This window comes from Jaculus jaculus, chromosome 9, assembly GCF_020740685.1.
Source record: "Jaculus jaculus isolate mJacJac1 chromosome 9, mJacJac1.mat.Y.cur, whole genome shotgun sequence".
In the NCBI taxonomy this organism is placed as follows: domain Eukaryota; kingdom Metazoa; phylum Chordata; class Mammalia; order Rodentia; family Dipodidae; genus Jaculus; species Jaculus jaculus.
The window spans coordinates 66,011,177-67,164,609 of record NC_059110.1 but is presented as its reverse complement, the minus strand read 5'-3'; the positions used below and the strand labels follow the sequence as shown (position 1 = coordinate 67,164,609).

At 38.7% G+C, this 1,153,433-nt stretch overlaps 4 pseudogenes; 3 read left to right on the top strand and 1 right to left on the bottom strand.

The window, feature by feature from the left end:
- Positions 1 to 360,111: 360,111 nt before the first annotated feature.
- LOC101615465 lies at positions 360,112 to 360,503 on the bottom strand (annotated as a pseudogene).
- A 17,985-nt stretch (positions 360,504 to 378,488) lies between these two features.
- On the top strand, positions 378,489 to 379,089 carry LOC101615179 (annotated as a pseudogene).
- Positions 379,090 to 510,798: 131,709 nt separating this feature from the next.
- On the top strand, positions 510,799 to 511,322 carry LOC101602426 (annotated as a pseudogene).
- A 608,165-nt stretch (positions 511,323 to 1,119,487) lies between these two features.
- Positions 1,119,488 to 1,127,826, top strand: LOC101614893 (annotated as a pseudogene).
- The last annotated feature ends 25,607 nt before the right edge of the window (positions 1,127,827 to 1,153,433 follow it).

Here is a 1,153,433-nt window from a genome sequence, read left to right as displayed (position 1 = left end):
CAGTGGAAACCAACTGTCCTCTAATTAGACTGGAGGCCCACTTCATGGGAGGGAATACATGCCGGTTCCAAAAACCTAAAACAGGGGTAGTCATGAGCCTTAGGATTGTAATGTCTGCTGTGGTCTGGATCAATGTATATACAATGCTCATCAAAGTGCCCAGTAAGCACTTCTCTTAATGCTTATACCCATATATTAATACTACTCTCACTTTTGGTTAGAGAACCTACTCTATTCAGATGGCAGTGACCTTGGGATGACTCAGAAGGCACCACGTTGCCAGAAGAAGTGACAGAGGCGTACTCAGCACTGAAATATCTCTATCACACCTTCCAAGGTTCAGGGTCCATTGAGGAAGAGATTGCAGAAGGAATGTGAGAGGCAAAGGAAGGATAGGCCTCTTTCCAACGTGCTCTTCCAGACACAAGATGATCTGGATATCCATGACCTCTCAGTGTCTGATACTTCCTACACAAGACCATCATAATGAGGAAAAAAAAGTAAGACTGGTTGAGAGGGGGAGGAGATATGATGGAGAGTGGAGTTTCAAGGGGGAGGTAGGGGAAGGGAGGGAATTACCATGGGTTATTTCTTACAATCATGGAAGTTGTAAATGAAAATAAATAAATAAATAAATAAACAAACAAACAAAAAAGAAAGGATGTGGGATAAATAAAGGTGGATGGGAGAATAGGCACCAAAACACAGTTAAATGGGAGAAACAAGTTCTGGTGTTCTTCAACATTAAGAAATGACTATAGTTATAATAGCCTATGACATAGCTTATTAATATCTAAGAGAAAAGAGCTGGAAGGCTCCAAACATAATGAAATGAAGAGAGGGCAATACTAATTGCTCTAATTTGATCAGTGCATGCTTTGTGCATTTGCTGAGATATCACACTGAACCCCATTATTATATGTAGTTACATGTTAGTGGAAATTAAAAATGGACAAGGAAAGATATTTAGGTGAACACCAAATCTGACATTTAATTTATAAAATTGTTTGAAACTGTAGCAACACATATAATCATTGCAGCAGTTTTCAACTTCTTTAAAAATAGGCCATTTTCACACAGCACATTACACATCAAACATGTTGCTCAAATATTTGATATGATTCAGCTATTTCATTTCCACTTTTTGAAAGAAACTGCAAATAGTCTAGTGAATACAGTCATTTATGTTAGTTATTTTCTCACACAATAAAATAGTATATGTATGTAAAATGCATGGACATATAAATGTTTGAACAGCACAAACTGTGTATTGTTTATTTATTTATTTATTTTTTGAGGCCAGGTCTCATTCTAACTCAGGCGGACCTGGAACTCAATCTGTAGCCCCAAGCTGGCCTCAAACTCTCAACAACATTTTACCTCTATCTCTCAAATTCTGGGATTAAAGGCATGTGACTCAAGGTCTGGTACCAGTGTAGTTTAAAAAAATAAAAATAATGTTCTCCTAATCACTATCATGCAACTTAAACACCAAGCCTTATTTGAAGAATTCTCTTTTCAGCATTGCACATTTGTCTAAAACCTCAGTTATAAATTAGCCTAAGGCAGTATCCCATAGTTGGAGAGAAGCAAGTGCTAGGTAGAACTCATATACAGACCCATTATTCCCTCCCACATTTTGGAGGACTTTCCTTTAAATTTTCTAGTTCTTTCGACCTCTCCTCCTTCCAGATGCCAGGGCAGCAATACTTCCATACAGGATACAGAAATCTAAAGTCTTTCTCCATCTATAATCCTCTACCAGGTGAGCCAGGTGTCTGAGAAGCACCAGAAATCCAGCAACTATGTCAATTCCAAAGGGTGGTCTGGACAGCCCATCATTCTGTCTAAATAAAGTGACTCAGGATGTTTATATAGGCAGAGCCCAGGAAAAACACAACAGAAATGAACCCAACATGGCTCAGGGAAATTTGCGGAAGAGTGGGTGGAAAGAATGTCAGAGCCACATGTTGGGTCATGCTACACAGAGACATTTCCTCCTACCCATAACTGAGGGCTAACCCCACAATACATTACCCATATACCCCAACAAGGAGGGGCCATGGGAAGGGGGTGGGACAGGGAGGAGGCTAACAATAATACTACCTTGACTGTATTCACAGAGTACAAAACTAATAAATAAGTAAATAATAATAATAATAAAAAAAAACAGAACAAAATTTCCAACATACCCATGCTTAGTGGTAATGTGCACCAAAGATACGTAGTAAAAACAGGATCACCCTTGTGACACTATCTGTGGTGTGGCTTTACCTGGAGATAGGGCACTGAAGATGGTCCATTAAAACAATTCCACCATCATCTAGTTTAGTGAATCAGGGAGTTGACTGTGGTTCCTATAGGACAAATGGTTGAGAGATTGTGGATAGGAGAATGGATGGGAGCATGGAGGGCTGAGAACAGCTACATTGCTGAAAACTCCATCCTAGTCTGAAAAACTCAGGCAAGATGCATACCTGGAGATCTCGGAAACACTTCTCTTTCCCAAACAACTATTACTACTTGTATAATCGTGAGAAGGGACTAACTGTTCCTATAATCCTGAGGAGGGGCTGCCTGTTCCTATAATCCTGAGGAGGGGCTGGCTGTTCCTATAATCCTGAGGAGGGGCTGACTGTTTATATAATCATGAGGAGGGCTTTTTGAATCATATACATCATATAAATCCCTGCGCCTTTTGAGTTTTATTACTTCCTGAGTCTGAATAAGCTTACCTGTAGGTGGGAATGTTTTAATTCTTAAGAAATCCTTATCAAACACCATCTGCTTATCCTTTTCATGACAGTAAGGTCCAGTAGGATTGCTAAGAGATGAGAAATCTCAGGGGAGCCACAATAGCCTCCCTCCTGCCTTTTAGCAGGCAGTGCTCACTGTTGCAGCTTTGTGATATGATGAGGAAGTCAGGCACTGCAGCCCACCTGCAGGATCACAAGCTCTCTATGGAAAGGGTACGGAGCTCCATGACAATCTGTACCTTTTCCTCTTCTAGGAGCCTAGATAGGAAAATATGACAAGAGAGAGGCATTGCTGTTGATTTCTGGCCCATACAGAAATACTGGAAATCTCCCGAGAAGCAACTCTAGGGAAATTTATAGTTTAATTTTGCTGACCCAGGAGGTTTAGACAAGAATCCACATGTCTTATTGTTCTGTGGAAGATTTCTTTCTTTTGGGGTACATTTGACAAATTTTGAAGGTTGCTATGAAAAATATATCAAAATCTGTGTGCAATGGTGCTATGCACAGGAAAACATCTGAGAAACAAAGGCATTCAGAGAAAAACATCTATTTTTTTCTTTGCTTTTCCTACTCTCCTTTGAGGCTGAAAAGCAAATAGAAAAACAGCAATTTGAGTACAATAGCAGGAGATACAAATCAATTCTTATCTAGTTTTTCTTTATTATAAGTGAATCTTTCAAGATATTAATTCACTATTCACAACCTACATAAATAGAGAATAATGATAGAGGCATGCATTTAATTATCTAGATTTTGTCTGGGGAATAAAGGAGTGTCCACGATGGTGTTATTACAGAGTCACCTCACAGGCCTCCAAGGAAATGACAGAAGCAAAAGATGGTGACCTGGGGCTTTACTGTCTTACACTGTATTGAATAGGGAGATGCCTGGAACAGGATCCAAGGGATCCAAGAAGCCTCTTTCTACAGCCCAAATGACTCAAGTAGAGAGTTGGAATCAGATTCTGGTTCCTTCTTCCCTCTGCTAACCACATTTTTGTATTCTACATGCAAGGCCTTGAGAAGAATGACAGCAAGGTGAGGAACTGACCAGCTGTATAGGGGACACTGGGGCTGATTTCTCCTGAAGCAAATTGCCAAAATCCTGTTGAAGTAGAAAGAACCTTGGAGAGTAAACTGCAAAAGTTAAAGACAGTGGGAGGAAAAGGAAGGAAGGAATGATAAATGAATTATTTCAAACTTCTTTGTTAACATTCATGAACACTATGCCGTCATCATAAATTAATAGAAGAAACTCAAAACAACAGAGATAAGAGCACAAAAATGTAGAAGCAAACCAAGCATTATTCCATTTTAACTAACATTCTACAATTAGTGAAGTCCATTTCTCTACATTGTTTGCCTTATTCCAAACCTCCAAAGCACTGTCACGCTAGAATAAAGGCAAATAAACATGTGAACAAGACATACAAGCCTTCTATTAGATTTCTAGGACTGCCATGACATGGTAGCACAAACTGGGTGTGGTAAGGTCAGTAGTTTATGATCTCACAGTTCTGGAGGCTAGAAGTCTAAGACCAAGGACTTAGTAAGATCCTTCTATCCCATGCCTGTTCCTTAGCTTCAGTGTTTGCTGACTCACAGAGCTTTCCCCATTTTTCTCCTTTCATCCTCATTTGGCTGTCTGTCTTGGACCAGTCATTAAAACTATGCTCCACACTACTCTCATAACATGATCCAAATGTTGCAAACACAAACAAGATGGCCAGTGTGGTAGTTTAAATAGATGCTCCCCCACAATATAAAAAGTGTTTTAATATTATTACAGTTTTTAATTTAGAGCTGCAGCCACTTAGCTAGAAAAGGTGTCACTGGGAACCTAAGGTATTGTAGGTTTGAAATTACAAGTTAAAGATATACAAAATATCTAGTTCAACCTAGAGTTCCTGAAGTATGCTGTGTGGCTTCTGGGATTTGACGTTTGGCCTCCCTCCCCCACCCCCCTTCCTTGGGCCTGTGAAAGCAGGCCAGCTTCTTCTGCCATTACAGAACTTCCAATGGATCTGTAAGCTTCAATAAATATCCCTTCCACCATAACTGTGCCTGGTTTGAAAGATCATCTCAGCAAACCTGAAGCTGTCTGCTACAGAAATTAGTACCAGGAGTGGGGGTGAGATAATCTAACTAACTGGATTATGGTCTTTTAGAATTTTTGTGTTGGAGGAACAGACATGGACTTAGTGCTTACAACTAAAGATGCCTTTTGGAGCAGAAAGACAAGTTTTATGTACTATTATGATGAGAGTTTGATAATGCTAAGTATAGAAAGAATTAAACTTGGAGGCTTGGCTTACGAATTTTCTAAGAAAAAAAAAAAACTACAAAAGACTTTGCTAGAACTGGGCTACTGACATAAGAGCTGGCTGAGTTCTGCTGCCCAGGTCCAAAGACTTTAATTAAGGTTAAATTTGTAATAGACTGATGTGCTTGGCTAAAGACATTGGACTGAGAGATTTAAGATTGTAAGTCAAAAAACCTCAAACAAGTTACAAATGCAAACACGAAGACTGTTTTTGTTTACTGAAACTGTTATTGCCAAACAAATTAACAATCTTAAGAAAGATGGCCCAACCGCTTAACATTAAAACAATGGAGAGGTTGTCTGAAAAAAGACTATGATACACATACAAACTCTTTTTGAAAAGAGTTGACTGGAAAAGAAACCTGCTCTTCAAGGTCATGATTTATTGAGACCCTAAGTTAAAAATATGGCCATGTTCTACATACCTGTTATTGGTTTTAGAAACATGAAAACTACACAGAATGATCATTAAATGCACATAGTTCCAGGAGCCACTGCTAAGATACAACAGATGGACAGGACATGACGATCCTCATAAATAGGGCAAAAAGACTTTAAAATATGGACTGTGGTTTACATAGTCAAAGATGTTTTAGATATATCAGGACTATAAAAGGGATACCATAGACGCTGTTGGCTAAAGATAAAAGTTTTCTCTGGCTACACAGCCAAGCTAGAGAGGTGGAATTAAAAATCCAAGAGATTGTCAATTACTGGTTATGATTAAACTTAAACTACATTGATGTTTGTTTGGTGGTTGTTGAGTTTACATTATTGTAGTATGCCTCTGTTATGCCTTATACCCATTAAAAATGTTTACTCTGTGCCCTTATATGTTAAGAATATATAACTTGTTTGATTTTACAAGACTCACAGCTAAGAGACAATTTCAAATCTCAGAGGAAACTTGAAACTTTGTAACTATCTTAAATTGGTCAAGAATATGGAGACCTTTAAAGATGGACTAAATACAATATATAATGTGTGATGATTTTAAGTCTACGGGGGGGGGGTCATGTGTGGAATGTGGTAGTATAAATAGATGTCCCCCAAAATATTCAGTGTTTTATTACAGTTTGTAAGTTAGATCTGTAGCCACTTGTCTGAAAAAGGTGTCACTGGAACCCTACAGTGTGGTGATGGGTTTAAAATTCCAATCTAAAGATAAATAAAATACCTAGTTCCACCTAGAGTTCCTGAAGTGTGCTGTTTTGCTTTAAGGATTTGGCTTATGGCCTCTTTCTCTCTGCTTGGACCTGTGAAAGCAGAACCAGCTTCTTCTGCCATTATAGAACTTCCCCTGGATGTGTAAGTTTCAATAAATACCCTTCCACTATTAATGTGCCTGGTTTGGAAGTCCAACTCAACAAACTGTCTGCTATAGCCAGTTTCAATATAAACATGTTTCACCTTTATGACACAGAACCTACATTATGACCTAACATGTCTATGTGGTCTTTCTGTCAAAAATTTCCCTACAATGGGTTCACAATCATGTTGGATTACTGTCCACTTTATTGAATTCATTTTAAATATAGTATCTCAGAATAATGTATTTTCAGATAATATATTCACAGGATTTGGATTAGGGCTTTCAATTGTGAATTTTAGGGAAAATTCAGTTAAATTCATAGCAGTCATAAATATAGCAAGTGATGTAAACATAGACTTTATTTATATAGAACAAAATGGAGTCATATATCTTGCATTTGAATTTAGAAAACTAAATTGTAATGATTTATTTGCCATAATTTAGAGTGTTCTAGTTGTATTATACTAGTCATCTCCTTACCATCAGCAGTATTTAGGACATCATAAAAGTGAGTACTTCTGAGAATGCTGCCTCTAAAAAGTCTCACAGGCCAAAAAGTTGTCTCAGGGCTAGAGAGATGGCTTAGCAGTTAAGGGGCTTGCTTGTGAAACCTAAGGATCCATGTTCAACTCCCCACATCCCATGTAAGCCAGATGCACAAGGTGAAGCATATGCAAGGTTGCACATACACACAAGGTGGTGCACACATTATGAGTTCAATTACAGTGGCTGGAGGCCCTGGCATTCCAATTCTCACCCCCCCCCCCTGTCTTTCTCTTAAAAAGAAGGCCAGTCTGCTGGGCTTGCCTCAAAAAAAAGTGATGGAAGAAATGATAGAACATAATTTTGTCATATAAACATCTTTTGAACACAAAGCAACATGATATAGGTTTTTCTAGAACTAAATAATGCTTTTGGTTTTTTCCTAGGTAGGTTCTCACTCTAGCTCAGGCTGACCTGGAATTTACTCTGTATTCTCAGGGTGGCCTCAAACTCACAATGATCTTCCTACCTCTGCCTCCCACGTGCTGAGATTAAAGGAGCGCACCACCACACCTGGCTTAGAACTAAACAATGACTTTTTATTTTATTTTTATCTTTTTTTTTTAAATTATTTATTTATTTATTTGAGAGCGACAGACACAGAGAGAAAGACAGATTGAGGGAGAGAGAGAGAGTGGGCGCGCCAGGGCTTCCAGCCTCTGCAAACGAACTCTAGACGCGTGCGCCCCCTTGTGCATCTGGCTAACGTGGGACCTGGGGAACCGAGCCTCGAACCGGGGTCCTTAGGCTTCACAGGCAAGCGCTTAACCGCTAAGCCATCTCTCCAGCCCACAATGACTTTTTAAATGCCAAACTATTTGCTAACTTTTTCTACATTTATTAAACCAAGTTTGGCTTATTCTTCTCTCTGGCACCACTCCTTTGCTGATTTTACCCCTAATTGCTTTACACCTGAAATTTTTGTCTGAGACATAATTGGCACAGGCTTATTTTGGAAAAATTGTTTTAGTCAGGAATACAGAATAAACAGATCCCTTTGGGCATAATTTGGTTAGGAAGCAGGTGAAGGTACCTCTAGAATGATGCAGAGAGACAAACAGCTCTGATCTTAAATTATCCTTTGAATTCACCCATGTTTATCACACACTGAATATGTTAGGAAATGAATCACCATCGCATGATTAAAATAATCTCTGTATTTTATTTCTTAGAATTCTAGTGAAAATAAAATGAACCACTTCTGAGTGTTGCAGGAAGGTTTGAAGAGCATAGAAATAGTAAAAACTGTTTCAGACCTAGTTTAAAAGCCTATGGTAGAAAGGTAATAAGCCCTGGGTGAAAGTTACTGCTGTTGCTTGGATAAATGGATATATTTTTGCCCACAAAATCTCCTTCTAAGTAAGTATGTTTATGGCCATGTATTAGTGCTGCTCTCACTTTTGGTTAGAGAAGCTTCTGTTTTCCAATGTGAAGGCTTAACATTTATCAAGTGCTGAAAAGAATCATCAGTTAAATGTTGAGCACTAAATAAGCCAACTCTGTCACACCCTCCAAGGCTCAGGGACCATTGTGGAATAGGTGGCAGATAGAATGAGAGCCAAAGGATGGGGAGGAGTGCTTTGCAACTGTATCTACTAGTCACAAAGTGGCAGTGCATTCATGTCAAAGAGGCTATTGTCACCTACATAGGACCTATATAATACTGGACCTATCAACATGTTGTTAGGGATGATGGAGTAGGGCAAAAGACTAAGTGATATCAAATAGAAGAGAAAAACTAGTTAAGAAAGAAGAGGGGGCTAAAAAGATTCTCAGTGATTAAGGCAGTTGCCTGCAAAGCTTAAGGACCTAAGCTTGATTCTCCAATACACACATAAAGCCAGATATACAAAGTGGCACATGCATATGGAGTTCATTTCCAGTGGCTAGAGGCCAGGTGTACCCACTCTTTTTCTGTCTTTCTGGACATGGTGGCACATAACTTTAATCCCAGCACTTGGGAGGTTAATGTAGGAGAATCACTGTGAGTTTGAGGCCTGTCTAAAAGTACATGGTGAATTCCAGGTTAGCCTGGGCTAGAGTGACACCATACTTCTGCACCCCCCAAAGAAAAGAAGGGAGATGTCAATAAAAATGTACTGGTGGTTTCAGAATATCACCTGTCTCCCCACACACACTCTTGGTGATGCACCCGTATCAGGATTCTAAGATTAGATAACACCAACCTGCCTCATAGTGTCATTAAAAGGAACTATCTGGACAATGACATATTCACAGGCTCCAGACTGACTTACACGGAGATCCGCATTTGCTGAGCATTGGTTCATTCTGTGTCATTCCTGTCGTAATATAGACTTATGGGAAGTTAGAGTTGGTAAAATCCTAGAGTCCTAGTCCTCTCCCTCTGGATGTGAGGACACAGGGAAAGTGACTTGTTCATGTTCCCTTGTGGTTTTAGAAAGACCTTGGTCTAAACTCTAGAAGGGCTATTCATTTTTTGTTTTCGTTATATCAGAATTGGCACTGTAACTTTAAGAGGTGAGTTTAAGCAAATTCCCAAATTCCATTTCAAATGCTTCCAATATCTGTGCAGTCAGTTATACTGTTTCAAATTTTGAGACTATGGGTGTTAAAAAGAAGCTAGAGAGGGATTTTCCTGATGAGGTACATTGCCAGTCAGTTAGCTGAGAGAAGGAATACAAGGAGGAGTAAGAATCTTCCAAGAGTTTGTTTATAATATGTACTTACATGATCTGGCAGTCTCTCTCTCCAAAATTGAATTAATAAATCATCTGTAGTCTTGCTCAAATAATAATACCTTTTCTGTGCCCCAGCAGAGAGGAAAATAGCCCTGCTTTCCTTAGCTTCATGACACATTAAGCCTAAATAGAATTAATGATTGACTTTTGAATCATATTTACTGTTGAGAGCTGTATGTAAAGGACAAGTAAGCTACAGAAAGGCACAGAAAACCTCTTCGATTATTTACAATAGCATTTTACTGGGTCAAAGAACCTTTCCTAGTTGTGATAGCATGAGTTGATGACAGAAATTGCCCATGCATCTGGGTCTTTGTGAATTTCCTCTTTTTCAGGCACCATAACTCAGGACAAAACAAATGTGTTCTATGACTGTGCTATATTATCATATCATTTAATATCTTGCATCTTCCAAGGTCATACATGTGTATGTGGAGAGGGGTAAGGGAGAGGGAAGGAAGGAAGCTGAGAGGACAGTGAAAAGAGCCACAAATAGGATGAAGGAGAATGAATAGAGATGCAGCTCTCACTGTCCTTCAAGGGACCACAGAAAGGGAAGCAGAGTTACTCTGCACCTCAGACTCAGCTCTCAGGAGATCTTAAAGGGCACAAGCAAGCAAGTCAGACTTTCTCTCCTGTTGCTAGGACTGTTAAATGTTGAAATGTTAAGTGCATTATACCTACTGGATGATTTAATCATAACTTTTGTGAATATCTGTTAGTATTTGAAAGTTAAGCAAGCATGTTAATTTCATTACAACCATGTTGGAATTTTCCTTTATTCCCTTTGGTAAGTATTCTACTTCAAAAACAACACCACCAACAGCAACAACAACAAAAACACCCATTTCTGTGTTGCAAAAATATTGTCTTTTGTCTTAGAATCTAGTACAGGAAGTCTGATTACAAAGTTATTTCATTCACTCATCTGGTATTATAATTAAGTACATTCAGAGTGGACTTTTAAAGGACCACCCATGGCACCCACTTGTTTTATATCTCCTTCATGATACATATTTGCAAAGATCTATGCTTATATTCTTTAAAGCTAGCATACTTCTCCAGTAAAGATGGATGAAATTTTTTTGTCTAAAACAATGAAGCTCCGTGACAGTATGAATATCTCAGTAATGAGCCTTCCACTAAATATTTACATTTTAGAAGTGTCTAGATTTTATTTTGTTCTATTTTTTATATTTTATTTATTTATTATCTATCTATCTATTTATTTATGAGAGAGAAAGAGAGAAAGAGGCAGAGAGAGAGAGAGAGAATAGGCCCACTAGGGCTTCAAACTATTACAAATTAATTCCAGATGAATGTGCTACCTTGTACATCTGGCTTACGTGGGTCCTGGGGAATTGAGCATCGAACAGGTGTCCTTAGGCTTCACAGTCAAGCACTTAACTACTACCCCATCTCTCCAGCCATTCTAATTTTTTTTTAGATTTAGTTTTTAATTTATTTATTAGAGGCAGAGAGAGAGAGAGAGAGAGAGAGAAAGAGAGTGAGACAGAGAGAGAGAAAGAATGGGTGTGCCAGGGCCTCCAGCTACTGCAAACTAACTCCAGATTCATGGAGAATCAAACTTGGGTCCTTTGGCTTCTCAGGCATGTGCCTTAACTACTAAGCATCTCTCCAGCCCCAGTCCTTCTGTTTTTTTATGTTAGTATTGTGTAGCTTGTTGAAATTAAAATATACTTGAGGGAAGAATTAGGTAGGGAAATAAAGTAAAATATTTTACCATTTATTAAATGATGAGTAACTACAAGAACCTTTTTATAAAAGAAAACAGGCATGAAGAGATAAGCGAAGAGGAAGAAATGGCCTTTATACAGGCAACTTTATTGATATTCTTTTCCCTAGACTACTAGTGATGTCCCATAATGTCCTGATAAGATCTTTTGTGGAATCTTGATTCCAGCTTCTGGTGCTGTTTCTGGTAGCAATGGAATAAGGAGGTGAGGCCTAGATGGATGAAACAGGTCACTGGTGGTGTGACTTTACAGGCTATGCCTCTCTTCCTTTGTTACCTTGAAGTAAGGAACTTCCTCCCCCACACACTGTTGCCATCATTATCCTCTTTCCCAAAGGTGTGGGGCCAAGCAACCATGGATGGCACCTTGGCTATATTTCCCCCTTTAAACTGTCCTCACAGACATTTTGGTCACAGCTACACAAAAGTAGCGAATACATTATGTGCCTTTTCTTTGTGTGTGTGTGTGTGTGTGACAGAGAGAGAGAGACAGAGACAGAGACAGAGAGAGAGAGAGAGAGAGAGAGAGAGAGAGAGAGAGAGAGAGAGAGAGAGAAAGTGGTATGTGTGGCACATGAGATATGTGGTACATGAATTATTGTATAGATACATCTGCCTCATGCACATGAATGTGTAAGCCAGAAGAGACATGGGATGTCTTTCTCTATTGCTCATCTGCATATTTATTTTAAAAAGTTGTCTATCTCAACCTGGAGCTGTTGGCTGTCAGTGATTCTGGTCTAGAAAGGGAGTTACATATGCATATGACCATGCCCAGTGTTGCAGTGAGGTTTGTATTGCTGGTATACATACCCTGACCAACAGCAGCTTGTGAGGAAAAACTAGGTTTATTTTGGCTTACAGACTCAAGGGGGAAGCTACATGATGGCATGAGCAGAAGGTGAAAATCACCCACTGGCCAACATAACGTGGACCATCACAATAGGAAAGTGTGCCAAACACTAGCAAGGGGAAACTGGCTATAACACCCATAAGTCCATTCCTAATAATACACTCCTTCCAGGAGACATTAATTCCAAAATATCCATCATCTGGGAACCTAGCATTCAAACACCTACGTGAATCAACTGCCACACCCAGGTTTTTTTAAAATTTAATTTATTAGTTTTCCTTTCAGCAAGTACAGGCAGTTTGGTACCAATGTTAAGGCTCATCCATGACCTACCCCCTCCCAATGGCCCCTCCTGTTGATATAAATGGGACATGCAATGTGGAGTTAGCCCACAGTTATTGGTACAATAAATGTCTCTGCATATCATGACCCAACATGTGACTCTGACCTTCTTTCCTCCCCCTCTTCTGCAAAATTTCCCTGAGCCATGTTGGGTTCATTTTTGGTCTGATACAGTGCTGAGATGTTGGGGGCCTCTGAGGCTCTGGCTCTTTGATTTGGTAGGAGTTGATTTTTCTCTGTGTTGGTCTCCTTCCCCTTTGTGCTGGTATCTGGTTCATCAGGAAAACAGCACCCTTGTTTGTTTTGCCAATTTTCCTTAGTTTCAGTCGGGCACCTTTTGAGGTATGATGGGGCAGCTCTCTCCTAAGGATCTGCATCTATCTGAAAAAGAGAAGCAGATTCTCCAACGGAGAGTAAGTTAGCACCCTGAAAATTGAGATAACACATACTTTTTTGATAGAGAGTTTAATAGATATAGACCCTCTTGTACCCAATGATTGATGGTAGCTTGATATTGGAGAGTGGGCTTATGTTTGGATATGATTCTGACTTGTTTCCCAGCTCCAGCTATGGGTCCCATACCACTGAGGGGATCATTTAGCCAAATCAAGAGCAGTTGGTTCCCCACCATGGTTGTGTGCCACAATTGAACTTGTGTGGGCATCACAACAGGTTATTTGTTGCTAAGTAGGTTAGACCATGAGGTGCTTGGACAGATATTGGTCATTTCCCCCAGTCGCCCATGAAGCACCTTCTGGCACTAGACATGCTGACTGTCTGGGGACTGACTCTCTCCTGGCTTCCAGCCAAGCCATTCCATTTTACGTGTCAGCTGCGTATGGAGTCTGCAGCAATAGGGTCTTACCACTGACCTTTGGTGGGTTATCAAGTACTCTGACAGAAGTCTGTCATTCATTTAGAAAACTCTGTAGGTTTCTCTGATCAAAAGCTCATTGTGGATGATAGCCCCATGCTGGTAGTGAGGGTTACAGGTCAGTGCCCACTAAGAAAATGAGGAAAAAAAATAACTAATATACAAGAGTTAGAGATAAGAGAGAGAGAGGGGGGAGGGGGAGAGAGAAGGAGGGAAGATGTAGAAGCTTTAGGTTAGACTTGATTCTACCCTCTCCAGTGTCTTGTGGTTCAGGTGTTTCCTGTAAGGGTCTAGTGAAGGATCAGCTACTTAATCTGTCTTCTAGGAAGTAGAAATTTATGGTACCATTGCCGTTTGGGTCCAGATTAGTGTTTCCCACCTCTTCGATCCCTTCCCCTCCTGCCCCATCCATCCTAGTGTCTAATCCATGAGGTGCTTGCTGGGTATGTAAAGTATCTTCGGTGGATTCAGGTTAGGTATTGTAGATGAGTGAGACTATGTATATTTTTTTCTGTGATTGGGTAAGTTCACTGAGAATGATCTATTCCACGTTCAACCATTTTTCCTCAAATTTCCTTGTGTCATTTTTTTTAACTGCTGTATAGAATTCCATTGTGTAGATATACCACATCTTTGTTATCCATTCTTCTAGTGATGGACATCTGGGTTGATTCCAGCTTTTAGCTATTACGAATTGAGTCACTACAAACATGGTTGAGCAAATCTCTCTGGCCTGTGGTTTGAAGGTTTTAGGGTAGATGCTCAGTGAAGGTGTAACTGGGTCTGTTGGTGTCTATATAGTCAGCTTTTTCAAGAGTCTCCATATTGCTTTCCAAAGTGGTTGTACCATCCTACATTCCCACCAACAGTGAATGAGTGTTCCTTCTTCTCCACATCCTCGCCAGCATTTATTTTCATTTGATTTTTTGATGTTTGCTATCCTTATTGGGGTAAGGTAGAATCTCATAGTTGTTTTAATTTGCATTTCTCTGATGATTAAGGATGATGAACATTTTCTTAAGTGTGTGTTTGCCATTTGTATATCTTCCTCTGTGAACTGCCTGTGCATTTCTTTGCCCCATTTTGTGAGTGGGGTGTTTGTCTTCTTATTGTTTAGATTTTTGAGTTCTTTGTAGATTCTAGAGATTAGGCATCTATCAGTTGGATAACCGCAAATATTTTCTCCCATTCTGTGGGTAATCTATTGGCTTTGCTTATTATATGCTTGTCTGTAAAGAAACTCTTCAGCTTCATATGATCCCATTGGTTGAGTGACTGTTTAAGATCGTGAGCCACTGAAGGTTTTGTTCAGGAAGTCTTTTTCTTTTTCTTTTTTCTCTTTTTTTAATTATTATAAACATTTTCCATGATTATAAAATATATCCCATGGTAATTCCCTCCTTCCCCATGCCCACGCTTTCCCGTTTGAAATTCAATTCTCCACCATATTACCTCCCCATTACAATCATTGTAATTACATATATACAATATCAACCTAATAAGTATCCTCCTTCCTTCCTTTCTCTCCCCTTTATGTCTCCTTTTTAACTTACTGGCCCCTGCTACTAAGTATTTTCATTCTCACTCAGAAGCCCAATCATCTGTAGCTAGGATCCACATATGAGAGAGAACATGTGGCGCTTGGCTTTCTGGGCCTGGGTTACCTCACTTAGTATAATACTTTCCAGGTCCATCCATTTTTTTGCAAATTTCATAACTTCATTTTTCTTTACCGCTGAGTAGAACTCCATTGTATAAATATGCCACATCGTCATTATCCACTTATCATTTGAGGCACATCTAGGCTGGTTCCATTTCCCAGCTATTATAAATTGAGCAGCAATAAACATGGTTAAGCACATACTTCTAAGGAAATGAGATGAGTCCTTCGGATGTATGCCTTGGAGTGCTATAGCTGGGTCATATGGTAGATCAATCTTTAGCTGTTTAAGCAACCTCCACACTGTTTTCCACAATGGCTGGACCAGATTGCATTCCCAACAGCAGTGTAGAAGGGTTCCTTTTTTTCCACATCCCTGCCAACATTTAAGGTCATTAGTTTTCATGATGGTGGCCAATCTGATAGGAGTGAAATGGAATCTCAATGTAGTTTTAATGTGCATTTCCCTGATGACTACTGATGTAGAACATTTTTTTAGTTGCTTATATGCCATTCATATTTCTTCCTTTGAGAACTCTCTATTTAGCTCCATAGTCCATTTTTTGATTGGCTTGTTTGATTCCTTATTATTTAACTTTTTGAGTTCTTTGTATATCCTAGATATTAATCCTCTATCAGATATATAGCTGGTGAAGATTTTTTCCCATTCTGTAGGTTGCCTCTTTGCGTTTTTCACTGTGTCCTTTGCAGTGCAAAATCTTTGTAATTTCATGAGGTCCCAGTGATTAATCTGTGGTTTTATTGCCTGAACAATTGGGGTTGTATTCAGAAAGTCTTTGCCAAGACCAATATGTTGAAGGATTTCCCCTACTTTTTCCTCTAGCAGGTTCAGAGTTTCAGGTCTGATGTTAAGGTTTTTAATCCATTTGGGCTTAATTCTTGTGCATGGTGAGAGAGAAGAATCTATTTTCATCCTTCTGCAGATATATATCCAGTTTTCACAACACTATTTGCTGAAGAGGCTGTCTCTTCTCCAATGAGTATTTTTGGCATTTTTATCAAATATCACGCGGCTATAGCTACTTGGGCTTACATCTGCATTCTCTATTCTGATCCACTGATCTACATGTCTGTTTTTGTGCCAGTACCATGCTGTTTTTGTTACTATGGCTCTGTAGTATACGTTAAAATCAGGTATGGTGATACCACCAGCCTCATTTTTGTTGCTCAGTATTATTTTAGATATTCGAGGTTTTTTGTGATTCACAATGAATTTTTGGATTGTTTTTACTATTTCCATGAAGAAAGCCTTTGGAATTTTGATAGGGATTGCATTAAATGTGCAGATTGCTTTAGGTAAGATTGCCATTTTCACAATATTGATTCTTCCAATCCAGGAACAAGGGATGTTTCTCCACTTTCTAGTGTCTTCTGCAATTTCCTGCTGGAGTGTTTTAAAGTTCTCGTTGTAGAGATTCTTTACTTCCTTGGTTAGGTTTATTCCAAGGTACTTTATTTTTCTTGATGCAATTGTGAATGTGAGTGATTCTCTGATTTCATCCTCTGTGTGTTTGTTGTTAGCATATATGAAGGCTACTGATTTCTGAGTATTTATTTTGTGTCCTGCTACATTGCTGTAGGTTTTGATCAGCTCTAACAGTGTGCTAGTAGAGTCTTTAGGGTCCTTTATGTATACAATCATGTCATCTGCAAATAATGATAACTTGATTTCTTCCTTTCCAATTTGTATCCCTTTTATGTGTGTCTCTTGCCTTATTGCTATGGCTAAGACTCCCAAAACAATATTAAATAAAAGTGGGGACAGTGGACACCCTTGTCTTGTTCCTGATTGTAGTGGAAAAGCTTCCAATTTTTCCCTGTTTAGCAATATGTTGGCTGTAGGGTTGTCATAAATAGCCTTTATTATATTGAGATATGTTCCTTCTATTCCCAGTCTCTGTAGGACTTTTATCATGAAGGGATGTTGGATTTTGTCAAATGCTTTCTCTGCGTCTAATGAGATGATCATGTGATTTTTGTCCTTCAACCCGTTTATGTAATGTATTACATTTATAGATTTGCGTATGTTGAACCATCCCTGCGTCTCTGGGATAAAGCCTACTTGGTCAGGGTGAATGATCTTTTTGATATATTCTTGTATTCTGTTTGCCAATATTTTGTTGAGAATTTTTGCATCTATGTTCATGAGGGAGATGGTCTGTAATTTTCTTTCTCTGTTCTATCTTTGCCTGGTTTTGGTATCAGGGTGATGCTGGCCTCATAGAAGGAGTTTGGTAGAATTCCTTCTTTTTCTATTTCCTGGAAAAGCTTAAGAAGCAATGGTGTTAGCTCTTCCTTAAAAGTCTGGTGAAATTCAGCAGTGAATCCATCTGGGCCTGGGCTTTTTTTAGTTGGGAGATTATTGATAACTGTTCAGATCTCCATGTTTGTTATAGGTCTATTTAAGTGATTAATCTCATTTCGATTTAATTTAGGTAGGTCATATAGATCAAAGAAATCATCCATTTCTTTCAGATTATCATACTTTGTGGAGTATATGCTTTTATAATATGTCCCTATGATTTTTTGAATTTTTCTGTAATCTGTTGTGATGTTACCTTGTTCATCTGTGATTTTATTATTTTATGTCTCTTCTCTCTTTCTTTTGCTCAGATTTGCTAAGGGTTTATCAATCATGTTTTTCCTTTCAAAGAACCAACTCTTTGTTTCATTAATTCTTCGGATTGTTCTTTTTGTTTCTATTTCATTAATTTTTGCCCTAATCTTTATTATTTCTTCCCATCTACTGATTTTTGGTTTGCCTTGTTCTTCTTTTTCCAAGGCTTTAAGGCGAAGCATTAGGTTGTTTACTTGCGACCTTTCTAATTTCTTAATATAGGCACTTAAGGGTATAAATTTACCTCTTAGAACTGTCTTCATTGTGTCCCAGAGATTTTGGTATGTTGTGTTCTCATTATCATTTGACTTTATAAATTGTTTGATTTCCTTCTTGATTTCTTCATTGACCTATTCATCATTTATTAGTGTATTGTTTAGTTTCCATGATTTTGTGTATGCTCTATAGCCTTTCTTGCTACTGATTTGTAGTTTAATTCCATTGTGGTCAGATAGAATGCAAGGAATGATTTCAATTTTCCTGAATTTGTTAAGATTTGCTTTGTGTCCTAATATATGGTCTATTTTAGAGAATGTTCCATGTGCTGTTGAAAAGAATGTATATTCTGCAGCATTTGGATGAAATGTCCTGTATATATCTGTTAGGTCCATTCCTTCTATGACCTCATTTAGTCCAGTTGCCTCTCTTTATTTTTTCCCAGGATTACCTGTCAATTGATGAGAGTGGGGTGTTAAAGTCACCCACCACCACTTTGTTTGGTATTATCTGTGACCTTAGTTCTAATAGTGTTTGTTTGACGAATTTGGGAGCCCCCATGTTAGGTGCATATATGTTTAGGATTGTAATGTCCTCCTGTTGGAGTGTGTCCTTAATCAATACAAAGTGACCTACCTTATCTTTCTTGACTAACATTTGACTAACATCTACCTTGTCTGATATTAGGATAGCAACCCCTGCTTGTTTTCTAGGCCCATTTGCTTGAAACACAGTCTTCCAACCTTTCATCCTAAGATAATGTCTATCCTTTGTAGAAAGGTGAGTTTCTTGGAGACAACAAATTGTAGTATCCTTCTTTTTAACCAGTCTGCAAACCTATGTCTTTTTGTTGGGGCATTGAGGCTGTTGATATTAAGATATATTATTGAAAGGTGTGTATTTATGTTTGCCTTTTTTGTTGTTGTTGTTGTTGTTCCGGTTCTACCTGTGCTCTCTTCTGTTAACTAGTATCTGAGTATTGCTTGTTTTTTCTGGGTTCCTTATATGTGTGCTTTTCCTTTTCTTCAGCATGGAGGATTCTATCAAGTATTTTCTGTAGAGCTGGTTTTGTCTTCAAATACTCCTTTAACCTGCTTTTGTCATGGAATGTCTTTATTTCTCCATCTATTTGAATGGATAACTTTGCAGGATAAAGTAACCTTGGTTGACAGTTGCTATCTTTCAGAACTTGGAATATATCACTCTAAGCCCTTCTGGCTTTAAAAGTTTGTGTTGAATAATCTGCTGTAATCCTGATGGGCTTGCTTTTGTAGGTAATTTGATTTTTCTCTCTAACTGCTTTCAATATTTTTTCTTTGGTGTGTGTGTTTGGAAGTTTGATTATAATATGGCGAGGAGAGGTTCTTTCTGGGTTTTGTCTGGCTGGGGTTCTAAAGGCTTCCTGTATCTGTATTGGCACCTCTTTCCCAATTTGGGGGAAATTTTCCTCTATGATATTGTTGAAGATGCCTACTATGCCTCTGGAGTGGAGTTCTTCTCCTTCTACTATGCCCTGAATTCTTATAGTGGATCTTTTCATAGTGTCCCGAATGTCTTGAAATTCCCACTCATACTTTTCTATAAGTTTGTCTTTCTCTTTGTTGGCCTGTATTAGATCTGCCACCTGGTCTTCTAGCTTAGATATTCTGTCCTCTCCCTCATCCATCCTACTGGTGAGATTTTCTACAGCGTTTTTTATTTCATTAACTGTGTTCTTCATTGCTAGTAATTCTGACTGGTTTTTCTTTATTATTTCTATTTCCTTATTTATGTCTTGTATTGCCTTCTTTATTTCATTAAATTGGCATCCTGCATCTTCTTTGATTCCTTTGATTTCATCTTCGAGTTCTTTGATTCTTTTGATTTGTTCTTGACCTCTTTGAACATATTTATAATCATTCTTTTGAACTCTTTCTCAGGCATTTCCTCTAACTCTTTCTCACTGGAGGACATTTCTGATGCATTGATACTTTTAGGTGGATTTATATAATCTTGCTTTTTAGTGTTTCTTGTGTTATAATGTATATATTTTTGCATCTTGGATTAAGTTAATGCTTGAATTTTCTAGTTAGCTGGATATTCTTAGCTGTATCGACTGATTTGATGTAATATATTTTCAGGGTAGGAGCTTAAGGTGTTAGGTATTGCTCTTAAGACTCTCAGAGTATCTACACAGATGTTCTTAGGGGTTGAGTTTCCCTGCTGTAGGAGTATTCAAGCAGGCTTAGTGCAATAAAATACAGGTAGATTCTAAAATTTAACTAAACACTGTACACATTCAATGAAAAACAGCCCCGAGTATGTATGCAAGAGTAGTTATTATAATGACCAGATCCTCTATCAACAAAGAGGTTAAGATTTCTGGTCTGTTGAGGGATCCAAGTCAGCTTGCGACACAGTGAGACCCTTCCCTAGTGCAATCCCAGTTACCTTGGATGATTTTGGTCTCAGTCAAGTTGCTGCCTGGGTCGTCAGGTTGCTGTTCTGATTTCTGGAGCTGGGCACTGGCTTTTCCTGCAGGGCTAACCAAGGATGGCAAGTGTGGTCCTGCAGATCAGCACCACTGCTGTTGGAACTGCTGCTGTTCAAGCTGCCGCTGCTGGGTCTGTAGCCGCTGCTACTGAAGGTGCTGCTGCTGGACCCACCACTGCTGCTGCCTCTGCTTTTGCTGTAGCTGCCACTGCTGGAGCCACCACTGATGCTGAAGCTGCTGCTGCTGTGTCCACTGCTGCTCCCACTGAAGCTGCTGCTGCTGGGTCTGCCACTGCTGCTCCTCCTGGGTCTGCTGCTGCTGGGTCTGCTGCTGCTGCTACAACTGGAGCTGCTACTGCTGGGGCCACTGTTACTGGTGCTGGAGCCACTGATGTTGCTGCCGAACTCTGCTCCTGCTTGGGTCCCGCTGTTGGGTCAAGTAGGCATGGCCAGGCCCGGGGCCGCTGCTCTGTTCGCCGGAGCTGGGCTCAGGCAGTGGGGGAGGGGAGGGAGCCGTAGCTGCTCTAGTTCTCTTGCTGCTCCATGTGTTCTTCTACCTCGCAGTCTGCTCCTCCGTTGCTCACTGCCACTCTCCCTTCATGTTTCCTGAGTTGCGGTGAGCACCGGTGTGAGCGGAAGCTCCCACACCTGGCTTTTCCTGTGGCTGGATCTGAGCCTGGCCGCTTTCTGGTGTGCCCCTGCCACGGCAGTTGGCTAAGCTGCTGGAGCCGCTTTTGCCAGCCTGTGCGGGCTCTGGATCTCTTCTACTTCTCTGCTGCTGCTTCAATTTCCTATACACCTCACTTTTTAGTAAAAGTTTGTATTTTGCTGAGTTTTTTTGGTCTTTTTTCCCCCCTAGGCTGCTTTGGCATGGTATCTACACCAACATCTTAACCAGAAGTCTATTTCATGAAATCTTTTTCCATTCCTATATCATGGAAAGTACTTCCTAAATTTTCTTCCAGTAGTATTCGAGTTTCTGGTCTTATGTTGAGGTCTTTGATCCATTTGGATTTCAGTGTAGTGCATGGTGAAATGTGTGGATCAAGTTTCAGTTTCATGCATGTGGTTATACAGTTTGTCCAGCACCATTTGTTGAAGATGCTATCTTTTGTCCAGCCTATATTGTTTGGGCCTTTGTCAAATATCAAGTAGCTATAGTTGCTTGATCCAAAATTCGGGCCCTCAAGTCTATTCCTTTAGTCTATACTCCTGTTTTTATGCCAGCACCATGCTGTTTTTATTACTATGGCTTTGTACTATAGCTTTACATCAGTGATGCCAGCAGAGGTATTTATTTTGCTGAGGATATGTTTGGATATGTGAGGCCTCCTGCTTTTCCATATGAAATTTGAGGTCATTTTTTTCTATCTCTGTGAAGAACACTGTAGAGATTTTAATTGGAATTGCCTTAAATCTATATATTGCCTTTGGTAGGATTGTCATCTTCACAATTTGAATTCTGCCTATCCAGGAGCATGGGAGGTCTTTCCATCTTCTCAAGTCCTCTTCAATTTCTTTTTTGAATGTTTTGATATTTTCATTGTATATATCTTTTACTTCCTTGGTTAATGTTATTCCAAGGTATTTTATTTTATTTTTGTTTCTATTGAAAATGGGGCTATGTCCCCTATTTCTTTTTCTGTATCTTTGTCATTTGCATACAGAAATGCTACCGATTTTTGTGCATTGATTTTTTATCCTGCTACTTTTCTATAGGAGTTAATCACCTTCAGGAATTTTGGGATGGATTCTCTCGGGCCTCTTACATATATAATCATGTCATCAATGAATAGAGCTAACTTAACTTCTTCCTTTCCAAATTGTATCCCTTTTATTTCCTTCTCCTGTCTTATTGCTTGAGCTAGGACTTTCAGAACTATATTGAAAAGCAGAGGTGAGAGAGGACACCCCTGTCTTATTCCTGATCTTAATAGGAATTCCTCCAGTCTCTCTCCATTTTTTCAAAGAACCAGCTCTTTGTTTCGTCAATTGCCTTAATTGTTTCCTTGGTTTCCAATTCATTAATTTCTGCTCTGATTTTAATTATTTCTTTCCTTCTGGAGCTCTTTGGGGTTAGATTTTTCTTGTTTATCCAGTGCCTTTAGGTGGATGGTTAGGCTATTGATTTCGGATCTCTCTGTCTTTTTTATGAAGGCATTGAGTGCTATGAATTTTCCCCTGAGGACTGCCTTCATTGTGTCCCATAAGTTTTGGTATGATGTGTTCTCATTGTCATTCAATTCCAGGAATTTTGCTATTTCATTTTTTATTTCATCCACTATCCATTTATTGTTTAAGAGTGTGCTGTTCACTTTCCAGGTGCTGTAGGGATTCTTGGTGGGTCTTATGTTGTTGATTTCTAGCAATGAATCATTGTGATCTGATATCATGCAGGGACTTGTGTTGATTTTCCAAAATATGTGGAGGCAGTGTTTGTGATCCAGTATATGGTATATTTTAAAGAATGTTTCATGGGCTGCTGAGAAGAATGTGTAGTCTGTGGATTTGGATGGAAAGTTCTGTAGATGTTCATTAGGTCTAAGTTTTCTATGGTTTTGTTGAGCTCTCTTACTTCCCTGTTGAGTTTCTGTTTGGATGATCTATTACTGATAATTGTGTGTTGAAGTCCCCAGCTACGATGGTGTTGGTGGTTATTTCTGTTTCATTGTCAAGCAGGCTTTGTTTTATGAACTGTAGTGCCCCTGTATTTGGTGCATACAGATTTATGATTGTAATATCCTCTTGATGGATTGTTTCCTTGATAAGTGGGAAGTAGCCTTTTTTGTTATTTTTTTACTATTTTTGGTTATAAGCCTAGTTTATCAGATATTAATATAGCTACACCTGCTTGTTTCTTATTCCCATTTGCTTGGAATATTGTTTTCCACCCTTTCACCCTGAGGAGGTTTCTGTCTTTAGTGGTAAGGTGTGTTTCTTGAAGGCAGCAGATTGAGGGATCTAATTTTTTGATTTACCCTGTTAGCTTGTGTCTGTTGATGGGTGAATTAAGTCCCTTAATATTTACGGTAATGACTGTGAGATTTGATTTGATCCCTGCCATGTTGTGGTGGTAGATGTATGTTGGTGTTTTCATGGAATTTGAAATTTTTTGTGTCTACTCTGGATTTGGTTGTTGTGATCTGCTTCTTGTAGGCATTTGTGCATGGTTATTTGTTTCTTTTCTGTGGAGAATTTCCTGGAACACTTTCTATATGTTTGGTTTTGTGTTCATATAATTGTAAAGCTGAGTTTTGTCATGGAAAGTTTTTCTTTCACCATCTATTTTGAGGGAGACTTTTGCCGGGTTGGAAGCCATAGTTTCTTAGAGTTTGGAGAGTTTCATTCCAGGCCCTTCTAGCTTTCAGGCTTTCCATTGAGAAGTCTGAAGTAATTCTGATGGGGTTTCCTTTGAAAGTGGTGTGCTGTTTTTCCCTAGCTGCTTTTAGTATTTTCTCTTTGGTGTCAATGTTTAGAGTCTTAATGATAATATGTCTTGGGGAGTTTCTCCTTTGGTCCAGTCTGTTTGGAGTTCTGTTGGCTTCTTCTATCTTGATGGGCCTTTCCTTTAAGAGACTGGGGAAGTTTTCTTCAATTATTGTGTTAAATAAGTTCTCCATGCCTTTGGTCTGAAATTCGTCTCCTTCTGGTATTCCAATGATTCTGATATTAGGACGATTAAGTGTATCACACAATTCCCTCATGTTCTGATCACAGGAACTTTTGAACTTACTGAAATTTTTGAACTCTCAAACTGTTTCTTCCATCCTGTCTTCCAGATCAGAGTTTCTATCTTCCACTTTGCTGACTCTATTCTTGAGAGCCTCTAGAGAGTTTTGGACTTGTTCAAGTAAGTTTGCATTTTCTACTACTTTCCTATGTATCACTTCCATTGCTCTTTCCAGCTCCCTTTTCACCTCATTTTCTGATTTTCTTGATGATTCTTGGAATTCATTCTTGCATTTCTTTATGTTTTCATTTAGTGTGGCCAGCTGATTTTTAAGGTCCTCTTCTTTTTCACTCCCCCTCAATTCTCTTAGCTCTATTTGAATTCCTTCCAATGTCTTATCATATTGTTCTAGCTTATTGATGGTAGCATCCATGTGATTATCAGTCCTTGGTTGCTTTCCTGCAAGTTCTAGCAGTAGGTTGGTCAGGGTTTCATTGCTCCTAGCTTCCAGTTGATGTTCTGATCCTAAAAACTCTTCTGTTTTGGTTAGATGTAATGCTTGTTTGACTGGATGATCTATCTGGATTTTCTTGCATTTCATTTTTCATGTTTTTTCTTTTGCACTGTGGTCTACCCATGACAGTGTATGGGCAGGTAGGTGGGTGGACCAGCCTGGGCTGTAGCTCAATGGGAATCCAAGGCAGCCTGGGGCAGTTGCCAAGCAGCCTGGGTTTTTGCTCTCTCTTGCCAAAACTGCCGATCTACTGCCTGATAGGGGTGCCAAAGTTGCCTGAATTCTCACCCAGTATTGCAGCAATGATGCCTGCCTTTGAGCTTGGAGGGGGACTGAAGTAGCAAGTCTTGAATCTGCCCAAACTCTGGCTGGGAACAGTGTGACCTGAAAACAGTCTGATCTCTCCTGCTACAGGGGAGTGCGGGATGGGTGGCAATGGACAGTTGGGGGATGGCACCTGAGCTGGTGCTAGTGACTCAGTCTGGGTGTGTGTGGCTCTTGCTGTGGGACTGGGCCCGCTGCATGTGCAATTGTAGTGCAGAGGCAGCTGCGTGGGCACGGGATTGGGACACAGGGGAGGCTGGCTGGCAAGCATGCAATCAGAGCACAGCAGTGGGGGTGGGTGGGGGGTCTGGCTGCCGCCAGATCAGATCACAGCGGTTGTCCCCGCAGGTGTGCAAATGGAGCACAACATGGCGGGCTGCCATGTGGTCAGAGCACAAAGGCAGAGGTCCCTGCCGGTGTGGAGATCCCCACAGGTGTGCATTCGGAGCACAGTGCAGAGGGCCAGGGGGTGCGGGATTGGAGCACAGCCGCTTGGGGCACGAGGCACAGCGGCTGTATGAGGGGTAGACTACCCACCTGTGAGGTGATCCGCGATTCCCTGTTTTCCCCCACTCTGTGTCCTCCCACGGGCAAGACCCTGATAACACTTAATTTCTTGTCTTTCTTTCCCCGGTATTTGCAGTGCAGCTAGGCGGTTTCCATCTTGGCCGGAAGTCCACACCCAGGTTTTTACTCAGGTTCTGGAGAGTCAAACTTGATGGTTTCTAGCTGAGACCTTCTTACTTAAGCAGCAAGCACTCTTTAAAAATCTTCCCAGCCCCTGTAATTTGCCTTTTCTTATAACAAATTTCTTCTATTTCCTTCTGAATATTAACTACATAGGCCCAGACATTTAGAGGTGCATGACATCTGGGGAGAATGTTCATGACCAGGGATAGATGATCTGAGTAAATTGATACATAGCCTGCTTTGAGACAGGTTATCCAAGAAAATACTGTATTCCCTATATACCAGAAGCTAGATGTGCAATACATGGGCAAGTTTTGAAATTTCTACAAATCCAGCAAATGTGAGTAGAATCAATGAATATTTTCTTCAAGCCCTGAGCCTAGTATGGAGAATATGTTACTTATTGAGTATTTCTTAGATATTACCTGTTTGTGCATAAACAAGAAACAAAACAACAAAATAACATACCAAACATAAAATTTTATTTTTTTCCTTCTAAGCTCTATTGCATGAGCTAGATTAATTGTGGTTTCCAGCCAGTGGAACAAAGGGAGTAAACTTTACCTTCAGTCCATCACTCAGCCTTTACCCAGGGCTGGAAATGCCATGGCTGAGTTAATTAATCCCACAGAAATTTCTCTCCAAATCAGGTTTTTGTCTCTTATTTCTAAGAACTCGAATTGATAGTAACATGCAAAGCTCTTTGAACCCTTACCTTATCACTTAGAAGCAATGATAGATGGCAAATTAACCAATTTTGAACACCATAATCAAGTAGAAACATGACACAGAAAAAAGACACAAACTTATGATTTATAAGATTTTAATGATATACTTTTTACCACCTGGATCTCAAGAGAGCATTTGAGTATGCTTTCCTATCTTGTAAGTATAAAATACTAGGATTGCAAACTTTGGCCAAAAGGAGGATGAATGTTCTGTATGACATTAGTTTGTGGTTATAGAGGATGGGGTGGAATTAGTGAAGCAGGAAGCCATTGAGAAGAGAGTAGAGGAGAGAACTGAGGAGAGGTGCTTTTTCTTTCTTTTAAAGACTCACACACTATGGATCACAGCTGTTTATGCAAAAATTATAACACAAATGGGCAAAGGGAAAGCTATGCCAGGTGAGTTCTGGTAATGTTTCTAATAGTAGGAAATAATCATTCAGGGATATACTAAGCCTTCCCAGAAGAGTTGGCTCTATTTCTCCAGAGACAGTAAAACAAGGGGGCAGGGGAATAAAAAGTGAGAGAGATTTCTTGATAGATTGAGTTAAGAGATTGTCGCACATAAGTGTAGGATACAGCACGTTTGAAGTCAGACCAGTAGGCTGGAAACTCAGGGAAGAGGTGACTGGACATCTTGAGTCTAAAAGGAGTTTGAAGGCAGAATTTTTCCTTCCTTGGAGAATCTCAAACAGGGAGGGTATCTCTAACCTGCAATGTGGGTGTTATTATTATTATACTTATATTTTAAACATACAAACTTGAGTTAGTTAAAGATAAAAAAGATTTTAAAGATTTATGGAGAGAAGCCAGGCATATTGGAACATGACTTTAATTCCAGCACTTGGGAAGCAGAGGTAGGAGGTTGGCCACAAATTCGAGGCCACCCTGAGATTACATAGTGAATTCCAGGTCCACCTGGGCTAGAGTGAGACCCTACCTAGAAAAAAAAAGATTTATGAAGATAGAGACAAAGAGTAATAATATATTTTAAAAGATTTTAATATATACGTATATATAATATATAAAATATATGAGACACAGAGAGAAAGACAGAGTATATGAATGGGTACCAGATCCTCTTGCCACTGAAATGTTCCAAATGCATGTGCCACCTTGTATATCTTGATTTACATAAGTACTGGGGAATTTAAGCCGGGCTGACAGGCTTTACAAGAAACACCTTTAATCACTGAAGCATCTCCATAGCCTAAGACATACAAATGAGTTTAAACTTGGATCTTGATATTTTAAGTAACTTCCCCAGTTACTCATCAAAGGACTGCAATTTTTTTCTGAAAAACTATAAATAGATCTATCATATGACCCAATTACAGAATTCCTGGATATTTACCTGAAGGACTCTAAGTCAACATACAGTGAGATACTTGCATGTTGATATTTATTGCAGATCATTCACAATAGCTAATGTGTGAAACCAACCTAGGTGTCCATCAACAGATAATTGAACAAATAAATAATCCAAACTATGATATTCTTTTAGACTAATAGATTGGTTCTCACTTAGAATATTATTTGGTAATGAAGACAAAGAGAAGGTTCAAGCAAAATAGAAATGGATCTTGAGAATACAAACCTTTTTTTCCAAGCAAAGGGATCAAAGGGGGATTTGGAACAAGTGTGTTATTTTTTACACAAATGCACTTAACTGGACTGCTACAGTAGAAAAGTCCTTGCCAATACCACATCTCATCCTATGCTAGCTTCATGCAGCTTAAACCAAACAATATATCCCACTAATAAAATTTAAGGCAATAAGAACTGGGAACTGTAACCTGAGTCATTCTTCCCCAGGTAAATAGGAATGTGTTTTTCTATAAGTTGCTTTGAGATGCTCTGAGTTATCTTTAATCTAATTATAAGAAATTTGATGAGCCACATTGGTGTATCTTCTCTCTTCTTCCATTATATTTTCTCCCCAGATAATAAGATTTCATAGGCATTAAAAAGCACATGATTGCTATCACAAAGTGAGGGAGATTATTGTTTGTTATCTGTGATCTTTCATGGCCCAATAAGAGATAGTAGTTTGTTGTTGGCTGGACATGCTAATGGTTTGAAGATAAAAGTATCAACTGACTTTGATTCTGGTAGGTTCTATCTCTTGATCAGACTGGACATCTCAAGGGTCTTTAAATATTTTAGAGCACTATTTCTGCATGCTCTTAACCAGTTAACCATGAATAGTGCACATGGATGTCCTGAAAGCTGCTCAGCATTGCTTACAACACTTTTTCCAGACTCCATTTAGATCTAGAGTGTTGTCTTGTATATACTATAATTGTATTGCCATCTTCCACCCAGTTGTACATGGAAGATACATATTCTTTATAAATCCTTGACTAGCACATAGACATCAAAGCTTTCATAATTTTATTTTTCAGGATTAGCTATTTATGATCCCTATTAGTTCTTAATAATGCATAAGCACAGAGTCTTTGGGCTCCTTTAGATTGTTTATTTCTTTATTCTCCTTGTTTCTTCAGCATGAAAAATTATCAAAGCTACCTCTCTAATCTATTGTTCCTTGCCTTGAATGCTCCTTGTCAGATGCTTATCTTTGAGGTTTTTAAGCCTTTAAAAACATTCTTTTAATCTGCTTTTATCACTTTGCACTGTGTCTGACTACAATCGCTCCTAATATCATCCTCTCCTTCTGGTTTACATCTGGGTCTGAATGTGCAGATAAAAGGTGGATGAAACACAGTGAATGTCTTTTCAGCAGCTCTGTGGGGCATGCCTTGGGAAGAGACATGGTCCATCAGCTTCTCAGACATTTTTTAGAGGACTGATTTTCTAGTCCTAACCTCATAGCTGCCAAATCTGATTTTCTGGTCCTGTGTTTACCCTGTAGCCCTCCATGTGTTTCATCTCCAAAAGAGCATGTCTGATTTCCACTAAATTCAGCCATTCTCCACCACAAACCTCAACTTCTGGGTTTCCAAATGGACAAGAGTGTTTTTCTGTCATCACATAGGCAGAGGAGACATCATGGCTCTTTCTATCACATTCCCTCTGACATCCCCCTTCTTTGAAGCCAGGGCCAATGTAGAAATAACCTCCAGATTTTGCACCAATATTTGACTGCTATATACTAATTTTCTGCTTGAGTTTTTCTTATACTCCATTTCTGAGTTTATGTCAAATCTTAGCCATGTCATGTTACATCTTTCCCATCTGACATTTATTCACTTACACTTGAGCATTCAACAACCAGTAGCCCTCAAAATTGGCTGCACTTTGGAATACTTAGGGAACGTTAAAATATTTTCTACACCTGGTTGCCCATACCAGACCAATTAAACAAAGATCCCAGGGGTATCTCATTGATACCGGGAGGTTATAGTCACTTCCCTTAAAGAAGAAATTGAGAGAGTGAGCAACAGAAGTGAAGCAATTTTCCATCCTACAGTGTTGGGTTCAGCCCAGATTAAACAAAACAAAACAAAACAAAACAAAACAAACAAAAAAAAACAACAACTGGTGGCACATTGAGCATAGAAAGTAACTTGTAAGCAGCAGGTCCATCTTCCCTCTTCCCCACTGGCTGGTTACTTGGGGAGGTACACTCTTCCCTGTGTTCTAACATAGCTCCTCTACCCTGAGTTTCTTTAGAGTCTTTGTTTAGCTGACCTTGAATCTGATTCTACTAATTAAAGACATGGAGTTTTAATCTATGTCTTGGGGCTTTGATAGTCATAGATCAGGTTTGTACTGAGTCACTTATCCATTTGAAAATTTCCACTCTGGACAAAGGAATCTAAATGAAAACTGTTCACTACTTCTGGCTTGTTAAGCCTGGAAGCCCATTTTTGTTGTTGTTGTTGTTGTTGGTTTAAGAACTTTAATATATGAACATATTGCATTTTGCTCATATTTCCATTGGGTTATACTCTTATTTCTTTCTCTCCAACTCCCCCTTCCTCTGAGGTCCTCCTCAGTTGGGTTATCACTAGTCACTGTGAGCTCCTGGATGCACCAGTCCAGTTTACATGTGTGTGGGGGACAAATGGAGTACAATGTAACACTGTGACTTTTACATTTTTCCTGACCCCTCTTCTGCAATTCTCTGAGCCTTGGAAGGTGTCTCCTTTAGTGTGAGAACTCAGCCTTATGTATATATAAATATTGTTTATATTATAATAGTGCATATATTAAAAATGGACCATCATCATTTTTTTACACTGTGAGAGTTCTGCCTAATGTAATATTAAGCAATATTGCAAAAGCCACTTCACTTTCTGTCAGTTCAGCTCAGATGCTCATACACTTCCTATAAGGCTTAAAACAGTTTGATTATCTAACTGAATGCACCTGCATATCCAGTTCTTGCAGGGATCACTACACACTGTTACTATCCTCTTGCAACCCAGAAGTCATGCAAACTAACTCAATAATGTCCTTCTAATCTTATTAAGGGAGAAAATTTGAGAGGGTGTGGAAGAAAAAGAACAAAAACCATCTCCCTACCCAAGGTATGATAATATAATGGTAATATTAGATTGGCCAGCAGCTGACAAGCCACATTCTGACTGCCCCTGACAATCCAGCACCTCTGCCTTGCAGGCATGTTGCCCTGCACGAATGGTGTCAGGCTGCTCTCTGCCTTCTGCACTAGAATAACTCATCTAGAGGAGGCTTGACTGCAGTCGCCCTCATTTTGTGAGACCAGATGGTTTCAGGATGTGCTTCTCCCTGTGCACATTATATCCATTTAGACCCTTACTTGGAATGAAAATTAAAGCATCACTCCACAATAAACTATATGTGCTTGGTGATCAATACTGAACTCTAATTTTCTCAAGTCTAATGCCTTTTAATGACAGGTTCCCAATGCTAGCTGTAGACAGTTACATGCAAGAATATAAATCATGCAGATGTTTTAGCTGTGAATTATTAATCCTTGATCCTCCTGCATTACATAATTGATAATGAGTGTATTGACAGTTTCAAGAGGGCTCTTGAGATGGAAAAGTGTCTCCACTGTGGAGTGTAGAAACAGTGCAGAGCAGCATGCTGTGTGTTCCAGACAGCAAATTCTATCACCTATCCTCATGTCCTTGAGTGTCCCAGGTCTGTCTTTTTCCTGAAAGTGACTGGATAATATGCTAACTTCTAAGTGTGGAAATTTATATTTTTGTAAGTATTCAAGCCATTTTATGACTTTCACTGATGAAAAAGCACATTTTGTGGCCCACAGATCTATGAAAGCAAGATGAATGAGGGCAGTGGAATATTCCTCTTTGTAGATCTGTTGTTTATGGTGTATTACACTGTTTGGAAACAGAAGACAGAAATAAAAGGCAAACTAGATAACTTAAGGCAGAATGGCTGCCCAGAGGCTCATGCATGCCTTAGAATGAGAAGTAAGGTCATTTTTACACAACGTCTTTTCTTCTGACAAAGAGGATAAATGAAAATGATTTCGGTTTTCCTTACAAACATCTGATACAGAGGGAGGATCTGCATACATGACTACCCGAGAAGCACAGCACAGTACATGATCACTCCAAGAAGAACAGCCACAATGCATTTTTCTCTGCACAGTTGGATCATTTCCTACATGGAAACTGGCTTTTCATATTCTCATTATAAATATACCCAAGTTTTTTGAAACCCACATTGACCATTATGTCATCAGTTTTCCTTTCCTTTTGTACATGGAGGGGCTCCCTCCACTGCACATAGAGAAGGGCCCTACCTCCAAAAGAAGCATGCTATTAGAAATGGATCATTTCTCTGAAGTAGAACCCCATAGCAAAGTGGTCATATTGTACTTTCTCCTCCTACCATCCTTGAAAAAAAACCAGAACATCTGATGGGTCATTGCCTTTTTTTAAAAAATATTCTTTATTGACAACTCCTTTAATTATAAAAAATATTCCATGGTGATTCCCTCCCCACTTTCCCCTTTGAAACTCCACTCTCCATCATATCCCCTCACCTTCTCAATCAGTCTCTCTTTTATTTTGATATCATGATCTTATCTTCCTATTTTGATGGCCTTGTGTTCTTCTACTTACATATATGCAATACCATTCTACTAGGTCCCCCTTCCTCCCTTTCTATTCCCTTTATATCACCTTTCTGGCTTACTGGCCTATGCTATTGAGTTTTCTTCCTACTTGCACAGAAGTGTCAGGCACTATGAGGTCATGGATATCCAGGCCATTTTGTGTGTAGAGGAGCACGTGGTAAGGAGTCCTACCCTTCCTTTGGCTCTTACAATCTTTCTTCCCATGCAGTGGGCCTCCAGTCACTAGAGGGTGGTTGTTTTCCCCCATAACAGATGTGCCACTATTGTACCCATTAGCTCATTTGGCCTGGCTGGCCAAATATAAGGCTTGCAGTGTGCACTGTTGGGTATTTTCACTGGTGATTTCTCTCTCTCCCATTAAATTGTGTGCAGCATGGTTTTTTCCAACATTCTTTCAGCTGGTCTACATGGAGGAGGTCTTCAGCTCAGCTCTAGCAGTGTTTCTCAGTGACCTTGCTGCCCAAGTATGTGCAGTCTTCAGCAATAGGGTCTTACCATCTATTCCTGTGGGAAACCAAGGGCCTCAGCAATGGTCTGTAATGTTAAGGGCCATCAGGGACCTCCCTGGGCAACAACTCCCTGGCACTGAAAAATTTCTAGCAACAATCTATGGCTCCTGTGTGTTCCATTTTACAAAAAGGTAGGTTTCTATATGACTTATTTATATCCTCTTAGATTTTGATTAGCTCTCCCTCCACCTTCCCTTACTCAATATCTTCCCCTGACCTCACTTAGACCTTTTCACCCCATTAATCTGTTCTTCTACTTACATATATGCAATACCATTCTACTAGGTCCCCCTTCCTCCCTTTCTATTCCCTTTATATCACCTTTCTCTCTTACTGGGCTATGCTGTTGAGTTTTCTTTCTACTTACACAGAAGTCCAGTAGCTAGGATCCACATATGAGAGAGAATATGCCACATTTGGTTTTCTGGGCCTGGGTTACCTCAGTTAGTATAATTCCTTCCAGATCCATTCATTTTCCTAACTTCTTTTTTTTTTTTTTTTTTTTTTTTTTACTGCTGAGTAGAACCTCATTGTATAAATGTGCCACATCGTCATTATTCACTCATTAGTTGAGGGACATCTAGGCTGGGTCCATTTCCTAGCTATTGTGAATACAGCACCAATAAACATGGTTGAGCAAGTATTGCTAAGGTAGTGAGATGAGTCCTTCGGATATATGCCTAGGAGTGCTATAGCTGGGTCATATGGTAGATCTATTTTTAACTGTCTCAGGAACCTCCACACTGATTTCCATAATGGCTGGACCAGATTGCATTCCACCAGCAGTGTAGAAGATTTCCTCTTTTTCTGCATCCTCTCCAGCAGTTAGGTTCATTTGTTTTCATGATGGTAGCCAATCTGACAAGAGTGAGATGGAATCTCAACGTAGTTTTAATCTGCATTCTCTTGATGACTGGGGATGTCAAAACATTTTTTAGATGTTTATATGCCATATTTGTTTCTTCTTTTGAGAACTTTCTATTTAGTTCCATAGCCCATTTTTAATCAGGTTGTTTGATTTCTTATTATTTAATTTTTTTGAGTTCTTTGTATATTCTAGATATTAATCCTCTAGCAAATGTATAGCTGGCGAAGATTTTCTCCCATTCTGCATGTTGCCTCTTTCCTCTATTCAGTGTCTTTTGCCTTACAAAGGGCTTGTGATTTCATTAGGTCCCAGCAATTAATCTGTGGTTTTATTGCCTGAGCAATTCAGAAAGTCCTTGCCAAGACCAATATGTTGAAGGGTTTATGCTACTTTTTCCTCTAGCAGCTTCAGAGTTTTAGATCTGATATTAAGGTCTTTGATCCACTTGGACTTAATTTTTGTGAATGGAGAGAGATAAGATCTATTTTCATCCTTCTACAGATACATACCCAGTTTTCCCAGCACCATTTTCTGAAGAGGATGTCTTTTCTGCAATGAACATTTTTGGTATTTTTGTAGAAGATCAGGTGGCTATAGTTATCCCAACTTATATCTATTCCTTTATCTAGTCCTCTATTCTGTTCCATTGTTCTACATATCTGGCTTTTGTGCCAGTAACATGCTGTTTTTATTATTATGGGTGTATAGTATAGGTTAAAATCAGGTATAGTGATATCACCAGCCTTATTTTTGTTGCTCAAAAGTGTTTCAAATATTCGAGGTTTTTTATGAATTCAAATGAATTTTTGGATTGTTTTTTTTTTTTAATTTGTGTGAAGAATGCCATTGGAATTTTGATGGGATTGCATTAAATGTGTATATTGCTTCTAGTAAGATTGCCATTTTCACAACATTGATTTTTCTGATCCAAGAATAAGGGATGCCTTTCCATTTAATAGTGTCTTCTGCAATTTCTCACTTGAGTGTTTTAAAGTTTTCATTGTAGAGATCCTTCACTTCCTTGGTTAAGTTTATTCCAAGGTACTTTATTTATTTATTTATTTTTGATGCAATTGTGAATGGGAGTGATTCTTTGATTCCATTCTCTGTGTGTTTGTTGTTAGCATGTAGGAAGGCTACTGATTTCTATGTGTCTATTTTGTATCCTGCTACATGACTATAAGTGTTTATGTGATGGGTAATTTCTGTATAGATTTAACCATTGTCCCATGAGTTCACTTGACACGTTGATGCTATGTAATCACCCTCTGTATTGTTTTCTGCCTTTTTTTGTTGTTGTTTTTTTTCAAGGTAGGGTCTTGTTCTAGCCTAGCATGACTTGGAATTCATTATAAAATCTCAGGGTGGCCTGAAGACCTTGGTGATCCTCCTACTTCTGCCTCCTGAGTTCTGGGATTAGAGTGTGCCACCACAGCTGGGTGCTTTCTGCCTTTTGTTTGGATGCACATGGCCTATCATTAGGTCACACAGGCCAGTGTGGTTGGGCCACTGGAGTCTTTGCACTTTGGCTTTGGAATAGTATTCCAAATGTTTCCTAATGTTCCTGAGTCTTGTTCCTGTCTATGGACAGTAGTGATGATAATACACATTTGGACTCATTAGCAATTTCTGAAGAACTTTGAAAGATAAGTCATAACACAACTTTATGTTTCCATTAATGTTTGCTGAGGATTGAACTCAGAATAAACTCACAGCCCCAATATTTTTGAAATCCACATCATCTTATATTAATACACAAAAGTTGGATTTTCTCAACAATGTTCTAGAGCATTAAAACTCTTACCTCTCTATTCTCTAAATCATTTTATTTTTTGTGCTTTGCTTTTATTTTATTGATTAAATTATGTATCCTAGAATGTTATTCTTGGCATGAACTTTACATACAAATTTCAATCTATTTCTTTTGTCTATGACATTAAATAAAAAACTTGAGTTAAAAAAATCTACATAACCATTTACAAGGTTATCCCATTTTAAAGTAGAAACATCTTACTATAGCTATCTTCATAAATGATTTATAAAATCTTCCCATATTTGTAATATCTCAGCATAGTTTATAAAATTTGCAATGGATATGCCTTTTATTTTTATTTATGTAGTATTTTTATTTATTAGTTGGTACATAGAAATTTAGGTGTTTTTTTTGGCATTTTCAAATATTATTTGATGTCGCTGATTCTCATTATATATTGCCTATGCCTAAGTCTTGATGCATATTTCCTATGATTTCCTGTCATAGTTTTAGTGTTTCATATTTCAGGTTTAAGTTTCTGATCTACTTTGAATTAATATTTGAACAAAGTGAAAGATATGGAGCTCATTTCATTTTCCTGCAGGTGGATATGCAGTTTTGTCTACAGCATGTTGAACAGGCTATCTTTTTGGCTCTGAATATGTTTTGTTTGTTTGTCAAAGATCAGGAGAGAGATGTGTGTATTTGTTTCTGGTCCTCTACCCTGTTCCATTGTTTATGTGTTTGTTGTGATGCTAGCACCATGCTATCCTTGTCACTATTGCTCTGGAGTATGATTTGTGATACCACCCGTGATCTTTCTTCTTAGCATTGCTTTAGCTATTGGTATTTTTTTTGTGCTGCTGTATTCATTCTTAGTTTACATTTTTCCAACTCAGTAGGGAATATCATGGGAATTTTGATGGGGATTACATTGAATATATAGATTTCTTTTGATGATATAGCAATTTTTACAGTATTAATATTGCCAATCCAGCATAGATGGTATTTTTCCCACCTGTTATCTTCTCTCATGTTTTTTTGAGTCTTGAAGTTTTTATAATAGAAGTCTTTCACAGTTTTGGTTAGCTTTATTAAAAAAATATTTATTTATTTGAGAGATAAAGAGGGAGCTGAGAAAAAGAGAGAGAGAGAAAGAGAGAGAAATAGTGTGGGCACATCAGGGACCTCCTGATGCCAGAAACAAACTCCAGTTACGTGTACTATTTTGTGCATCAGGCTTTAAGTGGGTACTGGAGAGTTGAATCCAGGCCATTAAGCTTTGCAAGCAAGTTCCTTTAACCACTTAGCAATCTTCCCTGATGTTTAAGTTTTTAAAGCTATTCTGAATGGGATGTTATTCATAATTTCTTTCTCTGCAAGATCAATATTGGTATATGTAAAAGCTATTGACTTTTGTGTGTTGATTTATGAGTCCTTCACCTTTACTGAAAGTCTTTCTAAGAGCTTTCTTGTGGATTCTATTGAGTCATTTAAGATGAAGATCATGTTATATGAAAATAGGGATATGGTGGCACACAGCACTCTGGAGGCAGAGGTAGGAGGAGCACCATGAGTTTGAGGCCACTAGTTAATTCCAGGTCAGCCTGGGCCAGAGTAAGACCCTACCTAAAAACAACAACAACAAAAAGTTAGGGATAGCTTGGCACTTTCCTGTTCTTATTGTTTTTATGCTTTCTTTTCTTATTGCTCTAGCCAGGACTAACAGCATGATAATGACTACAGGTGGTGAGAGTGGCACTCTTGGCTGGTTCCTTATTTTACAGGAGATTGTCTCAGTTTGTCTTCATTTAATATAGTACCTGTATGTTTTTTATATATATCCTTCTAACTATCTCTAGGAATTTCATCATGAAGACATGTTGGACTTTGTTGAAAGCCTTTTCTGCATATATTGATATGAACATGTAATTTTTTATATTTAAGTTTATTTATATGGTGAATTTTATATATATATATATATATATATATATATTGATAGATACATGTTGAACCAACCTTGCATTCCTGGTATGAAATATACTTGGTCATGATTAATAATTTTAATGTGTTCTCTAACTCATTTTAAATGCTTTGTTTTTACTATTTGGTTGGTAACATATTGGGTGATTTCTTGTTATTAATTTCCAGCATATACTACTTCAAACAGTATTCTATCATATGTCATTTATTTACATATTTTATTTATTTGTTGTACTGAAGAGTGAACCTAGTGGCTATACACATTAAGTTCTCTACCAATAATGTATCTCCCTCATGAGATAAATCAATCTTGTCAGAAATTGTCTAATTAAGTTGCTGAGTTGACCCTGAACTAACTTGTGATCCTCTATCCTTAGCCTCATAAGTAACTAGAATTAGAGGCCTACATCATTAGGCCCAGCCAACATTTGCCATGTACTCTTGAGTTATTTTATGAGAATTCAGAGAATCTTTTTGACCAATGGTGCCCTTTCAAACATGTGGAACCATGGTGTCTTCTTGACCATGTGGCATGTATCCACGTTGTGTTTTGACTATCTGGCACCTACAGGGGTCAGGGGAAATTCCATCAATGGTGGAAAAACTGGATCCCATTCACAGATGCAAGCAGAGAAATACCACTAACAGCCAGTGCCTTTTTTATCTGTCATGCACAAGGTACTTACTAATAGGACTGACAGCTACATGTATTAACTTTTTTTATAAAACCTCAGAGAAAGAATGGTTGTGCTGATACAACACAAATTAGTTATATTTGGGCTGGAAAGATGGCTTAGTGGTTAAGGTGCCTTCAAAGCCTAAGGACCCAGATTCAATTCTGCAGTATCCACATAAGCCAGATGCACAAGATGGCACAGCATCTGCAGTCTATTTGCAGGGTATAGAGACCATGGCTCACCCTTTTCTCTCTCTCTATTTGCCTCTTTCTCTCTCTCTTAAGTAATTAGATAATGTTGCGACCACCTCGACCAGCAAGAATGACGCGACCCGAGAGCTCTTCTTTAAGCAGTTTATTCAGGAATCTTGAACAATCTTCTGACCCTGGGAAGAGCCGACCCACAAGCTAAGTAGTCCTGCACTAGCCAACCCTAGTGAGCCACGTGGCTCATGCAGATAGGTCCAGGATTAAGGAAGCATAATTAGTTAAGCAGCCTCAGCCAAATAAGGACTTGTTTATCCCAGAAAGCGCTCGCTATCGGGCTAGCAGAAGGCGGAAGCCGACGCCATGTTTAGGGTGCGGCACATCGCAGCTCTCCACAAGATAAAATAATGAAAAAAAATAATTAGCTATGTTCTTACCAGACATGGTTTGCATGAATTCCAGTGATAAAATGAGTATCTGCTAAAGAATAGGTATTTTATGATTCCATTAAAGAAAATAAATAATTATGTAATCTGAATAGTTTCAGCTCATCTCCATTTATATGATATAAATAAATGCTAAGAAATAAATGTTTCTATGGATATATGTGGTGGCTTGAATGTAAAATGTCCCTTATAGCCTCATGTGCTTCGATACTTAATCCCAAATTAGTGGTTGTGGTTGTTTAAATGGGAATATATGCCTGCACCCAAAAAGCCTCAGTTATTTTTCTTTAAGATTAAGCTTTCTGCATAAGTCTAGCAGTCTGCTAAAGATGGTCACTGGGGGCAGAACTTGGGCTCCAGCCATAAGGTGTGTTTGGGGCAGATCTTGATTCTAGCCCATGGGTATGTGGAGAATAGTTTGAGCTCTGCCAGTTTGTGCTTGCTTACTGGCTATTAGTGGTGTTTCTCTGCTTGCATCTGTGAATGGGATTGAGTTTTTCCACCATTGATGGAACTTCCCCTGTCTCTGTAAGCCTGAAGTAAATCCCTTCCTTCCATAAACTATGTTTAATTGGATGGTCATCCCAGCAACATGAAGCTAACTCTATTTATTGGTACCAGAAGAGTGGAGTTATTGCTGAAATGAGTCTGACCATGTGGATTTTAGTCTTTTGGAAGTTATATGGTGGAGAAATGTGGGTAGACTTGGTACTTGGGACTGCAGAAGCCTTAGAGAGTAGCAAGCCAGATTTTATGGGCTATTCTTGTGAAAGTCTGAACATACTGAATGCAGAGAGAATTATAGACTGTGAAGGCTTGACTTATTAACCTTCAAAGGGGAAGGAGGCAGAGCAGAGAACTTTGTTGGGATTGAGCTATTGGCATAAGAATTTATAATTCTGCCCAAGACCTAAGAGTTTTATCAAGGTTGAATTTAAAAATAATGGAGTGATATACATGGTGGCAGGTATAGAAATAAAAGATGTAGGGATTAAAATTGTAAAAAAATCAAGCAAATTTAAAGTTACAGACACAGAGACTGGTTTTAGGTTGCTACAGCTGCTATTGTCAAACAGATAGTTTGTAAGGGAAAGTCCTAAAGACAGAATGCTGAAGGTGGTCTTTGTTACCCAATTTCTGCATATGAAGGTTGTTACAACTGATCTGTAAGGCCAGGTTTCTGCCTGATTTGACAGCTGAAATAGTCCATCTCTTCCATGTGGTGCTGGGTTTGGAAGAATGAAAAAAGATTCAAGATGGAGGTCCATTCTTTCCTTACTATGTCTCTATTCCTGTTTTAGGAATGGGAATGTTCAATATTTTTCATTATGTATTGGAAGTATGTAACTTGTGTTTTGGTTTTACAGGGCTTATAGGAAACTGCCTTACGTCTAAGATGAGACTGAACTTTGGACTTCTAATTTAAGAGTATTGGCTCACAGTAACATGGATACCCCTTTGCCTACCCTGGCTCATCTGAGATGGCTGAAAACAACCTCCTAATCTCTCCTCAGCCACACTAATAGCTTCCTGTTTCTTTCTCAGTTTCACAGGCTCGGCCCCCATGGATGGGCCCTTCCTGAATCAGTGTTCCTCTGGAATCCACCAGCCAATAAGGTCCCTCCCTACACACCTGAACTTGGTGATGAGACTCAATTTAATAAGATGTGTGATTCACATATATGGGCCTGAAACAAGTGTGTGAGTCCCTTCTCTTCTTTCCTTCTCCCATTCTGTTCCAGGAACAAGATGTTTCCCTATGTGAGGGTGATTTTCTTCCCCTCCTCTCCCATTTCCTAGACTTCCTCCTCCTGACTTGGGTGCTTTCCTGCTTTGCTTTTGTTCTTAATTCTCCATAAAATAAATTTCATAATCTACCTTCCTCTGAGTCCACATTTTCAATTCTTTGTTAATGTGGACAAGAGCTCAAGACTGGAGAGCTGCTGGTGTGAGAGTTCTAACCCTATCCAGAGCTCATGTCAATGAAATTGTGACTGGTAAACAATGAAGGAATTTCTAAAGCTGTACTAAATGCATTATACATCATGGCATGTCCATGAGCCTATGTAGGCCAGGGCCAAAAAGGGGTTTGAATGTAAAATATCCTCCTAGCTCTCACACATTCATGTGCTTGAATCCCTAATTCCCAGTAGGTGGCACTGTATGAAAGATTATGGGACATTTAGGAGGTGGAGCTTTGATAGAAGTGTATAACTGGGGGTGGGCCTTCATGTACTAAAGCCCAGCCCAGCCCTGCTCACCATGGTTCCACCTTCTACTTCCTCCTTCTTGTTGTGATTATATGAGCCAACTTCCCACTCCAGCTTTGCTTTCCTCACTATGATGAGATTTTCCCTAAATCCAAAAGCTGCTAATGTTTGGGTATTTTGTCCTATAAATGAGAAACTAACTGATAGTATATTTGTGTGTAGACTATTTGCAATGAGGGGTGAAATATGATGTGTGTAGACAGATGTATACATCATGTGTGTACCAGTGTGGAGGCCAGAGGAGAAATTTGGTGTCCTCCTCTATTGCTCATGCTTGCATTTTCTTGAGATGAAGTTTTTCCCTCGGTCTAGGTCTGCTGTTTTTGGTCAGTGAGCCCCAGTGGTTCTCTGGTCTCTGATGCCATAGGACTTGGGTTATAGCAAGTTTGGCCTGGCCATGCCCATCTTCTCATGTAGGTACTTTGGAATTGAAGTTGGGAGGTCTCAGGCCTGTTCAGGTCCTTATGTTTAAGTGACAAGTGCTCTTGCCCATCAAGCCATTTCCCTAACCCCCAATTAATGCTTTTCACTTTAATGAATATATCAATCTCCTATGCTTTAAGCATACTACCTACTGGAATAGATTTTATCCATGGTGTGTTCACTACTAAATCATTTCCAGCTGCATATAATCAATTTATGAAAAAAAAAACTGACGAGGTTACTTGAAGAAAAATATCTCTGTACTTTATAGATGGATGGAAACACATAGGCTAATAGTGAAAAAAAAAAAACAAAACACCCACTAATTTGACATCAACTATTAAAGAGTGAGTTCAGGCTGGGTGTGGTGGTTCATGCCTTTAATCCCAGCACTCAGGAGGCAGAGGTTGGAGGATCGCTGTGAGTTCGATACATAGTTCATTCCTGGTCAGCCTGAACCAGAGTGAGACCCTACCTCGAAAATCCAACCCCCCCTCCAAAAGGGTTCAGTTCCATGCTCTTTTACTATGCATATCTATATGTGTATGTATATGTATATATGGAATACTTGACTTTATTATTCTGTTTTACTCTCTAAGTATTTTGATTAATATTAATTTGGCAGGTATTATGATCTTTCTACTATTTTCTCATTGTTTTAAAAGGGGATATGGTGGTGCATACCCTTATCCCCAGCACTTAGAAGGTAGAGATAGGTGGATTACTGTGAGTTTGAGGTCAGCCTGAGACTATAAAGTGGATACTAGGACAGCCTGGGCTAGGGTGAGACCCTATCTAAAGAGAACAAAACAAAAATAAATAAACAAAACAATAAAAGACATGCTAGTAGGTAATTACATGGAGAGGTGGCTAAGTGGTTAAGGTGTTTGCTTGCAAAGCCTGATTGTCTGGATTTGAGTCCTCAGTACCTTTGTAAAGCCAGATGCACAAAGTGTTACATGCATTTGAGTTCATTTATAGTGACAGGAGGGCTTAGCATGCCCATATTTCCTTTCTCCCTCTTTCTTTCTCTCTCCTTGAAAATAAAAAGAATAAAATAAAAAAGAAGCAATTTAAAATCTCTTACAAAGTACAATTGCATGTAGATATCAATTTCTAAACAGAAGCTAGATGGTTTGTGCTTCTTTATGTTGACACAACTTGCTTGTTTGTTCCCTCTGCTTCTTGCCTTACTCCCTTGCTCCATCTCTTCCTAGACACTAGCTGCAACCCTCTGTTCTAAGGGTCCAGCCATGTTCAGGCTGCTGGTTAATCCAGGTCCAGTTTTCAGCTATTTGTTTCCTTGCCAAGAATACTTTTCTACTCTTCTTCTTTTTCCTACTCTGCTTTCCTGCACTTGGATAGACAGAATGACTCACCTCCAGTCTCCTTTGGCATGTTATTATTGACCCAGCTGCTTCTTTTTCACAGTCATAGAGCAAATGTTTTCAGTTCATAGACACTACCGAGTATAGCTCTACCTCCACCATCTTGTTCATGATGAATAGCCAACCCACTGATACTTCTCAGTTCACCAAAATCAGTCTAGTTGGCACTATATCCAGGTTGATATGGACAACAGTAGTTTAGATTTTTCTGCCATAATATGGTTAGAAGCTTTCAAAAATAAATCTATTTTATATGTAGTTAAAACCCACATACATATACACTTTATATATTGTAGCAGACAGTTTTAGGTTGCTGAGATGAAGTTTTAGACTAGACATAATTATAGAGGAAGGGATTTATTGAAGTTTACAGATCCAAGGGACATTTCATGATGGTCAAAAAAGCTGGCCTGGTTTTTAAAGTCCAAGTCAAGAGAGAGAGAAAGAAAGGGGGGGGGGGAGGGAGGGAAGGAGAGAGAGAGAGAGGGAGAGGCCAAGCCAAAAGCCACACCACAAAGCACACCTTAGGAACGCCAAGCAATTTGCATGCCTTCAGATTTGAACTTCAAATCTATCACCACACCTTAGAGCTGGATCCTAAAATCCATCCCAGTGACACCTCTTTCAGCCAAGTGGCTGCAGATCTAAATTACAAACTGTAATAAAACACCGAGAGGATCAAACTTGCTCCAGTTTACAGCTAGGCCTAAATTTCAGTTTCCCAGAGAGGCGGGCAAGACTTCTGGGAAAAAACACAAAGGGCTATTAATCAGCAGTAACCCTGACATGTGGCCTGGGAAGATAGCTGCCCAGGGGCCTGAGTCAGTTTCTGCAATACCTCTGGACTATGACCAATAAAGGGACTTTCCCGAGATAGCGGGTTCTAGGGTTGACTTAGTTCCTGTAAAGTCTCTAAAACATGTCTAAACATGTCTAAGGATGGTGAAATCTGGGCCATAGTCAATCAAAGTTGAACAAATGTAACTGCTGCTTGCTTAGCCAATCACATTAGAAGATGACCTAACTCTACTAAAGTTCCCATAGCTGTGCTTAAAATGGGCCTGCATGCTCCCTTCAGGGTCACCATTTTGTATGAATGGTTAACCCCCACATGCTGGCTGATTCTGCAGAATAAACACTCTTTGCTTTTACTTACTATTCTTTTACTTACTATTTGGGTCTGGGATCTTTCTTCAGTGATTCTTATACTCTTACAACTGATATATTTGGAGTCATCTATTCACACTACCACATTTTGCCCCTGGCCCTCAATAGATTCATAACCATCTCACATTGTATGTTGTATTCAGTCTATTTTTAAGTGTCCCCACAGTCTTTACCAACTTAAGATAATTCAAAGTCCTAAGTCTTATCTGAGTTTTAAGATTGTCTTTTAACTATGAGTCCTGTAAAATAAATCAACTTTTTACCTATAAACACGCAGAATAAACGTCTTCAACTGGTATAAGGCATAAAAAGGAGAGACTAGAACAATGCAAACTCAACAACCACAAAACAAACATCAAACTTCTGCAGTTTAAGTCTGATATAACCAATGACTGACAGTCTTTGGATTTTCCAATTCCTCCCCTCCAGCTGGGTAGTCAGGGAAAACTTTCAACAGTGTACTTCATGGGAGCCATTGCACAGTGCTGGTATATTCAAAACCTCTTTGGGTCTTCATGTAAACCACAATCCATCTTCTAATGGCTTGGCCAGCCTATCAGGCTCATCATGCCCTTCCTCATTCCACATCTCAACAGCAGCAGCTTCTAGAGCTGTGTGTAATTTATCATCATTCCATGCATTTTTAATGCTTTCAAAACTAATACCAGGAGTGCAAGACACAGTCATATTTTTAATTTAGGGACGAAATAAATCCTTTTCCAGTCAATTCTTTCCAAAAATGTTTTGCATTACAATTGTAGTCTTTCTTCAGACATCTTCTCCATTGTTTTAATGTAAAGCAGTTGGGCCATCTTCTCTATGATTGCTAATGTGTTTCACAATAGCACCTTCAGCAGCCTATAAACAATCTCAATGTCTCTAATTTTAACTTGTTTGAGATTTTCCAATTTAGAATTTTAAATCTCTCAGTCTAATATCTTTATCTAATTACATCAGTCCACTACAAATTTAACCTTGATCAAACTCTCTGGGCCTGGGTAGCAGAATGCAGCCAGCCCTAATGTCAGTAGCCAAGTTCCATCAAAGTCCTCTATAGTCTTCCCTTCTTAGGAAGTTCATAAGCCAATCCTCCAAGTTCAATTTTCTCTGCACACACACACACACACACACACACACACACACACACACGGACACACACACTATATGTACATACATATGTATGCATATATACACATGTACATATATATGCACATATATATATACACACATATATTTACACTTTGAACATATTCTTTCTTTCACACACACATACCTCTCTCCCTCTCTCTCTCTCTTACACTCATTCTTTTGATTTTGTTTTTTAAGGTGGATTCTCACTTTAGCCCAGGCTGACCTTGATCTCACTTTGTAGTCCCAGGCTGGCCATGAACTCATGGTGATCCTCTTTCCGCTGCCTCCTGAGTGCTGGGATAAAAGGCATGAACCACCATGACCAGCTTTTTCATGTTTTTTTGTTTTTGTTTTTGTTTTTTAATATGGGATTGTCTAAAGCTGCAGTAATTCCTACTACTTGGCTATTAGCATCTTCTAACATTTTCCTTCTAAATTTGTTTAGCTATTACTTACTGAATATTTATTTTAAATTTGGTATTATTCAAAGTATTATGGGAATAATTATGTCCTTTATTCCAACAACTTTACTTCAATAATAATACATTCTTCTTGAGTCTTGAAGAATACAAGAGCAATACCAACATGTAAGATGTACCCAAGACTTGGTGATCTGAGGTAAAATTTTAGATGGTGCTGATACAAATAACTACCTGGAATTCTTTAGTGACATAATCCGCTCCATTTAAGAAATATAACAAAGCCATTGTCAATAGAATATATGTGCAGAATGTAATGATTAATTATAAACCCAACCTTTGCTCAGGCCCAATTCTCCATAACTGTGCTGTTCTTTGGCAAGCTATTTCTTTCCCACTTCTCATGAGTTCCTCCACTTCTCATGAGTTCTCTGGTAAAGTTGGCTTAACCAACATTTAAGCTTCATCTCATCATGACTAATTATATATATATATACATATATATATATGTATGTATATAATTAAAAGTGCCATTCTGCATGCAGTTCAATGGGAGAGAGAGAGAAATCACCAGTTAAGATACTCAACAGTGGACACTGCAAGCCTTATATTTTGCCAGCCAGGCCAAATGAACCAACAAGTGCAATAGTGGCAAGTCTGTCATTGTGGAAACCAATTTCCCTCTAATTGGAATGAAAGCCCATGCCATGGGAGGGAATAAATCCCTGATAATAAAAACCTAAAACAGGCGTAGTCATGAGCCCTAGGGGTGTAACATCTGCTGTGGTCTGGATAAATGTACATATTATGCTCATCAAACTGCCCAGTAACCACTTCTCTTAATGATCATACCTATATATTAATGCTACTCTCACTTTGGGTAGAGAACCATCTCTTTTCAGATGGCAGTGACCGTGGGTTGACTCAGAAGGCATCATGGTGTGGAAGGAAGTGATAGGAGTGCTCAGCACTACAATATCTCTATCATACCTTCCAAGGCTCAGGGCCCATTGCAAAAGAGGTGTAAGAAAGAATGTAAGTGCCAAAGGAAGGGTAGGACTCCTTACAATATGCACCTCCAGACACAAATGACCTGGATATCCATGACCTCACATTGCCTGACACTACCTACACAAGATCATCATAATAGGAGGACAAGATCATGACATGAAAATAAAAGAAAGACTGATTGAGAGGGGGAGGGGATATTATGGAGAATGGAGTTTCAAAGGGGAAAGTGGGGGTGGGAGGGCATTACCATGGGATATTGTTTACAATCATGGAAGTTGTTAAAAAATAATAAAAAATGAAAAAAAGTTTAAAAAGTGTTATATTCTAATTACATTTCCTTTTCATGTTTCCCAATAGAATTATAGCCTCTCCCTAAACACTGAGCTCTTCAGGTTTTGTAGAAGTTCCATCATTTTTCTGGTGAGCTTTCCCTTCTCTGTGCTGGACCCATGTCTAAGTGTGATTGTCACTTGGGTCTGGCGTTTTCCTCTTTCTTTTGCTGGGTCCCACTTACTAAATCCATCATGGCACTTTTCCTTATTTGCTATCTTATTATAGAACAACCCATAATAGTAGCTTCTTGGAAAAAGGAGAAAGGGATATAAGTTTTAAACCTAGCATATATGAAATTGTATCATCTTGCTTTCAAATTTACTTCAAAATTTGGCTACATTTATAATTATGGTCTGAAAGCTATTAACCTCAAAACTTTGAAGGAATTGCTCTCTCATCTAGCTGTGAGTAGTGCTGCTGAGTAGTCCAAGGTCATTATTTTTCTTGTTGCTTTTTATGTTATCCAGTTCCCTTCTTTTTTGGAAGGCTTTTGGTTCTTTTCTTTTGAAATTGCATTTTGATGTGATTTGTGTCATTTATCATTCATTATTCTGGGAATTTAGCTGGCTCTTTTGATCTGTAAAATATATCTTAAAATTTATTTATTTATTTATTTTTAGTTATTGTATGAAGAATTAGCTTTCCTGAAAAATGCACCAGGAAATGGAGATTAACATGCAGTAGGCATGTGTCTTATAGCTTTACTTTCTGGGTTTCTGTGGGTAGGTCTTAGGGACCATGGGAGTTCAATGTACAAAGACCGAATTAAGAACCCAGCACTTTCATAGAGGGATCTAATATTTTTGTCTTCTGGGTTCCTTTAAATTTTCTGGAGAAGTCTATCCAGACTCTCCCTTGGGGATATTGACTTATCAGTAGGTTTTCCTGCAGTGGAGTAAAATTTAGACTGCTAAGGGCATTTCATGAATTGATGCCCATACTCTGTGTGTCTTCTGTGCTAAGTATGCTAATGTCCACACACTTAGATTCAAATATTCCAGAAAATGAGCTGCAGATTTCTGGGAAGGTGCCAAGCATCTGAACACTTTCCACAGAGATTTTGTTTTAGTCTCATGTCTTACGAGCTGCTAAATCAGGATGGGTTCCCAAAATGGGGTCACCAACGACAGTAGAATGGGAACAGGCATAAGGAAGTGGATTATCCACATTCCTCAAGAAACCACCAAGCCATTTTCCCTTCCTTGCCTAACAATGCTTCAGGAAATGATTTCCTGCCCCCTTATCTCATAAGTCACCTGGTCACTGTTCTGGTGTCACACCCTGGCTGTCTTAGATCTCCCCTAAAGGAACCTTTTGTCCTTTTCTCACCTTTCCCCAAGTGAAGCCCTATAAAGCCCACTATCTGAAATCTCAGGTTGACTGTGCACCTCTCTTGTGCGTGAGCCCTGGCAGCTCATGTTTTTCCCAAATCAAAGTTTTCATCATTACCTCAGAGTGGTTTTTGTGGTCTTGGTCATTCCCAAACCTTATGTCAACCTTCTGTTATATCAAGTATCAAAATATATCAGCTTTTGAAGCTCCTACTACAGAATTCAGTTTATTTTTCATTGGTATCATTTACATTGTCATAATTTGTTGGCATCCCTACATCTTCTGACAGCTCTGTCTTTTTCTCCTTGTATTTGTGGGACTATCATTTTTTAATACAAGTTTTAAAGGGACTTCTGGAAAAAAAGATGCTCATATATTTAAACCTTCATGCTTTTTCAGAAATTCTTTCTTTCAATCTGAAATTCTAAATCAGAAGGAGGTTGTGGGGAAGGGATAATTTATGGTGTAGAGAGATGAACGTATCAAGGAGGCTTTAATTTAAATAATTAAGATATTTCTTTTCAGAGCATAGAAGAGACTGGGCATATAAGGATTTTTTAAATGTTATCAATTTAGATAGTCTAATATACAGCACTCTAATAATCTATAACAGTACTGAAGGTAGTGTCCTTTTTTTTTTTTTTTTTTGGAAAGACTACTGATTTTTTTTTCTAGTTATTGTCCAAAATAGGTCTTTCTTTTATCTTTTTTTCTTTTTCTTTTGGTTGTATCTTCATTCTCATTGAATTTTAAAAATGGAAATAGAAAAGAAAAATTATTGTGACCAAAGTTAGGTCTTTCATATTATATCCACTTTTTCTGTCCGAAGCAGAATTAAAGTACTGAGGGGGAAAGTGCTTAACAAATAGTATTTGCTCTTGCCATTGATGTTATCATTAATCTAATAGGACTGCTCAAAGTTCTGTGGTGCTCCATTTAGTAATGTCAAAATAACCTTGTTAAAGAAGAATGCTTAACTTGACCTTCAGAACCCATGTCCTCTTCTTCCTTACTTATTGTTAAATTTGTCTTTTAGGATCAGGTAAATGAAAGCTAACTTTAAGAAACTCTATAGTGGTTATTTACTTATTCTACTTTTTAGAGAAACTTTTCAAGGTATCAACTCGAGTAGCCTGTATGTCAGAAAATAAGAGTATCTATATTTACAATTGCATATTAATTGCAAGGGATTTCTATGCATGAAAGGAGGGGGAAGTTACACATTATCTTCTAAATGCCTTTGGTGAGGGGGCTGGTAAGATAGCCTAGTGGCTAAGGTACTTGCCTACAAAGCCTAAGGACCTAAGTTCTATTACTCAGAATCCATATAAACCAGATGCACAAAATAGCACATGTGTCTAGAGTTCCTTTGCAATGGCTGGAGGCCCTGGCACACCTATTCTCTCTCTCTCTCTTAAAAAATTAATGAAATATTTTTAAAAAAGAAAAGAAAAAAATTAAAATGTGAAATCTGATGATACAGTGATTACAAATGTGACCTAGTCATTTATTTTCAGTAATTGTAACATAACTTTTTTTTTAATTTATGTTTTCATCTTTTTTTTTTTTTTTAATTTGAGAGCCACAGACAGAGAGAGAAAGAGGCAGAGAGAGAGAGAATGAGAGCACCAGGGCTTCCAGCCACTGCAAACAAACTCCAGATGCCTGCGCCCTGGCTAATGTGGGTCCTGGGGAACTAAGCCTCAAATCAGAGTCCTTAGGCTTCATAGGCAAGTGCTTAACCGCTAAGCCATCTCTCCAGCCCTGTAACATAACTTTTAACCCTAGTTATTTTTAGTGTGCTTCATTCTGACTTTTTTATAAATATGTATCACACGCATGCTAACAAAGCCATAACTTGGCACTACCTCCAGTGCTTTGCTGGATTCTCCCCTGCAAATATTGACAGAATTCTAACTGAAAGTGTGGTGGAGTATTTTGATAGTTTTTGATAGTCGTGGTATTCTATGGAGTCTGCATTAGTAAATGATTGTGGGAGGTCTTGAAAAGTTGTGCTTTCCTTGAACTACTTTATGTTAGATGCCCTTTGATCAAATTAGCCATCTCTAGGTGTGAGTGAATATGTGTGGTTGATTTGGCTGACACAGTGTTCTCTCTCTCTCTAACTCTGTTCTCTCTTTCTCTCTCTCTCTATGTATATGTATGTACACATATACATACACACATACTATATATATATATATATATATATATATATATATATATATATATATATATGGTGTATATATCTATATTTATGACATCATAATATATATATTATGGGCCTTTTTCAAATCCCACCCCTCTACTTGCTGTTTGTCTGTCATTATTATTACTTGTCATTTAGTCTTGGCCCTTCATTCATCTTTGGCTTGTCTCCCAGCAAACCATTCACTCTCTCTGTCATTTTATTTTATTTTATTTTTTACCATTTCTATTGTCTCTACTATTGTTCATCATCCCTTCTTTCTTTCTTTTTTTCCTAGCCATGTATTCAGCATTTATTTTTCTTGACCTTGGGCACTTAACCATTCTACAAACTAACCCATCAGTCACTCAGTCAACACGTCTTTGCACTCCCATAGAGAGGCTACCACTGAATTGAGAAAACAGGCAAATCATTTTCTTTTCCACCTCATAAACTATCAATAACTCCATTTTCCTTTGGGGAAATCAAGGCTTTATTGGAAGCATAATCCAAGGTGGAACGTGCTCTATAGTATGGCTTCAGTTCGTCTCTCTGCTCTTCTGTACATGTAAGTCCTTCCACACAGAACCTGTGCTGAAATTCATGCAGCACATGCCTGCCTTGGGGTCCTACCCCTGAGGTTCTGCCCTGGATGCAACACCTTTCCCTGAAGTGACACACTTCTATCAGCTAACATAAACACAAAACGGAAGCCTGCTTTCTCCAAGAAGTCTCCTCCTTTGCATGAGTTTCCATGCAGAGCTTTATCTGAGTTCTTTGGGTTTCAGTTCATGTAATTCCTCAGGAGGAGTTTCAGTTGCTCCAAGTCCAGTCCTCTTTCTACACACTGATGTCCACATTTTCCTGCTTTTATCACAGCATTTGCTATTCTCTAATGTGCCCTTGCTAATATGCATTTTCCCAGACCCTAGTGGAGGATATAATTTGCATGAATGGAGATTGTTAGTTATGTCTACATAGCCAGCATAAATTGATACTTGGTACTTATTTCCTGAATAAATAAATGAATGATAACAGTAAATGAGTAAATCTTTACAGGCATCAATTTTATCACTTTAAGTAATTTTAGGAAGTTAATATTCACAAAAACCTCTACTAGTAATACCATTTCCAGCTATAGCAATTATGTCATAAACCACAGTCCATCAAGCCTATAAACTTGAGTGGGAAGTTGGAGCATATAAACTACACTTTTAGTTACTTTTATCCAAAGTCCCAAATAAGTGGTAAAATAATGTCATATGCTTTTTATTTACCTCTTGAGTGAGTCGCGTCAACATAGGAAATGGAGTCTTATAATTCTTTTCTGTTTTCTATAGCATTTAAAAATTGTCTTGGTTGGACAAGATTTAACAAGTATGATGTCACAAATTGAAGTCAACAACACCCTGCAGAACTGCCCAAATGGAATTTAACATACTAAGAAAGAGGAGGGGAGTTCAAGACATGAAAATTATAGTTAAGAAAAATATGGAGTCAGAATTTTCTCCTAATGTGTCTCTTTCTGCATGCCTAAACACACACACACACACACACACACACACACACACACACACACACACACGCAGACACACACACACATGAATCAAAACTAAACAACAGTCATATTGTATACCTTTCCATAGAACTGGGATCTACTTATATCACTGACATGGAAGTGCTGACATCCTAGGAAGTGGGACTCTGCTGTGATGTCTTTTCCTGCCCCTAGGTTTTCTTAAACTATTTAGATGTTTCTGTTTATGTTCCAAATCAGGTAAAACAGTAGTTCTGATGAACGACATTGCTGACCAGATCAGACACCTCATTTCTTGCCTTGAAAAATTTGGATTATCACCAAAACTTTCCCTAGAGGTGAAAAAAAAAAATACAATGACTCACCAAATCAAGGCTATTTTGAACTGTGATTGTAACATGTAAAAATATCCTATATTGATTATGAAATTTGAGCTGATACTACAATGTGAAGTTTCCCAATTTTAAACTAGTCAAATCAGTATTTCAGAATTTGTGAATTTAGGTTTAAATAAATTAATCTGTTCAACAGACAGTCACTCTGTGTAACTCAACAATAACAAATCAATGAAGTCTGAGGGTAATTTTAGAATGGATTTTTGTGAAAACCATTACAAACCTGTTGTAAACAACACTAATCTCACTGTAGCAGTTGCTTCAGTGGATCCCACTGGCATCAGCAGACAGGACACATGCCACACACTACCTGATGGTTCATGGGTGTGAGTTAGAATGGAGCAAAGCACAGCTGGGTCCACGGCCCTGCTGTAAAATCCCATCTTTCCTCTCTGCAGCAGTATGTCCATGTTCACTCTTGCACTACTTGACAACATCCCGGCTTGTTCCATTAAATGCCCCCTACCTCATGCTGCAGACAGTTTTTGCCAGAGTACCCATCCTTTCTTTCCTGTCTCTATGTTCAGGAAGCCTATATCAATAAGATGTTGTTCTATAGCTGTCACTTCTGCCCTACAACAAATCTCATGTCACAGAGTATCCTGTGGCTGCAGATGCCATTAGTGCTTTCCTTGCTCTGCCAATTGATTTCAGGCTGCCTCCCCATCAAACCGTGTCCTCGCTCAAAAGGCGCATAAGCCAGACTGATGGAAAGATCATAAAAGTGTCTGACAGTCGCACATCATCTCAATACAACTTGTCACTGTGGGATAAATTCCTTCCCACTTGGATCTTTTTTGTAAAAAATTTCCCAACTCTCTAGTTAGCTCTCTTCTTTCTTTTCCTTTCTTGAAGGGTTTTAAATGACTTAAGTAACCACTGGGAAATCTTGCAGTCACCAGGTGCCATGTTCTTATTTTAAGATTTAAGTATCATTAACACCTATAGCTGTACATTTTATTGAGTGTCATGTGATTATATATATATATATATATGGTGTGTGTGTGTGCGTTATCTAATGTATAAATGTATATATATAGTGTACATGTATACATATATATATACACACACAATATGTATACATATACATATATTGTGTGTGTTATCTAATGTATAAATTATAGCAAACTTACATAACTCCTCAAAATATTCTCCTCAGTATCTGACAGCTACCATTCATGTCTAACATCTATGAGATCAACTATGCTGTTTCTCATATACTAGAGAAATCTTGTAATATTGTCTTTCTGTACATAATTTAATTATGTCTAATAATCTCCAGGCCCACCACATTTTTCATCCTTTAGTGGCTGGATATATTGCATTATGCATATACTTCACCTTTCCTTTATTTATTCACTATTTCACTGTGAAGCAGTAACAGAGCACCTTGGAACTTTTTAAATGAAGGAAAGCTACCTGCGGCTGACTGCTTAACCCTACCCATCATTCCAGCACCTTCTTGGCTCCATCTCCTTTGCCTAACATGCTGCTGCTCTAGCAGGGCTTACTGAAAGACCTTGAAAGGGGATGGCATTTCTCACAGAGTGAACTAAGCGAAAAGAAACTAATTAGGATATCAGGCATTATGGAACTCCTCTTCCAGACCACTTTGACTCTCTGACACGGGAATATTTGGTCTTTTTATTTACCCTTTGACTGTATTTATGCATACATATAATCATAATTCCCCCAATTACATTCTCTCACCTCCTTCCCCCTCCTTCCTGCTTAATCTCTTTTTCTTCCCAACTAGCTCTTCTTCTACTTTGATGTCTCTCTTCTTTATTTCTTGTGAATAGGTGTGATTCACTGAATTTAATTAGAATTGCCTACATGGATAATGTTGGGGGTTAGTTACCAGATGCATGGGTCCTACCTGTGGCTGCCCCACCATATAAAATGTTTCCCATTCCTGCAGTCTCTATTAACTCCTCAGTAGCGGGTGGGGGGCATGAAAGCTTCATGCTTTGTCTTGTGGAGGGATAGGCAGTTGTGTGATACTGAACCTTGCCCATCAACATAGACCTGAGGTCACAATTTGGAATGCAAGTGTTTTTATTCCAAACAAGCCATGCACATTGGCTAGGAAAGCTCTGAGCCCTGGCTTCAGCAGACCAGTGCTGCTGTCAGGGCAGCTCCCATCTCTTCCCACCCAGAGTGCTTTGGTCCTTCTTCTCCAGACCTGCATTTGCGCACTCCAACTCTGAACTCACACACAACTGGCCCCTTGCCTGGAGTAGCGTCCATTCTTACTATGATGCCATTCACTCTTTCATTTCTCACTTACTCTAAAACTTTCTTGCACTTGTACTAAGAATAATGATCACAACTACTCTGAATTTCACAGGTTTGTCCTCCACTAACCTGTGAGATACTCTAAGTAAAAAGTGCTCATATGCCCACTGGGCGAGTCTATCATGTTTGACAAGGTGTTCCAGGTAAGAGGTCTAACTGAAACCAAAAACTGGAGAGAAGAAAATACTTCCTATGTGAAGTATCATATAAGTGATGTCTACTTGCCTCTTGCTCTGCCTCCTCATACTCATCATTCTTATCTTGCTGTCAAGATAGATTCTGAGTCTCCCTTTATATGGAAATCACTTACATGAGGAAGAAGCTGACTACGAAGCAAAGTAGGAGTGGAGACCACCATTTAGGGATCAAGCTGCTATTTGGAAATCAGAAAGAAATATAGAGCCTTAAAAAAGTATAATTTATTAGGGAAGTTCAGTTCTGGCATAGATAGCAGGTGCTGTGTTCCTCCTTCCCTAGGGCCAAATGTACCACATTTCTTGCTCCAATAAACGTTGCTGGTTTTACCTTGAACTTTTGCTAAGAACGAAAACAGCATCACTCTTAGGCAGCGCCAATGGCAAAAACGCTTTGGGGGAAAATAAAATTCTGCAGGCTATACCAAGTAGCTCTTGACCCTCAAGGTTGTCCCTGCTGCCGGCTTTGTTCTTACCGCATCACCCCACTTTTCCTTCATGTTATGCTCTGCAGAGTGTGTGCTCTTGAAGAAGGGGAACTGAGAAGGTGACGCACATGAGGATGTGAATTCAGGAGACAACTTCTTTCTCTGGCAGTAGCAGAGGATTGGGAGAATAGTACATATGACAGAGAGGAGGGATGAGGAAGCCTCTCTATTGCACTAGTTTCATCATAGTGATCCTGTTGCCACCACAGTGTAGACAGAATCCACAGTCTAGACAGACCCAGAGGATAAAATGACTCCCCTCTTCCCCCCTCCATAGGAATCCAAATGGACCACCATATGCGTACTGGATGGCAGTTGTTATAGACCCTACACTGGGAGGATTGCTGTTTCATTCCTTGTTATCTAAAATAACGATGTGTGAGCCGAGCGTGGTGGCTCATGCTTTTAATCCCAGCACTCAGGAGGCAGAGGTAGAAGGATCACTATGAGTTCGAGGCCAGCCTGAAACTCCATAGTGAATTCCAGGTCAGCCTGGGCTACAGTGAGACCCTACCTCAAAAACCCAGATAAAATTAAATTAAATTAAATTAAATACCAATGTGTGGTGGGCCCACTGGCATCAAATGAAAAGCCACTGTGAAGGGCATGAAGAGATATACGGACAGGAATAAACCAGAGCTATGGGAACTGGTAGAAAATACGGCTCTCTTATCTTTCCCTTCCCCTCTAACGCACCTGGGAGATAGCAGCACATGTACATTCAAGGTGAACTACTGAGTGGACTTGGTGCAGTTCTCTGCCTCTTTTTACTAATTCTGGTAAGACTTTCAATGTTATCTCTGTACTACTTGACCCTGGTGAACTTGTCAAATAAGTCCACTCTCAATGCATATTAATCTGAGACATTTGGTTGGAAGAAAAAGCTGATCAGTCTATCTTCAAGATGTGATAAATACAAAGCCTTTCTAATGAACAGGCATTGTGTTAAACATTGGCTGAATCACCAAACTGAGGGACATTTAATTAAATACTTACACACAAGATAATGACAGGGGAGGGAAATCTGGATATGTGGGTTTCTGGTCCCTGAAGGTGAACTATCTTGTGCTGTATTGCTGCTAATTAAATATTGCATCAAACATCTTGCGGTGATCTTGAAACAAAAGATGCACTTAACACCTTTGTTAATTATATTTGATCTCTCTTTGTGTCTCTGTCTCTGTGTAGTACATGTAAATAGTTTAGGATAAAGCAATCCTAAATACACCATTGGAGCTGGTTGAGTTTCTTGTAATGTGATGTTGTATTAGGGAAAAAATTATTTTAGGATGAAAAGAAAGTTCATGGCAATTAAGTAGCTTTTAAAAAACTGTGTACTGAAGCTAAAACTGGGAAAACTAAATAATGATTTCTGAACAAAGGGAACTACATCATCAGATGCTATGAGGTCTGAATACTCACTTAGAAGAATTCTTAATGTGTATTTCTGCAAGGAGCACAGCAGAAAGAGAACAAGTTTTCTTCCCCCCACTGTAGGCTGTAATTTATATTTTGACAGCTTTTTTCCTTTCCTTCCTCTGCCACAGGTTTCCAGCTTGAGTTGTTTTAGAAGAGCAATGATTTGGTGCACTGGGGAGAAGGGATGAACCTTGAGAAATTTTTGTATCCTTGGGCTTCATAGAGACTACAGTGCCTTCTATCTGTTTTCTATTAGCTAAGGCTAAAAACTCCTTTTGCTCTTTTCAAAGGTCAGGATCAGTGGATATTTTGTAAGAGATGTGTTTGAAGTAAAGCCATGAACAAGAGCCCTGATAGCAAGAAGTTTCTGAGAGAGAGGTGATAAAAAAGACAAGTAAGGTCATAGTGCCGGAATGCTTCCTGGAGCAAAAGGACTCAGACTAAGGGTGTGACAAAAAGGTTGTGACTCTAGAATTGGGATGTTTAACTTACTTGAGTGTTGTCAGGGGCGGGGGGAATCTCCAATAGATGGGAGATGATGAAAAGGGTGCATGCCGGGCTTGGTTATCTCTTCTCCCTCTGCAGTCACAGTTAGTTCATTTTCTTGCTCTTTGGTGCTCCAAATTCCCCATTCAAAGCTGGTATTAAATGTGTGCAGTGGAAAAAAATGATGACACCTAAGTTCTTCTTAAAGCATGAAAACTTTGAGACACTCTAGAAAAGTCTGGATGCAGTTTGTAGTGCTCACCTCTGCAAACATGCCTTCTATTTCAAACTTACAATATCACAGCCTTCACTATCCTCTGCTCACTTTACCTAAAACTCAAGCACAATGCTGCCAAGTTAACAATATCTTCATTTTCCTTGTAAAATGTAGTCATACAGCATACAGTTATGGTTTTCTCCTTTTTCTTCTACCCTTTATTCTCCTATTGCTCTCACAATCTTGCTGCCTCCTGTTTCACAAAATTCCCTGAGTCTTAGTGGGTAAGTTTTAAATCTTCTTCAGTGATGAGCTTTAAGGAGCCCCTGGATCTCTGCTTTGGTAGGTGTTGAATATCCTCAGGGTTTTCTCCTACACCCTGGTGCTGATTAACAGGTTCAGCATAAGCACCACTCATGTTTGTCTTCCCAATTCCTCTGTGGTTTCAGCTGTGGCTTGCTTGGTTGAATTGTGAGGGATAGTTTATCTCCTTGGATCTCACTACATTCTGAAAAAGAAGAATAGATTCTCCAATGGAGAGTGAGTCAGCATAATTTAAATGGCATAAGCATTCGGGAGAATTCGATGCCTTTAACTCCTCTGTTAGCCAAAGACTAGTGAGAGATTGACACTGGAGAGCCTAATCTTTGTTTCCATAGGTTCTGATGTGGCTCCCAATTCCAGATATGGGTTCCTTTACACTCAGGGGATCTCTTAGCCAATGAGAAAGCCATTATTGTACTGGCTTGTGCATCCTGTCAGAGTGTTTGCTTATGAGTAGTTTAGACCTCTGGTTGCTCAGACTGTTGTTGGCCACTTTGTCCCAGTAGCTCAAGTAGCACTTCCTAGCAATAGATTGGCTAACTGTCTGGAACTGGCTTAATCCCAGATTCTCGCCAGGTCTCTTCATGCTCTGTGTTGACATTATATGGTATCTTCAGCAATTGGGTCTTACATTTTGCCTCAGGTGTGTGGGTAATCAAGTACTTTGACAGAAGCTTCTTTATTTGGGGACTTTGAGTGTCTCTTCAATGTGGGTATCAACCAATTTCTGGTACTGGGAGTAACAGGCCAGAGACAAACAAATCTCTCTGGGGCTCTGCTTTTTAGGTGCTCTACTCTTATTCCTTTTGAGGGTTATAACTTTTAGTCTTTCTCCAAGGATAAATGTTTTTATGGTACCAGTTCATTTTGGATTTAGTTTTGTGCTTGTTTTAACCCCCTACCATTCCTATCCCCCCAAACCCTTACATCCTTATTGTCTGGACTTTGAGTTGCCTATCAAGTATGTTAGCAACTTGAGCAAGTCCAAATTAGGAACTGCATATAAGTGAGACCATGCAGCAATTGCATGCTTGTGATTGTGTGAGTTTGATGGATATGATCCGTTGCAAGATTCCCCCTCCTCTTCCCCTGACCCAAACCCTTCCATGCCTATTGTCTGGGCTTTGAGTTGCCTATTAGCGATAACAGCAATGTGAGCAGTTCCAGGTTAGGAACTGCAGATAAGTGACACCATGCAGCAGTTTTCTTTCTGTGATTGTGTGAGTGTGCTAAGTATCTGTTCCAAGTCTCTTAATTTTCTACAAATTTCACTGTATCATTTTTCCTTACAGTTGAATAGAATTCCATTGTGTCAACGTACCACCACTCCATTATCCATTCATCCAATGATGGGGACCTAAGATGATTCCAAATGTTAGATACAATGAATTGAGCAAATATAAGCATGGTTGAGGAAATCTCTGTAGTGATGCATGGAGCATTTAGGATAAATTCCTAGTAAAGGAACAACTGAGTTTGTTGGTAGTTCTAGGTTCAATCTTTTCAGGAATCTCCACATTGATTTTCTATATAGTGGTTGTACAAGTTTACATTCCCACCAAAAGTAGATGAGGGTTCCTCTTTCCCCATTTATTTGCCAACACTTGTTGTCATTTGATTTTTGAGTCAGGTAGAATCTCATGGTTGTTTTAATTTGCATTTCACCAGTGGTTAATGGTCTTGAACATTTTCTTGTGTTAGCCATTTGTATTTCTTCTCTGAGAATTCCCTATTTAGTCCTCTGTATCATTTTTGGAATGGGTTGCTTGATTTTTTTTTTTTTTTGTTGTTGTTGTTGTTGTTTAGCCTTTTGAGTTCTTTGTAGATTCTAGATTTTAGGCTTCTGTCAGTGGTATAGGTGGTGAAGATTTTGTCCCATTCAGAGGGTAATTTATTGGCTATGCTTATGGTATGTTTGTCTGTGTAAAACCTTTTTAGTTTCATGAGATCCCATTGGTTGAGTGATTGTTTAATTTCCTGGGCTACTGGGGTTTTGATCAAGAAGTATTTCCCCACTCCTATATCATTCACAGTTCCTTCTAATTCTTCTTCCAGTAGGTGAAGAGTTCCAGATCTTATATTGAGGTCTTTAAGCCATTTGGACTTGATTGTTGTGGATGGTGAGATGAGTGTGTCTCATTTAATTTTTCTATGTGTGGTTATCTAATATGTCCAGCACCACTTGTTGAAGATACTGTCTATTTACCAATCTAGGTTGTTGGTGCCTTTGTCAAAGTTCGAGTAGCTGTTGTTATCTGGGCTAATGTCCAGGGCTTCAATTCTATTCCATTAATTGATGTTTCTGTTTTGATGCCAGTATGATGCTGTTTTTGTTGCTGACTTTGTAATATAGCTTTAGACCAGGTATGGTGATCCCTCCCCAGGTTTTTCTTTTGATGAAGATATATTTGGATGTCTGAGGTCTGCTGCTATTCCATATGAATTCTGAGATCATTATTTCTGTCTGTGAAGAATGATGATGGAATTTTTATTGGTGTTGCATTAAATCTGTATATTGATTTTGGTAGAATTGCCATTTCCAAATATTAGCTGTACATATACAGGAGCATGGGAGATCTTTCCATCTTTTCAAATCTTCCTAGATTTCTTTCTTGATTTTTTTAATGTTTTTGTTGTATAGGTATTTCACATCCTTGGTTAGTATTATTCCAAGGTATTTTTTGTTGTTGTTGCTATTGAAAATGGCACAGCCTTGCTGTTTTCTTTCTCTGTGTATTTGCCCTTTCCATATAGAAAGGCTACTGATTTTTATTTGTTGTTTTTGTGTCCTGCCACTTGGTGGGAGGAATTATTCACCTTTAGAAGTTTTGAGATGGAGACTTTTGAGCCACTTATGCATGGAATCATATCATCTGAAAATAGGGTTAACTTTATTTCTTCCTTTCAAATTTGTGTTCCTTTTATTTCTTTCTCCTCTCTTATTGCTTGGGCTAGTACTTCTAGTACTATGTTGAAGAGCAGTGGTGAGAGTGGGCACCCTGTCTTGTTCCCAATCTCAATGGGAACTCCTTGAGTCTTGCCCCATTAAGTGTTATTTGGGCTTTGTAATGCTTTATGGATAGCCTTTGTTGTGTTGAGATATAATCCTTGCATGCCTATTCTTTCTAGTGTTTTGATCATGAAGTGGTATTGTATTTTGTCAAAGCCTTCGCTGCATCATTGAGATGATAATGTGGTTCTTATGGTTAAGTTTATTTATGTGTTGACTGATTTCTGTATATTGAACCATTCCTCCATTGCTAGAATGAAGCCTACTTGATTGTGGTGGATAATGCTTTTGATAAGTTGTTGAATTTAGTTTGTGAGGATTTTGTTTAGAATCTTTACATCTAAATTCATCAGGGATATAGGGCTATAGTTTTCTTTTCATGTTGTATCTCTGCCTAGTTTTGATATTAGCTTCATAAAAGGAGTTGGGGTGGATTCCCTGCTCTCCAATTATGGTAAACAGTTTGGGAAAATTGATTTCTATTTTTCAATGAAACTTTGATAGAATTTGGCTGAGAAGCCATCTGGTCTTGGACTTTTCTTTTGTGGGATATTTTTGATTACCTTTTCAATCTTGATGGGAGTGACAGGTTTGCTTAGGAGATTATTCTGCCCTGAGTTTAATTTTGGTAGGTAATATGTATCCAAGAATTTATCAATTTCTTTCAGATTTTCCAAATTTGTGGAGTAGAGGTTTTAGAAGTAAGTCCTGATGATTCATCCAATTTCACTTATATCTGTTGTGACTAATACTTTTTCACTTCTAATTTTGTTAATCTGAAGATCTTTTTTTTTTTTTTTTTGCTTAATCAAATTGTCCAGGGTTTTATTAATCTTGTTTACTTTTACAAAGAGCCAGCTCTTCATTTCATTTATTTTTAAAATCATTTTCTTATTTCTTAATTTATTAATTTCTGCTCTGATCTTGATTATTTCTTTCCCTTTGGGTGGGTGGCTTGGGTGTTTTAATTTTTTTTTAAAATTTGTTTATTTTGATTTATTTGACAGCGACATACACAGAGAGAAAGAGGCAGAGAAACAGAGAGCATGGGTGCACCAGGGCCTCTAGCCAATGCAAACGAACTTTAGATGCATGCACCAACTTGTGCACCTGGCTTACATGGATACTGGGGAGTCAAGCCTTGAACCAGGGTCCTTAGACTTCACAAGCAAGTGCTTAACTGCTAAGCCATCTCTCCATTCCCTTAATTTTTAAAAATAATTTATTTGAGATTGAGAAAAAGAAACATAGGGAAAGAGAGATAGAGAATGGGTACATCAGGTCCTCCAGCCCCTGAAAAGACCAAACTCCAGATGCATGCACTACCATGTGGCATCTGACTTAAGTGGGTCCTGAGGAATCGAACCTGAGTCTTTAGGCTTCACAGGCAAGTGCCTTAACCACTAAGCTATCTCTTCAGCCCCAAATATTTCTTTTATTGAGACAGGATCTCATATAGCTGACTGGCCTCAAACTCAATATGTAGCCAAGGATGACTTTGCATTTCTTTCTTTTTTGTTCAAATTTTTATTAACAACTTTCATGCTTATAAAAAATATCCCATGGTAGTAATCTCCCTTCCCCCCACTTCCCCCTTTGAAACTCCATTCTCCATCATATCCCCTCCCCATCTCAATCAGTCTCTCTTTTATTTTGATGTCATGATCTTTTCCTCCTATTATTATGGTCTTGTGTAGGTACTGTCGGGTACTGTGAAGTCATGGATATCCAGGCCATTTTGTGTCTAGGGGGAGCATGTTGTAAGGAGTCCTACCCCTACTTTGGCTCTTACTTTTTTTCCGCCACCTCTTCCACATTAGACCCTGAGCCTTGGAAAGTGTGATAGAGATATTACAGTACTGAGCACTCCAGACACTTCTTTCCAGCATCACGATGCCTTCCGAGTCATCCCAAGGTCACTGCCATCTGAAAAGAGAAGATTCTCTACCCAAAGTGAGAGTAGCATTAATATAAGGGTATGAATATTAAGAGAAGTGATTACTGGGCAGTTTGATAAGCATAGTATATACATTTTTCCAGACATCAGCAGATGTTACACCCCTAGGGCTCATGACTACCCCTGTTTTAGGTTTTAAGTATCAGGGATGTATTCCCTCCCATGGAACAAGCCTTCATTCCAATTAGAGGGCAGTTGGTTTCCACCATGACACATGTGCTGCTGTTGCACCCGTTGGCTCATTTGGCCTGGCTGGCCAAATATAAAGCTTGTAGTGCCCACTGTTGAGTATCTTCACTGGTGATTTCTCTCTCCCATTGAACTGCATGCAGAATGGCTTCTTCCACCTTTCTGTCAGCTGGTCTACATGGAGGAGGTTATCAGCTCAGTTCCAGCAGGATTTCTCAATGGGCTTGCAGCCCAAGTATGTAGAATCTTTAGCAATAGGGTCCTACCATCTATTCCTGGTGGGAAACCAAGGGCCTTGGCAATGGCCTATAATGTTTTGGGGGCATCAGGGACCTCCCTGGCCAATAGCTCACTGGAAGGTATCCCATCCCTGACACTGAAAATTTTCTAGCAACAATCTATGGCTCCTGAGTGTTCCATTGTCCAAAAAAGTAGGATTTCATATGATTTATTTATATCCCCTTAGATTTTGATCAGCCCTCCCTCAAGGGTGGCTCAGTTTTTAATTTGGTATCTCTCTGTCTTTGTTATGAAAATATTTAACTATAAATTTTCCCCTTAGGACTGCCTTCATGTGTTCCATAACTTTTGGTAAGTTGTGTTTCATTAATATTCAATTCTAATAATTTTATAATTCTTTTTTGCTTTTTTCCACAATCCATTCATGGTTTTAAAGTGTGATGTTTAGTCTTAACGGTTGCAGGCAACCCCAATCCAGCAGCAAGGGAACCAACTGATACCAGGGAATCTGCGCACACACTCTCCAGAGAAGGGGATCTGGGAATCAGGGGCCTAGGGGCACTTCAATCAAGAAAGTGGATCAAGATGATTGCTTCTGCAGCAAGCTAGCAGGGTCCAGGCAGCTCCAAGCTAGAAGCAGGGGAGCCAACTGGGCCAACGAGGAGCTATTGCCTACTCACTCTGTGTTTACCCTCCAGGGTGGGGGAACCAAGAGATAAGTATACAGGGGCCATTCCATCAGGAAGGTGGAGCAAGGGACCTGCTTTTGCAGCAAGCTCACAGGGTCCAGGCAGCCCCAAGCCAGCAGAGATGGGTAACTGACAGGAACCAGGGAACTGGGAGGAGGGTTGGGGAACAGGGGGATCTGGCCTACTCCCTCTGTGTGTGCACCTTCAGGAGCAGGGGCCCAGGAACTGGGGAAGCAGGGCCATTCAATCCTCATTTGGTTTTAAATAGTAGAGAAATAGAAATGATATGTAGATTGCAAATAAGCATATTAAGTGAAAAGGTGGCCCACTTTATATATAATCAGAGAATGCAAAAGAAGCTTATTATGCATTTCTACATAATTTATTTTCATGCTGAAAGTTCATGAGACTATAACCATGAACCAATTTCTTATTCTACAGTAGAATTTTTTAAACTTAAAAAAATTTTATCCAAGAGAGAGAGAGAGAGAAAGAGAGAGAGAGCCAGATAGAGAGAGAATGGGAATATTAGGAACTCCAGCCACTGCAAATGAATTCCAAATGCATACATTTGGCTTACGTGGTTCCTGGGGCATGGAACCTGGGTCCTTTGGCTTTGCAGGCAAGTGCTTCAAACCATCTTTTCAGCTCTCCAATAGGATTTCTAAAATGAAATTTATTTTAGATTCTTCAAAAATGCTTCTATATTTTATTTTTGCTTATAACAGTTTATGAAAAATAAATTCATGGAATTTTCTTCAAAGAGTCAAGGGGTGACTATACTTGAATTAAAATGATAAATCAGACATGGAATTTTGTGGAAGAGGGAGTCGAAAGATTTTTTAAGAAGCACAGGTTGAGACATCATGCTCAGAGATATTCCTTCTCCACAAAAATAACTGACTGCTGCTCCCACAAGGCATAACCCACAACCCCATAGGGTATTCTGCAGCCCCACTGAGGAAGGTCCCCAGGGAAATGGGGACAGGGATGAGGAAAAAGAGAGTACCAACACATGATGTATCCATAGACCTTATGTTAATAATAATAATGATGATTATGAAAAAACTGAAAGAAAAAATAAAATGATAAATAAGAAACATGGCTTCTTACATAGTTGGGAGGCACTTGACAGTAATTTTCTACAGATTTGTATGAACTTATTTATTATCATCGTTATTATTTTAAAAATTATTATTGACAACTTCCATAGTTATAGACAATAAACCATGATAATTCTCTCCCCCACTACCCCTTTCACAACTTTACTCTCTATCATTTGTATGAACTTAAAGATGTTTTATTAAGGACTCTAAACATACAAGAAATAATCCTAAAAATTAAAAGTAGAGGGCTGGAGAGATGGCTTAGCGGTTAAGCGCTTGCCTGTGAAGCCTAAGGACCCAGGTTCCAGGCTCAATTCCCCAGGACCCACTTTAGCCAGATGCGCCAGGGGGCGCATGCGTCTGGAGTTCGTTTGCAGTGGCTGGAAGCCCTGACGTGCCCATTCTCTCTCTATCTGTCTCTCTCTCCCTCTCTCTCTGTCACTCTCAAATAAGTAAATAAAAATGAATAAAATATATTTTAAAAAAAGTTGTTTTCTTCTTTTAGGAAGACTGGGAAAGGAGCATTTAGATTTCATATGTGAAGTCTCTATATTTTTTATATTTACATTGTTTACATTAATGTTTTCTTTCACATAGAACAGACTCCTTTAGTTATTGCTGCTTCTCTGTTTAGTGGTTATGCTGATTTCATTTTACTACCAGGTAAATAAATATCTCACAACAGACTCTTCTTCTCCTCATCCTTCTTCCTTTTATTGATGCTTCCTTTAATGGGAATTTGTCCTTATAAATTACTTTCTCTTTTCCAATAAACAAAGTATTTGCAACCTTGCCTAAAAAGAAAGAAAAATCACCACACACACAAAAAAACTATCAGCATGAAAACAATGAGCAAAACCAAAGGTGTTTTCTACTACCTTAAGCCAGGGAACCTTAATTTTAGAAAATGTTAGAGATCCATTAATCAAAATTAGATTTGCAAGACCTTTTTTTAAAATGTTATTAATCCAGTCATTAGGTAAAGTTGCTTTTATCTATTTCTTTATCACACAAAATTGTTAATCACATATTTATACACTAATAAATATTGGTAACCATCTGGCTGATAGAGAGAAAGTCTGTGGTTGGCGGTTTACAATTTCTTGGTTTGCATTTTAAGTGGTTCCCATGAATGTTTATTTATATTTGCTATAAATCCTTCCTTATTAACTACATAATGTTAGTTATCTAGGGATAATCAATTTCTAACACTTGAAACCCTGGATCAGGATCCCTGAATTACCATTTTACTTCCTCAGCTCTGATGGAGTCCACTAATTTCCACATCATTTAAGCATCAAGATGATCAAAGTCCATTTATAAGCACTGCAGCTAGGAATGAAGAGTGTTACGTAAATGGAGAATGATTATTTTATTCTAAACTAAAGGGCATCCCAAATCAATGCTATGATATATTGTGGAATTTATTGTTCTCGTCCTAATGACACACACATTATATTGTCAATTTCAAGTTATTGGGCAACTTGTTCTAAACTGCTTCCATTCATCATATTGACAGTGATGTTAATCAAATTGACTATCCTTAACAAAAAGCTCTGCTTCATTTGAGTTATATTGCTTTTCTGCCTATGGGGACCATTTACACAATTAAACAAAACAGATTGACTGCTAATAAAGAAAACAAATGAAGATTTATTCATAATCCTCAAAAGAATTGTAATAATTTAATTAATGTATATGGTTCTTTGAGAAGGAATGTGATAAGATGAGAGAAATCCTTTGTGAGAAGTGAGCAGTGGGGCAAAGTAGCTGTTGGCTTTTGTAATTTTCATTGATTCAATCTCAAAGAACAATAGACAGAAATCCATTGAAGACAGAAGTTAGCACTGGGGGAGAAGAAGAAAAAGAGTGATCAATCAAAATCTCCAGCTTGACAAATATTTGAAAGACACAGAGACAGCCAGGAGGGAGAACAACGGTGTGAGGTGGTCTGGGGGAATAAAAGAAATGCTTAATGGGATGAAAACCAAAGGAAAAAAGAAAATTCAAGCTGATAATCAAGTAATGTTTCTTGGCAGCCACAGATTATTCATTCCCAAGCAACACTAGACATCCAATGGAGATGCTTGTCTTTAAAGTTTTGTTTCAGCCATATGGGGAGAAACAAAGCTTCCTAAACTGTGATGTGAAAGAAGCATCAATGTTTATGGAGATGGTTGGCTCAGCTAAATGTAGTGAAGATTTTGTATGAAGAATACTAATGAAATAACAGCATCCAGGCCTTGAAAACACTTTGAGGTGCATTGCCTAATGAATAAGCTTTGAGATACATTACTTAATTAATAAACCAGGCACTGGAAGTATTTTAGAGTAATTTAGGGTGTCACAGTAATCCTTTAAAGTTGCTAAAGAACCAATTCTTCCCTTCAAATTTATATAATTGAGAAAGAGTTATGCCTGGTGTCACACCAGAAAAATAAAACACTGTTATGGACTCATTCCCTTTCTCAGTGGATTTTACCCACAATCTCTTTTGGAGTCCTAAGACTGCTCTTTTGCAATATGGAAATATCACTATGAACTGAAGCATGAGAAAAGGAAGTCAGGATGGATTCTTCAGAGAAGCATTCATGGAGTTGGATTTAGAACCAGTGACATACCTGCATTTGTGAAAAAAGGTTTTAAAGCACACACAAAGGATCTCTATAGGATCACTAAGGAAACGTTCAAGAACATCCTAATGATGTGAAAACTTCAAAATCACTATGTTGGGCTTCCTAAATCAAGTAGATTGCTCATGGAAAGGGACTTTGTCCCAAGAAGACCATTGAACATTGTTTTTTCTTGGAATTCAAATGTCAGGAAGCTATATTATACTAAGGCAGAAAACTAAGTAACACTTATATGTAGATGTGCAAACATAACAGTGTATGCTGAAGAGGACTATGGAACTGAAGTGTTTCAGGCACAGATGCTAAGTGGTGCACTATTTCTTAGCATCAAATGTTCGGTATGGAACTTTACTTTGCTTGACCTGTGTTTCCATCAGTACGGGGTGAATAGATTAACTGAAACAAGTAAACATATAATAACATTCCCAGTCCTACTGTGCTACTTTCCCATTCTACATTTCTTAAATCCTTTCTGAAATGACTAGAAGGAATAAAGTAGAACAATGCAGGGACTGATGACTTTGAATGCAGGAAAGCTCACCAAAGTCTAAGATTGACCTGGGAAGAACTTGAAATCAGCTCATGGAAAGGAGAAAGAAATTTATTTTCCTTTTGTGACTTGTCTTTCACTTGTCTGTCTTTTTTTCAGTGATATAATAGGCTAAGCCCAGCCAAATACCCTGAAGATATCAGAATCCTTAGTAATACATTCTCTGATGGTTTGGGTCTCAGGTTTGGAGACAGAAGGTTATAATTTAGTTGATTTCATCCCTGAGCTAAGCAGTTTTTCCATCAACCTGTAGTACATCATTCTAGTAGGGAATAACCTATCACCTACACTTGCACAGACTTGAAGAACCCAATTTGATGAGAGAAATTTATTAATGAGATAAATTTGAAAATGGATAGAATGAGGAGATGTATAAGTCAAACAAAATATCTCCAACCTTTCAACATGCACACATTATTCAGGGACCATTGTTACTAACTTATGTTCTGTTAGGGATAAAAGAAATAAAACATATTTATGTATGACATTTTATTACATTTGTTTTGGAAGTGAAGAAGATAATCTGGTTGCTAGGTGCCTTTGTTTGTGAGTGTTTTGAAGCAAGGAGAGGCTAGAGATGGTATGAAATGAAATTATTTATATGTGAAACAATATATTGCTTTGTTTTAAAATATAAAGTAAGTATTGTGCAGTTAGTAAAGACAGGAATAAGAGCAAATCCATGTTAAGCAAGACTTAAGAAATACAGCTCTAACAAGGCATGTTTGTCTTGCTTTGCATAGTGCTTCCAACATCAGTATTCATTGCTCTAGACTGGACACACTGATTAATGGTCAGACAGATGAATATATCTTGTAAAATGTTCTTTACAAACTAAAGTGATAACTGAATAGATTTCATGTCAAAATAGGAATTCTGACCAGGAACTATATTTGAATTATTGGACTAAGACCTATGACGCTGAATAGCACTTACAAAACAATAGAGTAAGTATAGGATATCATTAGCTGGTCTTGAGAAAAAAAAACAAAACTTAATGACAGAAAGTGAGAAATTCAGTTGTTGAATCCCACGCTCATTCTCTTAAGTATCATAATTAAGTTATCTATGATTGTTCATAAATTATTTAAGAGATAAATATTTTCTTTTCTGTTTTAAAGATAGAAAATTGCTTCTGAGAATAGTAAAGGGGTTTATTGAAACTTAGATGATAAATCAGATACATGAGATTAAGTGAGCTTTTCCTGGTATAATAGTTTTAAATTCAATACCTGTTCCATTGTACTAGAATCATACTAAAAAAACAGCATGGTATCGTAGAAGTAGCTCTAAGTTTAATATATTTTTCAAATATGTGTTTTGGTTTGCATGAGAATTTAGAAGAAAGTATATGAAGTTTACATGTTTCTCAGGACTCATTTCAAATATCACTTAGTTTTGAAGCATTAGTTAAGCTCTGTTGCAGTCAGGTTCGCATTGCAGGTAGAAATCACCCAACTAAGAGCAACTTCTGGGGAAAAGAGGTTTATTTTGGCTTACAGGCTCAAGTGGAAGCTCCACAAAAGCAGGGGAAAATGATGGCATGAGCAGAGGGTAGATATCACCTTCTGGCTAACATAAGGTGGACAATAGCAACAGGAGAGTGTGCCAAACACTGGCATGGGGAAACTGGCTATAACACCAATAAGCTCGCCCCCAACAATACACTCCTCCAGGAGTCATTAATTTCCAAATATCCATCAGTTGGGAGCCTAGCATTCAGAATGCCTAAGGTAATCGGGGACACCTGATCAAACCATCACAAGCTCCTTATCAGTACTACTTGATAATTACATGCATGAGTATGACTTCAGCATTTTTACTGTAGTCTTTATATTTTTGTAGGCTTAGAATTTCCTATGACCAGAGCTATTTCACTATACTAATTATCAGCAAAGTTTGGTTATTTAAATTCATTTGATTAAAATGAAATAGAATTAAAAGCTGATTCCTTGGCATTGTGCTAGCAACACCACAGATCAAGAGTTCAGTAGCTACCTTCTGCTTATGGGAAACTGTGTCTGCAGCAGAGTCTGCATGCTTCTCTAGCATAGGAAGTCTGTTGAACAGAGCTGTTCTGGTCAGTCCAAGGAAAGAAACTATGACTAATGGGTCTGATCTCTGCTTTTGTATGTTGTTTAATTGGGTGACAGTTATATCCACTTCTTTTGTATTTTCCTTGGCTAGCTTTGTACTACAATGGAAGAATTGAATGGTTCTGACATAAAACAAATGATCCATTATGTCTAGAATAATTAGTACCTGGGTCTATTTTTAAAGCATTTGCAGACACCCTATCTAGATTATACACTTTTAGCAGTTTAAAGCTTCAAGCAACTTTCTTTTATGTTGTCCTATTGTATTAGATTATTTAAGATTATTATTATCAAAAGATAATGACAAGATAGTAAATGTGCTAATTTGTTCAGCTCTAGTAACCATTTCACTATGTATAAATAAGTCAAAAGATCATGTTGGACCTGTTAAATATATATAATTTGAAAAAGAGGCTGGACTACATGTAGCTCAGTAGGAAAATACAATGTGTGACTAATATGTGCAAGGCCCTGTGTATAGTCCCAGAAACAAAATCAAACAAATAAATAAAAATGAGAAATAAAGAAGAGGGAAGAAAGACAGAAAATTGACCCAAATATCATGTCTAATAAATAATGCAGCCAGAATTAACAATAGTCATATCTGATATCAAAAGGCATGCACACTTTATATTATCATTTTGCCTCTTGATCTTCCACTAGTATAGTTTCATCCCACCCACTTTGGTGAGGCTTTGGTGTCAAAACATGGCTTCTCTCTATGTAGCTCTTATTGAGAGCAAACACCATGGAGACCAGGAAGGAAATAGACTCATGTAGAGTCCCTCTCATCCTCTTCACCTGCTGTATGCTTTGCTCTCTGTGCTGTAGCTACAATGCTCCCTCCCCACTGTCTCATGAATCTGCTAGAGTCATATTGATGCAGGATTTTGTGGTTTAGGGGGACCCTCAAACCTGTGAACCACACTTTTGGGTTTTATCTGATATTAGCAAAGACGATAAAAATAAACTTAGAGAAGAATTTATGATGTATTGTGAGGTTAATTGCAGGGAGAATTAAGATCCTGGGAGGAGGCTAGCTGAAAGATAACCTAAGTAGCAACAATTAACCGGATGTGATACCCATACAAGTGCAATAGTGGTACACAGCCATGGTGAGGAATCAATTGCTCTTGATTTGGCTAACTGATCCACTCAGTGGTACTAGACCCTTAGCTGGAGCTGGGAAACAAGTCAGAACCATACCCAAATACAAGCCCACTCTACAATATCAAGCTACCATCAATCACGGGGTATAAGAGGGCCTACACCTATCAAACTGTCTATCAAAAAAGTAAGTGTTATCTCAATTTTCTGGGTGCTAACTCACTCTCCGTTGGAGAATCTGCTTCTCTTTTCCAGATAGATGCAGATCCTAAGAAGAGAGCTGCCCCAACATACCTCAGAAGGGGCCCAACTGAAACTAAGGACAACTGGCGAAATAAGCAAGGGTGATGTTTTCCTGTGAACTGGATACCAGCACAAAGGGGAAGGAGATCAATTCAGAGAAAAATCAACTCCTACCAAATAAGAGAGCCAGAGCCTCAGAGGCCCCCAACACCTCAGCACTGAAGCAGACCAAAAATGAACCCAACATGGCTCAGGGAAATCTTGCGGAAGAGGGGGAGGAAAGAATGTCAGAGTTACATGTTGGGTCATGATTTTCAGAGACATTTATCATACTAATAACTGGGGGCTAACTCCACAATGCACGACCCATTTTCAATAATAAGGAGGGTCTAATGGGAGGGGGTAGATCACAGATGAGCCTAAATAATGGTACCAAACTGCCTGTATTTACTGAAAAGAAAACTAATAAATTAAATTAAAAAAAAAAAAAAAGAAAAAAAAGAAAATTTTCCTCCTTGTCTGACTGGAAAGGTAGAGTGGGAAATGTAGACAGAGAAGGAAATCTCAAGGGGAGAGGCCTATGGAAAAGGCACATACCGTTGGCAAAACATGAGAGCCCCCCCCCCCCCACACACTGGAAGTAAGTTATGAAAATGCAAGCCCTTAACCTTCACATAGAAGAAAGGTAAGGAACAGAATGGATAGTTAAGGGCTCAGAGATCAGAGAAAAATAATACCTGTAACAAAGTGATAGGGCCTCTGTAAATAAGACTAGAAAGTACCTGGACAAAAAGACATCTGCACACCTCACCCCCCTTGCTGCCCCATCCAGGCTCAGAAGGGGAAAGAGCTTACCTGAGCAGGGAGCAGTAGATTTGGTCAGAGACATCCAATTAGGGTGAGCTTTGTCATCAGACTCAAGTGTGTAAGAGAGAAATCTGATTGGTTGACCCAAGGGGCTGACTCAGGACAGGCCACCTCACAGGTGTGGGAGTGTTTCTTGCAGTCACCTTGGAAGAGACTGGATCAGACATAGGTTCTAGTTATGTCAGAGGCAGGGTAGGTAGAATCTCTTTGTACAACTTGGGTCTCTTTCCCTGTCTGACTGCCTATCAAAAGCTATCTTGCACCTGTTTTTTTTTTTTTGTTTTTTTTTTTTTTTTTTTTAATCATGAGCCTGAGCCTTTGTGGTGGCTGTCCTTTCTGCATGGCAGAAATTCTAGTATTTAAAATTTAACATAGGTTAATGTGATTTATTTACTATATTCATTTATTCCCATCTTTCCCCATTAAAAACTAGTTCTATAAATGAAAGGTTAGTCCCTCCTTTTTTCCCCCTCACCTCATCCCTCCTTTCTTTCTTTATGAGGAGAGAGAGAAAGAGAGCGAGAGTAGTATATATGGTGGTGTAGTGAGACCCAGATAAGAAATAAACAGAAGACCACTCAAATAAAATTTAAAAGGAGAGTGTTTATTAAGCTGGCTGGTGACTGTCCATTCACAGCAAGGAGGAGAGCAGCCCCATCCTAGTTTTACAGTGAGATTTTAAAGGCAGAATCCACACTACAATGACATGAAAAACCCCAGCCACCTCCCCCGCTCCACACCCAATTGTCTTTAGCAAGAGCAAGCAAGCAAACATGATTACAAAAGCAGAGTTTTTGTAGTTAGCACCAGGTATGAGGCAAATGCCAAATATCAGGACATGTTAACTTCAGGGTGAGATCAAACAGCAGATGCCTTTCTGGAACCACATCCTCATTCTTGTATTTAATACTCAGTGCTAATCTTTAATCTCTTATGGCTCCTTTAGAATGTATGGCTGAGTGGCCTAAGATGGTTTCCCTTAGGCCTGTTCACCAGAGGTTGTTTCATCCCCCACTGGCTTTTGTAGCTGAGTCAAATCTTAGACTCATCAGTTACCATAGGCTCATAGTTGGACCTGAGAACCATTAATTTTACTAAGGAAATTCACTGTTGGAAAAACTTGATTAGAGCACTTAAAAAGCAGGGGTATGACCAATTCTAAAAGTAACAGAATTATGGGTCCAGAGATGGCAGTAATTGGTGTGGTGAGCCAGAGAGACAAAGAAAACACATTTTTTTAAAAAAATTATTTATTTATTTGGGAGCAACAGACACAGAAAGACAGATAGAGGGAGAGAGAGAGAGAATGGGCGCTCCAGGGCTTCCAACCTTTGCAAACGAACTCCAGACGCGTGCGCCCCCTTGTGCATCTGGCTAACGTGGGACCTTGGGAACCGAGCCTCGAACCGGGGTCCTTAGGCTTCACAGGCAAGCGCTTAACCACTTAGCCAGCTCTCCAGCCCAAGAAAACACATTTTTCTACAAGGAAATGGGCAGTTGGTTTATAGAAGCAGGATGTGACAGTTAGCTTGTGCAGTCTATATGATTTAAAACAAATTTTCATAGCATACCTATGAACCAACATGCATATGAATCATGCAGTTGGATCACCATAACTATGAGCTCTATTTTATTCTAGTGTAGTCTAAACTATCCTTCCCTCTTATCTTCCCTCTGGGTCCCTCTCAAACAGTTCTCTCTTTGGGATTCCTTCAGCTACTGACAGAGATAAGTTCAAATCCTTAGCAGTTAACTCTTAGAGTGACAGTACGTCAGTCCAGCTTTCAGCTTTTCCATTACATTTTACTCATATTCCTAGTCATAATTCCTTATGTTCTAATATGCAAATTTTCCAACCTGGAATACTCATTTTTCTTTTGATATCTCATGTTGAATTCCTCAAGTTTCTGCCATGTGTAGACTAGTCAGCTTCTGGAGTGGCAAGAGCAGGGCTATAGTCTCCTTGGCAGGGGCAGGTGTCCTCCAGAGCTTAACTTAGATGGGACCCTCTGGGTTCCTGGTAGTTTGTTAGCTACTACAATTAGCTGAGGACATTGTCTCCTTGACTCTGGTGTGATGAATCTATACCCAGTGGCTGATGGATATGACCCCAATTCCCAGAGAGTATGTGGGTCCACTTATTTTACAAACTTTAAAGGAGCACCATTGTTGCAGCCAGGTTTGCATTTCTGGCAGAAATCACCCAACTAAGAACAGCTTTTGCGGGGGGGAAGGATTTATTATAGCTTACAGACTCGAGGGGAAGCTCCATGATGGCAGAAGAAAATGATGGCATGAGCAGAGGGTGAGCATCACCCCTGGCCAACATCAGGTGGACAATAGAAAGAGGAGAGTAAGCCAAACACTGGCATGGAGAAACTGGCCATAGTACTCATAAGACCATCCCCAACAATATAGTGCCTCCAGGAGGCTTTAATTTCCAATTGCTGTCAGTTGGGGAGACTGGCCTTCAAAATATGTAAATTTATGGGGGAAACCACCACATTCTACCCCCATGGTATAAATCCATGATTACATCCATGATGTAAAATTCAATGCATTTAGTCCACCTTTAAAAGTCCTCATATATTTTTTTATTAATCCTAATGATGTTCAAACATCTCCATAATCCAAGGACTTTAACTGAGCCATAATTCCAAAAAATCCCCCCCAACCCATAATAATACAGAATACACAGAATAACCACTCACACTGAAAAAGATGGCATTGGGCATAGCAAAGAAATATTCAACAAATACAAGATTTACACAGGGCAAACATCAAACTCTGGAACTCCAAGTCCAATGACTCCAGTCAGTGACATGTCTCAAAGTTCAATAATTCTAACCAGCAACAAGTCTCTGGAGGTCCAATTCCACCCCTCTAGCTAGGCTACTCACAGTCCTTGAAAACTTCATCTGAGGCCTGCAGATTGCCTTAGCAATCTTGTGATCCTGGCATCTCCACTTAGTCTCCACTGCAATCCATGGTTCATCCTCATGGCTCCATTGGGTCTCCATGCAGGCATCCAGAAAACCAACTTCACACTGCCCATGGCTGTTTCAAAAAACAATACTATGCTGCAAATTCAATGATCCTCTCTTTCTTGCATTTCTATACTCCATTATACCAGGTGGAGTGCCAATCTTTAATTTTTTTTATTTGTATTTATTTGAGAGAGATATATAAAAAAATAGACAGGGAGAGAGAGAGAGAGGGAGGGAGGGAGAGAGAATGGGTGCACCAGGGTCTACAGCCATTGCAAATGCACTAAGATGTGTGTGCCCCCTTGTACATCTTGCTTATGAGGGTCCTGAGGATCCAAACATGGGTCCTTTGACTTTGCAGGCAAGTACCTTAACCACTAGGCAATCTCTTCATCCCAGGTGCCAATTTTTAATCCAGTGGTGGGGGGGGGAGCAGACTTTGGTAAACAGTACACTCCTTCAACATTCAGTCCCCTTCAAAAGACTATATTATTTATTTTTGTTTATTTTTATTTATTTATTTGAGAGTGACAGACAGAGAAAGAGGGAGAGAGAGAGAATGGGCGTGCCAGAGCTTCCAGCCACTGCAAACGAACTCCAGACGCGTATTCCCCCTTGTGCATCTGGCTAATGTGGGTCCTGGGGAATCACGCCTCAAACCAGGGTCCTTAGCTTCACAGGCAAGCCACATAACTGCTAAGCCATCTTTCCAGCCCAAGACTATATTCTTTATGTTGTCATAATGCAGATCAGCTGGCCCAATCTTAATGGTTGTAATCTCTCATACAATTGCAGTTGAACAGGCAGTTTTGGCACAAAGATATCTTTCTGTGCCATATCCCTCTGCTCATATCAGTCTATTTTCTGTGCAAAGCAACCCTGCCTGTTAACTCTTACAAGAATAGTCCATCAAGCTATACTTACAGCACTGCAAGGCATCTCTTAGGCAAAGGTTTTAATTCCTTCTACATTCCTCTTGAAAATCAGCTCCAAAAGGCCAAAGCCACACAGTCAGGTGTGTAGCAGCAACCCCACACTCAGTGCTAACATTACTGTTACAGTCAGGTTTGCATTGCTGGCAGAAATCACCTGGCCAAGAGCAGCTTTTGAGGAAAAAGTATTTATTTTGGCATACAGACTCAAGGGGAAACTCCATGATGGCAAGAGAAAATGATAGCATGAGTAGAGGGTGGACATCACCACCTGGCCAACATCAGGTGGACAATAGGAATAGGACAGTGTGCCAAATACTGGCATGGGGAAACTGGCTATAATACCTATAAGCCTGCCCCCAACAATACAATGCTTCCAGGAGGCTTTAATTTCCAATTGCTATCAGCTGGGGAGACTAGCATTCAGAATATGTAAGTTTATGGTGGACACCTGAATCAAACCACCACAACCATCAATGATGGGAAAATCTGGATTACCTCTATAAATCTAGCAGACACCTTCGAACAACCAGCACCCCTTCCCTCAATGTCAGCAAGTACAAACATCTGAAGGATAAATTGTTTTTACATGTTAAGATGAGGGTTTGAGATCTCTTTTTAGTGATATTCCTTTTCAATTTGATATATCAAGAACTGATTAAACAAATACAAAACGACTATCAGGTAAACATCACCAGTAAGGACAATTTTTGAATATTCTGATATTGACAAAAAGCATAGTTCGCATATTTAAGGTACATGAAGCTACACAGAGTAAACTGGGCAAAAGATCTGCTAACAGAATTGAAAATAAGGCCTCTTCCTCTCCGTCCCATATTGAACTCGAGTTGGAAGAGGCGAGTTCCGTCTCAAAATGGAGGCAGACGCCGCCGGGGGGAGGAGGCCATGACCCAAAAGAACCAGCAGTTGAGGAAGCTGTTTATTGGGGGTCCTCTTCCTATGGTGGTGGTTATGGATCTCGTGGTGGAAGTGGTGGATATGGTAGCAGAAGGTTTTAAAAACAGCAGAAAAGGGCTACAGTTCTTAGCAGGAGAGAGAGCGAGGAGTTGTCAGGAAAGCACAGGTTACTTTGAGACAGTCGTCCCAAATGTATTAGAGGAACTGTAAAAATCTGCCACAGAAGGAGTGATGATCTATAGTCAGAAAAGTTGCTGCACCTTAAACAGGAAACCTTCTTGTTCAGGACTGTCATAGCCACAGTTTGCAAAAAGTGCAGCTATTGATAACATGCAATGCAGTGTCAATTAGATGTACATTCCTGAGGTCTTTCATCTGTCTTTCTTTTTCTTTCATTACACCAGGTATATTGCCCTAAACTGTGGTAGTGATACCAGGAATAAAAAATTAAGGAATTTTTAACTTTTCAATATTTGTGTAGTTCAGTTTTTCTACATTTTAGTACAGAAATTTAACAAAATGCAGTTTTGAAGGTGTTTCCTTGTGAGTTAATGAGTAAAGATCATTGTTAATTACTATTTTGTATGAATTTTGCTAAAGTTAACTGTGAAGAAACACCTACTGACTTGCAGCTTAAGGGGAATTTATTTTTTCTTCCCTACTTCCAAACCATGCTATGAATGGGCGCTGACATGTGGAGAGAGTAGATACCTGTATGCTTGCAATGTGTGTTTTAGAATATTTAGGATTGGGTATTTAATAAATTAGCATATTTGTGAACTTAATAGCATTAAGATTACCTCCAAATGAAAAATCTCGAAATTTCGATTTGGTTTTTGTGCATTTTCTTTCAAAATGTAATCATGATTTTAGTGTGTAGACTTACTGAGTCCTAGCTGTTATAACATCTCCATTCTCCATTCACATTGGTCACATTTAAAGTGCTGCCATGGTTTTTGGATGTAAAGCATGGGCTGCCCTCTTTAAATTCTGGAAAGGGGTAGTGGATGTTTTCCATTCCCACTTTTAACCTTGATGCAGGACCACTAAGTCTGCTGAGTGTAAGTAAACTAGTAGGTACCTGATTTTGTTGTTAATTCTTAAAACCCAGAGGTTCACAAATCCTGAGTCACTCTCCTTGGTGTAGCTTTTCCCAAGTTTTTAGAGCAAAAGAATAAAAATCACCCATTGAACCCTTAACTGGCTGGCATGCTTTCCTGTTTGTGCCCTATACATATTTAGATGTATGAAACTAAGGCTAGTTTAGATATCATTGTCTAAAATAATGCAGCCGAAACACAGCACAGTTGCTGATTACAAGCTTCACACTTCCCAAAGATCTGAAATTAAATTTGGATAATCGTGAGTTTCCAAAGAACATGGTTTTCTCTGTATATATTTCAACCTAAACCATGTTGGTGTGAGTACACTTTGTTTGGAAAACCCTGGTTGAGAAGGTTTTAGAAATGAGGTTTTATATATATGAAAAGCAATGTCTACTGTCTTGCACCAGTCTAGTGTTTTAACAATTTCATTCAAGCCCTGAGTATGTGCCCTACTGTTACTCTTTCTTTGGCAGTTGAACGTTTGAATACAAATTTTTACTTGGTTTTTAAAGTACTGAGTAAAATAAGCAATAAAAAGGGGATGGGGCGTGCTAGTGTTTGACAGTGCTCCCTGTTGCTCTAATTCTGTGCCTCTGTGCAGCATTAATATTTGGATGCATGCAATGCCAGCATGGAACTTGGTCTTCACATAATGCTGCAGTTTTTCTAGAAAACACTCTCCAATAAATGTAACAGAAAACATTCCATTGTTAATGGGCATATGTGAATAAGAAGTATAGAAAATAGGCTATAGAAAATGGTTAAGTCCCTAAATAACAAGTGTGGTTATTCACTGGACACTGTCAATGTTCATAATTTAAAGCTGGGTACCTAGTCAAAATGCTAGGGGAAGATTTCATTAAAATTGAGCTAAATTGTCAAAAAAAAGAATTGAAAATAAACAAGAAATCTGTAATTTGTGGTAATGTTTTGTCTTAAATATGAAAACATGAAAAGCATTACAATTTTTAAAGCTCATCAGAATTGGAATACCTTTATACAATGTTTTCTTATTTTTTTTATTTTTTTTTAAATTTATTTATTTGAGAGCGACAGACACAGAGAGAAAGACAGATAGAGGGAGAGGGAGAGAATGGGCGTGCCAGGGCTTCCAGCCTCTGCAAACGAACTCCAGACGCGTGCGCCCCCTTGTGCATCTGGCTAACGTGGGACCTGGAGAACCGAGCCTCGAACCGGGGTCCTTAAGCTTCACAGGCAAGCGCTTAACTGCTAAGCCATCTCTCCAGCCCGTTTTCTTATTTTTTTAATGAGGAGATTTAGCACTTTTAAAAGCTAAATAAGATGCCCACCCAATCTATAAGTCATTTTCTTAAATTAATTCAACTATATCTAACATACCCAAGGAATAGACGATCTGGATTAAACTGCCATGATCTAATGAAAAAGGAGATAAGCCTTATGCAAAAGAGAGGGAATGAGTATGCCAGGGTCACTTGCCACTGCAAACAATCTCCCAATGCATGCTGCAATGTGTGCATCTTGCATGGGCACAGGGGATTCAAACCCAGGCCTTCTGGATTTGGAAACAAGCACCTTTAACTGCTGAAACAGAAAGAAATATTTTCAACCTCCTCCAAATCAATTTTATAGACTACAGTGAATACAAACATACACAAAATTTCATGATACATTCTATAACTACTCAAATCTCAACCAACTCTATAATTCTGCCTGTGGTACTTTGGTAAACTTGCTCAGTAATGACATAAGTTAAATCTAAAGTATTAAGACTGTGATTACTGGAGGAATTGAGGGATTACATCTTAAATCACAACATGACTTTGTTTAGAATTTTCTTTTACTGTTCACCTTGAAATAAGTAATTTTCAAGTGTAGTACAGATAAATTCTGTTCTCCAAATGTGGTCTATTCCCCTTATAAAATGGGAAAAGAGAGTAAATAATTCCTCTGTGAGATTTGAGGCAGGGTTTTAGATGTAATAAATTTATAAGTGAATTAAATACTAATGAGCCAATTTTAACTTTAATATTTAGTTAAAAGTTTGAAAAATAGCAAACAAGACTCTAAAGTCAGTCTTTCACAACCACTATCATGACCAGATTAATATCAGTGAGTTAAAATTTTAAGTTTGCAACTTGAATACCATAGGAAACTGTCACCAGCAAGGGCTCTCCTTTGTTAGTCTGATGTAAGCCCTAGGCTAACTGTCATGTTGTATCTCAAGGGCTCTGTAACCTGATCAAGTACTTTAAGATTTACTTAATCAACTTTGTCTTTAACCTTCTGTTTAAGCTTATTATACCCTCATCCACATACTTTACTTATACCTTTATGTACATACTTTTACCTTACCACTGTGGAACAATTTTTTTCATCAAACATTTAACAAAGTTTCCTCTCCAGTTTATCTTCCTGTGTCAGCTCATCTCATTACTACCAACAAAAACTTTCATTGGCCTTACCATAACACTTTTTTTTGTTGCTTTTTGGTTTTTAGTTTTTGTTTTTACAAGGTAGGGTCTCACTCTAGCTCAGGCTGACCTGGAATTCACTATGGAGTCTCATGGTGGCTTCGAATTCACAACGATCCTACTACCTCTGCTTCCCAAGTGCTGGGATTAAAGGTGTGTGCCACCATGCCCGGTTTACCATAACACTTTTACTATGACCATTTAAGATTTATTTTCCTCAAGATGATTTTTGATATAAACATTTTATAAAAGAGTAGGCCAGACTTGACATACTATTTACCCAAAATATACATGTAGATTTTATCATTTGTTGCTTTTGGAACTTCTTTTCTTACAACTTTCCTGAAACACATTTTTTAAAAATATGAAAGCAGAGTTGAACATTATTATAAATTTTAGAAAATTTCTGACAAACTCAGTATTGAGTACTTCTAAATTTAAACATAAACCTTGAGGCTGTTGTCTGTTAGTAGTTTCACAGAAGCACAAAGATGTAAAGTGAATTTGAAAACAGCTACAAATTTATTATAAGAAGTCCCCATATATTTGAAGCAACTTGGAGCTCACCCATCATCATGCTGGGGCCAGGACCCTGAGATTCCTGGTGCCTGCAGCCCCTTGGCTCTGAAAGGCAAGAAAGAGTCAGGGATTCTCCTGGGGGCAGCATAAACCCCAGAAAGGTCTGTGTCTTGTCTCTCTGGCCTACAATGTGACTTGTGTGTTAGGCTCCCCCTCTTACTCCCAGGGCCACCTAGCCATCTGCACATCAAGCCCTTCAGGACAAAGCACTAAGTAATACATTGTAGGTGCCTGTTCATGTGTAGTCCCCCACTTTTGTCCTTGTTATGGAGAGCTTCCTTGGCCACAGCATGTGAGCATATGACGGTTTTTCCTAGGTTTTAGCATCTGCCTGGTACGGGCCCAGAACTTAACTATTCCTGATCTACTTCTTGCCCCTGGGGACCACAGCAGGACAGCATACCCCACCACCACTTTTTCTTTTTCTTCCTAAATTCCAGGGAGAGTTTGGACTACCCTCAGGGCTATAGTCAGCTTTCTGATCCTGTCATTTTACATCTTTTTAAGTATAGGAGAACCTTGCATTTCCCTTGCCTATGATCTTAATTACTTTCAATATTCCTTGTGGAGGACATCCACCAGTAAAAGTTGGACATGCAGTCTAGAACAGTGGGCTTGGAGGAGAACATCCCTCACAATGAATTTCCCAAAGAAAAGCCTTCCTGAGCATGCCCTGCTCAGAATAGTAATCACTCCACAGCCTTAGGGCTGTGAGCCACATATATACTCATACACACACATTAATTTCAAGTGCACTTTTCAAACAGAATTCAGACAATTCCCCCCTCACATATTTATTCATTCACTCAGAAGCTGTGCATTTCCATTTTAAATTTATTTATTTATTTATTTATTTATTTATTTATTTATTTATTTATTTATATATTTATTTGAGAGCGACAGACACAGAGAGAAAGACAGATAGAGGGAGAGAGAGAGAATGGGCACGCCAGGGCTTCCAGCCTCTGCAAACGAACTCCAGATGCGTGCGCCCCCTTGTGCATCTGGCTAACGTGGGACCTGGGGAACCGAGCCTTGAACCGGGGTCCTTAGTCTTCACAGGCAAGCGCTTAACTGCTAAGCCATCTCTCCAGCCCGCATTTCCATTTTATATGCCTATTCTATTTACAACTCCAGAGACTAAAACCAAACCTTGAAATTATTTCAAGTATAATTTCAGACCTCACATTGAGGATTTTCCAAACCAAAATTTGACTAGTCTCAATTCCAATTTTCAATTTTCATTCTCCAATTTCCCCTAGCATGTTCAGGGTGTCTAGTTCACCGAAGGAAAACCTGTTTGACTCGTTTTGCAGTTGGGAGGTCGAAGGTTCCCTCTGGTAGCTATCCTACATCAGTATAATAATTCACAGAACTTACTCAAAGAAAAGGCATCTCACATGGCACCTAAGCCAGATGCCCAATTGGAAGAATGAGGTTAGTGAGGACTCATTGCAATGGGTAGATGCGCTAGATGTGGAGCTTGTCTGCCCCATGGTGGAGTTTCAATTCCATAACTGGATTCCTAGGATGATCCAAAAATGTTAAGCACAAAAGGACAAAACAAAGACTAAACAGAAAGATGATGCCGTGTGGCCACACAGAACTGAAACAGACAGACTAGGAGTTGGGGTTACGTCTGGGATTTTGGAAGTAGCCTTCCACTGAGTCCCCCTTACCTCCAGAGGTTTTCAGACCAGATTATTCTCTGCTCACAGTGTTGATGTCTTCTGACAGCCACTCCATCCTGTTGGGTCCTGGAACAAGTCCCTGGAGCTGAGAAACATCTCTCAGCAGCCTCCCCCTATGGTCTCACAACCCACAGACAGAGTAGAGTTCCAAGAAATCAAGACTGTTGGATCAGATTCAGGGGTCTGTTTAGCAAGAAAAATATAATATTTCTCTGAGGCCTCCAAATGTGGCAAGTCCAAGACCAGAAATGAATAGAAGAACACCCAAATAAAAATAAAAATAGAGAGCCTTATTAAGCTGGCTGGTGACTGTACCCTCAAAGCAAGGTGGAGAGCAGCCCCATCCTACTTTTACAGTGAATTTTTAAAGGCACAACCACATTCCTTTACAATGATCTGAAAACCCCTCAGGTGCCCCCCCCCTCCCCGCACACACACACACTTGTCTTTAGCAAGACCAGGGTAAGTAAGCGTGGTTACAAAAGCAAATTTCTTGCAGTTAGCATCAGGCATGAAGCAGATACCAAATGTCAGGACATCTTGACCTCAGGGTGAGGGCAAACACCAGATGCCTTTCTCAACCACATCCTCATTCTTTTATTTAATGCTCTGTGCTAATCTTATTCTCTTATGGCTCCTTGAGAATGACAAGATGGCTGAATGGCCTAAGGTGACTTCCCTTAGTCTGTTCAGTAGAGACTTTTTTCGTTGTGTGCATATTGATGTGAAGATACACTTGCCCATGCACATGCTCAAAGGCCTGAGGAGGATTTCAGTTGTCCTCTTCAGTTGTTTTTCTACTTTGAAACAGGGTTTCTCACTGAATCAGGATCTTGTATGAGTTATTTTGGTTAGACTAACTAACCAGCATTCTCCAGTGATCCTCCTGACTCTGCCTTCCTCAGTGCTGGGGTTACAGGCATATGTCATGCCCTGCTGATTTATGTGATATTAGAGACAGAACTCTGATTGTCATGCTTGTGTAGCTAGTGCTCTTACACACTTAGCTATCTCCCCAGTCCCTGAAGTTTCAGCTGTTCATTAGAACTCCCTAGCAATTTGGAACTAAATTTTATAATATCTTGATCTACATGTTTGCACTGCCAATTTTTCATATCTTAAGAGGTCAGAAGAGAAGTAAATGATTAAATTAACACTATGAATAGAAGTACCACGTTAAAAGCAGAATGTCTCCATTTGTTGAACTTTGAGCTCCATTTATAATGTGTGAGCTTCAGATTCCCAGAAGTGGTGGAGGTCGAAGTTCACCCATCTCAATTGCAAATGAATTGTCATTTCCCTGAAATGGCCCCAATCACCTGTCTAATTATCATTTCTCTGTCATAGCCCAGCCAACTGGCAGACAGAATGCTTTGCAACAGAACGATTCTAATGACCCCACTCCCCTGATAAGAACCCCTAATTTGTAAAAGAAGTTCCTCCTGACATGCCTGGCCAGATCCTTTCTCCAGCATTCCAGCATAAACCCTTTCTCAGGTGCTGAGACAAGTCTTTCTTCTCTTTTCATTTTCCCACTTCTTCTTGGCATTTGTCCTCAGTATCACAACCTTACCCATGACTGTAGGTTAGTTCTTCCTTTTTCTTGAATTGTCAGGGACCTCCACTGTGGTTTGAAAATCTGAGTACATATATTTGTGTGCATGTGTGTGTGTGTGTGTTTATGTATGTATAGTATACATATGTTTAATTAGTTCAAGGAATCAACACTATGGCTGAACATGTAGCATAATGTATGTATATATGAATACCGTGAATGTGAATGAATATATGATTGTGCATAATAAAGGATGGCAGTGTTAATTGGAAATGGTATGATGTGTTGGAATTAGCCAAAGGCTGATGAAGGCTGTGTTTACTGGACATAGCCAAACACATAGTGGCAAATATGCTCTGAGCAAATAAATGTCTGCCACATCACCAAGCAAGCAGTCTAACTATGGGTGCTCTGTTAACTGTGGGAAGATTCATTAGTCTCACAGACATTCTGCTTGTTCTTTCTTATAAGATTTCTTTTTATTTTCACCAGAGAAACATGGATGATTGTCCATAAGTCAAATTGAAAGGCAGTACGAAGTAGAATGAGGGATTCTGTTACCCCTCTGAATCTCCATTTTCACTCTCTACATATATTGAAAGATCACTACTATTTCTCTGAACCATTTTTCTTAACTGAAGGAAATAATACCTCACTGGGATTCAGAAAGTAGAGTAATTTTTCATAATCTGGACAGATAGGAAAATGAGAAAATCAGGTTCAGTGCTGAGGAGCATGAAAGAGTTTCATGCAAAGGTCCTCACTCTGTAATTGTGTGTTGGTGTCACTGCAGTACATTTAGAGAGTATGATGACAAAGCTGATGGAGCTGCAAACCTCCAACTTCCTGCTTGTGAAACTCAATGACTGGTCTAGGAACTTGAATTATGTGGAAGACAGGGGTAGAGAAAAACAAATCAAAAAATAACCCAAAAAAACAAAGAGAGAGAGAGGACCCCATTCTTGGCAATACAAGCTAATAACTTAATCCATAGCAACTGATGAGTTCCTGGGTGCTCAGCAATGAGCAGCTGTTGTTATGCAAAGGTGGCAGGACCTGAGATAGCAGGAAACACAGGTGACAAACAAGAAAGATGCATCTATCTAATAGAAGACAGCCTTCTTTGAAAGACAGGAGAAAAATGAACAGACAAAAAGTAAAGCATCTTATTTTCATTTAGTATTAACTTTATGATGTCTTTATCCACATTTCCCCTTTAATTCTTTTAATGGCTTTATATGTAAGTCTAAAAGATATGACAGATAAAATAAAACAAAAACCCTGTACCTATTTATTGCCTGTCTTTTTCTTTGCTTTGTGTTCCTGCATACTTCTGGTAAATTATGGAAACATAGGCAAGGTCAAATTCATGCTATAGATGTAAAATGGTGAATTGAAAGTTTGTATTTGATACTTTTTAGGCCTTTCTTCTTCCCACCATCTTTGGTACTTTATTCATCCTGGCTTTACTAGCTTGACTTTTTGTCTGCATGAAAGGCATGAAAGTGTGTATTTTGTTGTGGTGGTGTGCATGTGTGGCATGTGCATGTGAGTGCAGATTCATATGCCTGGTGTATGCACATGTGGAGGTCAAAGGTGAAAGTCAGGTACCTTCCTCATCCCGGTATTACTTGACAGAGAGTGACATGGAGCCTCTCCCTCAAGCTGAAACTGCTGTCTCTTAAGTCACTCAGTCCCAGTGATTCTCTGGTCTCAGCTGCTTACTACAGGACTGGCATCCATGGCCATGCCCAGCTTTTTATGTGGCTACTAGGGTAATCAGACAGGTAGTCTCAGGTACTCTCAGGACTTCATACTTAAGCAAAAAGTACTCTTACCCAAGGAGCCATAACCCTAGCCCCTACTTTAGTCTTCAAAATACATTTATTATATTTTTAATTGACAATATGAATAATATTTATGAGACATTTTATTTTATTTTTATCTTTTTCAAATTTTTTGCTCATTTTTATTTATTTATTTGAGAGTGACAGAGACAGAAAGAGGCAGATAGATAGATAGATAGATAGATAGATAGATAGATAGATAGGTAGAGAGAGAGAGAGAATGGGCGCACGCCAGAGCTTCCAGCCACTGCAAACGAACTCCAGATTCATGTGCCCCCTTGTGCACCTGGCAAATGTGGGTCCTGAAGAATAGAGCCTCGAACCCAGGTCCTTAGGCTTCATAGGCAAGTGCTTAACCACTAATCCATCTCTCCAGCCCCTTATGAGACATTTTAATCCATGTAAAAATGTAATATAATGTGATCAGCACACTTGCATTTGGCATATCTATCACTGTACATGTACCTGTCCTCTTTGGTGGCTAATAAGAAACATTCAGCTAAATATTTTCAGCTATACTTAACTTACTTGCTCAAGGCAGTGGGCAACTGCTCCCTGTACCTATTCTTCCTGTCCCATCTCCTCTTCCTTCCCAGCCACCCAGAAGCACTATTTTGCTGCCTCCATTTGTTAGCAACTTTGAAAACTTCTTATAGATAAGAATTGTGGTACTTGTTTTTCTGGGCCTGACTTAGTTATCTGACTATGATTTTCCCATTCCTCCTATGTTTCACAAATTACAGAATTTTATTTGTTATCAGTGTTTGAATATCCCATTATGTATATATAACCACATCTTCTTTACTTGTTAACTCATCAGTGACCACACAGCTATTGTGAGTCAAGCTACAATGAATATGGGAATGTGGCTATCAATTTAACATAGTAACATTCCATTCTTCTTGCTATCTACCGAGCAGTAGGACAGCAGAGTACTTCAATTTCTAGATTTTTGAAGGCACATCATGCTGTCTTCCATGATTGCTATACAAAATTACATTCCCTCTGATAATGTGTGAGCACTTCTCTTTCTAAGCATCTTTGCCATCTTGTCCATTGATAGCCATTCCTATTGAGGTAAAGTGCTGGATCACTGGTTTTGATTGACATATCCTGTATGATTACTGATTATAGCAGACAGATTCAGTTGCTGGGGTGGACTTCCAAACCAGGCACATTTATGGAGGAAGGAAACTTATTTGAAGCTTACAGATCTAGGGAAAGTTCCATAATAGCAGAAGAAGCTGGCCTGCTTTCTCAGGTCCAAGCAGAGAGAAAGAGAGAGAGAGAGAAAGAAAAGCTATCACCAGCATACCAACATAAGCAAGTACACTGCAGAAATTCAAGGCTAAGCTCAGGCACTGTGCATATCTTTACTAGAGTTCCAAATCTACCACCATACCTTAGGGCTGCACCTTAGCATTAGCTCAGTGACACCTCCTCTAGCCACGTACTTGGGAATCTAAGAAGCCTTAATAAAACTCTTGATTCAATTGGGGGACATCTATTCAGTTTACCAGAGTGATGCTGATAATTTTTTAATGTATTTTTCAGCCATTAGTATGGCTTCTTTGAGGGTTGTCTGTGTAGATCATTTGCCCATTTTTATGTGAAAAGTGTTTCTTATTACAACACAAGACTTCATTTAAAAAGTGACATAACAGCTTAAACATAGTTTTTATTATGAATGACAGACAGTGCCATCTTTTCAAAAAACTGGACCTAAAATTTGCAAACATGTATATACAGAGAAGTATTATTGCATAATGGAGAGAAGGACAAAAATAATGAAAAAGTATTACCTTCAAAGCCTCATGCAAAATTTCCCCTATGAAGTCAGTGAGGCTGTTCAACATCACTGCTTACAGAATACTAAGATGGCCAACAGTGAGGAGAACACTGAAGGTTTGCTCAGCATGGGAACCATATTTTTATAAATTATTTAAAGTAGTTTGTCACCTTCTGGCTATATTTTGTGGTTACTACTAAGCTGGTAATTGCATTAAGTCAATGCTGTGAGCAACAACACAGCCTTTGATAGGAACACCAAGTCCATTTGTGTGCAGACTGGTGCTGAGAACTATAATCAAATATATTTTTTTTGCACTGAGTAATATGTGACAAAGTAGTCATTTAAATAGACTGTGGTCCAATTTTTGGAATATTTATTCAATATATTCCATTCAGTATATATTTCAGTAAGTAACAGAAAAAAGTTTTCTTACATAATTCATTAGCATATAGACACATAGTCATAGTTTTAAAATTAGATTTTCTATTTTCAATAATAGTCGATGATACTTACACCAGGACTATTGATCCCCTGTTATTTTTAAACCAATGAGTAGTTGTATTAGGATTTAGATTAATTTTGAAAGTTATGACACTGTAAAGTATATGGAGAAAATGAAACAACACAAGAACCAAGCTGAACTAGAATACCTTACCTCAAATCTGGCTGCACACTAAAATGCCATGTGGTGGATGCATCCACTCCAACATTCTTATTAAATGTGGAGGGAAGAGTAAGTATGAAGATTCATTTAATTATTCAGAGAGCTTTCATATGTTGTAAAATTAACAGAGAACTATCTGATAATACACTCTTATGTGAAAGGGGAACATGAACACAAAGGACATCCACTTATACTAGCTGTAGTTAACAGAAGTTATACTTGGGTATTCTTCTATTTTATTCTTTCTATTCTTCTCTTCTCTTTTCTTCTTCCATTCCATCCCATCTGCTTTTATGCTAGTAGCATGCAGTTATTGTTACTATAGCTTTGTAGTATATTTTGAAATCAGGTATCGTAGTACCATCAGTAGTAATGTTTTTCTGAGGATATTTTTTAGCTATCTGTGACCTTTTGTGTTTCAATATGAGTCTGAAGAGTATTTTTCTGTTTCTGTGAAAAATGGAGCCAGAATTTTGATTGGAATTGCACTTAATCACATTGCTTTTGGTAGGATGGCCATTTTCATGAGATCAATTCTTCCAACTTATGATCATGCAGGGCATTTCCATCTTTTTGTGTCTTCCTCAATTTGTTTCTTTAGTGTTTTAATGTTTTCCTTATAGAGGTCTTTACTACTTTAGCTAGGGATATTCCAAGATATTTAATTTTGTGGCTATTGTAAAAGGACTATTCCCAATTACTTCTTTATATGTTTGCCATTGGCATATATAAAGGCCACTGATTTTTGTGTGTGGATTTTATATTCTGCTACTTTGTTGATAGAGTTTATATGCTGTCACTTTTTTGGTTTAGATTTTAGGGTCACCTACATAAAGAAAATCATCTGCAAGTAACATTAGTTTGACTTATTTTTCCATTTGTGTCCCATCTGTTTCTTTCTCTTGTCTTATTGCTCAAGCTAAGATGTCAAGTACTATGTTATAGCAGTGGTGAGAGTAAGTATCTCTGCTCTGTTCCATATCTTAATGGGAATGTTTTAAGGGTTCCCATTTAGTATGATATGGGCATTAGTTCTCTAGTAAATAGTCTTTATCATTTTGAGACATTATCCCTCTATCTCTAGTCTTTAAATATGGAAAGGTATTGTATTTTGTGAAATGTCTTTCTGCATTTATTAGGATGATCATTTGATTTCTGTCATTTAGTTTATTTATGTGCTGCATCACATTCATTAATACCTTTATGTTGAACCATCCTTGTACTTGAATGATGGGCATACAAGACGGGGAAGAACAGTCCAATGACATAAAGAATATCTTCAACAAAAATATAGAAGAAAATTTTCTTAAAATTTTAAAAAAGAAGGCCAGCTAAATATAAGAGGCACATAGACACCAAATAGACCAGAGATAAAATTCCCTACATTACATTATAGTTAAAATAATAAACACAGAAAACAGAGAGTTCTTAATGGTAAAATAGAACAATAGCTCATTGCTTACAATGGTAAGCACATCCAAATTACATCAATTTATTTTTTAAATTTTTTATTAACATTTTCCATGATTATAAAATATATCCCATGGTAATTCCCTCCCTCCCCACCCCAACACTTTCCCATTTGAAATTTCATTCTTCATCATATTACCTCCTCATTACAATCATTGTAATTACATATATACAATATCAACCTATTAAGTATCCTCCTCCCTTCCTTTCTCTACCCTTTATGTCTCCTTTTTACCTTACTGGCCTCTGCTACTAAGTATTTTCATTCTCATGCAGATGCCCAATCATCTGTAGGTAGGATCCACATATGAGAGAGAACATGTGGTGCTTGGCTTTCTGGACCTGGGTTACCTCACTTAGTATAATACTTTCCAGGTCCATCCATTTTTCTGCAAATTTCATAACTTCATTTGTCTTTACCGCTGAGTAGAACTCCATTGTATAAATGTGCCACATCTTCACTATCCACTCATCTGTTCAGGGACATCTAGGCTGGTTCCATTTCCTAGCTATTATAAATTGAGCAGCAATAAACATGGTTGAGCATGTACTTCTAAGGAAATGAGATGAGTCCTTTGGCTATATGCCTAGGAGTGCTATAGCTGGGTCATATGGTAGATCAATCTTTAGCTGTTTTAGGAACCTCCACACTGTTTTCCACAAGACATCAAATTTTTTTAATGAAACTCTAAGAACTCATAAGGTCATGGAATGAAGTATTTCAAAATTTGAAAGACTATGGATTACAACTCAATATGCTCCATTCAGCAAAATTATCCTTTATAATAGAGGGTAAGTGAAGAACTTTCCATGACAAAACCTGACTTATGAGTATGCCAGCACCAAGTCAGCCAAACAGTAAATAGTCGATGGGATATTTTGCAGTGAGGAGGAGAAGAAACATACTCAAGAGGCTTCAGGAGGAGAAAAAATATCAAAACTAGAACAGACATTAAAGTAAATGAAGATCAAGGAAACACCAAAGTGTACAAAGTCTTCAGCCTGACAGTGATTAATTCATACTGATCAATTGGACTCAATTGCAAAATCAAAAGACATGGGTTAACAAACTATAACAGAAAATTGGATCCATCTATTAGCTTTATTCAAGAAATCCACATCTTCTCAAGCTATTTGACAAAATTGAAAAAGAGGGAAGGCTCCCTGACTACTTCTACTAAGCCAGCATTACACTAATACCAAAATCAAACAGAGTCCAATGTCGCAAATAAACTTGGACACAACAATTCTGAATTAAACTCTTGCAAATAACATCTGAGAATGCATAAAAAAGTATCACCCAACTTATGAAAGTAGGTTTCATCCCAAGGTGTTCCATATTTCCCTCATGTTTTATTTATATAAATTTTTTGAACTTGTCATTCATTTGACTGTCCATTGAGTTCTTTTTTGTTTTTGTTGTTGCTACTCATCCATTTCATTCACCCATGTATGGAGTTCTTTTTCATTTCCTTTTCCATTTTATCCAACCATCCCTTGAGTTATTCTTCTTTGTTTCTGTTTGTTTGTTTCACTTCAGCTTTATCTAGCCATCTGTTCATGGCCTTGTTGTTTGTTGGATACATTTATCATAATTGCATTTGGAATTCTATGTCTGGGGTTTTCTCTAAGTAGTTTTATTGGAGGTTTCTACATGGTACTAGGCATTATTGGATGGGATATTTTACCTTGGTTTCTTGTACCATTTGTTTTAATTTGTGTGTTTGCTCATCAAGAGACAAACCTTTCATCTTGCTGAGAATGAAGTAACAGCAGCTAATGTGGAGCCTGTGATAAGTGGCATAGTCACCCTTGATACACATGGGCATGTGATGGTAGTCTATGCACAGGTTTGGGCTGGGGACACTAGAAGATGAGAAATCTCTTCCTTGTATGTGCCTCCTCTGTGTGAGTCTGGGTTGGACCCTATGTACCCTGACCTATATTTCTATTCTGCTTTGGGCAGTGTGGACATTTGACAGTGTTAATTATTACTACAAACTTAAGCTGCTTTCCCATTTTTTGGTGTCTCCTCCTTTAATTTATTTTACCAGTATTTTAAAATTTTTAATTTTTCATTTTAATGTTATCAAATTTAGTTTCCTAGGGTTTTGCTAATAATTTTTTAAAAAAATTTTGCTTATTCTTTGTTTATTTTAATTTATTTATTTGAGAGTGATAGAGAGAGAGAGAGGGAGAAAGAGGCAGATAGAGAGAGAAAATGGGCAGGCCAGGGCTTCCAGCCGCTGCAAATGAACTGTGTCCCCCCTTGTGCATCTGGCTAACGTGGGTCCTGGGGAATGAGCTCCAACTGGGGTCCTTAGGCTTCACAGGCAAGTGATTAACTGCTAAGCCATCTCTCCAGCCCTTAATAATTTTTTTGTATCAATGTTCCTCAAAAATATACTATAATTATGTGGCATGTGTGTTGCTATCTTATTTTGATATCAGAGTTATTCTGGTTTCCTGCAATGACTTTGGGGATATTAATTACTTTAAATTTTCTGTGGAATAATCAGAGAATTTCTATTCTTCCTTCCTTAAATTTTCAGTAGGAGATATCTGAGAAGTGATTCAAAAATGCCATTGCTGGGCTGGAGAGATGGTTTGGCGGTTAAGCGCTTGCCGGTGAAGCCTAAGCACCCCAGTTCCAGGCTGGATTCACCAGGACCCACGTTAGCCAGATGCACAGTTAGCCAGATGCACAAGGGGGCGCAGGCTTCTGGAGTTCGTTTGCCGTGGCTGTAGGCCCTGGTGCGCCCATTCTCTCTCTCTCTCTCTCTCTGCCTTTCTCTCTGTGTCTGTCATTCTCAAATAAATAAATAAATAAACACAAACAAACAAACAACAAAAAAGAATAGGCTAACTTCAAAAAAGAAAAAAAAAATGATGATGGAGAATGGAATTTCAAAGGGGAAAGTTTGGGGAGGGAGGGAGGGAATTACCATGGGATATTTTTTTATAATCATGGAAAATGCTAATAAAAATTTTAAAAAAAGAACATATACTCCACTAAGTTTGAAAATCTGAAAGAAATGATGACTTCCTTGATTGAAGGGGGGAGGAATATGATGGAGAGCGGAGTTTCAAAGGGGAAAGTAGGGGGAGGGAGGGAATTACCATGGGATATTGTTTACAATTATGGAAGTTGCCAATAAAAAATTTAAAAGTAAAAAAAAAAAAAAATGCCATTGCTCTGGCCGTGGTGGCGCACACACCTTTAATCCCAGCACTTGGGAGGCAGAGGTAGGAGGATTGCTGGGAGTTCAAGTCCACCCTGAGACTCCAAAGTGAATTCCAGATCAGCCTGGGCTAGAGTGAGACCCTACCTCAAAAAACGAAAAGAAAAAAAAAATACCATTGCTTGTTATTGGTCTACTTAGGTATTTTAATTTTATGGCTCAATTTTGGTACTTCATAAATCTTTGGAAAAAAGTCCATTTCTTTTAGGTTTTCTGAGATATTGATACGTAGTTGTTCAAAATAGTAACTAACAATTCCTTAGGCTTTACTATATTAGTTATAATGTCTTCTTTTCTTCTCTGTAATTTTGTTGTTTGATCAAAGGCTCTTTTTCAATGTTTATTGTAGTTAAAATCTGTCAATTCTATTTATCATCTTACACAAAACCACTTTTTCTTTCACTAGGTCTTTTAAGTTTTAGCATATATTTTGTTCATGCCTGCTTTGATTTTTGTTATTTTTACCTTTAACATTGTTTTTTGTTTATTCTTGCTTTCCTAGTTCTTGGAGTTGTATCTTTAGATCTATTTGAATCACCCCTTTTTATTTTAGGAATTTCTTGCTATAAATTTCTGTCTTAACATTCTTTGTTACATCTCAGAAATTTTGATATGTTGTATTTATTTGTATTTAAGAAATTTTTAATTTTTTAAAAAACATATGTTTTGGACCCATTTCTTTGTATCCATTAAAGAGGGTGTTGCTTCATTTCAGTGTGTTTGTACAATTTCCACAGTTTCTTTAGCTGTTAATTTCTAGTTTTATTCTACTGTGACCAGAATGAAAACATGTCTGTCCTGCAGACTTTTCTCTATGATTGGGAAGTTGTATGTGATAGCTATTATAATGGATGTTTTATGAATGCTTTTTAGGTTATCTAGTGTGTAGCGTAATTTAATATAAATTACTTTGTTTGGTTTCTATGTGAACAGTTTGTTCATTGATGAAGTGGGTTTGAAGCCCCCAACTATTTTTGTATTTAGGGTTGCTTCTCCTTTTGATATGATGATATTTTCTTTTTATATATGTACTGAGGCAATCTGGTGTTGGATGGATAAATGCTTATCACTGTTATGTTCTCTTGCTAAATAAATAGTTTTTCATTATGCAAATACCCTTGCATCTTTGAATATATATATATATATATATATATATATATATATATATATATATATATATATATATATATAAACTTAAAGGTTGTTTCACCATCTATTGATGCTGCGGTGGTTTGAATTAAGTTTCCCCATAAACTCTACTGTTTTGAATACTTTTGATTCTCAGCTGATGGCAATTTGGTAGGTGGACCTTGCCTAGAAGAAGTATTTAAAAATACAGGGGTATTACAGCCAGCTCTTTCTTGCTAGAGGTCAGCTCATTGTCTTGCTGCTGTTTTGACCTGCTGGGGCAGAGGTGATATCCAGTCTGTGCTCTTGCTATTCTTTCCCCTGCCATCATGGAGCTTCCTTTGGAGACTGTAAGCCAAAATGAACCCTTTTTTCCTATAAGCTGCTTCTATTCATATCTTTGTCATAGCAACAAGACACACTGTCCTTACTTGTTTGTGTGGAAGATCCTTTCTGCCTATATGCTTTAGTACCATACAGATGAGTTTCTTTTATTACTTGATATTCATAGCTTTTCTTCTAGAATGTTACAGAGGTGTGTATTCTATAAGTTTTATGTTGTTAGGCTTAAAGGTTAAGGAAACATCATAGCACCCAAAACATTCCATCATAGAACTATTGTATGTGTCCATATGTGTTCATGGCTGTGTGTGAGCATGCACAGTGTGCAAGTGGAGGTCAAAAGACAACTTTAGTTGTTAGTCCTTGTCTTCCATCTATTTAAGGCAGGGTAACTCCTTGTTGTTCACTTTACATCTCCCATACTACCTGACCCATAAGCTCTGGGTGATCCCTTTGATTCTGCCTCTTTCTAGCCATACACAAGCTAGTATTATAGATGCCCTCTGCAGTGCCCAGGTTTAGGTAAGATTGCCATTTTCACGATATTGATTCGTCCAATCCAGGAACAAGGGATGTTTCTCCACTTTCTAGTGTCTTCTGCAATTTCTCGCTTGAGTGTTTTAAAGTTCTCATTGTATAGATTCTTTACTTCCTTGGTTAGGTTTATTCCAAGGTATTTTATTTTTTTTGATGCAATTGTGAATGGGAGTGATTCTCTGATTTCATCCTCTGTGTGTTTGTTGTTAGCATATATGAAGGCTACTGATTTCTGTGTATTTATTTTGTATCCTGCTACATTGCTGTAGGTTTTGATCAGCTCTAACAGCTTGCTAGTAGAGTCTTTAGGGTCCTTTATGTATAGAATCATGTCATCTGCAAATAATGATAACTTGATTTCTTCCTTTCCAATTTGTATCCCTTTTATGTGTGTCTCTTGCCTTATTGCTATGGCTAAGACTTCCAAAACTATATTAAATAGAAGTGGGGACAGTGGACACCCTTGTCTTGTTCCTGATTTTAGTGGAAAAGCTTCCAGTTTTTCCCCATTTAGTAATATGTTGGCTGTAGGCTTGTCATAAATAGCCTTTATTATATTGAGATATGTTCCTTATATTCCCAGTCTCTGTAGGACTTTTATCATGACGGGATGTTGGATTTTGTCAAATGCTTTCTCTGCATCTAATGAGATGATCATGTGATTTTTGTCCTTCAACCCGTTTATGTAATGTATTACATTTATAGATTTGCGTATGTTGAACCATCCCTGCCTCTCTGGGATAAAGCCTACTTGGTCAGGGTGAATGATCTTTTTGATATACTCTTGTATTCTGTTTGCCAATATTTTGTTGAGAATTTTTGCATCTATGTTCATGAGGGAGATTGGTCTGTAATTTTCTTTTTTTGTTCTATCTTTGCCTGGTTTTGGTATCAGGGTGATGCTGGCCGCATAGAAGGAGTTTGGTAGAATTCCTTCTTTTTCTATTTCCTGGATGTGATAGTTAAGGTGTTGTCAACTTGATCTGTTTAGTAATCCACAGGCTGCTTCTAGGGAGGATCAACTAAAGGAGGAGGTCTTTCTCCCAGGGTGAGCCCTTCCCCCAGAGTGGGCGGTCCTGTTCAGAGAGGGACTTGATATAAGGAAGCTCTGGGTAGAAGAGTTCCCTTTTTTTTTCCCTTCCTTCCTTCCACTTGGCTGCCGGAGCTGCTCCCTACCTTCTAGCATGGATTGAAGACCAGTGCGGACTAAAGACCAACATCAACTGAAGACCCACGTAGATCGAAACCCAGCGGCTCCTCAGGAAACCTCCAGGCTTTCTGGCTCCTCAGGAGGCCTCCAGGTTTTCCGGCACCATCTGCAGTGCCGGTCGGGACTGCTGAGGCATCTGGCCACGTGGACTGAGCAGCTACCAGGTTCGGTGATTCTCAGGCCTGCAACTGCTATTGGACTACTGTAAGCTAATCCAATAAATTCCCTTTATAAAATAATTCATTCTAGTAATTCTGTTCCTCTAGAGAACCCTGACTAATACAGATTTTTGGTACCAGGAGTGGTTCTAGAGAAACAGAATTGTAAGGATGGATTTCTCTAATGGGCTTAGTGCTATCTGGGGTTGGTTCTCCAATTTCAGTGCTACCAAAGGCCCTACTGGTGATAAGGAGAGTGCCTGTACTGGAAATAAAGAGGGCACTAATAATCCATGGTGTGAACTTTTTAAAGAACTCCATGAGATAGATGCATTTGGTGACCCTGACTCATGTCTTGTGAGGAGCAAGGAATTTAGTGACTCTGTATTTAAAACATTTGAATATTTGTGGAAAAGTAAGACCAATGATGAGGCTGGTTGGTTGCTTTTAGCATCTCTAGACAAACTACTGAGGGAACAGCAGAAGCTCAAAAAGGAAAATTCCAAGCTTAAGACCCACATACATGATCTCAAGGTTTCTAAAGGTGCCCTGGAGGAGAGTCTCCTCTCTAGCCAGAACAGGGCTCAAATTGCAGAAAACCAAACCCAAGCTCTCATTGTGAGATTAGCTAACTTGCAACGTAAGCTTAAATCCCAGCCTCACCAACTATCAGAAGTTAAAGTGAGGGCACTGATTGGAAAAGAGTGGGATCCTGTGACTTGGGATGGTGATGTGTGGGAAGACCCTGAAGAACCTGGGGACATTGAAGTATTAGATTCTGAAGAAGATGTTTTGGATGAAAATATGACCTGCCCTCCCTTAGCACCAGTTGTATCCCAACCCCCACATCCTGAAGGATTATCCTCCCCACCCTTGCCTGGGGGAATTCATCCCTCTTTTTCTGAGGAATCAGCAGTAAATGCTTGTGATTCTCAGTTCCCACCCATCTTTGCCTCTAGGCCTATAACCAGACGAAAGGCTAGGCAGGCTCCTAAAGGTGAGATAGAAAGTGTGACACAGGAGGAGGTGAGGTACACTCCTAAAGAACTTCAGGAGTTTTCTAACTTGTACAGGCAGAAGCATGGGGAATATGTGTGGGAATGGATTTTAAGGGTGTGGGATGATGGAGGAAGGAACATAAGATTAGATCAGGCTGAATTTACTGAAATGGGCCCATTGAGCAGAGATTTTAGATTTAACAATGCAGCTCGTGCAGTTGGAAGAGGTGCCAAGAGTTTATTTGATTGGTTGACTGAAGTATGGCTCCAAAGATGGCCTACTGTGAATGAGCTTGAGCTGCCTGATATCCCTTGGCTTAATGTCGATGAAGGGATTAAAAAGCTCAGAGAACTTGGAATGCTAGAGTGGATTTGCCATGTAAACTCATCTTTGCCCCCACAATGGGAGCGACCAGAAGATGTGCCCTTCACTAAGACCATAAGAAACAGATTTGTGAGGGGAGCGCCAGCATACTTAAAGTCCTCTATCATTGCTCTTTTATGTAAAGAAGACCTCACAGTGGGAGCTGCAGTTGCTGCATTAGGTGATTTAGATGCAATGGGCATAACTGGATCTCGGGTTAACAAGGGCCAAGTGGCAGCGCTGAATCGCCAAAGGCGGAGTGAACGTGTTTTTCATAATAGACAGCATAGGCAAAATTATGCACATAAAGGTATGACTCGTATGGACCTTTGGCGTTGGCTGATTAATCATGGTGTTCCCAGAAGTCAAATAGATAAGAAGCCTACTGAGTTTCTTCTTGATCTGTATAAGCAGAAAAGTTCCACAGCAAGGGGACATAAAGCCACTTTGAATTATAGCAACAGAGAATCAAGGCCTCTTAATCAGTTTCCAGACTTGAGCCAGTTTACAGATCCTGAGCCCCTTGATTGAAGGGTTGGCCGGGTTCCCTCGGGGAAGGACCCCCCTACAATTGCCAAAAGTTTCAATATTAAACTTACACCTATCCTTCCTCAGAGGGACCTGAGGCCTTTTGCTAGGGTAACTGTACACTGGGGGAAAGGAAATAATCAGACCTTTCGAGGCTTACTGGACACTGGCTCTGAATTGACATTGATTCCAGGAGACCCCAAAAAGCACCATGGCCCTTCAGTTAAGGTAGGTGCTTACGGAGGTCAGGTGATCAATGGAGTTTTGGTGAATGTTAGACTGACAGTGGGTCCACTGGGTCCCCGAACGCATCCTGTGGTTATTTCCCCTGTCCCAGAATGCATAATTGGGATAGATATACTTAGCAGTTGGCAGAACCCCCACATTGGTTCCCTGACTTGTGGAGTAAGGGCTATTATTGTTGGAAAGGCCAAATGGAAGCCATTGAGGCTCCCACCACCAGGGAAAATAGTGAATCAAAAACAATATCGCATCCCTGGAGGGATTTCAGAAATTAGTGCCACTATAAAGGACTTGAAGGATGCAGGGGTGGTGGTTCCCACCACATCTCCCTTTAACTCTCCTATTTGGCCTGTTCAGAAGACAGATGGATCCTGGAGAATGACAGTGGATTATTGGAAACTTAATCAGGTGGTGACTCCAATTGCAGCTGCTGTACCAGATGTGGTTTCTTTACTTGAGCAGATTAACACATCTCCTGGTACCTGGTATGCAGCTATTGATCTTGCAAATGCTTTCTTCTCCATACCTGTCCATAAGGACCACCAGAAGCAATTTGCCTTCAGCTGGCAAGGTCAGCAGTACACCTTTACTGTTTTACCTCAAGGTTATATTAACTCTCCAGCCCTGTGTCATAGCTTAGTTCGCAGGGACCTTGATCGCCTGTCCCTTCCACAGGGTGTCACATTGGTCCATTATATTGATGACATAATGCTAATTGGATCAAATGAGCCGGAGGTGGCAACCACTCTGGGGTTGCTGGTACAGCATATGCACATCAGGGGATGGGAAATAAATCCATCCATAATTCAAGGACCTTCCACCTCAGTGAAATTTCTAGGAGTTCAGTGGTGTGGGGCATGCAGGGATATTCCTTCTAAGGTGAAGGGCAAGTTGTTGCATTTGGCCCCTCCTACCACTAAGAAAGAAGCACAACGTCTAGTGGGCCTATTTGGATTTTGGAGACAGCACATTCCTCACTTGGGTGTCTTACTCCATCCCATATACCAAGTGACTCAGAAAGCTTCTAGTTTTCATTGGGGCCCAGAACAAGAGAAGGCTCTTCAACAGGTGCAGGCTGCTGTGAAGGCTGCTCTACCCCTTGGGTCATATGATCCAGCAGATCCGATGGTACTTGAGCTTTCAGTGGCAGACAGGGACGCTGTTTGGAGCCTTTGGCAGGCCCCCATAGGTGAATCACAGCGGAGGCCCTTGGGATTTTGGAGCAAGGCTCTGCCATCATCTGCAGACAATTATTCTCCCTTTGAGAGACAGCTCTTGGCCTACTATTGGGCCTTAGTGGAAACTGAACGTTTGACAATGGGCCATCAAGTTACTATGCGACCCGAGCTGCCCATTATGAGCTGGGTATTGTCTGACCCACCAGGCCATAAAGTTGGACGTGCACAGCAGCAGTCCATCATCAAGTGGAAGTGGTATATACGTGATCGGGCTCGAGCAGGTCCTGAAGGTACGAGTAAGTTACATGAGGAAGTTGCCCAAATGCCTATGGTTGCTACTCCTGTTGCAATGCCTTCAGTCCCCAAGCATGCACCTATGGCATCATGGGGCGTGCCCTATGATCAACTGACTGAGGAGGAGAGATCTAGGGCATGGTTTACAGATGGTTCAGCACGTTATGTCGGCACTGCCCAGAAGTGGACAGCTGCAGCATTACAGCCCCTTTCTGGGACAACTCTGAAGGACTGTGGTGAAGGGAAGTCTTCACAATGGGCAGAACTTCGGGCAGTGCATATGGTTGTGCATTTTGCTTGGAAGAAAAAATGGCCAGATGTGCGGTTATACACTGACTCATGGGCTGTGGCCAATGGTTTGGCTGGATGGTCTGGGACTTGGAAGGAGCACAGTTGGAAAATTGGTGAAAAGGACATTTGGGGAAGGTGTATGTGGATAGACCTCTCTGAATGGGCAAAGGATATAAGGATACTTGTGTCCCATGTCAGTGCTCATCAGAAGGTGACCTCACTGGAAGATGACTTTAATAATCAAGTAGACAAGCTGACCTGTTCTGTGGATAGTGGTCAACCTCCTTCCTCAGCCACCCCTGTCATTGCCCAATGGGCCCATGAACAAAGTGGCCATGGTGGCAGAGATGCAGGCTATGCATGGGCAAAACAACATGGACTTCCACTAACTAAGGCTGACCTGGCTACGGCTACTGCTGAGTGCCAAATTTGCCAACAGCAGAGGCCGACTCTGAGCCCCCGATATGGTAGTATTCCTCGGGGTGACCAGCCAGCAACCTGGTGGCAGGTTGACTACATTGGACCTCTTCCATCATGGAAAGGGCAGCGTTTTGTCCTTACTGGAATAGACACTTATTCTGGGTATGCATTTGCCTTTCTTGCACGTAGCGCTTCTGCCAAAACTACCATCCGTGGGCTTACAGAATGCCTTATCCACCGTCATGGCATTCCACACAGCATTGCTTCTGACCAAGGAACTCACTTCACCGCCAAGGAGGTACGGCAGTGGGCTCACGATCATGGAATTCACTGGTCTTACCATGTGCCCCACCATCCTGAAGCAGCTGGCTTGATAGAACGGTGGAACGGCCTTTTGAAGAAACAGCTACAGCGCCAACTGGGTGGCAACAGCTTGGAGGGCTGGGGGAGTGTCCTCCAGCAGGCTGTATATGCTCTGAATCAGCGTCCTATATATGGTACTGTTTCTCCTATAGCCCGGATTCACGGGTCCAGGAATCAAGGGGTGGAAATGGGAATGGTCCCACTTGCCATCACCCCAAGTGACCCGTTAGCTAGATTTTTGCTTCCTGTTCCCGCAACCTTGCGCTCTGCTGGACTACAAGTCTTGGTCCCAGAGGGGGGAGTGCTTTTGCCAGGAGACACAAAGAACATTCTATTGAACTGGAAGCTAAGACTTCCCCCTGGTCACTTTGGGCTCCTAATGCCCTTGATTGAACAGGCTGAGAAAGGAGTTACAGTGATTGCAGGGGTGATTGATCCAGATTACCACGGGGAAATTGGGCTGCTCCTCCACAATGGTGGTAAGGAAGAGTATGCCTGGAGTGCAGGAGATCCTTTAGGGCGTCTGTTAGTATTACCATGTCCTGTTGTCAAAGTCAATGGACGACTGCAACAACCCAATAGAAGTAGTGTGATAAATGGCCCAGATCCTTCAGGAATGAAGGTATGGGTTACCCCTCCAGGTAAAGAACCAAGACCTGCCGAGGTGCTTGCTGAAGGTGGAGGGAATACAGAATGGGTAGTAGAAGAAGGCAGTTACAAATATCAGCTAAGGCCACGTGATCAGTTACAGAAACGAGGACTGTGATTGCAATGTTTCTGTCCTGCCTTGATAACAGAGTGTTATATCTACACCAATATTAAGATAGTATCATTAGCTAAACTGTTGAATTTATATTAGACCCATTGTATTAGAGACTAAGCTTGTGTTGGGGGAAGATTTTGCGGTTCCGGTTGTACGTGTGATAGTTATGCGATGTTAGGCGGAATTATGAGCTTGTTACTGTTTTCATTTGGAAATTAAGTATGATGTAAGGAGACATGATTTGATGCCAAGTTGACAAGGGGTGGACTTGTGATAGTTAAGGTGTTGTCAACTTGATCTGTTTAGTAATCCACAGGCTGCTTCTAGGAAGGATCAACTAAAGGAGGAGGTCTTTCTCCCAGGGTGAGCCCTTCCCCCAGAGTGGGCAGTCCCGTTCAGAGAGGGACTTGATATAAGGAAGCTCTGGGTAGAAGAGTTCCCTTTTTTTTTCCCTTCCTTCCTTCCACTTGGCTGCCGGAGCTGCTCCCTACCTTCTAGCGTGGATTGAAGACCAGTGCGGACTAAAGACCAACATCAACTGAAGACCCACGTGGATCGAAACCCAGCAGCTCCTCAGGAAGCCTCCAGGCTTTCCGGCTCCTCAGGAGGCCTCCAGGTTTTCTGGCACCATCTGCAGTGCTGGTCGGGACTGCTGAGGCATCTGGCCACGTGGACTGAGCAGCTACCAGGTTCGGTGATTCTCAGGCCTGCAACTGCTATTGGACTACTGTAAGATAATCCAATAAATTCCCTTTATAAAATAATTCATTCTAGTAATTCTGTTCCTCTAGAGAACCCTGACTAATACACTGGAAAAGCTTAAGAAGCAATGGTGTTAGCTCTTCCTTAAAAGTCTGGTAAAATTCAGCAGTGAATCTATCCGGCCTGGACTTTTTTTAGTTGGGAGATTATTGATAACTGTTCGGATCTCCATGTTTGTTATAGGTCTATTTAAGTGATTAATCTCATTTTGATTTAATTTAGGTAGGTCATATAGATCAAGGAAATCATCCATTTCTTTCAGATTTTCATACTTTGTGGAGTATATGCTTTTATAGTATGTCCCTATGATTTTTTGAATTTCTCTGGAATCTGTTGTGATGTTACCTTGTTCATCTCTGATTTTATTAATTTGTGTCTCCTCTCTTTCTTTTGCTCAGATTTGCTAAGGGTTTATCAATCTTGTTTATCCTTTCAAAGAACCAATCTTTGTTTCATTAATTCTTTGGATTGTTCTTTTTGTTTCTATTTCATTAATTTCTGCCCTAATCTTTATTATTTCTTCCCGTCTACTAATTTTTGGTTTGCCTTGTTCTTCTTTTTCCAAGGCTTTAAGGCGAAGCATTCGGTCGTTTACTTGCAACCTTTCTAATTTCTTAATATAGGCACTTAAGGCTATAAATTTACCTCTTAGAACTGCCTTCATTGTATCCCAGAGATTTTGGTATGTTGTGTTCTCGTTATCATTTGACTCTATAAATTTTATGATATCCTTTTCGATTTCTTCATTGACCCACTCATCATTTAGTAGTGTATTGTTTAGTTTCCATGATTTTGTGTATGCTCTATAGCCTTTCTTGCTACTGATTTGTAGTTTAATTCCATTGTGGTCAGATAGAATGCAAGGAATTATTTCAATTTTCCTGAATTTGTTAAGATTTGCTTTGTGTCCTAATATATGGTCTATTTTAGAGAATGTTCCATGTGCTGCTGAAAAGAATGTATATTCTGCAGCCTTTGGATGAAATGTCCTGTATATATCTGTTAGGTCCATTCCTTCTATGACCTCATTTAGTCCAGATGCCTCTCTGTTTATTCTTTCCCGGGATGACCTGTCAATTGATGAGAGTGGGGTGTTAAAGTCACCCACCACCACTGTGTTTGGTGTTATCTGTGACCTTAGTTCTAATAGTGTTTGTTTGACGAATTTGGGAGCCCCCATGTTAGATGCATATATGTTTAGGATTGTAATGTCCTCCTGTTGGAGTGTGCCCTTAATCAATATAAAGTGACCTTCCTTATCTTTCTTGACTAACGTCGGACTAAAGTCTACTCTGTCTGATATTAGGATAGCAACCCCTGCTTGTTTTCTAGGCCCATTTGCTTGAAACACCGTCTTCCAACCTTTCACCCTAAGATAATGTCTATCCTTTGTAGAAAGGTGAGTTTCTTGGAGACAACAAATTGTAGGATCCTGCTTTTTAACCCAGTCTGCAAATCTATGTCTTTTCGTTGGGGCATTGAGACCGTTGATATTAAGAGATATTATTGAAAGGTGTGTATTTATGTTTGCCATTTTTGTGTGTGTGTGTGTGTGTTACTGGTTCTACCTGTGCTCTCTTCTGTTAACTGGTATTTGAGTATAGCTTGTTTTTTCTAGGTTCCTTATATGTGTGCTTTTCCTTTTGTTCAGCATGGAGGATTCTATCAAGTATTTTCTGTAGAGCTGGTTTTGTCTTCAAATACTCCTTTAACCTGCTTTTGTCATGAAATGTCTTTATTTCTCCATCTATTTGAATGGATAACTTTGCAGGATAAAGTAACCTTGGTTGACAGTTGTTATCTTTCAGAACTTGGAATATATCACTCTAAGCCCTTCTGGCTTTAAAAGTTTGTGTTGAATATTCTGCTGTAATCCTGATGGGCTTGCTTTTGTAGGTAACTTGATTTTTCTCTCTAACTGCTTTCAATATTTTTTCTTTGGTGTGTGTGTTTGGAAGTTTGATTATAATATGGCGAGGAGAGGTTCTTTCTGGGTTTTGTCTGGCTGGGGTTCTAAAGGCTTCCTGTATCTGTATTGGCACCTCTTTCCCAATTTGGGGGAAATTTTCCTCTATGATATTGTTGGGGATGCCTACTATGCCTCTGGAGTGGAGTTCTTCTCCTTCTACTATGCCCTGAATTCTTATATTGGATCTTTTCATAGTGTCCCGAATATCTTGAAATTCCCACTCATACTTTTCTATAAGTTTGTCTTTCTCTTTGTTGGACTGCATTAGGTCTGCCACCTGGTCTTCTAGCTTAGATATTCTGTCCTCTCCCTCATCCATCCTACTGGTGAGATTTTCTACAGAGTTTTTTATTTCATTAACCGTGTTCTTCATTGCTAGTAATTCTGACTGGTTTTTCTTTATTATTTCTATTTCCTTATTTATGTCTTGTATTGCCTTCTTTATTTCATTAAATTGGTATCCTGCATCTTCTTTGATTCCTTTGATTTCCTCTTTGATTTCTTCTTTGATTGTTTTGATGTGTTCTTTGACCTCTTTGAACATATTTATAATCATTCTTTTGAACTCTTTCTCAGGCATTTCCTCTAACTCTTTCTCACTGGAGGACATTTCTGATGCATTAATAGTTTTAGGTGGATTTATATCGTCTTGCTTTTAGTGTTTCTTGTGTTATAATGTATATATTTTTGCATCTTGGATTAAGTTAATGCTTGGATTTTCTAGCTAGCTGTGTATTCTTAGCTGTATCAATTGATTTGATGTAATATATTTTCAGGGTAGGACCTTAAGGTATTAGGTGTGGCTCTTAAGACTCTCAGAGTATCTACAAAGATGTTCTTAGGGGTTGAGTTTCCCTGCTATAGGAGTATTCAAGCAGGCTGAGTGGAATAAAATACAGGTAGATTCTAAAATTTAACTAAACACTGTACACATTCAATCAAAAACAGCCCCGAGTATGTATGCAAGAGTAGTTATTATAATGACCAGATCTTCTATCAACAAAGAGGTTTAGATTTCTGGTCTGTTGAGGGATCCAAGTCAGCTTGTGACCAAGTTTGACCCTTCCCTGGTGCAATCCCAGTTACCTTGGGTGATTTTGGTCTCAGTCAAGTTGCTGCCTGGGTCGTCGGGCTGCTGTTCTGATTTCTGGAGCTGGGCACTTGCTTTTCCTACGGGGCAAACCGAGCTGCTGCTGCTGCCTCTGCTGCTGCCGTAGCTGCCACCGCCAGAGCCACCACCGCTGCTGAAGCCTCTGCTGCCGTGTCCACCGCCGCTGCTCCCCCCGAAGCCGCTGCTGCGGGATCTGCCGCTGCTGCCGCTCCTGGGTCCACTGCTGCTGGGGCCGCTGGTACCGGTGCTGGGGCCGCTCATGTTGCTGCCGAACTCTGCTCCTGCTTGGGTCCTGCTGTCAGCCCAAGTTGGCGTGGCCAGGTCCCGGGCCGCTGCTGCGTTTGCTGGAGCTGGGTTCAGGCGTTGGAGGAGGGGAGGGAGCCGCGGCTGCTCTGGTTGTCTCGCTGCTCCACGTGTTCTTCTACCTCGCAGTCTTCTCCTCCGCTGCTCGCTGCCGCTCTCCCCTCACGTTTCCCGAGTTGTGGAGAGCGTGGTGTGAGGGGAAAATCCCGCACCTGGCTTTTCCCGTGGCTCGAGCCGAGAGTCTGGCGGCTTTCTGCTGCGCCGCGGCTGCGGTGGTTGGCCGAGCTGCCGGAGCCACTTTTCCCGCCTATGCAGGCTCTGGATGCTCTATAACTCTTCTACTTCTCCGCTGCCGCCTCAATTTCCTATACACCTCACTTTTTAGTAAAAGTGTGTATTTTGCTGAGTTTTTTTGGTCTTTTTCCCCCCTAGGCTGCTTTGGTGTGGTACCTATGCCGCCATCTTAACCAGAAGCCTTCCTGGTTCTTTTCTATTAGGTCTAATTTAATCTAGTGAGGACAGCATTCATATGATTATCTGCCTTTTTATTTTTTATTATTTATTTATTTGCTTTTCTGCAAGTTCTGCTATTTGCTTGGTCAGAGTTGCATAGCTTGTATCTTCTTTTTTGTCTTTTCTATGTTTTGGTTAGAGATATACATTGTGGGACTGGGCAATCTTGTAGAATTTACTTGTCTTTGATTTTTTTCATGTTATTCCTTTTGCACTATACTCTGCCCATCACAGTGTAGGAGTCTTATTTAATTTAGGAGGAAGCTATAGTCTACCCTTGAAGTGTCTTCAGTGATTATTCCCTTGTATGTTTGCTTCTGATGGCAATGGGACCTGCCTGCTCAGAGGGAAGGAGCCCATGAGGCTCTGGTGGGGCCCTGGGACCTGATTAAGGGGCTTGTTTTTTCATGATTTGGGATATGGAACTGTGTGGTCAGGTGATCGAGGGGGCAGGGAGTAGGGAGGAATGGGACAAAGCAGACTAATGTTGTGGCTGGGCTGAGGAGGGTTGGAGGAGGGGAATGTGTGGTGGTTCCATGATGTTGAAGGGTGAAGGGATGGGACATCAGGTCCCTTGGTACCCTGTATCAGGGGGTGGATGAGACTGCTGGGACCTATGACAGGGCAGGGCAGAGATATAGAACTGCTGTGGGTCAAGTGACAATGAGGTGGGGGGAAGTTGGAGGTTCCCCTGTGGTGGGAGAGCCTAGGGAAGGGAGAAAACTAGCCTGCTGGCCTGGGTACATGCACAGAGGGGCAGTGACATGTGGAGGTCCCTGGTGGTGGCAAGGGGGAGCTCTAGTCTACTGACATGGGTCCATGTATGGAGGTGCGAGGTGGCAGTGAGTGGGATGGCTTTTTCACATAAAGGTCCCCTGGGGGATGCTAGCCTGCTGGCCTAGGTCATCACATTGGGGTGAAGGTCAGTGGCTAGTGGGATGGTGTTCCTGTGTGGAGGTCCCCTGGGGGAATGCCATCATGCTGGCCTGGGTCTGCAGACCGAGGTAGCAGTGGCTGTGAAGTTCTCCTGTGGAGCTCTGCTGTGGCAGGAAAGCCTCTGGGGGATGCTAACCTGCTGTAGTGGTTGCAGCACAGGGTAGGGAACAGCAATGAGTAGAACAGCATTCTGGGAGGTCCCCTGGGGGAATGCTAGCCTGCTGGCCTGGGTCCAAGCATGGGGGTAGGGGGCAGTAACCAATGGGATGGCAATCATGTGTGGAGGTTCTCTGGAGGAATGCTAGCCTGCTGGACTAAGCCTGTGCACAGGGGTGGGGGAATGGCAGCGAGTTGGGTGGTGTTTTTGCCTGGAGGTCCCTTGGGGGATTCTAGCCTGCTGGCCTGGATGGCAAACACACACTTAACAAAATGTTCATCATCCCTATAATCAGCAGGGAAATTTAAATGAAAATAGCCATGAGATTCCACCTTACCCCAGTAAGGATAGAAAACATTAAAAAATCAAATGAAAACAAATGCTGGCAAGGATGTGTTGAAATGGGAACCCTCATTCAGTGTTGGTGGGAATATAAAATGGTACAACCACTATGGAAAGCAATATGGAAACTCCTCAAAAGTTTTACTATAGAATTACCAACAGATCCAGTTATTCACTTACTGGGCATTTCAAAGCTCCACGCCTGAGTTCAGAGAGATTTGCTCAAAATGTTTATAGCTGCTTAATTCATAATAGCTAAGAGCTGTAATCAATCCAGATGACCATCATTGGGCAAATGGATAACCAAGATGTGGTATATCTACACAATGGAATTATACACAGCAGTAAGGAAAAATGACAATGAAATTTGAAGAAAAATGGTTGAATTTGGAATAAATCATTCTCAATGAACTCACCCAATCACAAAAAGATTATTTTCATATGTTCTCACTCATCTGTGGCTCCTAACCTGAGTCTGACCAAAATGCTGACAAACCTAACAAGCATCTCGAGGACTAGACAAGAGGGAAGGAGGGAGGGGAGGGGAGGTTAAAGGTGAGCTGGGGTATACAAAACTGGACCCAAATGGCACTGGTACCATAAAATTATACATCCTAAAAGAGAGACAAAGTGGTTGAACCTTCTTTAGGTCCTTAGGGTGAACACCTGAATTACAGAGCCCTGGAGAATGTATGATGAAGACTGACCTTAATCTTCTCCTGCTTCTCTCTTTCTGTGTCCCCCTCTTCTCTCTATCTTTTTATTTATTCTTTTGCTTGGCACTCGCCTATAATTCCCATTATCAGCATGTGTATAGCATCCACAATGAACTGTTTATAAGAGAGAACTACAAGTTTTCCCCTCCAAAAAACAGATTTTTGTCAGAGTACCTTATGACCCACCAAAAATTTGTGGTAATACACTACTGCCAAAGACACCATATGCTGTTGGTAAAAAACATGGAATGACCTGGATGGAATCTGGAAGAGAGTCAGTCCCCAGACAGTTAACTCTTCTAGTGCCAGAAGGTGCTACATGAGTGACTGGGGGAAAATGACCAACATCTGTTCAAGCAACTAGGGGTCTAAGCTATTCAGTAGCAAACAACCTGACATGATATTCACACAAGTGCAATAGTGGCACACATCCATGGTGGGAAACCAGCTGATCTTCATTTGGCTAACTGATCCACTCAGTGGAACAGAACCCATAGCTGGAACTAGGAAACAAGTCAGAACCATATCCAAAAAGGAGCCTGCTCTCCATTATCAAGCTACCACCAATCATGGGCTACTGGAGGTTCTACACCTATTAAATTCTCTCTAAAATAATAATAGTTATCCCATTTATCTGGTGCTGACTTCACTCTCTGTTGGAGAATTTACTCCTCTTTTTCAGTTGGACACAGATCCTGAGGAGAGAATCAGCCCATTGTACCTCACCAGGGCCCCAAAGGAAACCAAGAGTAATTGGGGAAATGAGCAAGAGTGCTGCTTTCTTGGTGAACCTGGTACCAGCACAAGGGTGAAGGAGATAGGCACAGAGTGCACTCAACTCCTACCAAACCAGCTATCCAGAGACACAAGGCTCCCAAGACCTCACCACTGAAGTAGACCTAAAATGAACCCATCATGGCTCAGGGAAATTTGCTGAATAGGGGCAGAAACATTGTTAGAGCCACATGTTGGGACATTATGCACAGAGACATTGCCTCTTACCCATGACTGATGGCTAACCCCACAATGCACGAGCCACATTTCCCAATGAGTAAGGTCCCTGTGGAGGGGAGAGGACAGAGAGGAGGCTAATAATGGTACCAACATGGCTGTATATACACTGTGTATATAACTGGTAAAAAAAAAAATGGATTAAGATAAAAAACAAAAGATAAATAGCTTTTTCTACATAATTTACATACAACATCTTTATTATTTATTATTAAAGCTTAAAATGAAAGGTAACATGTCACACTTGGTCTGCTTGGAATGGTGTGGGCATCACTGTGATGAGACTTTGTTTAAATGATCTTTTAATTAGAACATAGCATTGCATGTGGAACCAGTTATATAAAAGAATTCTTGATAACCCTGATATGAGAAAGGAAATCATGTATGATATAAAAGATTTCCAAGGGAGATTAACAGCTTGAGAAGTAAAATTAAATGATAGCAAATCTTCCTAAAAAGACTAGATTGCTTCTTTTTGAAATTACCAAAACATAAGCCTATGCAAATTTTAAATATTTTTCCCTTGAAATTCTCTATTATTGGAATTGTTTTCAGTAAGTGAGCACATTTTCCCCTTATTTCAACCTTATCATGCTAACCTTTCATTGTTTGAGCCATGAATTTGATTTTCACAAATATCTAAACCCAATTTCACCACACAATAATGTTTTAATTGATTAGGCTATAATAGTTTGTAATAAAAATAATTAGTGAATATTTAATAATGAATTTCTTTAGTAATATACATACTGTCTATGAAGGCAAATTTAAAACAATTTTTGAGCTATGTTAGATTAAAGAATATTTGTAAATATATTTTCAACCTATTCCATCCTCCACTCTTTGAATTTCTTTTTTATTTAGCTGAAAGCTGCCAGAGCAAAGATAATATTTTAGAATTTACCTTAATTGTTAATATTCTACAGAATCCCCTTGGTGGGTGACCTTATATGAGTGGGTGTGGGCTACATAAGCCATCAGGCTTTCAGTCCATGTGGCTTATTCCCATTGTGTTTTATCATGTTTGAGATAAGATGACTCACTCCGATTAAGAATGATGATTTGATGTTGAATCTTTAGGGCAAGTATAAATAAAACAGGAGAAAAGATTTAGATTTTACTTGTTGCATTTTCTAGACTATATATTGCTCTGAGGTAGCACTTTCCTCCTCTGGATAAGAAAGTGAAGATGTCTTCATAAACAGTAACTTTTGGCCTTACTACTGATTTACAGGGCGAAGTGTAGTCTTTTCCCCAAAATGATGTCTTCTTATATAGGTTTGCTTAGATGTTAATATAATAAAATGATACATAATGAAATATACAATAATAACATCATTTGCCATAAGGTTGTTCTTTCTAGGTGGAGGCTCTCATTTTGGAGCTTACAAAATATTCCCTTGACCTTTTTAAAAACATTTAATTGCCATTCACCCAGGTACTTTCTGGGCTTAATCCAGCAGTGAAATATCACAAGAAAGGTTATTCTTGTTATTTCAAAACCTACATGAACCAAAGGTATTATATGTCCTTGGAAAAATTCCAACAAAAATCATTGTGGTCCTCTTTTAATTTATTAACTAAGTAAGTAATGTTTTGTTTTTCAAGTGTTTTGGAAATGCTAAATGGAATGCATATACTAATTAGTATTATTTATTTAAAGCAAATAAGGAATTCACACAGGTCTATTTTAGCTTGACAATTTTATGAACTTGAGAAATTGATCCCTCTTCATAGTGTATTAAAATGCACAACACAAAGAAAATGATGCATAATTCAACTGCACAGTGGGTAAGAACTAGATCACCTATTTTCTCTATCTTTTTCTTTAGCTAATATTCTCTAATTTTATCAATGATAAGATACCCCTATGGAATAAAATAGAAGTGTTATATAACGTCTACAAGTGTTTTACAGATCTTTGCATTATTTAAGTAAACTTTGGAATTGTATAAGAGCCTTGAATTTCTGCATTAACTTAAAAGTATATTTAAGGCAGATAGGAATTGTTCTCCCATAATACTTTTCACTGAAAATTCTTAATAGAATATCTGTTTCACCCTATCTTCCATTTTCACACTATTAAAGATAAAAGGCAAGTTCAGTCTGTTTGAGGTCAATTATATTCTTGATATCACTGACATATAGTGCTCATGAATACAGAATCAAAGGAAAACCTTGGCCAGAAGTTGCAAAGTGCACTCTTACAGCAGTGTAGGAAATGAAGAGTAAATGACAGGTAACAACTTCCTGGGTTTTCCACAGTCTATGTCCTCTATTCATTGTCAGATAGTTCAGCCCTAAGAGACATCAGAATATGGCAGAAGAACATCTTAGCAGCAATTTTAGAGACTTGGAAACATGTAACTGTTGTTATCAAACCTAGTGTAGCGGCAAATCATGTTTTAAAAAAAATTGCAGAGGTTTTGCAACCTTTAAATCTTTTCTTGTCATTTTATGTTTTTGGTGTTAAATTTTGCTGTGTTAATGTCATCTTCACTTGGTGATATTTACAGCACCTAAATCAGCATTGAGGACAGACGGAATATTGAAGGATCAACTCCCCTTATTCCAAATGCACTTTAATATTTTGACTGCCTGACCAGAGTAGGAAAAATAACTGCAGTCGAATGATAATGAGAAGTTTAACAGTTTTATGATGGCTGAAGCTGACTTTATGAAAGTTGATAAATTTCATCTTGTAGGTTTCATTTTCTCATTCCTTACCCAGAGATGGGAAAATACATTGATACTGCATTTCAAATTGGCCAGATCAGAAGGAACAGCAGCTAAAATCCATTACAACCCAATTACACCCATCAGCTGAAGCTGTGTGCATTCACTCGTGAACATCAGCATTTAATCCATAAAGAGGAACTAATGAGAAATTTGAAAATGGAATGCACGCTTCAGTAAGTTTGGAGAGATTTTTCTGGGATTAATGATCTGCCAGAGAATCTTCAGTGTGCTGGAAAGTTATTCTCTCTGGGTTTGTTTACTGACCATGAGAGAAAAAGAGATTTCTTTCTGTCTACTCATCAAATATTTGAAAGACTTTACTCATCTCGGTCATTGAAAATACTATGGTGATAGATTTCAAGGTACATGTTGGTGGACAGCACTATCACTGAGTGGGAAAACTGTATCAGGTGGGAATCCCACCCTGAGTTTAATAGCAAGTTCGATGCACATCCATTTAGCTGTGTTGATACTCCAGTAGTGGCATCTTCTTCATTTGTGACCTGGAAGTATGTCTCCAGTTGCATATTGTTGCAAAAATTCAGCGTTGCAGAAATTTGAAAATAGATTGTTGTTTGTGATCACATAGGTAGAAATAAACATTCCCCTTGTTGAATGGAAATTACTTAAAGACGAACAAGGCATCTGATAGATGGTCACAAAAATCTATTCACGATTACATACTTGAGCATGTACAGTTTCTGACATAAACATGTTGTTTAAGAATGCACAGTGCTTCATCAAGCTCGAGTATGACTAGGAATTCATTTTAGTTGGTGAGAATGATTTACATCAATACACAGTTTTGGAAGTATAGTCATCAGCTGAAAGATATGTACATGTGTGATGTGTAAGAACTGACCTGCCATAACAAAAGAAGATTCTGTGTATTTTGTAGTACTCCAAACATAGTGTAAATGAGTAGATTCCATCTCCAGACTCACCCGCAAGGTTGGCTAATGTTTCCTGCAGTTGCTGGGGTGCTTTTCCTAGCAGCTGTGTGACCAGTCTTGCTGGTGACGTTAGTGGAAGTTAAAATGGTATGAAGTTAAAGTTCTTAATTTTCTGCTTTGAAATTTCAGGGGAACTTTATCTTCTTTCTATCTTTTGGGAAATAAATTATGCAAAAGAATTTGAATTTTGACATTCTGCCTAAAAGAGGCTGCAGAGGGTTTCCAAAGAAAGGCACACATTTTAGATTTCCTGTGGCTGAGGAGAGCCAACGTCAGCATTAGGCAGTGATGGAGGCCATGGGGAGATTTACTGTTTTGTTAAGTACATGTTTATTGTCATAGAAACAATTTTTGAAGAAGAAACATATAGGGGTACATACCAGAACCATAACTGGAAAATTTTGTTGATTGAAGTACCAGAGTTTTATCTTGGGCAGTACCAGGGAAGGAGGAAGCTTGTGGTTCTTTGCTCATAAGGATCTTTTCTGAGCAGAGGTGCCTGGATGAATGGTTTTGTGTCACCCTGTCCCCTGCCTCATGGTAACTCAGGACTAGCTGACTAGATATTACGTCCTGGTTTTCTTTTACACATGAGAAAGAAATCAAGTGATAGAATTTTAATGAAGAAAAATCTGTGGATATAATAACATGCTTTGGGGCTGGAGCATGGCTTAGTGGTTTAGTGTTTGCCTGTGAAGCATAATGACCCTGGTTCGAGGCTCAATTCCTCAGGACCCATGTAAGCCACATGCACAAGGGGGTGCATACATCTGGAGTTCGTTTGTAGTGGCTGGAGGCCCTGGCATGCCCATTCTTTCTCTCTATATATCTGCCTCTTTCTCTCTCTGTCACTCTCAAGTAAACAAATAAAAATAAAAACAAAAAAATTTAAAAACATGCCTTTATGCATTTTGAGTAAAATTTGAATTTTCTTCATTTATATGTGTGTAAAGATTAACCTCTGCCTGAGAAAGGACTTTGAAAATTCAGACCATTTCGAAGTTAAATTAGGTCATCCTGATACAGGGAGAAAGTTATCATTAGTAATTTCCTTGCTTGAAGATTTCTGTGGTATTTCAAATAGTATGTACACAAACTCATTTTTTAAAAAAATCTTTTACTTGGGTGTTTCTCTGACTTCATTTCCTCAAAGGTTAAGAAGCTAAAGTTTGTATTTCTGTGATAGTACATGGTATAAGGTAATGAAAAATATTTTTAAATTATCCGTAATTTTTATAAGTGGAGGAAGCAGATCTGAGCAGATTTATCAGTTAACTACTTATGTTTTAAAACTTATTATAATTTTCAAGGAAATAAAGCAGTGAAAACATATTGTGATGATTTATAATACCTAAAAGCAGTAACTGTAGAAAACTTTTAGATAGGAAGCCATATATTCCTGTGAAAAACACACTGGGAAAATCTTTACATTTGTAATGGAAGAAAGCTAATGTAATGGTAAAATAATGAATGGCTTACAAATCCTTTGTTACACCTTGTTAAGTTTATATTTTCTGTTTTCTATTGCTTATCCCTTAATTAAATATACTTTATAATGAAAACAAGCAACAGATACTAAGTTCACTAACAGAAATTGCTATAGAGCTCCATCAGTACTTTAAAGAAGAGGGATATTTTGTTTTTTACCTGAAGTTATTTTTCTTTCCTATTTTTTACATTCCTGCAGCATGCACATTTATATCTAGCAATGCAACAATGTAGAAAATGTGGATAATGAATTGTGGTAACATAGGTTAAGGTATATTCTATTAAATATAAATAGACTTAGATTTTCATTTTTATGCTCTTAATTTTGAATGCTTTACATTATAGATTTTAATTGAATTGGATTATACATTACAATTTATAGGAATTTGCAAACACATTTTAGAGGAGTAGCCAGCAAGTTTCCTTAAACACCCATGTCTTGTATTTTCATCATAAAATGTTGCACCAAAATGTGCATGTGTGCTTTTATGTCGCCTTATCATTTGTGTGCAGTCAAGTAACCACCATAGCAATTAGGATACAGATAGATCCACTGCTGGCAACCTGTTATAGACCTGAGTGCAATATAACAGTTTGTCATTCCTTGAATTCCTTCACCATCCCCTGTGTGTAATATAACTATCAAGTATTCCCTCTGCATATGTTAACAACCACAGCACATGATACCAGGTGTTTTGATTCAATAATCAACCAAATATAGGGTACCCAGAAAAAGAGAGACCCTTGAGCTAACTATTGTTTATTGTCCTTTCTATTGTTTTTTCTTTCTGTTTTCATAAGTTTTTACATCTGACAGACTAAGTCTATAAATATCTTTTATTTGAGAATGTTTTGATTTCCTTTTCAATAACCTTTTATTGAGTGTAAGCTTTGCAAAACATCATACTATTTTCTTCTTGCCTTTCTCACTTCCTATGAGAAACTTGCTGCTATGAGGTCTGTTTTCCTCTTCAGGTTAAGGAATCATTTTTCCTATGGTAAGGTCAAGGTTTTGTTTTGTTCTGGTTAGTTTACTAAAGATTTTAATGGGAACTTTCTCTCATTTGGGGGTGTGTTAAACTTCTTAAATCTAGTAGGTTTATATCTTTTAGCAAATGCAGGAAACTATCAGTGACTATATCCTTACCTCATCTTCTTTCTCCTTCCTCTTTGCGGCCCTAAAATCAAATCTTTTTTTAGATCTTTTGATTTTTTTGTTATATTCTTTTTTTGTTTGTTTGTTTCTTGAGGTAGGGTTTCACTCTAGCCCAGGTTGACCTGAAACTCACTACGTAGTCTCAGGGTGGCCTTGAACTCAGGGTAATCCTCCTACCTCTGCCTCCCAAGTGCTAGGATTAAAGGCTTGTGCCACCAAGCCCAGCATTGTTATATTCTTTATGAGTTACTTTTCTCATTGTTGTGCAAAATACATGACAAAAGGAAGAAAGCAAGAGTTTATTTCATTTTACAACCCAAGGTTACAGTAGGGAAAAAATGATTCATTTCAGTTTATAATCCAAGGTTATCATCCATCATGGCAGGGAAAGCATGGTAGAAGGAGCATGAACCACAGCTGATCTATTGTGTTTCTAACAGGAAGCAGAGAGAGGTGATTGCTTTTGCTAAGCTCTGTCTCCTTTTTATTCATTCAGTCTGGGACCCCAACCAGTGGAATAGTGTTACTCACATTTACCATGGATCCTTCCATCTCAATTAAATTTAACTAGATAATCTCTCACAGACATGCCAGACATTTGTTTCCACTGTGATTCTGTCACCTTGACAACCAGAGGTTAACTATAACATATTCTCACAAGTGCTCCAGGTTTTTCCATTTTTTTCCTAGTCTGTTGTCTCTCTGTTTAAACTGAATAAATTCCAATGTTATGACTTCAAGTTACTGATTCTTTGCTCCTTCTTTCTGCTATTCAATCCTCCCACTGACTTAAAATTTTGTTACTGATTTTTCTAAAAAAAAGAAATTTGATTCTTTTTTGTTTGTTTTTTTTTTTTTTTTGAGGTAGTTTTTCTCTGTTGGTCAGGCTGACCTGGAATTCACTCTGTAGTCTCAGAGTGGCCTCAAACTCATGACGATCCTCCTACCTCTGCCTCAGGAGAGCTGGGATTAAAGGTGTGCCCCACCATGCCCACCTTAATCAATTTTGTTTATTTACTTCCTGGGGCATTTTATTTTTATCTTATCTGTATGAAGAATGTTTGTTATTAATTTACTGTTGGAATATTTTTATTTGTTTGTTTGTTTTTGGTTTTTCGGTTTTTCTTTTTCCTTTTTTTTTTTTTTTTTTTCCGAGGTAGGGTCTCACTCTAGCTCAGGCTGACCTGGAACTCACTATGTAGTTCCAGGGTGGCCTCAAACTCACTGTGATCCTCCTACCTCTGCCTCCCAAGTGCTGGGATTAAAGGCATGCGCCACCACACCCAGTTCTGTTGGGATATTTTTATGGTGGCTACTTTAAAATTCTTACCAGATAATTACAACTTCTGTGTCACCTTGGTCTTGTCAGTTGTTGATTTCTTTTTTTTTTTTAATTAAGTTGAGAGTAGCCTGGTTCTTAGAAGAACTGGAGATTTTGCTATGTTACGTTTTGACATTTTAAATGTCACAAGATCCTGTACATTCAATCTTTTGTTTTAGTAGAGCTGCTGAGATACCATGTCAGTAGAGCAAAGCAAAGTGCTCATTTATCAGTGTCAATAGAGATGAAAGTCTAAATTCCAGGGTTTACCCCTCACATGCAGGAGATAAGAGGGTCCCTCTTAACTGTTGGGAGATACAGGATTTGAGGTATCCACTATCTTGGTGCTTCTCTGAGTAGGAAGGGAAGATGTTTCATTACTCTTCCTTGTGTGGACCCACTGACACTGCATGTTGGGAAGCATCTCTAGAAAATGATGAGAGCTCTAGGTACCATCTGGTCTCTTCTGACACCACCATAGTGAGGAGTGAACATTGTTTTGTTACTGCTGGGTCTGTTAATCAGCATTCTGTCAACATAGAGAAAAAATATCTGAGTCAGATTAGCTTTCCAAAAAGGGATTTATTTTGACTCCTGGCTCTGGAGATTTCAGTCCATGAACAATTTGCCCTGTTTCTTTTAGCATATGATGAGGGAACATATTATGGCAAGAGTAAATGGTGGAGCCACACTGCTGCCAGCATGGCCAGTGGGCCAAAGAAATGAAGGGGGATGAGGATCCTAACATTCTTCTGAAAGGACAAACATCCAGTGAGCTATGGACATCCCACTAAGCCCTATTTTTTTTTTTTTTCTTTTTGTCCTTGAACACATTCTTTACCTGGCTTATTCTTCCAAGTCCTGGAACTATAACATGTGCTACCATTCCTGACAAGGGAATAGGATTTAAAAATTTTTTTTTAAAGACAGTGTCCAAATTAGTCAATGTCATTATAGCATTTTCATCCATATTTGTTATTATATGCCCTACCCTCACAGTGCTTCCCTGCCTCCTTGTCCTCTCCATTTTGCTAGTTCACTTTCTTCCTACCAATGATTCCCTTCCCTTTTCATGTCACATGTATTCCATTTGCCTCCCCCAATCCAGGTTCCTCCATTAAGATCTCTTCTACCATTTTCATGGTTCCCTTTCTAGTTTATTTGCCATGGGACCTAGACTCTAAGGGGGTGCATTTATGTTGCATTTGACAAAGGCTGGTCTCTTCACAGCCAGATTTGGGCTTTTGTTTTTTATGTTCACAGATGTCCCATCAGTCTTAATGGAGAATCACATACCCATTGGTGAGACTGTGCCAAGCTCAGCATACTTCTCTTGTTCCTATATTGCCACGTTCCCAGGCAGGACCATCAGTGTTTCTTTCTCAAGCTAATGTTGCTGAGGTGCTCTTGGAGAGGTTCTTAACTTCAGGCCCCCATGCTGTACTTCCACCACAGTCTCCATGGGCCTGACGAACTCTCCATGCTTGGTGTTATCTAGTTCCTGGTTACCACTGAAAGCCTGGTTCATTTCTTTCTGGCTCACTAGTCTTACAGTGCCTGTGCCCAGGAGGAAACAGCACCTCCCTGGAGGCTACCACTCAGCCCATGCTGGAATTCTTTGTGGTGTACTGCCTACAAGTTGGTATTTGCTTCTGGTGCCCTCAATACAAGGAATTTTGTAGATCTCACTTCTGGTTATTTTTCTTTCAGCTCTTTCTCTCATAGGAAGAGAATCCATTATTATTTTGTCCTAACTCTCCTTCACACCGAGGTTACTTCTAATCTTCTAGGCCCTAACTATTTCTTAAATGTGATACCATTTCATACTAAGGCCACCCTGGAGACCAAGCTTCTACCACACAGGGTTTTTGGGGGGCATTTAAGAATTCCCTTATTCTTACATAGGATAACAATGAATTGTGACAACATCTAAATTTGGCTAGTGTTTTATTGAAATACCAACACATATTAGGCGGAAATGTTATATAAATTTAGCATAAAGTAGAATAGATGAACAAGCATGAAAGTAACCTGGATTCATTTCATAAAGTCCAAATCAAGGGAAAAAAAACCTGTGCTAGAAATATCGTTTATTAAATATACTTTTAATTATAATTTAAAAGTAGTTCTAAAGATATTTGTTGTAAATATAAAATATTTGAGTATGTATACACTCATAAATAATGTAAGTTTCTGAGGGAGAAAATATGTATTATGAAAGCTTTGTATTTTTTTTAGTGAGAAAGGTGGAATGCTTTAGGGTGAGTTGGTGACTCAACTTCATGAAGTGCATCTGGCTTTTTTTGAGTACTAGAGAATAAGTCATCAGGTTTTGCAATACAAACAAGTGCCTCTAATGACTGAGCTATCTTCCCAGCCTTCTATAAAGTTTTAGGGTCACTTTTCTTTTGCATTGCTTCACCAGTTCCAAGAGTGTGGCTCTCTTTTGCAAGGTCAGGTTCAGCCTATTATTATTACCATCTGGTGCTTCAGCCTGTAGAAATGGAGTAAAACAGAAAGTAGATAAAATCAAATACTTTCATATAAATCACACAGAATAGCAAAAATGATTTCTACGTACAGACCATTGAATGAAATTTTCTTCTCCTCATATACTTCCCTTTCCTTTTCCCCAAGGATAGTGCTTCAACCCCTTTTGGCTGTAGTATGATTCTGGCCCAGGATCTCTGACTGATAGCAATCCTTTCCTTATTCAGATTTGCTTCTAGTAAATGGTTAAGTGTGAGCTAATAATTTTACTACCTGTCCTCTTACCTATGTGCATTCATTATGCAATAGGATAGCTGCATTAAAATCTCCCAAATAAACAAAGGTTCAAGGCCCACAATATGCTGCTTTATGATAATAAAGAAGAAATGGTAGAAAACTCCTTCCTTTGCCCTAGTCCATTTTGTTCAAATGTTGCTTCTGCTTTCTGAGAAGAATCCCTTTGTCCAGTGATCCCCATTCACTCCTGAACTTCCTCAATAGGAAAACCTTATTCCTTCATTGTTACCTGTGACTATGTCTAAAGTAGCAACTGTAAAACTCTATTCTTCTTGGGTACCACCCAGTATTCATAGCTCACTGTGGGTACATTTTCCTTTGTAAGTGGAGCAATGGTTTTGTAGGTAGTGTGGTGGTTTCATTCAGGTGTCCCCCATAAACTTAGGTGTTCTGAATGATAAGTTCCCAGCTGGTGGATATTTGGGAATTAATGCCTCCTGGAGGGAGTGTATTGTTGGGGGCAAGATCATGGGTGTTATAGCCAATTTCCCCATGCCAGTGTTTGGCACAATCTCCTGTTGCTATTATCCACCTTATGTTAGCCAGGGGGTGATGTCCACTCTCTGCTCATGCCACCATTTTTCCTGCCATTGTGGAGCTTCCCCTTGGGCCTGTAAGCCAAAATAAATGTCTTTTTCCCAGAAGTTGCTCTTGGTTGGGTGATTTCTATCAGCAATGTGAACCAGACGGCAACAGTCAGGCTTATAATTTTGTCAATAAGGAATTTCCTGAAAATTTAGTAGTGTTCTGTACACTTGCTTCCAGAGCCTTTCATACATACCTCAAAATAGTATCTTAATTTTATTAATTCCTGTTGAATTTCCTAACTGTTCTTCAAGTCACAGCTCTTCATCAGTTTATGGTGATAAACTGATAAAATGAGCTAAATGAATAGACTCAGGTGGGAGGGCTATGTAATTTCCAGCAATCTTGAAATCTTAGGGGTACAATCAGCATTTCCTTCATCCATTTGCTACCAACTGAGGTTAGCCTATCTGGGCTATGTTCAACTGGGTGACTCACCTATAAACTATAGATTGAACCCATTCACCTCATCTTCTTTGGACATGTCAAGTGGGTTCTTGTGGTAACTGAAGGCAAAGTAAAATCTCTGCAATACTTGGAATTTGAAATATATGTCATGATTTGTGGTCAGGTCTAGCTACAATAACTTTTGTTCAAACATCATTCACTAAAATAGTAACATGGCCAAGCCCAAAAGCAAATGATGGGAGAATTATATTACCTTTAGCAACAAAGATCCAAGCCATGTGACAAAGGGTGTGGATACTGGGAGAGTAAAAACATGGGGCCAATAGATCCATCTACCAGACACTTGGACTTTGAGAACACTTTCAGAGAGCATTCTCCTAAACATTCTAACCTCTGAACGTCTGGCCTTCAATCCCTTTCAGTTATAAGAATCTCCTTTAATGAGCCACACTTCTTCCATTAGTCCTTTTACAGTTCTGATTTCCTGCCCTCCCCTTCCTTCCCCTCTCTCCCTCCCACATACTTTGTTCAAAGTAGCAAGGCAAAAGTATCACATGTCATCATTACAAATACTTACTAAGCCATTTTCACATGTTTTGTTTTGACCCATTCAACTGTCATCACTTCTGGAAGCAAATCCTCTTGTGCAGGGAAGAGAAGGAAAACGGCAACTGGTTTCTTATCTATTACTGGTCAATCTGTCTGTCTGTCTGTCTATATGTCTATAATCTATCTATCTATTATGTATGTATGTATGTATGTATGTATGTATGTATGTATCTATCTATCTATCTATCTATCTATCTATCTATCTATCTATCTATCTACATACTGAATCTGTTATCTATCTCTATCTACCTATTTATCTATTTATCATTTATCTATCTATTCAATATATCTCTCTTTTCTATCAACTCTCCAGCTATCTCTCTATTATCTATCTATCTACCTCTCTATCCATTGTTCTATCATGTCTCTGTCATCTATCTATCTATCTATCTATCTATCTATCTATCTATCTATCTACCTGCCCCGGCCAGCAGGGAGTTAAACAAGGACCTGAGGGGAAGTTAACCTGAATGGGAGAAGGCAAACCGACAAAGCTAGGTATTTGTCAAGGTCTCAAGATTTTATTTTTACACATAGATTTATATAGGGTTGTAGGGGGAAGGAGTCATGTTCAGGCCAGAGATCACAGGGTTACTGGCTAAATGCAATTTCTTTGTTTCTTCATCAATTACCAGCAGCACCAAGAGAGGCTATCACCCAGGCATAACGGCTTCTTCATTTCTGGCAATAGGTCATTAGATGAGGAAAGAGAAACTTAACTTGCTACATGGCGGTTTCTGTCAACATGGCCGAGGGTTGGTTCATAGCTCCCAACATCTCCTCTCTTCCTTTATACAAAAAGAGGGGAAGGCCTGCTTTGCAGTGGTGGGCATTAACCAACTGGGGGAGTAGGGACCCAACTCCTCCCATGGGATGTCTTTTTCCCACAATCTTTGGCCCTTGGTACCTTTTGGGGAGGGGAGGCAGGGCCTATGTGGCCAGAGAGTGAGGCACAGCCTTAGTAATAACAGTTATGGTACCAACCTCCATGTAAGTCAGGTTTTTTTCTCAGGGAATTCAGAAGCGGTCAGAAAGGGACCTTCCCTTGCGGTGCTTTGCCTCTCACCCATGTTGGTGCCCGTATTGCACTCAACTTATTATGAGCCAATATGCATAGGTCTAAATTCTATGCAGCTCTCATAGGAGGGGTAGCAATTTGGCCATGACAGGTAGACTGCAGCAATAGTAGAGGTGTAGAGGACAGCAGTATAGTAAATGAGTAAAAAAATGTATATAGTATAGGAAATGAGTACAGAATGTAAGATCAAGGGAGAGTAACAGCTGCAGGTGGTAAGTCTTCAGTGTCAACACCTTGATCTGCCAGTTCCAGTCTGTGATTATGGACCTGTAAAGGCTGCATCTTAATGGCATCAATCTGTTGACATACAAAAGACATGATTTTATTTATAATAATGGGTCTGATTGTGAGTAAAAGGATTAAGATAAGTAGAGGTCCTAGTACTGATGGCAATCAGGAGAGGAAGGGGGAATTGGCCCAAAATTGAGAGGAGGAGGGACCATATCGAGAATGCAACTCTCGACTAAGTTTTTGAAAATTTTTTATGTTTTCCTCAATGATTCCAGATTCATTGACATAGAAACAGCACTCCTCTTGGAGAGCCATACATGTTCCTCCTTTTTCTGCTATAGGGAGGTCGAGAGCACGTCAATTTTGTAGGGTGACTTTGGCTAGGGAGGTGATCTGTGTCTGGAGGTATTCAAGACTATTAGTGGTGGAATCAATTATCTGTTGTAGTTTTTCAGAAAATTCACTGGCAGAATACAAGGAGTGCCCCAATGCCCCGCCTGCCACCCCTGCAGAAATAATTGATGTGGTCAGGCTTACACCTACCACTAATGGAAGGAAGGTTACTCTCTTATGAGCAGTGTGGAAGAGCCAGGAAAATTCATCGGGGCTATACATGGTGATTTGGGGGACCACAGCTACCAGAATACAGGGTCCCAGGGTGGTGCTATTAATGTAAGTAAGCAGTGTTTCATTGCACCAGAAATAAATCAGTGTGTGGGGGGGATATAAGTTCCGTAGTTACAGAGGTGTTTTGTGTGCAAGGTAAGTCAGTAGGTAGTGATTCATTAGTAAGGAAGCAGCACAACATGAAAATATTATTTAGATGGTGAGAGAGTAGTGGGACTGGGGAGACAGGAGGAGTGGCCTTATAGTGAGATTGGTTAAAGGAAAGGTTGAGGGTAGAGGAGGCATTTAGGGGAGTTGCAGCAAGGATTGGATGTGAAAGGGAGGCACAAAGCAAGCAAGAAGAGGCATTTACCTGGGAGGCATTAAGTAGATTGACAGCATATTGGAGATATATTGGCCAAGAGTCCCATTTTGCCTTGTCATTATTTTGAAGGACAGAGTTGAGGTTTTGTTCATTTTCTAAAATTATTAGATTCACTTGATCCTTGGAGTCTGCAGGGACTAATTGGCTGGGTATATATATATATATATTTCCCGTAAGGTAGGAGGACCAGCCATCATTATAGTTTGCCTGTGACTCCCTTTTCCAAGTGCTCATGCCAAGGGTCAGAGATAACAAGGATGAACTCTTTTCCTTGGAGGCAGAGTATACCATTTTTACCATAGACTTTATGCATTCTGAAGCTCCAATATCTACAACCTCCATAGGGGATTCATAATCTAAACAACTGCCCTTATTGTCATAAGAAAAGCAGGTGTAAGGACTATATGTAGCAGTAATTGCTTTGGGAGTGATTTTAAAGGTGAGGGCTGACCGACATCCTATAAGAGGGCAGCACCCTGAACCAATAAGGGTGGTGGAATCCTGTTTGATGGGGCCCTCTTTTACTTGAAATTTCCATTGAAAGATGGTAGCAGTAGTTAAGGAGACTATGGGCAACAAGGAGCAGAGGAACAATAGATGTTTGGGGTCGGCTGTTTTCATCTTGAATCTTGAGTATTGGAAACCTGGATGAGAAAAGAGGAAGTTGCCTCAGGAACAGGGTGTTCTTGGGCGAGTTTTACTGAGAATTTATAGGTTCGTTGACTTGTTTGACTAAACGTTCTGGTAGCCATCTTGCGGTGTCATTTTGAGTATTGAACACACAAACTGACCCGCGGCCCCAAATGAGGACAGGGTCTGGGACATTCCATTTTAAGGTTAAAGGATCTTTCTACATAGCTTTGGTGAAGGTATTTTTTGTGTTTGTGTGCTAAAAGCAATCAGCAGCTGACTTTCCTTAAGCGTCAAGGGTTAAAAAGTTTAGGACAAACAGAGCATGATGAAGAATGTTTTGGGGGGAGTCTTTTATGGGATATAAATCCCCCATTTTCAATTTTTGGAGGGCATGTTTAATAGTTTGATGGGTTCGCTCAACAATTCCTTGACCCTGGGGATTGTATGGTATGCCTGTAATATGTTTAATTTGTAATTGATGACAGAAATTTTGGAATTTTTTCCAGTATACCCAGGACCATTATCAGTTTTAATAATTTTGTGCTTTCCCATGATACCAAGGCAATGGAGTACATGAGCAATGACATTTTTTGAAGCTTCTCCAGCATGGAGGCTGGCAAAAATGAATCTAATAAAGGTATCCACAGTAACATGGAGGTACTTAAGATTACCAAATGAGGGAACATGTGTTACATCCATTTGCCAGATCTAATTGGGAATTAAACCTCTAGGATTTATGCCTAAGTGGAGAATGGGTAGGAGGGTGACACAGTTTGTGCATTGTTTGACTATCTGGCAAGCTTGTTCCCTAGTGATTTGAAAAAGAAGATGCAAGGTTTGAGCATTAAAGTGATGTACAGACTGAGCTGCTTTGGCCTGGGCCACAGGATCGAGCTTAACAAGGAAAGCAAACTGGGTGGCTTTGTCAGTCATGGCATTGCCTGTGGCTAGAGGCCCAGGATGTCCAGAATGAGCATGAATATGGCCTATATAAAAGGGATGTTGCCTACAATGTATACATTGCTGAATGGAGAAAAACAGAGGGGTAGTGTTTGTGGTGGGTTTTATGTATGGCACAGTTTCTAAAAGGGGGATGGACTGAGCAATATAAGCACTATCAGTATACATATTGAAGGAAGTATTTGGAAGTTGTTGAAAAACCTATAAAACAGCGAAAAGCTCCACCAGTTGAGCAGGGTGGAATGGGGATTGTCGGGAAGTGGTTTGATTGTTTACAGTGAAGGCTGCCACTCCATTAGAGGAGCCATCAGTGAAAATTAGGGAGACATTGGGAAGAGGTCAGGGAGAGGTTACTGTAGGAAAACCAAATGGCTAAATTCTCAGAAAGTGGAGAAGTTTGTTAGCAGGGTAGTGATTATCAAGGGATCCCTGAAAAGAGGTGCAAGATATTGCCCATTCGTCATCATTTTGTATTAACCATTGTATTTGGGAAGTGGAGTAGGGTAGAATGATTTTATCAGGGTCCTTACCAAATATTTTTCTGATTTGATCATGTCCAATTTTTATTAACTCTGCCACCCATGAGGTGTAAGGGGTAAGGACTCTGGGTGGTGAAGCGGGTAAATGGACCCAGAAAAGGGGCCCCTCCTGCCAGAACACCCCAGTGGGTGTAAAGTCAGTGGCACAAATGACCAGGAGAAGAGGCTTTTCATAAGAGATAAAAGTAACCCTTTGGGTCAGAATTACAGTCTCCACCATCTTCAGGGCCTCTAGAGTGGGGGCTGTTAATGAGCAGCCTGAGGCATGGTCTGGGTCTCCTCTGAGGATGTCAAACAAGGGTTTAAACTCTCCAGTAGTTAACTTAAGATAAGGCCTGAGCCAATTGATATCTCCTATGAGTTTTTGAAAATCACTTAAAGTTTTTAGATGATTACTTGTAAGTTGAATCTTTTGTGAAAAAATTTGTTATGAAAAAGTTCAAAGCCTAAGAATAAGTAAGGAGGTTTGAATTGAATTTTTCAGGAGCTATCTGAAGACCAGCTCTGGTAAGGGCCCTAGAAAGTTCTTGAGAGCAAGTAAGGAGTTCAGTGGGATCAGGACCAGCCAAGAGGATGTCATCCATATTACGAATGATATACAAAGAAGGCCATCTATGTCTCAATGGAGCTATAATTTGGGCCACAATTTTTTGACACAGCATAGGGCTATTGGCCACCCCTTGGGGCAAGACTTTCCATTGGAATCTTGACATAGGGCCTCTAAAATTTACCACAGGTAAACTAAATGCAAAATACTGAAGACCCTCAGGGTTTAAGGGAATTGTAAAAAAGCAATCCTTTAGGTCAATAATGATTTTACAATATCCTGAAGGAATTGCTACTGGAGTGGGGAGCCCTGGTTGTAGGGCCCCCACAGGTATCATGGCCTTATTAATTTCTCTAAGGTTCTGCAGAAATCTCCATATTCCAGACTTTTTCTTTTTTTTCTTTTTTTTTAAATTTAATTTATTAGTTTTCTTCTCAGTAAATACAGGCAGTTTGGTACCATTATTTAGGCTCATCTGTGATCTAGCCCCTCCCATTAGACCCTCCTTGTTAATGAAAATGGGTCGAGCATTGTGGAGTTAGCCCACAGTTATTGGTATGATAAATGTCTCTGCAAATCATAACCCAACATGTGACTCTGACATTCTTTCCACCCCTTCTTCCGCAAAATTTCCCTGAGCCATGTTGGGTTCATTTTTGGTCTGCTTCAGTGCTGAGGTGTTGGGGGCAGACTTTTTCTTTATAACAAATATAGGAGTATTCCAAGGAGAGGTGGTGAATGGGTTAAAGAATTTGCTCCTGCTTTCATGTGGGCTTGTGTTATTGGAAACACATGAATAATCTTAGGTTGTTTGATTTTAGCTTTGATGTGTTGTACAGGGGCAAGGGAGGGAGAGTGGATTTCTAAGTGTAAATCATGGAGTTGTTTAAGCAAGGTGGCCTTTTCTTTTTTAACTGCAAGGAGAGTTTTTAGTGATTGGGCTTCCCGGGAAAGTTGGCAGGTCGCCTGTCAAGTGATTGTTTCTAAATCACAATTGAGAGTTACAGGGGCACAGAAATGACGTGACTTAGGTATGTGAAGATAAGGTGGAGGGTCTGCTATGGGGGCTGTGGGAGGTGGCCAGTCAGTGTTGTGATACCTGGCAGCCTCACCCTGTAGCTCTGATTTCTCATCTAGGGAAAGAGGGGTATTAGGGGGAGGGTAAGTGCAGATTTGGAGAAAATAGGATAAATGGATTTAAGGGCAGGTGCGTCATCCTTGGACATAGGAATAATGACAGAGGAGCACTGCGACGGGCGATCATTTTTCTTGCCTAGTGCCTTTGCCTGGGAGCCACCACCATGGTGCCTGCCTGGAGGGCAGGGCGGCTCGGGGAAGGGAACTGCTGCAGTAGCAGTAGTAGCCATGCGAGGATCCTGATGGCTGGAAGTTAGTTCATGAATGGGAGGGCTTTGGCTAGGTTTAAGGTTATTTTTAAGAAAGAATTCTCCATCCCTAACAACTTTTGAAACATCTGGTTGGCATTGAGGAACCTGAAGTACATCATTTATTAAGATCCAATAGGAGAAGATCTGAACCAGGAATTTTTCAGGGCCAAAAGTCCTATAATAATCTTTTAAACAATCTCCCACTCTCCCCCATCTTTTTTCATCTATGGTACATTCCTGAGGAAACCATGGACATAAATCTTCTAAGAAGAGGAAAAGCAAACAAGATCTTTTTTCTTAACTGTTGCCCCATGAGTCTTGAGGGAGTTTTTAAGTCCCTGGATGAAAAGTTCCTGTTTACTTAGGGTCTGTCCCATGACAGAAAAGGAAAGAGGAGAAATGGCAAGACCAAAGGCCAATGTTCCCATTTGGAGAACCGGCAAGGGGGATTCCCCAGTGAGCTTGAGGCAAGCCTGTCCACAAATTTAAGAATCTGGCAGCTGCCCTAAGGGCATTTACTGGCTATTGCGTAACTAGTTTCATTGATAGGAAGAGAGGCTAGATAGGAGGTCTTTGCCAATGCCCAAATGGGCTGTCGGGATTTGCACAGGGAACTAGGGGCCTTCAGCCAATGCCAGAGGGTAGCCCTAGCCAAGAGGCTTCAGTTGCCCTGTCCCTATGTTGCATTTCCACATGATGGCACCAACCAAAAGTAAAAGAAGAAAAAGAATTTTACAAAAAGCAACAAAGAAATACCACAATTCTTGTGTCTTGCAAATCTGACTGAATAGTCTAAATATTTTGCCTTAGAATTCATCACTTGTCTTACCTTAGTGGATCTGTATCACAGGCAGGCTTTCTGTGGTGATCACAGTTCAGGTCTGTATTACAGGTGCGGACTGCCTGCAGTGACCTCTATACAGATCTTCACTCACCCCCCAGTGGGGTGGCGATCCAATGGCGGAGATGGCCATCCACTCGAGCAATGTTCAGGATTTTTCTTTGTACCTCGGACCCCACGTTCAGGTGCCACTTGCCCCAGCCAGTGGGGAGTTGAACAAGGACCCAAGGGGAAGTTAACCTGAATGGGGGAAGGCAAACAGATACAAGAAGGAGACCAAGCTAGGTATTTGTCAAGGTCTTGAGATTTTATTTTTACACATAGGTTTATATAGGGTTGTAGGGGGAAGGAATCATATTCAGGCCAGAGATCACAGGGTTACTGGCTAAATACAATTTCTTTGTTTCTTCATCAATTGCCGGCAGTGGCTTCTTCATTTCTGGTAATCGGTTATTAGATGAGGAAATAGAAACTTGCTATGTGTCGGTTTCTTTCAACATGGCCGAGGTTTGGTTCATAGCTCCCAACATCTATCATCTATCTATCTATCTATCTATCTATCTATCTACCTACCTACCTACCTACTTACCTACCTATCTATCTCCCTCAGTATCAATCATGCATATATCTAAGCTGAAGTAGATTTAATACAGGAAATTATATGTTTATACAGGACATAGAAGAATATGAGCCAGGGCTCTCTACAGCCTCAGAGAGCTCAAGTCCAGAGGTCATAGACACCACCTGGGAGTCAGGAGGCAGCAGCTGCTGCACTCTTCACGAATGCTGAGGTGAGGAAAAGCTGCAGCTCCAAGCATACTGCAAGTCAAGACCAATAACCCCTGCACCTGGCTCATTTGAAGAAATATGTAACAGGAAATACCTTTTGCCTTCATCTTCTTACCCTATACAGTATCAACATTGGCTGAAACCAAAGCACATCTCAAATCCTAGCTAAAGCTCAATTTTGAAACATAGTTTTCTTTATATTTTACGAAGCATGGTTTGAAAGGGCAAGGACTAATATCTTTTGCTGATTGATAATACAAAGCATATCACTTTATTACTCAAATCTCAAAAATGGTCATATCATTTTGTATTTGTATAATAAATATATATAAGATTTCTCTTCTTGAATCAGCTTATTGTCAGTTCATTTGCTTGAATCTTCAGAGGAGAAAGACAAAGCCTTTTCGTTTGCTCTGACATGACACCAAGCATTGCCAATCTCATAAAATAACTAACAAAGTTATTACCATGTAGGGTTTATTTTGACTGAGGTTGTATATTTTTCATATTTATATTATTATTCTCACCCTTATTCTGGAAATTAACTGTGTTATAATTTATCATTTGGATTTAGGATTTTAACTTCTTACTAATTCCTTAAAACTATTTGGTGTGTGTGCACATACTGTCAAGATAGAATGGTTTTCTTATTACATTTCCTTTTCATGTAGACATTTAAATATTCCTGTCCTCTCATATTTCCACATGTTATGCTTAAAGCATTCTACTTGTAACAACAATTACAGATAAAACTTGTTTAATTCAAGCCCCTGAGCACAATGAATTTTAAACAACTCTTTCCAGGTATAACTTACATATAATAAAATGCATTCTTTAAACATGAAGTTCAATGAGTTTTCTCATACACCTATGTATACTAACATTCTACTCATAATAGAGATATTTTCCATCATTCAGATACCTAGGAGTCTGACAGTTACTCAAAAATTCAACCCAGACAACTTTTGAGTAGATTGTTAATTACTTGGTAATATTCTTTGATTCACACACACACACAAATGATGGAGTCTATGTTATTATTTTTTTTTTTTTTGACTTATGCCTGGTTTTCATATATAAAACTACAAAGGCAACAGAGGAAAAGCTTCATGAATCCACAAAAGAAGAGGAAAAAAGGCTGGAAAAGAGCTGATACTAAGACTTGTGATCCAGAGGAGCTATCTGAACGTAGTCTTGTCCAGGCAGCTCCCAAACTACTGGTCTCTGAAGTCTCTTCTAAAAGTTCAGCCAGGAAGATAAGCACATATCTCCTACAAACTCATATCAACTTGCAAGTTTTGGTGAGACAATGATTCTGCCCATTAAGCGTAAGCAGTAGAAATAAATTCCATTCAGTCACACTGTGTATGACTTGGAGGGTAGTGAGTGGGTGCCATCTTGAAAGAGGTTCTATTGTTAAAAACAGTTTCTCCAGTAAAACAAGATCAAAGATCACTGACAAGGTAGGGAGTCTCAATTTGGCCTGACATAGTCCCTGGATTAGGGAAGACCCAGCGGGAGCCTTTGTGCAGAGTAATAAAACCAGACACAGCCAGGGCAAAGGTGACAATGGGCTAGATTTAGGCTGGGAAGTACATGGGGAGAGATACTGCTGTCCTCGGTGGTCAACATCAAAGCTCATCAACTTAGAACTTTTCTGAATTTTAATGGCCATGTGCCTGAGTGAACAGGTCAAATTCTGAAGCCATTTATCAGTCATTTGATATTGTAAAGTCTGGCAACTCTAAAGTTCCATGTTTATGGGTGATACCTACAGGGGCATCCTTCTAGCAGGGTGATTAAGACTGAGGAAGTTTAGGAGGTGTGAAAGCACTCTTCCCTTTCTTTGGCTTTTACATGCCTTCCACCAACTCTTTTTCCATAGTCCCTGAGTCTTATGGGGTATGATAAAGATGTCTCAGTGTTGAATTCTCCAGTGTCCCTTCTTCCCAGCACTATGGTAAAATTTGAGTCACTCCAGTAGTCTCCAGTGTGTGAAAATAGGAGCTGTTCTAATCAAAAGTGAGTGTAGCAATAATATATGGACATAAGTATTTAGAGACAGTTTGGTGGAGATACTATGTCCATTTAGCCAGACAGCAGTAGTAGTTTCCCAGCTATGGCTTATGACCTCCCAGTCATAGGTTTTGATTTGGTTTTCAGGAACGGGCAGGAATTCCCTCTCATGGAGTATACCTCAAGTCAAGTGAGAGAGCAGTTGTTTTCTCCATAAAATACATGCCACCATTGCACCAGTTGGTAATTTGGCCTAGATGGCCAGCTGTCCACTGCTGGTCAAGAAAATCAATGGCTTTTCTCCCCCAACAAGCTGCATAGCTCATTCTAGCATCATCTCAACAGGGAGGAGGCTTCCAGCTAGATTCCAGCTTGATTTCTCAGTGACCTACAGTCCATGCATGTGGAGCTTTTTAGCAATAGGGCTTACCATATAGTTCTGATGGTCAACAAAGAGCCTTGGAAGCAGCCTGTAATGTTTAGGGGAACCAGGAGCCTGACCAACAATTTGTTGGAAGGTATCCTATCGCTGGCACTGAAATTTTCTTATAACAATCTGTGACTTCTAGGCACACTATTACTCCCACACGGTACTTCTACCCCACTCTCTCTCTTTTAAACATATATATGATTTAGCTACTAATAAAGTTGGTTTCAAGATGGATTATTTATAGCATCTTTAACTTCCATTTATTCTTCCTACTCCCTCCTCTCCTCCAAATTGTTTACCTTTTATAATTCCTTACAACTTTCTGTCTTAAATGTTAACCTACTAGATTAAATTTTACTTCACCAAACTATACCAACTTGTTAGTCCCTCATTTCTCCTCTACATTGTTTCTTTTGAAATAGCTTCTATTATCTTTCATATCTCCAAACCATATACCTTTCATATTATATAACACTCTTTTCCTTTGCACATTTAGTCCTCATTTCATGCTTAAATACTTACACATTTTGCTCTGAAAACTCTGAATTACTAAACCAGTAACTGAACACTACTTCTTTTGAAACATATCCTGGTCACAAGTGTAATATAAGTGTTATATTAGTGTAATATAAGTGTGTTCTGGGGCTAGGCAAACCAACACATAGGGGGCTGATAATGTGACTCCACCTACATAGCTGAAAGCAATGCAACTACTAATGAATCAGTCTGTAAAAGGTCACACATATGAAACAAACAAACAACTATAGTTGGAAAGAAAAACAGGAAGTTACATGCAAGGTACATCCATTCCAACAGATACAAAAGCCACAACATTCACAAAGAATATGGACATGCAGAAACAACAACAACAACAACAACAATAACAAAAACCCATCATGACTCATTCCTAGCCATACAACTCCTTCATAATGGAAACCAAAACCACCAGTATGGGGGGAATAGCAGAGAAGAAATTCAGAATACTGCTTTTAAAATGGCTCAGTGACCATATAGTAGACTCAAGTAAGCAGATGAAAGCAACAAGGAAATCCATTCAAGACTGCCACATTTATCTTCTTGCTGGGATAGAAGACCTGACTAGAATCAGCTTATGGAAGAAAGAGTTTGTTTTCAGCTCATGGTTTCAAGGGAAAACTTCACTATGGTGGAGAAAGCATGGCAGGAATAGGAGGCTATCTCATATCATCACCTATCAGCAGAGAGGAAGAAGAGAGAGCAAGCTAGCTATGAATGCTTACTGGGGCTGGACTTAAAAAGCTTCAAGGCCTGCTCCCAATGACAGATGTGTTCAAATAAGGCTCCATCCTCCTTCCAAAGTCTCTAGCAGCTGCAGATTGAGTATGAGGTTTAGTCTCTGTGGGACATTTCTATTCCAACTATCACAAAGACCTTTAAACATAGTCTTCAAACTAAATTAAACTGCTAGCAAATTGTAAGAAAAAAAAATGGAGGATAAATTCAACAAAGACATCAAAATACTGAAAAAGAATAAAATAAGAATTCTAAAAATGAAAGAAACAATCAAATGAAAACCACAGAAAACAGCAACACCAACAGACAAAACATTAAAAAATGAATTTTATTGATGAAAAGCAAAGATAAGATAAAAATTCTCAAAACATATATAAAGTGAAAAACTTCAACACAAACAGTAATTTCAGTAAGTATGAAATATATTCACAAGACCAAGCTTCAGAATGCACTGCGTAGAAAAAAGAATTGAGGTTAAATAAAAAGGAATAGACAATTTATTTAATAAAATCATAGCAATAAACTTCCTAAACCTAGAAAAAGGAGTTGGCATTCAAACACAACAGGCACATAGAAACACATATATCCACAACCATGGAAGAAAATCTCAATGACATATTGTGGTGGTTTGATTCAGGTGTCCCCCATAAACTTAGGTGTTCTGAATGCTAGGTTCCCAGCTGATGGAGATTTGGGAGTTACTGCCTCCTGGAGGGAGTGTATTGTTGGGGGCGGGCTTATGGGCTTTATAGCCAGTTTCCCCATGCCAGTCTTTGGCACACCCTCCTGTTGCTGTGGTCCACCTTCTGTTGGCCAGGGGGTGATGTCCACCCTCTGCTCATGCCATCATTTTACCCTGCCATCGTGGAGCTTCCCCTCGAGCCTGTGAGCCAAAATAAATCTCTTTTTCCCAGAAGCTGCTTTTGGTTGGGTGATTTCTACCAGCAATGCGAACCGGACTGCAACACATATCATAACCAAGATGTCTAAAATCAAGGCATAGGAATAATATTAGAAGATATAAAGGAAAAGCTGACCACCCAAATACATAGAAAGAATATCACAATAACACACAGTTTTTGGTCATATAGATGCCCTATTTCCCTCTCTTAGTCCCCTCATACTGAACCAATCCTTATCCCCACTCACTAGTGAATATAGCATTGAAGACAATGACTCCTCTTCTCCAGCAACCGTTAACTGTCAGTAGCTCTTCAAGCCCAGTCAGAATGGCTGTAATGAAGAGAAAAAGTGACAACAAATGTTGACAAGGATATAGGGAAAGAGAAACCTTTATTTACTGTTGGTGGTAGTATATACTGGTGCAACCTTTATGGAAATCAGTATGCAGTCTGTTCAACAAGCTAACCTTAGGGACCCAAACCTGACTTTAAAGAATATTATTTATTTATTATTTATTTTGCAAATGGAGAAAGAGAAGAGTAACGGGCAGAAAGAATGGGCATGCCAGGGACTCCAGCCACCACAAATGAACTCCAGATGCATGTGCTTTATGTAGTTCTGGGAATTGCACCTGGGGCACTGGGCTTTGTAAACAAGTGCCTTAACTACTGAGTTATCTTCCCAGCCCAAACTTGAGTTTTTAAATTAACTCTTTCCCCTCTTCAGGAGAAAATATTTCAATTTGGATGTGTTTGCTATATAACAAAAGGCACCAGAGTGATGAGACTACAGAATGAAATAAAAATCTTTGTCAACTGTGCAATACATAAGAGGTTAACATCTAGAGTACATAAAGAACTACATAAAGTAAACACTAGAAAACAAACCTTCCTATCAATAAATGAAATAAGGAACTGAAAGATAGTTATCAAAAGAAGATATACAAGAGCAGGGTGTGATGGTGCACACTTTTAATCCCAGTACTTGGGAGGTAGAGGTAGGAGGATCACTGTGATTTCAAGGTCAGCCTGAGACTACATTGTGAATTTCAGGTTAGCCTGGGATAGAGACCCTACCTCAAGAAATAAAACAAAAACGAGAGAGAGAGAGAGAATACTCATATGCCTGATCTTAAAAATGTATCCAACATCTTTACCCAATGGGGAAATGTAAATTAAAGATGACTTATATTCCATCTTATTCTAGTCTGAATAACTAACATCAAGAAAACAAATGATAGCACATGCTGGTAAGAGTATAGGCAAAGAGTTACCCTTATTCATTACTCATGGCAATGTAGATTTGGTATCAATATAGACTTTCCTCAAAAAATCAAAATAGAACTACCATTTGACCTAGCTCTACCAATCCTGTGTAAGTATCTAAAGGACTCTAAGTCAACTTGCACATCCATGTTTACAGCTGCTGTATTCACAATAGCCACAAAATGGAACCAGCCTAGGTGACCATCAGATGAATGGATAAAGAAAATGTAATACATATGCACACTAGAATTTTAGACATTCATAAAGAAAAATGAAATGACAGTATTTGTAGGAAAACTGATACGATGGAAGTCATAATATTCTAAATGTTTTCCCATTGATTTAGATGCTTACATTTATGCCAATATAAATTTCGTTCTTTCTTTCTTTTTTTTTTTTCTGAGATAGAGTGTCACACAAGCTCAGGCTGACTTGGAAGTCACTATGTAATCTCAGGGTGGCCTCAAACTCTTGGCAATCCTCCCATCTCTTCCTCCCATGGGATTTAAGGTGTGCACCACCAAGCCCAGATAAAATTTTTATTTTTAAATAAGTTTGCTTGAGTCTTGAAATTAGGTAATTAGTGAAAATACTTTGTTCATTTCTTCAAATTGCTTTCTTTGGCTACTCTGTGATTTTTATCAGCTTGTTAATATTTAATGGAAGTCTTGATTGAAACTGGGTAGTTATTGTATTTAGAACATAAGTCAGTTTTGAGAAAATAAACATCTTCAAAATAATTACTTATAATTCATGATAATGGCATTGGTTCCATTTAAGTACTCATTATTTTCTCTTTCTAGAGCTTTGTGCTTTTCAGTATACAGTTATACAATTTTATTAAATTTACTCATCAGAACCACTTTCTTTTTGAGGGCTTTTGTAAATAGAGTTAAAAATTTCATTTCCAATGGTTTGTTGCTAATATGGCATTGCTAAATTCATTTATTTCTAGTAAATATTTCTAATAAACTATTCTTGGAAACATTGTTTCAATCACTTTATACTTTCTTCTCTTCTTTACTTTCTTCTTTCCTGAAATCTCATGATGTAGTTTGTTTTGTTTGTCATATTGTCATATGTAAGACCTGTAACACAAATCTTGAATAAAAATAGAGGGACTAATATCTCATTTCTATTATTGCAATTCATTCTCCAGCTATGGATATTTTGTACATGTTACTCAGAATGCCAAGGATTTTGCTTCTTTTCTTAGTGGTCATTTTGTTTGTTTAAAAATTATTGGAATTGTCCAAGTAAATCTTTTGTACTTTACTACCTTTTTTGTATTTTGTTATGAAATAAGAAAAAAATATTATTTTGAGTTCTTTTCATTCAATTGTATTTCTATTAAGTTTCTATTATACCTTTTTATATGGTTAAATGTGATAGTATGTAATACAAAATTAATTCTAAAATTAATATCATTATTGTGGAATATAGTCTTTCTCAATGTAATATGATCTTATCAATTTCATTTATTTATTTTTGTATATAACTACATCTTCTTTATTTTGCATACTTTAATTTCATAACAAAATAAATAACAAAATCACAATACACAACACCCAATTTTGCTGTCTGGTGGGGAAGGGACTTCCTGCCTAGATAAGGTCAGGAGAGAAGACCACAGAATTTCAGCAGAGGGAGCCAGGTGAGGTAGAGCCAGTCAAGGTTACTGCTGGAGCCTGGGAAACTACAGAGGGCAGCATTCCTAGTGGACACTCTAGTCTGCTTCTTCCATGCGGGATGCATCCTCATCACCCTCCAGTGGAGGGATCTCATGAGGAACAGCAGCACTCCTCTGAGGCCACCTCATCTTCATCAATGCCTAACCCTAGCTTGATCATGCTTTAGATGCAGTTGGAGTGCACCTGGGGATCCTCCAGTGAGAAGCCAGAAAAGAGCAGAGCTGTTTCAAACAGTAGCACCACCCATTTATTTTTAAATTTAATTCTAACATTTACTATGGATATTATTATGCACATTGTATCTACTAAATCTTTATAATTTGTTTTAAAATGAATGAATACTCAAAGATAGTACAAATTTTTATTTAACCTGAGGATTTTTCTTTTAAACATGCTTTAGTTTGATGTTAACTGCATGCACACAATAAATATAATACAGTGAAAGAAGAAAATTGGCACTTGAGAGAGAGAAACAGCTTTTTCAAGAATAAATAGGGCATATAAAACTAGACCAAGAATATATGTCTTAAGAAAAATTTCAGTTAATTTCTAAAAAAGATACTATGGTCCACAGACCCTGAATATCATGAATTAAAATAATAACTTTAAAATATGACATCAAAAATGTTTTAATTAGTGAATAAAGGCAATTCTGAACTGAAATTAGCAATTAATTGGATGGTGTAGTAGTTTAAATACATGGCCCGTAACATATTCCATGTTTTATTGGTTTTTATTTTGGATCTGCAGCCACCTGGCTGGAGGAAGTGTGGTGGTGGGTTTGAAATTCCAATCCAAAAATATACAAAGTTCTGCCTGGAGTTCCTGACGTGTGTTGGGAGGTTTTTGACTTTTTGCTTGTGGCTTCTCTCTCTCTCTGCTCATCCCTGCAAAAACAGGTCAGCTTCTTCTGCCATTATAGAATTTCCCTTGGATCTGTAAGCTTCAATAAATATCCCTCTCTCCATAATTGTTCCTGGTTTGGAAGTGCATCTCAGCAAACCTAAAGCTGTCTACTACTAATGGTTAATATGCACTAAGGGAAGCTCATGCTAGAAACTATATCTAACCAAAGAAGCAGTAAGATGAAAATTTATAATATAAAAATGTGAGGAATACAGGGACTTCCAGTTAAGATGGTGGTGTAGGAACCAACACAGCCTAGGGGAGAAAAAGCCAAAAAACAAACAAACAAACAAACAAAAACACTCTTCTACTAAAACGTAATGTATATAAGAAATTACCAACAGCAGCAGAGAACTAGGAGAGATCCAGAGCATCTAGAGCTCACATAGGCAGGCAGAAGTGGCTCCAGCAGCAGTGGGACCGGGTCCACCACAGCAGCAGGTCTGCAGGGCCACAGCTGCAAGGCTTGGCTTGAACCACAAGAAAAGCCAGGTGAGGGGATTTTCCTTTCATTAGAGCTCTTTGCAAACTCAAGAAACATGAAGGGAGAACCACAGCAAACAACCGAGGAGAGATCATGAGGTAGAGGATCACATGGACCAGCAGGAGAACTAAAGCCACCATCGACAGCCTCCCCTCCCATACTGCCAGCACAAGTGCCAGCAAATACCAGAGACCAGGGAAAGGGAGTTCACAAAACCCAGCACCGGCAACCAGAGCAGTGATCCATAGATGCAGCCAGCCAGCCTACTTGAACCCACAGTGCACCAAAGAGGGACCCAAGCAGGAGTGCAGCATTACTGAGACCAAAATCATCCTAAAAGCTAACTGGGATTACACCAGATCAGTACCTGCCAAATAAGCCTGTTATATAGGCCTGAACTGGAAGTGTTAATTGCATCTTCCATATCAGGATAAATCATATGTGAAATCTGATGGATGGCTGGATTTGCCATTCTTAAAAAAGCTCTATTTTGGGCTGGTTATTTGTTGCTTCTGGGTTTATAGTGGCTTTGTTTCCTCTTCTGTTGTACATTAGGGAATGGTCTCACTTGGTCACAAGCTGAATTGGGACCCTCAACAGATAGAAATCTTAACCTCCTAGTTGACAGGATTAAGGGTGTGGGGTACCACACACCCTAAGGGACAGTGATTTTGTTAGAGGATCTGGTTGTCATAATACCTACTCTTGCATAAATACTCTGTGCTGCTTTTCATTGAATGTGTACATTGTTTAGTTAAAATTTAAAATCTGCCTGTATTTTGTTCCAATCAGCCTACTTGAATACTCTCATAGCAGGCAAACCCAACACCCAGTGTCACTTTTGTAGATACTCCTAGAGTCTTAAGAGCCACACCTAGCATCTTAAGCAAGTACCCTGAAGATATATAACATCAGGTTGATTTATATATCTAATAATACTGCAGCTAACTAGAAAATCCAAGCATTAATTTAATCCTAGATGCAAAATCATATACATTATAACACAAGAAACACCAAAAATAAAGACAATATAAATCCACTAAAAAGTATTAATGTATCAGAAATGACCTCCAGTGAGAATTAGTTAGATGAAATGCATGAGAAAGATTTCAAAAGAATGATTAAAAATATGCTCAAAGAAGTCAAAGAGGAAACTAATGGAATCAAAGAAGACCCAGGAAACCAATTTAATGAAATCAAGAGGTCAATACAAGACATACATAAGGAAATAGAGATAATAAAGAAAAAACCAGTCAGAATTACTATCATTGAAGAACACAGTTAATGAAATAAAAATCTCTGTAGAAAATCTCACCAATAGAATGGATGAAGGAGAGGACAGAATATCTAAGCTAGAAGATCAGGTGGCAGATCTAATACAGCACAACAAAGAGAAAGACAAAGTAATAAGAAAGTATAAATGGGAATTTTACAATATATGGGACACTATGGAAAGATCAAACATAAGAATTTAGGGCATAGTAGAAGGAGAAGAATTTCACTCCAAAGGCATTGTAGGTATTTTCAACAAAATCATAGAATAAAACTTCACCCAAATTGGAAAAGAGGTGTCAATGCAGATAGAGGAATCCTTTAGAACAACAACCAGACAAAACCTGAAAAGAATCTCTCCTCACCATATTATAATTAAACTACTAAATATACAAACCAAAGAAAATATATTGAAAGCAGTTAGAGAGAAAAATCATGTTACCTACAAAGGCAAGCCCATCAGGATCACAGCAGATAACTCACCACAAACCTTAAAAGCCAGAAGGGCGTGAAGTGATGTATTCCAAGTTCTGAAAGATAACAACTGTCAACCAAGGTTACTTTATCCTGCAAAGCTATCCGTTTAAATAGACAGAGAAATAAGGATATTCCACAACAAAAGCAGGCTAAAGGAATATTTGAAGACAAAACCAGCTCTACAGAAAATACTTGAAAGAATCCTCCATGCTGAAGAGAAATAAAAAAACACATATAAGGAACCTGGAAAAAAATAAACAATACTCAAATACTAGTTAATATAAGAGAAAAGGTAAAACCAGAAGAACTACAAAAACTGGCAAAAATTAATACACACCTTTCAATAATATCTCTTAATATCAACGGCTTCACTGCCTCAACCAAAAGACATAGGTTTGCAAAGTGGGTTAAAAAGCAGGATCCTTTCTACAATGGATGGACACTATCTAAGAGTGAAAGTGTACAAAATGGTGTTTCAAGAAAATGGGCCTAGAAAACAAGCAGGGGTTGCTATCCTAATATCTGACAAGGTAGGCTTCAGTCCAACATTAGTTAGGAAAGATAAGGAAAGTGACTTTATATTTATTAATGGCACACTTCCAACTGGAGGACATTACAATCCTAAACATATATGAGCCTAATATGGGGGCTCCCGATCTCTTCAAACAAATGCTATTAGAAATAAGGTCACAGATAACACAAAACACTGTGGTAGTGGGTGACTTTAACATACATTCTTTTCATCAGCACATGGGACATTCTCTAAAATAGACCATATATTAGGATGCAAACAAACCTTAACAAATCCAGGAAAATTGAAATGATTCTTTGCAATTCTATCTGATCACAATGGGATCAAATTACAAATAAATAGCAAGAAAAGCTATAGAGCATACACAAAATCATAGAAACTAAACAATTCATTACTAAATAATGAATGGGTCAGTGAAGAAATCAAGAAGGAAATCAAAAAATTCCTAGAGTCAAATGATAATGAGAACACAACATACCAAAACCTTTAGGACACAATGAAGGCAGTCCTAAGAGAGCAATTTATAGCTTTAAGTGCCTATCATTACAAATTAGAAAGGGTGCAAGTAAACAACCTAATTCTTCACCTTAAAGCCTTGGTAAAAGAAGAACAAGGCAAACCAAAAATCAATACACAGGAAGAAATAATAAAGATTATGGCAGAAATTATTGAAATAGAAACAAATAAAAAATAATCCAAAAATCAATGAAACAAAGAGTTGGTTCTTTGAAAGGATAAACAAGATTGATAATCCCTTAGGAAATCTGACCAAAAGAAAGAAAGAAGAGACACAAATTAATAAAATTAGAGATGAAGATGGCAATAACACAACAGATACCAGAGAAATTCAGAAAATCATAGGGGCATAGTATAAAAACATATACTCCTCTAAATACAAAAATCTGAAAGATATGGATGATTTCCTTGATATATATGACCTACCTAAATTAAATCAAGATGAGATTAATCACTAAAACAGACCTATGACAAGTATAGAGATCCAAGCAATAATCAAACTTCTAACTAAAAAAAGTACAGGCCCAGATGGATTCACTGGCGAATTTTATCAGACCATCAGAGAAGAACTAACACCATTTCTTCTTAAGGTTTTCCATAAAATAGAAAGCGAAGGAATCCTACCAAACTCCTTCTACAAAGCCATTATCACTCTGATATGAAAACCAGGCAAAGATAGAACAAAAGAAAGAAAATTACAGACCAATCCCACTCATGAACATAAATGCAAAAATTCTCAACCAAAAATCTCAAATATCTAAAACAATACTGAGCAACACAAATAAGGCTATTGGTATCATCATACCTGATTTTAACCTATATTACAGAGACATAGTAACAAAAACAGCATGGTACTGACAAAAACGCAGGTATGTAAATCAATGGAATAGAATAGAGGACCTATATGTAATCCAGGTAGCTATAGCCATTTGGTATTCGATAAAAATGCCAGAAATACTCACTGGAGAAAAGAAAGCCTCTTCAGCAAATGGTTCTGGGAAAACTGGATATGTATTTGTAGAAGGATGAAAACAGATTGTTCTCTCTCTCCATGCACAAGTGTTAAGTCCAAACAGATTAAAGACCTAAACATCAGACCTGAAACTCTGAAACTGCTAGAGAAAAAAGTAGGGGAAACCCTTCAACATTCTGGTGTTGGCAAAGACTTTTTGAATATAATTCCAATTGTTCAGGCAATAAAACCACCGATTAACCACTGGGACCTCATGAAATTACAAACATTTTGTATGGCACAGGACATTGTGAATAAAGCAAAGAGGCAACCTACCAAATGGGAAAAAAATCTTTGCCAGATATACATCTGATAGAGGATTAATATCTAGGATTCAAAAAGAACTCAAAAAATTAAATAATATGAAATCAAACAAGGCAATTATTCAATAGGCTATGGAACTAAATAGAGTTCTCAAGAGAAGAAATACAGATGGCATATAAGAACCTAAAAAATGTTCTACATCCCTAGTCCTCAGGGAAAGACAGATTGAAACTATGTTGAGATTCCATCTCACTCTTGTCAGATTGGCACCATTATGAAAACAAATGACCATAAATGCTGGCAAGGATATGGAAAAAGAGGAACCCTTCTACACTGTTGGTGGGAATGGAATCTGGTCCAGCCATTGTGGAAATCAGTGTGGAGTTTCCAAAGAAGGCTAAAAATAAATCTGCCATATGACCCAACTATAGCCACTCCTAGGCATATTTCCTAAGGACTCATCACATTACCTTAGAGATAAAAATGCATATATTTTCAGTATAATTTTAAAGTAACAAATTATTCACACAAAGTAATAATGTAGTAATTTTCTATACAATAGACAGAAAAGAAAACCACAAAAGAGACAAAAGGAATGAATAGAGGTAAGGGTGGGGAACCAGGGCCAGAATTGTCATTCAGTAGGAGAAGGCATGATCAGCATGAAGGAGGGTCAGTGATGTCATTTAATAGGGGAATGTATGTTTAGCATAAGCCTGAATGAGTGCCAGAGATGTTATTCAGTTAGAGAAGATGTGTGTAACATAGGCATGTTATAGGTCAAGGAGTGTCATTCAAAAGGACAAGGAATGTTTAGCATGAGCATGAACTAGTGCCAGTCATGTCATTAAGTAGGAGAATGCATGCTTAGCATGAGCATTATGCCATGTTCTGGGTTTAATCTTCAGAAAAAAAAAAGAGTGAAGAAATTACCAATGAACTTAAAAACAGGTTCATTGAAATTATCAAAAAGGGACAAACGTAGTATTGTACAAAGAACAGGAGAAATTAACACATAAAACCTAAGTATATAAGCAATTTAAATATAGTTTATGTGAAAAATTGAAAATTATAGTAAGAATAAGAATAATTTTCTAATGATACAAATGAACAATGGCCACCTAAGCAATGATGGAAAATGTTGATACAATTTTGAAAATATTTAAACTTTATCAGCCATAGTAATGGAAAATCAGGCTCTGAGCATTTTATAGGTTAGGGTAACTGTACCTCTAAAATGATAACTTCTTTGTCATATAATATTTTTAATAGAAATAAAGAAATTAAATCTTTTTCAAAGGATTTTATAGATTTAATATAACTCTGGTAGCAAAATTAAACAAAGATACCACATTAAAGAAAACTCATAAACACAAACATGGAAATTATAAAAAATACAATTTGCAAATTAATTTTAGAAATGTGTGAGTAGACTAGTACATTATGCCCAAAAGACATATACTGAAAATGCAAATACCATTGTAGATTATGATACAGGTACATTAATTTAATTATACAGAAACAAATTAAAGGAGAAAGTAAATAAACATCTCAATATGGGTGAATAAATCATTTTCTTCATTACAATATTTGTTACTGACAAAAAGCATAACTCTTACTGAGCTAAATATGTAATAAGTAATGAAAATAAATATATACATATAATAAATAAATAATAAATATGTAAAAATAATGAAAATTTAGAACTTGGTTTAACAATTCACCACTTATGCAATTTGTGGTGATGGGGGAAGGAGACCCTTTTTCTTCAGTGCTGTAGCTGCCAGTATGGTGCCCATGCTCAGATAAGTGAAAAGTCCTTACTCAGGCCCCATTAGAAACCATAACAAAACTCAGTGGGTCATCCCCTGAAAGTAGAAGGGGAAAGAAAGGTGTATGAGGGGTAGTGGGAAGAGACAAGAAAGGGTGAATAAATATGACCAAAGATGTTATGTATATGTATAAAAATGTCATTAGGAAACCATTATTGTAAATAATGAAAATATACTAATAAAAACAAAAAAAATTCTTACCAGTAGATCCCAGAAACAACAGCATCAAAATACCAAATACAATTCAAAACACCAAGAAACTTTCCTAAGAATTGTGAAATATTTTAAGTATGAATGGTTAAATGAAGTTCCCTCCACTATAGATGTCAAAGTCTCTGCAAATTGTGGTAAAAGGATCTTTGCAAATGCAATTAATCCAAGGATCATGAGATGGGGAGATTATCCTAGATTATGTAGTTCACAGAAATTTATATAGTGATGAAGACAATGTAATGATGAGAGCAAAGTGTGGAGGGCTGTGAAGGACGTGAGAGCACGTGGCAGCATGAGCAGCTCACTATGCAGCTCCTGGAGAGGCTGCTGTGCTGGCACTCGTAGCCCTAGAAGACAATTTGTAATCTGACCCCAGCAGTGTAAGACAAAACATCTGTGGTGTTTTACATCTATCCTGTTTGTAGTAGTTTATTAAAGTGGCACTAGGAAGCCTCAGAATAAATAATCTTAGCTTTTATATTAATATTGATATTTGTTGGAGATGCCACACTATGTGTGAAGGTATAGGCCTATAGAAATGCATAGGCAAAGATAAACTGATAGTCTACAGAAAAAAAAGAAAACTCAACAAAAATCAGTGGGATAAATATCAGAACTACCAGGAGCCCAGGAAAATAGCCAGATTTTTAAAAAAATCAATATCAAAAGATCAATAGCTTTCTTATACATAAGAAATGAACAATTTAAAGAGTAAATAGAAAAATGGGACTCATTTAGAATAGCCATAAGGTCATTAAATACTTATGATCAGTTGCAACAACCAAGTTGTAAAACCTATTTAAAAAATTATAGGGCTTATTGAAGGTCACAAAGCAAGAATTAAAAGAGGGGGTAAGGTATAGAATGTTCCTAGCAAAGAAATATTCAGTATTTCCAAAAATTCTCCCCAAATTACACTACAAATTAAGACTCAGTTGAAAATTAAAATTGTAATAACTTAAAATTTTATGAGAGTGCTCCATTCCAGGCCCTTCTGCCTTTCATGGTAATTCTGATGGGATTACCTTTAAATGTGATGTGCTGTTTTTCCCTACCTGCTTTTAGGATTTTCTTTTTAAAAGTTAATATGAAAATGTTTATAACCAAATTAGGAAATATTTGAAAGTAAAACCAGAGAGAAGCACTAGCAAATATCAAAAACAGAATTTCAGCAGTTTTAACAATTTTCTTACTGCAGAAAATAGGAACAAAACTAAAAGCACAGTCATAGAGCTCACAGTGCGTTTTCGTCAGGATTCAGCCTTCTGACTTATAATAGGGATGAACTATGGACTGTATCACAATAATACTTTGTCATAAAATTCTCTATTTGGAAATTAAAAAAAAAATGGCCAAGCTTTTGAAAGACTGTAGAAGAATTTATAATGGAGCTAGAAGAGCCCTATAATGCTGTGAAAAGAGCTTAGTTCACTATTTTGTTGGGAGCTTGGAAGATCCTGGTGCCAAGAGAAACACAGACAGCAGAGGGCTGAATCATGAGATTTCAAAGGAGAATAAGAATTTTAACTAGAGATAGTTCTTGTGATATTCTGTAAATGAATCTGTCTTCATTCTGCCCATGTCCTAAGAACCTGAATAATAATAGACTAATGTTTGTGGTAGAGGAGATTTCAAAACAAAACAGCATTCATAATGTGGTGTAGTTACTGCTCAATGTTCCAACATAGATCTACAGTACAAAAAGATATGAACAACGTGAAGTTTGATGAGGAAAAGTATGTATACAAGTATAAAGTTTTAAGTTTCAAACAAGAAGAGTACAGAAATATGGATGATAACTCATCTGTAATCTGTAATTGTCAGAGACTTGTCCCATTAAAGAGAAACTTCTTTTTTTTTTTTTGGCTTAAGAAAAGGCCTTCTCATTGAAAATGAGACTAAACTGAGACTGCTCCTGTATGAATTCTCTGCTGGAAACCAACTTCATAGGGAAATGTCTTCCAACGGTCAGAACACAGATGTTAATGAAACTGTGGTCCAAGTTGACCTGGTCCCATCTCAAGCTAGCAGTAGAACTTGGCATCATTGTTCTTGTGGGACTGTCTTTACAGACATGAAAGAAAGAAGATTAAAGGTGCTATGGATTCTTGCTCCAGGATTCTAGAGAGCCACTAAGGCTAGGAAACACATGGGGTAGAGTCCCTGCAGGGAGTCCCAAGTGACCATTGCATGAAGCTATGAATGTGAATCCTAAATTTTAGTGGAGACCGTAGGATGTTGGAGATACCAGAATCATTGGATATATGTTAAAGAAATCTGTGTACAACAAGTAAAGCTACCCTAAGAGAGAAGATATATGTACTACAGGCATCAGATAAGAAGGGGCAGGGCTACCTTTAGAGCCCAAATGATTCCAGAAATGGAGTTGCAGGTTTGGCTGCTTTAGCACTAGCCTTTATGACTTTCATGATCACATCTGGATAAATCGTATATAACTTCACAAAAATATTTAATTGGAAAATGATTATTTTCAGTCTCAAATGCAACTCAGGATGAAGCTAATCAATTGCTAATAGCTTAGTTCTTGGTTTTTTGGACTGCTGTTTTGAGTTGCTTCTAGTTTTCCTTTCTCAGCATAGTGACTCTCCCTCTGCCTTAAAAACTGCGTGGTTTAGGACCATGTCAGGATCCAAGTCAAAGAACAAGGGGAGGTAACTGAGGTGTGAATTAAAAAAAAAAAAGTTTTTATTGACAACTTCCATAATTATAGACAGTAAACCATGGTAATTATCTCCTTCCCCCACTTTCCCTTTGCAACTCCACTCTCCATCATATGCCCCTCTCCTTCTTAATCAGTCTCTATTTATTTTGATTTAATTATCTTTTCCTTCTATTATGATGGTCTTGTGTAGATAGTATCATGCACTTTGAGGTCATGGATATCCAGGCCATTTTATGTCTGGAAGAGGGCATTGTAAGTAGTCCTACCCTTCCTTTGTCTCATAATTCTTTCTTCCATCTTTTCCACAATGGATCTTGTGTCTTGGAAGGGAAGGTGTGATAGAGATGTTTCAGTGTTGAGCATTCCTGTGTTACTTCTTCTCAACACTGTGATACAATCTGAGTTATCACAAGGTCACTGCCATCTGAAAAGAGAAGTTTCTCTAACCAAAAATAAGAGTAGCATTAATACATGGGTATAAACATTAAGAGAAGTGCTCACCAGATAGTTTGGTGAGCATAGTATATACATTTAGCCAGGCACCAGTAGACATTACACGTAGGTTTTAATTACCAGGCATGTATTTCCTTGAGTGGAGTGGGCCTCTAGTACAATTAGAGAGCAGTTTATTTCTACCCTAATAGACATGCCACTATTGTACTCATTGGCTCATTTGACCTGGCTGGCCATATTTAAGGCTTGCAGTGTACACTGTTATTTATCTCCCCTGGTGATTTCTCTTTTTCCCATGGAACAGCATTCAGCATAGCTTATTTTTTTTTAGCTTTCTGTCAGCTGGTCTACATGGTGGAAGTTTTCAGCTCAGTTGCAGCTGGATTTCTCAGTACAAGTTACTCAGCACTCAGTACCATTATTGCAGCACAAGTATGTGGAGTCTTCAGCAATAGTGCCTTACCATTTATTCCTGGTGGGAAACCAAGGGCCTTGGCAATGGCCTGTAATGTTTGGGGGACATCAGGAACCTTCCTGGCCAACAACTCACTGGAAGGTATTCAGTTCCTGACACTGAAAATTTTCTAGTAACAATCTATGGCTCCTGGGTGTGCCATTGTCCAAAAAAGTAGGTTTACATATGACTTATTCATAACCTCTTAGATTTTGATTAGCCATCTCATTTTACTTTACTCATTCCCTTCCACTGACATCACTTATACCTTTCCACCCCCATTAATCTATTCTTCTACTTACATATATGCAATGCCAACCTCTTATTAAATCCTGCCTTCCTCCTTTTGTATTCTCTTTCTCCCCTTTCTAGCTTACTGGCCTCTGATACTAAGCTTTATTCCAACTCACATAGAAATGTAATCATTTGTAGTTAGGACCCACATATGAGAGAGAACATGTGGCATTTGGCTTTCTGGTCCTGAGTTACCTCATTAAGTAATTTTTTTTTTTATTCTGTTATATGGTTGGACAATTTGTTTCTCTAGCTGGGTCATGCATTTAGATTTAATTCTTCATGGTTGGTCTCATAGGGGTTTCAGAGGCTCTTCTGAGAAAGAAGAAACTTAGGATATGACTGTATTCTCTTCCTACTGCTTAGCCACTGAGATATTTTCCTTTCCTCCTTCTTTTCCAATTTTTTCCCTCTTCTCTCCCCTTTCTTTTCACTTCATTTTCTTTGTTCCCCCTTCCCTCCCCCACTCTTTTTTATTTACATATTTGAGAGAGACAAGAAAGAATGAGGCACATAGCAAGAGAGAATGGGGGCACCAGGGCCTACTAGACACTGGTTAAGATGGCAGTGTAGGAACCATGCCAAAGCAGCTTAGAGGAGAAAAAGCACAAAAAAAAAAAAAACAAAACAAAAAAACCCAGCAAAATATATACATTTTTACTAAAAAGTGAGGTGTATGAGAAATTAAAATGGCAGCAGAGAAGTAGGAGAGATTTAGAGCATCCAGAGCTCACACAGGCAGGCCGAAGCAGCTCCGGCAGCAGCAGCAGCAGTGGCAGCTCTGGCAGTGGCAGCAGTGGCTCCCGCAGCAGTGGCTCCAGCAGCTGTGGCTCCAGCAGCAGCGGTGGTGGCTCCAGCAGTGGCAATGGTGGCTCCTGCAATGGCAACTTCAGCAGCGGTCGTGCAAGGTCTGTGGGGCCACAGCTGCCAGGCTCGGCTTGAGCAGCAGGAAAAGCCAGTGCCCGGCTCCGGTAAACAGAACAGCAGTCCAGTGACCCAGCCAGCCTACTTGACCCCAAAGTGCAACAGAGAGGGAATCAAGCAGGAGTGCAGCATAACTGAGACCAAAATCATCCCAAAACGTAACTGAGATTACATCAGGTCAGTACCCACTTAATAAACTTGGTATATAGCCCTGAACTGGAAACGCTAATTGCACCTTCCATATCAGGATAAATTATATGTTAAGTCTGGTGGATGGTCAGATTTGTCATTCTTAAATAAGCTATATTTGGGGCTTATTGTTTGTTGATTCTTGATTTATAGTGGCTTTGTCTCCTCTTTATTTAATGTTATACATTAGGGAAGGAACCCTCAACAGAACAGAATTTTTAACCCCCTTGTTGATAGAGGATCTAGTAGTCATAATACCTACTCTTGCATAAATACTCTGTGCTGTTTTTTATTGAATGTATACACTGTTCAATTAAATTTTAGAATCTATCTGTATTTTGTTCCATTCAGCCTACTTGAATACTCCCATAGAAGGCAAACCCAACACCTAGGGTCATTATTGTAGATACTCTGAGAGTCTTAAGAGCCACACCTAGTACCTTAAGCTCCTGCCCTGAAGATATATAACATCAGATTGATTGATACATCTAATAATACCCAGTTAACTAGAAAAACCAAGCATTAATTTAATCCAAGATGTGAAAATATATACATTATAACACAAGAAACACCAAAAAATCAAGACAATATAAATCCACTAAAAAGGATTAATGCATCAGAAATGACCTCCAGTGAGAACAAGTTAGAGGAAATGCCTGAGAAAGATTTCAAAAGAATGATTGCAAATACGTTCAAAGAAGTTAAAGAATTCAAAGGAATCAAAGAGTTAATCAAAGGATTCAAAGAAGACACCAATTTAAAGAAATAAAGAAGTCAATACAAGACATAAATAAGAAAATAGAAATAATAAAGAAAAACCAGTCAGAATTACTAGCAATGAAGAGCACAGTTAATGATATAACAAACTGTAGAAAATCTCACCAGTAGAATGGATGAAGGAGAGGACAGAATATCTAAGCTAGAAGACCATGTGGCAGATCTAATACAGTCCAACAAAAAGAAAGGCAAACTGATAGAAAAGTATGAATAGGAATTTCAAGATATTTGAGACAGTATGAAAATATCAAACATAAGAATTCAGGGTCTACAGAAAATACTTGAAAGAATCCTCCATGCTGAAGAGAAAGAAAAACACACATTTAAGGAACTTGGAAAACACAAACAATACTCAAATACATGTTGACACAAGAGAGCAAAGGTAGTACCAGAAGAACTACAAAAAAAAAAAAAAAAAAAGGAAACCATACATACACACCTTTCAATAATATATCTTAATATCAATGGCCTCAATGCCCCAACCAAAATTCATAGGTTTGCAGACTGGGTTAAAAAGCAGGATCCTACATTTTGTTGCCTCCAAGAAACCCACCTTGCTACAAAGGATGGATGTTCTCTGAGGGTGCAAGTTTGGAAAACGCTGTTTCAAGCAAATGAGCCTAGAAAACAAGGATGGGTTGTTATCCTAATACCTGACAAGGTAGACTTCAGTGCAACATAACTTAAGAGAGATAAGGAAGGTCACTTTATGTTGATTAAGGGCACCCTCCAAAAGGAGGACATTATAATCCTAAACATATATGCATATAACATGGGGCTCCCAAATTCATCAAATAAATGCTGTTACAACTAAGGTCACAGATAACATCAAACACAGTGGTCATGAGCGACTTCAACATCCTACTTTCATCAATTGACAGGTCATCCCAGGAAAAAATAAACAGAGAGGCATCTGGACTAAATGAAGTCATAAAAGGAATGTACCTAACACATATACACAGGATATTTCATCCAAATGCTGCAGAATATACATTATTTTCAGTAGCACATGGAACATTCTCTAAAATAGACCATATATTAGGACACAAAGCAAATCCTAACAAATATAAGAAAATTGAAATAATTCCTTGCATTCTATCTGACTATAATGGAGTCAAACTACAAATCAATAGCAAGAAATGCTATAGAGAATACTCAAAATCATGGAAACTACACAATACACTACTAAATGATGAATGGGTCAAGGAAGAAATCAAAAAACTTCATAGAGTCACATGACAATAAGAACACAACATACCAAAATCTCTGGGACACAATGAAGGCAGTTCTAAGAGGCAAATTTATAGCTTTAAGTGCCTATATTAAGAAATTAGAAAGATTGCAAGTAAATGACCTAATGCATTACCTTAAAGCCTTGGGAAAAGAAGAACAAGACAAACCAAAAATCTGTAGATGGGAAGAAATAATAAAGATAAGGGCAGAAATTAATGAAATGGAAACCAAAAAACAATCCAAAGACTCAATGAAACAAAGAGTTGGTTCTTTGAAAGGATAAACTAGATTGATAAACCCTGAGAAATTCTGACCAAAAGAAAGAGAGAAGAGACACAAATTAATAAAATTATAGATGCAACAGGTACCAGAGAAATTCAAAAAATCATAGGGGCATACTATAAAAACATATGCTCCACTAAGTATGAAAATTGGAAAGAAATGGATTATTTCCTTGATTTATATAACCTACCTAAGTTAAAGAAAGATGAGTTTAATCATTTAAATAGACCAATAACAAGTATGGAGATCCAAGCAGTTAACAAAAATCTCACAACTAAAAAAAGTCTAGGCCCAGATGGATTCACTGCTGAATTTTACCAGACCTTCAGGGAAGAACTAACACTATTGCTTCTTAAGCTTTTCCACAGAATAGAACAAGAAGGAATCCTACCAAATTCGTTCTATGAAGCCAGCATCACCCTTATACCAAAACCAGGCAAAGATAAAACAAAAAAGAAAATTACAGACCAATCTCCCTCATAAATATAGATGCAAAAATTCTCAACAAAATATTGGCAAACAGAATATAAGAATATACCAGAAAGATCATTCACCCTAACCAAGTAGGTTTCATCCCAGAGGTGCAGGAATGGTTCAACACATGCAAATTGATAAGTGTAATACATTATATAAATGGCCTGAAGGACAAAAATCATATGATCATCTCATTAGATGCAGAAAAAGCATTTGACAAAGTCCAACATCCATTCTTGATAAAAGTCCTACAGAGACTAGGAATAGAAGGAACATATCTCAATATAATAAAGGCTATTTATGACAAGCCTACAGCCAACATATTGCTAAATGGGGAAAAACTGGAAGCTTTTCCACTAAAATCAGGAAGAAGACAAGGCTGTCCATTATCCTCAATTTTATTTAAGTACTGGAAGTCTTAGCCATAGCAAGAAGGCAAGAGATGCACATAAATGGGATACAAATTGGGAAAGGAAGAGATCAAGTTATCATTATTTGCAGAGGACATGATTCTATATATAAATGACCCTAAAGACTCTATTAGCAAACTGTTATAACTGATAAATACCTACAATCCATGTAGCAGGATGCAAAATAAATACACAGAAATCAGTAGCCTTCCTATATGCTAACAACAAACACCCAGAGGATGAAATCAGAGAATCACTCCCATTCATAATTGCATCAAAGAAAATAAAGTACCTTGGAATAAGCCTAACCAAGGAAGTAAAGGACCTCTACAATGAAAACTATAAAATGCTCAAATGATAAATTGCAGAAGACACTAGGAAATGGGAAAACATCCCTTGTTCCTGGATCAGAAGAGTCAATATTGTGAAAATGGACATCTTACCAAAAGCAATCTACACATTTAATACAATCCCCAACAAAATTCCAATGGCATTCCTCACACAAACAGAAAAAAACAATCCAAAAATTAATTTGGAATCACAAAAAACTTCAAATATCTAAAATAATACTGAGCAACAAAAATAAGGCTGGTGGTATCACCATACCTGATTTTAACCTATACTACAGAGCCACAGTAACAAAAATAGCATGGCACTGGAAAAAATGCAGTCATGTAGGTCAATGGAACAGCATAGAGGACCCAGATGCAAGTCCAGGTAGCTATAGCCACCTGATATTCGATAAAAATGCCAAAAATACTCATTGGAGAAAAGACAGTGCATCCTAGCTACAGATGATTGGGCTTCTGTGTGAGAAGGAAAAATCTCAGTAGCAGAGACCAGTAAGCTAGAAAAGAGATATAAAGGGAAGAGAAAGGAAGGGAGGGGAGTACTTAATAGGATGGTATTATATGTATGTAAGTAGAAGAATAAATTAATGGGTGTGAAAAGTCCAAAGTGAGGTCAGGGGAAGAGATTGAGTAAAGGAAAGGTGGAGGGAGGGCTAATCAAAATATAAGAGGATATAAATAAATCATATGGAGTCCTAATTTTTTGGACAATGGAGCACTCAGGAGCTATAGATTGTTGCTAGAAAATTTTCAGTGCCATGGATAGGATACCTTCCAGTTAGTTGTTGGCCAGGGAGGTCCCTGATGCCCCAAAAACATTATAGGCCATTGCCGAGGCCCTTGGTTTCTCACAAAGAATCGATGGTATGACCCTATTTTAAAAGATTCCACATACTTGGGCTGCAAGGCCACTGAGAAATCCTGCTTGAACTGAGCTGATAACCTCCTCCATGTAGACCAGCTGACAGAAAGCTGGAAGAAGCCTTTCTGCATGCAGTTCAATGGGAGAAAGAGAAATCACCAGTAAAGCTACTCAGCAGCGGAGATTGTGAGACTTATATTTGACCAGCCAGTCCAAATGAACCAACGCGTGAAATAGTGGCACATCTGTTATGTGGGAACCCAACTGCCCTCTAATTGGACTGGAAGCCTGCTCCATGGGAGGGAATACATCCCTGATATTGAAAACTTAATACAAGCGTAGTCTTGAGTCCTAGGTGTGTAACGTCTGCTGTTGTCTGGCTAAATGCATATATTATACTTATCAAACTGCCCAATAAGCACTTCTGTTAATGTTCATACCCTTATATTAATGCTACTCTCACTTTGGGTAGAGAATCTTCTCTTTTCAGATGGCAGTGACCTTGGGACGACTCAGAAGGCATCACAGTGATGGAAAGAAATGACAGCAGTGCTCAGTACTACAATATCTCTATCACACCTTCCAAGGCTCAGGGTCCAATGTGGAAGAGGGGGCAGAAAGAATGTAAGAGCCAAAGTAGGGGTAGGACTCCTTACAACATGCTCCCTCCAGGCACAAAATGGCCTGGATATCCATGGCCTCACAGTGCCTGACACTACCTGCACAAGACCATTATAAGAGGAGGAAAAGATCATGACATCAAAATAAAAGAGAGACTGTTTGAGATGCAGAGAGGGTATGATCGAGAATGGGGAAAGTGGGGACAGGGTATTACCATGGGGTATTTTTTTATAATTATGGAAGTTGTTAATAAAAAATTGGAAGAAAAAACAATTTCCATTGCACACATGCTCCCAAAGGCCCTTCCTTTGAAACATATATAATTTCTTTGCATTTGTCAGGTTTATACACAGCTCATTGTAACCCACCCCAACATTGGAGAATTTATCACAATTCCTTTGTAAAATATTTTTGTAGTTCTCTTTTGACTTCAATAAAGTGCTAGCCCTGCTCACTTTCTAATGGAAATAGGAAACAACATTGTTGACAAAATTCCACCCAAAAGTCCTTCTTCAGAATGCCTATAATTTTCAATACCTTTTATTCATTTGATGTTCTTGAGTATCCCTGTTGGTACCTCCTTCAGATTCTTACATTATTTATGCATTCAAAATGTGTTTCATTTTGTCAGTCATTTATATTCTGGATCATGAATTGAAGTTTTAAACAGCGTTTTATTCATTTACATATTCACATGTTCATTAATGCATGTATGCCTTCAGTAATTCTTAAATAGTGTAACATATACAACATACTATCTTTGACATTGTGGTTAGAGGAAAGAAAAAGATAAATAAGAAAACTATACATAGGTTATAGTGAGCCCAAGAAGGAATGAGAGAACAAAAATCAATAAAGCAGAGAAAAGAAATAAAGGTCAAGTGAGGATACAAAGGCCATGTTAATTGTAGCACTTAAGGAAGGGCTCACCAAATGGTGGGACTTGACCTGCTTGCAGAAAGACTCACTGAACTGTGTGAACTGAGAGAAAACCCATGTGCAGAAAGAACTCACTGAATGGTGTGACCTGAGAGAAGAATTGTGTGCAGAGAGAATGGCTCACAAAATAATGTGACCTGAGAGAAGAACTGCATCAAGCAAGAAAGACTCACTGAATGGTGTGACCTGAGAGAACAAGTGTGTGCAGAAAGAAGGGCTCATTGAATGGTGTGACCTGAGAAAAGAACTGTATCTAGAGAGAAAGACTCACTGAATGGTGTGACCTGAGAGAAGACCTGTGTGTGTAGAGAAAGAGTCATTGAATGTGTGACCTGAGAGAAGAACTGTGTGCAGAGAGAAGGACTCACTGAATGGTGTGACCTGAGAGAAGAACTGTGTGCAGAGAGAAGGACTCACTAAATGGTGTGACCTGAGAGAACAAGTGTGTGCAGAAAGAAGGGCTCATTGAATGGTGTGACCTGAGAGAAGAACTGTATCTAGAGAGAAAGACTCACTGAATGGCGTGATCTGAGAGAAGACCTGTGTGTGTAGAGAAAGACTCATTGAATGTGTGACCTGAGAGAAGAATTGTGTGCAGAGAGAAGGACTCACTGAATGGTGTGACCTGAGAGAAGATCTGTGTGTACAGAGAAAGTCTCACTGAATGGTGTGACCAGAGAAAAGAACTGTGTGCAGAGAGATGGGCTCACAGAATGGTGTGACCTGAGATAAGAACTGTGTGCAGAGAGAAGGACTTACTGAATGGTTTGACCTGGTAAAAGATCTGTATGTACAGAGAAGAACTCTGAATGGTGTGACGTCGATGAAGACCTGGTTGCAAGTATAAGAACTCAGTGAATAGTGTGACCTGAGAGAAGACCTACATGCAAGACACCTTCAGAGAGTCAAACAGCAATTAGAGTAACTATGATGTGGACCTCCTTGGCTTGCTTCCAGAATATTAGGAGGCCAATGGGTACAACAATGTGACATGTATAGTAGCAGGAAGTGAAAGCTTTAAACTTACTGAGGAACTGGAGTCCTGAGCTATGGACCATTGTCCTCCCTTCCTGGATCCACAATGACCAACAACATTGGAGGATTAGCCCAGAGTCATGACTACTAACTGCAGTTTTAAAACAACCATTCTTCCTTTGTTGTAAATATAGTGATGAAATGCACAGCAGAGACTGCCCAGAAAACTAAGGCAATATTACAGGCTAGAGATAATGGAAGATTTGATCATGGAAGTAAAAGGCAAGGTAGTTAAATATAAAGGTAAGTTTAGGGATACGTTTGGAAAGTAAATTCAAGGGGATTTTCTGACAGACTGCAGTTGAGGTGGGAGAGAAAGGAGATAAACAAAGCTAAGGTGTTTTTGTTTGTTTTAACAATTGCCTATCTTTACGCTTCTTCTATTAGGCATACTACAGCTTTAACACTACTTATCTATCACAGCTCGATAAGACAGGCTCTTAGCTTTTGTAATTTTTATTTTATTTATTTGAGAGAGGGGAAGAGAGAGAGCGAGAGAGAGAGAGAGAGAAAGAGAGAGAGAGAGAGAGAGAGAAAGAGAGAGAGAGAGAGAGAGAGAGAGAGAAAGAGAAAGAGAGAGAGAGAGAGAGAGAATAGGCATACCAGGGCCTTCAGCCCTGCAGTCAAACTACAGGTGCATGTGCCATCTTGTGCATCTGGCTTACATGGGTCCTGGGGAGTTGAACCTGTGTCCATCGGCTTTGCAGGCAAGTGCCTTAACCACTAAGCCATTTCTCCAGCCCAGTGATAAAATTTTTGGTTTGAGAAGCTGCAAGTATTAATTGAAATTAAGATATATTATGGGAGAAGCCAGTGGAAAGGGACTGGGAAAAGCTAGTAAACATGGCTAGGAGTTTGTTTCAATTTTTTTACATGTCTAAATTAATTTACTTAATATATATCCTATGTAGGTGTTGAGTAACTGTTACCAACAGGGATCTGAAGTTCATATTCCTCAGAGATGTAGACACTGATTAGGGAATAATCCGAGCAAGTGTAGCAGCATTGGATTACCAAGAGGAAATACCATGAAGAGAAAAGAAGTTTATGAACTGGGACAAGGTCATATGGAAGGTAAGACCATGGAAGAGTCAAAAAAGTCACCACAGGCAACACCAAGAAGGGGAAACCAAAAAAAATGTAGCTAACAAATATTATAATACATGCATCTGATCAAAATTAAAATTTTATCACTGAATTTAACTTGGAAACCCCTGAGGACCGTGACAAGAATACTTTCATCAAAGGAATTAAAGTCTGATTGGTCCAAATCATAGAAAAAACAGAAAAAGTTATACGCTTTGAGTATATGTTACTCAATTAAAGCTTTTATAGAGGTAAGAGCAGAGAAGTGAGAATAGCAAATGGAAAGAGAACTGGAATCAGTGGTGGAGGTTTACTTTAGAAAGCTCAAAGTTTACATGTGTAGTAGGAGGAGAATTCTAATTACTGAAGACTGGCTGGTATTTATGTAAAAAAGACAGTTTGTAGTTGGCTTCCTCACAGTTTTGAAACGCTGTCTGAAGGCAAAAAACTCCAGAAAAAAAAATTAAGAATCTATGAATCTATTTAAGTGAACACAGAACTTCTTAGAAAACAGAAGTGATGCAGTTGTTAGATAGCACAACACTTAAACCATGATGCATGGCCCAACAAGAAAGAGAAAGGGCCTCTAATCATTTGGCAAGGCTGGCTCAGGAGAAGCAGCACCCTTGGGGGAGAAGCAGTCTTCTCTCAGTGCAAGGAGAGGGAAGGAACATTCAGAGAATTAAAGGATTCTGTTTTCCTATTAGGTAGTCATGAGTTCTAGAAGGCACTGTGGAAAAGTAGCAGGAGTGAGAAAGACTGGAGTGCAGAAAGCATGTGCAGGATGTGAAGAACTAGATGGGTGAGGCCAGAGGAGATGAGGGAGACAAGATTCTTGGGCTTTGTGTGCTCCCTGCAATAAAGACTACGGAACTAACTAACAGCCAAAGAATATAGAGAAGAAGAAATTTATGGTGAAGGCTGGATAAGTACCCCTGCATAAGTTTCATGCTGAACTCAGAACTTTCTCATGACCCATGATCCTTGAAGGGTAGGAGTATCATGAATGTCTCTCTCATGTAGAATATTCCTGCATTTTAAAATGTTCTGTTGATATACAGACTATTTTTTCAATGTATACACTAGGAACAATGCACATTAGTGTACTTTTGTTCAGTATGGTTATTTTGATTATTTATTCAGTTGATAATTGTAGCCATAGAAAGTCTGTTTTGTAATTCTACTAAATAATGGAGAATGAGTTTATAAAGTTTAACTCTTGCCACAAGTTTGGCTCATATTGTGGGTAGTTTTAAATACTGGGTGTCCTGAGTAATCAGGAGGAGTTTATAATAATGGTGAAATCATTTAGTCACACTCTTAACACTCAACATTTGCATAAACAAACATTCCTTTACCTATTCTCCTCCTCCTCCTGACCTAACCCCTAAGCAGCTTACCTGAGAGGACACTTGGTTCACTAGGGGAGTTCTACCACGAATGGTACTGATCTCCTGGGGTTCTACCAGCTTCTCAGGATCCCTGTGATGGGTATCAACACTGAAGCCATCAGTTTGCTGTGTGACAGTTGGCATCTGGAACTCCTGGCTTTTTATTTGGTCATGGTCCTAGTTCTATTCTGTGCCTCCGATAACCATATTAAGGTTGGCTGCTTTGCATATGGTGGCTTCCTTGGGGCTGGCTGCCTCAGCATTACTTTCACTATCCCCTCTGTACTCCTAACACTGGGAGAAATGCTTTCTATCTCTTGTACTGTTGATTTTGGTTATAATGACATGAGTAAGGCAGGATTTGATAAAGACAGGTGGTTTGAGCTCAAGATGAGAGAAGTTCCAAGGAGGACTGCAATGGTCATCCAAGCATTATGTGAGGTCTAGATAACCTTCTGACAATATTTTTAAAGATATCAATGAATCAGGATCCCACATTTGATTTTAAAGATAACTCATGTACCACAGCTTTGATTTAACTTTGAGACTGAGTGAATTCAACATTCTCTTAGCACATTGTTAGAAATTTTTTTCAGCTTTTGCTTTCAGACTTTAGCAAGATATCCAAAGGGACTTCTATGACAGGTGCTATGTAAAGGGTCCTCTTCACTGCATGCCCTCTGCAGTAGATGTGACACTCATACAAGGCATAGATAAATGCCACCAAGCACCAGGAATGGAAGATGTGAGACTGAAGAGGAAAGTCCAGAGATCATCTGAGATGTGGTGGGAGGCATGTGAGCAATCTGCTTTGTGGTCCTCTCTCCTCTGTGATACTCAACCATAGCAGGTTCTGGACAGCAAACATTCATGGTTACATGCTGGTTACCAATTATTAAAGAATAAACTCTGATATGGAAACCAGTTGTGACTGAAACTTGTCTCCCTTGTTCCTTTCCTTATGTAACTTTAAACACACACACACACACACACACACACACACACACACACACACACACACTAGTTACTGATCTCTTACTTTTCAATCACTGCCAACAAGCAGTACAAGCTGATACATATGTGTTCCAATCACAAACTTTTTTTTTAACTTTTATTAACATTTTCCATGATTATAAAATATATCCCATGGTAATTCCCTCCCTCCCCACCCCCACACTTTCCCATTTGAAATTCCATTCTCCATCATATTACCTCCACATTACAATCATTGTAATTACATATATACAATATCAACCTATTAAGTATCGTCCTCCCTTCCTTTCTCTACCATTTATGTCTCTTTTTACCTTACTGGCCTCTGGTACTAAGTATTTTCATTCTCACGCAGAAGCCCAATCATCTGTAGGTAGGATCCACATGTGAAAGAGAACATGTGGCACTTGGCTTTCTGGGCCTGGGTTACCTCACTTAGTATAATACTTTCCAGGTCCATCCATTTTTCTGCAAAGTTCATAACTTCATTTGTCTTTACCGCTGAGTAGAACTCCATTGTATAAATGTGCCACATCTTCATTATCCATTCATCAGTTGAGGGACATCTAGGCTGGTTCCATTTCCCAGCTATTATAAATTGAGCAGCAATAAACATGGTTGAGCATGTACTTCTAAGGAAATGAGATGAGTCCTTTGGATATATGCCTAGGAGTGCTATAGCTGGGTCATATGGTAGATCAATCTTTAGCTGTTTTAGGAACCTCCACACTGTTTTCCACAATGGCTGGACCAGATTGCATTCCCACCAGCAGTGTAGAAGGGTTCCTTTTTTTCCACATTCCCGCCAACATTTATGATCATTTGTTTTCATGATGGTGGCCAATCTGACAGGAGTGAGATGGAATCGCAATGTAGTTTTAATCTACATTTCCCTGATGACTAGTGACTTAGAACATTTTTTTAGATGCTTATATGCCATTCATATTTCTTCCTTTGAGACCTCTCTATTTAGCTCCATAGCCAATTTTTTGATTGGCTTGTTTGATTCCTTATTATTTAACTTTTTGAGTTCTTTGTGTATCCTAGATATTAATCCTCTATCAGATATATAGCTGGCAAAGATTTCTTCCCATTCTGTAGGTTGCCTCTTTGCTTTTTTCACTGTGTCCTTTGCGGTGCAAAATCTTTGTAATTTCATTAGGTCCCAGTGGTTAATCTGTGGTTTTATTGCCTGAGCAATTGGGGTTGTATTCAGAAAGTCTTTGCCAAGACCAATATGTTTCCCCTACTTTTTCCTCTAGCAGTTTCAGAGTTTCAGGTCTGATGTTAAGGTCTTTAATCCATTTGGACTTAATTCTTGTGCATGGCGAGAGAGAAGAATCTATTTTCATCCTTCTGCAGATATATATCCAGTTTTCAAAACACCATTTGCTGAAGAGGCTGTCTCTTCTCCAATGAGTATTTTTGGCATTTTTATCGAATATCAGGTGTCTATAGCTACTTGGGCTTATATCTGGGTCCTCTATTCTGTTCCACTGATGTACACGTCGGTTTTTATGCCAGTACCATGCTGTTTTTGTTACTATGGCTCTGTAGTATAGGTTAAAATCGGGTATGGTGATACCACCAGCCTCATTTTTGTTGCTCAGTATTATTTTAGATATTCGAGGTTTTTTGTGATTCCAAATGAATTTTTGGATTGTTTTTTCTATTTCCATGAGGAAAGCCTTTGGAATTTTGATAGGGATTGCATTAAATGTATAGACTGCTTTAGGTAAGATTGCCATTTTCACAATATTGATTCTTCCAATCCAAAAACAAGGGATGTTTCACCACTTTCTAGTGTCTTCTGCAATTTCTCGCTTGAGTGTTTTAAAGTTCTCATTGTAGAGATTCTTTACTTCCTTGGCTAGGTTTATTCCAAGGTACTATTTTTATTTTTTTTTTGATGCAATTTTGGATGGGAGTGATTCTCTGATTTCATCCTCTGTGTGTTTGTTGTTAGCATATATGAAGGCTACTGATTTCTGTGTATTTATTTTTTATCCTGCTACATTGCTGTAGGTTTTGATCAGCTCTAACAGCTTGCTAGTAGAGTCTTTAGGGTCCTTTATGTATAGAATCATGTCATCTGCAAATAATGATAACTTGATCTCTTCCTTTCCAATTTGTATCCCTTTTATGTGTGTCTCTTGCCTTATTGCTATGGCTAAGACTTTCAAAACTATATTAAGTAAAAGTGGGGACAGTGGACACCTTTGTCTTGTTCCTAATTTTAGTGGAAAAGCTTCCACATTTTCCCCATTTAGTAATATGTTGGCTGTTGGCTTGTCATAAATAGCCTTTATTATATTGAGATATGTTCCTTCTATTCCCAGTCTCTGTAGGACTTTTATCATGAATGGATGTTGGATTTTGTCAAATGCTTTCTCTGCATCTAATGAGATGATCATGTGATTTATCTCCTTCAAGCCATTTATGTAATGTATTACATTTATAGATTTGCATATGTTGAACCATCCCTGCATCTCTGGGGTAAAGCCTACTTGGTCAGGGTGAATGATCTTTTTGAAATATTCTTGTATTCTGTTTGCCAATATTTTGTTGAGAATTTTTGCATCTATGTTCATGAGGGAGATTGGTCTGTAATTTTCTTTTTTTGTTCTATCTTTGCCTGGTTTTGGTATCAGGGTGATGCTGGCCTCATAGAAGGAGTTTGGTAGAATTCCTTCTTTTTCTATTTCCTGGAAAAGCTTAAGAAGCAATGGTGTTAGCTCTTCCTTAAAAGTTGTAAAATTCAGCAGTGAATCCATCCGGGCCTGGGTTTTTTTAGTTGGGAGATTATTGATATCTGTTCAGATCTCTATGTTTGTTATAGGTCTATTTAAGTGATTAATCTCATTTTGATTTAATTTAGGGAGGTCATATAGATCAAGGAAATCATCAATTTCTTTCAGATTTTCATACTATGTGGAGTATATGCTTTTATAGTATGTCCCTATTATTTTTTGAATTTCTCTGGAATCTGTTGTGATGTTACCTTGTTCATCTCTGATTTTATTAATTTTTGTCTCTTCTCTCTTTCTTTTTTTATTTTTTATTTTTTTAATTTTTATTAACATTTTCCATGATTATAAAATATATCCCATGGTAATTCCCTCCCTCCCCACCCCCACACTTTCCCATTTGAAATTCCATTCTCCATCATATTACCTCCCCATTACAATCATTGTAATTACATATATACAATATCAACCTATTAAGTATCCTCCTCCCTTCCTTTCTCCACCCTTTATGTCTCCTTTTCAACTTACTGGCCTCTGCTACTAAGTATTTTCATTCTCACACAGAAGCCCAGTCATCTGTAGCTAGGATACACATATGAGAGAGAACATGTGGCGCTTGGCTTTCTGGGCCTGGGTTACCTCACTTAGTATAATACTTTCCAGGTCCATCCATTTTTCTACAAATTTCATAATTTCATTTTTCTTTTCCGCTGAGTAGATGTACCACATCTTCATTATCCACTCATCTGTTGAGGGACATCTAGGCTGGTTCCATTTCCCAGCTATTATAAATTGAGCAGCAATAAACATGGTTGAGCATGTACTTCTAAGGAAATGAGATGAGTCCTTTGGATATATGCCTAGGAGTGCTATAGCTGGGTCATATGGTAGATCAATCTTTAGCTGTTTTAGGAACCTCCACACTGTTTTCCACAATGGCTGGACCAGATTGCATTCCCACCAGCAGTGTAGAAGGGTTCCTTTTTTCCACATCCCCGCCAACATTTATGATCATTTGTTTTCATGATGGTGGCCAATCTGACAGGAGTGAGATGGAATCTCAATGTAGTTTTAATCTGCATTTCCCTGATGACTAGTGACGTAGAACATATTTTTAGATGCTTATATGCCATTTGTATTTCTTCCTTTGAGAACTCTCTATTTAGCTCCATAGCCAATTTTTTGATTGGCTTGTTTGATTCCTTATTATTTAACTTTTTGAGTTCTTTGTGTATCCTAGATATTAATCCTCTATCAGATATATAGCTGGCAAAGATTTCTTCCCATTCTGTAGGTTGCCTCTTTGCTTTTTTCACTGTGTCCTTTGCGGTGCAAAATCTTTGTAATTTCATTAGGTCCCAGTGGTTAATCTGTGGTTTTATTGCCTGAGCAATTGGGGTTGTATTCAGAAAGTCTTTGCCAAGACCAATATGTTGAAGGGTTTCCCCTACTTTTTCCTCTAGCAGTTTCAAAGTTTCTGGTCTGATGTTAAGGTCTTTAATCCATTTGGACTTAATTCTTGTACATGGTGAGAGAGAAGAATCTATTTTCATCCTTCTGCAGATATTTATCCAGTTTTCAAAACACCATTTGCTGAAGAGGCTGTCTCTTCTCCAATGAGTATTTTTGGCATTTTTATCGAATATCAGGTGGCTATAGCTATTTGGGCTTACATCTGGGTCCTCTATTCTGTTCCACTGATCTACATGTCTGTTTTTGTGCCAGTACCATGCTGTTTTTGTTACTATGGCTCTGTAGTATAGGTTAAAATCAGGTATGGTGATACCACCAGCCTCTTTTTTGTTGCTCAGTATTATTTTAGATATTCGAGGTTTTTTGTGATTCCAAATGAATTTTTGGATTGTTTTTTCTATTTCCATGAAGAAAGCCTTTGGAATTTTGATAGGGATTGCATTAAATGTGTAGATTGCTTTAGGTAAAATTGCCATTTTCACGATATTGATTCTTCCAATCCAGGAAGAAGGGATGTTTCTCCACATTCTAGTGTCTTCTGCAATTTCTCGCTTGAGTGTTTTAAAGTTCTCATTGTATAGATTCTTTACTTCCTTTGTTAGGTTTATTCCAAGGTTTTTTTTTTTTTTTTTTTTTTTGATGCAATTTTGGATGGGAGTGATTCTCTGATTTCATCCTCAGTGTGTTTTTTGTTAGCATATATGTAGGCTACTGAATTCTGTGTATTTATTTTGTATCCTGCTACATTGCTGTAGGTTTTGATCAGCTCTTACAGCTTACTAGTAGAGTCTTTAGGGTCCTTTATGCATAGATTCATGTCATCTGTAAATAATGATAAATTGATTTCTTCCTTTCCAATTTGTATCCCTTTTATGTGTGTCTCTTGCCTTATTGCTATGGCTAAGACTTCCAAAACTATATTAAATAGAAGTGGGGACAGTGGACACCCTTGTCTTGTTCCTGATTTTAGTGGAAAAGCTTCCAGTTTTTCCCCATTTAGTAATATGTTGGCTGTAGGCTTGTCATAAATAGCCTTTATTATATTGAGATATGTTCCTTCTATTCCCAGTCTCTGTAGGACTTTTATCATGAAAGGATGTTGGATTTTGTCAAATGCTTTCTTTGCATCTAATGAGATGATCATGTGATTTTTCTCCTTCAACCCGTTTATGTAATATATTACATTTATAGATTTGCGTATGTTGAACCATCCCTGCATCTCTGGGATAAAGCCTACTAGGTCAGGGTGAATGATCTTTTTGATATACTCTTGTATTCTGTTTGCCAATATTTTGTTGAGAATTTTTGCATCTATGTTCATGAGGGAGATTGGTCTGTAATTTTCTTTTTTTGTTCTATCTTTGCCTGGTTTTGGTATCAGGGTGATGCTGGCCTCATAGAAGGTGTTTGGTAGAAGTCCTTCTTTTTCTATTTCCTGGAAAAGCTTAAGAAGCAATGGTGTTAGTTCTTCCTTAAAAGTCTGGTAAAATTCAGCAGTGAATCCATCCGGGCCTGGGCTTTTTTTAGTTGGGAGATCATTGATAACTGTTCAGATCTCCATGTTTGTTATAGGTCTATTTAAGTGATTAATCTCATTTTGTCTCATTTTGTTTTAATTTAGGTAGGTCATATAGATCAAGGAAATCATCAATTTCTTTCAGATTTTCATACTATGTGGAGTATATGCTTTTATAGTATGTCCCTATGATTTTTTGAATTTCTCTGGAATCTGTTGTGATGTTACATTGTTCATCTCTGATTTTATTAATTTTTGTCTCTTCTCTCTTTCTTTTGCTCAGATTTGCTAAGGGTTTATCAATCTTGTTTATCCTTTCAAAGAACCAACTCTTTGTTTCATTAATTCTTTGGATTGTTCTTTTTGTTTCTATTTCATTAATTTCTGCCCTAATCTTGATTATTTCTTCCCATCTAATGATTTTTGGTTTGCCTTGTTCTTCTTTTTCCAAGGCATTAAGGCAAAGCATTAGGTCGTTTACTTGCGACCTTTCTAGTTTCTTAATATAGGCACTCAAGGCTACAAATTAACCTCTTAGAATTGCCTTCACTGTGTCCCAGAGATTTTGGAATGTTGTGTTTTCATTATCATTTGACTCTATAAATTTTTTGATATCCTTTTTGATTTCTTCATTGACCCATTCATCATTTAGTAGTGTATTGTTTAGTTTCCATGATTTTGTGTATGCTCTATAGCCTTTCTTGCTACTGATTTGTAGTTTAATTCCATTGTGGTCAGATAGAATGCAAGGAATTATTTCAATTTTCCTGAATTGGTTAAGATTTGCTTTGTGTCCTAATATATGGTCTATTTTAGAGAATGTTCCATGTGCTGCTGAAAAGAATGTATATTCTGCAGCCTTTGGATGACATGTCCTGTATATATCTGTTAATTCCATTCCTTCTATGACCTCATTTAGTCCAGAAGCCTCTCTGTTTATGTTTTCCTGGGATGACCTTTCAATTGATGAGATTGGGGTGTTAAAGTCACCCACCTCCACTGTGTTTGGTGTTATATGTGACCTTGGTTCTAATAGTGTTTGTTTGACCAATTTGGGAGCCCCCATGTTAGGTGCATATATGTTTAGGATTGTAATGTCCTCCTGTTGGAGTGTGCCCTTAATCAATATAAAGTGACCTTCCTTATCTTTCTTAACTAACGTAGGAGTAAATCTACCCTGTCCGATATTAGGATAGCAACCCCTGCTTGTTTTCTAGGCCCATTTTCTTGAAACACCGTCTTCCAACCTTTCACCCTAAGGTAATATCTATCCTTTGTAGAAAGGTGACTTTCTTGGAGATAACAAATTGTAGGATCCTGCTTTTTAAACCAGTTTGTGAATCTATGTCTTTTCGTTGGGGCATTGAGGCCATTGATATTAAGAGATATTATTGAAAGGTGTGTATTTATGTTCGGCATTTTTTTTTTTTTTTGTGGTTCTGGTTCTACCTGTGCTCTCTTTGTTAACTAGTATTTGAGTATTGCTTGTTTTTTCTTGGTTCCTTATATGTGTGCTTTTCCTTTTCTTCAGCATGGACGATTCTATCAAGTATTTTCTGTAGAGCTGGTTTTGTCTTCAAATACTCCTTTAACCTGCTTTTGTCGTGCAATGTCCCTATTTATCCGTCTATTTGAATGGATAACTTTGAAGGATAAAGTAACCTTGGTTGACAGTTGTTATCTTTCAGAACCTGGAATATATCACCCCAAGCCCTTCTGGCTTTAAAAGTTTGTGTTGAATAATCTGCTGTAATCCTGATGGGCTTGCTTTTGTAGGTAACTTGATTTTTCTCTCTAACTGCTTTCAATATTTTTTTCCTTGGTGTGTGTGTTTGGAAGTTTGATTATAATATGGCGAGGAGAGGTTCTTTCTGGGTTTTGTCTGGCTGGGGTTCTAAAGGCTTCCTGTATCTGTATTGGCACCTCTTTCCCAATTTGGGGGAAATTTTCTTCTATGATTTTGTTGAAGACACCTACTATGCCTTTTGAGTGAAATTCTTCTCCTTCTACTATGCCCTGAATTCTAATATTTGATCTTTTCATAGTGTCCCGAATATCTTGAAATTCCCACTCATACTTTTCTATAAGTTTGTCTTTCTCTTTGTTGGCCTGTATTAGATCTGCCACCTGGTCTTCCAGCTTAGATATTCTGTTCTCTCCTTCATCCATTCTACTGGTGAGATTTTCTACAGAGTTTTTTATTTCATTAACTCTGTTCATCATTGCTAGTAATTCTGACTTTTTTTTTTTATTATTTCTATTTCCTTATTTATGTCTTGTATTGCCTTCTTTATTTCATGAAATTGGTGTCCTGCATCTTCTTTGATTCCTTTGATTTCCTCTTTAAGTTCCTCTTTGACTCCTTTGATTTGTTCTCTGACTTCTTTGAACATATTTACAATCATTCTTTTGAAATCTTTTTCAGGCATTTCCTCTAACTCGTTCTCACTGGAGGTCATTTCTGATGCATTAATACTTTTAGGTGGATTTATATTGCCTTGCTTTTTAGTGTTTCTTGTGTTATAATGTATATATTTTTGCATCTTCGATTAAGTTAATGCTTGGATTTTCTAGCAGGCTGGGTATTCTTAGCTGTATCAATTGATTTGATGTTATATATTTTCAGTGTAGGAGCTTAAGGTGTTAGATGTGGCTCTTAAGACTCTGAGAGTATCTACAAAGGTGATCCTAGGGGTTGAGTTTCCCTGCTAAGGGAGTAGTCATGTAGGCTGAGTGGAATAAAACACAGGTAGATTCTAAAAGTTAACTAAACACTGTACCCATTAAGTAAAATCAGCCCCAATTATGTATGCCAGAGTAGTTATTATAACATCCAGATCCTCTATCAACATAGAGGTTAAGATTTCTGATCTGTTGAGGGATCCAAGTCAGCTTGTGACCAAGTGAGACCCTTCCCTGGTGCAAACCTTGGATGAGTTTGGTCTCAGTCAAGTTGCTGCCTGGGTTGTTGGGCTGCTGTTCTGATTTCTGGAACTGGGAACTCGCTTTTCCTGTGGGGCAAACCAAGCCTGGCAACTGTGGCCCTGCAGATCAGCACCCCCGCTGCTGGAACTGCTGTTGCTTCTGGGTCTGCTGTTGTTGCCACTCCTGGGTCTGCTGCTGCTGGGGCTGCTGGTACTGGTTCTGGAGCTGGTGATGTTGGTGCCGAACTCTCCTCCTGCTTGGGTCCTGCTGTCGGCTCAAGTTGGCATGGCCAGGTCCCGGGACGCTGCTCTGTTCGCTGGAGCTGGGCTCAGGTGGTGGGGGAGGGGAGGGCGCCGCAGCTGTTCTGGTTCGCTTGCTGCTCCACGTGTTCTTCTACCTCATGGTCTGCTCCTCTGTTGCTCACTGCCGCTCTCCCTTCACGTTTTCTGAGTTGCGGAGAGCGCAGTGTGATGGGAAGCTCCTGCACCTGGCTTTTCCTGAGGCTGGAGCCAAGTCTGGTGGCTTTCTGGTGCGCCGCCACTGCGGCAGGTGGCGGAGCTGCTGGAGCCACTTTTGCCGGCCTGTGCGGGCTATGGATGCTCTGGATCTCTCCTACTTTTCTGCTGCTGCCTCAGTTTCCTATACACCTCTCTTTTTAGTAAAAGTGTTTATTTTGCTGAGGTTTCTTGGTCTTTTTTCCCCCTAGGCTGCTTTGGCATGGTACCTACGCCGCCATCTTAACCGGAAATCTCCGAATCACCAACTTTTTACTAATATATACAAGAAATATTTTCAGAGTATTCATATGCTCTGTATTCTATTCTAAGCACTAGCTATCAGTAAATGAGATGGCTAAAATTTATGATTGTTTTAAATCACATGGAATCTTTTTATTTTAAAATAACTACACAAAATATTGGGCTTATTGTGATATATTCACCTATGTATATCATGTACTTCTCATATTTGCCCTTCTATTACCATTTATTTGTACCTACTTTCCCTTCTACTTTCATGTGTTGTGTATATATGTGTGCATGTTAAAAGTCATCATCTTATGGATGCACCATGTAGTAGACTGCTTCTGTTTCACTGAGATGAACTTCTGGACAAGGCACAATTATGGAGGAAGGGATTTATTAAAGCTTACAGATCCAGGGGTAGTTCCATAATGGCAGAAGAAATTGGTGTACTTTCACAGGTCCAAGCAGAGAGAGAAAATCCATGAGCCAAGCCAAAAGCCACAAGCCATACTGCAGGAACTCCAGGTGGAACTCAGACACTTTGCATATCTGCAGATTGGAATCTAAAATCCACCACCACCACCTTAGTGCTGGACACTAAGATCCACCTCCTCCAGCCAGTTGGCTATAGATCTAAAGTACAAACTGCAATAAAATTGAACATACTGGGCATCATCTATTCAAACTACCACACACCAATTCTAGTTTGTGATAGGGGAGGTAAAAACAATGACTAAATAAGCAAAAAATTTGCAGACTTGGCATGTTTTAAATAGGAAATGCAAATTTTAATACTTCTCTTTGTGAATCACATAGACCCATGTACCTGTACTGAAGATGTATTTGATCATATAGTTAGGAGGATCCTTGAATTTATGTGACATAAATTATTGCCCTCATTTCATTACAAAGAAATTTGTGACAGCAATGGTGATGATAACTTGTATTAAGTCAAATATAAGTAGTAAATTTATTAACTAGTATTGAGTCAAATCAATGTTTAATTTCAATATAAAGAGTATTTTATTTTTCACTAACAGTAAAAACCTGGGCAAAATTCTCCAATTATTGAACTGACTAAATCCATGTAATGTCACTAATTAGATATATCAACATTATTTCTTTTTTATTTTTAATTTTTTAATATATATATTTTTATTGACAACCTCTATACATACAGACAACAAACCATGTTATTTCCCTTCCCTCCCCCGCTTTCCCCTTCATAACTTTGCTCTCCATCATGTCCCTTCCCTCTCTCCATTAGTCCCTATTTAAATTTGATGTCAACATCTTTACTCTTATTATGACAGTCTTGTGTTAGATATTTCTAGACAATGTGAGGTCTTGGATATTGAGGCCAAATTCTATATGGACAGTTGTATTTAATGAGTGGTTCCCTTCCTTTGGCTCTTACATTCTTTCTGCTACCTCTTCCACAATGGAACCTGAGCCTTGGAAGGTATAAGATGTTTCAGTGCTGGACACTCCTCCATCCCCTCTTCTCAAGATTATTGTTGTCTTTTGGGTCATTCTAGTGGTCATTGCCATCTGAAAAGAGAAGCTTCTCTAGCCAGAGTAGCATTAATATATGTGCATGAACATTAAGTGTAGTGCTTTCAAAGCAATTTGGTTAGAGTAATATATGCATTTATCCAGACAAGAGCAGGCTTTATAACCCTAAGGCTCATGACCTCCCCTGCCATAGGCTTTTGATTAGATTTTCAGTACCAGGCATGTATTCCCTCCCATAGAGTGGGTCTTCCATCCAATTAGAGAGCAGTTGGTTTCCCCCAGAGCAGACATGCCACTATTGCACTTGTTCAGTCATTTGGCCTGTCTGGACAAAATTGAAGCTTCCAGTGTCCACTCTTTTTACTGCTGATGACTTCTGTCTCCAATAAGGCTTCATTCAGTGCAGGTTTACCCCGATTACAGTTGTTGTGCTACAGGTTTTCTGCTCAGCACCAGCTTGATTTCACAGTGACTCTGCCACTCAAGAATGGGAAGTCTTCAGCAGTAGGGTCTTACCATCTCTTTGTCATGGGAAACCAAGGGCCTTGGAAATATCCTATAATGGTTTGGAGGGAAGAGGGAACTCTTGGGCCAATAACTCACTGGAAGGTATCCCATCTCTGGCACTGAAAATTTTCTAGTAATAATCTATGGCTTCTGGAAGTGCTGTTATTCAAGAAAGTAGATTTTCAAAAGTCTTATTCAGAATATCTTGAACTTTGATTTACACTTACACTCCCCCGACCTCTCTTTTATACAATCTCTTCCCTTGACCTTGCTTAGGCCTTTCCATTCCCTGTAATATGTTCTTCTACTTACATGTATACAATACCATCCTCTTAAGACCTTTCCTCTCCTCCCTCCCTTATAGTCGTTTTCTCGCTTATGGGCCTCTGCTACTGATTTTTGGTCCCAGAACACACACAAGCCTATATATTTGTAGTTAGGATCCATATATAATGGAGAACATATGATGTTTGGCTTTCTGGGCCTGGGTTACCTCACTAAGTATAATCCTTTCCAGATCCACCCATTTCCCTGCAATTTTCATAATTTCATTTTTCTTTAGTGCTGAAAAGAACTCCATTATGTAGATGAACCACATCTTTATTATCCATTCATTTGTGGATGGACACCTATGTTGTTTCCATTTCCTAGCTATTGTGAATAGAGCAGCAACAAACATGGTTGTGCAAGTATCTCTAAGGTAGTGAGAAGAGTCATTAGGCTATGTGCCTAGGAGTGCAAAAGCTGGATCATATGGCAAATCTATATTTAGCTGCCTCAAGAACCTCCACACTGATTTACACTATGGCCATGCAAGATTACATTCCCACAAACAGTGCAGAAGGGTGCCCCCTTTACTACATCCTTACATTTACTGTCATTTGTTTTCTTGATGGTAACCATTCTGATGGGAGAGAGATGGAATCTCAAGGTAATTTTAATTTGAAGTTCCTTGATGGCTAAGGATGTAGAACACTTTTGTAGATGGTTATATGCCATCTGTATTTCTTCTTATGAGAACTCTCTATTTAGTTACATAGCCCATTTATGATTGGGTTGTTTGATTTATTGTTCTGCTTTTTTGAGTTCTTTGCTGGAAAGATTTTCTCCCACTCTGTAAGTTGTTGCTTTGTTTTATTCACAGTGTCATTTACTGTATAAAAGCTTTGTAATTTCATGAGATCCCAGCAGGTGATTAGTGGTTTTATTTTCTGAGCAGTTTGCATTATATTCAGAAAGTCATTCCTATGCCCATATGTTGAAGGGTTTCCATGACTTTTTTTTTTTTTTTTTGAGGTGGGGTCTCACTATAGCTCAGGCTGACCTGAAATTCAGTCTGTAGTCTCAGGATGGCCTTGAATTAATGGCAATCCTCCTACCTCTGCCTCCCAAGTGCTGGGATTAAATGCGTGCACCACCACACCTGGTTTCTTCTATCTTTTCCTCTAGCAGTTTCAGTTTCAGCTCTGATATTATGGTCCATGATCTACTTGGATTTGGTTTTCATGCATATGGATCTTCTATTCTGTTCCATTGATCAGCATGTCTGTCTCTGTGCCAACACCATGCTGTTTTTGTTACTATGTCTTTGTAATATTGCTTAAAATCAGGTATGGTGATACCATAAGTCTTATTTTTGTTCCTCAAAATCATTTTGGCTATTCAAGGTTTTATGTGCTTCCAAATGAATTTTGGTATTGTTTTTTTCTATTCCTGTGAAGAATTCCATTAGAATTTTAATGGGGATTGCATTAAATTTGTAAATTGCTATTGGTAAGATTGAAACTTTTACAATATTGATTCTTCCAACCGTAGAACATGGGATGTCTTTCCATTTCCTTGTATCTTCTTCAATTTCTTGCTTGAGTAAAATTAAAATTTAAAAATCTCATTTTAGAGATCCTTCACTTCCTTGGTTAAGTTTACCCCAAGGAACTTTATTTATTTATTTATTTCTGAGGCAATTGTGAATGGGAGAGATCACCTGATTTCATCCTCTGCATGTTTGTTGTTAGTATATAGGAAAACTACTGATTTCTGTGTACTCATTTTGTATCCTGCTACATTTCTAAAAGTGTTTATCAGCTTTAACAGTTTGCTGGTAGAGTTTTTAGGGTCTTTTATGTATAGAATCATATCATCTACAAATAGTGATAGTTTTATCTCTTCCTTTCCAATTTGTATCCCTTTTATGAGTGTCTCTTGTCTTACTGCTATAGCCAAGACTTCCAGTACTATTTTAAATAGTGAAGACAGTGGACACCCTTGTTTTGTTTCTGAATTTAGTTTAAAAGCTTCAAGTTTTTCAGCATTTAGTATTATGTTGCCTATAGATTTGTCATAAATAGCGTTTATTATGTTGAGATATGTTCTTTATATCTCCAGTGTAGCAGACAGCTTCAGGTTCACTGAGATGAACTTTCAGACCAGACACACCTCATGACCACTCCTTGCATTTTTCATGCTTCTGAAACCAATACCAGGTGTACAGGACACAGCCATATTCTTAATGCAGAGACAAAATAAATCCTAACCTTAAAGGCAGGTTCCTTCTCCAGTCAACTCTTTCCAAAAGAGTTTGCATTTCTATGATAGTCTTTCCTCAGGTATCCTTTCCATCATAAAGCAATTGGAACATTTTCCTTAAGACTGCTAATGTGTTTGACAATAGCAGACTCAGTAACCTAAAACCAGTCTCAGTGCCTGTAATTTTAACTTGCTTGAGGTTTTCCAGCACAAAATCTTAAATCTCTCAGTCTAATATCTTTAGCCAAGCACATCAGTCCATTACAAATTTAACCTTGATCAAACTCTCTGGGCCTGGGCAGAAGGACACAGCCAGCCCTTATGCCAGTAGCCCAGTTCCAAAAAAGTCTTCTGCAGTCTTTCCTTCCCCTTAGAAAGCTCATAAGCCAAGACTCAAAGTCCAATATTGTCTGCACTTAGAATTCTCAAACTCTCATCAGAATAGTACATAAAACTTAGCTTACCACTCCAGGAGGCAACTTCATTTGCAAACATCAAGTCCATGCCTATTCCTTCAAAACAAAGGTTCCAAAAGATCAACATCCACATGGTCAGGTTCATCTAAGTCCACTCCTCGTTACCAAGTTCTATAGTAGACAGCTTCAGGTTCACTGAGATGAACTTCCAGACCAAGCACAGTTATGGGGGAAGGGATATTTATTGAAGCTTACAGATCCAGGGGATGTTCCATAAATGGCAGAAGAAGCTGGCCTGCCTTCACAGGACAAAGCAGAGAGAGAGAAGCACAAGCCAAAAAGCCAAAAGCCATACAGCACACTTCATGAACTCCAGCTAGGCACACTTTGCATATCTTTAGATTGAAATTTGAAACCCACCACCACACCTTAAGATCCACCCAGTGACACTGCCTCCGTCCAGGTGTCTGCAGATGCAAACTACAAACAATAAAAAACTGAATATATTGGGGGCCACCTATTGAAACTATCACAACTTCTTTATTTCATTAACCTGGTTTCCTCTGTTCTCTTTCAGAATTTTTTTTTCTTTTTAATTTCTTTGTTTTCTTCTTTGATTCCCTTTATTTCTTCTCTGATTTCTTTGAGCCCAGATCCCATCATTTTCTTTAAATCTTTGTTAGGCATTTCATCTAAAACAGTCTCATTGGTGATCATTTATGATGGATTTGATGCTTGGGTTTTCTACTTATCTGCAGTGTTCCCAGATATGGAAATCCTCCTCTATATACCCTCAAGATATGAGTTCAAGGTGTCATGTATAGCTCTTATCCCCCAATCAAGCCACAGAAGTAATCCTAGGTGTCGAGTTTGCTTGCTAATCCAGTATTCTAGTGGACTGGGTGGAATAATTTACTGGAAAATTCTAAACTTCACCTGAGTAACATACATAATCAATAAAAACCAGCACAAAGTATGCAATTGTGGGGATTAAAACAAACAGATAGTTTTATAAAGCCAAAATCCCTAAGGGTGTGTGTTGTTCTACACCCCTAGTCTTGTCAGCTGGAAGGTAGAGATTTCTGTTCTGAGTTGGATTCCAGGTCAACCTAGATCTGGATCAGGCCCTGCCCCCAATAATGACAGAAGCAAAAAAACAAAGGCCCTATAAATATGAAAGTATCAAAGGTAACAATATTCAACCACCAAATGCATCACCATATGACCAGTGTCTACAATAGGAGGCACCACTCCATATACTATTATTCATGTCCAGAGCACCTCAGCAAAGCTGCCCTGAACTCTGGTCCCTCCTGCACACTGGGGTATACTCTGTAGTTGCCCTGCCTTTCCTACTGTAGTATTTACTCCTAATTCCTTGAAGTTACTTCTATGTTTTGATTCATATGTTTTTCAAGTAAAATGCTTTTCTTCTCTGAGTTTTATCTTTCCCTGGCCTGTGTCAAGGCAAATTTAGACTCTAGCCCATTCCCTGCTGTACTGACCTTTTACTAACATCTTGGGCTGCAAACTCTGAAATCAATTCTTTTTGTTTAAAGCCACTGGAAGCTCAACCACAATGGCTAAGTTTTAACTTGTGTTATCATGTGTGCATGTTCTGAGGGGCTGGTATTGAAAACAAAGGAGGTTGAAGTCAGGGATCCCCTCCCTGTTCTTATACTATAGACACAGAAAAATTTTCCATTACACTTTATTTTTCCTTTAACCCATTTAGAATTGATTTACTTCCTTGGCTATGGAGCTGCTCAGCAGTTATAATAATTATTGTTTTATATGCCCAAAACAAAGAAATGGGAAACAACATCCAAGCACACTTAAAAATACCCATACACCCACACATACACACATTTACACACATGTTTACACACACAAGTCTGGACTCAATTTCAGAAGACTATTTCTACTTCCCATATTATGTATTTTTCTAAAATCAAACCACTAGAAATACAGGACTAAATTCTATAAGTTTAAAATCATTACTCAGCACCACTAAATATCTAAGACTAGGTAGAAACCTGATACATTATACATTTTTTCTGAAATTTAACCATAGGAAATACAGGCCTAAATTCTAAAGTTTAAATTCATCACTCAGTGTCACTAAATATCTAAGACTAGGTAAAAGCCAACTATGAACAAAATGGTATGATAAAAGGTAGTCCATGAAAAAGGAAAATAAATGAACAAAAATAATGTCTAAGGATCAGACCAGAGTCCTCTGCATTAAGGGAATACAAATTTGTTTGGCTCTCAGTTTTTTTAAACAATCCTACATAAAGAGAAATATTTTCTTGCAATATTGTTTATAAAGGTAAACCACAAAAGTAAACCACAGAAATAACAATTATAAATACTTAAATATAAACTTTTTTATTTTAGTCTTCAAAAGTATGACAGTGGTAATATAACTAGAAGTTCCTTCAGCATCTTTAATGTAATTGCAATAGTAGACCCAACAGCTGTTTTTTGAAAAGACCTACAGTTTGGGAAGTTACATTTGCATGCAGCTCTGTAGAGCCCAAGAACAGTACTTCTCAACCTTTAGTGAGTGTAAGAATCACCTAAATAGGTCTGTAATGTACAGATCTATAGGCCTCACTTTCTTGGGAGGTACTTATTCAACAGTCTTGGAATGGGACCCTGGAGTTGGTCATTTCAACAGGCACATTAGGTACTTACAAAAATGAAACATTTAAAAGATCACAAGTGAGACTTCTGGTTTGCTGAAACACAACACAGCAGATAACTACTACAGATAAATGCGAGGCAGTCTTCAGGAATGCCTGGGCTTTCTCTTCCTTGTGAGGGATAAAAAAAAAATTTCAAAATATAGGTTAGCTACACGCACACACACACAAACACAGCTTTAAAAAGCAAAGCAAAAACATAAAAGTAGAATTGATGATAAAAAAGTTATGCCAGAGATCAGAGATTGTCAGAGCAACAATGTAAACATAAATATACTGGCAAGGAGAACAGAATGACCTCCACAGGGACTGACTAGAACCTTACAGAGAACAGGCACTGTTAAAAATGACCCCAAGCAGTCCCATGGACTCAGTCAACTCCATGTGGGCTACAGAGCTCTGGCTATCATGTTATATTATTGGATTTGGTGAAACATTGTATACCTCCAAAAAATATAAAATCAGTGTTTACAGTGACATGGAATAATTTCAGTCTAATTTTCTTTACTTAGTTCTCACAATAAATAAAAACATCCTGGTACAATGAACAAATGAGATAAAGATCTGAAAAATACATAATATACATTTCATATATATATTAAGACATATCAGTAATCAGAGTATCTGAGTTGCTTGTTCCTATGACTCCCAAGTCAAATACTGACTCGGTAATAGTACATCATTTAATTTTCCTACTGAACCATTTCACCAAGTAGACTGGTATTCTACCTGTAGAAGACAACACATTTTTCAGTGTAAGCATTCCAATAGTGAGTGGCTGCTGCTTTATGCTCACTTCCTTGTAAGAAATGGTATCAATTTTTGTAGATAATGGCATGCATTTTAACCTGAGTGGCCAATAGTAAATGTTCTTTCTGTTATTGTCCAGTTATAAGAAAATCTATCATATCATTGGCCAGTTCTATAATGAGTTATTTAATAGCTAGTAATGCAGACTATTCAGTATAGTTTTATACATGCAATAATTTTTGTGAAATAATTCTCTTGGATGAATTCCTTTCTCTTAAATTCCATTTAAGTAGTGGGTCTCATTATTGGATACTATTATTATTTCCCTTGTACAGTTGGAAAAATCCTGAAAAATTCTGCATGGCTTGCTCCCTTGTATCTCTCAAGTTCTCTTTGAAGTCACAAGAGTAATCTTTACCTTTAGTGAATGAACTTTGGGTTAGCCAAAGTTCATCATGATGTTTGCTGGCAAGCAAAGCTTTTGCTCATAAAACTAAAGAGCAATCAATTGAGGTTTGGTTTTCTTTGGATTCCATGGACTATTTGGTACACTGTTTGGCTGAAAGCTTTTAAAATCTCAAGATGTATAAATTTTGTCCACAATTTTATCATAAAAGAATCAATGACAAGTCAAAGACATTTTTAATGTTTTCACTACAGAGAAAAACAAAAAAGCCTGATTAAAACGAGTCTATGGGGCTTAGCAGTTAAGGCATTTGCCTGCAAAGGTGAAGGATCCTGGTTTGACTCTCCAGGACCCACATAAGCCAGGTGGACAAGGGGGCACATGTGTCTGGAGTTTGTTTGCTATGGCTGGAGGCCCTGACACGCCCATTCTCTCTCTCAAATAAATAAATAAATAAATAAATATTTAAAATACGAGTCTATGTTGATAACATAGTTACTGTATTGAAGGCATAAAAACAGTGTCACGTTGAGTCCATAAAGGGAACATTCTAGAAAGTATAAGCCATTCAACCTTCACAAATCAGCCACCCTACAAGCCCCTGCATATGGGATGCTAAACTCATTCTCACATGTTTGTAACTTAATTTGGTCTTCAGAAGTAGTTTCCTAAGGCCAGAGACTAACAGTATTCCAGCCTCAGAATTGCTTTATCCACATTACTGAAGAGCATTCAGTCTTTCAGGAGTAAAAGTTTCATTAAATCAAGCAAATTCCAGGGAAAACCAGTAGGGTTGTGAAGAATTTACATCCTTCTTTTTATAAATAATCCTCCAGTCTCTCTCTTTTTTAATCTTAAAGTTGTTTAGTTTTTTTAATCTTCTTAAAACTGTCCCTTCCCTTCTCCCATTTGTGCCCAAGCATAGTCATCTTGATATACTTGCAGCAGCCAAGAGCCCATTTCTGGAGACGTATGTTCTAAGTATTTTCATCAGATTTCATGCAGCTACGTAATATGCAGCAACATTTTTCAGTGGGGCTGGGTTCTGCCTTGAGGATTCAAAAGTACCCCTTGAGGCACAAAATCCTTAGTGTGAAACCTAAAATAGTAATGTTCATTTCAATCATCTAGATTATAGCTGTTGAAATGTCCTATGAGGTAGACTTTATCACCAACAACACCTTAATATCCATGCTTGCTTGAGGTTTGTGCCTTCTTGATGTGTTTTTTTCTTAGCAAGCAACCAGCCTAACTCACCTGCTGTTTCTAGTAAATAAAGCAAAAACTGTGGTTTGATGAAACTTGATAGCTGATCCTTGTTTAGATATAATCTTCTCCATCAAATTACTCCAGGGCTGCACCTGGTTTGGGATATAACTGGAGTGGGCGGGAACAGGAACAGCACAGCAGGAGCAGGGCCCAGTCAGAGATTTAGGCTGCATCAAGGTAGCTCCAAGTGGAAACTTTGTCTTTTCTGGTGCCCAAAGTACCACATAAATCCTTTAACACTGTAACTCATCCCCAAATTGGTTTACCTTGCTGATTACGCAAATGGGATCTCAAAGAGAAAAACAGAACACAAAGGGAAAATATTTGAAAATGAAAGTGTGATATAGTTGTAAACAATTACCACAGAAAGCAAATACTTTACAAATTACACATTTATGTGGATATTGCCTCCTTAATGACTCTAATTAATTGTCATGTTAAATATATTCTGGTAGGAATCTTGTGGGCTGTAACTCTAAATCCTTGCTTTCTCTTGTGAGTTCATATTTTAAACAGTTTTATGAGACATTTTATCTTTAATATATGAATTGTTTTATGACTACACTTAGTAAAATAACTGGGTGCTTTTCTAGAGGGCATAGCTTGAGGCTGATAAATTGATGCCCTTATGAAATATAAATGAAGGGTCACCTGTGGGTCAGGTGACATATAAAATGGGGCACACAAAAAGTTTATTCTGTAAGAATATGCCTTGGGGCTGCCTCTATATCATACTGGTATTTTCCTTTGACTATTTATTCTCAAGGATGCTTTAGCTCTATGAAGAGCATCTACTGGTCAAAAGCAACTTATTTATTGAAACACCGATGTAGTTGAGTTTTGTGAAATGTGTACTGTGTTCTCATCAAAACCAGGGTCTTGTCATGAAAACCTTCATAAATCACACCCTCAGAACGGTTCCTAACTGCTTACTGTTTTCTTTTCAAATACCTGCTGTTAATCTTCCCGACAGCTCTGACAGGCGTGCGCCTGCAGCTTTGAATTCCACATGCTGTAAGCAACTAGAAACTTCAAGCCAAAGGAAAAGGATGTACATCCATAGTGGAGACACTGTATTTCTATGCCCATTGCCATCAGAACAGGAGGGTTTGGTAAGGATGTGGAATTTCTTCTTTACTTTTTAGATACTAGCAATTACTAATGTTCATTACTGATAATATTAATAATATAATCTACATTTGTTTAAAACCTACTATTCATGGATATGTTTATTTTAACATGTAAATACACATATAAGCTAAATATTATTTATGGTATAGCAAATGATGTGCATAATGTCTGGGAGGTTGTAATGCTGAAGATATAGCCAGGGAATAAGAGAAGAAGGAGTACAGCCCAGATGTTAATAAATTTTATCCCATTTCTGTTTTGCTGAGCAAGCCTGTAAGCAGCTTTGCCCTTTCTAAGGCAGAAGGTAGCATACCCCTTAGCATCTCTTTTTGGGTAGGGGATGATTCAGTCCATATGTCTAACTAGGAAGTAAAGAATTCATAAGTTCTCATCAAAGCCCCTGGCATGGGCTCAAGCCTAGAAGAGAGTCCTTACAATGACTTCAATGCCTGGAGAGTCTTCATAATTTGTCCACTATTTAATGGAGACAGTCATAGAGGTTCTTTCCAAATAATAGCTGAGGCCAGCTCACCCACAGAAGTGGGCTGCCAGGTAACTCCTATCTTCATATTTTCTGCGGACTCTTATGAATCCAGTTGTCATGGCCGGGCTGTGTGGCAAGTCGATCTTGCCTCTTCACACCTAGAATGTAGTGTGAGTTCAGATAACACTCTGTTCTTACACACCTTGCAATCAGTAACAGACTAAGAGGAAAGAGACACCTGAGTCTCTGCTTGGAGCCACAGTAGACAAACCTCAAAGACTCTTGAAGTGTTGGAGCCATTGTCCTGTCCCCTTCTAGGTCTATGGCCAAAGCAGGGACTTTGAAGGAATGTGATGTTAGTATCATGAAGGATCTTGTGAATTGACTACTGCCTTATATTACATGTGACTGAATCCCTGCTCCCACCACAACAGTGATAGATTACTAGGTCCAAGCCCTTATATGGACAACATCTTTAGCTGGCCCTGTGGAGCCTTGGCTACTCTCCTCAAACACCTCACTCTGTTGGAAACCCATCATCTCCTTTCTGCTTTCTACAGACACCTTGCAATTTCACCTCTGCCTTTACAACTTTTCCCAGGTACTCCACTCAATATCTAGGGTAAATGTTCCTACCTGTGAGATGTTTCTTTCACAGGACTCTCTATAATAGCACTTTCCATGGTCCCCCATTTTGTTCTTACTTTTATTTCTGGCATTTGTCCCCTTCTTACTTCATATATATTTTGTGATAAATAGGGGAATAAGGGAATGGGATGGATAAGGAAATGTTATAAATGTTATAAATAAATGTTACCATTGGCATACAGGATGTAGTGCCTTGTAAATGTTACCTGTGGCATGCAGGATGTGGTTACCTTGGCATGCAGAACACCAGGCCATCTGCTTGAATGAGATAACTGCTAACCATTTTTAATTTTCTCTTAGCTTTTGTAACTAGGCCCATTACTGTTGTCACATGGCCTTGTTTAGCAATTTGTCCTTATAAACCCTGACCAGATGTAACTGGGGGCTTCACTCTTGAGTTCCTGGCTTGAAGTATAGTCCTGGCCAGAAATAAATGCCTTTATTTATTAATATCATATTCCTGTCAGACTTGTGAATCTCTGAGTGATTCCAGGCCCATTACATTTTTATTAATGTCTGTCTTTCTCAATGAGCTTCACTGGGACAAGGACCTGTTTTAATTTTTATTTTTATTTGATTGGCATAGTATTTCTACACATTTACAATTGATGTTTTAATTTTTGAATGTATTGGGTAATGATCTACTGTTGGTAATTTCCATACCCATCACCTTTAAAATCATTTCATTTCCTTCTCTCTGTCCCTCTTTTTCTCCTCCCATCACTCCTTTCTTTTCCTTTTCTCTCATTCTTCTATTTGAGTTTTTGGGATAAAGTCTAGATACTCAGCAGAGGCTGACTTTACTGCTCAACCCTTCCTCCTTCAGTCCAAGGATGCTCTGTTTACAAGCCTGTGCCATTACATCCAGCTCTTAACCACTTTTTTTTATTGTGATTATGTTTTGGTTCTGTTTGTTATTTGTTATTTGTTGATGATGGAGCCCTAGCAAGCATGTCATCCAAGAAATAACTACAGGAAGGAGAGAGTGATTGGATCCTCATGTGTTACATTTTATTCTGGGATGCTCATTTTGTTCTACTTGGAAGACAAAAAAGGACTGATATTTATCATTTAGACATTACCTTTCTAGAAAACTTCTTTGTCTTTACTTAGTCAAATACCATTCCCTGTTTGTTTCCATATGACCTCTATCCCAGCACTACCAAAATATATTACTTCTTACCATGCATCTTGGCGTGGCTTCCTAGAAATGTAGAGAAAAGACCAGGTACCTTTTTTGGTAGACAGAGGGAGGAATGAGCAATGAGGAATGAGTGCAAAATAAGGACACTATCAGGGTATAAGTTACCACTTGCTGTTAGTGTGGACAATGTGAGGCTCTCTGAATATATTCCTGAACATGTTAGCTGCTGAGGGATGTCTCAGACCTGGGATGCCTATGGACTTTGCAGTTTCACATGAATAGAACAGAACTTGCTCCTGGTAATGTCCATTGTCTGAAAAGATGTGACACATGCTTGAAGGAGAATCAGTGGGCAAGAACACAGTATATCAGGGATCAGACCCACATGAAACTCTGTGCCCACATATGGCTGGAGTCAGAAGTGAGGCTATACATACAAACATGGGCCCTGTGGGTATGATAAAGCATATCTATTCACCATCTTACCTTTAGAGCCCTGAAGCAAACAAATATCTGGCAAAGAGTAGAAATTCAAATAGCATACTTTAAATTGACACCTGAAAGGAAAAAGATGAACATGGGCTCTAGAAACAAACTTATACTGAAATACTCATTCAAACATTTGTTACTATTAGGTTTCAGTACTTTCACTTGAGAAATGCGATAATATTAGTGGCCATTTTAAATGAGGAAGTTAGTATAGTATTCATAGTGCTTTGGCAAATATAGAAAGCTAATAATATTTATTACTATATTTAATGAGGTTAACTTATTTTTTGAAACTTTTTTTTGACAATTGAGGCTAACATATTTTAGCTCACTCTAACTAGCAGGCTGTGAGAACTTGTGACTACTGTTGTCATCAACAGGATTGTATGTATGTTCTAACTTTCCCCATTCCCAGGGTGGAATGTTTCTATCTCTCTGAATTTCTTTATTTTGTTGTTGTTCATTTTTATTTATTTGAGGGTGACAGAGAGAGAAAGAGGCAGAGAGAGAGAGATCGAGAGAGAGAGAGAGAGAGAAAATGGGTGCACCAGGGCTTCCAGCCACTGTAAACAAACTCCAGACGTGTGCGCCCCCTGGTGCATCTGGCTAATGTGGGTCCTGGGGAATCGAGCTTCAAACTGGTGTCCTTAGGCTTCACAGGCAAGCACTTAATGCTAAGCCATCTCTCCAGCCCTGAATTTCTTCTAATACAACTTAAGTAGCCTTCTCCTGGTTTCTGTGTGGCATAATACCTAGTCTCTTTCTGGTTCTTATGCATGCATAGCTTCCACAAAGATATCAGGTCATTTCTGTGAGATATTGTTGATAGATTTGTTATAAATTTAACTCTTTTCTTTCCTCAGAGTTCCTTAAAACCATACTGGTCAATATATGTAATAGCAATGGTAGATAAGAAAATAACATATTTCTGTCAGAGTACTTGATGACCCACCAAAGGTTAGTGGTAAGACTCTATTGCCAAAGACCCCATATGCTGTTGGTAGGGAGCATAGAGTGACTTAGCTTGAATCTGGAAGAGAGTCAGTGCCCAGATAGTTAGCTCATCTAGTGCCAGAAGGTACTACATGAGCAACTCATAGAAAATGACCAACATCTGTCCAAGAAACTCATGCTACTCAGCAGCAAACAACCTGAACCATAGGATCTCCATGCATCTGGTGGTCAGCAGTATACAGGGTGAAGATTATCTTGAAATAAAATTGCAGAATGTCAAAAAGGCATCTGTAATACTGGTTGATATGTCTTGGGAATCTGACTGTTATCAAACAGCTAGGAGTCATCAAACCTAACTGAGGAGGAAAGAGCTTCTCTAAAGATTTAATAAATATTTGTGGAATTAAGGATCCAATGAACCATATTGGTTTTTATAAATTTTCCCTTTTGTTAAGTCAGAAAAATATCATTTTTGTCAAAGAATTTTCTACATGGGACTATATTTTCTTTGATCAAATTAGATCAACAGATCGATCAGTACAACAGGAGGTTTATTTACTCAAATCAATATAGAGTAATTATTATATTCACATCATGCTTGAGAGCTGGCTGAAACGTATTGATTGGTTAACCTTGTTCCTTGAGTAAGTAGGTGTTTGAAAGAAGCAGATATACCAGCTCAGGTGTCTGCACTGCAGTTCAGCTAGGTGGGCATAGTGATGGGGAGGAGGAGACAGAGAAGGTCAGAGCAGGGAGAGAGTGCTGTTTACAAACAACAGCAGAAAGCCCTGCTGTGTTCCCCACCCCAAAACCCAACCCAAAAAGGGCTGTGCTATGGCTGCCCGGTCATTCCATTCATGAAATTTGACAATACCATTGTTTACTTCTTGACTTATTCATCCTGCAACTTCTGCTTGGAGGAGGGGTGGGGGGTTATGGATTAAAAATGCATATTTAAAAGGTTCTATTATATTGAATCTTCTCTGATTTATATCTCTCAAAAACCTATTATTATCGTCATTGCCTTCAAAATGCACGTGCACTGTTTGCCTCACAAACATTTTGGATAAACATAACCAAACCACCAGAAGGCTGAAGCTCCCATTGCATGAAAAATTTGGCTTTCTCCCAGTTCCATCTGCTAAGGGCTCCTGCAGTTGTGCCACTCCACTGTGAAACCTGTAATCTGCTTTCACTGAGACCAGGAACCTAGTAGGTTTTCGAAGCTCACTGCTGGGAATAGCATCCCTTTATTTTCTCCTCCCTGCTCTCAGCCTGTCAAATGTCATTGATTTAAGCTGGCAGTGAATAAAAAAATGAAAATTCTATTCCATATTCCAGACATTGTTGTATATATGTGGTATTGGCATTTTGCATGCTAATATCTGACACTGTTTTTTAATTTGTTCTAAACTGCCAGCTCATTTGTATCATCACTGTGATCTCCCACCTGTGTAAAAATTTAAGGGTAAAACAGTCATTTGGGTCCCTACTAAAACTTAACATAGGAGCAGTGCCTGATCCAAGTAGAGTTCACTTATTTTCTTTTTCTTTTTCACTTATTTTCTAAACATTCTGTTCTTCCCTTGAGTTTGAGCTGCATTTTGTTGTTGTTGTTGTTTTGTTTTTGGTTTTTTGAGGTAGGGTCTCATTCTGGCTCAGGCTGACCTGGAATTCAGTATGTAGTCTCAGGGTGGCCTTGAGCTCACCATGATCTTCCTACCTCTACCTCCCTAGTGCTGGGATTAAAGGAAGTGTGCCACCATGTCCCGTTCTCAGTTTACGTATTGGAAAGGAATAGGAATGTACTTTTTCAAGATTTAGTTTCTTGTATGTATGTATTTAGTTTCTATGTATTTCTCTGTAGTGATTTTACAAAAGAAAAAATGTCTGTGCATTCTGTAATCAATCTTTTATTTCCTGCTTTTCATGTTTTTGTTTATGAGACAAAATAACTGGGAAAAGCAACAGTAGGTGGGAAAGATTAATTTCAGCTCACAGTTTCAGGAAATTATTTCCATAATGGTGGGGAGGGCACAGTAGAGCAAACAACTTGTCCCCACAGCCAGGAAGCAGGGAGAGATGCCAGGATGAGTAAAGTTCTTCTTTGTCCTTTGTTTTGCACCCAGGCCCCAGCCTACAGGGCTGCACCTGAACCTTTAAGAACATGCCTCCCACTTTAAATAATCCTTCTTCAAAACACAGAAATCAGCAGAGTTGGGATTTTCTAGCATGGGTATTCAAGCCAATCAAATTGACAATCAAAATTAACTATTACATTTCCCTTACCAATATAAATGGAAAAAAAAATTGGTGTAAAATTTAAAAATACTGATATCCTTTCCCACATTTTTGGAGACAAAGGATAGAGAGAAAAGTTACTGGTAGACATGTGGTAGGAAGACCCACCAGGGTTGCTAGAAGACTAAGTGTCAGTGGAGCACTTAACTGAGCCTAATCGATGCAGCTCTGGGGGTTATAAAGAATTTGTCCTGATATCCCGTGAAATACTATCATGGAAACACACATGAGTTAGGGTTCCAGTAGAAAATGCCATTTCTTAATTTTAATTTTTACTTAAATCTATAATTTGAAAAGATAGTTATATTGCAGTATACTTATACTATTGCTTTTCTTTTAGATCCAGTGTTAATATTCATCCACCAATGACAAAAGTACAATGTCACTTAATTACTGAAGAACTTCAAAGTGGAACAAACCCATGCCACACCTTACTTGCTGACCAGATAGTCCATGGATGTCAACACCACTCATATTTTCAAGGATTAGGGCACTTGGCTGAGGTTTCTCCGAAAGAGTTGCTGATGAAGAAATATCTAGAAAGTTTGATCCCTTTCTGCCTCTTGTTTCCTTTGTTCTTTTAAGCAGTGTCCAAATACTGTGTAAATCATCCCTGAGTTTTAAAAACAAAACATCTAAACACATTTTTTGCTTTCCCACATTATTTGTCTTTTTAATTAATTCCACAGTCTGAAATAAATTATTGACTTACCAGACTCTCATGTTTTCTGTGACAGCTTCAGTAGTAAACAGTCATTAACAATTCATGATGAGCAGGACATTTTTGCTTTTCCATGTGCTAATTTGCTTCCCTATTGGAGGTTGACTTGACTCTTCCTTTGCCTAGAAACTCTTTTCAGAAAAGAGTCATAGACAGTTAGGCACTATACATCAGAATAAAGATCCATTTAAAACAAATAATAAAGTTTTATTTTGCAGCTACAGAACAGCAGAAAGACAAAGTAGAGAGGAAAGAAACGAAAGGAATATTTGAAATAATAATGACTGAGAGGTTTCCCAAATTAATTAAATCCAGTAAGCACAGACAACACCAACAGTAAAAATTTCAAACCATACCTCAGCATGTCAATTTCAAACTATAGAAATGACAAGTAAAGATACTGAAATAAGCCAGAGGGCAAACAGTACCTTATCTATAAGAGAACACAGAATTAGATCTGACTTCTCAGAAACCATGCAAGCAAGAAGCAGTTTTCGATTGTTTGAATGTTAAAATGTTGATTCTAGATATTAGGCCTTTGTGAGAGGCCTCAGCAGAATGGGGGAAGGGAGGAGGGAAAAAATGGTAACAACAAGTGATGTATCCATACCAAGCAAGTTCTTCATACAAAAAGAAAGAAATAATAAGTCCCCCCATAGCGTTATTTATGATTTAGTCTTGTACTTAATGCACAGCTGATGGAGACTTTGGAGGTGGAGCCTACTGGAGGTTGCTGGGAGTGGACCTTGAGATTTTGTAGTCTACCCCATGTGCCAGAGCTAGTCAGATATTCTTCCTGTGATGCAACAAGATATGAAGTCGAGCTGTCTGCTTGGCCATACTTTCCCTGCCACGATAAAGTTTCTCTTAAAATCAGTAAGCTGAAATAAATCCTTTCCTTCCATATGCTCCTTCTGGTCTGGTGGTTTGTCCGAGAAATGAGAAGGTAACTGCAACTCAAATGAAATGAAGTATTTAAAGTGTTGAAAGAAAATAAAAACAGAGTAAGAACAAAGACTAACCTAGAATTGTGTACTCTGTGAAACTATTCTTTAAAAAATGAGAAGAAATAAGAACTTCCTCAAGTGAAAGAAACTAAAAGGAAAAAAATAAAAATTTACTCTTTTAAGAGTAAGAGAAATTACATCTCTAAATATACGTGTATGTCTATATGTGCATATATATGCAACATAGAACTATGAATGAAACAAATATCATTAGAAAATGAATAAAAATATTTACTTTTTTTCAAAAGTTATTTAGTAAACAATAGGTTAAATGCCAATAGGATATAGATGTTTATGCAAAACAGCAGTTATGAGCAATGATATAAGGAATAAGAAGGAGGGCTGGAGAGATAGTTTAGTGGTTAAGCACTTGTCTGGGAAGCCTAAGGACCCCAGTTGGAGGCTCGATTCGCCAGGACCCATGTTAGCCAGATGCACAAGGGGGCACACATGTCTGGAGTTCGTTTGCAGTGGCTGGAGGCCCTGTCACACCCATTCTCTCTCTATCTCTCTCTGTTGCTCTCAAATGAATAAATTTAAAAAAAGTAACAGCAACAACAAAAAAAAGGTTTTTAAAAAAGAAGGAATTAAGGTTATACCATTTCAAAGTACTGTCATTACTCATGAAGCAGTATATTTTGCTTAAAACTGGGCTTGGATTAGATGCAAGTGTATATTGCAAACTAGAGCAACCACAAAAGGAAGAAGAATAAGAACAAAAGGGGACAATTAAAATACTGAAGAGGGACAGTAAAACAATATCAAAAGTTCGATATAAGCCACAAATGTTTATATGTACTCTTTCACACATAAAACAAGAACAAGAATAGAAGACAATGGGAGTAAAGAACAGATTCTACACATGCACAATAGTAACAAATATAGTAGATATTAATCTATCTGTTAATAGTTTCTTTGAATTTCAATGGTCTAAATGCAGCATATAAAATATGTTATTAGAGTGGCTGGGCATGGTGGCACATCCCTTTAATCCCAGCACTTGGGAGGCAGAGGTAGGAGGATCACTATGAGTTTGAGGCCACCCTGAGACTCCGTAGTGAATTCCAGGCCAGCCTGGGATAGAGCGAGACCCTATTTCAAAAAACAAAGACAGAAGAAAAAAATATATATATATATATTATTAGAGTATATAAAAACTAAGACTAGGTTAGGAACCACATATGGGAGAGAGCTTTCATCATATGTCTGTGTGACCAAGTCCATACATTTTCCTGAAAAATTTATTATTTTGATAATTTATCACTGAGTAGAATTCCATGCTACCCTGGGATAGATTGAGATGAGTGTAAGAGGTAGCAAACATCAAGAGTATTGACTTGGAACTAGATGAAGCTAGCGATAAGGACAAATAGGGAAGAATGGGAGGAAAGGCTACTCACAAGCAAGCAGAGAGACATAGAAGAAAGAAAGGGAGACTTCCGGCCAAGATGGCAACTGCCTAGCTGCGCTGCAGATACCAGGGAAAGAAAGGCAAGAAATTAAGGGTTATCAGGGTCTTCTTGCCAGTGGGAAGGCACAGAGTAGGGAAAAACAGGGAAGCATGGATCCCCCCTGGGGTGGGTAGTGGACCCCCACACATACAGCTGCTGCGCACTGCGCCCCACACTGTGTGGCTGTGCTCCGATCGCGCACCCACCAGCCCGCTGCGCTGACGCGGGGTCCTCCACCATTGTGCTCTGATCACACGCATGGCCTGCCATGCTGTGCTTGGATCACATGCCTGTGGGGGCCACCTCTGCTGTGATTAGGCAGCTGCCAGACCCCCACAGCTGTTCTCCGATTGCTTGTCTGCCGGCCAGCTTCTCCTGTGTCCTGATCCCGTGCCCGCATCAGCTGCCTCTGCACTACAATTGCACATGCAGCAGACCCAGTCCCACAGCAAGGTCCACAGAAGTCCACACTGAGTCACTAGTGCCAGCACAGGTGCCATCCCCTACCTGTCCATCGCCACCCATTCCCCACTCCTCTGAGGCTGGGAGAGCGCAGAATATTTGCAGGTCCCAGTGTTCCCAGCCAGAGTTGGGGCAGCTTCAGGGCTTGCTACCTCAGTCCCCCTCCAAGCTCAAAGGCAGGCACCTTTGGTGCATTACTGGGTGAGAATTCAGGCAACTTTGGCGCCCCTGTCAGGCAGTAGATAGGCGGCTTTGGCAAGAGAGAACAAAAACACACTGCCCCAGGCTGCCTTGGATTCTCATTGAGCTAGATCCCAGGCTGCTCCACCCACCTATCTGCCCATACACTGACATGGGTAGACCACAGTGCAAAAGAAATAACATGAAAAATAAAATGCATGAAAATCCAGACAGATTACCCAGTCCAACAAGGATTACATCTAACCAAAACATAGAAGAGTGTTTAGGATCAGAACATCAACTGGAAGCTATGAGCAATGCAACCCTGAACAACCTACTGCTAGAACTTTCAGGAAAGCTACAAAGGACAGATAATCGTATGGATGCTACCATCACTAAGCTAGAGCAATATGATAAGACACCGGAAGGAATTCAAAGAGAGCTAAGAGAGTTGAGGGACAGTTTAAAAAGAGAGGACTTGAACAATCAGCTGGCCACACTAAAGGAAAACAAAAAGAAATGCAAGGATGATTTCCAAGAATCATCAAGAAAATGAGAAAATGAGGTGAAAAGGGAGCTGCACAGAGCGATGGACGTGAAACATAGGAAAGTAGTAGAAAATGCAAACTTAATTGAACAAGTCCAAAACTTGTTAGAGGCTCTCAAGAATAGAGTCAGCAAAGTGGAAGATAGAAACTCTGATCTGGAAGACAGGATGGAAGAAACATTTCAACAGTCCAAAAATTTCAGTAAGTTCAAAAGTTCCTGTGAACAGAACATGAGGGAATAGTGGGATACACTTAAATGTCCTAATATCAGAATCATTGGAATACCAGAGGAGAACAATTTCAGACCAAAGTCATGGAGAACTCATTTAACACAATAATTGAAGAAAACTTCCCCCATCTCTTAAAAGAAAGGCCCATCATGATACAAGAAGCAAACAGAACCCCTAACTGACTAGACCAAAGGAGAAACTCCCCAAGACATATTATCATTAAGACTCTAAACATTGACACCAAGGAAAAAAATCCTAAAAGCAGCTAGGGAAAAGCAGCACACCACTTTCAAAGGAAACCCCATCAGAATTACTTCAGACTTCTCAATGGAAAGCCTGAAAGCTAGAAGGGCATGGAATGAAACTCTCCAAACTCTAAGAAACAATGGCTTCCAAACCAAACTACTGTACCTGGCAAAAGTCTTCTTATAATAGATGGTGAAAGGACAACTTTCCATGACAAAACTAAGCTTTCCAATTATTTGAACACAAAACCAAACCTACAGAAAGTATTCCAGGAAATTCTCCACAGAGAAGAAACAAATAACCAAACACAAATGCCTACAAGAAGTAGATCACAACAACCAAACCCAGAGTAGACATAAAAGATTTCAAATTCCATGGAAACACCAACACACCTCTACCACCACAACATGGCAGGGATCAAATCAAATCTCACAGTCATCACCCTAAATATTAATGGCCTTAATTCACCCATCAAGAGACACAAGCTAATAGGGTGGATCAAAAAATTAGACCCCTCAATCTGCTGCCTTCAAGAAACCCACCTTACCAATAAAGACAGAAACCTCCTCAGGGTGAAAGGGTGGAAGACAATATTCCAAGCAAATTGGAATAAGAAACAAGCAGGTATAGCTGTATTAATATCAGATAAAATTGGCTTCAAACCAAAAACAATCAAAAAAGACAAAGAAGGATAATTCCTACTTATAAAGGGAACAATCCATCAAGAGGATATTACAATCATAAATCTGTATGCACCAAACACACGGGCACCACAGTTCATAAAACAAAACCTACTTGATAATAAAACAGAAATAACCACCAACACCATCATAGCTGGGGACTTTAACACACCATTATCAGTAATAGATCATCCAAAGAGAAGCTCAACAGGGAAGTAAGAGAGCTCAACAAAACCATAGAGCATTTAGACCTAATGGACATCTACAGAACTTTCCATCCCAAGTCCACAGACTACACATTCTTTTCAGCAGCCTATGGAACATTCTCTAAAATAGACCATATACTGGGTCACAAAGACTGCCTCCACATATTTAGGAAAATCAACATAATTCCCCGCATGATATCAGATCATAATGCTATATTCTTAGAAATCAACAACAAAAAAACAACCAAGAATCCTAACGGCAACTGGAAACTGAATAGCACACTCTTAAACAATAAATGGATAGTGGATGAAATAAAAAATGAAATTTCAAAATTCCTGGAATTGAATGACAAAGAGAACACATCATACCAAAACTTATGGGACACAATGAAGGCAGTCCTCAGGGGAAAATTCATAGCACTCAATGCCTTCATAAAAAAGACAGAAAGATCCCAAATCAATAACCTAACTATCCACCTACAGGCATTGGAAAAACAAGAAAAATCCAACCCAAAGAACTCCAGAAGGAAAGAAATAATTAAAATCAGAGCAGAAATTAATGAATTGGAAACTAAGGAAACAATTAAGGCAATTGACAAAACAAAGAGCTGGTTCTTTGAAAAAATAAACAAGATTGAAAAACCTCTGGCCAAATTGATAAAGCAAAAAAAGTAGAGACTCCAAATTAACAAAATTCAAAATGAAAAAGTAGAGATCACAACAGACATAAGTGAAATTGGCAAAATCATCAGGACTTATTTCAAAAACCTCTACTCCACAAAACTGGAAAATGTGGAGGAGATGGATAAATTCCTGGATGCATATCATCTACCAAAGCTAAACTCAGAGCAGATTAATCACCTCAATGAACCCATCACACTCATGGAGATTGAAAAAGTAATAAAAAATCTCCCAAAAAAGAAGAGTACAGTACCAGATGGATTCCCATCTGAATTTTATCAAACCTTCATGGAAGAACTCAAACCAATTTTTCTAAAACTGTGCCACACAATTGAAGAACAGGGAAAGCTACCCAACTCCTTCTATGAAGCTAGTATCACCCTAATCCCAAAACCAGGCAGAGATGCCACAAGAAAAGAAAACTACCGGCCTATTTCCCTAATGAACATGGATACAAAGATCCTGAACAAAATACTCGCAAACCGAATCCAACAACACATCAAAAGCATTATCCACCTTGACCAAGTGGGATTTATCCCAGGAACACAAGGGTGGTTCAACATAGGAAAATCTGTCAATGTAATACACCACATAAACAAGCTTAAACATAAAAACCACATGATCATTTTGATAGATGCAGAAAAGGCCTTTGACAAGATACAACATCACTTCAAGATCAAAACATTGGAGAGAATTGGCATGGCCAGTTCACATCTTAACATAATAAAGGCAATATACAAAGCTCCAAAGGCCCAAATAATCCTTAATGGAGAGAGACTGGAGGAATTCCCATTGAGATCAGGAACAAGACAGGGATGTCCTCTCTCACCTCTGCTTTTCAATATACTTCTGGAAGTACTAGCTCAAGCAATAAGACAGGAGAAGGAAATAAAAGGGATACAATTTGGAAAGGAAGAAGTTAAGTTAGCTCTATTCGCTGACAACATGATAGTATATGTAAGAGACCTGAGAGACTCCATGCCAAAACTCCTGAAGGTGATTAACTACCATAGCAAAGTAGCAAGATACAAAATCAAGGCACAAAAATCAGTAGCAATTCTGTATGTAAATGACAAAGATACAGAAAAAGAAATAAAGGACATAGTCCCATTTTGTATAGCAACAAAAAAAATAAAATAAAATACCTTGGAATAATGTTAACCAAGGAAGTAAAAGATCTATACAACGAAAATATAAAAACTCTCAAAACAGAACTTGAGGACTTCAGAAGATGGAAAAACCTCCCACGCACCTGGATAGTCAGAATTAACATTGTGAAGATGACAATTCTACCAAAGGCAATATATAGATTTAACACAATTCCAATTAAAATCCTTACAGTGTTCTTCATAGAGATAGAAAAAATGATCTCAAATTTCATATGGAAAGGGAGAAGGCCTCGCATATCCAAACATATCCTCAGCAAAAGAAATACCTTTGGTGGCATCACCATACCTGATCTAAAGCTATACTACAAAGCCATAGTAATAAAAACAGCATGGTACTGGCATAAAAACAGGAGTATAGACCAATGGAATAGACTTGAGGACCAGGATTTTGGGTCAAGCAACTATAGCTACTTGATATTCGACAAAGGCCCGAACAATATAGGCTGGAAAAAAGATAGCATCTTCAACAAATGGTGCTGGACAAACTGGATAACCACATGTAGGAAACTAAAACTTGATCCACACATTTCACCATGCACTACACTCAAATCCAAATGGATAAAAGACCTCAACATAAGACCAGACACTCGAATACTACTGGAAGAAAATTAGGAAGTACTTTCCATGATATAGGTATGGAAAAAGACTTCCTGATCAAAACCCCAGTGGCTCAAGTTCTTAAACAGTCACTCAACCAATGGAATCATATGAAGCGGAAGAGTTTCTTTACAGTCAAGCATATAATAAGCAAAGCCAATAGAATACCCACAGAATGGGAGAAAATATTTGCAGGTTATCCAACTGATAGAGGCCTTGTCTCTAGAATATACAAAGAACCCAAAAGTCTAAACTATAAGAAGACAAATCCCAGTCACAAAATGGGGCACAGAGTTGAACAGTCAATTCACAGACAAAAATATACAAATGCAAACATACACTTAAGAAAATGTTCATCATCCCTAATCATCAGAGAAATGCAAATTAAAACAACTATGAGATTCCACCTTACCCCAATAAGGATAGCCAACATCAAAAAATCAAATGAAAATAAATGCTGGCAGGGATGTGGAGAAGCAGGGACACTCATTCACTGTTGGTGGGAATGCAAGATGGTACAACCACTTTGGAAAGCAATATGGAGACTCCTGAAAATGCTGACTATAGAAATACCAACAGATCCAGTTATACCCTCACTGAGCATCTACCCTAAAACCTTCAAACCACAGGCCAGAGAGATTTGCTCAACCATGTTTGTAGCGGCTCAATTCGTAATTGCTGAAAGCTGGAATCAACCCAGATGTCCATCATTAGAAGAATGGATAACAAAGATGTGGTATATCTACACAATGGAATTTATACAGCAGTAAGAAAAAATGACACAAAGAAATTTGAGGAAAAATCATTGAACCTAGAACAGATCATTCTCAGTGAACTTACCCAATCACAGAAAAAAAAAAATTGACACATAGTCTCACTCATCTACAACACCTAACCTGAATCTACCCAAGATACCTTACATACCCAGCAAGCACCTCATGGCTAGACAATAGGATGGATGGGGAGGGCGGGGAGGGCATCAAAGGATGGAAAAGAGTAATCTGGACCCAAACGGCAATGGTACCATAAAATTCTACTCCCTAAAAGACAGACCAAATGGCTGAACCTTCACTAGACCCTTAAAGGAAACACCTGAACCACAAGACACTGGAGAGGGTAGGATCAAGACTAACCTAAATCTTCTACATCTTCCCTCCCTCCCTCTCCCCCTTTCCCCTCTATCTCTCTCCTCTCTAACTCTTGTATATTAGTTATGTTTTTCCTCAATTTCTTAGTGGGCACTGTCCTTTAACCCCCACTTCCAGTTAGGGCTACCATCCACAATGAGCTTTTGATCAGAGAAACCTACAAGGTTTCCCAAAACAATGAGAGACTTCTGTCAGAGTACCTGATGACCCAGCAAATTCCAGTGGTAAGACCCTATTGATGAAGACTCCATGTGCAGCCAATATGTAAAATGGAATGGCATGGCTGGAAGCCAGGAGAGACTCAGTCCCCAAACAGTCAGCATGTCTAGTGCCAGAAGGTGCTACATGGGCGACTGGGGGAAATGACCATTATCTGTCCAAGCAACACATTGTCTAACCTAATTAGCAACAAATAACCTGGTGTGATGCCCACACAAGTGCAATAATGGCACATCGTCATGGTAGGGAACCAACTGCTCTTGATTTGGCTAACGGATCCCCTCAGTGGTATGGACCCATAGCTGGAGCTGCGAAACAAGTCAGAACCATACTCAAACATAAGCCCACTTTCCAATATCAAGCTACCATCAATCATGGGCTACAAGAAGGCCTACACCTATCAAACTCTCTCTCAAAAAAGTTAGTGTCATCTCAATTTTCTGGGTGCTAACTTATTCTCCGTTGGATAATCTGCTTCTCTTTTTCAGATAGATGCAGATTCTAAGGAGAGAGCTGCCCCAACGTACCTCAAAAGTGGCCTGACTGAAACTAAGGACAATTGGCAAAACAAACAAGGGTGATGTTTTCCTGTGAACCAGATACCAGCACAAAGGGGAAGGAGACCAACACAGAGAAAAATCAACTCCTACCAAATCAGAGAGCCAGAGCCTCAGAGACCCTCAACACCTCAGCACAGAAGCAGACCAAAATGAACCCAACATGGCTCAGGGAAATTTTGTGGAAGAGGGGTCGGAAAGAATGTCAGAGTCACATGTTGGGTCATGATATGCAGAGACATTTATCGTACCAATAACTGTGGGCTAACTCCACAATGCACGACCCATTTACATCAACAAGAAGGCTTCAATGGGAGGGGGTAAATCATAGATGAGCCTAAACAATGGTACCAAACTGCCTGTATTTGATGAAAAGAAAACTAATAAATTAAATTAAAAAAGAAAGAAAGAACACAGGGGTGGAAGAGTGTTTGGGGGTGGAGGAAAGAAGAGTATGTTGTGGTTGAAATTCCATAAAACCAATGACAACATGAATTAGTACCATAGAAACCTTTCTCCTGGACAGCATTCTACAAGCTATAACCCTCTGTAAGAGGAAGGGGAGACCAAAACAGAAGAGCTCCATAGAAGGTGCAGAAAGCTTAACTCTAAAACCATGCCCTTTGGCTGGTAAATCTCAGGGACAGAAGTGGGTTACCATCCACAGTGATATATTGATCATGGAGACCCATGAAGTCCCCAAGACAATGATGGCCATTGCCAAAGTTACCTGCCAGAGCTAAAATAACAATTCAATTCTATTGCAGGATACACCACAGCCTGTGGTCACAGGACATTGAGATACCATGTTAGAATTGAGAGGGAAACTACTTTACTCCTGACTAGACCACGTAACACTGGAAGGTGCTAAGGGAGCTATTAGGAGATAATGGTCACAAATAACACAAATAAGCAAGCTAAGAAGTCAGTCAGCTGGGCAAGAGGTACACACACCTGTGAAATAGTAGGCACACAGTCTATGTGGGAAAGCAACTGTTGTTGGATGGGATATAAGACCTGCTCAGTAGAGGAGAACTCATACTTGTACTGGGAGTCAAGTCAAAATCATAGAGATAGGAAACTCATAGACTCCAGAGAGAACCTCCACTGCTCTCTGGCTAAGAAGATTGGACATATACATAAAATGTCTCAAATAACTATGCCAAGTGTCTCTCACTGTTGGTTGGAGAATCTCTTTTATATTACAGATGGCAGAGGATACTGGGGAGATCCAGGATCCATCAGTACACTAAAATCAATGGCTTACCCCTACTACATCTGCTGGAGCCAAGGAGTGATTATAGAGGATGCAGTGACATGAGTCCTGCTCTCATTGCTAGCCTAAAAACCATAGCAACAGACTTTGTATTCATTTAAATCTCACCAAAACAGAAATCTATAGGCTACACAGAATTCAACACTAAGTCAGACTTCTAACATGCCCATCAAGGCTCAGCGAATTGTGGAAGAAAGGGTTGAAAAATTGTAGGAGCCTCAGGGTGGGAGGGATTAGCCTGAGACACTGCCCCTCCACCATGAATAACTAATAAAACTACACACAGAAATGGGTGAATCTATTTTATTGGAGACCTCAATGCCCTCCCATCAGAAATGGACCAACCTGACAGTTAATTGCTAAGGGCATAGCTAAACTCAACAGCAACAGCAGCACCATCAATCAGCTGGATACTCTAGACCATGCAACATACCTCAGCACAGTGAAATTGAACTACAAACCCATAGAAGGAAGATAGTTGGACCCCCCTCCCCAATATCCCAAGTACCTGAAGATTAAGCAACATGCTTTTAACTTTGGCTAATTTCATTAAGAAATAGAAACTGTATATAGGCTCTCTGTAAGGACATAAATTGAGAAAATTATAATTTTATAAAACAGGTACCTACTGGTCTAAATGTGCTCACTGGTGAAGTACACTGAACATTCATGGAAAAAAAAATATATACTGATTCCTACAATACAATGTTTTTCAAAAAATAAAACCTGAAGATTTTTCCAAACTTTTTCTGTGAAGCCAGGATTACCATACTACCAAAACTGATAAAAAGTTCCAAGAAAAGAAAACTGAACTATATTTAGAACATAAATGCAAAAATACTCAAAAAATAATGGCAGCTTTAATATTTAGTAAGAAGAGCCATATACCACAGAGTGGGATGTATAGTAGGTATAAGTGTAGGTTAACCTTCACCAGTCAACAAGGCTGAAGATGGTGATAAGTGGTAGAGTTATTGCCTGGCATGTGTAATGTGTTATGCTCAATCTCTGCCTCTACAAAACAAACAAAAACAAGGAGTTCCTTTAATTCATTCCATGAGCAGGCTAAAGAGGAGTCTTATTGCCATATGAATAGATTTAGCAACACCATTTTAAAGTATACAATATGCATTAGTCATGAGAAGTGCTTTAAATTATGAATAAAGGGAAACTTCAACTAGATTATCTACAAAAAACCTTCATCTGATATCATAATAATGAGAAATATGAAACATTTTCACTACCATAAGTAAAAAGCAAGGATTTCCCTTCTTATGCTGCTTTTAAGTATTATGTCATCAATCATAGCCAATGTGTTAAGATAAAATCGATGTAACATTGATAAAGGACAAACAACACTCTTGTCATATAGAACATCTGAGAGAATTATTGAAAAACATCTTGGAACTAATAGGCCATTACCCCCTATTTTCAGGGTACAGATTAATAGGGACTGGAGAGATGGCTTAGCAATTAATGTGCTTGCTTGTGAAGCCTAAGGACCCATGTTTGACTCTCCAGATCCCATGTGAGCCAGATGCACAAACGTGAGACAAGTGCCAGGTTGCACATGCCCACTAGGTGGAGTTCAATTTTAGTGGTTGAGGTCTTGGCATGCTAATTCTCTCTCTCTCTCTTTCTCTGTGATGGTTAAGTTTGTGTCAAATTGATCTGTTTAAGAATCCACAGATATTCCTTATAAGTGGATCTCTGAGGTTGCTTCCAGGAAGGATTAGCTAAAGGAGGAATCCTTCCACCATGGTACCCTTCCCCCAGAGTGGGTGGCCCCTCTCTGAGGGGAGGCTTTATCAAAAGAAGTTCTGGGAAGAAAGGTATTCTTTCCCCCCACCCCCAACCTGACTGCCAGTGCTGGTTGCTGCTTGCTGTTTGCTGTTTTGCTGCATTTCAGTGTGGACCAAAGAACAGCATGAACAGCAGCCTCTCTCCAGGACACCTCCAGACCTTCAGTGCTGGATTGGGATGGCTGAGGCATCCAGCCTCATGGACTGAGCAGCTACCAGGTTCCTTGACTCTCACACCTGTAATCTGCTATTGTTGGACTGTCGTAAACTAATCCAATAAATTCCCTTTTAATACAATTCATTCTATCAGTTCTGTTCCTCTAGAGAACCCGACTAATACAAATTGTGGTACCAGAAGTGGTTCTAGAGGAACAGAAATGTAAGGATGAATTTTCCTAGTGGGCCAGGTTCTCTTAAATTGGTTCTCCAACTTTGGTGCCACTACAGACTCTACGGATAATAAGGAAAGTGCTTTTACTGGAAATAAGGAGAACACTTTTACTGGTAATAAGGAGGCCACTAATAATCCATGGTGTGAATTATAAAGAACTCCATGAGATAGATGTATTTGGTGATCCTGAGCCATATCTTGTGAAGAGCAAGGAATTTAGTGACTCTGTATGGAGAACTTTTGAACGTTTGTGGAAAAGTTAGACAAATGATGATGCTGGATGATTCCTCCTAGCATCTCTGGATAAAATATTGAAAGAAAAGCAGAAGCTCAGAAAGGAAATTTCCAAGCTTAAGACTCACATACATGATCTGAAGGTTTCTAAAGGAGGCCTGGAGGGAGCTTCCTAACTAGCTAGAACAGGGCTCAAGTTGCAGAAAACCAAACCAAGCTCTCATTGAAAGATTGGCTACCTTGAAACATAAGCTCAATTCCCAGCTTCACAGTCTATCAAAAGTTAAAGTGAGGGAACTGATTGGAAAAGAGTGGGACTCTATGATTTAGGATTGGAATGTTTGGAAAGACCCTGAAGAATCTGGGAATTGCCAGATTCCGAAGTTGTTTTGCCTTAGAATATGGCCTTCCCTCTTTTAGAAGCAGTTGCATCCCCACCCCCACATCCTGAAGTCTTTCCCTCTCCACCCTTGCCTGGGAGAATTAATCTTTTGGAATTACCCTCCCTGCAGTAGGTGCTGATGCTTCTCAGTGCCCTCCCATCTTTGCCTCTAGGCCTATAACAAGGCAAAAGGCTAGGCATGTCCTTAAAGGTGAGCTCAAAAGCATGACTGAAGAGTAGGTGAGGTACAACCCTAAAGAACTTCAGGAGCTTTTTAACTTTCTAACAGGCAGAAGCATAGGGAATATGTGTGGGAATGGATTCTAAGGGTGTGGGCTGATGGTGGAAGGAATATAAGATTAGATCAGGCTGAATTTATTGAAATGGGCTCACTGAGCAGATATTTTAGATTTAACACTGCAGTTCCTGCATTTGGAAGAAGTGCCAAGAGTTTATTTGACTGGTTGTCTGAAATATGGATCCAAAGATGGCCTACTGTGGGCTGGAAAGATGGCTTAGCGCTTGCTTGCCTGTGAAGCCTAAGGACCCCAGTTTGAAGCTCGATTCCCCAGGTCCCACATTAGCCAGATGCACAAGGGGGTGCACGTGTCTGGAGTTCGTTTGCAGTGGCTGGAGATGGCCTACTGTGCATGACCTTGAGCTGCCTGATATCTCTTGGTTTAATGTTGATGAAGAAATTAAAAGGGGCAGAGAACTTGGAATACTGGAGTGGATTTGCCATGTAAACTCATCTTTGCCCCCACAATGGGACCTTCTAGAAGATGTGCCCTTCACTAAGAATATAAGAAACAGATTTGTGAGGAGAATATCAGCATACTTAAAGTCTTCCATCATTGCTCTTTTATGTGGGAGCCATAGTTGCTGCATTAGGTGATTTAGATGCAATGGGTCTCACTGGATCTCAGAGTAACAAGGGCCAAGTGGCAGTGCTGAATTGCCAAAGGCAAGGTGAGCATATTTATCATAATGGACAACATAGGCAAAACAATGCTCATAAGAGTATGACTTGTGTAGACATTTGCTACTGGCTAATTAATCATGGTGTTCCCCCAAAGTGAAATAGATAAAAAGACTTCTTAGTTCTTGCTTGATCTGTATAAGCAGAAAAGTTCTAGAGCAAAGGAACAAAAGGCAACTTTGAATTATAGCAACAGAGAATCAAGGCAACTTAAACAGTCTTCAGCAAATCTTCCAGTCTTGAGCCCCTTGATTGAAAGGGTGACCAGGTACCCTTGAGGAAGGGTCCTCCCACAACCCCACCCCCCAGATTTCAGTATTAAGCTTAGTCCTATCCTTCCTCAGAGGGACCTGCGGCCTATTGCTAGGGTAGCTGTACACTGGGGAGAAAGAAATAATCAGACCTTTCAAGGCTTACTGGACACTGGCTCTGAACTGACATTGATTCCATGGGACCCCAAACAGCACCGTGACCCTTCGGTTAAAGTAGTTATTTATGAAGGTCAGGTGATCAGTGGAGTTTTGGCAAATGTTAGACTGACAGTGGGTCCATTGGGCTCCAGAACTCACCCTGTGGTAATTTCCCCAGTCTCAGAATGCATAATTGGGATAGATATACTTAGGAGTTGGCAGAACCCCACATTGGTTCCCTGACTTGTGGATTGAGGGCTATTATGGTTGGAAAGGCTAAATGGAAGCCATTGGAGCTCCCTCCACCAGGGAAAAGATTAAACCAAAAACAGTATCGCATTCCTGGAGGGATTGCAGAAATTAATGCCACTATAAAGGACTTGAAGGATGCAGGGGTGGTGGTTCCCACCACATCTCCCTTTACCTCTCCTATTTGGCCTGTTCAGAAGACAGATGGATCCTGAAGAATGATGGTGGACTATCAGAAATTTAATCAGGTGGTGACTCCAATTCCAGCTGCTGTACCAGATGTGGGTTCTTTGCTTGAGCAGATTAACACATCTCTTGGTACCTGGTATGCAGCTATTGATTTGCGAATGCTTTCTTCTCCATACCTGTCCATAAGGACCACCAGAAGCAATTTTCTTTCAGATGGCAAGGTCAGCAGTACACCTTTACTGTTTAACCTCAAGGCTTCAGCCCTGTGTCATAGTTTAGTTCCCAGGGATTTTGATTGCCTGTCCCTTGCACAAGGTTTTGCATTGGCCCATTATAGTGATGACATTATGCTGATTGGATCAAATGAGCAGGAGGTGGCAGCCACTCTGGAGTTGCTGGCACAGCATATGTGCATCAGTGGTTGGAAAATAAATCCATTCAAAATTCAAGATCCTTCCATCTTGGTGAAATTTCTAGGAATTCAGTGGTGTGGGGCATGCAGGGACATTCCCTCTAAGGTGAAGGATAAGTTGTTCCATTTGGCCCCTCCTACCACTGAGAAAGAAGCACAATATCTAGTAGGCCTGTTTGGATTTTGGAGACAGCACATTCCTCACTTGGGTATGTTACTCCATCCCATATACCAAGTGACTCAGAAAGCTACAAGTTTGCAGTGGGGCCTAGAATAAAAGAAGGCTCTTCAAAAGGTGTGCTCTGCCCCTTGGGCCATATGATCCAGCAGATCAGATGGCATTTCAGGTGTCTGTGGTGGACAGGGATGCCATTTGGAGACTTTGGCAGACCCCTGTAGTTGAATCACAGCAGAGGCCCTTGGGATTCTGGAGCAAGTCCCAGCCATCATCTGCAGACAGTTATTCTCCCTTTGAGAGACAGCTCTTGGCCTGCTATTGGGCCTTTGCAGAAACTGAATGTTTGAAAATGGACTACCAAGTTACTATGCAACCCAAGCTCCCCACTATGAGCTGGGTGTTATCTGACCTGCCAAGCCATAGAGTTGGACGTGCACAGCAGCATTCCATCATCAAGTGGAAGTGATATATCCGTGATCAGGCTTGAGCAGGCTCTGAAGGTATAAGTAAATTACATGAGGAAGTTGCCCAAATGCCTATGGTTGCTACTTCTGTTACAATGCCTTCTGCCACTAAGCATGGCATTATGTGGTGTGCCTTATGATCAACTAACTGAAGAACAGAATACTAGGGCATGGTTTGATGGTTCAGCACATTATGCGGGCACCTCCAAGAAGTGAACAGCTGCAGCATTATAGCTACTTTCTGCGACAACTCTCAAGGACTGTGGTGAAAATAAATCTTCACAATGGGCAGAACTATGAGCATTTCACATGGTTGTACATTTTGCTTGGAAGGAAAAATGGCCAGATGTGCAGTTACACACTGATTTATGGGCAGTGGCTCCTGGTTTGACTAGATGGTTTGGAACTTGGAAGGGGCACAATTGGAAAATTGGTGAGAAGGACATTTGGAGAAGGTGTATGTGGATAGAACTCTCTGAATGGGCAAAGGATATAAAGATACTGTGTCCCACGTTAATGCTCATCAGAAGGTGACCTCATCAGAGGATGATGTTAATAATAATCTGTTTTGTGGATAGTGTTCAACCTTTTTCCTCAGCCACCCCTGTCATTGCCCAATGGGTCCATGAACAAAGTGACCATGGTGGCAGAGATGCAGGCTATGCATGGGCCCAACAACATGGGTTTCCACTAACTAAGGTTGACCTGGCTATGGCTGATGCTGAGTGCCAAATCTTCCAGCAGAAGAGACCAATTCTGAGCCCCTGATATGGTAGCATTCCTCAGGGTGAGCCAGCAACTTGGTGGCAAGTTGACTACATTGGACCTCTTCCAGCATGGAAAGGATAGCATTTTGTCTGTACTGGAATAGACACTTATTCTGGGTATACATTTGCTTTTCCTGCATGTAAGGATTCTACCAAAACTACAATACATGGGCTTGCAGAATGCCTTACCACCATCATGGTATTCCATACAGCATTGCCTCTGACCAAGGAGCTCACTTCAGAACCAAAGAAGTATGGCAATGGGCTCATGACCTTGGAATTCACTTGTCTTACCATGTGTCCCATCACCCTGAAGCAGTTGGCTTGATAGAAATGGCCTTTTAAATAAACAGATACTGTGCCAACTAGGTGGCAATAGCTTGGAGGGCTGGGGGAGTGTCCTCCAATAGGCTGTATATGCTCTGAATCAGCATCCTACATATGGTGCTGTTTCTCCTATAGCCCGGATTCACGGGTTCAGGAATCAAGGGGTGGAAATGGGAATAGTCCCACTTACCATCATCCCAAGTGACCCAATAGCCCAGTTTTTGCTTCCTGTTTCTGCAACCTTATGCTCTGCTGGCTTGGAGGTCTTGGTTCCAGAGGGGGGAGTGCTTTTGCCAGGAGGCACAAAGAATATTCCATTGAACTGTAAGTTAGACTTACCCCTGACCACTCTGGGTTCCTGAGGCCCTTGAGTGAACAGGCTAAGAAAGGAGTTACAGTGGCAGCAGGGGTGTTTGATCCAGACTGCCGGGGGGTGGGGGTAGGAATTCCTTACCACAATGGAGGTAAGGAAGAGTATGTCTGGAATGAATGGAATCCTTTAGTGCATCTCTTGGTGTTATCATGCCCTTTTATCAAAGTCAATGGACAACTGCAACCACTTAATCAAGGCAGTGTGATAAATGGCCCATATCCTTCAGGAACGAAGGTATGCATTTATGCTTGTGGGGTGGTTAGAGCTTCAATGCTATGATCACTCCAAAGTCATGCTTTAATTTGATAGTATGTTTTGGGGTTATAGCTGAGAAGCACATCTGACTGTGTGGTCTTGACTCAAGAAAGGTTGCTCTATTGTCAGGGTCATCTTCAGTCAATAGCACTGTGAGGAGAGAAGCATATGGAGCAGGGAAGGAAGAAGGGGACACCTTTGTAGCCTGTCAGATCAGCTGGATCAATCCTGGTAACCAATGAGGTGCATGTATCTCAGCTAAATGGCCCTGATATTCTACAATAACTTAATCCCCACCATAATGGTGTTAATTGGCAAAACTAGAGAAAGTATATGTTCCAGAAGAGGCTTCATGAATGGTTTGGTGCTTCCAAAGCTCTGGAGGGAATTTGCTGAGGTTTATCCTGTCATCATTTAATGCCCATTCACCTCTTCTCTGTACTTCACGAGGACACTAAGCATGGTACCACAAACTTGGAAACAAAGAGTGGTTCTTAGAATACACCAAATCTGCTGGTACCTTGACTTTGGAGTCTTAGCTTCAAAAAAAGAAAGAAAAGCCTTTCAGACAATTATAAATTACCCATTTCTCAATATTCTTGTTGTAGCAGTATAAAAAGGATAAAGCAGGTATTGTAAGGTTTGAAAGTGACCAAGGACAATGGAGAGCAGTTTTATTCAGGAAAAACACGAGCTGCTGGTACTGACTCAGGAGTGTGAGCAGTCGTCTAGGCTACACACAGTGGGCTTTGGAGGTTTTTACAATTGGGGAAAGGTGGAAAAGGGGAAGGAATTTTCTTGTTAAGGCAGTAAATTTCTGTTCTTTTACATTAGCCATATGGAGAGACCAGGAGTGACCCGGTGAGAGATAGGGGTACAGTAAATCTCTGATCTCAGGGTGAGACCAGAAGTGACCTGGTGAGAGACAAGGAAGGGTGGTAAATCCTGTTCTTGGGCATCTTTCCTGAGGAATGGGAATGTGGATGATCCATTTCTTATATCTCCCTATAGCCATCCTGTTTTTCTTTTGGTGACTCCATTTTGGGAAGCCCATTTCAACCTAACAGCTATCATGGCACTTTACATGCTGAATACTTGAAAAGTAAATGGTTACTTTTTTGAAACACTGAAAATAGCTCATAGCCAAATTTTGCAGTTTGAAAGATTATTTGGGACTGTTGGTAAGAAAATCCCTGTGATGATCCTTATATTAGCAGGGCATGCAAGCCTATACAGACAGTGCACTGCCAAGGCTCCAGTGTCAGAGTATGTAGACAGTGCACAGCAAAGGCTCCATTATAAGCCTATGCAGGCTGTGCACTGTAGAGGCCCCAGTACATAATGCTAGGCTTTCCAGGAAGAGCTGTATGGGGATCAGTGATTGTTCTCTGAAGAAAAGAGCATGGAAGAACAAGATCTGCATGCCTATGTTAGACTTCTAAAGCTGGACATGGTGTCACACAGCTGGAATTCCAGTGCTGGTCAGCTGAGGCAGGAGGATCATGAGTTTGAGGCCAACTGAGGATATATAGGGAACAAAACTATCTCAAAAAAAAATAGTTCACAATAACTAGAAAAATACCTGAATGCTTGAGACATCTATCTTCCCCAATGAGTGGCGTGTGTGTGTGTGTGGGGGGGGGGGGGTTTGAGGTAGGAAGAATATGAATATGCAGCTATAAGTAGAGGAATTTCTAGATTTGGTATAAGGATATATGATCATTATTTTAGCAGTTTTTAAAAAGTTCTAACCATTCTAAAGAATATACCTAATTAGTCTATAAATGCTTTTAGTCTACCTGATGGTCATCTTCATGCCTAATAGTTTCCCCAGATTTTCGTTTGAGAAGCTTTCTACAATGGGATTATTGGTTAGAGGTTATTAACATAGATACAGCTGAATGAACTTTGTGGGGCCTAGTTCTTAAAAAATAAATAGATGGCTAGGTTTTACATACCTATCCTCTAACTGCCCTCATTTTAGTCCCCAGGTCCTCCTTCCAAAAGATAAAGGATGCTTCTGCTGATGCAGAAATGGAGGAGGTCTATCTGATCCCCATCACCAAAACAATCCCACTGAGAGTTAAATCATTTCCCTTAAATAGAAGTAGAACCAAATTAACACCTAAAGCCACACTTGTTCTGAACTTTATTTCCCTGTATTCCAGAGGTAAGGAGCATAAATTTACCTTCTGTATGAGACTAACCCTGTCTTAGCAGTTTGACATAGATTGGTGCCAGGGACAGTTGGGAATTGCAATCAACTCGCTATTTCTAGAGCTGAGAAGAGAGGTCCACATTGAAGCAAAGGCATGCAGGGAAAAAAGTGGATGAAATACTAAGCAGCTAACTCCTGTCATTTTGGTCTTAGTAGGTTAAAAAATACATAAATAAGAATTAAAAAAAAAAGAAACAGTCTAAAAATAAAATCACATGAAATGAATGAAACTGAAACTTTGAATACAAATACAATGATCTATCTTTGGATGAAAACTGTAACTGGTTTTCAACAATACCCACCTGACTTGTTCATTGAATTGCAAAATGAGAGAATATAAATCAGAGTCGACAACAAGGTCTCATTTCCCTCTTTAGAGGTTCTAGCTGAATAATAAATCACACAACCCAGCATAGTGTACCTCTTAGGAAGCAGCTCCATCCTCTTCACTGGTGCATACAATCACTCCTACTATGTGATACATGCAGAGAGCAAGCCTCCCCCTTCTTGCGTCCCTCCTGTTCTAATTAAGCAGATCAGCGAAGATGGAGGAGATTTGCTTTCTGCCCAGCAGAAAGTTGGCTACACTTCTAAAAAGTAGCCAGCCTCTATTCACTATTCAATCAATTCTTAAAATATAATTTTCTTACTTTAAATATTTCAAGAATAAATTTTAAGCATTCTGATAGATACTAATTAGAGTTCTTTCATATCATCTGTTGCAATCAGCCCAACTATTACCTTCCTTAGTATAATATAAATATTAAACATCTATTTTTTCATACTTTACCTGTATGTTTGTATATACTTATATGTATATGGGTATAGTGAATCCTTATATATGCACACAAGCACATATATGTGCAGCTTAGGGTTGTTGTAAATAATATTATACTATGTACATTATATGCATTGCTTTCTGACAACATGATTTTGACTACTTCTCCATTCTTACACATGTGTGCACACACACATACACACACAATTCTGTTTAAATCCTATGCTGCATTCTTTCTATACTTTATAGTTACTGATAAAGAAAATTTTGATATACTTAGATTTTTCTCTTAATATTTTATTTTCTTTATTTGAGAGAGAGTGAGAGAGAGAAAGATTTATTTTAGTTATTTGCGTGAGAAGAAGGAGAAAGAATGGGCATGTGAGGGCCTCTAGCCACTGCAAACAAAACTCCAGATGCATGTGTCACCTTGTGCGTCTGGCTTTAAGTGGGTACTGGGGAATCAAACTTGGGTCTTTTGGCTTTACAAGGAAGCACCTTAACCACTAAGCCATATCACCAGCCCATTTTTTTTTTTAATTTTAGAAAGTAATGCTTTAGTAAAAATTGTATATGTATATTTGTAAGTATACAACATTGCAGTTTGCATGCAAATGTCTCCCTATGCTTATGTAGTTCAATACTAAGTCCTCAGCTAGTGACACAGAGAAGGCTGTAGAACCTTGAGGATATAGAACCTTGCTGTAGGAAGTATGTCACTGGAAGGGGCCATGAGGTGTTATAGTCCACTCCCAATTTCTGTGTTCTCACTCTACATCTTCTCTGCTGATGTGATACCAGTTTCTGGCATCTGCCGTGCTCTCCCTGGCCCTGTGGACTCTGCCCTCTGGAAATGTAAGACAGATTAAACACTTTCCCTTCCATAAATTGCTTGTTATCTGGTGTGTTGTCCCATCAGTGAGAAACTAACATACATGCAGTGTTCACTAAATTTCATGAAATAAAATATCATAGCAATTAAATTTAAATGTTTAAACTTTTGATAAAACTTTGATAAAACTTGTAAATTATCCTTTCATAGTAGAGTAGAATAGGATAGTGATTTTTTTCTACACATTTCCCAATTGTGTATATAATGTTATCTTTTCATGTTTCATGCCCCAACAGTCATGAAATGAAATAGCTTTTGAAATTACACATACATTTTATATATATATATATATATATATATATATATATATATATATATATATATATAATGTATGTATCTTTGTGAACTTGTATTCATACCATTTGTTCAGGTTTTTTGAGTTTTTTTATCTTTTATTTTAGTTATTTGTCCTTTTATTCATTTGGGAGAAAGTAATTTTGCGATTTTTTTCTACTTTTCGGTAAAAAAAAAAAAAGTATCTAAGTGCTTTGTTATTACCAGTGTTCTGCAGTCTTTCTCAAAGCACAGAAAACATGTTACATTCTATGGTATTCAAGAAAGACTGTGGAATCTAAGTTGTAATAATTACATAAGTGCATATGTAAAACCACTGACATCTGTTATAGTTCTCCCTTATTGCTATATTTTCATAGTATTGTGTTCCAGAATTTATATGTACATTTATGGTAAAACTATGATTTTCTAAGCTTAAACTGCTCTTGTAACCTGATGCCCAGTTTCAGAATAGATCTTATTGGTTCAATTCTTGTCAATATAAAAACATCATAGACACAACCAACTGCATTCTGCCCCTGCATTTTTCACTTGTTTTCTATTAATATGAATTGTTTGGGCCATGCTATTCCCTTAAGATAGAGGAGTTACAACAGTATACTATAAGATGGCCCCTTGTAACTCCCACCATTATAGAAATGCTTGTAAATCCCTCCAGGTATGTCTTGGACAAGGTTTGATATGGTCCCTGAAAGGCTCATGAGTTAGGACTTTAGTCCCTGGTGTGGCAGTGTAAGAGGTGATGGAAGTTTTAAGAGAAGTGGGCTGGTGGGAGGTCACTGGGGACATCACACTTGTTAGGGATGGGTATAGCTATTATGGAAACCTGATTGGTTCTTGCACTAGCTGCTATAGAAGAACAACCCTGGAACAGCAGCTATGATGGGAGGGATGTTCCACGGGTATTTGTAGCAAGTCAAGGTATCTCCTGGCAGCATGGTGAGTGACTTCCCCAATAGCAGCATTGCTGTGTACAACAGGATGGTGTTGCAGCAGCTATTTCCAACACTGATGGGCCTTCTAAGAACATTCCCTGCTCAGTCCTCACCCAGAGGACCACACTTATCCCAGCTATTAACACTGTGACTAAGGCTGATGTGGCCATTGCAGTGACTCTGATGGAATTAGTTTTTTCACCACAATGACATTTAAGAGTTCTAGGCCAAGGAATGAAGGAATAGCAAATGGTTTAAACAGGGATTTATCGTGCATGAAGCACTGATAAACCCTTCACACACTGTTGGTGACATTCTGGAGGTCAAGATTTTGCATGGCTTCTAACATCCACATCACTGCACCAGACACCATGAGGATCAAACTAATGAAAATAATTCTCTGCTGAAATGGAAATGTGCTGGGAAGAACCACATCTCCCTCCTCAGTAAAGCAAGGGTAGTGGACTGAGCTGATGGTGGCTCCAGCCCATATGGCACTGTAGAGGCAAAGTGATTCAGTAACAGAGCAAGAATGGGAAGCTGTTTGTTGTTAATGATCACTAGTAGCAGCTGACCATTATTGCCTTCATGAATTGGAAGAACCCAGACTATCCTCTGGCCTCCAAGAACTCTCACAAATATGGCAGTGGTGGTCAACCAAGGGGATACCAAATTCTGCCTGGATGTGCTCCCTCGGGGCAAAGATGATGCCATGGTGCTAGGCTCATCACAAAGGAACTTTGTACTAGATGTAAGAGTCCCACATTCAGGTGGGGCGGTGTGGGGATGGCAGCTCAAGTTAAGCACCTGATTGATATTGCTGTGGATGGGCTGCATAAGGACGTGTGCTGAAGCACCACATGTTTCCTCCAGAAAGTAATGGTTTATGGCTGGTCCCATGGCCCTATCATATAAAAGATGGCCAAGTATGCCTGCTTCTTGCTGTGAATTCATGGCTGGTAGTAGTATTCTTGTAGTCACTGTAAGCAAGGGGCCTCAATAGTGATGAAAGCCTCCCAATGGGCCATTACCATGGAAGCCTCTCTGAGGAGGGGTAATGTTCAAGAAGTACTGGACAGTGGCTCACTAGAAGCAATGGAGAAGAGCAGCAGCATCCAGCAAAGATAATTCATAGAGGGAAGAGAAAATGAAGGTCATATAGGACATTGCCAGTGCCATCCAGCCAAGAAACATCACAGAGGGAGGAAAAGATGAAGGTCACCATTGCAGTCAGGTTTGCATTGCTGGTAGAAATCACCCAACCAAGAGCAGCTTGTAGGAAAAGAGGTTTATTTTGGCTTATAGGCTCAAAGGGCAGGGAAAACTATGACATGAACAGAGGGTGTACATCACCCCCTGGCCACCATAAGGTGGGCAACAGCACCAGGAGAGTGTGCCAAACACTGGCATGCAGAAACTGGCTATAATACCTATAATCCTGTCCTCAACAACACACTCCCTGCAGAAGGCATTAATTCCCAAATCTCCATCAGCTAAGAACCTAGCATTCAGAACACCTAAGTTTATGGGGGACACCTGAATCAAACCACCACAGTCACATAGTACATCTCTAGCTTCATCCCAAAGAAACATCATAGAGGCAGGAGAAGTTGAAGGTCAGCCAGGCCATCACTAGGTCCATCCAGCAAAGATATATCATCGAGAGAGGAGAAGGTGATGGTCTCACAGGACATCATCAGCTCTGTCCAGGACAAAGGATCCATTCAGCAGTGCATACCTTGCATTGCAATACTGATCTAGCATGGCTGCCAGAGCCTATCCCTGTTGTTGCCCATGATGCGCTCAGGCAAGTACAAGTTTGAAAACTCAGTCCACATCAAGGGCATTGCATATAGCCTGCACCCTTACAAAAAGTGATTGTGCTGAAGGCAGAAGTGGAGGCTAAGGATGTGGAAGCGGTGCCCCCCATGTTCGCCCTTCAGGCACAGCATCTGATGGCAACTGAGAAGTCCACTGATTTACCTGCTCTCCAGAGATAGAAGAAAGAAGGTCCTGAAGTGGCTGCAGCAACAACCTGGGCCTCCCTTGCCGTCATGACGCTCCCTGGATCACACTGCTGTAGGAACTCCTAGGGTTCTGCAGCTGTAAGCCCAGCTCTCCCAACTCTCAGACCCTGTTCTTGACTCATGGTTCTTGTTGAAGCCTGTGGCATCTGGGTTCCTGCCCTTGGGACAAGTTGCCCTTCCTGGCTTCTGTTGTAGCATACCTATATTCCTTGTCCCTTACCCAGGAAGTGGTTCTCTTCTTTACCCCTTTTCCTTGGCCTTGCTCCTCAGGCCACTCCCCTATCCCTGAACCTGAGGAGCTGCCCTGAAGATGGCCACCTGCATGTCATTTTTGACTCAATACTGACTCCAGTTGTTTAATTCGTGCTCTTTTCTTTCAGCTGCAATTTAAAGCTTTAACTATGCACACTGTGGAGTTAGTGTCACATCGTTTTATGTTATATAATTTGAATAAATTAAACATACTTGGAAACAAAAAGAAACACAAATAAACAAGTAAGCAGTGATGATAACAACAAAGTCCTTGGTCCTCCTCAGATATTCTGGCTTTTTCCTGTACACAAATGATGAGGTACAGCTAAGTCACTCACCAAATAAGCAATGTGTTGTTTAGGGTCTCAGCCTCCAAAGTTGTGAGCTAAGTGAGTAAGTATTTCATGATAGTATTAGAGAAAAGGCTAATTTGAGTATGACCCAAACCAATGATATTTTTTCTAACAACACACAGTGATAGTTATGTATGTAAGCTTAGTGATCAGGTAACATAAGGGTAGAATTTCAGTCTTGTCAGTATGCTATCTCTACTGGCTTGGCTGACTTTCATGAAGCATTTGTTATCTGTAGAAACCCACAAAATAAAGGAGTGGGCTGCCTTCTAACCAGCAGCCACAAAGAAGCCCAGGCCTCCAGACAAGCAAATCTCTAGGAACTGCATCTTGCTTCATTCATGCAACCTGAGAAACAGATCCATTCCTTGCCAAACTTGAAATGAAACCCTATAATAACTGAACCTGATTTACAACCTTGGGAACGAACCAGAAGCCAAGGGCTTAGCTAAACTGTGCCTCAATTTTAAGTCACAGAAAGAGTGGGATAACCACTCTGCTATTTTAAGATAATAGATTTGTTTTTGGTTTGCGGTACAGTAATAGAAATGACATGAACTTTGATTACAAGCTAATGCTATGATTGTCTCTTTGAAGCTTGTAAAAAATAAAAATTAAAGGTTTGCAAGACAGATGCAGGAACATTTTATTGAAAGCTTTGTAACAGAGTCTAGCATGAAATGTAGAGGCATCAATCTGAAGATTCTGGAATAAAAACACAAAAACCCACAATACTCTTAGGGTTCAAGAGATGGTATATTGATTCTATTGCCCTCCACTTGGAGAGTGTAATTGAGGCCTCACTCTGCTACTGTTCTAAGGGTCACTGACTTTGCTCTGTTCCCACTTCAATGACTACTTCTACCTTCTCTGAGAAGACCTTGGGCTCTCATTCCTGAATTGTATTTGTTCTCTGCAGTCTTTCATCTCCATACAACTCAAGTCAAGATTTCTCCATATGAGATTCACTCAGTTTCCATTTTTGTATCAGCATCTCCATTATCGCCATGTAATCTTGTTTTGCCTTGTTACTTTTCTACAATATGACTTGCTTCATGTCCTATGCTATCCCCTCCTTTCCAGCGTGCCTTCCCATCAGACAACTGTCATTCTCTGGAAAACTGAGGCATTCATATTACAAATATCCCCTCTAACAAGTAAGTGGTACTTAGTCCTGTCTTCAAAAGCAAATACTAAACTATTCTACCTGCAAGCCACAATAATACAAATAAATAAGCATCAATAGAATAAGGAAATGAGGGCTGGAGAGATGGCTTAGCGGTGAAGTGCTTGCCTGTGAAGCCTAAGGACCCCGGTTCGAGGCTCGGTTCCCCAGGTCCCACGTTAGCCAGATGCACAAGGGGGCGCACGCGTCTGGAGTTCGTTTGCAGTGGCTGGAGGCCCTGGCATGCCCATTCTCTCTCTCTCTCTCTCTCTCTCTCTCTCTCTCTCTCTCTCTCTCTCTGTCTTTTTCTCTGTGTCTGTCACTCTCAAATAAATAAATTTAAAAAAAATTTAAAAAAAAAAGAATAAGGAAATGAATTTACCACATATTGGAGCTATTCAGGAAAAATATCTCTAGTTAGGGCCACAAAAAGGAACTAAAATTGGCACGGAAATTATGGAGGACTTAATAATAGGTTTTGTAACAACATGCAAATATAAATAAATGTCTTCTACTTCTTTAATATCCACTGCTTGCCAAGAGACTTGGGTGACATTAAAACCACACCCTGAACAGACCTTTCTGCTTTGGTCCATTTTCTGAACTGATATCTAGCATAAAAGCATGTCTTCTTTTCCTCTTTATTCCTACTTCTACTTATTCCTTTTTCTCTTACCTTGAACATCTCCACAAAGATATTTAGTGTGTGAAGAGCTATTTTTTCTTTCTGTAACATTTCCCTAAGGAACAGTGTTGCAGTCTGGTTCACATTGCTGGTAGAAAGCACCCAACCAAGAGCAGCTTCTGGGAAAAAGAGATTTATTTTGGCTTACAGGCTCGAGGGGAAGCTCCAAAATGGCAGGGGAAAACAGTGGCAAGAGCAGAGGGTGTACATCACCCCTTGGCCAACATAAGTTGGACCACAGCAACAGGAGGGTGTGCCAAACACTGGCATGGGGAAACTGGCTATAATACCCATAAGCCCGCCCCTAACAATACACTCCCTCCAAGAGGCATTAATTTCCAAATCTCCATCAGCTGGGAACCTAGCTTCAGAACACCTAAGTTTATGGGGGACACCTGAATCAAACCACCACATTTCACCCCAGCCCCCATAAACTGATATCCATACATGATGTAAAATGCAGTGCATTCTTCTAACTTTAAAAGTCCCCATAGTTTTTATCAATTCCAATGATGTTCATACATCTCCATAGTTCAAGATCTTTAAACTGTGACATAATACCAAAAAATAACCTCAAAAAACCCATAACAGCACAGTATTCACACTGCACAAGACAGCATTGGGCTAGCAAGGAAACATTCAACCAATGCAAGATTTAAACAACCAGGGCAAATATCAAACTCTGTAGCTTCAAGTCCAACAACTCTAGCCAGTGACAAATCTTCAAGTCTGATAATTCTAACCAGCAACAAGTCTCTGGCATTCCAATTCTGCCCCTCCAGCTAGGCTACTCACAGTCCTGGGAAACTTCATTGGGGCCAGCAGCTCTCCTTGGCAGCCATCTCATAGTCCTGGCATCTCCACTGGGTCTCCACTACAGCCCATGGTTCATCCTCATGGCCCCATGGGGTCTCTATGCAGGCAACCAGCAAACCCGCTTCACACTGCCTATGGCCATTTCCAAAACACAAGACCATGTTGCAAACTCAATGTCCCTCTTTCCAGCATTTCTTATACTCCACGATACCAGGTAGGGTGCCAATTTGTTAATCCAGGGGGGAATAAAGCAGACTTTGAAGAACAGGACACTTCTTGAGCACTCAGGCTTCTTCAAAAGAGTCTATATTCTTCCTGTTACCCCAGCGCAGGTCAGCTAGTCCAGTCTCAAAGGTCGTAATCTGTCAGTTGCAGCTGAATGGGCAACAGTTCACCCAAAGATTTTTCTTTCTGTGCCATATCCCTCTGCTCACACCAGTTCATTTCTATGCAAAGCAACCCTGCACAACTTCTCAGGACATGGGCATAAGAGCAAGCTTCTCATACAAACTGCTAGCCCAGTCCAGACAAAGTTCTTTCTCACCCTCATAAGCCAAACCTCACAGTCCATAGTTCTGACCAGAATAGTCCATCGAGCTGTACTTACAGCACTGCAAGGCATTTCATAGGCCAAGGTTTCAACTCCTTCCACATTCCTCTTGAAAATTAGCTCCAAAAGGCAGAAGCCACATAGTTAGGTGTCTAGCAGCAATCCCACTCCTCGGTACCACTTTACTGTTGCAGTCCGGTTGACATTGCTGGTAGAAATCACCCAACCAAGAACAGCTTCTGGGAAAAAGAGATTTATTTTGGCTTACAGGCTCGAGGGGAAGCTCCATGATGGCAGTGGGAAACAATGGCATGAGCAGAAGGTGGACATCACCCCATGGCCAACATAAGGTGGACCATAGCAACAGGAGGATGTGCCAAACATGGCATGGGGAAACTGGCTATAAAGCCCATAAGGCCACCCTCAACAATACACTCCCTTCAGGAGGCACTAATTCCCAAATCTCCATCCGCTGGGAACCTAGCACTCAGAACACCTAAGTTTATGGGGGACACCTGAATCAAACCACCACAGTTAGTTAAAAACCATTGCTTCTCCCACTGCAACTTTCAGCCCTTGTGCTCTGTCGCCCACTTGTCCTGCTAAAAGTACCCAAAGGTCATTGGTGGCCTTCCACTCACTAAATTAAATTTTTTCTTTGGTCAGTATTTATATAGCTGACTTTTTATATGCTGGAAATGTGTTCATCCTTTGCTTTACTCTCACCTGCTATCTTTTGAGAATTCTTGGAGTTTGTGTCCATGATTGTATTCATTCTCTCCATGGATTCTGTCTTCAGCTTATCTTTCCAAAGATGTCACATTAGGGAATAGTTCTATTTTTGCTCAGAATTTTCCATATAAAGTCTTCGATCAATTTCCTTCTTTGAAGTTCCACTCTCACTACTCTAATTCTTTAGAGGCCCTCCCAGGACTTTTCCTCTGTACATACTAAACATTGAACCTGGCTCACCACTTCTTGACTACTGATATCTGTTTGCATATTGTGACTAGATAATTATCATTTTCTTGTCCCAAACCCTTTAGTCTTCCATGTCCTTTCCCTGAACTGGTTTCTGTCTTGTGTTTTTTATTCATAGTGAAAATTTCTCTAGTGTACTTTAGGTGTTTCCAGATATGTTTCTCCATTATTTACTAGCACCTTGATGCAAAAAAAGTTTTTAAACCTCTATGTCTTTCTTTATTGCCTAAAATATTTTTTTGAAATATAACAATTTTCTCCCAAAAGATTTGTGTTGTATCATTCATGATTGGATAGTATTTTTGTGCTCACCAAGGTAAGTTACAATAACTTTATTTTAATTGTGTATCTATACACAATAGTTATTATTCCAGGTACCATCAAGTCTCCAAACTTGCCATGTGTTGGAAACCACCACAACACCATGGGCACTTCAACGTGCATATAGCAAACTCTTTTCTGCTTCCTTGCCCTAAAAGGATGTGGCACAATGGAAGGAATATTATCTAGGCCTCTGAATATGTCAATCTCTCCCTACTTTACAGTTCAACTAAAAGATACTATCATACTATTTCTAATATGAAAAATGTATATATATATATAAATGTAGTAATATATATATGTGTGTGTGTGTGTGTGTGTGTGTGTGTGTGTGTGTGTGTGTGTGTATATATATATATATATATATATATATATATTAGAGCAACCAGTGATCTGTCCATCTAGCAATGTCACAGCAGCAATGCAAGTTATAAAAGGAAACTTAATGGCAACTGGAGGAAGAATGGAAAAATAATCGAACAGGCCTTTGTTCCTCTTGGGAAAGGTGACTATTAAAACCACTGCTCTGCTTCTTGCTTTGACTTTTCAAAGCTATGAGAGAAGTGGTATAATTATCTCCAGAGCTTAGCACCTCAGTTTTGTTTGTTTAAAACAAATATATCTGTCTGTCTGCCTGCCTGTTAGTTTATTACCCTTGGAAATACTGGCATTTAAGAGAATCTTATTTGAGTTATGTAAAAATGTGGACTTCCTCCTAGAGCATGTGCTGTCACTGCTCTTTTGTGTGTCATTTTAGAGGGTGGCAGGCTCTACTTTCTCACTTTTTTGTTGTAGTGCTCCCAGAATTGTATAATTTGCTTCACTCACAGTACACTGTGTAAAAAAATAGTTTTCACATCAGAGATAAATGAACATGTATTTATTGTTCTTACCTTCCTTAGTCCTTGAGGTCTTTCCAGACATCAGTTTACCTCTGAAAGGAATAACCCTAGTGCCATACCATATACAATAATCATACAAAAATAATTGCAGAATACGAAATTGCAAGTTTGCATTGTGTGATTAAAATATGGATGAATTCTAATTTTATGATCATAATGCAAAATTATGCAAATTCCTGGAATTGAATTTTTTTCAAGAATCACAGAATTTCAGAGTTGGCAGACTGAAAGAGCTCTGTTGATGCTGGCTGCCACATGACAGTGCCTCTTTAGCTGATAAACAGACATATCTGTCACCATTCAACAGGGTTAAATTTCATAAGAGCATATTTCAAATTAACTGTTGCCTTCAAGATTATATGCCTGAGTTTAGGCTGGAGAGATGGCTCAGCTGTTAAGGCTCTTACTTAAAATGCCTAAAGGCCAGAGTTTAATACCCAGTACTTACATTAAGTCAGATTCACAGAGTGGTGCATGCATCTGAAGTTCATTTGTAGTGGCAAAAGGCCCTGGTGTACCCTTCTCATTCTCTTCCTCTCCTTTTCCTTGAAAATAAATAAATAAAAGTATAGAGTAAAAAAATGATGGCTTTACATATAAATGATACATAATTCTATAAGCCGTTTGTGCAATATTGTTAATCTGTAAAAATCAAAGACATTATGGATGTTGTTGTGATTTGAATATAAAATGTTCCCCATAGGCTGTCAAGCTTGAATACTTGGTCCTCAGCTTGTGGGATTATGTGGGAAGGTTGTGACAACTTTAGGAGATGCCTGGCTGGAAGACTTGTGTGATTGGGAGCATGACTTGAGCACTGCCCACTTCCTGTTCACTCTGTTTCCTGACTCTGGCTTTAAAGTGGGGAGCCAGCCTTCCATGCCATGAGTCCTCTGCTGTAATTAACCTGATCCCCTTCAAATAGAAGATGAAATAAACCCTCTCCTTCTTTAGTTGTTTCTTGTCAGGATTTGTTCATAATAAAGAGAAAGTAACTAAAACACATGAATAGGAAAAATGACTAGAAAAAAATTCAGAATGCAGGAATCCATCAGAGATAGAAGGATGAAGACATTAAGAGAAGAATGATCAGGAAACAGTAGTTGCAGAGCCCTTCTCAATGCAAGTGTTTATGTGTGAGGGGCACAAGATGCTTCAGGGTGGCCCCAGTGACCTAAAACCCAGGGCAAATAGGCTTTTGAATTTTTTTTTTTTTTTTTTCCTATTTGGCCCATGTAACTCCCAAATGGAGCTGGGAGACTTAATAGAGCAGGAACAGTGGTTCTACTCAGGATTTCAGCTCTCTGTCACCACACCCCAGGAATTCTTTGAGCCAGGCTACCTATAGCTTCTGTTTTCACTGAGCATTTCTTGGCTCTGGTTTCAGCTTCTCTGCTATTGTTTACTAGTTCTTTTCATCCCACACAGTGTTGCTAGCCATGACTGCAGATTGCAAGGACTCACTGAGGAACTGATTATAGGGTGCTCTCCAACCATGGGGACTCAAGTCTCTCATGATAAATATGTTAAATGGCTTAATATTTGCATTTTACCAGTATGCTTTTAATAACTTCTAGATTACTTGCATTACCTAATACAATGCAAACATTATGTAAATAGCTGATTTACTATATTGTTTAGGGAATTATGGCAATAAAACAAGTCTGTACATGTTCAGTACAGATCCAACCTTTTTAATGAATATTTTCCTCAAAATGATTCAAACACTTTCACCCATAATATAAAACACTCATGTATTGTCTCATTCAAAGAAATATCGACCCCATTGTCCATAGGTACACACCATGAGATGGCTACATTGAGTTTTGCTAGGGGAATAAGCACTTTTGCTTGTGAATGGGGTAGCACCTACTAAGTGTAGCTTCTCTCAGGTACTTGAAGGCTTTCCCTATCTTCTTTTGTTGTTTAATTCTAAACATAGTTTGATATGTAGCAGTTTAATTATTGTGTTCTTGCAACCCAAAATCTTGCATGGAAATTTAATGTTTAATCTAACAATATACTGTGACATTATGCAAAAAAAATCGCGTCTGGACATCATAGCTTCCTTGACACATTAATTTTCACAGCCTATAACATGGCAAGTGTAGCTGTCCCCAAGTTCCTGGTGGGTTAAGGCATTTCATAAATTTTATTAGTATAATAATAAATTATAGTTAATTGAAATATGTAATTATAAATGCATGCTATCAATATTCCCAGCTTGATTCTTGGGCTTAGGTTTACATTGATTGAAACACTGCAGTTTTAAAATTAATTACAAGGAGAGTTAATGATTACTTATGTTTTCCCATATGAGAGAAATTGGAATAAAGTAGTGAAAGACAATATAAAAATATTGTAATTGCTTTAATAGATGTGTGGTGGGGACAGGATTTATTAACATGAGGACAATATCTTGAAAATTTCTGTTTGCAGTACTTCTGTACTACATTTAAATTATTGGGAAAATTTAGAAGACAGAATGTAGAAAAACAAAATGTTGATAAAAAAGAGGAAGAGCAATGTGGTCTGAGCAGTGAGATTTTTATTTTTATTTTCTTGATTGGGGAATTGAATGAATAGCCTTGCTTCAGCTTTGGCAACAAGGAGGATTAGTCTAGAGTTTGGACATAGACTTCAGAGAACTGTGAATTATTAATTAAATCTACTTTTCTGTTCTATACAAATCACACCAAAAGTAGTTTGTTTTAAATTAATTTTGGTTGCTGTACTATACTGATTATTATTATTTAATTAGTTTCATTTACTTATTTCTAAGAAGAGAGAGAGAATGGGCATGGCTGGGTCTCCTGCCACTGCAAACGTACTCCTTATATATGCATCACTTTGTGGATCTGGTTTTATGTGAGAACTTGGGAATTGAACCTTGACCAGCAGGCTTTGCAAGCCAGTACATTTAACCACTGAGACATCTCTCTAGCCTATTACTATTATCTTTTATAATAGTGCAGAGATTGAATCAGGTGGGTTCCTGGGTCAAATTCCCATTACATACACAGTGTGGTCGGAAGGGTGATGGTCTGGCTATATCTTCCAAATTTCATATGTAGAAAGTTAATCCCTAATGCAACAGTTTGAAAAGTGGGACTTAGGGGAGATATGTTTAAGTTGTGGGGGCTTTGCCCTCATAAGTAGACTGATACTATACAAGAAAGTATGACAGAGAAAGTTTAGCCCAATTTTCATCATTCCATTGCTCCTACTGTGTGAGGATGGATATTCTTTCACTCCGGAAGGTGAACCTATGGCTTCCCAGCTTCCAGAGCTATAAGAAATAAAACTTTATTATTTATAAATTACCCAGTCTCTGATCTTTTGTTATAGTAGCACAAAACAGATTAAAACAAGGAGCATATGTTAGAGGTACACACATGCCTGAAGTGGAGAAAGGGGAAGCAGAAAACTTGGTGTTGAAGAAAGTATTATTTCAAAGGGACTACTAAGCTGAATCTTGAAGAATGAACATGATTGCTTTCTTTGAAGGAACTCTTCCCCAGCCCTCTTCCTCCATCATGGGCCACCTACCACAGTTTTAAGAGTAAGACTTATAATTTGTCATGATACTCATCTTACCCTAGCTATGTACTTCCCATATATCTAGGTTCTTAACTTCCTACTGTGCAGACAGTAAATGAAATTAACTCTCTTAATGTGTTATCCAAAATAGGTAATGTATTAACATGTGCCTGACATATAGCAGAATACTATACATGCCAGTTCTCATCATTTGTAGCACTGTAAAACAAGAGAAGAGTATAAAGCATGTGATAGTTCTTGATCAATATGTTCTGTTGTTTGTTCCCCATGGTAAACTGCAGTCAGAAGATACTGACTAGAAAGTTCCCTAAATAAAATTTTGGCATGTGAATCATCCCAATGTTTACAGCATGCACATTGCACACACTGCCACCCATTCGGCATGTAGGAGAACCTGAGACCACAGATATTACTGTGGTTGTGCTTGTGTTCAAGTCACCCATTTTACTCAATGTCTCCCTAGTTGAAGAGGAGAGAGGCCCACAACTCAGATATGCTAGAGGAAGACTACAAAGTTTGTCTTTTACGTGCAAAAGTAAAAGTTATTGACTTACTAAAGAAAGATGAGGATGTGTATTGAGATTGCTAAGTCCTACAGAGAAACTGATGGGACCTGGTATTGTCCTGACTTTAGTTTCAGAATGTTCCCTATGGATGAAGGGGGTCTAGTAGATAGAGACATTGCAGACAGTTTTGTGTAATTGGATTTAAAGTGTTTCTGAGAGATGAGGTTGGAGAGACAGATAACCCAACATTTTGACAAGGGAATTTGGATTTTATCTTAAATGCAGTAGAGAACATTGAAGCATTTTGGCTGGGAAGAGTTAATGAACTGTGATCATCAAAACTTCTTTAAAAATTCTGACCTATGGTTACACATAATGTGATCTTATTTGGATCCATGTCATTGTGGACAGACTTGGGTATGATGGGACCATATTCCAGTAGGATGGGTCTCTACCTCAGTATGTTTAATGTGTGTGAAGACATAGAGAGGTTCATAGTCCAAATACATATGGAAACAGATATAAATAAAACACCTATATACCAAGAATACTAAAGATTTCCAGTTGTTAGTAAAAACTGCAGAGAGGCATGAAATAGGTCCTCTATCATCACCTTCAGAAGAAACCAATCTCATGGGCATCTTATTTTCAGAATCTAGTTTCCATAATTGTAAAGCAGTATTTCGGGTTGTTTTAAGCCATCCTCCCTGTGCTTCATTGTTGGAGAAGCTCTAGAAAGCAACTATGGTGCTGGGGGATAAGGAAGTGGGTCCCTTTTTTTGAGGGTAACTTGTTTTCATACAGAAAATGGAAAAGTGGAACCAAGCTTTAGGTTGGTTAGGAGCAAGTTAGCTTTACTTGGCAGTTGACCCTTTCTTTGCCTCCTGTTTCTCTGTTGGTTTTCATGATTGTGTCAAGGGTAGATCTCCTTGGACATGCTTCCACTACCTTTCTTGGGTCTGAGAATTGCTTTTTCCACCTGCAGCTACAAAATAACTCTGGAATTTGTTCTCAAGAGTCCATACTACCTCAGGTTAGGAAAATAAAAATTCATGAACCTTATGACTGAGGAGTGTATAAAATAAAATGACCCTTTTTTGTTTTTTTCAAGGTAGGGTCTCACTCTAGCTCAGGCTGACCTGGAATTCACTATGTAGTCTCAAGGTGGCCTTGAACTCATAGCTATCCTCCTACCTCTGCCTCCCTACATATACATTTTGATCATAGGTACCCACATTACCCTACTTTATCCTCCCTCAGTCTCACTGTACTATTTCACATCACTTACCATTGGCTATGCCACAGAAGAGAATGTCTCTCCCAAGAAGCCTTAAACTGTTATTATCTTATTAGAAAGTGTGGTGGTTTTAGAAGCCACTGGCCTCATCATTCATCATGTGCAGGTCTATTGAAGAGAACTACATCTTCTCAGAGTTCATGAATGCAATGTTCTTGTCTAGACTACAGAGTTCCAACAGCAGTCTTATCCATCCTCTAGCCCTTAAATTATTTCTCTCCCATTTTCTGTCATGCTTCTTGAGCCTTCGAGGAGATGGTGTACATTTCAAAATGATTCCATTTTAAGATTCATTAGGCATAAGAAAGCAAATAAATCAAATTCATCTGTAGGAATAATTAAGGTAAATTTAAAAGAAATCAAAGTGGCCAGAAAGTCATCTTGCTGAGTGTGATGCACACAGGTAAGGCTACAGCTCTGTGAAGCCTATGTTCTCCCTTCATACAGGACTCTTTCATGATTAGGTGGACTGTACCTCCACAAAGATGTGGAAGAACCGACATGCCCTCCTTGTGAAGGCGAAGCTTTTGAAGGAGGCTAATCCTGCAGTACACCAGGCTCTTGGAGCTTGTAGTCATTGGACTAAGGTTAAGGACAAAGTTCCTTTCTAGGTTGGAGCAGGTCTTTAGTATTTAGAGTCATCAAGATTTGGGCTCAGTATTTAGTTGCCTTTGTGTAGATAATATGATTCTACAGCAAACTATGAGTTAAATCAAAAGTTTGCAAAAAGTACAAGAAGTCCTTTTTGAAGTTAATGTTGTTGGGATATAGCATAATTTTTATTATAAGTTTTCCTTACCTATGCACTATTAATTTTCAAATATAGCATAAATAGAAATAATTTCCTGAAAGCTAATTGCTTATGGAGAATACCTGTAAGTGCCTTACAGTATACAAATATTGTATTAAGTATAGCTTGAAATATATGATATTAAATCATAAATCATAGTCTTAGAACTTAATTCTAGCTTATTTTTCTTCTCATTTTTTGATATAGAGTCTTGTTATGTATTCTAGTAAGGTATCAAACTCACTATTCTCCTGCCTCTACTTTCTGAGTTATAAACATGCACTACCACAACTAGCCCCTTTTGATTCCTGAATGACAATGTATAAGTAATTTCAAAATTAGAGCAATGTTCCAATGTCCAAAAGGCCTTTCAAGGAGGCAAGTTATTGTAGATAGTTTCCTTTCAGTCTCAGAGGACTCCTTAATACAAAGGCTTCTTTAGTCCCTGAAGTTAATAAGAGTCAAATGCCTGCCACAGGGAAATATCATTTTGTCTTTCTTTTTATTTGGGGAGAGAAGAGAGAAAGAGAGAGAGAATATGGTCATTTCAAGACCTCTAGGCACTGCAAACAAACTCCTCATGGGTATTGGGGAATCCAACCTGGTTCTTTAAGCTTTGCATTTAAGTGACTTTAACAACTGAGCTATCTCTCCAGCCCAGAGGGAATATCATTTCTGAGAGCCAATAGAGCCTAGACTGCCAAACATTTGTGTTTGTCATACAGAACCATGTTTGGAAAGAAGGCTCTGTTGAAGTTCAGCCAAGACTTGCAAAAAATATCCATGAATCCCAAAGTTTAGCCCCATTTGAAGCATTTTGACCTTGTATGGCACACAGGAGAACTCAAGGTAAAGGACATAAAGCTATGATCACAGTACACTTTCCAGGTCAGCAGAGCTTTGAAAGTTCCCAAGCATGCTCTGAACCTCCCAGAGGCTTGTCCTAGGCATCAGGTCTCTGTAGGGTGGGAGTGAATTACTGGCAACAGCAGCAGAGATGATAATGAGGGGATGCCCTCAACAAAATTCTGAGTGAACTGTCCTGCCCCAAACAGGACCTATTAAGACCTCTAAATCTCAGAGGACAAGAGTCATATCAAATATCCTCTGCAATGAGTCCCTCCAGGTGGGATTTTCAACTTCGAGGACTCTCTCTCTTTTGTCTGGCCACACACTGCAGCTTCTAACTTGGCACCAGGATTTCATAAAGCTCAGAATTTCATCTTTCGATGCTAGGATACTTGACAGACATTCTCTGTTATTCCCCTCCATGTCTCCTTTTGTATTTTCAGCTCCAACAGGTGCAGATTTGCCAAAGTGAATGTTAATTGCCTATTTACTGTCTCCCTGCTTGTTCAATTTACTCACAGATCATTTCCTATTCAGAGCCAGCAGCCATTTGCCTCTCATTTACTCCTCTAATTGGTTCAGGTTCTGAGAAAACTACATAAAGAGAAAAATCTAGCCTTCAGTAAAGTCACCTTATCCATTCAAGACACCGTCACACACAGAGCTGAATTTGCCTCAATGAGGCACACAAGATTGCAACGGAGAAGGGACCCCTGGCCCAAGTTTATCTCACAGTGCTTCATGAAGAAATCAGGGAGCAACGAATCTGTAATAGCGTATCTCAGTAAGCTCCATTTGGTCTTCTTGGTTCCCCATCAATTCCGAAGTTGTCTTGAACTTCATCTCTTCTGCTCAGCAGTTCATAAGTACATTCCAGTGTCATCTCACTGATTTCATCACACAGAATCTTTTATTTTATTTGTTCTGATAGTGAAGCAAAGAAGTAAAGAGGAGTAAATACAGGGCTCATCATGAGCAATCTGGTCGACTGGAGCTGAGAGATTGAGGAGAAAGTGGGAATCCTCATAATGTTTATTTCCACAGCACCATGTGTTTGGTATCAATTGAAACCTGATTTAAGCCTTTTCCCCCATTTTTAGTCATAAAACTCATTCACGTCTATCTTATCCTTGAATATGTCTTTCATTAGTCATATGGGAAAATGATTAGGGGCCAAGCAACTTGGCAACATGTGTAGTGTTATTATACCAACATGGAAGACTGAAGAAAGTATTATAATTCTGAGAATCTATTTTCAAATACAAATCCTGTATGCAAAACTGACTCACACCTAAGTCCTGACCTTATGAAGTCTACTAAAATGGGCAGGGGAGATGACTCAGGGTATTGCTTGCCTCCCAAATGTGAATACCTGAGTCAGTCTCATAGAACCTATGTATGCCAGACATAGGACAAGCACATGCAATCCCAGCAGGCCAGGAAGAGTAGGAAGCTGAAGACAGCAGAATATTCCAAACCTTGTGGGCTGCTAGCCTGGCAAAGCTGCAACAAATGAGAAGTCCTGTCCCAAGCAAGGTGGAAGGTGAGGGCCAACTCCCAAAAGTTGCTCTTTGACATCCACACACATATGGAATGAACACACCAGAGAGATGAGGGGAGAGAGAGAGAGAGAGAGAGAGAGAGAGAGAGAGAGAGAGAGAGAGAGAGAAGGAGGGAGGGAAAATGAAGAAGAAGATGAGGAGACATAGGAGGAGCAGAAGGGAGAAGACAGCTGAATCAGACTTTCCATACGAGCAAGTGCTCAAGGACAATGGAGCAAGGCCATTGCTATGGAATCCATTTTGATTGGAGCAGTGCATCTGTAACCACTGTGGCTTAGAGCACAGGAGGCTGCAGTGTAATTCATATCTTCTTGCACTTTTTCCACTTGTGACCTCGGTTCACCTGAGAGGTTTTATGCGACCCTCAGTATGTAGATATGTAAAGCAGACATAAAATCTGTAAATCAAGAATGTACTGATAATAAATCATAAACATTTATTTTAAAAAATTCTTTGTTATACACATAATTTTACCCTTCATTAGAGACAAATGCAAACTTGCACTGAGGTGGTATGCTCAATTTTTATTTCATTTCTATTTACATAAAGAATTACATCTTAGCTAGATATTTGATTCTGCAGGACATAGACCACCCTTAGCATTTTTCAGACTTGATCAAGATTTAACTTTTATATCATCATTACTAAGAATATGACTTCATATAAACATATACTACATATAAATACAAAATATCTTTAGAACCATTTCAGAAATTGTTGTATATTCATCTTGATCTCTACCCAAACTTTATTCAATGATTTTTTGTAATGAAACTTAAATCAGCAACTCAGGCAGCATTTTTTAAAATCATTCTAACAGAATACAATTCAAATATACCTAAACTTGATACTTGCACACTGAGAAATAACAGTAGAAAAACATTACATTTTTTTTTGTTTTCTACAATTAAACTATTATACTTGCATGAGAACAGAAAACCGGTATGTACATTGAAAACATTAGAATTTATATTATACAAAAGTATTGACTCACGGTGGAGATACTTCAGGCAGCATTCATGGGCACTTCAAGTATGGTGGCATACATACTATAAAGTGTTCATGTTGTGAATTTAAAGCCAGGGCTCCCCAGAAGTAGCATAATACAACATGGGAGAGTACTGCCAGAAACGCCTCAGACTTATTGCAAGATTTTGAATTAATTTTGGTTGTTATATGTTCAGAAACTTTTATTGTTGCCATTGTTTTTTTTCTTGTAAGTGGGGGTGGGGAGGGTCATGCATGCATATGGACTGTTTACTCATGTGGTTCTTTGTATACTGGCTGGTGGCAGGATTCATTTGCCTGTAGTGGCAGGAGCAGAATACCAGTTGTCTACCTCCATCACTCTTCTGCTCATTCCTACTTGAGCCTGAGTCCCTTTCTGATCCCACATTTGGCCATTTTCTCATGAGCTCTGATGATTTTTGGCTCTCCTACAGGGCTAGACACACAAGGCCTTGCTTAGCTGTTTATGTTTGTCCGGGAGGTGGGTCTCCTAGGTGAGGCTCTCATGCTTGCAACTGAAGTGCTCTTAATCACTGAGTATCTCTACAGCCCTACTGTTGGCAGTTTTTGTAGTTCCACGCATTCAGTTATGCAATCCCATATGGAGGTGTGCCCTTAGTTGAAGAAGCTTGGTGCAAGTAATAAACTTAAAAGTATGGCTTTCTATGGTATTGACAAACACAGCAGCTTTTGGACAAAAGTGGTTGGTTAATCTTAATTTTTACATTTTTAAAAATTAAGTAAATTTCTTGAATATTTAGCATACTCCATATTTATAAGTTACTGTAGGTTATTGTATTGGGCAGTGTAGGAATAGACTCATTCCTTGATTGCAAATGTTTATTGAGCATACTGGAGGACATTCAGAATACCTAAGTTACCTCTGTCCTCAAATTGCATATTGAGGTCTTACAACCTAAATGTCATATCATGAGAAATAACAGAATTCACCAAGTGGAAATGTCCTTTGTATCCTCATCTTCCCATTGAGTTTAAGTTATTATAATGAGAGGGATGATTCCTATTATTCCCAGGCCTAAAGAAAAGAGGAAGTCACAAAGGGGTTTTTAAGGACAAGAAGTTATCTCTTTGCCACTATGAGCTTTCATCTCAATCAGGGCAAGGCTATAGCCAACATCATTATGTACTATTACTATATGTTTATAAAGAATCACATTTGGTTGTGTTTTCTTGAGATATACCACCTGGGGCTATTGTGTGTTTTTTAATGTCATTATTAGTATTATTATTATTATCTTAACAAGATGTTTTGTATGGTTACATCATATGTTGTTACCCTCTTTTCCCTTATCCTTGCCCCCATTCTGTTGGGGATGCTCTTCAGTAGGGTTGCAGCTATTCCCCTTAGGGTTATGGTTCATGGGTTGTGGGAACAGTAGTCAGTTATTTTGGGGGGAGGAATGCCTCTGGGCATGAGGTCTCAACCTGTGCTTCTTACAATATTCACACCCTGTATTATACAAAATTCCCTGAGTCATGGTGAGTGAGTTTTAAGTCTACTTCAGTGATGAGCTCTTAGGAACCTCTGGATCTCTGCTTTGATATGTATTACATATCCTTAGCATCTGTCTCCTTCACCCTGGTGCTGATTGTCAGGAACAGAATGGAAGCAGCATTCTTGCTCATATCCCCAGTACTCTGTGGATTCAGCTGTGGCTTGGCTGAAATACAAGGGGTAGTTTATCTTCTCTGGTCTGGAACAACCTTCTGCAAAAGAAAAAAAAAAGAACAGATTCTACAATCAAGAGTGAAGTCAGTATAGTTTAAATGGTTCAAACAGGGCTAGATGGTGTATGAGAACCAACTTTAGCAATGTTAGTTATTTATTGTCTGAGAAATTTGATGAGGCTGGGGGGTCACAAGTAACAGGAATTCTATAAGCCAAGAGGGTCCATGGAAGCGGAGGAGCCAAGTGACTAAGGGGTTAGAGAACCAGGTGGTAAATACCTCCTTGTGGTGTTTTTGAGAGTTTTTACATTTTCTTCAACATATGACTCCTTGACAATAAAACAATATTCTTCTCCCAGGACCACACATGTCCCCCCATGTTCAGCAGTGATGAAGTTTAAGGCTCTATGATTTTGGTGAACCACACCCATGAGAGAGTTGAATTGCCTCTGTAGAGATTTGAGGCTGGTGGTGGTGGATATCATGGCCTGGTCAACCTTGTCTTGGAAGTCCCCCATGAAGTGGGTAGTCTGGACAAGAGTGGCTCCTGAAGGACCAGAGGCACCCAGGGACAGCATCAGGCCAAGGCCTACCAGTAGATGGATGAAAAATCTCTCTCAGTTGACATGGTCAGAGTTCGTAGGCTGCTTCTTCTTCCTCATAGAGATACACCTGTGGAACAATGGAGAGTAGGGAACAATAAGTGGGAAAGGAAACATTTATGCATGGGGTAGTGAGCCCCTTTGCACTATAGGAGAGTGGGTATCTTGACACAAGTGGTCCTGGTTATGGAAATCTTGAGGAGGCATTCAGCTTTGGTTGGCTTACAGCTGGACAGGCAAAGGGGCATACTTTGACTGGCACCAAAGAGGGGAATATTTTTGGGTTTAATATAAAGTCAGAGAGGGTTTCCTCAGGCTTTGACTTCCCTCCCAGGAGGGGTCCTGACTGTTTGTAGAAAACAGTTCTTTGGAACTGGGCAAGTGATAAGAAAAAACTTTCTTGCACTTTTTACCCTAAATCTACCCTCCTTCATTTCTCCCTTTCATAAGAAGACACTCTAACTGCTATTAGAGGACAAGGGGGCAATAAGTCAGATTGTTAACAATTTCCTGCTGAATGGGGCATGAAGTTTGGCAGTTAGAGTCTCCCAGAGAGGGGAACTACTTTAAAGGGCCCTGTAAGTGTACTGGTGGAGTACAGGAAGATAGTCTTGGAAGAGAACATTGGAGAGAAAGAATAAAAGCAAGGAGTTAATGAGGAATGAGTACACAGCAAACTGGTAGCCTTCAGGGCTATCTGTCTTGTGGAATTCTAGGCCTTAAGGAGTATTCAAGGGAACCCAGGTAGATTGAGTTGGATTGTCTCAGGACCATCTGAGCATGAGCTGGCTGAGATTTTCTTCCAGAACTGTTCATTGAAAGGCATAGTAGTGTTTTATATGGCCTGAATCTGTTTCCATATGACTTATAAAACAGATGTTAGCAGAGTTATCAGAAACATATACACAACATTTAACCTTGATACTAGCCTTCCAAAGTGTACCTTTGAAAATTCATCCTGGAGCTAGCCAGGGCTAAAGGTTTGTACCATAGAGCCATTGGGTACCATTAAAGTCTGTACAAATATATATATATATATTTTTTTAATTTATTTATTTGAGAGCGACAGACACAGAAAGAAAGACAGATAGAGGGAGAGAGAGAGAATGGGCGCGCCAGGGCTTCCAGCTTCTGCAAACGAACTCCAGACGCATGCACCCCCTTGTGCATCTGGCTAACGTGGGACCTGGGGAACCGAGCCTCGAACCGGGGTCCTTAGGCTTCACAGGCAAGCGTTTAACCGCTAAGCCATCTCTCCAGCCCCAAATATATTTTTGGTCTCATAACTCAATTAAGGATGTCCTGGAACAAGTTAGAAGAGATTCACCATTGTTCCCAGTATAAAGAAGTCTTTTGAATTAAGTGACCTCTAGTCAGAGTCATCCATATATACTCTACATTTGATAATAACCATTTTGACATCTATAGCTGTTTGCCCTTATTATAGAATTACAACTACTAGAGATGTGGACATGTCTTAAGGTCTTGTTTGTTTCCCATCTTGGAAAGTTCTTGCTATATTACTTAATAGGCCTTTAGTATATTTGAGGTATCTTTTTATCTTTTGTTATACATTTCTCTCTGAGTGTTTAAGACCAAGAAGATAGCTGAAATTTAATCAAGGATTAATTTTGAAGGTCATTAATGGTTCTCTGAAGGAGAATTTAGGGACCCAGGAGTAGCCTTATAGCTTACTGGTGTTTTTTGTCTGTTAGGAGGAGTCAGGACCATGCTGACCAAGTAGTTTTCCCTTCTTTAGGAAGCCAAGAGGACTGAATGTTTCACAGTTGTGACTCTCTTCTTTCAGACTGTACACCAATTTTTTTTAAAAAATATGTATGTATTTTTAATTGAAAACTCCTATACTTACAAACAACAAACCATGGTATTTCCCTAACCTCCTACACTTTCTCCTTGATAACTCTGCTCTCTGTCATATCCCCTCCCTCTCTCCATTAGTCTCTCTTTTAATTTGATGTCATCATCTTTTTTCTCCTATTATGAGGGTCTTGTGTAGGTATTGCTAGGCATTGCGAGGTCTTGGATATTGAAGCCAATTTCTACCTGGACAGTTTTCAGTAAGCAGTGGTGTGCTTCCACTGGCTCTTACATTCTTTCAGCCACCTCTTCCACAATAAACCCTGAGCCTTGGAGGGTGTGAGATGTTTCTGTGACAGACCCTCACCATTCCTTCTTCTCAGCACTATGTTGCCTTTGGGTCATCCCAGTGGTCATTGTCATCTGTAAAGAGAAGATTTTCTAACCAGAAGTGAGATGAGCATTAATATATGAATATGAACATTAAGTGTAGTACTTTCAGGCCAATTTGGTGAGTGTAATACATGTATTTATCCAGATAAGAGCAGGCTTTATATCCTTCAGGCTCATGACCTCCCCTGCCATAGGCTTTTGATTAGGTTTTCAGTACCAGGCATATATTCCCTCCCATAGAGCAGGCCTTCAATCCAATTAGAGAAAAGTTGGTTTTCCCCAGAGTAGACATGTCACTATTGCACTCATTCAGTCATTTAGCCTGTCTGGCCAAACTTGAGGCTTCCAGTGGCCACTGTTTTCCCTGCTGATGACTTATGCCACCTGTAAGTCTGCATACAGTACAGCTTTTTTTCAGCTTACAGTTGGCTGGGCTACAGGGAGGATTTTTGCTCAGCACTAACTTGATTTCTCAGTGATTTTGCCACTCAGACATGTGAAGTCTTCAGCAATAGGATCTTACTTTCTCTTTCTCATGGGAATCCAAGGGCCTTGGCAATATTCTACAAGGTTCTGGAGGCAACAGGGACCTCCCTGGCCAACAACGTACTGGAAGGTATACCATCTCTGGCACTGAAATGGATGGATCTGGAAAGGATTATACTTAGTGAAGTAACCCAGGCCCAGAAAGCCAAGCATTGCATGTTCTTTCTCATATGTCGTCCTAGCTACAATTGTATAGACTTGTGTGTGAGATAGAACCAAAAATCAGTAGCAGAGGCCCATAAACTAGAAAAAGGCTATAAGGGAGGGAGGAGAGGGAAGGACTTTATGAGATACTATTGTACATATGTAAGTAAAATTAGAGATTACATGGAGGGGAAAGACCTAATCTAGGTCAGGGGAAGAGATTATATAAAAGAAGGGTGGGGGAGAGGGTCAATAAAAATTCAAGATAGGAATAAGACATATGAAAATCTATTTTCTTGAGTAATGGTACTACCAGAAGCCATAGATTGTTACTAGAAAATTTTCAGTGCCAGAGACGGGACACCAGTTTTTGGTTTGGGTCTCCATATCCTCCCATATCAAGAGGATAGGCAACTTAGCAGGAAGGCAGTGTATAAGCGTCCCATCATTTTCAGTGGCTTCATGACCTGGGAGCACAGGCCTAAATATTGGCCTTTTTGCTCCCATGATATCAATTGCCTTTGGCTTCTACACAAGTTATTAGTACACTTAGAAAGGAAGTTACACCAGCCTGGAGATAGATATATATATATATATATATATATATATATATATATATATATATGGCACATTTGATACATTTGATTACTGAAATAGATTTAGTTAAAGAATGGCACAAGAGCTTCTTAAAATCATTTTGTCCAACCTTTTAAAATTTTGTTGTCATGTGGCAGCACAAGCCATATATGAGGAATAGAAAGTAGGCATATATCCTTTAAATATCTAATAGTTATAAATACAGGAAGAACCCGTTATCAGTCTTGAAAATAATACAAATTTAACCAATTAATTTAACCTGGAAATTGTCAGAAAAGGACAAGTAAGAGTATTAAGTCTTAGCACCTGTGTTTGGAAACATCTTTGGTTAGTTCAGATACCTGTGTGGGTGGGTATTAATTATCCAAGAAAAATTGGAAACAGAACCACAGAGCTTAAAATTATGTCTGTCAGATGAGGACCATTGTTTGAACATGAGGCTATATACCCTAAAGTAGGGAATATTCATTGAGTTAATTTTGTTTTAAGCACTGAACTTGAGATGGCAGAAATGAGTTACTTGATGTCTTTTTATCATGTTTTTACCTACACTTCAGGTTTGCCTGATGCTTTAAAACAATTTTTTTGTTCACTTTTATTTATTTGAGAGTGGGGGGGGGGGGAATGGCCACTCCAGGGCTTCCAGCCACTGCAAACGAACTCCAGATGTGTGCACCCCCTTGTGCATCTGGCTAACATGGGTCCTGGGGAATCAAGCCTCAAACCAGGGTCCTTAGGCTTCACAGGCAAGTGCTTAACCACCAAGCCATCTCTCCAGCCCAGCCTGATGCTTTTTTATGTAAGAAGGCAGTAACCTGATTAAATACCTTGACTCAGTTTACCTATTTGACCTCTTTAGTGAAAAGTTTCATATAACAGATGTGACTTTAGGTGTTCAAAAGATAAGAACTATAAAGAGAACCAGAGTCACGCTTTTGTAAATTCCCTTTCCCTTGTCAAAGACAATTGGTCATTTTGTCTCTGGACAGGTTCTGGAGGAAACAGGCTTAAACTTGCATTGGATCTGAGATAACAGGGGTGCCATCCCTTTCTCCAGAGTCCTACTTGCCATGACTTTAAATAGCACAAAACAGTAAGCAAGAGCAAAAGGAAATAACAGATAAGAGAGCTAAGCATCCTGGCATTCTTTGTCTTACACTGAAGTTGTTTGTTTTTTACCTAGGAAATTTATTTTACTCTTATGTTATACACAAGGTGATAGATTCTTATCTATGTCTAATATGGTTAAACCTCCAAAGAATGTGAATTAAAGCAATGCTTATAATTTTGTGGCATATCTAGCATAGAAAATCACCTGTGTCCAATGTAAGCTGAAATTAAATTAAGTCTACATCCCTATATAAAATTTTTAGAACATTCCTTAGTCTATAAACAGTAGAAAAACATTTAGGCACGATGTTTAGGCTTAGCCTGAAAATTCGCTTCCTGTTACTTATAAAGAGACATTAATTTTAGGGAATTTGTTTTAGATCTCCCATATCTTTGCTATACACACACACCTTCATCCACATACTTTAACATTCTGATCTAAGTACCATTCAAACAGTATTTTTAATGATTATTCTATGTCTAACCTGGAAAAATTCCTTCCCAGTTCCTTCAATCAACTCATCTCACCCCATAATTAACCATCTTTCTTGTAAGACTAAGAGAAATGACACCAAATTGATTAATCCTGTTACTCAGTGAGAGGCAGTAGTCTAGGGTAAAACAATTTTATGTCATCAAAAATTTCTACCTAACAACCAGATTTGTTTTATAATACCAGTATTTGTTTTAAAATACAGAATTTGTTTTATAATACCAGTATATATACCAACAGACTTTATATAACCCATAGATTTGAGATATCTCCTATTAATAAACTCCATGAAATATACTTTTTTTAAGTCTATGAATACACACAACACCCATTTTGTGGATATTCTTTATCAATACCTCTAACACCCTTGGAAATGCTTTTATTAGGAATAACTAAGGCAATGGACACTGGGCTTTGGAAGGTGTGATAGAGATATTTCAGTGCCGATCTGTCCTCTGTCACTTCTCAGCACCATGGTGCCTTGTGAGTCATCCCAAGGTTACTGAAATCTGAAAAGAGAAGGTTCTCTAACCAAAAATGTTAATAGCATTAATATATGGATATGAACATTAAGAGAAGTGCTTACTGGGCAGTTTGATGCGCATAGGATATACATTTAGCCAGATACCAGCAGATGTTACACCCCTAGGGCTTATGACAACTACTATTATAGGTTTTCAGTATCAGGGATGTATTCCCTCCCATGGAGTGGTCTTCTAGTCAAATTAGAGGGCAGTAGGTTTCCACCATAACAGACTACTGCACCTGTTGGCTCCTTTGGCCTGGCTGGCCAAATATAAAGCTTACAGTGTCCACTGTTGAGTATCTTCACTGGTGATTTCTCTTTCCCCCATTGAACTGCATGCACTGTGGCTTTTTCCAGCTTTCTGTCAGTTGGTCTACATGGAGGAGGTTTTCAGCTCAGCTCCAGCAGGATTTCTCAGTGGCCTTGTAGCCCAAGTATGTGGAGTCTTCAGCAAAAGGATCTTACCATCTTTTCCTGGTTGGAAACCAAGGGCCTTGGCAATGGCCTGTAATGTTTGGGGGGCATCAGGGAACTTCCTGGCCAACATCTCACTGGAAGGTATCCCATCTGTGGCAGTTTGAATATATGATTCCCTCCCCCCCACCCCTGCAATATATTCAATGTTTTGTTAGCTTGTGGTTTGGATACATAGCCACCTGGCTGGAGGCAGTGTCACTAGGGAAATCTTAAGGTGTGGTGGTGGGTTTGAGTTATCAATCTAAAGATATGCAAAGTGTGCCTAGCTGGAGGTCCTGAAGTGGCTGTGTAACGTGGCTTTTGGTCTTGTGTTTTTTTGTTTGTTTGTTTGTTTTTCTATCTCTGCCTGGTCCTGAAAGAGCAGGCCAGCTTCTTTTGCCATTATGGAATTTCCCCTGGATTTGTATGCTTCAATAAATATCCCTTCCTCCATAACTGTGTCTGGTCTGGAAGTTCATCTCAGTGAACCTGAATCTGTTTGCTACACTGGAAGGTAGCCCATCTCTGGCACTGAAAATTGTCTAGTAACAATCTATGGCTTCTGAATGACCAAAAAAAGTAGGTTTCCATATGATTTAGTTGTGTCCTCCTAGATATTTATTAGCCCTCCCTCCACCTTTCCTTTACTCAATCTCTTTATCTGACCTCAGTTAGGCCTTTTAACTCCCATTTTTATGCTTCCTAGAATTCATTCTTATATTTGATCAATCCTTTGAAGATTAAGCTTAATCAATTCGTTATTGAGTGCTTCCTTTTCTTGACTCACCTTCAATTCATTCATATCTCTTTTGAGGGTTCTAATGTTTCCTTCAATCAAGCCAATTGTCAAAAGCTGAATGCTCTAAGACATGATTCTCTACAATTTCATTGATGTGATTGCTGTATTTTTTTTTTTAATGGTTTGCTTCCAGTTCACAATTCTTTCTATAAGGGTCTCATTGGTAGTTGTGTTTTCATTTTCAGATTGAATTCCCAGATACCAGGAAACTGGGCAGAGCCCATGGGACAGGTATCTGGTGTACTCACAGTATATCTGCCACACGCACCCTCTGGGTATCTGGGAATGGGGACCTTGGATATTGTATGTTTTAATGGTTTTATTGAAGTGATAAATTGATATTTAATGTGTAATTTTATGGGTTTTGATATGTTTACACCCTTTAAAATCATCATCTCTCTATACCTATCCCATCTAAAATCTCACTTGTTTCCCCTATTATTTTTATAGTATGCATACTTAACATGAGATGTATTCTCTTTCATAGAACTTGAATATACAATACAGTATTTTTGACAATAGACACTTAGACCTACAACAGATTTCAAGACTTAGTTCAATTGCATAAGTGAAACTATGACTGAGTGCTTAACAGGCACTTATCTCCCATCTCTACTGCTAGAACCCCTCCTCCCCCTTTTAGCCTTGCTTCAATGACTCATTCAATGTTTCACTATTTTAGGGACCTCAGAAAGTTGGAGAATGCTATACCTGCTTGTCTCTGGCTGGATTTATCTTCAAAGTCCATGTATGTTTTCATAAATGTCAAGATTTCTTCCTTTTTGGGGCTAAGATTCTATGATATCTTTATGTTACATATTCTTTAAGAAAAATTCCAAATTTATTTTATTAGTATAGCATTATTCTCATTCCATCCTCAGGTAGTCATTGTTGGAAAACAAAAGGTCATTCCCCTTTGCATCTGTCTAAATACAGATACAAACCATCTCAGCAAAATATTAGCCAATCAAAATCTACACTGTTATAAAACAATCCTACACCATGACGAAATGGAATTTCTCTCTGAAATGTAGGGATGCCTCAATATACAAAAATCAATGTGATACCTAACTTCAGCAAATGAAGGGAAAAGGCCAAATATCTCAGTGAATTCAGAGGAAGCTTTGCATAAAATCCTTATGCTTTCATAATTGAACTCTCCACAAATCAGGTATAGAGAGAAATTAGATCAATTGAAAATATGCCAGTGAAAAACCCACAGTGAACATGAGACTCAGCAGTGCAAAGCAGAGAGCTTTTCTAGTATCAGGAACAAGCCACAAACCCCTCTCTTGTTACTTTTCTGCAACACCCTTTGGAAGCCACAGCCTCATTTACTTGGTAAGAAAAAGAAACAACATGGGATGAAAGTCGACAGCAGTTAAGACACTTTCTTGAAAAGTCTAAAGACACAAGTTTGATTCCACAATACCTACATAAGCCAGATACACACAGTGGTACATGCATCTAGAGTTCATTTGTAGTGGGTAGAGGCCCTGGTGCACCCATTCTGTCTCTGTCTTCCACTTTCTCTCTCTTTATCTCTATCAAATAAATATTTTAAAAACATTAGAAAAAAAAATTTCAAGACTTCAAAAGTAAGTTTCTTATTAGAAGCCTGACATTTTCTATAAAAACAGAAATAAACATCCTAAAATTAACACAGAACACAAAAAGTTCCAAAATATCTACAGAAATCTTGAGAAAGAATGAGAAAGCTTGGGGGAGGGCATGATAGTTTCTGGTTTCTAAATGTACAACAAATCCACAATAAGTAAAATAGCATGTCAGTGTCAAAAAGACAGACATGTAGATCAATGCACCAGAAAAGACAGTCCAGGATTATACTCCCATGAAAACATAGTTAACTGACCTTTAAAGTGGTGCTAAGAGTATGTAATTAAATATGATAGTTGCTCCACAGAGTTGAGAAGACATGATATCTAGACACAAATGAATGTAACTGGAACTTTTTCTTATACTATACACAAAAATCAACCTCAAATGAATAAAAGAAATAAACACAAGAATGGAGACTGTAAACCTCCTAGAAGAATATATCAGGGGATTTTCTTTGACACTTGTCTTTGCAATGATTGCATGAATATGGCATCAATAGCTTAAGCAACAAAACAGAAAAACAGACAAGTGGGATAGCATTAAACTAAGAAACTTCTCCAATCCACATAGCAAAATTGAAACAAACCAATTAAAAGGACTAAAAGATATATTTCTCAAAAGTAGATATACAAATAGTTGATGTTGACATGAAAAGATGCTCACCACCACTGAAATTAAAGTAAAACTACCACACAACCCAGCAACCCACCCCCCAGATGTCCATTCAGAAAAACTGTAACGATGTCTTAGAGATGTATTTGCATCTCACATTCTTCTCAGCAGCGTTTATAATATTTGTGTTATGGAAATAACACCAATGTAATAGTGCATGTTATACTAGTGATCTGGAGAAATTAACATGAGTGCATTTTATGAATATTTCTTACCAAGGTCAAGTGAGCTGATGCAGCACTCTGTGCATGACTGACAAGTGCTGAAACCTCAGTCTTATTTTCCGCTCAGTTACTTTATCTCGCTCATTCCACCCATGAGTGTCAGATACACAAGCATTGGCAATTCACCTGTAATAGTAAAAAAACAAAACAAAACAAAACAAAAAAAAAAAAAACCCAAGAACTTCAAAGCAGACCAAATAAAACAAATCAAGGTTGGAAAGTTGTGTTCACTACTTCCATGAGCAAGATCCTCTTCTTGTCTTGTTTTCTTGTTTAGAGTGTCAAAGTTTAGGTATATGAGACTATGTGGACTAGTAACAAAGCATAAAGGGATAACTTAAAATGAAAGTTTGCAGCAAAGGATGTTACAAATGTTATCAGGAAAGTATAGGGGGAGGGAGGGAATTACCATGGGATATTTTTTTATAATCATGGAAAATGATAATAAAAATTTTAAAAAATGTTACCAATATAATGATCTCATTATATTTTTTAAAAAGGGCATAAAAGTGTTTAAACAATAGATCACAATACATATAATGCTAACCACTTGGAAGAAAATTTGTAGAACATATGAATTATCTTCTTTATACCATTCTGTATTAAAGTAAGAATTATGTAAAAATATTTGAAATGATATTCATAAAGCTCTGACTATGTTGCAGAATGCTTTTCATCTATGTCCTTCTAATATTTATTAACATGCTTATAGACTTTTAATTATATCTGCAGACTACAGAAAATTATGATTGCTAGTTTTTGAAAACAGATGAGTGCATTTTTAAGAGAAAATAATAATCTGAATGACAAAAATCAATAAAAGAAAAGCATACATTGAGACATGGAGACCGCTAAGTCTACTGCAGAATTGTGTCTAAAATGTTAAACCTAACTCACCTTGAAAAATATTAGACTAAAACAGCAAAGTTTTATAACAACATAGAGTTGAGAAAAACTGGATTATATATAAAAGTCTGAACAAATGACATGTAGCTTGGCTTAGGGTTCCCTGTGCTCCCGTTGGTTAGGTTTAACCAGCTTCATTATCTTATTGAATAGTCTACCAGATTTCCACTAGTCTAACTTTCCAGTTAAGACTACAGTAATGTTCATGCTTTTACTGTCTGAGCTAGTGGTGCTATGGTCAACCTGAATTCTTACTTCTAGAAAGCTACCTAAAGGAATAGCTTAAATAGAGAGAAAATAAACTATATGTACATAAGTTATATTTTTATGAGCATTGGTAAATGTTACTGTAGTGGATGGCTTTGGGTTCCTGGGATGAACTTCTAGGCTAGGCACAGTTATGGGAGGAAGGGATTTATTGAAGCAGGGGAAGTTTCATAATAGCAGAAGAAATGCCAGCTTTCACAGATCCAACTAGGGAGAAAAGCTCCCACCAGAAAGCAAGCCAGTACACTTAGGAAATCCAGACAAAGCTCGAGTACTGTGCTATCTGGAATAGCGACTGGAATTCCAAATCCACCCAGACACCTTAGAGCTGGACACTAGGATCCTTTAACAGTGATACTTCTTCCTCCAGCCAGGTGGCTACAGATCTAAGTTATAAATTTTAATAAACTCCTGTATTTAATGTGGGGCATCCATTAAAATGACCCCAGTTGCTAAATTATGATTATTATCATTCTTACTTCTCCTACAACTACAACTCTGTGCATTGACTTTCTGTCTTCTCTGTCGTCCATTTTATTCTTTCACCATCTTGGACCTTAGTCTTTGTACTTCCTTTTTTCTTTGGATCTATCAAGTGCAATGCTTTTCCTCTGAAATGATTGGATAGCTTGAACTTCATAAGTCAGAGAAAACTACTTTTTTGTAGTCAAGTCCATCATAAAATTAAGAATCAAATGACTTTTTAAAATATCATCATTGGGTAAGAAAAACAGTAATAGCTGTAACATATGAGCACTCCACCAGCTATTATATGAAAATGATAGATAACGCTAGGTAAAATGGCCTGTAAATATGTTATAAAAGAAGAAATTTAATCAAATAATAAGCAGAGGGGAAAACTGTATGAAATCAGAAAAATATGGAATAAAAGTGTAGGGTACCATTTTTCTCCCGTGAAAGATAGCAGTTTAAAAATGACTGCTCTGTACTAGAGCTAAGATTGTGGAAGCAAAGAGGATCAACAATGCAGGTGAACACGTACTGATTTCCCATGCAATTTGGTAGTAATGATAAAAATGTTCACATACATAGTACACGCAGAAGCTGGCAAAAACCTATGCTATATTCTTGTATCTAGAAACTCACAAACTTCAGTCATTTATAACCACAGAGGGTCATTCCTTGCTTTGTCTCTGGTACATTACATTTCCATCATGGGTCTGCTGGCTCCAGGCTGATGAGGCAGCCTCTCTGAAGGTCATCTCTGAAGGAGAAAGGAAATCAAATACCATCTTTCTTCAAAGGTGCCTAAAATATAAGGCAAAAAATTATAAAACTGCTAAAGAAAGTATAGGGAGATGTTCCTTGACATTGATCTCTGCAGGGATTTTCTTGGATATGCACAGGCAAAGAAACAAATAAATACTAATGGGAGGAAAAGGAAATGCAAGGAGTGTAATATAAAGGGGATGAACGTACAGAATATACAAGGAACACCTGTAACTGAATTATATTAAAAATAAAACCAGTTTAGCTGGGTGTGGCAGTGTTCATCTTTTGTTCCAGAGCTCCAGAAGCTGAGGTAAAAGGATCCTGTGAATTGTAGGCTAGGCTGGGGCTACAGAGTAAATTTTATGTCAGTCAACCTGAGCTAGTGTGAGGTGCTGCCTCGATCTCCCCCCCCCCCAAAAAAAGGACAACCAATTTGGGCTGGAGAGGCAGCTCAGCAGTTAAGAATCCTTCCTATTCAAACATGAGCGCCCGAGGAGACCTGAGAGACTTCTTGAGTTAGATACCCATGACCCATAGAAAGTTGGGAATGGCCCAACTTCTCTATAAGACCAATCTCTGGGTCTCAAAAAAGATGACAAACTTTGAGATCAATAAAAGTCTCTGACTCAAGTAAGAACAAACGGCAGACCTGGCAGTCCCCTTCTGCTACAAGCAAGCACACCCCAGTGCAGGAGAGCATGTGGGGCACTGTGTGGGCACATATACATGCATACACTTGATACACACGCATACACACACACACACACACACACACACACACACACACACACACGCGCGCGCGCGCGCGCGCGGAGCTTTACAAAAAGCATTGCACTGGCAAAGGGCCAAAAGACATTTGGAAGAAGACATAGAGATAGTGTGTGAAAACATGGTCAGTATCATGAGGGAAATTTAAATAAACAAAGAATAGAGTATTGACATGATGTCTATTATTTATTATTATTATTATTATTTTCTTTTTGAGGTAGGGTCTCCCTCCAGTCCAGGCTGACCTGGAATTCACTACGTAGTCTCGGGGTGGCCTTGAACTCATGGTGATCCTCCTACCTCTGCCTCCCAAGTGCTTGGATTAAAAGCATGCACCACCACACCTAGCTTTTTTATTTATTTATTTATTTATTTATTTATTTATTTATTTATTTATTTATTTATTTATTTGAGAGCGACAGACACACAGAGAAAGACAGAGAGAGGGAGAGAGAATGGGCACGCCAGGGCTTCCAGCCTCTGCAAACAAACTCCAGATGAGTGCGCCCCCTTGTACATCTGGCTAACGTGGGACCTGGGGAACCGAGCCTCAAACCGAGTCCTTAGGCTTCACAGGCAAGCGCTTAACCGCTAAGCCATCTCTCCAGCCCCCCACCTGGTTTTTAATTTATTTTTTGAATGCATTTTCAATATGTGAAGTAAAAGGAACCCTTCTCTATGATGTGTAGGCTATAAACTGGTACAAACATTATGGGAAGGAGTATAGAGTGTCCTCAAGAAATTTAAAATAGAATTATCACAATTGACAATTTCACTTTTGGCTAAATTCCAAAAATAAATAAAACTTGAAGCTGTATTTTCACTCCTATGTTCATTGTGATAGTACTGACAGTAGCCAATATGTGGAGACAATGTATATGTCTAATAGAAAATGGGTAAATAAATTGTGGTGTATACATATATGAAATAATTTGCATTGAAGAAGAAGGAAACCCTGCCATTTGTGACATAAATGGATCTAGAGGGTGTTATGCAAAGTGTAGTAAGTCAGGAATAAAAAGATAAACACCATATTATGTCAACTGTGGATTCACAAGCAGAGAGTTGAGTCATAGCTGTCAAGGCTGTAGAGAAAGCTAACATAAGAAAATATAAAAAAGAGGGCACAAAGTTTCTCAAAATAAATAATTTCTGGGTTATACTATGCAGCATAGCAACTGTGTTTAATATACTGTTATTCCAGGGAAATGGGTTCTACTTAGCAAGAAATCCAAGCATCCATTACTCAGAGAGGTGGACAATTCATTTATGTACATAGGTGGACTGAAGCAATCTTCATGCTCTCAAATGTCTTCAGCCTGAATTATAAGTCCATGTCTTTTATGGGCTGTTTGGCATGCAGTTCAACATCACCTTGAGGCCTTTACATTATTGGTGGGCTAAACATCTTGGTGAAATGACTGTGGACACTACACTGGCATGAAGCTTTCTTTGGCAGCAAACAAGCTTGCAGAAATGGGGAGGGAACACAGCTGTATACTTAGATAAACATTGTAAGCAGGGCATAGCTACCTAGGGAGGAAGCCAGAAGAGGCCTACAGAATCAAAACAATAAGCTGTCAGTTTAAAAGGGAAGTTCCTTGTGGTGACTGCTATAATTCAAACTTCTCAATAGTTCATGGCCTGTTGTCCTTGTAGCTTCAGCCTGTCTGGGCTATCTGGACTGCTATCTTATCATCTGCAGTTAACTCTATAGTTTCCAGGAGCAGGGGAGTTTTTAAGGCTTCCTGGACATTGAACCTCTGTTTCTCCTGATTGCACAGTACTTTAGGGAGAGGGTCTTAGAGAAGATATTTTGATTGAGCCTTCCTCTACTCAAAATAGGAAGGCTTTTATATTGTCCTACAACAACAACAACAAAAATAGCAATTGAGTAAGAGGAAATGTTGGAGAGGTGAAATGTTTATGATAGTAGTGATGGTTTTGTATGTTATGATTATCCCAAGTGTGCTCTCTGTGTGTCTGTATCTCTCTTTCTCTCTCTGTCATACACACACATGCATACATACACACACACACACACAAATGTAAATATATATGGGTATATGTATGCATATATATGTTTATATATACATATATAAACACATACATGTATATGTATCTTAGTATGATCAGCTTTTGTATATCTTAACTTCCACAAAGTATTTCTAAAGAAAATACAATTCATTAAAAAGTTTCTTTTCTTTTTTTTTTTGTTTTTTAAATTTTTATTTTTTTATTTGAGAGCAACAGACAGAAAGAGAAGAGGCAGAAAGAGAGAGAGAGGAGAGAGGGCGCACCAGGGCTTCTAGTCACTGCAAACGAACTCCAGACGTGTGCACCCCCCTTGTGCATCTGGCTAACGTGGGTCCTGGGGAATCGAGCCTTGAACCAGGGTCCTTGGGCTTCACAAGCAAGCACTTAACCACTAAGCCATTTCTCCAGCCCTAAAATGTTTATTTTCTTAATCACACTTACCATACTTAACTAAATGCAGTCATGGGCCACTAGTTTAGACAATATAAACACAGAATTTCCCATCCCTTCAGAATTTTCTACCAGACAGCTTTCTGCTGCCTATATGGCCCTAGGCCTCAAAGAGAATGAAGATAAAGTTCAGATTAAATTATTCTAAATAATAAATTATTTAGGAAGAAGTAATATTCTTAGCTGCAGGCACTATCATATAAGTTATTTTTTATTCCCTAAAACATCTATGCAAGGATGATATTATCTTCATTTTACAAATAAAGGCACCAAGTCATGGGCAGGTTCAGTTCCTGGTAACTGGGTAATTTCCTGTGCTTCAAACTTTGCCCTTCTCCAGGATGCCTTTCCTATTTTAATGCTTTAGGCTCCCACACCTCTATTCAATATAGTTCATTTATTATTTTTATGGGGTAATTTTTCTGACTCATATGATCATGTTTATATCTATAGTAACAGAACACCTTGCCTAAAGATATTTAATGCAGGACCACTGTAAAGCTTATTCCTATGAAATAGAGTGAGTCCTAGATGATGTATGTCTCTCACTCTACCTGCCATCCATACATCATTGCATCACCCCCTTATCCATGCCATTGTTTAGGATTTGAAATGATACTGCAGTGAATGCTTCAGGGGGAAATTTGTAACAAACCTCCAAATATAATTACCAGCTCATACAAAAAGCTATAAAATATTGACTATGCTTGGAATTACTCTAAAAGTGAGATTTTTGGTAAGATCTAGCATAACTGAGCTAGGATAGCTCAGAAGTGGAGTTTGGGCCTAGGATATCTTAGGCCCTGAGTATAATCCCCAGTACTACAAGGGCACAGCCTTGCTAAACAACAAAGAAAAGCTTAAATTCAAGTTTATTTCTATTTTTTTGAAAATTTAGAACAGCAATATGTAAGTAAGGCTTACATGTGTAGTCATGCAAAGTTTCAGTAATCAAGGCCATAACCCAAGGCCCAGCAGAGGTCCTACCTACCCTTGGCCATTGTTCAGCAGCACATATCTGAGGTCTAGATTTGCTGCCTTACAATCTGTATGATGGGCTGGGGCAAGTTTCATGGGTAAAGTACTTGATTTTAGCATGTATGATGAACCAAATTTCAATGCTAAGACAGTATTAATTAGCCAGAGTGGTGCATACCTGTAATCCTAGCAGTGGGGAGGTGGTCAGGAGGGTCAGAAGTTCAAGGTCATCCTCAGCTACATAGTAAGTTTGAGTTCAGCCTGAGTTATATGAGACCCTGTCTCAAAACAAATCTTCATGAAGATGCTATTGGTTTGCCAGGCTATGATCATGGATCATTGCCAGCTGGGAGTCCTCCACACAGAGAAAGGCTTTCTGATTTGCTTGATGGTATCCTGCATATAAACATAGGAGAATTCCTTTCAATGATACTTTACTAACTCAAAGTACATAAAGTTTAAAGATATAAGCTTGCCACAAAACTTAAATGGCATGGTAAATAGTGTTCATGTTAGAGAAAAGAAGGTTTTGAATGCTGATGCCCCAAAGAACTGATACAAAGTGAAATAAATTAAATGAAGGAAAGTCTCCAGATCATTCATCTGTTTATTCAATAATTCACTTTGAAGAAAAGCCACTGTAGAATAAAACAGTACTTCCAAGCCATAGTCTGAATTGCTCTTTAGGAGTCACCGGGGCAATTTTAAGTGCCCTACCCCACTGTAAACTTAGCGGCTTAGAGTGAATTCACTTTGTTCCTACCTTGGAACAAATTTTGATGGTTGTTGCAGTCAGGTTTGAATGGCTGGTAGAAATCACCTAACCAAGAACAGCTTGTATTAAAAAAAAAAAAAAAAAGAGGTTTACTTTGGATTACAGGCTCAAGGGGGAAGCTCCATGATGGCATGAAAGAGGGTGGACATCACCCCCTGGCCAACATTACATGGATAACAGGAACAGGAGAATGTGCCAATCACTAGCAAGGGGGAAGCTAGCTATAACACCCATAAGCTCACCCCCAACAATACACTGCCTCCTGGAGGTGTTAATTCCCAAATCTCCATCAGCTGGGAACCTAGCATTCAGAACACCTAAGTTTATGGGGGACGCCTGAATCAAACCACCTCATTCCACACCTGGCCCCCATACATGATGTATTCATCCAACTTTAAACGTCCCCATAGTTTTTATCAATTCCAATGATGTCCATACATCCCCATAGTCTAAAATCTTTTAACTGAGCCATAATACCAAAAACTACCTCCAAACCCATAATTGCACAGAATAAACATTTGCACTGTCAAAGACGGCATTGGGCATAACAAAGAAATATTCAACCAATACAAGATTTAAAACAACTAGGGCAAATATTAAATTCTGTAGTTCCAAGACCAACAACTCTAGCCAGTGACAAGTCTCTAAATACTATTATCCTAACCAGCAACAAGTCTCTGGAGTTCCATTTCCTCCCCTCCAGCTAGGCTACTCACAGTCCTGTAAAACTTCATCCAGGGCCAACAGCCATCTTAGTAGCCATCTTGTGGTCCCCGCATCTCCAACGGGTCTCAACTGTAGTCCATGGTTCATCCTCATGGTTCCATCAGGTCCCTATGCAGACATCCAGCAAACGTGTTTCATACTATCCATGGCCATTTCCAAAACACAAGACCACATTGCAAATTCAATGACCCTCTCTTTCCTGCATTTCTTATACTCCACAATGCCAAGTAGGGTGCCAATTTGTTAATCCAGGGGGGGATAAAGCAGTCTTTGAAGAACAGGACACTCCTTAAGCACTCAGGCCTCTTCAAGAGTCTACATTCTTCCTGTTGCCCCAGTACAGATCAGCTAACACAATCTCAAATTTTGTAATATTTCATACAATTGCAGCTTAACAGGCAGAAGTTTTGGTATCAAGATTTCTTCCTATGCCATATCCCTCTGCACACACTAGTCTATTTCTACACACCGCAACCCTACACAAGTTCTCAGGACACAGGCATAACAGCAAGCCTCTCACACAAACTGCTTCAAGCCCAGTCCAAGCAAAGCTTTTTCTCATCCTCATAAGCCAAACCTCACAGTTCAGAATTCTTACTGTATTCAGGTCTTTCAACTCTGACCAGAATAGTCCATCAAGCTGTACTTACATCACTGCAAGGTGTCTCTTAGGCTAAGGTTTCAAATCTTTCCACATTCCTCATGAAAATTAGTTCCAAAAGGCCAAATGCACATACAGTCAGGTGTCTCACAGTAACGCCACTCTTTTAGTACCAACATAATGTCTAAACTATATTTGTAAACAGCTATCTCTGAAGCTTCATTATGGTAATACATATTAAGTCTTCATCATATAACAGCTATATTTTACTAATTTAATCTGCCCAATGGCTACAAGTGTTGGGCTCCTTCCCACTCAGGTAGTGCCAAGGGAAGAACCAGGCCTGCTGGCTCCTCCCTAGGGGTTGAGGGGATGATGAGCGTCCTACGACCCAGAAACCTCTCCTGGCCACCGGAGAAAAACCACACTGAGTCGGGAGTCCTTTCGAAGCAGGAACTCACTTTATTGTTACAGGCGGGTGTTTATATAATGTTGAGAAGGAAGGCAGAGACTTTAGGGTGGGGTGAGATGTAAGGGCTAATAACATACCAAGACCTCTGAGATGATTGGTTCTAAGCACTCACAAGTGTGTGGGGGGGACTCTAACTTCCTGTGTGGAAGTGGTAGGCCAGAGGCCATTTGGCCTCCTGCTGAGTTCTAAGCACATGGGCAGGAACTCTAATTTCCTGTGTGGAAATAGCAGGCCAGAGGCCATTTGGCCCCCTGCTGAGTCATAGCTGGGCGGAGGCAGTTAGGCTCAGAAAGTTCCACTAGGCCTCAGTCTGGGCCTCTCAAGGCCCAACATCTCTCCCTTTTGTTTTTGTAAGAGCATTAGTCACCATGGCCCTTGTCTTAGGTTGTCCACCTCTGGGGATCTTACCGGTCAGTGGGTACCATGTGTTTAGCTCGTTGAGAACCCACTCCATGACCTGTCTTAGGTTGTCCCCCTCTGGGGATCTTACCCGTCATTGGTCACATGGAGGGCAAAGGAGGTGGCAGTGGGTCATCTGAGGAACTTAATTCCTGAGTTGCCAGCCCATGATAATGTATTTTAGCCTGATGGTTTTATTGTCTCCAGCCACTGGTGAATAAATTGTGTAATTTTGTTAATTACAAAAGGCCCAACAGTGAGGAGAAGGAGAAGGAGAAGGATGGGGAGGGGTCCAGGTAGAGGGAGGAGGTAGGGTAAGAAGTCATGTAAGCCCGTCCACAGCAGGTTGCCCTGGGGGTCCCACTGCCTCCTCTCCAAGTCTTCCTGGAGCTTCTTAATCTTGTCCTGGATGACTCCCGATTTATTGCCACTAAAGCAGCATTTTTCCTGTAAAAACAAACATACACCTCCCTTTTTGGATGTTAGTAGGTCTAGTCCTTTCCTGTTTTGTAGGACTACCTTAGCCAGGGAACCTAGCTTCCAGGAATGATATCTACATCTGGGATTAAGGTGGCTGGAGCACAAAGGCCCGTCCAATTGGTGGGCAGAAAGTCATAGGCCATCCAGCCTCCACAAATATAAGCCATTTTAGAAGGCGGGCAGTGTTGAGCATTGGACTCAGTTGTGAAGGAAGGATGAATGTATCCTGCATCTATACCAGAATTATTAAGGGAAGGTGGGGCCCAAATGCCCAGAGGAAACATTGGGAAAAGCTGTATGGGGATGGAGAAGGTGGCTGAGTAGTTTTTTTTAAGGTCGTATGGACAACTGTACTGTAAGTAGCCGGAGAGGCCCAGATCAGAGGCAAAGCCAGCAATCCTCCGCAAGGGAGGGAGTTATTCAATTTAGCAGGGTTAAGGACCATTTTAGGAACAGTCCTCAGGGGCGGGCACTCCCTAGAGAAGTGATTGTCATTGTCCCCTTGTTGGGACAAATAGTTTAGGTCTCTCGCTGGTACCCAAATGGGTCTTTTTTCATCTTGAGGGAAGACACATCCAAACCCTCTCCCTGCTGTGAAGAGTGGATCAGGCCCTCTCCAGGCCCCAGTCAATGGGTCCTTCCATCTTACCCAGATAGAATCAGTTATCTTAAAGGGAGGGACAATAAGGTGAGGTTCTGTGCCAAACAACCAGACAGAGGTGTCTCTGCCCTTGATAATGCAATCAGCAACCTGGTTGGTTATAGAATAAACTCTGGGGCTCCCACCGATTGAGAGGTGGATCCATTGGATGGGCTCACCTTCCTGGGCCAATAGTGTGGCGCATAATGTTTCCCCAGGGAATATGTAGAGGGAGATGGGCAAATTAGGATTGAACCTCTTTAAGGTCACAGTATTTATAGCCTGTTGTACCTTATAAAAAATTTGTTGATGACAAGGGGACAAAATTACCTGAGAGGAGAAGTTAAAATCCTTTAGGAGGTCAAACAAAGGGGACAGCTCTTCAGTAGTTATGGGTATCCAAGGCCTCATCCAGTTAATTTCTCCCAAGAGCTTCTGGAGTTGAGGCAAGGTGTAAGAATTCTGAATATGACATTGTGGTTTAACAGGTGAAACTGTATCTAGGGTAAGGGTCGAGCCCAAGATCTTAAAGGGAAGCATGGTTTGAACTTTCTCAGGAGCTACTTTAAAGCTGTGAGTATGAAGGATAGTTAGACATTGGTGGGTAAGGTCTTGGAGTGTGGAGGAATATAGGCATCCAAGAATAATATCATCCATGTAGATATAAAACAGGGTATTGAGGAGATTGATAAGAGAAGAGAAAATGGATGACAGGTAATATTGACAAATGGGTGGGCTATTAGCCATGCCCTGAGATAAGACAGTCCATTCAAATCTCCTCTCTGGGCCACGAAAATTAATAGCGGGTACAGAGAATGCAAATTTTTCCATGTCTCCTGGATGGAGAGGGATAGAGAAGAAGCAATCTTTAATGTCAAGATAGTAATATGGTATATATTGGGAATAGCTGGGATCCATGGGAGTCCCCTCTGGGGGGTTCTGAAGGGGATCGTGCATTTATTAATCTTTTTAAAACATGTAAAAATCTCCAGGACCCATTAATTTTTTTATGACAAAGACAGGAGAGTTCCAGGGACTAGTGGAGCGACGGATATGTATGGCCTCCAACTGCTGATCAATAAGTATGTGGAGTTGGTGTAACTTAGAAGAAGGGAGAGGCCACTGCTCAACCCATATAGGGTCCCCTGGTCTCCACTAGATTTTAAATGGGGGGGGGGAATGGGCAGTGACCCTTAGAATTGGGGGTGTTCATTGGAGTAATTGGGATGACATTCCCTCTCTTCCTCAAACTGCTGTTGATATATATATTTTTTTTTATTTAACAAATCATTATAAAAGGCCTTATGGTCAGTAGTGATGAAAGCCTCGGCATATCCAAGGATGTCTTGTCCTACTAAGTTAGCAGTGAGCCCAGTCACCACTAGAGGGCAGATATTTCCCTTGTCTCCACCTGGGTCAGTCCAAGGGAGACACGTGGCAGTCTCCCAGGAGGTGGATTGCCCGTCAACTCCCAGTAGGGGAGGGCTGGGCACAAGCTGCCAGGTGGGGGGCACTTCCTCCTTTCTCAGGACCATTAGGTCCACTCCAGTGTTGATGAAAAGTTTGAATTTTTTATTGCCAATATTTAAAATAATTTTGGGTCTAAGGCCGGGAACCAGGGGGATGGTCCAATGGGCTTTGATAGATTCTTTCTCCTTATTTAACAGGGCTGGAGGGGAGCCCCAGGAGGAGTTTAAAGGCTTTCCCTGTATGTTAAACTTCAATTGGCAGTCCCTAGCCCAATGAAACTCCTTATTGCATTTAGGTCAGCGGGAATGAGGGGCATTGGTCATCCCCCCCCAGAGGGCAGGGGAGGCTTTGTCTTGTTGGGGCACTCCTTTTTAAAGTGGCCCACATCCCCACACCCAAAACATGTTGAGTTTTTAGGATTTAACTGTAATGCACAGGTCTTATCAGCTAAATCTCCCTGTTTATTTTCCTGAAGGGCAACAGCCATGGCCCTAGGCTGATGGGAGATAGTGTCCACATCCTTGGTGGCTACAATCCATCTACTCATGGAGTTGTCCTTGAGACCTGCACAGGCAAGGCAGTGATCAGCCATCATCCCTTCCCAGACCAACATTTTAGTAAATTGACCTTTTAATGCCCCTGGGGGAAATCTTCTTTGGAGACTTTTTTCCACCCTATCCATAAATGTGGCCAAGTCCTCAGATGGTTTTTGAGTAATACTCATAAGGGGGTTTTCAGAGGGTCCCTCGTCAAGCTTTTTCCATGCCGCTAAGCCCAGTGCCCTGACCTGATCCCTATATGAGTCAGGTATAGCCGCCTGTTGAGTGCCTGTAGCATGTTGATCAGAGATAACAGAGAGCATCCCAAAAGTTATTGGCACAGGGAGGTTGTTGATTTTGGTTTCGTTCTGCCTGTGCATGGTACTCATCTCTAAAATAGGCACACCACATAAGGTATAGGGGACCCAACAAGATAGCCCTGACTAGATTTTTCCAATCTTGGGTTGTACAAGGTTGATGGGCAAGTCCCTGTAATAGGGTCTCAGCCCAAGGAGAGTTGGGTCCATCCTCCGAGATTGCCTTTTTAAGCAACTTAAGGTCCTGAGCTTCCCATGGATACCAAGCAGCAGGGCGATTGCCCACAGGATTTAGATTGACAGGAAATAAAAAAAAGTAGATTTATTTTCTGGTGGCTTGGCAGCAGAATATGAAAGAGCGGCCGAGGGGGTCCAGAAAGGGTTAGTCAATGGAGAGGGTCCCCCAGAAGGCCAGGGAGCACTCTCAAAGGGATCAAGTGAGGAGTATAAAGATATATCCTCTTTCAGGATTTTTATAGCTGTATCTCCAGGAGGAGTAGCCAGATCAGCCTGTATATTACCTCTTCCTTCTGTCTTTTGTTTATGTTTGGTTAGTCTTGGAGAGAAGCAGTCCTTGAGGGCTGAGATCATAGGGAGGACCCCTGAGGGGAGTATTTGACCCTTTTCCACATGTGCCTGACAAACAAGGGCCTCTACCTTATCCCACGTGTCCCAGTCAAAGAGATTTCCTTCTGGCAGCCATGGCGCCAGCTTGAAAAGGCAATCCCAGGTCTGTTGAGCCTGATTATCAGTCAAATTAAGTCCTCTACTCTTTAGGAGTGCCCTGAGAGATTCTAAGGCAGGATTGGATTTAGAGGTAGACTGTGAAAGGCCCAAGAATTCAGAAGCTCAGAAATACTATCACGCTCCAAAGGGAGCTTAAGCGGGCCCCCTGCATACCTCAAACTCCAGGCTTTACTCTCTGTTAGAAGCAAGTAAAGAATCCCTCTTCTCATTATATCAGAGCCCACTCCTAATATAAAACTAGGTAAAAAGGGCATGAGATAGCCCTCAAGGATGGGAAATGAGTAATAAAGTGAACCACTTATTTGTTTTCTGTAAATAGCCTGCACCATAAGCCTTAATAGCCCACACTGTAAGCCTAAGTAGCTCACACCATAAGCTGTAGCAGCCTGCCTCAGACCACCGAGATAATAGGAGGCTGATACCATACTCTGCTACCCACCCCCAAGGAGCTGCGCAAATGCTGACCACCAAGGTCATAAACTAATTGGCCTAGAAACTATGGGGTGGCACAAACTGACTGGCTAACACCCTGCAGGGGTTTTTTCCTACATTGGGGGCTTGCCCGGGATGTGAAGGGCCCCCCCACACACCCGAGAACCAACTTGGAGGTAAGGGGGCCCCTTCTGGAGTGAGTGTGTCCCGGCCAGTGTTTGTGTTCTGAGTATCTGGTTTCTGGGACGCGCGCTTTTGGCTTGGTTTGATTTGCAGCCATCCTCTAGGGCCATAAAGGACCAGAGGACCATGATCAGCAGATGTGCTAGGAGGATCACAGGCTGCCACCCTGGGGGACGCCCTGGGAGGTGAGGCGAGCCAGGGACACCTGGCAGTCTCCTACTGTCGGTCAGAGGACCGGGTACTGTTGTTAGAGTGGAAGCTTCCTCCTTCACGGCCGCCGTCCGATTCTTTTGCCTGCTTGTGGAAGACGCGGACGGGTCACTGGTGTCTGGATTTGTTAGTCTCAGTTGTGTGTGTTGTTGTTCTTTGTGTCTTTGTCTATAGTTCTAAAATGGGACAGACGGTGATGACGCCCCTTAGCTTGACTCTTGACCACTGGGCTGAAGTTAAATCTAGGGCCCATAATTTGTCAGTTGAGGTTAGAAGGAGACCCTGGCAAACGTTTTGTGCTTCTGAGTGGCCAACTTATGAGGTTGGATGGCCATCAGAAGGAACCTTTAATTCTGAGACTATTCTGGCCTTTAAAGATATTATTTTTCAGAATGGACTAGGCTCCTGTCCCAACCAAGAGGCTTATATCCTCACCTGGAAGAATTTGATGGACAACCCCCCGCCGTGGGTCAGGCCATGGCTGAATAAACCCAGGAACTCAAGCTCCAGAGTCCTGACTCTTGAGAATGCAAAAAAAACCCTCTCCTCCCCCTCGCATCTATCCTGAGATCGAGGAACCTCTGGCTTGGCCGGAGACTCAGCCTGCCCCTCCCCCCCCCTTACCTAGTCCTGGGAGCTAAGGGAGGGCCTCTCGCCCCTCCTGAAGTTCCGCCCTCCACCCTTCCCATGCCTCCGCCCCTTGCCCCTCCCGAAACTCCGCCCTCCACCCTTCCCAAGCCTCCGCCCCCCTTCCTCCCTGAGCCTCCTCCTCCAGGCTTGCCTGGGCTCTTCCTCTGCCCCTCCCGAGCTCCTGGAAATGGGAGGGCCGGCCACAAGGATGCGGAGCCGGAGAGATGCTACCCCGGAGGAAGCAAATGAAATTGTAACACTGCCGCTACGCGAGGCAGGTCCTCCCATGCTGAGGGACCAACTACAACCCCTCCAATATTGGCCTTTTTCCTCTGTAGATCTTTATAACTGGAAAGCTAACCATCCCCCTTTTTCAGAAGAACCTCAATGCCTCACGAGGCTGATGGAATTTCTTATGTTTTCTCATCTGCCCACCTGGGATGATTGCCAACAGCTGTTACAGACACTCTTCACAACCGAGGAATGAGAGAGAATTTTAAGAGGCCAGAAAAAAATGTCCCTGGGGCCGATGGGCGGCCCACGCAGCTACAGCATGAGATAGACATGGGGTTCCCTCTGACTCGCCCTGTTTGGGACCACAATACAGCTGAAGGTAGGGAGAGCTTAAAAATCTATAGCCAGCCTCTGGTGGCGGGTCTCCAAGGTGCCTCCAGAAGGCCCACCAATTGGCCAAGGTAAGAGAGGTGATGCAGGGGCCAACGGAGTCTCCCTCAGTGTTTCTTGAGAGGCTCATGGAAGCATTTAGGAGGTTCACACCCTTTGACCCCACCTCTCAGATTCAAAAAGGCTCAGTAACATTAGCTTTCATAGGACAGTCAGCTCCTGATATCAGAAGGAAACTTCAGAGATTGGAGGGATTACAGGAAGTTGAGCTGCGTGATTTAGTAAAAGAGACAGAAAAGGTATATTACAAAAGGGAGACAGAAGAGGAAAAGGAGCAAAGGAGAGAAAGAGAGAGAGAAGAACGTGAAGAGAGACATGAGAAAGAGAGAGAAAAAAGGGAGGATAGGCGCAATAGACGACAAGAGAAAAATCTGACCAGGATCCTGGCCACAGTGGTAGAAAAAAAAGGAGAAAGGGAGAGAAATTTTCAAAAGTTTAGGACAGGCCCTAGGCAGATAGGGAACCTGGGCAACAGGACCCAACTTCATAGAGATCAATGTGCCTGTTGCAAGGAGAAAGGACACTGGGCAAGAGACTGCCCTAAAAAGAACAGCACCAGACCTAGGGTCCTAACCCTTGGAGAATAAAGACTAGAGAGGACAGGGCTCGGAGCCCCTCCCCGAGCCCAGGATAACTCTGAAGGTGGAGGGGCAGGTTTTGCAACCCTAGCAGCCCCCCTCTATCCACTAACTAAAGAGAAAGGAAAATTCACTTGGACCTCTAAACACCAGGGGGCATTTAATGTCATCAAGAAGGCACTATTAAGTGCGCCTGCCCTAGCCCTCCCTGATGTGACCAAACCATTCACCCTTTAAGTAGATGAGCGTAAGGGGATAACCTGGGGAGTCCTAACCCAATCCTTAGGGCCATGGAGAAGACCCGTTGCCTACCTATCAAAGAAACTTGACCCCGTGGCTAATGGATGACCTATATGTCTAAAAGCCATAGCGGCGGTGTCCACATTGATCAAAGATACTGATAAACTAACTCTAGGGCAGAGGATAACTGTCATTGCCCCCCATGCCCTGGAGAGCATTATCTGGCAGCGCCCAGACCGATGGATGACTAACGCCCGTATGACTCACTACCAGAGCCTGCTCCTCACCGACAGGATAATGTTTGCCCCTCCTGCCACCCTCAACCCCGCTACTCTTCTGCCTGAAGAAACTGATGAGACAGTGACTCATGACTGTCATCAGCTGCTGGTTAAGGAAACTGGGATCCAAAAGGATCTCACAGATGTCCCACTGACTGGAGGAACATTAACCCGGTTCACAGATGGGAGCAGTTACATTGTAGAAGGTAAGAGGATGGCTGGGGCGGCGATAGTAGACGGGACACAAACAGTCTGGGCCAGCAGTCTTCCAGAAGGAACTTCAGCACAAAAGGCTGAGCTCATGGCCCTCACACAGGCCTTACGACTAGCTGAAAAAAAGTCTGTAAATATCTACACGGACAGCAGGTACGCTTTTGCTACTGCACAAGTACACGGGGCCATCTACAAACAGAGAGGGCCACTTAACCTCAGCAGGAAAAAAAATTAAAAAAAAAAAAAAATTCTGAATTTGCTAGGAGCCCTACATCTACCCAAAAGACTGGCCATTTTACTTTGCCCTGGCCACCAAAAAGCCAAAGATTTTATCTCAAAAGGAAACCGGATGGCTGACCAAGTGGCCAAGCAGGCTGCCCAGGGGGTCAACCTTCTGCCCATAATTGAGAAGCCAAAGAACCAAAAAAGTAAACAACAATATACCCCAAGTGACTGACAAGAAGTTAGAAAGTTAGGCCAGTTCTCCAAAACTCCAGAGGGGGCCTGTTGTACCTCAGAGGGAAAAGAGATTCTACCTCAAGCAAAGGGGCTACAGTACGTTCAACGAATACACCGCCTAACCCATCTGGGAGCCAAACATCTACAAAACCTGCTGCAGACGTCTCCTTACCATATTCTGAGGTTGCCATAGATAGCTGGCTTAGTAGTCAAGCATTGTGTACCTTGCCAGATGGTCAATGCTAATCCCTCAAGAATGCCTCCTGGGAAGAGGCTAAGGAGAGACAGCCCAGGTGCTCACTGGGAAGTGGACTTCACTGAGGTAAAACCAGCTAAGTATGGTAATAAGTATTTACTAGTTTTTGTTGACACTTTTTCAGGATGGGTAGAGGCTTATCCTACCAAGAAAAAAAACCTCAACCGTGGTGGCTAAGAAAATACTAAAAGAAATTTTCCCAAGATTTGGGATACCCAAGGTAATAGAATCAGACAACGGTCCAGCCTTTGTTGCCCAGGTAAGTCAGGGACTGGCCAAAGTATTGGGGATTGATTGGAAATTACATTGTGCATACAGACCCCAAAGCTCAGGACAGATAAAAAGAATAAATAGAACCATTAAAGAGACCCTCACCAAATTGACCGCAGAGACTGGTGCTAATGATTGGGTACCTCTCCTACCCTTTGTGCTCTTTAGGGTTAGAAACACACCCGGAGAATTTGGACTGACCCCCTATAAATTACTATACGGGGGGCTTCCTCCACTGGTAGAAATAACCTCTATACATAGTCCTGATGAGCCGCTTTCCCAGCCTCTGTTCTGTAGGCTCAAGGCACTCAAGTGGGTGAGACAACGAGCATGGAAGCGACTCCGCGAGGCTTACTCAGGAGAAGGAGACTTACAGGTCCCACATCGCTTCCAGGTGGGAGATTCGGTCTATGTCAGACGCCACCGCACAGGAAACCTTGAGACTCGGTGGAAGGGCCCCTACCTCGTCCTACTGACCATTCCAACCGCCATGAAAGTTAAAAGGAATACCCGCCTGGATCCATGCATCTCACGTCAAGCCTGCTCCGCAACCGGGCCCCGAATAGCAAGCTGAGAGGACAATCCCCTTAAACTCAGGCTTCGCCGTATGGCTTCTCCTTCTCCAGCTAGGTGATGCCTCCAATCCCCATGCCCCCCAAAAGTTGACTTGGCAAGTGCTTTCTCAAACAGGGGATATAATATGGACTACAACTAGGGAAGCGCCCCCCTGGACTTGATGGCCTGTCCTGACCCCAGACATCTGTGCCCTGGTAGCTGGGATAGAATTTTGGGATATCCCAGAGCTCACCCCAGAGGAGGTCTCTAGAGAAGTCCACTCTCATGTGACAAAGCGGGCACTCACACAAGGGGTCATCTCCCAAGGTCAATATATGGCAGACCACCCGGGGTGCAGCTCTGGGCCAGCCCAACGTAAGATGCAGCATACTCCATTTTATGTCTGCCCCCAAACTTCTTAACGAAGTTGTGGAGGGACAAAAGAGTTCTACTGTAAACACTGGGGTTGTGAAACTACAGGTAATACCTACTGACACCCAGCTTCCTCCTGGGACCTGATTACTGTGCAGGAAGGATTAGATGAAAAAAAGCAGTTCCTCTCAGCATCTCTTTCACCTCCCAAGGTCGAGAGTCCCGAGACTGGATAAAAGAAAAAACTTGGGGACTCAGGTTTTATATGACAAGATGGGATGAGGGCCTAACCTTTACTATACGACTTAAGATAGAGCCTCCCACACCAAGACCAATAGGACCTAATAAAGTTCTAGTAGAACAGGGACCCCCTAAAGTGACATTACCCAAGCTCCCACCCACAGTGGCAGCCAAGACCCATCACATAACGACTGCTAGAACCCCTCTGACTAGCCCACTCTCGGAAGCCCCACATGGGACAGGACAGAGGCTCTTTAACCTAATCCAAGGGGCCTTCCTCGCCATAAACGCCACCAACCCCAACATTACCTCTGCCTGCTGGCTTTGTTTATCCTCAGGACCACCCTACTATGAGGGGATAACGACTATGGGAGAATTTAATATAACTAAAAAACATAATAGCCGGTGTTCATGGGGGACCAAAAACAAGTTGACTATCCCCGAGGTCTCAGGAAGGGGGGCATGTATAGGAAAGGCCCCCCCATCCCACCAACATCTTTGTAATGTTACTCTGACCTATAGTCAGACTTCAGACAACCAATATCTAGTGCCAGGGTATAACAGGTGGTGGGCATATGATACTGGGCTGACTCCCTGTGTTTCTACTTCAGTTTTTAACCCATCCAAAAATTTCTGTATTATGGTCCAGCTTGTCCCCTGAGTTTACTACCATCCTGAGAAAGTAGTCATCGATAAATATGACTATCATCCCACCCGATCCAAAAGGGAGCCTGTAACCCTTACCCTAGCAGTCATACTTGGCTTAGGGATAACCACTGGTGTGGGGACGAGGACCACAGCCCTGGTCACGGGACCACAACAATTAGAAAAAGGGCTTGATAAACTACATACTGTCATAAATGAGGATCTCCAAGCTTTAGAGAAATCTGTTAGTAATCTAGAGGAGTCCCTGACCTCCTTATCCAAAGTGGTCCTACAAAACTGTAGAGGATTAGACTTACTGTTCCTAAAAGAAGATAGATTATGTACAGCCTTAAAGGAAAAATGTTGCTTTTATGTAGATCACTCAGGAGCTATCAGAGACTCCATGAGCAAACTCAGGGAAAGACTAGAAAAGCATCAAAGGGAGAGGGAAACTGACCAAGGATGATTTGAGGGATGGTTTAACAAGTCCTCCCGGATGACTACTCTGCTTTCCACCCTGATGGGACCCCTAATGGTTTTGCTCCTGATGCTTTCAGTTGGGCCTTGCATACTTAATAAGATTTTCACTTTTGTTAGAGAATGAGTGAGTGTGGTCCAGATCATGGTACTTAGACAACAATATAAGGGCCTTCAGGGCAGAGAGGAAGATTATGTTTAGTCTTTCCAAGTTCTAGGATTAGAACTATTGACAAGAGAAAAAGTGGGAAATGAAAGGCCCAAGAATTCAGAAGCTCAGAAATACTATCACGCTCCAAAGGGAGCTTAAGCCGGCCCCCTGCATACCTCAAACTCCAGGCTTTACTCTCTGGTAGAAGCAAGTAAAGAATCCCTCTTCTCATTATATCAGAGCCTGCTCCTAATATAAAACTAGGTAAAAAGGGCATGAGATAGCCCTCAAGGGTGGGAAATGAGTAATAAAGTGAACCACTTATTTGGTTTCTGTAAATAGCCTGCACCATAAGCCTTAATAGCCCACACTGTAAGCCTTAGTAGCTCACACCATAAGCTGTAGCAGCCTGCCTCAGACCACCAAGGTCATAGGAGGCTGATACCATATTCTGCTACCCCCACCCAAGGACCTGCGCAAATGCTGACCACCAAGGTCATAAACTAATTGGCTTAGAAACTATGGGGTGGCACAAACTGACTGGCTAACACCCTGCGGGGGTTTTTTCCTACAACTGTCCCTTATTATAAAGTTGGGAGAGAGATGTCCATAAAACTAGGGCAATAGCAACCCACATACACATGAGTATAATACAACCACAAGGATCCAAAAGATAGGTAAACATGTTGTACAAAAACCGCAGATGCAGCTTGTCTGCGAGATGAAAGAGAAAGGGAAGAGAAAGAGAATGAAGAGATGTCAACAAGTAACTATAGGTTGTAGAAGCAAAGTTTAGTGTAGTAAATATGAAGACTACCTCATAACTTATGAGGGTATGGTCACCCGCATACACCAATTACCTCCTCAACGGCTGCCTCTCATGGAGTGCACTAGTCTGTCGGGGGTCCCAGAGCCCCTCGTTGGGTGCCAGATGTTGGGCTCCTTCCTGCTCAGGTAGTGCTGAGGGAAGAACCTGGCCTGCTGGTTCCTCCCTAGGGGTTGAGGAGATGATGAGCATTGGACAACCCAGAAACCTCTCCTGGCCACCAGAGAAAAACCACACTGAGTCAGGAGTCCTTTCAAAGCAGGAACTCACTTTATTGTTACAGGTGGGTGTTTGTATAATGTTGAGAAGGAAGGCAGAGACTTTAGGGTGGGGTGAGATGTAAGGGCCAATAGCATACTGCGACCTTTGTGATGATTGGTTGTAAGCACGCATGAGCAGAGGACTCTAACTTCCTGTGTGGAAGTGGCAGGCCAGAGGCCATTTGCCCCCCTGCTGAGTTCTAAGTTCCTGTGTGGAAATAGCAGGCCAGAGGCCATTTGGCCCCTTGCTAAGTCATAGCTGGGCAGAGGCAGTTAGGCTCAGGAAGTTCCACTAGGACTCATGTCTGGGCCTCTCAAGACCCAACATACAAGTACTCTATCCTCCATCGAAACATGAAATATGTCTAGAAATATTAAGGCACTTGCATAACATTATCACCTGGTAAATAACAAGACTGAAATTTCAATGAGTTCCAATTTCCTTCAAAAGTAATGCTATCAACTAATTCTTCATATTACATAAGCTTGTTTATAATTCAATGTGATAAATATATATTGAGTATTTACTTACAACAATATAAGTAAAACAGTTACTTAAAACAGTAACCACAATTTGAGAGTAGTGTCTCTCATCTAAAGTGCTTATTTAGCCTTAGTAACCAAATTTCCTTCCCTTTCTTTATCCCTTCATTTTCCATTCTTCTCTGTTAATTTTGCATTCTCTTTTAAGCTTTGAATTAAAAACAGTCATTATCTTGTTATCTATAAAAATTAATTAATTGCAACTTATATCTTGTGGGTGTTAGAAATCAGTCTGGGGTCTAAGAATCCAAAGTATCTTCCAAGGCAACACTTACTTTGCAGATGGGTCACTGCTACAGTGTTCTATCAGGTTCATTAAAATCTATTGGGCAGTTCACTGGGTTTTCATCCTAATGCAGCATTTTGGGCTTTACTCTGTTTAGTCAGATCTAAGCTTTGTTTTCAAGGTGTGCTGTGTCAAGAAGTGCTTTCCATATTAAATGATATTTCCTAGAGGCAACTTTCCAGATGTTCCCTAGCTCTTTGAGAGAAAAGGCAGTGTCTTGTTTGTGTCTCACAGGAGGAAGATACAGTCTTTCTGGCAGTGTAGTTTAAGCCCCACCTAGAGCTTTTTAACTTCTGTCCTCAGTTTCTTTCTTTAGCTGACCTTAGTTCTGATTCTGGTTTTCATTTTTAAGTTTCTCTCTCTCTCTCTCTCTCTCTCTCTTTTTTTTTCTTGTGAGGTAGGGTCTTTCTCTAGCTCAGGCTGACCTAGAATTCACTTAGTCTCAGGTGGCCTCAAAATCATGGCAATCCTCCTACCTCTGCCTCCCAAGTGCTGGGTTTAAAGGTGTACACCATGACACCTGGCAAGACATGAAGTTTTAATCTGTGTCTTGGTGCCTTGATATCTAAAACTAAGTATTCATGGAGTCATTTCACAATCACAAATTTCCACTATGGACAAAGGAATCTAAATATCTAAAGGACAAATGTTCAGTATGCCTGGTTTGCTAAGCCTATAAAGTCAAGTTGAAAGGCCCAAGAATTCAAAAGCCCAGAAATACTATCATGCTCCAAAGGGAGCTTAAGTGGGCTCCTGCCTGCATACCTCAAACTCCAGGCTTTAAAGTAAAGAATCCCTCTTCTCATTATATCAGCGCCCGCTCCTAATATAAAACTAAGTAAAAAGGGCATGAGATAGCCCTCAAGGATGGGAAATGAATAATAAAGTAAACCACTTATTTGGTTTCTGTAAATAGCCCGCACCATAAGCCGTAGCAGCCTGCCTCAGACCATCAAGGTCATAGGAGACTGATACCACACTCTGCTACTCCCACCCAAGGACCTGCGCAAATGCTGACCACCAAGGTCATAGGAGACTGATTGGTCCATGAGGGGCTTGAACAAATTAAACTAATTGGCTTAGAAACTATGGAGTGGCACAAACTGACTGGCTCGCACCCCGCAGGCTCCTGATGTTAAAAAAAAAAAAAAATGATTGGTCTAATGCACAGGCTTTGTTAGAAACCCTATAAAAACTGTCCCATTCCTGCATTCAGGGCTCTGCAGTCCTCTACCCCTGTGCGGTGTACGACTGTGGGCCCCAGCACGCCTGGAATAAAATCCTCTTGCAGTTTGCATCAAGACCTATTCTCGTGAGTGATTTGGGGTGTCACCATATCTGAGCAGAGCGTGGGGTCCTCGTTTTGGGGGTCTTACATTTGGGGACTTGTCTGCCATTTGTGACCACCCCTCACACCCAAGAACCGACTTGGAGGTGATGGGGACTCCCCCTGGAATGAATGTGTGCCGGCCAGTGTTTCTGCTCTGAGTCTGTTTTCTGGGATGTCTGAATATGTTTTCTGGGATGCATGCTTTCAGTTTTCGGTTTGCAGCCATCCTCTTGGGCCGTAAGGAACAGAGGACTATGATCAGCAGATGTGCTAGGAGGATCACAGGCTGCCACCCTGGGGGACGCCCCAGGAGGTAAGGAGAACCAGGGATGCCTGGTGGTCTCCTATTGTTGGTCAGAGGACCGAATTCTGTTGTTAAGGTGGAGGGAGCCTCCGCAGCCATCAGATCCTTTTGCCCGCTTGTGGAGGATGCGGACGGGCCGCTGATGTCTGAATCTGTTAGTCTCAGTTGTGTGCGTTGTTGTCCTTCGTGTCTTTGTTTATAGTTTTTGTCATGTGACAGACGATGATAAATGCCCTTAACTTGACTCTTGACCATTGCACTGAAGTTAAGTCTAGGGTCCATAATTTAAAAAGAGACCCTGACAAACGTTTTGTGCCTCTGAGTGGCCAGCTTATAAGGTCGGATGGCCATCAGAAGGAACCTTTAATTCCAAGACTATTCTGGCTATTAAAGATATTATTTTTCAGAATGGACCAGGCTCCCGTCACAACCAGGAGGCTTATATCCTCACCTGGAAGGATTTAATGGACAACCCCCTGCCATGGGTCAGGCCGTGGCTGAATAAGCCAAGGAACTCAAGCTCCAGAGTCCTGACTCTCGAAAATGCAAAAAAGCCCTCTCCTGAGGGAGCCAGACCTCCCCCTCACATCTATCCTGAGATTAAAGAATCTCCGGCTTGGCCAGAGACTCAGCCTGCCCCTCCCCCCCTTACCTAGTCCCGGGAGCTGAGAGAGGGCCCCTCGTCCTTCCCGAAACTCCGCCCCCTGCCCTCCCCAAGCCTCCGCCTCCTGGCTTGCCCAAGCTTCCTCCCTCCACCCCTCCCGAGCCCCTGGAAATTGGAGGGCCAGCTGCAAAGACACGGAGCCAGAGAGATGCTACCCCAGAAGGAGCAAATAAAATTATAACACTGCCGCTACACGAGGCAGGTCCTCCCATGCTGGGGGGCCAACTACAACCCCTCCAATATTGACCTTTTTCCTCTGCAGATGTTTATAACTGAAAAGCTAACCACCCCCCCCCTTTTTCAGAGGAACCCCAACGCCTCACGAGGCTGATTGAGTCTCTTATGTTTTCTCATCAGCCTACTTGGGACGATTGCCAACAGCTGTTGCAGACACTCTTCACAACTGAGGAACGAGAGAAAATTTTAATAGAGGCCAAAAAAAAAAAATTGTCCCTGGGGCTGACAGGTGGCCCACACAGCTGCAGCATGAGATAAACATGGGGTTCCCTCTGACTCGCCCTGTTTGGGACCACAATATGGCTGAAGGTAGGGAGAACTTAAAAGTCTATCGCCAGGCTCTGGTGGCAGGTGTCCGAGGTGCCTCCAGAAGGCCCACCAATTTGGCCAAGGTGAGAGAGGTGATGCAGGGGCCAACAGAGTCTCCTTCAATGTTTCTCGAGAGGCTCATGAAAGCATTTAGGAGGTTCACACCCTTTGACCCCACCTCTAAGATTCAAAAAGGCTCAATAACATTAGCTTTCATAGGACAGTCAGCTCCTGATATCAGAAAGAAACTTCAGAGATTGGAGGGATTACAGAAAGCTGAGCTACATGATTTAGTAAAAGAGGCAGAAAAGGTATATTACAAAAGGAAGACAAAAGAGGAAAGGAGGATAGGCGCAATAGACAACAAGAGAAAAATCTGACCAGGATCCTGGCCACAATGGTAAAAAAAAAAAAAAAAAGAAAGAAAAAAAAAATATTCTAAAAATTTAGGACAGGCCCTAGGCAGATAGGGAACCTGGGCAACAGGACCCAACTTCATAGAGATCAATGTGCCTATTACAAGGAAAAAGGGCACTAAACAAGAGACTGCCCTAAGAAGAACAGCAAAGGACCTAGGGTCCTAACCCTTACAAAAAATAAAGACTAGAGAGGATGGGGCTCAGAGCCCCTCCCCGAGCCCAAGGATTCAAGAACTCCCCAACCATCTTTGATGAAGCCCTACACAGGGACCTAACCAATTTTAGAGTTCAACACCCCCAGGTAACCCTCCTTCAATATGTTGATGACTTACTCCTGGCAGGAGCTAACCAACAGGACTGTCTAAAAGGTACAAAAGCGTTACTACTGGAGCTGACTGACCTTGGTTACCGAGCCTCGGCTAAGAAGGCCCAAATATACAAAAGAGAGGTAACATATTTGGAGTACTCCTTGCAGGATGGACAAAGATGGCTGACAGAAGCATGAAAGAGGACTGTAGTACAAATACCGGTTCCAGCTATGGCCAGACAAATTAGAGAGTTCCTGGGGACAGCTGGGTTCTGCAGACTATGGATCCCAGGGTTTGCAACCCTAGCAGCCCCCCTCTATCCACTAACTAAAGAGAAAGGAAAATTCACTTGAAACTCTGAACACCAGGGGCATTTGATGCCATCAAGAAGGCACTATTAAGTGCGCCTGCCCTAGCTCTCCCTGATGTGACTAAACCATTCACCCTTTACGTAGATGAGCATAAGGGGATAGCCCGGGGAGTCCTAACCCAATCCTTAGGGCCATGGAGAAGACCCATTGCCTGCCTATCAAAGAAACTTGACCCTGTGGCTAATGGATAGCCTATATGTCTAAAAGCCATAGCGGCAGTGTCCTCGTTGATCAAAGATGCTAATTAACTAACTCTAAGGCAGAGGATAACTGTCACTGCTCCCCATGCCCTGGAGAGCATTGTCCGGCAGCCCCCAGACCGATGGAACTCCCATATGACTCACTACCAGAGCCTGCTCCTCACCGACAGGATAACATTTGCCCCACCTGCCATCCTCCACCCCGCTACTCTTCTGCCTGAAAAAACTGATGAGCCAGTGACTCAGGACTGTCATCAACTGCTGGTTGAGGAAACTGGAATCCGAAAGGATCTTACATATGTCCCACTGACCGGAGAAACATTAACCTGGTTCACAGATGGGAACAATTACATTGTAGAAGGTAAGAGGATGGCTGGGGCGATGATAGTAGATGGAACGCAAACAGTCTGGGCCAGCAGTCTGCCAGATGGAACTTCAGCACAAAAGGCTAAACTCATGGCCCTCACACAGGCCTTACGACTAGCTAAAGGAAAGTCTGTGAATATCTACATGGACAGCAGGTACGCTTTTGCTACTGCACTCGTACACGGGGCCATCTACAAACAGAGAGGGCTACTTACTTCAGCAGGGAAAGAAATTAAAAACAAAGAAAAAAATTCTAAGTCTACTAAAAGCTCTACATCTACCTAAAAGACTGGACATTATACATTGCCCTGGCCACCAAAAAGCCAAAGAACCAAAAAAGTGAGCAACGATATACCCCAGGTGATTGACAAAAAGTTAAAAAGTTAGGCCAGTTCTCCAAAACTCCGGAGGGATCCTGTTTTACTTCAGAGGGAAAAAAGATTCTACCTCAAGCGAAGGGACTAAAGTACGTTCAACAAATATGCCACCTAACCCATCTGGGGGCCAAACATCTACAAAAACTGCTGCCGACGTCTCCTTACCATATTCTGAGGTTGCCAGAGATAGCTGGCTCAGTAATCAAGCATTGTGTACCTTGCCAGATGGTCAATGCTAATCCCTCAAGAATGCCTCCTGGGAAGAGGCTAAAAGAAGACAGCCCAGGTGCTCACTGGGAAGTGGACTTCACTGAGGTAAAACCAGCTAAATATGATAATAAGTATTTACTAGTTTTTGTAGACACTTTTTCAGGATGGATAGAGGCTTATCCTATCAAGAAAAAACCTCAACTGTGGTGGCTAAAAAAATACTAAAAAAAATTTTCCCAAGGTTTGGGATACCCAAGGTAATAAAAACAGACAATGGTCCAGCCTTTGTTGCCCAGGTAAGTCAAGGACTGACCAAAATATTGGGGATTGATTGGAAATTACATTGTGCATACAGACCCCAAAGTTCAGGACAAGTAGAAAATAAATAAAACCATTAAAAAGACCCTCACCAAATTGACCGCAGAGACTGGCGCTAATGATTGGATAGCTCTCCTACCCCTTGTGCTCTTTAGGGTTAGAAACACACCCGGACAATTTGGACTGACCCCTCTATAAATTACTATACGGGGGGCCTCCTCCACTGGTAGAAATAACCTCTATACATAGTACTGATATGCCGTTTTCCCAGCCTCTGTTCTCTAGGCTCAAGGCACTTGTGTGGGTGAGACAACGTGGAAGTGACTCCGGGAGGCTTACTCAGGAGAAGGAGACTTACAGGTCCCACATCGCTTCCAGGTGGGAGATTCGGTCTATGTCAGACACTACCGCACAGGAAACCTTGAGACTTGGTGGAAGGACCCCTACCTCATCCTACTGACCAAGAATGGTTTGAGGGATGGTTCAACAAGTCCCCCTGGATGACTAATCTGTTTTCCACCCCAATGGGACCCTTAATGGTTTTGCTCCTGATGCTTTCAGTTGGGCCTTACATACTTAATAAGATTTTTACTTTTGTTAGAGAACAAGTGAGCGCAGTCCAGATCATAATACTTAGACAACAATACAAGGGCCTTCAGGGCAAATAAAAAGCTTACATTTAGTCCTTCCAAGTTCTAGGATTAGAACTATTAACAAGAGAAAAAGTGGGAAATGAAAGGCCCAAGAATTCAAAAGCCCAGAAATACTATCACGCTCCAAAGGGAGCTTAAGCAGGCCCCTGCATACCTCAAACTCCAGGCTTTAAAGTAAAGAATCCCTCTTCTCATTATATCAGAGCCCGCTCCTAATATAAAACTAAGTAAAAAGGGCATGAGATAGCCCTCAAGGATGGGAAATGAATAATAAAGTAAACCACTTATTTGGTTTCTGTAAATAGCCCGCACCATAAGCCGTAGCAGCCCGCCTCTGACCACCAAGGTCATAGGATACTGATACCACACCCTGCTACTCCCACCCAAGGACCTGCGCAAATGCTGACCACCAAGGTCATAGGAGACTGATTGGTCCACGAGGGGCTTGAACAAATTAAACTAATTGGCTTAGAAACTATGGAGTGGCACAAACTGACTGGCTCGCACCCCGCGGGCTCCTGATGTTAAAAAAAAAAAAAATGATTGGTCTAATGCACAGGCTTTGTTAGAAACCCTATAAAAACTGTCCCATTCCTGCATTCAGGGCTCTGCAGTCCTCTACCCCTGTGCGGTGTACGACTGTGGGCCCCAGCACGCCTGGAATAAAATCCTCTTGCAGTTTACATCAAGACCTATTTTCGTGAGTGATTTGGGGTGTCACCATATCCGGGCAGAGCATGGGGTCCTCGTTTTGGGGGTCTTACAAAGTCATACACACGCACACACAGAGAGAGAGAGAGAGAGAGAGAGAGAAAGAGAGAGAGAGAGAGAGGGAGAGAGAACTATCATAACATCACTAATTTTTTGTTTCTTATGTGAGGCAGAGATTATATATGGTTTACATATATATACTTCAAAATATGGTAAAATAGTCTTTTCATTGGGCCCGTTCTTCTGTTCTATTCACTTATAAACAGATATAACTCCCCAATCCTCTCCATCTGATCCATTCTATAGCAAGAATACTCTCCCAATCTTCAGGTCTTAGCATCCTGAAATTTTTGCCCTTTGATTCTTACAATGACTTTGAACTGTACAATGGAGTTCACTCCCTCACAGCTACAGTGGGAATACTTCCTCAAGGGAAACTTTTCAAGTTTTTTTTAAGAGATTCTGTATTTCTTTCATTTACCAATGGATTCAGTCCCTTATAATACTTATATGTGCTTGACTTTTGTGCCTAACCTATCATTTATTAATCATTTGGGGCTGAAGATAAATATGACTTTTTCCTTATTTCCTTTTATTGTTAGTTCTCACTACCACATTGTATTCTGCTCAAAGGCTATCCCTGTAGCATACATATCTATATGTAAAATGTAATATGAAATGCCAATTTGTTGCAATCCCTATGGTATGTCCCTTAGAACAGTGTAAGGAATAATTTAGAGTCAATGCTTTTAATAATTTTCTTCAAGCCAACAAAGAGTTATTTTTTTTTTTTAACTTTTCACCAGGCCCTTTATCACTTGAAGGACTTCTCGCACTGGCAGCCTCATTAGAAATAAAGGGTCACAAGTCATTTTTTTGCACTTAAGGGATCTTCAGTCATGAAATACTATCACTTATAATTGTGGATTGCTTTTAATATGGATGATTAAAGTGGATGAGGGGTCTAGGGTTGGATAGTTGTATAAGTTATCTATAAGGTGTTATGGCCCAAGAATTCTAACCAACTGCATTGCTCTTTATTGGATAGTGATTACTTAATTCTAGTAACTAGCTTTAATTGTGAAGTTTTCCATGTTAGGTGACACAAACAGACAAAAAAAAACCACAAAATATTTAAAAAACAGTCTTAGCAACACTAGGGAAGTGGATAAATATCAGAACAAAGTCAGTAGCAGAGAAAAGGAGAGCCAATTGACTGACAAGAAAGGAAGGCTATGTGAATAAGTGAGGCCACAGGATGGAATGAGCTCAGCCTTTAGAGCTGTCACTGGATTCTACTTGGCAATGACACCACCCATTTCTCACAGGGACAGCACGAGCTGCTCTCATCATAATCTGCTTCTTTCCTGCTTCCATGGTCTAGGTGTACACTTCCTCTGATGTTACCTACATGTCTCAAGCTCTTTCAGGGTTTCTTTGTGAAACATGAGTCTGTCGAGCTTTTAGCATACAAATTCATGCATGAAGGGTGTATGAGTTGGAGTTTGTTTGCAGTGCCAGGAGGCTCTGCCATGCTCACACTCACTTTCTGTCTGCCTCTTTCTCTCTCTCAAATAAATTAATAATTTTATAAAATAAAATAAAGTAGATATAAAGTAATTTTAATATTACAAAGGCATGTATATATTTATATTTACATACATGCATACATGAATTGTTGTTACTTCAAAACTCAGGCATTAAGTGGTGATAAAGCACTAAACTAGTCTTGATTAAATTGTTATGAAGATTGTACATCTTGTGATTTTTTTTTTTTACTCCTTTTAAATATTTTAATTCATTTGAAAGCAGAAGGAGGAAAGAGACAGACAGAGTATGTGTGTGTATGGACATGCTAAGGCTTCCTACCACTGCAAATGAACTCCAGATGCATGTGCCACTTTGTGCATCTGGCTTGACATGGGTACTGGGAAATCAAACCCAGGTTGTCAGGGGTTGCAAGCAAGAGCCTAGCCTTAACTGATGAACCATCTCACCAGTCTGCCTTTTAACTTTAAACATTGGAATGATAACCATAAACTTGATGGATTGAGTATGAAAATATTTAGGATAGTAGTCTGGATAAAATTAGTTTTCGGAGATCTACTTCAAGGATATAATTTGATGATTATTTATATATTTTTCATAGCATATTAGAATGTATGCCTTGAACAATGAAGAATTAAAACATGATGTGATCAGTGGCTCTGGTTTTGCAGAGCATAGTGAGCACTGGGGAAAACTGGCACATAACATGGGGCCCTGGAGAAGTAAAGCAGGCAGAGAGGCCATGGAAACGCCCTGCATCCTGGTTTATACTGATGCTTTTACTTGGTTGTTAGTGCTGGAAGAGTTCTCAGTTCTGATGCTTCATTGCCACCACAGCTGCTCCAAGTCCTCTGAAACAGGAAACAGGATCAAAGTCAGCCTAAAGAAGGGTACAAGCATAGACATTGAGAGCAAAAACACATTGGTGGAGTCATCATATTCCCTACATGCAATCAACAATTTCTCAAGGTTATTTGAGAGTCATCACATTTGGAAAAAGCCATTATAGATGTAAATGTATCATTACATCTGAGGTTTTGGAATAGCAAAGACTTCATACCTCAATTTCCTAAAGCACAGGAGGCATATATCTGCACCTCATCAGTGACCACACCCTTCACCTATTTATACAGTTCCTTTGTTCATCCAGTACTTCAGGCACTGAACCCAGCACAGGACCACCTAGAACTAGAGAAACCATTTAAAAGAAGAATACATTATCTTCTGTAGAGAATCGCAAAGAATTAATATGTGGCCATAAATCATCACTGAAGACAAAATTAAAAACAAACTCTTAATGGGTAGATAACTAAGAATCTAAGGTAAATTTTCAAAGAATTTTTGTTGTTTATAAATGTTTATGAAGTACCTAAACCTACAGAATGTTGAATATTCTGAGAAAATTGAGCCTGGGGCGCTAGGATCAGAAAACTGGCCAGCATAACTAGGATTCTGATAGAGGTGCCACATAGCATCTGTGGGAGCTGATAACACACCAGCCAAGTTTAAGTTTAGAAGGAAACATTCTGGGGATTTTTTCTGTATTTGTTCCTCTGTGAAATAGTCCCGTGGGATAAGTGTATATTATTACTAGTGAATTTTTTCTACTGGCTTCATATTATGGATTGTTGGTATCCACACCTCTAAAAGCCACTTCCTCTACACTTGTTTTCCATTAATAGCTCCCCGGTTTGTAGTTGTCATTCTGGCCACAGGCTCTAACCGCCACTGCTGAATCAAGAGCTGCCAGATAGGAGAAAGGAAAAACAAATGCTAAAGCCTAATCTAGAGGAAAAACAGCTTCCCTGAGTCATTAGAACAAAGTAATAGTTCACACCAACAATAAACAATGCTTATTAAAAACAAAATCTATACAAGGCTTGCTGGTGAACACTCTTCATACATTATTTCACTAAATGTTTCTCTTACCCATAAGGAAGAAATTATTTCTCATTCACACAGGAGACAAAGGCTTAAACTGAGGAGCATATTTCATTCATACATTTTAGTAACTGGATTATAATGGAGATTTATTTGATCCCAAACTTGAATCTTTACTGCCTCACCTGAGACTAAACTCCTGCTGGAGGCCAGGCACTTGTCCCCATATGTGAGACTACACATTGTGGTGAGGGGCTCTGTGTACTCCTGTGGAACTAGTCAAAGCCCTGGCCACAGCACCTGAAATTGAATATCTTTCTAGGCTGTAGCTCCTCATTAGTAAACTGATCTTCAGTTGTATTATACATATATAGAGACAGATCAGGATCGGAATTCCTTCTTTTCCATGTAACATAACATATCCAGATTCCAACCATTAGTTTGTAGACATAAAAATAAATATCTTATAGTTTCAAATAACACAATATAGAATTTTGATGCAATGATTAATAAATGGTAATCTATTGATGAAATGTACTTATGAAGAGCCCAACTCAAACACACATTTTACATATGTGTATATTTGTAGTTATACACATGTACATACATATGTATACATATACACATATAAGCCTATGAATTTATCAGTGATTTTAGCATTTTTTCCAGAGGTTTAAAACTCCATTTTGAGCATATAAATATACTTTCATATATATTTTTAACTAACATGACATCATACCATATATTGTTTCATAAAATACTTATCAAACCATTTTTTATTTCAATAAGGGAATTTCTACCACTTCCTTACTTCTTGATATATTATAGTGGTGGTATGCTATAAGTTATTATCGCATTTCCTTCATGGTCAATTTTAATATTTGTATTTATTTTGTTACTGTAGATAGTGCTACAATAACTATTTTTATGCAATCTTGTAAGTGGTGTCTCTAAGAGTAGAACTAATTGCTGCTTAGAAATATACACATTCTTTTTTTTAAATTATTTATTTATTTATTTGAGAGCGACAGACACAGAGAGAAAGACAGGTAGAGGGAGAGAGAGAATGGGCGCGCCAGGGCTTCCAGCCTCTGCAAACGAACTCCAGACGCGTGCGCCCCCTTGTGCATCTGGCTAACGTGGGACCTGGGGAACCGAGCCTCGAACCGGGGTCCTTAGGCTTCACAGGCAAGCGCTTAACTGCTACGCCATCTCTCCAGCCCACATTCTTTAAAATTTTATATATATATATATATATATATATATATATATATATATATATATATATATATATATATGTTCCATAAATGTGTACAATCAAATCTTTTGCTACTTATCCTCTCTGCTCTGCCCATGTTCCACTCACCTACCCATCCATCACCATTCTAGCACCAAGGTTGGGTAGGAGGTTCCACTTCTAGCTGGCTTCCATGCCAATATGTTTAGAATACAAAATATCATGGGCAAGGAAACACATGTGCAAGTAGGAGCAATTTGTCACTATAATAAAAACAATATTTATTCTTATTGGCTGCTTACACTCGATTCTTGATACAGTATTCATATTTCTTGCTCTTTATTCCATTGGGTTGGCTGACATTTTTTAAAAAATGTTTTTATATTAATTTATTTATTTGAGAAGCAAAGAGAGAAAGAGGCAGATAGAGAGAGAGAGAATGGGAGCACCAAAGCCTCCAGCCACTGCAAACAAATTCCATGCATGTGCTACCTTGTGCATCTGGCTTACATGGATACTAGAGATTTGAACCTGTATCATTAGGCTCCAAAGGCAAATGTCTTGACCACTAAGCCATCTCGCCAGCCTTGGGTTGGTTGACTTTATCATTGCATACATATTAACCTGGGATCATCAGTGTTACATAAATATTCTTTCAACCTATTAATTTTCCATTGACTTAATTTATGATGAATATTGCAATACTTTTTTTTTTTCATTTTCTATAGTCAGCCAGGTTTTGCCTCTCCTGTGGAGATTCTGGCTTCTTGTCTTTATTAGGAGCGTCTCCTGTACACATAAATGGCTTTTACTGTTTTCTAGTAACTCAGACAATTTAGATATGATTTAGTTTGCAGTTTTTAGCAATTTTGTTGTGGATTCATTTTGCACAGGACACTACGTAAAGATCCACATATGTTTCTGCCTGACTGGATAGCCAGTTGCACAAATACTATTTAATAAGCTTGCTATCTGCAAGCTTCAAGATGAAGCTACTATTTTGTCATATATTAACTTATAAAACATTCTGAGACCTATGTTTAGATTTTCCATTCTGTGATACTGTCTATACCTCTATCAGGACAATAGTTTTATTTTAATGACTACATAATATGTTCTACTGAAGACAAAATGATTTCTCTGTTACTCTCGTTTATTTTATGATTCTTTCTTCAGCTAAGTTTGAACATTCATCTTTCCATAAAATCTTTCAAATATATTTTTTACAATTCAAAATAAACAAAACACAACAAAAAGGCCTCATGCATACACAGCCTCCTTTTGGGTGTTCATGTGCAAATGCACTAAATTAATACATTCATTAGAGAGACACTTTGCCTTCCCCTCTATCACACACATCAACACAGCTCTGATATCTGAGCTGGGTATTGGCTACTAAGAAAAAAGTCTGCATTTAAGAGCCTCCTTGGAACATGTGTGGGCTGCGTGCTTATACTGGTCAAGTTTTCATTTCCATTTGCTAGCATCCTTATTACAAATGATAAAATTGATGGTAAAAAATAATTACAAGCCGGGCGTGGTGGCGCACACCTTTAATCCCAGCACTCGGGAGGCAGAGGTAGGAGGATCGCCGTGAGTTCGAGGTCACCCTGAGACTACATAGTGAATTCCAGGTCAGCCTGAGCCCGAGTGAGACCCTACCTCGAAAAACCAAAAATAATAATAATAATAATAATTACAATTATTAACTTAAGCCCTGTGACTGTCTTTGTAAATACAGCCCTTTAGACCTGTGTTCATCAATTGTTTCTATCTTCTTTTACTTATTCCTTTAAAGAACACATGACTGCAATTGGTATAAGTTGACATTTTTCTATGATGACACAGAACTCCCTGGGACTTTATCCCACATGTAATGGATCCACCTTTGCCACCTACAGAGAGATCACAGATGCTTGGGTGCATACATTGTGGGGCATGTGTGTGTATGTGTGTGTGAGCACACATGTGTGGAGTGGCAGGGGAAGAGCTGACCAGCTGACAAGCATGTGATATGCCAGTATACCAATTTCTAATCTTTGACTTCTTGTTTGGATCATTCTCTGATAGGCACTATCAGGAGTTAAAGGGAGAGAGAATATGTTTATGTTGATGTTTATAGTCATCACCTTCTGTTAATGGTAGCTTTAAATTCCCTACATATCTGGACATACTCCCATTAGCCATTTCTTTTCACACTGTCAGTGTCAGAGTTTCCCGGTTTTCTTCCTGCCCGTGCACCTTCAGTGGTACAAAGCTGTTTTCCTCACCATTTTATTAAACTATTTTTAATTGTTCAGTTCAAATATGTTCTTATTTTTATAGTCAGTTCTCCCAACATACACCTATCCTATCACATTAGACATACTTCTCTGTTGACCTTAATCCTTCTAAGTATAGGTCCTTGCAACTACCTCCATCTCTCCTGGAAGTTCTGCTTTGGTTAATGCATTAGTTTTCTATAACTAATGGATTGACACAATTATTGTGGGGCAGTTTTTACATAGCCTGGAATTGACTATGTTCTCCTTTTCCATACTTTTAGTTCTCAGGCATACCTGTAGAGTGTGCTGGGAATGTAGTGTCTTGAGGTAAGTACAACCTGGTCAGAACAGCATGGGTTGCTTTTCCCATCCCTCCCAAAACAAATGCTCACAAAACAATAGTCTAGACTGTCTTGTGGTGGAGTATCTTCCCACACTGTATCAATGGACTTTTGGCATCCTTAGCTAGAACCATTGGAGAAGTTTTCTAAGTACCACACATTACGACCCCACTCAGCTTGAAGAAACCAGACCAATCATCACCCAAATTCCCTTACAGTTGTTACAGTTACTTCAGAAGATGAATTGAGCCTGAAAGTTGAAATGATGAATATCATTTCACCTGCTCTTGTAGTTTCTGTTATGCAGGAAGTCAGATAACAGATCTGGGAGTTCTATAAGGAACCTGAGTTCCTCCCGGAGAAGTAGTTCCCCTTTTCTAGAATTAAGATTTCTGGAAAGAATAAACCTAAACTTGGCATTGTGGTTGGTTAGCCCAGTGCCAAAATTTGGTATCAGCTCAGTGCCAAAATTTGGTATCAGGGCTGAATAGCTCATTCCACACTCAAAACTTGCAAATGACCTCAATTTGTATTGCTAGGTGGGTTTTATACCCTCCTGCCTTCGCATGAGCAGGAATTTTTTATACTGTCTCTTTTTCCTTCTATTTTAATATATATACCAAAGGGAGAAAGAAAGAATGAATGGGTGTTCCCAGGCCTCTAGCTGCTGCAAATAGATTTAGATGCCTTTATCACTTTGTGTCTCCAGCTTTATGTGGGTACTGGAGAACTGAACTCAGGTCATTAGCTTTGCAGGCAAGTACCCTAATGACTGATCAATCTCTCCAGCCCTCTTTTATTCTCTTTTAATTCTTTTTTATTTTAATTTTTTTATTAAGTAGTTTTGTACTTGGTGAATACAGTCAAGTTGGTACCATTGTTAGGTTCATCCATGCCCTACACCCTCCCCCTGGCCCATCCTTGTTGATGTATATTGGTTATGCATTGTGGAGTTAGCCCTCAGTTATGGATAGGAGAAATGTCTCTGTATATCATGATCCAACATGTGGCTCTGACATTCTTTCCACCACCTCTTCAGCAAAATTTCCCTTAGCCATGTTGGGTTCATTTTGGGTCTGCTTCAGTGATGAGGTGTTGGGGGCCTCTCGGTCTCTGGATATCTGATTTGGTAGGAGTTGATTGTTTTCTGTGTCGATCTCCTTCACCCTTATGCTGGCAACAGGTTCACCAAGAAAATAGCACCCTTGCTTGTTATGCCAATTATTCTCAGTTTCCGTGGGGCCCTTTTGAGGTATGATGGGATGGTTCTCTCCTTAGGATTGGCATCTATCTGAAAAAGAGAAGCAGATTCTCTAACAGAGAGTAAAGTTAGCACCAGACAAATGGGATAATCCTTTTTTTTTCTCTTAAAATGTATTATAATTTTTAATCCATGATAAAAAAATCTTTTTATTTTATTTTTTTATTAGTTTTCTATTCTGCAAGTACAGGCAGTTTGGTACCATTATTAGGCTCATCCATGACCTACCCCCTCCCCATTAGCCCCTCCTTGTTGAGGTATATGGGTCGTGCATTGTGGGGTTAGCACACAGTTATTGGTATGATAAATGTCTCTGTATATAATGACCCAATATGTGACTCTGACATTCTTTCCGACCCCTCTTCCACAAAATTGGGTTCATTTTTGGTCTGATTCAATGATGAAGTGTTGGGGGGCCTCTGGGGCTCTGGCTCTCTGATTTAGTAGGCATTGATTTTTCTCTGTGTTGGTCTCCTTCCCCCTTGTGCTGGTATCTGGTTCATCAGGAAAACAGCACCCTTGCTTGTTTTGCCAATTTTCCTTAGTTTCAATCAGTGCCCTTTTAAAGTATGGTGGGGTGGCTCTCTCCTTAGGATCTCCATATATCTGAAAAAGAGAAGCAGATTCTCCAAGGGAAAGTAAGTTAGCACCAGGTCAAATGAGATAACCCTTACTTTTTTATAGAGAGTTTAATAGGTGTAGGCCCTCTTGTACCCAATGATTGATGGTAACTTGATATTGGAGAGTGGGCTTATGTTTGGATATGGTTCATCTATGGGTCTCATACCACTGAGGGAATCAGTTAGCCAAATCAAGAGCAGTTGGTTCCCCACCATGGCTGTGTGCCATTATTGCACTTGTGTGGGCATCACAACATGTTATTTGCTGCTATGTAGGTTGGACCATGAGTTGCTTGGACAGATATTGGTCGTTTCCCCCAGTCACCCATGTAGCACCTTCTGGCACCAGACATGCTGACTGTCTGGGGACTGACTCTTCCCTGGCCTCCAGCCATGCCATTCCATTTTATGTGTCAGCTACATATGGTGTCTTCAGCAATAGGGTCTTACCACTAACCTTTGGTGGGTCATCAAGTACTCTGACAGAAATCTATCATTGTTTTAGAAATCCTTGTAGGTTTCTCTGATCTAAAGCTCATTGTGGGTGATAGCCCCTTGCTGGTATTGGGAGTTACAGGTCAGTGCCCCCAAGAATATGAGGGAAAAAGGTAACTAATATACAGGAGTTAGAGAAGACAGAGGGAGAGGGAGAGGGAGAGGGAGAGGGAGGGAGGAAAGATGTAGAGGATTTAGTTTAGACTTAATCCTACACTCTCCAGTGTCTTGTGGTTCAGGTGATTCCTGGAAGGGCCTGTTGAAGGTTCAGCCATTTGGTCTACTTTTAGGAGGTAGAGTTTGATGGTACCATTGCTGATTGGGTCTAGATTAGTGTTTCCCACTCCTTTAATGCCCCCCCTCCCTTCCCCTCCATCCTAGTGTGTAGTCCATGAAATGCTTTCTGGGTATGTAAGGTATCTTGGGAAGATTCAGGTTAGGTGCTGTAGATGAGTGAGACTAAGTGGCAGTTTTTTTTTGTGTGTGTGATTGGGTAAGTTCACTGAGAATGATCTGTTCCAGGTTCAACCATTTTTCCTCAAAATTCTTTCTCTCATTTTTTCTTACTGCTGTATAGAATTCCACTGTGTAGATAGACCACATCTTAGTTATCCTTCCTTCTAGTGATAGACATCTGGGTTGATCTGGCTCTTAGCTATTACGAATTGAGCCACTACAAACATGGTTGAGCAAATCTCTCTGACCAGTGGTTTGAAGGTTTTAGGGTAAATACCCAGAAAGGGAATAAATGGATCTGTTGGTATCTCTATAGTCAGTTTTCCAGAGTCTCCATATTGCTTTACAAAGTGGTTGTACCATCCTACATTCCTACCAACAGTGGATGAGTGTTCCTGCTTCTCCACATCCTCACCAGCATTTATTTTCATTCGATTTTTTGATGATTGCTATTCTTATTGGGGTAAGGTGGAATCTCATAGTTGTTTTAATTTGCATTTCTCTGATTATTAGGGATGATGAACATTTTCTTAAGTGTGTGTTTGCCATTTGTATTTCCTCTGTGAACTGACTGTCCATCTCTCTGCCCCATTTTGTGAGTGGGGTGTTTGACTTCTTACAGCTTAGATTTTTGAGTTCTTTGTAGATTCTGGAGATTACACATCTATCATTTGGATAACCCACAAATATTTTCTCCTATTCTGTGGGAAATCTATTGGCTTTGCTTATTATATGCTTGTCTGTAAAGAACTCTTCAGCTTCATATGATCCCATTGGTTGAGTGACTGCTTAAGATCATGAACCACTGGGGTTTTGTTCAGGAACTCTTTTTCCATTCCTATATCATGGAAAGTACTTCCTAAATTTTCTTCCAGTAGTATTCAAGTTTCTGGTATTATATTGAGGTCTTTGATCCATTTGGATTTGAGTGTAGTGCATGGTGAAATGTGTGGATCAAGTTTCAGTTACCTGCATGTGGTTATCCAGTTTGTCCAGCACCATTTGTTGAAGATGCTGTCTTTTTTCCAGCCTATATTGTTCGGGCCTTTGTCGAATATCAAGTAGCTATAGTTGCTTGACCCAAAGTCCGGGTCCTCAAGTCTATTCCAATAGTCTATACTCCTGTGTTTATGCCAGAACCATGCTGTTTTTATGACTATGGCTTTGTAATATAGCTGTAGATGGTGATGCCACCTGAGGTATTTCTTTTGCTGAGGATATGTTTGGATATGTGAGGCTTTCTGCCTTTCCATATGAAATTTGAGAACATTTATTCTATGTCTGTGAAAAACACTGTAGGGATCTTAATTGGAATTGCATTAACTCTATATATTGCCTTTGGTAGGATTGTCATCTTCAAAATGTTAATTCTACCTATCCAGGAGCATGGGAGGTCTTTCATTTTCTCATGTCCTCCTCAATTCCTTTTTTGAGTGTTTTTATGTTTTCATTGTACAGATCTTTCACTTCCTTGGTTTATGATATTCCAATGTATTTTATTATTTTTGTTGCTATTGAAAATGGGACTATGTCCCTTATTTCTTTCTCTGTATCTTTGTCATTTGCATATAGAAATGTTACTGGTTTTTGTGCATTGATTTTTGTATCCTGCTACTTTGCTATAGGAGTTAATCACCTTCAGGAGTTTTAGGATGGAGTCTCTCAGGTCACTTACATATGCAATCATGTCATCAGCAAATAGAGCAACCTTAATTTCTTCTTTTTTTTTAATTTTTTTTAAATTTTTATTTATTTATTTATTTGAGAGCGACAGACACAGAGAGAAAGACAGATAGAGGGAGAGAGAGAGGGCGCGCCAGGGCTTCCAGCCTCTGCAAACAAACTCCAGATGCGTGCGCCCCCTTGTGCATCTGGCCAACGTGGGACCTGGGGAACCGAGCCTCGAACCGGGGTCCTTAGGCTTCACAGGCAAGCGCTTAACTGCTAAGCCATCTCTCCAGCCCGAAACTTAACTTCTTTTTTTCCAAATTGTATCCCTTTTATTTCCTTCTCCTGTCTTATTGCTTGAGGTAGGACTTCCAGTACTATATTGAAAAGCAGAGCTGAGAGAGGACACCCCTGTCTTGTTCCTGATCTTAATGGGAATGCCTCCAGTCTCTCTCCATTAAATATTATTTGGGCCTTCAGAGCTTTGTATATTGCCTTTATTATGTTACGATATGAACCAACCATGCCAGTTCTCTTCAATGTTTTGATCATGAAGTGATGTTGTATCTTGGCAAAAGCCTTTTCTGCATCTATTGAAATGATCATGTGGTTTTTATGTTTAAGCTTGTTTATGTGGTGTATTACATGGACAGATTTCCGTATGTTGAACCACCCTTGTGTTCCTGGGATGAATCCCACTTGGTCCACGTGGAAGATGCTTTTGATGTGTTTTTGGATTCGGTTTGTGAGGATTTTGTTCAGGATCTTTCATCTAAGTTCATTAGAGAAATAGGCCGGTAGTTTTCTTTTCTTGTGGCATCTCTGGTGGAATTAGGGTGATACAAGCTTCATAAAAGGAGCTGGGTAGCTTTCCCTGTTCTTCAATTGTGTGGCACAGTTTATGGAAGATTGATTTGAGTTCTTCCATGAAGGTTTGATAGACTTCACATGAGAAACCATGTGGTCCTGGACTCTTCTTTTTGTGGAAGATTTTTTATTATTATTACTTTTTTAATCTCCATGAGTGTGATGGGTTAATTGAGGTGATTAATCTGCTCTGAGTTTAGTTTTGATAGAAGGTATGCATCCAGGAATTTATCCATCTCCTCCACATTATCCAGTTTTGTAGAGTAGAGGTTTTTGAAATAAGTCTTGATGATTTTCCGGATTTCACTTATGTCTGTTGTGATCTCTCCTTTTTCATTTTGAATTTTGAATTTGAAGCCTCTCCTTTTTTGCTTGATCAAATTCACCAGGCATTTGTCAATCTTGTTTATTTTTTCAAAGAACCAGCTCGTTGTTTTGTCAATTGTCTTAATTGTTTTCTTGGTTTCCAATTCATTAATTTCTGCTCTGATTTTAATTATTTCTTTCCTTCTGGAGCTCTTTGGGTTGGATTTTTCTTGTTTTTCCAGTGCCTTTAGGTGGATGGTTAGGCTGTTGATCTGGGATCTTTCTGTCTTTTTTATGAAGACATTGAGTGCTATGAATTTTCCCCTGATAACAGACTTCATTGTGTCCCATAAGTTTTGGTACAATGTGTTCTCATTGTCATTCAATTCCAGGAATTTTGCAATTTCATTTTTTATTTCATCCACTATCCATTTAATGTTTGAAAGTGTGCTTTTCAGTTTCCAGGTGCCGTTGGGATTCTTGGTGGATCTTTTGTTGTTAATTTCTAGCAATATAACATTGTGATCTGATATTATGCGGGGAATTATGTCAATTTTCCTAAATATGTGGAGGCAATCTTTGTGACCCAGTATGTGGTCTATTTTAGAGAATGTTCTATGGGCTGCTGAGAAGAATGTGTAGTGTGTGGATTTCGGGTGGAAAGTTCTGTAGATGTCCATTAGGTCTAAGTGATCTATGGTTTTGTTGAGCTCTCTTGCTTCCCTGTTGAGTTTCTGTTTGGATGAACTGTCTATTACTGATAATGGTGTATTGAAGTCCCCAAATATGATGGTGTTGGTGGTTATTTCTGTTTTATTGTCAGGTAGGCTTTGTTTTATGAACTGTGGTGTCCCTGTGTTTGGTGCTTACAGAACTATTATTGTAATATCCTCTTGATGGATTGTTCCCTTGATAAGTAGGAAGTGGCCTTCTTTTTTTCTTTTTTGATTATTTTGGGTTTGAACTCTATTTTATCCGATATTAATATAGCTACACCTGCTTGTTTCTTATTCCCATATGCTTGGAATATTGTCTTCCACTCCTTTGCCTTGAGGAGGTATCTTTCTGTAGTGGTGAGGTGGGTTTCTTGAAGGCAACAGATTGAGTGGTCAAATTTTTTGATCCATCCTGTTAGCTTGTGTCTCTTGATGCATGAATTAAGGCCACTAATATTTAGGGTAATGACTGTGAGATTTGATTTGATCCCTGCCATATTGTGGTGGTAGATGTGTTTTGGTCTTTTCATGGGCTTTGAAATGTTTTGTGCCCACTCTGGGTTTGGTTGTTGTGATCTGCTTCTTGTAGGCTTTGAGCGTGTTTATTTGTTTCTTCTTTGTGGAGAATTTCCTGAAATACTCTCTGTAGGTTTGGTTTTGTGTTTACATAATTGTAAAGCTGAGTTTTGTCCCAGAGGGGAGCAGCAGCAGGGTGCAGGACAGGGCACAAGGTGGTGCAAGGGACTTTGGTGGGGTGCAGGAAAGGGTGCAAGACCATGCACGGGATGGCATCGTGGCACAGAACAGGATGGGCATGGGACAGAGGTGCGGTGCAGGTCAAGGCGGATGTGGGATGGCAGCAGGACACCGTGGGACAGTGCACGGGACAGTGATGGGGCATGGGTTAGGGTGTGGGACGGTGGGAGGGCACAACAGCTATTTGGTGAAACGGGTGGTCTACCATCCTGTGAGGGGATCTGCAATTCCCTGATTTCTCCCCTTCTGAGTCCCCCACTGACAAGAAGACCCAAAAAACCCTTAATTTCTTTCCTTTTCTTCCCAGGCATTTGCAGAGCAGCTAGGTGGTCACCATCTTTGCCACTGCCCTTATTTTTTTATAGAGAATTTAATAGGTGTAGGCCCTCTTATAGCCCATGATTGGCAGTAGCTTAATAATGGAGACTGGGCTCATGCTTTGATATGGTTCTGACTTGTTTCCCAGTTCCAGCTATGGGCCCCATTCCACTGAGGGTATCAGTTAGCCAAATTAAGAGCAGCTGGTTTCCCGCCATGGCTGTGCACCACTATTGCAATTTTGTGGGCATCACGACAGGTTATTTGCTGCTAAGTAGGTTAGACCATGAGTTTCTTACACAGATATTGGTCATTTTCCCCCAGTTGCAAATGTAGTACCTTCTGGCACTAGACACACTGTGTAGGGACTGACTCTCTTCCAGCTTCCAGTCATGTCATTCCATTTTAAGTGTGAACCACATATGGTGTCTTCAGCAGTAGGGTCCTACCACTAACCTTTGGCGGGTCATCAAGTACTCTGACAGAAATCTGTGTTTCTTTTAGGAAACCTTGTAGGTCTCTCTGGTCAAAAGCTCACTGTGGATGATAGCCACCTGCTGGTTCTGGGAGTTATAGGTCAGTGCCCACTAAGAAAAAGAAGAAAAAGATAACTAATATAAAAGAGTTAGAGAGAAGGGAGAGAGAGAGAGGAAGTTTTAGGGATTAAGGTCAGTCTTCATCATATCCTTTCCAGTATCTTGTGGCTCAGGTGTTCTCTCAAGGGCTTGGTGAAGATTCAACCATTTGGTCTGCCTTTTAGGATGTAGAATTTTATGGTACTACTGCCATTTGGGTATAGATTTGTGTCTCTAACCCTCTCCCTTGCCAAGTTTAGGTTGGAAGCCATAGATTCTTAGACCTTGTAGTGTTTCATTCCTGGCCCTTCTGGCTTCCAGGGTTTCCATTGAGAAATCTGAAGTAATTCTGATTGGGTTATCTTTAAAAGTGATGTGCTGTTTTTCCCTAGCTGCTTTTAGGATTTCCTCTTTGTTGTCAATGCTTAGAGTCTTAATGACTATATGTCTTGGAGAGTTTCTCCTCAGTTAGCTTCCTGTATCTTGATGAGCCTTTCTTTTGAGAGAGTAGGGAAGTTTTCTTCAATTATTTTGTTAAACAAGTTCTCCATGCCTTTGGTCTGAATTTCTTTTCCTTCTGGTATTCCAGTGATCCTGATATTAGGACATTTAAGGATATCCCACAATTTCCTCATGTTCTGTTCACAGAAAATTTTGAACTTATTGGAACTTTTGAACTCCTGAACTGTTTCTTTCATCTTGTCTTCCAGATTGGAGTTTCTATCCTCCACATGGCTGACTGTAAAGAGCTTCTAGAGAGTTTTGGACTTGTTCAATTAGGTTTTCATTTTCTACTACTTTTCTATGTATAGTTTCCATCCCTCTGTCAAGCTCCCTTTTCACATCATTTTCTGATTTTCTTGATGCTTCTTGGATTCATCCTTGCATGTCTTTGTGTCTTCATTTAGCATTGCCAGCTGATTATTGATGTCCTCTTTTTTTTTTTCTCTCACTTTCCTTCATGTCTGTTAACTGTCTTTGAACTCCTTCCATTTTCTTATCTATGGGTCTAATCTAGTGATGGCAGCATCCACATGACTATTGGTCCTTTGTTGCTTTTCTGCAAGTTCTACCGGTAGCTTGGTCAGGGTTGCATTGCTCATTACTTCATTTTGGGGTTCTGATCCTAATGACTTTTCTATGATTTGATTAGATATGTTCATTGTAGGGCTGGGTGATCTAGATGGAATTTCTTGCATTTGATTTTTCATTCGTTTATTTTGGGCTGTGGTCTTCCCATCACAGTGTATGGACAGGGAGAGTAGGACTGTGGTCTCGATGGGTGGGGGAGGTGGTGCCTCTTGGGGGAGCTGGCCTGGACTAGCTGGTAGTTAAGCAGATGGGCTGAGTCGTCATGAGCTAACACATAGGTGGGTGGATCAGCCTGAGCTCAAGCACAGTGGGAAACAGAAACAGCCTGAGGAGGCTGCGAAGCTGTCTGAGCTCTCTTGGCACAATGCCAAAGCAGCCTGAGATCCTGCATGGCAGGGGCACGAAAGTCGCCTGAGCTCTCATGTGGTGATGTGCCAAAGCTGCCTGTGCTGGTGTTCGGAGGGACGCTGAATCACCAAGCACCAAAGCAGCCTAAACTCGTGCATGGCAGAACACTTGGACCCAGAAGCAGTCTGAGCTCGCCTGTAACAGGACACTGGTGGTCAGCTGGAGCAGCAGACAGGGAGGAGCTGGCACCTGAGCTGGCACACTGGACAGGCAGAGTGAGCCTGTGCTCACATGGGCAGGTGGAATGGGCCTGAGCTCACATGTGATTGAGCAGTGCCCAGAGCAGTAAGTGGGAAAATGGACAGAGAGAGCAGGATAAGCTTGCACAAGCAGGAATCAGCTGTATGCATGTGGCAGGCAAATGGAGCCTGAGCTCCAGTGGGCCAGCCGGTGGAGACTGCCCAAGATCACGCCTGGACAGGGGTAGCAGGGCGATCTCTCCTGTGCAGTGAGGCAAGTAGAACTATGTTGACCTGGTTCCCCTTTCCTATGGTAAGTGCAGGAGTATCCTGAAGCTGGGACTGTGGGTACGGCTGCTGCTTGTGAGTATTGGGGGACTGGTGATCTACCCACAAGTGAGGGAATCAGTGATTCCCTCTTTTTTCCCCTCTGTGCCCTCCCACTAGTAATCTACTAGAGATTGCTCTCCTCTAAGAGACCCAGTGAACCCTTAATTCCTTGCCTGTTTTTTTCCTGGGGATGTGCAGCGCAGTTAGGTGGTTGCCATCTTAGCCAGAAGTCTCTCTCTTTTTCTCTTAATCTAATAAAATCTCTCTAAACTTTAAAAGAAAGTCCTGTGATGTTAGGGCTCAAACTCAACTGTACTGATTATCAAAATCCCTCTCTGTTGTACAAGTGCAGAACACTACAGATGATATTCCTTGCACCTTAATGAACCTTCCTGACTTCAGACACATCTGAGCTTTGGCATCTGTTGTGCTTACCTGTAAGTAATAAACCTGTTCAACAGAAATTATATGTGGATTTTTCTTTCTCAGAAGATTCAGATAAGTTATTAGAGGATGGGCAGTGAACTTGTTTTACAATTCTAGTGACTTAAAATCTCTGCATTTGCGGCAATAAGTTTCGGTGAGTCATAATGGTCTTCTGTGGAGCATTTTGAAACCTTGTTGAAATCAAGGACATTAAGGTGTCAACTGTCTGTGATTTCTTTTGTTATTGGCTTTTGTTGTTTTCACTTCTAGAAATCAATCCCAAGGATTTGTGCTTAATTTTGACCTTGGTCTAGGCATGGCTGTGTTCTTATCTGAAGTGTGGGATTCTCTTTGAACTTCATTTAAATTGTTGGGAGGATTTCCTTCCTTATTAAAAGCTGAAATCCCTGTTTTCTTGTTGGTTATTGTTTGGTCCTGTTACTCTGACAGCATGGCATCTACTTCCTCAAAGTCCATAGGAGAATCTCTTCTGGATTTATTTTCATCACTGAGCCATCTCTCCAGCCCCTCACTTGAATTTCTTAAAGGCATCAGTGTAATAAAAATAGGAATGATTATGAAGGAGAAACAAGAGAAAGATAAGTTTTTATAGTCAGTTAGCCAGGGACAATGTCGATGACAAGGAAATACCACCTTGCACATCCTGGTAAAATTAAAACTCATATCTGATCCAGTCCTATCCAAGATGGCTACAAGCTGCAGTCTCCAGCATGAATGCCCTGCTTCTCTAAGGTCAGCCCCTTGAGTCCATGAGTCTTGGCTCCTCCTGAGTCAGCTCCTACAGTCTGTAAATTAATCAGGTCTCTCTTTACACTTTATCTGAGTTTGACAAGTAATAAGCCTCACCCTAATTGGATTTTAATCCATACAAAAGAGGCTGATGATGTAGACAAGCCCTTCCCTGTATTTTTAATTTTTTTCTGTCTATTTATTTTCTATCTTATTATTATTTTTTTTATTGACAACTTCCATGATTGTAAAAAATATTCCATGGTAATTCCCTCCCCCCTACTTTCCTCTTCGAAACTCTATTCTCCATCACATCCCTTCCCCCACTCAATCAGTCTCTCTTTTATTTTTATGTCATAATCATTTCCTCCTATTATGATGGTCTTATGTAGGTAGTGCCAGGCACTGTGAGGTCATGGATATCCAGGCCATTTTGTGTCTGGAGGAGCATAAGGAGTACTACTCTTCCTTTGATTCTTCCATCCTTAACGCCACCTCTTCTGCAATGGATGGAATGTGTAAAAGAGATATTTCAGTGCTAAGCCCTCCTCTATCACTTCTTCTCAGCACCATGGTGCCTTGTGAATCCTCCCAAGGTCACTGACATCTGAAAAGAGAAGGTTCTATAACCAAAAGTGAAAGAAGTATTAATATATGTATATGAACCTTAAGAGAAGTGCTCACTAGGCAGTTTTATGAGCATAGTATATACATTTATCCAGAGGCCAGCAGATGTTACACTCCTAGGGCTCATGACTACTCATGTTGTAGATTTTTAGTATCAAGGATGTATTCCCTCCCATGAAGTGGGCCTCCAGGAAAATTGGAAGGTGGTTGGCTTCCTCCATAACAGACGTTCCTCTATTGCACCTGTTGGCTCATTTGGCCTGATTGTCCTAATATAAGGCTTGCAGTGTCCACTGTTGAGTATCTTCCCTGGTGATTTCTCTCTCTCCCATTGAACTGCATGCAGTGTGGCTTTTTCAAGCTTTCTGTCAGCTGGTCTATATGGAGGAGGTTTTCAGCTCAGCTCCAGCAGGATTTCTCAGTGACCTTGCAGCTCAAGTATGTGGAGTCTTCAGCAATAGGGTCTTCCTGTCTATTCCAGGTGGGAAATCCAGGGCCTCAGCAATGGCCTGTAATTGGGCACCAGAGACCTCCCTGGTTGACAACTCACTGGAAGGTATCCCATCCCTGGCACTGAAAGTTTTCTAGTAACAATCTATGGCTCCTGAGTGTTCCATTCTCCAAAAAAAAGTAGGTTTCCATATGAATTATTTATTTCCTCTTAGATTTTGATTAGCCCTCTGTCCAACTTTCCTTTATTCAATCTCTTCCCCTGACCTCACTTAGGCCTTTTTACCCCAATTTATCTGTAGTTTTACTTACATATGTACAATACCATCCTATTAAGTCCCCCTCCCTATTCCCTTTATATCTCCTTTCTAGTTTTTTAAAAAATATTTCATTTATTTATTTTTATTTTGAGGGAGAAAGAAAGAGAGAGAGAGAATGGGAACTTGAGGGCCTCTAGCCACTGCAAATGAATTCCAGATGCATGCATCACCTTGTGCATCTGGCTTATGTGGGTAATGGAGAATCAAACCTTGGTCTTTAGGCTTTACAAGTAAATGCCTTAACTGCTACATCATCTCTCCAGCCTCTCTGTCTCTCTTTTTATGCCCACTGATTTCACCTGAATTCCAGTGTACATCTATCTCTGCCCTTGTGTGCATGGCTGGGAAGAGGAGAGCACGTCTTTCAGCCTGGGCATTTTCCTGCTTCTTCTACATGTGTCTTGCTTTGAGGTGCTTTCTTACTTTGTTACATGTATGATTGTTCTTTTATCTCTGAATACCACACTATTTCCTAGTCTTCTCTGGTCTTTTTTGTGAAGGGGATCTTTTTTGTTCCTATACTTTGCTTTTATACATGTGGGTTTACCCATGTTTGCCCCTGAAATTCCTCTATGGTGGAGATTCTCTGTCTTCCGTCTCACTTTTCCAGCCAGGCAAAGAGGAGAATTCTTCTCTGTAACTCTTTCAGCTAGCCTTCTCCCTAGATCTTAATTCCCTCTGCAATAAACCTCATAATTCCTAGTTTTCCCTAAAGAATCTCAATAATTCATAATTTTCCTTTCTCAGAGTATATATTCTCAATTATTTGTTAAGATGGAAAAGAACCAAAATCCTGTATCCGTAGCTTCACCTTTGACATATAAGGAGACTTGATCATAGAAGTAATAGTTAATTATATCTACAAATCCTTTCTAAACTCAAAGGAAAGAAATAAACAGGATATATATACCAGGAATGAGAATTTTGGTGGTCAGGTAGAATTTGCCTATAATGAGAATAGAGAGGGTTTGGGGGTATCTAACAACTTCGGGTATTTCCACTGACTTTGATCTTTTCTTCATTAATATATGTTCACTTTATGAGCTGCCCATCCTCCCAGCCTTACTGGAGGTGTTCAGTGTCAGGTGACCTGATGATAATGTTCCTCAACTGTTGCCTTAGAATCATTTTAATTGAGTATTACATGGATTAGTGTTTTTTGTTTGTTTGTTTGTTTTGTTTTGTTTTGTTGGAGCTAGGGTCTCTGTCTAGCTCAGGCTGACCTACGCTTCACTATGTAGTCTCCGGGTAGCCTCAAACTCAGGGAGATCCTCCTACCTCTGCATCCTGAGTGCGGGATTAAAGGTGTGTGCCATTACATCTGGCTGGATTAGTGTTTTAATTTCTCCAGAGATAAACTCCTGAGATAAACTAATCTTCTGCTTGAAGGTTAGACTTTGATGTAAGAAGAGGGCCATGGTTCTTGTAGAGCTATCTGGCGAGTGAGAACTGGAAATCATACCATTAAGGAATAGGCTTTTACTGAGTTATTTTGTCTTCAAGACAACCCACATTTCAGCTGTCCAAATCTGGAGTCCTTCTGGTCTATTTTATTTTCTAACAAATTAATGTTTGTGTCCTATGAATGTTCTTCTAGGTTTCCTGTCTATCCCTAGTATACTGGGATATTGGTTATAGCCTATTTCCCTGGAGTATTTTAAAGCAGACCTACCTTTGTGATGGTCCCTCCAGTGATGCCAGCTTTGCTCTATTCTCTGAGGAAAAGTTGCTTGCTATCCTTCAAGTTACAACTACTTGCAAAGATAACTCATGTACTATACTTAACAATATTTCATTTTCACTCATATTGTGGAGGCTTCAAGGCCTCCTTCTTATTGCTGGGACAAAATACTCAACAAAAATCAGTCTAAAGGGGAAGAGTTTATTTCAGTTTAGAGGTCCAGGTCCTGGTCCATCACAACAGGAACTTGAAGCAGCTGGTTATATTCATCTCACAGTGAGGAGGAAGACAGAGACTAATTCTGGTGCTCAGCCAGTGATCCTCTTTTCAAAGTTTAGGACCCCACCATAGTTAAGGTGGGTATTCCTACCTCACTTAACCACATCAAGATAATCCTTCACAGATGATCCAGGGATTGCCTAGTCAACAGTGATTATAATCCATCACACCCTAGTTCTATGAACACATTGTTCTTGCTTCTTTGTGTCTACTGTTACTGTTTGAAGAGTCAATGATTTCCAAATAGAAAAGGGAACATGTCTTTATAGCACTATGTAAACCAAAGGTCAGTGTTATGATAATTATTACTACCATTTTTAATAATAAAGTCTATTAGTATGGCATCTGCTTACTGATGTTGACTTTTTTTTTATTAAAAATGCTTAAAGTCATTGTCTCTGAGGGAACGGACGGCCTCTAAGGATAAATAAAACAAAATTTTCATTTATCACCAGTGTCAATCTGAGAGTCACTTATACTCTGCATTGCATAAAATCTCCTGATAAGTCTATGATGGCTCTTGGAATAAAGATAAAAAGGATCCTGGGGAATTGAACCTGGGTCCTTTGGCTTTGTAGGCAAGTACCTTAACTGCTTAGTCATCTCTTCAGCACAATGTTAAATATTCTTTGTGTTTTATTTATATTTGTGTGTACATGTGTGCGTAGGATGTGTGTGTGTCTGTGTGAATGTGAATGTGGTTGTCATGTGCCATGGAATACTCATGGAGGTCAGAGGAAAACCTCAGTGTCAGTCTGTTTAAAATTCTTGTTTGAGGCAGGGTCTCATTGTTTTTCACTGCATGTGGGTTTGTGGGTTCAGGTCCTTACACTTTCATGTCAAGCACTTTATACACCTAGCCCACTTCCATGCCCTACATTAGATATGTTTGTGAAGCACTTAAGGAATGAAAAAAAAAACAAAAGTACTTCACCTAATGTCATACGTAATTGACTAAGAGATTTAATGATTTACTTGAAAATAAACTCAAATTCAATTCTACAAAAAATTTTAAAAAGACTTTCTGTCTCCAGGGATTTCATATCAATAACAGATCTTCTGGTAGAAGTTGTTTCATCAAGGCCACTTTTTTCTTTAAAATTCAAGTAATAAACAAAGGACCAATCATTTGGATAGCAAACCTAAGTGATATAATAACTTTGGGAGACAAAATCACATTAAAATGTCCAAAATAGGATAGACATTTTTGATAGCTTAATATGAATCCACTATTACGTAGATAGTTGGTTTACTGAAAAGATGATGAAATATTTGTAATTACTGAAAAGATTAAATTTATGGCTGTAGCATTGTGGAAGATACTTGATCTAACAGAAACAGCAGACCTCAAAGAGCTCACAGGAGGCAACATTAACCCAAATACACAGTAGAGCTTTGACTTTTAGTATAAAGATGGATAAAATCATATTGAAGGCTTAAACTAACCCTACTGTATCTCACTGAACTGGTTGTGTACTACAAATAAGTAAGTAAGTAAGTAAGTAAGTAAGTAAGTAAGTAAATAAATAAGTAAATAAATAAAACAAATAGTGATCTCATCCATATGTACATATATTATGTATATCATCCCAAGGCAATTTGAAGATGCAAATTCATGGAGCTTGGGCTCTGGAATTTTACAGTGCTTCTCAGTTGTGTAACTAGTAACAGGAATTATGGAACCAAGTTTACAGGAAACTTTGGAGGAAGATGTAAATTATAGGAAAAGATCCTTTTTTTCTCTTTGAGTTGATGACTAATTTATAATACTATAAATTGTAAGAAAGCCATATGATGAAAACTTAAGACTTTCTGCTCTCTTTCTAGGATGGAAAATAAAAGCAATTGGTTGTCAATCTCAGTATCTGACAAAGAAAACAAAGTTGGGAAATATAAGGTCAAAGGCATAGTCAATTAACACTAAAGAAAGATTTTCTGTTTCCAAAGGTAGAGTTTCCACTTGTCTTCTGACTTTAATCAGACCACCAATCACCATCTATCCATTTAATCACAGACTTTCCTTGGAAGGGTCAGCTGAAGAAAAATTAGTTTCCAGGGTCATTGAACCCCTGTGAACATCTCACCTCAAAGGCCACGAAAAGTGCTCATCTTAATTCAAAGGCTTATCTGCTCAGAACTTTGTTGCAAACACCAGGATGGGGAAAGGAGGTTATGAAAGATCAACTGGTCCCTATGAAGGTATTGACTTCAGCTCTTATTTTTAAATTATGTTTAAAGATGGGATCTCATTTTATTATTCTATATAATAAAAAGTCTATCATTCTTAAAGACAAGCCAAAGCAAAAACAAAAGTGTCATCGATTGTATTCACAGATTGCATGTAATTTACACATATTTCAGTAGTGTGGACATAAAAACAAAATGATCCCAAGGAAAAATCCCTCTGTTATTAACAGAGATAAGAAAGTTAGTCTAAATGATTTTTCCCAGTCAGAAGTGGCTTCTCTATCTTTTTTTTTTTTCTGACATAAGCAGGTTTTAATGTTTGTTACAACCTCTAAAGACTCCCTTAGTTGGACATAGACTGATATACTTCCATTTGATTTCGCAAACCAGTGAACAGAGCCATCCTCCTGAAAAATTATTGCAAACTCTTCATTACCTATGACAATGGAAGAACTAGAAGGGCCAGATGGAGTTCTGAATCCCAAGTGGTATTTTCAGCACCAGAATAGGAGTAGAGAATGAGAATAGTTGTGTTTGACTTGCAAATTTGTTAATGAGATAGATATAGGATGTTGGTTAAACCAACACATATTTTCTGAAATAATATTCTAATTATATTTAGTGTGTTTGCTCCTTGGAAATTGTATAAATTCTGGGTGTAGATGTCCTCCAGAAACAGAGAATGGACATAGCACAAAGGGACAGTAAGATGGTTAGTTCTTTGGTGAGGCTGTCTGCAATGAGGACAATGATCACAGGTCCTCCTCCACTGCACTGTTTAGGCAATTTCCCAGGTTTCATAGTTTAATAATAGACACTGAACTATGTGCCATCAAATAATTATGACTATTTCCAAGCTTTTTTATTAAAATAAGGGGAGGGGGAGAAAAAAATTTAAAATACCATTAAATAATGATTATTAATTAAAGTTTTCCAATCTGATAAAGGAGTTTAATACACTTTTTAATATTACAAGAAAGTTGGACAGATGAGTGAAAAGAGTAGGCGAATTCATTGCCATATTTGCCAAGAGAAAAAGCTACCTGTTTGCTTTGCTCTTTTATTCGTTAGGAAATTAAGGGAACAATGTACCTTTCTTTTTCATAGTCTTTGTTGATAGAAGTATATACACATCAGTCTTTGAGGTTTAGGATTGAGTCTGTGAGTTCCTCTGGTTGGGTTTAAGAGAACTTTTCTATAATAATTGAACTAGATCTCCTTTGCTGAACTTAAAAAAGGCTTTGGTTTAAGTTCTCAGATCCTTCTCATCTCTAGCTGCCTTAAAATACTCTAGATATAATTTTGGTAGCACCACTTACTGTTGTACTCTTGACAGAATGGAGTTCAGGCTGCAAGTTATTCAACTCTTATGTTTTTTATAGCTTTGTTGTGTGTGCTTATTTTTACCAGGCAAAATGTCTCCTAGCATAACTATTCTAAGATAATTTCAATTTCCTTTTCTAAAAGATTTATTGATGTAGTTATTTGGACAGAGATAGATAGAAAGTAGAGGAGAAAGAGAGAGCACATGGGTATGGCCTCTTGCTGCTGCAAATAAACCCTAGATGCCTATGCCACTCTGCATCTGGCTTTATGTTGACAGGTGTTCAGGGTTTGCAAGAAAGTACTTTCAACTGCTAAGCCATTTCTTCAGCCAGTAATTTTAATTTTCTGGTAAATGTAACCAGCTTTTGTTTAGAAGATATGGTCTATACACATGAATCTCTTTCTTGCAGAAATTCCCACTCATTCCTTTATGCTTGAAAGTCCATATCTGGTGAAATAGAGGTTTAATTTAAACAAATTCACTATACGTGGATGTACATTTATCTCAAAATAGTCAGCCTCTGAAATCTTATCATTCTTTTATACCTCAGTGTGATTTATTTTAGTAATATATTTTACTCAAAATTTAAAGTAAAAGTAGAGGAAAGAAATAACATTTTCCAGTTTTAATTACATTATTTCAAATAACCTAATAACTTAGTGAATTATGCATCACTACTGAAAAGAATTGTGGAAAATAAAGAGCTGAATACATTTTTATGTTATTATCTCAGTCCCTGCTAAGTGATATTTGAAACAAGAGAACACTTGTTCCAGGGAGTGTGAAGATAACTTGGCTGGGTGACTTTTACATTTAGCTCAAAGTTAGCAAATAGCAACACTTAGATATTACAAACTGGTCAGATAGAGCTATTTAGAAGATCTTCTTAAAGATAAAGCTTGGAGAACAGTTTAGAAATATATTGTCAACTTATGTCAGAATGGTGGGAATAGCAAAGCATTTTCTTATTTTTTATATATACATAACACTGGGACCTAAGAAATTATGTTGTATTGACATAAAGGCCATGAGACAGGACTTCTCAGAAAGTTCTGAGTGTTCTTGGTGGTACACCTGATTACTTTTGGCACTGTCATATATGCATGTATAATAAAATTTAGGAGTTCATTATTTTAATAAATAATAATATTCCTTTGACTTAAAAATAAAATGTCATAAGGTGAGGTTAATTTAAATGTTGAAGGTCTGTGACATTATAAAACTATTAAGTTAATAGTGTATAGGTAATATTCAAATGTTACAAAAATTCTAAATGGCAGTTATAAACTTTTGAAGGCAACAAATATGTTAGGCAATGAGCTATAGAATGTAAGGACACAGGAATTTTTATATTGTGTGAAGTTTGTATATCCTTGTGTGATCCCCAAGACATGTTAGATGCTCAACAAACTTTGAATAAACTAATACAAGATTATTTTAAGTCAAATATTTGGCTATCAAAAGTTTAGAATAACTGTTTATTCCATCTAAATGGATAAAATTAATCTGCAAAAATAAAATGATAGCACAGTTTTCCAATCCAATAGGAATTTATTGAAATATAATATAAATTAAAATGCCTTATAAACTGTTTAGTCTGGAAAGTCAAGAAAACATATATTATTTTTTATTGACAGGTCGTAGATTGGCATCCTTGGGAAAGGAATTATAAATTATCCTAAAATCATATCTCCATATGTCATGAAGAGTTTCACTAGTCCTAGGGTATGTTGGGTATTTTCATCTAATTACTGGAAGAAGCAGAAATATGTGAAGCATCTTTGGTGCCCTGTGCTGCTCACTCATGTTTCATCAAAACCATGAGTCACTTTACAGGTTTAGAGGTAAATGACTTGCCTATGTGTATTATACAAGCTATAATATGTAAGTTAAAAGGATTATAGAGAAGTTTTAAAATGTTAGTAAGGACTGGTGGTAAAATTAAAATTGTTAGTTCTCTCTACATAACTAGAATGGGCCCACCAGTCAGTCTTATATTAAAAATGAACACAAATATTGCATCACTCTTTTGATTTAATGTGAGTTCAGTTCTTTTACCTGGCCTTGCCATCTGGAGTGCTTTGTCACTTCCTCAACATTCTGGTGATCAGTCTGCAAGTTTCTAGGTATAGAGACCAATGACATCCAATCCTATGTCTAAGAACTTTGTCTGGAAGACCTGAACCACTCACAGAGCAGTATGCTGCTGTCCCTGTCCCTGCACTTGCCATTCTGGAGAAGCCATGGAGAGACACATCAATGGAATCAGCTAAGCCCAGCTTTCCAGTGTTTCCAGCAAGATGCTGTACATAACAATCAAGTTGTCTTAGACCCAGGATCTCTGTCAGCCAGTGCTGAGGGATATCATTAACAACTCATGCTACTGAAGAGTTCCCCAGGTCTTCCTAGTGATTGACCCACAAAGCTGTGAAATAGAATGAAGAAGTTGCTTTATGAAGTACTGGTGATTATTTTTAATGCAGTAGTGGACAACTGTACCTCTCAGCCAAAGTCTATGTGATTTTCTTTATCTCAACCAAGACCATAGTATATCATTAGTGCTATTGTATCAATCAATGGAATGTGGATATATAGATATAGTAAAATAGTAAATTTGATAGAAGCATTATATTTTTAAACATATCATATAGAGGTAAATTGAGGAAAATTCTAGTGCAGACATAGAAATATTTGTTTTGTACTAAGTAAGATAAATAGGTCTGTATGATATATTCTGTATGATATATTCTAGGAAAACAGGTGGAATTGAAATTAGAAAAGCAAATATTTAGAGACTCAGACTGGTATATATGTTGTTAAGAAATTTTGTCAAATGATAGCTTAACATTTGCCAAATCTTTAATGTTACTTAACATGTGGCTTCTTTAGAAATCTAAGCAATTTTTCTTTAGCAGTTAGAAAACACTGTTTTTCAAAAAAAAAAAAATGATTTCCCTTTGGCTTCATTCATGATTGTTTTCCCTAACTAAATGAACCTTTATACACACTGAAACAAGTAAACTTATATTATTAGCTAAAAGAGATACCTACAAATATGCCATTCAACCTAATCCCAGTATAACATTTCAAGTGACTGTAGTGGATACTGTATAATGCATGGCCTAGTGGTATAGAAGTCCAATTGCTGATGTGTGTATCCCTGCCAATAAAATAGATGAGTTTGCTGCAATAGTTTGAGTAATACATATATAAAAGAGAGATGTCTAACAACTTTGCTCTTTTTAATCACTGGTAGCGTAAGCTACAAGAGAAATTATTTTTGGTTTACTTTATGATGATTTGTGGGACATGCTGCACAATACTATGTACTCATGAAGCCCAGCCTTACTGTGCAGGTTGGAAATCTAATGTTGTATGTGTTGAATAGACATGGCTTAACTTACCAAGAAATCTAGGAACCACTGGTATACTTACTGAGGTTTATTCAGTGTGGATGCAAACACCAAACATTGGGGACATGACTGATTGATGGCCATTAAGACTTTTGAATTATAATGTGGATAATGAAGCATTGCACAGTTTTACCACAGTGATCATTTCCACAATGGTGATTACATGTGAAATTAAAAACTAAAAAAAGGCTGGAGAGATGGCTTAGTGATTAAGGCAAGATCCGGGTTCAGTTCCCCAAGACCCAAGCAAGCCAGATACATAACGTGAAGCATGCATCTAGAGTTTGTTTGCAGCCACTGGAGGCCCTTGTGTGCCCATTTTCTTTCTCTTTTTCTCTCTCTCTTTACTTTTCTCTCTCTCAATTAAAGAAAATATTTAAAAAACTAAAAAACTAAAAATACTTATTAATTTTTTATTTATTTATTTATTTATTTATTTATTTATTTATTTATTTATTTTGAGAGCGACAGACACAGAGAGAAAGACAGATAGAGGGAGAGAGAGAGAATGGGCGCTCCAGGGCTTCCAGCCTCTGCAAACGAACTCCAGACGCATGCGCCCCCTTGTGCATCTGGCTAACGTGGGACCTGGGGAACCGAGCCTCGAACCGGGGTCCTTAGCTTCACAGGCAAGCGCTTAACCGCTAAGCCATCTCTCCAGCCCCAATACTTATTAATTTTGATAAATTAATTTATTAGTTACATTTTCTGTAACTGTGATAAGATACTTGGAAAAAGCAACTTAAAGAGTTTACTTTGGTTTATGATTAGAGAGTGTACTCCTGAGTGGTGTGGATGGGGGGGGGGCATGGCTGTAAGAGTATAAAGAGGCTGTCCACAGTGGGTCCTTAGTCAGGGGGCAAAGAAAGACGAGTGCTGGTGTTGAGATGTATTCTTTCTTCTTCCCTTTACACTCAATCCAGGACCTAGGCCATGGGTTGGTGCCACCACATTCACATCTACCTTCCCACCTCTGGAAACTCCCTGGAAGACACACCCCAGGTATGTATCCTAGGTGCTCCCAAATCTAGTCAAGTTGAAAATAAAGATGAAGCATTGCAATTAACCAAGCATGATTTTATTATTTCTGCAGCTTTGTCACATAACCATATTCTCATATATTTAATTATCATTGATATAATGGTGCTAATTAAGAAAACAAAGCACAATCTTGACATTGAGGCAATGTAAGGATTTAAGACTGAATGAATCACTATGGCAACAACTGATACTTTCTTTTTGATTACACATGATATAGTAGTGATATCTGTTTACAACTTACTCTTGAATCATTCAAAATTCTGCCCTTTGCAAGCAAATACTTATCATTTAGTCATAGGGCATGGAGCATAGACTTCATGGACAAAGACTTCAAAATTCAAAAGATCTTTCAAACAGAATATTCAAGATAATAGGTTAAAACACTGAAAGCTCATTTCCATTTCAATGTCTTAAACACATGTGGACTTTCTGTCTTTATTGAGTGTTCCTATGATAAACAAAGGAACAAGATATGGTATTTGGTCTGTTCCTTTATTCATTATTGATTCTGATATATTATAGATCCATTGTTAAATTTTTGTAAGTATAATTAAAATTTTAATAATTTAAAACACTGTATTTTTTTAAAGATTAAAATAATCATATTTATTTGGGAGAGAGAGAATGAGTGTGTCAGGGCCTCCAGCCACTGCAAACAAACTTCAGATACATATGACACCTTTGTGTATCTGGCTTACATGGGACATGGGTACTGAGGAACTGAACCTGTGTCCTTAGGCCTGGCACACATGTGCCTTAATTGCTAAGCCATCTCTTCAGCCCAATACTGTATTTTTTTAAATGATTAATTTTTTTTTTTTGTAAAAAGCAATATGGCAAGAGAGAGCAAACCAGTGGTTTCATAGGGTGAAGCACTTGGGGAAGGTCCTTTGAATATAGAATAAATGAGGAATGTAGGGGAGCTGGAGATGCTGCACATCTTATCTTTGGTGCTGTTTCAAAAATCAACACTATGTAAAACCTGCAAGTGTATAGAAACTCATAGAGTGATATGGCAAAATAGTTAATCTTGCTGTTGGTAAATTTTAAAAGTTCAGACTAATATCCTATAAAGTGATACAAATCTATCTGTTCAGATTTACATTCAACTATCATTAATATATTTGAAATATTAAGAAATATTTTTCCCTTTTGTATAATAGATTTAAAATGTATGTGTCTTCCCATATTTATACTACCATGAAGCTTAGGTTGGGAAGAGATGAGAAAAAATATTACAAGTAATAAAACCAGGAGAGAAGTCATCTAACACATGAGGGAGTTGGATGAAACATCTGCTCTACTCAGTCTAAATCCAGCAAAGTTCTCAGCATTCCTGCTTCAGGTGCAAATGAGCACATCTGGATTTAACAGCAGTGAGCTCCCAGGGAGGCACAAGATACAATGGAAAAAATTTCTGTCATTCTGCACATGGCCGTGCATTAAAATTGTCTAAGATTTCTACCTGAATATTGCATTTTTTATAGTGCTATGTGTTTAAATGTATTTAACTTCCTTGGATAAAAACTAGGAGACTAACTGATTAAAGCCTCTTTGCCCCATATTCTTTCCTCAATACTCTTCTCATAAAGGAATATTTACTTTAAAGTAGTTTAGGTCCTAAAACAATTGGTCAGGTCTTTGCATTTCTTCTCTCACAACTGAATTTAAGCCAGTCTTTATTATCAACTTTACGATCTTGAGTGAGGAGCAAGCTCTGGAGAGATCATGAGAGGGTAGTTAAGAATCCAAATCTAGTTCTGTCCTTATTGGGTAATCTTGGGTAACTCTGATGCTAACAAAGATCAAAGCATCTTCTTGCCAAGTCTCTTCAGTTCATTACCTGAGTTATTGAAGATTATGATATTTTGAATGTAAAATATCCCCCATAGCCTCAGGTGCTTGTGATTAAGTCTCATATATTAGTCCAAGATATTGGGGTTCTTAAAAGGTGGATCCTTGCTGAAGGAATGTATAACTGGGGGAAGACCTTGAGGTTTATTAATCTAGCCTACTGGGGGTTCATAAATAGCTCAGCTTAGTGGTGGTCTCCCATTGATACGTGACAGTGAGATAATCTGTAAGAAGATGTGATACCCTGGCTGTCTGCTTTGCTCTGTTTTCTCCATCATAATGAAATTTTCCCTCAAATCTATAAGCTGAAACAAACCCTTTCCTTCCATAAACTGGTTCTGGTTGAGTGGTTTGTCTCAGCAATGTGAAGGTGATTGCTACAAGCATCAAAATTGCATGGACTCTGGAAATGGATAGTGATGATCATTACAAAATTTGTGAGTAAATTTAATGATAATAAATCATACACTTTAAACCTGCCAACAGGCATGGTGGAGTTTGCCTATAATCCCAGCACTTGGTAGACTGAAGTAAGAGGGTCACTGTGAGTTTGATGTCAGCCTGAAACTACACAGTGAATTCCAGTTCAGCCTGGACTACAGAGAGACACTACCTAAAAAATAAAAAATGAAAATAAAAAAACAGGAAAAGAACTGGACAAAATGGTAAATTTTGCTATGTATATTTTACTACAAAAATTTTAAGAAAACATGAGAATTGCATAGACAACGTCCTAATGTCAACAAGCCTGTATCTGACTGGTACCTTTCTATGTATAAAGAAAACTTACTGATACCTCATGACTGAAGGGATAAATGAGGCACACAGCACTAAGTTTTGTATGCATTCTTTCCGCTCTCAAATAGCTTTGTCCGTGTGGATCATTCATTATCTGTTTAGCATCTTCATATTTTGCTGATATGAAGCATGCAGAGATTTCATTCTTGTACTCTACTGTCTCTTCCTTCACTTACTTTATTTCTTGGCTGGTTTAGAGTTAAGAAAATAAACAAGATGCCATGATTGTGTCTGAAAAGACTCCCGGCTTCTCTCTGCTTGGCTTGCTAAGTTTGAAAGGGACAATGCAAAATATGTGGAGGTTGATAATATATGAGAAGTCAGTAAGAATACAAGAAAAGTGATTGAGACTTCTTGTGTGCTTAGGACAAGAAAGTTGATCTTTGAAGATACTTCACTAAGCTAAGGTTAGGGTTGGGGCCAGAATTCAGCAGGTGATGAATGGGGCTTGTTATTGAACACAGGTTTCAGAAAAACCACCAATCTAAGTTAGGATGATGGTCTTAGCAAAGATTTGGGGCATATGGAGCAACACATGTATCTGTCAGGTTTTATTATAGAAACAGACCCAAGGTAGTCTACTCATATGGCAAAAAAAACCTTATTTAGCTCACAGATTTTAAGGTTCAACGTTCAAGTCTGGCTAGCTACACTGGTTTGATCTCCAGTAAAGGTAGGGAACATGACAACATCATGTAGCAGTGCATGTAGGAGCAAGCTTTTACAGCACCAAGGGCCAGAGAATATTAAATTAACTTTTTTATTTTTATTTTTTGTATGTGTGACCTGTTACTTGACTCTACAAGTTAAACACAATCAAAGTAAGAAAATGGCTGTTCTTCAGCAATGTTTAAATTTCCCTCTGGATAGAGTATAACCTCACTAAGGCATGAGCTTTCAAAGATATAGTGCTGTGGTAAGAAATTGAAAGTTACATTTGATGAATGGAAAAAAGAAAGACATCTAAGATAACACCTCATCTTTTCATGGGTTTAATATATTGACAAAATTGGAGATTGTAAATAAAACAGGGATTCAATTTTCAGGTTTGAGTATGGGGATAATTTTAAAATGTATTTTGGTGACCAACATATTTTATGTATCAGTCTTTGCAAAAATCCAGGAGAATATTGCTGATTTGTTAATTCATTGCAAGAGGAGGTCCGTGCTAATAAAATTCCAATCTCTTTAGAAAGGAACAGCCATTGGCTGAGGAGATGGTTCAGTGGTTAAAGGCACTTGATTTCAAAGCCTGATGGTCTATGTTTGATTCCCCAGTGCCCACATAAAGCCAGATGCACAAAATTGATTTGCAGTGGTAGGAGGCCCCGGCAGGCCAGGTCCATACTTACACTCTCTCTGTCTCTCATTCACACACCCACACATAGCACACACACACACACACACACACACACACACACACACACACACACGGAGAGAGATAAAGAGAGAGAGAGGGAGGGAGGGAGAGAGAGAGAGACAACAACCACATCATCTCTCATCAATTATGTATGGTGGTTTGTTTGGGTGTTGACTTGACTGCATTAATGGGCACTCTGATAGCTGTCAAAACATTTTTTTTTCTTGGTGCTTCAGCAGGCACTAAGCTCATTCTTCTTTCACTAAGAGACAAATTCTGGTGGTTCTGCTTTTGATAAGAGTGACTGTGCTACCCCAGTGTGTCTGGGAGGATGTTGCCTGAAGAGATGATTGGAAATTGGTGAACTGAGTGGAGAAGAATGAATGATTAAGTGGGGATATACTGTCTAGTTGGCTAGGGGGCACAGAAGAGCCACAAAGGAGAGCACTCCTTTTTCTTCCTGGTCCTGTGCATCAGATCGCCAGTACTTCTGGCTTGAACACTGGAACTCCTACCAGCCACCTACAAACTCTCAGGGTATAAGGCCTGGAATTAGACTTTTGATTATCATGAGTCTGTGGCCATGGGGATGGGAATAAAAAAGACTATCAATTTTCTTCATTTGATAGCTTATACCCAGGTGATGTAGACTTCTCAAACTCCTTAATCAAGGGACCAATTTCCATAAAAATGCTTCTGCATTGATTTCACTACACATCCTATCACTTCAATCTCTGTAGAGAATATGTAGAAAAGCACCAAAAGGATTGACTTCTGGCCAAGATGGCGACTGCCTAGCTGCGCTGCAGATACCGGGGAAAGAAAGGCAAGAAATTAAGGGTTATCAGGGTATTCTTGACAGTGGGAGGGCACAGAGTGGGGAAAAACAGGGAAGCATGCATCTCCCCTTGGGTGGATAGTCTACCCCCACACATACAGCCTCCACACCCTGCATCCCGCGCCCCCTGCCCCACACCCCATGCCCCACAACTGTTCTGCGAGGCTGTGCCCCGATCGCGTGCCTGCCAGCCCACTGCACTGACGCAGAGACCTCCACCTTTGTGCTGTGATCGTGTGCATTGTCCAGCAATGCTGTGCTTGGTTCGCATGCCCACAGGGGCCACCTCTGCCATGATTAGGTGGCTGCCAGACACCCTATTGCTGTGCTCCGATTGCTTGCCCGCCGGCCAGCCTCTACTGTGTCCTGATCCTGTGCCCGCATCAGATGCCTCTGCACTACAATTGCACGTGCAGCAGGCCCAGGCCCACAGCAAGGGCCACACAAGTCCACACTCAGTCACTAGCACCAGCTCAGGTGCCGTCCCCTACCTGTCCATTGCCATCCATCCCCCACTCCCCTGAGGCAGAAAGCGCAGACTGTTTGCAGGTCCCAGTGTTCCCAGCCAGAGTTTGGGCAGCTTCAGGGCTTGCTACCTCAGTCCCCTTTCAAACTCGAAGGCAGGCAGCTTTGGTGCATTACTGGGTGAGAATTCAGGCAACTTTGGTGCCCCTGTCAGGCTATAGATAGGCAGGTTTTGCAAGAGAGAGCAAAAACCCAGGCTGCTTGCAACTGCCCCAGGCTGCCTTGGATTCTCATTAAGCTAGATCCCAGGCTGCTCCACCCACCTACCTGCCCATACACTGACATGGGTAGACCTCAGCGAAAAAGAAATAACATGAAAAATAAAATGCAAGAAAACCCAGAAAGATCACCCAGTCCAACAAGGATTACGTCTAACCAAAACATAGAAGAGCGTTGAGGATAAGAACATCAAGTGGAACCTATGAGCAATGCAACCCTGACCAACCTACTACTAGAAATTGCAGGAAAGCTACAAAGGACACATAATCGTGTGGATGCTACCATCACTAAGCTAGAGCAATATGATAAGACACTGGAAGGAATTCAAAGAGAGCTAACAGAGTTGAGGGAGAGTTAAAAAAAAAAAAAAGAGGACTTTAAAAATCAGCTAGCCACTCTAAAGGAAAACAAAAAGAAATGTAAGGATGATTTCCACGAATCATCAAGAAAATGAGAAAATGAGGTGAAAAGGGAACTGGACAGAGTGATGGAAGTGATACATAGGAAAGTAGTAGAAAATGCAAACTTAATTGAACAAGTCCAAAACTCGCTAGATGCTCTCAAGAATAGAGTCAGCGATGAGGAATATAGAAACTCTGATATGGAAGACAGGATGGAAAAAACAGTTCGAGAGTGCAAAAATTTCACTAAGTTCAAAAGTTCCTGTGAACAGAACATGAGGGAATACACTTAAACGTCCTAATATCAGAATCATTGGAATACCCAGAAGGAGAAGAATTTCAGACCAAAGGCATGGAGAACTTATTTAACACAATAATTGAAGAAAACTTCCCCCATCTCTTAAAAGAAAGGCGCATCAAGATACAAGAAGCAAACAGAATGCCTAACCAACTAGACCAAAGAAGAAACTCCCAAGACATATTATCATTAAGACCCTAAACATTGACACCAAAGAGAAAATCCTAAAAGCAGCTAGGGAAAAACAGCACACCACTGTCAAAGGAAACCACATCAGTATTACTTCAGACTTCTCAATGGAAACCCTAGAAGTGCCTGGAATGAACCTCTCCAAACTCTAAGAAACTATGGCTTCCAAACCAAACTACTCTACCCAGCAAAAGTCTCCCTTATAATAGATGGTGAAAGGAAAACATTCCATGACAAAACTCAGCTTTACAATTACATGAACACAAAACTAAACCTACAGAAAGTATTCCAGGAAATTCTCCACAAAGAAGAAACAAATAACCTATCACAAATGCCTACAAGAAGCAGATCACAGCAACCAAACCCAGAGTAGACAGAAAAAATTTAAAATTCCATGGAAATGCCAACACACCTCTACCACCACAACATGGCAGGGATCAAATCAAATCTCACAGTAATCACTCTAAACATTAATGGCCTAAATTCACTCATCAAGAGACACAAGCTAATAGGGTGGATCAAAAAAATAGACCCACCCCTAATCTGCTGCCTTCAAGAAACCCACCTTACCAAAAGAAAGAAACCTCCTCAGGGTGAAAGTGTGGAAAACAATATTCCAAGCAAATGGGAATAAGAAACAAGCAGGTGTAGCTATATTAATATCAGATAAAATTGACTTCAAACCAAAACCAATCAAAAAAGACAAAGAAGGCTACATGCTACTTATAAAGGGAACAATCCATCAAGAGGATATTACAATCATAAATCATAAATAATTAAAGCTGGGGACTTTAACACACCATTATCAGTAATAGACAGATCATCCAAACAGAAGCTCAACATGGAAGTATGAGAGCTCAACAAAACCATAGAGCACTTATGCCTAATGGACATCTACAGAACTTTCCATCCCAAATCCACAGATTACACATTTTTCTCAGCAGCCCATGGAACATTCTCTAAAATAGACCATATATTGGGTCACAAAGACTACCTCCACATATTTAGGAAAATCGACATAATTCCCTACATGATATCAGAACATAATGCTATATTCCTAGAAATCAACAATAGAAAAACCAACAAGAACCCTAACGGCAACTGGAAACTGAATAGCACACTTTTAATAATAAATGGTAGTGGATGAAATAAAAAATGAAATTTTAAAATTCCTGGAATTGAATGACCATGAGAACACACCATACCAAAACTTATGGGGCACAATGAAGGCAGTCCACAGGGGAAAATTCATAGCACTCAATGCCTTCATAAAAAAGACAGAAAGATCCCAAATCAATAGCCTAACCATCCACCTAAAGGCAAAATCCAACCCAAAGAGCTCCAGAAGAAAGGAAATCATTAAAATCAGAGCAGAAACTAATGAATTGGAAAACAAGGAAATGATTAAGGCAATTGACAAAACAAAGGGCTGGTTCTTTGAAAATATAAACAAGATTGACAAACCTCTGGCCAATTTCATCAAGCAAAAAAAGGAGAGACTCCAAATAAACAAAATTCAAAATGAAAAAGGAGAGATCACAACAGACATAAGTGAAATCAGCAGAATCATAAGGACTTATTTCAAAAACTTCTACTCCAAAAAACTGGAAAATGTGGAGGGGATGGATAAATTCCTGGACACATATCATATACCAAACCTAATCTCAGAGCAGATTAATCACCTCAATGAACCCATCACACTCATGGAGACTCAAAAAGTAATAAAAAAGCGCCTAAAAAAAGAGGAGTCCAGGACCAGAGGGATTCCCAGCCAAATTTTATCGAACCTTCATGAAAGAACTCAAACCAATCTTTCTAAAACTGTGCCACACAATTGAAGAACAGGGAAAGCTACCCAACTCCTTCTATGAAGCTAGTATCACCCTAATCCCAAAACCAGGCAGAGATGCCACAAGAAAAGAAAACTACCGGCCTATTTCCCTAATGAACATGGATACAAAGATCCTGAACAAAATACTCGCAAACCGAATCCAACAACACATCAAAAGCATTATCCACCTTGACCAAGTGGGATTTATCCTAGGAACACAAGGGTGGTTCAACATAGGAAAATCTGTCAATGTAATACAACACATAAACATGTTTAAACATAAAAACCACATGATCATTTTGATAGATGCAGAAAAGGCCTTTGACAAGATACAACATCAGTTCATGATCAAAACATTGGAAAGAATTGGCATGGCCGGTTCACATCTTAACATAATAAAGGCAATATACAAAGTTCCAAAGGCCCAAATAATATTTAATGGAGAGAGAGTGGAGGAATTCCCATTGAGATCAGGAACAAGACAGGGATGTCCTCTGTCACCTCTCCTTTTCAATATAGTTCTGGAAGTCCTAGCCCAAGCAATAAGATAGGAGAAGGAAATAAAAGGGATACAATTTGGAAAAGAAGAAGTTAAGTTTGCTCTATTTGCTGATGACATGATTGTGTATCTAATGACCTGAGAGACTCCATCCTAAAACTCCTGAAGCTGCTTAACTCCTATAGCAAAGTAGCAGGATACAAAATCAATGCACAAAGATCAGTAGCATTTCTATATGCAAATGACAAAGATACAGAGAAAGAAATAAAGGCAACAGTCCCATTTTCAGTGGCAAAAACAACAACAACAAAATACCTTGGAATAACATTAACCAAGGAAGTAAAAGATCTATACAACGAAAATATCAAAACTCTCAAAACAGAAATTGAGGAGGACTTGAGATGATGGAAAGACCTGCCATGCTCCCGGATAGGCAGAATTAACATTGTGAAGATGACAATTCTACCAAAGGCAATATATAGATTTAGCGCAATTCCAATTAAAATCCCTACAGTGTTCTTCACAGAGATATAAAAAATGATCGCAAATTTCATATGGAAAGGCAGAAGGCCTTGCATATCCAAACATATCCTCAGCAAAAGAAATACCTCTGGTGGCATTACCATACCTGATCTAAAGTTATACTACAAAGCCATAGTAATAAAAACAGCATTGTGGTGGCATAAAAACAGGAGCATAGACCAATGGAATAGACTTGAGGACCCGGATTTTGGGTCAAGCAACTATAGCTACTTGATATTCAACAAAGGCCTGAACAATATAGGCTGGAAAAAAGACAGCATCTTCAACAAATGGTGCTGGAAAAACTGGATAACCACATGCAGGAAACTAAAACTTCATCCACACATTTCACCATACACTACACTCAAGTCCAAATGGATCAAAGACCTCAACATAAGACCAGAAACTCAAAAACTACTGAAAGAAAATTTAGGAAGTACTTTCCATGATATAGGAATGGAAAAAGATTTCCTGAACAAAATCCCAGTGGCTCAAGTTCTTTAACAGTCACTCAACCAATGGGATCATATGAAGGTGAAGAGTTTCTTTACAGACAAGCATATAATAAGCAAAGCCAATAGAATACCCACAGAATAGGAGAAAATATTTGCAGGTTATCCAACTGAGAGAGGCCTTATCTCTAGAATTTACAAAGAACTCAAAAGTCTAAACAATAAGAAGACAAACACCTCACTCACAAAATGGGACGCAGAGTTGAACAGGCAATTCACAGAGGAAGATATACAAATGGCAAACACACACTTAAGAAAATGTTCATCATCCCTAATCATCAGAGAAATGCAAATTAAAACAACTATGAGATTCCACCTTACCCCGATAAGGATAGCCAACATCAAAAAGTCAAATGAAAATAAATGCTGGCAAGGATGTGGAGAAGCAGGACACTCATTCACTGTTGGGGGGAATGCAAGATGGTACAACCACTTTGGAAAGCAATATGGAGACTCCTGAAAAAGCTGACTATAGAAATACCAACCGACCCAGGTATACCCTTACTGGGCATCTACCCTAAAACCTTCAAACCAAAAGCCAGAGAGATTTGCTCAACCATGTTTGTAGCGGCTCAATTCGTAATAGCTAAAAGCTGGAATCAACCCAGATGTCCATCATTAGAAGAATGGATAACAAAGATGTGGTATATCTACACAATGGAATTCTATACAGCAGTAAGAAAAAGTTACAAAATGATATTTGAGCAAAAATGGTTGAACCTGGAACAGATCATTCTCAGTGAACTTACTCAATCACAGAAAAAAAAAAATCAACACATGGTCTCACTCATCTACAACACCTAACCTGAATCTACCCAAGATACCTTACATACCCAGCAAGCACTTCATGGACTAGACAATAGGATGGATGGGGAGGGCGGGGATGGCATTGAAGGGTGGAAAACAGTAATCTGGACCCAGACAACAATGGTACCATAAAATTCTACTTCCTAAAAGACAGATCAAATGTCTGAACCTTCACTAGACCCTTACAGGAAACACCTGAACCATAAGACACTGGAGAGGGTAGGATCAAGACTAACCTAAATCATCTACCTCTTCCCCCCCTCCCTCTCCCCCTCTCCCCTCTATCTCTCTCCTATCTAACTGTTGTATATTAGTTATGATTTTCCTCAATTTCTTGGTGGCACTGACCTGTAACCCCCACTTCTAGCTTGGAGCTACCAACCACAATGTGCTTTTGATCAGAGAAACCTAAAAGGTTTCCCAAAACAATGACAGACTTCTGTCAGAGTATTTTATGACCCACCAAAGGTCAGTGGTAAGACTCTATTGCTGAAGACTCCATACGCAGCTGACAGTAAAATGGAATGGCATGGCTGGAAGACAGGAGAGAGTCAGTTCCCAGACAGTCAGTGTGCCTAGTGCCAGAGGTGCTACATGGGCGACTGGGGGAAATGACCAATGTCTGTCCAAGCAACTCATTGTCTAAGCTAATTAGCAACAAATAACCTGATGTGATACCCACAGAAGTGCAATAGTAGCACAAAGCCATGGTGAGGAACCAACTGCTCTTGATTTGGCTAACTGATCCCCTCAGTGGTACTAGACCCATAGCTGGAGCTGGGAAACAAGTCAGAACCATACCCAAAATAAGCCCACTCTCCAATATCAAGCTACCATCAATCATGGGGTACAAGAGGGCCTACATCTATCAAACTCTCTATCAAAAATGTAAGTGTTATCTCAATTTTCCAGGTGCTAACTTACTCTCAGTTGGAGAATCTGCTTCTCTTTTTCAGATACATGCAGATCCTAAGGAGAGAGCTGCCCCAACATACCTCAAAAGGGGCCCAACTGAAACTAAGGACAATTGGCAAAACAAGCAAGAGTGATGTTTTCCTGTGAACCAGATGCCAGCACAAAGGGGAAGGAGACCAACACAGAGAAAAATCAACTCCTACCAAATCAGAGAGCCAGAGTCTCAGAGGCCCCCAACACCTCAGCACTGAAGCAGACCAAAAATGAACCCAACATGGCTAGGAAATTTTGTGGAAGAGGGGGTGGAAAGAATGTCAGAGTCACATGTTGGGTCATGATTTGCAGAGACATTTATCATACCAATAACGGTGGGCTAACTCCACAATGCACGACCCATTTACATCAACAAGGAGGGTCCAATGGGAGGGGATACATCATAGATGAGCCTTAACAATGGTACCAAACTGCCTGTATTTGCTGGAAAGAAAACTAATAAATTAAATTAAAAAAAATAAAAATAAAGGTTTATTGAAGCACAAAAGAAAAAAGAAAAGAAAAGCACCAAAAGTTTAGTGGTAACAATGGTTGGATAAAAGAACAAATAATTGACTAATTTAATGGGGATCATTAGTTCTTTCCTATTCCAGGTGTAGAGCCCCTCTTATGTAAAGCTACCCACTAGTAAAACAGCCCACACCTTCATCTCTTCCTTCCCAGGGAACAGAAACATAATGCTGTCTAACAATTCAAGAGCCAGAGGGCAAGGATCTAGGGGGTTATTATTTTGTCTTATGAGGTATGTAACAGGATTATATCCTCTTCTCAAATGACATTTGATCCCTGCCCTAAGGACTAGATAGGCCTACTGAAGCAGCATGGACCATTTAATGGGAAGCTGTTGAGTGCAAACTTTGATGGAAAGGAATATGAGGCCCTGTGTTTGGACAGGGGTGGTTTGATAATTGTAGTGTAGCAAATCTTCACAAATATTGGAAGCTGTTCCTAGAAATTGGATGCTTTCATAACAATGAACATTGCCTAGTTTAAAGTATTGTATACTTTATGGCATTGTCCTAAAGGCCAGGAAATGGAGAGTATAGAAACTAATGCTGCAGCCTGGAAATAGGACAAACCATGTTATTCAGGGGCACAAACTTTGGCAGAAAGCCTGTGTGATAATGTCAGTCCAGACAACATGTCCACAGAGGTCCTAGTGAAGAGTTCACAAAATAAAAGAACAGAACATGTGTGTTTGTCAATGTTTGCTGCATTTTCAAGGTGTGAAATCTCAGAAAATACTGCTTCACAAAAGAAAAAAGAGCCAATGTAAAAGGGACTTGGAATATGAAGAAAAAATTAGTTCTCCCTTCAAAAGACAAAACATACATCACAAGTTCCCTAAGTGACAAGCACTACGAGGCTGATAGAATTCACTTTGCAGGTGAGGTTAAAGTCAAAGATGTTAGATATTATAAGTATTGTTAAAACCTAAAACACTAGGTTAATGTAGTGTCCAGTAATTGTTTTCAGTCAGATAATAATGGTTAGAGATTTGAGATTAAATGCATGGTTTTCACCATAGGACTTGATCAGCTCAAAATACTAAGTCTAGAGGACAAGACAAACCTTTATAGAGGAATGTAGCCTTGACTACCAGTATGTGGATGTGACTAGAACCATCTACTTACTAATTTGATTTTCTGAGAGTTGTACAATCAAATAAGGTATTCAACAATACTGAAAAGCCTTTGAAACATTGGAACTTAACAAAGACAACATCATCAACAACAAACAATAAGAGTTTTGGCCACTTTATCCTTCAAAGAGCAGAAAGTGAGTGAAAGAGTTGTTTGATGCTCCAAGAAGGAATGATCTCAAATGTCCTCTAGATATGATCAAGATAGAAAATAGAGAGGGTCTTTCCAAAAGTTAGGGCCTAATTACCATAGAGATAATGGACCATGGAGTATTTGTAAGCATTTGAATCAAGTTTCTTCCAGAAAAAGTGATACCATAATGTTCTGTGAAATTTAGAAGTACTACAAAGTAATGAATGCCTCCTATCCCTAAATCTGCATCTTATAAATGAGAGTGTCAACATTTGCACTTTGTAACTTTATATTGTTTGCATGATGGTGGAGAAAATCAAATGCATGAGAAAATGATTGTACCAATTCATAGATGTCTGTAACAAGAAGAGTCATACAAACTGATAAAACGTTTTTATATTATCTTGGGCTGGAGAGGTGGCTTAGTGGTTAAATGCTTGCCTGTGAAGCCTAAGGACCCCGGTTCGAGGCTCGGTTCCCCAGGCCCCACGTTAGCCAGATGCACAAGGGGGTGCACACATCTGGAGTTCGTTTGCAGAGGCTGGAAGCCCTGGCATGCCCATTCTCTCTCTCTCCCTCTATCTGTCTTTCTCTCTGTGTCTGTCACTCTCAAATAAAAAAAAAAAAAAGAAAAAAAGTTTTTATATTATCTCAAGATAAAGAACTACCTATCACTGAAGGAAACATATTTTTGAATATCTACCTCCCACTCCATGAAACATCCTGATAAAGAACTACCTACCACTGCATGAAGCATCCTGGTGAAGAACTACCTCCCACTGCTTGAAACATCCTTGTGAACAAACACTGCAATAAACATCTTGATAAAGAACTACCTCCCTATGCAGGAAACATGCTGAGCAAGAACTACATCCCACTGCAGGAAACAAGGTGGTGAAGAACTACCTCTCAGTGCATGAAACACCCTGGGAAAGAACTACCTACCACTGCAGGAAACATCCTGATGAAGAATTACCTACCACTGCATGAAACATTCTGGTGAAGTACTACCTACCACTGCAGGAAACATCCTGGTGAAGAACTACCTCCCACTGCAGGAAACATCCTGGTGAAGAATTATGTATCACTGCATGAAGCATGCTGGTAGGGAACTACCTGCCACGGCATGAAACATCTTGGTGAAGAAGTACCCACAAATGCATGAAACGTCCTGGTGAAGAACTCCCTTCCAGTCCATAAAACATCCTGTTGAAGAACTACTACCCACTAAATGAAACATCCTGATGAAGAACTATGTACCACTGCATGAAACATCCTGATAAAACACTACCTGCCACTGCATGAAAAATCCTGGTGAAGAACTACCTTCCTCTGCAGGCAATATCCTGGTGAAGAACTATGTACCACTGCATGAAACATCCTGTTGAAAAACTATCTAATATGGGAGGAAATAACCTGATGACGAACTAACTCCCACTGTATGAAACATCCAGGTGAATAATTACCTACCACTGCATGAAACATCCTGGTGAAAAAGTACCTACCACTTCATGAATCATCCTGGTAAAGAACTACCTCCCACTACTTGAAACATCATGATAAAGAACTACCTTCCACTGCATGAAACATCTTGGTGAAGAACTGCCTCCCAGTGTATGAAACACACTGTTGAAGAACTACATCCAAGTGTATGAAACATCATGGAGAAGAACTACTTACCACTGCATAAAACAACATGAGGAAGAACTACCTAACATTGCATGAAACATCCTAATGAAGAACTACCTCCAAATGTATGAAACATTCTACTTAAGTACTACCTCCCAGTGCATGAAACATACTGGTGAACTACTATCTCCCACTGCTTGAAACACCCTGATCAAAAACTACTGACCACTGCAGGAAACATCCTGGTGAAGAACTCCTTTCCAGTGCAAGAAACATCCTGGTAGAGCCCTACCTACCTCTGAAGGAAACATCCTGATGAAGAAATACCTCACCCTGCATGAAACATCATGATGAAGAACTACCTGTCCTTGAATGAAACATCCTGATAAAGAAGTACATACTACTGCATGATTCATCCCAGTAAAGAACTACCTCCCATTACTTGAAACATCCTGATGAAGAACTACCTTCCACTGCATGAAACACACTGGTGAAGAACTACCTATCACTGCATGAAATTTCATGATGAAGAACAACTTCCCCTCCAGGAAACATCCTGATGAAGAAATACCTGCCACTGAAGGAAACATCTTAATGAAGAACTACCTGCCACTGCATGAAACATCATGATGAAGAATGACCTCTGTCTGCATGAAATATTCTGATGAAGAACTACCTCCAAATGCAGGAAACATCCTAGTGAAGAACTATCTCCCAGTGCATGAAACATCCTGGTGAACAACTATCTCCCACTGCTTGAAACATCCGGATTAAAAACTATCGAAAACTGCAGGAAACATCCTGGTGAAGAACTCTCTTGGAGTGCATTAAACATCCTGTTGAAGAACTACCACTCACTACATGAAACATCCTGGTGAAGAACCACCTACCACTGCAGGAAACATTCTGATGAGGAACTACCCCAAAGTGCATTAAACATCCTGGTGAAGAACTACCTACCATTCAATGAAATATCCTGATGAAGAAATACATACCAGTGCACAAAACATCCTGATGAAGAACTACCTAGCACTGCATGTAACATCCTCATGAAGAACTACTACCACTGCAATGAACATCCTTGTGAAGAACTACCTCCAAGTCCATGAATCATCCCAATGTAGAACTATCTGGCACTGCAGGAAACAGCCTTATGAAAAATTACCTGTCACTGCATAAAACATCCTGATGAAGAACTACTTCCAATTGCATGAAATATCCTGGTGAAGAGATACCTTCCACTGCAGGAAACAACCTGGTAAAAAGTCCCTTCCAGTGCATGAAACATCCTGTTGAAAAAGTACATAACATTGGAGGAAATATCCCTATAAAGAACTAACTCCTACTGCATGAAACATCCAGGTGAATAATTACATATCACTTCATGAAACATCCTGGTGAAGAACTAGCTACCACTGTATGAAACATCCTGGTAAAACACTACCTCCCACTGCAGGAAACATCCTGGTGAATAGTTACCAGCCACTGCATGAAACATACTGGTGAAGAACCACCAACCACTGCAGGAAACATCCTGATGAAGAACTACCTCCCACTGCATGAAACTTCCTGGTGAAGAACTACTTACCACTGCAGGAAACATCCTGGTAAAGAACTACCTACCACTGCAAGAAACGTCCTAATGAAGAACTACCTACCACTGCATGACACATACTGGTGTAGAACTACCTTGCAGTGCATGAAACCCCTGATGAAGAACTACGTAGCACTGTATGAAAAAGCCTGATGAAAAAATATCTGCCACTGCATAAAACATCCTGATGAAGAACTACCTCCCATTGCATGAAATATCCTGCTGCAGAACTACCTCCCAGTGCATGAAACATCCTGAAGAGAACTACCTACTACTGCATGAAACATCCTGAAGAGAACTAACTCCCATTGCATGAAATATCCTGTTGAAGAACTACCAACCAGTGCATGAAACATCCTGATGAACAACTACCACCCACTGCATGAAACATCCTGGTGAAAAACCTCCCAGTGTATGAAACATCCTGATGAAGAACTACCTGCCACTACATGAATCATCATGGTGAAGAACTACCACCCAGTGCATGAAACAAACTGGGAAGAGCTACCAACTACTGCACAAAACATCCTGATGAAGAATTATCTCCCACTGCATGAAGCATCCTGGTGAAGAATTATGTACCACTGCATGACACATCCTGGTTAAGAACTACCTCCCAGTGCATGAAATATCCTGATGAAGAATTATCTCCCACTGCATGAAACATCTTTGTGAATAAATACCTACCACTGCAGGAAACATCCTGGTGAAGAACTACATACCACTGCATGAAACATCCTGATGATGAACTACCAGCCACTGCATGAAATATCCTGTTGTAGAACTACCTAACATTGCATGAAATATCCCGATGAAGAGCTACTTACCACTGCAGGAAGCATCCTGATAAAGAACTACCGCCCACTGCATGAAACCTCTTGCTGAAGAGCTGCCTAACACTGCAGGAAACATCCTGATGAAGAACTACCTGCCTTTGAAGGAAACGTACTGATGAAGATCTACCTGCCACTGAATGAAACATATTTGTGAAGAACTACCTATCACTGCATGAAACATCCTGATGAAGAACGACCTCTCACTGACCGAATCATCCTGATGAAGAACTACCTATCACTGCCAGAAACATGCAGGTGAAGAACTATCTCCCACTGCATGAAACATACTGGTGAAGAACTATGTCCCACTGCAGGAAACATCCTGCTGAGGAACTACATACCACCGCATGAAACATCCTGATGAAGAACTACCTACCTATCACATCTTTATAGCTGCCCAATTAGCTGGAATCAACCCAGATGTCCATCATTAGACAAATGGATAACTAAGCTGTGGTATATCTACATGATATAATTCTACAAAGCAATAAGGAAAAACAGCACAAGGAAATTTGATAAATATTCAAGCCCGGAACAGCTTATTCTCAGGGAACTCACCCAATCACAGAAAGATAATCAGTGCATAGTCTCACTCATCTATAGCTCCTAACGTGAATCTACCCAATTTGCTGACATTCCTAACAAGCTTCTCATAACTGGGCAATACAGAGGGTAGGGAGGGAAAGAAGGGTAAAGGAAGGAGTTGGGGGACACAAACCTGCACCCAAAAGGCAATGGTAACATAAAACTCTATCCTGAAAGACAGAACACGTGGTTAAACCTCCATCAGGCCCTTAGAGGGAACACCAAATTCACAAGTCCCTGGAGAGGGTACAACAGAAACTGATCATTATCTCCTCCTTTTTCTGCCTCTCTCTCTCTCCCCCCTCTCTTCTCTCTCATCTCTCTATCTGTTTTATATCACTTATTCTTTTCTTTCTTCTCTTCTTGTGTCCTGACCTATAACTCCTAGTACCAGCAGGTACTGTATATATAAAATAGATATGTTGCTTTGCTGGGTAACATAGATGAGCTTTATTTTTCATTTCCAACAATGAAGAGAAGAAGAGTAATCCAGAATTTCTGACTCTGCCCTTCAGTGTACTGAAATTTTTTGCACATTTGCTCAGCAACAACAACAGACCCAGTTCCAAATCATCTTCTCTTTATTACAAAACCACACAACTTAAAAATGTTTGTCTTGAAAAGAATTGTATACTGAAGTACTCTATTCCACTCTTAAATTATAGTTATTCTCTTGTATGTTCATAGTAAGCTATTTTGAATGCAAGTACTATATTGGCTTTGTCAATTTTTGCTGCTATGTAAGAATATCACAGACCATGTGACTTAAACAATAGACGTTCATTTCTCACAGTTCCAAAGGTGTAAAAGACCAAGAAGGAGGTGGTGGTGGCTCTGTGCCCGGTATGAGCATTTTCCCTTATTTAAATTTTTTTTTCTCAATTTTATTAAACATTTTCCATGATTATAAAAAATATCCCATGGTAATAACCTTCCTTAGCCACCCCTTTTCCCTTTGAAATTCCATTCTCCATCACATCCACTTCACATCTCAATAAGTCTCTCCTCTATTTGGATGCCATGATCCTTCTCTCCTCTTATGATGGTCTTGTGTAGGTGGTGTCAGGCACTATGAGGTCATGGATATTGAGGCCATTTTTTGTCTGGAGGGAGCACGTTGTAAGGAGTCCAAACCTTCCTTTGGCTCTTAGATTCTTACTGCCACCTCTTCCACGTTAGACCCTGAGCCTTGGAAGGTGTGATCGAGATATTACTCGGTACTCTAGTTACTTCTTTCCAGCACCATGATACCTTCTGAGTGGTCCCAAGGTCACTGACATCTGAAAAGAGAAGATTCTCTATCCAAAGTGAAAGTAGCATTAATATAAGGGTATGAATATTAAGAGAAGTTCTTACTGGGCAGTTTGATAAGCATAGAATATACACTTATCCAGACATCAGCAGATGTTACAACCCTAGAGCTCATGACTACCCCTGTTTTAAATTTTCAGCATCAGGGATGCATTCCCCCCCTTGGAGTGGGCCTCCAGTCCAACTGGAGGGCAGTTGGTTTCCAGCATGACAGAGGTGCCACTATTGCACCCATTAGCTCATTTGGCCTGGCTGGCCAATTATAAGGCTTGCAGTGTCCACTGTTGAGTATCTTCCCTGGTGATGTATCTTTCTCCCTTTGAACTGCTTGCAGAATGGCTACTTCCAGCTTTCTGTCAGCTGGTCTACATGGAAGAGGGTATCAGCTCAGTTCCAGCAGGATTTCTCAGTAGCCTTGCAGCCCAAGTATGTGGAATCTTCTACAATAGGGTCTTACCATCTATTCCTGGTGGGAAACCAAGGGCCTTGGGAATGGCCTATAATGTTTTGGGGGCATCAGGGACCTCCCTGGCCAACAACTCACTGGAAGGTATCCCATCCCTGACACTGAAAATTTTCTAGTAACAATCTTGATTCTTCCAATTCAGGAACAATGGATGTTTTTCCACTTCCTAGTGTCTTCTGCAATATCTTGCTTGAGTGTTTTAAAGTTTTCATTGTAGAGATCATTTACGTCCTTGGTAAGGTTTATTTCAAGATACTTTATTTTCTTTGATGCAATTGTGAATGGGAGTAATTCTCTGATTTCATCCTCTGTGTGTCTGTTGTTAGCATATAGGAAGGCTACTGATTTCTGTGTATTTATTTTGTATCCTGCTACATGGCTGTAGGTTTTTATCAGCTCTAACAGTTTGCTAGTAGAGTCTTTAGAGTCCTTTATATATAGGATCATGTCCTCTGCAAATAATGATAACTTGATCTCTTCTTTTCCAATTTGTATCCATTTTATGTGTGTCTATTGCCTTATTGCTATGGCTAAGACTTCCAGTACTATATGAAATAAAAGTGGGCACAGTGGACACCCTTGTCTTGTTCCTGATTTTAGTGGAAAAGCTTCCAGTTTTTCCCCATTTAGTAACATGTTGGCTGTATGCTTGCCATAAATAGCCTTTATTTTTATTTTGAGATATGTTCCTTCTATTCACAGTCTCTGTAGGACTTTTATCACGAAGGGATGTTGGATTTTGTCAAATGCTTTCTCTGTGTCTAATGAGATGATCATGTGATTTTTTGCCCTTCAATCCATTTATATAATGTATTACATTTATACATTTGTACATATTGAACCATCCCTGCATCTCTGGGATAAAGCCTACTTGGCCAGGGTGAATGATCTTTCTGATATATTCTTGTATTCTGTTTGCTAATATTTCATTGAGAATTTTTGCATCTATGTTCATGAGGGAGACTGGTCTATAATTTTCTTTTTTTATTCTATATTTGCCTAGTTTTGGTATCAGGGTGATTTTGGCTTCATAGAAGGAGTTGGGTAGAATTCCTTCTTTTTCTATTTTATGGAAAAGCTTAAGAAGCAATGATGTTAACTATTCCTTGAAAGTCTGGTAAAATTCAGTAGTGAATCCATCTTGGCCTGGGCTTTTTTTAGTTGGGAGATTATTGATAACTGTTCAGATCTCCATACTTGTTATAGGTCTATTTAAGTGATTAATCTCATCTTGGTTTAATTTAGGTTGGTCATATAAATCAAGGAAATAATCCATTTCTTCCATATTTTCATACTTTGTGGAGTATTTATTTTTATAATATATCCCTATGATTTCTTGAATTTCTCTGGCATCTGTTGTGATGTTACCTTTTTCATCTCTAATTTTATTAATTTGTGTCTCTTCTCTTTTTCTTTTGTTCAGATTTGCTAAGGGGTTATCAATCTTGTTTATACTTTCAAAGAAGCAACTTTTGTTTCATTGAATTTTTGGATTTTTTTTTAGTTTCTATTTCATTAATTTCTGCATTAATCTTTGTTGTTTCTTCCCATCTGCTAATTTTTGATTTGCCTTATTCTTTTTCCAAGGCTTTAAGTTGAAGCATTAGGCATTTACTTGCGACCTTTCTAATTCCTTAATATAGGCACTTAAAGCTATAAATTTACCTCTTAGGACTGCCTTCACTGTGTCTCCGAGATTTTGGTATGTTGTGTTGTGATTATCATTTGACTCTATAAATTTTTTGATTTCTTCATTGACCCATTCATCATTTAATAATTTGTTGTTTAATTTCCAAGATTTTGTGTATACTCTATGGCATGTCTTGCTATTGGTTTGCAGTTTGATCCCATTGTGGTCAGAAAGCATGCAAGGAATTATTTTACTTTTCCTGTTTGTTAAGATTTGCTTGGTGTCCTAATATATGGTCTATTTTAGAGAATGTTCCATGTGCTGCTGAAAAGAATGTATATTCTGCAGCCTTTGGATGAAATGTTCTGTGGATATCTGTTAGGTCCATTCCTTCTATTACCTCATTTAGTCCAGATGCCTCTCTGTTTATTTTTTCCTGGGATGACCTGTCAATTGATGAGAGTGGGTTGTTGAAGTCATCTACTACCACTGTGTTTGGTGTAATCTGTGAACTTACTTCTAATAGCATTTGTTTGACGAATTTGGGGGCCCCCATGTTAGGTGCATATATGTTTATGACTGTAATGTCCTCCTGTTGGAGTGTGCCTTTAATCAATATAAAGTGGCCTTCCTTATATTTCTTAACTAATGTTGGACTGAAGTCTAACTTGTTAGATATTAGGATAGAAACCCCTGCTTGTTTTCTAGGTCCATTTGCTTGAAACACCGTTTTCCAACCTTTTCCCCTAAGATAGTGTCCATCCTTTGCAAAATGGTGGGTTTCTTAGAGGCAAAAAATTGAAGGATCCTGCTTTTTAACTCAGTCTGCAAACCTATGTCTTTGGTTGGGACATTGAGGCCACTGATATTGAGATACTATTGAAAGTTGTGTATTCATTTTTGCCATTTTTTGTGTAGTTCTTCTGGTTTTACCTTTGCTCTCTTGTGTTAACTAGTATTTCAGTGTTTTGTTTTGTTTTTTCCCCAGCTCCTTATATGTGTGCTTTTGTTTTTCTTCAGCATGGAGGATTCTTTCACGTATTTTCTGTAGAATTGTTTTTTTCTTCAAACAGTCCTTTAACTTGCTTTTGTCATGAAATGCCCTTATTTCCCTGTCTGTTTGAATAGATAGCTTTGCAGGATAAAGTAACCTTGGTTGACAGTTGTTATCTTTCAGAACTTGGAATACATCACTCCACGCCCTTCTGACTTTTAAAGTTTGTGTTGAGTAATCTGCTGTAATCCTGATAGGCTTGCCTTTGTAAGTAACTTGATTTTTCTTTCTGACTGCTTTCCATATTTTTTCTTTGGTTTGTATGTTTGGTAGTTTGATTATAATATGGTGAGGAGAGGTTCTTTCCCTGTTTTGTCTGGCTGGTTTTCTAAAGGCTTCCTGTATCTGCATTGTCACCTCTTTCTCAATTTGAGGGACGTTTTCTCCTATGATTTTATTGAAGATGCCAACTATGCCTTTGGAGTGAAATTCTTCTCTTTCTACTATGCCCTGAATTCTTATATTTGATCTTTTCATAGTGTCCCGAATATCTTGAAATTCCCACTCATACTTTTCTATTAGTTTGTCTTTCTCTTTGTTGGACTGTATTAGACCTGCCACCTGGTCTTCTAGCTTAGATATTCTGTCTCTCCTTCATTCTTCATTCCATTCTACTGGTGAGATTTTCTACAGTTTTTTATTTCATTAACTGTGTTCTTTATTCCTAGTAATTATAACTGGTTTTTCTTTATTATTTCTATTTCCTTATTTATGCCTACTATTGACCTCTTTATTTCATTAAACTGGTGTCCTGTGTCTTCTTTGCTTCCTTTGAATTCTTTGAGTTCTTTGAGCATATTTGTAATAATTCTTTTGAAATCTTTCTCAGGCATTTCCTCTAGCTTATTCTCACTAGAAGTCATTTCTGATGTATTAATAATTTGGTGCATTTATATTGTCTTTATTTTTGGTGTTTCTTGTGTTATAATGTATTTATTTTTGCATCTTGGATTATTTAATATTTGGATTTTCCAGTTAGCTGGGTATTATGAGATGTATCAATCAATCTGTTCTTATAAATCTTCAGGGTAGGAGCTTAAGGTGCTAGGTGTGGCTCTGAGGACTCTCAGAGTACATGCAAAAGTGACTCTAGGTGTTGGGTATGCCTGCTATGAAAGTATTCAAGTAGGCTAAGAGGAACAAAATAGAGGCAGATTCTAAAATTTAACTAAACAATGTACACTATGAAGGAAAAACAGGTCAGAGTATGTATCCAAGAGTAGGTATTGTGGCAACCAGATCCTCTGTCTCTCCCTTAGGCTGTGTGGTGTCTTACCCACTCCCTTAATCCTGACCAAAAAGTGGTTAAAATTTCTGTTCTGTAGAGGGTTCCAAGTCAGCTTATGACCAGGTGAGACCCTTCCCTAATGTATAACAGAAGAGTAAAAAAAGCCATTATAATTCAAGAAGGAACAAATAACAAGCCCCAAATACAGCTTATTTCAAAATGGTAAATTTGACCATCCATATGATTTAACACATAATTTATCCTGATATAGAAGGTGCAATTAACACTTCTGTTTCAGGCATATATACCAGGTTGATTAGGCAGGTACTGACCTGGTGTAATCCCAGTTAACTTTTGGGATGATTTTGGCCTCAGCTGCGCTCTTGATTGGGTCCCTCTTTGATGCTCTGTCAGTTCAAGTAGGCGTGGCTAGGTCCCTGGACCACTGCTCTGTTCCCTGGGGCTGGACACTGGTGGAGGGGAATGGGAGAGGGCCAATGTTGCTCAGTTTGCCCACTGTTCCACCTATTCTTCTACCTTGTGATCTGCTCCTCCATTGTTCACTGCTGTTCTACCTTCACGTTTCTTAAGTTTGCAGAGAGCTCCAGTGTGAGTAGAAAAATCCCCTCACATGGCTTTTCCTGCCTCTTAAGCTGAACACCGCTGCCGCCACAGTCTGGCACACAGACCCACCCTTCCAGAGCTGCTTCTGCAGGCCATGTGGGCTCTGGATGCTCTAGATCTCTCCTACTTCTCCGCTGCAGTTTCAATTTCCTATACACTTCACTTTTTTGTAAAAATGTGTATTTTGCTGGGTTTTTTTTTTTTGTTTGTTTGTTTCTTTGGCTTTGCCCCCCATGCTGCTTTGACATGGCACCTACACTGCCATCTTAACTGGAAGTCAATCCTCCATTTTTTTTTTTTTTTGAGAGACTATCTTTATCATGGACAGAAGGAAAGAGTAAAAGATGAAAGAAATAGGAAAATGAGTAAGATAGAGAGAAAGCACTGCTATTCAAGTAGCATATAACAGGAACTAGGATTTCAACATAATGAATAAAGAGAACACATCTATCAGCCCACACTCCACAGCAGATATGATATTCATTCATGCAAAGCAAAACGACATATTTAAAGTCCAACAGTGTATGGTGTCTTCAGGAGTAGGGTTTTACACTAACCTATGGTGGGTCACCAAGTGCTCTGACATAAATCTGTCTTCTGCCATTATGGAACTTCCCCTGGATCTGTAAGCTTCAATAAATCCATTCCTCCTTAAATGTGCCTGGTCTGGAAGTTTATCTCAGCAAACCTGAAGCTGTCTGCTACAGAACTTGGTACCAGGAGTGGGGTAAGATGAACCTGACCATGTGGATGTTGATCTTTTGGAACCTTTGCTTTGGAGGAGTGGCCATGGACATGGTGCTTGCAACTGAAGATGCCTTCTGGAGTGGTAAGCCAAGTTTTATGGGATATTCTGATCACAGTTTGAGAATGCTAAGTGCAGATAGCATTGAACTTTGAAGCTTGGCTTATGAGTTTTCTAAGGGAAAGGAAAGACTGCAGAGGACTTTTTTGGAGCTGTGATACTGGCATAAGGGATGGCTGCATTCTGCTGCTGAGACCCAGAGAGTTTGATCAAGGTTACATTTGTTATGGACTGATGTACTTGGCTATAGATATTGGACTGAGAGGTTTAAGATTTTCAGCTGGAAAACTTTAAGCAAGTTAAATTTACTGGCACAGAGACTGGTTTTAGGTTACTAAAGCTTCTATTGTTAACGCATTAGCAATATTAAGGAAGGTGGTCCAATTGCTTTACATTAAAACAATGAAAACTATGCCTGAGGAAAGACTACCATAGAAATGCAAACACTTTAGGAAAGAGTTGACTGGAGAAGAAACCTACTTTTCAAGTTTACGATTTGTTTCATCCTTGAATTAAGAATATGGCTGAGTCCTGCACAACTGGTATTGGTTTTCGAAGCATGAAAGATGTGAGGAGTGGTTGTGAATTGCACATGGTTCCAGGACTGCTTCTGAGATGTGGCATGAGGCAGGGCATGATGCCCTAATAGGTGCCTTTGGAAGATGGACCATGGTTTGCATGAAGACCTCAAGATGTTTTGGATATACCAGGATTATGCAAGCACTACCATAGAGCACACTGTTGGCCTGAGGTGGAAGTGTTCTCTGGCTACTCTGCCCAGCTGGAGGGGCAGAATTGGAAAATCTGGAGACTGTCAATCTCTGGTTGTATTGAACTTACTGCAGAAGTTTGATGTTTGTTTGATGGTGGTTGAATTTACATTGTTTTAGTCTCTCCTTGCTATGCATACTAGTTGAAAATGTTTAATCTGTGCCTTTAAATGTTAGAGGGGTTAAAGTTGTGTGATTTTCCAGGTCTTAATATCTTAAATTGGTCAAGACTGTGGGGACCTTTGAAATTGAACTGAGTAAAATTTACAATGTGTGATGGTTAGAAATCTATTGGGGCCAGAGGCCAAATGTGGTGGCTTGAATATATGGCCCCCAATATATTCAGTTTTTTATTTGTCTGTAGTTTGCATCTGCAGCCACCTAGCTGGAGGCAATGTTACTGGGTGGATCTTAACCCACTGTGGTGGTGGGTTTCAGATTGAAATCTAAAGATATGCAAACTGTGCCTAGCTGGAGTTCCTAAAGTTTACTATGAGGCTTTTGGCTTTTAGGCTGTGCTTTTCTCTCTCTGCTTGGGCCTGTGAAGGCAGGCCACCTTCTTCTGCCATTATGGAACTTCCCCTGGATCTGTAAGCTTCAATAAATCCCTTCCTCCATAACTGTGCCTGGTCTGGAAGTTTATCTCAGCGAACCTGAAGCTGTCTTCTACAATAGGTGAGCAAATCTATCTGTAGTCTCTCATGTTGATGGTGTTTTTGCTTTATTCAGTGTTTTATATGCTTTAAATCATCTGGTCCTTGATATGACCATCTGAATTACATGCATTATTACCACTGTTCATATAAAAATGTTCAGGCCCAATTATGTACTGCAAAATCACACTTGTCTAAAGGATAGAGGGAGACCTAGTGCTCTTACTTCCATGTTCAATGTTTTTTTTTTTTTTCCACCTTTAGTGTGTGTCCAGCCCACTTGGCATTTATGTTCATTCTCAGCATGTGTCTTATGTGTCTCATGCTCATGGAGAAGGCAGAAAAGCCACCACATATTCAGGAGCAATCTAATATATTTCATGGGGGACTTCTCCCTTGCATACATTAATGGTGGTTTGTTTTCTCAAATTTAAAGAGAGGAGATCCCATGCTACTATCTGATAATTAACCGTTGACTTGTTAGGCTTCCACTGAGGTAAATGTCTGCCACTCATTACAGCTAGTCACAAAATAGACACTGTCATATTTAAGCACTGGTGCGAGCCTTGAGCATGGTTCTCAGCTCTCTTGTTTATGGTTTGCATCCTCTGCTGTGATTTGAAAATAAACTTTCTGATCTGATTGTCTTTGTGACTTTACTCTTGCCTCTTCTGTCCTTTTCGTTAGTACTGTTCTTTATACACATTTGTCTTGGTTGCCTGTCTGTTCCACAAGGTGTTACATTCTTGTTACCATTGTGTTGGATGAAATGAACAGGCAGTGGCAACCACTTGAGAGTTGCTGGTGCAGCATATGCTCATCAGGGAATGAGAAATCAATCTATTCAAAATTCAAGGACCTTGTATTTCATAGAAATCCCTAGGAGTCCAGTGGTATGAGGCATTTAGAAACATAAGGATAACTTATTGCACCTGCCCCCTCTTACAACTCAGAAAGAAGCACAAAATATAGGGGGCCTATTTGGATTTTAGAGGTAGCACATTTCTCACTTGGGCATGTTATTCCATGGCATGTACCAAGTGACTATGAATGCTTCTAATTTTCAGTGGGGTCCAGAACAAGAGAAGATTCTTTGACAGGGACAGGCTGCTGTGCAGGCTGCCCTGCCACTTGGGCCATATGATCCAGAAGATCCAGTGGTACTTGAGGTGTCAGTGGCAGATAAGGATGCCATATGAAGTCTGTGGCAGGTCTCCACTGGTGTCACAGTGGAGACCCTTGGAATTTTATAGAAAGATACTGCTGTCATTTGCAGACATTATTCTCCTTTTGAGACACAGCTCTTGTTCTGCTATTGGGCCTCAGTGGAAACTGAACACTCGAAAATTGAACTCCAAGTTACCATGTAACCTGAGTTGCCCATTTTGTGCTATGTGTTATCTAACAGTTGAATGTGGACAGTAGCAGTTTATTATCAAATGGAAGTGATAAATATGTGATCAGGCTCAAGCAGGCCCTGAAGGCACAAGTAGGTGACATGAGGAAGTTTCCCAAATCCCTATGGTTGTTATTCATCTTATAATGATTTCTGATCAATTGACTGAGGAGGTGAGAACTAGGGAATGGTTTACAAATGGTTTAGCACCTCCCAGAAGGAAGAAGCTACAACATTACAACACCTTTGTGAGACAACTCTGAAGGACTGTGGGGAAGAGTAATCTTCACAATGGCAGATCACTGGGTAGTGCACATGGTTGTTCATTTTGCTTGAAAGGAATTAAGGCCAAATGTGTACTTATTGCTGAGAAAAAATGTGTTTGAAAAATCAAGACACCAAGTGATGGGCCTTGTGGGATCCTGTCATAGATATTGCCAGTTATTTATTGAAATATCCATATGCAACACCATGATGGTACTTTTTCATTCTGGTATTAACTCAGTCACCTTTAGTTCTCTGACATCATTGCTTCTAGATATTGCTATCTGTTCTTCCATTTTTTAGGGGAGAGGTGATATTTTAGGCCAAAAATACTGGAAATACAAAATTTAGTAACATACTCATACAAATAAAGAAATAGGGGTCACCAATGGCCTGTTTAAACCTTACCTGAGCCATGTGAGCACATTTTAGAGCTTAATTCAGCCTATTGAACACAACATTCATCTCTGGCCTTTAACAGGCTGTTGCTGTCCAGCCACTGAATTACAATTTGAAAAAGGCTATCATTGCGACCTGTGTTTGAAACTGAGAGCATGTGTTTGAGACATGGTCTGTGTAAATGTGAATTATTAACAACCACTTGCAGGATTAAAGACTTCCCAGTACAGGCAGATACCAGATACACTAATAGTCCTGAAGAAGCAATTACAGTTTATGATATCACTGATCTGAAGAGAGAATATAGCATGTATGTCATCTCTCTGATCCAGTACAATATCATTCAGACCCTAGATAAAATGGAATGAAGCACATTAAATGTAAGATATATCTTAAGGTGCAAAAAATGGTTGGAGGCTGGTAGACGACCTTGCAAATCAAGTTTTCAACTACTTCCAGGTAACAGAGTAACTGATAAAATTAGATGTTTCCTCATTTACAGGGACAGTAATGACAGATAAAAATCACAGATATATTGCCTCACTTATGAACTACTTCCAAAGTATCTATAAACTACATAGATAAATAAAACATCATAAATCATGGCATGCTAGAAATCAACCACAGCATACCAGCAAAATTTCTTCAAATCATAATGCAAAATACAAACCCTTAAACTTACAATTCCAAGTAATGGAAAATGTGATCTTAAAGAAACCTTTTCAAAATATATATTAATTAAACAAGCTTTTCCACAATGTATATGAATTTAAACAAGCCTTTTAACAATGTATATAAATTTGATTTGCATATGTATTTTATTGCAATTTATATTTGCAAGCAACTATAATCCAGCAAATAGAATCCACACAGGCAAGATTGGGGCTAGTCACTGTATATCTTCTCAGTGTGTTTAGTTTGCTGCTAGAATCTGTTTTACTTTTGGGAGTTGTTTTTGCATTATTCTTGATCTGTTTGAGCTGGACCTTTGAAGACACCAGAGGGGAGTGAGAATCAATATACCTAAGCAACAAAACTTACAGAGAAATTGGGTCTTAATGTAAGAGAGAAAAAATCCATTTGAAAGAAAAGCAAGGAAAATAAATTTAAAGGGAAAAACCCCTCCCATAATTCCATTCCCTACTGAATTTGTATTTATTACTGCAGGAACAGAAAATAAAACTTCAGGTTCCCAGTAGAGCAGGTAGGTTTTCTGCATGAGGAGGGGAGGGCTCGGCTGCACCACAATAGCAAACAGTAGGATTCATCCCTGTCACATGGCAGTGCACTGTCCAATCCTATAGGCTACTGGAATTACTTGAATCATCACACATTTGCTCCTTTGGTCTATCAAAACTTTATGTTTTGGAGAAACTTGTTAGAATCTTAAAATGTTCATGTTAGGTAGGATATATCTTTCAATATGGACATTATGATACACAGATACTATGCAACTTGTCTGTGCTTATATACTTCATAAGGTGCAGGAAAGAGGTTTGAAACTTAGTTTTTATCTGGAACACAACCTTGTCACTAACTTAAAAAAAATAATATTTATTCATTTGAGGCACACAAACAGAGGGGAATGAGAAAGAAAGAGAGAGCAAGTGTCAGGTCCTCCTATCAGTGCAAGTAGTGGATCCAAATGCATGTGTCATTCTGTGCATCTGGCTTTATGTGGGTACTGGAAAATGGAATCAGGGCTTTCTGGCTGTGCAACAAGCACCATTAACCACTAAATCATCTGTTCAACCCATCACTACCATTTTGTCCCACCTCTATATGGGTCTACTGAAGGGGTGGCTCAAGAGTCAGAGTCACCCTTCACTGGGACACATGAGCCCTTTACTCTGCCACTTTCCTAGTACTACTAATCATTATAAAGGTTATTATCAGTAGTAGCTACCATCTTATTGACAAGACAAAACACCCTACCAAAAGCAGCTGATGAGATTTTGGCTTAAAGTCTTTGGGGGATGTTTCATCATGATGGAGAAAGCATGGCATCAAAAATCAGCCACAGAAAGAGAGAACAGCAAGAGAAAGCTGGTTCTGAACAGTATATTGGGCCAATAGACTTCAAGGCCCACCCCTAATGACACACTATCCCTGGTAAGACTCAAGATCCCCAAAGCTTCACCAGCTAGGGATGGAGTGAGAAGCTTAATCACAAACACATGAAGCTTTTGGAGACATATTCCATCAAACCATGACCACTGTAATCAATAGTTATATTCTATAAACAAAATGCATGAATTATTTTATTGGAATATAGGAAGGAGGTAAATAGTCTTGAAAGTTATAAATAATCAAAGGATAAAAGTCAATTCCATTGAAAAAAATTTTTATGCTCATTACATGATCATATATTTCTGTTTGTTTCCCCATTAGTTATAAGTTTATATGGCTCTAAAGTCCCCATGGTTTCTAAGAAAGAGAAAATTGTGCATATCCTCAGGGTTGTTTTCCTATGAAAGGTGATGATAGAATTATAACAAGGATGTGATAGCAGGGAAAATGATTGCTACCTCAGTACATAGGTGATATAGGTAAATCCTTTATCAGTGCATATATGTTGGTATCAATTCACATGTGCACATGTATATGGACACATTCACAAAAGTGTTCAGATAGAAAATTCCTCTAAGTTTCCCTTCTACCTTTTCAGAATGAACACTCAGAGTTGCTTCAAAGCAAATTGCCTAATGACTTGTTTGTTTCTATACACAGAAAGGAGGGTAGGAAATGGTTGAAAGTAAACCATATCATTGCAAAAAGAGATGATCCTGCCAAGTGATATAAATGAAATAAAAATTTAAATTCCAGTGGCACCTATACCCCATATTATACCTGCCTCCTTAATTACTAATCTTTTGCAGTAATATGTTTAAATCAAGGACAACACTTTTATTTACCTAATGGATAGTGTGTATGCAAGTGAAATACTAACATGCCATAAATTGGGTGCTTATTGTGGCATAATTTAAGGACTATCATAAGCCATCTATATATATGTGGTATATGTGCATGTGTGTAACATGTTTGTGTGGCTGGGTGCACATATGTGTACAGTACATGTGGAGGCCAGAAATTTATGTTGGTTGTTTTCCTCTATCAGGTATTTTTTATTTAGAAATAATGTGATCCAGGGGCTGGAGAAATACCATAGTGGTTAAGGTGCTTGTTTGCAAAACCTAAGGACCCAGGTTCAATTCCCCACTACCCACAATGGCCAGATGCACAAAGTGGTGCATGCATCTGGAGTTCATTTGTAGTGGCTGGAGGCCCTAGTATGTCCATTCTCTCTCCCTGTATCTGCCTCTCTCTCTCTCTATCTCAAGTAAAATAATTAAATAAATATTAAAAAAAGAAATACTGTGATGCAGTCACTTTTGAAATACTGATTACAAATGTCCATCAAGGACATTGGATCCCTGTGCTCTCATAGAACACTGTTTGTCATTGAGGAAGTACTTTTCTGAATACAAGCTGCCACTCTAAAATATGTTTTGCCAAAACAATGGTTGAACACAGATCAATAAGCAAGTGATGATTTAAGTTCTTAGTGAACACTGTCCCTAAATGTGTGGCTCTTTAGACTCATGGTGATGTTGAGCACACATTGAAACCAGGGCTATAGAGGGCAGAGGGAACATGATGGTGCTGCTGCAAGACATGAAGGACCAAATGTACAGGATCTGCTTCTTCTGCACCAGTGGACCACACTCTAGACTTTGTGAAAGAATTTCATTAGTCTTCCTGGAAGGACACATCTAGAGTAACCCAGTTAAGAATCTCACGCCCAAGTGTTACAATATAGTATCCTCAATTTTTAGAACCTTTGATCTGACCACAAGCAGGTAGGATTTTTTCCATCTTTCTTTTTCTTTTCTTTTTTTTTAAACTTGTGAATATAGGCAGATTCATGCATGTTACCTTTTAATTGGTGATCTCTGTAGAACTGGGGGAAAATAAACACAAAACTAAAGTCACAATGAATCAGTACCATAGAAACCTTTCTCCTTGAAGGTAGACTAAAAGTTATAACCCTTAATAGGAGTTTAGGCAGAGCACCCCAAAACTCTGACCTTAAAAATGTTTGGCTCTGTCCTATAACTTCCAGTACCAGAAACTGGTGCTATCCACATTGAACTGTTGATTGATGAGACCTATGAGAGCCTCAAAACATGACAGGCTTCTGTCAAATCACTTTCTTACCTGCCTGAAGTAAAAGTAAAACCCTATTGCTGAAGACACTATATGCTACCAACACAGAACATGGAGAGACCTGGCTTGAATCCTGAAGAGAGTAAGTCCCCAGACAGCCCATCTAGTGCCAGGAAGTGCTGCATGAGCTACTAGGGGAAAGTGGACAACAATGGTGTGAACAAGCAGGGAGTCAAAGCTACTCAGAAGCAAATAGCAAGACAAAAAGTACACACCAGTGCAATGGTAGCACAAAGCCTAGGCAACCAATGGCTTTCTGATTGGCTACGAGATCTGCTCAGTGGAAAGGAACCCATATCTGGAACTGTGAACCAAGTCTGAATAATATGGAGGCAAAGATCATGCTCTCCAATGTCTAGGTCCTACTAGTGTTTGGCTAAAAGAGGGTATCATTCTTGATTTTACTCTTTGAAACATATTCTCTCTCCAAACCTGATTTGGATTGACTAGCTAGCCAGTGAGTCCCAGGCATTCCCTGCCCCTGCCTCACCAGCACAGGGGTTGCAGACATGCACCACAATACCTGGTAGTTTTATGTGGGTGCTAAGAATCTGAACTCATGTCCTCCTGCTTGTGAACAAGTATGTTACCCACTGACACATCTCCCAATAACACCTTTTTCCCCTTTTGTTTAAAATATTGACTTCCTTGAGCCCCACTAGACTTCTATGCATATATAATTTATGTAAGTAGCTTTGTTTAGTAAAATGTAGGCTGGCTAGTCCTCATAGTTGCTGCAAAGTATAAGTTAGCAATTATTTTCCCTACTATCACACCCTTGTTAGGGATATTGGTTACCAACAGTGTGAACAAGCAAGAGATTCTTCCAAGTTATGAAATCAACCAGCTGGGCAAGAAATACCCATCTATGCAAAAGTGGTACACAGTCTATGCAGGTAACCAACTACTCTAAGATTGGACCTGAGACCTGGTTAGTGGGGAAGAATTAATCCTTGGTAGTGGAAACCAAGTCAGAATCCTATGGATAGTAAACTCATAGACTATAGGGAGAACCCCCACTGCTCTTCAACTAAGAACAGTGATTATATACATCAAAAACTCCCTCTAATAACCATGCTTATCCCCTTTATTCCAAACTGCTCTCACTTTTGATTAGAGAATCTATTTTATCTTACAGCTGTCAGAGGATACCACAAGAAAAGATTGACTACTGCATACCATGTGATGGGTCACTTCTACCATATTTGCATGAGCCTAGGAATCACTGAAGAAGTGGTGACATGATTACTCAGTACTAGTCTGAAACCCAGCCCCAAGCAGATGGTGACAGACACTGTAGTTACTCAAATCTCATCAAAACAGAAATCAGAGGCTACAGAGAATTCAACACTTAATCATATTTTCAACATGGCCTCCAAGGCTCAGGGAACATTTTGGAATAAGGGGTGGAAAGATTCTAAGAGTTTCAGAGAGGGTAAAATTATTTGGAGGCATCTTACAGTTCCCTGCCCCCAGACTGTTTGAGGCCTTCATGACACCAAAGTGAATACAAATAACCTCACTGAAGAGGACCCTCAGTGGAATAGGGGTAGGGAAGAGGGGATATAAGAATATAACCTTTAAAAATTTAATTAACAAAAGTGAACTGAGGGGAGTGTGGTGATGGCTCAGTTAGAAAAATGTGAGGACCTGAGTTTAGATCTTCAATTGCCATGTGAAAACTTGGCATGGAAATATGTGCCTATAATCCCAGTTGTAGAAATGCAAAGATGGAGCAAAAACAGTTTGCTGATAGCTAGTGCAGCTGAACTGGTGAGCTAATGGCATTCAGTGACAGACCATGTCTCAAAAATAAAGTGAGACTGACTAAAAAGGACATTATTATAGACTTCTGCAAATGCACACACACCCATACATGTGGGCCCACACACATACACAATGCATACCATACACATATACACATGCAAAACAAATAAATTTGAGGCAAATGGAATATCAAAAAGTAAAGTTTTGGGCTGGAGAGATGGCTTAGCAGCTAAGCACTTGCCTGTGAAGCCTAAGGACCCCGGTTTGAGGCTCAACTCCCTAGGACCCACATTAGCCAGATGCACAAGGGGGCACACACATCTGGAGTTCGTTTGCAGTGGCTGGAGGCCCTGGCACTCCCATTCTCTCTCTCTATCTGCCTCTTTCTCTCTCTGTCTGTTGTTCTCAAATAAATAAATAAAAATGAACAAATTCTTTTTTAAAAAAGTAAAGTTTTAGTATGAGACAGTACTGGGGAGTTCTGTAGAACTATTGGCATTTCAAGGCCAGGAATAGAAATGGGGTCTGAGGAGAAAGGAAAAGCAAACATCAAAATGGGGGTTTGAAGGAAAGGGCTTGAAGCTAGAGCTGTTCCATGCAGTTCCATGCACAGCCAGCTGGCCTAGAGCTTTCTGACAGGGCTCAGCCCATCAGTCTCCATGGCATACAAATGTGACGGCAATGGTTGTTCCAAAGAGAATATGTGAGAGGACAGAGCATCATCTAATTTTAGTTTGGCTATCTATATATCAAGTGTTCTGCTAATTATGTGACTAGATGAAATAAGTCACTTTTTCCCCCAGCATAGATCTTATAAGAGCTAGTTTCAGCCTCAGGCTGGCATTTTGGCCCTTTGTTCTTTCTTCTTCAGAAAGGGGTAAACACCCTTTATTTCTCTGATTATGGGCACTGTGAGTAGGAAAATGGCCTGTGACAGAATTAATCAAACAATCAAGATTAAATCTCTGCCAAGATTCTTAAATGTCCCAACTTTCAGGTATTTCCAAACTCTTTAAGGATGCTCTAGTAAAGTCTGAACAGAAATATAGACACATCTTCTCTGCACAGATGATGATCTGTCCTTACAGCATATATCATTGTTGTCTGTAATCCTGTGTTGGCATTGTAACTACCCCAGAGGTTGAATAGATTGATGCACAGCCTGGAGCTCTTTCTCTTTCAAAAATAAATATGTGTTGCAAAGCTGTCTTCTGGTTTGAGTCATTGCCAAAGCCCATGATTTCCATGACACAGAGCAGCTAACACTAACACTGCTCAATTCTGCTCTCAAAATTGCAGAATAACTTCTTGATGCAAGCTTGAGACATGGAGTGAAAAGCCAGCAACTGCCATCACCTTCTCCATGTGGAAGCATGAAATGATCTAGGAATAACTTTGAATTCTTGCCAGTATGATTCATAAACAAAGGATGATGTAAGTCCTACTCCTTTTTATAAGGGAGAACACATAGGTGCTGAAAGGTTAAATGACTCAATGATACCACATAGACAATTTGTGGCAAAGATTGAACTGGGGCCCACTGACTGTGGTGCCTGCAGGGATTGGTAGCACTGCGATGGAAAAGCTAAGATAGGGAAACATGGTGACGAACTGAGTTAGTATTTTGCTTTTCAAGAGAATGAAATAGTAAAACATTTCATAATAAGTTGTCAAAACACACATCTCATTGGCTCTGATACAGTTAGACACACAAACATATATAAATATATACTCACTAAGAAACTTCTGTAAAAAAAAAAAAACAACAAAAAACAAAACTGGGAAATATTCCCTGAGTTGCTGCCATGTCAGCCACTGGTATCATCAAATGTTTTTAATCTCTTTTCTGAGCATAACTCTGATATTCAACAGCTGGGAATAAATAAACAATATAAATCTCTATTTCCCAAGAACAGAAATGAGGTCTATACCTTTCAGATAACTTAATAACCTCTAGCATCTGCAATAAATACCCAGCTTTCTGTGTAAATTACACTGGCTCTTGGAATATTGTACACAGCCCTGAGTTATTTGTTTCATATCTTATATCTGTAGATTTACAAATTAAAAAGAAGTGCTTCTGAATGTGATTAAATTATGGTTTGAGGGTGGTATGTATTAAGAGAGCAACTCTGAGAAGAGTTCTTCTTTATCACTTCTCATGTGCTTTGCTGTAATTGCATTTAATACAATGAATGCTCAATAATTTCAGAATAAGGGATGCAAGTCACAAGAGGAGCACACCAGCCTGATGTTTAAACAGACCCATCTGGCTTTGGATGAGGAGGGCTGGCACCCATTAGCAATCACATTTGTTGTCCTTGCCTTAGTAGAAGACAAGGGTCAGAAACAAGTTTGGCATAATTCTCACAGGCCTATGGCTCATGGTGAGTGATGGTGCTTTGTTGATGCTTAGCCAGTTGCCAGGCCTGCTATATGACCAAGGTGATTTTTACCTGTGGCAAAGGTGAATAGGCAATTCTACAACCCTCCATAGGCCCAAGCTGATTCCTTTGTGCCCTTTCTTAGCAGTAAGCGACATAGTTATAGAGCTGCAGGTGGTAGGTTGGCCTCCTCACAAAGGCTTTGGAAAATTGAAATGGAAAGTGTCATGAAATCTGTGAACTTAGACACTGACTACACTAAGCTCCTATATTGCAGGAAGAAAAACCAACTGTGAGCATATTGAAGAGGGGGAGGAAAAAATGTCAGAGTCACATGTTGGGTCATGATTTGCAGAGACATTTAGCATACCAATAACTGGGGACTAACTCCACAATGCACGACCCATTTACATCAACAAGGAGGGCCTAATGGGAGGGGGTAGATCATAGATGAGCCTAAACAATGGTACCAAACTGCCTGTATTTGATGAAAAGAAAACTAATAAATCAAATTGAAAAAAAAATTCATAAAATCAAAAAAAAAAAAAAAGGAAAACACCCTCAGTAAAAGACACATCACATTCTCTCCATGCAAATCGCTGTCTCCAAAAGCCAGAGATTTAATTATGTAAAAATCAAAATCTCATTACGGATTTACTTGCAACACTGAGTTCTTTACCTCTGTTGTTGTTTTAGTAAGGCTATTAAATTCAACTTATTAGTGTTTTTTTAAAAGATTATTTTAGAGACAGAGAGAAGGAGAAAAAAAAGGAAAGAGGGAATGGGCTCCCCAGGGCCCCCAGCCACTGCAAATGAACTCCAGACAAATGTGCTACCTTGGGCATCTGCCTTATGTGGGACCTGGAGAATTGAACATGGGTCCTTAGGCTTCAAAGTCAAGCACCTTAACTGCTAAGCCATCTCTCCAGCCCTCAACTTATTAATATTTTGAAAATGCATGAAAGATGCTTGAGAGAAAATTAAATCTATGTACATACATATAATTTGATTAGAATATATTTGTTTTCTTCTTTTTTGTTTGTTTTGAAGATTTTTCTCCTTTTGAGAAAAAGCCTTAGGTATCTCAGGCTACCTCATGTAGCTGAGGTTGACCTATACCCTCTGATCCTCATGCCTCTACCTCCCAAATGCTGAGTTTACAGGTGTGCACTGCCACACCTTGTTCGTGTGATATTAAGGAGCCAACCAAGTGCTATGTGCATGCTAGCAAAAAATCTACTACTGGGCTATATCCTGAGTGTCAGCACACCTTTGAGAAACATTAGCAGGCAGCAAGTCAAAATGTAAAATCATTATGCTCTATAGCTAGATGGCCAGAGAATCCCTCCCTGGCATAGAACACATCTTCACATTTCAGGTCTGCATGTGATAGCAATAGACTGTGACTTAGAGTAGCCTTGCTAGCTTTTGGACACTGAGAAGGGCCAGACCTGTAAGAGCTCATTTACATAACACCTTACAAACCACTTGAGCAGACTCATTTAGGAAGAGGTAAAAATGAACTCTGCATTGACTGCTTGTCCACTGGTTCATCATGACATCTAGGGAGGACACAGCTTTAAAAGATGAAGTAACTCTTATTTTTCTAAGCTTTGGATCACAATGGGATGCAAATTAACTATTTTAAAAGGCTCTTTAATAGTGTAACCAAAAAAGACATTTCTCTTGGATGGTATAGTAATAGAGCACCTTTCATCTCTGTGCTGTGGTTTTAGGAGGTGAGCTGGGTTGTTTCACTGCAGATGTCATAGAGACATTTATATCCTCATTCACAATTCCTTTTGTCATAGAGGAATATTGCAGTAAAAGAAACATACCAGGGACAGAGTAGGCCTATTCAAATAGCATCTTGGCCACAAGTTTCTAAATCCATTGACATTTGCAGTTTGAATTGTACATTTCTATTATTTACTTTACCAATGAGAAAACTAAAAACCTATTTTATTTTCCTCACTTGGTGTGACTGTGATTTAGGATGTGACATGCACCACAGGACTAGTGTTATCACAACTGACAAGTACTATTGAGAATGCCTTTAATTCTCATAGGTACGGCAAAATGCCTATTTATGCCGATATTTCAAAAGCATAATGTTATTATATAATAAAGTAGCTTATGAATAAAGCCTGAAATTACAATTTATTTTTATTTATTTGAGAGCAAGAGACAGAGAGAGAGAGAAAGAGAGAGGAGGAGAGAATGGCTTTTTTTTTTTTTTCTCACAACCACAGGGTCTTGAGGTGCTGCAAAGGAACTCCAGACACATATATCCCCTTGTGCACATGTATGACATTGCACACTTGCATCCTTGTGCATCTGGCTTACATGGGACCTGGAAATTAGAACATGAGTTCTTTTGCTTCATGGGTAAGCACCTTAACCATGAAGCCATCTCTACAGCCCTACAATTAATTTTTAATCTTACTAGTTACACGATCTTGGACAAACTAACTAATCTGTCTATGACACAGTTTCATTAAATCTAAAGTACTTATTAAAAAATTCCACCATTAGAGCCGGGTGTGGTGGCACATGCCTTTAATCCCAGCACTTGGGAGGCAGAGGTAGAAGGATCATAGTGAGTTTGAGGCCACCCTGAGACTCCATAGTGAATTCCAGGTCAGTCTGGGCTAGAGTGAGACCCTACCTCAGACAAAAAAAAAAAAAAGAAAAAAGAAAAAAGAAAAAAATTGCATCATTAGAATTTGTGTGTGGTTGAATGGCTGACAAATATAAAGCAGTGAAAATAGCATTTGACACACAGAGATATTTTAAATATTTAATTCACATTTGCAAAAGGAAAAAAATACAAAATTAGAATTGTAGACAGTGTGCCACTCAAGTTCTGATTCATATGAAAACTAACATTTTGGAAACTACCAAATTATATCCCAAAATGTGAGAAGCCATTTGCATTTTGACAATTAGTGTTTTAGAGTTCATATTTCTCCACATCTTCACCAACTTATTATTTTTTCTTCCTATAGACATCCTAGTAAATACAGAATTTGTGAACTAAAGTTCTCAGAAAAGCACTGGATCTACCTTATGTACAGGCAACAAGGCTGGATGGATTCTTGTGATCATAGTGAGATATAATATTGCGGGATCAGAGCCAAATTACCTTGAGTTTCCTTTAGCCCCCTAATCGCCATTTATTGTCCATCTCTGTGTCTGACCATGTAACTATTAGTTGATTCGGTGTGATCCTTTTTATATTGTATAAATGGAACACCAGTTTCCACCAACCCAAGGGTTAAGAATGTCATCAGATATCATCTGAAGCCTATAATGGAGATTTACCCACTTTATTGTAACCTGCCTGCCTGATGGTCAGCCAGCGTATTTGAAAACTGCCTTAATTTATGACTTTCTTTTGTTCTGTAACTATAAAGACTTCAGGAAATTGTTAACATATTTGGACATCAAAATTGGGGAACCTAAATCTGTGCTGAGAGGCCATGGTTGTTCATATTTGGTTCCAGAATAAATTATCTCTCATCCTCTTTGAGGTGAGAGATAGCAATTTTTATGATATTTTTGTTTTAATTTGTATTCTTCCAGTGAAAACATTTATGTGTTTAGTGGCCATTTGTGTGTTAAATGGCATTTTTTTCTTCTGAGCATAAAGTGAAGTCATCTTGAAGTAAAGAATGTTTTGATGTCTCCCTAGTAAATGGGGAAGGGGAGAGCCGTAAGACACTCATCTGGAATTCCAGCTACAATTCCATCCTGTCCTACCCCCCGCTGCAAGTGACTGAGGGAGGAAGGTAGATTATATGGGAGGTAGAAGATTAGCTAGAAGCAAAACTCCATGATGCCACTTCCATGAGGTCACTGTCAAGGGTAGGTATGACTTCGTGGTGATGGAGCTCCCTTTGAGTCACCCATGCTCCTATAAATAACCCCTCACCCATGCTCTCTTTTTGAGTAATCGCAGTAAATTCACTGGTTCACAAAATTAGATTTTGATGTAATTCAGCTTTGGTCTGTCACTTGAATCACTTTAGGGATGAATAGATGTATGTTTGTATTTCCCCATGGTAAAAGTTTCTCACAACCACAGTCTTCTAAAATATTTCTATCCAAATACTTTCTCCAATCCAAAACCAGTTGGTTAGCCCCACAACAGCCACTCCATTACTGCACCAGTGGGCACATCTTGCCTTGGAGGTTCATTGTGGAGCACACTGAAATCACTGCTGCGTAATTACAGGTGATTGCAACTTCTGGTACTATGGAAGCCAGCAGGAAGAAGCTTCAAGCTTGGTTACAGCTTGATTTCTTTTGTCCTGTATCCAAACCATGTGAAATCTTTAGCAATGGATATACCATATAAATTTTGTTGGCACCTGGTAGCAGTGTCAATAGTCTGTATTGTTCGAGAGGCCTCTGTGGTCTCCTTTACAACAGTTCAGAGACAAGTATCCCACTCCTGGCATAGGGATTTCCTGTCTTCTGTGAAAGATCTATGGAAACAAGTTTATATTCTTGAGTGAATTTCAAAAGGATGTAACTTTTTAGTAAAACTTTTTTATCTTTTAGGTTACTTAATTTGTTGTCATAATTGTTCATCATGTATTTTTATATTTTTTCTTTTTATTTCCTTTCTGATATTCCTAATTTGAGGGTTAGCTCCCTTTTCATGGTTGGCAAGTGATTTATCCATTTAATCGATCTTTACAAAGAACAAACATATTTTTCAAGGTAAGCCCAACAGACTGACCTATTTTAATGAAAGAGAGAGAGAGAGAATAAAAAGATAGAGAATTGGCATGTCAGGGGCTCCAGAATTGTACACCATCTTGTATGCATGTGTGACCTTGTATGCTTGTGTCATCTTGCACATCTGGCTTATGTGGGATCTGAAGAGTCAAACATGGGTCCTTAGGCTTTGCAGATAAGTGCCTTAACTGATAACCATGTGTCCAGCCACAGAGCAAACATTTAATTTTGCTTCTGTAATTTTTTACAGTGCTAGGGAGATTGCTCAGTGGTTAAAGGCATTTGCTTATAAAGCTTGCTGGGCCAGGTTCAATTCTCTACTTCCCATGTAAAGCCAGATGAACAATAAAATGGTGTATGCAACTGGAGTTCATTTGCTGTGAAAAAAGGCCTTGGTGTATCTATCCTCTCTTACTTTATGCTTGCAAATAAATAAAATTGATTTTACATTTTTCTTCAGTTGGCAGTGGTTGTTGACACCTACAATCTCAGCACTCCAGAGAATAACGTAGATGGACCACTGAGAGTTCAAGGCAAATCTGGTCTACAGAGTGAGTTCCAAGTTAGCTTGGGGGAAAATGAGAGCCTACCTCAAAATGCTAACATCCTAGCAAAAATTCTATTATCGTATTAGTGTCTGGGAATTTCTTACCATCTCTTTCATGCTTGAAAATTAGTTTCCTGGGTATAGAAATGTTGATTTCTATCTCTCTTTCAGCATTTTGTACATATCATCCAACTATTGAATGACCTGTGTGTTGTGAAATCAGATGGTAATCTCACCGTGGATCTCTGCCAAAGGTGTATCACTTCTTTCTTGCCACTCTAAAGATTCTTTTTGTCTCTGTATTCTGAGGTTTCATAATGACATTCCCTGGTGTGAGTGTCTTTATACTGTCTGGGCTCAATGACTTCCTTCATTTACAGACCATGTTTCTTATGAAATTTTAGAATTTTTGTGCTTATTTTCCTAATTATGCATTCTGCCATCACTGCTACCTCTTTGGGGGACTTTTTTCATGCTGTGTTGGTTTGCTAAAGTTATCTCATAGGTCTCCATGGTTCTGTTCATTTTTCATTATCTTTCTTTCTGGCTTTCAGACTAGATAATCTTAAAGGACTGATTTTTCTTTTTTTCTGTTTTTTTGAGATAGGATCTTGCTATTTAGTCCTAGATGGCTTTGAACTCTTAATCTTCCTGCCTCTGCTTCTTCTGAATGCTGGGGTTACAGGCATGTCTCATACTACCTCGTTTTAAATAAGAGATCTTTAACTTGGCTGTTCAAATCTTTTCTTCAGCACCTGTAAAGAATTCTTCGTGTGCTTACTAAACTTTTAACTACCAGCATTTTTGATTTGGGTGATTTAAAATAATTTTTGTGCTTGTATTCTTTACAAGAGACATCTATCCATGTGTTCAATATAGTTTTCATTTTTTAAGTTTTATTTTGTGTACATATACTGAATATACACATTAATACAGTTAGGGATTAAATTACAATACATGCTGTGATAGTTTGAATGTATGAAGCTTGCAACCTCAGCTCCAGCAGGCTGATTCTTGCCACAAAAGGATGTGTTACTGGGGGTGGATCTAAATTCCATACCAAAGATTAGAAAGAGCACTTTGATCTCTTGGGCTCATGCTTCCTGCTTGTTGGTGTTTGATTGCTGCATTTGTTTCTCTCTGCTTGGATGTATGGAAGTAAATACCATGAATGGAAATTTTGCTGTATGTGTAAGCCTGAAATAAAACTGTTACTCTTCTGAACTGTGTCTAGTTGGATTCTAGTCCAGAAATGCAGAGATGACTACAACAGAATTGGGTACCAGAAGAGTGATGTCATACATTGATGACTCTCAGCATGTAGATTTTGATTTTTGAAATATTTAAGTTGGAGGAATGTTGAAGGACTTGGTACTTGTGACTTCAGAAACATTACAGCATGGTAAGCACAGTTTTATGGGCTATTCTGGCTAGTGTTTGAAAATGCTAAATGCAGGGACAATTGTGTTGTGTTATGAACTTTCAAAGGGGAAGGAACGATAGTAGAGAACTTTGCTGGAACTGGGCTACTGGTGTAAGGGCTGGCTGTGTTCTTCTGACCATGCTCAGAGAGTTTAATCAAAGTTGAATTTTAAAATAACGGCCTGGTATGCTTGGCAGAAGGTATAAAACTGAAAAAAATATACAATTTAAAGTTGGAAAACTTCCAGCAAATTTAGAGTTATGGGCACATAGATAGGATTCCCATTTTGGTCACTAAAGCTGCTGTTGTTAAAATAGATTACCACCATTAAGAGGTGGGATAAGGCATCTGCTTTACATTGAAACAATGGAAAGGATGCCTTATGGTGATGTCTACCCAGAAAATCTTGAATAAGTAGGAATGCTAACTCTTTTGATAGAAGTGTATTGTCTTTATTATGTTAAGATATGAACCAACCATGCCAATTCTCTCCAGTGTTTTGTCACTGATATTGTATTTTGTCAAAGGCCTTTTTTGCATCTATCAAAATGATCATGTGGTTTTTGTGCTTAACCTTGTTTATGTGGTGTATTACATTGACAGGTTTCCATATGTTGAACCACCCCTGTGTTCCTGGGATGAATCCCACTTGATCAAGGTGGGTAATGCTCTTGATGTATTGTTGGATTTGGTTTGCGAAGATTTTTTTCAGGATCTTTGCGTCTAAGTTCATCAGTGAAATAGACATGTAATTTTCTTTGCTTGTGGCATCTCTGCCTGGTTTTGGAATTTAGCTTCATAGAAGGAGAACAGGGAGCTTTCCCTATTCTCCAATTGTGTGCTACTGTTTGAGAAAAATTGGTTTGAGTTCTTCCATGAAGATTTGCTGGAATTCAGCTGAGAAGGCATCTAGTGCTAGAGTCTTCTTTGATTATTACTTTTTCAATCTCGATGAGTGTGATAGGTTGGTTTAGGAGATTAATCTGCTTTGAGTTTAGCTCTATTAGATGATATGTGTCCAGGAATTTATCCTTCTCCTCCACATTTTCCAGTTTTGTGGAGTAGAATTTTTTTTTTAATAATTTTATTTATTTATTTATTTGAGAGCGACAGACACAGAGAGAAAGACAGATAGAGGGAGAGGGAGAGAGAGAGAGAATGGGCGCGCCAGGGCTTCCAGCCTCTGCAAACGAACTCCAGACGCGTGCGCCCCCTTGTGCATCTGGCTAACATGGGACCTGGGGAACCGAGCCTCGAACCGGGGTCCTTAGGCTTCACAAGCAAGCGCTTAACTGCTAAGCCATCTCTCCAGCCCGAGTAGAATTTTTTGAAATAAGTCCTGATGATTCTCCCAATTTCACTTAATGTCTGTTGTGATTGCTCCTTTTTCATTTTGAATTTTCTTAATTTGAAGCACCTCTGTTTTTTGCTTAAAGAAATTGGTCAGGGGTTTGTCAATCTCATTTATTTTTTCAAAGAACCAGCTCTTCATTTTGTCCATTTTCTTAATTGTTTTCTTAGTTTCCAATTCATTACTTTCTGCTCTGATGTTAATAATTTCTTTCCATCTGGAGCTTTTGGGGTTGAATTTTTCTCATTTTTCCAGTACCTTTAGGTGTATGGTTACATTATAGATTTGGGATCTCTTTGCCTTTGTTATGAAGGCATTTAGTGCTATGAATTTTCCCCTGAGGATAGCCTTCAATGTGTCCACATGTAACAATGTGTTCTTATCATCATTCATTTCTAGAAATTATGCAATTTCATTTTTTATTTTGTCCACTTTCCATTTATTGTTTAAAAGTGTGCTGTTCAGTTTCCAGGAGCCAGTGGGTTTCTTGGTGGGTCTTTTGTTAATTTCTAGCAATATAGCATTGTGATCTGATATCATTCAGGGAATTATGGCAATCTTCCTAAATATATGGAGGCAGGCTTTGTGACCCAGAATATGATCTATTGTAGAGAATGTTCCATGGGCTGCTGAGAAGAAGGTGTAGTCTGTGGATTTGGGATGGAATGTTCTGCAGATGTCCATTAGGTCTAAGTGATCTATGGTTTTGTTGAGCTCTCTTACTTCCCTGTTAAGCTTCTGTTTGGATGATCTGTCTATTACTCATAATGGGGTATTAAAGTCCCCAAATATGATGGAGTTGGTGGTTATTTCTGTTTATTTGTCAAGTAGCTTTTGCTTTATGAAATGTGGTGCCCCTGTGTTTGGTGCATACATATTTATGATTGTAATATCCTCTTTTTTTTTTTTTTGATCTCCAAAATGGTTCAGTTTTATTTAAACAAGTATTTGTAATGAAGTATACAGAAAAAATGGGGAAATAATTATTCATCAATAATATTGTATGACTTTTTCTGTTGGCACAAGTCACTGTTTGTTAAGGCTCATACACCCTAGAAAAAATAGTAGTTCATGGGATTTTTTTTTTTAATTTAACTTATTAGTTTTCTTTTCAGTAAATACAGGCAGTTTGGTACCATTATTTAGGCTCATCTGTGATCTACCCCTTCCCATTAGACCCTCCTTGTTAATGAAAATGGGTCGTGCATTGTGGAGTTAGCCCCCAGTTATTGGTATGATAAATGTATCTGCAAATCATGACCCAACATGTGACTCTGACACTCTTTCCGCCCCTTCTTCCGCAAAATTTCCCTGAGCCATGTTGGGTTCATTTTTGGTCTGCTTCAGTGCTGAGGTGTTGGGGCCTCTGAGGCTCTGGCTGTCTGATTTGGTAGGAGTTGATTTTTCTCTGCATCCTGGACTCTTTTTTGGGGGAGGTTTTTTATTACTTTTTGAATCTCCATGAGTGTGATGGATTCATTGAGGTGATTGATCTGCTCTGAGTTTAGCTTTGGTAGATGATATGCATCCAGGAATTTATCCATCGCCTCCACATTTTCCAGTTTTGTGGAGTAGAGGTTTTTGAAATAAGTCCTGATGATTCTGCCTATTTCACTGATGTCTGTTGTGATCTCTCCTTTTTCATTTTGAATTTTGTTAATTTGGAGTCTCTCCTGTTTTTGCTTGATCAAATTGGCCAGAGGTTTGTCAATCTTGTTTATTTTTTCAAAGAACAAGCTCTTTGTTTTGTCAATTGCCTTAATTGTTTCCTTGGTTTCCACTTCATTAATTTCTGCTTTGATTTTAATTATTTCTTTCCTTCTGGAGCTCTTTGGGTTGGATTTTTCTTGTTTTTCCAATGCCATTAGGTGGATGGTTAGGCTATTGATTTGGGATCTTTCTGTCTTTTTTATGAAGGCATTGAGTGCTATGAATTTTCCCCTGAGGACTGCCTTCATTGTGTCCCATAAGTTTTGGTATGATGTGTTCTCATTGTCATTCAATTCCAGGAATTTTGCAATTTCATTTTTTATTTCATCCACTATCCATTTATTGTTTAAGAGTGTGCTATTCACTTTCCAGTTGCCATTGGGGTTCTTGTTGGTTTTTTTGTTGTTGATTTCTAGGAATATAGCATTATGATGTGATATCATGCAGGGAATTATGTCGATTTTCCTAAATATGTGGAGGCTATCTTTGTGACCCAGTATATGGTCTATTTTAGAGATTGTTCCATGGGCTGCTGAGAAGAATGTGTAGTCTGTGGATTTGGGATGGAAAGTTCTGTAGATGTCTGTTAGGTCTAAGTGCTCTATGGTTTTGTTGAGCTCTCTTACTTCTCTGTTGAGCTTCTGTTTGGATGATCTGTCTATTACTGATAATGGTGTGTTAAAGTCCCCAGCTATGATGGTGTTGGTGGCTATTTCTGTTTTATTGTCAAGTAGGTTTTGTTTTATGAACTGTGGTGCCCCTGTGTTTGGTGCATACAGATTTATGATTGTAATATCCTCTTGATGGATTGTTCCCTTTACAAGTAGGAAGTAGCCTTCTTTGTCTTTTTTGATTGTTTTTGGTTTGAAGTCAACTTTATCTGATATTAATATAGCTACACCTGCTTATTTCTTATTCCCATTTGCCTGGAATATTGTTTTCCACCCTTTCACCCTGAGGAGGTTCCTGTCTTTATTGGTAAGGTGGGTTTCTTGAAGGCAGCAGATTGAGGGGTCTAATTTTTGGATCCACCCTGTTAGCCTGTGTCTCTTGATGGGTGAATTAAGGCCATTAATGTTTAGGGTGATGACTGTGAGATTTGATTTGATCCCTGTCATGTTGTGGTGGTAGAGGTGTGTTGGCATTTCCATGGAACTTAATTTTTATTTTTTTTCTATCTACTCTGGGTTTGGTTGCTGTGATCTGCTTCTTGTAGGCATTTGTGTTTGCTTATTTGTTTCTTCTCTGTGGAGACTTTCCTGGAGTACTTTCTGTAGGTTTGGTTTTGTGTTCATATAATTGTAAAGCTAAGTTTTGTCATGGAAAGTTTTCCTTTCACCATCTATTAAGGGAGACTTTTGCTGGGTAGAGTAGTTTGGGTTGGAAGCCATAGTTTCTTAGAGTTTGAAGAGTTTCATTCCAGGCCCTTCTAGCTTTCAGGCTTTCCATTGAGAAGTCTGAAGTAATTCTGATGGGGTTTCCTTTGAAAGTGGTGTGCTGTTTTTCCCTAGCTGCTTTTAGGATTTTTTCCTTGGTGTCAATGTTTAGAGTCTTAATGATAATATGTCTTGGGGAGTTTCTCCTTTGGTCTAGTCGGTTAGGAGTTCTGTTTGCTTCTTGAATCTTGATGGGCCTTTCTTTTAAGAGACGGGGGAAGTTTTCTTTAATTATTGTGTTAAATAGGTTCTCCATGCCTTTGGTCTGAAATTCTTCTCCTTCTGGTATTCCAATGATTCTGATATTAGGATGTTTAAGTGTATCCCACAATTCTCTCATGTTCTGTTCACAGGAACTTTTGAACTTACTGAAATTTTTGGACTATCGAACTGTCTCTTCCATCCTGTCTTCCAGATCAGAATTTCTATCTTCCACTTCGCTGACTCTATTCTTGAGAGCCTCTAGTGAGTTTTGGACTTGTTCAATTAAGTTTGCATTTTCTACTACTTTCCTATGTATCACTTCCATCGCTTTGTCCAGCTCCCTTTTTGTCTCATTTTCTGATTTTCTTGATGATTCTTGGAAATCATCCTTGCATTTCATTATATTTTCATTTAGTGTGGCCAGCTGATTTTTAAGGTCCTCTTTTTTTTCACTCTCCCTCAACTCTCTTAGCTCTCTTTGAATTCCTTCCAGTGTCTTATCATATTGCTCTAGCTTAGTGATGGTAGCATCCATACAATTATCTATCCTTTGTAGCTTTCCTGTCAGTTCTAGCAGTAGTTTGGTCAGGGTTGCATTGTTCATTGTTTCCACTTGATGTTCTGATCCTAAACACTCTTCTATGTTTTGGTTAGTTGTGATCCTTGTTGGACTGGGTGATCTGTCTGGGTTTTCTTCCATTTTATTTTTAGTGTTATTTCTTTTGCGCTGTGGTCTACCCATGTCAGTGTATGGGCAGGTAGGTGGGTGGAGCAGCCTGGTATCTAGCTTAATGCGAATCCAAGGCAGCCTGGGGCAGTTGCAAGCAGCCTGGGTTTTTGGTAACTCTTGCCAAAGCCGCCTATCTATAGCCTGACAGGGGCACCAAATTTGCCTAAATTCTTACCCAGTAATGCACCTAAGCTGCCTGCCTTTGAGCTTGAAAGGGGACTGAGGTAGCAAGTCCTGAAGGTGCCCAGACTCTGGCTGGGTACACTGTGGTCTGTAAACATCAGTGCTCTCCTGCCTCAGGGGAGTGGGGGATGGGTGGTGATGTACAGGTAGAGGATGGCACCTGCGCTGGCACTAGTGACTCAGTGTGGACTTGTGTGGCTCTTGCTGTGGGAGTGGGCCCGCTGCACATGCAATTGTAGTGCAGAGGCAGATGATGTGGGTACGGAATCAGGACACAGCAGAGGCTGACCGGCGGCAAGTTTTGTGAGCACAGCAGCAGGGGATCTGGCAGCCACCTATTCACGGCAGGGGTGGCCCCCACATGCCTGTGAAACCAGCACCACATGGCTGGTCTACTAGCAGGATCAGAGAACAAGGGCAAGGTATGAGGTCTCAGCTTCAGTGCAGCAGGCTGGCAGGCATGACTGGTGGGTGCCCGATCAGAGCACAGCCACGCAGGACGTGTGGAGGGTGTGTGGGCGGGTGGGCGGATGGGGGGCGCGGAGTGCAACGAGGTGTATGGAGCGTGTGGGGCACACGGCGGGGACACTGGGCAATCAGGGTGGGGCATGTGGGAGGCGGCAGGGCTCAGGGGGTGCGGGGTGGCGTGCCCTGGAGGGGCGGGGGGCGTGGGGTGCTCTGGTCGGTCTGGGGGGGCGAGGGGCATGCCATGGTCGCGGGGGGGGCCGCGCTCGCATCGGGGGTGTGCGGGGTGCGAGGGGGGTGTGGGGCTCCTGGGGGTATCGGGGGGGCGTGGGGCACACGAAGGGGGCACAGGGTGCAGGGGAGTGTGTGGGAGGCGCGGGACGCGTGGGACGCCGCGGTGCGTGGGGGGTAGGGACGCAGGGTGCGCGGGGGGGAGGGGGCGCAGGGCACACCGTGGTGCGGGAGGCCATGGGACGCCACGGGGTGCTCTGGACGCGCAGGGGCACGCTCAGGACACTCGGGGGCTTGCGGGCCATGTGCGGCGGGGGGACAAGGGGCGCGCAGAGTTGGGGGGGCGGGAGGTGCCGTGGGGCACACGGGGTTCCTGGTGTGCTGGATGCCCTGGAGTGTGTGAGGTAAGAAGTGGCGCCGGATGCCACGGGGTTCTCTGGATGCACAGGCTGCTCAAGGGGGGTGGGGCGCGCGGGGGGCGTTGGGGCGCGGGGCACGCTTGGGCACCCAGGGCGCAGGACGCCATGGGTTGCTCGGGGCGCGCCTGCTGTGTGTGGATAGGGAGCGTGGGGCGTGCAGGGGGGAAGGTGTGCAAGAGGCGTGATGGGTGGGCAGGGTGCTCGGGTGTGGGGTGCGGGGGTTGTGAGGCACGTGGGGGTTGTGGGGCCCGCGGGGCTGCCGGGGCGCGTGGGGCTTGGTGCACGTGGGGCCGCCGGGGTGCTGGGACGCTGGGCCGCGTCTGATGCTGCGGTTGCGGCGGGCGGGGTGGTGGGGCGTGGGTCGCGGGGGTGTGTGGTTCCCTCTTTTACCCCAATCTGTGCCCTCCCTCTTGCAAAAAGTTTCTAATTTCCCTTGAATACTTGCCTTTTTTTCCTTGTTGTCTGTAGTGCAGCTAGGCGGTCGCCATCTTGACCGGAAGTCCTGTAATATCCTCTTGATGGATCATTCCCTTGGCAAGTAGGAATTGGCCTTCTTTGTCTTTTTTGAGTATTTATGGTTTCAAGTCTATTTTATCTGATATTAATATAGCTACTCCTGCTTGTTTCTTATTCCCATTTGCTTGGAATATTGTTTTGTACCCTTTCACCCTATGGAGGTGTCTGTCTTTAGTGGTGAGGGGGTTTCTTGAAGATAACTGAATGAGAGGTTCTAAGTTTCTGATCCATCCTGTTAACTGTGTCTCTTGATGGGTGAATTAAGCCACTAATATTTAGTGTAATAACTGTGAAGGTTGATTTGATCCCTGCCATATTGTGTTGGTATATTTGGTTTGGTGTTTTCGTGGACTTTGAAGTTTTTTGTGCCTTCTCTGAGTTAGGTTCTGGTAATCTAGTTCTTGTAGGCATTTTCAGTTGATTATTTGATTCTTCTTTGTGGAAAACTTCCTGAAATACTCTCTGTAGGTTTGGTTTTGTGTTCATATAACTGTGAAGCTGAGTTTTGTATTGGAAAGCTTTTCTTTCATCATATATTATGAGAGATACTTATGCTGGGTAAAGTAATCTGGGTTGGGAGGTGTAGGTTCTTAGACTTCACAGTGTTCCATTCCAGGCTCTTCTGCCTTTTAGGGTTTCCATTGAGAAGTCTGAAGTAATTTTCATTGGGTGACCTTTAAAAGTGATGTGCTATTTTTTCCTAGCTGCTTTTAGGATTTTCTATTTGGTGTCAATGGTTAGAGTCTTAATGCCAATATGTCTTGGAGAGTATCCTTTGGTCCACTCTGATTGGAGTTCTGTTAGCTTCTTGTATCTTGATGGGCCTTTCTTTGTAGAGAATGGGAAAGTTTTCTTTGATTATTTTGTTAAGTAAGTTCTCCATGCCTCTGGTCTGAATTTCTTCCCTTTCTGGTATTCCCATGATCTGGATGTCAGGACATTTAAGTGTATATCCCAATTCCCTCATGTTCTATTCACAGAAATTTTTGAACTTATTGAAACTTTTGAGATCTTGAACTGTTTCTTCCATCTTGTCTTCCAGATTGGAGTTTCTATCCTCCACATGGCTGATTCTATTCTTGAGAGCTTTTAATGAGTTTTGGGCTTATTCAATTAGGTTTGCATTTTCTACTACTTTTCTATATATAGTTTCCATCTCTCTGTCAAGCTCCCTTTTCACATCATTTCCTGATTTTTTTTTTTGATGCTTCTTGGAATTCAACCTTGTATTTCTTTATGTCTTCATTTAGCATCACCACCTGATTTTTGAGGTCCTTTTGTTTTTCATTCTCCTTCATATCTCTTAATTGTCTTTGAACTCCATCCATTTTCTTATCTATTAGGTCTCATCTAGTGATGGCAGCATCCACATGATTATCAGTCCTTTGTTGCTTTTCTGCAATTTCTACCAGTAGCTTGGTCAGGGTTGCATTGCTCTTAGCTTCATTTAGGTGATCCTTATGTCTCTTCTATGTTTTGATTAGTGATGTTCATTGTAGGACTGGGTGATCTTATTGGATTTACTTGCATTTGTTTTTTCATGTTCTTTCTTTTGCACTGTGGTCTACCCATCACAGTTTATGGGCAAGGAGAGTAGGATTGTGGTCTCTATGGGCAGGGGAAGTGGTATCTCTTGGGGGAGCTGGCCTTAGATAGCAGGCAGGGAAGCAATGGGCAGAGTGGCCCTGAGCTAACATGTGGGTAGGTGGATCAGCCTGAGCTCACGTTCAGTGGAAAGCTGAGCAGCCTGAAGTTGGATGCTGAAGCAGTCTGAGCTCTCACTAGGCAGAACATCAAAGCTGCCTGAGTTTGCATGTGGCAAGGATGCCAAAGCAGCCTGAACTCACAAACAAAGGGACACCAAAATATCATGCACCAAAGCAGCCTAAACTCATGCATGTGGGGACACTGGGACACCTAAGCAGCCTGAGCTTGTGCATCAGGAGACAGGTGGAGGGGCTGCCCATGTGGCAGACAGGGGATTGGGCCTGAGCTGGCATGGGTGGATAGGCAGAGTGAGCCTGAGCTTGCATGGGCAGTAGAATGGGCCCGAACTTGCTTGTGGATGGGCAGGTGGCCTGAGTAGTAAGTAGGCAAGTGGGTTAGAGCACATGTGGCAGCAGATGGACCAATGGAGCCTGAGTTCATGCTGGCCAGTAGGGGGTGCCTGCCCAAGGTCACATGTGGGCAGTGGTATCAGGGCAATAACTCCTGTGCAGTGAGGCAAGTGGAACTATACTTTCCTGGGTCCCCTTCCCTGCAGTAAGTGTGGAAGTATCCTAAAGCTGGGACTATGGGTAAGATGGCTGCTGGGGGGCATTAAGGGTTGGTGGGCTACCTGTGAGTGAGGGAATCATAGATTCCCTTTTTTCCCCCCTCTGTGCCCTCCCACTGGCAAGTGACTAGAGATTGCCCTCCCCTAAAAGACCCAGTGAACCCTTAATGCCTTGCCTTTCTTTCCTGGGGAGGTGTGGTGCAGTTAGGTGCTACGTCCACGGCGACCTCGCCTGTGTAGCAAGCAGAAATGCTTCTGCACTGGAAGAGAGCTGAGGACAGAGGGCCAGCACTCCTCGGAGGGATGCCCCCGGTGACCCCTTGGCAGTCAGTTACTGTAAAGGTTCCTGCTGCCCATGAAGTCACGACGACCTAATTGCTGGCGCCAATGCTGTTTCTTTCCTGCTTTCTTCTAGCTGTTTGTCTAAGAACAGCTAATTCAACACTTATTAGTAATCATGCACGCAATCAGAGTACAAGAAACAATCTAAGTATTGAATGTGCCCCTCCTATGATTAGGGCTATGGAGAGAATGTATAACTCTACTAGGAATAAAAAATTAACTCTAGAACAGTTTTTAGATGGTGTAAAGTAAAAACAGCTTATGATGTTTGAGAATGATACTGAGCCTGAGAATATGAAAGTAGAAATGTTGATCGGTAGTGTTCATAAGAAACATGACAGTTCTGCAGAAAAGGAGTTACAAAACTTAGACATTCCCACCAGGAAACTTCCTGGGGGATATGTTCAGTACTTGATCAAGGGCAGATGGTGGACTCCTAGAGCTGGAATCTACTTAGTTCCACTCCCCTATGAGGGAGGATATGATGAATTCGGTAATAGATGGGTGAATTATGAAGTAAAAAGGAGGCTATGGCATTCTCTTCCATTTACGGGAACGCTTAACAAGGAAGCGTAAGCCTTGGTGTTTATACAGTCCTTGGGGTATAAGAAATAAGTAACCTGTTATTCACCTTACACCTAGTTTCTGTTTGTATAATGTTGTGGTCAATGATACAAGACGCCCTTCTTAAAAAATGGGTACAGTTCCTGCCTGATCAACATTACATGTATGCTTACAATAGAACAATACTCAAGATTATTTAGATTAATGATTTCTGAGATCACTTGTTGGCTTGCTAAGTTTCTCTGTTCAATCTGTATAAAATCTTCATGAAACCTTCAGTAAATTGCAGCAGCATATTCAACTTGAGTGTGTCTGTCTGTCATTTCCTCGCCGAATCCCGAGTTCTCCCTGAGCCTTCGCCCTTGTTCTCCCTCGGTCCTGATCTCCCCGAGAGTCAGTCCGCGGCAGTTAGGCAGTCACCATCTTGACCGAAAGTCTCCAGGACCACCTACTCTTGAGGAAGGACTTCATGATCACTTTCTTGATATGCTCCTACACATCTCCCCATGAGGAACATCTTTCACCGCATTCCGAATGTGATCAAGTTGACAACAGAATTTAAACATCATGGAAAACAGTGTTCAAAGTCTTGAACTTCTCATTCAAATCTTTTTGTTAACATATTCTTTCCTCCAGTGTATGAGCAACAATGGCTTTTTCCTTTATATGTTGCATTTAGTTATTGAAATTGTACATTTAAAATAATTTGACAAGGAATGCTGGTAATCCAATTCTTCTGGTCCTGCCCTCCTTTGCATACCAATGCTGGTGTATGTTGTCATTATTTGTTCATCAGCTTTTCTGTGAGTCATATATGACATTTGAGTTCTCTATAGTTGGAAAGGTGTTTCTTAAGTTCCTAGAACCTGTGAGTTTCCCTAGCTTTGCCGAAGTGTTTACTACTATCTTTGCACTCAGAAAACAGTATTCAAGTCTGAATTAGTCTTATTTATGTCTATGCAGAGCCTCAAATATAGCCAGTTATAAAAGCATAGGTTGTTCTTTGGTTTGTCCTGATAGTGCACATGGCCTCTACATTCTTAAGACTTTCTACATCCCCAAGAATGTATTGTAGCATTCCAAAACCCCTCATAAACATTTCATTCTTTAGAATTTTCTTTTAAACATTTGTTGATCATTTTTATTCTCTTCTTTATGCTACTGCAATATTAAATCATTTCTTCTGATTGCTTAAGACAATCACATTAAGAAAACCACTCTACTAAAGGGTAAGCTATAATGCAGTTCACATACAGTGTTGTGAGTGGTATCATCCAGGAGCCATTATTGAAATTTATATTTATATAAATTAATATATTTAGATTTGTATTTTTCAGTTCTAAAATTTTCCTTTATGATTTTCATTTCCATGCAGAAACTTTTGCTTATGTCTCTATAATGTTTCATTAAGACCTTTGTATATGGTAGATGCTTTAAAATCTTCATCAAACAATTCTAACATTTCTGTCACATCAAAATTGATGTCTGTTATAAACATAATATCCTCCTAGAATATTTTCATATGTTACAGTCCTAAAGTATGTCACATTATCACTATATTTGGAAATAGGCCCATTAAAAAAGCAATTAAGGTAAAGGGAGGGTGAGGGGCTTCTTCCAGGTCAGGTAGTGCCAAAGGAAGGACCAGGCCTGCAGGTTCCTCCCTAGGGGTTGAGAAGGATGATGAACGTCAGACGATTCAGAAACCTCTCCTGGCCACTGGAGAAAAACCATACTGAGTCGAGAGTCTTTTTGATGCAGGAACAACTCGCTTTATTACTCTGAGCAGTTGCCTATATCATGTTGGGGATGAAGGTGGGGATTTTATGATGGGGGAAGAGGTAAGGCCAATAGTAAACTTAACTATTGAAATGGTAATTACAATTGCCACGCGGAGGTAGCAGGCCAGAAGCCATTAGGTGTCTTGCTGAGTCCTAGCTGGCCAGAGACAGGTCACCAAACTTTAGCTAGGCTCAGGAAGTTCCACTAGGCCTCATGCCTGGGCCTTTCAGAGCCCAACAGGAGGGTATATGTATTGGCCTTAATTGAAGCTAACTGTGTCCTGTTAAGGAATGAGGTTAAGAAATGCGTGGGCACAAGGGGCAGAGCTGTGAACACATGGGAAAGGCAACCACCTAACAGAAAAAGAGAATCTTTAAAGTCATGTTGACCCTGTTGAAACCTTGATGTTGGACTTCTAGCTTCTCCAGCTATAAGCAAAGACATGTATGCTCATTTAATCAAGCCAGTCTTTGGTACTTGTTATGGAAAACTAATACATCATCTGTCACAGGCCTTTTTATATCACCTTAGCCTCTCTCTGGTTCTTGTTATGAATTATTGTCAATTGAACCTTGGATATTTTCCTATTAGGAGCCTCTGGAGATCATTACAGTTGTTTTAGCTGGTAGTCTGTTAGTAGGCTTTGCAAAAGTAAGCTCCTTAACTGCTAGGTAGAGATAGAAGTCTGGATTTTCCATTTAACCACTCTTGATACCTGAGGAGGGTCATTTTTCTGTACTGACTCCCAACTCCACAAGTCCTTCATTGATGCTCCCCCATGGTCTCCATTAACATCTCCTCATTTCCATCAGATAATTGTAGGGTTTTATCTCCACAAGATCTCTTCTGATACCACCTGAGCAAGGAAGCTTTCTTGTTACTGTCATATTCCATATAATGGCAAAGGCCTATGATCCCTGTGGGGTTAATATGGACACCACAACGTTGGAGCTGGATGATTAAGTAAGTGGAGTCAAGATCACACCTCCCTGCTCCTTTTAAATACCATCCTGTGCCTGGTACTAGAGATGCCACATTATAGCTTGATAAAGATAGGAGTTTAATTTTCTACTTGACCTTTCCTGGTATGGACTGAGAGCAGGGCCACAATTTTCAGAATTTTCTGTAGATAACTTGTTATATAGCTGTTTTTGCAATATTAATTATGCCAATCCATGAGCTTGAAAAGTCTTTTTAACTTCTGATGACTTTTTGATATTTATTTGTGAAATAAAGAGAGAGAGAGAGAATAAATAAGGGTACACCAAGGCCTTTTGCCACTGCAAACAAACTCCAGATGCATGTGCCACGTTGTGTATCTGGCTATTATGTTGTTCCTGGGTAATCAAAACTTGGGCATCAGGCTTTGGAAGCAGTTCCTTTAACCACTTAGACATCTCATATGACACTTCTAGTGTCTTATTCAGTTTCTTAATTGTTTTAACATTATCATTGTACAGGTCTTTCATCTCTTCAGTTAAGTTTGTTCTTATTTTGTTTTACATTTTAAAGTTTCTATGAAGGGATTTTTTCCTGATTTCTATCTAGACTAATTTCTTATTGATAAAAGTGAAAGCTATTGATTTTGATATATTACTTTTGTATCATGCTACTTTGATGAAAAAAATGCATCTTCAAATTTAGGAGTTTACTCATAGATTCATTCTTGTCTTTTAAGTAACAGATCATATCATCCACAAATAAGAATAATTTGACTCTCTTTTTCCCTTTGTATCCATTTCATCTCTGTCTTCTTTCATTGTACTAGCTATGACCTTGGTTACTATATTAACTGCCATTCCTGTATTTGCTGGAAAGATTTTCAGTGTTCCTGAACTTAGTGTGGTATTGACTATGGGTTTCTCAGAGGTAGGCCTAATTATATTAAAGTATGTTCCTTCTAGTCCTACTTCCTTTAAGGTACTTTATTAAGAATGTATGCTAGACTTTTTCAGAACCCTTTTTTCATTGATTGAGTTAACTTAGTTGTCTCTATCCTTTAAATATTTTATTTTTTCTACTTATCTATTTTTTTAAAAATATTGACAACTTCCATACAAAAATTATTTGTTTGTGTATGCATGCACACACACACGTGTGTATGTGTGTGTGTGTGTGTGTGTGTGTGTGTGTGTGTGTGTCTGTCTGGCTGTCTTACCACTGCAAATAATGTCCATCTGGCTTTATATGACTGGCTGGGGAATTGAACTTTGGCCAGAAAACTTTATAATCAAAGGCCTTTCGTTGCTTAGTCATCACCCCAGCCCTTATCCTTAAGTCTTTGTTTACATGTATTGATTTGTGTGTGTTGTAACCTACTTGTATTTGTGGAATAAAATCATTTTGGCCAAGTGTATAACCTTATTATGTTATTGAATTTAGTTTGTAAATATTTTACTGAAAAATTTCATGTCTATGTTCATCAAAAAATTGTCTATAACTCATTTTGTTGTTTTATTTTTATTTAGTTTTGTTACCAAGGTAACACTCACTTATAGAGTGTCTTTGGTGGTATTTTTTACTCTCTGTTTTGTAAAACAATGTGAGAATCATTGGTGATACCTCCTCTTTAAAGACTTGTAGGATTTGAGAATGAATGTATTTGGTCTGGGACCTTTGCTGTTGTTGAAAGACTGTGTTATGGCTATAATCTTGTTTATTGTTATAATTTACTTAGGTTGTTTTCATATACTCTTGGTTCAGTTTAAATTTGGTTGGTTATTTTTTCTAGTAATATTCTTATTCTTTTTAGATTTTTCAAGTTATTAGATTGTAGGTTTCAAAAATATTTTTAATGTTTCTCTGAATTTCATTAGTGCATGCTAATACCTATCTTATCATTTCTGATGTTATTAAGTTTGATCTTCTTTCTCTTGGCTAAGAATTTATTAACCATGTTCATCCCTTTAAATAAGAAAGATTTTCATCTTATTGCTTCTGTGTATTGTTCTTTTAGTCTCTATTTCATTAATTTCTGTCTTACTCTTTATTATCTCTTTCCATTCACTGCCTTTGGGCTGTGTGTTTTTGTTTGTTCTAATACATCTATGTATATAATTGTTTTAGTAGTCTGAATTTTTTTTAAGATTTTATTTTTATTTATTTATTTATTAGTGACAGGAAAGAGGAGAGGGAGAGAGAGAGAAGGAGAAACAATGGTACATCAGGGCTTCTAGCCACTGCAAATGAACTCCAGACACAAGTGCCACCATGTGCATCTGTCTTACTTGGACCTGGAGAATCAAACCAATGTCCTTAGGCTTCACAGGCATGTGCCCTAGCTGCTAAGCCATCTCTGCAGCCCAGTAGTCTGAATTTTTATGTAAGAATTCACAGTTGTAAAATGCCTTTTCCGTACCCCAGAGGCTCTGACAAGGCATGTCTTCATTTACTTTTGATTATAAGAATTTTAAATTTCCTCTCTGCTTTCTTAAGTGACACACTGTTTATTCAAAATTGTGTTGGACACTCTTCAATTTTTTTATACTTTGTGTTTTCTCTTGGTATAGGTTTTTAATTTTATACTATTATTATTTTAGGATATAACTGAAAATTATTTATACATATCAAAGCTTGTTTTATGGGTCAGAATAGAGTCCAGTTCAGAGAAAGTTATATCATCTACTAAGATAAACTTGGATTCAGCAGTTATTGTATGGACTACTCTGTAAATATCTTTTTTTTTAGTTTGAGATATGACCTTTATAGAGCTTATCCACCAGAGTGGAAATGATGTCTGTACAAAACCAAATGTTTGTTACTATAACTTCTGCATCACAATTCAAATCCAAACAGTTTTTTAAAAACAGTCAACTCAATCAAAACCCACTACTTCAGAATCAATAGCTTCTTTGAAGCCACAGTAACACTTAAATATGGTTAAGACTCGAATGCAGAAATTTGGTTGGCTGAAAAGCTAATTAAGCTTCCAACTTGTCCAAATAGAAGTACAAAAAGGCAAAATTGTGTTTTTCACAGAGATACAGTCCACTGGAATCACCCACGCTGGACAGCTGTTAATAGTATTTACAGTACTGAGGTAATGAGGGATCCAGGCATCCTTTAGACAGTCTTCTGTTGTCCTTTCTTCCCAATGAGAGATTTGTGGATGTGTGGAATGACACCACCACCAGCAACTGTAGCCTTGATCAGAGTCCAATTCTTCATCTCCACGAATAGCAAGTTGCCAGTGATGTGGGATGATACATTTTACCTGCAAGTCTTTTGAGACATTTCCTGCCAATTCAAGTACCTTGGCGGTGAGGTACCCCAGCATGGCAGTGCTGTACACAGCGGCAGTCGCGCCCACACGTCCATGGCTGGTTGTCCTAGATTTCAGGTGTCGATGGATACGGCCCACAGGGAACTGCAAACCAGCTCACTGCAAGCAGGAAACCGCCTTTGTCTTGGCCTTTCCAGAGTCCTTTCCAGCTTTGCCACCAGCCATCTCCAAGTGTGATGAAGCTCACACAAGCAAGGGAGAGAAGAGACTAAGTCAGTGAGATGGTGAGATTCACAACATTTACTCCCTCCTTGCACCGTGATTCAAACTGCGCCTGTAAATATCTTTTAAGTCAAATTATCAACTAATGAGAGTGGAATATTGAAGTAAACCACTATTATTGTATTAGTACATATTTATGTCCATTTATATCCATTGGTGTATGTTTTGGGAGCTTCAAAGTTTGGTGCATATGTATTTATAACTATTGTATCTTCTTGATAGACTGCTCCCTTTCTTAATGTACTTTGGGAATCGTGTCTTCATTAATTTTTGTTTGCATTATACTTTATTGATTTCACAGTAATTATAGTGCTTGTTTTACCTTCTGGTTGCTTCATAAATTGTGTTTTATCCTGTCATTCTCAGCCTCGAGTACTTTTTTTTGCCAGTGAGGTATGTTTCTTGGAGAAAATAGGTAGTTGGATATTGTATTCTTCATTAGTTATGGACACACTTAGTATGTAAACAGCACATGTTGGTACCATACTTTCCCTCATAGCTGCCCCTTTTATAAAGGGTCCCTACTCATTCGTGATGCATGTCATCCTCATGGCAGCTGTGGGTCATGCCTTGTGGAGGCAACCATCACTTATGGGGAAGACAGGATGTTTCTGTACATAATGTTCCAACTTGTGGCTCTAACAATCTTTCCACCCCCTCTTCTGCAAAATTCCTTGATCTATGTTGGGTTCATTTTAAGTCTACTTTAGTGATAGGTACTTAGTAGCCTCTGGATCTCTGGTTTGGTAGATGTTGATGGTCGTCAGTGTCTGTCTCCTTCACCCTTGTGTTAATATCAGGTACCCTGAGAAAGCAGAACTCTTGTTCATTTCTCCAATTCCTCTGTGGTTTCAGCTAGGGCCCTGGTGAAATGTGATGGATCATTTCTTTCTTCAGGCTGGCTCCTATCTAAAAAAGAGAAGCAGATTCTTCAATGGAGAGTGAAGTCAGTACAAGTTAAATGGGATAACTACTATTTGTTTGGAAAAAAAAAAATGGGTGTAGGCCCTCTTATTGCCCAAGATGAGTGGGAGCTTGATATTGGAAAGCAAAATCATTATATGGATATGATTCTGATATTTTTCCCAGTTCCAGATATATGTTCTTTTCCACTGAGTGGATCTGTTAGCCAACCCAAGAGCAGTTGGTTACCCAACATTGCTGCATGCCACTATTGCACTTGTGTGCGCATCACATCAGGTTGTTGGCTGCTGAGTAGCATAGACCTTGAGTTTTTCAGACAGATGTTCGTCCCTTTCCCCCAGTGGCTCATGTAATGCCTTCTAGCACTAAATGGGCTAACTGTATGGTGACTGGCTCTCTTCCAGATTCTAGCCATGTCTCTCCATGTTCTGAAATGACAGCATATTGTGTCTTCATCAGCAGGGTCTTACCATTAACCTCTTTTGTGTATGTATCCAAGTGCTCTGACAGGAGTCTGTCTTGTTTTGGGAAACTTTGTAGGTCTCTCTAATCAATAAATAGTTCATTGTGGGTGTTAACTGCATCCTGGTACTAGGAGTTACAGGCCAGTGTCAAAGGGGAAAAAAAAAAAAAAAGAAAAGAAAAGAAAAGAAAAAAAACATAAGAAATGTAATGTTGGGCTTCATCTTATCCTCTCCAGGGCCCTTTGATTCAGGTGCTCTTCTTAAGGTCCTGTTGAGGGATTCAACCTTTTAGTCTATCTTCCAGGATACAGGATTCTATGTTACCACTTCCATTTGGGTTCAGTTTTGTGTTTCCCCCATCCTTCCCCTCCCCTTAAGTCCTACCCCACCCCCATTGTCCAGGCTTGAGATGTCTATTAGGTATGTCAGGACCTCCACTGATTCAAAGAATCACAAATGAGTGAGACCATGTAATGATTGTTTTTCTGTGATTGTGTATTATTTTTAAGTCTAATTATGTATTATGTGTGTTTCAATGGGATAATTACTGACCTTTACATTTATGGCGACAACTGAAAGAAGTTGTTGATTCTTATAATTTTTATATTTGGGGTGGTTGAATTTTTGTCTATTCTTTTCTATTTCCCTAATTATATAAGGAGTTCGGTGGCTTACTCTGTTGGGTAGGATGAATAATTTCTTAGTTCTCCTTTGCTCGTCTATTCCTCTCATTAAATCTATTCTTTATAGTCATCTCTTGACTAATACTATCTTTCTTCTTTCTTTACATTTGCTGAGTTATTCATCTGTTTCTGGTGTTTTTTCCAGGTCTTGAATTTATTTCCATACATCAGTCACCTGCTTGTTTGCCTCCTTTTTGAAATCAATGATACATTTTTATGAGTAAAGTTTTGAACTCTACTTAAAGCATTTTATCTATTTCAACATCATTAAATTCAGTAATTCAATAGTTATGATCTTTGGAAGAGTTATGTTGCCTTGTTTTTTTCATGAGTCTTATGTTTTTGTGTTGCAAGTTGTGCACTTGCTGTTTTAATATAACCTCCCTTTTCACTTGCAGATATTCTCTGTGAGAAGCCTACTCTTGAGTGAACAATACCCAATGTCACCCAACAATGATGTACCAGAAACAATACCAAACACAACAAGATGTAGAAATTCAATGAAAATGAACTAAAACTCACTAATATATCACCAATGACCACAACACAGAAAAAAAGAAGACTGAATAATATCATGAATGAAAGGTGAAGAAAATGGAGGATTTAAATAAAGATTGTCTAATAAAAAATCATAAACAAAATTAGATGAAGATGTTGAATAAAAATATAAAAACATAGAAGTTTTGCAAACAATCATGACAAAGTACTGCCAAAAGTGTGATAGAGAAAAGCTTGGAGGACACAAGGAGAAAAATAAAAAATAATTGCCCTATCATAAAAGTAGCATGTGAAATAAGATTTGATAAATATGGAAGGGTAATAAAAATTAACATCATAAAACCCTTTTAGTAAATATATAAAATAAGTACAATAAAACGTATGGTAAAAAGAGGAAAAAGGTGGAAAACATAGGTGCAAAAGAGAAACAAAAAGATTATTGGTCTAGCTTCTTTCTGGGTCCACCCAGGTTGAATCAGGGAGCAGACATAAGGATTTTTGTCTCTTCTGTGACTTTTGTTGATGCTTAACCTATACTAGACAAATGTCATATGTCTACAGAATGGCCCTTGGGTTACCTGGGTTGCTTCCCTTTTTTGCATACTCAGGGCCTGCAGGTCACACTTACCTTTATGCTCTGTGGACCCAGCAGGGTCTTTTATTTTCTTGAGAAGCCCCAGTACATACACTATGGGATGACAATGCTTTAGTTGTGGGTAGCCTGCCAGAAAGGTTGGGATAGACAGAAACAAACACAGTAGTAATATCTGTGCAAGAAAACATATCTCTAAACTTTTAAAATTTGTTTAGAATCAAACACCCCAAGGAAGATATTATAGCCAGTATGTTAAGTAGTCTAACTGACAGAGTTTTTAAGTGGCTGTAGCAAGAGCCTCATGTAAGACAGGTGACTTCAGAGGCTTATGCACTGCACATTTGGGCTATCAAACTCCAAATATATTGTCAGGTGATGTAAATCCCAAGGGTGGGATTACATCTCACTGCCAGAGCTGAGCCTCCTGCTACACAAATTTTCTGTCTAATCCATGTCCAGTCTTAATTTCCACATGGCTTCTCATTGTTGTCTGTTGTGTTGGAGCTGTGGCAGCTTGATATCATTCTTCCCTGATTGGTGATTTTCAGACCCCCATGTAGTTCAATGTTCAACAATATGTTCTTTTTCAGGACAGTGTCCTGCAATTTGAGCTATAGGGAGGAAAAAGAACTCTTCTTTGCAAAAAGCCCACCACTGGACTTGAGGCATGCAGAGACTGTGGGCTCATCCTATGGGTAGGAGTGCCAATTGCTTTTCACTAGGGCTGCCTGGGTTATTCTTTAAATAATAAGTCTGCTTTCCCTGTCCTCACTGGGCATCTATGAGGCTGAAGCCATGTGTTCCCTACTTCTATGTGCTCAAATGCCCTTCTGCTTCTCCAAATTTCTGGTTGTCCTCTGCCCTTTGTATATTAACAATGTTACCCCTTTCTTTCTCTCTTTACAATAGAATACATTCTTCTCATCCTGTCTGACACCAGCTTGCAGTCCTCCACATTACCTAGTAGTAGTATGCATCTTTTTGGATTTATACCTTTCAATTTTTTCTAGGCTTCAGAATTTGTAAACATTACATTGGGATGTGTAAATCAAAAAAAAAAAAAAAAAAAGCCAGGGAACTCCTCAATCTGTCATTTTAAGGTCCTGAATGGCCTAGATGCTCTTCCTTCTTTTGCTAGAGAATTCTTACTTGGTTTATATGTGAACAAGAATAGTGTCTTAAAGCTGGGTGTGGTGATACATCCCTTTAATCCTAGCACTTGGGAGGCAGAGGTAGGAGGATTGCTGACAATATATTTGGAGTTTAATAGCCCCCCAAAAGCCCAAAAGGCCACCCAGAATTGACATAGTGAATTCCAGGTCAGCCTGGGCTAGAGTGAGACCCTACCTCAAAAAACCTTAAAAAAAAAAAAAAAAAAAAGAATAGTGTCTTAAGTAGTAGTTTGATTCATACCCAGTAAAACTATTTTTAAAAGACGTGTTTACTTAAGAAATATGTGCTAACAGAATTCATGTTTCAATTCTTCCAATGGTACATATACTTGAGTTTTAAGACTTCAATAGTTTTTCTTTGAAGAAAGAAAAAAAAAGTAAGTTGAGCATTTTATTGCATTAGAGAGGTAGCTCAGTTGGTTAAGTACTTGGCTCACAAACTTGAGTACTAGCATCTAATCTTTAGTGCTTACATAAAATACCAATGCAAGGGTGTTGGAGACAAGGGGATCACCTGCACTAATTAGCCAGTTAGTTTAAATAAATTGAAAATATTCAGGCCAATGAGAAACATTGTCTCAAAGAAAGTCAGTGAATTACTGAGGATGATACTTGAAGCTCTTCTCTGGTCTTCATAGAAATACACATATAGATGCACCTGCATATATATGAACACACATGTACACATACATGCATTTTAGAAGACTATTGCATATGCAGTTACTTCAAGAGCAATCCTGTAGCTCTACAGAGGTTCATCACACAAATGTGTCTGGTCTAGATATGCACTAGGTGATAACAACTAGCTTAAAGCCAACAAGGGGTAGGCTTTGCTCTGACGTACTTTTTTTTTTGTTTTAATTTATTTGAGAGTGACAGACAGAGAGAGAAAGACAGATAGAGGGAGAGAGAGAGAATGGGCGCGCCAGGGCTTCCAGCCTCTGCAAACGAACTCCAGACGCGTGCGCCCCCTTGTGCATCTGGCTAACGTGGGACCTGGGGAACCGAGCCTTGAACCGGGGTCATTAGGCTTCACAGGCAAGCGCTTAACCGCTAAGCCATCTCTCCAGCCCTCTGACGTACTTTTAATGGAAAAGATCATGATCTCCTAATGCAAACAGAAGTAGGCGACAGGAACAAGGATGTTGTCTGATGTGCTAGTATAGCATTAACTAATTCCCAAGTGTGAATAATTGCACTTGAGTTATACCTTGGCTTCCAATTAAGTATAAAATCTTGCTTAAGTCACTCAGATTTCCAAAGGCACAGATACTATTATGGATGGTTAGAATGTTCACTGAGCATATTCTTTTCTCAAGTGAAAAATTATATTCTTATCATTGACCTCTTTGTAATAATAGTGATATAGTTCCTTATATATATTCTAGTTATGTGCATATATTTGTGCATATATTTATTTGGGAATGCTTCAAGTCATACGTTTACAGGCTAATAAGAACATTTATGGCTGTCTGGGAACAGGTTCTGTAGGTAATTTACTCTTTACTTTAGTTGCACACTAGAATTGCCTGAAGACCTCTTTAAGGGCTTTATTTCCCTTGCCCATCCCCCAGTGACTTTGACTTAACTGACCTAGGGTGATCTAGAAATGCTCCCCTGGTGTCTCTAATGGAGGCAAGGCTGAGGCTCCAATTTAGGTAAATATCTCCTTCCTTTAAAGAAGGTTATTAGCCTGACTAATTCAAATAATCAGCCAGACCTGGGCACCATTGATCTTGATGTTCAAAACAACATTAGAAATAAAACTTGAAAGCAGAAGGAAGACACTGTGAGGAGGAGTGAGAATGAAGAACAGGAGATGCTAAAAAGGGGTGAAAAGAATATAAGTCCATGGAATACATGTAAGAGAACACTATAATAAAACCCATTAGCTCCTGTGCAGCTCACTTTGCATCTGGAGAGTTCTCAATAAGGTAAGATGTAAAAATGAGAGGAGACAGAATCCAGGGTACGGAGATAATATGCATGATAATTGAAAAGCAAATGACAGTGAAAGTCATGGTGTCTCCTAAAGGCGGCTCACGTTAAAAATACTATATTTCCTTTACTAAGCCTTTTTCCTTAAGACCTCCTTAGAAAGGTTATGCCCACTTACACTTTTTCTAAATAAACCTTCGCTTTCCTGACTGTTGTAAAAGAAAACACAAAGTACATGAAAGAGACGTGTTGAGAAAACCTGCCCATAAATGGTCGAGAGGGTTTTAAACTTGACATCACATCCACAGCCTTGCTTGACACAGGCTTCCACCCATGAACACAGATTTGATTTCTCAGTCTTTGTGGTTTTCCAGGCTTACAAAGTGATGCTCTTTTAATAATATGGCCAAAATATATTTTCAAGTTCAGTAATTTTCTGTGTACATAAAAAAGGGATGCAGAACAATGTTAAAACAGGGCTAACATTTAAAAACAGGTTGGAAATAGGACTCATGGAATCCATCTAAGATTCATTTTAAGAAAGGCAAAATTAGTGAAGTAGGTCTACTTGTTGCCAGCTAAGTGTGAATTCGGATCATATTTTGCATTAAATGCAAAGACCTGTTACCCAAAAGAGGTCTCTGTACTGACCACTTCACCAATTCACTGCTGACTGAGATCATCGAGTAAGAGGACACATTAAATATTTAAACCTTGTCCTTCCTCAGAAGCAGAGTTGTAAAGATGATTTTTCATGGAAGTTAGCATTAAACTCCAGCAATTTGTACAACTGTGCATGTAAATGAATTTCACATAATCTCTAGATTCCAGGGTCAATGTTCCTCATACATTTTAATAATGTAGAAGACATAGCGACATCCTTCTAATTTATGTTCCCTCATAATAGAAAGGGGCTTGCTTAATAAAAGTGAGGAATAGGCAGTATGTACATGGTGACACTGATTTCTGCTGACAGGTGAGCAGAAGTTAATTGTAATTTTAATGTAATTTGTTCTGTGAGTGATGTTGAGCCTTGGAATATATCTAAGTTTATTTTAAAGGAAACAGTGTTTGTGTGAGTATTATAATATTAGAATGAGCCAATTATATACCTCCTCTGAAAGATACCAAATATAATATTACTGGGTGAATATTTTAATTATGCTCCCCATGGATACATTTGTTAAAATAAATGGAAGTTTATCAACACAGAATTTTATCCAATCAGATTTTTTGGGTAATACTGGTTAATGTTGCTAGGGATAAGTGCACACATGATTTGACAAAATAAGAGCACAACATAGTCCTAACTGCTAAGTTTAAGCTTATCTGCATGAACTGTAATTAATATTTATTCTTGGTGAAATAGTTTTTTATTAAGTTATTGTTTCATTTTGTAGAGCTAATAGTTTTGCTGGTAATTCAAACACTTCCTGCTGCGGGTAAAAACAAATGCAAAAGTGAGGAATGATGGTGTTCTTAGCACTGAAATTTGCTAATTGCAAAGTCATTCAATTACAGGTAATATCCTTTTATTGCTAATAAGATTACCATGTGTCAACACAACTGCAATCCTAAAATGGAATTTGCCCAATTTGCCTGGTATGGAATGTTAAAATGTTCTGTGTAAAAAACTTCAGAAAACTAGCACTGAAAATATGAATGACAAGGAGAAATGCAGTAAAATTCTTGGTCTGAATCCTTTTTATTCAACCAGATGCTTTTTGTCTTGGGAAATGTCATTTAAGAGCCAGTGTCCAGTAAGCCCTGAAAGGTCTGATTATTTCCTTTTCCCCAGTGTACAGTGACCTTAGCAAAAAGCCACAGATCCCTCTGAGGAAGGATACGACTAAGCTTAACATTGAAACTTTTGGGGAGTGTGGGAGGGTCCTTCTTCAAGGGGCCATCCCTTTAATGAAGGAGCTCAGGATCTGTAAACTGGCTCAAGTCTGGAAACTGGTTAAGAGGCCTTGATTCTCTGTTGCTATAATTCAAAGTGGACTTTTGTTCCTTTGCTCTAGAACTTTTCTGCTTATAGAGATCAAGCAAGAATTAGTAGGTTTTTTTTCTATGTCACATCTTGCTTTCTCTATGTCACATAATGTCACACCATGATTAATCAGCCAGTACCAAAGATCTACAGGATTCATACTATTACAAGCATTGTTTTGCCTCCATTGTCCATGTAAACATGTTCACATTGCCTTTGGCAATTCAGTGCTGACACCTGGCACTTGTAATATGAGCCCTATTCTGACTATAGAGGAGATTCTCTTTCAGGGCTCCCTTAGAAATCTTCAGATCATGTATATGGGTCTGAGGTTTAGAAGTTTCCTCCTGAGCTTCTGCTTTTTTTTCAATATTTTATCCAGAGATACTAGAAGTAACCATCCAGCATCACCATTCATCTTACTTTTCCACAGATATTCAAAAGGTCTAGATACAGAGTCACTAAATTCCTTGTTCTTCACAACATATGACCAAATACATCTTTCTCAAGGAGTTCACACCACGGATTATTAGTGACCTCCTTATTACCAGTAAAATTGTTCACCTTATTGAGAGACTAAGGAGAAGTAACGTGCTGCATCTGGCTTCTGTGACCTCACTTAGTGGCTGGACAGTGGTGCTGCCATTTAAAGTCAGATAGTCATTTTGACTCAGATGAGGAACTAGCTGACTAATGTGCTATTTTTGCTTCTGTATCCATTCTTGCTTAGCTTGACTCCCCCCCCCCCCAAACCACCTTGATTCCTGGAAAGCCTCCACTTCAAGGACATTCCAGAGATACCTAGCCAGGGAGGCTCTGGCCTCTTGCAAAAGATAAGTTCGGCAAACAGCTCTTGCAATAGGTTCTGCAAACAAGTTACTACCTAAGATAAGTAGGCTGGAGTTCCCACACACACCCTCTCTGAAATCCCATGCACGCCCTCTTAGAACCAATCATTTTAAAAAGTCACAATATGATGTAAACTTTCCTTTATAAACCCCTTTCCTCTGAGGGTCTGGGCTCTCTCCCTCAATACCACTGTGCCAGACTGTGCAGACAGAGCCCAGGCCTAGGCTTACAATAAAGAAACCTGCTGCTTTTACATTCGAGCATCTCAGCTTCTGTGGCAGTTCTCTGGGTGACCGGGGTTCTTGGCTCCTGCTCAGGGGTCTTGGCACAACACTCATTATCAATAAGAGCACTTTCCTTATTAACAGTAGAGCCTTTAATGGCATGGAAGTTGGAAAACCAACTCCTCCAGAGAGCACCAAGACCACGAGGGAAATCCTTCCTTACAATTCTGTTTCTCTAGAACCACTCCTGGTTCCACAATTTGTATTAGTCATGGTTCTCTACAAAAACAGAACTGATAGAATGAATTGTATTAAAAGGGAATTTATTGGATTAGCTTATGACAGTCCACCAATAGCAGATTTCAGGCCTGAGAGTCAAGAAACCTGGTAGCTGCTCAGTCCACATGGCTGGATGCCTTGGCAGTCCCAATCTGGCACTGAAGGCCTGGAGGCCTCTTGGAGAGATGCTGCTCTTCAGTCCATGCTGGTCTCCAGTCCAAGATGTAAAGCAACAAACAGCAAGCAACAGGCAGCACCTCAGCCAGATAGGAGGAAAGGAGAATACTTTTCTCCCCAGAGCTTCTTTTGATAAAGCCTCCCCTTGGAGAGGGGCCACCCACTCTGGGGGAAGGGCTCACCCTGGGGGAAGGATTCCTCCTTTAGTTAATCCTTCCTGGAAGCAACTTCAGAGACCCACTTATGAAGAATGTCTGTGGATTCCTAAACAGACCAAGTTGACACAAAGTTAACCATCACACATACCAAAAAATATTCTTTAACCAATTTAAAATTTGTTTTTTATGAGGTTGATATTATCCAAGCTTCTCACTCCTAGTAAGGCCTAGTTACTATGGTGCCATGTTGGGTGCAGAAATACCTGAGAATAAATGTAAGGCTATGAATTAGAGAGTGGAATCCTCTAGGGAAGGAATAAATGACATACAGAATACATATTCCTGAATCTTACCTTAGATCAATTCTATCTGACCACAGATCACAGAATGTGCATGATGTCCTTGAGATCATGTGCTTCTCACAGACAAGAAGTTGTGAACTGAACCACTGTTCTGACTGGATTATTTGAGATCTGAGTAATGGCTGTAGTGCATATCAAATCTGATGGGTCTCATCTTTGATATTTGACTGGAAAAGCTGTAGAATTTCTGTTAAACAAAACACTAGTTATCCAATAAGGCCTAGCAGAACTGAAGAGGTACCTCTCAGAAGATCCTGATTTTTTTGGAACATTCCAGTGTTCAGGCTTTGGGATATTGTAGGACCCTTTATGAGTATGTAAGGCAACTTGCTTGGGAGTGATGCTTTCTCTTTCTAAATTGCTATTTCTAAAAGTGTCATAGATGGACCATGGATATCAAAGTAAGTTAGGAATATAGGAATAGTGCATGCCGAAAGACCTGAGGCTAGCTCATTCTATTTCATCTGTATTCCAGCAGATTTTCTCACAACCTCACTCTGTTCCCTAGAAGAATTACTGATAATAGTTAGATGACCTTGAGGAAAGTTTTCCTTCTCCTCTTCCTGGACCCTGGACTAACCAGGATAAGACACCAACTCTGGGCTTGGGGTTTCCAGCTTTAACACAAGAAGTGCCATTCCCTTAGCAGGGAAAAGAAGAATAGTTATTCCTGTAAGATCTAATTTCAAATCTCACTCTACCATCTATCAGCTGCAGGGCATTTGACCATGGCACTAAGCAATGTTGAGATCAAATTTCTTAAACTGTTAAGTGGCTATAATCTCCATTTCATAGAGATATTGTGTGAATTAAATGAAATTAAATGTGATTACACATATGAATCCCTATCAAGTAGACATCCTGCAAATGTAATTTCCTTTTCCTATCATTGGCAAATCACATTCTTAGACTCAAGGGGAAGATCCTGTTACAACAGGAAGGTAGATGTCACCTAATTTCTTTTTCCTGCCCCTAAAAAGAGATACTTCATTGTCAGTAAGTAACAGGCTTTCATAAGATATTTTCAGGAGGATTGTTTTGCAATTTGAAAATATGCAACTTAAGTAATGATTCACTTTATTTCCATGCAAAGTAAACTATAAAATTTTGAATATATAAAAAGATTGAAGGAGACTTAAAAATATGGAGATGTATGTAAGTCTTAGAATTTAGGAAAGATGTTTGGAGTCATACAAACCAAAGCCAGTATTGCTCATACAATTTACAGATAAGTGGATGAAGCCCCAAGGGCAGATTCTTTCCTACTGCTGATTTAGTAATCACTATGGAGTTATGTCTCAATTTTTCTACACCTCAGAATTTAAATTTGTAAGAGGATGGGGTTGCATACTCTATTAAATTGATCTCCAAAGTTCCTTCAAGCTTTATGATTCTATTCTAGATAAATTATTACTTTGCTTCTATTTGAATTCTTCCAGAAAAGGGGATGTGCTATCATAGGCTGATTAATTTTAGATTATTCTCCTTTATTTTGAATCAATATTTTTCTACAATTTATTCCTACTGGTCATAAAATTATATTTATAAAATTCAGAATAGCTCTTATTTTCTTTTTCATGGGGCCATTTTTGATATATTTGAAATGGGCAATCATATTAAACCCTGATACATCTTATTTTACCTTGCATTAAAAGTGAACATGACTTAGCCAAGTTTGACCATGATAGACTTGAATGGACCTCTGAGTATTTCACAGGCTAGGTGAGAATGTAATCAATTTGTGACTGAATAGTTAAGATCCACCTAGTAAATTAGATGGGTATGTACTGGCATGAAATTTGAATAATTAAATGAAAGGGTTTTCTAGGTACTTAGTATAGAGTAAGAATCAGAAATTAAAATGTGTGTAAGTTAAAGAGAAGTTTACTGGCCAAACACAGTCTGGAGAAGCTCTAGAGTAGAGTGTCTTTATAGTTCCTGATCATTCAGGACTTTCTGAATCCAAGAAGGAGTAACCATTCCTTAGGACAAGGCTCACAATCTGCTTTCATGAACTCAGTCTTCTCTGGAAATGCTGTCACAGGCCTACCCAAAGCTGTGCTTCACTAATTCCCTAGTTATTTCTTAACTCCACTTACCTGATAGTCAAAATTAATCAACACAACAGATGTTTAATCATGATCAACATTCAGAACTGTAATTGAGAGTGCAAAGGCTCAAACCTACATGAGAGAGAATATTAATTCCATCAGTCATCAATTAACCAAATATTTATTGACTTCTCACTATACATCAGGTACTTCTTGAGATCTAAAATATATCCATGAACCAAAATAATTCCAGTTTTTGCCCAATCATCATGATCAAACTTGCCACCTGTCATACATATCCTGTTATTATACTAATAATCATAATTGAGTCTTCCTGTGAATAAACTGTGAAAAGTGAGAGCATTTAAAATGCACAACCAGAGATGAAGGTGTGCACTTATAATGTCAGCAGTCAGAAGGCAAAGGCAAGATGATCACGGCAGGTTCAAGGCCAGCCTTATCTAAAGAGCAAATTCCATGTCAGCCCAGGCAACATAAGGAGACCGTGTTTCAAATCAACAAGCCATATGTATGTTTTATCCTTTTGCAGTTATTTTGATGGAGAACTTTGGCATGAGACTCAGGGCCATACATTTTATCCTGCTTTGATTATTCTAACATATAAGGTCCTTAGATTATTCTAAAATGTAAGTCCTTAGATACTTAATAATTTCATTAGGAGAGATTTGATCACCTTAACAACTGGTCTTTGTACACTTAGTGAGTCCTAATATGCCCAGAAGTCTAGACATGTAAATCTGCTGATGTGATATTTTCTTTTTTTTTTTGATATATGGATTATTATAGGCCCTGACAAGTTCTTTTTCATTTCTCATGTTTATTGTCCATTCTTACTTTGCAACAGATTAGGAAATTCCACTTGCAAATGTTTCTCATTAAGGATATGGCTCACAAGTAGACATGTTTCTGTGATACATTCAATTAGCTAGTGAATATATTCACCTTTCCAGACAGTAAAAGTTTATTGATGAGGTCAAAAAATCATTTTTGTTATTGTCAGTGAAGTTGTGTCTTCAGATTTTATTTATTTAGTGCTCAGAATCTTCACAACTTTTGCATATTTTTCAAGGAAATTGCATCATTCAATCACCTCAGTTTGTCTGTGGGGCAGACCCTTTACTGAGCAGTTAAACTGAATCACCAGCTTATAATTATTCTATATTTTTCTAAGTTCACTCCTCCCTCAAGGGCCATCAGTAGCTTCTTCAATATGTTTAATATCTTGAATTATTTCCATAATTATTCAATTGTGCTTAAATGCTTGGACCTCAATATATGTTCAAATTTTAATATCATATAACATAAGTGTGACAATGGAATTACTGCAACAATTTGTATTCTCTATTCTCATCTTACCTCCCCATGCTTTCACCTGCTACACTCCTTCAGTATCTTCTGGACTCACTACCATAAGTTCTCAACCCCTTTGAATAATTCCCCTTTCCTCTTGCTTAATTGTAATGTGGCTGCACTGAAGATACCATATTTTGATAACCCTGTAAATGAGAATGTTTCATTTGCTACACTCCACATGATTCAAGTATCTTTTTTCAAGCCACCAGAAAACTATTCTTTCATCTTTATATACTATCCTTTAAATTTTTACTTTCAATTCATGTAGCCATGCTTCACAATCACTTTTGTCATTTCTGTTAACTAGTGTTTGCCTCCTCCATTCACAAAGCATGTAGCTCTTATCCCCTTCTCCTGAATTGTGATTTTTTTTTTTTCAGATTTCTTCATGGAAGTACACGTTGCTTCTAATTGCCATCATCCTGTAACCCTGATCTATTTGTTTCCAAAAAATTTTACCTCAATCCTAATGGGCTACCCACTATCATGATCATTCTCATACTCACTATGGCTTGTAACTACTCTCAAAATTATGGCTTTGCAGTTACTTATCGACTTGTCATCTCCAGTTGACTTATTCACTATTTTAATTCTAATGATTCATCTGTTTCATGAAAGCCTTAAATCCATTTAACTTAATACCTTTTTATCATTCATCAATCGTGTCATATCCTCTTTTTCCAAAGAACTCTAGATAATTTTAGATCAGTCCTGTGAGTGTTTACATAATTTGTAAATTCTTTCTCTTTTTTTTAATATTCTTTTCATTTGGAATAGTGCCTATAGAAAAGCTCTAGTTGGGGCTGGAGAGATGGCTTAGCGGTTAAGCGCTTGCCTGTGAAGCCTAAGGACCCCGGTTCGAGGCTCGGTTCCCCAGGTCCCACGTTAGCCAGATGCACAAGGGGGCGCACGCGTCTGGAGTTCGTTTGCAGAGGCTGGAAGCCCTGGCACGCCCATTCTCTCTCTCTCCCTCTATCTGTCTTTCTCTCTGTGTCCGTCACTCTCAAATAAATAAATAAAAATTTTAAAAAAATAAAAAAAAGTAAAAAAAAAAAGAAAAGCTCTAGTTGTTTTTAAAGCTTTTGTTTCATCATATTGCTTGTGTTCCTCTGATTTCACTAACTGAACTTTTACAAACTTCTTTCATAACTCCATTTTATGTATGAAATATGCAAGAGTCTAGGACTCAAATTCTAATCTTTATCTATAATTCATAAATAAATGATTGCTATTATATCATGATTTCATTTAGCTTTCAAAATGTCTCCATACAAATACTTTACCAACAATAAAATTAAATCTGTCCAGTTAGTATAGCCAAGTACTCACTACTTGAATATTCCACAGGACTCTCAGGCCTCATATTGGCACAGCATAATTATAAAAAAAGCTTTCTAACTTGACCTGCAATATTCCATCACCTCAGGAAATGGTACCACGATTTCCAGTTAGAGGCTCAAGCTACATATCTAGGAGTTAATAATTCTTAATGTTTTTCTTTATTTCTTTATTTTAGATCTGATCTATTAAGTTCTCCTATCTACCTTGCCAAAGTAAAACCAAAACCCAATTAGTTCTCACTATCTCCAATAGTATATTGCAGTCCTAGAAGCTTTCATTTCTTTTGGAATTTTTTTCTGTACCCTACATTTGCTTTAGTCTCCCTATAGGATATTCTCCCCCAAGCAGCTATAGTGATATTTTCAAAAATAAATAATGCATCTACCTTTTCAGTGCAGCATCATGCTATGATTTTTCCATATATTTAGAATAAAATCTTCCTGTACCCTACAAGAACCTACTGGCTTAATCTATATTTACATCCCCAAATTCATCTATATTCATTGTCACAGCAATTTATGACTCAATATCCATACTGACATTCTTCTGTCCCTTGACAACATCAGTCTTTTCTATCTCAAAACCCTTTGAACTTATATTTTTGTTCCATTATATCATTTTCTTCCTTTCATATGTCTATGTGGCTGCCTGCTTCTTGCTTGGAACTCAAATCCAGTATTATTTCCTCACCATGCTCCCCCTATACTTGTTACTCTAGATGTAGGAGGCCTTTCAGTCATGTGTCATGCCACTACTATATTTTATATATTTTTAACTGATATTAGTTCCTAAAATTAGCTTACTTTTTGTTTAATATATTCATAAATTTTCATCTTCATAGTAAAACCCAAGGTCCTATAAATATTAGTTGCTATACTTCCAAAGCCTAAAACCTGCACCTGACAATAAATACAGTACTTTTTGACAACCAAAGGTCATGAAGGACATGTCCAATATTTGTAGATCTGCTCAAATGAAGATCTACATGGTGTTTCAATATCCCATTCTGCTGAGTCTGAATCATTGAGCCTTCCTTGTGCCATAAGTCTCACTCCTACCTATTATCTGTTTAATGCTAATAATAGTGAATGTTTATTATGCATTTGTTGAGTATCAGGTGCTGTGTCAGCCATCTGTATGAATTAGCTCATTAATCCCTTACAAAAGGCCAATTTCCTTATTATTCTTACCTGTTTTGTTCTCTCTTATGATTTGCATTTCTTAACTTTTTGTTAACAACCTCCATACATATAGAAAATATACTCAATTATATTTCTTTTTTATTAGTTATGTACACAATGTGTATATAGCCATGCTAGTACCATCATTAGCTTCCTCCCTGTCCTCTCACCTTCTTAAGGACCTTCCTCATTGAGCCATGATGGGTTCATTTTAGGTCTACTTCACTGATGAAGTCTTGGAAGCCTCTGTGTCTCTGTATATCTAATTTAGTAGGAGTTGAGCATTCTCTGTGTCTATTTCCTTCACCCTTCTGCTGGTACCAAGTTCACCAAGAAAGCAGTGCTCTGCTCATTTCCCCAATTACTTTTGGTTCTAGCTAAGGCCCTTGTGAGGTGTGATGGGATGATTCTCTCCTCAGGATCTGTATCCATCTGAAAAAGAGAAGCAAATTCTCCAACAGAGAGTGAAGTCAGCACCAGCAAATTGGGATAACTATTATTATTTTATAGAGAATTTAATAGGTTTAGACCCTCTTGTAGCCCATGATTGGTAGGAGCTTGATAATGGAGAGCGGGCTCATTTTTGAATATGCTTCTGATTTTTTCCCAGAAACAGATATAGGTTCTGTTCCACTGAACAGATCAAGTAGCCAAATCAAGAGTAGTTGGTTATCCACCATGGCTGTGTGCCACCATTGCACTTGTGTACTTGTGTGAGCATCACAACAGGTTGTTTTTGGCTGAGTAGCTTAGACCACAAGTTGCTTGGACAGATGTTGGTCATTAGTATATGAACATTAATTGGATCATTTTTCTATCCATTTTGAACCTCTCTCCCTCATCTCTCATCCACTGAGGACCTTCCTTTTTAAATATATTCCTTCCTCTGTTTTGTTGTCTCATTACTTTTGTGCTCCTCCATTGCAAAATTTTCATGTTCTTATAATAATGCAGTTTTTATGGTGTACCAGTAACCATTGTGAGGTCAAGAATAAACTAATCACTTCATGTCAGTAGGTTATTACCCCAAAGTACACCTTCCCACTCTGTTCCTCTTACATTCTTTCCATCCCCTCTTCCACATTGTTTCTTGAGTCATGGGAGGTGTGATAAACATCTACATTAGTCTTGAAGTCTCAACAACCTCTCACTTTATGCATTGATGAGTTTTGAGTCTCCTCACTGAATACCACTATCTTTAAAGAGAAGGTTCTTTGGCTATCTGTGAGAGTAGCACTCATATTCATTCCACTATGTCCTCCACACTGCTCTCTGGGCCGTTGCTGACATCATAGGGAAGACTTATCCAGTTCTAAGTAGTAGGCTTTCTCTTGTCATTTTGATGAGTCTTGAGTTTCCCTGGTATTTTCTGATATTTTTAAAAAAGATACTTCTCTGAGAAAAAAAAAAAAAAAAAAAGAGAGAGAGAGAACAGTATTAATCAAAAGGCAAAAACTTATAAATTTAGACTTTAGGGACTGGCTTCCTTTAAGTTTGATCTTGTCTCATCCAATGAGGAACGAGTTTCCCAAGGGTTGTCAGAAAATGTGCCCGGCCTATATATGCGGTCTACGGGGCGTTCCCTAGCGCTCTCGGCCGCTCTTCGGGTGCCGGCGAAGGTGAGGCTAGAGGGCAGCTTGTATTCATTGAGACCACACCTCTTGGACCATGGTGGAGGGAGATAATGGCAGCAAGAACCTACTGGCTGTGGAGACGGCAAGTCTGGAAGAGCAGCTGCAAGGATGGGGAGAAGTGATGCTGATGGCAGACAAGTTCCTGCAGTGGAAGAGAGCCTGGTTTCCACCTGCCATCATGGGTGTCGCCTCTTTGCTGTTCCTGATTATCTATTACCATCTGTGCTGTCTGGTGTTTCCTGTTTGTGGTTTTGTGTTTGACTGAGTACCTTGTTCCCATTCTAGCTCTTAGGATCTTTGGCTCCAATAAATAGACCACAGAACAGCAGCAAAGATTCCATAAAATTTGCAGCAATTTAGTAAAAACTCAACGCAGAGCTGTGGGCTGGTGTAAACGCCTCTTTACCCTAAAGGAAGAAAAGCCTAAAATGTACTTCATGAGCATGATCATTTCCCTTGCGGTAGTTGCTTGGGTGGGGCAGCAGGTGCACAATCTTCTTCTCACTTACCTGATTGTGACTTTTGTACTGTTGCTTCCTGGACTAAACCAGCACGGAATCATATCGAAGTACATTGGCATGGCCAAAAGGGAGATAAACTAGCTTCTCAAACAAAAAGAAAAGAAAACTGACTAATGCATCTGCCTTACTTGCTGTGGTTAATAGACTATGCTCTGTCCCTGGGAACAGTCTGTGATAAGCTGTCAGGATACTAAAATGTTACAGAAGTAGCTCTTTGCTCCCTCAGTTCTGCCTTTGTTAATATGAATTCACACTTCCCAAGTGAGGTTTGTGCATAGCGTCTTAGTGTCAGGTATAGCTGGGTGCAATCTTACCAGTTGTCCTTCAATGGACAACTTCTTAGTCAGGATGACTTGTTTTGATTTTTCTCACCCAGGGCTGATGGAATTTTCACTTTTGGTAATTTCAGTGGTGAGCTTTACTATTGTACGAGTAATAGTGACTGGCTAGTGGTTAATGATTGCTTTAGCTAGATTTAAGGTAGTGGTCAGTGGCTACAGGAAGCTGGTTCTACTGTCTGCTTCCATCGTCTGCTTCAGAAAACTGTCTGGCTTTGTGAATAGAGACCAAGTTTACCACTTTTAATGAAGAAACCAAGTAACTTCCATTACTCGCTCTGTTTCTTGACCATGGAGGAATGTTCCCATGGGCAAGGGGAAACTTGATTCCATGCCCTAGTATATGTAGGCTTTTCTCTTGTGCAAACTGTAGCCATATTTAGGGAACAACTTCTCCCTTGCTCCCCATGAGGAACCTAGCCAGCTTAGAGCTCTTGTTCCCCTCACTCAACACTTCCATTCTGTAGGTCTGTAAAGGGTTTTGGACAGTAGAATGTTCAGGAATTTTGGCATACTGTTCAGATTTTTACCTAACTTAAAAGTACAAAGTAGGTTCTGAAGACACATGTCTCACCTTTCCTCCAAGATCAGCCAGAAGAGACATAAGTCTTCCTTTGTTTATATAGTGGAAAGTAAAACAATTTTTCTATTTTTTTAAAAAATTATTTATTTATTTATTTGAGAGCGACAGACACAGAGAGAAAGACAGATAGAGGGAGAGAGAGAGAGAATGGGCGCGCCAGGGCTTCCAACCTCTGCAAACGAACTCCAGACGCGTGTGCCCCCTTGTGCATCTGGCTAACGTGGGACCTGGGGAACCGAGCCTCGAACCGGGGTCCTTAGGCTTCACAGGCAAGCGCTTAACCGCTAAGCCATCTCTCCAGCCCCAATTTTTCTATTTTTAAGACCAGAAAAGATCTTCAAAAAAAAGAAGCCTCAAAATTCTCACTTCATGGTAATGTTGGCTGTGTTTCAGTCATTTGGGTTTTGGCATTGGAGATAGAACAGCAGTAGTTCCTGGTGTCTTGCAGAACAAAAGCAAGGACTATTGGGAGACGACTTGTGGTCGGGGCTGGCTTCTGGTCCACATGGATCGTCTCGTTCCTTTGTAAGCTTATTCTAACACTCTTTGCCTCTCAGCTAGACAGGTAGCTGAAATCTAGGATTGAATCTTTGAGGGCCTAAAATGTGACACACTTGGAACAATTACTTAATCGAGCTGTAAACAGTTTTGTGGTCATTGCACTGACACTGTAAAGCCTGTACCTTGTAGTATATCTGTCCTCAAGTACTTCCTGCACTCCAGCACTGCTATAAACACTGGTGCCCATTATAGCATATGTTTGCTTGGTTGTTTTTAAATGTTCCAAATAACAACTACCTTAATTCTACGTGTTCCTTGTAAATAAGCCTGTCTTCCTATCTGAATTTGGGTGTGTGTGAATATGTCATACCAATAAACTACTTTGGCAGTTTGATAAATGGGAAAAAAATTAAAAAATTAAAACAGAAAACAACAAAAAAATTATACTTTAAAATATGTTTATGTAGCTTGGCATGGTGACACATGTCTTTAATCCCAGAAATTGGGAGGCAGAAGTAGGAGGATAACCATGATTTCAAGGCCACCTTGAAACTACATAGTGAATTCCAGGTCAGTCTGGGCAACATTGAGATCCTACTTCAAAATACAAAAACAAAACAAACAAAAATATGTTTATGTGTTTGTTAGAGGGATAAATAGAAATAGAGATTATGTTTGAGCACACCAGGGCCTCCTGCCACTATAAATGAACTCCACGTTCCACTTTGTGATTGTGACTTTATGTGAGTAGTATGGAATTGAACTTAGACCATCAGGCTTTATAAGGAATTACCTTTAACTACTAATTTTTCTTTCCAACAACTAGAAGATGTTTTCATAGACATAATATTTTTATTTTGTCAAAGAACAGTGGAAGCCTCCCTCTGGACTCTGTGATATTCTAATGTATAGGACTTTGCCTAGGTTCTCAGTATAAAACATGAACTAAATTTCCTTCCACCAATCAGTGCCTCATGTTTAATTAGAGATCAATTGGTATTCCCTATATGCTATGTTCTACTATTGTACCTCTGGGGACATCTTCCTTAGTTAGTTGATTTTTTAGCTTGCAGGATCCACTGCATCTTCATAGTATAGATGACTTTGCCCCCAGAGATCATATAGCATTTTCTAGCACTATGACAGCTAGGGGTCAGGAAGTAGAATTGCATCTCATTTCCAGCATGGTCTCTCAATATCCATGACTGTATTCTCTGGTTTTAGTAATAGGATCATATCATCTATTTCTGTTGGGTAACCATGGACTTGGACAATTGCTTCTACTGTTTTGGGGGCCCCATATCCTCCATTATCAATAGCTTACTGTGGCCGGGCGTGGTGGCGCACGCCTTTAATCCCAGCACTCGGGAGGCAGAGGTAGGAGGATCGCTGAGAGTTCGAGGCCACCCTGAGACTACATAGTGAATTCCAGGTCAGCCTGAGCCAGAGTGAGACCCTAACTCGAAAAACCAAAAAAAAAAAAAAAAAAAAAGCTTACTGTGGAGGGAAGGTTGACCAATCTTTGGCACTGAAATTTACCTGTTATGACCTTTGGTTTTAGGGTAAAGCTTTCCCTACTTCAACAGGGTAGTTCTGCTGATGCTATATCTCTCTTATTTGGATCTTTTGTAAATAGTAAAGATACCCCACTGAATTCCATGAGATTTGCCACCTATACCACAGTACTGGAGCTCAGGAGAAACTTGCAGAGGAAGCAGACACAGTAGTATTGCTCACTGCTATCTGACAACCAGCTTCAGGGAAATAGTGACAGACACTATGGTAACAAAATACTTCACAGTGGAAACCTAGAGGTTACAGAAAACTTAGCACTAACTCAGGGTGATAACACATCAGCAGTGGTCAGGAAACATTGTGGAAGAGAGGATGGGAAGATTATAAAAGCCAAAAGGGTAGGGTAGAAATTTTATGAGGCACATTCTCCCCCACAGTGGTTCACTGAGGCCTTACTTACAGTGAATATCAATAACATTACTAAGTAGTACCATCCTCAGTAAGTGAAAGTGAAATCCAGAGGAGAGAAGATGTAAGATTGCGTATAGTCTGGAAAAAAAGACATCTTCAACAAATGGTCCTGGACAAACTGGATAAGGATATGCATGATATTGAAACTTGATCCACACTTCTCACCATGCACAATACTCAAACAAAATTAATCAAAGAAACACAAAGAAAGCCACTTCTTAGTCTTCAAGGGAACAATCCACCAAGAGGATACTGCAATCATCAATCTTTATGCATCAAACACAGGTGCACCACAATTCACAAAACAAAACCTGCTTGACAAAAAAACAGAAATAACCACTAACACCATCATAGTTGGGGACTTTGATACTCCACTATCAGTAATAGATAGAACATCCAGACATAAAATTAACAGGGAAGTGATAGAGCTCAACAAAACTATAGATCAATTAGACCTAACAGACATCTACAGAACATTCTACCCAATATCCAGAGACTACACATTCTTCTCAGCAGCCCATTAACCTTCTCTAAGATAGATCATATACTGGGTCCTAAAGTCTGCCTCCAGATATTTAGGAAAATTGACATAATTTCCCGTACGATAACAGGTCACTATGCTATAATGCTAGAAATTAACAAGTAAAGATGTGCCAGGAATCCCATCAGTTGCTGGAAACTGAACAGCACAATTTTAAACAATAAATGGGTAGTGGGTTAATAAAACAATAAATTGCAAAATTTCCACAAATGAATGACAATGAGAACATGTCCCACCAAAACTTATGGGACACAATGAAGGTGGTCCTCAGGGGAAAAATCATAGCATTAAATTCCTTCATGAAAGAAGACAGAGAGATCCCAAATAAATAATCCAAACATCCATCTAAAGGCATGGGGAAAGCAAGAAGAATCCAACCCAATGAGCTCCAGATGGAAAAAAAAATAACTAATATCAGAGCAGAAATTAATAAATTGGAAACTAAGAAAACAATTAAGAAAACTTAAAGAAAAAAATTAGTTCTTTGAAAAAATAGACAAGATGATAAACCCCTGGTTAATTTGATCAAGCAAAAAATGGAGATGCTTCAAATTAACAAAATTTGAAATGAAAAAGGAGAGATCATGACAGACTTAAGTGAAATTGGGATAAAAATCAGAACTTATTTAAAAAACCTCTACTCCACACAACTGGATAATAGGGAGGAAAGAGATGAATTCCTATACACATATCACCCACCAAAGCTAAACTCAAAGCAGATCAATCTCCAAAATAAACCTATCACACCCATTGAGATTGCAAATGTAATCAAAAACCTTGCCAAAAAGGGGCTGGAGAAATGGCTTAGTGGTTAAGCGCTTGGCTATGAAGCCTAAGGACTCCTGTTTGAGGCTCTGTTACCCAGGAACCACGTTAGCCAGATGCACAAGGGGGCGAACACATCTGGAGTTCGTTTGCAGTGGTTGGAAGCCCTGGTGTGTCCATTTTTTCTCTCTCTCTCTCTCTCTCTCCATCTTTCTCTGTCTGTCACTCTCAAATAAATAAGTAAAAGCAACAAAAAATAAAATTAAAAAAATAAATCTTGCCAAAAAGAAGAATCCAGGACTGGAATAGAGTCAGCCATGTGGACGATAGAAACTCTGATCTGGAAATCAAGATGGAAGAAACAGTTTGAGAGTTCAAAAGTTTCAATAAGTTCAAAAGTTTCTGGGAACAGAACATGAGGGAATTATGGGATACCCTTAAACAACCTAATATCAGAATCACTGGAAACCAGAAAGAGAAGAAATTCAGGCCAAAGGCATCAAGAACTTATTTAACAAAACAATTGAACAAAACTTCCTCACTCTCTCAAAAGAAAGGCCCATCAAGATACAAGAAGCTGTGCTGGTGAGATGGCTTAGTGGTTAAGTGCTTGCCTGTGAAGCGTAAGAACCCTGGTTCGAGGCTCAATTCCCCATGACCCACGTTAGCTATATGCACAAGGGGGTGCATGCGTCTGGAGTTTGTTTGCAGTGCCTAGAGGCCCTGGTGCGCCCAATGTCTCTCTGTCTCTATTGGCCTCTTTCCCTCTGTGCCACTTTTGAATAAATTAAAAAAATAATTTTAAAAAAGTTACAAGAAGCTAACAGAACTTCAAACAGATTGGACCAAAGGAGAAACTCTCCAAGATGTATTGTCAAAATAACCAAACTCAGAGAAAGCACAAAAACTTCAAAGTCCATGAAAACACCAAACCACATATACCAACACAATATGGCAGGGATCAAATCAAATCTCACAGTCATTACCCTAAATATTAATGGCCTTATTTCACTCATCAAGAGACAAAAGCTAACAGAAGGATCAGAAAATTAGACCCCTCAATCTATTGTGTTCAGAAACCCAACTTACCACTAAAGACAGACACCTACTCAGGGTGAAAGGGTAGAAAACAATATTCAAAGCAAACGGGAATAAGAAAGAAGCAGGTGTAGCTACATTAATACTGGATAAAATAGACTTCAAACCAAAAATAATCAAAAAAGACAAAGAAGGCCACTTCCTACTTACCAAGAGAATGATCCATCAAGGGGATATTACAATCATAATTCTGTATGCACCAAACACAGGGGCACCACAGTTCATAAAACAAAAGCTACTTGATAATAAAACAGAAATAACCACCAACACCATCATATTTGGGGACTTCAATACACCATTATGAGTAATAGACAGGTCATCCAAACAGAAGTTCAACAGGGAAGAAAGAAAGGTCAACAAAACCATAGATCACTTAGATTTAACAGACATCTACAGAACATTCCATCCCAAATCCACAGACTACACATTCTTCTCAGCAGCCCATGGAACATTCTCTAAAATAGATCATATACTGGGTCACAAAGCCTGCCTCAATAGATTTAGGAAGATTGCCATAATTCCCTGCATGATATCAGATCACAATGCTACATTGCTAGAAATTAACAACAAAAGACCCACCAAGAATCCCATCAGCTCCTGGAAACTGAACAGCACATTTTTAAACCAAAAATGAATAGTGGACAAAATTAAAAAAATGAAATTGAATAATTTCTAGACATGAATGACAATGAGAACACATTGTACCAAAACTTACGGGACACAATAAAGGCTGTCCTCAGGGGAAAATTCATAGCACTCAATGCCTTCATATCAAAGACAGAGAGATCCCAAACCAATAACCTAACCATCCACCTAAAGGCACTGTAAAAGCAAGAAAAATCCAACCCAAAAAGCTCCAGAAGGAAAGAAATAATTAATATCAGAGCAGAAATTAATTAATTGGAAACTAAGAAAACAATTAAGACAATTGACAAAACAAAGAGCTGGTTCTTTGAGAAAATAAAAAAGATTGACAAACCCCTGGTCAATTTGATCAAGCAAAACAAGGGACGAACACAGGGGTGGTTCAACATATGGAAACCAGTCAATGTAATACACCACCTAAACAAGGTTAAACACAAAAAGCACATGATCATTTCAATAGATGCAGAAAAGGCCTTTCACAAAATACAACATCACTTCATGATTAAAACATTGGAGAGAATTGGCACAGTTGGTTCATATCTTAACATAATAAAGGCAATATACAAAGCTCCTAAGGCCCAAATAATCCTTAATGGAGAGAGACTGGAGGAATTCTCATTGATATCAGGAACATGACAGGGTTGTTCACTCTCATCTCTGCTCTTCAATATAGTACTGGAAATCCTAGCTCAAGCAATAAGACAGGAGAAAGAAATAAAAGGGATACAATCTGGAAAGGAAGAAGTTAGCTGTATTTGCTGATGACATGATTGTATATGTAAGAGGCCCAAGAGACTCCATCCCAAAACTCTTGAAGGTGATTTACTCCTATACCAAAGTAGCAGGATACAAAATCAATGCACAAAAATCAGCAGCCTTTCTATATGCAAATGACAAAGATACAAAGGAAAAAATAAGGGCTATAGTCTCATTTTCAATAGCAACAACAACCACAAAATACCTTGGAATAACTTTAACCAAGGAAGTGAAAGATCTATACAATGAAAACATAACAACACTCAGTAAGAAATTGAGGAGGACTTGAGAAAATGGAAAGACCTCCCATGCTCCTGGATAGGCAGAATTAATGTTGTGAAGATGCCAATACTACCAAAGGCAATATATAGATTTAATGCAATTTCAATTAAAATCCACAGAGATAGAAAACATGATCTCAAATTTCATATGGAAAGTCTGAAGGCCTTGAATATCCAAACATATCCTCAGCGAAAGAAATACCTCTGGAAGCATCACCATATCTGATCTAAAGCTATATTACAAAGCCATAGTAATATAAACAGCATGATACTGGCATAAAAATAGGAGTATAGCTGGGCATGGTGGCACACTCCTTTAATCCAAGCACTCGGGAGGCAGAGGTAGGATGATTGCCATGAGTTCAAGGCCACCCTGAGATGACAGAGTTAATTCCAGGTCAGCCTGCACCAGAGTGAGACCCTACCTTGAAAAACAAAAACAAACAAACAAAAAAAATAGGAGTATAGACCAATGGAATAGTATTGAGGACCTGGACTTTGGGTCAAGCAACTACAGCTACTTGATATTTGACAAAGGCCCTAATAATATAGGCTGGAAAAAAAGACTGCATCTTCAACACATTGTGCTGGGCAAACTGGATAACTGAATCCACATATCTTGCCATGCACAACACTCAAGTCCAAATGGATCAAAGACCTCAATATAAGACCAGAAACTTGGCTATTACTGGAAGAAAATGTAGGAGGAACTTTCCATGATAAAGGAATGGAAAAGTCTTCCTGCACAAAACCCCAGTAGCACATGATCTTAAACAGTCACTCAACCAATGGGATCACAGGAAGCTGAATAGTTTCTTTACAGACAAGCATATAATAAACAAAGCCAATATATTACCCACAGAATGGGAGAAAATATTTGCTGACTATCCAACTGACACAGGATTAATCTCTAGAATCTACAAAGAACTCAATAACCTGAACAGTAAAAAGTCAAACAACCCACTCACAAAATGGGGCAAATAGCTGGACAGGCAGTTCACAGAGAAAGAAATACAAATGGGAAATGCACACTTAAGAAAATGTTCATCATCCCTAATTATCAGGGAAATACAAATTAAATCAACTATGAGATTCTATCTTACCCTGGTAGGGTAGCAAACATAAAAAAAAATCAAATGAAAATAAATGCTGGCTAGGCTGTGGAGAATTAGGAACTCTCGTCCACTGTTGGTGGGAATCTAAGATGGTACAACCACTTTGGAAAGGATTATGGAGACTCCTATACTATAGAGTTATAGACCCAGTTATTCCCTTACTGTTCATGTGCCCTAAAATCTTTAAACCTCAGTTCTGAGAGAGTTGCTTAACCAGGTTTATAGTGGCTCAATTCATAATAGCTAAAAGCTGCAATCAATACAGATGTCCATCACTAGAATAATGGATAACTAGAATGTGGTGTATCTACACAATGGAATTCTATACAGCAGTAAGAAAACATGACACAATAAAATTTGAAGAAAAATGGTTGAACCTGGAACAAATCATTCTCAGTGTACTTACCTAATCACAGAAGCATAATCACCACATAGTCTCACTCACCTACGGCACCTAACCTGAATCTACCAAAGATGCCGACATACCCAGTAAGCATATAATGGAACAAACAATAAGGTGGGTGTGGTGGTTTGATTCAGGTGTCCCCCATAAACTTAGGTGTTGTGAATGCTAGCTCCCCAGCTGATGGAGATTTGGGAATTAATGCCTCCTGGAGGGAGTGTATTGTTGGGGGCGGGCTTATGGGCTTTATAGCCAGTTTCCCCATGCCAGTGTTTGGCACATCCTCCTGTTGCTGTGGTCCATCTTCTGTTGGCCAGGGGGTGATGTCCACCCTCTGCTCATGCCATCGTTTTCCCCTGCCATCGTGGAGCTTCCCCTTGAGCCTGTAAGCCAAAATAAATCTCTTTTTCCCAGAAGCTGCTCTTGGTTGGGTGATTTCTACCAGCAATGCGAACCAGACTGTAACAGTAAAGTGGTACCGGGAGTGGGGTTGCTGCTAGACACCTGACTATGTGGCTTCAGCCTTTTGTAGCTGATTTTCAAGAGGAAAGTGGAAGGAGTTGAAACCTTGGCCTAAGAGATGCCTTGCAGTGCTGTAAGTACAGCTTAATGGACTATTCTGGTCTGAGCTCTAAGACCTGAATGCAGTAAGAACTATGGACTGTGAGGTTTGGCTTATGAGGGTGAGAAAGAGCTGTGCCTGGACTGGGCTAGCAGTTTGTGTGAGAAGCTTGCTCTTGTGCCCATGTTCTGAGAAGTTGTGCAGGGTTGCTTTGCGTAGAAATGAACTGGTGTGTGCAGAGGGATATGGCACAGAAAGGAAAATCTTTGGGTGAACTGCTGCCCGTTTAGCTGCAACTGAGAGATTACAACTTTTGAGACTGGGCTAGCTGACCTGCGCTAGGGCAACAAGAAGAATGTCAACTCTTTTGAAGGGGTCTGAGTGCTCAAGGAGTGTCCTGTTCTTCAAAGTCTGCTTTAATCCCCCCTGGATTAACAAATTGGCACCCTACCTGGTATTGTGGAGTATAAGAAATGCTGGAAAGAGGGTCATTGAGTTTGCAACACGGTCTTGTGTTTTGGAAATGGCCATGGGCAGTGTGAAGCAGGTTTGCTGGTTGCCTGCATAGAGACCCCATGGGGCCATGAAGATGAACCGTGGCTTGCAGTGGAGACCCAGTGGAGATGCCGGGACCATGAGATGGCTGCCAAGGAGCTGCCGGCCCCGATGAAGTTTCCCAGGACTGTGAGTAGCCTAGCTGGAGGGGTGGAATTGGAATGCCAGAGACTTGTTGCTGGTTAGAATTATCGGACTTGAAGATTTGTCACTGGTTTGAGTTGCTGGACTTGAAGCTACAGAGTTTGATGTTTGCCCTGGTTGTTTTAAATCTTGTATTGGTTGAATGTTTCTTTGCTATGCCCAATGTCATCTATTGCAGTGTGAATATTTATTCTGTGCCATTCTGGGTTTTTTGAGGTTATATTTTGGTATTATGGCTCAGTTAAAAGATCTTGAACTATGGGAATGTATGAACATCATTGAGATTGATAAAAACTATGGGGACTTTTAAAGTCAGACTGAATGTATTGTATTTTACATCATGTATGGATATCAGTTTATGGGGGCCAGGGGCGGAATGTGGTGGTTTGATTCAGGTGCCCCCCATAAACTTAGGTGTTGTGAATGCTAGCTCCCCAGCTGATGGAGATTTGGGAATTAATGCCTCCTGGAGGGAGTGTATTGTTGGGGGCGGGCTTATGGGCTTTATAGCCAGTTTCCCCATGCCAGTGTTTGGCACACCCTCCTGTTGCTGTGGTCCATCTTCTGTTGGCCAGGGGGTGATGTCCACCCTCTGCTCATGCCATCGTTTTCCCCTGCCATCGTGGAGCTTCCCCTCGAGCCTGTAAGCCAAAATAAATCTCTTTTTCCCAGAAGCTGCTCTTGGTTGGGTGATTTCTACCAGCAATGCGAACTGGACTGTAACAGTGGGTAAGCAGTGAGGGGAGGGCAAAGTAGGGGATGGGGGACACAAATCTAGACCCAAATGGCAATGGTATCATAAAATTCTATTTCCCAAAAGGCTGAACCTTCACCAGGCCCTTAGAGGAACACCTGTGTCACAAGGCACTGGAGAGGGCATGATGAAGACTGACCTTAATCTTCTACAGCTCTCTCTCTTCTCTCTCACTCTTTTATATTACTTATCTTTTTCTTCCTTCCTTTCATGGACACTGACCTGTAACTCTCAGTACCAGCAGGTGGCTATCATCCACAATGAGCTTTTGATCAGGAGAACTACAAGGTTTCCTAAAATAAATAAATAAATAAATAAATAAATAACAGAAAGAAACAGATTTCTGTTTGAATATTTGATGACCCACCAAAGGTTAGTGGTAAAACCCTACAGCTAAGACACCATATGCAGTTGGCATATAACATGGAGTGGCATGGCTGGAAGCTGGAAGAGAGTCAGTCCCCAGACAGTCAGCATGTCTAGAGCCAGAAGGTGCTACATGGGTGACTGGGGGAAAATGACCAATATCCACCCAAGCATATCATGGATGATATGCTAATCTACTTAGCATCAAATAACCTGTGCAGTAGTGGTGCACAGCCATGATGGGAAACCAACTGCTCTTGATTTGGCTAACTTATCTGCTCAGTGGAATGGGACCCATAGCTGGAGCTGGGAGACAAGTCAGAACCGTATCCAAAAATGAGTCTGCTCTTCATTATCAAGCTACCACCAAGTGTGGACTACAAGAGGGCCTACACCTATTAAATTCTCTCTAAAAAAATAAGGATTATCCCATTTATCCGACTGTATTCACTGAGTACAAGACTAATTTTTGAAAATGGCAAAAAATATTATATCCTTTGTTAAATAAAGAAATAAATGATTTTTAATTAGCTAACAAAGTATGTCTCTGTAGTATTTATTCATCCCATCTTTAGTTTTGTGCATCTATCTTCCTCTTCCTCACTTTCCCTTGCCCCATTTACTGTTTTAATATCCTGTGTCCTGTTACTCCACTTGCCTCTTTACTACGCCCTTAACCTCATCTCTCTCCATGTTTTCTCTCTGTAAACCTCATTCTAGCTTCCTGACCACTACTCCTGATTCTTTAGTAAGAACAACTTGCAAATGTAAATATTGCAAGCTAGGATCTGTATATGCAAAAGTACATGCAAGGTCTGCCTTTGTGAGCCTGGGTTATCTCAATCAGTATAATTTTTCCATAGTCCAATATGTCAGAGTCAGATTCCTGCCTTCTATTACCTTTTCTCTTCATCCTCTTTTTTTTAAAGCTTTGAATACAGCAGAATTTTGTTTTCTAGGTTATATTTATTTCAAATATTTTATATACTTTTACATTTTGCAAAGTGGAATTGATAAGTGATATCTGTTTGTGAAGTAGCAAAACACTTTTGTGAAATTATTTTTAAGAAAAGAAGCTTTGTTTGGGCTCACATTTTGAGAGTATGCCCCATTGTGGTGGAGCAGTCATGGCAGCAGGAATATGAAGCAGCTGGTCATGTCACATCCATAGTCAGGAAAAAAAGAGAATGCTCCTACTTGTCTTGTTTTCTCCTATGCATTCAGTCTGAAACTCCAGCCCATGGATTAGGCTATTCACATTTAGGCTGAGTGTGGTTCTTTAAATCAGAAGTTCCCCCATAAACACATATGCTCTGAATGCTTGATCCTCAACTGGTGATAATTTTGGAGGTGGATCCTTGCTGTCTTGCTGAAGGAAGTGTGTTGTTGAGGGAAAGCTTAGTGATGTTATAGCCAGCTTCCTCTTATCAGAGTGAGCTCACTCCTGCTTCTGTTTTCCACCTTCTGTGGCAAGGACATGGTGTCTAACCTCAACTCAAGTCATGTTTTCCCCTGCCATCATGAAACTTCCCCATGAGACTGTAAGCCAAAATAGGAATATTTCCTCCTGTCAACTGTTTTTGGTTAGGTACATTGTTCCAGCAATAAGAAGGTAACTACAGCAGTGATCTCCTCTTCTCTATTAAGCCTTTCCAAAAATATTCTGATAGTCACACTCAGAAGTATTTATCTGTTTGGGATTTGTTAAAATATGCCAAAATATGAATCTTATCTCCACCATATTCTTGTTTCTCAAGAAGTAACAGATTTTGATCATATGGTTCAGTTTCCCTGTATGTCAATTTGAGAATGCAGTATTTTGCACAAAAGTTTGTTCTGGGGCTTGAGAGATGGATTAGCAGTTAAAGGGACTTGTTTTAAAAGCTTGTTATTACAGGTTCAATTCCAAATACACACATAAAGCCAAAGGCACATAGTGGCACATATGTCTGAAGTTCATGTCTGAAGGCAAGAGCCCTTAGTGTGCACATTTTCACTCTGTCCTCTGTCTCTCTATTTCTGTTTCTATCAAATACATAAAAATAAAAAAGAAAGTTTTTTGTGGTTCAGTTTAATAATGTATATAAATTAATCAGTGCAAGGTTGATATGGGAAAGTTGTACAAAAAGAATGAATCAATTCTTGTTCTTGTTAGTTAAACAAATCCAGCTTATGAAAGGAGCACAGAGAGGCAGTATATTCTCAAAAATATTACTTCATTCATTTTAGATTTACAATTTCAGTTGTTTATGGAATTCTCTTTTTGTGTTTAGCTTATTTCCTTTTTTCTATGATAATGGTGCAGAGACACACAGAAATGAAATACTTTGTATCCGACCTCTAAAGGTGGCCAGTTTTCTATCTCTAGACTATTAACTACTCAGGGATTTGTGTATATCTTGTTTAACCGCTTACTGAAGGATGAGACTGGGAGGGAGGATCCCACTGGGAGCTCAGATCTTAAAGATCTCCAGGAAGTATGTCAGGCAGCTAGAGATCTCCAGAAATCAGCTCAGGAATTAGGAGTGCTGAGCCATAGTACAACCTCAGTGAATGAGAGAAGGTTATTTCTGTAATTTTATTTTTTGTCAGAGCCTTTGCCTTTACTCACAGTATGTATCTAGTAGCACAGGAAGCAAGTCAGCATTTCATGGAAAAGTGTTACAAATTAAGATAGAGTAGGGCTGGAGAGATTGCTTAGTGGTTAAGGTGTTTGCCTGAAAAGCCAAAGGACCTCAGTTCCATTGCCCAGGACCTACGAAAGCCAGATGCACAAGGTGGCACATGTGCCTGGAGTTCGTTTGCAGTGGCTGGAGGACCTGGTGTGTCCACTCTCTCTCTCTAATAAATAAAATTTAAAAATTAAGACAGAATAAATGAGTTTATGATGCAGTTCTTTCACTTTTTGCTAATATAATTTCAATTGCATGAGCTAAAAGGCATGATGTGTAAATGTGATGCATGTATACAACCTATAATGATCAATTCCTAGTAAATAGCATTTCCAACTCCTTAAACATTCTTTACAATTTTTTTGATTAACCTATGATGCCACTTTTTAGCTATGTGACCTTCACCAAAGCATTTAATATCTTTAAGTGTCAGTTTTCTCATTTGTAATAATTGGTATATCATCCACCTCATAACTCTTACTATAGATGGTTGTCCACATAAATTTTAAATAAAATGAAACTATTAATCAGTATTTTACAATGTATCATAATAATAAGAATCACCTGAGAGATTTTATTAACTAACACATTACATACTCTGTGAAAATCTGATTTAGCATACATTATTTTAGCAAGCAGAATTTGTTTTTGACAGCAACCAAGCTTCTTTTGCATTAGACATATTTAAATAATGTTCTGTGATAGTTATGATGTTAAAGCTGTTATATACAGGTTGAGGGAAAGAGAAAGGCTACAAGACAGGATTCCTCCATTGAGTTCTCATTTGTGTGAGAAATAAAGTTTTCCAAAGGAGTTGGAGCTTTCCAGAGAGAAGCTTCCTTGATTTTGTCTGTTTATCTAGCTATCTGCCTAGTGTAGGAGGCTAATTAATCATGTAGAATTATATATCTATCTACCACTATATCCACCTACATACCTGTGGTGGATTGAATTAGGTCTCACTCATAAATTTATGTGTTCTCAATGCTAGGTCCTCAGCTGTAGAGATTTGGAAATTGAAGCCTTGTTGGAAGAGGGATGGTTTTGGTGGTGGGCTTATGGAGGTTATAGCCAGCTTCCCTTGCCAGTGTTTGGCACATTCTCCTGCTGCTGCTGTCTACTGGTGTTGGCCCAGAGGCAATGTTCAGTCTCTACTCATGCTATCTTTTCCCTGTCATCATGGAGCTTCCCTTCAAGTCTGTAAGGTGAAATAAGCTCTTTCTTGCACCAAGAAGGTAACTAAAATAAACAAAAAAAAAAAAAAAAAGACAATAAGAAGTGGAGTTTTTGATCCTAGAAGCCTGGCTGTGTAGGGTTTGGCTTTTTGCAATTGTTATGCAAGAATAATGTGGGGGGATTTGAAACCTTGGCCTAAGAAATGCCTTGCATTGTTGAAGGCAGTTTGATGAACTATTCTGGTCAGAGTTGAAAATACTTGAATGCAGAAGTAACTGTGGACTGTGAGGTTTTAATGGGGGTGAGCAAGAACTTGGTTGGGACTAGTCTAGAAGCAATATGTGTGAGAGGCTGCAATCTGCTTGCCCATGTCCTGAGATTCTGTGATGGGTTGCATTATGTAGAAATTGACTTGTGTGAGTAGAATCGTATGCCATGGGAAAAAATATAAAGTTTCAGTTAAAAACAGAGCAGATTCGGTCGCAATTGTTTGAGAGTTTATCACCATTGATATTGGGCCAACTGTTCTGCATTGGGAGAATGGAAAGAAGGCTGGCTCTTTTGAAAGTAGGGGGCCTGAATGTTGAAGGGTTTTCATGTTCTTCAAAGTCTATTTTATTCTCTGCCTGAATTAACAATTTGATAGTCCACCTGGTACTATGGGGTACAACAAATGCAGGAAAGAGAGGGTCATTGGATTTACAACATAGTTTTGTTTATTAGAAATTGCTGACTTCTGGTTAAGATGGTGGCATAGGTACCACGCCAAAGCAGTCTGGGGAAAAAAAAACAAAAAAAACTCAGCAAAATACACATTTTTACTACAAAGTGAGGTATATAGGAAATTGAAGCAGCAGTGGAGAAGTAGGAGAGATCCAGAGCATCCAGAGCCCGCACAGGCTGTGAAAACAGCCCCGGCAGCTCTGCCAACCATGGTGGCGGTGGTGCACCAGAAAGCCACCAAGCTCGGCTCCAGCCGCAGGAAAAGCCAGGTGCAGGAGCTTCCACTCACACCGGTGATCTCTGCAACTTGGGAAACGTGAAGGGAGAGTGGTGCTGAGCAACAGAGGAGCAGACCACAAGGTAGAAGAATGCGTGGAACAGTGAGAGATCCAGAGCAGCTGCAGCTCCCTCCCCTCCTCCACTGCCTGAGCCCAGCTCCAGTGAACAGAGCAGCGGTCCGGGACCCGGCCAAGCCAACTTGAGCTGACAGCAGGACACAAGCAGGAACAGAGTCTGAGAGCAACATCAGTGGATCCGGCACTGGTAACAGCGGCCCCAGCAGCAGCAGACCCAGGAGCGGCAGCAGCGGCAGACCTAGGAGCAGCAACAACAGCGGACCAAGAAGCAGCAGCTTCAGCAGCAGCAGTGGCTCCAGAAGTGGCAGCTACAGCAGCAGCAGCAGCAGAGGCAACAGCAGCAGTGGGCCCAGCAGCAGCAGCTTCAGCAGCTGAAAGACTTAGCAGAGACAGCTTTTACAGCAGCAGTTCCAGCAGCGGTGGTGCTGATCTGCAGGGCCACAGTTGCCAGGCTTGGTTTGCCCCACAGGAAAGGCCAGTGCCCAGCTCCAGAAATCAGAACAGCAGCCCGACGACTCAGGCAGCAACTTGACTGAGACCAAAATCATCCAAGGTAACTGGATTGCACCAGGGAAGGGTCTCACTTGGTCACAAACTGACTTGGATCCCTCAACAGACCAGAAATCTTAACCTCTTTGTTGATAGAGGATCTGGTCATTATAATAACTACTCTTGCATACATACTCGGGGCTGTTTTTGATTGAATGTGTACAGAGTTTAGTTAAATTTTAGAATCTCCCTGTATTTTATTCCACTCAGCCTGCTTGAATACTGCTACAGCAGGGAAACTCAACCCCTAAGAACATCTTTGTAGATACTCTGAGAGTCTTAAGAGCCACACCTAACACCTTAAGGTCCTACCCTGAAAATATCAATTGATAAAATTGAATTGAAAATTGAATTGAAAAAATCAATTGATACAGCTAAGAATACACAGCTAGCTAGAAAATCCAAGCATTAACTTAATCCAAGATGCAAAAATATATACATTATAACACAAGAAACACTAAAAAGCAAGACTATATAAATCCACCTAAAAGTATTAATGCATTAGAAATGTCCTCCAGTGAGAAAGAGTTTGAGGAAATGCCTGAGAAAGAGTTCAAAAGAATGATTATAAATATGTTTAAAGAGGTCAAATAACACGTCAAAACAATCAAAGAAGAAATCAAACAGGAAATCAAAGGAATCAAAGAAGATGCAGGACACAAATTTAATGAAATAAAGAAGGCAATACAAGACATAAATAAGGAAATAGAAATAATAAAGAAAAACCAGTCAGAATTACTAGCAATGAAGAACACAGTTAATGAAATAAAGAACTCTGTAGAAAATCTCACCAGTAGGATGGATGAGGGAGAGGACAGAATATCTAAGCTAGAAGACCAGGTGGCAGACATAATGGAGTCCAACAAAGAGAAAGACAAACTTATAGAAAAGTATGAGTGGGAATTTCAAGATATTCGGGACACTATGAAAAGATCCAATATAAGAATTCAGGGCATAGTAGAAGGAGAAGAACTCCACTCCAGAGGCATAGTAGGCATCTTCAACAAAATCATAGAAGAAAATTTCCCCCAAATTGGGAAAGAGGTACCAATGCAGATACAGGAAGCCTTTAGAACCCCAACCAGACAAAACCCAGAAAGAACCTCTCCTAGTCATATTATAATCAAACTTCCAAACACACACACCAAAGAAAAAATATTGAAAGCAGTGAGAGAGAAAAATCAAGTTACCTACAAAAGCAAGTCCATCAGGATTACAGCAGATTATTGAACACAAACTTTTAAATCCAGAAGGGCTTGGAGTGATATATTCCAAGTTCTGAAAGATAACAACTGTCAACCAAGGTTACTTTATCCTGCAAAGTTATCCCTTCAAATAGATGGAGAAATAAACACATTCCATGACAAAAGCAGGTTAAAGGAGTATTTGAAGACAAAACCAGCTCTACAGAAAATGATAGAATCCTCCATGCTGAAGAAAAGGAAAAGCACACATATAAGGAACCTTGAAAAAACAAGCAATACTCAAATACTAGTTAACAGAAGACAGTGCAGGTAGAACCAGAAACACACACACACACACAAAAAATGGCAAACATAAATACACACCTTTCAATAATATATCTTAATATCAATGGCCTCAATGCCCCAACGAAAAGACATAGATTTGCAGACTGGGTTAAAAAGCAGGATCCTACAATTTGTTGTCTCCAAGAAACTCACCTTTCTACAAAGGATAGACATTATCTTAGGGTGAAAGGTTGGAAGACGGTATTTCAAGCAAATGGGCCTAGAAAACAAGCAGGGGTTGCCATCCTAATATCAGACAGGGTAGACTTTAGTCCGATGTTAGTCAAGAAAGATAAGGAAGGTCACTTTATATTGATTAAGGGCACACTCCAACAGGAGGACATTACAATCCTAAACATATATGCACCTAACATGGGGGCTCCCAAATTCGTCAAACAAACACTATTAGAACTAAGGTCACATATAACACCAAACACAGTGGTGGTGGGTGACTTTAACACCCCCCTCTCATCAATTGACAGGTCATCCCAGGAAAGAATAAACAGAGAGGCATCTGGACTAAATGAGGTCATAGAAGGAATGGACTTAACAGATATATACAGGACATTTCATCCAAAGGTTGCAGAATATACATTCTTTTCAGCAGCACATGGAACATTCTCTAAAATAGACCATATATTAGGACACAAAGCAAATCTTAACAAATTCAGGAAAATTGAAATAATTCCTTACATTCTATCTGACCACAATGGAATTAAACTACAAATCAGTAGCAAGAAAGGTTATAGAGCATACACAAAATCATGGAAACTAAACAATACACTACTAAATGATGAATGGGTCAATGAAGAAATCAAAAAGGAAATCAAAAAATTTATAGAGTCAAATGATAATGAGAACACAGCATACCAAAATCTCTGGGACACAATGAAGGCAGTTCTAAGAAGTAAATTTATAGCCTTAAGTGCCTATATTAAGAAATTAGAAAGGTTGCAAGGAAACGACCTAATGCTTCACCTTAAAGCCTTGGAAAAAGAAGAACAAGGCAAACCAAAAATCAGTAGGCGGGAAGAAATAATAAAGATTAGGGCAGAAATTAATGAAATAGAAACAAAAAGAACAATCCAAAGAATTAATGAAACAAAGAGTTGGTTCTTTGAAAGGATAAACAAGATTGATAAACCCTTAGCAAATCTGACCAAAAGAAAGAGAGAAGAGACACAAATTAATAAAATCGGAGATGAACAAGGTAACATCACAACAGATTCCAGAGAAATTCAAAAAATCATAGGGACATACTATAAAAGCATATACTCCACAAAGTATGAAAATCTGAAAGAAATGGATGATTTCCTTGATCTATATGACCTACCTAAATTAAATCAAAATGAGATTAGTCACTTAAATAGACCTATAAGAAACATGGAGATCCGAACAGTTATCAATAATCTCCCAACTAAAAAAAGCCCAGGCCCTGATGGATTCACTGCTGAATTTTACCAGACTTTTAAGGAAGAGCTAACACCATTGCTTCTTAAGCTTTTCCAGGAAATAGAAAAAGAAGGAATTCTACCACACTCCTTCTATGAGGCCAGCATCACCCTGATATCAAAACCAGGCAAAGATAGAACAAAAATAGAAAATTACAGACCAATCTCCCTCATGAACATAGATGCAAAAATTCTCAATAAAATATTGGCAAACAGAATACAAGAGTATATCAAAAAGATCATTCACCCTGACCAAGTAGGCTTTATCCCAGAGATGCAGGGATGGTTCAATATACGCAAATCTATAAATGCAATACATTATATAAATGGGTTGAAGGACAAAAATCACTTGATCATCTCCTTGGACGCAGAGAAAGCATTTGACAAAATCCAACATCCCTTCATGATAAAAGTCCTAAAGAGACTGGGAATAGAAGGAACATATCTCAATATAATAAAGGCTATTTATGACAAGCCTACAGCCAATATATTACTAAATGGGGAAAAACTGGAAGCTTTTCCACTAAAATCAGGAACAAGACAAGGGTGTCCACTGTTCCCACTTTTATTTAATATAGTTTTGGAAGTGATGTCATACTTGTAGCTAAGCAACTTGATGTTTACCCTGTTTGTTTTGTGTTGGTTAAATGCCACCTTTCTAGGGTGAAGGTTTATATTGTTCTATTATGTTTATTGATTTTATGGCTAATTTTTAAGAATCCTTGGAGTATGGGGATAATTAAATAGTGCTGGAATTGAAAAACCTGTGGGAACTTTTAAAATTGGACTGAATGCATTACATTTTAAATCCTCGATGGTCATCAGTTTATGGGCGATAGAGGCAGAATATGGTGGTTTGAATTTTACATCCCCCATAAACTCATGTGTTCTGAATACTAGGTCCCCAGCTGGTACAATTTGGAAATCAGAGCCTTCTAGAGAAGTTGTGTTATTGGGGTCAGGATTATGGGCATTATAGCCAGATCTCCTTTCCAGGGTTTGGCATACTTTCCTGTTGCTTTTGTCACCTGATGTTGACTAGGAGGTGATGTCCAAATTCTGTTGAAGCAGTGGCACTTGTCTTGGAGACTGTAAGCCAAACTAAACCCTTTCTTCCACAAAGAGCTTTTTTTTGGTGCTTTGTGCCAGCAATGAGAAGGCAACTGTAACAATATCCATTAGTTACCTATCACAAGGTCATTTAGTTACACTGTGCTTCACAAGGTAGTACCAACATGGAATTATCGTGTCATGAATCTAGGCCTTTGAGCAATAATAGATGTAGGACAATTTCTGAGGGTCATAAGGATAATTGCAGATTTTTCTATTTTCATTACATGTGAATACAACAAACCTCATCTTAATAGAGAAAAAAAAGGAAAGAACTGTGCATCAAATAATTATAGGAAGTTATAATGACAATGATGCCAAAATAATTATTAATTACTTAGAGGCAATATTTTTCCACCTAAATTTGTTTAAATAAAAACACAATCTTAAAAGATACTACTTCACTCCTTGAATGTAAGGGAAACATGAAAACTTGTAGCTATTAAAATAATTGGTCTGTGTTTGAGCTGAGAAATGAAATTAAGATACTATTCACCTTATAAATCTGCCACAGGATTGCAGATAAATTATTTTCATATTTCCAAAGTTTCAAGAACAAAAGAATATTTTTATTTATTCTCTAATTTAAATTTATTCTAGTGGCAAAATAACAAATATGGGATTCATTACCATCAGGAGGCCTGGTGCCTGAAACAGTATGGGGGAGAAGGAATACACTATTTACTTGTACCCCAAACCTACCTTTGAGCAAGTACTTAAATGTATCTGGAGGACTGCAGAGATGCATCAGTGGGTAAAACAATTCCAATGTAAGCATGAAAGGATCCAAGATTGCCTTAGTTTGAAATCTAACACCCATGTAAACAGCTATGTGTGGTCAGGCTATAACCCCAGTTCTATGAGAGCAGAGATAAGAGAATTTTTGGAGTTCATGAAAATATCAAGCTCCAGAATCTCTAACAGACTCCTGTCAAGGAAATAAACAAGACTGATGGTGGAGGAACACCGAATGTTCTCCTTTGGTCTCTGCACCCACACATGAAAAGTTCATACACATGCATATACACATGTGTACACCACACACCACCACATACACTCCACACAACACATTCTACACACACACACACTGCAAAACTACTACTCAGCAAAGGCATTTTTTAATTTTATGTTACACAGAATGTCTTCTTTATTTTGTTTATAGCTCTAACGCTACTTAATTCTATGTTATATGTACACAAAAGAACTTTATTCCTACAGAAATTATCTACAAATTAATTGTTACTATGAAGTATCAATATGGGTTCTCATATGAGATCTAGACCTTCACACATCTTATAAATAAAAATTCTTAAGTAAATTCATACATGGCTGATGAAGTGTTTTATTCAACCATCATTTCCTGAGATCCAGCTTCTAAGCTTTATGAGTTTAATGTCTATAAGGAAAAATTATTCACCGACATCATTTGCAGTAGATATTTATGAAGATCGCCCATTCTCTGAGGTTCAAATAGAGAAACATGGGATTCTTAGTCTAATAATGTGACCTCCAGGATGTGTTTGCAAACACATACATTTACACACATCCACAAATTCTCAAATAGTCCCTCACCCTCCTCTAATTATAGGAAGACTAGTAAATTTCAATAATCCTTTTATCTTTCTCTTATTCTTTTTGCCCTGAGTACTTAAGCTTTATAAAATACTTCCTCATGTGAAAAGTAAAGAACATTGATAAATAGTGAAAGCACTGCTTTTTATTTTTGGGGAGAGGTCTGGTGTCATTATGACTTTTTTTTATTAGTTTTATATTCTGCAAGTACAGGCAGTTTGGTGCCATTATTAGGCTCATCCATGACCTACCCGCTCCACATTGGCTCCTCCTTGTTGAGGTATATGGGTCGTGCATTGTGGGGTTAGCCCAGAGTTATTGGTATGATAAGTATCTCTGTATATCATGACCCAACATGTGGCTCTGACATTCTTTCCGACCCCTCTTCCACAAAATTTCCCTGAGCCATGTGGGGATCATTTTAGGTCTGCTTCAGTGATGAGGTGTTTGGGGCCTCTGGGGCTCATGCTCTCTGATTTGGTACACGTTGATTTTTCTCTGTGTTGGTCTCCTTCCCCCTTGTACTGGTATCCGGATCATCAAGAAAACAGCACCCTAGCTTGTTTTGCCAATTTTCCTTAGTTTCAGTCAGGGCCCTTTTGAGGTATGATTGGGGTGGCTCTCTCCTTAAGATCTGCATCTATCTGAAAAAGAGAAGCAGATTTTCCAATGGAGAGTAAGTTGGCACCAGGTCAAGTGAGATAACCCTTACTTTTTTTTAATAGAGAGTTTAATAGGTGTAGGCCTTGTTGTATCCCATGATTGATGGTAACTTGATATTGGAGAGTGAGCTTACGTTTGGATATAGTTATGACTTGTTTCCCAGTTCCAGCTATGGGTCTCATACCACTGATGGGATCAATTAGCCAAATCAAGAGCAGTTGGTTCCCACCATGGCTGTGTGCCACTGTTGCACTTGGGTGGGCATCACAACATGTTATTTGCTGCTATGTAGGTTGGACCATGAGTTGCTTGGACAGATATTGGTTGTTTCCCCCAGTCGCCCATGTAGCACCTTCTGGCACTAGACACGCTGACTGTCTGGGGACTGAATGTCTCCTGGCTTCCAGCCATGCCCTTCCATTTTACGTGTCAGCTGCATGTGGTGTCTTCAGCAATAGGGTCTTACCACTAACATTTGGTGGGGCATCAAGTACTCTGACGGAAATCTGTCATTCTTTTAGGAAACCTTGTAGGGTTCTTTGATCAAAAGCTCATTGTGGGTGATAGCCCCATGCAGGTACTGGAAGTTACAGGTCAGTGCCCCCTAATAAAATGAGGAAAAAAGGTAACTAATATATAGGAGTTAGAGAGTAGAGAAAGAGAGAGAGAGAGAGAGAGAGAGAGAGAGAGAGAGAGAAGCTGTAGAGGACTTAGGTTAGACTTGATCCTACCCTCTCCAGTGTCTTGTGGTTCAGGTGTTTCCTGTAAGGGCCTGGTGAAGGTTCAGCCATTTGATCTACATTTTAGGAAGAAGAATTTTATGATACCATTGCCATTTGGTTCTAGATTAGTGTTTCCCACCCCTTCAATGCCTTCCCCATCCCTCCTAGTGTCTAGTCCATGAAATGCTTGCTGGGTATGTAAGGTATCTTGGGTAGATTCAGGTTAGGTACTGTAGATGAGTGAGACTATGTGGCAATTTATTTCTGTGATTGGGTAAAATTCACTGTGAATGATCTGTTCCAGGTTCAACCATTTTCCCTGAACTTTCTTTGTGTCATTTTTTCTTACTGCTGTATAGAATTCTATTGTGTAAATATACCACATCTTAGTTATCCATTCTTCTAGTGATGGACATCTGGGTTGATTCCAGCTCTTAACTATTACGAATTGAGCCACTACAAACAAGGTTGAGCAAATCTCCCTGGCCTGTAGTTTGAAGGTTTTAGGGTAGATGCCCATTAAGGGAATAACTGGGTCTGTTGGTATCTCTATAGTCAGCTTTTTCAGGAGTCTCCATATTGCTTTCCAAAGTGGTTGTATGAGCCTACATTCCCACCAAGAGTCGATGAGTGTTCCTGCTTCTCCACATCCTCACCAGCATTTATTTTCATTTGATTTTTGATGTTTGCTATTCTTTTTGGGGTAAGGTGGAATCTCATAGTTGTTTTAATCTGCATTTCTCTGATGATTAGGGATGATGAACATTTTCTTAAGTGTGTATTTGCCATTTGTATTTCTTCCTCTGTGAACTGCCTGTTCACCTCTTGCCCCATTTTATGAGTGGGGTGTTTGACTTCTTACTGTATAGATTTTTGAGTTCCTTAGAGATTCTAGAGATTAGGCCTCTATCAGTTGGATAACCCACAAATATTTTCTCCCATTCTGTGGGTAATCTATTGGCTTTGCTTATTCTATTCTTGTCTGTAAAGAAACTCTTCAGTTTCATATGATCCCATTGGTTGAGTGATTGTTTAAGATCGTGAGCTACTGGGGTTTTGTTCAGGAAGTCTTTTTTTTTTTTTTTTTTTTCCATTCCTACATCATGGAAAGTACTTCCTAAATTTTCTTCCAGTAGTATTCGTGTTTCTGGTCTTATATTGAGGTCTTAGATCCATTTGGATTTGAGTGTAGTGCATGGTGAAATGTGAGGATCAAGTTTCAGTTTCCTGCATCTAGTTAAGCAGTTTGTCCAGCACCATTTGTTGAAGATGTAGTCTTTTTTCCAGCCTATATTCTTTGGGCCTTTGTCGAATATCAAGTAGCTATAGTTGCTTGACCCAAAGTCCGGGTCCTCAAGTCCATTCCATTGGTCTATACTCCTGTTTTTATGCCAGAACCATGCTGTTTTTATTACTATGGCTTTGTAATATAGCTTTAGATCAGGTATGGTGATGCCACCAGAGGTATTTCTTTTGCTGAGGATATGTTTGGATATGCGAGGCCTTCTGCCTTTCCATACGAAATTTGAGATCATTTTTTCTATCTCTGTGAAGAACACTGTAGGGATATTAATTGGAATTGCATTAAATATATATATTGCCTTTGGTAGGATTGTCATCTTCACAATGTTAAGTCTGCCTATCCAGGAACATGAAGGTCTTCCCATTTTTTCAAATCTTCCTCAATTACTTTTTTGAGTGTTTTTATGTATTCATTTTATAAATCTTTCACTTCCTTGGTTAATGTTATTCCAAGGTATTTTTTTGTTGTTGTTGGTATTGAAAATGGGACTATATCCCTCACTTCTTTCTCTGTATCTTTGCCATTTGCATATAAAAATGCTACTGATTTTTGTGCATTGATATTGTATCCTGCTACTTTGCTATAGGAGTTATTCACCTTCAGTTTTGAGATGGAGTCTCTTGGGTCTCTTACATATACAATCATGTCATCAGAAAATGCAGCTAACTTAACTTCTTCCTTTCTAAATTGGATCCTTTTACTTCCTTCTCCTGTCTTATTGCTTGAGGTAGAACAATATATTGAGGAGCAGAGGTGAGAGAGGACAACCCTGTCTTGTTCCTGATCTTAATGGGAATTCCTCCAGTCTCTCTCCATTAAATATTATTTGGGCCTTCGGAGCTTTGTATATTGCCTTTATTATGTTATGAAATGTACCAACTATGCCAATTCTCTCCAATGTTTTGATCGTGAAGTGATGCTGTATCTTGTCAAAGGCCTTTTCTGCATCTATTGAAATGATTATGTGGTTTTATGTTTAATCTTGTTTATGTGGTGTATTACATTGACAGATTTCCGTATGTTGAACTACCTTTGTGTTCCTGGGATGAATCACACTTGGTCCAGGTGGATGATGCTTTTGTTGTGTTATTGGATTTGGTTTGCGAGGATTTTGTTCAGGATCTCTGCATATAAGTTCATTAGGGAAATAGGCTGGTAGTTTTCTTTTCTTGTGGCATCTTGCCTTGTTTTGGAATTAGGGTGATACTAGCTTCATAAAAGGAGTTGGGTAGATTTCCCTGTGCTTCAATTGTGTGGCATAGTTTATAGAAGATTGGTTTGAGTTCTTCCATGAAGGTTTGATAGAATTCAGCTGAGAAACCATCTGGTCCTGGACTCTTCTTTTGGGGGAGGTTTTTTATTCCTTTTTCAATTTCTATGAGTGTGATTGGTTCATTAAGGTGATTAATCTGTTCTGTGTTTAGCTTTTATAGATGGTATGCATCCAGGAATTTATCCATCCCCTCCACATTTTCTAGTTTTGTGGAGTAGAATTTTTTGAAATAAATCCTGATGATTCTCCAGTTTACAGTTATGTCTGGTGTGAGCTCCCCTTTTCCATTTTGAATTTTGTTAATTTGAAGCCTCTCCTTTTTTTGCTTGATCAAATTGGCCAGGGGTTTGTCAATCTTGTTTATTTTTTTCAAAGAACCAATTATTTCCTTGGTTTCCAATTCATTAATTTCTGCTCTGATTTTAGTTAGTTCTTTCCTTCTAGAGCTCTTTGGGTTGAATTTTTCCTGTTTTTCCAGTGCCTTTTGGTGGATGGTTAGGTTATTGATTTGAGATCATTTTGTCTTTTATGAAAGCATTTAGTGCTATGAATTATCCCCGGAAGACTATCTTCATTGTGGCCCATAAGTTGGGTATGATGTATTGTCATTCAATTCCAGGAATTTTGCAATTTCCTTTTTTATTTCACCCACTATCCATTTATTGTTTTAGAGTGTGCTGTTCACTTTCCAGGTGCCATTAGGATTTTTGTTGGGTCTTTTGTTGTTGATTTCTAGCAATATAGCATTGTGATCTGATATCATGCAGGGAATTATGTCAATTTTCCTAAATATGTGGAGGCAGTCTTCGTGACCCAGTATATGGTCTATTTTAGAGAATGTTCCATGGGCTGCTGAGAAGAATGTGTAGTCTGTGGATTTCAGGTGGAAAGTTCTGTAGATGTCCGTTAGGTCTAAGTGATCTATGGTTTGTTGAGCTCTCTTATTTTCCTGTTGAGTTTATTACTGATAATGATGTATTGAAGTCCCCAGCTATGATGGTGTTGGTGGTTATTTCTGTTTTATTGTCAAGTAGGTTTTGTTTTATGAACTGTGGTGTCCCTGTGTTTGGTGCATACAGATTTATGATTGTAATATCCTCTTGATGGATTGTTTCCTTGATAGGTAGGAAGTGGCCTTCTTTGTCTTTTTTTATTATTTTTGGTTTGAAGTCTATTTTATCCGCTATTAATATAGCTACACCTGCTTGTTTCTTACTCCCATATGATTGGAATATTGTCTTCCACCCTTTTACCCTGAGGAGGTGTCTCTCTTTAGTGGTGAGGTGGGTTGCTTGAAGGCAACAGATTGAGGGGTCTAATTTTTTGATCCATCCTGTTAGTTTGTGTCTCTTGATGGGTGAATTAAGGCCATTAATATTTAGGGTGATGACTGTGATATTTGATTTGATCCCTGCCATATTTTGATGGTAGATGTGTTTTGGTGTTTTCATGGAATTTGAAGTTTTTTGTGCCTACTCTGAGTTTGGTTGTTGTGATCTGATTCTTGTAGGCATTTGAGTTTGCTTATTTGTTTCTTTGTGGAGAATTTCCTGAAATACTCTCTGTAGGTTTGGTTTTGTGTTCATATAATTGTAAAGCTGAGTTCTGTCATGAAATGTTTTTCTTTAACCATCTATTATGAGGGAGACTTTTGCCAGGTAGAGTAGTTTTGGTTGGAATCCATAGGTTCTTAGACTTTGGAGAGTTTCACTCCAGGGCCTTCTAGATTTCAGGGTTTCCATTGAGAAGTCTGAAGTAATTCTGATGGGGTTACCTTTGAACGTGGTGCGCTGTTTTCCCCTAGCTGCTTTTAGGATTTTCTCTTTGGTGACACTGTTTAGAGTCTTAATGATAATATGTCTTGGAGAGTTTCTCCTTTGGTCCAGTCTGTTTGGAGTTCTGTTGGCTTCTTGTATCTTGATGGGCCTTTCTTTTAAGAGACTGGGGAAGTTTTCTTCAATTATTTTGTTAAATAAGTTCTCCATGCCTTTGGTCTGAAATTCTTCTCCTTCTGGTATTCCAGTGATTCTGATATTGGAACGTTTAAGTGTATCACACAATTCCCTCATGTTCTGTTCACAGGAACTTTTGAACTTACTGAGGTTTTTGAACTCTCTAACTGTTTCTTCCATCTTGTCTTCCAGATTAGAGTTTCTATCCTCCACTTCACTGACTCTATTCTTGAGAGCCTCTAGAGAGTTTTGGACTTGTTCAATTAAGTTTGCATTTTCTACTGCTTTTCTATGTATCATTTCCATTGCTCTGTCAAGCTCCCTTTTCATATCATTTTTTGATTTTCTTGATGATTCTTAGAGTTCATCCTTGCATTTCTTTATGTCTTCATTTAGTATGGCCAGCTGATTTTTAAGGTCCTCTTTTTTTTTTTTTTCACTCTCCCTCAAACCCTTAATTTTGTTTGAACTCCTTCCAAGTCTTATCAATTTGTTCTAGCTTAGTGATATTAGCATCCACACAATTGTCAGTCCTTTGTTGCTTTCCTGCAAGTTCTATCAGAAGGTTGGTCAGGGTTGCATTGCTCATAGCTTCAATTTGATGTTCTGATCCTGATGATTCTTCTATGTTTTGGTTAGATGTATTATTCATTGTAGGACTGGGTTATCTAACTGCATTTTCTTGCATTTGATTTTTCATGTTATTTCTTTTGTTTTGTGGTCTGCCCATGACAGTGGTTGGGCACGTCGGTGGGCTCTAGTGCAGTGGGAATCTGAGGCAGCCTTGGGCAGTTGCCATGCAGCATTGGCTTTGGCTGCCACTTGCCAGAGCTGCCTATCTAGTGCCTGACAGGGGCACCAAACTTGCCTCAGTTCTCAAGTGGTAATATGCCAAAGCTGCCTGCATTTGAGCTTGGAGCTGGACAGAGGTACCAAGCCTTGAAGCAGCCCAAACTCTGGTTGGGAACACTGGGACCTGGAAACAGTCTGTGCTCCCCTGTCTCAGGAGAATTGGTGCTGGCCGGGAAGGCACCTGAACTGTTGCAAGCCAGAGACACAGTCTGGGTTTGTGTGGCAGTTGCCCTGGGACTGGACTCACTGAAAATACAGCGGCAGGAGCAGTAATGTGGGCAAATGTGCAGTTTAAGCTTCCGCAGTGGCGGTGGGCCCACACTTTGGCACAGCAGTGGGGAGTGGCAGCGGGGTGCAGGATGGGGCACGGTGGTGGTGCGAGGGACTGTGGCGGGGCACAGGAAGGGGCACAAGATTGTGTACGGGACAGCGGTGGGGTGCAGGACATTGCGTTGGATGGCAACAGGGCACGGGACAGGACACGGGACGCGTGTGGCGTGTGGAATGGGGTGCAGGATGGCAGAAGGGAGCTGTGGGATGGTGCGCAGGACAATGATGGGGCGCGGGATAGGGCACAGGGCAGCAGGAGGGTGCAACAGCTCTTTGGTGAAATGGGTGGTCTACCCTCCTCTGAGGGGTTCCCCGATTCCCTGATTTTTCCCCTTCTGAGAGCCACACTGACATGAAGACCCAGAAAACCCTTAATGTCTTGTCTTTTTTTCCTCAGGATTTGCAGGGGAGCTAGGCGGTTGCCATCTTGGCCGGATGGCAAAATATTTTTATACTCACAGAAATACTTGTTGAAATGTTCCTTTGCTAAACTCCATTTTACTCTGTGGCTCTGCTGGCTCAGATTGCAAAGATTGCTCAACATTCAGAATTTAAGTAATGTAGTCTCTCACATCAACAAGGTAAAGAAAAAAATAAGGTCAACAGATGCAGAAGTATTTGACAAAATCTCACCCCATTTTGGAGAAACATAGGAAGAGAGGGAAACATGATCATATTGGTAAGGAACATACATAAAACACTTAAAGCGTGCATCATACTATTTCACATTAAGACCTGATAGTATCCTAACTCACTATTCCTTTCTTAACAAATTCCAACTAGTACATCAACATAATTATATGTATATAAGATGTATTGATTAAAAGAAGGAAACAAACCTACTTCTGTTCAAAGATGGCTTTATTGTCATCATGGACTCAGAAAGGATAGATAAAACAGAGGAGCAAATAAGATTGTAAGATTGTAGGATGTACCATGAAATATATGTTAATCAATGCCACATGTACTGGCAAAAATTGCAGGATGTGAAAGTAGAACACAATCACATTTACATTAGCATCAAAATAGTGAAATAATTAGTCACACGTGTGAAAATATACAGTATCTATAGGAGAAAAAATCATAAAATTCTAATGAAGGACAATAAAAGTAAATAAATGGGGACATTGCCCATTTCCACAGCTAAAAAGGCTCAGTTGGAGAAAGATGGTAGCTCTTCCGGATTTTCTCAAAGATTTGATTAATCCTGCTAAAAACTCCTACTCCAAATTATTTTGTGGATATAAGGTAAAGACCCAGAATAGTATAAAGAATATTGAAAGAAAGGAAAAAGTATTGAACAGCTAACATTACTCAACTTAAAGATGTGTTAAAAAGCTCCAATAGACAAGAGGCAATTGCTTTGTGAAAGAATAATCAAGTATGTCAGTAGAATAAAATAGAAAACTGTTCATTAGAAACACAAATGTAAGTCAGACATGGTCTATCATGCATATCATTAGAGCACTCTGGAAATAACATGCACACACACATAAGCAGAAAAAGATAGCAGTGGTCCTGTTAGAAGAAAAAGAAAAAAAAATATTTTCTTTAACAAATAATGTGGATCAACTCGGCATCCACATGTAAGGAAGTGAAAATTGATACCAACTTTACTTTGCTCAAAAAACTAACTCAAAATTCATTATGGACCCAAAGATAAAGCATAAAATGGTAAAACTTCTAGGGGACAATCAGGAAGAATATTCAGGTTATGTTAGGTTGAGTAATGTGTCTTTTTCAGACTTATTTTTTAATTGATTAAAGACTTATTTAAATTTATTTTTTTTAATTTTTCATTGTATATGGTACTATGTTACAAATGATCTTTTTCTTAACATTGTATAATATATATTGAACATATACTCTCTATATTCTCCCATCTCCTTTTTTTCCCAAACTCTCTTCCTGTGAGGCCCCTTTGTTCTCACTCATAACTTTAGCTTCTATTCTCATGCCATCTATGCACATATGGCTATAGTCTACATTATCTAGAAACTATAGATGAGAGAGAACTTTTGATTTTTTTTTTGAGACTGGCTTGACTCACTTTTGCATGATTATTTCCCCCTTCCATTTTCCTACAAAAGATGTCATTTTGTTCTTTTATTTTCATGAGTATGTATGTGTATGTGTGTGAAGATATGTGTACACATATGCATACATGCATGTGGAGGCCAGAAATTGATATTGGACATTTTCCTTGATAATGATTTTACCTTATTTATTGATACAGGATTTTTAAAATTCCAATTGTTGATTTGGTTGGTCTAGTTAGCTAGCTTGTACTAGAGATGCCCTATATCTATCCCCTGAACTTTGAGATTACAGGTGGGCTACCATGCCTACTGAGCACTTACATAGATGCCAGAGAATTAAATCACACTCCTTAGCTACCTCAACTACTGGGACATCTCAATGTTATGGCTGAAAATAAATTCCATTGTGTATGTATATCATATTTTACTCTGCCTTATATGCTTATATAATAAATTTTTAAACAAATTTCATGCATGTAAATAATTTGTTTGATCTTAATCCTCTCCAAATACCTTCATTTTCCCCAACCCTAATCTCTCCTAACCATTTTCCATCATTACCATTGTCATAGTCAGAATCATCATGTTGCTAGGTTGAACTTCCAAACGAGAAATATTTTATAAGAAGGGGTTTTTTTGAAGCTGGAAGATCCAGTGGAAGTTTCATAATGGCAGAAGAAGCTGACCCCTTTTAACAGGTCCATACAGAAAGAAATATCAACACCAGCACCTAAGCAAGGACACTCTAGGAACCTCAGGCAGAACTCAAGCACTCTGCTTATGTTTTGGCTGCAAATTGCATATCTGCCCACAAATAACCTCAGGCCTGCCCATAGTGACACCTCCTCCAGCCAGGCAGCTGGAAATTCAAGAAGCTTTAATAAAACTGAATCTTTCAGGGGACATCCATTCAACCTTCCACAATCCTTGCCATCCTTGTCATCATGGCTGTCATAGAAGTGAGGCTGAACATTCTTTTCCATGTTTATTGGCCATTTGTAGTTCTTTCTTTGAGAACTATATATATATATATTTTTAATTTCATTACCCACTTGTTGAGTTGCTTGAATTTTATAGGTTTTGCTTTGAATTCTTTGCATATTCTAAATGTTAATCTTCTGTCATTTTTATCGCTGGCAAATATTTGTTCCCATTTTATACATGGTTTATTTACTTATTTGTTTCTTTTGATACATAGAAGCTTTTCAATTGCATGAGGTACCCTCAACTGTCGTTTTTGTCTAGCCTGTGTCTTGAAGTGTTTTTCCTCTTACATTTTCAAGTTTTCAGGTTTTACTTTAAGGACTTTAAACCATTTACACATTATTATTATTATTATTATTATGTTGTGCATGGTCAGAGATCTTTCACTCATCTCATGTAAAAATTCAATTTTCCCAGGACATTTAAAAGAAAAACTTTCTTTTCTCCAATGTGTAGTTTTAACAGCTTTTCAAAAAGCAGGTGTTGTAGCTGCATAGGCCTAAACGTACGATAGTAATGGGAAAAGTATAAGGGATAATGTAATGAAGAAGCAATAGAAATCTGTCAACTTTAAAGTCAGATTTTTCCTTTTTTTTTTTTTTTTTTTTCTTTTGTAGCGTTTGAATCACCAGAATCTCCTATGTGGTTCATACTGGCCTCAAATTCCCTCAAAGTCCTTTACCACAACTTCCTGAGTGCTAAGATCATAGTCAGGCAACATCATTTCCAGTTACTGTCAGTTTTTTTAAATTTAATATTTTACTCATTTGCAAGCAGACACAGATAGAGAATGGATGTGCCAGGGCTGCTAGCCACTGCAAACTCCAGATGCATGTGTGACCATGGGCATCTGGCTTTAGTGGAAACTGTGGAATTGAACCCAGGGCATTCATCTTTGCAGGCAAGAGTCTTAACTGCTGAGCTATCTTTCCAGCTAGCAGCCAGTTTTTAAAATCTAAAGTGCCTAAAGTCTATTAGGTTGACTTGGTTCTCCAGGTTGAATATGTTACAAAAAAGAAAAAAAAAAAAAGATTCCTCTAGTTCTTTTACCTCACAGAATCCATCCTGCAATGCTGGCTGCACAGGCTTCCGTCATGCTCTGCCATGAGCAGACTGAGTAGTGGAATTCACCTAGGCCCCGCTGAATTCAGAACCACTGAATGGATCCCATAGGGAACAATATGAAACAAGGACATGTCATATCACCAACAATATGCAAACCTTGGATTATTCATGAAAATTATTTGATGAAATCTTACATATGTCATTTTTGTCTGTTTGACATTTGTCTGGCATACATATGCCATGCTTTGAAGATGGAGAATGACAAATACATACCTTACCTTATTAGGATTCTTACTTGATGACTTGTTGGCATTCTGTTCTACCTCAATCTCGGTTGCTCTAAAAATACCACAGAGGGGGTAATTTATAAACAACAGGAATTTATGTTCATCATTCTGTAGGCTATAAGTTCAAGGTCAACATGATGGTAAGTTTTTGTGGTGAGGACCCCTCTCTTCATAACAGATTCACACTATAACATTCCATGGCAGAAGGGATGCAGAGTCTATCCGGAATGTCTTTTATGAACATGATAACACCTAGATGATAACAACTAGAGGATGAGTAGTTCAACATATGCAGTTAGAGGTGGTATAAAGAGACAAGTTATGGAGCCCATGCAGATAATTTTTTTTCCTAGTTCTCCTTCTTATTATATCCTAATATAGTCTTTAAGTTAGCTAGCTCATTCTTGACAGAATATTAACATGTGTTCATGAAAAGCCTCCTGTCACATACTTAGAATGCAGTCAACCTTAACTATCATATTCATTGTATTGGTAGCAAGATCACGTGGATCTCATACATTTCCAGCCTAGTTTAAAATGAGCAGCCTGTTCATTAACTATTCCTTCACAAATTACCTTCCTGGTTTAAAGCATTTACTATCTTGCAATTCGTGTGTGTGAGGAATACTAGAGTGGCTTAATTTTGTGAATCTGGAGCAATCAAAGTCTTCTCATGACATTGTCCTAAAGAACATGGACCAGGCTACAGTCATTTGACATGTATATCACATATACAAAATACCAGACTAAATCCCTTCCTCAGAATAATCCATGTGCATAGTAGTTAACATGCATTTCAAAAGATATTCGTGCTGGATGTGGTAGCACATGCCTTTAATCCGAAAACCTTGGAGGCAGAGGTAGGAAGATCACTTTGAGTTTTCAGCCAGTCTGGGATTACTTGGTGCATTCCAGGTCAGCCTGGCTAAATTGAGACCCTACCTTGAAAACAAATAACAACAAAAAAAATTATGCATAGTGTATATACTATGCTTATCAAACTGCCGAGTAGGCACTTCTCTTAATATTCAAACCCTTATATTAATGCTTCTCTCACTTTGGGTAGAGAATCTTCTCTTTTCAGATGGCAGTGATCTTGGGATGACTCAGAAAGTATCATAGGGCTGGAAAGAAGTGACTGGAGTACTGAGTAACATCTTTTTTTTTTTTTAATATTTTTATTTATTTATTTGAGAGCAACAGACACAGAGAGAAAGACAGATAGAGGGAGAGAGAGAATGGGAGTGCCAGGGCTTCCAGCCACTGCAAACGAACTCCAGACGCGTGCGCCCCCTTGTGCATCTGGCTAACGTGGGACCTGGGGAACCGAGCCTTGAACCGGGGTCCTTAGGCTTCACAGGCAAGCGCTTAACCGCTAAGCCATCTCTCCAGCCCCTGAGTAACATCTTGATCACACCTTTCAAGGCTCACGGTCTAATGCAAAAGAGGTGGCAGAAAGAATGTAAGAGCCAAAGGAAAGCTAGGACTCCTTACAACGTGCTCCCTCTAGACATAAAATGGCCTCATAGTGCCTGACACTACCTGCACAAGACCATCATAAGAGGAGGAAAAGATCATGACAACAAAATAAAAGACAGACTGATTGAGATGGGGATGGGATATGAAGGAGAATGGAATTTCAAAGTGGAAAGGGGGGAGAAGGAGGGTATTACCATGGAATATTTTTTAATAATCAGGGAAAACGTTAATAAAAATTGAGAAAAAATATGCATGGAAGCACATACCTGTAATTAATTATAGCACTCTAGATAGTGAAGGATCACATGTTTCAGGCTAGCTTGTCCTGCATTTTGGTCATAGGGAAACTGTCAAGAACAAAATAAATTTACACAGAACAGCACCACCAAAGTCCTTTCCTTATAGTTAAGTAATAATTATAAGTATACAACCACTTTAAAAAATAGATTTTTCATTTCATAACTGAAGTGGTTGAGGACCTTTTTCAATATTTCTCAACTGGTAAATTGTAAGGTTAAATTATGAACCCAGTTAAGCTAATATTGATGTGTCTGATGAATGCTTAATTCCTTGCTGGTGGCATTATTCAGGACAAAGTGAAGCATTGCTGAAGGATGTGCCTTATTGGGGATAGGCCTTGAGGTCTTAGAGATCAGACCTTTCCCTGTCCTCACTCTACTGCCTCCCTACTCAGGTGATATCAGCCAGCTTCTTGCTCCTACCATGTTTTCTATGCTATGATGATGAAACTCCCTCAAAACAGTAGAAAGAAAACACCCATCACCCGTTCTTACCCTAAGCCACTCTTAGTTAAGTATTTTGTTCCAGTAGTGAGAAAGTAACTGATACACTGTCAGAATTTCTACAGAACAATACACCCTCATTATTTTCATCTGACTTTTCCTGATGTGTTCCAAGTGCATGAAACCTCATCACGATGTCATTCATTCATTCATTTTAGCTGTTTAAGTGATGTCAAGCAACAAATTATATATAATATTGTCCCATCCAGACACATTATTTCTTACTGTGATTTCTCCTTTATTGACTCCTTGATAGAGTAACTCAATTGTTAAGAATTACCACTTTGGAATATCTAGTTCCCAAAAGAAAAAAAAAAATCCATTTTTTTTGTCAGTTCAATATAATCTTTTATAGCACTGTCACAAATGATTCCTGTTCAACAGTTATTCTGGGAAGCATCTGTCCTGGAAGTCACCCACAACACAAGCCCCTCTTCAGTGAACATCAGCCCTTATACTATACATGCTTGTCTCAGTGGCCTCTTCTGCTTCAGCAGATTCACCAGCCCTTGGGGAATAATATTGTATAATAATTATAATTTTGATTTCCACCACACATCTCGGAGCACAGACCTGTGAGAATATTATACTCTGTCTTAGCCTTGATTCATGACTGCTGTAATGCCCCTAGTTAACATTTACTGCACAAAGTTTCAACTCTAATAAAAGCAGACACTACTGCCAAAGAGGTAGAGCAGAAGAATGAGCTTCTCTTCTAACAAAAATGGCTTAACCTATTTCCACCAAAAGTTTGTAATTCATATTGTGATATATTAAGCAGCTGAATGTCAGGAAGTTAATACTTAAGAGTCAGGTTCACAGATGTTCAATATGTCAGCTCCCATTCCATTTTGTCAGATCTATTTGTACCTTATATCTTTGTTTCATTTCTTATGATCCTTAACTTCAACAGTGACTATGAATTCTCATAATCTTTCATCTACAAATAAAATCAATGCATCTTCTTTTTAACTTTAAATAACTGAAATGACAAGTTAAGGCAGGTCTTCTAAGGGGTTGACTATTACTTTAAGACATTGCTAGGACTGCAATGTCATACAGATGGTCTAATTTCCTAGTTTCTCTCAGATATTTCATACCAAGTGATTCCAAGACAATGCTGGAAAGTCTGGACAGTCCATAGAAATAACTAATACTCTAGAATGTAGATCTGAATCATAATAGATGCATTTCTAAGTCACCATCTAAGAAAGATGGGGTTCTGCTTAAAAACAGGGCTTTAGGTAAAAATAAATTTCTGATTACTTCTTTCTGTATGAATATATATTAATTGTATAAACTAATAGGTTTTGTGGTGACAGTTTTACCATTAAGATATTTTAATTGTTTTCAATTTAGTATTTTTTTTCCTTTTTCAAGATAGTTTTCTTATTTTATGAACATTCATGTTCAGTTGCACAGGACTGAAATGGCCCCTTGTCTGTAATTAACTTTATGTTGACAAATAAAACAGATGAGACAAGTATGGCAGAGCATTAACAGCTGTTAAATATATGTACTGAATGTTTAGATCTATAATGCTTGCTGCTTTTGTGCAATAAAAGTAAAGTAAACAGGGACCAAGGTACAGAAGTTGGGAGATAAACAGCATAGGGCAGAACAATGGTAATGGTTGCATTTAAAACTTTATTTTGAACCATTTGTGTAAAAGACAAGAAAAATAAATTCCCCATTTTTCCTATTAGGATACAATTAAAAGTAGTTGTTTTTAAAATATGTATGGGCAATTCACTACTTTTCTGAACATTGCTCATTAACTAATTTCATCATAGTTAAAAATAAGTAAAATAAAGCAAAAACTTGGCCAAAGAGCATCATTTTGGCAGTATGTTTAAGAAAGTGATAATCTATTTTATATTTCTTTGCTCTTTTTCAATAATGTATGTGTATTGTGTATACACATTTTTTTGAGGATTTAAAATCTCTCTTTCTCCCTCTACTTCTCATCTTCCCATGGTCACTATGAAGATTTTTAATGTTATTAATTGTTAAATAAATTTATTTATTAATTATTAAATGATTTTAACATATGCAATATAAAAAAAGACTGTGTAAACATGCGTTTCCAGGAAGATTAATATACTTATGTTGAGGAGAAAAAAATCACAGAAAAGTATTTTTTGTTCATTTTTTCTGCTATAAATTTGTAACGAACAAGTGGTCTGCTATGAAGATGACAGAAAAAAGTGAGCTAGTATGTACACCTTGAAAAGAGGGACACTCAGAAGAAGCTGGAAAAGCTCAGTCAGATGAGTAAGTTCTCATGTATGTTTCAAATAATTAATAAATCTATACTGCTTGTCTCAAAAATAACTTATTAATTGTCATAATATTGCCTTAGATGCACATTACCTAAGGAGCATCAAAGTTGACAAAATTTGAAAATTAAATATGAAATTAATTATATTCTTTTAATTGAATATTATATATAGCATGATAATAAACTTGAATTTCTATAATAAAAACGTAAATATTCTCCCTTTATAAATTATAATATTTAAACTTTTCCATTTATAGATGATAATTTTTAAACTCTGTTTTAATTGGTAATCTTTCTTTCTGTTCTCATGTGAAACATTCACATTTAGAAATAGCGTTCCTTATGCTCAAATGGAATTTAATTTGTGAGCAATGTGACCTTTAAAGACAAAAATATTGTCCAAAAGGGTGTATTTATGTTTTATAAGAAAAATTCTATTGTTTCAAGTAGACAACCCAAAAATATCTACTTTCCCATTCTTTTTTGATTCAGTGGAAATTGTCATGAACTTGACAGCGAATTTTAGTCTGAATTTTTGTTATAACATGTGGTTGACAGATAACATTTTCCTAAATCATCGTAGAGTTGAATCAATATTTTACATTGTTTTTGGTTGAAATGTTCCAAGACAAAAACATGCCAAAATGTCTCCCAATAAAATTAGAAGTATAAATAAAAGAAAAAAATAAAACAATATCTGTGGGCTGGTGTTATAACCTTAAGCATTATCACAGCATCACTGATAAGATTAAGACTAAACATTAAAAACCATCATGTGAAAAGCAAAGAATTAAGAAAGAATATTAACTACCCTCCCATTTGCCCATCTGTCTCTCTTTCTATATTTACCTTTAGATACACATAAAATCATGTTCATTTCTCAGCAAGTGAGATGTAATTAGAAAGATGAGGGAAACCATGGAGATACTGCAACAGATGGCAGAAGCCAGAAAAGAGGCATATTCTTTCAACTTCCACAGTAAGATCCCCTGCTTCAACCAACCCACATCATGCTGCATTTGCAAAATAAAATGTAGCACCAAACATAGACTTCCAAGTAGAAGCAACAAAATTTTAATGGAATTAACATGAAAAATGATCATTACCTGTTTGAACTTGTTTCAGCTCTCACAAGGACAAATTCCTTTACTACCATTTTCTTTTTCCATTATAGATTCTGGCACCAGGACAAGATATTAGTGTTTTAATACCTTAATATATTCTATGAAATATACTAGTGTACTTTACTGTTTTGACCTTTTGGCACATCATATTTTGTTTCAGATGGCCATTTCACTCTGCTCTCAAGCTCAGGGAAGCCATAAAAGAGCAAAATGAATGGTTGACTATGACTCGTCACAATACAGAATACTGAAAAGGTCAGTGTAGCTCATCAGCTGTGCTATTAGTCATAAAATATACAGGATCTTAAATATTTGATACCATCATCTTGTGACAAAAAAATTGATGAAAAATGGAATCAAGAATCATTTTTCATAGAAAAATTGTTCCATAATTCAAAAATGAAAAATATCAAAAGCTAATACAAGGAAGAAAAATTATTTTCATTTTTGTTCATCTCTTCCTTTTGGTAAAATAGATACATGATTTAAAAGGAAAAGGAATTTTAGAGGAAATCAGGAAATGATAAGGAAGCAGCTTGACACTGAATTCAAGAATTCAAAATTCCAATAGTGTTACTTCAAGAGCTCCAATGTCATGTTTATTTCTTTTTCCATTGCTAATAAAAATGTAATGAGATTTACACAACTGAATATATGAGAGTAGAAAGCCATACGTGTACTTTGTCTGATAGAAGCTTTAATGTAAGCTTTTTTCCACCCCAATACAAAAGTAAATATCCAGGGAAGTTCCTTCTGGTATTAGAGGTGGGCCATTAATCACCATGTTTGACAGAATTGTTTATGTTGCTGTTAATATTTTTTTTTGGTAGATAAAATTATAAACATAAATGAAAGTGAGTTGAGAAAACATGGAGAGGCAATTCCTTAAACAAGGAAATGCCAATTAATTTGACAATATCTTAATGTTGCTCAGTAGTAAAACTTTAAACAAAATTTAAACAATCATATTTTAAACTAGTTAATAATCAAAGAAAATATAAAATGATAAATGATTATGAAATGAGCAAGATTGCATTCTAATTTTTGTTATAAATACTTATAGATCATTATAGTATAGTGGTGGGTTGGAAGCTAAGTGGATGAATGGAGCTAAGAGAAATAAAATACTATGGTTGCTGCACCACCACACCAGAGACCAGCATTTGCCATACACATACATTCCAGGGAACTCCCATGAGTGGATTCAGGGCTGCATGAGGGGTGGGTATCACTGTCACTTCCAGGGCACAGATCAAGGAGTGACATTGAGAAACTTGAAAAGAGAAGATCTAGGTTCATGCAAAGCAAGCAAGGAGAGGAAATGGGAGCATGGGAAGTAACAGTGGGGCCAGGGAGTCTGAGCATATAGGAAAAAATTTCTCTACTAACCATCTTTGCTGAGGGGTGAACTGTCTAAGAGGTGTGCAGTGCAACCCAGTATAGCATAACAAAAGAATTCTGCTGCTGGGCAGGCTTTTTACACTCCTCCAATGCCTGAGTAATAGAAATCTTGAAGTGTCGGAGAGATGGCTTAGCAGTTAAGGCACTTGACTATGAAGCCTAAGGACTGGATTTGATTCCCCTGTACCCAGGTAAGACAGAGGTACAAGGTGGTGCATGTGTCTGGATATTTGCAGTGGTTAGAGGTTCTGGAACACCCATTCTCTTTCTCTCTCTCTCTCTCCAGTGAATAAATAAATATTTTAAAAATTCTTGAGTCACAGGAAAAAAAAGGTTACTCCCAGTTCTCCTAGAACCAAGATTCTAGCTTGCACAGGGGGAATGACAGGGGTTGTGATCTGGAAGGGCAATTTGTTGGAAAATATTCTATATACAACAAAATCCTTCTTATGTAGAAAGGAAAATGGATCTAAGTTGTCTGAATTACTGAAACTAGCTGTCCTCCCCCAAATCCCACAGAGATGTTAAAAAAAAAGAAAATGAGACTCTGAGAGAACAAAGATACTGTATCGTCCCAATGAGGAAGAAATGCTGACCAGCATGCAACACCTCTTCCATGTTATTACCTACTCTTTTTTATACTTTGAATGGTTTTGGTTCTTTAGATTTTCCCCATATTTTGTTATTTGTAATTTTATACTTTATTTGTTAAGCTACTATATTTTATCTTACTCTAATTATAGTCATCTACAAAATCTTGTTTTCTACATTTCTACATCCACAATAGCACAGAGCCTCCCATTCTTTCAACTCATGCCCTATCATTTGTACTCATACTTGACCTCCTCCTCTTCTTCTCACTATTCCTCTTCCATTTTGCTGCTTAAATACTGATACATTGAGCTCTAAACAAATCAACAAATGACATTTTCCCAAATCAATATCCCAATACTGTTGTCTCTGAATCTTATCAGGGACACACATTAAGTGCATCAGTACCTCCAGCTGCAAATCGACACTGGGACTGCTGATAAATCACTCAGGAATTACCTCTGTCCACATAAAGAGATCCTTCAGGCAGACTCATAAAACAAAATGTAGAAGCTAAAATAGTGGGGAAAGGAAAACCACTAAAGCAAGAAGACACCTCTACCCCAACAGATGTATGAAAAACAACATAAAAACACAAAGAATATGAGACAACAACCCCTAGTGGCTCATCCCCAATCTCACAGCTCCCCAGTAGTAGAAGCCAAAGATGCCAGGACAGCTGAAATATCAGAAAAGAAATTCAGAGTTTTACTGCATTTTAAAAAGTGATCTGTTATAAATAGAGGACTAAAGTAAGCAGATAAATGAAGTGAGGTCTTCAAATTAGGATCTAGGAAATAAAGTAAAATGAACAAAATGTTAATTTAGAGAAGTTTAAACACACATAGAGGAATAATTCAGCAGGAAAATGAGAATACTTTAAGAAAATCAAAAATATCTGGAAATGAAATAGTCAATCAAATAAAAACATACATAGCTGTAAGCCAAGACACTCTAGGAGAAAAGTTTTTTGGTATCATTGCTCACATTAAAAATAAAGTTCTCAAATAAATATGAGAATGATAAAGCTCAGTGTTCTATAAAAACAAAGATAAACTAATGCAAATGCAGTATGTGGTAAGAAATAATACAGGTTGGGGCACAAATTAATAAAAGAATAAAAGAACATCCATACACAAAGAGGTGGTTCTTTGCAAATAATCAAGAAGATGGGAAAACCACTATCCAAACTAACTAATTGAAAGAGATATTAAGACCAAGTTAATAAAATTAGAGTTGAAAAAATTTGTTACAACAGACTATGGTAAAATCTGTATGATCATTAGGGAGAACTTCAATAATTTATATTCCAAAAGCTGAGAAATGTTAGAAGTGAATACATTCCATCATCCATAACCAAGCTCCAATAAATGTCAGTAAGTGTTGCAATCCGGTTTGCATTGCTGGTAGAAATCACCCAACAAAGAGCAGCTTCTGAGAAAAAGAGATTTATTTTGACTTAAAGGCTCGAGGGGAAGCTCCACGATGGCAGGGGAAAACGATGGCATGAGCAGAGGGTGGACATCACCCCCTGGCCAACATAAGGTGGACCCCAGCAACAGGAGGGTGTGCCAAACACTGGCATGGGGAAACTGGCTATAAAGCCCATAAGCCCACCCCCAACAATACACTCCCTCCAGGAGGCATTAATTCCCAAATATCCATCAGCTGGGAACCTAGCATTCACAACACCTAAGTTTATGGGGGACACCTGAGTCAAACCACCACAGTAAGGGTATAGTGAAAGTAGAACCCTTGTCAATACGGGTGGGAGGGTAACTTGGAGTAGTGACTGTTGAAATTGCTCTGTAGTTTTCTTAAAGATAAAAGGAGAACCTCTTGTTATACCAATACGTGCATGCTATAACCTTCATTTTAAATGATTGAAGAGTGAATGTCATCCCTAAAATGTGGTGTATGTTCTACTGATGTCAGGAGGTATCTCAGCTTCATGTTTCCTGCTATACTTTGGTTTCTAATGCCTTAATGAAGATTTGAGTTTGGATAGATTAATTCACCTGCATTGTTGTTATCAGTGCAACATTTTATTTACAACAAAGCCATAAACTTAAATGATTCTCCATCATAGGTATCTTTTTGGATTATGAAAACAATAATTCTTTGGGATACATTGCCCTGTGTTGGTTTTCTTTTGTGGATCATCATTATATGCCACACACACACACACACACACACACACACACACACACACACACACATATATATATATGTTTTATATATATATATATATATATATATATATATATATATATATATATATATATAATAAAACAAAACAAAACTTGAGCTAGAGAGATGGATTTGTGGTTAAGGCTCTTTCCTGTGAACTTGAGGTCCCAGGTTCAACTTCCCAGTACCCATGTGACCCATATGCACAAAGTGGCACATGCCTTTAGCATTTGTTGCAGTGACTAGGTGCCCTGGCACTGCCATTCTCTCTCTCTCTCAAATAAATAATATTAAAAAAACTTGGGGCAACCAATTTTTTTTTACAACATATGACAATTAATTTATTTCTTTACATGTATTTTACTCATGGAAACAAATAAGCTCTTCTGTCATATGAAATGATTGTGGAGGATGACCCAGATTACTCAAAGTAATTTGAAAGGCAACCAGAGAGAAGAGAGGTTTGTTTGGGGTTTCAATGTGATTATGCACCCCTTAATTAAAATAAACATATAACCTGGCCATTTTCAGATATTCTGGGAGCTTAGTCTTCTTGGTAAAGGGTTTTGGGCTCTAAAGAATAGAGAAGCTATGGTGCGGGGGGGGGGGGGAATCTCCTAAGAAGTCATGGGGTGTGAGTTCTGTTACAATATTCATTTTGGCCATCAAGCCTTTGCATACCCCATGGTAAGAGGGACAAGTTCACATAGGAACAAATCTCTCATTAGTCTGTTAGAATGGAAGTTTCGTGTCAAGTATGATTTACTTCAAATAGAAAAATATTTCTATGTGTTCAAATTTTGGTTGCAAATTTATATTAGGTACGGAAGTCTTAGAAACATGAACATTCTTCCTTAAATGCTGGATGAATTCATTTATATCATCATCTTTTAAATACTCAAATGGCAAATGCTTTTATAATAAAGCTTCTTCAACTGCTGAGCAATATTCCCAGCCCCCAAATATTTTTCTATATTTTACTTCCTTTGTGAACCCTGCATTCTTGGCATTGGTCACACTGATGGCTTGTGCTTCAAGTGAGAAGCAGTATTCCTTTATTTGACTTTCTTGCCTGCCTGTACAAAGCAATGTGTTTCTCCCTCTACTTGGTGAGTTTAGTACCTTTACATGAATACCCACAGTTCTGAAGTATTTCTCATTTAGGTGCTTGCTTTTTCAGGTTGGAATAGGCAACATTTTAGATTTAAATTTTATTTCTTGGGTACCTACAGGTACTCTGCTACCAGGACCAGAATAATGAAGATTCTTAGCAGAGTTTACAATATTGTTTAGTCAGTGTGGATTAGAGTTAGCTATATATATATATATATATATATATATATATATATATATATATATATATATATATATATACCATTTTTAATTCCTTCATTGTGTAGATGAGATAACTGAGTCAAAGAAAGCTTCTATTGGTTAAAATAGCTTTCAGACACAAATATTAAGTGAAATATTTGGAGCATTACTAAATAGATAGTTCTGAGTTCCATCACCAGTTTCTGATACTTTAGGGTCCAGGGGCTGAGAATTTGCATTTGACATTCTGTTGTGGATTCTGAGTTGGGAAGCACCAACCTACAGTCATTGGTAACTATTCAGTGACAAGGGCAAGGCTAGGATTTTGGTTGTCCATTTACTGTCATGAGGTTGCTTTTTAACAGTAACTCATCATAGCATTCATTATTTACAAATTATCATGAATATGCAGAAGACACTATTTTTAAAACTTGAGAATTAGTTACTACTGTTTTTAGGATTGAGAAATGAAGTTTGCAACAAGTTTGAAGGTAAGAGAGTGCCCTCTTGGCTTTTACTCTTTGGGTGAGGAAAAACTGGTCAGCTAACTGGTTAGGAAAAACAGTCATTCTCCATCCCTCTCTGGCTATGTCCTATTATTAACTTGTTCATTTTTGTTAAGTTTTCCCCAAAGCCTCTGCAAAGCCCCATGATTCTGTTTCTTGCCTTATGACAGGAAAGTGAGGTTTAGGATTCTGGGAGCTTTTTGTCTAATCTTCCCCTCCTGTACAAGATTTAGGAGACCTATCTGTTTACTTCCTGCCTCTGGGTTCCTGAGAAGATATAATAGTAAGAAGGAATCAGGCTTGTAACATTGAAGACAAACCAATACCTGTTTCATTTTCTGGATACGTGAGGACTGAATGTTAACATGTGATTACTCCCTGTCAGGCCCCAGAGCACAAACTCGTACTTGATGGATCCAAGCAGTCAAAAACAATATTGCTTTAACACTTACATAAACCACTGTTTGAGTAATAAGAACAAATAATGTTCCAATCATGATAACAACAGCCCTGCACACAGAGCTCCTGATTGAAGTGAAACGGAACCTCCAGATGCCATGTGAGTTCAAGGGATTGGAGAATGCAATGGAGCAGTGTGGACAACAGGACTGATCCCATGTTCTACTAAAAGAAACTGCTGAGGAGAAAATCACAGAATTAAACTAATTTTCTCAAGATAAATAAAGTGGCCATGTGATTGTGTTGTAAAATGTAGAAGAGGAAATTCAAAATTTTAACAGAGAATTAAAGTAGTCATAAGATCCACTAAAATTAAAACATTAATTGTTTTTTTTTCCTTTTTATTAATGTCTTCCATGCTTATGGACAATAAACCATAATAATTCCCACCCCTCATCCACTTTCCCCTTCACAAATCTACACACCATCATATTCCCTCCCTCTATCCATTAGTCTCTTTTATTTTAATGTCATTCTCTTTTCCTCCTATTATGAGGGTCTTGTGAAGATAATGATAGGTACTGTGAGGTCATGAATATCAAGGCCAATTTCTGTCTGGTCAATTGCATTCTAAACCATCCTCCCTTCCTTCTATTCTCACATTTTTTCTTCCATCTTTTACTCAATGGACCTTGAATCTTGGAAGGTGGGATAGAGATGTGTCAGTGCTGAACATTCCTCCCTCATGTCTGCTCAGTACTATGGTGCCTTTTGCATCACTGCCATCTGAAAAGAGAAGCTTCTATAATCAAAATTGAGAGCACCATTAATATATGGGTATGAACATTAAGCAAAGTGCTTACAAGGCAGTTTTGTGAGCATAAAATATGCATTTAGCCAAACGAGAGCAGGCATTATATCTTAAATACTCATGATCTCACCCACCATAGGAATTGGATTAGGTTTTCAGTACCAGGCATGTATTCCCTCCCATAGACTAGGTCACTATGTCCAATTAGAGAGTAGTTGGATTCCCCCATAACAGACAGGCCACTATTGCAACTATTGGCTCATTTGGCCTGAGTGGCCAAACTTGAGGATTGCAGTGTGCAGTATTTTCACCTCTGATAGTTTCTGTCTCTGATAGGGCTGCATGCCGTGCAGCTTTTTCCAGCTTTCTATCAGCCTGGTCTACTGAGAGGTTTTCAGTTCATCTCATTTGAATTCTCACTGGCATTGCAACCCAGCCATGTGGAGTCTTCAGCAACAGGGTCTTGTCATCTATTTCTGGTTGGAAACAAGGAGACTTGGCAATAACCTGTAATGTTTGGGGGACATCAGGGAACTTCCTGGCCAACAACTCACTGGAAAGTATCCCATCCCTGGCACTGAAATTTTACTAGTAACAGTTTATGGCTTCTGGGTGTCACATTATCCAATAAAGTAGGTTATCATGAGGCATATTTACAATATCCTGAATTTTGATTACCCCTCCTGCATACTTCTTTTGCTCAATCTCTCCCCTGACGTCACTTAGGCCATTCCATCCTCAGTAATCTGTCCATCGACTTACATATATACAATGCCATTCCCTTAAGTCTACCCCTCTCCTCCTTCCACTATATCTCTTTTCTAGATTATTGGACTCTGCTACTTATTTTTATTCCACCTCACACACAAGTCTGAACATTTATAACTAGTATCCACATGTGAGAGAAAACATGCAACATTTGGCATTTTGGGCCTGGGCTACCTCACTTAGTGTAATCCTTTCCAGATCCATCCATTTCCCTACAAATTTCATTATTTCATTTTTCCTTACCACTGAATAGAACTCCATTGTGTAAATGAACCACATCTTTATTATCCATTCATCTGTTGAAGAACACCTAGGCTGGTTCCATGTCTTGCTATTGTGAATAGAACAGCAATAAACATCATTGTGCAAGCATCTCTAAGGTAGTGAGAAGAGTCATTAGGATATATACCTAGGAGTGCTATAGCTGAGTCATATGGTAAATCTATTTTAAGCTGTCTCTAGAACCTCCGCACTGATTTCTACAATGGCTGTACCAGATTACATACCCACCAACAGTGTAGAAGGGCTCCCCCTTTTCCGCATTCTCTCTAACAGTTATCATCATTTGTTTTCTTGATGATAGCCATTCTGACAGGAGACGGAATCTTAACATAGTTTTAATCTGCACATCCCTGATGGCTAAGACTTTTTTGGATGTTTATATGCTATCTGTATTTCTTCTGATGTGAACTCTCTATTTAGTTCCATAGCCCATTTTTCAATTAGGTTGTTTGATTTTTATTGTTCTGTTTATTGATTTCTTTGTATGTTCTGGATATTAATCTTCTGTCAGATTTGTAGCTGGCAAGGATTTTCTCCCATTCTGTAGGTTGTCTCTTTGCTCTATTCACAGTGTCCTTTGCTATATAAAAGCTTTGTACTTTCATGAGAACCCAGTAGTTGATTAGTGGTTGTATTTCCTGAGCAATTGGGGTTATATTCAGAAAGTCAATGCCTATGCCAATATGTTGAAGGTTTTCCCCTACCTTTTCCTCTAGCAATTTCAGTTTCAGGTCTGATATTAAGGTCCCTGATCCACTTGGACTTGATTCTTGTGCATGGAGAAAGACAGCACCTACTTATATAGATATCCAGTTTTCCCAGAACCACTTGTTGAAGAGGCTATCTTTTCTCCAATGAATAGTTTTGCCATTTTTTTCAAAAATCAGATGGTTGTAGCTGTCTGGATTAACATCTGAATCTTCTATTCTGTTTCATTGATCTACATATCTGTGTTTGTGCTGAAACCATGCTATTTTTGTTACTATGGCCTTGTAATATAGCTTAAAATCAGGTACAGTGATACCATAAGCCTTATTTTTGTTGCTCAAAATTGTTTGGCTATCCAAAGTTTTTTGTGCTTCCAAATGACTTTTATAGATTTTTTTTCTATTTATGTAAAGAATGCCATTGGAATTTTAATGGGAATTGCATTAAATGTGTAGGTTGCTTTTGGTAAAATTGACAATTTCACAATATTGATTCTCCCAATCCAAGAACAGGGAATGTCTTTCCATTTCCCTATGTCTTCTGCAACTTCTCACTCGAGTGTTTAAAGTTCTCATTGTGCAGATCATTCACTTCCTTGGTTAAATTTATTCCAAAGCACTTTATTCATTTATTTATTTTTTTGAGGTAATTGTGAATGGGAGAGATTCACTGATTTCATCCTCCACATGTTTGTTGTTAGTATATAGGAAAACTACTGGTTTCCGTGTGTTTAATTTATATACTGCTACATTGCTAAAAGTGTTTAGCAGTGCTAAGAGTTTGATGGTAGATCCTTTAGGGTCCTTTATGTATAGACTCATATCATCTGCAAATAATGATAATTTGATGCCTCTCTATCCAATTTGTATGTTTTATGAGTGTTTCTTCCCTTATTGCTATGGCTAAGACTTCCAGTACTATATTAAATAGAAGTTGGAACAGCAGACACCCTTGTCTTTTCCTGAATTTAGTGGAAAAGCTTCAAGTTTTTCTCAATTTACTATTATGTTGGCTATAGGTTTGTCATAAATAGCTTTTTTAATGTTGAGATACATTCCTTCTAGTCCCAGTTTCTGTAATACTTTTACCATGAAGGGAAGTTGCATTTTGCTGAATGCCTTTTCTATACCTCTTGAGATAATCATTTGATTTTTGTCCTTCAGGCCATTTATATGATGTATTACATTTATTGATTGGTATATGTTGAACCATACCTGCATCCCTGTGATAAAGCCAACTTGTTTGGGGTGAATAACCTTTCTGACATATTATTGTATTCTGTTTGCCAATATTTTCTCTAGAATTTTTGCATCTATGTTCATGAGTGAGATTGGTCTATAATTTTCTTTCGTTTTTTTCCCTGTCTTTGTCTGGTTTTGGTATGCAGGTCATGCTGGATTCATAGAAGGAATTTGGTATAATTCCTTCCTTTTCTATTTTATGGAAACGTTTGAGAAGCATTGGTGTTGGTTCTTCCATGAAGGTCTGGTAAAATTCAACAGTGAATCCATCTGGGCCTGGACTTTTTTATTTGGGAGATTTTTATAACTGCTTGGATCTCCATACTTGTTATAGGTCTATTTAAATGGTTCATCTCATCTTTATTTAATATTGGTAGGTCATATGAATCAAGGAAATCATCCATTTCTTGCAGATTTTCAAACTTAGAGGCATATATATTCTTAGTATGTATTGATGATTTTCTGAATTTTTTTGGTATCTGTTGTAATGGTACCTTTAAAATCCGTAATGTTATTAATTTTTGTCTCTTCTTTCTTTCCTCTGGTCAGATGTGCTAAGGGTTTATCAATCTTGTTTATCCTTTCAAAGAACCAACTCTTTATTTCATTGATTCTTTAGTTTGTTTTTATGGATACTATTTCATTAATTTGTGTCCTAGCCTTTATTATTTCTTGCCACCTATTGATTTTTGATCTGCCATGTTCTTTTTTTTCCAAGGCCTTAAGGTGAAATATTAAATTTTTTACTTGTGAATTCTCTAATTTCTTAATACAGGCACTTGATGCTATAAATTTCCCTGTTAGGACTGCCTACATTGTGTTACAAATGTTTTGGTATGTTGTATTATCATTATCACTTGATTCTATGAATTTATTGATTTCTTTTTTATTTCATCAGTGATCCATTCATCATTCAATAATGTAATGTTTATTCTACATGAATTTGTTATTCTCTGTTTTTTTTTATTGCTGATTTGTAGTTTAATCACACTGTGGTCAAATAGAGTACAAGGGATTATTTCAATTTTCCAGTATTTGTTGAGATATGCTTTGTGCCCTAATATATGGTCTATTTTAAAGAATGTTCCATGAGGGCTGGAGAGATGGCTTAGTGGTTAAGCGCTTGCCTGTGAAGCCTAAGGACCCCGGTTCGAGGCTCGGTTCCCCAGGTCCCACGTTAGCCAGATGCACAAGGGGGCGCACGCGTCTGGAGTTCGTTTGCAGAGGCTGGAAGCCCTGGCGCGCCCATTCTCTCTCTCTCCCTCTATCTGTCTTTCTCTCTGTCTCTGTCACTTTCAAATAAATAAATAAAATATTTTAAAAAAAAGAATGTTCCATGAACTGCTGAGAAAAATGTATATTCTGCAGCATTTGGATGGAATGCTCTGTATGCATCCATTAGGTCCATTTGTTCCACGACATCATTTGACCCAGATGCCTCTCTGTTTATTTTTTGCTGGGATTACCTGTCCATTGATGAGAGTGGTGTATTGAAGTCACCCATTACAATTGTCATCAGTTTTATACGTGACCTTAACTCTATTACTGTTTGTTTGATGAAACTGGGGGCCCTCATGTTAGGTGCATATATGTTTAGGATTGTAATGCCCTCTTCTTGGAGTGTTCCTTTAATCAGTGTAAAATGACCTTCTTTATCTTTCCTCAATGTGGTGGATTGATTCAGGTGTCCCCAATAAACTTAGATTTTCTGAATGCTAGGTTCCAGATAATGGAGATTTGAGAATTAATGCCTCATGGACAAAGTGTATTATTAGGGGCGGGCTTATGGGTGTTGTAGTCAGTTTCCCCATGTCAGTGTTTGGCACACTCTCCTGTTGCTTTGTCTACCTTATGTTGGCCAGGGGGTGATGTCCAACCTCTGCTCATGCCATCATTTTCCTCTACCATCATGGAGCTTCCCCTAGAGCCTGTAATTCAAAATAAACCACTATTTCCCACAAGCTACTCTTGGTTGGGTGATTTCTACTGGCAATGTGAACCTGACTGCAACAGTAAAGTGGTACCAAGGAGTGGGATTGCTCCTAGACATCTGACTATGTGGCTTTGGCCTTTTGGAGCTGATTTTCAAGAGGAATGTAGAAGGATTTGAAACCTTGGCCTAAGAGATGCTTTGCTTTGCTTTGCTGCAAGTACAGCTTGATGGACTTTTCTGGTCAGAGTTGAAAGACCTGAATGCCATAAGAACTACGGCTACTGAGGTTTGGCTTATGAGGGTGAGAAAGAGCTTTGCCTGGACAGGACTAGCAGTTTGTGTCGGAAGCTTGGTGTTATGTCCCTGTCCTGAGAAATTGTGCAGAGGTGCTTTGCATAGCATAGAAATGAATTTGTGTGAGCAGAGGGATATGGCACAGAAGGAAAAATCTCTGGGTGAACTGCTGCCCATTTGGCTGCAATTGAGAGATTACAAACTTTGAGATTGGACCAACTGACCTGCATTAGGGCAACAGTAAGAATGTAGACTCTTTTGAAGGGGCCTGAGTGCTCACGGAGTGTCCTGTTCTTCAAAGTCTGCTTTAACCCTTCCCCACCCCCGATTAACAAATTGGCACTCTGCTTGGTATTATGGAGTGTAAGAAATACAAGAAAGGGAGGGTCATTGAATTTGAAACACAGTCTTGTGTTTGGAAACGGCCATGGGCAGTCTGAAGCAGGATTACCTGCATGGAGACCCAACAGCCATGACGACAAACCATGGATTGCAGTGGAGATGCCAGGACCATGAGATGACTACTAAGGAAAACTGCTGGCCCCGATGAAGTTTTCCAGGACTGTAAGTAGCCTAGCTGGAGGGGTGGGATTTCCTGAGACTAGTTGCTGGTTAGAATTATCGGACTTGGAGATTTGTCATTGACTAGAGTTGTTGGACTTGAAGCTACAGAGTTTGATATTTGCCTTGGTTGTTTTAACTCTCATATTGTTTGAATATTTCTTTGCTATGCCCAGTGCCATCTTTTGCAGTGTTAATGATTATTCTGTGCCATTATGTTTGTTTTTGAGGGGAGGGGAGATTTTTTGGTATTATGGCTTAGTTAAAAGACCTTGGACTATAGGGATGTATGAACATTGGAATTCTTAAAGCTATGGGGACTTTTAAAGTTAGATGAATGCATTGCATTTCACATCATATATGCTTATCAGTTTATGGAGGCCTGGGGCAGAATATGGTAGTTTGATTCAGGTGTCCCCCATAAACTTAGGTGTTCTGAATGCTAGATTCCCAGCTAATGGAGATTTGGGAATTAACGCCTCATGGAGGCAATGTATTGCTGGAGGCAAGCTTATTGGTGTTATAGCCAGTTTCCCCATGCCAGTGTTTGGTATACTCTTCTGTTGCTATTCTCCATCTTATATTGGCCAGGGGGTGATGTCCACCCTCTGTTCATGCCATCATTTCCCCCTGCCATCGTGGAGCTTCCCCTAGAGCCTATAAGCCAAAATAAACCACCTTTTCCCAGAAGTTGCTCTTGGTTGGGTAATTTCTACCAGCAATGTGAACCTGACTGCAATACTCACTAATGTTGGTTTGAAGTATATCTTGTCAGATTTTAGGATAGCAACCCCTGCTTCTTTCCTAGGCCCATTTTCTTGAAACACCATTTTCCATCCTTTCCCCTAAGATAGTCTCTATCTTTTATTGAGAGATGAGTTTCCTGGAGGCAACAAATGGCAGGCCTTTTAAGCAGGTCTGAAAGCCTCTGTCTTTTGGTTGTGGCATTGAGACCATTGGTATTATGAGTTATTATTGAAATGTATGTATTTATTCTTCCCATACTTCTTATTTTGTAGTGCTTCCTGCTTTCCCTTTACTTGTTTCCTATACCTATTATTTGAGTATGACTTATATTTTTTCCTATTTTGTCGTATGTGTGTTTTGCTTTCTCTCAGCATGAGGCATTCCTTCATATATTTTCTGTAGAGCTGGCTTAGTTGTCATAAATTCCTTTAGCCTGTTTTTGGTGTGGAATGTCCTTATTTCCCCATCAGTTTAGACAGATAACTTTGCAGGATAAAATAATCTTGGTTGACAGTTGTTATCTTTCTGAACTATGAATATATCATTCCAAGCCCTCTTGGCATTTAAAATGTGTATTGAGTAATCTGCTGTTTTCCTAATAGGCTTGTCTTTATAAGTGATTTAAGTTTTTTTTCTGTAGCTGCTTTCAATATATTTTCTTTGATTTGTACATTTAGTAGTTTAATTATAACATGGCAAGGAGAGGTTCTTTCCAGATTTTGTCTGTTTGGTGTTCTAAAAGCTTCCTGTGTCTGCATTGGCATTTCTTTTCCTTTTTGGGGACATTTTTCTTCTTTGGTTTTGTTAAAAATGCCTACTATTCCTTTGGAGTTAAATTCTTCTCCTTCTACTATACCCTGAAGTCTTATGTTTGATCTTTTCTTAGTGTCTCAAATATCTTGAAATTCACCTTTATATCTTCCTATTAGCTTGTCTTTCTCTTTTTTGGATGATAGTATATCTGCCAGCTGGTCTTCTAGTTTAGATATTCTGTTCTCTTCTTCATCCATTCTATTGGTGAGACTTTCCAGTTTTTTATTTGACTTACTGTGGTTTTTTTTAGCACTAGAATTTTTGCCTGGTTTTTATTCTGTATTTTTGTTTCCTTCCTCATGTCTTGTCATGACCTCCTTATTTCATTAAGCTGGTTTCTTGTGTTCTCTCTCAGTAGTTTATTTTCTCTTTGATTCCTTAGATTTCTTCTTTGATTACTTTGAGTATAGATTTAAAAAAAAAAAAACATATTTTTAAAATCTTTGCCAGGCATTTCATCTAAAATAGTCTCATTTGGGGTCATTTCTCAAGGATATATAAGTTTTGGTTGGATTGACTTGTCTTAATTCTTTGTGTTTCTTGTATTGTAATGTAGCAATGTTTACTTCCTGAGTTTATTTGATGCTTGGATTTTCTAATTATGTGCAGTGCTCTTAGACATGGAAACCCAACTTTATATATTTTCAGGGTAGGCATTTGAGGTGCCAAGTGGAGCTCTTATACTCCAATGCAATTGCAGAAGTAATCCTAGGTGTTGAGTTTGCTTAGTAGTCAACTATTCTAGTGGGCTGGGTGGAACAATTTACTGGCAAATTCTAAATTTCAACAGAATAATATACATATTCATTAAAAACCAGCATAAAGTATGCAAGTATGGGGATTAAAATAAACAGACTCATAAAGCTAAAACCCTTAAGGGTGTGTATTGCTCTACACCCTTAATCCTGTCAACTGGGAGATTGAGATTTTTGAAATGTGTTCCAGGTCAGGCTGGGTCTGAATCAGACTCTGCCCTCAATAATAACAGAAGAAAAAGACAAAAGGCCCTATAAATGTGAGGGCATCAGAGGCAACAATAGTCAACCCCCAAATACAGCTTCATTGAGAATCATAAAGCCAACCAAGAATATATAACCCATAACCCTCCCTGACATGGAAAGAGAGATTAGCACAGTGTAGGCCTATGTACCTGCTGTTTGTCAGTTGGCCTTGTTACCATTTGGGGTTGTTTCCAATCTCACCAATACTGAGTGCCCACCTCAATCCCTACATGTTGTGTAGTGGATCTAGTGTTCTGATCAGCTTTGCTGAATGCCCTGCCACCAGGGGCTGAATGAGTTCTCCAGAGGTTTGCAGTTCTGATGGTTGGGGAATAGAAGAGTGCAGGAATCCTGGAGTTGTGCTGGAACTACTCAGCTGGTCCCACCTGTATCCACTTCAGCAGCTCCTCAACTGGTCTCTGCTCTCTCTCATTCAGGTTTCTAGACTTTGCAAGGAGGCTGCTAAAGTTGGGAAATCCCCTTGTTTGATCTCTGCTCCTGCAGCTCAGCACTGGGGCAAAGCAGGTGTGCAGATATATATGGATTGGGGCCAAAAATTCTCACAGGTTTCTTCCTTTCTGGTAGATCTTGGTCTCTCCTGCTTCTTGGCTGTGGCTGATAATAATGTATACACCTTCACTTTTTGAAAGAAGAGTGTATTTTTCTGTGGTTTTGCTTAAATTGCTAATTAGGTTGGTTTGGCATGACTCTTATGGCACCATGTTACCTGAAAGTCAGTCTAAAACATTAATTTTTAAAAAGAAAAATAAAGTGAAAAGGGTAAAAGTAAAATCTCCATGTTTCCATACTGCTCTACAATCTCCATATACTCAATTTTTTTCTCAAATTATGGAATTATGTGTTGTTTTGTTAGTTTTCTGTTACTATAAGTTGAAAACATCAATTTGTAAAGGAAAACATTCATTTTAGCCTAGTTTTGGAGTTTTCAGTGCATGATTAGGTGGACCCATTGCTATTAGCCTGTGATTCAAGTTTTAGATGATATACCTGTGAAGTGTGGCAAAACAAAGCTGCTCACATTTGGGCAGAAAGCAAAAGACAAAAGGGACACAATTCCCTCCAAAGACTTACAGATCTCCCATTTGGTCCCACCTCTTAAAGTACCTACCACCTAGCACCCTGGGCCCAGAGCTTTTAAGACATGAATCTTTTGTTCTGGAGAGGGAGGATTTAAGGTCTAAAGCACAGAAAGATATGCAAAGTGCTTGAGGTTTGTCTGGGTTTGCTTTTTGGCCTTCTCTCTCTCTCTCTCTCTCTCTCTCTCTCTCTCTCTCTCTCTCTCTCTCTCTCGTCCTGTAGGAGGGGTTAATGTCTTTACAGAACTTCCCTTGGATCTGTAATCTTCAAATAAATGCCATTTCCCTCCAAAACTGTGTCTGCATTGGAGGTTCATCCCAGCGACCTGAGGCTGTATTATGCACTTATCTTGGTCTTTGTAACTTCTTTCTTGGTCCTGAGGACTACATCTATCAAATAATGTAGTCAGAATCAATATTACAGTTAGTATTCTAAATATTGGTCCTCTTAAATAATCTTCAATAACTACCTGACTAGCCCTCTCCTCTTTGCATCCAGCCTTCTACTGCTTGAGGTTTGCAGTCTCTCTCTTTTGTTAGTGCATTTTATTATTTATTTATTTGAGAGAAGGAAAGAGGGAGGGAGGGAGGGAGGGAGGGAGAGAGAGAGAGAGAGAGAGAGAGAGAGAGAGAGAGAGAGAGAGAGAGAGAGAATGGGCGCTCCAGGGCCTCCAGCCACTGCACATGAGCTCCAGATGCCTGCACCCTCTGTCCTCCTCCATCACTGTGTACCTATCAGAACAGGTTGGAGCCTCCTCTTCTTGCTATATTTATTTGTTGACCTCACAGGTCTCGCCTTATGCCCTAGCAAGCCCCTATTATATGTGTTCTTGAATTTTCTGAGATTTTTATAAATGTGTATCTTGATGGATTAAGAAGAGCCCAAAATTCAAAATAAATTACTCACAACAGAAGAATCTTTTTTTTTTTTTTTCAGAGCAACATGAGTGTCATCTGAGAACCAGTACAAGCCTAAGGTTCTACTAATGTCAGACTACTAACTCTCAACTTCATCCTACTTGAAAACATTATATTTTGTTGTTTCTAACAGATTTTCTATCATTTCAGGCCATATCTATTTTTAGATTTCAACCTACCATAGTTATTGTGTGTGTGTGTCTGTCTTTACTAAGTCAGACTTTGAATTTATTTTGCATTCTCTCCTTTGGGCTAGTTAGCTATAAACATTATGGAACAGAGTTATAAAGGAAATTACATTAATGATTAATGTTTGGAAAGTAGTGTAGTACAAGGTTTTCTGATTTAATAGATGTGCCAGATAAGCCATCTTCTGCCAGCCAAATTTTAGAAAAACCTGAGAAAAGTAAAAACTGTAATTCTCAGATATTTAGAATAAGGAACACTTCGGTACTAAGAAATTCTGATATATTTGAATAAATTAATGGTTTAGTTGATACTTGGTGTGGTGGTTTGAATAGATGGCCCCCAACATATTCAGTTGTTTATTTGTTTGTAGACTGCATCTGCGGTCACCTGGCTGGAGGCAATGTCACTGGGTGGCTCTTAAGGTGTGGTGGTGGGGTTTCAGATTTCAAGCAAAATGTGCCTAGCTGGAGTTTCTGAAGTGTTCTGTGGCTTTTGACCTTTAGGCTTGTACTTCTCTCTTTCTGCATGGGCCTGTGAAGGCAGGCCAGCTTCTTCTGCCATTATGGAACTTCCCCTGGATCTGTAAGCTTCAATAAATATCCCTTCCTCCATAACTGTGTCTGGTCTGAAAGTTCATCTCAGTGAACCTGAAGCTGACTGCAACACTTGGTTAAAGTGTGTCTGTGGTTTCCCCTCTCTTCATAAAACTAGGGCTCACCATTAGTTTTCTATATCATTGATCAATTCTTTTTTTGTTGTTGTTGGAAACAGTGTTCCTTCACAGTAAGTTGGCCACAATTCACTAATTGTCTGATTTGTTATGACTTAGAAAATGCTTAGAGTCTCCACTCTTCCCAAGTTTCCAGATGGTCCAGCTGGGAATGGGAGGAATATGCACTTGTGGTTGTGAACAAAAGTGCTATTGACGGTCAGGACATCCTTTCTCCTGTTGTGATTGATATTCAGGAGTTTATTCCACTGTTTACAAATCTCAGAGAGGCATTTCATTGCTTTGCAGATCCTTGCCCAATGATGTAGAAACTCACTGAGGGATGTTATGAATGGATGTGTTCACAAGGGTCTCCTAGAATACTGACCCCCACGCTTGTAAGTGTAAGCATTTGGGAAGATGTACTGCTCTTTTTGGAACTACATTCATTCTTGTCATTCCTTATACACCTAGCAGATCTCTTTGCAATAATTCTCATCTCATATTCACAGCCTGTTATTGTCTCATTGTCTTAAACTGAAAATAAACACAGCCGCTTTCAAGGCTGTCTATACAATATGCTCTCCTAGTGCCAGACTCCCACGGAGCAGACAAGTGTTTATGGATGGAAGAGCTCTTTCCACAGGGTGATATGAATAATATTATCCCAGGATAACACAACTCCTGAACTTATTGAATTTAATCAGCAGCTCTTTGTGAAAATATTTTAATTATTTATTTATGAAAGAGAAAGTCTCAGAGAATGGGCATGCCATGGCCTCTAGGCAGTGCATAGGAACTGCAGACACAGTGCCCCCTTGTACATCTGGCTTGGGTGCATCCTGGGGAATCAAACCAGGGTCCTTAGGCTTCAGAAGCAAATGCTATAACCACTAAGCCATTTCCCCACTTACCAACAGTTCAATTTTTCCTGGATATTTATTTATTGAAATATAATATCCATGTAATAAGTGTTGTTTTGTAAGCTGTTAGCTACATGAACCTATGAAATGACTACATAAATAAAATAAAGTATATTTAGAATATCCCTGACATCCCCCAAAGAACCTTTGTTTCCCTTTTAATTTTCTTAACATTTGTCCCTCAACATACCTCCCAGTCCAGACACAATCACTCTAGTTTCACCATAGCCTGCTATTGGTATTTATATAAACAGTTCCATGTAGTATGCTCTCTCCTATGTTTGGGTTTGTTTTATCATCATTACATTTTCAAGTTTGTCCACATTGACTGAAAAGGAAGTGGTGTTCCATTTTATTCTCAGTACTATTTCATTCTATGATAATAAAGCAATTTTCAAACCCATTGCTTTATTGGTGGGAATTTAATTATTTATAGTTTGGGGCTATTATCAAAGTTGCTATAAATGTTTGTATGCAAGATGTTCATGTACAAATTACATTTTCATTTCTGTTATATTTAGTGAACAGTTCAATTGCTCAGTTATTTGTTACTTACTTGTGTCTCAGAATCACTGAACAAAAGGGAAATGTTGACTAAAGAGTACCAAGTCATAGTTACATGAAAGTATCAGTTCTAGTGTTCTGTAGCACAGGAAGTGGTTCCAGATAACTGCAATGCATTGTAGTATATATCCAAAAAGTAAGAAGGGATTTTTGAACATAAAGAAGCAATTATTGGAGAGATGGGTATGTTAACCCAGATCTGAACATTAATAAATGTAAATGTACTGAAACATCACATAATTAAGAGAGCAATGTGTACAGAAAAATAATTGGATGATTTCACAACACTGATTGTAACTGATGAGGTTGCCAGTTTTTTCACACTGAAGTCAATATATTGTCTTTATATCTGACATGTCTATTTGATTACAACCAGTCTACATATGAAGTTGCTCTTATTAGAGTACAAGTTTGTGCTTTGTTGGTGATTCATGATGCTAAGTACTTTCCCATGTTCCCAGATATTCATGATGCTGAATACTCTCCCATGTTCTCAGGTACATATGATGCTGAGCACTTTCCCATATTCCTAGGTACTCACGATGGTGAGTACTTTCCCATGTTCTCAGGTATGTATGATGCTGAGAACTTCCCCATGAAACCAGGTACTCATGATGCCAAGTGCATTCCCATGTTCTCAGGTACTAATGATGCTGTGTACTTTCTAATGTTCTAGTTGCTTATGATGCTACTCACTGATGTTCTAAGGTACTCATGATGCATACTTTTCATTTACACAGCTATGCATGGAACAGAGTACTTTTTCACATTCTTCTGTACTCATGCTTTTGAGTACTCCCCTCTATTCTCAGGTACTCATGATGCTGATTACTTTCCCATATTCTAGGTGCTTATGCTGCTGAGTACTGTTCCCTGGTCTCAAGTACCTATAATATTGTGTACTTTCCCATGGCTTCAGGTACCTATTGGTCTTTAATTTTTTTTGTGAATTGTCCAAAATTGTTGCCATTTTGAAAATTATGTTTCTTTCTGACTACATGTAAGAGTTCCTTACATATTTGAGATGCAAGTTCTTTGTCAGGTGTACATATTGCTAATAATTTCTACTATGCTGTGGATTGCTCATACATTTTCTCAATAAAATTTTTACTGAGAAGAAAATTATAATTTTGAAATGTCTAACTTATTGTGCATGTATTTTTCTTTGCTAGCTCATATTTAATAACTTACCTTAAGAATATATATCTGGGGCTGGAGAGATGGCTTAGCGGTTAGGCGCTTGCCTGTGAAGCCTAAGGACCCCGGTTCAAGGCTCGGTTCCCCAGGTCCCACGTTAGCCAGATGCACAAGGAGGCGCACACGTCTGGAGTTCGTTTGCAGAGGCTGGAAGCTCTGACGCGCCCATTCTCTCTCTCTCTCTCTCTCTCTCTCTCTCTCTGTTTTTCTCTCTGTGTCTGTCGCTCTCAAATAAATAAATAAAAAATTTAAAAAAAAAGAATATATATCTGTGTAGCTTAAGATTACAAAATATTCTCTTTTGCTTTTGTCCAGAAAGTTTGTAATTCTAGCTTTCAGACATATATATGTATTTAAAAATTTGTAGTCTGTTTTTTTTTTTTTTCTGGCATGAATATTACATTGCTCTAGAACAGATTATCTTGTCCCCACTGAACTGGCTTGATAATTTTGTGGGAAAAAAAGTGTTAATATAAATGAATCTGGCTGGAATATTTAAAGTCTCCCATTGAATAGCTTGTCTAACTTATTCTTACATACAATATTAAATATACTATATATATGTATACATATATATGAATTACATACAATAAACAATTTCAGGTGACTGTAGCTCTTTAGAATTCTGTGACTTAGGTAGTAAAAACTTATTGTATCTGTTCATTCCTTTCAAGATTGTATTGACTAACCCAGACTTGGATGGGAATAACACTAAATAAAGGATATTTTGGGAATGACTGTTTTAGGAATATTTTATTTTATTTTATTTAAACATATATTATTTTAATTTTATAGTTTTATGTGTAGAAGTCATACATTTTTATTATATGAATTGTATGGTAATTATTGCTCTTTGGATACATTAGCCTTCTGGGATTAAAGGCATGTGCCACCCTATCTAGCTAGTTTCCTTTTCTTTTTTTTTTTTTTTCTTGATTCTTTTTCTTAAGTTGTTAAACTTACTGGCATAAAGTTAATAACACACCCTTACCATATGTTTGATATACAAAACATTTTGTGTGCTGTGCTCAACCTCATTCCTATACATTTAACTTTTACTTTGTTTTTCTCTTTGGATGATCAATCATATTAGAATTTTGTCAATACTATTAATATGTACAAAAACTGTAGTTTTTGACTGGAGACATGGCTTAGTAGTTAAGAGGCTTGCCTGTGAAGCCTAAGGACTCATGTTTGACTTTCCAGATCCCATGTAAGACAGATTCACAAAGGTTAGGCAAATGCAATGTCACTCATGCCCATTAGGTAGTGTAAGGTTACAGAAATTAAAAGCCTCGTTACCATGCTAACCTGCCTTCTTAGCTTTTGTAACTTGCTTGCTTGCTTGCCACAAATTGACTAAAGAACAACTATTTTAAGATGATAGTCTCTGATCTTGAACCTTGCTCAACTGCCTAGTTCCTGAACCCTGTCTCAGTTTCCTGGAACTCAGGAAGCCACCGTCCTGCCTGTGGTCACTTCTGGCCTAGGCAAGCAACACCAGATGGACTCCACCAATCAAAATCCACTCTATATGGAAAGACCCTTGAGCAAGACCCCCTCCCTAACTTTGTGGTTTTTCCCTATATAAACCCTGTTAAGTTGCTAATCGGGGCTCTTCACCCCTCCTGCGTGGGGACTCTGTGTTGAGCCCTGGTGCACCGGAACTTCAATAAACACATCTTGCTGCTTTGCATGGAGAAGCGTCAGTGTCAGTCTTTGGGGTCTCGCTTGATTCTCGAGGCTTGGAATCCCTCCGTGAGGAGGGGTCCCAACAGTAGCACAAACTTTTAGAGTTCTATTGCAGTGTTTGAGGCCCTGGCATGCCAATTCTCTTTCTCTCTCTCTCTCTCAAAAAAAAATGTATTTTTACTTTGTTGATTTTCACTTATATGTTTATTTCTGCTGATTTTCTTATTTTGTTGTTAAGAATAGCAAAGAATGGGCTGGAGAGATGGCACAGCAGTTAAGTCTCCTGCCTGCAAAGCCTAAGGATCTAGGTTTGATTCTCCAGTATTGACATAAAGCCAAATGCACAAGGTGGTACATGCATCTGGAGTTTGTTTGCAGTGGCCACCTATTCTCTCCATATCTCTCTCTCTCTCTCTCTCTCTCTCTCTCTCTCTCTCTCTCTCTCTGTGTGTGTGTGTCTTTCTCCTACTCTCTTAAATAAGTAAATAAAATATTGTTATTCAAAAATAATAACAACTTCCGACCAAGATGGCAACCACCTAGCTGTGCTGCAAAATCCCGGGGGAAAGATAGGCAAATATTAAGGTTTTTCTGGGTCTTCTTGTCAGTGGGAGGGCTCAGAGGGGGAGAAAACAGGGAACTGCAGATCCCCTCGCTGGAGGGTAGAACACCCATTCCAACAAATAACGGGGTACGCCCCATCCCGTGCCCCATAGTGGCGCCCCGTCCCACACCCGTCCCATGCACCATCTCAGTGCCATCCCCCGCCATCCCCCTGTTCTCCTGTGGTGGGAACACGCAGACTGTGTCCGGGTCCCAGTGTTCCCAGCCAGAGTTTGGGCTGCTTCAGGGCTTGGTACCTCAGTCCCCCTCCAAGCTCAATCGCAGGCAGCTTTGGCACATTACTGCTTGAGAATTCAGGCAACTTTGGCACTCCTGTCAGGGAGTAGATAGGCTGCTTTGGCAATTGGGAGCCAAAGCCCAGGCTGTTTGACAACTGACCCGGCTGCCTCAGATTCCCACTGTGGTGGAGCCCAGGCTGATCCACCCACCTACATGCCCATACACTGTCATCAGCAGACCACAGCACAAAGGAAATAACAAGAAAAATCCTACCCAAAGAGCTCCAGAAGGAAGGAAATAATTAAAATCAGAGCAGAAATTAATGAATTGGAAACCAAGGAAAAAATTAAGACAATTGACGAAACAAAGAGCTGGTTCTTTAAAAAAAAGAAAATAAAAATTGACAAACCCCTGACCAATTTGATCAAGCAAAAAAAGGAGAGACTTCAAATTAACAAAATTCAAAATGAAATAGGAGAGATCAGAACAGACATAAGTAAAATCGGTAGAATCATCAGGACTTATTTCAAAAATCTCTACTTGAGGGCTGGAGAGATGGCTTAGTGGTTAAGCGCTTGCCTGTGAAGCCTAAGGACCCCGGTTTGAGGCTCGGTTCCCCAGGTCCCACGTTAGCCAGATGCACAAGGGGGCGCACGCGTCTAGAGTTCGTTTGCAGAGGTTGGAAGCCCTGGCGCGCCCATTCTCTCTCTCTCCCTCTATCTTTCTCTCTGTGTCTGCTGCTCTCAAATAAATAAATAAATAAAAATTAAAAAAAAAATCTCTACTCGAAAAAACAGGGTAATGTGGGGGAGATGGATAAATTCCTGGACTCATACCATCTATCAAAGCTAAACTCAGAGCAGATTAATCACCTCGATGAACCCACCACACTAATGGAGATTGAAAAAGTAATAAAAAACCTCCCCCAAAAGAAGAGTCCAGGACCAGATGGTTTCTCGGCTGAATTCTATCAAATCTTCATGGAAGAACTCAAACCAATGTTCTTTTATGAAGCTAGTATCACCCTAATTCCAAAACCAGGCAGAGATGCCACAAGAAAAGAAAACTACCGGCCTATTTCCCTAATGAACATAGATGCAAAGATCCTGAAAAAATCCTCGCTAACTGAATCCAGCACATCAAAAGCATCATTCAGGGCTGGAGAGATGGCTTAGCAGTTAAGCGCTTGCCTGTGAAGCCTAAGGACCCCGGTTCGAGGCTCGGTTCCCCAGGTCCCATGTTAGCCAGATGCACAAGGGGGTGCACACGTCTGGAGTTCATTTGCAGTGGCTGGTAGCCCTGGCACACCCATTCTCTCCCTCTCTCTCTCTCTATCTGCCTCGTTCTCTGTCTGTTGCTCTCAAATAAATAAATAAAAATAAACCCAAAAAAAAATTAAAAAAAAAAAAGCATCATTCAACTTGACCAAGTGGTATTCTTCCCAGGAACACAAGGGTAGATCAACATACGGAAATCTGCCAATGTAATATGCCACATAAACAAGGTTAAACATAAAAACCACATGATCATTTCAATAGATGCAGAAAAGGCCTTTGACAAGATACAACATCACTTCATGATCAAAACATTGGAGAAAATTGGCATAGTTGGTACATTTCTTAACATAATAAAGGCAATATATAAAACCCCGAAGGCCCAAATAATACTTAATGGAGAGAGACTGGAGGAATTCCCATTAAGGTCAGGAACAAGACAGGTTTGTCCTCTCTCACCTCTGCTTTTCAATATAGTACTGGAAGTCCTACATCAAGCAATAAGACAGGAGAAGGAAATAAAAGGGATACAATTTGGAAAGGAAGAAGTTAAATTAGCTCTATTCGCTGATGACATGATTGTATATGTAAGAGACCCGAGAGAATCCATCCCAAAACTCCCGAGGTGATTAACTCCTATAGCAAATAGCAGGATACAAAATTAATGCAAAAAATCAGTAGCATTTCTATATGCAAATGACAAAGTTACAGAGAAAGAAATAAGAGCCATAGTCCCATTTTTAATAGCAACAACAAAATAAAAATAAAATACCTTGGAATAATGTGAACCAAGGAAGTGAAAGATCTATACAATGAAAACATAGAAACACTCAAAAAAGAAATTGAGGAGGACTTGAGTAAATGGAAAGACCTCCCATGCTCCTGGATAGGCAGAATTAACATTGTGAAAATGACAATCTTACCAAAGGCAATATATAGATTTAATGCAATTCCAATTAAAATCTCTACAGTGTTCTTCACATAGATAGAAACAATGATCTCAAGTTGAAGGCCTTGCATATCCAAACATATCCTCAACAAAAGAAATACAACTGGTGGCATCACCATACCTGATCTAAAGTTATATTACAAAGCCATAGTAATAAAAACAGCACGGTACTGGCATAAAAACAGGAGTATAGACCAATGTAATAGAATTGAGGACCTGGACTTTGGGTCAAGCAACTATATCTACTTGATATTTGACAAAGGCCTGAAAAAAGATAGCATCTTCAACAAATGGTGCTGGACAAACTGGATAACCAGATGCAGGGAACTAAAACTTCATCCACACATTTCACCATGCACTACACTCAAATCCAAATGGATCTAAGACCTCAATATAAGACCAGAAACTCGAATGCTACTGGAAGAAAATTTAGGAAGTACTTTCATTGATATAGGAATGGAAAAAGACTTCCTGAACAATACCCCAGTGGCTCCCGACCTTAAAAAGTCACTCAACCAATGGGATCATATGAAGCTGAAGAGTTTCTTTACAGACAAGCATACAATAAGCAAAGCCAATAGATTACCCACAGAATGGGAGAAAATATTTGTGAGTTATCCAACTGATAGAGGCCTAATCTCTAGAATCTACAAAGAACTCAAAAATCCAAACAGTAAGAAATCAAACACCCCACTCACAAAATGGGGCAAAGAGATGAACAGGAAGTTCACAGATGAAGAAATACAAATGGCAAACACACAAGAAAATATTCATCATCCCTAATCATCAGAGAAATGCAAATTTAAACAACTATGAGATTCCACCTTACCTCAATAAGAATAGCAAACATCAATAAATCAAATAAAAATAAATGGTGGCCAGGATGTGGAGAAGCAGGAACACTCATTCACTGTTCATGGGAATTTAGGATCAAACAACCACTTTGGAAAGCAATATGGAGACTCCTGAAAAAGCTGACTGTAGAGATAACAACAGACCCAGTTATTCCCTTACTGGGCATCTACCCTAAAACCTTCAAACCAAAGGTCAGAGAGATTTGCTCAACCATGTTTATAGCAGCTCAATTCATAATAGCTAAGAGCTGGAATCAACCCAGCTGTCCATCACTAGAAGAATGGATAACTAAGATGTGGTATATCTACACCATGGAATTCTATACAGCAGTGACAAAATTGACACAAAGAAATTTGAGCAAAAATGGCTGAACCTGGATCAGATCATTCTCAGTAAACTTACCTAATCACAGAAAAAAAATAAAATCACCACATAATCTCACTCATCTACAGCAACTAACCAGAATCTACCCAAGATACCTTACATACCCAGAAATCTTCTCATGGACTAGACACTAGGAGGTATGGGGAGGGAGGTAAGAGCATCAAAGGCGTAGGAAACACTAATCTAGACCCCAACATCAATGGCACCATAAAATTCTAATTCCTAAAAGGCAGACCAAATGGCTGAACCTTCAACAGGCCCTTACAGGAAACACCTGAACCACAAGACACTGAAGAGGGTAGGATCAAGTCTAACCTAAGTCCTCTACAGCTTCTCTCTCTCTCTCTCTCTCTCTCTCTCTTTCTCTCCTCTCTAACTCCTATATATTAGTTACCTTTTTTCCTCATTTTCTTAGGGGGCACTGACCTGTAACTCCCAGTACCTGCATGGGGCTATCATCCACAATAAGCTTTTGATCAGAGAAACCTACAAGGTTTTCTAAAAGGATGACAGATTTCTGTCAGAGTGCTTGATGACCCATCAAAGGTTAGTGGTAAGACACTATTGCTGAAGACACCATATGCAGCTGACACGTAAAATGGAAGGGCATGGCTGGAAGCCAGGAGACATTCAGTCCCCAGACAGTCAGCGTGTCTAGTGCCAGAAGGTGCTACATGGGCGACCGGGGGAAATGACCAATATCTGTCCAAGCAACTCATGGTCCAACTTACATAGCAGCAAATAACCTGTTGTGATGCCCACACAAGTGCAATAATGGCACACAGCCATGGTGGGGAACCAACTGCTCTTGATTCGGCTAACTGATCCCCTCAGTGGTATGAGACCCATAGCTGGAGCTGGGAAAAAAGTCAGAACCATATCCAAATATAAGTCCACTCTCCAATATCAAGCTAACATCAATCATGGGCTACAGGAGGGCCTAAACCTATTAAATTCTCTACAAAAATGTAAGGGCTATCTCATTTGTCCTGGTGCTAACTTACTCTCCGTTGGAGAATATGCTTCTCTGTTTCAGATAGATGCAGATCCTAAGGAGAGAGCCACCCCATCATACCTCAAAAGGGCCCCAGCTGAAACTAAGGAAAATTGGCAAAACAAGCTAGGGTGCTGTTTTCCTGATGAACCGGATACCAGCACAAGGGGGAAGGAGACCAACACAGAGAAAAATCAACGCCTACCAAATCAGAGAGCCAGAACCCCAGAGGCCCCCAACACCTCATCACTGAAGCAGACAAAAAATGAATCCAACATGGCTCAGGGGAATTTTGTGGAAGAGGTGGCGGAAATAATGTCAGAGCCACATGTTGGGTCATGATATGTCGAGACATTTATCGTACCAATAACTGTGGGCTAACCCCACAATGCACGACCCATGTACCTCAACAAAGAGGACCAATGGGGAAGGGGTAGGTCATGGGTTAGCCTAATTATGGTACCAAACTGCCTGTACTTGCAGATTAGAAACTAATATAGAAAAATTTAAAAAATGAAGAATAACAAAGTAAACATAACCTCCTTGACATTGGTCTGGGCAATAATTCTGTTCTGATTTCAAAATCACAACCAACAAAAGTGAAATTATACAAACAGGGTTATATCAAACTAGCATGCCTTTGAACAGGGCCGGGAATGAATGATTTCCCTACAGAGCAAAGAAAAGTATTGCCAAATATCTATCTGCTTAGCTGGGGCTTTTAAAATATGCATGGTTAAAGATCAACATTTCTTCATAAGCACTCCTAATTAATTTAAAATATATTTCATTTTGTGATATTTTTATGATATATGGATTCTTTGTAAGTGGATTTGGTAATTTCTGTCTAGTTAGCAATTTTCTAGATAACTTTATCCTACTGATTTGAAATTTAATTTTATTGGCTCCTGGTAATGTTATCTGGAAAATTATGCTACATTGAAAAATAATCTAGCATAAGCACACTGGGAAGAATAATTGCTCTAAAGTCACTGATTGCAGTCCATGAATATCCAGTAGATATAAATGTCAGGCAGTACTATTTAAATTCTCTTTATTTTGACATGGAGTTTTGAGTGCACACTTGTTTTATTAATTACAGAAATGACAATATTAAAATCTTTAAGTGAATTTGAAATTTGGGGCTGGACAGAGAGCTTATCAATTAAGATGTTTGCCTATAAAGCCAAAGGATCCTGGTTCTATTCTCCTGGACCCATGTAAGCTAGATGCACAAGGGGCCATATGTGTCTGGATTTCCCTTGCAGTGGCTGGAGGCCCTCACATGCCCATTATCGCCCTCTCTCTCTCATTCTCTTTCTCTGTGTCTCTTTCTCTCTTTTAAATAAACAAATAAATAGATTTTTAAAATACTGCCTGCCTTTCTCTTTAGGTTTGTTAGTTTTCTTTTTTGGTTAAAAATGGTAAAGGTGCACCAAGAGTCCTGTTTTCTGTCTTCTTTGCATGTGCTGGTGTGTATGGTGTGTGTGTGGTGTGCGTTCAGATCTTTACATCTCATGAACTTGCCTGTAGAGGTCAGAAGAGACTGTTAGGTGTCCTTCTGTCCATCCCTCAACCTTGAACTGCTGTCCATCAGTGAATTCAAATGATTCTTCCAGTCCCTGACCCCTGTGGAGTGGGATTACAGATTTGTCTGAACATACCTACATTTTATGGGCTCTGGGAAGTCAAACTTTTCAGTCTCTGGGTAAAGAGGCCTGTGGATTTAACCATCAAGCAATCTGAGACCTGGACCCATGTTCCCAGCCTATTCTCTATGTCTTCTGAGTAAATATTCCTTCTATTGTTATAGGTTTTTCCCTTTATATCTGGTAATATTTTATGTCTTGATAATTTATTAGGCCTAATGTGCATATTTTACATGTTTTCATCCTATAATTTTCAATCAGGCTATATCTTTACATTTAAAGTGATATTTAAAGTGTATGGCCTATAAATAGCATATAATTGGGTATTACTTTTTTGTTCAGTCTATCTCTGACATTTATTTACAGTTATTATATCTTATTTTCAGTAGTTTTCATGAAGAAATCAGTCTACCATTTTTATGGTTGTAATTGTTTTACCCTGCACTTCATTACTGTGAGCAGCTTTTCCTAATGGTTAATACCATTTTTCATAAAATATATTTTATATTTCTATTTTACCCCACATATATATGTAAGGTCTTTACATTTTTCTACTTTTTATAAATATGTATTACTTCAACACATGCAAACATTATTTTAACTCAAATTAATGTATTTTTAAATAAACAAGAATAAGTGTTTATGTATGCATGTATCAATCTGCCTTGTATACACAGTCATATGTAAATAGGAAGGTAGGAAAACAGATATGTATAAAGGTCCAAGGAATGAAAAATAAATAAAAATCCTTAATGTGTCCTTGTCTCTGAGCTGGTACCACTATTTTGAAAGATGGAAGAAACTATAGAGGATGGGACTATGTTTAAAGGTCACTGGGGATACATCTTGGAAGGATGTTTATTAGTTACCTTTTTGTTGATGGAAGAAAATACCTGAAAAAAAATCATTATAAGTGGGGGAAGAGTTTTTTTCAGCCTACACTTTCAGTTTACAGTCCATCATGGTGGTGAAGGCATGGTGGCAGGAGCTTGAGGAAGCTGGCTATTCAGTCCTTAGTGAGGAAGCAGAGAGTGATGCTGGAGCTCACCCAGCTCTGTTCTCTTTATATAGTTCAGGACCCCAGTCATGGAATGCTCTGGACACAATTAATATGGGTCTTCTCACCTCACTTAATCTCATCAAGATAATCCTTCACAGACATGTAAAGAGTCTAACATAATCTACATAATCCCTCACAGGTAAGTCTAGGTCCTATAAAGTTGCCAGTCATTATAAACCATGATAGCAATATCTTGTCCCTAGAACCTCTGTTCTTTCTCTTTCCCTCTTGGCTGTCATGCAGTGAATAGTTTCCCCTTAAAATGTGTCACCTGCATGATAGTTATTTCAATTTAGGCCTACAACAATGGTATTAGTTGGCTATGTACCGAAAACTCTGAAGCTATTAGTGAAAATACATCATTCAAGTTTTAAATTATAACAATGGAATGTTGAAATTTAGGAAAGAGAAGTGGGGCTATTGCTGTGAATACCTGATCATGTGGCTTAGAAACTTTGAGACTGGTGTTCAGGAGTAATTTGGAAATAAACTTGGAGATATGGCTAGAAATAGCCCAGGATCCTATACTTAGATTAGATTAGTGGGTGATTCTGTTATATATTTAGAAGAGCAGGATACTAATATAAATAAGAACAGTGAAGATAGCTGATGATGTTTCCAATGACAACAAGGGCTCTCTTGCACAATACTTTAAATATCGATACTTTTTGTGATTCTTAGAGATTTTTATGAGACAGCCACAACCACTGAGGTCAAGAGTAGAATTGTATGGTTTGGTGTAAAGTATCCTCTTCAAGAGCGTGTGTGAAGCTTGGTGTATATTAAGAAGTATCATAAAATTTAGGAGGTGGGGCCTAACTAGAAAAAACAGTTCACTGAGCATGTGCCATGGAAAGATGTATCTTATCTCCAATTTTTGAGTTTGTCTCTTTGCTTCTTGGCTGCCATTAGGTCGAAAACCTCTTTCTCTACCCTCCCAATAAGCACAATATTTTGTCTCACCTCAGGCTCACAGTGAGTGCTGTAATCATCTCACCATGGAGTGTGACCTCTGAAACTGTGAGTCACTATAAAGTGTTCCTCATGTAAATTGATTTTCTGAGGTTTTGTTCTAGAGAATAAGTAACACATCACATTGTGACATTTTTTTTTTGTTTCCCCATATATTTACTGGCTGTCTTTATTACTTCCTAAATATTTAGTCATAGTATTGTCTTAGCCTTCCTTTCTTACACAGGTCCCCTATAGACCAAATTATGCCAGCTACATATTAATGTTTAGAAGAAATTTTCACATAATATAGAATTTTGGAGTACAATACTTTTTCAGTGCTGTATAGACATCATTTGTCTTTCGTGTTCTGTCATGTCGGACAGAGAGCTAGTAGTCACCCATTTCTTCATTCCTTGTGTGTAATAGCGTATGCTTTATGTTTTTTTAAACTTCTATCAAATTTCTCTTTGTATGGTATATGATATGGCTTTCTGCTGTTTGTTTAGATATCTTTTTCACTGTATTTTATCTTATCTCCTATTACATTCACTCCCTTGGTTTCTGAATTTATTCCTTCAAAGACTTAGATAATTGTCAGTAAGTATCTATTTAAATACTACTAAGTTTCTATTATTTTTCTCTTTCTGGTATATCAAATATATGTATTTTAAGGCATTTGGTAGTTCCCATTGATGTTAGTTGTTTTATTTTCATTGCTTCAATCTTTTGTCTTTCTATTTATTATTTTGGTTAGTTTCAAGTTCATTAATGTATTCCTCTGCTGGGCTCAGTATACTTGCATCACATTAGAGAATTTTTCATGTTCATATGATTTTCATTTACAGAATTTATTGGTACCTGTTTAGCTCATATTTATTCCTCAACATATAAGATACATCAACACCTGCTCACCTTTCCTAAAACTCTCTTCAGTGCAGCATCATTATCTTTATAAGTTTCCCAACATATAATTCTCATATCTGTGTCAGCTAATCATACTCCCTTTAGCCATATGCCACAAGTTCTTTCTTCATAACTTACCTTGAAATTTTTAAAATAAAATTTCAGTGTCTTTTAGGCATGTGAAAGAAGTGCTTGTTATCTATCTAACATCAATCTATTTATCTATCTACTTATCTATAGTCCATCTGTAATTGAATTGTATCATATGTACAAAAGCTTAGCCCACTGGTGTCAATAAACCCATTAGCTGGGCTGAGTTTGGGGTTTGTTGCAGCTTTGTTTAGATTCAGTTGTTCAATATTTCAGACAGTTTTAAGAATGAGACTAGGATCATCCATTTAGTGAGGATATAAACATGGTATGTATAGATAGATATAAACGCAGGTGTGTTGGAATACAAATGTGAATTTGTAAAAAAAAAATAAAGTTAAAACTTTAAAAAACCCATTTCATGTGCATGCCGATACATATTTTAGTTATATATAAGTCTCACTGTGGACATACAAAGAACCCTTGGAAGGTCACTTTACCTCGGCTCCTTATTACTACGAGCCTTCCTTTAATTCATTGTCATTGGAGTAGGGGTGAATCAGGACATGCTGGTATAGGTTCACAGACAGCATAAAGTCACAAGGGGCAAAGCCTTTGTATTAAACACACATTGTCTTTCATTCAAGGAGAAGCATTTATTGTTACAAATGGGGAATTGACCCAATAAAAACTATGTTAAGAAGGCTGGAGAGATGGCTCAATATTTAAAGAGCTTGCCTGTAAAGCCAAACAACCAAGGTTAGGTTCCCCAGTATGCATGTAAAACCAGATGCACAAAGTTGCACATGCATCTGGAGGTGTTTTTTCTTTTCTTTTTTTTTTTTCTTTTTTCTTTTTTTTTGCAGTGGCTAGAGGCCCTCACATGCACACTCCTTCCCTCTCTGTCTCTCCTTACACATAAGTAGAATATTTCTAGAAAGTTATGCTAGGAAATTAATTCCATTAAAATCACTGAAAAATAAGAACACCTGAAGATGAGTAAAAGGGGAACAACCTGCATGCTGTTATTAACATTGAATATCTTCTCTAAGGCATATAGACAAAAGGACATTCAATGTTTAAAACAGATAGGTGCTGCAGTCAGCTAGACTGTGGGCACAATTGTAAGAGGAGCTACAGGAGAGGAAGGAATTATATGAATTCTAACCTATATGGATGGCATTGGTCTTTTAAAATGAGAAAGTGAACCCAGGAGAACTGTGAAGATAAAATGCTTTTAATATATTTGGGAAACTAAGAAATTATTTTAGTTACATACATATGTGTATATATATGTATGTATATTCTTTTATACTTAGGCAGCACTATTGTATCTCCTCACTGCTGGTACCCATTACCCTGAAAGCCCTCCTCAGCAAGGTGCTTGGTGTTCACTGTGGGGTAACTAGGGCCTCTGTTGGTTTATGGGTCAGCTGTACCTTAGGATATTTCTACCCACCCTGTGGCTATAACAATCTTCCCACCCCCTCTTCTACAACCACCTCTGAGCCTTAAGTGTGATAGAAGATTGTTTTTAGTGTTGATATTTCTGTAGCCTCTGTATTTCTGTTATGATGTATTTCAGATCCCTCTGTGGTGGTTGTTATTTCTCTGAAGGCTATCATTGGGAACAATACTCATGTTGCTACTTCCTCTGCAGTTTCTTCTGGACACTGGTAAATTTGGTAGTGGCGGCACATTTTGTGGAAGTCAGCTCTCTTTTCTTGTTAAATTGGTGGATATTGGATCTCCCCAGTATTCTCTGCCATCTGCAAAATAAAATGGATTCTCCAATCAAGGGTGAGTGCAGCTCTTATTAAGGGTGATATTCATACAATTTTGAAAGTATTTTGATGAGGATGCCCACACAGGTTATACAGAGAGCAATGGGAACTTATCACTGGAGATTGTGAGTTTCCTGCCTGTGGGATAGACTCGGTTTCCAGCACCAACTATGAGTTCTCTACAACTGAGGAGGCCTCATGTCCAATCAGAGGGTAGTTGGTTATCCACAAGGGCTGTGTGCCTCTATTGCACAATTGAGTCCTTCCTGTATATCTGGTGGGTTGAGTAGTTTGCAGGGTCTAAACCTAATGTAATTAATTTTTCTCATTATTTGTGAGATGCATCTAGGCTATTTACCCCTCTCTGCCTAGAAGTCACTCACAGAGCAGCTTCTCAAGAAACATTTGGTCATAGAGTTTGCCTACTTTTCATCCTTCAACCACTGTGTCAGGATTTAGCCTTATTTTAGAAAGAAAATCAATATTTCATTGCACCTTTTACCATAGGCTATTAAATATAATGGAAACCACATATTTTTGTTCTTTTTCTAATTAGGAATCAATCAACATTATTTTCTTTCCCCATTACCATTAATTTATCACTCATCAAATGTTAATGATAATCACTAAAGGAATATCTTGATGCTTCTGACCACCCCCAATGAGTGCTTATGTTAGAAGAAACTGACAAGTGTATGAGAGACCAAGGAGAAGTAACATGCTGCATCTGGCTTCTGTGACCTCGCTTAGTGGCTGGACAGTGCTGCTGCCATTTTAAATCAGACAACCATTTTAAGTAAATAAAGAGCCCAGGCCCAGCTCAGATTTCTGGGAAGCCTCCACCCAAGGACATTCCAGAGATACTTAGCCATGGAAGCCCTGGCCTCTGGCAAAAGATAGGTTCTGCAAACAAGTTACTCACCTAAGATAAGTAGGTTGGAGTTCCCACACGCGCCCTTTCTAAAATTCCAGTGCACGCCCTCTTAGAACCAATCATTTTAAAAGTCTCAATATGATATAACCTCAGTAATCTTATTTTCTTTATAAACCCCTTCCCTCTGAGGGTTGGGGCTCTCCCTCACTACTGCTGTGCTGGACTGTGTGGACGAAGCCCAGGCCTAGGCTTGCAATAAAGAAACCTCCTGCTTTTACATTCAAGTGTCTCAGCTTCTGTGGCGGTCCTCTGGGTGACTCCTGCAGGTCTTGGCTCCTGGTCAGGGGGCCTGGCATAACAGTGTGAAAGAAATTTGATCAAAATTTCAACCTATATCGAAATTCTTTGTTAAACAGTTAAATTGTGCTTATATATTATATAAATTAGTGTAGTATTCTATTTGATAAACATAATTCCATGCATGGGGCTTAATATGGTATGGAGCACAATCAGACCCACTTATGAGACAAAATTGAAGCTCAGTGATTGAAGATGGTGTTTTGCCCAAGTCCTCTTTCAGTTAGCATCCCAGCCAGCATTAAAATCTCTAGTTCTTCCCTCTCCTTCTGATACTTTGCTTCAGGTTTTTCTCTTTCAAACACAAATGGTGCTGCAGCATAACCAGGAAGCTGGGTATCAGACTGGGGTCTTTGTTTTTCCTGGAAGCTGAGAGACTTACCATGTTTTCTCTATATCCACAGCAAGTTGATCCTGTGAGAACTTTTTGTTCTTTCAAACATGGGTAAACTAACTGTAGCTCACATTTCTTGATTTAGTGAATGCGGCAAACCCAAGTGTCAATGTCAATCATTTTATGCAGATTCCTTTGGCACCTTCATGTATTGGTATTTTACTTAACATGACAAGTCAAAGTATTTAAAATCCATTTGATATCTAATAAATGAAAATCTTGTCATAATATGCAAATCTACATTACAGGTTGGGTGAAGTGTAAATGATCAGATATATATTTTCATCTGGTACTAAATTAGTTACCCTTCCTAATTTGACTTTTTATGTCAAAGAAAAATTTTTTAATTTAGTTAACACATGTTTATTGAGACTACAGATAAGGTGTAAAACATGGGTAGGAATAACCCCTTTGTGGTGCCTTGAATGTGAATGTATGTCCCCCATAGCCTAAGGCATATTTAATTAAGATTGAACTTGCAACTTGAATGTCCAACAGGCAGAACCATGCTCGTGGATTGTGTCAATGGGGGTGGGTAATATAGTCCAGGCCTACTAGATATACAGAAGGGAGTTTGAGCTCTAGCTGTTCTTGATTGCTGGCTGTTTGGTGGTATCTCCATGCTATTCATGCAGGAGTTAACCAGCTTCTTCAGCCATGATGGAACTTCCCCCTGGTTCTGCTGTAAACTCTTTCCCCCTATTAGCTGCTTATAGTCAGGTGTTTTCCCAGCAACGAGAAGGTAACTGCTACAATCTTCCTAAAAATAAGATGAAGTTTGTACTAATGGATAAAATGTCTGTGTTCCTGTGCCAGAGTTCAACAGCCAACTCAAACCCAAGGCCTGGCTTTGCCCTTGACCAGGCCACTCCTACAAGCTGGCAACCAGCTGAGGTCCCAGCAGAGCTATGGTATCTTGACTGAGTCACAGAGACATGAGTGGGCTGATTAGAACTGAGACAGCTTATGTTTGCATAGAAATATCTTGCTAATCAGGAATAAGGACAGAAGAAACACAGGGAAGTGCCAGTTACTTGGAATTAGACTTTTTTGTTTGTGTGTTAATATGTAGTATACTTGGTTGATCTTTCCAGAGAGTACAGGTGTGTCTTTAATCATTCAGGAAGAACTCTTTAGAAATGAATTGCCCTAAGGCTAAGTTAAAGGGAATAGTTTGTAACAGGTTGTCATAGAAAGTCTCTGCAATAAACCTTGTGTTTTATTGCTTAGAAAAGGATAGTTTCAAGTGAATATGTACTTTTTCTCATTGTGTATGCCTGCATATATCTCTCCTTGGGTCTCTTTTGATCAGATATGTAATAAAGAATGTTAGTTGTGACTTCATTATGGGTTCAGCCTCAAGTATGCCTTTCTCTGTCACTTCAGGAAGTAGTCTTCTCACCATGAGAGCCACTTTGGTCCCTAGCATTTTAGAATTCATATTTGTCATTTATGAATTTTGTAGATCCATAGATTCATGTTTTCTTCTTAAAATGGGCTGCCAAAGCCTTCACAATGACTCCTGATCACTTCTAGAGGGTCATTCCTATGAAGCTTATCTTCTAGAATCTTTCAGGGTCAAACTCCCACTCAGGGCAATTTGGTATTACCTGTTAAAAAGAAGAGAGAGGAGAAAATACGTTTGTGTCACTCAATTTCAGGAGGCAGGCAGATGACCAAAAACTGACAGAAATCTAGTTATAGCTACTTCATGTATTCCTCTGGCTCACATGTTTTCTTGTGGTTTTGGGCCATAATTATAAAAACGATTATTTCAAATGCTTCAATACAAAAGGATCAAAATATCAAAAATATGATGCTGCCAAAATAAGTGTTGGTAATTTAAAAAAATTGTTTATTTTCATTTATTTATATAGGAACTACAGAGAGAGAGAGAGAGAGGCAGATAGAGGGAGGGAGAGAGAGAGAGAATGGGCGCACCAGGGTCTTCAGCCACTGCAAACGATCTTTATAGGCGTGCACCCCCTTGTGCATCTGGCTAACATGGGTCCTGGAAAATCAAGCCTCAAACAGGATCCTTAGGCTTCACAGGCAAGTGCTTAATCGCTAAGCCATCTCTCCAGCCCAAGTTTTGGTAATTTTTAATAGACATTTCTATTTATAAAAAGGACATTTATTAAAGAAATACAAACAGAATACTTCTTAAGCCATTTTATATAAAACATACATATTCTATTAGTTACTTTTCTCATTGTTGTGATCAAACAGCTGACAAGAAGTAAATTAAGGGAGGGAGGTTTTGTTTTGGCTCATGGCTTGAGGGCAGAGTACATCATAGCAGGAAAGGCATTGTAGAAGGAACATTTTTAAGCTGCAGTGGCAGGACCAAGAGTCAGCCTGCTTACCTCATAGTAGACAAGGAAACAGAGGTATTAAGCTGTCTGGGCTATAACCACCAAAGCCTGTCTTATGGTGACCTACTTCTCTAGATAGATTCTAGTTCCCAAAGTTCTGCAGTCTCCCAAAACATGGTCAGCAGCTGAAGCCCAGATATTTAGACACCTGAGCCTATAAGGGGTATTTCACAACCAAGTGTGACAAAGGGGCACATGTGTAAACACTCAGGCATATTAACTGTTATGGGAGGAGGAACTTCATCCATAAGCAATATGATGGGACAGTGGCCCTGGTTAAGTTCTAGAATCTAAAGCCAGGGAGCTTGGAGTCCAGATATCTGAGGTACCTGTTCAGTCTCTCAGAGAAAGATAATTAGCCTTCAGAATTTTTCCTCTCTAGCTACATCTGGACTGGAAGTTTCCCTCCTACACTGAGGAAGATTTTCACCAGTCAGTCCTCTCAGATTCACACATTACTCTCCTTTAGAAAACCTCTTAAAGGCACACCCAAAGTAATGTTTTGCTAGATACCATTCCATTCAATGCCTCTGTTGTTAACAAAATTTTGTTATTTTAATTCTATGGAGTATCACAGCAAACTAATAGAACAACCTTAAGGATCACATTTTTCCAATGAAGAAATGAAGGTCATTTCCATAGAATTAAGCCATTTTCTTATGGCCATACAACTCTCAGATGGCAAAGCTATTATTATCCCATTATTTGTAAGTTAACTTTTTCCTTTTTCCTTTAGTATCAATCATGGTTTACTATCTCTATGCTTCTCCCAGTGATGAGTTTTATGTTGTATTCCTTCCCCAAATCTCCAGGGAGACTAGAATTTCTTGTTTTGTTGAGTTTGGTAAAGTGCCTAGAACAAGATCTAGAAATCTACAACCTTACTAAAAAAAAAAAAAAAAAAAAAAAAAAAAAAAAAAAAAAAAATTGTCTGTGAATTTTAAAAGGTTTATTTAAAATCCTAAAGAAGAATATATGGTACAGAGCATATGTGGTCTCCAAACCAGCAACATGGACTCCCAGGTCACTTATGTAAATGTCTTCTGACTCCTGGTCTAGAGTTTTACCCAGTCTGTGGAAGGGCTCTATGTGTGTTAACGCACAATGGTAGGCATGCACATGTGCTGAGTGGATCTTTTGTGGAGTTAATACCTTTTAACAACCCATCTATCTGAGCGAACCTCAACTTCCTCCTCCCTCTGTGAGTCATGGCATCTGGGAGATTGGATAGTGTTTTCTCTCCTGTTGTTATTTCCATCTCCAAAGCACAGATGGAGGTTAGACATCTCAAAATCAGGAGCTATTCATCAGCTGCTAGAGAACATCATTGTTCTTTGGGCTGCCAGGGTAATTAGCCCATCCTTCCCAAGCCTTTGCCTTTGAGCCAAGGCTTGTTTGTTATCTGAGACTTTGCCTCATCACCACCATTCACATGCATATTAGTGTTTCAAAGAGTATGTTACTATTTTGATTTTTTTAGGAGTTAAGATAAAATATTCAATATCTTTTCGTCACCTTCTCCCAGCTCTTAAAGACAAAGCCTTTAGTCTGTATAAGCTAATGGCCAGTATTCCACAGGAGCCTTTGATAATGGCCCAGATAAGAGTGGAGAGCAGCCAAGCACAAAGTACACTGTAATAAGGTCACCGAAGCTGTAAATTACTGGTTTTCATCTTTAGATATGTCTTGCAGTGGCCTGAGAGAGTTTCGCTTCATTAAATGTGAGAAGTCGCAACTCAAACTAAATCTCTCCAGAGATATTAAATGCTGAACATATGCAATTACACTAAATGATGTTCCCAATTTGAACAGCCCAAGCTTGTGTTTAAACTGCTGTCTCAATTTCTTAGCCATGTTGCTTCTACATTCACTGTCTCCATCTCCTGACCCACCATGCCCTCCCTTATGAACAACACTGGAAATGCCAGCCAGGACCCTGGCAAAAGCTACCTGTACTTCACATTTCTCTCAGATTCCTGCAGGCTTTCAAAATCAAACCCTACCTCTGTTGTTCACAGCAGCTTCTTTTGGTCACATGCTTATTAATTCCATGTGGTACAATAATGATAATTTGGCCCAAAGTAAAAGTGAGCCCTAATTAATACTGTTATCATTAGCTAGATGGAATGTACAGAGACAATTATAAAATTTTGAAAGTACTGTGCAGTGAGAAGCAGAAATAAGGAACTGTTGCCAAAATCTTATTTAACAGATATGTGAATATAGGGTCTTTATTGGGCTCTCTCCTGAGCCCCTTCCTTGACTGCATTTTCTAGAGAATTCTACTTAATGTTGCTGCAATATTTGTTTGCATATCATATGCTTGATACAGAGATCAGACACAAAATCCAGAGGGGCTAGATTTGGAAACCACTCCTAGATCTTGACTGGGTTGATATCTGTTCTCAGTCATGGTTTTCTTTTCTAAAAGAAAATAATTCACTTTATTAAATATAAAGAGTAATTATATCCAATTTCATAAATATAGGCTATTATGAATTGTGAAAATGTAATTATGTGGTAAAATACAGATATTCTATTACAGTATTAGGATTATTCCAGAATATGTAATAGCACATATGCTTTCTGAACAAATATTGTATTGATGCACACTAGTGAAAGTATTACACTTCATATGTGGGACTTTGTTTTTGCAATTCCCTTTGTGTTCTTGCATATATGTATCATTACTATCCTTGGATTCATCCAAATAAAATTTTTTTTTAATTTTTTATTTATTTATTTGAGAGTGACAGACACAGAGAGAAAGACAGATAGAGGGAGAGAGAGACAATGGGCGCGCCAGGGCTTCCAGCCTCTGCAAACGAACTCCAGACGCGTGCGCCCCCTTGTGCATCTGGCTAACGTGGGACCTGGGGAACCGAGCCTCGAACCGGGGTCCTTAGGCTTCACAGGCAAGCGCTTAACCGCTAAGCCATCTCTCCAGCCCATCATCCAAATAAATTTTTAAGACAGTATTCTATATTAGCTCTTCCTTTTTTCCCCCCAGAATACCCTCATTGTACTCTACAAGGCCAAATCCTTTCTGATGCAAATCTTAATGAAAATGCTTTCTCTCCCTGGAAGTCCTTTCATTGCACCTGGGAAATCACATCTACTGACCCTTGAGTGACACAGAGTACATCTATGGTTAAAAGTACAAATGACTATGATACATTCTATATCTACTAAATTCCAACTAGGGACAGTGGCTATATTTTTCTAAATTCTCAAAGTGATTTTGATATGTACTGCAGTCTGAGAATGCTTGCTACGTATTTTATTTATACCCCACTATCTCAATTAGTGCTCTCAGTTTTGTTCTACTTATCTTCTATTTTTACCATATATTTATATATTTAACATAATATTTTTTACTGTGACATAACTTTCATTTGTTTGTGGTAATATTTTTTCTTGGCTGCATTTTTACATTTGTTGTTATTATTATTAACAACATATTTCATATGGATACATCATGTGTTGGTACCCTCTTTTCCCTCATCCCTGCCCTGATTTCACTGGCGATGCTTCTTAGTGGGGTTTCAGATATTCCCCATGTGGTTGTGGTTTATGTGTTGTGGGAGAAGCAGTCAATTATGCTTGACGAGGGGTGGGGAGCAATGCCTCTGGGCATGTTGTCTCAACCTGTGGCTCTTTCAGCCCCCTCTTCTGCAAATTTCCCAGAGCCGTGGTGTGTGAGTTTTAAGTCATAATTTTTTAGCAAATTTTTGTCATAGTTTCTCTAAAGAGAGTAATCAATAGCCAAAGGTATTGTACTTGTAGAAACTTCTGCCTGTTATTTTTGATATTGTTTTCCTGGCTGTAGTTGTACTAGCTCATATCCTAAGCTGTCTTTGATGCTGTTCTCTCTGTAGTTGCTAACTCATACCCTGAAGTGTCATTGATGTTGTGGCTATCGTTGCTACCTCACATCTGAGATTTCTTTTTATTTTTCTAGCATTCATCTTTTTTATAACATTGTTTTTATTAGTTATGTACATACTCTGTGTAAATAGCACATGTTGGTACCATCCTTACCTTCCTCTCTGTCCTCCCCCTTCCCAAAGGACCATCCTCATTGGGGATGCCAGTTATTCCCATGGGGATTATGTGTTGTGCATTGTGAGGATAGCTATCACTTATGGGTAAGAGGTAATGTCTCGGGGCATAATGCCCCAACCTTTGGCTCTAACAATCTTTCTGCCCCCTCTTCTGTGAATTTCCCTGAGCCATGTTGGGTTAATTTTAAGTCTACTTCAGTGATGAGCTCTTGGGAGCCTCTGAGTCTCTGGATCTCTGGTTTAGTAGGAGTTGAGTGTTCTCTCTGTCTATCTCCTTCACCCTTGTGCTGATACCAGGTTCACCAAGAAAGCAGTACTCTTGCTCATTTCCCTAATTCCTTTATGGTTTCAGCTGGGGCCCTGGTGAGGTGAGATAGGCTTATTCTCTCCTCGGGTTCTGTTTCCATTTGAAAAAGAGAAGCAGATTCTCCAACAGAGAGTGAAGTCAGTACTGGATAAATAGGATAACCATTATTAGTTTAGAAGGAATTTAATAGGTGTAGGCCCTCTAGTAGCCCAAGATTGGTGGGAGCTTGATATTGGAGAGTGGACTCATTCTTTGGACAGGATTATGACTTATTCATAGTTCCAGCTATGGGTTCTGTACTATTGAGCAGATCCATTAGCCAATCCAAGAGCAGTTGGTTACCCATCATGGCTATGTGCCACTATTGCTCTTGGTAAGCATCATGTCAGGTTGTTTGTTGCTGAGTAGTTTAGACCATGAGTTGCTTGGACAGATGTTGGCCATTTTCCCTTAGTAGTTCATGTAGCACACTGAGGTGTCTTTGATGTTGGTGTCCTAGCTGTAGTTACTAGCTCATACCCTGAGGTATCTTTAATGTTGTTCTATATGCATTTGCTAGCTCATACATGGAGGTGTCTTTGATCTTGTTGTCCTTGCTACTGTTGAATCTCCTCATGCCTAGAGGGGTCTTTGATGTTGTCCTGGGTGTAGTTTCTAGCTCACACATCGAGGTGTCTTTGATGTTGTTGTTCCAGCTGTAGTTACTAACTCACACCCTGAGGTGTCTTTGATGCCATACTTCTCTATTTACAAGGATCCTTTTTACTTTGAGCAGGATTCTTTGGAAACTCTTCTCAAACCTGCCCCTTTAATAAAACTCATATGTTATCTGTTTCATCAGTGGGTATTGTTGCAGACAAATAGGAAAATTGGTTCTAATATGAACAAGTTAAGATATCTCTGATTTACAATGGGAGTAAATTCCTGCATTGCAAGTGGAAAACATCATAAGTAAGAAAAAAAAAAAATTCTTTTACCAGGCAGAAGCAAGAGAATTTGAAGAAATTTTGAAGCCACCTGGGATCAAAAAAGCCAGGAAGAGGCCAGGCATGGTGGCCTTTAATCCAAGCACTCAAGAGACAGAGGTAGGAGGATCACTGTGAGTTTAAGGCCACCCTGAGAGTACATAGTGAATTCCAGGTTAGCCTGGGCTAGAGTGAGAGTCTACCACAAAAAAAAAAAAAAAAAAAAAAAAAAAACAGCCAGAAAATGGACTGGGCTGACAGCTCTGTCAGTTCAGTAAAAGCACTTACCTTTGAAGTATGAAGACATGAGTCTTGATCCCTAGCACCCAAATAAAATGCCAGGATATCACATGCCTGATGTCCTAGTAATAGGAATATGGAGATGGAGGGATCTCTGGAGCTTACTGGTCATCTAGTCTAGCCTAAGCTTGAGGACAATAAGACTCTGCCTCACGAAGAGGTGGACGATGTACCTGGCGCAAAATTGGTGCCCATATATATGCTACACATTTATGTACCCTCTACAATAGCACACACATGGGCATGGAATTCCACACACACACACACACATACTCAGACACACACACTCAGATACACACACACACACACCACTAAGGAAGGAAGGGGGAGGGAAGGAGGGAGGTAGATGCAGTTACTATACCTAACTCATCTCACATTCTAGCTTAGCATCAACTGTTCACCCTCACAGTCATGTGACTTGCTGGGAGCTGCAGCTTGCTATCTTGCTTAGTATCTTAAGAAAATTGCTGGCATGGGTAAAAGACCAAAATTCAAAGTGGTTTTTCAACTAGATGCATCCTGTTTCACAGCATCATAAAGATGCAAGGATCTTGAGTGTAAACATTGCATGTTTTAGAATGGCTGCATGTACCCTGGCAATGATCTATACATGACTCTTGCCATGATGTTTGCACAGGAACATTAAATATTGTGGCAAGTCAAGTCCTTTCATGTCAGAAACAAATTTTGGTTTGCTGTGGACTCTCCTGAGATCCCTGTCTTTCATTATTCTGATTCATCTTGTCAAACTGCTCTGAGGAGCATTAAATTTGATTATAGTAACATCATATACAGGTTTCTATCTCATAAGCTTCTTGATAAAAAAATTCTGATAATTTTTATCAAATTAGTGGACAAGAAAAATCATTTGAAAAATTTAAATTTATTTTAATCCTATTAGCTTTTAGTATTTTAAATGATGAACATGTGATTGAATTTTATAAAAATTATGTATATATCTTTCACATATATTTATTTTCAAAGTGCTTCAACAAAAATAATAAAATTAAACAATATTAAACAAATATTTCCTAGTGACAGGATTGCCAGGGTAAATACCAATGCACTTACTTAAATTTTGATTTCAAATAAAAAAACAAAATAAAAATATTATGAGATATTTCTACTAAGAGTTATCATTGTTGATCTGAAATTCAATCTTGTCTTTTATGCTTGCTGAATTAGGACATTCTATTTACAAATCTCTGTCCTTAGCCCTATGTGACCTAAGCTAAATTTAACTATCGTTTACCTGACTTCTAAATCAAACACTGATGCCTTCTTAGCATTTCTACTTGGAGTTCTATTGGACATGTGAACACTGACATTTCATAAAACTTGTAGGTTTCACTTGTCTTTCCTCTTCCAAATTTGGTGTTTCCTTCTTTCCTTGTCTTAAGTAATTGTGTCAGCATCCTACTGTGACCATTTATCCTAAGCTTTATAGTTTTCAAAGATATGCTGCTTACACCTTCCAGTACCTGATGGAGATGCTCCTATTTCTTGTCAACTCCATGGCTGCAACTTCCACCCTATCCCTGATCCCAATCACCTGCATTGCTTACCTGGGTTATTCCTAAATGTGCCCTTTGTGCCATCTGTAGTCACTCCCAGAAGCAAATAGCGTGGTCGGAGCTTACAAGGAACCCTCTGGGAGCTTTCCCTACACAATGAGAAAATGCCTCTTACCTTTACCATGGCACCCAGGACATCTACTGCTTTGTCTCTAGGTCCAGCTAAACATAACCCATTAACCCTGCTGCAGATCATTTTTTTTTAATTTTTTTAAATTTATTTTTTATTTATTTGAGAGCGACAGGCACAGAGAGAAAGACAGATAGAGGGAGAGAGAGAGAATGGGCGCGCCAGGGCTTCCAGCCTCTGCAAACGAACTCCAGACGCGTGCGCCTCCTTGTGCATCTGGCTAACGTGGGACCTGGGGAACCGAGCCTTGAACCGTGGTCCTTAGGCTTCACAGGCAAGCGCTTAACCGCTAAGCCATCTCTCCAGCCCTGTGCTGTAGATCATTTGACACATTTACACTTACTTTTTTCTGGCTTCCCAATTATTTTAATCTGTATTTGCATACAAATTTCACTTTACTGGAAATGATATTCTTGACACTGCAGATTGTTGCAGAATGTTTTCTTTCATAACACTTGACTATCTGAACTGTTATTTCCTTTGAATTTTTGCATAATTTTGTTTTTAATCTTCTTTCTTTATTATTATTATTTCTTTTTATTTACTTATTTGAGAGTGATAGACACAGAGAGAAAGAGGCAGAGAGAGAGAGAGAGAGAGAGAGAATGGGCACACCAGGACTTCCAACTTCTGCAAACGAACTCCAGACACATGTGCCCCTTGTGCATCTGGCTAAAGTGGGTTTTGAGGAATGGAGCCTCGAACTGGGGTCCTTAGGCTTCACAGGCAAGCACTTAACCACTTAGCCATCTCTCCAGCCCTATCTCCTGTCTATAGAATGTCAAATTCACAATAGAAGAGATACTGAGATATTATTTTTTTCTTCTTGGCTTGCTGCACCCCTAGTCTTTGGGGCATGGTTAACATGTACTAATCTATGCCCAGGAATCAAGAGCAGGTGCTGATTCATGCACTGGCCAGCTGAGTTTAGTGGCTTTGGAGCTGTGTCTCACAGTGTGTTACAGACATAATTAGGGCCTGGAATAACAATAAGATATGTCTTCTATTCTTATACATGAGTATTGCACCTCTTCTCCATTCTTAAAACCTTCAAACAGCTCCTCTTTCCTCAGCTTTAACCAATTATCATGTCTCTTAATTTCACTGATGAATTGAAGTAAACAGAACAGATTGCCAGACTTCTCTAATTCATGTACCCATCTCCACATCTGTACCCATGTTCACTGCTTTCCTAACTTTACCAACACTGAGAAGGCTGTAACCATGTAAGTCATCATCCACATTTGTTGATTACACAACCATCTTTCTTGCCAATTTAAGAACATTGTTATAGCTATTCTCCTACTCTAGCTTACATTATCAAATTGTTACTCTCTGTCAGGTACATCAACAAAAATATAATGCCATCTTAAAACAGTAAGAATAATAGAGGAAGAGAGGGGAAAAAAGTTTGTCTTTATCTTCTTGCCAAACTTCCCACTATGTTCAGTTTTACATTAAAAACACCAATTACTAATTTCTGCTCTATCTATCTACCTACCTATCTATCTAATCTCTCTATCTATAATCATCTATCTATCATCTATCAATCTGCATATATACACCCTATCTTCATAATATATATGTATTAATATATATATATGTTTTTTTTTTCTCTCAACATAATTTGAATACCATAAAGTTCCTGATCACTTACTTTTAAGCCCAATCTAATTAAGCTTTGGTCTTCACCATTCCATGCACATTATAATTAGGTTTTCCAGTGGTACATATTTCTAGTTTTAATGGTGACTGGTCTATTCTAATCTAATTCTGTTTATTAGAAATTTGACAGACCATTTAGCAAAATTGTCTAAATTTCATTTAGTCTCCAGGCTGCATAAATTCAGTTGATTTTTCTCAGATTTTCTTGCTTTCTACTCAGTCTTTGTTGGATCCTTCTCCTTCCTCCAACTTTCTAATTTTAGAGGTTTCCTCAGCTCAGTCCTTGGTCTTTGTCTTGATTAATACTAGCATCCTTTTTTTTTTTTTTCTCATCAAGCTTCATGGTTGTATATCTCTCATACAGATTTTTTCATTTGTGCTTCTCCATTTGGACCAACAAGAGATAGATAACACTTTTTTCTTTCTTACACACATGTACCTCTTAATGAAGTCCTGCCTCAGTTGATGTCAATTCTAGTCAATTTGTGTCAAAAACTTGACATCTTTACTTCATGTTTCTTATGTTTGACATTCAGTCCTTCCTGCGGTTGGATAAGATTTGCTATGTAGACTGAGACTGCATTTAGTTAGCTCTACTGTTATCTTAATCATGCCATGCAATAATGGCTCTCCTGGATTATAAATAGGCTCCCAGAAAGTTTCCATCAGTACTCTTCCCTGGTGAAACTGATTATCACCATAAAAGCTGGGGAAATTTTTAAAATATTTTAGATATTGGTATATGTTTCAAACACTGCAGTGGCTCTCATTTACTTAGAGTAGAAGCCAAAATATCCCAGGAAGCCCATAGCTATGGTGTATGACTAGAGCATCGAGCTTTGCTTATTTCCTTTCCCCCTACTCTGAGTCCCCTCCTCCCGGCTGCACCTGATTTGCATGCGATTTTGCCTTGAGCCCTTGAATTTGGTTGTCCACTTTGTGTAGAGACCTCTTCTCTCTGAAGCCTGCTTTGAAAACCTTCTTACTTTCTCATTTTTTTTCTCGTATCTCACATTTTTACCATGACTTGTTCCATATCTGGCATTTCTCTCTTATTGTAATTTCACTTATATTTATTTTCCAGCACTTGTGACTTCCAGCATATTACATAAACTATTTACTATTCATGTTCACATCCTGTCTTACTTCACTACTATAATGGCACATCTTTATTGTCACAGATATTCATTTTGTTCATTGATACATTCCAAGAATTTAGTAATCTTAAAATAAATATCAATGCTTAGGACCTAGTTAGGAGCATGGGATCTGAAGTCAAATAGCTTGCACTCAGATTCTATCCTCACTTTTAGTAACTGCATGGCTTTTGGTAAATTACTTTGTGATTGTGATTGGTAGTTTCATAATAATTATCTGTAAATAAATGGATTAATGACATTTTCTACCTCACAAAGCCTATGAGGGAAATACTATTGTAATTTATGCTTTACAATTAGAAAAATAAACAATTTGGTAAGAGACATACTGAGTGGCAGAGCTGGGAAATAAATTTAGTTCTATTTGACAAAACATTTGATGTCTCCTTATACTTTATGATTGTTTTGCAAATAGAATATTATTTTCTTATCACATGTTTTATGTGTAGTAATAGAAGAAACTGTTAATTTTAATATTGTGGTGGCTTGAATGTAAAATGTCTTCCATAGATTTATGTGTTTGAATATTTATCCTCATTTGAGGCACTGTAAAGTCTGTGGATCCTGTAGGAGGTAGAAGCTTGGAAAATGTGTTGCTGGAGGAGGGCATTGGGGTGTTATAGTTCAGCCCGCTTGGTGTTTTCACGCTTTCTAGTTTCTTCATGCTGGTGTGAAAATGTGATACCAGCTGTCTGCTCCTGCCATGCTTTCCCCGCCACAATGAAATGTCCCCTGTAAATTATGAACTGAGAATAAATTCTTTCCATCCATAACTTCTTTTTTTAGGTGTTTTTCATAATAATAATAAGGTAACTGCCACAGAAAATTGGTTCTGAGAAGTAGAGTTGAAGGAGAATAGGAAAAAGCTAGCTTCTTTTACATAGTTTCAGTTAGAAATTGAGATCCAGAGAGAAACAGAAAATGCTGCCCCACATGCCAGCCCTCCTTGGTATTAATGAAATTTGTGTCTGATCAAGACTCATCTACAACTAGATACAGTGCCCCCTGCTGTCCACATTCTAGCATTCAACCTACCTACAATCTAGCATACAAGAGGGCTGCCCTCTGGAGCTCCAAGTCTATGATCCAATCTGACCTTCCCTTTACATACCTGCATCTGACAAACTAATACATTATCAATTACTATGAAGGTTGTGTTTGGCCTCCTCCCTTCTTTCTGTGTGGTTCTCCTGGCCTTGCTTTGTGCTGCTTGGATACATGTGAGTCTGGTATCCTTTCCCTGGCCTAGCTGTGGGGAGGAGAGGATAATTTTGCTTCTTGATCTGAATAATTGTTTACCTGTGTTTAAAACCTTGGGGTAACTTCTCACTTTAATTGCACGTGTGGTTTTCCTCTGGTCTCTATATCTACTTCATGCATATTTCTCTTACATTCCTGATCTACCAACCACATGGATATTTTCACTAATTCTATGCCTGTTTCCTGTGTCTTTAAACTCAAGTAATTATAGGTACAAATGTCTTTCTTCCTTAAAATTACTCATCTGGATATCGTGGTCTCTGCTTTGATATTTTCTGTCTGCTGTTCTTCTTAAGTCACCATTTAATCTTTTAACTTTCTTCTATGGGGAAACTCATGGCAATGTTATGGGTGTTCCTTCTAAATGTCCATACACAAGCTCCTAAGTTTTATCCTCCATGTGCTTGTGGGTTTACTCCAGTCTTCCCTTGAAGGCTTCAGTTTCTCTTAAATGAGCTTTATGGACTCTCCGCCATGTGCGTGTGGCCATACTCCAGTAGTTTTCTAAAAGCTTCCATTTTTCTTAATGATGAACCATGCAGTTTTTTCCACGTCACAGCACGTTTCTTATGACTTATGGATCTGAACTCTAGTATAAGGTATGCAGAGAGAAAGCTGAGTTTCTGGAGAGTCCTTGCTTATGGTGCTGCTGGTGGTATTTTTCTCTGTGTGGACCTATGAAAGGGGCCAGCTTCTTTTGGCATTATGGAAATTCATCTGGATATGTAAGCTTCATTAAATCTCTTCCTCCCATAACTGTGTCTAGTTTGAAGTTCAGCCTAGCAATGTTAAGTTGGCTATGACACAATTACTAACAAAGAGTGGGTTGCTTCTATGATGAATCTGACCATGTGAATTTTAAATTTTTTATTATTAATAACATATTTTGTACAGATACATCATGTATTGTTACCATCTATTCCCTCCTAACTTCCTCCATTCTGTAGTACACCCTCTTTACTGGGGTTGCTGGTATTCCCCATGGAATTGTGGGTTATGCATTTTGGGAACAGTATTCAGTTATGAGGGCTATGCAGTAGCTTTGGGCATGACATCCCAACCTGTGATGCTTACAATCTTTCTGCCCCCCTTTTTCTGCAAAATACTCTGAACCTTGTGGGTGTGTTTTAAGTCTACTTCAGAGATTAGCTCTTAGAAGCCTCTGGATTGCTGCTTTGGTATGTGTTGAGCATCCTCAGCATCTGTGTCCTCCACCCTGGTACTATTTGTCAAGCTCAACAGGAAAACAACACTTTTGCTTGTCTTCCCACTTCTCCTGTGGTTTCACCTGGAAATTGCGATGTGAAGGGTGGTTTATCTCCTCAGATTTCACCACCTTATGAAAAAGAAAAACAGATTCTGCAACTGAGTAAAGTCACCATAGGTTACATTGGATAAGTGTTATTAATATAGGAAGAATTTGATTGATGTAGCCCCTTGTTGCAATCCAGTTCACATTGCTGGTAGAAATCACACAACCAAGAGCAGCTTCTGTGGAAAAGAGATTTATTTTGGCTTACAGGCTCGAGGGGAAGCTCCACGATGGCAGGGGAGAACGATGGCATGAACAGAGGGTGGACATCACCCCGTGACCAACATAAGGTAGACAATAGCAGCAGGAGAGTGTGCCAAACACTGGCATGGGGAAACGGACTATAACACCCATACGCCTGTCTCCAACAATCCACTCCCTCCAGGAAGCATTAATTCCCAAATCTCCATTAGCTAGGAACCTAGCATTCAGAACACCTAAGTTTATGGGGGACACTAGAATCAAACCACCACACCCCTCTTTTAGCCAAAGATTAGTGGGTGCTTGACGTTGGACATCGGGCTCCTACCAGCAGGTAATGCTGAGGAAGGACCAGGCCTGCTGGTTACTCCCAAGGGGCTGAGGAGGAGGGTGGGTGTCGATGGCCAGGAACAAAACCACTGAGCTGGGAATCTCTTCAAAGCAGGAATTCACTTTATTGTTACTGGCAGGTGTTTATATAATGTTGAGAATGAAGGCGGGGATTTTAGGATGGGGTGAGATGTAAGGGCCAATAGCATACCGCAACCTCTGAGATGATTGGTTTTAAGTCTAACTTCCTGTGTGGAATTAGCAGGTCAGAGGCCATTTGACCTCTGCTGAATCATAGCTGTCCAGAGGCAGTTTGCCAAACTTTAGCTAGGCTCAGGAGTTCCACTAGGCCTCAAGTCAGGACCTTTCGAGGCCCAAACCCCTTTTGTTTTTTAAGAGCATTAGTCACCATGGTCCCTGTCTTAGGTTGTCCCCCTCTGGGGATCTTACCCATCTATTTGCCAAAGATGGTTGGGGCGAAGGCCCCGAGGGTTACTCCCAGAAGTTGGTGGGGGGGGATCTGGAGGAAGGGCTGGCAAGACTTGCATATCCTAATAATCTTTTAAAGATTTTTATTTGGTATTTGGGGGAATCTTTGTTTAAGGCCTCTCCTGTTGGTGTGGGTTAGGCATGAAATTGGATAGCCTCTGAGACAGTGTGACAGTGAGCTGCAGAGGCCAATTGATTGGCCAAGCTGTTTGCTTCAGACAGGAAACTTGTAAATTCTGATGGCCTCAAAGATGTTGTATGAAGATAGGGTGGACTCTTTGTTTGAGTAGGATGCAAGCCTGGATCATTAAGGGGGATATAAGGTTGGAATAAAGTCTAATGTGAGCTTCAATAAGATTGGGCAGTAGGTTTATCACAGAGAGGCTGTCAGAAAATAAGTTGAAAAGCTCCTGAGTAGTATATAGAGCCAGAACAACAGCATAAAGCTCTTTGCACTATGCTGATCCCTCTTTTTCCAGTGAAATAGACTTGATTGGCTTAGGTTTGATCCCCAATTTAAAGGTGGGTATACAACCAAGGAAGCACCCAGGCGTCCCCCATCTATAAAGGGAATGAGGAAGTCAGAGTTGGGTTGAGGTAGGAAAAGCCTGGGGGTCTCCATCCCAACCTGGAAAAAGAGCTCATCCACTTATGAGGGCCATAATGGCAGTTGATGGTACCCAGGAACCCATCAAGTGCCATAGTGAACCTTACATTATTTCTTTGGAGCCAAGTGAAATCAGTTATCTTATACGGGGTAATAATGGAGTGAAGCTCAATACCAAAGTGTCTAATGACAGTTTCGCTTCCTTTAATGATGCAATGAGCTACTTGGTTACTTAAATAATAGACCCTAGGGGCCCAACCCATCAAGAGGTGAATCCACTGAATAAGCTCTCCCTTTTGAGCCAACAGGGCAGTGGTCAGGGTCTCCCCAGGGAAAAGGTAGAGGTAAAGAGGGAGATCAGGGTCGAATTGTTTGAGATTAGAATTATCTATGGCCTCCTGGACTCTATGGAGGACTTATCTCTGCCCAGGTGCTAGCGCTATTTGAGACGAAAGATCAAGGCCCCTTAGTAGGTCGAAGAAGGGGGATAATTCCTCAGTGGTTATAGTTATCCAGGGCCTTATCCAGTTAATTTCTCCCAAGAGCTTCTGGAGTTGAGGCAAGTTGTAAGAATCTTGAATATAAAGTTGTGGCTTAACAGGTGGAACTCTATCTAGGGTAAGGGTTGAGCCAAAGATCTTAAAGAGAGGCACAGTTTGAACGTTCTCAGGGGCTACTTTAAAGCTGCGAGTATGAAGGATAGTTAGACATTGGTGGGTAATGTCCAGAACTGTGGAGGAATCTAGGCACCCAAGAATAATATCATCCATGTAAATATAAAACAGGATATTGGGTAGATTGATAAGAGAAAATGGATGACAGGTAATATTTACAAACAGTGGGCTATTAGCCCTGCCCTGAGGTGAGACAGTCCACTCAAATCTCCTATCTGAGCCGCAAAAATTAACAGCAGGTACAGAGAATGCAAATTTTTCCATGTCTCCTGGAAGGAGAGGCATAGAGAAGAAGCAATCTTTAATGTCAATGTTAATAATATGGTATATCTTGGGAACAGCTGGGATCCATGGGAGTCCCCTCTGGGGCGTTCTGAAGGGGACAATGCATTCATTGTTCTTCCTTAAATCATGTAAAAATCTCCAGGACCCACAGGCTTTTTTATGACAAAGACAGGAGTGTTCCAGGGACTAATGGAGGGATGGATAAGTCCAGCCTCCAACTGCTGATGAAGAAGTATGTGGATTGGTGTAATTTAGAAGAATGGAGAGGCCACTGCTCAACCCATATAGGATTCCCCGGTCTCCACTGGATTTTAAATGGGGGTGGGGTGGGGCGCAGGATGGGCAGTGTCCCTTAGAATTGGGGGTATTCATTGGAGTACTTTTGTCTGAGTTGTTCAAAGTAAGGGTCATCTCTATAATTGGGATGACATTCCCTCCCATCCTCAAACTGTTGTTGATATTCATTTTTATCTAACAAATCATTATAAAAGGCCTTATGGCCAGTAGTGATGAAAGCCTCAGTTAAAGGCTTTCCCTGTATGTCAAACTTCAATTGACACTCCCTAGCCCAATGAAACCCATTTTTGTATTTAGGGCAGTGGGTGTGAGGGGCACTGGTCATCCCACCAAAGGGTGGGGGAGGCTTTGTGTTGTTGGGGCACTCCTTTTTAAAGTGGCCCTTGTCCCTGCACCTGAAACATGTTGATTTTTTGGGATCTAACTGTAATGCGCAGATTGTAGTGACTAAATCTCTGTTTAGTTTCCTGAAGGGCAGCAGCCATGGCCATAGCCTGATGGGAGATAGTGCCAACGTCCTTAGTGGCTACAATCCATCTACTCATGGAGTTGTCCTTGAGACCCGCACAGGCGAGGCGGTGATCAGCCATCATCTCTTCCCAGAACAACATTTTAGTAAATTGATCCTGTAATGTGCCTGGGGGAAATTTTCTTGGGGACTTTTCTCCACCCTATCTATAAATGTAGCCAAGTCCTCCGATGGTTTATGATTAATACCCATAATGTGGGGGTGGAGTTCAGAAGGTCTCTCATCAAGCTTTTTCCATGCTGCCAAACCCAGTGACCTGACCTGGTCCCTGAACGGATCAGGTATAGCTGCCTGTTGAGTGCCTGTAGCATATTGGTCAGAGGTACTGGAGAGCATCCCAAAAGTTATCTGCACAGGGGGCTGTTGACTTTGGTTTCATTCTGCCTGTGTATGGCACTCATCTTTAAAAAAGGCACACCACTTAATGTATAGGGGACCCAACAAGATAGCCCTGACTAGATTTTTCCAATCTTGGGTTGTACATGGTTGATGGGCAAATCCCTGTAAAAGGGTCTCAGCCCAAGGAGAGTTAGGTCTATCCTCCGAGACCGCCTTTTTAAGCTCCTTAATATCCTGAGCTTCCCACATATACCAGGCAGCAGGGTGATTGCCCCCAGGATTTAGATTGATGGGAAATAAAAAAGTAGCTTTATTTTTTGTCAGCTTGGTGGCCAAATATGAAGGAGGAGCCAAGGGGATCCAGAAAGTGTTAGTTGATGGAGGATGTCCCCTGGAAGGCCAGGGAGCACTCTCAAAGGGATCGAGGGAGGGGTATAAAGATGTACCCTTTTCTGGGGTTTTTAAAGCTGTATCTCCAGGCAGAGTAGCCAGATCAGGCTGTATACTATCTTTTTCCTCTGTCTTTTGTTTATGTTTGGTTGGCCTTTGAGGGAAGTAGCCCTTGAAGGCCGAGATCCTAGGGAGAACCCCTAAGGGGGCTATGTGACCCTTCTCCACCTGTGCCCAACAAACAAGGGCCTCTACCCTACCCCAAGTGTCCCAGTCAAAGAGATTTCCTTCTGGCAACCATGGTTCCAGCTTAAGAAGGTAATCACAGGTCTGTCAAGCATGATTATCAGTTAAATTATGTCCTCTACTCTTTAGGAGTGCCCTGAGAGATTCTAAGGCAGGAGTGGTTTTAGAGGTCAACTTTCCCATATTATAAAGTCGTGAGAGAAATGTCCATAAAATTAGGCCTATAGCAACGCACAGACACATGAGTACAACACAAATACAAGGATCCAAAAGATAGGTAACCATGCTGTACAAACCCCAGATGCAGCTTGCCGTCGAACTGAAAGTGAATGGAAAGAGGAACACAATGAAGACATGTTGACAAGCAAGTCCAGGTTATAGAAGCAACGTTAAGAACATTAAATATGAAGACTGCCTAATAACTTATGAGTGTACACTCACCTGCTTGCTGATTTATGTCCTCAATGAATGCCTCTCATGGGGCACTAGTCTGCTGTGTTCCTGGGGCCCCATGTTGGGCGCCAGATGCCAGGCTTCCCCCAGCAGGCAGTGCTGGGGTAGGTCCAGGCCCGCTGGTTCCTCCCAAGGGGTTGTGGGGGAGGGTGGGTGTCAACAGCTAGGAACAAAACCACCGAGCTGGGAGTCTCGTCAAAGGAGGAACTCACTTTATTGTTACTGGCAGGTGTTTATATAATGTTGAGAATGAATGTGGGGATTTTAGGATGGTGTGAGATGTAAGGGCCAATAGCATACCGCAACCTCTGAGATGATTGGTTTTAACTCTAACTTCCTTTGTGGAAGTAGCAGGCCAGAGGCTGAGTCATAGCTGGCTAGAGGCAGTTCACCAAACTTTAGCTAGGCTCAGGAAGTTGCTTCCATCCGGGCCTCTCAAGGCCCAACAAATTCCCAAATATCCATCAGCTGGGAACCTAGCATTCAGAACATCTAAGTTTATGGGGACACCTGAATCAAACCACCACACCCCTCTTTTAGCCAAAGATTAGTGGGAGTTTGACATTGAGAGCATAATCTTTGTCTTCATAGCATTCTGACCTGGATCCTAGTTCTGGGTTCATTTCCACTGAGAAGATTATTAGCTAATCAGAAAGCCATTGGTTACCCACAAGGCTGTGTGCCACCATTGAACTGGTGTGTACTTCTTGTCATGCTGGTTTTTACCAAGCAGCTTAGACACCTTCTTGCTCACACCATTGTTGGCCACTTTCCCCCAGTAGCTAATGTTGTGCTTTCAAGCACTAGATGGGCTAACTGTCTGGGGACTGGCTCTCTTACAGTTTGCAGCCAGGTCTCTGTGAGTTCTGTGCTGCTAGAATATGGTGTCTTCAGCAATATTTTAACCCAGACAGGTAATCAAATGTTTTGACAGAGGCCTCTCTTGTTTTGGGAACCTCAGAGGACTCTCTGATCAACAGTTCAACATACTATCACCTATTTCTGGTACTATGAGTTACAGGTCAGAGCCAAAGTTTTCTTTTTTTTTTTTAATGTTAGGCTTCATCCCATCCCCTTTAGGGGCCCTTATTTTTGGGCATTCCCTCTATACTTCTGTTGAGGGTTGTATCTTTTAGTCTACCTTCAAGGAGAAAGATTTCTATGGTACCAGTATATTTTGGGTTTATGTTTGTACCCCCTTATCCTCCACTTCCACACCCCTCAATCCCTTCTATCCCTATGGTCTTGGTATCACATTGCCTATTTGGTATGCAAGCAACTCAAACTTATCCAGGTTAGGAACTGTGCATAAATGAGAACATGCTGCATTTTTCTTTCTGTGATTGTGTGTGCTATTGTGTTGAGATATACACCATTCTTGCCCATCCTCTCCAGTCCTTATTTATGAAGTGATGCTGTATTTTGTGAAAGAGCTTCTCTGCAGCTACTGATCATGTAGTTCTTGTGATTAAGGTTATTTATGTAGTGTATTATGTTGACTTATTTCCATATGTTGAATCATACCTGCATCCCTGAGATAAAACCTTGTTGATCTAGTTGAATAATACTTTTCATGTGTTGTTGCATTCAGATTGGAAATATTTTGTTCATTATATTTGAATCTAAGTTCATCAGGCCTATAGGCCTATAGTTTTCTTCTCTTGTTGTATCTCTGTCAAGTTTGGTAAAAAAGAGTTGACGAGAATTCCCTGTTTTCAAATTATGTGAAATAGTTTGAGAAAAAATGGTTTCAGTTCTTTAACAAAGTTTGAATGAATTTAGCTGAACAGTCATCCAATCTTGGAAATTTTTTTTCTGTGATGGATTCTTAATTACCTTTTTAATCTTCATAGATGTGATAGGTTTGTTTAGGAGATTAATCTGCTCTGAGTTTAATTTTGGTAGGTGGTATATGCCTAGAAATTCATCCATTGCTTCCAGATTATCCAATTTTTCAAGACCACAGATATTGGAAGTATATCTTGATGATTTTTCCACTTTCATCTGTTGTGATCTTGCCCTTTTCATTTCTTATTTTGTTAATTTGTGATTTATATTTTTTCAATTTGATAAAATTGTCTGATTTTCTCAATCTTGTACATATTTTTCAAAAGAACCAGTTCTTCATTTCTTCAATTTTCTCTTTTATTTTTTGCTTTTACTCTTTTTTATTTTTATTTTTTATTGACAACTTCCATGATTGTAAGTAATATACCATGGTAATTCCCTTCTTCCCCCAACTTTCCCCTTTGAAACTCCACTCTCTATCATATCCTCTCCCACTCTCAGTCTCTATTTTATTTTGATGTCTCCATCTCTTCCTCCTATTATAATCATCTTGTGTAGGTAATATGGGGCACTGTGAGGTCATGGATATCCAGCCATTTTGGAGGACTATGTTGTAAGGAGTCCTTCCTTTCCTTTGGCTCTTAAATTCTTTATACCACCTCTTCCACAATAAACCCTGAACTTTGGACAGTGTGATAGACATATTTCAGTGCTGAGCACTCCTCTATCACTTCTCAGCACCATGTTTCCTTCTGAGTCATCCATCTGAAAAGAGAAGCTTCTCTATCCAAAAGTGAGAGTAGCATTAATATATGGGTATGAACATGAAGAGAAGTACTTACTGGGCAGTTTGATCAGCACAGTATATATGTTTAGCCAGACACCAGCAGATGTTACACCCCTAGGGCTCATGACTATCCCTGCTGTAGGTTTTCAGTATCAAGGATATATTCCCTCCCATTGAGTGGGCCTCCAGTCAAATTAGAGGGTAGCTGGTTTCCCCGATAACAGATGTGCCACTATTGCATCTGTTGGCTCATTTAGCCTGGCAAGACAAATATAAGGCTTTTAGTTGAGTATCTTCATTGGTGATTTCTCTCTCCTCCATTGAACTGCATACAGTGTGGCCTTTTTCCAGATTTCTGTCAGCTGGTCTACATGAAGCCAGTTTTCATGTCAGTACCAGCAGGATTTCTCAATGACCTTGCAGCCCAAGTATGTGGAGTCTTCAGCAATAGGGTCTTATTATCTACTCCTTGTGGGAAACCAAGGTCCTTAGCAATGGCCTGTAATGTTTGGGGAGCATCAAGGACCTCCCTACTCAACAACTCACTGGAAGGTATCCCATACCTGACCCTGAAAATTTTTTAGTAACACTGTGTGGCTCCTGAGTGTTTCACTGTCAAAAAAGTAGGTTTTCATATGACTTACTTATATCCTCTTAGATTTTGGTTAGCTCTCTCTCCATCTTTCCTTTCCTTAATCTCTTCTCCTGACCTCACATCAGCCTTTTCACCCCCATTTTCTTTGTTTCCAATTCATTAATTTATGCTCATGTGTGATTATTTCTTTCCTTCTGGAGCTCTTAGTGTTGTATTCTTCTTCTTTTTCTAACACCTTTAGGTAGATAGTTAGGTTATTAATTTGGGGGTCTCTCCATCTCTGTTAGGAAGGTATTTAGTGCTATAAAATTTCCCCTTAGGGATGCCTTCATTGTGCCTCATAAGTTTTGTTAAGTTTTGTTTTCATTATCAGTCAATTCTAGAGATTTTACAATTTCTTTGTTGATTTCTTACACAACAATTCATTGATTAAAGGTGTGTTTTTCATTTTCTAAGAGCTGAAGGAATTCCTGGTGTGTTTCTTGTTATTAATTTCGAGCTTTAAAGCATTGTTATTTGATATGATGCAGGCATCTGCTTCAATTTTACTGAATTTGTGGAGACATGCCTTATGGCCTAATATATGATCTACATTGAATAAGGATCCTTAGACTGCTGAGAAGAATGTGAACTATGTATAACTGATATGAAATGTTCTGTAGATATATGTTAAGTCTAGATGATCTATGGTGGTGTTGAGCTCTATTATTTCCCTGTTGATTTTCTGTTTTGATGATCTTTCTATTGATGGCAATTCTTCCAACTTCATTGGTGTCTGTTATGATCTCTCCTTTTTCATCTCTGATTTTGTTAATTTGATACTTCTCTTTTTTCCTTTGCTAGGTTAGTTTGGCCAGGGGTTGGTCAAAATTGTTTATTTTATCAAAAAAAAAAAACTGTTCTTTATTTTATTGATTTTTTAAATTGTTTTCTTAGTTACCAGCTCATTAATTTCTCTTCTAACTTTGATTATATTTTTCTATCTCAAGCTCTTTGGGTGGATTTTTCTTGTTTTTCCAGTGTCTTTAGGTGAACAGTCAGGTTGTTGATTTGTGATCTCTCTGATACACCCTAATAGCATCTGTCTTTTGATGGATTTTTTTTTTTTTTTGGTTGATTTTTTTTTGGACTTACCAATGTTGTTGGCTTCCTGATCAATTTCTTCTGTTTTATCTTCCAGGTCAGAGGTTCCATCTTACACATGAGTAACTCTGTTGGTGACTGGTTCTAGAAAGGTTTTTATAATTTGTATTTGATTTATGTTTTCTGATGTGTTATTTTGTGTCATGTTCATCTCTTTTTTTGTTTGTTTATTTTTATTTATTTATTTATCTTAGAGTGACAGAGAGAAAGAGGCAGATAGAGAGAGAGAGAGAGAGAGAGAGAGAGAGAGAGAGAGAAAGAGAGAGAGAATGGGTGTGCCAGGACCTCCAGCCACTGCAAACAAACTCCAGATGGGTAAAATCAATTGTGCATCTGGCTTACATGGGTCCTGGGGAATCAAGCCTCAAATTGGGGTCCTTAGACTTCACAGGCAAGCACTTAACCACCAAGCTAACTCTGTTTTTTTTTTTTTTTTTTTTTTTTTACGTAGAATTTCAATTTGAGTTCTGATTTTCTTGATGCTTCCTATATTTCATTCTTGCATTTGATCAAATCTTCATTAAGCTTAATCAATTGGTTTTACAGGTTTTCCATTTCTTGACTTACCTTCAATTTATTCATATTTCTTTGGAGGGCTCTAATGTTTCCTTCAATCAAGTTAAGCCTACTGACAAAGACTGAATGCTCTAGGAGACAATTCTGTTCAATTTCATTGATACCATTGTTGTTTCTTTTATAGTTTTATTCAAGTGAGTAATTTTCATTTTAAGTCATGGTATCATTTGTTGTGTTTTCATTTTGGGAATGAATTTCTATTGATTTCTCTATCATTTTATTGGAGGCTTCCATAGTAGTACTAGGCTTCCTTGGTGGAGAGCTCTCAGTTTTTGAATTTGCTGGCTTTTTTGCAGTTTTCTACCCATTTTAGGAAGACTCTTTATTTTATTGAGGAGGAAGCAAGTTTTTGTCCTTTGACCCTTGTACCCTCTGACTCAGGGATGTTGGTACCTAGTGGCCAGTCATGATAACAGAGCAAAAGACATAATTCCACAGCTCACATGGGGTTGAGGGCTCCCCAGACAAGGCATAATGGGACCTTGCAGGACCAGGGAACTAGAAGGGGCAAGGGAATAGGGATCTGACCTACTTAGTGCTGCGCCCTCCCAGACACAGACCAGTGCAGGCAATGCAGACTGGTGAGGTTGTAGGAGTCTGACCTACTCACTCCATACTGCTGCACCTGTCCACACACTTTTGTTCAAGAAACGCAGACCTTGGGCTGGAGAGATGGCTTAGTGGTTAAGCGCTTGCCTGTGAAGCCTAAGGACCCCGGTTTGAGGCTCGGTTCCCCAGGTCCCACGTTAGCCAGATGCACAAGGGGGCGCACGCATCTGGAGTTCGTTTGCAGAGGCTGGAAGCCCTGGCGTGCCCATTCTCTCTCTCCCTCTATCTGTCTTTCTCTCTGTGTCTGTCGCTCTCAAATAAATAAATAAAAAATTTAAAAAAAATAAAAGAAACGCAGACCTGTGAAATGGGACAATCTCAGAAATGGGTCTGAGCTACTCATTCAAGACTACCACATCCACCCACAGTGTCTGTACAAGGAACTCAGACCTTGGAGGTGGGAGGAGCCCAGAAATGGGTCTGGCTTACTCAATCTGGAGTACTGCACCTGCCCACCCAAAGTTTTTTGACTCCTGATTATGTTCTTTTGTCTTGTCTTCCAGATCAGAGTTCTGTCTTCCACATGAGTAACTCTCTTAGTGAGGGGTTCTACAGAGGGTTTTAAAGGCCTTATTTTATTTTATTTTTTCTGTTGTGTTATTTTGCATCATGTTCATCTCTTTTGTGAGGTACAATTTCAGTTAGAGATCTGATTTTTCTTGATGCTCTCTAGAATTCATTCTTTCATTTGATGATGTCTTCATTAAGCTTAATCAGCTGGTTATTGAGATCCTCTATTTGTTGACTCACCATCAATTCATTCATATCGTTTTTGAGATGTCTCCAGTTTTCTTCAATTAAGTTCAGTCTAGTGACCAAAGCTGAGTGCTCTATGAGACAATTTTGCTTAATTTCATGTATGTGATTGTTGGTTTTTTGATGGTTTGCTTCCAGTTTAGCAATTCTTTTGATCAGTGTCACATAGCTTGGTGTGTTTTCATTTTGGGATTCAATTTTTGTTATTTTTCCCTATGATTTCATTGGAGGCTTCCATAATGGGATTAGGCATCCTTGGTGTAGATTTCTCAGTTTTCTGACTTTCAGTGGGGCTTTTGCATTGTGGTCTACCCTTCCTGGTAAAAAGTCTTATTTTATTGAGAGAAGCAAGTATCTAAATGGTAGGATGTTCATTGAATCTTCTGTTTTAAATGTGAAATAGATTGGTGTAGGATTGGGTTATAACTACAGATGAGATTGCAAGTAGATCAAAGGTACCTAGAGAACTGGGCAGTGCTGAACTGGGTGCTCTGCCCCACTCACTTCACGTGCATGCACTCTTCATCATGAGATTGGGGAAACAGGACCTGGGAAGCAGGGGATCTAGGAGCAAGAGGCCAGCTCCCCACCATTGTGCACTCTCTGGCTGAGGAGAACTAGGATTTGGGGACCCAGCAGCCGGTTGATCATGAAGACAAAGAAAAAGACTTGCTTCCATAGCACCTATGTAGTGATCAGGCCACCCCAAGGCAGCAACAGGGATACTGGGACCAGGAAACAGGAAGGTGGCAAAGAACAAGGAGCTCTGGCTTGCTTACTCCCGGTGTGCTCCTTCTAAAGCAGAGGATCCAGTCACTCATGAAGGCAGAGCAAAAAGCCTGCTTCAACAGCACACTGCAGAGTCCAGGCAGCCCCAATCCAACAATGGTACCAGGACCAGGAAACAGGTATGTAAGGAAGGAACTGGGCACTCTGGCCTACTCATTCCCTGAATAAGTTCTGGTTGTGTTCTGCTGCCCATGCCTAATCAGTGTGATCAAATTAAATTTTAATGGACTGAGAAACTTGGTACTGATACTGACCTGAGAGATGTTGGATTTAAAATTAGAGAAATGCAAACAAGTTTAAATGTACATTTACAAATACTGGTTGAAGCTGCTATTGTCAAATACATTAGCAATCATAAGGAAGATATCACAACTACTTTATATTGAAACAATTGAAAGGATGTCTGAGGAAAGATTGAACTGTAGAAATGCAAACTGTTTAGAAAGGAAGGAACCTGCTATGCAAGGTCATGAATTAACAATACGATTGCATTATGCAAACCTGGTATTGGCATCTGAAGCATAGAAAATGCATGGAGTGGTTAAGGAAGTAGACAGATTCCAGGAGACACTGTTGAGACACAGCAAGTGAAGCATGGAATGATAACCTATATATGCCAGTGAAGCCACTTGGGAGATGGATTGTGGATTTCATAGAGACCCAAGGATGTTTGGATACACCAGAATTGTGCAAGGGCTACCATGGATCACTGTTGGCAAGGGATGCAAGCTTTTCCTGGCTATTTATCACAGGTGGCCTTATGGAATTGGAAAAATCAGAGACTTATATGGAGACAAAACTTGAACGGCAGATTTTTGATGCATCTTTGATGGTTGTTGAGTTTACATTGGTTTAGTCTCTCCTTGGTATGCCTTATATCAGGTAGAGGTTCTTACTCTGTGCCATTATAGGTCAAAAGTGCATAACTGTTTTTAAATAATTTTTATTATTATTATTGTTATTGTTATTATAATTAACAAGGTGTTTCATATGGATATATCATGTGTTGGTACCCTCTTTTCCCTCGGGCCTGCCCCCATTCCACTGGGGATGCTCATCAGTGGGGTTGCAGGTATTCCCCATGAGGTTGTGGTTTATGCATTCTTGGATCAGTACACAGTTATTTTGGAGGGACTTCCATTCAAGATGGCATTTTCCTAGCTGCACTGCACCTCCTGGGGAAGGCGAGACAAGGCATTTAGAGTTCACTGGGTCTTTTAGGGGAGAGATATCTCTAATGGACTGCTAGTGGGAGGGAGCAAAGGGGCAATAAAAAGGAATAAACTAATTCACATGCTCTCAGGTAGCCCACCATTGTCTCCATCCCCCCAAGCAGCCATCCTAGCCATAGCCCCAGCCTCAGGTTACTCCCACACTAACTACAGGCAAGGGGACATAGCCCAACATAGTTCCACCTGCACCACTGAGCATGGGACATCACCTGACTACTCCTGCCCTTACACTACCTTAGACCTGCTCCCCAGCCCCCGTGTGACCTCAGACCCACTCCACCTGCCAGTCTACCCGCATGACCAAAGGCCTGTTCCACCCACATGACCTCAGGCCCGCTCCACCCACCCACCAACCCACATGACCCCAGGCCTACTCCACCTGTGTGACCTCAAACCTGCTCTGCCCCGTGAGCTCAGACCTGCTCCCTATGTCCACATGACCTCAGACCAACTCCTCCACCCCCACATGGCCTCAGACGACCCACCTGCCTACCTGCCCATCCAACCTCAGACAAACTTTGCCAGGCTGCCTACCCACAAGATCTCAGACCCTTTCCCCCATGTGCCCCTGCAAACCCAGATCCACTACACCCATCCCTGTGTGACATCAGACCCACTCCCCTGAAGCAGCACCACTGCCCCCACCCATCGTGACCACAGTCCTACTCTCTCTGCCCCTACACAGTGATTGGCAGACCTCAGGACAAGAGGAAAAACATGAAAAATCAACTGCAAGTAAATCCATTAAGATTGTCCAGTTCTACAATGATTGCTTCTAATCAAAACAAAGAAGAGACATTAGGATCAGAGCCCTGAAATGAAGTAATGAACAATGCAACCATGACCAAACTCCTGTTAGAACTTGCAACCAAGGACCAATAACTGTGTGGATGCTGCCATCACTAGACTAGACCTAATAGATAAGGAAATAGAAGGGGTCCAAAGACAGTTAAAGGATATGAAGGAGAGTAGAAAAAAAAAAACAACAAAACAGGATCTCAAAAACCAGCTGGCTATGTGCAAGGATTAATTCCAAGAAGCACCAAGAAAATCAGAAAATGATGTGAAAAGGGAACTTGAAAGAGGGATGGAAACTATACATAAGCAAGTAGTAGAAAATGCAAACCTAAGTGAATAATACCCAAACTCTTTAGAAGCTCTCAAGAATAGAGCTAGCCAAGTGGATAATAGAAATTCAGATCTGGAAGACAAGACAGAAGAAATAGTTCAAGAGTTCAAAAGTTTCAATAAGTTCAAAATTTTCTGTGAACATGAGGGAATTGAGGGATAACCTTAAACATCCTAACATTCAGATCATGGGAATACCGGGGAAGAAATTCACCCCAAAGGCATGAAGAGCTTATTTAACAAAATTATTGAAGAAAACTTTCCCACTCCCTCAAAAGAAAGGACCATAAACATATAAGAAGCTAACAGAACTACAAACAGACTGGGCCAAAGGAAAAACTCTCCAAGACATATTGTCATTAAGACTCTAAACATTGACATTAAAGGGAAAATCCTGAAAACAGCCAGGGAAAAATAGCACATCACATTTAAGGTAACCCCATCAGAATTACTTCAGACTTCTCAATGGAAACTCTGAAAGCCAAAAGGGCCTGGAATGGAACACTGCAAAGTCTAAAACATATGACTTCCAACCAAAACTATTCTACCCAGCAAAAATAGCCCTCATAATAGATGGTGGAACAACAACAACAACAAAAACAACTTTCCATGACAAAAATCAGCTTTACAACTATATGAACATAAAAACAAACCTACCAAGAGTATTTCAGGAAATTCTCCACACAGAAGAATGAAATAATGAACGTCAAGTGCCCTCAAGAAACAGATCACAATAACCAAACTCAGAGAAGGCACAAAAATTTTCAAAGTCTATTAAAACACCAAACAACAAACCACACAAACAAACACAATATAGCAGAGATCAATTCAAACCTCACAGTCATTACCCTAAATATTAATGGCCTTAATTCACCCATCAATAGACACAAGCTAACAGCATGGAACAGAAAATTAGATCCTCAATCTGTTGTCTTTAAGAAAACCACCTCAACACTAAAAACAGACACCTCCTTAGGGTGAAAGGGTCAAAAATTACATTTTAAAATTCTTAAAATTGATTTCCATAGTGGTTGTACAAGTTTATATTCCCACCAAAAGTGGATGAGGGTTCCGCTTTATTAACATCCTCATCATTTGTCATTGTTAGATTTTTTTTTTTTTTTATGACTATCATCCTTGCTGGACTAAGGTGGAATCTCGTGGTTGTTTTAATTTGCATTTCCCTAATGGTTAGGGATGCTGAACATTTTCTTTGGTGTATGCTAGCCATTTGTAATTCTTCCTCTGAGAACTCCCTATTTAGTTCTTTGCCCCATTATTGCAGTTTTTCTTTAATTTTAATTTATAAGTTTTCTTTTCAGTAAATACAGGCAGTTTTGTACCATTATTTAGGCTCATCTGTGATCTACCCCCTCCCATTAGACCCTCCTTGTTAATGAAAATGGGTCATGCATTGTGGAGTTAGCCCCCAGTTATTGGTATGATAAATGTCTCTGCAAATCATGACCCAACATGTGACTCTGACATTCTTTCCACCCCCTCTTCTGCAAAATTTCCCTGAGCCATGTTGGGTTCATTTTTGGTCTGCTTCAGTGATGAGGTGTTGGGGGCCTTTGAGGCTCTGGCTCTCTGATTTGGTAGGAGTTGATTTTTCTCTGCGTTGATCTCCTTCCCCTTTGTGCTGGTATTCGGTTCACAGGAAAACATCACCCTTGCTTAGTTCTTGAGTTGTCCTTAGTTTCAGTTGGGCCCCTTTTGAGGTATGTTGGGGCAGCTCTCCCCATAGGATCTGCATCTATCTGAAAAAGAGAAGCAGATTCTCCAACGGAGAGTATGTTAGCACCCAGAAAATTGAAATAACACTTACTTTTTTGGTAGACAGATTGATAGGTTTAGGCCCTCTTATACCCCGTGATTGATGGTAGCTTGATATTGTAGAGTGGGCTTGTGTTTGGGCATGGTTCTGACTTGTTTCCCAGCTCCAGCTATGGGTCTAGTACCACTGAGTGGATCAGTTAGCCAAATCAAGAGCAATTGATTCCTCACCATGGCTGTGTACCACTATTGTACTTGTGTGGGCATCACATCCGGTTATTTGTTGCTAATTAGGTTAAACAATGTGTTGCTTGGACAGATATTGGTCATTTCCCCCACTCACCTATGTAGTGCCTTCTGGCACTAGACATGCTGACTGTCTGGGGACTGACTCTCTCCTGGCTTCCAGTCATGTCATTCCATTTTATGCATCAGCTGCGTATGGAGTCTTCAGCAATAGGGTCTTACCACTGGCCTTTGGTGGGTCATCAAGTACTCTGACAGAAGTCTGTCATTGTTTTGGGAAACCCTGTAGGTTTCTCTGATCAAAAGCTCATTGTGGATGGTAGGCCCAAGCTGGAAGTGGGGGTTACAGGTCAGTGTCCACTAAGAAATTGAGGAAAAAGGTAACTAATATACAAGAGTTAGAGAGGAGAGAGATTGAGGGGAGAGGGGGAGAGGAAGGGAGGGAAGATGTAGGTGATTTAGGTCAGTCTTGATCCTACCCTCTCCAGTGTCTTGTGGTTCAGGTGTTTCCTGTAAGGGTCTAGTGAAGGTTCAGCCATTTGGTCTGTCTTTTAGGAAGTAGAATTTTATGGTACCATTGCCATTTGGGTCCGGATTACTGTTTTCCACCCTTTGATTCCCTCCCTGCCCTCCCATTCATCTTATTGTCTAGTCCATGAGGTACTTGCTGGGTATGTAAGGCATCTTGGGCAGATTCAGGTTAGGTGTTGCAGATGAGTGAGACTCCTTCTATGAAGCTAGTATCACCCTAATCCCAAAACCAGGCAGAGATGCCACAAGAAAGGAAAACTATCGGCCTATTTCCCTAATGAACATAGACGCAAAGATCCTCAACAAAATACTCGCAAACCGAATCCAACAATACATCAAAAGCATTATCCACCTTGACCAAGTGGGATTTATTCCAGGAACACAAGGGTGGTTCAACATATGAAAATCTGTCAATGTAATACACCACATAAACAAGCTTAAACATAAAAATCACATGATCATTTCAATAGATGCAGAAAAGGCCTTTGACAAGATACAACATCACTTCATGATCAAAACATTGGAGAGAATCGGCATGGCCGGTTCACATCTTAACATAATAAAGGCAATATACAAAGCTCCAAAGGCCCAAATTATCCTTAATGGAGAGAGACTGGAGGAATTCCCATTGAGATCAGGAACAAGACAGGGATGTCCTCTCTCACCTCTGCTTTTCAATATAGTTCTGGAAGTCCTAGTCCAAGAAATAAGGCAGGAGAAGGAAATAAAAGGGATACAATTTGGAAAGGAAGAAGTTAAGTTAGCTCTATTTGCTGATGACATGATTGTATATGTAAGAGACCTGAGAGACTCCATCCCAAAACTCCTGAAGGTGATTAACTCCTATAGCAAAGTAGCAGGATACAAAATCAATGCACAAAACTCAGTAGCATTTCTGTATGCAAATGACAAAGACACAGAAAAAGAAATAAAGGACACAGTCCCATTTTCAATAGCAACAAAAAAAATAAAATACCTTGGAATAACGTTGACCAAGGAAGTAAAAGATCTATACAATGAAAATATAAAAACTCTCAAAAAAGAAATTGAGGATGACTTGAAAAGATGGAAAGACCTCCCATGCTCCTGGATAGGCAGAATTAACATTGTGAAGATGACAATCCTACCAAAGGCCATATATAGATTTAAGGCAATTCCAATTAAAATCCCTACAGTGTTCCTCACAGAGATAGAAAAAATGATCTCAAATTTCATATGGAAAGGCAGAAGGCCTCGCATATCCAAACATATCCTCAGCAAAAGAAATACCTCTGGTGGCATCACCATACCTGATCTAAAGCTATATTACAAAGCCACAGTAATAAAAACAGCATGGTACTGGCATAAAAACAGGAGTATAGACCAATGGAATAGACTTGAGGACCCGGATTTTGGGCCAAGCAACTATAGCTACTTGATATTTGACAAAGGCCCAAACAATATAGACTGGAATAAAGATAGCATCTTCAACAAATGGTGCTGGACAAACTGGATAACCACATGCAGGAAACTAAAACTTGATCCACATATTTCACCATGCACAACACTCAAATTCAAATGGATCAAAGACCTCAACATAAGACCAGAAACTCGAAAAGTACTGGAAGAAAATTTAGGAAGTACTTTCCATGATATAGGAATGGAAAAAGACTTCCTGAATAAAACCCCAGTGGCTCAAGTTCTTAAACATTCACTCAACCATTGGGATCATATGAAGCTGAAGAGTTTCTTTACAGACAAGCATATAATAAGCAAAGCCAATAGAATACCAACAGAATGGGAGAAAATATTTGGAGGTTATCCAACTGATAGAGGCCTTATCTCTAGAATTTACAAAGAACTCAAAAGTCTAAACAATAAGAAGACAAATACCCCACTCACAAAATGGGGCACAGAGTTAAACAGGCAATTCACCGAGGAAGAGATACAAATGGCAAACACACACCTAAGAAAATGTTCATCATCCCTAATCATCAGAGAAATGCAAAGTAAAACAACTATGAGATTCCACCTTACCCCAATAAGGATAGCCAACATCAAAAAGTCAAATGAAAATAAATGCTGGCGAGGATGTGGAGAAGCAGGGACACTCATTCACTGTTGGTGGGAATGCAGGATGGTACAACCACTTTGGAAAGCAATATGGAGACTCCTGAAAAAGTTGACTATAGAAATACCAAAAGACCCAGTTATACCATTACTGGGCATCTACCCTCAAACCTTCAAACCAAAAGCCAGAGAGATTTGCTCAACCATGTTTGTAGCGGCTCAATTCGTAATAGCTAAAAGCTGGAATCAACCCAGATGTCCATCATTAGAAGACTGGATAACAAAGATGTGGCATAGCCACACAATGGAATTCTATACAGCAGTAAGAAAAAATGTCATAAAGAAATTTGAGGAAAAATGGTTGAACCTGGAACACATCATTCTCAGCGAACTTACCCAATCACAGAAAAAAAAATTGACACATATGGCAGTGGGTTGTTTTTTTTTTTGATTTTTTATTTATTGTTTAGCATTTTGGGTTCTTTGTAGATTCTAGATATTAAGCTTCTGACAATGGTATAGTTAGCAAAGATTTTCTAACATTCAATTGTTTTTTTTTAATTTTTGTTAATTTTTATTTATTTATTTGAGAGCAACAGACAGAGAGAAAGAGGCAGAGAGAGAGAGGAGAGTGGGCACGCCAGGGCTTCTAGCCACTGCAAATGAACTGCAGATGCGTGCGCCCCCTTGTGTTTCTGGCTAATGTGGGTCCTGGGGAATCGAGCCTTGAACTGGGGTCGTTAGGCTTCACTGGCAAGCACTTAGTTGCTAAGCCATCTCTTCAGCCCTCTAGCATTCAATTGTTAATCTCTTGGTTCTGCTTATGGTATGTTTGTGCAATATCTTTTTATCTTCATGAGGTACCATTGATTGAGTGCTTATTTAATTTTCTGGGCTACTGAAATTTTGTTCAGGAAGTCTTTTATTCCTCCTATATCCTGGAAAGTGCTTCCTATTTTTTCTTACATATGGAGAAATGAGTGGGTCTATTTTCATTTTTCTAAAAATGGTCATCCAAATTGCCTAATACCATTTGTTGAAGATGTCTTTTCTCGTCTTCATTAATGGCACTGGTGTCCTAAGGTGTGAGTTTTCAATTTTGTTCCACTGGTCTATGTTTATATTATTATGCCAGTAACATACCATCCTCTTTTTGTTACTATGTCTTTGTACTATAGATTTAGATTGGGTATGGTGATACCTCCAGAAGTGTATTTTTTGTTGCTGTTGTCTGTTGTTTTTGTTGTTGTTGTTGTTTTTTGCTAAGAATATATTTGGATATACTAGACATGCTGCTATTCCATATAAATTTGAGATAATTTTTCTATCTTTTTGAAGAATAATTCTGGTATACTTATGGGTACTGTATTTAATCTATATATTGCTTTTGGTATAATTTCCATTTTTCACAATATTAATTTCACTTATCCGGGAGCATGGGAGATCTTTCCATCTTCTCAAGTACTCATCAATTTCTTTCTTGAGTTTGTTTATTTCTTAATTGTATAGGTCTTTCACATTCTTGGTTAGTGTTATTCTAAGTTATTTAATTTTCTTCATTGTTATTGAAAATGAGACAGCCTCACCAATTTATTTTTTCTGTGTAGCTGTCCTTTGCATATATAAAGACTACTAATTTTTGTGCATTGATTTTGTATATTGCCACTTTACTGAAGGTATTTATCACCTTTAGACCTTTTGATGTGGAGACTTTCAGGACACTTATATATAGAATCTTATCATTTGCAAATAGGGCTTACTTGACTTCTTTCCAATTTAAATCCATCTTATTTCTTTCTCCTGTCTTATTGATTGGGTTTGTACTTCCAGTACTATGTTGAAGAGCAGAGGTGAGAGTGGATACCCCTGTCTTTCTCCTGATCTCAATGGGAACTCCTTGAGGTTTTCCCCCTTAAGTCTTATATGGGATTTGGGTGCTTTAATAGCCTTTATTGTGTTGATGAAGAAACCCTCCATGCCTGTTCTTTCCAGTGTTTTGATGATGAAGTGGTGTTAGGTTTTGGCAAAGTCTTTGTCTGCATGAATTGAGATGTTTATATGGTTCTTATGGTTAGGTTTATTTATGCAGTGTATTACATTGACTGATTTCTCTATGTTGAACCATACTTGCTTCCATGAGATGAAGCCTACTTGATCAAGGTGGATAATACTTTTGTTGTGTTGTTGCATCCTGTTTGTGAGGATTTTGCTCAGGATATTTGCATCTCAATTCATAAGAGATATAGATTTATTTTCTTTTCTTGTGCATGCTAGCCTCATAGAAGGATTTGGGGAGGATTCTGTGGTCTCTGATTATCTGTGAATCTGTTAGAGAAAAAATTGGATTTGGTTATTTAATGAAGTTCTGATACAATTTGGCTGAAAAGCCATCTGGTCCTGGACTTTTGTATTTGGAGAGGTTTTATACTACCTTTTCAAATTCCATGGATGTGATAGGTTTGTTTAGAAGATTAATCTGGTCTGAGTTTACTTTTTTTAGGTACTATGTGTCTAGCAATTCATCCATTTCTTCCAAATTGTCCAATTTTGTGTAATAGAGGTTTGGGAAGTATGCCCTGATTATTCTTCCAATTTCATTAATGTCTGTTGTGAGCTCTCCTTTTTGATTTCTGATTATGTTAATTTGAGACTCCTCTCTCCCTCTCTCTCTCTCTCTCTCTCTCTCTCTCTCTCTCTCTGTCTCTCTCTCTGCTTGATCAGATTGGCTAGGTATTTATAAATCATGTTTATTTTTTCAAATAATCAGTTCTTCATTACATTGATTTTTAAAATTGTTCCTCAGTTTCCAATTCATTAATTTCCACTTGATCTTGATTATTTATTTCTGTCTGGCTTCTTAGGGTTGGATTCTTCTTATTGTTCCAATGCCTTTAGGTGTACAATTAGGTTATTTATTTAGGCTGTCTGTACCTTTGTTATGAAAGCATTTACATGTATGAATTTTCCTCTTAGGAGTACCTTCATTGTGTCTCATAAGTTTTGGTAGGTTCTATTTCATTATTATTCAATTATAGGAATATTATATTTACCTTCTTGAATTCTTCCACAACCAATTCATTGTTTAGTAGTCTGTTGTTTAGTAACTGGTGGACTCCTTGGTATGTCATTCGTAGTTAATTTCTAGCTTCAAAATATCACAATCTGATATTATGCAGGTAGTTACATCAATTTTTTCTGAATTTTTGAAGGCACACCTTATTGCCTATATGGTCTATTTTGGGAAGCGTCCATGGGCTGCTGAGAAGAAAGTGTATTCTGCAGAGTTTGGGTAGAAAGTTCTGTAGAGGTCCATTTGGTGTAGGTGATCTATGGTGTTGCTGAGCTCTATTATTTCCCTATTGATTTTCTGCTTGGATGATCTGTCTATTGATAGTGGAGTACTGAAAACTCTGACTATAGCAGACAGCTTCAGGTTCACTGCAATGAACCTCCAAACCAGGCACAGTTATGGAGGAAGGGATTCTAATTAAAGCTTACAGATCCAGGGGAAGATGCATAATGGCAGAAGAAGCTGGCCCTACTTTCACAGGTTCAAGCAGAGAGAGAGAGCAAGAGAGAGAGAGAATCCACAAGTTGAAAGTCAAAAGTCACACAGCACATTTCAGTAACTCCAGGAGAAACTCATGCACTTTGCATATTTTTAGATTGGAATCTCAAATCCACCACCACACCTTAGGGCTGGACCTAAAGATCCACCTCCTCCATCCAGGTGGCTGCAGATCCAAACTACAAAGTAATAGAATACTGAATGTATTGGGGACCATCAACTCAAACTACCACACAAACTATCATTGTGGTAGTATTTATTTCTTTTTTGTTGTTAAGTAGGTTTTGTTTTATAAACTGTGGTACACCTGTATTTGGGGCATTTAGTTTTATGATTGTGATATTCTCATGTTGGTTCACTACCTTGATAAGTAAGAAATTGCCTTCTTCATCCTTTTTGATTACTTTGGGTTTGAAGTTTATTTTATCAGATATTAATATAGCTTATTTTTTATTTCCATTGGCTTGGAAATCATTTTTCATCCCTTTACTCTGAGGAAGTGCCTATCTTTAGTGGTGATGTGGGTTTCTTGAAGACATCAGATAGAAGGTTCCAGTTTTTTTGATCCATCATTATAAACTGTGGGTTTTGATGGGAGAATTAAGACAATTAATATTTAAGGTTATTACTGTGAGGTTTAAATTAATCCCTCCAAGATGAGGTGTTTAATGGGGTTTGATGCTTTCTTATTTTTTATACTTCTTTGAGCCTGGTCTAGTTCTGGTTATTGTGATCTATTTCTTGTAGGCTCTTGAGATTGGTTGTTTGACTCTTCAGTGTGGAGTATCCCTTAAAGTATTCTCTGTAGGTTTGACTTTGTGTTCATATAATCATAGAGTTGATGTTTTTCATGGAAAGTTTCTTTTCACCATCTATTATGAGGGATACCTTTTCCGGGTAGAGTAGCTTGGGTTGGAAGCCATAGTTTTTCATACTTTGAGGTGTTCCATTCCAGGTTCTTTTGGCTTTCAGAGTTTCCACTGTGAAATTTGAGGTAATTCTGGTATAGTTGCTTTTGTATATAGTGACTTGTTTCTCTCTTGCTGCTTTTAGCACTCTTTATTTTCATTGTTAAGAGTTTTAACTATGATGTGCCTTGCAGAGTTTCTTCTTTGGTCCTATTTTGTGTCCTGTGGGATTCATTTTTTTTCTTTTTGTCTTTTCGAGGTAGGGTCTCACTCTAGCCCAGGTTGACGTGGAACTCACAGTGTAGTCAAAGGGTGGCCTTGAACTCATGGTGATCCTCCTACCTTTGCCTCCGTATGCTGAGATTAAAGGCATGCTCCACCACGCCCGGCCTGTGGGATTATTATATCTGGATGAGCCTCTCTTTTTTGAGGCTGGGAAGGTTTTATTAAATAATTTTGTTTAATATATTCTCCATGCCTGTGTTCTGGTTTGCCTCTCTTTCTTGTATACCCATGATCTGGATATTTGGTTGTTTTAGGGTATCCCACCTTGTATTCTGACTGGGGTTTCATAAATTGTGTTTTCACTTTGGGATTGAATTTCTGTTGATTTCTCTATGATTTCATTGGAGACTTCCATTGTGGGACTAGACATCCTTTGTGGAGATCTATGCTTTCTGACTTTTATTGGCTTTCTTTGCTTTGCGGTCTACCCATCTTGGATAAACCCTTTATTCTATTGAGGAAGAAGCAAGCTTTTGTCTTTGTAGTATCTTCAGAGGGTGTTCTGTTATAAATATGAACCAGATTGGTGTACTGATGTACCATAACCATAAACATAACCATACATGCATAATTGTGGAGATTGCTGATACATCACAAGTACCTGGGGAACTAAGAGCTCTGGCCTACTCACTCCACTTGCATATACTCTTCCACACACAGGGATCATGGGTTGGAGAACCAGTAGCAAAGAAGCTGAAGAGCCAAAGGCAAGATTCAAGATCCTTTTACTCCAGGGAATAGAGACTTGGGTACCCAGGGGCTAGTCTTGATACTAGAGCAAAAGGCTTATTCCCATAGCCCAGACATAGGGATCAGGCCTCCCCAAGGCATCAGCAACAGTACCAGAACCAGGGAGCTAGGAGGTGAGGAAAACCAGGACCTCTGGCCTACTTACTTCACACTGCACTCACCCTCTGGAACAGGGTATCCAGGAATTGGGGATATCCAGGGGCATATCACTGAGGAAAGCAGACCAAAGGGGCCTACTTCCACAGCAAGCTTGGGGGTCCAAGCAACCCCAAGCCAACCACAAGGTTCCTAACAGGACCAGAAAATTGGGAGGAGCTGGTGAACAGAGATCTAGCCTGCTCAACCACACTTCACACATCCTCTAGCATAGGGTTATCTGGAAATTGGGTACCTAGGGGCATGTCAATCAGGAAGGTGGATAAAGGGGCCTGCTTCTGCAGTAAGCTCACAGGGTACATATAGTCCCAAGCCAGCCACAGGGGGGCGCTACCAGGATCAGAGAATTGGGGGTAGCTGGGGAACAGGGAGTGCTGGGCTATTCACTCCACATGTGCACCCTGTGGTGCAGGGTATTATAACTATTTTGATTTTAGAGGACTCACAGTTAAGAGACAGTCTTAAATTTCATATAAGACTTGGGACTTTGAAACTATTTTAAGTTGACAATAACTATGGGATGTTTGAATTTGGTCTGGAAACAATATACAACTTCTAAAGTTAGATGGTCATATCTCTATTGGGAGGGCCAAATTGTAATGTAGTAGTTTGAATGAATGTCCCCCAGTAGATTCAGTAGTATATTAAAACTTGTAACTTATTAGATTTCCAATTGCATGCCTGGAGGAGATGTCACTTTGGGTGGATCCTAGAGTCCAGTGCTAAGGTATGTTTTGGGGCACATGTGAATTTCAGCCTATGGCGTGCGGAGAGTAGTCTGAGTTTTGCCTGAATTCCTATAGAGCGATTACTTGTGGTGCTGGTGGTAGTATTTATGTCTGCATTGACTGTGAAAAGGGGCCAGTTTCTTCCACCATTATCAACCTTCCCCTGGATCTGTAAGCTTTAAACAAATCCTGTTTCTCCCATAAACTGTGCTTGGTTTGGAAGTTCATCCCAGCAACATAAAGCTGACTACAATGCCTCCTAAAACCCCAAATCCTGCATCAGAGTCATTGCTGCAATAAATCTGACCATGTGGTTCTTTGTCTTTTGCAACTGGTTTATAGGATGAATCTAGAAGGATTTGGAACTGTTGGATAGGGAACTGTACCATGCTATAATTAGAACTGAACACCACATTCTGTTGACAGTTTGGAGGACCAGAATGCACAGAGAAATGTGGACCATGAAGGATTGGCTTATGAGGCTTCAGAAGGTAAGAGGGAATTTGCCAGGAACTGGGCATGTAATATTCTGGCTTGGAAACTGGCAGCCCTCTGCCCATATCCTGAGAACTTAAGAAAAGTTAAATAGCAAGGGACTAATGTGATTGGTGGAGGAAATTTCCAAACAGAAAAGGACACAGTGTGTCATTTGGCTTCTCTTTGCTGCTATCGATCGGATCTACAATGAAATAGAGTAAAATACAGAACAGAAGAAGGTGAAAAATATAAAATTTGGCACAGAAAGAAATGTGTATAAGTTGCAGGTCTTAGGTTCAGGGACTGCAGGTAAAGCATCGACAATTGTTAGAGATTACCACCACTGGGGATGAGCCAGCTGCCCTGCATTGGGTCAATAGGAAGGATGTCTTTAGGGCAAGAAACAACCCACGGAAGGCTCAAGCTAATAAGAATGCTAATTCATTTGAATGGAGAGAATCTGAAGGAAGAATTCTGAAAGAGTTTCTTGCTCTTCTGGGGAGAGAGCTTCATCCTAATCTCCCATAAAAAAAAAGAGAATTGCCCAAATGATCCTGGTTTTAGAAGTATGAAAAATGCAGAAAATGATTTATATGGATGATTCCACGGTCCTAGAGAGCCAGTGAGACTAGGTCATTTGTGGCAGGACAAAGACCCTGCAAATTGGCCTTTTAAAACACTTATGTATGTAGAAATGAATATAGGTTGTAGTGCAAGACCTTAGGTTTTGATTTTTTTTTTTTTTTTTAATTTTAAAGGTAGGGTTTCACTCTATCTCAGCATGACCTGGAATTCACTATGTAGTCTCAGGGTGGCCTCAAACTCACAGTGATTCTCCTACCTCTGCCTACCAAGTGTTGAAATTAAAGGTGGTGCACCACACCCAGTTAAGACCTTAGGGTGTTGGTAATACCAGAGCCATGGAATGTCTGTGAGAAAAAGCTGTGAGTTCATGGTGGATTTTGCCCAACAGAGGTCTGTAAGCAGCCCAGCTGAGAGCTGGATCTGGCTAAGACTTTTGGAGCCCATATGATTTTGTCACAAGTTTCAGGTACCATCCATGGATTTCAAGATTTGAAGTTTGCCTTGTTGGTTCTCAGTGTTGTGTTAGTTCAGTCTCTCCTTTACTCCCCTAAGGAGTAAGCATGTTTGCTCTTTCCCATTAAAATTTTTAGGTCTGTAATTTGTATTTTGATTATATATGACTCCCAATTAAAATAGTACCTCAAGCCTCAGACCAGATCAGACTTTCGACTTTGGATTTTTTTTTTTTTTTTTTGAACAGTTGGGACTGGTAGACCCTTTGCAACCCTTAAAGTTGGATTGAGTGAATTTTGCATCATGACATGGACAAGAATATGTGTGGGCCAGAGGTGTAATTTTGTGTCTTGCATGTAAAATTTCTTCCATAGACTCATGTGTTTGAATACTTAATCCCTGGTTGGAAGTTTGTGGATCCTGTAGGAAATGAGCCTTCCTGAAGAAGTTGTAGGGGTGGGTCTCAGAGGGTTATAGTCTAGTCCTGCACAGTGGCTTTTATTTTCTACTTCCTCCCTTGTGATGTGAACCTGTGATGCTGGCTGTCTGATCCTAAAATGCTTTCTCTGTAATGATACAGTTTACTATTCAAACTGTAATCTGAAACTAAACCCTTCCTTCCATAAGCCGCTTCTTATCATGTGTCAATGATTCAGTAACTGCTATAATTATATAGCCTCTCAAAACTCTTTCCATTTGTATTTTAAGTCTTAGTTCATAGCTTATTATATAGCTAAGCATTTTCAACAATTATTTAATAATAGAAGTAGCAGATCATTAATTCAAACAATTTACACTATTTATGGGAAACAAAACCTTTTAGTGTTCATTATTATTAGTTTTAGTGTAAAGCTAAAATATATGTGTTTTTTAGCCAGGTGTGGTGGCACATGCCTTTAATTCCAGCACTTGGGAGGCAGAGGTAGGAGGATCGCCATGAGTTCAAGGCCAACCTGAGAGTCCATAGTGAATTCCAAGACAGCCTGGGCTAGAGTGAGACCCTACCTTGAAAAACATAAACTTACTCATTTATGAAGAGAAATAGCTTGATGTGATGCATGTGTATTGTGGTATTCTTGGATGCTCTGACAGAATCTCCATTTCAACAATTTATAGTAATTTCACATATTGTGTGAGGAAGTTATTTACACATGTTGTCCATCCTCTCTTCATGTGAAATCAAAGCTTCAGGCATGTGAGAGAAAGGGCTGTTGCTCTCATGACTCATAGGATAACCTAGCTTCTGTCTTATCCTCTATATCTTAGAGACCTTACTGCCTTGAGAGTTTTCTTCTTCATCTGTGTTTACTATTATTTTCAGGTATTTTCTCTGCCATTTGACAAATAAACATTATAACTGTAGTGACTGATATCAGCTGTTATGGTTGTGAACACAATGACCAAAACCATATTTGCCCATAAAATTTCAAAGCCATAACATTGCTTTACCATTAGTCTTTTCCAGTTATTAAGAGTTCCATTCCTTGCACAGGACCTTCCCCTTCAGATAGTCTCAGAACACACACATTCAGCCTAGCTACCTACAGTCTGAGAATATGGTGTTTATGTAGGGGAAGAACTAAATGTACAGTGACAGAAAAATTGAGGAACTTTTGTTCTTTTTTTTCCAAATTCTATCTCCTGCCAGAAGGCTATACACCACAAACAACTGCAATGTTCCTCATTTGACCAAGAAAATGGTAGTAGCAAATATATGTACACATGTGAGTGAGGCTTTTTTGCTTATCAGAATAACTCAGCCTAGGTACCTTCTGTATTTTTAGCTTCACTGAAAGAATGATGATAAATGACAGTGAAAATGCACTCAGGAGCATTGTGGGCAAGTCACACGTGGGTAAACCTTTCTTTGGTACTAAACCATTAAATATTTTAGGTTGCTTGCTACAATTACAAAAGTTACTTAACATAATTCCTTTTTCTTGAAGAAGTTTTTATTTCTTTACCAAGTCTGATGGTCAAAGTTGAACTAATCTAGACAAATAGTGTTATACATAAAATATACAATGATAGCAATGTCCTTAACATAAAGTTATGCAAGATACATACAATTGATTCTGTAATTTTACCTTTACATTATGTACATGGTTTAACTTAATTCCATAACAGGAATAGTTAATAATAACAATTAATAGTAATCAATAGGACTAATGATAATTGATTCATATAAAAATATTAGAAGTTTAATAAGGTTTTACCCATCAGTAGAATAACTTAATTTTAATTTTTTTAAACAATTACTTAGCTATATAAATTGGTAGGTTATATTACCATATTTCTTAAGATGCATAAATATAAAGAAAGCATTAATTCAAAAGGATTAATTAAAAGATGGGCTGGAGAGATGGCTTAGTGGTTAAGCACTTGCCTGTGAAACCTAAGGACCCTGGATTGAGGCTTGACTTCCCAGGACCCATGTAGGCCAGATGCACAAGGAGGCACATATATCTGGAGTTCATTTGCAGTGGCTGGAGGCCCTGGCATGCTCATTCTCTTGCTCTATATATATCTGCCTCTTTCTGTCTTTCTCTCTGTCTCTCTCAAATAAATAAATAAAAGTAAACAAAAGATATTTAAAAAAGATGTTACACTGCAGTTCTTTCCATGTTTTCAATATTTTTACCCTCTATTTTGTTTACTTTATTTTCTTTAGCTATTCTGTGAATTTTCTGCAACTTTGGAAAATCCTTCTTTTCTTTTAAATTGTGTGGTATTTTGAATTATATGCTCCCCATAACCTCTTATGTTCTGAATATTTGATCACTAATTAATGGCAATTTGGTAATTGGAACATTTTGGGGGGTATTTCGGGGGTGAGCTGGAGGGTGTTATAGCCAGCCCCTTGCTAATGTTTGGCATACTCCCCTCTGTTGTTGTTCACCTGATATTCACCAGAAGGTGATGTCCAGCCTCTTCCTATGCTTCCCACTATCATCATGGAATTTACCCTTGGGTTTGTAAGCCAAAATAAACCCTTTCCTCCCACAAGATGCTTTTTCTTGAGTGCATTGTATCAGCAATGTAAACCTCACTGCAACAAGAAAATTGGTACCAGAGGAGCAGAGTCAAAACCTGACTGTGTGACTTTTGGTAATCTGGAGCTGATTTGTGGGAGGAATATGGAAAGTTTTGAGATCTTGACCTAAGAGAAGCCTTGAAGTGCTAAACCCAGAGTATTATGGACTCTTCTGGTTAGAGTAGAAAGCCCTGAATGCACTGAGAATTATCAGCTATGAGGTTTGTCTTATGAGGGTGAGAAAGCTTTGTCAGAACTGGTCTAAAAGCAGTTTGTGTGAGAGACTTCCTGCATTCTGCTTATATATGTCCTGAGAACTTGTTCAGGGTTGCATTTCATACAAATGTACTTGTGTGAGCAGATGGATATGGCACAGAAAGAAATGAAATCCTTGTAGCCCATTTAGTTGCAAGTGTTTGAGAGATTACAGCTCATGAGATTGGGCCAGTTTGTCTGTATAAGGACAGTAGGATGAATGCTAACTCTTGAAATTAAGAAGCCTGAATACTAGAGTGTCTTAACTCTTCAAAGTAGGCTTTATTCTCCTCTGGATTAACAAATTTGATAGTCTACCTGTCATTTTGGAGTATAACAAATGCTGGTAATAAAGGGCCATTTGATATGCAACCTGGTTTTGTTATTTGGAAATGGCCATGGGCAATGTAAAGCAGGCATGTTGAAAGGCTCTGTATGGAGGCCCAATGGAGCCATTAGTCCAATGGAACCTTGGATTTCAATGGAGACCTAAGCAAATATGATTGGGCTCTGAGATGGCTGCAAAGCAGAATAGCTGGAATCAGTTGAAATTTTCCCAGACTGTGAGTAGCCTAGCTGGAAAGGTAGAACTGGAACTTCAAAGATTTGTCTCTGGTTGGAATTACCAGACTTGGAGACTTGTTGCTGGTTAAAGTTGTCCAGCTTGGAGTTATAGGATTAAATATTTGCCCTGTATGTTTAAAATTTTTTATTGGTTCAATCTTTCTTTGCTATGCCCAAAGCCATTTTCTACATTGTGAATGTTTATTCTGTGCCATTATGTTTATTTGTTTTTGTTTTAATTGGTATTATGGTTCATTCAAGAGACCTTGGACTATGGGGATGTTGGAACAGCTCCGGGATTGATTAAAAAAAAAAAATGGCGACCTTTAAAGTTGAACTGAATGTTTGAATTATACACCATTTATTGTCATCAGTTTAAGGGGGATAGGGTAGAATGTGGTGGTTCACTTCAGGTGGCCTCCATAAACTTGTGTGTTCTGAATAATAGGTTCCCAGCTGATGGAAATTTGGGAATTGGAGCCTCCTGGAGGTGATGTATTGTTGGTGGTAGGATTATGGTTATTACATCCAGCTTTCACATTCTAGTGTTTGGCACACTCTTCTGCTGCTATTGTCCACCTTATGTTGGCCAGGAGGTAATGCCCAGCCTATGCTCATGCCATGTTTTCCTCTGCCATCATGGAGCTCCCACGTGAGTCTGTAAGCCAAATAAACCCTTTCTTCCCATAAACTGCTGTGGTTGGGTTATTTATGCCAGCAGTGAGAAGTTGACTGCAACTTATACTTATGTTTTCATGTCCCTTTCTTCTCCATTGCCTTATCCAAACTCTAACATATTGTGCTGGATGCTTTATTTGGGGTATTTTCATTATGAAGTTTTCATAGAGACTAAGTTAATAGCTTACATTTTGTGTGATGCCTGGTGGGGGTAGGTCATGGTAATACTAATACTGTGATCATTCTCACACTGGTTCCTCAAAGTCTTAGAAACATATCTACAGCATTGCAAATATTAAAACTTAATGGCACCATGTTGATCAAAAACAAAACAGCTTAGGTATGGGTGGAAGTGAAGATTGCATGCTTTTAATCCTCCTGCTATTAAAGTGAGAACATCATATTACTTGGATTGCAGAAAAATCCATTATAACAAGCCTAACATCATGGTTGTCATCAGTAACAGCCAGATACTTACAACAAGTATGGGTTTAGGCTTTATTCATTCAACACTAAAATAGTGTTGTTTTCAGACTTCTACCCTTTGGAATGTTCAGTTGGGTTTTCTGTTTCTTCTGGAAACTTTTGCATTAAAACCTCTGGATGCCAGGATTCGTGCAAGTTGGCAATGGAACTCCTGAGATGCTGACCTGTCAGTGTTAATAGTGGAGATAGTTGAAGACATATAGGAAGTTTGGTTATGTCAGTGTTCTGACACAGCTGCAATTTTGACTGCTTGCCAATAATACTCCCAGGGCTTTATCTGATTCTGTGGATTAATTTTCTAGAGCTCTAGGGCTACTTTACAGAATCTCTGGACTCCAAATTCTCAGGGGTTTCCTTGTCTGAAAACGTTCCTATTGATGTTATCATACTCATCTGCATTGGTCATTTTTAATTTATATTTCATTTTTTATTATTAGATATGGGCATACTTTGTATGTAAACATCACAGGTTGGTACCATCCTTTCCCTCCTCCCTGCCCCTTTTCTGAAGAGGCCTTCATTGGGGATGCAGGTCAACCCCATGGGGATTGTGGATCATGCATTATGGGACAGCAGTCAGTTATGGGGGAGAGGTAATGTCTCTGTGTAAAATGCCCCATCTTGGGGCTCTAACAATCTTTCCAACCCCTCTTCTACAAGATTCCCTGAGCCATGCTGGGAAAATTTTAAGTCTGCTTCAGTGATGGGCACTTAGAAGCCTCTAGATTTCTGGTTTAGTAGATGTTGAATGTCCTCAGTGTCTTTCTCCATCACTCTTGTCTGATAATCTGCTCAACTAAGAGAGAAAGAAGCATTCTTGCTTATTTCCCTAATTCCTCTGTGGTTTCAGCTGGGGCTGGGGTAGAGTGTGGTGGGGTCATTTATCCCCTCAAGTCCAGTTCCCATCTGAAAAAGAGAAGCAGATTCTCCAATGGAGAGTGAAGTCAGCAACAGTTAAATGGGATAACCATTAGTAATTTATAGAGAACTGTAAGGGTTTAGATAATTTTGTACTGTAAGGTTAGTGGGAACTTAACAACGAAAAGCAGAATTTTTTTTTAATTTTTTTTTTCTTTTTGAAAATGTTCAGTTTATTAGAAATCACGGGACTACATAAAGCTAGACAATACCCTGAGTAATATAGGATACATCTTGGTATGTTTTGTTTTGCATAAACTAAGGGCACATAAGTCAGAAATTAAAATTTCAATTATAATGTTCCAGAATATAAACACATTGCTTCATGTTTGGTTGTGAAAAAAAAAACACATTTCCCTTATCTCTTTTCACCCAATTCCCAATTATTTCAACAATATTTGTGGAGAAGATATGGACCTAGTTTTTACACTAATGCTCTGCCATCCTCACTCCCAGTTTATTTGCCTAAATTAAGTAATAGAGGATGAAATTAAATGGGAGAGGTCAGCATAAGAACAGGGAAAATATAGACATAACAGACATGCAGATGGTGCTCTCTCTGATCAAGCTTGGTGCAGTCCTTGGCTCACAGGAGAGCAGTACAAGCTGTGGATAAAAGCAACAAACCTGAAGACTTAGTATGGAACTTATGATTCATAAGAATCCCAACATCTGGGTAGTATTTTTCATCATCTTATTCCACTTCTTCTTCCCTCACTTTTTCATTCAATTTTGTTGAGGCTCTGAAGGTTGGTTATCTTAAGTAACAGTTTTTTTTTAATATTTTTTAATTAATTAATTAATTCATTAATTAATTAATTTGAGAGCGACAGACACAGAGAGAAAGACAGATAGAGGGAGAGAGAGAATGGGCACGCCAGGGCTTCCAGCCTCTGCAAATGAACTCCAGACACGTGTGCCCCCTTGTGCATCTGGCTAACGTGGGACCTGGGGAACCGAGCCTCGAACTGGGGTCCTTAGGCTTCACAGGCAAGCGCTTAACCGCTAAGCCATCTCTCCAGCCTGAAAAGCAGAATTATTATCTGGATATGATTCTGATCTGTTTTATAGTTCCAGATATGATTACCTTTCCACTAAGTGGATATGTTAGCCAATCCAAGAGCAGTTGGTTACCCAACATAGCTGTGTGCCACTATTATACTGTTGTGTCAGGTTGTTTGCTTCTGAGTTTCTCAAACTTTGAGTTGCTTGGAGTCATGGTGGCCACTTTCCCCGATAGCTCACATAGTGCCTTCCAGCCACTAGATGGGCTAATTATTTGAGGACTGTCTGTCCTCTGGATTCCACTCAGGTTTCTCCATGGTCCATGCCAACAGTGATTGGTGTCTTCAGGAGTAGGGACTTACCATTTACCTTTGGTGGGTAATCAAGTGCTCTGACAAAAGTCTGTCTTGTTTGTTTTGGGAGATCTAGTAGATCTCTCTGACCAACAGCTCACTGTTGATGTAGAACACATCCTGGTACAGAGAATTACAGGCCAGCACCAAAAGAAAAGAAACAAGCAAAATCCAGAGAAGAAAGAGAAATAGGACAAATTTGTGGTTAGGTTTCCCATCACTCTCTCCATGTCCCTTCTATTCAAGTGCTCCCTCTGAGGTTTGCTTGAGGGCTCTACCTTTTGGTCTGATTTCAAGGATATAGGATTCTATGGTAACAGTTCAGTTTGGGTTCAGATTTTGTGTCCCTACCCTCTTTTCTCTTCCCCCAATCCCTGTCTTCCCTATTGTCAAAGCCTCCAGATGCTATTCAGTTATGTCAGCAACTTGGGCTGATCCAGATTAGGAATTGCAGATGGGTGAGATCATGCAGTGATTGTCTTTCTGTGATTATGTGAGTTCACTTAAAAGATCTGAAGATCTGTTTCACGTTCAACCATGTTTCTACAAATTTCAATGTGCTAATTTTTCCTTGCTGCTGAGTAGAATTCCATTGTGTAGATATACCACATGTTGGTTATCCATTCATCAATGATCAATGATGGGCACCTGGGTTGATTCCAGTTTTTAGGTATTATGAATTGAACAGCTATAAACATGGTTGAGCAAATATGTCTGAAATGAGATGTGGAGCTGTTAGAATAAATGCCCAGTGAAGGAATAACAGGGTCTGCTAGTAACTCTATATTCATCCTTTACAAGAGTCTCCAAATTGATTTCTACAGTGGTTGTACCACCTTACATTCCTACCAACAGTGAAATAGGGTTCCTATTTCTCCAAAGCATTACCAACATTTGCTTTCATTTGATTTTGTAATGTTTGCTATCCTTACTGGGGTAAGGAGTAATCTCATAGTTGTTTTATTTTGCATTTCCTTAATGGTTAGGGATGTTGAACATTTTCTTCAGTGTGTGTTAGCCATTAGTAATTCTTCCTCTGAAAACTCCCTATTTAGTTCTCTGCCCCACTTATGGAGTGGGTTTTTTGATTTTTTTTATTTAGTGTTTTGAGTTTTTTGTAGATTCTGTCAGTGTTATAGATGGCAAAGATTTTCTCCCATTCTGTGGGTCCTCTATTGGCTCTGTTTATGGTATGGTTGTCTGTGCAAAAGCTTTTTAGCTTCATGAAATCCCATTGGTTGAGTGCTTGTTTAATTTCCTTAGCTACTGGAGTTTTGTTCCGGAAGTCTTTTCCTTTTTCTATATTGTAGAGCATGCTTCCTATTTTTTATTCCAGTAGTTAAAGTATTTCATGTCTTATATTGAGGTATCTAATCCATTTGGACCTGGTTTTGTATATGGTGAAATGAGTGTGTCTAATTTCACTTTTCTACATATGGTCATACAATTTGTCCAACACCATTTGTTGAAGATTCTCTTTCTCTAGTCTACATTACTAGCACCTTTGTCAAAGATCAAGTAGCTGTAGTGGTTTGCCCTAAAATATGGGTTGTTCAGTTCTGTTCCATTGATCTTTGTTTCTATTTTTATTCCAGTACCATGCTATTTTTTTTACTATGGCTTTGTAATATATCTTTAGATGAGGTATTGTGATACCAGCAGAGGTGCTTCTGTTGCTGAGGATATGTTTGGATATCCAAGGCCTTCTGTAATCCATATGAATTTTGAGATCATTTTTTCAGTCTTAGTGAACAATGATGCTGGCACTTTTATTGGTATTGCATTAAATCTGTATATTGCTTTTGGTAGAATTGCCATCTTCACAATATTAATTCAACCTGAGAACATGGGAGGTCCTTCCATCTTCTTAAGTCTTCCTCTATTTCTTTCTTGAGTGTTTTTATGTTTTCATTATGTACTTCCTTCACATTCTTTGTTAGTTTTATTCCAAGGATTTTATTTTATTTTTTTGTTATTGAAAATGGGGCAGGCTCACTGATTTCTTTCTCTGTATATTTGTCCTTTGCATATAGAAAAGATACTGAGTTTTGTGCATTGATTTTGTATCCTGCCACTTTGCTGAAGGAATTTATGACCCTTATAAGTTTTGGGATGGAGACTCTTTTGTTCACTTATATATAGGATAATGATATCTACAAATAGGGCCAACTTACCTTCTTCTTTTCTAATTTGAAGCCCTTTTATTTCTTTCTCCTGTCTTATTGCTTGTGCTAGTACTTCTAGTACTATGTAGAAGAGCAGTGGTGAGAGTGGGCACCCCTGTTTTTTTCCTGATATCAGTGGGAACTCCTTGTGTTTTTTCCCATTAAGGATTATTTGGGCTTTAGGAGCTTTATATATAGCCTTTATTGTGTTGAGATATAAACACTCCATGCCTATTCTTTCCAGTGTTTGGATCACAAAGTGGTGTTGTATTTTGTCAAAGGCCTTCTCTGCATCAATTGATATGATCCCGTGGTTCTTATGGTTCAGTTTATTTATGTGGTGTATTACATTGACTGATTTATGTATGTTAAACCATCCTTGCATCCATGGGATGAAGCCAACTTGATCAAGGTGGATAATGCTTTGACGTGTTGTTGAATTTGGTATGCAAGGATTTTGGTCAGGATCATTACATCTAAGTTGTTAGGGATATAGGCCTGTAATGTTCCTTCCTTGTTTCATCTATGGTTTTTATATTAGGGTGATGTTAGTTTCATAAGAGAAGTCAAGGAGAATTCCCTATTTTCTGATTATGCAGAATAGTTTGAGAAAATTTGGTTTCATTTTTTCTATGATGGTTTGATAGAATTAAGCTGAGAAGCCTGGATTTTTTCTTCCTGGGGAGGTTTTTGATTACCTTTTCAATTTCCATGGATGTGCTAAGTTTGTTTAGGAGATTAATCTGCTCTGAGTTTAGTTTGCATAGGTGGTATTGTGTAGGAATTCATCCAATTTTTCCTGATTATTTAATTTTGTGGAGTAGAGGTTTTGGAAGTATGCCTTGATGATTCTTCCAATTTCATTGATGTCTGTACTGATCTCTCCTTTGTCATTTCTTATTTTGTTAGTTTGAGTCTGTTTTGTGCTTGATCTCTTTGGCCAAGGGTTTGTCAATGTTGTTGTTGTGTTTTGTTTTGTTTTTTTTTTTTTCTTTTTTTGAAGAACCAGCTCTTAATTTCATTGATTTTTTAAAAAAGTTGTTTTCCCAGTTTCCAGGTCATTAGTTTCTGCTCTAATCTTGATTATTTCTCTCTGTCTGATGCTCTGTGGGTTGGATACTTCTTGTTTTTCCAGAACCTTTAGGTGGACAGTCATGTTATTTATTTTTGATGGTATGGTGCTTATTTGTGTTATGCTTTGTTTTGATCCTGGTCTATTTTGGTTATTGTGATCTTCCACTTATTGGCTCCTGAGATTGTTTGACTGTTCTGTGTGGTGTATTCCCTCAAGTATTCTCTGTAAGTTTGGCTTTGTGTTCATATAATTATAGAGCTGATTTTTATCATTGAAAGTTTTTCCTTTACTCTCTATTATGAGGGATACTTTTTCTGTGTAAAGTAGATTGGGTTGGGAACCATAGTTTTTCAGACTTTGAAGCATTCCATTTCAGGCCCTTCTGGATTTCAGGATTTTTCATTGAGACATCTCCTATTATTCTAATAGAATTCCCTTTGTATGTTGTAAATTTCTTCTCTCTTGCTTCTTTTAACACTCCTTGTTTTCACTGTTAAGGGTCTTAACTATGATGTGTCTTGGAGAGTTTCTTCTTTGGCCCTGCTTGTTTGGTGTTCTGTGGGCTTCTTGTATCTGGATGGACCTCTCTTTTGCAAGATTTAGAATATTTTCTTCAATAATTTTGTTGAGTATGTTCTCTATGCCTACTGTCTGGATTTCCTTTCCTTCTGGTATGCCCATGATCTGGATTATTGGTTGTTTTAGAGTCTCCCACAATTCCCTCATATTATGTTCACTTGACTTTTTGAACTTAGCAAAGTTTCTGGCCTCTGATTCACTTCTTCTTTCCTATCTTCCAGGTCAGAGGTTCTGTCTTCCACATGAGTAACTCTGTTGGTGACTAGTTCTAGAGAGGTTTTCATAAATTCTATTTGATTTTTGTTTCCTGTTGTGATGTTTTGTATAATGTCCAGCTCTATTTTGAGGTATGATTTCAATTCAAATTTTGATTTTCTTGATGCTTATTGGAGTTCATTCTTGCATTTGATCAAGTCTTCATTAAGCTTAATCAAGTGGTTGTTGGGAGCTTCCATTTCTTGACTTATTTTCAATTTATTCTTATTTCTTTGGAGGGTTCTAACATTTTCTTCCATCAAGTTTAGCCTACTGTAAAATGCCAGATGCTCTAGAGGGAGATTCTATTGAATTTCATTGATATGATTGTTGGTTCTATAATAGTTTGCTTCAAAGGCAGCATTTTTTTTTTTTTTAATCAGGGACTCAGTGGTTGTTCTGTTTTCATTTTGGGAATGAATTTCTGTTGATTTCTCCATGAATTCATTGGAGGCTTCTGTAGTTGGACTCGACATTCTTGGTGGAGTTATCTCAGTTTTCTTTCATTGGCTTTTTTGTATTGTTGTATACCTATTTTAGGAAGACTCTTTATTTTATTGAGGAGGATGCAGGTTTGTGTCCTTTGTCCCTTTTACCCAATGACTCAGATGAACAAGGATTTTGGTACTTAGTGTCCAGTCACAATACCAGAGCAAAAAGCCTGATTCCACAGTTTGCACAGGAGTCAGGCCTCCCAGAGCAAGGTACAATGGGACCTACCAGGACCAGGGGACTAGGAGGAATAAGGGAATAGGGACTTGGCCTACTTCATGCTCAGCCCTACAGAAAATGGAACAATGCAGGCAACCTAGAGTGGGAAGGTATGCGGAGCCCACACACTGGGAATTCAGACATGGGCTGTGGAAGAGGACCAGAAATGGGTCTGATCTACTCACTCCAGAAAGCCATGCTGCCCACACAGTAACTGTGCAGGGAACTCCGGCCCAGGCTGTGGATGGGGGAGAAATGGGTCTAGCCTACTCACTCCAGATTGCTACACTCTCCCTCACACTGACCATGCAGGGAACTCCTAGTTATTTTCTCATTGGTATGATAGAATACCTGACAGAAACTAATTAAGGGATGAAGGGTTTATTCTGGCTCATGGTTAAATGGATTCAATCCATCATGAAGGAACATCATACTTTCAATTGGCTTATGGCTGTGGCAGTGGGAAAGTAAGGCAACTGGATGTATGTCCTTGGCTCAGGAAGTAGAGAGCTAAGACTGGAAGTATAGTCATCTTATAACATAATGTTCAATCTGCCCCTCCGTGGCTACATGTACAAAAGGCTATACAACCAACCACCACCCCCAATAAGCCAGCAATGCCAGTAGGGAACCAAATATTCAAGTCCAGGAGCATTTGGGCACTATTCCTATTGAATCTTTAACAGTTTCCAAGAATTCTGTTACTCTAGAGTAAGTTACCATGATAGTTCACTTTCTCATCTTATGGGAACTCTTTTTCATTCATGAACTTTTGTATCATTGATTTTATGTCTGGAGCCTTTTTGCAAATGATAGGTTTTTATCATTGTAGATTTAAAATTTTAGGACTTTAGTGTTTTTTTCCCCCTTTCCCTAAGAAGTTGATCAATCCTAGGGGAAGCAAGTATGCATGTGAACTGAAGAGTTCATTTGCTTAGACACTGATCCTATTTAAATACTTTAGTCAGTCCATTTTAGAATATATATATATATTTTAAATTTTATTTATTTATTTATTTATTTGAGAGCGACAGACACACAGAGAAAGACAGATAGAGGGAGAGAGAGAGAATGGGTGCGCCAGGGCTTCAAGCCTCTGCAAACAAACTCCAGACACGTGGGCCCCCTTGTGCATCTGGCTGACGTGGGACCTGGGGAACCGAGCCTCGAACCAGGGTCCTTAGGCTTCACAGGCAAGCACTTAACCGCTAAGCCACCTCTCCAGCCCTATTTCAGAATATTTATATTTAACTTCTCTCCTGAAATATCTACAATGGCTTATCAAAGATTTTTTTTTTTTTTTTTTTTTTTTGGTGTTACAGCTTTTCTAAATGGCAAAATAGTTGTTTGAGGTGTCTGCAGATGAGAAGTTGTTGAGGCGCGTTTGTAAATGTAAAAGAAAAAAAAAACTAGGGAAGTGCAATATTAAGAGTCAAATATTCAGAATTTCCATTGCTTTGAGGATGGGAAACTCTAACAATTGTTTCGCTGTGAAGGCTATGAGATAAAGTTTATCATCCCTTAACATCCTCAAACATTATTAAGAGGAAATTAAGGACCCTATTTGCTAATTACATTGAAAGTTCTGCTAAAAGTAAAAGTGATTACTTCCAAGGAGTCTTTTAACCATTTCTCCTAGAACCCTGATATCAGACATTTTTAGTTTACCATCTTGATTATATCTCTGTGTCATGTTCATGGGCATACACTCCTTCCTCTATAACTCTAAAAGTTAAGAGTTAAAGTAAAGTTAATATTGGGGGAATGTAGACAACTAGGCTACAGTTCCATTTAAAAAACACGTAACCAGACTTCGGGGAAATTGCAGGCCCAGAGCGTCTGAGCGGTGGTTCCACCTAGGCGGGCGGTGCGGCCGCAGTGCCGGCGTCTGTCCGGTTTCCGCATGCGCTCTCCGAAGAGGCGGAACTAGGACGCCGAGTCTCAGGTTTCCCCCCGACCGCCGAGGGCCGGAAGCCGAAGATGAGCTGCACGATAGAGAAGGCACCTGCTGACGCCACAGCCCTCGTTGAGCGGCTGAGAGGCCGCGACGACGCCGCAGTCATTGAGCAGACCGCGGCCCTCTGCAAGCGCGTGGAAGCAATGAAGCAGAACCCCGCACATCCCAGGAAGAGCATCAGTCAGCCTTGGAGCTTATAATGAGCAAATATGGAGAACAAATGTTTAAACTACTGATGACTAGCAAGAAAGATGATCCAGGTGTAATATTGAAGCTAAAAGAACAGCACTCCAAGGAGTAACAAGCCCACATTGACCAGATAACGGAAATGGCAGCAGTAATGAGGAAGGCTATTGAAATCGATCAACAGCAGGGTTGCAAGGAACAGGAGCGAATATTTCAACTTGAACAAGAAAACAAAGGCTTGAGAGAGATCCTCCAAATAACTCGAGAATCATTTTTGAGCCTCTGGAAGGATGATGCGTCGGAGAGCACGTCTTTGTCGGCGCTAGTGACCAGCAGCGACCTGAGTCTGAGGAAGAGCTGAGTGGCTGTCAGGTGTGCGGCTCCTCGCTCTGCGCATTGCTCCACGTGGCCCCCAGGACTGGCCCCGGCGCATGAATGAACGAGCAGAAAACTTTCAGTCAGCCTGTACCCGCTCTGTAGTGCGTACAAGTGCACTGGCTGAGAGATCACAACAGAAGATGTCCAGTAATGGTCATAAACTACACTCCCAAACGTACCTGAGATGCAGAGGCTAGCTGCCGCTGACGGAGGACAAGGGAAGGCTTTCGGTGACTGCAGCGCGGCAGCACGTTGAGCGGTGCCGGCGCTTTCTGAGTGACCTCTAAGCAGACTTGCACCCTCCCAGTAATGCCTGGGGCATGCATAGATACTCCAAATTTAGGGGCTGGGAAGATGACTTAGAGGTTGAAGACGCTTGCATAGTATTAACCATATTTTAAAGTGTGAGTTTGGCCGTGGTTTATGAGTACAAGTCCCTCATGCCACGGTTCACCCTTCCTGTCTGGTGTCAGCCAGTAGAGAGCTAAGACCAGGAGGCTCCTGCTACCTTCCCATTTGCTTAAACTCGTTGTCAAAGGCAATTCAGGTTTAAAGGCTGCAGGAATGTTTTGTATGCACAACAAAAGAAGTGGTTAGTTGTAGCTAACTTATCAGCAATTACCTATGACTTGTGAGTATGAAATAGTTCAGGAATGAAAGAGAAGGAAGATTACTTTCTAAGAAAGACAATCTTATAATTTCTTACAATAGACACATTTAGCAGGTTAAACTACTTGAAAGAATAAGTTTTGGTTCTTGGTTAATAATGAAAACAAGCTTTTACTCCTTTTTTTGCTGATAGTTAAGAACTGACTACACAGTTCATTGAGCTGACAGTTGAAATGTTTGATGCAGCAAGATAGGTATGCACATCTCAAATTTGGAATTCCTTTGTCTCAAGGAATCTTTTTTCCCTCCCTTTTTTGGTTAACTTAAAATACCTAAGTACTAGATTCAAATATTTTAAAAAAATGTCTGGGATCTATTTTAGCTCCTTCTGGTTTCATAACCTGTAAGTTTTTTTTTTTTTTTTTTTCTTAAGATCTTTCATTCAGAAAGGAGGTGTAAATCTTTGGACCTACATATATTTGTTTTCTTTTGTTTAAAAAAAAAAAAAAAACTCATATTTTTAACGTGTGTTTTTAAAAGCTACCAGATACAGAAATCTGCTTTAACACCAATTGAAGCCTAAATTTTCCTTATTTTGTAGTGATTAGAAGACTGAGTACCAGACATGATTAAACATATTATATTTATATTAATAACATGCTAAAATTAACACAAATAATTCTACTTTTGAGTACATATGTTATGATTTTTACATATAATTTCATATAATTGTAAACTCAAACTACTTTTCACTTGAGAAATTTTCTGCATGTTCAGTTTACAATGAGTGGATGAATGGGGATTATCAGGAAAGGGCTAATGGCCCAAACATTAAGGATTTCTCATTCAGAGGCCTTAACTAGTGTTTTGCAAGTGAAGGTTTTTTATATTTAAGATTTTTTTTTCTATTGGTTTTTAGGAAAGTTCCCTAATTTAATGACATATTCTTTCATGTAGTTTTACCCCAGGTAAGAAATAAAATAAGCTACACAGTTGAGAGTAAGTCTGCAACAGCTCTATTATAAGACATTACTTGATAATTATTTTTATAAATAAATAAGTTAATTTATTGCTTGGATATAATTTCAAGGTCATACATGCTGAGAGATACTTACTTGTTTTTGGCAACAGTTTTCAATCCCTTTTTTTTTTTTTTAATGGAACTGCAAATTTATGTCTGAAAATATGGAATGAATAGGAGCCTATATTGTCAATAAAGATGCGTGTTTAAAAAAGTAAATTAAAAAAAAATGTAACCAGTACGTAAGAAATAAAAATGGTTGCCCTGTATTTATTTTGTGCATTGCACTCTGTGATTAGAAATATATAATACAACTAGAATTCATTCTTGAAATAATTATTTTCCTGTGTTTACCTTTGAAATTTTGTATTAATAAGTAATTTTTCAAAATAGATGCTTGTTTTTTTTTACTATGTTAACACAGTCAATGAAATAAAAAATACTCTGTAGAAAATCTCACCAGTAGAATGGATGAAGGAGAGGACAGCATATATAAACTAGAAGACCAGGTGGCAGATCTAATACAGTCCAACAAAGAGAAAGACAAACTAATAGGAAAGCATGAATGGGAATTTTAAGATATTTGGGACACTATGAAAAGATCAAACATAAGAATTCAGGGTATCGTAGAAAGAGAAGAATTTTACTCCAAAGGCATAGTAGGCATTTTCAACAAAATTATAGAAGAAAACATTCCCCAAATTGGGAAATGTCAATGCAGATACAGGAAGCCTTTAGGACACCAAAAAGACAAAACCTGAAAAGAACCTCTCCTCACCATATTATAAATAAATTAACAAATATACAAACCAAAGAAAATAGATTGAAAGCAGTTAGACAGAAAATCAAGTCACATACAAGGGCAAGCCCATCAGGATCACAGCAGGTAACTCAACACAAACTTTCAAATCCATAAGGGCTTGGAATCATGTATGCCAAGTTCTGAAAGATAACAACTGTCAACCAAGGTTACTTTATCCTGCAAAGCTATCCACTCAGATAGATGGAGAAATAAGGACATTCCACACAAAAGCAGGCTAAAGGGATATTTGAAGACAAAACCCACTGTACTGAAAATACTTGAAAGGATCCTCCATGCTTAAGAGAAAGAAAAACACACATATAAGGAACTTGGAAGAAACAAGCCATACTCAAATACTTGTTAATACTAGAAACTAAAGGTAAAACTGGAAGAAAACACAATAAGAAAAATTCCCCAAATAAATACACACCTTTCAATAATAACTCTTAATATCAATGGCCTCAATGCCCCAACCAAAAGATATAGGATTGCAGACTGGGTTAAACAGCAGGATCCTTCAATTTGTTGCCTCCAAGAAACTCACCTTTTTACAAAGGATGGACACTATCTTTGGGTGAAAGGTTAGAAAACGATTTTTCAAGCAGGGGTTGCTATCCTAATATCTGACAAGGTAGATTTCAGTCCAACATTAGTTAGGAAAGATAAGGAAGGTCACTTTATATTGGGGAAAGGCACCCTCCAAAAGGAGGACATTACAATCGTAAACATATATCCACTGAACATGGGGGCTCCTAACTTCATCAAACTAATTAGAACTAAGGTAACAGATAACACCAAACACAGTTGTAGTGGGTGACTTCAACACCCCACCCTCATCAATTGACAGGTCATCCCAGCAAAAAATAAACAGAAATGCATCTGGCTTAATTGAGGTCATAGAACAAATGGACCTGATACATATCTACAGGACATTTCATCTGAATGCTGCAGAATACACATTCTTTTTATCAGCACATGGAACATTCTCTAAAGTAGACCATATAGTAGGACACAAGACAATTTTTAAAAAATACAGGAAAATTGAAATCCTTGCACTCTATCTGATTACAATGAAATCAAATTACAAATCAATAGCAAGAAAAGCTATAGAACATACACAAAATCATGGAAACCAAACAATACACTACTGAATTTTGAATGAGTCAAATAATAATGAGAACACAACATACCAAAACTTCTGGGACACAGTGAAGGCAGTCCTAAGAGGGAAATTTATAGTTTTAAGTGCCTATATTAAGAAATTAGAAAAAGAAAAAAAAAAGAAATTAGAAAGGTTGCAAGTATACAGTTCAATGCTTCACCTTAAAGCCTTGGAAAGAAGAAGAATAAGGCAAAATGAAAATTAGTAAATGGGAAGAAATAATAAAGATTAGGGTGGAAATTAGTGAAATAGAAACAAAAAAACAAGAGATGCACATAAAAGGGATACAAATTGGAAAGGAAGAGATCAAGTTATTATTTTCAGATGACATGATTCTATATATAAAGGACCCTAAAGACTACCAGAAAACTGTTAGAGCTGATAAACACCTACATGTAGCAGGATACAAAATAAATACACAGAAATCAGTATCATTCCTATATGCTAACAACAAATACACTGAGGATGAAATCAGAGAATCACTCCCACTCATAATTGCATCCAAGAAAATAAAACCTTGGAATAAACCTAACCAGGGAAGTAAAAGATCTAAAATGAAAACTTTAAAACACTCAAGCAAGAAATTGCAAAAGACATTGGGAAATGGAAAGACATCCCTTGTTCTTGGATTAAAAGAATCAATATTGTGAAAATGGCAATCTTACCAAAAACAATATACATGTTTAATGCAATCCCCAGCAAAATTCCAATGGCATTCTTCACACAAATAGTAAAAACAATCCAAAAATTCATTTGGAAGCATAAAAAATCTTGAATATCTAATACAATTTTGAGCACCAAAAATAAGGCTGGTGGATTCACAATATCTGATTTTAATCTATACTACACAACCATAGTACCAAAAACAGCACGGTACTGTCATAAAAGTAGATAAGCTCAATGGAATAGAATAGGGGAGCCAGATGTAAGTCTGGGTAGCTATAGCCACCTGATGTTTGAAAAAAATGCCAAAAATATTCATTGGAGAAAAGCCAACCTTTTAAGCAAATGGTGCTGGGAAAACTGGATATGTATCTATAGAAGGATGAAAATAGACTCTTATCTCTCTCCATGCACAAGAATTAAGTCAAAATGGATAAAAGACCTTAATTTCAGGTCTGAATCTCTGAAACTGCTAGAGGAAAAATTAGCAGAAACCCTTCAACATATTGTTCTTGGCAAGGACTTTCTAAATATAACCCCAATTGCTCTGGCAATAAAACCTCAGATTAATTGCTGGGGTCTAATGAAATTACAAGCCTTTTGTATGGCAAAAGACACTGTGAATAGAGAATAGAGGCAATTTACAGAATGGGAGAAAATCTTCACCAGGCCCTTAGAGGTAACATCTGAGCCACAAGATACTGGAGAGGGTATGATGAAAATTGACCTTAATCTTCTACAGCTTCTCTCCCCCCCCCCTTTCTCTCTCTCTCTTCTCTCTAGCTCTTTTATATTACTTATCTTTTTCTTCCTTCTCTTAGTGGGCACTGACCTGTAACTCCCAGTACCAGCATGTGGCTATCATCCACAATGAGCTTTTGATTAGAAAGACCTACAAGGTTTCCTAAAAGAAAGACAGATATCTGTCAGAGTAATTGATGAACCACCAAAGGTTAGTGATAAGACCCTACTGCTGAAGACACCATATGTGGTTGGCATGTAAAATGGAATGACATGGCTTGAAGCTGGAAGAGAGTCAGTCCCCAGACAGTCAGCACATCCAGTGCCAGAAGGTGCTACCTTTGCAACTGGGGGAAAATGACCAATATCTGTGTAAGAACTCATGGTCTATCCTACTTAGCAGCAAAAAACCTGTCGTGATGCCCACAAGTGCAATAGTGGTGCACAGCCATGGTGGGAAACCAGCTGCCCTTGATTTGGCTAACTGATCCCCTCAGTGGTACAGGACTCATAGCTGGAACTGGGAAACAAGTCAGATCCAAACATAAGCCTGCTCTCCACTATCAAGCTACCACAGATTGTAGGATACAAGAGGGCCTACACCTATTAAATTCTCTATAAAAAAGTAAGGGTTATCTCATTTGTTGGGTGTTAACTTTACTCTCCTTTGGGGAATATGTTTCTCTTTTTCAGATAGACACAGATCCTAAGGTGAGAGCCACCCCATTGTACCTCAAAATAGCCCTGTCTGAAACTAAGAACAATTGGCAAAACAAGCAAGGGTGCTGTTTTCTTGGTGAACCTGGGACTAGCACAAAGGTGAAGGAGATCAACACAGAGAAAAATCAACTCCTACCAAATCAGATATCCAGAGACCCAGAGGCCCCCAACACCTCATCACTGAAGCAGACCAAAAATGCACCCAACATAGCTCAGGGAAATTTTGCGGAAGAGGAGGTGGAAAGTATGTCAGAGCCACATGTTGGGTCATGATATGCAGAGACATTTCTCCTACCCATAACTGTGGGCTAACTCCATAATGCATGACCCATATACCTCAATAAGGAGAGACCAGAGGTAGGACATGGATGAGACTAACAATGGTACCAAATTGAATGTATTCGCTGAGCACAAAACTAGTTAATAAAAAAAAATGTACATAACAACACACCATTGAAAGACAAAATCATGAGGGAAAAGAAAGAACCAACACATGATGGAACCAGACAAAATACATTGTTAATTTAAAAAAAAAAAAGACCATATTCTCGACAAGCTAGGGCAGCCTGTTCTTTGGGAAAACCTACCAAAAGGAAAGAATAGATAAAAAGGACAAGAAAACTGAAAGAGGGAGAGTCATATCTATTTGGAGAGAGACTGAGAGGATGAGACCAGGGCAGGACAGTATTGGCCTGCTAAACTAACTAGGCATTAAATAAAGGAGGAATCCATGTGTACATGTGGAGTATGAATACAGTCTTGCCTGCAGGCTTATTGTAGTGTCACAGTGAAACATTCTCCACACAAATAATAGCCGTGGTTAATAGAGCATAATATTCCCTACCAAGTTCAGGGGGACTCAAAGCCTTGGCTGCCTGACTTTAACATAACATGATACAAAGTCTGAGGAAAGATCTTAATTCTAGAAGTTCTGCTGAAAATGTCAGAGAAACTATTAGAGCCATTAAGCATGTGTTTAGAATGGTATAACCATGTGTTAATTCACCTCTGAATGCCATTGTAAGTAGATCTCTTATGTGGACCTTTTGGAAGTTTTGTATTGTTTGTCAAAGTAATGTGAGGAGAAACCATGAGGCATGTATAAAGTAATATTTTACTTTCCTAGCAATGTGGCTTCACTTACTTTGGGCACTGGTATCCATTTACTCAAGCTTCTGCAACTATGTAAGATTATCCCACCCATTATTACAGGGTCTAGTCTCAGAAAAGAACATTTCAGGTATATGGGCTGCTGGTTGAGAAAACCTACTCTAAGAAGCCCTCAGATGAAATGCCTTGCCTATCTTTTACATATCTCAAACTATTGTAGATTTATCTTACATCTAACTATCTACAATCTATCCATCTACCATCTATCTATCTATCTATCTATCTATCTATCTATCTATCTATCCATCCATCTCTCTCTCTCTCTCTCTCTCTACTTACCTACCTATATAATCAATCTATCTGTCTTATTTATCAGCTTTCTATCCATCTTTCTGTCTCTCTACCATCTATTTATCTATCAATCTATCATTATCATCATCTGTATATCGTGTTTCTTTCTGGTATTTATCTTTATCAGTCATTTATCTCTAACATGTATCTTTCCACTTATCCTCTATCTGTCTAATCTTACCCCTTATCCCCTTACCTCTCTATCTCTATACATCTATCCATCCATCCATCCACCTTTGGATACATGAACCTGTCATCTATCTACCTGAGTAATATTCTTTAAAAAATTGAAATCTGACCTCCCTAGATTTGAGCAGAACTATGTGATTATGGATCACAAAATACTTTTGTCTTTTAAAAATTCTGAGTAATAATTTAATTTTGGCCAATAAATATGTTTATTTAGCCTAATTCTGTCCTTATTGGTTGTGGGGCAGATTAATAAAGGTGAAAGTGAGTCCTATATGAGGTGCATTGATTCTTAGAAGCCATTGACATACTATGACTCCCAGTGAAACAATGCCACAGGATTTGGCCAGACTGTCCTGCCTGCCAGTCGCAGACAGACTTATGGTGCTGAGGACTATTCATTCTTTTCTGGCCCAGATCCTACTTAAAAGCTTCCATTTAAATTTTTTTCAAATGAACTATTTTAAGTAATCAACTAGAAAACTGACTGGGAAAGGTCCCTGGACCCTGAGGAGTTGGTGTGGTACATGAGGAGAAATGAAAGGGGTTAGACTTCATCCCATCCAGCAGCAAGATAGTTAGTCTCACACAAAGTAAATTCTTTCTATTGTTTGTAATGATCCCTAAGGACAATAAGGGAGACATAAATATATCAACCTTATTATCACATGAGAGAAGTTGCCTCACAAATGGCCATTCAAGAAAAGTGAACAATAAAATCAGTTGACTTTTAACATATCTCCAGATGAAAATTGATTATAAAACTTCTACTTCATTTTCCCATCTCCTGACCCCAACAATGCAAAGGGTTACATAAACACATAATACCAAAACAAAACACCAGAGTCCTGTCAGTTATGAGTATTTTGAAAGTATGAGTATTTAGAAACTACACAATGCCAAACTAGAAATAACCTATTATATTTTATTTTTTCTTTACTCTAATCTAGGCAAATAAGTACTTTACAACCCACTCTTTTGCCTTCAAAGAACTTTCAGCACTAATTACTTGTTAATTACCAACTATTTCATATTTGCATTTGAGTTCTAAAATATAAATTAAACCTAAAATATTATGAGAAACCCCCTGTGCACACACATTTTATTAACAGAAACAACATGATTAATACTTTGTTAGTATGTTTTATTTATTTCCATATATGTTTGACTTCTTTGAAGTTTTTCATTTTTGCCTGTTGCATAATTCATGAATTATGCAACATTGCAGTGGGTGTATGATATTAGCTACACTGTAATTTCTACAGCATGTAAAAGTAAATCTTGATCTTAAAAAAGTTTTGTTTGTTTTGGAATAAAATATTCTTTTAAGTCATTTCCTCAAGATACTTTGGTTTAGCATTGTATTTTAAAGTATTTCATTTATTTATTTATTTGAAAAAGAGGGAGAGGGAGAGGAAGAGAGAGAGAGAGAGAGAGAGAGAGAGAGAGAGAGAGAGAGAGAGAGGGAGAGAATAGTCACAGCAGGACTTCTAGCCACTGCAAACAAATTCCTGACACATTCTCCACCTTGTGCATCTGAGTCATTTGGGTACTGAGGAATCGAACCAGGAAAGTGTGTTAACCACTAACCCATCTCTCCAACCTATTTAAAGTTATTTTTAAATATCTTTGTATCTTAAACAACATTTTCTTCTTCTTCTTTTTTTTTTTTTTTTTGTTTGTTTGTTTGTTTTTTGAGGTAGGGTCTCACTCTGGTCCAGGCTGACCTGGAATTAACTCTGTAGTCTCAGGGTGGCCTTGAACTCACGGCGATCCTCCTACCTCTGCCTCCCAAGTGCTGGGATTAAAGGTGTGTGCCACCATGCCCTGCGCTTTTCTTTTCTTTTCTTTTCTTTTCTTTTCTTTTCTTTTCTTTTCTTTTCTTTTCTTTTCTTTTCTTTTCTTTTCTTTCTTTTTTTTTCCTTTCTTTTCTTTTCTTTTCTTTCTTTCTTTCTTTTTTTTTTTTGTTAGTTTTGTATTCAGCAAATACAGGCAGCTTGGTACCATTATTGGGGTCATCCGTGACCTACCCCCTCTCCATTGGCCTCTCCTTGTTGAGCTATATGGGTCGTTCATTGGAGAGTTAGCCCACAGTTATTGGTAAGATAAACGTCTCTGAGTATCATGACCCAACATGTGGCTCTGACATTCTTTCCGCCCCCTCTTCCGCAAAATTTCCCTGAGCCATGTTGGGTTCACATTTTTGGTCTGCTTCAGTGATGAGGTGTTGGGGGCCTCTGGGGCTCTGGCTCTCTGATTGGTAGGAGTTGACTTTTCTCTATGTTGGTCTCCTTCCCCCTTGTGCTGGTATCCAGTTCATCAAGAAAACAGCACCCTTGCTTGTTTCACCAATTTTTTTTAGTTTCAGCCAGGGCCCTTTTGAGGTATGATGGCATGGCTCTCTCCTTAAGATCTACATCTATTTTAAAAAGAGAAACAGATTCTCCAAGGGAGAGTAAGTTAGCCCCAGGACAAATGAGATAACCCTTACATTTTTTATAGAGAATTTAATAGGTGTAGGCCCTCTTGTAGCCCATGATTGATGGTAACATGATATTGGAGAGTGGGCTTATGTTTGGATATGATTCTGACTTGTTTCCCAGCTCCAGCTATGGGTCCGGTACCACTGAGGGGATCAATTAGCCAAATCAAGATCAGATGGTTCCCCACCATGGCTGTGTGCCACTATTGCACTTGTGTACGTATCACCACAGGTTATTTGCTGCTAAGTACTTAGACCATGAGTTGCTTGGACAGATATTGGTCATTTTCCCCAGTCATCTATGTAGCACCTTCTGGCACTAGACATGCTGACTGTCGGGACTGACTCTCTCCTAGCTTCCAGCCATGCCGTTAAACAACATTTCAATATTTTTTTATTAATTAGTTTTGTATTCAGCAAATACAGTCAGTTTGGTACCATTATTAGGCTCATCTGTGAACTACCCCCTCCTCTTGGCCCCTCCTTGTTGAGGTATATGGGTCATGCATTGTGGAGTTAGCCCACAGTTATGGGTAAGATAAATGTCTCTGCATAAAAGGCAAAAAATCTGGAAATAACTCTTCTGAAGCACCACAAGTGGATGGAAGAGTCTGGGTACCAAACTGGGAAGATGATGCAGTGTAACTGGAAGTGCAGATACACATCATGAACTTGTTTGTTACATAAGTATGATTGGCACCATTTCTGACCCTGCTTTCAATTATAAGATCTGTAGATATCTATTTATCTGGCTACTGAACAATCCTATTGAGATCAATTTGCAAAGGATAAACAAAGGAATTTAATTCCTAAACTATTTTAGTATTTGGATTCTGGGATAAATTGTACAATATTTCAGGTTAAGCTATTGCTTTATTGTTGCACATGGTAGCTTCTGCCTATAGCCACAGCATTCAGAAGCCTGAAGAAAGATGATTGCTCTGAGTCTGAGGCCAGCCTGGTCCACAGTGAGATCTTAGCTCAAAAAAGGCTCAAAATATGTTACTTTGCCTACAAGATTCTTAGAAAATTTTTTAAGCTTCTGAAATTTTTCTCTGAATTGTCTATATTTGTACTGAACTCCTCCCACCTGCTGTACAAGGCCATGAGTGAACAACCAAACCATGGCTGGGCTCCAGTACATTCAGAATCTGGGAGCTTTGCTTCTGAAGGAGCGCTCTGAGTCCTATCTCTTGGAGTGAGGGAGGTGAACAGAAAGAATGTTGGAAAAGTAGGTGAAAGCCAAAATGTAAGAGCACACTGAATGTTAGGCCAAGTATCAGATTCTCCCTAAGGTAATCCATGCTTCCTTAACTGATATCCTTATTTTCAGGGTTATCAAATGTTAAACCATCAGTGAGGATGACTTTTGAAATTTCAAATCTGCCCAAATATCTATAGCATGTATCTTTCTCTAGCTTTTCATTTTTTTTTTTCAGAATAAAAGTCTGACCTCCCAAGCTAAGCCCATAAGAGCCATTTCTGACATGTCACTTGATTTCTTCTACAGCTCCTTTCATTGATCCACACTGAGTCTGCCTGCTTCCTGCAGTTTCTTAAAGCATTGTTCACCTCACTTCATAGTAGAGCACTCTCTGAACAGATAGGTTGCTGGAGTCCATTGTAACTTGTCACCTTATAGGTCATCTTTCTTTAGCATGTCTGCTCTCGTAGTGACTACTTTTTAGAACCATGAACTTACCTGTGTTTTGACAATTACACTCCTTTCAAATTGATCTCTTATATAAGAATTGTCCTTAATGCATCAATACCTCCTTTCAGGTCAAACAATTGATATATTTCTGTATTTGAAGACCTATACTAGATATGGACAATATGCAATGTGAGTCATGATCTGGCCACAATAATGATGGTTAGAGAAGGAGCAGCCTGAGGTTGGGAACCAGGAAAAAGAGAGAGGGGCACTGTCACAGTTATTTTGATCTTGACAGTTACTCATAATCACTAGTTTCCTTATTCAGACTCCAATATAAACTCCAGTATAAACTGTTTTCATAATTTTCTATAATTTGGATTATCCAAAATATTTACTTCCTTCATCTGTCTCCAAGGTGTTAGAAAGTCTCTGGAGTGAATAAAATAGAACATGGAATCAGGAATTAGATAAAATTACCAGACAATCAGACCCTCAGTCTTACTTATTAAACTCTTCCTAATCAACTTATTTTAAAGTTAGAGCATTAGCTTCTTGGCCAAGTGGGAGGACTATCATTATGAAGAACTATAAGGTACTGGGTAGAGGAGGGTCACAAGAGTCTCACATGCAATATTCTGTCTTCCTTTTAATCTTAGAATCCTAAGAGTAATCCTTATAAAATACAATGGGAGTCATTCCCCTTTAATTTACAAACATGTGCAAGTTCAGCCAACCTTTTTTTAAAAAAATTATGTTGTGGGAATGTTTATTCTGTGTCTTTATTACTGGAAGTATGTAACTTGCTTTTGATTTGTTTCCATTTCCTCAATCATTTTTATTATTATTATTATTGGTTATGTACACAGTGTGTATGCAGCCATGTTGGTACCATTGTTAGCCTCCTCTCTGTCCTCCCAACAGGCTAAATGGTTGAACCTTCATCAGGTCCTTAGAGGGAACCTGAACCACAGGACTCTGGAGAGGTTATGATGAAGATCGACCTTAATTTTCCTTAATCTTCTCCTATTTCTCTCTCTCTCTCTTTCCCTCTCCCTTTTCTCTCTATATCTTTTATATGACCTATCTTTTTCTTCCTTCTTCCCCTTGGTGCCAGCCTGTAACACCCAGTACCAGCATGTGATTAACATCCACAATGAACTGTTTATCAGAGAGACATACAAGGTTTCCCAAAAGAAGACAGATTTCTGTCAGAGTACTTGATAACCCACCAAAGGTTAGCAGTAAGACCCTATGGCCAAAGACACCATATGCTGTTGAAATGGAGCATGGAGTGACCTTGCTGGAATCTGGATGACAGTCAGTCCCCAGACAGCTCGTCTAGTGCAAGAAGGTGCTACATGAGTGACTGGAGGAAAATGACCAACATCTCTCCAAGCAGCTCATGGCCTCAGCTACTCAGCAGCAACAACCTGAGGTGATGCTCACACAAATGCAATTGTGGCACACAGCCATGATGGGTAACCAACTGCTCTTGGATTGGCTAGTAGACCCATTCAGTGGAACAGAACCCCATAGCTGGTTCTGGGAAACAAGTCAGAACTATATATATATATATATATATATATATATATATATATATATATATATATACACACACATAGTATATAGTCAGAACTATATATATATAGTATATATATATATGTACACACACATACGTACATACATATATACATATATATAGTTTATATATAAATATATATATTATATAATCATTTATATATTATATATATAAAAAAAGCACAACAATAACAAAACCAAAAAATAATTGCCAAAGTTTTAAATCCCGCTTTTCTTCTTGTTATCAGGGTTGGGTACATCTCAGTGGTAAGGTCCTTGCCTAATGTGCAAGAAACTCTAGGTGACCCTGAAAACCATAAACAAAATGAAGGAAGGAAGGAGCAAAGGAAATGAAGTGGCAAAATGGGAGGGAAGAAGAAAAAGGGAAGAGACATGAAACAGATGGGGAAGAAAAGAAGGGAAGGGCAGAAGGTAGGGAAAGGAGAATAAGTGTAGATAGATTGGAAATGAAATAAGATCAGCTGAAATCAGCTAGGCAAGATGGTCCATATCCATCTGTCTTCACTTCAAGAATGAGAATGTAACCTTGAGCTATTTTGGGAAAAATTAACTTTGAAGTGCTAACAAATATATAAATACTTCCCTGTAGTTTTGAGTCCATTTTTAAATTTATCCATTTTGGAATATAATTTCCTTTAAGGCAAGTATTATATAGTGGATAGCATAGGTGATGGATGCACACTTTACAAATATTTTAAGATCATTGGAAAATAATGCTGAGGTGCCAGGGGAACTCTTTCTGTCCTCACATATACAAACCCCCATGAAAGGCAGTGGTCCCATGAGCATCTTTGGTGTAAATCCTCACATTTATAGGTAACTTGATTCTGATTGATACTGTTTCGGACAGGGATGAAAATATGATCTATTTTTCCTTTTCCAGCTGCATATTTGAAATAGCTGGGGAGTTTATAATGGACATTAATGGTAAAGTCTCAACTGTAAAAAGTTTGATCTGAGCTCAGATATTCTGAGTCAGGCAAGCTGAGTTGAAAATCATTGACCCATATTATTACCTCTCCTGGGTATGTATATCAGTATACCATATCAGTGTCTGGATATAGCCAAATTATGGAATCAACCTAGGTGCTCATTAATAAATGAATGGATAAATAAAATGGGTTATATATGTACAATGGAGTTTTATTTATGTATAAAGAATGAGATTACACCTTTTATAGGAACATTATGGAACTGAATCCACATCATCATGTTATGCAAAATTAGTCAGACTCAGGAAGACACTTGTTTTCTCTCATATGATAAAGCTTATTTGAACGGAAATGCCCAGATAAAAAGCAACACCAATATTAAAGATTCTACAGGCTTATCTGACTGATTGGAAGTTCATAACTACAGAGAATATGACTGATGTAGATCCAAATTCAAAGTATCTTGGCTAGCATCACTTCCCTTTATAACCACTCCTTGCCTACTTCTGCATTTGATTTAACAATCTTAGGACCAGCATGTGAGACCTTTTGAGATATGTTAACAGTCCAGTAGCTTCCCCATCTACAAAGCTAATAATGCCATCAGATAGCCTCTGAAACATACAGCAAAAATTGCTTTACTGTAACCCATATATATAATGGTTCCACCAATGCATTTCAAATATGCCTTTGCTCTGTTACTATAAAAACTATATCTTTTCCATTTGAAACATTGTATTAGTTATTATTGGTGTAAAAAATCTATAAAAAGCAACTTAAGAGAGGTAGGCTTATTCAGGCGTACAGTTCAAGGGGGTGCTAGGAAGTTATGGTGGCAGGAGCTTGAAGCAGCTGCTCACACACATGTCTAACAGGATGTATAGAGTGATGAATGCTACGGCTAAGTCATGCTTTCTGAGAAGTCTAGGATGCCCAGCCCACGGAATGGTGCCACACACATTTAGCATGGGTCTTTCAATTTCAATTGACCTAATGTAGAAAACCCCTCATAGACATCTCCAGTTATTTGTTTCCATGGTGATTCTAACTCTCTCAAGCTGGCAACCAAGATTAATCATTACCTATTAGTTGTGAAAACCTGAATTTCTGTTCCATGGTTTAGTCCTTTTGCGGGGATAACTGTGTTTTGCATTACTATTACATTTTAGAAAAACAGATATGAAAGTGGGAAAGAAAACCATTATGAGCAGTAAGAGGAGATTGAATATGATCCAAGGACATAAAATAGGTGAATGCAAATGATAATGAAACTCCTTGTTGTGTACTATGAGTACATACATAGTTTAAAACTCCGTATTCAAAAGAGCAACAGCCTTAGGGAATTTTCATGTGTCTTTCACTTAAGGTTTATCTTGTGTATAAATAACTCACCATGACCATTTTTGGTCATGTGTCTAGCTCTGTGATGCTCTGACTGAACCTCCCATGTCTTTTTGGGACTAACTGCTCAGTGTCATGGGCAATTTTCACCCACAGATAATTGGACTTTGTGTGGGAGAAAAGTGCTGCTGCTGGGAAACATAGATTCCTTCCTCATCTCTAATATTTGATCTGAGGTCTATAGACCTAGCACTGATTATAAATCTGTTCATAGTTCATGAGGTAGACAAAAGAAATATGTCCACCTTTGGTGTTACTGGCTGAATTGTTCCAAATTTCCACATCCACATGTTGAAGTCCTAGTCCTCAGTTCCTCGGAGATAATCTGCATTGCAGATGGTACCCCAAAGTGAAAGATGCTTTAAAATTAGATCATTAGTGTGCCTTAATTCAATGAAAAATTATATAAAGAGGAAGTATGGGCACAAAGTACACTAAGAGAAGGAAATACAGGGTGAAGAGGACTCAGATGTGTTATATTATCACATTCGGTTTTAATTAGCACATCTTTGATAATTGACGAAGTTAGCTCATTCAAATATGTAATGGTAATGTGGATGCCTACTTGAGTAAATACTTGTTTTAAGCTCTTGACCATTCTTCTATTGTGTTGCCTTTTTATTTTTTCTTATTACTCATTGATGTCCTTTGTAAGGTCTAGAGAATAGAAAGAAGGTATTTGCCTTCATTTCCATAGAGACTTTAAAATTTCCTTGTGAGGGTGAACATTAAACAGTGACTATTTTGTTTAAATCAGATTGCTTGAAATCTTAAGTTAAAGTTGGGCAGACATGACAGGCATCTGTGTGAGGGAGTTCGTTTTGGTTTTATGACCCCTATAGTTTCCCAAAAAGATTCATCTTTGAAAAACAGTAATAATAAGCAATTTGGGATGCAATTGCTTCATGCTTTAACTTGGAGCATAGGGCAGAGCGAAGAGAGTCCAGAAGGATTTTGATCTCTTCTAATGTGTCTACCAGTCACAAAAGTAAGAATGGAGTCCACTGTTGGTACAAATTGCTTCACCTTCTCAGCAGAAAATGACGATACTATGTCATTGCCCCATTCTCCTTTTCACCACAGTACAAAGAAATCACTGTAACAGTATGTTCTCTAGATCTAATGAGAAAATCAGGAATCATTTTGTCATCTGAAACTAGATGTAACCTAACAAAGAGTTTATCTACTATTCCTTCCATTGCCAACTTCTCCCCTTGTTGCATTCATTCTGTTTTAACATTCTACAGTGTGAATAGCCAACTTGAACAACTTTTATATTCATATCTTTCCTCTTTCCTGTATTTGTACATTTCTGCATTTTATGACCATCTGTAAATTTCCTGTTTCCCTGGATACAGAGTATACTTTAATCCCAGATCCTCTGTTTTTTTTTTTTTTTCCTCAGCTTTTTAATTCAAGCAAATTCTATTTTTCTTACCTTTTTTTTTTTTTTTAACTCCTGGAAGAATTTAAGACCTAATAGGATTCCATCTGAAGTGATAGCCACTTATTTCTCTTACTTACCATCAAGATTTCCTTTTCTATTTCCCATGTCCCAGTTCTCATTAACACAGCTCCAGACTTCACTCAAACTGGTGGAACAATTTCTGTCAATCTTCCTTCAGCAATTATATGAATTCCCATAGAAAGCTCTCTTTATCCTAAAGGTTCAGAGATCTGTTCTGTAGAAATGATTATAATTTCTTTTCAAGCTTTTAAGCTGTTTTGTTCCTCAGTTTTTGTGACTAGGAGGAGGGTGCTATAGCTGGAGAATTGTACAGGCAGGGATGAGGCAAACATGTTTAGCCCATGCTATTCTCTTCTGAGCATATCAAATAAGCTTGTGTTTCAATGTTTGTTTGTTTTTTTTTTCTTTTTTTTGTTTGTTTTCCTAGTCCTAAACTCCCTGGCACTGACCACTTTTACTTTATCTTAAAAAAATTTTCAAGTTACTCATCAGTTATTATAACTTTATTGAAACCACAGGTGCTGAGAAGTTAGGAGCTATGCATGTTTCACTTAAACTTAAAAGTTTTAGAGCCAAGAAACCCTGGTTTCAATCCCATTCTGTCCAATGGTTGTGTACAATAATTTTAATCAGGATTTGTTAATGTACACTATAATAACTGGATCTTAAAATTTCACTAGCTCAAGACAATAAAAGATCATTTCTCTCCAGTGCATATAAAATCCAACCCAGAAGCCCCTAGGCTTTTAATAAGTGGCTATAAGCCAGGTGATGACATAGTGTCTATGCCTTATCTATGGAGTAACTCCTGCCATTCTATAGATGGCATGTTTGAAGTATGCCATAAGTCATAATGTAGAACATTGTGTAGGCAAAGGCAGAAGCAAAGAGTGCTATTTAAGCTCACATCCCATTAGACATACCCAGAAGTATGGCCAATATAGATGCAACAATGCTGGAAATTGTATTCTCTCATCTTTTGAAGAGAAAATCCAATGGTTAGCATGGGGAAAAATTACTTATTTTTTCAAATACAAGATGTGGCCAATAGTAGCACTCACCACATAGGCTGGCATGAATATATCAGAGCATAGTAAGTACATGAAAAATGTTATTATATTTGAAAGGGCTGGTACTGTGGCTTTTGAGACCAGCCTTCATTTGCAGTAACTTGAAAATATTTTACAATGCTGGGAGCCCCCAAAACTGAGAAGTAGATGACTGCCACTTACAACCCTAGAGATTGAGAAATAAGAAGTGACAGTGCTTTGGTTCCCAGGACAGCAGCTGTCCCAAGACAGTGACCAGACTTCCCCAAAGAACAGACTGCTGTTCTCACATCAATGTCATCTGCCCATAAAACAAATAGTGTTCTTAGCCTAATCCCCCTTGACCACTATGCCTGGAGAAGTGTCAGAAGGTGCTGTGAACACCCCAGGCTGTATTTGAAATTCAGTTTTTCTCCACAAAGGACATGATGGACAACAATGGACTTTACGTAACATCTTAAACATTATTTCTATAAGATTATATTGCCTAATACTATCTTAGCAATCCTAGTATGTCTATGTATACTACGTCATGCTCATACAATGATAAAGTTACCTAATGATACAATGCTTAGAAAATATCCCTGGTCATTTAGCAGTACATCACTTAAAACATATGTGTAAAATTCTAACTACATTTTTTCCAGAGAAAAGAAATTCTTAGATCACCCTTTAAAAAGCTTCAATATGGTATCTTATGGAAATAAGAAACTACAGTTTGAAGTTTATTATGTCCTGCAAATGATTTAACTAATTACCTGTGTAGTTCTATTTTGACTACAGAAAGTTTGGAGGCATTAGTAAAAGGTTAGGGAGAGTCCTGCCAGGCTTCTCCTGTGTTCTCTGTGTTGTGTAGCAAATGCCAGCTGAGGGGAGAGTGTTGTCTTTATTTCACTCTTTCCAAGGAGGCCTCTTTATGTAAGGCACTGCATTTCTAGACTTCTACTTTTGTCCCTAATTTTATCCCTTAAAAATTTGCTACAGTGGCCTCCTCATGCTTTCTCTGCTGGTGCTCATTTTACTTAATTGAATGGTATTGACTGGATGCCATTGCAGCCTCTGCTCATCATACAGAACAGTGTGGAATCTTCTCAGGCTCCAGGCTTTGAACAGCTGGAACTCACTTCTGGGCTCCATTATAAGTGGACTTTATGCTTTTAATTAGTAGAGAACACCTTGCCTCCTTTACTCTGCTAGCTCTCCCAGTGATTATTCACTCCAGTGGGCTTTTTTTTATCATGATGTTTTCTCCCGTAGATGTTTGTGGACCTGGGGAAGACACTGACCTTATGAGTTGAAAATGTTTAGCTGGATCAGGGTTCATATGAAGCTTATGCTCATTGGTTATATCTTGGTTCCTAAGAACAAACACAAGATAAAATAAAATCAATTATCTTAGTGAAATCATGAAGGTGAATTGCTTCATTGGGATGTTTATAGGGAAAAAAAAAAAAAGGACAAAATGTGTTGATTAAGAAAGGATGAGCTCCAAATGGCTATTTGCTTGCTCCTCACTTTCTTTGTCTTTCTTCCCTGAAACTTTCTTTCTCAGTATATGGCATTGCATTTGTTAATCTCTCATTGCTGTGAAAAATGCATGACCACATGCAACTTATGTCAACATACAGTTCCAAGAGCTATCCTCCATCATGGTGTGGAGGAATGGTAGCAGGAAAATGAGGCCCACTACTCACATTGCTTCTACAATCAGGAAGAAGAGAGATGACTGCTACTCCAGCTAGTGTTTTCCTTTTTATCCAGTCTAGAACACCAGCATGTAGAAGAGTCCTGCCCACAGTGAATACAAGTCTTCCCATCTCTACTAACTTCAACAAGATAATCCTCACTGGCATGCCCAGAGTCTCATTTCCTAACTTATTCTATTTTCTTTAACATTGTCATTATAAACTTTTACAGGCACTGTCACCTACTCCATGCTTAAGTTAGATGCCTAGTCATCCTTGACAGTTTTGTCTCCCATAACACCTCTACCACCAGCAAGTCCTTTTGGTTATACAATCTTGCTATACCTCAATTCTGTCCCAATCAATCTATTCTACTGCAGCCTCCACTGCATACCATTTTATCTTGTCAATGTGCTTAGCTGCTGAGATACCTCCTTAGACCTCACACCAGATTATTTCTAGAAGTCCCTAACCCTCTTCATTGCTCTCTTTCTTTCTGCTCTTGTTCATGTTAGCTTTTCTTTATATAGAAGAATTAGGATTCCTGCTCAATGATAGCTAGAATGCAACACTGTTTATTTAACATTGCAAGGACCACCACAGCATTTAAGCTAAAATAATTTGCTGAACCTTGATTGTCTTTGTTCATGTACCTTGCCACTGTTTGCTTGGTCTACCATGCTTGTTTCTACTTCTTAAAGGTTTGAGCCAATTCTAGTATTAGTATCTCAGAGTTGGCTATAGTCTCAGCTTAGGAATTTTTTCTTCATTCTCTGCTTAGCCCATTTCTTCTCCTATTGAGTGCCTCACTTTTCTCCTGTGAGAAGTGTCTTTTCACCCGAGGGAGTCTCTGGTTCTCCTTTATCCCAATCCTGTATATAAGTTATTTTTCAGCAGTGAACCTATTAGGAATTTTGTCAAACCTTTCTTTTTGTCATGATCACAGTATAGCAAATCATTTAAGCACAAACATCATGGCTTTTGTGTTCATCCTGTTTTACAGATATATATATATATTTCATGAATTAATTAGGAATTTTGTGGATCCCAAGGTCAAACCTATTCTCTAACCCTCATTGTACTTACTCATCTAGAGTGGAGGCAGAGTTCAGAAATGTTATTACAGCAATGATGCTTCTTAACCCACTCATGGACTGCAGTTTACAACATGTTTGGTGATTAAATGCAAAGCAGAGAGTTAGATGTCTTCAGATACAAAGGCCATGGAAATAAATACATATTTTTCATGCTTTTAAGACACAAACTAGTTTGCAATCAAGTGTTTCTAAAAATAAATTCGAATCCATTTTAAATTGTGATAAATGCTACAGAGAAGTGACAAGATGTGAACATCTTGTTCAGGAGAAAAAAGGAAGAACATTCTTAAAAGGAATAATGGTGCAAAGGTGGACGGGATTATCACAGACAGGCCAAAAGTAAGGGCAGGCTAGCATGGCCATTGCTCAGTGGGAGGTTTGTCTGATGTGAGGGGTGAGGAAGGACTGGGAATGAACAATCTAAGTCATAAGATTGCAGCATTTCACTATTTTGTCAGCACTGAAAGATGAAGGTTAGGAAATGGATATTTTGGTAAGAATTGGTCTGATCAGATGATATGTTTCCACACAATTTACTTGTCAAGATAGCTGTTATGGGGTTTAGTCAGGGTGAGGAGTTTATTTAGATCTTTAAGGTCTCAATGAAGTGAGGTAAACATATATTTGTATGGAGAGAGGGGAATAATAGTAAAGGAACAAGAGATGGAGGAATGTGATTAAGTATAAATCCATTTATATGTGTTCAGATAACTGTCCAGCTCATTATACATGCAGAAAATAATTTTTGTCATGGTTGGACTTAGTATCACCTTCATTATATATATTTCAATCAAAATTGTCAAGAAGCTTCCCTTCCAGAAATCACAGTTCACAGTTATACCAAACAATAATAAATAATGTGGCCATGCTAATATAGATTAGGAGCAAGATGATGTGTTTTTCTAATATTTACCTGGGGAGTGGCTGGTGGAAATGTGGATGCCACCTAGCCTGCTTTGGCAAGACCCACATCTTATCCAGTTTCATCCACCTTGACTATAAGCAACAATTCCATAACAAGAGCTTCCTGCTTTTTCCTCAAGTTTTCCTTGGTTTAGCACACCTGTGGGTTGGCCCTTCCTGAGTCACCCTCTTGAGTCTACTACCCAATCAGATCCCTCCCTTACACGTGAGCCCCATGATGAAACTTATCCTAAATGGATGTTTGATTCATATGAAAGGGTCCTGACTTGTGTGTGAGTCTCTTCCGAAGAGCTTCTTCCCTGAGTTGTGAGGGAGATTTTTATATCCCCTCCCCCTATCCAGCCTAGCTGGGGTATTTCTTTCGGGTTGGGCTTTCCTACTTTACTTTTTTTCCCCTCTAATCCCCCCTAAAATAAATCCCATAATGCATAATTTACCCATCTTTGAGGCTGTGTTTATAATTCTTTGATAATTTTGATGAGGATCTAAAGTTGGGGCTCACTGGCCTAGAGCCTCCCACATCTTTATGGAGATCTAATCCCTCCCAGAACTCCAACCTCACAAAAGTATGATGTGAATAAAATATAATGCATCAAGTATACTGGAGGACATGGCTTTTACTATCACTACTGTTCCCTTGCTGAATGTCTCTTCCCATAAGAGAAGTTTGTTTAAAAAAAAAAAAAAAAACAACTTTTTTGGTTGTTTATTCTTATTTATTTGATTGCGACAGAGAAAGAGGCAGAGAGAGAGAGAGAATGGACATGCCAGGGCCTCCAGTCACTGCAAACCAACTCCAGATGTATATGCCCCCTTGTGTACCTGGCTAACGTGGGTCCTGCCGAATCAAGCCTCGAACCAGGGTCTTTAGGCTTCATAGGCAAGTTATTAACTGCTAAGCCATCTCTCCAGCCTAAGAGAAGTTTTGTAATGAGACTCTGTTACCATATTTATGGGTCTTGTAGTTTATATATAAATACTGTAAATCTAAAGATTAAGAGTTTTAAAGATGTCCCTGAATATATTTATACCTGTAATTTGAATTGAATATAGTGATAAGGATCTCCCTCTATTTTTAAAATAGGCTATCTCCAATTTTCCTTGGCTCCACCCTATTCTTTGCCTGACTTTAAACATAGTACCAATTATTCATGTATGGGCACTCATACGTATCATCTCCTAAACATGCCCCTTTATCTATTATATCAAATGTGTCTGATCTGAATTCTTTAGCCATCACTTGCTACTGATAATGGTATGTTCCCATGCTGAAAATCAGTATAAAAATTTATGATGTTATTGATTTTCCATAATTCCATCAGACCTCACTATTATTGATTTGATGATTTTTTCTCCTTATTTTTTAAAGAATCAACTCACAATTACCCCTTGGTTTGTTAGCATGCCAGCACTCAATGCTTTTTATTACATATCTACAAACTCATTTCTAAGGAGGTGTGCTCATAAATTGCTCACCGTCATTTTAATGCAGAGTCAGCATATAAAAAATATCAGGAAATTGGAGAAGACAGTCCTAGGTAGAGCTGAAATCTCTTCTTGTTCATTGCCTGTTGAGTATACTTCCTAGTAAATGAAAAAGGAATTTAAAGGAAAATGTCACCTGGCATGTGGTATATCTTTGCCTTGTAGCAGATGGCATGGTTCTGCATGGGGAGAAGGACAAAATGTCATAGGCATGGCTTCAGCGCAAGGATTTTGAGCAAGTGCCATTCCTGGGAAGCTAGCTGGTGGGCTCTGACATTGGTGGTTTTATTAAGTTCAGCTGTGAGTTGGAGCTGCTTTTGTGTCCAAGGTTTGCAGTATTTTTAATGGCTGTCCCTCTGGTTCATACACGATCATGTGAAAAGACATTGCAGCAGGTAGCAAGAGGGGTATAAAGATAATGTTATTTATTCTTCCTTTTTTCATTTGCTAAACAGAAACAGAAACTTGGATGTATTACTCAAAAATGGAATTTCCTTTTCATAAAGAAATTGATCAAGGTAACACTCTGCTCCACTTTCAAAATCCTACATTAGATACACAAGTAGTTGGATATCCTATGTGCAGTCAGAGGCAGGAAAAGGTGAGTTATGAATGCCCTGGTTTCTACAGTAGTTTAGAATACATTTAAGAGCATGGTATCTACAAATACCAGGAATATTTCACTTGATTCCATTTCAAATGCTTTTAAGGGAAAAGGTGACTCTGAATGATTAGACTTAAGTGTGCACTGTTCACCTGTTGGCCACATTATATAGTAATACCTGGTTTCTTTTTAAAGAGGTTGTTCTGATGTATATTCCATTTTTTCTGCTAATCATGCCCCCAAACAACAATTAACAACATTCATGGAATTGAGTGAGCCCTCTGGATAATAGAAATCAATGTGCACTTAGATGGGCTTTTAGACTTCTTGGGTCCTTGTAGGTTGAAGGACAAATTTTACTGTTTGCAATGACAACTATCTGTGTGTATGGTAGCAAGTTCTCATTTATTTTGCTAGTTGATGTTGAGCAGCACAAAGATGAAAGCTGTGTCATTATTTATGTGCTGTGAAGCTTTTGTCTGCACAGTATGGTCACTACTTACTTCCATACATGTAAGTGACCCATTACATGGACATGGCAACATAAAAACAACATCCATGCTAAGATATTGATATTAGGGTTATGTTAATCTAGTGTAAAACAATTGAATTTTTATGGGTAGAAAAGAAATGTATTATAAGTGTCACAAGCTCTATTTTTAGTTAAGTAAGTGTGTGAATTCAACTTTTCATCTTTATTCCTCACAATCTTGTTTTCATATTCATCTTGGAAACAGACACGTTAATACTTTTGAAAATTATGACAAAAGACACAGTTCCCATAATGTTTCTGGTGTTTTCCAACTAAAGTAGGAACATACCTATTTTTCAACGATGGTAGTTGGATGTAAATAAATTTTGATGAGTGTGGATCAGCTGTCCATACACACATTACAGCTGAAATACAAAATGCCCCATTCTGCTGCAATACTGAATTCAATTTAAGTGACCTATTTCCTTAGTTAGGAGAAATGTGCTTTTCCCCACATTACTATAATATTTTTTTCTGTATTTTACTCCATTAATTAGTGAAGCAAATATGTCAGGTGGTTAAACATGTAAAAATAGAAACAGAAATTTTAAATATAAGCAGCCAAAACAAAATTTCAAGCTCCAGGGGAAAAAATGCCATCTGAATAATATATGAATATATATGATGCTATTTAAAAATGTTTGTTTGCACTTATCAAGAAGATTTCTATAAATTTAATTCAGATAATTGCCCATGTAATTACTAAGTTCAGGAGACCCTTTTCAAATCAAGTCCATCAAATTGAACTATAGCTTCCTTTGTTTCCCCAGCTCTTTGAAGTACCTTGACATAAACCAACAGACCAAAAATAACAAATAGGATTAAAAGTGGCCAAATGATCTTCACAGTCATTTTCAAAGAAGATATGCAAATAGACAAATATATGAAATACTCAGTACTATGAATCTTGAAGAAATTATACATCCAACACATGGGAGATATAATCTCACCCATTTACAAGAGGACTGCCAGAAATGTAAATTTATTCAACCATTATGAAAACAGTTTGACGATTCCTCCAAATTAAAAATAAACTACCATTTGATGCAACTGTTGATGACTGAGTACATGTCCAATGTGACCAGAAGTCATCAAAGAGATAGTTGTATTCCCATGACTTCTGACCTGAAGCCACCCTCCTTCAATTTCTCTTTCAGGCAAGAATTTATTTTCTGCACTGTCACAAACCATTCTTTGCTGAACATTTTAGCAGAAAAAGAAACTGACTTGATAGATGATGATAAATAATAGATAATAAACAATAATAAAGGACAATAATAAACAATAGATGATTAATAGTAGATAATATTGATAATAAATGGAGAGTGTTATATTTATTATTAATTCATTGCAAGTTCATGAAGAGCAAATAAAGCAACATAACTTATATTCTAATAGAAAGGATTAAAAGAATAAACACCAGGATGCTCTTTAAGGAAGGTCAGACTTGTGCCATGTACTTAAAATCGAGAATTTGTTTTCATATGCAACATGTTCTGATTTTTGTTGCTATCATAGGCACAACTTCCTTTGGTCATCATAACCTTTCTAGGAGTTCTTTGGCATTAAGTAGTAATTTTTAAAATAGTAAAAGATGTATACTTACATTAGATAGTCAGAAGAGAGGAAACAGCAAATAGTGTCCATAGTCCCAGTATTAAACATTAATCTTTAAATATTAAATATGAGAGTTGGAAGGGTTCTAATGGAAGGAAAAAGAACATCCATAGAGGTAATCGCTGGGGAGACTTGAGAGAGAATATCAGAACTCACACAAGTGGCTTTTTATCCACCAGAGTAGAAATAATCCATTATTTTATAAGGTATAGCACACTGGTACAAGCTGGTGACTGCCTACTTCTATGTTCTGAATGCTTGTGCTCATCCAAAATGTATTTTAAGGCTTAATCCTCAATTTAAGGATATTGAGGTGAGGCTTTTAGAAGGTGATTCGGTTATAAGGGTCCAGCATCTTAGGAGGGAGTAGTGTCATTATAGAGGACTGAGAGAGTCTGGTTCCTTTTTGGTTTTTGTATGAGAAAGCACCAAGAGGTGCCACCTTGAAAACAGAGACAGAGTCTACCCCAGGCTTCATACTTACTAGTGCCTTGATTGGGTGTTTCTATGCTCCAAAACTGTGAGGGGTAAATTTATATTGTTTGCAAATTACCCAGTGTGATATATTTAATCATGGAAACACTAATAGACAGAAACATCTGTTTTAATGTCTTTATATTTTTATATCATGGGAAAAATCTATGATCACATTAATATTACTGGCTTAAGAGTTTTAAGTTTTGTATTATAACCCAAGCACCATCATAAAATAAATGCCTTGATTTTGTCCAAAGCACTGTCTTTCTCTGGTTCTTTCCTTTTCCTATAACATGTGGTTTACATTTGTCTTCTAAATTTAAAATAATTACTGGGAAGGCAGTGAATGGATACTTTGTAAAGAGTGACTCATTGAATTTTCATCACAATCTGATAGCATAGCTGCTGATACTTCTTCATTTTAGAAAGGAAAGAATTTTTAAATTATTATATTTATTGAGGAAAGTACAGAGCCAAGGAAAGGCATCCATATAGCTAGAGATCCCATGTAGAAGGCCTGGAAAACAAACAAACAAACAAAAAACATGGAAAGAGAAGAGAGAACAGAAAGTTCAAGGAGTTCCTGCCATGGGGGAGCTAGAGGGGATAAAAGAGCCCATGTGCAGAGTAAAGGCTAAAGAGACCTCCCAGCTGAGCCTTTGCCCAGCCAGGGAAAAACTCACCCACAGCTGGAAGTGTGGTTCCCAAGTGGTCAGTGGCAACCCAAGAAGGAAAGAGTTTGAATAACACATGGCAGGTAGGACTTAACTCTAATTACAGCCTGAAAAATGCCATTTCTAATTACAAAGTTATATCTGAGATAAGATATCTACCATATATGAATTAAGAGTACACAGATGTTAATGATTTACTTAGTGGTTGGGCCTGGTGGTGTGTGTCTGTAATTCCAGAACTCAGGAAGCTGAGTCAGGAGGATTACAGTGAGTTTGTAGGCACTATGGGCTTCACAGTGAGTAAGCATGGCCTGAACATGGGTCTATTGGTAAAGAAGTCTCAGTGGTAGCTCAAATAATGCTTGGAAGATTAAAAGTTTGGCTTTTATTTAATGTCACAAAAGGGGTATTTCTGAAAAAAATAAAATGAAAAAGCATTAAAAAATTAACCTGTAGGCAAAGATGGTAGAAGGTGAAAAACTGTTTAATCAAGAAAATCATAATTAGAACATAACTGTAATCAGCAGAGAGGAACTTTGAAGAAATACAATTAGAATTCACTAGTAAGCTAATAGATGGTCAACATGGTATCTTGTATAAATGAATAATTCATCGGTATTCCTTTACTATTCTAAGGAATTTTTAAAAAAATTTTATTCATTAAATAATCACTTATTCTATACTTACCCTGTGAAAAGGTGCTTCTGTAAGACTACTAAGCCATAAGATAGCATCCCTGTCCTGAAAGACCATACACTTAGGCAGAGTCAACAGAAGAAAAAAAAAAATATATATATACAGACAATGTCAGGTAGAGAAAAGTGCTTTGAAGTAAAACACGAGTGAGTCAGGAAACACAATCACATGGGATGCTACTTTTGATAGTGTGGATTGAGAGATTATACCTAAGGACAGATGAGAATGAGCTGAACATGCAGCCCAGGAGGTGACCTAGCAAAGACCCTCTAAATAAAGATAACAGCAGAGGCACAGGCTGAGGCAGGGGTGAACAGGCATAAATGAAGAACCAGATGATCCCAGAATATTGGTGGGAGAGGAAGACAGAGGAACCAAGGAGATCTTGAAATGCCATAGTTCAATTTTAAATTCTTTTCTGTCAGGGAAAGTCACTGCATGGATATAATAGCCATACTGGCTGTTCCAAGAATAAACCCTTCAAGCTGAAGAGAAGAAAGACAGTAAGGCCAGTCAGGAAGCCATTGCAATAGTCCCTGAGAAGGACAGTATAGATGTGGCCCATGTTGTAAGAAGTGGAATTCTGTAGAGGAATGTAGTCAGAGGAGTGGGGTTCATTTTACATTAAGAATTAACAAGTCAAGGGCAATCCATGGCAGAAGACAAAGGAAACAGCATCTACACAATCCATAATGTATCATCTTCTTGCTACCTAAATCACATGCTCATTGAGAAAAGGACCTGAGAACTTCTTTGATGAAAGTACTTTCAATTCCTTAACTTAGAATTTCGCAATTCAGTTTGACTTTGAGAAATACTGTTAAAAGGTAATACACAAAAACATAGAACTTGGGTTACACAAAACAATAAATTCTACTCTTCATGTTTTTCACCATTAACATAAGAAAAGAGTTGGCTCAAGTTTTGAATAGTAAAAGATCCTAAGAAATTCATTTCTAAGCTACCTTTTTTGTTGTTCTATAAAAAAATCTTCCATTTGTGTTTTTCTACTGTTGTAAGTTATTCTGCCTTTTAAATTACCATTTTGTGTTTACTATAACTTAGTTTGAATTGGAGAGAAAACCCTTTCAAATTCTCTAAGCTTTACTTGTTTCATTTGTAGACAAAAATGATTTATGTTTTTACAAAACTCTGATGCATTATTGTGTCTTAAAGTTAAGTTGAATGTGTATTAAAATATTCCATGTTCATGTTCTGGGCAAGAACTTATTATACTTGGCTAGTTGTTTTTGTTATGCTATTATCCTTTGGTACATTTATATTATTTTATAATAAGGAATCTAAAAGACTCATTTAATATGTCATTGTTTGGAACAGGATGGGAGCAATATTATAATCTGTGAGTCAAAAGTAACAGTGATTATGAAGCTTTATGTACTTTTCTATGTGGCTGGAGGAGCCATGTAACTCATTCCTTAAGCACCCAGTTGCTTTGTGGCTATGTGGCAGACAAGCTGCAAGCCAGTGGCAACAGCATGTCCTCTGTTGTTGTGTAATGACACAGCTTTATACACTGACCTCCAAATCATTGACCCCTTAAATTACCAGTGCAACAGAACAAACCTCAATAATTACATATCCTCTGATGCCTAGTGATGCACTGCACACCACCTATCAGCATAGGCTATGGCAGGATTTAGACAAATGTAGTAAACTGTCTAAGTGTGTCCGGGTCAAGACATTCCTCAGTCAGAAGTGGATACAGGATTAATATGACATTATTTTTGCTCATGCAGAATTTATAGTTTATGTCTTGGGCACAGGACTTCATTTTCCTATATTATAATTAGGAAACTTAACATGATCCAATGATAATACAGTAAAAATGTTGCAAGAAGGCAAGAGGTTATTACTACCCTTGAAGATAGAGGTGTAAATAAAGAAATGTGAATATAAGAAAGAAGTATGAGAGTTGTGTAAAACTATAGAACAGAAAATGGAATCTCTCCATCGCACGTGCATGTACACACGTGTGTGTGTGCACATGCGCACACACACACACACACACACACACACACACACACACACACACACACACGGCTGACTAACTTACCTCTATGGCTTGTAATTAGGCAAAGAACAGAACCTGTGCCTTGATGACAATCTCCCATCTGTGTGACAGTTCCCTCCCATTCTACCACTGAGCTTCTTAAGTGATCATTGTTACTATAATGAATAAAATTATAAACATGGGGATGCACAGGGAGGGTTCTACATGAATTTTTAGCACTAGCTCACAATAACTCAGTGCTCCTGAGGCATCCTGGAGCCTTCTGCTCTTTTCCACAAGTGGGAGTTTTGTGATGAGTGTGAGCTCAGAAGGTAGGAGAAAGATGGTAATGTATGGTGAGAATGAAAGCCACCTGTCTCAGAATATCTTTCTTGAGAAAGGTCAGTAGTTGTCTTAGAATATCTTTCTTGAGAAAGGTCAGTAGTTGCTATAAGTACACTATCCAGCTAAGTAAAAATGCTAGATGATGCTTTCTCTTCTGTACTCTTCCCCTTTGCAAATGTTTACTGCTTGGGGAAACATGAAAGGTCAGAAGTGAGCATGTTAAAGAGGTGGGTACATTCTCCATTTGTATTTATAAAGCTAAAGAAGATTTAGTGAGAGTAGAAGCTGAGTGTGCTATTGAGCTATGGGGCAGACACACTGAGGGCTGAAGGGGCTGTCTTCCTGAATGAGACTATTACAAGGGAGGATAGAGATGCCAAATGTTGCTTGGAATCATGATTTAAGGCAGCAGAAGAAAATGAATCAACATTGGGTGGTCTGGTGCTCTATAAACAGTCAGTCACATTTAGACAAACAAAATTCAGCTTCCTAGAAGCTCTTGCTTAGAAAGATATGTAGAGACAGCTCAGCCAAATCTGTTTCTAACACATGAAACATGTAAGTACAATGCAAACAAGGTAAGAACACATTCAAATCCCAACAGACACAGTAGTAGAAATGTGATAGTAAAAATGTACTAATTGCATAAATTCATACGATACCATTCTTCCATGGAATTAAGAACTTTAAGACTGGTTGATAAACTAAATTTACAGAAGTTTGGGCAAGTGAGGTGTCATCCTATTAAAACATTTAAGTTGCTTTATTTCTGTCTCACTCAACACTTACATAAATGCAACCACATCATTGAAAACTTATTTTTGTCATATGCATTTTTTTCAGCCATACTTACACACACAGATGCTTTGTACCAAACTCAGGAATTTAAGGTATGTTGGTATTGAAATAACTTAATTCATGACAGTAGTTTCCAGATGTTTATGAACAAACATAATTGACCATTTTGGAGTTTTTCTTTTTAGGAATTAGAAACAAACTACTCATATTAACATGTTTTATAAATTTAAAAGGACATTATAATTCAAAGAGCAAGAAAAATCCATTCTCACAGTGCATGCCAGGTATACACTGAAAATCCATTGCATTCATCTTTCTCATGCTGCACATATGTTAAAAATCAACTATGGATTGGCATCAGTCCTTGGACCAGCACTGGAATATTATGACTTATGGAACAAGCATTTGAACCAGGATAAATGTCGCCCCTCTCTCTTTATGCTTGTTTCTGTGTTTTCTCCTTTTCTCTTCCCTCTTCTTTTTCTAGATTTTTATAGCTTTGCCTCTGCTATGACTCAATGCAATGGGTATAACTCAACTACTAAGACTTCCATATTAGGTGTATATCTAGTGGTATTAGAAGCTTTTCTTGAGTTGTTTACTTGTGTCTTACTAAGGGTACTATATAACCAAGACAGCACACAAGCTTTCCAGGACTAGGAAAGCTAAAGCATCAGTTGTGTGGATGGCAGAAAATGGTCAAGTTGGAATGTGATGTAAAGGTGGTTGAAGGGAAACGCTTAAACTGAAATAGGATGGAAGAGATGAATGTGACGTTGGGGTGGAACAGTGCAGTTCATTAGAAAGTCAAATATCAGAAAATACAATTACACTCAATTCTGGGAAGACAGCAGTAAAACGATGTGTATATCATAGGCATATCACAGGCCAGGTGTGAACTAGCAGTGAAGTGATGGAAACTAAGGTTAATGTACCTAAACAGACATTATTGGGATTATTTTGTATATATTTTGTAAGTTCTAAAATATTATGTATTATAAGTTATTGTTTCATTTCTTGATGGTATCTTCTTCACATCAAGGAAACCATGACACAAACTCTATTGAATTTGAAATGTAAAAATCCCTATGCTTCTAAATAAGATATCTACATTTTACCTCTTAAATGATAATATTGCTTTAGAAAATTCTCATCTTGTTTCTCAAGTGAGATTTCTGTGAGTTAGGATAGGACTAAAGGATGCTGCTGCAAGTACATTATCATGCATACTCATACTCATCTTCCATGGCATTCAAAGCCACAGGAGAGAGATGTACATTCACAGTGCTGGCTATATGTTTATTCATATCTAGTATACTAACCCATCATTAATCATGCAAACCTTTGAGCAACCCAAAAGTCTTCTTGAGTTAATTCTCTTCAACACAGTTATTATGCTTTCTCTGTTAGTATGTTCCAGATATGTCATGCAAACACAGAGACACCTTCTTGCCAACTAGTAAAGCTATTGCAATCCTTCTTCTCTGGTGTTCACTATTTCAATGAAGAATGTTATTTATCTCCTAGTCCTCCATCTGTGATTGTACTTCTGCTGGACACCTCACTCTTAAAACAGTGACCATTTCCACTTCCCCTGGGCCATTCTTCTCCTTCACAGCAACCAACATGTTGAGGTATATGTGTTCCTGTTGTTTATAACATGATTAAATCAATTTTCTACCCCATGTCCCATTCTCTGTGACTCTAATATAGCCCATACTTCCCTCTTGCTTGCATGTTTAACAATACTTTCTCTGTGTTTTCTTTCTGTAATCTAGCTCACGTTAATTTTCCTGAAGTTCATTCTTGAATATATTATTTTGGCTCCAATTTCTCTTCATTGCCTTGGAAACAAGATTTTCAAATTGCTTATCCTAAAATTTAATCTATTCATAATTTGGTTTTATCTTCTTTCAGTTTTACCTGGACTTGATGATTCCCAATCATCATGAAAACATGCTCTTCCTTTTTTCATCTTAGAGGTTGAAAAAGAAAAGAAAATCATGCTCACATCACACTTCCTCCTTCATTAAGAAAGAACACACTGTTTTCAGATGGATACTCTAGACCTTTTCTGCCTTTCTTTAACTTATCAGTCTCTTTCCTTCTTTGCCTAGAACAGCATTCATCCTTTCTCTGAATCTCTGCCAAGTCAAGTCTCTTGACCCCTTCTCAGCTCTAAAAAAATAGCCATGTTTCTATAACAACTCCAATACTTTTTCAATCAAATGCATTCTTGGCTTTATGCTGATTCCTACCATAGAATGGCTGTAGTTGAATGTACCCTCCCTCTTCTCTAAACACCTTAGTCTTCCATCAGTGTATGTTCCTGAGCACAGTATTCCCTTCTTGTGCAGGCAGGCATCCTTCTTGTGCATGGCACATCCTGTCAGTAAGATTGCTTTCTGTCTCTCAAGACTTGCATGCCTTAGGTTTTCTCTCTAGTTACAAGTCTCTAAGTCTCTTTGCATTTTATAAATTGGTCCATTGCTCTTGCAACTTCTTTCATTGTTTTTTGGAACCTTAACTTACAGAGAGCTTCCTGAATTCTTTATGTGTTTTCATTTCTTTATGCATCCCCTACCCAGAATAATTTCCCATTGGAGTAGATTTTTATTTTTATTTTTTAAATTTGATTTATTAGTTTTTTTTTTTTTTTCATCAAATACAGGCAGGTTGGTACCATTGTTTAGGCTCATCTATGATCTACCTCCTCCCATTAGACCCTCCTTGTTGATGTAAATGGGTCGTGCATTGTGGAGTTAGTCCCCAGTTATTGGTATGCTAAATGTCTCTGCAAATCATGACCCAACATGTGGCTCTGACATTCTTTCCGCCCTCTCTTCCGCAAAATTTCCCTGAGCCATGTTGGGTTCATTTTTGGTCTGCTTCAGTGCTGAGGTGTTGGGGGCCTCTGAGGCTCTGGCTCTCTGATTTGGTAGGAGTTGATTTTTCTCTGCGTTGGTCTCCTTCCCCTTTGCGCTGGTATCCAGTTCACAGGAAAATATCACCCTTGCTTGTTTCAACAATTGTCCTTAGTTTCAGTTGGGCCCCTTTTGAGGTATGTTGGGGCAGCTCTCCCCATAGGATCTGCATCTATCTGAAAAAGAGAAGCAGATTCTCCAACGGAGAGTATGTTAGCACCCAGAAAATTGAAATAACACTTACTTTTTTGTAGACAGATTGATAGGTTTAGGCCCTCTTGTACCCCATGATTGATGGTAGCTTGACATTGTAGAGTGGGCTTGTGTTTGGGTATGGTTCTGACTTGTTTCCCCACTCCAGCTATGGGTCTAGTACCACTGAGTGGATCAGTTAGCCAAATCAAGAGTAGTTGGTTCTATAGGAAAAAAACCCCACAGGGGGTCCCCACGCTCTGCCCGGATAAGGCGACACCCCAAATCACTCACTCACGAGAAGCGGTCTTGATGCAAACTGCAAGAGGATTTTATTCCAAGCGCGCTGGGGCCCACAGTCGTACACCGCACAGGGGTAGAGGACTGCAGAGCCCTGAATGCAGGAACAGGACAGTTTTTATAGGGTTTCTAACAAAGCCTGTGCCTTAGACCAATCATTTTCTAATATTAGGAGCCCCGCAGGGTGTTAGCCAGTCAGTTGGTGCCACCCCATAGTTTCTAAGCCAATTAGTTTATGACCTTGGTGGTCAGCGTTTGCGCAGGTCCTTGGGTGGGAGTAACAGAGTGTGGTATCAGTCTCCTGTGACCTTGGAGGTCAGCACTTGTGCAATTCCTTAGGTGGGGGTAACAGAGTATGGTATCAGCCTCCTATGACCTTGGTGGTCTGAGGCAGGCTGCTACAGCCTATGGTGCGAGTTACTAAGGCTTACAGTGTAGGCTACTAAGGCTTACAGTGTGGGCTATTAAGGCTTATGGTGCAGGCTATTTACAGAAACCAAATAAGTGGTTCACTTTATTACTCATTTCCCATCCTTGAGGGCTATCTCATGCCCTTTTACCTAGTTTTATATTAGGAGTGGGCTCTGATACAATGAGAAGAGGGATTCTTTACTTGCTTCTGACAGAGAGTAAAACCTGGAGTTTGAGGTATGCAGGTGGCCCGCTTAAGCTCCCTTTGGAGCGTGATAGTATTTCTGAGCTTCTGAATTCTTGGGCCTTTCAGTTCCCACTTTTTCTCTTGTCAATAGTTGTAATCCTAGAACTTAGGAAGACTAGACATAATCTTCCTCTCTGCTGCCTTGAAGGCCCTTATATTGTTGTCTAAGTACCATGATCTGGACCGCACTCACTCGTTCCCTAACAAAAGTAAAAATCTTATTAAGTATGCAAGGCCCAACTGAAAGCATCAGGAGCAAAACCATTAGGGGTCCCATCAGGGTGGAAAGCACAGTAGTTATGCAGAAGGACTTGTTAAACCATCCCTCAAACCATCCTTGGTTAGTTTCCCTCTCCCTTTGACGCTTTTTTAGTCTTTCCCTGAGCTTGCTCATGGAGTCTCTGATAGCTCCTGAGTGGTCTACATAAAAGTAATATTTTTTTTTTTAAGGCTGCACATAATCCGCCTTCTTTTAGGAACAGTAAGTCTAATCCCCTCCAGTTTTGTAAGACCACTTCAGATAAGGAGGTCAGGGACTCCTCTAGATTACTAACAGATTTCTCTAAAGCTTGGAGATCCTCATTTATGACAGCATGTAGTTCACCAAGCCCTCTTTCTAATTGTTGTGGTCCCATGACCAGGGCTGTGGTCCCCGTCCCTACACCGGCAGCTATCCCTAAGCTAAGTATGACTGCTAGGGTAAGGGTTACAGGCTCCCTTTTGGATCGGGTGGGATGGTAGTCATATTCATCGATGACTACTTCCTCAGGATGGTAGTAAACCCGAGGGACAAGCTGGACCATAATACAGAAATTTTTGGATGGGTTAAAAACTGAAGTAGAAACACAGGGAGTCAGCCCAGTATCATATGCCCACCACCTGTTATACCCTGGCACTAAATATTGGTTGTCTGAAGTCTGTCTATAGGTCAGAGTAACATTACAAAGGTGTTGGTGGGATGGGGGGGCCTTTTTTTTATATATGTCCCCCATGAACACCGGCTATCATGTTCTTTAGTTATATTAAACTCTCCCATAGTCGCCATCCCCTCATAGTAGGGTGGTCCTGAGGATAAACAAAGCCAGCAAGTAGAGGTAATGTTGGGGTTGGTGGCGTTTATGGCGAGGAAGGCCCCTTGGATTAGGCTAAAGAGCCTCTGTCCTGTCCCATGTGGGGCTTCCGAGAGTGGGCTAGTCAAAGGGGTTCTAGCAGTTATTATGTGATGGGTCTTAGTTGCCACTGTGGGTGGGAGCTTGGGTAATGTCATTTTAGGGGGTCCCTGTTTTACTAGAACTTTATTAGGTCTTACTGGTCTTGGGGTGGGAGGCTTTATCTTAAGTTGTATAGTAAAGGTTAGGCCCGTATCCCATCCTGTCATATAAAACCTGAGTCCCCAAGTTTTTCCTTTTATCCAATCTCGGGACGCTCGACCTTGGGGGGTGAAAGAGATGCTGAGAGGAACTGCTTGTTTCCCATCTAATCCTTCCTGCACAGTAATCAGGTCCCAGGAGGAAGCTGGGTGCCAGTAGGTATTGCCTGTAGTTTCACAACCCCAGTGTTTACAGTAGAACTCTTTTGTCCCTCCATAACTTCGTTTAGAAGTTCGGGGGCAGACATAAAATGGGGTATGCTGCATCTTACGTTGGGTTGGCCCAGAGCTGCACCCCGGGTTGTCTGCCATATATTGACCTTGGGAGATGACCCCTTGTGTGAGTGCCTGCTTTGCCACATGAGAGTGGACTTCTCTAGAGACCTTCTCTGGGGTGAGCTCTGGGATATCCCAAGATTTTATCCCGGCTACCAGGGCACAGATGTCTGGGGTCAGGACAGGCCATCAAGTCCAGGGGGGCGCTTCCCTAGTTGTAGTCTATATTATATCCCCCATTTGAGAAAGCACTTGTCAAGTCAACTTTTGGGGGGCATGGGGATTGGAGGCATCACCTAGCTGGAGAAGGAGAAGCCACACGGCGAAGCCTGAGTTTAAGGGGATTGTCTGTCCTCTCGGCTTGCCATTCGGGGCCCGGTGGCGGAGCAGGCTTGACGTGAGATGCATGGATCCAGGCGGGTATTCCTTCAACTTTTACGGCCGTTGGAGTAGTCAGTAGGACGAGGTAGGGGCCCTTCCACCGAGTCTCAAGGTTTCCTGCGCGGTGACGTCTGACAAAGACCGAATCTCCCACCTGGAAGCGATGTGGGACCTGTAAGTCTCCTTCTCCTGAGTAAGCCTCCCGGAGTCGCTTCCATGCTCGTTGTCTCACCCACTTGAGCGTCTTGAGCCTAGAGAACAGAGGCTGGGAAAGTGGCACATCAATACTATGTATAGAGGTTATTTCTACCAGTGGAGGAGGCCCCCCATATAGCAATTCATAGGGGGTCAGTCCAAATTGTCCAGGTGTGTTTCTAACCCTAAAGAGCACAAAGGGTAGGAGAGCTATCCAATCATTAGCGCCAGTCTCTGCGGTCAATTTGGTGAGGGTCTCTTTAATGGTTCTATTTATCCTTTCTACCTGTCCTGAGCTTTGGGGTCTGTATGCACAATGTAATTTCCAATCAATCCCCAATACTTTGGCCAGTCCCTGACTTACCTGGGCAACAAAGGCTGGACCGTTGTCTGATCCTATTACCTTGGGTATCCCAAATCTTGGGAAAATTTCTTCCAGTATTTTCTTAGCCATCACGGTTGAGGTTTTTTTTCTTGATAGGATAAGCCTCTACCCATCCTGAAAAAGTGTCTACAAAAACTAGTAAATATTTATTACCATACTTAGCCGGTTTTACCTCGGTGAAGTCCACTTCCCAGTGAGCACCTGGGCTGTCTCCCCTTAGCCTCTTCCCAGGAGGCATTCTTGAGGGATTAGCATTGACCATCTGGCAAGGTACACAATGTTTGACTACTAAGCCAGCTATCTCTGGCAACCTCAGAATATGGTAAGGAGACGTCTGCAGCAGTTTTTGTAGATGTTTGGCTCCCAGATGGGTCAGGCGGTGTATTTGTTGAACGTACTCTAGTCCCTTTTCCCTCTGGGGTAAAACAGGCCCCCTCTGGAGTTTTAGAGAACTGGCCCAACTTTCTGACTTCTTGCCAGTCACTTGGGGTATATCGTTGCTCACTTTTTTGGTTCTTTGGTTTCTCAGTTATGGGCAGAAGGTTGACCCCCTGGGCAGCCTGCTTGGCCACTTGGTCAGCCATCTGGTTTCCTTTTGAGATAAAATCTTTGGCTTTTTGGTGGCCAGGGCAATGTATAATGGCCAGTCTTTTGGGTAGATGTAGGGCTTCTAGCAAACTTAGAATTTCTTCTTTGTTTTTAATTTCTTTCCCTGCTGAGGTAAGTAGCCCTCTCTGTTTGTAGATGGCCCCGTGTATGTGTGCAGTAGCAAAAGCATACCTGCTGTCCGTGTAGATGTTCATAGACTTTCCTTCAGCTAGTCGTAAGGCCTGTGTGAGGGCCATGAGCTCAGCTTTTTGTGCTGAAGTTCCTTCTGGCAGACTGCTGGCCCAGACTGTTTGTGTTCCGTCTACTATCGCCGCCCCAGCCATCCTCTTACCTTCTACAATGTAATTGTTTCCATCTGTGAACCAGGTTAATGTTCCTCTGGTCAGTGGGACATCTGTAAGATTCTTTCTGATCCCAGTTTCCTCAATCAGCAGTTGATGACAGTCATGAGTCACTGTCTCATCAGTTTCTTCAGGCAGAAGGGTAGCGGGGTTGAGGATGGCAGGAGAGGCAAACGTTATCCTGTCGGTGAGGAGCAGGCTCTACCGGGGATGAGTATAATTGATACTCATCATCTAGCTGGAGAGTCAACATGGTGATGGGTCGACCTCCAGCAGACACTTCTGGTTTTTCTGATTTGAAAGAAATTTGAACACCCATCTTGGTTAATAAGTCCCTTCCAAGGAGGGGCGCTGGACATTCAGGAATGACTAAGAATGAGTGGGTTACCCGTCCCACTCCCAGGTCAACGGTTCTTCGGGTAGTCCATGAATATTGCCGTTGTCCAGTAGCACCCAGAACCCAGGATTTTTTATCTTTTAGCCCTCCCATTGGTTCCAAAAGTACTGAATGTTCAGCGCCAGTGTCCACGAGAAATCTGACTGGCTTCCCCTCCACCTTCAGAGTTACCCTGGGCTCGGGGAGGGGCTCCGAGCCCCGTCCTCCCTAGATTTCATCTTCTCCAAGGGTTAGGACCCTAGGTCTTTTGCTGTTCTTCTTAGGGCAGTCTCTTGCCCAGTGTCCTTTCTCCTTGCAATAGGCACATTGATCTCTATCAAGTTGGGTCCTGTTGTCCAGGTTTCCTATCTGCCTAGGGCCTGTTCTAAACTTGTGAAAATTTCTCTTTCTTTTTTCTTTTTCTCTACCACTGTGGCCAGGATCCTGGTCAGATTTTTTTTTTCTTGTCGTCTATTGCGCCTATCCTCCCTTTCTTTTTTCTCTTTCTCATGTCTCTCTTTACGTTCTTCTCTCTCTCTTTCTCTCCTTTGCTCCTTTTTCTCTTCTGTCTCCCTTTTGTAATATACCTTTTCTGCCTCTTTTACTAAATCACGTAGCTCAACTTCCTGTAATCCCTCCAATCTCTGAAGTTTCCTTCTGATATCAGGAGCTGACTGTCCTATGAAAGCTAATGTTACTGAGCCTTTTTGAATCTCAGAGGTGGGGTCAAAGGGTGTGAACCTCCTAAATGCTTCCATGAGCCTCTCAAGAAACATTGAGGGAGACTCCGTTGGCCCCTGCATCATCTCTCTTACCTTGGCCAAATTGGTGGGCCTTCTGGAGGCACCTCGGAGACCCACCACCAGAGCCTGGCGATAGATTTTTAAGCTCTCCCTACCTTCAGCCGTATTGTGGTCCCAAACAGGGCGAGTCAGAGGGAAACTCATGTCTATCTCATGCTGCAGCTGCGTGGGCCACCCATTGGCCCCAGGGACATTTTTTTTTTTTTTTGGCCTCTATTAAAATTCTCTCTCGTTCCTCGGTTGTGAAGAGAGTCTGCAACAGCTGTTGGCAATCATCCCAGGTGGGCTGATGAGAAAACATAAGAGATTCTATCAGCCTCGTGAAGCGTTGGGGTTCCTCTGAAAAAAAGGGGGATGGTTAGCTTTCCAGTTATAAAGATCTGCAGAGGAAAAAGGCCAATATTGGAGGGGTTGTAGTTGGCCCCCCAGCATGGGAGGATCTGCCTCGTGTAGCGGCAGTGTTACAATTCCATTTGCTCCCTCCGGGGTAGCATCTCTCCGGCTCTGCGTCCTTGCAGTTGGCCCTCCCATTTCTAGGAGCTCGGGAGGGGCAGGCTGAGTCTCCAGCTAAGCCCGGACAAGCTTGGGGGTGGAGGCTCTGGGAGGAAGGGGGGAGGAGCAGTCACACCGGAGCGTGGAGCTTCGGGAGGGGCGACAGGCGGAGGCATGGGAGGGGCAAGAGGCGGAGGTGTGGGAAGGGTGGAGGGCGGAACTTCGGGAGGGGCGAGGGGCGGAGCAGTCACGCCAGAGCGTGGAGCTTCGGGAGGGGCGAGAGGCCCTCTCTCAGCTCCCGGGACTAGATAAGGGGGGGGAGGGGCAGGCTGAGTCTCCGGCCAAGCCGGAGGAGGTTCCTCGATCTCAGGGTAGATGCGAGGGGGAGGAGAGGGTTTTTTTTTTTTTTTCATTTTGCATTCTCAAGACTCAGGACTCTGGAGCTTGAGTTCCTGGGTTTATTCAGCCACGGCCTGACCCACGGCGGGGGGTTGTCCATCAAATCCTTCCAGGTGAGGATATAAGCCTCTTGGTTGGGACGGGAGCCTGGTCCACTCTGAAAAATAATATCTTTAACGGCCAGAATAGTCTCAGAATTAAAGGTTCCTTCTGGTGGCCATCCGACCTCATAAGTTGGCCACTCAGAGGCACAAAACGTTTGCCAGGGTCTCCTTCTAACCTCAACTGACAAATTATGGGCCCTAGTTTTAACTTCAGTCCAGTGGTCAAGAGTCAAGCTAAGGGGCGTCGTCACCGTCTGTCCCATCTTAGAACTATAGACAAAGACACAAAGAACAACAACAACAACACACACAACTGAGACCAACAAATCCAGATACCAGCGACCCGTCCGCGTCTTCCACAAGCAGGCAAAAGAATTGGACGGCCGCGGAGGAGGAAGCCTCCGCTCTAATAACAGCACCCGGTCTTCTGACTGGGTATAAGAGACTGCCAGGCGTCCCTGGGTCTCCTCACCTCCCAGGGCGTCCCACAGGGTGGCAGCCTGTGATCCTCCTAGCACGTCTGCTGATCACGGTCCTCTGGTCCTTTACGGCCCTAGAGGACGGCTGCAAATCAGACTGAGCCAAAAGCGCACGTCCCAGAAACCAGATGCTCAGAACACAAACACCGGCCGGCACAAAGCGCGCGTCCCAGAAACCAGATACTCAGAACACAAACACCGGCCGGCACACACTCACTCCAGAAGGGGCCCCCTTACCTCCAAGTCGGTTCTCGGGTGTGTGTGGGGGCCTTCACATCCCGGGCGAGCCCCCAATGTAGGAAAAAACCCCCACAAGGGGTCCCCACGCTCTGCCCGGATAAGGCGACACCCCAAATCACTCACTCACGAGAAGCGGTCTTGATGCAAACTGCAAGAGGATTTTATTCCAAGCGCGCTGGGGCCCACAGTCGTACACCGCACAGGGGTAGAGGACTGCAGAGCCCTGAATGCAGGAACAGGACAGTTTTTATAGGGTTTCTAACAAAGCCTGTGCCTTAGACCAATCATTTTCTAATATTAGGAGCCCCGCAGGGTGTTAGCCAGTCAGTTGGTGCCACCCCATAGTTTCTAAGCCAATTAGTTTATGACCTTGGTGGTCAGCGTTTGCGCAGGTCCTTGGGTGGGAGTAGCAGAGTGTGGTATCAGTCTCCTGTGACCTTGGAGGTCAGCACTTGTGCAATTCCTTAGGTGGGGGTAACAGAGTATGGTATCAGCCTCCTATGACCTTGGTGGTCTGAGGCAGGCTGCTACAGCCTATGGTGCGAGTTACTAAGGCTTACAGTGTAGGCTACTAAGGCTTACAGTGTGGGCTATTAAGGCTTATGGTGCAGGCTATTTACAGAAACCAAATAAGTGGTTCACTTTATTACTCATTTCCCATCCTTGAGGGCTATCTCATGCCCTTTTACTTAGTTTTATATTAGGAGTGGGCTCTGATACAATGAGAAGAGGGATTCTTTACTTGCTTCTGACAGAGAGTAAAACCTGGAGTTTGAGGTATGCAGGTGGCCCGCTTAAGCTCCCTTTGGAGCGTGATAGTATTTCTGAGCTTCTGAATTCTTGGGCCTTTCAGTTCCTCACCATGGTTGTGTGCCACTATTGCACTTGTTTGGGCATTGCGTCAGGTTATTTGTTGCTAATTAGATTAGACAATGAGTTGCTTGGACAGATATTGGTCATTTCCACCAGTCGCCCATGTAGTGCCTTCTGGCACTAGACACGCTGACTGTCTGGGGACTGACTCTCTCCTGGCTTCCAGCCATGCCGTTCGATTTTGCATATCAGCTGCATGTGGAGTCTTCAGCAATAGGGTTTGGCCTTTGGTGGGTCATCAAGTACTCTCACAGAAGTCTGTCATTGTTTTGGGAAAACCTTGTAGGTTTCTCTGATCAAAAGCTCATTCATTGTGGATGGTAGCCCAAAGCTGGAAGTGGGGGTTAGAGGCCAGTGCCCACTAATAAACTGAGGAAAAACATAACTAAAATACAAGAGTTAGAGAGGAGAGAGATAGAGGGGAGAGGGAGAGAGGGAGGGAGAGAAGCTGTAGAAGATTTAGGTTAGTTTTGATCCTACCATCTCCAGTGTCTTGTGGTTCAGGTGTTTCCTGTAAAGGTCTAGTGAAGGTTTAGCTATTTGGTCTGACTTTTAGGAAGTAGAATTTTATGGTACCAATGCCGTTTGGGTCCAGATGACTGTTTTCCACCCTTCGATGCCCTCCCCGCCCTCCCTTCCATCCTATTGTCTAGTCCATGAGGTGCTTGCTGAGTATGTAAGGTATCTTGGGTAGATTCAGGTTAGGTGTTGTAGATGAGTGAGACTATGTGTTGACTTTTTTTTTTTTTTTTTCTGTGATTGGGTAAGTTCACTGAGAATGATCTGTTCCAGGTCCAACCATTTTTCCTCAAATTTCTTTGTGTCGTTTTTTCTTACTGCTGTATAGAATTCCATTGTGTAAATATACCACATTTTGTTATCCATTCTTCTAATGATGGACATCTGGGTTGATTCCAGCTTTTAGCTGTTACGAATTGAGCCACTACAAACATGGTTGAGCAAACCTCTCTGGCCTTTGGTTTGAAGGTTTTAGGGTAGATGCCCAGTAAGGCTATAACTGGATCTGTTCATATTTCTATAGTCAGCTTTTTTAGCAGTCTCCATAATGCTTTCCAGAGTGGTTGTACCATCTTACATTCCCACCAACACTGAATGAGTGTCCCCGCTTCTCCACATCCTCGCCAGCATTAATTTTCCTTTGACTTTTTGATGTTGGCTGTCATTATTGGGGTAAGGTGGAATCTCATAGTTGTTTTAATTTGCATTTCTCTGATGATTAGGGATGATGACATTTTCTTAAGTGTGTGTTTGCCATTTGTATTTCTTCCTCTGTGAATTGCCTGTTTAACTCTGCACACCATTTTGTGAGTGGGGTATTTGTCTTCTTATTTGTTTAGACTTTTGAGTTCTTTGTAAATTCTAGAAATAAGGCCTCTATCAGTTGGATAACCTGCAAATATTTTCTCCCACTCTGTGGGTATTCTATTGGCTTTGCTTATTATATGCTTGTCTGTAAAGAAACTCTCCAGTTTCATATGATCCCATTGGTTGATTGACTCTTTAAGAACTTGAGACACTGGAGTTTTGTTCAGGAAGTCTTTTCCCATTCCTATATCATGGAAAGTACTTCCTAAATTTTCTTCCAGTACTTTTCGAGTTTCTGTTCTTATGTTGAGGTCTTTGATCCATTTGGATTTGAGTGTTGTGCATGGTGAAATGTGTGGATCAAGTTTTAGTTTCCTGCATGTGTTTATCCAGTTTGTCCAGCACCATTTGCTGAAGATGCTATCTTTTTTCCAGCCTATATTGTTTGGGCCTTTGTCGAATATCAAGTAGCTATAGTTGCTGGACCCAAAATCCAGGTCCTCAAGTCTATTCCATTGGTCTATGCTCCTGTTTTTATGCCAGTACCATGCTGTTCTTATGACTATGGCTTTGTAGTATAGCTTTAGATCAGGTATGGTGATGCCACCAGAAGTATTTCTTTTGCTTAGGATATATTTGGATATGCGAGGCCATCTGCCTCTCCATATGAAATTTGAGATCATTTTTTCTATCTCTGTGAAGAACACTGTAGGGATTTTAATTGGAATTGTGTTAAATCTATATATTGCCTTTGGTAGGATTGTCATCTTCACAATGTTAATTCTGCCTATCCAGGAGCATGGGAGGACTTCCCATCTTCTCAAGTCCTCCTCAATTTCTTTTTTGAGAGTTTTTATATTTTTATTGTACAGATGTTTTACTTCCTTGGTTAACGTTATTCGAAGGTATTTTATTTTTTTTCTTGCTATTAAAAATGGGACTATGTCCTTTATTTCTTTTTCTGTGTCTTTGTCATTTGCATACAGAAATACTACCAATTTTTGTGCATTGTTTTTGTATCCTGCTACTTTGCTATAGGAGTTAATCACCTTCAGGAGTTTTGAGATGGAGTGTCTCGGGTCTCTTACATATACAATCATGTCATCAGCGAATAGAGCTAACTTAACTTCTTCCTTTCCAAATTGGATCCCTTTTATTTCCTTCTCCTGTCTTATTGCTTGGGCTAGGACTTCCAGAACGATATTGAAAAGCAGAGGTGAGAGAGGACATCCCTGTCTTGTTCCTGATCTCAATGGGAATTCCTCCAGTCTCTCTCCATTAAGTATTATTTGGGCCTTTGGAGCTTTGTATATTGCCTTTATTATGTTAAGATGTGGACCGGCCATGCCGATTCTCTCCAATGTTTTGATCATGAAGTGATGTTGTATCTTGTCAAAGGCCTTTTCTGCATCTATCGAAATGATCATGTGGTTTTTATGTTTAAGCTTGTTTATGTGGTGAATTACATTGACAGATTTTCGTATGTTGAAACACCCTTGTGTTCCTGGGATAAATCCCACTTGGTCAAGGTGGATAATGCTTTTCATGTGTTGTTGGATTCGGTTTGCGAGTATTTTGTTGAGGATCTTTGCATCTATGTTCATTAGGGAAATAGGCCGGTAGTTTTCTTTTCTTGTGGCATCTCTGCTTGGTTTTGGGATTAGGGTGATACTAGCTTCATAGAAGGAGTTGGGTAGCTTTCCCTGTTCTTCAATGGTGTGGCACAGTTTTAGAAAGATTGGTTTGAGTTCTTCCATGAAGGTTTGATAAAATTCGGCTGGGAATCCATCTGGTCCTGGACTCTTCTTTTTTGGGAGGTTTTTTATTACTTTTTCAATCTCCGTGAGCGTGATGGTTTCATTGAGGTGATTAATCTGCTCTGAGTTTAGCTTTGGTAGATGATATGCATCCAGGAATTTATCCATCTCCTCCACATTTTCCAGTTTTGTGGAGTAGAGGTTTTTGAAATAAGTCCTGATGATTCTGCCGATTTCACTTATGTCTGTTGTGATCTCTCCTTTTTCATTCTGAATTTTGTTAATTTGGAGTCTCTCCTTTTTTTGCTTGATCAAATTGGCCAGAGGTTTGTCAATCTTGGTTATTTTTTCAAAGAACCAGCTCTTTGTTTTGTCAATTGCCTTAATTGTTTCCTTGGTTTCCAATTCATTAATTTCTGCTCTGATTTTAATTATTTCTTTCCTTCTGGAGCTCTTTGGGTTGGATTTTTCTTGTTTTTCCAGTGCCTTTAGGTGGATGGTTAGGCTATTGATTTGGGATCTTTCTGTGTTTTTTATGAAGGCATTGAGTGCTATGAATTTTCCCCTGAGGACTGCCTTCATTGTGTCCCATAAGTTTTGGTATGATGTGTCCTCATTGTCATTCAATTCCCGGAATTTTGCAATTTCCTTTTTTATTTCATCCACTATCCATTTATTGTTTAAGAGTGTGCTATTCAGTTTCCAGTTGCCATTGGGGTTCTTGTTGGTTTTTTTGTTGTTGATTTCTAGGAATATAGCATTATGATCTGATATCATGCAGGGAATTATGTCGATTTTCCTAAATATCTGGAGGCAGTCTTTGTGACCCAGTATATGGTCTATTTTAGAGAATGTTCCATGGGCCGCTGAGAAGAATGTGTAGTCTGTGGATTTGGGGTGCAAAGTTCTGTAGATGTCTGTTAGGTCTAAGTGCTCTATGGTTTTGTTGAGCTCTCTTACTTCCCTGTTGAGTTTCTGTTTGGGTGATATGTCTGCTACTGATAATGGTGTGTTAAAGTCCCCAGCTATGATGGTGTTGGTGGCTATTTCTGTTTTATTGTCAAGTAGGTTTTGTTTTATGAACTGTGGTGCCCCTGTGTTTGGTGCATACAGATTTATGATTATAATATCCTCTTGATGGATTGTTCCCTTTATAAGTAGGAAGTAGCCTTCTTTGTCTTTTTTGATTGTTTTTGGTTTGAAGTCAACTTTATCTGATATTAATATAGCTACATCTGCTTGTTTCTTATTTCCATTTGCTTGGAATATTGTTTTCCACCCTTTCACCATGAGGAGGTTTCTGTCTTTATTGGTAAGGTGGGTTTCTTGAAGGCAGCAGATTGAGGGGTCTAATTTTTTGATCCACCCTGTTAGCTTGTGTCTCTTGATGGGTGAATTAAGGCCATTAATATTTAGGGTGATGATTGTGAGATTTGATTTGATCCCTGCCATGTTGTAATGGTAGAGGTGTGTTGGCATTTCCATGGAATTTTTCTGTCTACTCTGGGTTTGGTTGCCGTGATCTGCTTCTTGTAGGCATTTGTGTTTGGTTATTTGTTTCTTCTCTGTGGAGAATTTCCTGGAATACTTTCTGTAGGTTTGGTTTTGTATTCATATAATTGTAAAGCTGAGTTTTGTCATGGAAAGTTTTCCTTTCACCATCTATTATAAGGGAGACTTTTGCTGGGTAGAGTAGTTCGGGTTTGAAGTCATAGTTTCTTAGAGTTTGGAGAGTTTCCTTCCAGTCCCTTCTAGGTTTCAGGCTTTCCATTGAGAAGTCTGAAGTAATTCTGATGGGGTTTCCTTTGAAAGTTGTGTGCTGTTTTTCCCTAGCTGCTTTTAGGATTTTCTCTTTGGTGTCAATGTTTAACTTCTTAATGATAATATGTCTTGGTGAGTTTCTCCTTGGGTCTAGTCTGTTAGGAGTTCTGTTTGCTTCTTGTATCTTGATTGGCCTTTCTTTTAGGAGACAGGGGAAGTTTTCTTCAATTATTGTGTTAAATAAGTTCTCCATGCCTTTGGTCTGTAATTCTTCTCCTGGTATTCCAATGATTCTGATATTAGGACATTTAAGTGTATCCCACAATTCTCTCATGTTCTGTTCACAGGAACTTTTGAATTTACTGAAATTTTTGGACTCTCGAACTGTTTCTTCCATCCTGTCTTCCAGATCAGAGTTTCTATCTTCCACTTTGCTAACTCTATTCTTGAGGGCCTCTAGCGAGTTTTGGACTTGTTCAATTAAGTTTGCATTTTCTACTACTTTCCTATATATCACTTCCATCACTCTGTCCAGCTCCCTTTTCACCTCATTTTCTGATTTTCTTGATGATTCTTGGAATTCATCCTTGCATTTCTTTATGTTTTCATTTAGTGTGGCCAGCTGATTTTTAAGGTCCTGTTTTTTTTTACTCTCCCTCAGCTCTCTTAGCTCTCTTTGAATTCTTCCAGTGTCTTATCATATTGCTCTAGCTTAGTGATGGTATCATCCACATGATTATCTGTCTTTTGTAGCTTTCCTGCCAGTTCTAGCAGTAGTTTGGTCAGGGTTGCATTGTTCATTGCTTCCAGTTGATGTTCTGATCCTAAATACTCTTCTATGTTTTGGTTAGATATAATCCTTGTTGGACTGGGTGATCTGTCTGGATTTTCTTGCATTTTATTTTTCATGTTATTTCTTTTGCGCTGTGGTCTACCCATGTCAGTGTATGGGCAGATAGGTGGGTGGAGCACCCTGGGATCTAGCTTAATGAGAATCCAATGCAGCCTGGGGCAGTTACAAGTAGCCTGGGTTTTTGCTCTCTCTTTCCAAAGCCACCTATCTATAGCCTGACAGGGGCACCAAAGTTGCCTGAATTCTCACCCAGTAATGCACCAAAGCTGCCTGCCTTCTAGCTTGGAAGCAGACTGAGGCAGCAAGCCCTGAAGTTGCCCAGACACTGGCTGGGAATACTGGGACCTGCAAACTGACTGAGCTCTCCCACCTCAGGTGAGTGGGTATGGGTAGCGATGGACAGGTAGGGGATGGTGCCTGAGCTGGCACTAGTGACTCAGTGTGGATTTGTGTGGCCCTTGCTATGGGACTGGGCCCGCTGCACGTGCAATTGTAGTGCAGAGGCAGCTGATGCAGGCACGGGATCAGGACACAGCAGAGGCTGTCTGGCAGGCAAGCGTTGGGAGCACAGCAGCAGGGGGTCTGGCAGCAGCTTAATCAAGGCAGAGGCGGCCCCCGCGGGTGTTGGAACCGAGCACAGCGTGTCTGGCCAACATGCACGATCAGAGCACAAAGACGGAGATCCCTGTGTGTCCAGCAGGCTGGCAGGCTCGCGATGGCCTGGCAGTTGCGCGAACAGAGCACAGCAGTGCGGCGTGGGGCACGGGGTGTGGGGCGCGGTGGCTGTATGTGCGGGGGTAGACTACCCACTCGTGGGGGGATGCGTGCTTCCCTGTTTTTCTCTACTCTGTGCCCTGCCACTGGCAAGAAGACCCTGATAACCCTTAATTTCTTGCCTTTCTTTGCCCAGGGAGCGTGGGGGTGCGGGGCGTGCAGGTGGCTCGGGGAGCACCTGGGCCGGGACGTGTGGGCCGGGGAGTGCTGGGTCGTACCGGAGGGCGCAGGGATGTGTGCTTCCCTGTTTTTCCCCACTCTGTGCCCTCCCACTGGCAAAAAGACCCTGTTAGCCCTTAATTTCTTGTCTTTTTCTCCCTGGTATCTGGAGTGCAGCTAGGTGGTTGCCATTCTGGCCGGAAGTCGCTGGAGTAGATTTTTAACTAAGATATTTGGAGACCTAGGTATTTTGTTGTTGTTCTTGTTGTTTCCACAGCATTTTATTATAAACAAAAAAAGATAAATTGAGAAAATTTATTTTCTTTAACTTTTCCATAACTATGGCTTTTCCATAGCCATATCCCTCATTCCTATTTACACTACACCTATTAATATGCTAGAAATATACACATATATGTGAGCAAGTACCGATTTTTTCTTTGACAAAATAATTTTGTTCTTAGAGGCATTTAAAAAACTGAATATATGACCCATAATATCAGAGAAATTTTCAATGTTCTATTTCCCTTTCAATCAGATACCCTAGCACATTTATGATTTTACTTACAAGTTGATGGACTGAAAGTTGTGGACATTGTCTAGGCTCGAGTTCTTCTAATCATATCACTGATGATGGAGCTGCAAAGATGCTTTGTCAGCTTCCTGTACAGCATCTTTCATATACAGATGATGGAAATAGGCCCTAAGAGGCACTGATTGGCTCACATTCACAGTTACTTAGCCTGCAAGTCAAAATATCAAAAATCAGAAATAGGTTTCCAGTGAAAAGCACATTTTGTATGCCATTCTGGCAAATACCTAGTATTTTTTTTTATCTTAAGCTATTCTTATATATTTCTCAATCCATGGAAAGTGAATTTGCCTCCCATTACTTCAAAGAATTACCAAATCTCTTTCCAGGCAAAGGGACCTGGTGCTTCTTTCTTTAGGTCTCTATTCCTGTCCCTCTAGCTGCAGTATCAGTTTCAGTCTATTTTGTGGCACCATAGTGTAAAAAGGGAAGAAGAGAACTAAAGAACAAATGCTTTCAGGTGATTGTGTAGGAGATATGTGAGGAAGGAGTCACCACATTCTGCTCCAGAAGAATCAAAACCACTCAGGGTGGAGCAGTCTCTAGCAGAGCTACCCTGGAAACCATCCATGCCAAGTTAAATTCCTGCTCTGAACTTAGAGTGTGAGGCCTTGGGCAAGCTACTTAATATTTCTAGCTTTGGTTTCTCATCAAATATTCAAGTAGCAACAATAGTAGTATTGTTGGATAGATTAGATTCAGTAAATTATGTAATACACTACCTGAGATGATTCTCTTAATAAGCTCTAGCTGTTGGTAATTGATTAGCATAACCTGACTAATAATATAAATTAACAGGGAATACACTACATTATTAATATGATGTCTAATGTTAGGCATACTGGTTGAATAACCTTTCCTGGCTCTGCTACACTAGGTTATGTTGGCTATATATTTACACTGAAACTTTGAAGCTCCCCCAGTTTTACACCAGTGTTTCTGCCTCTGTTGGTCTTCATGGCACAGTACCCAGTACACTTCACATTCTTAATCTGTGACTTGACTTGATATAAACTTGACCATCTTGCATGTGATATTCCTTACTTTCAATCTGGCACCAATGTCCTGATGATGCGTGACTGTGCTCAATTTTATTTAGTTAGTTTAAACCAAAGCAACAAAAGAGATAAATCTTCCTGTACCATCATTTCTTCAGAGCGAAATCAAATGTCATTGTGAGATTAATGTAATTTATATGCAGATTCCTGGAAGGAAAGTGGAATTGCTGACCTCACATTCCTCTGTTGGAATCTCCCTGGACTCTGAAAGAGAGAGTTTAAAATATTAATGCCTTGAATAATAAATTAGAGAACATAGTAGATGAGGTATGAGCACAACAATTTTAATTAGTTTCAGGCACATTCTAATGATTGTTTGGCCATAACTCCTCTAAACATAAAAAAATGGGGGGAAAGATATATGAGGTCCCTATTACTTAGCTTTGTTTTAACTGAAGCTTTTGCAAAGATGTATATCATTTTAATTTTGGCTCCAACGGCTTTTATGTAAATTAATTGCATTGGAGAATTGGCAAGAATGTTGTATTCAATTTGGAACAGCCGTGATTATAAGCTTTACATTAATATAACAACAATTTAACAATGGCTGATAGATGGGCCACAGCCATGCAATTATCAAAAGTGAGCCACTCTCTTGATCTCTAATTAGGTCTATAAGCAAATAGAGTTTTGCCAGCACTAATTGCCATATTAAAGCTGGCAGTGAGGTAGTGAGTGAGTGCATGTTAAGACAGTCACACAGGGTGTTGTTTATCCAAAGACTTTCCATTTTCTGCTTCAATCAGATATGTATGTAATTCAATTATATATGTTGTGGAAATAGACATTTAAGGGAATTGGAAAGTAGCCTTCACCATGCTCTGTACAGCCATGCATCTTGTTAACTGCAGGCATCAATGATTCAAGTCACAAACATAAGCCTTGGGTTGTTATCCTGTGGTCCCTCTGCTCCTGCTTCTGCAGAATCCTGTCTACCAGCAGGCTGGTGTGATAGTCAGGCTATGCAGAACTTTGTGCCAGACAAATACACCAGTGGATTATAGGAAACTCCTTGTTTTATTACTCCATTTTCACCAGGAGTAAGGAGAACTCAGAGATTTTCATCTGAGCACTGGGCTATACAGTGTGGGACCATTATAAGAATGTAGTAGGAAACCTTTTTATTCCTTTCAGTCTCACTAAAAAAAGCTTGGCCCACTAGGACACAAGGATATGTTTGCTTTACTTTTTTTTCTCCAGCTCATTCCAATGCATGACCTCTAACAGATATATCATTTAATGTTAAGATATTTTCATGAAGGCACCAGGTTGATTTTAAAAGTGAACATGGTAATTTTCTATTGAAAGTTCCATAATACATCAACCCAGAAAGATAAAGAGACAGTTTTCCTTTGTTCTCAGAATGTGAGGTAGTACACATGGTATTTAGCGTCATTTGGACAGTCCACTGTCTCTGCGCTAAACATTCACATACATCATAATCACTTTATAAAATGGAATGTGCACCTGCATTCCAAAGGTTGTGAACTTCTTTATGTACTCTATCAACTGAAAAGAGCAAACCTTCCAGCCACACACACAAATAAAATGTGGACAGTGTTGCTGTTACATTAGAGACTTTCTGATAATTCTATGAAGAAATAAGTCAGACCCTTTGTAGTCATGGCAGTGTACAAATGGCTCATTTGGAACACAGGAGACCATCATCTGTGAAAAGTAAGAGAAATAGTCGCACCACTGAGCAAAGAAACCTCGAAACACAGGAAACAGTCAGAGAGATACATGTTCTTATCTCTTATGCATTTAGGTTTCACTCTCACTGGTAACTACTGTTTCTTTTGGGAAATTGAGCATGTGTGTTTATGTTAATTTGCATTTGATTGAACAGATTCTTGTCATTAGTTACAGGGAGGAAGAAAGAAATCTATAACTTACACAGAGAAAAGGGCCAAACAGGAGGACTTGATTCTGCGTTTCTAGCTAGAGGTATGCTATGCCATTTCAGGGTGCCAAGTCCTCTTAAGAGCTTCTCCTAAGGCTTGATGTATAAATTACCAACTAGGATCAAAATGACAGAGTCTGACATCACTGCTCATTACCTTGACTTACTAACCCAGACGAGCAGAACCTACCACTATTCTGGAAGTGTTCTGCCGAGGCAGTTGCCTCAGAATGGAGAACAGCCATGGTGTGCAACTCCCCTGCTCAGGTCCTACCCATGATGCATGTAGCCCTGCTTCCAGCTGACCTTCAACATGTTCATCCCCTCCCAGGCAGCAGCTCAAGAATGGAGCTTAGCTGTGGTATGAAACTCCCATGCTCAACAGACTCTCTGTGGCATGACCCTATTTGCAGCTGACATTCAGCTGGTCCACTAGCTACCAGGCAGCAGCCCTAAAATCAAGTCTACCCACAATTCACTTTAATAGTAACTGAAAAATCACTATTTATTTTCATTTTTGCCATACTTCAGATCAAACCTAGGGCTCTGTAGATGCTAGGAAAGTGTTCTACCACTGAGTATCCTTATTTTGAGACAGTGTAACACTCAGTTTTCCACGCTGGCCTTGAACTCCTTAAGTAGGCCAGGCAAATCTCAAACAATGTGTGATCATCCTGCTCTGAGTAGCTAGGATTATAAGTGTGTTCCACCATTCCTGGTTCTCCCTTACATTCAAATAAAAATAGGGTGGGGAGGCTATTATTTTGATTATCTACAGACTACATGCATGCAGAATGCTTTTTTAAAATATGTATGGGAATGTAGAAGTATATTCAATATCTTTAATTAAAAGAGGGCATGTAATTAAAGGAAATAAGGATACTAGTAACCCTGGGAGACCCCTATACCACACTGCTTGTTTGTAATGGACTTTTCTCTGCCAGAATCTGACATGGATTGAGGCATGCTGGATTTGTAATATCTTATAGTCATACAAAAATGATGTGAATGTCTTCCTCTATTGCAGAACTAATTCTTTGCACAGATAAACAGTGGCATGTGGGGATGCCAAGCAAATACTACACCAAATGAGCTACCATGCACTAGGTAAAGAATTGGTATGAGTTACTAGAAAAAGCACCCAGTCATAAAGGTCACTAGGACCAGGATTTTGAACATCAGGGCTCATTATTAGCAGAAGTAAGTTTTTGGAATAAATGATCTGTGAAATACCTTCTTCTTAAAAAGACAATGTTGGTGATCTTCATCCCCCAAAGCTCCCGTAGCACTTAAATGTGCCATGAGGGTCTGCCAGGAGAGGATTGTGTTTCCCCTCAGATGTGGGATCTCAGTGCCTACAGTAGCCTGTGGTGTCTTCAGCAACAGGGTCTTACCTTTTAGCTGTGGCAAACAACCAAGTACTTTGGCAATGACCAGCATTATTTGGCAATCACTTGGGCCTTCCTGACCAACAGCTCAGTATTATGGGTAACTAAATTCTAATCCTGAGATTGAGCAGTCAGAACCCATGACATTAGCATGAATAAGCATGGGGTCTCATTCAATATGGACCTGGGGGAGATATCTCATGGAAGAGAGGTGGAAAATAAAGATGCCATATTTAGAAACAATACTGGAAGTGACTTTGCCTCACATTAATGCCCAGAAGACTAACATTGTATATATAGCTTGAGATCTCTCAATTCCATGTTTCATTTTTTTTAAAAGCTGTGTTTTTAAAGTCCTTGACCTATAGAAAACAGTCTTAAGTTGCCAAGTTAAAAAAAAGTCCCTAATGTCAGGAGTCGGCCAAGAAGTCAAGGACCCACTGGAAGTTGGGCAGCTTGGCTTCATGGTGCCTGATCTAGTTACATCTGAGTGCTTCAGAGTTCCAACAAGGTCTCTCTTCAAAAATATGATCACAAATTTGCTTGCCAAGAGATACATGCATCATTGGGCTAAGGCTAAATGCTCATCTTTTTTCACTTGAATGCTCTTGCCCTTAGTTAATAGTGTGGTCTTTCAAAGCTTCATTTGTTACACTTAGATGGTTTTGTAATTGGCTTTGCCACACAGTTAGGTTAGTTCACCCATTCCAGTCCAGAAATGCAACAAGTTAGTTCCCCATGCTTTCTCCACTCTTTGGAACAACCACCCCAATTGTAATTGCTGTAGTACAAGTAACACAATCCAGCAAGATGAAGAGAATGATACTGCTATGTCCTTACTGAAAGATTATTGAACTTTTTAAGCCTTTGCACCAACAAGGTTGCTAACAGATGCAGCTTGAGGATATGACAGTCCTGGTGAGTGAGTTAAAGGACTTATTATTTGGGCTGTTCATGTTCTTGCATAAAAACTGTGTTTCTTGTCAAGACAATTAGCTGATTTACAAAGTAAAAGCTGTCATTGCATTAAGCTTCTCCACCAATATAAACTATTCCAGGGTGAATTCTGGTCACTTCTTGTCTGTGTCACAATGCATTTTGAAGGCTGACTTCCCCGCTGAATGCCAGTAGCCTATGAGTCTTCCTGGTACAAGGAGAAACCATGGAGCCAACTGAAGAAGCAGCATCTGGCTTCGAAAGCACAGAAAGATATAAATTTTTCTTGTTTTAGTCTATCTCCTTAAAAATTCAAAAGACAGATGGGCATGGTGGTGCATGCCTTTACTCCCAGCACTTGGGAGGTAGAGGTAGGCGGATCACGTAGACATCGAAACCACCCTAAGACTACATAGTGAATTTCAGTTCAGCTTGAGCTAGAGTGAGACCCTACCTCAAAAAATGAAAATAAATAAATAAAAATTCAAAAGACAAAATAAACTGAAATTAGAGTATTAGGTGATTAACTTAGTCTACTTTGTTGGGTCAAGCCACCCAACTTTCATTGACATTTTGACCTCTTGGCTGGTTTGTGACAACAAGGACATCTTACTTTCCAGCTTGTGATGCTCTGCATTGATCATTTTTATTTAAGAGCAGAACAGAGATTTGAATTTAGCTATTCTACCTTCCAATCTAACAGTGGGTTTTTATTTTCCCTTGGAAATATTTTTACAGACATCCTATGTGATTTTTTTGCCACCTATTCATTTAGTAAATATTAGCTGAACCTTCTATGTTAGTACTGTTCTAGTATTAACATTATGCCAATGGGCAGTTATATTTTTCCTCCCATGGAACTTAAGTTCTAGCTTACTAGAACACAAAATCAATGCAAAAATATGATGTTGCATAATGTTCAGTAAAATAAATCAGTGTAATAGAGGTAATGAAGAATCAAGGACAACCTTCAGAATTCAGAACTAGACAATGACTCTTTGAGGTTGTATTGTAGGAATGGTGGTTTGGGTAAAAAACAATCACCAGGTAGGAAACTTGCCCCCACCATAAAGGCCCCAAGTCAACAGCAAATGCTTTGCACTATGTCCAGAGAATAGCAATGAAGACAATGTATCCAGAAGAGTAAGGGTGTCTGGGAATAGAAGGATATAGGTACCTATTTGTAGACTGTGATTGCTCCTATGAAAGGAATACAAATCTATAGAAAGTAGAGAAGGAAAGTTTATCCTGTAAAGGCAGCTCATAAGTGATACCATACCTTGAAAATATTCATTTTTCTGATTGATAAGAAAGCAGAATGTGATATAAGAAAGGAACCACTACTAACACATGATTTAGTTTTAACTGATACTGATGGATCAACGATGATGTGCAAGGCAAAGGAAACGTAACTGAACAGAGAATAAATTTCTTTCAAAGGAATAAAAAAATATAACCAGTAAATAAAAGATTCCCATTGAGCCCAGAACAAGACAGGGTAGTCCACTCTCACCTCTTCTCTTCAGTATGGTACTGGAAGTTCTAGCTCAATCAATAAGACAGGAGAAAAAAATAAAAGGGAGGCAATTTGGAAAGGAAGAAGTTAAGCTCTCTCTATTGTCTGAAGACATGATTGTATATGAAAGAGACCCGAGAGACTCCATCCCAAAACTCCTGAAGGTGATTAACTCCTATAGCAAAGAAGCAGGATTTAAGATCAATGCACAAAAATCAGTAGCCTTTCTATATGCAAATGACAAAGATACAGAGAAAGAAATAAGGGACATGTTCCCATTTTCAAAAGCAACAACAACAAAAAAACCTTGGAATAATATTAACCAAGGAAGTGAAAGGTCTATACAACAAAAACATAACAACACTCAAAAAAGAAATTGAGAAGGACTTGAGAAAATGGAAAGACCTCCCATGATCCTGGATAGACAGAATTAATGTTGTGAAGATGGAAATCCTACCAAAGGCAATATATAGATTTAATGCAATTCTAATTAAAATCCAAATCTTGTTCTTCACAGAGATAGAAAAAAGGATCTCAAATTTCATATGGAAAGGCAGAAGGCCTCGCATATCCAAACGTATCCTTGGCAAAAGAAGTACTTCTGGAGGCATCACCATACCTGATCTAAAGCTATATTACAAAGCCATAGTAATAAAAACAGCATGGTACTGGCATAAAAACAGGAGTATAGACCAATGGAATGGAATTGAGAACCTGGACTTTGAGTCAAACAACTACAGCTACTTGATATTTCACAAAGGCCCTAACAATTCAGGCTGGAAAGAAGACAGCAGCTTCAACAAATGGTGCTGGACAAACTGGATAACTGTGTGCAAGAAATTGAATCTTGATCCACAAATCTGGCCATGCACTACACTCAAGTCCAAATGGATCAAGACCTCAATGTAAGACCAGAAACTCGGTTACCACTGGAAAAAAATATAGGAAGAACTTTCCATGATATAGGAATGGAAAAAGACTTCCTGAACAAAACCCCAGTAGCTCACCATCTTACAATCACTCAACTAAGAGGATCAGATCAAGAGTTTCTTTACAGACAAGCATACAATAAGCAAAGCCAATAGATCACATGAAATTAAAATGTGTCTGCACAGCAAAAGAAATTATCAATGAAGTGAACTACAAACAGAATACAATAAAACTGGTGCCATTTATACTTCAAGCAGGTGACTAATAATCAGAATTTATAAATAACTGCAAAAATTACTTACCAAATAAATAAATCTGTCAATCATGAAGATGGAATTTTTAAGACAGAGAAGATAATAAAATAGTTTATCAAGTGTGAAGCTAATCTCTCCTATGAGTGGGTCAATATATGAAAATAAATTCATGTATTGCCATTTGTTGATTCTGGGGCAATTTTCTGTACTGCTGTTAAGAAAGTTCTTACCCATACCTAGATCTTGAAGAGTATTTCTTATTTTTCCTCTAGCACTTTATATGGAATACACCTAGGTGCCCCATAGACTCATGAATGAATAATAAAAGTGTGGTATATACACAATTCTTCTCTGCAGCATGAAAAATGAAATCATGAAGTTCACAAGAAAATGGATGGACCTCAAAATAATAATATTAAGTGATGTAACTGAAAATCAAAAAGACTAAACCACACATCTCTGATATGTGTGCTGTAGCTTATAGTATCTGTAAGCATGTATATATGGGGGAAGAAATGTGAATAAAATCTTTAAAGACAGAACCACAAACAAGTGAATGTAAATAGATGAGCTAGAAGAAGGGCAAGGGAAGGTCAAAAGGATGCATGTACATGTAAACAGAGGGGAGAATATACTGGTGGGAGAATTGAGGGACAGAAGGGTCTGGGTCAGTAAGGGGATGGAAATCAACAAAAACAAATTGTATTTGAATGTGAAAGAATGAATGATACCTAAATCTCTATATTTCAACAATAAATTAAAAAATTTTTAAAGGACATTTTATGATATTTAATGACTTATTAGATCAATTATCTCAAGTTTAATTCCATGAACTTTTGGAAATATTCTTAGCAAGAATATTGTATAAAATTTGGAGCCTTGTTCCCATAGTCTTTTGTTTTATATTCATTTTTTGAGGTAGGGTTTCACTCTTGCCCAGGCTGACCTGGAAATTGCTATGTATTCTTGGAGTGGCTTCGAACTGACAGAAATCCTCCTACCTCTGCCTCCAGAGTGCTGGGATTAAAGGCATGTGCCACCATGCCTGGCTTGCCATAGTCTTTAGTGGCTCAAAATACCTATTCTCTCTGAATTACTAAGTAAATAACCTGAATGACCTTCTACTCTAGCTTTCTTTCTAATATCATACTTTGTCTAGATAAACTATAGCCTTTTTATATGTAATGCTTTATTTTCATCATATTTTTGTTTCATTAACTAGAGGAATTTATTTGAAATATTGTAAATTCTTTAAAATATTTTCAGTAAGTAATTTTGGCCATTCTGGGAGATTCCAGATGGGATTCTTACTGAAACCTCTTTTCCTTCTTTCTCTTCCTTTTCCTCTTCAGAAGCAAGCCACATTTTTTTTTCTCTTTACCTTTTACTCCCAAGTGTAGGTTGCTGATATTTCTTTTAAAGCCTTAAAATGTTTTAGAATTTACCAAATTAAGTTTTTATTTTCTCACTTTGTATCTGAAGGTGGTTGCTTTTTGTCATTCATACTTAGTAATATACTTCTTGTATGTTTGGTATTAATTCCACTCAATATTGTTTCATTTGTATGTTTTCAAGAGAGAGGCTTTCGCGTAGCACAAACTGGCCTCAAATTTTCAATGCAATGACGACTACACATCCCAGGTGCTAGGATTATGTCCAGCTTTGTATTTTTATTAGGAAAATTAAATATAGAGTTAACATAGGACTTTTCAATCAATATGTCCACATGATATAAAACAATCATTGGTTGATTTTAATTTTATTTCTTAGTCACTGACCTGTGATGAAAATGTGAAATGTAAATTACACTCGAGGTGTTGGGAGAGAAAAGGAAGCCAAAGATTGAATAATTCTTGAACTAAATAATGAGTCCACAGAATCAATGACTCCAGCATCCCACCTCTGGTCTCTAAGGAATTATAGAAATGTTATTCACAGTACTTCTTTTTTCCAGAAGCAGATCTTCCAGATGTGCTGTGACAGCTGTTCCTGATATTCAGTAGTGAAACCAGACAGATGTTGTATAACTTCCTTTTTGTCACCTTCTCCAGTATGAATTAAAGGGAATTTATATTCATAAATACACCAGAAAGAAGGAAACATGGTTCCCAAGCTGCATAGTATAGAAGTACAGAGGCCTAGAGTTATGGTATTTTCCAAGATAAGGCACTCATTACCTGCATTTGATGTTTATGCAGAAAGGGCTAAAGTTGAGGAAAATAGCACATTGAAAAAGAAAATGGATGTTAGGAAATGAAGTGCATATAGACAATATATTTCTAAATAACACACCTAGCATCAGCTCACAGCAATGTCTCTCAATGGTTCTTGCTTACTTTCATTTCAGTAGTGTTCTGTGCTCAATATTGTAACAAACGCATCTTGAGGAAGTCTGATCTAAGGCCTCATCATAGAGCACCCCAGGTCCATGATGGACAGTCCACTGAAGGAGATTAAAATCAGGAGAAAGGCCCAGTCTGAGTTGCTTGCACAGAGAGTGTGCAGGCAGATGCAGTGATCTGGAGTGAGTAGTCTTGACCCCTGCTTCTAGGGTCCTCCCACCACCCCAGTCTGGTTTGCCTGCACATACAGAGTGCGGGAAGGCACCACAGTCTGGAGTGAGTAGGCCAGACTTCTGTTTCTGGGTTCCTCCCATCTTCCCAGTCTGAGTTCCTTTTGCTGGTCCATGTTCAGGCAGGCATGGAGGTCTAGAGTGAGCAGGCAAGACCCCTCCTGTTTCCCTGGTCCAAGTTCACTGAACCGGTCTGTGTGCTAGAGGGCATGGCATAGAGTAAGTAGGCCAGATCCATGTATCCTTGCTCCTCCCAGTTCCCTGGTTCTGGTAGGTCCCATTGTGCTTTCCTTGGGGAGACCTGGCCCCTGTGTGAGCTGTGGAATCAGGCCTTTTACTCAGTTATACTGACTGGCTATTGCACACCAACATCCCTGCTCACCTGAGTCAGAGGGTGCATGGGCCAAAGGACAAAAACTTGCTTCCTCCTCAATAAAATAGTCTTATTAAAATGGGGAGACAACAATGCAAAAAAGCCAACAAGAGTCAGAATTCTGGGAGACCTTCATCAAAGATGACTGGTACTATAATGGAAGCCTCCAATGAAGTCATAGAGAAATCAACAGAAATTCATTCCCAAAATGAAAAAAAAAAAAAAAAAATCAGCATATGAGACCCTGATCAAAAAATCACTGAACTGGAAGCAAACCATCAAAGATCCAACAATCATATCAATGAAATTGAACAGAATTGTCTCCTAGAGCATTCGGCTTTTGATAGTAGTCTTAACTTGATTGAAGAAAACGTTAGAACCATCCAAAGACATTTGAATAAATTGAAGGTTAGTCAAGAATTGGAAGATCTCAACAACTGGCTGATTAAGCATAATTAAGACTTGATCAAATGTAAGAAGGAACTCCAGGAAGGATCAAGAAAATCAGAACTCAAATTAAAATCATATCACAAGAAAGCAATGGACATGACACAAAATAACACAACAGAAAGCAAAACTCAAATAAAAATTATAAAATCTCTCTAGAATGTCTCCCTAACAGAGTTACTCATGTGGAAGACAGAACCTCTAACCTGGAAGACAAGACAGAAGAAATTGATCAGGAGGCCAAAAACTTTGCTAAGATCAAAAAATAAAGTGAACATAATATGAGGGAATTGTTAGAAATGCTAAAACAACCAAAAATCTGCATCAAGGGTATACCAGAAAAAGTGGAAAACCAGGCCAAACCTATAAAGACCACATTCATCAAAATTATTGAAGAAAATTTCCAGAATCTTTCAAGAGAAAGGCATATCCAGATAGAAGATGCCCACAGAAGCCAAACATATAGGACCAAAGAAGAAACTCTCCAGGACAAATCATATTCATAACTCTTAACAATGAAAACAGAAAGAGTCTTAAAAGCAGCAAGAGAGAAACAATAAACAACATACAAAGGCAATCCCCCAAGAATTACATTACATTTCTCAATGGAGACCCTGAAAGCCAAAAGGCCCTGGAATTGGACACTTCAAAATCTGAAAAAATATGGCTTCTAGCTGAAACTACTCGAACAAGCAAAATTATCCCTCATACCAGATGATTAAACAAAATCTGTCTATGAAAAAAAAAAAAACAAAACTCTATTATCGTATGAATACAAATGCAAACCTACAGAGAATACTTGAGAGAATACTGTGCACAGAACAGTCAAACAACCAATCTCAAGAGTCAACAAGAGGATTACAATAGACAAAATTGACCAGGCTGAAAATAGTACAAAACACATGAAAGCACCAAAACCCATAAAACACCTCATCATGGCAGGGAGTTAATTCAAACCTCATAGTAATAACCTTTAATATCAATAGTCTTAACTCACCCATCAAATGATACTTGTTATCAGAATGCATCAAAATACTGGACCTTAAAGCTGGGTGTGATGATGTAAGCCTTTATTCCCAGCACTCAGGAGGCAGAGGTAGGAGGATCACCATGAGTTCAAGACCACCCTGAGACTCTATAGTGAATTCCAGGTCAGCTGGACTAGAGTGAAACCCTACCTTGAAAAACCAAACAAAAAATAAAAATGCTGGACCTTATTATCAGCTATCTTCAAGAAACTCACCTAACCACTAAGGATAGACACCTTGCTGGGTGAAAGTTTGGAAAATGACATTTCAAGCAAATGGAAAGAGCCATAGATTGTTACTAGAAAATTTTCAGTGCCAGGGACAGGATACCTTCCAGTGGGTTGTTGGCCAGAGAGGACCCTGATGACCCCAAAACATTACAGGCCATTGATGAAGCTCTTGGTTTCCCAACAGGAAAAGATGGTAAGACCTTATTGCTGAAGACTCCATATACTTAGGCTGAAAGGAAACTGAGAAACACTGCTGTAACTGAGCTGATGAACTCCTCCATGTATACCAGTTGACAGAAAGCTGGAAGAAGCCATTCTGCATGTAGTTAAATGGGAGAAAGAGAGAAATCACCAGTGAATATACTCAACAGTGGACACTGCAAGCCTTAGATTTTGTCAGATAGGCCAAATGAACCAACGGGTGCAATAGTGGCATGTCTGTCATGGTGGAAACCAGCTTCCCTGTAATTGGACTGAAGGCCTGCTCCAAGGGAGGGAATATATCCCTGCTACTGAAAACCTACAACAGGGGTAGTCATGAGCCCTAGGGGTGTAACATCTGCTGCTGTCTGGTTAAATGTATTACAATGCTCATCAAACTGCCCAGTAAGCACTTCTCTTAACGTTCATACCCATATATTAATACTACTCTCACTTTTGGTAGAAAACCTTCTCTTTTCAGATGGCAGTGACCTTGGGTTGACTCAGAAGGCATCATGGTGCTGGGAAGAAGTGACAGAGGAGAGATCAGCACTACAATATCTCTATCACACCTTCCAGGGCTCAGGGTCCATTGTAGAAGAGGTGGCAGAAAGAATGTAAGAGCCAAAGGAAGGGTAGGATTTCTTACATCATGCTCCTCCAGACACAAAATGGCTTGGATATCCATGACCTCACATCTGCCTGACACTACCTACACAAGGCCATAATAATAGGAGGAAAAGATGATGACATCAAAATGAAAGAGAGACTGATTGAGGGGGGGGGATATGATGGAGAATGGAGTTTCAAAGGTGAAAGTGAGGAGAGGGAGGGCATTACCATGGGATATTGTTTACAATCATGGAAGTTGTTAGTAAAAAAATAATTAATAAATAAACTTAAAACAAACAAGCATATATTAATATCTATATTAATATCTGCTAAAATAGACTTCAAACCAACAGTAATAAAAAAAGATGGAGAAGGCCACTTCTTACTCATCAAGGGAATGATCCAACATGAGCACATCACATTCATAAATATATATATGTGCCAGACACAGGTACACCACAGTTTATAAAATGAAATCTACTCAATAATAAAAGAGAAATAAATACCAACACTATCATAGTTGGAGACTTCAATACTCCACTATCATCAATAGACAGATCATCCAAGCAGGTAATCAACAGGGTAGCAATAGAGCTAAACAACATTGTAGATCAACTAGACCTAATGGACATCTACAGAACTTTCCACCCCAAATATATAGACCACATATGCTTTTTAGCAGCCCATGGAATCTTCTCCAAATTTGACCATCTGTTAGGCCATAAAGCATACCTACATAAAGTTAGGAGAATTAAGGTAACTTCTTCTATCCTGTCAGATAAGAATGTTTTAAAGCTAGAAATTAACAACAAGAAACACATCACAAACTCCACCAGATCCTAGAGAGTAAAAAACACACATTTCAACAATGAATGGGTCTTGGAAGAAATCAAGAATGAAATGGTAAAATTCCTAGAATTGAATGATAATGAAAGCACAACCTACTAAAACATATGGGGCACAATGAAGGCAGTCATAAGGGGAAAAATACATAGCACTAAATGCTTTCATTACAAATACAGAGATACCCCAATTCAATAACCTGAATGTCCACATAAAGCTCTGGAAATACAAGAAGACTCTAACCCAAAGAGTATCAGACAGAAAGAAATGATCAAGATTAAAGCAGAAATTAATGAAGTAGAAACTAAGAAAACAATTTTAAAATCAATAAAACGAAGACCTGGTTCTTTGAAAAAATAAAAAAGATTGACTAACTCCTGGTCAAACTGATCAAACAAAAGAACAGAAGTTTCATATTAACAAAATCAGAAATGAGAAAGGAGAGATCACAATAGGCATCAATGAAATCGGAAGAATCATTGGGGCATACTTCCCATACTTCCAAAATCTTAGCTCCACAAAATTAAATAATCTAGAAGAAATGGTTGAATTTCTAGACACATACCACCTCCCAAAACAAAATTCAGAGCAGCTTAATCTCCTAAACAAACATACCATATCCATGGAGATTGAAAAGGTAATCAAAAACCTCCCCAAAAAGAAAAGTTCAGAACCAGATAGCTTCTCAGCTGAATTCTATCAAACTTTCAATGAAGAACTGAAACCAATGTTTTCCTAAGTGTTCCACATAATCAGAGAGCAGAGAATCCTCCCTGGCTCATTTTATGATGTTAGAACCACCCTAATACCAAAACCAGACAGAAATGCAATATAGAAAGAAAACTATAGACTTATAGCCCTAATGAACTTAGATGCAAAAATCCTGAACAAAATCCTTGCAAACCAAATTCAACAACACATCAAAAGCATTATCCACCTTGATCAAGTATGATTAATCCCAGGGATGCTGGGATGGTTTAACAAAGGGAAATTGGTCAATGTAATATACCACATAAACTAAACCATAAGAACCACATGATCATTTCAATGGATGCAGAGAAGGCTTTTGATAAAATGCAACACTACCTTATGATCAAAACACTGGAAAGAATAGCCATGGAGAGTTTATATTGCAACACAATAAAGGCTATATATAAAGCCTTTAAAGCCCAAATAATTCTTAAAAGGGGAAAAAATCAAGGAGTTCCAACTAAGATTGGAAATAAGACAGAGATGCCCACTCTCACTGTTGCTGTTCAATGTGCTACCAGAAGTATGAGCCCAAGCAATAAGACAAGAGAAAGAAATAAAAAGAATTCAAATTGGAAAAGAAGAAGCAAGTTAACCCTATTTGCAGATGACATGATCTATAAATAAGTGACTGAAAATCTCTATCCAAAAACTTCTAAAGGTGATAAATTCCTTCAGCAAAATGTCATGATACAAAATCAATGCACGAAAACGAGTAGTTTTTCTATATGCCAAGGATAAATTTACAAAGAAAGAAATCACTGAGGCTGTCCCATTTTCAACAGCAACAAAAAACTTAAATACCTTGGAATAACATTAGCCAAGGTTGTGAATGGTGTGTATAATGAAAACATAAAAACAAAAATACTCAAGAAAGAAAGAGAGGAGGATTTGTGAAGATGGAAAGCCCTCCCATGCTCCTGGATAGGTTGAATTAATGTTGTGAAAATGGCAAATCTGCCAAAATCAATAAAAGATTTAACACAATACCAATAAAAATACCAGCATCATTCTTCAAAGAGTTTGTAAAAGTGATCTCAAAATTCATATCATTGACAAAGGTGCTCAGTGGATTAGAAACCATATCTGGAGTTGGGAAACAAGTCTGAATCATATCCAGATAATGATTCTGCTTTGCATTGTCATGCTCCTACTAACCTTGGTCTATAAGACAGTATATATTCTTTATATTCTCTCTAAATTAATAATGGTTATGCAATTTAACTGGTGCTGACTTCATTCTCTGTTAGAGAATCTGCTTCTCTTTTTCAGATGGGAGCTGGACCTGAGGAGATAAATGACCCAGTTCACCACACCCCAGTCCTAGAAGAAATCATAGAGGAACTGGGGAAATAAGCAAGAATGTTGTTTTGTTAGTGAATCTGATATCACAAGGGTGATGGAGGTGGACACTGAGATCACTAAAGACCTAACAAATCAGAGATCCAGAGGCTCCTAAGTGCCCATCACTGAAGTAGATTTAAAATGATCTCATCATGCCTTTCTGCCCCTTCTTCCACATGATGACTCATCATGTGGAGGAAGGGCAGAAAGAATGTTAGAGCCACAAGTTGGGACATTTTGCATAAATATATTTCCTCTCCCTATGATAATGCATAACCCACAATCACCACAGGGTTGACCTCCACCCCCAATGAGGAAGGCCTCTTCAGAAAAGGGGCAGGGAGGAGGGAAAGTATGCTATCAGCATGTGTTGTTTATATACTAAATATGTCAATATCTCATTAAAATTAAAAGTAAAGTAAAAAAGATATTTCATAGAGCTAGGTATAGAAACTGGGACAAGTAGATCACAAGTTCAGGGCTACTAGCAAGGCTACAAAGAATGACTCTTGCTTTCTCTATCTATCTGTTATCTATCTATCTATCTATCTATAAATTTGGTATGTATCTTTTTATAGAATGTTTCTCAATTAAGATGTTAGAGCTAAGATTACAAAAGTGGGGTACCATTTTTATCATATATGTGGAAACTATACCCCATCACTATAATTCATCACTGGGGATGTTGGCCTTGACCACCTGGCTAAAGTTGTGTTTATTCAATATATAACTACATAGCTTCTCCGATTCAGATTTGTTTTGCAGGCCAATCAAGGCTTTTCTCTCCAATAGCTCCTCTTAATTTTGGAAGGTTGAACACCCATAACTTACAATTGCCAGATATATTGTACATGTGAAGCTTCAAAATGTGGATTAATAAATAAATAGTTTCCAAGATTTAAAAAAACAGGAGGAAGTACTAAACCTACTATTTATAAGCTCTGTTCATCTCTTTCCCTTAAACTTCTACTTTACAGCTTATTTTTTGTGTACTTATTGAATAATGCATTTATAGCACTTACAAGAAAACAAATATACACACACTTAATTTTTGACAATTAGAAATTAGTATAAATTTGAGTCACTGGATTTATAAAGTAATAAGATATATATTTATAAGACAGTATGAAGAAAACTCTAGGAAAATGCTCAGTCTCATGATGGCTGTTTCTACTCAGTTTGATGGTGCATGCCTATAAACTTAGCAATTGAAACACTGAGGCAAGAGGATTAGGAATTTAAAGTCAACTTGTTCTACATAATCAGACTTGTCTAAAGGAAAAGGAAAACACTGGGGGTGAAATAGTCTAAAAGGAGTCAGGGGAGTAGATGAAGGAATAGAAGTATAGGAAGAGAGTTAGTAAAAATTTTAGATGTTGGACTGGAGAAATGGTTTAGTAGTGTGCTTGCAAAGCATGATAGACTGGGTTCAATTCACCAGTCCTCACATAAAGCCAAATGCACAAAGTAGTACATACATGTGGAGTTAATTTGCTGGGACACAAGACCCTGGTGTGTCAGTATTCTCTCTCTCTCTCTCTCTCTCTCTCTGTCTCTCTCTGCTTCTTTCTCAATTCTCTCTCCCTCTCTCTCTCTCCCTCTCTCTCTCTCCCTCTCTCTCTCTCTGTCTCTCTCTCTCTCTCCCTCTTTAATAAATATATAAGGCAGGGTTCTGGAGAGTTGACTCAGCACTTAAGGCATTTGCCTGCAAAACCAAAGCACTCACGTTTGATTCCCCAGTACCCACATAAAGCCAGCTGCACAAGGTGGCACATGCATCTTGTGTTAATCAGTAATGGCTTGAGGCCCTGGAATGCCCATTTAATCTCTATCTCTCTCCAATAAAAATAGAAATAAAAATTGCAAATCTGTATTTTTTTAAGAAACCTGAGATTTTATGAGCAAGCTATATGAAAACCTACTTCTTAGCAACTAACGGTTTTATGTTAAAAATCAGAGTTTGGGCAGAAGTGTCCTGTGGAGATGGACAAGGTTATACACAGAAGCCATAGATAGCTATTAGAAAATTAATGGCAGAGGTGGGATACTTCCTCTTGGCCATGAAGGCCTCTGATACCCCCAAAACATTATAGACTATCTTGGTTGCCCGCCAAAACTACATGTTACATCCCCATTGCTGAAGACAACACCTGTTTGGTATGTAGGCCACTGTGAAATAAAGCTAGACCATAGATGGAAACTTCCTCCCTGTTGGCTAGCAGTAAAGATGATGTAAATACCTATTCTGCCTATTGCAGAAGAAAAACATCAATGGACTTAACCAACTGTGGATACTACAAGCTGTTTACAGCTGGCCAGCCCAGTCAAATATACCAGCTAGAAAAGTGGTGGCATGTCTATTGTGGGAGAAACAAATTGCTCTCTGATTGTATTGGTGGCTAGTTCTATAGGAAGGAATTCATGCATGTTGCTGAAAACTTAGTCAAATGTCTATGGATTGGGAGGGTCCAGCACTAAGAGGGAAACTACTATTGTAGTCTGGCTAAATGCATATATAATGTCCACCAAACAGCCCTCTAAATACTTATATTTGTGCCAGTATATTAATGCTACTCTCACTTTCAGTTAGTGCAACTTCTCTTTTCAGATGACAATTACCATTAGGGGTGACTCAAAACTCACCATGGTGCAGAGAAGAAGTTGACAATGGAGTGTTCAGCACTAAGTGAGACATCTCTATCACATCCTCCAATGCTCATTGCCAGAAGAAGTGGCAGAAATATTGTAAGAGCCAAAAGAAGAAGGAAGAGTGCTTATAATACTGTCTTCTAGACATAAAATGGCCTTGATATTCATGACCTTGCTGTGGCCAATACTTCCTACACAACATCTGTATATAATGGGAGGAAATACATGATGTTCAAAAACAGAAAAGAGACTAGTTGGAAAGTAGGGATTCAGTAGATAGAGGATTTGGGAGGGGCACAGATGTTTTGTGAGAGGGGATTAAGATCATAGCATACTGTCTATATTTCTATAAGCTATCATTAGAAAGTTTTTCTTAAAAGTAAGAGAAGCAAAGAACAATATCAAATCCAGACCAAACTACAGAGACAAATATTTCCTTAAAAACTAGTTCTCATTAAATAGTCTAAATATGTCTACAGGTGCAGCACAGTTATGTAACATCTAATTTTTAATATTAACATTTAATTGTGAAGCATTATAATCTATTGTCATTGATAGCTTAACAAAGCATACAAAGTGATGGAGACATTTTTATTAGAGCTTTATATTTAGCCTTAAGTTGTAACTTTCATTTTATATTTATGAGACAAAAGAATTTGCAAAGAAATTTGCTGTACAGCCCCTCATCTCTGAATAAAAGAAGGAAAGGAAAATTCTTAACTTCAAAAATTTGGTAAAATGTTGGCATAGGGTAGTGTTAGAGCATGACCTGATCTCACATTGATGTTACACACCTCTAATATGAATTCTCCTAAATAAAACCGAAAATCATCTTCAGAAAGGCTTAACACTTTCCTCAAGGACAATATTTGTATTTTCTGGGAAAAACAACAAATAATTAAAATTGCTTTCTGGCCATGAAATAAAAAAGTATTTGAGATCATCTGCCCTGGTTACCACAAAATCATATGAAGTGAAAATACCGTGTTTGGTAGATGGATTAGGAGGCCCTTGAGATGGCCATTTTCTATAGGAGTCTCTTACATATAAATAATAGGACTATAATAGACATACCATTTTCATATTGCAAAAAATATGGCCAATTCCCTTGTATCAGTAAGAAGGCAAATGACTCAATCACATGAATATCCTCTTGATTTATTCTTAGCGGCTCTCACTGTTTATTTTGCCTTGAGCTTCAACTGAGTGCCTGCATTCTCTTGTGACTTAGACTTAAAAGATGAAAACCAAACAAACCAAGAAGATGTACAGAAACTTAAACATGGAATATCTGTTCCCTTGAGGTCCAGTGGAGAATGAAATCTAAATGAATTAGGGATCAACTCTGACAGCCAATGAACCATCCTTAAATGGGCACTGAGTCATGCTATCATTTCATCACGGAATCTTCACATATCACATATGTGAGGATTCATTTAGAAATGGAAACAATTACCTGAAGTTTGTCATTCCAGTTGGAGCTCCAGTATATCTCACACTTGATTAATAAACTTTGAAGTGCTGAACTGATTCTCTGTCATTAGTCATATTCTTTTTTTTAAAAAATTTTTATTTATTTATTTGAGAGCGACAGACACAGAGAGAAAGACAGATAGAGGAAGAGAGAGAGAATGGGCGCGCCAGGGCTTCCAGCCACTGCAAACGAACTCCAGACGCATGCGCCCCCTTGTGCATCTGGCTAACGTGGGACCTGGGGAACCGAGCCTCGAACCGGGGTCCTTAGGCTTCACAGGCAAGCGCTTAACCGCTAAGCCATCTCTCCAGCCCGATTAGTCATATTCTTTTCAGCCTCTATATTCCATGAAATCATTAGAGGAGAAGAAATCTTGAAGTGCAATTAGCTACTGGCATGCTAATGCAATGACTACATTCAGCTCCAAACAGGCCAAAGAAATTAAGTGGGAAATTATAACTGTATACAGTTTTCATGTTAGTGGCCTTAGACAGCAATCATTCTTTAAAACAAGGCATATCTTATAGAAATCATCTTTTAACAATATCTATAGAATGCAGGTTGACATTCAGAATGGTAGAATTTCCCTACTAGAATGACTGGAAGAGTTCTTCTTTAAGGAAGAAAGAATTTGATAGCAATTATTCAACACTTTGGCCAGCAGTTGAAATGGACTATACAATTCAAGGAAGGTTTTTGACACTGTCAGTTATCATTTTCATTTTGACATACATGGGTTGCTTACTGACCAGGGGTTATCAGTAGATAAAAATGTACACTTCTTGAGGTGTGGGTCATTGTGTTTACTTTTTATTTAGATCTATGAGCCTCATAGTATAAGTATTTACAATATTAGAACAAACTTCAGTAGGAATAGGGTACAGAGCTCTAAGATGAACACCAATTGCTCTACACAGATTCTTGCTGTTAGATGTGCAAGTCATTATCTTGTATCTCTGAGTTTATTCCCACCTGCAGAATTATAAAGGTGTATGAAGACTTGCAGTCAAAGGCAAAGATATGGTGAGAATAAGACATGGTACAACTTTCTTAATGTGAGATTGTAATAGTGAAAGGGAGTTTAATATTCAGACTGAGTGATAGGTATCAACCTTGAATCAAATAACTCTTGATCTTGAAAAATCAACCCAACTTCAAACTCAAAAATTTCCAAGAAGATGATCAATAAAGTTGCCTCTTAAATGTTGTCCCAACTAAACAAATTGCTGAGTTAATTTCTTGGCTTATGTGCTGAATTGTATGTAAGAAATGTTATTTTTCCTTGTTATTTAATATTATTAGTGAATTTGCCCAGGAAGTAACTGAAGCTAATCATAAACAAATGCATTGTTGGATATATCAATATCCTTTGCTCATAGTTATATAAACTCAGCCAACCAATTCTGTGATCTCCTCCTGTCATATGTAAAGTGAACAACTGAAGCTGGGTGGCCTCTCACACATTAAAGAAATTTTCATTGAATATCCAAAGTATTGTGTAGCTATTTCCTCTGAATTGAAACCTTCACTTCTGGAGGAAGGTTCATGCAATTTGTGAAGCTAAGTAATCTTAGGAGGCTCATGAAGCTTATAAGACCCAAGAAGTTCAGAAAGTTACAAGTCTCATAAAGCCCCTCACTGAGCAAGTTCTGGAATAGAGGTAGAGTGGATGAGCAGGGACTCCAATGATGGTACCCACTCTCCCACTCTAGGTGAGATTTTTAGTGGTGCAATTGCCTTTGAAGCATTCTCCTAATGTCACAAATTCATAACTTAGTCAGCATTGGATTTCATGTTTTATCTGACTGCAAACTTCAGCCTGAGGTGCATAACTGCCGTACCATACTTAGTTCAATTTAGTTTCTGAGTCAATGGTTTCTTGGAAAATATTAAAGTATCTAATTTATAAGAAGTTTTGATTCAGGGTAAGCTTCCTACTTAAGTCTCCAGCAGCTTGCTAGAGGGAGTGTCACAGAAGGCAGATATTAATGTCCAGCTGTAATGTACTTGTTCAGAGTCAGTTGGAGCTGTGGCTATTCATGTTTGCTGGCTGTTGGTAGTGTCTCTCTGCACTGGCTGGTAAATACTAGTACCAGAAATGGGTTACCCCCAACAGTGACAGTTGGTTGGGACCACGAGGTCCCCAAAACAAGGCAGATCATTGCACAAATACTTAGTTACCTGCCAGACTAAATGATAAGACCCAATTGATAATGATACCACAGACCACAAACACAGGACATAGATCACACTGAAAACTAAAAGCATTCCAACTTCCTGATGGCTAGACCTCATAATGCTGAAAAGTTCTATTCAAGTTGTTGGGGATAATGATCACCAATAGCATAAATAAGCAGGGGATCCTGCAAGCTATGGAAATCGACTAACCAGAAAAGATGTATACACATGGAACAAACCTTATGCAGGTAATCAGTGGCTCTCTGACTATATATGAGACCTATTCACTGGGAGAGAACTCATATTTGGTAGAATGAATCAAGTCAGAATCTTATTGATAGTAAGGCTATAGACTCCAGAGAGAAGCTTCTACCAGTCTGGACAAAAGAGTAGCAAGATCCCCCCCAAAGGGCCCCCAAAGTACCTTATATAACCAGGCTTATTGCCTTTAACAATATTGTTCTCAGTCATGGTGGGAGAATCTGCTTTCTTCATACTGAAGGCAGCAAAATCCAGGAAGAAGCAAGATTGATCAATACAACAAGAAAATAAAGGTGACTGCCTACCACAAGAGATGACTTACCTCATTCACATCTGCTAGGCCTAGGAGACATTACAGAGGAAGTGGCTATCTGAACAAGTTTTACTCTCACTGCTAGCTTGACAACCAGCACCACAGAGATAGTGGTAGTCACTGAGGACACTCAAAATGCTTCAAAGCAGAAATTCAAAAATTGCAGATCTATTTATTTGTTTGAGAGAGGGAGAGAGAGAGAGAAAGAATGTGAGAGAGACAAGAGAGGTGAGGAGAGGAGGACAGAAGAGGAGAACATGGGTGTACCAGGGCCTTTTCCAACTGCAAAGTTACTCCAGATAAATGTGCCACTTCATGTATCTTGCTTTGTGTGAGAAATGGGAAATCAAACCCAGAATATTTGCAAGCAAGCACCTTTAACCAATGAATTGTCTCTCCAGCCCCAAGGCACAGACCTATAAAAATGAAATTGAGAAAATTTAGGCTATTTATTTCATATAACTCAATTATGTTTTGTATGATTTTTTAAAAAAATGATTTATTTTTATTTATCTATTTGAGAGCAACAGACAGACAGATAAAGAGGCAGAGAAAGAGAGAGGGAGAAAATGGGCATGCCAGGGCCTCCAGCCACTGGAAACAAACTCCAGCTGCATGTGCCATCTTGTGCACCTGGCTTATATGGATCCTGGGGAATTGAGCCTTGAGCCAGGTCCTTAGGCTTCACAGGCAAGCATTTAACTATGAAACAATCTCTCCAGCCCCTTGTTTTGTTTGATTTTTGTGACAGGGTCTCACTATGTAGTCCAAGCAAAATGTAACTCATGATCCTCCTTACATAGGGTCCCTAGTGCTAGGATTACAGGCATGTGCCCACCTATGTGACTCCACATAAAGTGATGAGAGTGATGGAACTAGAAAATAGCTGTATCAGTATATTCTAATGGTGGGTTGGAGGTGCAGATCTGAAGGATGAATCTTCTTCAAATTACTAGGAGGAATAGTGATTATAAAATATCCAAAACCATAGTTCCCCAAACTTAAGAGAGTTTTTAACCTTGCAGAGAATGGGACTGCCATGCATGTTACAGAAGTAATTGTTTATTGGGGTGGGCTTCAGGTAAATCATTTCAAAGTTTTATAATTTTCAGAGGCACAGAAAAAAATGAACTTAAATACCATAACCTATTAGCAAAAAATATGTTTGGAAAAGAGTTGAAATGTAACTCTTTTTGATATGTTCCCTCAGATAGATGGCTTCAGAAAAAATACTTGTAAAACACAGCCATACAGACCTTGGGATGACTCAGAAGGCACCATGGTACTGAGAAAAAGTGACAGGAGTGCTCAGCACTGAAATATCTCTATTACACCTTCCATTGCTCAGGATCCGTTGCAGAAGAGGTGGCAGAAAGAATGTAAAAACCGAAGGAAGGGTAGGACTTCTTACAATGTACTTCTCCAGACACAAAATGGCCTGGATGGCCATGACCTCACAGTGCCTGCACTACCTACACAAGACCATCATAATAGGAGGAAAAGATCATGACATCAAAATAACAGAGCGACTGATTGAGATGGGAGGGGGATATGATGGATAGTGGAGTTTCAAGAGGTAAAGAGGGAGAGGGAGGGAATTACCATGGGTTATTGTTTATAATTATGGAAGTTGTCAATAAAAAATTAAAATTAAAAAACAGCGATATATGTAATAAGACAGTGACATGCTATCTCAAACTTAAATCCAGACAGACAGTGATAATATATACCTAGGATATTCAAGGTTCTGTGTTTGATTTCTTGGACTGCCATATATATATATATGCACACATGGTTGAATTTTGATAAATTCCTTTTCTAGTTCAGAGTATGGCAGCATGGCATATAGCATTGTAAGGTTTTCCACTCTGGTAAAAGAATAATATTCTGAAATCACACTGAGCTGAAATATAAGACATTTTCTTTTTCTTCAAGTTGTAGAAATGACACAACTGGCACATGTTTATGCTACAAACTTTACTTTCAGGCCTCTGAGTCTCAATGAAGTCACTATGCCTTTGCCACATACCTGAGTCACATGGCAAATTCATCCTAATAAGATGTTTGATCCACATAAAAGGAGCATAACAAAACTTGCAACTCTTCTTTGTTTTAGCCCCTTGCATCCTGTGCTTCCAACTGAACACCAGTGTGTAAATCCCAAACTTGGATGGGGAAAGAATTATTTATTTGCCTGGGCATTTTCCTGCTTGTTTTCTATCTTTGTTTTGTCTGTGTTTGTCTGTATTACTACATGTACGATCTTTGTTCAAGCCCTGAGTCCTTCATTATCCTGTTTCCTAGTTTCTCCGACACCCTGTGTAGGTGTGAAGGTGAAGGGCATCTTGTCATATTTTGCGTGTGTGTGTGTGTGTGTGTGTGTGTGTGTGTGTGTGTGTTTGTGCATGCCTTTGTGCCTTCACTGATAACTTCTTTCCTGGAGATGTGATGGGAGTTGTCTCCATCTCTCCTCCTAATGGAAAAGCTACTACTATTGTTTTGCTAAAGTAACATGATGTTCCTGTCAAATTGCCTTCTAAATATGTATGTTCATAGATTAATGTTGCTGTCAGCTTTGGTCAGAGAAAGGTCTTTTGCAGTTGGTGGTGGTTATTGCAGTGTATATAACTGGTCCAAGTACTGAGAATAAATGACTGTTGAATGCTCAACCCTGAATTTCAGGTCTCTAACACCAAACCCCAAGGCTCAAGATGTATTGCAAAAGGAGTAGAAAGAATAAAGAGGCAGAGGTAGGGTTGGAGTGTTGTAGAAAATTGTTCTTTAGACATGACATAGCAATTGTGCTCTTGAACTGTCATAATCTGTAGTAAACTGCGTAAGCCCAACACAAGTTTGGACCTGTCAACATTCCATCATGGAGAGGATGTGTGACAACTGAGGCACTGTCCCTCCTTGAGGATCCATATGCACTTAATCATTGCTGGAGGACAGAAGTATATTTTCTTCTGCATGGTACCCACTGGTAAGTTGGAGAAAGACCATCAGTGGGAGTGGGTAGGGACAAGAATGGGTAGTAAATAAGGTAAAACATTATATACATATGAAAATGTATTAATAAAACAATTGTTTTCATAATTAATATATGATAATCAAAAAACTAAAATTTCAGGCTGGGGAAATGACTTAGTGTTTAAGGCATTTGCCTGTAAAGCCTAAGGACCCAGGTTCGATTCCCCAGAACCCACATAAACCAGATGCACAAGGAGGCACATGCATTTGGAGTTTGTTTGCAGTGGTTAGAGGACTTGGTGTGCCCATTCTCTCTTTCTCTCTATCTGCATCTCTCTCTCAAATGAATAAATAAGTAAATAATATATAAAAAACCTCAAAATTCTTAAAAAGGAAATATGACACTATTTTTTTTAAGTGAAATAATTTATGGGGCTACACAAATTATTACTGTTGGTGAACACTTACTTAACCTGGTTGTTTTCAAATTAAAATATTTTTATAACTTTTAAAATTAACTATGAAGTAACCATTGTCCACATCAAATACTCTAAATTCTATTTTTTTCTTGTTTGACCAAATTGTTCAAGAAAGAAATTGACTAAATAAATCACAGATTAAGATGCAGTTCTTCCCTGAAATTTCAAGGTGTGAAATCAGAATAAGAGCACTGAAATTCAGCAGGAAATAGATGAATTTCCTATTGGAGCTATTTTCTGGTGGGGTCAGGACTCTCAAGTACACAAGTTTTTAAGCTAATCATAAAGTAACAGGGATTAAAAATCACACTGAACAAATCATGTCTCAGAAATGTGATTTAGAACTGCAGTGAGCCTCTTTTGAGGAAGGAGGAGTCTAGATATAAAACAAATCATCCTCTTATTCCTGATATCATATGATGATAGATAGTTATGGGTTTCCCAAAAATACTTCACAAAATCAAAATATACATAACTACAGGCTCTCCATCATATTTCCATATTGCTTTGTTGTGGCAGACACAGGCTGATTTGGAGTTAGCAGAGTTGAGGAATCACCTAGAGTAGGACTGAAGCCCAGTGCAGAACCATTAGGAAGAAGGATGGAGTGGGTAGCACACATGCTATCCATACAGTGAACCAAAGGATGATACAAGGAGCTGGACACTAAGCTCTGTTAGCTCTAGAGAGACAGGAGCAGGAACAGGAGCAGGCTTCTTTCCCAATACCCTGTTCAGGCTTATTTGGAATTCAGAACTAAAGAAGTCTGGGTAGTCTATAAGTCAGAGAAGGCTGCTGAGATTACATGATCAAGATTCACTGTTTCCCCAGCTGTAGTGTATTCAATACATGTGTGCTTTTTTTCTTTCCTAATTCCTTCCTTTCTCTTTTCCCCTTCCCTTCCCTTCTCCTTTCTCTATCTGTTTTCTATTTATATAACTAATATAAAATTATGTGATGTATACATGCATGTAGATAACTTACAAGTGGAATAAAAATAATAAGGCATAAATTTATTTGACTGGAACAAAAATTTTAAAGTCTTCATCCTAGCCTTACTTTTCACTGTACATTATAATTTTGGGCTCCTGTTTTCATAGTACATACATTACTATATTACATTACTGACTACAGCTGAAAGGTCTCAGATTTTATTTTGATTGAAAACTAAAATTTGTGCAACCCTAGCTATGCCAACCTCCTTCCCCTGACTTAACATCAGAATGCAGATTCCAATCCCATTATTATTCAATAAAAACATTGCTAATTTATGAGGATAAATACCAATTTTCACTAAAGTGAAAATTACATGCATAATTATTTTACATGAGAAAACACTGACATATAAACTTTTCTCTCAATTATTGGCAAAGATTAAAATGGTATATAACATACAAAACACAAATGGATTTATTCATATGCTCTTACACATATAAGTGTATATGTAAACAAACAGAACCCCTGTATCTTTCCTCCTCCAAGTCATATTAAACACTAGTCCAGGCTATAGTGAACAGTATAATGAAATATATCTATATATATGAGGGAGGAGTCTAGATGATAGATACATAGATAGATAGATAGATAGATAGATAGATAGATAGATAGAGATTGTTCACTACAAACACATTGATTGATTTTTGTTTTTTTGAAAGTACCAAGTATACTAGTACACTGAATAGCCTTATTTATGTTCAACCTAATTTTCTAAACTTATGTATACACTCAACTTTTTCCATGTACCACCTTTTAATCCATAATACTTACTTTTCTTTAAAAAGATGGTTGGTAGAACCATAGAACTCAGTTTTGGAAATATTGACCTACAATACTTGAAGAATAACCACTGTTGAATGATGGGTTATTAGTTAATACTGTTGTCTCATTTGAACTTTATAAATCATTCACATTTAATATAAAATTATCAATGAGGCTGGAGAGATGGCTTAGCAGTTAAGCACTTGCCTGTGAAGCCTAAGGACTCCGGTTCGAGGCTTGCTTCCCCAGGTCCCACGTTAGCCAGATGCACAAGGGGGCGCACGCGTCTGGAGTTCGTTTGCAGAGGCTGGAAGCCCTGGCGCGCCCATTCTCTCTCTCTCCCTCTATCTGTCTTTCTCTCTGTGTCTGTCTCTCTCAAATAAAAAAAAAATTTAAATTATCAATGAAAGGAAATATTATTTAAAACTCTTTCTGGAACAGGGATCTCTGATGATAAACCTCCTTGAGTCTGTCATAGCTGCTCCATGCCACAGCATGTCACCTTGAAGAGCTTTAGATGTTTCCAATTTCCTTGCTTTTTAAAGTTAAGTGTTATAGACACTCAGCTAAGAAAATCTGTGCTATCTCAAAAAAGCAAACTATGAAACTTCATGAGCCATTTGTACATGGGATGACTTTTAGATAAATATTCTTCCCTCAACTTATCTGAGAATGAGAAAAGAAAAAAAGATGTTTTGTCCGTAGGTAAGGAGGTGGACTTTATCACCATCATCATCAGTTCATCACTAGAATATCACTTATTGCCACTTTTATTAAAGCTGTGTTAGAACACATTATTTACCAGTACAATTCACAATAGGAATCCTTAGCTTCTATAGTCAGCCTGAAGTTTGGCTATCCAACCCCGTCTTTATTCCTCTGGTCCAGATTAGCTAGACCTTACCTCACACATGTTCTTTGTTTGCTAGCACCTGAAATTAACTTTTTTTCCCCTTTCCTTTTGTTTCCTCCTCTCTTCTCTTGTTGCCTCCACCTGGATAATTCCTGTTTATGTCATAAGATCAAGTTCCAAATTTTGCGCAGAGTTTGCTTTATCTGTCCAGTTGAATCAGCAAAACAAGTCTACCCATAATGACTTGTTAAAAGAGTAACACACACACACACACACACACACACACACACACACACTTGCACAGTTAGACTATGTTCCTTCTACAAAACTATCTTCTTGACTGATTCCAAGAGAGGATGTAGTTTTGGCCTGCCTATGACTGTTCAGTATGTGCTCTATACATGACATTTACCCTGCATGCATACTCAACATGATGCTCTTCCATATGCTTCTTCAGAACGTCATATGGACTGCTGGAGTTTTGCCATCTCTACCTGCTGCAGCGAGTGGGAGACCCAGTGAATATGCTCTCTACAGACCAAGGAACAAACATCTGTCCTGCAGAGCCAGAGACCAATTCTTGCAAAAACTCTTTGTAGTTTCATCTAATTTGAATTGGAAATGTCTCCCACAGGCTCTTGTGTCCTGTGTTTGAACACTTGGCTCCCAAGCAGCAATGTTATGGGAGGTTCTGGAAATACTAAGAAGTTGGGCCTAGATAGGGGAGGTAGATCACTGGGTCTAGATAAAGGAGGTAGATCATTCTCCCATCCTCTTCTCTCTTCTCCTCTCCTCTCTTCTCCTCCACTCCCCCCTCCCTTCTCTTTTCTCTTCCCCTTTTTTCTCTCTCTGTTTACTGTCCAACACAAGATGAGTTGTTTTTTCTACTACATGCTCCCCACCATGTCCTTCCATATCATAGGCCTGATGAAACAAAACTAAGAAACTATACATCAAAAGCTGTAGAGCTATGAGTCAGTCCAAGCACCTTTCATCCTCTTAACTTGTTCTGTCAGGTGTTCTTGGCAATTGCTACCTGGCATTGAAGAGTTGGCTATGGATGCAAATTAATAGTTAAATAAATTTAATTTTTTTAAAAAGGAAGTTGACCAGCACTTAGCAGTCTTTGATCCCAGAAATGCATGTTACTATCTACAGAGAGCTAGAATAACTTGTTAGAAGAGTGAAGACCTCCAATTTTTCCTATAACAGACATACTTTCTGGTTGTTTAAGCTACCACATAGAATAGTTTAAATTACTCTTCCCCATTAGTTTGGTTGGCATTTTTGGCAGGCTGGGCACTTTCCCATCTGCTAGACCTGAGCAATTATATTCATATTCAGAGCTAAAGAATCCCAATTTAAAAAGCAGAGGCTAAGAAGAAAGAACTCTGATATTTATGAGTACCCATTCTGCAATCCAAAAGTCTGGTTAAGCTCACCATCAATGAAATTTTCCTTATTTTTAAATATTATTCCAAAAGAGAATGTGGCACACTGGTCCAGACTAGACTCCTCTAGAATTGCTCACTGTGATAAATGTTGCTATGCTCTTCTCTCTTGATCCTAGAACTTAGCATCTTGCCTAACCTGTTTCATTCAGAAAGCTTACAGGAATAAAAGCTATTGTGTCCTGTAATAATACTAATATCAACCACCCCACAAGGAACTTTCAACACCTGTGGTACCAGACTGATGACAGGGTGTTACTGACATTAGGGGCTTGTGCTCCATGCTTTCACTGCTGCATAGCCACTGTTAAAATTCCAACACCTTCAGGTGAGTACAAAAGGGAATCATTTTTAAAAGACATACTGCAATATGAGTAAATCACAATATTTAGACCTCCCTGCTGTACTGTGATGGCAGGGGCTGAGCAGGTGCAACGGCGAACAATTACCTTTTCTTACAACCTTCCCGACACTCACAGAATTTGTTGATTCCTTTGTATGACAAGTTACAAAGAGGATGGCTGTACTGAATATTTCCTCCTTACAATTGTACAATGCTGAAATGAGGTTTTGGCAGAACTACCATGAGGTATCTTGTGCATTAATCAAACATAGCAGTTTCTTTGTTGTGCCAGCTCTCTGCTGCTCTCTCAGAATGCCTAGCAAGCTGCCGCAGAGCTACAGACATCAGCCAAATTGACAGAGAGTGAATACATTTCAGTTATAGGGCAGCAGGTCCATTTTCCTGGCAAATTAGAGGGTGGGAGCTGCTGAGCCTTCATGTTTTTGATAGTAGGTGCAGAGAGGACCCTGGGGTCAGACACTTCTTTCCAGTGCTTGTTATTGTCCTGTTTATGCAAAGGCACATGGGATCATCTAGTGTCTCCATGCAGTGAAGCTGAATAGATAACAAAACCAGATTTCAGGTTATAGAGCTATTTACAGAAACTCCTTGAGCCCAGTCAGTTTTCTTTCTTTCTTTTTCTTTGTTCCCCCAAATTTCCCAGGATGATAGTAAGCAAAAAGTTCCATGGCTAACACATACTTCAGTGATGTCAGTGAATCTTAAAGATGGAAGGAAGTTCAAGAAAAAGCATGCACAATATCAGACTCCCAAGCACTTCTCAGACTGGTAACCTAACATACATGATTTAAATGCTTTTGTGAAGAAAGAATTTTGAAGTGTTACTCACCTAGAACTCCCATCTATACACCTATGGTGATTTAAGCAAAGCTCTTGACTACTCTCCAGCAAAGCATCCATAGAGTGGCTTTGTCATAAATCTCCAACTCCTCACCTGGTGGCTGGAGAATTAAGTAGCCCATCAGGAGAGATAGAATTTATGGACCTTCTACAGCTCACCCCAAGTACCAGAAAGAAGGGAAATAATTCACAGAACAGCAAATCTGCTCTTGACATTTGTCCTGGGGTGGGAATTGTTCTGGGTGAAGTGCCCAGGTTCCTCTTTGGAACTTGAGTGGAGTTGGAGTTCTTACCTTTGTAGCCTAATTTGCAACATAAAAATGAGTCTCACTGCTGATATATGCAGAGGCTCTGTGTGACATTTTGTGCCAATGACCTTGACACCAGAGGCTGTTAGTCAGAAGATATAATGCTTTCCTTATACCAAATGGGGCAAAGTCCTGGTGTGGAACAAGACTAGAACTCTTCTTTCTTTGAAAAGGAACCAAATTCACAAGTTTTTAAAGCAGTGCCCATGAGAAAGGACGTTTTAAATAGGCATATGTTTACCTAGAAGCAAAATTAAGCATTTAAAATCTCACTTGCTCTGTGCCTAATTCAGACATTGCTTGGCAAGCAGCAGATCCTGAGGATGCAATCCCTAAAGATTTTGATGGGATATGAAAAACTCTCCAAAAGAAATGATCTAGTTTCTCAGTTGGCCAATATTTTCTCACTCTGGACAGCCCCCATCCAACTCACACCTTTTACTTACTGAAACAGAATCACAATGGGTCCCAGCTTTGCTTTTTGGTCTGGGAAAGTGGAAGAAGCCACACTAGTGCTTCAAGGCAGCTGTTTCTGTCCAAATTTGTTTGGCAAGTGGCTGCTAACACAAAGTACTAGGATGGATTTCATGATACCACCCACTGCCTTATTCAGTTCACAGCAGCAAACTGAAGCATGTGGGGTTTCTTTAAAGTGAGGATTGCCAAATAATCCCTATGGGTCTTTTGGTTCTTGGAAGAGAGCTGATTGAACATAAAAAGGAGTGTGGACTGCTTTTTTTTCCATCCACTATTTGCTTTGGGATATCATCTTACGGAGCTCCCTAAAATGGAAGTTCCTAGAAATATTTCATCTACATGCATCATATTGGGCAGAATTTGAGACAATGTTGGTCCCTGATTTTTCAGGATTCTTCCAAAATTGATGTTTCCTCCTCCATTTGCAACACCCACGCTCCTTCAGGAAACACTGATGGAGGTCTCTTTCAAATAATCACACTCATGAAAACTATTTGGAGATATTCAAACAAACACTAGCAAGGGTCCAAGAAAGTGAGGTCAGAGAAAAGATTTCATTCTAAAAAGGAATAGTTTAGGAAGTAAGGTACAGAAATAAGAAAAATGTGTGAAAGAAGTATGGATACTCCAGATCTCAAATTTATTGATTTCATGTGTGTATGCATATGTGCATTCATATACATGTTTATTTAAATATCAAATTGCAGTGGAAGAACACATTTGGAGCTATAGAAGTGAAGACAAAATGAAGGAAAATATTCCCACTGTCCACATATATGCATGAATACAATATAAATTAATCTATTCAAAACATTATGTTTCTCTATATAACTGTCCATCACAGACTATAACTTAAATTTATTTTCACCTGATGTAGAGTTTTTGACAGCTTTCATGATGAAAATTTTCATTTAATCTATTGTTGGACATTCAGTAACTTCCAATTTATAAAATCCTATTTTTCATGTTTCTATCTATCTCCTTTCTCCTCTCTCTCTCTCCAAACATATATATATATATATATATATATATATATATATATATATGTGTGTGTGTGTGTGTGTGTGTGTGTGTGTGTGTGTATAATGTCTGTTGTGTAATATAAACAATCATATAGAAATATATATGTATAGGTAAAGTATAAGTTTATATAGATTTAATTGTACATACACATTTATGAATGTTACCATATATATGTACATATATGATATATAATAAGGAATATATATAATTAAGTTCTAAACTTTTTCTTTAATTTATTTGAGAGAAAAAGGCAGAAAGAGAGAGAGAGAGGGAATGGGTGTGCCAGGTCATTCAGCTGATGCAAACAAACTCCAGAAGCAGGCGTCAACATGTGCATCTGGCTTTCATGGATCCTGGGGAACTGAACCTGGGTCCTTTGGCTTTGCAGGCAATTGCTTTAACTGCTAAACCATCCCTCCAGCCCAACAGTTAATTTCTAAAGAATTTCTAAGTAATATAATTTACACAGTTTTACTTTAGTGACATTATAACAATTATCAATTTACTCCTACCTGAAATATATAAATGTAGTCATTTTTCAGTATGCTTATGCACATAGAATATTATAGTGTAATATGATCTTTGTTGAAAAATATTTTTATTTACTTTTATTTATTTATTTGGGGTGGGGGGCATAGGCACTCCTGGACCTTCTGCTACTGCAAATCAACTCCAGTTGCATTTGCTGCTTTGTGCACTTGGCTCTGTAAGAGAACTGGGGACTAGAACCTGAGCTGTAAGGTTTTCAAGAAAGTGTCTTTAACAGTTGGGCCATCTATCCAGCCCTAATATCATCATTTCCAAATTCTTAATTGAAATAGATAAACAAAATTTTGTGGAATAGATTTATGTTTTTCATGTTCCTGACATGTCAATTTCCATGTTTATTTTCTTTTTGTTCTGAGCCTATCTCTCTATCCCCAGGTTTACTTTTTAATGTTTTAACATGTACTAAAGATATTTTGGTCTATGCATTTCATAAATGATTTTTCCACTTGCCATTTAAATTTTCATGTGTATGTGAAATCAGATCCTTTTAAATTAGAAAATCATGTAGTGAAGTCTGTTGACCTTTATTCAGCTTTTTGTATTGAGCCCAGGAAGCCCTTAATAATGGCTCACTTTATTATCATTTCCCTATTTGGTGATGTTTGATGTACTTTAAATTTCAGTGTTTTAGCATCTGAAATATCTTATAACATGGGACAAGTTTGTAATATATAAATGTCTACTCAGCATATTATGGGTCTAATGATATAGTAAGTAAAAATGACTTCAGTGGTGTATTTTTGTTGCTTATTAGTCAATATGTAACAAAGAAGTTTTGTTGGAAATCATGTGGATGAGAGAAAGAGGCATAGGGGAGAAGAGAGGATCTTGGTATCAAAGTGCTGGTTGATTATGATAAGGACCATAAGAAGGACTAATTGTATCTTACAATTGAGCTTATTTTGAATATCAGAGCTATGGGAGAAGCCATGTTACTGAAGAGGAGGAAGAAAATTAAAGCATGTTTCTTTAGGAGCTGGGAAGTGAAGGAAATGCTAAGTGATACATGGGTTCCCAGGAAACCAGAGTTAACAAAAAGCCATATCTAAATTGGCCTGCAAATGCTATATGGCAGGAAAAGACAATCCATTATTTTAAGTCTACTCATGGAAAGCAAAAAGGCTCACTAATGAAATCTTTGTCCAAATAATCAAGATGCAAACAGTTGACAGCAATGTGGTACTTCAAATTGAATTACATAGTCTTAAGTGTAGCATTTAGCATCAAAAGTAACTTGAAAAACTAAAATTAACATCCAGAAGTAACAAAAAGTAACAAAAGGAAATGAAATGAGAGTTGGTTACACTCCGTAAACAGAAAAAAAAAAAAAAAAATTCAACTTGTTAGGAAGAAAGACTAAATTGAAAGATGACCCAGAAAAGTGAACTTTAATAAACATTTTATTCTTTATCTTTTAAGCACTTTCTTTACTTAAGGAACCCTCTTTTGTATAACCCAAAATATTATTTGTTTTTCCTACTTTCTCTCTGCTTTTCTTAAGAAAATAAAAATGTGTGTTGCTTAAACACCTATATCTATAATAGATGTATTGCTTGGGACTCTACATCTATAAGTATATGTTCTACAGGGACATGAAAACCAGCCTTACCAAGCATAGTGTTCCAGCTTGGCAGGTTCTCCCTGGGTCTCAGATTCTTTGCTTCATTGCTCCCCATGGCCTCCCCTCACATAACTGCATTAGGTCATCTGTTCAAGTGCCTAAGCAAGACCAAGTGTCTCAGCCAAGACCATGTTGCTGCCTTCATGAGCATGTTTATGTTCCCCTCACACTTGCTTCTCTGTGTAACTTCACTGGTACTCCTTTAGAGCTATCACATGTCCAGATTTTATGCATAGCCATTGTTGGTGTCCAACACAGTCCCACCCTTCCAGTTCTCTACTCCAACTCCATGTCCATGTGGCACACCTTCCAATTTTCTTATCTTAGTATTTTTAGATTTCTCAAATCTTGATTCAGTTTAAATTCAGTTTTATTGTAACCAAACTTGCTCTGAGGAAGTATTTTTATGGAAAAAGATTGTGCAACCCAGAGACATCCTCAACAGAAGTGGTCCAAATGTACAGTTAAAACCCCTAGTTCAGGTGTACTCCATGCTATGACCTTAGTATATGGAGGTAGTCTAGCCTAATTCAATCGTACTACTCACTATGACCATGAAGTACAAAGATAGCATATCCTAGGAGAGACAACAGTATAGTGAATCAAAAACTCACCCTAAAATAAGGGAGGTGGGTAAAGAAAATTTCTTAGAATGGCCAAGGAAGTAATGCCAGTATCCATGTATCTCAAGATTCTCTTATGGCTTCATTTAATGTTGTTCTAAATTGTAAATCTCTGTGATAAAGACAAATCCAAAAATAGCATTTACTTCAAATTCAAGCTATACCTCCTCTTGTATTTTAATATTTTCTCATAATATCTATTCAATACGCAATTCAAACCATTGAGAATCACTACCCTATATAGCTTTGTTCACTAAAATGGTAATTTGTTTTTGTTAAAGAAAACTTCTAAATTTCCTGTTTATTTTTGTCCTTTTCAGAATAAATAAAGATCACAATAGGTGTAATAGAAATATAAATTAGAGTAGTCATAAATTTAAGTTCATCATGGATGAAGGCTTGTCCTAAACCTAATAGGAAAATACTCTACAGCAGTGAATATGAAATAATCCTAAACCAGATAAGAGAGTTGTTCCATCAGAGCAAGCAGTAGGACAGTGTATAGACTGTATAACAGCTAGCACAGGCAAACAGGAAACAACCTGTTGTTGAAAATGTTGTGAAACTTACAGAAAATAATTAAATGTAAATTTATGGCATGAAAGCTATTTGAGAAGAATAGAATGATTAAAGACAGGGAGTATAGAGTTACACCAAGCAGAGGGATGCATCTCATTGACAGAATGTTTGCTCAGTGTGCAAGAGGATGAGGTTTACTCCACATATAAAAAATCCTATTGATGGTGGAATGAAGGAATGTGAACACTGAGGACCCCCCTGGCCTCAATTAGAGGTCTTGTCTCAGGATAGTACTCATGCCCAGGTAGAAGAAAGGATGAATTTGAAATCAGATGCAGAACCATCAAGATTTAGAAGCAAAGAGATCTTCAATATTTAGGGTGATTCTCAAATGTGTGACTGAAAATTGTTTTCAATGTGAAAATATAGGAAGAATTTTTTCAGTATTTGGACCAACACCATAGCATGAAGTACACCTGAACTATGGGTCATGTCTATGCATTTGGAACACTTCTGAGATTATGTAACTCTATTCCAAAGTCAGTCTTGCATAACTTTTTGAGTGATAAGCAGGAAGTCCTCATATTTATACCTATAATAGAAACTGTAACCTGGTGACTTAAGACTCCCCCATGTTCTGAGCCTGGGCCAAGCACACAGCTATGTCGCTGAAAGAAGAATTCATACTGCTGTGATGCTCTTAACTGAAGCCACCAAAACTTTAAGGCAGATGAGTATCTCACCATTGTTAAAAGACAGACTATTTTACTGTCTATGACCACGGCCTTACATAGAGAAGGAGACTTCAGCTACTTACAATTCTCTCACTTTGGATTAATTAAAATTAAATAAATATAAGAATATGCAAAAGGCAGCATGGAATTGTGCAGAGCAGCATTTGTATCACTGTTACTCAAGGCTTACCACACTCTAAAGTGATAGGGCTAGAAAATAGCCATGAGATCCCTTCCAGCTCCATTCAGGATCTAACTAGCCTCTGCCTTTAGAAGGCACAGCTTCCCAACCTCATAGTTTTGAGGCACAGAAATAAATTACAATAAACATCCTCCTCTTCAGTGTTTATTTAAAGTTTTGGCTGTTTGTTTCTTTATTTTTTGCAACTTATTTCCTAGGGTCTACAAATAGCTAAATGATCCATGTTAGGCACTTACAAATGCAAACTACTGTTTTGCAGATAGTTTTGTTTCTCACAATAGATATCATGGCTACTCCTTGCCAGCATCTCATTTAATCCCAAGAATAGTAAAAGTGTGATACAAGGAACAAGGAAGGAAATGCACATAACAATGGATTCACATGTTAATAGTGCCACTATAGCTGTTATTTTCTGGGACAAAATACCCAACTAGATGCATGGAAGGAAAGGGTTTATTTCTAGCTCACAATTTCAAAAGAAAGTTGCACCATTGCAGGGAAGACATAGCAGAAGCAAAAAGCTGAGTATCACACCTTCACACATCAGCAGAGGAGAGTGATTGAGCTTGTTAGCACTGGCATGTCAGGCTGGACTGTCACAATCTAACACCTGCTCCTTGCAATGTATCTCCTCTAGCAAGGCTTCACCTCTCAAAGGTTCAATCAGTTAGAAATTAAGTATGACAAGCATATAATAAGCAAAGCCAATAGAATACCCACAGAATGGGAGAAAATATTTGCAGGTTATCCAACTGATAGAGGCCTTATCTCTAGAATTTACAAAGAACTCAAAAGTCTAAACAATAAGAAGACAAATACCCCACTCACAAAATGGGGCACAGAGTTAAACAGCAATTCACAGAGGAAGAGATACAAATGGCAAACACACACCTAAGAAAATGTTCATCATCCCTAATCATCAGAGAAATGCAAATTAAAACAACTATGAGATTCCACCTTACCCCAATAAGGATGGCCAACATCAAAAGGTCAAATGAAAATAAATACTGGCGAGGATGTGGAGAAGCAGGGACACTCATTCACTGTTGGTGGGAATGCAGGATGTTACAACCACTTTGGAAAGCAATATGGAGACTCCTGAAAAAGCTGACTATAGAAATACCAACAGACCCAGTTATACCCTTACTGGGCATCTACCCTAAAACCTTCAAACCAAAAGCCAGAGAGATTTGCTCAACCATGTTTGTAGCAGCTCAATTCGTAATAGCTAAAAGCTGGAATCAACCCAGATGTCCATCATTAGAAGAATGGATAACAAAGATGTGGTATATCTACACAATGGAATTCTATACAGCAGTAAGAAAAAATGACATAAAGAAATTTGAGGAAAAATGGTTGAACCTGGAACAGATCATTCTCAGCAAACTTACCCAATCACAAAAAAAAAAAAAAATCAACACATAGTCTCATTCATCTGCAACACCTAACCTGAATCTGCCCAAGATGCTTTACATACCAGCAAGCACCTCATGGACTAGACAATAAGATGGATGGGAGGGCGGGGAGGGAATCAAAGGGTGGAAAACAGTAATCCGGACCCAAACGGCAATGGTACCATAAAATTCTACTTCCTAACAGACCAAATGGCTGAACCTTCACTAGACCCTTACAGGAAACACCTGAACCACAAGACACTGGAGAGGGTAGGATCAAGACTGACCTAAATCTCCTACATCTTCCCTCCCTCCCTCTCCCCCTCTCCCCTCTATCTCTCTCCTCTCTAACTCTTGTATATTAGTTATCTTTTTTCTCAATTTCTTAGTGGACACTGACCTGTAACCCCCACTTCCAGCTTGGGCCTACCATCCACAATGAGCTTTTGATCAGAGAAACCTACAAGGTTTCCCAAAACAATGACAGACTTCTGTCAGAGTACTTGATGACCCAACAAAGGCCAGTGGTAAGACCCTATTGCTGAAGACTCCATATGCAGCTGACGCGTAAAATGGAATGACATGGCTGGAAGCCAGGAGAGAGTCAGTCCCCAGACAGTCAGCGTGTCTAGTGCCAGAAGGCGCTACATAGGCGACTGGGGGAAATGACCAAGATCTGTCCAAGCAACACATTGTTTAACCTAATTAGCAACAAATAACTGGAAGTGATGCCCACACAAGTGCAATAGTGGTACACAGCCATGGTGAGGAATCAATTGCTCTTGATTTGGCTAACTGATCCACTCAGTGGTACTAGACCCATAGCTGGAGCTGGGAAACAAGTCAGAACCATACCCAAACACAAGCCCACTCTACAATATCAAGCTATCATCAATCACGGGGTATAAGAGGGCCTACACCTATCAAACTGTCTATCAAAAAAGTAAGTGTTATCTCAATTTTCTGGGTGCTAACTTACTCTCCGTTGGAGAATCTGCTTCTCTTTTCCAGATAGATGCAGATCCTAAGAAGAGAGCTGCCCCAACATACCTCAAAAGGGGCCCAACTGAAACTAAGGACAACTGGTGAAATTAGCAAGGGTGATGTTTTCCTGTGAACCGGATACCATCACAAAGGGGAAGGAGATCAACGCAGAGAAAAATAAACTCCTACCAAATCAGAGAGCCAAAGCCTCAGAGGCCCCCAACACCTCAGCACTGAAGCAGACCAAAAATGAACCCAACATGGCTCAGGGAAATCTTGCGGAAGAGGGGGTGGAAAGAATGTCAGAGTTACAAGTTGGGTCATGATTTGCAGAGACATTTATCATACTAATAACTGGGGGCTAACTCCACAATGCACGACCCATTTTCATTAACAAGGAGGGTCTAATGGGAGGGGGTAGATCACAGATGAGCCTAAATAATGGTACCAAACTGCCTGTATTCACTGAAATGAAAACTAATAAATTAAATTTAAAAAAAAAAAGAAATTAAGTATGAAAATTGATTACACACCTATGAGGCAATGGGGGATATTTTATATTCAAATCACCATATTCTGCCCATTGCTTTCCTAGATTCATGGCCAATTTTTAATGCAAAATGCATTTAATCCAACTTTAAAAGTCCCTATAGTCTTTACCAGTCCCAACACTGTTCAAACATTCAAAGTCAAAGGTCTCATTTAAGACACAATACAATCCCTGAACTATGAGCCTGGTAAAATACAGAACACAAGTTACATGCTTTCAACATATGACAGCACAGATTTGATAGTAGAATACTACATAAAATGAACAATTATGGGCATGACAGTCAACTTCTTGTCTTGGACATTCCTGCCTCTGAACAATGGACCATTAACAAAGTGCACATGGTGACAGGGATGGAAGCCAAAGAAATATGGCAATGGGTTCATGCTCATGGAATTAGCTAGTCTTACCATGTTTCCCACCATCCTGGTATTTTTATAGAAATAGTTATGACATAAATTAGGTGATAATATCTTCGAGAGCTGTGGGAGAGTTCTCCAGAAGGCCTTATGTTTTCTGATTCAGCATCCAATATATGATACTATTTCTCCTATAGTCAGGAGTCAAGGGTCCACAGGTCCAGGAATCAAACGATTAAAATAGCAATGATACCACTCACCAACACTAACAAAAAATGTGTCTGTCTCAGAATTATATTCTGCTGGCCAGCAGGGGAGGAGGGCTCTTCTGCCAGAAGGCACAATAAACATCCTATTGAAATGGAAGCTAAGATTTACTTTGGCCACCTTGGGGTCCTTATGCCCTTCAATCTACAGACTAAGAAGAGAGTTACTGTGTTATAAGGGGTGATTGATCCAAAATACTATGGTAGATGTGGACTTCTCATTCCCAATGGAATGTATGGTATTCAGGAGATACTTTGGGATGCCTGCTAGTATTGACTTGTTCTGTGATCAAGGTCAATTGGAAACTACAGCAATCAAGTCAAGGTGAGAAATGGACCAGACACATCAGGAATAAAAGTGTGGGTCATCACTCCATGTAAAGGGCCAAACTTTCTAAAGTTCTTCCAGAGAGTGAAGGCAATAGGAAAGGGGAATAGAAATTAGTTACAAGTACCAGCTAAGATCACATGATCAGTTACAGACAATAGCATTTAATTACCATGAATGTTTCTATCCTGTTTTTAAAGAGTGCTGAAGTATATGTACACAAATATTAAGATGGTTTTGTTTTTCTTTCTTCTATTTCTCTACTGTGTAAATAATATTGATTGAGATAAGTAGTTACATGTTGTTAAATCTATTTATTGGGTATTAGAATCTCAGCATTTCTACGTGGACTTTCTCATGAGCTGGAGGCGGGAAATAAGGGGTTTCTTGTGGTACATGAGATAGTTATATCATGCTAAGGGGTAGAGAATTGTACATTACTGGTTGTACATGGGGCAGTTATATTATGCTAAGCACATTATGACCTTGTCATTGTCTTCATTTGGAAACTAAGCATAAGGATATGTAGTTTTAAGGTGAGTTTCCAAGTGGTGAAATTATGAAAGTTATGTTATGTTGTTAACTTAACCAAACTAGGAATCAAGTAATAGATATACCTCTTGAGTGGGTCTGTGAAGGTATGTCTAGAAGGATTAACTATGAAAGGAAATCCTTCCTTCTGAGTAGCTGGCCATTCTTGTGGTAGACTATATAAGAAGATTTCAGAGAACATAGGGCTTTTACATCTGGTTGCACATGTCACTGGCTGGTGTGTGCTTTTTAGCTGCATGCCCTTCCTACTTATCCATGTGTGTACTTACCCTGTTTTGACTATCTTTTGTATACTTTGGGACTGAATTTCCTCAGCCTTCCAACATGTACTGAAGACCAGTGACTGTTGGGAATACTTAATGTCTTCATTGCCAGATTGCTTTGTGCACTGGGCAGTTCCTGGGTTCTAGTAGTCTGTATCCAGTTTCATGGATTAAGCAGCTACCAGGTTCCTTTGTATTTAAGCCTAAAGACAGGTATTGTTGAACTGCCCATCTTGGTTTTGTTTGTCCTATTGGTTCTGTTTCTCTAGAAAACCCTGACTAATAGAGCAACTTGCAAGCATATGTCATCAATTATTTTTCTCTTAAGATTCAAGTAAGGGAATTCTCATCATGTGAAATTGTTAAGGGAGTGAAAGGAGTACCATGATCTAGGGCCACAGATTTACAAATCCAGTCTTTAGAAAGCAAAGGAAGGAGGATCAGGAGTTAAGGTTATTCTTGGCTAAACAGCAAGTCTGAGGGTAACTTAGACTCTATGAAATAAAAGAACATAAAAGGAAAGAATAAAAGAAAGAAAAAGAAAAAAATCCATTCTATTATCTAAAACATCCAACATGGAAATAACCTAGCAGCTTGTGAAAGTTTGATGAATGTCAGTTTCCTTCCTCTCAATTTTTGGTACAAGATGATCATTAATAATATGATTATGTATCAATACTTGAAGTCCTCTAAGACTACCTTTAACTCTAATCGTTCTTAGTGAGCTAACAGATTCTCACCATCATTCCTGCTATATTTGCAGAATGAAGATAGTAAGAACCTGAGATATCTGAAAACTAGGAAATAAGATTGCCCAGCAGATGTGATTCTTGATACCTCAGCAGATGGTGGCTTGGTACCATCTGCTGTGATGGCATCTCTGTTGTATTTCAACAGCTACCTTCCACAGGCCATGGATTCTCCATAGTTATGAGCAAAGGACAAATGTGTTCTTGAACAATGTGAAAAAAATGTTTAATATGTTTGTAGGTAGAACATTATGGAAAAATTCTAGTGCTTTTCTTACTTGGGAACACAATGGAATCAGGTTTCCAGGAACTACCAAATCAGAAAGCATGCTCTTTGGAATGCTCTGTATGAGGCAGAGTAGAAAATTTAGTACAAGTTGCCTTTGAATGACTCTTACTATGTGTCAAAGTAATCTATGGTGGAGAGGACCACCCACTAAGGGCTCTGATTTTTAGAACTGAAGGACTTTTCACTGATTTCCAATTGCATAGGTAAAACTGGAGTCATTAGGAAGAATCATTCCAGGCTCAGGAAGACTCCTGCCTTGGTAGGATTCTACTTATTGCTGGGCTGGCTATGTTTCTTTATGCAATCAGATTAGGTGTCAAAACATGTGGAAATTGGATGAAATGTGAAAGTAGAAAACTTGCAACCAGACTTATAACAGATTCACCTTAAGAAGGCTCTGGTTAGCTATAAAATGGGTAATATGGAAAATTAGAACCTAGATACACATTTTCAATACAGGCTTTTGAGCTACCAGGATTACAATGGAATTTCATCTATTTAGTAGAAGCTGGAATACAAGTTCAAATATGCAGTAATTTAAGTCACATTATAGAAATATAATCATATCACTAAATGGATTATTTTGGCAATTTATAATCAGTTGGCTTTCTCTTGTACCAGGTAGACAACATTGTATTTGTGTTTATCTGTTTGAAGACTGGGTAGATAGAAAAAAAAAAAAAAACAAATAAAATGAGGGATAAATTATTTTTCTCAATTTCAGTGGAAACTCACACAAACAAATTAGTAAGGTACCAGGAACCTGTTTTTCCATATTTTCTGTTTGTATGTCTATTGTCAATAATAAATATTGGAATAAAAATAAAAATTAACATGGGAGAATTTAAACATTAAATCACTTATTTACTCAAATTAAGTAAGCTCAAACAAAAGAAAAGCTTCTAGGATGGAGAGAGGGCTTACTGGGGAAAGTGCTTGCTGTGTCAGCATAGGACCTGATTTTGGATTCCTACCTCACATATAAAATCCAGGCATAATTGTGCATGCCTATGCTTTTAGTGCTGGGTAGGCATACACAGGGAATCTCTGGTTCTTACTCATCAGCTGAACCAGTGAGCTCTAAGTTCACGGAGAGACCTTGCTGAAATAAAGAGGCTGTTTGTGATTAAGAAAGATATCCAATACCACCCTCCAGCCTCTACCTCAACACACATATACATGTACCTCCACATACACAGACATACCCATACACATATGAACACACATAGACACAGACACATTCAGTGTAAAACCAATTATTTAATTGATTTTATGCATATATCATGGGTAAATTGATGCCAGGCTCCTCTGGCAGCTAGTGCTAGGAGAGGACCAGGCCCACTGCTTCCTCCCAAGGGGTTGAGGAGGAGGGTGGGTGTCAACAGCCAGGAACAAAACCACTGAGCTGGGAGTCTCCTCAAAGCAGGAACTCACTTTATTGTTACAGGCAGGTGTTTACATAATGTTGAGAATGAAGACAGGGATTTTAGGACGGGGTGAGACGTAAGGGCCAATAGCATACCACGACCTTTGAGATGATTGGTTCTAAGTGCGCACAGGTGGGGACTCTAACTTCCTGTGCAGAAGTAGCAGGCCAGAGGTCATTTGGCCCCCTGATGAGTCATAGTTGGCTGGAGGCATTTCACCAAACTTTAGCTAGGCTCAGAAATTTCCACTAGGCCTCACGTCTGGGCCTCTCAAGGCCCAACATTTCCCCCTTTTGTTTTTGTAAGACCATTAGTCACCATGGCCCCTGTCTTAGGTTGTCCCCCTCTGGGGATCTTACCCATCACTGGGTATCAGGTGCTTAGCTCACTGAGAACCCACTCCATGGCCTGTCTTTGGTTGTCTCAGTCAGTCTGAGATCTTACCCGTCATCGGTTACATGGAGGGCAGAGGAGGTGGCAGTGGGTCATCTGAGGAACTTAATTCCTGAGTTGCCAGCCTTTGGTAATGTCTCTCAACCTGATGGATTTTTATTGCCTCTATCTACTGGTGAATGAATTGTGTATTTATTTTTTTTTTAATTACACAAGGTCCGACAGTGAGGGTAAGGGAAAGGAGAAGAACAGGTAGAGGGAGGAGGTAGGGTAAGAAGCCATGCAGGCCCGTCCATAGTGGGTTGTCCTGGAGGTCCCGCCATCTCTTCTCCAGGTCCTCTTGAGGTCTTTTGATCTTGTCTTGAATGATTCCTGATCTATTGGCATAGAAACAGCATTTTTCCTGTAAAAAATAAGCACATACCTCCCTTTTCGGCCATTAATAGGTTTAGTCCCCTCCTGTTTTGTAAGACTACCTCAGCCAGGGAATCTATCTGTTGTTGGAGATCAAGGATAGTGTTGAACATGGCTTCTATGCCACTGATATTCACAACCCAACGAGTAGGGTTGTATGGGCAACTCTATTTGTATCATTGGTGATCACTGTAAGCAGCCAGAGAGGCCCAGATCAGAGGCAAAGCTAGCAATCCTCCACCAGGGAGGGAATTGTTTGGTTTAGCAGGGTGAAGACCATTTTAGGAACAGTACTCAGGGGTGGGACACTACCTGGAGGGGTGATTATCAGTGTCCCCTTGTTGGAATAAATATTTTAGGTCCCTTGATGGTACCCAAATGGGTCTTTTTTGATCTTGAGGGAAGACACATCCAAACCTTTTCCCTACTGTGAGGAGTGGGCCTGGTCCTCTCCAGGTCCCAGTCAATGGGTCTCTCCATTTGACCTTGTTTGAGCTGTATGTGACAGAGGATGACCAGTGCTTTTGAAATGGAGACATTTTTTTCATTTCTAGAAAAATTTAAAATATTTAAGGTGAATAATGCTTTCTTTAGCTGATCATGGTGGTAGTGATTTTCCCTTTTGTTTTTGTGATTGTGATTTAAGTGTTTGGTTATATCTTTTAACGATAGCTTGGCCTTGAGGGGTGTATGGAATGCCTGTGGCATGTGTAAAGTTCTGACTTACAAAGCAGGGGCCGTAATCTGTTTTCACTTGATTGGGCAGCCCGAGAGTGGCAAAACATTGAAGCATATGACTAATGGCATGTTTAGATTTCTCCCCAGCATGTGTAGATGCCCAACAGGCACAGGAGAAAGTATCAACTGATAAAAAAATATATTTAAGTTTTCCAAAGGGGGAATAATGAGTATCTAGGGTAAGGATTGAGGCCAAGATCTTAAAGGGAGGCAAAGTTTGAACTTTCTCAGGAACAACTTTAAAGCTCTGAGTATAAAGGATAGTTAGACATTGGTGAGTAAGGTCCTGGAGTATGGAGGAATCTAGGCACCCAAGAATAATATCATCCATGTAAATATAAAATAGGGTACTGGGGAGATTGATAAGAGAAGAGAAAAATGGATGACAGGTAATATTGACAAATGGGTGGGCTATTAGCCATGCCCTGAGGTAAGACAGTCCACTCAATCTCCTATCTGGGCCACAGAAATTAACAGCAGGTACAGAGAATGCAAATTTTTCCATGTCTCCTGGATGGAGAGGGATAGAGAAAAAGCAATCTTTAATGTCAATGATAGTAATATGGTATATATTGGGAATAGCTGAGATCCATGGGAGTCACCTCTGACAGAATCCAAAGGGGATCATGCGTTCATTGATCTTCCTTAAATCATGTAAAAATCTCCAGGACCCATTAGGCTTTTTTTTATGACAAAGACAGGAGAGTTCCAGGGACTAGTACAGGGACGGAGATGTCTGGTCTCCAACTGTTGATCAATAAGTAGGTGGAGTTTGTATAACTTAAAAGAAGGGAGAGGCCACTGCTCAACCCATATAGGATCTCCCGGTCTACACTGGATTGTAAAAGGTGGGGGGGGGACTGGGCAGTGGCCCTTAGAATTGGGGGTATTTATTTGAGTACTTTTGTTTGAGTTGCTCAAAGTAAGGGTTATCTCTATAATTGGGATGGCATTCCCTCCCTTCCTCAAACTGTTGTTGATATTCTTTTTTATTTAACAAATCATTATAAAAGGCCTTATGGTCAGTAGTGATGAATGCCTTGGCATCTCCGAGGATGTCTTGCCCCAGTAAGTTAGCAGTGAGCCCAGTCACCACAAGAGGGTGGACTTCTCCCCTGTCTCAACCTGGGTCAGTCCAAGGGAGCCACGTGACAGTCTCCCAGGAGGTGGATTGCCTGCCAACTCCCAGTAGGGGAGGGCCGGGCACAAGCTGCCAGGAGGGGGGCCACTTCCTCTTTCTCAGGACTATTCAGTCAGCTCCAGTGTCGATGTGAAGTTTGAATCTTTTATTGTCAACATTTAAAATAATTTGGGGTCTAAGGCCAGGGAGCAGAGGGATGGTCCAATGGGCTTTGAAGGTCTCTTTCCCCTTATTCAACAGGACTGGGGGGAGCCCTGGGAGGAGTTTAAAGGCTTTCCCTGTATGTCAAACACTCCCTAGCCCAATGAAACCCCTTTTAGCATTTAGGGCAGCGGGTGTGAGGGGTGTTCGTCATCCCCCCAGAGGGCAGGTGAAGCTTTGTCTTCTAGGGGGGACTCCTTTTTAAAGTGGCCCTTGTCCCTGCACCCAAAACATGTTGATTTTTTAGGGTTTATCTGTAATGCATAGTTCATATTGGCCAAATCTCTCTGTTAATTTTCCTGAAGGGCGGCAGTCATGTCCCTAGCCTGATGGCAGATAGTGCCAACATCCTTGGTGGCTACAATCCATCCACTCATGGAGTTATCCTTGAGACCTGCACAGGTGAAGCAGTGATCAGCCATCATCCCTTCCCAGACCAACGTTTTAGTAAACTGATCCCATAATGCCCCTGGGGGAAATTTTCTTTGGAGAATTTTTTCCACCCCATCTATAAATGTAGCCAAGTCCTCAGATGGTTTTTGAGTAATACCCACAAGGGGGCAGGGGTTCAGAAGGTCCCTCATCAAGTTTTTTCCATGCTGCCAATCCCAGTGCCCTGACCTGGTCCCTATACAGATCAGGTATAGCCACCTGTTGAGTGCCTGTAGCATATTGATCAGAGGTACCGGAGAGAAATGTCCATAAAATTAGGGCTATAGCAACCCACAGACACATGAGTACAACACAAACACAAGGATCCAAAAGATAGGTAAACATGCTTTACAAAAGCTGCAGATGGGGCTGGAGAGATGGCTTAGCGGTTAAGTGCTTGCCTGTGAAGCCTAAGGACCCCGGTTCGAGGCTTGGTTCCCCAGGTCCCACGTTAGCCAGATGCACAAGGGGGCGCACGCGTCTGGAGTTCGTTTGCAGAGGCTGGAAGCCCTGGCGCGCCCATTCTCTCTCTCTCCCTCTATCTGTCTTTCTCTCTGTGCCTGTCGCTCTCAAATAAATAAATAAAAAATTAAAAAAAAAAAAAAAAGCTGCAGATGCACCTTGCCAGTGAACCGAAAGTGAAAGGAATGAGAAAGAGAATGAAGAGATGTTGACAAGCAAGTACAGGTTATAGAAGCAAAGTTTAGCACATTAAATATGAAGACTGCCTCATAACTTATGAGGGTACACTCTCCTGCATGCCGATTGACCTCTTCAACGAATGCCTCTCATGGGGCACTAGTCTGCCGGGTTCCCATTTCTCCATGTTGGATGCCAGATGCCAGGCTCCCCCTGGCAGGGGGAGGACCAGGCCTGCTGGTTCCTCCCAAGGGGTTGAGGAGTAGGGTGGGTGTTGATGGCCAGGAAAAAACCTCCAAGCGGGGAGTCTCTTCAAAGCAGGAAATCACTTTATTATTACAGGCAGGTGTTTATATAATGTGGAGAACGAAGGTGGGGATTTTAGGATGGGGTGAGATGTAAGGGCCAATAGAATGCCGTGACCTTTGATATGATTGGTTCCCAGCATGCATGGGTGGGGACTCTAACTTCCCGAGTGGAAATAGCAGGCCAGAGGCCATTTGGCCCCCTGCTGAGTCATAGCTGACCAGAGGCAGTTTGCCAAAATTTAGCTAGGCTCAGAAACTTCCACTAGGCCTCATGTCTTGGACTCTCAAGACCCAACACCCACCCATGCACATATGAACACACATATACACAGACAGATTCAGTGTAAAACGAATTGTTTAATTGATTTTATGCATATATCATGGGTAAATTTGTAATCTAAGAACTTACTGGAGCTTCAATTCTAGATATTGTTTACTCAGTCTGAGTAGTTTCATGAAACAAAGATCGATAAGTTCTCTAGTTTAGAATATTCCCGTGACGGAAAAATTGAACATCCAGGCTTAGGAAGAGGGACATAAAGACCTAGAAGCCACATTATTTTAATTATTTGTAATTAATACTTTGCCTTCATGCTAGATTATGCAATGTCATTGTTCCACAACACTTGGACTGGGGGTCCAGATGATGGCGTTTTGAGTTCAGGTTTTGTGATGTGACTTTTTCACACATGGACCTGAGCATCCTGAGTCCACACTCTGCTGTGCTTCTCATCTGTGCTCTCAATTATCACCCCACAACTATCAAGCCCATACAGTTTTTCATATGTGGAGATTATTCCCATTAATGCTGGCAGGCATACTGTATTCATACAGGTGGAAAGAACAGTTTAATAAAGCATGAAAACTTCAGAAGCATTAAACATTTTTCCTTTATCTCTCTCCAAGTGTGCTTCATTTATGACTACTTTGAATATAAAATTACTAGGCTGTAGTTTTCATATTTTTATTCCATAAAGCCCAAGGCATTAATCTACCTTCTAGAAAAATAACCTAATAAAGCCTAGGAAGTGATTTAGTTTCACTGAAGGGAAAGAGCATAGGATAAAGCCAAGACTTGGGTGAAAGGAGTGAGGGTGGATGCTCAGAATAGTTCAGCAGCTATGTCCTCATTCCTGGAAGAAAATACTCAAACAGAAGCAGCTTGTGGAAGGAAAAGGTTTATGTCTGGCTTACAGTTTCAAGGGGAAATTTCACCATGATGTAAGAAGAATAGCAGGAACAGGCAGCTATGTGTCCATCTCCACATCAGCAACAAGTAAGTAGAGACTGTATTTATGTGTGGCAAGTGTGGCTAGGTTATAGCACTCCAAGGTTAACTCCTACTGAAAGGCCCAAGAATTCAGAAGCTAAGAAATACTATCATGCTCCAAGGGAAACTTAAGAGGGCTCCCTGCATACTTCAAACTCCTGGCTTTACTCTCTGTTGGAAGCAAGTGAAGAATCCCTCTTCTCATTATAACAGAGCCCACTCCTAATATAAAACTAGGTGAAAGGGCATGAGATAGCCCTCAAGGATGGGGAATAAGTAATGAAGTGAACCACTTATTTGATTTCTGTAAATAGCCCACACTGTAAGCCTTAGTAGCTCGCACCAAAAGCTGTAGCAGCCTGCCTCAGGCCACCAAGGTCATAGGAGGCTGATACCACACTCTGCTACCCCCACCTAAGGAATTGCACAGAGGCTGACCTCCAAGGTCATAGGAGACTGGTACCACACTCTGCTACTCCCACCCAAGGAACTGCGCAAATGCCGACCACCAAGGTCATAACAAAATGATTGGTCCATGAGGGGCTTGAACAAATTAAACTAATTGGCTAAGAAATTATGGGGTGGCACAAACTGACTGGCCAACACCCTGCAGGCTCCTGATATTAGAAAATGATTGGTCTAATGCACAGGCTTTGCTAGAAACCCTATAAAAACTGTCCTGTTCCTGCATTCGGGGCTCTGCAGTCCTCTACGCCTGTGAGTTGTATGACTGTGGGCCCCAGCGTGCTTGGAATAAAATCCTCTTGCAGTTTGCATCAAGACCGCTTCTCGTGAGTGCTTTGGGGTGTCGTCATATCCGGGCAGAGCATGGGGGACCCCCTGCTGGGGTGTTTTCCTTCATTGGGGGCTCGTCCGGGATTTGAAGGCCCCCCCCACACCCGAGAACCGACTTGGAAGTAAGGGGGCCCCTTCTAGAGTGAATGTGTGCCGGCTAGTGTTTTCGTTCTGAGTATCTGGTTTCTGGGACGCGCGCTTTTGGCTTGGTTTGACTTGCAGCCGTCCTCTAGGGCTGTAAAGGACCAGAGGACAGTGATCAGCAGACGTGCTAGGAGGATCACAGGCTGCCACCCTGGGGGACGCCCTGGGAGGTGAGGAGAGCCAGGGACGCCTGGCAGTCTCCTACTGTCGGTCAGAAGACCGGGTACTGTTGTTAGAGCGGAAGCTTCCTCCTTTGCGGCCGTCTGATTCTTTTGCCTGCTTGTGGAAGACGTGGACGGGTCGCTGGTGTCTGAATTTGTTAGTCTCAGTTGTGTGTGTTGTTGTTGTTCTTTGTGTCTTTGTCTATAGTTCTAAAATGGACAGATGGTGACAATGCCCCTTAGCTTGACTCTTGACCATTGGACTGAAGTTAAATCTAGGGCCCATAATTTGTCAGTTGAGGTTAGATGGAGACCCTGACAAACACTTTGTGCCTCTGAGTGGCCAACTTATGAGGTCGGATGGCCATCAGAAGGAACCTTTAATTCTGAGACTATTCTGGCTGTTAAAGATATTATTTTTCAGAATGGACCAGGCTCCCATCCCAACCAAGAGGCTTATATCCCCACCTGGAAGGATTTGGTGGACAACCCCCCGCCGTGGGTCAGGCCGTGGCTGAATAAACCCAGGAACTCAAGCTCCAGAGTCCTGACTCTTGAAAATGCAAAAAAGCCCTCTCCTGAGGGAGCCAGACCTCCCCCTCGTATCTATCCTGAGATTGAAGAGCCTCTGGCTTGGCCGGAGACTCAGCCTGCCCCTCCCCCCCTTACCTAGTCCCGGGAGCTGAGGGGAGGCCTCTCGCCCCTCCCAAAGTTCTGCCCTCCACCCTTCCCATGCCTCTGCCCCTCGCCCCTCCCAAAACTCCATGCTCCACCATGACCGCTCCACCCCTCGCCCCTCCCAAAACTCCACCCTCCACCCTTCCCAAGCCTCCATCCCCTGCCCCCGAGCCTCTGCCTCCAAGCTTGCCTGGGCTTCCTCCCTCTGCCCCTCCTGAGCTCCTGGAAATGGGAGGGCTGGCCGCAAGGACGCAGAGCCGGAGAGATGCTACCCCAGAGGGAGAAAATGGAATTGTAACACTGCCGCTACGTGAGGCAGGTCCTCCTGTGCAGGGGGGCCAACTACAATCCCTCCAATATTGGCCTTTTTCCTCTGCAGATCTTTATAACTGGAAAGCTAATCAACCCCTTTTTCAGAGGAACCCCAATGCCTCACGAGGCTGATGGAGTCTCTTATGTTTTCTCATCAGCTCACCTGGGATGATTGCCAACAGCTGTTGCAGACACTCTTCACAACCAAGGAACGAGAGAGAATTTTAATAGAGGCCAGAAAAAATGTCCCTGGGGCCGAGAGGCGACCAACACAGCTGCAGCATGAGAGAGACATGGGGTTCCCTCTGACTCGCCCTGTTTGGGACCACAGTACAGCTGAAGGTAGGGAGAGCTTAAAAATCTATCGCCAGGCTCTGGTGGCGGGTCTCCGAGGTGCCTCCAGAAGGCCCAGCAATTTGGCCAAGGTGAGAGAGATGATGCAGGGGCTGACGGAGTCTCCCTCAGTGTTTCTTGAGAGGCTCATGGAAGCATTTAGGAGGTTCACACCCTTTGACCCCACCTCTGAGATTCAAAAAGGCTCAGTAACATTAGCTTTCATAGGACAGTCAGCTCCTGATATTAGAAAGAAACTTCAGAGATTGGAGGGATTACAGGAAGCTGAGCTGCATGATTTAGTAAAAGAGGCAGAAAAGGTATATTACAAAAGGGAGACAGAAGAGGAAAAGGAGCAAAGGAGAGAAAGAGAGAGAGAAGAACGTGAGGAGAGACGTGAGAAAGAGAGAGAAGAAAGGGAGGATAGGCGCAATAGACGACAAGAGAAAAATCTGACCAGAATCCTGGCCACAGTGGTAGAAAAAAAAGGAGAAAGGGAGAGAAATTTTTGAAAGTTTAGAGCAGGCCCTAGGCAGATAGGGAACCTGGGCAACAGGACCCAACTTGATAGAGATCAATGTGCCTGTTGCAAGGAGAAAGGGCACTAGTCAAGAGACTGCCCTAAGAAGAACAGCACCAGACCTAGGGTCCTAACCCTTGGAGAAGATGAAGACTAGGGAGGACGGGGCTCGGAGCCCCTCCCCAAGCCCAGGGTAACTCTGAAGGTGGAAGGGAAGCCAGCCGAATTTCTCGTGGACACTGGCGCTGAACATTCGGTACTCTTGCATCCACTAGGAGGGCTAAAAGATAAAAAATCCTGGGTTCTGGGTGCTAATGGACAACGGCAATACTCATGGACTACCCAAAGAACCATTAACCTGGGAGTGGGACGGGTAACCCACTCATTCTTAGTCATCCCTGAATGTCCAGCACCCCTCCTTGGTAGGGACCTATTAACCAAGATGGGTGTTCAAATTTCCTTCAAATCAGAAAAACCAGAAGTGTCTGCTGGAGGTCGACCCATCACCGTGTTGACTCTCCAACTAGATGATGAGTATCGATTATACTCTCCCCCAGTAGGGCCTAATCAAGACCTAAAGCCCTGGTTAGAACAATTACCCCAAGCCTGGGCAGAAACTGCGGGCATGGGCTTGGCGAAACAAGTACCCCCACAGGTCATTCAACTAAAAGCCAGTGCTACACCAGTATCAGTCAAAAAATATCCCATGAGCCGAGAGGCCTGAGAAGGAATTTGGCCCCATATCCTAAGACTGATACAACAAGGTATTCTGGTATCAGTTCAGTCCCCCTGGAACACCCCCTTACTGCCAGTTAGAAAACCCGGAACCAATGATTACCGCCCAGTACAGGATTTGAGAGAAGTCAATAAAAGAGTACAGGACATACATCCAACTTTCCCAAACCCTTACAACCTCCTTAGTGCCCTCCCACCAGAGTGGATTTGGTATACAGTGTTGGATCTAAAAGATGCTTTCTTCTGCCTAAGATTACATTTGGACAGCCAACCTCTTTTTGCCTTTGAATGGAGAGACCCAGATACAGGAAGGACTGGGCAGCTCACCTGGACCCGGTTGCCCCAGGGATTCAAGAACTCCCCAACCATCTTTGATGAAGCTCTACACAGGGACCTAGCCAATTTTAGAGTTCAACACCCACAGGTAACCCTCCTTCAATATGTTGATGACTTACTCTTGGCAGGAGCTACCCAACAGGACTGTCTAAAAGGTACAAAAGCATTACTACTGGAGCTGACTGACCTTGGTTACCGCGCCTCGGCTAAGAAGGCCCAAATATGCAAAAGAGAGGTAACATATTTGCGGTACTCCTTGCGGGATGGACAAAGATGGCTGACAGAGGCACGAAAGAGGACTGTAGTACAAATACCGGTCCCAACTATGGCCAGACAAGTTAGGGAGTTCCTGGGGACAGCTGGGTTCTGCAGACTATGGATCCCAGGGTTTGCAACCCTAGCTGCCCCCCTCTATCCACTCACTAAAGAGAGAGGAAAATTCATTTGGACCTCTGAACACCAGGGGGCATTTGATGCCATCAAGAAGGCACTATTAAGTGCGCCTGCCCTAGCCCTCCCTGATGTGACCAAACCATTCACCCTTTACATAGATGAGCATAAGGGGATAGCCCAGGGAGTCCTAATCCAATCCTTAGGGCCATGGAGAAGACCCATTGCCTACCTATCAAAGAAACTTGACCCCGTGGCTAGTGGATGGCCTATATGTCTAAAAGCCATAGCGGCAGTGTCCATGTTGATCAAAGAAGCTAATAAACTAACTCTAGGGCAGAGGATAACTGTCATTGCCCCCCATGCCCTGGAGAGCATTGTCCGGCAGCCCCCAGACCGATGGATGACTAACGCCTGTATGACTCACTACCAGAGCCTGCTCCTCACTGACAGGATAACGTTTGCCCCACCTGCCATCCTCAACCCCGCTACTCTTCTGCCTGAAGAAACTGATGAGACAGTGACTCATGACTGTCATCAGCTGCTGGTTAAGGAAACTGGGATCCGAAAGGATCTCACAGATGTCCCACTGACTGGAGGAACGGAACATTAACCTGGTTCACAGATGGAAGCAGTTACACATTGTAGAAGGTAAGAGGATTGCTGGGGGGCGATGATAGTAGATGGGACACGAACAGTCTGGGCCAGCAGTCTTCCAGAAGGAACTTCAGCACAAAAGTCTGAACTCATAGCCCTCACACAGGCCTTACGACAAGCTGAAGGAAAGTCTGTGAATATCTACACGGACAGCAGATACGCTTTTGCTACTGCACACGTACATGGGGCCATCTACAAACAGAGAGGGCTACTTACTTCAGCAGGAAAAGAAATTAAAACAAAGAAGAAATTCTAAGTTTGCTAGAAGCTCTACATCTACCCAAAAGACTGGCCATTATGCATTGCCCTGGCCACCAAAAAGCCAAAGATTTCATCTCCAAAGGAAACCAGATGGCTGACCAAGTGGCCAAACAGTCTGCCCAGGGGGTCAACCTTCTGCCCATAATAGAAAAGCCAAAGAACCAAAAAAGTGAGCAACGATATATCCCAGGTGACTGGCAAGAAGTTAGAATGTTAGGCCAGTTCTCTGAAACTCCAGAGGGGGCCTGTTTTACCTCAGAGGGAAAAGAGATTCTACCTCAAGCAAAGGGACTAGAGTACATTCAACAAATACACCGCCTAACCCATCTAGGGGCCAAACATCTACAAAAACTGCTGCCGACGTCTCCTTACCATATTCTGAGGTTGCCAGAGATAGCTGGATCAGTAGTCAAGCATTTGTGTATCTTGCCAGATGGTCAATGCTAATCCCTCAAGAATGCCTCCTGGGAAGAGGCTAACGGGAGACAGCCCAGGTGCTCACTGGGAAGTGGACTTCACTGAGGTAAGACCAGCTAAGTATGGTAATAAGTATTTACTAGTTTTTGTAGACACTTTTTCAGGATGGGTAGAGGCTTATCCTACCAAGAAAGAAACCTCAAACGTGGTGGCTAAGAAGATACTGTAAGAAATTTTCCCAAGATTTGGGATACCCAAGGTAATAGGATCAGACAATGGTCCAGCCTTTGTTGCCCAGGTAAGTCAGGGACTGGCCAAAATATTGGGGATTGATTGGAAATTACATTGTGCATACAGACCCCAAAGCTCAGGACAGGTAGAAAGGATGAATAGAACCATTAAAGAGACCCTCACCAAATTGACCGCAGAGACTGGCGCTAATGATTGGATAGCTCTCCTACCCTTTGTGCTCTTTAGGGTCAGAAACACACCCAGACAATTTGGACTGACCCCCCCATTAATTGCTATACGTGGGGCCTCCTCCACTGGTAGAAATAACCTCTATACATAGTACTGATGTGCCGCTTTCCCAGCCTCTGTTCTCTAGGCTCAAGGCGCTCGAGTGGGTGAGACAACGAGCGTGGAAGTGACTCCGGGAGGCTTACTCAGGAAAAGGAGACTTACAGGTCCCACATCGCTTCCAGGTGGGAGATTCGGTCTATGTCAGACGCCACCGCGCAGGAAACCTTGAGACTCGGTGGAAGGGCCGCTACCTTGTCCTACTGACCACTCCAACGGCCGTGAAAGTTGAAGGAATACCCGCCTGGATCCATGCATCTCACGTCAAGCCTGCTCCACCACTGGGCCCCAAATGGCAAGCCGAGAGGACAGACAATCCCCTTAAACTTAGGCTTTGCTGTGTGGCTTCTCCTTCTCCAGCTAGGTGATGCCTCCAATCCCCATGCCCCCCAAAAGTTGACTTGGCAAGTGCTTTCTCAAACGGGGGATATAATATGGACTGCAACTAGGGAAGCGCCCCCCTGGACTTGGTGGCCCATCCTGACCCCAGACATATGTGCCCTGGTAGCCGGGGAAGAATTTTGGGATATCCCAGAGCTCACCCCAGAGGAGGTCTCTAGAGAAGTCCACTCTCATGTGGCTAAGTGGGCATTCACACAAGGGGTCATCTCCCAAGGCCAATACATGGCAGACAACCCGGGGTGCAGCTCTGGGCCAGCCCAACGTAAGATGCAGCATACTCCATTTTATGTGTGCCCCTGAACTTCTAAACAAAGTTGTGGAGGGATAAAACAGTTCTACTGTAAATACTGGGGTTGTGCAACTACAGGCAATACCTACTGGCACCCAGTTTCTTCCTGGGACCTGATTACTGTGCAGGAAGTATTAGATGGGAAAAAAGCAGTTCCTCTCAGCATCTCTTTCACCCCCCAAGGTCGAGAGTCCCGAGAATGGATAAAAGGAAAAACTTGGGGACTCAGTTTTTATATGACAGGATGGGATAAGGGCCTAACCTTTACTATACAACTTAAGATAGAGCCTCCCACCCCAAGACCAGTAGGACCTAATAAAGTTCTAGTAGAACAGGGACCCCCTAAAGTGGCATTACCCAAGCTCCCACCCACAGTGGCAGCCAAGACCCATCACATAATGACTGCTAGAACGCCTCTGACTAGCCCACTCTCGGAAGCCCCAAATGGGACAGGACAGAGGCTCTTTAACCTAATCCAAGGGGCCTTCCTCGCCATAAATACCACCAACCCCAACATTACCTCTGCTTGCTGGCTTTGTTTATCCTCAGGACCACCCTACTATGAGGGGATGGCAACTATGGGAGAGTTTCATATGACTAAAGAACATAATGACCGGTGTTCATGGGGGACCAAAAACAAGTTGACTCTCCCCGAGGTCTCAGGAAGGGGGGCATGTATAGGAAAGGCCCCCCTGTCCCACCAACATCTTTGTAATGTTACTCTGACCTATAGTCAGACTTCAGACAACCAATATCTAGTGCCAGGGTATAACAGGTGGTGGGCATGTGATACTGGGCTAACTCCCTGTGTTTCTACTTCAGTTTTTAATCCACCCAAAAAATTCTGTATAATGGTCCAGCTTGTCCCCCGGGTTTACTACCATCCTGAAGAAGTAGTCATTGATGAATATGACTATCATCCCACCCGATCCAAAAGGGAGCCTGTAACCCTTACCCTAGCAGTCATACTTGGTTTAGGGATAGCCGCCAGTGTGGGGATGGGGACCACAGCCCTGGTCATGGGACCACAACAATTAGAAAGAGGGCTTAGTGAACTACATGCTGTCATAAATGAGGATCTACAAGCTTTAGAGAAATCTATTAGTAATCTAGAGGAGTCCCTGACCTCCTTATCGGAAGTGGCCTTACAAAACCGGAGGGGATTAAACCTACTGTTCCTAAAAGAAGGTGGATTATGTGCAGCCTTAAAGGAAGAATGTTGCTTTTATGTAGATCACTCAGGAGCTATCAGAGACTCCATGAGCAAACTCAGGGAAAGACTAGAAAAGCGTCAAAGGGAGAGGGAAACTGACCAAGGATGGTTTGAGGGATGGTTTAACAAGTCCTCCTGGATGACTACTCTGCTTTCCACCCTGATGGGGCCCTTAATGGTTTTGCTCCTGATGCTTTCAGTTGGGCCTTGCATACTTAATAAGATTTTTACTTTTGTTAGAGCACGAGTGAATGCGGTCCAGATCATGATGCTTAGACAACAATATAAGGGCCTTCAGGGCAGAGAGGCAGATTACATTTAGTCCTTCCAAGTTCTAGGATTAGAACTATTAACAAGAGAAAAAGTGGGAAATGAAAGGCCCAAGAATTCAGAAGCTAAGAAATACCATCATGCTCCAAGGGGAGCTTAAGCCGGCTCCCTGCATACTTCAAACTCCAGGCTTTACTCTCTGTTGGAAGCAAGTGAAGAATCCCTCTTCTCATTATAACAGAGCCCGCTCCTAATATAAAACTAGGTGAAACGGCATGAGATAGCTCTCAAGGATGGGGAATAAGTAATGAAGTGAACCACTTATTTGATTTCTGTAAATAGCCCACACTGTAAGCCTTAGTAGCTCGCACCATAAGCTGTAGCAGCCTGCCTCAGGCCACCAAGGTCATAGGAGGCTGATACCACACTCTGCTACCCCCACCTAAGGAACTGCGCAGAGGCTGACCTCCAAGGTCATAGGAGACTGGTACCACACTCTGCTATTCCCACCCGAGGACCTGCGCAAATGCCGACCACCAAGGTCATAAGAAAATGATTGGTCCACAAGGGGCTTGAACAAATTAAACTTAATTGGCTTAGAAATTATGGGGTGGCACAAACTGACTGGCCAACACCCTGCGGGCTCCTGATATTAGAAAATGATTGGTCTAATGCACAGGCTTTGTTAGAAACCCTATAAAAACTGTCCTGTTCCTGCATTCGGGGCTCTGCAGTCCTCTACCCCTGTGAGGTGTACGACTGTGGGCCTTAGCGCGCTTGGAATAAAATCCTCTTGCAGTTTGCATCAAGACCGCTTCTCGTGAGTGATTTGGGATGTCATCATATCCGGGCAGAGCGTGGGGGACCCCCTGCTGGGGTGTTTTCCTTCACTACCAACTCATCTCCTCCAGCAAGTCTTCACTAACTGGAAATTAAGTAGAAAACTTTAATCCCAAACATATGAGGCTATGGGGTACATTTTACATTCAAACCACCACAAGTGTGATAGACAAAGACACTGGCTCATTTAGTAGATGGGGTAAGGATTTGTAAGCTGTAAGAATAGGGTGATCCAAGCTGGAGCTCATAAAGAAGCCAGCCGCCTACTGGCTAGACCTCAGATTGCTGGAAAGTGCTATGTGAGCTGCTGAGGGATAATGGCCAACAATGCTGTGAACAAACAGGGGATCCTGCAAACTATGACATTATACAGGTGAACAAGATGTACACAGCTGCCCAATAGTGGCCCTCAATCTATGCAAGTAATAGATAGATCTCTGAATGGATAAGAGTACTGCTCAGGGGAAAGACACTCATGCTTGCTACTGAGAAACAAGTCATAATCCTATAGATATGATGGTCATATACTCCAGAGAGAAGCTCCTACTAGCCGACTAGTCTTTGGCCACAAAGAGTAGCTATATCAATCAAATTATCGCATAATTAACCATGTTATCCCATTTAATCCATGCTGCTCTCACCTTTGATTGGTGAATATGTTTTTTTATTGTTTGCTTTTACAAGTGGCAGCAAACATTGGTGAGAAAAAAAATCTATCAATATCTCAAGAAAAAGTAGCTGACACCCTAGCATGAAGTGAGCCATGTTCTCACATCTGCCCGAGCACAGAGGGAGTGACAATATAACAATGGGGAAGCTCTCACTGCTAACCTGACAACCTGCTCCAGGGAGATTGCAATATACAGTGAGAAGACACAAAACCCATCAAAGAAGAAATCCAGTGGTTTCAGAGAGTTCAATACTAAAGTAGACTTATAACACATCCACAAAGGCTCAGGAAACAATGTAATAGAGGGGATGGAATGACTGTAAGAGCCACAGGGTGGGAAGGAGAATTCTGAAGTATTGCTCCCTCACACCAGAGACTGACTAACTAATACACTCATAACCCATGGTGAATACCAATAACTTCATTGAGGGAGACTATCAGTAAAAGAGAGCCAGGAAGGGAGTATATAAGAGGAAATGGGGGAAATGGGACTAACATGTGATTTATTCATACAGTAAAGTTTATAATTAATAAAAATGTTTAAAAAGTAAAGTTTGAAAAAAGTATAGGGTGATGAAAAATATAAAGAAGAAACATTATCAACAACTGGTACAAAAAGTCCTTAATTGGCATTGTGTGTCTGAATCAAGGCATTACAAGCAGCAACATTTGAGTAATTATAATGAAAATCATAGCATTTGCTATGCTCCCTATAAGGACACAAAAGATTGTAAATAGACAAAAGTGACTGTATTCATAACATTTCCCAGAAATTAGAGGAAATTTACCAAATCACCTCTGAGTTGTGGCAGTGAAGAGGTGACTCATGACCTGAATTTTAATAGACAGAAATTATTTTGCTATACAGGAAAGCCATTCCCAGGAAATAAATTGTTTGAGCACTGACGGGTGACTTTGAAAAGAAAATAGTGAATTTATCTTCTTCAGGTGAGCAATATATACCACAAAATTTTTAAGTACATCATGCATGATGTAAAGATTTGTGAGAATTGTCACAAAGTGTAGCTCCACTGATTGTCAGAGCTGATTGCAGTGGAACATGGCTAAGCAAATACAGCTGGTAGGTCACAGGAAAAGTGTGGGGAATGGAGGAATAATTGAGATGGTCAAGGTGTGGGGAAGGTGTGAGAGATGCAGGAACAGCTGGGCAATGTTGTAGTTACTTTCATGCTGCTGGAGAGAAAATCACCTTCAAAAGAACCTGATAGGAGGGAAGTTTTATTTTAATTTACAGTATTGAGGGGAAGCTCCATGATGCAGGAAAACACATGGCATCAGCAGAGGCTGGACATCATTCCTGCCACAGCAGGTAGAAAAGAGCAGCCAGAGAGAAGCCATGCCTTCCAGGGGGGAGTTGGCTATCACATCCCAAATTGTGCTCACACTGGTAGCCATTTCCTCCTCCCTACCCTAAATATTCAGAATGTTTATTTATTGTACATGGAATTTTCATAGGATGAATTAAAGATAAAGTAAGCATGTCTCATTGCTTTAACAGGAACATGTTATATTCAACAGTGAAGGTAGTAGAAATCAATGCCTTGAGTTAGTTATAGAATTGAACATAAGGATAAGAGCATTATCAAAGGAGCAATACTCATCACCATTGACCAAAACATGTCAGGTTACAAGGAAGTGGGGAAGGAAGCAAAGACTAAGCAGGGAAGGTGGAAGGAAAAAAATCCTTGTTAAAACTTCTCATCAGCAGGAAAACCTTGGAAGAAACTCTAAGTAAATTAACATGGGGCAGAATTTTGATGTATAGCTACAGCCTCAAAAATTGGATGCAATTAAGTGCTTTTAACAAGGCTCCAGTAGTCTGATAGTAAGTGCAGAAAGACCAGCTTAATGAAATGTCATGGGGACCCTGCTTGTAACAATCATATGCCCTGGATGCCAAATGGAGCTTTACCTGCTGGAGAAACAGTTCCAGTGGAAAAGAACAAAAGCCTGCCAGCTGTTAGGAAATAGAACAGAATGAGGCCCAGGGCCTTGGGGTAGGTGGGAAATTAACACAGCCTCTGTGTCGTGTTATGTTTTCCTTACCACCGTGCTTTCTTCTTCTGAATTTAAAACTGTGCATTTCCCACTGGGTCAATCTCTTAGAACAGTAGTACTGGACCTGGATTCTGGACATTGCAGATTTGAAGCTCAGTTTGGGAATAAGATCATACAGAGCCAGGGATGAGATGCAGCTTGTAAAGTATTATAAAAACTGCCTGTGTTATTTGCTTTACTATTTTCCTTATATTCACTGTTTATATTCCCAGGTGGACCATTAACTTAGCTGGGCTTCTGTTCATTCAAGTCTCTCTTCAAATGAATGTCTGTCAGAGAAATCCTCTCTGAACACCTCATCTAAAGTCATCTTTGCTCTATTTCCCCAGAGACTCTTTAGCCCATTACTTGCTTCATATTCTCCATTGTTTTGCAGTTCACAAAATATTATTTGTTTATTGATTATTTACTGATACATTTATCCTATGCACTGTGTATGGTACAAGTTTCATTGGAACAGAAAGCATGAATTTCTGTTTTGTGCATTGTTCTACCCCATCATGAGTATGTTCAGAGAATGTATTCAATATTAAAGAAATATGTTTAGAATTAATATCTGACTTATAAAGGTAAATGATTTATTAATTCTTCCCAGGGCTTTTACCTTTTCTCCTGCTGTCACCAGCTATTACATACTTTACATTTCCCAACAACAATATACCTGCTTCTTGAGTTTGAATCTTAAACTCAAATTTTTCTCCTGATTTTTCCTTAAGTGTTTTGATAAAAAGGGTTTTTGTTTGTTTGTTTGTGTTTTTAGATAGGATCTCAATCTAGGATGGAATTCACTGTGTACTCTCTGGGTGGCCTTGAACTCATGGAAATCCTCCTACCTCTGCCCCCCAAGTGCTGGGATTAAAGGCATGCACCACCATACCTGGCTGAGATTCTTTTTATAATTGAGAACTTTAATATGTAATCTTATTGCAGTTTGGCCATATTCCTATCAGATTATACTTGGAAGTTGACCCTGTCTCCTGTCTAAACCTTGTGATACTTATGTGTAAAATGTCTGTACAATCTATTGTTTATCTTGGCCCATTCATTTTTTCCTCTATACTTCATTATCCTTAACAATATATATGAATACATAGCAGTACTCTCAGCCTTATATAAGAACTATCCCCCATATACATTTTACAAGCTGTCTTCATAGACAAAAACATATATAGTATTTTCTCACTTGTTTTGGTTTATGCTCCTGTTTTCTTGAAACATTCTTCAATTGGAGTTGGTTTTTCACCCCTTTTATGAAACAAATGGTTGAGACAATTGATGACGTGTAAGTTGCCATGGGCTTTTCTCTATCTGTATCTTAGGGGACATCTCAACAGTGAGCAACAGGTGGCAGGCTGTCCTACCCAAACTGTTATTATTAACACATCATAAAAAGATACTCAATCCAAGTGCTCAGCCTGATTAAGTAGACACAGCAGTTGGTAATCTGTATAGGTATCAATCAAATCATATCAGCTACTTCTCTTGTCCCTACAGTCAAATCCATGACATATAGATAACTTTAAGGAGGATGGGTTCTCTCTTTGGCTCATGGCTTCAGAGATCTCAGTCCATGGCTTCTGGGCCCCATGCATTCAGGCAGAACATAATGGCACAGGAGGCAGGAGAAGGTATATGGGATATAGGATACTGGATACAAGAAGAGGGCAGAGCAACATATAGTCACTAAAGGTGAGCCCTAGTGACCTACTTCTTCTGCCTAGGACCAAAATCCTACCTTTCAACATGTCCAACAATGTGTCCAGGGAATTATTAGGTCAGACACTTCATGGGCCAACTGTATCTGAAGAAATCCACACAGGCACCCATAGCTGTACTTCACTAACATAGTAGAATTTACAGAATTAACTAGAATGATGATCCAGGTAGAAATTTCTCCAAAGTTCCCTTGTGTTCTGACCCAGGCACCTTTGCCTGACTCTTGGCTATGGCAGTTATGCAGCAACTATCTGTCACCACACAGGAAATATTGCTATCATAGATTTCCATACAGATATAGCCAGATAGTATGCATATTTTTGCACTTGTGTTTTCTCAACAGGTATTTTAATATGTATTCCTTCCACTGCCTTTAGCTTGTTGATTATAATTGCTGCATGTTTGAATATACTACATTTCGAAATTTCTTATCCTTTTGATGAATATTTGAGTTGTTTCCATGCTAGGGTAACTAAGAACAATAGATGTATATATGGAAGTTCTTATTTCTACTTGATAAGCACCAAGGAATTAAATTATAGATCACACAATATGTATGTTTAATTTAGAAGTCATTGTTTAACAGTTTCCAAGATGGTTTAGTGTGTCTTGCTGTCAAAGAACTGTGGCACATGCTCTTTTTTATTAATCATTCTGCTAATTTTATTATACTCTATTTCTTGTGATCCAAGAAGTGTAAAAATATCTATTTTAAATTTTTATTTGGGCTGGAGAGATGGTTTAGCAGTTAAGCGCTTGCCTGTGAAGCCTAAGGACCCCGGTTCGAGGCTCGGTTCCCCAGGTCCCACATTAGCCAGATGCACAAGGGGGCGCACGCGTCTGGAGTTCGTTTGCAGAGGCTGGAAGCCCTGGCACACCCATTCTCTCTCTCTCTCTCTATCTGTCTTTCTCTCTATGTCTGTCTCTCTCAAATAAATAAATAAATAAATAATTTTTTTATTAAACAGATACAATATTGCACTTTAATTTTTGGCAGTTTAATTAAGGGATACGAATTACCACAATTGATCAGTGCTAAGCTTTGAACTTGTGTCTCTGGAAGATGGAATTATATTGAAAAAAAATTAATTCACACTATATAATTACTAATATTGCAAGAACCCCTTAAAGTGATTTTGCATACTTTTTTACCTTTGGTGGTTTGTCTTTTCAAATATATACATATAATATTTTAAAACTCCAGTTTCTAGGCTGGAGAGATGGCTTAGTGGTTAAGTGTGCTTCATAGACAAGCATGAGGGCGCCTGAAAGTTCCAAAGTTCAAATCTCCAAATCCTAAGTAAACAGCTAGACATGGTCATATGCAAATATAACCCAAGTCCCACAAAGTGGAGCAGAGACCGGGGAATCTCTGGGCTTGAGAGTAATAAATCAGCAAACTCTGGTATCAGTAAGAAATCAAATCTCAACATCATGCTCAGAGGCATTCCTCACTCCCCAAAATAACTCACTGCTGCTCCCACAATGCCTAAACCACAACCCCACAGGGAATACCTGCAAACCCACTGAGGAAGGGCCCCAGTGGGATGGGGGCAGGGATGAAGAAATAGAAAGTATCAACACATGATGTATCCATACAAAATTATTGTTAATAATGATATTAATGAGAAAGGAAAAACAATAAATAAGTAAGATTTAAAGAAAAGAAATTCTGTATCAAATAAGCACTGATAGAAGAAAGATGGAGTTGACCACTGCAATCAAATGGGCACATGGGTACTGCAAGGGTACATAGATGTGCACACCCCACACACATCTCCACCCACACACAAAGTAAGTACATGAGGGAAAGGATAGTACCAATGCATGATGTATCCATACTGTATATCCATTATAAAAAAAATCAGGTCTCATAACTGACTGTACTAGCTATTTTTAAAGTGCCCTTTTAGCAATTAGAAAAGAAAACTAAATTTCATGAAATTCAGTTTATCTGCTTATTCTTTTACAATTTGGACTTTATATACTACATATAACTATTTGCATAATTAAAGATAAAATGATTTTCTTATACTTCTGTAGATGCTTTTATAGGCTTTCAATTTGTGTTCATGATTCACTGAATTTCTGTACCTAGTGAAGGCTTTGTTTGTTTGCTTTTTTCAACATGGAATACCAGTTTTGAATTAATTGTTTCTTTATATACACACTTCTCTCATCTTGGCACCTGTGTTCAAAATGAATTATTTATTCAGATTTGAGTTTCTTAGATCTGCACTTGCAGACTACTCTGTCCTGTTCTCCTATATGTCTCTCCTTTTCCATACTCAGATCTTGGCACAGTGGTTTTGAAATAATTCTTTAAATGAAAAGAGTGAATTTATCTACTGTGCCTTTTTCAAAATTGTATTGGCTATAGTTTTTCATTGTTTTTCAATTAAGGGTTAGTATGATGTGAGCAATTTCTAGTCTGCTATCCCATCCTCCAAGTAAATGCTATTGGTGTTTCAGTTTAAGTCGTATTAGACCTACAGCTAAATTTGGAGATTCCAGGTTATAAGTGTACAAATATGAGCACTCTATGATATGAACATACTGTATCTTCCTTTTTAGACCTACTTTTGATATAGGTTTTGAAAACTTAAGATTTGTAGTTATAATTGTAAACCTATTTGATGCTATCATAAGTGGAACCCATTTTCATTTTTTCCATGATCGGCTAAGAACCTTGCATGTACAAGCACAGCGGACTCTCCTATTTTACCTATATCATCCAAATCCCTCACACAAACTTGTCAGTCCTAACACTTTTTTGTTAAATCCAAAAAAAACATATTTGCCATTTTGTAGAGTTTTACTTCTTCCTTTCAGATTTGTTTGTCTGTTTTCATTCTGCCTTATTGAACTAACTAGAACTTGTAGTGACAAATTAATGGCAATTGAAAATGTTTTTGTCTTCCTCCAGAACTTGTGTAGAAACACTCATCAGGAATATTGATATTAGAGAGACAGACAGAGAGCGAGACAGGGTGAGAAAGAGAGAGAGAAGAATGCACATGCCAGGCTACAAACACCAGATGCTATTACCACTTTGTGCATCTGGCTTTATGTATGTACTTTTAACTGCTGAGCCATTTCTCCTGTGATTAGTTCAATCTTTTGCTGTTGCAAATGCTTCCCTCTTTTCTATTGTCTGCATAAAAACCCTTAAAATAAACATAATTTATTCCCTTAATGTTTTACAGAAGTTAATTCAGTAGCCTCATCTGAAAGTTTTCATGAGGCCTTAATGATGAGTTCTATTTATGATCATAGATATATGACTCCTTAGGTTAGCTTTTTCTTTGTTTGTTCTTAGCAAGATTAGGATCCAGTTTCACTCTTTTATTAATATCCAGTTGTTCAAACACTATTTGTTGAAGAGACTTTACTTTTTCAATTTTGTGTTCTTGATAGTCTTGTAGTATCAAGATTACTTGGGCATATATACATAGGCTTATCTCTGGGCTCCCTCATTTACTTTATTGGCCTTGTAAGCAAATACCACTGTTCTTTCTTTGGTGTGTGTGTATGTGTGTGTGTGTGTGTGTGTGTGTGTGTGTGTAGGTTCATGTGGATATGGGTGCATGTGTGGGGTTGCATGTACACATGTGTTTGTACATGTAGAGGGCAAAGTTTGGTGTCAAGTGTCTTCAGTTGGTTTCCTCTTCTCTTGAGTCTCTTCCGAAAATGAGAATGCACCAGTTTGACTAGTCCAGCCAACCAGCTTACTCTGGGGATTCTCCTGTCTATACCTGCTTGGTGCTCAGTTTACAGGCTGAGCTTTCATGTCTGGCAATTAAAAGGATGCTAGGGACAGGAGCTCAGGTCCTTGTGCTGCGAGGCAAGCATTTTAGTGACAGAGCCAATTCCCCTGCACAACAGTACAGTTAATTATGATAGATTCTTGACATTTTAAAATGAAGACTTAGCTTGGCTTCTTGTTAAGGGTCTTCTATCTTCTGTGATTCATTGTGTATTTTAGCATTTTCTTTAATTTCAATTAAAATTCCACTGGGATTGATAAGGATTAGTTAGATTAATTGAGCAATTATGGATACCTTAACAATATTATCCTTTAACTCTTAAACACAAAATGTCTGCTTGCTTTGCTTCCTTCATTTCTTTCCACAATACTTTATAACTTTCAGTATAAAAGTGTCACATTTTCTTGAATTTTATCCCTAGATAATTTATTTACATTTACTAATTTGTTTGGTTATTTATTGGCTTTAGGATGTACATTATTATTATTATTAACATGATATTTAATATGGATAAATCATGTGTTGGTACCCTGTTTTCCTTCGTCCCTGCCCCCATTCCATTCCACTTGGGACGGTACTCAGTGCGGATGCAGGTATTCCCCATGGAGTTGTAGTTTGTGCATTATGGGAGCAGTGGTCAGATATTTTGGGAGTAAGGGAATGCCTGTGGGCATGATGTGACACTTACAATCTTTCCACCCCATTCCCCCAAAATACCTTGAGTCTTGGTGTGTGAGTTTTAAGTCTACTTCTGTGTTGTGCACTTCGGAGCCTATGAATCTCTACTTTGATAGGTGTTGAGTATTTTCAGGGTCTATCTCCTACACCGAGGCACTGATTATCAGGGACAGAATGGAAGAAGCACTCTTGCTCATCTCCCCATTCCTCTGTGACTTAGCTGAGTGCAAGGTATAGTTTATCTCCTCTGGTCTCATGACCTTTAGAAAAAGGGCAGATTCTCCAACACAGAGAAAAGTCAGTACAGTTTAAATGAGATAAGCATTATTGATTTGGGGAGAATTTGATGGACGGAACACCTCTTTTATCCAAAGACTAGTAAGAGCTTGGTACTGGAGAGCACCATCTTTGTCTCCATAAGATTCTGATCTGGTTCCCAATTCCAGATATGGGTTCCTTTACATGGAGCAGATCTCTTAGCCAATACAAAGCTATTAGTTACCACTGAAGCTGTGTGCCACTATTACACTGGAATTTCCATGGTGTCAGGGTGCTTGCTTGTGAGTAGCTTAGACCTCTGGTTGCTCAGACCATTGTTGTCCATTTTCCCCCAGTAGCTCATCACTAGAAATGCTAACTGCCTGGGGGCTAGCTTTCTTCTGAAGCCAGCAAGGTTTCTCTATGCTCTGTGTCAATAGCAATAGGGTCTTAGCTTTTGCCTCAGTAATCAAATGCTTTGACAGAAAGCTGTCTTGATTTTGGGATCTTGTAGGTCTCTCTGATCAACAGCTCAATGTGTGTAGCAACCAATCTCTGGTACTGGGAGTTACAGGTCAGAGACAGAAAAAAAAATCCTTTTAATTTTGGGCTTCATCACACCCTCACCAGAGCCCTACTTTTCATGTGCCCCCCTCTTACTCCTCTTGAGGATTATATCTTTAAGTTTATCCCCAAGGATGAAGGTGTCTATAGTATCAGCTCATATTGGGTTTAACTTTGTGTTTGTTTTTCCCCTTCCCTTTCCCTCATCTCTCCCCAAACCCTTCCACGCATATTGTCTGGGACTTGAGTTGCCTATCAGATATGCCAGAAATTGGAGCAGGACCAGGTTAGGAACCACAGATGAGTGACATGTTTGTAGTTTGTCTTTCTGCGATTACGTGAGTTTGCTTAGTATGATCTTTTCCAAGTGTGTCCATTTTCTACAAAGTTTATTGTATCATTTTTTTCTAACTGCAGAGTGGAATTTCATTGTGTAAATGTACCACAACTTCGTTATCTATACATCTAATGATGGGCATTTGTGTTGATTCCAGTTCTTAGCTATAATGAACTGAGCAGCTATAAATATGGTTGAGCAAATGTCTCTTTACTGATGCATGAAGCATTTAGCATAAATGCCCAGTAAGGGAAAAACTGGGTCTGTTGATAGCTCTATGTCCATCCTTTACAAGAATCTCCAAATTGGTTTCCATAGTGGTTGTACAAGTTTACATTCCCACCAAGAGTGGATGACGGTTCCCCTTTATCCATCCATGCCAACATTTGTCACTGTTAGATTTTTTTTAATGATTTCCATTCTTACTGGAGTAAGGTGGAATATCATGGTTGTTTTAATTTGTATTTCCTTAATGTTTAGGGATGTTGAACATTTTCTTAAGTGTGTGTTAGCCATTTGTAATTCTTACTCTGAGAATTCCCTATTCGGTTCTCTGTCCCACTTTTAGAGTGGATTATTTGATTTTTTTATTGTTTATAATTTGAGTTTTTTGTAGATTCTAGATATTAGGCTTCTGTCAGTAATATAGCTGTCTATGATTTTCTCCCATTCAATGGGTAATCTATTGGCTCTGCTTATGGTGTGCTTGTCTGTGCTTGTCTTAGCTTCATGAGATCCAATTTGTAGAGTGAGTGTTTAATTTCCTGGGCTACTGGGGTTTTGTTTAGGAAGTCTTTCCCCACTCTTATATTGTGGAGAATGTGTTCTATTTTTTTCTTGTAGTAGGAGATTTTCAAGTGTTATATTGAGGTCTTTACTCCATTTGTATTTGGATTTTGTTTTTGTGTATGGAGAGATGAGTAGATATAGTTTCATTTTTCTACATGTGGTCCTCAAATTTGTCCAATACCATTTGCTGAAGATGCTGTCTTCTCGCCATTAGACATTGTGGGTTCCTTTGTCAAAGACCAAGTAGCTGTAGTTTCCTGACCTAATGTCTCAGTCTTCAATTCTGTCCCATTGGACTATGATTCTGTTCTTATGCTTTCACCATGCTGTTTCTGTTACTATGGCTTTGTAATATAGCTAGAGTTTAGGTATAGTTATACCTGCAGATGTGTTTTCTTTGCTGAGAATATGTTTGGATAACTGAGGCGTTCTGCCATTCCATATGAATTTTGAATTCATTTTTCAATCTCTGTGAAGAATGAAGCTGATATTTTTATTGGTATTGCACTAAATCTGTATACTGCTTTTGGTAGAATTGCCATTTTCACAATATTAACTCTACCAATTCAGTAGCATGGGTGGGTTTTGTATCTTCGCAAGTCCTCCTTGATTCTTTCTTGAGGTTTTCTTTTTATGTTTTCTTTATATATGCCTTTCACATACTTGGTTAGGGTTACCCCATGGTATTTAATTTTTTGTTGCTGTTGAAAACTGGATAGCATCACTGATTTCTTTCTCTGTATATTTGTCCTTTACATATACAAAGGTTACTGACTTTTGTGCATTGATTTTGTATTCTGCCCCTTTACTAAGGGAATTAATCACCTTTAGAAGTTTTATATGGAGACTTTTGGGTCACTTATGTATAGAATCATGTCATCTGCAAATAAGGTTAACTTGACTTCTTCCTTTTCTATCTGAATCCCTTTTGTTTCTTTCTCCTGTCTTCTTTCTTGGGCTAGTACTTCTAGTACTATGTTGAAGAGCAGTGGTCAGAGTGGGCACCCCTGTTTTGTTCCCAATCTCAATGGGAACTCTTTGAGTCTTTCCTCATTAAGCATTATTTGGGCTTTGGGTGCATTATATGTAGCCTTTATATAAACCATACATGCCTATTCTTTCCAGCATTTTGATCATGAACAAGTGTTGTATTTTGTCAAAGACCTCTGCATCAATTGAGATGGTCATGTAGTTTTTTTATTATTATTATTTTTTAAAAAAATATTTATTTATTTGAAAGCGACAGACACAGAGAGAAAGATAGATAGAGGGAGAGAGAGAGAATGGGTGCGCCAGAGCTTCCAGCCTCTGCAAATGAACTCCAGACGCGTGCGCCCCCTTGTGCATCTGGCTAACGTGGGACCTGGGGAACCGAGCCTCGAACCGGGGTCCTTAGGCTTCACAGGCAAGCGCTTAACCACTAAGCCATCTCTCCAGCCCGATCATGTAGTTTTTATGGTTAAGTTTATTTATGTGGTGTGTTATGTTAAACAATTTCCATATGTTGAACCAGTCCTGCATCCCTGGGATGAAGCCTCCTTGATCAAAGTGTATAATTCTTTTGTTGTTGAATTAGTTTTGAGAATTTTGTTCAGGATCTTTGTATCTATACTCATCAGGAATATAGGCCTTAGAATTCTTCTTTTATTGCATCTCTGTCTGGTTTTGATGTTAGGGTGATGCTAGCTTCATCAAAGGAGTTGGGGAAGCTTCTCTCGTAATTATATAAAACAGTTTGAGAAAAAAATTGGTTTCAATTCTTCAGTGAAAGTTTGTTACCATTTATCTGAGAAGCCCTGGTTCTGGTCTTATCTTTTTGGTCAGGATTTTGATTAGATTTTCAATCTCCATGGGTGTAATAGGTCTTTATTTTATTTTTAGGAGATTAATCTTCTCTGAGTTCAGTTTTGGTAGGTGGTATGTGTGTAGGAATTCATCAGTTTCTCCCGGATTACCCAATGTTGTGAAGTAGAGATTTTGGAAGTATTACCTAATGGTTATTCCAATTTCATCGATGTCCATTGTGACCTCTCCTTTTTCATTTCTGATTCTGTTAATTTGATACTTTCTCTCTCTCTCTCTCTCTCTCTCTCTCTCTCTCTCTCTCTCTTTTTGCTTGATAAGTTTGGCCTGGGGTTTATGAATCTTATTTATTTTTTCAAAGAACTAGCTCTTCATTTCATTGACTTTTAAAATTTTTTCTTAGTTTCTAATTCATTAATTTCTGCTCTGATCTTTATCATTTTTTCTCACTATAATCTTGGGGTTGGATTCTTCTTGTTTTTCTAGTGCCTCAATGTAGACATTTAGGTCATTAATTTGGGATCTCTCTCTTTGTTCTGAAGGCATTTAGCAATATAAATTTTCCCCTTAGGGCTGCCTTCCTTGAATCACATAAGTTTTGGTAAGTTGTGTTTTCATTATTATTCAATTCTAGGAATTTTACAATTTCTTTTTTGATTTCTTCCTCAAGCTATTCACTGTTTAAAAGTGTGTGGTCTATTTTACAGAAGTTTTGGTGGGCTTCTGAGAAGAATGTATAGTCTGTAGACTTGAGTTGGAAAGTTCTGTACATGTCCATTAGATCTAGTTGTCCTATGGTGTTGAGATCTATTATTTCCCTGTTGATTTTCTGCTTGGATGATCTATCTATTGATGGTAATGGAGTATTGAAGTCTCTAACTATGATGGTGTTTGTGTTTATTTCTCTTTTGTAGACAAGTAGGTATTGTTTTATAAATTGTGGTGCACCTGTTTCTGGCACCTATAGATATATGATTGAGATGTTCTCATCTTGGATGATTCCCTTACTGAGTAAGCTGTGGCCTTCTTTGTCCTTTTTGATTACTTTTGATTTGAAGTCTGTTTTATCAGATATTAATATAGCAATATCTGCTTGGGTTTTTTTTAAATTTCCATTTGCTTGAAATGATATTTTCAGTTCTTTAACCCTGAAGAGGTATCTATCTACAGTAGTAAGGTGGGTTTCTTAAAAGCAGCAGATAGAAGGGTCCAATACTTCCCCTTTGGATCCACTCTGAAAACTTGTCTTTTGATGGGTGCATTAACATCATTAATATTTAAGGTTATTATACTGAGGCTCAAATTAATCCTTGCCATGAGGAGGTGCTTTGTGGGGTTTGGCCCTTCCATTAAGAAATCTGAGGTAATTCTGATGGAATTGCCTTTGTATGCTGTGAGTTCTTTCTCTTTTGCAGCTTTTAACACTCTTTATTTTCATTGTTAAGTTTTTTTGTTTGTTTGTTTTTTGTTTTTTGTTTTTTCGATGTAGGGTCTCATTCTAGCCCAGGCTGACCTGGAATTCACTCTGTAGTCTCAGGGTGGCCACAAACTCACAGCGATCCTCCTACCTCTGCCTCCTGAGTGCTGGGATTAAAGGCATGCACCACCACACCCAGCTTATTGTTAAGATTTTTAACTATGATGTGCCTTGGAGAAGTTCTTCTTTGGTCCTGTCTGCTTGGTGTTCTGTGGGCTTCTTGTATCTGGATGGGCCTCTGTTTTGAGAGATTTGAAACATTTTCTTCAATTTTTGTTGAATATGTTCTCTATGTCTCTGGCATAGATTTCCTCTCTGTCTGGTATACCCATGATCTGGATGTGTGGTCATTTTAGGGTATCCCACAGTCCCTTGTATTCTGTTCACTTGATTTTTTGAATTTAGCAAAGTTTCTGTACTTTCAACCAATTTCTTTTGTCTTGTCTTTCTGGACAGAGGTTCAGTCTTTCACATGAGTACTTCTGTTAGCTCTGTTTGATTTTTGTTTTGTATTTTGTTATTTTACCTTGTGTCCTTCTCTTTTTTTGAGATATGATTTCAATTTGAGTTCTGATTTTCTTGATGCTTCCTGGCATTCACTCCTACATTTGATCAAGTCTTCATTAAGCTTACTCATTTGGTTCTTCAGATCTTCCATTTCTTGACTCACATTCAATTTTATATCTGTTTTGAGGGTTCTAACATCTTATTCAATCATGTTAGGCCTCCTGGCAAAAGCTACATGATCTAAGAGATGATTCTGTTCAATTTCATTGATATGATTATTGGTGTTTTGAATGTTTCCTTGCAGTCCTAATTCTTTGGATTAGTATTTCATTGGTTGCTATATTTTCATTTTGTGATTGAAATTCTGTTGATTTCTGTATGATTTCATTATAAGCTTTCATTGTGGGACAAGGCAGCATCTGTTATGTCTCTGTTTCTTGCAAAAAGGTTGCCTTTTTTTTTTCTATATACTTGGTACTATCTTGTACCAAATTCTAGTTTCTAGGATATTAATACTGCAACAACATCTTCCCATGATTAATGTTTGAGTATCTTGTTCAGTCTCTATTTTTATCTATGTGTGTTTATGCTCAAAGTGGATTCATTGTATACCACACTATAACTGAATCTTGAGTTTATCTGATTTGACAATTTAGATTTTCTCAGTAAAATGTTTGGACATACCGGGCGTGGTGGCGCACGCCTTTAATCCCAGCACTTGGGAGGCAGAGATAGGAGGATCACCGTGAGTTTAAGGCCACTCTGCGACTCCATGGTGAATTCCAGGTCAGCCTGGACCAGAGTGAGACCCTACCTCGAAAACCAAAAAAGAAAAATCAAAAAAAAAATGTTTGGACATTATGATTAGATGTAACACTTGACGTGGTTGAGTTACATCTTGATGACTCTGATTTTTTTTTTTTTTTTTTTTTGCTCAGGTTATTCTCCTTTGCCACCTTGATTTATTATTTATTTATTTATTTATTTTTTTTGCCACCTTGATTTAGATTCCGTTATTATGATATAACTTCATTTCACGCCAATATTAACTTTACATATTATTTCATTTTTTAGACTGGTCTTTACTATATATAGATGATTATGATGTTGTGCATTCAAGTATTATAATGTTAATCTCATGGTATGTAAGAATCTTATGCAAGTATACTTTTGTTTTCCCTCCCATTTCTACTACTGTTACATGCATTTTGTCATACTTATCTGGCTTTATGTAGGTACTGAGAAATTAAACCAGGATCCTTAGGTTTTGTAGGCAAGCATCTTAACTACCGAGCCATCTCTCAGTCCTTTATTTATTTTTTGATAAACAGCTTCATGTAGGCTTGACTTCTCTAGAATTCACTGTGAAGCTATAGAAGACACCGAACTTCTGATACTCCTTACACCATATCCTGAATGTAGAATTAAAGCCAAGTGCCACTTCATAGGGTTGACAAAGTGCTGAGAATACAAACCAAGGCCTTGTGAGGCTAGTCAGCACTTTAATAGCCGGCCAATAGCCTTTTAAAGTTATTAAAATGGGGCAGTAAAGATTGTTCAGTAGTTAAAGTGCTTGCTTAGAAAGTTTGACAGCCTGTGTTTAATTCCCCATGACTCGTGTAATGCCAAATGCACAAAATAGCACATGTATCTAGAGTTCATTTGCAGTAGCAAGAGGCCCTGACATGTCCATATACTCCCTCTATTTCTCTCTCCCACTTCTCTCTCTCTGCTTGCAAGTAAAAAGAATAAAGTTATTAAATCATTTAAACATTGTTTAATTTGTAATTACTTATTTCAGAAAGACAGAGACAGGCTATGCTTGTAACACTTGGGGCCTCTGACTACTGCAAACTCCAGATGCATGCACCACTTTATGCATCTGAACTTAAGTGGGTTCTGGGAAATCAAACCTGGGCAGTCATGCTTTGTAAGTAAGTGCTCTTTAACTGTTGAGTCATCTTCCAGCCCTAAAATACTTTATAAGTTTGTATATGTTTTAATAATTTTCATGTTCTTTGTGATTTTATTTAAGGAAAATTTCTAGTCAGTATCATTTGTCATGTGCCTTCAGAGTTTTCCATAATTTTTAGTGCAAATAAAGTAGTGACAAATTATTTCACCTTTTACTTCTCTAGAAGTATTTCATCACCACTTTTGAAAGGTATCCTCACTGGGTTATAAATCTGTACTAACAGGACACAGGGATTTTATTTCATTCAGTGCTATAAGCATATCAATCTATCATGCACTTGACACAGATTTTTTCAAATTCTTTAATAATCCTTAACTTTTTGCTCATACATAATTTATTTCCTTATAGTTACTTTGAAGGTTTTTATCACTGATTTTCAGCAACTTGATTATGATATACTTTGGTACATTCCACTTTAATTCTTTTCAGGGTTCACTGAGCTTCTTGAATATGTGTGTTTATAGTTCCGTGAATTTTGAAACATTTAGTCATATATTCTCAAATCCATTTTCAACCTCAGCTCCTCCCATCTTGTCTTTCATTATGTGCACATAAATTTGTTCAGTACTTTACCACAATTTATTGATGCTCATTCTTTCTCTTTGAAGTTCATTTTGTTAGCTTACCTTCCTGTTCTGTACATGCTTATTTGTTTCTTTTTTTTCTGGTACCTATATAATGCTTATCTCACTTCACATACCAGATATATATATACATATGTATATGTATATGTATGTATGTATGTATGTATGTATGTATGTATGATATATATATATATGTATGTATATATATATATATATGTGTATATATATACATATAGTCTTCTTTCAATTAGTGTATTTTTAAAATCTAGATATTCCACATAAGTCTCTGTTTATACCAGTCACATTTCTGTTCACTATGCTATGTATACACACCACTTGTTTAGTGTCTTGAGCATAGAGATCACATTGGTATTTCATTTTATGCATCATTTATAAGTCTGTCTATTCAATATCTTCCCCTTTGCTTATGCTCACATTAATGCTCTTTTTAATTTGTTAAATGTTATGATTTGAATCCTGACTTTTTTCTAGGCAGGCAATTAAGGAATAGAGCATTATGGTAAAATTTTAGGGACTAATTTAAAGCTTTTTCTGGATGGAAAGGTCTACATTTTTCCTGTTTCTACAGATTGTCCACTGGTTTCTTATTTAATAAAATCTTTTTTTCTATCTCAAGGAAAGGTAGATGGCTCATTGCTCCATATAAGCTTGGCAAAAGGTTCTTCTGACTTCCTGATTAGTGTTCACTTCTTTATAACTTATTTTCCTCTTTTTCCTTTTCAGTAATGTTTTACTGTGTGGAAAGTTGACAAGAAAGGAACTTTATGCAAAGTGAAGGAACTTCTTCTTGGCAGCCTCCTAGCTCACTCAATGTCCCTGACTCTGGTCTCTGTCCTCATCACAGGGGTCACAGGATCTGTGTGGTTTCCTCTCAATTCTAGCAACATGACAGCTGCTTCCAAACCTGGAGTCTGCAAGAAATCACAGCATTTTCCCCTGTCTTAGAACTAATTAGCCTTCATTGTCACTCTTTAATGTCTGCACTGTTTTATAGACATCATTTATTTTCCATTAGTTTGTGAAGAAAGACAGAGCTCTATTGCAGTTAACAGTACATGTATTGTCGATGCTTACTGCTTTGTTCACATTTAGTTCTCCAACTTGCCATCAGTAACACCTCATTGTTCTGTCATAACCACTAGTACCCTGGGTATTGGTTCTCAGTCTCTAGCTAGATCTATTCTTCTTCCAAACACACAAATGCCTATTAGGCCGTGTTTGTGTGTGTGTGTGTGTGTGTGTGTGTGTGTGTGTGTGTGTGTTACTTCTCTATAAGTCCTATTTTACATAATTCCATGGTTTCAATCACCTTTAAACCTGAGTATCCATCAGGCCTTTCCATTCTAACCCATAAAACCTTGTCCCACTACTCATCAACAACATTATTCAAGCCAATCTTTGGCTTATTCATACTTAGGGGGAAAAAAGGAAAATAGAAAGGGAAAGTATGTTATGAAGAGAAGAATTTTAAGAGAATTCCCATTGAATATTTCCATTAAGATCGGTATAAACTACAGGCTCAATTAGTTACCATGTGGAATACTGCCATTTCTACCTGAAAATAAGGAATGAGGATGATCTGATGAACTTTTGGATTCTATAGAGAAAACAATAGAGCTACTCAGTTATGAATGTGCTTTCTTTTTGTGAAATGGAAAGAAGGACATACACATAATTCATGAATAGTCAGAGCTACATTTTTATCCCAATAGTAGGCACCTCTCTTCCTTTTGATAGATCAGATGACATCCATCTATGATCTTCAGGAGGGCTTAGTGGTTAATTGCTTGCCTGTGAAGCCTAAGGACCCCGGTTCGAGGTTCAATTCCCCAGGACCCATGTTAGCCAGATGCACAAGGGGGTGCATGCATCTGGAGTTCACTTGCAATGGCTAAAGGTCCTGGCATGCCCATTCTCTCTATGTCTCTCTCTCTCTACCTCTTTCTTCCTCTGTATGTCACTCTCAAATGATAAACAAAAATTAAAAATAAAAACTTCAGGAAAAGGTGGCCAAAGTCACAAATTTTTAAAAGGAGGCTGAGGGTGGCTTTACTACCTGGAAATTTAAATCCAGTTTTACTATCCCAAAGGGTCTAGCAGATGAGGTCACTACTCAAGTCAGTCTGTAGAGCAGAACAAAGCATTGAGCCGGCGTGGGTTAATATCAAGCCTTGAATCACATGGGGTTTGTCTAGTTAAGGTTTCAACTGCCCTGGAATATGTCCTTTCTTCTTTGATTTTACCTTTTGGATTAAAAATATCTATTAAATTTCTGTCTCACAAATTCATTTCACAAACATATGTCTTGCTCAGTTTTGTAGCCTCATAGCTAGAAAACTTTGCCTTACATGAATTACCTTAAATTTCAGCCACATATGATTTTTTTGACTTCAGACTTTGAAGCTGATCTTTGGGCTGATAGGATGGAATAAATATATTTGGCATCTGAGATACGCATGAGTTTCAGAAAGTAAAGCTTAGGGAGCTATTGACTGAATGCCTATGCCCATCCCAAATTCATGTGTTGAAATTATAAGTCTCAGCAAAATGGTTCATGGAGGTGAGGTAGTCATGAGGATGAAGTCTTTGTGAACTGGAGTGGTGACTTAATGAGGTAGCACCAGCACCACAGGTATAGCCTTGTCAGCCTCTGCACCTTGCTATGTGAAGACTTAGATGAATAGCCTTGTGTCATCTGGAGGAGGAGCTTCACCATAGCCTTCCCATGTTGGCCCTGATCTTAGAATTCTAACTTACAGGGCTGTGAGAATAAACATGGATTAATTATGGTACTTTGCTAGACTACATGTATGTCATTTCTACTTATTGTTGAGCCTTCTGAGTCCACAGTAATTCTTTCCTCTGCTGACAACTAATGCTGTTTCTAGTGGTATAGACTGTAACTGCTTTCAAATAATGTGTAATTCAATGTTAATTACTTTCTGATTTTGTTTTTATGTATTTTTTCTTTCTTTCTGTTTTTATCACTTAAATTGCACCTGCATTATTTATGGAAGGCTCTGCAAGAAACTTATAAATTACTTCAGCAAATAAACTCAATTGTAGTTCTAATGGACCCCAATTCACTTCACGGATGTTTACTTCAATTGCTCAATAATTCCTCAAGAACATAAACTCATTTTATTATTACTTTTGTTATCTTATTTCTCTAAACGTTCTCTTTTGAACCCAACAAAGAGCATGTTAATGACTGTACTGTGTGCTATAGTTTTTTTCTGTAATTTTTTCAGTATCTGATATTATGCAACTCCCTAAATTCACAATTTTGTTAAAGAAAGTAATTGCAACATCTTCTTTCTATAAAGTGCTCAAAATACACTACAATAAGAAAATAATTTTAAACATGGAGCAAGTAGGTTTCTTTCCTTTTCCTAGTAGCTCTGCTGATAAGAATCATATTTTAATAAGGGCTTTTTAGTACACGTGCTCTACTAGACTATAATCAAGGCCTGGTTCAACTAATTGTTCTGTGAACTTAAAGGAATATATAAATATGGCCTTGTATCAGTCTTCCTTTACATTGACAAAAAATAAGATTCAAATAACATCAAATAATAGTCATAGATAGGTAGAAAGTTAATGTATATAGTATGGTTAACAGCAGTGTAGTAAAAATACAAATGATCATGATCTGTGGGTTTCTTTGCCTCTTATAAATGTAGAGAAATTTACCATCTTTAAATTAAACCGTGTCGCTTCACATTTTGTACTTTCCTAAATCATTTTGTCCATGAATGATTACAGGTAAAGTTTACACTTGTTATGCACTGTGTCTTTTTATTTGTTTGTTCCTTATTTGTTTCAACATTAATTGGTATATACCAGATTTTCTTCTTATATGAATTACTAAGATTCATATGAAGTAGGAAAGGTATAAACTTATTTGTAAACATCTGTTCCTTAAAGATTTACAGGACCAAAACATGTATTTTGATTGTCAGCTTAGAGAATCTTGAGTGACTGAGCTTTCAAGTGGGTTATAAGCTTTGAGGTTATACTTTCATGACTCAAGCTTTCTTTTCCTAGAAGATCTGAGCACTATGTCTCTATTTGGATCAGCTCAATTGCCTCATAATGAAGGCCAGTGCCCCTATTCCAGTGTATATGCTTTTGGATGAAGTCCCATGATGCTATACTATGCTCATACTATTACAATGTAAACATTGCCAACATGCTGGGACTTTCAGTGCAGTATACACATGTCATTTTCAGAAAACAGTTGCTTTATCCATGGACATGGTGACCTTTTCATTTTATTCCCAAATCAATTTACTTACACTAAGTACACTTAAAAGCAGGAAAAACAGTGGACATATTTTACTCAAGTCTATATCAACCCATAAAAATATAGCAACAATAATAAGACTATTTAAAAGCTTTCTTACTAAGGACAAAATATGTAAATTCTTATGTATTAAACAAGAAAGTAGATCACTTTTTGCCTTAAGATGAAAAGAAAATGAAAACAAATAAAGAGAGAGAAACTTGATTAAGGAAATCTATACTCTTTGGCATATAAAAGAGAAACTTCAACTAGACTTTATTTCTATCAAAACTTCATGAAAGTGTAAGTACAGTTGGTTTAGCAAGTCACCATATTCAGACATCACCATGAGCATTTTTAAGTGTAAAATACATACAGGAAGCTGTTGCTTGTTAAAATGAAGAAAATGACTGAAACAAAAATCAAATTAAATTTATAAAACTGTCATTCTCACCATTATATCTCTGCAGTGTTAGATATGAGATATTATTTTCTCCCACCTCACCAGGTATCTAAATGGATTGGTTGCTAGATATTTAAGGACAGAGAACTGACTATAAATATTCCTTCAGACTCATCCTGTGGAAAGGGAGGAATATCTTCCATGATATTATAGTCTACAGAACTAGAACCAATGGGTAGAAGTTATAGTGATGATGATATCCCAATAAAAGCAAAACTTTCCTATCATTAGGTTACCATGCATTGCTCTAATAGTCACTACTTGCGCTTGAAAGGAAATCCAACATAATGTGATCATCAGTTAGTTTTTCATTCTGACACAAGGCAATTTAATGAAAGAAAGGGTTTAATTCAGCTTATAGTTCCATTATAGTGGAGAGGGTATGACAGGCACGGGCATGAAATAGCTGACACATTACAGCACAGACAAGCAGAGAGAACAGGAAGTGTTGCCAGGTTATAAAGCCTTAAGGCCCACCCCCAACTGACTCATATCCTCACAAAATAGCACATGTTTTCATATCTCCTTACTCTTCTTTTTGCTCTTTCATTGAAGACCTGAAGAATAGCAGTCAGCAGAAGCCACTCCACAACTCTATGCTATTCTGCTTTAAAATTTTCTCCACCAAAAACATCAGGCCATTACTTTTCAACTAAGCCTCACTCATGCTCTCAGAACACAGGCAGAATGCAGCCAGAATCTTTGCCAGAATAGCATAGGAGCTCTCTGGCCCACTTCCAGAGTCCATGTTACCTTCACAAACATCATGAGCCAGCCCTCCTATGTTTACACCTCTCTTAGCATTCTGTCCTTGCCAACTCTGAGAAGAGTAGCCATTAAGTTCTGCTAATAGTATTCAAGATCTTTTCTTTCTTTCCTTCCTTCTTTCCCTCTCTCTCTCTCTCTCTCTCTCTCTCTCTCTCTCTCTCTCTCTTTCTTTCTTTCTTTCTTTCTTTCTTTCTTTCTTTTTCAAGGTAGGGTCTCACTCTAGCCCAGGCTGACCTGGAATTCACTCTGTATTCTCAGGGTGGACCCGAACTCACAGCGATCCTCCATCCTCCCACCTCTGTCTCTCAAGTGCTGGGATTAAAGGCGTGCACTACCATGCCCGGCTTCAAGATCCTTTTTAACTCACAGCTTAAAACTGAAAGACCCAGAAACCAGACTGGCACCATCACAGGCTTCAGTAAGGCACTGCCCTGCTAGGCCTATGTTTGAAATTCTTGCTTAGGCAGAGGATCTGAGTCAGTCCCTAGACATGTCCAGGCATGCCCAAAACTTGTCCCTTCTGCATCTCTGCCACAGCCAATCAAAAGGATACAAGTACAGTTACTGTTTAAACCAACCAATCATGTAACTGCCCCCTACTTCTTTGTTCAAATCCCTATAAAAACCCTACCCTCCCACTGCTCAGGGCTCTTGAACAATCCACTGTGCTGGAGAAGTCAAGAGTCTGAGCTTAAGCCCAAAGTAAAGCTCTTTGTTTTGCATGCATGTTTGGTTCTCCTTGGTGGTCACTGGGGGTGCCGAGAACAGGGCATAACAAATACTCTTCCACATTTCTCCCACAAGTCATTTCCAAAGGCCAGGAACCACAAGGTGAGATTTATCACAGCCATGTACCCTTGTTCAAAGTATCAAATCTCTGTATTGCTTACTTTCCGATGCCATAGGCAAAATATTGACCAGAAACAACTTCAAGAAGAAAAGGGTTTACTTTGGGTTACAGAATTTTATTGTTGTTTTTTTGAGGTAGGATCATGATCTAGCACAGGCTGACTTGGTATTCACTATATATTTTCAAGGTAGCCTCAAACTCATGGTAATCCTCCTCCCTTGCATCCCAAGTGATGGAATCGAAGGTATTCACTACCATGCATGGCTTGGTTATAGTTTTGAGGGGAAGTTTCATGGTGGAGAAGGCATGGCAGCAAGAGCATGGAGAACCTGGACTTATTCCAGAAGTCAAGAAGCAACACAGACAGGAAGTGGGGCTGGCTATAAAATCTCCAGGCCCACCTCCAGTGACACACTCCCTACAGGAAGGTTCAACCCACTAAAGCTTCCACAACTTTTCCAGTAGTACCACCAGCTGGGGAAAAGTGTTGAAATACATGATCCTATGGGGGACATTTCACTCTGAAACCACAACTCAAGGTATCAAAATGAGGATCAGTACAATGATCAGTAAATCATTTCTAGGCACCTTTCTATGGCAAGCTTAATTATTCTGAGTGTAGTGTTCATTCCTCAGGAAAGATAAGGGCACATTTATGGAAGAATGACAACTAAGATTGCATAACCTGTATTCTATAGTACCATGAGCCTTGCTCACTTTTCTTTGAATTCTTAAACAACTCCATAGCTAATAACTAGTTACCAAATAATATTAGAAACAAACTGATTGCTAAGTTAAACATAACTATGAGAAAAAAAGGTATGGGCTTTTTCACAGGCATGAAATTTAACAGTATAATTTATGTAAATATAACTTACTCAATTTTTTTTTTAGCTTTCTTTACAAACTTTTGGACTATGAATGCTAAGTTGCTACAGAAAACAAAAATCTGTTCAGACACCAGGATATTGTGTGCTATGAGTATTTTAACAGTGGTGACACAAAGTGATGGGTTTACATAGCTGACATAGGTTTAGGGTAAGGATTTTCCAATGCTTGTTACACAAGTAACAGGAATGATACTGATGTGAAGCCAAGTGAGTTACAAGAATCAGGAAATCCAAGAGTTTCAAGGTATGTGTGTATAGGGGTCACTTGCATGTGTACAAATATAAGCTGGTAAGATTGAACACATTTGATTTCTTCAGGTCTTAGTTTTCCTTGATAACTTAGGAACAATTAATGTAAACAATTACACATTTTCAAATTCACAATAAGGCACACTCTCCTGTTGCTATTGTCTACCTTATGTTGGCCAGGGGGTGATGTCCACCAAAAAAAAAAAAAAAAATCACAATAATATTTCTCTTCTATTTCTCTTATTTTCCTTTAGAGAAAGAATCTTCCTTTTTTTCTGGAAAAGAAGAATTTTTATTCATTGCTAAGGTAGTGCCTGTGGTTTCCATTTGGATTTAATACAAACTGCTACTGTGAATGAAGCACATTCTGCTAAAGACAGGTGGCCTCATTCACTCTTTAGTGGAGGAGAAGCTGAGAACCATGCCCTGAACATCTCTTATATCTGTAATATGTGCTCCACTACATAGAAGCTGAGAACCATTCTCTGAACATCTCTCATATCTATAATATGCTCTCTACCACACAGAAGCTGAGAACCATGCTATGAACATCTTTTATATCTGTAATAACACTTCTACTATATAGAAACTGAGAAACATGCTCTGAATATTTCTTATGTATATAATATGACCTCCAACATATAAAAAGTTCCAAAACAGTCCCAAATGATGAATTCTAATGCTCCAATATGTGGCATACAGGAATTGACAGTTACCTATCAAAATACTGAATCTTTTTTTTTTTTTAAATTTTAAATATAGTTACTTATTTATTCACAAGCCAAGAAAGAGAGAGAATAGAGACAGATAGAAAGAATGGCTGAACCAGGGCTTGTGGATGTTGCAAATAAACTTCAGATGAATGTGCCACTTTGTGAATCTGGATTTATGTGGTTATTGGGGAATAAAACAGGGTTGTTGGGTTTTACAGGCAAGTGCCTTAACTGCTGAGCCACCTCTTCAGCCCTTGAATCTATTCTTACTTTTGTCACTGACAATCTAGAGAGGAGAAAAAGTCAGCCTTTATCAACAAACAATTCTAAAACTAACATGTGTGGTCTATGGTCAGTTTGCTAGAAAGAAAATTTTGTTTACTATAGAACCAATGCTTGGGGTTTTGTTCTGGGATGAAGACCATTTGTGTGTTTTAACTTGAGGGATAAGGCTGCTTTAATGACTTTTTAAAGTGATACTCCTCAGTTCCTCATTTCAGATAAAGAAAATGCAATAGTAATGTTAGCAAATAATACTGGATATTCAGAGGGCTTAGCTAGCGTATTAGTCAGGATTCTTTAGAGGAACAGAACTGCTAGAATGAATTATTTAAAAAGGGGGTTTATTGGATAAGTTTACAGTAATCCAATAGCAGTTGCAGACCCGAGAATCACCGAACCTGGTAGTTGCTCAGTCCTCCTGTCCAGAAGCCCCAGCAGTCCCAACCCAGCACTGCAGGTGGTGCTGGAAAGCCTGGAGGCTTCCTGAGGAGCCACTGGGTTTCGATCCATGTGGGTCTTCAGTTGATGCTGGTCTTCAGTCTGCAGTGGTCTTCAGTCCACACTGGAAGGTAGTGAGCAGCTCCAGCAGCCAAGTGGAAGGGAGAATGGAAGGAACTCTTTTTACCCAGAGCTTCCTTATATCAGGTCCCTCTCTGAGAGGGGGCCGCCCACTCTGGGGGAAGGGCTCACCCTGGAGGAAAGCCTTCTTCCTTTATTTGATCCTTCCTAGAAGCAATCTTCGGATTACTAAACAGATCAAGTTGACAACACCTTAACTATCACAGCTGGTATGGAATTCTTATCAGAGGAAACCTTAAGACACAGGAATTTTCTATTATACCTATTACTGAAGCTTCTTGTTATGATCTTAACAGTAAAATATGAGCTACATGAGAAAGATGTTCAGGGCTAAATTTGTTAAGCAGAATATTAACACACTAATAACCACATGTTCATTGTTTTCCATGGCCATGTCTTAAAGAAACAAAGTAGACAAAAAAAAAAAAAAAAGATAATAAAAAAGCTGACATGAAATTGGACTCCCTCACAGCTAAAAGTTAAATCTTGGCAAGTCACAGATATTGTGGGATTCTAAACCTTATCATTTCTAAATTGAGGGAATTGTACTCATTGACCACTAAATTCTGCATTGAATTATTTTTTTTTCCAATTGGGGATCTACATAGCAATTATAAAATGCAGAAAATGGACATGGAACTTTGATTTTGGATTCATCTTAAGGTAGTTTTCTGGTCTATCAGACAATTGTTTTCCTCAATCTAAATCTAACATCATGGATCAATAGGTATGTAGTGCTCTGATTAAGCCAAAGAGGATTTTTCCTTGTCTCTTTATCATTCACTTGCCACATGTTTTTAAAGTGTTATCAGAAGATAAAAACATGTCCCTGAAGGGTGATTGAAGAAAGAAGGAAATAGGGCCTAATTTTATCACATAGAGAATAATTGGAGACTGAAAACTTTAAGCATGGCAAAGACTTAATTATAGATGATGTAAAATATTTGAGAAGTTATATGAAAGAGGTGTTAAATATGATTCATGTTATTTCAAGAGCAAAAGTCAATGGGAATAATTAGAAGCAGATTTTGGCTTAATCCATTGTCCATGAATAGAACTAACAATAAAATAGACAAGGCTGCTTTAAAAAGCACAGGTATCATCAGATTTCATTAGATATACTTAAGTGATATTGAATGTTATGACAGAGTATCTTACATTGAATTAATGAAGCCAGACACAAAATAAGTCTTTTATGAGCATTTAAAAGTCTTACATTCCATTCCTTATAGCTATTGTTATCTCAATATGATTTCTAGGGAATGTTTGAATGAAGAGAACACCAGAGTAACTATTGGCAAAGATTGTTCTCAGAACTAAGTCTTATGGGAGGGGAAAGAATTTTACTTTAGGTTGAAATGCACTTTTTTTCTTTTGGTTTGCTAATCATCAGTATTTAATCTTGTGATGTAATGACATGTCTGTGCTCCTTTAATGCTTATTTTCTTCTACATTGCCTACTCCTATTTTTCTAACTATGGTGTGTTGTTAAGGGTTGTCATCATACCTATATCTTTTTACACACCACATAAAACTTAGTAAGTTAGACTTCCAATGTGTTTTACAATGACTGAATACTGACCTAAAATATTTTTGGAAAAAAATATATAAAAGTTTAATGTACTTACTAGAATAACCTAAACAAAAATTGGAAGAGTCTAACTGGCCTTAAATGTATGTATTAGTAACATACATTTTCCAAAACTTTGTACATTTTATTACATGTCATGATAATGGGGCTAGAGTGTGATGATATTGAAGGGTGATGTACAGTCTCCTTGAGAAATAGAAATATATTAAGAAAGTCAGTTAAAAGTGTGTAAAACCATGATGATTCACTTCATCTAACAAAATCATCCCTAATTGAATCACTGAAGTAAGTCCTTTTGCTTATATATTTTTGCTTTTATAGATAATGTCTTATAGTATAACTGAGGCTAGTCATAAACTTTTAGTAGAACCCATGCTTGCTTCAAACTTAGTATCCTCCTGCCTTTATCTTTCAAGTGCTGGGATTACAGGTATATATCATTGTGATCAGTGAGAACCAATCCTGTGGATTGGTGTAAAGTAAGTAGGCAAAATTCTTTCATATTTGTAAGCCTGATGTGAAGAGAAGGGAATAGAATTGTGCCTGGAGTCAACTTTATTGCCAAGTCAGGTGAGGAGGTCGCCATTGGATTTCATCTCACCAGCAGCATTTGGAAACACTTTGAATTAATGCTTCCCAACATTAATGGTTCACATGATGTAATACAGACTAGAAGGTCACAGAAAAAAAAAACCTAGTATATTGTTGCACATAAATGATATATACCTTGAGGAATATATCAAAGCAGCGCCCGCCTTCCTGAATGAACTGAACACCAACTGAAATATGATATGCAAGGATGAGTTAATGAAGGGCACATTAATCCAGAATAGTGTGTTAGACTTTTTTTTTAATTTTATTTTTGTTTATTTTTATTTATTTGAGAGTGACAGAGAGAGGAGGAGGAGGAAGAGAGAGAGAGAGAGAGAGAGAGAGAGAGAGAGAGAGAGAGAGTGAATGGGCGCATCAGGGCTTCCAGCCACTGCAAACAAACTCCAGACGCATGTGCCCCCTTGTGCATCTGGCTAATGTGGGTCCTGGGGAATCGAGCCTCGAACCAGGGTCCTTAGGCTTCACAGGCAAGCGCTTAACTGCTAAGCCATCTCTCCAGCCCGTGTGTTAGACTTTTGTCACTGTGACCAAATGGTGGAGAGAAACAACCTCAGGGAGTTTTTATTTTGTTCACAGTTGTAGAGGCTTCATCCCATAGTTGTCTGGTCCTATGCACTTGGGCAGACCATCATGGCAGTGTGAGTACCTGGGGGAGGCTGTTAACCGTATGCCCACAGATGAAGAGTAGAGTCATACCTGGAAGAGGTACTGTATCTCCCCCTCCCAAGTCATATGCTTCCTCCCAGTAGTTTCTCCCTTCGACTGTTAACCACCTCCCAACCATCAATTCAAATTTCAAAAGCATCAGTGAAATAAACCACTCATTAGATGACTGTTCTCATGATCTATTTGTTTCTGGATATGTCCTCAGACCTACTTATAAGGGTTATTTACTAATATACCAAGAATTTCCTAATCAAAACAAGCTTACAATCAAAGTTAATAATGGCAAAAAAACTAACATATAATGTGTTCATGGTCTAAAGAGTCTTGTCATAGATGTTCATGCATTAATTCATTTATTCTTCATATATCCGTAGGAGACTGTTAATATGATCTCATTTTACATATAAGGAAATATATTATGTGATCTGACATGTTAAAGTGCTATAGCACAATTGTAGGATTCTTCCTTTTTAATTTTATATTTATTGCCTTTTCTACCTGACATCATCCGTGAGCAGACCTAGCACTGGGGCCCAATCATAAAATGTTTTACCCATCTATAACCAGTAAATCTCAGGTGGAATGGAAATCACACAAAAGAGTAGAGTCTGGCCTTCCTAAAAGTTAAGCACAGAGAAATAGAGCCAAGTGCATGAACTATGTGAACAATTTCCTTGCAAGAGAAAGGAGGAAGCAGGTTACCTATACAAGCACATTTCTTCTTTGTCTCTTCCTTCCTGGAGGACTGGGTAAAAAGACAGAGGAGAATGAGTAACATAATCTTTATTACAAAAGAGAACCTTGGGTGTTTAGAAATTTCTCCTAACCCCCACTCTACAACTTTTGGTCTCGTACATGGGCCAAATCTATGTTCAACCAGATGTATCAGGATAGACTCACTCTCAACTTTATGACAGAATGAGCCAAAGAAACTAAGGCAATTCACCTCAGGTGGTGGGGATTTGATATTTTACCTGTTGAGCATTATGAAATTGGTTTAAGTAGACCTAAATGATAGAGTTCTGAGTTAACCAAATGTGTCCCCACTTAAAAAAGTCTTTCTTAGGCCAGAAATGGTGCTGTGTGCTTTTAATCCCAGCACTCAGGAAACAGAGGTAGGAGGATCACAATAAGTTTGAACTACCTTGAAAATACATAGTGAATTCCAGTTTAGCCTGAGCTACAGTGAGATCATGCCTCCAAAAACAAAACAAAACAAAACAAAAAACAACAACAACAACAAAAAACAAGACAAACAAAAAAGCAAAAGAACTCTTTTTTTCAGAATTAAATAGTCCCACCCAGAAGGAATGCCAACATTTAATTGGATCTGAACTTGACCCAAAAGCATCCTTACCCTTCTACACCCATTTTTCATCATTTATTTTGCTATTGTCCCCTACAGTCATAAGTCCAAATATTCCACTGATATTGTCCCTCAATTTTGGACAAGAGTTCCATAAATCTTTTCTGAAACCTAAATTAATTTTGTTGAGCTGTCCTACTGCCTCAGACAAAACCCTTGAATTTGAGATTAAGCTGTAGCAATTTATACCTCAAACCATTCACTATTTGGTTTCATTCCTTCATGAAGATTCTCTGGCTTCTCTGAAGCAGCATGGCCAAATTCAGTTCAAGTCACACTGACTGACATTTTGAGAAATTATGAAAATTGCCATGCCCAATTAACTTCCTCAACCTTAAAGTATACCTAATTGCCTTTCATGTAGTTCACAAGCCTTCTGTTTCCAAACAGCTGTTTTTCCTTAAAGCAAGAAAATTCTGCAGGTATTAACTCAAGAACCAGGATTAGTTGCCCTGTCTTCATAAAAATTTCATAGACCTAGGTTTCAGCCAATAAGAATTTCTGTGTCCACCAAAGGAAAATCCTACCTAGGAGTAGAGAGACTGCTCAGTGATTAAAGTTGCTTTTTTGCAAAGTCTGATGGCCTTTGTTTGATTACCCAGTACCCATGAAAAGCCAAATGCACAAAATGGTGCATGTGTCTGGAGTTTGTTTGAAGTGGCAGGAGTCCCTGGTGTACCCTTTCACTCTCTCTCTCCCTCTCTCTCTCCTCTCTGTTCCTCTCTCAAATAAATAAATAAATATATAAATAAATAAATAAAATATTTTAAAATTCTACAAAGACAAAACTGAATTATTTTAATGTATTCAGATAAAATCAGTCAAAAACAAAATAGTCCCATGAGACCATATCCCTCAAAAAGACCATATTATATCTTAATGTTGTATTTTATTCTACTATCACAGAAGCTCTACGCACACACACACAATACACATACACTATAGATACACATTACACACACACTACACATACACTACACACACCTTTTCAAAATGTCATTCCTGGATGGTTTTCTAACATCTTGTGTCCATGTAGCAAGGGCTGAACTTTCAACTGCACTTACATCATCTGATTGAGAATGTCTTAACCTCCATGTCTCAGTCTCTATGCATGCCCTGCATGAGAGTAGCGCAGAATACAACTCACTCCTGAGAAAAAGACAGGAAAATAAAATTAAGTACATTTGCTAATTTTCTTCATAATATTACTGTATCTATAAGGAAAAAGAAATAAATGCCATAAAGAGAGAGGGGAATTATGACTGCTCTGTAGCAATGTAGTATTAAAGTCTGGACAAAAATGTCCCCATGTAAATAAACAAAAGTGAAAACTAAAAATACTGAAAAAGCAAAAGCTGTTTACTAGGACATAACCAATTAAATGGCAGGATAAATAAGTATGTTTCATCCTACTGGACCTTCTAACTGACAATTTAATTTCATATGGCCAAACTTTATTCATTAATTTCTGAGAGCATTAATGACTTTGATGACACCAAAGATAGCTAAGAAAGAAAAGTACTATTTGTGAGTAAATCTCAAGCCATATGAGATTGCTGCTTTTGCAATCATAATGACAAGTAAGCACACAAACAAACTAGAACAGCAAGCACACAAAAACCACAGGCCTGGACTTCCGGTTAAGATGGTGGCGTAGGTCAAATGCCAAAGCAGCCTGGGGGGAAAAAGCCAAAAAACAACAACAACAACAACAAACCACCAGCAAAATGCATACTTTTACTGAAAAGTGAGGTGCATAGGAAATTGAAATAGCAGAGAAGTAGGAGAGATCCAGAGCATCCAGACCCCACACAGGCCAACAGAAGTGGCTCCAGTGGGTCTGCGCGCAGAATTGTGGCAGCGGTAGTGGAGCACTAGCTAGCCACCAGGCTCGACTTGAGCGCAGGAAAAGCCAGGTGAGGGGAATTTCCACTCACACTGGAGCTTCCCACAAACTCAAGAAATGTGAAGGAAGAGTGGCAATGAACCACAGAAGAGCAGATCAAAAGGTAGAAGAACACATGGAACAGCAAGCGAACTAGAGCAGCATCAGCTCCCTCCCCTTCCCCAACTTCCAGTGCCCAGCTCCTGAAACAGAGCAGCAGTCCAGGGACCCGGCCACACCTACTTGAACCGACATCTCACAAAAGAGGGACCCAAGCAAGAGGGCAGCTAACTGAGACCAAATCATCCCAAAAGGTAACTGGAATTTCACCAGGTCAGTACCCGCCTAATAAACCTGGTATATAGGCCTGAACCAGAAGTGCTAATTGCACCTTACATATCAGGATAAATTATATGATAAATCAGATGGATGGTCAAATTTGCCATTCTTAAATAAGCTGTATTTTGGGCTTGTTATTTGTTGCTTCTTGATTTATAGTGGCTTTGTTTACTCTGTTGTTATACATTAGGGAGGGTCTCAACTGGTCACAAGCTGACTTGGAACCCTCTACAGACCAGAAATCTTAACCTCCTAGTTGTCAGGATTAAGGGAGTGGGTGAAACACCACATAGCCTAAGGGACAGGCAGAGGATCTGGTTGTCTTAATACCTACTCTTGGATAAATACTCTGTGCTGTTTTTCATAAAAAGTATACATTACTTAGTTAAATTTTATAAACTGTCTGTATTTGGTTCCACTCAGCCTACTTGAATACTCTCATACAGGCAAACTCAACACCTAGGGTCACATTTGTAGATACTCTGAGAGTCTTGAGAGCCACACCTAGCACCTTAGGCTCCTACCCTGAAGATATATAACATCAACTTAATTGACACATCTCATAATACCGAGCTAACTAGCAAATCAAATCATTAAATAATCCAGGATGCAAAAATATATACATTATAACACAAGAAACACCAAAAATCAAGACAATATAAATCCACCAAAAAGTATTAATGCAGCAGAAATGACCTCCAGTGAGAACAAGTTAGACGAAATGTCTGAGAAAGATTTCAAAAGAATGAATAAGAATATGTTCAAAGAATTCTAAGAAGAAACCAGAAGAAGCAAAGAAGACACTGGATGCCAATTTGATGAAATAAAGAGGTCAATACTAGGCATAAATAAGGAAATAGAAATAATAAAGAAAAAACAGTTAGAATTACTAGCAATAAAGAACACAGATAATGAAAAAAAAAAAAAAAACTGTAGAAAATATCACCAGTAGAATGGATGAAGGAGAGGACAGAATATCTAAGCTAGAATACCAGGTGGCAATCTAACATAGTCCAACAAAGAGAAAGACAAACTAATAGAAAAGTATGAGTGGAAATTTTAAGATATTCAGGACACTATGAAAAGATCAAACATAAGAATTCTGGGCACAGTAGAAGGAGAAGAATTTCACTCCAAAGGCATAGTAGGCATCTTCAACAAAATCGTAGAAGGAAACTTACCCCAAATTGTGAGAGAGGTGCCAATGAAGATACAGGAATCCTTTAGAACACCAGCCAGACAAAACATGGAAAGAACCTCTCCTTGCCATATTATAGTCAAACTACCAAACTCACAAACCAATGAAAAAATATTGAAAGCAGTCAGAGAGAAAAATCAAGTTACCTACAAAGGCAAACCCATCAGGATTACAGCAGATTATTAACACAAACATTAAAAGCCAGAAGGGCATGGAGTGATGTATTCCAAGTTCTGAAAGGTAACAACTATGAAACAAGGTTACTTTATCCTGCAAAGCTATCCATTCAAATACACAAAGAAATAAGGACATTGCACAACAAAAGCAGGCTAAAAGAGAATTTGAAGACAAAACCAGCTCTACAGAATATACTTGAAAGAATCCTCCATGCTAAAGAAAAAGAAAAGCACACATATAAGGAACAGAGGATAAAACAAACAATACTACAATACTAGTTAACACAAGAGAGCAAACGTAAAACCAAAAGAACTACAAAAAAATGGCACAAATGAATACAAAAACTTTCAATAATATCTCTTAATATCAATGGCCTTAATGCCCCAAACAAAAGACATAGGATTTCAGACTGGGTTAAAAAGCAGGATCCTTCAAATTGTTGCCTCCAAGAAACCCACCTTTCTACAAAGGATAGGCACTATCTTAGGGTGAAATGTTGGTAATGGTGTTTCAAGCAAATGGACCTAGAAAACAAACAGGGGGTGCTATCCTAATATCTGACAAGTTAGACTTCAGTCGAACATTAGTTAAGAAATATAAGGGAGGTCACTTTATATTGATTAAAAGCACCCTCCAACAAGAGGACATTACAATCCTAAACAAGATTTTACCAGAAAATTGTTAGAACTGATAAACACCTACAGCCATGTAGCAGGTTACAAAATAAATACACAGAAATCAATTGCCGGGCTCCTCCAGCAAGTAGTGCTGGGAGAGGACCAGGCCCTTTGGTTCCTCCCAAGGGGTTGAGGAGGAGGGTGGGTGTCGACGGCCAGGACCAAAACCACCGAGCCAGGAGTCTTGTTAAAGCAGGAACTCACTTTATTGTTACCCGCAGGTGTTTATATAACTAAATTTTATTATATATATATATATATATATATATATATATATATATATATATATAGTAGGTAGGTTATATATGTTTATAGGTTATATATATAACATGTTGTATCCATGGAACAGGATACAAAATAAATACACAGAAATCAGTAGCCTACCTATATGCTAACCGCAAACACACAGAGGACGAAATCAGAGAATCACTCACATTCACAATTGCATCAAAGAAAATAAAGTACCTTGGAATAAACCTTAGTAAGGAAGTAAAGGATCTCTACAGTGAAAACTTTAAAGCACTCAAGCGAGAAATTGCAGAAGATACTAGGAAATGGAGAAACACCCCTTGGTCCTGGATTGGAAGAATCAATATTGTGAATATCGCAGTCTTACCAAAAGCAATCTACACATTCAATGCAATCACCATCAAAATTCCAAAGATATTCTTCATGGAAATAGAAGAAACAATCCAAAAATTCATTTGGAATCACAAATAACCTCAAATATCTGAATAATACTGAGCAACAAAAATAAGGAGAGTGGTATCACCATACCTGATTTAACCTATACTACAGAGCCATAGTAACAAAAACAGCATGGTACTGGCACAAAAGCAAACATGTAGATAAATGGAACACAATAGAGGACCCAGATGTAAGTCCAGGTAGCTATACCCACCTAATGTTCGATGAAAATGCCAAAAATACTCATTGGAGAAAAGACAGCCTCTTCAGCAAATGGTGATGGGAAAACTGGATATCTGTAGAAGGATGAAAATAGATTCGTCTCTCTCTCCATGCAAAAGAATTAAATACAAATGGACTAAAGGCCTTACAATCAGACCTGAGACTGCTAGAGGAAAAAGTGGGGGAAACCCTTCAACATAGTTGTCTTGACAAAGACTTTCTGAATACAACCCCAATTGCTCAGGCAATAAAACCACAGATTAATCACTGGGACCTCATGAAATTACAAAGATTTTGTACTGCAAATGACACTGTGAATAAAGCAAAGAGGCAACCGACAGAATCTTCATCAGCTATATATCTGATAGAGGATTAATATCTAGGATAGAAAAGAACCCAAAAAATTAAATAATAATAAATCAAACAAACCAATTTAAAAAATGGGCTATGGAGCTAATTAGAGAGTTCTCAAAAGAAGAAATGCAGATGGCATATAAGCATGTAGGAAAAAATATTCTACATCCCTAATCATCAGGGAAATGCATATTAAAACTACATTGAGGTTCCATCTCACTCCTGTCAGATTGGCTACCATCATGAAAACAAATGATCATAAATCCTGATGGCGATGTGGAAAAAGAGGAACACTTCTACATTTTTGGTGGGAATATAGGCAGGTCCAGCCATTATGGAAATCAGTGTGGAGGTTCCTAAAACAGCTAAAGATTGATCTACCATATGACCCAGCTATAGCACTCCTAGGCATATATCCTAAGGACTCATCTCATTTCCTTAGAACTACTTGCTCAACCATGTTTATTGCTGCTCAATTCATAATAGCTGGGAAATGGAAACAGCCTAGAGGTCCCTCAACTGATGAGTGGATAATGAAGATATGGCACATTTATAGAATACTACTCAGCAGTAAAGAAAAATGAATTTATGAAATTTGCAGGAAAACGGATGGATCTGGAAAGGATTATACTAAGTGAGGTAACCCAAGTCCAGAAAGGCAAGCACCATATGTTCTCTCTCATATGTGGATCCTAGCTACAGATGATTGGGCTTCTGAGTGAGAAGGAAAAAACTCAGTAGCAGAGGCCAGTAAGGTAAAAAGAGATACAAAGGAAAGGGAAAGTACGGGGGTGGGGGGTTACTTAATAGGTTGGTATTGTATATATGTAAGTAGAAGTATAGATTAATGTGGTGAAGAGGCCCAAATTGAGGTCATGGGAGGAGATTGAGTAAAGGAAAGGTGGAGGGAGGGCTAATCAAAGTCTAAGAGGATATAAATAAATTATATGGCATCCTCTAGTTTTGGACAATGGAACACTCAGGAGCCGTAGATAATTTCTAGAACATTTTCAGTGGCAGGGATGGGACACCTTCCAGTGAGTTGTTGGCCAGGGAGGTCCCTGATTCCCCAAAAACATTATAGGCCATTGTCGAGGCCCTTGGTTTCCCACCAGGAATAGATGGTAAGACCCTATTGCTGAAGACTCCACATACTTGGGCTGCAAGGCCACTGAGACATCCAGCTAGAACTGAGCTGATAACCTCCTGCATGTAGCCCTGGAGACAAAAAGCTAGAAGAAGCCATTCTACATGCAGTTCAATGGGAGAAAGAGATACCACCAGTGGAGATACTCAACAGTGGACTCTGGAAGCCTTATAATTTGCCACCCAGACCAAATGAGCCAATGTGTGCAATAGTGGAACATCTATCATGGTGGAATATAGCTGCCCTCCAATTGGACTGGAGTACACTCCTGATACTGGAAACTTAAAACTGGGGTAGTCATGAGCCCTAGAGCTGTAACATCTGCTGATGTCTGAATAAGTGTATATACTTTGCTTAACAAACTGCCCAGTAATCACTTCTCTTAATATTCATACCCATATATTAATGCTAATCTCACTTTGGGTAGAGAATCTTCTCTTTTCAGATGGTAGTGACCTTGGGACAACTCAGAAGGTATCATGGTTTTGGAAAGACGTGACGAGAGTACTGAGTAACATTTCCATCATACCTTCCAAGGCTCGGGGTCTTTTAAGTGGTGGTGGAAAGAATGTATGAGCCAAAGGAAGGGTAGGACTCCTTACAACATGATCCCTTCATACATAAAATGACCTGGATACCCATGATCTCTTAGTGCCTGACACTACCTACACAAGACCATCATAAGAGGAGGAAAAGATGATGACATCAAAATAAAAGAGAGACTGATTGAGATGGGGAGGGGATATGATGGAGAATGGAATTTCAAAGGGGAAATGGGGTGAGGAAGGGTATTATCATGAGATATTTTTTATCGTTATGGAAAATGTTATTAAAAGTTGTGAAAAAAATAAAAATATGGGCTGGAGATGTGGCTTAGAGGTTATGTGCTCACCTGTGAAGCCTAAGGACCCCGGTTCAAGGCTTGGTTCCCTATGACCCATGTTAGCCAAATGCACAAGGGGGCGCATGCATCTGGAGTTTGTTTGCATTGGCTGGAAGCCCCGGCACACCCATTCTCTCTCTCTCTCTGTCTCTCTCTCTCTCTGTCTCTTTTTCTCTCTGTTGCTGTCAAATAAATAAAAATAAACAAAAAGCATTTAAATAAAATAAAAGGAAAAACACAGGCTTATGTAGGGACTATAAGATTATATTCAAATAAAGATAATAAGCATGATATTAAATGATTTTAGAAGAAATGCATTCTCCAAATATTTTATTACAAAAATCTAAACAGCTAGAAGTGTCTATAAAAATACAACAAATTCAGCTTAAGAATTATTGGCACTGTGCCATATTTTCATTTATATATAACTAGAGTACTTATATGAAGACTATAAACATCAAGTCCATAATCATGATCTCCTAAATGAGAAATTTTACATGTATAATAATACTGGTATCCTACAAAAAGATTGAAATGATTCCAAGAACTGTTTAAAGCTTTCTTATTTTGTCATAAAATTCCATATATGTCCATTTACATTTTGTTGTGAGTTCTCTTCTCTCCTTAATCTAGAAAAAATATCGTTCCTGTTTTGTTACATGATATTGGCATTGTGGAGAATCTAGGACTGTGGTCTTGGTAGTGGTTCCTTCATGAGGTCTGGTTGTTTGCTTGTAGAATTTTTATATATTCTCTGTGTCTTGAGATTTCAAATTAAATCATTGGTACATGGTCCACTTTAGGAAGTGTCCAAAGATTGACAGCCAGTTTCTGCCCTGCTGTTGCTATGGTTCAACCAGTGGCTTATTCTTTTCTTCCTATATAAGTTTTATAATTAAGTTGGTAATTTCTTTTTTGTTGTTATTTTGTTTTTTTTGACAAATGCTGAATCAAACATACTTCTGAATATTTCATTGGTCATGTGTTAAATTTTAACATGATGAGAATTGTATTTTATTTTTGTATTTTTCTTGTCCCCAAAGTAATACTCCTTTTTTTTTAAATTATTTTTTATTAATTAGTTTTTTACTCAGTGAATACAGTCAAGTTGGTACCATTGTTAGGTTTGTCCATATGCTACCCTTTCCCCCTGGACCTTCCTTGTTGAGGTATATGAGTCATGCATTGTGGAGTTAGCCCACAGTTATGGGTAGGAGAAATGTCTCTGCATATGACCCAAAATGTGGATCTGACATTCTTTCCATCGCCTCTTCAGCAGTTTCCCTGAGCCATGTTGGGTTCACTTTTGGTATGCTTCAGTGATGAGGTGTTGGGAGCCTCTGTGTCTCTGGATATCTGATTTGGTAGGAGTTGATTGGTGTTTCGATCTCCTTCACCCTTGTGCTGGTACCCAGTTCACCAAGAAATGAGAACCCTTGCTTGTTTCACCAATTTTTCTTAGTTTCATCTGGGGCCCTTTTGAGGTATAATGGGGTGCTTCTCTCCTATGATCTGTGTGTATCTGAAAAAGAGAAGCAGATTCTCCAATGGAGAGTAAAGTTAGCACCAGACAAATGGGATAACCCTTAATTTTATAGAGAATTTATTAGGTGTAGGCCATTTTGTAGCCCATGATTGGTGGTAGCTTGATAATGGAGAGCAGGCTCATGTTTGGATATGGTGCTGACTTGATTCCCAGCTCCACTTATGGTCACATTCCACTGAGGGGATCAGCTAGGCAAATCAAGAGCAGTTATATTCCCACCATGGCTGTGCGCCAGTATTGCACTTCTGTGAGCATCATGACAGATTATTTGCTGCTAAGTAGGTTACACCATGAGCTGCTTGCACACATATTGGTCATTTTTCCCCAATCACCCAGGTAGCACATTCTGGCACTAGATGCGCTGACTGTCTGGGCATGACTCTCTTCCAGCTTCCAACCATGTCATTCCCGTTTACACGTCAAATGCATATGGTGGCTTCAGCAGTAGGGTCTTACCACTAACTGTTAGTGGGTCATCAAAAAAAAAAAAAATCTGTCTTTCTTTTAGGAAACCTTGTAGTCTCTCTGATCAAAAGTTCATTGTGGATGATAGCCACGTGCTCATACTGGGAGTTACAGGTCAGTGTCTACTAAGAGAAGGAAGAAAAAGATAACTAAAATAAAAAAAAGTTAGAGAGATGAGAGAGAAAGAGAGAGAGGGGAGAGAGAGAGAGAGAGAGAGAGAGAGAGAGAGAGAGAGAGAGAAGCTGTAGAAGATTAAGGTTAGTCTTCATTGTACCTTCTCCAGTGATTTAGACTCAGATGTTCCCTCAAAAGGCCTGGTGAAGGTTCAACCATTTGGTTTGCTTTTTGTCCCCTTCCAATCCCTTGCCCTGCCCTCCCTCCCCTTCCACCCTATTGTCTAGTCCTCAAGGTGCTTGCTGGGTATGGGGGCATCTTGGGTAGATTCAGGTTAGGTGGTGTAGATGAATGAAATTATGTGGTGATAATCTTTCTGTGATTGGGTAAATTCACTAAGAATGATCTGTTTGAGATTCAACCATTTTTCCTCAAATTTCAGTGTGTCATTTTTTTCTTACTGCTGTGTAGAATTCCACTGTGTAGATATACCGCATCTTAGTTATCCATTCTTCTAGTGATGGACATCTGTGTTGATTCCAGCTCTTAGCTATTATGAGTTGAACCACTATAAACCTGGTTGACCAACTCTCTCAGGACTGAGGTTTAGAGGTTTTATGGTACATGCCCAGGAAGGGATTAAATGAGTCTGTTGGTACCTCTATAGTCAGCTTGTTTAGGGTTAAACATATTCCTTTCCAAAGTGGTTGTACCATCTTACATTACCACCAACAGTGGATGAGGGTTCCTATTTCTCCACATCTTCACCAGCATTTATTTTCATTTGGTTTTTTGATGCTTCCTATCCTTATTGGGGTAAGGTGAAATCTCATACTTGCTTTAATTTGCATTTTCCTGATGATTAGGGATTATGAACATTTTCTTAAGTGTGTGTTTGACATTTGTGTTTCTTTCTCTGTGAACTGCCTGTCCAGCTTTTTGCCCCATTTCATGAGTGGGTTGTTGGACTTTTTATTACTTTGTTTTTGAGTTATTTGTAGATTCTAGAGATTAGGCCTCTGTCAGTTGGATATTCAGCAAATATTTTCTCCCATTCTGTGGGTAATTGATTGGCTTTGCTTATTGTATGCTTGTTTGTAAAGAAACTCTTCAGCTTCATGTGATCCCATTGGTTGAGTGACTGTTTAAGATTGTGTGCTACTGGGGTTTTGTGCAAGAAGACTTTTTCCATTCCTGTATCATGGAAAGTTCCTCCTATATTTTCTTCCAGTACTATCTGAGTTTCTGGTCTTATATTGAGGTCTTTGATCCATTTAGACTTGAGTGTTTTTCATAGCGAGATGTGTGGATCAAGTTTCATTTTCCAGCATATGGTTATCCAATTTGTCCAGCACCATTTGTTGAAGATGCTGTCTTTTTTCTAGCCCATAATGTCAGGGCCTTTGCCAAATATCATGTAGCTGTAGTTGCTTGACCCAAAGTCCAAGTCCTCAATTCTATTCCATTGGTCTATCTATACTCCTGTTTTTAAATTTTTTATTTATTTATTTGAGAGTGACAGACACAGAGAGAAAGATAGAGGGAGAGAGAGAGAATGGGTACGCCAGGGCTTCCAGCCTCTGCAAACAAACTCCAGACGTGTGCACCCCCTTGTGCATCTGGCTAACATGGGACCTGGGGAACCGAGCCTTGAACCGGGGTCCTTAGGCTTCACAGGCAAGCGCTTAACCACTAAGCCATCTCTCCAGCCCTAGTTTTCTTTTCTTGTGGTCCTGTTCTCCAATTTCATGGCACAGTTTGAGGAAGTTTGGTTTGAGTTCTTCCATGAAGGTTTGATAGAATTCAGCTGAGAAAACATCAGGTCTTCTTTTGGGGGAGTTTTTTTTTTTTTTTTTTTTTTTTTAATTTTTCAATCTCAATGAGTGTGATAAATTTGTTTAGGAGATTAATCTGCTCTGAGTTTAGCTTTGATAAATGGCATGTGTCCAGGAATTTATCTATCTCCTCCATATTATCCAGTTTTGTGGAGTAGAGGTTTTTGAAATAAGTCCAGATGATTTTCCCAATTTCACTTATGTCTGTTGTGATCTCTCCTTTTTCATTTTGAGTTTTGTTAATTTGAAGCATGTTTGCTTGATCAAATGGCCAGGGGTTTGTCAATCTTGCTTATTTTTTCAAAGAGGCAGTCTTCTGTGTTCTCAGTTTTCTCAATTGTTTTCTTATTTTCCAAATCATTAATTTGTGCTCTGATCTTAGTTATTTCTTTCCTTCTGGAGCTTTTTGGTGGGATTTTTCTTGCTTTTCCAATGCCTTTAGGTGGATGGTTAGGTTATGGATTTGGGATCTTTCTGTCATTTTTACGAAGGCATTTAGTGCTATGAATTTTCACTGGGAACAGCTTTCATTGTGTCCCATAATTTTTGGTATGGTATGTTCTCATCATCATTCATTTCTAGAAATTTCACAATTTCATTTTTTAAATGTCATCTGCTATCCATGTAATGTTTAAAAGTGGCCTGTTCAGTTTACAGAAGCCAATGGAATTCTTGTTGGTTCATTTGTTGTTAGTTTCCAGGAGCCAATGGAATTCTTAGTGGTTCTTTTGTTGTTAGTTTCTAGCAATATAATATTATGATTTGATATTTTGCCAGGAATTATGTCAATCTCCCTAAATGTATGGAGGCAGGCTTATGACCCAGTATATGATCTATTTGGAGAATGTTCCATGGGCTGCTGAGAAGAATGTGTACTCTGTAGATTTGGGGTGGGATGTTCTGCAGATGTCCTTTAGGTCTAAGTGATATATGGTTTTGTTGAACTCTCTTATTTCCCTGTTGAGTTTCTGTTTGGATGATCTGTCTACTACTGAAAATAGTGAATTGCAGTCCCAAATATGATGGTGTTGGTGGTTATTTCTGTTTTATTGTCAAGTGGGTTTTGCTTTATGAACTGTGGTGTCCCTGTGTTAGGTGCATACAGATTTATGATTGTAATATCCTCTTGAGACATCATTCCCTTGATAAGTAGGAAGTGGCCTTCCTTGTCTTATTTTTATTATTTTTGGTTTGAAGTCTATTTTGTCCAATATTAATATAGCTATGCCTGCTTGTTTATTATTCCTGTTTCCTTGGAATATTGTTTTCCACCCTTTCACCCTGATGAGGTATCTGTCTTCAGTTGTGAGATGGGTTTCTTGAAGACAACCGATTTAGGGGTCTAATTTTCCAATCCATCCTGTTAGCTTATATCTCTTTATGGGTGAGTTAAGGCCATTAATATTAGGGTAATGACTGTGTGGTTTGATTTGATCCCTGCCATATTGTGTTTGTATATGTGGTTTGGTGTTTTCATGGACTTTGAAGTTTTTGTGCTTGCTCTGAGTTTTGTTATTATGATCTGCTTCTTGTAGGCATTTGAGGTTGATTACTTGATTCTCCTGTGTGGAGAATTACCTGAAATACTGTCTGTAAGTTTGGTTTTGTGTTCTTATAATTGTAAAGCTGAGTTTTGTCATGGAAAGTTTTTCTTTCACCATATATTATGAGGGATACTTTTGCTCAGTAATGAAGTTTGGGTTGGAAGCCATAGGTTCTTAGACCTTGCAGTGTTTCATTCCAGGCCCTTCCGGCTTTCAGGGTTTCCATTGAGAAGTCTGAAGTAATTCTGATGTGGTTACCTTTAAAGGTGATGTGCCATTTTTCCCTAGTTGCTTTTAGGATTTTCTCTTTGGTGTCAATGTTTAGTCTTAATGACAATATGTTTTGGGAGTTTCTCCCTTGGTCCAATGTGTTTGGAATTCTGTTAGCTTCTTGTATCTTCATGGGCTTTCTTTTGAGAGAGTGGGAAAGTTTTCTTCAATTATTTTGTTAAATAAGTTCTTCATGCCATTGGTCTCAGTTTCTTCACTTCCTGATATTCCAATGATCCTGATATTAGGACGTTTAAGTGTATCCAACAATTCCCTCATGTTCTTTTTACAGAAAATTTTGAATTTACTGAAGCTTTTGAACTCTCAAACTGTTTCTTCCATCTTATCTTCCAGATTGGAGTTTCTATTCTCCACATGACTGAACCTTTTCTTGAAAGCTTCTAGAGAGTTTTGGACTTGTTCAATTAGGTTTACACTTTCTACTACTTGTCTATATGTAGTTTCCATCCCTCTGTCAAGTTCCCTTTTCACATCATTTTCTGATTTTCTTCATGATTCTTGGAATTCATTCTTGCATTTCTTTATGTCTTCATTTAACATTGCCTGCTGATTTTTGAGGTCCTCTTTTTTTTTTTTTTCACTCTCCTTTATATCACTTAACTGTCTTTAACCTCATTCCACTTTCTTATCTATCAGGTCCAGTCTAGTGATGGCAACATCCATATGATTATCAGTCCTCTGTTGCTTTTCTGCAAGTTCTACCAATAGCTTTGTCATGGTTGCATGGCTCATAGGTTCATTTTGGTGTTCTAATACTAATGTCTCTTCTATGTTTCAATTAGAGATGTTCATTGTAGGTCTGGGTGATCTTACTGGATTTACTTGCATTTTATTTTTCATGTATTTCTTTTCACTGTGGTCTTCCCATCACAGTGTATGGGCAGGGAGAGTAGGACTGTGGTCTTGATTGGTGGGGGAAGTTGTGCCTCTTGGGGGAGCTGGACTGAGCTAGCTGTTATGCAAGGAGATGGGCAGAGGTGTCATGAGCTAACACTTTAGTGGGTGGATAAGCCTGAGCCCAAGCACAGTGGGAAGCTGAGGCAGCCTCCGGTCAGATGCTGAAGCAGTCTGAACTCTCACTTGGCAGAATGCCAAAGCAGCCTGAGTTCCTGAATGGCAGGGGCACCAAAGTTTCCTGAGCATTCATGTGGAGATGCCCCAAAGTTGTCTGAGCTCTTGCTCAGAGGGGTTCTGAAGCATCAAGCACCGAAGAAGCCTAAACTCACATGGCGGGACACTGTGACACAGAAGCTGTCTGAGCTCATGTGCAACAGGACACTGGTGGGTGGCTGGTGCAGCAGACTACAGGGGATTGCACCGACCTTGTGCAGGTGGATAGGCAGTGTGATCCTGAGCTCACATGGGCAGATGGAATGGACCTGAGCTCACAACTATATGGGCACTGGCCAGAGCAGTAAGTGGGCAAATGGGCAGAGCAGGTTGAAATTGCACAAGCAGGGATGGGCAGTTTGTATGTGGCAGATAATTGGACTGATGGGGCCTGAGCTCCAGTAGACCAGGGGTCAAAGCCTCCCCAAGGTCACTTGTGGGTGGGGACAGCAGAGCAATCACCCCTGTGCAGTGAGACAAGTGGAACTATGTTGGCCTGGATACCCTTTCTTACAGTAAGTGCAGGAGTATCCTAAAGCTGGGAATATGAGTAAGGTGGCTGCTGGAGGGGGCGACTGGGGGATTGGTGGGCTACCCATGAGTGAGGGAATCAGCAATAAAAGACCCTAAAAGACCCAGTGAACCCTTAGTGTCTTTCCTTTCCTTCCTGGGGATGTACAGTGCAGTTATGCAGTGGCCATCTTGGCTGCAAGTCTTTTTTTAGCTTTCTGAGGTAGAATCTTCTTATTGTAGCCCAGGCTGACCCCTGCAACTCAGTCTGTAGTTCCAGGCTGGCCTCAAACTCAAAGAAATCCTCCTACTTCTGCATCCTTAATGTTAGAATTAAAAGTTTGCATCACCATGCCCACCCCAAGATAACAATATTTGCATTTGTTCAAGGCTATTTTTGTGCCTTACAGAAGTGTTTAAAAATTTACTATATGTGAAAAATATTGAATACTAAATGTGCTTAACATTTCTTGCTAGAGTTATTTTTTTTCCTTTTGCTATTTATTTATTTATTTATTTTGAGGTAGGGTCTTGCTCTAGCCCTGGAATTCACTATGTATCTAAGGGTATCTTCAAATATAACGTGATCCTACTACCTCAGCCTCCTGAGTGCTGGGATTAAAGGTGTGTGCCACCACACCTGGCTCCTTTTGCTATTTTAAATATATATTTCTTTCTATGAATTTACTAGCTAGGTTTTATTTGGTATGTGCAAATATTTGTTTTATATGTTTATTTGATATCCTGCTACATGACTAAATTTTATTTGAAGTTGATTTCATTTTGGCCCTTGTGTTTCTTAGCTACAAAATCATACAACCTTCCATGATGTATTTTAAAACACAATCAGAACAATTAGAGTCACAATGTCAGTGACTCTAATTGTTCTAATGATTTTTTTCCATCCAAACATAATACATGACATCTCTAAGGATATATTAAAAATCAAAGTGAAAGGAGGATTCTATATTTATTCCTGATTTTTATCATACAAGCCTCTCGTATTTCTTGAAGTAAAACACTGACTTTTGCAGTGAGGTAGATGAGGGAGACCTATCATTTTAAGGAAAAATTAACTTATTACTTATTTAAATTTCTCTTGAATTGTAAATAGGTATTGACTACAATTGAAGATATTCCTTGAGTTCAAATAATAGAATATGTTATTTGGTTCTTTATATTCATCAATCTGATAATGTTATTAATATGTTTGTTAAAACTGAAATATTATATCCTTCACTTAAGTCCTAGTTTGTCAGAATGTATTCTTTACAAAGATATTGTCAAATTCTGTTTAAAACACTGCAGCTGTGTCCATAGATAATATTGACAAAAAGATGTAGTAGTTCAGTCTTTAATGAGTATTTATTAAAGCAGGTCATTTATACTGTACGAGAACTGGGGCTATCTGGTCTTTGGAGTTTTGATGTAATACTCTGGTAAATCAATGTGTAGAGATTCTTTTGAAAAATTCCTTGAACTTTTTTCAATTCATTTTTCTCTGATTATTTTCTGTTTTAAACACTCTACATTTAAGGGACTATTCTATTTGATTTCCCAGCAACACTGACTATTTTATGTAGGTTTTCATACTGCTATGTATAGAGGTATGCTGGTTTTATGTCTTCAGCTTAATTTATGTTTTACATTACTGTGCATTCTCGCTACCATTTTTTAAAGTAGATTAATTAGCAATTGGGAAATATTTATCAGTATGTTCTTCATGTGTTTTACAGTACATATTTTCTTCTGCTTTTTATTTTTTAAAGTATTTTATTCATTTATTTACGAGAGAGAGAGAGAAATGGGCATGTCAGAGCCTCCAACCACTGCAAATGAACTCCAGATGCATGTGCTCCTTTGTGCACCTGGCTTACATGGGTCCTGTTGAATCGAACCTGGATTCTTTTTAATATAGGTAACTGTTCCTAGCTATTCAAGACTTACTTGCCATTTATTTTCATTGTTTTATTTCATTAAGCTAAACATCTATGGTTTAAAGTTGGCTTCTCACTGCTAATTAAATTGTATCTCACAAATTTTGATATGTAGTAATTCTGTCATTACTTTTTTTCTGTGAATGTGTATGGTGTGCATGTGTGTACACATGTTCATATGTCTAAGTGTATCTGTATACAGGTGGGCATGCATGTTTGTACAGAGGCTGATGTTGGATGTCATTCTCTATCATAGCACACTCTTTAAGGTGGGGGTGTCTTGCTTGAACCTAAAGATCACCCATAAACTATCTTGCCCAGGGGAGTAATTGTCTCTGCCTTCCAAGTGCTGAGATTATAGGTGGGCCCCCACCTCCTCTCCTGGTTTTTGCATAGGTGCTGGAGATCTGAGCTCTAGTCCTCAAACTTGCATGTCAAGCACTGATCCATCTTCCCACCCCCTCTTTTACTTTTTAAAGATATCCTGACATTTTATTATCTCTTTGTGATACTATGGTAAATAAATGAGTTTATACTTTTAATATAGGAAAGTTTTAAATTTTTATTTCAATTTATGCTTACTGAAAATGTACATTAGTTCTGCTCTATGACAGTTAATGAGATTTTCTTTGTAACTGAACTAATAGTTAATTTGATCATGTTTCATATATTCCCTGTTAGGAAGAAGTAATTGGTATATACTCATAGGTTTATTTTTCCCACTTAAGCCATTTTAAATCAAGATTTATATGTGAAAGATTCTTATGATGAATGTCTATTAATTTCTCCTTGCATGTCCTGTTTTATGCTTTTTGAAAGTGTTTGCTTTGATACTTACTACATGTGTTGATATACTCTTTATAATTGTTTAAAAGGAAGCTTTATAGCATTCACAAAGTGTCTCATTCTCTACTTTTTTGTTTTTGAGGCTGACTTGAATTTGGTAAGTTTGTAAAATTGCAGTACTCTATATGTTTACATTCATCTGGTCTGCAATTCACTTTAAACTGTTTGAGTCATGATATATATTGTATTTTCCATTGGAAACAGATCTTGATATTTTCTATCAATATGTAATAAATTATCATTCATATTTATTAATACAACTAATTCTTTTAATCTTGTTCCATTTTAAATTTTATTTTATTGATCTTTTTTTTTAAATGTTTTTTTAATGTTTTATTTATTTATTTGAGAGTGACAGACACAGAGAGAAAGACAGATAGAGGGAGAGAGAGAATGGGTGTGCCAGGGCTTCCAGCCTCTGCAAACGAACTCCAGACGCGTGCGCCCCCTTGTGCATCTGGCTAACGTGGGACCTGGGGAACCGAGCCTTGAACCAGGGTTCTTAGGCTTCACAGGCAAGCGCTTAACCGCTAAGCCATCTCTCCAGCCCTTTATTGATCTTTTATAAACTACATTTAATACTTTATTTGGACATTTAATGAAACTGGTATGTCACAATGTTTTGGCTATTCATTATAAAACTAAAAGTGGACAAACACACATTATTACAGAATGGTGAAGCATGAAATTTCCTTACAAAAATTTTTTAGTTCAGTTTTTTTATTCATAACTATGCTATTTGATTTTTAATTTGAAAAGGTAGTCTTGAGCCTGTACAAAGTGGCACATGTGTCTGAAGTCTATTTGAAGTGGCTAGAGATCTGTCTCCTATCTCTCTCTGTTTGCAAATAAATGCAATTTTAAAAATGTACTCTTTGAGACAAATGGATTGCTTCTGTAATTTCAGTGCCTGAAAGTTAGAGGCAGGAGAATTGCTTGGAGCTTGAGGTCAGCCAAAGCTACAGAAGGAGTTCCAAACGATCCTGACCTAAAGAGTAAGATCTTGTCTCAGAAAACAAGAAAAGTAGCTTTCACTAATACTTGTTACCTATGTAGACTTATTATGCATTTTACTTTTCAATATATTTCTTGTCACTTCTGATTTCAAGAACATCGTCTCTTGTTTATTTTTTTTATTAGTTATGAACACAGTGTGTATACAGTCATGTTAATACCATTGTTAGCCTCCTCCTTGTTCTCCCCTATCCAGAGGAACCCTCCTCATTGGGAATATGGGTAGTGCGTTGTGGGGATAGCCATCAGTTATGGTTAAGAGACAATGTCTTCGTGCATAATGACTCAACAATCTTTCCACCCCTTCTTCCGCAAATTTCCCTGAGCCATGTTGGGTTCATTTTAGGTCTACTTCAGTGATGAGGTTTTGGGAGACTCTGTGTCTCTGCATATCTGGTCTGGTAGGAGTTGAGTGTTCTCTGTGTCTATCTCCTTCATCCTTGTGCTAGAACCAGGTTCACCAAGAAAGCAGCATTCTTGCTCATTTCCCCAATTACTCTTCCTTTCAGCTAGGGCCCTGTTAATATGTGATGGGATGGTTCTCTCTTTAGGCTCTGCATCCATCTGAAAAAGAGAGGCAAATTCTCCAATGGAGAGATAAATGGGATAACCATTGTTATTTTAGAGAGAATTTAAATAGGTATAGACCCTCTTGTAGCCCACAACTCATGAGAGCTTGATAGTGGAGAAAAGGCTCATTTTTGGATATGGTTCTGACTTGTTTCCCAGTTCCAGCTATGTGTTCCATTCCACTGAGCAGATCAGCCAAATCAAGAGCAGTTGGTTTCCCACCATGGCTGTGTACCACTATTGCACTTGTATGAGCCTCATGTCAGGTTGTTTGCTGCTGAGTAGCTTAGTTTTCATAGTGACTTCCTGCTCTTAACATATTTTATTTTTGTAACGTTTTCAGGTTTGCTCTTTTATTTTTATTTCTTTATTATGTATGTACATACTGAGTGTGTAGACAGCACATGTTGGTATCATCCTTACCCTCCTCCTTGTTCTCTCCCCATGAAGGGACCCTCTTAGGGATTGTAGGTTGTGCATTTTAGGGAGAGCCATCAGTTATGGGGAAGAGGCAATGTCTCTGTGCATGATGTCCCAACTTGTGGCTCTAACAATCGTTCTGCTCCTTCTTATGTGAATTTTCCTGAGCCATGTTGCATTCATTTTATCTCTACTTCAGTGATGAGGTCTTGGGAGCCTCTGTGTCTCTGGACCTCTGGTTTGGTAGGAGTTGAGTTTTCTCTGTGTCTATCTCCTTCACCCTTGTGCTGGTACCAGATTCACAAGAAAGCAGCACTCTTGTTCATTTCCCCAGTTACTCTATGGTTTCAGCTGGGCCCTGGTGAGGTGTGATGGGCTGATTCTTTCCTCAGGTTCTACGTCCATCTGAAAAAAGAAGCAGATTCTCCAATGGAGAGTGAAGTCAGCACCAGATAAATAGAATAATCATTATCATTTTAGAGAAAGTTTAATAGGTGTAGGCCTCTTATAGCCCATGATTGGTGGGGGCCTGATATTAGAGAGTGAACTTGTTTTTTGGATATGATTATGACTTGCTTCCCATTTCTAGCTATGGGTTACATTCCACTGACCACATCTGTTAGCCAATTCAAGAGCAGTTGGTTATCTACCATGGCTGTGTGCCACTATTGCACTTGGGTGAGCATCACGTCAGGTTGTTTGCTGATGAGTAGCTTAGACCATGAGTTGCTTGGACAGATGTTGAACATTTTCCCCTAGTTGCTCATATAGCACCTTATAGCACTATAAAAGCTAACTGTCTGGGGACTGACTCTCTTCCAGATTCCAGCCAAGTCTCTCTTTGTTCCTTACCAACAACATATTATGTCTTCCACAGTAGGGTCTTACCATTAACCTTTGGTGGGTCATCAAGTACTCTGACAGAAGTCTTTTGGGAAACCCTGTAAGTCCCTCTGATCAATAGCTCATTGTATATGTTAACTATATACTGGTACTGGAAGTTACAGTGCAGTGCCAAGGGAAAAGTAAGAAGAGAAAGATAGGTAATATAAAAGAGAGAGAAAGACAGTGTGTGTGAGAGAGAGATGGGAGAAGTTTAAGGTTAATACTGAAAATTGTTTTTATATTATTCTTCAAAATAGAAGGAATTTCTTGATATCTTCTGGAGTTTATTCATCTCAGGTGACTAGTAAGTCACTTAAGCATTTGATAATCTGAAATTACTTTTGGGCTATATGAAAATGAGATCTATTCAGCATTCTTTAATTACTCCTTCTGTACATGTTATGTCACTGTCCCTGTGTTCTCTCAGCTTCTCTTATTTATCTCTGTCTCCTTTCCTTCCTGGTCTTGGTTCTCTCTCTTCTATGTGCTCTCCAGTATATATCTATGTGTGTGTGTGTATATGTATATATATATATATTTTTTTTTTTTTACTTAGTGCTTATCCTTGACCATTTTATTTTATTTTATTCCAGCTTCATTTACTCCTGAATATTACTTCATGGATCTGTAGATGTTTAGCTATGGCTTTTCAGTTTCTAATTTATATTGCTTTACATATCTCTTTTATCCTAATTTTTTAAAAATATATTTATTTACATATTTGCAATCAGAGGAAGATAGAGAAAAAAGAGAAAGAGAAAATGGGCAGGCCAGGTCCTCCAGCCGCTGCAAATGAATTCCAAATGTATGTGCCACTGTGCATCTGGCATGTCATGGGTAATGGGCAATTGAACTGGGTACTGTCATCCCTTTCCTCCTTGCCCCCATTTCACTGAGGGTCCTCTTCAGTGTGATTGCTGGTATTCATCATGCGGCTTTGGGTTATGAATTATGAGAACAGCAGTCAGTCAGTGTGTGGTGGTGGCACAATATCTCTGGATAGTCCTTCCCACACTGTGACTCTTAGAATCTTTCTGCCTCTTCTGCAAAATTCCCTGAGCCTTGGTGGGTATGTTTTAAGTCTACTGTAGTGTTGAGCACTTGGCTCTTTTGTCTGTATTAGAGAAGGTTTTGTAAGGCTACTCTGTTTATAATGATATACATAGAGCAATCAGAGCTTAATTGTTGCTTTGACATTATTTCAATCATGAGGTCTTTGGGACTGAATGTGGTTTCTTAGTGCACAGTGCTTTCTTCAATTGCTAAAGTGCACTTAAATTAATAAATGACTACTTTGGAAGGAAGTGTTCTTATATATTAATTATATAGTGTTAATAATTAGACATTAACAAACCTTTTTTAATGAGGAATCTTCTTTATTTTTTTTTATACCAGATTGCCAAGGAATATTTAAGGTAACTCCTTTTCCCATAAAATGGCCTCATTCAACTATTAGCTCTTGCTCTATGTACTTTTAAAGATATATCTTTTAAATGCATTAGTTCCAATGCTCTGCTTTGTTTTCTAACTAGAGTACATCTTCCATACTGGCAACTCTATTTATTTTACTTGTCTGTTTGATCAATGTATGGAGAGATTCAAACTGATATGGACATTATTATCCTATGGAAACTAGGAATTAACCAAAGATAAATATGTCTTATTGAGTATATAGCATTGCAATCTTTCCTCAGTGATATAAAGGAAATGTAGATTCAAGGAAGAAATTTTGATACAATATGTGTTAAAATACATCCCTCACAAAAATAAGAAATTTACCATACCAAAAGAATTCTGTTTTAAAATTAGCAAAGCCCTGAGCTACTACTCTAGAAAGTCACTTTTATATTTGAAAGAGTTTGATAAATTTCCTCAAAACATGTGTAAGCAAAGTGTCACTTAGAGGCTTACAAATACATCTATTACATTTAAAAATACATTGCATATACATTTACAAATGCATCTATTAAGGGATCCACAGCTAGAATAAAAAATGTCAAGATAAACACAAAGTAAAGCAAAAAGAAAAGAAAATAATCACTTAAATTGATAATGGGCAAAACTTAAGAGCAGCTGTTTTACCAAAGAGGAAATGTAGATGGCAAATTAAACATGAGAATATTCTAGCACATTAGAGAAATGCAGATCAACACTGGATTGCTATCTTGTCACACAGCCACAAGAGCAGATGAGACTGAGACAGTTATGGCCATGGATGCAATGAGCATGCAGCAAACTGGATCTCAGAAGTCACTGATGGATGTAAGATAGTAAAACACCCTGGAAGAGTTTGGGCTATTCATTGTAAAACTAAACGTGGACAAGCATACAGTCTGACTTGAAAGAATAATAGTCTTAAAACTTTACATACTGTGTGAATCTATAAAATAGTATCATCAGTGATGGAAAGTAATAAAGATGAAGGTCAGGTAGTGGTGATCAGGCATTAGGAGTGGCAGGTGTGCAGGGAGCTGACACGAGGGAAGTAATTTTGTATCTTTATTGCAATTGTTTCCACAAATCTAAAGTTGTGAATAAATAGCACTGAGCTCTACATTTACATATGGATGCACATGAGTTCATATAAAAGTCAAGACTACCTACAATCAGCCATCCGCATCTTAAATCTTTGGGTTTGAGTAATTGTGGAACAAAAGTATTTTTTAAATAAAATAACTATACTGGTATTAAAAGTATGTGACTATTTTTAATTCCTAAATAATACAGCAGAAATTATTTACATAGCAGTTGCATAGAAGTAGGTACTATAAATAAGTTAGAGATGACTGAAAGAACAAAGGCAAACATCCTCAGGAAGGGTGTGAAGGCCAAACCATTTTACATAAGACACTCAGGCATACTGACATTGTGATATGCAAGGTTCAGGGGACAGCCCTGAAAACAACTCCTGGGACCCTGTAGGACAATGACATATGTGAAATTTGAGTGTCTTCAGACTATCAATGTCCATTCCAGGATTTGGTATTGTATTTTCTTTTTGTAGGACATAACCTTGGGTAAAAGAAATTGGATCAAGTTATACTGTTCTTCAATTCCCTATTTTATTTAAAATGAAATGTACCTATAACTACAAAAATAATCAAAACTACAAGTAAGAGGTAATGTAAGGGTACAATGTGTTTTCAGGTAGTAACAAACCCATGGCTATCCAGAATTGTTTTCAGTAAAAGAAAGAAAAATTGTAAAATCACAGTGCTCATTTGCCCTTCAGATTTATTCTCCTTAAAATCAAAATTAAAAATTAAACTTGGAATTAAAATTGGAGCCGGCAGATTACAATGTTTATTTCACTTGAACAATTCTCATCCTCAGGATACCAGTTTCACTTTTACTGTTATCCTGGGACTTCATTTTGGAATTGTTGCTTTGTGTGTTTAATTACATGATAAAAGTACAATTTTGTAAAGGAGGAGTCAAATTAGCACAATTATTGTTAAAACGTAGATGTTTCACACAATTAACATATATCTGAGAGTAGTGCTGCTAATTGCTATCTAAGCTATGTGAGGTTTGAAAATGTCAACTGTTTGCCAATCGCTCGCCTGGCACAGGGAGGGCATGATGCTCCTGGAAGTCACACTGCTCTCCACCCACACACTGGAGGAGGATTGGCACAAGAAGAGGAGAAAACAAATCTTCTTAATTATGTTTTGCTTCCAAGATTTTTTCAACTAATCCAGAAGAGGATAAAACATAAACGCTTTCCTCCTTTCACACATGAAAATAAATTCTTTGAACAATAATATAATAAAAGCATTAATCTGAGCATCTGTATAATAAAAGGAGGGTACTTTAATGTGGCTGATTCTAAGATTATTATGGCATTTATTTTCCTCAGAGTCTTATACAAAGTGAAGCTGAGTCTGCAAGGATGGCTGAACTGATCATCCCAAGACATACAACCAGCCTCTGGCCCAATGGTGCCTAGGTGAGAAACTCTTTTGAAAGTAACATTTAGCAAAATTTCTATTTCAGGTATTTCAATAATAGTATACTATCCCCTAGACAGGTAAAAGTTAAATATGAAGTAATACCTAATTCTTTTAAAAGATGCTTTAAAAATTTTGTAAAACTAGCTGATATAGACATTAAATATGTTAGAATATCTTAGATATACATTATGCACATAAACATCTATATATGTGGATAGATACATGCATAGATAGGTGATAGATAGATGACTTTTATTCAGATGCTAGACAGGAGATGAATATCCCTAATTCAAAAATGTTTAAAATCATAACTTCTTAAAAATATGCAACGTTTTTACCATCAACATTACATAAATAGAAAATAACACATACAGTAGCTCAAGTGGAAAGCTGCATCCAACACACACACACATTTTAGAATATTTATATAAAATCAACTCAAATTAGGTATAATTTAAACATAAATGTATTTATGTTTAGACTAAGGTTCCATTCCCATCATATCTCATTATATGTGTGAAAATATTCAAAAATATGAAAATTTCTAAATCCAAAACACTTATGATCCCAACCATAAGACATATTTGACTTTCATGTGTTCACATATGTGCATACATATGTGTGTGGTGTGCATGCACGCATGTGGACATGTGTATATCATCGTGCAGCTGGCAAGCAGGTTATATCTCTTCAGTAAGCTAGGAATGGTAATGTACACCTTTAATCTCATAACTCGAAAGGCTGGGGTAGGTGTGTCATTATGAGTTTGAGGCCACCTTGAGATTACAAAGTGAATTCCAGGTCAGCCTGGCTAGAGCAAGATCCTACCTCAAAAAAAAGCAAAAAGAAATAACATACATACATACATATATATACACACACACACACACACACACACACACACACACACACACACACATACACATATTGGGTTCTCAGTGTGAAGAAGGCTTCCCACTTGGAGGTCACTCCTCCACTATCCACTCCTAAGCACTGAGTTTACAGCAAGCTTATCCACTGAAACAATCTGCCCTCAAGATGAGACAGTCTAGAAAACATTTATTTTTCTTTCTTTCTCACTGACAGCTCAGGGTGGGGAGAAAAAATAATCGATCATTGAAAGTTTATGTCTAAAACTAGAAAAATCACTGAGTATAGAAATGAATATTTTATATTTCACCTGCCAAGTACACAAATTTCATATGACATCACATACTTAAGTATAGTCATGAGTTATGATGGTTATTTTCTGTTTGATCTGTGGTGATGTACTGCTTGTTAAAGCATTCGATAGTTAGGTTTCAAATTCATTGTGTGTGTGTGTGTGTGTGTGTGTGTGTGTATGTATGTGTGTTTTTATCTGCCTCTTTGCATATCACCAAATACAAAGGGCTTTTTGCACACAGCTTGTTTTAAGAGTATAGTCAGTGTGATACATCTCAGTGCTCTCCACTCAGAATTGATTTCCAAGCCACTGCTGAATCCTGGTTGATTTCAGCCCAGAGTCATTTCCAGCTGTGTCAAGCTGTGAACTGAATCTCTGAGTATCCATGCCTGGCTTGTGATAAAACAGTTTGTTCTGCCCAAAGTGAAAAAAAAAATATATCTTGGCAATAGAATTTTAGAAGTAGGAGTGAGTCAGACTAGTTTAAATTCATTTGGAAACATTTCTGCAATATTACCAGAAGTTTTCCCCAGTTAATAAATCTCACACACAGAAACATCTGTCTGAAATGTTCTCCTTCTCTGTATGTGCCTTGTCCATCCACAACCAAGCAGAAGCTGGTACTCAGAGCAATGAATTACTTGCAGAAGAGTGTGTTGTCCTTTCTTCAGCCCTACCAGTGTGCTTGGGGCCTTCTCAAGTCACTACCATAGACTTCATGTGGCATCCCAATCTGCCATAACTCATGCTGCTTTTCAAGTATGCACCTCACTCCATAGCCAGGTCCAAAACAGAGGCAGGGGTCCTGTCTTTAATAGTAGCTTTATAATTTATTTTTTAGGTATATGAATATTTTTATTTTCAATATCCATCAGAGATCCCCAAGATTTTCACCTCCTTTATAGTGATGTGTGTAATACAGCATAGTAGTTTGTCACTAATTTTGTTGCATGGCATCATGCCAGAATGTTATTATCCACTGTTGCCTCCATCTCCAATATTACTACCAACAGAGTCCTGATAACTCTCAGTTTATCTCCTACTTTTTGTCAAGGATGGTGGTACTTAATTCTGACTATTGCATTGCGAAGTCCTGATATAATGAAAGAAGAGACCAGAGAGTTGATATATTCTTGAGACACTTCCTCTGTAACTGCATAGTAATCAACATACATGGGGAAGCAGAGAACACTGGGTAGTGTAGTCTGTTCAATATTTAAGAAAAGGTGAATTCTATTGGCCTTGGCCAATACTGTCTATTTATGCCTATCCACAATGTAGAAATGTGCAATAATATATATATAATGTACAACATGGTATTTTAAGATATATGTATACAAGGAGTTCCCCTCAAATAAAACAGAAACCATTGATTTCATCATTCTTTCAAATACTGGATGACAATGCTAGCATTTTCTTTCCTTAGAAACATGGTATTGATTGGTGCATTCTGTTTACTAATAAAATTGAATCTAAAGCTTCCACTGGCTTTGCTCAACTCAATATCATTTCTCCCATCATAGCTAAAGAGCCTGTGTGGGAAGCCTGCCAGCAGTTTATTCCCACTGTGTATTCAGCAATCACATAAAAAGAGAATATGCTTATAGAATCTATGGGCCCACAATTTAACTTAACTTGGGACACTAAGTTATTTATCACTTGCATCCTTCCATCTTGACTCTAACAAATGGACCCCAGTGGTGATCTTAATCCACAGAGTACCATTTGATCTGAGATATAAAATATTGGAGGGCTGGAGAGATGGCTTAGCAGTTAAGCACTTGCCTGTGAAGCCAAAGGATCCTGGTACGAGGCTCGATTCCCTAGGACCCACATTAGCCAGATGCACAAGGGGGCACATGGCCTCCGGAGTTCATTTGCAGTGGCTGGAGGCCCTGGCATGCCAATTCTCTCTCTATCTGCCTATCTGCCTCTTTCTCTATCTTTAGCTCTCAAATAAATAAAAATGAACAAAAAATTTAAATACTGGAAATTTACTTCTATTTTATGCACAATTTCCTAATGAATGTTTCCAGGTCCCTTTGGAAAGGGCCATCAGAAAAAGCTGATTATCATTTTCATATTATGGCATTGCTGCTGAAAGTTACACAGGCCCTCTTTTGAGCAAGTCTCTATCTGTAAAGTAGCTCAGAGCTAGGGAATGGGTTTCTGAAGCTAAGCCTATGCTCACCAAAGTCCTGGCACATCTCAGAACAAAATAACTGCTGGCTCTCAAATGTGGTCACTCCCAAAGTTCAGTGGAGCATCCCCTAACTTCATCCTTGCTTTCCAGAGGGTAGCCATCGTGAGTGTCATTGCCTTAAGATACTAGTTTTGTCTTCACCAACATTCTTTTAGCTTCTTAGTAAAGGAAATGCTTAGATCTTCCAAAGAATGCATTTATGGGCTTACTCTATAAATTATACAGAAACAAACTTTCATTTCATATATATATATATATATATATATATATATATATATATATATATTTCATATATATATATAGAACATTCTAGCATGTTGACTTTAGTTAGCATAGACACTCCTTGAATCTACACTGCAGTTCGCCAGGTAAGTAGCTATTACAACATACATAAATGAGTACTCTGAATATAGAACCTCTAATAAACTTTTCTTTTAAATTTGCTCAATATAAAGTTATGTACCTCCACCCTATTATATGAAAAACAAAATTAATTTACACACATTCTTTGGGTTTCTGTTGATATAAATTAGCAAAACTTGCTTCTTTTGGTGTATCACTGTCTCTGAAGGTTAAACTTTATTCTTGTCACTCTGGTGTATGCTGAGCTGAGAATTCAAGATGATGTATTGGAAGGAATGACTTCCCTTTCACTTTTTTAACTTCTTTTTTTTTTAAATTACTTTTGTACTCAGTAAATACAGTCAAGTTGGTACCATTGTTAGCCTCCTCCCTGTCCTCCCCCTTCCACCCGCACCCTCCATGTTGGGGAATATGGGCTGTGTATTGTGGGGTTAGCCATCAGGTATGGGTAGGAGGAAATGTCTCTGTGTATCATGACCCAACCTGTGGCTCTGATATTCTTTCCACCCCTTGTTCTGCAAATTTCCCTGAGCCATGTTGGGATCATTTTAGGTCTGCTTCAGTGATGAGGTCTTGGGAGCCTCTGTGTTTCTGGATATATGGTTGGGTAGGAGTTGATTGTTCTCTGTATTTATCTTCTTCACCCTTGTGCTAGAACCAGGTTCACCAAGAAAGCAGCACTCTTGCTTATTTCCCCAATTATTTTTGTTCTCAGCTGGGGACCTTTTGATGTGTGATGGGGTGGTTCTCTCCTTAGGATCTGTGTCTATCTGAAAAAGAGAAGCAAATTGTCCAATAGAGAGTAAAGTTAGCACCAGATAAACGGGATAACCCTTGTTTATTTTTTATTGAGAATTTGAAAGGTGTAGGCCCTCTTGTAGCCCACTATTGGTGGGAGCTTGATAATGAGGAGTGGACTCATAATTTGGTATGATTCTGACTTGTTTCCCAGCTCCAGCTATGGGTTCCATTCCACTGAGCAGATCAGTTAGCCAAATAAAGAACAGCTGGTTTCCCACCATGGTTGTACACCACTATTGCACTTGTGTGAGTATCATGTCAGGTTGTTTGCTGCTGAGTAGCTTAGACCATGAGTTGCTTGGAGAGATATTGGTTATTTTCCCCCACTCATGTAGCACCTTCTGGTACTAGATGCGCTAATTGTTTGGGGACTGACTTTCTTTTGTCTTCAAGGAAAATTGCCATAAAGTCAAAGCAGGGACAGCTGGCCTCATTGAGGAAAGAGTGAAGTTTCTGCCCTCATTGGCATTGCAACATGCAACATGTCACAAGGACTGAACATTCTATGTCGTCTAAGTGGATTTGAAAGTTCTCAGAAAAATTCCTGGAATACTACTCTTTTGTAAGCATCCCAACTTTCTTTTAGTAGAATACATTTGTCAATGAATTTATATTTTTGTGAGTCAGTAGCATTCAATTTCACTAGCTTCTGATTCATATATGTCTGCTTTGAGTTGAAAAGAGATAAGAAATTATTTGAGGATAATGCATAGAAACATCCTCAGCCTCCTGACCATGGCTTCTGTTTTAGAATTTAGACCAGAAACTTACCATTTGTTTTATTTGAATATTCATATTTCTTGTATTATAAATGTGTGCAATAATGATCCTCAGCAGTAAACAGCTGCTAATTCTTTGCCTTTAACTACTTTTTAATGCTAATAAAACACAACAATTGTTGATGAACCCATGTGTCACCATGTCAACTATTTCATCCTCATCTTCATTCCCAACAGGTTTGGATCACCAAAATCAAACCACAATTTCCTTTAGTACTACTGGTTTTAACTGTGGTATCAATCAATCTTTCATTCATACAGCAAACTAGTTTGAACAACATGTGTTTTCTTATGATTCATGTTTGTAGCACTGAAGAAACAGATTCTAACTGAATATTCACTTTAAGACCATCACCAAAAAAACACCTAAGAACCCAGACACTAGTTCCCTTTTCTAGAGCTATAACAAGGAGACTGACATTGCCCAGAAAACAGTTTGATCAGGAAACATCCATTTACTGTAAAGCTTATCATAATGTATGTGGCCCACACTATACTTCATATGAGCCAAACATGCAGAGATTTTTATACTTACTTCACTTTTCTTCTGGATGCCCACAAAACTAGTGGCTATATGGTACTCATGTCTATAACTCAAAGGCAGGAGAATCTGAAGGTGCTTCACTTCCACCCTCCAGAAATCATAACTACTACTACAATTACTAAGTAGAAACCACATTTGAAGAAAAACGGGAAAAGTTATTTGCCTTCCCCTGTAACATTCAGGAAAGCACAAAAGAACAGTTTTGTTCTAAACTATCAGATTCACTAACTCAAGGACATGTTACTTAGCTAGATTTATTCATTTTATAAGGTAAACCTTTATCAAAATATTTATCCCCTGCTGGCCATGGTGGCACATGCCTTTAATTCTAGCACTTGGGAGGCAGAGATAGGAGGATTATCATGATTTCAAGGCCATCTTGAGACTCCATAGTGAATTCCAGCTCAGCCTGGGCTAGAGTGAGACCCTACATCAAAAAACAAAGAAAAAAATATTTATCCCATAAACATTTGTAATTATTATTAGTTAAAAATAAAATACATAAAAAAGAATAAAAGAGTCAATACTGGAGAAAGTGGCTAGTATATTAGGAACAGCCCTACAGGGTACCAATACACAAGATATAACCCCCAGCGAAGTGGGTGGACAGATTTGACAGATATCCCCAGTAGAAGGTGGAGAAAGCTTAATCCTAAAACCATAGGCTCTGGCTTGGGGATCACAGGACCAGAAATGGACTAACTTACATAGCAAGAAGTTGGAAAGGGAGACCATGAGGTCCCCAAAACAATGTAGTCCCTTGCCAAGCACTTTGTTACCCAACAGAGCTAAAAGGTAAGATCATATTGCTGAAGTCACCATAGGCTGTCACATCATTATACCAAAGACCACATGGGAAGAAAGAGAAAAGTCAGTCCTGTCCTGATACAACTTCATAGCACTGAAAAGTGCTAAGTGAGCTAGTGTGTGACAATGGCCACTCAGCAGAATAAGTAGGAGACCCTGAAAACTATGCAACCAGTTAGATAGATAAGAAACACACACACCTGTACAATAGTGGCTCACAGCCCATGTTAGTAACTTGACCTCAGATTGGACATGAGTCCCACTTAGTGGGCGAGTACTCATATCTGGTGCTGGAAATCAAACAAGCATACTACAGGTGGGAAACTTACAACCCCCAGAGAAAAGCCACCATGGCTATCTAGACAAGTCTAGTGAGTATCCTCATCAAAATGTCCCTCACAATTACAAGTAGACCCCCTTAATCAAAGTTGCTCTCACTCTTGGTTGGAGAATATATTTTATTTTATAGATGGCACATTATTCTAGGGAAACTAAAGATCCACCAAATACAATAAGAAAAGATTTCCAACTGCTTATCATAAGTCATATCACTTCTACCACATTTATCAGGGTCCAGAAGAAAGTGTAGAGGAAGCAACAACATGAGTATTGCTCCTAATGCTAGCCTGAAAAGGTCCTCCAGAGAGATAGTAACAAACATGGAGATGAACTGAAACACTGCAACAAAATATAGAAGTCAGAGTGAATTCAATACTGGAAAATATCTGCTAAGATAACCAAGGCTCAAGAACTGTTGCAGAAGGGGCTGGAGAGATGGCTTGGCGGTTAAGTGCTTGCCTGTGAAGCCTAAGGACCCTGGTTCGAGGCTCGGTTCCCCAGGTCCCACGTTAGCCAGATGCACAATGGGGCACACGCGTCTGGAGTTCGTTTACAGTGGCTGGAAGCCCTGGCGTGCCCATTCTCTCTCTCTCTCTGCCTCTATCTGTCTTTCTCTCTGTGTCTGTCACTCTCAAATAAATTAATAATTAAAAAAAAAGAACTGTTGCAGAAGAGGGAGAAGGAATATTGTTAGAGGCACAGGATGGGTAGAAGTACTCTGAGGCACAACTTCCCCCTGAAACTAACAGAGGTCCTGATTAATCCACAGTGAACACCAAGCACCATACTGAGGAGGAACCTCAGGGTAATGGAGAGTGAGGTGAGGGTATACAAGACTAAAACCTATATAAATAAAATTTATATTTAAAAAAAAGGATCAACATCGGGAATGCATTCAGCCATCCCAAGCACCAGATTGATGTTACAAATGTATATGATGTGTATGAGTGTGTGTGCATGTGTATGTATACACACACATGCTCGCGTGCACACACACACATACACACATACATCTCCAGCCTCTAACAGACATTGTGACACATCAATGAGAGTAACCAAACACCATGTTTGGGGCTATAGAAGAACATAAATGAGAAGAGCAGAAACACCACTTCCCATACACACCTTGCTTACATTTCCATCTCCTTCCACTCCACAAAGTCACCAAACATAAAACCCAGGAATAAACTCCACTGGATAGCACAATATCCAGTATTCCAAATCCTTTGGTTTGTCAGTGTTTATATTATATAATGAATTAGTCAGAATGAAAACCAGCCACTGGCCTTCTGCCCTCCATTCTCCATTTTCTGATGTTTACTTATCGTAGAGGTTAACCAAAGATTTATACAGCTTGTGCCCATCCATTCTTATAATCATCACTTTTGTTCTTTATTGGTGCACATTTTAAATACCTTTCAGAGATACTAGTAAGGGGTTTAGATATCAGTAAAGAATAAAGATGGCCTTTAGAAAAGATGTATGTCAGAGACAACGTGAATAGCTAGCTATTCTCTGAATACCATGAAGTGACCGAGGATAAACAACCATTATCTCCCTCCATGATGAAATTTCTCCTTCACATAAAAGTCATCTTAATCTGAAGTAAAAGTATCTTATTTCCATTATAAAGTGACTTCCAAAGTTGTTTATAGTTTACTCAGCAGTTTCCTGTGTGCTATTATATTCAGCCTTTGCTTCCTCCCAGTGAACAACAAAGCAGGAGTTCTGGTTATAATACCGTCTTGCCCATGATGCTCAGCACAATAGACATGTAATACTTGCACATTGGATTTTAGATAGGTGGAAAGAGGATTTTAAAGAAGGTCATTTTTATCACAGCTTTGCTCATTGTAGTTCTAGAACTAAGAAGCAACATATGTGGGAGGTGTGGACTCAAGGACAGCTTGTGCAACATGCAACATGCAGACAGCCCGAGAACTAACAAATAGAAAACTGAGTTGCATATACTTTTTTTGTGTGTGATCCAATATCTTTTATTTATTTATTTTTTATTAGTTTTCTATTCTGCAAGTACAGGCAGTTTGGTACCATTATTAGGCTTATCCGTGACCTTCCCCTTCCCATTGGTCCCTCCTTGTTGAGGTTCCCATTAAAAGAAGTATTAGAGAACTGAGCACATATCATATTTATAGCAGTGTTTTCTGTATCCATTATCATTATTTTCCCTACGATATTTTGTTTTTTTTTTTTTTTTTTTTGGTTTTTCGAGGTAGGGTCTCACTCTGGTCCAGGCTGACCTGGAGTTAACTCTGTCATCTCAGGGTGGCCTTGAACTCATGGCAATCCTCCTACCTCTGCCTCCCGAGTGCTGGGATTAAAGGCATGCGCCACCACGCCCGGCTCCCTATGATATTTTGAAAAAAAATTTAAGCCATTAGTCTAACAAAACTAGAAGATATTATGTGTGCAGGTATCTGGTGAGTAAAGCAGAAGGGAATGATACCAAAATGCATTCCCCACTAAAATAATGTAAGTCAGTGCAAAGGAATTTAATGTGAAGACTATGTTCTTTCTTGTCACTTGAAGATTTTTCCTTGGATAATGAGCCTTTCCAAAAATGTATTTTTAGCAAACACTTAACTTTCCTTGGTTCTGTTTAATATGTAACATTTAATTTTCTATATGATAGTTTATCATATAATCTCAGATAAAAACTCCAAGAAGTAAATTTACTTGGCATTCAAAATCAACGAAATTTCAGAATCAGGACTGAAGCTCCTCAGTTCCAATGTCCCTATTCATTCTTTTGCTAAAATTTTTGGTTCTTAACTCTAAGGTTCTAGAGAAGAATATATTGCAGGACAGTTAAGCAGTCATGAATAAAACGATTCTTGAAATTCCACAGAAACTAAGCAGATCCCAGATATAGCAGCCATTCAGTGTCAAAGTGACTCCTCCAGAAGCCCTTTCCTATGGAGGCAAGAAGGAGTTTCAGCACAAAAGCTGTCCATCTTCTGTGTGTTACATGCAGCAACAAAGGTACTCACATTCATATCTTTGAACTGGCTGGGCCTACCTTAATCTTTGCTCTAATTATCCATGGGTTTGTGCTACATTGAATTTTGCTAATGAAAAGTCCTCAATCTTAATATAAATGCATCTGCTGTTCTTCTTACCTACTTCCCATATTTAAGAACAGAGAAAGTAAGAAAATGATGCAGACAGAGAGGAAAATAAAAAGAAAATAGATGTCCCAATTGGTTACCTTGATGCTGGCTTGGGGCTGCCTGGACACTGCAAGATTGCTGCAGAAGCAAGTCCATTGATCTGCCTTTCTGACTGAATCAATCCGGGGTCCTCAAGTGCCAGATTCCCCAGTCCCCACCCTGGAGGGTTCCTATGGAGTGAGTAGGTCAGAGTTCCTGGTTGCTTCTCCACATCCCAGTTCCCTAGTTCTGGTACACCTTCTGCTGCCTTGGGCCACGTCCCTGCATGCGGGCTGTGGAAGGAAGGCTTTTACTAGGCCTTAATTTCTTGAGGGAAGAAAAATTGCAAATGTCAGGAACATATGGTGCCTTCTCCATTCAGAGCTGAAACAACCAAATATTGTTGGCAAAAGTAAATTAGTCGGGCAAGCACAAAGTTAATGCACCAACATGGATCCCTTATCTGTTGGAATATGTACTATTTGTTAAGGTTTTTTAGAGCAAAAACAGTCCATAGAATCTATCTACACACACACACACACACACACACACACACACACACACACACACACACGTGTGTGTGTGTATCACCTATTAGTGATGCACTGACAGGATTTGGGGCTTCAGCAGGGTTTTTCCAAACTTTGGAACCCCTATTTGTGACTTATTTTACCTATTTTTAGCAAAGAATTAACTGAAAAAAACATAGACTCCAGAAATACACTTTAAGAACTACTGAGTTTATTTAGGGAGAGATCATAATTTGCATGTTTATTTAGAGATAATTGGTATCTAGACTGGAGCAGTTTCACATGCACATGGAAGATAGGAACTAGAAAATATTTAAAGAAATACACACTGTGTGGGAAGCAAATTATAGAAACATCTTCCCTGAAGCTCCACATGGACGAAAGTAAAAGCATTAAGTGGTAATGGCTTAAGGAAGAATAACAGAGGGAAAGTACCAATGCAAAGACTAGGAAAACCAGGTGAGAAATAAGCAGTAAAGAGAGTCAACAGAATTATTGTATACATGGTAGACCCTGAATCTAGAGGAATTACCTGGGTAGCAGGCCCAGAGTTCCGAGGAAATACCCAGTGGTAGGTTCAGTCTAGAGAAAGTACACTTGGGATAGACTCAGAGATCAAAGATGAATTATCCATGTAATCACAGTAAAAAGTTATTCCAAAGTTTGACACAGACTAAAGACAAGTAGGGATATGCTCAGGCAGAAGGGGGCATCTCTCCCTGTCTCAGAAAAGCTGAGGTGAAGAGAGGTCGACTTACATGTGTACAGATAGACGGGAGCACAGGGCAGAGAGCAGAGATCAGCACAAGCAAGCCTTTACAGTCAATTAAACATGGATTTAGGGCTGGAGCGATGGCTTAGCAATTAAGGTGACTGCCTGCAAAGCCTAAGTATCCATGTTTGGCTCTCCAGATGCACAAGGTGACTTGAACACACAATGTAGCACATGCACACAAGGTGATGCACACATCTTGAGTTAGATTTCTGTGGCTAGAGGCCCTGGTGCACAAATTGTCTGTCTCTCGCTTGATCATTCTAACTTTCTCTCTCTCATAAAACATCACCAAAAAACCCCAAAACAAAACCTTTTAAAAATGGATTTTGTCATCAGACTCAGGTATATAAAGGGAAGAACTGATTGGTTGAGGGATTCAGGGGCTGACGGAAAGGCCAGTCCACCTAGGTAGTGTGCTAGTCTGTGGAGACAGCAGGAGGCTATGCAAGTATGATGGATGAAACTGATACAGACATGGTTCTATTCCTGACAAGATGGGGGTGAATTTTTCTGGTACTTTCTTTTGGTTCCTGTCCCTAATTAAACTGCCTAAAAAGTCTAGCTTTTTCCTTCATCACAAAGAGGTTTTATTGGACCAGCTTACATTATACCAGCAATGGCTGCCTCCAAACTGAAGGGGCTGAGAAACCCATAGATGCTCAGTCCATGAGGCAGGATGCATTAACAGTTGCAGTGTGACATTGAAAGCCAAGAGGGTTTATAAGCAGTTTCTAGTTTTCAGTCTATGTGGAAAGCCAAAGAAGCTGAGTTCCAAAGTCAGCCAGAGAGTAGGTGTACTTAACTTTGATCAGTTAAAATAGGCAGACAATTTTTTTTTCTTTCCCTCAGACCTCTTTGTATCTGGGTTACTGCCCACAGAGGCTTCCCACTCTGGGGGAGTCTTTCCCAGTCAATTGAATAATTGAAATTCAGCAGAATCGTCTCTTAGAGCACTCAGTTTTTGTCACTAGTAATTAAACAAAAGTAGAGAAGCCACAAAAGTTATATAAGTGAATTGAAAGTGAGTCATCAAATAGAGGATATCAATAACCAGCTGATTAACCTTAATGAAGACATGGTCAAATACAAGAATGAATTCTATAAACTATCAAGAAAATCAGACTTTGAGTTGAAATTCAATGTCAAAAAATAGATGGAGGGCTGGAGAGATGGCTTAGTGGTTAAATGCTTGTCTCTGAAGCCTAAGGACCCCGGTTCGAGGCTCAGTTCCCCAGGTCCCATGTTAGCCAGATGCACAAGGGGGCACACGCGTCTGAAGTTCATTTGCAGAGGCTGGAGGCCCTGGTGCGCCCATTCTCTCTCTCTCCCTCTATCTGTCCTTCTCTCTGTGTCTGTCACTCTCAAATAAATAAATAAAAATTTAAAAAAAAATAGATGGAGACAATGCAAAATGACACAACAAAAGTAAAATAGAGCCTTTAAAACCTTCTCTAGAACCCCTAACTAACAAGCACTTATGTGGAAGACAGAACTTCTGAGCTCAAGAACCAGACAAAAGAAATTAATCAGGAGTCCAAAAACTTTCTAACTTTAAAAACTCATTCAAGACTTCCGGTCAAGATGGCGGCGTAGGTACCACGCCAAAGCAGCCTAGGGGGGCAAAAGGCCAAAAAAACTCAGCAAAATACACACTTTTACTAAAAAGTGAGGTGTATAGGAAATTGAGGCGGCAGCGGAGAAGTAGAAGAGTTATAGAGCATCCAGAGCCTGCACAGGCGGGAAAAGCGGCTCCGGCAGCTCGGCCAACCGGCGTAGCCGCGGGGCAGCAGAAAGCCACCAGACTCTCGGCTCAAGCCGCAGGAAAAGCCAGGTGTGGGAATTTCCCCTCACACCGCGCTCTCCGCAACTCGGAAACGTGAGGGGAGAGCGGCAGCGAGCAACGGAGGAGCAGACTGCGAGGTAGAACACGTGGAACAGTGAGACAACCAGAGCAGCCACGGCTCCCTCCCCTCCCCCACCGCCTGAGCCCAGCTCCAGCGAACACAGCAGCGGCCCGGGACCGGCCACGCCAACTTGGGCTGACAGCGGGACCCAAGCAGGAGCAGAGTTCAGCAGCAACTTCAGCGGCTCCAGCACCGGTACCAGCGGCCCCAGCAGCAGCGGACCCAGGAGCAGCAGCAGCGGCAGATCCCGCAGCAGCGGCTTTGGGGGGAGCAGCGGCGGTGGACACGGCAGCGGCAGCTTCAGCAGCGGTGGTGGCTCCGGTGGTGGCAGCTACGGCAGCAGCAGAGGCAGCAGCAGCGGCTCTGTTTGCCCCGTAGGAAAAGCAAGTGCCCAGCTCCAGAAATCAGAACAGCAGCCCAACGACCCAGGCAGCAACTTGACTGAGACCAAAATCACCCAAGGTAACTGGGATTGCACCAGGGAAGGGTCTCACTTGGTCACAAGCTGACTTGGATCCCTCAACAGACCAGAAGTCTAAACCTCTTTGTTGATAGAGGATCTGGTCATTATAATAACTACTCTTGCATACATACTCGGGGCTGTTTTTGATTGAATGTGTACAGTGTTTAGTTAAATTTTAGAATCTACCTGTATTTTATTCCACTCAGCCTGCTTGAATACTCCTATAGCAGGGAAACTCAACCCCTAAGAACATCTTTGTAGATACTCTGAGAGTCTTAAGAGCCACACCTAATACCTTAAGGTCCTACCCTGAAAATATATTACATCAAATCAATTGATACAGCTAAGAATACACAGCTAGCTAGAAAATCCAAGCATTAACTTAATCCAAGATGCAAAAATATATACATTATAACACAAGAAACACTAAAAGCAAGACGATATAAATCCACCTAAAAGTATTAATGCATCAGAAATGTCCTCCAGTGAGAAAGAGTTAGAGGAAATGCCTGAGAAAGAGTTGAAAAGAATAATTATAAATATGTTCAAAGAGGTCAAAGAACACATGAAAAAAATCAAAGAGGAAATCAAAGAGGAAATCAAAGGAATCAAAGAAGAGGCAGGACACCAATTTAATGAAATAAAGAAGGCAATACAAGACATAAATAGGGAAATAGAAATAATAAAGAAAAACCAGTCAGAATTAGTAGCAATGAAGAACACAGTTAATGAAATAAAAAACTCTGTAGAAAATCTCACCAGTAGGATGGATGAGGGAGAGGACAGAATATCTAAGCTAGAAGACCAGGTGGCAGACCTAATGCAGTCCAACAAAGAGAAAGACAAACTTATAGAAAAGTATGAGTGGGAATTTCAAGATATTCGGGACACTATGAAAAGATCCAATATAAGAATTCAGGGCATAGTAGAAGGAGAAGAACTCCACTCCAGAGGCATAGTAGGCATCTTCAACAAAATCATAGAGGAAAATTTCCCCCAAATTGGGAAAGAGGTGCCAATACAGATACAGGAAGCCTTTAGAACCCCAGCCAGACAAAACCCAGAAAGAACCTCTCCTTGCCATATTATAATCAAACTTCCAAACACACACACCAAAGAAAAAATATTGAAAGCAGTTAGAGAGAAAAATCAAGTTACCTACAAAAGCAAGCCCATCAGGATTACAGCAGATTATTCAACACAAACTTTTAAAGCCAGAAGGGCTTGGAGTGATATATTCCAAGTTCTGAAAGATAACAACTGTCAACCAAGGTTACTTTATCCTGCAAAGTTATCCACTCAAATAGATGGAGAAATAAAGACATTTCATGACAAAAGCAGGTTAAAGGAGTATTTGGAGACAAAACCAGCTCTACAGAAAATACTTGATAGAATCCTCCGTGCTGAACAAAAGGAAAAGCACACATATAAGGAACCTAGAAAAAACAAGCTATACTCAAATACCAGTTAACAGAAGAGAGCACAGGTAGAACCAGTAACACACACACACACACACAAATGGCAAACATAAATACACACCTTTCAATAATATCTCTTAATATCAACGGTCTCAATCCCCCAATGAAAAAACATAGATTTGCAGACTGGGTTAAAAAGCAGGATCCTACAATTTGTTGTCTCCAAGAAACTCATCTTTCTACAAAGGATAGACATTATCTTAGGGTGAAAGGTTGGAAGACGGTGTTTCAAGCAAATGGGCCTAGAAAACAAGCAGCGGTTGCTATCCTAATATCAGACAGGGTAGACTTTAGTCCGATGTTAGTCAAGAAAGATAAGGAAGGTCACTTTATATTGATTAAGGGCACACTCCAACAGGAGGACATTACAATCCTAAACATATATGCACCTAACATGGGGGCTCCCAAATTCGTCAAACAAACACTATTAGAACTAAGGTCACAGATAACACCAAACACAGTGGTGGTGGGTGACTTTAACACCCCACTCTCATCAATTGACAGTTCATCCAGGGAAAGAATAAACAGAGAGGCATATGGACTAAATGAGGTCATAGAAGGAATGGACCTAACAGATATCTACAGGACATTTCCTCCAAATGCTGCAGAATATATGTTCTTTTAGGTAGCACATGGAACATTCTCTAAAATAGACCATATATTAGGACACAAAGCAAGTCTTAACAAATTCAGGAAAATTGAAATAATTCCTTGCATTCTATCTGACCACAATGGAATTAAACTACAAATCAGTAGCAAGAAAGGCTATAGAGCATACACAAAATCATGGAAACTAAACAATACACTACTAAATGATGAGTGGGTCAATGAAGAAATCAAAAAGGAAATCAAAAAATTTATAGAGTCAAATGATAACGAGAACACAACATACCAAAATCTCTGGGACACAATGAAGGCAGTTCTAAGAGGTAAATTTATAGCCTTAAGTGCTTATATTAAGAAATTAGAAAGGTCGCAAGTAAATGACCTAATGCTTCACCTTAAAGCCTTGGAAAAAGAAGAACAAGGCAAACCAAAAATTAGTAGACGGGAAGAAATAATAAAGATTAGGGCAGAAATTAATGAAATAGAAACAAAAAGAACAATCCAAAGAATTAATGAAACAAAGAGTTGGTTCTTTAAAAGGATAAACAAGATTGATAAACCCTTAGAAAATCTGACCAAAAGAAAGAGAGAAGAGACACAAATTAATAAAATCAGAGATGAACAAGGTAACATCACAACAGATTCCAGAGAAATTCAAAAAATTATAGGAACATACTATAAAAGCATATACTCCACAAAGTATGAAAATCTGAAAGAAATGGATGATTTCCTTGATCTATATGACCTACCTAAATTAAATCAAAATGAGATTAATCACTTAAAAAGACCTATAACCAACATGGAGATCCGAACAGTTATCAATAATCTCCCAACTAAAAAAAGCCCAGGCCCGGATGGATTCACTGCTGAATTTTACCAGACTTTTAAGGAAGAGCTAACACCATTGCTTCTTAAGCTTTTCCAGGAAATAGAAAAAGAAGGAATTCTACCAAACTCCTTCTATGAGGCCAGCAGCACCCTGATACCAAAACCAGGCAAAGATAGAACAAAAAAAGAAAATTACAGACCAATCTCCCTCATGAACATAGATGCAAAAATTCTCAACAAAATATTGGCAAACAGAATACAAGAGTATATCAAAAAGATCATTCACCCTGACCAAGTATGCTTTATCCCAGAGATGCAGGGATGGTTCAACATACGCAAATCTATAAATGTAATACATTACATAAACGGGTTGAAGGACAAAAATCACATGATCATCTCATTAGATGCAGAGAAAGCATTTGACAAAATCCAACATCCCTTCATGATAAAAGTCCTACAGAGACTGGGAATAGAAGGAACATATCTCAATATAATAAAGGCTATTTATGACAAGCCTACAGCCAACATATTACTAAATGGGGGAAAACTGGAAGCTTTTCCACTAAAATCAGGAACAAGACAAGGGTGTCCACTGTCCCCACTTCCATTTAATATAGTTTTGGAAGTCTTAGCCATAGCAATAAGGCAAGAGACACACATAAAAGGGATACAAATTGGAAAGGAAGAAATCAAGTTATCATTATTTGCGGATGACATGATTCTATACATAAAGGACCCTAAAGACTCTACTAGCAAGCTGTTAGAGCTGATCAAAACCTACAGCAATGTAGCAGGATACAAAATAAATACACAGAAATCAGTAGCCTTCATATAAGCTAACAACAAACACACAGAGGATGAAATCAGAGAATCACTCCCATTCACAATTGCATCAAAAAAAATAAAATACCTTGGAATAAACCTAACCAAGGAAGTAAAGAATCTCTACAATGAGAACTTTAAAACACTCAAGCGAGAAATTGCAGAAGACACTAGAAAGTGGAGAAACATCCCTTGTTCCTGGATTGGAAGAATCAATATCATGAAAATGGCAATCTTACCTAAAGCAATCTACACATTTAATGCAATCCCTATCAAAATTCCAAAGGCTTTCTTCATGGAAATAGAAAAAACAATCCAAAAATTCATTTGGAATCACAAAAAAACTCGAATATCTAAAATAATACTGAGCAACAAAAAAGAGGCTGGTGGTATCACCATACCTGATTTTAACCTATACTACAGAGCCATAGTAACAAAAACAGCATGGTACTGGCACAGAAACAGACATGTAGATCAGTGGAACAGAATAGAGGACCCAGATGTAAGCCCAAGTAGCTATAGCCACCTGATAATCGATAAAAATGCCAAAAATACTCATTGGAGAAGAGACAGCCTCTTCAGCAAATGGTGTTTTGAAAACTGGATAAATATCTGCAGAAGGATGAAAATAGATTCTTCTCTCTCACCATGCAGAAGAATTAAGTCCAAATGGATTAAAGACCTTAACATCAGACCGGAAACTTTGAAACTGCTAGAGGAAAAAGTAGGGGAAACCCTTCAACATATTGGTCTTGGCAAAGACTTTCTGAATACAACCCCAATTGCTCAGGCAATTAAACCACAGATTAACCACCGGGACCTAATGAAATTACAAAGATTTTGCACCGCAAAGGACACAGTGAAAAAAGCAAAGAGGCAACCTACAGAATGGGAAAAAATCTTCGCCAGCTATATATCTGATAGAGGATTAATATCTAGGATATACAAAGAACTCAAAAAGTTAAATAATAAGGAATCAAACAAGCCAATCAAAAAATGGGCTATGGAGCTAAATAGAGAGTTCTCAAAGGAAGAAATACGAATGGCATATAAGCATCTTAAAAAATGCTCTACGTCACTAGTCATCAGGGAAATGCAGATTAAAACTACATTGAGATTCCATCTCACTCCTGTCAGATTGGCCACCATCATGAAAACAAATGATCATAAATGTTGGCGGGGATGTGGAAAAAAAGGAACCCTTCTGCACTGCTGGTGGGAATGCAGTCTGGTCCAGCCATTGTGGAAAACAGTGTGGAGGTTCCTAAAGCAGCTAGAGATTGATCTACCATATGACCCAGCTATAGCGCTCCTAGGCATATATCCAAAGGACTCATCTCATTTCCTTAGAAGTACATGCTCAACCATGTTTATTTCTGCTCAATTTATAATAGCTGGGAAATGGAACCAGCCTACATGTCCCTCAACAGATGAGTGGATAATAAGATGTGGTACATTTATACAATGGAGTTCTACTCAGCGGTAAAGAAAAATGAAGTTATGAAATTTGCAGAAAAATGGATGGACCTGGAAAGTATTATACTAAGTCAGGTAACCCAGGCCCAGAAAGCCAAGCGCCACATGTTCTCTCTTATATGTGGATCCTAGCTACAGATGTCTGGGCTTCTGTGTGAGAATGAAAATACTTAGTAGCAGAGGCCAGTAAGTTGAAAAGGAGACATAAAGGGTGGAGAAAGGAAGGGAGGAGGATACTTAATAGGTTGATATTGTATATATGTAATTACAATGATTGTAATGGGGAGGTAATATGATAGAGAAAGGAATTTCAAACGGGAAAGTGTGGGGGTGGGGAGGGAGGGAATTACCATGGGATATATTTTATAATCATGGAAAATGTTAATAAAAATTAAAAAAAAATAATAATTCATTCTAGCACTTTTGTGCCTCTAGAGAACCCTGACTAATACAGATTTTGGTACCAGAAGTGGTTCTAGAGAAACAGATTCTTTATAAGGATGGATTTCTCTAGTGGGCTGAGTGCTATCTGGGGTTGGCTCTCCAACTTCAATGCTAGTAAAGGCCCTACTGGCAATAAGGAGAGTGCTTTTACTGGAAATAAGGAAGGCACTAATAATCCATGGAGTGCACTATTTAAAGAACTCCATGAGATAGATGTATTTGGTGATCCTGAGTCATGTCTTGTGAAGAGTGAGGAATTTAATGACTCTGTATTTAAAACATTTGAATATTTGTGGAAAAGTAAGACCAATTCTGGTTGGTTGCTTTTAGCATCTCTGGACAAACTACTGAGGGAACAGCAGAAGTTCCAAAAGGAAAATTCCAAGCTTAAGACCCACATACATGATCTCAAGGTTTCTAAAGGTGCCCTGGAGGAGAGTACCCTCTCTTGCCAGAACAGGGCTCAGATTGCAGAAAAGCAAACCCAAGCTGTCATTCTGAGATTGGCTAACGTGCAATGTAAACTCAAATCCCAGCCTCACCAACTATCAGAAGTTAAAGTGAGGGCACTGATTGGAAGAGAGGGATCCTGTGATTTGGGATGGTGATGTGTGTTGAATCCCCGAAGAACCTGGGGACATCAAAATGCTAGATTCTGAAGATGTTTTGGATGAAAATATGACCTGCCTTCCCTTAGGAGTAGTTGTATCCTCACCTCCACACCCTGAAGTATTATCAGCCCCACCTTTGCCTGAGGGAATTAATCCCTGTTTCTCCTAGGAATCATCAGGAAGTGCTGGTGCTTCTCAGTTCCCACCCATACTTGCCTCTAGGTCTATAACCAGACAGAAGGCTAAGCAGGCCCCAAAAGGTGAGGTAGAAAGTGTGATACAGGAGGAGGTGAGGTACACCCCTAAAGAAATTCAGGAGTTTTCTAACTTGTACAGGTAGAAGCATGAGGAATATGTGTGGGAACGGACTTTAAGGGTGTAGTATGATGGAAGAAAGAACATAAGATTAGATCAGGCTGAATTTACTGAAATAGGCCAATTGAGAAAAGATTTTAGATTTAACAATGCAGCTCCTGCAGTTGGAAGGGCTGCAAAGAGTTTATTTGATTGGTTGGCTGAAGTATGGATACAAAGATGGCCTACTGTGAGTGAGCTAGAGCTGCCTGATATCCCTTGGCTTAATGTTGATGAACGATTAAAAACCTCAGAGTACTTGGAAAGCTGCAGTGCATTTTCCATGTAAACTCATCTTTGCCCCAACAATGGGAGCAACCAGAAGATGTGCCCTTCACTAAGACTACGAGAAACAGGTTTGTGAGGGGAGCACCAGCATACTTAAAGTCCCCTATCATTGGACTTTTATGTAAAGAATACCTCATAGTGGGAGTTTCAGTTGCTGCATTAGATGATTTAGATGCAATGGGTATAACTGTATCTCAGGGTAACAAGGGCCAAGTGGCAGCACTGAAAGGTGGGGTGAATGTGTTTTTCATAATAGACAGCATAGGCAAAATTATGCACAAAGACATAAAGGGAAGAGAAAGGAAGGGAGGAGGGTACTTAATTGGTTGATATTGTATATATGTAAGTACAATGATTGTGATGGGGAGGTAATATAATGGAGAATGGAATTTCAAAGGAGAAAGTGTGGGGGAGGGAATTAACATGGGATATTTTTTATAATCATGGAAAATGCCAATTAAAAAATGGGCTATGGAGCTAAATGGAGAGTTCTCAAAGGAAGAAATATGGATGGCATACAAGCATCTAAAATATGTTCTACATCCCTAGTCATCAAGGAAATGCCAATTAAAACTACTTGGAGATTCCATCTCACTCCTGTCACATTGGCTACCATCATGAAAAGAAATGATCACAAATGCTGGCAGGGATGTGGGAAAAGAGGAACCCCTCTACACTTTTGGTTGGAATGCAGTCTGGTCTAGCCATTGTGGAAATCAGTGTGGAGGTTCCTAAAACAGCTAAAGATTGACCTATCATATGACCCAGCTATAGCAATAGTAGGCATATATCCTAAGGACTCATCTCATTTTCTTAGAAGTACTTGCTTGTGGTGGTTTGATTCAGGTGTCCCCCATAAACTTAGGTGTTGTGAATGCTAGGTTCCCAGCTGATGGATATTTGGGAATTAATGCCTCCTGGTGGGAGTGTACTGTTGGGGGCGGGCTTATGGGCTTTATAGTCAGTTTCCCCATGCCAGTCTTTGGCACACCCTCCTGTTGCTGTGGTCTACCTTATGTTGGCCAGGGGGTGATGTCCATCCTCTGCTCATGCCATCGTTTTCCCCTGCCATCGTGGAGCTTCCCCTTGAGCCTGTAAGCCAAAATAAATCTCTTTTTCCCAGAAGCTGCTCTTTGTTGGGTGATTTCTACCAGGAAGGCGAACCAGACTGTAACATTTCTCAACCATGTTTATTGCTGCTCAATTTATAATAGCTGGGAAATGGAACGAGCCTAGATGTCCCTCAACTGATAAGTGGATACTGACGATATGGCACATTTATAGAATTGAGTTCTACTCAGTGGTAAAGAAAAATGAAGTTATGAAATTTGCAGAAAAATGGAGGGATCTGAAAAGCATTATACTAAGTGAGGTAACCCAGGCCCAGAAATCCAAGTGCCATATTTTCTGTCTCATATGTGGATCCTAGCTACAGATGATTGGGCTTCTGTGTGAGAAGGAAAAAACTCAGTAGCTGAGGCCAGTAAGCTAAAAAGGAGATACAAAGGGAAGAGAAAGTAAGGAAAGATGTTACTTAATAGGTTAGTATTGTATATATGTAAGTAGAAGAATAGATTAATGGGGGTGAAAAGGCCCAAAGTGAGGTCAGGGGAGGAGAGTGAGTAAAGGAAAGGTGGAGGGAGGGCTAAGCAAAATCTAAAAGGATATAAATAAATCATATGAAATCATATGGAATCCTCCAGTTTTAGACAATGTAACACTCAGGAGCCGTAGATCATTGCTAGAAAATTTTCAGTGCCAGTTTGGGATACCTTCCAGTGATTTGTTGGCCAGGTATGTCCCTGATGCCCTGTAAACATTATAGGCCATTTCCGAGGCCCTTTATTTCCCACCAGGAATAGATGGTAAGACCCTATTGCTGAAGACTACCCATAGTTGGGCTGCAGCTCCACTGAGAAATCCTGCTGGAACTGAGCTGACAACGTCCTCCATGTAGACCAGCTGACAGTAAGCTGGAGGAAACCACTCTATATTCCATTCAATGGGAGAAATATATACCACCAGTGAAGATATTCAACAGTGGACACTAGAAGCCTTATAATTGGCCAGCCAGGTCAAATGAGCCAACAGGTGCAATAGTGGCACATCTGTCATGGTGGAAACCAACTGTCTTCCAACTGGACTGGAGGCCCGCTCCAAGGGAGGTAATACATCCCTGATACTGAAAACTTAAATTAGGGGTAGTCATGATCCCTAAGGGTGTAACAACTGCTGATGTCTGGATAAGTGTATATACTATGCTTATCAAACTGCCCAGTAAGCACTTCTCTTTATATTCATACCCTTATGTTAATGCTACTCTCACTTTGGGTAGAGAATCTTCTCTTTTCAGATGGCAGTGACCTTGGGAAGACTCAGAAGGGATCATGGTGCTGGTGTGAAGTGACTAGAGTACCAAGTACCCTCTCGATCACACCTTCCAAGGCTCAGGGACTAATGCAGAAGAGGTGGTGGAAAGAATGTAAAAGCAAAAGGATGGGTTGGACTTCTTACAACATGTTACCTCCAGATATAAAATGGCCACAACATGTTACCTCCAGATATAAAATGGCCGCGATATCCATGACCTCATAGTGCCTGACACAACCTACACAAGACCATCATAAGAGGAAGGAAAGATAATGACATCAAAATTAAAGAAAGACTTATTGAGATGTGGAGGGGATATGATGGAGAATGGAATATCAAAGGAGAAAGTGGGTGGAAGGAGGGTGTTACCATGGTATAATTTTTATAATCATGGAAAATGTTTTAAAAAATTGAGAACAATGAAAATAAAATAAGATTAAAAAAATAAAAATAAAATAATAAAGCTTATCATAATGTCTTTCAGAAAGAAAAGTCAAGGACCTAATGGTTTCTCAGCCAAATTCTATCAAACTTTCACTGGAGAGCTAAAACCAAATTTTCTCAAACTGTTTCACACAATTGGAGACAAGAAATCCTCTCCAACTCCTTTTATGAAGATAGCATCACCCTAATGCCAAAACCACGCCGAGATACAAGAAAAGAAAACTATGGGCCTATATCCATAATGCATTTAGATGCAAATATCCTGATCCAAATCCTAGCAAATTGAATTCAACAACACATCAAAGGCATTCTCCCCCTTGATCAAGTAAGCTTCATCCTAGGGATGCAAAGATGGTTCAACATATGGAAATTGGTCAAGGTATTATACCATATAAATAAAATTAACTAAGATCCACATGATCATCTCAGTTGATGCAGAAGAAAGTCTTTGACCAAATACAACACCATTTCATAATAGGCATGAAGGATTTATATCTCAACACAATAAAGGCTGCATATAAGGCACCCAAAGTCTACATAATACTTAATGTGGAAAGACTCAAGGAATTTCCATTGATTTTGGAAATAAGATGGGGGTACCCCCTTTTACAACTGCTCTTCAACATAGTTCTAGGCCAATCAATAAGACAGGAGAAATAAATACAAATTGGAAAGGAAGATGTTAAGTTAGCCCTATTTACAGATGATAGGATGGTATACATTATTGACCCAAAAGTCACCATTAAAAATTCTAAATTTGATTAATTCCTTCAGTAATGTAGCAGGTGGCAGTATAAAAAATCAACACATAAAATTCAGTGTCCTTTCTATAGCAAAGGAAAAGTATTTGGAGAAGGAAACTAGTGAGGCTGTCTCATTTTTAATAGCAACAAAACAATTAAATACCTTGAAATAACACTAACCAAGGATGTGAAAAACCTGTACATCAAAGAATGAAATTGAGGAGTACTTAAGAAGATGGAAAGACTTCTCATGTTCCTAGATAGGTAGAATTAATATTGTGAAAATATCAGTAATACCATAACAATATACAGATGTAATACAATACCAATAAAGATCCACGATCATTCCTTACATAGATAAGAAGAAATGATGTCATCATTCATGTGGAATGGAAGCAGGCCTCATACACCTAAACATATCCTCAAGAAAAATAAAAATAAAAACACTTCAGGTATCACATACCTGATCTAAAGCTATGTTACAAAGCCACATTAACAAAAACAGGATGGCACTGGCAGAAAAAAAAGAAAAGAAAAGAAAAGAAAAGAAAAGAAAAGAAAAGAAAAGAAAAGAAAAGAAAAGAAAAGAAAAGAAAAGAAACATGGTCCAAAGGAACAGAACTAAAGACCTGGACCTTAGGTCAGGTAACTACACCTACTTTATCTTTGACAAAGGTAACATTAAAGTAGATGGGAGAAAAGACAGCATCTTCAACAAATGGTGTTGTACAAATTGGATAACCATATGTAGAAAAATGAAACAAAGTCTGGAAGGATGGCTTAGTTGTTAAGGCATTTTCCTACAAAGCCAAAGGACCCAGGTTACATTCCTTGGGACCCATGTAAGCCAGATGCACAAGGTAGTGCATACATATCGAGTTCATTTTCAGTGGCTGGAGACCCTGGCATGCCCATTTTCTCTCTATTTATATCTCTCTCTCCCCTCTCCCTCTTTCTTTCTGCTAAATAAATAAATAAATAAACAAAATATTAAGAAAAAGAAAAGTAAAATGAAATGAGACCAACTCATTGCACCATGCACAAAAAGCAAATGGACTAAAGACCTCAATATCAGACCTGAACCTCTTCTCTTATTTGAAGAAAAAAAAAATAAGAACTCTCTAAGATATAGGAGTAAGGAAAGACTTCCTGAACAAAACCCCAGTAGTCTAGGAAACTAAACAAACACTCAACCAATGGGCTCTCATGAAGCTCAAAAGCTTTTGCACACACCAATATACCATAAGCAGAGCCAAGAGATTAACCATTGAATGGGATTTTTTTTTTTTTTGTCAGAATCTACAAAGAACTCAAGAAAACCAAACAATAAAAATTCAACATCCCACTCCAAAAATAGTGCAGAGAACTGAAGAGGAAATTCTTAGAAGAATAAATAAAAATGGCTAACACACACCTAAAAAAATATTCAACATCCTTAACCATTAGGAAAATGAAAATTAAAACAACCATGAGATTCCTCCTTATTCCAGTAAGGATGGCAATCATGAAAAGAAAAATTAACAACAAATGTTGGCAAAGATGTGGGGAAAGAGAACCCTCATCCACTGTTGGTGGGAATGTTAACTTGTACAACTAGTATAGAAATCAATATGGAGATTCCTAAAAATAATGAATATAGATCTACCAAGAGACCCAGTTATTCCCTTATATTCATCAATACAAAGAGATTTGCTCAAGGATGTTTATAGCTGCTCAATTCATTGTAGCTAAGAACTGGATTCAATACAGTTGTTCATTATTGGTTTAATGGATAACAAAATTGTAGTACATTTACACAATATAATTCTACTCAACCACAAGAAAATAAATGATACAATGAAATTTGTAGAAAAATTGAGAGGTTTCGAACAGATCATACTCAGTGCACTCACACAATCACAGAAAGAATAACACCACATGGTCTCACTTATCCATGGTGCCTAACCTGTAACTGCTCAAGGTGCTTACATACATGATAGGCAATGCAAGACCAGAACATAGGGGTAAAAGGGTTCGAGGGATGGGGGGAAACAAACACGAAACTAAATCCAAAAGTAACTGGTACCATAGAAATCTTTGTCCTTCAAAATCGACTAAATGTTATAACCATCAAAAGGAGTAAGGGGGGAGGGCGCCTGAAAAGAAGGGCTCTGGAAAGGGTGGAATGAAGCCTTACCTTAAAATGTTTTGTTTGTTTGTTTCTTGATTTTAACTGCCAGTACCAGAAATCATTTGATAGAAGAGACCTGTAACATCCCCAAATCAAGACAGCTTTCTGTCATAATGCTTGATTACCCACCTGAGGCAAAAGTGTAAGAACCTATTGCTGAAGACACCATATACTGCCAAAACAGAGCATACAGAAACCTGGCAGGAATGTGGAACAAATCCAGTCCCCAGATAGCCTGTCTAGTCCTGGAAAGCACTACATGTGCTACTAGGGGAAAGTGACCAACAAAGGTCTAAGCAACCAGAGGTCTAAGCTACTCAGAAGCAAACACCTTGACATGATGGACATGCCAATGCAATAGGGGTATACAGCCTTGGTGGATAACCAATAGCTTTCTGATAGGCTAAGAGAACTTCTCAGTGTAAAGGAACCCATTATCTGGAATAGGGGAGCAGATCAGCATCCTATGGAGACAAAGTTTATGCTCTCCAGTGCCAAGCTCCTACTAGTCTTTGGTTAAAGGTAAGGTTATTTACATCAAATTCTCTCTAAATCCATAATGCTCATCTCATTTAAATTATGCTGACTTCATTCGCTGTTGGAGAATATGTTCTTCTCTTTCAGAAGGTAGCAAGACCCAAGGAGATAGACTACACCTTGCACTTCAGCCAAGCCACAGCTGAAACTACAGAGGAATTGGGTAGACAATCAGGCATGCTATTTCCAGGTTGAACCTGATAATCAGTGCCAGGGTGAAGGAGACAGACCCTGAGGATACTCAACATCTACCAAAGCAGAGATCCAGAGGCTCCTAAGGGCTGATCACTGAAGTTGGCTTCAAACTCACCCATCACAGCTCAGAGAATTTTGCAGAAGGTGTGTGTGTGGGGGGGGGGGGGATTGTAAGAGCTACAGATTGAGACATCATGCCCAGAGGCATACCCTCCCCTCCAAAAAAAATACTGACTGCTGCTTCCACAATGCATAAACCACAACCCCATAGAGAATATTCACAAACCCCACTGAGGAGTGTCCCCAAAGGAATGGGGGCAGTGATGAGGGAGAAGAAGGTACCAATGCATGATGTATATGAAATATGTTGTCAATATTACTACTACTACTACTACTACTACTACTAATAATAATAATAATAATAGTAAAGATTAATTAGAAAGAAATATGATAACTTCAGTAATTTACTCCTACCAAATCCCTCCATATCAAAGTTTATCAATCACTCACAATCTCATGCTACTGGTGAATAATAGCATATTTTCCTAAAAGATGTCATGATAGTGTACTTTATTTAAATTAAATTAAGTATAAAGGGCCTGGAGAGATAGCTTAGTGCTTGTTTGTGAAGTCTAAAGACCTAGTTTCAATTCCCCAGTATGCACATAAGCCAGATGCACAATGTGGCACATGAGTCTGGAGTTCATTTGCAGTGACTGGAGGACTGTGATGTGCCTATTTTTTCTCTCTGTTCTCTCTTTCTTTCTCTCCTTTTCTTTCTCCCTTTCTCAATAAAATAAAAATAACATTAAAAAATAAGGCACACATTGATTTATGTGTTATTCACATATTTATTATGAATATTTTGAAAGCTCAAAATAATTAAAGAGAATTGTCTAATACAGTATAAAGAACTGTATTAAAGATGTCCAGGCCGGGCATGGTCTTCACCTTTAATCCCAGAACTTGAGAGGCAGAGGTAGGAGGATCACCAGGAGTTTGAGGCCACCCTGAGAATACAGAGTGAATTCCAGTTGAACCTGGGCTAGAATTAAACCCTACTTTGAAAAACCAGGAAAAAAAAAAGTCCAGAAGATAGGCTAACAAAGCCTTCTTCCCCACCCTCTAGCTCTTTCATTCTTTCTTCCCCTACTTCTTCAGAGTTCATAGATCCTTGAAGGATATGGTATAGGTGTGTCTTTAGTGCTAGTTTTGAGTGTCCCAAGTAGTCATTGTCATCCACAAACAGAAGCTTCTCTGAACCAAGGTGAGAGAAACACTAATCTATAGGCATAAACATAAACACGTAGGAAGAAATTTGATGCACATAATATAACCATTTAGCCAAACAACAATAATAGCTTTACCCCCTTACCTATGAGCCTTAGATTTACCAAACAGATTTTTGGTTAGAATTTTATGACCACGCATGAACTCCCTTCTGTGGACTGAGCTTCATACCTCATCAGATAGCAGTTGGACACTCCCATAACAGTCATGCCACTATTGCACTACATCTTGCCTGGTTGGTCAGTTTTGTACCTTGTAGTGTCCACTCCTGGCACCCCTGGTTAAGATCATTGATGACTTTTCTTCCCCAGCAGCCTACATAGCCCCTTCTAGCACTATAACAGCTAGCCAGCAGTGAGGAGACTTCTAGCTAAGTTTCAGCTTGTTTTTTGTATGTCTTACAACCAATGTAGGTAGTGTCTTCAGCAACATAAGGCTGTAATCTAGTGTCAGTGGTCAGCCAAGAGCAATGGCAGTAGTGTATATTGTTTTAGAGGCATCTGTAGCCTTCTTCACTGCTGATATGATTGTGATTAAAATAGTTTATGTACACGTAAGAAACAAAATAAATCTATTTATTTATTGTTAGAGAGAAAGAGAGAGAAAGAGAAAAGAAATTAATCAGCACACCAGGGCCTCTAGCCACTGAAAATGAACTCCAGACACATGTGCCACCATGTACATCTGGCTTACATAGGTTCTGGGGATTCAAACATGAATCTTTATACATCACAGACAAGTGACTTAAGTACTAAGGAATCTCTCCAGCTCTAAATCTATTTTTTTTTTAAAGAAGAATTGAAATAAATGTCAGCTGGGACTGTATTCACTGAAGATTTGCCTGAGCTGGAGATATAATGTGGCTCATTTGCATTGATAGCATTTGGTGCTAGGGTTGATGCTGACAGTTGATGCTAACAGGTAGTTACAGTCTCTGCTGATGCCATAGACCTGAATCTTCTGTGTAATGTTTCCATATGACTTTTTGACAGCAAGATATGGGGCTGCAAGATAACCATCTTGCAGTAAAAGGTGATTGCAAAGCCTGACAGCATGGATTCAGTTCCTAAGAATGCACATAAAGCTGGATGCAAAAGTGTCATGAGAGACTCTTATTAATTTGCAGTGACAAGACACCTTAGTATGTCCCCAACACACACACACACACACACACACACACACACACACACACACACAGAGAGAGAGAGAGAGAGAGAGAGAGAGAGAGAGAGAGAGAGAGAGAAAGAGAAATAGAGAAAAAGATAAATAAATAAATAAATAAATAAATAAATATCACAGTATGGTAGACTCCTACAATATCTTCCTATTGTGATTACCCCATACCAGGGAGATGACTCAATAAATAAAGCTCTTGCCACACAAGTGAAGAGCTGATTTCAGCTCCCCAGCATCCATGTAAATGCTAGGTGTGAAGGTATGAAAGGGTCACCTGGAATCCCAGTTTTCTTTTTAATTTTTATTAGCATTTTCCATGATTATAAAAATATCCCATGTTAATTCCCTCCCCCCCCCACTTTCTCCTTTGAAATTCCATTCTCCATCATATTACCTCCCCATCACAATCATTGTACTTACATATATACAATATCAACCTATTAAGTACCCTCCTCCCTTCCTGTCTTTTCCCTTTATGTCTCCTTTTTAACTTACTGGCCTCTACTACTAAGTATTTTCATTCTCACACATAAGCCCAGTCATCTGTAGCTAGGATCCACATATGAGAGAGAACATGTGGTGTTTGGTTTTCTGGGCCTGGGTTACCACACTTACTATAATCCTTTCCAGGTCCATCCATTTTTCTACAAATTTCATAACTTCCTTTTTCTTTACCGCTGAGTAGAACTCCATTGTTTAAATGTGCCAAATCTTCATTATCCACTCATCAGTTGAGGGATATCTAGGTTGGTTCCATTTCCCAGGTATTATCAGTTGAGCAGCAATAAACATGGTTGAGCACATACTTCTAAGGAAATGAGATGAGTCCTTAGGATATATGCCTAGGAGTGCTATAGCTGGGTCATATGGTAGATCAATCTTTAGCTGTTTTAGGAACCTCCACACTGATTTTGGTCTCAGTCAAGTTGCTGCCTGATTGTCGGGCTGCTGTTCTGATTTCTGTAGCTGGGCATTGGCTTTTCCTCTGGGGCCAACCAAGCCTGGCAACTGTGGCCCTGCAGATCAGCACCCCTGCTGCTGTAACTGCTGCTGCTAAAGCTGCCTTTGATGAGTCTGTCAGCAGCTGAAGCTGCTGCTGCTGGGTCCACTACTGCTGCTGCCTCTGCTGCAGCAGCTGCTGCTGCTGTAGCTTCCACTTCTGGAGCCACTGCTGCTCCTGAAGCTGCTGCTGCTGGGTCTGCCGTTGCTGATGCTCCTGGGTCTGTTGCTGTTGGGGTCTCTGTTACCGGTGCCAGAGCTGCTGGGTCTCGCTGTTGGCATGGCTGGTCCCGGGACCGCTGCTCTGTTCACTGGAGCTGGGCTCAGGCAGTGGGGGAGGGGAGGGAGCCGTAGCTGCTCTGCTTCTTTCGCTGTTCCACATGTTCTCATACCTCGTGATCTGCTCCTCCGTTGCTCACTGCCACTCTCCCTTCACGTTTCCTGAGTTGGGGACAGCACCGGTGTGAGTGGAAGCTCCCGCACCTGGCTTTTCCTGTGGCTAAAGCCGAGCCTGGAGGCTTTCTGGTGCGCCGCCCCCACCGCGGTTGGCAGAACTGCCTGGGCCACTTTTGCCAGCCTGTGTGGGTTCTGGATGCTCTGGATCTCTTCTACGTCTCTGCTGCTGCTTCCATTTCCTATACACCTCACATTTTAGTAAAAGTGTGTATTTTGCTGGGTTTTTTTGGTCTTTTGTCCCCCCAGGCTGCTTTGGCGTGGTACCTATGCCGCCATCTTAACTGTAAGTCTCCCAGTTTTCCATAAGAGACAGGTTGATCCCTGGGACAAGCTGGTGTGATAGACTAGCCAAGTCTGAGTTCTAGAAGTTGTCTTAGAAAGTAAGGTAGAGAACAAGCAAAGAAGACATCTGAGGCAAACGTTTGGCCTCCACACCCAAACATCCACACATGCACAAACATGTATCATACATCCACAGACACATTCAAACATGCACACATTCACACACATGAACATATATATGCACATTTACACATGAATAAGCATGCATGCACACATTCACACTCACATATGAATGGGCCTACACACACACACACACACACACACACACACACACACACACACACACAACCATGAACATGTAAAATAAAGAAAAAGTGAGTTTCCCAAAATGGAAGGTGCTCCTCTGTTGATAGCACATTATCAAAGTCAGAGGACTCAGTTTTTTTCCTACTGGTTTGGCCCAGAAAGACTGGCTCCACTGCTAAAATATAAATCATGAAATTAATTTCGAACAAACGTCATCAGCAACTCCATTCTCATGTGGTTTCAGATAACACATGATAATGGATTTTAATTAAAATGTGTAATAAGTGTTTTTAAAATATGTGATACCTATGGTCAAAATTATAATCCAGTAACCTGCCTCATATTCTGCAAACAGAAAGGGTAGGACATAAAAAAAAACACTTCTTTGATATAACCATACATTTCTTTCCCTGCCCCACCCCAAGCTGGGTGTTGTGACTACTGGTATGATTGTCTAAGATGTAGTCAAGACAAGAAGAATGAGAAGGTATGTTAGACTCTGTACCTTTAACTAGGGAAAAATTAACTCATAGTTAATTCAGAACTGTGACAGAGGCTACTGGATAAAATGGACATGGCCAGACAAGAGCTTCCATGGGAGCAAGCAAGCAGTCTGGAAGGCAGACAACGCAGTATGATGATGATGCCTGGTATGTTTTTTTCTCACAGCTTCCTATTATCTACTTTATTTTTACTTATTTATTATGAGTGACATATGGACAGAGAAAGAAAGAGATAGATAGAGAATGGGTGCACCAGGGCCTCTAGCCACTGCAAATGAACTCCAGATGCATGCGCCCCCTTGTGCAACTGGCTTACATGGGTCCTGGGTAATCGAGTTTCAAACTGGGTTCCTTAGGCTTCACAGGCAAGCACTTAACTGCTAAGCCTTCTCTCCAGCACCTATGATCTACCTTTTATATACAGGGCCTCACCTAACAAAAAGGCTCTCCATAAAAGAGATTAAGTACGTAAAATGAAGATAGTTGACCCTGGAGATATAGCTCAGTGGTATAGTCCTTGCACAAGGCTGTGGGTTCAATGCCCAATTCCACCATAAGTAAGTAAGCAAGCAAACAAGCATTCCAGTAAATAAATAAATATTGGCCTAATTATAGTTGTGAGCTGTTAGGAGCTTTTGAAGTCAGAGAGCCCTTTGCCCCAAGGTTCCATCCGTTCTAGTTGAAGAGCTGTGTTCTGCTAGATGAATTAACTCTTAAGACCACACAGAGTCATGAAGCAAGGATTCCACCCAAAGTGTCAGAATTGAAGTTCATGATTTTTCCATATTCCATGTGAAAAGTGTGCTTGAATATAATAATAGTGATGTTTTACTAAGAAATGCTATGATATTTTTAATGAGAAATATCTATTAAAGGGTTGGAAAGATGGCTTAGTGGTTAATGCACTTTCCTGCAAAGCTAAAGGACCTAGGTTCAAATCCCCTATACCTACATAAGCCACATGCACAAGGTGGGGCATACATCTGGAGTTCTTTTGCAGTAGCTGTCAACCCTGGTAGGCTTTCTCTTTCTCTCTCCCTCTTTCCTAAATAAAAAAATAAATCAAATATTAATAAAAAGAAATGCCTACTAAAATGACAACTGGGGATTTTATAGATGATATAGAACTCTTTTCCTACTCGGCATCCTCATTGAGAAAATGATACCAAAGAATTTGTTGAGGGTAAAAAGAATTTCTTCATACTGTATCAAGAAATATGTATCACTTCTGGTGGTGGTAGTCAGTAACTATGACATTAATGGTATAATAACTCTGCCTGATTCCACTTTTGACTGTATTACATGTGCCAGGTTCCATGTTTAGCTATTTCATTTAGTTCTTATTATTTAATGGTATGATTTGGTTTGTTGTAGCAATATGAAAATAAACTCAGAGCTTTAGAAAAGGAGTGAGAATCAAGGCACACTCACTCAGAAGCCTTGCTCACAGCAACCTCCTCATTTAGCTTCTTCAGGCCTTACTTTGCAGAAGTGAGGGCTTGCATACTATGCTGCTATTCTGTATTAATGGAAACTCACTAAGATAGCAGTGTTATGTGGACCCCTGGATGACTTGCCTTCCATAGAGGTGGGTAGAAATTTTGCTACGCTGCTCAGATTATCTGAATTCCATTCCTGAACAAAAATACCCCATATTTGTTGAGTATATCACGTACTTCAGTGCTCAGAAGACTAAGCAACTCAGATACAGCATAAACTACAAAGGGCAGGTATAGGCATGCTAACACTACATATAAGAAGGAGACGTGATCGTGATTACCCTGTTGCTGGCCCTGCACATAATATATGATGACTTTTATGATTTTTCCTTCTGGCTAAAATTGCAAATCATTCCAGTCAATTAAAGCATGCATTACAGTGAAAGGAAAATTACAGGGCGTAGGGAGATTGGTTCAGTGGTGAAAAATGTTTACTTTGCAAAGCCTGTTGACACAATTTGATCCTCTCCAGAACCAAGATAAAGCTTCTGTACCCACATAAATTCAGATGCAGATAGCACATGAATCTGTGATTCCAAGGCATCTATGACAATGGGAGGTGGAGCCAGGAGATTTGAAAGCTCATGCGTTGGCTAGTTTGGTGTTGCTTTGCAAGTGGTAAGAGACGTTGTCTCCACAAATGTTGGAAGAAGAGCACAAACCCCTCAAGGTGGTTATCCTCTGACCTCTACATGTATGTCATGGCACACATGTGCCCATGCACACCTACATGTATACATACAGGTACATACACACAAAAAGGCCAATTTTTTTTTTTTCAAAACAACAACAAAATACTCAGAATCAAGTAATTTAAGAAAACTAAAACTTAACTCTGGGTCTTAAACCAACTGCTTCCAAAATTTATACTTCTATCTGTGGGCCTCAACTCTCAACCAATGATGAAACAAGCTAGATAATTTTTAGGCTTTTTAAACACATTTATTGATGTGCATATACTGAGCCATTTTTATATCTCAGGAACAAATCCTACTTTGTGATGATGTATAATATTGCATGAGACCATTTACACAGAATCTATAAAAGTCAAGTTCATAAAAGCAGAGAGTAAAATTGTGTTTTCCAGAGACTTGGGTGGCAGTTGAATGAGGAGATCAAAAAGTATAAAGTATCAGTTATGCAAAGCAGAATGTTTCTGAAAAATCTAATGTGCATCATCATGACTGTGCTTACCAAATTGTATTTTATCTGTGAGGTTTAGAGAAACAGTAGATCTTAAATATCCTCACCACCAAAACTGAAAAGTTAATGTGAGACAATGGGCTTATTTAGTAGCTTGGTTGTGGAAATTATTTCACAGTAAATGTATATCAAAACATCACCTTACATGGACTCAATATATCAAAATGTTTATTTTCAATTATATCTCAATAAGTTGGGAGAGTATTAAAATAGTTTTAAGTACTACATAATAAGATATTGTAAAATTATATTTTGATATGACTCTTCACTCTTCATCATCAATATGACTAAATATATAAATATCTAGTATATGGATTTATGTTTTGATAATATTTGATTTATTAAAACTAATGAGACTGTTGGTTAGACAGTGTTAAAGATGAGCCTAAAGCCAAATATTATCTCTTAGTATCTTTCTCCCTACCTCCCTCTCTTTATCTTTGTCTCTCTCTCAATCTCTCTCTCTCTCTCTCTCTCTCTCACACACACACACACACACACACATGAATATGTCTCTTTGCATTTGGCAAATATCCAGGATTTATCCCTCAGTGGAAATAATCACATAAAATGTCCTGTCTGCTAGAATTTTCTGTAGAGCTTTAAATAACTCTGATGATAGTCACTTTCTTTTCCCTTTATTTTTTTTTTTCTTGTGGCAGCTAAAAAGGCTACTCTTAACCTGATCCAATTTATCAGTTTCAAAGCCAGAGGTAATAAAACTGTCATTTTTGGCTGTAGTCTCAGGAGTACTGCTGATACCCTGATATTAAAGCTTATTAAAAGTAGAACTGTCTTTTAGTTTTAGAAATTAAAATTGTCTCTAAGTCTTGTTAAGACTCGATGTTATTCTAGTTGAGAGAAAAATAAAATAAAAAGAAGGAGGGAATAAGAGAAAAAAAAGGAAAGATGGAAGGAAAGGAAAGAGAGACAAGAACAATAACAACAAAAAAAGGTTTATTGACAACAATGGGACACTGAAGTGGCTGAGCTATTCAATACCTGGCTATGGTTTTGTAGAGTTTAATTTATCATTGATACAACTTGCCAGGAGAAAATTGATTTACAATTCACTTACCTCAAAGACCTGCTCAAGAACCTGAAAATGTGAGAAACATTTGCCCAGAGTCAAAATAATGTTGACCAGTCCCTAGACAGCTTCCTGGTTCCCACTATCCAAAGAACCCACACCTGCTGATAGGCTCTTAATAGTTGAAGAAAGCAAACAGGCAAATAAATAATGTGTCCCTAATTTCTAACTCCTGTGGAGTAACCCACAGGAGATGGTTTTGACCTAAGTTCAGCAAAGGCTGAGTGAACCTTTTCATCACTCAGCTAACAAAAGATGCGGACATGGCATCTCAGTGAGGGAAAGCTTTTGTTACTGGAAAGAGCTTTGGAGCAAAGGACAGGTTTTTTAAGTTCTCCCAGTTCTGCTCATTAGTGTTTGTTATAGTGTTTGTTGTATCCCTTTCTTGTTGCTGGGATAAAACACCGAACTGAAAGAATCTGATGGGAGCAAAGCTTTTATTTTGTTTTATATTCTCCAGCAGCATCTTCATGATGGCAGGGCACAGCATGGTACAAGCTGAAGCTGGGTATCAACTTCTTGCTGCAGTGGGTGGAAAAGTATGGCAAGACACTGAGCTGAGTTCTGGCAATCAGGAACTGGCTACCACCCTGCAAAGCCCACCAGAACAACACACATCCTTCAGCAAAGCTCCACCTCCCAAAATGCTATCACTTGAGGACCACGCATTCAAAACACATGAGTAATTTATTGGGGCCATCTGATTCAAACCATGGCATTATTGTCGTAGAACTTTAGAGCAATGAGGCTTTTTTTGGCTTGTCCAAAAGATCTGGACTCCAAGTGGCTGACTTTCCCCACGTCATGCCGCATAGCAAACAAAAATTAATAAATGCAAACAAGGAAGTTTGAGTGCAGGCAAACTTTATTTAGGAAAATTTATAAAAAGACTCCTGTGAGTGGAAGCGTTCCCCAGAAGGAAGAGGGAGGATTGACAGGGCCTTGAAGCTGGGAATATAAACGTGCAATGCTCCCAAAGTGACACAGCAAGCATGCTTAGTATTTCCACTTGTATCCAAAGAAAGGAAAGGGAAAAGAAAAACAATAGTCACACTCTTAGAGTTAGAACTCAGAAAAACAGGCAGGCTCAGCAGTGAGGCTCTGAGAGCAATTGCACTAAGAAAGGGGATTCTTATAGTATAGTATATTATCTTATTAAAAGGGACAACTAGGGCTGGAGAGATAGCTTAGCAGTTAAGGTGCTTGCCTGTGAAGCCTAAGAACCCATGCTCAAATCTCCAGATTCCACATAAGCTAGATGCAAGTGCACAAAGTCATAAGTGCACTCACAATGGCACACACATCTTGAGTTTGAATGCAGTGGCTGGAGGTTCTGGTTGATCAACTCTCTTTTTTTCTCTCATAGAAAGGGGATAACTATTTCTCTTCCTCTTTAGCATGTTTGTGAGGGGTTGTCTCTTGACTGGTGAATAACTGACAGGCTCCCAAGACTGGAAAACTTTGTTCCTTTGGTCAGGAGGAAGTGGCTCTTCTCTTTCTAATGTTATCAGGGCAAAAGGAGGCTGAGGCCTTCTTTCAGTGACCTCTCAGCCAAATGACTTCCTGCCTGCATCATTGGTCTCTGAAGACCCTAAAGTCATTTAGTAGATGCAAAACCACTACAGGCTGAAGCAGGGCATAGATGAATCTTTAATGTCTCCACTCTTATTGACTTTCAGGTTTTTCAGGGCAGTCAAAGGGGAGGTGGTGTTACATTGTTGAAGGACCATCTGAGGATAGAATGACTGTAAATAAGGAGATAAAATTACACAAAGTTTAAAGATTAATAGGAGATCTGGGTGAGGCACAGGAGCCTTTTAATCTATGTTCTCTTGGGCCTGTTTCCCTAACAACCTAACTACAGACGGAAACTGGTTTGCTCCTAATCTTTGTCACTGTTCCTGTAGGCAGATTATCTAACACCATTGAACTTTCTTAATAATAGAGAGAAATATTAGTGTTTTGTTCAGGAAATAGAGAGGGGTGAAAATGAATGAGAATATACTTTCTGATAGGAAGACACTTTCTCCAAATTGTCACAAGCCCATGTTTTTCTCTCCCTGTATCCTGTATGAAGTGACTCTCCTGTTCTGCCATGCATTTGCATTATGATCTGCTGTTTTTCTTTCTTTCTTTCTTTTTTTTTTTTTTTAACAGACTCTAAAGTAGCAGAGTTCATCAATCATGGATAAGAACCCAAAAACTCTAAGCAAAATATTTTTTCTTTTTGTGAGCTGACTATCCCAGATATTTGGTAGTAGTGGCAGAAATGTGCCAATCAAACTCACAACAGGGAAACTCCAGTTGGAGACTCATAAAGCTGTAAGTGGAAGAATATTGTAAAACTCTTTTTTTTTTCTTTTTTTGGATTTTCGAGGTAGGGTCTCACTCTAGCCCAGGATGATCTGGAATTCACTATGGAGCCTCAGGTTGGCCTTGAACTACAGGCAATCCTCCTTCCTACCTCTGCTTCCTAGTGCTGGGATTAAAGGCATGAGCCACCATGCCCGGCACTGTACAACTATTTTATATATAAAGTCCACATAATTTGTAATTGCATTCAAATGATATGGCTTTCACATTTGTCAATAAGCTGATGGGAACAGATACTATACTTGGTCTCCCTCTTTTACTCATTCTCACTCTCTTGGGCCCTTTTGTTGTCTTCCTAGTGTGCATACCATCTCTATCTCATCCTGCTTTCTTTCTTTCTCCCCCTCTCTCTCATCCTGTCTCATTATAATAAAATTTAATACACACACACGCACACACACACACACACATACACACATATATATAACTTCCATGATGGCAGTGACAAAGTTTTATGCCATGCAAAAGGTTGAGACTACATGAATACAACTTGTATTAAGGAGACTTTTCTAATTAAACATTAAAATAAAAGGAAATATGTATTTCATTATTTTTATTTTTTAATTTTTTGTTCATTTTTTATTTATTTATTTGAGAGTGACAGAGAGAGAGAGAGAAAAAGAGAGGGAGGGAGGGGCAGGCAGGCAGGCAGGCAGAGAGTGAAAGAGAGAATGGGTGCACCAGGGCTTCCAGCCACTGCAAATGAACTCCAGACACGTGCGCCCCCTTGTGCATCTGGCTAACTTGGGTCCTGGGGAATCGAGCCTCGAACTGGGGTCCTTAGGCTTCACAGGCAAGTGCTTAACCACTAAGCCATCTCTCCAGCCCTCATTATTTTTATTTTTAAGAGAGAAAGAGAAAGAGAAAGGCACCAGGGCCTCCAGCCACTGCAATCAATCTCCAGACTCCTGTATCACCCTGTGCACCTGTGTGACCTTGTACATGCGTCACCAAGTGCATCTAGTTTATGTGGGACCTAGGTAGTAGAAACTGGTTCCATAGGTTTCACAGCCAAGAGCATTAACCACTAAACCATATCTCTAGCCCAGGTACAAACATTTGATAGTTATATCTACTCCTAGGCAAATGCTCTTATTTTATCATAAATTTTGCTTTTATTCTCTCATCTTCTGATATGTAAAGCTAGAAAACTTATATATTATAGGAACTGCTGTTCTCCAACCTTCTAAGCTAAGCCTTTGCTTTTTCTAGTATCACTTGTAAGAATGCCTACATGACCAGGCAGACTTGTCCAGTTGCAAGGTTATAGAAATTGAGGTTTTTATATGTTCTGTAGTGCCTTAGAGCTCTCACCCATCCCCATCTGCCTCCTCCTACCCAGCCATGTTCTGATAAGGCCTTGAATCAAATCACATAGCTTTCCTTCTTTCTCTCACAAAGCTCTCTGTCTAGTTTCTTTCAATTTCTCTTTTGTCTTTTCTGTTCCAGGTACATGTGGCCCCTCCTCTCTTTGCCCTCTTTCTCTATCTCTATCTTTATTTTTCTTTCTCTCACTCACTTGGGCCCTCTTGATTTCTCTGTAGTATTCACAATATTTCTTGCTTTCTATCCCTCCTCCCTCTTATCCTCTTTCCCATTACAACAAATTCTTCAACCCCCCAAAACATGTTTGCCACAGTATTTCTGTCCTGCTGTACAAAATCTAACATATTCCAAAAGAAATTATATTAAATATAAAGTAGACAGACCAACACCTCAGACAGTTCCTATCTTCCCTAAACACAATACTATTTATTTTTTAAATATTTATTTGAGAGAGAGTGAGAAAGATGCACATAGAGTGAGAACCTTTAATCCCAGTCCTTGGGAGGTAGAGGTAAGAGGATTGTTGTGAGTTCAAAGCCACCCTGAGACTACGTAGTGAATTACAGGTCAGCCTGAACTAGGATGTAAACCCTGAAAAGAGAGAGATAGAAGAGAATGGGCACACCAGAGCCTCTAGCCACTGAAAATAAACTCCAAATGCATGTGCCACCTTGTATATCTGGCTGTATGTGCATACTGGGTAATCAAACTTGGGTCCTTAGGTTTTGTAGGCAAGCACCTTAATCACTAACCCATCTCTCTAACCCAAATTTAGAAATTTATTTCCAGGCCCCAGTATCAGAGGGAAAATATCCCTTCCTGGATATTTTTCTTTCAAAATCTGGAAACCTGGAAGAGACGTTTGGTTAAAAAAATAGTGTGAGAATCTTGCTGTGTGTTCCATTGTAGAGTAAACAGCCCCGGTCTTCATTCAAGGCAGATCAAATTGTGGACACATTATTCCTTATTGTTTAGCTGCCTGGGTTTAGGAAGAAATTACCAGCTGCCTGGGGACCCACTATTTTAGCTGCAGATCCAGCTGTGCTCATAACACAAGGCACAATGCCTAGTGACATTGTCAGCCATTTAACATGAAAAGAACATGCTGTAATCAAGTGGGGACTATTCAGCAGTGTCACTCCTGGGTCCCATTTCAGGGAGCCAAAAAAACAATCTATTGCTGAGTCTTAAAAAAAGCAATGAAAACAGAAAATCCTCCAAACAAGGCAAGGGTAACTTTTTCTCTACATCTTTCTAACAAAAATCTTTAGTTTCTTTTTCAATACATCTCCACTTTGAAAGTGCTAAGGTAATAAAATTACCTGTAAGTTATTATCAGATTCCTAGGTTTTTAATCCATGAACCAGAATCTAAAGGAAGCTAGAAGAGACCCCACTCCCCATCTCCAAATATGATACTGCATTTAAGCCAACTTGCTTGCTACAACTCTTGAGAATGAGATCTGGTTCTTAGGGGAATGATGCTCCCTGCCATCTAAATAAATGCTGAGGTTTAGTGTGTGAAAATAATAAAGCCAGGGAGATGAAGTAGATTCAAGATATATTAAATCTGAGATGGCTTCAAATAACAGCCTTAAGCAATAAAGTGAATCTTCCATCCTGTATTTGTAATGTCACTATTACTGTGGAACTGCTGGTTTTAAAATACAAGCACCAACCATTCTCTTCTCAAAGACTTTCTTCAGGCATCTTTTAAAGTCCCTTTGAAAATACAAGCATAAAGTCACCAATGAAGGAGCCTTGGGGTTTTATGGGATGATTCTTGCTGATATCCAGGAACTGGAGATGTTTCTCTAGAATTGTTTGGAAGTGAAGGCATTACCAAGAAGAGAATTTTGATGGAAAACATGCGCAAATAAGAAAAAGGACTTTGGTATTGTGCTATTTTTGAAGTTTTGGGATAAAAGCTTACAAGAGTGAATCGCTAAGAAACATAGGAACACCATGTTTGTAGACTCAAAACCTACCATGCATAAGGATAAAATTTACTGCAGGTTTGAGTTAATAGTAAAAAATAAGTAACTGATACAGTGAGTATCTCATTGCTAGGACCTGACTAAAATCACCTGACCCAAAACAGTGTATGGGAGGGAAGGGTTTATTTCAGCTGACAATTGTGAGAGAAAGCTTCATCATGGCCAATAAAGCATAGAATTGGCAAGACTATAGAGAAGACTGTACACTAGGTGGGCTGGCTAGTAATAGCAGACTGGGCTCGTAAAGCTCAAGTTCAGCCTTCAGTAATACACCTACTGCAGTAAGGCTCCACCTGCCAAATAGCCACCAGCTGAGGATTGCGTGTGAGGCTTAACTACAAACCCATGAGAAAGCTATGCTGAGTGCTTCACACTCAAATTACCACAGTAAACGTGAAAATGTGTCCACATATTTCTGTAATAAAACAGTAATTGTACTTTATGAACTTAGGAGATTCCAAATGTAAACCAGTAGGTTTGACAGGAGCGAAGGGGATGCTAGCATTTTAATTTCCTGTGTAACCATATGCAAAACAGTGAACCTCACTAAGCCTCAATTTATCTTTATTTTGGATAGTTATATTGAAGACATTATCTAATTCAGATGATTTTGTTATAATCAATTTCAAAATAGAATAACGGTTGTGGAAAATAAGGCTGTCAAGTATAGGGACAGCCCAGTGAAACCTCCCCTTGGCTGTCCCATTCTAGGTAGGATAATACCCAGTGGCTTTCACCCCAGCCCCTGTGGCTAATTTATGTTAAGGTATATCTTATAGAAGGAGAGATAAGAAGGGGAAGATTAAGCCACTCTTGGGTATAAGCACAGGGAATGCCAGTCCTCCCTAGAAGTGATCAGATAGAGAAAACCCCCACTTGCCATCCCATGTTGAAGATTATCCAGAGTTATTCAAGAACACATATGCCAATCAGTGTAAGGATCCACCGTATTCCTGATGCTGGGAAAATGATACTCCCTCTGCTAGAACTCTTTTTTTTTTTTGTTTTGTTTTGTTTTTTGAGGTAGGGTCTCACTCTAGCCCAGGCTGACCTGGAATTCACTATGGAGTCTCAGGGTGGCCTCGAACTCAAAGCGATCCTCCTACCTCTGCCTCCCAAGTGCTGGGATTAAAGGCGTGCGCCACCACGCCCGGCTTGAACTCTTAAAAGGAGTCCTGGGAAAGAACAAAGGCATTAGGATCTTGAGCCATGTTTTTGCCCCAGTGGGCTCCAGGTCTGTTGAGTATATTCTCAGCTTTTACTCTTACTTGTAATAAATTTATAGTTTCACTATTATTCTGTGTTTTGTGCAGCTCAACACTTAAGGCATATTATAGTAAATAATATCACAGTACCCCTAAGACCATCTTCGATATCAAACTGTGTTGAAATCTGTGAAAAACTATGAAAGTGTAATATGGTTGGGAAGGCATAATCAGGCAAATAAAAATAAGTTTCATGATGACAAGGTATTATTTTATTCATGGGTGAGGCCTCATTGCCTAGATTGCCATAGAGTACATAGCAGGTATTCAATAAAGAACTTTAAATGAAAAAAAGTGGTTGTTTCATGAAAGAATTGTGTCTGTACCAGAAACATACAAGGACTATTGTATCTTCTCAATGAAATGGTACCATGAACTTAGTTTCTATTCCCAAAGAAGAAAACATATTATCTTATTTGATTGATTTCAATAGTTAAAACCCTATAAAAAGACATGGACTTGTGTTCATATAGTAAAGTACATTATTGAAATGTAATAAAAATCTTACATTGGGATATGCTATATCAGCATTTCTGAAGGTTAACTCACTAGTGCAATTGACAATAGCCTGGTCATTTGTGAGAAAAGTGGAAAAACAGATGGCACATACATACACAGGCACACATACCAGTTCTGGCCTTTGTTTGAAAATGTGACTGTACAATAACAATTTGACTAGACAATCACTTTGACAAAGCAATATGAATGAAAAATAATAATCTTGGTTTTAGTGGTAGAAATATGAAAACACTACATAAGATTCTAGATTCATTTTTTTGGTCAATATTTCTGAAGCAAAAAAAATATTGCTATGGAAGTAGGGAAGTAGCTATTACTTTATAGTAACATTTAAGTGTAGAAATTTGTTTTCCTAGCAATAAAATAGATCAATAGTGTCATATAATTTTTTTCATATAATTTTTGATAATTTTTATTAGAATTATACTGAATTTTATCTTTATACTGACAATAAATAATGACCTTTCTAAATAATAAGATATTCAAAAAAATTAAATGTTTGTTTTCAAGGGTCCTCTAGCATTTAAGAAGAACTATTATAAATAATCAAATGATATACTACTTAAAATAATGCTTATATGTGTGTAACAAATAGCAGGTGACTGAAGACCATCACTACAAAGACAATTGGCACCTCTAGTTTCCATAGTCTGTGTATTTGAAAGACACAAAAAATGGTTTACAAATAACCACTTTTGGTGGTGGAACAGTGAGCTCTGAGATCCCTTATAAAGTTTCTTAGTCTTAGATAAAATAATTTAAAAATGGGCCCAGAAGGAAGCACTACTACATTTTATTACATTTTTACAGAAAAAACAAACTGGACAGGCAAGCTGTAGATCTGAGCAGTGCTGGAAGGAAAGACATGGATAAGAGAAAAAAAAAAAAATCATGCCTTTTGAGTTAGAAGTCAGAAAGGCAGACAGGCTGTGCCGTGGAGGCCTGCATGCAGTTGAATGTGGGGAGGTGGAATGGGGGTTGAGTCTCAGTGAGATTGAGAATGCCAAGAGTGACAGGTTAAGCAGGATTAAGATTTGGGTTGGTGTGGTGACTGGATTCAGGTGTCCTCCATAAATTCATGTGTTCTGAATGCTTGATCCCCAGATGATGATAATTTGGGATTTGCACCTTTACTGTAAGAAGTGCCTTGTAGTGGGCTCAATTATGGGGTATTTTAGCCAGGTTCCCCTTGCCAGTGCTTCAAACACTGTCCTGCTGCTGTTGTTCACCTGATGTTGGCCAGCCTCTGCTCATACCATGTTATCCTTCCCCTCAAGTCTGTAAGCCAAAATAAGTCCTTCCCTCCCATAAGCTGCTGTGGTTGGGTACTTTGTGCCAGCAACATAAAAGTAACTGTGACAGTAAAGTGGGTACTGAGAGGTGGACTCATTGCTGCTAGAAATGTGACTGTGTGGCTTTTGGTCTGTTGAAACTGATTTTCAGGAGACATATGGAAGGATTTTAAACAGTCTAAGAGATGCTCTGCAGTGCTCTAAGGCAAATTTGATGAACTATTCTGGTTAGAGTTGAAAGACCTGAATGGAGTAAGAACTATGGACTGTGAGGTTTGGATTATGACGGGGGGGGGGGACTGGTCTGGAAGCATTTCATGTGAGAGGCTTGCTGTGCTCTCGTCTGTGTCAGGAGAACTTGTGGTGGGTTGTGTTGTGCAGAAATGTATCCATGTGAACAGAAGGATATGACATAGAAAGTAATTGAAAGTTTCAGGCTGAAAATAATGCCTGTTGAGCTGTAATTTTTTTGAGCGATAGTGAACATTAAGATGGGGCCAAGGCTGGAGAGATGGCTAGGCAATTAAGGTGCTTGCTTGGAAAGCATAAGGACTCAAGTTTGATTCTCCAGTACCCACATAAACCAGATAGATGCACAAGGTAGTACATGTGTCTGGAGTTTGTTTGCAATGGCTAGAAGTCCTGGCACACCTATATTCATTCTCTCTTTCTCTCTTTCTCCTTATAATAAATAAATAAATAAACAAATACATAAGAAAGAAAGATTTGGCCAACTTTTCTGCACTGAAGCAGAGGAAAGAAAGGGGACTCTTGAAATTATGGGTCCTGAATGCTGAAGCAGTGCCCTGCTCTTCAATGTTGGCTTTACTCCTCCATGGATTAACATGTTGGTGAAGCCCACCTGGTACTAAGAGAGGGTCATTGGATTTGCAAGGTGTTTTTTTTTTGTTTGTTTGTTTGTTTGTTTTGTTTTGTTTTGTATTTTGGAAATGGCCACCATGGGAAATGTGAGGCAGGGTTGTTGGAAGTCCTTTTGTGGATGAGACCCAACAGAGCAGTGAAGATGATTATGAGTTGCAGTGAAGACCCAGTGGAGATGTAGGATTGTGGGATAGCTGCCAGCGAGAGTTGCCACCTTGGGATTTTTCCCCCAGCTATGTGCAGCCAAGCTCAAGGGGCCCGACTGGAACTCCAGAGACTTGGTTGGAGATGCCAAACTTGGAGCTATGGAACTTGATGTTTGCCCTGCTTATTTTAAAACTTGTATTTGTTCAATTGGTTTGTGTGTGTGTGTGTGTTATGCCAACTCCATCTATTTTTAAATGTTTTTAAAATCATTATTAGTTATGCACACAGTATGTATACAGCCAAGTTGGTACCATTGTTAGCCTCCTCCCTGTTCTTCCCCCTTTGCAGGGACCTTCCTCATTGGGAAATGCTGGGTTTGTGCAACACAGTTGTCCAACATCATCTTTTGCAGTGTGAGTATTTATTATGTGCCATTATAGGTTTTGGTTTTACAGTCTAGCTGTTAATAGACCTTGGACTATGGGGGATATCTTAACAGCATTGTGATTGATAAGTTATGAGGACTTTTAAAGTTGGAATGAATGTATTGCATTTTATGTTACAGATGGTTATCATTTTATGGGAGCAGAGACAGAATGTGATGGTTTGAATTAGGTGTCTCCCATAAACTTGCATTTTGTGAATGCTTGATCCCAAACTGATGGCAATTTGGGAATTGGATCCTTACTAGAGGAGGTCTGTTGTTGGGGGTGGGCTTATGGATATTATAGCCAGCTTTACTTTGCCAATGTTTGGCACACTCTCCTGCTACTCTTGTCCACCTGATGTTGGCCAGGAAGTGATGTACAGTCTCTACCCATGCCATTTTCCCCTGCCATTATGGAGTTTCCCCTAGAGGCCGTAAGCCAAGAAAACAACTCTGCTCCCATCAGTTGTTTGTGGTCAGGTGCTTTGTGCCAGCAACTCTCAGCTAGCTGCAACAGCTGGGATCTGACAAAGAGACAGAAATGGGGGAACACAAGAGTCAGGTTCTCTGAGTTTCATCTCAGAAGAGTAAGCAGAAGCAGCTGCATGGAGGGAAGGGCATCTTCTTGCATGACCAGATGTCTCTCTAAAAGGATAGACACTCTGCCCATCATTTGCCATGTCTTCAGGACTATCAGCTTCCCTAGTGAGTGAGTTAAAGGACCAGCTGGTTGACCTCTTAAGGAAGGGAGTAATAGCATGTATTTCTGATCCTATAATGTTTTAGGCATATGAGAATGTCTGTCATATCTCCACATAGGGCCACAGATACAACTCCAATCCTTTTTTGTTAACCAAAGATAACATCATAGAGTAGACTGAATGAATAAAAGAAAAATTTAAAAATTTGCCTGTTTTATAGCTTTCCCTTTAACAAAACTCTGCTACCTCCACTTGCCTTCCTTTCATAATACATTTAAAATTTAATGATGGACAAATGCAATGTTCCTCTGCTCTTCTGTGACAAGTGTGATATTTTTCCTTTCTTAAATTAGTTCGTTACCATGAAACCAGAAGGTAGGATTTCCAACTAGTGACTTCCAAGTCTTCTAGTTATCTCAGTAGCTACCTAACCTTGGTAGACACCTGTGATTCTAGCACTGTGGAGACTGAGTCAGGATGACTTTGAGGCTAGCCTAGGATTTATGAGAACTTAGCTCAAAGAAAACAGGACAATAATAAAGTGCCTTGAAAATGTTTTTCTGTATATTCAAACTAGAATTTGCCCACTCACTCACCTACTCCCACAACCACAAACATATTCATATTCTTTCTAAGATACTAAGATTTTCTAAGATACTGAGGCTTTATCCCACCCCTTTATATTTAGAAAAATAAACTATGTTGATTGATTTTCTTCTGTAAGATCAAGAATCCCTTTTGCCTATATGGCCCCTGTTTCTTGTCCTTTTCCTACAACCTTTCTGGCTTCTTTCTCATGCTCTGCCTGGTGTTGATAAGAGTAATTCCTAATTGTCCCATGCCTGGATTTCAGTGAGGCACAGAGCTCACTGAGGCCAGTTTTCCTTGGGGAATGGTCTGAATAATTTGTCCATGTGAGTGATGGTCCTAGAAAAGTGTCTAATTGACTGAACTGCTTGTTTTTTTTGTTTTTTTTTTTTTTTTAAATTCTAATAGTCTTGAAAAAAGCCTGGATGATTCTCCATTAACCCACAATGAAACTCTAGGGGAGCATTTCTACAGCACTTCAGAGCTTGTTAACCTAAAAGTAATTGGTCATATAAATTTGGAGGGTCTTATTTGTTCTGCCAGCTCTAAGTGGATGAAATGAATGGCCATATGTATGCTATCTAAGTATTCCATTCTAAGAAAATACACTGCAATAGTGTTAGCTCACCGCCTCTGGAAAGAGATCAGTGATAGAAACTACTCACATCCGCAGAGATGATGCTGACCACTCACCTCCTGAAAGAGACCTGGAGAAGCACCATGGTGCACACATGTGCCCTTAACCCACTGTAACTTGATCACAGGTGGCCACACATGACTGTAGTAGAGTGTTCAAGTTCATTTGCAGTGTCAAATGAAACAACAAATATATTAAGTCATGAAAATGGGCTGGATTCTGCAAATACATAAAACACAGCTTTCTTCTCAAAGGGAAGAAAAATGTTCATTGCAGAGCCAAGTATGAATGACCATGGCCTGCATTTACTCCATATTCTCTGTTCTAGTGTGGTAAGTTTCATGAAGATTTTTATGGTCATCTTACAAAGAAAGTCACAAAAGAAGACACTTAAAATTTTTGTTTTACTTAATGATTTCAGAGAGAGAAAGAATGAGAGAGAGGTATGGGCATTCCGGGACTTCTTCTGCTGTAAACAAACTCGAGGTGCACGTGTTACATTGTGCATCTGGCTAGGTATGGGTACTGGGACAATGACCCCAGGTGGCAGACATTACAAGTAAGGACCTTAAACCTTTGAGCCATCTTCTCAGCCCTGAAGATACCTTTAAAGCAAATTGATATAAATATCAGTAGGATTGTTACAGCAAAGCAAGGAATTCTCTGCTAAAGGCCTCACATGCCCTCTATAACACTCTTAACTTTTGGTTTGGAGGAAGCTAGGGATTAGATAATAGTCACAAAGATGTTACTTCACACACAGGTGAGCAATAAATGGTTATTTATGGGATGAAGGTATCCAAGATAATTTATATCTGGACCTGCCACCTTTCACCTTCTCCTCAATCATTGAAGTTATAATCAGTCAATAGGCCTTGTTAAATGTTTAATGTAGATGCAGCTTCTTTATGGAAACTTTGTTTAACTCCGCCTGTTCCTCCTGCTGTTCCTGCACTCTATCTTCAACATCCAACTTCTACAGGTGATAAATGTCAATAGATTCCCCTATAGGATTCTAATATAATAACCTAATTCATGCCATTAACTCAACCCCCCACAAGTAAACATAGCTTCTACCCTAATATTTCTATCATAAAGAGGTAAATAGAAAGTCAGCATAAGAGTGCTAAGTCAATATAAAATAACATTTTAAGAATTTGGTGGGGGTTATAGTGTTAGCAAGACAACCAGCATGTGAGCCCAAGAATAGTTAACCACAAAAGTAAAAACGCAAAAGTTAAAAAGTAGAAATCAAGGAGAACTGAGAATATATGAGTGATAATAGGCATTGAAAACAATCTGCTGTGAGGTCCAACGTCTGCTCAATAGTGGGGGTGGGATTGTTCTTGCATTTTTTATTTGATCCACAGTTTTTGTTAGGTTCTCATGTGGGGATGCTTTAAGTTGATATAATCTTCTGTGACATATTTCTTCCTTTTATAGGCTTCCCTCCTGCCCTTGGGATGATGTAGTAAGATATCTATGACTACCCTACAGGGATAGTGGCATAGGTGAGGAGCAGCCAAATTTTACTCATGCTTCATTTTAAATCTTGGCCTTACCTACATCAAAACCTGTTCTCCATATTCTCTAGAACCTGAGGCCATTATGAGTAACAGATGCATATGGGCTCCAAACAATATCATGAGGATACATGCCCAACACTTCTTGTTGTGTACATGTCATGTACCCCTTACCTCTATCCCAGGAGCCTCCCTCTTGGTACTAACATATGAGATGTCATAAGGCTGTTTTGCATCCATGTACCAAGAAAAGGTGTGCATGAGAAAATTTTCCTGTGTGACAAACTTTGGGAAACTGGATCCACTTTATAAATTTGTTTTCTGTTCTTCTTAATGAGCTCATCGGTGATTTATGTACTTGTAGAACAAGAAGGGACAAGAGGCTGTAATTACTAAAACAAAGTGAACTTGAAACATGGCTGAGCTCAAGTAGAAGAACATAGCAGGAAGTTACATTTTGATTTATGTCTTCCTAGTATAATCCACTGCATCTTAACTATTTTGACAAGCTTGGTTTTGTTCTTTCAGAAACATTTATTGATAAAACCTCTTATATATGAAGTCTGCAGTATGTTTCATTTCATACTTGCTTGATTAGATCTGTGGTGGTTTTAATGTAAAATATCCCTCATAACCTCAGGTGTTTGTGGTTGTCTCATAATTAACATCTAACTAGTGGAACCATTGAGAGGTGGATCCTCACTAGAGGAGGTGTGTCACCAGAGGCAAGCCTTGGATAATTCACAGCCCAACCCTACTTAGTGCACTTAGCTCACTCTTGCTACATTTCTTCCCTGCTGCTATAAAGATATGCTGCTCCGTGTCTGCTTCTGCCATGTTTCCCCTGCCATTATGAAACTTCCCCTTGAAATTGAAAGCAAGAAACAAATCCTTCACTTACATAAACTGCTGCTGGTCAGATATTTTGTCCTGACCAGAAAGTAAATGCTACAGCAACATTATGTTGATCCTTTTTGGTTCTTTGCTCTTTCTCTAATCCATCACTTTTGCTCCCTAGAATTTCAGTTCCTCATAAATTCATAGAATATAAACCATTCTGATATTTTGTAGCCTACACTAAGTTATAAGGACATAATCATTTATAGCAGTGACCTTAGCTTCCAGAAAACAGATCACACTATCATGTCTACTGTTGACTTTAATCTCTGGTTTAAAAAGCAGTATTGTTGAAAAATATTAGGAAAAGCTGGGTGTGGTGGCACATGCCTTTAATCCCAGCACTCGGGAGGCAGAGGATGGAGGATCACTGTGAGTTCAAGGTCACCCTGAGATTACATAGTGAATTCCAAGTCAGTATGGACTAGAGTGAGACCCTACATTGAAAAACAAAAACAACAACAAAAAATTAGGATAGAAAGTATGTTTACTTGTGTGTGGGGGAGGGGGTGGGGGGGTGAGGTAATGGCATGAGTTGCATTATTGTACTAGAATACTGTAGAGGATTCCATTTAATGTATGTCTTTATTATGAAGCATAAAATTTTGTAAATTACCTTACATTCTATGAGATATTTGTTGTTAGGATTTAGGTCATTACGGTTGGGGAGATAGCACAGTAGTTAAGAGAATTTGACACTTAAGCATGTGGGCCACTCAGGATGCAGACCACTAAGTTTGACACTCAAGAACCTACTTCAAATGCTGGATATGGGTATGCATGTCTCTATCTCAGCCCATGGCTGGCAGTGACCAGAGAATCACTGGAGCTCATTGACAGACAATAGTCACAAGCAAAGGGAGAGACACAATATCTCAAGTAAATCCACATGTCAACCATAAAAGAAGGATGCCTGAAATTCTGCTCTGGCCTTCACATTCTCACCTATGGGGTCCTTGCATCTGCACACACACATGGATCATGCACACCACACCACATACATATTACACACACACACACACACACACACAATATTTTACATAACTATACCATATATGTATTTCTAGTTTAGGGAACTTCAGCAAGGTTATACAGTAAAAACCAGCCCAATACTATTCCATATGAAGCTTAAAGATCTCTTACAGAAGAAATGATGAAAAAGAAGAAAATGATGGTTATCTCAGCTATTGGCCACAGTCTGTTTTAGTCTGCATCTAAAATGTCTTTCAATACCTCATGTATTAATGGCTTGGTCTTCAGTTTAGCAATTTTCAGGGATAGTCTTTGGGACAATGATTGTATCATGAAGGCACAGACTTCACCCCATGAGTAATGTATTGATGAGTTCATAATTTTATGGTCTACTCAGGGTGGGTGATAGAAAATTATGTGGCCAGACCCAGTTGAAGAGAGAGGGTTCTGGGGCAAGCCTATGGAAAACAGATCATGTTCCTGACTCCTTCTTCTTTTATATTCTCTGTGCTTTAGTACCACCATGAGGTCTGGAATTCTGCCCCACTGCATGCTACCCATCTTGATTTTCTGTGGAGATCTCCCAAGTTGTGAATGAAATCTTTCCTTCTTTAATTTGATTTTCTTACACATTTTGCTGCAGCCATGAGAAGTTATCACTTGGTGAAAAGAATTAGTTTCATTAGTTTCTGAGGTTTAAGATAGTGCCATTTTTCTAAGATAAGAAAACTGGCTGTAATAAATTCTGCAGCAGTAATATCTGGGGTAAAATATTTTGATTATTTTTTAATTACAAATTTACAAAATCAAGTTGAATAGATTTACAGAGTACAGTATTGTTATTTATAAATATGATGTAGAATAATTAAGTTGATTCAAATTACATATCTATCTCCTTAAATAATAATTTTGTTGTGGTAAGAACATTTCATATTTACTTCCTTAGATTTTGAAGTAAGCAGTACATCATCATATACTCATGAGGCTGAAGAGAAAATCTCTTCCTTTTGTCTAGTTGAAGCTTAGAATACTATGAGTTGTTTACCTATTGTCTCTAGTCCTTGACGTGTGGAAACTACTATGATATTCTTTTTGTTGAGTTTGATTGCTTTAGGTTCTATAGAACACGTGGGATTTGTTTACCTGTGATTATTTTATTTCATTTCATACAATGTTATTTAATGCCAGCTAGTTTGATACAAATGACAAATATATCTCTTTTAAAAGGCAGAATAGTGTTCCTTTCTCTCTCTCCCTCCCTCCCTTCCTCTCTCTCTCTCTCTCTCTCTCTCTCTCTCTCTCTCTGTCTATATATATATATATGACATTCATCTTTCTTTATGGATACCAAGATTGAGTCCATATTCTAGCAAAGTAAATATTGCTGCAATGGAACATGAGTATAGACTTCTTTTTCAATTCTTAGATGAAATCGTTTAAGTAAGTACTCAAAAGTAGAATTGCTATGTCATATGATAAATTTAATTAAAAGAGAAACCTTTATGCAGTTTAACTTTTATCAGTTATACTAATAAGGCTCCCAATTTTTCCCTTTGTACTATGGCACTCCTTGATTTGTGGTAATTCGTAGTCACCCAGAATTCACCTGACCATGATAAAGGTATTCAATGTTTTAGAAAATATACATTCCAGGACCTAAAAATTTATAGCACAAAGCATATCTACATTGAAGGTAACCTTTAGAGGATATTCAATGATGTTTCACTCTAGGCTGACAAAAACATCATTTTGAAGGTCATGCTTGAAAGGTTCATGTATTTGTTATTGTTAACTAAATATTTTTGAGAATTCTTTTCTTTACCTGATGTGTCTCAAGATACTAAAATTATTTCTGGTTAAAATAAATATCACAAAATATATCTTCCTGATCTGAGCTTCTATTTATACAATTTTTGGATAACATAATCTCTGTATCAAGAAACTTGAAAGGATTCATAAAGAATTTATACATTGCAAAGTTTGGAAACAGTCATTCACATATGTCCTTCAAAAACCCTGAACATGTTATTTTTTTTTTTATAAATTAGGAATCCTGTCATCCTTCAGAATATATTGTTCCTATTATATAAAACATTAGATAATCCAATTTTAGTGATCACAACTTTACTCAAAATAAAAATTGCAATCTATCTTGCTGCTAATGTATATCACTCTGGGAAATAGAGATGGACATAAGCAATGGGGCCATCAGGTGTACTCAGAAAGCAAGGGGCATGTCTTCCAGATCACAGTGTTTCATCTTTCTTCTCTCTAGAAGATATGCAATCACATGACCACAGGCCAAGTACGATAGACATTGAAGCCATAAGATTAAGCAAATCTAATTTAAGAATCTTAGATATCAAAAAAGAAAATTCTAAACCACCATTCTTCAGGAATATGAACACAAATATTATTTTTAGAATTATAAAGCAAATTTAGTAATATGAAAAAATGATAACGGTCAAATATGATTTATATAGTAACACAAGATTCATTATATATTTGGAAAGGAAAAAATAATGTAAATCATTCTACTTATAGAATAATACAACTAGAAATGTATTTAACATAATTAAGACATAATCACATTGCAATAAATTACCAAAGTAGAAGAATAGTTCTAGGAAAATTCTTCAAGCTGACAATAGTCACACATAACAAGTGAACTTGTTAATTTCACTTAACAATGAAAGATAATTCGTATCCCCAAATGTTAGAAATGGTATATTAGCGCCTGTTTTATCCACTGACATTCACCATTTACTTGTCAGTCATAACCATTGCAATAGTGCAATAAGAAAAGTAAAAAGAATATAGTTCAAGGAGGAAAAAAAGTGAAAAAAAACCCCTCTTGTTTTCATGTTATAAAGTTTCTGGTAGAGAAAAATTCCAGACACTCTGAAAAGCTACTAAAAAGATGAATACATAATCCTATATTATGTTCCACTGGTCTGTATATCTGTCTATCTTCAAACCATTACCATACTGTCCATGTATTATTGCCCTGTAGTATAATTTTAAATAAGGTATTTTTATGCTTTCACCCAAGTTCATTCATCTTAGGATTACTTTGAGTTTTGGGGGTCACTTGTGCTTCCATATTAATTCCTGGACTTTTTCTTCCAGCTTAGTGAGGAAGGTCATTGGAATTTTGATGGAAACTTTATTGAATCTGTAGATGACTTTTGGCAATAGAGCCATTTTTGCAATATTTATTTGTCAAATCCAATCCAGAAGCATGGAAGTTTTTTTTTCTTTCTTTCTTTTTTTTTTCTTTCTTCTTTTTTTTTTTTTTTTTTTTTTTTTTTTTTTTTTTTTTACTTTCTGTCACTTTTTAGTGTCATGAAGCATTTTTGGGGCAACCTATTTTCTGTTATTTTGATTATGGAGGATGCAGTTACCTGTGGGAAAATTCTGAATATAAACAGTGCTAGTACAAAATCTGTTTGGTCTGTCATGACCAGTACATAGGCCATTGTTTTCTTAGTATATTGATTTTCTTTATGCTATCTACCCATTGGTCATATAGTAGCTCTCTCAGTTATACCACAGTTATAACAGCTAGGGTACTGCTGGTGTGCAACTTATGTAACATTAGTCCTCAGATACAAAGGTAGTGATACTGTCAAGTCAGTTATGACACAGAAAAGTAATACAATTCTCCCTTTAAGTTAAAAGATGAAAGTTCTTAATCAGGAAATAAAAAAAAAAAAACTATACTTCATGTATGGATATCAGTTTATGGGGGCCAGGGGTGGAATATGGTGGTTTGATTTATGTGTCCCACATAAACTTAGGTGTTCTGATTGCTAGGGTCCCAGTTGATGGAGGTTTGGGAATTAACACCTCCTGGAGGGAGCATATAGTTGGGAGCCGGCTTATGGGTATTATAGCCAGTTTCCCCTTGCCAGTATTTGGCACTCTCTCCTGTTGCTATGATCCAACTTATGTGGGCCAGGGGGTGATATCCACCCTCTGCTTATGCCATCATTTTCCCCTGCCATCATGGACTTCCCCTGGAGCCTGTAAGCCAAAATAAATCTCTTTTCCTACAAGCTGCTCTTGGTTGGGTGATTTCTACCACTAATGAGAACATGACTGAAACACTAAGTCATCATGATAAAGATATTAAATGCATCTCAGAATTTAAAATAAGGAACAGTTTGACAATATGATGAAAATAAGGTGAAGACAAATCAAACTTGAACTTTAAGTTGTACTACCAATATGAAGGCAGCTGCTACTTTTACCTTTGCATCTCTCCTTTGCTTCAGCAAGACTTTCACCTCACCCTTCTTCCCAGTTCCCAGTGTTCTGTTGCTGCCATCAACATGTTCTTATTCCTTCAGTAACATATCAATTCCCCTTGAGGTTCTCTTCTGTTTCTTTTTGATACAAAAGTGAAATTGGTTGTCAGTTTTGTATTTGCTTCTTTATTTTAAAAAATAAGATTACAATAGGAAGAAAAGAACATGACATCAAAATAAAAAAAGATAAAAAATATAAAAGAGAGATGGATTGAGAGGGGGAGGGGATATGATGGAGAGTGGAGTTTCAAAAGGGAAAGTGGAAGGAGGGAGGGAATTATCATGGGATATTGTTTATAATTATGGGAGCTGTCAATAAAAATATTTTAAAAACTTACTTAAAAGCCATTTCTTTTCAGCTAATAAAGGAAAAATGGTGAACTATAAAAATATTTATTTTTTCATTTTATATGTCTTTTCTCTCTCTCCCCCCCCCATCGCTCTCTCTCTGTGTATGTATGTAAGGGTGCTCCAGAGTTTCTTTATACTATAAATAATCACCAGAAACAAACAACACTGCTCATGCCAGTTTTTAATCCATTCTTACCATAAACTTTTAGCAACTACATCATATAAATTTCTTTTCTGATTGAACTGAGAACTTTCATCTTTTAACTTAAGCAAAGAATTTCATGACTTTTAACTGTTGAACTATCTTTCCAGGCCCCTAATTTTTAAACCATTGGAATTTTGCCATTTGATTCTGGCTCTAAGGTAGCCAATTAGTTCTATATAATAGGTGAAATGGGGTTCATAATGTCTTGTTCTTTTTTGATCAAAAAGGAAAAATATGTAAGAAGAAGTATAGACCAAAAAATAATGAAAAAATAGAAAAAATGAATCTTAAATCTTCTTTCCAGTGTAGCTAAATTAACTTTATTATGTTCTCATTACTCCTATCATCATTGGACTTTCCTACAAACAAACTCATATACTAATGGAATGTTTTTCTGAAATCTCATATATTTCCTTTATAATTTTTTTAATGTTTCTACTTTCTCCCCTGAATTATCATAGTATCTCTCAAGCTACATCACTGGTTTATTTACTTTCCTGTTTATTTATTATTATGTCTTAGTAATTAGTTAAACAGTCTTTGCCTAATTGTCTTGTGAGATATTTATTATTTGTAGGACATATTCATGGGAGATCCTTTTAGTAGTCAATGAAGTAAATCACTCCTTATAGGTGTTAGCACAATGATTTTCTAAAGTTGTATCAATTACAATTCTCAGAATTTATTAATACTAATTTTGCGAACTCCTAAAAGCATTATTTTAGATAACATAACTAGGGCAAAGGTACACAGAGTTGTTTGCCTTTTCTGTTGTGGTGGTTCCTTTGATTATTTCAGTTTACAAGCCCTGCTCCATGTGCTTTCTTTTGATTTCTTTTCCTATACAAGGAGATTTCCTCTGACATTCATTCAAAACTTAGAAATGGTATTTATTTCAAAATGTGTTTGTAGATTAGTTAGTCTACAATGTTTTAATATTTCAAGAAAATTTTCAAAATATATCAATTTCAATGAGGATAAATCTAGAAACAAAAGAATTAAAGCAAATCTTTTTGTAGCTTTGGTTGCCTTATGTCTTATTTTTTTGCTTCTGATTCAAATTCTGGAAAGTTCTTGACCCCTTGGGCAGAGACTGAGAAATCCATGAAGCATGAAATGGTGTCCCATTAGGTCACACATGCTATGAATGGGAAACAACACCTTGAAAATTGCCATTCCTTTGCTTGTACAGACATATGCATCAGGGAGACCACATCAACATGTGTAGAGACTATTTTATAACTGAGACACAAAGAAAGGCCATTTCTGCTGTGTCAGTGTTAAGTGTCACCTTCAATGTGTACATGAGGAGTCTCAGTGGACTGCTGGGTATGGGAGGCATTCCCTGCTGTACATCCCTGATCAGTGCTGAGGAAATAAGAAGCACTGTAGGAGCCACACCAAGCTGAGGTAGAGGTTTAAAAGCCACAAATACCACCATTTTCCCATGTAGGATACTTCTTTATGACCTTCAATTATGTTCCAAAGGAAGTATGTTCTTGTGGAATGGTCTGGGTTAAATTTCATTCTTTGCTCTGAGCAGACCTTGATGACTTTGCCCACATGACATCTCTAGGAAGAGTGTCATAGGCTTTTACAGCACTAAGGTTGTATGTAATAGAGAGAAAATGGGGCATACAGTTTCTATGTTCAAAGTTTCTTTTAAGATTAATCTGACACATACATGCATAGTTGTGTCTAAGCATTAAACTTACATATTCTCTGTGATGTGGTCAGAGGCACTGTAAACGTATGACCTAGCTAGCGAGTACTATAAAATTCTTGGAGGTTTATTCATTGTGTGCTAATACTACTCATGAGTACCAAAGAAACATGATGCCAAGTAAGAGAGCTATAAATTAGTGTAATAATATAGAAAAGCTATGCAAATATGTTTGCTAATTATGGAATGTCAGCACCAAGGAAACATTGACTTCATGTTGAAGAAAATAATTCTTATTCTGGTTTAGGATTAGTGGAATGCTTCCCTTTGACAAGAAGAGTAGAAAGGTTTGTGTTAGTATGAGCAAGGAAGCCAATTAGAAAATCAAAATTAATTTTTTAAAAGCTTATATTTTTATTCTGGTTTATAAATATGTTGGCCAATAAATCTATAGAAGTCAAGCATTCTGTTACCAACTTAGACCTGAATCTTCTGAACAGAAAATAGAGGCAAGGTGAGAAAGTTCTATCTTAGGAAGATGAAATAATGTTAAAGCTGAAGATTGTTGTGGAAGGAACAAATTATGTGCAGGTGCTTTGATTCCATGCCCTGAGTATATTTGTTAAATGTAAAATCGGCTAAATGCTGATAAAATTCAACTTTTTGATTTAAAATGAGGCTATTTTTGAACAAAACTGAATAACAGACATATAAAACATTCTCATAGTATTATTCATATTGTGCATTTTATCTTGTCATAATCATAAACATTTCAGCTGGAACTAGTTAATAAACTAGAAAACATAGAACTTATAACAATTTTTTAACATTAAATAGAATTCATTACCATTCTTTTAATACCAAACAAGAGAAGAAAAACCCACATAAGTTGGAGCATTCTTTTCAAAGTAGAACTGCAATCAGTACTTGAATCTCTAAGTCTGGAACTCCATAAATGATGTTTTCTGAGATTGTAGATTATGATATTTCATATATCCTTCCTTACCATTGTGTCTATCCTCCAAACAAGAATAAATTAAATTAAAAATAAAATCTCAGTGAAAGACATAAAAGCCAATATCTTGTCATGTAGCAAGGCATGACTACTCATTTATCTTTTAATACAGCATTTAGCTAGTAACTCCTTCCTGGGGCACCTTTTGTTGGTATGGCAAAATCAAGTCGTTGGCACTTGTTTTTCATTCCTGTAAAGAACTACTAAGGAATTTTTCACCCTGTGGGGAAAGTTTTACTAAACTGAAGAAAATAGAAAATTGTGGTTGAATGTTGAAAACACACCATGGTCAGTCTCCTTGGCTTAGGTGACACTGCTATCATGCTCATGGACTTAGTAGCACACAGAAACACATGACTTGATCAATGTTAGCTTTTCAGACAGCTGCATTTTATTCCTTCCATAAGGAGGATGGTAACCATGACAATGGAAGAATCAACTTGCTTCCTCTTCTCCCTGGTAGGGAAGGTCCCTAATTCTCAAACACTGCAGTAGTACATGTACTCTAGAGCATGTTTTGGGGGGAAGTGTTGTATCTGAAGGACTGAAAACTGCTTGAATAGAGAGGGATTTAAACATTGCTCCAAAGCCGCAGTACGGAAACAGACAGTGCATCTGGGCATTAAAATTGTGCAGGAAAGGTACAATGAAGGGAAAATGTCTGAGAAACTCTTTTGTCCACATAATGAGTATAAGCTTAGGAAACCCTACCTCAGTGTGCTAGAGAAAAGTGACCAAACATTTGTATTCCAAGTTTACCAGTAAATAACATGTAATTTAAAATATAAATATCTAATGCAGTCTGAAGGTCAAATAGGTAGGTGATACATAGGGAAGAATGTATGAGGAAAAAATAAGTGCCATTTGGTGAAAATTATGAAAAACTGAATGTTCATTAAAGCCTAGAAATTGTTAAAATTTGAGAAATTAAGGATTTGAATATGCAAAGGATGATGAACTCTTTCCTCAAGTCTAGCTGCAAAATCGTTATTTACAATATGGCCTGTGAATAAGCTGGCAATTAACTTTTTTAGAACATGAATTAGAAGGTAAGAAACCAGAGGAATAGGCATCCCCAGACAAATACTTTGCAAGTGAAAAGACTTATATTTGAATTACTAAGTCTCAGTGTACTCAATGCTTAATAACGAGGGTGTCATGACATTTCAACTAGAATATTCTTTGTCACAGCGTGTCATGGAGTTAGAGCCATTGCACAAATACATAAATCCAGAAACCAACCTGGTCATAGATTCCTGGTAGCAAGTCAACATGGGTTTGACAAGGGTCTAACTTTTGCAAGCAATAATTATCATCAAAATTCAAAGATTGAAAGAATTATCCAACTACCTAGTGGGCTGTGATTTACCACTAAGATCTTAGAAGCTAATACAACACAGAATTGAAAACAGCTTTAAATTTCCTTTTGTAAGGATGCAAGAGAATCTGGGATTTCTGTGCTCTCAGGGAATCCTCACCAACCACATGGCCCAGCCACAGTCCAGGAGCCACTCAGGGTAAAATAACAACAACAACAATAATAAGCAAAAATAAAAAGTAAGATTTAGAAGAAGCAAAGTTTCTGATGTTATTTCATATTTCCTTTTCCCTTTGAAAGGGGCTATTAATAAAACTTCAAAAACAAGGATCCTTTATCCCAAATGCCTGTGTAACATGACCATTTGCATTCCTGACCAGGGTACAGATACACAAACTCAGAGCTGAGCCCTTAGCTTCGTCTAAGCTGATCTTTCTCATCTTTCATACACCAATTAATGGCAATGCTCTTCTTTTATAGCTAATCAGGCCCAAACTCTAGTTGTTAAATTTGATTCTGTTCATAATTTTTTTACCTTCAAAATATATTCTTCATTGTTCCTCCTTTGTTTTCCAATTTTTTTTCAAATTTTTTTTGTTTTATGTTTATTTATTTATTTGAAAGTGACAGAGAAAGAGGCAGAGAGAGGGAGTGAGTGAGAATGGGCACGCCAGGGCCTCCAGCCACTGCAAATGAACTCCAGACATATGCACCCCCTTGTGCATCTGGATAACATGGGTCCTGGGGAATCGAGCCTCCAACTGGATCCTTATGCTTCACAGGCAAGGGCTTAACCACTAAGCCATCTCTCCAACCCTGCTCTCCAAATTTAAAAGAGCAGCCAGGTGACCTGTCAGATCATGTCAGACTGTCCTTCTCCCCTGCTCAGAAATCATGGAGTGCTATGCTTGGAAAGTATACCCAGGTCCTTGCTAGGACCTGTTACATGCTCCCCTTCATCCTAGTCCTCTATCTTTATCTCACTTTACTCAAGTTCTACCTTCTTATGGGTCTTTTCTCAGTCTTTGTAGGGCAGACCCTGCCTTAGGGACACTGCATTTGCTGGTGCTGCCTCCTGGAATGACCTTAGTTATCATTGTGGCTAGGTTCTTTATTCCTCCATACTTTTATTTGAAAGTCATCTTCCTAGCCATCATACTTAAATTTGACACCACAATTACCTTTAGCACTCATGGAATTGTGTACCATTCCCCACACTTTGGCATCTTACTTCTGTGCTCCTGTCACTTCTCTGCTGCAGGATAAGGAAAGGGATGTATTTACAACATCTGTGTTTGTAACATCTGTAACCATGCCTGGTATACACTAGATACTTTCTAAATAATTGTAAAATGGAACAGATTTCCAAGAGTTTTCCTATTAGACCTGATTTCAAAGCTTGCCCCAGTGATTTAGCAGGAGAAAATGTTACATTTGGACATGGTTTTGAAGTGTTAGAATCCTTGATCTGCCCTTTGTATGCACTAGCTATTTGTAAGGAGGCTTCAATGTGCAACTACTGTATTTTAATCATCCTGGGCTCTGGTTCACTACTGAGCCTAATTGCCTTGCTCAATGAAGCTCTATATCATCTCTTTGACTCCAAAGAAGCCAGCATCATTTCCATCTTCTTCACTAAATTTCCCTAAAGCAGCCTGAAAACAGAGTCCTCTGGTCCTGAAAGAGGCTTAGATTAATTATTGCACTCAGCTTCCCTAGACTGCATAATTGAGGTTTCTTAGCAGCCTTTATTTCCAAACGTCCTTTAATTCTGCTGGAGAGAAATTATGATTTGGGGCTTGGAACATAGCTAATATAGCTAAAGTCATCAATGTGGCTCACATCTCCCTGAGCTCAGGCACACTTAGCACACAGATTGTCAGGACAGTAAGCTCTAGCTTTAAAAAAACATTTGCATGTGTGTGATGGGAGCATATTAGAATAGGAACAAGAGGAATAGAGTATGGATTCTTTGAAGAGGTGCTACTCTGAGAAGCCTGGAAATTATGCTGGGCTTGAGAGGGAAAATTCAGTGAATGGACCAAGACATCTAGAGATTGAACCATGAGAAACCCTGTGGGTCCAGAATACCTATCATGTACAGAAATTTAAATTTGAGCTGTGATCACAGACACAGTAATAAACAGGAAATAGTGATAAGTGTGTAATAATAAGCAGAAAGTAGTGGTAAGACTCAGGTCTTTTGAGTGAAGGCATGAATGCAAGCACAAGGTGGGGTCACAAGGGTAATGGAACATAGGAAACTTAGGTCTCGTGGTTCAGAAGAAGAGAATGGATCATGATTGGGTACCTAGAACCTGTCTGTACAAATACAGGCATTTTTGGACAGCTTGCTTGTTCTTTCTTTAACCATAGAAATGTCAACAATCCCTTTTCTAATTAGGTAGGAAGATGCTACTATTCCTAGAAATACATGGCAACAACCAAAACCCATCAACAAAATTGTCTCCCAGTGGATCTGAAGGAGCACCCACGGCAAGAGACAAAGAGCTTTTGGCAGAAGGAGGCTATGTAGCTTCATGTGAGCAGAGACACATACTCCATTGGGTAGGGTAACAAATGGAACCATAGCTTTGCTAAACTTGATTGACAAAATATTTTGCTCAAGGACCATTCTGTGAAAGACAGAGGCACTGATGCTCTCTGTGATGATGACTGGCACTGCAGTCACCATTAATCATGTGATCCTCGTGTTGTGTTTGACAAGGAGCAGTCCTCCCCAGTACTCTGCCAGTCATTGTACAGATTGCATAGTTGATTGGAGCTGTTTCTTTGCTGATTAGATGAATTGACTTGACATTCAAAATGCTTTGGATCTGGCATAAATGATATCTAGGATCCAAGGAAGAACAGATGGGAATGTTCTCTAAAAGTTATATGAGTGCATGGGCACTGTACAGAGCACCTTAGTGCCAAATATATATCACAGTTGCATGTGTAATACTCAACCAGCAGGCTTGGTTCAGATGGTGAGTGTCAAAATCCTGCTCTAGTTGACATATGTCAAGCCACTATCAATGCTTCTATCATTGTTACAGCTGCAAAAAGGGATTCAGATATCACCTATGAAATCAACTTATAAAAAGACAAGAAAACTAGGAATGTGTTCAGACAACAAGATAGGTTACTGGGTGCAACACAATGCTGAGCTAAGCTAAAAATACTCAGATTTCCATTCAAGATTGGAGTTTCATCTTTATGTGATTCTCTTTGGGTACCACTTGGCAAGATATGGTATATTATGAGCCCAGAAAGCATTTGCCATTGAGAGGCTAAATATGTACAACTTACAATACTTAGTAGCCAAAAAATATTCAAACACACACCAATACCTGTGTTCAGCTTTGTACACCAATTCTGTGAATCAGTGATGTTGATCTCATGATGTCAATAGTGTATACAGAAAAATTCTTTATTTTTATTGATAACTCCATTTTTTATTGACAATAAACCATGGCAATCCCCCCACTTTAACCTTTATAACTCCATTATCCATATACCTTCCACCTCTCTATGCATCTCTATTTTATTTTCATGTCATCTAAACATTTATTTTCAATATTTTGTTTATTTATGACAGAGAGAGAGAGAGAGAGAGAGAAAGAATTGGAAGTCCAGGGTCTTTAGCCACTGCAATCAAACTCTAAATACACTCATCACCTTTTGCACATGTATGACCTTGTGTGTCTGGCTTACATAGGTTCTGGAGAATCAACTCTGGGTCCTTAGGCTTTTCAAGCAAGTGCCACAACTGATAATCAATCTCTCCATCCCTTTTTCATATTTTTGTCAATTTTCATACAAGTACATAATGTATTTTGGTCATAATCTCTCCCATTGCCTTCTCTTGTTTCCCCCATGCTCCTTCAACTAAACCCCTTCCTCTTTCCAGCTAGTCTCTTTTCTATTTTGATATCTGCTTTTTCTTCCCGCCCATCATATGTGATGGACTGTATTGTTGGGCCAAATATTGTGCAGGTCTTGTGTGGGTAATGATAGCCTCTGTGAGGTCATGAATGCAATGGCAACTTTATGTCCAAAACTTTATGTTTAAAACACTTATTCCTTGGGCTGCAGAAATGGCTTAGCTGTTAAGGTGCTTGCCTGTGAAGCCAAAGGTCCCTGGTTTGATTCACCAGGACCCATATAATCCAGATGCACAAGGTGGCACATGTGTCTAGAGTTCATTCACAGCAGCTGAAGGCCCTGGAGCACCCACTCTCAATCTCTCTCTCTCTCTCTCTCTCTCTCTCTCTCTCTCTCACACACACACACACACACACACACACACAAATAAAATAAAATAAAACACTCCTACCTATCATCCAGTTCTTGTATTCTTTACACCCTCTATTCCACAGTGATCCCTGAGCCTAGATGATAGAAAAGGTTATATAGATGTCTCATTTAGTGCCAAGCCTACAACAGTAACTTCTTCTCTGCAAGTTAAAACGTTTTGAGTCACCCCAGTAGTCATCACCATCTGAAAAAATAAGCTTCTGTAATTCAAAGTGAGAGTAGCACTAATCTACAGACATAAAAATTTCTGATGAGCAAAACATATCCATTTAGCCTAATAACAGTGGTAGCTATAACCTTTTGACTAGGTTTTCTGTCCCAGGCATGAATTCTCTATTGTGGAGTAGGCTTCTAACTGAAGCAGAGAGAATATGGCTACTCCCATAACATTAATGCCACTATTTTACCAGTGGGCTCATTCCCAGTTGACTGTTGATGAGTTTTTTGGCCCAGAATCCTACATAAAAATTTCTTATACTGTAACAGCTGACCAGCAGGGAGGATTCAGTTCCAGGTTGATTTTTCTGTCTTGCCACCTAAATGTGTGGTGTTTGCAAGCAATAGAATCTTACCATCTATTTCTTCTAGGCAACCAAGATCATTGTCAATAGTCTGTATTATTGGCAGGAAGTGGGGGGAGGCTTTAGTGGCTTCCCTGACCAACAAGTCCCTAGGTACTATTTGCCCTTGGCACTTAGATCTGCCTCATACCATGATGTTGAAAAGCTAAAGTAACCAAGCCTATTTTATGAAAGAAGTAGAGCAAACTCATAGGTCCATGTGATTAGAAAGCACAAACTTATTGTCATGTGATCAGGCCACAGTTGTAACTGGTGCAAAAAGAGACAGTGTAATATTATTGCTTGTCAGAATTCCACTTGTGTTTTGAGCTGAGAAAGTATGGTCATGACATGGGATTTTGCTTTAAATGCCTATTACTTCTTTATATCAGTCAATCAGAAGCAAGGAGTTATGTGTCAGACAGGTAATGAAAGAAAGCTTGCTTCATCTTCTATATTTCTCATTTGTTAACAACAATAGAAACCCATTTTTAACTGGTGATTTGAATCTTTTGTTTTGAATTCTTGGCTCACAGCTGTTTAAAATTTGAGAAGTGGAGCCTTGCTGTAGGAAGTGTGTTGATGGGTGTGGGCACAGGTATGTGATGCCCAGCTTCCTCTTCCCAGAGCTCAGTTCACTCTTGCAGCTTCTGCCAGCTGTTGTGGTAAGCTGTGATGTGCTGTCTCTGCTTATTCTATACTTTCCTACATCATGTTAAAACTTCCCCTCAAGACTGTAAGCCACAATAAATATTTTCTTCCCATCATCTGCTTTTGGCGTTGGGTTTCATCCCAGCAATGCAAAGGTAACTACATTAATCATTCACTATCCTTTCAAATATTTCAGCAAGACTTTGAACAGAGATTATGGCCCAGAAGCTAGTGATAATCAAGAATATAGGAGACAAAAAGCTGAATGTTTTCAGTTGATGAATCAGTTACTCCTCTAAAGGGAAGTTGCATAAAGAAGATATTGTATAAACAGTAACAAAATCAAAGTTTCAGGGGTTTTGCACCAATATAGGAAGAAAGGGGTTTTGCCTGTGTGAGTATCCTATAGAGGCAGCAGGGAGAGATGCTGATAAAAAAACTTACCTGTCTAGAGTGAAGTCCTTGAGAAGCAATGATTTTAGCTACCAATATGAAAGTGGTTAAGACTTCAATTTGTATTTCAGGCATACTTCTTCATTTAATTTCTGCTATCATGCAGTTGTATACATATTCCCCACTTCCCCTTCTATATTTCTTAGTGATTATATTATTAATTTTCTTCTAACCTTAGTGCACACTCCTGATTTCTACTATCCTTTCATCTGTTTCTCAGAAGTGACTTTTATGAAATCCATCTTTATTTCCATGTCAGTCCTACTTCCAGACTCATCACTTGGCTTCATGTTCTCATAGCCTGTAACCACCCAATATTTTCTATGAACATATAATTTTCAACTGCTGTCATTATATGCATTCATGCGGCAATTAATCTTAAAATGCATTAACTTTTTTCTCATTAAATACTCTGTATTTGAGTAGTGAGCCATGTGTTCTACACTGCAGAGATACTCTCTAATGCAGTCAAGTCTTTATGAGTAGTAACAATCTATCCTACCTATTATTCATGGCATTGACTCAAAAACACACCTATGCCATCCAATGTGGCTGTGGCAGAGAAAAGCCATCCTATTGGAGAAACATGGCATGCTGTGGAAAGTAACCAATACTAGCAGAAACACTGCATGAAGTTCTAATATGGATGGTCTATCCTCCAAATTTCATTGCTCTACCTGAGATACTTCTCAGCAATTTTGTTTTTATCTGAGGACAGAATATGCTTCAGTACCATCCATGTGGTTTGTGTTCTGCATCCTTCAGTGGGAGACTTAGAATGGCTGACTCTTAACTTTAAACATCCTTTGTCCATATATTATAGCTCAAATTTTTTATCACTATTTTTTATTAGTCAAATTTTATAGGATAGAACTAAGCCAGATTCTGGAGCCAAATTGATTGGATTCAAATGATTTCAATTCCGCTCTGTTCTAGTTGTGTGACTTTCTGTGTCTTAAAGTCTTTATTTGGACATTGGAGTATTGTAGTACTTAACTATTATGAGGCATTTGTGAGTTAGCATATGTATAGTGTCTTGCCCAATGTTTTTCACAGATGCTATGCATTTATTATGATTATTATTAAATAAAAGTCCCACTGAAGAATGCATTTCAAAACATGAATCTTTCTATGACTTCCATTATCAAACTGGTAGCATTTTTTCTATGAAAAAATTATAAGCATAGAGATATGACAAAAAGATATTTTAAAATTCAGCAAAGCTTTTAAAGAGAAAGTGACTTTCTGATGTATTGAAACAATTCTACAATCGAGTTATTTAATATGAATATGAAAATATCCAGAGATGTTTTGCTATTTGACAAATAGATGAAAATATCCAGAGATATTTTGCTATTTGACAAAAAATAGAGGAAAAAGAACAGCAAAGCCTGTCACAGCTCCATGTAGTAAGCAACTCATTGAGTGCTCCGCCCCCACATCTTCCAGCTGAATAACAACATTGACATGTTAAGATTCTGTCTCTTGCTGGTAACTAGAGAGATAAAAGCAGAGTGGTCTGCACCAAAGAGAAACCAAAGCAGAAATGTACTAACATAAAGAATTCACAGTAAAACGACAAAGGGGAACCCGTATTAAAACAACCAACTGAACTCTGAATATGACTGTTACAGGCTCTTGACCACATCCACAGGCTATGATGAGAATGGTCCTGAAAGGATTTGTCTTTTTCTAGTATCTCATTCACCTAGCACTTTGCATTAGAGGGGCTCCTTTGTGCTAGTATATTGCCACATTGACTATTCTTACATAAATGTTCATTTCCTATAGTGTCCTTTAAAGTCTGCTTTCTACCTGTTTCTTTTTATTATTAATTCATAAAATACCAAATTCTCTAGGATAAGTAACCAATTAGTTTAATTTGTACTAAATGGAAATTTGTCCTAGACAATGAAAGGACATGAGTGTACCAGTGTGGGGGTATGTGCTGATGAGGATGAACTGTCCTGGGAGGAGAGATTTGTACTATGAAGAAGTGGAAGCTGCTGAGAAAACATCTGACACTGCAGCGCTGGATCTGCCAGAGGAGGGATGAAGCCACTCCCTACCAGCTCCTGGAAGCTGGCACGAACGTCTTTCACCACCTCCTTGGTATTTATTTGTGATGAAGGATTAAAGCTACAAAGATATTTATGTCATGAGCATTGAGAGTCTCATGCTCTACCAACTGAGCTAGCTGAGCAGTCTATATACCATCAATATTAAAAAGGCAAAAGGTGTTACCTAACAATGAGTGTGCACAGATCTTATTCACCCAGGTGAATGAAACTGTGAAGACTGTATCTGTAATTCCTTCAGGTCAATAGTTACCTCCCAGGACACTTTTGGACTAATTACATTAACTGTTACTGTCAGGGCTAGATAATTGCATGTACTAAAGAAAGCAAATAGCAGACAGTAGATATCAGTGTAAAATCAAGCAAAAAACAGGTGTTTGCTAATTAAAACTGAGCTTTTAATGAATGACCCATGCAGTTTTGAAGAAGAAATACCACTCCCAGCATCTGCTATATATGCTATAAAGTTAAGTATTCTCTCTCTCTCTTTCCTGTGCTCCTTGACTTACCCTTCCAATATGCTAGTATAAATGACGTCAACAAATTACAAAAGTGCCCTAGTAATTTTAAATGTTTGCAAAAGAGGTAAAAATAGATGTTTCTGTCCAGATAATAAAAGCTAAGCAAATATATAAAAAAGAACTAAAGAGCAGCACAACCAATTGATAGACATACTTATATGTGTTTATCTAATAGTTCATACAATAGAGACAAGAATACATTGGTAAAATGGGTGACAAGCTAAAGAATATGTGGAAAGAGCACATTAAAGCATTTTAATGCACAAATGGGTTTCAGTACCCTTGGGAAAAGTTACTATGAGTTCTGGTTCATCTACCATTTTCTGAGTTAATTGGGCTTCCTGCTGGGATGACCTCATCTGATGAAAGTTTCTTTTGCTTTTCAAACTATCTGAACAAGGAGAAACTAATTTTAAAATATACTAAGCCTGTGGAATGTGCCTGATAAGCAGCTTTACTCTTTAGCAGTGCTTCATTTTCAGGAAAGCTGTATATAAGTTAGAATTGCCTAATAGAAATGATACAAACAAAGGCAAGGAATTTTGTTGAAGTTTTCATGGCAGAAATATTTACTGACCATCTCTCTGTGTGTGCTTGAGTGCTATGCTGAGTAAATCGCTAGTTGTAGCTATTTTCTGCAATTAAACTCAACTATATTATCTCAATTGCAGAATCATTAAGGTCCTGCCAAAGCTGATGCATGGTATGGTATCTATTAAATAATCAAATATGTTGAAACCCAAGAAAATTAAGTATTCTGAAAAGATCTTTTAACACATTCTAAGGGGCTGGGACAGAAAACCACAGGCATAGAACCTAGTAAGTGTTCACTAAAGTAATAATCTTTGGGTTACTCTACCACTTCAATTCAAGAATGGGTCCTGGACTGGGGTATAGCTCAGAGTATGTGATAAGGCCCTGAAATTAAGATACCTATTCTTAGCATTGTTTAAAACAATAGTGATCCTACTTCCTTAACTGTCACTGTTGAAGCAAAATCTGGTGTATTTATTGATTATCAAGCCTAGTAATATAATAGTAAGGGATCAGTAACAAGTGAGTGAGGGATAATGAACTTTATCTTCAAAAATATTTCTTTACATTGGCTCAATAAAAGGGACTTAGGGATAGGACTGGTGTACTCATTTGACCCAACACACACACACACACACACACACACACACACACACACACACATATATATAGATGTTATCATTCTAAACTCAACTGTTGTTTTCAATATTCTTGTGGGCAATTTGTTGCTTCTAATGTCCAATTCTTTTAGTGGTGGTTGACATATTTCATGAGCACATGCATTGTTCCAGGCCAAGAGCACAACTTGGTCATTTGAGACCATAGCTTAAGGTCAGGTTCAACATTCCTTGTAAATATTGACTGCCCAGGCTGTTCAAGGGCATAGGTAAACTAAGGCATAGGAAAACCAATTCCATTGTTCTAAGCAGGCTGATTACTTATAAATAACCTCAGAGCATTGGCTTAATTATGGATAGAAATTTAACCAAAAAGGGCATCTTACAGAAATGCTCTCACAGCAATAGAAGAAGGACAAGCAAAGAACGTACCATTATAAATATCACTAGAGAACTGGGTATGAACTAAAGCTCTGCAATCTTAAATCCTAGTTGTCTTTGTTGTTCTGTTTTGTTTATTTACTTATTTTTGGTCTGGTTGGTTGTATTTCAAGGCAGGGTCTCTCTTTAGCCCAGACTTATCACTATTTAGTCTCAGGCTGACCATAAATGCATAGTGATCCCCATATCTCAGCCTCCAAGTGCCAGGATTCAAGACATGTGCCTCTAAGCCGAGCTTAATGCTCCGTATTTCAATTGTGCTTTAGTGAATACATATATTTAGGGAACTAAGAAATGATGCACTTCCAAAATCATGATGTCTCCAAACATGTTTCTTTTTCTCTCTCTCACACCCACCCATATATACTACACAGAAGGTTTTTTTGATTTGTTAGTGTGTGTGTGTGTGTTTAGTTATATGTGCAACATATAATATGCATACACAAAATTGTAATTGTTTTAAATGACTTTAAAAGTAGACATACTCTGATGTTTCAGGATAGATATTAACTTTCTCGATCTGCTTAATCATATTATTTTTCAATCTAGTGGTTTAAAAAATTTTTGAGTCCCTGGTAGCCACCTCTTGATTTCTACCATGTTCAGCTCACTAGTTCCTGATTTTCATATGTGTATTCTGTGACTTATGAGCAACCCTGAAGACAGTTGACACTGGCAAGGACCTTGTAGGTGTCTTTAGGGAAATAGCAGTCTATGAGCCAGTGTATCCTCCACTTTTAGCTTTTCAGGGTTCCTGAGAGAAGCTAGGATAAAACCAAATGTGGGAAAATAATGTTAACCATTTATGTGACAGAATAATTTTCATTTCTGACATCAAGGTTGTCACCTAGGCCCAAAGCAAGGTGTTTGCATATGTTTGTAGTCTTCAAAAATCCTTCATGAAAATTATTTGCATCGCTTAATTACCTTAAACCTCTTGTTCAAAGAACTGTAAGCCAGTCTTGAGAATATGTAGAGAAGGGTGAATGTTGTCCCCTTTATCCCCAAATTCCTACCCTGAAATTCATCTTTTTCCTAACAACACTTGCCACCAATAAAGGTCATTACATTTCTATGAAGTTTTAATTAAATTTTTAAACATTAAAAATCAATTATATATGAAATGACAGTTGTCTATTTTAAGTTACAAAATACATTAACCATGGAAATTCTGTGGTAAAATCATCTCTTATCTTAAGAGAATCCCACCCATCCATCTGAAGCCTCCCATTAAGAAGTGTGCTGACTGGTTTTGTATGCTTCAAATCATATATTAGTGTAGCTTATTGCAAGTCTTCTGTCACTTGATGATTTTACTCATCATTTTTTTATGATCCATCACTTGATTTTAATGTGTTAAATTATATTAATAATTACTACATGGTTAATCAAGTTGGCATACCTGGGAAAATCAACATGGTTATTACTCATTATTCCTTTTAGGTGTTGCTGAATTTAACTGTGTAGATATTTTTTAAGAGCTATTCATCTGTTTTCATTAGTAAGACTGGCTTTATTTTCCATATTGTGAAAACCTTGATTGCCATGTCTCCTTTTCATTTCTGTTCTGAATGAGAATATTAATCGAGGTGCCTATACCTCCTTGATATATTTTGGTGATAGACAATGTTGATTTATAAGTTGGCTTGAGTAATCATGGGCTGAACTAGAAGGAGTTATAGCAACAGGATTCTAGATCCCAAGTGTGAGGTATGAGTAGTAATTTATGCTACATCTTGTCTATTATGTGGAAGCATGAGTGTATACTTTGTGGAGAAGAGTGTAAAATTTGCATTTGATGACCAGAGATGTAGGCTATAAAAAAGCCTGCAGACCAAACACTAAATGTATCTCCTACACTTCTGAGCATCTGGCACCTTCATTTTCTCATAATCTTAACTATAACATAAGATCACATAACAGCTCATTCAAAGGAAGCTGAGACAAGGTAATGAACATCATTTCCATGTTTTGACCTTGGAATTTTCCATAGAAATACGTTGTGTGCCATGACCATGACACTGGCAGGGACAGCTGCACTGCAGTGGTTTGGAAACATTCTCCCATCACTGGGTAGATGACCTGTAGACCAAGAACATCTGCTGAACTTAACGCAGAAAACATACCTTCTACTTATTTATTGAGACAATGAGATTTACTTGCAAATATAACTCAGTCCTGATGAAGACACTCAGTTTTTCACTCCTGAACTTCAGCAGTCTATAAGATGATTTAGTTTTTGTGACTTTAACTTACATTTGTCCCAATCTTTTTCCTGTTCCCATTCTCTCCTGCTGTGCTGCAGCCCAGTAAACTTTATCCCATTCACACTTCAATGATTGTCTCTTTACACTGGTATAATCAGCTTCTTACAATTATCACCATTAGTTAAGTTTTATTAGATTTTCTTGTTCTTTCATGTTTTTTTTTTTACTCATTTTATTTTTTTATTAATTAGTTTTATACTCAGTGAATACAGTCAAGTTGGTACCATTGTTAACCTCCTCCATGTCCTACCCCATTCCTGGCCTCCTCCTTGTTGAGGTATACGGGCCATGCATTGTGGAGTCAGCCCACAGTTATGGGTAGGAGAAATGTCTCTTCATATCATGACCCAACATGTGGTTCTGACAGTATTTCTGCCCCCTCTTCTGCAAAATTTCCCTGAGCTATGTTGGGTTCATTTTGTGTCTGCTTCAGTGATGAGGTGTTGGGAGCCTCTGTGTCTCTGGATAACTTATTTGGTAGGAGTTGATTATTCTCTGTGTCAATCTCCTTCACCCTTGTGCTGGTATCCAGTTCACCAAGAAAACAGCACCTTGCTTGTTTTTCCAATTATTCTTACTTTCAGCTGGGGCCCTCTGGAAAAGAGAAGCAGATTTTCCAATGGAGAGTAAAGTTAGCACCAGATAAATAGGATAACCCTTATTTTTTTATATATAGAATTTACTACATGTAGGCTCTCTTCTAGCCCACAGTTGGTGGTGGCTTGATAATGGAGAGCAGACTCATATTTGGATATGGTTCTGACTTGTTTCCCAGCTCCAGCTATGGGTCCTGTTTCACTGAACAGATCAGTTAGCCAGATCAAGAGCAGTTGGTTTCCCATCATGGCTGTGTGCCATTATTGCACTTGTGTGAACATCACAACAGTTAAGTTAACCTGCTGTTAAGTAGGTTAGACCATGAGTTGCTTGGACAGATATTGGTCATTTTTGCCTCGTTGCCCATGTATCACCCTCTGGCACTAGACATGCTGACTGTCTGGTGACTGAGTCTCTTCCAGCTTCCAGCCATGTCATTCCATTTTAAGTGTCAACTGCTTATGGTGTCTACAGCAGTAGGGTCTTACTACTAACCTTTGGTGGGTCAGCAAGTACTCTGACAGAAATCTGTCATTTTTTTTAGGAAACCTTGTATGTCTCTCTGATCAAAAACTCATTGTGGATCATAGCCACCTACTTGTACTGGGAGTTACAGGTCAGAGAAGGAAGAAAAAAGATAATTAATATAAAAGAGTTAGAGAGAAGAGAAAGAGAGAGAGAGAGGCTGTAGAAGATTAAGGTCAGTCTTCATCGTGCCCTCTCTAGTGCCTTGTTACTCAGATGTTCCCTCTAAGGACCTGGTAAAGGTTCTGAAGAGACCAAAAAGTTGAATCTTTCTTGTTTCTTTCAGAGTAGAATCTCATTCTAGCACAAGCTGACCCTAAATTCACTATGTAGTGTCAGGGTGGTCTCAAAATCATAGCCTCTCAAGTGAGCACTGGCATTAAAGGCATGCAACACCATGCCCAGAAGATAGAGAGAGAGAGAGAGAAAGAGAGAGAGAGAGAGAGAGAGAGAGAGAGAGAGAAGATGGGCACAACAGGGCGTCTAGCAGCTGCAAACAAACTCCAAATGCATGTACCACTTGATGCATCTGGTTTATATGGGTACTTTCACAGGCAAGCACCTTAAATGCTGAGCCATCTCTCCAGCACAAGATAATATTTTTTCTTAATCACACTCAATTTTTGTCTATATTCCCTTACACCTCTAAAACTCTAATACATTATAGTCAAATTCACAAATTATTCAAAAACCCATTCTGGCTCATTTTTTCTATTGTATGTCCATTAACAATAGTTTGTCTGCTTGTGTATGAGTACTGTTGTTTTACACACTCATCTTTTCTACTTGTGTTGTGAGTGCTGTTTTTGTGCACATGCACATCTTTTCCACTTGTGTGTGAGTACTGTTGTTCTGAACACTCACATCTTTTCCATTTCTGTGTGAATACTGGTATTCTGCACATTCACTTCCTCTCTCTAGCTTTTTCTGTATTGCCGAGACTTCTTAATCTAAAGTATGTTCTTTGAAAAAGAATTTGAATTCACATCTATCTGTGGTCCCTTAGTATCCAGGAGCACTTGGTGCTAAGATTTTAATTAGGGTGATTTTTTTTTTTTTTTTACTTTAGTGTTTGGGGGAGCAAATTGATAACTTTTTATCTCAAAAAATTGAGTGTGGCATATACTCTTATTATTCACCCACTTTTTAACCCACTTTTCTTCCCTTCACCTCATTTTACAAAGCTACATTATCAGGAAATCCACTGTCTCCCTTTGCTGCTGTTTTCACTTACTACATTTTGCATGTTTCTTCCTTTTTCTTGGTAATAGGGAGTGAGAGATCTTAGCTTTATCTAGGGATGTCTGCATCAACCTTCCTCATTTGCTATTTTGGCATCTATGTCTTCGTCAATCAGTATATTCAAATTTACTCTCAGTGCTGGGGTATATACTTCAGTAGTAGAAAATAGCCTGTTATGTGAGAGTTCCTGGGATTTTTTTTCCTCAGAGGAAAGAGAAGGATGGAGGGAGGAATAAACAAAATTCATCTGTAGCTCTTAGATTAGATGAGCAAATGGGGCATTCGTGTCACAGTAGTTCACTTTTTCAGGATTTTTTTTTCTTGGATCATGCATGTAGCAATTCATTCATCTCTTATAAAATACTGCAGTCATATTTACCAGGCTTTCTTTGTTCAACATCTCATGCTGTCCTTTGTGGATATCTAGTTACTTATTTTTTTTCTGCATATGTTACTTTTAAAGCACTTCTTAGCTTATGGCAACTTTGGCCAGAAAATGTACAACCTTCTGATATGCTCCTATAATGAATGGCCCCTTCCATTATCAACACCCATTACAAAATGGTACATTCTAATAAGTGATCAATCTACACCCAAACATTTTTATCATACAAAGGGCAAAGTTTACACTGGGGTACAGTCTTTGTGTTGTGCATTCCATATGCTGGGATATACAAATCATGATGATTGTCTTCCATGATGGCATCAATCCGAATCCATCTTGTTCTTATTTTATTTTTATTTATTTGACAGAAAAAGTGAGAGAGAAAAAGAGTGAGAGAGGGATAGAGAGAGACAGAATGGGCATGCCAGGGCCTCCAGTCACTGCAAACAAACTACAGATATATGTGACCCCTTGTACATCTGGATAATGTGGATCCTGGGGAATTGAATCTGGGTCCTTTGGCTTACCAGGCAAACACTTTAATTACTAAGCCATCCCTCCAGCCCCCAAATTCATCTTGAAACTACTCTGTACTCTACCTATCCTTCTGTCCCTCCACCACAGTGTCTGGAAAACCATTGATCTTTTTGCTGTTCCTTTGATGTTGCCTCTACCAAATTGATAAAGTCTTGGACTTACAAAGTATAAGCCTTATAGCATTTGTTTGTGTAACTGTATAAAAGTGTCTATGTTGACTTCATAGCTCATTTCTTTTAGAAATAAATTAATATTACCTTGCAAAAATTAGCCATGGTTTATTAATTAATTAATTAATTTTTTGTTCTTGTTGCAGGTAATTATGGACTTATAGCAAGTACAACCAAGGCAATGTTTCAATGCAGGTTTTCATCTAGATATAAGTTTACAGGTAACTTAAGTCGATACAAGAGAAAACTTTAGGCTTTGTGATTTGAGTATTAGATTTTTAAGTAACCGCTGTCTTTTAAAGCGTTCTCACCACTTGGCATTCCATGTGATGTGGAGGAGAGATCGTGTTGCACCTATCTTCAGCAGCATGTGGCATTGTCTTTATTCTGGATATGGGCTCTGCAAGTGGGTATGTACTGCAATTTGTGGACTTTCAGGAGGGAGACTCCCTCTCCCAGTTCTCATATGTAACAATAGCTATGAGCAGATACTGTGGTGCAGTGAAAATGATGTTGCCTTTCTAATGTTTCTAACTGCCATCCAAACTGGGTTGCTACCAGCAACATTCTTACTTATAGCAGTTATTCTTAGGACTGGGTTAATGCGATGATCACTCACCTTGTGCTTGTGTGAGTAAACAGGCAAGCACCATGAAGGCAGAAGGCACTCAGAAAATGATGATTATCATGGGGCTGAATATTACAAGCATGAAAATGTGATGACAAATACAACACATGGTGTGAATGCAAATGGCTGCGTACAAAGATGACTCAAGTTTACTTATACAGGAGGGAGTAGGAAAATCTACATAAGCAACACCTATTAGAATCACTGTATTTGGGAGCTTTCAAACTTCATGGAAAGGATAAAATAATTTAAAAAGCACTTTAAACATATTTACCACCCATTTTTCTTCAAAATATATTTTAGTGGGGATGATCATAATTTTTCCACCATATATATATATATATATATATATATATATATATATACATATTCCATGTGAATGGTCCAGGCCTGAATGTTGGAGATTCAAGGGCCAAGTTAGAGCCCAAATTTTCCAATTTTCCTTCGCCCAAAGGTCAAATATGCCATTGACGTTTAGGCCTCAAACACGGTCTGTGTATGTCAGAAATGTGGGTGCCTGTCCTTATTATGTAAGGTTCCACTTTCAGAAAGAGAATCTTTCCTAGTATTCTTGACACTACTTTGTGAATAGCTATATAAAAACTCTGGCCTCATAAATCTATCATAAAGAAATTCAAGTAGGAAGAAAATAGCATCCCCTCCACATTTAAGTTTGCCTTTACATGGGTTCAAGATTCTTGAATTCAGGCCAGCAAGTTTTGGAAGCAAGTACCTTTAACTTCTGAGCTATTTCCTCAGGCCCCCATCCACTTTTTGATTTAGGGTCTTATTGTGCAGCATAAGCTGGCCATGAACTCACTATTGTACTGCCTCTAGACATCAACCTGCTGGGGTCACATGTGTACCATCACACTCTAACACAAATGTAATGAACTGATCTAATCTTAAGTCACTAACAGGCATGAATGCTAATAGGATTCATCTCCAGGCCAAAAGATTTCAGGTAGTTTCTTTTTTAAGAAAAATTTGAAAACTAGTAAATTAAATCACCATGTTTGCATGGTACAAATTACATATTTTGGGCTGTTGTGCAATTTTTTGAAGCACAAGAATATTTTAATAGGTAGAAGAATACAAAACCTAGTCTCTCCATGCTCTGGGCATCTTGCCAGCTTCTCTACTGGTGATCAAAGATGGGAAACACCATAAAGAGATTTTTTTTTTTTTAAGGATGAGGCTTTATTGTAGTTTTATGAAGCAGGAAAACTTTTTAAGCATTGGAGGTGAGATTTAGGGAGCATAGGGGTCATTTTTATCTTTCAGTCTCTAAATGCCAGGATCAGAAGTAAGCTACTTCATAAAAATTCTAGTTTCTATTCTCTGAGCATACCAGTGTCATGTAAAGATGGAACTAACCTAATGACAAAACTTTCACTACAACTCTTTGTAGGTCTTATCCCTGCAGGAGAGGTCCATGTTATGACAAACACTGACCTGGATGCTAAGGGAATGTGTAGTATTTCTCAAGATGCAGTTTAGATGTACCCAACAGGACATTGTTTGTACACATTTACTAATAAAGAAAGATAGGTATAAGCTGAAGATACTTACATAGGTGATTCCATACTATATTTATGAAACTCAAAATGTTTTCTCCAAATCAAGAGCAGTTGGTTTCCCATCATGGCTGTGTGCCACTATTGCACCTGTGTGAGCATCACAACAGGTTACTTGCTGCTAAGTAGGTTAGACCTTGAGTTGCTTGGACAGATATTGGTCATTTTCCCCCAGTTGCCCATGTAGCACCTTCTGGCACTAGATGTGCTGACTGTCTGGGGACTGATTCTCTTCTAGCTTCCAGCCATGTCATTTCATTTTACCTATCAACACATATGGTATCTTTAGAAGTAGAGTCTTACCACTAACCTTTGGTGGGCCATCAAGTACTCTGACAGAAATCTATCTTTCTTTTAGGAAACCTTGTATGTCTCTCTGATCCCAAGCTCATTGTAGATGATAGCCACATGCTGGCACTTGGAGTTACAGGTCAGTGCCCACTACGAGAAGGAAGAAAAAGATAACTAATATAAAAGAGTTAGAGAGACAGTGGGGGAGAGAAAAGAGAGACAGAGAGAAAAGTGTTAGAAGATTAAGGTCAGTCTTCATCATACCCTCTCAAGTGCCTTGTGGCTCAGATATTCCTTCTACAGGCCTGGTGAAGGTTTAACCATTTGGTCTGCCTTTTAGGATGTAGAATTGTATTGTACCATTGCTATTTGGATCTATATTTGTGTCTCTCACCCCCTCTGTTGCCCTCCCCTCATTCCCTACACTCCCTATTGTCTAATCTTCAAGATGCTTGCTGGGTATGTCAGCATCTTAGGTAGATTCAGGTTAGATGCTGTAGATGAGTGAGACTATGTGGCAATTATCTTTCTGTGATTGGGTAAGTTCACTGAGAATGATCTCTTATAGGTTCAACCATTTTTCTTCAAATTCCATTGTGTCATTTTTTCTTATTGTGTAGAATTCTACTGTGTAGATATGCCACATCTTAGTTATCCATTCTTTTGGTTGATTCCAGCTCTTAGCTATAACTAATTGAGCCTCTATAAATATGATTAAGCAAATCTCTCTGGACTGAGGTTTAAAGATTATAGGGTACATGCCCAGTAAGGGAATAACTGGGTCTGTGGGTAACTTTATAGTCAACTTTTTTAGGAGTCTTTATATTGCTTTCCAAAGTGGTACCCATAGCTGGAGCTGGGAAACAAGTCAGATCCATATCCAAACATGAGCCCACTCTCCATTATCAAGCTTCCACTAATCATGGGCTACAAGAGGGTCTACACCTATTAAATTCTCTATAAAAAAAAAAATAAGGGTTATCCCATTTGTCTGGTGTTAACTTTACTCTCCGTTGGAAAATCTGCTTCTCTTTTTCAGATAGACACAGATACTAAGGAGAGATCCATCCCATCATACCTCAATAGGGCCCCAGCTGAAATAAGAATAATTGCTGAAACTATCAAGAGTGCTGTTTTCTGGGTGAACCGAGTACCAGCACAAGGGTGAAGGAGATCAACGCAGAGAGCAATCAGCTCCTACCAAATCAGATATCCAGAGACACAGAGGTTCCCAACACCTCATCACTAAAGCAGACCCAAAATGAACCCAACATGGCTCAGGGTAATTTTGCAGAAGAGGGGGCAGAAATACTGTCAGAGCCACATGTTGGGTCATGATTCGCAGAGACATTTCTCCTACCCATAACTGTGGGCTAAGTCCACAATGCATGACCCATATACCTCAAAAGGAGGGCCCAAGGGAAGAGGTAGGACATGGATGAGCCTAACAATGGTACCAACTTGTCTGTACTCACTGAGTACAAAACTAATTAATAAAAGAATGTTTTCTCCAACTATACTTGCTATGGAGTGAATTACCTTAATTTCCTACTAAATGTTTCATTTTATTTTAAATTTGTTTGTTTTTCTTGTGTGTGTATGCATTTGTCTGTGCTCAGGTGGCACCCTATGCACTCACCTGCTCTGGCTAGAGCAGAGCATCCAGTGGGTCACTCCTGGCTCTTCTACACAGATCTTGCCATCCTTTCATGAAAGAGTGCAATTCTTGAGTCTGCTCCCCTATAGGGTTAGGGGGATGGTCTACAGATGCACAGAGCCATGCCCATAATATTACGTGGATACTCAGGATTGAATTAGAATGTTCAGGCCTTCATGAACTTATTGGAAGTGTTCTTACCTGCTGAGCCAACTGTCCAGCCCTGTTTTAAGAGTGTTTTGATGCCAGATTTCAAATTTAGAAACAACCTGATGACACTCAGAAGATCTCAAAGGTATTCAAAGTTTAGTTAATCTGTACTGAGAATAGAAATGAGGATTATAATGGTGTGAGGAGTTTAAGGATGTGGAGGATACTTTTTGCTGAGTCTTCCTCATCTTAGCTATTGAATTTGATTCCCTGGTTCATGATTTGCCTGCAGTTTATGGGGGTATATTTCTACACTAATTTGCAGTGCCCATCTGGATCACTGTGGGATAATATGTGGCTCTAGGAAATGTAGCAAAGACTGTATTGCTGTAATATAAAGAACTTTTTTCCATAGTCTGGAGATTAGGAAATCAAAGGTCATGATGCAGGCAGCTCATGAGGCCATGAAGGGCCCATGTCTTAGTTTACAAATTGTTACCTTCTCCTCCTGTACTCACCCAATGAAGTGCTGAGGAGGAGGAAGCAAGCTTTAACTATAGTAATGGTTTTGTCTTATTTTAGACACATCCCATAATGTCCTCTGGCCCATCAAAGATTCTTCCAAATTCTAGAAAATCAGTGAATCTCTTAAACAAATTTCTCACCATCCTTTGCATAATATGATACCTTTCTTTAACTATTTGACTTAATAAACACAAATTGTTACATTTCACACCACATATCACTTCAAACATTTTTAGTTCCAAACATTCTCTATCTGTCTAGAATTCATACCCATTGTATACTCTGCTCTACATCTTCTGCATTTTACCAGATCAATTCTTACCCTGTTTAGTGTCCTTCTTTAAAAAGAAAAAGACCATTTTCTCATATTTTGGTACCTGAGGGAGAAAACTATATATGCTTACTAATATGACTTAATTAAATGCTATTTAAGTCACCCTGAAACACTAACATTGACCATCAATCATTTGTCAAGGTGACTCTTTAGTTCTTTTTCACATTTTCAAATTCTCATCCCTTCACGTTCCACCCCTTAATTTCAGAAATTAGGTTTTCATCAGTTTTCTCCTATATCAGTAATTTTTATTTATACATCTTCAGATCCCTTTTTCCTAATTTTGTGTTTAACTTTAGAAATAAGTTTTATACCTCTTTTCTATCTGAAAGATTGTTTCTCTTATCAATTTTTTCTTTTCTTTATTAAATCTCTAGTTTTAAGATTGTACAGATGGATATCCCTCATTATCTAAATTACTCAAGAGCATTTTCATTACTGATGTTCTGTATATATCAAGCTATCTTTTTTTTTTCTTATAGTCTCTTTACTTCTAAACTCCTATCTCAGAAAAATATCAGCTCATTCTCATATCAAGTCCATGGATCTATGTAGTCATATACTCTGTCTTTTCTCAGTAAAAATGCAGTCCATGGTACTAGCTCGTATGTCACATTTTGCATTTCCTCTGGACCTCATGGTCATGAAAAGTCATTTCATATAGCAGATGGCTTTTAATCCTATTTGATCTTAGCCTCATACCATATTGTAATTAGAAAATTACATCATAATGTATGGTAGTCCTGTACTGAGCTCATAAGAATTAAAGTAAGGCTTAAAACTGAGAAAAAAAAAAGTTAATCCATTAGAATAGAATGGACAGTATCTTGGTACAATTACAGATAGTAAGGTAGGAGAATTCATCATTTCATTCTAACAATTTTTTCTTATTCGCCATGTGAGAGGCTATCTTTTAGGAGTGGGGGGTCCAAAAATGAACAAAACACAGAAATAATCCTGGCCTCAATGAGCTTATGTTCTAGTGGTTGGTGGAAACCAAATTAAGATAAATAAGTGGTTGTGTGGAATATTAGAATTTATGTGTTCTGACAAAAAATAAGAAAAATAGTGAGTGTAAAAAATAGATATGGGTATGAACATTGTATTTTGGAGGTCTATTTTCTCAGTAAAATGAGAAGCAGAGATTAGAGGATTTAACAAAAGTTGAGCTAGGTAAGAAGATATGAAATTGAAATCTGGGGTATGAGTTGATTAGGGTAACAAAGTGAATAGGCTAGTCATGGAGCACTGAAGGATTACTTTCATCCCAAGTTAATAGATTTGAAGGAAATGACGTGAACATGACAACTGCTTTCATTCAGATACCTGTAGCAGAATGGTTGTAGACAGTGACCTCAAATTCAGCCAAGTTCAATCCATTCTCCACATGGTTACATTCTGAACAAATATCTAATAATAAAATATAACTCAGCTCAATATAATATCAATAGTGTACCATAGCATAAGCTTATATACTGTTGGACAAACAGGCATTTTAAGTTCTTAGTTAAGTAATCCACACTAAAGTCTAGAAGGGAGCTTGATGAGTATGGTAAAGACAACTTCCCGGCAAGAGGTTTTTAATATGAATCTTTCAATAATTGCATATACTGGCTGAGAGAGGATATTAAGTTATGTTAAAAATATGTAGGAGTGAGATATAAGAGTGTATTGTGAACTAATACAGTTGCAGTTCTAAGATCAAGAATGCTGGGCAAGGAGTGGTGACCACTGGGAAATGAGGAAGAAGAAGCAGTGACTGAGTCATGAAGAAACACATCTTATGTAAACAGGCTGGTGTTCTAACAGTCAAGGAAATGTTCCTCACAGGGATTTTAGGTAAAGGTCTAATATAATCTCAATTCTATTTTAGAACGACCATCCTGTTAATCCTGTAGATGTTTAGAAGAACATAAGACTTGTGGAAAGAAGAAGTATTATTAATTATTACAAGCCTGATCACTACTTGAAGTTTTTCAAAAAGTACCTGACCTTCTATAGTTGATCCATCATTTCATTAAGCGATTGCTCTCTTTGGTCCGACAGGTCCCAACTTGGGTACAGTTGATAACATAAGTTTGTTTTTGCTGACTCCTTTGTTGAAGGTGTTCCTTCACCTTTTTGTTGTCCTCTTTTTTCCCTCTGGGTTTACATCACTTCACATATTTAGGGTGTCTTTGAGCTAATTCAGGTAGTACAAGTTTATGACCAAACTGGGATTTTCTTCCATTTGATTCTGGTCTTATACCATGCATTACAGTGAACTGCAAATGAAAGTAGAGGCTAAGAGACAGCTTAATCAGCAATGTGTTTGCCTTTCAAGTGGGAAGACCTAAGTTCAATCCACAATGCCCACTTAGAATGCTGAGCATAGTGGTACACACCTGTAACTACAGGAAGGATTGATCCCAGAGGTTCACTGGCTAGGTAGTCTAGCTGCACTGGTGAATTAGAGTCATTGAAAAACTCTGTATCAAAGGAGATGGATGACATTTCTAAGGATGACACCCAATATTGTTCTTTGGCCTATACATTCACAAAAAACTAATGCACCTCACACACATGAACCTTCATACACACATGTCCACATCCGTAAAATGAATGAAAACAGAAAGTTAAAGGACATCTTTCTGCAATATTTAAGATATTTACTTACTATTAAGTATTGGAGATATATATACATATAGTGAATAAAAGAGAAGGCAGAATAGAGACTGATTTTCACACTTTTGTTTCAATAGGTTAGTGTATAATACAATTAACATCAATATTGAACATCCTAAGGTAGTTTGCCTGGAAAGATTGACAGATTCTAGTCAAACATCTGCTTAAGCATATGCTGAGTAAACAGAAGAATATAGAAGTTAAACTTTGCAGAAATAATTGAATGAAAAATAAATATGTGGACTTCCAGTAAGGATGGTGGCATAGGTACCATACCAAAGCAGCCTGGGGGTGGAGGGAGGGAAGCCAAAAAAAAAAAAAAAAAAAAACCAACCCAGCAACATACACACTTTTACTAAAATCTGAGATATATAGGAAATTGAAACAGCAGTGGAGAAGTAGGAGAAATCCAGAGCATCCAGAGCCCACACAGGCCAGCAGAAGCTTCTCTGGCAGGGAAGGACTGCACGAGACTGAAGCAGGCTCAGCTTCAGCTGCAGGACAAGCCAGGTGAGGGGATTTTCCACTCACACCAGAGCTCTCCGCAAACTCAAGAAATTTGAAGGTAGAATGACAGTGAACAATGGAGGAGCAGATCACAAGGTAAATAACAGGAGGACCAGTGGGCAAACTGAGCAGCATCAGTTCCCTCCCCTTCCCCACCGCCAGTGCCCAGCCCCCATGAACAGAGCAGCTGTCCTTGGACCCTGCCACGCCTACTTGAACTGACAGAGCACCAATGAGGGACCCAATCAAGAGTGCAACTGAGACCAAAATCATCCCAAAAGGTATCTGGGATTACACCAGGTCAGTACCCACATAATATACCTGGTATATATGCCTGAACCAGAGGTGCTAATTGCACCTTCCATATCAGGATAAATTATATGTTAAATCGGATGAATGGTCAAATTTTCCATTCATAAATAGCTGTATTTTGGGCTTGTTATTTGTTGCTTCTTGAATTATAGTGGCTTTGTTTACTCTTCTGTTATACATTAGGGAAGGGTGTCACCTGGCAACAAGCTGACTTGGAACACCCTACATACCAGAAATCTTAACCATGTTGTTGTCAGGATTAAGGGAGTGGGTGAGGCACCACACAGCCTAAGGAACAGACAGAAGACCTGGTTGTCATAATACCTACTCTTGGATAAATACTCTGTGCTGTTTTTCATTGACAATGTACATTATTTAGTTAAATTTTAGAATCAACCTATATTTCATTCCTCTTAGCCTACTTGAATACCTTCATAGCAGGCACACCCAACATGTAGAATCACTTTTGTAGATACTATGAGAGTCTTCAGAGCCACAACTAGTGCCTTAAGCTCCTGCCCTGAAGATATACAACATCAGATTGACTGACACATCACATAATACCCAGCTAATTGGAAAATACAATCATTAACTAATCCAAGATGCAAAAAATATGTACATTATACCATAAGAAACACCAAAAATCAAGACAATATAAAACCACCCAAAAGTATTAATGCATCAGAAATGACCTCCACTGAGAACAAATTAGAGGAAATGCCTGAGAAAGATTTCAAAAGAATTATTATAAACATGTTCAAAGAACTCAAAGAAGAAATAAAAGGAAGCTAAGAAGACACAGGATGCCAATTTAATGAAATAAAGAGGTTAATACTAGACAAAAATAAGGAAATAGAAATAATAAAGAAAAACCAGTTAGAATTACTGGCAATAAAGAACACATTAATGAAATTAAAAAACCCTGTATAAAATCTCACCAGTAGAATGTATGAAGGAGGGGACAGAATATCTAAGCTAGAAGACCAGGTGGCAGATCTGATACAGACCAACAGAGAGAAAGACAAACTTAGAGAAAAGTATGAGTGGGAATTTCAAGATATTTGGGACACTATGAAAAGATAAAACATAAGAATTCAGGGCATAGTGGAAGCAGAAGAATTTCACTCCAAAGTCAGAGATGGCATCTTCAACAAAATCATAGGACAAAAATTCCCCAAAACTGGGAAAGAGGTGCCAATGCAAATACAGGAATCTGTTAGAACACCAGCCAGACAAAACCTGGAAAGAACCTATCCTCGACATATTATAATCAAACTACCAAACATACAAGCCAAAGAAAAAATATTTAAAGCAGTCAGAGAGAAAAATCAAGTTACCCCTACAAAGGCAAGCCTATCAGGATTACAACAGATTAATCAACACAAACTTTAAAAGCGAAAATGGCATGGAGTGATGTATTCCAAGTTCTGAAAGATAACAACTGTCAACCAAGGTTACTTTATCCTGCAAAGCTATCCATTCAAGTATACGGAGAAATAAGGACATTCCATGACAAAAGCAGTCTAAATGATGATTTGAAGACAAAACCAGCTCTATATAAAATACTTGAAAGAATCCTCCATGCTGAAGAAAAAGCAAAGCACACATATAAGAAACCAGGAAAAAGCATACAATACTCAAATATTAGTTAACACAGAGAGCAAAGGTAAAACTGGTAGAACTACAAAAAATTGGAAAAATAAATACACACCTTTCAATAATATCTCTTAATATCAACGGCCTCAATGCCCCAACCAAAAGACATAGGTTTTCACAGTGTGTTAAAAAGCAGGATCCTTCAATTTTTTGCCTCCAAGAAACCCAACTTTCTACAAAGGATGGACACTATCTTATGGTGAAATGTTGGAAAACAGTGTTTCAAGCAAATGGACCTAGAAAACAAGCAGGGGTTGCTATCCTAATATCTGACAAGGTAGACTTCAGTCCAACATTAGTTAAGAAAGATAAGGAAGGCGACTTTATATTGATTAAAGGCATCATCCAACAGGAGGACTGGGGCGAGCCCCCTGTCCTGCAGGAGAAGAACGACCACCTGACGAAGATCCTTCTTCATCACACTTTATTGGAGAGCCTCTTGGTTAACAGGAAAGCTGATGGCGAGGGGCGAGGGGCGCAGGAGTGTAGCTGCTTTTATAGGGCAGAATACTATGGGGCGCCTGCTGATTGGCTGCCAAAGCTCACCCGCCCACAGGAGCCATGGGATAGGCTTGAGACAAGGTGCGTCAAGCGCATGCGCAACCTCAAGCAAGGTTGGCGCCAAGGCGCTGCCTAATAAGGAATTGTTTACCTCAAGACTGGCAGGAAGCCAGCGCCATCTTGTAATGGTGTCTGCATTAGCTCCCTACAGTTCCCCCTTTTTTATTAACTTATGGCATAGCTCAGGAAAATAGCCACCTTACCAATCAGGTCCGCACCTCATGATGTGTTGACCGATCAAGGGAAGAAGTTCAACCTCCCCTTCCTCAGTGCAATGGGACAGATCCCCTGAGAGTGCAAAGGCGGCGGTCAAACGAAAGCTACCAGATCCCTGCCCATCCTTGTGCAATGGGTACTCTGAGACCCTGAGGGTGCAAGGGCCAGGGGAGCTATTTGCCTTTTAAAGCTGACAGCCAAATTTGGGGGGAGGAACCACTTTCCAAGGCAGCGAGCGCTTGAGAAATGACCACCTTGTCCCTCCTGGTCTGGGCTCGCAAGCAGCAAACCAACCAGAGGCAAAGTACGCATCCTCCCAAGCAGCACACCAGGAACATTCCCACTCCTACCCATTCCTTAAAATAAGAGAACACTCTTTAGATGGGAATTTAGGGCTGTCTGAGTCTCCAGGGCCACGGTAGTGGAGGAGGCCAAACTATTCAAAGTTTCAGCAGTCTGTACTGAAGTGGCCATGGCCACACTGGCTGTTGTGGCAGCAGCTGTTATTGCGGCCACAGCCGCTATCACCACTGCCGTGATACCAAAATCTCTTTTTTATCTGAATAGCATTAGCGTGCTGGGGGCCTCTACAGGCACGGGGACCCACCGGGGCACCCTAAGGACCATAGCATTCTTGAATACCTTGGCATTCCAGCATTGAGACAAGTAACAGGATGTATTGGTACACTTACTGAAAGAGAAGTTACTAAGAAAGAACAGAAACGGTGGATGAACACACGCCGGCGCAGGGGCAAAGGAAGTATTCCTCCCACAGCCATGTCCAATGTCATTAACACCCCCAGATGTACTGAGGCACTTCCAAAATGCCCCTTCATCTTGTGTCTCTTCCTCTTCCACTTGATTCTCCGTATGGAGGGTCCCGGACACATTATTGCATGCTACAAGTCCTCCTTGTAACAGTACAAAGGGTCTAAAGTCCGTGCAGCTGCCATTTGTCCCACATAAAATCCACTTTGAAAATGGAGTTGTAAAGAAGCGAGGGAAGACTGTGGAAGAATGGAGCACCAGCATAGGTTTGGGAAAGGTTGACAGAATACCCCAACATGGCTCTCCTTTAATGGATTTCGGGCACAGGAGGAAGATTATCCACAAAACCTTTATCATCTCCTCCCTGATGGACCTTACTGTCTTCTGGACCCTCCTCTGGAGATCGCTTGACTGTCCTCACCAGCCAGGCTGGAACCCAATGAGGGGAATCCTGTTCCTGTGGAAAAACACAAACAGCTCCCCTGGATCTTATTATAACAAGATCCGGTCCTTTTTATTTATTATCTAAGACATAGAAAGGGCAAGTTCGCTGCAAAATTAAAGACTGAAGTTGTAAAAGAATATTAGACACCAGACTAGCAGAGCAAATAGAAGCAGCAGTCTCTAGGCCAGCAACCGCATTAGCCACATATAAGGAATCCGTAAACAAGTTAAAAGAAGTAGAGAATGTCTGAAAGACCTCCAAAACAATTAGGCATTCAACAATTTGAGGGGAATCGGGTCTAAACATTCTTACTATAGGCTCCGAGCCCTGCTGTAATGATCCTGCGCAACAACGCAATGGAATAATCTGCACCTGGTCCAAAATCCTTGATAGCCTGAACCAAATCCTTTAGTTGTTTATAGGGAACTGGTTCATGTCTCCTTTGTTGAGTTACTGGGTCCTCAAAAACGGGAAAAGCGGAGGCCAGTCGCGACCAGGTTTTTGTTTTAATGAAGCGGCATGTGTCCCCAGGGGAGTTATAGGGTGGGGGTGTGGAAGGCTCTATCGACTGTAAAGGACCACACCCTTGGCCTTTAGGCCCCTTTGTCAGCAGAGGGCGCCTAGGCGGGGACCTATATCGCTCCCTTTTATAACAGGCGGTGGCCTCCTTTAGTCTTTCCTCTTCCCCTTTAAATAATTTTTTTTTTCTTCCTCCTCTGCAGAATCGGAGCTAGCCTCCTCATCTGTGTCAAGTACATTTAAATGTGCAAGCTTCTCAATGGGAGGATAGAGCCTGTCAAGGGCTCCTTTTTCCCCCTGGGGGGGAGGGCAATTATAGATTTCACCTGTTTCTCTGAGCTCATCTTGTAAACTTTTATCTTTGTCTTGTCCTTGTTTTTCCTTTTTTATTTCTCCCTTTCTTCTAGGCCTAGTCTGTGAATCCCCATTTGGATCTGACTCAGAAAGTCTATCCTGATGCCTTTCCAAAGCCTCCTGTCCCTTTCTAATAATGTCTATGTGGTTCCCCTTACTCAAGCAGGAGTGAATAAGCCGCCAGAACGGCAATGTACCCTTACCAATTCTGTCCTCTTGTTTTGCCGCTTCCAGGTCTCTACCTAGCTTCTCCCAAGTAGGGAGAGAGAAGTCCCCTGACACCGCAAACCATGGCGCAATCTCGTCCAAATCTTTAACAATCTTTTTTATTGTTGTGGAGGAGACCTTAATGTCCCTTTGCTTAAGCAGTTCGTTTATTGGCTGGACGAAGTCAACGGGCGCAAAGTCCGCACCCTGAGAGTTGCCCATGTTGCGCTCACAGCAAACGACAAGGACAATAAACCACACAGGAATGAAAATAACAAGGATCAGGTAGGGATCTAAGTGAAAAAACATTATGACTGGGGATGACTTACGGACGTCTTCCTCTCTGTGTGTCAAGTTCTGGATCCTCTTCGGCCCCTCGCCCAGTGACCACAAAGCACCCGGCATCCCGGGATTTCGGCACCACTTTGGGGCAAGCCCCCTGTCCTGCAGGAGAAGAACGAACACCAGACGAAGATCCTTCTTCATCACACTTTATTGGAGAGCCTCTTGGTTAACAGGAAAGCTGATGGCGAGGGGCGAGGGGCGCAGGAGTGTAGCTGCTTTTATAGGGCAGAATACTATGGGGTGCCTGCTGATTGGCTGCCAAAGCTCACCCGCCCACAGGAGCCACAGGATAGGCTTGGGACAAGGTGCGTCAAGCGCATGCACAACCTCAAGCAAGGTTGGCGCCAAGGCGCTGCCTAATAAGGAATTGTTTACCTCAAGACTGGCAGGAAGCCAGCGCCATCTTGTAATGGTGTCTGCATTAGCTCCCTACAGTTCCCCCTTTTTTATTAACTTATGGCATAGCTCAGGAAAATAGCCACCTTACCAATCAGGTCCGCACCTCATGATGTGTTGACCGATCAAGGGAAGAAGTTCAACCTCCCCTTCCTCAGTGCAATGGGACAGATCCCCTGAGAGTGCAAAGGCGGCGGTCAAACAAAAGCTACCAGATCCCTGCCCATCCTTGTGCAATGGGTACTCTGAGACCCTGAGGGTGCAAGGGCCAGGGGAGCTATTTGCCTTTTAAAGCTGACAGCCAAATTTGGGGGGAGGAACCACTTTCCAAGGCAGCGAGCGCTTGAGAAATGACCACCTTGTCCCTCCTGGTCTGGGCTCGCAAGCAGCAAACCAACCAGAGGCAAAGTACGCATCCTCCCAAGCAGCACACCAGGAACATTCCCACTCCTACCCATTCCTTAAAATAAGAGAACACTCTTTAGATGGGAATTTAGGGCTGTCTGAGTCTCCAGGGCCACGGTAGTGGAGGAGGCCAAACTATTCAAAGTTTCAGCAGTCTGTACTGAAGTGGCCATGGCCACACTGGCTGTTGTGGCAGCAGCTGTTATTGCGGCCACAGCCGCTATCACCACTGCCGTGATACTAAAATCTCTTTTTTATCTGAATAGCATTAGCGTGCTGGGGGCCTCTACAGGCACGGGGACCCACTGGGGCACCCTAAGGACCATAGCATTCTTGAATACCTTGGCATTCCAGCATTGAGACAAGTAACAGGATGTATTGGTACACTTACTGAAAGAGAAGTTACTAAGAAAGAACAGAAACGGTGGATGAACACACGCCGGCGCAGGGGCAAAGGAAGTATTCCTCCCACAGCCATGTCCAATGTCATTAACACCCCCAGATGTACTGAGGCACTTCCAAAATGCCCCTTCATCTTGTGTCTCTTCCTCTTCCACTTGATTCTCCGTATGGAGGGTCCCGGACACATTATTGCATGCTACAAGTCCTCCTTGTAACAGTACAAAGGGTCTAAAGTCCGTGCAGCTGCCATTTGTCCCACATAAAATCCACTTTGAAAATGGAGTTGTAAAGAAGCGAGGGAAGACTGTGGAAGAATGGAGCACCAGCATAGGTTTGGGAAAGGTTGACAGAATACCCCAACATGGCTCTCCTTTAATGGATTTCGGGCACAGGAGGAAGATTATCCACAAAACCTTTATCATCTCCTCCCTGATGGACCTTACTGTCTTCTGGACCCTCCTCTGGAGATCGCTTGACTGTCCTCACCAGCCAGGCTGGAACCCAATGAGGGGAATCCTGTTCCTGTGGAAAAACACAAACAGCTCCCCTGGATCTTATTATAACAAGATCCGGTCCTTTTTATTTATTATCTAAGACATAGAAAGGGCAAGTTCGCTGCAAAATTAAAGACTGAAGTTGTAAAAGAATATTAGACACCAGACTAGCAGAGCAAATAGAAGCAGCAGTCTCTAGGCCAGCAACCGCATTAGCCACATATAAGGAATCCGTAAACAAGTTAAAAGAAGTAGAGAATGTCTGAAAGACCTCCAAAACAATTAGGCATTCAACAATTTGAGGGGAATCGGGTCTAAACATTCTTACTATAGGCTCCGAGCCCTGCTGTAATGATCCTGCGCAACAACGCAATGGAATAATCTGCACCTGGTCCAAAATCCTTGATAGCCTGAACCAAATCCTTTAGTTGTTTATAGGGAACTGGTTCATGTCTCCTTTGTTGAGTTACTGGGTCCTCAAAAACGGGAAAAGCGGAGGCCAGTCGCGACCAGGTTTTTGTTTTAATGAAGCGGCATGTGTCCCCAGGGGAGTTATAGGGTGGGGGTGTGGAAGGCTCTATCGACTGTAAAGGACCACACCCTTGGCCTTTAGGCCCCTTTGTCAGCAGAGGGCGCCTAGGCGGGGACCTATATCGCTCCCTTTTATAACAGGCGGTGGCCTCCTTTAGTCTTTCCTCTTCCCCTTTAAATAATTTTTTTTTTCTTCCTCCTCTGCAGAATCGGAGCTAGCCTCCTCATCTGTGTCAAGTACATTTAAATGTGCAAGCTTCTCAATGGGAGGATAGAGCCTGTCAAGGGCTCCTTTTTCCCCCTGGGGGGGAGGGCAATTATAGATTTCACCTGTTTCTCTGAGCTCATCTTGTAAACTTTTATCTTTGTCTTGTCCTTGTTTTTCCTTTTTTATTTCTCCCTTTCTTCTAGGCCTAGTCTGTGAATCCCCATTTGGATCTGACTCAGAAAGTCTATCCTGATGCCTTTCCAAAGCCTCCTGTCCCTTTCTAATAATGTCTATGTGGTTCCCCTTACTCAAGCAGGAGTGAATAAGCCGCCAGAACGGCAATGTACCCTTACCAATTCTGTCCTCTTGTTTTGCCGCTTCCAGGTCTCTACCTAGCTTCTCCCAAGTAGGGAGAGAGAAGTCCCCTGACACCGCAAACCATGGCGCAATCTCGTCCAAATCTTTAACAATCTTTTTTATTGTTGTGGAGGAGACCTTAATGTCCCTTTGCTTAAGCAGTTCGTTTATTGGCTGGACGAAGTCAACGGGCGCAAAGTCCGCACCCTGAGAGTTGCCCATGTTGCGCTCACAGCAAACGACAAGGACAATAAACCACACAGGAATGAAAATAACAAGGATCAGGTAGGGATCTAAGTGAAAAAACATTATGACTGGGGATGACTTACGGACGTCTTCCTCTCTGTGTGTCAAGTTCTGGATCCTCTTCGGCCCCTCGCCCAGTGACCACAAAGCACCTGGCATCCCGGGATTTCGGCACCACTTTGGGGCAAGCCCCCTGTCCTGCAGGAGAAGAACGACCACCAGACGAAGATCCTTCTTCATCACACTTTATTGGAGAGCCTCTTGGTTAACAGGAAAGCTGATGGCGAGGGGCGAGGGGCGCAGGAGTGTAGCTGCTTTTATAGGGCAGAATACTATGGGGTGCCTGCTGATTGGCTGCCAAAGCTCACCCGCCCACAGGAGCCACAGGATAGGCTTGGGACAAGGTGCGTCAAGCGCATGCACAACCTCAAGCAAGGTTGGCGCCAAGGCGCTGCCTAATAAGGAATTGTTTACCTCAAGACTGGCAGGAAGCCAGCGCCATCTTGTAATGGCGTCTGCATTAGCTCCCTACAGAGGACATTACAATCTTAAACATATGTGCACTTAACATGGGGCCCCCCAAATTCATCACACAAATGCTATTAGAATGAAGGTCACAGATACCACCAAATGCAGTGGTAGTGGGTGACTTCAACACCCCACTCTCATCAATTGACAAGTCATCCCAGGAAAAAAATAAACAAAGGGGCATCTGTAGTAAATGAGGTCATATAAGGAATGGAACAGACCTAGCAGATATCTACAGGACATTTCATCCAAATGCTGCAGAATATACATTCTTTTCAGTAGCACATGGAACATTCTCTAAAATAGACCATATATTAGGACACAAAACAAATTTTAACAAATACAGGAAAATTGAAATGATTCCTTGTGTTCTATCTGACCATAATGGAATCAAACTACAAAACAATAGCAAGAAAGGTGATACAGCATACACAAAATCATGGAAATTAAACAACACATTACTAAATGGTGAATGGGTCAATGAAGAAATCAAGAGGGCAATCAAAAAATGTATAGAGGGCTGGAGAGATGGCTTAGTGGTTAAGCGCTTGCCTGTGAAGCCTAAGGACCCCGGTTCGAGGCTCGGTTCCCCAGGTCCCACGTTAGCCAGATGCACAAGGGGGCGCACACGTCTGGAGTACGTTTGCAGAGGCTGGAAGCCCTGACGTGCCCATTCTCTCACCCTCTATCTGTCTTTCTCTCTGTGTCTGTCGCTCTCAAATAAATAAATAAATTTAAAAAATAAAAATAAAAAAAAATTCATAGAGTCAAATGATAATGAGAACACAACATACCAAAATCTGTGGGACACAATGAAGGCAGTCTTAATAGGTAAATTCATAGCTTTAAGTGCCTATATTAAGAAATTACAAAGGTCACACATAAATGACCTAATGCTTCACCATAACCCCTTGGAAAAAGAAGAACAAGGCAAACCCAAAATCAGCAGATGGAAAGAAATAATCAAGATTAGGGCAGAAATTAATGAAATAGAAACTGAAAGAACAAACTAAACAATCAATGAAACAAAGAGTTGGTACTTTGAAAGGATAAAAAAAGATTGATAAACCCTTAGCAAATCTGACCAAAAGAAAGAGAAAAGAGGCACAAAATAATAAAATTAGGGATGATAAAAGTAACATCAGAACAGATGTCAGAGAAATTCAAAAAATCATTGAGACATACTATAAAAGCATATACTCCACAAAGTATGAAAATGTGAAAAAAATGGATAAATTACTTGTTTTATATGACTTACAAAATTAAATCAAGATGAGATCAATCACTTAAATAGACCTATAACAAGCATGGAGATCTGAGCAGTTATCACAAATCTCCCAACTAAAAAAAAGCCCAGGCCAAGATGGATTCACTGATAAATTTTACCAGGGCTTCAGGGAAGAACTAACACCATTGGTTCTTAAGATTTTTCATAAAATAGAAAAGGAAAGAATTCTACCAAACTTCTTCTATGAAGCCAGCATCACCCTGATACCAAAACCAGGCAAAGATAGAACAAAAAAAAGAATATTACAGACCAATCTTGCTCATGAAAATAGATGCAAAAATTCTCAGCAAAATATTGGCAAACAGAATACAAGAATATATCAGAAAGATCATTCACCCTGACCAAGTAGGCTGTCTCCCAGTTCAGGGATTGTTCCATATACACAAATCAATAAATGTAATATATTATATAAATGGATTGAAGGACATAAATCACATAATTATCTCATTAAAGCAGAGAAAGCGTTTGACAAAATCCAACATCCCTTCATGATAAAAGTCCTACAGAGACTGGGAATAGAAAGAACATATATCAATAAGGTGAAGGCTAATTATGACAAGCCTAGAGCCAACATATTACTAAATGGGGAAAAACTGGAAGCTTTTCCACTAAAATCAGGAACAAGACAAGGGTGTTCACTGTCCCCCCTTATATTTAATGGAGTACTGAAAGTCTTAGCCATAGCAATAAGGAAAGAGACACACACAAAGGCTAAACAAATTGGAAAGGAAGAGACCAAGTTATCATTATTTGCAGGTGACATGATTCTATACATAAAGGACACTAAAAATCTACTAGCAAACTGTTAGAGCTGGTAAAAACCTACAGCCACGTATCAGGATACAAAAAAATACACAGAAATCAGTAGCCTTTGTATATGCTAACAACAAACAAACAGAGGATGAAATCAGAGAATCACTCCTATTCACAATTGCATCAAAGAAAATAAAGTACCTTGGAATAAACCTAACCAAGGGAGTAAAGGATCTCTACAATGAAAACTTTAAAACTCTCAATGAGAAATCACAGAAGACACTAGGAAGTAGAAAAACATCCCTTGTTCCTAGATTGGAAGAATCAATACTGTGAAAATGGCATTCTTACCAAAAGCAATCTACACATTTAATGCAATTCCCTTCAAAATTCCAAAGGCATTCTTCATGGAAATAGAAAAAAAAAATCCAAAAATTCATTTAGAATCACAAAAAAACCACGAACATCTGAAATAATACTGAGCCACAAAAATAAGGCTGGTGGTATCACCATACATGATTTTAACCTATACTACAGAGCAATAGTAACCAAAACAGTGTGGTACTGGAACAAAAGCTGACATGTAGAATAATGGAACAGAATAGAGAACCCAGATTTAACCCCAGGTAGATATAGCCACCAGACATTCGATAAAAATGCCACAAATTCTTATTGGAGAAATGACAGCCTCTTCAGTAAATGGTGTTGGGAAAACTGGATATGTATCTGTAGAAGGATGACAATAGATTACTCTCTCTCCATGCACAAGAATTAAGTCCAAATGGATTAAGGACCTTGAGATCAGAGCTGAAACTCTGAAACTGCTACAGGAAAAAGTAGGGGAAACCCTTCAACATATTGGTCTTGGCAAAGACTTTCTGAATCCAACCCCAATTTGCTCAGGCAATAAAACCACAGATGAACCACTGGGACCTCATGAAATTACAAAAAAATTGTACTGCAAAGGGACACTATGGGTAAAGCAAAGAGGCAACCTACATAATGGGAAAAAGTCTTCGCCAGCCATATATCTGATAGAGGATTAATATCTAGGCTATACAAAGAACTCAAAAAGTTAAATAATAAGAAATCAAACAAGCCAATTAAAAAATGGGCTATGCAACTAACTAGTGAGTTGTCAAAGGAAGAAATGTGGATGGTGCATAAGCATCTAAAAAGTGTTCCACGTCCCTAGTATTCAAGGAAATGCCAATTAAAACTACTTGGAGATTCCATCTCACTACTGTCAGATTGGCTACCATCATGAAAACAAATGATCATAAATGCTGGCAGGGATTTTGGAAAAGAGGAACCCTTCTACACTGTTGGTGGGAATGCAGTCTGGTTCAGCCATTGTGGAAATCAGTGTGGAGGTTCCTAAAACAGCTAAAGATTGATCTACTATATGACCCAGCTAAGCATATATCCTAAGGACTCATCTCATTTCCTTAGAAGTACGTGCTCAACCATGTTTATTGCTGCTCAATTTATAATAGCTGGGAAATGGACCCAGCCTAGATGTCCCTCAACTGATGAGTGGATAATGAAGATATGGCACATTTATACAATGGAGTTCTACTCAGTGGTAAAGAAAAATGAAGTTATGGAATTTGCAGAAAAATGGATGGACCTGGAAAAGATTATTCTAAGTGAGGTAACCCAGGCCCAGAAAGCCAAGCGCCACATGTTCTCTCTCATATGTGGATCCTAACTACAGATGATTGGGCTTCTATGTGAGAAGAAAACTCAGTAGCTGATGCCAGTAAGCTAAAACCACACAAAAAAAGAGATAAAATGGAAGAGAAAGGTTGGGAGAAGGGTACTTAATAGGTTGGTATTGTATATATGTAAGTAGAAGAATAGATTACCAGGGGTGAAAAGGCCCAAAGTGAGGTCAGGGGAGGATATTGAGTAAAGGAAAGTTGAAGGGAGAGCTAATCAAAATCTAAGAATATATAAATAAATCATATGGAATCCTCCAGTTATGGACAATGGAACACTCAGGAGCAATAAATCATTGCTAGAAATTTTTCAGTTCTAATGATGGAATACCTTCCAGTGAGTTGTTGGCCAGGGAGTTCCCTGATGCCCCCCAAACATTATAGGCCACTACCAAGGCCCTTGGCTTCCTAGCAGGAATCAATGGTAAGACTCTATTACTGAATACTTCTCATACTTGGGCTGCAAGGCCACTGAGAAATCCTGGAACTGAGCTGATAACCTCTTCCCTGTAGACCAGTTGACAGAAAGCTGGAAGAAGCCATTCTACATGCAGTTCAATGGGAGACAGATACACAACCAGTGAAGATACTCAACAGTGGACACTACAAGCCTTATAATTGGCCAGCCAGGCCAAATGAGCCCAGGGGTGCAATAGTGGTACGTCTGTCATGGTGGAAGCCAACTGCCCTCCAGTTGGACTGCAGGCCCACTCCAAGGGAGGAATACATCCCTGATACTGAAAGCTTAAAACAGGGGTAGCCATGAGCCCTAGGGTTGTAACATCTGCTGATGTCTGGATAAGTGTATATACTATGCTTATCAAACTGCCCAGTAAGCAGTTCTCTTAATATTAATACCCTTATATTAATGCTACTCTCACTTTGGGTAGAGAATCTTCTCTTTTCAGATGGCAGTGACTGTGAGATGACTCAGGAGGTATCATGGTGTTGGATAGAATTGACTAGAGTACCAAGTAACATCTTGATCACACCTTCCAAGGCTCAGGGTCTAATGCAGAAGAGGTGGCAGAAAGAATGTAAGAGCCAAAGGATGGGTAGGACTCCTTACAATGTGCTCCCTCCAGACAAAAAATGGCCTGAATATCCATGACCTCATAGTGCCTGACACTATCTACATAAGATCATCATAAGAGTAGGGAAATATCATGACATAAAAATAAAGAGAGACTTATTGAGATGGTGTGGTGGTTTCAATAGAATAGATGGCCCCCAATATGTTCAGTTATTTGTTTGTAGTTTGCATCTATAGCTACCTGGCTGGAGGCAGTATCACTGGGTGGATCTGAAGTTGTGGTGGTGGGTTTCAGTTTCAATCTAAAGATATGCAAAGTCTGCCTAGCTAGAGTTCCTGAAGTTTGCTGTGGCTTTTGACCTTTAGCTTGTACTTCTCTCTCTCTGCTTGGTCCTGTGAAGGCAGGCTATCTTCTTCTGCTATGTATGGAACTTCCCCTGGATCTGTAAGCTTCAATAAATATCCCTTCTTCCATAACTGTGCCCAGTCTGGAAGTTCATCTCAGTGAACCTGAAGCTTTCTGCTACAGATGGGGAGGGGATATGATGGAGAATGGAATTTCAAAGGGGAAAAGTGGGGGGAGGAAAGCCATTACCACGGGATAGTTTTTAGAATCATGGAAAATGTTTTTAAAAATTGAGAAAAAAGTAAAATTAAATTTAAAAAAATTAAAAAATTGTTTGGAGACACTATAATAAAAAATTTAAAATAGTGAAATAAAAAAATAAAAATAAATATGTGAAGGTTTAAATGAAGATAACCCACAAGAAGGTCAAAGTCAGAGCTCAGAGTGATACCAGTATTAAGGAGTAATGGAGAAAGGAGCTCAGGGGAAAGTCTGTGAAAAAGGAAGTGAGGATGAAAGACAACAAGATAGGGTGTTACCGAAGCCAAAGGAGGAATGATGGCAGATCCTTTGTTGAGCATGTTCAGCTCAGTGTCCTGAAGAATATGGTAAAAGGCTAAAATCATGGGTAATAGCACTTCCACACATATTTAGCTTGCATCATGCAGCCACCAATGGGTGGAAAATGATTTTTTTAAAATAAACATATGAAAATGATTTTAACTCTTAATTTTTTATCTAACAAAGCATTGAGTCTGTTTGATTACTCATTTGTCCATTTACTTACTCATAAAATATTGTTGAGCCAACCACTATCCTAGAAATTCCTGGCACATATTCATGAACAAGACAAAAATGGAGATCTGCTCTCATAGTGTAGGTTAGGCAGAAATAAAACGATTATCAGAGTATGATGTAGCATGGTTTAGCATGGTATTGCATAAGTACATGAACCTTAGGAAAGCAAATGATAAGCAGGATTTATAAGGGATGGCTTACAAATCACAGTGGTATATTCAGAGGAATGCTGCTCCTAGCAGAAAGAGCAGGTGCATATTGGAGAATGTAAGAACAGTGTGCTGTGGAGGGTGAAAAGGAATAACACATCATGTTATTCACCCTTGATAGTCTGTTCTACAAGATCACACTTTGTTTAGCTTTTGCCTTTTCACAACTTTGGGTCAGGAAATCAATTGTGACATATAATGCTTATATTACTTATATGTGTAAACCTCACCTTTACTACCATCAAAGCCTGGACAAAATCCCATTAAAATGGAGAAGCCACCCCTACAGGATGTGAAGACTGCAGTGTAAGAGTAGATTGCTGAGCTCATACATGACCTGTGAGATCTTTTCTCTTGGTCTCTACCAGACTTGTCTATTCTGAGTTGCTGCTAAACCCCAGTAGCAGATTTCTTAAATGAAGCTCATATTCTCTACCTAAAGCCAATGAAATAAATGAGCCTAAAAGCAATTTAATTTTCTAAAACTTCTTATAAACAGCATCTAAATACTTGATAACTGGGAGAGTTACAGTAAAATTCTTCATTTAACTCTCCATTTCAGAGCTCATCAAATCTTGAAGAGTTTTGCTCTTGAATTTTCACTCTAATTAAGCACTATTTCTTCAACAGTGACCATCTCTACTAGGCATTATAGATATTTATTTATTTATTTATTTATTTATTTATTTATTTTGAGGTAGGGTCTCACTCTGGCCCAAGCTGATCTGGAATTAACTGTATTCTCAGGGTGGCCTCAAACTCAAGGCAATCCTCCTACCTCTGCCTCCTGAATGCTGGAATTAAAGGTATGTGTCATCATGCCTGGTTAGTTCTAGTTTTTATTTTGTCTTTAATTAAAAGCAAGGTAACTTTTCCCTCATGAACAAAGGATCATCAGAAAATCTGAAATAAATACCATTGATTAACGTCTGTAAAGAAAATATGAATTTTAAATCTTGGCCAGGCTTTCCTCTGATTATATGTGGGAGGAAAAAAATCAAAACACAAAGCACATGGAGAATATATGTTAACTTCTTTCTCTCCTTTTGTGCTCATAGTGATGACTTTTCCCTCCAAACCAATCAGTACCAGGTTGGCCAGAACGCAGAGCTGGCAATTTCAAACTGAAATGGACAACTGGCAGCAAGTGACGTGAATTTGATAGCTTTGACCTGTGTGTGGCTTTACCACTACAGTGCCCTCCTTGACATCTATCCCACTTACAATGATTATGGCTCTTAGCTCAGAAAGACACCATCTCTAATGCCCTCATTAGCATCAGTCACTGTAAGTAATAGCTTAGAAACAGCTAAACAATTACATTCTTTTCTGGAAATAGAACAGAAAGAAATCAGTTTTCACTAACACATTCTCTGCCAACTTCCATGTTGGATGGTGTTGGGGCCAAATATTGAAGACTTTGAGCAGAAGGGAAGGCTACCTAGGATATGGCCAGAGCAGAAGGAATTTTCTCCAAAGAAAAAATACAATTATAAATCAAGTTCTTTCAGTATATTGCACACATTTAAGCTGACGAACTATTCAAATAGCTAGCATGAAAATTTTGGTGTCATGGAAAAGAACAAGACTCAAACATGAAATCCATTTGAAATACTTGATGAAACTAAAATGCAGCTAACGTTGGTTTTACCTAGCACCTCAGTATGTGTACTCTGCTTTTCTTCTTTGGTCCTTGGCAGCAGGGGTAAGACCACGAAGTCTGTCTTAAAGTGAGGACTTGAACATTAACTTGATTTTACTGGACTTGCTTGTTACTGGGTCAAAAAGAGGACAAAATGAGTTGGAATTCTCAATAGCACCCCAAATAGTAGCCAAGCAATTCAGTTTTGGCTGTCAATAGTTAAGTGAAGGTCAAACATCAGCAGTAAGCACAATGATTTTCTCAAGCTGAGCACTGGTCATAAACTGTGTATTCCCCATATTTCTCTTTTAGATGCATCTTACTAAGGGGTATTGTTATCCAACTTACAATGTTGAGTAGAATTCATAAGGCCTTGGCCTTGAGAGAGTAACACATGAGCATGATATTTATTAGGGGACAAGCTGAATGTCCATTAAGTAATCTAACTACTCTAGGTGTGTCCTGAATGCTATCTGTTATCTTGCTGTGGAAACTTTATGTGACATGATAGTATGAAACTGTAATAGGCCCTAGTGAATTCCAAAGAAAACAATGCAGCAATGAGTATTAGAACAGAATCTTTATCATCACCCTTGTTAGCCCCACTCTCCATTCTGTGTGAAATTTATTTCTTTCCACTGCTCTTCTCTTCTGGTCCCTTGTGTTTTGTCTATGTTGTTTGACTGTGAATGATTAAGTGTGAACTTACACTCAGACCTCACACTGACTCCAAACCATCTTTCTGGGTTGCTGCCTCACTGTCACTCTTCCTTTAGCTCTTCTGTCACAGGTCACTGAGCTTAATAACCCTTTCCCCATTTTTGTTTATTTTAGCCTAATGCCCAGAAGAGTACCTGCCTCATGTGCTCACTACTTCATTACATATTTTACTCACAGAGTTGAATTGACAGGGAAATAGGAGAACTTGCTTCTAATGTCAATTATAGCTGGAGTTGACATCTTTTGTAGGTATGTAGTATAATATATGTGGTATGTGGTGTATTATGAACATGTGTGCAGATTCATTTGCACAAATGCACACATGTGGAAGTTAGAGGAAAACACTGGCTAGCCTCACTCCTATATTGTTCCTGCATCTCCAGGCTCAATGAGAAACTCATGGACATGCAAATTTTTTTTTCAGGTTGACCAGCAACCCTAATAATCTTCCTGTCTTTGCTCCTATCCATGTTGGGGTTATAGGCATTCATGGCCAGGCTCAAGGTGAGTGGAAGGAACTGAATTTAAGATCTCATACGTGCATAGTGTAAGTGCTCTTCTCTAGGGAGACATCTTCCAAGCCCAGAATTGTCTTGTAGCATCCCTGTATCAGAATTTATAAGTAAGAGATTTGGTTATCATCTTTCTAATAGGATGCTTTGGTTTTCAGAAAAATAATCCCATATAAATAGCATCTACTGACCAGAATTTGGGCATTTTCTCATTAACAATATCCAGGCATTACAGTCAGTTTATAGCACTTATACTAGAAATGAATGAATATATGAACTGATATTTCATGAAATGGTCATATAAGGTTGCCTTCTGATTGTTATAAAATGTCCATATTGTCATAATAGTGACTAGTCTCATCTTAATGGTGACTCTTTCACATTTCACAGTCTTGTGCACAACTGGACGAATGTCACACAGCATACATATTTTGTGTGCCTGAGATACTATAGGAGGATCCTCTTTCTGTCAATCTGAAAGCAGAACTGGTAAGTCCTCCTCAGATGACTTCTGAGTCAACATGGTGGGAAGAAAAATGAAAGGAAGAAAAAGTAGACATTTTTATTGTCAGAAGAAAGAATAAATCTATCATGGATGAATATGCTATTAATATCCTGAGCCACATGGTCAAAGTTGTTTTCTGTGTAGGATAAGAAGCAGTAGAGTAATAAACTAGGCTTTCCAGGATTCATATTTCCAGCTGTTTGTGGAAATACTTGACATTTAACAACATGCACTTGGCTGTTCAACAGAAAATGGAATTATCACATCTTTCCAGCAAGTGTCCACAAGGAAAACCTAGCTCCAGTGCTGCCAGCTGTCTTCTGGAACCTACAGTAGAATTCCCTGCAGAGGGAACTTCAAATTGAGTGATAAAAAATGAGTGGAGGGACATTTAAAACAATGACAAGAAAAAAAGCTCTTAAGTGCAGCAATTTTTCTGGGTTATGTCTTATTTTCCTTATGAAAATGAATTTACAAAAACAATGCATATATGTTCTGACACCTCAGTTGTCTTGCCCCTGCCTCACAAAGAATATTTTAGTCAATTAAGATGTTATTTTGTATCTTTCATAAGATCCTGCCTTCTCTCACTGGAAGGAAGTTAGAAGTGTCTCATTGTACTTGAGGAAGCACAGAAGTGAGATGCAGTTGCTGCCTGTAATGAGCAACATGGCCTTCATATCCTTTGCTGAAACCCTGACTTCTGAACAATGCCATTGCTAGGCAACAGCTCAGACATTTCCTATGAAGATGCAGGAGGATGGGAAGGAAGAATGAATGTTCAATCAGAAGCCTCACGAGTGCTTCAATCTCCTCTCTCTCTGTCTCTCTCTCTCTCTCTGTTTCTCTCCTTCTCTCTCTCTCTCTCTCTGTGTGTGTGTGTGTGTGTGATTGTAAGCCAGGGATACATGAGTCTTCCCTTGTAACTTGTGCTCTGAACTTTTCACTGTAAATACATATCAGGACACACAGGGAAGAATCCTGCGTTATTGAGAATGTTGACTCACCTAAGCTGTCGCATGGGTCTGCACTTCTGTTTCCAAAGTGTGAAATAAGGCAATTGGACTAGACTATTATTTCTCCATTGTTATCTGCGGCTTAATAATCTGAAAATGATCTCCCTGTATTTTTGGATTCAGTATGTTTCAGACCATTACCCAGGCACCCACAATTTTAATCAATCTCCCCTTTCTATCGTCATATAGATGAAAGTTTGGAATTGATTAGACTAAAGAGTTTGTAAGGCTTCTTTCTCATCTGACTTCGTATGGGTTTAAAATTTAGAAATAAATCAATTCAAAATGGCTCATAAGTCACACATCTAGGGGACAACTCCTTAAGAAAAGTTTGTCATTATTGAAGCACAGAAGCTTTAATAATTTTATAAATCCCCCCTTACTTAGCTTTCCAGTAGCTAGATGCAAAGCATTACCAGCCTCTATGACTACTCTCCTCTTGTTCAATGGCCTGTGTATAATTAGTGTGAATGTAACAATAACAGTAGCCTACACCTATATGCTCACATCTTATGATTTTGTGCAATTTACATAATAGTTATAACTATTAGCCCATTTTACAGATGAAGAAACTTTGAAACAGAAACAATGTCATTTATTTAGTGTTTGAACCCAGGCTACCTAACTCCATTATTGATGTGCATTATAACTCTCTGGTTCAGTTCATCTGTACAGCTGTCTATTGAAGAAATTTATTGTGTCTTTCTAATTTAGTCTTAGTTTGTATTTCCAATTGTCAACCTGAAAGTTGCATTGATATCATCAATAATCTTAGAATTTACTGAGTTACCTTAAAATGTGAGAATTGTGCTGCAGTGTATAATGATTAAGTTCTTTGCTTTCAAGGAATTATATGGCTTTTTTGATAAAATTCCAAGTAGTTTTCCATATGTGTTATCTTCTGAAGCCATTTTTAGTAAGTGGCTTTGGTTCTTGCTTTGCTCACTTCAAGATCACAAACTTTTGAGCTACTAATATCCAAGACTATAACATTATGCTTAAAATTCCAATAATTAAAACCTCTTAGGCTGGAGAGATAGCTTAGCCATTAAAGTGCTTGCCTGAAAAGCCTGAGAATGCATATTCAAATCTCCACATCCCATGTATCCTGATGCAACATTGATGCAAGTGTGCACTGCCACACATGCACACAAGAGGGCGCACATATCTTGAGTTTGTTCACAGTAGCTGAAAGGCCCCAGCATGTCCATTCTCTCTCTCTCTTAAAAATTAATAGTAATAATAATAAACTCTTGACCTTCTCCCTGCATTATATCTAATGGTACTCACTATTGACCCCACCTTGGCTGAGCTCTCACACAGAACTGGTAAGGTATAAAGAAAAGTTACCTGCGCATACTGCTGAATCAACCTTTCCCAAAATCATTGAAAATCCTACCAGTAATTACATTTGCTAATGTAGTGCTTTGATTCAGGTTATTGCTGCTATAAACCTGATTCTGTGGCTTTGGCTTTTTGGTGCTGATTTGTAGGAGGAATATGAATGGATTTTAAACCTTGGACTAGGAGACACCTTGCAGTGCTGTAAGTACAGCTTGATGGACTATTCTGGTTAGAATTGAAAGACCTGAATTTAATAAGAACTATGGACTGTGAAGTTTGATTTGTGAGGATGAGAAAGAACTTTGTTGTGACTGAACTAGAAGCAGTTTGTGTGAAACTTGCTGCATACTGCCTGCCTGTGTCTTGAGAACTTGTACAGGGCTGTGTTGTGTTGTGTAAAAATATTCTGATGTGAACAGAAGAATATGGCACAGAATGTAAAGAAATCTTTGGGTCAAAACTATTGCCCATTTTGGTGCAATTGTTTGAGAGATTACCACCATTGAGACTGGGTCAACTGATCTGCATTGGGACAGCAAGGAGAATAATGACTCTTGGAGTAAGAGGCATGAATGCTGAAGAAATATACTGCTTTTCAAAGTCAGCTTTAATGCCTCAATGGATAAGCAAATTTGTAGTCCACCTGGTACTACAGTGTATGATAAATGCTAGAGAGGATCATTGAATTTGCAACATGGTTTTGTTTACTTTTTTTTTAAATGGCCATGCAGGTATGAAGCTTGTTTGTTAGATTACCTGTAAAGAGGCCTGATGGAGCCATGAGGATGGACCATGGATTGCAGTGGAGACCCAATAGAGATGTTAGAATAATGAGATAGATGTCAAGGAAAGCTACTGGAACTGGATGGAGTATACCCCAGGCTATGAGCAGTCAAACTGGAGGTGTGAAATTATAACTCCAGAGATTCATCACTGGTTAGAATTATTGGACTTGGAGACTTGTCACTGCCTAGCATTGTCAGACTTGAAGTTAAAGTTTGATGTTTGTTTTAGTCTACTCTTTTTTTTTTTTTTTTTTGCTATGCCCAATGACATCTTTTGCATTGTGAATATTTAATCTGTGCCATTAAGTGTTTTCTTCCCTCTCTCTCAATCTCTCTCTATATATTTATTTATTTTTGGTGTCATGGCTTAGTTGAAAGACCTTGGAGTATGGGGATGTATGAACATTATGGGGATTGATAAAAACTATGGATACTTTTAAATTTGGACTGAATGCATTGCGTTTTTCACATTATGGATGGTTATCAGTTTATGGAGGCCAGGAGAAGGATGTAATGGTTTGAATTAGGTGTCCTTCATACACTCATGTGTTCAGAATGTTTAGGTTCCCATCTGGTGGCAATTTGGAAAGTGGCTCCTCCAGGAGGCAATGTATTGTTAGAGGCAGGTTTATGAGTGCTATAGCCAGCTTCCTTTTGCCATTGTCGGGCACACTCCTGCTGCGGTTGTCTTCCTAATGTTGCCTAGGAGGTAATGTCCACTCTCTACTCATGCCATTGTTTTCCCTGCCATCATGGAGCTCCCCCTAAAGTCTGTAAGTCAAAATAAACACTTTCCTCCCCCAAGATGCTTTTGGTTGGGTGCTTTGTGCCAGGAATAAGAAGTTGACTACAACCGTTAGTAAGTTCTAATTTAAATTGAGCAAAATTAATTTCCAAAGCATTTATAACTAACTCGCAAGTGGGTATTTTGCAAGTATTATTGCAGATGGATTTGAACACACTTCTGGAACAGTTTTACACATAGATAGATATTCAGATGTCTGAGTAGATAATATTCAGAATTATATATAAGACTTAATTTGAATTCTTGTTTTAGCTAGTTGAATTTGTTATGATAAGAGCAATCATGTGTCAAATGAGATTCATTACATGCTAATACACAATTCTTATGTCAATAAATTTGTCAAAATTTAATTTAGTTCATTAAATAGGAAGTAGTGATGTGAGAAAATTAATATAAAAGATACAAAAGAAATATATAAAATAATGATGCACATGTATCCAATCCATCACATAGTACTCTATTGGTATATAATTTTCGTATGTATTACTTTAAAAACAACCTAACTAATAAAGTAAATATATTAGTGCTATGTATCTCGTACAGTTTGTGAGATTCTTAGATTTAAAATAAACAGGTTCATGGGGCTGGAGAGATTATCTAGAGGTTAAGGTGCTTGCCTGCAAAACCTAAGGACTTAGGTTCAATTCCTCATACACATGTAAGCCAGATGCACAAAGTGGCACATGCATCTGGGATTTGTTTGCAGTGGCTAGAAGCTCTAGCATGCCAATTCTCTCTCTCTTGCTCTCTTTCTCCTCTCTCTTTCGCTCTCTCTCTCGCTCTCTCTCGCTCTGTGTAAAAAATATAAAATAAATAATACAAACTGGTTCATTTCTTAAATTGTAAGAAAACCATAAATTCATTAATCTCTGTTATTCAACAGGTACAAAAATCTTGCTTTATTATCTTAGTGTAAACCTATCATATTGAGAATTAAACATAGCTAAGCCATAATTAAATATTTTGTTAATTATCCTCAGAATTCCCCAGAGACTCAATGGGCTTTTACATAAAATAAGAAAAAAAATATTTCATTTCCATATCAAACTTTACATAGTCAGTCTTTAACTTTATTTTTAATTTAAAAGAAATCTGAATAAATATTTATTTAATAAATGTATCATTTCATGAAAAGCTCAACTCAGTGGCGTGCTACACTCATTTTTATTGTACAGTTAGAGTTTCAGACTTATATTCCCTCCAGGAAATTTAGTCATAGATCTGGAGAGATTGCAACCCAACAGGTGAGACTAAAACCCATGATAGTATAATGGAAGTTGCTATAAGAGTCCAGGTAATACAAGTATGACCTGAGAAGAATAAAGTATTACTCATAATTTCTTGCTTGACTCCATAATAATTTAAGTCCATGAGAACTGATCAAATGGGGAAAAGCTGTGAGTGGTGCCTAGAAGCAGTGCATAGGCACATGAATATTTATTGAGTAAATTTGTTTGAGTTTGAACATCTGACTCTGAAATTAGTTTGTTTTTTTTTTATTTAATTTATTAGTTTTATTTTCAGTAAATACGGGCAGTTTGGTGTCATTGTTTAGGCTCATCTGTGATATACACACTCCCATTGGACCCTCCTTGTTAATTTAAATGGGTCATGCATTGTGGAGTTAGCCCCCAGTTATTGGTATGATAAGTGTCTCTGCAAATCATGACCCAACATGTGACTCTGACATTCTTTCCGCCCCCACTTCCGCAAAATTGCCCTGAGACATGTTGGGTTCATTTTTGGTCTGCTTCAGTGCTGAGGTGTTGGGGGCCTCTGAGGCTCTGGCTCTCTGATTTGAAAGGAGTATATTTGTCTCTGCGTTGGTCTCCTTCCCCTTTGTGCTGGTATCCAGTTCACAGGAAAATATCACTCTTGCTTGTTTTGCCAATTGTCCTTAGTTTCAGTTGGGCCCCTTTTGAGGTATGTTGGGGCAGCTCTCTCCTTAGGATCTGCATCTATCTGAAAAAGAGAAGCAGATTCTCCAACAGAGAGTAAGTTAGCACCCGGAAAATTGAGATAACACTTACTTGTTTGATAGACAGTTTGATAGGTATAGGCCCTCTCATACCCCATGATTGATGGTAGCTTGATATTATAGAGTGGCCTTGTGTTTGGGTATGGTTCTGACTTGTTTCCCAGCTCCTGCTATGGGTCTAGTACCACTGAGGGGATAAGTTAGCCAAATCAAGAGCAGTTGCTTCCTCACCATGGCTGTGTGCCACTATTGCACTTGTGTGGGCATCACATCAGGTTATTTGTTGCTAATTAGGTTAGAAAATGAGTTGCTTGGACACATCTTGGTTGTTTCCCCCAGTCCCCTATGTAGCACCTTCTCGCACTAGACACACTGACTGTCTGGGGACTGACTCTCTCCTGGCTTCCAGCCATGTCATTCCATTTTATGTGTCAGCTGCATATGGACTCTTCAGCAATAGGGTCTTACCATTGGCCTTTGGTGGGTCATCAAGTACTCTGACAGAAGTCTCTCATTGTTTTGGGAAACCTTGTAGGTTTTTCTGATCAAAAGCTCATTGTGGATGGTAGGCCCAAGCCACAAACAAATTGAGGAAGAACATAACTAATATACAAGAGTTAGAGAGGAGAGAGATAGAGAGGAGAGCGGGAGAGGGAGGGAGGGAAGATGTAGAAGATGTAGGTTAGTGTTGATCCTACCCTCTCCAGTGTCTTGTGGTTCAGGTGTTTCTATAAGGGTCTAGTGAAGGTTCAGCCATTTGGTCTGTCTTTTAGGAAGTAGAATTTTATGGTACCATTACTGTTTGGGTCCAGATTACTGTTTTCCACCCTTCGATGCCCTCCCCACACTCCCATCCATCCTATTGTCTAGTCCATGAGGTGCTTGCTGGGTATGTAAGGTATCTTGGGTAGATTCAGGTTAGGTGTTGTAGATGAGTGAGACTATGTGTCGATTTTTTTTTTGTGATTGGGTAAGTTCGCTGAGAATGATCTGTTCCAGGTTCAACCATTTTTCCTCAAATTTCATTTTGTCACTTTTTCTTACTGCTGTATAGAATTCCATTGTGTAGATATACCACATCTTTGTTATCCATTCTTCTAATGATGGACATCTGGGTTGATTCCAGCTTTTACGAATTTTACGAATTGAGCCATTACAAACATGGTTGAGCAAATCTCTCTGGCTTTTGGTTTGAAGGTTATAGGGTAGATGCCCAGTGAGGATATAACTGGGTCTGTTGGTATTTCTATACTCAGCTTTTTCAGGAGTCTCCATATTGCTTTCCAAAGTGGTTGTACCATCCTGCATTCCCACCAACAGTGAATGAGTGTCCCTGCTTCTCCACATCCTCGCCAGGCTTTATTTTCATTTGACTTTTTGATATTGGCTATCCCTATTGGGGTAAGGTGGAATCTCATAGTTGTTTTAATTTGCATTTCTCTGATGATTAGAGATGATGAACATTTTCTTAAGTGTGTGTTTGCCATTTGTATTTCTTCCTCTGTGAATTGCTTGTTCAACTCTGTGCCCCATTTTGTGAGTGGGGTATTTGTCTTCTTATTGTTTAGACTTTTGAGTTCTTTGTAAATTCTAGAGATAAGGCCTCTATCAGTTGGATAACCTGCAAATATTTTCTCCCATTCTGTGGGTATTCTGTTGGCTTTGCTTATTTTATGCTTGTGTGTAAAGAAACTCTTCAGTTTCATATGATCCCAATGGTTGAGTGACTGTTTAAGAACTGGAGCCACTAGGGTTTTGTTCAGGAAGTCTTTTTCCATTCCTATATCATGGAAAGTACTTCCTAAATTTTCTTCCAGTAATATTCGAGTTTCTGGTCTTATGTTGAGGTCATTTGGATTTGAGTGTAGTGCATGGTGAAATGTGGGGATCAAGTTTTAGTTTCCTGCATGTGGTTATCCAGTTTTTCCAGCACCATTTGTTGAAGATGCTATCTTTTTTCCAGTCTATATTGTTTGGGCCTTTGTCGAATATCAAGTAGCTATAGTTGCTTGACCCAAAATCTGGGTCCTCAAGTCTATTCCATTGGTCTATACTACTTTTTTTATGCCAGTACCATGCTGTTTTTATTACTATGGCTTTGTAATATTGCTTTAGATCAGGTATGGTGATGCCACCAGAAGTATCTCTTTTGCTGTGGATATGTTTGGATATGCGAGGCCTTCTACCTTTCCATATGAAATTTGAGATCATTTTTTCCATCTCTGTGAAGAACACTGTAGGGATTTTAATTGGAATTGCCTTAAATCTATATATTGCCTTTGGTAGGATTGTCATCTTCACAATGTTAATTCTGCCTATCCAGGAGCATGGGAGGTCTTTCCATCATTTTCAAGTCCTCCTCAATTTCTTTTTTGAGAGTTTTTATACTTTCGTTGTATAGATCTTTTACTTCCTTGGTTAACGTTATTCCAGGTATTTTATTTTTTCTGTTGCTATTGAAAATGGGACTATGTCCTTTATTTCTCTTTCTGTCTCTTTCTCATTTGCATACAGAAATGCTACCGGTTTTTGTGCATTGATTTTATATCCTGCTAATTTGCTATAGGAGTTAATCACCTTCAGGAGCTTTGGGATGGAGTCTCTCGTGTCTCTTACATATACATTCATGTCATCAGCGAATAGAGCTAACTTAACTTCTTCCTTTCCAAATTGGATCCCTTTTATTTCCTTCTCCTTCCTTATTGCTTGGGCTAGGGCTTCCAGAACTATATTGAAAAGCAGAGGTGAGAGAGGACATCCCTGTCTTGTTCCTGATCTCAATGGGAATTCCTCCAGTCTCTTTCCATTAAGTATTATTTGGGCCTTTGTCGGTTTGTATATTGCCTTTATTATGTTAAGATGTGAACTGGCCATGCCGATTCTCCAGGGTTTTGATCATGAAATGATGTTGTATCTTGTCAAAGGCCTTTTCTGCATCTATCGAAATGATCATGTGGTTTTTATGTTTAAGCTCATTTATGTGGTGTATTACATTGACAGATTTTCATATGTTGAAACACCCTTGTGTTCCTGGGATAAATCCCAATTGGTCAAGGTGGATAATGCTTTTGATGTGTTGTTGGATTCGGTTTGCGAGTATTTTGTTGAGGATCTTTGCATCTATGTTCATTAGGGAAATAGGCCAGTAGTTTTCTTTTCTTGTGGCATCTCTACCTGGTTTTGGGATTAGCGTGAGACTAGCTTCATAGAAGGAGTTGGGTAGCTTTCCTTGTTCTTCAATTGTGTGGCACCGTTTTAGAAAGATTGGTTTGAGTTCTTCCATGAAGGTTTGATGAAATTCGGCTGGGAATCCGTCTGGTCCTGGATTCTTCTTTTTTGGGAGCTTTTTTATTACTTTTTCAATCTCCGTGAGTGTGATGGTTTCATTGAGGTAATTAATCTGCTCTGAGTTTAGCTTTGGTAGATGATATGCGTCCAGGAATTTATCCATTTCCTCCACATTTTCCAGTTTGTTTTAACTGACTGTATATCTTCAAAATTTATAGTTTTAATGTTAATTAATTAGCCAAGGGGTGCTTTGGAGAGATGATTAGGTATTGAGGGCGAAGTTCTCATGAATGAGGGTAGGGTCCTAAACAGGCCTGGTTATCTAACTTCCATTTATAATGAGTATCAAAACACAGTTAGTGAGGATAATACCTTGCTTGCAATCATACAGTGCAACTCCTGGAGTTAACAAAGCAGTTCTTCTAATATTTTATGAAGAATTAGAAGAGTTTTCATGCTCCCAACACAGATGAATATTATGCCTTTGAAGAGAAGAAAATAATTATTATTTAGTTAACATTTCACTTGAAATATATACATATATATATATATTCCAACTGTCTATTATAAATATATGAATTATAATGTAATCAGATTCTTTTCAAATTTTGAGGAAAAAATACTTTGAGCTGCCTTACTTCTTCTACTGCATGAGAACAGAAATACACACACCCACACACACACACACACACACACACACACACACACACACACACGTGCACAAGCACATTAGTCAGACAGACAGGAAGCCCCTAGAACCATGATCTTGGACTTCCAACCTCCAGAATTGTACGAAATAAATGTGTACATTTCAGTTATTTTTAAAATTAATTTATTTTTTTATTCATTAGTTTTGTACTCAGTAAATACAGTCAAGTTGGTGCCATTGTTAGCCTCCTCAATGTCCTAACCCCTTCCCCTGGCCCCTCCTTGTTGAGGTACATGGGTCATGCATACTGGAGTTAGCCCACAGTTATGGGTAGGAGAAATGTCTCTGTGTATCATGATGCAAGGTGTGGCTCTGACATTCTTTCCACCCCTTCTTCCACAAAATTTCCCTGAGCCATATTGGGTTCATTTTGGGTCAGCTTCAGTGATGAGGTGCTGGGGCCTCTGGATATCTGATTTGGTAGGGGTTGATTGTTCTCTGTGTTGATCTTTTTCACCCTTGTGCTGGTACCTGGTTCACCAAGAAAAGAGCACCCGCACTGACTTTATAGTATCTTGTTATTCCAGCCTGAATGGGCTAAGACATTACTCACTGGTAAAAGTAAATAGATGCATGATAGAATGATTAGATGGCAGTCTTTTCTGAGATCTGGGGTTATGTTTTCTGACCTGTTTGGTTATCTGTTATTACCATATGCCCCTTAAGAAGAAACTACTAGTATTTGCTTTGCTATTTATTTTGCTTTGATATTTATCTTGTGTGATCAAACTTTCTGCTACATCCGTGGGAATCTTTTCTTACATATCACTATGGCTCACTCACTTCTCTCCTTGAGGAGGTCTGTTCATGTGACATTCCCTTATGGTTTTCTTCCTGGCACTTCCTCTGAAACAGCAATCTCATGCTAGGTTCTCTTTATTCTGGTTTGCATTTCTTCATAGATATTAACATATTCTATTAACATCCATGCTTATTTTAACAAATATTATTTAGAAAATTTTATATTAACAATAGAATTATTCATGAAGATCACACTTAAGTTGTAGCACAATTGACATTGCTGAACAAAGTGATAATTTTGTTAAAATTACCAAGCCTACATTGACATGCTCCCATTATTACCCAAAAGTCATTGTTTTGCTCTTGTGGGATTTAATGTCATATATCAGTAATTGCATTATAGAGAGCACAGAGTACAAAGTTGTTACAACTGTATAAAAGTTCTGTAATATGCACAGACATTCCTTCCATCCACCTAACTTCTAGACACCACTGACTTTTTTTTCACTGTTGTGGAAATCAAAAGGTCTTCCAGCATCCTTACTGACTCTCAAAACTCAAATAAACTGGGACATCCTGTTAAAATGGTGACACAGAAGCCACCCCAAGCCAGACTAGGAGCAAAACCACAGTAAAATACACTCTTCTTCTGAAAAGTAAAGGATTACAGGTTATTCTTATACACAGTGGAGAAGCAGGAGAAACCAAGATCCATGAGAAAGGAGGAAAGCAGACAGTATCCCACTGAGGAGCTTGCTGCCCACCAATCAAAGCAAAACATGCACATGAAGAAATAAAAGAACATAAACAATACTCAAATAACAGTTAAAACAAGTGAAGGGATTGCTATTCCAATATCTGACAAGATAGACTTCAACATCAGGGAGGAAATACAAAGAAGTGCATTTTATACTTATTAAAGGAATATTCCAACAGGAGTACATTACAGTCCTAAACATATATGCACCAAACATGGGGGATCTCAATTTCATCAAAAACTACTAGACTTAAGGTCACAGATAACACCAAACCCAATTGTAGTCAGTGACTTCAATACCCCACTCTCATCAACAGACAGGCCATCCCAGCAAAAAATAGAGAGAGACATCTGGATTCAATGATGTCATAGAGCAAATGGACCTAACAGATATCTACAGAACATTCCATCAAAATGCTGCAGAATATACATTTTTCTCAGCAGCACATGGAGCATTCTCTAAAATAGACCATATATTAGGATACAAAGTAAATCTCAACAAATACAAGAAAATTGAAATAAACCCTTGTATTCTATCTGGCCACAGTGGGATTAAACTGCAAATTAGCAATAAAGGAAGAAAAAGAGCATACAAAAATTCATGGAGACTAACAGTACACTATGGAATGATGAATGGGTCATTGAAAAAATCAAAAAGGAAATCAATAAATTCACATCATCAAATGATGATGAGAATACAACATAGCAAAACCCTTGGGACAAAATGAAGGCTGTCCTAAGAGGGAAATTTATAGCTCTAAGTACCTATATGAAGAAATTTGAGAATTCACACATAAAAATCTTAATGCTTCATCTTAAGTCCTTTGCAAAAGAAGAACAAGGCAAACCAAAAATCAGTAGATAGGAAGAAATAATAACTACGGCTGAAATTAATGAAATAGAAACAAACAAACAAAAAAAAAAAAAACCCCAAAGAACCAATGGAACAAAGACTTGGTTCTTTGCAAGGATAAACAAGATTGATTCACCCTTATTAAATCTGATCAAAAGATAGAGAGAAGAGACAAAAAATGAATAAAATTAGAGAAAAAAAGGGCATCATTACAACAGATACAAAATAAATTAAGAAAATTATAATGACATACTTTAGGAATATATGCTACTAAGTTTGAAAATCTGAAAGAAATAGATGAGTTCCTTGATTCCTATAACCTACCAAAATTAAATGAAGATGAGATAAACAATTTTAATAGACCTATAGCAAGTACAGAAATCTAAGCATTTGTAAAAAGTCTACAAACTATAAAAAGTCCAGGCCCAGATGGATTCAGTAGTGAATTTTATGAGACCTTCATGGAAGAACTAACAGCACTGCTTCTCAAACTTTTCCATAAAATAGAAAAGGAAGGAATTCTACAAAACTCCTTCTATGAAGCCAGCATCACCCTCATACCAAAACCAGGCAAAGAAAGAAAAATTACAGACCAATCTCCCTCATGAACATAGATGCAAAATTCTCAAAAAAATATTGGCAAACAGAATACAAGAATATATCAGAAAGATTACTCACCATGACCACATTGGCTTTATCCCAGGGATGCAGGGGTGGTTCAAACTACACAAAATGATAAATGTAATACATCATATAAATGGTCTGAAGGACAAAATTCACATGATCATCTCAATAGATGGAAAAAAGGAATTCAACAAAATCCAACATACCTTCATGGTAAAAATATTACAGAAATTGGGAGTAGAAGGAACATATTTCAATATAATAAAAGCCATTTATGACAAACCTACTGCCAACATAATACTAAATGGGGAAAATCTTGAACCTTTTCCACTAAATTCAGGAAAAAAGCAAGGGTGCCAACTGTCCCCACTTTTATTTCATATAGTACAGGAAGTCTTAACTATAGCAATATGGCAAGAGACACTTATAAAAGGGATACAAATTAGAAAGAAAGAGATCAAATTATCATTGTTTGCAGATGATAAGATTATATACATAAAGGACCCTAAAGACTCTACCAGCAAATTGTTAGCACTGATAACCACTTTTAGCAATTTAGCAGGTTACAAAATAATCACAATCAGTAGCTTTCCTATATACTAACAGCAAACATGTGGAGAATGAAATAAGGGAATCTCTCCTATTCACAATTGCCTCAAAAAAATGCACCTTGAGGAAAAAAAAAAAAAAAAAAAAAACTTAACCAAGGAAGTAAAGGATCTCTACAATGAAGACTTTAAAACAATCAAGTGACAAATGGCAGAAGATACAAGGAAATGGAAAGACATCCTATGATCTTGGATAGGAAGAATCAATATTGTGAAAATGTCAATCTTACCAAAAGCAATATACATATTTAATGCAATCCCTACTAAAATTCCAATGGCATTCTTCACAGAAATAGAAAACCAAATTCTAAAATTCATTTGGAAGCACAAAAATCCTCGAATAGCAAAACAATTTTTAGCAACAAAAATAAGGCTGGCAGTATACCTGAGTTTAAGCTATATTACAAAGCCATAGTAACAAAAACAGCATAGTATTGGCACAAAGACAGACATGTAGATCAGTGGAAGAGAACAGAGGACCCACATGTTAATCCAGGCAGCTACAGCCATCTGATTTTGATTAAATTGCCAAAAATATTCATTGGAGAAATGACAGCCTCTTCAAAAAGTCATGCTGGGAAAACTGATATTTATGTATAGAAGGATGAAAATAGATCCTTATCTTTCTCCATGCAAAAGACTCAAATCCAAGTGGATCAGGGACATTAATATCAGACCTGAAACTCTGAAAGGTAGGGGAAAACCTTCAACAGATTGGCATAGGTAATGACTTTCTGAATATAAACCCATCTGCTAAGGAAATACGCTAATCAACCACTGGGGTCTCATGAAATTACTAAGCTTTTTAACAGCAAAGGATACTGAGAAAAGAGACAACCTACTAAATGGGAAAAAAATCCTTACCAGCTATGTATCTGATAGATGATTAATATCCAGAATACACAAAGAACTCAAAAAACAGAGCAATAAGAAATCAAACAACTCAATTAAAAAATGGACTATAGAACTAAATAGAAATTTGTCACCTGAAGAAATACAGATGGTGAATAAGCATATAGAAAAATCTTCTACATCCTTAGCAATCAGGAAATGCAAATTAAAACTACTTTGAGATTCCATCTCTCTCCTGTCAGAATGGCTAACATCAAGAAAATAAATGACAATAAATGTTGGAAAGGATGTGGAAAAAGGGGAACACTTCCACTCTTTTGGTGGGAATTTAATCTGTACAGCCATTTTGGCAATCACTGTGGAGGTTCTTGAGACAGCTAAAAAATAGATTTATCATATGATTCAGCTATAGCACTTCTAGGCATATATCCTAATGACTTTTGTCACTATGTTAGAGATACTTGCCCAGCCATGTTTATTGCTGCTCTATTCACAATAGCTTGGAAATGGAACCAGCCTCGATGTCCCTTGACAGATGAGTGGATAATAAAGACGTGGTACATTCACACATTAGCGTTCTATTCAGCAGTAAAGAAAAATGCAATTAGGAAATTTACAGGGAAATGGATGGATCTGCAAAGGATTATACTAAGTGAGATATCCCAGGTCCAGAAAGCCAAATTTTGCATGTTTTCTCTCATTTGTGAATCCTAACCACAAATGTATCGATTTGTATGTGAACTGGAACCAAAAACTGGTAGCAGAGGCAAATAAACTAGAAAAAAAGGCTATAAGGGAGGGAGGAGAGGGAAGGACTTAATGGGATGGTATTATATATATGTAATTAGAAGAACAGATTAGAAGGAGCAGAAAGGCCTAAGTGGTGTTAGGGGAAGAGATTGTGTTAAGCAAGAGTGGGAGGGGGAGGGGGAATCAAAATTCAAGATATTCTGAATAAGACATATGAAAACCTACTTTATTGAATAATGGCACATCCAGAAGCCATACACTGTTACTAGAAAAATTTCAGGGCCAGGGATGAGATAACTCCCAGTGAGTTGTTGGTCAGGGAGATCCCTGTTACCTCTAAAACACCATAGGCTAATGTTAAGGCCATTGGTTTACCTTGAAAAAGAGATGTTAAGACCTACTGCTGAAGACTTCACATGCCTCAGCAGCAAAGTCACTGAGAAATAAAGCTGGTGCTAATCAGAAAACCTTCTCCCTGTAGACCAGCCAACTAAAAGTTGGAAAAAACTGCATTGTATGAGGCATTATGTGACATAGAAGTCATCAGTGGTGAAAACAGTGGACCCTGGAAGCCTCAGTAGCATATCTTCTCTGGAGGAAACTAACTGCTCTCCAATTGGGCTGAGGCCCACTCTATGGGAGGGAATACATGCCTGGTAATGAAAACCTAATCAAAAGCCTATGGCAGGAGAGGTCATGAGCCTTAGTGATATAAATCCTAGTCCTGTCTGGATAAATGCATATATTATTCTTACCAAATTGCCCTGAAAGCACTACACTTAATGTTCATATTCATATATTAATGTTACTCTCAATTCTGGTTAGAGAAGCTTCTCTTTTCATATGGCGACGACCACTGGCATGACCCAAAAGGTAACATAGTTCTTAGAAGAAGGGACAGAGGACTGTCCATCTCTGAAACATCTTTATCACACCTTTCAAGGCTCAAGGTTCATTACAGAAGAGGTGGCGGAAAGAATGTAAGAGCCAAAGGAAGGGTACTAATCCTTACATGTAACTGTCCAGACAGAAATTGGTCTTGATATCCATGACCTCAGAGTGCCTAGCAATACCTACATGAGACCCCTAATATCAGCAAAAAAAAAAAAAAAAAGATGATGAAATCAAATTAAAAGAGAGACTAATGGTGAGAGGGAGGGAATATGATGGATAGCAGAGTTATTAAGGGGAAAGTGGGGGAGGGAAGGGAAATATCATGGTTTGTTGTCTGTAAGTTTAGAAGTTGTCAATAATATATACTAAAATTAAAAAATGATGTTTCAAAAAACACTCATATTATCTTATAGGGTATAGGAGCTACAGTATATATAAAAATTTAGCCTCAAAATACCTAATAGAATTTTTCTTGGACTGGAGAGTTGACTTAACAATTAAAACTCTCGCCTACAAAACCAATGGACTCAGGTTTTGTTCACCAGGACCCACAGAAGCCAGATGCACAGATGGTACATATGTCTAGAGTTCATTTACAGTGTCATAAGGCCCTGGCCTGCCCATTCTGTCTGTATGTCTCTATCTGCCTCTTTCCCTCTCTCAAATAAAATAAATTAAATAAATTCTTGTAGTATAACTACAAGATTTGCTAGGTTGATTAAATGACCTTGGGAAATGGATAAAGAAAAAGGGCTGATTCACAATAGTTAGAGTAATGAAGGTAACCTTATTTCTTACCAGTAACTGTTCATTTACTTATTTTGAATTTTTATTTGAATTTTCTCAGCCCTGCTTATTTTTGACTAAATTTGGAGTAAATTCACATGATGAGAGGAAGGCTGTGTGTTCAGAGAATCCATGGTGGAATTTTCCTTAATGACTAGAAGTAACTTAAGTCCAAGCTGAGTGGTCTGTACATGCCTGTGGTGACAAACGTGTCTGAGTTGCTTCTGCTAAGGTTTAAGGAACATGTACATCACAAGTACATGACTTGTTGCCTGGCAACCTCAGGAACCAAACTTCAATTGTAGTCTGCAAGCACTTCTCTGTTGTGTGTCCATGCCTACTTAAAGAAGTCCCTTCAGAATGCTATGATATGGTAACCACACTTAAATCATTATTTAAGAAAATACTTTCACAGAAAATTTAACAATAACCATTTTCCAATTACCCCAAATAATTAGTTTTAGGTAGAAATCCTGAAATTTTGATGTATTTTCTTATCTGTAATATCACGATTACTTAATGGGTATTAAGAGCCTAATTCTGTGGGTAATCTAATGGCTCTGCTTATTTTATGTTTATCTGTGAAGAAACTTTCAGGTTTTTTTTTTAAATATTTTTTTGTTCATTTTTTTTTATTTATTTGAGAGCGACAGACACAGAGAGAAAGACAGATAGAGGGAGAGAACGGGCGCGCCAGAGCTTCCAGCCACTGCAAACGAACTCCAGACACGTGCGCCCCCTTGTGCATCTGGGTAACGTGGGACCTGGGGAACCGAGCCTCTAACCAGGGTCCTTAGGCTTCACAGGCAAGCGCTTAACCTCTAAGCCATCTCTCCAGCCCAACTTTCAGTTTTATGAGATCTCAATGGTTAAGTGATTGTTTAAGATCCTGAGCTAGTGGGGTTTTATTCAGGAAGTCTTTTCTCATTCCTATATCATGGAAAATTCCTCCTATTTTTTCTTCCTGAAGTAGCCATTTTGGACCTTATATTGAGGTCTTTAATCCACTTGGAGTTGATTTTTTGTGCATGGCAAGATGTGTGGGTCAAGTTTCAATGCAATATGTGGTATATTTACACAATGGAATTTTACACAGCAGTAAGGAAAAATGACACAATGAAATATGAAGAAAAATGGTTGATCCTGGAACTGATCATTTCAGTGAACTCACACAATCACATAAAGATAATGATCACATAGTCTCACTCATCTACAACTCCTAATCTGAGTCTACTGAAGTTGCTGACATACCTAATAAGCATCATAAGCATCTTGAGAACAGGACAATAGGGTGGGTGTGGCAGGAGGGGAGAATAAGGGTGGGGGTAGGGGACACAAAACTGGACCTAAATGATAATGGTACCATAAAATTCTACATACTAAAGACAGACTAAATGGTTGAACCTTCATTAGGTCCTTAGAGGGAACACCTGAATCACAAGGCCCTGGAGAGGGTATGTTGAAGTCTGAACTTAATCTTATCCTGTTTCTCTCTGTGTGTCTTTTCTTTCTTCTCCTATCTCTTTCATATTACCTACCTTATTAATCCTTCTTTTATCTAGCTCTGACCTGTAACTCCCAGTACCAGCAGGTGGCTATCATCCACAATAAGCTCTTGATCAAGGAGACCTACAAGGTTTCCTAAAAGAATGACAGATTTCTGTCAGAGTACTTGATGACCCACCAAAGGTTAGTGGTAAGACCCTACTGCTGAAGACATCATATGCTGTTGGCACATAACATGGAGTGACCTGGCTGGAAGCTGGAAGTGTCAGTCCTCAGACAGTTAGCACATCTAGAGCCAGAAGGTGATGCATGAACAACTGAGGGAAAATGACCAACATCTGTCCAAACAGCACATGGTCCAAGCTACTCAAAAGAAAACAACGTAATGTGATGCTCACACAAGTGCAATAGTGGCACACAACCATGGTAGGAAACCAACTGTTTTTCATTTGGCTAACTGATCTGCTCAGTGGAATGGAACTTATAGTTGGAGCTGGGAAACAAGTCAGAACCATATCCAAAAATGAGTCTGCTCTCCATTATCAAGCTCCCACCAATCCTGGGCTACAAGAGGGCCTACACCTATTAATTTTTTTTTTAAGGCAATGGTTAGCCCATTTATCTGGTGCTAACTTCATTCTCAATTGGAGAATTTGCTTTTCTTTTTCAGATGGACAAAGATTCTAAGGAGATAACCAGTCCATCACACCTCAGCAGGGCCCCAGCTGAAATCAAAAAGTGACTGGGGAAATAAGTAAGAGTGTTGATTTCTTGGTGAACCCAGTACCTGCACAAGGGTGAAGGACATAGACACAGAGAACACTCAATTCCTACCAAGCCAGGTATCCAGAGACACAGAGGCTCTCCAAATCTCATCACTGAAGCAGACCCAAAATGAACCCAACATGGCTCAGGGGAATTTGCAGAAGAATGGGCAGAAAGAATGGTAGAGACATATGTTGGGTCATTATGCACACAGACATTGACTCTTACCCATAACTGATGGCTAGCTAACCCCACAATGCATGACCCATATTCTCCATCAAGGGGAGTCCCTGCATAAGGATAGGGCAGGGAGGAGGCTAATGATAGTACTAACATGACTGCATACACTGTGTATATAACTAAAAAATAAAAAAAAAAAGAATTGTACAAGGTCATGATAAAGGGTTAGCTATATTTACACCTTTCCAGAGGGACAATAGTTTTTATTTCTCTGGAAACTAGTCTGATGAGAAAAATATAGGAAATTCTAGACCAATATATCTGTGGCTTCCTGAGTTTTATTTTACACTGTTTCTAAATATAAGTCCCTACCTCCTATGATACTTTTCAATATGAAATAATGCACTTCTGCTTAGCAGGCTCAGAAACCACAAAAGAAATGAAACATTGATTTTGGAGATTTATTCACTCTTTAATTACTCACTTATTCATCAACTACTATTGGCAACAATAGTAATGGTACTAAAATTACAAAAATAATTCTAACAGGTGTGGTTATTAATAATTAAATAATGGCTCTCAGTATTATAATGTTATTATGACTTAATTACATTTTTGGGTTTGTTTTGTGTGTTTATAAATTCATAAAAACAGACCTACTGGCTAATTAAGTTGTTGTGAGGATTAAATGAGATCATTCAGGCAAGATCATAATGCCTGGTAAAAAGTATTTACTTAGTAGGGACCCTCATAGATTTAGCCTTTATAACACAAGGATTTATTGGAGCAGCAAACAATTAGAATCTTCAACTCTTATGTGTTATGGTGCTGATAGAGATAAACAAGAACATAAAGAAAAGTAATGTGAGATATTAAGCTCCTAGGAAGGAGGAGGCAAAATTTGAACTTCTTTTTAAGAGAGGATGAGAGCCTACCCCCACATACACCAGAAGAGGGGCTTCAGAAATGATTACACTACAAGCCCTAGGTAATGAGTAGGATAGGGCAACCAGGGGCTAGGTGAGCCCTCCTCTGCACCCCTCAGGTATAAACCCCTCTTTGCTTGGCTCTCTGATTGATCATTAATCACATTAGGCACTAAAATCTCTTCCTGCTTGCTCCCCTGAGCCTCTACTGGCACAAACACCAGTAGGGACTCAGATCTGATTGTACTCCAAGCCCTTTGCAATGAGTAAAGTGGGGTGACAAGGCCCAAGGTAAGCTACCCCCACTCCTCAGGTACAACAATAACTACCCATTTATTGGAATGGACATTCGGCACCATTTGGCAATAACCTTACTTACCTGTATACCTGAATGTACCTTCCTCAATAGGAACTCCTTAGCTGATCATACTATACAGCTTGGGCACTGAGTGGGTCAGCCCTTCATGGTTCATTCCAGCTCTCCCTGGAGAATGTGGATGCAAGGAGAAACCTGTTCAGATTCAAGTGTACCAACCTTAATCCTTTGAATAGACTGCCATCTTATTCAAGGTTCACTAGGTCACTCAAAGGAGGCCCCCTAAGAACTGCTATTGCCACATCATTACAAAGACAAAAGGACAATCTTGACATGTGCAAACTCTAATGCAAAACAAATAATTTCAGAAACCGAGGCATGGCATCTCCTGTAATAATTCTTAGTTTCATAATGGAAGTTTTAAATGAAAACTTAGAGGTATCTCCATCCATAGAATCTAAAACTAAATATGATAATCTATTAAAATGTAGACCCAAACGGCAATGGTAACATAGCATTCTACTTCCTAAAAGGCAGACCAAATGGCTGAACCTTTACCAGGCCCTTACAGGGAGCACCTGAACCAGAAGACATAAAGACTAACCTTAATTTTCTACATCTTTCCTCCCTCCCTCTCCCTCTCCCTCTATCGCTCTCTCTCTCTTCTCTCTAACTCTTGTATATTAGTTATCTTTTTCCTCCTTCTCTTAGTGGGCATTGACCTGTAACTCCCAGTACCAGCATGTGGCCATCATCCACAATGAGCTTTTGATCAGAGAGACCAACAAGGTTTCCTAAAGAAAAAAAATGACAGATTTCTGTCAGAGAGCCATAGCCTCAGAGGCCCCCAACACCTCATCACTGAAGCAGATCAAAAATGAACCCAACATGGCTCAGGGAAATTTTGCAGTAGAAGGAGTGGAAAGAATGTCAGAGCCACATGTTGGGTCATGATATGCAGAGACATTTATCTTACCCATAACTGTGGGCTAACTACACAATGCATGTCCCATATACCTCAACAAGGAAAGGCCATGGGGAGGGGTAGGCCACGGATGAGCCTGATAATGTACCAAACTGACTGTATTTTCTGAATACAAAACTAGTTAATAAAAAAAAAAAAATACCTGGATGAAATGGAAAAGAAAAAACAAAGGAACCCAACAGCTGGATAAATGAAATGGAAGAGAATTAACACAAAGAATTTAATGTATGACTGAAAAAAATAAAAAATAGCTCAATAGATGGCTAAATGATAGGATGATGACATTCAATAAAAATAAAATCAGTGACCTCTGAAATACTCAACAATGACATAATCAAATGTAGGAAAGAATTCTATGAAGACCAAAAGAAAGTCAAATCAAGAAATGAAAATTGAACTCAATAAAGTGATGGAAACACTGAAGAAAGCCTTAATGCAAAACAACAGTAAAATAACTCCCTAGAAAGCCTCATGAACAGAATAAATCATGTGGATGACAAAATAGATAACTCGAGGAGAAGACAGAGTAACTAGATCAGGAGTCTAAATGCAAAATTATGTGAACTTAAAAAAAAATTTCAGGTCATGGCACACAAGAAGGGGAGGAACTATAAGGAAAAGTCATAGGGGATATCTTTTAAAAAGTTATAAAATTTTCCAAGTCTTACAAAAGAGAGACCATTCAAGGTACAGGAGGCATACAAAACACCAAACAGACAAGACCAGAGAAGAAATTTCCCATATCACATTATGCTTAAAACATTAAACATAGAAAATGAATACAGAGTATTTAAACTGCAAGATAACTTTTTTTTAGCTTCTGGGCCTCTGCTCATACAAAAGTCTATACATTTGTAGCTCGCATCTACATATGAGAGAGTAAATGCGACATTTGATTTTCTGGGCCTCACTTCGTTGTTACCTCACTTAGTATAGTCCTTTCCAGATCCATCCATTTCCCTGCAAATTTAATAATTTCATTTTTCTTTACCACTGAATAGAACTCTATTGTGTAAATGTACCATAACTTTATTATCCATTCATCTGTGGATGGACATCTAAACTGGCTCAATTTATAGCTATTGCAAATGGAGTGGAATAAACAATGTTGGGCAAGTATCTCTAAGGTAGTAAGAAGAGTCATTAGGATATATGCCTAGGAGTGCTATAGCTGGATCATATGATAAACCTACTTTTAGCTGTCTCAAGAACCTCCACACTGTTTTCCACAATGGCTGTACCAGATTACATTCCCACCAACAGTGTAGAGAGAAGGGTTCCCCTTTTGCCTCATCCTCACCAATATTTATCATCATTTGTTTTCTTTTCTTTTCTTTTTTTTTTTTTTTTTTTGGTTTTTTGAGGTAGGGTCTCACTCTAGCCCAGGCTGACCTGGAATTCACTCTGTATTCTCAGGGTGGCCTCAAACTCACGGTGATCCTCCTACCTCTGCCTCCTGAGTTCTGGGATTAAAGGCGTGCACCACCATGCCCAGCAACATTTGTTTTCTTGATGGTAGCCATTCTGACAGGAGAGAGGTGGAATCTCAAGCTAGTTTTAATTTGCACTTCTCTAATGGCTAAGGAGGTAGAACACATTTTACATGTTTATATGCCATCTGTATTTCTTCTGATGAGAACTCTCTATTTGGTTCCATGGGCCATCCATTTTAATTGGGTTGTTTGATTTCTTATTTTATTTTTATAATGTATTTATTCAAGAGAGGCAGAAAAAGAGATAGAGAAATGGATGCACCAGGGCTTCTTGCCTCAGTGAATGAATTCCACATGTGAGAGTCATGGGTTCCAGGAAATTGAATGTGGGCCAGCAGGCTTTGCAAACAACTGCCTCTAACCACTAATTCATCTCCCCTGTCTTTTGAAGTCAAGTTTAAGTTGCTTATTCTTATAAATTGAGAAGCCTTAAAATACATAGTCAAAAGCATTTGCATTAACTGAGGACGAGGGTCTGAGGCTCTAGTCAGGAAACTCACCTGCAGTGGGCACTGCAGACCCAAGGGATTAGAAATTTGAATTCTTTCTCCAGTGCATTTCCCTTTGAAACTCAACATGAAATGCCAACACAGCAAGAGAGATTATTTTAATTTCCACTGCTAAGAAGGCATGAATTTTATGTGTGTGTGTGTGTCTGTGTGTGTTGCTGAGGAACAAATCAAGGGACTCAAGAATGCCAGTCAAAGCCAGGCGTAGTGGCCCACACCTTTATTCCCAGCAGTTGGTAGGCAGAGGTAGGAGGATTGCCATCCGTTCAAGGCCACCCTGAGACTCCATAGTGAATTCCAGCTCAGCCTGGCTAGAGTGACACCCTACCTTGAAAATTAAAAAAACAAAACAAAACAACAACAACAAAAAATAATGCCAGTCAAGCACTTGGCCACTGAGGTATAGCCAAAGTCCAGGTCAAAATTATTAATACCAGTAATCAAGATAGCTGGAGTTTTCAGGCCTGCCAGAGAAGAACATCAAATATTTTTCATAGTGTTTCTCCATTGCTGATGGTTTTATGGTTAAAATATTTTCCTATTTTTAATGTAGTGGAACCATAAGTAGAAGCACCATATGGCCTCTTCCTTACATAATAGCACCTACAGATTCTGCAGCTAAGAGTTCTAGGCTTTACAAGTAGCTTTCCATGAATATTCTTGCCACATTAGGTGGAATCCTTAAGGATTTCTTTTTCTGGGTGTAACCCTTTCACAAACTATGTCTGGCTTCCCCTATCTATCTGTGCTACTGACATCTACACTCAGAATAGTTGTTAACACAGTACTACTTACCATCTGTTACCAGTTGCCTTCCCAGTGCTGGCAAGAACCAGAAGCCCCATGCCTCAGTCTCCTCAGTAAGCAGCAGTCAACATTCACAGAGTTCTTGGAAATTGCATTTGTTTTTACTTACTTTAATCACATCAGAAGAAATTCTACTATGGAATTCTCAAGGATGAATCCTGGTAACTAAATTTCTGGATAATAAATAAATGATTGCATTCAATAAAGCATCTAATAAAAATAATATTTTATTCATTTTCAGCTTACTGCAGTTCCTGACATGGGGCTCAAAACTGCCTAAAGGGTCAACTAGTGTTATTGTGACACTCATCTGTGCCTCTCCCTTAGGCTCCACTTTTTTTGGCATTTTTTTTTTTGACAACTTACATACTTACAATAAACCATGATAATTTCCTCCCCTCCTTCACTTTCCCCTTCACAAATCCACACTTTATCATATCCCCTCTCACTCTCTGTTAGTCTCTCTTTTATTTGAATGTTATTTTCTTTTCCTCCTATTATGAGGGTCTTGTGAAGGTAGTACTAGGCACTGCAAGGTCATATATATTGAGGTCAGTTCCTGTCTAGACAATTGCATTGTAAGCAGTCTTACCCTTCCTTTGGCTCTGACATTCTTTCCGCTACCTCTTCTGCAATGGACTCTGTCAGGCTCCATTTTGGTTGAATCCACATTTAATGCAGACAAAAAAGGAATTCAGTCACAATTACATAAAATATTTGGAAAGAATTCAGGTAGCATGTAAATCAGTTATATAACTTCATTGCACTTGGTTGCCACATCCAATTTATTCGTATTATTACTATTTGTGGTTTTCCAAGGTACGGTCTCACTCTAGCCCAGGCTGACCTGGAACTCACTATGTAGTGTCAGAGTGGTCTTGAACTCACAATGATCCTCCTACCTCTGCCTCCTGAGTGCTAAGATTAAAGGCTTGTGCCACCACACCAGGCCAATCAGTAATATTCATATTATTGATACAATCTGAACCAAATAAGGAGGGATTTTCCCTGTGCACTAACATGAAACCACAAACATCTCTTAGAAAAAAAAAATTTACTCATTAGAACTATTTTCATAGAAAATAATTATGGGTTGTGATCATTGTAGAAATTAAATCACATAGTAGTATTTTAGATCACTGGAAAAAAATATTTAAACTGAGTGTCAAGGAGTTATGGGATTGGAAACTCTCCTACTGCCCTTAAATTTCTTGTTATATAAGTCTCAAACTTTCTGTTCATGAACTTAATCACATACTACGTTGACTAGCCTATGCTATAGCAAATTGTCCATTATTGTTCTTTTTCTTACTTCTGATGCTGAAGTTAACCTATTTTAAATCACTGGTCTCTGCAAAATGGTAGTTAACTACAGAATGATTTCTCTAGCTCAGCTTTGAAATTCTTCCCACACCCTTAGTGAGTTATTTTCCCCATGTAAGGGCCTAGCTTAGTCCAAGAACTCTCACACTTACCACCTCTAATAATAATGTAATAATAAATAATAATAATGTATCTAGAAGAAAATTTCTGTCAAAGACAATACTTCTTTACATAAATAAGAACATTTTAATCATATATATTATATACACAAATGGACATTTAATACAGTTATATGTTTTGAAAGACTATTTGTGGCAAGTAGAATGAAATAAAAATTATGACTTACCTTTAGTTTCTAATGTTCTTCCACTTGTAATTTTAGTGGAGCCTTAACATGTTCTGTTCACTTACTGAACTCCCAACAAACATGCCAATTTCTTTTTCTATGAATGCATCTCACTTGGCTTTTACCTCTAAAGAGATAATTTGTATTAAGGAAAATTATAATCGTTAATAATGATATTAATTTAAATAAGTTATTACTAGAGAAATGATGGTTTTGATCATGTAATTTTCACTTAACTTATAAATATTATTTATTTTGCACAGTGCATGTATTAGAAGCATTGAGTAGAGATTTCCAAGATCTGGGCATGTCACAAGAAGTTTAAGAGGGTTCCAATTAGTAAGCATACACCTTAATGAAACTGTTTCTTATCTGGGTAACAAAATATCAATTCCTATAAAGTATAAACATTTTAGCATTAGCCCTAATCCAAGTTGATTTATCAATTTTGTAATATTACAATCCAATCACTATAGAATTCTTTGCAAATTATAAATAGAAAAAACTGAACATTATCTTCTCATAAGGGAAGTGTATAAATTAAAATAAGACCGAATGTGACTCTAAAAGCAGATTAGACAACTTAATGGTGATTAAAAATCTTCTAGAGACTATAATTCACAAACACAAGCACAGACACAGTTTCCTCAAGTCAAAAGATCATCATATCAAAATTACCTTCAGAATGACTGAATCTCCTTCTCAAAGGGCTTTATGAGGAGAAGCTGTGCTTTGATGTCTATACTAAATATCTAGTCTGCCTATTTCCTCTGCTTCTTTATCCTGTGACATACACGAACAGTGAAAGATTTGAATTTCTTTCCTTGGAAGATGAAATAATATTCAACTTTAAAACTGTCACAAGGAATCTGGGTTCATGTATTTATGATCTGGATGTTGAGTAGTCTCTGGCCTGTCTTATAAAGAAATTTTGACCCACAATATCACAGGGGTAATATAAACTCGACTCAAGATTTGCATAAGTTGAACATTAGCAAGTGGTAATATTTAAATTGAGATAACTAGATAAGGCCTCTCTCCAAGCTGCTTGACAGCCTTATGAAAATGCAGTTAAAGCTGGATGTGGTGGTGCACAAGAGTCAGAGGTAACAGGATTGTTGTGAGTTTGAGGCTTACACTGAGGCTACATAGTGAATTTCAGGTCAGCCTGGACTAGAGTGAAACCCTACCTTGAAAAACAAAACAAAACGAAACAAAAATCTCAGTTAAAGAAACCAAAGATACAGGGCTGGAGAGATGGCTTAGCAGTTAAGACATTTGCCTGCAAAGCCAAAGGACCTTGGTTCAATTCCCCAGGACCCACGTAAGCCAGATACATAAGGTGGCACATATGTCTAGAGTTCATTTACAGTGGTTGGATGAGCTAGTGCGCTCTCTCTCTCTCCCTTTCCCTCCCTCTCTCTCTCTCTCTTTCTCTCTCTCTCCCTCTTTCCCTCCCTTGGTCTCTCAAATCAATCAATAAATATTAAAAAAAAAGAAGAAAGGAAAAAAAAAAAGAAAACAAAGATAGCCTTCCAATGTTGTAGTGAATATGTCGACATAAATGTGCAGCCAAAGCCAAGGAATTAAGAACATTTTCTGTTTTCTTCTAAGTATAACACTCAGAGAAGAGTTTTATTATAATGCATGGAATCTACTGAGCAGTCATATCAGTGGATAGTATTTTAAAATCACAGTTATTCTGGCATCTCTTATTGAAAGCAATAGAAGAGCAACCAGAAGCAATAAATTTGTTGGGGAAAAGCACCGTTGTTCATAGTGGTTGGGCAATGTTGTAACTAGAAATAAATTATGCAATAAATTTACAGATGTATTGCCTGTATTGTCAGCAATGGCCAGCTTTTTCTTGTTTATTCTAAACATGTTTATGTGTGGGTGTGCTTATGTTTTAATCATGACTGTATGGGCATATACTTTAAGCCAAACTATCTGCTACAGAACAAAGCTCAGGCTATTTGAGGGAATAACAGGCTATGGAAATCTGTATTTGCAGCAAGTATTTTATTCACTGTTTTGGCAAATAAGTTCCAGGAATTCATCAATTTTAAATGCATATCTCTGTGTGAATGTCTGAGTAAGTCCACAATTACTTCAGATTCCCTAAATGGTATTAGGGTGGGGGAATGGACACATTGTCAGTTATTTCTAACAATTTGCATGAGACATTCATTTAGGTTATCATATTTTTTTAATTTATTGAGAGGGAAGGAAAAGTATCTTTATGCTGGACTTGATTAGCTTGACTGACACTTTATTTTATTTATTTATTTATTTGTTTTTTTGTTTATTTGTTTATTTAGGAGGCATTTGAGCCCCTGTTTACTTACCCAATGCTATGCAGCTCTAAAATTACACCTGATGTATTCTATGACTTACAAACATCCTATAGAAGGATCATTTATCTTTAAAACATGGAATGAATTTGAGGACTGAAAGGGAATATATATATATATATATATATATGTATATATATATATATATATATATATATATATATATATATATATGTGTGTGTATGTATGTATGTATGTATGTATGTATGTATGTATATATGTATGTATGTATATATATTAGTAGGAAGACAAAAACAGCAGTAGAGGTTTCATGTTTTTGCAGTTGTAGGAAAGAGTTGCTGGGGCAGTTTATCATGATGTTTTTTCTAAGGAGAAAGAATCAGAATGAAGTGAATAGATGCCTGAAGCCCTGGTATATGTGTGGACACAGGGGAAGATGTCTTGAGTTTATAGGCGTCTTTGTAGTTTGAGTTTCTGAGGAAAACTCTAAGACACAAATTTATGATGATTTAATTCCTTTACAGAAAATACTATAGAACACAGCCAGAAGTCAGGACTTACAATGAAGACTGAGCATTTCTAGCATAGAAGTTTAAAAAATATTATTATTGCCTCAAATTCCTCACCTTTTCATCTCAGTATCCTTTCCATCTCCATAGTGTGGTAATCCTGAGATCCAGTAGTCAAACTATTGACAGAATAGCAGTTGCATGTAGGCTTGAAATATGTAGACATCCAGAGGGGACACCTTTTCTCAATCTTATATCCACCCTCTTATTATTGCTTGAAGAATAAAACTTGATTTTTTTTCCTTCTTGTTGCCACGTCTGCAGAAGTCCCATCTGCATTTACTACCTCATCCAGCTATCTGGGAATCAGCTAACCCTAAGCCAAGCAAGTTTCCCTGGGTATCACTTCTCTCCTTCAGAACTTTCTCTTACTCAACTCCCAGCTTAAGCCACCACCAGTTTTCTATCTTCATTAATAGTTTCTTATGGATTGAATATGGAATATTCACTTAAGTTCATTGTTGAAGGCTTGGTCAGCAGCCAGAGGAGAATTTTTTGATGTTCTGAAAACTTTGGAAAGCTGGGTCAGGCTGAGGGAGTTAGGTAACTGAGGGCTGTGTTGTCCGAAACCTCTCATTCTCACTCCTCCTCACCATTCTGTCTGCCATGTGGTAAGTAGCTTTAGTTACATATTCTTGTCACCATGATGCTCTGCATCATGATGGTCCAGATGACTATTAACTGAAGATTCTGAAAGCATGAGTGAAAATAAACAATTTCTTCATTTGTTGTTTTCAGGTACAATTCCTGGCGACAGAAAATGTGGGTAACTGGGTAATTGATACTGAGAATAGAATTATTCCCATGATTATGTTATTCTGAAGCCTTTAGAACTATTTTGTGGGAGAATTTAAAAAATGTATGAGACTGAGAAGCTGCCTACTGCACTAAGGAGGCAGATGAAATTTAGAACATTGTAAATACACAGGCTGGAGAAGCCAGAGAAAGATATATGTAGAGTTTAACGTGTGATTGTGGTGGAAGTTCAGGAAAACCCTGCATGGGAGGACAGCAGGTGCTAAAGACCGTGTTCATGGTGTTCCAGGTGGGAACTAACATCCTACTGGGAATGGGACTAGAGGTCATGCATGATACACCCTGGCAAGAAACTTGCCAACATCTTGCCTATTTCCTGAGAATTGTATAAGATTAAATTTAAAGGTGATAATTAGTTCATGTAGTAGTAAAAGTTTTAAAGCCTATTATTTCAAGCCTATTATTTAGACTGTGGCATGGTTACTGCTAGCTATTGTAGCTGATGAAAAAATAAAAAACATAACAAAAGTCACAGCTGAAAGATTTGGAAAGCTTTCAATTTGCATAGAAAAGAAATGTATGAAACTTGAGTCCACTGTGAGTGCTGAAGAGACCAGTGTCATTATAAATGAAGTAGTTTGCATTGGGACAACAGGGAAGGTTTTTGAATACACTTTGAAACTGAAGGGACCTTGGCCATAGGCAGGATAAAAAATATAAAGATTTTCATGGATTTACTTTATGAAGAGAGCTTTAGGGCACACTGCCCACACAAGGCTGACTAGCAAATGTTTCCCTGCTTTAGTTATACAGACACTCAGAGACTACTGCAACCATGTTTTAAAGGTGTTTGGCCACTGCTTGAGCTGGTGACAGAGCTTGACACTGACTACGTGGTCAAGGTTTTACAGCCACCATATTTTCATCATGGTGGGAAAAATATAGTAGAAAGGAACAGGGAATACCACAAAGATTAATATTCAGACAAAGAATGCTTGCCTTCTGAATATCTCCTTTTCATCAAAGTTTATTTGATACTTATGGAAATATAAAGCCTAATTGAGGGTCTTCACAGTCTAGATTCTCATTAACTAACTGCATGTCAGGTAACATAACTTTAACTGTGCTTTCCTTTTGCTTCCTTCATTTTGATGTGGAGATAACGGGCCAACACTAGTGGACTAATGTGAACACAAAATGGACTGGACTCTGTTAATTCATTGTATTTTCTAAACCAGCACATAATGCCATGAATCAGAATCTGATGAAAACACAAAGTAAATATATATATATATATATATATATATATATATATATATGTATATATATATATATATATATATATGTGTGTGTGTGTGTGTGTGTGTGTATGTATATGTATATATGTATAAATATATAAGAAAAGATATATATAGATATATATTTACTTATATATTTATGTTCCATATATATGTCCCATGTTGCCTTCATCAGCATCTGTATTCAACTCAAGTTTCCTGGTGATTTGTGTACAGGATACAGTGGTGCAGTGATGGAAATTCAGAGCATAGCCTCATGTCAGTCATCATTATTATCTGCATTGTTTTCATTCCCAATGCCTAACTTAACCAGTGCTTCTTAGCATATTCTTGTTAGCCCTGTATTTATAGTTTTATTGTGTATGATAATTTTGTTTGTGTTGAAATGGGATTTCACAATGTAAGTAGCCTAGAATTTACTATGCAGAACATGCTGTCCTCAAAAATCATAGTGATCCACTTTTCCCTGCCTTGGAGTACTTAGATTTTAGGTATGTGACATTATATGAGAATTAATATATGACATTTTAAATATTTACTTAAAACTGTATATCCCAAACATCAAATTATATGCTACATAAAGTTCTCATGATCACTATATGAATTAATTCCCACATGCAACCTGTTCTCACTGGTAGAATTAACACCTGATGTTTGGCATAGACTACTTGAAACCATCCTTTGGTAATGTTTCTGCTTTCACTTTTTCTCCTTCAAACTATTCTATTTCTCCTCATGCAGTGGCATAGAATTAGGCATTTCCCCCTTAATACTCTTGCACGGCATAGTTCCACAGAATTTCTAGGGAGGGTATAGTAATTTGAATCAGATATCCCCCATAAACTCATGTATTTTGTATACTTGGGCCTAGTAGCAATTTATGGATTGGAGCTTGCTTCAGTTGTGTTGTTGGGAATGATCTTTGCGATGTTATACCCAGTTCTGTCTGGCAAATTTCACTCTCCTGCTGCTGTTTTCCACTTGCTCTGGAAGAGATGATGTCTAACCTCTGTGCATGCCATACTTCCCCTGCTATCATGAAGCTTCCCCTTTAAACTGTAATCCAAAATAAAAGCTTTCCTTCCATCAACTGCTTTCAGTTGCATTCTTTTTTTCCCCCAGAAATGAGATAGTAAATACAACAGAAACTTGGTACTAAGAGTGGGGTCATTTTTACTTGAAACCCGATTTTATGGCTTTGGGCATTAGGAATTGATTTGTAGGAGGGAGGAATGTGGAAGGATTTAAAACCTTGGCCTAAGAGATGTCTCTTGCAGCCCTATAAGAAAAACTTGATAGACCCTTATAATCAACGTTTAGAGACCTAAATACAGGAAATACTGTGGTTTATTAGGGTTTGATTTTTGAGGAGAAGAAAGAGTTTATGTGGACTGAGCTAGAGGGAGTTTGTGTGAGAAGCTTGCTGCATTCTTCCTGTGTCATGAGAATTTGAGCAAGATTGATTTTAGGAGACTTGACTGGTGTGAGCAGAGTGGTATAGTCCAGAAAGAAATGAAATCTTTTGGTGAAACTGCTGCCTATTGGGCAAAAATTGTTTGAGAGATGACCACCATTAAGTTTGGGCCAGCTGTTCTGCATTGGCACAACAGGAAGAATGTTCACTCTTCAAAGTAGAGGACTGAATGCTAGAGTATCCTGCTTTTCAAAATTGTTTTACTTTTCCATGGATTAACAATTTGGTAGCCTCACAGGTACCATGGGAATGTAACAAATAAAGGGAAAATGATAATTGGATGTGCAACATAGTTTTGTGGAAATAATCACTGAACAATATAAGACAGGGTGTTGGGGTCCCCGAATGGAGACCTGATGGAGCCATGAGGATGAACCTTGGGCTGCAGTGGAGACCCAAGATTATTGATGTACTAGGATTGTGGCATGGCTGTCATGGAGAACTTCTGGCTCTGGTTGGAGTTTTCCCTAGACTGTGAGCATCCCTGCTAGAGTAGAAGCCCATAAACTTCATTTTAGGTTCCAAAAAGACACAGAACTGCAGGATTTGATGTCTTTCATGCTTGTTTTAGATCTTGCAGCAGTTCAGTCTTTTCTTGAAATTCCATCTTTTGCAATGAGAGTGTTTACTCTGTGTTATTATTATTATTATTATTTTAGTTATACAGACTCTTAAGTGAGACCTTGGACTATGGGAATGTTTGAACAGTCTTGGGATTGATAAAACTGTGTGCCCTTTTAAAAGTTGTACTGAATGTATTGCATTTTATAGGGGCCAGGTGTAGAATATAGTATCTTGAATCTGATGTACTCCATATACTCATGTGGTTTGTATACTTGGTCCTTAGCTGAGGGCAATTTGGGAAGTAGAATTTTGCTGTAGGACGTGTGTTGTTTGTGGCAGGGTTTGTGTGTGTGTGTGTGTGTGTGTGTGTGTGTGTGTGTGTTATATGTATGTACTTGCATATGAGGTTGTACATGCCCTATGAGCATGTAAGTGGAAGGCTAAAGGAGAACAGTGTCCTCTTCTCTCTTTCATGGTGTTTTCCTCAGACAGATTCTCTCTCTGCAACCACATTTGCTTTTTTTGGTCAGCTATCAGATCACCAAGTCCCAGAGCTTCTCCTATCTTCACTTACTTCAGGACTGGTATTAGAGGCAAGACTGGCTTTATATAGGTGCTTGGGATTACACTTCCATTCTCTTTCTTGCATAACAAGTACTCTTACCCACTAAACCATCTCTCTAGCACTGATGACATTGTTTTTGATAACTGATGACATTGTGTTTGACACAGAGTCTTTCTTATTGCCCAAGATGATCTTGAACTGCTGGGCTCAAGTATTCCCCTAACATAGCCTCATAAATTACTTTAATATAGGTGAACAATACCAAGCCTTCCTTTAGAATTACTTTGATTTATTTTAATGTGTACATGAGTGAGTGAGTGTGTGTGTGTGTGTGTGTGTGTGTGTGTTAGGATTCCTAACACACACTACCACATCTTGCTTTACATAGGTTCTGTGGATTCAGACTCAGGTTTTCAAGTTTGTGCTTTTACCACAGAACCATGTCCTTAGTCCCAGCCTTCATTTTTTATTTTATTTTTATTTTTTTAATTTTTATTTTTTTTTGTTTGTTTTACAAGATAGGGTCTCACTCTAGCCCAGGCTGATGTGGAATTCTCTGTGGAGTCTCAAGGTGGCCTCAAATTCTCAACGATCTTCCTACCTCTGCCTCCTGAGTGCTGGGATTAAAGGCATGTGTTACAAGGCCCGGTTTCAACCATAATTTTTAATAGTTAGAAATGTTTCACTTCTGTACATTATTCTAACGCAGGTTTTCAATGAAATCTATAACATAACTGTACCAAACAGGGGATGGAAGATGACTTTATTTTCCCAAGTTAATGCAATAACTCTTCATTGCTTTCATATTCCTGGATGTGGACTAGATATTTATTATGTGTTGCATATTAACTATTTTCACATTGCTTGAACAAAATACATGAAAAAATGCAACTAAAGGGAAGAAGGATTTATTCTGGCTCACGATCTGAATGGAAGGCATAGTGGTAGAAGCCTGGTCCCAAAGACTTCCCTGTCAGGAAGTAGAGAAAGATGTTTGATAATGCTAAGCTCACTTTTTCTTTCCCCCTTTGTATTCAGTCCAGATCCTTAGCCCATGGGATGGTGTAAACCAGTTTTGAAGTATTTCTTTCTGACTCAGTTAGACTGTTCTAGTAACTTCCTCAGTGAAATACACAAAGCTGTGTAGCCTAAATGATTCTAAAGCTCACTAAGTTGACTGTCAAGACACAACATCAAAGGGACATTTAGAATCACCACAGAGAAGAATTTAGGGGAATATTTTTATGAATACTTTTATAAGAAAATGATGTAATTCTCCATGAGTATTATACTCTCACTTCCCTAAAAATTTGATGACCTTATATTTCACATTAATAACAATCAATTATATTAAGAGATCTTTTATCTTAAGTATTTCCCCACTCATCATTATTAATTTGATTTCCACAATCCCATTTACATGTTAAGATTCATCTCCACTTCCTTAATGGAAACAGTGACTAAGAAAGTTCTACAATATTCTTTGAGAAAGTCACTCCAACAAAGGTGAAAATAAGGCATAGTTAGGCCCACAGAGATAACACCAAAGATGACGAAAGGTAACATAATCTCAAAGTTGTTTCAATTTGCATTTTCCCAGTGACTGAAGATATTGAACAGCTCTTTAAGTGTTTATGTGTCATTTGTAGTTCTTTCTTTGAGAACTCCACTTTCAATCCCCTGCATCATTTTTTAAGTTGGTTGCTTGAATTTTTATTATTTGTTATTTTTGAGTTCTTTGTAGATTCTAGACATTAAAACTTTGTAGAATGTATAGCTCCTGAAGACTGTCTCCCATTCTACAGGGTGTCTATCAGCTCCCTTTATGGTTGGCTTACCTGTACAATAGGTTTTCAGTTTCATGCGTCCCCAGTATTTAAGAGACTGTATAAGTTCATGGGTCTTACCCAGAAAGTTTTTCCTTATGCCTATATCTTGAGGTGTTCTCCATACGTTTTTCTTCCAATTCTTTTAGAGTTCCAGGTCTTATGTTGAGGTCCTTGATGCATTTAGAGTTGAATTTTATGCACAGTGGGAACAGAGGTTCTATAATAGAGAAACTAGGTTTTGGGGGTGTTTTCTGGATCCCCAAGCTGAGTTTACATTTGTAAACTAACCAAAAAATTGGAAATTTTAGATTTAAAACAATTTTTTAAGTATTTTTAAAAATTATTTATTTATTTATTTATTTGAGAGCGATAGACACAGAGAGAAAGACAGATAGAGGGAGAGAAAGAGAATGGGCACTCCAGGGCTTCCAGCCTCTGCAAATGAACTCCAGACATGTGCGCCCCCTTGCGCATCTGGCTAACGTGGGTCCTGGGGAATCGAGCCTCGAACGGGGGTCCTTAGGCTTCACAGGCAAGCGCTTAACCGCTAAGCCATCTCTCCAGCCCTTAAAACAATTATTTTTAAAATACCACAATTAATTTGATTTTATAAAACAGTGTGGAAAAGGGTGGCTGGGAGGTAAGTGTAAGTGAGGAGAAGAGAAGTGCATCACATGGAGCCCAAAAATCCATATGGGCCACCTGTAGTTCAGAAGTCCATGTGACTGGATATAGATCTAGTAAAAAAGCATGGAAAGAAAAGAGAAAAGAAAATTTAAGAAGTTCTTACCATGTGGGGAGCTGGAGGGGATAAAAAACCCATGTGGAGAGTAAGGGTTAGGGGACCCTCCAGGCTGGGCCTGGGTCTGAGCATGGGTGGAGCCAGCCCAGGCTCAACAGAGGGAAAAACTCACCCACAGCTGGAAGTTTGTAAGAGAGAGATAGAGAGAGAGATAGAGAGAGAGAGAGAGAGAGAGAGAGTGAGAGAGAGAGAGAGACAGAGACTGTTCTCTCCTTCTAAAGGTATTTACAACCTTAGTGTGGTGGGCTGTCTTTTAGTCCACAGAGGGCCAGCTTGTTGGTTGGGGCTAGTGGCTATTTCAGGAAGAGATTAGCTATGTCACCAAGTTCCAGGGACTGAATGTGACCAACCACAATGTCCAAATCTTATGAAATACCTCACTCAAAGGAGCCGTCCTGACTGCAGAAAATCAGTTCTAGGGAACTAGGCACTAAATAAGAAATAAGATTATCTTTGATTTCTAATAAGTGTAATTTTTTTGTCCTTTTTACCTTTAGGGATTCAATCACCCTAACTCTATCCCCCTCCCTATTTTTTCCTCTCATGAGCAGACACTCTAACTGTTGTTAGAGGTCAAGAGGTGATGACATCAGATCTTTAACTGTTTTTTTGTTGAATGTGGCATGAAGTTATGGCAGTTAGAGAGTCTCTCCCAGAGAATTTGACTTCTTGAAAGTATAAACATTTTTTTGTCATTTTTACCTTTAAGTGTCCAGTCACCCTAAACCTCCCCTCATTTCTACATTCATTCTTATACATGTGGCAATCTAGATTCACCAGCACCATTTATTGAAGTAAGCCTTTTATCCATCTCACTGTAGTCATAATGGAAATCATCCAAAAATAAAATGACAACAATTTCTGGCAGGGATAGGGGAAAATAGGACCCTTTTCCACTTACGGTAGGAGTGAAAATTTGTATGGCCTCTATGGAATCAGTATGGCGACTCCTCAAAAGGCTAAAAATAGAGGATACATTACATCAAGTTATACCACTTTTGGGCATATACCCTAAATATACTCTACCATTTACTGAACAGAGATACTTTTTCAACCAGATCATTGCTACTCTATTTACAGTATCTAGGAATGGGAATCAGCCCAAATGTCCATCAACATGTGAATGGTTAACAAAAATGTGACACATACACACAGTGGAATTCCACTTAGCAATAAAGAAAAATAAAATGATGAAAGTTTCAGGAAAATGGATGGATTTGGGGAAAAATATTACTAAGCAAGGTAATATAGGCTTAGTAGACAATTGTCATATATTCTCTCATATACCATTCCTAACCTGGAACAGATTTAGTTCATTCTGTGTGGTAGTAAGCATCATGAAACTAGAATGAAGGTAGTCAAGGGACAGAGAAGAAAGAGAGGGAGGGAAAAAAAGAAAGGAAGGAAAAAAGAAAGAAGAATGCAAGCTGGGAATGGACAGGCCTTTGGAAAAGGGGAATGGGAAGGAGGAGGTATAATTACACAAAACTAATGATAACATCTATTAGTAACATAGAAAGCGTCCTCTTGGATAGGATTCTACAAGATATAACCCTCCATGAGGGTGGGAGGTAGAGTGGGCCAGACTGAAGTGACTTGTAGAAGGAGAAATTTTAACTCTAAAACCATGAGCTCTGGCTGGTATATCACATAGCCAGAATTGGGTTACCCACCACAGTGACTTGTTGGTCAGGGAGACCCATGAGGCCCACAAAGTAATGCACGCCCTTGAGAAAGCATGATGTTACCTGCTAGTTTAAAAGTAAGACCCAGCTGGGCGTGGTGGCACACGCCTTTAATCCCAGCACTCTGGAGGCAGAGGTAGGAGGATTGCCGAGAGTTCGAGGCCACCCTGAGAATACATAGTGAATTCCAGGTCAGCCTGAGCTACAGTGAGACCCTAGCTTAGAAAACAAAAAAAAAAAAAAAAAAAAAGTAAGATCCCATTGCTGAAACACCACAGGTTGTGGTCTCTGGACAACAAGCGACCACACTGGAACTGAGAGATAAGCCAGTTTCCTCCTGGCTATCCCTCATAGATCTTTAAAGTACTATGGGAGCTTTGGGGCAACAGAAAGAATAAGCAGGAGACCCTGCAAGCTATGAAATCAACCATCCAAACAAAATAGTACACACCTATGCAATAGTGGAACATAGTATATGTGAGTAGCCATAGGGAAACTTCATTGCTTTTTGGCTAAGAAAGAGAAGGTATACACATCAAAAAAGTCTCTCAAATAACAATGCTTATCAGCTTTTATTCAAACTGTTCTAACTCTTGGCTCAAAAATCTGTTTTTTATTACAAATGGTAGATATTTCTGGGGATCTCCAGGATCCATTAATGCAACAAAAAAGAATAGCTGACTGCCTACAACAAAATGTGTCACCCCTACCACATCTGAAGGGACCCAGGAGACATTGCAGAGGAGGCAGTGACACAAGTATTGTACTAACTGCAAGCCTGACAACCTGCTCTAGGGAGATGTAGTCCAATACCGTAGTCACTTAGAACGCTTTCAAAGCAAAAGTCCAGATTGTTGAGAACTCAATACTAAATCTGATTTCTAACATGCCCTTCCACACACTGGGAACATTATGGAAGAACGTGCAGAAAGACTGTAATAGTCACAGGGTGGATAGGATGAACTCAAGCATGTTCTCCCCCACTCTCTAGAGACTGACTGAGGCCTATAGGACTCCACAATGAATATCAATGACCCCACCTAGAAGGGTCCTCAGTGGAATAGGAGTGGGTGAGAGGAGATATAAGAATGTAACCTTTTAAAAAGACAACTTTAATTTTACAACAGCCCTGTTCTTTGTTTTGTAAGAATTTATTAAAAGGATTTTGATGAGATTTTGAAAAAAAAATCTTACAAAAATTTCTAAACTTTTAATGTTTCATTTTCATTGTTTTGTACTACATATTTTTATGAAGGGATATTCTGAGCATTAAAAATTAGAAAACCAAAATATCAACCCTGAAAAACAGCTATCAAAGGCAAACAGGAAGACTGATTTGTTGAAACTAGTGGTGACCAGTGGGTGTGGGGCAATTGTTGATGCTTCATAATGCATACCAACTAAGATTCTCCAATTCTGTGTATTTTCTCACCAGACAATCAGGCAGAGGGGGCACATAGGGGGTTTTACAAGGTCTACATGAGTGTGCCAGTGCAGGGTGTAAGATAGCCTGTATTGTGGGTCCCCATACTTGTGAAGAGCTTTTCAGGGAATTCCCTTGACTATGAGCATCTCTTTTGGTCTGTAAGGTAGAATACTTTTTCACTAAACCAGTGAGAATTTAACGTGGTTTAATTACAGAAGTTAGCAAACATGAGGCTAATATGGATATTGAGCCAAATGTAATTATATCTATGAATTACTCTCACAGGAGAGAATTCATTTTCTCCTTTATTCACATTGTTACTTCCTGATTTATTGAAAGCCTTTCCTGAGATAATAAACTCTGAATAATAAAACATTGAGACCTAAACACTGCTTGGGGTTTGGGGTGTGTGTGTGTGTGTGTGTGTATGCGTGCACACATGTACATGCACATTCACATGTGTGTGTAAGTTCAAAGAATCCACTTGAGAATAAGCAGCACATAAAACATTCCTGTTACTGGAAAAGAAAGTACATTATTTGGCTGCATGGGAGGAGTTAAGGAGGGAAGTGAACCCAGGATCTTTCTAAGCCTGTTAGAACAGAAATTTAGCAGGAATGAATGGAACAGATATATTAGGTGTAAATACCAAATGCAGGTATTAATATGTCTGAAAGATATTCCTGGAAAATTAGTAATCCATAGTTTTTTCATCAGTTATCAGAGCAACCACTAGACAGAGAGAATACTGCCAATAATAATCAAAGGAGAAAGTCAGGTCATGGGACAATTGTACAACCTCCAGGAGGAAAGAAATGAGGCTCTCTGGTGCTGAGACTAGCAGGTGGCTCCAGTGAGAAGAGTAGGTCACCTTGGCAGAAGGCAAGGACAATATGTCATCAAATGCAAGACCTGGTCACCTGTCTTTTCTCATGAGCTGTTCTGCACAGTTACTATGTCAAATGCCTTTGTTCTAGAAGACACAGAAGCTGTCTTGTGGTATTCCAATTGTGCGCATCCTTCATCTTCATCAAAATTAATGTGTCTAAATGGACAATAAATTTATTTTTACTCATGATTTAAAAACTAAACCCAGGGCTGGAGAGGTGGCTTAGCGGTTAAGTGCTTGCCTGTGAAGCCTAAGGACCCCGGTTCGAGGCTCGGTTCCCCAGGTCCCATGTTAGCCAGATGCACAAGGGGGCACACGCGTCTGGAGTTTGTTTGCAGAGGCTGGAAGCCCTGGCGCGCCCATTCTGTCTCTCTCCCTCTATCTGTCCTTCTCTCTGTGTCTGTCGCTCTCAAAATAAATAAGTTAAAAAAAAAGGGCTGGAGAGATGGCTTAGCGGTTAAGCGCTTGCCTGTGAAGCCTAAGGACCCTGGTTCGAGGCTCAGTTCCCCAGGTCCCACGTTAGCCAGATGCACAAGGGGGCGCACGCATCTGGAATTCGTTTGCAGAGGCTGGAAGCCCTGGCACGCCCATTCTCTCTCTCTCCCTCTATCTGTCTTTCTCTCTGTGTCTGTCGCTCTCAAATAAATAAATAAAAATTTTAAAAAACAACAACAACAAAAAAAAACTAAACCCACAGAACTGATGTTAAACACACAGATAGTGGATAGGACACAGACAATGAATGGCAGTCTTTTTTTTTTTTATTAGTTTTTTATTCTGCAAGTACAGGCAGTTTGGTACCATTATTAGGCTCATCAATGACCTACCCCCTCCCCATTGGCCCCTCCTTGTTGAGGTATATGGGTCGTGCATTGTGGGGTTAGCCCACAGTTATCGGTATGATAAATGTCTCTGTATATCATGACCCAACATGTAGCTGTGACATGAATGGCAGTCTTAAGAGAAAAGTTTGTTAAGAAGCTCCTACAACAGAGCTGTGACCAAGGTGAAGTCAAAAAGACCCAGGAAGGCAAGGAGCAGATAGAACAGCTGAAATAGAATGCTAGAGGGTAGGACAGAAAGGAGCAGATAGAACAGATGAAATAGAATGCTAAAGGGTAGGACAGAAAGGGGCAAATAGAACAGCTGGAACAGAATGCTGGAGGGCAAGGCAGCAGGTGCAGATGGAACAGCTAGAACAGAACACTAGAGGGTAGGATGGCAGGCACAGAAAGAACAGCTGGAATAGAATGCTAGATGACAGGATGGCAAGGACAGGTGGCAGAGCTAGAACAGAATTCTAGAAAGAAGGAAGGAAGGAAAGATAGATGAGCTGAAACTGAATGCTCTATCAGAGAGGAAAAGTTATTGAAATGAACGGAAATAGGGATTTATTTACTCCTGTATTGAAGGGCCAAGGGGCTCACTGTAGTTGTAAAATATGTAGTCTCAAAACAAAACTAAAGAAGTGAAGTAAAAAAGAGACAAATTAAAATCTCCATGCTACTTTCTTATTAGAAAATATCCCCAATTCAGATAAAGAATTAAAAAAAGAAAGATCTCACAATAATCTAATTTTATACAAAACCATGCAGAGTACAATATTTTATGTCATGTAGTACATTCTGACAACTATATTTATAACACACCATAAAATTCTTATAAGAAACTTGTATTATGTTATGATTACATAATGTGTGTACTATATATTGAATATCACATAGCGTTTATATTATTACTTCTAACATAAACCTATAATACTCAACATCTCTACTACGCTATTTATGATAGTTTTATTGACAATATTTTACACAATATATGTTCATTATATAATTTACATAACATGTAAAGTGTATTATGTATTGTAACATAAGTCATACTCTTCTACATAGAAAATATAATTAGTCAACGTTTATGGCAATTTATGATATGCATTGCATAATATATTATGTAATATGTGAATTGTTTATTTTATACATGTATACATCAATGTTTTATTTATATAATTTTATATAACAATTTCTTTATTCATGTGGTAATACCATGTAATACATATAAAATATTTGTAATAATAAACTGTTATACACTATATGCCATAGGCATTGTATTCATATTACCTTATATATATGACATGTAGGAATTCTTGATTAAAAGACTTAATGTTATGCCAACTTCATAGGGTAATCTATGGAATGTAGATTCAAACTTAGGTATCTCATTGTACATTTCATATTATTTCTACCACAGCATTCGAGCAGGGCAATTTTCAGAGTTTCCTTTCTGTTTTTCAGTCTATGCATTATTTTTTTTTTTTCATTAACTTTCTGGTAAAGAGGTGAGACTAATTGTATGTAACTTCTTTTTTGGCTATACATGCTTAAACTTGTTCTACCTCCAAAGAACCTGGGGAAACAGTTTTTGTTTTTGCTGTATTTCTGAATTTGCTTAGCAGTGGATCAGCAGAGACACTCAAAGTAGATGACAATTGTTAGTACCATTAAGGTTTTTAAGGGAGGGATCTGGAAGCAGGGTTTCATCATCCCCTTGGCAAAGATGCAGTAAGCATACAAGCAAGCACCCTGTGTCATTTTTATTTTGGTTACAGAAGTTTATGAAATGATAATTAAACCCTTGCCTTTCTAAAGCCCTACAAAAATTTGCAAACAATGTGAAGATATGACTTGTAATAGTTCTAAAATTTTTACCTTGAAAAGACTAAATATATCATTTTGACTTGGTAGCAGGAATAATAAATGAGGGCTCATGATGAAAATAAAAGGATACAGATATGGTTCTTCAATTTTATTAATAATGTTTCCTAGTGCTTTTCTTCAAATGTTTTGTTCTTTTTTTCCCCCCTAGTGGCATCACTATCATCTCTACTCTCACCAGACTCTGATTTTTCCTTGTGTTACCTTCAAAGGAAACAGAGTCATCCTGAGATCTTAGATTAAATTGATTTTATGTGAACAAAGTTTTACCTATCCTGACTGCTTTCTTAATATCAGAGTTTTTTTTTTAATTTAATTTATTAGTTTTCTTTTCAGTAAATACAGCCAGTTTGTTACCATTGTTTAGGCTCATCTGTGATATACCCCCTCCCATTGGACCCTCCTTGTTGATGTAAATGGGTCGTGCATTGTGGAGTTAGCCCCCAGTTATTGGTATGATAAATGTCTCTGCAAATCATAACCCAACATGTGACTCTGACATTCTTTCCACCCCCTCTTCCGCAAAATTTCCATGAGCCATGTTGGGTTCATTTTTGGTCTGCTTCAATGCTGAGGTGTTGGGGGCCTCTAAGGCTCTGGCTCTCTGATTTGGTAGGAGTTGATTTGTCTCTGCGTTGGTCTCCTTCCCCTTTGTGCTGGTATCCAGTTCACAGGAAAATATCACTCTTGCTTGTTTTGCCAATTATCCTTAGTTTCAGTTGGGCCCCTTTTGAGGTATGTTGGGACAGCTCTCTCCTTAGGATCTGCATCTATCTGAAAAAGAGAAGGAGATTCTCCAACAGAGAGTAAGTTAGCACCCGGAAAATTGAGATAACATTTACTTTTTTGATAGACAGTTTGACAGGTGTAGACCCTCTTATACTCCGTGATTGATGGTAGCTTGATATTGTAAAGTGGGCTTGTGTTTGGATAGGTTCTGACTTGTTTCCCAGCTCCTGCTATGAGTCTAGTACCACTGAGTGGATCAGTTAGCCAAATCAAGAGCAGTTGCTTCCTCACCATGGCTCTGTACCACTATTGCACTTGTGTGGTGATCACATCAGGTTATTTGTTGCTAACTAGGTTAAACAATGAGTTGCTTGGACAGATCTTGGTCATTTCCCCCAGTTGCCTATGTAGAACCTTCTGGCACTAGACACACTGACTGTCTGGGGACTGACTTTCTCCTGGCTTCCAGCCATGTCATTCCATTTTATGTGTCAGCTGCATATGGACTCTTCAGCAATAGGGTCTTACCACTGGCCTTTGGTGGGTCATCAAGTACTCTGACAGAAGTCTGTCATTGTTTTGGGAAACCTTGTGGGTTTTTCTGATCAAAAGCTCATTGTGGATCGTAGGCCCAAGCTGGAAGTGAGGGTTATAGGTCAGTGTCCACTAAGAAATTGAGGAAGAACATAACTAATATACAAGAGTTATAGAGGAGAGAGATAGAGGGGAAAGGAGAGAGGGAGGGAGGGAAGATGTAGAAGATTTAGGTTAGTCTTGATCCTGCCCTCTCCAGTGTTTTTTGGCTCAGGTTTTTCCTGTAAGGATCTAGTGAAGGTTCAGCCATTTGGTCTGTCTTTTAGGAAGTAGAATTTTATGGTACCATTGCCATTTGGGTACAGATTACTGTTCTCCACCCTTCGATGCCCTCCCTACCCTACCATCCATCCTATTGTCTAGTCCATGAGGTGCTTGCTGGGTATGTAAAGTGTCTTGGGTAGATTCAGGTTAGGTGTTGTAGATGAGTGAGACTATGTGTCGATTTTTTTTCTGTGATTGGGTAAGTTCGCTGAGAATGATCTGTTCCAGGTTCAACCATTTTTCCTCAAATTTCTTTATATCGTTTTTTGTTACTACTGTATAGAATTCCATTGTGTAGATATACCACATCTTTGTTATCCATTCTTCTAATGATGGACATCTGGGTTGATTCCAGCTTTTAGCTGTAATGAATTGAGCTGCTACAAACATGATTGAGCAAATCTCTCTGGCCTTTGGTTTGAAGGTTTTTAGGGTAGATGCCCAGTAAGGGTATAACTGGGTCTGTTGGTATTTCTATAGTCAGCTTTTTCAGGAGTCTCCATATTGCTTTCCAAAGTGGTTGTAACATCCTGCAATTCAACCAACAGTGAATGAGTGTCCCTGGTTATCCATATCCTCGCCAGCATTTATTTTCATTTGAATTTTTGATGTTGGCTATTGTTATTGGGGTAAGGTGGAATCTCTTGGTTGTTTTAATTTGCATTTCTCTGATGAATAGAGATGATGAACATTTTCTTAAGTGTGTGTTTGCCATTTGTATTTCTTCCTCTGTGAATTGCCTGTTCAACTCTGTGCCCCATTTTGTGAGTGGGGTATTTGTCTTCTTATTGTTTAGACTTTTGAGTTCTTTGTAAATTCTAGAGATAAGGCCTCTATCAGTTGGATAACCTGCAAATATTTTCTCCCATTCTGTGGATATTCTATTGGCTTTGCTTATTATATGCTTGTTTGTAAAGAAACTCTTCAGTTTCATATGATCCCAATGGTTGAGTGACTGTTTAAGAACTGGAGCCACTAGTGTTTTGTTCAGGAAGTCTTTTTCCATTCCTATATCATGGAAAGTACTTCCTAAATTTTCTTCCAGTAGTATTCGAGTTTCTGGTCTTTTGTTGAGGTCTTAGATCCATTTGGATTTGAGTGTAGTGCATGGTGAAATGTGGGGATCAAATTTTAGTTTCCTGCATGTGGTTATCCAGTTTGTCCAGCACCATTTGTTGAAGATGCTATCTTTATTCCAGTCTATAATGTTTGGGCCTTTGTCGAATATCAAGTAGCTATAGTTGCTTGACCCAAAATCTGGGTCCTCAAGTCTATTCCAATGGTCTATACTCCTGTTTTTATGCCAGTACCATGCTGTTTTTATTATTATGGCTTTGTAATATAGCTTTAGATCAGGTATGGTGATGCCACCAGAGGTATCTCTTTTGCTGAGGATATGTTTGGATATGCGAGGCCTTCTGCCTTTCCATATGAAATTTGAGATCATTTTTTCTATCTCTGTTAAGAACACTGTAGGGATTTTAATTGGAATTGCCTTAAATCTATATATTGCCTTTGGTAGAATTGTCATCTTCACAGTGTTAATTCTGCCTATCCAGGAGCATGGGAGGCCATTCCATCTTTTCAAGTCCTCCTCAATTTCTTTTTTGAGAGTTTTTATATTTTCGTTGTATAGATCTGTTAGTTCCTTGGTCAATATTATTCCAAGGTTTTTTGTTGTTGTTGTTGTTGCCATTGAAAATGGGATTATGTCCTTTATTACGCTATCTGTGTCTTTGTCATTTGCGTACAGAAATGCTACCGAGTTTTGTGCATTGATTTTCTATCCTACTACTTTGCTATAGGAGTTAATCACCTTCAGGAGCTTTGGGATGGAGTCTCTCAGGTCTCTTACATATACAATCATGTCATCAGCGAATAGAGCTAACTTAACTTCTTCCTTTCCAAATTGGATCCCTTTTACTTCCTTCTCCTGTCTTATTGCTTGGGCTAGGACTTCCAGAACTATATTGAAAAGCAGAGGTAAGAGAGGACATCCCTGTCTTGTTCCTGATCTCAATGGGAATTCCTCCAGTTTCTCTCCAATGTCTCTCCAATGTTTTGATCATGAAGTGATGTTGTATCTTGTCAAAGGCCTTTTCTGCATCTATTGAATTGATCATATGGTTTTTTTGTTTAAGCTTGTTTATGTGGTGTATTACATTGACAGATTTTCATATGTTGAACCACCCTTGTGTTCTTGGGATAAATCCCACTTGGTCAGGGTGGATAATGCTTTTGATGTGTTGTTGGATTCGGTTGGCGGATATTTTTTTGAGGATCTTTGCATCTATGTTCATTAGGGAAATAGGAGGTAGTTTTCTTTTCTTGTGGCATCTCTGCCTGGTTTTGGGATTAGGGTGATACTAGCTTCATAGAAGGAGTTGGGTAGCTTTCCTTGTTCTTCAATTGTGTGGCACCGTTTTAGAAAGATTGGTTTGAGTTCTTCCATGAAGGTTTGATATAACTCAGCTGGGAATCCATCTGGTCCTGGACTCTTCTTTTTTGGGAGGTTTTTTATTACTTTTTCAATGTCCATGAGTGTGATGGGTTCATTGAGGTGATTAATCTGCTCTGAGTTTAGCTTTGGTAGATGATATGCATCCAGGAATTTATCAATCTCCTCCACATTTTCCAGTTTTGTGGAGTAGAGGTTTTTGAAATAAGTCCTGATGATTCTGCCAATTTCACTCATGTCTGTTGTGATCTCTCATTTTTCATTTTGAATTTTGTTAATTTGGAGTCTCTCCTTTTTTTGCTTGATCAAATTGGCCAGAGGTTTGTCAATCTTATTTATTTTTTCACAGAACCAGCTCTTTGTTTTGTTAATTGCCTTAATTGTTTCCTTGGTTTCCAATTTATTAATTTCTGCTCTGATTTTAATTATTTCTTTCCTTCTGGAACTCTTTTGGTTGGATTTTTCTTGTTTTTCCAGTGCCTTTAGGTGGATGGTTAGGCTATTGATTTGGGATCTTTCTGTGTTTTTTATGAAGGCATTGAGTGCTATGAATTTTCCCCTGAGGACTGTCTTCATTGTGTCCCATAAGTTTTGGTATGATGTGTTCTCATTGTCATTCAATTCCCGCAATTTTGCAATTTCCTTTTTTATTTCATCCACTATTCATTTATTGTTTAAGAGTGTGCTATTCAGTTTCCAGTTGCCATTGGGGTTCTTTTTTTTTTTATTTCTAGGAATATAGCATTATGATCTGATATCATGCCGGGAATTATGTCGATTTTCCTAAATATGTGGAGGCTATCATTGTGACCCAATATATGGTCTATTTTAGAGAATGTTCCATGGGCTGCTGAGAAGAATGTGTAGTCTGTGGATTTGGGATGGAAAGTTCTATAGATGTCTGTTAGGTCTAAGTGCTCTATGGTTTGGTTGAGCTCTCTTACTTCCCTGTTGAGCTTCTGTTTGGATGATCTGTCTACTATTGATAATGGTCTGTTAAAGTCCCCAGCTATGATGGTGTTGGTGGTTATTTCTGTTTTATTGTCAAGTAGGTTTTGTTTTATGAACTGTGGTGTCCTTGTGTTTGGTGCATACAGATTTATGATTGTAATATCCTCTTGATGGATTGTTCCCTTTATAAGTAGGAAGTAGCCTTCTTTGTCTTTTTTGATTGTTTTTGGTTTGAAGTCAATTTTATCTGTTTTTAATATAGCTACACCTGCTTGTTTCTTTTTCCCATTTGCTTGGAATATTTTTTTCCACCCTTTCACCCTTAGGAGGTTTCTGTCTTTATTGGTAAGGTGGGTTTCTTGAAGGCAGCAGATTGAGGTGTCTAATTTTTTGATCCACCCTGTTAGCTTGTGTCTCTTGATGGGTGAATTAAGGCCATTAATATTTAGGGTGATGACTGTGAGATTTGATTTGATCCCTATCATGTTGTGGTGGTAGAGGTGTGTTGGCATTTCCATGGAATTTAAATTTTTTTCTGTCTACTCTGGGTTTGGTTGCTGTGATCTGCTTCTTATAGGCATTTGTGTTTGGTTATTTGTTTCTTCTCTGTGGAGAATTTCCTGGAATACTTTCTGTAGGTTTGGTTTTGTGTTCATATAATTGTAAAGCTGAGTTTTGTCATGGAAAATTTTCCTTTCACCCTCTATTATAAGGGAGACTTTTGCTGGGTAGAGTAGTTTGGGTTGGAAGCCATAGGATCTTAGAGTTTGGAGAGTTTCATTCCAGGCCCTTCTAGCTTTCAGGATTTACACTGAGAAGTGTGAAGTAATTCTGATGGGGTTTCCTTTGAAAGTGGTGTGCTGTTTTTCCCTAGCTGCTTTTAGGATTTTTTCTTTGGTGTCAATGTTTAGAGTCTTAATGATAATACGTCTTGGGAGTTTCTCCTTTGGCCTGTCGGTTAGGAGTTCTGTTTCCTTCTTGTATCTTGATGGGCCTTTCTTTTAAGAGACGGGGGAAGTTTTCTTCAATTATTGTGTTAAATAAGTTCTCCATGCCTTTGGACTCTTCTCCTTCTGGTATTCCAATGATTCTGATATTAGGACGTTTAAGTGTATCCCACAATTCTCTCATGTTCTGTTCATAGGAACTTTTGAACTTACTGAAATTTTTGGACTCTTGAACTGTTTCTTCCATCCTGTCTTCCAGATCAGAATTTCTATCTTCCACTTTGCTGACTCTATTCTTGAGAGCCTCTAGCGAGTTTTGGACTTGTTCAATTAAGTTTGCATTTTCTACTACTTTCCTATATATCACTTCCATCACTTTGTCTACCTCCCTTTTCATCTCATTTTCTGATTTTCTTGATGATTCTTGGAAACCATCCTTGCATTTCTTTATGTTTTCATTTATTGTGGCCAGCTGATTTTTAAGGTCCTCTTTTTTTTTTTTTTCACTCTCTCTCAACTCTCTTAGTTCTCTTTGAATTCCTTCCAGTGTCTTATCATATTGCTCTAGCTTAGTGATGGTAGCATCCACACGATTATCTGTCCTTTGTAGCTTTCCTGCCAGTTCTAGCAGTAGGTTGGTCAGGGTTGCATTGTTCATTGCTTCCACTTGATGTTCTAATCCTAAACACTCTTATATGTTTTGGTTAGATGTAATCCTTGTTAGACTGGATGATCTCTCTGGATTTTCTTGCATTTTATTTTCCATGTTATTTCTTTTGTGCTGTTGTCTACCCATGACAGTGTATGGGCAGGTAGGTGGGTGGAGCAGCCTGGGATCTAGCTTTATGAGAAACCAAGGCAGCCTGGGGCAGTTGCAAGCAGCCTGGGTTTTCTCTCTCTCTTGCCAAAGCCGCCTATCTATAGCTTAACAGGGGTGCCAAAGTTGCCTGAATTCTCACCCAGTAATGCACCTAAGCTGCCTGCCTTCGAGCTTGAAAGGGGACTGAGGTAGCAAGCCCTGAAGTTGCCCAAACTCTGGCTGGGAACACTGGGATGTGCAAACAGTCTGCACTCTCCTGCCTCAGGGGAGTGGGGGATGGGTGGCGATGTACAGGTAGGGGATGGTACCTGTGAAGGCACTAGTGACTCAGTGTGGACTTGTGTGGCCCTTTTTGTGGGACTGGGTCTGCTGCACGTGCAATTGTAGTGCAGAGGCAGCTGATGCGGGTACGGGATCAGGACACAGCAGAGGCTGGCTGGCCGGCAAGTGATGGGAGCACAGCAACAGGTGATCTGGCAGCCACCTTATCACGGCAGAGGTGGCCCCGTGGACATGCAAACTGAGCACCATGTGGCTGGCCAACTCGCAGGATCAGAGAACAAGGGCAGATGTCACAGCTTCAGTGCAGCAGGCTGGTGGGCGTGGCTGGTGGGTGTCTGATCCGAGCACAGCCACACAGGGTGTGGGGTATGTGGGGAGCACGTGGGGGGCGCGGGGGGGGCGTGGTGCGTGGGGTGTGACAGGGCACGCAGGGAGCACGGGATGTGCAGTGGGTGCGCGGGGCACGTTGGGGTGTGGGGCACGCGGGGGTCCGCAGGGCACACAGGGGCGTGCAGGTCGCGTTGGGGCATGGGGCGCCAGGCACGCCCGGGTGCAGGGCTTGTGGGGCGCGGCGGGGCGCGGGGGGGTGGGGGGCATGGGGCGGGGGTGTGCAGGGGGTGCAGGGCGTGGGCGGGTAGCGGGGCATGCCAGGGTGTGCAGGGGGCGCAGGGCAGGCCGGTGTGCGTGGGGCTCATGGCGCGTGGGTCCGCCGGTGCGTGGGGCGCCCCAGGGCTCACGAGGGGTACGGGGTGCGCAGGGGTGCATGGCGCAGGGATGTGTGCTTCCCTGTTTTTCCCCACTCTGTGCCCTCCCACTGGCAAAAAGACCCTAATAGCCCTTGAATACTTGCCTTTTTTTCCTCCTGGTATCTGGAGTGCAGCTAGGCGGTCGCCATCTTGGCCGGAAGTCCCAATATCAGAGCTTTTAAGGAAAATTAGCATGTATCTTTTAATAAAATCTACCAAAAGAAATTTCCCTTTAATGCTGAAATTGTGAATTGGAGAAGTTAGGGTGAATTCTTGTGCTTTGACATTATTACTACATAACATGTGCTCCCCCAAATCTGAAGTCACCATGGTGTGATAATTTTCAATACATGTTCCCAACTACCCAGAAAATATTTACATTGTGTTCTCTAGCAGTCTTTAAATTGCTAAACACCTGTATAATTCCTTCCCTGTTTTTTTTTTTATTTATTTTTATTTATTTATTTTTTTTTTATTTGAGAGCAACAGACACAGAGAGAAAGACAGATAGAGGGAGAGAGAGAGAATGGGCGCGCCAGGGCTTCCAGCCTCTGCCAACAAACTCCAGACGCGTGCGCCCCCTTGTGCATCTGGCTAACGTGGGACCTGGGGAACCGAGCCTCGAACCGGGGTCCTTAGGCTTCACAGGCAAGCGCTTAACTGCTAAGCCATCTCTCCAGCCCATCCTTCCCTGTTTTCTACATCTATGAAAAAGCAGCCAGATTTTTGTTTCAGTTCAACCACTTTGTAGGGTCTTCATATGAAGTATAAACTGCATAAACTAAAGTGAGCTTTGACATATGTATAATTATAAAGCTGTCAACACAATCAATGTAACACACATTTATTTCCATCATCCCCAAGTTTCCTCCAGCCTTTTCTCTAGCTCCCTTTCTTTTAATTTTTTTTTCTTATTTATGTATTGAAGAAAGAGAGGTTGGGGAAGAAAGAGAGAGAGAGAGAGAGAGAGACAGAGAGGGATAGAGAGAGAGAGGGAGAAGAAGAAGAAGAAGAGGAGGAGGAGGAGGATGGAGGAGGAGGAGGAGGAGAAGGTGGGGTAGGAAGAGGAAAAGGAGGATGAGAGAAGGAGAAACGGAGAAGGCGAAGCAGAAAGAGAGAATGAATGGGCCAGCCAGGTCGTCCAGCCCCTACAAATAAACTACAGATGCATGGGCCACCTTATGCTTCTGGTTTACTTGGTTTCTGGGGAAGTTTCGTTGGCAAGCACCTTAAATGCTAAGCTATCTGTCTCTCCAGCCCCCCTAGCTCCTGTTATAAAGAACCCTTGACCTGTTTTTTTCTCACTGTGGATTTGTTTGCAAGTTTTAGAATTACACATTATGTTTTACTCTTGTTTGCCATTTCTTTCTGTTCCTTTGGAGGCAGTCAGTTTCACATTGCTGATATAAATTATCAATCAAAAGCAGTTTGTGGAAAAAAAAAAAGAGATTTATTTTGGCTTACAGGCTTGAGAGGAAGCTCCATAATGGCAGGGAAAACGATGTCATAAACAGAGATTGGACATTACCCCCCACCGCCCAGCCAACATTAAGTTGACAATAGCAACAGGAGAGTGTGCCAAACACTAGCATGGGGAAAACTGGCTATAACACCCATAAGACCGCCCCCAACAATACACTCCCTCCAGGAGGTGTTAATTCCCAAATCTCTATCAGTTGGGAACTTGGCATTCAGAACACCTAAGTTTATGGGGGACACCTGAATCAAACCACCACAATGAGTTTAAGGGTAATTTTAATATTGTATATAGCCATAACTTGTTAACTTGTTCTCCAGTTTCTAGTAATAATCTACTTTAAGAAATCAGCATAGTTTATCTATTTCAGAGTAACTAAGTTGGATTATTTCTGTTAGGGACCATTAAAAGTTAAGCATCTATTCACATTTGTATATATAGTTTTAAATGGAAGTATATTTTTAGTTATCTTTTTGAGATGGCAGGGAGAATGGACAAGCCAGGGCCTCTTGTCAGTGTAATTGAGCTCCAGATGTATCCACCACTTTGTGTATCTGGATTTACATAGGTACTGGGGAAGTGGAACCCAGGACAGTAAGCTTTGCTAACAAATAGCTTTATTCTCCCCAGTCCTTCATCTGTTTTTTTATCTGTTCCCCCCACTAGTTCAGACTTTGATTCATTATTTTAATTAATTTTGTACTCAGTAAATACAGCGAAGTTGGTACCTACTATTCTTAGCCTACTTCCTGTCCTCCCCCTCTACCTCCCCCCCCCCCTTGTTGGGGTATATGGCTCATACATTGTGTGGTTAGCCATCAGTTATGGGTAGGAGGAAATGTTCTGTCTATCATGACCCAACATGTGGCTCTGACATTCTTTCCTCTTCCACAAATTTCCCTGAGCCATGATGAATTCATTTTTTGATCCTTTAAGTCAAAGGGTTGAGACTCAACTTTCCTGATCTAAGAGAGGCATGAGTAGGCTCAATCTTGGAGAGTGAAGAATTACCACTTGATGGGAATAGGGGAGAGATTTTATTACCTCAGACATCAAAGCATATAAATAAACATACAACAGATTGTTATGGCTGTTCCAAAGATTAGCACCCAAATTAGAAAGACCTTTTCCTCATGAGATATCTGTGAACATCATGTTAGTAAATCTCTAAGCCTTAAGGCAGAACCTAATATAGATTTATTTTGAGGGCAAGTCTTACAGAATGGAAGATACCATGTCCCAAGCTCAGATATATGTACACATCATTTTAATAATGACACAGATTTTCCTTATTCAGCAAGCTATCAAAAAAGAAGGCTCATTTGGTTTTGTAGGCTAGCTATCTGCATCACTAACTTTTTCAGTATAGGAGTGAGATTCTCTTAAGTGGTACAAAGAATAATTATATGCTGAGAGTATGGGAGAACAAATTCAAAAATAAATGGGATAGAATAGATTTATAGAACAATGTCAGAATAAGTGTATATTAAGAAAAAATTATGAAGCAATTAAACCATAGAGCAGCATGTAATAGCTGATTTATAAATATGACTTATTTTTACATTCAAGAATTTAAGGGCTGGTGAGATGGCTTAGCAGTTAAGGCACTTGTCTGGAAAGCCCAAGGACCCTGGTTCAATTACCCAGGACCCATGTAAGCCATATGCACAAGGTGGCACATGCATCTGGAGTTTGTTTGCAGTGGTTGGAGGCCCTCGTTCTCTGTCTCTTTCTCTTTCTCTCTCTCTCTTTCTCTCTCTTTCTCTCCTCCTTTATGTCTCAAAGTAATTAATTAAAACTGAAAAAAAATAGAAAAAAAAGAGAATTTGAAACATGTTTTGTGTTGTTTGGAGAGACCTTTTAAGTCTTCTAGCAGTTCACAGGTAGATTCAATCTTGTCTTCAAGGCCATGGGACTGGACTAAACATTATTACTGTATTTTGGGTCAGAATTTATTGTGTCAAAAACACATATAATAATAAATGTGGATAAAAGAATGGCAATGTTTTATTGACTAATGGAAGTAAAAAGTGCCCTGTTGGGGAAAAGGGTCCTAAAGGGGCTTCAGTTTGCCACTCGGAACTGAAGGTTGTATTTTAAAAGTGATCTTGTCCATAGGCAAGTGTGGTATCAAGATGGAATGGTGTGGTAGGTTAATTTAAGTGTATATGGGGGACTCTAATTGGCAGGTGGATTGGGTAGAAAAGCACAGGCCTATTAAAGAGCTTACTAGTTGGTTAAAAGCCTTCCAAGAAGGAAGAAGAACCAGTGAGTAAAAAGAACAATGGCTGCTATGCAGCTGGCATTGGATGAGTTAGAGCTTTTTGTAGAGTTGCTATCTAGTCATGCTAGGACAAGTTGTGTGATGTTCTTTTGACCCTGTGTCCCTCGCTTTCCCTCTAAGATATGGCTGCCTAACTGCTATCAACATCATCAACTTGTCCAATGCAGCCATTTATGGGGTGCTGGACACCCCCATTGATCAGGTGGCCAATTTTCTTAAAGGTATCCCTGGAGAATTTCTGGGTATGTAATATTGCATTTCAACAATGCCTCAGAGACACTACTCATCAAAGCCACTAAAGAAGACGCTAGTGGCACTGGAAGCAGGAAACACAGACCCACGCTGCAGCTGATAGCCTACTAAAGATTTCTTTTCAAATAATTCTACTCAGGTTAAGCTGGAATTATTGACTACACCACAGAAAAGGATTGCAGGATGAGCCAATATGATGCAAAGTTGGAATTTGTTTAGAAACAGTTATATTATGACTTACACTATGATTAAGGGAGAAAGGAGGTCTTAGAAAATGTAATACATCTAGGACATGGGTGTGAGTTTCTCAAGAGAAGTGTTCATGCAAAGTTAATTAATCTAGGGGCTGGAAAAATTGCTTGGTGCTTAAATGCACTTGCTTGCAAAGCCTATGCCTTGGGTTTGATTCCCAAGTATGCATGTAAAGCCAGATACACAAAGTTTGTTTATACTGGCAAGAGGCCCAAGCATGTCCATTCCCCCTCCCTCTGTCTCTCATGCATTCTCTCCCTGTCTTTATTATTTCTCTTTCTCTCTCTCTCCTTGCAAATAAATAAATATAGTTTAAAATAATTTTTATTTATTTTTTTGAGGTAGGGTCTTTCTCTAGCTTAGGCTGACCTGGAATTCACTATGTAGTCTCAGGGTTTCCTTAAACTCACGAAATCCTCCTACCTCTGCCTCCCAAATGCTAGGATAATGTGTTTACTGTCATTTTGGGATTGATTCTTCCAAACTGTTTTCTTTAAAAAAAAAGTATTTTTATTTATATGTTTATGAGAGAGAGAGAGAGAGAGCTTACCAGGACCTCTAGCCACTGCAAATGAACTCCAGATGCATATGCCACCATTTACGACTTGCTTACATGGGTTCTGGGTAATCAAGCCTGGGTCCTCATGCTTCACAGGCAAGCAGTTTAACCCCTATGCAATCTTTCCAGCCCTCCAAATTGGTATTTATTCTTTATTTATGCTTTTGGGATGATATATTTTAGTTTTTCCACTTTTATCATCACCATATAATTATTATATCTCCTCTACTTTACTTAGTAACTACTCTAAGCTTTATAGTATATAGTTTGTTGTATAGCAGTGTGCTTGAAAATGCTATTGTACCATTATACCTGTGGCACAGAAATATTATATTTGTATAAGTTTAATAGTAATAGTATATTTCTATCCCCTAAGTAGTATATTTAATAATATTAATAGTATGTTTATATTCCCCATTCCTAGTTATTGTGCTGTTGTTTCTATGATTCTATTTCCATATATTATTAAATTACTATATGATTATTTAATATTGAATTATGTCTTTACAGAGTTTTAAAAGCTAATAATTTTTAAGATAACCACATAGCGGGCTGGAGAGATGGCTTAGCGGTTAAGCACTTGCCTGTGAAGCCTAAGGACACCGGTTCGAGGCTCAGTTCCCCAGGTCCCACGTTAGCCAGATGCACAAATGGGGCGCACGCGTCTGGAGTTTGTTTGCAGAGGCTGGAAGCCCTGGCGCGCCCATTCTCTCTCTCTCCTCTATCTGTGTCTGTTGCTCTCAAATAAATAAATAATTTTTTTAAAAAAGATAACCACATAGCCACCTCTTCTAACATTAATACTTGTACTATGGACATGTGTAATTAAGTCTCTCTTTTTCGGCTGAAGTTATGTTCTATAAAGTTCTTTTTAAAACTAAATTAGCAAATACTGGCACAATTTTCTCACTAGAGAAATGCATGGTTAGTTTTGACTCTCTGGTTACATTTTTCAAGAGATAAGAATATCAATATCATGTGTGTTCCTAAGTGAAGATATACCAGTTCATATGCCCTTTTTTATCCATTCATGTCAGCTATATTGCATCTCATCTCTGAACACAGTTTATATGCCACATGAACTTTCTTTGTAAAGCACATCTCATCCTTGTGCTTTGGAGTAGATAGAACTTGAGGAAGATGCTTTTTTTATTCCATTTAGTAAACCTTACAGGGACAGTAATCATGTTAGCTCAACTTCCATTTTTCTTTCCAACATTAATCTTAGCATAAAAATTATACATCCACAAAATAATCCATTAAATATATTAGACCCTGAGCCCTGTGACTTAGGATCTTCTCATGTTCTCATCAGCCACACTTCACATACCAAATTCTAAATTCCAGAGGTCAAACTTCATAGAATTATTTTTAGAAATAACTCTATGGCATTCAAATTTTCAATGCCAAGCATCTCTGTTATTGACTTTCAACTCACATCTCTCCACTTCATCCCTTGCATTCAAATCTACCACACAAGTAACATCATCTCCCTCTATATCTTTATCTCCCATTTTATACATGTGTGCCCTCAACTTATTAACTCCATCTCCCTCCGTTATGCTTACCACTGAAGCTTTGGGTAAATGATAGGTCACTAAGCATTCAGCTGAGCTATTTGCAACAAAATTTAAAAGATACCTCAGTGCCCCCGGGTATTCCTATCAGATATTGAGGGATGCATGCCCCACTTTCTGTGTAAGGTCTCCTAGACTCTGGCGGATGTCATAGAGATAACTCATTTTGTGCTAGGCACTTGGCTATCTTTTCTTGTCATATGCATCATATGGATCTCCCCAATATTGGCCTACCATCCTTAAAAATAATAGGTATTTCCACCAAGTGTGAGAGTAACATGGATTAATAGGAGAAACACAATTATGTAAAAGACTTTTGGATGGGCATGTCCACTCTTTTTAGTCAAAGAACAGTGAAAGCTTCTCTTCAGAGTCTATAACCTTCCTACCCATAGGATTCTGACTTGGTTCTCAATCAGTGCCAGATATGAATTATCTCCCACTGTGCAGGCCTCATATCCAGTAAGAAATTCTCTCCTCCTCTAACTCCCTACTTCCTCTTTCTCAAAGCCTCATGGCAATACTCCTGTTGCTTACTACAACCAACTCTAGCTGTTCCAAGTTAGGAAGTGCATATGGGAGAGAATACACAGCATTGTACTTTCTGAGCCAATGTGATCTCACTTAGTATGATTTTCCAAATTTCATTTTTCCTTATCACTGAGTAGAATATGTACCACATCTTCAGCATTCATTCATCAGTTGATGGGCATCTGGGCTGATCCTATCCCTAACTATTGTGAATAGAGCAGGGACAAGCATGGTCCAGCAAGTGTCTCTCTCTGTCTTTAGGGTATGTATGTAGCCAGGCGTGGCATAGCCAGATCAGATGATAGATCCACTTCAGCTTTTTGAAAACCCTCCATACTGATTTCCATAGTAGCTATGCAAATTTGCATGGAAACTCTGAAATACAGAATGGCTTGCAATGGAAGATTTCAAATTTTAAAAGACAAGGGTTACTAACCAAAACTACTCTACCAAGAAAAATTATTCCTCATAATTGGAGGTGAAGGAAAAACTGCCCATGATAATTTATGGCTAAACTAGCATTAATACCTACATTACAAAAATAGAGTGATGTTAGGCATGGTGGCAAATCCCTTTAATCTGAGCACTAGGAGGCAGAGGTTGGAGGATTGCTGTGAGTCCAGGGCCAGCATGGGACTACAGCATGAGTTCCAGGTCAGCTTAGGCTACAGTGAGTCTGGAAACACTGCTCCCCACCATGCAAAAAAGGAGTGATCTTAAATTAATCTGCTCAGTTGTTATCTTCTTCTTTTTCTCTTTTTTTTTTTTTTTTTGGTTTTTCAAGGTAGGGTCTCACTCTAGCCTAGTCTGACCTGGAATTCACTCTGTAGTCTCAGGGTAGCATTGAACTCATGGCAATCCTCCTAACTCTGCCTCCTGAGTGCTGGGATTAAAGGTATGCACCACCACACCCAGCTCAGTTGTTATCTTCTGTACAATGTCATCTTTCAAAATCTCTCCAATCATACTCTTAACTTTCCTTATAAATATAATTTCAAGTCTGAACTACTACAATTAATTCTCTCTTGAGTTCTTCAGGGAAATTCGGAATTTCACTGATAATAAATTCCTTCCTTTTTACTTCTTTATAACTCATTCTGTGTAATATTCATAAAGAAGTTAATGTATTATAATGATTATATACATAGCTAGGTTAATTAAAACTACCCAAATACCTGTAGGCAAAATTACAACTAATAGTTCTGTGAATTTGTTGCGCTACCCAGGACAATACAATTATATCTATTAGATACCAAATGAATGATATGGTAGAGTAGTATTATGCATTAGTTTAACCAAATGAAATGCAATGAAATGAAAGCAAAATTACTCCCATAAGTAGGGTGATTATTCTAAGCTACGAAATAACAAGGTACATTATGTGTTATGTAGTCAGAAAGAAAAAAACACCTCAGTCATGTTAGTTAGCCATCATTTAATAAAATAAACTGGTTAGTGGGTAAAGAACAACATTTTTAAAGGTATATTAAAGTGTCACACAACTGACAACCACAGGAGGCAGGTATAATCTTCCTACTAGTGGAAAAGGACAATGGCTGGTACTGCTAAAACAGAGAACATGAACAGAGTATTCCTGACCTATGTGTACTCTCACAGGAGCCACTACAAGTAGGTATGGACTTATATGCAGGGCCATCAGTGGGCTAACACTGATTTACTTTCAGCACCATGATGAGATAGGGTCTACAAGTATTATTTTTCAAAAACAAAAACCCACAAACCGGAATTGACTGCTGTTGAGCAAATTGTACCTGCTAGAGGCAAGAAGTACTTATAGATAGCACTAGGAAATGCTGGGAGCCAGAACAGAAAGAAAAAGTGGAGAATAGAGAGAAATTTCTCTTCCATCCTATAGCCTTTGAGTCCCTTTCCAATGTCTTTAATGGCATGGACTAAAATGAACAGCTGGAAAAACTATAACGTGTTTGGCAAACCCTAGTCCCAGAATTATAAAGTAGCATATAGGAGAGTTTGAAGCAAAGATAGTATCTTAATTACTGACATACACAGACACCAGTTTAGCTCCACATGCTGACTATTTTCATGTAAACTACATCGTCAGGAATACAATATTAACAAAAGACAATCCTCTAAATAGGTGATGTCTTATACTTAAATATTACTATTGTTTTAACAATAACAAGATATATGCATTAGAGAGACTACATAATAAGAAAAAAGTAATGATTTTCCTATGGAGATTTTGTAATTAAAAACAGTTTAATCACATTTTATTTTATTTTTTTTTTGTTGAAGACCAAGTATAGTCTATATATTATATCCTTTATTTATTTATTTTTTTAAAAATTTTTTTTTAAATTTAATTTATTAGTTTGCTTTTCAGTAAATACAGGCAGTTTGGTACCATTATTTAGGCTCATCTGTGATCTACCCCTTCCCATTAGACCCTCCTTGTTAATGAAAATGGGTCGTGCATTGTGGAGTTAGCCCCCAGTTATTGGTATGATAAATGTCTCTGCAAATCATGACCCAACATGTGACTCTGACATTCTTTCCGCCCCCACTTCCTCAAAATTTCCCTGAGACATGTTGGGTTCATTTTTGGTCTGCTTCAGTGCTGAGGTGTTGGGGGCCTCTGAGGCTCTGGCTCTCTGCTTTGGTAGGAGTTGATTTTTCTCTGCATTGATCTCCTTCCCCTTTGTGCTGGTATCCAGTTCACAGGAAAACATCACCCTTGCTTATTTCGCCAGTTGTCCTTAGTTTCAGTTGGGCCCCTTTTGAGGTATGTTGGGGCAGCTCTCTTCTTAGGATCTGCATCTATCTGGAAAAGAGAAGCAGATTCTCCAACGGAGAGTAAGTTAGCATCCGGAAAATTGAGATAACACTTACTTTTTTGATAGACAGTATGGTAGATTTAGGCCCTCTTATACCCCGTGATTGATGGTAGCTTGATATTGAAGAGTGGGCTTGTGTTTGGGTATGGTTCTGACTTGTTTCCCAGCTCCAGCTATGGGTCTAGTACCACTGAGTGGATCAGTTAGCCAAATCAAGAGCAATTGATTCCTCACCATGGCTGTGTACCACTATTGCACTTGTGTGGGCATCACATCCAGTTATTTGTTGCTAATTAGGTTAAACAATGTGTTGCTTGGACAGATCTTGGTCATTTCCCCCAGTCGCCTATGTAGCGCCTTCTGGCACTAGACATGCTGACTGTCTGGGGACTGACTCTCTCCTGGCTTCCCGCCATGTCATTCCATTTTACACATCAGCTGTGTATGGAGTCTTCAGCAATAGGGTCTTACCACTGGCCTTTGGTGGGTCATCAAGTACTCTGACATTTAATTTTAGAGGAGTTTTTAAAATTTTGATTGCCATTTATAAGACTCAGTGGGCTTTGACATTTTCTTGAGCTTATTTAAAGGCTATTTGGTTTCTTTTTTTGCATTTAAATAATTCCTTTTTACTCAATAGTACTCTCTTAGCTTGCTGCTCCTGTCTTCTCAGCCACTTGATACATATCTGCTGTGGAATATTTTATGTACAAGGAGCCTGCACAAGAAGAAGCAGCATTACAATAAATCCCTCTGTGGCTTGCTCAGAAATCCTCTGGTTGAAAAGAAAATATATGTGCTAGGCTGCATTTCTTGTCAAGTGAATTCCTGTGACTGTCAGCAGGGTTTGGGGAACTGTGTTGTGTGCCACTACTAAGTCAAGCAGATTTGTAAACCATGAAACAAAGAATCCTATTAGAATACATGTAGTAGCTTCTGTATTCTCTGCACTGTCCTAGTTTATCAGGAAAGGCTCATGTTGTAGCTGAACAACAACAGCTCCAGCTGAACTTTTACAATACTTGGCTTTTAAGGCTAGGGAGAGAGGACAATACCATGAACCAGAATTATGATATTTTTCATTAAATTAAATGTATTGCTTCTCTCAAATTGTTTAAAATTGAAAGACTTTATAAACAAAGCATTTTCAAACTTCTCTTGAAAGCTAGAATTTCAAGTGAACACCACCACAGGTTTTTCAAACTGGCTGTTTATTGTATATTTTTAAGTGGGAAGAGATTCACCTTCAGTTCCAAAGAATTCTCAGTTACTGTCTCTTTACTAGCATTTCTTCAATTTGCACAGTCTAGAGTTCAGATTATATGTGTTGAAGTAGGACATATTATATAATTACTGTTCAAAGCTTATAATTTACATATTATTATCCCATTATTTCAGTTCTACCTGTTGAAAGTGCCCTGTCTACAATGAGTTCCCTTGTACATTCCTTTACATTCCTTTGATTTCAATTGCTTATATAAGCCAGGGTATAATGGTTCACTCTGGTGCAATATTTTCTTTCTCTATCATTGTACCAGTACAACACAGTTTTTATTATTATAATACTAAGGGGTCTGCTTTGCTCTGTCTCTCTCTCTCTCTCTCACATTCTTTCATTATTTTATTTTCAAGGTAGGGTTTTACTGTAGCTCAAGCTGACCTGGAATTAACAACATAGTCTCAGGGTGGCCTTGAACTCACTGAAATTATCCTGCCTCTGCCTCCCGAGTACTGGGATTAAAGTCATGCGCCACAACGCCTGGCACTTTCACACTTTTTTTTTTTTTTTTTACAGTACTGGTGAGTGAACTTGGGATCTCCTACTGCCTTGGCAGGCAAGCTCTTTATCACTAGGCCACATCCAAGCCCTGCGGTATTGTAATACTAAACTCAGGTGATGTTAACACTCCAACTTTGATATTTTTGTGGGACTAGGCATCCTTGGTGGAGATCTCTCTGTGTTTTGACTTTTGTTGTTTATTTTTTAATTGGTATACAATATGTATATTTATTGGTGATACATTAATTATGTTTTGATACATAAAGCATATACTTATCAAATTTGAGAATTAACAAATCATCAATTCAAACATTTATTATTTTGCATTGACAACACTTAAAAATTCTTTTCTGTATATATTTTGATATTGAGCATTTTACTTTTAACCATTATTATCCTAATGTACAATAGAACATTTGATCTTATTTCTCCTGTTTGCCACTTTTCATCCTTTGTGGAGTCTTTCCCATTTCCTCCTATCCTCTCCCCGGGGCTTCATTCCACTATCTGTTTCTAGGACCCCAACTGTTCTATAATGTGGTATTTGGGACTCTTTCCCTGCATTGGTCCAATTAACATAATGGGTATATACATAAAAGAAGTGAACATGGGGCATTAAAGATGTCTACATTCCTGTGTAGATTGCAGAACTTTTCACAATAACCGTCACTTAATGCATGGCTTTAGAAGATATACAATGAGTCCTACTATAGTAAATAAACACATGATATTTTGTTTAAAATTTAACTTGATACTTTTCACTTGGATTTAAAATGATTACATAAATTTATACTAAACATTCTACTGACATTTTGATTGTGTTTTGTATTGAATCTAGAGATTCATTTGGAGAGAAGTTATATAATAATATTGTTTGTTCTTGTCTGTGAGGACAAAATGCAAGGTTTGACTTTTTATTACACTTTCTAAGTTATTGTGCTAGTATTTTAAAACAGTTTTGTTGTATAAGTTTTATCATGCCTATCATCCAGAATCTCATGCATTTTGTCCTATTATATATTTTGTTTTAGCTTTCTATCATCTCTAATCATTTATGATAAGTATATAGTGATACAATTAATTTTTGTACATTGACCTTGTATCTTATAAATTTCTGTACTCACTAGTTTAATGGATTTGCTTCCATGTGCTATACTATTTTTCACATAATAATATTATTCACATATAAAAATAAATTGACATGGGGCCAGAGAGATGGCTTAGAAATTAAGCGCTTGCCTGTGAAGCCTAATGACTCTGGTTTGAGGCTTGATTCCACAGTACCCACTTAAGCCAGATGCCCATGGTAGGGCATGTGTCTGCAGTTTGTTTGTTGTGGCTGAAGACCTTAGTGTGCCCATTCTCTCTCTCTCTCTCTCTCTCTCTCTCTCTCATACATAAATAAATAAAAATAAACAACTTTTTTCAAAAATTTAAAAAAAATTGACATGTGTTCTTTCAACTTGGATCTTTTTCTTTATTTCATTTATCTTAATGTTCTGATTGGAACCTCCAGTAAATTGAAGGAAAATTGTGAAACATCCTTGTTTTATTCCTGAGCTTGTTAGGAAAGAAAGCATCACTATTACCATGAAGGATAATGCTCTTAGAACAGTGTTCTGTGTCACACTGAGGTTCCTGTTGATGGGTGTGCACATGTGTAAAGATTACAGGTCAATGTTGGATGTCTTCCTTCATCATCATTTACATTATTTTTTAACACAGGCCTGTTTTTAAACCTGGATCCTACTAATTGGTTAGTCTAGCTAACCAATGTGTCCCAGGGATTCCTTGTGTCCAGCTCCCCATCCCAGAGATTGTAGGGCATGCCATTCACCCAGCACTTTTATGAGTTCTGGGGCTCTGAACTTGGGCCCTCACACTCCTATGAAAACAGCTTTACCAACTGAGCCATCGCCATCACTCTGGTGCCCTGTTTATTATTTGTTAGTCAGGAATAAATGTGACTTCTCACATCATTGCATGCCTCTGCTTACATGAGAATTTTTTTTTTTTTTTTAGTTTTTTATGAAGAATTACTTTGGGTGGTTTTCAAATATTAAACTGATAGACTTTATAATGAAATTCACTAAGTCATTTTATTTTTTTTTCATATCACCATAACCATTAGAAATAATAAGTGGTATAAATACAATGTCTTATAGCTGTATAATCAGAACATCTATATATCTATAAGCTATATAGTCAAAAGTTTAGAGTCAATGTACTGGCGGAAACCTATATCTTCTTGAGAATTTAAGGGAAAATAAATTCTCTTGTCAAATTTGTGAGACATTGCCTACCATCTCTGGTTTATTCGACTTCATCTGCTTACAAAGCCACACATCTCTCTGACTTCTTTCTTCTCTCTCTTTTAAAAATACTATTTATTTATTTATTTATTTGAGAAAGAAGTCTACACAGAGACTGTGTTTGTTTATGGATGCACTAGGACATCCTGCCACTGCAAATACACCCTAAATGCATGTGCCACTTTGTGCTTCTGGCTTTACTGGGGTGCTGTGGAATTGAACATGAGCCTTCAGGCTTTGCAACAAGCTCCTGTAACCATAGAGACATCTTTCCAGCCCCCCTTTTCATCTCCCTCCTCTCTGTCTATCTTTGTTACTTTTCAAGATGCTTAAATGATAGTAATAATAATTTTGTATAGATAAACATGTAGTTACCATTCCCAGTACATATAATTTGTTTGTGTAGGTCCATATTGCTTTAGCTTTTGCCTTCTGCCCAAAGAACTTCCTTTAGTATTTATTGTAGAATTTATCTGCCATTGAGTTACTGTTATAGTTATTTGTATGTCTGAAGAAGTCTTCATTTTGTGCTATTAGCTATATTTCTTAATTCACTACATTAAATATATTTAATATATAAATCGATTTAAACTATAAATATGTTAAATATTTAATCATTATAAATGTATTTCTTAAATAATTATAGACTAAGTATTGTTTTACTATCATCTGGTTATTTTCCCTGATGAGAAATCCTTCTTATTTTTAAATCATATGTCCCTAAATACTTTTATCTCTACTTTTAATATTTTCACCTTGTCCTTTATTTGGGGTAACATTTGGTGACCATTGGTACAGAATTTCTCATAGTTCTGGTGCTAAGGTATAGTCAAGCTTTTTGAATTTATTAATTTATAGTTTTTAAAAATAGAGGAAATAGGAAGCTGGGTATGGTAGTACATGCCTTTAATCCCAGCACTTGGGAGGCTGAGTTAGGAGGATCACCATGAGTTCAAGGCCACCCTGAAACTACATAGTGAATTCCAGGTCAGCGTGAGCCTGAGTGAGCCTGAGCCTGCATCAAAAAACAAAAACAAAAAAATAATAATAAAAGAAATAAAGAAAAAGAAAAAAGACCAAAAAGGGGGAACTAGACAGCTTCAGCCTAGCAGCTGTATGATAAAGGCATGCTTTAATACTGGACTCTAATAAATCAGCTACCTAAATAGCCATACCACAGCTTCATTGTAACTCCTGGAAATTAACAATTTAATGATGGATCTGAGGTAACACATGATTTCTGAAGGTCAGTCATCACCTGGAATGTGTAAACAAAGACATGTAAACTTTAGTTTCATTGCTTCTTCACTGCAGATCTTTATTTCCAATCCCCAAAGAAAATGTACTTTTTAATAATTGTAATATGACTGACCTTTCCCAACAGCCTGTTGATTGATTGCATAACCTTTCAGTCCACTGTGGCATTGTGTGCTATCAGCTTGTGTCCTGGATACCAACTTAACTCAATTGGACAAAATCAGAGAGGGATGCAATAAAAAATGTAAAATGTTTTGCTATATGGATTGCCTAAATTACATAAAAAATAAAATATTTTAACTAAGAGTTGATTAAGAAAAGAATCAGGAACATGGAAATGAGAGAAATGAGAGAATAGGTTTTAATTTTCCTGTGAAATTATAGTTACTCACAGAACCATAACCTGATTTTGACTTGTAGGTATCAAGATTTGAGTATGGAAAAGAGAATGCGTTCCTATTTTTTAATATTTTATTTTTATTAATTTATTTCGCACACAGAGAGAGAATGGGTACACCAGGGCCTTCAGTCACCCTAAATGAACTGCAGATGTGTGTGCTCCCTTGTGCATCTGGCGAATGTGAGTCCTTTGGCTTTACAGGCAAGTGCCTTAACCACTAAGCCATATCTCCAGACCCTGTTTTAGCCATCTACTGGAGGGGCTAGGGAGATGGAACAACCTGTACAATGCTTTCCCAGCAAACATAAACATCTGAGCTTGATTTCAAACTCATGTGAAAATGCTGGTCATGTTGGTAGCTGATATTAGTCCAGGCAGGTTGCTGAGACTCACGGACCAGGCAGTCTAAAGTAACTGGCAATCTTCAGGCCAATGAGAGTCTCAAGGGATTGTGAATGGCACCCAGGGCTGTGGTGTGCTTTCATGTGTACACATGAACATATACACTGGAACACACACACACAAATGCATTTTTTTAAATGTAATTGATTTTTATATAAGGTAATTATTAATGAGCAAATGTTATTCAGAAGACCAGAAAAGAATTAAGTATAAATTTAAAAATAGCTTAAAAATATAAAAGGTTTCCTAGAATGATAGTTACTGCTAGCAAAAAAAAAAAAAAAGGATTAAAATACCTCCATTACTGTTTTCATGTCATCTCAAAAGAAGTGAAATAAAAGTGTTTCCATCAAGACATTTATGGTCTGGTACCCTCTAATGTTAAATATAAAACACCAAAAAAAAAGAAGAAAATTGGTTTTGTTCTGTTTCTCCTGTATATTCTGCAGATTATGGATATCAGTTATCAAATCAATTTGCTCTTCACACAGTGATGTAATTTTGACTAGAGATTGACATCAGAAATAGACATTGCTTATTGTAATGTCATTTATAGAATTAGCATAAAGTATGCCATAAGTATTGTATTTATTTGCAGTAATTAGTGACTGGCAGATAGCAGGAGAAATGGATATATAGCACACTTATGAAAAAGTGATGGCAAGCAAAACTGCGAGGAAACTGTGCCAGTGTCCTCCTTTCTGCTCTTGCTCTGAAAATGCTGGCCATAAGCTTTTGCTCTACCTGCCAGCATTTTTCTCTCTGCTTTCAAGTTGGCATGAATGAATTTCATCAAAGGCTTAAGACGTCTACATTGATAGTTATTCTCACAGGCGAATCATATTTCCTTTTTCCTGATTTCTGAATTGATTTTCCTCAGAATTGAGATTAAATAAAAACATATTAATTTCCAAATAAATGCTGAGACAAGATCCCTAGATGGGTACTGTAAGTCCTCCTGAATCCTTTAAAAGCCTTATTGCAAATAAAAACCTTGATTTTGAAAAGTGGAATGAATTCTAAATTGACTCCAGTCCTGCAACAAACAATTACTGCTCCCAACTTCCCTAATAACTACTTCCAAAGTCCTGGTCACTATCATTCATGGCAGATGTACTATCCAGTAGAGCCAGATCAAATAGCAAACTTACTCCATCCATGAGAAATATATCCATTTCTCCTGCTATCTACCAGTCATTAATTATTGCAAATAAGTACAATACTAATGGAATACTTTATGCTAATTCTATAAGTGACATTGAACCAGTTGACAACATTGAAAACAAAGCTCTTAAGCTGAAATTCTTGAAAGATTACAATGTGTTTACTTTTATCTTAGTAATGTGTTAGTAAATGTGTATTCTCTCTTTTCTTTCGTGGCCTTTTAAAAAATCCAGAGTAGTCTTTTCTCTTACTCTTGATAATATTGGTGATATTAAAACTGTTATTCTAATGTCAAAATTTTGTTTATATTTTACTTGAACAAATCCAACATAAATTTACACTGGTTGGGTCAGCAATAGATTTCTCATCTGCCAAGTACAAGGACTTAAATCCTGGACAATCTATGACCAAAACATTTTTTTTTTTTTTTTTTTTTTGCTGGGGTAATGTGATGGGCGAATGGGTAAACCACTTGCTGTGAACTCATGACGTCCAGATCCCAGATATTATATCCCACCCAGTATCCACATAAATGGTGTAGTCTATGTGACGTGGACATAGAGACAGGACAAGATAAGGACCCCCAGAGCAAGCTGGCTGGCTAAACTGTACACTGTAGGAAACCATGGGTTCAAGTGAGGGACCAGATCTTAATAAACAAGGTGAAGAATAGTTGAAGGACACATGCAATGTCAACTTTTGCCTCCACATTCATATACATATACACCATACACATGTGGACAAGCATACACATAAGCACATAACCACACACACACAAACTGACAGATCCTCATCATACACAGCATGGGATTCCATGACTTATCAGGTGAAGTGACTAAGCCTGAGGTTTCTAAATTCGTGCAGATGAATTATATGGTCTGTGAATTATATGATCTGCCCTTCTTTGTTTGTACAGGAAGGATATCAACTTAATTACACTCCAATTTATGTACACAGCAGAATAACACTGTGTTGCATGTGTACTCTGGTCTGTGTATATATGCTATGTTGCATGTCTATTCTAGTCTGTGCTCCCTGCATGGTGCATGTCAGGCTCCTGATGGTTAACTCCCCCTCAGTGCTTACCACCAGTAGGAATACTTCCATGAACCTTCTCAAATTCATACCTTCATAACTCTATGAAAAAAATGTTGGTTAATTTTTAAAAGTGAGCTACTAGATTTCTAGATATATGTATATTTGGTTCAAGGTCATCCCCACATTGTCTGCATGTCCATCATCTTTGAAGGTAAGCTCTAATTAATCTACCTGTGGCAGAGTCCATCTCTGTCATTTCATCAAAACAGCTTGATTTGCTTTCATTATAAATAGTCTTAGAACTCAGGATATTCCCACTTTCCTCATTGCAAAGAAGTTTTTCAAGGCTTACTCAAATAAGCAAGAAATAAAAATTTATATATATATATATATATAAATTTACAACAATTCCAGATGGACTATTCTTGAGTTCTTTATTTTTTGTCTGTAATAGCCTAGTACAATGGTGATAATCCTTAAACCATCAGTTTAAATGTTCAGTTACAGATGCCTAGCAGTATAAGAAACATTACCTATATGTTTGTGGGAAACTATTTCATTATCTAGAATAAAAATTGTTAATGTGCAATTTGTTCTGCCTCTACCTTGAAGTCTCTACACCTACATTTCATCCTGAGATCCACTGATCTACAAAGTACTTTAATTCTGTTTCATTGAGATTCACACTTGTCATGTAAAGTTCTATGAGGATGATAAGTTTATAGTATCACAAATCAACCATGAGAATATCACTCAGTTTACTTTTACTGCCTTAAAACATTATTTGTACTTTGCCCAATACATCCTTACAACAATCTCACAAACTCCAGGCAATGATGAAAATTCTTTGCTGTCATTATAGTAATTTATTTCATAGAATGTCACATACAGTTTCAAGCCTTTATGGATGAATTTGAAAAATAAAGCAGCTTTGTTGATTCCACATTTTCAGCCATATAATTTATCCATTTAAAGACATTACTTTTCTCTTTACACAAGTGTTCTTGAATTAAGATCCATTAGTCTTAAAATCCATGAAAGGGTTACTTTGAGATTGAATAATTTTGTATTTTTATTTTAATGACAACTAATGCCTATGCTTACCTGCTGTAGAAGAATTGTTCTATTTTTTCATTAAAATGGCAATAAATTATTAAGTATATATTTGTGAATTCCTGATATTTTGTATTATAAAGACTTTTATTTTCAAGGGCAATTCTGCCATTCGTTATTAAAAACAATGAATTAATATAGCTACAAGGGGATGAGCACAGAATAAATTTTTTTTCTATATTAGGGACACATACCTAAACCTTGAGAAGTATGGGAGAAAGGAAAGCCTGTTCCTCAACTGGGAGAGCTGATCAGTTACAGTACATATAATCTAAATTAATGAACCCAAAAGACAATGCTTGCATTAATCCACTAGGATTTGTGCACACAGGTGGAGCTATACTTATATAGGATAAAGTGGACTTCAAAGCAAAAGTAATCAAAAACAAAGAAGGCCACTTCTTACTTATCAAGGGAACAATCCAACAAGAGGATAACACAATCATTAATCTTTATGCACCAAACACAGGTGTACCACACCATGATTCATAAAACAAAACCTACTGTCTTATTGCTTGGGCTAGTACTTCTAGTACTATGTTGAAGAGCCATGGTGAGAATGGGTACTCCTGTGTTTTTCCTGATCTCAGTGGGAACTCTGAGTTTTTCCCCATTAAGAATCATTTGAGCTTTAGGAGCTTTATATTTAGACTTTATTGTGTTGAGATATAACTCCTTCATGCCTATTTTTTCCAGGGTTTTGATCATGAAGTTGTGTTGTATTTTTTCCAAGGCCTTCTCTGCATCAAATGAGATGATCCTGTGGTTCTTATGGTCCAGTTTATTTATGTGGTGTATTACATTGACTGATTTCCATATGTTAAACCATCCCTGCATCCCTGGGATGCAGTGTACTTAATCAAGGTTGATAATGCTTTTGAGGTGTTGTTGAATTTAGTTTGCAAGGATTTTGTTCAGGATTATTTGCATCTAAGTTCATTCATGATATAGGCCTATAATTTTTTCCTTGTTGCATCTTTGTCTGGTTTTAGTAATAGGGTGACTTCATAAAAGAAGTCAGGGAGGGTTCTCTAGTTTCCAATTATGTGGAATAGTTACAGAAAAAAATGGTTTCAGTCTTAAACAATGAATGGGTAGTGGATGAAATAAAAATTGAAACTGCAAAATGTCTAGAAATAATTGATAATAACAGTACAATATACCAAATCTTATGACACACAATGAAGGTGGTCCTCAGGAGAAAAGTCATTGCACCAAATGCCTTCAAAGAGAGAGAGAGAGAGAGAGAGAGAGAGAGAGAGAGAGAGAGAGAGAGAAATCCTAAATCAATAACTTAACCATCCACCTAAAGGCACTGGGAAACAAGAAGTATACAACCCAAAAAGCTCCAGATGGAAAGAAATAATCCAGATCAGAGCAGAAAGTAATGAAATAGAAACTAGGAAAACAATTAAGAAAATTGATGAAACAAAGAGCTTGTTCTTTTAAAAATAAGATTGATAAACCCCTGGCCAATTTGATCAAGCAAAAATAAATAAATAAAGATGCTTCAAATTAACAAAATTAGACATGAAAAGGAGAGATGACAGCAGATATAAGTGAAATTGGGAGAATCATAGTTCTTACTTCAAAAACCTCTATTCCACAAATTTGGATAATATGGAGAAAATTCTTGGACACATACCACATACTAAAGCTAAACTCAGAGCAGATTAACCTGCTAAATAAACCTATCACAACTACTGATATAGAAATGTTAATCAAAAACCTTCCTAAAAAGAAGAGTCCAGGACCAGATGGTTTGTTAGCTGAATTATATCAAACCTTCATGGAAGAACTGAAACTACTTTTTCTCAAATTGTGACACACAATCAGAGAACAGGGAAAGCAAACCAACTCCTTTTATGAATCTAGTATCACACTAATACCAAAACCAGACAGAGGTGCCACAAGAAAAGAAAACTACAGGCCTATTTCCATGGTGAACTTAGATGCAAAGATCCTGAACAAAATCCTTGCAAACAAAATTCAACAGAACTTCAAAAGCATTATCCACCTTGGTCAAGTAGACTTCATCCAAGGAATGCAGAGATGGTTCAACATCTGGCAATCTGTCAATATAATACACCACATAAATAAGCTTAAACACAAAAACCACATGATCTTCTCGATAGATACAGAAATGGGCTTTGACAAAATACAACATCACTTCATGATGAAAACTTTGGAGAGCTTAGGCATGGGAAGTCTATACTTCAACATAATAAAGGCTATATATAAAGATCCTAAAGCCCAAATAATACTTACTGTGTAGAGAATGAAGGGATTCCCATTGAGATCAGGAACAAGACAGGGATGTCCCCTCTCACCTCTGTCATCAACATAGTACTGTAAGTACTACCTCAAGCAGTAGGACAGGAGAAAATAAATAAAAGGGATACAAATTGGAAAGGAAGATGTTAAATTAGCCCTACTTGCAGATGACAGGATTCCATACATAAGGGACCCAAGAACCTCCATCTCAAAAGTCTTTTAAAGTGATTAACTCTTTCATTAAAGTAGCAGAATACAAAATCAATTCACAAAATCAGTAGCCTTTCTATGTGCAAAACACAAAGATACAAAAAAAAGAAACAAATGACGTTGTCCCATTTTCAATAGCATCAAAAAAAATTAATAAATTACTTCAGAATAACATTAAGCAAGGATGTGAAGACCCTTACAATGAAAAAATAAAACATTCAATAAAGAAATTGAGGAGGACTTGGGAAAATGGAAAGACCTCTTATGCTCCTGTATATGCAGAATTCAAATTGTGAAATTGGCAATCTTACCAAAATCAATATATATATTTAGGGCAATACTTTAAAAAGTCCCAACATCTTTCTTCACAGAGATAGGAAAAAAATGACTTTAAAATTCATATGGAATGGCAGAAAGCCTCGGATATCTCAGTATATCCTCAGCAAAAGAAACACCTCTGAAGGCATCACCATACCTGTTATAAAACGATATGACAAAGCCATAGTAATAAAAACAACCTTGTACTGGCATAAAAAAAAGACTATAGAACAATGAAATAGTATTGATGACCCAGAATTTGGGTCAAGTAACTAAAGATACTTGATATTTGACAAAGGCCTGACAATGCAGACTGGAAAAAAAAATAGAATCTTCAACAAATGGTGCTGGAGAAACTGTATAACTATATGCAGAAAAATGGAACTTGATCCACACATTTTGCCATGTACAACAATCAAGTCCAACTGTAATAAAGACCTCAATATAAGACTGGAAACTCTGCTACTACTGTAAGAAAAAAAAAAAATAGGAGGAACTTTTGCTGATATAGGAGTAGGAAAAGATTTCCTGAACAAAACCCCAGTAGCTCAGGAAATTAAACAATCACCAAACCATTGGAATCCCAGGCATCTGCAAAGCTTTTACACAGACAAACATACAATAAACAGAGCTAATAGATTACCCACAGAATGGGACAAAATATTAGATGGGTATCCAACTGACAGTGGCCTAATTTCTAGGATCTACAAAGAACTCAAAAATCTAAAAAATAAAAAGTCAAACAACCCACTCACAAAATCCAGAAGAGAACTGCAAAGAGAGTTCTCAGAGGAAGAAATCCAAATGACAATCACACAATTAAGAAAATGTTAAACATTTCTAATCATCAGGGAAATGGAAATTAAAAATTAAAAAACTATGAGAATCCATCTTACCCCAGTAAGGATAGCAAACATTAAAAAATCCATTGATACCAAATGCTGGCAGGGTTGTGGAGAAATAGGAACCCTCCTTAACTGTTGGTGGGAATGTAAGCTGGTACAACCACTATGGGAAGCAATATGGAGACTCTTAAAATGGATGACTACAAAGGTACCACAGACCTAGTTATTCCCTTACTGAGCATTTACCCTAAAAGCTCCAAACCTCAGCTCAGAGACAATTGCTCAACAATGTTTATAGCTGCTCAATTAATAATAGCTTAGAGCTGGGATCAATCCAGATGTTCATCATTAGATAAATGGATAACTAAGATGTGGTATATCTACATGATGGAATTATTCACAGCAGTAAGGGAAAATGGCACAATGAAATTTGAAGAAAAATACTCAAACTTGGAACAGATTATTCCCATTGAACTCAATCAATCACAGAAAGATAATGCTTTCATGGTCTCACTCATCTGTGGCTCGTAGCCTGAACTTCCTGAGATGCTGACATACCTAATAGGCGTCTTGAGGAATGGAAAATAGGTATGGTGGGGTGGGAGGGTAGAGTAAGGCTGTGGGGGGGGGGGCAAAAAACTGGACCCAAATGGAAATGGTACCATAAAATCCTAAATGCTGAAAGTCACACCAAAAGTAGAACCTTCATCAGGTGCTTAGAGAGAATACCTGAATCACATGGGCCTGGAAAGGGTATGATAAAGACTATCCTCAACCTTCTCCTGTTTATATCTCTTTCTTTTCTCTCTTTCTCTTTTATATTACCTGTATGTTCTCTTCCTTCATCTCCCTTGTCACTAACCTGTAATTCCCAATATCAACATGTTGGTAGCATGCCAATGAACTGTTGATCAGAAAGACCTACAAGGTTTCCCAAAAGAAGACAGAATTCTGTCAGTGTATTTGATAACCCACCTAAGGTTAATGTTAAGCCCCTACTGCTGAAGACACCATATGCTGTTGGGATGGAACCTGGAGCAACCTGACTGGAAACTGGAAGAGAGTCAATCCCCAGACAGCATGTCTTTTGCCAGATGGAGTTACATGAGAGAAAAGGGAAAAATGATAAACACCTGGCTAAGCAACTCATGGTCTATGCTACCTACTAGCAAATAACCTGACCTGATGCTTGCACAAGTGCAATAGTGGCACACACCCATTGTGGGTTACTAACTACTCTTGATTTGGCTAACAGATGCATTCAGTGGTATGGAACCCATACCTAGAATGGGTAAACAAGTCAGAAACATATCCAAAAACAAGCCCACTCTCCAATATCAAGTTCCTACCAATAGTGGGCTGCAAGAGGGCCTACACCTATTAAATTGTCTCTAAAACAACAATGGGTATCCCTCTATCTTGCACTGGCCTCACTCTCAGTTGGAGAATTTGTTTCTCTTTTTCAGATGGACACAGAATCTGAGGAGAGAATCAGCCCATCACACTGCACCAGGGCACCAACTGAAGCCATATAGTTAGTGGGGTAATAAGCAAGAGCCACTTTTTAGGTGAAACTGGTATCAGCAGATGAATGAAGGAGACAGACATAGAGAACATTCAACTCCTTCCAAAACAGATATCCAGAGACACAGACCCGCAAGACCTCGTCACTGAAGGAGACCTTCAATGAAACCAACATGGCTCAGGGAAATTTGCAGAAGAGGGGGCAGAAAGCTTGTTAGAGCCCTAAGTTGGGTCATTGACTTTCCCCCATACCTGATGGCAAGCCCCACAATGTATCACCCACAACCTCAGGGGGGTCTACAGGGAGAAGGATAACAATGCTATCATCATGGCTGTATACAGACTATATAAATAATAAAAAAAATCAGTGTAAGCAAATATCTATCTATTTATAGATATCAAAATATAAATAGAATAGGATTCATTTTCCATTATTCATGAATTATCTTTATGGAATTAAAATCCATCCATGTGTATTATGAAAAAGAAGAAAACACAGAGGGGTATAAGACATAAAATTCTATCTTAAACCCAAATTCTGTCATACTACTATACCAAATATCAATAATTTGTACAAAAGTTAAAATACAACAGAAAACTTAGCCTTCCATTTATATGCTTAGAACATTATCACACATATATCTTAATGTCATTAAAGTGGTAAAGTGCTATTCTCATGGTTGCCTCTTTTTATCACTGTACAGAAAATCATTTCTTTTTTTAATATTATTAATTTTGTATTCAGCAAATACAGGCAGTTTGGTACCATTATTAGGCTCATCCATGACCTACCCCCTCCACATTGGCCCCTCCTTATTGAGGTGCATGGGTCATGCATTGTGGAGTTAGCCCACAGTTATTGCTACGATAAATGTCTCTGCATATCTTGACCCAACATGTGGCTCTGACATTCTTTCCACCCCTTATTCTGCAAAATTTCCCTGAGCTGTGTTGGGTTCATTTTTTGTCTGTTTCAGAGATGAGATGTTGGGGGCCTCTGAGGCTCTGGCTCTCTGATTTGGTCAGAGTTGATTTTTCTCTGTGTTTGTCTCTTTCCCCCTTGTGATGGTATCCGGTTCATCAGGAAAACATCACCTGCCTTGTTTCGCTAATTTTCCTTAGTTTCAGCCAGGACCCTTTTGAGGAATGAAGGCGCGGCTCTCTCCTTAGGATCTATCTACTGAAAAAAAGAAGCAGATACTCAAACTGACACTAAGTTAGCACCAGGAAAATGAGGTAACCCTTACTTTTTTATAGAGAGTTTAATAGGTGTAGGCCCTCTTGTAGCCCATGATTGATGGTAGATTGATATTGGAGAGTGGGCTTATGTTTGCATATGGTACTGACTTGTTTTCCAGCTCCAGCAATGGGTCGCATAAACTGAAAGGATAAGTTAGCCAAATCAAGAGCAGGTGGTTCCCCACCATGGCTGTGTGCCACTATTGCACTTGTGTGGGCATCACAACAGGTTATTTGCTGCTAAGTAGGTTAGCCCATGAGTTAGTTGGACAGATATTGCTCATTTGCCCCAGTCATCCATGTAGCACCTTCTGACACTAGACACGCTGACTGTCTGAGGACTGACTCTCTCCTGGCTTCCTGCCATGCTATTCCATTTTACATGTCAGCTGCCTATGGTGTCTTCAGCAGTAGGGTCTTATCACTAACCTTTGGTGGGTCATCAAGTACTCTGACAGAAATCTATCATACTTTTAAGAAACCTTTTAGGGCTCTCTGATCACAAGCTCATTGTGGATGACAGCCCCATGTTGGAACTGGGAGTCACAGGTCAGTGCCCTCTAAGAAAATGAAGAAAAATATAACTAATATGTAAGAGTTATAGAGACGAGAGAGAGAGGGTGAGGGAGAGGGAGGGAGGGAAGATGTAGAAGATTTAGGTTAGACTTGACCTATCCTCTCCAGTGTCTTGTGTTTCAGGTGTTTCCTGTAAGGGCCAGGTAAAGGTAAAGCCATTTGGTCTGCCTTTTAGGAAGTAGAATTTTATGGTACCATTGACTTTTGTGTCTAGATTAGTGTTTCCCACTGCTTCAATGCCCTCCCCTCATTTCCCATACATCCTAATGTCTAGTCCATGAGATGCTTGCTGGGTATGTAAGGTACCTTGGGTAGTTTCACATTACGTGCTGCAGGTGAGTGAGACTATGTGGTGATTTATTTTTTCTGGGATTGGGTAAGTTCACTGAGAATGATCTGTTCCAGGTTCAACCATTTTTCCTCAAATTTCATGGTGTCATTTATTCTTACTGCTGTATAGAATTCCATTGTATAGATATACCACACCTTAGTTATCCGTTCTTCTAGTGATGAACATCTGGATTGATTCCAGCTCTTAGCTATTAAAAATTGAGCCACTACAAACATGGTTGAGCAAATCTCTCTGGCCTGTGGCTTGAAGGATTTAGGTTAGATGCCCAATAAGGGAATAATGGTCTGTTGGTATCTCTATAGTCAGCTTTTTCAGGAGTCTCCATATTGCTTTCCAAAGTGATTTTACCATCCTACATTCCCAACAACAGTGGATGAGTGTTCCTATTCCTCCACATCCTCGCCAGCATTTATTTTCATTTGATTTTTTTTGTTCATTTTTTACTTATTTATTTATTTGAGAGTGACAGAAAGAGAGAGAGAGAGAGAGAGAGAGAGAGAGAGAGAGAGAGAGGCAAATAGAGAGAGAGAGGGAATGGGCACGCCAGGGCCTCCAGCCACTGCAAACGAACTCCGGACGCATGCACCCCCTTATGCATCTGGCTAATGTGGGTCCTGGGGAATCGAGCCTTGAACCAGGGTCCTCAGGCTTCACAGGCAAGCGCTTAACTGCTAAGCCATCTCTCCAGCCCTTCATTTGATTTTTTGATGTTTGCTATCCTTATTGTGGTAAGGTGGAATCTCATAGCTGTTTTAATTTGTATTTCTTTGATGATTAGGGATGATGAACATTTTATTAAGTGTGTGTTTGCCATTTGTAATTCTTCCTCTGTGAACTGCCTATTCAGCTCTTTGCCCCATTTTATGAGTGGGGTGTTTGACTTCTTACTGTTTAGATTTTTGAGTTCTTTGTAGACTCTACAGATTAGGTCTCTATCAGTTCAATAATCTTCAAATATTTTCTCCCATTCTCTGAGTAGTCAATTGGCTTTGCTTTTTGTATGTTTGCCTATAAAGAAACTCTTCAGGACTTCTGAATAAGATGGTGGCTTAGGTACCACGCCAAAGCAGTCTAGGGGGGAAAAAGACTGAAAAAACTCAGCAAAATACACCCTTTTTTGTGGGGGAGGGTTAAGTTAGGTTCTCACTCTAGCCCAGGCTGACCTGAAATTCACTATGGAGTGTCAGGGTGGTCTCGAACTCATGGTAATCCTCCTCCCTCTGCCTCTCAAGTGCTGGGATTAAAGGCGTGCGCCACGATGCCCAGTGACACTTTTACTAAAAAGTGAGGTGTATAGGAAATCGAAATGGCATTGGAGAAGTAGAAGAGATCCAGAGCCTGCACAGGCTGGCACAAGGGGCCCCAGCAGGTCCACTGACCATGGCAGTTGCAGCACACCAGAAAGCCCCCAGGTTTGGCTCCAGCTGCAGGAGAAGACAGGTGCAGGAGCTTCCACTCATACTGGAGCTCTCTACAACACAAGAAATGTGAAGGGAGAGCAGCAGTGAGCAACGGAGGAGCAAATCACAAGGTAGAAGAACACATGGAACAGTGAGAGAACTAGAGCAGCTGTGGCTTCCACCTCTACCCCATCACTGCTGCCCAGCTCCAGTGAACAGAGCACCAGTCCTGGGATCCAGCCACATCAACTTGAGCTGACAGCAGGACCCAAGCAGGAGCAGAGTCCAGCAGCAACATCAGCGGCTCTGGCACCAGCAACAGTGGCCCTAGCAGCGGCAGATCCTGTAGCAGCAGCAGTAGCAGATCCAAGCAGCAGCAGCTTCAGAGGCAGCAGTTGCAGATCAAGCAGTAGCAGTGGAGGATCCAGCAGTGGCAGCTAAAGCAGCAGCATCACCAGCACCAGCAGTGGCGGACCCAGCAGAGGTGACAGACCCAGCAGTGGCAGCTTTAGCAGCAGCGGAGACAGATCCAGCAGTGGCAGCTTCAGGAGCAGCAGTGGCGGTTCCAGCAGCGGGTGTGCTGATCTGCAGGGCCACAGTTGTCAGTCTCAGTTTGCCCCACAGGAAAAGCCAGTGCCCAGCTCCAGAAATCAGAACAGCAGCCAAACGACCCAGCCAGCAACTTGACTGAAAACAAAATCATCCAAAAAGGTAACAGAGATTATACCAGGGATGATACTTACTTGGTTACAAGCTGACTTGGATCCCTCAACAGACCAGAAATGTTAACCTCTTTGTTGATAGAGGATCTGGTTGTTATAATAACTATTCTGGCATACATAATTGGGGCTGTTTTTGATTGAATGGGTACAGTGTTTAGTTAACTTTTAGAATCTACCTGTATTTTATTCCACTCAGCCTACATGAATCCTCCAACAGCAGGGAAACTCAACCCCTATGAACACATTTGTAGATACTCTGAGAGTCTTAAGAGCCACAACTAACACCTTAAGCTCCTACCCTAAAGACATATAACATCAAATCAATTGATACAGCTATGAACCCAGCTAGCTAGAAAATCCAAGCATTAACTTAATCCAAGATTCAAAAATATATACATTATTATAACACAAGAAACACTAAAAAGCAAGACAACATAAATCCACCTAAAAGTATTAATGCATCAGAAATTTTCTCCAGTGAGAACGAGTTAGAGGAAATGCCTGAGAAAGATTTCAAAAGAATGATTCTAAACATGTTCAAAGAAGTCAAAGAACAAATCAAAGGAATCAAAGAAGAAATCAAAGAGGAAATCAAAGAAGATGCAGGACACCAATTTCATGAAATAAAGAAGGCAATACAAGACATAAATAAGGAAATAGAAATAATAAAGAAAAAACAGTCAGAATTACTAGCAATGAAGAAAACAGTTAATGAGATAAAAAAAAAAAAAAAACTCGTAGAAAATCTCACCAGTAGAATGGATGAAGGAGAGGACAGAATATCTAAGCTAGAAAACCAAGTGGCAGATCTAATACAGTCCAACAGAGAGAAAGACAAACTTATAGAAAAGTATGAGTGGGAATTTCAAGGTATTTGGGACACTATGAAAAGATCAAATATAAGAATTCAGGGCATAGTAGAAGGAGAAGAATTCCATTCGAAAGGCATAGTAGGTGTCTTCAACAAAATCATAGAAAAAAACTTCCCCAAATTGGGAAAGAGGTACCAATGGAGATACAGGAAGCCTTTAGAACACCAGCCAGACAAAACCTGGTAAGAACCTCTCCTCGCTATATTATAATCAAACTTCCAAACATACAAACCAAGGAAAAAATATTGAAAGCAGTTAGAAAGAAAAATCAAGTTACCTACAAAGGCAAGCCCTTCAGGATTACAGCAGATTATTCAACACAAGCTTTAAAAGCCAGAAGGGCTTGGAGTGATGTATTCCAAGTTCTGAAAGATAACTGTCAACCAAGGTTACTTTATCCTGCAAAGCTACCCATTTAAATAGATGAAGAAATAAGGACATTCCATGACAAAAGTAGGTTATAGGAGTATTTGAACACAAAACCTGCTCTACAGAAAATACTTTCCTCCATGCTGAAAAAAAGGAAAAGTACACATATTAGGAACCTGGAACAAACAAGCAATACTCAAATACCAGTTAACACAAGAAAGCAAAGGTAGAACCAGAACCACAAAAAAAAAAGCAAACATAAACACACATCCTTCAATAATATCTCTTAATATCAATGGCCTCAATGCCCCAAACTAAAGACATAGATTTGCAGACTGGGTTAAAAAGCAAGATCCTTCAATTTGTTGCCTCCAAGAAACCCACCTCTGTATAAAGGATGGACACTACCTTAGGGTGAAATGTTGGAAAATTGTGTTTCAAGCAAATAGACATAGAAAACAAGCAGGGGTTGCTATCCTAATATCTGACAAGGTAGACTCCCGTGCAACATTAGTTTAGAAAGATAAGTAAGGCAACTTTCTATTGATTAAAGACACCAAGCAACAGGAGCACATTACAATCCTAAACATATATGCACCTAACATGGGGGCCCCAAAATTTGTCAAACAAACACTATTAGAACTAAGGTCACAGATAACACCAAACACAATATCCCACTATCATCAATTGACAGGTCATTCCGGGAAAAATAAAGAAAGAGGCATCTGGACTAAATGAGGTCATAGAAGGAATGGACCTAACAGATATATTCAGGACATTTCATCCAAACGCTGCAGAATAAACATACTTTTCAGAAGCACATGGAACATTCTCTAAAATAGACCATATATTAGGACACAAAGCAAGTCTTAACAAATTCAGGAAAATTGAAATAATTCCTTGCATTCCATCTGACCACAATGGAATTAAACTACAAATCAGTAGCAAGAAAAGCTATAGAGCATACAAAAAATAATGGAAACTAAATAATACACTACTAAATAATGAATGGGTCATTTAAGAAATCAAGAAGGAAATGAAAAAAAGTTATAGAGTCAAACAATAATGAGAACACAACATACCAAAATCTCTGGGACACAATGAAGGCAGTCCTAAGAGGTAAATTCCTAGCCTTAAGTGACTATATTAAGAAATTAGAAAGGTCACAAGTAAATGACCTAATGCTTCACCTTAATGCCTTGGAAAAAGAAGAACAAGGCAAACCAAAAATTAGTAGACGGGAAGAAATGACAAAGATTAGGGCAAAAATTAATGAAATAGAAACAAACAAACAACAAGCAAACAAAAAAATCCAAAGAATTAATGAAACAACGAGTTTGTTCTTTGAAAGGATAAACAAGATTGATAAACCCTTAGCAAATCTGACCAAAAGAAAGAGAGAAGAGACACAAATTAATATAATCAGAGATGAAAAAGGTAACATTACAACAGATTCCAGAGAAACTCAAGAAATCAAAGACATACTATAAAAGCATAGACTCCACAAAGTATGAAATTCTGAAAGAAATGGATGATTTCCTTGACTTATATGACCTACCTAAATTAAATCACAATGTTTTAATCACTTAAATAGACCTATAACAAACATAGAAAAGTTAGACACAGAGTAAGCATTTGACGAAATCCAAGATCCCTTCAAGATAAAACTACTACAGAGACTAGGAATAGAAGGAACATTTCTCAATATAATAATGCTATTTATGACAAGCCTACAGCCAACATATTACTAAATGGGGAAAAAGCTTTTCCACTAAAATCAGGAACAAGACCAGGGTGTCCACTGTCCCTACTTTTATTTAATATAGTTTTTGAAGCCTTAGCCATAGCAATAAGGCAAGAGACACACATAAAAGGGATACAATTGGAAAGGAAAAGATCAAGTTATCATTATTTGCAAATGACATGATTCTATACATAAAGGACCCTAAAGACTCTACTAGCAAACTGTGAGAGCTGATCAAAATGTACAGCCATGTATCAGGATACAAAATATATACACAGAAATCAGTAGCCTTCATATATGCTAACAACAAACACACAGAGGATGAAATCAGAAAATCACTCCCATTCACAATTGCAACAAAAAAATAATAAATTAATAAATAAGTACCTTGGAATAAACCTAACAAAGGAAGTAAAAAATCTCTACAATGAGAACTTTAAATCACTCAAGCAAGAAATTGCAGAAGACACTAGAAAGTGGAGAAACATTCCTTGTTCCTGGATTGGAAGAATCAATATTGTGAAAATGGCAATCTTACCAATAGCAATCTACACATTTAATGCAATCCCTATCAAAATTCCAAAGCATTCTTCATGGAAATAAAAAAAACAATCCAAAAATTCATTTGGAATCACAAAAACCCTCGAATATCTAAAATAATTCTGAGCAACAAAAATAAAGCTGGTGGTATCACCATACCTGATTTTAACCTATACCACAGAGCCATAGTAACAAAAACAGTGTGGTACTGGCACAAAAACAGACATGTAGATCAGTGGAACAGATGTAAGCCCAGGTAGTTATAGCCACCTGATATTCAATAAAAATGCCAAAAATGTTCATTGGAGAAAAGACAACCTCTTCAGCAAATGGTGTTGGGAAAATTGGATATATATCTGCAGGAGGATGCAAATAGATTCTTCTCTCTTGCCATGCACAAGAATTAAGTCCAAATGGATTAAAGACCTTGACATCAGACCTGAAACTCTGAAATTGCTATTGGAAAATGTAGGGGAAACCCTTCAACATATTGACTTGGCAAAGACTTTTTGAATACAACCCCAATTGCTCAGGCAATAAAACCACAGATTAACCACTGGGACCTCATGAAATTACAAAGATTTTGCACTGCAAAGAAACAGTGATAAAAGCGAAGAGGTAAGCTACAGAATGGGAAAAAATCTTCGCCAGCTATATATCTGATAGAGGATTAATATTTAGGATATACAAAGAACTCAAAAAGTTCAATAATAAGGAATCAAACAAGCCAGTCAAAAATAGGATATGGAGCTCAATAGAGCATTCTCAAAGGAAGAAATACGAATGGCATATAAGCATCTACAAAAATGTTCTATGTCACTAGTCATCAGGGAAATGGAGATAAAAGTACATTGAGATTCTATCTCACTCCTGTCAGATTGGCTACCATCAGGAAAACAAATGATCATAAATGTTGGTGGGGATGTGGAAAAAGAGGAACCCTTCGACACTGCTTGTGGGAATGCAGTGTGGTCCAGCCATTGTGGAAATCAGTGTGGAGTTTCCTAAGACAGCTAAAGATTGATCTAACATATGACCCAGCTATAGCACTCCTAGGTATATATCCTAAGGAATCATCTCATTTTCTTGGAAGTACATGCTCAACCATGTTTATTGCTCCTCAATTTATAATAGCTAGGAAATGGAACCAGCCTAGATGTCCCTCAACTGATGAGTGGATAATGAAGATGTGGCACATTTATACAATGGAGTTCTACTCAGCATTAAAGAAAAATGAAGTTATGAAATTTGCAGACAAATGGATGAATCTGGAAAAGATTATACTAAGTGAGGTAATCCAGGCCCAGAAAGCCAAGCACGACATGTTCCCCCTCATATGTGGATCCTAGCTACAGATGATTGGGCTTCTTTTTGAGAAGGAAAATACTTATTAGAAGAGGCCAATAAGTTAAAAAGGAGATATAATAGGTTTGTATTGTATATATGTAAGTACAATGATTGAGATGGGTAGGTAATATGATGGAGAATGGAATTTCAAAGGGGAATGTGGAGGGGGGAGAGGAGAGTATTACTATGGGATTTTTTTTTATACTCATGGAAAATGTTAATATTTTTTTTTAAAGAAACTCTTCAGCTTCATGTGATCCCATTGGTTGAGTGACTGTTTAAGATCATGAGCTACTGGGGTTTTGTTCAGGAAGTCTTTTTCCATTCCTATATCATGGAAAGTACTTCCTAAATTTTCTTCCAGTAGTATTTGAATTTATAGACTTATATTGAGGTCTTTGACCCATTTGGATTTGAGTTTAGTGTATGGTGAAATGTGTGGATCAAGTTTCAGTTACCTGCATGTGGTTATCCAGTTTGTCCAGCACCACTTGTTGAAGATGCTGTCTGTTTTCCAGCCTATATAGTTCAGGGTTTGGCGAATATCAAGTAGCTATAGTTGCTTGACCCAAATTTCAGGTCCCCATGTCTATTCCATTGGTCTATACTACTGTTTTTATGCCAGTACCATGCTGTTTTTATTACTATGGCTTTGTAATATAGCTTTAGATCAGGTATGGTGATGCCTCCAGAGGTATTTCTTTTGCTGAGGATATGTTTGGATATGCAAGGCCTGCTGCATTTCCATATGAAATTTGAGATCATTTTTTCTATCTCTGTGAAGAACACTGTAGGGATTTTAATTGGAATTGCATTAAATCTGTATATTGCCTTTGGTAGGATTGTCGTCTTCACAATGCTAATTCTGCCTGTCCAGGAGCATGGGAGGTCTTTCCCTTTTCACAAGTCCTCCTAAAATTCATTTTTGAGTGTTTTTATGTTTTCCTTGTATGGACCTTTCACTTCCTTGGTTAACGTTATTCCAAGCTATTTTGTTGTTGTTGCTATTGAAAATGAGACTATAGCCCTTATTTCTTCCTACATATCTTTGTTACTTGCATATAGAAAGGCTGCTGACTTTTGTGCATTGATTTTGCATCCTGCTACTCTGCTATAGGAGTTAATCACCTTCAGGAGTTTGGGGATGGAGTCTCTCAGGTCTCTTACAAATACAATCATGTCATCAGCAAAAAGAGCTAACTTAACTTCTTCCTTTCCAAATTGTATCCCTTTTATTTTCTTCTCCTGCCATATTGCTTGAGCTAGGACTTCTAGTATTATATTGAAAAGCAGAGGTGAGAGTGGACAACCCTGTCTTGTTTCTCCAGTCCCATTAAGTATTATTTGGGACTTCAGAGCTTTGTATAGTGCCTTTATTAAGTTAAGATAAGCACCAACCATGTGAATTCTCTCCAATATTTTGATCATGAAGTGATGTTGTATCTTATCAAAGGCCTTTTCTGCATGTATCAAAATGATCATGTGGTTTTTATGTTTAAACTTGTTTATATGGTGTATTATATTGACAGATTTCCATACGTTGAACCACCGCTGTGTTCCTGGGATGAATTCTACTTGGTCAAGTTGGATAATGCTTTTGTGTGTTGTTGGATTCAGTTTGTGAGGATTTTGTTCAGGATCTTTGCATCTAAGTTCATCAGGTAAATAGGCTGGTAGTTTCTTTTCTTGTGGTATTTCTGCCTGGTTTTAGAATTAGGATGATAGTAGCTTCATAAAAGGAGTTGGGTAGCTTTCCCTGTTCTCCAAATGTGTGGCACAGTTTGAGTAATATTGGTTTGAGTTCTTCCATGAAGGTTTGATAGAATTCAGCTGAGAAGCCATCTGGTCCTGGACTCTTCTTTTTGGGCAGGATTTTTTTTTTTATTAATTTTTCGATTTCAATGAGTGTGATGGTTTCATTGAGGTCATTAATCTGTTCTGAGTTTAGCTTTGATAGATGGTATGCATCCAGGAATTTATCCTTCTGCTCCACATTATCCAGTTTTATGGAGTAGAGGTTTTTGAAATAAGTCCTGATGATTATCCCAATTTCACTTATGACTGTTGTGATCTCTCCTTTTTCATTTTGAATTTTGTTAATTTGAAGCTTCTCTCTCTCTTTTTTTTTTTTTTTTTTGCTTGATCAAACTGGCCAGGAGTTTGTCAATCTTGTTTATTTTTTCAAAGAACCAGCTCTTTGATTTGTCAGTTGTCTTAATTGTTTCCTTGGTTTCCACCTCATTAATTTCTGCTCTGATTTTAAATATTTCTTTCCTTCTGGAGCTCTTTGGGTTGGATTTTTCTAGTGCCTTTAGGTGGATGGTTAGGTTATTGATTTGGGATCTTTCTGTCTTTTTTATGAAGGCATTGAGTGCTATGAATTTTCCCATGAGGAACGCCTTCATTGTGTCTCATAAGTTTTGGTATGATGTGTTCACATTTTCATTCAATTCCTTGAATTTTGCAATTTTGTTTTTTATTTCATCCATTATCCATTTATTGTTTAAAAGAATGATGTTCAGTTTCCAGGTGCTGTTTTGATTCTTGGTGGGTCTTTTGTTGTTCATTTCTAGCAATATAGCATTGTGATCTGATATCATGCAGGGAATTATGGCAATCTTCCTAAATATATCAAGGCAGGCTTTGTGACCTGCCTTATATGGTCTATTTTAGAGAATGTTCCATGGGCTGCTGAGAGGAATGTGTAGTATGTGGGTTTGGGATGGAAAGTTCTGTAGATGTCCATTAAGTCTAAGTGATCTATGGTTTTGTTGAACTTACTTCCCTGTTGAGTTTTTGTCTGGATGATCTGTCTATTACTGATAATGATGTATTGAAGTCCCCATCTATGATGGTGTTGGTGGTTATTTCTGTTTTATTGTCAAGTAGGTTTTGTTTTATGAACTGTGGTTCCCCTGTGTTTGGTGCATACAGATTTATGATTGTAATATCCTCTTGATGGATCATTCCCTTGATAAGTAGAAAGTAGCCTTCTTTGTCTTTTTTGATTATTTTTGGATTGAAGTTTATTTTATCTGATATTAATATAGCTACACCTGATTGTTTCTTATTCCCATTTGCTTGGAATATTGTTTTCCACCCTTTCACCCTGAGGAGGTGTCTGTCCTTACTGGTGAGGTGGGTTTCTTGAAGGCAACGGATGGAGGGGTCCAATTTTTTGATCCATCCTGTTAGCTTTTGTCTCTTGATGATAAATTAAGGCCATTAGTAATTAGAGTAATGCCTGTGAGGTTTGATTTGATCCCTGCCATATTGTGATGTTACGTGTGTGCTGGTGTTTTCATGGGCTTAGAAGATTTTTGTGCCTATTCTGAGTTTGGTTATTGCTATCTGGGTCTTGTAGGCATTTGAGTTTGAATATTTGTTTCTTCTCTGTGAAGAATTTCCTGAAATACTTTCCATAGGATTGGTTTTGTGTTCGTATAATTGTAAATTTGAGTTTTGTCTTGGAAAGTTTTTGTTTCACCATCTATTATGAGGGATACTTTTGCCGGGTAGAGTAGTTTGAGCTGTAAGCCATAGGTTCTTAGACTTTGGAGTGGTTCTTGCCAGGCCCTTCTAGCTTTCAGGGTTTACATTGAGAAGTCTGAAGTAATTCTGATGGTGTTACTATTGAAAGTGGTGTGCTGTTTTTCCTTAGCTTCTTTTAGGATTTTCTCATGGTGTCAATGTTTAAAGTCTTAATGATAATATTTATTGGGGAGTTTCTCTTTTGGTCCAGTCTGTTTGGAGTTCTGTTGGGTTCTTGTATCTTGATGGGCCTTTCTTTTAAAAGACTGGGGAAGTTTCCTGTAGGTTGGTCAGAGTTGCATTGCTCATAGCTTCAATTTGATGTTCTGATCCTAATGACTCTTCTATGTTTTGGTTAGATGTATTCATTGTAGGACTGAGTGATCTAACTGGATTTTCTTGCATTTGATTTTTCATGTTATTTATTTTATTTTATTTTTTTGTGCTGTGGCCTGCCCATAACAGTGTATGGGCATGTAGGTGGTTGGATCAGCCTGGGGTCTATCACAGTGGGAATCTGAGGCAGGCTGGGGAAGTTGCCAAGCAGCCTGGGCTTTGGCTCCCACTTGCCAAAGCTGCCTATCTACTGCCTGGCAGGGGTGCCAAAGTTGCCTTAATTCTCAAGTGGTAATGCGCCAAAGCTGCCTCATTCAAGCTTGGAGGGGGACTGAGGTACCAAGCACTGAAACAGCCCAAACTCTGGCTGGGAACACTGGGACCTGGAAACAGTCTGCACTCTCCTGCCACAGGACGATGGTGGATGGCCGGTGAGTCAGACAGGTAGGGTATAGCACCTGAGCTGGTGCAAGCAAGAGACACAGTCTGGGCTTGTGTGGCAGTTGCTGTGGGCTGGGTTCACTGAATATGCAGCAGACAGGAGCAGTAATGTGGGCAAGGGTGCAGAGCAGTCTAAGCTTCTGCATGTGGGGATTGATTGGCACGCGATTAGCGCATGATCAGAGCATGGAGGCAGTGGCGGCAGTCACACCGGTGCAGCAGCTGTTTGGTGGGAGGGGTTGGCTTCCCGCCTGCCCGCCTGCAAGGGGATCCATGATTCCCTGTTTTACACCCCTCTATACCCTCCACTGACTAAATGACAGAGTAGACCCTCAATGTCTTGCCTTTCTTTCCCTGGGGTTTGTATCACAGCTAGGTGGTCGCCATCTTGGCCAGAAGTCTGAAAATAATTTCTTATAATTAACTTTGTACTGAAATTTTACTTATAATTAAAATACAAATTTTCAGAAAATTTATTTATATTTCCTTATATTCTTATATTTTATATATAAGTAAATAAATACATTAAAATATATACATATATATATATGTTATCTTAAATATATATTTCCAATATTAGAGTCATTTGTTCATAACATGATCATATTTTTGGTTACATAAATGGGTTGTGAAATTTCCTACTAAATATAAACTAAATAATTTACATTCCTATCAGTAGAATAAAGTAGTCTTTTCATGATGTACTTCAGCCAATATTTTCAATAGGCCTTGCTAATTGTAAATATATCTCAGACTTGAGCTGTATGAGACCCTCTCTTAAACTTAACAGGTAGGTAAAGATGACCTTGAACTTCTGTACCTCTTATCTCCATATTATTTTTTGTTAGTATTTGAGATGATCATGTGATTTTTGGCCTTCAACACATTTATATAATGTATTACATTTATAGATTTGTGTATATTGAACCATCTCTGCATCTCTGGGATAAAGCCTACTTGGACAGGGTGAATGATCTTTTTGATATATTCTTGTATTCTGTTTGCCAATATTTTGTTGAGAATTTTCTGCATCTATGTTCATGAGGGAAATTGGTCTGTAATTTTCTGTTTTTGTTCTATCTTTGGCTGGTTTTGGGGTCAGGGTGATGCTGGCCTCATAGAAGGAGTTTGGTAGAATTCCTTCTATTTTCTATTTCCTGGAAAATCTTAAGAAGAAATGGTGTTAGCTCTTACTTGAAGGTCTTGTAAAACTCATCAGTGAATCCATCTTGGCCTGGGCTGTTTTTAGTTGGGAGATTCTTGATAACTGTTCAGATCTCCATGCTTATTATAGGTCTATTTAAATGTTTAATCTCATCTTGATTTAATTTAGGTAGGTCATATAAATCAAGGAAATCATCCATTTCTTTCAGATTTTCATACTTTGTGGAGTATAGGTTTTTATGTTATGTCCCTATGAGTTTTTGAATTTCTCTGGAATCTGTTGTGATGTTACCTTTTCATCTCTGATTATATTAATTTGTGCCTCTTCTCTCTTTCTTTTGGTCAGATTTGCTAAGGGTTTATTAATCTTGTTTATCCTTTCAAACAACCAACTCTTTGTTTTATTAATTCTTCGGATTTTTTTGTTTGTTTGTTTCTATTTCATTAATTTCTGCCATAATCTTTATTATTTCTTCCCATCTACTGCTTTTTGGTTTGCCTTGTTCTTCTTTTTCCAAGGCTTTAAGGTGAAGCATTAGGTCGTTTACTTGTGACCTTTCTCAAGGCTATGATTTTTCCTCTTAGAACTACCTTCATTGTGTCCCAGAGATTTTGGTATGTTGTGTTCTCATTATCATTGACTCTATAAATTTTTTCATTTCCTTTTTGATTTCTTCATTGATCCATTCATCATTTAGTAGTGTATTGCTTAGTTTCCATGATTTTGTGTATGCTCTATAGCCTTTCTTGCTACTGATTTGTAGTTTAATTTGATTGTGGTCAGATGGAATGCAAGGAATTATTTCAATTTTCTTGAATTTGTTAAGACTTGCTTTGTGTCCTAATATATGGTCTATTTTAGAGAATGTTCCATGTGCTACTTAAAACAACATATATTCTGCAGCATTTGAAGGAAATGTCCTGTAGATATCTGTTAGGTCTGGTCCATTGCTTCTATGACCTCATTTAGTCCAGAAGCCTCTCTGTTTATTTTTTCCAGGGATGACCTATCAATTGATGAGAGTGGGGTGTTAAAATCACCCACCACCACTGTGCTTGGTGTTATCTGTGACTTTAGTTGTAATAGTGTTTGTTTGATGAATTTGGGAACCCCACCATCTTAGATGGATATATGTTTAAGTTTGTAATGTCCTCCTAATTGGAGTTTGCCTTTAATCAATACAGAGTGAACTTCCTTATCTTTCTTTACTAACGTTGGACTGAAGTTTACCTTGTCAGATATTAGGATAGCAACCCCTGCTTGTTTTCTAGGCCCAATTGCTTGAAACACCATTTTCCAACCTTTCATCCTAAGATAATGTCTAACCTTTGTAGAAAGGTGAGTTTCTTGGAGACAACAAATTGTAGGATCCTGTCTTTTAACCCAGTCTGCAAACCTATGTCTTTTGGTTGAGGCCAATGATATTAAGAGATATTATTGAAAGGTGTGTATTCATGTTTGCCTTTTTTTTTTTTTTTTTTGTGGTTCTGGTTCTAAGTTTGCTCTCTTGTGTTAACTAGTATTTGAGTATTTCCTGTTTTTTCCAGGTTCTCTTTATGTGTGGTTTTCCTTTTCTTCAGCATGGAGGATTCTATCAAGTATTTTCTGTAGAGCTGGTTTTGTCTTCAAAAACTCCTTTGACCTGTGTTTGTCATGGAATGTCCTTATTTTTCCATCTATTTGAATGGATAGCTTTGCAGGATAAAGTAACCTTGGTTGACAGTTATCTTTCAGAACTTGGAATACATCACTCCAAGCCCTTCTGGCTTTTAAAGTTTTAAAAGTTTTAAAGTTTGTGTTGAATCATCTGCTGAAGGGCTTGCCTTTGTAGGTAACTTGATTTTTCTCTCTAACTGCTTTCAATATTTTTTCTTTGGTTTGTGTGTTTTCAAGTTTGGTTATAATATGGCGAGGAGAGGTTCTTTCCAGGTTTTGTCTGGCTGGTGTTCTAAAGGCTTCCTGTATCTCCATTGGCACCTCTTTCCCAATTTGGGGGAAGTTTTCTTCTATGATTTTGTTGAGGATGCTACTATGCCTTTGGAGTGGAATTCTTCTCCATCTATTATGCCCTGAATTCTTATATTTGATCTTTTCATAGTGTCCTGAATATCTTGAAATTCCCACTTTTACTTTTCTGTATGTTTGTCTTTCTCTTTGTTGGACTGTATTAGATGTGCCACTTGGTCTTCTAGCTTAGATATCCTGTCCTCTCCTTCATCCATTCTACTGGTGAGATTTTCTACGAGTTTTTTTTTTTTTTTAATCTCATTAACTGTTTTCTTCATTGCTAGTAATTCTGACTGTTTTTTCTTTATTATTTCTATTTCCTTATTTATGTCTTGTATTGCCTTCTTTATTTCATTTAATTGATGTCCTGCAAGTTGTTTGATTTCCTCTTTGATTTCCTCTTTGACTTCCTCTTTGATTCCTTTGATTTGTTCTTTGAGTTCTATGAACATATTTGCAATCATTCTTTTGAAATCTTTCTCAGGATTTTTCTCTAATTTGTTCTCACTGTATGTCATTTCTGATGCATTAATACTTTTAGGTGGATTTATATTGTCTTGCTTTTTAGTGTTTCTTGTGTTATAATGTATATACTTTTGCATCTTGGACTAAGTTAGTGCTTGGATTTTCTAGCTAGCTGGATATTCTTAGCTGTATCAATTGATTTGTTATTATATATCTTCAGGGTAGGAGCTTAAAGTGTTAGATGTGGCTCTTAAGACTCTCACAGTATCTCCAAAGGTGTTCCTAGGGGTTGAGTTTCCCTGCTATGGGAGTATTAAAGTAGGCTGAGTGGAATGAAATACAGGTAGATTCTAAAATTTAACTAAACACTGTACACATTCAATCAAAAGCAGCACCAAGTATTTATGCAAGAGTAGTTATTATAAAAACCAGATCCTGTATCAACAAAATTAAGATTTATGATCTGTTGAGGGATCCAAGTCAGCTTGTGACCAAGTGAGACCCTTCCCTGGTGCAATACCAGTTACCTTTTTGGATGATTTTGTTTTCAGTCAAGTTGTTGGCTGGGTCGTTGGGCTGCTGTTCTGATTTCTGGAGCTGGGCACTGGCTTTTCCTGTGGGGCAAACAGAGCCTGGCAACTGTGGCCCTGCATATCGGCACCCCTGCTCTTGAACGCTAGTGCTGCTGCTGAAACTGCCACTGCTGGATCTGTTGCCGCTGCTGCTGTAGATGCAACTGCTGGAGCCACCACTGCTGCCACTGAAGCTGCTGCTACTGGATCTGCCACTGATGCCTTTGAACCTGCTGCTGCTGGATCTGTCGCTGCTGCTGCTGAAGCTGCCACTACTGCATCCACCACTGCTGGGGCACCTGTTGCCAGTGCTGGAGCTGCTGATGTTGCTGCATAACTCTGCTCCTGCTTGGGTCGCACTGTTGGCTCAAGTTGGCATGGCCAGGTCTCGGGACTGCTGTTCTGTTTGCTGGAACTGGGCACAGGTGGTGAGGGAGAGGAGAGAGCCGCAGCTGCTCTGGTTCTCTCACTGTTCCATGTGTTCTTCTATCTTGTGATCTGCTCCTCCATTGTTCACTGCTGCTCTCCTTTCATGTTTCTAGAGTTTGTGGGAGCTCCAGTGTGTGTGAAAGCTTCCTGTACCTGGCTTTCCCTGTGGCTCGAGCTGAGCCTGTCAGCTTTCTGGTGCGCTGCTGCTGCCACTGTTGTCGGACCTGCCGGGCCACTTTTGCTAGCCTGTGTGGGCTCTGGATGCTCTGGATTTCTCTTACTTCTCTGCTGCCATTTCAGTTTCCTATACACCTCACTTTTTAGTGAGAGTGTGTATTGTGCTGAGTTTATTTGGCCTTTTCTCCCCTAGGCTGCAGCATGGTACCTACGCCGCCCTCTTAACTGGAAGTCTCTTTGTTAGTATTTGAGTTTGATACCCTCAAATTCATATGTTGTGATTTTGATAGAGTGGAAATACGTATTATTATCAATTCATGTTTATTGAGTTATACAGATATATGATTAGACATGTATAAATGCCTGTACAGTTTTTATATTATAGGCAATGACATCTGAGTGGCCATGAGCTATCCAGACAACCAGAAAAATATCATATCTTAAAGACAAAGTTGAGAATTTGCCACTTTCAAACAACAAGTAAGATAAACTAATAAACAGGTATGAGGTAGAAATTCAAGACATTTAGCATATTATTAAGGGGTCAAACTTATGAATTGTGGGTATACAAGCAGAAAAAGAATTGCAGTCTTCAGGCATCACAAATATATTTTATCAAAGTGATGTAGTAACATTTCCAAAAATTATAGATATATACACCAATACAAATAAAGGAGGCATTTAGAGACAATACCAAAAGAGAAACTCTCATTGTTATATTATAATTAAACTGCTAAACACAAAGACCAAATGAAATATTTTGAGAGCAGTAAGAGAGAAGCACATTGTCACTTATAAAGCCAAACTCATCAGGATAAGAGTAATTTAAAAACTAGAGGGACTTAGAATGATGTATTCCAAATTCTGAAAGACAAATGCCAACCCAGACTACTATGTTCATCAAATCTATTCATCATTATTGGAAACAGGAATGCTCCATGATTTAAAAAAAAAAAAAAAAGCCAAAGGGATACATGACTACTAAGGCAGCTCTACCAAAAACACTTGAGAATATCCTTCAGACTGAAGAAAAGGTAGGCACCTACTTGAAGGAATCCTGTAGATTTAAGTGAGAATAGGCACATACATGAGACACTGGAAAGAATAAGCCATGCTCAAATAATAGGTAATGTACGATAGGAGCAGAAGAAAAAAAGAAAGCCCTATAACGTCAAGAAGAATGGCAGGTAAATATACACATTTCAGTAATATCTCTTAACATCAGTGTTCTCAGTGACCCAACCAAAATACTGACTTGCAGCCTGGTTTAAAAGGTAGAATAGCTCTGTTGCACTCAGTTTGACATTGCTTGGAAAAACATAAAACAAGAAGATATTTATGGGAGGATGGGTTTATTTCAAGCTTACAAATTCTAGGGGAACACCATCAATGGCAGAGGAGCTGGATCCCTCCCAGATATTCAGAGTCAAAATCAAGTAGCCTGCAAGTACCAAACAACCAGAGCACAGACAGCCAGAGCTTCAAACTGTCCTCATGCCTTAGTGCTGGACAGAAGGTCTGCCCCCAAAACACACCCTAGAGCTGGATTCCAAGATCTGCCCCCTGCCCCAGTTAGATCTAACTTTTCCCCAGTAGGGCTCCACCTACTGGAGACTCAAAATTCAAGCCTATGTCTATGGGGCCACACATTTAATCTGCTACATTTTATATTTGTTGCCTCCAAGAAACTCATTTATTTATAAAAGAGAGACATTACTTTAAGACATAACCATAAAAGGATGACTATTGATATTTCAAGCAAACAGGTCTAGGAAACAAGCACACATGGCTAAATCTAGTATCTTACAAGATAGACTTCAAGCCAACATCAATTAGAAAAGATAAAGGACAGTTTCTACTGATAAAGCCCACAATCCAGTGAGAGAACACTATAATTCTAAACATATATACAACAACTAGGGTGCACTGAATTTCATTAAACAAATACTACCAGATGTAAAGTCACCGATAATCTCATAAAGGTTGACTTCAATATTCCAAAATCAATGGACTTAGAACAGATCATACACAGTGAACATAAAAAAAAAAAAAATCAATCCCAGAAAGACAAATGCCACATGTTCTCACTCAGCTCTGGTTCCTAATCAGGATCACCTTGAGTTATTAGCATTCTGTATTGGCAACTTGAGGCCTATATAATAGGGAAGGAATAGGGAAGGCTTGGGGGGAGAGAAGGGGAGGGAAGGGGTAAATGAACACAAAAATAAACCAAAAGTGACCTGGTATCATAGAAACCTTTCTATTTGAAGGTGGACTAAAGAGATATAACCCTCAATAGGAGTATAGTGGAAGCATGTAAAAAAAGCGGGCCCTCCTATAAAGGTGGAATGAAGCCACGTCTTAAAAATATTTTGGCTCTGAGAATGATCTATTCTAGGTTCAACCATTATTCCTCAAATTTCTTTGTGTCATTTTTTCTTAGTGCTGTATAGAATTCCATTGTGTAGATATACCACATCTTGCAGTGAACTTACACAATCACAGAAAAAAAAAAAAATTGCCACATAGTCTCACTCATCTACAGCACCTAACCTGAATCTACCCAAGATACCTTACATTCAGAGCAAGCATCTCATGGACTAGACACTAGAATGGATGGGGAGGGACAGGAGGGCATCAAAGGGGTGGGAAGCACTAATGTAGACACAAATGGCAATGGTACCATAAAATTCTACTTCCTAAAAGGCAGACTAAATGGCTGAACTTTCACCAGGCCCTTATAGGAAACACCTGAAACACAAGACACTGGAGCGGGTAGGATCAAGTCCAACCTAAATCTTCTACTTCTTCCCTCTCCCCCTCTTCCTCTCTCTCTCTCTCTCTCTCTCCTCTCTAACTCTTGTATATTAGTTATCTTTTTCCTCATTTTCTTAGTGGGCACTAACCTGTATCTCCCAGTACCAGCATGAGGCTATCTTCCACAATGAGCTTTTGGTCAGAGAAACCTACAAGGTTTTCTAAAAGAATGACAGATTTCTGTAAGAGTGCTTGATGACCCACCAAATGTTAGTGGTAAGACCCTATTGCTGAAGACACCATATGCAGCTGATACGTAAAATGGAAGGGCATGGCAGGAAGCCAGGAGAGAGTTAGTCCCCAGACAGCCAGCGTGTCTAGTGTCAGAAGGTGTTACATGGATGACTGGGGCAAATGAGCAATATCTGTCAACTAACTCATGGTCTAACCTACTTAGCAGCAAATAAACTGTTGTGATGCCCACACAAGTGCAATAGTGGCACACAGCCATGATGAGGAACCAACTGCTCTTGATTTGGCTAACTTATCCCTTCAGTGTATGCGACCCATTGCTGGAGCTGGGAAACAAGTCAGTACCATATGCAAACATAAGCCCACTCTCCAATATCAAGCTACCATCAATCATGGGCTACAAAAGGGCCTACACCTATTAAACTCTCTATAAAGAGTTATGGTTATCTCATTTGTCCTGGTGCTAACTCACTCTCCGTTGCAAAATCTGCTTCTCTTTTTCAGATAGATGCCGATCCTAAGGAGAGAGCCATACCATCATACCTCAAAAGGGCCCTCGGTGAAACTAAGGAAAATTGGCGAAACAAGCAAGGGTACTGTTTTCCTGATGAACCGGATACCAGCACACGAGGGAAGTAGACCAACACAGAGAAAAATCAACTCCTACTAAGTCAGAGAGCCAGAGCCTCGGGCCCCCAACACCTCATCACTGAAGCAGGCCAAAAATGAACCCAACATGGCTCAGGGAAATTTTGCGGAAGTGGGGGCGGAAAGAATGTCAGAGCCACGTGTTGGATATGCAGAGATGTTTATCATACCAATAACTGTGGGCTAACTTCACAATGCACGACTCATATACCTCAACAAGGAGGGGCCAATGGGGAGAAGGTAGGACATGGATAAGCCTAATAATGGTACCAAACTGCCTGTATTTGCTGAATTCAAAACAACAACAAAAAATATTTTGGCTCTGACTCATAACTCACATTACCAGAAGTATGCACTACCCACATGAAGCTGCTGATCAAAGAGACCTACATGGTCCCCAAAATAAGACAGGCTTCTATTAAAGCACCTTATTACCCACTTGAGGCAAAAGGTACCCTATTGCTGTAGGCATTGTATGTGGCCAATGCAGAACGCAAGAGATAGCTGGTTGGAATCCAGAAGAGAGCCAGTACCCACTTAACTCATCTAGTGCTGGAAAGTGGTACATGATATTCTGGGGCAAAATGGCTAACAATGGTGTGAGCAAGCAGAGGTCTAAGCTACTCAGAAGCAATCAGCCTGACAAGAAGTACACACCAGTGCAATGGTGACACACTGCTTTCTGATAGCCTAAAAGATGTGCTCAGTTAAAAGGAATCCATATATAGAAGTGGGAACAAGGTCTGAATGCTATGGAGACAAAGATTATGCTCTCCAATGTCAATCTTCCCTTAGTATTTGGCTGAAAGAGGGGCTTCATCCATACCTAAATAAATAAGGTTTATTCTCTTTAGCCTATGCTAACTTTACTCTATCTTAGAGAACCTGTTTTTCTTTTTTAGAAGGTAGTAAGACCCAAGGATATAACCACCCCTAGCATCTCAGTCAAGGCCCAGGAAAATCTAGACCCAAATGGCAATAGTACCATAAAATTTTACATCTTAAAAGGCAGACAAAATGGCTGAACCTTCACCAGGCCCTTAGAGGGAACACCTGAGCCACAAGACACTGGAGAGTGCATGATGAAGACTGACCTTAATCTTCTACATCTTCTCTCTCTCCCCCGCCTTCTTCTTTCTAACTCTTTTCTATTAGTTACTATTTCTTCCATTTCTTAGTGAGCCCTGACCTGTAACTCCCACTACCAACATGTGGCTATCACCCACAATAAGCTTTTGATCAGAGAGACCTATAAGGTTTCCTAAAAGAATGACAGATTTCTGTCAGAGTACTTGATGACCCACCAAAGATTAGTGATAAGACCCTACTGCTGAAGACACCCTATGTGGTTGACACATAAACTGGAATGTCATGGCTGGAAGCTGGAAGAGAGTCAATCCCCAGACAGTCAGCACGTCTAGTGCCAGAAGGTACTACATGGACAACTGGGGGAAAATGACCAATATCTGTCTAAGCAACTCATGGTCTAACCTACTTAGCAGCAAATAACCTGTTGTAATGCTCACACAAGTACAATAGTGGCACACAACCATGGTGGGTAACCAACTGCTCTTGATTTGGCTAACTGATCCCCTCAGTGGTACATGACCCATAGCTGGATCGGCAAAACAAGTCAGAACCATATCCAGACATAAGCCCATTCTCCATTATCAAGCTACCACCAATCGTGGGCTACAAGAGGACCTGCACCTATTAAATTCTCTATAAAAAAAAGTAAGGGTTATCTCATTTGGCTGGTGCTAACTTACTCTCTGTTGGAAAATCTGCTTTTGTTTTTCAGATAGACAAAGATCCTAAGGTGAGAGCCACCCCATCATACCTCGAAAGGGGCCCAGCTGAAACTAAGAACAATTGGCAAAACAAACAAGGGTGCTGTTTTCTTGGTGAACCAGGTACCAGCACAAGGGTGAAGTAATCAACAGACAGAACAACCAACTCCTACCAAATCAGATATTCTGAGACCCAGAGGGCCCCAACACCTCATCACTGAAGCAGACCAAAAATGAACTCAACATGGCTCAGGGAAATTTTGTGGAAGAGGGGGAGGAAAGAATGTCAGAGCCACATGTTGTGTCATGATATGCAGAGACATTTATCCTACCCACAAATGGGCTAACTCCAGAATGTATGATACATATACCTCAACAAGGAGGGGCCAGGGGCAAGGTGTAGGACATGGATGAGACTAACAATTGTATCACATTGACTGTATTTGCTGAGTACAAAACTAATTAATAAAAACCACACAAAAAAATAGATCAATTGGGAAGAGGAGCAAGAGTGTTGCTTCCATGGTGAGCCTGACAATCAGTGAAGGAGACAGACAAGGAGGACACTCAACACCTACCAAAGCAGACATCTGGAGGCCACTGGGAGCTCATCACTGAAGTAGACTTAAAACTCATCCACCAAGGCTCAAGGAATTTTGCAGAAGAGCAAAGAGAAAAAAAAGCCACAGGATGGGATGTCATGTCCAGAGGCATTGCTTCCCCCAAGTAACTGAATGTTGCTCCCACAAGGCATAACCCACAATCCCACTGAGGAGGACCCCTATGAAAAATGGGGTCAAGGAAGAAAGAAAATATGGTGCCAACATATGTATCCATACAATTATGTTGTATATATATATATATATATATATATATATATAGATAGATAGATAGGTAGATATACATACATATATATATGTATATGTATATATATATACACACACACACACACACACACACACACACACATATATATATACCAAGCCAGGCGTGGTGGTGCACGCCATTAACCTCAGCACTTAGGAGTCAGAGGTAGGAAGATTGCTGTGAGTACAAGGCCACCCTGAGATTACATAGTGAATTCCAAGTCAGCCTGGGCCAGAGTGAGACCTTACCTAGAGAAACCAAAAAAAGAAAAAATAATATATATATATATATATATATATATATATCCCACTCTAACCAATAGGCAGGTCATCCTGGCAAAAGATATGCAGAGAAATATCTGGATTAAATGATATCAAAGATCAAAATGATATAAGAGACATCTGTAGGATGTTATATCCAAGTTTTTCAGAATACACATTATTTTCAGGAGTCCATGGAACCTTATCTAAACTGACATATATTAAGACACAAGCAAATCTTAACAAATATAGAAAAATTTAAATAATTCCCTGTATTCTATCTGATCACAATGGTATTATACTGCAAATTAACCACAAGAAACACTATAGAACATATACAAATTTATGAAAATTAAACAATACACTACTCAATGATGAATGAGTCATTGAAGAATTCAAGTAGGAAATATCAAAAAGTTATAGTAGTAAATGATAATAGAATCAGAACATCCCTAAACATGTGGAATACAAAGAAAGCAGTTTTATGGTAGAACTTTATAGCTTTAAGGTCCTACAGTAAGAAATTAGAGCAGTCACAAGTAAACAATTTAATGCTCAACCCTAAGGCCTTGGGAAAAGAAGAACAATGGAATTCAAAAGTAGTAGACAATGAGAAATACAAAGAACAAATAAAACAGAGTTGACTCTTTAAAAAGATAAGCAAGATTGAAAAACCCTTAGAAAACTAACCAAGAGAGAGAATAAACACAAATGAATAAAATTATAATAAAATAAATATAATAAAATAAAATGAAAATGGCACCATTGCAAGAGATATCAATGAAATTCAGGAAAAACAGAGAAGCATATCTTAAAACCATATATTCTATTAAATTTTAAAATCTTCAGGACACTGATACATTTTTAGATATATATGACTTACCAAAATTAAAGTAAGATTAGATAAACCTTTTGAACAGATCTATAACAAGCCATGAGATCAAAGTAGTTATAAAAAAAAATAACTAAAAAAATTCAAGGCCCAGATGATTCATCAGTGAATTTTATCATAACTTTGCAGAAGAACTAACCCCACTGCTTCTCAATGTATTCCATGAGATAGAAAAGTAAGGAATATTACCAAGCCCCTTTTATAAAGCCATCATTACCTTGACACCAAAACCAGATAAAGACAGTACAAAAGTAGAAAATTATAGACCAATAACCCTCATTAACATAGATGCAAGAATTCTCAAGAAAATACTAGGAAACCAAACATAGGAACAGAAAAAAAAAAAAAAAAACATGCTTCAACCTGGTCAAGTGGTTATTATTTCTTAGATGCTTGGATGGACCAACATACACAAATCAACAACAAATGTCCCCATGAAAATGAATTCAATGATTAAAATAAAATCACAGAATCATCTTGAAAATATGAGGAAAATGCTTTGGACAAAATCAAACATCCCCTCATGATAAAAGTCCTAAAAAACTTGGAATATAATAAATGTATCTCAATATATTAGAGGGTATTTATGACAAACCTATAGCTAACATTATATTAAGTGGGGAAAGCTTAAAGTTATCTCACTAAAATGAGGAAAAAGACAAGGTGTCCACCTTCCCCATTTTTATTTAATATATTACTAGAAGTCTTAGCTATAGCAATTAGATGAGAGACACTGATCAAAAGGATACAAATAAGACAGCAAGAAGTAAAATTATCTTTATTTACAAATGACATGATTCTATACATCAGGGACCCTGAATGGTCTATCAGAAAACTATTAGAAACAATAAATGCTTTCCGTAAAGTAGCATGGTCTGGCATGGCTGTGCATGCCTTTAATCCCAGCACTAGGGAGCCAGAGGTAGAAGGATTGCTATGAGTTCAAAGCCACCCTGAGACTACAGAGTGAATCCCAGCTCAGCCTGCGATAAAGTGAGGCCCTACCTCATAAAAACAAACAAACAAAATGTAAAGTAGGATGTAAAGTTGGTCTCTGATACTGACTTATTTGAACTGTACTCATTACTATAGAGATATTTTCTCATCCATATTTATTGCTGCTCTATTCATAATAGCTAGAAAATGGAACCAGTCTAGATGTCCTTCAACTGATAAAAGGATAGTGAAGATGTGGTATATTTCCATAGCGGAGTTTTAATTAGGTATAAAGAAAAATGAAATTTTGCAATTTACAGGGAAATGTATGGACCTGGAAAAGACTATACTATGTAAGGTAACCATGACTCAGAAAGTCAAATGCCACATGTTCTCTCTCATATATGGATCTATGGTTTAACTATTTAGATTTGTATGTAAGTTCAAATAAGTCAGTATTAGAGACCAGGAATTTAGTATGGGGTTTTGAGAGATGGAAGAGAGACAAGAGCTTAAGAAATTTAGATAGAGGGTAGAATGCTGGTAGAGGTGGTCTAAGGGGAGAAGATAGAAGAGAAGAAGGGTTGGAGGAGGGATAATCAACATTTAAGATTTATGAATAATCCATATGGAAACCTACTTCTTTGGTAGCTAGTAATGTATATGCTACAAAAGAGTGAGTTTTGGCAGAAATATCCTTTTGAAGTGCATAATGTTGTACTCAGAAGGCATAGATTGTTATTATAAAAAATATCAGTGCTGGGATGGGATACCTTCCAATGAGTTTTTGGCCAGGATGTCACCTGATGCTTCCATAATATTACAGGTTATTGTTAGGACTCTTTGATTCCCATCAGAACTATATAGTAAGACCCTGTTGCTGAAGACTTTACATACTTGGGCTGCAGGAGACAGAAATCAAGCTTTATCTGAGCTGGAGACCTCCCTGTTGGCTAGCTGTCAGAATGCTACAAGACATGCAGCCTCTTGGGGAAGAAAAGTCATCAACAGTCTTAATCAGTAGTGGACCATGTGAGCACTACGGCTGGCCAGACAGGTGAAAGGAGTAATGGTAGCATGTCTGCTATGGGGGAAACCAACTGCTCTTTGATTGTATTTAAGGTCCACTTCATGGGAGGAAATTCTGAATTGCTACTGAAAACCTAATCAATGTCCTATAACTTGGGTGGTCATAAGACCGAGAGAGGAAACTACTAATGTTGTCTCACTAAATGAATATATTATGCCTATCAAACTATCCTCTAAATGCTTATGTTTGTGACCATATGTTATTTGCTACTCTTACTTGTTGTTAGAGAAGTTTCTCTTTCTCAGATGTTAGTGATCACTAAGGTGACTCAAAACTCACCACTGTACTGAGAAGTGACAGTGCAGTGTTGAGTACTAAAGGACACATCTGTATCACACCCTCCAAGACTCAGGTAGAGGAAATATTATCAGAGCCAAAGAAAGGGGAAAAGTGCTAACAATACTGTCTTCTAGAAACAAAGTGCCCTTGACATTCATGACCTCACAGTGGCTGATGTTACCTTCATAAGACCTACATAACAGAAGGAAAAAAAAAATGATGGGATCAAAATAGAAGAAACTAGATGGAAAGAAGAAAAGATTCAATGGAGTAAGAATTTGGAAGAGGGAAAAGAGAGTGGTGGGAGGGGATCATGATCATGGTATGTTTGTATTTATGAAAGTTTTCAATAAAAAAGTTTTAAAGTAAATAAAAAGTATTAAAATCCAAATGAAGACTCCAGGTAATAAAGTTGTATTCATATGCATAATATATAATTTATAATGTAAACATTTTATACATTTACTTTAGAACTTTTTTTGTAAATACCAGATTATTTTAAAACAAAAAGACTTTTCTTTTTAATAATATTTATTTATTTTTAACAAAATGTTTCAGATGGATATGTCATGTGTTGGTACCCTCTTTTCCCTTGTCCCTGCTCCTATCCCATTGGGGTTGTTCCTCAGTGGGGTTGCCGATATTTCCCATGGGGTTGTGGTTTACTTATTGTGGGAGCAGCAGTCAGTTATTTTTGGATGGAGGGAATGAATGCCTCTGGGCATGATATCTCAACCTGTGGATCTTACAATCTTTCAGCCCCTTCTTCCTCAAAATTCCCTGGGCCATGGTGGATGGTAGGCGAGTTTTAAGTCTATTTCAGTGATTAGTTCTTAGGAATCTTTGTATCTCTGCTTTGGTAGGTGTTGAGTATCCTCAGGATCTGTCTGCTACACCCTGGCACTGATTATCAAGAACAACATGGAAGCAGTAATCTTGCTCATCTCCTCAATTCCTTTGTGGTTTCATCTGTGGCTTGGTTGAAGTGTGAGAGGTAGTTTATCTCCTCTGGTCTCGCTACCTTCTGAAAAAGAACAGATTCTAAAACAGCGAGTGAAGTCAGCATAGTTTAAATGGGATAAGCATTAGTAATTAGAAAGAATTTGATTCCGGTAACCCCTCTTTTATGCAAAGACTAATGAAAGCTTGACAATAGAGAACACAATCTTTTTCTCCATAGGAACACAGAGCAGTTCTCTTAGCCAATCAAAAAGCTATTGGTTAATCACGCAAGTCTTGTGCCACTATTAACTGGTGTGTACAACCTGTCAGGGTGTTTGCTTCTGTGTAGCTTAGACCTCTGATTTCTCATTGGGTTCTTGGCCATTTCCCCCCAGTAGCTCAGGCAGTGCTTTCCAGCACTAGACACATTAGCTGACTGGGGACTGGCTTTCTTCTGAATTCAAGCCAGGTATCTCAGTGCTCTATGGTACTGGGTCAGAGACAGAACAAAAATTGTTTTTCTTTTAATCTTAGTCTTTATCCCATCCTCACCACAGCCCTTATTTTCAGGCACTCCACCCCTTACTACTTTTGAGGGTTATATTTTTTAAGCTATCTCCAAAAGATAAAGGCTCCTATGGTAACAGCTCATTTTGGATTTAATACTGACTCTCTCTTACCAAGCTTAAAATTTCTGGTGTATTTTCTGTTTCTTACAATGAACATAGTAGATACATATTTCTTCATAAAATGGTGTCATTTGTTGATTTAAAAAAAATCTTTAAGATTTTTCTGGTCTAACAAAAATAAAACACAAAATGTGAAACCACTGAGATAAAAACATGAGCAAATTCAATTCAGTGCTAAATAGAGAATTTTGAATACATAATTCTGGAAACAAGTAAAAATCATTACCAAAATTGATAGAAAGACATCATGTCAGTCTTTCATTACTGTGTCAAAATACCTGACATAACCATCTTAAGAGAGGAAAATTTTACTTAGCTCACCGACTCCAATGTACAGTCCTTGATCAGCTTGTTGATTTCTAGGCCCAAGGCGTGGCAGTGCCAACATGGTGGAAGGGTATAGCAGAAGAAAGCAGCTCATCTTGTGGAGTAGAGAGAAGTAGAGAAATGACAGGATGAGGAGCAAGCTACAACTTCTACTGGTACACCCCCTGAAGCCTCTGTGTGTAACCAGTCCATCTCTCCTAATGTCCCATCTAGCATGAACTCATTGAAGGACTAACTCACCGATAGAGTAGTGCCCTGACCATGAAATCGCCTCTCAGTAGTGTGGTATCTGAGATCCAAACCCTCAACACATGAGCTTTTTCAGAGGAAGATAATATTCATTAACACAATTTCATAATCAGAAATTTTATAGCTGCATTACTTGATCAATACAGTAACATAAAAAGGAAATGAGAGACTATAAAGCTCTAAAATGATGACTAGCATACAGATTAACTATTGTGTATGTATCCTTAATAAATCTTGAAATCTAAGAACTCTAGAAATGTCTTTCTTCATAATGGATGATAAAACTTTAAACACTTTCAGAAGAAAGAACATACATAAATAGTCAGGATGCTGAGAATAAGCCACATAAAAAGTAAGAAGCCATAATAATATTTCTAATATCTGTAAACACATAACATAAGTTTTGTAAAAAAGAAACAAAACCAAGCAACTGGAAACAATAAATCTAAAACCAGCTTCAAAAGAAAAAATAAACAAATAAAAAGTTAAGCTTTTTGTAAGACTGAGCTAGAGAAAGGAATATGAAGTTTAAGACAAAGAATAGAGAGAATAATTCTTATATCTGTGGGCATTAAAGTTTTAAGAAATCAATCTTTTATTTGTTAATAAATTCCTAATTGACTTTATGCTAATTATTTCTATATTAAATATAGCATAGTTATACAAAATAAAATTTTCCATTTGCAGCAACATGGATTAGGAAGTCATTTTGTTAATAGAAATAAATCAGACATAGATAGACAAGTACCATAATGTGTCTCTCATAAATGTGTCTCCTGGAAATTGAGAGAAATTTTTCACTATAACTGAGGGTTGTGGGGAGAAGAGATGGGAAAAGGTTGATCATTGACTTATAGTTAGGTAGGAGGTGTTAGAAGTTCTGGTGTGCTATTTCATAACAGATTTACTATAAATAATTTGTGATAAACATTTCAGAATGATGAGTAAAAGTATCTTGATTTTTTTTAACCTTAAAGAAGGAATACGTTATTGAGAATATTGATAGGTTTAAACTGATTAAAGCATTGTGCCACTATTGAAGCATTATGGATAATCTTTACCTTGTATGGGTCATATAAAAATAAATTTCATTTAAAATTAAATAGCAAAAACTGAAAACAGGGCTGAAGAGATGCCTCAGTGGTTAAGGCATTTGCATGCAGTGTTTGACAACCCAGAATCAATTCTCCAGTACCCATATAAAGCCAGATACACAGGGTGTCACATGCATTTGGAGTTTATTTGCAGTGGATAGACACACGGGCAGGCCCATTTTCTCTGTGTGTCTCCTGCTTATCTCTGCTTGCAAATAAATAAATAAATAATTTTAAATGAAAATAAAGATCAAATTTTAATATGTATTTCTTCTCTTTTTAAAGATTTTGTTTGTAAGAAAGAGAGAGAAATATTTCTAATTTTTGAATAATTCAAAACATATTTTGGGACGGCTGTGGTGGCGAATGCCTTTAATCCCAGCTCTCAGGAGGGAGAAGTAGATTGGATCACTATGAATTTGAGAACAACTGACACTTCAAAGTGAATACTAGGTCAGCCTAGGCTAGAGTGAGATTCTACATTAAATATATATATATATATTGTGATATGTGTGCAATGGAAATTATACTCATGTACAGTCTCTCTTTTACCATTGTATTGTAATGGAATCTCAGCTACTACATACTTGTTCATTCCAAGAAGCCATGTCCAGCTTGCTTTGCATGTTGCATTGATCATGTGAGCTTCATATCCAAATTTTCTACCATGCACTCATGTTTGATCCCCTGGCTTCATATAGCTGGCACATGGATATGGGATGTGTTTTCATCTCAACATTCAATGAATCAAATGAGAACAAAGTCATAAGGATGCTCAGTCGAGGGACAAATAATACTATGGGCCTTAATCCTGCAACCACAGTTTTGCTTGAGAGGGGAGTGAAAGGTTTAGGGATGATAGGCCATTTCCTACAGTAATTCCTTTTTTATTTAATCTGCTATTTCATATAAAGTAACTGATTTCTTTCCAACACAGCCAGATAACTTTCTCAATTACATGTAAATTTCCTTCTCTTGAGTTCCTGTTCATTTTATGCCTAAACAGTCTATTGTTTGTTCATGTGTTTTTCTCTGAGTTTTCTGTGCTATGTTTATTGTTTTCATTTACTTTTTATTGTTTAATAAACTGCTAAAAAGTTTATGACAAAAATGTTGGAGACTCTTAAAGCTTGATAGAATTTAATGGTCATTTTTCCATCTTTTCCCAGCTGTTAAAAAAAAGCCAGGCATGGTGGTATGTGCCTTTCATACCAGAACTCAGTAGATAGAGGTAGGAGGATCAGAGGATCACTGTGAATCTGAGGCCACACTGAGACTACATAGTGACTTCTAGGACAGCCTGGGCTAGTGTCAGACCCGACCTTGAAAACAAAACAAACAAAAAAAGAAGAAGTTCTAAAGCTGTATATAAGCATTTCTAAAATCTAAAAATGAAGAATAAATTATAACTTTCCTGGGCAATTAAGTTTTGGAAACCCTGAATCCTGAGTCCCTTTGTCAAAGACTTACAGACTATATTAGGGTATGTAAAACTATGTCAAATCTTCTAGTAATTAAGAATTTCTAAAATATTTATGCTCACTATTCTATATGTATTTATGCATATGTGTGTTTGGCTGTTTGGTTGGTTATCTATTTACTTGGTCAACATCTAAGTAGCAAAGAATGACCTTAAACTCACAACCTTTGGCCTCAGCCTCCCAAGTGGTAGGATAAAAGGCATACACTACTACACCCAGCAAGTACACTAGTTTTAAACAGTATACTTTTCAATGATTTAAGAAGGATTTGTATTCTGTTGAACACTCCTAACACAAATAGGACAAGTGCATAACTCTACAGAGCATTTTTGTAGCATCTCTGGTCCTAGTCAAAGATATTTAATAGCAAGGATTTTGAAGACCAAATATTTTACAGAATAACACTTGAATGATGGTAGTAAATTATGAGTGACCTCAAAGACATGATCCCTGCTAGCAGGTCAGTTAGAAACATGCTGATGTTTTTATTATGACAAGATCATGTTAAGAAAAATGGGGGATATATTAACAAAAACCCTTAGAATGCACAATCATATGAACACTAGAAAATATTTTCCCACTTGGTACTCAAGTAATGATAATGAAAGCTTGAGTTGGTGTTTTCAAAAGCTGCATGTCTCTGTGTGCTGATTATCTCTGCCTTTGTAGTTACCATATCCCAGATATAGCAGTCTTCCATTTTCCTCTAATTATGTATATTTTTCTCCAGTCCTCAAAACTTTATTTTAGAAGTGATGTCAATATTTACAAAATATTCAAATTCTCCAGGCTATGAATATTTTTAATATTAGTTTTAACTCTCTAGAACCTACATTTTTGAAACTCTCAAACTATTTCAAAAAATTTGTTCTAAAAAATTTTACAACATAAAGTGAGCATTTTATGTACTATAGTTTTTTTTTATCCTCTACCAACATTTGCCTACAACATAATATCAAATATGCATATTCTGTTTGACTAGAAAGAAAATTAATTTGTAAAAAGTAAATAAGTATTTATATAGGTCATGGAGAGGGATGGACCTTGAATGAGTTATCAAACATAAGAAATGAAAAAAAAATTAAATCAATGGACCTATATTCAAGTACATGTGAAGTACTTTGAATAAGCATATATATTTTTATGGTCCCATTTCTGGAGGTAATTAATCAAAATCTTCAATGACTTTAGGATTTAAACTCCTTAAGTGATTGTCTGACAGACTCTTGAAAGCACAATGAGCACTAGAACTCATTTCATTCTTAGGTCAAGTGTTATTTCTGCCTTCTGCATTGTCATTTTGTACAACTCTTAAAAATAATATATAAATTGGGTGATTAGAAGTAAAAATATTAAAGCTATGTTTTTTTACATTGTACATAGTTAAAATTTAACTCCCTAGTTTTATAACACCTCTTCATCAATGCAGTTTTGTAAACATGGATGTCTACGATTAGACAATTTTATGTCAATGAATTGATTTCATGGAATATAACTTATTCATCAACAACAATTTTTGAGATAGGGTTTTATCCTAGCCCAGGCTTACCTGAAATTCATTATGTAGTATCAGGATAACCTTGAACACACAGCAATCCTTCTACCTCTGTTTCCCAAGTGTTGGGACTAAAGGTGTATGTCACTACACCTGGTTTAAATTCTTTATTTCAATTTCTAACATATTTAAACATATTTTAAGGTACTCTTTATTATATACCTACTCCATTTTAAATTTGCTTACCCCTTGGAATTTTATCAAATATTTGAAAGTAGTGATTGGAGAGAAACATGTTCATCTGGAAAGGATTATACTGAGATAGCCCAGGCCCAGAAAGACAAATGTTGCAAGTTCTCTTATATGTGGATCCTAGCTACAAATGATTGGACTTCTCTGTGAGTAGGATTAAAACTCAGTAGCAGAGGTCAGTAAGATAGAGAGGAGATATAAATGGAACAGAAAGGGAGGGAGGGAGGAGAGTTAATAGAATGGCATTGTACATACTTAAAATAAAAGAACAGATTAATGGGGTGAAAAGGCTTAAGTGAGGTCAGGGGAAGAGATTTCATAAAGGAAAGGCAGAGGGAGGGCTAATCAAAATGTAAGAGGATATAAGTAAGTCATACGGAAACCTACTTTTTTGGACAATAGAACACACATGAGCCATAGATTGTTACTAGAAAATTTTCAGTGCCAGGGATGGGATACCTTCCAGTGAGTTGTTGGCCAGGGAGGTCCCTGATGCCCTCAAACATTACAGGCCATTACAGGCCATTACTGAGGCCTTTTGTTTCCCACGAGGAGTAGATGGTAAGACCCTAATGCTGAAGACTCAACATACTTGGGCTGCAAGATTACTGAGAAATCCTGCTGGAGCTGAGCTGAAAACCTCCTCCATGTAGATCAGCTGACAGAATGCTGGAAAAAGCCACAATGCATGCAGTTCAATGGGAGAGAGACAAATCCCCAGTGAAGATACTCAGCAATGGACACTTCAAGCCTTATATATGGCCATCCAGTCCAAATGAGCCAATGGGCACAATAGTGGCTTGTATGTTATGGGGGAAATCAACTGCCCCATAATTTGACTGGAGGCCCACTCCATGGGAGGGAATACATTCCTGATATTGAAAACCTACAATAGGGGTAGTCATGAGCCCAGGGATATAATGTTTGCTGCTGTCTGGCTAAATGCATATACTATGCTCACCAAACTGCCCAGTAAGCAGTTCCTTTGATGCAATGTTCATATGCATATATTAATGCTACTCTTCCTTTTGGTAGAGAACCTTCTCTTTTCAGATGGTAGTGACCTTAGGATGACTCAGAAGGCACCATGATGCTAAGAAAAAGTGACAGAGTAGTGTTCAGCACTGAAATATCTTTATCACAACTTCCAAGGCTCAGGGTCCATTGCAGAAGAGGTGGCAGAAAGAATGTAAGAGCCAAAGGAAGGGTAGAATGCCTTACAACGTGCACCTCTAGACACAGAATGGCCTGGATATCCATGACCTCACAGTGCCTGACACTACCTACACAAGACCATCATAATAAGAAGAAAAGATGATGACATCAAAATAAAAGAAAGACTGATTGAGAGAGGGAGGGGATATGATGGACAATGGGATTTCAAAGGGGAAAGGTGGGGAGAGGGAGGACATTACCTTGGGATATTGTTTATAATCATGGAAGTTGTCAATAAAAAAATAAAAAATAAAAATTAAATAAAAATAAAATAAGAAAGAGAAACACTAACTTTAATTATTTGGAAACTGAAAAATGTCAATATTTCTTAGATTTTCTGTTGAATGGGTGAGAATCTTGAGGGACTCTCAGAAAGAGTCAGTGTAAGCACTGTACCTAGCCTTCCTGGTGCACCAGGTATGTTGTAAATCATTTGTTTTGTTGATCGTGGTCCCAAATAACATGCAAACATTATTGTCAATAGCAGAAGTTTCCTATGTAAAGAATTTTCACCACTTCTTGATCAATTTATCAAAATAACTTAAATTTATCCATATTTATTTATATATGTAATGCAACTCAAACTAAAATATGTTTAAAATTGATGGCAAAAGTCCCCTTTTTGTCTGTTAATATAGAACTACAAAAGTTGTTTTTATTAATGTACAGATTATTTTTTATTTCCTCCTTTTACCTATGTTTTTCAAATTATGTGAGTGGATGGTATTTAAATAATTATGTTATACCCAAATGAAAAAATAAGAAGGGGACATGAGGTGGGGTGTGAGGAGAGTGGGAAATGATTATATAAAATTATAGTTCTTCTGTTTTTCTGACTGCTTGTCACAGCAAGAATTTGTCTACAGAGAAGTATCACTTGTGAATCTAGCTGGGTGGAAAATAACTGGTTTCATTAAAAATGGCCATAATGAAAGAGCACCTATCTACTATCAAACATACTTAATTCAGTTATGAACTGTATACTGGCCTTGCTAAAATAAGGTAAGAAATGAAACCTGTTTTGTTCATACTAGCTTACTATTTTGGTAAAGCTACCACATACAACTATATATCCTTCCCTGTCCACAAAGTGACTTCTCCTATTTTCTAAACCAAAGCTTGTTTTGCCAGCATTTAATAAGGAATTATAGAAGCATATGGTATCATCCCTATGGACTATTCTGCCCAGTGGAGCCTTTGTAGCTAATAAATTTATTTCCATAACGCCCTGAGAAGATTTGGTAGCCATAGCTGTACCACCTGCCTGCGTGACAGATCATGATGAAGTCCTAGTCAGCAAACGTGTACAAGCCCTTTAGAGTTAATGAAGCCACTGCCATGCAAAATCATAATGATTTTGAGTATGGGGTATTCAATGTTTTATACATTGTTAGTTTCCATTAAAACATAAATGTTAAGAGCTCAGATACTAAAACCTATATTTTGAATTGTGTTAGCTGACTGTGAGCCTAATTAATATTGTGTTTGAAGTTTAGCCTCCACATGCTACACAGTGACTCTTCTGTGATCTTCCTGATTTTATCCCCAAGGACCTAAAGAGCAAATAATGGGAAATATTTTTATTTAAAATACTACAACCATGCTTTACTTTGCACACTGGCTAAATGCCCTTAAACACTTTCATTTCTCTACCTTGACTTGGCACATTTACTTTCATCACTTAAGTGACAGACAAGTCATAATGAAACAAAAATGCAGAAAGGGTTTGTTCAGAAGACTATTTCTTGAATGCAGGTGAGTAATTAAGGTGACCTCAATGTGGAGGTTTCCTTTGTCACAGAAAGATAAGCTCCTTGATGCAGTAGATAAACAAATCAGCTCTGAAAACTTTTAATGTGGACTGTTTGCCTGAAAGCCAAGAGGCATCTTTTGTGTGTGCAGCTAGATGAAAGGGAACAGACCCTGCAGAGAAATCAGGAGCTGGCTTTACAGTTTGATTTGGTGTTACCTTGTAATGCAAAGTTACCTCATTAGGGAGTTGGCTAGGAAGAAACAACACTTGCTATACACAGACACACAGACACATAGATACACACACACACACACACACACACACACACACACACACAGTGAAAGAAAGAAAAAGAAAGAAAGAAAGAAGTAAATGGAAAAAGTTAAAGCAAGGTGTGAGTGAATCGGTCTGATTCGGAATTTATAAAGCCTTGTTTGTTCTGAGCAATTAGTTAGAATTTGGTCTCCTCTAATTTCCACTGGTGATAGATAAGGACCATCTTTCCTGGAATGAAGCCTAAACTTAAAGTGTTTAGTTTGGAAGATGTACAAACCAGATCTTTTGCTCTCCATCTGGATAAAATATATAACATAGACTCAAAGGCATGCTCATTAAAATAATGCACCTATTTCAAAACTAATTCCAAAACAGTTAATAAATAAGTGATATTTATTATGATATAACTCTCAGGAAAATAATATTGTGCATTTAATATTTCCTTCTTTAAATTATCTGGACTGTTGCTTATGTTATGATGATAAAATAGTGGTTATATTGACAAACTGTGTTAGAATGGCAAGAAATGAAAAAGCTAGTTTGTTCATCTTTTATGTTCACAATTATTTTTATCTCATTTTTATTTTTTAATATTAACAACACATTTTGCATGAATACATCATGTGTAGGTACTCTTTTGTCCCTTGTCCCTGGCCCATTCTGCTGGGGACCCTCCTCAGAGGGGTTGAGGTATTCTTCATGGGATTGTGGGTTATGCATTGGGGAGCACTCAGTTTCCAAGGGAAGGCAATGCCTCTGGGCATGATGTCTCAATATATTGCTCTTAACATCTTTCTGTCCCCTCTGCCACAAAATTCCCTGAGCCATGGAGAGTGTGTTTTAAGTCTACTTCAGAGATGAGCTCTTAGGAGCCTCAGGATCTCTACTTTGGTTAGAGTTCAGCATCCCCAGGGTCTGTCTCCGTCAATCTGGTGCTGATTGTCAAGATCACCATGGAATTATTACACTTGCTCATCTCCCCAATTCCACTGTGGTTTCAGCAGTGGCTTGGCTGAAGTGCTAGGGTTTCCCTACCTGCTCAGGACTCGCTATCTTCCGAAAAAGAAAAATGGATTGATTATTCAGTGGAGAGTGAAGTCAGCACAGTTTAATTGGGATAAGCTTTATTAATTTAGGGAGAAGTTGATGTATGTAGCCTCTCGTTTAGCAAATGACTAGTGAAAGCTTGACACTGGAGAACATAATCTTTGTCTCCATAAGATTCTGACCTGGTTCCCAATTCCAGATATGGGGTCCTTTACACTGAGCAGATCTCTTAGCCAATCAGAAAGCTATTGGTTATCCACCAAGATTGTGTGCCACTGTTGTACTGGCATGTACATCCTGTCAGGGTGTTTGCTTCTGAGTAGCCTAGACCTGTGGTTGCCCAGACCATTGTTAGCTACTTTCCCCCATGAAAAATATGTTGTTAATATTAAAAAATAAAAATGAGATAAAAAAATCAGTGTGAACATAAAAGGTGAGCAAACAGTGCACTTTTTAGCACTATATGGGCTGTCTGGGACTGTTTTTTTACCAGATTCCAGAGAGGTCTCTCCATACTCTGTGTTGTCAGCATATGGTTTCTTCAGCAATAGGATTTATCTTTTGTTTCATGTGGGTAATCGAGTGCTTTGACAGAAGCCTGCCTTGTTTGGGGGAATCCATAGGTCTCTACAATCAACTGCCTATTGAGGGTAGCTACTTTCTGGTACTGGAAGTTACAGGTCAGAAACAAAGAACAATAAATTATGGTTGGGATTCATCACCCCTCTGCAGAATCTTTCTTTTCAGGTGCTCTTCTCTTACTCCTGCTGAGGGTTATATCATTTAGTCTATCACCAAGGTTAAAGTTTTCTAAGGTATCAGTTCATTTTAGATGTAGCTCTGAGTTTATTTTCTCCCTCTACTTTCCCCCTCCCCAAACCCTTTTGTCTGAGCCTTGAGTTGCCTATCAGGTGTGTTAGCAACTCAAGCTGGTGCATGTTAAGGAAACACAGATGAGTGAGACCATGCCGTGTCTGGCTTTCTGTGATTGTGTGAATTTGTTGACTATTATCTGTTCTAAGTCTGTCCATTTTCCTGCAAATTTTACTGTACATTTTTTTAACTACTGAGTAGAACTTCATTGCTTAAATGTACTACAAATTCATTATTCATTCATTCAATTATGGGTACATGGGTTGAGTCCAGTTCTCAGCTATTATGAATTGAGTAAGCATAAATATGGTTGATTAAATATTTCTGTAATGAAGCATGGAGTATTGAAGATTAATGCCAAGTAATGGAATAACTGGGTCTATTGGAAGCTCTATATACATCCTTTTCAAGAATCTCCACATTGATTTCCTTAGTGGTTCCTCAAGTTTACATTCCCAACAACAGCAAATGAGGGTTCTTCTTTCCCCATATATTCACCAACATTTGTGGTCCTTGGATTTTTTTTTTTTTTTTGTGATTGCCATCCTTACTGGAGTAAGGTGGAATATCAATGTTGTTTAAGTTTTCATTTCCTTAATCATTATGGATGTTGAACATTTTCTTAAGTGTCTTGGCCAATTTTCTTTCCTGTTATGAGAATTCTCTATTCAATTATCTGCCCCATTTTTGCACTGGGTTGCTTGATTCTTTTATTGCCTAGTTTTTTGAGTTCTTTGTAGATTCTAGGTATTAGGCCTCAGTAAGTGGCATAACTGGCAATTTTATTTTCCAATTCTGTAGGTAACCTATTTGCTCTCATTATGGAATGTCTGTCTGTGAAAAAATATTTTAGCTTCATGAGATCCCTTTGGTTGAGATATTGTTTAATTTCCTGGGCTCTTGGGGTTTTGTTCATGATGTCTTTCCCTATACCTATATCATGGACAGTTTTTTCTTTCAGTAGAAGGGTTTCAGTTCTTCCTTTGACGTCTTAATCCACTTGGACTTGATTTTTGTGTATGATAAGATGAGGGGTCCAGTGTCATTTTTGTACATATGGTTATACAATTTTTCCAGCACCATTTGTTTAAGATGCTTTCTTCTCTCCACTCTACATTATTATTGGCACCTTTGTCAATGATTCAGTACCTGTAGTTACTTGACCTAAGGTCAACATCTCCAATGGTGTCCATTGGTCTATACTTCTGTTTTTGTGCCAGTACTATGCTGTTTTTGCTACTATGGCTTTGCAAAATAGCTTTGCTCAGGTATGGTCATACCTCTAGAGATGTTTCTTTTACTGAGGATATGTTTAGATATCTGATGCCTGCTGCCAATCCATATGAATTTTGAGATATTTTTTCTATCCCCATGAAGAATTAAATCTCTACATTCCATTTGGTGAAATTGCAATTATTCACAGTATTAATTGTACATATCCATTAGCATGGGAAGTCTTTTCATCTTCTCACATCCTCTATTTCTTTCTTGAGGTTTTTTTTTTCTGTTTTAATTATATAGGTTTTTCACATACTTGGTTAGAGTTATACCAAGGTATTTAATTTTGTTTTGATGTTATAAAAATTGGACAGCCTTCCTGATTGCTTTTTTGATATATTTTTCCTTTGCATATAGAAAGACTACTGATTTTTATGTGTTGATTTTGTATCCTGCTATTTCACTGAAGGAATTAATAACCTTTATAAGTTTGAGATAGAGAGTTTTTTGGTGACTTATATAGGATCATGCCATATTCAAATAGGGCTAACATGACTTCTTCATTTCAAATTTGTATCCCTTTTATTTTTTTTTTTCCTTCACTTATTGCTTAGACTAGGACCTGAAGTGGTGAGAATGCGAACTCCTGTCTTCTTCCTGATCTTAGCGGAAACTCCTTGAGTCTTTCCTCTTTAAGTGTTATTGGGGCTTTAGGTGCTTTATACATAGCCTAAAGTGTGCTGAGTAGTATACCCTCCATGCCTATTCTTTCCAGTGTTTTGATCAGTCTTTCTCTGCATCAATTATAATAATTATGCAGTTCTTGTGATTAAGTTTATTTATATGTTGCATTGCATTTACCAATTTTTGTATATTAAACAATCCTTGTATTCCTTGGATGAACCCTACTTGAGCCAGGTGGATAATGCTTTTGATAGGTCTTTGTATCTAAGTTCATCAGGGATATAGGCCTGTAGTTTACTTGTATCTCTGTCTGGTTTTGGCATCAGGGTGATGCTAGTTTCATAAAAGGAGTTGGAGAGCATTCTCTAATCTCCAATTATGTAAAATGGTTTTTGAAAAATTGGTTTCAGTTCTTCAATGGCAGTTTGGTAGATTTTGGCTGAAAAGCATTCAATCCTAGATATTTATTTATGGGGAGAAAATTGATTACATTTTTAATCTTGATGTGATAGGTTTGTTTAGGAGATTAATCTAATCTGAGTTTAGTTTTGGTAGGTGATATAAGGCTATAAATTCATCCATTTTTTTCTAAGTAATCCAATTTTGTTGAGTACAGGTTTGGGAAGTATGTCCTACTGATTCTTCCAATTTCATTGTAATCCAATTTCGTTGTGACCTCTGCGTTTTCATTTTAAATTTGTTAATTTTAGACTTCACTTTTCTTTTCACTTTATCATATTGACAAGGGGTTTATCAATCTTATTTTTTCGTTATACCTCTTAATTGTCTTCTTAGTTTCCAATTAATCATTTTCTGCTCTGATCTTGATTCTTTCCTTCCATGTGGAGCTCTTGGGATTAAATTCTTTTTGTTTTTCCAGTTCCTTTAGGTGGACAGTTAGGTTATTAAATTGGGATCTCTCTGTCTTTGTTATGAAGGCATTTAGCACTGTGAAATTCCCCATATGGCTGCCTTCATTGTCCCATAAGTTTTGGTAAGTTGTGTTTTCATTATCCTTCAATTCTAGGGATTTTACAATTTCATTTTAGATTTCTTCCATAAACCATTCATTGTTTAATTGTGTTGTTCATTCTCCAGGAGCTGGTGGAGGTCCTGATGTGTCTCTCTTTGTTAATTTCTAGCATTAAAATATTGTGGTCTGATATGATATAGGAAATTTATTCAATTTTTCTAAATTTATGGAGGCATGTTTTATTGCCTAATATATGGTCTATTTTGTAGAAGGTCCTGTGGGCTGCTGAGAAGAATGTGTATTCTGTAGAGTTGGAGTGGAATATTCTGGAGAAGTCCATTAGATATAGTTTTCTATGGTGTTGTTGAGTTCTATTATTTCCCTGTTGATTTTATGCTTGGATAGTTTGTCTATTGATATTAAAAGAGTACTAAAGTTCCCAACTATAATAGTGTTGGTGTTTATTTCTGTGTTGTTGTAGAGTAGGTTTTGGTTTATAAAATGTGGTATACCTGTTTGGTGCATACAGATTTATGATGGTGATGTCCTCATGTTAGATTATTCCCTTGATGAGTAAGAAGTGGCCTTCTTTGTCCTTCTTGATTACTTTTGACTTGAAGTATACTTTATCAGATATTAATATAGTAATACATTCTGGTGTCTTATTTCTATTTGCTTGGAATATCATTTTCCATCCTTTTATGCTGAGGTGGTGTCTGTCATTAGTGGTGAAGTGGGTTTCTTGAAGACAGCAGGGAGAAAGGTCTATTTCTCTGATCTACCCTGTTAACTTGTGTCTTTTGATGGGTGAGTTAAGACCGTCAATATTTAAGGTTGTAACTTGAGGTTTCCCATGCCATAATGGGGTTCTTTATCAGCTTTGTTGCTTCCTTGGGCTTTGTTATTTTTTAATCCTGCTCTAGTTTTGGTTATTGTGGTCTTCTTCCTCTAGGTCTTGAGATTGGTTGTTTAACTCCTCTGCTTGGATTACTTGACATATTCTCTGAAGGCTTGGCTTTGTGTTCATGTAATCATAGAGTTGACATTTTTCATGGAAAATTTTTATTTCACCATCTATTATAAGGGATACTTTCACTGGGTACAGTAGCTTGGTTTGGAGTCACAGTTTTTTAATCTTTGAAGTTTTCCATTCCAAACCCATCTGGCTTTCAGCGTTTCCATTGAGAAATCTCAGGTAATTCTGATGGCATTGTCTTTGTATGCTGTGAGTTGTTTCTCTCTTGCTGCTTTTAGCACTGTTAGTTTTCATTGTTAAGAGTTTTAACAATGATGTGCCTGGGAGAGTTTCTTCTTCAGTCCTTTCTGTTTGGTGTTCTTTGAGCTTCTTGTATTTGGATGGGCCTCTCTTTTATGAGATTGTGAAAATTTTCTTCAATAAATTTATTGATTATATTCTCTACATCTGTGGCCTGGATTTCCTCTCCTTTTGCTATACCCATGATCTTGATGTTTGGTCATTTTAGTATATTCCATAGTTCTGTATTCTGTTCACATAGTTGTTGAAGTTAGCCAAGAATTTCAGACAATATCTTCTGTCTGGGTTTTGAGCTCAGAGGTTCTGTCTTCCACATGCATGGCTCTGTTACTGAGGGATTCTACAGATTATTTTTAGGCTCTATTTGATTTTTGATGTGTTATTTTACATTTTCTCCATCTCTTTTTTGAGGTACAATTTAAATTCAAGGTCTGATTTTCTTGATGCTTCCTGGAATTAATTCTTGCATTTAATCATTTCTTCCTTAAGCTTAATCCGCTGGTTATTGACATCCTTTATTTGTTGCCTCACCTTCAACTCATTTATATCACTTTTATGGCTTTTCTGGTTTTCTTCAATTCAGTTAATAGTGACAAAAGCTGTGTACGCTAAGAGATGATTCTGCTCAGTTTCAATTATGTAATTGTTGGTTTTTTGATGGTTTGTTTCCATTTCAGCTTCACTTTTTGTGTTTTCATTTTGTGATTCAATTTCTGTTGTTGCTGTTTTTTCTATTACTTCATTGGAGGCTTCCATTGTTAGACTTGGCATCCTTGGTGGAGATCTCTGTTTTCTCACTTTTGTTGGGGCTTTTTGCATTATGGTCTACCCTACTTGTGGAAAAGTTTTATTTTACTGAGGGGAAAGAAATATTTCTCCTTGTTGAATCTTCAGTGAATGTTCTGTCTTAAATGTGAACTGTTGTGGTGTATAGTGCAGTTATTACCCCAAATGTGCAGATTGTAGAGATTGAAAGTACTTAAATCTACCTGGGGAGCTGTGGCCTACTCACACCACTTGTGTGCACACTTCAGCACAAGGGGACCAGGGTTGGGAACCCAGAAGTCAAGCAGTATGGGAACCAGGGGCAAGAGGCCAAGTGCCAGAGTGGCTTGTGTACCCTCTGGCTCAAGAGAATAAGGATCTGGGACCCAGATTGCCTGTCATTCAGAAAACCCAAGCAAAAGGCCTGCTTCCACAGCACATGCACACAGGGGCCAGGCCACCACAAGCCAGCAGCAAGGGATCTGGGACTAGGAAACTGGGCCTTAGAAAAGGAACTGTGAGCTCTGGCCAACTCACTCACTCCTTCTGGGCAGTCTCCAAGAGCAGGGGATCTGGTAGATGGGGATCAAGGGTCATTCAAACAGAAAGGCAGACCAAGGAGCCCACTTTTGCAACCAGCTTTCAGGGTTCTGGCAGTCCCAAACCAGCAGCAGAGGAATCAAGACCAGGGACTCACAATGATTTAAGGCACCAAAACTCCCAACAAAAGTTTTATAGCCAGGTATCCCATGTAATCAGAATTGTTGTTTATTCAGTAGCATTTTCATTTGCATCTTTTATTGTGATATTTTACCACGGCTTGTATTCATATATCAAATGGTCAACTTGACCGGCTCATGAATTAAAAAAACAAAAATAAACAAAAAACTAAGACCTAAACTCAGCTTTGGCAGGTGTGTGAGGGCATTTTTCGGAATGATTAACTGACTGGGTAAGACTCTCCCCCAGAGTGGGCAGCACCTTTGGGCAGCAGCACAGATACAGAGAGGTCTGAAAGAGAAAAAAGTAGAAAAAAAAGAAAGAAAGAAAGAAAGAAAGAAAGAAAGAAAGAAAGAAAGAAAGAAAGAAAGAAAGAAAGAAAGAAAGAAAGAAAAACTATTTTCTCTGTCTTAACCCCTCAAAGGTGAGTGCATCTACTCTTTGGCTGACTTTGGGACTTGGCTTCTTTGGCTTTCCACATGGACTGATGACTTTCAGCTCTTCATAAACTCTCTTGGCCTTCAATGTCAGACTAGAACTACTAATGTATCCTGCCTCATAGATTGAGCAGCTGTGGATTTCTCAGCCCCTCCAGTATGGAGGCAGCTATTGCAGTTATAATGTAGGCTGGTCCAATAAACCCCTTTTTAATGAATGAGACAGAAGAAAGCTAGATTTTTTTTTAGGCAGTTTACCTAGGGACAAGAACCCAAAGAACGAACCAGATGTCACCCCATTTTGTTGGGAATAGAGCCGAGTCTGTATTAGTTTCGTCCACATTAGCTGCAGTGCCTCCTGCTGTCTCCACAGTCTGGTACACTACCTAGGTGGAATGGCCTTTGGACCAGCCCCCTGAATCCACCAGCCAATCAGGTCTTCCCCTTATGTACCTGAGTCTGATGACGAAAATCCATTTTTAGGAGATTTTTTTTGTAATGTTTTATGAGAGACAGACAGATAGAAAAAATTAGAATGAGCGAGCAAGACACCGATAATTGGTGCACCAGAGCCTCCAGCCACTGCAATTTAATTCCAAATGTGTAAGCCACCTTTTGTGCATGAGCCACCTTGATCTTGTCACATGGTGCATTTGGAGAGTTGAACATGAGGCAAGCACCTTAACTGCTAAGCCATCTCTCCAGCCCCAAATCCATTTAAATTTTTTTTTGTTTATTTTTATTTATATGAGAGTGACAGAGAGAGAGAGAGAGAGAGAGAGAAAGAGAGAGAGAGAGAGGGAGGGAGAAAGAGAGAGAATGGGAACGCCAGGGCTTCCAGCCACTGCAAACAAATTCCAACTGCATGAGCTCCCTTGTGCATCTGGTTAACATAGGTTCTGGGCCTGCTACTCAGGTAAGGCCTTTAAACTCAGGGTGTACCATGGATGCAATGACTCTGTTCACTCTCTTTACTACTTATTTCTCATCTGGTTTTCCTAGACTTTGCATTGGCATTTTCCCTCTTTTATTCTTCCTTAAGCCATCACCACCTAATGCTTTTACTTTTGTCCATGTGGAGCTTAGGGCAGATGTTTTTATACTTTGCTTCCCACAGAATGTGCATTTCTTTAAATATTTTCTAGCTCCTATCTTCCATGTGCATGTGAAACTGCTCCAGTCTAGATAGCAATTATCTCTAAATAAACCTCTGAATTATAATTTCTCCCTAAATAAACTCAGTAATTCTTTTTTTTTATAGTCCCAAATCTTTACTTTATCTTTCAAGTTAAGAGTTCTTTCTATATCCAATTTTGACCTACACAACAGATTTAAGATTGGTAATGGTGAGTTAGAGCCAACAAGATGAATCATAACAGACAATTTGCTTCTGTAGAAAGCAGCTTAAGTTACTTGAGCTGTTAACATCACCATGGAATATCTGTCTCACACAAAATTTGTGGTCCACTAAAGCTCTCAAGCCAGCCTCTAGCTTTCATTTCAGCAAGACCTTGTACTATACTTTAAAATTATGAGACATTAAAATCATCTTGTTGGCTTCTACTGACTCTATGCTTTCTGAAATCTTTCATTATTATTTTATTTTTCCTTTCTTTTTATGTTTGCTATTATTATTAACAAGAAGTTTCTTATGGATATACCATGTGTTGGTACCCACTTTCCCCTTGTCCCTGCCCCCATTCCATTGGAGATGCTCCTCTGTGGGGTTGCAGGTAACATGGGGTTGTAGTTTATGCATTGTGGGAACAGTAGTCAGTTATTTTTTGTGGGTGGGAGAATACCTCTGGGTATGATGCCTCAATCTGTGGCTATTACAATCTTTCTGACCCCTCTTCTGCAAAATTCCTTGAGCCATGGTGGGCGAATTTTAGGTCTACTTCAGTGATGAGCTCTTAGTAGGCTCTTGATCTCTGCTTGGTAGGTGTTGAATATCCTCAGGGTCTGTCTCCTACAACCTCATGCTAATTATTGGGAAGAGCACAGAAGCAATTCTTATGCTCATCTCTAATTCCTCTGTGGATTCAGCTGTGACTTGGCTGAGGTGTGAGGGATAGTTGACCTTCTCAGGTCTTGCTACCTTCAAAAAAAGAACAGATTCTGAGATGGAGAGTGAAGTAAGCATAGTTTAAATGGGATCAGAATTATTAATTTAGGGAGAATTAATTTAGGGAGAATGTATGTAACCCCCCTTTTAGCCAAAGGCTACTGAAAGCTTGACGCTGGAGAACATAATCGTTGTCTCCATAGAATTCTGATCTGGTTCCCAATTCCAGATATGGGTTCCTTTATACTGAGCAGATCTCTTTGCCAATATTGAAGACTATTTGTTTCCCACTGGGGCTGTGTGCCACTATTTCACTAGCATTTACATTGTGTCAGGGTGTTTGCTTTTGAGTATCTTAGACCTTTGGTTGTTCAGACTGTTGTTGGCTATTTTCATCCAGTAGCTCATGTAGCACTTTCCAGCACTAAACAAGCTGTCTGGGGACTGTCTTTTTTTGTGAAATCCAGCCAGGTTTCTTCATACTCTGTGTCAGCAGCATATGTAGTCTTCAGCAATAGGGTCTTATCATTGCCTTAGGCAAGTAATCAAGTGCTTTGAAAGAAAGCTGTCTTGATTTGGTGACGTTATAGGTCTCTCCAATCAACAGGTCAATGTGGGTAGCAACCAATCTCTGGTACTAGTTACATGAGAGAGAGAGGAAAAAAAAAAATTCTTTCAGTTTAGGCTTTATCTCACCCTCACCAGAGCCCTGCATTTTAGGTTCTCCTCCCTTTACTCCTTTTCAAGGTTATGTCTTTTAGGTTATCTCCAAGGATAAAGGTTTCTATGGTGTAAGTTCAATTTGCCTTTAATTTTGTAGCTGGAGTCTCTTAGGAGGATCAGTGAGTGGACAGAGGGATATTCTGTCATCTGCACTCTAACTTTTGCTGACATTATCCAAAGTGACACAGTCACAATTTAAACACTGAAGCTATTTGTCCAGTTTTCAAAGTCTTATATTTTCAAGAACAAGTTTAAAGAGACAATTTCAAATACTAAGACAAGAACATCAGTTCTTAAATATGTTTCCTTTTCAAAACACTTTTAATTTCTTTTTTAAATTTTTTTCATTTATTTTTATTTACTTATTTGAGAGCAACAGACAGTGAGAGAAAGAGGCAGATAGAGAAAGAGAGAGAGAATGGGCGTGCCAGGGCCTCCAGCCACTGCAAAAGAACTCCAGACGCATGCGCCCCCTTGTGCATCTGGCTAACGTGGGACCTGGGGAATCCAGCCTCGAACCGGGGTCTTTAGGCTTCACAGGCAAGCACCTCACCATTAAGCCATCTCTCCAGCCCAACACTTTTAATTTCTGACCATGAAATGTTTAGGGAGACAAAGGCTCCTGGGACCTCCTGTTTTTTTGCCACCATAAAAAGGATCAAAATGATATCATTGGTATTACAATCTTCAAAAGCAGTTAGTACTCCCCTATGGTGGCTAAAATTGGACAAAGAAATGAAAACATACAGGAAATTAAGCTGTATATTAGACAAGCAAAACAAAAAAAGACCCAATCCAAGGAGAGAAGAGCAGAAGGGAAGTGTGAAGAGAATGAAGATGAAGGAGGGATGCCCTACGATTCTTGGCCACGGATTCATACCTGGAATCCCTGTGACCTAAGGCCAATCCAAAGTCCAACCCACATTTCTGCCTAAACTATACCTGACTGATTCTGAGAAAGCAACTCACAAGGCTGCTGAAACTGTTGGGACCTTAATGGCATGATAAGCACATACTTGGGTGAGGTGGACCACTCAAAAGGAAAGACTGGCCCGAGCAAGCAGTGTTTCTATACAAGGAGAGCAGTCTCTGTCATTCTCAAGCTGCTCTTCTCAGATGTGCAACTGGCAGGCAGGGAAAAACCTATCTCTGCCACTGTGTGCAGCTTAATCCAGGAAAGGCGGCAACTATACTGCTTTCAATACCATGCATGTAAATCCAACTGAGGTTATCAAATCAAATATCACTCCCCTGGAAGCTGGGCAAATTGTATGTCTGGTTCTGTGTTATATGTTTTATTAAATTTCTTTCACTTGTGTGACAACATATTGAGTTCACAGTCCTTGCTATCAGGAAGGGGGCAATGTTGAAGTTGCATTGAAATTTTCTAGGCCTATATGAATGTTGGTAGGCAATAATTCTTCAGCCCAGTCAGTCTCCACAGTCTATCAATGAGAATTATTGGTGAAAATACAAACAAATAATATAAACCTTGCATTTATGTGGTACCCATGGATGTAAGGACTAATATAGCTTAAACAGATCGTGCTACAAGCTAGTCTGTCTGAATAACTAAGAGATAAAACACATTTAAATCTTTACCTAAATTTATTGTCTTATATTTTCTGAATGACACTATGAAGTTTTGTCACAGAATAGAAGTTCTTTTCATTGAAAAGTAATAAAACTGTTGATTTATAGTGAAGCAATATTGTGATAGGCACATAGCTTTTGTAATTAATTTGATGTTAGGTAAATGTAAAAATCAAGATTAGCTATGCATAACTAAAAAGAGACTAGACCTTTATCATATATATATATATATATATATATATATATATATATATATATCGCAAGTATAAACTTTTAAAATTACCATTTGGGGAAGTATTGTGAAAAGCAGAATGCTTTGGTTGGGCATGGTGGTGCACACCTTTAATCCCAAAAGTATGGAGGCAGAGGTAAGAGGATCACTGTGAGTTATAAGCCACTCAGAGACTACACAGTGAATTCAGTGTCAACCTGGAAAAGAGTGACAACCAATCTAAAAAAAAAAAAAAAAAAAAAAAAAAGAAGAAGAAAATTGTTTCCTCAAATTACATATACACATATACGTATTTAAAACAAGCACACACACACACATTTACAGGCAATTAGATTTCCTTCCATAGATATCTATATAAATTTAAACATGTGCCCATTTAAAGCTATGTACTTGACTGCTAGATAATAACTAATAATTATTGAACATCTCATATCTGACAAATTGTAAAATTAGTGTCTCAAGCATATTCTCTTCAACACTCATAACATCATTGAGAAAGGTTATAAAATTATGCCCACTTCAACATGAAATAAATCAGAGCTAGTATGTAACTTGCTCAAACTCATTCTCTTAGCATATTTCATGGAGAAATTTGTTCCATTTCCTACCAATAGCAAAACTAAAACTGTTTACTACCTGGAAAATGAGAGTACAAATCATCAATAAAAATATTTTTTATCAAAGTCATTTTAGAAAAAAAGAATGTTCATAGAAAACTTTTTGTCTTTTAGAGAACTTACCTTTTTATTAAAATAATTAAAGTGGAACTTGCCATTAAGATGGCAGTGTAGGTACCATGCCAAAGCAGTGTGTGGGGGGAAACAGCCAAAAAAGAAAATACAGAAAAATACACACTTTTACTAAAAAGTGAGGTTTATAGGAAATTGAAATGGCAGTGGAGAAGTAGGAGAGATACAGAGCGCACACAGGCTGGCAGAAGCGGCTCTGGTGGGACCACAGCAGTGGTGTGCCACCCAGCCACCAGGCTCGGCTTGAGCTGCAGGAAATGCCAGGTGAGAGGATTTTCCATCCACACTGGAACTCTCTGCAAACTCAAGAAATGTGAAGGGAGAATGGCAGTGAACAATGGAGGTGCAGATCACAAGGTATAAGAACATGTGGACCAGCGAGAGAATAGAGTACCATCTGCAGCCTCCCTTCCCCCAACACCAGTGCCCAGCTCCAGCGAACAGAGCAGCAGTCCAGGGACCCAGTGACACCTACTTGAACCAACAGTGGGACCCAAGCATAACTGAGACCAAAATCATCCCAAAAGGTAACTGGGATTATACCAGGTCAGTACCCACCTAATAAACCTGGTATATAGGCCTAAACCAGAAGTGCTAATTGCACCTTCCATATCAGGATAAAATATATGTTAAATCTGATGGAAGGGGATGGAGAGATGGCTTAGTGGTTAAGCGCTTGCCTGTGAAGCCTAAGGACCCTGGTTTGAGGCTCGGTTCCCCAGGTCCCACGTTAGCCAGATGCACAAGGGGGTGCATGCGTCTGGAATTCGTTTGCAGAGGCTGGAAGCCCTGGCGCGCCCATTCTCTCTCTCTCCCTCTATCTGTCTTTCTCTCTGTGTCTGTCGCTCTCAAATAAATAAATAAATAATTAAAAAAAAAATCTGATGGAAGGTCAGATTTGCCATTCTTAAATAAGCTATATTTTTGGGCTTGTTATTTGTTGCTTCTTAACTTATAGTGGTTTTATTTGCTCTTCTGTTATACATTAAGGAAGGGTCTTACCTGGTCACAGGCTGACATGGAACCCTCTATAGACCAGAAATCTTAAATCCCTTGTTGTCAGGATGAAGGGAGTGGGTGAGGCACCACACAGGCTAAGGGACAGAAAGAAGATCTGGTTGTCATAATACCTACTCTTCAATAAATACTCTGCTGTTTTTCATTGAGAGTGTACATTTCTTAGTTAAATTTTAGAAACTATCTGTATTTGGTTCCACTCAGCCTACTTGAATACTCTCATAGCAGGCAAATGACCTAGAGTCATTCTTGTAGATACTCTAAGTGTCTTGAGAGCCACACCTAGTGTCTTAACCTCCTACCCTGAAGATATATCATATAAGATTGATTGATACATGTAATAATAGCCAGCTAACTAGAAAATCTAATCATTAAATAATACAGGATGCAAAAATATATATATTATAACACAAGAAACACCAAACATCAACACAATATAAATCCATCAAAAGTATTAATGCATCAGAAGTTACTTCCATTGAGAATGAGTTAGAAGAAATGCCTGGAAAGGATTTCAAAAGAATGATTATAAATAGGTTCAAAGAACTCAAAGAGGAAATCAAAAGAAGGAAAGAAGACACAGAACGCCAATTTAATGAAGTAAAGAGGTCAATACTAGACATAAATAAGGAAATAGAAATAATAAAGAAAAAACAGAATTACTGGCAATAAAGGACACAGTTCATGAATAAAAATCTCTGTAGAAAATCTCATCAGTAGAATGGGCTAAGGGATGTTTTTCCATTTCCTAGCATCTTCTACAATTTCTTGCTTGAGTGTGTTTTAAAGTTCTCACTGTAGAGATTATTTATTTCCTTGGTTAGGTTTATTCCAAGGTACTTATTTTTTTATGCAATTGAATATGGGTGTGATTCTCTGATTTCATCCTCTGTGTGTTTGTTGTTAGCATTTATAAAGGCTACTAATTTCTGTGTATTTATTTTGTATCCTGCTACGTGGCTGTAGATTTTTATCAGCTCTAACAGTTTCCTAGTAGAGTCTTTAGGGTCCTTTATATATAGAATCATGTCATCTGCAAATAATGATAACTTGATTTCTTCCTTTCCAATTTGAATCCCTTTTATGTGTGTCTCTTGCCTTATTGCCATGGCTAAGACTTCCAGTACTATATTAAATAAAAGTGGGGACAGTGGGCATCCTTGTCTTGTTCCTGATTTTAGTTGAAAAGCTTCCAGTTTTTCCCCATTTAGTAATATGTAGGCTGTAGGCTTGTCATAACTAGCCTTTATTATATTGAGATATGTTCCTTCTATTGCCAGTCTCTGTAGGACTTTTATCGTTAAGGGATGTTGGATTTTGTCAAACGCATTCTCTGCAATATTCATTGGAGAAAAGACAGCCTCTTCAGCAAATGGTGTTGGGAAAACTGGATATCTATCTGTAGAAGGATGAAAATAGATCCTTCTATCTCCCTATGCACAAGAATTAAGTCCAAATGGATTAAAGACCTTAACAACAGACTGGAAACTCTAAAAATGCTACAGGAAAAAATAGGGGAAACCCTTCAACATATTGGTCTTGGCAAAGACTTTCTGAATACAACCCCAATTGCTCAGGCAATAAAACCACAGATTAATCACTGGGACCTCATGAAATTACAAAGATTTTGTACTGCAAAGGACACTGTGAATAAAGCAAAGAGGCAACCTACAGAATGGGAAAAAATCTGCACCAGCTATATATCTGATAGAGGATTAATATCTAGGATATACAAAGAACTTAAAAAGTTAACTAATAAGGAACCAAGCCAATCAAAAAAATGGGCTATGGAGCTAAATAGAGAGTTCTCAAAGGAAGAAATACAGATGGCATATAAGCATCTAAAAAATGTCCTACATCACTAATCATCAGGGAAATGCAGATTAAAACTACATTGAGATTCCATCTCACTCCTGTCAGATTGGCTACCATCAGGAAAACAAATGATCATAAATGTTGGTGGGGATGTGGAAAAAGAGGAACCCTTCTACACTGTTGGTGGGAATGCAATCTGGTCCAGCCATTGTGGAAATCAGTGTGGAGGTTCCTAAGACAGCTAAAGATTGATCTGATATATGACCCATCTATAGCACTCCTAGGCATATATCCTAAGGAATCATCTCATTTCCTTAGAAGTACGTGCTCAACCATGTTTATTGCTGCTCAATTTATAATAGCTGGGAAATGGAACCAGCCTAGATGTCCCTCAACTGATGAGTGGATAATGACAATATGGCACATTTATACAATGGAGTTCTACTCAGCAGTAAAGAGAAATGAAGTTATGAAATTTGCAGAAAAATGGATGGATCTGGAAAGGATTATACTAAGTTAGGTAACTCAGGCCCAGAAAACCAAGCGCCACATGTTCTTCCTCATATGTAGATCCTAGCTACAGATGATTGGGCTTCTGCGTGAGAAGAAAAAAAAAAAAAAAAAAAAAAAAAAAACCTCAGTAGCAGAGGCCAGTAAGTTAAAAAGGAGATATAAAGGGAAGAGAAAAGAAGGGAGAAGGGTACTTAATAGGTTGGATTTGTATATATGTAAGTACAATGATTGAGAAGGGTAGGGGATATGATGAAGAATGGAATTTGAAAGGGGAAAGTGGGGGTGGAGGGAGGGTATTACCATGGGATATTTTTTATAATCATGGAAAGTGTTAATAAAAAATGAGAAAAAAAGGTCAAAACAATATTCACCAGGAAAACAAACAAACAAAAAACTACATTGAGGTTCCATCTCACTCCTGTCAGATTGGCTACCATCATGAAAATAAATGATCATAAATGCTGGCAGGGATGTAGGAAAAGAGGAACCCTTCTACACTGTTGGTGGGAATGCAGTGTGGTCCAGCTATTGTGGAAATCAGTGTGGGGGTTCCTAAAATAGCTAAAGATTGATCTACCATATGACCTAACTATAGCACTATTAGGCATATATCCTAAGGGTTCATCTCATTTCCTTAGAAGTACATGCTCAACCATGTTTATTGCTGCTCAATTCATAATATCTTGGAAATGGGACTAGCCTAGATGTCCCTCAACTGATGAGTGGATAATGAAGATATGGCACATTTATACAATGGAGTTCTACTCAGCGGTAAAGAAAAATGAAGTTATGAGACTGACGCACTGCCTACAACGGGAAGAGAAAGGAAGGGAGGAGGATACTTAATAGGTTGATATTGAATATATGTAATTACAATGATTGTAATGGGGAGGTAATATGATGGAGAATGGAATTTCAAATGGGAAAGTGTAGGGGTGGGTAGGGAGAGAATTACCATGCTATATATTTTATAATAATGGAAAATGTTAATAAAAATTTAAAAATTTAAAAAAAATTAAAAAAAGGAAAAAAAATGAAGTTATGAAATTTGCAGAAAAATGGATGGATCTGGAAAGGATTATACTATGTGAGGTAACTCAGGCCCAGAGAGCCAAGTACTGCATGTTCTCTCTCATATGTGGATCCTAGCTACAAATGATTGGGCTCTGTGTGAGAAGGAAAAAGCTCAGTAGCATAGGCCAGTAAGCTAAAAAAGAGGTATATAAAGAGAAGAGAAAGGAAGGGAGGAGGGTAATTAATAGGTTGGTATTGTATAAATGTAAGTAGAAGAGTAGAGTAATGGGGATGTAAAGGCCCCAAGTGAGGTCAGGGGAAGAGATTGAGTAAAGGAAAGGTAGAGGGAGTGCTAATCAAAATCTAAGAGGCTATAAATAAATCATATGTAATCCTCTGGTTTTGGACAATGGAACACTATGGAGCCATAGATTGTAGCTCCAAAATTTTCAGTGCCAGGAATGGGATACCTTCCAGTGAATTTTTGGCCAGGGAGGTCCCTGATGCCCCCAAAATATTATAGGCCATTGCCAAGGCTCTTGGTTTCCCACCAGGAATAGATGATAAGACCAATATTGCTGAAGACTCAACATACTTGGGCTGTAAGATCACTGAGAAATCCTGCTGGAATTGAGCTGATAACCTCCTCCAAGTAGCCCAGCTGACAGAAATCTGGAAGAAGCCATTCTACATGTAGTTCAATGGGAGAAAGAGATACCACTAGTGAAGTTACTCAACAGCAGACATCACAATCCCTATAATTGGCCAGCCAGACAAAATGAGCCAACTGGTGCAATAGTGGCACATCTATCATGGTGGAATTCAACTGCCCTCCAATTGGACTGGAGGCCCACCTCATGGGAGGGAATACATGCCTGATACTGAAAACTTAAAACTGGGGTAGTCATGAGCCCCAGGGCTATAACATCTGCTGATGTTTGGGTAAATGTATATACTATGCTTACCAAACTGCTCAGTAAGCACTTTTCTTAATATTCATACCTTTATATTAATGCTACTCTCAGTTTGGGTAGCGAAGCTTCTCTTTTCTGATGGCAGTGACCTTGGGACGACTCAGAATGTATCATAGTGGAGAATGGAATTTCTATGGGGAAAGTGGGTGGGGGGAGGGAGGGTATTACCATGGGATATTTTTTATAATCATGGAAAATGTTAATAAAAATTGAGAAAAAATAAAAAAAATAATAATTATTGTAATAGGGGAGCATTTCCTTTAAAATGAAAACCAGAAAAGTTGAAACCTGTGTCAGACTTAAGCCAAGGGCAGCTATCCATGTTGCTCTGCATGGGTTTTGGCCTTGCTGGGCTTGTAGGGCTGTTATCAGTTAGGGAAGCAGAGGCTGAGTGGCATCCTTTCATAATGAAATGACTGGAAAGTAAGAAAATAAGAAAATGAAGAGATGAATAACTCTTATCTACAGTATTTCTTTCATTGATATTATCTCATTTGCTGTTTGCCTGAACCTTGTAATGTAGACAGGAAGCAGACTGTTCCTTTCATTTCCTGGGAAGTAGGAGACTTAAGACACATGCTTATGAGCCAGCTTCTAACAGACATGCATCTTCTGCCACCCAAGCTACTAATCTGTGGAGTGCACCTACAGCTTTTCAAAGCTGAATTCTGATGTAGCCATTAAACACAGAATCACTTCTTTATTGTATTAAATTGAACAAAATATAGTTGACCTTTTGTTTTTGGGCTCATATTTTCCTCTGGTCTAGTCTGCTACTAAAAATCCTTCACTGGGGGAAGGAGCCCTCTGCAAAAGAGGTGAGGGTTTTATTCACCATCAAATCCTAATGGACTAGCAAATTCTCTAGAGTCATCCCAGAGAGAGGCTGTGTGTTTTTGTATCTCAAAACTTATATGTCTTCTCCTTTCTGGTTTTCATGAAGTTGGTTTCCTTTTCCCTAGTGGTCTTTTAAATTTGTCTTTTAAAAATTCACCTTTTCATTTTCTTAATTTTCAATCATTTTATTATGAAAAGATGACAGAACTCCTTGCCTCACTCATGTGTTTACTCTGTTAAGAATCACTAATGTCTCCTACCTATATATTCACTCATCCATTGATTCACAGCATCTTTAGGCACACTAATACGTTGGTCATTGAGACTGATGACATTATTATCTGCATGTTTATGTGTGTGTGGTCTGTATGCATGAATGAACATTCATGTGTATGTTCTTGGTGATTACAAGGTAATCAATTCATATTACTTCTCACCTTCATTAAGTGGCAGCAGTAGTACTTCTTCTCCACTATACAACGAGATGCCACTCTGTCCTTGCCCTTTCACCCTCATGCCAAGAGCTTTACAATGTAGTTTTCTATTTTTTGGACTCTTAGATGTGTTCACTGATAACAATATTCCTCCACTAGATTCAACTTTGTCATCATTAGTACAAGCTCACTGAAATAATAAGTAAACATTTTGCTATTGCAAGTAAAGCTGTAAAGGATTCTACCATATTCTGTGTTTAAATAGCAGGACATATTGATGGCTTGTTAAGATTTTGTTACATGCTGAAGCTAATACCACAAATACATGGACACTGATTTTTAGCTGGTACTGTAACCGTGCATTTAAAAAGCTATTCTACCAATTCATAAAACCAGCTGCTCCTGGGTGATGATATATTAGGGAAGACTGTAGAATCCCATAGGCATTTTTTCATTGTCTAGCTTCTTTCATTGTAAATTATGTTGTTTGGTACAACTCAGTCTAGTATAACACTATTGACATTGAGCAAGCTTCCTTAATATAATAGTAACAAAAGATGAATATTAGGAAAAGCAAATCCAGGTCTAGAAATGATGTCTGTTCCTGGAGGTGAATGCTTCAAGTAAGAGATGGAAGTACTCTACCAACTAAGCTTTTCCTGAAATGGTCCCACATTATATCACAGGTGGATACTCCTGGTTACATATTAGAAATTCCTAGCTAGTTCAACAATGACAAGAGGAAGTACATTCATCCCCTCATCCATCTTGCTCTTGATTGCTCTAATAGCACTTTATGTTGGGTGAACATGGACAAAACTGTGGGCACAATTTTGCTACTATAGTCTCATTTTGAACTAAAAATTTGATGAAGTTTCCCCAGTTCTGAGGGAACACATTTCTATAGTCATAAAGCTGAGGTTAAATACAATCATTCATACTTTTGTATGAAACAAATATTAATGGATTCATAATGGACAAAAATTGTAAATAACTATTCAAATAGGCATAAAAATACAACAGTTAAGATTTATGGAGCCACATCAGGATAAGCTATGTTATCAATCTCAATGGAAAAGGCTGTGCTTATAAATAACAGTTTTAGTATTTTGAAACAATACACATTGAAATTATAGAAAATTATGCTGCTTTTAAAGGGAATACAAATTATAGCATAAGTAATAAAGTCATTCCCCCCACACAAGTGTGAAATCCTCTGAGAGCTTTGCACATGTTTATTACAGTTAATCTGCATCATGATTGGTAATTATACAGAAAATTGTCTACACTCCCTCTCCAAACTCAATTAAACAGTTAATAAAAATTTAAACAATGATATCAAACATTTTATTTCAATAATATTTCTCTAGTCCTGACCTATGGGTAATTAAGCATTCCATTTCAATAAAGCTGTGTGACAAACACTACTGTGTTTCCATTCTAAACCTGATTGTGTACACAAGCCCATTAATGTGATTTGTTTTCTTATTTGCATACTTTATTGAGGTAATATTGTATGTTGAAAGCTTCTTGGAAATACTCAGTTAAATAGGCCAGACATTACCATCTGTTATTCTCATATTGGATGCACCTAATCTGAATGAGAGTTTGATTCTTGGCAAGTATCATATTTTAGATGTCAGAAAAATAAGAAGAAAAAGGAAGGGATAAAGGAAGAAATGCAAAGAAAATCAGAAAGGAGAAAAGGAAGGAGAATGAAAGGAAAAAATAAAGACTGCTTCATTAGTAGGTTCTCTACTGATGTATTCCAGACTATGCAGACACTTTAAAAAATGAATGTCTTGGGCTGGAGAGATGGCTTAGCGGTTAAGCGCTTGCCTGTGAAGCCTAAGGACCCCGGTTCGAGGCTCGGTTTCCCAGGTCCCACGTTAGCCAGATGCACAAGGGGGCGCACGCATCTGGAGTTCGTTTGCAGAGGCTGGAAGCCCTGGCGCGCCCATTCTCTCTCTCTCCCTCTACCTGTCTTTCTCTCTGTGTCTGTCGCTCTCAAATAAAAAAAAAAAAAATAAAAAAAAAATGAATGTCTTATCTCTTCCATCATCACCACTGGGATGAATGAGTAAACAGACATCATTTTATTTTATTTTTTATGTTTTAAAAAGAGTGAAAGATAGAAGAGATAGATAGATAGAGAGAGAAAGAGAGAGAGAGAGTTGGCCTACTAGGGGCCTCTAGCCACCAATTGAAGTCCAAATGTATGTGCCCCCTTGTGTGCATGGACAACCTTGAATACATGTGTCACCTTGTGCATCTGGCTTACATGGGTTCTGGGGAGTTGAACCTGTATCCCAACAGGTATCTTTTTTTTTTTTTTTTTTTTTGGTTTTCCAAGGTAGGGTCTCACTCTAGCTCAGGCTGACCTGGAACTCATTATGTAGTCTCAGGGTGGTCTCGAACTCATGGAGATCATCCTACCTCTGTCTCCCAGGTGCTGGGATTAAAGGCGTGTACCATCACGCCAGGCCCAACAGGTATCATTTTTAAAAAGCACGTATGTATGGCTTGTCTGTTAACTTGATATGCTTTGGTTTTAGAAAATTATAAGTCAGGGAAAATAAGAAAGCAAACAATGAAAAAAACCTTTGAATTTCAAACTTGAGAAGATAGAAATTCAGTCCTATAACTTTTCACCCATAATATTAGTGGGCAGCCTGTGAGCTCAAGGGTCTGAAGAGTAAGTAAATATTTGGGTAAATCACATATTTTAAGCCCCCACCCCCAAGTTTTCCCATGTTTAGGGTAGAAGTAATATTAGAAAAGCTCAAAACTGATGTAAAGGGTAAATGAGCCTCACTATGCCTAATCTAGCATGGAAGTGGGTGAATAGCAGGAATTAACCAAATGATTTATATTTATATTAGCAGACAGTCTAGGTGAGACCTTCTGAATAAATTGTTCTAAATTTGTAAATACCATGGTCAAAGGGAATACAATGACTGAAAAACATTTTAAAAATGTTTATTTATTTATTTATGTATTTATTTTTATTTGAAAGAGAAAGGAGAGAGAAAAGCACACAGTGGGATTGAGAAAAAGGGCCACTAGCTGTTGCAAATGAAATCCAGATGCATGTGCCACCTAGTGCTTCTGGCTTGTGTGGTCATGTGGAACCAAACCCAGGTCCTTTGGCTTTGCAGGCAAGGTCCTTAACATCTAAGCCATCTCCCCAGCCCCTAAAAAGCAGTTTTGAAATTGTCTTATATCTTCATGAATAGTATAATATCTAAACAATAAAACCAAGTGCTTGGCAGAAAAATCTTTGAGATTTCAGTATAAACAAACTGAGACCTAATATCAAGGCATGGGCATCTTTGTGATGCATTCTATTATTTAATTTTTCACTCTTTCACAATGATGTTGAATAGATTTATCTTTGGGAATCAATTGATTAAAGGGCATCAATAGCATTTATAAATGTGAAACTGAAGGCAGTATTAGAATTTTATACATTTTGTTAATTTCTTAGGCCTCAGTGCAGGGTACCTAAAGAATTAACAACAGGAAATACATTTCTCATAAGAAGAGAAATGGGAAGAGATAAATAGCTGGTAAACCCCTATTCTTCACCCAAAACCTGTGATTTCCAAATCTGGCTCATCTCTTTATCTACACAGTGAGTAGTCTTTTATGATAAGGAAGAATGAAATCAACTTTGCCTCTGTGTTTACAGATCCTCCAGACAGATATCATTCTCAGAAATACAGAAATCAATTGCAGTGCAAAGGCAATCACATTAAATACAGATTCTCCCCTTATGGAGGGAAGCTGACTGATTTCAGAAGACATTAAACATCCCTTTAAGACTTTAACAAATTGTAAATAAGCCATATTAATTTATATAAAAAAACACATATCATTACAAGGGATAACAGTTCAGAAATTTGTCTCCATCGTGGTGTCCTTTAAGCTTGGCCATGGATGAATGAATCTGGCGTCTTTAACTTCCTACATGGATTATGCTTCTTTAATCTTTTCGTTTCATAGTCTAACTTAAATGCTGTCTATTTTAAATTAATTAATTTATTTATTTGAGAGCGACAGACACAGAGAGAAAGACAGATAGAGGCAGAGAGAGAGAATGGGCGCGCCAGGGCTTCCAGCCTCTGCAAACGAACTCCAGACACGTGCGCCCCCTTGTGCATCTGGCTAGTGGGTCCTGGGGAACCGAGCCTCGAACCAGGGTCTTTAGGCTTCACAGGCAAGCGCTTAACCGCTACGCCATCTCTCCAGCCCAATGCTGTCGATTTTAAAGAGACAAGAGAAGAATGGGATGCAGCATCATATTAATTTCCTATATGTGGTTTTAAAATAAAAGAGCTTATGTGATGACTCTGAAGTTAAACTCTAACAGCTAAGGAAAGGAAGAATGGGAAGAGAAGCACTTGCACTCATATCCCCACTTTGAGGCTCAGTTAGGATCATTTCAGAGGAGTAGGGAATCTGCGATCAGCAATGAAATTTAGTTATGTTTTATGAAATGATGTCCTTCAATAGTACTGTAGCTATCAACAGAAGAAAGCAACTCTTCATCCTCAGCTCAGAAACCTCCCACATATGCCCCACATGATCACCAAGACACAATTCTGCTCCTTTATAGCTATTTTCAGGAGGTCAATACAGGAAAGATGATAATCAGACAGGAAGGCCCCACTGCGACTAATCAACAGGACTTTGTGCAGGCAACAGACACCAGCTGAGACAGATTGTCAGGGATATAGCCTACTATGGTCAACTCAATTGTTTTCATGTAAGATTGTAGCACTTAAAGTCCTTAGCCCCAATTAAGTCTTCGATTTTTGATGGGTATTTTGATTGGCTAGAAATTACATATATTATTTTGGGAAAAGAACTCTAAAGAGCAATGTACTGAATGTCTTTGAATCAAAACTTGAACCAATCCTGGAAGGAGTATGTATTTAGAACTGGTCTGCAGGAGACATAGAATTTAAGAGCTCTAAGTTATAGCTTAGCCTTCACAGAATAGCCAAAATTACCTACTGTGATGGTTTCATTTGGGTGTCCCCCATGAGCTTAGGTATTCTGAATGTTAGGTTCCAAGATGATGGGTATTTGGCAATTAATGCCTCCTGAAGACATCATATTATTGGGGGCAGGCTTATAGGTGTTATATCCAGTTTCCCCTTGCCAGTGTCTGGCATAATCTCCTGTTGCTGTTGTCTACTTTATGTTAGCCAGGGGGTGATGTCTACCCTCTGTTCATGCCATTGTTTTCCCCTGCCATCATGCAGCTTCCCCTCAAGTCTATGAGCTAAAATAAACACTTTTTTCCCCAAAAGGTGTTCATGTCAGATGATTTCTGCCAGCAACGTGAATCTGACTATAACAGTAAAGTTGGCATTGAGGAATGTCATTTGCTGCTAGGTGCCTGACTTTGTGGCTTGGCCTTTTGGAGCTGATTTTCAAGAGGAATGTGGAAGGATTTTAAACCTTGTCTGAAAACATGCCTTTTAGTGCTGTAAATACAGCTTGATGGACTATTCTGGTCAGAGTTGAAAGACCTGAGTGTAGTAAGAACTATGGGCTGTGAGATTTGGCTTGTGAGGGTGAGAAAGAGCTTTGCCTGGACTGGGCTGGAAGCAGTTTGCATGAGAGGCTTGCTATTATGCCAGTGTCCTGAGAACTTGCGCAGGGTTGCTTTGCATAGAAACAGACTGATGTGAGCACAGCGATATGGCACAGAAAAAAAAAAAAAAAAGAAAAGAAATATTTGGGTCAAAATTTTTGCTCTTTCAGCTGCAATTGTATGAGATTAGGCCAGATAACCTGCATTGGTACAACATGAGTAATGTAGACTTGTTTTAAGAGGTTTGAATGCTGAAGCAGTATCCTGATCATCAAAGTCTTCTTTATTTCCTCCTAGATTAACAAATTAACACCCTATATGGTATTTTGGAGTGCAAAAAATGCAAGAAAGAGAGGATCATTTAATTTGCAAGATGGTTTTGTGTTTTGGAAACAGTAGTGGGCAGTATGAAGCAGGTTTGCTGGATTGCCTGCATGGAGATCCAATGGAGCCATGAGGAGAGACCATGGGTTGTAGTGGAGACAAAATGGAGATGCAGAGACCATGAGATAGCTGCTAAGGAAAGCTACCGGCCTCAGCTGGACATTTCCAGGAATGTGAGTAACCTAGGTGGATGGGCAGAATTGGAACTCCAGAGACTTGTTGCTTGTTAGAATTTTCACAATTGGAGACTTGCTACTGGCTAGAGTTGTTGGACTTGAAGCTATAGAGTCTGATATTTGCCTTGTTTAAATCATGTGTTGGTTGAATATTTCTTTACTATGCCAATGCCATCTTTTGCAGTGTGAATTTTTTTTTTTCCTGTGCCATTATGGGTTTTGAGGGGATTTGGTTGGGGGGGTGGTTGGTATTATAACTAAGTTTAAAGATCTTGTATTATGGGAATGTTTGAACATCATTTGGATTGATAAAAATTATGGGGACTTTAAAAGTTGGACTAAATACATTGCATTTCACATCATGGATGTTTATCAGTTAATGAGGGCTAGGGGCAGAATGTGGTGGTTTGATTCCCCCATAAACTTAGGTGTTTTGAGTGTTAAATTCTCAGCTGATGGACATTTGGCAATTACAAATACAATTAAAAATACAAATACACTGGAGGCAGTCTATTATTGGGGACAATCATGGGCAATATAGCCAGTTTTCCCTTGTGTATAGTTATAGCCTATGCACTTGGCATCTGAGGTCTCTTTCTAAGCACGGGGTACTCTGGGTTGAACTTAGAATTATGCGTGCATGCACCATGGGGGTTTATACTTCTGACATACTGCTGATACAAAGAAAACTTGTGAGATATCCTAATATAAAGAAAATATTTGCCTTGATACATTTCTATAATTATGATGACAGGTTATAGGTTGGGTAATGGTGGTTAAAGGGCAAAGTTTTATTGTTAGAATGAAGTCCATTCATATTAAATATAAACAAAGTATGTTAAATTATCTTACAGGAAATGAGCTGAGTTTCCAGAATGAGACAGAAACAGTCCATTAAGTTCTTAATAAAAGTCTTAAGTTGGTGTGATTGAAATCCCATTGACTGTAAGAATAATATCTCCATCATCTTGTGCAGTAAGAAGAATGAGGAAGAAACTAAGAATGTGTGTGCTTTAGATAGCAATAGAATTTTCTACTCCAGTCTTAATCATCTAAACAAACCTTCTGTATTGTCATATATGGCTGTACAAATGCAGTTATGGGCTAGGGGTAGGAAAATGATTGTTCCAGTGTAACTGATGATGGAAAAAATCCATTAGTCTATAACCTTAGCCAACTAGTGGGACACTGTATTACTTATTCAGTAGATTTTTGTAATGAAAGCCACATTGGTTAAAAGATAATCTGTTGAAAATTTAGAGATTTACAAGGAAACAAATGGAAGGAAGCAAAGGAAAGATGAATTATTATACTAATTTACAACTCTGCCTAGAAGTAAGGACACCTATATTTGTCCCACATTTTGGTCTTTTCTTTTCATTTCATTTCTTTTCTTTTCTTTTCTTCTCTCTCACTCCCTCTCTCTCTTTTATTCGAGGTAGGGTTTCACTCCAGCTCAGACTGACCTGGGATTCACTATGTAGTCTCAGGGTGGCCTCGAACTCATGATGAGCCTCCTACCTCTGCCTCCCAAGTGCTGGGATTAAAGGTGTGTGCCACCACACCTGGCAACATTTTGTTTGTTTGTTTGTTTTGTTTTTTGAAGTTGGTTCTCACTCTGGCTCAGGCTGACCTGGAATTCACTATGGAGTCTCAGGGTGGCCTCGAACTCACGGTGATCCTCCTACCTCTGCCTCCTAAGTGCTGGGATTAAAGGCGTGCACCACCACGCCTGGCCCTGGCAACATTTTGGTATTTTTGAAGGAGTGATTTCTGCCAAGTCACTGTTGGATCTTTGGATTCCCTCACTTGCATACACTGGATGGTAGTACGTAATTCTTAAACCTTTAATTTATAATTTCCTTATCCTTACAAATACTTATGAATTTTTCATTATTATTAACGATTTGAATTTTGTCTGATAAATCTCACATTGTAGATTTGTGTATTACTTTGTTTCTTTCATTTTTGTAGCTTCTATTGTTTGTTCAGGTTGCTTTGGGTACACAAAAAGGCATGTATTTCTAATCATATTAAAAACAACAAATTAGTAATGCAAGTTCAAATTGTAGATATAATTAGGAAAATTAGAGTAACATTCAACAAACACTTAGGCCAAGGACTGCTATCTGCTTAGCAAGACTGCTAGAAGTAGCTTTGTGCCTGGATCATTAGTTGTAAACTGTGTGTTGTTTCTGGTTATGTAAGATGTAGGCTCCAAGTATAAAAGGAATACGTATAAGGAATTTGAAGAAAAGATAGGAAGGTAGGCAAAGAAGAAGGAACAGAAAGGAAAGGAAGAGGAAAACTAAAATCAGACCTACTGCAAAACTACAATGGGCACCATTTAGACAGCCAGGAGTATGAACTGTGTCGCTGGTATTTTGCAATGTTGAGGACCTAAATAGTAATACTTCCCATAAGAAGCCTTATTATATCCTGAAAGAACTTTGAAGCCAGTATGGTGGTATATGTCTTTAATCCCAGCACTTGGGAGGCAGAGGTAGGAGGATCAATATGCATTCAAGGCCAGCCAGGACTACAGATCAAATTCAAGGTCAGCATGAGCTAGAACTAAATCCTACTTCAAAATGAAAAATAAGGAACTTTGAGAATAGTTTGGCCACCCTACTACTGTTCCTAACATTCATTCTTTCATTCATTCTGCAAAAATTCAGAAAAGATATTAGTGAAATGAAGGACCAATTGACTTATCTTCCTGCTTAAAACCTTAGAAGTCTTTAAATTAGTTTTCATGTAAAAGCCTAAGCTCTTACTATGGTGCTAAAGATGTAACTCTGTGGGACACATGCATAGCATGTAGAGGGCACTAGATTCAATCCCCAGGCCAAAGCAAATAAACAAATGTCATTTTGCTGCCACACTCCTTATGAGCTACTTCTGGCTATCTCTGTAACTTCACTTTGCTCTACTTTCTGTCACAAGGTTCTAGCTTCACATATTTTCATACTCTGTTTCCTAACATCTATGTGCCATCCAATTTTCCATGTACTTAGGGCATGCCTTTGGTCTCTGCTTGACTTTTACCTTCTCACACATCTTCTTAATCTCACTTCTGTCCTTAATCCCATATGCCCACTAAATAAATTATCCTGCTATATATTTTGACTGCATTTTATTTTATTTTTTTCAATTTGTAATTAGATATTTGCTTACTTTATGATTGTATAATTCTTACTTCACTCACTAACAAATAAACCACACATCTATTTTGGTCAGTTAACTATTTTGTCTAAATCATATAGGAACTCAAATTTATTTCTGAGTAAATTAATGACTCCTTTTCAGTTTGGAGAAAAAATGAAATGTTGAATTTATCTTGTTTTATTTTTTGTTGGGACTCAAGCCTCGGCTATTTAAAAAATAAACTACAGTAAAGGAGGAGAGTGGATGACTGGTGTGATATATAAACTTTGGAAAGCAATGGAAGTGGAGGATGACTGCCCTATAGGGACTAAAATGCAGAATTATCAGAATATGGAAGATCTTTCTCTGGCACTTTAACTTAAAATAATAAACAATATGCAATTAAAGTGCTCTCGGGTAGAGAATTTAAAAAAAATCAGGTCCCCCACAAAAAAAAAAAAAAAAAAAAAAAAAAAAAAAAAATCAAATAAAACAGAAAAGTAAGGGAGAAAAAAGTCCTAGGAAAAGCAAAACTGACCCATAGGAACTTTGTTAAATTCAGAAAGATCTGCAGGGTACTGTTTGGTAAAGAAACAGAAATTAAAAATGGAATCAGTGGTTATCAGGAACTGAATTCTTAAATCATACATGCCACAGGAATTGGAGTCTGAAGGATGTAAGTCTTGAGGAGAAATTCCCAGAGAAGACATTATGATGAAGCAACAGGCATGAGATTCTAAGGCAGGATGGCTGTTCCTGTTCTTAAATGACCTTAGTGCCACCCTGGCTGTGGGTGATCCTGACCATGGCATCTCATGTTTATAGATAAAATATAGCATTGGAAATTATTCCTGCTTTAAATTATGTATCTGGCATTCCCATCTATAATATTGGAGTGGAAGACAGGGAAGTCAAAAACAGATTTCAAGACAAAAGCCACTTATTGTGGGCAGGAACGAAGTTCCCAGGTGAAAAACCTGAGGGTGAAACGCAGACTCCTGGATGAACTTCTGTCTTAATGGCACTGCTTATTGACATGTCACATCCTATTCTGACAAACCAAGTGCAGGAATCCCAATGAAAAGTTTGTGGCACTAATAAAATCTTTGTGTTCAAATACATTTCTAACTTTCTAGAGGGCTGTATCATTTTTATTGTCGCTGTTAAGAATTTCTATGGAGTCTGACTGAACGGCTGGCTGAAGATGGCTTTTACTACCTGTCACGGTGACTCTAGAATGCAGCCTGAGGTGATTACCCATATTTTACATTTTACTAGGGTGCTATGCTGTACCAAAATTAGTGCTGCTATTTTCATTGAATGGAGGTTGTGCCAGAGGTACAGTATTAGTGGGTCTGTTTGGAACTTTGAGTTAGTAAAATCATACCTCTGAATCTTTATCCTCCTTTCTATCCATAACATTTAGTTTAGAACCTTATCACGTCCTGAAAGAATGTGTCGAAGGTAGTCTAGCTTTCCTTTGGGCCACCAGTTTATCTCTTACTCTCCCAAATCCAATGTTCCTTACTACCAAAATGAATTGCGTAAAATGATCTGGATTCATTGCTCTATTTCTTACACATCCACAAGGATGAGAATCAAATTCTTTTCATGACCTGAGCATGCCTTCACAGTCAAACCAGTCTCTTTCCCATTCACTATTTCACAATTGCCACCATCCTTTTCTCCAAGTGTAAGTTCATGTATCTCCCTCCTCTTCTCATACTTTCTCTTCATATTGACATGATTTTTCTGCCTAAACATGTATCTCACAAATCCTGCCTCAACCATAACAGTCTCTCTGTAACTTTATCTGATTTTATGTTTCCCTTACCCTCACACCAACATGAACTGTGTTCTTTTACTCTTCCCAAAACTCTACATGTTCATCTCTCTAATGACACTTGGCACAGTGCATGTTTACTGTAATATAAGCTTATTTCTAGATAGAATTTAGAGATTCCTTAATTTCTTTTTTGGGGGGGAAACTTTGCTTATTTATTGATAATAAATAATTGTAACATGTATAGAAAAAGTAGAAAACACTACCATTAATAGTACAATGATCTATTTAAATGACAATCAGGCTTTTTAAAATTTAATTTATTAGATTTATTTTCAGCATATACAGGCAGTTTGGTACCATTGTTTAGGCTCATCCATGACCTACCCCCTCCCAATGGCCCCTCCTGGTTGATGTAAATGGGTTGTGCATTGTGGAGTTAGCCCACAGTTATTGGTACAATAAATGTCTCTGCATATCATGACCCAACATGTGTCTCTGACATTCTTTCTGCCCCCTCTTCCGCAAAATTTCCCTGAGCCATGTTGGGTTCATTTTTGGTCTGCTTCAGTGCTGAGGTGTTGGGGGCCTCTGAGGCACTGGCTCTCTGATTGGTAGGAGTTGATTGTTCTCTGTGTTGGTCTCCTTCCCCTTTGTGCTGGTATCCAGTTCATCAGGAAAACAGCACCCTTGCTTGTTTTACCAATTTTCCCTAGTTTTAGTCGGGCCCATTTTGAGGAATGATGGGTCAGCTGTCTCCTTAGGATCTGCATCTATCTGAAAAAGAGAAGCAGATTCTCCAATGGAGAGTAAGTTAGCACCCGGAAAATTGAGAAAACACTTACTTTTTTGATAGAGAGTTTAATAGGTGTAGGCCCTCTTGTACCCCATGATGGAATGTAGGATGGTACAACCACTTTGGAAAGCAATATGGAGACTCCTGAAAAAGCTGACTATGGAGATACCAACAGACCCAGTTATACCCTTACTGGGAATCTACCCTAAAACCTTCAAACCACAGGTCAGAGAGATTTACTCAACCATGTTTGTAGCAGCTTAATTCGTAATAGCTAAAAGCTGGAATCAACCCAGATGTCCATCACTAGAAGAATGGATAACAAAGATGTGGTATATCTACACAATGGGATTCTATACAGCATTAAGAAAAAATGACAAAAAGAAATTTGAGGAAAAATGGTTAAACCTGGAACAGACCATTCTCAGTGAACTTACCCAATCACAGAAAAAAAAATCGACACATAGTCTCACTCATCTACAACACCTAACCTTAATCTACCCAAGATACCTTACATACCCAGCAAGCATCTCATGGATTAGACACTAGGATGGATGGGGAGGGAGGGGAGGGCATCGAAGGGGTGGAAAACACTAACCTGGACCCAAATGGCAATTGTACCATAAAATTCTACTTCCTAAAAGACAGACTAAATGGCTAAACCTTCAGTAGACCCTTACAGGAAACACCTGAACCACAAGACACTGGAGAGGGTAGGATCAAGTCTAACCTAAATCTCCTACATCTTCCCTCCCTCCCTCTCCCCCTCTCCCCTCTCTCTCTCCTCTCTAGCTCTTGTATATTAGTTATTTTTTTCCTCATTTTCTTAGTGGACACTGTCCTGTAACCCCCACTACCAGCATGGGGCTATCATCCACAATGAGCTTTTGATCAGAGAAACCTACAAGGTTTCCTATAAGAATGACAGACTTCTGTCAAGAGTACTTGATGACTCACCAAAGGTCAGTGGTAAGACCCTATTACTGAAGACTCCATACTGCAGCTGACACGTAAAAAGGAAAAGCATGGCTGGAAGCCAGGAGAGAGTCAGTCCCCAGACAGTCAGCATATCTAGTGCCAGAAGGTGCTAAATGGGCGACTTGGGGAAATGACCAATATCTGTCCCAGCAACTCATGGTCTAACCTACTTAGCAACAAATAAGCAGTTGTGATGCCCACACAAGTGCAATAGTGGCACACAGCCATGGTGGGGAATCAACTGCTCTTGATTTGGCTAACTGATCCCCTCAGTGGTACGGGACACATAGCTGGAGCTGGGAAACAAGTCAGAACCATATCCAAACATAAGCCACTCTCCAAAATCAAGCTGCCATCAATCATGATCCCTTAATTTCTTCTGTTGTATATGACAAACAGTTTGGGAGGTAGTGGGCCAGTGTAGTTCAGTGGTAGCATGCTTATATACCATGAATAAAGTCTTCATTTCAATCCATAACATCTAAAAATAAATATATAAGCAATACAGTTTTCTTCCCGCAATGGAATTAAATTGAGTGAATGAAAAGAGATAGTCATGAGTATGGAAGAGTGGGAGGGATTTTAATGACTTGGTGAAAGATAATAATGTGTTTCTGGAAGGCCATAGGGACAGAACTCCATCCCTCTTACCTCCAGGACACACATTCTCTTCTCAACAGCCACCTTGTCTGCCAACAGGTTTAATGACTCTGACTTGAAAGTAAAAATAAGTTGAATGGATGAGAAGAAGGCAGTCAGGAAGGATGACAGTAACAGTATGTGTGAGAGAGAGTTTCTTTTTGACCAAGTTATTTTTTCCCACCTGTCCCTTAGTAGAAAACAGCTCAGCAAAACCTCCAGGTGAAGTTCCCTGTGATGAAATTTTTTATGAGCTTCAGAAATACAGGAAGTTAAGGAAAAGGAGGGAATAAGCACTAGGAATAATTTGTATTCATGAGAACCAGGGTCCAATTTCTAGCCATCTTTCTTACAAAGAAATAGTCTCCATTGGTAAGTACTTTACTTAATTTACTTACTTACTGGTAAGTAAATTGTTTCTGATTTATTGCTAATCCTTTTTTCCTGGTTTAAAGGAAACAATGGTAACAGGAGTTGTGCCTTATGTCTTTGATTTCTGTTTTCCTTTTTTTTTTCTTTTTCAATTCTGTTGTCTTTTAGCTTTAGTTTTTGTTAGTCTGGGTTTCTGTTTAAACATTATACTCAAAATAAATTAAAACAGCAATATTGTCATTGAATTTAAAAGGCGATTTGAAATATCACTGATTCATAAAAGTGAAAATTTGGGAACAAGGGAATTCTTAATAGAATAGCATGAATTCACTAACAAGTGTTGGAACAGAATGAAATTGTGGGGCATGAACCAGATTTTACATCCTAATTGTCTCTGTAAGTTGCTTTGTATTACTCTGGGGAACCTATGCTTCAACATTTATATGTAAGAATAGCGAGTAAATTATTGGCTTCCTGTTATCTATGAAGATTTCTGGGGTGGTTTTTAGTCACTTCTGATACCTAAGATGGGGAAGGTGAGTGTATGTTCCTCGCTTTTCTCACTCTACTCACACTACCTTCTCTCAAACCTATAACCCAGTGTCTTTATGACAGATCTTTGGGGAAAAATAAAAATAAAAACTACCAACTTAAACATCTTCACATGGATTCATAATAGATGATCAAATCCAAATCTGAATTCCAATCTTTAATTCATTTCTGCTCTGGTCTGCATTATGACTCATGGCAATTTTAATTCTCTTTGTTGACACACGCAATGTGAGATTTAGCTGCATTCTCAGTCTTAGAAAAAAGCTGCATCAGATTCTAGGGGATAACGTGTTGTCTACATCATACTATGTCTCATCATCTCCTTGGATGCAGTGGTCTCTCACATGGGTTGGGTAAGTAGCTTCCCTCCCCAATTGTGCCTTGAGCCTTGTGATCTATTATTTATCCAACAGCCAGATGCATACTCTTAAAACTTCAGCTAAATTATGTCATTGCATTCGTCAGAACTCTTCAGTGGCTCCACTTCTTTTTCTGAGAAAAGGAAAAGTCAGCATTTTGAGATTCAAAACCCCAATGATTTGCACTCCAGGCAGTTGGGGAAGATGAAACATGGCTGGCTTCTCCTTGCACTCACCTCTTGCATTCTGCTCCCACAGCAGGTGGGTTTTTAAACAAGTCAGGCCATTTCACACCAGAATGCTCAAGCCCTACATGTCAAAGGCCTAAATCCATACTTCTTGAAATCTTTGTCAACATGTTCTTTACTAATAATTCATTACTTACTGAAACCTGTCTATTAAAAACTCAGACTTGGGTTGGAGAAATGGTTTAGTGGTTAGGGCACTTGCCTGCAATGCCAAAGGACCCAGGTTCAATTCCCCAGGACCCATGTAAGCCAGATGTACAAGGTAGCACATGCATCTAGAATTCATTTGCAGTGGCTAGAGGCCCTTCTGTGCCTATTCTCTCTATATATCTGCCTCCCCTCCCACCCTTTCAAATAAATAAGTAAATAATAAATAAAATAATAAAAGAAATAAATAAATAATAAATAAAAACCCAGTCTAACACCAATTCCAGTAATGTTCTATCCCCTTTACATTTTATTAAATAGTCATGGTTCATATTTCAGCTATTTCTTTTACTTATAACCGGCACCATTACCTAGGATGTAAACTTCATATCAGAAGGCTTCTCTAACCAGTTTTTTTCCATGTATATATCTTTAACTTGTTAAAGTAATAAATGCCTTTTATTTTTCTTTAACCCACTCTGTATACAGATCATTATTTCTTCTGATCTCCTTTACATTATTGTGTATTTTAAGAAAAAAATAGATTTATTTATGGCATTGATAACATGCATAGGGTGCATGCTAATCATTGCTGGCTTGTTTCTCCTTGTCCCTCCCACTATTTCCTTTCCTCTTCCCTTTTTACTGTCATATGTTATATATACAAATGTATGTGTAAATGTTTGTATATACATAGCCACAGAGAGAGATTTAAACCTATATTCTTAAATTAAATCTAGGTAAGATGCAATTCTTTTCCCCATTCCCACAATTGCTACAGCATCTTCTCTTGTTCTCTTCTTCCCTCTCTTTAAATCTCCTACTACCCCCCACATCCCTACATAATTCCTTCATGTGTGTTTGCATGTGTTTGTGTACATTGATTTCCCTTCTACTTATATGTATGCATATATATAGTATTCATGCAAGCAAAAACAGGATAGTTGTCTTTCTGGGTCTAACTTATTTTACTGAACATAATCTCTATTTCCTTCGACTTCATGTATCTATTTTGAAAATCTAAAATTATGCTTCCTACAATTAAGCATTCAATTTATATTGGTCAAGTGTTGGAAATATCATTGACAAAGAAAATTTGTTCGTGTTTTATTTGGTTAAAGTAGGATGCTTGTCAGACTATCTTGCACACCAAAGGCAATTCATATAGCTGTCACTTCCCCATTTCCTTAGGAATACCATTTCTAGAGTGATTTCAATTTTTTTACCTGGTATTTTTTCTTGCTTTGACAATTGTGGGATTCAGACACTGAGAGATATTACCTAGAGCTTTACAATGATGATTTAGCCAATGAAGATCCAGGAGAAATTAATGTAGTAGAATGAAACCCTCACCATTGAAACTCTGAGGGTGAATTTAGGAAGTACTTTCCATGATATAGGAATGGAAAAAGACTTCCTGAACAAAAGCCCAGTAGCTCACAATCTTAAACAGTCACTCAACCAATAGGATCACATGAAGATGAAGAGTTTCTTTACAGACAAGCATACAATAAGCAAAGCCAATAGATTACCCACAGACTGGGATAAAATATTTGTGGGTTATTCAACTGATAGAGGCCTAATCTCTAGAATCTACAAAAACTCAAAAATCTAAACAGTAAGAAGTCAAACACCCCACTCACAAAATGGGGCAAAGAGCTGAATAGGCAGTTCACAGAGGAAGAAACACAAATGGCAAACACACACTTAAGAAAATGTTCATCATCCCTAATCATCAGAGAAATGCAAATTAAAACAACTATGAGATTCCACCTTACCCCAATAAGGATAGCAAAATCACAAAATATCAAATGAAAATAAATACTGGCAAGGATGTGGGAGAGTAGGAACACTCATCCACTGTTGCTGGGAATGTAGGATGGTACAACCACTTTGGAAAGCAATATGGAGACTCCTGAAAAAGCTGACTATGGAGATACCAACAGACCCAGTTATTCCCTTACTGGGCATCTACCATAAAATCTTCAAACCACAGGCCAGGTTGAGATTTGCTCAACCATGTTTGTAGCGGCTCAATTTGTAATAGCTAAGAGTTGGAATCAATCCAGATGTCCATCACTAGAAGAATGGATAACTAAGATGTGGCATATCTACACAGTGGGATTCTACACAGCAGTAAAAAAAAAATATGACACAAATAAATTTGAGGAAAAAATGGTTGAACCTGGAACAGATCATTCTCAGTGAACTTACCCAATCACAGAAAAAAAAAAAAAAATTCGCCACATAGTCTCACTCATCTACAGCACCTAACCTTAATCTACCGAAGATACCTTACACACCCAGCAAGCATATCATGGACTAGACACTAGGATGGATGGGGAGGGAGGGAACGGCATCAAAGGGGTGGGAAACACTAATCTAGACACAAAAGTCAATGGTACCATAAAATTCTACTTCCTAAAAGGCAGACCAAATGGTAGAACTTTCACCAGCCCATTACAGGAAACACCTGAACCACAAGACACTGGAGAGGGTAGGATCAAGTCTAAACTAAACCTTCTACATCTTCCCTCCATTCCTCTCCCTCTCCCTCCTTCTCTCTCTCTATCTCTCTCTCTCATTCCTCTCTAACTCTTGTATATTAGTTATATTTTTCCTCATTTCTTAGTGGGCACTGACCTGTGACTCCCAGTACCAGCATGGGGCTATCATCCATAATGAGCTTTTGATCAGAGAAACCTACAAGGTTTCCTGAAAGAATGACAGATTTCTGTAAGAGTACTTGATGACCCACCAAAGGTTAGTGTTAAGACCCTATTGCTGAAGATACCATATGCAGCTGACACGTAAAATGGAATGGCATGGCTGGAAGCCAGGAGAGAGTCAGTCTCCAGACAGTCAGCGTATCTAGTGCCAGAAGGTTCTACACGGGCAACTGTGGAAAATGACCAATATCTGTCCCAGCAACTCATGGTCTAACCTACTTAGCAACAAATAACCAGTTGTGATGCCCACACAAGTGCAATAGTGGCACACAGCCATGGTGGGGAACCAACTGCTCTTGATTTGGCTAACTGATCCCCTTAGTGGTATGGGACCCATAGCTGGAGCTGGGAAACAAGTCAGAATAATGTCCAAACATAAGCCCTCTCTCCCATATCAAGCTACCATCATTCATGGGCTAGAAAAGGGCCTACAACTATTAAACTCTCTCTATGAAAAAGTAAGGGTTATTTCATTTGTCCTGGAGCTAACTTACTCTCCATTGGAGAATCTGCTTCTCTTTTTCAGATACATGCAGATCCTAAGGAGAGAGCTACTCCATCATACCTCTAAAGGGCTCAGGCTGAAAATAGGAAAATTAGTGAAACAAGCAAGCGTGCTGTTTTCCGATGAACTGGATACCAGCACAAGAGGGAAGGATACCAACACAGAGAAAACTCAACTCCTACCAAATAGGAGAACCAGAGCTTCAGAGGCCCCCAACACCTCATCACTGAAGCAGACCAAAAATGAACCCAACATGGCTCAGGGAAATTTTGCAGAAGAGGGGCCGGGAAGAATATCAGAGCCACATGTTGGGTCAGGATATGCGGAGACATTTATTGTACCAATAACTGTGGGCTAACTTCACAATGCATGACCCATATACCTCAACAAGGAGGGGCAAATGGGGAGGGGGTAGGTCATGGATGAGCCTAATAATGGTACCAGACTGCCTTGTATTTTCAGAATAGAAAACTAATAAAAATAAATAAATAAAATAAAATAAAATAAAATAAAATAAAATAAATGCTGAGTAAAGATGAAACAAGGCAAAGTAATGAGCTGAATTTATGATATATTAAAGTGATATGTAACCAGACAAAAATGTGCATGGATGGACAAATCAATGGAAGTATGGATAAATGATGGAGGGAGAGTGGCCAATGATCAAAGCATAGGAAGAGCATTCTTCATATTTTATTCTTGTTTTGTTTTTTTTTTTTTTCTGATGTTCTACAAACCTCTCTCATTGGTGTGAAGTTCCAAGCCTTCATACATTTGTTTAATTCAATACTTTTTCTAGTGGCTGTTGTAGGAATAGCCTGGCTTTGAGTTCTGATAAATGGAAGAATTAATCCATGAATAGCCTTTTGTTTTGTTCTCATCTGGTTTTGTCGTCAAGGTAAGGCTGGCTTTGTGAAATGAGTTAGATAACCTTCCTTTTCTTTCTTTGTTTCTTTTTTTCTGTGGGGGGGGGGGACACTTTAAGAGCACTGGTCTTAGTTCTTCCTTAAATGTGGAAGAACTTATCAGTGAATCCATTCAATCCTGGAGATTTTTGTGGGAGGCTTTTTATTACTACTCCATTCTCACTCCTTGCTATCTATTTAAGTTGTTTATATCTTTGTTATTTGAGTTTGGTAGGTCATATGTGTCTAAGAACTTACAAATTTCTAGATTTTTCAGTTTTTAGGAGTATGCATCTTGTAAATATGTTCTAATGACCTGGATTCCACTGTTATAACTTTCCCCATTTCAGCTCTAATTTTATCAATTTGAATTTTCTCATTCTTTTGATTAGTTTGGCTAGGGGTTTGTCAGGTAAGTGTATCTTTTAACAAAACCAGCTCTTTTAGAAAGCAGGCCAGGGGAACAATATAATTTAAATGGAGGAGGTTATGATCAAAATTCATTTTGTATATTGTCTAAAAGTTTGCTTTTTTTTTTATCAAAGTAGAAAAGGGACTAGTCAGAAAGAAGAGAAAGTTCAATAGATGGGGAATGGGAGAGAAGAAACAAAAGAAGATATTGGGAGGTGATTCTTCTGATCAAAACATATATATATATATTTTCCTCAAAAAGTTTTTAAAAGAATCAAAGTTCAGGGCTGAGGAGATCTTTCAGCATGTAAAGTATTTGCTGCACAAGCATGAAGTCCCTGATTCAGATACCCAACTCTCATGTAAAATCCAGGAGTGCTGGGGCTGTAGACAAGAGGAGTCCTATGAATACTTGCAAGGTAGTGCAGCCAAATCTGTCACCTCAATGCAGTAAGAGAGATTGTCTCAAAGGAAAACAAACAAACAAACAAAAAAACAGTGGAAAGAAAGAAGATAAAATATTAAAGACTAACTTCTGTCTGGCTCTTGAAATAATTCACTTTTTGATGTCTGGTTAACCAGAAAAAACATAGTTTTGAAATATGTTAGGTGTGAGTACTCTATGCAATAATGTGAAGATGTTCCAGAAACTTCTAAAAGGGTGACAGAGAGTTCTTTGGTGGGACATTGATAGTGCCCTGAATAGCAGTGATAAATAAACAATGACTAATATGTAAATATTTGTGGACCTCCCTCCTGAGGGGGTGATCCAAGTATACAAATCCTAAGCCACTCCCAAACAAGGAATAGACATTGATCTGTGAATTCAGGACAAAGGAAAGCTCAGAGGAAGAGGGAGGCAAGCAGATACAGCTGCACAGAGGTACTTGGCCTGGACTAGAACAGCAGGACCTCATTCTGTTTATCTCCCCTCAGGCCTTCAGGGCCCACACCCTCTGCTTAGATTCCTTCCAGAATGTCCTTGGAGTATCCACCTAAGAAATAATTATTTATTTATCAATATTATCAAAATGACTGCATTAAATATTCACAGTAAGTCAAATAATAAGAAAATGACCAAACTTTCATTGATTCTGTGTATTACTTTTTTTTCCCTTTCATTAACTTCTAACCTAATCATGATTATAATAAGCCACTAATTCTTTTGAACTTTGCTTACTCTCACTTTTCAAAGACATTATGATATAGCTTTAGGTTCTATATTTTATTTAAAAAATATATATATATATATAATCACACATAAACTTTCCTTTTAAAGCATCCTTAGTTAGAATTTAAAGATTTTCATTAACTGAGAGATCATTTCCAGTTGATTCTAGAAATGGAATTTTGTTTTCTCTGATTTCTTCAGTGACAAGTTCATTCATATTCAAGAGAATAATGTTCATCCTTTAAGTATTTGTGCAATTTGGATAGTTCCTATTACTCATTTCTATTGTTTTCCAGAATTATCTACTAAGATATATGAAATAACTTTGATTCTTTAATATTTTTAAGACTTTCCTGGTGGCCTAGAATGATCTAGTACAGATGGTTGCATAGGCTTTTGAGAAGATTGCTTATTATCTCTCTATTACATAGCTTGTTCTATAAATATTTCTTAAATCCATTTTATGTATGGTTTAGTTTAACTTTGAAGGTATTTTTACGTTGCTTTTGATTTTGGAAGATAAATATTGTGATTACACTGGAGTATTTAAATCATTCACTCTTGCTATTAGTACCTATATGACCTTTGATGTATATTAGTATGTTTTAAGAAATTTTGTGACTCAACATCCAGTGAGTATAGGCTTTCAATTGTTATATCTTCCTTTTCTTAAATTTTTACTTTTTATTGACAACTTTTGTACTTATAGACAATAAGCCATAATAATTCCCTTCCCTCCCCCACTTTCCCCTTCACAACTCTGTTCTCCATCATATTCCCTCCCTCTCCCCATTAGTCTCTCTTTTAATTTGATATAAGCACCATTTTTTCTATTATTATGAGGATCATGCACTGTGAGGTCATGGATATTGAGGACAATTTCTGTCTGGACAGTTGCATTGTAAGGAGTGGCACCCTTCCTTTGGCTGTTACATTCTTTCTACCACCTCTTTCCCTGAGCCTTGTAGTGTGTGATAGAGATGTTTCAATGCTGGACACTCCTCCATCCCTTCTTCTTAGCACTATGTTGCCTTTTGGGTCATCTCAGTGGCCATTGTCATCTGAAAAGAGAAGCTTCTCTAACAAAATGTGAGAATAGCATTAATACATGAAAATGAACATCAAGTGTAGTGCTTTCAAGGCAGTTTGGTGAGAATAATATATACATATAGCTAGAAGAGCAGGATTTATACCCCTAAGGCTCATGACCTCCCCTGTGATAGGCTTTTAATTAGGTTTTCAGTGCCAGGCATATATACCCTCTCATAGAGTGGGACTTCAGTCCACTTAGATATCAGTTGGTTTCCCCCAGAGCAGACATGCCACTATTCACTAGTTTAGTCATTTGGCCTGTCTGGCCAATTGTGAGGATTCCAGTGTCTACTCTTTTAACTGATGATGACTCTGTCACCCATAGAGATGCATATAGTTCAACTTTTTCCATCTTTCAGTTGGCTGGCCTAAAGGGAGAAGGTTTATTGCTCAACATCCACTTGATTTCTTATTGACATTGTCGATTAGGCATGTGAAGTCTTCAGCAATAGGATCTTATGATCTGTTATTCAAGGGAAAACAAGAGCCTTGGCAATAGCCTGTAATGTTTTGGAGGTAACAGGGACCTCCATTCACAATAGCTAGGATATGGAACCAGTCTAGATGTCCCTCCAGAAATGAATGGATAATAAAGCTGTGGTACATTTACTATGTCACCAGAAGGTATCCCATCCCTGGCGCTGAGAATTTTCTAGTACTCCATTGTATAAATGTGCCATATCTTCATTATTCACTCATAAGTTGAGGGACATCTAGACTGGTTCCATTTCCCAGCTATTATGAATTAAGCAGCAATAAACATGATTGAGCACATACTTCTAAGGAAATGAGATGAATCCTTAGGATATGTACCTAGGAGTACTATAGCTGGGTCATATGGTAGATCAATCTTTAGCTGTCTTAGGAAACTCCACACTGATTTCCACAATGGCTGGACCAGATTGCATTCCCACCAACAGTGTAGAAGGGTTCCTCTTTTTCCACATCCCCACCAGCATTTATGATCATTTGTTTTCTTGATAGAAGCCAATCTGACAGGAGTGAGTTGGAATCTCAATGTAGTTTTAATCAGCATTTCCCTGATAACTAGGGATGTAGAACACTTTTTTTAGATGCTTATACACCATCTGTATTTCTTCTTTTGAGAACTCTCTATTTAGCTCCATAGCCCATTTTTAATTGGCTTGTTTGATTTCTTATAATTTAAGTTTTGAGTTCTTTTTATATCCTAGATATTAATCTTCTATCAGACATATAGCTGGCAAAGATTTTTTCCCATTCTGCAGGTTGCCTCTTTGCTTTATTCACAGTGTCCTTTGCAGTACAGAGTTTTTATTTCATTAGTTGTGTTCTTTATTGCTAGTAATTCTGACTGTTTTTTCTTTATTATTTGTATTTCCTTTTTATGTCTAGTGTTGACTTCTTTATTTCATTAAGAGTATTTATCCAAGAGTCGGTATTGTGACAACCAGATCTTCTGTCTGTCCCTTAGGCTGTGTGGTGCCTTACCCACTCCCTTAATCCTGACAACAAGGAGGTTAACATTCTGGTCTGTAGAGGGTTCCAAGTCAGCTTGTTTCCAGGTGAGACCCTTCCCTAATGTATAATAAAAGAGGAAACATAACCACCATAAATCAAGCAGCAACAAATAACAATCCCAAAATACAGCTTATTTAAGAATGGCAAATCTGTCCATCCACAGATTTAACATATGATTTATCCTAATCTGGAAGGTGCAATTAGCACGTCTGGTTCAGGCCTATATACCAGGTTTATTAGGTGGGTACTGACCTGGTGTAATTCTAGTTACCTTTTGGGATGATTTTGGTCTCAGTTATACTTGGGTTATGCTGTTGGTTCAAGTAGGTGTCACATGGTCCCTGGACCACTGCTGTGTTTGCTGCAGCTGGGCACTGGCGGTGGGGGAGGGGAGGCTGCCGATGCTGCTGTAGTTCTCACTGTTCCGTGTGTTCTTCTACCTTGTGATTGCTCCTCCGTTGTTCACAGCTGCTCTCCCTGCCTATTTCTTGAGTTTGTGGAGAGCTCCAGTGTGAGTGGAAAATCTCCTCACCTGGCTTTTCCTGCAGCTCAAGCCGAGCCTGGTGGCTGGCTCATGCACCGCAGCTGTGGTCTGTGGAGCCAGAGCTGCTTTTGCCACCCTGTGTGGACCCTGGATGCTCTGGATCTCTCCTACTTCTCTGCTGCCATTTCAATTTCTTATACACCTCACTTTTTAGTAAAGGTGTGTATTTTGCTGGTTTTTTTTTGCCTCCCCCCCACCCAGGCTACTTTGGCATGGTACCTATTCTGCACTCTTAACTGGAAGTCCTGAAAATATTCTAGTAACAATCTATAGCTTTTGGATGTGCCATTACTTGAGAAATAGATTTTATATAACTTATTCAGAGGATCTTGAATTTTGATTGACCCTCCTCCTCCATTCTTTTACAGAAGATCTTACACTGGCCTCACTTAGGCCTATCCTCTCCCTATAATCTTTCTTTTACTTACATACATACAATACCATCACCTTAAAGTTCTTCCCTCTCCTCCCTCCCTTATAGCCATTTTCTAGTTTACTGACCTCTGCTGCTGATATTTGGTTCTAGCTTAAATCCAAGTCTAAACATTTGTAGCTAGGATCCACATGTTATAGAGAACATGCAATATTTGTCTTTTGGGGCCAGGGTTATGTCACTTAGTATAATCCTTTCCAGATCCATCCATTTCTCTGCAAATTTCATAATTTCATTTTTCTTCACCACAGAATAGAACTCCATTGAGTAAATGTACCACAGCTTTATTATCCATTCATTTCTGGAGGGACATCTAGACTGGTTCCATATCCTAGCTATTGTGAATACAGCAGCCATGAACATAGTTGTGCAAGTATCTTTAAGGTAGTGAGAAGTGTCAATATGATATATGCCTAGAAGTGTAATGGCTGTATCATATGGTCAATCTATATTTCACTGTCTGAAGAACCTCCAAGCTGATTCCCACAATGGCTGTACCAGACTACATTCCCACCAACAATGTAGAAGGGTTCCCCTTTTTCTGCATCCTCACCAACATTTATTGTCATTTGTTTTCTTGATGGTAGGCATTCTGACAGGAGTGAGATGGAATCTCAAAGTAGTTTTAATTCACATTTCTCTGATGGCTAAGGATATAGAACACTTTTATAGATGTTTATATGTCATCTGTATTTGTTCCTATCAGGACCCTCTATTTAATTTCATAGCCCATTTCTTAATTGGCTTGCTGGATTTCTTATTGTTCTGTTTTTGAATTCTTTATATATTATGGATATCAGTCCTCTGTTAGATGTGTACATGGCAAGGATTTTCTCCCATTCTGTCGGTTGTCTATTCCCTCTATTCACAATGTCCTTTGCTGTACAAAAGCTTTGTAATTTTATGAGATCCCAGTAGTTGATTTGTGGTTTTATTACCTGTGCAATTTGGGTTATATTCAGAAAGTCATTGCCTATGCCAATATGTTGAAGGGTTTACCTTACCTATTCCTCTAGCAATTTCAGAGTTTCAGGTTTTATATTAAGGACACTGATCCACTTGGACTTGATTCTTCTCCACTGAGAAAGACAAAGATCAATTTTCATCCTTATACATATTGATATCTACTTTTCCTAGCACCACTTGTTGAAGCTGCTATCCTTTCTCCAATGAATAATTTTGGCATTTTTGTGAAAAGTCAGATGGCTGTAGCTGCCTGAATTAACATGCAGGTCCCCTATTTGGTTCCATTGCTATAGATGTCTGACTTTGTGCCTGTACCATACTGTTTTGTTACTATGGCTTTGTAATATAGCTTAAATTTGGGTACTGTGATACTACCAACCTTATTTTTGTTGCTCTAAATTGTTTTGGCTATTTGAGGTTGTTTTGTGCTTCCACATGAATTTTAGGATTTTTTTTTCCTATTCCTGTGAAGAATGCCATTGAAATTTTAATAGGGATTGCATTAAATGTGTAAACTGCTTTTGGTAAGATTGACATCTCACAATATTGATTCTTCCAATCCAAGAACACGAGATGTCTTTCTATTTCCTTGTGTGCTCTGCAATTTCTCATTTGAGTGTTTTAAAGTTCTCATTGTACAGATTCTTCACTTCCTTGGTTAAGTTTTTTCCAAGGCACTTTAATTTTTTTTTTTTTTTTTGAGGAACTTGCGAATGGATAGATTCCCTGATTTCATCTTTGGTGTGTTTTTTTGTTAGTATATCAGAAAGCTACTGATTTCTGTGTGTTTATTTTGTATCTTGCTACATGGCTATAGGTGCTTATCAGCCCTAAAAGTTTGCTAGTAGAGTCTTTAGCATCCTTTATGTACAGAATCATGTCATCTACAAATACTGATGACTTGATCTCTTCCTTTCCAATTTGTATCTCTTTTATAAGTGTCTCTTGCATTATTGCTATAGCTAAGACTTCCAGTACTCTATTAAATAAAAGTGGGGACAGTTGACACCCTTCTCTTGTTCCTGAATTTAGTGGAAAAGCTTCCACTTTTTCCTCATTTAATATTATATTGGCTGTAGGTTTGTCATAAATAGCTTTTATTATGCTTGGATATGTTTCTTCTATTCCCAATTTCTGTAATACTTTTACCAGGAAGGGATGTTGGATTTTGTCAAATGCCTTTTATGTATCTATTGAGATGATCATGTGTTTGTGTTCTTCAAACCATTTATATGATTACATTTATCAATTTGCATATGTTGAATGATCCCTGCATCCCTGGGATAAACCCAAATTGGTTGGGGTGAATAATCTTTCTGATATATTCATGTATTCTGTTTGCGAATATTTTGTTCAGAAGTTTTGCATCTATGTTCATGAGGGAGATTGGACTGTAATTTTCTTTTTTTGTTATGCCTTTGTCTGGATTTGGTATCAGGGTGATGCTGGTTTCTTAGAAGTAATTAGGTAGAATTCCATCCTTTTCTATTTTATGAAAAAGTTTGAGAAGCAGTGGGATTAGTTCTTCCAGGAAGGTCTCTTAAAATTTACCAGTGAATCCATCTTGGCCTGGAGTTTGTTTTAGTTGGGAGACTTTTTATAACAGCTTGGATCTCCATACTTGTTATAGGTCTATTTAAATAATTTATCTCATCCCGATTTAATTTTGGCAGGTTATATAAATCAAGGAGATCATGCATTTCTTTCATATTTTCAAACTTAGAAGCACATATATTCTTAATGTATGTCCTTATGGTTTCCTGAATTTCTTTGGTATGTGTTCTAATGGTGCTTTTGTCATCTACAATTTTATTAATTTTTGTCTCTTCTCTCTTCTAGTTAGATTTGCTAAGGGTTTATCAACCTTGTCTAACCTTTCAAAAAACCAGCTCTTTGTTTTATTGTTTCTTTGGATTTTTTTTTTTGGGGGGTGGATTCTATTTCATAAAGTTCTTCCCAAATCTTTATGATTTTTTTCTTGTTTACTGATCTCTGGTTTGCCTTGTTCTTGATTTTCTAAGGCCTTAAGGGGAAGCATTAAATTGTTTATTTGTGAACTCTCTAATTTCCTAATATGGGCACTTAAAGCTAGAAATTTCCCTCTTAGGACTGCTTTTATTGTGTTCCAAAGGTTTTGGTATGTTGTATTGTCATTATCATTTGATTCTATGAATTTATTGATTTCCTTTTTGATTTCTTCAGTGATCCATTGATCATTCAATCATGTACTGTTTAGTCTCCATGAATTTCTGTATGCTCTGTAGCCTTTCTTTTTGCTGATTTGCAGTTTGATCCCATTGTGGTCAGTTGAGTACAAGGGATTATTTCAATTTTCCTATATTTGTGGAGATTTGCTTTGTTTCCTAATATATGGTCTATTTTAGAGAATGTTCCATGTGCTGCTGAGAAAAATGTATATTCTACAGCATTTGGATGGAATGTTCTGTAGATATCTGTTAGATATATTTGTTCCATGACTTCATTTGATTCAGATGATTCTCAGTTTATTTTTTGCCAGAATGACCTATCAATTGATGAGAGTTGGGTATTGAAGTCAACCACTACAATTGAGTTTGGTGTTATCCTTGACCTTATGTCTAATAGTGTTTAGTGAAATTGGAAGCCCCATCTTGGGTGCCTATATGTTTAGGATTGTAATGTACTCCTGTTGGAATGTTCCTTTAATCAGTATAAAGTGAACTAATTTATATTTTATCACTAATGTTGAAGCATATCCTGTAAAATATTAGGATAGCAACCACTTCATTTGTTTTAATTGTTACTTGAGGGGTTTTTTTGTTGTTGTTGTTGTTTTTTTTTTTTTTTTTTAGTTTTTTGAGGAATAGTTTCACTCTGGCCCAGGCTGACCTGGAATTCACTATGTAGTCTCAGGGTGTCCTTGAACTCATGGCAATCCTCCTACTTCTACCTCCCAAGTGCTGGGATTAAAGGTGTGTGCCACCACACCTGGCTCAAGTATGTTGGATTTTTTTTTTAATAATTAGATTTGTACTTAGCAAATACAGTCAGTTTGGTACCATTATTAGGCTCATCTGTGACCTACCCCCTCCCCTTAGCCCCCCCAGGCTGACCTGGAATTCACTATGTAGTCTCAGGGTGTCCTTGAACTCATGGCAATCCTCCTACTTCTACCTCCCAAGTGCTGGGATTAAAGGTGTGTGCCACCACACCTGGCTCAAGTATGTTGGATTTTTTTTTTAATAATTAGATTTGTACTTAGCAAATACAGTCAGTTTGGTACCATTATTAGGCTCATCTGTGACCTACCCCCTCCCCTTAGCCCCTCCATGTTCAGGTATATGGGTCATGCATTCTGGAGTTAGCCCACAGTTATGGGTAGGATAAATGTCTCTGTATATCATGACCCAACATGTGGCTCTGACATTCTTTCTGCCCCACTTTTCTGCAAAATTACCCTGAGCCATATTGGGTTTATTTTTGGTGTGCTTCAGTGATGAGGTGTTGGGGGCCTCTGCGTCTCTGGATCTTTGATTTAGTAAGAATTGATTTTTCTCTGTGTTTATCTCCTTCACCCTTGTGCTGGCACCTGGTTCACCAAGAAAATCGCACCCTTGCTTGTTTCACCAATTATTCTTAGTTTCAGCCAAGGCCTCTTTCCTTAGTATCTACATCTATCTGGAAAAGAGAAGCAGATTCTCCAATGGAGAGTAAGTTAGCACCAGACAAATGAGATAATCCTTATTTTTTTTATAGAGAATTTAATAGGTGTAGGCCCACTTGTAGCCCATAATTGATGGCAGCTTGATAGTGGAGAGTGGGCTCATGTTTTTTTTTTTTTTTTTTTAATTTCCTCATGTGTGTGTTTTGCTTTCTCTTCAGCATGAAGTATTTCTTCAAGTATTTTCTGTAGAGCTGGTTTAGTTGTCATAAATTCCTTTAGTCTGTTTTGGTTGTGGCATGTCCTTATTTCTCCATCAATGAGATAGATATCATTGCAGGATAAAGTAATCTTGGTTTCTAGTTTTTATCTTTCAGAACTTGGGATGCATAATTCCAAGGCCTGGCTTTTCAAATTTGTTTTGAATAATCTTCTGTTATTCTCATGGGCTTGCTTTTGTAGATGACTTGCTTTTTCTAACTGCTTTCAATATATTTGCTTTGGTTTGCATGTTTAGTAGTTTAATTATAACATGGCAAGGAGAGGTTCATTCCAGGTTTTGTCTTTTGGTGTTCTAAAAGCTTCTTGCATCTACATTGGCATCTTTCCCAATTTGGGGAAATTTTTTTCTATGATTTTGTTGGAAATTTCTACTAAGTCTCTGGATTGAAATTCTTCTCCTTCTACTATACCCTGAATTCTTATGTATGGTCTTTTCAGAGTATTCCAGATATCTTGAAATTTCTATTCATACCTTCCAATTAGCTTGTCTTTCTCTTTGTTAGACTGTGTTAGGTCTGCCTCCTGATCTAGTTTAGATATTCTGTTCTCTCCTTCATCCATTCTACTGGTGAGACTTTCCACAGAGAGTTTTTTTTTTTTTTTTTCTGACTGTGCTCTTCAGTGCTAGAATTTAAGCCTATTTTTTTTCCCCAGTATTTATGTTTCCTTACTCATGTATTATAATGACTTCCTTATTTCATTAAGCTGGTCTCCTGTGTTTTATTTCAAGTGTTTGTTTTCTTCTTAAATCTTTTGTGTTCTTCTTTAATTCCTTTCATTTCTTCTTTGATTTCTTTGAACATAGATACAATCATTTTTTTTTTGAAATCTTTGTAAGGCATTTCATCTAAATCAGTCTCATTGTTGATTATTTCTGATGACTTTATAATTTGGAGTGGGGTTATATTGTCATGATTCTTTGCATTTCTTGTATTATAATTTATTGACTTCTGCATCCTGAATTGATTTGATGCTCAGGTTTTCTACTTATCTTCAGTGCTCTTAAACGAGGGATCTACCTTTATATACTTACAGAATATGAATTTAAGGTGCCAAGTGTAGCTCGTGTACCCAATCCAAATGCAGGAGTAATCCTAGGTGTTGAGCTGTGGACTGTGAGGAACAATTCAATGGCAAATTCTCAACTTCAATTGAGCAATAGACATATTCAATAAAAACCAGCACAGATTATGCAAATGCAGGGATTAAAACAAACATAAAGTTTTATAAAGCCACAATCCCTAAGGATGTGTGTTGCTCTATACTCTTGATCCTATTAGGTGGGAGATAGAGAATTCTGTTCTGAGTTGGGTTCCAGGTAAGGCTGGATCTGAATTGAAATCAGACCTTGCCCCCAATAATGATAGAAACAATAAACAAATTCACTATAAATCTGAAAGGCAAAAATATCCAACATCCAAATATAGCATATTTGAAAATGGTAAAGCCAACCAAGAATATGCAACCCATAACCTGCTCTGTCATGGAAAGAGAACTTAGCACTTCCAATGCAGGCCTTTGTACCTTTTGTTTGTTTGTTTGTTTCTGCTTTTGTTTCTTTTTGGTAAATCAGCTTCATTGCCTTTTGGGGTGGCTTCTAATCTCACCAATGCTGAGTGCCCTCCCTGTTATGCTGTGGTGCTGGTATTCTGTTCAACTGTACTAGATTCACTGCCACCAGGGACTGAATGTTGGAGGTTTGTGGTTCTGATGATTGGAGAATGGGAGAGTGCTTAAAGCCTAGAGTTGCTCACACAGTCCTGTCAGTATCCCTTTCAGTAGCACTGTAGTTGATCTCAGCTGTCTTTCCTTTAGATTTCCTGACTTTGCAAGGAGGCTGATGAGGGTGGAAATCCCCTTGTTTGGTTTCTGCTGCTGCCACTTGGTGCATCTGGTGGGCAGTGCCTGGCAGGTGCCCAGATTGGCAGTCTGTAAGTGCCTCAGTGGGATTCTGATTGTTTTCCTCCTTTCTGGTGGATCTTGGTCTCTCTTGCTTCTCAGCTGTATCTAAGAAAAACCTATACTCCTACACTTTTCAAAATAAGAGTGTATTTTGCTGTGGTTTGGCTTAAATCCCTCCCTAGGCTGGTTTGGCATGGCTCCTATGTCACCATCTTACCTGGAAGTTTTGTGACATCTTCTTAATGAACTTCTTCCTTTATTAATATGTAGCAGGCTTTTTTCTCTTCTGATTAATTTTGTTTGAAGTTTATTTTACCAAATATGAGACTAGCTCTTTCAGTCTATATTTGTTTGTGTATTGAGTCCTTTCATTTTCTTATTTGTGGGTATCTTTGACAGTGAGGTATTGGATATGGTAAACAGTAGGATTTAATTTTTAAGACACCCAGTCAGTCTACATCTCTTTATTGATAAGTAAAAGCCTTTTATAGGTGTAACTAATTCCCATAATTTTATTTTTATAGTTTCTCCTGTTTGTTGGATTGTTGTTTGTTCCAACACTTCCTTTTTTGATGTGATGGATTGTTTCCTAGTTCTCCTTTGTCCATCTACTCCTGTCAGGAGCATGAGTCTTTCCCATCTTCTCATGGTTGGGACTGTCTTTCTCCCTCCTTTAAAGTTCTTCACCAGTGCTGATTTAATGGACATGAACTGACATAGTGCATGCTTGCTTGAAATGTGCTTATTTTGCCCCAAACTTCAAAATAAATTTTTCTGATTATAATGATCTAGTTTGGCAGTTAGTTACTTTCAGGGCTAGGAATATGTCTTTCTATGGCTTCATGACTTTTACAGCTGCTGATGAGACATAAGATGTTATTCTGATATGTTTGCTTTTAGGTGAGTTAGTATTTTTATTATAGTTTTTTTTTTAAACTTTATTTCTGTACTTCATAACTTTGCAGTCTTGACTATGATATTCATCATGAAATAGTTCCTTGTCATGTCTATTTGGAGTTTTAAGTGCCTATTGTGTTTGAATATCTATTTCTCTAGCTTTGAAAATTTTTTCTGTAATAAATTCTCTCCAACTTTGTATGCTTTTTAATTGTCAATTTCCACACTGGATTTTTTCTTATCTTTACTGGGTTCCATCTATACCAGTAATTTTTCACCTATTCAGCTTATTTTTCTCTGTTTTGTTGACTTACTCCTCATGTCTGCTTGTTGCTATTTTCTTATTGGACACTGGTCAATTTTGCTAGCAAACTTGTAAATCTTCATTTGGTATTTTATTATCTCAATAACTGTGGATTTGATGATTAAATACTAATAGGACTCAAGATAGTGGCTTGGGTGCCAAAATATAAAGAATGTTTTTGCTTTTTTATGTTTCTTTTGTTTTTGTCTTACTTCCATTGCTTAGATATCTTTTCTAATTTTGTTTCCTGTTGTGGTTTTATCAGGAGGATCTTTATCTCCAGGATCCTATACATGGGGGCTCAATCCTCAGCACCAATGAAAGAGAAGAAAACAAACTTATATAAGGAAAACAACACAAAATCACATTATAAATAGATATAAATAAAACCAATTAAAACTCATGAGTGCATCACAAATGACCAAAGAACAGAAAACAGTAAAGCAGAATTTAGTAAAGTAGAAAAAAAAAGCGCAAAAATTAGTATGAGTTCAAAATCATTTAGAGGCCTGGAGTGATGGCTTAGCAATTAAGGCACTTGCCTGCCAAGTCTAAGAACCTAGGTTTTATTCCACAGTACCCATGTAAGCCAGATGCACAAAGTGGCACAGTTACCTGCAGTTCCTCTACAGTGGCTAGAGGTTTGGTGCTTCCATTCTCTCTCTTTATGTGCCTTTTCCTCTCTCTCTTTCTCTCTCTCTCTCTCTCTCTGTTTCTCAAATAAATAAAGAAAAAAAAATAAATTCTTTAAGGTAAATGTGGAAAGAAGAAATAAATGAAATAAATCCAGGAGGCAGGAGAATGATGAAATAGAAGGTGAGAAAATTGAAATAAATAAAAGGAAACAGAATAGCAGTAACAAATAATGGTATATAATTGAGGGGAAAGAGTAAGAAATAGAAAAAAATTAAAAAGAAAAGAGAGAAGAAACAAAAATGTTTTCCAATATAAAAAAGCATTTAAAAACAAAATTAGAGAAATTTAAGAAAGGAAATAAAAACCAAAAGCATGAAAGTCTTGGTTTTAAGGTAAACAATAGAGTTTAAAAATAATAGTCATATAGTAGAAAGAAACAATTGGTAACATAAGATGTAAAGAAAAAGATTTTAAAAAGAACTATTCACCAATAATAACAATATGCATAAATAAAATTACATAAATGTATGAATAGGAATAAAAATTTAAACAGTTTTTAAAATTATGATGGAATAAGAATACTGCTAAAAGTATAATTAAAATACAAAAAAAGGAACTCTAAGGGGGTGAAAATAAAAAGTAAAGTGTTAGAATTGCATTTTTCTTTCTTCCTTTCTTCTTCCTATGTTTTGAAATTTAGAGGCTTCCACTTATATATTCAGAGGTGACTGGGAGGGCTGATATTCTAGATCAGGCTCAAGGCTAACAAACTCCAGTTTATTCTCTGTTGATAAGACTGGATCCAGTAACCAATGTCAAGATTACTTTCACCTATGGATTTCACTGCTGGAGCTGGGCTTTCTGCCACCTGAACTTTTTGGCTTATCAGTGTCTGGTCCTCATACTTTCTACATCTCTTCCCAGTGTTGTAATTCACTCTGGGTTTATTGCACATGAAGTTCAGAATTCTGAACTGAATTCAGAATTCATGCTTCCTGTCTTAAGATTTCTCATTATACTCAGGGACCTGAGATAGCTCCATTTCAAACAGTAGGTTCTCTCTCAATTTGGCACTCAGATCCTGCCCTCTGACTGGTAGAGTGACAACTTGAGATTCTGATCCACAGCTGACCCATCTGCCAAAAGAGAGTTTGTCTCACCAAAAGAAACCACAGCTGCTATTGAATCCTGTTGGCTTGTGAAAGCATGATCTTTTGAGGTCTTTTGTTTCCCATACCTATGCTGCAGAGTCAAGCTTAAACAAGTGGCTGGAGCTGTTTGGCTTAGCATCTTTTATTGTCTATTTATCAGCTCTAGTTAGACAACATATATGGAAGCAAATGATGTAGGTTGATTCTGAACACTAACTTGCTGGCATTTACCAGTGAAACACTGTCTCTAACTCCTGCTGACTATATACTTGGAAATGGGAATAACATGTAAATCTTCACAAAATTATGACAAATAAGTTGCCTGATATGGTAAGCAAATGTCAAAAGGACACCATAGTGAACTGTGCATCCTGTCAGCGAGGTTAGGATGTACCCTGTGGCTTTCTTCTAACAATATGGGAGAAGTGACAAGATATCTCTTCAGAGATTTGGTTATAAATATTATGACTTTCATGTACTTACATGCTGTCAGCACTTCTCACTGTTTGTGTTCTGATGAAAGCAGCCATATTGAGACTTGTTTTTTGGAAAAATCACACAGCAAAGAATGAAGAGTGGCTTCCAGGCAGCAGTCTGATATGAAGCATACCCTTAATCCAAGGGCTATCCTAATTACATAGTTATTGCTAGAATGAATAGAAGTGTTAGAAACCTGGTTGGTATCAGAGAATTGTAGAATTGACTCTGAAAAGGTATTACTTATTTTCTATCAATCAGGAAAAGAAAAAAATTAACACATGTTCACTTGACATATGTAAGTGCAAAAACCACAGAACTGTTCTGCACTTCAGAATAATAAACTATAAAATATACATTATGCTTTATGGGACATATACAGCATGGAAATGATAGATATATAGATGATAGACAGATATATACATAGTAGATAGATAGATATATCCTCTACCAATGGACCTTGACTTTAATGGTAATAAATGAGTTTAAGTGCAATTTTTAAAATCATTTTCACTGCTATAATTGTCAAATATATTGTAGTTTATTTACATTTCTCTTAATTTCTTTACTAAGAGACTTTGTACTATTATCAGTAAAATAACTATACTATCAGAAAAATTGCCCTTTTATTTGAGAGAGAGGCAGAAAGAGAGAGAGAGAATGGGTGTGCTAGAGCCTTCAGTCACTGCAAATGAACTCCACACACGTGTCTCCTTGTGCACATGTGTGGAATTGCATGCTTGTATCACTGTATGTATGGCTTACATGGGATTTGGAGATTTGAATATGAGTTCGTAGGCTTCTCAGGCAAGCACCTTAACTGCTAATCCATCTCTCCAGCCCCCAAATTTCCCACTTTTAGGTATGATTCGGAGAATAAAAATTACATATCAGGAGATGAATCATAGATGAACTAGTAACATCTAATAGAAAGTAAGGGAAATACATCCAGGGTGAGTCAAAAACCACTGAGACTAGGGCAGTTGAGAGGTACCAATCACTCTATTAATATACAAGAAGAGTCAGAAACCACTGAGGCTTCCACATTCCAGTAGGGCATCTTAAGTGTATGACTTACTCTATTAATGTAATGAATTATTCTGTTCATATTTATATATTTTACTGTACATAACTATATATGATATGACATTATTTAGTATATTATTTATTATGTATAAAATTTACTTATAGAATTGCTACAACATACATTTTATACACACACACACACACACACACACACATATATATATATGCATGCATGCAGAGAGTGTCTAGTTCTCTTTCCTTCCAGCTATTGGGCATCCAAGGAAATTTTTTCTAATTAATCTTCCATTCCCACCTATTCCAATAGTACATTCCAATTGATTAAAAATTGTTTTCTCAATTACTTTGTTTCTGAACAATGGATGACTGAATAAATATTTGTTAATATCATTTAGGCATTGCTGTAGTGAAACACATGCTCTTTCCTCAAAAAGTCCATGTGTGGCTTATTCCCCAATATGGTACAGATGGTAAGTGGTGGAATCTTTAAAGGTGGGACCTTGTATTTAATTAACTGGGACTATGGTCTTGAAGAAAACAGTGGAGCTCCATTCCTTCCTATTTTACTCATTCATTTTTCTACCATGAGGTGAATGGTTTGCTTCATTTTCTACATCTCCGGTTATGAGCTGCCCTAAATATAATCCCAATGCAACAACACTAACCGATAACAATTATGGACTGGATATTCTAAACCTAAATCTAAACTTCTTCCTCACCCAGCCCATAGAATATGAAAGACAGACAGTAACAATCAAATGAATTTTTGATCACAAGACGTGTGAATTAGGAAAGAGAGGAAAGATTGGAATGAAACCACTAGTTACAGACCACCTTCAGGATGCACACCCACTCTCAATATAAGAGTTATTAAATCCATGTCACAGTTGAGGAAGCAGTGTGAATTAGGTGATATTCCACGTTTAGTGGTTGAGTCAATAACAAGGCTTTTAAACCTTCCAGGTGATTCCAAATTCAGTTCTAAGACCATTTAGAGATGGCTTAGTGGAAAGAACAAGTGCCATAGAATCTGGCTCCACTGCACTGCATGCTTTTGCTCTGCAATGATTTCTTTTTTTTTGTTTTTAATATTTTTTGTTCATTTTTTATTTATTTGAGAATGACAGACAGAGAGAAATACAGATAGAGGGAGAGAGAGAGAATGGGCGCGCCAGGGCTCTGCAAACGAACTCCAGAAGCGTGCGCCCCCTTGTGCATCTGGCTAACGTGGGACCTGGGGAACCAAGCCTCGAACCGGGGTCCTTAGGCTTCACAGGCAAGCGCTTAACCGCTAAGCCACCTCTCCAGCCCTCTGCAATGATTTCTACATGTGCCACTAGATCCTAAAGTCTTCTGTCTGCCTTCAGTAAGGGAGTGCTGTGGTGCTGTCATGTCCTCCCTTGTCAGCATGGGTATAACATTGCATTGATGTTCTCTCTTACAAGCAACATCAAATTTGATACATTTACTGTGCATTTTCATTTCTTTTATGTATCTGGATACCACAAAGAGGCTTGCTTTAATTAGTTTATAGGTTAGGACATATATTGTCATTCTGGAACTACCAAAGGACCCATTGATATTACAGATACAATACAAATGGTAGTCATTAATCATGATAAAACCTCCATAAACACTCAAACAATGTAAAGTTATGACTTGGAGGGTCTCTGGAAGTATCTGAAATAACTCAAATAATGAAAGGTTCCATTATTAGCAGCTGCTGGGCTAGTCTTGGTAATACATAGTGTTCTGTTCATTTTTACCCTAGCTGTCCTTCTACATGACTCTGTTTTGACAGGCAAAAGCAATTAAGGTACTGTTTTGGAACTTAGTTCATCTTCTTTGCTGTTCCTTCTTGTCTTCTCATTCCATCCCATCTGTCATTAGCACACACCACACAACTCTCTGGCCTTGAGCTTGTCTCAACACAGCTGAAGGGAAAGAGAAAATAATGTCCAAGGAAGCTGCAGGCCTGCTGTGAAGGGTGAAGGACACAGGGCCCTAGAGGATGTCTCTTTTTCCTAGCATTTGAAGGCTTATGCACAGCAGCCACATAGCAGAAGAAGAAATGAGTATCCTCTCACAGGCCAAGATCAGCAGAAGCATGGCAAGCTGGCATTGGGAAAATGGTGATGTGCTTATGAGATGTTCAGAAAGATACCTTCTAATTTCTCAAAACTGCTGACAACAAGGGTGAAGTAGACAAAAAGGAGTTTCTCATGGCTGTGTGTTAATACACAGACACAAATGGGCTTTTTCAGCAAGAAACATGACACAATACAGTAAGTATTAGAAAAGAAGGCTCCTTTTGGGTGTGGGAGTTAGCTCAACTGGCACCACAATCTTGATTCTAATATGTATATTCTTAAAGATAAATGTGTTAGTTGGGATGTAGCTCAGTGGTACTTCACCTGTTTAACCTGCACATAGCCTCAGATGCAATTTCAAGCACCATACACAAGAAAGAAACTAACTGCATATTTACTTCATATATATATATATATATATATATATATATATATATATATATATACACACACACACATTTATTGATAACTTCTATGCTTACAAACAAGAAACCATGGTATTTCCATCCCCACCCCTCCCCTACTTTCCCCTTCATAACTCGGTTCTCCATTATATCCCTTCCCCCTCTCCATTAGTCTCTCTTTTAGTTTGATGGCATCATCTTTTTCTCCTATTTTGAGGGTCTTGTGTGGGTATTGCTAGGCATTGCGAGGTCTTGGATATCGATTCAAAATTTTGTCCAGAAAGTTGTATGTAAGGAATGGTACCCTCCCTTTGGCTTTTACATTCTTTTCGCCACTTCTTCTGCAATGGACCCTGAGCCTTGGAGGGTGTGAGATGTTTCGGTGCTGGACACTCCTCCATCCCTTCTTCTTAACACTCTTGTCTTTTCGTTCATCCCAGTGGTCATCACCATCTGAAAAGTGAAGCTTCTCTAGCCAGAAGTGAGAGTGTCATTAATATATGAGTATGAACATTAATTGTAGTGCTTTCAGGGCAATTTGGTGAAAGTAATATATGCATTTATTCAGACAAGAGAAGGCTTTATACCCCTAAGGCTCATGACCTCCCCTGCCATAGGCTTTTGGTTAGGTTTTCAGTACCAGTTATATATTCCCTCCCATATAGTGGTCCTTCAGTCCAATTAGAGAGCAGTGAGTTTCCTCCAGAGCAGACATGCTGCTATTGCACTGTTCAGTCATTTGGCCTGTCTGGCCAAACTTGAGGTTTCCAGTGTCTACTGTTTTCACCGCTGATTATTTTATTAATGGATTTATGAACCTTGCTTTAAATATATTTTCACAGTCTATTAAATGTAAAATTCTAAATATGTGGTCTGATTCATTTTTACATATGCATGTACCTATATCACCATCAACTCCATGCAAGCAACGTGTTCCTTATTCTAGTGCTACTCTAGCACCTCTGTCTACATGGGGATCTTCACTGAATAACACAGTAAAGTGCGTGAGCTTCTTGCACAGTGAATAATCTCACATTTAACAGTGCTTGTGAGGAAGGAAAAACATAATCGAAGATAAACTTGGCTTTAGGTTTTTCTCTTATTTTGCTTGGTTTGGTTTGGCTTCACTCTCCTGACCGTTCTTACTAGAAATCACAACAACATTCATGTCTGGTTATAAGAAAATGAGTATGACTCAAATTGATGTTTTGGCAGGTCTTTCTTTTTGCCTCTTTTTATTGTCCATCTAGTGGATGTGTTTCTCATATCAGTAACTCTATCAATGCATTATGCATTTGTTCAAGATGAATTCCTTAAGACTGCTGTGTTTTAAATTTAACTGAAGGGATTTACTTTATGTAATATAATTAAATACTGGTAGTGAAAGTGAATTGTTCTCTCCCTCAGAACCTGAACACAACCTGTTTTTCTTGAGACTTCTGTGATGGTCCACCCTTGCTGTGGGACCTGCTTTGTCACAGCCTCTTTTGTCAGGTAGCTTCTTTATTCAGGGTGCCTTATATGTCATGTATGAGACTGTCAAATACCCTGTACTCATCACATAGCAATAGCTTCTGGAGTGTTTAACTTATTATTGCCGTGATCAAATACCTGACTAGAAACAGATTAAGGAAGAAATGAAAATGTTTATCTTGGTTTATCTTTCAAGATGAGCTCATTCATTATGGTAGGAAAGGATGGCAGGAAAGCTCTTCACAATGTTGTCAGAGTCAGGAAACAGAGAGCAAACAGATATTGGAGTTACTTTATAAAATCTAAAGACCCACCCTAAAATTATCCAATTTTTCAAGCAAAGCTTCATTTTTAATGTTTATACACTCTTCCTAAATAACATCACTATCTGAGGAACACTTTACATTCAAAACACAAAATTATGCCTCTGGCCCTCATGAGATATGGCTACCTCATAATGCAAAATTCATCAGTCCACTATTGTCATAAACTTCAAAAGTCCACAAACTGTACAAAGTCCAAATGGCTTTAGTCATGGAGCCTAAACTGAGTGAGGAAGTAGAACATTGAAAAAGTAAATAAATAAATGTAGTTTTAAGCCATGGCAAATGTTTTGAAGATATGACTGTAACAAAGCAAGTTATTATTGTAAAATGACAAGAGCCTCTTCTGTTATTAAGAAAAGCCATTCTGAACATGTGACAATCTACCAAATACCTGACTAGCCTTGAAATATTTATATATTTCTCAGGTTGGCCTCAAACTCATGGCAATCCTCCTATCTCTGCCTCCCGAGTTGGGATTAAAGGCGTGCACCACCACGCCCAGCAAAAAATATTTTTAAAATATATATATTTTTTATTGAAAACCTCTATACATATAGACAACAATTCATGGTCTTGATTACAACCTTTGAGATTGGGCCAACTGACCTGCACTGGAGCAATAGGAAGAATGTAGACTATTTTGAAGGGGCATGGATGCTGAAGCAGTGTCCTATTCTTCAAAGTCTGCTTTATTATACTTACCCCCTGCCTTAGATTAACAAACTGATAGCCACCTGGCATTATGGAATACAGAAATGCAGGAAAGAGAAGGTCATTGATTTGCAACACTGTTTCGTTACTTGGAAATGACCATGGTCAATGTGAAGCAAGCTTATTACCTGCATGAAGATTGAATGGAGCCATGGAAATAAACCATGGATTGCAGTTGGAGACCCAATGGAGATGCCAGGACTATGGGGTGTCTGCCAAGGAGAACTTCCAACACCAGATGATGTTTTATGGGACTATGAGTAGCCTAGCTGGAGGAGTGGAACTGGAAGACTAGAGACTTGTCACTGGTTAGAATTATCAGCCTTGGAGACTTGTCAGTGACTAGAGTTGTTGGACTTGGAGGTACAGCGCTTGTTGTTTTCCCTGTTTAAATTGTTTATTGATTGACTATTTCTTTTCTATGCCCAATGCCATCTTTTTCAATGTGAATGTTTATTCTGTGTATTATGTTTTATTACTTTTTTACATTATGCTCAGTTAAAAAGATCTTGGACAATGAGGATATTTGAACATCATTGGTATTGATAAAAATTAAAAATAAAAAAAAACAGAAAACCTGGGGACTTTTTTTTTTTTTTTTTTTTTGGTCTTTTGAGGTAATGTTTCATTCTAGCTCAGGTTGATCTGGAATTCACTATGTGGTCTCAGAGTGGCCTCCAACTCATGGTGATCCTCCTACATCTGCCCCTCTCTCAAGTGTTGGGATTAAAGGCATGTGCCACCATGCCCAGCCTTATGGGTACTTTTAATGCACTGGCTTTTATATCATGTATGATTATCATTTTATGCGGGCCAGAGGAAGTATGTGATCATTCGATTCAGGTGCCCCCATAAACTTAGGTATGCTAAATGTCATATCCCCAGATGATGGCAATTTGGGAATTAAAGCCTCCTGGAGGCAATGTATTGTTGAGGGTGGGTTTATGGATGTTATAGCCAGCTTCCTTTTGCCAGTGTTTGGCATATTCTTCAGTTGGTATTGTCCTTCTGATGTTGGCCAGAAGCTGATGTCCACCCTCTGCTCATGCCATCATTTTCCCCTGCACTAAGGAGATTCCCCTCAAGTCTACAAGCCAGAATAACCCCCTTTTACATCCAAGCTGCTCTTGGTTATTTGCTTTTTGCAAGCAGTGTGAACCTGACTGTAAGACACGACATAGAATTAGATTGTTGTTTCCAGGACCTGGCTGGGCATAACTGGAATCCATAACCCAGGCCATCAGGATAGGAGTGGGAAATATGGTTTTAGATTCATTGGAAACCCTAAAAGCTGTACTTCAGGACTTTTCTCTCATTGTATCAGGCTTGATGAGGTTATCCAGAGTAATACTCCTTATTTATAGCCAGCTGATTCTAGATGGTTATCATGCTTGAGAATATATATATATATATATATATATATATATATATATATATATATATATATATATATACATGCCTTTAGAACCCCACCTAGATCAGTTTTTAATTGAACAACTGGATAACATGTCCTAGACAAGTAGACACACTGAGTTACAATCAAATGCCACATAGTGAGAGAAGACCAGAAGCTGGGATGATGCAAGCTAGGGAAGGTTATAAGAGATGAAGTTGAAATTATATGTATGGAAAATATTACATGACTTTGATGACTTTATTTTATTCTAAGTGAGGTGCAAAGACATGGAGGGTTCTGGGTAAGAGATGAGGTACTATAGAATATTACATGTGGGGATATAAAACAGAAGGCCTCACTCATTCACCAGTTAGTTGCATCCTCAGCCCTAATGGTATATTTTAATAGACTAATGAGGCAATGAGAAAAATATCTCTGTATAAATAAACTATTCATTTGTCTGTTCCTTCAGTCCATGGTGAAGAAGGTGGTTTGTATGAAGCACATAGATTTGAACACAGATATATCATATCCAGAATACATTTTGAAGGTAGAGCTGACAGAGTTTGATGATGGAGTTGTTGTGTAGGTGTAGCCCTTGTTTTTTTTTCCTTCCATCATTATTGGGGACAAGGTCTGGTTCACACTCAGGCTGATCTGGAACCAATTTCAGAACAGAAATCTCAACCTCCCTTCTAACAGGATTAAGGGTAGAGAGCACCACACATCCTTAGAAATTTTGGCTTTATAAGGCTATCTGCCATTGTAATCCCACACTTGCATACTCTGTGCTGGTTTTCATTGAATGTGTAAATCTCTCAGATGAAATTTAGAATTTGACAGTAAATTGCTCTACCCAGCACACTAAAATACTAGAGTAGCTGGGAAACTCAACTCCTAGATTATATCTCTGGCTGGACTGGAGTACAAGAGCTACACTTGGCACCTTACACTCCTACTCTGAAGGTTCATAAAGTTGGGTTTCCCAATCTAAAAGCACCACAGGTTATTAAAAAACCCAAGCCTCAAATCAACTTAGGATGCAAAAAATGCAAAATGATAAAACAAGAAACAAAAAGAATCAAGACAAATACAATCCCACCAAAAATTATAAATCCATCAGAAATGGCTCCCAATGAGACTATTGTAGATGAAATTCCTGAAAAATACATACTTTTTTAAAAAATGATTTTATCTATATTCAAAGAAATCAAAGAAGGAAACAAAGGAATTAAAGAAGAAACAAAACTCCTGAAGGAATTCCAAAAGAACACAGGAAACCAGCTTCTGATATAAGAAGGTCATTACAAGACATGAGTAAGTAAGGAAATAGAATTACTGAAAAAAAAAAAAAACAAGACAGAAATTCTAGCTCTGAAAAATACAGTCAATCAAAAAAAAAAAAAAAAAAAAAACCAACTCTGTGGCAAGTCTCACCAGTAGAAAGAATGAAGGAGAAAACAGAATATCTAAGCTAAAAGACCAGGTGGCCAATCTAACACAGTAAAACAAAGAGACAGACAAGCTAATAGGAAGGTATGAATGGGAATTTCAAGCTGTTCAAGACACTATGAAAACATCAAACATAAGAATTCAGGGTCTAATAAAAGGAGAAAAATTTCAATCCAGAGGCTTAATAGGTATTTTCAACAAAATAATTGAAGAAAATTGCGCCAAATTGGGAAAGAAATGTCAATGCAGATACAGAAAGATTTTAGACCACCAAAGAGCTAAAACCTGCAATGGACCTCTTCTTGCTTTGTTATAATTAATCTACTAACCACACAAAACCAAAGAAAATATATTGAAAACATTTAGAGATAAAGCAAGTCACTTAAGTCATTTACAAAGGCAAGCCCATCACAATTACAGCAAATTACACAAAGATAACAACTATCAACAAAGATTATCCTGCAAAGATAATAACTGTCAACCAAGATTACTTTAACCTGCAGAGCTATCTATCCAAATTGATGGAGAAATAAGGACATTCCACAACATAAAAAAGCTAAAGGAATTTATAACTAATCCAGCTGTACAGAAAATATTTGAAAGAATCCTTCATGCTGAAGAGAAAGCAAAAAAAAAAAAAATGGAAAATATGAGAAAATAAACCATACTCAAATAACAATTAAAACAAGTAAGTAAAGGGAAAACAGGAAGTACTACAAACCAAAAAGAATGGAGAGAATAAATGCATATATTTCTCTAATAACTCTTAATATCAATGGCCTCAATGCTCCATTCAAAAAACACAGGCTTGTAGACTGGAATAACAGACAGGATCCTGCCATTTGTGGCCTCTAAGAAACAAATCTCTCAATAAAAGATAGACACTGTCTTATGATGAAAGGATGGAAAATGGTAATCCAAGCAAATGGATCTAGGAAACAAACAGGGGTTGCTATTCTATTATCTGACAGTATAGACTTCAAACCAACATTTGTGAGGAAAAATAAAGAAGGTCACTTTATACTGATGAAAGGAACACTCCAGCAGGAGGATATTATAATCCTAAACATATATGCCCCTAACAGGGAGGCTCCCAATTTCATCAAACAAATGCTATTAGACTTAAGGTGGCACATAACACCAAACACAATTGTAGAGGGTGACTTTAATATCCCACTCTCATCAATGGACAGGTCATCCTGGCCAAAAATAGAGAGACATGTGGATTAAATGGTGGCATGGAACAAATGGAACTATCAGATATCTACAAAATATTCCATCCAAATGCTGAACAATATATTTTTTTTTTCCTCAGCATCACATGGAACATTCTGTAAAATAGACCACATATTAAGACACAAAAGCAAATCTTAACAAATATAGGAAAATTGAAATAATTCCTTGTACTCTATCTGACTACAATGGGATTAAATTTCAAATCAGCAACAAGAAAAACTACAGAGCATACACAAATCCATGGAGAATTAACAGTACGCTATTGATTAATGAATGGGTCACTGAAGAAATGAGAAAGGAAATCAATAAATTCATACAATCAAATGATGATGAGAATACAATATATGGAAACCTTTGGAACACAATGAAGGCACTCCTAAGAGGGAAATTTATAGTTCTAATCGCCTATATTCAGAAATTAGAGAGTTCACAAGTAAACAATTTAATGCTTCAAATTAAGGCCTTGGAAAAATAAGAACAAACCAAAAATTAGCAGATAGGAAGAAATAATAAAGATCAGTGCAGAAATTAATGAAATAGAAACAAAAAGAGGAACAGAAAAAAGAATCCAAAGAATCAATGAAACAAAGAGTTGGTTTTTTGAAAGTATAAACAATATTGATGAACCCTTAGCAAATCTGACCAGAGGAAAGAGAGAAGAGACAAAAATCAATAAGATTAGAGAGAGGAAGGCATTATTACAATAAATAACAAACAAATTCAGAAAATAATAAGGAATATATATGCCTCTAAGAAAAATAAATAGATGATTTCCTTGAATCATATGACCTACAAAAATTAAATCAAGATGAGATAAACCACTTAAATTGACCTATAACATGTATGAAGATACAAGTAGTTATAAAAAATCTTCCAGCTAAAAATAGTCCAGGACAAGATGAATTCACTGATGAATTTAACAGACCTTCATGGATTAACTAACACCAATGCTTCACAAACTTTTCCATAAAAGAGAAAAAGAATGAATTCTACCAAACTCCATCACCCTGCCACCAAAACCAGACAAAGGCAGAACAAAAAAAGAAAATTAAAGATGAATCTCCCTCATGAGCATAGATGCAAAAATTCTCAATAAAATATTGGCATACAGAATACAAGAATATATCAGAAAGATTATTCACCCCAACCAAGTAGGCTTTATCTCACAGATGCAGGGATGGTTCCACATATGCAAATCAATAAATGTAATACAGTACATAAATGGACTGAAGGAAAAAAAAAAACACATTATCATCTCAATAGACACAGAAAAGGCATTCAAAAAACCCAACATCCCTCATGGTTAAATTCCTACAGAAATTGAGAATAGAAGAAACATATCTCAACATAATATAGGCTATTTATGACAAACCTACAGCCAACATAGTACTAAATGGGGGAAAACTTGAAGCTTTTCCACTAAATTCAGGAAAAAGACAAGATGTCCCTGTCCCCGCTTTTATTTAATATAGTACTAGAAGTCTTAGCTATAGCAATAAAGCAAAAGACACTCATTAAAAGGATACAAATAAAGGATCAAATAATCATTATTTGCAAATGATATGACTCTATACCTAAACGAACCTAAAAACTCTACCAACAAACTGTTAGAACTCATAAACACTTTTAGCAATGTAGGGTCATGCAAAATAAACACACAAAATCAGTAGCTTTCCTATACACAAACAACAAACATGCAGAGGATGAAATTAGGGAATCTCTCCCATTCACAATTGCCTCAAAAAAGTACCTTAGGGGCTGGAGAGATTGCTTAGTGGTTAAGCACTTGCCTGTAAATCCTAAGGACCCTGGTTTGAGGATCTATTCCCCAAGACCCACGTTAGCCAGATGCACAAGGGGGTGCACGCGTCTGGAGTTCATTTGCAGTGGCTGGAGGCCCTGGCACTCATTCTCTCTCTCTTTCTCTCACTCTCTCTCCCTCTTTCTCTCTCTCTATGTCACTCTCAAATAAATTAATAAAAATGAAATGAAAAATATTTTAAAAGTTCCTTGGAATAAACTTAACTAAGAAAGTGAAAGATCTCTACAATGGGAACTTTACAATTCTTAAGCGAGGAATTGCAGAAGACACAAAGAAATGGAAAGACATCCAATTTTCTTGGATTGTAAGAATCAATATTGTGAAAATGTCAGTCTTTCCAAAAGCAATCTATGCATTTAATGGAATCCCCATTAAAATTCCTATGGCATTCTTCACAGAAATACAAAAAAAGAATCCTAAGATTCATTTGGAAGCACAAAAAATCTCAAATAGCCAAAAAAAATTTTGAGCAACATAAAATAAAGCTGGTGGTGTCACCTTATCCAAGATTAAGCTATATTACAAAGTTATCGTAACAAAAACAGCATGGTACTGGCACAGAGATAGACATATAGATCAATGGAACAGAAGACCCAGATCTTAATCCAGGCAGGTAAAGCCTTCTGATATTTGACAAAAATACCAAAATTATTCATTGGACAAAAGATAGCCTCTTCAACAAGTGGTGCTGGGAAAATTGGATATCTAAATATAGAAGGTGAAAATAGATCCTTGTTTTTCTCCATGTACAAGAAGCAAGTACAAGTGTATCAGGGACCTTAATATCAGACTTTACACTCAGAAACAGATAGAGGAAAAGGTAGGGGACACGTTTCAACATATTAGTGTAAGCAATGACTTTCTGAATATAACCCCAATTGCTCAGGAATTAAACCACTAAAGAACAACTTGAATCTCATGAAATTCCAATGCTTTTGTATAGCAAAGGACATTGTGAATATAGCAAAGAGGCAACCTACAGAATGGGAGAAAATCTTTTCTAGCTGTATATCTGACATAATATTAAAAGCCAGAATACACAAAGAATTTAAAAAAAAATAAGAAATAAAACATCCAATTAAAAATTGGGCTAGGGAACTAAATATGTAGTTATCAAAGGAAGAAATACAGATGGATATACACACCTAAAAAATGTGTTCTACATCCTTAGCCATCAGGTAATGCAAATTAAAACTACTTCGAGATTGCATCTCACTCCTATAAGAATGGCTAACATCAAGAAAACAAATAAAAATAAATGTTGGTGAGGTTGTGGGAAATGGGGAACCGTGCTTCACTGTTGGTGGGAATGTAATCTGATACAGCCATTGTGGAAATCATTGTGGAGGTTCTTCAGACAGCTAAAAGTAGATTTGCCATATGATCCAGCCATAACACTCCTAGGCATATATCATATTGACTGTTCTCACTACCTTAGAGATACTTGCACAGCTATGTTTATTGCTGCTGTATTCATAATAGCTAGGAAATGGAGGTAGCTTATATGTCTCTCCACAGATGAACGGATAATAAAGATGTGGTACATTTACACAATGGAGTTCTATTCAGTGGAGAAGAAAAATGAAATTATGAAATTTGCATGGAAATTTATGGATTTGGAAAGGATTATACTAAGTGAGGTAACCAAGGCCCAGAAAGCCAAATGTCACATGCTATCTCTCATATGTGTTCTTAGCTTCAAATATATAGACTTGTGTGTGAGCTGGAACCAAAAATTGTTAGTAGAGGCCAGTAAGTTTGAAAATGGCTATAAGCGGTTGGGCGGGGGAGAGGGAAGAACTTAAGGTGATGGTCTTGTATATATTTTAAGTACAAGAACAGATTACAGGGAGTGGAAAAGCTTAAGTGAGGCCAGAAGAGCTTGTATAAAAGAATGGATGGGGGGGTCAACCATAATTCAAGATATTCTGAATAAGACATATGAAAACCTACTTTTTTGAGTAATGGCATACCCAGAAACCATAGATTGTTACTAGAATTTTTTCAGCACCAGATATGGGATACCTTCCAGTGAATTGTTGGCCAGGTAGGTCCCTATTGCCTCCAAAACATTACAGGATATTGCCAAGGCCCTTTGTGTCCCTTGATAAACAGATGGTAAGACCCTATTGCTGAAGATTTCACATGCCTGAGTGGCAAGGTCACTGAAAAATCAAGCTGGTGCTGAGCAGAAAACCTTCTTTCTATAAACCAGCCATTTGAAAGCTAGAAAAAGGTGCACTGCATGCATCCCTATGGAAGACTGAAGTCAACAGATGTGTAAACAGTGGACACTGGAAGCCTCAAGTTTGGCCAGACATACCAAATGATCAAATGAGTGCAATAGTGGCATGTCTCTTCTGGTGGAAACCAATTGCTTTCTAATTGGATTAAAGGCCCACTCTATGGGAGGGAATACATGCCTGGTTCTGCAAACCTAATCAAAAGCCTATGGCAGGGGAGGTCATGAGCTCTAGAGGTATTCAGCCTGCTCTTGTCTGGCTAAATATATATATTATTCTTACTAAACTGCCCTGAAATCACTAAACTTAATGTTCACATTCATATATTAATGCTACTCTCACTTCTCATTAGAGAAGCTTCCCTTTTCAGATGGTGACAACCACTTGGATGATCCAAAAGGCAACATAGTGATGAGAAGAAGGGATGGAAAAGTGTCCAACACTGAAACTTCCCTGTCACACAGTCCAAGGCTCATGGTACATTGTGGAAGAAGTGGCTGAAAGAATGTTAGAGCCAAAGGAGGGGTACCACTCTTTACAGTGCAATATTCAAGACAGAAAATGGCCTCAATATCTATGACCTTGCAGTGCCTAGGAATACATTCACAAGACTGTCATAGTAGGAGACAAAGACAATGACTTCAAAATAAAATAGAGACGAGTGGAGAGAGGGAAGCGATATGATGGAGAGTATGGGAAGAGAGGGAGATATCATGGTTTATTATCTGTAAGTTTAGAAGTTGTCAATTAAAAAAAAATTAAAATGATAGCAAAAACTGCATCCTGTTTTGTGGTTCCCAGACTCATGGTTCAGGAGCACAATGGCTTGAAACAGCCTGATGACAACCCTTTGGAATATCTCTCAACCAACCTGTCAATGCAGCTATTTTTATATATTTCCTTTGTCACCTCCTCTTCCAATCTAACAAATCTATGTCTCTATATTTCTTAAAATACTACATTAACAAGAAAAATAAAATTCAAGCAAAGTCTCTCTGAACTGTGTCAGGATGCCAAGCATCTATGCAGCATATAAGTCTGTCTCTAAATGGGGCTGCATGTATGGAAGAGGAAGCTGCAAAAGCCTTACTGCTGGACAGATGTAGAATGAAATTATTGGCACCATGGTGGAGGAAGAACAGCAATGCTAGGTGGCATAGGCAGAAGGATGAGAGATCAGGGGTGTTACTGGATGAGGCACAGTAAGATTCTTTGAAGCAATGGACCAGCATAAGTATGTGCTCTTCTAAAGTGAGCCTTCCCTTAGGGTTCTGACTTCCAAAAGAGGCTCACTATATTTTATAATGGCAATGTCTCACATAAAATTTGGCATGTTATGGGCTCTAAATGGTTTCCAAATTGATTGATGAAGATTTTAACATGGCAAAAGCATGCAAATTTGGCGGTTAAGGATATTTTAGACTTTCTAGTACATTTCCCTTGTTTCATGGTTATAGAATATTAGTCTGAAATAAATAACATAATGTGTCCAATAATTTGTTGAAAACAAACTAACTTTATAAGGTTTTGCCCCAGACATGTCTTAGTTAATGAATGACTATTGAAAAATGTGGTATGTGGTACTTGAAAAGATGCCTCTTTAAGTTTTGAATTGATAAAATTAAAAATGAGCACACCAGATTGCTTCACCTAATTTCACAACAAAGACTAGGCATTTTGATATGGAAGGAGTTTATAGAAAAATAGTTTGCTGATGAAAACTAAGGATGAGGAAGTAAATATATTATCTTGTTCTCTTATTATATGTGATAAGATCAACTAATATAAGCTTTTAAATACTTTATTTTCCTAAAAGAGTAACATGATCAATAGAATGTCAATGGAGATGGAAGGAGAGACGGGCTTTTGGTGTGCTGTGAACTGAGCCTTTGTCATCATATTCATCATATACAGGCAGTTTCCCATGTCTCATCTCTCCTCTCTCTCTCTGTCTCTCTCTCTGTCTCTCTCTCTCCATATATATATATATATATATATAAAATATATATATATATATATATATATATATATATATATATATAATTATATTATGTAGATATAATTTCTACTGTTCCTAACACAAGCCAGTTATGTGTTGTTAGTCTCAATGCAAATATATTCATCTCAATATCCTTCTCTGAAAAATTAAAATGTATTGATACCTAGTGGTAAGGAAGAAATGTAATCATCTATGTGATGTACTTTATTCTTACTCAGTCTGGGAGGCACAGTTGACTGCATGAGAAGGACACTGGCCTGAAGCCTTGGTTCCCACATTTGCTTCTCTTCTCTATGTGAATAAAGGTGTGTCATTTCCTGTTTTTTCCTTCAAGTGTTTAATATATATATATTTTTTTAAAAAATCAGGTTTGAGTATGATTTCCTTTAAGGCTTTCTTCAGGGATTGAGAAAACATAATTTAAAATCTTGAGCACTTATGATGTTTGTGGACGTTTTTGTATTTTTCTATTGTCATAGGGTATTCTTTGTGCGTGAATCCTTGCCTTCTCTGTTACCCTGTTTGCAACTCTCTCTGATCCAGTACCCCCTTTCCTGTCTAAACACCACATATCTTATTCACAACTCACCTGCCCCTGAGGATATCAGTTAAAACTTTCTCAAATATATGGGTTCAAACACTCTAAAGTGTTATTTCTCCCTTAAGGCACATATTTTAATGGGAACACTTGAAAAGCTAAAAGCCTTAAAAGCCAAAAGAAATCAAAGTTTAATGGTGAAATTTGAAGCATTATGACAAGGGAGAAGTAGCTGAAAGGAATTTCAAATCTCTTTACAAAACAAGGGAGCGCTAGCCCTGTCCCTCTATGTGTTGTCACTCATAGTTTCCTCAAGGTATAAGGGTTTCTAGGATGCTGGCTTCATCTAACACTTTTTAAAAAAGCAAATTGAGACATTTCAGGTGACCAATTCTTGTTTGAAAGTAACAATTCCAAATAAAGTACATGACAGAAGCAAAATCTTCTCTTTTCAGATGGCAGTGACCTTGGGATGACTCAGAAGGTATCATGGTGATGGAAAGAAATGACCGTAGTGCTCAGTACTGCAATATCTGTATCACACCTTCCAAGGCTCAGGATCTAATGTGGAAGAGGTGGCAGAAAGCATGTAAGAGCCAAAGGAAGGGCAGGACTTCATACAACATGATCCCTCCAGACACAAAATGGCCTGGATATCCATGGCCTCACAGTGCCTGATACTATCTGCATAAGACCATCATAGGAGGAGGAAAAGATCAAGACATCAAAAGTAAAAGAGAGACTGATTGAGATGGGGAGGGGTATGATGGAGAGTGGAGTTTCAAAGGGGTAAGTGGGGGGAGGGAGGGTATTACCATGGGGTATTGGTATTTTTTATAATCATGGAAGATGTTAATAAAAAATTTTTAAAAATTAAAAATTAAAAAAGGAAGTAAAAGAATGGTCTAAAATTATCAAGTAAAAAATGAGAGATATGGAAGAGGAGTAAAATCATGGAGATAGTAAAAGAAAGTGCAAAGATTACATCACAGACACAAGAGGAAAGAAGGAACTAAAACCATGAGAGAAAAATATACTATAACTGTCACAGAAGATCAGAGACAAGACAAACCAAGGGAGCCAAATTTTGAAAACAATAATTAGAAAAAAAGACATTAATGACTTAAGCCTGGAGAGATGGCTCAGCAGGTATGGCACTTGCCTGCCATATCCAATGACAGGGTTTGATTCCCCATTATTCACATAAAGCAGATGCACAAAGTGGCGTATGCACCTGGAGTTAATTTGCATGGCTGGAGGCCGCAGTGCACCCATTCTCTGTCTCTCTTCTCTCTATCTCTCTCTCTCCTTGCAAATAGATAAATAAAAATTGTCTTAAAGAAAGATTAATAATTTAGAAAAATTATAAAATAATAGATCTAATAAAGATTGTTAGAAAATAAGTAAGCATGGCAATAGGTTTTGCAAAGAATAATATTAAGAGATTACAGCTATGAAATTACCAAGAGGGAAGCCTCAGAGTGAGAAAAATAATAGAGGAAAAATAATTTAAAGTTCAACCCACAGAGGAACCAGGGAGACGGAGATAAAAGGATAAATGGGGAGTAAGTGACAGGTATTAATACAATACATGGAAGGCATGAGAGCTATTCAAAACATGAAAGAGTGGATGGGTGACAGGTGTTAAAGGAAATGCACAGTGCAGCTAGGCAGAGTGTTTTTCATTATATTTTATAATCTATCAAGAAAGCATTCAATATTGCTTTAAATGGAATTGTCAAGATGATAAAGGCATTTTTAAGGTTGTAATTAAGGGTTTATTTGTGCATAGAGGCAGCTACTACAGTGTTGAAAAAGTCACTTTAGAGACCCCATGTCTCCATAAATACCAAGGAAGCCAACTCTGACAGCTCTACAAGCACAATTTAGCCATGTTGTCTATCTCCATAAAAGAAGGAATGTGAGGTATTTCATTTCAGTATCAAAGAAAAACAGTTTTGACCTATTTTTATGCAGATGTCATGAATTTCAGGACAACTGAAGGAACAGGTCTCAGTTCTAAATATAACCCTGTGAATAATGCAGTGAATTTTCTCACTCTACTCTTCCTCCAACTCCAAGGGATAAACATGTTTATGAAATAAAAGAATAGCTTGCTCACAAAGAATAGGCTCCTTTATGTCAAGCTCCTTGAGTGCTGAAATCAGTATGCCCAGGGCTCTGTATGCTACATTTGTGACAAGACCTGCATCTGTGCAACACTTTCACGGGCACAACACTGGAGAGCACTCTTTCACAGACATGGCCTTTCACATGATCGAGAATAGAGGCTACTTTATTGTATACCCTGAATGGCCCTTCCATTTTATTTAAGTGTGTCATCATATAATGCTAGATCAATAAAGAACTGAGGTATATAATACATACTCAGTTTTTATAGATTAGAGATTAATGCCAACAGAAGTGATACAATTTTGTTAATCCAACATAAGACATTCATATATAAAAACCCCTGTACAGGAGGAACAAATATAAGAAATATTTAATTTAGAAATATTGCAAGAACTTGCTTCTCAAAAATGTCATTAGAGGGTGAAGTAATTAGTATGAAAGTTTAGGCACCTGTGAGGTTCTTGCCATACAGAAATGCTAATCACACTTTATGGCATTAAGCGAGAGTGTCTCACAGTTCTTGCTTCACAGAGCTGTCAATGTCTCAGTCATTTCTCATTACATTCTTGGACAAAAAGAAATAGCCAGAAGCTCACTTTATTAAGAGGGAAATTTCAAACATCTTAGTAAATCTTTATACTTTAAGTTAAGATGAAAGGTAAATCCATATACACATTCCATTATTAGTCTCAGCAATTGGGATTGCTATTTATGCACCTAATAGGTTGACACAACCTCCCAACAAGGAACCAGATGAACTAGTTTCTTCTTGCTTTCTTTGTTTCCTGTTCCACACTAATTCCTACTCAATAATTGCTCTTGATCACAACAAATGCCAAACCTCAATGTCACAAAGGCCTATGCATTGAATGGGTGATAATACTACATGGTGTAGGTATCTGAGAAAAGGGTTTGGAATTCAAAGCTTGAAGAGCTTACCTTGAGCTTAGAAAATCAATATTCATTATTAATGATTAGATATATGAACGATTTAAACCCTTAGAACAAACTCAACCTGGTACCAGCACAAGGGTGAAGGAGATCGACACAGAGAACAATCAACTCCTGCCAAATCAGATATCCAGAGACACAGAGGCTCCCAAGACCTCATCACTGAAGCAGACCTAAAATGAACCCAACATGGCTCAGGGAAATTTGCGGAAGAGGGGGCAGAAGGAATGTCAGAGCCACATGTTGGATCATGATACACAGAGACATTTCCTCCTACCCATAACTGATGGCTAATCCCACAAGGAAGGGTCAGGTGGAGGGGAGAGGACAGGGAGGAGGCTAACTATGGCACCAACCTGACTGTATTCACTGAATACAATACCTGCTTTGATCTTCACAAAATTCTTATGAAACAGTCAAGGGCACCATTTGGATTTCTATTTTGCCTACCATGCTTTTATAATAATGGTACAAATCAGAACATCAATTGGAGAATCGTTGCTTTATTGAGTGCCTTTCCTAGATCAGGCAGTATAACAAAAACAGAAGCATACAAGAGAAATATAAACAGTGCTTTCCCTCCAAAGAAGACATTGTACTAGATTTTGGAAGAAGGTATATACACACAGAAATGAGTGAGGTGTTAGATAATGTATGGAGAAGATAACTTCATGGAACAGTGAGAGAAGGAAGAAGACCTGGCAGTTCTGCATGGACAAGAAAATACAAGTGGGTCCATCAGTGTGACGGACAAGGCTGCTGTCACCAGAGAGCTGTGTTTACTTAGCTCAGTAGTGAGGTTACCAGGAGAGACTCTCAAGGACCCTCAAGCAGTCACCAGACAGCTTTAAGTCTGGAAACATTAGAAGGACTGAAATAAAGATTGAGAGCATGTTATTTTAGTTGCATTTTTAAATATTGTTCTAGTTAACCACAACATAATGTAGTTGAAAAAATTGCTCATTGCATTATCTGTGTGCCTACTCTAAGCAGGAAACTCCAACTCAAAGAAATAGTATCAACTACATGAAGCCTTCCTGGGATTCTGCTATCTGTTAGGTTGGGACAGGATTTCCAAAATGGAGTCACCACAGACAGCAGGATGGTGACAGAGACTTATCCAAATTCCTCAAGAAACAATTCAACCATTATCCCTTCCTTGCCTAACAAAACCCCCAGGTAATGATTTTCTGCCCCCTTATCACCTGGTCAAGGTACTGGACTCATACACCAGCTACTTGAAATGGCTAAGGTAAAGAACAAAACAGTTATTTTCATTTCCTCACCTTCCCCTAATTGAAGAAGCCTAGAAAGCCCACTATCTTAAAAAAACAAATAAATAAATAAAAATAAAACCCTTCAAGTTGGCTGTGCTCCACTCTTGGGAGTCAGCCCTGGAGGTTCATGTTTGTCCTGAATAAAAGCTTTCATCTTTGCCTCTGAGTGGTTTGCATGATATTGGTCACTCCTGAACCTTACAATAGCTATCAGTCCATCAACCTGCCTAAATCAGAAGAAGATATACTTTCCACAGTGGATGAACAGGTAAGAAAGGTGATTTAGAGCAAACTTCTGGAAACTTGTGCCTTACTCTAGCCAAGCTTAGGAAGAATTTACAACCAAGCAGACTGAAAAGTGTAGATGTGAATTAGCTAGTGTACGAACAGTTCAGCACCCATGGCCCAGGCAGGAAAGTACTGAATGACAGTTAAGAAAGGCAAGAACAAGGACTGGAGGGATAGCTCAGTTGTTAAGACACTTGTTTGCAGAGCCTAACTACTTGGGTTTGATTCCACAGTGCCCAAGTAAAAGCCAGATCCACAAAGTGACATATGCATCCGGAGTTCATTTGCAGTGGCTGGAGGCCCTAGCACATCCATTAGATCTCTCTGTCTTGTCTCCTCTATACCTCTCTCTGCTTGCAAATAAATAAATAAAAATAAAACTGTTTTACTTTAAAAAATAAAGACAAACAAGCACATATTTTGGCTAGATTTGGGTGGGACACAAAGTCTTCATCCCCACCATAAGGTACACAATGTATCCATTGCCATAGCCCGAGAAGAATGGGTGTCTTTTAACCTTGAGCTGTTCTTATTTCCCAAAGTCTGTGATCGCCTTTCTCCTCTTATGCAATTTGTCTTCCTTGGCCATGTCACCCACTCCCATAACTTTAACTACTATATTTAGATCTCAAATGAGGCAACTCCAGCTTTCCTTTCAACCATATGTTTCAATCTAACATCTCCATCTGAGAATTAGCCTCAACATGAAAAAATTTGAAAATGTCTTTACTAATGCTGAGTCTCTCTATAACCCACTTTATCTAGTATTGTGAAAGAAACATTATCTGGAGACTTCTCTGACTCCTTTCTCTGGTTATAGCTCCATTGAATCTATAGCCCATCATTGCTCCTGTTACAATTTCTGTTTAGATCCTTTGCCTTCTTCCATCTTCCTGTCTCCTGCTTTCTTCCTTTTGATTTCAACTTTTAGTCTTTCTTCACTGTTATTACCAAGATATAGCTGTTATAGGCCTCCTGCTTTAAACCACAACTTTCTTTTCACTTTCACCATAATAATTACCAACAAAATAATTATTATTGTACCATGTTATTATTATTTTGTGTACATGGTCCTAGAGATTGATCCCAGGGTCTTGTAAGAATCCTCTACTACTTGGCTACACCCAAGCTCTATTATTCTTATGATTTTAGTGATAATTATTTTTAATATATATGCACCATTCAAAGGTATTAAGTTACATATAGTTAATTTTGTTAACAAGCAAATAAAATAAATGCACACATGTAGCAACATTTGCTACATAGCCATTTCTTTATCTACCACATTAAAGGCAGAATATTTTTTTTCTAAAATTAAAATATGATTGGATCATTTCCCTGCCAACAACTAGAAGGCAACGCCATAAGCTGTTCTTCATAATTAAGCCACCTTCATGCTATATGTCTGTAATTGTGGCTACATACCTGCCCATCCCAGATACTTTGTGCTCTTCCCTTGGAAACTAATAATAGTGACTTTGCATATGTTACAACTTTTCCTGGCGATGATTTTTTCATTGAATTCCACTTACACTTCAAAAGTCTGATATGTCCATAACAGGTAGTATAAGGTGTACATACAAAATCTTCCTCAATCTAAGTCTCATCTATCTATGCTTTAACTTATCATAAAGCAAGCTGGAGTGGTAAGAATGCAACAGAGGCAGAAGGTCATCTGATGCAATGTGTACTAACAAGAGGTATTTGATTGAATGTATATATAATGAAACCATGCCAAAAAAAATCAGAAAACTCCTATGTCCTCTGGATAGAGCCATGGAGTGAGGCAATGTGTATGATATGAACAAGATCACAACTCTGAAAAGAGACTCCCGGAGCTCAATGCTTATTCCATTACTCTCCAGCCAGAAAGAGTAGGTGGGTTATGTGATAGTCCTTCCATTTCCTCATCTGAAGAGTGGGATCATAATAGGCCTATACGTAACGATTAAATGTGATAATCAATATGAAATTGATTGAAAGAAGCTGGGACACAACACACCTTAAATGTGTGCTACTGCTGCAGGACCTGTCACACAGGGAGTGGGAAGGGTGACAGCCGGTGAACAAGCTCATTGAACAAAGCCTATGGCTTGGACAGTAAAACAGGAGGAAATTATGTAAAAAGCCTTTGGCAAATCACATTTTACAAAACAATATGATGGAAATAAGGTCATGTTATTATTAGAAAATGGAACAGAAAAAAAATCCCCATGAACTCATATATTTTAACTAAAGATAATAGATTACAAAAGAAGCTTTCAAGCATTATTCAGGAAAGATAAAAGAAAAGAGCTGGTGATATATTTCAGCAATACTTGCTTAACAAACACAATACTTTGACTTTGATCTCCAACATCACACAAATAAAAATAAGATAAAGTATATAATATTTAGAAAAGATAAAAGATCTTAACCTTGACAACACAATGATAATGAATGAAAACCCTAAGTACAAAACCATGAATTCCTCCTTAGCTTTCAACAAAAACAAGCTTTAAGGAAAACAAAATTTCGTTCTGAATAGATAGGAAAATAAAAATAGAAAAATATTGTTAAGAAGTTGGAATAGTAATGGGTATTGAGTTTTTAAGAGAAAATGTTGTATTCTCAAAAGCTTGAGGAATTAAGGTCTCTGAATTATGAATATGCATGAAGATTATGAGAAGGTATACAACCAAGTCTTCAAGAAGTGGAAAAGGATGAATTATTAAAACAGCTAAACGTGATTTTGATACTCACCTTGCTTCTGACACATGGTTTAGAAATCACTTATGTGTTTGTGATTCCTCAGAAAGATTGTCCAGGTTTGAGTAACTATTAGGCAGAATCTGTAGTCCATACAGAGATTATCTTGCAAAAGGGAAGGAAGAGGTCTGTTCCACTCTGAAGATATATGTTCCTTGGAGTGATAAGTATTTAGAGTGATAACCTAGAGGTCTTTATCATGAGCAATTTACTCTGTGTTTTACAAATAGATAGAAAAGGAGAGCTCCAAACATAGAGGAATGATAAAGAGATGGAAATTTGATTATTTTGTTTTGATAAGATATATATTGATACATGTCAGATATACATATATTAAAAATCACAGTATATAGTTCATAAAACTTGCAATTGTATGTGTTAATTAAACAAGTTTTTAAAGTATTTTAAATATATACTTTAAAAATTTTTAATTTATTTATTTGCAAGCAGAGAGAGAGTGAAACAGAGAGAGAGAGAGAGAGAGAGAATGGGTGCTCCAGGGCCTCCAGCCACTGATAACTCCAGATGCATGTGCCCCTTTCTGCATCTGGCTTATGTGGGTACTGGGAAATAGAACCTGGGTCCTTTGGCTTTGCAGGCAAGTGCCTTAACAGCTAAGCCATCTCTCCAGCCCTTCATATATATATATATATATATATGTTTATTGACAACTTCTATATTTATAGACATCAAACCATGATATTTTCCTCCACTACCCCACTTTTCTCTTCATAACTCTGCTCTCTATCATATTCCCTCCCTCTCTCCATTAGTCTTTATTTTAATTTGATGTCATTATCTTTTTCTCCTATTATGAGGGGCTTGTGTAGGTATTGCTAGGCACTGGAAGGTCATGAATATCGAGGCCAATCTCTGTCCAGACAGTTGCATGTATGGAGTGGTACCCTTCATTTGGCTCTTACATTCTTTTTGCCACCCCTTCCACAATGGACCCTGAGCCTTGGCGGGTGTGAGATGTTTCAATGCTGGACACTCCTCTGTCCCTTCTTCTCAGCACTATGCTGCCTTTTGGGTCAACCTATGTCGTCAACACCATTTGAAAAAAGAAGCTTCTCTAAGTAGAAGTGAGAGTAGCATTAGTATATGAATATGAACATTAAGTATAGTGCTTTCAGGACAATTTGATGAGAATAATGTATACATTTATCCAGACAAGAGCAAGCTTTGTACCCTTTAGGCTCATGACCTCCCCTGCCAAGATGGAAAAGCTCTTATAATTCTCCCATTATACACTGCACATATGCATTGATAATGACAATGCACAGCATAAATATGTGAAAATAAAATAATTAATTAAAAGTAGAATACCAGAATAGAAAGAAAGTTCAAAGCAATATTATTTAGAAAATAAAAATTGAATGACATTATAATTGTCTCATTAATTTGAACAACCATTATTTTTCAAAATACATTTTTATATAACTTTAAATAATAGACCCAAATATTAATAGGAAACAGTATTAACTCTTCCTGTTTTTATGTGTAAAGATATTTTTCTTCATTAAGTGCTTCAGTAAAACATAATTAATGCAGGATAAAATTAATCTATGCAAAGTGAATGATTCAAGGTTTTTTACAATGTATTCACAGAGCGGTATAACTGTTACCTCAATAAGTTTTATAATGTTTTCATGGATTTGTCAATGTTCTGTCAGGTATTGCACTGAATCTAAAAGGCAGTATAAAAATATTTTCATTTTGGGCTGGAGAGATTGCTTAGTGGTTAAGGCACTTGCCTGCAAGGCAAAAGGATCCCAGTTTGACTTTCCAAGACCCATGTAAGCCAGATGCACAAGGGGGCACATGCATCTGGAGTTTGTTTGCAGTGGCTGGAGGCCCTGGCATGCCATTCTCTCTCTTTCTCTCTCTCCCTTTTTCTCCCAAATAAATAAATAAAATATATTTAAAAATATATTTTCATTTTGGCAAATTAAAGTCTTCCCATCCATTAACATTGGATATTTTGTTCTGATCTTTAACCTCTTTCAACAATACTTAATCATTTTCGTAGTATAAGTTTTGTACTTATTTGAACTTATTCCTATGTGGTTATTTTTTCTCTAACATTGTTTATAAAGCTGTTTTAATATGAATTTAGTTTCTAGGTATCCATTGCATATGTATATACATATAATGAATTTCTATATATTAACCTTGTATCTTAAGCCTTGCTGATTTTATTATATCTAATAACTCTCTAGTGTATTCCTTAAATATTTACATACAAGATTAAGTCATCTGATTTTAGCGAGAATGCATTAAAACTTGAAAAATTAACTATGATATTTGCAGGATGTGTTTTAGATGGTGTTGATCAGGTTGAATTAATAATTAGTTTGATTCATAATTGCTGGAGACAGCAAGCATGTCATTTCAGGATCACGAGGAATCGAGTGCTGAAGAGCTGCTTGACATAGTTCCAGCCCAGCTGTCTCTTCCTTGAAGTCCAATGTGGCCCCTCTATAGAAAAATCCTTGGCTCTCTATGCTACAGAAATATGTATTTTTTCTATATAATGTTTGTCTTTCTCTGTCTTTCACTTGGTGTACGAATCTCTAAGTTTACTTTTCCAGTAAAAATTGGTGTCGGTAAAGTGCTGGTCAATGTACCTGAAAGAGGCTCTGGCATAGAATTGGAAAAACAAGAAAATGGGTCAAAGATAATTGTTTTCCTTAAAGGCCTTAAAGAAAGTCAGGCATGGAGTACAGTAAACTTAGGAGGAAACAATGAACCTCCTGGAACAACGTAAACATTGTTATATGACTAATTTTTCTAAATGGTGGCAATTGCAATTGACTCTTTACCAGGAACCCTTACAGAAAAACAACCGAAGTCAGAAATAGTTCAATTGGGGGGACCAAAGTCTTAAGTATTGGAGGGATGTAAAAAGGAAACTTCAAAATAAATAATTAAAGGATAAATGGATCCTCTGGATCAGTGATTAATGATGGGAAGCCCCATTTGTGGTTGTTTTGCCTCTCACCTTTAATAGAGTAATTGAAAGTAGAAGTCCAGGAAATCACAAGTGCTTGACCACACATACATGGGGAAAATGTGAAAACAGTTAATCATTACAGGGGCCTGATGACTTTACTTGAGGTGAATAATTATGGGATTGTTTGATGATAAGGAATAACAAAAAGTTTCTATGAATTCTGTGAAATTGTACCTTTCTTGAAGTTTGTTCTTGCATGACGTGATCAGAAAATAAAAGACTGAGGCTAAGAGCTGTGGCAGAGAAAGGGAGAGAGAGAAAGAAAGAAAGAAAGAAAGAAAGAAAGAAAGAAAGAAAGAAAGAAAGAAAGAAAGAAAGAAAAAAGAGAAAGATGGAAAAACTCAACTGCCTTCAGCATTAGCCTGTCAGCTTGCACCAGAACTTGACTTCGAGTCGTTATTTCGCCGCTCCCTTTCACACTTCTCTTCGGGGACCCTCCTTCAAGCCAGGGCTGGACCCCGGCACATAATAGTTTTAGTATTTTTTAAATCATGGTATAATATATTATTAAATGCATTTATAGTATCTCCTGTAATTATTCATGTGTGTTTCCCTCTAATCCTCCTTATCTGGTACACTAATTAATTAATTATTGGATGCTGCTGTGGTTGGAATGTAAAATGTCCCCTGTTTGGACACTTGGTCTCTAACTGGATTTTGTTGTTGTTGTTGTTGTTTTTTGTTTTTTGAGAAAGTTGTTAAACTTCCAGGAGATACATCTTTGCTCAAGGAATTGGGTCACTGGGGTGAGGGATTAGCCCAGCCCCACTTCCTGTTCTCTCTCTCCTTCTTGACTCTGGCTATATAATATGATAAGCTGGACTACCAGATATGAAAAAAGAAAAAAGTCCTCTCAAACTTATAAGCCAAAATGAACCATTTTCTTCCTTAAGTTGTACCATGTCAGGTCATTGCTACCAACAACAAGAAAGTAACCAGTATAAAAATTGGTACCAGAAATGGGTCATTGCTGCAATAAACCAGATCATTTGGTTGATAAGCCTTTGGAACTGTGTTGTGGGAGAAATATGTAAGAGTTTGAACTTTGATATAAAGAACTCTTTAAGCCTAGCATGATGGGTGATCCTGGTAAGACTTCAGATTTTCAGGTCCCAAGAGGACCATAGTGATAATGATATTAATTAAATGAGCTCATAACTCAATGAGCTCATGTGGTTTCAGAGAGGGGACTAAAGACAATTCATGCTATGCTGTGGCAAAGAAACTGACTGCATTCTGCCCATGTCTTAAGAATCTTAGTGAGGTTAAATTTAAAGGTAAAGGACTAAGAATTTTTTGGCAGAGGAAATTTCAAATTAACCTAATAACCTGGCAGTGGTATGGCTTGCATTGCCTACTCTAATCCAAGTTTACAAGAAGATATTTAAAATATGTCATTTTGGGAAGGAAAGGATCAAATTTGAAATTTTTATCCATGAGCATGCTGATGCTGCTGAGAAACCTGTAATCTTTTATCTTATTTTTAATGTATGATGATTATTATTATAATTATCAAGAACATATTTCGTATGCATACATAATGTTTTGATACTCTCTTTTCCTTTGTTCCTGCCCCATTCTGTTGGGGACACTCCTCAGAGGTTAATACAAGAGAAACTTACTGCTTTGCACTGGGAACCCTGAAGGGAAGCATTGACAAATCTAGTTTATGTAAATGCAGATTCTTTTCAAAGAAGTTATGGAGGGAAAATGCTAAAGAACTTCTCTGGTCCTAGAAGGCAGCTGCTCAAGGAAGTCTTTTCACCAGGGACAACCTTTAAAGTGCACAAAGGTTGTGGTTCAAAGGAGTCAGGCTTCATCCTAAACTGATTACAGAGCTTGGCACATGGTACTGATTTTACAGACATAAAAATACAAGATTGAGGTTGTGGAATAATTTTCTACAGTATAAGAGAATCTTTGGGGTCAGGCAATAGAGGCATGGTATGATTATTTGCAAGGAGGCACCTGATATTCCATTATATAGTTTTGAAGGTGAACCTTAGGTTATAGTGGAAACATCCCGGATGTTGAAGATATAGGACATCTGCCAGGAAAAACTAAAGATTCACATAAGAACCAGCCAATGAGAAAGAGTATGTGTGCTACAGGCAGTGGAGATTGAACAGTGTGGTCTACCCATGCCTTTTGTCTTCCAGACTTCACCACAAGTCTCAAATACTTGACATGGAACAAGGGGCTTTATTGTTTGCTCGGCTGGGTTTTGGTCTTCCTTTGATTCAATCTTTCCTTCCTCTGCCTTCTTGGAATGAGAATGTTTACCCTGCACCATTATATGATTTTTACAAAGGGTCACAGATAAGTGATTGCCTTCAGTCTCATAAGAAACTTTGGACTTCGGGCTTTTGAATAATGTTGAGATTTTTAGACTGCTGGTGGGGATTTTGAAGTTGGATTAATCCACTTTAAATCATGAGATAGGGCTAGAGATAGGGCTCAGTGGTTGAGATGCTTGACTGCAAAGCTGAAGGACTTCAATTTTATTCCCTGAAAGCCAAATACACAGGGTAGTACATGCATCTGGAGTTAGTTTGTAATAGCTGCAATCCCTGGCAGTTCCATTCTCTTACTTTCTATCTGCTTCTTTCTTTCTTTCATTTTTCCTTCCTTCCTTCCTTCCTTTCTTTCTTTCCTTCTTCCTTTCTTTCGTCTCTCTAAATTTAAATATCCCCATAGGCTCATATATTTGAACACTTGCTCCTTTCCTGGTGCTATTGTTTGTGGAGGTTATGGGACTTTAAGAATTGGAGGCTTGATGAAGGAAGTGGGTCACTAGGCATGAGACTTGAGGTTTTATAGAATGGACCCACTTACTGTTCTCTGTTTTCTGATTATGAGCACAGTGTGAGGATCTAATGGCCTAACTTGAATAAAATGGATTCTTAGGTAGCTTCTGGTTAAGTATCTGCACAGAAATCATAGCAACAAGCAAGTAAGCAATACACATGCTAAACCAACTTTGCACGCTAGCAATAAAGTCACTTTGTCAAACAGGACACTTTTTTTTTCTGTTTCTGGATGGAGTTCGCCTTGATTTGGTTAGTGTATTTTCAGGGAGACAAAGCTAGGGATGTGTCCCTTGTGCCTCTATGAAGAAAGCACATATAAGATAACCTTTACTAAACATCTATACCAGGCAAGCTCAAGCATATTCTTGACTCTAGACCTATGAACAAATAAATTAGTTTTTATGAACCACTATATTTGTGGTGATTGCTTAGGCACTGATAAATCTGACCCAATGCTTCGCTAACAACCATGTTATACTCTAATATAAACCCTAGGCTACTTCCAGAGAATTATTCCTAGAAAGAAAATCTGAATGTAGACTTATTTCCTAGTGTTTAGAAAAAGAAAAAAATAATATAATGCGTATATACTTGCTGAAAAAATGTCATTTTTGCTGAAGTTAAATGATTAATTTGTACTATTATAAAGATCTCATTTCTGTCCATGTGATCACTCATGGATTATGATTGCCTTTGTCAACTACTTATGCCCCTATCACTGAGACTCATTCACTCATAACCTCCTTCCGAAAATCTTCCATGAAGCTTACTTTATTCTACCCAAAGTATCTTTTCCTTTTTTTCTTTTTTCCTTTCCTTTCTTTTCTTTTCTTTTCCTTTCCTTTCCTTTCCTTTCCTTTCCTTTCCTTTCCTTTCCTTTCCTTTCCTTTCCTTTCCTTTCCTTTCCTTTCCTTTCATCTTTTTTGAGGCAAGCACAACAGACTGATATTTTCTATGTGAGAGAGTGAGAGCAAGAAAGAGAGCAAAAGAGAGGATTAGCACACTAGGGCCTCCAGACACTGTAATCAAACTCCAGACACTTATGCTATTTTGTGAGCATATGCAACCTTCTGTGCTTTCATTACATTGTGATTCTGGATTATGTGGGACCTGGAGGGTTGGGCATGGGTTCTTAGGCTTCACAGGCAAATACATTAATAGCTAGGCCATCTTATTCTTCCCTACCCAGAGCATCTTTATGTAACTACTTTACAGCATAGATTATTGTGCTGAGATTTCCTGAAGACTTTTTAAAAATAGAACATAATCAGTAATTGAGAGATGTTTTAATTCTCATTCAAACCCCCCATGATTTGTAGACATGTATCTCAATCACTTTACTCAGCATCAAACTTGCATCTCTAGAAAAGAACTTGTCATTCCACCTGTGCAACATCATAACCCTGTTTCTCATTAATTTCTCAGCTCAATAAATGGAAACTTATCTTTATAGCACAAGATGAAAATCTGAACATCATTTCTATTATACTATCCAGTTAATGTACCCTATCCTATTGATTGGATCTTCAAAATATATCCCAATGACAATCATAGCAATGACACTCAACTATACCATCTTTTCTCCTCACTTAGAAAATAGAAGCCTTTCCTACATGAGTTTTCTGCTGCCTATCTATGCTCTACTTGACAGCCTAACTCAGAGGCATCTTTTATAGAATGCTTATCATATCATGCCATTTCACTGAAAATTCCCCAATCCATTTACATTGCATTTAAAATGAAATTTAAACTCTTTACTCTTGTCAGTCAGCAATAACTCAATCTACTCCTCTACTTATTTTCTGTGACTTTATAACTTCCTTTTTCACTAGCCATACATGTTCTGCTTATACACACCCTTGATACCTTCTGTTTTTTATGCCTGGGATGCTCTTTCTCAGGGCATTGCTTGGCTGAATCACTCTTAACATGCCAGCTTATTTGAAGTACCCCATCTTGAGGGATGCCCTTCCTGACCACTGAGTCTAAAAGAGTCCTTGAGTTGCTGTAACATCACCATAATATATTTAATTCTCATCACTTATCTAATGTGTTTTCTGGCTATTTATATGCACCTCTCAGTGAACATGCATAAAAAGTATATGTTCTATGAAACACACACTTAGAGTATCTTCTTTGACAATATTCCTATTAGTTAGAAAAAAAACTACAAAAGAGACACTCCATTTCTGAATGAAATAATTACTGGCATCACTGCAGATAAAGAGCCATCAAGTGTAGTTGCATAATACAGAGATCCCTCAGCCATCAACAGGCAGCCGGCACCCCAGGTTGGCACAGTAAGCAGAGCTCTATTTCCAGAAGAAAGTTACAATGCAAGACAAGGTGCAAGAAGGTTTTTTTTATTTAACTTCATCCCTCCACATACTCAAGATTACATGATGTATCTCTTTGGTAAAAGCCTTGACAACTCTTACATTAGAACTTTGGAAAATGTTTTATTTTCAGAAAGGCAGGGTTAAGAAAAAGAGGTTGACTTATTCAGTCAAATAATATAATTACACTAATTAAATTAGTAGCATCAAAGTCGGCAGTGAAAGCATTCAGTACTTTTGGCCTGGAAACCTGAGGATGGAGGTTCTCCGAGCAGTCTCTAATATAAACCGAAAGTATTATTTTCTGAATGTATCTCAAACTTGTGTTGGCATAAGTAATGACTTGTCAAGGTCATTGTGGATCACTCAAATCATGCAACAAGAATTCTAACTATAAAACAAACTGTTTAGCTCTTATCACAAATTAAGTTCTAACTTTCATATTCATAAAGATTACCATGAAAACTCATGTTTGAAAAGAGGAACTATTTAAGTGATTAAAACTTCAGCTTCATTGTTTCAGGAGTGGAGGATTTTTAATGGAAAATATTTTGGGGACAAATCTCATAAAATCTAATAACTCCATCATCATTTGGAGATATACATAATATATTTCTCTCTCTCTCCATATATATATGTATATGTATATGTTTATGTGTGTATATGTATATGTGTGTATATATGTATATTTATATGTATGTATGTATGTGTATATATATATATATATATATATATATATATATATATATATACACACATACACACACACACACACACACACACACACACACACACACACATATATGGCTTTTGTCGTGTTTTGAGACAAGCTGTTGTTATGCAGCCCTGATAACCTGAAAGTCACTGTGTCGTCCAGCCTAGCATTGAACTTGTGATTTTTCCTGCTTCTGTTTTCTTAGTTTTGAGATCACTGGACTGCTCCAACATGCCTCACAGCAATATATTTATAGAAGAAGGCATCATTGTATTTGGTGTTAGAAAATTAATTACTTCCTACATAGATTTGAAAGTCAATTATTTTATAAGCTTTAATTCCTGCATGTATAACACAGAGACATAGTAACAAGTTTCCTTCCCATAACAAATGACAGTTTAAGGTTTAAATTTGAAAAAAAAAAAACATGATAATATTGTGAATTGCAACTCATCATCAAAAATGAACTAGAAATTTTAGGTGATAGGAATATGCAGATCAGCAAGGCATTAAGCATTAAAATACATGATAACTTTCCAACCTATTTATTTTTGTTTTCATAATGAAGTGGCTATGAAAATCTAATACAAGTTAAATTGGATAAGAACTATCATAATACTTTGCCTTACATAGTGACATGTGCATGCCTTTAATCCCAGCACTTTGGAGGCAGAGGTAGACAGATCTCCATGAGTTTGAGGGCATACTGGGACTACAGAGAGACCCTACCTTGGAAAAAAAAATGTATAAATCTTCTTTCTCCTTTTATACCCCAGAAACACTAAGGGGCTAATATCAAAGAATCTGTTAGTTTCTATAGAAAGGTTAACACCATCAGGTTTAAGGTTGAGCTTCTCAAACTCACGTTCAGGTCTCAGGGTACTATACACCTTCAGAATTCCCCTCCACTCATTGACTGTGTCTTTAGCTATGTGTTTACTGTCCTGTAGTCTTGTAATTTTACTCTTTCCATCTTCTCTCCTCATGGCATTTCCATGGTTGCATATAAGTCCCCAAAGGCCTGAACATCAGCAGTCACAGCTGGCAAGGGCTATCTTCATAAAGTATTTAGAGTGAAAGGTTGCTTCATCCAGGAACTATGCTGTCATTACCAGCCATCACAGCAAAATCAGTGCTGAGCCTCCTTCTAGGAGGATAGCAGTTGCAAACTGCTGATAGCCTCTTGATATAGATCTCTTGATTGTCATGCTAGAATAAAATTCACATTGCTTTGATTTAAAAGTGCACATAGAAAAAGCTTCTTATTAAAAGATTAAAAGTAAAATCTGGATTTTTAATAATTTTCTATTGGGAGATCAACAATACATACTTTTTTTTAACTATCTCTGTGCTTAGAGCAGTGTGAATTTGATATCAGACAAAAAAAGAAACAGAGGGACTCACTTCAAATACTGATTCACAGGTCATGACTGAGTCAGTGACATGGAAATTGGATTTTGTTACATGAGATGCAACTCTAGATATCTTTTTTTTCCTTAATTTACTCAGTGACTGCAGAAAACTTCATTTACTGTAATCAATATTACTTTACATTGTGCCTCAATCAAAAACTACTTTTCCATGGTCAATAACAATTAGACAGATGGGCGGAAATGGCAGTGTGGATGGTGGTGGAATGCAGAATTTATACCTGCTGCTCTTCTCAAAAGAAAAATAAAAACAAATGAGGGAAACAAGTAATTGCATCATATCAAATTGTAACATTGCAGAGAGAATATAGAATGGGTTTTGGAAATGAGTCAGAAAATTTAGGAAGCTCAGATGAAAAATCTATTTAAACCTTCCTCTTTGATGTCTTCTTAAGCTAATAAAAATCTAATAAGCAACATTAAACACATGGAAGGTTTTGAAGAAAAATCAGGAAGGGTACAAATGTGAGGTAAACTGGAGCCTTATAGGAATTTTCAGTGAAATCAAGTGATTTCACCCAAAGAAGATAGCCATTGGCAATTGTCTTGGGTTTCACAAACAACTATGGTTGGAACCTAATGAAAGTATAGTAAAAGCCAAATCACCACAGGAATTATGTACAAATAAATAAATGTAAGCTAGCAGAAGTGAATGAACACCTGAGAAGAAATGAATGAACATAGAAAAGGTTTGCAACTGTAGAGTGCATGCTTTCCCAACTCACCCAAGTTTCTCCTGCCTGCTAGAGTGCACACTACCCAACTTCTACTATCTCACATCTGCTAGAGTCCATGAGTCCAAGTCCCCCTATCATCTCACAGTTTTTAGAAGCAAGATAGGGTGAGGAAGGAGGTTAAGTAAGAAAAGGGATGAGATTGGCAATGGAAATCACTGCAACAATTGTTGCAAGAGAGAGAGGACACAATAGGGAAAGTCAAACATTGTTGTCAAAGTGAATAGGAGAACAGAGTAACAGCCAATCAAAATACAAAATCACAGTAGTTAATAAAGTAGCAAGTCTTTGATGTGAGAAGCTAGATGAAGTATGTCATGTGGAGAAGATTTTTATAATCCAAATTACTACAGTATGCCAAGACTTAAAGAATTTAAAAGTAACAAAATGGTATCACAGCCAACATAGCTTCCTGATTTTCCTGTATATTTCTATGCCTGAACCAGCGTCAAGTAATAGTCACGCTAAGGAAAAACTTCTTAGAAATTCTGATTTAATATGTTTGCTTTCTGGTTTGAAGATGTTATTAAGCTTATTAGACTCAATCACAAATGGTCACAAAATGATTGTAAACATTGTCCTCTTTCATATTATTCAAGAAATACTTTAGATTTATTTGACCAGCGTCCTTCCTTCCTTCCTTCCTTCCTTCCTTCCTTCCTTCCTTCCTTCCTTCCTTCCTTCCTTCCTTCCTTCCTTTCTTTCTCTCTTTTAGGTAAAAGTAATGATTTAATGACTATAAGCAAGACACAGCAATATATTTGTTCTAAATTAATATCGTTTCATGTTTGTTTACGAAAATGTCACTAAACATTTCACTGTCTCAGTCTGCATAAAAAGATCAAGTGTCTTTTTGCCAGCCTTCTCTACCCATTGCCCATCTGGAACACAGCAGAACTGCTTTCTAAACGTAATGATTTGGGATGGACCATTCACCAACTTAAACCTTTTCAGTAATTTCCAACTATTCTCCACCCCCCAAAACTGGGAGTTGAATCTTCACACAAGTAACCCAACAATGAGTTATGCCCTAGCTCTTTTCATTTCTAGTTTTGAGACAGGGTCTCAATAAATTCTCGAGCTTTATCTTGAACTATCAATCCTCTTGTTTTGGCCTCCTAAGTAGCTAGGCCCAAGCATGTGTCACTAGATTCAGCCCAGTGACATACTTAAAGCTTCTAAATATCTCTGAGGGTCTGTAGGATGCAAACCCTACCCCATCACCTTATCTCACTGTATGTTCTCAGTGTTGCAGGTTGTTCCTCACCTGAGGGCCCCAGTATGTGGCCTTTATAGTAAGAATTTCTCAAGTTTTTGTTGTTGTTGTTTGGTTGTTTGTTTGTTTGTTTTCTCTAGCAGTTTTTGGGAAGTTTTTATACCATGTATCTATGGAGATTTGTCCTAAATAAGGGTAGAATTATCCAGAAGTTCTAGTCATCTTCCATTTTGTTTATTTTATGTTATCTCCTGTAGTGTTGGGGCATTTTACTTAATAGTGTATTTCAGTCTTGGATATGGGAGAGGATAGTAGAAGTTCTGAGAGGGAAGGAAAGAGGAAGATGCTGGGAATCCAGCTATCACAAGGGCATTCACAAGTATGTAAAATAGAAGTGATCTAGAAATAGTACACTTAAAAGAGTTAAGGAAAAAGATTGCAGAAATAGCAAAAAAAATACTAAGAAAATGATAACCATGAAATACCAAAATTAAAACTCAGATATGTCTAAAAAGTCACAGGAATTGCTGCATATAATATAAACATTCACAGAAAGCCTATGGATGCAAACAAATGACAGAGACGTCTAATGAGCAGTAATAGATTTTCATATTTGGGACTACTTCTACAATAGTATAAGAAAATAGGGAAAGGTTAGCTTTCAATCTTTATTTATTTACTTATTTGCAAGGACAGATAGACACAGAGAGAGAAGAGAGAGAATGGGTCTGCCAGAACCTCTAGCCACTGCAAACTAACTCCAGATGTGTGAACCACTTTCTACATCTGATTTTACGTGGGTACTGGGAATCAAACTTGGGACATTAGGTTTTGCAGCAATTGTCTCAACTGCTGAGCCACCTTTCCAGCCCTGAATCATTTTTAAAACCATGATTAATATAATGTTGACTACTTACGAAATTAGTGTAGAGGCCAAAGTCTCCTTGGTGCAAAGTCATTCTATGTTCAAAGGCAGAAGATAGATATTAGTGCCTCAGGCAGGTTTGTTTTCCTTCAATTGTGCTTGCTATTTTCTTTCTGTGATTCAGTGCCTTTCATCAGTGATCCTTTGTAAAAAATGTTTCTGGATATACAATGCACACACATCTTGCTGAATACAGGACAGAGCTCTTACTATTCCAGCTTCATTCAGGCATCTTGTACAAGTTAGCTCATATCTTTAGCTATATCATCTCCCCACCTTCTCACTTAACAATAACTCAGAGATTCAATTTATAAGTTTGCAGTTGAATCAGGGACATTTATCTCTTGAGGAAACATGCAAGTATAGGAGGCACAGATGGCTTTACAGAGCTTGTCACAGTTCACTGGAAACCAAAGATGAATCAACACAAAGAGGACATTTTAAATTGTCATTTTGATTTCAATTTGCTGTTACACCCACTAGTCCTTCTAGGTAATAGAGCAAATAAATAATCATGCCCTACCAGGGAGACCACCCATCCTTGACATGGATAATGACTGATAGCTTCAGTGGGGCTAAGTCTGAGCTGAAACCCAGAATAAACATGACAAAGATAGTGAGACCAATATTTAACCTACAGGAGGGCTTTTCTTTATTTTGACTTATTTTCCTATCCATGAACCAGACCGAATCAATTGTATTATTTAGCATCTGATATGTAGCAAGTAGTAAAATTTTTGGATAAATTCAGAATATGTAAATATGAATGTTTTATATATTTCTTTCTCTTCCCAGTATATAGAAAGTGGAAAAAGGTAGTATTGGTTAGGACCTATAATGTGGCCAGTCATAGGATAAACTATTTACAAGTTATTTCATCTACTTGCAATGTTTACAGGTTTTGTTCCTTTGTTTATAATATCTTAGTGCAAAAATATGAAGAATGCAAAATCTACACAGTTTTTAGAATAAGCATAGAATGAAATTGGAATGTGAAACTATTCTCTGAAAATAATAACTTTTGTTATCCTATTACTTCCAAATCAAGATCTATTGCTGGGCAAACACATGTGAGTTTATGTATGTGAATGATATGTGTGTGTGTGTATGTGTGTGTGTGTGTGTGTGTGTGTATGTTAATATGTGTCTTAATACCCATGTGAGTATTTTTGTTTTGAAAATGAGTTTTGAGCAGTACAAATTGTAGTCATTTTTTACTGTATTTGAAAGATTTCTAATTTTTTTGACAATTTCATACATGTATATAATATATATTGAACATATTTACCTCACCAATTTACCTCTCTTATCTGTCTCTCACTCCTGCTTAACTCCTTCTTTTTCTCAATAGTTCAGCTCCTACCTTCACTGAATTGTGTGTGTGTCTGTGTGTGAGAGAGAGACAGAGAAAAAGGCAGGGGAGTAAAAGGGGAAAAGGAAAAGAGAGAGACAGAAACTCCCTGAGTTCAATGTTGGTCACCTCCATGAGCATCCAATTATTAACTGTACCATGGACCGTTTTTTTATTTTTTGTTTTATTTATTTATTTATTTATTTATTTATTTATTTATTTATTTGGTTTTTCAAGGTAGGGTCTCACTCTAGTCCAGGCTGACTTGGAATTCACTCTGTAGTCTCAGGGTGGCCTCAAACTCACAACGATCCTCCTACCTCTGCCTCCTGAGTGCTGGGATTTAAGGAGTGGGCCACCATGCACAGCTTCCATGGACAATATTTTAAGTAGCTGAAATAACTTGTATGTACTTGCTTAAACATGAGTCACATTGTATGTCCTAACAAATATTGTTTCTTTTCCTTTCTACATGCTAATAAAAGAGATTTATAAATGTTCACTTGTACTTATTCTGCACTCATCAGAAAGTCTGAATGTCTTCTCTATACCAGATTCCAATAAAGCAATTACTTTACTCTTTACAAGAAATAAATCTGTTACATCAGCATGGATTTCTTAGTTTCAGAAGGCAGGGAGATTTGATTAAAATAAAAAGTTTAAATAATGAGAGTTAGTGGTGAAATGATAGAGATTAAAAATTGTTCCCAGGTTTTTTCTCAATGATGGGTTATGTAGAGTATACCTTCCTCCTAATAGTTATATATTGAATTTCTAACCTGCACTAGCCAACAGTGTTATGTTATAGAGAACTAGGGTCCTTGCAGATTAGTTGAAAGGAAGTAAGAATACCCTGGGTCTAAATTCTCTGTTCCTTCTTGTGGGAAACTTCCTATCATGAAGGAAATGAAAGTTAAACCTATTACATTACACAACAGATTTTAAAATACAGTATACCTTATTTGCAATGAATTAATGATTAATGATGTTTAATCTGGGAGAGAATTATTACTCAGGGCCCTGGGAAATAACTGCATAACTTCAAACAAAGCAACAAATATATGTAGCCATAAGTCTGGTTGAACTGGGGGTAGAAAGTGAATGACAAGAGTAACAGACTTTCATTGTACTGTATAGCAACATTATTTTCCATAAATGGAATAATTCCTCCCTGTTGAGTTCATATGCTAAAGGTCTAACAACAATGTGACTTAAGGCATGTTATCTTCAAAAAATAAAAAAAAAATGATTATGTTTACATGAGATTGTGCCTATAAGAAGCCCACACACCTACCCCTGCAAGGAAAAACAAGAAGGTGCTGGCTGCAAATCAGGAAGTGAATTTTCACCAGAGACAGATGATGCTTCTCTCCAACCCTTTTAAAAATATTTGTTTATTTATATTTATTTATTTTTCAAGCAGACAGAGACAGAGGGAGAATGTGAATGTTCCAGGGCCTATAGCTGTTGCAAATGAACTCCAGATGCATGAGATACTTTGTGCATCTGGCTTTATGTGAGTACTGGGGAATCAAACACCAGTTGTTAGGCTTTGCAGGCAAGTGATTTAGCTGCTCTAACATCTCTCCAGTCCCTCTTCAACCTTTATGACGCAGAGTTTCAAGATTGACCTTGAACTCTGAATTCTTTTGCCTCAGCCTCTCTAATGTTGCAAGTACACAGCTGTGCCAACACACCCAGCTGATACTTGTCTTTTGATCTTAGACTATGGATAGTAAATATTAGACTCTATGAAAATGTAGGATGCAAACTTATGTATGTAAAAGAAAATTTCTATGACCGTTCAATAGAAATTTCTCTAAAAATGAAAAGATTCATTGCTGCTGTGCAAGGTTACAGTCACCAGTTGCATGTGACTTTTTTTTTTAAATTTTTTATTTTTATTTATTTGAGAGCGACAGACACAGAGAGAAAGACAGATAGAGGGAGAGAGAGAGAATGGGCGCGCCAGGACTTCCAGCCTCTGCAAACGAACTCCAGACGCGTGCGCCCCCTTGTGCATCTGGCTAACGTGGGACCTGGGGAACTGAGCCTCGAACCGGGGTCCTTAGGCTTCACAGGCAAGCGCTTAACCACTAAGCCATCTCTCCAGCCCTGCATGTGACTTTTGAGGGTGTGAATGATACTGATGAAGATGAACAATTGGTTGCAATCTATGTTATGCACTTTACTATAATGAAAATTTATGGAGGCATTTACAGTAAATTCATCAGTGTTGACCATCCTGGGACATCAGTTCTAAAGAGTAAGTCTTTGTGAAGGTCCATAGATGACTTTCTAGAACAGGCCTGACATCTAAAGATAATGATATGAGAAATGGACTCTGGGACAGTGATTTAGTATTTTCCACAAGAAAAGTAGTAAAGGGTGTCTTCAAAATCAGCACCCTAAGTAAGAGAGACTGAGCAAACATTTTGGTGTTAGCAGTGGCCTTCAGTAATGTCCTATGAGGTAAGGGTCAATACTTTAGCCACCCAGCTTCTTCTGTCCCCAGTACACTAACCCATCATGCCTTGAAGGTAACTCCCGGTAAAGGTCCTAAGTTTGCCAGGGGAGTTCTCTTCCACTGAGATCGTTTCCCACAGTAAATCATCTACATCTGTCAACACCTGTCAAACACAGGAACATCTGGCTGAGTCCCAAAGAGTTTGTATATCATCACATCAGCCACATTTGGTATAAAGCATTCTTTTACTTAATCCACATAAACACAGCCATTGTCTCAGGTGTTTAATTTTGTTGTTTACTAATCAAAACAAGGTAGATTAAACTGCCCTTGAAATCATGATCCTCATCTCTCTCCCAAATGCTAGTATTATAGTTATGTGTTGCCATGCCCAGTTCAAATATCACTAAGTTGGTTTTTGTTCATTTGTTTTGTTTGTATTTTATTACTTTTTTATTTTGATAAAGCTCTTAGAACATAACTTTTTAAAAAGTTGTTTATTTTGCTCTTTCTGAGGATTCTACCATCCAAGATTTTTAAAATAACTTTTTATAATTAGCAGTTTCCATAGTTATAGACAATAAGCCACAATAATTCCCTCCACTCCTCCACTTACCTCTTCACAAATCCACTCTCCATCATATCCCCTCCTTCTATCAATTACTTTCCTTTATTTTGATGTCATCAACTTTGCCTCCTATTATGAAGGTCTTATCAAACTATTGCTAGGCAACATGAGGTCATGAATATTGAGGACAATTTTTATCTGAACAATTGCATTGTAAGCAGTACTCCCATTCCTTTGGCTCTTCCATTCTTTCTGCCACCTCTTCTGCAGTGTACCCTGAGCCTTGAACAGTATGATAGAGATAATTCAGTGCTGAATTATCTTCTTAGCACTATGGTGGCTTTTATGTCATCCCAGTTGTCACTGTCATGTGTAGGTAGAAGTTTCTCCAACTAAAAGTGAGAGTAACATTAATATATGGTATGAACACTAAGAAAACTGCTTACAGGGCAGTTTAGTGAGTAAATATATGCATTTAGCCAGACAAAAGCAGGCATTACACTCTTAGGGCTCATGACTTCCCCACCTCAGGCTTTTAATTAGGTTTTCAGTACCAGACATGTCTTCCCTCCCATAGAGAGTGGGCCCCCAGTTCAATTATACAGCACTCGGTTTCCCCATAACAGATATACCACTATTGTACCCATTAGGTCATTTGGTCTGGCTGGCAAAAATTAAGACTTGCAGTGTCCACTGTTGTTTTTCTGCACTGATGACTTCAAGTTTCTGTTAGCTGGTCCACAGGAAAGAGGTATTCAGCATAGTACCAGCTTGATTTCTCAGTGAACTTGCAGCTAAGGCTTGTGGAGTCTTCAGCAATAGGGTTTTACCAGCTATTTCTGCTGGGAAACCAAGAGCCTTGGCAATGGCCTATAAAGTTCGAGGGCATCAGGGACCTATGTGGCTAACAACTTACTGGAAGGTATCCCATCCCTGGAAATGAAATTTTTCTTTGGCTTCTGGGTGTGCCATCATGCAAAAATGTAGGCTTCTACATGGCTTATTCATAACATCTTTAATTTTGACTCACCATCCCTCAAACTCTTTCCATGACCTTACATAGGCCATTGCACCACTAGTAAACTGTTCATCTACTTACATATATATAATATTATCCTCTTAAGTCTACCCCTCTCCTCCTTCACTTATAGGCATTTTCTAGCTTACTGGCATCTGCTATCTATTTTTACTCCAACTCACATATAACTGTAAAAATTTATAGCTGGGATACACAGATGAGAGAGACCAAGTGATGTTGGGCTTTCTGGGCCTGGGTTACCTTACTTAGTATAATCCTTTCCAGACCCATCTATTTTCCTGAAAATTTCCTAATTTCATTTTCTTTTACTACTGAATAGAACTCCGTTATATAAATATGCCACATATTTATTATCCATTCATTTGTTTGGGTCATCTATGCTGGTTCCATTTGCTAGCTATTGTGAATAGAGTGGCACTAAACATTGTTGAAAAAAAGTATCTCTAAGGTAGTAAGAAGAGTCCCTAGGATATATTCCTAGGAGTGTTATCACTGGGTGATATGGTAAATATATTTTTAGCTGCCTCAGGAACCTTCACACTTATTTCCATAATGACTGTACCAGATTACATTCCTATAAGCTGGTGGGTTCTTATTTCAACACACCACCATTTATTGTCATTTGTTTTCTTGATTGTAGCCATTCTGACAGAAGTGACATAGAATCTCAAAGGAGTTTTAATTTTGTATTTCTCTGATGGCTAAGTGTGGTGATTTGATTCAGGTGTCCCCCATAAACCTAGGTGTTCTGAATGCTAGGTTCCCAGCTGATGGAGATTTGGGAATTAATGCCTCCTGGAGGGAGTGTATTGTTGGGGGCGGGCTTATGGGCTTTATAGCCAGTTTCTCCTTGCCAGTGGTTGGCACACCCTCCTGTTGCTGTGGTCCATCTTATGTTGGGCAGGGGGTGATGTCCACCCTCTGCTCATGCCATCGTTTTCCCCTGCCATCGTGAAGCTTCCCCTCGAGCCTGTAAGCCAAAATAAATCTCTTTTTCCCAGAAGCTACTCTTGTTGGGTGATTTCTACCAGCAGTGCGACCCAGACTGCAACACTAAGTATGTAGAACTTTTTTTTTAGATGTTTATATATCATCTCTATTTCTTCTTTTGAGAATTCTCTATTAAGTTCTTTAGCCCATTTTTAATTGAGTGGTTTGATTTCTTCTTATTTTTCTGGGCACTTTGCATAGTCTAGTTATTAATCTTCTATAAGATGTATAGCTGGCAAAGATTTTTCTCTCATTCTTTAAGTTACTTCCTTTGCTTTACAAAAATTGTTTAATTTCATGAAGTCCCAGTCATTGATTAATGGTTTTATTTTTTGCGAAACTTGGTTTATATTCAGAAAGTTGATGCCTAGGTCAATATGTTGAAGTGTATCTCCTATATTTTCCTTTAGCAATTTAAGAGTTTCAGGTTTGATATTAAGGTCTTTGATCCATTTGGGCTTGATTCTTGTGCATGGAGAGAGATAAGGATGTATTTTTATCCTTCTACATATAGATAGCCAGTTTTTCCAGAATCATTCCTTAAAGATGCTGTCTTTTATCCACTGAATATTTTTGGCATTTTTGTCAAAAATCATATGGATGTAGCTGCCTGTATTTACATCTGGGCCCTCTATTCCGACCATTGACCTACAAGTCTGTCTCTATGCCAGTACCATGCTAATTTTGTTACCAGGGCTTTGTAATATAGCTTAAAATCAGGTATGGTGATACTGCTAGCCTTAATTTTGTTGATCAAAATTGTTTTGGATATTCAAGTATTTTTTGCTTCAAAATAAATTTTAGGATTTCTTTTCTATTTCTGTGAAGAATACCATTGGAATTTTGATAAGGATTTCATTGAATTGATAGATTGATTTTGGTAAGATTAAAATTTTCACAATATTGGTTCTTCCAATCCAAGAGTATGGGATATCTTTCCATTTCCCAGTGTCTTCTGCAATTTTCTTCTTGAGTGTTTTACAGTTTTTATTTGTCTAGTTTTGGCATCACGGTGATGCTGGCTTCATAGAAGGCATTTAATATTCTTTCTTCCTTTTCTATTCTACAGAAAATTTTGAGAATCATTGGTGTTAGTTCTTACATGAAGGTCTGGTAAAATTTACCAGTGAATACATCTGGGCCTGGAATTTTTCTAGTTGGAAGAGGTTTTGTAAATGCTTGGACATCCATACTTGTTATAGATCTATTTAAGTGGATTATCACTTAAATAGTTTAGGTTTAGTTTTTGTAGGTCATATTAATCTAGGAAATTATCCATTTCTTTCAGATTTTCAAGTTAGTAGATTTTATGTTTTTAAAGTATGCCTTTATGATCTTTGGTATCTGCTGTGATGATGTCTTTGTCAACTCTAATTTTATTAATTTGTGTCTCTCCTCTCTTTATTATGGTAAGATTTGCTAAGGTTTATCCTTTCAAAGAATCAACTCATTGTTTTAATGATTCTTTTATTGTTTATTTTGTTGTTACTGCTGTTTCTATTTCATTAATTTCTATACTAATCTTTATTAATTCTTCCCATCTACTTACTTTTGGGTTGCTTTGTTCCTCTTTTACTAAGGCCTTAAATTGAAAAAGTAAGTTGCTTACTTGAAGCCTTTCTACTTCATTAATATAGGCACTTAAAGCTATACATTTTCCTCCTAGGACTACCTTCATTTTAGTCCAAACATTTTCATATGTCATATTATCATTATCATTCAATTCTGATTTTTATTTCCTTTTTATTTCTGTAATGACTGCTTAGTTTCCATGATATTGTATATGCTACATAATTTTTCTTGTTGCTGAATTTTATTTAATCCCATTGTTAACAGCTATAGTACATGGAATTATTTCAATTTTCCTATACTTTTTAAGATTTCTTTTGTGTCGTAATACATGGCCTATTTTAGAGAATGCCCCATGTGCTGCTGAGAAGAATGTATATTCTGAAGTATTTGGATGGAATGTTCTCTAGATATCTGTTAGGTCCATTTGTTATATGATATCATTTAATCCAGATGTCTGTTATTATTATTATTATTATTATTATTATTATTATTATTATTGCTGGGATTATCTATCAGTTGATGAGAGCAGTGTATTGAAGTCACCAGCTAAAATTGTGCTTGGTGTTATCTATACCTAAAGTTTAAGTTTTTGTCTGATCAAATTGGGAGCACCCATGCTAGGTGAATATATGTTTAGAATTATAATGTCTTTTTGTTGAACTGTTCCTTTAATCAATATAAAGTGACCTTTTTCTCTTTCCTCATTAATGTTGTTTTGAAGACTACCCTGTCAGATATTAGAATAGCAACACCTACTTGTTTCATAGGCTCATTTGCTTGAAATACCATTTTCCATCTCTTTATCCTAAGATAGTGTCTGTCTTTTATGGAGAGATAAGTTTCTTGGAGGCAACAAACAGAAGGATGCTACCAGTCTGCAAGCTTGTGATTTTTGATTGGGGCAGTGAGGCCATTGCTATTATGAGTTATTATTGAAAAATATGTTTTTACTCACACCATTCTTACTTTGAAATGCTTCCTGTTTTCCCCTTACTGTCTTGTATCAACTATGATTTGAATATAGTTTTTTTTTTTTTTTCCTGTTTCCTATGTGTTTGCTTTCCTTACTCTTCAGCATTAAGAACCCCTTCAAGTATTTTCTACAGAGCTGGCTTAGTGGTTATCTATTCCTTTAACCTGTTTTTGTTGTGAATGCCCTTATTTCTCAAGCAATTTGGATGGATAGCTTTTCTGGATAATGTAATCTTGGATGATAGTTCTTATATTTCAATACTTGGAATACATCATTACAAGCCTTTCTGGCTTTAATGTAAGGGTTCAAGAATTGCTAAAGAAAGACCCCAGACTCAAATAGTATGCAGAATCAGCCAGCATGCATGGGTCAACCATTCATACAAAATGGCACCTTGAGAGGAGCATGCAGGCCCCTTTTAAGCACAGCTAGGGGAAGTTTAGAAGGGTTGGATCATCTTTTAATGTGATTGGTTAAGGAAGCAGCAGTTACATTTTACACCTTTGTTTGGCTGTGGCTCAGATTTTACCAACCTTGGACATGTTTAGACATGTTTTAGAGACTTTGCAAGAGCTGACTCAGCCCTGGAGCCCGCTATCCCAAGCAAGTAATTTTTTGATTATAGTCCAGAGGTATTCCAGGAACTGACTCAGGCCCCTGGGTGGTTATCTTCCCCCACCACATGTCAGGGTTGCTGTTGCTTACTAGCCCTTTGTTCATGGTTCTTCCCAGAAGTCTTGCCTGCCTCTCTGGGAAACTGAAACTTAGGCCTATCTGTAAACTGGAGCAAATTTGATCCCCTCATTAAAGTTTGGATTGAGTAATCTGCTGTTATCCTGATGGGCTTGCCTTTATAAGTGACTTGCTATTTCTCTCTGGCTGCTTTCAATATGTGTTCTTTAGTTTTTGTGCTTTGTAGTTTGACTATAATATGGTAAGGAGAAATTTTTCCCAGGTTTTATTTGGCTGTGTTGGCATCTATTTACCAATGTGGGGGAAATTTTCTTCTATGATTTTGTTGAAAATACCTAGTATGCCTTTGGTGTAAAATTCCTCTCCTTCTACTATACCCTAAATTCTTATGTTTGATCTTTTCATAGTTTCCCAAATGCCTTTAAATTCCCATTAATGCCTTCATATTAGTTTGTCTTTCTCTTTGTCAGACTGCATTTGATCTAGGACATGATCTTCTAGTTTAGATATTCTGTTCTCTCCTTCATCCATTTAGTGTTGAGACTATACAGAGGTTTTTATTTGACTTACTGTATATTTCATTTATTTCATTTCTGATTAGATTTTCTTCAGTATTTCTATTTTCTTACTTATATCTTTTAATAACCTCCTTATTTTTTTAAGTTGGTTTCCTGTGTTCTCCTTTAGGAATTTGTTTTCTTCTTTATTCCTTTGCTTTCTTTTAATATAGTAATAATCATTCCTTTGAAGTCTTTGTCAGGCATTTCATCTAAATCAGTCTCACTGGAGCTCATTTTTGATGTATTTATAATCTTTGGTGGAATTATATTGTCTTGATTCTTGATTTTTTTGTGTTTCTTGTATCATAATGTAGAGATTTTTGTATCTCAGGTTACTTTAATGTTTGGGTTTTCTAATTATCTTCAGTATTCTTAGACATATAAATCTGATGTTAGAAATCTTCAGGTTAGGAGGTATCAGACTTTCAGAGTAACAGCAGAAGTGATCCTATTTATTGTGTTTGCTTGCTATGTAATTATTCTAGTGGGCTGGGTAGATCAAAATACAGGCAAATTATAACATTCAACTGAGCAATATACACATTATATCAAAACCAGCATGTAGTATTTATGTAAGAGTGAGTATTACAACACAAATAATCTAACAAAGTCAAAGTCCTTAAGGGCATTTGTTGTTCCACACCCTTAATCCTGACAATCTTTGTTCTTCTCAAGTTCAGTGTTATTCGGCATTCATTCATCATCATTAGGGAGGTGATGACTTAGGGCTCAAGATGATTATGTGTGCTGGCTACACATTGAGGAAAACCTCAGCTCTAGGATTTCTTTCCATGCCATCAACATATTGAGTAATAGCAATGCATTTTGCCACAGGAAAGGAACCTGAACACATCCCACAAGTAGTAAGGTAGCAATGATCAAGTAAACAGCATATCTACTTTAGATAATAGGGACCTACATATTTATTATAGCTGCCATCCTTCTGCCTTTCCCCTTTTCTTTCTTCAGTGAAGACACAATTGTTAGAGTCTAAGGGTTCTAATCTCTTTGCAGCAAGGGGGAGACTTGGTTGGAGTCACACATATGCAGTAGACATAGCCGGGAGGATCAGGGTAGAAAACAGCAGCCAGGCTTCCCATATCCTATAACCAAACCAGCATTGCAAAAGAGAAAAAAACAAATATTCCTTGACAAAGAGAAAAGGAAAGCAGGTCTCTAAACTTTGTTTTGTTTCTTTTGATTGTATTTTCTGCCATAGTTCATCACTCGATGAATTTCTTAATAGCACCTTTGACAAGTAGTATGCTTTTCTTGATTGTGATCATATCATTAAAGCACAGTGTCCTCACTTTCTGTATTATCTTCCTCTGTCACCTTTGTTGCAGGAGACTATTTTTCCCCAGGTAAAAGCATCTAAGGCCACACTAAGATGGAGACATTTTATAATGAGTAATTGCATCAAGATCATTTCATTAACCCTATATTGCCCTCCAATCTGATTTAACCTTCCTCTAATGAACATAATTGAAAATATAGGAAATCTATAGGAACAAATGACAAAGCTGGCAAGATAAGCTTACATCATGTGTGATGGAAAATGTACCTTGAGGGCCACTGCCTGACCTTTTCAAGAATCCAGCAGCCATAATTATGCACTAGATGCACAAAGTTTCTAAAGAGACATGAGGAAGAAGAGAAAGGGCAGCACATTATAGTTAAATGGCTTTCTGCTTCATCTGCACAGTATACTTTGTGCAGTTGGGAAGAGAATAGAATCTCAGGCAGAGAGAAAGCCTGTATTCAATTTTTCTACAGTGAAGCTTCCTGTCACCCTCACACATTTTCCTGTGCTAAAGAGATCATGCTGGTTCACAACCCATACAGAACAGTGATGAGATTCAGTGGCAGGGTCTGTCATATAGCAGATCACCCCACCAAATGTTTGATATTCAAAATAAGCTTCAAAAAACTTTTCCACTGGCATCTCAGAAACTACAGAACATGAATATGCCAGAGATACTTTTCTTTGGTGTATTTATTTAACTGATTTTGATTCTAGTTATATTTGTGTTTATTTCCTCAATCAATATCTATTTTGTTGTGATATCACACAATTACCCTTGCCCTATATTATCCTGCTCAACTAGGGACTTTGTCGCACGTTCGGTCATAAATAAAAGATATAATGACACTTAGCCTAGTTGATTTTAGAATTCAATAACTAGGAAAATATTTAGCCATTTGTCCATTTTGGACTGTCTTATTTATAATAGTTATATAGATTTGGGAATAGCATTTTATTTGATTATTAGTCAAATCTTTGAGTTCTCAGAGAATTTAGTATAGCATTTTTAACATCTTATTCACAAATGATATGAGACATTAATAGGCTGTAAAAGAGGAAAGAATATGGTGGCGTAGATACCACACCAAAGCAGCGTAGGGGGTAAAGCCAAAAAAAAAAAAAACAAAACACCAAAATATACACTTTTACTAAAAATTCAGGTGTGTAGGAAATTGAAACAGCAGTGGAGAAGTAGGAGAGATCCAGAGCATCCAGAGCCAGCAAGGCCTGGCAGAAGCACCTCTGGAGGGGAAGGTCAGCGTGCCAGGCTGCTGCAGTGGCAGCAGTGGGCTTCATCCACAGGAAAAGCCAGGTAAGGAGATTTTCCACTCACACTGGAGCTTTCCACAAACTCAAGAAATGTGAAGGCAGAATGGCAGAGAACAACAGAGGAGCAGACCAGAAGGTAGAAGAACACATGGAACATCGAATAAACTGAGTATCATCAGCTCCCACCCCTTCCCCACAGCCAGTGCCCAGCCCTCAGGAACAGAGCAGGTGTCCAGGGAACCGGCCATGCCTACTGAACTGACAGAGCACCAAAGAGGGATGTAATTAAGAGCATACCTGAGACCAAAATCATCCCAAAAGGTAACTGGGATTACATCAGGTCAGTACCCGCCTAATAAACCTGGTATATAGGCATGAACCATAAGTGCTAATTGTATCTTCCATATCAGGATAAATCATATGTTAAGTTGGATGGATGGTCAAATTTGCCATTTTAAAATAAGCTGTATTTTGGGCTTGTTATTTGTTGCTTATTGAATTATAGTGGCTTTTTTTACTCTTCTATTATATATTAGGGAAGGGTCTCACCTGGTCACAAGCTTACTTGGAACCTCCTACAGACCAAAAATCTTAACTGCCTTGTTGTTAGTATTAAGGGAGTGGATGAGGCACCATACAGCCTAAGGGACAGACAGAGGATCGGGTTGTCATAATACCTATTCTTGGATAAATACTCTGAGCTATCTTTCCTTGACAGTGTACATTGTTTAGTTAAAATTTAGAATCTGCCTGTATTTCATTCCTATTAGCCTACTTGAATACTCTCAAAGCAGGCACACGCAACACCTAGAATCACTTTTGTACATACTCTGAGAGTCAGATCCACACCTAGTGCCTTAAGCTCCTACCCTGAAGATATATAACAACAGATTGATTGATACATCTCATAATACCCAGCTAACTGGAAAATCCAATCATTAAATAATCCAAGATGCAAAAATATATATTACAACACAAGAAAAACCAAAAATTGAGACAATATAAATCCACCAAAAATTATTAATGCATCAGAAATGATCTCTAGTGAGAATGAGTTAGAGGAAATGCCTAAGAAAGATTTCAAAAGAAAGATTAAAAATATGCTCAGAGAACTCAAAGAAGAATTCAAAGGAAGCAAACAAGACTCAGGATGCAGATATAATAAAATAAAGAGGTCAATACTAGACATAAATGAAGAAATAGAAATAATAAAGAAAAACAATTAGAATTACTAGCAATAAAGAATACAGTTAATGAAATAAAAAACTCTGTAGAAAATCTCACCAGTAGAATAAATGAAGGAGAGGACAGAATATCTAAGCTAGAAAACCAGGTGGCAGATCTAATACATCCAACAAAGAGAAAGACAAACTTATAGAAAAGTATGAGTGGGAATTTCAAGATGTTCGGGACACTATGAAAAGATCAAACATAAAATTCAGGGTATAGTACAAGGAAAAGAATTTTACTCCAAAGGCATAGTTGGCATCTTCAACAAAATCATAGAAGAAAACTTCCCTCAAATTGGGAAAGAGGTGCCAATGCAGATACAGCAATTCTTTAGAACACCAGCCAGACAAAACATGGAAAGAACCTCTCCCCACCATATTATGATCAAACTACCAAACATACAAAACAAAGAAAATATATTGAAAGCAGTCAGAGAGAAAAATCAAGTTACCTACAAAGGCAAGCCTATCAGGGTTACAGTGGATTATTCAACACAAACTTTAAAAGCCAGAAGGGCTTGGAGTGATGTATTCCAAGTTCTGAAAGATAACAACTGTCAACCAAGGTTACTTTATCCTGCGAAGTCATCCATTCAAAAAGTCAGAGAAATAATGACATTCTACAACAAAAACAGGCCAAAGGACTACTTGAAGACAAAACCAGTTCTACAGAAAATACTTGAAAAAATACACCATGCTGAAGAAAAAGAAAAGCACACATATAAAGAACCTGAAAAAAAGCAAACAATACTCAAATACTAGTTAACACAAGAAAGCAAAGGTAAAACTGGAAGAACTACAAAAAAAAATGGCAAAAATGAATACACACCTTTCAAAAATATCTCTTAATATCAATGGCCTCAATGCCCCAACCAAAAGACATTGGTTTGCAGACTGGATTAAAAAGCAGGATCCTTCAATTTGTTGCCTCCAAGAAACCCACCTTTCTACAAAGGATGGACACTATCTTATGGAGAAATGTTGGAAAATGGTGTTTCAAGCAAATGGACCTAGAAAAAAAGCAGGGGTTGCTATCCTAATATCTGACAAGGTGGACTTCAGTCCAACGTTAGTTAAGAAAGATAAGGAAGGTGACTTTATATTAAAAGACACCCTCCAACAGGAGGATGTTACAATCCTAAACATATATGGACCTAACATGGGGGCCCCAAAATTTGCCAAACAAACACTATTAGAACTAAGGTTACAGATAACACCAAACACAGTGTTAGTGGGTGACTTCAACACCCCATTCTCATCAATTGACAGGTCATCCCGGGAAAAAATAAACAAAGAGGCATCTGGAATAACTGAGGTCATAGAAGGAATGGACCTAGCAGATATCTACAGGACATTTCATCCAAATGCTGCACAATATTCATACTTTTCAGAAGCACATGGAACATTCTCTAAAATAGACTATAGATTAGGACATCAAGCAAATCTTAACAAATACAGGGAAATTGATATTCCTTGCATTCTATGTGACCACAATGGAATCAAACTGCAAATCAATAGCAAGAAAGGCCATAGAGCAAAAACAAAATCATGGAAATTAAACAACACATTACTAAATGATGAATGGGTCAATGAAGAAATCAAGAGGGAAATCAAAAAATTTATAGAGTCAAATGATAATGAGAACAAAACACACCAAAATCTCTGGGACAAAATGAAGTCATTTCTAAGAGGAAAATTTATAGCTTTAAGTGCCTATATTAAGAAATTAGAAAGGACACAATTAAATGACCTAATGCCTCACTTTAAAGCCTTGGAAAAAGAAGAACAAGGCAAACCCCAAATCTTAGACAGGAAGAAATAATAAAGATTAGGGCCAAATTAAGAAATAGAAACTAAAAAACAAAAATCAAAAACAAAAAAAAAGAAAGAAAATCCAAAGAATCAATGAAACAAAGAGTTGAGTCTTTGAAAGGTTCAACAAGATTGATAAACCCTTAGCAAATCTAACCAAAAGACAGAAGAGACAAAAATTAATAGAGATGAAAAAGGTAACATCACAACACATGCCAGAGAAATTTTAAAAATCATAGGGACTTACTATAAAAACATATACTCCCCAAATCATGGAAATATGGAAGAAATGGAATATTTCCTTGATTTATATGACCTACCTAAATTAAATAAAGATGAGATTAATCACTTAAATAGACCCATAACAAGCATGGAGATCTGAGCAGTTATCAAAAATATCCCAACTAGGGCTGGAGAGATGGCTTAGCAGTTAAGCGCTTGCCTGTGAAGCCTAAGGACCCTGGTTCAAGGCTCGGTTCCCCAGGTCCCATGATAGCCAGATGCACAAGGGGGCGCATGCGTCTGGAGTTCATTTGCAGAGGCTGGAAGCCCTGGCGCACCCATTCTCTCTCTCTCCCTCTATCTGTCTTTCTCTCTGTGTCTGTCGCTCTCAAATAAATAAATAAATAATTAAAAAAAAAATATCCCAACTGAAAAAAGCCCAGGCCCGGATGGATTCACAGCTGAATTTTACCAGACCATCAAGGAAGAGCTAACACCATTGCTTGTTAAGCTTTTCCATAAAATAGAAAAAGAAGGAATCCTTCTATGAAGCCAGCATCACCTTGATACCAAAACCAAGCAAAGATAGACCAAAAAAAAAAAAGAAAAAAAGAAAAAGAAAATTACAGACCAATCTCCCTCATGAACATAGATGCAAAAATTCTCAACAAAATATTGGCAAACAGAATATAATATTTATCAGAAAGATCATTCACCCTGACCAAGTAGGCTTTATCCCAGAGATGAAGTGATGATTCAATAAACGCAAATCTGTAAACATAATACATTATATAAATGAGTTGAAGGACAAAATTCACATATTATATCATTAGACACAGAGAAAGCATTTGACAAAATCCAACATTCCTTCATGATAAAAGTCCTAAAAAAAAAAAAAAAAAAAAAAAAAAAGCAAAGAGGCAACAAACAGAATGGGAAAAAAAATCTTCACCAGCTATATATATCTGATAGAGGATTAATACCTAGGATATACAAAGAACTCAAAAAGTTAAATAATAAGAAATCAAACAAGGCAATTAAAATGGGCTATGGAGCTAAATGAGGAGTTTTCAAAGGAAGAAATATGGATGGCATATAAACATCTAAAAAAATGTTCTACATCCCTAATCATTAGGGAAATGCAAATTAAAACTACATTGAGATTCTATCTCACTCCTGTCAGATTGGCTACCATAATGAAAACAAATAATCATAAATGTTGGCAGATGTGTAAAAAGAGGAACACTTCTACACTGCTGGTGGGAATGCAATCTGGTCCACCCATTGTGGAAATCAGTGTGGAGGTTCCTAAAACAGCTAAAGATTGATCTACCATATGACCCAGCTATAGCACTACTAGGCATATATCCTAAGGACTCATCTCATTTCCTTAGAAGTACATGCTCAACCATGTTTATTGCTGCTCAATTTATAATAGCTGGGAAATGGAACCAGCCTAGATGTCCCTCAACTGATGAGTGGATAATGAAGATATGGCACATTTATTTAATGGAGTTCTACTCAGCGGTAAAGAAAAATGAAGTTATGAAATTTGGAGAAAAATGGATGGATCTGGAAAGGATTATTCTAAGTGAGGTAACCCAGGCCCAGAAAGGAAAGCGCCGCATGTTCTCTCTCATATGTGGATCCTAGATACAGATGATTGGGCTTCTGTGTGTGAAGAAAAAAGCTCAGTAGCAGAGGCCAGTAAGCTAACAAAGAGATACACAGGGAAGAGATGGGATGGGAGGAGGGTACTTAATAGGTTGGTATTGTATATGTGTAATTAGAAGAATAGATTAATGGGGTAATAAGGCCCAAAGTGATGTCAGGAGAGGAGATTGAATAAAGGAAATGTGGAGGGAGGGCTAATCAAAATCTGAGAGGATATAAATAAATCAAGTGGAATCCTTCAATTTTGGTCAATGGAACACTCAGTAGCCATAGATCATCGTTAGAAATTTTTCAGTGCCAGGGTGGGGATACCTTCCAGTGAGTTGTTGGCCAGTTAGGCCCCTGATGCCTGAAAAACATTATAGGCCATTGCTGAGGCCCTTGGTTTCCCACCAGGAATAGATGGTAAGACCCTATTGCTGAAGACTCCCCATACTTGGGCTGCAAGGCCACTGAGAAATCCTGTTGGAACTGAGCTGATAACATCCTCTGTGTAGACCAGCTGAGAAAAAGCTGGAAGAAGCCATTCTACATGCAGTTCAGTGGGAGAAATATACACCAACAGTGAAGATCAACAGTGGACACTGCAAGCCTTATAATTGGCCAGCCAGGCCAAATGAGCCAATGGGTGAAATAGTGGCACGTCTGTCATGGTGGAAACCAACTGCCCTCCAATTGGACTGGATGCCCACTCCAAGGGAGGTAATTCATCCCTGATACTGAAAACTTAAAACAGGGGTAGTCATGAGCCCTAGGGTTGTAACATCTGCTGATGTCTGGATAAGTGTATATTCTATGCTTATCACACTGCCCAGTAATCACTTCTCTTAATATTAATACCCTTATATTAATGCTACTCTCACTTTGGGTAGAGAATCTTCTCTTTTCAGATGGCAGTGACCTTGGGACAACTCAGAAGGTATCATGGTGCTGGAAAGAAGTAACTAGAATACCAAGTAACATCTCGATCACACATTCCAAGGCTCAGGGTCTAATGCAGAAGAGGTGGAAGAAAGAATGTAAGAGCCAAAGGAAGGACTGGACTTGCAACATGCTCCCTCAAGACAAAAAAAATGGCCTTGATATCCATGACCTCATAGTGCCTGACACTACCTACACAAGACCATCATAAGAGGAGGGAATGATCATGGCATCCAAATAGAAGAGAGACTTAATGAGATGGGGAGTGGATGTGATGGAGAATGGAATTTCAAAGGGGAAAAGGGAGGAGGGATGGTATTACCATAGGATATTTTTTATAATCATGGAAATTGTTTAATAAAATTGAGAAAAAAAGAGGCAATAAAAAATAATGCAGGTATCCTTTATCCAGCTTTATCTAATGTTCACTCCTTATACATCCTAAGTGTCAAAGCCTTGGAATTAACATGGGTTATGTTAATATTCAGAGAATCTGGACTCATAGTCACACATTATTCAAACTTCATGAATTGTCTTACTAATACCTTTCTTTTTTTTTTCTGGTTAAGAATCCAGTTAGGTATTCAGAATCACTTTTAGTTTTTGAACTTACTTAGTGACCTTTGGTCTGTGGTAGTTGCTGTGTTTTTCATCATTTGTGACTTTAACACTTCAGAATAGCACTGCCCCTTTTTACCTCATACACCTTCTCATGTGGACCTGGGATATTGTCTCTTGATTCTAGAGTGAGGCCACACATGTTTGCAGGAATACCATACAAGTGATGGGATCATGGGTATCTATTAATTTTTATTTTCTAAAGTTTTATGTATTAATGTTTTATGTTGTGTGCTCTAATCCAAGACCTAGATCATACTAGGCAAAGCACAATAATAAAAAAAAAAAAAATCACCACTGGTATTCCTTCTTAATGGTGGTATTACATTTGCTCGCTTTGTGAAGATTGGGTGCTGCACTGAACTATAGTAAATTAATAGTTTGCCTTTGTAAAGTTATTTTGTGACTATGCAAATTATTTTCTCTTCATGTGTTAAAGAAAGAATGAAACTCTTAGCCAGGCATGGTGGCACATGCCTTTAATCCCAGCACTCTGGAGGTAGAGGTAGGAGCATTGCTGTGAGTTCAAGGCCACCCTGAGACTCCATAGTGAATTCCAGGTAGTCTGGGCTACAGCGAGACACTATTTCGAAAAAACAAACAAAAATAAATAAATAAAACTCTTGCTTCAAAAGAACAGAAAACAAATAAACAAATAACAACAACAAAAATAACAAAAACAGGAGCCAGTTTATTTTGGAGAAAAGTATGAGTGAACAAGGCCCAGGCATACCAATTTGTTACCCTAAATTCCATGTTTTCACATGTTACAAATTTCAGGGTGTTCTTATTGTTATAGAACAAAGGATGGTCATAAATCAAGTAACTTTTCAAATATACTTGTGGAAGCATTAGGTTGGAGATTTAGGATTATAGCAAAATGGGGAAATTCCTGCTATCTGATAACATTTTTTTGCTTTTGGGCTGGTGGACACTAAGAGGTCAACTTTCCAAAAGTATTTACTAAATAGTCACAAGATGTTATGTTGGACACAGAATTGGACACTAAAGGCCAGTAAGGAGCTAAGATAGTCCAAACTAATTTATCTATGCCCTTGCCTAATTTTAACATCTCCATAATCATTACAATTCTTATTAGTCATCAGCTTTATAGGATGTTCAAGATAGCAGTGCTTTCTGGGAACTTCAGTTCAAATGTGTATTCACTAATTTTATCATCTACCAATGAATCTGCTCTGTAACATTTTTAGTCTGCTAATTAATGGCAATATTTTTATGTCAATGTGACGGTCCATTAATTGAAATTTTAACATAAAATTGGCATTCGTTCTTCCTCACTTTCTTTAAGTATTTACTTATATAGAATATTATATACTTATATATACCAGGAATTCCAATCCATTACCCCTCATTTTTTTTTTCTCTGTGTAGCCACTGTGAGTCATGTCAAATTGTTCTTTAATCTATATGAAGTTGCTCACCTCATTCTTTGAGTATTTTCTTATGTTCTAGGACCACAAAACATTCTGGTCTCAACCTGCATTATTTTGTCTTCAACTCAAGAAGCAGGTCTTCCTATGAGAAGCTCTTGTTCCCTTCTCTGCAGAATTGAATTTAGAAATACAGATCTGGGCACTAGGTGTGTTATCCTTCTGAGATATTGTCATAGCTTTACATTGCTTGGATGAACCTCCAAACCAGGCAAAGTTTATGGAAGGAACAGGATTTACTGAAGCTTACAGTCCAGGGGAAGTTCCATAATGGCAGCAGAAGCTGGCCACCATTCACAGGTCCACACAGAGAAATACCACCAGCAATACCATAAGCAAGCACATTCCAGGAATGCAGGCAGAGCTCAAGCACTCTGCATGCCTTTAGGCTGGAATTTAAGATCTACCCTCAAACATACCTTAGCCAGGCAGCTAGAAATCCAAGAAGTTTTAATAAAACCGAAGCTATTGTGGACAGCAATTAAAAGTACCACAGATATGGTTCATGAATCATGTATACACACACACACAGAAAAAATTATATATGTGTGTGTGTGTATTCCCTATTTCATATCTCTGCATTACAAAAACTGTTTGTGTTGATACTTCTTGTAATATAAAGTAGGAATTCCAATCCCACAAATTTTAATTTAACATAATCTTTTTCTTTTCTTTATATGCAGTTCTTTCTTGCCAATAATTCCAAACTTTGTTTATTAGAATACATATGCATGGTTTTTTATCCCAGTACACAGATAAAATTCCAGAACTGCTAATTCAAAACTAAATTCACCAATTACAAGATGATGGTTTTCTTTGGTTTTTCAAGGTAGGGTCTTGCTGTGGTCAGTCTAATCTGGAATTTATTGTATAGGTTCATGCTGGCCTTGAATTCACATTGATCCTCCTACTTCTGGCACTCAGAGACTGGGATTAAAGGTGTGCACCAAGATGACCTGTTTGGATGGTAATATTTGGATAAAGTTATTATCTCTAGTCTTATAGATAATTTTCATTGGTTATTTGTCAAAATCATGTATTTAGTTAATTTTTACTCATATTTCAATGAGTTTATATCATCCATGAATAATAAAATTGGATGCATTTGTCATTATGGGCATTGTATTTAGGGTTTCCTGGTAATTTGTTAATTTTATTTATTTCTTCATTAATTTGGGGCTATCTTGTGATGGTCAGAACCATAGTTAAAAATCATACTTGGAAAATAGTGACTCTTTCCAATCCTTTTATGTCATTCTTATCTTCCCATATTTTAGACTTCAATTCTTTCTCCTTTATGTGAAAAATTGCATTAATTTCTGCATTTTATTTTCTAAATGATTTATTTTTATTCACTTATTTGAGTGAGAGAGGAAGAGAGGGAAAAAAAGAGAGATAGAGGGGGAGAGAATGGGCACACCAGGGACTCCAGCTGCTGAAAACAAATTCTAGACACATGTCCCACTTTGTGCATATGATTTATGTGGGTCCTAGAGAATCAAACTTGTGTCCTATGGCTTTTTAGGCAAGCACCTCAACCATTAAAACATCTCTCCAGTCCATGTATTCTATTTTTGCACAAGTTATTACATCAATATTTCCTCACATCTCCCCTTTTCTTATAAAATGTAGAATATTATAAATACTTTTCCTAGTTAACTGTGAGCAACTTTTGCACAGATATGATGAACATTCCTGAAATAACTACTTCAAATGGAGTCATATGTACATGGATCATAGTTCTAGAGGGTTCAACCCATGAATGCTTGGCTCCATGAGTTCGGGCAGGGCATCATTGTAGTGGAAACAAGTATAAGGCTGAGTGCAAGGTGTAGCCAAAATGACCCTCGTCCTCCAAAGAGTGCACTCCTGCTTGTCTCTACCTTCCAATAATACCCTACCATTCTTCCCTCAAGTTGGCATTCTCATGCCATTAGTTTTTCTGTAAACACCTCTCTCTCTCATACACACAGAGGCTTGCTTCACCAGTATCACAGGTGCTTCATAACAAAACCAATAATCAAATTTACCACTTCAAAAATAGATATACCAAATACCTCCACCCTTTGAAAAGACCATTCTTTTGAAGACTTGTGTACATCTCTGTAGGGAACATTTGTCTTGGTGTAATCAATCCCTTTGCTAGACATAGCACTAGTGGTATATATAAACTTTGCATTTACAAAGAATCATCTACTATGTGTACATTCATAAGTGCATTCATGCATAATTTTATATTTTAAACATATTGTAACCCTGTACAAATTTTGATACAAAGTAAAAGTCTTCAAGCTATCTAATATTTTAGATATCCTAGCTCTCATATGGAGGTTTTATAATATCAATTCTAGGAATAGTTTATTTTTGGTGTAACCTGTACCCTGAAGCACTAATTCTATGGAGCAGAAAGTAGAGTACTGAATTATGCTTGGCATAAAGTATCTGCAAAACCTGCTGGATCAAAGCTTTGCAGAGGTAAAAATCTATCATATAGGAGATCCTGTGACCACAATGAATACAGTCCTATTCTGTACACAGCTAACAAACTGTCCTGAAAGTTCTCCCAGGAAAGCAAATGTCTCTTATTGTGGAATGCCTAGCAAAGGCAGCTGCTTTTTTGATAAATGCAAATTTTTCCAAACCATCTTGGATTGAAATGTAACAAATTTAGGAAGTAAAACAATAACTTGTTATCTGCCTGCCATCTCTTGTGAATGTATCTAGGGCTTTCTGACCTACATCTCTTTATTTGAGAATTCTCACATAAGACAATGGCCCAATTTTTGTAACTTTATAAGTGTATGTAATGGTACATATTAAAAGAATAATAATTGGTAATGTGTCCTTTTATTTTTACCCAATTCTGCCTAAAGTCAAAAAGATATTTAGTATCCATTAATGTAAAATAAAAAAAATAAAGCCATTGAATTATCTGTAGAGTATCTAAACATTTCTTCTACAAAGTGAAAGAGGCATTTGAGATCACAATAAATATATCCATCCTCCCTGTTCAAATTTTTTAAAAAAATGTAATTGAGAGAAATATAGACATAAAAGAGAAAAAATAAAATAGCTATATTACTGAAAAATCCAAGAGAGTTTAAAAACCTGGATCTGACTAAATGGCTGTTCCATGCTGATTTTGCTGAGTTTGATTCCCTAGTGCCTACATAAAGCCAGATGCATAAAGTGGCCCATGCATCTGGAGTTTGTTTGCAGTAGCTAGAGTCCCCTAGTGCTGCTATTCTCTCTCTCTCTCTGCTTGCAAATAAATAAAAAATAAAATAATTGAAGAAAAATAAAACGTTCTTTAAAAATGGAGAACAGGAGTGTAAGGGGTATGAGTAAGGCATGGCACTTCCACACTCAATCCGTGTTTTGCTTCTCCTCCACGAACAGGAGAGGTTGAAGATGAGGAGAGCTGTGAAAGCCCTTTGCATGCAGCAATTGTAGTAGGCAATGACTATACTTTTCTCTTTGCATCACTAGGAAGAATTTTCAACAGGTATGCTTCCAAAAGTGAGCTGGAAGAACTATTTTAATGCTCAGTATGCAGCATTTTTCAGAGACATGTTTCATCTTCTGATGTGTCCTAGCATCAGGATGTTAAGTATTATGATATTTATTTGGAGGGATCGGAAGGAGCTGTATCCTGACCCCAGAAATATGCATGGTGGCAATATTGCTTGTGAAGACTCCAACGTGCCTCACTCCTTGTAATGAAACACTCCCAGCACCCATTTCTTTCTTCTCTTTTCTGTTTGGTTGTTGTTTTGCTTGCTTTGTGGTAGGCTTTGTTCTTTTCCTCTTTTTTAAAATCAGGTTATGCTTTTACATATGAATTAATTATTCTTCCAAAGCTCTGTGATTTGTTTGTCTCATGTAGTGAGACAGGTACGAGTGTTAATTAAATACCTTCCTGTCAGAAACTGGCAAAATATTCAGTGCCACTAGTGTATGTATGTGAGTGTGAGTGTGTGTGTTTATGTTATTAACTTGTTCTTCAGTAAATAGGCAGAAGGGCATCAATAGTCCCCTTATTTTTGTAGATAAATTGACTTTAAAGGAGTGTAGAGAAGTGGCAGGGGGAGTATAGCTAGGGGTTCATATGAAGGTGCACATAAGTAATGGGGCCAATGCCATATCCAAAACCTTCTTGCTGAGCTCTATACTGGATGCTATATTTGAAAATCGTTCATTGTATCATTGGAGCTGATAGGTAGGAATGGACACAGCCCATTGCTTGCAAGAATAGAGGTGGCTATTGGAAAAAAAAAAAAAAAACCTGTGTTCATAACAGAAAAACAAGATGATTATAGTATCAAATAGCTAAGTGAAGGACAGGGAGTAAAGGGCTGGAATTTCATCAGGGCTTAAATGTCTTTTGAGTAGGCAAAGTATTTTTTGCAAGTATTTGTACAACCAAGAATTGTTTCTGGATGGGAGAGATGGCTTAGGGGTTAAGGTGCTTGTCTCTGAAGCCTATGGACCAAGGTTTGATTCCCCAGTGTGCACATAAGCCATATACATAAGGTGACATGACATGTGTCTGGAATTCATTCCAGTGGTTGAAGGCCCTTGCATGGTCTCTCTCTTTATCTGCCTCTTCCCACTACCTCTTAAATGAATAAATAAATAAAGTTAAATATTAGAGTATAGGCTTATAACAATGTCCTTGTAGACTGAGTATGATGGTGCACACCTTTAATTCTAGCACTCAGGAGGTAGAGATAGGAGGATCACTGTGAGTTTGAAGCCAGGCTGGGACTTTGGAGTGAATTCAAGGTCAGCCTGGGCTAGAGTGAGGCCCTACCTCGAAAAAATAACAACAAAACAAAACAAAACAAAAATTAGCATTTTCCCATCATCTAATGTCCATGGTCACAGTTAAAGCTTGTTTATTTTATTTGGTTAATTCATACATTTTTAAGTATGCATGCTATTGTTGGGGAGACAGTAAGAGGAACAAAAGAATTACAAGGTTTAAGGTTCTTTGAGGTGATCCCTAAAATTATTTGCAATACAATTTCCTGTCTTGAAAAGTAAATCATGGGTAATCATAGGGAACCTGAATTTTTTTTTTTTTTACAAGATATACGTAAGTTGTATGAATTTTTCTGTATGTAGAGGTACGTAATTCCTTGAAATAAGTTACTTTATATTTTGAAACCCCCAACTAAAGTGCCTTGACTTTCTTCATCTGAAAAAGAAGGTGGATTTGTGTCATATTATGAAAGAAGAAATGGAATCCTCTGGAAGACTTGCCTTCAGTCTTTCCTTCATTCATGTGGTACTAGTTTGGGATTTCTCATCTGTGTATGTTGAGAAGAGCAGTATTCCTCTAAAATCACATGCCAAACCTCTAACTCTTCATTACTTAATCAAAAGGTCAGTTCTGTCACACAGTTTTCCTTATGCATTTCATCAGCAGGTGATTTTTCTCTGAACTCATATAATCCATGGCTCAGCATCTTTACTTACACTTTTCAAACACTGCCTCTTGTAGCTATTTTAGTGGCCATGTTTCATAGCATAGAACTATAATCCAAACACTGGGTAGGCTAAGACAGAGGATGATGAATGCAAACCCAGCCTGGGCTACATGGCCAAACCTTCTCTCAACAATGGACTTTTTGGTTTGCCCCGTATTTGCACTATATAGGTTTGAAGATTAGGAGCTGCATTTTAAGTGCGCTGCCATGGAAAATTTGATATATTTATTCAGTATGATTCTGGATTTTATTTCTTCTTACCAGATGAATGCAGAGTAAATAATAAAGCAAGGAAGCAATTAGCATATTCACACAGAGTAACCATTGATATGGAAAGAATCACTCCTATGGCAGAGAAAGAGAGGAAAAGGATATGGTTATGCAAGAGAAGACAGTTAACAGTTCAGGAGATATCAATTTCTGTCCTGTGAGTGCTTTAGGGAAAAAAAAATTCAAGAGCAAGATACCCCTTAAGTATCTATGAGCTAGAGAAGCTCATCAAAGAGAAGAAGGGCCAGTGTGTGAGAGTGTAGTCCATTCTTCTCAGAAGATGGGTTAAATCAAAACTCTTGTTGGTTGGGAAGAGGAAATTGAAAGCAAGGATGTTACACAGACAAACTTTTATTGTGAAAGATTATTATGGATGTTGTATGAGTATAAGGAAACCAGAAGGGCACAGGAAGGCCCATCATGAGAGAGAAAATGAAATATAAGCCAGGGTGAATTATAGTATAGTCCTTCCAAATTCCCTTGAGGAATTAACAACTGTATGAGGCTGTTAGGGAACTTTCTGTTTACTAAAACAAATTACAGAGATAAACCAACTTAGGAAGTAAAATGGCTTTTCTTGGCTCACAGTTTTAGAAATCTCAGACCATGATAGAATGTCCTCATTGATTTGAGCAATACAGCATAGTACCAGCACGTGCTCTTCGCAGCACCTGTCATTCTTACCAGAGGTGATAGGGTCAGAGCCTATCTCTAGCATCCCTAGTAAACTAGGTGTGGCCACTTGTATTTAATAGGCCAATTAAACAGGCAAGTACTAGAAAAAGGCAGAGGAAGTATATCTATCTATCTATCCAATAGGTCCAGGGAGGAGGAATAAAGAAGTCAAATGATCTCCCCCGCACTAAGTTAATTTTTGGTTTTCTGACATGAGCTTCATGCTTAAATAGTGGAAAAGTCTTATGCCTAATTGAGCAGTTCTAGTCATGATGTGCCCCTGCATATCACTGATCCCACATTGTTTCAGTTCCAGTCTCTCCTGCAAGGTGGTCAGAAAAGTAGTCAGAACTAACACTTCCTGAGGGAACAACTTTCTCCTCTGGCTGTACCAGTCCTCAGGTTGTCTTGCTACAGAATGAGATTCTCAGAGAAATTGCAATTACTTGGGGTTGTTGCATTTTTTCAATAGTCTGAGAGCCAAAGGGAACAGATGTTTATTTAGAATATCTTTATTCTTTCCATGATGATTATATGACAAGGATGGGAAGAGAAAAAGAGTAAGATATGTGGGTCCTGCCATACTCTTCAGGGACATGCCTGCTATTAATGTCAAAATTGTCCTAACATGACCACTCTGTACCTTGGCACAGAGGGAAAGGTCCTGTTGAAGAAATCCTTATCAGGCAAACTCAAATCATTCTCCAGGTGGAAAGTTATCCATAAAGGATCACTGGCAGATGTATGGCTGCTTCTGGAGCTTTGAACTTGCCTGTTGACTTCATTTACACTGAGCTTTCTTGACAACTTGACTTGCCCAAGGGCATTGGCAGGTTGATAAGCTGTTTCCTCCTTGTGCTTGCACTATTCTTCACTGCTAAGAAAGATGCTGTGTCAGGAAAATGCATCTTATATCTTTCAAATTATACATTAGGGAAGGATGAACCAAGTCATCTAACTGCCTAGAAGCTGTGGTGGACAGTGACCCTACCTACTCATTTAGCCTTCCTAAATGTCTAACTCTTCCATTCCCTGAGTTCTTGGATGATTTTCTTGGCAAGCAGAAATGTCAAAAAGGCCATCTCTAAGTTTATATTTAGTTGTCCAGCCAAAAAATTTGGCTAAATTTATTTTTGTAATGCTTCTAAGCTTTGACTCAGCTGAATGATTATGAATAATTGTGTGAAAAATGCCTTCTTATCCTAAGCAGTACTACTTTTTTACCCTCTGGCTTACTTCACTGCAGCCATGCGGAGCAAGGCTTTGTGTAGGTGTCCCTGTAGCAGCCCCAATCACTTTGCTCTGGGACTGCATCCTGAGATCAGCACACAGACAGAAATGGTTAAAGATGTTTTATTAATGTGTCCCTTGACTGTTCATTTGCTAAGGGTTTACAAATGCTTTATCAATTATTAATACTCTTGATACCCAGCTTAAAAAAAATCCTTAAAGTTGTGAAGGATATAGGCATTAAATAATTCACACCCACTGTGACTTCTACTAAATGGATGCCTTTTAACAGATAAAGCCAAGGTAATCTGGCTTAAATTTGTTTATCTCTGAGTTTGTTTCCTTTTCATTCCTCTGAGAATGGGGACTATACATTGAAGAACAAGGCATATCATCTTGTTAAAATCAGAAAGCGCCAAGACTTTCATGGTTTTAAGGTAATGTTTCTCCTGACCTTGGGTAACAGTTGGAAAGTCATTTAATAGGGATCTCTTCTTGACATTTTCAGACTTCTCAGGCTCTATTCTACAATTTATTTCTAAATGAATTATTGAAGATGAATTTAACCAGCCACCCATTAGTCTGCACTTTTCTTACTCTGTGTATCACTTTTAGCCAGCCTTGGTTCATGCTGAGGCTGAAGCAAAAACTTGCTCTGTACCCTAGCTCCCAGTGGATACTTCCCCTGATTTCTGAGTACCTCACACTTCTACTTTACTGCTCTTAGCCAAACACACTTAGACATAAAAGGCCATTTTCATTTCATGTGTGTGTGTTTATGTACATATAAATATATGGATTTTTCAAGGTCAAGCATAGTTTATTTTCAAGCAAACCAACTTCAAAAAAGAAGAGTGGGGAAGCACAAAGTACAGACTGTACACAGTGAGTCAATGTGAACTCTGCCCATCAGTCCTTCATCTGAGCTATGACAATGAAGTTGTCTCTAGAGGTTGGTACTTGTAAACATAGCTAGAGGGTATGGGAGGCTTGAGAAGTTCTAGTCCATGGCATTATTTCAGGATATCCCATTCGGACAAAAGGACATAATACAAATAGATCTCAGGTAGAAAACAAGAACTGCAAAAGGAAGTAGCATGGTAAATTTTTTATTAGTCAGGGCTATACTTTGTCCAGACTAACTATCATTTTGGAGTATGTCTGTGAGTCAATATACTCTATAAAACAGATGTTCTCCATAAAATTGGTGACTGTCTTTGAGTTCCCTGAGTGAATAGGGTTCCAAAAGACAGCTGAAGGAGAAACGTGCCCAATTTCTTCCTATTTGACTGCTTGCTTGGGTCAATGAACTTCTGCCAGTTGAGAGTTATATCATTGGCAGCACTGGGTTTTAGGCTAATGGGCCGTCTGTTTTTGCACTGGAATTACAACAGACTCCTTGGCTTTCCGGCTTGCATGTATATCATCATGAGATTTTTTTTAACCAACAAAATCACATGAGCTAATCCTGCTGGTCTTATTTCTCAGGAAATTATAACACACAAGGGTTATTGTCTCTTATTCTCAAACACTGGAATATAATGGCATACAGTGGTAGAATAATATCAAAAAACCATAACTTAGCATCATGGAGCAGAACATTCAATAGGGCTGTCATAGTACATGGTGATCCTGTGTACTAATATGAAATCTCTTCTCATGGCTTAGAAAGAATGTCTCAAAGGCATTTCCACATAGGTGTATGTTATTCTTTGAAAGTGAAATGTCCCCATAGTTTCATGCATTGAACTTTTGGTCCTCAGATGAAAGTACTATTTGGGAAGGTTTTGGAACTTTTGGGACATGGTACCTACATAGGAGGCATCAACTCCTAGGAATGGGCCCAGGGTGGCTTATTGTTATAGTCCAATTCTCCATTTTCTGATCTAACATGGAGAGAAGACCCTTGGCCACACACTCTTTTCACCCGAGCTGCCATGCCTTCTTCACTTTTATGGACTGATAGCCCATGAAACCATGAATAAAAATAAATTTGTCTTCCACAGTTGTTTCTATCAGGAATTTTGCATGATGATGAAAAAGTGTACAGAAAATGGGTATGAAGGAACAGTGACATTGCTGTGATAAACCTGAGCATATGGCTTATTGGTCTTCAGAGCTGATTTGTAAGAATAATTTGGAAGAGTTAGGATGTGTAGGCTAGGGAAGCCCTAAAATCCTATAAACAAAGCTTTGTGAGTGATTCTGGTAGAGTTGGGATGACCAGAATAAACATTCAGACAGTAAAAATTGTGCTCATTTGGAAGCTTTCTTCCTATTGGCTAACTTCAATAATGGTGGGGGGGGGGAGTGTTATTCAGACTACTAGGGGAGAAAATTTATCAACAATCTTACCCAGTAGTGGATACTATGAGCTACACAACTGACCATCAAGGCAACATGTGTCCACCAGAACATAACTGTTGTGGGTGTAACTTACCCTCTAACTGAATTTGAGAAACCACTCTGTGGGAGGTAATGGCTGGTATGGAAAATCTTGTAAAAGCCTATGGCTAAGCATGTTATTGGCCCTGAAAGGGAAACTACTACTGTTTTTAGGCTAAATGCATATGTTGTACTCATCAAATTGCTCTCTAAATATCTACATTTATACACATATATTAGTGCTACTGTCACCTTTGACCAGAGAATCTTCATTTTGTATTTAATGTGGACTACTGGGTAGTTTCAAATTCAGAAAAGTGCTAAAAATCAGTAACAGTTGCATGATCAGCACTAAATGACACAACTTTATCATGTCATCTAAAGCTCAGGGAACATTGTGGGAAAGGAGGCCAAAAGAGTATAAAAGAGAATGGGAGGAGTACTATAGAATGCTATTTTCTGTAAATGAAATGGCAGTTGTGTTCATGACCTCATAGCAACTATCATTTCCTACACAAAACCTGCATAATATAAAGCCTGTAAGTATTCTGTAACAGATGGTAAGGGGGAGAAAAATGGACATCAAAGTATAAAAGGTACTAGTTGGAAGTAAGAAGAAGGGAGGATGGGGAAGTGGGAGGAAAGAAGGTAACAGGAGGGAACTATGATCAAAATGCTTTATATACATGTGTGGAAATTAATAAGGTATTTTTTAAAAACTGTGCCTATGAGATTTCAGAGTTATTGAATAAAGACTCCATTGGTAATTGGAATGGGATTATTTGGTATGGAAAAAACAATATGGCATGTATTACCTATGTTCTAGAATCTTAACAAGATTAAATTTAAAAAAATAGACTAATAGGCAGAAGAAATTTCATGACACAGTAACATTTAGGCCACTGTAGTTACTGCATGATACTTTAGTAAAATTATAGAGAGTGAGAAACACAGTAACATTCAGAGTACTGTTCAGTCACTGCTTGCTGATTTAGTAAAATATATGGTGCAAGGGAATGACACAGTAACATCCAGAGTACTGTGCAGTTGCTGCCCACTGTTTTAGTAAGATTACAGTGAAAGGGAGCAAAATGTAGAGCAGGATGGTGAGAAAATCATGTAGGTTGTAATTGTGAGTGCCTTTGAACCTAGCTACAGACAAGGCAGGTATGGAACAAGTGACTAATTGTCTGAGAGATAAGCACCATTAAAAAAAAAATTGTCACTTTGCATCAGAGTATTGGGGAAAGTGTCTCAAAGGCAAGAACCCCACAAATCAAAGATCCCAGGATGTAAAACTGCAAATCTTATGAAAGACTTTCATTTGAAAAGGGAGTTCTTCCTCCCAAGTGCTATGATTACAGGCATGTCCCACCACCACTGACTTGATAAAATACAATTTATTTTGAAGTAGTGGGAATTGACCATACTAGAAAAGTGGTCTACCACTGGTCTATATCCTCATTCTCCAGCTACTTATTAGCTGGCAACAGAATATATTTTCCATGTGTTTCTGGTTTTGTGAGCATACATAAAGATTTATTGAATCATAGATGTTTGAATTAGGATTCCTAAGAAAATTCAATGAGGCCAGGGAACCTGTAGTAGAGTTGGATTGCTTGTATGGAGGTCCTGAGATGCAATACATGAAACTCTCAAAATGATCCAAAGTTGTAAGAGAGAAATCAGGGCATTGAAGATGCCAGGAATAGGGATGTTTGCAAAGAAAAGCCACAATTACAAAGTGGAGTTGTGCCAAAACAGAGAATACAAGTGCTGCAGGAGCCATGGCTATAGGGATGGGGCTGAAAAATCATGGTGGAGTCCATATGAGACACAAGACTTGCATGTAGGATACAAAGCTACATTGTTTGGTGGTGGTTCTACTACATCTAAGTCCTGCTTGGTCTATATTTTTCTTTTTATCTCCCCATTCCTTCTCTTTGTAATAGGAATGTTCACCATGAAAGCAAGAAACTTGCTTTTGTTGCTGTTTCCATTTGCTTTGGAGATTTTTACTGTCATTTTTACTTGGTAGGTCTCCATAGCTAGTCTCAGAAGAAACTTAGGACTTTAGACTTTTGAGCCATATTGAGACTGTTAGTGACTCAAGTATTCTTGAAGTTATATTTAATAGATTTTTTTTTGTTGCATTATGAGATGTCAATGATCCTATGTGTAATGGCTCCATATAGGGTCACATTCTCAGTACTTGGTTCCCAGCTGGTGGTCCTGTTTTGAGAGGCTGTGAAACCATTGAGAGACATGGTATCTAGCTGACATATATGGACTACCAGTGCCTTGGGGATTGCAGAACAGCCCTCGCTGCTGGTTCTGGTCTAGTTCTCTACTTACTGATGCTTCAAGATATGTGAAGCCTCCTTACCATCCTTCCATCCCAGCCACCATGCATTACCCTGTAATAATAGACTGATGTCCTCTGAAACTATAAGCTAAAATAAACCTTTACACTCTTGTTTCTGGCAGGTATTATATCATAGCACTGAAAAAGTAACTAAGACAGTATACCTCAGAACCACATGAAGGATCAGGCAGATGCACAGATGTGTTGGGTAACAGATCTCTTACATGTTCTCTCTCACACACACTGTGTGTATGTTTCTCATGGAATCTTACTCAAAGAAGTGAAAACCCATGCACAAAGGTAGTGAAATACACTGCCAAGAGCCACCAGCATCAGTGGCTTACTCAAGGACCCGAGTTTCTAGCTGGGGCTGCTGTTTTGTAAGAATTTCACAACAGGTTGGGGTTAGTTGCCAACTGTCATAGTTTGGGTAGTCCTTTAGTTTGATTATATATGTTTTTATCTACTGTATACGTTCCCTCCCATGATGCTTTTAAACAAAGTTAAACCCAGTAATATATAAGCCTAAGATAGTCAATAGATTTATTTTCTTAGAAGTTCAATTAAAGGACATGGTTTGCCTAATGCCTGACAACCCAAAACTAATCCATGCTGGATATCCTTCTGTTGTTTTTATCCCAGATATATCAGAGATCATATTAAATAGAAACTGATCATGAATACTCATCAGCAAATGGAGGAGAAGCCTTGCTCTTTGTTTGGAGTGGGTGTACAAGCAGCTTGGTGCAGGTTTCCAACAACCTCAAGTTGCCAACAGGTTACTCAAGTGCACTGTGAGAAAAGAGATATACTTACTCCAAGCCAAGTAGTGTCCCACTGCCAAAGTTATCCCCTAGGCTTTCCTACCTTAGACCTAGCGCACAATCACATGAAAGTGGTCTGGCATTCCCAGCTCTCTATTCTTCTATTTTGCCAAAGCTGTGTTTTATGTTCTATTTCCTAATCTAAGTTCCTCTTCCTGGAGCACTTGGAAAGTGGCTTTTTGTTTTATCTCAACCCTTAAACATCTACCTATCTCTCCCAGGAACTTCATTTGTGTTCTGGCATTTCTACACTCCAGCAGCTGTTCTTCTCTTAATCATTTTTGAAGACTCCTTTTCAAACAATCAGACAGTCCCCATTCCCCTTATGGTCAACATCCCCAAATCTCAGTGATAATTGGTAAAAAAAAAAAAAAAAAAAAAAGCTAAGCACCATGAGATTCTGGAGCTAAGCCCCCTGGGGCAAGCTTTGCTGCAGAAAAATTGGTTCTGTAAGACTGAGAGACTTTGGCAAGGAAACGAATAACATACTGAGATTAAGAAAATTTGCGGATCATTTGTTTTATTTCCAAAAGTTAGGGGATATGGGAAGCATAAACTGGGGTTGAGTAATCTAGAGGTCTTGTGATCCCAAAGTTGTGAAGTGAGAAGCCTTTGCTGAAACAAGGAGGAAAGGATGCTGCAGTATTGTTGCTTCCAGCTCAATGGCACTTTTTTTTGTGAGGAGGAACATAGTTGGCCCTGGGTAATCCCAGAAAGAGATTTAGGGTAGATGGTTGAAAAATATCCCTTGACTTATTCCCCCATCTTATGTCTGCCCTTCATTGGGATTCTCATCAAGCAAATGCATCTGAAAGGAAAGGGTTACAGGAAATCATTCAGGGAGTACCCACTGGCCACCAGCCATGCCAGTCTCCCCAGCATGTGGGTGCGTGATACAGTGCATCTGGAAGGCCAGAAAGAATGAAGCCATAGGGGAGGTCCAAACTTACAGCTGAAACCGATGAAGATCTGTAAATAAAGATCCAGCAAACATAGAGGCAGAGGGTCGAGGCTGATATCAGTAGCCTTAAACCTGTACAAAACCAAAATGAGGACAGTTAACTGAACTGCTGCAAACTAGAATCAATTACAGCAAAGCTATATATCTAGAGTCTCTAAATTCATCACACTTTAATTCACAGGCCAGTAATAGCTTTTGCTTCCCCACACCTTCAGTGCTGGGCTAGATCCCCGAGCTTTGTAGAACTAGGCAAATATTTTTACTGAGCAATATCAATGAAATTTTAATGGAGTTTCATTGGAGAGTTCACTCTTTAAACTTGTACTTTATGACTATTTTCATGATGTATTACCAGATGAATAGGGACCATATAGACAACCAATGTGAACATTTATAATATCTTGATTTTTATAAAAAATATTATTGACCTATACTACTAATTTATCTAAAAAACAGACTAAAATGTCCTGATTGTGTATAGAATAGTGGTGAAAGGTGTCTTTTCCTGCACCTAACATGAGCCTCTGCAACCTAAAGACACAATGCCAGAGCTGGATGTGTTTGAATTCATTAACTCTAGTGCTATACTTTCACTATCTGTAAATTTTTAAGTGCCTTGGAAGATTTTGTGGTGAAGACAATGTGGTATCATGAAAATAATCTATAATAAAGCTATACATAATAATTATAATAAACAGAAATAAAGGCTCTTGTGTGCTAGGTTTTATTCTAAATATTTTAGCATGAACTAAATTGTTCAAATCTTGAGATCCGTTGGTGAGTAGGCACTTTATGATCATCATTGTGTCACAGATGAGGACATAGCTGCAGGGAAGATAGCATGCAGTCTCAGAACTGGTGAGTGACAGAGCTAGAATTACAAGTCTTCTCACCACACTTGTAAAATACACCCTGTGAGTCTGTGGTGCCCAAAATTGCTATTACACAATAAGCTATGATGGTAGACATATTTTAGCTAATAGAAAGTGGAAAGTACCTTCTAAAATAACCTTATGATGGATTTGCCACAAAACTATCACCATTATCCAAATTAATGATTCAAAATAACTTTAGAATGGATTTACCACTCACTTATCACAATTATTCAAATTAACAATTTTTTAGGTACATTAAGAGCTCACAGATTTGAAATATAATATATATATATATATATATATATATATATATATATATATATATATATATATATGCACTTGAACACAAGCAAAGTCCTGCCCAGTAGAAGTTTCTAGGATGAAAAAGAAAAGTAAGCCATCAATATGCAAGACATGGTAAAAGTTACTATACTCCATTAATGAAAACATGCATGGAGGTAGAGAAAATTCTGTATGGAGAAATTAGTGAAGTGGTGATTAGCTATGTGAAAAGGCATAAAAATCCCCTTTTTAATACTAGGAGTGTGTCCCAAATCACTTCATTAGGCTACATAATGAAATATTCTTGTTACATTTCCTTTACTCCTAGTTTTTTTTTTTTTTTTTGTTGTTGTTTTTAGCATGAAGCAAATGACAAACACATGCATCATTTTACCTGAAGACCTGTAAGAAATGTCTATCACAATGCAATTTCTCAGTTTTTTTTTTTTTTCTCTCTCCAGTATCTGGTTTTAATTGGCTTACCTCTTGTCATTGAGAAATCACTTCACTTGGAATTTCAAGAATCCTTTGTTTTTTCTCCTCACACTATTATAATTAATGCATTTTCTGCTAAAGAAGTGACATAAGATATAACTTTTATCTTGCTGTTCTGAAATCACTAGCTTAGTATTAAGCACAAATGGAATAACTTCCAAATGCTTTCAGTTGAAAAAGGAATTTTGGGATGTATTAGATTTTGATATTTTTATTTGTCTGTTCTTGAACATCACCCATTCCCATTTCATCAATAAATCACAAAATAGAATTGGAATGTTTTTCTAATAAGGTTCCAAGACCTAGCTCTGCATTCAGAAATTGCTCAATTTTAACGATCTCTGAGGCACTCATCTGTTCATTCATTCTTTCAATAAATATTTATTGGATGGTTACAATAGGCCAGATACACCGTCCTATCCAGGTGACACAAAGTTGAAAAGACAGCATTCCTTCTCTTGATGGGCTCACTCTCTAGAGAGGAAGACAGATAAGGAAAAAATGGACTGTATGATGAATATTTATGCAGATAGCTGGCAAAGTTAAAAGACATAGGTGCTTATTTGGCCTCAGGGAGTCAGGATTGGATCCACTAGGGAAGTGAAATTTCAAAGTATCTAAATAAGGTCATTCTATACTTCATATAAATTTAAAATTATATATTTGAATCAAATAAAAAAAGTGATAACACATTAGATATTGAAAAAAAAAAAAGCAAAAAATATGTCCGTGCAATGCAGGAGAGTGGAACTCAGTATGAAGCATTTCAAGTTTCCTCAAATAATTCAGACTTATTAAAAGTACATCCAACTTCTGTACTGTTGATGTATGAAATCAGGGCTTATTTACAAAGTAGACTTAAACTCTCTTTTCCATATGGACATAGAAAAATAGGGATTGATTTTTAACTATGTACTTTATACTTCTCCCTAATTTGTGCTTGCCATTCACAATCTTTCTTCATTTCTCTACATTCATTAAAATCCTAATATCTACAAAGCCTCCTCTACCATCCTTTAGAAATTCTTGCCTGCTCTTATCCCTTGGCTTTTCTGAATAAATCTAGCAGATACATGAGCAAATACTTAAAGAAAAGATTCAATAAAATAAAATGGAAAGTTACAGATTACAGAGAAATATTTTCAAACCACAGATTTTTATAAAAATTTGATATTAAAAATTCAGTTTTAAACAACTATTCTTATTTATTTATTCATTACAGACAGAGAGAGAGACAGAGAAAGTAAGAATGGGAACACCAGGGCCTCTAGCCACTGCAAATGAACTCCAGATGCAAGCACCACCATGTGCATCTGGCTTGTGTGGGACGTGGAGAATCAAGCCTGGGTTCTTAGGCTTCACAGGCCATCACTCCAGCTCTCAAAATTCATTTTTAAAGACTCATATAACTAATTTTTTTTAAAGAAAGCAACTTGACTGTATTAGTAAGCTTTCCATCACAACAGTTAAAAAAAAAAAAAAAACTGAAGCAAAGAGAAACTTTTATTGGGCCATGGTTCTCGAGGTCTCAGCTCAACAACATGTGACTCACAACTTGGACCGCTGTTAAGGACACTACATTTTTGAGAGAACACTTACTTCCTGACCTTGGAAGTGGAAACATGAAGACTCAGGGTCCAACAATCCACTTGAACTTACATCAGTGACCTAAGGACCAGCCCCAAGTTTTGTGTCCCAAAAGTTTTACAATGCCTCCCAATAGTGCAGCTCCTGGCACCAACCATTTATCACATGATCTTTGTAACATAATCCAAGCTACTACTATACTTATTTAAAAATGTGAAAGAGGCCACTTAGGACAGGCCATTAGCAAGCACCTGACAGGCTTCTGCCTGTGGCAAACAAAGATATATGTAGGCTACACACTTAGAGCCAGGTGGGCCAGGCAGGCCACTTGGCACAGGTCCCTGCCCCTGACTTGAGTAGACCACATGGAGAAGCCTAGGTCCAGTGAGTTGGTCATCCAGATGCTTGTCTGTTGCAGGAGTGGTCCCAGTCACAGTCTACTCTTGTATATCTTGGTAGAGCCACTGTTGCTCTGTTCATCCAAGGCTAAGGGTTTATCTCTTGATGTGCAAAGCAAGTAACACAAGAAATTAAGGCAACATATCCCCATCAAAAATGCCTAGGCCAAGCCAGGTGTGGTGATGCATGCCTTCAATCCCATACTTGGCAGACAGAGATAAGAGGATCACTGAGAGTTTGAAGCCACCCTGAGACTACATAGTGAATTCCAGGTCAGCCTGGGCTAGAGTGAAACACTACCTTGTAAAAACAAAACAATAATAATAATAATAATTAATAAATTAATAAATAATAATTAAAAAACAAATTTAAAAAATGCCTAACCCAAGCTGGGCATTGTGGAGCACACCATTAATCCCAGGTCTCAGGAGGCAGAGCTAGGAAGATCACAATGAGTTTGAGACCACCTGAGACTACATAGTGAATTTCAGGTCAGCCTGGGCTAGAGTGAGACCCTACCTCAGAAAACAAACAAAAATACATAGTCCAATATTGGAAATCACTATTGATAACTAATTAGACGGAATTCCAGAAAATGCATTCTTAAACACAGTTATAATAAACATATAAAGCAAACATAAGATGTAAGGAGGACATGAACAAAAGCATGAAAGAAATGCTAGAAAGTCATCTAAAAGAATTGAATAGGGGAGTCCGGTCAAGATGGCGACCGCCTAGCTGCACTACAAACAACGAGGGAAAAAAAGGCAAGTATTCAAGGGAAATTAGGAACTTTCTGAAGAGGGAGGGCACAGATTGGGATAAAAGAGGGAAGCACACACCCCCGCGACCCACGCCCCGCCACCCCGCCCGCCGGGAATAACTGCATCGGGCGCGGCCCCGCGCCCAGAGGCCCGGCGCCCCGTGCACACCAAGCCCCATGCGCCCCGGCGGCCCAGCGCACCCCACAACCCCCGTGCCCCACACCCGTCGCACCCCCCGCACCCCCCCCAGCACGCCCCTCCCCCCCCAGCGCGCCCCACGCTCCCTATCCACACACGGCAGACGCGGCCCAAGCGAACCAAGGCTTCCGGCGCCCCGGGCACCCAGGCCTGCCCCGCGCCCCTGCGCGCCCAAGACCCCTGCGCCCCACCCCCACGTGCCTCGAGACCACCCCACGCCCGCCCCACCCTCCCGCGCACCCCACCCCCCGCGCCTTCCGTGCTCTCTATCCACACACAGCAGGCACGCCCCAAGCGCCCCGCGCCCCGGGCGCCCAGGCATGCCCCGCACCCCCGCGCCCCGGGCGCCCAGGCGTGCCCCGCACCCCCGCACCCCCCGCGCGCCCTGAGACCCCCACACCCCACCCCCACGCGCCTCAAGCCCCCCCGCGCGCCCCACCCCCGCCTCCCCCCCCAGCGCGCCCAAAGCTCCCTACCCACACGCGACAGGGGCGCTCAAAGCGCCCCGCAGCGTCCAGCGCCCGGGCGCCCAGGTGTCCCCCGATCCCCCCGCGTGCCCCGAGACTCCCCGCGGCCCCCCCCCCCCGCCCATCGAGCCCCCCCCGTGCACCCCACCCCCGCCGCGCGCCCAGACTGCCCCGCAGCGTCCCACAGCATCCAGCACTCCATCTTACCTCAGCGTGCTCCACGCCCCCTGCGCTACCCGCGACCCCCTGGACCCCCTCAGCCCCCTCCCCCGCGCGATCCGCCCCCTCCCCCCCGCGAGTCCAGAGCACCCCACGGTATCCCACAGCGCCCCACGCTCCTAGCTGCCCCCCCTCCCCTCACGCCCTGCTGTTCTCACATCACTTGCCGCCGGTCAGTTTCTGCTGTGTCCTGATTCCGTATCTACATCATCTGCCTCTGCACTACAATTGCACGTGCAGTGGGCCCAGTCCCACAGCAAGAGCCACATAAGTCCACACTGAGTCACTAGCGCCAGCGCAGGTGCCATCCCCTACCTGTACATCGCCACCCATCCCCCACTCCCCTGAGGCGGAAGAGCACAGACTGTTTACAGACCCCAGTGTACCCAGCCAGAATCTAGGCACCTTCAAGGCTTGCTACCTCAGTCCCTTTTCAAGCTCAAAGGCAGGCAGCTTAGGTGAATTACTGGGTGAGAATTCAGGCAACTTTGGTGCCCCTGTCAGGCTATAGGTAGGCGGCTTTGGCAAGAGTGAGCAAAAACCCAGGCTGCTTACAACTGCCCCAGGCTGCCTTGGATTTGCATTAAGCTAGATCCCAGGCTGCTCCACCCACCTACCTGCCCATACACTGACATGGGTAGACCACAGCGCAAAAGAAATAACACGAAAAATAAAATGGAAGAAAATCCAGACAGATCACCCAGTCCAACAAGGATCACAACAAACCAAAACATAGAAGAGTGTTTAGGATCAGAACATCAAGTGGAAGCAATGAACAATGCAACCCTGACCAAACTACTGCTAGATCTAACAGGAAAGCTACAAAGGATAGATAATCGTATGGATGCTACCATCACTAAGCTAGAGCAATATGATAAGACACTGGAAGGAATTCAAAGAGAGCTAAGAGAGTTGAGGGAGAATGAAAAAAAAGAGGACCTTAAAAATCAGCTGGCCACACTAAATGAAAACATAAAGAAATGCAAGGATGATTTCCAAGAATCAGCAAGAAAATCAGAAAATGAGACAAAAAGGGAGCTGGACAAAGCGATGGAAGTGATACATAGGAAAGTAGTAGAAAATGCAAACTTAATTGAACAAGTCCAAAACTCACTAGAGGCTCTCAAGAATAGAGTCAGCGAAGTGGAAGATAGAAATTCTGATCTGGAAGACAGGATGGAAGAAACAGTTCGAGAGTCCAAAAATTTCAGTAAGTTCAAAAGTTCCTGTGAACAGAACATGAGAGAATTGTGGGATACACTTAAACGTCCTAATATCAGAATCATTGGAATACCAGAAGGAGAAGAATTTCAGACCAAAGGCATGGAGAACTTATTTAACACAATAATTGAAGAAAACTTCCCCCGTCTCTTAAAAGAAAGGCCCATCAAGATTCAAGAAGCAAACAGAACTCCTAACCGACTAGACCAAAGGAGAAACTCCCCAAGGCATATTATCATTAAGACTCTAAACATTGACACCAAGGAAAAAATCCTAAAAGCAGCTAGGGAAAAACAGCACACCACTTTCAAAGGAAACCCCATCAGAATTACTTCAGACTTCTCAATGGAAACCCTGAAAGCTAGAAGGGCCTGGAATGATACTCTCCAAACGCTAAGAAACTATGGCTTTCAACCTAAACTACTCTACCCAGCAAAAGTCTCCCTTATAATAGATGGTGAAAGGAAAACTTTCCATGATAAAACTCAGCTTTACAATTATATGAACACAAAACCAAACCTACAGAAAGTACTCCAGGAAATTCTCCACAGAGAGGAAACAAATAACCAAACGCAAATGCCTACAAGAAGAAGATCACAGCAATCAAACCCAGAGTAGATACAAAAAAAAAAAAAAAATTCCATGGAAATGCCAACAACCTCTACCACCACAAAATGACAGGGATCAAATCAAATCTCACAGTCATCACCCTAAACATTAATGGCCTTAATTCACCCATCAAGAGACACAGGCTAACAGGGTGGATCAAAAAATTAGACCCCTCAATCTGCTGCCTTCAAGAAACCCACCTTACCACTAAAGACAGAAACCTCCTCAGGGTAAAAGGGTGGAAAACAATATTCCAAGCAAATGGGAATAAGAAACAAGCAGGTGTAGCTATATTAATATCAGATAAAGTTGACTTCAAACCAAAAACAATCAAAAAAGACAAAGAAGGCTACTTCCTACTTGTAAAGGGAACAATCCATCAAGAGGATATTACAATCATAAATCTGTATGCACCAAACACAGGGGCACCACAGTTCATAAAACAAAACCTACTTGACAATAAAACAGAAATAACCACCAACACCATCATAGCTGGGGACTTTAACACACCATTATCAGTAATAGACAGATCATCCAAACAGAAGCTCAACAGGGAAGTAAGAGAGCTCAACAAAACCATAGAGCACTTAGACCTAACAGACATCTACAGAACTTTCCACCCCAAATCCACAGACTACACATTCTTCTCAGCAGCCCATGGAACATTCTCTAAAATAGACCATATACCGGGTCACAAAGATAGCCTCCACATATTTAGGAAAATCAACATAATTCCCTGCATGATATCAGATCATAATGCTATATTCCTAGAAATCAACAACAAAAAAACCAACAAGAGCCCCAACGGCAACTGGAAACTGAATAGCACACTCTTAAACAATAAATGGATAGTGGATGAAATAAAAAATGAAATTGCAAAATTCCTGGAATTGAATGACAATGAGAACACATCATACCAAAACTTGTGGGACACAATGAAGGTAGTCCTCAGGGGAAAATTCATAGCACTCAATGCCTTCATAAAAAAGACAGACAAATCCCAAATCAATAGCTTAACCATCCACCTAAAGGCATTGGAAAAACAAGAAAAATCCAACCCAAAGAGCTCCAGAAGGAAGGAAATAATTAAAATCAGAGCAGAAATTAATGAATTGGAAACCAAGGAAACAATTAAGGCAATTGACAAAACAAAGAGCTGGTTCTTTGAAAAAATAAACAAGATTGACAAACCTCTGGCCAATTTGATCAAGCAAAAAAAGGAGAGACTCCAAATTAACAAAATTCAAAATGAAAAAGGAGAGATTACAACAGACATCAGTGAAATCGGCAGAATCATCAGGACTTATTTCAAAAACCTCTACTCCACAAAACTGGAAAATGTGGAGGAGATGGATAAATTCCTGGATGCATATCATCTACCAAAGCTAAACTCAGAGCAGATCAACCACCTCAATGAACCCAACACGCTCATGGAGATTGAAAAAGTAATAAAAAACCTCCCAAAAAAGAAGAGTCCAGGACCAGATGGATTCCCAGCCGAATTTTATCAAACCTTCATGGAAGAACTCAAACCAATCTTCCTAAAACTGTGCCACACAATTGAAGAACAGGGAAAACTACCCAACTCCTTCTATGAAGCTAGTATCACCCTAATCCCAAAACCAGGCAGAGACGCCACAAGAAAAGAAAACTATCGGCCTATTTCCCTAACGAACATAGACGCAAAGATCCTCAACAAAATTCTCGCAAACCGAATCCAACAACACATCAAAAGCATTATCCACCTTGACCAAGTGGGATTTATCCCAGGAACACAAGGGTGGTTCAACATACGAAAATCTGTCAATGTAATATACCACATCAACAAGCTTAAACATAAAAATCACATGATCATTTTGATAGATGCAGAGAAGGCCTTTGACAAGATACAACATCACTTCATGATCAAAACATTGGAGAGAATCGGTATGGCCGGTTCACATCTTAATATAATAAAGGCAATATACAAAGCTCCAAAGGCCCAAATAATTCTTAATGGAGAGAGACTGGAGGAATTCCCATTGAGATCAGGAACAAGACAGGGATGTCCTCTCTCACCTCTGCTTTTCAATATAGTTCTGGAAGTCCTAGCTCAAGCAATAAGACAGGAGAAGGAAATAAAAGGGATACAATTTGGAAAGGAAGAAGTTAAGTTAGCCCTATTCGCTGATGACATGATTGTATATGTAAGAGACCCGAGAGACTCCATCCCAAAACTCCTGAAGGTGATTAACTCCTATAGCAAAGTAGCAGGATACAAAATCAACGCACAAAAATCGGAAGCATTTCTGTATGCAAATGACAAAGACACAGAAAAAGAAATAAAGGACATAGTCCCATTTTCAATAGCAAAAAATAAAATAAAATACCTTGGAATAACGTTAACCAAGGAAGTAAAAGATCTATACAACGAAAATATAAAAACTCTCAAAAAAGAAATTGAGGAGGACTTGAAACGATGGAAAGACCTCCCATGCTCCTGGATAGGCAGAATTAACATTGTGAAGATGACAATCCTACCAAAGGCAATATATAGATTTAACGCAATTCCAATTAAAATCCCTACAATGTTCTTCACAGACATAGAAAAAATGATCTCAAATTTCATATGGAAAGGCAGAAGGCCTCGCATATCCCAACATATCCTCAGCAAAAGAAATACCTCTGGTGGCATCACCATACCCGATATAAAGTTATACTACAAAGCCATAGTAATAAAAACAGCATGGTACTGGCATAAAAACAGGAGTATAGACCAATGGAATAGACTTGAGGACCCGGATTTTGGTCCAAGCAACTATAGCTACTTGATATTCGACAAAGGCCCAAACAATATAGACTGGAAAAAAGATAGCATCTTCAACAAATGGTGCTGGACAAACTGGATAACCACATGCAGGAAACTAAAACTTGATCCACACATTTCACCATGCACAACACTCAAATCCAAATGGATCAAAGACCTCAACATAAGACCAGAAACTCGAAAACTACTGGAAGAAAATTTAGGAAGTACTTTCCATGATATAGGAATGGGAAAAGACTTCCTGAATAAAACCCCAGTGGCTCAAGTTCTTAAACAGTCACTCAACCATTGGGATCATATGAAGCTGAAGAGTTTCTTTACAGATAAGCATATAATAAACAAAGCCAATAGAATACCCACAGAGTGGGAGAAAATATTTGCAGGTTATCCAACTGATAGAGGCCTTATCTCTAGAATTTACAAAGAACTCAAAAGTCTAAACAATAAGAAGACAAATACCCCACTCACAAAATGGGGCACAGAGTTAAACAGGCAATTCACAGAGGAAGAGATACAAATGGCAAACACACACCTAAGAAAATGTTCACCATCCCTAATCATCAGAGAAATGCAAATTAAAACAACTATGAGATTCCACCTTACCCCAATAAGGATAGCCAACATCAAAAGGTCAAATGAAAATAAATGCTGGCGACGATGTGGAGAAGCAGGGACACTCATTCACTGTTGGTGGGAATGCAGGATGGTACAGCCACTTTGGAAAGCAATATGGAGACTCCTGAAAAAGCTGACTATAGAAATACCAACAGACCCAGTTATACCATTACTGGGCATGTACCCTAAAACCTTCAAACCAAAAGCCAGAGAGATTTGCTCAACCATGTTTGTAGCAGCTCAATTCGTAATAGCTAAAAGCTGGAATCAACCCAGATGTCCATCATTAGAAGAATGGATAACAAAGATGTGGTATATCTACACAATGGAATTCTATACAGCAGTAAGAAAAAACGACATAAAGAAATTTGAGGAAAAATGGTTGAACCTGGAACAGATCATTCTCAGCGAACTTACCCAATCACAGAAAAAAAATCGACACATAGTCTCACTCATCTGCAACACCTAACCTGAATTTGCCCAAGATGCCTTACATACCCAGCAAGTACCTCATGGACTAGACAATAAGATGGATGGGAGGGCAGGGAGGGAATCAAAGGGTGGAAAACAGTAATCCGGACCCAAACGGCAATGGTACCATAAAATTCTACTTCCTAAAAGACAGACCAAATGACTGAACCTTCACTAGTCCCTTACAGGAAACACCTGAACCACAAGACACTGGAGAGGGTAGGATCAAGACTGACCTAAATCTCCTACATCTTCCCTCCCTCCCTCTCCCCCTCTCCCCTCTATCTCTCTTCTCTCTAACTCTTGTATATTAGTTATCTTTTTCCTCAATTTCTTAGTGGACACTGACCTGTAACCCCCACTTCCAGCTTGGGCCTACAATCCACAATGAGCTTTTGATCAAAGAAACCTACAAGGTTTCCCAAAACAATGACAGACTTCTGTCAGAGTAATTGATGACCCACCAAAGGCCAGTGGTAAGACCCTATTGCTGAAGACTCCATACGCAGCTGCAACGTAAAATGGAATGACATGGCTGGAAGCCAGGAGAGAGTCAGTCCCCAGACAGTCAGCGTGTCTAGTGCCAGAAGGCGCTACATAGGCGACTGGGGGAGGTGACCAAGATCTGTCCAAGCAACACATTGTTTAACCTAAGTAGCAACAATTAACCGGATGTGATACCCATACAAGTGCAATAGTGGTACACAGCCATGGTGAGGACTCAATTGCTCTTGATTTGGCTAACTGATCCACTCAGTGGTACTAGACCCTTAGCTGGAGCTGGGAAACAAGTCAGAACCATACCCAAACACAAGCCCACTCTACAATATCAAGCTACCATCAATCACGGGGTATAAGAGGGCCTACACCTATCAAACTTTCTATCAAAAAAGTAAGTGTTATCTCAATTTTCTGGGTGCTAACTCACTCTCCGTTGGAGAATCTGCTTCTCTTTTCCAGATAGATGCAGATCCTAAGAAGAGAGCTGCCCCAACATACCTCAGAAGGGGCCCAACTGAAACTAAGGACAACTGGCGAAATAAGCAAGGATGATGTTTTCCTGTGAACTGGATACCAGCACAAAGGGGAAGGAGATCAATTCAGAGAAAAATCAACTCCTACCAAATCAGAGAGCCAGAGCCTCAGAGGCCCCCAACACCTCAGCACTGAAGCAGACCAAAAATGAACCCAACATGGCTCAGGGAAATCTTGCGGAAGAGGGGGCGGAAAGAATGTCAGAGTTACATGTTGGGTCATGATTTTCAGAGACATTTATCATACTAATAACTGGGGGCTAACTCCACAATGCACGACCCATTTTCAATAATAAGGAGGGTCTAATGGGAGGGGGTAGATCACAGATGAGCCTAAATAATGGTACCAAACTGCCTGTATTTACTGAAAAGAAAACTAATAAATTAAATTAATAAAAAAAAAAAAAAAAGAGAAGAGCAGAAAAAAAAAAAAAAAAAAGAATTGAATAGACATCTGAGTGAAATCAAACAGGTCGTGAAAAAAAAAAAATGCCTGAATGAATTCCAAGCAAATACAAACTATCAATTAAATGTAATTAAAAAGTCAAACCAAAGAATGAAACTAGAACTCAGTGGTGAGATAGAGACACCTAAGAAAAGCTTAACAGAAATCAAGAATGAAATAACTCAATTAAATAGCTGCCAGAAAAGCCATATCAATAGAATAGTTCATGGGAAGGACAAGACGTCAGGACTTGAGGACAAGACAAAAGAAATAGATCAGGAGGCCACAGTTCCTGACAAGTTTTGAAAAAGAGCAGGGCATGAAAGAAATGTGGACAACTTAAAAAGAAATGTTTGAATTATGGAAATACAAGAAGAAACAGAACTTCAGGTCAATGGCATAGAAAATGTTTTCAATAAAATTACAGAACAAAAATTTCCAAATTATAAAAGAGAAGCTCATCCAGGTATAAGAGACATATAGAACACAGTATAGACAGAACCAGAAGAGGAATCCCCACATTATATTATGGTTAAAAACTAAACACTTAAGGTAAAGAAAAAGCAATAAAAGAGGAAAGAAACTGTTTGTCATTTATAAAGTCCATAAGAATTACATGTGATTTTTCCAATGAAAAGTCTAAAATCCAGAAGTTCGTGGAATAGTATTTCAAATATTGAAAGATCATGGCTTTCTATCAAAACAACTATATCAAATAAAATAATATCTTATAAAAGAAGGGGAAATAAGGTATTTCCATGATAAAAGCCAGCTGTATAAATATACAGGCACTAAGCCAGCCCTACAGAGAATACTGGAAAGAATACTTTTGACTGAAGTGAAGAATAAACATCAATCATCAACAACAAAACAATAATTACATAATTAAATCAGAACAGTGGTTACAAATTGAGATCAAGAAAACACCAAACTCCACAAAAACATTGACAGGACAGGTATCAACCTTTACATAACAACCAAATATCAGTGGATTGAATTCTTCAATCAAGATACTGGTTAATAGGCTGGATCAGAAAATAGGATCCATCAATTTTCTTTCTTCGAGCCCACCTTACCATAAAAGATATATACTAACTTAGGATTAAAGGATAGAAAAAGATATTACAAGCTAAAAGAAATATGAAGCAAACAGATCTGGTTGAACTAATATATGACAAAGCTGACTTTAAAACAGAAATGTCCAAAAGGCATACAGGACAATAGAAGGAGCAATTTATAAATATAATATTCTTAAATATATATGTACCAAGCATAGGTGCAGTTAATTTTATAAAGAAAAGACTTTAATACCTCACTATCATCAATGGATGGATCACCTAAACAGAAAAGAGAGAAAGAATAGAGTTAAGTAACACCGTAGACCAAATGAACACAATAGACATCTACAGAACATTTCATCCATACTCCACAAAATACACATTGTTGTTTGTAGCTTGTAAAATCTCCTATAAAATAGACCATATGTTAGGACACAAAGGAAGTCTCTATTACAAATTTAGGAAAAATAAAATAATTCTTTGTACTATATTTGGCCACAGTGCAATGAAGCTAGATTTCAACACAAGAGGAACAAAAGAAAATACAATAACTCCTGAAATTTGAACAACAAACTATTGATTAATGAATGGGTTGTTGAAAAAATAATGACAGGAAGAATATCCTAGAACCAAATGAGAATGGAAACATGACTTATCGAAACTTATAGGACACAAAGAAGGAAGACTTAGAAGGAGACTTTATATCTCTGAATGCTTATATTACAAAACTAGAGATATCTCAAATAAATAATAATCCCTCTGAAGGTTTGGGTGAAACCAAAGCAGCCCAAACCCCAGAACTACCAGTTGGAAATATCAGGGCATAAATCATTGAATTTGAAATGTAAAAAGTTAAAATATTGATGGAATAAAGATGAACAAGTTGATAAACCTCTAGCCAAGTTCACCAAAATAAAGTTGAAGAATAACCTAATCAACGAGATTAGAGGAAAAAAGGAGATATCACAACAGATACCCATGACATTGTGAATCATAGGACTTATTTCAAAAATTTGTATTCCACCAAACTGATCAAACTGGAAAATCTGGATGAAGAGGATGAATTTCTTGACATATATTATCTAACAAATTTAAATCCAGAAGAGATAAGTAATTTAAATATAGTTGTAACAAGTAATGAGATTGAATAAGTGATTACAATTTTTACAACAACAACAACAAAAACCAAAACAGACCCAGAAACAACCATTGCTGATTTCTACCAGACTTTTATGGAAGATCCACCTCTTCTCAAGTTAAACGAAATAGAGAATAGATCAGGAGGCCACAGTTCCTGACAAGTTTTGAAAAAAGAGCAGGGCATGAGAGAAATGTGGACAACTTAAAAAGAAATGTTTGAATTATAGAAATACAAGAAGAAACAGAACTTCAGGTCAATGGCATAGAAAATGTTTTCAATAAAATTACAGAACAAAAATTTCCAAATTATAAAAGAGAAGCTCATCAAATTGAAAAAGAGAGAATATTCCCTAACTCCCTTTATGAAACAAAACAAAAACAAGCAACACAACACAAACCTCATGTTCCACCTTATGTATCTGGCTTTATGTGGCTATTAGGGAATCCAAGCTGGGTCTTATGGCCTAATGAACTGGCTGAGATGTAAAAATTCTCAATAAAATTCCTGCAAATTCTATTCAGGACTATAATAAAAATATCATGTACCTCAATTAAGTAACTTTCATTCCAGGAACACAGGGATGGTTCAAAACAGAAATTGAGAAACATAGTTCATGATATAAATAGACTTGAACAAACCTTACATGTTCATCTCAATAGATACAGAAAGGCCTTTGACAGAATACATCTCTTCATGATAAAAACAGAGAGATAAGGGTTGAAGAGCCTATGTCTCAACATTATAATGGCTAGTATATACAATAAACATAAGACCAATGCCATATTTAATGAGGAAAATGTGAAATATTCCCACTAAGTCCTATAACAAGACAGGGGTGTCCACTCTCCTCAAGACAATTTATCATAGTACTTGAAGTCTTAGCTTTAGTTGTAAAATGAAAGAAAGAAAATACACACTGGAAAGAAAGAAACAAAATCATCTTTATTTGCAGATGATATGATTCTATATTTATTTATTTTTTCTTCATAATTTTTATTCAGGCACCGTAAATTAAGAGTCAAAAAACAGTATTAGGACAATTCTTTTTAGACAGTTTCTTACACAGCTCAGGATGGCCTGGAACTTGTGATCTTGTCTCAACTTCCTGAGTGCTGGGAATATGGATGTTGCCACTGTTTCCACATGGATTCCTTGGTTTTTAAAGTTCAGTGAGATCACTCAGCAGTGAACACTGATTTTTGATTGCAGAACTTGGATCACCACTTGCTGTGACTGGTTATCATGTGGTCATAAAAGTACACGTCCCAACTCAAACATCACCTCGATGGTGATGAGGATGACGATCATCCACTCCAGCCGCAGCGCCCTCTTCTCAGTCAGGTGATTGCGCATGAGGTCCGTGAGCTCCGTGCACTGCCGCAGCTTTTCATTCATGACCTTAACTCTTCGAGCAATGCTAAGAAATTGACAGGTTTTATCGTACAGCCCTTCTAGGTTTTCTCTATCCCAGTAGAAATCGGGAGTGATCAAGAAGTCTGAACTCAAGTTTATGATTCTATATTTAATAGACCATAAATTATTCGACAAAAACCCTGAAAACTAACAAAGACTCTTAATAAAGTGATAAGATATCAAATTAACAAACAAACATCAGTAGGCTTCTTGTGTGCCACTGACATACTGAGAAAAAAAAATCAGGAAAACAGTCCCATCTATAAGAGCCATAAAATTAAATATATTTGCATATCCATAATTAAGGAAGTGAAAGACAATTACAATGAAACATTGAAACTCTGAAGGATTAAATTGAAGATGATGGGCTGGAAATATGGCATAGCAGTTAAGGCGATTGCATGCAAAAATAGTCTCAAATTCATGTGAAAGTACAAAAGACCTTGGGTAGACAAAACTTTTCACAACAAAAAGAATACTGTTGGTGATATCAAGATACCATAGTAATAAAAAATAGCATAGTACTTGTACAAAAGAAGACAACATATCAAAAAAAGTAGGAAAGAAGTTGCAATTATACTAACTATAGCCACCTTATTTTTGACATAGAGACCAAAAATACCCCCAGTGAGAACAATAGAAGACCTAAAGGTAGAAAATGACTAAAACAAAATCTAGGGAGAACATTCCAAATGGAAAGACTTTCTGAATAAAAGTCTAGTCATTCAGAAAATTGGGATCTCATGAAACTAAAATGATTTTGTACAACTAAACAAATCATTAACCAATTCAATAGACAACCTACACAATGGGAGAAGATATTCATCATCTATACTATCTGATAGAGGTTTAATATCTAGGATATACAAAGGACTAAAAAAAAAATCAACCCATTAACATAGTGGGGCAGGTTACCAAACAGACAGATCTCAAAGGAAGAAATAAAAATGGTCAAGTATTTATTTTATTTTATTTTATTTTTTTTTTGAGGTAGGGTCTCACTCTAGCCCAGGCTGACCTGGAATTCACTATGGAGTCTCAGGGTGGCCTTGAAGTCACGGTGATCCTCCTACCTCTGCCTCCCAAGTGCTGGGATTAAAGGCATGCACCACCATGCCCAGCTGTTTTTTTTTTTTTTTTTAATGTCCAACATCTTTAGCCATTATGGAAACACAAATTTAAAGTACTTTGAGATTTCATCTCCCTCTGGTCAGAATGGTGCTCATCAAAAAATCAAAAGACTGAGAAGGATAATTATTAAATTATTTCTTGAGGGAGGTAAAGTACCAAGGAAAGGCACCCACTTGGCTAGAAAGCCCATGTGGAAGACCTGGGAAAACCAAGGAAATGGAAGGGAGAAAAGAAAGTTCAAGGAGCTCCTTCCATGTGGGAAGTTGGAGGGGGTTAAGGAGTCCATGTGGAGAATAAGGACCGGGGCTCTCCTGCCCATCCAGTTTAGGCCCAGCCAAGAGAAAGCTCATCCGCAGCTGGAAATTCCCAAGTGGTCAGAGAACCTGCCTTCCCCTTGCAAAGATATTCATAATCTTATGGTGGTGGGCTGTCTTTTGGCTCAGGTGAACCAGAGGGACAGCTGGTTGGTTAAGGTTAGGGGCTGTCACAGGAAAAGGCTAGCTAGCCCTAACACCAAGTTCCAGGAGCTGAACTTGATCAACCACAATGCGTAAATCCTATGAAAGACATCCCTCCAAGGAGGGATCCTGGTTGTTTGTGGAAAAACAGGTTTAGGGAACTAGGCAAGAGATAAGTCAGATCATCTTTGATGTCTAGCAAGTGCACACTTTCCTGCCATTGTTTTTTTTTTTTTTTTTTACCTTCAGGTGTCCAGAGACCCACACTGTACACCTAGCTCAATATAACCCAGCCATTATTTTTATAGACATGTATCCAAAACATAAAATCAACACAACCTGTAATGATATCTGAACTCCTCTTTTCATTTCAGTATGATTCATAGTAGACAAGATATGGGAATGACCACAGTGTTCATTGATTGGCAGATGGGTAAAGAAATAGGTATGATCATACAATGAATATATGTTCTAGGAAAGATGAAGTTGTCTCCATGTGCCTCCACTTGGATGACCCCAAAGGGCACAAGGTTAAGTGAAACAAGCCAGAAAGAGACATAAAATATTGCCTAATTGAGACAGGTAAGCATAGTGCAAATGTGGTAACCAAAGCCAATTGGCTTGGACAGTAGATATATCCCTCTTTCTAACAATGCATCCATCAACCTGTTAGCAACCTGGGATTCACATCTGCATTGAGCTGCATGTGCAGACCACTTCAAATAATGAAGTAACTCCCCATAGTAATCCATTGTTAATGCAACATCTCTTTTTACTACCTTTTATTTTCAAAAAAGGAAGAGAGAAAGAATGGAGAATATGGGCACAACATGACTTCTTGCCATTGTAAATGAACTCCATGAGCTCTTTGTGCATCTGGCTTTCTGTGGATATTAGAAAATTGTTTCCAGATTGGCAGGATTTGTAAGCATGTGCTTTTAACCACAAAGCCATCTCCCCAGCTCCAAATCCCCAATTTCTGTTCAAACATGCTCAGGGGAATATCCAGGATTGGGAGCTAGGAGGCCAATCCAACCTATACTGGTTTGGGATGCATGCATACAAGGACAAATTATTCTGAGTGAACTTTTAGGAAGATTCCACTATTTAGCAATATAGGTCATAGCCATATATATATATATATAATTAAAATTAGACATATCATAAAAAGTACATGTGTGATAGAGAAAAGCTTATATAACCCAATCTTGTCTATCCAACAAACAACTCCTAATAACCAGTTCCTCCTTCTCCTAGATCCCATTTAATAAGCCACAAATAGTAACTTGCTGCTCTTGGACAATGTAGTTTCAAAGAGCTCACTGCTCTAATCCCTAAACCTTTGTACTTTTACTTTCTTCTATAATAAAAGTTGTTGCTGCTTTGCTATTGATTGTGTGCTCCTTCACTTTTTTAAAATACAATTCCAAGGGCCTTGCAACACCCATAGAGAGACTATCAGTAACGTGACCTTGTTATATATGGAATCTAAACTCTAAAAAATTCAGAGAGAAAGAAAGAGAAAAGAGAGGAGTAGAGAAAAGAAGAAGGCAGGAGAGAAGAGTACAGCAATGCTTAGTATGGTCACCTGAGGAGGATGGCCAGAAGATGCAGCTCATAGAATATAAAGTAGCAAATGGAAAGGATGAACTATTGTAGACATCTGGTGCACACCATGAGGAATAGTAGCAAGAAAGTTGGGTCACTTATGATCTGTAATGAAATAAGCTCTTGTTGCCACAGGTATGCATAACTATGTGAGATTGCAAATATATTTCTTCCCATAGAGCCCATAACATCATACTCCATAATTTAAATATTACAATAAAGTTTTTTTTTATAGAAAAGGGATTGTATGGGGCTGGAGGGATGGCTTAGTAGTTATTGCATTTGCCTGCCAAGCCAAAGGACCATGATTGAATTCCCCAGGACCCACGTTAGCCAGATCCACAAGGTGGTGCACGTGTCTGGAGTTCCTGGTGCTCCTATTCATTCTCTCTCTCTCTCTCTCCCTCTCTCCTTCTTTCTCTGTCAAATAGATAAATTAAAATAAAATATTTTTTTAAAAAAGATTGGATGTTTTGGCCTTGGATTCAATATATTAGTCTTCTGTAGAATTCATATTATCACAATAGTCTATGAAATGATATATATTTCCATTTATTTAGATCTTGACAAAAATCTCTGAGCAAAATTTTATAAATCCCCATTCTTTGCATTGAAATTACAAAAGCAACATCATAATAGCAGAGATTCTGTCAGTCCAGCTAGAAGTACCAGAGCCCAGCTTTCTGAAAGTCTGATTCCAATTACACTCATATTTTCCCTGCCTCCCTGGAGCCTTCCCTGATAAGATCTGTCCCATTGTGATCATCGGCTTGCTCCTCTTCCTTTTTATGGCCATTGTTGCTCGTCATGTCAGGTAGCATGCACTATCTGTGCTGATTTGTTTGTAATTGTCTTTCCTATACAGTCTGGTGAGTTTGATTAATCTTCATACTTAATCCCCAGCTTGTGATGCTATTTGAAAAGTTTGTGGAAACTTTAGGAAGTGAAGTCTTGCTTGAGGAAATATATTGCTGGGAGTGGGTTTAGAGTGATACAGCCAGCACTGTTTGTCCCACTCTGCTCTAACTCTTGCTACTTCTTCCCTGCTGATGTGGAGCTGTGATGACTAGCTGCCTGCTCCTGCCATGTTTTCCCCACCCAATCCTGCAAGCCAGAAATAACCCCTTGCCTTCCACGAACTAATTCTGATCTACTGTTTTATCCCATCCACAAGAAAGTTAACAGCTGCAGAATATGTGGACCAGGAGTTACAGCTGTTGTTAAGATAAGCCTGGCCATGTGTCAAGTCTTTTGGAACTACTTTTTTGGAGAAAAGTGAATATATTTAGAACTTTGGATGAGAGAAAGTTAAATGGGCCATTCTGGTGTTTGGAAGAACAAAATGCAGAGAAAAAATTGGGCTGTGGAGATTTGGCTCATAAAGTTTCTGAGAAGGAAAAGGGTTTTACCAAGAACCATGCTAGAAGCAATTTGTGTGGTCTTCTGTCAGATGCAGGACAAACTGCTGCAGGATTTCTTACTTATCCTGAAGATTTTTGAATCTTCTTTGTTCAAATCTTCCCTTGCCATGGCACCACTCCTCATTTTGTAGTGGCATGTTCACTCTGAACCACTATATGCTATAGATATATAACTTTTGTTTTGATTTTATATAGCTCAGAGTTAAGAGACTGTTTACAGTGTCAGATAACATTTTGGACTTTGGACTTTTGAGTAGTGTTGGCACAGGAAAAGACTAAAGGGGCCTTGTTTGGTTGGTTTGTTTGTTTCAAGGTAGGGTCTCACTGTAGCTCAGGCTGACCAGGAAATCACTCTGTAGTCTCATAGTGGCCTCAAACTCATGGCAATTCTCCTACCTCTCCCTCCCAAGTGCTCGGATTAAAGGCATGTGCCACCATGCCTGGCTAAAGGGGCTTCTTCTTTTTTAATTATTTATTTTATTTTATTTATTTATTTTTTTTTTTGGTTTTTTGAGGTAGGGTCTCACTCTAGCCCAGGCTGACCTGGAATTCACTATGAATTCTCAGGGTAGCCTCGAACTCATGGCAATCCTCCTACCTCTGCCTCCTGAGTGCTGGGATTAAAGGCGTGCGCCACCACACCTGGCTTTAAAGGTTTTTTTTAAGTTTAGACTTAATGCATTTTCCTCATGAAATAGCCAGGGGTCGATTAGGGCAAGGAAAAGATGTGGTGGTTTAAATGGAAAATGTCTTCCATAGCCTCATGTGTTTTTGATTAAATTTCACACTTACTCCCCAACTGGTGGAGCTTTAAGGAAGTAAGGCATGCGGGAAGAGGCGTGTCGCTGTAAACAGAGCCTGGGTTATATATAGCCCAGCTTCTCTTCTCTTCCCCCACTTAGCTCACTGTTGCTATTCCATCCCTGCTTATTTGGAGATGAGATGCCTGGCCATTCACTCCTATCGTGCTGTTTTTGCTTTGATGTAGCTTCATCTAAAAACTCTAAACTGGAAATAAACCTTTTCCTTCCTTCCTCAAGCTGCTACTGGCCAGTGTTTTGTCCCAGCAATGAGAAAATCGCTGCTCAGCTAACTTTTCATAAACCTTCAGGATCACTTCCTACTGTAATACTCTTACATTCACTTTAGTAAAATATTTAACAGTAGATTAAGATGATAATCTATTGTGATAGCTGAAAGGCAAAAGTTTCTAGGAAATGTTCTTTTATCCAAAAAGTCATTCAATTTTAGAGTTAGTCCCACTTCTGGATGGCTCAGAGGAAAGGGTTTTCTTCCCCTTACTGTTTATACTTTTCCAGGCTAGTTTTCTTCATGTGGAAGAAAAATAATACATCACTTGGAATCAAACTATTTGCTTTTCAAAATGGGTATATCAGAATAATATAACATAACATAAAGAAAAGGCTATGAATCAAAAATTCCACCTGAACACATCCTGCTTTTCTTTTTCTCTTGCAGTCCTAATGACAGCTACATTAGAATCACTTATCAGATAATAGCATAAAAGGCCTCATTTAAGCTCATTATTTATAGTGAAAGTCTGGCTCTGAGCTTTGATACACTTCAAACTTGTTTTACAAAGATAAAAAAAATCATCCAAAGACATGTCACACTAACCTTAGCTTTACTTTAACTTTAGCTGGCTTTTATTTTCCATGTAGCACATGTCCCTTAACCTAAGCAGCCTAGTCTCTTTGGCAGTGTCCCTGTCCAGGGCACTTGTTCTGAGGTCCTGATTGAGCAGTACTCCTCCATATTCAGAATTGTTTTTTGTCAAGCCAAACATTACAGTTTTTAATTTTTTTTGATATTTATTTATTTATTTGAGGGAGAGGGAGAGAATGGGCATGCCAGGGCCTTCAGCCCCTGCAAAAAAACTCTAGATGCATGTGCTACTTTGTGCATCTGGCTTACATAGGTCCTAGGGAATCAAAGTTGGGTCCTTTGTCTTTGCAGGAAAGCACCTTAACTGATAAGCCATCTCCCCAGCACCCAATATGATGGAGAATGGAATTTCAAAGGGGAAAGGGGTGGGGGGGAATTACCATGGGATTTTTTTTTATAATCATGGAAAATGCTAATAAAAATAACAAATAAATAAATAAATAAATAAAATATCAACAAAATTTTAAAAAAATTCCAATCTATTCCACCTGAAGAAAGGGAATGATTTATTTTGCTCTACCTTCATGCAGCAATGTTCACAAAAGTCTACTGACTGTTGTAGGGCATTTGGTGCAGAGGCAATATCGTGGTGAGCCAGCTCATACCTTGGTACCTTCCCTGAAGATGATTAAGAAGGTGATGAAGATAAGTAAGATGACCAACAGCTTTACATACAGAAATAATTAAATGGAGACAAAAAAGATACACCCTGTTCTAAAAAGACCTCAGGGCAGTATTGCTCAAAGGTAACTGGAAATGCTATGGAGTAACATTCAAGAGGGAGCACTTCTTAGGCAGGACCCTCTACACCAGCTTTCCCTGGTACAAACTAACTTAGTGACTTAGACCAAAACACAGCTATGCTTCAGACTCTGTTTCCCACTACAAAACATATTTAAAAATTCCCCTTTCAGCTTTGACTTTTTCTGATTCTGTGAAACCATCACAGTGCTAACCACGATGATGACAATGGGGCCTTTTCATGCCAAACTTAGATATTGGTAATGATTTACCATGACAATAAAGTTATATTTGGAGTCTAATAACTGAGGAGAAATGTATAATATTCATGGGTACTACAATAATAATAAAATATGCAAACTTAAGCTGCATTATCTTAAATCAAAATATGTTAGCATGTATTATATAGAGGGGTCCATTTAAAAAGACAAAATATTAGTGATTCAAAATTCTTTTATTTATGTCTAAATTTTACATAATATTCATGAACTACCTTGGTAATGAGACATTTTAGATTTAACTTATTTTAAAAGTACGTGTTTTGGTAAAGTAGCCTAATGTATTGTCAACTGACAGCAAATAATGACTTCAATTCTCTGGAACTCCTGTCTCCTAGACCAGGCAATGAGTGAGCCTTTAGTTGCAATCCTATCCTCATCTGCTGAGAAGCATATGGAGTCTCTGAGTTCTGCCATGTCACCTCACACAGTGAGAAGTCCTCAGGCCCTGGCAGTTTAGAGCTCTTCTTTATCAAGGAGCTGCAGAAGTTGCAGGCACCTTTCTCTCTTCCCTGTTCTTACATAATCATTCCACTAATTCTCTCTGCACACATTGTAGAAACCTTACCTTATCCTGCCTCTGCCTTCTTCTACCTTCACAAGTCCTCCTCTGTAAAACTGTAGCCCACTACCCAACACAATTTTCAGTTTCTCATTCCTTTACTGACACCTGCCAATCTTTCATGGGTACTCATTTTTCTAGATTCTGTACTATATGACAGTTTATGTTCCAAATATATCGTTAAATTAGTCATGATTCTAGAGTTGCGTTTGCTAATCATTGCTGCCTTCAAATTATTAACCCATCAATATAATTTTTTTGTATTTAATTTATTAGTTTTCTTTTCAGCAAATAAAGGCAGTTTGGTACCATTGTTTAGGCTCATCCATGATCTACCCCCTCCCATTGGACCCTCCTTGTTGATGTAAATGGGTCGTGCATTGTGGAGTTAGCCCACAGTTATTGGTATGATAAATGTCTCTGCAAATCATGACCCAACATGTGACTCTGACATTCTTTCTGCCCCCTCTTCCACAAAGTTTCCCTGAGCCATGTAGGGTTCATTTTTGGTCTGCTTCAGTGCTGAGGTGTTGGGGGCCTCTGAGGCTCTGGCTCTCTGATTTGGTAGGAGTTGATTTTTCTCTGTGTTGGTCTCCTTCCCCTTTGTGCTGGTATCCAGTTCATCAGGAAAACATCACCCTTGCTTGTTTCGCCAGTTGTCCTTAGTTTCAGTCAGGCCCCTTTTGAGGTATGTTGGGGCAGCTCTCTCCTTAGGATCTGCATCTATCTTTCTGTTCCCGGTATCTGCAGCGCAGCGACGCAATCGCCATTTTGGCTGGAAGTCCCCATCAATATAAATTTTAAACCCGTTCCCTTAATGTTCATGTCATTCAGTCATGTAACCCTCTTCTGTTTCTTATGACTATCATTTAGCACACTTCTAGTAACTCCTTATTAGTCATCAGAAATATCAGTATCTAAGATATACTTCCTCCCTACTCTAAATCATGTTATCATGAGGAACAACAGTAGCATCCCTTTTCCTAACTCATCCAAACACACCCTTCAGTCTTGCCTCACTTTAAAGGGCATTTCCACTCAAGTCTTAGCTACATCATCGTTCATAATTGTACCACCTCCCAATTACTAAATTAAATACCCCACTTTTTCTATAGCCTTTGTTTCTATTCAACTATCTTCTTGTACTACCAGCATGACTCACCTTGAAAGCTTCTCTTCCAAGGTTACCCTGAGAAAGACCATCAGATTCTCCTAATTGCTAATCTCGCATTCCTACTTAGTAAGAGAACACATTAATATTGTCTACTTGTGACATTCCAAAATAAATTTCTCAGTATCTACTTCAGCTAAGGGTGATAAAATAACTTTTTCAGTTCAGGAAATATCTCTGTAGGAAGTCCATGTTGTGATTATCTCTCCTCTTTCTAGCAATTGAAATGGGGAATAATAGCTGCTGTGCAATGATGCTCTGGTTCTATACAGAAAATGTGGAAAGGAAGCTGCACACAGTAGAAGACCCATATAACTGTGAGCACTATATTAAAGATTGACTCCCAACTCCCCTAGTTTGTTGTTGTTTGCAATTTAGGTATAGAATTCTTTATTGTTCAATACTTAGCTTAGCTAATATGAATTACCCACTCTCTCCATACCTGTTTCTAAATAGTGGATTACTCAGTCTGGCAATAGGCAAACAGCATGAAAGGTGTTGCATACTATAAACGCATGTTACCTCTCCAAGTGATACTTCAGCACTACCCACTCACTTCTCTCACAACTTGACTACTCTCCAAATGCATTGCAATCTTTTTGTGCTGCCCTATGTGTGTCTTCTCTTCCAAGCATTGTAATTTACCAACTCAATGTAATGCATTGGAGAGCAACTTTATTTTCAAGATATCAAGCATATCTGTCACTCTTCTCTGTAATGTGAATCATCTCAGTATATTTCTCAAGAGTGACTGCACCATGGTCATGGTGGCCTTGGGAGATGGCAGGATCTTTAAAAGCTAAGGCTTAGGGAAAGGGACTTAGGTCATCGGAGATATGGAATTGAAGAGGATAGCAGAGTTCTGTACCCTTCCTCTCTCTCTTTTTGGTTCTTGCATACCATAAGGTAAGAAGTTTGTCTGCCATTAGTTTGTGGCATGATTCACATTCAGCCATAGGTCCAAACAATGGAGCTAAGTGATTACAGCCTCTTAAGTCATGACTTAACAAACCTGTCCTTTTAAAGTCTATTGTCTGAGGTCCTTTGTCATATGGACAGACAGTGACTATGGCTGGCTATTATTTTCATTTTTATCTAGATGTCTTGGTATCATTAGGCCATCACTTTGTCCTTTATTTATTTATTTATTGGTAAGGAGAGAGAAAGAGGGAGAAAGAAAGACTGGGGATATCAGGGCCTTTTGCCACTGAAAGTGAACTTCAGATGCATGTACCACTTTGTACAACTGGCTTTATATAGGTACTAGGGAACTGAACCCAGGGTGTCAGGCTTTGCTAGCAACCATCGCAGATCACTGAGTAATCTCTCCAAATTCCCACTTTTCCCTTTTTGGTAATTCCTTTCTCTTACCCCATTTATTTCTGTTCATCTATTAGACATTAGCCACTAGAGTTCCTCAGGTTAGCTTTGTTCTGATTCCTTTTACAGTCCAGATTATCTCTTGAATAAATGTTAGTCACTTCTGAATTTATGAATGTATTGAAGTCTTCTTCTTGTATTTACAAAACATCTTTGAGATGCTATATTCAAAAGCCTGAAAAAAAAAACCTTGATTGGGTTAAATACTATCTTATACATATATATATAATTTAGGTATCTGTTCCATTGAATGTCAGACTTATATTTTATATCTTCTCTTAAAAATATGACAGATATTTTAAATTCTGTTATGTTCAAAACAAAAAGCATATACCTTTATTGAAATGATTTTTTTGTTTGTTTGGTTGGTTGGTTTGGTTTGGTTTGGTTGGTTGGTTGATTTGGTTTGTTGTTGTTGTTGTTGTTGTTGTTGTTGTTGTTAAGGTCTCTCATTAGTTCAGGCTGACCTGGAATTCACTATGAAAGGTGTTGCATACTATAAACTAAGGATGGCCTCATACTCACAACAATCCTCATACCTTGGCCTCCCAAATGCTGGGATTAAAGGCATGTGCCACCACACCTAGCTTTCAATGTTTGCTTTTTATGTGAGCTGCCGTCTATCATCTACCCATACAAGTGAGATAACTGGTCATCTTTAAAAAGAACTTCTTTTGGGCTGGAGGGACAGCTTAATGGTTAAGGCTCTAGCCTTCAAAGCTAAAGGACCCAGGTTCGATTACCCAGGACCCACATAAGCTAGATGCACAAGGTGGTGCATGCTTCTGGAGTTTGTTTGCAATGGCTTAAGTCTCCATTTTCTGTCTATCTGCCTCTTTCTCTCTCAAATATAAATAAAAATAAAATAAAATATATTTAGAAGGAACTTTTTTTTCAATTCACACAACAAGGTATCATAAAGTCCTCTGTCTCTCCCTGAATGTTTGCCTCCTTCCCTGTCACAACCTTAAATTATAGAAAAATGTATTTTTTGTTTGCTTGATTGTTTTTATTTACTTATTTGAAAGCCAGTAAGAGAGAGAGAAAGAGAGGGAAAAAATGGGCACACCAGGGCCTCCAGCCACAGCAAACAAACTCTAGATGTGTGAGCCCCCTTGTGCATCTGGTTTACATGGGTCCTAGAGAATCGAGCCTCGATCTGGGGTCTTTAGGCTTCACACGCAAGTGCTTAACCGCTAAGCCATTTCTCCAGCCCAAAAAATGTCTTAACAATATAATTCTAATATGCTTCTTCTATCTAAAACTTGCTAAAGTTTTGGTTATTTTTGTTTGTTTGTTTTTGGAGGCAGGGACTCATTCTAGCCCAGGCTGACTTGGCATTCACTATGTAGCTCAGGCTGGCCTTGAACTTATGGAGATCCTCCTACCTCAGCCTCATTAGTGCTGAAATTATTGGTATGAGCCATCACCCTTGGCTGGCTGAAAGTTTTAAAAATCAAAATGGGCACCATTTTCCTCTAAGATATAAAGAGTACATCAGCTTCATTATCTGAGGATAAAAGCAAATACCTCCTGCCAGCAAGGCTTTTCCCAGGCTTTGACTCCTGCTCCTTCTTGCCTTCTGCCTGCCCTCATCATCCTTGCCACCCACTTGCAGTGACCTGAGGATTCCTGAAGTTCCAAGTTATGTTTAGTCATTCTATATATGCTATCTTCTGCTCTAAATTCCCTAGTACCCATGTAAGCCAGATGCACAGCTAAGCAATTCCTACAGAATTTAGGAAATCTTTCCCTGTTATGGTAACCACAGCTTCATGTCCACCTTCCATAATAGTTCTTATCAGAAATTCACACTTGCGTATTAATGACATGATTAATATGTGTTTTTCCCAATATCGAAGAAGGCAAAGGATTTTTTTTCATCTTTGTTCATAGATAGTAGAAAATTTATTCAGCATCTATTAGTATTCAAAGAATTTATGTTGCTAATAAGAATGAAGGAATGCTTTTATTTAACTATGAAAACAGTCCAGGAAAATTTCAACATTGTTTTTTGTTTGATGTTATTTTCTTCTCCATGAAATTTCATACAGTAATCAGGACATTCAATATCATTTCATTGACCTAAAGTTGAATTTAAAATATTCTTCTTCAAAAAGAAGCAGTGAAATGTGACAATTGTGTGTGTGTGTGTGTGTGTGTGTGTGTGTGTGTGTGTGTATACAGTTGAGGTGGTCTCTCTTTTTATTTCTTCTTTCTTCCTTCTCCACAAAATCACTTTTTCTTAAAATAAAATAAAAAATTCCCAAAAGCAGAATCAAAAATGTTTGTATGAAGGCAGTGATAAAGGTCACAAGGACACTTTGTAGGTTTTGGGTTGAAGACATTACTTAACTCAGTGGGGGAACTTCAGTCACCTGAAATGCAGAGGTGCAGTGCAGCAGCAGCTAGTGGAGCCCCTGTTTCTCCAGTGCCTTCCACTCTAGTAATTAACTGAGTCTCCAGAGATTGACCCACCTTCTGTGCAGAGAAGCTTCCTGTCCAGGAAGCGAGACTGGCAGATCTAAATTTTAATGTTGCACTGAACTACTCTCTGAGTCTTCCTTGATTCATGCTTTGTTCTGCAACCCCAGCACTGTGACTGTTTTGGATTCAAGTACCTCCCTGGAGTAGGGATATCATGTCCTTATGTTTAGCCCTTTAAGCATCTGTTATCTTTCTCTAAACCAATATAAGTTGATTCTGGTCTTTACATCTGCCACAATTCTTGTTTCCTGCCTCTATGTCAGTAGTTTCTTGTTCCTATGGAAGGATCATCTACTGTGTATTTCCAGGTGGCATCTAACATGGTAAACAAGTTCTATGTAAAATATCACACAAAAACTAACAAAGGAAACCACTGGTCTTGGTCCGAAGCTGCCTGAGTTCAAATCTCCAGACCACACATACACAGTTGGGCATGGCTACCTGAACCTGTATCCCCAGTCCTATAAAGGGGATAAGGGAGCCTGAAATTGTCCATACTTTTGAAAACAGCAAGCTCCCTTGTCACTAAAAGATGCGGGCTCAAGTTAGAACAAGCAGAAGAGTGACGGAACAGGTCACTCAATATTTGCCTACAGTTTCCACAGAGGAGAGCCCCGCTGCAGGCAAGCACATGGGGGCAACACAAAGGCACATGGATGTATATACACCACATACCTCACACAACGTGCACACAGACCACAATACATACGAACACAGTTGGTTTGGACTTCATCTGCAATTCTCACCAGTTTTTCCTTAGTTTTTGTTTTATTACAATAAAAGTTATAACTCAGATTCTGATATAAACAGTTGGCAACTTGATCTTCTTCTCTGAGCATCCTGTAATCTTAAGAGGTGTATAATATTTTTTACATTGAAATGGAGAATTGGAGGGTGGGAAAGGGAAGGATGAAATTATGACAGAGACAGATCCAATTCCCAGTATTCTCCCAGTATTATTTATATCAATTTGGTATTATGAACTATCCCAATAATTGCAAGTGTCTTACAAGCCCAGAGGGCCAAGTGCTGTATGGTAGCATATTAGAGCAGAACTTGGAGGAGTGTGGATCACACAGCAGAATTCTTGGAACTTCCAGTATTAGGTCATTTTATTAACCTTCAAATAATAGAACTTCACATTTTATACAATTGAAATTTTTGGACTCAATGCACTGGATTATGGTTGAGTTTCCTTTGACCCTCTATAATCTAGTTTTACTCTCTCCTCTTCACTGAAACTGCTTTTGTCAAGGTCACCTATTATAACCATACTGCTAAATCGATTGTACAAATTATTTGTCTTTATTTTACTTGTCCTGTATTCAGTACACTTGACCACAGCAATTTTTCTAACATACTCCTGCTTGGCTTCCATGACAACATCCTGTGTTTACTTTTCTGAACTCTAAGGTCATTCATTTTTAAATTTCTTTAATATCTCATGTTCTTCAGTTTGGGTTATGAATACTAGGACCCTTCAGGAGTCCCATCTGAAGTTTTCTCTATATGTAAATGAACTTATCCACTTGTATGAACTTACATAGAAAATTTATGCTGATTATTCTCAAATTTCTATTTCTATTATAGTATGGTATTTTACAATTGCATATACATCAGTTATCTATACTTGATATTCTGAAAGAGACCTCAAGGTTTATTAAAATGAAGATTTCTTAAGTCAATCTTGTTTTCTACTCTTACTGCAGGTATTCCCAGGGGAAAAAAAAAAAAAAAAACCCTCATTTCTCAATTTTGCATTTCAACATTCTCAAAGGTATTTAATCTTTTCTTTTGCCCATGTTCATGTCCTGGTAACTATATACACATATATCTACATATATGGGTTATTCACTCTCTCTATTTACACAAATTATCATTTTAGTCATTCCAGCATTTTATCTTGTATTTCTGGACTATTACAATTACATGCTGGCCATCAGTGATTCATTTCCTACAAATCTTTTCTTCATATATTAGTAAAAGAAATTCTCTTCAGGGATAAATTAATTTATGTCACTCCCCTGAGGAAAACATTTGAATGACTTCCCTGTCAACCTAGAAGAAACTAGTATTTCTGTTTTGCATGTCTGTCTCAGAATTGGACCACTTTTCCTGTTTGTCACTGAATGCCAGTCCCATGACTTTTCTGTGCAGTTTTCTTACGTGCAAGGTCTCTGTCATCTTGGAACCTTTGAGTTATTATTTGTTCTCTTTGTGATCATTCACCTCTATTCAGTTTTGTAGGTTTTAGCATATTACCTCCTCAAAGACAACTTCTTTGATGATATTAATTAAAATTCCTTACACCAGTCATTTTCTTTTTTAAAAAATTTTATTTATTTATTTATTTGAGAGCGACAGACACAGAGAGAAAGACAGATAGAGGGAGACAGAGAATGGGCACGCCAGGGCTTCCAGCCTCTGCAAATGAACTCCAGATGCGTGCGACCCCTTGTGCATCTGGCTAACGTGGGACCTGGGGAACCTAGCCTCGAACCAGGGTCCTTAGGCTTCACAGGCAAGCGCTTAACCGCTAAGCCATCTCTCCAGCCCACCACCAGTCATTTTCTATCTAAACAATCCATGTTCTTCTTAACATACATCATCTTGAAATATTATTTGCTGCTTGCTTGAATGCACAGATTAATGTTGTTGACCCTTACTATAATCCTAGTATGACCACAGTGCCTTGCACAAAGTAGGTGTTCAATAGTCTTTCTATAAAGTCACAAAAAGCTATCAGAGAAGGGAAATATCAGAGAAGTATACTATTACTGAGATTAGAGGTACTTTTTTTTTTCAATATAGGGTCTTGTTGTAGCCCAGGCTGACCTGGAATTCACTATGTAATCTCAGGCTAGCCTCAAACTCAGAGACAATCTACTACCTCTGCCCTCATAGTACTGAAGTTAAAAGTGTACACCACCACACTTGGTTTAGATTAGAGATACTTCAATGAAATAAATGTTTATGTGTATGTATGTGTGTGTGTATTTGTGTTTTTGTCAGAAATTTTACCTATGATTGGTTGTCTCCTTCTTGCTTTCTACCTATTAGTTAAGAAAGTCACAGATTACACAAATTCATAGGAAATTATATATATATATATATATATATATATATATATATATATATAATATATATAAAAATACATATTTAATATATTATATATATATTAAAATTATATATATACATATATATATATATATATACATACACATATATGTTTGGTTTTTCAAGGTAGGGTTTCATTCTAGCTCAGGCTGACCTGTTGGATCTCACTATATAGTCTCAGGGTGGCCTTGAACTCACAGAGATCCTCCTACCTGTGTCTCTTGAGTGCTGGGATTAAAGGTGTGCACCACCGCACTCGGCTATAGGTGTAATTTTTATTAGACATATTACCACAAAGTGTTTGGATAGAATGAATTTAGATAACAGTAGTTATGTGACTTTATCCAAATTGTTTTATACTTTCAACCAAGAAAGTATTCTTATTGATTAAGGATGATAACAGCACCTGAATTGCAGCCATCTTATAAATGCCCTGACATGCATAAATATATTATTGTAGTAGTGTCTATAAAATGTTAAGTGCTCTGTAAATGTTAAATGTTAGGTTCTCATTATATTTGCAATATAAAGCACACTTACAAATTAATTTACCTTCCCCAGGTGACCATTGGAATCTCTGCTAATGCCCAGTGTAACTCTGTTTTTATCATAATCAAGCTATGACCCTCTTATATGTGGAGGACTCCTAAACACATGCAGAGGCACCTTATGACATTCTTCTGTTACACGTTCAAGCAAGACCCAAGCAAAATGCTAATTAAAAAATTATTATACACAAAAAAGGGATCCAGGATCTCATTTTGAAGAAAATTTTACATATAATAAAGACATTTCCTCCTTTTATGTGGTTCAAAGTCTGATGGAGGGGTGACTATTAGACTGTCTATGATTAAAGACAAGAAAACTGTGAGGAGATTTATTAAAGTGACACTTTATATAAATGTGCTAAATATGACTCTGGAGGGTGAAGAGATAGGAAATCCACTTGGCAAAGTCATTGAGCTTAAGAGTGTTATATCATTTTCAGAATAAATCTTAACTCCCTCTTGGAGTTAAGAGTTTACCATTTATTGGTCTTTTTAATCACAGTTGTATATAACTAGAACAATAGGTAGATCACTGAGCCCAGAGTACAGCCCTCACTCCCTACATATCTGAAAACCTGCAGAAGGAAACTTCCATTCTTTGGCTCAAGTGGAAAACCAGATCTGCTATGAGGTATTCTTAGTAATGGTAACAGCAGTGGTTATATGAGTCCTGAATATTCAGATGAATCTGCACAACATCTCAGACAATTAATTATTTTATCAGAGTAATCTGTATGTTGCCATTTCCTTTTCTCTACTGCTTGAAGTAAAGCATGTGTGTAACAAACAGGAAAAAAAAAAAACTCCATTATGACATAAATCTTATAAACAGCTTTCTAAATCATCTCTTTGAATACATAAATCAGGGCACGGATGACCTAAACATCATGTACCTCTGTTAGTCTACTTAAATAGTTAGTTTTATCCTATGTATGTAATTTTTGTAGTTTGACTTTAGAAAAGGAATAAAAAAGCAAGATTTTGAGAGCATTACTCATGTGTATTCAGATGTCAAATATTACTTTGGGAAAGAAGGACAATAAGGGAGATGTTGCCTTCTTCAACCTTCCCCTAAGGAGACACATGTTGATACTCCATTAGTTGTCTGTTATTACAAAAGTGTCTGAGGTTAGGCATACACTCCACTAGATTCCCAGTTTGTATTCTCATTATGAATCTTTGCCATTTCTCATGCATTTGATAGTAATGAATGCTTTCCTTCTAAGTGCCACAGGAGCTGTTTCCATGTTATGGATCAGGGCTTCCTCGTTCACTTTATACCAAATGTTCCTCAGTTGTTGCTAGGAGCTGCTGATGTATTTGCAGATGACATGGTATGTCCAAGTGCCAGGGAATCAAAACCAATTTAGCTAAGGCAATTGCTAGCTCCCTTATTTACCCTTCTAGGAAGTTAACAGTGAATTTTACAAGCATGATACTCATGTGAAAGTATTTAAGAATGGGTGAACTCTGAGTGGCATTGCCTATATTGCTTACAACAACTACTACTGGACACAAGACTCTTAACTGCTGTGACCAAAATATCTTCCCAGCTTCCTACCAACATGGCCTACTCATCCTCTGACTTAAAACAAATCAACATAACCTGTCTTACAAAACCCCAAGGTCCAGATCCATTGCAGTACAAATAACTAAACCAATGTAGAACACTTCTGAGGGACACTTGCCATCATTCAATGAGAGACAAGGATAGCTTCACAAAGATCCATGCAAAGGGAGGACCAAACTAAAGGTCATGCATTTGAGAAATATTTTGTGTAGGAGGCCATAAAGTGAGAATTGCATGCAGGAGAGTGGGCTTTTTACCTGATATGCATCCACTAATTCCAAGTGATGAAGAATTTTGAACTGAGGTGTATGCTACGAACAAGATGTGATTAGAAATGACTATGGAGAGGAGGGGAGGCAAAAAAAAGTTGTAGCAGTTACTGTCTCATTTATATGACAAAACATTTGATCAGAAGCAGCATATGGGATTTATTTCTGGTTACAGTCTCAAGAGGATGTTCCATCATGGTGAGGAAAGCATGGCAAACCTGAGCAGGAAGTCTGGGTCACAACTCCACATCCATGGGCAGAATCTATTCACTGGTCTTGGAGGAGGGATTTATCACTCCAAAGCCCACTGTCACTGACATACTTCCTCCTGGGCTTGAAGGAAAGGTTATAACTCCAAAGCCTACCCTCAATGACACACCTCTTCTAGCAAGAAGGCTCCAACTCCCAAAGACACAAAAATTTCCTAAATTGCTACTAGCTTGGGGCCAAGTATTCAAAGTACTATTTGGGACATTTCATTAATAACACCACAGAAATGAGGTAGAGATATCTCTAAGAAAATCTAAAGTTCTGTTTCATCCTGGTACTTCCTAGAATTCTTTCCTGTATCAAAGCCAAGAATCCTGGGTTGCACCCAATTTCAGAGCTAAAGTCCCTAAAAATCCAAGGGAGCCCCTCAGGCTGCTAAGGGTATCAGTGTAAAGCCATATCTCTACCATCTTGTTGCTGATGACTAAAGGAAACCTCTTTATTCTTCTACCCAGTGTGGACACATTGAATAAATCTCCTTTTTCTGCTTTTCACTGTGAGTTGTTTAGGCTCATTGAAGTTGGTGACCAATCCTGACTTCATGTGGCCCATAGGGCTTGGGCTTTTGCCAAATTACTCTACTAATAATAAAAAAAGTGCTTGCATGCTCAGATGAATAGAAGAATAGAAGAATGAAGCTATCACTGGGCTTCTGACACACATGAGAAAAAGGACATTCGAGCCAGCATAATGGTTTTTAGCTAGGAAACCACAATTGCCAATTAAGGGGTACTATTGTACTTGGTTACTTCCTGAAAATGAAAGCCTCCAAATTCATCTAAATTCTGTTAAGTTGACAACCAGAGATTAAGCATTACATATCTCTCAATAGGTTTTCTATCTCAATGAAAGAAGCACATCTGAAGCTCTCACTACTTCACTTCACAAATCACAGTCACTTTTGTGAGAATCTTGAGACTTCCCAGCACTGTAGGGAAAGATGTCACCATTTCTTTGAGACTCAAAGTAGACAAAAAAAAAAAAAAAAGTCAAAAATAAAAAGTAAAATCCCTCACTTTCTAACAACCAGACCAGACCCTGACTACTTAGAGCTTGGCCGAGTGAGTTGTAATTCCTTATACAAATACAACTCTACAAATGAACTAGGGGACAAGGCAAAATTACTTCTCTTTACTGCAATACATAATTTCTTGTCCCTGATATAGAACTGCTTGCCATATACGAAAGTAAAATTTTTAGTGTCCTAAGTAGACATGCTGGGGTACTTTATATTTAGATGTCATATTTACATCCTAAGAAAACATCCTAAGAGAACATATTGTCTAAAGTATGCAACCTTTCTCTCGCTGATACCTTTAATTTTTTTTTTTTAAAGGCTGGAGAGATGGCTTAGCAGTTAAGTGCTTGTCTGTGAAGCCTAATGATCCCAGTTCGAGGCTTGATTACACAGGACCCACATTAGCCAGATGCACAAGGAAGCGCATGCATCTGGAGTTCATTTGCAGTGGCAGGAGGCCCTGGTGTGCCCATTCTCTCTCTTTGTCTGTCTATTTCTCTCTCTGTCTGTCTCTTTCAAATAAATAAATTACAATGAAAATATTTTTTAAAAAGAAAAAAATAAAGTATGCAACCTGTGATGGGTTAATAGCCTTCCATGAAGACTAGAGGGAACTAAAGAGTTGATAACTAACTTTAAGATTAGAAGTCTACAAAGAATGGAGGCATTCAGTCCTCCCTAATAAATTCTGCTAAAGAGCCTATTCTGAGAAAATAACTTTAATGTCTTATCTGCTTCCCTTGGACCTGCAACTGATTTAGTCTGTTTGCCTTCTTGTAGGTTTGAACCCCAGCCTGACTCAGTGCTTCAATCCTCACCAGTGAGAAGGCTGCTGACCCCTGCTGTACCTCTAAAAACCATAGTCTGTCTGTAGAGATCACATCCAGTGTTCTTTCTTGCTTTTTCTCTTACACTTTCCTTACATTTTGGTGCCATAACTCAGATCCCTCCAGGGCTTTCAGGACACACACTCTCTCCTTTTCTTTAGCTCTCCTCTTACTCATCTCCCTGCTAGTGTCTCAATCCTTTGGCAGCATGGACATTCACCGAGTACACTCTTTGGACTAAATGGTTACCAGTCTGAAATGAGACCTCTGGTCTTTTTTGTCTACATGAGTGGTACAGGTTCCATTCAGCCTCGTGGCTCAGGAAGCTTTATTGGTGTTCTGTTTGAACCCAGATTGATACCTGGCATCTTTTTCCTCTTTTCCCTCTCACTCTGACCTCAGATTGAGTGTGTTTGTAGCTCGCCTGTGGAGACTGAGGAGTTCTGGCCACGGCTACTCCCTGGTGAATGTCCCAAATCCCTCTCTGAGCTCAGCTGAGTCTCCAACAGCCCTTTAGATAATCTACTGGGTCATCTCTCTCTCTTCTTCTCCCTCCCCTCGCCTGTTGGACTTTTGAACTCTCGATAAGAGGTGTCTCACTGTGTGATCCACTGCCTCCACACCATCATCAGGTTATAGCTTCAGGACAAGCTATTTATTATGGTCAGTGGTGGAAGTGCCCCACCACAGACCTTAGAAACTCTGGGAGTTTCTTACCTTTTGGTCCATGGACAATTGAAGAATCTGGAAGCCTCCCATGTGTTGTTCTACTGGACACCTCAAGCATTGTGAGAGAGGGAACATTCCCTCCTAATCCTTAGGTTTTGTTTGCCCTCCCTAAACCTGGAAGATGTCCTTGTGGTGGGGTTGGCCACTCTAATCCTTGTCCTCCAAAAATGGGCTCTAAATTATCTGTTCCTAAAGACACTCCATTGGCATGTCTCAAGGCTAATTTAAAGGAACTCAAACTTCCTGGGCTCCTGCCTGCCAAATTACTCAGACTCTTTATCCAAATTTGGGAACAATATTCTCTAAACAATTGCCAATGTTGGCCTAAATTTGGTATTTTGGATTTCAACATTTTCATTGGACTTGATAATTTTCCAAGGACATAGCAAATGGTATGGCAAAAGGGACACAAGATTCCCTCCCCTGCTCCTACACCCCTAAGACTCTATCTCTCACACATAGTTCTGTCAGTTGCCCATGACTTTCCAGGGTCTCTCCCTCTCAAACCAAATTCAAGCCATCTCACTAAATTAAATACAAATCCTGCCTTCTTAAAGAAACTCCTGTGTTTACTCTTCACTCTTTCTTTTGGTCTTTGCATACTCAGATGCCTCACTGTATTCCTCTAAAAAACTATACATGCCTTAACTTCACAGTGAGTCACTGAATTCTTCATGGCCACTGAATATCAGCCCTTGGACATCCAACATCCACAGGACTGTGTAGGACACCAAACACCTCAAGAAATCTATTTACCGCCCCCCAACCAGCAGGAAGTAGTCTAAAAGAGTTCTTTACCACAATTTCAGTCCACATAGTCCTTCCCTAAATGCCCCACTTATTCCCATATGCCCCCCCTTTTTTATCCTTCCAGAGTCTGTACTGAAGGGTTAATAGCCTTCCCCAAAATCTAGAGGGAACTAAAGTGTTAATAACCAATGGTTAGATTAAAAGACCATAAACATCCAGTCCTCTCTAGTCAATTCTGCTAAAGAGCCTATTCTGAGCAAATAACATTGATGCCTTATCTACTTCTCTTGTACCTACAGATGATTCAGTCTATTTGCTTTCTTACAAGTTTGAACCCCAGCCTGACTCAGCGCTTCAACCTTCATCCCGTGGGAAGGCTGCTCTCCCTAACTACACCTCTCATTAAACAGTCTATCTGTAGAGATCAAGCCCAGTGTTCTTTCTTGCTTTTCTCTTATACTTTCCTTACAAACGGAATTAGCAACCACTGTTTAAGGTTCTGGTTTTCTGGTTAGAACTCAGAAATATAATTTTATCTATCAACTCTTGCTGGATAATGGAATACCCAAAACTCAGTAAAATGAAATAATATACAATTGCCAATATACTTGATATTCTTTAAGTAAATCAGGGTGACTCAGGCACCTAGATAGTACAAGTCAGCTCAGTTACTGAGGTTTCAATGGTAGATCACTTAACATAGCTCTACTCAATTTGTCTTCCGTTGTTCTGGAATAATCCCACTGCCCAAACCAGGGTTTTCATGGCAAATGCACAAACAGGTGATTCTAATGCAGAAACACATGTCAGGACTTGGCCTTACCTTACAAATACTTTGGGCCAAATCAAGTTCAGAGTCAAGCCCCCCCATAACCAAATAGGTTAGTGTACTCTACCTACCTTTGCTTCCTTCATCATTCACATGTATGATTTTTATGGATGCATTCACAGTGCACAGATTTGTGCATCTCTGTGAATGCTTTCACCATGCACATGTGATTCTTTATGACTTTTATTTTGCAGTTAAGTTATAAATCTCAGAACAACTTGTAGCAGGGAATATTCTGGAATCTGTGATACATACTATCTAAGTTTTTCCAGGTATTCCAAATTTAATTTAATCCAAATTTTAACATTAATTATGTGAAAAAGTCCCCTGTTTGATTACTAATTTATGGATTTTAAGTAAAAATTTATTTTTACTGAAAGGAGTATAGTTTTAGAATTGCAGGCACCAGTTCTGTCGCATGAGAGGCCTGAACTGTAACTCATAAAGTATAAGTACATTCTTTCTAGTTCATATGAACAAAAGTCAAAATGAATGAAGGTACTCACAATATTTAAAAATCCATAACGTAAGAATGCCTTAAAATAAAAATTGGAATGCCAACTTACAAACAATTCCTCATAGAATATTTTGTCTCAAACACTCATTCTCCCCTTTCTCTCTCATACACATACACACAGAACTCTAGTAAAGACATAAGAAAGTGCAATCGAAACATTACCAGATATTTCTCTAAGAAGCACCTTTAAGAACTTAATTTTCTATCTTAAGAGTTTCAGTATCATGGTCATTAATATTTTAAAGGGAAATTATAGGAAGGGAAATATTTTCACTCTGAGGAATTATGATTGTTTATAGCAACCCATGGATTTTTAAATGATGTGTTTCTTTCCTAAAACTTAGAATAAATTAATAACTATTTTCCCTGTAATCTAGTTGTGCTTTCACAACTTCCTTAGTTATGTCTTTAAGTTGTACATCACAGGAAAATCACAGGTCACACTAATATTTTACTTTTCATGCATCAGAGACTCTTCTGATGTTTGACTTACATTCACATACCTGAAATGCTAACACTTTTACATCTCTCATTTTGCAGATGGGATTATTGAGACACATGGAGAGTAAAGTCCTTACTGAAAGCACCAGCCTAGTGGTGTAAATAACTCAGATTAAAACTTAGACTCTGGAAGAGAGTCAGTCCCCAGAAAGCACATCTAGTACCAGAAAGTGCTACATGGAAGACTGGGGGAAAATAACCAATATCTGTCCAAGCAACTCATGGTCTAACCTACTTAACAGCAAATAACTTGTTGTGATGCTCACACAAGTGCAATAGTGGCACACAGCCATGGTGGGAAACCAAGTACTCTTGATTTGGCTAACTGATCTGCTCAGTGGAAGGGACCTCATAGCTGGAGCTGGGAAACAAGTCAGAACCATATCCAAAAATGAGCCCGCTCTCTATTATCAAGCTACCACCAACTGTGGGCTAGAAGAGGCCTTTACCTATTAAATTCGCTCTAAAAAAATACGGGTTATCCCATTTGTCTGGTGCTAACTTTACTCTCCATTGGAGAATCTGCTTCTCTTTTTCAGATAAATGCAGACCCTAAGGAGAGAACCACCCCATCATACTTCACAAGGGCCCCAGTTGAAACTAAGAATAATTGGTGAAACAAGCAAGGATGCTGTTTTCTTGGTGAACCTGGTATCAGCACAAGGGTGAAGGAGATCAACACAGAGAACAATTAACTCCTACCAAATCAGATATCCAGAGACACAGAGGTTCCCAAGACCTCATCACTGAAGCAGACCTAAAATGAACCCCACCTGGCTCAGGGAAATTTTGTGGAAAAAGGGGCCAAAAGAATGTCAGAGCCACATGTTGGGTCATGATACACAGAGACATTTCCTCATACCTGAAATGAGACCTCTGGTCTTTTTTGTCTACATGAGTAGTACAGGTTCCTTTCCCTCATAACTGAGGACTAACTATACAATGCATGACCCATATGCCTCAACAAGGAGGGGTCAGGAGGATGGGGAAGGACATGGAGAAGGCTAACAATGGTACCAACTTGACTATATTCATTGAGTACAAAACTAATAAAAAAATTATTTAAAAAAAACTCATACTCTCAAGGCCCCAATGTATGCCAGTAATTGTTAAGTTGATGAGTTAAGTTTGATATTTTCATACTTCATTGGGAAGCAGCATGTTATACTGAATAAAGACATGGGTTTTAGGAAAACACCTGTAACATCGAACCTAGGAGGTAGAAACAGTAGAATGATGAATTTAAAAATAATATGGGTACATATGGAATTTCAAACCACCTTGTGTCTCAAAATCAAATCAAAGCAAAGCAAAACAACAACAACAAAAGCAGCAGCAACAACAAATAACACTTTTTCAGTGAACAGTCTTCAACTAAAATTATCATTTTGCTTTTTATGAGCTGTATAACCCTGGATAATTTCCTTAATGTCTCTAAATCTCAATTTTTTCTGTGCCAATGGGAGCATATTTCTTTGGAAGGTAATTAAAGATATCAGGATGAATATTTAGTAAAGTATTGGCATGTAACAAACTGGAATTGTTAATACTATTTAGTTTAAGAACCTAGGGAAATTAATTTTTTTTTGCCCATGGTCATATATCTACTAATGAAAAAGTGACATTTATCCTATGATTTCTTGGTTCAAAGACCAAAGCCTGATAATTCCAACTCTGCTGGGATTTCTTATATTACCAGACCAGGAAAGTTGGTCCAATAAGAAAACACATTTACTTGAAACTTGATCTAAACCATGAAGAATAGCTAAGGTTATGAGTGTGCTTCAATAATCACCCTCATGCTGTTTTCATTTTTTTTAACAGTGTACCAGAAACAGTCAAAACAGAATATTCACAAAAAGCCAGATTTCCTCAGAAAATAAATCCAGCTCTGGAGTTTTTCAATTAAAATTTGAAAGGTCTAATTAAATTTATAACCCCAATAATGGCATCCTAGTAGTGAGTTTTCCAATAGGTCTATCTTTAACTATTAACATGGCACTGACAGATGTCCATACCTTAGCCCATACCTTAGCATCTATGTGCTCTTTTTTTTTTTCTTGCAAAGATAGGTTATGTCAAGCAGTTCTTTTAATCTACCTACTCTCAAACAAATAAGATATTTTTTTATTTCTATTTCCATACGTTGACTCAGAGCAAATATATGTATAAGTGACATATTCTACTTGTCTGCTATTTGGAAAAGTTTAAAAGCTATCACAGGCTTTAGAGTACTTAATCACTTAATTTATATTTTGCTATTTCTCTCTCTCTCTCTCTCTCTCTCTCTCTCTATCTCTCTATATATATATATATATATATATATATATATATCAATGATATATATATATATCTCATTGATATATATATATATTTTTATCAATGATATATATATATATATCATTGATAAAAATATTCATTTGAATTTTGTTTCTAAGAATTTAATTGAGATAAGAACACTAGAAGTAATTTTAAGCACTGTGTGGTCTGCTCTTGATTATTTCTGAAACAATCTCCTCTTTAAAATCATATCCTTGATGACCTGTGATGTTTGCTTTCAATATTTTCTCTGCATTCTTCAAGTCTGATTTTATTTACCCTCATAACTTTTATAAATTTTCCAAAAACACATGGATGTAACTACAACTGATGACTCAGCACATTTCCATATAAAAATCAGTAATCCAGTACCATTGATCAATACTTAGTAGGAAGAAACCTTAACCTAGCCATGGGTACAAATTCCTAACATTCCCGACATTCATTCATAATATATGGACATAAATTCACCAGGAGTACTTGGTCACATGGGTATTCATGCTCAAAATGGACAGATTCCATTGGTTGTTGAAATATGCTTTACACAACTGCTCTTATGACTTCCCAGATCACCCTGTGCATGACAGAACTGGGTCCTACAAGCCTCTACAACTGTGTGTCCTTTAGGAGTAGTCTGGGGGTCTCTAGAATATAAGGGGATAAAAAATGCATCCTTGTTGCCCACCTACTTTGTTGCTTTCATGAGCTGACACCCTTACATATGTCCCCAACCTTCTCTGATAACTTACAGAGGTGTTTCATTTTCATTTTCTGGCTTGAGCAGGAGCTGTCAGCCCATTTCTGATGACTCATGAGCTGCTCCTCACTAAATGTACTTACAGATCTATTGTTCACATGACCAGCTTTCCTTTCTAATGTATCTACAACAAATGCAGTTAAAAAATCTTCCTTGAGCTGGGTGTGGTGGCGCACGCCTTTAATCCCAGCACTTGGGAGGCAGAGGTAGGAGGATTGCTGTGAGTTCAAGGCCACCCTGAGACTACAGAGTTAATTCCAGGTCAGCCTGGACCAGAGTGAGACCCTACCTCAAAAACAAAACAAAAAAACAAACAAACAAACAAACAAACAAACAAACAACAAAAAAAAACCTTCCTCATGCCCTATGTCATATCTGAAGCTTAAATAGAATATTTAATTATACAACATGTATGTCACACAAATGTTCAAAGCACACCAATGCAGAATTACATTGAGTAAGCAAAACAACTTAAAGAGACTTCCCCAGTGGATTGTCAGGCTTATGACTTAACATGTTCTTAAAAGATAAAACTAAAGCACACCATTTTTTCCACAACTTTTGCTGAAAGTAGTTTATTGTCTCCTGATCTAAATTTCAATCTCAATCTCAATCCTCTCCCCTTGCCTCTAAATGTGTTTTCCCTTGCATTAATCTTCCTAACACAAAGAATCTGTTACTTTAAAGATCCAAAATGCAGATGGAGAGATGTCTTAGCAGTAAAGCACTTGCCTGTGAGTCCTAAGGACCCTGGTTCAAGGTTCCATTCCCCAGGGCCCACATAAGCCAGATGCACAAGGTGGCACATGCATCTGGAGTTTGTTTGCAGTGACTGCAGGCCCTAACATGCCCATTCTCTCCCTCTCTCTCTCTCTCTCTCTCTCACTTTCTGTCCCTATTTCTCTGTCTGTCACCCTCAAATAACTAAATAAAAAGAAGCAAAAGAAATGTTAAAAAAGACTCAAAATGAATGTTATTTTTTTCTTTATGAAAAAGAATTATTGAGCTATTTTTATTTCAGCTTTCAGAAAATAGAGGTATAAAGCTAGATTGCTATGTTTAATAAAATTAAGGGGGAAATGGAATTTTCTTAAATTAATTAATTAATTAATTTATTTGAGAGAGAGAGAGTGTACCAGGGCCTCCAGCCACTGCAAACTAACTCCAGATGCATGTGTCCCCTTGTGCATCTGGCTTACATGAGTCCTGGAGAATCAAACCAGAGTCCTATGGCTTTGCAGGCAAATGCCTTAACTGCCAAGCCATCACTCTAGCCCTGGAAAGTGGAATTTCTGAGACATGTATGGGAGAAGAAAAGACCTGAAAATCATCAAGAAGAGGTGAGAGGTAATGTTGCAAGAGAAAAACAGGTATCTGGAGGGCTAAGGCAACCAGGAGATAGTAGTTAGGATGTCTGAACACTTTATAAGGAAAAGTATGGCATGGTCAATTTCAAGTTGATGATTGTGTTGCACAGCTCCACTCATAACTCTTCATCATTGGGGCTGGAGTACCACAATGATATTCATCAAACAGTTTACTACTCACACCTCCCTAATGTGATGGACATCTTTTTTTTTTATTAACAACTTCCATGATTATAAAAAATATCCCATGGTAATGTCCACCCTCCCCCTAATTTCCCCTTTGAAATTCCATTCTATGACGGATTTTTTTTAATTAAAGAACTTCAAGTATCTAAAATATGGTTTTGATAAGAGCTAAGAGATGGGGAAAGGAGATAAGAATAAATTAAATAAGAATTTACTTACCACAATATCTGTTGCCATTTCCCTGGAGCTGGTTGAAGCAGAAATACAGAGGCTACAGAGAAGTCAACACTAACCCAAACTATGTATTTATTGTTTGTTGTTTATTTTTATTTATTTAGTTGAAAGCAACAGAGAGAGAAAGAGGCAGATAGAGAGAGAGAGAATGGGAGTGCCAGGGCCTCCAGCCACTGCAAAAGAACTCCAGATGCATGCTCCCCCTTGTGCATCTGGTTAACATGGGTCCTGGGGAATCGAGACTTGAACCAAGGTTCTTAGACTTCACAGGCAAGCACCTAACCACTAAGCCATCTCTTCAGCCCTTCTAAACTTTTATTTATTTGTTTTTTGTTGTTCATTTTAATTTCCAAACTATTAACAGACTTCTCCAGGCAGGGATTATTGAGGTAGGAAAGGAGAGATTGAAATATACTAAGGCACACTCCCTCCCCCCCACTTGCCACAGCGACTGACTGAGGCACTAATTACCCCAACAGTTTTTTTCAAAGTTAGTGAATTTGGTGTATCAGGCAGTAAAATGGGACTATGATATTTGAAACCATCAAAGCAAATTTAAGAATATCCCAGAGACATGACAGAAAGAATTAAAGGAAAGGAAGGCAGGGTACCGCTTACTGAGTATCTGAGAGCCTAAATACAGAAGAATGGGGTATTTGTCTTCTTATTGTTTAGACTTTTGAGTTCTTTGTAAATTCTAGAGATAAGGCCTCTATCAGTTGGATAACCTACAAATATTTTCTCCCATTCTGTGAGTATTCTATTGGCTTTGCTTATTATATGCTTGTCTGTAAAGAAACTCTTCAGCTTCATATGATCCCAATGATTGAGTGACTGTTTAAGAACTTGAGCCACTGGGGTTTTATTCAGGAAGTCTTTTTCAATTCCTATATCATGGAAGGTACTTACTAAATTTTCTTCCAGTAGTTTTCGAGTTTCTGGTCTTATGTTGAGGTCTTTGATCCATTTGGATTTGAGTGTTGTGCATGGTGAAATGTGTGGATCAAGTTTTAGTTTCCTGCATGTGGTTATCCAGTTTGTCCAGCACCATTTGTTGAAGATGCTATCTTTTTTCCAGTCTATATTGTTTGGGCCTTTGTCGAATATCAAGTAGCTATAGTTGCTTGGCCCAAAATCCGGGTCCTCAAGTCTATTCCATTGGTCTATACTCCTGTTTTGATGCCAGTACCATGCTGTTTTTATTACTATGGTTTTGTAGTATAACTTTAAATCGGGTATGGTGATGCCACCAGAGGTATTTCTTTTGCTGAGGATATGTTTGGATATGCGAGGCCTTCTGCCTTTCCATATGAAATTTGAGATCATTTTTTCTATGTCTGTGAAGAACACTGTAGGGATTTTAATTGGAATTGCGTTAAATCTATATATTGCCTTTGGTAAGATTGTCATCTTCACAATGTTAATTCTGCCTATTCAGGAGCATGGGAGGTCTTTCCATCATTTCAAGTCCTCCTCAATTTCTTTTTTGAGAGTTTTTATATTTTCGTTGTATAGATCTTTTACTTCCTTGGTTAACGTTATTCCAAGGTATTTTATTTTTTTTGTTGCTGTTGAAAATGGGACTATGTCCTTTATTTCTTTTTCTGTGTCTTTGTCATTTGCATACAGAAATGCTTCCAATTTTTGTGCATTGATTTTGTATCCTGCTACTTTGCTATAGGAGTTAATCACCTTCAGGAGTTTTGGGATGGAGTCTCTCGGGTCTCTTACATATACAATCATGTCATCGGCGAATAGCGCTAACTTAACTTCTTCCTTTCCAAATTGTATCCCTTTTATTTCCTTCTCCTGCCTTATTGCTTGGGCTAGGACTTCCAGAACTATATTGAAAAGCAGAGGTGAGAGAGGACATCCCTGTCTTGTTCCTGCTCTCAATGGTAATGACTCCAGTCTCTCTCCATTAAGTATTATTTGGGCCTTTGGAGCTTTGTATATTGCCTTTATTATATTAAGATGTGAACCAGCCATGCCGATTCTCTCCAATGTTTTGATCATGAAGTGATGTTGTATCTTGTCGAAGGCCTTTTCTGCATCTATCGAAATGATCATGTGGTTTTTATGTTTAAGCTTGTTTATGTGGTGTATTACATTGACAGATTTTCGTATGTTGAACCACCCTTGTGTTCCTGGGATAAATCCCACTTGGTCAAGGTGGATAATGCTTTTGATGTGTTGTTGGATTCGGTTTGCGAGAATTTTGTTGAGGATCTTTGCGTCTATGTTCATTAGGGAAATAGGCCGATAGTTTTCTTTTCTTGTGGCATCTCTGCCTGGTTTTGGGATTAGGGTGATACTAGCTTCATAGAAGGAGTTGGGTAGTTCTCCCTGTTCTTCAATTGTGTGGCACAGTTTTAGGAAGATTGGTTTGAGTTCTTCCATGAAGGTTTGATAAAATTCGGCTGGGAATCCATCTGGTCCTGGACTCTTCTTTTTTGGGAGGTTTTTATTACTTTTTCAATCTCCATGAGCGTGATGGGTTCATTGAGGTGATTGATCTGCTCTGAGTTTAGCTTTGGTAGATGATATGCATCCAGGAATTTATCCATCTCCTCCACATTTTCCAGTTTTGTGGAGTAGAGGTTTTTGAAATAAGTCCTGATGATTCTGCCGATTTCACTGATGTCTGTTGTGATCTCTCCTTTTTCATTTTGAATTTTGTGAAACTTCAAATTCACCTGAAATGCCTATGGTTCACATTTTTCACCTCAACTTTGAGACATGAGCAGGAATTTCCTACATTTCCCAGAGGAAATGTACATACATGATAGCTAAAAGGTGTTTCTATAAAGACCTCTTTAAGCTAAAAGTGCTTTCCCCAAAACTCTAAAGATTAGAGTGAGCCATCTCAATGAATGGAAAGTGGAGTGATGCATTTAGTTCACTGACAGCTGTCTTGTCACAATGAATCTAGAAACCTGCCCACTACCACCAGAAATAACTAGCACCTCACTTAACATGCAGTAAGATGTGTGAAAATATGGACAGAAGCACACAGAATCCAAACAACTTCTATGATTTTCTTACTATGAAATTTTGGGTAAATAAGTTAACATATCTAAGAATTCTATTCATATCTGAAAAACAATAGAATAATTACAATAAAAATGACATATTAATTAAATGTGTATTACTTTAAAGTTATTGTTAACAAACAAATAAATAAATGGCTAAAGATAACAGTTGTCCTTTCCTGGGTAGCCTTATAGCTGAATCCCTTTGGTGCCTTCCTAAGTCAACTCACTACAGAATCTGTCATTTGAAAAAGGCTACTATACCAAACAGCTGCCCAGGCTAAATGCAGTTTTGAGGTTCCTGACCAGTAGTCTTGCTTCCAATGGAACTGACAGAGAATTTTGGTTCTACCTGATTGTAGGAATTGTAATTGTAATAATGGAGAGACTGGAAAAGGCTGTATCTGCTAACGAAATACCCCCAACTACCTATCTTTTTTTAAATAATTAAAAGCTTTATTTTCCAAAGGAAATGCACACACATACCACCACAACCAAAGCATTATCTATTTACACTTTATTCTCCTTTTTGCTGTCTTATGAATTTTTTGTTAGGTAAATAAAATTACTATTTTTATGTAAATACCTACAACTCCCACATCTACTTTAATAGCTAATCTTGTTGAATATTTTATATGGTATTAGCTACACTATTTTGTTTTCATTTTGCATCCTCAAAAGGAAGTTGTGATATTTATAAGGACAGAGGAATTAAGCAACTCTCTCAAGGTTCTGTGAAGGGTGATTCATGAGACCTTCTCAGCCTTTCTGACTTCAGACTTGATACCACTAGGGAACTTTAATCTCTCCTACCAATTTTTCTGTGGCTTGAATATGGGCAATACCCCCCTAAAGGTTCAAATATCCCCTAAAGGAACTGGTCCTCACAGTGACAGTAGTGGGTGGCACCATGGAGTTTTAAGAGGCTGAGCTTAATGGACATCCTTGGGTCACTGAAGATGTGCCCTCAAAAGTGATAATGGAGGCCTGGGAGGATGGCTCAACTGGTAAGAGCACTTGCCAAATGAGCATTAGATTCAACAAGTTCAATTCCAAAGCACTCACATAACCATGTGGGGATGATCATGCAGACAAGTAACCCAGTCCTGTGAGGAGCAGAGACCGGAGAGTTTCTGAGTCTTGCTGGTCATTCTGATTGACTGAAAAGTGGTAGTTCTTGGTTTAGTGAGACACTCCATCTCAAAAACATGTGCATAAGCAATAGAGGAATGTCTTCCTCTAGCCTCACCATGAACAAACACAGGATGCATGCATTTACACACACACAAACCACAACACACCAGACATTACACACACACACACACACACACACACACACACACACACACAAAATGAAACGTTACTGTGGGGCCCTATGGATTTCATGTCTTTCTTCTTGTTGTATGTAGATGTGACTCCTTGCTCCAACATGCTTTCCTTCATGGGATGATGCCATTACCATAGCCACAGAGGATGGGTTGTTGAGTCAGATTTGAGCATTCAAAAATATGAGCTAAAATTAACTTCTTTCAAAACTTAAGCAGCCAGACTGTATAACTTGGTATAGGAAGATATTTTCCAAGTCCACACATTTTCCTGTGAATTTCATTATTTTGTTTCTCGTCACTTCTGAGTAGAATTCAGATGTGTAAATGTATATAACAGAAATACAGAGGTTACAGAGAAGTCAACACTAACTGCTAACACACTCACCAAGGCTGAAGTGTGGGGCAGGAAGATTACGAAATCTATAAGGCAGGTAGAAAAACCCTGAGGCACAGCTCCCCCTAGAGACAGAGGTTCTAAGTACCCCATAGTGCATAGCAGTAACTACACTGAGGAGGGCCCACAGGGTTCTGGGGAGAAGAATTATAGTACAACTTATTTAAAAAAATTAATAAAAAAATTAAATCAGGGTGAGATAAATCACTTAAATAGTAATAGGCAATGAACTCATAACATTTATAAATAATCACCCAAGTGAAAAAAAGTTCAGGCCCAGAAGAATTCACTGGTGACTTTAAGCACACCTCAAACATGAACTAATACTCATGCTTCTCAAATTATTCCATAAACTAGAAAAGGAAGCAACACAGCAAAACTCCTTTTACAAAAACAATATAACTTTGATACCAGAACAAACAAAGACAAAATTAGTTTCCAAATCAATTTTCCTCATGAACATAGATCCAAAAATTATAAAAATACTGGCCAAGAATATGAGACTATATCTAAGACACCACTCACTCTGATCAAAGTGGGTTTTATTCCAGAGATGAAGGGATTATTTGCAAACCAATACATCTAATCAACCTGAGCTCAAGGTCAAAAGTCACATGATCTCCATAGACTCGCTCATGAGCCATTTGACAAAATCTAACATCCCTTCATTATAAAAGTCCTGAAGTAACTTAGAATAAAAGGTACATATTTCTCACAAACCTATAGCCAACATTATGATAAATGGTAAAATACTTGAAGCATTTCCATTAAAATCAGGAACAAGACAATAATATCCATTCTTATTCAATATAATATTGAAAGAGTTAGCTACAACACTAAGACAGAAGACACAAATAAAAGGGATACAATTAGGAAAGGAAGAAGTTAAAATGTTGTTATTTGCAGATGATGCAACTCTATACATATGGGACCCTATATACTCTACCAGAAAATTGTCAGAGCCGAAAAACACTTTCAGCAAAGTAGCAGGAAACAAAATTAACACAGAAAAATTAATAGCCTTCATAAATACCAATAAAACTGTGCTGAAGATAAAATCGGGAAAAGAATGCCATGGACAATTGCCTCAAAAAAAAAAAAAAAAAAAAAAAAAAAAACTTAAAGAAACCCTAGCAATAAAGTAACTGAGGAAGTAGAGAATCTTTACACTGAAAACATTGAAACGCTCAAAATAGAAACTGGAGAAGAAACTAAAGAATGGAAAGACCTCCCATGTTCATGGACTGGAAGAATAAATAATGTGAAAATGAATATCTTACAAAAAATCCATAGATTTAATGCAATCTCCATTAATATTGCAATAGAATTTGTCACCAAAATAGAAAAACCTATATTAAAATTCAGGGTTTTTTTTTATTTTTTATAAAAAGAAAAAAAGCTGGAGAGATGGGTTAGCAATTACAGCTCTTGCCTGCAAAGCCAAAAGACTCAGTTTCAATTCGGCAGTACCCATGTAAGCCAGATGCATATGGTGGCACATGTGTCTGGAGTTCATTTGCATTGGCTGGAGGCCCTGGCATGCCCATCTCTCTTTCTTTCTTTCTTCCATCCGTCCTTCCTTCCTTCCTTCCTCCTTCCTCTCTCTCTCTCTCCCTCTCTCTTTCTCAAATAAATTAAAAAATTAAAAACAAACTCAGATTTTCAAAGAAATCTGGACATGCCAGGACCTCCAGACTCATGTGCTACTTCATACATCTGGCTTTATGTGGGTATGGGAGAACTGAACTAGAATTATTAGGCTCTGTAGGCAAGCGCCTTAACTGCTGAGCCACATCAACAGCCCCACATATATATTTTTTAAAAGACATAATTTCTGGAAAATTACCTGTGGTGATAGATAATGCTATACACAGAAGGCATAAATGTTTACAGAAAAATTTCAACAGGGGTAGGATACCTTCCAGTAAGTTGTTACCCAAGGAGTCCCCTGATTTCCCCAAACAATATAGACAATTGATAAGGTTGTTGCTTACCCATTAGAACCCTATTGCTGAAGAAACCACATGCTTTAGCTGGAGGACACTGAAATCAAGCTGAAGTCTCCTCCCACTTGATTAAATGTCATAGTGCTATTTCAGTACAGATTTCTGTGGGGAAAAGAGTCAACTGGCTTAACCCCCAGTGGACCTTGAAAATTACACACTTGTCCAGCCAGGAGAAATGTACCAACTGGTATAATGGTGGCATTTTGTCATGGGGAAAACCAACTGCACTTTGATTGGATTAGATTCTCACTTCACAGTACTGAATTAATGTTTGGCACAGAAAACTCAATCTAAAGTGGGAAGTCTGAGGAGATCATTAGGACTGGGGGTGGGGAAACTAATACTGTTGTCTGGCTAAATTAATATTTTATGCTTACCAAATTACCCTCTAAACATTTATCTTTATATCCACATATTGCACTTTTGAGTAGGGAAGCTTATCCTTTCAGATGCTGTTAATGATTAGGGAAAATCAAAACTCATCACAATTTTGAGGAGAATAGAAAGTGGTGTATATTCAGCATTAAGGAAGACATCTCTGTCATACCCTTCAAGGCTCAGGGACCATTGTGAAGAGGTTTAAGAAATAATTTAAGAGCCACAGGATGGAACAGAATGCTTTAGAATGCTATCTTCAGACACAAGTGAATGGTGTCTCATTCATGACCTCATATGCTATTACCTAAGAGTTCAGTAAGACCTTCATAATATAAGAGCAAGAAAATGAAATAAAACTAGATAGCTGGGAAGAGGGAATTTAGTGAAGAGAAAAAAAGGGAAGAGGAGATAAAGCAGGATTGTCAGAGGATAGTATGCTTAGCATTGGGATATGTATGGAAGTTTCAATAAAAAGTTCAAAATACTTTAGTTTTGAGTTTACAATTTGATTTGGATTTTCTCTCTGATATTGTGTTTTATGAAATGGTCCTGGTCCACATTGCATTTTTGTTTTTTTAACAAAGAAGCAAAGAATCTGAAAGGGTAAGGACAGATAAGATTTTCTTTGTTCTGAGAAATTGCTGAATGAATTTCTTAAAATCACCAGGATGCATTATGAATTGTCAATGGTAAAAAATGACACATTTATGATTTCTGAGGAGAAAAAATGTCCCTAAAAGTCCAACTTAGCATCATGTCTTGTACATGAACTCTTGTACATGACAAGAGTTCTTTCATATATACTATACATAATACTATACTATATATAATACTATAGCCCATGTTTGAGACAAGAAATTTGTAAACAGCACCAGAAAACTCTGGCACCAACCAAGCTACCTGGTGAAGATAGAGAGAAAGTTAAAGGAGAATTAATTTACACTTCAGCGTGGAAAGTTGCTACATCTCTGACTTCTGCCTGATATGGTTTGTGTTTCACTAAAACTCAAGTTGAAAATTGTATTCCTCTTACAAAGACATGAAGAAGTTCATATAATTTCTGCAGCCACCATATCATATAGAAGAGAAAGCTGTCATTTCAAGGAAACTAGCATCTATGACAGACTTCATAAACTTAAGGTATTGAAATGAAAGAGTTTCTGAAACAACATAAGAAATCAGAAAAGAGATAACTAGGGCTGTGAACTGACAATTGATGGAGAATATATATCTAAGTATTCTTGTGGGGATCTTTTGCAATTTCAGATAACTGAGACTTCTCAGCATGCATTTAAAAAGCTGCAATCATAGAAATAGTGAACTTTGGCAAAAATCAAGAAGAGTATAGTTAATTCACAAATGAAAAGGAACTGGAATAAGATCTGGAGTGTGATAATGCTGAGGGGGATATTAGATACTCTTCATAAATTTCTTAGTATGTCTTCAGGAGGCATGATTTTACGTTAATGGCACATTTTATTTTTGTTTTATTTTTATTTCTATTTAATTTTTATAATAAAGATATTGTTAATTTATGATGTTATTTCATCTTTTTTTCTAATAAATCATGTCATTGTATTTTTGGCATTGTCTACTTTGAATCAAAGAAAAATGTGAGATGTAGTTATACTGTACTAAACAGACCTAACTAGCACTTAAGCTGAAGAGAGAACAAAAATGTGACAAGCTTATAGAATATTGACAAACCACTGTCCTGTTTGTATCTTTTTGAAAGGTAAATCCTTCAAGAAGATGAAGTAATAATTGGAGAACAAAGTCGGGTTCTTTTTTCTAAATATTTTCTTCTTTCCTCTTCCACTAGTTCCTTCATCTCTTGTCTGCCTTTCTTAGTTTCTTCTTAATATTTCCTTCCTTAGTCACTTTCTATAGCATTCCTGACATAAACTGCTCCTGAGTGAAAAACATAGTGCACAATTGCTTCTTTTCTTCATTTTCCTTCTCCTACATTCAACCACCACCACCCCCCGCCCGCCCATGAGAATCAGTTTACCCTTGAGGGTCATTCATGCAGCTTGGACTTGCAGCATTGAGATGATCCTCTGTGGTATATCTGGACTGATCTTTATGCACACCACAGCAGCACTAAGAGAATAGAACACTCGAGCACATTGAACTGAAATGAGGCCAGTTAAAAGGGTGGAAAGCCCTTTAAGCACCTGTGAGTGTCTGCAGGTGATCCATCTGCCTTATCAGCATCTCCTTAGTGGGAGCTAAAGCTGATGAGAGAACTCCAGTATTTAAAAATTTAAAGCTGACTACATTTTAACTAAGTATGAGTTGATAGTTTCTATAAGGATATACATAAGGTTGTAGCACCTAAAATGGAAACTTTATGTGGTTCCTTTTTTTTAAGGTAGAGTGCTCCCCTAATTGCCAATCTCTTTAGCCATAACTGGATAACGATAAATAGTGTCAAATTTAAAATGAAGAGAAGTTGGAAAACAACTGCCAAATAGTTATTTATACACCATTAAAATCCTCAATGAAGTTGCAAGTCCAATGCTTCAGAAACATTAAGATAGTTAATACTGGCTGGAGAGAGGCCTAAGTAGTTAAGGTGCTGCTTGCCTGAAAAGCTTAAGGACCAAGGTTTGATTCCCCAGAACCCACATAGATATATTCACATGGTGGCACATGTATCTGGAGATGGTTTTCAGTGGCTAGAGACCCTGGTGCATGCATTTTTACTCTCTCTTTCATAAATAAATAAATTTTAAAAGATATTTTATAAATATATAAATAAAAACATAGTTTATACTATTAAAAAGTGTTTCCTGGGCTGAAGAGATGGCTTGCAGAAACAAAGGACCCAGGTTTGATTCCCCAGGACACACATAAGCCAGATGCACAAGGTGGTACATGGATCTGAAGTTTGTTTGCAGTGGCTGTAAGTTTGAGCATGTCCATTCTATCTTTTCACTCTGTCTGTGCGTTTCTCTCTGTCTTTTAAAAATCTCTCTCTCTCAAATAAATAAATAAATACAAATGAAGCATTTTTTAAAGTGCTTCCATTTTTTTATTTTTTTTTATTTTATTTATTTTATTTTTAATTTTTATTAACATTTTTCATGATTATAAAATATATCCCATGGTAATTCCCTCCCTCCCCACCCCCACACTTTCCCGTTTGAAATTCCATTCTCCATCATATTACCTCCCCATTACAATCATTGTAATTACATATATACAATATCAACCTATTAAGTATCCTCCTCCCTTCCTTTCTCCACCCTTTATGTCTCCTTTTCAACTTACTGGCCTCTGCTACTAAGTATTTTCATTCTCACGCAGAAGCCCAGTCATCTGTAGCTAGGATCCACATATGAGAGAGAACATGTGGCGCTTGGCTTTCTGGGCCTGGGTTACCTGACTTAGTATAATACTTTCCAGGTCCATCCATTTTTCTGCAAATTTCCTAACTTCATTTTTCCTTACCGCTGAGTAGAACTCCATTGTATAAATGTACCACATCTTCATTATCCACTCATCTGTTGAGGGACATCTAGGCTGGTTCCATTTGCCAGCTATTATAAACTGAGCAGCAATAAACATGGTTGAGCATGTACTTCTAAGGAAATGAGATGAGTCCTTTGGATATACGCCTAGGAGCTCTATAGCTGGGTCATATGGTAAATCAATATCTACCTGTTTTAGGAACCTCCACACTGTTTTCCACAATGGCTGGACCAGATTGCATTCCCACCAGCAGTGAAGAAGGGTTCCTTTTTTTCCACATCCCCGCCAACATTTATGATCATTTGTTTTCATGATGGTGGCCAATCTGACAGGAGTGAGATGGAATCTCAATGTAGTTTTAATCTGCAGTTCCCTGATGACTAGTGACGTAGAACATTTTTTTAGATGCTTATATGCCATTCGTATTTCTTCCTTTGAGAACTCTCTATTTAGCTCCATAGCCCATTTTTTGATTGGCTTGTTTGATTCCTTATTATTTAACTTTTTGAGTTCTTTGTATATCCTAGATATTAATCCTCTATCAGATATATAGCTGGCGAAGATTTTTTCCCATTCTGTAGGTTGCCTCTTTGCTTTTTTCACTGTGTCCTTTGCAGTGCAAAATCTTTGTAATTTCATTAGGTCCCAGTGGTTAATCTGTGGTTTTATTGCCTGAGCAATTGGGGTTGTATTCAGAAAGTCTTTGCCAAGACCAATATGTTGAAGGGTTTCCCCTACTTTTTCCTCTAGCAGTTTCAAAGTTTCCGGTCTGATGTTAAGGTCTTTAATCCATTTGGACTTAATTCTTGTGCATGGCGAGAGAGAAGAATCTATTTTCATCCTTCTGCAGATATTTATCCAGTTTTCAAAACACCATTTGCTGAAGAGGCTGTCTCTTCTCCAATGAGAATTTTTGGCATTTTTATCAAATATCAGGTGGCTATAGCTACTTGGGCTTACATCTGGGTCCTCTATTCTGTTCCACTGATCTACATGTCTGTTTTTGTGCCTGTACCATGCTGTTTTTGTTACTATGGCTCTGTAGTATAGGTTAAAATCAGGTATGGTGATACCACCAGCCTCTTTTTTGTTGCTCAGTATTATTTTAGATATTCGAGGTTTTTTGTGATTCCAAATGAATTTTTGGATTGTTTTTTCTATTTCCATGAAGAAAGCCTTTGGAATTTTGATAGGGATTGCATTAAATGTGTAGATTGCTTTAGATAAGATTGCCATTTTCACAATATTGATTCTTCCAATCCAGGAACAAGGGATGTTTCTCCACTTTCTAGTGTCTTCTGCAATTTCTCGCTTGAGTGTTTTAAAGTTCTCATTGTATAGATTCTTTACTTCCTTGGTTAGGTTTATCCAAGGTATTTTATTTTTTTTTGATGCAATTTTGAATGGGAGTGATTCTCTGATTTCATTCTCTGTGTGTTTGTTGTTAGCATATATGAAGGCTACTGATTTCTGTGTATTTATTTTGTATCCTGCTACATTGCTGTAGGTTTTGATCAGCTCTAACAGCTTGCTAGTAGAGTCTCTAGGGTCCTTTATGTATAGAATCATGTCATCTGCAAATAATGATAACTTGATTTCTTCCTTTCCAATTTGTATCCCTTTTAAGTGTGTCTCTTGCCTTATTGCTATGGCTAAGACTTCCAAAACTATATTAAATAGAAGTGGGGACAGTGGACACCCTTGTCTTGTTCCTGATTTTAGTGGAAAAGCTTCCAGTTTTTCCCCATTTAGTGATATGTTGGCTGTAGGCTTGTCATAAATAGCCTTTATTATATTGAGATATGTTCCTTCTATTCCCAGTCTCTGTAGGACTTTTATCATGAAGGGATGTTGGATTTTGTCAAATGCTTTCTCTGCATCTAATGAGATGATCATGTGATTTTTGTCCTTCAACCCGTTTATGTAATGTATTACATTTATAGATTTGCGTATGTTGAACCATCCCTGCATCTCTGGGATAAAGCCTACTTGGTCAGGGTGAATGATCTTTTTGATATACTCTTGTATTCTGTTTGCCAATATTTTGTTGAGAATTTTTGCATCTATATCCATGAGGGAGATTGGTCTGTAATTTTCTTTTTTTGTTCTATCTTTGCCTGGTTTTGGTATCAGGGTGATGCTGGGCTCATAGAAGGAGTTTGGTAGAATTCCTTCTTTTTCTATTTCCTGGAAAAGCTTAAGAAGCAATGGTGTTAGCTCTTCCTTAAAAGTCTGGTAAAATTCAGCAGTGAATCCATCCGGGCCTGGGCTTTTTTTAGTTGGGAGATTATTGATAACTGTTCGGATCTCCATGTTGGTTATAGATCTATTTAAGTGATTAATCTCATTTTGATTTAATTTAGGTAGGTCATATAGATCAAGGAAATCATCCATTTCTTTCAGATTTTCATACTTTGTGGAGTATATGCTTTTGTACTATGTCCCTATGATTTTTTGAATTTCTCTGGAATCTGTTGTGATGTTGCCTTGTTCATCTCTGATTTTATTAATTTGTGTCTCTTCTCTCTTTCTTTTGGTCAGATTTGCTAAGGGTTTATCAATCTTGTTTATCCTTTCAAAGAACCAACTCTTTGTTTCATTAATTCTTTGGATTGTTCTTTTTGTTTCTATTTCATTAATTTCTGCCCTAATCTTTATTATTTCTTCCCGTCTACTAATTTTTGGTTTGCCTTGTTCTTCTTTTTCCAAGGCTTTAAGGTGAAGCATTAGGTCGTTTACTTGCGACCTTTCTAATTTCTTAATATAGGCACTTAAGTCTATAAATTTACCTCTTAGAACTGCCTTCATTGTGTCCCAGAGATTTTGGTATGTTGTGTTCTCATTATCATTTGACTCTATATATTTTTTGATTTCCTTTTTGATTTCTTCATTGACCCACTCATCATTTAGTAGTGTATTGTTTAGTTTCCATGATTTTGTGTATGCTCTATAGCCTTTCTTGCTACTGATTTGTAGTTTAATTCCATTGTGGTCAGATAGAATGCAAGGAATTATTTCAATTTTCCTGAATTTGTTAAGATTTGCTTTGTGTCCTAATATATGGTCTATTTTAGAGAATGTTCCATGTGCTGCTGAAAAGAATGTATATTCTGCAGCCTTTGGATGAAATGTCCTGTATATATCTGTTAGGTCCATTCCTTCTATGACCTCATTTAATCCAGATGCCTCTCTGTTTATTCTTTCCCTGGATGACCTGTCAATTGATGAGAGTGGGGTGTTAAAGTCACCCACCACCACTGTGTTTGGTGTTATCTGTGACCTTAGTTCTAATAGTGTTTGTTTGATGAATTTGGGAGCCCCCATGTTAGGTGCATATATGTTTAGGATTGTAATGTCCTCCTGTTGGAGTGTGCCCTTAATCAATATTAAGTGACCTTCCTTATCTTTCTTGACTAACGTCGGACTAAAGTCTACCCTGTCTGATATTAGGATAGCAACCCCTGCTTGTTTTCTAGGCCCATTTGCGTGAAACACCGTCTTCCAACCTTTCACCCTAAGATAGTGTCTATCCTTTGTAGAAAGGTGAGTTTCTTGGAGACAACAAATTGTAGGATCCTGCTTTTTAACCCAGTCTGCAAATCTATGTCTTTTCGTTGGGGCATTGAGACCGTTGATATTAAGAGATATTATTGAAAGGTGTGTATTTATGTTTGCCATTTTTGTGTGTGTGTGTGCTTCTGGTTCTACCTGTGCTCTCTTTTGTTAACTGGTATTTGAGTATAGCTTGTTTTTCCTAGGTTCCTTATATGTGTGCTTTTCCTTTTGTTCAGCATGGAGGATTCTTTCAAGTATTTTCTGTAGAGCTGGTTTTGTCTTCAAATACTCCTTTAACCTGCTTTTGTCATGGAATGTCTTTATTTCTCCATCTATTTGAATGGATAACTTTGCAGGATAAAGTAACCTTGGTTGACAGTTGTTATCTTTCAGAACTTGGAATATATCACTCCAAGCCCTTCTGGCTTTAAAATTTGTGTTGAATAATCTGCTGTAATCCTGATGGGCTTGCTTTTGTAGGTAACTTGATTTTTCTCTCTAACTGCTTTCAATAATTTTTCTTTCGTTTGTGTGTTTGGAAGTTTGATTATAATATGGCGAGGGGAGGTTCTTTCTGGGTTTTGTCTGGCTGGGGTTCTAAAGGCTTCCTGTATCTGTATTGGCACCTCTTTCCCAAATTGGGGGAAATTTTCCTCTATGATTTTGTTGAAGATGCCTACTATGCCTCTGGAGTGGAATTCTTCTCCTTCTACTATGCCCTGAATTCTTATATTGGATCTTTTCATAGTGTCCCGAATATCTTGAAATTCCCACTCATACTTTTCTGTAAGTTTGTCTTTCTCTTTGTTGGACTGCATTAGGTCTGCCACCTGGTCTTCTAGCTTAGATATTCTGTCCTCTCCCTCATCCATCCTACTGGTGAGATTTTCTACAGAGTTTTTTATTTCATTAACTGTGTTCTTCATTGCTAGTAATTCTGACTGGTTTTTCTTTATTATTTCTATTTCCCTATTTATGTCTTGTATTGCCTTCTTTATTTCATTAAATTGGTGTCCTGCCTCCTCTTTGATTCCTTTGATTTTCTTTGATTTCCTCTTTGATTTCTTCCTTGATTGTTTTCATGTGTTCTTTGACCTCTTGGAACATATTTATAATTATTCTTTTGAACTCTTTCTCAGGCATTTCCTCTAACTCTTTCTCTCTGGAGGACATTTCTGATGCATTAATACTTTTAGGTGGATTTATATCATCTTGCTTTTTAGTGTTTCTTGTGTTATAATGTATATATTTTTGCATCTTGGATTAAGTTTATGCTTGGATTTTCTAGCTAGCTGTGTATTCTTAGCTGTATCAATTGATTTGATGTAATATATTTTCAGGGTAGGACCTTAAGGTATTAGGTGCGGCTCTTAAGACTCTCAGAGTATCTACAAAGATGTTCTTAGGGGTTGAGATTCCCTGCTATAGGAGTATTCAAGCAGGCTGAGTGGAATAAAATACAGGTAGATTCTAAAATTTAACTAAACACTGTACACATTCAATCAAAGACAGCCCCGAGTATGTATGCAAGAGTAGTTATTATAATGACCAGATCTTCTATCAACAAAGAGGTTTAGATTTCTGGTCTGTTGAGGGATCCAAGTCAGCTTGTGACCAGTGAGACCCTTCCCTGGTGCAATCCCAGTTACCTTGGGTGATTTTGGTCTCAGTCAAGTTGCTGCCTGGGTTGTCGGGCTGCTGTTCTGATTTCTGGAGCTGGGCACTTGCTTTTCCTACGGGGCAAACCGAGCCGCTGCTGCTGCCTCCGCTGCTCCTATAGCTGCCACCACCGGAGCCACCACCACTGCTGAAGCTGCCGCCTTTGACCACCGCCACTGCTCTCCCCGATGCCGCTGCTGCGGGATCTGCCGCCGCTGCCACTCCTGGGTCCGCTGCTGCTGGAGCCGCTGGTACTGGTGCTGGAGCCGCTGAAGTTGCTGCCGAACTCTGCTCCTGCTTGGGTCCCGCTGTCAGCCCAAGTTGGCGTGGCCGGGTCCCGGGCCGCTGCTGTGTTCGCTGGAGCTGGCCTCAGGCGGTGGGGGAGGGGAGGGAGCCGCGGCTTTTCTGGTTGTCTCGCTGCTCCACGTGTTCAAGCTCACGGTCTTCTCCTCCCCTGCTCGCTGCTGCTCTCCCCTCACGTTTCCCGAGTTGCTGAGAGCGCGGTGTGAGGGGAAAATCCCGCACCTGGCTTTTCCTGCGGCTCGAGCTGGTCTGGCGGTTTTCTGCTGTGCCGCGGCTGCAGCGTTTGGCCGAGCTGCCTGAGCCGCTGGAGCCGCTTATCCCGCCTGTGCGGGCTCTGGCTGCTCTATAACTCTTCTACTTCTCCACTGCCGCCTCAATTTCCTATACACCTCACTTTTTAGTAAAAACGTGTATTTTGCTGCGTTTTTAGGGTCTTTTTCCCCCCTAGGCTGCTTTGGCGTGGTACCTATGCCGCCATCTTAACTGGAAGTCCAAGTGCTTCCATTTTTTTATTGGTTATTGTAGCATACACTCATTGAAACTTCAGGCTTCAGGCTTTACACAGATACACATACACAAACATACATAAATTCTGTAGGGGAAATGTATATAGTAGATTTGAAGTAATTGTCAATTATTGTGAATGCAGAAGGTTAGACTCTTTCATTGCAGTATAATTGGAGAACAACTTTGCAGAGCAAAATAGCACTGGTGAATGCTGGCCCTGATGGCCATGGAGTTTTGCTGTCATTTTGCAACTGCAAACTCCTGGAGACACATGCTCAACTGTATTTTGAAAACCTACCAGTTGAAGTTAACTACTTTAACGAAAGAAAATGATGCATTGGAAGTGGAGATCATTATCACTGCACATTAATTTTTTATATAAATTCATTTCTTCAAGACTGTAATAAATCAGTTTTCATAATGATTCAATAAATACAAAGTGGAAGAAAAAAATCCACAGAATCCTAGAAGTGAAATAGCATTACAATGCTAATGCAGTCAGTAGGAAGCCACAGCAATACAGATTATCATACATAATTGTCTTATGGAAGCTAATTTGACTTTTATTGTGCTGCTAAATGAAATTATTACATGATCGATAGATTATTGAGCCCTGTGGCCATGCTAGAAAGTGAAGCATTGAGTTGCAACTTTTACTTTGATAGTTGCAAGGTTTTTAAAGCACTCTACACATTAGGAGTGAGTAAAGAAAACTACAATATTCAGAAATAACATAGTGACTAAGTAAATTACTTGCCTGAAACTATAACTATGAGGGTAAGAGTGCAGCAAGCAAAGCATTAACTCATTAACCATGTGCATTGAATGAAGAGGCAGTGTGGGAAAAGTACGTGAAAGTGAGATGTAATTATGAAGACAGAGTTTTCCTCTGAGAGACATGCCTTGGACACTGCCTCCGGCTGTTCTCTAAGCAGTATCCTAATGGAGTTGGGATATTCTGAAGAGTTTGTTGTTTTGCTTAATGACATTGTAAATAATGCACTGACCACAAAGATGGTGCACTCTGATTAAGAATATTGTTAACTGACAGCACAACCATGGAAAAGGGAAGGCATGGAATTGTGAATAGCTCAGTTTTTTGTAGGAAGTATATTTGAACACTCTATGAAACACACTTATTTTAGGAATTGACATTTGAATCCTGTGTGTGTGTGTGTGTGTGTATGCAATGTCACTAGTAAATTTATTATATTCTTTCTCATCTCCATAACCACATGAGAATTGGGAAGAATATACTTATTACTTATCTTTCATTATAACTCAATAATTTCTCAGTTGAATACATTGATGCTTGGCAGTTTGGATAGGTGAAAAGACAGAAAAATTCTAAAGAGCATGGCATGTTTAAATGTGAGAAAAAAAGCTGAGACAATACTCTTCAGCTTTTGTTTTTTTTCATATGTAAACAATATTTGATTTTAAATTTTAATCTTGTAAATTCTGTCTAGATTAGAAAAAAAGATGCAGCCTTTGATGTGTTTCTTCCATGCACAGTTTATGTTATTCCCACATTCGAAATCAAAGTCCCATTTCCCAAACAGCCTATTTGAAAATCCAAAACTCTCACAATATTTTCCTTGTTTCGTTCTTTAAAAATATTTTGTATTTGCTTATTTGAGAGAGAGAAAGAGGGAGAGAAAGAGAGAGAATGGGCGCACCAGGGCCTCCAGCCACTGCAAACAAACTCCAGATGTCTTCGCTCCCTTGTGCATCTGGTTTACAATAATCCTGTAGAGTCAAACCGGGATCCTTTGGCTTTGAGAGCAAACACCTTAACCACCAAGCCATCTCTCCAGTGCAGTACCCTTGTATCTTTCTCTAGTCGAAATTGTATATTTTTACACAAATATTTGGTGCTCACTCACCATCCTCTGAAAAATAGAGCTGAGATAACTCAATCATCTAATTTAATTCTAAAAAATTGTATACAGAAGGATACAAAAATAAAAGGGAAATTTTACCTTGCTACTGTGAAGTGGTTAAAAGAAATGCTGGTAGCATAAGACAGTTATATTTGATCTCATAACAGTCATTTCCTGAAACATTTAGTTAATGTTTTGCTTGAGTTTCCAGGGTTTTTCAAAATACTTAATTCAATAAATAATATTGACCAAGTGTGGCTCCTTAATCAGATTCTCTACACTCACAATAGTGATTTTAATAAATCATAGAGTATTCAATCAAAATAGATAAATGATTACACATGACCAGAGGAAGATAAGCATGTCTTTAATGAATATTTCTAATAGACACTCTCCCTTTATGATGAGTCTTTGCTTAAAAGCCTATATCAAAGCCACAAAACAACATAATAAAAATGATAGCAATAATGTTAATTGAACACAGTAGGATGATGCAGGAAGATCACAAATTTTAAGTCAGACTAGGCTAAATAGAAAGATCTTGTCCCAGAAGAGACTATGGAGACAGTTTAGTTGGTTAAGTGTGTGTCTTACAGTCTGAGGACCTGATTTAGATCCCCAGAATGTATGCAAAGTGCTCAGCATGGAGGCAGCACCTGTGATCTCAGCAATGAGAGAAAGTTGAGTCCTGTGTCTCACTGGCCAGCCTGCCCAGTGCACAGGGCCTAGTGTGGTGGAGCATCTGTAATCCCAGTACTGGGAAGCAAAAGCAGGAGGACACCTTGGGCTTATTGGACAGCAACACTATCCTAATTGACAACCTTCAGGCCAGTGAAAGACATTGTCTCAAAAAAGGTGGATAGTGTCCCTTTAGAACAGCACTCAAGTCTGTCCTCTGGCCACATGCATGTGCACATGTATGTAAGCAACTATCCCACATGCACTCACACACACATGAACGTGCACAAAAATAGTTAAAAAAGCAAAGTAATGATAATAACAATAATCAATTCTAGGAAGAAATAGACAGAATGAAGACACAATATCCTCAAAGACTTATGCATGAAACAGAATGAAGACACAATATCCTCAAAGACTTATGCATGAAACCCATTGTCTAACTAAGCATATTAAATTCAGGCTAATGGTTAAGAAATTAAGGAATAGATGGTTTTAAATATATCAACATCACTTATCAGATAAGTGCCCCCCTGTCTCTTGAAGTTTGTTCCTTGAACACCACATTCCTTAAAATAGAAGTTTCCTAATGTTTCATTCAAATCAACTTACTTATCATTATACAGGCCTCTTGTATGCTAGACAAGTGCTCTAGCCACTGTACAACTCCAGAGCCATCTCTTTTTGTTTGTTTGTTTTCTTAATTTTATCTTAGGGTGGGAGTTGGCCATGAGCTGGAATAGCACCAAGCCAAAGACAGTTCATAGGTAACTTAATTTAACCTGTAGAAAAGTGATGAGTGACACAGGTAGTGACCCCTTTCACTGATAAAGGAAACTGATGTGCACATTAATAACTTCTTCAAAAATGTCACACAGTGGAAGTGGAATCTACACAGACCTCAGACACTGGGGCTCATAGACAAACATGTGCATATACCCTTCTCTAACAAAATATTCTTATAAATATAATGAAATTATCATAAGCAAAACAAACAGATTTTAAGAAGAGTGAAGTCGACTGCTTAGAAATCAGGTAACGTTTCACAACACCAAGATGAAAAAGGAATGGTGATAGTCTGTGTTTTAAAGTGGCTCCTTGGGTCAAAATACTCCTCTTGGCTTTCAGTAACTTTCAAAATTAATACTTTCTGCTTCTAGTTTGTTTTTTATTTATTTATTTGTTTGTTTATTTATTCATTTATTTATTATTAACAACATATTTTGTATTGATACATCACGGGTTGGTATGCTCTTTTCCCTCTTCCCTGACCCCACTCTGCTGGGGATCCTCCTCAGTGGGGTTGGGGGTATTCCCCATGTGACTGTTTTTTGGGAGAAGCAGTTTGCCGGGAAGGCAATGCCTCTGGGAATGAGGTCTCAATCTGCGGCTCTCAAAATCTTTCCACCCCCCTTTCAGCAAAATTTCCTGAGCCATGATGAGTTCTTAGGAGTCTCTGGATTTCTGCTTCAGTACATGTTGGGTATCCTCAGGATCTCTCTCCCTCACCCTGGAGCTGATTGTCAGGTTCCCCATGGAAACAGCACTCTCGCTCCTTTCCCTAATTCCTCTGTGGTTTCAGCTGTGGCTTGGCTAAGTGCAAGGGGAAGTATATCTCCTCTGGTCTTGCTACCTTATGAAAAAGAAAACAAAAACAGAAACAGACTCTTCAACTTGATAGTGAAGACAGGGTAGTTTAAATGGGGTAAGCATTATTAATTTAGGGAGAGTTTGATGCATGTTGCTGCTCTTTTATCCAAAGACTAGTGAGATCTTGACACTGGAGAACATAATCTTTGTCTCCATAGGATTCTGACCTCTTTCCCAATTCCAGATATGGGTTCCTTTATGTTGAGTGGATCTCTTAGCCAATCAGAAAGCTATTGGTTACCCCCAAGGCTGTGTCTCACTATTGCACTATCAGGGTGTTTGCTTCTGAATAGCTTAGACCTCTGGTTGCTCAGACCTTGTGGGCCACTTTCACACAATACTTCATGAAGCACTCAGGTAGACAGACAAGCTACTTATCAGGAGACTGGCTGTCTTCTGGATTCCAGATAGAACTCTCTACACTCTGTGTTGGCAGCACATGGTGTCTTCAGTAACAGGGTATTACCTTTTGCCTCAGGTGTGTAATTAAGTGCTTTCACAGAAGCCTGTCTTGTTTTGGGGACCTCATAGGTCTCTCTGATCAACATTTCATTGTAGATAGTAACTGATTTCTGGTACTAGGAGTTACAGGCCAAAGGCAAAAACTTTTTTTTTTTTTTTTTTAGTTTAAGCTGCGTCCCACTCTCTCCAGCATCCTTCTATTCAGATTCTTCTTCCTTACTCCTGTTGAGGGTTAAGTCTTTTAGTCTTCCTTTAAAGACAAAGGTTTCTGTGGCACCGGTTTATTTTGGATTTAGTTTTGTGTATGTTTTCTACCACCCTCCTCTTTCCCTCCCACAAAACCCTTCCATCCCTATTGTCTGGGCCTTGAGCTACCACTCAGGTATGTCAACAAAATAAACTGGTCCAGGTGAGGAACCACAGATGAGTGATACCATGCAGTGTTAGTCTTTCTGTAATTGTGTGAGTTTGCTGAGTATGATCTGTTCCATGTCTGTTCATTTTTCTACTTATGTCTTTGTATTGCTTTTTTCTTCCTGCTGAGTAGAACTCCATTGTGTAAGTGTACCACAATTTTGTTATCCATTCACCCAATGATGGACACATGGCTTGATTCTAGTTTTTAGCTACAATGAATAGAGAAACTATAAACATGGTTGAGGGTTGAGCAAAATCTTGGTAGTGATGCATGAAGTACTTAGGATAAATGCCCAGTAAGGGAATAAATGGGTCTGTTGGTAGCTCTATATTCATCCCTTTCAGCAGTCTCCACATTGATTTCCATAGTGGTTTTACAAGTTCACATTCCTACCAACAGTACATGAAGGTTTTTCTATGTCTTTCCCCACATCCTCTCCAACATTTGTTGTTGTTTGATTTTTTTAATGATTGCCATACTTACTGGATAAGGTGAAATCTCATAGCTGTTTTAATTTTCATTTCACTAATGTTTAGGTATATTGAACATTTTCTTCAGTGTGTGTTAGCCATTTGTATTTCTTCCTCAGAGATATCCCTATTCATTTCTGTGTTCCATTTTTAGAGTGAGTTGTTTCATATTTTTTATTGTTTATTTATTGAATTCTTTATAAATACTAGATATTAGGCCTCTGTTAGCAGGACAGCTAGTGAGAATTTTCTCCCATTCTGTGAGTAATAAATTGGCTCTGATTATGGTATGTTTGCCTATGCAAAAGATTTTTAACTGCATGAGATTCCATTGGTTGAATGATTCTTTAATTTCCTGGGCATTTTTTCCAACAAGTCTTTCCCCACACCTATATCAAGGAGAGTTTCTCCTATATCTTCTTTCAGTAGGAGAAGAGTTTCAGATCTTATCTTGAGATAATTAATCCATTTGGACTTGATTTTTGAGCATAGTGAGATTAGAGGACTACTTTCATTTTTCTAAATATGGTTATCCAGTTTGTCCAGCACCATTTGTTGAAGATGGTGTCTTTTCCCTCATCTATGTTACTGGCACCATTGTCAAAGATGAAGTATCTATCGTTACATGACCTAAGGCCTGGATCTTCAGTTATATTTCATTGGTCTATATTTCTTTTTTTTTTTTTTTTATTCCAGTACCATGCTGTTTCTATTTCTATGTAATGTAGCTTTAGATCGAGTATGGCAATACCTCCAGAGGTGTTTCTTTTACTGAGGAAATAATTGGATATGGGAGTCCTGCTTCCATTCCACATGAATGTTGAGATCATTTTTTTCTATGTCTGTGAATAATGTTGCCTGAAATTTTATTGGTATTGCCTTAAATCTGTATATTGCTCTTGGTAAAATTGCCTTTTACACAATATTAATTCTACCTACCCAGGAACATTGGAAGTCTTTCCAGTTTCTCAAGTCCCCCTAGATTTCTTTCTTGACTTTTTATTTTATGTTTTCATAATGTGTTTTTCACATCCTTGGTTAGTGTTATTCTAAGCTATGTAATTTTTTATTGCTATTGAAAATGGGACAGCCTTGCTGATTTCTTTCTGTGTATATTTGTCCTTTGCATAAAGAAAGGGTACTGACTTTTGAGTGTTGATTTTGTATGCTGCCACTTCACTGACGGAATTAATTACCTTTAGAAGTTTTAAGATGGAGACTTTGGGTCATTTATGTACAATATTCTATCATCTTTGAATAGGGATAACTTCATGCTTTCCAATTTGTATCCCTTTTATTTCTTTCTCCTGATTTATTGCTTGGGCTAGGACTTCAAGTACTACATTGAAAAGCAGTGGTGAGAATGGGAATCCCTGTCTGGTTCCTAATCTCAATGGAAACTCCTTAAGTCTTTCCCCATTAAGTATTATTTGGGTGATAGATGCTTTGTATATAGCCTTTTTTGTGTTGAGATATAATCCTTCTGTGCCTAATCTCTCCATTGTTTTGATCATGAAGTGTTATTGTGTTTGGTCAAAAGTCTTTTCTGCATCAACTGAAATCATGTGGTTCTTATGATTAAGTTTGTGTATGTGGTGTATATCATTGATTGATTTCCACATGTTGAACTATTCCCACGTCCCTGAAATGAAGCCCATTTGATACAGGTGGTCTACCCATCTTGGGAAAATGTTTTATTTTATTGAGGGAGAAGCAAGTATTTGTCATTGTAGAACCTTTAAAGAGTGTTCTGTCTTAAATGTGAATCAGATTGGTATATGATGGGGTTATAACCACATATGCACCGATTGTAGAGTGTGGAAGTATTTCAAAGGTACCTGGGGAATAGGGAGGCAGGGAAGGAATTGGGAGCACTGGCTTACTCAATCTGTATGTGCCTTTATCTGAAGTTTCTAAATGAATTGATGGAAATACTAACTTAATCTTCCCAGGTTGCATCTATGTTATTATTGTTTGTTTTCTGTTTTTTGGAAAAAAAAATGATTATTTCCATTTGTTGTAAATCTGGAATTGATCTGATCTCCAGGAGATAGATTTACATAGGTCTAAGACTATGCCCTAGAGCAGACTGGAGCCCTCTTAAGAGGGTCAGCAGCCTTTTCACCAGCCAACAAGTTGTTACCCTTAGAGACTCAAAGGCATTTCCCTTTTCTGTTGCCTCTTTAAAATTTCACTCTTCTTTGTTGAAGACACCATGTAATCTGGAATTAAAAGCACCTGTTATGAGAACTACTCTATACATGGAATCACATATTAATAAGCATCATTTTTTGTTGTTGTTTTTCACATGTCAATCAATCTTTTGTAACAGTGTCAATTAGAGCCTATGGGACATGCTCTTCCTTCCCCTACACAGCTCCTCCACAATCTTACAAGATCCAGCTTTTGTTCTCACTATGTTAATGAGGTTTTCATAGTTAAACAAGCTCTGAATATTCACATAAATTATAATAAAACATAATAGTCAGATGCAATGAAGCATTTCATAGATGGATTAGACTAAGAGAAAAGTATTCCTAGGTATGCACATAACTATATACAAAATTAAATAATTAAAAACTACTTTTAAAAATAGTGCAGAACAATAAAATATTAGGGGAAAAGCCAGTGGCCTAGCATCATGCAGTGAATATAGATGCTTTTGTAAGTCAAATTTCAGTGCCTGTGTGTTGATGTAACCTCAGGCTATGGAATAAAGCCCAGAAAGACAAAGTATAAGCTTGCATGATTAAGGGAGGAGGATAAAACTTTATCAGTTAATTCCAAACTGTTTTCCTTCAAAATAGAAAGTCTCCAGGCATGGTAGCACACACCTTTAATCCCATCATTGGCCAAGCATTGGTAGGAGGATTTTGTAAGTTCTAGGCACTACAGAGTGAGTTCTAGGTAAGCATAAGCTACTGTGAGACCCTACTTCAAAATTCAAAAAACAAAAGTCACCCTGTTTCAGTACATCAAGTGTGGTCTGGGTTTTATGAAATGATTTACATAGTTTGAAATCATTATTGTACATACCCTATAATGCCATCATAGGAATAATAATGGTAATGGGGTGGTCTAGGGATATGAGTTAGTGATAAAGCACATGCTTACCATGCACAAGACCCTTACTTCAGTCCCCAGTGTTTCCCACACAAAATTAATAAATAATGTCAGACATTTGCATATCAGTCTAGCAGTACCTAAATTCTTCACAAAGTTTTCTTCTTTTTTTTTTGTTTTTGAGGGGTGTTCTGCTTTTTATAGGTTTTGAAGTCAGGCTCCCACTTTGTAGCCCAACCTGAGTTCATGGCCACCCAGGGCTTATTTTGAAATTCTTTTTTTAAAAAAGTCATAGAGAGCAGCTAGAGAATATAGGCAGGTAACAAGTACTGTCTCCTTAAACTAGTTTTAGACACGTTCCTCTGAGTCCTTTTCTGCACATGGCCTCTGCCTAACCACATCCTTGTCAGGTAGACCCCACCCTTAGTATCTGATCATTTTTGAGGTGGGATGGGATTCTTTATTCTTACCATGTCCATCCATCATTGCTTGCATTTCATAAGAATCTTGTTAATAATGTTTAACAAGTATTAACACTACCTTTGATGTTGTCTTAGTAATTTTCCACCCAGAGAAGCACTCACACTGTTCATTGACTATATTCCTCAATGTCTTTGCTGTTATAATCTTGACACCTGAAAAAACAGTCATGAGTAAAGCTTTCCATACAGTTTTGGACAAATATCTGTGTCGTTTTTCTCTTTAACAACACCTGATGAAGGTATTAATGAGATAAAGCTTGTCTGCTATTTATCATATGAAGATTACTGAGATAACATTGTGACTTTTGTGTATTACATGAAGATGATGGTGAGATTAGCAGGAATCTACTATGTATCAAAAAAGATGTCAGTGGGATACAGCTAGTATACTTTGTGACACATGATTAGTGAGATAAAGTTGACTTAGCTATGTAATACATGATGATACCCTTAGGGTAAAACTGCATCTATTGTATGTCACATGACATTATCAGTGACATGAAGTTGTGTTTATCATGGGTCTCATGAAGATCGTGAGCTAAAGCATAGTTTACTACTGTGTCACACCTGAGGATGTTATTGACATAAATTTGAGTTTACAGTGTATCCTATGAAGACATTAGTGAAATAAATTGGTTCTATTGTGTGTCATGTGAAGACATTAGTGAGATGAAGCTGAGTGCATCCTGTGCTCTGTCAAGAGGCCAGTAAAGTAGCACTGCATATCACATGAAGACATTAGTGAGATAAACTGATTTATTGTGCATCATGCGAAGACATTAGTGTGATGAAGCTGAGTGCATTCTGTATTCCCTCAAGAGGCCAATAAGATAACACTGCATACATATCACATGAAGATTTTAGTGAGGTAAACTGAATCCATATGTTACGTGAAGACATTAGTGAGCTGAAGCTGAATCTCTTGTGAATCACATGAGGACATTATTAAGAATAATCTGAGGACTTCCGGTTAAGATGGAGGCATAGGTACCACGCCAAAGCAGCCTAGGGGGGAAAAAGACCCAAAAAACTCAGCAAAATACACACTTTTACTAAAAAGTGGGGTGTATAGGAAATTGAAGCGGCAGCGGAGAAGTAGAAGAGTTATAGAGCATCCAGAGCCTGCACAGGCGGGAAAAGCGGCTCCGGCATCTCGGCCAACCACCGCGGCCGCGGCACAGCAGAAAACCACCAGACTCGGCTCGAGCCGCAGGAAAAGCCAGGTGCGGGATTTTCCCCTCACACCGCGCTCTCCGCACCTCGGGAAACATGAGGGGAGAGCAACAGCGAGCAACGGAGGAGCAGACCGCGAGGTAGAAGAACACGTGGAACAGCGAGACAACCAGAGCAGCCGCGGCTCCCTCCCCTCCCCCACCGCATGAGCCAAGGTCCAACGAACAGAGCAGTGGCCCGGGACCCGGCCACGCCAACTTGGGCTGACAACAGGACCCAAGCAGGAGCAGAGTTCGGGAGCAACATCAGCGGCTCCAGCACCGGTACCAGCGGCCCCAGCAGCAGCACACCCAGGAGCGGCAGCAGCGGCAGATCCCGCAGCAGCAGCTTCAGGGGGAGCAGCGGCAGTGGACACAGCAGCAGCAGCTTCAGCAGCAGTGGTGGCTTCAGCAGTGGCAGCTACAGCAGCAGCAGAGGCAGCAGCAGCGGCTCAGTTTGCCCCGTAGGAAAAGCAAGTGCCCAGCTCCAGAAATCAGAACAGCAGCCTGACGACCCAGGCAGCAACTTGACTGAGACCAAAATCACCCAAGGTAACTGGGATTGCACCAGGAAGGCTCTCACTTGGTCACAAGCTGACTTGGATCCCTCAACACACCAGAAATCTAATCCTCTTTGTTGATAGAGGATCTGGTCATTATAATAACTACTCTTGCATACATACTTGGGGCTATTTTTGATTGAATGTGTACAGTGTTTAGTTAAATTTTAGAATCTACCTGTATTTTATTCCATTCAGCCTGCTTGAATACTCCTATAGCAGGGAAACTCAACCCCTAAGAACATCTTTGTAGATACTCTGAGAGTCTTAAGAGCCACACCTAATACCTTAAGGTACTACCCTGAAAATATATTACATCAAATCAATTGATACAGCTAAGAATACACAGTTGGCTAGAAAATCCAAGCATTAACTTAATCCAAGATGCAAAAATATATACATTATAACACAAGAAACACTAAAAAGCAAGACGATATAAATCCACCTAAAAGTATTAATGCATCAGAAATGTCCTCCAGTGAGAAAGAGTTAGAGAAAATGCCTGAGAAAGAGTTCAAAAGAATAATTATAAATATATTCAAAGAGGTCAAAGAACACATAAAAGCAATCAAAGAGGAAATCAAAGGAATCAAAGAAGAGGCAGGACACCAATTTAATGAAATAAAGAAGGCAATACAAGACATAAATAGGGAAATAGAAATAATAAAGAAAAACCAGGCAGAATTACTAGCAATGAAGAACACAGTTAATGAAATAAAAAACTCTGTAGAAAATCTCACCAGTAGGATGGATGAGGGAGAGGACAGAATATCTAAGCTAGAAGACCAGGTGGCAGACCTAATGCAGTCCAACAAAGAGAAAGAAAACTTACAGAAAAGTATGAGTGGGAATTTCAAGATATTCGGGACACTATGAAAAGATCCAATATAAGAATTCAGGGCATAGTAGAAGGAGAAGAACTCCACTCCAGAGGCATAGTAGGCATCTTCAACAAAATCATAGAGGAAAATTTTCCCCAAATTGGGAAAGAGGTGCCAATACAGATACAGGAAGCCTTTAGAACCCCAGCCAGACAAAACCCAGAAAGAACCTCTCCTCGCCATATTATAATCAAACTTCCAAACACACAAACGAAAGAAAAATTATTGAAAGCAGTTAGAGAGAAAAATCAAGTTACCTACAAAAGCAAGCCCATCAGGATTACAGCAGATTATTCAACACAAATTTTAAAGCCAGAAGGGCTTGGAGTGATATATTCCAAGTTCTGAAAGATAACAACTGTCAACCAAGGTTACTTTATCCTGCAAAGTTATCCATTCAAATAGATGGAGAAATAAAGACATTCCATGACAAAAGCAGGCTAAAGGAGTATTTGAAGAAAAAACCAGCTCTACAGAAAATACTTGATAGAATCCTCCATGCTGAACAAAAGGAAAAGCACACATATAAGGAACCTAGGAAAAACAAGCTATACTCAAATACCAGTTAACAAAAGAGAGCACAGGTAGAACCAGAAGCACACACACACACAAAAATGGCAAACATAAATACACACCTTTCAATAATATCTCTTAATATCAACGGTCTCAATGCCCCAACGAAAAGACATAGATTTGCAGACTGGGTTAAAAAGCAGGATCCTACAATTTGTTGTCTCCAAGAAACTCACCTTTCTACAAAGGATAGACATTATCTTAGGGTGAAAGGTTGGAAGACGGTGTTTCACGCAAATGGGCCTAGAAAACAAGCAGGGGTTGCTATCCTAATATCAGACAGGGTAGACTTTAGTCCGACGTTAGTCAAGAAAGATAAGGAAGGTCACTTAATATTGATTAAGGGCACACTCCAACAGGAGGACATTACAATCCTAAACATATATGCACCTAACATGGGGGCTCCCAAATTCATCAAACAAACACTATTAGAACTAAGGTCACAGATAACACCAAACACAGTGGTGGTGGGTGACTTTAACACCCCACTCTCATCAATTGACAGGTCATCCAGGGAAAGAATAAACAGAGAGGCATCTGGACTAAATGAGGTCATAGAAGGAATGGACCTAACAGATATATACAGGACATTTCATCCAAAGGCTGCAGAATATACATTCTTTTCAGCAGCACATGGAACATTCTCTAAAATAGACCATATATTAGGACACAAAGCAAATCTTAACAAATTCAGGAAAATTGAAATAATTCCTTGCATTCTATCTGACCACAATGGAATTAAACTACAAATCAGTAGCAAGAAAGGCTATAGAGCATACACAAAATCATGGAAACTAAACAATACACTACTAAATGATGAGTGGGTCAATGAAGAAATCAAAAAGGAAATCAAAAAATATATAGAGTCAAATGATAATGAGAATACAACATACCAAAATCTCTGGGACACAATGAAGGCAGTTTTAAGAGGTAAATTTATAGACTTAAGTGCCTATATTAAGAAATTAGAAAGGTCGCAAGTAAACGACCTAATGCTTCACCTTAAAGCCTTGGAAAAAGAAGAACAAGGCAAACCAAAATTCAGTAGACGGGAAGAAATAATAAAGATTAGGACAGAAATTAATGAAATAGAAACAAAAAGAACAATCCAAAGAATTAATGAAACAAAGAGTTGGTTCTTTGAAAGGATAAACAAGATTGATAAACCCTTAGCAAATCTGACCAAAAGAAAGAGAGAAGAGACACAAATTAATAAAATCAGAGATGAACAAGGTAACATCACAACAGATTCCAGAGAAATTCAAAAAATCATAGGGACATACTATAAAAGCATATACTCCACAAAGTATGAAAATCTGAAAGAAATGGATGATTTCCCTGATCTATATGACCTACCTAAATTAAATCAAAATGAGATGAATCACTTAAATAGATCTATAACAAACATGGACATCTGAACAGTTATCAATAATCTCCCAACTAAAAAAAGCCCAGACCCGGATAGATTCACTGCTGAATTTTACCAGACTTTTAAGGAAGAGCTAACACCATTGCTTCTTAAGCTTTTCCAGGAAATAGAAAAAGAAGGAATTCTACCAAACTCCTTCTATGAGCCCAGCATCACCCTGATACCAAAACCAGGCAAAGATAGAACAAAAAAAGAAAATTACAGACCAATCTCCCTCATGAACATAGATGCAAAAATTCTCAACAAAATATTGGCAAACAGAATACAAGAGTATATCAAAAAGATCACTCACACTGACCAAGTAGGCTTTATCCCAGAGATGCAGGGATGGTTCAACATACGCAAATCTATAAATGTAATACATTACATAAACGGGTTGAAGGACAAAAATCACATGATCATCTCATTAGATGCAGAGAAAGCATTTGACAAAATCCAACATCCCTTCATGATAAAAGTCCTACAGAGACTGGGAATAGAAGGAACATATCTCAATATAATAAAGGCTATTTATGACAAGCCTACAGCCAACATATTACTAAATGGGGAAAAACTGGAAGCTTTTCCACTAAAATCAGGAACAAGACAAGGGTGTCCACTGTCCCCACTTCTATTATTTAATATAGTTTTGGAAGTCTTAGCCATAGCAATAAGGCAAGACACACACATAAAAGGGATACAAATTGGAAAGGAAGAAATCAAGTTATCATTATTTGCAGATTACATGATTCTATACATAAAGGACCCTAGAGACTCTACTAGCAAGCTGTTAGAGCTGATCAAAACCTACAGCAATGTAGCAGGATACAAAATAAATACACAGAAATCAGTAGCCTTCATATATGCTAACAACAAACACACAGAGGATGAAATCAGAGAATCACTCCCATTCACAATTGCATCAAAAAAAAAATAAAATACCTTGGAATAAACCTAACCAAGGAAGTAAAGAATCTATACAATGAGAACTTTAAAACACTCAAGCGAGAAATTGCAGAAGACACTAGAAAGTGGAGAAACATCCCTTGTTCCTGGATTGGAAGAATCAATATTGTGAAAATGGCTATCTTACCTAAAGCAATCTTCACATTTAATGCAATCCCTATCAAAATTCCAAAGGCTTTCTTCATGGAAATAGAAAAAACAATCCAAAAATTCATTTGGAATCACAAAAAACCTCGAATATCTAAAATAATACTGAGCAACAAAAAAGAGGCTGGTGGTATCACCATACCTGATTTTAACCTATACTACAGAGCCATAGTAACAAAAACAGCATGGTACAGGCACAGAAACAGACATGTAGATCAGTGGAACAGAATAGAGGATCCAGATGTAAGCCCAAGTAGCTATAGCCACCTGATATTCGATAAAAATGCCAAAAATACTCATTGGAGAAGAGACAGCCTCTTCAGCAAATGGTGTTTTGAAAACTGGATAAATATCTGCAGAAGGATGAAAATAGATTCTTCTCTCTCTCCATGCACAAGAATTAAGTCCAAATGGATTAAAGACCTTAACATCAGACTGGAAACTTTGAAACTGCTAGAGGATAAAGTAGGGGAAACCCTTCAACATATTGGTCTTGGCAAAGACTTTCTGAATACAACCCCAATTGCTCAGGCAATAAAACCACAGATTAACCACTGGGACCTAATGAAATTACAAAGATTTTGCACCGCAAAGGACACAGTGAAAAAAGCAAAGAGGCAACCTACAGAATGGGAAAAAATCTTTGCCAGCTATATATCTGATAGAGGATTAATATCTAGGATATACAAAGAACTCAAAAAGTTAAATAATAAGGAATCAAACAAGCCAATCAAAAAATGGGCTATGGAGCTAAATAGAGAGTTCTCAAAGGAAGAAATACGAATGGCAAATAATCATCTTAAAGAATGCTCTAAGTCACTAGTCATCAGGGAAATGCAGATTAAAACTACATTGAGATTCCATCTCACTCCTGTCAGATTGGCCACCATCATGAAAGCAAATGATCATAAATGTTGGCGGGGATGTGGAAAAAAAGGAACCCTTCTGCACTGCTGGTGGGAATGCAATCTGGTCCAGCCATTGTGGAAAACAGTGTGGAGGTTCCTAAAACAGCTAGAGATTGATCTACCATATGACCCAGCTATAGCACTCCTAGGCATATATCCAAAGGACTCATCTCATTTCCTTAGAAGTACATGCTCAACCATGTTTATTGCTGCTCAATTTATAATAGCTGGGAAATGGAACCAGCCTAGATGTCCCTCAACAGATGAGTGGATAATGAAGATGTGGTACATTTATACAATGGAGTTCTACTCAGCGGTAAAGAAAAATGAAGTTATGAAATTTGCAGAAAAATGGATGGACCTGGAAAGTATTATACTAAGTCAGGTAACCCAGGCCCAGAAAGCCAAGCGCCACATGTTCTCTCTCATATGTGGATCCTAGCTACAGATGACTGGGCTTCTGCGTGAGAATGAAAATACTTAGTAGCAGAAGCCAGTAAGTTGAAAAGGAGACATAAAGGGTGGAGAAAGGAAGGGAGGAGGATACTTAATAGGTTGATATTGTATACATGTAATTACAATGATTGTAATGGGGAGGTAATATGATTGAGAATGGAATTTCAAATGGAAAAGTGTGGGGGTGGGGAGGGAGGGAATTACCATGGGATATATTTTATAATCATGGAAAATGTTAATAAAAATTTTAAAAAAAATGAATAATCTGAGTCTACCCTGTGTCACATGAAATTATGACTGATATAAAGCTGAGTCTAATGTGCATCACATGACGTAATTAGTGTGAATAAACTCAGTCTCTGTATATCACATGAAGACTTAATAGGATAAATCTGAGTATTGTGTGTCATACGAATTGAGACTCAACTCACCATACCCTCTTGAGCCATAACTGCTACAGTTTTCCAACAATAACTCTAATTAGATTTTCTACATCCTTTTCCAGAAAGTATAAAGAGATAAAATGATTACAGCAGTATTTGGATCTTTATTACACAGCCTGATTCCAAGTTGTTTGTATTCTTATGTTATGTTTGTATGTTTAGTATTTGCTTGAGAAAAATTGGGGACATTTCAGTTAAGATAAAGTCCCTTTCACCCTAACCAAACTAATATAAATGAAATGCCCCTCTTTCTGACCTAAATTGTGGGGACTCACTGCTGCACCAAGCCACATTTCATTTTCATCAAACTCTTCTCTAAGGCTATCTAAGACCTGTCTTTCTTTGAACTCAAGGCACCTATGTCTAGTCCTGCTACAAGAATTTGGAAGAATTAATCACTATTTCAAAAAAATCTGATTGTTTTGAGGGATCAAAAGTAATATATATTCCATGGAAATATCAAAGTTTGGTTTCAGGCATATCTTTCAAAGGGTACATGTGGCAGAGTAATTAGTAACTAGTAAAGTTTTCGATCATACTGGTTTAGGATTTGGTGACATGGCCAGAAGAATATTTTGAGGGAAAAAAATTAAAAATTCTTAGAATTAGTTGCTTTTCTAACGTTTTCTCTAAAGGAGCTGATAAGTGTCCAGGATGTGGTTTAGTCACATGCAGGGGAAATTGTGATAGAAGAAGATCTGGGTCTGGTGGACAAGCTTGTCTATCCAAATCTGTGAGCTCTAGGTTAAGTGATAAATTCCACCTTAAGGTAAATGTAGAGTGATTAATATACCAAAATTTGACTTCTGGTTAAGATGGCAGCTTAGGAACCACACCAAAGCAGCCTAGGGGAGAAAAAGCCAAAGAATATCCAGCAAAATACACACTTTTACTAAAAAGTGAGGTGTATAAGAAATTAAAATGGCAGCAGAGAAGTAGGAGAGATCCAGAGCATCCAGAGCCTGCACAGACAGGCCTAAGTGGCTCCTGCAGCTGCGACTCTGGCTCCAGCTCATGCATTGGCAGCATTGGCTCCAGCAGCAGCAGCACTGGCTCCAGCAGGGTGGATCCAGCAGTGGCAGCAGCAGCTCTAGCTCCAGCAGCAGCAGCAGTGGCAATGGCTACAGCAACAGCAGATCTAGCAGTGGCAGCTTCAGCAGCAGTGGTGCCAGGTCTGTGGGGCCATAACTGCCAGGCTCAGCTTGCCCCACAGGAAACACCCGTACCCAGCTTCAGAAAACAGAACAGCGGTCCAGCAATCCAGCCAGCCTACTTTAACCCACAAGGCACCAAAGAGGGATGCAAGCAGAGTGCAAAATAATTGAGACCAAAATCATCCAAAATGGTAACTGGGATTGCACCAGGGAAGGGTCTCACTTGGTCACATGCTGACTTGGAACCCTCAACAGACCAGAAATTTTAATCTCTTTGTTGATAGAGTATCTGGTTGTGATAATATATACCTACTCTTGTATAAATACTTGGTGCTGTTTTTCATTGAATGTGTACATTGTGTAGTTAAATTTTAGAATCTATCTGTATTTTGTTCCACTCAGCCTACTTGAATACTCCCATAGCAGGCAAACTAACCCCTAGGAACACCTTTGTAGATACTCTGAGAGTCTTAAGAACCTCACCTAACACCTTAAGCTCCTACTCTGAAGATATATAACATCAGAATGGTTGATACAGCTAAAAATACCCAGATAACTAGAAAATCCAAGCATTAACATAATCCAAGATGAAAAAAATATGTACATTATAACACAAGAAACACTAAAAATCAAGACAATATAAATCCACCAAAAAGTATTAATGCATCAGAAATGACCTCCAGTGAGAATGAGTTAGAGGAAATGCCTGAGAAAGATTTCAAAAGAATGATTGTAAGTATGTTCAAAGAAGTTAAAGAAGAAATCAAAGGAATCAAAGAGAAAATCAAAGGAGTCAAAGAAATATAACCAAATTCAACCTGTGGCCTCTGCATGCACACATGCCCACAAACACATGTACTCACATATATATGAATATGCATGTACACATGCACTCACACACATACACACACATAAAAATTCATTTGCCTGCATATGCATGTGTGCATACAAGCCTACATACACACGTGCACACAAACCCACACAAATAAAATAAATGAAATAAAAAAGAAAGTTTGAGGGAATTTTTGATGTAAGGCTGAGGACCATGCATAGTCATTATTGACATAGGTTGGGAAACATTTTCTGAAAAGGTCAAGTAGAAAGTATTTTTCAGGTTTTATTTTTGTTGTGGGGGTGTGGGATGGCCAATATATGCATGCATTTGTACGCAGATTGGAAGACTGTGAAAATGTCCTCCATTGCTCTCTGGCTGTGTCTCCTTGAGACAGAATCTCCCTCACTGGACCAGGTCAGATTGGCTGATCAGCAAATTGTCAAGATGCTCATGTTTCTGGGGCTACACAGAATTTATGTGGGTAATAGGATCACACTGATGTCCTCATGCTTATGTGGCAATTACTTTTTACCTGATGAGCCATCTCCCAAGTTTCCTGTTTTAGATTTTTGGGATCACATAAAGACTATCATGTATTCTGTATGTGGTTTCTTTTACATTTTGTTGCTAAAAATTTTAAAATGAAAAGAAATCTTTGCTTGAGAGTCGTATAAATCTAGGTCATAGATTAGTTGTGGCTTGTTGATGTATGATATGGATCATAAATCTTGTGCAAGGTAACTTTTTTTTTTTCTTTTTGCCAAGAGAGACAGTTTAATTAGGGTACACCTAATTAGGGATACCCTGCAGTGATCAAACTCCCAAATATGATATCTTGACATAGTTCATGGTTTGCATGCCAGGAAATGGAGAAAACTTCAGAGGTAGGACTCCCTCATCTTCTATAGCTCTTTCTTCTGAAAGAGGTCATGTAATGAAATTCTCTTGCCCTTTGATCTGCTACAGTGGACTAAACAACCTTGCTTACCTTCACGTGAAGTAAATCCTATTAGACCCACACTAATAAAAGAGTACTTCCTGGGTTCAAAAGGAAGGAGACACAAAAACCACTCTGAACAACCTTAATAAGTTCCTCCTAACCAAATGACCACACCCATTTTCATCCAGTCATTTTTCTCCACAAATATTCTCCAGCTCATCAGATTTAGCAGAAAATATACACAGATTTTCATACTTACTTTTTCTTTTCTTGCCTATAAAATATCATGTATTACAAAATCAACTTAAAAATGTGTATGATTTTTCTCTTTCAGTCATATTTTATATATTTCATGTTAAGCTCCAGCCAGAATCACTAAGTGACTTGAGGAAATCTTCCATTCCTTCATGCTGTGGTCTGAGGAAACCCATTGAGGTTCTGGGATGATCTTGTGATGACAGGAGCCATTAAGAAGCAGTAAGTGTATCATCAGTTTCTTATAGTAGGAGGTAGAATTTAGAAAAATAATTATAAAAGTTAAAATTACCTTATTTGGACTTCACATGATAAAGAAAACCATAGAGAGTGCACCAATATAAATGTTGAACTGGAGGCTTGTGGAAAACATGTTTTTCAGGTAAATGTCCAGCTTTACCTTCCCAATTCCCATTTATACTCCAAGCTTTGATTAATATGATTGGAGAAGTAATATGGAGCTGTTGAATATTTATGAACCTTGAAAGGTTAATCATTATGTAAGTTTCTAAATGTACCATTTTTCTGAGTCATTTGAGCTAATTATAAAAGACCCTTGGAGTTGTACATGGAAGCTATGAAGTTGGCCATGGAGGCTGGCATAATTGCTGTAGGAAGGAAACTTGGAAATATAAATAAATACAGCAGAAGGAGATGAAGTCAGCTTAGACACACCCAGGCATGAACTCCTTATATTACAAACTATTTTAATGTTCTTTTGGAAAAAATAAAACAACAGAGTCTACTCAAAGACATTTTGGAAGCAGGTTTTCAAGAAGATATAAACACAGAAGAACTCATCTTTTATGGTCAATGAGCTCTTACCTCACAAGTTCCAATTCTCTAGAGAGAACATTTTAACTTCCCTAGAGAAGAAACATGACCTAGGAAGAGTCATAATCATGGGTATGCCTACATGAATAAACCTAAAGTTCTCCCTTTTCTTTTATGATTCCTTTTTCTTTTATCTTTTTTTAATTTACAGCTTCCATATTTATAGACAATAAACCATGATAATTAGTTCCCCTCCCCCACCTTCCCATTCATACAGACTCCATCATATCCCCTCCTCTCCATTAGTCTCTTTTATTTTGATGTCATTGTCTTTTCATCCTATTTTAATGGTCTTTTGAAGGTACTGTTGGCCATGGCAAGGTCGTGAATTTCAAAGTCAGTTTCTGTCTGGATGGTTGCATTGCAATCAGCCCTACCCTTCCTTTAATGCTTGCATTCTTCCTTCCACCTCTTCCACAATGGACCTTGAGCCTTGAAAGGTGTGATAGAGATATTTCAGTACTGAACATTCTTCCTTCTCGTCTTCTCAGTGCTATGGTGCCTTTTGATTCACCCAAGTGGTTGCTGCCATATGAAAAGAGAAGCTTCTCTAGCCAAAATTGAGAGTAGCATTTATATATGGGTATTAACATTAAGTAAAGTGCTTGCAGAGTAGTTTGGTGGTCATAATATATGCATTTAGCCAGACAAGAGTAGGCATTATGCTCCTAATGCTCATGACCTTCCCCACCATAGGCTTTTGATTAGGTTTTCACTACCAGACATGTATGCCCTCCCATAGTGCAGGTTTCTAGTCCAATTAGAGAACAGCTGGTTTCTTGCATAACAGACATACTACTATTACACCCATTGGCTCATTTGCCCTTTCTGGCCATACTTGAATTTGCAGTGTCCACTTTTTTCACTACTGATGGCTCTGTCTCCCATAAGGCTGAATGCAGGGCAGCTTTTTCCAGCTTTCTGTTAGCTGTTTTAAAGGGGAGAGGTTTTTAGCTCAGTCCCAGTTTGAATTCTCTGTGACCTTGCAGCTCAGGCATGTGAGTCTTAAGCAATAAGGTCTTATCTATTTCTGGTTTGAAACCAAGAACCTTGGCATTAACCTATAATGTTTGGGGCATCAAGGTCCTCCATGGCCAACAACTCATTGGAAGGTATCCTGTATCTGGCACTCTAATTTTTCTAGTAACAGTCTATGGCTTCTGGATGTACCATTATCCAAAAAAGTAGGTTATCCTATGGCTTATTCACAATATCCTGAGTTTTGATTAACCTTCCCCCCACATTTCTTTTATTAAATCTCTTCCCTTGACCTTGCTTAGGCCATTCTACTCACAGTAATCTGTTTATCTTCTTAAATATATACAGTATCATCCCCTTAAGTTCACCTCTTTCCCTCCCTTATAGCCCTTTTCTAACTTACTAGTCTCTGCTACTGATTTTTACTCCAACAGACAAAAATCTGAACCTTTGAAACCAGGATGCACATATGAGAGAAAACATGTGGCATTTGGCTTTCTGAGTCTGGGTTATGTCACTTAGTATAATCCTTTCCAAATCCATCCATTTGCCTAAAATTGTCATAATTTCATTTTTCTTTACCACTGAATCGAATTCCATTGTATTAATGTACCACATCTTCCTTATCTATTCATCAGTTTATGTGCATTTAGTCTGGTCCCATTTCTTAGCTATTGTGAATAGAATAGCAGTGAACATGTTTGTGGACTTTTCTGTAAGGTATTGAGAAGAGTCTTTGTGATATATGCCTAGGAGTGCTATACCTGTATCGTATGGTAAATGTATTTTTAGCTGTCTCAGGAACCTCCACAGTGATTACCACAGTGGTTGTACCAGATTACAATCCCACCAACAGTGTAGTAGGGCTCCTCTTTTTCCACATTCTCACAGATATTTTTTGTCATTTGCTTTCTTGATGATATCAATTATGACCAGAGTAACAAGGAATCTCATTGCAGTCTGAATTTTCTTTTCCCTTATGGCTTGATCTTGTCCTGAATGATTCTCGATCTATTGGCATAGAAACAGCACTTTTCCTGTAAAAGCAAACATATGCCTCCCCTTTTGGCAGTTAATAGGTCCAGTTCCCTCCTGTTTTGTAGGACTACTTCAGCCAGGGAATCTAGCTGTTGTTGGAGATCAAGGATAGTACTGGACACAGCTTTTATATCACTGATCAGTTGGAGAGAAAGCTTTTTTGTAGAGATGGGCTGCCATGCCCATCCCGGGTGTCCCGATGAACATGCCTGTAGTTACTCCTGACCCAACAAGTAAAGATATCATTTGCATAGCTCTCTTGTGTCTCCCTCCGATATAATCAAAGGAAGGTATAGGGAGGACTTCATCTCCAGGAATTATATCTACATCTGGGATTAAGATGGCTGGGGCACAAAGGCCCGTCCAATTGATGGGCAGAAAGTCATAGGCCATCCCACCCCACAAACAAAGACCATCTCAGGAGGTGGGCAAAGCTGGGCATTGGGTTTAGTTATATTTGAGTTGTAGAAGGAATAATCAATATGGCCCACATCCACACTGGAATTGCCAGGGGCAGGTGAGGCCCAAATACAGGTTTTAGAACTAGACATTAGGAGGAGCTGGACAGGAATAAGGAGTGTGGCTGAGTAAATTTTTTGAGTAGTGGAATTATAATCAGTAACTACTGCTAGTGGCCTGGGTGGTCCTTCTTGGAGGCAGAACTAGCAGTCTTTTGTAAGAGAAGGATTTGTTTGATTAAGTAAGGTAAAAACTGACTGTAAAAGGGTCTTTGTAACGGGGGTTGAGTTTGAGGTCTCCTTGATTCTCAGGGAGGGCTATAGGGTGATAGTTAAGCTCTGGGTACTGAGTTAAAATAATTTGATTTTTTTATTGACCTGTTGTTCTCTAACTTTATCTTGAACCCTGCCCCCCTCCATCCAAATAACCAATGGGGGTTTGAAAGTTCTGACAAACTGTGTGGCCTGTCTCACCGGAGTAAGGTGTAGAGACATATCCCATGTCATTTACTAACCACCCACTTGGTCCTAATACCAGTCCAATAGTGTTTCCTATTGAAGGTGTATTGTTGTGTAGTAGTACACAAGAATGTATTGTCTCATAAAAGGTGGTGTAAGGGCAGGTCCTGGCTTGCCATCCACTTGAGATATAATTCTAGGTTTCTCTATACATACCCACATATTAGAATGGAGTGAAGGGGGAGATGTTGGTTCTCAGAGAGATCAATAAAATTATATGCTATTTTGTTACCACAGTCTACCCTTTGGATTTGATTTCCATTACAAAGAAGGGTTTTATATGTTCCTCCCCGACATTCACAAAGTTTTTTCCATCTGTTTGGCCAAGATGGCTCTGGCTTTGTGTGGGTTTCCAAACCCTTCATCACTGGGACAAGTGAGCATCACCAGCATCAGCAAGAGCAGTAGCATCCACATCTCCAATTGTTCCTGGGGAAAAAACAGAGGAACAATCCTCAGGGGTGAAACATTCCCTGGAGGGGTGATTATCAGTGTCCCCTTGTTTGGACAAATATTTTAGGTCTCATGCTGGTACCCAAATGGGCCTTTTTTATCTTGAGGGAAGACACATCCAAATCCGCTCCCTGCTGTGAGGAGTGGGTCTGGTCCTCTCCAGGCCCCAGTCAATGAGTCTCTCCATCTGACCTTAATTGAGCTGTATGTGACAGAGGATGACCAATATTTTTGAAATGGAGACATTTTTAATTTCTAGAAAAATTTAAGATATTTAAGGTGAACAATGTTTTCTTTAGCTGATCATGGGGATGTAGTAATTCCCATCAGTCATATGCTTCAATGCTTTGCCACTCTCTGGCTGCTTGATCAAATAAAAACAAATAATGGCCCCTAATTTGTAAGTAAAAACTTTACAAGTTTCTTCCAGACATGGCAAATTATACATGCCACAAACATTCCAAATAACACTCAAGGCCAAGCCATCATGGAAAGATATACTTAAATCACAATTACAAAAACAAAATGGGGGATGGCATGTTTAGATTTCTCCCAAGCATGTGCCGATGCCCAACAGGAACAGGATAAACTATCAACTGATAAGAAGATATATTTAAGTGTTTTAAAGGGGGAATAATGAGTAACATCTATCTGTCAAAGATGGTTGGGGCAAAGGTCCCAAGGGTTACTCCTGGAAGTTTGGGGGGTCGGGGGGACCTGGAGGAAGTGTTGGCAAAACTTGTATGTTTTAATAATTTTTGTAAGATCTTTTTTTGCTATTTAGGGGAATTTTTGTTTAAGGCCTCTCCAGTTGGCATGGGTAAGTGAATGAAATTGAATAGCCTCTGAGACAGTATGACAATGAGTTGCAGAGGCCAATTGATCAGCCAAGCTGTTTCCTTCAGACAGGAAACCTGGTAAATTTTGATGGCCTTGAAGATGTTGTATGAAGATGGGATGGACTCTCTGTTTGAGTAGGGTGTGGGCCTGGATCATTAAGGGGGATATAGGGTTGGAGTCAAGTCTAATGTGAGCTTCAATAAGGTTGGGCAATAAATTTACCATGTAGAGGCTGTCAAAAAAATAAGTTGAACAGCTCTTGAATGGTATGTAGGGCCAAAACAACTGCAAAAAAACTTTGTACTGTGGTGATCCCTCTATTTCCTGAGAGAATGACTTGATGGGCTCAGGTTTGGCCCCAGTTTAAAGGGGAAATATATAACCAGGGAAGCCTCCAAGTGTTCCCCATCTGTAAAGGCAATAAGGAAGTCAGGGCTGGGTTGAGGTAGAAAAAGCCTGGGGGGTTTACACTCCAACCTGGAGAAGGAGCTCATCCACTTATGAGGGCCATAATGATAGTTGATGGTACCCAGAAACCCCTCAAGCACCATAGCAATCCTCATATTAGTTTTTTGGAGCAAAATGAAATAAGTTATCTTGTATGGAGTAGTGATGGAGTGAGGTTTAATACAAAAGAGTCTAATGGCAGTTTCCCTTCCTTTGATGGTACAGTCAGCTATTTGGTTACTTAAAGAATAGACTCTAGGGGCCCCACCAATCGAGAGGTGAATCCAGTGAATAGGCTCACCCTTTTGAGCCAACAGGGCAGTGGTCAGGGTCTCCCCAGGGAAAAGATAGAGGGACAGAGGGAGATCAGAATCAAATCATTTGAGATTAGAGTTGTCTATGGCCTTCTGGACTTTATGGAGGACTTGTCTCTGCTCAGTGGTTAGGGCTACTTGGGACGAGAGATTAAGGCCCCTTAGTAGGTCGAACAAGGGGGATAATTCCTCAGTGGCTATAGGTATCTAGGGCCTCATTGAGTTAATTTCTCCCAAGAGTTTTTTGGAGCTGAGGAAAGGTGTAGGAATCCTGAATATAAAGTTGTGGTTTAATAGGAGAAACTGTATTTAGGGTAAGGATTGAACTCAAGATCTTAAAGGGAGGCACAGTCTGAACCTTTTTAAGAGCTACTTTAAAGCTATGAGAATGAAGGATACTTAAACATTAGTGAGTAAGGTCCTAGAGTGTGGAGGAATCTAAGCACCCAAGAATAATATCATCCATATAAATATAAAATAAAGTATTGGGGAGATTGATAAGGGAAAAGAAAATGGATGACAGGTAATATTGACAAATGGGTGGGCTATTAGCCATGCCCTGAGGTAAGACAGTCCTCTTGAACCTCCTGTCTGGCCCACAAAAATTAATAGCAGGTACAGAGAATGTAAATTTCTCCATGTCTCCTGGATGGAGAGGGATAGAGAAAAAGCAATCTTTAATATCAATGATAGTGAGATGGTATATACTAGGAATAGCTGGGATCCATGGGAGTCCTCTCTGGGGGGGTTCCAAAGGGGATCATGTGTTTATTGATCCTTCTTAAAACATGTAGAAATCTCCAGGATCCATTAGGATTTTTTTTTAAGATTTTATTTATTTATTTGAGACAGAGGAGAGAGAATGGGCATGCCAGGGCCTCTAGCCACTGTAAACAAACTCCAGATGTATGCTCCACCATGTGCATCTGGCTGACGTGGGACCGGGAAAATCAAACCTGGGTCCGGAGGCTTTTCAGCCATGTGCCTTAACTGCTAAGCCATCTCTCCAGCCCCATTAGGATTTTTTATGACAAAGACAGGAGAGTTTCAGGGACTAGTGGAGGGATGGACATGTTCAACCTCCAACTGTTGATTAAGAAGTGTGTGGAGTTGGTGTAACTTAGGATAGAGGAGAGGCCACTGCTCAACCCATATAGGATCCCCTGGTATCCACTGGATTTTAAGCGGGGGGGGGGGGGGGGGGGGGGCGTTGGCTGGGCAGTGGCACCTAAAATTGGGGGTGTTTATTGTAATACTTCTGCCTGAGTTGTTCAAAGTAAGGGTCATCTCTATAATTGGGATGGTGTTCCCTCCCTTCCTCAAACTGTTGTTGATATTCCTCTTTATATAACAAATCATTATAAAAGGCCTTATGGTCAGTAGTAACAAATGCCTTGGTATCTCCAAGGATATCTTGCCCGAGTAAGTTAGCAGTGAGCCCAGTCACCACGAGAGGGTGGACTTCTCCCCTATCTCAACCTGGGTCAGTCCAAAGGAGTCTCCCAGGAGGTGGACTGCCCACCAACTCTCAGTAGGGGAGGGCCAGGCACAAGCTGTCAGGAGGGGGGCATTTCCTCCTTTCTCGGGACCATTCGGTCTGCTCCAGTGTCAATGAGAAGTTTGAATCCTTTATTGCCAATATTTAAAATAATTTTGGGTCTAAGACTGAGGACCAGAGGAATGGTCCAATGGGCCTTGATAGTCTCCTTCCCCTTATTTAATGGGGTTGGTGGGAGCCCCTGGAGGACTTTAAAGGTTTTCTCTGTATATCAAACTTTGACCAACACTCCCTAGCCCAATTAAACCCCTTTTTATATTTAGGACAGTAGGTGCGAGGGCATTGGTCATTCCCCCAGAGGTTGGGCATGGCTTTGTTTTATTGGGGCACTCCTTTTAAAATGGCCCTCACCCCCACACCCAAAGCATGTTGATTTTTTAGAATTTAATTGTAAACTGATCCGGTAATGTCTCTGGGGGAAATTTTCTGTGGAGATTTTTTCCCACCCTATCTATAAATCTAGCCAAGTCCTCAGATAATTTCTGAGTAATACCCATAAGGGGGGTTCAGAGGGTCCCTCATCAAGCCTTTTCCATGCCGCCAAGCTCATTGTCCTGACCTTGTCCCTATATGGGTCAGGTATAGCCACCTGTTGAGTGTCTGTAGCATATTGATCAGAGGTACTGGAGAGCATTCTAAAAATTATTGGCACAGGCTGTTGACTTTGGTTTTGCTCTGCCTGTGTATGGCACTCATCTTTTAAAAAGGCACACCATTTAATGTATAGGGGACCCGACAAGACAGCCCTGACTAGATTTTTCCCGTCTTGGGTTGTACAGGGTTGATGGGCAAGTCCCTGTAACAAAGTCTTGGCCCAAGGAGAGTTAGGTCCATCCTCCGAGACTGCCTTTTTAAGCTCATTGAAGTCCTGAACTTCCCATGTATACCAGGCAGCAGGATGATTGTCCCCAGGATTTAGATTGACGAGAAATAGAAAAGTAGCTTTATTTTCTGGTGGCTTGGCCACCAAATATGAAGGGGGGGGGGGGCAGGGGGTCCAGAAAGGATTACCCAATGAAGGAGGTAGAGGAGGCCCCCTGGGAGGCCAAGGAGCACTCTCAAAGGGATCATATGATGGGTATAAAGATGTTCCCTTTTCTGAGGTTTTTAAAGCTATATCTCCAGGAAGAGTAGCCAGATTATGCTATATACTATCTATTTTTGTTTGTTCTTTGTTTTTTGTTTTTGTTTGGTTGGTCTCAGAGGGAAGTATCCCTTAAGGGATGAGATTGTAGGAAGGACCCCCAAGGGGGGTATCTGACACTTCTCCACATGCACCCAATGAACAAGGACTTCTACTCTATTCCAAGTGTCCCAATCAAAGAAATTTCCTTTCGGCAGCCATATGCCAGTTTAAGAAGGCAATCCCCGGTCTGTCAAGCCTGATTATCAGTCAAATCAAGTCCCCTACTCTTTAGGAGTGCCCTGAGAAATTCTAAAACAGGATTGGATTTAGAGGTAGACTGTCCCATATTATAAGGTCAAGAGAGGAATGTCTGCAAAATTAGGGCAATAGCAACCCACATGAGTATAACACCAACACAGAGAATACAAAATATAGGTAAACATGCTGCAGAATTAAGTTCAGATTTAGATCTGTGATGGCCAGACAAGTCGGTGTCCTTAGGGGATGGCTTGATGATACCAAACACTGTGTGGATGGGAGCAGGTCTCCCCAGCAGATTTGTTTCATCTTCTCACTCAAATGAAGGGGCAATACGCTTTGAGTCTCCTCCATGTCTGCCCACACGGTGTGTCCACTAGGGACATATGACCCATTTAGAAATACAGAAGCTGTAGCCGGGCATGGTGGCGCACGCCTTTAATCCCAGCACTGGGGAGGCAGAGGTAGGAGGATTACCATGAGTTTGAGGCCACCCTGAGACTACATAGTGAATTCCAGGTCAGACTGAGTTAAAGTGAAACCCTACCTCGGAAAAAAAAAAAAAAAGAAATACAGAAGCTGTGGATGCAGCTTGCCTGTGAACCAAAAATAAAAAGAAAGAGAAAGGGAACACAGAGAGATGTTGACAAACAAGCACAGGTTATAGAAGTAAAGTTTAGCACATTAAATATGAAGACTGCCTTATGACTTATGAGGGTACACTCACCCACACGCAGATTGACCTCCTCAACGAATGCCTCTCACAGGACACTAGTCTGCCGGTTCCCATCGCTCCATGTTGGGTACCAGATGCCAGACTCCCCTGGTGGATAGTGCTGAGGAAGGACCAGGCCCTCTGGTTCCTCCCAAGGGGTTGAGGAGGAGGATGAGTGTCAAAGACAAGGAACACACCACCAAGTTGGGAGTCTCATTAAAGCAGGAACTCGCTTTATTGTTACAAGCAGTTACTTATATAATGTTAAAAATGAGGGTGGAGATTTTAGGACGGGGGGGAGAGGTAAGGGCCAATAATCAACCGCGACTTTTGAGATGATTGGTCCCAAGCGCACGTGCATGGGAATTCCAACTCCTACGTGGAAGTAGCAGGCCAGAGGCTATTTGGCACCCTGCTGAGTCATACCTGGCCAGAGGCAGATCACCAAACTTTAGCTAGGCTCAGGAAGTTCCATTAGACCTCACACCTGGGTCTTTCAAGGCCCAACAGGCCTGGACTTTTTTCAGTTGGGAGACTTTTTTTTTCAGTAACTGATATTGATTTTTTTGTTTTATCACACAAAACATGACACAAATAACAAATATTTAAAATGAAATTTCACTTCTTTCAAGCTATTTTCCTTACCTAGTCTGTGAAGTTTATATCATAAAAATGACATTGGTATGATATATTAACTCTTGTGTTTGATACAGATTATTTGATATATATTATGAAGTTAACATTTTTTATTTAGGCAATATTTATATTAGATATGGGCCTATTTTATATGTAAACAACACATGTTGGTACCATCCTTTCCCTCCTCATTTTCTCATTTTTACCTTTTCTGAAGAATACCTCATTGGGGATGCAGACAAACCTTATGGGGATTGCGGGGCATACATTATGGGCAGGGGGGAGAGGCAATGGCTTTGCACAAAGTGTCCCAACATGTAGCTCTAACAATCTTTTGGCCTCCTCTTCCACAAAATTTCCTGAGCCATTCTGGGAACATTTTAAGTCTACTTCAGTGATGGGCACTGAGGAGCCTCTGGACTTCTGGTTAGATATGTGGTGAGTGTCCTCAGTGTCTATCTCTATCAACTTTGTGCTGATACCACATTCAATAAAAAAGCAGCACACCTTTTCATTTCCCCAGTTCCTCTGTGGTTTAAGCTGGGGCTGGAGTGGAGTGCACTGTGGCATTTATTTCCTCAGGTTTGACTTTCAATGGAAAAAGAGAAGCAGATTCTCCAATGGAGAATGAAGTCAATGCAGGTTAAATGAGATAACCATTATCAATTTAAAGAGAATTAAAGTGGTGGTGAGAATTAAAATTATAGTTTAAGATTAGTGGGAGCTTGACAATGGAAAGCAGAATCATTATCTCGTTATGATTCTGACTTGTTTCCCAGTTCCAAATATGGTTTCCTTTCAACTGAGCAGATCTGTTAGCAAGTCCAAGAGCAGTTGGTTACCCACAATAGCTGTTTGACATATTTCACTTGTGTGAGCATCATGTCAGGTTGTTTCCTTCTGAGTCACTTAGATTTTGAGTTGCTTGGACAGATGTTGACCACTTTCCCCTGGTAGCTCATGTAGCACCTTTCAGCACTAGATGCGCTAATTGTCTGGGAGCTGGCTTTCCTCTGGATTCCAGCCAGCTCTCTCCATTGTCTGTGCCAACAGCATATGGTGTATTTAGTAGTAGGGTATCACCATTGACCTCTGATGGGTAATCAAGTGCTCTGAGGGAAGTCTGTCTTGTTTGTTTTGGGAGATTTAGTAGGTCTTTCTGATCAATATCTCATTGTGATGTAGACCACATCCTGGTATATGGAATTACAAGCCAGTGGCAAGGGAAAAGAAAAAAAGAAAAAGACAGAAAAGAAATATAAAAAGAAGAAATTTGAGGTAAGATTTCATCTCATCCTCTCCAAGGCCATTAGATTCAGATGCTCCCCCTAAGGTCCTCTTGAAGGTTCCACCATTTCATCAGACTTCCAGAGTAAAGGGTATAGGATTCTATGGTACCAGCACACTTTCTCCTTCCCCAAGACCTACCCTTCCAATTGTCCAAGCCTCAAGATACTATTTAGTTATGTCAGCAACTTGTGCTGATCCAGATTAGGAAGTGCAGATGAGTGACATCATATGATGGCTGTCTTTCTGTGATTGTGTGACTTCACTTAGAATGATATGTTCCAACTTTGACCATTTTTCTACAAATTTCAATGCTTTCTTTTTATTATTGCTGAGTAGAATTTCATTGTGTAGATATATACCACATCTTGGTTATCCATTCTTCCAGTGATGCATACCTTGGTTCATTCCAGTTTTTAGCTATTATAAATTAAGCATCTATAAACATGATTGCGCAAATATCTCAACATTGAGGTGTGAAGATTTTAGGGTAAATGCCCACTAAGGGAATAACAGGGTCTGTTGGTAACTCTATATTAATCCTTTTCAGGAGTCTCCATATTGATTTTCACAGTGGTTGTTCCAGATTATATTCCCACCAACAGGGAATAAGGGTTCCTATTTCTCCACATCCTTACCAACATTTGTTTTCATTTGATTTTTTAATGTTTGCTACCCTTACTGGTGTAAAGCAGATTCTCTTATTTGTATTAATTTTCAATTCTCTAATGGTTAAGGATGTTGAACATTTTCTTAAGTGTGTGTTAGCCATTTGCAATTCTTCCTCTGAGAACTCCCCATTTAGTTCTCTGCTCCATTTTTGGAGGAGTAGATTCTTTGTGTTTTTTATTGTTTAGTTTTTGTTTCTTTTAGTTTTTTGTAGATTCTAGCTATTAGGCTTAGGTCAGTGGTATATTTTGAAAAGATTTTCTCCCATTCATTGGGTAATCTATTGGCTCTGCTTATGGTATATTTGTCTATGCAAAAGCTTTTTAGCTTTACAAGATCCCATTGGTTGAGTGCTTGTTTAATTTCCTGGGCTACTGGGGTTTTGTTCAGGAAGTCTTTTCTCAGTCCTATGTCATGGAGAGTGCCTCCTATTTTTCTTCCAGTAGTTGAAGAGTTTCACATCTTATATTGAGGTCTTTAATCTATTTGGCCTTTATTTTTGTGTATGGAGAGATGAGTGGGTCTAATTTCAGTTTTCTACTATGTTCATCCAATTTGTCTAACATCATTTGTTGAAGATGCTGTCTATTCTCCAGTCTACATTATTGGCACCATTGTGAAAGAACAAGCAGCTTTAGTTATTTGATCGAAGGTCTGGGACTTCAATTCTGCTCCATTGGTCTATGTTTCTGTTTTTATTCCAGTACTATACTGTTTTTTGTCAATATGGCTTTTTAATGTAGCTTTATGTCTGGTATGATGATACCGTCAAAGGTGTTTCTTTATATGGATATGTTTGGATATCCAAGGCCTTCTGCCATTCCATATGAATTTTGAGATCAGTTTTTCAATCTCTGTGAAGAATGCTGCTGGTATTTTTATTGGTATTGTGTTAAATCAGTATATTGTTTTTGGTGCAATCACCATTTTCACAAAATTAATTGTACCTATACAGGAGAATGGGAGGTCTTTCCATCTTTCCAAGTCCTCCTCTATTTCTTTCTTGAGGTTTTTTTTTTATGATTTCATTATATAAGTCTTTCAGATCCTTCATTAGTGTTATTCCAACACATTTTTTATTGCTATTAAAAATGGAGCAGCCTCACTGATTACTTTCTCTGTATATTTGTCTTTTGCATATAGAAAAGCTACTGATTTTTGTGCATTGATTTTGTATCCTGCCACTTTGCTGAAAGAAATTATCACCTTTAGAAGTTTTGAGATGGAGACTTTCAGGTCAGTTATATATAGGATCATGTCATCTACAAATAGGGCTAACTTAACTACTTCCTTTCCAGTTTGAATCCCTTTTATTTATTTCTCCTGTCTTATTGCTTGGGCTAGTACTTCTAGTACTATGTTAAATAGCAGTGGTGAGAGTGGGCACCCCTGTCTTGTTCCTGATCTCAGAAGGAACTCCTTGAGTTTTTCTTTTCCCCATGAATCATTACTTGGGCTTTAAGAGCTTCCTATTTAGCCTTTATTGTGCTGAGATATAATCCCCCCATGCCCATTTTTCCAGTGTCTTGATCATGAAATGGTAGTTTATTTTCTCAAAGGCCTTCTCTACATCAATTGAGATGATCATGAGGTTCTTATGGTTCAGCTTATTTATGTGGTGTATTACATTGGCTGATTTCTGTATGTTAAACCATCACTGCATCCATGGGATGAAGCATACTTGATCAAGGTGGATAATGCTTCTGATGTGTTGTTGAATTTGGTTTGCAAGGATTTTGTTCAGGATCTTTTCGTCTAAGTTCATTAAGGATATAGGCCTATATTTTTATTTTCATTATTGCACCTTTGTCTGGTTTTGGTATGAAGGTGATTCTAGCTTTATAAAAGGGTTTGGGGAGAATACCCTTGTTTCTGATTATATAGAACAGTTTGAGAAAAATTGGTTTCAGTTCTTTATGAAGGTTTGAGAGAATTCAGCTAAGAAACCATTTTGTCCTGGACTTTTTTGAGGGGGGGTTGATTATCTTTTCAATCTCCATGGAGATTAATCTGCTCTGAGTTTAGTTTTGGTAGGTGGTATGTGTCTAGGAATCCATCCATTTCTTCCTGATTATTTAATTTTGTGGAGTAGAGGTTTTAGAAGTATGTCCTGATAACCCTTCCAATTTCATTGATGTCTGTTTTGATCTCTCCTTTTTAATTTCTGATTTTGTTAATTAGAGACTTTTCTTTTTCAAAGAACCAGCTCTTGTTTCATTGATTTCTTGTTTGCTTAGTTTCCAGTTCATTAATTTCTGTTCTATTCTTGATTATTTCTTTCTGTATAGAGCTCCTTGGGTTGAATTCTTCTGTTTTTCCAGTGTCTTTAGGTGGACAGTAAGATTACTGATTTGGGATCTCTCTCTCTCTTTGTAATGAAAGCATTTAGGGCTATGAATTTTCCCTTTATGACTGCCCCTCAAATTTTGGTAGGTCTTGTATTCATTATTATTCAATTCTAGGAATCTTTTTTCCACAAACACAATTGTTGGAATGTGTGTTATTTAGTCTCCAGGAGCTGGTGCAGTTTTTGGGGTGTCTTTTGTTGTTAATTTCTATCTTTAAATCATTGTGATCTAACATGATGCAGGAAATTACTTCAATTTTGCTAATTCAATGAACGCATGCTTTATGGCCTAATATATGGTCAATTTTGTAGAAGGTTTGGTGAGAACAATGTGTATTCTGTAGAGTTTGAGTTGAAAGTTCTGTACATATACATTAGATCTAGATGTTCTATGATATTGTTGAGTTCTATTATTTCCCTGTTGACTTTCTGCTTGGATTATCTATTGATGATAGTGGAGTACCAAAGTCTCTGACTACAATAATCTTGGTGTTTATTTTAGTTTTATTTTCAAATAGATTTTATTTATTTAATTCCCATTTGCTTTAAATATCATTTTGCAACCCTTTTACCCTGAGGAGGTAGTTTTGTGGGTTTCTTGAAGACAGCAGATAGAATGATCCAGTTTTTTGTTTTTTTTTTTAATTTATTTGAGAGCAACAGACACAGAGAGAAAGACAGATAGAGGGAGAGAGAGAGAGAATGGGCACGCCAGGGCTTCCAGCCTCTGCAAATGAACTCCAGATGCATGTGCCCCCTTGTGCATCTGGCTAACGTAGGACCTGGGGAACCGAGCCTCGAACCGGGGTCCTTAGGCTTCACAGGCAAGCGCTTAACCACTAAGCCATCTCTCCAGCCCTGATCCAGTTTTTTTGTGATACATCCTGATAACTTGTGTATTTTGATAGGTGAGTTAATACTATTAATATTTAAGGCTATTACTGTGAGGTTTGAATTAATCCCTGATACAATGAGGTGGTTTATATGGTTTGGTGCTTTCTTGTGTTATGTACTCTTTTGAGTCTGGTCTATTTTGGTTATTGTCATCTTCTTCTTCTTGGCTATTGAGATTGGTGGTTTGACTGTTCTGTGTGTAGCATTCCCTCAAGTATTCTCTGTAGGTTTGGCTTTGTGTTCATATAATCAGAGTTGACTTTTTTCATGGAAAGTTTTTTATTTCACCATCTATTATGATGTATACTTTTGCTGGGTAATGTAGCTTGGGTTGGAAGCCATAGTTTTTCACACTCTGAAGTGTTCCATTCCTTCTAGACCCTTATGGCTTTCAGGATTTCCATTGAAAAATATGATATAATTCTAATGGGATTGCCTTTGTCTGTAGTGAATTGTTGCTCTCTTGCTGCTTTTAACACTCTTTTTGGTATTGTTGTTAAGAGTTTTACCTATGTTGCACTTTGGAGAGTTCCATTTTTGCAGTTTTGTAACTGTTGAGGGATTCTAAAGAGGTTTTCTTTTAAATATAATTTATATTGGATTGTTTTTTGTTTTTTTGATGTGTTATTTTACATTGTGTCCATCTTTTTGATGTACAATTTAATGCAAATTCTGATTTTCTTGATGCTTCATGTAGTTCATTATTGCATTTGATCAAGTCTTCTTTAAACTTAATTGACTGATTGTTGAGATCTTCCATTTCTTGACATACCTTCCATTTATTCATATCTCTATATGTGCTGTCATTTTTCTTGTTGCTGTTGTGTAGTTTAATCCCATTGTGGTCCAATAGAGTAAAAGGAGTTATTTCAGTTTTGTTATAATTTGCTTTGTGCCCTAATATGTGGTATATTTTTTAGAATGATACATGTTCTGCAGAGAAAAATGTGTATTTTGCAGCATTTGGATGGAATGTTCTCTAGATATCTGTTAGGTCCTTTTTTCCATGATGTCATTTATTCCAGATATCTCTTTACTTATTTTTTTACCAGCATGACCTGTCAATTGGTGAGAGTGGGGTATTGCAGTCAGCTATTACAATTGTGTTTGGTGTTTTCTGTGATCTTAAGTCTAATAGTGTTTGTTTGATGAAATTGGGAGCCCCCATATTAGTTTTATATATGTTTAGGATTGTAATGTCCTTCTGTTTAACTGTTCATTTAATGAAAATAAATTGATCTTCTTTATATTTCCTCACTAATGTTGATTTGAAGTCTATCCTGTTAGTTCTTAGGATAGTTAAAGAACCCCTAAATTGATGCCATGATAGGTTTCAGCAAAACACCTCCCAGGCTAGGCCTAAAATTAGAATGAAGGGCCATTAATCAGTGACCCTTACAATTGGGGACTTGTCCAGGATTGCTGAGCACCACCCAGAATCAATTGGAGAGCCTTTCTGGGAGGTTATTTATCTCACTGCTGATCTGTGAGTTGGGTGCCTCTTTGTGTGTCTCTGGTCTACTTCTTTTTGTTTTCAGAAAATCTGGCATCTGGATGCAATCTGGAGGCCCAGGGAGGTAAGGGTGTCAAGCCACTAATTACTTCAGGGTCAGGGGTTCCTGAAAACGCTCCAGAACCCCTTCTGGTGGAGCTGGAAAGCTCTGACTTGGTGGAGACTGAAAACTCCATGTTGATAGAAGGAGATGGATCACACCTGTCTAGAAGAGCCCATTCAGAAGATAGGCCATCAACTGCAGCATTTGAGTGTCTTTTTCATTTCCCAGGAAATTTGTTTTTGTGTCTGTGTATTTGTGTACTGTTTGTCCTTTTCTGGTTTCTAGAAAATATTATAGTGAAGTATTATGGGACAGGCAACTCATTCCTCCCTTTTGGACCTAGCCCAGTCACATTCTAAGATTTCCAACACATGACAGAGAATTTGGGTCTGACAGTGTGGTCGGGAAAACTAGCCATCTTTTGCAGAAATGAATGGCCAACTTTCATCATAGGATGGCCAGAGGGAGGTACTTTTCATCTCCCTACCATTTACCAAGTGGAAGGTATTGTGTATGGGAATCCTGGACACCATGACCAGATCCCATAAATTACAGCTTGGCAATTTCTAGTAGAAAGCCCCCTACCTGGTTAACTCCCTTTTTGCCACCAGCCCAAGCCATACTGCCTATCAGGGAACCAAAACTACTGGAGGATCATAAGCCAGCAGTCTTGCCCTCCTCTGCCCCCAAGGAAGATCTCTACCCACCTCACTATGTATCTGCCCCTGCTCTGCCTGTACCCTGAGCAAGAGCTACCGATCAGGATCAGAGTCCTGGGGAAAAAGGAGGAAACATGCTGCGAGACAGGCAGACTCCACTGTGGTTGCACTGCTTTTACGAGCAACAGTCCCCCCCCTCCCCCACATTCAGGACAACTAAAAGTTCATGACTCATACTCCTTTTTCTACCAGTAACCTGTATAATTGGAAGATGCAGAATCCAAAATTTTCAGAGAAACCCTTGGCCCTGTTAGACTTGTGAGATTCTATAATGATAATTTACCAGCCCACTTGGGATGATCGTCAGCAGCTTTTGCAGGTTCTCTTTACAACAAAGGAAATAGAGTGAATTCTAGCCACCACTTTCAAGCTAATTCCTGGACCTAACGGCCAATCCACAGTCATGCAGGCCAACATAGACTTGGATTTTTCCCTCGCCGACCCTAACTGGGACCCAAACAGCCTTGAAGGTAAGGAGAGACACAAAGCCTACCACTAGATTCTAATAGGGGTGTCTCTGAGAAGCTGCTAGGAAGCCCTCAAATTTATCTAAGGTAGGACAAGTTAAATAAGGTAAGGAGGAAAGCCCAGGGGCCTTTGTAGAGAGGCTACTAGAAGCCTACCAGACCTATATGCCTTTGGACCCAGGAAGAAAGAGAAAACCAGTCTTCTGTGCATATGGCTTTTGTCAAACAGGTGGTGCCAGACATTCACAGAAAGCTCCAATGACTGGACAGTTTTGCCGGTAAGCAAATGTCAGAGCTAGTAGCAATAGCAGAAAAAGTTTATAATAACAGGGAGACTCCAGAAGATGAACAAACTAGAGGCCTGGCCAAATTATTGGCTGCCACAGGAAATTCTGACACAGGGAATTAAAGAACACGGCTTATGGGAAAAACAGGGGTAGAACAATCTTCCAATCAAGAGGGGAAGGCCCATTCTGACCCTGTCTCCAAAAGGACCAATGTGCTTATTATAAAGAGATTGGACATTGGAAAAATGAATGTCCACAAAAGAAAGACAAGAGTCCTAAAGTTCTGGAGATAGGAGAACTCAGTGACTGAAGGCATCAGGGCTTACACCCCCTCCATGAGCCCTGGGTAACCTTTCCTGGCAAAACCATTAGATTTTTTAGTGGACACTGGGGTCCAACATTTGATTCTGAAACAGCCCATGGGACCCTTGTCCACCAAAAGGACATGGGTCGAGGGGGCCACTGGGACAAATCAATACTCGTGGACTACCCAAAGAAAAGTGGACTTAAGAATGGGATAGGTAACCCATTCGTTCATGGTCATCCCTGGGTGCCCATATCCACTCTTGGGGCAAAACCTTTTGACTAAAATGGGGGCACAAATCCATTTCAACCCTGAGGGAGTACAGGTTCTTAACCAGAATGGACCTATACATGTGTTAACTGTGTCACTACAGGAAGTATATAAACTCGGCTGTAGCTGTATGTGTCCATAGGTGGGGCATAGTTGTGGTTGAGGATGCTGAAGGAGTCTTGGGCTGACTGTTTGTCACCTCGGGGCTTTTCTTGGAGGGCACAGCTGGCTGTGGACCTATAGTGAGGGCTACCATGGAAGAAATCAGCAATAATTTCAAGACAACAAACAAGCTATCTGAGAAAAAGAACTCCATATTATGTATTAGGTTCAACCCCACACGTAAATATCCCTGCCTCTCCATTTATGCAGAAGCTTGGCTTTGGGTCTGGGGTCAATGTTTACCTAATGAAAAGTTTAGAGAGATTTTATGAGATTAAGCAGAGAAAAGAGGAGAGATTATGAAGAGCTCCTGCCCATGAGAAAATCTCTAAGAGGTATGTCTCATTCTCCTTGGGTTGTGAAAAAAATAAATCCTATATGTAATGATTATTATCAAACTATGTATCCGAAGAGACTAACTGATGAAGCAAAGATTAAAAAAAAAAAAGACCTTAATCATCCAAACATTATAGGTTATTGAACTTTTACTGAAGCCAGTGATGGTAGTCTGTGCCTTGCTATGGAGTGCAGAGGTGAAAAGTCTCTGGGTGACTTAATAGAAGAGTGAAACAAAGACAGTGGCAACCCTTTTCCAGCAGCTTTAATTTTAAAGGTTGTTCTGAGCTTGGCAAGAGGGCTAAAGTATCTGCACCAAGAAAAGAAGCTGCTTCATGGAGACATAAAGTCTTCAAATATTGTAATTAAAGGTTTTAAAGATTTTGAAACAGTTAAAATTTGTGATGTCGAAGTCTCTCTACAACTGGATGAAAATATGCCTGTGACTGATCCTGAGGCCTATTATATTAGTACTGAGCCATGGAAACCTAAGGAAGCTTTGGAGGAAGATGGGATTATAACTGACAAGGCAGATATATTTGTTTTTGGCCTTACTCTTTGGGAAATAATGACTTTATGTATTTCACACATTAACCTTCCAGATGATGATGATGATGAAGGGACAGATACAACTTTTGATGAAAGTAACTTTGATGATGAGGCATACTATGCAGCTCTGGGAACCAGTCACCTGTCAACATGGAAGAGCTGGATGAGTCCTAACAGAAAGTGACTGAACTCTTCTCTGTGTGCACTAATGAAGACCCCAAGGACCGCCCTTTAGCTGCACACATTGTTGAAGCTCTGGAACTTGAAGTTCAGTGATTGCTTATGGTGGTGTTAGAATGAAGTATGCCTTGTATGGCAACTGTGTATAGCTAGCATGACCTGGTTATTAAACCCTTGAAGTAGTTTCTTTTGGACTACTGCTCATAGTTAACATTTGAATAACATTTTAAAAGAAGGCTATTTCTTATAAGCACATAATATTATATTAGGTTTTCTAAGAAGTTTAAAAAATTAGCTACATAGACACATAGATACTGCTCACAGACTTGAAGCACTAGCATTCAAATGTAACCTGTCTCTGAATTTGAATTGAATGACTTATTTTTATTAGGATCTTTCACAGATGTATTTTAGTGGATCTCTAAAATTTGCATTTTATTCGATATAAAACAAGTCATATTTAGTTATATTATGAATCATCAATTTTTGCTGGCCTGTCTTGGAAGGAGGGCTTCTGACCATACAGTTGTTTCTTCCATTGTCACTGCAATTCCTGTGTACTGGACACCATGCTTAAGGAAGCTGCTTCCATCTGTATACCAGGTCAGTTCTCCCCCTTTAAGGGGAATGTCTTTGAAATCTGATCAGGTCCCTTGTAAACTGCTCAAGATCTCCAAGCAGTGCTTGCTGAATGTTCACTGGAACCCAAGAAGAAGTAAAAAAAAAAAAAAAAAAAACAAAAAAAAAAAAGTTCCTTGGATATTCCTAGACCTAGATATAGCTTGTCTTGTTGTCTTAGATCTCTTGAATCTTTAGTCTTTGCCTTAATTTATTAATTCTTTGTACTAAGATTACTTTAGTTTTTATTTGCTAACCCTTAAACACTAAAAGTTGTGATGTTAGAATAAATCAGACAATATACAATAAAAGGCAGCTTTGATATATAAAAAAAGAATATAAACTCTACACCTCGCCATCCCAAGCCACCCCTAAAGCCCATATCTGAGGGGACTATGGGAAAGGATTCCGGGTATATGGGCAGAAAGAAATCAGACTAGGCTGGCCAAACAGTGGGCCCCAATCATAATCCAACTGAGGGCTAATGCTAGCCCAATCTGAGTCCACCGAGAGGCCAAACTGGGAATAACACCTCACATAAACCAACTTTGGGAACAAGGGATATTAGTACCTTGTCAGTCCCCCTGGAATACTCCTCTCTTGCCAGTAAAAAAGCCCCACTCCAATGACTACCAGCTTGTGCATGATCTGAGGAAAATTAATAAATGGGTGGAAGACATCCGCCCCAAGGTGCTGAACCTGTACACTGTGCTAAGCACTCTGTCATCTGAGCACAATATGTACACAGTACTGGACCTCAAGGATGCATTCTTCAGTCTGCCATTGGCTCCTGCCAGTCAACCTCTACTAACCTTTGAATGGAGTGATCCAGAATGTGGATTCAATGGACAGTGGACTTGGACTAGACTGCTGCAAGGATTAAAAAACTCACCCACCATCTTTGATGAGGCACTCCATGAGGATCTAGGTGAGTAATGCTAGGCCCATCCCCAAATAACCCTCTTACAATAAGTAGATAACTTTCTCATAGCAACCACAGATGAAGAAGCCTGCTGCTCAGCTACAGAAGCCTTGCTGAGAGAATTGAACCACATGGAGTATTGAGTTTCAGCAAGAAAGGCACAGGTCTGGGCTGGAGAGATGGCTTAGCGGTTAAGTGCTTGCCTGTGAAGCCTAAGGACCCCGGTTCGAGGCTTGGTTCCCCAGGTCCCACGTTAGCGAGATGCACAAGGGGGCGCACGCTTCTGGAGTTCGTTTGCAGAGGCTGGAAGCCCTGGCACGCCCATTCTCTCTCTCTCCCTCTACCTGTCTTTCTCTCTGCGTCTGTCGCTCTCAAATAAATAAATTTAAAAAAAAAAAAAAAAAAAAGAAAGGCACAGGTCTGCCAGAGGGAAGTAACTTACCTTGGGTACATACTCAAGGGGAGACAATGCCTATTGTCTCAAGCTGGCAAAGAAACAATCCTCAACATTCCCCATGCCAGAACCTGGTGACAGGTATGTGTGTTTTTGGGGTTGGTGGGATTTTGTAGACTGTGGATACCCAGATTTGCAGAGATTGCCAAGCCTGTCTATGAGGCCGTGAGGGGACAAGAAAATTCCCTTAGATGGAACCCAGAAAGGGAAATGGCCTTTCTCCACTTACAAAAAAAAAAAAAAAAAAAAAAAAGGCTGGCCTTGAAGCCCTGGCATTAGCTTTGCCAGACATCCACAAACCTTTCCATCTTTACATTGATGAGAACAAAGGCATAGCTAAAAGTGTATTGACTCAAACTGTTGGCCCTTGGAAAAGGCCAATTGCTTACCTATCAAATAAATTAGACCCAGTGGCACCAGGATGGCCCCCATGCCTCCAAATAATAGCAGCCTCCACTTTGTTGATCAAAGACTCAGATAAACTGACTTTGGGCCAAACCCTGAGAGTGACTCCTCACACTATTGAAGGAATGCTAAAGCAGCCCCCTGACAGGTGGCTAATGCCAGAGTGACTCATTATCAGGCTCTTCTTCTCAACTCCCCACAGGTTCAATTTGTCATCAGTCAGGCTCTCAATCCCACAACACTATTTCTTGACCAGGATCTGTACAGTCCCATACATGACTGCTTGGAGATCTTGAGCAGTTTACAAGGGACCTGATCAGATCTCAAAGACATTCCCCTTAAAGGGAGAGAACTGACCTGGTATACAGATGGAAGCAGCTTCCTTAAGCATGGTGTCCAGTACACAGGAATTACAGTGACAATGGAAGAAACAACTGTATGGTCAGAAGCCCTCCTTCCAAGTACATCTGCCCAGAAAGCTGAACTGATATCCCTGACCAAGTCCTTACAGATAGGCCAAGGAAAGAAATTTAATATCTATATTACAGCCATTATGCTTTTGCAATGCTGCATGTTCATGGGACCATTTATAAAGAAAAGGAATTATTGACAGCAAAAGGAGAAACCATTAAAAATAAACAGGACATTCTGGACCTCTTGTGGGTTAAATGGCTCCCCAGAGAGATAGCAATCATGCACTGCCCTGGTCACCAGAAAAGGGAGGATCTTATTTTCAAAAGGAACAACAAGGCTGACAAGGCAGCTTGAGAGGCAGCCCTCCAACTCGCTACTATCCTAGTGGTAAAATTACCTCCAGTGGTGGCACCCACCTTGATATAAATGCCTAAATACACTGGTTCAGAACTACAAAGGATTGAGACCTACACAGCAGCCTATGAACAAGGATGGTATAAGACTGCTTATGGAAGGATTATCGTCCCATCAGAATTTGCTAGCCAACTCATCAGACAAACACATCAGAGTACTCATCTAGCACAAAAGAAGATTAAGGACTTACTTAGACAGGCCCACCTTAAAGTTTTTGACTTGAGACAAAAAAGCAATAGAAGCCATAACCTGATGCCATACCTGCTGCCTAGTAAATGCAGAAAGCAGAGTTTCTCAATCAGGAACTAGGGAAAGGGGGACCTGGCCAGGAATAAATTGGGAACTTGACTGTACAGAAATAAAACCTGGCTTGTATGGGTACAGGTATTTACTAGTGTTTATAGAAACCTTTTCAGGATAGACTGAAGCCTTTCCAACCAAGAATGAGACAGCTTCAACTGTGGCTAAAAGAATATTAGATGACATCATTCCAAGGTATGGTTTACCCATTCTTTTGGGATCAGACAACAGGCCAGCCTTCATCTTGCAGGTAACCCAGGCTATAGTTAAAATTGTGGGGACCAATAGGAAGCTTCATTGTGTGTATCATCCCCAGAGTTCAGGACAGGTAGAAAGAATTAATTGGACCTTAAAGGAGACTCTAACTAAATTAACCCTTGAAACTGGAAGTGACTGTATATCTCTTCTTCCCTTTGCCCTTTGAAAAGTCCCTTTGAAATCGTGTATGTGAGACCCCCACCCTTGTTATGTAACATAAAAGCAGAAATGTTAACTGAATTTGATAAGAGATTCCCCCTCCATATAAGCTTTATTCCAGGTACAAGATCAAATCTGGCCTCAGCTACAGGCTATTTATGAGAAGACACCTTCAATCACACCCCACAGATTCAAGCCAGGAGATCTAGTGATCATCACCAGACAACAGAGAAAGACCCTTGAACCTGGCTGGAAAGGACCCTACACTGTGATCCTGACCACTCCAACTGCAATCAAAGTGGATGGAGTTCCTGCCTGGATACACCACTCTCACAGGATACCTATCAACCTACAGGCAAACAACCTGGATGACTGCAACCTTGAAGAAGATCCTGGACTGTGGCATGCTGTTGCACATCCATGAGACCCACTCAAACTAAGGATTCATAAGCTAGAAACTAAGACTTAATGATGGCTAAATCTCTTCATATGATGATAATCTCTTGTTGCTTAGTAATCTCTATAGTTGCAAACTCACATCACCCATACAATCTCACATGGATGTTCACTAATATGGACACAGGGAAAATAGTCATCTCTACTTCCCATTTAGTACCTCCTGGAACCTGGTTTCCTGATTTGATATCTGATTTATGTGATTTAGTGGGAAACTCCTGGGATTAAGCATACATAGATGATGATGGGGAACTCAGTCCCTCCTCAGCCAATGGATATAACTTACCTGATACCTGAACTAATATGAAAGGACAGGTATTCTATGTATGCCCCAGTCACAATAGAAACCCTGAGCAACAAGCTAATTGTGGTGACCCAGAATCATATTACTGTGGCACATGGAGATGTGAATCCATGGGAACCATCTATTGCCCACCCTCCTATAAAGACAGATCACATCACTGTTACTAGAATCATGGAACCAATCTCTTGCTACCAGTTCCAAAGATGTAATCAGCTACTGATTAAATTTACTGATAAGAGGAAAATTGCCACTAAATGGGAACTTGGTTAAAACTGGAGATTAAGGTTATACATATCAGGAAAGGACCCAGGGACATTGTTCACCCTATGACTTCATGTCCAACTATTAGAGACCATCCAGGCCACTGCAGTACCTGTTGGACCACATCCTATCTTGGCCTAACCTCCCCTAACACCACAGCCCTTGAGGGTTCTTTTGCCAGGAGCATCAATATGCCCTTGGCAATGCCACCTCCAAAAGTTTCTGATGCTTCCCTGGCATTTAAGCTACAGTTACTCAAGTTCATCTAGGGATTCCTCAACTCCACTACTCACCTCACTAGGGAGGACTATTGGCTTTGCTTAGACCCACGACTCCCTTACTATACTGGTTGGGCCACTATAGGAATTCTGTCAACCCCAATGAGATCCCACAATGATATTCATGGGGAAAGTCTCCAGTCCTTACCCTACAATCTGTCACTGGGAAAGGACTATGTGTACTAGGTGCAGGAGGAAAACTGGATAACTTTCCCCAACTCAAACATCTTTGTCATCCCACTCTTACTGCAGACTCTGGTAACTTCTATCTGGTGCCCCCTAATGGAACTTGGTTTGTATGCACTATGGGACTAACTCCTTGTATTCACCAACAGATCATTCAAAATACTATGTATCCTAGTTACCCTGTTTCCTCAGGTTTACTACCTCCCCTTTGATGATTATATAGAAACCCTAGAATATCATCATTATAGATGGAAATGTGATTTTGGAATATCAACAATCCTTCTTACAATTTTGATAGGGACTGGTATAGCTGCAGGGATTGGTACTGGTACTACAACCCTAATTAAAGCAGACCAGATTTATCAGACCTTGACTAACCTAATAGATTCTATCTTGCTCAATGAGAAAAGTCAGTCTGTCACTTAGAATGGTCCCTGGATTCACTGGCTGAGGTGGTACTACAAAACAGAAGGGGATAAGACTTACTTTTCCTACAGCAAGGGAGACTCTGTCAGGTTTTAGAACAATGCTGTTTCTATGTCAACAATTGAGGTGTTATTAGGGATAGTGTGGCCATAGTCCAGAAGAGACTAAAAGAAAGGGCCAAAATTAGACAAGAGAAATCATATCTAGTATGAGTCACTATTCAACTGGTCCCCCTGGCTAATGACCCTGATCTCCTCCCTGACAGGCCCACTTATTCTCCTGTTGCTTGCTTTTACTTGTGGACCATGTATCATCAATGCATTAATCAAACTTGTTAAAGAACGCTTAGCCACAGTACAACTAATGGTCCTAAGGCAACAATATCAACCTCTGTAAACATCTCAAGGATTTGAGATGAGACTGTACTCAAGGTGGGGTGGGGGAGTGAAAGAACTAAATTGATGCCAAGATAGGCTTCAGCAAAACACTTCCCAGGCTAGGCCTAAAATTAGAACAAAGAGCCATTAATCAGTGACTGTCCTGGCCAGAGAAAAGCTGAGTCACTTACTGGAAATTCAAGGCCTCTCAACCCCAATGAATCAAGGATGTACAGATGTAATTATAGACCAATCGTAATAAGGGTTACATCACTTACTCGGAATTCCTCTTAAAACCCAGGCTTGAAGATCTTAGAACCAATGAAATGCATCCTTTGTTCAAATTAGCCAATCAAACTCTAGAACTAATTGCCCACCGAAACCTTCCTCAGTTATTCTTAAAGGAGCCTGGGAACTGCTCATAGGGTTGCCATTTTGTATGAATGGTCAACCCCATCATGCTGGCAGTTTCTGTAGAATAAACGCTTCTTGCTTTTACATACTGTTTGAATCTGGGGTCTTTCTTCAGCAATTCTCAGATGCTTACAATAGCAACCCCTGCTTGTTTCCTAGGCTTATTTGCTTGAAATACCATTTTCTATTATTTTACCCTGAGACCATTTCCTGGAGACAATAAACAGCAGGATCCTAATATTTAATCCAGTTTGCAAGCCTGTGTCTTTTGGTTGGGGCACTAGGGCCCTTAAGATTAAGAGCTATTTTTGAAAGTTATGTATTTATTCTGATCATTCTTTTTTTTTTCAAGTGCTTCTTTACTATTTCCTCATGTGTGTGCTTAGCTTTCTCTTCAGCATGAAGGATTCCTTCAAGTATTTTCTGTAGAACTGGCTTAGTTGTCATAAGTACTTTTAGCCTGTTTTGTTGTGAAATGTCCTTCTTTCTCCATAAATTTGGATAGATAGCTTTGCAGAATAAAGTAAACTTTCTTGACAATTTTGAAATATTTTTCAGGCATTTCATCTAAAACAGTCTCATTGGAGGTCATTTCTGATGGATTTGTAATTTTTGGTGGGATTATATTGCCTTGTAAGCTCCAGACACTGTCTTCAATGGGCTCTTCCCCATCAAAGGATGGTAGCCTGTGAGTTGTCACTCAGTCCCATGGTCCATTGATCATTCTGACCCTCAAGGCAAAGGTTCCCTGGTGTCCACTGCCATGATCATCACTTTGACTTACTAAACAGAAGTTAAAAGAAACCATCTATGAAGTAATGCAGATAATCTTCATCAGTCTTTCTGTTGATATTAAACTCTCATTTTTTTATGATCACCATACTAAACCAATTCTATGAAAGTAATCTATTCCCCAAGTGCTCCTATCAGCTCTAAATTATATCATCTATGATAAAAGAGTAATGAATGTGACAGATTTGCTTTAGCAAATTGTAAGGGGTACAAAGAGAAATTTTTGAGTGTGATAAGGAGGCTCTCTTTGTACTATTTTCAAGACCTGTCTGTAAAATCAAACTGGAGCTAACAAACTTTAGTAGCTGAAGGTATGATTTTGACAGTGGCAAAGACAAATGCTCACAGAAAATAATCCTTCAACAGTACTGTTCCTGTACAGAGGGCTCTGCAGATTAGATACCAAACCCTGGTCATGGCATGGACCCTATACAGTGACACTAACAGAGAGTCAAGGCACAGACCCACAGCAAGAATTGCTTCCATTCACCCTTAAGAAAACCATGGCTCTGTGCAAGTGATTAGGAGTGAGGCTCACATTTTTTTTTAAAATTTAATTTATTAGTTTTCTTTTCAGTAAATACAAGCAGTTTGGTACCATTATTTAGGCTCATCTGTGATCTACCCCCTCCCATTAGACCCTCCTTGTTAATGAAAATGGGTCGTGCATTGTGGAGTTAGCCCCCAGTTATTAGTATGATAAATGTCTCTGCAAATCATGACCCAACATGTAACTCTGACATTCTTTCCGCCCCCTCTTCCGCAAGATTTCCCTGAGCCATGTTGGGTTCATTTTTGGTCTGCTTCAGTGCTGAGGTTCACATTTAATGAAATCTCACTCAGTTACATCTGGTTCTGAAATTCTGGTAGGCCATGTCCCTGTAGCTACACGACTGGTTGGGATAAAGGGACTTGTTGTCCTACTGCCCAGTGGATGGAGAATGGGTTTGGTCCCATTTACTGAGGCAGGTGAGAAGGCCAGAGGGAAAAATACACTCAGAGTGCAATAGGGTCCTGCTGAACTCTCTGCCTTGTGTTGCCTGTGCCTATGATCCAGGAGTTGTCCAGTTGTGCCCAGGGAACCCTAGCTGAGCAATTCAACATTGCAAATGCTTCCTGAGAATGGCATAGCTGGAAAAAGGATGGTTTATTAATTTGTCTTAGCTTGTGAGTAAGGCACAGTGTAAGCTGTTTAAATGTTACCTCAGAGCTTAGTAGAGCTTTAAAGACAGCTTACCCTTCTAAAAAGAAATGTGCTGAAATTGAAACACACAGACAGGGCAGAAGGGACATTTCAACCATTCCTTGTACTGTATCCCTCTGATTTCCCCTTCTTAATTCTGGCAGTGATGGGAGAAATCACAGGGGCTTTTATTGGCTATCCCTCCAGTAATTCTCACCTTATGTCTTCCTTTTGCATTCATAATGAAGGTTGCTTTGATTCTAGGATTAATATCATGAAAAGTTGTTCCTTCTTCATTGGCTCTCCTTTCTAGTCTATATTTATTTCCTTCTCTTCTATTTTTTTTTTTTCTGATCCCTGTGGATCACAAGAAAACCCCAGGCTTTTCAGAGCAAGAAAGAAAGCAAACTATGAAAGTGGGTTAAGAAGCACAGAAGGGATCCTTGAGTTTGTTCCACACTTACTGAGGAATGGCTGCATATTGAAGTAGTGGCAGATAACCAAGAAGAGCTTTCTCTATGAGTAGAGTTTATAGAAGACCACCTGTGTTTACAACAAAAAAGGGTTATAGGGCTAGAGAGATGGCTCAGCCATTAAATGAACTTCCTGTGCCAGCATGAAGGCCTAAGGGGTCCTGAGACCACTAGAGTTTGAACTTCCATATTGTGCGTAAACAATGGGACATGGCCATACATGCATGTAATCCAAGTCCCACAGGGGAGAAGAGACCCAAGAATCATCAGAGCTCCACAAATTATAGAATAAAACAGTGATTCTACTTAAAATAAAACAAGGTGTAAGAGTGATGAAGCAGGATATCCAATGTTCCTCTCCAGCTGCCATAGATGAGCACCCTCTTCACATGTGAGCATATGGAGCACCACACAATACCCCCCCACACACATACACACAAGCAAAAATACACAAGGGGCTGTCTTTATATTGCATCAAAACCGTAAGTTTAATTAAAAAAAATGACCTAAGAAATTCCATACATACATTCATATTTTTAGGGAAAAACTAAAGATGTGTATAAACATATCACTCCTTGAAAATTTACCATTATGGTGAATGGATTTCAAAAAGCAATGGATACAACCTAAGTGCTAAGTAATAATGTCAACTCAATCAGGTATGGCATGGTGGAATAATGCTGAATCCAAACTACCTGGAGGACTGAGTCTACTAATTTGAGATCAGCCTGGGCAGCAAAGGAAAACTCTCCAGCCTCAACAAATAATAATAGTGGTTAAAACTTATAGAAGACCAGGATATTCTGCCATGAAATAAGTTTTATTAGTACACTGATTATTTTTAAAAACTCAAGCATAGGGAATCTGTGACAGCAGAGAAGTCTGTCATAAGAAATTTACATTTACCAGTTGCCTCTCTATATCATGAAGGAGAGGGTGACTATGACCAGAGACTCTGCAGAGTAAGGCTAGATCATAAAAGGAACTTTTCAGTGCCCATTCCCTTGCAGAATCTACAATTTGGACAAGTTACCCATCTCTGCACAAAATTTTCTTCTTAAAAGCTGAGGAACTAAGACTAGGGAAAAGTGTCTTGAAATAACTTGGCATGACAAAGTAATTTTAAAAGATGCAATGACCAGGAGAGGAAGAACCTAAATGTGGAGAATGTTAGTGTTGTCCTTCTCTAGCAAGGCTGGGCATCAGACTCCAGAGAGAGATACTATCACAGGGGAGGATGGTGAGGTAAGTATATGATTTTGCAATAGATTCTACACCACACCAGTTTGCCAGGCCAGGAACTGGACGCCTTTATGGACCCAGATACAAGGTCAATCTCCACAGCCCCACAATCTAGTAGAATAAAATGCCAGGCCCACCTCTAAAGAGCATGGTGCTGGTCTGGATCTTAAGGACTTAAACTCCAGGAAAGAGTTAAATACATTTGCATCACTATTACAAAAATATCTGAGAGAATGAATTATCTTCACTTAGCTGGGAACAAATACCTGACAAGCAAAGGCTTAAGGAAGGAAGACTTAATTTTGTCTTACAGTACAGGGAGACACAGTCCATTATGGTAGGGAAAGCATGGCAGCAGGTGCAGGAGGCTGCTGCTCACTTTGCAATACAGTCAGAAGTAGAGAGGATAAACAGAAAGTGGAATTGGAAGGACCATTCCCAGTGAGCTACTTTTTCCCTAGAGATCTACCTCCTAAAGGGTTCAAGACCTTTCCAAATACTTCTACCAGTGGGAGATCTAAGTATTCAAACATATGACTTTCTGGAGAACACTTTGCATTCAAATCATTATGTACCTCCCTTGCCCCCATAAGCTCATGGCCATCTCATGATGCAAAATTATCTCAGTCCAACTTCAAAATACTCCACAGTCTTAACTAGACCCAAAGGTCCAAAGTCCAAAGTGTCCTCTTAACCATGATCCATATAACATCAAAAAAAAAAAAAACCAAGTTAAATAATTCCAATATACAATGGCACAGAGTAAATATTTCCATTTCAAAAGGGAGAGACGGGGAAGACATAAAGGAAAGATCAGACTAAAACAGGAACAAAACCTAGCAGCAAAGAAGATTCCATTATTCAAAGAAGGTGGAAGGCAAAGATTAACACTCCACATTATCATCTGAGCTACACACACACACACACACACACACACACACACACACACACAAAACAAAGAAATAAAAAAGAACCAGAGATAAGTGTAGCCTTTGAAGATTCATCTCACTTTGCATGCACACACAGGAAATCATAGGAAAATATGAACCAGTCATCTCACTTGCATATCAGCAGCTCATTTGTGCCCCTGCCACACCACCTGGAACATGTCTGATCTCATCAGAATCTCATTATTAGTGATTTGATCAGATGATTCTTCTAGGTCTTTGTGGTTTTAAAATATGTGATTCTCTGAAACTCAATTAGTTTCTGTTTTTTGTTTATTTGTGACAGGGTTTTACCATGTATCCCAGGCTGGCCCAGCATTCTCACTACTATTTCAGTTTCCTGAGTGCTGGGATGACAACTGTCTGCTAACATATCTAGCCTCTATTTTTTAACTCCTGATAAGTGACTAATATGAAGGTTTGCTTTGTCTTTACTAACTATGACAGATATATAAAGAAAATCTTTGTGTGTGTGTGTGTGTGTGTGTGTTGTTTTTGGCATCAGCCCTCTAATCACATGGCACTGTTAGACATAATTGCTTATGTGAGCCACCTAATCCCCTTCCTAGTCAGCCATGCACATAACCAAACCCCAAAATGAAAGGAAAGGAAGATTCCTTCATGAACAAGCATCATGTAATCTAGAGATCATTCTCCGCTAGCTGCTGCCTATAGTTCTTCTCTATTATTAAGGTGATTTTGAATCGTTAAAAGTATTGACTACTTCTCTTTGCTAGCAACCCAAGTAATGCATCCCCAAGCAAAAGTGTGGGCATGCACATGGCTATGTGCCAGGCATACAGTTTTGATCTTACAGATGCATGAGAGCAGATGAAAATTATTGAATGTTACCCAAATATACTTCCCTTTATCTTCATTCAGAAATCCATATTTCCTCTGGAAGTCAGTGATAGCATGTTTCTCTTCTCTAAGAAATATGAAGCTTAAATTCCCTGGTTCTGAACACGCATACCCACATAATATCAAACTACCTTTTGAATTGTGATATAATTTAAGGAGAAATTATTACATGACTCTGGATTGTACCTGCATGAATTTCATAATCATGTTACTATGGTATTACTCCCTTTGATGAAAGATACTGGATTTCTATTAAAGTGGTGTCTCAATGCTCATGTTGTGTGTAATTTTGTATTCTCCCTTTTCTTGAACACTTGCCCCACAAACCATAATCTCATCCACAAAGGAACAGTACAGGCTTTCAGTGGAGAAAGAATATCAATGTGTTTAGAAGCCATTCTTACTCAGAAATTTCCATGGGTGCCTGGGATTCTTTCATTGGATTTTACCAAATACACCCTAATTATTAAAAATAGATGGGAAATACATTGCCTTACTTCCCTCCAAGATTCATAAAGAAGATAGAATCCAATATTGTTATGGCAAAATTCCTTGAAAGAAATCTCTATGATGATTAATGTTCACTTTTAGCCAGTATCCATAATGCCACTAATAACAACCAGGTATAGTCAATGCTACAGCCATTCTTTCCACTAACTCTCCTGTAGGACAAGTGAGTGTGCTCAATTCCATGGTAGCCAGACTATGTCATGAGAACCTAAAGATGGGCAAAGCAAATGGCTTCAAAAGAAAAAGCACACTACCCATTGTTTATTTCTTGATTATTGATTACTGACATATCCTTCTCTTTGGTTCACCCTGATTTAAGAAATTCTGTAGAAAAGCTAGGAGTTAGGTAACCCTCTATTATAGACATAGACTCCTCTCTGGGTTTTGATGGGATTAGATGGTGGGGATGTCAGGGGATATGGTTCGTTTTTACACATTCTGAGGTTCCTCTTGCCTCCCATGTGGTGACTTTTGACCTAAGTTGACAAGAGGCTAGAAGAAACTTTCCAATTTCAAGTCATTTTGCAATCGACTACTTTGTATCAAATCAGTACTTATAGAAACCTCTAGGTAAGTCTCCTGATATTTTTATTCTGTGCTTTTGGTCATATGAATCAAATCTATTTCCCCTTGACAATAGTAGAGCTTTTGTTTTCATTGTGAGAAAGTGTATTTTTATACATGTTACTATAAAAATTTTATATACATGTATGCTTATGTGTGTGCACATAGGTATTCCAAAACACGTTGACAAGCACACTATACTTTGGCACATCCTGATAGTTTCACAGTAGATTTTTTTTTTTCTGCCTGTACTCACAAATGTCAATCTATTCACAAATAGAAACAAAAACTGTTATTACTTGTCTCTTAGTATTAACTTATTTAATGTCATATGACCACAATGCCTGAAAAAATAAATGAGGAGATACATATTTGGGTGGAAAGAGTCTAAGCATTTAGCCTATCTGGCAGAGCAGGCATGGCCAAACAGCTCAAGTCCTAGCAGAACCAGCATATGACAATGGCTGTTCCCATAATAGGAGACCAGGAAGCAGAGTGTGCAAGGAACCAGGGGACAGATATAGCCTTCAAATGTGCACCCCTAGTGACCTATTTCAACCAATAGTCAGCAACTTCTAAAGGTTCCACATCCTCCAAAATACTGCTGCTAGCTGAAAATGGTCATTCAAAACATCAGCTTGTGGGTGACATTTAGGATTCAAGCATAACCCATCAGCAATACTAATTTAGTGGCATACTCAAATTTTAAGGGATCAGTTAGGTCCCTTGATATTAAACTTAAGCCTGAAAGTTATTTTATTAAATGTGGGATGTGATCACCTGTTTAATTAACATCATATAGAACTAATATTGTGCAGATACATTCAAAAGTATTGCTACAGAAAACCAAACTGAGTTGAGCCACAGGGGCTTAGCTTCTAAAGACAGTACCTAAGGTGAAAATATTATACAATAAAACATTTTAAGTAGCTGACTCACTCTTGCTGTGGTGATATAGCAACATTAGTGGATATAACATCACTGGTGTGAACAGCAACACATACCTCTGTGATATCAGATAGCTTTATATATGTTTGTCTGATCAACCTCTTATATTTGATGCTAAATATATTGAATGTACAGTTGCAAGATCCCACTAATTCTTTGAACTAACAACAGAGTCCTCTTATGTAGAAATATTGATCATACAAATTACTGTGTAGTGTTAAATATGTATTTTAAAACTAATCCTTGGCAGGACTGTAGAATTGAAAAATATCTTTATTTTAATCTAGAGTCCCTTCGCACATTTTGGAAAAGTTTGGAATCAGAAGATCATGGGTATCGACTACTTCTTTTCAGTGCATAAATACAAAAGGCTACATAAAGTCTCCTTGAACTCAGTTATACAAATGAAGAAAGAGGTCATTATTTTTTGTCCCCAAGGATTGTTAGAACCAATATAGCAAATAAAGAAGTATGTACTGTGTATGTCCAAGGTCCATTTTAATGTTCTTATTTTTGGAAAAACTTTAGCTACCTAAGGAATTCTTCATTTCCTAAACAAGGCCAAAAGATTAGGTAGTCAGCCATGTGTAAAATGTAGTTTTTCCTGTCTCCTATAATCTCAAATATCTCCTATTGCTTCTTGAAAATTATATACATGACAAGCATTTTGAGAAACCTGTGTGACTCTCCATCAGTTATGAGTAATTACATGCCAGTGAAAGTTAGGCAATGAAAAGCCACACAGAAGGGCTACTTCAGTGCACATTCCCTACACTTCTCCACTCATGCCCACTGACCTCTACTTCATACAGCATGAACAGTGAGAAAGTACTCTAGAAGACTCCATCAGGACACTGCCTTTTCCTATACAAAGTCATGGGGAGATGTCCTAACTCAGATGTGGTCAGATATAAGTTCTCAGTTATAAAACTTCTTGGTTGACTGGATGGGCTCAGCACATAGAAAAAAAAAACAGAGATTGTGAAGCACAATTAAGCGTATTCACTCTGAGATTTCTAGGACTTGGGTATTCATTAAAAGTATCCCCACAGTGAATTTTAATCATGTGATGTTCAGGAAATTTTCTTTTTGCATCTAAAGGACAGTTCTAACTTTGACCTTTGGTTCTTCCATTCTAAGCTTCCTCCTTCTCTAAGGATCATCTTTCACAGTGGCTTTTATGCACAGAACACTTACAGATATTCTGATTTCTTCTGTGTTTTTTTTTTTTTTTCAAACATTAAGTAAAGCATTCTTTTCTGGTTTATGTTTAATATTTCCTCTTACTTCTTAAGTTATCAGACCCACATATTTATATGGCTAAGAGAAAGAACCCTCTATATAATAGTGTGAACTTTAATTCTCATTTCCTCAACACTTCACCCAGTAGGAAAGCAGGCATTCTAAAAAAAAAATTAAAAAAATAAAATTAAAAAAAAAGTGTATCTCTACTCTTTTTATCCTATAGATAAGGGGAAATCTTTTATCTGCTATAAAGTTCCATACCTGTTTTTTTTTTTCTTGTTGTTTTTGTTTGTTTGTTTGAGCTTGCAGTTTCAGTTTGGCTTGGGTTTTCTCTTTATGACTCAAGCATTATTATTCTCTAAACACTTAATGTGTTGATTAATATTAAACTAATTTTTACAAAGAGATACAGTGTCTTATTTGTTTATTTGCACCAAGCTCATGCTGATTGAATTACTGCTTATCACACATCAGAATATCTGTCTGGGCTTTCAATTTGGGGCAGACGTACATCTTGGAATGCACTTGCCTGTGGTCCTTAGAATAAATCTTTTTTTAAATTTTTTTAAAATTTTTTATTTATTTATTTGAGAGCGACAGACACAGAGAGAAAGACAGGTAGAGGGAGAGAGAGAAAATGGGCACGCCAGGGCTTCCAGCCTCTGCAAACGAACTCCAGACACGTGCGCCCCCTTGTGCATCTGGTTAACGTGGGACCTGGGGAACCGAGCCTCGAACTGGGGTCCTTAGGCTTCACAGGCAAGTGCTTAACTGCTAAGCCATCTCTCCAGCCATAGAATAAATCTTAACTGAATAAGAATAATAAGCAAGAACAGGTTTTAAACTGGCATGAAAGTTGACACCTCTTTTTTCAAGTTATCATGTGAAACAAGCCCATGTGTCTACACTGAAAGACCATGAAGTCCATTGTCCATGCTGAAAGACCACGATGTCCCAAAAATCCCATTCATGACACCATATGCTGTTGGTACAGAATATGGGGTGACCTTGTGGGAATCTGGAAGAGAGTCAGTCCCCAGACAGTTAGCTCATCTAGTGCCAGAAGGTGCTACAAGAGCAACTGGGGGAAAATGACCATCATATGTCCAAAGCAACTCATGGTGTATGCTGCTCAGCAGCAAACAACCTGACGTGATGCTCACATAAGTGCAATGGTGGCATACTTCCATGGATGAGAACTGCTATTGATTTGGCTAACTGATATGATTAGTGGAACGGAACCCATAGCTAGAGCTGGGAAACAAGTCAGAACCACATCCAAAAGTGAGTATGCTTTCCATTATCAAGCTCCCACCAATCATGGGCTATAAGAGGGCCTATGCCTATTAAATTCTCTCTAAAATAACAATGGTTATCCCATTTATCTGGTGCTGACTTCACTGTGTTGGAGAATTTGCTTCTCTTTTTCAGATGACTCAGATCCTGAAGAGAGAATCAGCCCATTGCACCTCACCAGGGCCCCAATTGAAATGAAGAGTAATTAGGGAAATGAGCAAGAGTGCTGCTTTCTTGGTGAACCTGGTACCTGCACAAGGTTGAAGGAGATAAACACAGAGAACACTCAACTCCTACCAAACCAGATAACCAGAGACACAGAGGCTCTCAAGACCTCATCACTGAAGTAGAACTAAAAAGAATACATCATGGCTCAGGAAAATTTGCAGAAGAGGGGATGGAGAGATTGTTAGAGCCACATATTGGAACATTATACACAAAGACATTGCCTCTGGGGGTGGAGAGATGGCTTAGTGGTTAGGGAATTTGCCTACAAAGCCAAAGAATCCCAATTCAATTCTCCAGGACCTATGTAAGCCAGATGCACAAGAGGTTGTATGCGTCAGGAGTTCATCTGCCATCGGTGGAGGCCCTGAGGTGCCCATTCTTTCTCTCTCTATCTCGTTCCTTCTCTGCCTGTCACTCACAAATAAAAATAAATAAATAAAAATAAACAAAGGCATTGCCTCTTACCCATAACTGATGGCTAACCCCACAATGCACTGCCCACAGTCCCCAGTGAGGAGGGGTCCCTGCAGAGGGGGAAGGACAGGGAGGAGGTTAATGTTGGTACCAACATGGCTGTATACACAATGTGTACATTACTAATAAAAATGCCATTTTTTTCCAGAAAGTTATGGATTAAAAGAAGAGCTACAATATGATTCAACCATTCTCCTGGATGTATATCCAAAGAAAAAGAACCTAGCATCTTATGTATGTGCACTCCATGTTTATTTTAGTAGTGTTCTCTATAGCTAATATATGGAGATATCCTGAAAGCTATCAACTGATGAACAGCTAAACAAAACATGGTGCATATATACAATGACATACTATTGAGCCTTTAAAAAGAAAGAAACATTATCACATGCCAGAACATGGATGATTCAGGAGGATATTATATTAAGGGAACTACTCAAGCTCAGAAAAGCAAATATCACATGATTTCACATATATTTGGTCTCTCAAAAAGTTAAATTAGAAGTCACGGAGGGTAGAAATTTGTTACCAGGGGCTAATGGGGAATCAAGAGTATGGATATACTGGTAAGATGACCCAAGTAGGGCTGGGGAGATGGCTCAGATGTAAAAGGTGCTTGCTTGCAAAGCTTGTTGGCCTTGATTCAATTTCCCAGCACCCACATAAAGTCAGATGTAAATAATGGTACAAGCATGTGACATTTCTTGCACTAGCAAGTTTGTGTATGGCACACCCATACACAAATACACATACCATACACACACACAAATAATAAATACATTTTAAAAATACACAAAACTAAGATAGGAAAATGTTCTATCTTTAATAAATTAATTGATATGAAAGGCAGATGTCAATAACAAGTTTGAATGCATAGTCAATATAAAACATTAACTAAGAATGGAATAGACTGGTTATGCACTGTTACATTTGCCAATGAATTAGCTTTCATAAATTTTTAAGTAATAACTCAAAAATTAATTTTCTCAATAATTGAGGTATAAACTTTGTCATAATAATATTATACTTCTTATGAAATATGGAATAAAAGTTATTATCAGAATATTAGTTAATTCATATCATTGTATTAGAGAATCAATTGAAGCTTTGGTAAGCCTTCTAAGAGGGATTTACATCTCCACTTATATCTCTAACTTATATGGAAATATGTAAATGAAATGGCACCAAATGGTATACTCTGAACTGATATCTATAAAAATATGGGCCTTCAATGTTTATAGTGTTGATTGATTAGGAGCTCCAGCTGTTTTCCACAAAAATTTACAGCTTCTATGATATTTTTGAGTCTCAGTTTGATTTTGGATTGCTTCAACAATTCTATGTCTTACTGGGATTATTTCCTATTTGCCATATGTGTGTTAGTTTGTTGGTTTGGTTGGGCAGTTGGTTGGTTGGTTGGATGGTTGGTTAGTTGGACGTGGCTTTTTGAGACAGGATCATATTTAGCTCAGCTTGGCCTTGAATCCCTATGCAGTGGAGGCTGACATTGAACTGATTCTTTAGTACCTGAGAGCTGAGATTGCACTATGTGCCACCTCATCCAGCTCCCATGTTCCATCTTAGATACTGAGTGTCTTGGAACTGAGCAGCAGCAATTGTCCTTCCTACCTGAGTGTTGTGCCACATAGAGCCAAATATTCATAGCAGCACAATCGTCTGGCGCTTTCTGGAGTCGCAAGAGACCCAAGCACACCCATACACATACAGACAAACATATACAATTGAATTTTTTTGGTTTTTTTTTGAGGTAGGGTCTCACTGTAGCCAGACTGACCTGGAATTCACTATATAGTCTCAGGATGGTCTCAAACTCACAGTGATCCTCCTACCTCTGCCTCCCGAGTGCTGGGATTAAAGGTGTGTGCCACCACACCCAACTACAATTGAACTTTATATTATATTTTACACAATTATATTGTGATATACACAAGAACAATAGTTAAAGGAAGAGATATGGGTATCCTTAAAATGTAATATTTCTTAATTTTGGTTGCTTATTTCATTAATTCACAACTCTGACATTATCTCTTTCAAGTGGTGATGAAGGGATTTTTGTGCTGAAAGTGGTACCTTGAGGTGAATCTTAAGCATGGAGTTTTGTACCTTACTTTCATGGGGCACCCCTCATTTATCCATTTAAATAATATAATTTTTTATTGGTATAGCTATTTGGAACTCTCTTTGAATTACAATTTTGTGATTCTGAACTCCATGTACTGACCATGTTATTACCTTAGAGTTGTAGATAGAAATGTTTCCTGATGTTAAAATATTCTGTGTGCCATTGCTTTGTTCATAGAAAACTGCCTTGTCTGCTCTGTAGTTCTTAACAAATGAAAGATAGCGAAACTAAAACTATATATGTACTATGAATTGGTCTTTTTTCTATCTAAAACAAAGGTCAAAAATTGTTTTGTAGATTTTCATGAATTTTCATAATTTCTAATGATGAGTAAACTTATTCAGGGAGTTTCAGTTTCCATTTGAACAAGACCCAGGAAGCAACTGGTAAAAGAGAAAGGCTGGCATAGTTTGCTTTGGTGTATTATTATCTTGGTGCATGGCTGTAATGAATGCTATTCAGTGAGGCCAGATCCATCTGCCTGGGAAGGAGCCTGGAGAGGTGCATTGTTAGCATTGATATTCATTGCTGCTGTTGATGCAATCATTATGAGGGATAAGGCTATCTGCCAAGTGTGTGGTGAAATCACAAACTGTCATCTACTATAATAGAAAATGTCTTAACAAAGAAAAGAATTAGGACATGTTCTTTGGAAAAGAACAGACTCTCATCCAAGGGCAGCACTAATAATAAAGAGTCAATATGAATGAAGTAACAACATTGGTTAAAGGCTGACAGCCATGCTTGGAGAAAATGATGTGCCGTAGCATTGTAAAATCTTACTTAGAACATGTTTTTTTTTTTTTTTCCATTTCTATGAAATAAGACTAAGACATGCAGAGACTAAGAAATATAATTCAAATCAGTTTTAGAATTTTGAAAAAGGATCAACATTGGGATTCAAGAAATTAAATTATGATTAAAATACTGAAAAACAAGTTTTGATGCCTTGGAGGCCAGAATCTCTAATGTAAAGATTTTGTTTTTCTATCATTGTTTATGGAAAAAGTATAGCACAATTTTCCGAGAGAATGTTTAGCTTTTGAAAACTTAATAGTGGGATGGATAGTTGGTTTCGTGGTTAAGTGGCTTGCCTGTGAAGCCTAAGAATGCAAGTTCAAATCTCCAGGTCCCACTTAGCCAGATGCACAGTGAATAAGTGTACAATGTTGCACATGACCAAATGGGGAGCACACATCTGCAGTTCATTCACAGCAGCAGAAAGACCCTGGCACAACCATTCTCTTTCTCTCTTTCTGTCTGTGTCTCTTTCTCTCTGCCTTTCTCTGGCTCTCTGACTCTCTCAAAAATAAAATAATTTAAAAAGTTAATAGGTACAGAAAAACTACTTTAGTATCATTCCTTCCCTTTACTTTCTTTGTGACACAGAATGTCATTAATACTTGAATTTGGCATTTCTTTGTCCTCACAACCTAATGTATACTTGGCAGTTTTCTAATTATTTTCATGCTCTAAGAAAAACTGCTAGTTCTCATGGTGAGTTCATGAGCACTTAATAAAATGAAGGAGGAAGCAAGAAAGAACAAGCGAACACTAATTTTTTAATGAAGCACCTTACTTGAACAACTGTTTTCCCTAATCATACTAGGAAAAACAAAGCTATATTCAGCAAGGTGTGTGTGCATCAGGGAAGAGGGTGATTGATTTTGTCAGTGAGTATTAGCTGGAACTCAGCCCATGTGTCACAGTGGCTGTGTTTGTGCAGTGCTGGGCAGAACCCACGAAGGTGTTATTCAATCTGCTTCTAGGGAGGATTACGGAGAATATTTACAGTACTGGATTTTGAAAATCAAGTTTAGAGTCATGACAACAAGCAACAGGAAGGGTTTCCTTAGCTTAATCTCCCCATTGCTTACCTATAAAGTTCCATCAGTCATCTACTAGTGTCTGCTGTCCAGTGTGTATGCATTAACACAATTTGAACACCTCAGAGCAATTGCAGTAGAATAAAAGTCTAATCCTGTCATTCTACTGAGAACCCTTTGTAGATTCCAGTCATGTAAAGGTCAAGATCACAATCCTTATCCAGAGAGACATCCCAACTGGATGTGGTACTGCATGGCCGTCTGCCACTCTCTTCTCCTTGTAAACACTTAAGCCTTAAATACATTAAGTAGTTTTATTCTGGAAATTCACCACACCCTATCATATATCAGTGTCCTGAATATGACAGCTTATTTCTCTTATTATTGTTGATCAATTTCCTTTGCTTCCAGACCCAGCTCCAGCTTGACATGGACATGCTTTCCAAGTGTTAATCCTAATACTTCAGAGGCAGAGGAAATATCACAAGTTTAAGCTAGCCAGGAATACATAGTAAATCCCTAGAGAGAGAGAAACACACACACACACACACACACACACACACACACGAGAGAGAGAGAGAGACAGAGAGGCAGAGACACACATAGAAACAAAAGGGAGAGAAAAAGGACAACTCCAATACTACATGTTCTCTTTCTGTATGTACACACAATGAAGCAATTTTCATTTTGCCCAATAACATGTAATTATAAAAATCACCAAGCAAGCTTAAACAAAGCACAATGGCTTTATTTATCTGTAGGAATAAATTGTAATAGTTTCATGAATTAAATAGTTTTGTCAAAACATCAAAAACCTGGTTAGTTTCAGTTATAATTGTATATAGAAATAACTAATAGGAAAAATAACTTTTTACTATGATATAATTTAAACATTAGTAATACTAAGAACTGTTTTGGGAAGAAATGCATTCAGTGTCATGAACAGTTCTTGCCTCCTCATGGTAGGGCTCAGAACTCAGAGTAAACATCTTCACTATGCCTTGGTGCTAAAGTTTGAGTAATTGTCCCTAAACCCCCCTGGTGGATATAGTAAAATGTTCCATAAAGATTTTTATGGGTTTTGGTCTCATTGATAGGTGATTACTGAGCTGGATTAGGACCTTTGTAAATTATATCCCATTGATCTGACTTGCTTCTTCCTGTACCATGTGAGGACACAGAGAAAAGCTGCCATCTATGAGTAGGCAGGTGGTTGGCAAGTACTAAATCTACTAGTGCCTTGATCATACATGTCCCAGAGTTTTGATCTGTGAGAAATAAGATAGGGTGTTTAAAAGCCATGTAACTTATAGTAACTAGGTTGGATTGAGTTTCTTGGCAAATTGTCAAAATTCTAATTTTGAATCAGCTTCCCACAACTTATTCTTTGCACTTTCACTGTCCCAAGTATCTCTCTCTAGGACACCCATTAATGTGCAGAGTGTTTTTGCCTACATTTCTTCCTTCAAAGCCTCCTTACATTTTTGGTCAGTGTTTTCCTCATTATGTCTTTCCTGAGATGTGCTGGTTACTATCCTAGGGCCTGCCACTGGAGCAATAATGTCAACATTCTCCCACTTGGGTTTCACCATGCTAGTACTAGAAATTTACTGAGTTATTGAACTAAAAAGAAAGAGCTATGCTGCTATAACCTGAAGACCCAACAACAGAGAGTCTGGCACACAGCTAACATTTGTTCATGTTTAATTGTTTTTTCTAGATTATCTAACTTCCTTAGTACATTGCCTGTATCCTAAAACTTTACAAACTGATTCCTATTGAAATACTTAGCATTGAAAAAAAATTGTTTTTATTGAGAAATAATCTGAATCCTAAATATTTATCATAAGAAAAACTGTTTCTCACAGACTAAGTGGGGTGGTGGCCACCTGTACTATCAGCACTGAGATGTCTGCTACAGGCAGATTGTAAACTTCAGCCAGCCTGAATACCCTGCTTACAAATGACTGACTGACTGACTGACTGACTGAATGAATGAATGAATGATTATCCACAAGTAAAATGTCTTACCAATACCCAAGCCTTGGAGTTCACCTGGTTTTCATGCTTATGTTTGTTCATCCATCTGAATTTTCCACACAGAAACACCATTGGTGGATCATATTCAATTCAGTTATTCATGGGCTAAACCTCAGATTTTCTTTTCCTTGTCTGTGTTAACAGTTTAATTTTATGCATTTTGTTTGCACATATCGTTAGTGTTATATCTGACAGTTGAACTATTTAAGATTCAAAGTGTTTTGCCTCCTGAGAACTTAAGTCACATTTATTAATTTTGTTTTATAACTGGTTCTCCACTTACAAGTTATACCTAGCATATTTAATGAACTTAAGTTCTCATAGTACCCCATGTATGGTGGGGAGATACTATTTATGACTGCTATACAAAGCAATTATCACAGTGAAAGCTTGGGACCCATCCCAGAAGTAAATAGAAAGAAACCCATTGTGTAGAAGGAGGTAAAGTTGATATAGAATGGCAGGATGGAGGCTGAGTGAACAGAGCTTTATTTTGAGTAGAGAATTCTGGGAGATGAATTTCAGTAAGGCAGTTAAGTACAGATCTACAGACATGCTGCATGAACAGAGCCTTGTTTTGCATAGAGAACTCTAGGAAATGATTTTCAATAAGGAAATTGGGTCTAGATCTACAGGACATGTTGAATGAACAGACATCATTGTTTTGACCCAGAACTCTGGGAAATGACTCTTAAAAAGGAAGTTGTGTACAGATGTACAGGGCATGCTGAAAAGTCTGGACATCAGACACTGAAAACTTTAAGAATTAAAAAGAGATTAACAACTTAGTCCACTGTTTTACAAACAGTGCTTAGGTATTGTGGGATTATTGCAAAGGGTAAGAAGTACAGGAGAGGGATTTAAAGCATGAATATACTATAGGATATTATTAAATTTTCAGGCATAAAATGGCAAGACGTAGAAAGGAGATGGTAAATGCTGAAGTCACATCTTATAAAGGAATGACAAAATTTAATGACTGTGTTATAGAACTGCTGGGTGAACAAGATGGGTGGATGCAATGCTGGGGAGATAAAAGTGCACATGAGGTATAGCAGAGAGGTACTGGCTATTTTTTTTTTTTGCAGGGGAGGGGATTAAAAAGGATAGATGGAGGGAAGGAAGGAGGGGGTAGGAAAGAGGGAAGGAAAGAAGGGATGTTGAGATGTTATGTTGTGAATTTCAGAGTTAGGGTATAAATTGGCCCTTTATGAAACAGAAGACTATGACTGTGTAAATATATGTCCTGTGTGACTTTAGATAGTCATTTCCAAAACTGTCTGTCCCTTCTCTCTCAATCCAGTTTCTAATTGTTTGGTTTATGTATAGTCATAATATATTTGATGATATTTGATACATATCATCTCTTACCCATATTATATATAATATCAGGGAATGTATTTACTAGAAATCATCAATGTTTCTGACTCTAGAAGGTACTATCCCATTTATAGGGAAACACTTGGCATTTTTATTTACATGTATGTGCTCTTAGAGTTGATGAGCTGAATTTATCTCATTGGATGCAATGAACTTTGGCTTGGACATACACTTGGATATGGCAGAAGCTTTGTGATCAGCTCTGTGATGCTGTCCATTAACCAAGGTTACATTTCTTTTTAGGCATTGTCTGGGTACTGATTATGCTAGCAGTGCAGTCCCATGTGGTCTGTGTGGTATACTTTATAACATTGTCCGATTCAAACCATGGTCACCTGCAAAATCTTTGATCATCTTACAGTATACAAAATGGTTTATTAATATATACTCATATTTTGATTGTGGTACTTGATTGATGAATAGATGTGTTCTTTCAAAATGAAGGCTCAGAAAACACCTGTCAAAACACTGAATGGCTTCAGTTCACATGGTATTGTGTGGCATGTTGCTAGTATAGAACATGCGTGCTGTTCAAAATGTGTGGCATGTTTGTATCGAACCAACATTTGTCTTCAGCAACCTAAGGTGGCTGTGAAAGCTAATCAATGTGTTCCTGATTTGTTTCCCCAATGAAGGTGTTATGGGAATTTGGGGTGTCTTGGAGAACCCCAGAGACTTTTTTGATCTCAGATGGACAGTACTCAGAAGGGAGAGTGTTGGGCACTCACAGGCACACAAGGCTTTAATTCAGTTAGTGGTATTTTGGGTTCTTGTTTTTGGATTTTCAATAAATAAAACCTACACATCAGACGATAAAGTTTAGAATGGTTTTTAATATAGGGAGGGCTTAGAAATATTTATGATAGAGCTTAAGAGAAGGAAGAAAGACAGAGAGTTCTTGCCCCAAAGAGCAGGAGTGGAGTTCCCATAAATGGGAAAAGTCTCCTAGTGATACAAGTTAGGGCCATTTAAAGGGGCCCATTTGTTGGGGGATTGAATAGGTCAGTTCAGTTCTGACAGCAGGAGTTCAGGAAGGGAACACTTTCCTAATTCCTTTCTCTTCTAAAGAAGGAAAAGTTGATACCAAATGCATGGATTCAGCTCCTTCTGTATGGTTTTAGGAGAAAGGAGATAAAGAAAAGTCAGAATCTCCCTTGCAGGTACAAAGACACTCATTACTTTTACTTTCAGTAGGGGGAGGTGGTTACTCCTGACATACTTCAAGCACATGTCAACAAGAATGATAAATACTATGAAGCCATGGTTGTAGAGATGAACTTTTATGATCCATAGGTGTTACTCCCCAATCTGTGGGTCATATGTTCCATGGCTCCCAGTGGATGATTGACTTTGTAAGTAGTTTAAAGTCCTATATATACTGTTTTTACTACATATGCATACCCATAATATATAAACTACATATGAGAAACAATAAGAGAGTAAGATAAGTAAACACAAAACAATACAACAAATTAAATAATTCACTATAATTAAATTTATGTTACTATGTTCTTGCTCAAAATCTACTTTTTCTTCTTTTTTTTTTAAAAAAAAAAAAGAAGACCTTTGATTTTTATTTAAAAGAAAACATTTAGTTTCTGTGGTCCATGTGAATTTCCCTTACTGTAGGTTTGGTAGGATGATTTAGTAAAATAAGGTTCACTTGAATGTAAGCACTAATGTTCTACAGTAGGTATTCTGACAACAGACAGGAATCCATAAACAATGAGCACTTACCTTATAGACCAAAGATGTGTCTACAGGCATCATTTACACCTCTGAAGCAGGACGGTATAAAGTTTCATCAACCTACAGGTGCACAATTTAAAACTTATGAATCCAGCCAGGTTTAGTGCTGCATGCCTGTAATCTAGGCCCCTGGAGGATAAAGCAAGAGTATTCCTACATATACCCTAGGCCAGCTTGGGATACATAAAAAGACCTGGTTTCAAAAGTATTGAAAATATTAAAATAAAAATCTTAATTGTGTAATTTTCCAAAAGATAGTTTTCAATCTTGCTAAATGAAATAACTCAAACTGAGTTAGGAATTATTGTCAAGAAAGAAGTTGCACAAAGCCAATAATCTATAAGCCTATCTAAGGAAGCATTTCTTTGTTTTTACAAACCTTTCCCTGTGTTTTCTTTTCTTTTTTTAATATTTTATGTATTTACTTATTTAGTTGGTGAGGCAGAAATGGGCATGTCAGGGCCTCTAGCCACTGCAAACAAACACCAGACTCAGGGGCCACCTTGTACTTTTGGCTTTATGTGGGTACTGAAGAATCAAACCTGGTACTTAGGCTTTCCAGGCAAGTGTCTTAACTACTAAGCCATCTCTCCAGCCCCTCCTTTTACCTTTTCTTTTCTTCCTCTTTATCTCTCTTTTTGCTTTTTACTTTCTCTCTACCGAAGCCTATGTAATACTGATTTATCATTTCTACATCATGATTACACCTTAAAATAAGAACAGAATTCCCACATGACCCACTGATATAAGGAAGAAAGAGTAGAAACAGTGGGATAGAAGGTATGAATGTATGTGCATATTTGTGAGATTAAATAGAAAAGAAAAATGCAGATCTTAGGAAAGCAGGCAATATTTCAAAAACCTAAATGCATATGTAATCAGATTTCATTTCAACGTAGTATCTTCTCAAATATTTGCCTCTGATAACAGCAGAAATGGAAGCACACTGTATGAAAATAACTTATTTAAGGGCTCACCCAGCTGGCAGCCCAAGACATGAGTGTTCAGGATAGTGTTATTTAATGTCTTTATGACGATTATGAAGCATCCTCTGAATTTTACAACAGCAACATAAATTGCAACTCTATCGCACTGCACTACATCTGCATCCAAGGCATATGGAAAACAAATTCACCTGCACACTTTGACCCAAAGTACCACTGTTAATGGATATTCAAAAATTTTTATTGGAAAGTCAAATGCTAAAATGAAACCAAAGGTACATGCGTCAGAAAGAAAACTTAGTTGTAGATTTAATAGTAAGGGATATTTAAAATGAGCCTTTATAATTTTATAATTCCAACTTTATAGCCCATATGAATGATGTTTTTAACATAGCATAATTATTTCCTGAGACTCAAAGTGTCATACTCTCACATTAATAGGGTATCAAGACTCCTTTCCAAGGACTGCTGGAAAGAGGGGATTCATTCCATTCAATTAGGCAACAAAGCCAGAGAGGACGCATATGGAGGTTGAATTCCAGAGAAAGCCAGCCCTTTATAGTTAGTGGCAGAATGTTCAGTTTTCAAAAGTGCATTATGAATGCAAACAATACTTCCCTGTGAAATGGATGTGGAGGCGGAATATCTACAAACTTCTTGGAATGTGTGGAATGATTTTCATTTCTCAATTTGTCTTAGCCTCTAAATTTAGGATAGTCTATGTTTTGTCTTTTTATGGCAGCAATTTTCATGTTTTTATAGCACTTTTATGACCCATCAAAAGGCATTCTTGGCACTGTCTCACCTCAGATGTTGTCTCACAGGAATTCATAACAGTAGAGCAAAGCTTCATCAAGAAACTCAATTGGCACCCACCCAGGTCAGCTGATGTCAGCATTATGGGCCTCACTTCTAATTTGTTTCAAAATGCTTACACCTGTGTAGAATTTACATGGTGTGGTAGTTTGTATAGATGGCCCCAATATATTCAGAATTTTATTAGTGTGTAGGTTGCATCTGCACCACCTGGCTGGAGGCAGTGTCACTGGGTGGATCTTAAGGTGTGGTGGTGGGTTTAAGATTCCAGTGTAAAGATAAGCAAAGTGTGCCTAGCTGGAGTTCCTGAAGTGTGTGTGCTGTGTGGCTTTTGGCTTTTTGTGCTTCTCTGTGTGTGTTTGTTCCTGTGAAAGCAAGCCAGCTTCTTCTGCCATTATGGAACTTCCCCTGGATCTGTTAGCTTCAATAAATCCCTTCTGGCATAATTGTGCCTGGTCTGGAAGTTAATCTCAGTGAACCTGAAGCAGTCTGATACAGAAGGCCATTCTAATTAGTGGGTGAGTCAACAGCTTTCAGTTTCTGACTCAGATTATTCACATTCAAATCAAACTGCTGTGTTTTGCATTTAAATCTTACTGTAACATGAGTTCCAATCTGCCTTCTTGAGAAGGGCTAGGCAGATAGTCCAAGCAGCTAAGAAAACAACTCTCAAAGTCGGAATCATATTTCATACCCTCACCAGACCTACCTTAGCTCACCCATCTGCCTCAGTTGTAATATTCAGTATCTGCCAGTTTCATCCAATTGAATATCTCTCTTCCTCTCTTTCCCTTGTGCAGGTGTAAGTGGACCCCTTCTCTGAGACTGTGCCGATTGGCTGACACACCTGACATAGGTGTGCCAATCTCTTCCAGAGCACTGATTTGAGAGTTATCTTACTCACCTGGGCTCCTGGAAGGAAACTTCTCCCTCTGGCTTTTGGGCTTCTCGCAACTCTATGCCTGGGTCCCCTCGTACTGGTACAGCTGTCTCTCCCACCCTAGCAACAGAGTTGTTATGTTTTTCACAGCTTTGTAAATTTTCTTGGACATGAACAGCATTAGAAAAAAAAAACCTTTTTGCATATTCAGAAAATGTATTATTTATTTATTTATTTGAGAGAAGAAAAGAGAGAAAGAGGCAGATAGAGAAAGACTGGGTGTGCCAGGAGCCTCTAGCCACTCTTCTCCCTGTTATCTCTGACATTTCTGATTAAAAATGTGATGGTTTATAATCATTATTTCAGTCTGGTTTTATCCAATTCTTTGATTAAATGACAGACACAATTCCAGGGTCTGTGGCTCTAGGATTATTCCTGAACCCCAGTTTCCTGTAACAATCTTACTTCACTTTTAGAGGCATATTAAGACCCTACTGAAACCAGAGCATCACAACCACCTACCCACTGGCTGGGGAAATAATCTTTCCTGTCCACCCACCTCCTTTGTTTCCAGCACCTCTTATATATTTATAAGCCCTTTGGTTTCAGATTCTGAAGGGCCCCTGCCTGAACCCAAAACCCAGGAAATTCTGTTGTACCTCCCTAAGAGTACGTACACATTCTTGAAGCTACCCACACTCTAAAGTCACACTCGATTTCCCTCACTATTCCTCCTTTCTTATTTCAGGCAGTCTAGTGACCTGCTTGCCACTGGAATATTAACTTGAAACATGAGATATTCTTTTGAGAACATCAATACACCCTGGAACATGTCTTTGAACCTAACAAGCTAGAAGGAGATGGTAGAATCTTTCTTTTCTTTTTTCAATAGAATAGGAGTATAAAGAGCAAAGTCCAAGATATCCCAAGTGTATTAGTCAGGGTTCTCTAGAGGAAGAGAATGGTTAGATTGGATTATATTAAAAAGGGAATTTATTGGATTAGTTTACAATAGTTGGTCAGGTGCAGGCCCAAGAATCAAGGAACTGGGTAGCTGCTGAGTTTACGTGGCTAGATGCCTTAGCAGTCCCAACCCAGCACTGAAGGCCTGGAGGCTTCCTGAGAGCCACTGGTTTTCAATCCGCAAGGATCTTCAGTGGACACTGGTCTTCAGTCTGCAACGGTCATCAATCCACTCTAGAAGGCAGCACACAGCTCAGGCAGCCAAATGGAAAGAAGGGGCTCTTTTCACCTAGAGCTTCCTTATAAAAGTTCCCATCTGAGAGGGGCTGCTGCTCTGGGGGAAGGGCTCACTTTGTGGGAAGGACTTCCTACTTCAGTTAATCCTTCCTGGAAGCAACCTTGGAGACACATCAAAAGGGATTTCTCAGATTACTAGACAGATCAAGTTGACAACACTTTAACCATCACACCAAGCAAATGGAAGATGAAATGAGAGCTATCATTCTCCATCTTTTCCCATAATCTGAAGGGGTCTGAATAATTTTGATATATCAAGAAAGATAAATGGGCTGGATGTGGTGGCACAAGCCTTTAATCCCAGCACTTGGGAGGCAGATGTAGGAGGATCACTGTAAGTTTGAGGCCACCCTGAATGAATTCCAGGTAAGTCTGGATCAGAATGAGACCCTACCTCAAAAAGCCAAAAATAACAAAAAAAAAAAAAAAAAAAAAAAAAAACAGAAAGAAAGAAAGATAAATGGAGAGGAATGGAGGGGGTTGGAGGGAGAGGGAGGGAGGAAGGAAGAGCTCTGTCCAGCTACAGAGCACTGTGATTCAGCTTGTTCTTAATATTAAATGACAGTGTGGAAACAATACTTTAAAAAGCACATAAAACCATAAAACCATTCTGTTATTTTGATGCTTGGTGGTATAGTGATAAATACAATTGCTGGGACTAAACAGAATATACACTTCTAGAACAGGATGGAACAAAATTTTCAGGACAGATATATGAAAAAAATGGATGAGACTTCAAATTCTAAAACTCACATAAAAAATGTCATCATGTTGTTTATTTCCTGTTCCTTAATTACTAACTATCAGATGCTGCTTCATTTATACCTATAGTAGTAGATACTGAGTACTTTGTCATATCTTGTCCAGTTTCAGATCTAATCCTTTAATGAGGCATACCAGCCAAACTGATTTATTGAAAGTGATATATGAATAGACCTTTTGGAGGGAAAAATAGTAAATATTTGGAGCTTGAGAAATACTCAACACTTTTCCACCTGGGCTAGAAAAAAAGAAATCAATAAATACTTGTTTTCATTGATCTAAAATCATTCAGTTTTTCAATATTGACATTTTTTTGCCTTCCTTTTACATTTCTGCTTTTTTAAAAACTTTTTTGTTTATTTTTATATATTTATTTGAGAGAGACAGATGGAGATAAAGGCTGAGAGACAGAAAATGGGCACACCAGGGCCTCTAGCCACTGCAAATGAACTCCACATGCGTGTGCCACCTTGTGCAGCTGGCTTATGTGGGTCCTCGGGAATCGAGCCTTAAACCGGGGTACTTAGGCTTCACAGGCAAGTGCTTAACCACTGATCCATCTCTCCATCCCTCCTTTCTGCTTTTTAAAAGTATTTTATTTTTATTTATTTGAGAAATATATATAATATATATATATGGAGAGAGAGAGAATGGGCACATACCAGGGCCTCCATCTATTGCAAACAAACTTCAGGCACATGTGCCATATTGTGCATCTGACTTACATGGGTCCTGGGAAATTGAACCTGGATCCTTTGGTTTTGCAGGCAAGCACCCTAACCACTAAGCAATATCTCTAGCCCTCCTTTCTGTTTTTAACACAAGTGTATTTTTAAATTGAAGTTTAGGACAGAGAGTAAAAATTCCAAAGAAAAATTCTTAAAAATACAAAATCCTAGTCACCATTTTCAGAGTGTCATCTGTGAATATAAACTATACTTTCAGCTCCATGAAACCTTAACATTAAGATTATTGCACATTTTATTGGCCTTTCCTAGGCTCTGAAACTAGAAATTCATCTGCCTCTAACCTTTCCACCCAAGTCGACTTCATACATAAGTAAAGAGTAAGTTGAAATTACAGGGAGCAGTAAAGAAATGGAAGTTTCCCAATTTCTTCTTTCAAAACCAATATTAAAATATATGAGCTGCAATTGTCAAACTAAAAAATGACCAGGTGATTCATAAGGAATGCGTGTCCTACAGGCTGGCCTAGATGCTCACTTGCATCACCAATTTTTAGGGGTCCTTGGGAGGAAGATGATTGCTTCTCATCTGAGTCAGACAGCCATGGAGGCTGGGGGCTCATGGGCTCAGAGAAGAGAAAATTACCAGATGCTGAGCACAGACAGTAATTCCAGTCCAGTCGGTGCAGCACACTCAGAGGGTCCATTTTTTTTTTTTTCATAAACAGCTTGTAAATGAATCCCCATAGCAGTCAATTTCCCCTCCTCCAGTTCTTATCTCTTTTTCCACCCCTCATCTTATCATTTCCCCAGGGAGGAACAGGTATACCTGTCAGGCATCTTTAACTTGTCAGGGTCTTAACTCTAGCTGAAGCAGCCTGGTGTTATAGCTAAATGGATTTATACATTTGAATGTGAATATCTGCTTCTGCTCACTGAGTGATGACATTGATGCCTAATTTGTTGCTTACATATCAGAGCAGGGCTGATTAGTAAAGGCAGTCTGCAGAGGAGGAGGATCATTGGGGTAGCCACACACCCTTGCTCTACCTGATTTATCCAAAAGGGATCTCTGTTCC